Source organism: Pelobates fuscus, chromosome 6 (genome assembly GCF_036172605.1).
Source record: "Pelobates fuscus isolate aPelFus1 chromosome 6, aPelFus1.pri, whole genome shotgun sequence".
Taxonomy (NCBI): Eukaryota; Metazoa; Chordata; class Amphibia; order Anura; family Pelobatidae; genus Pelobates; species Pelobates fuscus.
In genome coordinates this window covers 238,393,140-239,546,572 of record NC_086322.1, presented here as the reverse complement: position 1 = coordinate 239,546,572, position 1,153,433 = coordinate 238,393,140, and the positions used below count along the sequence as shown (strand labels likewise).

Genomic DNA, 1,153,433 nt, shown 5'->3' with positions numbered 1-1,153,433 from the left:
CGAATCTTCGAACGGGAATTAGTCTCCGGCTGCAATGGCGAAGTCCCGTTCAAACGTGTGTTCGAATCTTCGAACGGGAATTAGTCTCTAGCTGCAATGGCGAAGTCCCGTTCAAACGTGTGTTCGAATCTTCGAACGGGAATTAGTCTCCGGCTGCAATGGCGAAGTCCCGTTCAAACGTGTGTTCGAATCTTCGAACGGGAATTAGTCTCCGGCTGCAATGGCAAAGTCCTGTTCAAACGTGTGTTCGAATCTTCGAACGGGAATTAGTCTCCGGCTGCAATGGCGAAGTCTCCGGCTGCAATGGCGAAGTCCCGTTCAAACGTGTGTTCGAATCTTCGAACGGGAATTAGTCTCCGGCTGCAATGGCGAAGTCCCGTTCAAACGTGTGTTCGAATCTTCGAACGGGAATTAGTCTTCGGCTGCAATGGCAAAGTCCCGTTCAAACGTGTGTTCGAATCTTCGAACGGGAATTAGTCTCCGGCTGCAATGGCGAAGTCCTGTTCAAACGTGTGTTCGAATCTTCGAACGGGAATTAGTCTCCGGCTGCAATGGCGAAGTCTCCGGCTGCAATGGCGAAGTCCCGTTCAAACGTGTGTTCGAATCTTCGAACGGGAATTAGTCTCCGGCTGCAATGGCGAAGTCCCGTTCAAACGTGTGTTCGAATCTTCGAACGGGAATTAGTCTCCGGCTGCAATGGCGAAGTCCCGTTCAAACGTGTGTTCGAATCTTCGAACGGGAATTAGTCTCCGGATGCAATGGCGAAGTCTCGTTCAAACGTGTGTTCGAATCTTCGAACGGGAATTAGTCTCCGGATGCAATGGCGAAGTCCCGTTCAAACGTGTGTTCGAATCTTCGAACGGGAATTATTCTCCGGCTGCAATGGCGAAGTCCCGTTCAAACGTGTGTTCGAATCTTCGAACGGGAATTATTCTCCGGCTGCAATGGCGAAGTCCCGTTCAAACGTGTGGTCGAATCTTCGAACGGGAATTAGTCTCCGGCTGCAATGGCGAAGTCCCGTTCAAACGTGTGTTCGAATCTTCGAACAGGAATTAGTCTCCGGCTGCAATGGCGAAGTCCCGTTCAAACGTGTGTTCGAATCTTCGAACGGGAATTAGTCTCCGGCTGCAATGGCGAAGTCCTGTTCAAACGTGTGTTCGAATATTCGAACGGGAATTAGTCTCCGGCTGCAATGGCGAAGTCCCGTTCAAACGTGTGTTCGAATCTCCGAACAGGAATTAGTCTCCGGCTGCAGTGGCGAAGTCCCGTTCAAACATGTGTTTGAATCTTTGAACGGGAATTAGTCTCCGGCTGCAGTGGCGAAGTCCCGTTCAAACGTGTGTTCGAATATTTGAACGAGAATTAGTCTCCGGCTGCAATGGCGAAGTCCCGTTCAAACGTGTGTTCGAATCTTCGAATGGGAATTAGTCTCCGGCTGCAATGGCGAAGTCCCGTTCAAACGTGTGTTCAAATCTTCGTACGGGAATTAGTCTCCGGCTGCAATGGCGAAGTCCCGTTCAAAAGTTTGTTCGAATCTTCGAACAGGAATTAGTCTCCGGCTGCAATGGCGAAGTCCCGTTCAAACGTGTGTTCGAATCTTCGAACGGGAATTAGTCTCCGGCTGCAATGGCGAAGTCCCGTTCAAACGTGTGTTCGAATCTTCGAACGGGAATTAGTCTCCGGCTGCAATGGCGAAGTCCTGTTCAAACGTGTGTTCGAATGTTCGAACGGGAATTAGTCTCTGGCTGCAATGGCGAAGTCTCCGGCTGCAATGGCGAAGTCTCCGGCTGCAATGGCGAAGTCCCGTTCAAACGTGTGTTCGAATCTTCGAACGGGAATTAGTCTCCGGCTGCAATGGCGAAGTCCCGTTCAAACGTGTGTTCGAATCTTCGAACGGGAATTAGTCTCCGGCTGCAATGGCGAAGTCCCGTTCAAACGTGTGTTCGAATCTTCGAACGGGAATTAGTCTCCGGCTGCAATGGCGAAATCCCGTTCAAACGTGTGTTCGAATCTTCGAACGGGAATTAGTCTCCGGATGCAATGGCGAAGTCTCGTTCAAACGTGTGTTCGAATCTTCGAACGGGAATTAGTCTCCGGATGCAATGGCGAAGTCCCGTTCAAACGTGTGTTCGAATCTTCGAACGGGAATTAGTCTCCGGCTGCAATGGCGAAGTCCCGTTCAAACGTGTGTTCGAATCTACGAACGGGAATTAGTCTCCGGCTGCAATGGCGAAGTCCCGTTCAAACGTGTGTTCGAATCTTCGAACGGGAATTAGTCTCCGGCTGCAATGGCGAAGTCCCGTTCAAACGTGTGTTCGAATCTTCGAACGGGAATTAGTCTCCAGATGCAATGGCGAAGTCTCGTTCAAACGTGTGTTCGAATCTTCGAACGGGAATTAGTCTCCGGATGCAATGGCGAAGTCCCGTTCAAACGTGTGTTCGAATCTTCGAACGGGAATTATTCTCCGGCTGCAATGGCGAAGTCCCGTTCAAACGTGTGTTCGAATCTTCGAACGGGAATTATTCTCCGGCTGCAATGGCGAAGTCCCGTTCAAACGTGTGGTCGAATCTTCGAACGGGAATTAGTCTCCGGCTGCAATGGCGAAGTCCCGTTCAAACGTGTGTTCGAATCTTCGAACAGGAATTAGTCTCCGGCTGCAATGGCGAAGTCCCGTTCAAACGTGTGTTCGAATCTTCGAACGGGAATTAGTCTCCGGCTGCAATGGCGAAGTCCCGTTCAAACGTGTGTTCGAATATTTGAACGAGAATTAGTCTCCGGCTGCAATGGCGAAGTCCCGTTCAAACGTGTGTTCGAATCTTCGAACGGGAATTAGTCTCCGGCTGCAATGGCGAAGTCCCGTTCAAACGTGTGTTCAAATCTTCGTACGGGAATTAGTCTCTGGCTGCAATGGCGAAGTCCCGTTCAAAAGTGTGTTCGAATCTTCGAACGGGAATTAGTCTCCGGCTGCAATGGTGAAGTCCCATTCAAACGTGTGTTCGAATCTTCGAACGGGAATTAGTCTCCGGCTGCAATGGCGAAGTCCCGTTCAAACGTGTGTTCGAATCTTCGAACAGGAATTAGTCTCCGGCTGCAATGGCGAAGTCCCATTCAAACGTGTGTTCGAATCTTCGAACGGGAATTAGTCTCCGGCTGCAATGGCGAAGTCCCGTTCAAACGTGTGTTCGAATCTTCGAACGGGAATTAGTCTCTGGCTGCAATGGCGAAGTCCCGTTCAAACGTGTGTTCGAATCTTCGAACGGGAATTAGTCTCCGGCTGCAATGGCGAAGTCCCGTTCAAACGTGTGTTCGAATCTTCGAACGGGAATTAGTCTCCGGCTGCAATGGCGAAGTCCTGTTCAAACGTGTGTTCGAATCTTCGAACGGGAATTAGTCTCCGGCTGCAATGGCGAAGTCTCCGGCTGCAATGGCGAAGTCCCGTTCAAACGTGTGTTCGAATCTTCGAACGGGAATTAGTCTCCGGCTGCAATGGCGAAGTCCCGTTCAAACGTGTGTTCGAATCTTCGAACGGGAATTAGTCTCCGGCTGCAATGGCGAAGTCCCGTTCAAACGTGTGTTCGAATCTTCGAACGGGAATTAGTCTCCGGATGCAATGGCGAAGTCTCGTTCAAACGTGTGTTCGAATCTTCGAACGGGAATTAGTCTCCGGATGCAATGGCGAAGTCCCGTTCAAACGTGTGTTCGAATCTTCGAACGGGAATTATTCTCCGGCTGCAATGGCGAAGTCCCGTTCAAACGTGTGTTCGAATCTTCGAACGGGAATTATTCTCCGGCTGCAATGGCGAAGTCCCGTTCAAACGTGTGGTCGAATCTTCGAACGGGAATTAGTCTCCGGCTGCAATGGCGAAGTCCCGTTCAAACGTGTGTTCGAATCTTCGAACAGGAATTAGTCTCCGGCTGCAATGGCGAAGTCCCGTTCAAACGTGTGTTCGAATCTTCGAACGGGAATTAGTCTCCGGCTGCAATGGCGAAGTCCTGTTCAAACGTGTGTTCGAATATTCGAACGGGAATTAGTCTCCGGCTGCAATGGCGAAGTCCCGTTCAAACGTGTGTTCGAATCTCCGAACAGGAATTAGTCTCCGGCTGCAGTGGCGAAGTCCCGTTCAAACATGTGTTTGAATCTTTGAACGGGAATTAGTCTCCGGCTGCAGTGGCGAAGTCCCGTTCAAACGTGTGTTCGAATATTTGAACGAGAATTAGTCTCCGGCTGCAATGGCGAAGTCCCGTTCAAACGTGTGTTCGAATCTTCGAATGGGAATTAGTCTCCGGCTGCAATGGCGAAGTCCCGTTCAAACGTGTGTTCAAATCTTCGTACGGGAATTAGTCTCCGGCTGCAATGGCGAAGTCCCGTTCAAAAGTTTGTTCGAATCTTCGAACAGGAATTAGTCTCCGGCTGCAATGGCGAAGTCCCGTTCAAACGTGTGTTCGAATCTTCGAACGGGAATTAGTCTCCGGCTGCAATGGCGAAGTCCCGTTCAAACGTGTGTTCGAATCTTCGAACGGGAATTAGTCTCCGGCTGCAATGGCGAAGTCCTGTTCAAACGTGTGTTCGAATGTTCGAACGGGAATTAGTCTCTGGCTGCAATGGCGAAGTCTCCGGCTGCAATGGCGAAGTCTCCGGCTGCAATGGCGAAGTCCCGTTCAAACGTGTGTTCGAATCTTCGAACGGGAATTAGTCTCCGGCTGCAATGGCGAAGTCCCGTTCAAACGTGTGTTCGAATCTTCGAACGGGAATTAGTCTCCGGCTGCAATGGCGAAGTCCCGTTCAAACGTGTGTTCGAATCTTCGAACGGGAATTAGTCTCCGGCTGCAATGGCGAAATCCCGTTCAAACGTGTGTTCGAATCTTCGAACGGGAATTAGTCTCCGGATGCAATGGCGAAGTCTCGTTCAAACGTGTGTTCGAATCTTCGAACGGGAATTAGTCTCCGGATGCAATGGCGAAGTCCCGTTCAAACGTGTGTTCGAATCTTCGAACGGGAATTAGTCTCCGGCTGCAATGGCGAAGTCCCGTTCAAACGTGTGTTCGAATCTACGAACGGGAATTAGTCTCCGGCTGCAATGGCGAAGTCCCGTTCAAACGTGTGTTCGAATCTTCGAACGGGAATTAGTCTCCGGCTGCAATGGCGAAGTCCCGTTCAAACGTGTGTTCGAATCTTCGAACGGGAATTAGTCTCCAGATGCAATGGCGAAGTCTCGTTCAAACGTGTGTTCGAATCTTCGAACGGGAATTAGTCTCCGGATGCAATGGCGAAGTCCCGTTCAAACGTGTGTTCGAATCTTCGAACGGGAATTATTCTCCGGCTGCAATGGCGAAGTCCCGTTCAAACGTGTGTTCGAATCTTCGAACGGGAATTATTCTCCGGCTGCAATGGCGAAGTCCCGTTCAAACGTGTGGTCGAATCTTCGAACGGGAATTAGTCTCCGGCTGCAATGGCGAAGTCCCGTTCAAACGTGTGTTCGAATCTTCGAACAGGAATTAGTCTCCGGCTGCAATGGCGAAGTCCCGTTCAAACGTGTGTTCGAATCTTCGAACGGGAATTAGTCTCCGGCTGCAATGGCGAAGTCCCGTTCAAACGTGTGTTCGAATATTTGAACGAGAATTAGTCTCCGGCTGCAATGGCGAAGTCCCGTTCAAACGTGTGTTCGAATCTTCGAACGGGAATTAGTCTCCGGCTGCAATGGCGAAGTCCCGTTCAAACGTGTGTTCAAATCTTCGTACGGGAATTAGTCTCTGGCTGCAATGGCGAAGTCCCGTTCAAAAGTGTGTTCGAATCTTCGAACGGGAATTAGTCTCCGGCTGCAATGGTGAAGTCCCATTCAAACGTGTGTTCGAATCTTCGAACGGGAATTAGTCTCCGGCTGCAATGGCGAAGTCCCGTTCAAACGTGTGTTCGAATCTTCGAACAGGAATTAGTCTCCGGCTGCAATGGCGAAGTCCCATTCAAACGTGTGTTCGAATCTTCGAACGGGAATTAGTCTCCGGCTGCAATGGCGAAGTCCCGTTCAAACGTGTGTTCGAATCTTCGAACGGGAATTAGTCTCTGGCTGCAATGGCGAAGTCCCGTTCAAACGTGTGTTCGAATCTTCGAACGGGAATTAGTCTCCGGCTGCAATGGCGAAGTCCCGTTCAAACGTGTGTTCGAATCTTCGAACGGGAATTAGTCTCCGGCTGCAATGGCGAAGTCCCGTTCAAACGTGTGTTCGAATCTTTGAACGGGAATTAGTCTCTAGCTGCAATGGCGAAGTCCCGTTCAAACGTGTGTTCGAATCTTCGAACGGGAATTAGTCTCCAGCTGCAATGTCGAAGTCCCGTTCAAACGTGCGTTCGAATCTTCGAACGGGAATTAGTCTCCAGCTGCAATGTCGAAGTCCCGTTCAAACGTGTGTTCGAATCTTCGAACGGGAATTAGTCTCCGGCTGCAATGGCGAAGTCCCGTTCAAACGTGTGTTCGAATCTTCGAACAGGAATTAGTCTCCGGCTGCAATGGCGAAGTCCCGTTCAAACGTGTGTTCGAATCTTCGAACGGGAATTAGTCTCCGGCTGCAATGGCGAAGTCCCGTTCAAACGTGTGGTCGAATCTTCGAACGGGAATTAGTCTCCGGCTGCAATGGCGAAGTCCCGTTCAAACGTGTGTTCGAATCTTCGAACAGGAATTAGTCTCCGGCTGCAATGGCGAAGTCCCGTTCAAACGTGTGTTCGAATCTTCGAACGGGAATTAGTCTCCGGCTGCAATGGCGAAGTCCTGTTCAAACGTGTGTTCGAATATTCGAACGGGAATTAGTCTCCGGATGCAATGGCGAAGTCCCGTTCAAACGTGTGTTCGAATCTCCGAACAGGAATTAGTCTCCGGCTGCAGTGGCGAAGTCCCGTTCAAACATGTGTTTGAATCTTTGAACGGGAATTAGTCTCCGGCTGCAGTGGCGAAGTCCCGTTCAAACGTGTGTTCGAATATTTGAACGAGAATTAGTCTCCGGCTGCAATGGCGAAGTCCCGTTCAAACGTGTGTTCGAATCTTCGAACGGGAATTAGTCTCCGGCTGCAATGGCGAAGTCCCATTCAAACGTGTGTTCGAATCTTCGAACGGGAATTAGTCTCCGGCTGCAATGGCGAAGTCCCGTTCAAACGTGTGTTCGAATCTTCGAACGGGAATTAGTCTCTGGCTGCAATGGCGAAGTCCCGTTCAAACGTGTGTTCGAATCTTCGAATGGGAATTAGTCTCCGGCTGCAATGGCGAAGTCCCGTTCAAACATGTGGTCGAATCTTCGAACGGGAATTAGTCTCCGGCTGCAATGGCGAAGTCCCGTTCAAACGTGTGTTCGAATCTTTGAACGGGAATTAGTCTCTAGCTGCAATGGCGAAGTCCCGTTCAAACGTGTGTTCGAATCTTCGAACGGGAATTAGTCTCCAGCTGCAATGTCGAAGTCCCGTTCAAACGTGCGTTCGAATCTTCGAACGGGAATTAGTCTCCAGCTGCAATGTCGAAGTCCCGTTCAAACGTGTGTTCGAATCTTCGAACGGGAATTAGTCTCCGGCTGCAATGGCGAAGTCCCGTTCAAACGTGTGTTCGAATCTTCGAACAGGAATTAGTCTCCGGCTGCAATGGCGAAGTCCCGTTCAAACGTGTGTTCGAATCTTCGAACGGGAATTAGTCTCCGGCTGCAATGGCGAAGTCCCGTTCAAACGTGTGGTCGAATCTTCGAACGGGAATTAGTCTCCGGCTGCAATGGCGAAGTCCCGTTCAAACGTGTGTTCGAATCTTCGAACAGGAATTAGTCTCCGGCTGCAATGGCGAAGTCCCGTTCAAACGTGTGTTCGAATCTTCGAACAGGAATTAGTCTCCGGCTGCAATGGCGAAGTCCCGTTCAAACGTGTGTTCGAATCTTCGAACAGGAATTAGTCTCCGGCTGCAATGGCGAAGTCCCGTTCAAACGTGTGTTCGAATCTTCGAACAGGAATTAGTCTCCGGCTGCAATGGCGAAGTCCCGTTCAAACGTGTGTTCGAATCTTCGAACGGGAATTAGTCTCCGGCTGCAATGGCGAAGTCCTGTTCAAACGTGTGTTCGAATATTCGAACGGGAATTAGTCTCCGGATGCAATGGCGAAGTCCCGTTCAAACGTGTGCTCGAATCTCCGAACAGGAATTAGTCTCCGGCTGCAGTGGCGAAGTCCCGTTCAAACATGTGTTTGAATCTTTGAACGGGAATTAGTCTCCGGCTGCAGTGGCGAAGTCCCGTTCAAACGTGTGTTCGAATATTTGAACGAGAATTAGTCTCCGGCTGCAATGGCGAAGTCCCGTTCAAACGTGTGTTCGAATCTTCGAACGGGAATTAGTCTCCGGCTGCAATGGCGAAGTCCCATTCAAACGTGTGTTCGAATCTTCGAACGGGAATTAGTCTCCGGCTGCAATGGCGAAGTCCCGTTCAAACGTGCGTTTGAATCTTCGAACGGGAATTAGTCTCCAGCTGCAATGTCGAAGTCCCGTTCAAACGTGTGTTCGAATCTTCGCACGGGAATTAGTCTCCAGCTGCAATGTCGAAGTCCCGTTCAAACGTGTGTTCGAATCTTCGAACGGGAATTAGTCTCCGGCTGCAATGGCGAAGTCCCGTTCAAACGTGTGTTCGAATCTTCGAACAGGAATTAGTCTCCGGCTGCAATGGCGAAGTCCCATTCAAACGTGTGTTCGAATCTTCGAACGGGAATTAGTCTCCGGCTGCAATGGCGAAGTCCCGTTCAAACGTGTGTTCGAATCTTCGAACGGGAATTAGTCTCCGGCTGCAATGGCGAAGTCCCGTTCAAACGTGTGTTCAAATCTTCGTACGGGAATTAGTCTCCGGCTGCAAAAGCGAAGTCCCGTTCAAAAGTGTGTTCGAATCTTCGAACGGGAATTAGTCTCCGGCTGCAATGGCGAAGTCCCATTCAAACGTGTGTTCGAATCTTCGAACGGGAATTAGTCTCCAGCTGCAATGTCGAAGTCCCGTTCAAACGTGTGTTCGAATCTTCGAACGGGAATTAGTCTCCGGCTGCAATGGCGAAGTCCCGTTCAAACGTGTGTTCGAATCTTCGAACAGGAATTAGTCTCCGGCTGCAATGGCGAAGTTCCATTCAAACGTGTGTTCGAATCTTCGAATGGGAATTAGTCTCCGGCTGCAATGGCGAAGTCCCGTTCAAACGTGTGTTCGAATCTTCGAACGGGAATTAGTCTCTGGCTGCAATGGCGAAGTCCCGTTCAAACGTGTGTTCGAATCTTCGAATGGGAATTAGTCTCCGGCTGCAATGGCGAAGTCCCGTTCAAACATGTGGTCGAATCTTCGAACGGGAATTAGTCTCCGGCTGCAATGGCGAAGTCCCGTTCAAACGTGTGTTCGAATCTTTGAACGGGAATTAGTCTCTAGCTGCAATGGCGAAGTCCCGTTCAAACGTGTGTTCGAATCTTCGAACGGGAATTAGTCTCCGGCTGCAATGGCGAAGTCCCGTTCAAACGTGTGTTCGAATCTTCGAACGGGAATTAGTCTCCGGCTGCAATGGCGAAGTCCCGTTCAAACGTGTGTTCGAATATTTGAACGAGAATTAGTCTCCGGCTGCAATGGCGAAGTCCCGTTCAAACGTGTGTTCGAATCTTCGAACGGGAATTAGTCTCCGGCTGCAATGGCGAAGTCCCGTTCAAACGTGTGTTCAAATCTTCGTACGGGAATTAGTCTCTGGCTGCAATGGCGAAGTCCCGTTCAAAAGTGTGTTCGAATCTTCGAACGGGAATTAGTCTCCGGCTGCAATGGCGAAGTCCCATTCAAACGTGTGTTCGAATCTTCGAACGGGAATTAGTCTCCGGCTGCAATGGCGAAGTCCCGTTCAAACGTGTGTTCGAATCTTCGAACAGGAATTAGTCTCCGGCTGCAATGGCGAAGTCCCATTCAAACGTGTGTTCGAATCTTCGAACGGGAATTAGTCTCCGGCTGCAATGGCGAAGTCCCGTTCAAACGTGTGTTCGAATCTTCGAACGGGAATTAGTCTCTGGCTGCAATGGCGAAGTCCCGTTCAAACGTGTGTTCGAATCTTCGAACGGGAATTAGTCTCCGGCTGCAATGGCGAAGTCCCGTTCAAACGTGTGTTCGAATCTTCGAACGGGAATTAGTCTCCGGCTGCAATGGCGAAGTCCCGTTCAAACGTGTGCTCGAATCTTCGAACGGGAATTAGTCTCCGGCTGCAATGGCGAAGTCCCGTTCAAACGTGTGTTCGAATCTTCGAACGGGAATTAGTCTCCGGCTGCAATGGCGAAGTCCCGTTCAAACGTGTGTTCGAATCTTCGAACGGGAATTAGTCTCAGGCTGCAATGGCGAAGTCCCGTTCAAACGTGTGTTCGAATCTTCGAATGGGAATTAGTCTCCGGCTGCAATGGCGAAGTCCCGTTCAAACGTGTGGTCGAATCTTCGAACGGGAATTAGTCTCCGGCTGCAATGGCGAAGTCCCGTTCAAACGTGTGTTCGAATCTTCGAACGGGAATTAGTCTCTAGCTGCAATGGCGAAGTCCCGTTCAAACGTGTGTTCGAATCTTCGAACGGGAATTAGTCTCTAGCTGCAATGGCGAAGTCCCGTTCAAACGTGTGTTCGAATCTTCGAACGGGAATTAGTCTCCGGCTGCAATGGCGAAGTCCCGTTCAAACGTGTGTTCGAATCTTCGAACGGGAATTAGTCTCCGGCTGCAATGGCGAAGTCCTGTTCAAACGTGTGTTCGAATCTTCGAACGGGAATTAGTCTCCGGCTGCAATGGCGAAGTCTCCGGCTGCAATGGCGAAGTCCCGTTCAAACGTGTGTTCGAATCTTCGAACGGGAATTAGTCTCCGGCTGCAATGGCGAAGTCCCGTTCAAACGTGTGTTCGAATCTTCGAACGGGAATTAGTCTCCGGCTGCAATGGCGAAGTCCCGTTCAAACGTGTGTTCGAATCTTCGAACGGGAATTAGTCTCCGGCTGCAATGGCGAAGTCCCGTTCAAACGTGTGTTCGAATCTTCGAACGGGAATTAGTCTCCGGCTGCAATGGCGAAGTCCCGTTCAAACGTGTGTTCGAATCTTCGAATGGGAATTAGTCTCCGGCTGCAATGGCGAAGTCCCGTTCAAACGTGTGGTCGAATCTTCGAACGGGAATTAGTCTCCGGCTGCAATGGCGAAGTCCCGTTCAAACGTGTGTTCGAATCTTCGAACGGGAATTAGTCTCAGGCTGCAATGGCGAAGTCCCGTTCAAACGTGTGTTCGAATCTTCGAATGGGAATTAGTCTCCGGCTGCAATGGCGAAGTCCCGTTCAAACGTGTGGTCGAATCTTCGAACGGGAATTAGTCTCCGGCTGCAATGGCGAAGTCCCGTTCAAACGTGTGTTCGAATCTTCGAACGGGAATTAGTCTCTAGCTGCAATGGCGAAGTCCCGTTCAAACGTGTGTTCGAATCTTCGAACGGGAATTAGTCTCCGGCTGCAATGGCGAAGTCCCGTTCAAACGTGTGTTCGAATCTTCGAACGGGAATTAGTCTCCGGCTGCAATGGCGAAGTCCTGTTCAAACGTGTGTTCGAATCTTCGAACGGGAATTAGTCTCCGGCTGCAATGGCGAAGTCTCCGGCTGCAATGGCGAAGTCCCGTTCAAACGTGTGTTCGAATCTTCGAACGGGAATTAGTCTCCGGCTGCAATGGCGAAGTCCCGTTCAAACGTGTGTTCGAATCTTCGAACGGGAATTAGTCTCCGGCTGCAATGGCGAAGTCCCGATCAAACGTGTGTTCGAATCTTCGAACGGGAATTAGTCTCCGGCTGCAATGGCGAAGTCCCGTTCAAACGTGTGTTCGAATCTTCGAACGGGAATTAGTCTCCGGCTGCAATGGCAAAGTCCGTTCAAACGTGTGTTCGAATCTTCGAACGGGAATTAGTCTCCGGCTGCAGTGGCGAAGTCCCGTTCAAACGTGTGCTCGAATCTTCGAACGGGAATTAGTCTCCGGCTGCAATGGCGAAGTCCCGTTCAAACGTGTGTTCGAATCTTCGAACGGGAATTAGTCTCCGGCTGCAATTGCGAACTCCCGTTCAAACGTGTGTTCGAATCTTCGAACGGGAATTAGTCTCCGGATGCAATGGCAAAGTCCCGTTCAAACGTGTGTTCGAATATTCGAACGGGAATTAGTCTCCGGATGCAATGGCGTAGTCCCGTTCAAACGTGTGTTCGAATCTTCGAACGGGAATTAGTCTCCGGCTGCAATGGCGAAGTCCCGTTCAAACGTGTGTTCGAATCTTCGAACGGGAATTAGTCTCCGGCTACAATGGCAAAGTCCCGTTCAAACGTGTGTTCGAATCTTCGAACGGGATTTAGTCTCCGGCTGCAGTGGCGAAGTCCCGTTCAAACGTGTGTTCGAATCTTCGAACGGGAATTAGTCTCCAGCTGCAATGTCGAAGTCCCGTTCAAACGTGTGTTCGAATCTTCGAACGGGAATTAGTCTCCAGCTGCAATGTCGAAGTCCCGTTCAAACGTGTGTTCGAATCTTCGAACGGGAATTAGTCTCCAGCTGCAATGTCGAAGTCCCGTTCAAACGTGTGTTCGAATCTTCGAACGGGAATTAGTCTCCAGCTGCAATGGCGAAGTCCCGTTCAAACGTGTGTTCGAATCTTCGAACGGGAATTAGTCTCCGGCTGCAATGGCGAAGTCCCGTTCAAACGTGTGTTCGAATCTTCGAACGGGAATTAGTCTCCGGCTGCAATGGCGAAGTCCCGTTCAAACGTATGTTCGAATCTTCGAACGGGAATTAGTCTCCGGCTGCAATGGCGAAGTCCCGTTCAAACGTGTGTTCGAATCTTCGAACGGGAATTAGTCTCAGGCTGCAATGGCGAAGTCCCGTTCAAACGTGTGTTCGAATCTTCGAATGGGAATTAGTCTCCGGCTGCAATGGCGAAGTCCCGTTCAAACGTGTGGTCGAATCTTCGAACGGGAATTAGTCTCCGGCTGCAATGGCGAAGTCCCGTTCAAACGTGTGTTCGAATCTTCGAACGGGAATTAGTCTCTAGCTGCAATGGCGAAGTCCCGTTCAAACGTGTGTTCGAATCTTCGAACGGGAATTAGTCTCCGGCTGCAATGGCAAAGTCCTGTTCAAACGTGTGTTCGAATCTTCGAACGGGAATTAGTCTCCGGCTGCAATGGCGAAGTCTCCGGCTGCAATGGCGAAGTCCCGTTCAAACGTGTGTTCGAATCTTCGAACGGGAATTAGTCTCCGGCTGCAATGGCGAAGTCCCGTTCAAACGTGTGTTCGAATCTTCGAACGGGAATTAGTCTCCGGCTGCAATGGCGAAGTCCCGTTCAAACGTGTGTTCGAATCTTCGAACGGGAATTAGTCTCCGGCTGCAATGGCGAAGTCCTGTTCAAACGTGTGTTCGAATCTTCGAACGGGAATTAGTCTCCGGCTGCAATGGCGAAGTCTCCGGCTGCAATGGCGAAGTCCCGTTCAAACGTGTGTTCGAATCTTCGAACGGGAATTAGTCTCCGGCTGCAATGGCGAAGTCCCGTTCAAACGTGTGTTCGAATCTTCGAACGGGAATTAGTCTCCGGCTGCAATGGCGAAGTCCCGTTCAAACGTGTGTTCGAATCTTCGAACGGGAATTAGTCTCCGGCTGCAATGGCGAAGTCCTGTTCAAACGTGTGTTCGAATCTTCGAACGGGAATTAGTCTCCGGCTGCAATGGCGAAGTCCTGTTCAAACGTGTGTTCGAATCTTCGAACGGGAATTAGTCTCCGGCTGCAATGGCGAAGTCTCCGGCTGCAATGGCGAAGTCCCGTTCAAACGTGTGTTCGAATCTTCGAACGGGAATTAGTCTCCGGCTGCAATGGCGAAGTCTCCGGCTGCAATGGCGAAGTCCCGTTCAAACGTGTGTTCGAATCTTCGAACGGGAATTAGTTGCCGGCTGCAATGGCGAAGTCCCGTTCAAACGTGTGTTCGAATCTTCGAACGGGAATTAGTCTCCGGCTGCAATGGCGAAGTCCCGATCAAACGTGTGTTCGAATCTTCGAACGGGAATTAGTCTCCGGCTGCAATGGCGAAGTCCCATTCAAACGTGTGTTCGAATCTTCGAACGGGAATTAGTCTCCGGCTGCAATGGCGAAGTCCCGTTCAAACGTGTGTTCGAATCTTCGAACAGGAATTAGTCTCCGGCTGCAATGGCGAAGTCCCATTCAAACGTGTGTTCGAATCTTCGAACGGGAATTAGTCTCCGGCTGCAATGGCGAAGTCCCGTTCAAACGTGTGTTCGAATCTTCGAACGGGAATTAGTCTCCGGCTGCAATGGCGAAGTCCCGTTCAAACGTGTGTTCGAATCTTCGAACGGGAATTAGTCTCTAGCTGCAATGGCGAAGTCCCGTTCAAACGTGTGTTCGAATCTTCGAACGGGAATTAGTCTCCGGCTGCAATGGCAAAGTCCTGTTCAAACGTGTGTTCGAATCTTCGAACGGGAATTAGTCTCCGGCTGCAATGGCGAAGTCTCCGGCTGCAATGGCGAAGTCCCGTTCAAACGTGTGTTCGAATCTTCGAACGGGAATTAGTCTCCGGCTGCAATGGCGAAGTCCCGTTCAAACGTGTGTTCGAATCTTCGAACGGGAATTAGTCTCCGGCTGCAATGGCGAAGTCCCGTTCAAACGTGTGTTCGAATCTTCGAACGGGAATTAGTCTCCGGCTGCAATGGCGAAGTCCTGTTCAAACGTGTGTTCGAATCTTCGAACGGGAATTAGTCTCCGGCTGCAATGGCGAAGTCTCCGGCTGCAATGGCGAAGTCCCGTTCAAACGTGTGTTCGAATCTTCGAACGGGAATTAGTCTCCGGCTGCAATGGCGAAGTCCCGTTCAAACGTGTGTTCGAATCTTCGAACGGGAATTAGTCTCCGGCTGCAATGGCGAAGTCCCGTTCAAACGTGTGTTCGAATCTTCGAACGGGAATTAGTCTCCGGCTGCAATGGCGAAGTCCTGTTCAAACGTGTGTTCGAATCTTCGAACGGGAATTAGTCTCCGGCTGCAATGGCGAAGTCCTGTTCAAACGTGTGTTCGAATCTTCGAACGGGAATTAGTCTCCGGCTGCAATGGCGAAGTCTCCGGCTGCAATGGCGAAGTCCCGTTCAAACGTGTGTTCGAATCTTCGAACGGGAATTAGTCTCCGGCTGCAATGGCGAAGTCCCGATCAAACGTGTGTTCGAATCTTCGAACGGGAATTAGTCTCCGGCTGCAATGGCGAAGTCCCGTTCAAACGTGTGTTCGAATCTTCGAACGGGAATTAGTCTCCGGCTGCAATGGCAAAGTCCGTTCAAACGTGTGTTCGAATCTTCGAACGGGAATTAGTCTCCGGCTGCAGTGGCGAAGTCCCGTTCAAACGTGTGCTCGAATCTTCGAACGGGAATTAGTCTCCGGCTGCAATGGCGAAGTCCCGTTCAAACGTGTGTTCGAATCTTCGAACGGGAATTAGTCTCCGGCTGCAATTGCGAACTCCCGTTCAAACGTGTGTTCGAATCTTCGAACGGGAATTAGTCTCCGGATGCAATGGCAAAGTCCCGTTCAAACGTGTGTTCGAATATTCGAACGGGAATTAGTCTCCGGATGCAATGGCGTAGTCCCGTTCAAACGTGTGTTCGAATCTTCGAACGGGAATTAGTCTCCGGCTGCAATGGCGAAGTCCCGTTCAAACGTGTGTTCGAATCTTCGAACGGGAATTAGTCTCCGGCTACAATGGCAAAGTCCCGTTCAAACGTGTGTTCGAATCTTCGAACGGGATTTAGTCTCCGGCTGCAGTGGCGAAGTCCCGTTCAAACGTGTGTTCGAATCTTCGAACGGGAATTAGTCTCCAGCTGCAATGTCGAAGTCCCGTTCAAACGTGTGTTCGAATCTTCGAACGGGAATTAGTCTCCAGCTGCAATGTCGAAGTCCCGTTCAAACGTGTGTTCGAATCTTCGAACGGGAATTAGTCTCCAGCTGCAATGTCGAAGTCCCGTTCAAACGTGTGTTCGAATCTTCGAACGGGAATTAGTCTCCAGCTGCAATGGCGAAGTCCCGTTCAAACGTGTGTTCGAATCTTCGAACGGGAATTAGTCTCCGGCTGCAATGGCGAAGTCCCGTTCAAACGTGTGTTCGAATCTTCGAACGGGAATTAGTCTCCGGCTGCAATGGCGAAGTCCCGTTCAAACGTATGTTCGAATCTTCGAACGGGAATTAGTCTCCGGCTGCAATGGCGAAGTCCCGTTCAAACGTGTGTTCGAATCTTCGAACGGGAATTAGTCTCAGGCTGCAATGGCGAAGTCCCGTTCAAACGTGTGTTCGAATCTTCGAATGGGAATTAGTCTCCGGCTGCAATGGCGAAGTCCCGTTCAAACGTGTGGTCGAATCTTCGAACGGGAATTAGTCTCCGGCTGCAATGGCGAAGTCCCGTTCAAACGTGTGTTCGAATCTTCGAACGGGAATTAGTCTCTAGCTGCAATGGCGAAGTCCCGTTCAAACGTGTGTTCGAATCTTCGAACGGGAATTAGTCTCCGGCTGCAATGGCAAAGTCCTGTTCAAACGTGTGTTCGAATCTTCGAACGGGAATTAGTCTCCGGCTGCAATGGCGAAGTCTCCGGCTGCAATGGCGAAGTCCCGTTCAAACGTGTGTTCGAATCTTCGAACGGGAATTAGTCTCCGGCTGCAATGGCGAAGTCCCGTTCAAACGTGTGTTCGAATCTTCGAACGGGAATTAGTCTCCGGCTGCAATGGCGAAGTCCCGTTCAAACGTGTGTTCGAATCTTCGAACGGGAATTAGTCTCCGGCTGCAATGGCGAAGTCCTGTTCAAACGTGTGTTCGAATCTTCGAACGGGAATTAGTCTCCGGCTGCAATGGCGAAGTCTCCGGCTGCAATGGCGAAGTCCCGTTCAAACGTGTGTTCGAATCTTCGAACGGGAATTAGTCTCCGGCTGCAATGGCGAAGTCCCGTTCAAACGTGTGTTCGAATCTTCGAACGGGAATTAGTCTCCGGCTGCAATGGCGAAGTCCCGTTCAAACGTGTGTTCGAATCTTCGAACGGGAATTAGTCTCCGGCTGCAATGGCGAAGTCCTGTTCAAACGTGTGTTCGAATCTTCGAACGGGAATTAGTCTCCGGCTGCAATGGCGAAGTCCTGTTCAAACGTGTGTTCGAATCTTCGAACGGGAATTAGTCTCCGGCTGCAATGGCGAAGTCTCCGGCTGCAATGGCGAAGTCCCGTTCAAACGTGTGTTCGAATCTTCGAACGGGAATTAGTCTCCGGCTGCAATGGCGAAGTCTCCGGCTGCAATGGCGAAGTCCCGTTCAAACGTGTGTTCGAATCTTCGAACGGGAATTAGTTGCCGGCTGCAATGGCGAAGTCCCGTTCAAACGTGTGTTCGAATCTTCGAACGGGAATTAGTCTCCGGCTGCAATGGCGAAGTCCCGATCAAACGTGTGTTCGAATCTTCGAACGGGAATTAGTCTCCGGCTGCAATGGCGAAGTCCCATTCAAACGTGTGTTCGAATCTTCGAACGGGAATTAGTCTCCGGCTGCAATGGCGAAGTCCCGTTCAAACGTGTGTTCGAATCTTCGAACAGGAATTAGTCTCCGGCTGCAATGGCGAAGTCCCATTCAAACGTGTGTTCGAATCTTCGAACGGGAATTAGTCTCCGGCTGCAATGGCGAAGTCCCGTTCAAACGTGTGTTCGAATCTTCGAACGGGAATTAGTCTCTGGCTGCAATGGCGAAGTCCCGTTCAAACGTGTGTTCGAATCTTCGAACGGGAATTAGTCTCCGGCTGCAATGGCGAAGTCCCGTTCAAACGTGTGTTCGAATCTTCGAACGGGAATTAGTCTCCGGCTGCAATGGCGAAGTCCCGTTCAAACGTGTGTTCGAATCTTCGAACGGGAATTAGTCTCCGGCTGCAATGGCGAAGTCCCGTTCAAACGTGTGTTCGAATCTTCGAACGGGAATTAGTCTCCGGCTGCAATGGCGAAGTCCCGTTCAAACGTGTGTTCGAATCTTCGAACGGGAATTAGTCTCCGGCTGCAATGGCGAAGTCCCGTTCAAACGTGTGTTCGAATCTTCGAACGGGAATTAGTCTCAGGCTGCAATGGCGAAGTCCCGTTCAAACGTGTGTTCGAATCTTCGAATGGGAATTAGTCTCCGGCTGCAATGGCGAAGTCCCGTTCAAACGTGTGGTCGAATCTTCGAACGGGAATTAGTCTCCGGCTGCAATGGCGAAGTCCCGTTCAAACGTGTGTTCGAATCTTCGAACGGGAATTAGTCTCTAGCTGCAATGGCGAAGTCCCGTTCAAACGTGTGTTCGAATCTTCGAACGGGAATTAGTCTCCGGCTGCAATGGCGAAGTCCTGTTCAAACGTGTGTTCGAATCTTCGAACGGGAATTAGTCTCCGGCTGCAATGGCGAAGTCCTGTTCAAACGTGTGTTCGAATCTTCGAACGGGAATTAGTCTCCGGCTGCAATGGCGAAGTCTCCGGCTGCAATGGCGAAGTCCCGTTCAAACGTGTGTTCGAATCTTCGAACGGGAATTAGTCTCCGGCTGCAATGGCGAAGTCCCGATCAAACGTGTGTTCGAATCTTCGAATGGGAATTAGTCTCCGGCTGCAATGGCGAAGTCCCGTTCAAACGTGTGTTCGAATCTTCGAACGGGAATTAGTCTCCGGCTGCAATGGCGAATACCCGTTCAAACGTGTGTTCGAATCTTCGAACGGGAATTAGTCTCCGGCTGCAATGGCAAAGTCCGTTCAAACGTGTGTTTGAATCTTCGAACGGGAATTAGTCTCCGGCTGCAGTGGCGAAGTCCCGTTCAAACGTGTGCTCGAATCTTCGAACGGGAATTAGTCTCCGGCTGCAATGGCGAAGTCCCGTTCAAACGTGTGTTCGAATCTTCGAACGGGAATTAGTCTCCGGCTGCAATTGCGAACTCCCGTTCAAACGTGTGTTCGAATCTTCGAACGGGAATTAGTCTCCGGATGCAATGGCGAAGTCCCGTTCAAACGTGTGTTCGAATCTTCGAACGGGAATTAGTCTCCGGATGCAATGGCGTAGTCCCGTTCAAACGTGTGTTCGAATCTTCGAACGGGAATTAGTCTCCGGCTGCAATGGCGAAGTCCCGTTCAAACGTGTGTTCGAATCTTCGAACGGGAATTAGTCTCCGGCTACAATGGCAAAGTCCCGTTCAAACGTGTGTTCGAATCTTCGAACGGGATTTAGTCTCCGGCTGCAGTGGCGAAGTCCCGTTCAAACGTGTGTTCGAATCTTCGAACGGGAATTAGTCTCCAGCTGCAATGTCGAAGTCCCGTTCAAACGTGTGTTCGAATCTTCGAACGGGAATTAGTCTCCAGCTGCAATGTCGAAGTCCCGTTCAAACGTGTGTTCGAATCTTCGAACGGGAATTAGTCTCCAGCTGCAATGTCGAAGTCCCGTTCAAACGTGTGTTCGAATCTTCGAACGGGAATTAGTCTCCAGCTGCAATGGCGAAGTCCCGTTCAAACGTGTGTTCGAATCTTCGAACGGGAATTAGTCTCTAGCTGCAATGGTGAAGTCCCGTTCAAACGTGTGTTCGAATCTTCGAACGGGAATTAGTCTCAGGCTGCAATGGCGAAGTCCCGTTCAAACGTGTGTTCGAATCTTCGAATGGGAATTAGTCTCCGGCTGCAATGGCGAAGTCCCGTTCAAACGTGTGGTCGAATCTTCGAACGGGAATTAGTCTCCGGCTGCAATGGCGAAGTCCCGTTCAAACGTGTGTTCGAATCTTCTAACGGGAATTAGTCTCCGGCTGCAATGGCGAAGTCCCGTTCAAACGTGTGTTCGAATCTTCGAACGGGAATTAGTCTCCGGCTGCAATGGCAAAGTCCTGTTCAAACGTGTGTTCGAATCTTCGAACGGGAATTAGTCTCCGGCTGCAATGGCGAAGTCTCCGGCTGCAATGGCGAAGTCCCGTTCAAACGTGTGTTCGAATCTTCGAACGGGAATTAGTCTCCGGCTGCAATGGCGAAGTCCCGTTCAAACGTGTGTTCGAATCTTCGAACGGGAATTAGTCTCCGGCTGCAATGGCGAAGTCCCGTTCAAACGTGTGTTCGAATCTTCGAACGGGAATTAGTCTCCGGCTGCAATGGCGAAGTCCTGTTCAAACGTGTGTTCGAATCTTCGAACGGGAATTAGTCTCCGGCTGCAATGGCGAAGTCTCCGGCTGCAATGGCGAAGTCCCGTTCAAACGTGTGTTCGAATCTTCGAACGGGAATTAGTCTCCGGCTGCAATGGCGATGTTCCGTTCAAACGTGTGTTCGAATCTTCGAACGGGAATTAGTCTCCGGCTGCAATGGCGAAGTCCCGTTCAAACGTGTGTTCGAATCTTCGAACGGGAATTAGTCTCCGGCTGCAATAGCGAAGTCCCGTTCAAACGTGTGTTCGAATCTTCGAACGGGAATTAGTCTCCGGCTGCAATGGCGAAGTCCCGTTCAAACGAGTGTTCGAATCTTCGAACGGGAATTAGTCTCCGGCTGCAATGGCGAAGTCCGTTCAAACGTGTGTTCGAATCTTCGAACGGGAATTAGTCTCCGGCTGCAGTGGCGAAGTCCCGTTCAAACGTGTGTTCGAATCTTCGAACGGGAATTAGTCTCTAGCTGCAATGGCGAAGTCCCGTTCAAACATGTGTTCGAATCTTCGAACGGGAATTAGTCTCCGGCTGCAATGGCGAAGTCCCGTTCAAACGTGTGTTCGAATCTTCGAACGGGAATTAGTCTCCGGCTGCAATGGCGAAGTCCTGTTCAAACGTGTGTTCGAATCTTCGAACGGGAATTAGTCTCCGGCTGCAATGGCGAAGTCTCCGGCTGCAATGCGAAGTCCCGTTCAAACGTGTGTTCGAATCTTCGAACGGGAATTAGTCTCCGGCTGCAATGGCGAAGTCCCGTTCAAACGTGTGTTCGAATCTTCGAACGGGAATTAGTCTCCGGCTGCAATGGCGAAGTCCCGTTCAAACGTGTGTTCGAATCTTCGAACGGGAATTAGTCTCCGGCTGCAATGGCGAAGTCCCGTTCAAACGTGTGTTCGAATCTTCGAACGGGAATTAGTCTCCGGCTGCAATGGCGAAGTCCCGTTCAAACGTGTGTTTCAATCTTCGAACGGGAATTAGTCTCCGGCTGCAATGGCGAAGTCCCGTTCAAACGTGTGTTCGAATCTTCGAACGGGAATTATTCTCCGGCTGCAATGGCGAAGTCCGTTCAAACGTGTGTTCGAATCTTCGAACGGGAATTAGTCTCCGGCTGCAGTGGCGAAGTCCCGTTCAAACGTGTGTTCGAATCTTCGAACGGGAATTAGTCTCTAGCTGCAATGGCGAAGTCCCGTTCAAACGTGTGTTCGAATCTTCGAACGGGAATTAGTCTCCGGCTGCAATGGCGAAGTCCCGTTCAAACGTGTGTTCGAATCTTCGAACGGGAATTAGTCTCCGGCTGCAATGGCGAAGTCCTGTTCAAACGTGTGTTCGAATCTTCGAACGGGAATTAGTCTCCGGCTGCAATGGCGAAGTCTCCGGCTGCAATGGCGAAGTCCCGTTCAAACGTGTGTTCGAATCTTCGAACGGGAATTAGTCTTCGGCTGCAATGGCGAAGTCCCGTTCAAACGTGTGTTCGAATCTTCGAACGGGAATTAGTCTCCGGCTGCAATGGCGAAGTCCCGTTCAAACGTGTGTTCGAATCTTCGAACGGGAATTAGTCTCCGGCTGCAATTGCGAACTCCCGTTTAAACGTGTGTTCGAATCTTCGAACGGGAATTAGTCTCCGGATGCAATGGCGAAGTCCCGTTCAAACGTGTGTTCGAATCTTCGAACGGGAATTAGTCTCCGGATGCAATGGCGTAGTCCCGTTCAAACGTGTGTTCAAACCTTCGAACGGGAATTAGTCTCCGGCTGCAATGGCGAAGTCCCGTTCAAACGTGTGTTCGAATCTTCGAACGGGAATTAGTCTCTAGCTGCAATGGCGAAGTCCCGTTCAAACGTGTGTTCGAATCTTCGAACGGGAATTAGTCTCCGGCTGCAGTGGCGAAGTCCCGTTCAAACGTGTGTTCGAATCTTCGAACGGGAATTAGTCTCCGGCTGCAGTGGCGAAGTCCCGTTCAAACGTGTGTTCGAATCTTCGAACGGGAATTAGTCTCCGGCTGCAATGGCGAAGTCCCGTTCAAATGTGTGTTCGAATCTTCGAACGGGAATTAGTCTCCGGTTTCAGTGGCGAAGCCCCGTTCAAACGTGTGTTCGAATCTTCGAATGGGAATTAGTCTCCGGCTGCAATGGCGAAGTCTCCGGCTGCAATGGCGAAGTCCCGTTCAAACGTGTGTTCGAATCTTCGAACGGGAATTAGTCTCAGGCTGCAATGGCGAAGTCCCGTTCAAACGTGTGTTCGAATCTTCGAATGGGAATTAGTCTCCGGCTGCAATGGCGAAGTCCCGTTCAAACGTGTGGTCGAATCTTCGAACGGGAATTAGTCTCCGGCTGCAATGGCGAAGTCCCGTTCAAACGTGTGTTCGAATCTTCGAACGGGAATTAGTCTCTGGCTGCAATGGCGAAGTCCCGTTCAAACGTGTGTTCGAATCTTCGAACGGGAATTAGTCTCCGGCTGCAATGGCGAAGTCCCGTTCAAACGTGTGTTCGAATCTTCGAACGGGAATTAGTCTCCGGCTGCAATGGCAAAGTCCTGTTCAAACGTGTGTTCGAATCTTCGAACGGGAATTAGTCTCCGGCTGCAATGGCGAAGTCTCCGGCTGCAATGGCGAAGTCCCGTTCAAACGTGTATTCGAATCTTCGAACGGGAATTAGTCTCCGGCTGCAATGGCGAAGTCCCGTTCAAACGTGTGTTCGAATCTTCGAACGGGAATTAGTCTCCGGCTGCAATGGCGAAGTCCCGTTCAAACGTGTGTTCGAATCTTCGAACGGGAATTAGTCTCCGGCCACAATGGCGAAGTCCTGTTCAAACGTGTGTTCGAATCTTCGAACGGGAATTAGTCTCCGGCTGCAATGGCGAAGTCCCGTTCAAACGTGTGTTCGAATCTTCGAACGGGAATTAGTCTCCGGCTGCAATGGCGAAGTCCGGTTCAAACGTGTGTTCGAATCTTCGAACGGGAATTAGTCTCCGGCTGCAATGGCGAAGTCTCCGGCTGCAATGGCGAAGTCCCGTTCAAACGTGTGTTCGAATCTTCGAACGGGAATTAGTCTCCGGCTGCAATGGCGAAGTCCCGTTCAAACGTGTGTTCGAATCTTCGAACGGGAATTAGTCTCCGGCTGCAATGGCGAAGTCCGTTCAAACGTGTGTTCGAATCTTCGAACGGGAATTAGTCTCTAGCTGCAATGGCGAAGTCCCGTTCAAACGTGTGTTCGAATCTTCGAACGGGAATTAGTCTCCGGCTGCAATGGCGAAGTCCCGTTCAAACGTGTGTTCGAATCTTCGAACGGGAATTAGTCTCCGGCTGCAATGGCGAAGTCCTGTTCAAACGTGTGTTCGAATCTTCGAACGGGAATTAGTCTCCGGCTGCAATGGCGAAGTCTCCGGCTGCAATGCGAAGTCCCGTTCAAACGTGTGTTCGAATCTTCGAACGGGAATTAGTCTCCGGCTGCAATGGCGAAGTCCCGTTCAAACGTGTGTTCGAATCTTCGAACGGGAATTAGTCTCCGGCTGCAATGGCGAAGTCCCGTTCAAACGTGTGTTCGAATCTTCGAACGGGAATTAGTCTCCGGCTGCAATGGCGAAGTCCCGTTCAAACGTGTGTTCGAATCTTCGAACGGGAATTAGTCTCCGGCTGCAATGGCGAAGTCCCGTTCAAACGTGTGTTTGAATCTTCGAACGGGAATTAGTCTCTGGCTGCAATGGCGAAGTCCCGTTCAAACGTGTGTTCGAATCTTCGAACGGGAATTATTCTCCGGCTGCAATGGCGAAGTCCGTTCAAACGTGTGTTCGAATCTTCGAACGGGAATTAGTCTCCGGCTGCAGTGGCGAAGTCCCGTTCAAACGTGTGTTCGAATCTTCGAACGGGAATTAGTCTCTAGCTGCAATGGCGAAGTCCCGTTCAAACGTGTGTTCGAATCTTCAAACGGGAATTAGTCTCCGGCTGCAATGGCGAAGTCCCGTTCAAACGTGTGTTCGAATCTTCGAACGGGAATTAGTCTCCGGCTGCAATGGCGAAGTCCTGTTCAAACGTGTGTTCGAATCTTCGAACGGGAATTAGTCTCCGGCTGCAATGGCGAAGTCTCCGGCTGCAATGGCGAAGTCCCGTTCAAACGTGTGTTCGAATCTTCGAACGGGAATTAGTCTTCGGCTGCAATGGCGAAGTCCCGTTCAAACGTGTGTTCGAATCTTCGAACGGGAATTAGTCTCCGGCTGCAATGGCGAAGTCCGTTCAAACGTGTGTTCGAATCTTCGAACGGGAATTAGTCTCCGGCTGCAATGGCGAAGTCCCGTTCAAACGTGTGTTCGAATCTTCGAACGGGAATTAGTCTCCGGCTGCAATGGCGAAGTCCCGTTCAAACGTGTGTTCGAATCTTCGAACGGGAATTAGTCTCCGGCTGCAATTGCGAACTCCCGTTTAAACGTGTGTTCGAATCTTCGAACGGGAATTAGTCTCCGGATGCAATGGCGAAGTCCCGTTCAAACGTGTGTTCGAATCTTCGAACGGGAGTTAGTCTCCGGATGCAATGGCGTAGTCCCGTTCAAACGTGTGTTCAAACCTTCGAACGGGAATTAGTCTCCGGCTGCAATGGCGAAGTCCCGTTCAAACGTGTGTTCGAATCTTCGAACGGGAATTAGTCTCCGGCTGCAATGGCGAAGTCCCGTTCAAACGTGTGTTCGAATCTTCGAACGGGAATTAGTCTCCGGCTGCAGTGGCGAAGTCCCGTTCAAACGTGTGTTCGAATCTTCGAACGGGAATTAGTCTCCGGCTGCAGTGGCGAAGTCCCGTTCAAACGTGTGTTCGAATCTTCGAACGGGAATTAGTCTCCGGCTGCAATGGCGAAGTCCCGTTCAAATGTGTGTTCGAATCTTCGAACGGGAATTAGTCTCCGGTTTCAGTGGCGAAACCCCGTTCAAACGTGTGTTCGAATCTTCGAACGGGAATTAGTCTCCGTCTGCAATGGCGAAGTCCCGTTCAAACGTGTGTTCGAATCTTCGAACGGGAATTAGTCTCCGGCTGCAATGGCGAAGTCCCGTTCAAACGTGCGTTCGAATCTTCGAACGGGAATTAGTCTCCGGCTGCAATGGCGAAGTCCCGTTCAAACGTGTGTTCGAATATTCGAACGGGAATTAGTCTCCGGCTACAATGGCGAAGTCCCGTTCAAACGTGTGTTCGAATCTTCGAACGGGAATTAGTCTCCGGCTGCAATGGCGAAGTCCCGTTCAAACGTGTGTTCGAATATTCGAACGGGAATTAGTCTCCGGCTACAATGGCAAAGTCCCGTTCAAACGTGTGTTCGAATCTTCGAACGGGATTTAGTCTCCGGCTGCAGTGGCGAAGTCCCGTTCAAACGTGTGTTCGAATCTTCGAATGGGAATTAGTCTCCGGCTGCAATGGCGAAGTCCCGTTCAAACGTGTGGTCGAATCTTCGAACGGGAATTAGTCTCCGGCTGCAATGGCGAAGTCCCGTTCAAACGTGTGTTCGAATCTTCGAACGGGAATTAGTCTCAGGCTGCAATGGCGAAGTCCCGTTCAAACGTGTGTTCGAATCTTCGAATGGGAATTAGTCTCCGGCTGCAATGGCGAAGTCCCGTTCAAACGTGTGGTCGAATCTTCGAACGGGAATTAGTCTCCGGCTGCAATGGCGAAGTCCCGTTCAAACGTGTGTTCGAATCTTCGAACGGGAATTAGTCTCTAGCTGCAATGGCGAAGTCCCGTTCCAACGTGTGTTCGAATCTTCGAACGGGAATTAGTCTCCGGCTGCAATGGCGAAGTCCCGTTCAAACGTGTGTTCGAATCTTCGAACGGGAATTAGTCTCCGGCTGCAATGGCAAAGTCCTGTTCAAACGTGTGTTCGAATCTTCGAACGGGAATTAGTCTCCGGCTGCAATGGCGAAGTCTCCGGCTGCAATGGCGAAGTCCCGTTCAAACGTGTGTTCGAATCTTCGAACGGGAATTAGTCTTTGGCTGCAATGGCGAAGTCCCGTTCAAACGTGTGTTCGAATCTTCGAACGGGAATTAGTCTCCGGCTGCAATGGCGAAGTCCCGTTCAAACGTGTGTTCGAATCTTCGAACGGGAATTAGTCTCCGGCTGCAATGGCGAAGTCCCGTTCAAACGTGTGTTCGAATCTTCGAACGGGAATTAGTCTCCGGCTGCAATGGCGAAGTCCCGTTCAAACGTGTGTTCGAATCTTCGAACGGGAATTAGTCTCCGGCTGCGATGGCGAAGTCCCGTTCAAACGTGTGTTCGAATCTTCGAACGGGAATTAGTCTCCGGCTGCAATGGCGAAGTCCCGTTCAAACGTGTGTTCGAATCTTCGAACGGGAATTATTCTCCGGCTGCAATGGCGAAGTCCGTTCAAACGTGTGTTCGAATCTTCGAACGGGAATTAGTCTCCGGCTGCAGTGGCGAAGTCCCGTTCAAACGTGTGTTCGAATCTTCGAACGGGAATTGGTCTCTAGCTGCAATGGCGAAGTCCCGTTCAAACGTGTGTTCGAATCTTCGAACGGGAATTAGTCTCCGGCTGCAATGGCGAAGTCCCGTTCAAACGTGTGTTCGAATCTTCGAACGGGAATTAGTCTCCGGCTGCAATGGCGAAGTCCTGTTCAAACCTGTGTTCGAATCTTCGAACGGGAATTAGTCTCCGGCTGCAATGGCGAAGTCTCCGGCTGCAATGGCGAAGTCCCGTTCAAACGTGTGTTCGAATCTTCGAACGGGAATTAGTCTCCGGCTGCAATGGCGAAGTCCCGTTCAAACGTGTGTTCGAATCTTCGAACGGGAATTAGTCTCCGGCTGCAATGGCGAAGTCCGTTCAAACGTGTGTTCGAATCTTCGAACGGGAATTAGTCTCCGGCTGCAGTGGCGAAGTCCCGTTCAAACGTGTGTTCGAATCTTCGAACGGGAATTAGTCTCCGGCTGCAGTGGCGAAGTCCCGTTCAAACGTGTGCTCGAATCTTCGAACGGGAATTAGTCTCCGGCTGCAATGGCGAAGTCCCGTTCAAACGTGTGTTCGAATCTTCGAACGGGAATTAGTCTCCAGCTGCAATTGCGAACTCCCGTTCAAACGTGTGTTCGAATCTTCGAACGGGAATTAGTCTCCGGCTGCAATGGCGAAGTCCCGTTCAAACGTGTGTTCGAATCTTCGAACGGGAATTAGTCTCCGGCTGCAATGGCGAAGTCCCGTTCAAACGTGTGTTCGAATCTTCGAACGGGAATTAGTCTCCGGATGCAATGGCGTAGTCCCGTTCAAACGTGTGTTCAAACCTTCGAACGGGAATTAGTCTCCGGCTGCAATGGCGAAGTCCCGTTCAAACGTGTGTTCGAATCTTCGAACGGGAATTAGTCTCCGGCTGCAATGGCGAAGTCCCGTTCAAACGTGTGTTCGAATCTTCGAACGGGAATTAGTCTCCGGCTGCAGTGGCGAAGTCCCGTTCAAACGTGTGTTCGAATCTTCGAACGGGAATTAGTCTCCGGCTGCAGTGGCGAAGTCCCGTTCAAACGTGTGTTCGAATCTTCGAACAGGAATTAGTCTCCGGCTGCAATGGCGAAGTCCCGTTCAAACGTGTGTTCGAATATTCGAACGGGAATTAGTCTCCGGCTACAATGGCAAAGTCCCGTTCAAACGTGTGTTCGAATCTTCGAACGGGATTTAGTCTCCGGCTGCAGTGGCGAAGTCCCGTTCAAACGTGTGTTCGAATCTTCGAATGGGAATTAGTCTCCGGCTGCAATGGCGAAGTCCCGTTCAAACGTGTGGTCGAATCTTCGAACGGGAATTAGTCTCCGGCTGCAATGGCGAAGTCCCGTTCAAACGTGTGTTCGAATCTTCGAACGGGAATTAGTCTCAGGCTGCAATGGCGAAGTCCCGTTCAAACGTGTGTTCGAATCTTCGAATGGGAATTAGTCTCCGGCTGCAATGGCGAAGTCCCGTTCAAACGTGTGGTCGAATCTTCGAACGGGAATTAGTCTCCGGCTGCAATGGCGAAGTCCCGTTCAAACGTGTGTTCGAATCTTCGAACGGGAATTAGTCTCTAGCTGCAATGGCGAAGTCCCGTTCCAACGTGTGTTCGAATCTTCGAACGGGAATTAGTCTCCGGCTGCAATGGCGAAGTCCCGTTCAAACGTGTGTTCGAATCTTCGAACGGGAATTAGTCTCCGGCTGCAATGGCAAAGTCCTGTTCAAACGTGTGTTCGAATCTTCGAACGGGAATTAGTCTCCGGCTGCAATGGCGAAGTCTCCGGCTGCAATGGCGAAGTCCCGTTCAAACGTGTGTTCGAATCTTCGAACGGGAATTAGTCTTTGGCTGCAATGGCGAAGTCCCGTTCAAACGTGTGTTCGAATCTTCGAACGGGAATTAGTCTCCGGCTGCAATGGCGAAGTCCCGTTCAAACGTGTGTTCGAATCTTCGAACGGGAATTAGTCTCCGGCTGCAATGGCGAAGTCCCGTTCAAACGTGTGTTCGAATCTTCGAACGGGAATTAGTCTCCGGCTGCAATGGCGAAGTCCCGTTCAAACGTGTGTTCGAATCTTCGAACGGGAATTAGTCTCCGGCTGCAATGGCGAAGTCCCGTTCAAACGTGTGTTCGAATCTTCGAACGGGAATTAGTCTCCGGCTGCAATGGCGAAGTCCCGTTCAAACGTGTGTTCGAATCTTCGAACGGGAATTATTCTCTGGCTGCAATGGCGAAGTCCGTTCAAACGTGTGTTCGAATCTTCGAACGGGAATTAGTCTCCGGCTGCAGTGGCGAAGTCCCGTTCAAACGTGTGTTCGAATCTTCGAACGGGAATTGGTCTCTAGCTGCAATGGCGAAGTCCCGTTCAAACGTGTGTTCGAATCTTCGAACGGGAATTAGTCTCCGGCTGCAATGGCGAAGTCCCGTTCAAACGTGTGTTCGAATCTTCGAACGGGAATTAGTCTCCGGCTGCAATGGCGAAGTCCTGTTCAAACCTGTGTTCGAATCTTCGAACGGGAATTAGTCTCCGGCTGCAATGGCGAAGTCTCCGGCTGCAATGGCGAAGTCCCGTTCAAACGTGTGTTCGAATCTTCGAACGGGAATTAGTCTCCGGCTGCAATGGCGAAGTCCCGTTCAAACGTGTGTTCGAATCTTCGAACGGGAATTAGTCTCCGGCTGCAATGGCGAAGTCCGTTCAAACGTGTGTTCGAATCTTCGAACGGGAATTAGTCTCCGGCTGCAGTGGCGAAGTCCCGTTCAAACGTGTGTTCGAATCTTCGAACGGGAATTAGTCTCCGGCTGCAGTGGCGAAGTCCCGTTCAAACGTGTGCTCGAATCTTCGAACGGGAATTAGTCTCCGGCTGCAATGGCGAAGTCCCGTTCAAACGTGTGTTCGAATCTTCGAACGGGAATTAGTCTCCAGCTGCAATTGCGAACTCCCGTTCAAACGTGTGTTCGAATCTTCGAACGGGAATTAGTCTCCGGCTGCAATGGCGAAGTCCCGTTCAAACGTGTGTTCGAATCTTCGAACGGGAATTAGTCTCCGGCTGCAATGGCGAAGTCCCGTTCAAACGTGTGTTCGAATCTTCGAACGGGAATTAGTCTCCGGATGCAATGGCGTAGTCCCGTTCAAACGTGTGTTCAAACCTTCGAACGGGAATTAGTCTCCGGCTGCAATGGCGAAGTCCCGTTCAAACGTGTGTTCGAATCTTCGAACGGGAATTAGTCTCCGGCTGCAATGGCGAAGTCCCGTTCAAACGTGTGTTCGAATCTTCGAACGGGAATTAGTCTCCGGCTGCAGTGGCGAAGTCCCGTTCAAACGTGTGTTCGAATCTTCGAACGGGAATTAGTCTCCGGCTGCAGTGGCGAAGTCCCGTTCAAACGTGTGTTCGAATCTTCGAACGGGAATTAGTCTCCGGCTGCAATGGCGAAGTCCCGTTCAAATGTGTGTTCGAATCTTCGAACGGGAATTAGTCTCCGGTTTCAGTGGCGAAGCCCCGTTCAAACGTGTGTTCGAATCTTCGAACGGGAATTAGTCTCCGTCTGCAATGGCGAAGTCCCGTTCAAACGTGCGTTCGAATCTTCGAACGGGAATTAGTCTCCGGCTGCAATGGCGAAGTCCCGTTCAAACGTGCGTTCGAATCTTCGAACGGGAATTAGTCTCCGGCTGCAGTGGCGAAGTCCCGTTCAAACGTGTGTTCGAATCTTCGAACGGGAATTAGTCTCAGGCTGCAATGGCGAAGTCCCGTTCAAACGTGTGTTCGAATCTTCGAATGGGAATTAGTCTCCGGCTGCAATGGCGAAGTCCCGTTCAAACGTGTGGTCGAATCTTCGAACGGGAATTAGTCTCCGGCTGCAATGGCGAAGTCCCGTTCAAACGTGTGTTCGAATCTTCGAACGGGAATTAGTCTCTAGCTGCAATGGCGAAGTCCCGTTCCAACGTGTGTTCGAATCTTCGAACGGGAATTAGTCTCCGGCTGCAATGGCGAAGTCCCGTTCAAACGTGTGTTCGAATCTTCGAACGGGAATTAGTCTCCGGCTGCAATGGCAAAGTCCTGTTCAAACGTGTGTTCGAATCTTCGAACGGGAATTAGTCTCCGGCTGCAATGGCGAAGTCCCGTTCAAACGTGTGTTCGAATCTTCGAACGGGAATTAGTCTCTGGCTGCAATGGCGAAGTCCCGTTCAAACGTGTGTTCGAATCTTCGAACGGGAATTAGTCTCCGGCTGCAATGGCGAAGTCCCGTTCAAACGTGTGTTCGAATCTTCGAACGGGAATTAGTCTCCGGCTGCAATGGCGATGTCCCGTTCAAACGTGTGTTCGAATCTTCGAACGGGAATTAGTCTCCGGCTGCAATGGCGAAGTCCCGTTCAAACGTGTGTTCGAATCTTCGAACGGGAATTAGTCTCCGGCTGCAATGGCGAAGTCCCGTTCAAACGTGTGTTCGAATCTTCGAACGGGAATTAGTCTCCGGCTGCAATGGCGAAGTCCCGTTCAAACGTGTGTTCGAATCTTCGAACGGGAATTATTCTCCGGCTGCAATGGCGAAGTCCGTTCAAACGTGTGTTCGAATCTTCGAACGGGAATTAGTCTCCGGCTGCAGTGGCGAAGTCCCGTTCAAACGTGTGTTCGAATCTTCGAACGGGAATTGGTCTCTAGCTGCAATGGCGAAGTCCCGTTCAAACGTGTGTTCGAATCTTCGAACGGGAATTAGTCTCCGGCTGCAATGGCGAAGTCCCGTTCAAACGTGTGTTCGAATCTTCGAACGGGAATTAGTCTCCGGCTGCAATGGCGAAGTCCTGTTCAAACGTGTGTTCGAATCTTCGAACGGGAATTAGTCTCCGGCTGCAATGGCGAAGTCTCCGGCTGCAATGGCGAAGTCCCGTTCAAACGTGTGTTCGAATCTTCGAACGGGAATTAGTCTCCGGATGCAATGGCGAAGTCCCGTTCAAACGTGTGTTCGAATCTTCGAACGGGAATTAGTCTCCGGCTGCAATGGCGAAGTCCGTTCAAACGTGTGTTCGAATCTTCGAACGGGAATTAGTCTCCGGCTGCAGTGGCGAAGTCCCGTTCAAACGTGTGTTCGAATCTTCGAACGGGAATTAGTCTCCGGCTGCAGTGGCGAAGTCCCGTTCAAACGTGTGCTCGAATCTTCGAACGGGAATTAGTCTCCGGCTGCAATGGCGAAGTCCCGTTCAAACGTGTGTTCGAATCTTCGAACGGGAATTAGTCTCCGGCTGCAATTGCGAACTCCCGTTCAAACGTGTGTTCGAATCTTCGAACGGGAATTAGTCTCCGGATGCAATGGCGAAGTCCCGTTCAAACGTGTGTTCGAATCTTCGAACGGGAATTAGTCTCCGGCTGCAATGGCGAAGTCCCGTTCAAACGTGTGTTCAAATCTTCGTACGGGAATTAGTCTCCGGCTGCAATGGCGAAGTCCCGTTCAAAAGTGTGTTCGAATCTTCGAACGGGAATTAGTCTCCGGCTGCAATGGCGAAGTCCCATTCAAACGTGTGTTCGAATCTTCGAACGGGAATTAGTCTCCGGCTGCAATGGCGAAGTCCCGTTCAAACGTGCGTTTGAATCTTCGAACGGGAATTAGTCTCCAGCTGCAATGTCGAAGTCCCGTTCAAACGTGCGTTCGAATCTTCGAACGGGAATTAGTCTCCAGCTGCAATGTCGAAGTCCCGTTCAAACGTGTGTTCGAATCTTCGAACGGGAATTAGTCTCCGGCTGCAATGGCGAAGTCCCGTTCAAACGTGTGTTCGAATCTTCGAACAGGAATTAGTCTCCGGCTGCAATGGCGAAGTCCCATTCAAACGTGTGTTCGAATCTTCGAACGGGAATTAGTCTCCGGCTGCAATGGAGAAGTCCCGTTCAAACGTGTGTTCGAATCTTCGAATGGGAATTAGTCTCCGGCTGCAATGGCGAAGTCCCGTTCAAACATGTGGTCGAATCTTCGAACGGGAATTAGTCTCCGGCTGCAATGGCGAAGTCCCGTTCAAACGTGTGTTCGAATCTTTGAACGGGAATTAGTCTCTAGCTGCAATGGCGAAGTCCCGTTCAAACGTGTGTTCGAATCTTCGAACGGGAATTAGTCTCCAGCTGCAATGTCGAAGTCCCGTTCAAACGTGTGTTCGAATCTTCGAACGGGAATTAGTCTCCGGCTGCAATGGCGAAGTCCCGTTCAAACGTGTGTTCGAATCTTCGAACAGGAATTAGTCTCCGGCTGCAATGGCGAAGTCCCATTCAAACGTGTGTTCGAATCTTCGAACGGGAATTAGTCTCCGGCTGCAATGGCGAAGTCCCGTTCAAACGTGTGGTCGAATCTTCGAACGGGAATTAGTCTCCGGCTGCAATGGCGAAGTCCCGTTCAAACGTGTGTTCGAATCTTCGAACGGGAATTAGTCTCCGGCTGCAATGGCGAAGTCCCGTTCAAACGTATGTTCGAATCTTCGAACGGGAATTAGTCTCAGGCTGCAATGGCGAAGTCCCGTTCAAACGTGTGTTCGAATCTTCTAATGGGAATTAGTCTCCGGCTGCAATGGCGAAGTCCCGTTCAAACGTGTGGTCGAATCTTCGAACGGGAATTAGTCTCCGGCTGCAATGGCGAAGTCCCGTTCAAACGTGTGTTCGAATCTTCGAACGGGAATTAGTCTCTAGCTGCAATGGCGAAGTCCCGTTCAAACGTGTGTTCGAATCTTCGAACGGGAATTAGTCTCCGGCTGCAATGGCGAAGTCCCGTTCAAACGTGTGTTCGAATCTTCGAACGGGAATTAGTCTCAGGCTGCAATGGCAAAGTCCTGTTCAAACGTGTGTTCGAATCTTCGAACGGGAATTAGTCTCCGGCTGCAATGGCGAAGTCTCCGGCTGCAATGGCGAAGTCCCGTTCAAACGTGTGTTCGAATCTTCGAACGGGAATTAGTCTCCGGCTGCAATGGCGAAGTCCCGTTCAAACGTGGGTTCGAATCTTCGAACGGGAATTAGTCTCCGGCTGCAATGGCGAAGTCCCGTTCAAACGTGTGTTCGAATCTTCGAACGGGAATTAGTCTCCGGCTGCAATGGCGAAGTCCTGTTCAAACGTGTGTTCGAATCTTCGAACGGGAATTAGTCTCCGGCTGCAATGGCGAAGTCTCCGGCTGCAATGGCGAAGTCCCGTTCAAACGTGTGTTTGAATCTTCGAACGGGAATTAGTCTCCGGCTGCAATGGCGAAGTCCCGTTCAAACGTGTGTTCGAATCTTCGAACGGGAATTAGTCTCCGGCTGCAATGGCGAAGTCCCGTTCAAACGTGTGTTCGAATCTTCGAACGGGAATTAGTCTCCGGCTGCAATGGCGAAGTCCTGTTCAAACGTGTGTTCGAATCTTCGAACGGGAATTAGTCTCCGGCTGCAATGGCGAAGTCTCCGGCTGCAATGGCGAAGTCCCGTTCAAACGTGTGTTCGAATCTTCAAACGGGAATTAGTCTCCGGCTGCAATGGCGAAGTCCCGTTCAAACGTGTGTTCGAATCTTCGAACGGGAATTAGTCTCCGGCTGCAATGGCGAAGTCCCGTTCAACGTGTGTTCGAATCTTCGAACGGGAATTAGTCTCCGGCTGCAATAGCGAAGTCCCGTTCAAACGTGTGTTCGAATCTTCGAACGGGAATTAGTCTCCGGCTGCAATGGCGAAGTCCCGTTCAAACGAGTGTTCGAATCTTCGAACGGGAATTAGTCTCCGGCTGCAATGGCGAAGTCCGTTCAAACGTGTGTTCGAATCTTCGAACGGGAATTAGTCTCCGGCTGCAGTGGCGAAGTCCCGTTCAAACGTGTGTTCGAATCTTCGAACGGGAATTAGTCTCTAGCTGCAATGGCGAAGTCCCGTTCAAACATGTGTTCGAATCTTCGAACGGGAATTAGTCTCCGGCTGCAATGGCGAAGTCCCGTTCAAACGTGTGTTCGAATCTTCGAACGGGAATTAGTCTCCGGCTGCAATGGCGAAGTCCTGTTCAAACGTGTGTTCGAATCTTCGAACGGGAATTAGTCTCCGGCTGCAATGGCGAAGTCTCCGGCTGCAATGCGAAGTCCCGTTCAAACGTGTGTTCGAATCTTCGAACGGGAATTAGTCTCCGGCTGCAATGGCGAAGTCCCGTTCAAACGTGTGTTCGAATCTTCGAACGGGAATTAGTCTCCGGCTGCAATGGCGAAGTCCCGTTCAAACGTGTGTTCGAATCTTCGAACGGGAATTAGTCTCCGGCTGCAATGGCGAAGTCCCGTTCAAACGTGTGTTCGAATCTTCGAACGGGAATTAGTCTCCGGCTGCAATGGCGAAGTCCCGTTCAAACGTGTGTTTGAATCTTCGAACGGGAATTAGTCTCCGGCTGCAATGGCGAAGTCCCGTTCAAACGTGTGTTCGAATCTTCGAACGGGAATTATTTTCCGGCTGCAATGGCGAAGTCCGTTCAAACGTGTGTTCGAATCTTCGAACGGGAATTAGTCTCCGGCTGCAGTGGCGAAGTCCCGTTCAAACGTGTGTTCGAATCTTCGAACGGGAATTAGTCTCTAGCTGCAATGGCGAAGTCCCGTTCAAACGTGTGTTCGAATCTTCGAACGGGAATTAGTCTCCGGCTGCAATGGCGAAGTCCCGTTCAAACGTGTGTTCGAATCTTCGAACGGGAATTAGTCTCCGGCTGCAATGGCGAAGTCCTGCTCAAACGTGTGTTCGAATCTTCGAACGGGAATTAGTCTCCGGCTGCAATGGCGAAGTCTCCGGCTGCAATGGCGAAGTCCCGTTCAAACGTGTGTTCGAATCTTCGAACGGGAATTAGTCTTCGGCTGCAATGGCGAAGTCCCGTTCAAACGTGTGTTCGAATCTTCGAACGGGAATTAGTCTCCGGCTGCAATGGCGAAGTCCGTTCAAACGTGTGTTCGAATCTTCGAACGGGAATTAGTCTCCGGCTGCAATGGCGAAGTCCCGTTCAAACGTGTGTTCGAATCTTCGAACGGGAATTAGTCTCCGGCTGCAATTGCGAACTCCCGTTTAAACGTGTGTTCGAATCTTCGAACGGGAATTAGTCTCCGGATGCAATGGCGAAGTCCCGTTCAAACGTGTGTTCGAATCTTCGAACGGGAATTAGTCTCCGGATGCAATGGCGTAGTCCCGTTCAAACGTGTGTTCAAACCTTCGAACGGGAATTAGTCTCCGGCTGCAATGGCGAAGTCCCGTTCAAACGTGTGTTCGAATCTTCGAACGGGAATTAGTCTCCGGCTGCAATGGCGAAGTCCCGTTCAAACGTGTGTTAGAATCTTTGAACGGGAATTAGTCTCCGGCTGCAGTGGCGAAGTCCCGTTCAAACGTGTGTTCGAATCTTCGAACGGGAATTAGTCTCCGGCTGCAGTGGCGAAGTCCCGTTCAAACGTGTGTTCGAATCTTCGAACGGGAATTAGTCTCCGGCTGCAATGGCGAAGTCCCGTTCAAATGTGTGTTCGAATCTTCGAACGGGAATTAGTCTCCGGTTTCAGTGGCGAAGCCCCGTTCAAACGTGTGTTCGAATCTTCGAACGGGAATTAGTCTCCGGCTGCAATGGCGAAGTCTCCGGCTGCAATGGCGAAGTCCCGTTCAAACGTGTGTTCGAATCTTCGAACGGGAATTAGTCTCAGGCTGCAATGGCGAAGTCCCGTTCAAACGTGTGTTCGAATCTTCGAATGGGAATTAGTCTCCGGCTGCAATGGCGAAGTCCCGTTCAAACGTGTGGTCGAATCTTCGAACGGGAATTAGTCTCCGGCTGCAATGGCGAAGTCCCGTTCAAACGTGTGTTCGAATCTTCGAACGGGAATTAGTCTCTAGCTGCAATGGCGAAGTCCCGATCAAACGTGTGTTCGAATCTTCGAACGGGAATTAGTCTCCGGCTGCAATGGCGAAGTCCCGTTCAAACGTGTGTTCGAATCTTCGAACGGGAATTAGTCTCCGGCTGCAATGGCAAAGTCCTGTTCAAACGTGTGTTCGAATCTTCGAACGGGAATTAGTCTCCGGCTGCAATGGCGAAGTCTCCGGCTGCAATGGCGAAGTCCCGTTCAAACGTGTGTTCGAATCTTCGAACGGGAATTAGTCTCCGGCTGCAATGGCGAAGTCCCGTTCAAACGTGTGTTCGAATCTTCGAACGGGAATTAGTCTCTAGCTGCAATGGCGAAGTCCCGTTCAAACATGTGTTCGAATCTTCGAACGGGAATTAGTCTCCGGCTGCAATGGCGAAGTCCCGTTCAAACGTGTGTTCGAATCTTCGAACGGGAATTAGTCTCCGGCTGCAATGGCGAAGTCCTGTTCAAACGTGTGTTCGAATCTTCGAACGGGAATTAGTCTCCGGCTGCAATGGCGAAGTCTCCGGCTGCAATGCGAAGTCCCGTTCAAACGTGTGTTCGAATCTTCGAACGGGAATTAGTCTCCGGCTGCAATGGCGAAGTCCCGTTCAAACGTGTGTTCGAATCTTCGAACGGGAATTAGTCTCCGGCTGCAATGGCGAAGTCCCGTTCAAACGTGTGTTCGAATCTTCGAACGGGAATTAGTCTCCGGCTGCAATGGCGAAGTCCCGTTCAAACGTGTGTTCGAATCTTCGAACGGGAATTAGTCTCCGGCTGCAATGGCGAAGTCCCGTTCAAACGTGTGTTTGAATCTTCGAATGGGAATTAGTCTCCGGCTGCAATGGCGAAGTCCCGTTCAAACGTGTGTTCGAATCTTCGAACGGGAATTATTCTCCGGCTGCAATGGCGAAGTCCGTTCAAACGTGTGTTCGAATCTTCGAACGGGAATTAGTCTCCGGCTGCAGTGGCGAAGTCCCGTTCAAACGTGTGTTCGAATCTTCGAACGGGAATTAGTCTCTAGCTGCAATGGCGAAGTCCCGTTCAAACGTGTGTTCGAATCTTCGAACGGGAATTAGTCTCCGGCTGCAATGGCGAAGTCCCGTTCAAACGTGTGTTCGAATCTTCGAACGGGAATTAGTCTCCGGCTGCAATGGCGAAGTCCTGTTCAAACGTGTGTTCGAATCTTCGAACGGGAATTAGTCTCCGGCTGCAATGGCGAAGTCTCCGGCTGCAATGGCGAAGTCCCGTTCAAACGTGTGTTCGAATCTTCGAACGGGAATTAGTCTTCGGCTGCAATGGCGAAGTCCCGTTCAAACGTGTGTTCGAATCTTCGAACGGGAATTAGTCTCCGGCTGCAATGGCGAAGTCCGTTCAAACGTGTGTTCGAATCTTCGAACGGGAATTAGTCTCCGGCTGCAATGGCGAAGTCCCGTTCAAACGTGTGTTCGAATCTTCGAACGGGAATTAGTCTCCGGCTGCAATTGCGAACTCCCGTTTAAACGTGTGTTCGAATCTTCGAACGGGAATTAGTCTCCGGATGCAATGGCGAAGTCCCGTTCAAACGTGTGTTCGAATCTTCGAACGGGAATTAGTCTCCGGATGCAATGGCGTAGTCCCGTTCAAACGTGTGTTCAAACCTTCGAACGGGAATTAGTCTCCGGCTGCAATGGCGAAGTCCCGTTCAAACGTGTGTTCGAATCTTCGAACGGGAATTAGTCTCCGGCTGCAATGGCGAAGTCCCGTTCAAACGTGTGTTCGAATCTTCGAACGGGAATTAGTCTCCGGCTGCAGTGGCGAAGTCCCGTTCAAACGTGTGTTCGAATCTTCGAACGGGAATTAGTCTCCGGCTGCAATGGCGAAGTCCCGTTCAAATGTGTGTTCGAATCTTCGAACGGGAATTAGTCTCCGGTTTCAGTGGCGAAGCCCCGTTCAAACGTGTGTTCGAATCTTCGAACGGGAATTAGTCTCCGGCTGCAATGGCGAAGTCCCGTTCAAACGTGTGTTCGAATCTTCGAACGAGAATTAGTCTCTAGCTGCAATGGCGAAGTCCCGATCAAACGTGTGTTCGAATCTTCGAACGGGAATTAGTCTCCGGCTGCAGTGGCGAAGTCCCGTTCAAACGTGTGTTCGAATCTTCGAACGGGAATTAGTCTCTAGCTGCAATGGCGAAGTCCCGTTCAAACGTGTGTTCGAATCTTCGAACGGGAATTAGTCTCCGGCTGCAATGGCGAAGTCCCGTTCAAACGTGTGTTCGAATCTTCGAACGGGAATTAGTCTCCGGCTGCAATGGCGAAGTCCTGTTCAAACGTGTGTTCGAATCTTCGAACGGGAATTAGTCTCCGGCTGCAATGGCGAAGTCTCCGGCTGCAATGGCGAAGTCCCGTTCAAACGTGTGTTCGAATCTTCGAACGGGAATTAGTCTTCGGCTGCAATGGCGAAGTCCCGTTCAAACGTGTGTTCGAATCTTCGAACGGGAATTAGTCTCCGGCTGCAATGGCGAAGTCCGTTCAAACGTGTGTTCGAATCTTCGAACGGGAATTAGTCTCCGGCTGCAATGGCGAAGTCCCGTTCAAACGTGTGTTCGAATCTTCGAACGGGAATTAGTCTCCAGCTGCAATTGCGAACTCCCGTTTAAACGTGTGTTCGAATCTTCGAACGGGAATTAGTCTCCGGCTGCAATGGCGAAGTCCCGTTCAAACGTGTGTTCGAATCTTCGAACGGGAATTAGTCTCCGGCTGCAATGGCGAAGTCCTGTTCAAACGTGTGTTCGAATCTTCGAACGGGAATTAGTCTCCGGCTGCAATGGCGAAGTCTCCGGCTGCAATGCGAAGTCCCGTTCAAACGTGTGTTCGAATCTTCGAACGGGAATTAGTCTCCGGCTGCAATGGCGAAGTCCCGTTCAAACGTGTGTTCGAATCTTCGAACGGGAATTAGTCTCCGGCTGCAATGGCGAAGTCCCGTTCAAACGTGTGTTCGAATCTTCGAACGGGAATTAGTCTCCGGCTGCAATGGCGAAGTCCCGTTCAAACGTGTGTTCGAATCTTCGAACGGGAATTAGTCTCCGGCTGCAATGGCGAAGTCCCGTTCAAACGTGTGTTTGAATCTTCGAATGGGAATTAGTCTCCGGCTGCAATGGCGAAGTCCCGTTCAAACGTGTGTTCGAATCTTCGAACGGGAATTATTCTCCGGCTGCAATGGCGAAGTCCGTTCAAACGTGTGTTCGAATCTTCGAACGGGAATTAGTCTCCGGCTGCAGTGGCGAAGTCCCGTTCAAACGTGTGTTCGAATCTTCGAACGGGAATTAGTCTCTAGCTGCAATGGCGAAGTCCCGTTCAAACGTGTGTTCGAATCTTCGAACGGGAATTAGTCTCCGGCTGCAATGGCGAAGTCCCGTTCAAACGTGTGTTCGAATCTTCGAACGGGAATTAGTCTCCGGCTGCAATGGCGAAGTCCTGTTCAAACGTGTGTTCGAATCTTCGAACGGGAATTAGTCTCCGGCTGCAATGGCGAAGTCTCCGGCTGCAATGGCGAAGTCCCGTTCAAACGTGTGTTCGAATCTTCGAACGGGAATTAGTCTTCGGCTGCAATGGCGAAGTCCCGTTCAAACGTGTGTTCGAATCTTCGAACGGGAATTAGTCTCCGGCTGCAATGGCGAAGTCCGTTCAAACGTGTGTTCGAATCTTCGAACGGGAATTAGTCTCCGGCTGCAATGGCGAAGTCCCGTTCAAACGTGTGTTCGAATCTTCGAACGGGAATTAGTCTCCGGCTGCAATTGCGAACTCCCGTTTAAACGTGTGTTCGAATCTTCGAACGGGAATTAGTCTCCGGATGCAATGGCGAAGTCCCGTTCAAACGTGTGTTCGAATCTTCGAACGGGAATTAGTCTCCGGATGCAATGGCGTAGTCCCGTTCAAACGTGTGTTCAAACCTTCGAACGGGAATTAGTCTCCGGCTGCAATGGCGAAGTCCCGTTCAAACGTGTGTTCGAATCTTCGAACGGGAATTAGTCTCCGGCTGCAATGGCGAAGTCCCGTTCAAACGTGTGTTCGAATCTTCGAACGGGAATTAGTCTCCGGCTGCAGTGGCGAAGTCCCGTTCAAACGTGTGTTCGAATCTTCGAACGGGAATTAGTCTCTAGCTGCAATGGCGAAGTCCCGTTCAAACGTGTGTTCGAATCTTCGAACGGGAATTAGTCTCCGGCTGCAATGGCGAAGTCCCGTTCAAACGTGTGTTCGAATCTTCGAACGGGAATTAGTCTCTAGCTGCAATGGCGAAGTCCCGTTCAAACGTGTGTTCGAATCTTCGAACGGGAATTAGTCTCCGGCTGCAATGGCGAAGTCCCGTTCAAACGTGTGTTCGAATCTTCGAATGGGAATTAGTCTCCGGCTGCAATGGCGAAGTCCCCTTCAAACGTGTGGTCGAATCTTCGAACGGGAATTAGTCTCCGGCTGCAATGGCGAAGTCTCCGGCTGCAATGGCGAAGTCCCGTTCAAACGTGTGTTCGAATCTTCGAACGGGAATTAGTCTTCGGCTGCAATGGCGAAGTCCCGTTCAAACGTGTGTTCGAATCTTCGAACGGGAATTAGTCTCCGGCTGCAATGGCGAAGTCCGTTCAAACGTGTGTTCGAATCTTCGAACGGGAATTAGTCTCCGGCTGCAATGGCGAAGTCCCGTTCAAACGTGTGTTCGAATCTTCGAACGGGAATTAGTCTCCGGCTGCAATTGCGAACTCCCGTTTAAACGTGTGTTCGAATCTTCGAACGGGAATTAGTCTCCGGATGCAATGGCGAAGTCCCGTTCAAACGTGTGTTCGAATCTTCGAACGGGAATTAGTCTCCGGATGCAATGGCGTAGTCCCGTTCAAACGTGTGTTCAAACCTTCGAACGGGAATTAGTCTCCGGCTGCAATGGCGAAGTCCCGTTCAAACGTGTGTTCGAATCTTCGAACGGGAATTAGTCTCCGGCTGCAATGGCGAAGTCCCGTTCAAACGTGTGTTCGAATCTTCGAACGGGAATTAGTCTCCGGCTGCAGTGGCGAAGTCCCGTTCAAACGTGTGTTCGAATCTTCGAACGGGAATTAGTCTCCGGCTGCAATGGCGAAGTCCCGTTCAAATGTGTGTTCGAATCTTCGAACGGGAATTAGTCTCCGGTTTCAGTGGCGAAGCCCCGTTCAAACGTGTGTTCGAATCTTCGAACGGGAATTAGTCTCCGGCTGCAATGGCGAAGTCCCGTTCAAACGTGTGTTCGAATCTTCGAACGAGAATTAGTCTCTAGCTGCAATGGCGAAGTCCCGATCAAACGTGTGTTCGAATCTTCGAACGGGAATTAGTCTCCGGCTGCAGTGGCGAAGTCCCGTTCAAACGTGTGTTCGAATCTTCGAACGGGAATTAGTCTCTAGCTGCAATGGCGAAGTCCCGTTCAAACGTGTGTTCGAATCTTCGAACGGGAATTAGTCTCCGGCTGCAATGGCGAAGTCCCGTTCAAACGTGTGTTCGAATCTTCGAACGGGAATTAGTCTCCGGCTGCAATGGCGAAGTCCTGTTCAAACGTGTGTTCGAATCTTCGAACGGGAATTAGTCTCCGGCTGCAATGGCGAAGTCTCCGGCTGCAATGGCGAAGTCCCGTTCAAACGTGTGTTCGAATCTTCGAACGGGAATTAGTCTTCGGCTGCAATGGCGAAGTCCCGTTCAAACGTGTGTTCGAATCTTCGAACGGGAATTAGTCTCCGGCTGCAATGGCGAAGTCCGTTCAAACGTGTGTTCGAATCTTCGAACGGGAATTAGTCTCCGGCTGCAATGGCGAAGTCCCGTTCAAACGTGTGTTCGAATCTTCGAACGGGAATTAGTCTCCAGCTGCAATTGCGAACTCCCGTTTAAACGTGTGTTCGAATCTTCGAACGGGAATTAGTCTCCGGCTGCAATGGCGAAGTCCCGTTCAAACGTGTGTTCGAATCTTCGAACGGGAATTAGTCTCCGGCTGCAATGGCGAAGTCCTGTTCAAACGTGTGTTCGAATCTTCGAACGGGAATTAGTCTCCGGCTGCAATGGCGAAGTCTCCGGCTGCAATGCGAAGTCCCGTTCAAACGTGTGTTCGAATCTTCGAACGGGAATTAGTCTCCGGCTGCAATGGCGAAGTCCCGTTCAAACGTGTGTTCGAATCTTCGAACGGGAATTAGTCTCCGGCTGCAATGGCGAAGTCCCGTTCAAACGTGTGTTCGAATCTTCGAACGGGAATTAGTCTCCGGCTGCAATGGCGAAGTCCCGTTCAAACGTGTGTTCGAATCTTCGAACGGGAATTAGTCTCCGGCTGCAATGGCGAAGTCCCGTTCAAACGTGTGTTTGAATCTTCGAATGGGAATTAGTCTCCGGCTGCAATGGCGAAGTCCCGTTCAAACGTGTGTTCGAATCTTCGAACGGGAATTATTCTCCGGCTGCAATGGCGAAGTCCGTTCAAACGTGTGTTCGAATCTTCGAACGGGAATTAGTCTCCGGCTGCAGTGGCGAAGTCCCGTTCAAACGTGTGTTCGAATCTTCGAACGGGAATTAGTCTCTAGCTGCAATGGCGAAGTCCCGTTCAAACGTGTGTTCGAATCTTCGAACGGGAATTAGTCTCCGGCTGCAATGGCGAAGTCCCGTTCAAACGTGTGTTCGAATCTTCGAACGGGAATTAGTCTCCGGCTGCAATGGCGAAGTCCTGTTCAAACGTGTGTTCGAATCTTCGAACGGGAATTAGTCTCCGGCTGCAATGGCGAAGTCTCCGGCTGCAATGGCGAAGTCCCGTTCAAACGTGTGTTCGAATCTTCGAACGGGAATTAGTCTTCGGCTGCAATGGCGAAGTCCCGTTCAAACGTGTGTTCGAATCTTCGAACGGGAATTAGTCTCCGGCTGCAATGGCGAAGTCCGTTCAAACGTGTGTTCGAATCTTCGAACGGGAATTAGTCTCCGGCTGCAATGGCGAAGTCCCGTTCAAACGTGTGTTCGAATCTTCGAACGGGAATTAGTCTCCGGCTGCAATTGCGAACTCCCGTTTAAACGTGTGTTCGAATCTTCGAACGGGAATTAGTCTCCGGATGCAATGGCGAAGTCCCGTTCAAACGTGTGTTCGAATCTTCGAACGGGAATTAGTCTCCGGATGCAATGGCGTAGTCCCGTTCAAACGTGTGTTCAAACCTTCGAACGGGAATTAGTCTCCGGCTGCAATGGCGAAGTCCCGTTCAAACGTGTGTTCGAATCTTCGAACGGGAATTAGTCTCCGGCTGCAATGGCGAAGTCCCGTTCAAACGTGTGTTCGAATCTTCGAACGGGAATTAGTCTCCGGCTGCAGTGGCGAAGTCCCGTTCAAACGTGTGTTCGAATCTTCGAACGGGAATTAGTCTCCGGCTGCAATGGCGAAGTCCCGTTCAAATGTGTGTTCGAATCTTCGAACGGGAATTAGTCTCCGGTTTCAGTGGCGAAGCCCCGTTCAAACGTGTGTTCGAATCTTCGAACGGGAATTAGTCTCCGGCTGCAATGGCGAAGTCCCGTTCAAACGTGTGTTCGAATCTTCGAACGAGAATTAGTCTCTAGCTGCAATGGCGAAGTCCCGATCAAACGTGTGTTCGAATCTTCGAACGGGAATTAGTCTCCGGCTGCAATGGCGAAGTCCCGTTCAAACGTGTGTTCGAATCTTCGAACGGGAATTAGTCTCCGGCTGCAATGGCGAAGTCCTGTTCAAACGTGTGTTCGAATCTTCGAACGGGAATTAGTCTCCGGCTGCAATGGCGAAGTCTCCGGCTGCAATGGCGAAGTCCCGTTCAAACGTGTGTTCGAATCTTCGAACGGGAATTAGTCTTCGGCTGCAATGGCGAAGTCCCGTTCAAACGTGTGTTCGAATCTTCGAACGGGAATTAGTCTCCGGCTGCAATGGCGAAGTCCGTTCAAACGTGTGTTCGAATCTTCGAACGGGAATTAGTCTCCGGCTGCAATGGCGAAGTCCCGTTCAAACGTGTGTTCGAATCTTCGAACGGGAATTAGTCTCCGGCTGCAATTGCGAACTCCCGTTTAAACGTGTGTTCGAATCTTCGAACGGGAATTAGTCTCCGGATGCAATGGCGAAGTCCCGTTCAAACGTGTGTTCGAATCTTCGAACGGGAATTAGTCTCCGGATGCAATGGCGTAGTCCCGTTCAAACGTGTGTTCAAACCTTCGAACGGGAATTAGTCTCCGGCTGCAATGGCGAAGTCCCGTTCAAACGTGTGTTCGAATCTTCGAACGGGAATTAGTCTCCGGCTGCAATGGCGAAGTCCCGTTCAAACGTGTGTTCGAATCTTTGAACGGGAATTAGTCTCCGGCTGCAGTGGCGAAGTCCCGTTCAAACGTGTGTTCGAATCTTCGAACGGGAATTAGTCTCCGGCTGCAGTGGCGAAGTCCCGTTCAAACGTGTGTTCGAATCTTCGAACGGGAATTAGTCTCCGGCTGCAATGGCGAAGTCCCGTTCAAATGTGTGTTCGAATCTTCGAACGGGAATTAGTCTCCGGTTTCAGTGGCGAAGCCCCGTTCAAACGTGTGTTCGAATCTTCGAACGGGAATTAGTCTCCGGCTGCAATGGCGAAGTCTCCGGCTGCAATGGCGAAGTCCCGTTCAAACGTGTGTTCGAATCTTCGAACGGGAATTAGTTTCAGGCTGCAATGGCGAAGTCCCGTTCAAACGTGTGTTCGAATCTTCGAATGGGAATTAGTCTCCGGCTGCAATGGCGAAGTCCCGTTCAAACGTGTGGTCGAATCTTCGAACGGGAATTAGTCTCCGGCTGCAATGGCGAAGTCCCGTTCAAACGTGTGTTCGAATCTTCGAACGGGAATTAGTCTCTAGCTGCAATGGCGAAGTCCCGATCAAACGTGTGTTCGAATCTTCGAACGGGAATTAGTCTCCGGCTGCAATGGCGAAGTCCCGTTCAAACGTGTGTTCGAATCTTCGAACGGGAATTAGTCTCCGGCTGCAATGGCAAAGTCCTGTTCAAACGTGTGTTCGAATCTTCGAACGGGAATTAGTCTCCGGCTGCAATGGCGAAGTCTCCGGCTGCAATGGCGAAGTCCCGTTCAAACGTGTGTTCGAATCTTCGAACGGGAATTAGTCTCTAGCTGCAATGGCGAAGTCCCGTTCAAACATGTGTTCGAATCTTCGAACGGGAATTAGTCTCCGGCTGCAATGGCGAAGTCCCGTTCAAACGTGTGTTCGAATCTTCGAACGGGAATTAGTCTCCGGCTGCAATGGCGAAGTCCTGTTCAAACGTGTGTTCGAATCTTCGAACGGGAATTAGTCTCCGGCTGCAATGGCGAAGTCTCCGGCTGCAATGCGAAGTCCCGTTCAAACGTGTGTTCGAATCTTCGAACGGGAATTAGTCTCCGGCTGCAATGGCGAAGTCCCGTTCAAACGTGTGTTCGAATCTTCGAACGGGAATTAGTCTCCGGCTGCAATGGCGAAGTCCCGTTCAAACGTGTGTTCGAATCTTCGAACGGGAATTAGTCTCCGGCTGCAATGGCGAAGTCCCGTTCAAACGTGTGTTCGAATCTTCGAACGGGAATTAGTCTCCGGCTGCAATGGCGAAGTCCCGTTCAAACGTGTGTTTGAATCTTCGAACGGGAATTAGTCTCCGGCTGCAATGGCGAAGTCCCGTTCAAACGTGTGTTCGAATCTTCGAACGGGAATTATTCTCAGGCTGCAATGGCGAAGTCCGTTCAAACGTGTGTTCGAATCTTCGAACGGGAATTAGTCTCCGGCTGCAGTGGCGAAGTCCCGTTCAAACGTGTGTTCGAATCTTCGAACGGGAATTAGTCTCTAGCTGCAATGGCGAAGTCCCGTTCAAACGTGTGTTCGAATCTTCGAACGGGAATTAGTCTCCGGCTGCAATGGCGAAGTCCGTTCAAACGTGTGTTCGAATCTTCGAACGGGAATTAGTCTCCGGCTGCAATGGCGAAGTCCCGTTCAAACGTGTGTTCGAATCTTCGAACGGGAATTAGTCTCCGGCTGCAATTGCGAACTCCCGTTTAAACGTGTGTTCGAATCTTCGAACGGGAATTAGTCTCCGGATGCAATGGCGAAGTCCCGTTCAAACGTGTGTTCGAATCTTCGAACGGGAATTAGTCTCCGGATGCAATGGCGTAGTCCCGTTCAAACGTGTGTTCAAACCTTCGAACGGGAATTAGTCTCCGGCTGCAATGGCGAAGTCCCGTTCAAACGTGTGTTCGAATCTTCGAACGGGAATTAGTCTCCGGCTGCAATGGCGAAGTCCCGTTCAAACGTGTGTTCGAATCTTCGAACGGGAATTAGTCTCCGGCTGCAGTGGCGAAGTCCCGTTCAAACGTGTGTTCGAATCTTCGAACGGGAATTAGTCTCCGGCTGCAGTGGCGAAGTCCCGTTCAAACGTGTGTTCGAATCTTCGAACGGGAATTAGTCTCCGGCTGCAATGGCGAAGTCCCGTTTAAACGTGTGTTCGAATCTTCGAACGGGAATTAGTCTCCGGCTGCAGTGGCGAAGTCCCGTTCAATCGTGTGTTCGAATCTTCGAACGGGAATTAGTCTCCGGCTGCAGTGGCGAAGTCCCGTTCAAATGTGTGTTCGAATCTTCGAACGGGAATTAGTCTCCGGTTTCAGTGGCGAAGCCCCGTTCAAACGTGTGTTCGAATCTTCGAACGGGAATTAGTCTCCGGCTGCAATGGCGAAGTCCCGTTCAAACGTGTGTTCGAATCTTCGAACGGGAATTAGTCTCTAGCTGCAATGGCGAAGTCCCGATCAAACGTGTGTTCGAATCTTCGAACGGGAATTAGTCTCCGGCTGCAATGGCGAAGTCCCGTTCAAACGTGTGTTCGAATCTTCGAACGGGAATTAGTCTCCGGCTGCAATGGCAAAGTCCTGTTCAAACGTGTGTTCGAATCTTCGAACGGGAATTAGTCTCCGGCTGCAATGACGAAGTCTCCGGCTGCAATGGCGAAGTCCCGTTCAAACGTGTGTTCGAATCTTCGAACGGGAATTAGTCTCCGGCTGCAATTGCGAACTCCCGTTTAAACGTGTGTTCGAATCTTCGAACGGGAATTAGTCTCCGGATGCAATGGCGAAGTCCCGTTCAAACGTGTGTTCGAATCTTCGAACGGGAATTAGTCTCCGGATGCAATGGCGTAGTCCCGTTCAAACGTGTGTTCAAACCTTCGAACGGGAATTAGTCTCCGGCTGCAATGGCGAAGTCCCGTTCAAACGTGTGTTCGAATCTTCGAACGGGAATTAGTCTCCGGCTGCAATGGCGAAGTCCCGTTCAAACGTGTGTTCGAATCTTCGAACGGGAATTAGTCTCCGGCTGCAGTGGCGAAGTCCCGTTCAAACGTGTGTTCGAATCTTCGAACGGGAATTAGTCTCCGGCTGCAGTGGCGAAGTCCCGTTCAAACGTGTGTTCGAATCTTCGAACGGGAATTAGTCTCCGGCTGCAATGGCGAAGTCCCGTTCAAACGTGTGTTCGAATCTTCGAACGGGAATTAGTCTCCGGCTGCAGTGGCGAAGTCCCGTTCAAACGTGTGTTCGAATCTTCGAACGGGAATTAGTCTCCGGCTGCAGTGGCGAAGTCCCGTTCAAATGTGTGTTCGAATCTTCGAACGGGAATTAGTCTCCGGTTTCAGTGGCGAAGCCCCGTTCAAACGTGTGTTCGAATCTTCGAACGGGAATTAGTCTCCGGCTGCAATGGCGAAGTCCCGTTCAAACGTGTGTTCGAATCTTCGAACGGGAATTAGTCTCTAGCTGCAATGGCGAAGTCCCGATCAAACGTGTGTTCGAATCTTCGAACGGGAATTAGTCTCCGGCTGCAATGGCGAAGTCCCGTTCAAACGTGTGTTCGAATCTTCGAACGGGAATTAGTCTCCGGCTGCAATGGCAAAGTCCTGTTCAAACGTGTGTTCGAATCTTCGAACGGGAATTAGTCTCCGGCTGCAATGGCGAAGTCTCCGGCTGCAATGGCGAAGTCCCGTTCAAACGTGTGTTCGAATCTTCGAACGGGAATTAGTCTCCGGCTGCAATGGCGAAGTCCCGTTCAAACGTGTGTTCGAATCTTCGAACGGGAATTAGTCTCCGGCTGCAATGGCGAAGTCCCGTTCAAACGTGTGTTCGAATCTTCGAACGGGAATTAGTCTCCGGCTGCAATGGCGAAGTCCTGTTCAAACGTGTGTTCGAATCTTCGAACGGGAATTAGTCTCCGGCTGCAATGGCGAAGTCTCCGGCTGCAATGGCGAAGTCCCGTTCAAACGTGTGTTCGAATCTTCGAACGGGAATTAGTCTCCGGCTGCAATGGCGAAGTCCCGTTCAAACGTGTGTTCGAATCTTCGAACGGGAATTAGTCTCCGGCTGCAATGGCGAAGTCCCGTTCAAACGTGTGTTCGAATCTTCGAACGGGAATTAGTCTCCGGCTGCAATGGCAAAGTCCTGTTCAAACGTGTGTTCGAATCTTCGAACGGGAATTAGTCTCCGGCTGCAATGGCGAAGTCTCCGGCTGCAATGGCGAAGTCCCGTTCAAACGTGTGTTTGAATCTTCGAACGGGAATTAGACTCCGGCTGCAATGGCGAAGTCCGTTCAAACGTGTGTTCGAATCTTCGAACGGGAATTAGTCTCCGGCTGCAGTGGCGAAGTCCCGTTCAAACGTGTGTTCGAATCTTCGAACGGGAATTAGTCTCTAGCTGCAATGGCGAAGTCCCGTTCAAACGTGTGTTCGAATCTTCGAACGGGAATTAGTCTCCGGCTGCAATGGCGAAGTCCCGTTCAAACGTGTGTTCGAATCTTCGAACGGGAATTAGTCTCCGGCTGCAATGGCGAAGTCCTGTTCAAACGTGTGTTCGAATCTTCGAACGGGAATTAGTCTCCGGCTGCAATGGCGAAGTCTCCGGCTGCAATGCGAAGTCCCGTTCAAACGTGTGTTCGAATCTTCGAACGGGAATTAGTCTCCGGCTGCAATGGCGAAGTCCCGTTCAAACGTGTGTTCGAATCTTCGAACGGGAATTAGTCTCCGGCTGCAATGGCGAAGTCCCGTTCAAACGTGTGTTCGAATCTTCGAACGGGAATTAGTATCCGGCTGCAATGGCGAAGTCCCGTTCAAACGTGTGTTCGAATCTTCGAACGGGAATTAGTCTCCGGCTGCAATGGCGAAGTCCCGTTCAAACGTGTGTTTGAATCTTCGAACGGGAATTAGTCTCTGGCTGCAATGGCGAAGTCCCGTTCAAACGTGTGTTCGAATCTTCGAACGGGAATTATTCTCCGGCTGCAATGGCGAAGTCCGTTCAAACGTGTGTTCGAATCTTCGAACGGGAATTAGTCTCCGGCTGCAGTGGCGAAGTCCCGTTCAAACGTGTGTTCGAATCTTCGAACGGGAATTAGTCTCTAGCTGCAATGGCGAAGTCCCGTTCAAACGTGTGTTCGAATATTCGAACGGGAATTAGTCTCCGGCTGCAATGGTGAAGTCCCGTTCAAACGTGTGTTCGAATCTTCGAACGGGAATTAGTCTCCGGCTGCAATGGCGAAGTCCCGTTCAAACGTGTGTTCGAATCTTCGAACGGGAATTAGTCTCCGGCTGCAATGGCAAAGTCCTGTTCAAACGTGTGTTCGAATCTTCGAACGGGAATTAGTCTCCGGCTGCAATGGCGAAGTCTCCGGCTGCAATGGCGAAGTCCCGTTCAAACGTGTGTTCGAATCTTCGAACGGGAATTAGACTCCGGCTGCAATGGCGAAGTCCCGTTCAAACGTGTGTTCGAATCTTCGAACGGGAATTAGTCTCCGGCTGCAATGGCGAAGTCCCGTTCAAACGTGTGTTCGAATCTTCGAACGGGAATTAGTCTCCGGCTGCAATAGCGAAGTCCCGTTCAAACGTGTGTTCGAATCTTCGAACGGGAATTAGTCTCCGGCTGCAATGGCGAAGTCCCGTTCAAACGTGTGTTCGAATCTTCGAACGGGAATTAGTCTCCGGCTGCAATGGCGAAGTCCGTTCAAACGTGTGTTCGAATCTTCGAACGGGAATTAGTCTCCGGCTGCAGTGGCGAAGTCCCGTTCAAACGTGTGTTCGAATCTTCGAACGGGAATTAGTCTCTAGCTGCAATGGCGAAGTCCCGTTCAAACGTGTGTTCGAATCTTCGAACGGGAATTAGTCTCCGGCTGCAATGGCGAAGTCCCGTTCAAACGTGTGTTCGAATCTTCGAACGGGAATTAGTCTCCGGCTGCAATGGCGAAGTCCTGTTCAAACGTGTGTTCGAATCTTCGAACGGGAATTAGTCTCCGGCTGCAATGGCGAAGTCTCCGGCTGCAATGCGAAGTCCCGTTCAAACGTGTGTTCGAATCTTCGAACGGGAATTAGTCTCCGGCTGCAATGGCGAAGTCCCGTTCAAACGTGTGTTCGAATCTTCGAACGGGAATTAGTCTCCGGCTGCAATGGCGAAGTCCCGTTCAAACGTGTGTTCGAATCTTCGAACGGGAATTAGTATCCGGCTGCAATGGCGAAGTCCCGTTCAAACGTGTGTTCGAATCTTCGAACGGGAATTAGTCTCCGGCTGCAATGGCGAAGTCCCGTTCAAACGTGTGTTTGAATCTTCGAACGGGAATTAGTCTCTGGCTGCAATGGCGAAGTCCCGTTCAAACGTGTGTTCGAATCTTCGAACGGGAATTATTCTCCGGCTGCAATGGCGAAGTCCGTTCAAACGTGTGTTCGAATCTTCGAACGGGAATTAGTCTCCGGCTGCAGTGGCGAAGTCCCGTTCAAACGTGTGTTCGAATCTTCGAACGGGAATTAGTCTCTAGCTGCAATGGCGAAGTCCCGTTCAAACGTGTGTTCGAATATTCGAACGGGAATTAGTCTCCGGCTGCAATGGTGAAGTCCCGTTCAAACGTGTGTTCGAATCTTCGAACGGGAATTAGTCTCCGGCTGCAGTGGCGAAGTCCCGTTCAAACGTGTGTTCGAATCTTCGAACGGGATTTAGTCTCCAGCTGCAATGGCGAAGTCCCGTTCAAACGTGTGTTCGAATCTTCGAACGGGAATTAGTCTCCAGCTGCAATGTCGAAGTCCCGTTCAAACGTGTGTTCGAATCTTCGAACGGGAATTAGTCTTCGGCTGCAATGGCGAAGTCCCGTTCAAACGTGTGTTCGAATCTTCGAACGGGAATTAGTCTCCGGCTGCAATGGCGAAGTCCGTTCAAACGTGTGTTCGAATCTTCGAACGGGAATTAGTCTCCGGCTGCAATGGCGAAGTCCCGTTCAAACGTGTGTTCGAATCTTCGAACGGGAATTAGTCTCCGGCTGCAATTGCGAACTCCCGTTTAAACGTGTGTTCGAATCTTCGAACGGGAATTAGTCTCCGGATGCAATGGCGAAGTCCCGTTCAAACGTGTGTTCGAATCTTCGAACGGGAATTAGTCTCCGGATGCAATGGCGTAGTCCCGTTCAAACGTGTGTTCAAACCTTCGAACGGGAATTAGTCTCCGGCTGCAATGGCGAAGTCCCGTTCAAACGTGTGTTCGAATCTTCGAACGGGAATTAGTCTCCGGCTGCAATGGCGAAGTCCCGTTCAAACGTGTGTTCGAATCTTCGAACGGGAATTAGTCTCCGGCTGCAGTGGCGAAGTCCCGTTCAAACGTGTGTTCGAATCTTCGAACGGGAATTAGTCTCCGGCTGCAGTGGCGAAGTCCCGTTCAAACGTGTGTTCGAATCTTCGAACGGGAATTAGTCTCCGGCTGCAATGGCGAAGTCCCGTTCAAACGTGTGTTCGAATCTTCGAACGGGAATTAGTCTCCGGCTGCAATTGCGAACTCCCGTTTAAACGTGTGTTCGAATCTTCGAACGGGAATTAGTCTCCGGATGCAATGGCGAAGTCCCGTTCAAACGTGTGTTCGAATCTTCGAACGGGAATTAGTCTCCGGATGCAATGGCGTAGTCCCGTTCAAACGTGTGTTCAAACCTTCGAACGGGAATTAGTCTCCGGCTGCAATGGCGAAGTCCCGTTCAAACGTGTGTTCGAATCTTAGAACGGGAATTAGTCTCCGGCTGCAATGGCGAAGTCCCGTTCAAACGTGTGTTCGAATCTTCGAACGGGAATTAGTCTCCGGCTGCAGTGGCGAAGTCCCGTTCAAACGTGTGTTCGAATCTTCGAACGGGAATTAGTCTCCGGCTGCAGTGGCGAAGTCCCGTTCAAACGTGTGTTCGAATCTTCGAACGGGAATTAGTCTCCGGCTGCAATGGCGAAGTCCCGTTCAAATGTGTGTTCGAATCTTCGAACGGGAATTAGTCTCCGGTTTCAGTGGCGAAGCCCCGTTCAAACGTGTGTTCGAATCTTCGAACGGGAATTAGTCTCCGTCTGCAATGGCGAAGTCCCGTTCAAACGTGTGTTCGAATCTTCGAACGGGAATTAGTCTCCGGCTGCAATGGCGAAGTCCCGTTCAAACGTGCGTTCGAATCTTCGAACGGGAATTAGTCTCCGGCTGCAATGGCGAAGTCCCGTTCAAACGTGTGTTCGAATATTCGAACGGGAATTAGTCTCCGGCTACAATGGCGAAGTCCCGTTCAAACGTGTGTTCGAATCTTCGAACGGATATTAGTCTCCGGCTGCAATGGCGAAGTCCCGTTCAAACGTGTGTTCGAATATTCGAACGGGAATTAGTCTCCGGCTACAATGGCAAAGTCCCGTTCAAACGTGTGTTCGAATCTTCGAACGTGATTTAGTCTCCGGCTGCAGTGGCGAAGTCCCGTTCAAACGTGTGTTCGAATCTTCGAACGGGAATTAGTCTCAGGCTGCAATGGCGAAGTCTCCGGCTGCAATGCGAAGTCCCGTTCAAACGTGTGTTCGAATCTTCGAACGGGAATTAGTCTCCGGCTGCAATGGCGAAGTCCCGTTCAAACGTGTGTTCGAATCTGCGAACGGGAATTAGTCTCCGGCTGCAATGGCGAAGTCCCGTTCAAACGTGTGTTCGAATCTTCGAACGGGAATTAGTCTCCGGCTGCAATGGCGAAGTCCCGTTCAAACGTGTGTTCGAATCTTCGAACGGGAATTAGTCTCCGGCTGCAATGGCGAAGTCCCGTTCAAACGTGTGTTTGAATCTTCGAACGGGAATTAGTCTCCGGCTGCAATGGCGAAGTCCCGTTCAAACGTGTGTTCGAATCTTCGAACGGGAATTATTCTCCGGCTGCAATGGCGAAGTCCGTTCAAACGTGTGTTCGAATCTTCGAACGGGAATTAGTCTCCGGCTGCAGTGGCGAAGTCCCGTTCAAACGTGTGTTCGAATCTTCGAACGGGAATTAGTCTCTAGCTGCAATGGCGAAGTCCCGTTCAAACGTGTGTTCGAATCTTCGAACGGGAATTAGTCTCCGGCTGCAATGGCGAAGTCCCGTTCAAACGTGTGTTCGAATCTTCGAACGGGAATTAGTCTCCGGCTGCAATGGCGAAGTCCTGTTCAAACGTGTGTTCGAATCTTCGAACGGGAATTAGTCTCCGGCTGCAATGGCGAAGTCTCCGGCTGCAATGGCGAAGTCCCGTTCAAACGTGTGTTCGAATCTTCGAACGGGAATTAGTCTTCGGCTGCAATGGCGAAGTCCCGTTCAAACGTGTGTTCGAATCTTCGAACGGGAATTAGTCTCCGGCTGCAATGGCGAAGTCCGTTCAAACGTGTGTTCGAATCTTCGAACGGGAATTAGTCTCCGGCTGCAATGGCGAAGTCCCGTTCAAACGTGTGTTCGAATCTTCGAACGGGAATTAGTCTCCGGCTGCAATTGCGAACTCCCGTTTAAACGTGTGTTCGAATCTTCGAACGGGAATTAGTCTCCGGATGCAATGGCGAAGTCCCGTTCAAACGTGTGTTCGAATCTTTGAACGGGAATTAGTCTCCGGATGCAATGGCGTAGTCCCGTTCAAAAGTGTGTTCAAACCTTCGAACGGGAATTAGTCTCCGGCTGCAATGGCGAAGTCCCGTTCAAACGTGTGTTCGAATCTTCGAACGGGAATTAGTCTCCGGCTGCAATGGCGAAGTCCCGTTCAAACGTGTGTTCGAATCTTCGAACGGGAATTAGTCTCCGGCTGCAGTGGCGAAGTCCCGTTCAAACGTGTGTTCGAATCTTCGAACGGGAATTAGTCTCCGGCTGCAGTGGCGAAGTCCCGTTCAAACGTGTGTTCGAATCTTCGAACGGGAATTAGTCTCCGGCTGCAATGGCGAAGTCCCGTTCAAATGTGTGTTCGAATCTTCGAACGGGAATTAGTCTCCGGTTTCAGTGGCGAAGCCCCGTTCAAACGTGTGTTCGAATCTTCGAACGGGAATTAGTCTCCGGCTGCAATGGCGAAGTCCCGTTCAAACGTGTGTTCGAATCTTCGAACGGGAATTAGTCTCTAGCTGCAATGGCGAAGTCCCGATCAAACGTGTGTTCGAATCTTCGAACGGGAATTAGTCTCCGGCTGCAATGGCGAAGTCCCGTTCAAACGTGTGTTCGAATCTTCGAACGGGAATTAGTCTCCGGCTGCAATGGCAAAGTCCTGTTCAAACGTGTGTTCGAATCTTCGAACGGGAATTAGTCTCCGACTGCAATGGCGAAGTCTCCGGCTGCAATGGCGAAGTCCCGTTCAAACGTGTGTTCGAATCTTCGAACGGGAATTAGTCTCCGGCTGCAATGGCGAAGTCCCGTTCAAACGTGTGTTCGAATCTTCGAACGGGAATTAGTCTCCGGCTGCAATGGCGAAGTCCCGTTCAAACGTGTGTTCGAATCTTCGAACGGGAATTAGTCTCCGGCTGCAATGGCGAAGTCCTGTTCAAACGTGTGTTCGAATCTTCGAACGGGAATTAGTCTCCGGCTGCAATGGCGAAGTCTCCGGCTGCAATGGCGAAGTCCCGTTCAAACGTGTGTTCGAATCTTCGAACGGGAATTAGTCTCCGGCTGCAATGGCGAAGTCCCGTTCAAACGTGTGTTCGAATCTTCGAACGGGAATTAGTCTCCGGCTGCAATGGCGAAGTCCCGTTCAAACGTGTGTTCGAATCTTCGAACGGGAATTAGTCTCCGGCTGCAATGGCAAAGTCCTGTTCAAACGTGTGTTCGAATCTTCGAACGGGAATTAGTCTCCGGCTGCAATGGCGAAGTCTCCGGCTGCAATGGCGAAGTCCCGTTCAAACGTGTGTTCGAATCTTCGAACGGGAATTAGACTCCGGCTGCAATGGCGAAGTCCCGTTCAAACGTGTGTTCGAATCTTCGAACGGGAATTAGTCTCCGGCTGCAATGGCGAAGTCCCGTTCAAACGTGTGTTCGAATCTTCGAACGGGAATTAGTCTCCGGCTGCAATAGCGAAGTCCCGTTCAAACGTGTGTTCGAATCTTCGAACGGGAATTAGTCTCCGGCTGCAATGGCGAAGTCCCGTTCAAACGTGTGTTCGAATCTTCGAACGGGAATTAGTCTCCGGCTGCAATGGCGAAGTCCGTTCAAACGTGTGTTCGAATCTTCGAACGGGAATTAGTCTCCGGCTGCAGTGGCGAAGTCCCGTTCAAACGTGTGTTCGAATCTTCGAACGGGAATTAGTCTCTAGCTGCAATGGCGAAGTCCCGTTCAAACGTGTGTTCGAATCTTCGAACGGGAATTAGTCTCCGGCTGCAATGGCGAAGTCCCGTTCAAACGTGTGTTCGAATCTTCGAACGGGAATTAGTCTCCGGCTGCAATGGCGAAGTCCTGTTCAAACGTGTGTTCGAATCTTCGAACGGGAATTAGTCTCCGGCTGCAATGGCGAAGTCTCCGGCTGCAATGCGAAGTCCCGTTCAAACGTGTGTTCGAATCTTCGAACGGGAATTAGTCTCCGGCTGAAATGGCGAAGTCCCGTTCAAACGTGTGTTCGAATCTTCGAACGGGAATTAGTCTCCGGCTGCAATGGCGAAGTCCCGTTCAAACGTGTGTTCGAATCTTCGAACGGGAATTAGTCTCCGGCTGCAATGGCGAAGTCCCGTTCAAACGTGTGTTCGAATCTTCGAACGGGAATTAGTCTCCGCCTGCAATGGCGAAGTCCCGTTCAAACGTGTGTTTGAATCTTCGAACGGGAATTAGTCTCTGGCTGCAATGGCGAAGTCCCGTTCAAACGTGTGTTCGAATCTTCGAACGGGAATTATTCTCCGGCTGCAATGGCGAAGTCCGTTCAAACGTGTGTTCGAATCTTCGAACGGGAATTAGTCTCCGGCTGCAGTGGCGAAGTCCCGTTCAAACGTGTGTTCGAATCTTCGAACGGGAATTAGTCTCTAGCTGCAATGGCGAAGTCCCGTTCAAACGTGTGTTCGAATATTCGAACGGGAATTAGTCTCCGGCTGCAATGGTGAAGTCCCGTTCAAACGTGTGTTCGAATCTTCGAACGGGAATTAGTCTCCGGCTGCAGTGGCGAAGTCCCGTTCAAACGTGTGTTCGAATCTTCGAACGGGAATTAGTCTCCGGCTGCAATGGCGAAGTCTCCGGCTGCAATGGCGAAGTCCCGTTCAAACGTGTGTTCGAATCTTCGAACGGGAATTAGTCTTCGGCTGCAATGGCGAAGTCCCGTTCAAACGTGTGTTCGAATCTTCGAACGGGAATTAGTCTCCGGCTGCAATGGCGAAGTCCGTTCAAACGTGTGTTCGAATCTTCGAACGGGAATTAGTCTCCGGCTGCAATGGCGAAGTCCCGTTCAAACGTGTGTTCGAATCTTCGAACGGGAATTAGTCTCCGGCTGCAATTGCGAACTCCCGTTTAAACGTGTGTTCGAATCTTCGAACGGGAATTAGTCTCCGGATGCAATGGCGAAGTCCCGTTCAAACGTGTGTTCGAATCTTTGAACGGGAATTAGTCTCCGGATGCAATGGCGTAGTCCCGTTCAAACGTGTGTTCAAACCTTCGAACGGGAATTAGTCTCCGGCTGCAATGGCGAAGTCCCGTTCAAACGTGTGTTCGAATCTTCGAACGGGAATTAGTCTCCGGCTGCAATGGCGAAGTCCCGTTCAAACGTGTGTTCGAATCTTCGAACGGGAATTAGTCTCCGGCTGCAGTGGCGAAGTCCCGTTCAAACGTGTGTTCGAATCTTCGAACGGGAATTAGTCTCCGGCTGCAGTGGCGAAGTCCCGTTCAAACGTGTGTTCGAATCTTCGAACGGGAATTAGTCTCCGGCTGCAATGGCGAAGTCCCGTTCAAATGTGTGTTCGAATCTTCGAACGGGAATTAGTCTCCGGTTTCAGTGGCGAAGCCCCGTTCAAACGTGTGTTCGAATCTTCGAACGGGAATTAGTCTCCGGCTGCAATGGCGAAGTCCCGTTCAAACGTGTGTTCGAATCTTCGAACGGGAATTAGTCTCTAGCTGCAATGGCGAAGTCCCGATCAAACGTGTGTTCGAATCTTCGAACGGGAATTAGTCTCCGGCTGCAATGGCGAAGTCCCGTTCAAACGTGTGTTCGAATCTTCGAACGGGAATTAGTCTCCGGCTGCAATGGCAAAGTCCTGTTCAAACGTGTGTTCGAATCTTCGAACGGGAATTAGTCTCCGACTGCAATGGCGAAGTCTCCGGCTGCAATGGCGAAGTCCCGTTCAAACGTGTGTTCGAATCTTTGAACGGGAATTAGTCTCCGGCTGCAATGGCGAAGTCCCGTTCAAACGTGTGTTCGAATCTTCGAACGGGAATTAGTCTCCGGCTGCAATGGCGAAGTCCCGTTCAAACGTGTGTTCGAATCTTCGAACGGGAATTAGTCTCCGGCTGCAATGGCGAAGTCCCGTTCAAACGTGTGTTCGAATCTTCGAACGGGAATTAGTCTCCGGCTGCAATGGCGAAGTCCGTTCAAACGTGTGTTCGAATCTTCGAACGGGAATTAGTCTCCGGCTGCAGTGGCGAAGTCCCGTTCAAACGTGTGTTCGAATCTTCGAACGGGAATTAGTCTCTAGCTGCAATGGCGAAGTCCCGTTCAAACGTGTGTTCGAATCTTCGAACGGGAATTAGTCTCCGGCTGCAATGGCGAAGTCCCGTTCAAACGTGTGTTCGAATCTTCGAACGGGAATTAGTCTCCGGCTGCAATGGCGAAGTCCTGTTCAAACGTGTGTTCGAATCTTCGAACGGGAATTAGTCTCCGGCTGCAATGGCGAAGTCTCCGGCTGCAATGCGAAGTCCCGTTCAAACGTGTGTTCGAATCTTCGAACGGGAATTAGTCTCCGGCTGAAATGGCGAAGTCCCGTTCAAACGTGTGTTCGAATCTTCGAACGGGAATTAGTCTCCGGCTGCAATGGCGAAGTCCCGTTCAAACGTGTGTTCGAATCTTCGAACGGGAATTAGTCTCCGGCTGCAATGGCGAAGTCCCGTTCAAACGTGTGTTCGAATCTTCGAACGGGAATTAGTCTCCGCCTGCAATGGCGAAGTCCCGTTCAAACGTGTGTTTGAATCTTCGAACGGGAATTAGTCTCTGGCTGCAATGGCGAAGTCCCGTTCAAACGTGTGTTCGAATCTTCGAACGGGAATTATTCTCCGGCTGCAATGGCGAAGTCCGTTCAAACGTGTGTTCGAATCTTCGAACGGGAATTAGTCTCCGGCTGCAGTGGCGAAGTCCCGTTCAAACGTGTGTTCGAATCTTCGAACGGGAATTAGTCTCTAGCTGCAATGGCGAAGTCCCGTTCAAACGTGTGTTCGAATATTCGAACGGGAATTAGTCTCCGGCTGCAATGGTGAAGTCCCGTTCAAACGTGTGTTCGAATCTTCGAACGGGAATTAGTCTCCGGCTGCAGTGGCGAAGTCCCGTTCAAACGTGTGTTCGAATCTTCGAACGGGAATTAGTCTCCGGCTGCAATGGCGAAGTCTCCGGCTGCAATGGCGAAGTCCCGTTCAAACGTGTGTTCGAATCTTCGAACGGGAATTAGTCTTCGGCTGCAATGGCGAAGTCCCGTTCAAACGTGTGTTCGAATCTTCGAACGGGAATTAGTCTCCGGCTGCAATGGCGAAGTCCGTTCAAACGTGTGTTCGAATCTTCGAACGGGAATTAGTCTCCGGCTGCAATGGCGAAGTCCCGTTCAAACGTGTGTTCGAATCTTCGAACGGGAATTAGTCTCCGGCTGCAATTGCGAACTCCCGTTTAAACGTGTGTTCGAATCTTCGAACGGGAATTAGTCTCCGGATGCAATGGCGAAGTCCCGTTCAAACGTGTGTTCGAATCTTTGAACGGGAATTAGTCTCCGGATGCAATGGCGTAGTCCCGTTCAAACGTGTGTTCAAACCTTCGAACGGGAATTAGTCTCCGGCTGCAATGGCGAAGTCCCGTTCAAACGTGTGTTCGAATCTTCGAACGGGAATTAGTCTCCGGCTGCAATGGCGAAGTCCCGTTCAAACGTGTGTTCGAATCTTCGAACGGGAATTAGTCTCCGGCTGCAGTGGCGAAGTCCCGTTCAAACGTGTGTTCGAATCTTCGAACGGGAATTAGTCTCCGGCTGCAGTGGCGAAGTCCCGTTCAAACGTGTGTTCGAATCTTCGAACGGGAATTAGTCTCCGGCTGCAATGGCGAAGTCCCGTTCAAATGTGTGTTCGAATCTTCGAACGGGAATTAGTCTCCGGTTTCAGTGGCGAAGCCCCGTTCAAACGTGTGTTCGAATCTTCGAACGGGAATTAGTCTCCGGCTGCAATGGCGAAGTCCCGTTCAAACGTGTGTTCGAATCTTCGAACGGGAATTAGTCTCTAGCTGCAATGGCGAAGTCCCGATCAAACGTGTGTTCGAATCTTCGAACGGGAATTAGTCTCCGGCTGCAATGGCGAAGTCCCGTTCAAACGTGTGTTCGAATCTTCGAACGGGAATTAGTCTCCGGCTGCAATGGCAAAGTCCTGTTCAAACGTGTGTTCGAATCTTCGAACGGGAATTAGTCTCCGACTGCAATGGCGAAGTCTCCGGCTGCAATGGCGAAGTCCCGTTCAAACGTGTGTTCGAATCTTTGAACGGGAATTAGTCTCCGGCTGCAATGGCGAAGTCCCGTTCAAACGTGTGTTCGAATCTTCGAACGGGAATTAGTCTCCGGCTGCAATGGCGAAGTCCCGTTCAAACGTGTGTTCGAATCTTCGAACGGGAATTAGTCTCCGGCTGCAATGGCGAAGTCCCGTTCAAACGTGTGTTCGAATCTTCGAACGGGAATTAGTCTCCGGCTGCAATGGCGAAGTCCAGTTCAAACGTGTGTTCGAATCTTCGAACGGGAATTAGTCTCCGGCTGCAGTGGCGAAGTCCCGTTCAAACGTGTGTTCGAATCTTCGAACGGGAATTAGTCTCCGGCTGCAGTGGCGAAGTCCCGTTCAAACGTGTGTTCGAATCTTCGAACGGGAATTAGTCTCCGGCTGCAATGGCGAAGTCCCGTTCAAATGTGTGTTCGAATCTTCGAACGGGAATTAGTCTCCGGTTTCAGTGGCGAAGCCCCGTTCAAACGTGTGTTCGAATCTTCGAACGGGAATTAGTCTCCGGCTGCAATGGCGAAGTCCCGTTCAAACGTGTGTTCGAATCTTCGAACGGGAATTAGTCTCTAGCTGCAATGGCGAAGTCCCGATCAAACGTGTGTTCGAATCTTCGAACGGGAATTAGTCTCCGGCTGCAATGGCGAAGTCCCGTTCAAACGTGTGTTCGAATCTTCGAACGGGAATTAGTCTCCGGCTGCAATGGCAAAGTCCTGTTCAAACGTGTGTTCGAATCTTCGAACGGGAATTAGTCTCCGACTGCAATGGCGAAGTCTCCGGCTGCAATGGCGAAGTCCCGTTCAAACGTGTGTTCGAATCTTCGAACGGGAATTAGTCTCCGGCTGCAATGGCGAAGTCCCGTTCAAACGTGTGTTCGAATCTTCGAACGGGAATTAGTCTCCGGCTGCAATGGCGAAGTCCCGTTCAAACGTGTGTTCGAATCTTCGAACGGGAATTAGTCTCCGGCTGCAATGGCGAAGTCCTGTTCAAACGTGTGTTCGAATCTTCGAACGGGAATTAGTCTCCGGCTGCAATGGCGAAGTCTCCGGCTGCAATGGCGAAGTCCCGTTCAAACGTGTGTTCGAATCTTCGAACGGGAATTAGTCTCCGGCTGCAATGGCGAAGTCCCGTTCAAACGTGTGTTCGAATCTTCGAACGGGAATTAGTCTCCGGCTGCAATGGCGAAGTCCCGTTCAAACGTGTGTTCGAATCTTCGAACGGGAATTAGTCTCCGGCTGCAATGGCAAAGTCCTGTTCAAACGTGTGTTCGAATCTTCGAACGGGAATTAGTCTCCGGCTGCAATGGCGAAGTCTCCGGCTGCAATGGCGAAGTCCCGTTCAAACGTGTGTTCGAATCTTCGAACGGGAATTAGACTCCGGCTGCAATGGCGAAGTCCCGTTCAAACGTGTGTTCGAATCTTCGAACGGGAATTAGTCTCCGGCTGCAATGGCGAAGTCCCGTTCAAACGTGTGTTCGAATCTTCGAACGGGAATTAGTCTCCGGCTGCAATAGCGAAGTCCCGTTCAAACGTGTGTTCGAATCTTCGAACGGGAATTAGTCTCCGGCTGCAATGGCGAAGTCCCGTTCAAACGTGTGTTCGAATCTTCGAACGGGAATTAGTCTCCGGCTGCAATGGCGAAGTCCGTTCAAACGTGTGTTCGAATCTTCGAACGGGAATTAGTCTCCGGCTGCAGTGGCGAAGTCCCGTTCAAACGTGTGTTCGAATCTTCGAACGGGAATTAGTCTCTAGCTGCAATGGCGAAGTCCCGTTCAAACGTGTGTTCGAATCTTCGAACGGGAATTAGTCTCCGGCTGCAATGGCGAAGTCCCGTTCAAACGTGTGTTCGAATCTTCGAACGGGAATTAGTCTCCGGCTGCAATGGCGAAGTCCTGTTCAAACGTGTGTTCGAATCTTCGAACGGGAATTAGTCTCCGGCTGCAATGGCGAAGTCTCCGGCTGCAATGCGAAGTCCCGTTCAAACGTGTGTTCGAATCTTCGAACGGGAATTAGTCTCCGGCTGAAATGGCGAAGTCCCGTTCAAACGTGTGTTCGAATCTTCGAACGGGAATTAGTCTCCGGCTGCAATGGCGAAGTCCCGTTCAAACGTGTGTTCGAATCTTCGAACGGGAATTAGTCTCCGGCTGCAATGGCGAAGTCCCGTTCAAACGTGTGTTCGAATCTTCGAACGGGAATTAGTCTCCGCCTGCAATGGCGAAGTCCCGTTCAAACGTGTGTTTGAATCTTCGAACGGGAATTAGTCTCTGGCTGCAATGGCGAAGTCCCGTTCAAACGTGTGTTCGAATCTTCGAACGGGAATTATTCTCCGGCTGCAATGGCGAAGTCCGTTCAAACGTGTGTTCGAATCTTCGAACGGGAATTAGTCTCCGGCTGCAGTGGCGAAGTCCCGTTCAAACGTGTGTTCGAATCTTCGAACGGGAATTAGTCTCTAGCTGCAATGGCGAAGTCCCGTTCAAACGTGTGTTCGAATATTCGAACGGGAATTAGTCTCCGGCTGCAATGGTGAAGTCCCGTTCAAACGTGTGTTCGAATCTTCGAACGGGAATTAGTCTCCGGCTGCAGTGGCGAAGTCTCCGGCTGCAATGGCGAAGTCCCGTTCAAACGTGTGTTCGAATCTTCGAACGGGAATTAGTCTTCGGCTGCAATGGCGAAGTCCCGTTCAAACGTGTGTTCGAATCTTCGAACGGGAATTAGTCTCCGGCTGCAATGGCGAAGTCCCGTTCAAACGTGTGTTCGAATCTTCGAACGGGAATTAGTCTCCGGCTGCAATTGCGAACTCCCGTTTAAACGTGTGTTCGAATCTTCGAACGGGAATTAGTCTCCGGATGCAATGGCGAAGTCCCGTTCAAACGTGTGTTCGAATCTTTGAACGGGAATTAGTCTCCGGATGCAATGGCGTAGTCCCGTTCAAACGTGTGTTCAAACCTTCGAACGGGAATTAGTCTCCGGCTGCAATGGCGAAGTCCCGTTCAAACGTGTGTTCGAATCTTCGAACGGGAATTAGTCTCCGGCTGCAATAGCGAAGTCCCGTTCAAACGTGTGTTCGAATCTTCGAACGGGAATTAGTCTCCGGCTGCAATGGCGAAGTCCCGTTCAAACGTGTGTTCGAATCTTCGAACGGGAATTAGTCTCCGGCTGCAATGGCGAAGTCCGTTCAAACGTGTGTTCGAATCTTCGAACGGGAATTAGTCTCCGGCTGCAGTGGCGAAGTCCCGTTCAAACGTGTGTTCGAATCTTCGAACGGGAATTAGTCTCTAGCTGCAATGGCGAAGTCCCGTTCAAACGTGTGTTCGAATCTTCGAACGGGAATTAGTCTACGGCTGCAATGGCGAAGTCCCGTTCAAACGTGTGTTCGAATCTTCGAACGGGAATTAGTCTCCGGCTGCAATGGCGAAGTCCTGTTCAAACGTGTGTTCGAATCTTCGAACGGGAATTAGTCTCCGGCTGCAATGGCGAAGTCTCCGGCTGCAATGCGAAGTCCCGTTCAAACGTGTGTTCGAATCTTCGAACGGGAATTAGTCTCCGGCTGAAATGGCGAAGTCCCGTTCAAACGTGTGTTCGAATCTTCGAACGGGAATTAGTCTCCGGCTGCAATGGCGAAGTCCCGTTCAAACGTGTGTTCGAATCTTCGAACGGGAATTAGTCTCCGGCTGCAATGGCGAAGTCCCGTTCAAACGTGTGTTCGAATCTTCGAACGGGAATTAGTCTCCGCCTGCAATGGCGAAGTCCCGTTCAAACGTGTGTTTGAATCTTCGAACGGGAATTAGTCTCTGGCTGCAATGGCGAAGTCCCGTTCAAACGTGTGTTCGAATCTTCGAACGGGAATTATTCTCCGGCTGCAATGGCGAAGTCCGTTCAAACGTGTGTTCGAATCTTCGAACGGGAATTAGTCTCCGGCTGCAGTGGCGAAGTCCCGTTCAAACGTGTGTTCGAATCTTCGAACGGGAATTAGTCTCTAGCTGCAATGGCGAAGTCCCGTTCAAACGTGTGTTCGAATATTCGAACGGGAATTAGTCTCCGGCTGCAATGGTGAAGTCCCGTTCAAACGTGTGTTCGAATCTTCGAACGGGAATTAGTCTCCGGCTGCAGTGGCGAAGTCTCCGGCTGCAATGGCGAAGTCCCGTTCAAACGTGTGTTCGAATCTTCGAACGGGAATTAGTCTTCGGCTGCAATGGCGAAGTCCCGTTCAAACGTGTGTTCGAATCTTCGAACGGGAATTAGTCTCCGGCTGCAATGGCGAAGTCCCGTTCAAACGTGTGTTCGAATCTTCGAACGGGAATTAGTCTCCGGCTGCAATTGCGAACTCCCGTTTAAACGTGTGTTCGAATCTTCGAACGGGAATTAGTCTCCGGATGCAATGGCGAAGTCCCGTTCAAACGTGTGTTCGAATCTTTGAACGGGAATTAGTCTCCGGATGCAATGGCGTAGTCCCGTTCAAACGTGTGTTCAAACCTTCGAACGGGAATTAGTCTCCGGCTGCAATGGCGAAGTCCCGTTCAAACGTGTGTTCGAATCTTCGAACGGGAATTAGTCTCCGGCTGCAATGGCGAAGTCCCGTTCAAACGTGTGTTCGAATCTTCGAACGGGAATTAGTCTCCGGCTGCAGTGGCGAAGTCCCGTTCAAACGTGTGTTCGAATCTTCGAACGGGAATTAGTCTCCGGCTGCAGTGGCGAAGTCCCGTTCAAACGTGTGTTCGAATCTTCGAACGGGAATTAGTCTCCGGCTGCAATGGCGAAGTCCCGTTCAAATGTGTGTTCGAATCTTCGAACGGGAATTAGTCTCCGGTTTCAGTGGCGAAGCCCCGTTCAAACGTGTGTTCGAATCTTCGAACGGGAATTAGTCTCCGGCTGCAATGGCGAAGTCCCGTTCAAACGTGTGTTCGAATCTTCGAACGGGAATTAGTCTCTAGCTGCAATGGCGAAGTCCCGATCAAACGTGTGTTCGAATCTTCGAACGGGAATTAGTCTCCGGCTGCAATGGCGAAGTCCCGTTCAAACGTGTGTTCGAATCTTCGAACGGGAATTAGTCTCCGGCTGCAATGGCAAAGTCCTGTTCAAACGTGTGTTCGAATCTTCGAACGGGAATTAGTCTCCGACTGCAATGGCGAAGTCTCCTGCTGCAATGGCGAAGTCCCGTTCAAACGTGTGTTCGAATCTTCGAACGGGAATTAGTCTCCGGCTGCAATGGCGAAGTCCCGTTCAAACGTGTGTTCGAATCTTCGAACGGGAATTAGTCTCCGGCTGCAATGGCGAAGTCCCGTTCAAACGTGTGTTCGAATCTTCGAACGGGAATTAGTCTCCGGCTGCAATGGCGAAGTCCTGTTCAAACGTGTGTTCGAATCTTCGAACGGGAATTAGTCTCCGGCTGCAATGGCGAAGTCTCCGGCTGCAATGGCGAAGTCCCGTTCAAACGTGTGTTCGAATCTTCGAACGGGAATTAGTCTCCGGCTGCAATGGCGAAGTCCCGTTCAAACGTGTGTTCGAATCTTCGAACGGGAATTAGTCTCCGGCTGCAATGGCGAAGTCCCGTTCAAACGTGTGTTCGAATCTTCGAACGGGAATTAGTCTCCGGCTGCAATGGCAAAGTCCTGTTCAAACGTGTGTTCGAATCTTCGAACGGGAATTAGTCTCCGGCTGCAATGGCGAAGTCTCCGGCTGCAATGGCGAAGTCCCGTTCAAACGTGTGTTCGAATCTTCGAACGGGAATTAGACTCCGGCTGCAATGGCGAAGTCCCGTTCAAACGTGTGTTCGAATCTTCGAACGGGAATTAGTCTCCGGCTGCAATGGCGAAGTCCCGTTCAAACGTGTGTTCGAATCTTCGAACGGGAATTAGTCTCCGGCTGCAATAGCGAAGTCCCGTTCAAACGTGTGTTCGAATCTTCGAACGGGAATTAGTCTCCGGCTGCAATGGCGAAGTCCCGTTCAAACGTGTGTTCGAATCTTCGAACGGGAATTAGTCTCCGGCTGCAATGGCGAAGTCCGTTCAAACGTGTGTTCGAATCTTCGAACGGGAATTAGTCTCCGGCTGCAGTGGCGAAGTCCCGTTCAAACGTGTGTTCGAATCTTCGAACGGGAATTAGTCTCTAGCTGCAATGGCGAAGTCCCGTTCAAACGTGTGTTCGAATCTTCGAACGGGAATTAGTCTCCGGCTGCAATGGCGAAGTCCCGTTCAAACGTGTGTTCGAATCTTCGAACGGGAATTAGTCTCCGGCTGCAATGGCGAAGTCCTGTTCAAACGTGTGTTCGAATCTTCGAACGGGAATTAGTCTCTAGCTGCAATGGCGAAGTCCCGTTCAAACGTGTGTTCGAATCTTCGAACGGGAATTAGTCTCCGGCTGAAATGGCGAAGTCCCGTTCAAACGTGTGTTCGAATCTTCGAACGGGAATTAGTCTCCGGCTGCAATGGCGAAGTCCCGTTCAAACGTGTGTTCGAATCTTCGAACGGGAATTAGTCTCCGGCTGCAATGGCGAAGTCCCGTTCAAACGTGTGTTCGAATCTTCGAACGGGAATTAGTCTCCGGCTGCAATGGCGAAGTCCCGTTCAAACGTGTGTTTGAATCTTCGAACGGGAATTAGTCTCTGGCTGCAATGGCGAAGTCCCGTTCAAACGTGTGTTCGAATCTTCGAACGGGAATTATTCTCCGGCTGCAATGGCGAAGTCCGTTCAAACGTGTGTTCGAATCTTCGAACGGGAATTAGTCTCCGGCTGCAGTGGCGAAGTCCCGTTCAAACGTGTGTTCGAATCTTCGAACGGGAATTAGTCTCTAGCTGCAATGGCGAAGTCCCGTTCAAACGTGTGTTCGAATATTCGAACGGGAATTAGTCTCCGGCTGCAATGGTGAAGTCCCGTTCAAACGTGTGTTCGAATCTTCGAACGGGAATTAGTCTCCGGCTGCAGTGGCGAAGTCCCGTTCAAACGTGTGTTCGAATCTTCGAACGGGATTTAGTCTCCAGCTGCAATGGCGAAGTCCCGTTCAAACGTGTGTTCGAATCTTCGAACGGGAATTAGTCCCCGGCTGCAATGGCGAAGTCCGTTCAAACGTGTGTTCGAATCTTCGAACGGGAATTAGTCTCCGGCTGCAGTGGCGAAGTCCCGTTCAAACGTGTGTTCGAATCTTCGAACGGGAATTAGTCTCTAGCTGCAATGGCGAAGTCCCGTTCAAACGTGTGTTCGAATCTTCGAACGGGAATTAGTCTCCGGCTGCAATGGCGAAGTCCCGTTCAAACGTGTGTTCGAATCTTCGAACGGGAATTAGTCTCCGGCTGCAATGGCGAAGTCCTGTTCAAACGTGTGTTCGAATCTTCGAACGGGAATTAGTCTCCGGCTGCAATGGCGAAGTCTCCGGCTGCAATGCGAAGTCCCGTTCAAACGTGTGTTCGAATCTTCGAACGGGAATTAGTCTCCGGCTGAAATGGCGAAGTCCCGTTCAAACGTGTGTTCGAATCTTCGAACGGGAATTAGTCTCCGGCTGCAATGGCGAAGTCCCGTTCAAACGTGTGTTCGAATCTTCGAACGGGAATTAGTCTCCGGCTGCAATGGCGAAGTCCCGTTCAAACGTGTGTTCGAATCTTCGAACGGGAATTAGTCTCCGGCTGCAATGGCGAAGTCCCGTTCAAACGTGTGTTTGAATCTTCGAACGGGAATTAGTCTCTGGCTGCAATGGCGAAGTCCCGTTCAAACGTGTGTTCGAATCTTCGAACGGGAATTATTCTCCGGCTGCAATGGCGAAGTCCGTTCAAACGTGTGTTCGAATCTTCGAACGGGAATTAGTCTCCGGCTGCAGTGGCGAAGTCCCGTTCAAACGTGTGTTCGAATCTTCGAACGGGAATTAGTCTCTAGCTGCAATGGCGAAGTCCCGTTCAAACGTGTGTTCGAATATTCGAACGGGAATTAGTCTCCGGCTGCAATGGTGAAGTCCCGTTCAAACGTGTGTTCGAATCTTCGAACGGGAATTAGTCTCCGGCTGCAGTGGCGAAGTCCCGTTCAAACGTGTGTTCGAATCTTCGAACGGGATTTAGTCTCCAGCTGCAATGGCGAAGTCCCGTTCAAACGTGTGTTCGAATCTTCGAACGGGAATTAGTCTCCAGCTGCAATGTCGAAGTCCCGTTCAAACGTGTGTTCGAATCTTCGAACGGGAATTAGTCTTCGGCTGCAATGGCGAAGTTCCGTTCAAACGTGTGTTCGAATCTTCGAACGGGAATTAGTCTCCGGCTGCAGTGGCGAAGTCCCGTTCAAACGTGTGTTCGAATCTTCGAACGGGAATTAGTCTCTAGCTGCAATGGCGAAGTCCCGTTCAAACGTGTGTTCGAATCTTCGAACGGGAATTAGTCTCCGGCTGCAATGGCGAAGTCCCGTTCAAACGTGTGTTCGAATCTTCGAACGGGAATTAGTCTCCGGCTGCAATGGCGAAGTCCTGTTCAAACGTGTGTTCGAATCTTCGAACGGGAATTAGTCTCCGGCTGCAATGGCGAAGTCTCCGGCTGCAATGCGAAGTCCCGTTCAAACGTGTGTTCGAATCTTCGAACGGGAATTAGTCTCCGGCTGAAATGGCGAAGTCCCGTTCAAACGTGTGTTCGAATCTTCGAACGGGAATTAGTCTCCGGCTGCAATGGCGAAGTCCCGTTCAAACGTGTGTTCGAATCTTCGAACGGGAATTAGTCTCCGGCTGCAATGGCGAAGTCCCGTTCAAACGTGTGTTCGAATCTTCGAACGGGAATTAGTCTCCGGCTGCAATGGCGAAGTCCCGTTCAAACGTGTGTTTGAATCTTCGAACGGGAATTAGTCTCTGGCTGCAATGGCGAAGTCCCGTTCAAACGTGTGTTCGAATCTTCGAACGGGAATTATTCTCCGGCTGCAATGGCGAAGTCCGTTCAAACGTGTGTTCGAATCTTCGAACGGGAATTAGTCTCCGGCTGCAGTGGCGAAGTCCCGTTCAAACGTGTGTTCGAATCTTCGAACGGGAATTAGTCTCTAGCTGCAATGGCGAAGTCCCGTTCAAACGTGTGTTCGAATATTCGAACGGGAATTAGTCTCCGGCTGCAATGGTGAAGTCCCGTTCAAACGTGTGTTCGAATCTTCGAACGGGAATTAGTCTCCGGCTGCAGTGGCGAAGTCCCGTTCAAACGTGTGTTCGAATCTTCGAACGGGATTTAGTCTCCAGCTGCAATGGCGAAGTCCCGTTCAAACGTGTGTTCGAATCTTCGAACGGGAATTAGTCTCCGGCTGCAATGGCGAAGTCCGTTCAAACGTGTGTTCGAATCTTCGAACGGGAATTAGTCTCCGGCTGCAATGGCGAAGTCCCGTTCAAACGTGTGTTCGAATCTTCGAACGGGAATTAGTCTCCGGCTGCAATGGCGAAGTCCTGTTCAAACGTGTGTTCGAATCTTCGAACGGGAATTAGTCTCCGGCTGCAATGGCGAAGTCTCCGGCTGCAATGCGAAGTCCCGTTCAAACGTGTGTTCGAATCTTCGAACGGGAATTAGTCTCCGGCTGAAATGGCGAAGTCCCGTTCAAACGTGTGTTCGAATCTTCGAACGGGAATTAGTCTCCGGCTGCAATGGCGAAGTCCCGTTCAAACGTGTGTTCGAATCTTCGAACGGGAATTAGTCTCCGGCTGCAATGGCGAAGTCCCGTTCAAACGTGTGTTCGAATCTTCGAACGGGAATTAGTCTCCGGCTGCAATGGCGAAGTCCCGTTCAAACGTGTGTTTGAATCTTCGAACGGGAATTAGTCTCTGGCTGCAATGGCGAAGTCCCGTTCAAACGTGTGTTCGAATCTTCGAACGGGAATTATTCTCCGGCTGCAATGGCGAAGTCCGTTCAAACGTGTGTTCGAATCTTCGAACGGGAATTAGTCTCCGGCTGCAATGGCGAAGTCCCGTTCAAACGTGTGTTCGAATCTTCGAACGGGAATTAGTCTCCGGCTGCAATGGCGAAGTCCCGTTCAAACGTGTGTTTGAATCTTCGAACGGGAATTAGTCTCTGGCTGCAATGGCGAAGTCCCGTTCAAACGTGTGTTCGAATCTTCGAACGGGAATTATTCTCCGGCTGCAATGGCGAAGTCCGTTCAAACGTGTGTTCGAATCTTCGAACGGGAATTAGTCTCCGGCTGCAGTGGCGAAGTCCCGTTCAAACGTGTGTTCGAATCTTCGAACGGGAATTAGTCTCTAGCTGCAATGGCGAAGTCCCGTTCAAACGTGTGTTCGAATATTCGAACGGGAATTAGTCTCCGGCTGCAATGGTGAAGTCCCGTTCAAACGTGTGTTCGAATCTTCGAACGGGAATTAGTCTCCGGCTGCAGTGGCGAAGTCCCGTTCAAACGTGTGTTCGAATCTTCGAACGGGATTTAGTCTCCAGCTGCAATGGCGAAGTCCCGTTCAAACGTGTGTTCGAATCTTCGAACGGGAATTAGTCTCCGGCTGCAATGGCGAAGTCCGTTCAAACGTGTGTTCGAATCTTCGAACGGGAATTAGTCTCCGGCTGCAATGGCGAAGTCCCGTTCAAACGTGTGTTCGAATCTTCGAACGGGAATTAGTCTCCGGCTGCAATGGCGAAGTCCTGTTCAAACGTGTGTTCGAATCTTCGAACGGGAATTAGTCTCCGGCTGCAATGGCGAAGTCTCCGGCTGCAATGCGAAGTCCCGTTCAAACGTGTGTTCGAATCTTCGAACGGGAATTAGTCTCCGGCTGAAATGGCGAAGTCCCGTTCAAACGTGTGTTCGAATCTTCGAACGGGAATTAGTCTCCGGCTGCAATGGCGAAGTCCCGTTCAAACGTGTGTTCGAATCTTCGAACGGGAATTAGTCTCCGGCTGCAATGGCGAAGTCCCGTTCAAACGTGTGTTCGAATCTTCGAACGGGAATTAGTCTCCGGCTGCAATGGCGAAGTCCCGTTCAAACGTGTGTTTGAATCTTCGAACGGGAATTAGTCTCTGGCTGCAATGGCGAAGTCCCGTTCAAACGTGTGTTCGAATCTTCGAACGGGAATTATTCTCCGGCTGCAATGGCGAAGTCCGTTCAAACGTGTGTTCGAATCTTCGAACGGGAATTAGTCTCCGGCTGCAGTGGCGAAGTCCCGTTCAAACGTGTGTTCGAATCTTCGAACGGGAATTAGTCTCTAGCTGCAATGGCGAAGTCCCGTTCAAACGTGTGTTCGAATATTCGAACGGGAATTAGTCTCCGGCTGCAATGGTGAAGTCCCGTTCAAACGTGTGTTCGAATCTTCGAACGGGAATTAGTCTCCGGCTGCAGTGGCGAAGTCCCGTTCAAACGTGTGTTCGAATCTTCGAACGGGATTTAGTCTCCAGCTGCAATGGCGAAGTCCCGTTCAAACGTGTGTTCGAATCTTCGAACGGGAATTAGTCTCCGGCTGCAATGGCGAAGTCCGTTCAAACGTGTGTTCGAATCTTCGAACGGGAATTAGTCTCCGGCTGCAATGGCGAAGTCCCGTTCAAACGTGTGTTCGAATCTTCGAACGGGAATTAGTCTCCGGCTGCAATGGCGAAGTCCTGTTCAAACGTGTGTTCGAATCTTCGAACGGGAATTAGTCTCCGGCTGCAATGGCGAAGTCTCCGGCTGCAATGCGAAGTCCCGTTCAAACGTGTGTTCGAATCTTCGAACGGGAATTAGTCTCCGGCTGAAATGGCGAAGTCCCGTTCAAACGTGTGTTCGAATCTTCGAACGGGAATTAGTCTCCGGCTGCAATGGCGAAGTCCCGTTCAAACGTGTGTTCGAATCTTCGAACGGGAATTAGTCTCCGGCTGCAATGGCGAAGTCCCGTTCAAACGTGTGTTCGAATCTTCGAACGGGAATTAGTCTCCGGCTGCAATGGCGAAGTCCCGTTCAAACGTGTGTTTGAATCTTCGAACGGGAATTAGTCTCTGGCTGCAATGGCGAAGTCCCGTTCAAACGTGTGTTCGAATCTTCGAACGGGAATTATTCTCCGGCTGCAATGGCGAAGTCCGTTCAAACGTGTGTTCGAATCTTCGAACGGGAATTAGTCTCCGGCTGCAGTGGCGAAGTCCCGTTCAAACGTGTGTTCGAATCTTCGAACGGGAATTAGTCTCTAGCTGCAATGGCGAAGTCCCGTTCAAACGTGTGTTCGAATATTCGAACGGGAATTAGTCTCCGGCTGCAATGGTGAAGTCCCGTTCAAACGTGTGTTCGAATCTTCGAACGGGAATTAGTCTCCGGCTGCAGTGGCGAAGTCCCGTTCAAACGTGTGTTCGAATCTTCGAACGGGATTTAGTCTCCAGCTGCAATGGCGAAGTCCCGTTCAAACGTGTGTTCGAATCTTCGAACGGGAATTAGTCTCCGGCTGCAATGGCGAAGTCCGTTCAAACGTGTGTTCGAATCTTCGAACGGGAATTAGTCTCCGGCTGCAGTGGCGAAGTCCCGTTCAAACGTGTGTTCGAATCTTCGAACGGGAATTAGTCTCTAGCTGCAATGGCGAAGTCCCGTTCAAACGTGTGTTCGAATCTTCGAACGGGAATTAGTCTCCGGCTGCAATGGCGAAGTCCCGTTCAAACGTGTGTTCGAATCTTCGAACGGGAATTAGTCTCCGGCTGCAATGGCGAAGTCCTGTTCAAACGTGTGTTCGAATCTTCGAACGGGAATTAGTCTCCGGCTGCAATGGCGAAGTCTCCGGCTGCAATGCGAAGTCCCGTTCAAACGTGTGTTCGAATCTTCGAACGGGAATTAGTCTCCGGCTGAAATGGCGAAGTCCCGTTCAAACGTGTGTTCGAATCTTCGAACGGGAATTAGTCTCCGGCTGCAATGGCGAAGTCCCGTTCAAACGTGTGTTCGAATCTTCGAACGGGAATTAGTCTCCGGCTGCAATGGCGAAGTCCCGTTCAAACGTGTGTTCGAATCTTCGAACGGGAATTAGTCTCCGGCTGCAATGGCGAAGTCCCGTTCAAACGTGTGTTTGAATCTTCGAACGGGAATTAGTCTCTGGCTGCAATGGCGAAGTCCCGTTCAAACGTGTGTTCGAATCTTCAAACGGGAATTATTCTCCGGCTGCAATGGCGAAGTCCGTTCAAACGTGTGTTCGAATCTTCGAACGGGAATTAGTCTCCGGCTGCAGTGGCGAAGTCCCGTTCAAACGTGTGTTCGAATCTTCGAACGGGAATTAGTCTCTAGCTGCAATGGCGAAGTCCCGTTCAAACGTGTGTTCGAATATTCGAACGGGAATTAGTCTCCGGCTGCAATGGTGAAGTCCCGTTCAAACGTGTGTTCGAATCTTCGAACGGGAATTAGTCTCCGGCTGCAGTGGCGAAGTCCCGTTCAAACGTGTGTTCGAATCTTCGAACGGGATTTAGTCTCCAGCTGCAATGGCGAAGTCCCGTTCAAACGTGTGTTCGAATCTTCGAACGGGAATTAGTCTCCAGCTGCAATGTCGAAGTCCCGTTCAAACGTGTGTTCGAATCTTCGAACGGGAATTAGTCTTCGGCTGCAATGGCGAAGTTCCGTTCAAACGTGTGTTCGAATCTTCGAACGGGAATTAGTCTCCGGCTGCAATGGCGAAGTCCGTTCAAACGTGTGTTCGAATCTTCGAACGGGAATTAGTCTCCGGCTGCAATGGCGAAGTCCCGTTCAAACGTGTGTTCGAATCTTCGAACGGGAATTAGTCTCCGGCTGCAATTGCGAACTCCCGTTTAAACGTGTGTTCGAATCTTCGAACGGGAATTAGTCTCCGGATGCAATGGCGAAGTCCCGTTCAAACGTGTGTTCGAATCTTCGAACGGGAATTAGTCTCCGGATGCAATGGCGTAGTCCCGTTCAAACGTGTGTTCAAACCTTCGAACGGGAATTAGTCTCCGGCTGCAATGGCGAAGTCCCGTTCAAACGTGTGTTCGAATCTTCGAACGGGAATTAGTCTCCGGCTGCAATGGCGAAGTCCCGTTCAAACGTGTGTTCGAATCTTCGAACGGGAATTAGTCTCCGGCTGCAGTGGCGAAGTCCCGTTCAAACGTGTGTTCGAATCTTCGAACGGGAATTAGTCTCCGGCTGCAGTGGCGAAGTCCCATTCAAACGTGTGTTCGAATCTTCGAACGGGAATTAGTCTCCGGCTGCAATGGCGAAGTCCCGTTCAAATGTGTGTTAGAATCTTCGAACGGGAATTAGTCTCCGGTTTCAGTGGCGAAGCCCCGTTCAAACGTGTGTTCGAATCTTCGAACGGGAATTAGTCTCCGTCTGCAATGGCGAAGTCCCGTTCAAACGTGTGTTCGAATCTTCGAACGGGAATTAGTCTCCGGCTGCAATGGCGAAGTCCCGTTCAAACGTGCGTTCGAATCTTCGAACGGGAATTAGTCTCCGGCTGCAATGGCGAAGTCCCGTTCAAACGTGTGTTCGAATATTCGAACGGGAATTAGTCTCCGGCTACAATGGCGAAGTCCCGTTCAAACGTGTGTTCGAATCTTCGAACGGGAATTAGTCTCCGGCTGCAATGGCGAAGTCCCGTTCAAACGTGTGTTCGAATATTCGAACGGGAATTAGTCTCCGGCTACAATGGCAAAGTCCCGTTCAAACGTGTGTTCGAATCTTCGAACGGGATTTAGTCTCCGGCTGCAGTGGCGAAGTCCCGTTCAAACGTGTGTTCGAATCTTCGAACGGGAATTAGTCTCAGGCTGCAATGGCGAAGTCCCGTTCAAACGTGTGTTCGAATCTTCGAACGGGAATTAGTCTCCGGCTGCAGTGGCGAAGTCCCGTTCAAACGTGTGTTCGAATCTTCGAACGGGAATTAGTCTCTAGCTGCAATGGCGAAGTCCCGTTCAAACGTGTGTTCGAATATTCGAACGGGAATTAGTCTCCGGCTGCAATGGTGAAGTCCCGTTCAAACGTGTGTTCGAATCTTCGAACGGGAATTAGTCTCCGGCTGCAGTGGCGAAGTCCCGTTCAAACGTGTGTTCGAATCTTCGAACGGGATTTAGTCTCCAGCTGCAATGGCGAAGTCCCGTTCAAACGTGTGTTCGAATCTTCGAACGGGAATTAGTCTCCAGCTGCAATGTCGAAGTCCCGTTCAAACGTGTGTTCGAATCTTCGAACGGGAATTAGTCTTCGGCTGCAATGGCGAAGTTCCGTTCAAACGTGTGTTCGAATCTTCGAACGGGAATTAGTCTCCGGCTGCAATGGCGAAGTCCGTTCAAACGTGTGTTCGAATCTTCGAACGGGAATTAGTCTCCGGCTGCAATGGCGAAGTCCCGTTCAAACGTGTGTTCGAATCTTCGAACGGGAATTAGTCTCCGGCTGCAATTGCGAACTCCCGTTTAAACGTGTGTTCGAATCTTCGAACGGGAATTAGTCTCCGGATGCAATGGCGAAGTCCCGTTAAAACGTGTGTTCGAATCTTCGAACGGGAATTAGTCTCCGGATGCAATGGCGTAGTCCCGTTCAAACGTGTGTTCAAACCTTCGAACGGGAATTAGTCTCCGGCTGCAATGGCGAAGTCCCGTTCAAACGTGTGTTCGAATCTTCGAACGGGAATTAGTCTCCGGCTGCAATGGCGAAGTCCCGTTCAAACGTGTGTTCGAATCTTCGAACGGGAATTAGTCTCCGGCTGCAGTGGCGAAGTCCCGTTCAAACGTGTGTTCGAATCTTCGAACGGGAATTAGTCTCCGGCTGCAGTGGCGAAGTCCCATTCAAACGTGTGTTCGAATCTTCGAACGGGAATTAGTCTCCGGCTGCAATGGCGAAGTCCCGTTCAAACGTGTGTTCGAATCTTCGAACGGGAATTAGTCTCCGGCTGCAATGGCGAAGTCCTGTTCAAACGTGTGTTCGAATCTTCGAACGGGAATTAGTCTCCGGCTGCAATGGCGAAGTCTCCGGCTGCAATGCGAAGTCCCGTTCAAACGTGTGTTCGAATATTCGAACGGGAATTAGTCTCCGGCTGAAATGGCGAAGTCCCGTTCAAACGTGTGTTCGAATCTTCGAACGGGAATTAGTCTCCGGCTGCAATGGCGAAGTCCCGTTCAAACGTGTGTTCGAATCTTCGAACGGGAATTAGTCTCCGGCTGCAATGGCGAAGTCCCGTTCAAACGTGTGTTCGAATCTTCGAACGGGAATTAGTCTCCGGCTGCAGTGGCGAAGTCCCGTTCAAACGTGTGTTCGAATCTTCGAACGGGAATTAGTCTCCGGCTGCAGTGGCGAAGTCCCATTCAAACGTGTGTTCGAATCTTCGAACGGGAATTAGTCTCCGGCTGCAATGGCGAAGTCCCGTTCAAACGTGTGTTCGAATCTTCGAACGGGAATTAGTCTCCGGCTGCAATGGCGAAGTCCTGTTCAAACGTGTGTTCGAATCTTCGAACGGGAATTAGTCTCCGGCTGCAATGGCGAAGTCTCCGGCTGCAATGCGAAGTCCCGTTCAAACGTGTGTTCGAATATTCGAACGGGAATTAGTCTCCGGCTACAATGGCGAAGTCCCGTTCAAACGTGTGTTCGAATCTTCGAACGGGAATTAGTCTCCGGCTGCAATGGCGAAGTCCCGTTCAAACGTGTGTTCGAATATTCGAACGGGAATTAGTCTCCGGCTACAATGGCAAAGTCCCGTTCAAACGTGTGTTCGAATCTTCGAACGGGATTTAGTCTCCGGCTGCAGTGGCGAAGTCCCGTTCAAACGTGTGTTCGAATCTTCGAACGGGAATTAGTCTCAGGCTGCAATGGCGAAGTCCCGTTCAAACGTGTGTTCGAATCTTCGAACGGGAATTAGTCTCCGGCTGCAGTGGCGAAGTCCCGTTCAAACGTGTGTTCGAATCTTCGAACGGGAATTAGTCTCTAGCTGCAATGGCGAAGTCCCGTTTAAACGTGTGTTCGAATATTCGAACGGGAATTAGTCTCCGGCTGCAATGGTGAAGTCCCGTTCAAACGTGTGTTCGAATCTTCGAACGGGAATTAGTCTCCGGCTGCAGTGGCGAAGTCCCGTTCAAACGTGTGTTCGAATCTTCGAACGGGATTTAGTCTCCAGCTGCAATGGCGAAGTTCCGTTCAAACGTGTGTTCGAATCTTCGAACGGGAATTAGTCTCCAGCTGCAATGTCGAAGTCCCGTTCAAACGTGTGTTCGAATCTTCGAACGGGAATTAGTCTTCGGCTGCAATGGCGAAGTTCCGTTCAAACGTGTGTTCGAATCTTCGAACGGGAATTAGTCTCCGGCTGCAATGGCGAAGTCCGTTCAAACGTGTGTTCGAATCTTCGAACGGGAATTAGTCTCCGGCTGCAATGGCGAAGTCCCGTTCAAACGTGTGTTCGAATCTTCGAACGGGAATTAGTCTCCGGATGCAATGGCGAAGTCCCGTTCAAACGTGTGTTCGAATCTTCGAACGGGAATTAGTCTCCGGATGCAATGGCGTAGTCCCGTTCAAACGTGTGTTCAAACCTTCGAACGGGAATTAGTCTCCGGCTGCAATGGCGAAGTCCCGTTCAAACGTGTGTTCGAATCTTCGAACGGGAATTAGTCTCCGGCTGCAATGGCGAAGTCCCGTTCAAACGTGTGTTCGAATCTTCGAACGGGAATTAGTCTCCGGCTGCAGTGGCGAAGTCCCGTTCAAACGTGTGTTCGAATCTTCGAACGGGAATTAGTCTCCGGCTGCAGTGGCGAAGTCCCATTCAAACGTGTGTTCGAATCTTCGAACGGGAATTAGTCTCCGGCTGCAATGGCGAAGTCCCGTTCAAACGTGTGTTCGAATCTTCGAACGGGAATTAGTCTCCGGCTGCAATGGCGAAGTCCTGTTCAAACGTGTGTTCGAATCTTCGAACGGGAATTAGTCTCCGGCTGCAATGGCGAAGTCTCCGGCTGCAATGCGAAGTCCCGTTCAAACGTGTGTTCGAATATTCGAACGGGAATTAGTCTCCGGCTGAAATGGCGAAGTCCCGTTCAAACGTGTGTTCGAATCTTCGAACGGGAATTAGTCTCCGGCTGCAATGGCGAAGTCCCGTTCAAACGTGTGTTCGAATCTTCGAACGGGAATTAGTCTCCGGCTGCAATGGCGAAGTCCTGTTCAAACGTGTGTTCGAATCTTCGAACGGGAATTAGTCTCCGGCTGCAGTGGCGAAGTCCCGTTCAAACGTGTGTTCGAATCTTCGAACGGGAATTAGTCTCCGGCTGCAGTGGCGAAGTCCCATTCAAACGTGTGTTCGAATCTTCGAACGGGAATTAGTCTCCGGCTGCAATGGCGAAGTCCCGTTCAAACGTGTGTTCGAATCTTCGAACGGGAATTAGTCTCCGGCTGCAATGGCGAAGTCCTGTTCAAACGTGTGTTCGAATCTTCGAACGGGAATTAGTCTCCGGCTGCAATGGCGAAGTCTCCGGCTGCAATGCGAAGTCCCGTTCAAACGTGTGTTCGAATATTCGAACGGGAATTAGTCTCCGGCTACAATGGCGAAGTCCCGTTCAAACGTGTGTTCGAATCTTCGAACGGGAATTAGTCTCCGGCTGCAATGGCGAAGTCCCGTTCAAACGTGTGTTCGAATATTCGAACGGGAATTAGTCTCCGGCTACAATGGCAAAGTCCCGTTCAAACGTGTGTTCGAATCTTCGAACGGGATTTAGTCTCCGGCTGCAGTGGCGAAGTCCCGTTCAAACGTGTGTTCGAATCTTCGAACGGGAATTAGTCTCAGGCTGCAATGGCGAAGTCCCGTTCAAACGTGTGTTCGAATCTTCGAACGGGAATTAGTCTCCGGCTGCAGTGGCGAAGTCCCGTTCAAACGTGTGTTCGAATCTTCGAACGGGAATTAGTCTCTAGCTGCAATGGCGAAGTCCCGTTTAAACGTGTGTTCGAATATTCGAACGGGAATTAGTCTCCGGCTGCAATGGTGAAGTCCCGTTCAAACGTGTGTTCGAATCTTCGAACGGGAATTAGTCTCCGGCTGCAGTGGCGAAGTCCCGTTCAAACGTGTGTTCGAATCTTCGAACGGGATTTAGTCTCCAGCTGCAATGGCGAAGTCCCGTTCAAACGTGTGTTCGAATCTTCGAACGGGAATTAGTCTCCAGCTGCAATGTCGAAGTCCCGTTCAAACGTGTGTTCGAATCTTCGAACGGGAATTAGTCTTCGGCTGCAATGGCGAAGTTCCGTTCAAACGTGTGTTCGAATCTTCGAACGGGAATTAGTCTCCGGCTGCAATGGCGAAGTCCGTTCAAACGTGTGTTCGAATCTTCGAACGGGAATTAGTCTCCGGCTGCAATGGCGAAGTCCCGTTCAAACGTGTGTTCGAATCTTCGAACGGGAATTAGTCTCCGGCTGCAATTGCGAACTCCCGTTTAAACGTGTGTTCGAATCTTCGAACGGGAATTAGTCTCCGGATGCAATGGCGAAGTCCCGTTCAAACGTGTGTTCGAATCTTCGAACGGGATTTAGTCTCCAGCTGCAATGGCGAAGTCCCGTTCAAACGTGTGTTCGAATCTTCGAACGGGAATTAGTCTCCAGCTGCAATGTCGAAGTCCCGTTCAAACGTGTGTTCGAATCTTCGAACGGGAATTAGTCTTCGGCTGCAATGGCGAAGTTCCGTTCAAACGTGTGTTCGAATCTTCGAACGGGAATTAGTCTCCGGCTGCAGTGGCGAAGTCCCGTTCAAACGTGTGTTCGAATCTTCGAACGGGAATTAGTCTCTAGCTGCAATGGCGAAGTCCCGTTCAAACGTGTGTTCGAATCTTCGAACGGGAATTAGTCTCCGGCTGCAATGGCGAAGTCCCGTTCAAACGTGTGTTCGAATCTTCGAACGGGAATTAGTCTCCGGCTGCAATGGCGAAGTCCTGTTCAAACGTGTGTTCGAATCTTCGAACGGGAATTAGTCTCCGGCTGCAATGGCGAAGTCTCCGGCTGCAATGCGAAGTCCCGTTCAAACGTGTGTTCGAATCTTCGAACGGGAATTAGTCTCCGGCTGAAATGGCGAAGTCCCGTTCAAACGTGTGTTCGAATCTTCGAACGGGAATTAGTCTCCGGCTGCAATGGCGAAGTCCCGTTCAAACGTGTGTTCGAATCTTCGAACGGGAATTAGTCTCCGGCTGCAATGGCGAAGTCCCGTTCAAACGTGTGTTCGAATCTTCGAACGGGAATTAGTCTCCGGCTGCAATGGCGAAGTCCCGTTCAAACGTGTGTTTGAATCTTCGAACGGGAATTAGTCTCTGGCTGCAATGGCGAAGTCCCGTTCAAACGTGTGTTCGAATCTTCGAACGGGAATTATTCTCCGGCTGCAATGGCGAAGTCCGTTCAAACGTGTGTTCGAATCTTCGAACGGGAATTAGTCTCCGGCTGCAGTGGCGAAGTCCCGTTCAAACGTGTGTTCGAATCTTCGAACGGGAATTAGTCTCTAGCTGCAATGGCGAAGTCCCGTTCAAACGTGTGTTCGAATATTCGAACGGGAATTAGTCTCCGGCTGCAATGGTGAAGTCCCGTTCAAACGTGTGTTCGAATCTTCGAACGGGAATTAGTCTCCGGCTGCAGTGGCGAAGTCCCGTTCAAACGTGTGTTCGAATCTTCGAACGGGATTTAGTCTCCAGCTGCAATGGCGAAGTCCCGTTCAAACGTGTGTTCGAATCTTCGAACGGGAATTAGTCTCCGGCTGCAATGGCGAAGTCCGTTCAAACGTGTGTTCGAATCTTCGAACGGGAATTAGTCTCCGGCTGCAGTGGCGAAGTCCCGTTCAAACGTGTGTTCGAATCTTCGAACGGGAATTAGTCTCTAGCTGCAATGGCGAAGTCCCGTTCAAACGTGTGTTCGAATCTTCGAACGGGAATTAGTCTCCGGCTGCAATGGCGAAGTCCCGTTCAAACGTGTGTTCGAATCTTCGAACGGGAATTAGTCTCCGGCTGCAATGGCGAAGTCCTGTTCAAACGTGTGTTCGAATCTTCGAACTGGAATTAGTCTCCGGCTGCAATGGCGAAGTCTCCGGCTGCAATGCGAAGTCCCGTTCAAACGTGTGTTCGAATCTTCGAACGGGAATTAGTCTCCGGCTGAAATGGCGAAGTCCCGTTCAAACGTGTGTTCGAATCTTCGAACGGGAATTAGTCTCCGGCTGCAATGGCGAAGTCCCGTTCAAACGTGTGTTCGAATCTTCGAACGGGAATTAGTCTCCGGCTGCAATGGCGAAGTCCCGTTCAAACGTGTGTTCGAATCTTCGAACGGGAATTAGTCTCCGGCTGCAATGGCGAAGTCCCGTTCAAACGTGTGTTTGAATCTTCGAACGGGAATTAGTCTCTGGCTGCAATGGCGAAGTCCCGTTCAAACGTGTGTTCGAATCTTCGAACGGGAATTATTCTCCGGCTGCAATGGCGAAGTCCGTTCAAACGTGTGTTCGAATCTTCGAACGGGAATTAGTCTCCGGCTGCAGTGGCGAAGTCCCGTTCAAACGTGTGTTCGAATCTTCGAACGGGAATTAGTCTCTAGCTGCAATGGCGAAGTCCCGTTCAAACGTGTGTTCGAATATTCGAACGGGAATTAGTCTCCGGCTGCAATGGTGAAGTCCCGTTCAAACGTGTGTTCGAATCTTCGAACGGGAATTAGTCTCCGGCTGCAGTGGCGAAGTCCCGTTCAAACGTGTGTTCGAATCTTCGAACGGGATTTAGTCTCCAGCTGCAATGGCGAAGTCCCGTTCAAACGTGTGTTCGAATCTTCGAACGGGAATTAGTCTCCAGCTGCAATGTCGAAGTCCCGTTCAAACGTGTGTTCGAATCTTCGAACGGGAATTAGTCTCCGGCTGCAATGGCGAAGTCCGTTCAAACGTGTGTTCGAATCTTCGAACGGGAATTAGTCTCCGGCTGCAATGGCGAAGTCCCGTTCAAACGTGTGTTCGAATCTTCGAACGGGAATTAGTCTCCGGCTGCAATTGCGAACTCCCGTTTAAACGTGTGTTCGAATCTTCGAACGGGAATTAGTCTCCGGATGCAATGGCGAAGTCCCGTTCAAACGTGTGTTCGAATCTTCGAACGGGAATTAGTCTCCGGATGCAATGGCGTAGTCCCGTTCAAACGTGTGTTCAAACCTTCGAACGGGAATTAGTCTCCGGCTGCAATGGCGAAGTCCCGTTCAAACGTGTGTTCGAATCTTCGAACGGGAATTAGTCTCCGGCTGCAATGGCGAAGTCCCGTTCAAACGTGTGTTCGAATCTTCGAACGGGAATTAGTCTCCGGCTGCAGTGGCGAAGTCCCGTTCAAACGTGTGTTCGAATCTTCGAACGGGAATTAGTCTCCGGCTGCAGTGGCGAAGTCCCATTCAAACGTGTGTTCGAATCTTCGAACGGGAATTAGTCTCCGGCTGCAATGGCGAAGTCCCGTTCAAATGTGTGTTCGAATCTTCGAACGGGAATTAGTCTCCGGTTTCAGTGGCGAAGCCCCGTTCAAACGTGTGTTCGAATCTTCGAACGGGAATTAGTCTCCGTCTGCAATGGCGAAGTCCCGTTCAAACGTGTGTTCGAATCTTCGAACGGGAATTAGTCTCCGGCTGCAATGGCGAAGTCCCGTTCAAACGTGCGTTCGAATCTTCGAACGGGAATTAGTCTCCGGCTGCAATGGCGAAGTCCCGTTCAAACGTGTGTTCGAATATTCGAACGGGAATTAGTCTCCGGCTACAATGGCGAAGTCCCGTTCAAACGTGTGTTCGAATCTTCGAACGGGAATTAGTCTCCGGCTGCAATGGCGAAGTCCCGTTCAAACGTGTGTTCGAATATTCGAACGGGAATTAGTCTCCGGCTACAATGGCAAAGTCCCGTTCAAACGTGTGTTCGAATCTTCGAACGGGATTTAGTCTCCGGCTGCAGTGGCGAAGTCCCGTTCAAACGTGTGTTCGAATCTTCGAACGGGAATTAGTCTCAGGCTGCAATGGCGAAGTCCCGTTCAAACGTGTGTTCGAATCTTCGAACGGGAATTAGTCTCCGGCTGCAGTGGCGAAGTCCCGTTCAAACGTGTGTTCGAATCTTCGAACGGGAATTAGTCTCTAGCTGCAATGGCGAAGTCCCGTTCAAACGTGTGTTCGAATATTCGAACGGGAATTAGTCTCCGGCTGCAATGGTGAAGTCCCGTTCAAACGTGTGTTCGAATCTTCGAACGGGAATTAGTCTCCGGCTGCAGTGGCGAAGTCCCGTTCAAACGTGTGTTCGAATCTTCGAACGGGATTTAGTCTCCAGCTGCAATGGCGAAGTCCCGTTCAAACGTGTGTTCGAATCTTCGAACGGGAATTAGTCTCCAGCTGCAATGTCGAAGTCCCGTTCAAACGTGTGTTCGAATCTTCGAACGGGAATTAGTCTTCGGCTGCAATGGCGAAGTTCCGTTCAAACGTGTGTTCGAATCTTCGAACGGGAATTAGTCTCCGGCTGCAATGGCGAAGTCCGTTCAAACGTGTGTTCGAATCTTCGAACGGGAATTAGTCTCCGGCTGCAATGGCGAAGTCCCGTTCAAACGTGTGTTCGAATCTTCGAACGGGAATTAGTCTCCGGCTGCAATGGCGAAGTCCCGTTCAAACGTGTGTTCGAATCTTCGAACGGGAATTAGTCTCCGGCTGCAGTGGCGAAGTCCCGTTCAAACGTGTGTTCGAATCTTCGAACGGGAATTAGTCTCCGGCTGCAATGGCGAAGTCCCGTTCAAACGTGTGTTCGAATCTTCGAACGGGAATTAGTCTCCGGATGCAATGGCGTAGTCCCGTTCAAACGTGTGTTCAAACCTTCGAACGGGAATTAGTCTCCGGCTGCAATGGCGAAGTCCCGTTCAAACGTGTGTTCGAATCTTCGAACGGGAATTAGTCTCCGGCTGCAATGGCGAAGTCCCGTTCAAACGTGTGTTCGAATCTTCGAACGGGAATTAGTCTCCGGCTGCAGTGGCGAAGTCCCGTTCAAACGTGTGTTCGAATCTTCGAACGGGAATTAGTCTCCGGCTGCAGTGGCGAAGTCCCGTTCAAACGTGTGTTCGAATCTTCGAACGGGAATTAGTCTCAGGCTGCAATGGCGAAGTCCCGTTCAAACGTGTGTTCGAATCTTCGAACGGGAATTAGTCTCCGGCTGCAGTGGCGAAGTCCCGTTCAAACGTGTGTTCGAATCTTCGAACGGGAATTAGTCTCTAGCTGCAATGGCGAAGTCCCGTTCAAACGTGTGTTCGAATATTCGAACGGGAATTAGTCTCCGGCTGCAATGGTGAAGTCCCGTTCAAACGTGTGTTCGAATCTTCGAACGGGAATTAGTCTCCGGCTGCAGTGGCGAAGTCCCGTTCAAACGTGTGTTCGAATCTTCGAACGGGATTTAGTCTCCAGCTGCAATGGCGAAGTCCCGTTCAAACGTGTGTTCGAATCTTCGAACGGGAATTAGTCTCCAGCTGCAATGTCGAAGTCCCGTTCAAACGTGTGTTCGAATCTTCGAACGGGAATTAGTCTTCGGCTGCAATGGCGAAGTTCCGTTCAAACGTGTGTTCGAATCTTCGAACGGGAATTAGTCTCCGGCTGCAATGGCGAAGTCCGTTCAAACGTGTGTTCGAATCTTCGAACGGGAATTAGTCTCCGGCTGCAATGGCGAAGTCCCGTTCAAACGTGTGTTCGAATCTTCGAACGGGAATTAGTCTCCGGCTGCAATTGCGAACTCCCGTTTAAACGTGTGTTCGAATCTTCGAACGGGAATTAGTCTCCGGATGCAATGGCGAAGTCCCGTTCAAACGTGTGTTCGAATCTTCGAACGGGAATTAGTCTCCGGATGCAATGGCGTAGTCCCGTTCAAACGTGTGTTCAAACCTTCGAACGGGAATTAGTCTCCGGCTGCAATGGCGAAGTCCCGTTCAAACGTGTGTTCGAATCTTCGAACGGGAATTAGTCTCCGGCTGCAATGGCGAAGTCCCGTTCAAACGTGTGTTCGAATCTTCGAACGGGAATTAGTCTCCGGCTGCAGTGGCGAAGTCCCGTTCAAACGTGTGTTCGAATCTTCGAACGGGAATTAGTCTCCGGCTGCAGTGGCGAAGTCCCATTCAAACGTGTGTTCGAATCTTCGAACGGGAATTAGTCTCCGGCTGCAATGGCGAAGTCCCGTTCAAATGTGTGTTCGAATCTTCGAACGGGAATTAGTCTCCGGTTTCAGTGGCGAAGCCCCGTTCAAACGTGTGTTCGAATCTTCGAACGGGAATTAGTCTCCGTCTGCAATGGCGAAGTCCCGTTCAAACGTGTGTTCGAATCTTCGAACGGGAATTAGTCTCCGGCTGCAATGGCGAAGTCCCGTTCAAACGTGCGTTCGAATCTTCGAACGGGAATTAGTCTCCGGCTGCAATGGCGAAGTCCCGTTCAAACGTGTGTTCGAATATTCGAACGGGAATTAGTCTCCGGCTACAATGGCGAAGTCCCGTTCAAACGTGTGTTCGAATCTTCGAACGGGAATTAGTCTCCGGCTGCAATGGCGAAGTCCCGTTCAAACGTGTGTTCGAATATTCGAACGGGAATTAGTCTCCGGCTACAATGGCAAAGTCCCGTTCAAACGTGTGTTCGAATCTTCGAACGGGATTTAGTCTCCGGCTGCAGTGGCGAAGTCCCGTTCAAACGTGTGTTCGAATCTTCGAACGGGAATTAGTCTCAGGCTGCAATGGCGAAGTCCCGTTCAAACGTGTGTTCGAATCTTCGAATGGGAATTAGTCTCCGGCTGCAATGGCGAAGTCCCGTTCAAACGTGTGGTCGAATCTTCGAACGGGAATTAGTCTCCGGCTGCAATGGCGAAGTCCCGTTCAAACGTGTGTTCGAATCTTCGAACGGGAATTAGTCTCTAGCTGCAATGGCGAAGTCCCGTTCCAACGTGTGTTCGAATCTTCGAACGGGAATTAGTCTCCGGCTGCAATGGCGAAGTCCCGTTCAAACGTGTGTTCGAATCTTCGAACGGGAATTAGTCTCCGGCTGCAATGGCAAAGTCCTGTTCAAACGTGTGTTCGAATCTTCGAACGGGAATTAGTCTCCGGCTGCAATGGCGAAGTCTCCGGCTGCAATGGCGAAGTCCCGTTCAAACGTGTGTTCGAATCTTCGAACGGGAATTAGTCTCTGGCTGCAATGGCGAAGTCCCGTTCAAACGTGTGTTCGAATCTTCGAACGGGAATTAGTCTCCGGCTGCAATGGCGAAGTCCCGTTCAAACGTGTGTTCGAATCTTCGAACGGGAATTAGTCTCCGGCTTCAATGGCGAAGTCCCGTTCAAACGTGTGTTCGAATCTTCGAACGGGAATTAGTCTCCGGCTGCAATGGCGAAGTCCCGTTCAAACGTGTGTTCGAATCTTCGAACGGGAATTAGTCTCCGGCTGCAATGGCGAAGTCCCGTTCAAACGTGTGTTCGAATCTTCGAACGGGAATTAGTCTCCGGCTGCAATGGCGAAGTCCCGTTCAAACGTGTGTTCGAATCTTCGAACGGGAATTATTCTCCGGCTGCAATGGCGAAGTCCGTTCAAACGTGTGTTCGAATCTTCGAACGGGAATTAGTCTCCGGCTGCAGTGGCGAAGTCCCGTTCAAACGTGTGTTCGAATCTTCGAACGGGAATTGGTCTCTAGCTGCAATGGCGAAGTCCCGTTCAAACGTGTGTTCGAATCTTCGAACGGGAATTAGTCTCCGGCTGCAATGGCGAAGTCCCGTTCAAACGTGTGTTCGAATCTTCGAACGGGAATTAGTCTCCGGCTGCAATGGCGAAGTCCTGTTCAAACGTGTGTTCGAATCTTCGAACGGGAATTAGTCTCCGGCTGCAATGGCGAAGTCTCCGGCTGCAATGGCGAAGTCCCGTTCAAACGTGTGTTCGAATCTTCGAACGGGAATTAGTCTCCGGCTGCAATGGCGAAGTCCCGTTCAAACGTGTGTTCGAATCTTCGAACGGGAATTAGTCTCCGGCTGCAATGGCGAAGTCCGTTCAAACGTGTGTTCGAATCTTCGAACGGGAATTAGTCTCCGGCTGCAGTGGCGAAGTCCCGTTCAAACGTGTGTTCGAATCTTCGAACGGGAATTAGTCTCCGGCTGCAGTGGCGAAGTCCCGTTCAAACGTGTGCTCGAATCTTCGAACGGGAATTAGTCTCCGGCTGCAATGGCGAAGTCCCGTTCAAACGTGTGTTCGAATCTTCGAACGGGAATTAGTCTCCGGCTGCAATTGCGAACTCCCGTTCAAACGTGTGTTCGAATCTTCGAACGGGAATTAGTCTCCGGATGCAATGGCGAAGTCCCGTTCAAACGTGTGTTCGAATCTTCGAACGGGAATTAGTCTCCGGATGCAATGGCGTAGTCCCGTTCAAACGTGTGTTCGAATCTTCGAACGGGAATTAGTCTCCGGCTGCAATGGCGAAGTCCCGTTCAAACGTGTGTTCGAATCTTCGAACGGGAATTAGTCTCCGGCTGCAATGGCGAAGTCCCGTTCAAACGTGTGTTCGAATCTTCGAACGGGAATTAGTCTCCGGATGCAATGGCGTAGTCCCGTTCAAATGTGTGTTCAAACCTTCGAACGGGAATTAGTCTCCGGCTGCAATGGCGAAGTCCCGTTCAAACGTGTGTTCGAATCTTCGAACGGGAATTAGTCTCCGGCTGCAATGGCGAAGTCCCGTTCAAACGTGTGTTCGAATCTTCGAACGGGAATTAGTCTCCGGCTGCAGTGGCGAAGTCCCGTTCAAACGTGTGTTCGAATCTTCGAACGGGAATTAGTCTCCGGCTGCAGTGGCGAAGTCCCGTTCAAACGTGTGTTCGAATCTTCGAACGGGAATTAGTCTCCGGCTGCAATGGCGAAGTCCCGTTCAAACGTGTGTTCGAATCTTCGAACGGGAATTATTCTCCGGCTGCAATGGCGAAGTCCGTTCAAACGTGTGTTCGAATCTTCGAACGGGAATTAGTCTCCGGCTGCAGTGGCGAAGTCCCGTTCAAACGTGTGTTCGAATCTTCGAACGGGAATTGGTCTCTAGCTGCAATGGCGAAGTCCCGTTCAAACGTGTGTTCGAATCTTCGAACGGGAATTAGTCTCCGGCTGCAATGGCGAAGTCCCGTTCAAACGTGTGTTCGAATCTTCGAACGGGAATTAGTCTCCGGCTGCAATGGCGAAGTCCTGTTCAAACGTGTGTTCGAATCTTCGAACGGGAATTAGTCTCCGGCTGCAATGGCGAAGTCTCCGGCTGCAATGGCGAAGTCCCGTTCAAACGTGTGTTCGAATCTTCGAACGGGAATTAGTCTCCGGCTGCAATGGCGAAGTCCCGTTCAAACGTGTGTTCGAATCTTCGAACGGGAATTAGTCTCCGGCTGCAATGGCGAAGTCCGTTCAAACGTGTGTTCGAATCTTCGAACGGGAATTAGTCTCCGGCTGCAGTGGCGAAGTCCCGTTCAAACGTGTGTTCGAATCTTCGAACGGGAATTAGTCTCCGGCTGCAGTGGCGAAGTCCCGTTCAAACGTGTGCTCGAATCTTCGAACGGGAATTAGTCTCCGGCTGCAATGGCGAAGTCCCGTTCAAACGTGTGTTCGAATCTTCGAACGGGAATTAGTCTCCGGCTGCAATTGCGAACTCCCGTTCAAACGTGTGTTCGAATCTTCGAACGGGAATTAGTCTCCGGATGCAATGGCGTAGTCCCGTTCAAACGTGTGTTCGAATCTTCGAACGGGAATTAGTCTCCAGCTGCAATGGCGAAGTCCCGTTCAAACGTGTGTTCGAATCTTCGAACGGGAATTAGTCTCCGGATGCAATGGCGAAGTCCCGTTCAAACGTGTGTTCGAATCTTCGAACGGGAATTAGTCTCCGGATGCAATGGCGTAGTCCCGTTCAAACGTGTGTTCGAATCTTCGAACGGGAATTAGTCTCCAGCTGCAATGGCGAAGTCCCGTTCAAACGTGTGTTCGAATCTTCGAACGGGAATTAGTCTCCGGCTGCAATGGCGAAGTCCCGTTCAAACGTGTGTTCGAATCTTCGAACGGGAATTAGTCTCCGGATGCAATGGCGTAGTCCCGTTCAAATGTGTGTTCAAACCTTCGAACGGGAATTAGTCTCCGGCTGCAATGGCGAAGTCCCGTTCAAACGTGTGTTCGAATCTTCGAACGGGAATTAGTCTCCGGCTGCAATGGCGAAGTCCCGTTCAAACGTGTGTTCGAATCTTCGAACGGGAATTAGTCTCCGGCTGCAGTGGCGAAGTCCCGTTCAAACGTGTGTTCGAATCTTCGAACGGGAATTAGTCTCCGGCTGCAGTGGCGAAGTCCCGTTCAAATGTGTGTTCGAATCTTCGAACGGGAATTAGTCTCCAGCTGCAATGGCGAAGTCCCGTTCAAATGTGTGTTCGAATCTTCGAACGGGAATTAGTCTCCGGTTTCAGTGGCGAAGCCCCGTTCAAACGTGTGTTCGAATCTTCGAACGGGAATTAGTCTCCGTCTGCAATGGCGAAGTCCCGTTCAAACGTGTGTTCGAATCTTCGAACGGGAATTAGTCTCCGGCTGCAATGGCGAAGTCCCGTTCAAACGTGCGTTCGAATCTTCGAACAGGAATTAGTCTCCGGCTGCAATGGCGAAGTCCCGTTCAAACGTGTGTTCGAATATTCGAACGGGAATTAGTCTCCGGCTACAATGGCGAAGTCCCGTTCAAACGTGTGTTCGAATCTTCGAACGGGAATTAGTCTCCGGCTGCAATGGCGAAGTCCCGTTCAAACGTGTGTTCGAATATTCGAACGGGAATTAGTCTCCGGCTACAATGGCAAAGTCCCGTTCAAACGTGTGTTCGAATCTTCGAACGGGATTTAGTCTCCGGCTGCAGTGGCGAAGTCCCGTTCAAACGTGTGTTCGAATCTTCGAACGGGAATTAGTCTCAGGCTGCAATGGCGAAGTCCCGTTCAAACGTGTGTTCGAATCTTCGAATGGGAATTAGTCTCGGCTGCAATGGCGAAGTCCCGTTCAAACGTGTGGTCGAATCTTCGAACGGGAATTAGTCTCCGGCTGCAATGGCGAAGTCCCGTTCAAACGTGTGTTCGAATCTTCGAACGGGAATTAGTCTCTAGCTGCAATGGCGAAGTCCCGTTCCAACGTGTGTTCGAATCTTCGAACGGGAATTAGTCTCCGGCTGCAATGGCGAAGTCCCGTTCAAACGTGTGTTCGAATCTTCGAACGGGAATTAGTCTCCGGCTGCAATGGCAAAGTCCTGTTCAAACGTGTGTTCGAATCTTCGAACGGGAATTAGTCTCCGGCTGCAATGGCGAAGTCTCCGGCTGCAATGGCGAAGTCCCGTTCAAACGTGTGTTCGAATCTTCGAACGGGAATTAGTCTCTGGCTGCAATGGCGAAGTCCCGTTCAAACGTGTGTTCGAATCTTCGAACGGGAATTAGTCTCCGGCTGCAATGGCGAAGTCCCGTTCAAACGTGTGTTCGAATCTTCGAACGGGAATTAGTCTCCGGCTGCAATGGCGAAGTCCCGTTCAAACGTGTGTTCGAATCTTCGAACGGGAATTAGTCTCCGGCTGCAATGGCGAAGTCCCGTTCAAACGTGTGTTCGAATCTTCGAACGGGAATTAGTCTCCGGCTGCAATGGCGAAGTCCCGTTCAAACGTGTGTTCGAATCTTCGAACGGGAATTAGTCTCCGGCTGCAATGGCGAAGTCCCGTTCAAACGTGTGTTCGAATCTTCGAACGGGAATTAGTCTCCGGCTGCAATGGCGAAGTCCTGTTCAAACGTGTGTTCGAATCTTCGAACGGGAATTAGTCTCCGGCTGCAATGGCGAAGTCTCCGGCTGCAATGGCGAAGTCCCGTTCAAACGTGTGTTCGAATCTTCGAACGGGAATTAGTCTCCGGCTGCAATGGCGAAGTCCCGTTCAAACGTGTGTTCGAATCTTCGAACGGGAATTAGTCTCCGGCTGCAATGGCGAAGTCCCGTTCAAACGTGTGTTCGAATCTTCGAACGGGAATTAGTCTCCGGCTGCAATGGCGAAGTCCTGTTCAAACGTGTGTTCGAATCTTCGAACGGGAATTAGTCTCCGGCTGCAATGGCGAAGTCTCCGGCTGCAATGGCGAAGTCCCGTTCAAACGTGTGTTTGAATCTTCGAACGGGAATTAGTCTCCGGCTGCAATGGCGAAGTCCCGTACAAACGTGTGTTCGAATATTCGAACGGGAATTAGTCTCCGGCTACAATGGCAAAGTCCCGTTCAAACGTGTGTTCGAATCTTCGAACGGGATTTAGTCTCCGGCTGCAGTGGCGAAGTCCCGTTCAAACGTGTGTTCGAATCTTCGAACGGGAATTAGTCTCAGGCTGCAATGGCGAAGTCCCGTTCAAACGTGTGTTCGAATCTTCGAATGGGAATTAGTCTCCGGCTGCAATGGCGAAGTCCCGTTCAAACGTGTGGTCGAATCTTCGAACGGGAATTAGTCTCCGGCTGCAATGGCGAAGTCCCGTTCAAACGTGTGTTCGAATCTTCGAACGGGAATTAGTCTCTAGCTGCAATGGCGAAGTCCCGTTCCAACGTGTGTTTGAATCTTCGAACGGGAATTAGTCTCCGGCTGCAATGGCGAAGTCCCGTTCAAACGTGTGTTCGAATCTTCGAACGGGAATTAGTCTCCGGCTGCAATGGCAAAGTCCTGTTCAAACGTGTGTTCGAATCTTCGAACGGGAATTAGTCTCCGGCTGCAATGGCGAAGTCTCCGGCTGCAATGGCGAAGTCCCGTTCAAACGTGTGTTCGAATCTTCGAACGGGAATTAGTCTCTGGCTGCAATGGCGAAGTCCCGTTCAAACGTGTGTTCGAATCTTCGAACGGGAATTAGTCTCCGGCTGCAATGGCGAAGTCCCGTTCAAACGTGTGTTCGAATCTTCGAACGGGAATTAGTCTCCGGCTGCAATGGCGAAGTCCCGTTCAAACGTGTGTTCGAATCTTCGAACGGGAATTAGTCTCCGGCTGCAATGGCGAAGTCCCGTTCAAACGTGTGTTCGAATCTTCGAACGGGAATTAGTCTCCGGCTGCAATGGCGAAGTCCCGTTCAAACGTGTGTTCGAATCTTCGAACGGGAATTAGTCTCCGGCTGCAATGGCGAAGTCCCGTTCAAACGTGTGTTCGAATCTTCGAACGGGAATTAGTCTCCGGCTGCAATGGCGAATGTTACGGTTGCCTCCAGGCTGGCTGGAAGTTGGACCGTAGAAAAGGATGCTCCTAGCGCTCACCAAAGGACCATCAGCACCGCAGCCACCATAAGCACTGCAGACTCCACGAACCACCGCTGCTGGGCTGGTATCTCGCCGTCTGCTCTGCGCCCTGGACCTACGACCAGGCTCCAGGTTCCAATAGGCGAACCTCTTCCTTCTGTAGAGCGAAGCAGGATCAGGAACAAGAGCTCTTAAAAGAGCTCAACAGCTAAGGGAGTATGAAGAGCATAGCAATCCCTGTAGTGATTATAGCTGTCCCCTACAAACATGAGTCGAGGCTACAAGTTAGACGGTCAGATGAGGTCTGAGGTGCTAGAACACCCAGCCTGTTTTTTATTACCATTTTGAAAATACAGGACCACCCACAGGGCGGGACAAAACAACCAATCATACACGTACATCATTAAAACCACTCCCAGTAATTACACACAAAATCCTCCCCTATGTCTGTGATATAATTATGCTACACAAGGGATTAACATAATTATCACAGACAGTAAAAATACAGTTTTTACACAACATTCATAACTCCCAAAATATACATCACATTCGCATAAAAATACATATTCACAATCAATCCATTCAGGGGAACAACATACTCAAAAATCATACGAATTGGACCAGGGGTTCAGAAGTTAGTAAAAATGTGCATTTGACCTTCTGGAAGCATGGTTTTACAGGGCCCTCTATCCTGGAGACAATGGGGGGAAGTAATTCAATTATCCAGGACTTGAGGAAGACTCCATTAACCACATGGTTGCAAAACAACATAAAACACTTTAAAATACATAAAGTCACATTTTACACATAACACACAGACATTTCACATATCCCCAGATAGCTAGGATCTGAGCGCACAAAACTACCGAATAGCGCGCAGATCCTATTCACACAGTTCAATTGCCACGGAGCTAAAGTCTTTCCCATAGTCTTTCATTATATGAATAGGCTCCATGGCATAGCCATCTGGGGTATCACCGCTCACACAGGGCCATAGTCATAAGGAAGGAGGCTGGCAAATAGGCTTCTCCACAATCCAGGGAAGCAGGGCAATTTTTCATTTAAAGGGCCAGTTACAAATAGCGATTTGTAACACATCTCCCCTTTTGGAGGGAGACTAACCAGGCACCTGACCTTCTGTCGGTCAGTGCCTAAGTTAGTCTCGCAGCCCACCCACAAATAACCATTGGCAGAGAAGCCCCCCCACAATAAATAGTACTGGCCTGTAGGTCCCAGGTTGTAGGGTAAACATGCAGCACTCGCTGCCTTCCGGGTGCAGCTGGGCAAATAGCTGGTAGTACTTGGGGGGCAGAGGCCAGCGGCACTCTGCCCTGGTGCCAGCGCTTCTGCTGGGGGAATTGGGGCATAGTCCTGCCCGGGGGCAAAGGGAACTGTTAACCCTGGGCCCAGGTTAGAAGTTAGCTGAGGAGGGGGGAATTGGCTTACCTCCTCCTCCTGATACTCCTGCGGCCGTTGAGAAGGGAGGTCGATGCTCTCCGCTTCTTGTGGAACATGCTGCGGCTGGGGAGAGAGACCGGTTGTCTCCTCTCCCTGGAAGGCATACTCCGGCTGGGGAGGGTGGTCGATGCTCTCCCCTCCCTGTAGCTGGGTCTGCCGCTGGGGATCTGGGCCGCCTGCCCAGCATCCCTGTAGGGCCGGTAGAGAGACTGCGGTCCCATCTCCACCTGCCTGCTTGGGGTCCTCCCAGGACCATTCTATGAGGCCTGCTGCCTCGGGTATCTCTGGTTGGGGTTGGGGAAGGAGACCGGTTGTCTCTTCCCTCTGTACAGTGCACTGCCGCTGGGGAGGGAGGTCGCTGCTCTCCTCTCCCTGTAACTCAGGCTGCCGCTGGGGATCTGGGCCGCCTGCCCAGCATCCCTGTAGGGCCGGTAGAGAGACTGCGGTCCCATCTCCACCTGCCTGCTGGGGGTCCTCCCAGGACCAGTCTTTGAGGCCTGCTGCCTTGGGTACCTCTGGTTGTGGTTGGGGAAGGAGACCGGTTGTCTCTTCCCTCTGTACAGTGCACTGCCGCTGGGGAGGGAGGTCGCTGCTCTCCTCTCCCTTTAACTCACGCTGCCGCTGGGGAGGGAGGTCGTTGCTCTCCTCTCCCTGTAACTCACCCTGGGGTTGGGGATCTGGGCCGCCTGCCCAGCATCCCTGTAGGGCCGGTAGAGAGACTGCGGTCCCATCTCCACCTGCCATCGGAGGTTCCTCCCAGTATACCCCTACGATGTCCTGCCAGCTGAAGGGCTCTCGACCTGGCTCTGCTGCTGTGCTCTCCTGGGGTACCTCTGGATGCTGTGGAGGAAGGGGACCGGGTGTCTCTTCCCGGGACCCATCGATGAGGTGCTGGTACTTCCACTCAAGGTCACATTCGTTGGTGACTAGGTACCGCAGATCTGCCTCTAGGTTAATAGTTCTAGGGAGGCCCAGCTTGTCTTCCCGGTCATCAAACAGGTCCCAGAAGCGTGAATCTGTAGCCCTACCAAAGTCATCATCGTCCATATTCTCCCAGAATAGATCAGGGCCATCGTAATCCCCACACTCTGGGAATTCATACTCAGCCATCTCTGGAGCGAGCTGAGTTGCGTACCACTGTAGCGCCTGGTATGCGGTGTCGAGCCACAGTTCGTTGTATACTAGTTTCTCTAGTTTAGCTACCCACACTGGAAGGGGTTGTTTGCCCAGGAAGGGCATCCGCTCTGCCATTCGAGCCTGGATTTGCTGCTCTCGGCTGATACTACGATCTCCTCGCCAACGTTGAACTTCCTGTAGGGCTTCTTCCCACAGCTCAAATCTGGCCTCATGTCTGTACCCACACATCTCCTCTTCTGAGACTTCCCCATCTCTCCAGGATAGGAAGCCATGCAATCTGTTGAGGAACCTCTCCTCCATTTCGGCTGCTGTGCACGGAGTGGCTGGCTCCATGCTGCTCAAGGTAGGGACGCTGCGCAGTGGCTAGCGTTGCCCTCAATAACTCTCATACGATACCAGTGCTGTTGGGGTGCTGCTCCTTGCGCTAGGACGCCATCCCACCGCTGCCACCAAATGTTACGGTTGCCTCCAGGCTGGCTGGAAGTTGGACCGTAGAAAAGGATGCTCCTAGCGCTCACCAAAGGACCATCAGCACCGCAGCCACCATAAGCACTGCAGACTCCACGAACCACCGCTGCTGGGCTGGTATCTCGCCGTCTGCTCTGCGCCCTGGACCTACGACCAGGCTCCAGGTTCCAATAGGCGAACCTCTTCCTTCTGTAGAGCGAAGCAGGATCAGGAACAAGAGCTCTTAAAAGAGCTCAACAGCTAAGGGAGTATGAAGAGCATAGCAATCCCTGTAGTGATTATAGCTGTCCCCTACAAACATGAGTCGAGGCTACAAGTTAGAGGGTCAGAAGAGGTCTGAGGTGCTGGAACACCCAGCCTGGTTTTTATTACCATTTTGAAAATACAGGACCACCCACAGGGCGGGACAAAACAACCAATCATACACGTACATCATTAAAACCACTCCCAGTAATTACACACAAAATCCTCCCCTATGTCTGTGATATAATTATGCTACACAAGGGATTAACATAATTATCACAGACAGTAAAAATACAGTTTTTACACAACATTCATAACTCCCAAAATATACATCACATTCGCATAAAAATACATATTCACAATCAATCCATTCAGGGGAACAACATACTCAAAAATCATACGAATTGGACCAGGGGTTCAGAAGTTAGTAAAAATGTGCATTTGACTTTCTGGAAGCATGGTTTTACAGGGCCCTCTATCCTGGAGACAATGGGGGGAAGTAATTCAATTATCCAGGACTTGAGGAAGACTCCATTAACCACATGGTTGCAAAACAACATAAAACACTTTAAAATACATAAAGTCACATTTTACACATAACACACAGACATTTCACATATCCCCAGATAGCTAGGATCTGAGCGCACAAAACTACCGAATAGCGCGCAGATCCTATTCACACAGTTCAATTGCCACGGAGCTAAAGTCTTTCCCATAGTCTTTCATTATATGAATAGGCTCCATGGCATAGCCATCTGGGGTATCACCGCTCACACAGGGCCATAGTCATAAGGAAGGAGGCTGGCAAATAGGCTTCTCCACAATCCAGGGAAGCAGGGCAATTTTTCATTTAAAGGGCCAGTTACAAATAGCGATTTGTAACAGCGAAGTCCTGTTCAAACGTGTGTTCGAATCTTCGAACGGGAATTAGTCTCCGGCTGCAATGGCGAAGTCTCTGGCTGCAATGGCGAAGTCCCGTTCAAACGTGTGTTCGAATCTTCGAACGGGAATTAGTCTCCGGCTGCAATGGCGAAGTCCCGTTCAAACGTGTGTTCGAATCTTCGAACGGGAATTAGTCTCCGGCTGCAATGGCGAAGTCCCGTTCAAACGTGTGTTCGAATCTTCGAACGGGAATTAGTCTCCGGCTGCAATGGCGAAGTCCTGTTCAAACGTGTGTTCGAATCTTCGAACGGGAATTAGTCTCCGGCTGCAATGGCGAAGTCTCCGGCTGCAATGGCGAAGTCCCGTTCAAACGTGTGTTCGAATCTTCGAACGGGAATTAGTCTCCGGCTGCAATGGCGAAGTCCCGTTCAAACGTGTGTTCGAATCTTCGAACGGGAATTAGTCTCCGGCTGCAATGGCGAAGTCCCGTTCAAACGTGTGTTCGAATCTTCGAACGGGAATTAGTCTCCGGCTGCAATAGCGAAGTCCCGTTCAAACGTGTGTTCGAATCTTCGAACGGGAATTAGTCTCCGGCTGCAATGGCGAAGTCCCGTTCAAACGTGTGTTCGAATCTTTGAACGGGAATTAGTCTCCGGCTGCAATGGCGAAGTCCGTTCAAACGTGTGTTCGAATCTTCGAACGGGAATTAGTCTCCGGCTGCAGTGGCGAAGTCCCGTTCAAACGTGTGTTCGAATCTTCGAACGGGAATTAGTCTCTAGCTGCAATGGCGAAGTCCCGTTCAAACGTGTGTTCGAATCTTCGAACGGGAATTAGTCTCCGGCTGCAATGGCGAAGTCCCGTTCAAACGTGTGTTCGAATCTTCGAACGGGAATTAGTCTCCGGCTGCAATGGCGAAGTCCTGTTCAAACGTGTGTTCGAATCTTCGAACGGGAATTAGTCTCCGGCTGCAATGGCGAAGTCTCCGGCTGCAATGCGAAGTCCCGTTCAAACGTGTGTTCGAATCTTCGAACGGGAATTAGTCTCCGGCTGCAATGGCGAAGTCCCGTTCAAACGTGTGTTCGAATCTTCGAACGGGAATTAGTCTCCGGCTGCAATGGCGAAGTCCCGTTCAAACGTGTGTTCGAATCTTCGAACGGGAATTAGTCTCCGGCTGCAATGGCGAAGTCCCGTTCAAACGTGTGTTCGAATCTTCGAACGGGAATTAGTCTCCGGCTGCAATGGCGAAGTCCCGTTCAAACGTGTGTTTGAATCTTCGAACGGGAATTAGTCTCTGGCTGCAATGGCGAAGTCCCGTTCAAACGTGTGTTCGAATCTTCGAACGGGAATTATTCTCCGGCTGCAATGGCGAAGTCCGTTCAAACGTGTGTTCGAATCTTCGAACGGGAATTAGTCTCCGGCTGCAGTGGCGAAGTCCCGTTCAAACGTGTGTTCGAATCTTCGAACGGGAATTAGTCTCTAGCTGCAATGGCGAAGTCCCGTTCAAACGTGTGTTCGAATATTCGAACGGGAATTAGTCTCCGGCTGCAATGGTGAAGTCCCGTTCAAACGTGTGTTCGAATCTTCGAACGGGAATTAGTCTCCGGCTGCAGTGGCGAAGTCCCGTTCAAACGTGTGTTCGAATCTTCGAACGGGATTTAGTCTCCAGCTGCAATGGCGAAGTCCCGTTCAAACGTGTGTTCGAATCTTCGAACGGGAATTAGTCTCCAGCTGCAATGTCGAAGTCCCGTTCAAACGTGTGTTCGAATCTTCGAACTGGAATTAGTCTTCGGCTGCAATGGCGAAGTCCCGTTCAAGCGTGTGTTCGAATCTTCGAACGGGAATTAGTCTCCGGCTGCAATGGCGAAGTCCGTTCAAACGTGTGTTCGAATCTTCGAACGGGAATTAGTCTCCGGCTGCAATGGCGAAGTCCCGTTCAAACGTGTGTTCGAATCTTCGAACGGGAATTAGTCTCCGGCTGCAATTGCGAACTCCCGTTTAAACGTGTGTTCGAATCTTCGAACGGGAATTAGTCTCCGGATGCAATGGCGAAGTCCCGTTCAAACGTGTGTTCGAATCTTCGAACGGGAATTAGTCTCCGGATGCAATGGCGTAGTCCCGTTCAAACGTGTGTTCAAACCTTCGAACGGGAATTAGTCTCCGGCTGCAATGGCGAAGTCCCGTTCAAACGTGTGTTCGAATCTTCGAACGGGAATTAGTCTCCGGCTGCAATGGCGAAGTCCCGTTCAAACGTGTGTTCGAATCTTCGAACAGGAATTAGTCTCCGGCTGCAGTGGCGAAGTCCCGTTCAAACGTGTGTTCGAATCTTCGAACGGGAATTAGTCTCCGGCTGCAGTGGCGAAGTCCCGTTCAAACGTGTGTTCGAATCTTCGAACGGGAATTAGTCTCCGGCTGCAATGGCAAAGTCCCGTTCAAATGTGTGTTCGAATCTTCGAACGGGAATTAGTCTCCGGTTTCAGTGGCGAAGCCCCGTTCAAACGTGTGTTCGAATCTTCGAACGGGAATTAGTCTCCGTCTGCAATGGCGAAGTCCCGTTCAAACGTGTGTTCGAATCTTCGAACGGGAATTAGTCTCCGGCTGCAATGGCGAAGTCCCGTTCAAACGTGCGTTCGAATCTTCGAACGGGAATTAGTCTCCGGCTGCAATGGCGAAGTCCCGTTCAAACGTGTGTTCGAATATTCGAACGGGAATTAGTCTCCGGCTACAATGGCGAAGTCCCGTTCAAACGTGTGTTCGAATCTTCGAACGGGAATTAGTCTCCGGCTGCAATGGCGAAGTCCCGTTCAAACGTGTGTTCGAATATTCGAACGGGAATTAGTCTCCGGCTACAATGGCAAAGTCCCGTTCAAACGTGTGTTCGAATCTTCGAACGGGATTTAGTCTCCGGCTGCAGTGGCGAAGTCCCGTTCAAACGTGTGTTCGAATCTTCGAACGGGAGATAGTCTCAGGCTGCAATGGCGAAGTCCCGTTCAAACGTGTGTTCGAATCTTCGAATGGGAATTAGTCTCCGGCTGCAATGGCGAAGTCCCGTTCAAACGTGTGGTCGAATCTTCGAACGGGAATTAGTCTCCGGCTGCAATGGCGAAGTCCCGTTCAAACGTGTGTTCGAATCTTCGAACGGGAATTAGTCTCTAGCTGCAATGGCGAAGTCCCGTTGCAACGTGTGTTCGAATCTTCGAACGGGAATTAGTCTCCGGCTGCAATGGCGAAGTCCCGTTCAAACGTGTGTTCGAATCTTCGAACGGGAATTAGTCTCCGGCTGCAATGGCAAAGTCCTGTTCAAACGTGTGTTCGAATCTTCGAACGGGAATTAGTCTCCGGCTGCAATGGCGAAGTCTCCGGCTGCAATGGCGAAGTCCCGTTCAAACGTGTGTTCGAATCTTCGAACGGGAATTAGTCTCTGGCTGCAATGGCGAAGTCCCGTTCAAACGTGTGTTCGAATCTTCGAACGGGAATTAGTCTCCGGCTGCAATGGCGAAGTCCCGTTCAAACGTGTGTTTGAATCTTCGAACGGGAATTAGTCTCCGGCTGCAATGGCGAAGTCCCGTTCAAACGTGTGTTCGAATCTTCGAACGGGAATTATTCTCCGGCTGCAATGGCGAAGTCCGTTCAAACGTGTGTTCGAATCTTCGAACGGGAATTAGTCTCCGGCTGCAGTGGCGAAGTCCCGTTCAAACGTGTGTTCGAATCTTCGAACGGGAATTGGTCTCTAGCTGCAATGGCGAAGTCCCGTTCAAACGTGTGTTCGAATCTTCGAACGGGAATTAGTCTCCGGCTGCAATGGCGAAGTCCCGTTCAAACGTGTGTTCGAATCTTCGAACGGGAATTAGTCTCCGGCTGCAATGGCGAAGTCCTGTTCAAACGTGTGTTCGAATCTTCGAACGGGAATTAGTCTCCGGCTGCAATGGCGAAGTCTCCGGCTGCAATGGCGAAGTCCCGTTCAAACGTGTGTTCGAATCTTCGAACGGGAATTAGTCTCCGGCTGCAATGGCGAAGTCCCGTTCAAACGTGTGTTCGAATCTTCGAACGGGAATTAGTCTCCGGCTGCAATGGCGAAGTCCGTTCAAACGTGTGTTCGAATCTTCGAACGGGAATTAGTCTCCGGCTGCAGTGGCGAAGTCCCGTTCAAACGTGTGTTCGAATCTTCGAACGGGAATTAGTCTCCGGCTGCAGTGGCGAAGTCCCGTTCAAACGTGTGCTCGAATCTTCGAACGGGAATTAGTCTCCGGCTGCAATGGCGAAGTCTCCGGCTGCAATGGCGAAGTCCTGTTCAAACGTGTGTTCGAATCTTCGAACGGGAATTAGTCTCCGGCTGCAATGGCGAAGTCTCCGGCTGCAATGGCGAAGTCCCGTTCAAACGTGTGTTCGAATCTTCGAACGGGAATTAGTCTCCGGCTGCAATGGCGAAGTCCCGTTCAAACGTGTGTTCGAATCTTCGAACGGGAATTAGTCTCCGGCTGCAATGGCGAAGTCCGTTCAAACGTGTGTTCGAATCTTCGAACGGGAATTAGTCTCCGGCTGCAGAGGCGAAGTCCCGTTCAAACGTGTGTTCGAATCTTCGAACGGGAATTAGTCTCCGGCTGCAATGGCGAAGTCCCGTTCAAACGTGTGTTCGAATCTTCGAACGGGAATTAGTCTCCGGCTGCAATGGCGAAGTCCCGTTCAAACGTGTGTTCGAATCTTCGAACGGGAATTAGTCTCCGGCTGCAGTGGCGAAGTCCCGTTCAAACGTGTGTTCGAATCTTCGAACGGGAATTAGTCTCCGGCTGCAATGGCGAAGTCCCGTTCAAACGTGTGTTCGAATCTTCGAACGGGAATTAGTCTCCGGCTGCAGTGGCGAAGTCCCGTTCAAACGTGTGTTCGAATCTTCGAACGGGAATTAGTCTCCGGCTGCAGTGTTGAAGTCCCGTTCAAACGTGTGTTCGAATCTTCGAACGGGAATTAGTCTCCGGCTGCAATGGCGAAGTCCCGTTCAAATGTGTGTTCGAATCTTCGAACGGGAATTAGTCTCCGGTTTCAGTGGCGAAGCCCCGTTCAAACGTGTGTTCGAATCTTCGAACGGGAATTAGTCTCCGTCTGCAATGGCGAAGTCCCGTTCAAACGTGTGTTCGAATCTTCGAACGGGAATTAGTCTCCGGCTGCAATGGCGAAGTCCCGTTCAAACGTGCGTTCGAATCTTCGAACGGGAATTAGTCTCCGGCTGCAATGGCGAAGTCCCGTTCAAACGTGTGTTCGAATATTCGAACGGGAATTAGTCTCCGGCTACAATGGCGAAGTCCCGTTCAAACGTGTGTTCGAATCTTCGAACGGGAATTAGTCTCCGGCTGCAATGGCGAAGTCCCGTTCAAACGTGTGTTCGAATATTCGAACGGGAATTAGTCTCCGGCTACAATGGCAAAGTCCCGTTCAAACGTGTGTTCGAATCTTCGAACGGGATTTAGTCTCCGGCTGCAGTGGCGAAGTCCCGTTCAAACGTGTGTTCGAATCTTCGAACGGGAATTAGTCTCAGGCTGCAATGGCGAAGTCCCGTTCAAACGTGTGTTCGAATCTTCGAATGGGAATTAGTCTCCGGCTGCAATGGCGAAGTCCCGTTCAAACGTGTGGTCGAATCTTCGAACGGGAATTAGTCTCCGGCTGCAATGGCGAAGTCCCGTTCAAACGTGTGTTCGAATCTTCGAACGGGAATTAGTCTCTAGCTGCAATGGCGAAGTCCCGTTCCAACGTGTGTTCGAATCTTCGAACGGGAATTAGTCTCCGGCTGCAATGGCGAAGTCCCGTTCAAACGTGTGTTCGAATCTTCGAACGGGAATTATTCTCCGGCTGCAATGGCGAAGTCCGTTCAAACGTGTGTTCGAATCTTCGAACGGGAATTAGTCTCCGGCTGCAGTGGCGAAGTCCCGTTCAAACGTGTGTTCGAATCTTCGAACGGGAATTGGTCTCCAGCTGCAATGGCGAAGTCCCGTTCAAACGTGTGTTCGAATCTTCGAACGGGAATTAGTCTCCGGCTGCAATGGCGAAGTCCCGTTCAAACGTGTGTTCGAATCTTCGAACGGGAATTAGTCTCCGGCTGCAATGGCGAAGTCCTGTTCAAACGTGTGTTCGAATCTTCGAACGGGAATTAGTCTCCGGCTGCAATGGCGAAGTCTCCGGCTGCAATGGCGAAGTCCCGTTCAAACGTGTGTTCGAATCTTCGAACGGGAATTAGTCTCCGGCTGCAATGGCGAAGTCCCGTTCAAACGTGTGTTCGAATCTTCGAACGGGAATTAGTCTCCGGCTGCAATGGCGAAGTCCGTTCAAACGTGTGTTCGAATCTTCGAACGGGAATTAGTCTCCGGCTGCAATGGCGAAGTCCCGTTCAATCGTGTGTTCGAATCTTCGAACGGGAATTAGTCTCCGGCTGCAGTGGCGAAGTCCCGTTCAAACGTGTGTTCGAATCTTCGAACGGGAATTAGTCTCCGGCTGCAATGGCGAAGTCCCGTTCAAACGTGTGTTCGAATCTTCGAACGGGAATTAGTCTCCGGCTGCAGTGGCGAAGTCCCGTTCAAACGTGTGTTCGAATCTTCGAACGGGAATTAGTCTCCGGCTGCAGTGGCGAAGTCCCGTTCAAACGTGTGTTCGAATCTTCGAACGGGAATTAGTCTCCGGCTGCAATGGCGAAGTCCCGTTCAAATGTGTGTTCGAATCTTCGAACGGGAATTAGTCTCCGGTTTCAGTGGCGAAGCCCCGTTCAAACGTGTGTTCGAATCTTCGAACGGGAATTAGTCTCCGTCTGCAATGGCGAAGTCCCGTTCAAACGTGTGTTCGAATCTTCGAACGGGAATTAGTCTCCGGCTGCAATGGCGAAGTCCCGTTCAAACGTGCGTTCGAATCTTCGAACGGGAATTAGTCTCCGGCTGCAATGGCGAAGTCCCGTTCAAACGTGTGTTCGAATATTCGAACGGGAATTAGTCTCCGGCTACAATGGCGAAGTCCCGTTCAAACGTGTGTTCGAATCTTCGAACGGGAATTAGTCTCCGGCTGCAATGGCGAAGTCCCGTTCAAACGTGTGTTCGAATATTCGAACGGGAATTAGTCTCCGGCTACAATGGCAAAGTCCCGTTCAAACGTGTGTTCGAATCTTCGAACGGGATTTAGTCTCCGGCTGCAGTGGCGAAGTCCCGTTCAAACGTGTGTTCGAATCTTCGAACGGGAATTAGTCTCAGGCTGCAATGGCGAAGTCCCGTTCAAACGTGTGTTCGAATCTTCGAATGGGAATTAGTCTCCGGCTGCAATGGCGAAGTCCCGTTCAAACGTGTGGTCGAATCTTCGAACGGGAATTAGTCTCCGGCTGCAATGGCGAAGTCCCGTTCAAACGTGTGTTCGAATCTTCGAACGGGAATTAGTCTCTAGCTGCAATGGCGAAGTCCCGTTCCAACGTGTGTTCGAATCTTCGAACGGGAATTAGTCTCCGGCTGCAATGGCGAAGTCCCGTTCAAACGTGTGTTCGAATCTTCGAACGGGAATTAGTCTCCAGCTGCAATGGCAAAGTCCTGTTCAAACGTGTGTTCGAATCTTCGAACGGGAATTAGTCTCCGGCTGCAATGGCGAAGTCTCCGGCTGCAATGGCGAAGTCCCGTTCAAACGTGTGTTCGAATCTTCGAACGGGAATTAGTCTCTGGCTGCAATGGCGAAGTCCCGTTCAAACGTGTGTTCGAATCTTCGAACGGGAATTAGTCTCCGGCTGCAATGGCGAAGTCCCGTTCAAACGTGTGTTCGAATCTTCGAACGGGAATTAGTCTCCGGCTGCAATGGCGAAGTCCCGTTCAAACGTGTGTTCGAATCTTCGAACGGGAATTAGTCTCCGGCTGCAATGGCGAAGTCCCGTTCAAACGTGTGTTCGAATCTTCGAACGGGAATTAGTCTCCGGCTGCAATGGCGAAGTCCCGTTCAAACGTGTGTTCGAATCTTCGAACGGGAATTAGTCTCCGGCTGCAATGGCGAAGTCCCGTTCAAACGTGTGTTCGAATCTTCGAACGGGAATTATTCTCCGGCTGCAATGGCGAAGTCCGTTCAAACGTGTGTTCGAATCTTCGAACGGGAATTAGTCTCCGGCTGCAGTGGCGAAGTCCCGTTCAAACGTGTGTTCGAATCTTCGAACGGGAATTGGTCTCTAGCTGCAATGGCGAAGTCCCGTTCAAACGTGTGTTCGAATCTTCGAACGGGAATTAGTCTCCGGCTGCAATGGCGAAGTCCCGTTCAAACGTGTGTTCGAATCTTCGAACGGGAATTAGTCTCCGGCTGCAATGGCGAAGTCCTGTTCAAACGTGTGTTCGAATCTTCGAACGGGAATTAGTCTCCGGCTGCAATGGCGAAGTCTCCGGCTGCAATGGCGAAGTCCCGTTCAAACGTGTGTTCGAATCTTCGAACGGGAATTAGTCTCCGGCTGCAATGGCGAAGTCCCGTTCAAACGTGTGTTCGAATCTTCGAACGGGAATTAGTCTCCGGCTGCAATGGCGAAGTCCGTTCAAACGTGTGTTCGAATCTTCGAACGGGAATTAGTCTCCGGCTGCAGAGGCGAAGTCCCGTTCAAACGTGTGTTCGAATCTTCGAACGGGAATTAGTCTCCGGCTGCAGTGGCGAAGTCCCGTTCAAACGTGTGCTCGAATCTTCGAACGGGAATTAGTCTCCGGCTGCAATGGCGAAGTCCCGTTCAAACGTGTGTTCGAATCTTCGAACGGGAATTAGTCTCCGGCTGCAATTGCGAACTCCCGTTCAAACGTGTGTTCGAATCTTCGAATGGGAATTAGTCTCCGGCTGCAATGGCGAAGTCCCGTTCAAACGTGTGGTCGAATCTTCGAACGGGAATTAGTCTCCGGCTGCAATGGCGAAGTCCCGTTCAAACGTGTGTTCGAATCTTCGAACGGGAATTAGTCTCTAGCTGCAATGGCGAAGTCCCGTTCCAACGTGTGTTCGAATCTTCGAACGGGAATTAGTCTCCGGCTGCAATGGCGAAGTCCCGTTCAAACGTGTGTTCGAATCTTCGAACGGGAATTAGTCTCCGGCTGCAATGGCAAAGTCCTGTTCAAACGTGTGTTCGAATCTTCGAACGGGAATTAGTCTCCGGCTGCAATGGCGAAGTCTCCGGCTGCAATGGCGAAGTCCCGTTCAAACGTGTGTTCGAATCTTCGAACGGGAATTAGTCTCTGGCTGCAATGGCGAAGTCCCGTTCAAACGTGTGTTCGAATCTTCGAACGGGAATTAGTCTCCGGCTGCAATGGCGAAGTCCCGTTCAAACGTGTGTTCGAATCTTCGAACGGGAATTAGTCTCCGGCTGCAATGGCGAAGTCCCGTTCAAACGTGTGTTCGAATCTTCGAACGGGAATTAGTCTCCGGCTGCAATGGCGAAGTCCCGTTCAAACGTGTGTTCGAATCTTCGAACGGGAATTAGTCTCCGGCTGCAATGGCGAAGTCCCGTTCAAACGTGTGTTCGAATCTTCGAACGGGAATTAGTCTCCGGCTGCAATGGCGAAGTCCCGTTCAAACGTGTGTTCGAATCTTCGAACGGGAATTATTCTCCGGCTGCAATGGCGAAGTCCGTTCAAACGTGTGTTCGAATCTTCGAACGGGAATTAGTCTCCGGCTGCAGTGGCGAAGTCCCGTTCAAACGTGTGTTCGAATCTTCGAACGGGAATTGGTCTCTAGCTGCAATGGCGAAGTCCCGTTCAAACGTGTGTTCGAATCTTCGAACGGGAATTAGTCTCCGGCTGCAATGGCGAAGTCCCGTTCAAACGTGTGTTCGAATCTTCGAACGGGAATTAGTCTCCGGCTGCAATGGCGAAGTCCTGTTCAAACGTGTGTTCGAATCTTCGAACGGGAATTAGTCTCCGGCTGCAATGGCGAAGTCTCCGGCTGCAATGGCGAAGTCCCGTTCAAACGTGTGTTCGAATCTTCGAACGGGAATTAGTCTCCGGCTGCAATGGCGAAGTCCCGTTCAAACGTGTGTTCGAATCTTCGAATGGGAATTAGTCTCCGGCTGCAATGGCGAAGTCCGTTCAAACGTGTGTTCGAATCTTCGAACGGGAATTAGTCTCCGGCTGCAGAGGCGAAGTCCCGTTCAAACGTGTGTTCGAATCTTCGAACGGGAATTAGTCTCCGGCTGCAATGGCGAAGTCCCGTTCAAACGTGTGTTCGAATCTTCGAACGGGAATTAGTCTCCGGCTGCAATTGCGAACTCCCGTTCAAACGTGTGTTCGAATCTTCGAACGGGAATTAGTCTCCGGATGCAATGGCGAAGTCCCGTTCAAACGTGTGTTCGAATCTTCGAACGGGAATTAGTCTCCGGATGCAATGGCGTAGTCCCGTTCAAACGTGTGTTCGAATCTTCGAACGGGAATTAGTCTCCGGCTGCAATGGCGAAGTCCCGTTCAAACGTGTGTTCGAATCTTCGAACGGGAATTAGTCTCCGGCTGCAATGGCGAAGTCCCGTTCAAACGTGTGTTCGAATCTTCGAACGGGAATTAGTCTCCGGCTGCAATGGCGAAGTCCCGTTCAAACGTGTGTTCGAATCTTCGAACGGGAATTAGTCTCCGGATGCAATGGCGTAGTCCCGTTCAAACGTGTGTTCAAACCTTCGAACGGGAATTAGTCTCCGGCTGCAATGGCGAAGTCCCGTTCAAACGTGTGTTCGAATCTTCGAACGGGAATTAGTCTCCGGCTGCAGTGGCGAAGTCCCGTTCAAACGTGTGTTCGAATCTTCGAACGGGAATTAGTCTCCGGCTGCAGTGGCGAAGTCCCGTTCAAACGTGTGTTCGAATCTTCGAACGGGAATTAGTCTCCGGCTGCAATGGCGAAGTCCCGTTCAAATGTGTGTTCGAATCTTCGAACGGGAATTAGTCTCCGGTTTCAGTGGCGAAGCCCCGTTCAAACGTGTGTTCGAATCTTCGAACGGGAATTAGTCTCCGTCTGCAATGGCGAAGTCCCGTTCAAACGTGTGTTCGAATCTTCGAACGGGAATTAGTCTCCGGCTGCAATGGCGAAGTCCCGTTCAAACGTGCGTTCGAATCTTCGAACGGGAATTAGTCTCCGGCTGCAATGGCGAAGTCCCGTTCAAACGTGTGTTCGAATATTCGAACGGGAATTAGTCTCCGGCTACAATGGCGAAGTCCCGTTCAAACGTGTGTTCGAATCTTCGAACGGGAATTAGTCTCCGGCTGCAATGGCGAAAACCCGTTCAAACGTGTGTTCGAATATTCGAACGGGAATTAGTCTCCGGCTACAATGGCAAAGTCCCGTTCAAACGTGTGTTCGAATCTTCGAACGGGATTTAGTCTCCGGCTGCAGTGGCGAAGTCCCGTTCAAACGTGTGTTCGAATCTTCGAACGGGAATTAGTCTCAGGCTGCAATGGCGAAGTCCCGTTCAAACGTGTGTTCGAATCTTCGAATGGGAATTAGTCTCCGGCTGCAATGGCGAAGTCCCGTTCAAACGTGTGGTCGAATCTTCGAACGGGAATTAGTCTCCGGCTGCAATGGCGAAGTCCCGTTCAAACGTGTGTTCGAATCTTCGAACGGGAATTAGTCTCTAGCTGCAATGGCGAAGTCCCGTTCCAACGTGTGTTCGAATCTTCGAACGGGAATTAGTCTCCGGCTGCAATGGCGAAGTCCCGTTCAAACGTGTGTTCGAATCTTCGAACGGGAATTAGTCTCCGGCTGCAATGGCAAAGTCCTGTTCAAACGTGTGTTCGAATCTTCGAACGGGAATTAGTCTCCGGCTGCAATGGCGAAGTCTCCGGCTGCAATGGCGAAGTCCCGTTCAAACGTGTGTTCGAATCTTCGAACGGGAATTAGTCTCTGGCTGCAATGGCGAAGTCCCGTTCAAACGTGTGTTCGAATCTTCGAACGGGAATTAGTCTCCGGCTGCAATGGCGAAGTCCCGTTCAAACGTGTGTTCGAATCTTCGAACGGGAATTAGTCTCCGGCTGCAATGGCGAAGTCCCGTTCAAACGTGTGTTCGAATCTTCGAACGGGAATTAGTCTCCGGCTGCAATGGCGAAGTCCCGTTCAAACGTGTGTTCGAATCTTCGAACGGGAATTAGTCTCCGGCTGCAATGGCGAAGTCCCGTTCAAACGTGTGTTCGAATCTTCGAACGGGAATTAGTCTCCGGCTGCAATGGCGAAGTCCCGTTCAAACGTGTGTTCGAATCTTCGAACGGGAATTATTCTCCGGCTGCAATGGCGAAGTCCGTTCAAACGTGTGTTCGAATCTTCGAACGGGAATTAGTCTCCGGCTGCAGTGGCGAAGTCCCGTTCAAACGTGTGTTCGAATCTTCGAACGGGAATTGGTCTCTAGCTGCAATGGCGAAGTCCCGTTCAAACGTGTGTTCGAATCTTCGAACGGGAATTAGTCTCCGGCTGCAATGGCGAAGTCCCGTTCAAACGTGTGTTCGAATCTTCGAACGGGAATTAGTCTCCGGCTGCAATGGCGAAGTCCCGTTCAAACGTGTGTTCGAATATTCGAACGGGAATTAGTCTCCGGCTACAATGGCGAAGTCCCGTTCAAACGTGTGTTCGAATCTTCGAACGGGAATTAGTCTCCGGCTGCAATGGCGAAGTCCCGTTCAAACGTGTGTTCGAATCTTCGAACGTTAATTAGTCTCCGGCTGCAATGGCGAAGTCCCGTTCAAACGTGTGTTCGAATCTTCGAACGGGAATTAGTCTCCGGCTGCAGTGGCGAAGTCCCGTTCAAACGTGTGTTCGAATCTTTTAACGGGAATTAGTCTCCGGCTGCAATGGCGAAGTCCCGTTCAAATGTGTGTTCGAATCTTCGAACGGGAATTAGTCTCCGGTTTCAGTGGCGAAGCCCCGTTCAAACGTGTGTTCGAATCTTCGAACGGGAATTAGTCTCCGGCTGCAATGGCGAAGTCCCGTTCAAACGTGTGTTCGAATATTCGAACGGGAATTAGTCTCCGGCTACAATGGCGAAGTCCCGTTCAAACGTGTGTTCGAATCTTCGAACGGGAATTAGTCTCCGGCTGCAATGGCGAAGTCCCGTTCAAACGTGTGGTCGAATCTTCGAACGGGAATTAGTCTCCGGCTGCAATGGCGAAGTCCCGTTCAAACGTGTGTTCGAATCTTCGAACGGGAATTAGTCTCTAGCTGCAATGGCGAAGTCCCGTTCAAACGTGTGTTCGAATCTTCGAACGGGAATTAGTCTCCGGCTGCAATGGCGAAGTCCCGTTCAAACGTGTGTTCGAATCTTCGAACGGGAATTAGTCTCCGGCTGCAATGGCAAAGTCCTGTTCAAATGTGTGTTCGAATCTTCGAACGAGAATTAGTCTCCGGCTGCAATGGCGAAGTCTCCGGCTGCAATGGCGAAGTCCCGTTCAAACGTGTGTTCGAATCTTCGAACGGGAATTAGTCTCCGGCTGCAATGGCGAAGTCCCGTTCAAACGTGTGTTCGAATCTTCGAACGGGAATTAGTCTCCGGCTGCAATGGCGAAGTCCCGTTCAAACGTGTGTTCGAATCTTCGAACGGGAATTAGTCTCCGGCTGCAATGGCGAAGTCCCGTTCAAACGTGTGTTCGAATCTTCGAACGGGAATTAGTCTCCGGCTGCAATGGCGAAGTCCTGTTCAAACGTGTGTTCGAATCTTCGAACGGGAATTAGTCTCTGGCTGCAATGGCGAAGTCTCCGGCTGCAATGGCGAAGTCCCGTTCAAACGTGTGTTCGAATCTTCGAACGGGAATTAGTCTCCGGCTGCAATTGCGAACTCCCGTTCAAAGGTGTGTTCGAATCTTCGAACGGGAATTAGTCCTCCGGATGCAATGGCGAAGTCCCGTTCAAACGTGTGTTCGAATCTTCGAACGGGAATTAGTCTCCGGATGCAATGGCGTAGTCCCGTTCAAACGTGTGTTCGAATCTTCGAACGGGAATTAGTCTCCGGCTGCAATGGCGAAGTCCCGTTCAAACGTGTGTTCGAATCTTCGAACGGGAATTAGTCTCCGGCTGCAATGGCGAAGTCCCGTTCAAACGTGTGTTCGAATCTTCGAACGGGAATTAGTCTCCGGCTGCAGTGGCGAAGTCCCGTTCAAACGTGTGTTCGAATCTTCGAACGGGAATTAGTCTCCGGCTGCAGTGGCGAAGTCCCGTTCAAACGTGTGTTCGAATCTTCGAACGGGAATTAGTCTCCGGCTGCAATGGCGAAGTCCCGTTCAAATGTGTGTTCGAATCTTCGAACGGGAATTAGTCTCCGGCTGCAATTGCGCACTCCCGTTCAAACGTGTGTGATAATTGTGATAAAATTCCAATTAACTAATTAGGTATGATTGATTGATCACTAGTGAGCAAATTAATCTATTATAGATAGTTAAGATGGCACTTGTCTGTAACTGTGTCGCACTAAGAAATTCAACTAAGCTGACATTGCATAAAATACTTAGACTGGGTAAGATGACATTGCATAAAATACTGAAACTGTGTTGCGCTGATATTGCATAGAATATTCCATAGCGTGTCTGGCCAATATCCAAAAAGGCCCTTGTGTGTAAGAGAGGGACTTGGTATTAGAAAGATAAAGAGTAGGGACATAGATAGATAAGATGCCGCATGTGTCTGGCATGGGCGTTGGGGGTCATGACTGGCCTGATCAACCGTACTGACTACCTAACGTGCATGACAAGATACATGCTGGGCTGCACTGATAAGAAATACAAACTTGGTAAAAAGTATAAAAGACGGGGAAACTTGGCACTCACTTGGAGAACTACCCACCTGTAATGCGGACGCGTGTTGCTGGTCTCTGCTGTTCCCAGAGAGGGTCCCTCCAAGCCTGACTGTCTGAGTTCCCCCGGTCGTGCAGCGAGGACGTAACCAAGCCCCCTCTAAATGGTGATGTATACTTAAGTTGATATATCTAGATACTAAGCTGTTTTGATGTGAATGCATGCAACTACTTAATGAGAATTACGCTTACTTTGTCTTGGGTCCCTTTATGGACAATAAAGTGTGATGTGAATTATTATCTGCAACATGGTCTCTGTGTGATTTCTGTTTCCTATAGCTCAATATACTCATTCCGAAGTGGGTTGTGTGCCCGCCAGTATCGTTATAAGCCTTATTAGGTGATTGATTATTACTTTTTGGATATTGGTGCTTCATGAATTTAATGATTAGGCACAACATTTTGGCGTAGTCGGCAGGATGAGTATTAATTGAGCAGGGAAACTTGAAATCAATTTAGTTTTGAAAGTTGTTAGAAATTTGTTAAGACTGTTTTTTGTTTAGAGTTTGCTGGAACTGTTTGCGTAAGATAAGAAAATTGTGTTTAGGACTTGTTAGAACTGTGTATGTAGATAAGGATATTGTGGTTAGAAATTGTTAGGACTGCTTAGGCGAATTGTAAGTACAGTTAAAGTGAAACTAACATTGTATAAGGTTTAATTTTTGCTGCGACACGGAGGAAAGAAAAGACGTTTGCAAGCTGTCAGTTTCTTCCGTGCGTTGCAGTAAAATATGTTATAGAGATTTTAAGTTTAGGAAACAAACACTACAGTTTCTAAAGTTTCTTTTGAACATTGTGTAAACCTGAAAATGTTTGCATGACTTTGCAAGAGCAAAATTGGTGAGTGAATGCTCGATCTACAAGATTGAGGAGTGTTTCAGAAGATTGATTGAAGAATGCAAGTTGTGCTCAGTTGGTAGACGCCCCTATACATCTTAACGGTGTGTAGAACGCCAGTGCCGCTGGGGAGCGATACCCTCAAACAGGCTAGCGTCCTGGATGAGGCTGAATTGCTGCTAATTTAATAAGCTCAATACCAGGTATTGAGATAAGGTCACCAAAACCACGAGATTGTTTGGGGTGATTCTGACACGAATGGGTGATTGTGCTTGGTCAGTTAACAAGTGCCCCTACGCACCTTAACAGGTGCTGGAAGCCAGTGCTGACTAAGGAAGTGAATGAAACGGCTGTTCCTGAAAGTGCAAGACTGTTGGCTCGATTCATAGACGCCCCTATGCACTTTACGGAGTGTGTAGAAAGCCAGTGTGGTCGGGAAGCGCAAACCTGCAGCCAAATTAGTCATTTGGGCAGGCTTGAGTGAAGCATAAAACAATAAGCCAGACACTAGGTGTTTGGATTAGTACATATTCAAGTGAAATTAACTAAAACACATAGTACACACATCCCCCAAGGAGTGCAAGTATATTCTAAATCAATCATAGGGACTTTGCACAATGTTTAAAAAGAATAAGAAACAAGGTGATGATGCCATCATTCCCGGATGGGAGGATGAGCCATATGCGGTGATTGCCAGTGAATGGGCCCGTTCAGCTGGCAAGGGTAACGATGACTGTGAAAAAAGTGAAATTGACATGCCTACTAACCTTCTTGATTGCCTGACAAGAATCCCAAAAGATAAGTGGCAGAAAAGAGGTTGGGTAATACTGAATGCCTATAGACAAACACACAAAGCTAAATGTCTTATGGAAAAAGAAAAGCGTTTGTATGAAATGTTATTGCAAAAATCTGTAATGAATGTGACCAAGGCTAAGGGTAAGGTTGGAACTCGTAAGATTAGCAAGAGGAAGATGCAGGTGTGCTTGGCTCAGGTAGGATCCAATTGGGATCCTGACACTTGGGATGGCAACATCTGGAGTTCAGATGATGAGTCTGGTGGAGTAAATGCTTTGCCTGTGGTCAGAAGAAAATTGGAGTACACTGACCTGGGGCAAATTAGCAAGACCTCCATGGAAGACTATACTCAACAGGAGATGGCTGACATTCTTTCAACCTTCAGGCAGCGGCCAAAGGAACCGCTGGATGAGTGGGTTGTGAGACTAGCCGAGACAGGGGCGGGAGGCATCAATCTTGATGCCATGGACTCGCCAAAGTTAGCCACTATCTCAGAGGATGAGAATGTCAGGAGGATGCTGTTAAACGGACCCCCTGCCATAGAGGGGAATCCGGCTTCACTCACCCTCCTTGAGCTTGTCCAGATAGGGTTAAAACTGAGGTATCCATCTGTCAGTGACTGGCCAGATAATGACAAACCTTGGTACGGGCTGACAGATGCAGTAAGGAAACTGAAACAGGAGATGGTCAGACAGGCTATCCAGAATTCCCAACAGCTGGATAGACTGATGGAAATGCCTGTGACAGTTCAAATGAGAAATAAGATTATAAAGACCGCCCCTCCAGCATATAAGCAGGTTATAATGACACTGCTTATAAATCAAACAGGAAACTCATTGCAATTGGTTACTGAAGCCATTATGCAATTGGGGGAATTGGGAGACTGGGCCCCCAAGACCCAGACTCCCAAGAATCCTGGCGAGGGAGGTTCCTTCAGATCAGGACCACCGACGTTCAGACCGTCTGGGACCCCAAACGAGGGACACAATGAAAACAGGGTAAGTAGAAAAGAAATGTTCATGGCTCTCCTCAAAGAAGGGGTAAGTAGAGAGCAGATTGATGGGAAAGATACCCCTACACTCTGGAGGTTGTACAAGCAGAAAGGACTTCACAAGAAAGGAGTTAAGGTAAATAACCTACAGACAGGTGCCCAAAATCCTTGGGGATGGCCCGACAAAGCCCCATCCCTTTCTCCGGTGCAGGAACCACCAAAGCTACCCGCTTTGATCCCCACCGCACCCCTTTTACCAGAGGTAGGAGAGATAGCTAGCCTGCCAGGTGAGCTGGGGGAGGAATTAGAAAAGAATTTCAAAAGACTAGGCGAACTCAGTAAACAGGCACAGGACTGGCTGGCAAGGCTAGCGGCAGGAGGGGAGAGGCAGGAGAGAAATGTAAATAGTGCACCCCCTCCCACACCGCGCCTAATATACCCCGACTTGCCGCAGGAAATGGCACATTGTGAGCTCCTTAAAGCACTTGATGCGTATAGACACCGACAATTGGGTACAGCACACAGGGAGGTGCCTGAGGCACCCAAAGACTTGCCAGACCTGGGAAACTTGTTAGGAGACCTGGGAGACCTGGAGGTGACGGACTCTGACCAAAAGGATTGACTAGTGAGGCAGGCTCCAGTGATTGACTTTTCAGTAAAAGACCACAGACCCCATGTAAATATAGAAATTCACTGGAAACATAAAAATGTTGAAAGGGTTACTGCCCTTGTGGACACTGGAGCCGAAGCCACCTTAATTTATGGTAACCCTAAGAAATTTTCTGGATCACCCTATGTGATCACAGGTCTGGGAGGTAAAAGGACAGAAGCAGTCCAGACCTGGGTAGAACTGAAAATTGGACAGTTGCCCAAAAAGAAGTATTCAGTTTTAATTGTCCCCATACCTGAATACATAATTGGTATTGACATCCTTGACAACACTGTGATACTCTCCAAGTCAGGACAAGACAAATGGGAATACGTGCCCTCGGGCAAATGTTATTTGAGAGAATAAAATGAGTCATATCTTTACAGGCAAAGCTCATTGGTCCGGCTGTTATTGTGATGGTTGCGCTTACTCTACCCCTTTTGGTCGAATCAGATACCAACAACGAGATTGGAGGTTGGGACCGGAGTGATTCCGCAGAAATGAAGTGGAAAGAGATCGAGATGCGAGTAACCTGCCTGACTTATGACTGTCCAAACATGAGGGCAAGCCTGTATGGAGAAGGCTATTTCAGCCACAACGACACTGAGAAGATGAACTATATTAAGCTGCCGCACGGATCATTTGATACGTTAACGTTAGAATCTACAACACCCTTTGGCTGCCATATACTATATACACATGTTGACTTTAATATTACTTCAGAGGAACTTACCCAATATTGGGTGGGTTACGCAAATGAGCACAGCACAAAGCGGACATACACTGTTATAGAGAATAGTGGTGCAACCTACTGCTGCACTAACAGCACCCCTGATACCTTTTGGTATTTGCTTTTAAAAATTCAAAGGACTTCTGTGACAACTTGTTCTGACACCACTAAATCAGACAGACACCCCTCTCCTTGGGAAGAACACAATCATTTTGTTAAGGCAGCAGCTAATGTATATAAGAGCTTGAATTTATGTGAACCATGTTGGGTGTGTGGCCATACTCCACATGCTCATGACAAAGGGTACCCCTACTTCCCTAAAATATTGACGAAGAAAGACTTGTTGTATATCATTCGACATAACGTGGGTTTTTACTTTCTAGTGAGAAACGACACAAGTGAGACCCCCAAGATCTTCTTAAGTGAAGATACGACGGACAGGCCAGGTGCAGTTAAGCTGCGCATGGGGGAATGGGAATACCCTGACGACCGAGAAGAGATAGTGACTATTAATGTTTATCAAAAATACTACACTGACCGTAACTACCAGATAAGCAACAGACCTGGCAGTTATGTAAATACCATGGCATTATCTCCTTATTACACAGGATGGAGTTTTGACTATTTTAATGGGACAGAAAATGAAGAGAAAAGAACAGAGGGCAGATGGAAATATGTCTTAGGAGAAGGTGAGGCAGTGACATTTAGTCGATGGTGGCATAGAATAGTAGGAACAGGAGTGTTTGGCACTTATTTTACCTTTAAACGTTCTGATGTAAGTTGTATAAATCACCCTATCCCTTCAAAAGGATTCTATTGGCTATGTGGGAGATGGGCTTATAAAAAACTCCCATGTAAAATGCAAATTGATTGTACCTTGGGAATGGTGATGCCCGCCATTTACCCTACTACAACTTTACCTGAAAGCGCCCATCATCATTGGAGGAAACGAGACACCGAGTTATCAGGGTTTAAAATGGATAGAAACGCACAGTTTTGGGTCTCTCTTTTTCCAATGGTGGGGGTGGGAATGATGATAACTAATTTAAACCTTTTAATTGATTCCCTTGATGATGCCTTTAATAGCACAGGACTTGCTATTAGCTTACTTACTTATGAGCAAGAACAGATTAGACAGGTAGCTTTGCAAAATAGAATAGCCTTAGATTATTTGCTTGCAGCAGAGGGGGGGTATGCAAAAGAATAGGAGGCAAAGCATGTTGTGTGTGGATAGAAGATAAATCAGGGAAAGTTAAACATGAGCTTCATCACTTAGAAGAGATACAGAAACGCTTTAGAAAACCACTGACCACAGATGACTTGGAACACTGGCTAGCTAATGCTACACAAGACTTTGACTGGACATTTGGTATAGGATCATGGATAGGAGGACTTGGGATGAAAATATTAAAGGGAATTGTGTGGTGTGTTTTTATTATACTCTGTATTTATCTATGCTACAAAATTGTTATTTGCTGCATTCAAAGAGTAACTACATTTAAAAAGCAAATGTTAGAAGTGTGATAAATGTTGTTTAGAGATAGAGAATGTTAAGCGGGAAGAGGCATGTCCTACGGGTGACCCTCGACTCGGAGAGCTTTAGTGCATGAATTGGTTCCAGGTGTGAATGGAACAATATGGGGATCAGTGGGTTAATGGGCTTTCCCCCTGCTGATAACCTGAATGGCATGCGTAAATGTGTGAGGTTTTGCTCACTGAGTGATCAAGGGATGGAATGTGATAATTGTGATAAAATTCCAATTAACTAATTAGGTATGATTGATTGATCACTAGTGAGCAAATTAATCTATTATAGATAGTTAAGATGGCACTTGTCTGTAACTGTGTCGCACTAAGAAATTCAACTAAGCTGACATTGCATAAAATACTTAGACTGGGTAAGATGACATTGCATAAAATACTGAAACTGTGTTGCGCTGATATTGCATAGAATATTCCATAGCGTGTCTGGCCAATATCCAAAAAGGCCCTTGTGTGTAAGAGAGGGACTTGGTATTAGAAAGATAAAGAGTAGGGACATAGATAGATAAGATGCCGCATGTGTCTGGCATGGGCGTTGGGGGTCATGACCGGCCTGATCAACCGTACTGACTACCTAACGTGCATGACAAGATACATGCTGGGCTGCACTGATAAGAAATACAAACTTGGTAAAAAGTATAAAAGACGGGGAAACTTGGCACTCACTTGGAGAACTACCCACCTGTAATGCGGACGCGTGTTGCTGGTCTCTGCTGTTCCCAGAGAGGGTCCCTCCAAGCCTGACTGTCTGAGTTCCCCCGGTCGTGCAGCGAGGACGTAACCAAGCCCCCTCTAAATGGTGATGTATACTTAAGTTGATATATCTAGATACTAAGCTGTTTTGATGTGAATGCATGCAACTACTTAATGAGAATTACGCTTACTTTGTCTTGGGTCCCTTTATGGACAATAAAGTGTGATGTGAATTATTATCTGCAACATGGTCTCTGTGTGATTTCTGTTTCCTATAGCTCAATATACTCATTCCGAAGTGGGTTGTGTGCCCGCCAGTATCGTTATAAGCCTTATTAGGTGATTGATTATTACTTTTTGGATATTGGTGCTTCATGAATTTAATGATTAGGCACAACAACGTGTGTTCGAATCTTCGAACGGGAATTAGTCTCCGGCTGCAATGGCGAAGTCCCGTTCAAACGTGTGTTCGAATCTTCGAACGGGAATTAGTCTCCGGCTGCAATGGCGAAGTCCCGTTCAAACGTGCGTTCGAATCTTCGAACGGGAATTAGTCTCCGGCTGCAATGGCGAAGTCCCGTTCAAACGTGTGTTCGAATATTCGAACGGGAATTAGTCTCCGGCTACAATGGCGAAGTCCCGTTCAAACGTGTGTTCGAATCTTCGAACGGGAATTAGTCTCCGGCTGCAATGGCGAAGTCCCGTTCAAACGTGTGTTCGAATCTTCGAACGGGAATTAGTCTCCGGCTGCAATTGCGAACTCCCGTTCAAAGGTGTGTTCGAATCTTCGAACGGGAATTAGTCTCCGGCTGCAATTGCGCACTCCCGTTCAAACGTGTGTTCGAATCTTCGAACGGGAATTAGTCTCCGGCTGCAATGGCGAAGTCCCGTTCAAACGTGTGTTCGAATCTTCGAACGGGAATTAGTCTCCGGCTGCAATGGCGAAGTCCCGTTCAAACGTGCGTTCGAATCATCGAACGGGAATTAGTCTCCGGCTGCAATTGCGAACTCCCGTTCAAACGTGTGTTCGAATCTTCGAACGGGAATTAGTCTCCGGATGCAATGGCGAAGTCCCGTTCAAACGTGTGTTCGAATCTTCGAACGGGAATTAGTCTCCGGATGCAATGGCGTAGTCCCGTTCAAACGTGTGTTAGAATCTTCGAACGGGAATTAGTCTCCGGCTGCAATGGCGAAGTCCCGTTCAAACGTGTGTTCGAATCTTCGAACGGGAATTAGTCTCCGGCTGCAATGGCGAAGTCCCGTTCAAATGTGTGTTCGAATCTTCGAACGGGAATTAGTCTCCGGCTGCAATTGCGCACTCCCGTTCAAACGTGTGTTCGAATCTTCGAACGGGAATTAGTCTCCGGCTGCAATGGCGAAGTCCCGTTCAAACGTGCGTTCGAATCTTCGAACGGGAATTAGTCTCCGGCTGCAATGGCGAAGTCCCGTTCAAACGTGCGTTCGAATCTTCGAACGGGAATTAGTCTCCGGCTGCAATGGCGAAGTCCCGTTCAAACGTGTGTTCGAATATTCGAACGGGAATTAGTCTCCGGCTACAATGGCGAAGTCCTGTTCAAACGTGTGTTCGAATCTTCGAACGGGAATTAGTCTCCGGCTGCAATGGCGAAGTCCCGTTCAAACGTGTGTTCGAATCTTCGAACGGGAATTAGTCTCCGGCTGCAATTGCGAACTCCCGTTCAAAGGTGTGTTCGAATCTTCGAACGGGAATTAGTCTCCGGCTGCAATGGCGAAGTCCCGTTCAAACGTGTGTTCGAATCTTCGAACGGGAATTAGTCTCCGGCTGCAATGGCGAAGTCCGTTCAAACGTGTGTTCGAATCTTCGAACGGGAATTAGTCTCCGGCTGCAGTGGCGAAGTCCCGTTCAAACGTGTGTTCGAATCTTCGAACGGGAATTAGTCTCCGGCTGCAGTGGCGAAGTCCCGTTCAAACGTGTGCTCGAATCTTCGAACGGGAATTAGTCTCCGGCTGCAATGGCGAAGTCCCGTTCAAACGTGTGTTCGAATCTTCGAACGGGAATTAGTCTCCGGCTGCAATTGCGAACTCCCGTTCAAACGTGTGTTCGAATCTTCGAACGGGAATTAGTCTCCGGATGCAATGGCGAAGTCCCGTTCAAACGTGTGTTCGAATCTTCGAACGGGAATTAGTCTCCGGATGCAATGGCGTAGTCCCGTTCAAATGTGTGTTCGAATCTTCGAACGGGAATTAGTCTCCGGCTGCAATGGCGAAGTCCCGTTCAAATGTGTGTTCGAATCTTCGAACGGGAATTAGTCTCCGGCTGCAATTGCGCACTCCCGTTCAAACGTGTGTTCGAATCTTCGAACGGGAATTAGTCTCCGGCTGCAATGGCGAAGTCCCGTTCAAACGTGTGTTCGAATCTTCGAACGGGAATTAGTCTCCGGCTGCAATGGCGAAGTCCCGTTCAAACGTGCGTTCGAATCTTCGAACGGGAATTAGTCTCCGGCTGCAATGGCGAAGTCCCGTTCAAACGTGTGTTCGAATATTCGAACGGGAATTAGTCTCCGGCTACAATGGCGAAGTCCCGTTCAAACGTGTGTTCGAATCTTCGAACGGGAATTAGTCTCCGGCTGCAATGGCGAAGTCCCGTTCAAACGTGTGTTCGAATCTTCGAACGGGAATTAGTCTCCGGCTGCAATTGCGAACTCCCGTTCAAAGGTGTGTTCGAATCTTCGAACGGGAATTAGTCTCCGGCTGCAATTGCGCACTCCCGTTCAAACGTGTGCTCGAATCTTCGAACGGGAATTAGTCTCCGGCTGCAATGGCGAAGTCCCGTTCAAACGTGTGTTCGAATCTTCGAACGGGAATTAGTCTCCGGCTGCAATGGCGAAGTCCCGTTCAAACGTGCGTTCGAATCTTCGAACGGGAATTAGTCTCCGGATGCAATGGCGTAGTCCCGTTCAAACGTGTGTTCGAATCTTCGAACGGGAATTAGTCTCCGGCTGCAATGGCGAAGTCCCGTTCAAACGTGTGTTCGAATCTTCGAACGGGAATTAGTCTCCGGCTGCAATGGCGAAGTCCCGTTCAAATGTGTGTTCGAATCTTCGAACGGGAATTAGTCTCCGGCTGCAATTGCGCACTCCCGTTCAAACCTGTGTTCGAATCTTCGAACGGGAATTAGTCTCCGGCTGCAATGGCGAAGTCCCGTTCAAACGTGTGTTCGAATCTTCGAACGGGAATTAGTCTCCGGCTGCAATGGCGAAGTCCCGTTCAAACGTGCGTTCGAATCTTCGAACGGGAATTAGTCTCCGGCTGCAATGGCGAAGTCCCGTTCAAACGTGTGTTCGAATATTCGAACGGGAATTAGTCTCCGGCTACAATGGCGAAGTCCTGTTCAAACGTGTGTTCGAATCTTCGAACGGGAATTAGTCTCCGGCTGCAATGGCGAAGTCCCGTTCAAACGTGTGTTCGAATCTTCGAACGGGAATTAGTCTCCGGCTGCAATTGCGAACTCCTGTTCAAAGGTGTGTTCGAATCTTCGAACGGGAATTAGTCTCCGGTTGCAATGGCGAAGTCCCGTTCAAACGTGTGTTCGAATCTTCGAACGGGAATTAGTCTCCGGATGCAATGGCGTAGTCCCGTTCAAACGTGTGTTCGAATCTTCGAACGGGAATTAGTCTCCGGCTGCAATGGCGAAGTCCCGTTCAAACGTGTGTTCGAATCTTCGAACGGGAATTAGTCTCCGGCTGCAATGGCGAAGTCCCGTTCAAACGTGTGTTCGAATCTTCGAACGGGAATTAGTCTCCGGCTGCAATGGCGAAGTCCCGTTCAAACGTGCGTTCGAATCTTCGAACGGGAATTAGTCTCCGGCTGCAATGGCGAAGTCCCGTTCAAACGTGTGTTCGAATATTCGAACGGGAATTAGTCTCCGGCTACAATGGCGAAGTCCCGTTCAAACGTGTGTTCGAATCTTCGAACGGGAATTAGTCTCCGGCTGCAATGGCGAAGTCCCGTTCAAACGTGTGTTCGAATATTCGAACGGGAATTAGTCTCCGGCTACAATGGCAAAGTCCCGTTCAAACGTGTGTTCGAATCTTCGAACGGGATTTAGTCTCCGGCTGCAGTGGCGAAGTCCCGTTCAAACGTGTGTTCGAATCTTCGAACGGGAATTAGTCTCAGGCTGCAATGGCGAAGTCCCGTTCAAACGTGTGTTCGAATCTTCGAATGGGAATTAGTCTCCGGCTGAAATGGCGAAGTCCCGTTCAAACGTGTGGTCGAATCTTCGAACGGGAATTAGTCTCCGGCTGCAATGGCAAAGTCCTGTTCAAACGTGTGTTCGAATCTTCGAATGGGAATTAGTCTCCGGCTGCAATGGCGAAGTCTCCGGCTGCAATGGCGAAGTCCCGTTCAAACGTGTGTTCGAATCTTCGAACGGGAATTAGTCTCCGGCTGCAATGGCGAAGTCCCGTTCAAACGTGTGTTCGAATCTTCGAACGGGAATTAGTCTCCGGCTGCAATGGCGAAGTCCCGTTCAAACGTGTGTTCGAATCTTCGAACGGGAATTAGTCTCCGGCTGCAATGGCGAAGTCCTGTTCAAACGTGTGTTCGAATCTTCGAACGGGAATTAGTCTCCGGCTGCAATGGCGAAGTCTCCGGCTGCAATGGCGAAGTCCCGTTCAAACGTGTGTTCGAATCTTCGAACGGGAATTAGTCTCCGGCTGCAATGGCGAAGTCCCGTTCAAACGTGTGTTCGAATCTTCGAACGGGAATTAGTCTCCGGCTGCAATGGCGAAGTCCCGTTCAAACGTGTGTTCGAATCTTCGAACGGGAATTAGTCTCCGGCTGCAATGGCGAAGTCCTGTTCAAACGTGTGTTCGAATATTCGAACGGGAATTAGTCTCCGGCTACAATGGCGAAGTCCCGTTCAAACGTGTGTTCGAATCTTCGAACGGGAATTAGTCTCCGGCTGCAATGGCGAAGTCCCGTTCAAACGTGTGTTCGAATCTTCGAACGGGAATTAGTCTCCGGCTGCAATTGCGCACTCCCGTTCAAACGTGTGTTCGAATCTTCGAACGGGAATTAGTCTCCGGCTGCAATGGCGAAGTCCCGTTCAAACGTGTGTTCGAATCTTCGAACGGGAATTAGTCTCCGGCTGCAATGGCGAAGTCCCGTTCAAACGTGCGTTCGAATCTTCGAACGGGAATTAGTCTCCGGCTGCAATGGCGAAGTCCCGTTCAAACGTGTGTTCGAATATTCGAACGGGAATTAGTCTCCGGCTACAATGGCGAAGTCCTGTTCAAACGTGTGTTCGAATCTTCGAACGGGAATTAGTCTCCGGCTGCAATGGCGAAGTCCCGTTCAAACGTGTGTTCGAATCTTCGAACGGGAATTAGTCTCCGGCTGCAATTGCGAACTCCTGTTCAAAGGTGTGTTCGAATCTTCGAACGGGAATTAGTCTCCGGATGCAATGGCGAAGTCCCGTTCAAACGTGTGTTCGAATCTTCGAACGGGAATTAGTCTCCGGATGCAATGGCGTAGTCCCGTTCAAACGTGTGTTCGAATCTTCGAACGGGAATTAGTCTCCGGCTGCAATGGCGAAGTCCCGTTCAAACGTGTGTTCGAATCTTCGAACGGGAATTAGTCTCCGGCTGCAATGGCGAAGTCCCGTTCAAACGTGTGTTCGAATCTTCGAACGGGAATTAGTCTCCGGCTGCAATGGCGAAGTCCCGTTCAAACGTGCGTTCGAATCTTCGAACGGGAATTAGTCTCCGGCTGCAATGGCGAAGTCCCGTTCAAACGTGTGTTCGAATATTCGAACGGGAATTAGTCTCCGGCTACAATGGCGAAGTCCCGTTCAAACGTGTGTTCGAATCTTCGAACGGGAATTAGTCTCCGGCTGCAATGGCGAAGTCCCGTTCAAACGTGTGTTCGAATATTCGAACGGGAATTAGTCTCCGGCTACAATGGCAAAGTCCCGTTCAAACGTGTGTTCGAATCTTCGAACGGGATTTAGTCTCCGGCTGCAGTGGCGAAGTCCCGTTCAAACGTGTGTTCGAATCTTCGAACGGGAATTAGTCTCAGGCTGCAATGGCGAAGTCCCGTTCAAACGTGTGTTCGAATCTTCGAATGGGAATTAGTCTCCGGCTGAAATGGCGAAGTCCCGTTCAAACGTGTGGTCGAATCTTCGAACGGGAATTAGTCTCCGGCTGCAATGGCGAAGTCCCGTTCAAACGTGTGTTCGAATCTTCGAATGGGAATTAGTCTCTAGCTGCAATGGCGAAGTCCCGTTCAAACGTGTGTTCGAATCTTCGAACGGGAATTAGTCTCCGGCTGCAATGGCGAAGTCCCGTTCAAACGTGTGTTCGAATCTTCGAACGGGAATTAGTCTCCGGCTGCAATGGCAAAGTCCTGTTCAAACGTGTGTTCGAATCTTCGAATGGGAATTAGTCTCCGGCTGCAATGGCGAAGTCTCCGGCTGCAATGGCGAAGTCCCGTTCAAACGTGTGTTCGAATCTTCGAACGGGAATTAGTCTCCGGCTGCAATGGCGAAGTCCCGTTCAAACGTGTGTTCGAATCTTCGAACGGGAATTAGTCTCCGGCTGCAATGGCGAAGTCCCGTTCAAACGTGTGTTCGAATCTTCGAACGGGAATTAGTCTCCGGCTGCAATGGCGAAGTCCTGTTCAAACGTGTGTTCGAATCTTCGAACGGGAATTAGTCTCCGGCTGCAATGGCGAAGTCTCCGGCTGCAATGGCGAAGTCCCGTTCAAACGTGTGTTCGAATCTTCGAACGGGAATTAGTCTCCGGCTGCAATGGCGAAGTCCCGTTCAAACGTGTGTTCGAATCTTCGAACGGGAATTAGTCTCCGGCTGCAATGGCGAAGTCCCGTTCAAACGTGTGTTCGAATCTTCGAACGGGAATTAGTCTCCGGCTGCAATGGCGAAGTCCTGTTCAAACGTGTGTTCGAATCTTCGAACGGGAATTAGTCTCCGGCTGCAATGGCGAAGTCTCCGGCTGCAATGGCGAAGTCCCGTTCAAACGTGTGTTCGAATCTTCGAACGGGAATTAGTCTCCGGCTGCAATGGCGAAGTCCCGTTCAAACGTGTGTTCGAATCTTCGAACGGGAATTAGTCTCCGGCTGCAATGGCGAAGTCCCGTTCAAACGTGTGTTCGAATCTTCGAATGGGAATTAGTCTCCGGCTGCAATGGCGAAGTCCTGTTCAAACGTGTGTTCGAAACTTCGAACGGGAATTAGTCTCCGGCTGCAATGGCGAAGTCTCCGGCTGCAATGGCGATGTCCCGTTCAAACGTGTGTTCGAATCTTCGAACGGGAATTAGTCTCTAGCTGCAATGGCGAAGTCCCGTTCAAACGTGTGTTCGAATCTTCGAACGGGAATTAGTCTCCGGCTGCAATGGCGAAGTCCCGTTCAAACGTGTGTTCGAATCTTCGAACGGGAATTAGTCTCCGGCTGCAATGGCGAAGTCCTGTTCAAACGTGTGTTCGAATCTTCGAACAGGAATTTGTCTCCGGCTGCAATGGCGAAGTCTCCGGCTGCAATGGCGAAGTCCCGTTCAAACGTGTGTTCGAATCTTCGAACGGGAATTACTCTCCGGCTGCAGTAGCGAAGTCCCGTTCAAACGTGTGTTCGAATCTTCGAACGGGAATTAGTCTCCGGCTGCAGTGGCGAAGTCCCGTTCAAACGTGTGTTCGAATCTTCGAACGGGAATTAGTCTCCGGCTGCAGTGGCGAAGTCCCGTTCAAACGTGTGTTCGAATCTTCGAACGGGAATTAGTCTCCGGCTGCAGTGGCGAAGTCCCGTTCAAACGTGTGCTCGAATCTTCGAACGGGAATTAGTCTCCGGCTGCAATGGCGAAGTACCGTTCAAACGTGTGTTCGAATCTTCGAACGGGAATTAGTCTCCGGCTGCAATTGCGAACTCCCGTTCAAACGTGTGTTCGAATCTTCGAACGGGAATTAGTCTCCGGATGCAATGGCGAAGTCCCGTTCAAACGTGTGGTCGAATCTTCGAACGGGAATTAGTCTCCGGATGCAATGGCGTAGTCCCGTTCAAACGTGTGTTCGAATCTTCGAACGGGAATTAGTCTCCGGCTGCAATGGCGAAGTCCCGTTCAAACGTGTGTTCGAATCTTCGAACGGGAATTAGTCTCTGGCTGCAATGGCGAAGTCCCGTTCAAACGTGTGTTCGAATCTTCGAACGGGAATTAGTCTCCGGCTGCAATGGCGAAGTCCTGTTCAAACGTGTGTTCGAATCTTCGAACGGGAATTAGTCTCCGGCTGCAATGGCGAAGTCTCCGGCTGCAATGGCGAAGTCCCGTTCAAACGTGTGTTCGAATCTTCGAACGGGAATTAGTCTCCGGCTGCAATGGCGAAGTCCCCTTCAAACGTGTGGTCGAATCTTCGAACGGGAATTAGTCTCCGGCTGCAATGGCGAAGTCCCGTTCAAACGTGTGTTCGAATCTTCGAACGGGAATTAGTCTCTAGCTGCAATGGCGAAGTCCCGTTCAAACGTGTGCTCGAATCTTCGAACGGGAATTAGTCTCCGGCTGCAATGGCGAAGTCCCGTTCAAACGTGTGTTCGAATCTTCGAACGGGAATTAGTCTCCGGCTGCAATGGCAAAGTCCTGTTCAAATGTGTGTTCGAATCTTCGAACGAGAATTAGTCTCCGGCTGCAATGGCGAAGTCTCCGGCTGCAATGGCGAAGTCCCGTTCAAACGTGTGTTCGAATCTTCGAACGGGAATTAGTCTCCGGCTGCAATGGCGAAGTCCCGTTCAAACGTGTGTTCGAATCTTCGAACGGGAATTAGTCTCCGGCTGCAATGGCGAAGTCCCGTTCAAACGTGTGTTCGAATCTTCGAACGGGAATTAGTCTCCGGCTGCAATGGCGAAGTCCCGTTCAAACGTGTGTTCGAATCTTCGAACGGGAATTAGTCTCCGGCTGCAATGGCGAAGTCCTGTTCAAACGTGTGTTCGAATCTTCGAACGGGAATTAGTCTCTGGCTGCAATGGCGAAGTCTCCGGCTGCAATGGCGAAGTCCCGTTCAAACGTGTGTTCGAATCTTCGAACGGGAATTAGTCTCCGGCTGCAATTGCGAACTCCCGTTCAAAGGTGTGTTCGAATCTTCGAACGGGAATTAGTCCTCCGGATGCAATGGCGAAGTCCCGTTCAAACGTGTGTTCGAATCTTCGAACGGGAATTAGTCTCCGGATGCAATGGCGTAGTCCCGTTCAAACGTGTGTTCGAATCTTCGAACGGGAATTAGTCTCCGGCTGCAATGGCGAAGTCCCGTTCAAACGTGTGTTCGAATCTTCGAACGGGAATTAGTCTCCGGCTGCAATGGCGAAGTCCCGTTCAAACGTGTGTTCGAATCTTCGAACGGGAATTAGTCTCCGGCTGCAGTGGCGAAGTCCCGTTCAAACGTGTAATCGAATCTTCGAACGGGAATTAGTCTCCGGCTGCAGTGGCGAAGTCCCGTTCAAACGTGTGTTCGAATCTTCGAACGGGAATTAGTCTCCGGCTGCAATGGCGAAGTCCCGTTCAAATGTGTGTTCGAATCTTCGAACGGGAATTAGTCTCCGGCTGCAATTGCGCACTCCCGTTCAAACGTGTGTTCGAATCTTCGAACGGGAATTAGTCTCCGGCTGCAATGGCGAAGTCCCGTTCAAACGTGTGTTCGAATCTTCGAACGGGAATTAGTCTCCGGCTGCAATGGCGAAGTCCCGTTCAAACGTGCGTTCGAATCTTCGAACGGGAATTAGTCTCCGGCTGCAATGGCGAAGTCCCGTTCAAACGTGTGTTCGAATATTCGAACGGGAATTAGTCTCCGGCTACAATGGCGAAGTCCCGTTCAAACGTGTGTTCGAATCTTCGAACGGGAATTAGTCTCCGGCTGCAATGGCGAAGTCCCGTTCAAACGTGTGTTCGAATCTTCGAACGGGAATTAGTCTCCGGCTGCAATTGCGAACTCCCGTTCAAAGGTGTGTTCGAATCTTCGAACGGGAATTAGTCTCCGGCTGCAATTGCGCACTCCCGTTCAAACGTGTGTTCGAATCTTCGAACGGGAATTAGTCTCCGGCTGCAATGGCGAAGTCCCGTTCAAACGTGTGTTCGAATCTTCGAACGGGAATTAGTCTCCGGCTGCAATGGCGAAGTCCCGTTCAAATGTGTGTTCGAATCTTCGAACGGGAATTAGTCTCCGGCTGCAATGGCGAAGTCCCGTTCAAACGTGCGTTCGAATCATCGAACGGGAATTAGTCTCCGGCTGCAATTGCGAACTCCCGTTCAAACGTGTGTTCGAATCTTCGAACGGGAATTAGTCTCCGGATGCAATGGCGAAGTCCCGTTCAAACGTGTGTTCGAATCTTCGAACGGGAATTAGTCTCCGGATGCAATGGCGTAGTCCCGTTCAAACGTGTGTTCGAATCTTCGAACGGGAATTAGTCTCCGGCTGCAATGGCGAAGTCCCGTTCAAACGTGTGTTCGAATCTTCGAACGGGAATTAGTCTCCGGCTGCAATGGCGAAGTCCCGTTCAAATGTGTGTTCGAATCTTCGAACGGGAATTAGTCTCCGGCTGCAATTGCGCACTCCCGTTCAAACGTGTGTTCGAATCTTCGAACGGGAATTAGTCTCCGGCTGCAATGGCGAAGTCCCGTTCAAACGTGCGTTCGAATCTTCGAACGGGAATTAGTCTCCGGCTGCAATGGCGAAGTCCCGTTCAAACGTGCGTTCGAATCTTCGAACGGGAATTAGTCTCCGGCTGCAATGGCGAAGTCCCGTTCAAACGTGTGTTCGAATATTCGAACGGGAATTAGTCTCCGGCTACAATGGCGAAGTCCTGTTCAAACGTGTGTTCGAATCTTCGAACGGGAATTAGTCTCCGGCTGCAATGGCGAAGTCCCGTTCAAACGTGTGTTCGAATCTTCGAACGGGAATTAGTCTCCGGCTGCAATTGCGAACTCCCGTTCAAAGGTGTGTTCGAATCTTCGAACGGGAATTAGTCTCCGGCTGCAATGGCGAAGTCCCGTTCAAACGTGTGTTCGAATCTTCGAACGGGAATTAGTCTCCGGCTGCAATGGCGAAGTCCGTTCAAACGTGTGTTCGAATCTTCGAACGGGAATTAGTCTCCGGCTGCAGTGGCGAAGTCCCGTTCAAACGTGTGTTCGAATCTTCGAACGGGAATTAGTCTCCGGCTGCAGTGGCGAAGTCCCGTTCAAACGTGTGCTCGAATCTTCGAACGGGAATTAGTCTCCGGCTGCAATGGCGAAGTCCCGTTCAAACGTGTGTTCGAATCTTCGAACGGGAATTAGTCTCCGGCTGCAATTGCGAACTCCCGTTCAAACGTGTGTTCGAATCTTCGAACGGGAATTAGTCTCCGGATGCAATGGCGAAGTCCCGTTCAAACGTGTGTTCGAATCTTCGAACGGGAATTAGTCTCCGGATGCAATGGCGTAGTCCCGTTCAAATGTGTGTTCGAATCTTCGAACGGGAATTAGTCTCCGGCTGCAATGGCGAAGTCCCGTTCAAATGTGTGTTCGAATCTTCGAACGGGAATTAGTCTCCGGCTGCAATTGCGCACTCCCGTTCAAACGTGTGTTCGAATCTTCGAACGGGAATTAGTCTCCGGCTGCAATGGCGAAGTCCCGTTCAAACGTGTGTTCGAATCTTCGAACGGGAATTAGTCTCCGGCTGCAATGGCGAAGTCCCGTTCAAACGTGCGTTCGAATCTTCGAACGGGAATTAGTCTCTGGCTGCAATGGCGAAGTCCCGTTCAAACGTGTGTTCGAATATTCGAACGGGAATTAGTCTCCGGCTACAATGGCGAAGTCCCGTTCAAACGTGTGTTCGAATCTTCGAACGGGAATTAGTCTCCGGCTGCAATGGCGAAGTCCCGTTCAAACGTGTGTTCGAATCTTCGAACGGGAATTAGTCTCCGGCTGCAATTGCGAACTCCCGTTCAAAGGTGTGTTCGAATCTTCGAACGGGAATTAGTCTCCGGCTGCAATTGCGCACTCCCGTTCAAACGTGTGTTCGAATCTTCGAACGGGAATTAGTCTGCGGCTGCAATGGCGAAGTCCCGTTCAAACGTGTGTTCGAATCTTCGAACGGGAATTAGTCTCCGGCTGCAATGGCGAAGTCCCGTTCAAACGTGCGTTCGAATCATCGAACGGGAATTAGTCTCCGGCTGCAATTGCGAACTCCCGTTCAAACGTGTGTTCGAATCTTCGAACGGGAATTAGTCTCCGGATGCAATGGCGAAGTCCCGTTCAAACGTGTGTTCGAATCTTCGAACGGGAATTAGTCTCCGGCTGCAATGGCGAAGTCCCGTTCAAATGTGTGTTCGAATCTTCGAACGGGAATTAGTCTCCGGCTGCAATTGCGCACTCCCGTTCAAACGTGTGTTCGAATCTTCGAACGGGAATTAGTCTCCGGCTGCAATGGCGAAGTCCCGTTCAAACGTGTGTTCGAATCTTCGAACGGGAATTAGTCTCCGGCTGCAGTGGCGAAGTCCCGTTCAAACGTGCGTTCGAATCTTCGAACGGGAATTAGTCTCCGGCTGCAATGGCGAAGTCCCGTTCAAACGTGTGTTCGAATATTCGAACGGGAATTAGTCTCCGGCTACAATGGCGAAGTCCTGTTCAAACGTGTGTTCGAATCTTCGAACGGGAATTAGTCTCCGGCTGCAATGGCGAAGTCCCGTTCAAACGTGTGTTCGAATCTTCGAACGGGAATTAGTCTCCGGCTGCAATTGCGAACTCCCGTTCAAAGGTGTGTTCGAATCTTCGAACGGGAATTAGTCTCCGGATGCAATGGCGAAGTCCCGTTCAAACGTGTGTTCGAATCTTCGAACGGGAATTAGTCTCCGGCTGCAGTGGCGAAGTCCCGTTCAAACGTGTGTTCGAATCTTCGAACGGGAATTAGTCTCCGGCTGCAGTGGCGAAGTCCCGTTCAAACGTGTGTTCGAATCTTCGAACGGGAATTAGTCTCCGGCTGCAGTGGCGAAGTCCCGTTCAAACGTGTGCTCGAATCTTCGAACGGGAATTAGTCTCCGGCTGCAATGGCGAAGTACCGTTCAAACGTGTGTTCGAATCTTCGAACGGGAATTAGTCTCCGGCTGCAATTGCGAACTCCCGTTCAAACGTGTGTTCGAATCTTCGAACGGGAATTAGTCTCCGGATGCAATGGCGAAGTCCCGTTCAAACGTGTGGTCGAATCTTCGAACGGGAATTAGTCTCCGGATGCAATGGCGTAGTCCCGTTCAAACGTGTGTTCGAATCTTCGAACGGGAATTAGTCTCCGGCTGCAATGGCGAAGTCCCGTTCAAACGTGTGTTCGAATCTTCGAACGGGAATTAGTCTCTGGCTGCAATGGCGAAGTCCCGTTCAAACGTGTGTTCGAATCTTCGAACGGGAATTAGTCTCCGGCTGCAATGGCGAAGTCCTGTTCAAACGTGTGTTCGAATCTTCGAACGGGAATTAGTCTCCGGCTGCAATGGCGAAGTCTCCGGCTGCAATGGCGAAGTCCCGTTCAAACGTGTGTTCGAATCTTCGAACGGGAATTAGTCTCCGGCTGCAATGGCGAAGTCCCCTTCAAACGTGTGGTCGAATCTTCGAACGGGAATTAGTCTCCGGCTGCAATGGCGAAGTCCCGTTCAAACGTGTGTTCGAATCTTCGAACGGGAATTAGTCTCTAGCTGCAATGGCGAAGTCCCGTTCAAACGTGTGCTCGAATCTTCGAACGGGAATTAGTCTCCGGCTGCAATGGCGAAGTCCCGTTCAAACGTGTGTTCGAATCTTCGAACGGGAATTAGTCTCCGGCTGCAATGGCAAAGTCCTGTTCAAATGTGTGTTCGAATCTTCGAACGAGAATTAGTCTCCGGCTGCAATGGCGAAGTCTCCGGCTGCAATGGCGAAGTCCCGTTCAAACGTGTGTTCGAATCTTCGAACGGGAATTAGTCTCCGGCTGCAATGGCGAAGTCCCGTTCAAACGTGTGTTCGAATCTTCGAACGGGAATTAGTCTCCGGCTGCAATGGCGAAGTCCCGTTCAAACGTGTGTTCGAATCTTCGAACGGGAATTAGTCTCCGGCTGCAATGGCGAAGTCCCGTTCAAACGTGTGTTCGAATCTTCGAACGGGAATTAGTCTCCGGCTGCAATGGCGAAGTCCTGTTCAAACGTGTGTTCGAATCTTCGAACGGGAATTAGTCTCTGGCTGCAATGGCGAAGTCTCCGGCTGCAATGGCGAAGTCCCGTTCAAACGTGTGTTCGAATCTTCGAACGGGAATTAGTCTCCGGCTGCAATTGCGAACTCCCGTTCAAAGGTGTGTTCGAATCTTCGAACGGGAATTAGTCCTCCGGATGCAATGGCGAAGTCCCGTTCAAACGTGTGTTCGAATCTTCGAACGGGAATTAGTCTCCGGATGCAATGGCGTAGTCCCGTTCAAACGTGTGTTCGAATCTTCGAACGGGAATTAGTCTCCGGCTGCAATGGCGAAGTCCCGTTCAAACGTGTGTTCGAATCTTCGAACGGGAATTAGTCTCCGGCTGCAATGGCGAAGTCCCGTTCAAACGTGTGTTCGAATCTTCGAACGGGAATTAGTCTCCGGCTGCAGTGGCGAAGTCCCGTTCAAACGTGTAATCGAATCTTCGAACGGGAATTAGTCTCCGGCTGCAGTGGCGAAGTCCCGTTCAAACGTGTGTTCGAATCTTCGAACGGGAATTAGTCTCCGGCTGCAATGGCGAAGTCCCGTTCAAATGTGTGTTCGAATCTTCGAACGGGAATTAGTCTCCGGCTGCAATTGCGCACTCCCGTTCAAACGTGTGTTCGAATCTTCGAACGGGAATTAGTCTCCGGCTGCAATGGCGAAGTCCCGTTCAAACGTGTGTTCGAATCTTCGAACGGGAATTAGTCTCCGGCTGCAATGGCGAAGTCCCGTTCAAACGTGCGTTCGAATCTTCGAACGGGAATTAGTCTCCGGCTGCAATGGCGAAGTCCCGTTCAAACGTGTGTTCGAATATTCGAACGGGAATTAGTCTCCGGCTACAATGGCGAAGTCCCGTTCAAACGTGTGTTCGAATCTTCGAACGGGAATTAGTCTCCGGCTGCAATGGCGAAGTCCCGTTCAAACGTGTGTTCGAATCTTCGAACGGGAATTAGTCTCCGGCTGCAATTGCGAACTCCCGTTCAAAGGTGTGTTCGAATCTTCGAACGGGAATTAGTCTCCGGCTGCAATTGCGCACTCCCGTTCAAACGTGTGTTCGAATCTTCGAACGGGAATTAGTCTCCGGCTGCAATGGCGAAGTCCCGTTCAAACGTGTGTTCGAATCTTCGAACGGGAATTAGTCTCCGGCTGCAATGGCGAAGTCCCGTTCAAACGTGCGTTCGAATCATCGAACGGGAATTAGTCTCCGGCTGCAATTGCGAACTCCCGTTCAAACATGTGTTCGAATCTTCGAACGGGAATTAGTCTCCGGATGCAATGGCGAAGTCCCGTTCAAACGTGTGTTCGAATCTTCGAACGGGAATTAGTCTCCGGATGCAATGGCGTAGTCCCGTTCAAACGTGTGTTCGAATCTTCGAACGGGAATTAGTCTCCGGCTGCAATGGCGAAGTCCCGTTCAAACGTGTGTTCGAATCTTCGAACGGGAATTAGTCTCCGGCTGCAATGGCGAAGTCCCGTTCAAATGTGTGTTCGAATCTTCGAACGGGAATTAGTCTCCGGCTGCAATTGCGCACTCCCGTTCAAACGTGTGTTCGAATCTTCGAACGGGAATTAGTCTCCGGCTGCAATGGCGAAGTCCCGTTCAAACGTGCGTTCGAATCTTCGAACGGGAATTAGTCTCCGGCTGCAATGGCGAAGTCCCGTTCAAACGTGCGTTCGAATCTTCGAACGGGAATTAGTCTCCGGCTGCAATGGCGAAGTCCCGTTCAAACGTGTGTTCGAATATTCGAACGGGAATTAGTCTCCGGCTACAATGGCGAAGTCCTGTTCAAACGTGTGTTCGAATCTTCGAACGGGAATTAGTCTCCGGCTGCAATGGCGAAGTCCCGTTCAAACGTGTGTTCGAATCTTCGAACGGGAATTAGTCTCCGGCTGCAATTGCGAACTCCCGTTCAAAGGTGTGTTCGAATCTTCGAACGGGAATTAGTCTCCGGCTGCAATGGCGAAGTCCCGTTCAAACGTGTGTTCGAATCTTCGAACGGGAATTAGTCTCCGGCTGCAATGGCGAAGTCCGTTCAAACGTGTGTTCGAATCTTCGAACGGGAATTAGTCTCCGGCTGCAGTGGCGAAGTCCCGTTCAAACGTGTGTTCGAATCTTCGAACGGGAATTAGTCTCCGGCTGCAGTGGCGAAGTCCCGTTCAAACGTGTGCTCGAATCTTCGAACGGGAATTAGTCTCCGGCTGCAATGGCGAAGTCCCGTTCAAACGTGTGTTCGAATCTTCGAACGGGAATTAGTCTCCGGCTGCAATTGCGAACTCCCGTTCAAACGTGTGTTCGAATCTTCGAACGGGAATTAGTCTCCGGATGCAATGGCGAAGTCCCGTTCAAACGTGTGTTCGAATCTTCGAACGGGAATTAGTCTCCGGATGCAATGGCGTAGTCCCGTTCAAATGTGTGTTCGAATCTTCGAACGGGAATTAGTCTCCGGCTGCAATGGCGAAGTCCCGTTCAAATGTGTGTTCGAATCTTCGAACGGGAATTAGTCTCCGGCTGCAATTGCGCACTCCCGTTCAAACGTGTGTTCGAATCTTCGAACGGGAATTAGTCTCCGGCTGCAATGGCGAAGTCCCGTTCAAACGTGTGTTCGAATCTTCGAACGGGAATTAGTCTCCGGCTGCAATGGCGAAGTCCCGTTCAAACGTGCGTTCGAATCTTCGAACGGGAATTAGTCTCTGGCTGCAATGGCGAAGTCCCGTTCAAACGTGTGTTCGAATATTCGAACGGGAATTAGTCTCCGGCTACAATGGCGAAGTCCCGTTCAAACGTGTGTTCGAATCTTCGAACGGGAATTAGTCTCCGGCTGCAATGGCGAAGTCCCATTCAAACGTGTGTTCGAATCTTCGAACGGGAATTAGTCTCCGGCTGCAATTGCGAACTCCCGTTCAAAGGTGTGTTCGAATCTTCGAACGGGAATTAGTCTCCGGCTGCAATTGCGCACTCCCGTTCAAACGTGTGTTCGAATCTTCGAACGGGAATTAGTCTGCGGCTGCAATGGCGAAGTCCCGTTCAAACGTGTGTTCGAATCTTCGAACGGGAATTAGTCTCCGGCTGCAATGGCGAAGTCCCGTTCAAACGTGCGTTCGAATCATCGAACGGGAATTAGTCTCCGGCTGCAATTGCGAACTCCCGTTCAAACGTGTGTTCGAATCTTCGAACGGGAATTAGTCTCCGGATGCAATGGCGAAGTCCCGTTCAAACGTGTGTTCGAATCTTCGAACGGGAATTAGTCTCCGGCTGCAATGGCGAAGTCCCGTTCAAATGTGTGTTCGAATCTTCGAACGGGAATTAGTCTCCGGCTGCAATTGCGCACTCCCGTTCAAACGTGTGTTCGAATCTTCGAACGGGAATTAGTCTCCGGCTGCAATGGCGAAGTCCCGTTCAAACGTGTGTTCGAATCTTCGAACGGGAATTAGTCTCCGGCTGCAATGGCGAAGTCCCGTTCAAACGTGCGTTCGAATCTTCGAACGGGAATTAGTCTCCGGCTGCAATGGCGAAGTCCCGTTCAAACGTGTGTTCGAATATTCGAACGGGAATTAGTCTCCGGCTACAATGGCGAAGTCCTGTTCAAACGTGTGTTCGAATCTTCGAACGGGAATTAGTCTCCGGCTGCAATGGCGAAGTCCCGTTCAAACGTGTGTTCGAATCTTCGAACGGGAATTAGTCTCCGGCTGCAATTGCGAACTCCCGTTCAAAGGTGTGTTCGAATCTTCGAACGGGAATTAGTCTCCGGATGCAATGGCGAAGTCCCGTTCAAACGTGTGTTCGAATCTTCGAACGGGAATTAGTCTCCAGATGCAATGGCGTAGTCCCGTTCAAACGTGTGTTCGAATCTTCGAACGGGAATTAGTCTCCGGCTGCAATGGCGAAGTCCCGTTCAAATGTGTGTTCGAATCTTCGAACGGGAATTAGTCTCCGGCTGCAATGGCGAAGTCCCGTTCAAACGTGTGTTCGAATCTTCGAACGGGAATTAGTCTCCGGCTGCAATGGCGAAGTCCCGTTCAAACGTGCGTTCGAATCTTCGAACGGGAATTAGTCTCCGGCTGCAATGGCGAAGTCCCGTTCAAACGTGTGTTCGAATATTCGAACGGGAATTAGTCTCCGGATGCAATGGCGAAGTCCCGTTCAAACGTGTGTTCGAATCTTCGAACGGGAATTAGTCTCCGGCTGCAATGGCGAAGTCCCGTTCAAACGTGTGTTCGAATCTTCGAACGGGAATTAGTCTCCGGCTGCAATGGCGAAGTCCCGTTCAAATGTGTGTTCGAATCTTCGAACGGGAATTAGTCTCCGGCTGCAATTGCGCACTCCCGTTCAAACGTGTGTTCGAATCTTCGAACGGGAATTAGTCTCCGGCTGCAATGGCGAAGTCCCGTTCAAACGTGTGTTCGAATCTTCGAACGGGAATTAGTCTCCGGCTGCAATGGCGAAGTCCCGTTCAAACGTGCGTTCGAATCTTCGAACGGGAATTAGTCTCCGGCTGCAATGGCGAAGTCCCGTTCAAACGTGTGTTCGAATATTCGAACGGGAATTAGTCTCCGGCTACAATGGCGAAGTCCTGTTCAAACGTGTGTTCGAATCTTCGAACGGGAATTAGTCTCCGGCTGCAATGGCGAAGTCCCGTTCAAACGTGTGTTCGAATCTTCGAACGGGAATTAGTCTCCGGCTGCAATTGCGAACTCCCGTTCAAAGGTGTGTTCGAATCTTCGAACGGGAATTAGTCTCCGGATGCAATGGCGAAGTCCCGTTCAAACGTGTGTTCGAATCTTCGAACGGGAATTAGTCTCCGGATGCAATGGCGTAGTCCCGTTCAAACGTGTGTTCGAATCTTCGAACGGGAATTAGTCTCCGGCTGCAATGGCGAAGTCCCGTTCAAATGTGTGTTCGAATCTTCGAACGGAATTAGTCTCCGGCTGCAATGGCGAAGTCCCGTTCAAACGTGTGTTCGAATCTTCGAACGGGAATTAGTCTCCGGCTGCAATGGCGAAGTCCCGTTCAAACGTGCGTTCGAATCTTCGAACGGGAATTAGTCTCCGGCTGCAATGGCGAAGTCCCGTTCAAACGTGTGTTCGAATATTCGAACGGGAATTAGTCTCCGGCTGCAATAGCGAAGTCTCCGGCTGCAATGGCGAAGTCCCGTTCAAACGTGTGTTCGAATCTTCGAACGGGAATTAGTCTCCGGCTGCAATGGCGAAGTCCCGTTCAAACGTGTGTTCGAATCTTCGAACGGGAATTAGTCTCCGGCTGCAATGGCGAAGTCCCGTTCAAACGTGTGTTCGAATCTTCGAACGGGAATTAGTCTCCGGCTGCAATGGCGAAGTCCTGTTCAAACGTGTGTTCGAAACTTCGAACGGGAATTAGTCTCCGGCTGCAATGGCGAAGTCTCCGGCTGCAATGGCGATGTCCCGTTCAAACGTGTGTTCGAATCTTCGAACGGGAATTAGTCTCTAGCTGCAATGGCGAAGTCCCGTTCAAACGTGTGTTCGAATCTTCGAACGGGAATTAGTCTCCGGCTGCAATGGCGAAGTCCCGTTCAAACGTGTGTTCGAATCTTCGAACGGGAATTAGTCTCCGGCTGCAATGGCGAAGTCCTGTTCAAACGTGTGTTCGAATCTTCGAACGGGAATTAGTCTCCGGCTGCAATGGCGAAGTCTCCGGCTGCAATGGCGAAGTCCCGTTCAAACGTGTGTTCGAATCTTCGAACGGGAATTAGTCTCCGGCTGCAGTGGCGAAGTCCCGTTCAAACGTGTGTTCGAATCTTCGAACGGGAATTAGTCTCCGGCTGCAGTGGCGAAGTCCCGTTCAAACGTGTGTTCGAATCTTCGAACGGGAATTAGTCTCTGGCTGCAGTGGCGAAGTCCCGTTCAAACGTGTGTTCGAATCTTCGAACGGGAATTAGTCTCCGGCTGCAGTGGCGAAGTCCCGTTCAAACGTGTGCTCGAATCTTCGAACGGGAATTAGTCTCCGGCTGCAATGGCGAAGTCCCGTTCAAACGTGTGTTCGAATCTTCGAACGGGAATTAGTCTCCGGCTGCAATTGCGAACTCCCGTTCAAACGTGTGTTCGAATCTTCGAACGGGAATTAGTCTCCGGATGCAATGGCGAAGTCCCGTTCAAACGTGTGTTCGAATCTTCGAACGGGAATTAGTCTCCGGATGCAATGGCGTAGTCCCGTTCAAACGTGTGTTCGAATCTTCGAACGGGAATTAGTCTCCGGCTGCAATGGCGAAGTCCCGTTCAAACGTGTGTTCGAATCTTCGAACGGGAATTAGTCTCTGGCTGCAATGGCGAAGTCCCGTTCAAACGTGTGTTCGAATCTTCGAACGGGAATTAGTCTCCGGCTGCAATGGCGAAGTCCTGTTCAAACGTGTGTTCGAATCTTCGAACGGGAATTAGTCTCCGGCTGCAATGGTGAAGTCTCCGGCTGCAATGGCGAAGTCCCGTTCAAACGTGTGTTCGAATCTTCGAACGGGAATTAGTCTCCGGCTGCAGTGGCGAAGTCCCGTTCAAACGTGTGTTCGAATCTTCGAACGGGAATTAGTCTCCGGCTGCAATGGCGAAGTCCCGTTCAAACGTGTGTTCGAATCTTCGAACGGGAATTAGTCTCCGGCTGCAATGGCGAAGTCCCGTTCAAACGTGTGTTCGAATCTTCGAACGGGAATTAGTCTCCGGCTGCAATGGCGAAGTCCCGTTCAAACGTGTGTTCGAATCTTCGAACGGGAATTAGTCTCCGGCTGCAGTGGCGAAGTCCCGTTCAAACGTGTGTTCAAATCTTCGAACGGGAATTAGTCTCAGGCTGCAATGGCGAAGTCCCGTTCAAACGTGTGTTCGAATCTTCGAATGGGAATTAGTCTCCGGCTGAAATGGCGAAGTCCTGTTCAAACGTGTGTTCGAAACTTCGAACGGGAATTAGTCTCCGGCTGCAATGGCGAAGTCTCCGGCTGCAATGGCGATGTCCCGTTCAAACGTGTGTTCGAATCTTCGAACGGGAATTAGTCTCTAGCTGCAATGGCGAAGTCCCGTTCAAACGTGTGTTCGAATCTTCGAACGGGAATTAGTCTCCGGCTGCAATGGCGAAGTCCCGTTCAAACGTGTGTTCGAATCTTCGAACGGGAATTAGTCTCCGGCTGCAATGGCGAAGTCCTGTTCAAACGTGTGTTCGAATCTTCGAACGGGAATTAGTCTCCGGCTGCAATGGCGAAGTCTCCGGCTGCAATGGCGAAGTCCCGTTCAAACGTGTGTTCGAATCTTCGAACGGGAATTAGTCTCCGGCTGCAGTGGCGAAGTCCCGTTCAAACGTGTGTTCGAATCTTCGAACGGGAATTAGTCTCCGGCTGCAGTGGCGAAGTCCCGTTCAAACGTGTGTTCGAATCTTCGAACGGGAATTAGTCTCTGGCTGCAGTGGCGAAGTCCCGTTCAAACGTGTGTTTGAATTTTCGAACGGGAATTAGTCTCCGGCTGCAGTGGCGAAGTCCCGTTCAAACGTGTGCTCGAATCTTCGAACGGGAATTAGTCTCCGGCTGCAATGGCGAAGTCCCGTTCAAACGTGTGTTCGAATCTTCGAACGGGAATTAGTCTCCGGCTGCAATTGCGAACTCCCGTTCAAACGTGTGTTCGAATCTTCGAACGGGAATTAGTCTCCGGATGCAATGGCGAAGTCCCGTTCAAACGTGTGTTCGAATCTTCGAACGGGAATTAGTCTCCGGATGCAATGGCGTAGTCCCGTTCAAACGTGTGTTCGAATCTTCGAACGGGAATTAGTCTCCGGCTGCAATGGCGAAGTCCCGTTCAAACGTGTGTTCGAATCTTCGAACGGGAATTAGTCTCTGGCTGCAATGGCGAAGTCCCGTTCAAACGTGTGTTCGAATCTTCGAACGGGAATTAGTCTCCGGCTGCAATGGCGAAGTCCTGTTCAAACGTGTGTTCGAATCTTCGAACGGGAATTAGTCTCCGGTTGCAATGGCGAAGTCGCCGGCTGCAATGGCGAAGTCCCGTTCAAACGTGTGTTCGAATCTTCGAACGGGAATTAGTCTCCGGCTGCAGTGGCGAAGTCCCGTTCAAACGTGTGTTCGAATCTTCGAACGGGAATTAGTCTCCGGCTGCAATGGCGAAGTCCCGTTCAAACGTGTGTTCGAATCTTCGAACGGGAATTAGTCTCCGGCTGCAATGGCGAAGTCCCGTTCAAACGTGTGTTCGAATCTTTGAACGGGAATTAGTCTCCGGCTGCAATGGCGAAGTCCCGTTCAAACGTGTGTTCGAATCTTCGAACGGGAATTAGTCTCCGGCTGCAGTGGCGAAGTCCCGTTCAAACGTGTGTTCAAATCTTCGAACGGGAATTAGTCTCCGGCTGCAATGGCGAAGTCCCGTTCAAATGTGTGTTCGAATCTTCGAACGGGAATTAGTCTCCGGCTGCAATTGCGCACTCCCGTTCAAACGTGTGTTCGAATCTTCGAACGGGAATTAGTCTCCGGCTGCAATGGCGAAGTCCCGTTCAAACGTGTGTTCGAATCTTCGAACGGGAATTAGTCTCTGGCTGCAATGGCGAAGTCCCGTTCAAACGTGTGTTCGAATCTTCGAACGGGAATTAGTCTCCGGCTGCAATGGCGAAGTCCCGTTCAAACGTGTGTTCAAATCTTCGAACGGGAATTAGTCTCCGGCTGCAATGGCGAAGTCCCGTTCAAATGTGTGTTCGAATCTTCGAACGGGAATTAGTCTCCGGCTGCAATTGCGCACTCCCGTTCAAACGTGTGTTCGAATCTTCGAACGGGAATTAGTCTCCGGCTGCAATGGCGAAGTCCCGTTCAAACGTGTGTTCGAATCTTCGAACGGGAATTAGTCTCCGGCTGCAATGGCGAAGTCCCGTTCAAACGTGTGTTCGAATCTTCGAACGGGAATTAGTCTCCGGCTGCAGTGGCGAAGTCCCGTTCAAACGTGTGTTCAAATCTTCGAACGGGAATTAGTCTCAGGCTGCAATGGCGAAGTCCCGTTCAAACGTGTGTTCGAATCTTCGAATGGGAATTAGTCTCCGGCTGAAATGGCGAAGTCCTGTTCAAACGTGTGTTCGAAACTTCGAACGGGAATTAGTCTCCGGCTGCAATGGCGAAGTCTCCGGCTGCAATGGCGATGTCCCGTTCAAACGTGTGTTCGAATCTTCGAACGGGAATTAGTCTCTAGCTGCAATGGCGAAGTCCCGTTCAAACGTGTGTTCGAATCTTCGAACGGGAATTAGTCTCCGGCTGCAATGGCGAAGTCCCGTTCAAACGTGTGTTCGAATCTTCGAACGGGAATTAGTCTCCGGCTGCAATGGCGAAGTCCTGTTCAAACGTGTGTTCGAATCTTCGAACGGGAATTAGTCTCCGGCTGCAATGGCGAAGTCTCCGGCTGCAATGGCGAAGTCCCGTTCAAACGTGTGTTCGAATCTTCGAACGGGAATTAGTCTCCGGCTGCAGTGGCGAAGTCCCGTTCAAACGTGTGTTCGAATCTTCGAACGGGAATTAGTCTCCGGCTGCAGTGGCGAAGTCCCGTTCAAACGTGTGTTCGAATCTTCGAACGGGAATTAGTCTCTGGCTGCAGTGGCGAAGTCCCGTTCAAACGTGTGTTTGAATTTTCGAACGGGAATTAGTCTCCGGCTGCAGTGGCGAAGTCCCGTTCAAACGTGTGCTCGAATCTTCGAACGGGAATTAGTCTCCGGCTGCAATGGCGAAGTCCCGTTCAAACGTGTGTTCGAATCTTCGAACGGGAATTAGTCTCCGGCTGCAATTGCGAACTCCCGTTCAAACGTGTGTTCGAATCTTCGAACGGGAATTAGTCTCCGGATGCAATGGCGAAGTCCCGTTCAAACGTGTGTTCGAATCTTCGAACGGGAATTAGTCTCCGGATGCAATGGCGTAGTCCCGTTCAAACGTGTGTTCGAATCTTCGAACGGGAATTAGTCTCCGGCTGCAATGGCGAAGTCCCGTTCAAACGTGTGTTCGAATCTTCGAACGGGAATTAGTCTCTGGCTGCAATGGCGAAGTCCCGTTCAAACGTGTGTTCGAATCTTCGAACGGGAATTAGTCTCCGGCTGCAATGGCGAAGTCCTGTTCAAACGTGTGTTCGAATCTTCGAACGGGAATTAGTCTCCGGTTGCAATGGCGAAGTCGCCGGCTGCAATGGCGAAGTCCCGTTCAAACGTGTGTTCGAATCTTCGAACGGGAATTAGTCTCCGGCTGCAGTGGCGAAGTCCCGTTCAAACGTGTGTTCGAATCTTCGAACGGGAATTAGTCTCCGGCTGCAATGGCGAAGTCCCGTTCAAACGTGTGTTCGAATCTTCGAACGGGAATTAGTCTCCGGCTGCAATGGCGAAGTCCCGTTCAAACGTGTGTTCGAATCTTCGAACGGGAATTAGTCTCCGGCTGCAATGGCGAAGTCCCGTTCAAACGTGTGTTCGAATCTTCGAACGGGAATTAGTCTCCGGCTGCAGTGGCGAAGTCCCGTTCAAACGTGTGTTCAAATCTTCGAACGGGAATTAGTCTCCGGCTGCAATGGCGAAGTCCCGTTCAAATGTGTGTTCGAATCTTCGAACGGGAATTAGTCTCCGGCTGCAATTGCGCACTCCCGTTCAAACGTGTGTTCGAATCTTCGAACGGGAATTAGTCTCCGGCTGCAATGGCGAAGTCCCGTTCAAACGTGTGTTCGAATCTTCGAACGGGAATTAGTCTCTGGCTGCAATGGCGAAGTCCCGTTCAAACGTGTGTTCGAATCTTCGAACGGGAATTAGTCTCCGGCTGCAATGGCGAAGTCCTGTTCAAACGTGTGTTCGAATCTTCGAACGGGAATTAGTCTCCGGCTGCAATGGCGAAGTCTCCGGCTGCAATGGCGAAGTCCCGTTCAAACGTGTGTTCGAATCTTCGAACGGGAATTAGTCTCCGGCTGCAGTGGCGAAGTCCCGTTCAAACGTGTGTTCGAATCTTCGAACGGGAATTAGTCTCCGGCTGCAATGGCGAAGTCCCGTTCAAACGTGTGTTCGAATCTTCGAACGGGAATTAGTCTCCGGCTGCAATGGCGAAGTCCCGTTCAAACGTGTGTTCGAATCTTCGAACGGGAATTAGTCTCCGGCTGCAATGGCGAAGTCCCGTTCAAACGTGTGTTCGAATCTTCGAACGGGAATTAGTCTCCGGCTGCAGTGGCGAAGTCCCGTTCAAACGTGTGTTCAAATCTTCGAACGGGAATTAGTCTCCGGCTGCAATGGCGAAGTCCCGTTCAAATGTGTGTTCGAATCTTCGAACGGGAATTAGTCTCCGGCTGCAATTGCGCACTCCCGTTCAAACGTGTGTTCGAATCTTCGAACGGGAATTAGTCTCCGGCTGCAATGGCGAAGTCCCGTTCAAACGTGTGTTCGAATCTTCGAACGGGAATTAGTCTCCGGCTGCAATGGCGAAGTCCCGTTCAAACGTGCGTTCGAATCTTCGAACGGGAATTAGTCTCCGTCTGCAATGGCGAAGTCCCGTTCAAACGTGTGTTCGAATATTCGAACGGGAATTAGTCTCCGGCTACAATGGCGAAGTCCCGTTCAAACGTGTGTTCGAATATTCGAACGGGAATTAGTCTCCGGCTGCAATTGCGAAGTCCCGTTCAAACGTGTGTTCGAATCTTCGAACGGGAATTAGTCTCCGGCTGCAATGGCGAAGTCCCGTTCAAACGTGTGTTCGAATCTTCGAACGGGATTTAGTCTCCGGCTGCAATGGCGAAGTCCCGTTCAAACGTGTGTTCGAATCTTCGAACGGGAATTAGTCTCCGGCTGCAGTGGCGAAGTCCCGTTCAAACGTGTGTTCGAATCTTCGAACGGGAATTAGTCTCCGGCTGCAGTGGCGAAGTCCCGTTCAAACGTGTGTTCGAATCTTCGAACGGGAATTAGTCTCTGGCTGCAGTGGCGAAGTCCCGTTCAAACGTGTGTTCGAATCTTCGAACGGGAATTAGTCTCCGGCTGCAGTGGCGAAGTCCCGTTCAAACGTGTGCTCGAATCTTCGAATGGGAATTAGTCTCCGGCTGCAATGGCGAAGTCCCGTTCAAACGTGTGTTCGAATCTTCGAACGGGAATTAGTCTCCGGCTGCAATTGCGAACTCCCGTTCAAACGTGTGTTCGAATCTTCGAACGGGAATTAGTCTCCGGATGCAATGGCGAAGTCCCGTTCAAACGTGTGTTCGAATCTTCGAACGGGAATTAGTCTCCGGATGCAATGGCGTAGTCCCGTTCAAACGTGTGTTCGAATCTTCGAACGGGAATTAGTCTCCGGCTGCAATGGCGAAGTCCCGTTCAAACGTGTGTTCGAATCTTCGAACGGGAATTAGTCTCTGGCTGCAATGGCGAAGTCCCGTTCAAACGTGTGTTCGAATCTTCGAACGGGAATTAGTCTCCGGCTGCAATGGCGAAGTCCCGTTCAAACGTGTGTTCGAATCTTCGAACGGGAATTAGTCTCCGGCTGCAATGGCGAAGTCTCCGGCTGCAATGGCGAAGTCCCGTTCAAACGTGTGTTCGAATCTTCGTACGGGAATTAGTCTCCGGCTGCAGTGGCGAAGTCCCGTTCAAACGTGTGTTCGAATCTTCGAACGGGAATTAGTCTCCGGCTGCAATGGCGAAGTCCCGTTCAAACGTGTGTTCGAATCTTCGAACGGGAATTAGTCTCCGGCTGCAATGGCGAAGTCCCGTTCAAACGTGTGTTCGAATCTTCGAACGGGAATTAGTCTCCGGCTGCAATGGCGAAGTCCCGTTCAAACGTGTGTTCGAATCTTCGAACGGGAATTAGTCTCCGGCTGCAGTGGCGAAGTCCCGTTCAAACGTGTGTTCAAATCTTCGAACGGGAATTAGTCTCAGGCTGCAATGGCGAAGTCCCGTTCAAACGTGTGTTCGAATCTTCGAATGGGAATTAGTCTCCGGCTGAAATGGCGAAGTCCTGTTCAAACGTGTGTTCGAAACTTCGAACGGGAATTAGTCTCCGGCTGCAATGGCGAAGTCTCCGGCTGCAATGGCGATGTCCCGTTCAAACGTGTGTTCGAATCTTCGAACGGGAATTAGTCTCTAGCTGCAATGGCGAAGTCCCGTTCAAACGTGTGTTCGAATCTTCGAACGGGAATTAGTCTCCGGCTGCAATGGCGAAGTCCCGTTCAAACGTGTGTTCGAATCTTCGAACGGGAATTAGTCTCCGGCTGCAATGGCGAAGTCCTGTTCAAACGTGTGTTCGAATCTTCGAACGGGAATTAGTCTCCGGCTGCAATGGCGAAGTCTCCGGCTGCAATGGCGAAGTCCCGTTCAAACGTGTGTTCGAATCTTCGAACGGGAATTAGTCTCCGGCTGCAGTGGCGAAGTCCCGTTCAAACGTGTGTTCGAATCTTCGAACGGGAATTAGTCTCCGGCTGCAGTGGCGAAGTCCCGTTCAAACGTGTGTTCGAATCTTCGAACGGGAATTAGTCTCTGGCTGCAGTGGCGAAGTCCCGTTCAAACGTGTGTTTGAATTTTCGAACGGGAATTAGTCTCCGGCTGCAGTGGCGAAGTCCCGTTCAAACGTGTGCTCGAATCTTCGAACGGGAATTAGTCTCCGGCTGCAATGGCGAAGTCCCGTTCAAACGTGTGTTCGAATCTTCGAACGGGAATTAGTCTCCGGCTGCAATTGCGAACTCCCGTTCAAACGTGTGTTCGAATCTTCGAACGGGAATTAGTCTCCGGATGCAATGGCGAAGTCCCGTTCAAACGTGTGTTCGAATCTTCGAACGGGAATTAGTCTCCGGATGCAATGGCGTAGTCCCGTTCAAACGTGTGTTCGAATCTTCGAACGGGAATTAGTCTCCGGCTGCAATGGCGAAGTCCCGTTCAAACGTGTGTTCGAATCTTCGAACGGGAATTAGTCTCTGGCTGCAATGGCGAAGTCCCGTTCAAACGTGTGTTCGAATCTTCGAACGGGAATTAGTCTCCGGCTGCAATGGCGAAGTCCTGTTCAAACGTGTGTTCGAATCTTCGAACGGGAATTAGTCTCCGGTTGCAATGGCGAAGTCGCCGGCTGCAATGGCGAAGTCCCGTTCAAACGTGTGTTCGAATCTTCGAACGGGAATTAGTCTCCGGCTGCAGTGGCGAAGTCCCGTTCAAACGTGTGTTCGAATCTTCGAACGGGAATTAGTCTCCGGCTGCAATGGCGAAGTCCCGTTCAAACGTGTGTTCGAATCTTCGAACGGGAATTAGTCTCCGGCTGCAATGGCGAAGTCCCGTTCAAACGTGTGTTCGAATCTTCGAACGGGAATTAGTCTCCGGCTGCAATGGCGAAGTCCCGTTCAAACGTGTGTTCGAATCTTCGAACGGGAATTAGTCTCCGGCTGCAGTGGCGAAGTCCCGTTCAAACGTGTGTTCAAATCTTCGAACGGGAATTAGTCTCCGGCTGCAATGGCGAAGTCCCGTTCAAATGTGTGTTCGAATCTTCGAACGGGAATTAGTCTCCGGCTGCAATTGCGCACTCCCGTTCAAATGTGTGTTCGAATCTTCGAACGGGAATTAGTCTCCGGCTGCAATGGCGAAGTCCCGTTCAAACGTGTGTTCGAATCTTCGAACGGGAATTAGTCTCTGGCTGCAATGGCGAAGTCCCGTTCAAACGTGTGTTCGAATCTTCGAACGGGAATTAGTCTCCGGCTGCAATGGCGAAGTCCTGTTCAAACGTGTGTTCGAATCTTCGAACGGGAATTAGTCTCCGGCTGCAATGGCGAAGTCTCCGGCTGCAATGGCGAAGTCCCGTTCAAACGTGTGTTCGAATCTTCGAACGGGAATTAGTCTCCGGCTGCAGTGGCGAAGTCCCGTTCAAACGTGTGTTCGAATCTTCGAACGGGAATTAGTCTCCGGCTGCAATGGCGAAGTCCCGTTCAAACGTGTGTTCGAATCTTCGAACGGGAATTAGTCTCCGGCTGCAATGGCGAAGTCCCGTTCAAACGTGTGTTCGAATCTTCGAACGGGAATTAGTCTCTGGCTGCAATGGCGAAGTCCCGTTCAAACGTGTGTTCGAATCTTCGAACGGGAATTAGTCTCCGGCTGCAATGGCGAAGTCCCGTTCAAACGTGTGTTCGAATCTTCGAACGGGAATTAGTCTCCGGCTGCAATGGCGAAGTCTCCGGCTGCAATGGCGAAGTCCCGTTCAAACGTGTGTTCGAATCTTCGTACGGGAATTAGTCTCCGGCTGCAGTGGCGAAGTCCCGTTCAAACGTGTGTTCGAATCTTCGAACGGGAATTAGTCTCCGGCTGCAATGGCGAAGTCCCGTTCAAACGTGTGTTCGAATCTTCGAACGGGAATTAGTCTCCGGCTGCAATGGCGAAGTCCCGTTCAAACGTGTGTTCGAATCTTCGAACGGGAATTAGTCTCCGGCTGCAATGGCGAAGTCCCGTTCAAACGTGTGTTCGAATCTTCGAACGGGAATTAGTCTCCGGCTGCAGTGGCGAAGTCCCGTTCAAACGTGTGTTCAAATCTTCGAACGGGAATTAGTCTCAGGCTGCAATGGCGAAGTCCCGTTCAAACGTGTGTTCGAATCTTCGAATGGGAATTAGTCTCCGGCTGAAATGGCGAAGTCCTGTTCAAACGTGTGTTCGAAACTTCGAACGGGAATTAGTCTCCGGCTGCAATGGCGAAGTCTCCGGCTGCAATGGCGATGTCCCGTTCAAACGTGTGTTCGAATCTTCGAACGGGAATTAGTCTCTAGCTGCAATGGCGAAGTCCCGTTCAAACGTGTGTTCGAATCTTCGAACGGGAATTAGTCTCCGGCTGCAATGGCGAAGTCCCGTTCAAACGTGTGTTCGAATCTTCGAACGGGAATTAGTCTCCGGCTGCAATGGCGAAGTCCTGTTCAAACGTGTGTTCGAATCTTCGAACGGGAATTAGTCTCCGGCTGCAATGGCGAAGTCTCCGGCTGCAATGGCGAAGTCCCGTTCAAACGTGTGTTCGAATCTTCGAACGGGAATTAGTCTCCGGCTGCAGTGGCGAAGTCCCGTTCAAACGTGTGTTCGAATCTTCGAACGGGAATTAGTCTCCGGCTGCAGTGGCGAAGTCCCGTTCAAACGTGTGTTCGAATCTTCGAACGGGAATTAGTCTCTGGCTGCAGTGGCGAAGTCCCGTTCAAACGTGTGTTTGAATTTTCGAACGGGAATTAGTCTCCGGCTGCAGTGGCGAAGTCCCGTTCAAACGTGTGCTCGAATCTTCGAACGGGAATTAGTCTCCGGCTGCAATGGCGAAGTCCCGTTCAAACGTGTGTTCGAATCTTCGAACGGGAATTAGTCTCCGGCTGCAATTGCGAACTCCCGTTCAAACGTGTGTTCGAATCTTCGAACGGGAATTAGTCTCCGGATGCAATGGCGAAGTCCCGTTCAAACGTGTGTTCGAATCTTCGAACGGGAATTAGTCTCCGGATGCAATGGCGTAGTCCCGTTCAAACGTGTGTTCGAATCTTCGAACGGGAATTAGTCTCCGGCTGCAATGGCGAAGTCCCGTTCAAACGTGTGTTCGAATCTTCGAACGGGAATTAGTCTCTGGCTGCAATGGCGAAGTCCCGTTCAAACGTGTGTTCGAATCTTCGAACGGGAATTAGTCTCCGGCTGCAATGGCGAAGTCCTGTTCAAACGTGTGTTCGAATCTTCGAACGGGAATTAGTCTCCGGTTGCAATGGCGAAGTCGCCGGCTGCAATGGCGAAGTCCCGTTCAAACGTGTGTTCGAATCTTCGAACGGGAATTAGTCTCCGGCTGCAGTGGCGAAGTCCCGTTCAAACGTGTGTTCGAATCTTCGAACGGGAATTAGTCTCCGGCTGCAATGGCGAAGTCCCGTTCAAACGTGTGTTCGAATCTTCGAACGGGAATTAGTCTCCGGCTGCAATGGCGAAGTCCCGTTCAAACGTGTGTTCGAATCTTCGAACGGGAATTAGTCTCCGGCTGCAATGGCGAAGTCCCGTTCAAACGTGTGTTCGAATCTTCGAACGGGAATTAGTCTCCGGCTGCAGTGGCGAAGTCCCGTTCAAACGTGTGTTCAAATCTTCGAACGGGAATTAGTCTCCGGCTGCAATGGCGAAGTCCCGTTCAAATGTGTGTTCGAATCTTCGAACGGGAATTAGTCTCCGGCTGCAATTGCGCACTCCCGTTCAAATGTGTGTTCGAATCTTCGAACGGGAATTAGTCTCCGGCTGCAATGGCGAAGTCCCGTTCAAACGTGTGTTCGAATCTTCGAACGGGAATTAGTCTCTGGCTGCAATGGCGAAGTCCCGTTCAAACGTGTGTTCGAATCTTCGAACGGGAATTAGTCTCCGGCTGCAATGGCGAAGTCCTGTTCAAACGTGTGTTCGAATCTTCGAACGGGAATTAGTCTCCGGCTGCAATGGCGAAGTCTCCGGCTGCAATGGCGAAGTCCCGTTCAAACGTGTGTTCGAATCTTCGAACGGGAATTAGTCTCCGGCTGCAGTGGCGAAGTCCCGTTCAAACGTGTGTTCGAATCTTCGAACGGGAATTAGTCTCCGGCTGCAATGGCGAAGTCCCGTTCAAACGTGTGTTCGAATCTTCGAACGGGAATTAGTCTCCGGCTGCAATGGCGAAGTCCCGTTCAAACGTGTGTTCGAATCTTCGAACGGGAATTAGTCTCCGGCTGCAATGGCGAAGTCCCGTTCAAACGTGTGTTCGAATCTTCGAACGGGAATTAGTCTCCGGCTGCAGTGGCGAAGTCCCGTTCAAACGTGTGTTCAAATCTTCGAACGGGAATTAGTCTCCGGCTGCAATGGCGAAGTCCCGTTCAAATGTGTGTTCGAATCTTCGAACGGGAATTAGTCTCCGGCTGCAATTGCGCACTCCCGTTCAAACGTGTGTTCGAATCTTCGAACGGGAATTAGTCTCCGGCTGCAATGGCGAAGTCCCGTTCAAACGTGTGTTCGAATCTTCGAACGGGAATTAGTCTCCGGCTGCAATGGCGAAGTCCCGTTCAAACGTGCGTTCGAATCTTCGAACGGGAATTAGTCTCCGGCTGCAATGGCGAAGTCCCGTTCAAACGTGTGTTCGAATATTCGAACGGGAATTAGTCTCCGGCTACAATGGCGAAGTCCCGTTCAAACGTGTGTTCGAATCTTCGAACGGGAATTAGTCTCCGGCTGCAATTGCGAAGTCCCGTTCAAACGTGTGTTCGAATCTTCGAACGGGAATTAGTCTCCGGCTGCAATGGCGAAGTCCCGTTCAAACGTGTGTTCGAATCTTCGAACGGGATTTAGTCTCCGGCTGCAATGGCGAAGTCCCGTTCAAACGTGTGTTCGAATCTTCGAACGGGAATTAGTCTCAGGCTGCAATGGCGAAGTCCCGTTCAAACGTGTGTTCGAATCTTCGAATGGGAATTAGTCTCCGGCTGAAATGGCGAAGTCCCGTTCAAACGTGTGGTCGAATCTTCGAACGGGAATTAGTCTCCGGCTGCAATGGCGAAGTCCCGTTCAAACGTGCGTTCGAATCTTCGAACGGGAATTAGTCTCCGGCTGCAATGGCGAAGTCCCGTTCAAACGTGTGTTCGAATATTCGAACGGGAATTAGTCTCCGGCTACAATGGCGAAGTCCCGTTCAAACGTGTGTTCGAATCTTCGAACGGGAATTAGTCTCCGGCTGCAATGGCGAAGTCCCGTTCAAACGTGTGTTCGAATATTCGAACGGGAATTAGTCTCCGGCTACAATGGCAAAGTCCCGTTCAAACGTGTGTTCGAATCTTCGAACGGGATTTAGTCTCCGGCTGCAGTGGCGAAGTCCCGTTCAAACGTGTGTTCGAATCTTCGAACGGGAATTAGTCTCAGGCTGCAATGGCGAAGTCCCGTTCAAACGTGTGTTCGAATCTTCGAATGGGAATTAGTCTCCGGCTGAAATGGCGAAGTCCCGTTCAAACGTGTGGTCGAATCTTCGAACGGGAATTAGTCTCCGGCTGCAATGGCGAAGTCCCGTTCAAACGTGTGTTCGAATCTTCGAATGGGAATTAGTCTCTAGCTGCAATGGCGAAGTCCCGTTCAAACGTGTGTTCGAATCTTCGAACGGGAATTAGTCTCCGGCTGCAATGGCGAAGTCCCGTTCAAACGTGTGTTCGAATCTTCGAACGGGAATTAGTCTCCGGCTGCAATGGCAAAGTCCTGTTCAAACGTGTGTTCGAATCTTCGAATGGGAATTAGTCTCCGGCTGCAATGGCGAAGTCTCCGGCTGCAATGGCGAAGTCCCGTTCAAACGTGTGTTCGAATCTTCGAACGGGAATTAGTCTCCGGCTGCAATGGCGAAGTCCCGTTCAAACATGTGTTCGAATCTTCGAACGGGAATTAGTCTCCGGCTGCAATGGCGAAGTCCCGTTCAAACGTGTGTTCGAATCTTCGAACGGGAATTAGTCTCCGGCTGCAATGGCGAAGTCCTGTTCAAACGTGTGTTCGAATCTTCGAACGGGAATTAGTCTCCGGCTGCAATGGCGAAGTCTCCGGCTGCAATGGCGAAGTCCCGTTCAAACGTGTGTTCGAATCTTCGAACGGGAATTAGTCTCCGGCTGCAATGGCGAAGTCCCGTTCAAACGTGTGTTCGAATCTTCGAACGGGAATTAGTCTCCGGCTGCAATGGCGAAGTCCCGTTCAAACGTGTGTTCGAATCTTTGAACGGGAATTAGTCTCCGGCTGCAATGGCGAAGTCCTGTTCAAACGTGTGTTCGAATCTTCGAACGGGAATTAGTCTCCGGCTGCAATGGGGAAGTCTCCGGCTGCAATGGCGAAGTCCCGTTCAAACGTGTGTTCGAATCTTCGAACGGGAATTAGTCTCCGGCTGCAATGGCGAAGTCCCGTTCAAACGTGTGTTCGAATCTTCGAACGGGAATTAGTCTCCGGCTGCAATGGCGAAGTCCCGTTCAAACGTGTGTTCGAATCTTCGAACGGGAATTAGTCTCCGGCTGCAATGGCGAAGTCCTGTTCAAACGTGTGTTCGAAACTTCGAACGGGAATTAGTCTCCGGCTGCAATGGCGAAGTCTCCGGCTGCAATGGCGATGTCCCGTTCAAACGTGTGTTCGAATCTTCGAACGGGAATTAGTCTCCGGCTGCAATGGCGAAGTCCCGTTCAAACGTGTGTTCGAATCTTCGAACGGGAATTAGTCTCCGGCTGCAATGGCGAAGTCCCGTTCAAACGTGTGTTCGAATCTTCGAACGGGAATTAGTCTCCGGCTGCAATGGCGAAGTCCTGTTCAAACGTGTGTTCGAATCTTCGAACGGGAATTAGTCTCCGGCTGCAATGGCGAAGTCTCCGGCTGCAATGGCGAAGTCCCGTTCAAACGTGTGTTCGAATCTTCGAACGGGAATTAGTCTCCGGCTGCAGTGGCGAAGTCCCGTTCAAACGTGTGTTCGAATCTTCGAACGAGAATTAGTCTCCGGCTGCAGTGGCGAAGTCCCGTTCAAACGTGTGTTCGAATCTTCGAACGGGAATTAGTCTCCGGCTGCAGTGGCGAAGTCCCGTTCAAACGTGTGCTCGAATCTTCGAACGGGAATTAGTCTCCGGCTGCAATTGCGAACTCCCGTTCAAACGTGTGTTCGAATCTTCGAACGGGAATTAGTCTCCGGATGCAATGGCGAAGTCCCGTTCAAACGTGTGTTCGAATCTTCGAACGGGAATTAGTCTCCGGATGCAATGGCGTAGTCCCGTTCAAACGTGTGTTCGAATCTTCGAACGGGAATTAGTCTCCGGCTGCAATGGCGAAGTCCCGTTCAAACGTGTGTTCGAATCTTCGAACGGGAATTAGTCTCTGGCTGCAATGGCGAAGTCCCGTTCAAACGTGTGTTCGAATCTTCGAACGGGAATTAGTCTCCGGCTGCAATGGCGAAGTCCTGTTCAAACGTGTGTTCGAATCTTCGAACGGGAATTAGTCTCCGGCTGCAATGGCGAAGTCTCCGGCTGCAATGGCGAAGTCCCGTTCAAACGTGTGTTCGAATCTTCGAACGGGAATTAGTCTCCGGCTGCAGTGGCGAAGTCCCGTTCAAACGTGTGTTCGAATCTTCGAACGGGAATTAGTCTCCGGCTGCAATGGCGAAGTCCCGTTCAAACGTGTGTTCGAATCTTCGAACGGGAATTAGTCTCCGGCTGCAATGGCGAAGTCCCGTTCAAACGTGTGTTCGAATCTTCGAACGGGAATTAGTCTCCGGCTGCAATGGCGAAGTCCCGTTCAAACGTGTGTTCGAATCTTCGAACGGGAATTAGTCTCCGGCTGCAGTGGCGAAGTCCCGTTCAAACGTGTGTTCAAATCTTCGAACGGGAATTAGTCTCCGGCTGCAATGGCGAAGTCCCGTTCAAATGTGTGTTCGAATCTTCGAACGGGAATTAGTCTCCGGCTGCAATTGCGCACTCCCGTTCAAACGTGTGTTCGAATCTTCGAACGGGAATTAGTCTCCGGCTGCAATGGCGAAGTCCCGTTCAAACGTGTGTTCGAATCTTCGAACGGGAATTAGTCTCCGGCTGCAATGGCGAAGTCCCGTTCAAACGTGCGTTCGAATCTTCGAACGGGAATTAGTCTCCGGCTGCAATGGCGAAGTCCCGTTCAAACGTGTGTTCGAATATTCGAACGGGAATTAGTCTCCGGCTACAATGGCGAAGTCCCGTTCAAACGTGTGTTCGAATCTTCGAACGGGAATTAGTCTCCGGCTGCAATGGCGAAGTCCCGTTCAAACGTGTGTTTGAATCTTCGAACGGGAATTAGTCTCCGGCTGCAATGGCGAAGTCCCGTTCAAACGTGTGTTCGAATCTTCGAACGGGATTTAGTCTCCGGCTGCAATGGCGAAGTCCCGTTCAAACGTGTGTTCGAATCTTCGAACGGGAATTAGTCTCAGGCTGCAATGGCGAAGTCCCGTTCAAACGTGTGTTCGAATCTTCGAATGGGAATTAGTCTCCGGCTGAAATGGCGAAGTCCCGTTCAAACGTGTGGTTGAATCTTCGAACGGGAATTAGTCTCCGGCTGCAATGGCGAAGTCCCGTTCAAACGTGCGTTCGAATCTTCGAACGGGAATTAGTCTCCGGCTGCAATGGCGAAGTCCCGTTCAAACGTGTGTTCGAATATTCGAACGAGAATTAGTCTCCGGCTACAATGGCGAAGTCCCGTTCAAACGTGTGTTCGAATCTTCGAACGGGAATTAGTCTCCGGCTGCAATGGCGAAGTCCTGTTCAAACGTGTGTTCGAATCTTCGAACGGGAATTAGTCTCCGGCTGCAATGGCGAAGTCTCCGGCTGCAATGGCGAAGTCCCGTTCAAACGTGTGTTCGAATCTTCGAACGGGAATTAGTCTCCGGCTGCAGTGGCGAAGTCCCGTTCAAACGTGTGTTCGAATCTTCGAACGGGAATTAGTCTCCGGCTGCAATGGCGAAGTCCCGTTCAAACGTGTGTTCGAATCTTCGAACGGGAATTAGTCTCCGGCTGCAATGGCGAAGTCCCGTTCAAACGTGTGTTCGAATCTTCGAACGGGAATTAGTCTCCGGCTGCAATGGCGAAGTCCCGTTCAAACGTGTGTTCGAATCTTCGAACGGGAATTAGTCTCCGGCTGCAGTGGCGAAGTCCCGTTCAAACGTGTGTTCAAATCTTCGAACGGGAATTAGTCTCCGGCTGCAATGGCGAAGTCCCGTTCAAATGTGTGTTCGAATCTTCGAACGGGAATTAGTCTCCGGCTGCAATTGCGCACTCCCGTTCAAACGTGTGTTCGAATCTTCGAACGGGAATTAGTCTCCGGCTGCAATGGCGAAGTCCCGTTCAAACGTGCGTTCGAATCTTCGAACGGGAATTAGTCTCCGGCTGCAATGGCGAAGTCCCGTTCAAACGTGTGTTCGAATATTCGAACGGGAATTAGTCTCCGGCTACAATGGCGAAGTCCCGTTCAAACGTGTGTTCGAATCTTCGAACGGGAATTAGTCTCCGGCTGCAATGGCGAAGTCCCGTTCAAACGTGTGTTCGAATCTTCGAACGGGAATTAGTCTCCGGCTGCAATGGCGAAGTCCCGTTCAAACGTGTGTTCGAATCTTCGAACGGGATTTAGTCTCCGGCTGAAATGGCGAAGTCCCGTTCAAACGTGTGGTCGAATCTTCGAACGGGAATTAGTCTCAGGCTGCAATGGCGAAGTCCCGTTCAAACGTGTGTTCGAATCTTCGAATGGGAATTAGTCTCCGGCTGAAATGGCGAAGTCCCGTTCAAACGTTCGGTCGAATCTTCGAACGGGAATTAGTCTCCGGCTGCAATGGCGAAGTCCCGTTCAAACGTGCGTTCGAATCTTCGAACGGGAATTAGTCTCCGGCTGCAATGGCGAAGTCCCGTTCAAACGTGTGTTCGAATATTCGAACGGGAATTAGTCTCCGGCTACAATGGCGAAGTCCCGTTCAAACGTGTGTTCGAATCTTCGAACGGGAATTAGTCTCCGGCTGCAATAACAAAGTCCCGTTCAAACGTGTGTTCGAATATTCGAACGGGAATTAGTCTCCGGCTACAATGGCAAAGTCCCGTTCAAACGTGTGTTCGAATCTTCGAACGGGATTTAGTCTCCGGCTGCAGTGGCGAAGTCCCGTTCAAACGTGTGTTAGAATCTTCGAACGGGAATTAGTCTCAGGCTGCAATGGCGAAGTCCCGTTCAAACGTGTGTTCGAATCTTCGAATGGGAATTAGTCTCCGGCTGAAATGGCGAAGTCCCGTTCAAACGTGTGGTCGAATCTTCGAACGGGAATTAGTCTCCGGCTGCAATGGCGAAGTCCCGTTCAAACGTGTGTTCGAATCTTCGAATGGGAATTAGTCTCTAGCTGCAATGGCGAAGTCCCGTTCAAACGTGTGTTCGAATCTTCGAACGGGAATTAGTCTCCGGCTGCAATGGCGAAGTCCCGTTCAAACGTGTGTTCGAATCTTCGAACGGGAATTAGTCTCCGGATGCAATGGCGTAGTCCCGTTCAAACGTGTGTTCGAATCTTCGAACGGGAATTAGTCTCCGGCTGCAATGGCGAAGTCCCGTTCAAACGTGTGTTCGAATCTTCGAACGGGAATTAGTCTCTGGCTGCAATGGCGAAGTCCCGTTCAAACGTGTGTTCGAATCTTCGAACGGGAATTAGTCTCCGGCTGCAATGGCGAAGTCCTGTTCAAACGTGTGTTCGAATCTTCGAACGGGAATTAGTCTCCGGCTGCAATGGCGAAGTCTCCGGCTGCAATGGCGAAGTCCCGTTCAAACGTGTGTTCGAATCTTCGAACGGGAATTAGTCTCCGGCTGCAGTGGCGAAGTCCCGTTCAAACGTGTGTTCGAATCTTCGAACGGGAATTAGTCTCCGGCTGCAATGGCGAAGTCCCGTTCAAACGTGTGTTCGAATCTTCGAACGGGAATTAGTCTCCGGCTGCAATGGCGAAGTCCCGTTCAAACGTGTGTTCGAATCTTCGAACGGGAATTAGTCTCCGGCTGCAATGGCGAAGTCCCGTTCAAACGTGTGTTCGAATCTTCGAACGGGAATTAGTCTCCGGCTGCAGTGGCGAAGTCCCGTTCAAACGTGTGTTCAAATCTTCGAACGGGAATTAGTCTCCGGCTGCAATGGCGAAGTCACGTTCAAATGTGTGTTCGAATCTTCGAACGGGAATTAGTCTCCGGCTGCAATTGCGCACTCCCGTTCAAACGTGTGTTCGAATCTTCGAACGGGAATTAGTCTCCGGCTGCAATGGCGAAGTCCCGTTCAAACGTGTGTTCGAATCTTCGAACGGGAATTAGTCTCCGGCTGCAATGGCGAAGTCCCGTTCAAACGTGCGTTCGAATCTTCGAACGGGAATTAGTCTCCGGCTGCAATGGCGAAGTCCCGTTCAAACGTGTGTTCGAATATTCGAACGGGAATTAGTCTCCGGCTACAATGGCGAAGTCCCGTTCAAACGTGTGTTCGAATCTTCGAACGGGAATTAGTCTCCGGCTGCAATGGCGAAGTCCCGTTCAAACGTGTGTTTGAATCTTCGAACGGGAATTAGTCTCCGGCTGCAATGGCGAAGTCCCGTTCAAACGTGTGTTCGAATCTTCGAACGGGATTTAGTCTCCGGCTGCAATGGCGAAGTCCCGTTCAAACGTGTGTTCGAATCTTCGAACGGGAATTAGTCTCAGGCTGCAATGGCGAAGTCCCGTTCAAACGTGTGTTCGAATCTTCGAATGGGAATTAGTCTCCGGCTGAAATGGCGAAGTCCCGTTCAAACGTGTGGTTGAATCTTCGAACGGGAATTAGTCTCCGGCTGCAATGGCGAAGTCCCGTTCAAACGTGCGTTCGAATCTTCGAACGGGAATTAGTCTCCGGCTGCAATGGCGAAGTCCCGTTCAAACGTGTGTTCGAATATTCGAACGAGAATTAGTCTCCGGCTACAATGGCGAAGTCCCGTTCAAACGTGTGTTCGAATCTTCGAACGGGAATTAGTCTCCGGCTGCAATGGCGAAGTCCTGTTCAAACGTGTGTTCGAATCTTCGAACGGGAATTAGTCTCCGGCTGCAATGGCGAAGTCTCCGGCTGCAATGGCGAAGTCCCGTTCAAACGTGTGTTCGAATCTTCGAACGGGAATTAGTCTCCGGCTGCAGTGGCGAAGTCCCGTTCAAACGTGTGTTCGAATCTTCGAACGGGAATTAGTCTCCGGCTGCAATGGCGAAGTCCCGTTCAAACGTGTGTTCGAATCTTCGAACGGGAATTAGTCTCCGGCTGCAATGGCGAAGTCCCGTTCAAACGTGTGTTCGAATCTTCGAACGGGAATTAGTCTCCGGCTGCAATGGCGAAGTCCCGTTCAAACGTGTGTTCGAATCTTCGAACGGGAATTAGTCTCCGGCTGCAGTGGCGAAGTCCCGTTCAAACGTGTGTTCAAATCTTCGAACGGGAATTAGTCTCCGGCTGCAATGGCGAAGTCCCGTTCAAATGTGTGTTCGAATCTTCGAACGGGAATTAGTCTCCGGCTGCAATTGCGCACTCCCGTTCAAACGTGTGTTCGAATCTTCGAACGGGAATTAGTCTCCGGCTGCAATGGCGAAGTCCCGTTCAAACGTGCGTTCGAATCTTCGAACGGGAATTAGTCTCCGGCTGCAATGGCGAAGTCCCGTTCAAACGTGTGTTCGAATATTCGAACGGGAATTAGTCTCCGGCTACAATGGCGAAGTCCCGTTCAAACGTGTGTTCGAATCTTCGAACGGGAATTAGTCTCCGGCTGCAATGGCGAAGTCCCGTTCAAACGTGTGTTCGAATCTTCGAACGGGAATTAGTCTCCGGCTGCAATGGCGAAGTCCCGTTCAAACGTGTGTTCGAATCTTCGAACGGGATTTAGTCTCCGGCTGAAATGGCGAAGTCCCGTTCAAACGTGTGGTCGAATCTTCGAACGGGAATTAGTCTCAGGCTGCAATGGCGAAGTCCCGTTCAAACGTGTGTTCGAATCTTCGAATGGGAATTAGTCTCCGGCTGAAATGGCGAAGTCCCGTTCAAACGTTCGGTCGAATCTTCGAACGGGAATTAGTCTCCGGCTGCAATGGCGAAGTCCCGTTCAAACGTGCGTTCGAATCTTCGAACGGGAATTAGTCTCCGGCTGCAATGGCGAAGTCCCGTTCAAACGTGTGTTCGAATATTCGAACGGGAATTAGTCTCCGGCTACAATGGCGAAGTCCCGTTCAAACGTGTGTTCGAATCTTCGAACGGGAATTAGTCTCCGGCTGCAATAACAAAGTCCCGTTCAAACGTGTGTTCGAATATTCGAACGGGAATTAGTCTCCGGCTACAATGGCAAAGTCCCGTTCAAACGTGTGTTCGAATCTTCGAACGGGATTTAGTCTCCGGCTGCAGTGGCGAAGTCCCGTTCAAACGTGTGTTAGAATCTTCGAACGGGAATTAGTCTCAGGCTGCAATGGCGAAGTCCCGTTCAAACGTGTGTTCGAATCTTCGAATGGGAATTAGTCTCCGGCTGAAATGGCGAAGTCCCGTTCAAACGTGTGGTCGAATCTTCGAACGGGAATTAGTCTCCGGCTGCAATGGCGAAGTCCCGTTCAAACGTGTGTTCGAATCTTCGAATGGGAATTAGTCTCTAGCTGCAATGGCGAAGTCCCGTTCAAACGTGTGTTCGAATCTTCGAACGGGAATTAGTCTCCGGCTGCAATGGCGAAGTCCCGTTCAAACGTGTGTTCGAATCTTCGAACGGGAATTAGTCTCCGGCTGCAATGGCAAAGTCCTGTTCAAACGTGTGTTCGAATCTTCGAATGGGAATTAGTCTCCGGCTGCAATGGCGAAGTCTCCGGCTGCAATGGCGAAGTCCCGTTCAAACGTGTGTTCGAATCTTCGAACGGGAATTAGTCTCCGGCTGCAATGGCGAAGTCCCGTTCAAACATGTGTTCGAATCTTCGAACGGGAATTAGTCTCCGGCTGCAATGGCGAAGTCCCGTTCAAACGTGTGTTCGAATCTTCGAACGGGAATTAGTCTCCGGCTGCAATGGCGAAGTCCTGTTCAAACGTGTGTTCGAATCTTCGAACGGGAATTAGTCTCCGGCTGCAATGGCGAAGTCTCCGGCTGCAATGGCGAAGTCCCGTTCAAACGTGTGTTCGAATCTTCGAACGGGAATTAGTCTCCGGCTGCAATGGCGAAGTCCCGTTCAAACGTGTGTTCGAATCTTCGAACGGGAATTAGTCTCCGGCTGCAATGGCGAAGTCCCGTTCAAACGTGTGTTCGAATCTTCGAACGGGAATTAGTCTCCGGCTGCAATGGCGAAGTCCTGTTCAAACGTGTGTTCGAATCTTCGAACGGGAATTAGTCTCCGGCTGCAATGGGGAAGTCTCCGGCTGCAATGGCGAAGTCCCGTTCAAACGTGTGTTCGAATCTTCGAACGGGAATTAGTCTCCGGCTGCAATGGCGAAGTCCCGTTCAAACGTGTGTTCGAATCTTCGAACGGGAATTAGTCTCCGGCTGCAATGGCGAAGTCCCGTTCAAACGTGTGTTCGAATCTTCGAACGGGAATTAGTCTCCGGCTGCAATGGCGAAGTCCTGTTCAAACGTGTGTTCGAAACTTCGAACGGGAATTAGTCTCCGGCTGCAATGGCGAAGTCTCCGGCTGCAATGGCGATGTCCCGTTCAAACGTGTGTTCGAATCTTCGAACGGGAATTAGTCTCCGGCTGCAATGGCGAAGTCCCGTTCAAACGTGTGTTCGAATCTTCGAACGGGAATTAGTCTCCGGCTGCAATGGCGAAGTCCCGTTCAAACGTGTGTTCGAATCTTCGAACGGGAATTAGTCTCCGGCTGCAATGGCGAAGTCCTGTTCAAACGTGTGTTCGAATCTTCGAACGGGAATTAGTCTCCGGCTGCAATGGCGAAGTCTCCGGCTGCAATGGCGAAGTCCCGTTCAAACGTGTGTTCGAATCTTCGAACGGGAATTAGTCTCCGGCTGCAGTGGCGAAGTCCCGTTCAAACGTGTGTTCGAATCTTCGAACGGGAATTAGTCTCCGGCTGCAATTGCGAACTCCCGTTCAAACGTGTGTTCGAATCTTCGAACGGGAATTAGTCTCCGGATGCAATGGCGAAGTCCCGTTCAAACGTGTGTTCGAATCTTCGAACGGGAATTAGTCTCCGGATGCAATGGCGTAGTCCCGTTCAAACGTGTGTTCGAATCTTCGAACGGGAATTAGTCTCCGGCTGCAATGGCGAAGTCCCGTTCAAACGTGTGTTCGAATCTTCGAACGGGAATTAGTCTCCGGCTGCAATGGCGAAGTCCTGTTCAAACGTGTGTTCGAATCTTCGAACGGGAATTAGTCTCCGGCTGCAATGGCGAAGTCTCCGGCTGCAATGGCGAAGTCCTGTTCAAACGTGTGTTCGAATCTTCGAACGGGAATTAGTCTCCGGCTGCAATGGCGAAGTCCTGTTCAAACGTGTGTTCGAATCTTCGAACGGGAATTAGTCTCCGGCTGCAATGGCGAAGTCTCCGGCTGCAATGGCGAAGTCCCGTTCAAACGTGTGTTCGAATCTTCGAACGGGAATTAGTCTCCGGCTGCAATGGCGAAGTCCCGTTCAAACGTGTGTTCGAATCTTCGAACGGGAATTAGTCTCCGGCTGCAATGGCGAAGTCCCGTTCAAACGTGTGTTCGAATCTTCGAACGGGAATTAGTCTCCGGCTGCAATGGCGAAGTCCTGTTCAAACGTGTGTTCGAATCTTCGAACGGGAATTAGTCTCCGGCTGCAATGGGGAAGTCTCCGGCTGCAATGGCGAAGTCCCGTTCAAACGTGTGTTCGAATCTTCGAACGGGAATTAGTCTCCGGCTGCAATGGCGAAGTCCCGTTCAAACGTGTGTTCGAATCTTCGAACGGGAATTAGTCTCCGGCTGCAATGGCGAAGTCCCGTTCAAACGTGTGTTCGAATCTTCGAACGGGAATTAGTCTCCGGCTGCAATGGCGAAGTCCTGTTCAAACGTGTGTTCGAAACTTCAAACGGGAATTAGTCTCCGGCTGCAATGGCGAAGTCTCCGGCTGCAATGGCGATGTCCCGTTCAAACGTGTGTTCGAATCTTCGAACGGGAATTAGTCTCCGGCTGCAATGGCGAAGTCCCGTTCAAACGTGTGTTCGAATCTTCGAACGGGAATTAGTCTCCGGCTGCAATGGCGAAGTCCCGTTCAAACGTGTGTTCGAATCTTCGAACGGGAATTAGTCTCCGGCTGCAATGGCGAAGTCCTGTTCAAACGTGTGTTCGAATCTTCGAACGGGAATTAGTCTCCGGCTGCAATGGCGAAGTCTCCGGCTGCAATGGCGAAGTCCCGTTCAAACGTGTGTTCGAATCTTCGAACGGGAATTAGTCTCCGGCTGCAGTGGCGAAGTCCCGTTCAAACGTGTGTTCGAATCTTCGAACGAGAATTAGTCTCCGGCTGCAGTGGCGAAGTCCCGTTCAAACGTGTGTTCGAATCTTCGAACGGGAATTAGTCTCCGGCTGCAGTGGCGAAGTCCCGTTCAAACGTGTGCTCGAATCTTCGAACGGGAATTAGTCTCCGGCTGCAATTGCGAACTCCCGTTCAAACGTGTGTTCGAATCTTCGAACGGGAATTAGTCTCCGGATGCAATGGCGAAGTCCCGTTCAAACGTGTGTTCAAATCTTCGAACGGGAATTAGTCTCCGGATGCAATGGCGTAGTCCCGTTCAAACGTGTGTTCGAATCTTCGAACGGGAATTAGTCTCCGGCTGCAATGGCGAAGTCCCGTTCAAACGTGTGTTCGAATCTTCGAACGGGAATTAGTCTCTGGCTGCAATGGCGAAGTCCCGTTCAAACGTGTGTTCGAATCTTCGAACGGGAATTAGTCTCCGGCTGCAATGGCGAAGTCCTGTTCAAACGTGTGTTCGAATCTTCGAACGGGAATTAGTCTCCGGCTGCAATGGCGAAGTCTCCGGCTGCAATGGCGAAGTCCCGTTCAAACGTGTGTTCGAATCTTCGAACGGGAATTAGTCTCCGGCTGCAGTGGCGAAGTCCCGTTCAAACGTGTGTTCGAATCTTCGAACGGGAATTAGTCTCCGGCTGCAATGGCGAAGTCCCGTTCAAACGTGTGTTCGAATCTTCGAACGGGAATTAGTCTCCGGCTGCAATGGCGAAGTCCCGTTCAAACGTGTGTTCGAATCTTCGAACGGGAATTAGTCTCCGGCTGCAATGGCGAAGTCCCGTTCAAACGTGTGTTCGAATCTTCGAACGGGAATTAGTCTCCGGCTGCAGTGGCGAAGTCCCGTTCAAACGTGTGTTCAAATCTTCGAACGGGAATTAGTCTCCGGCTGCAATGGCGAAGTCCCGTTCAAATGTGTGTTCGAATCTTCGAACGGGAATTAGTCTCCGGCTGCAATTGCGCACTCCCGTTCAAACGTGTGTTCGAATCTTCGAACGGGAATTAGTCTCCGGCTGCAATGGCGAAGTCCCGTTCAAACGTGTGTTCGAATCTTCGAACGGGAATTAGTCTCCGGCTGCAATGGCGAAGTCCCGTTCAAACGTGCGTTCGAATCTTCGAACGGGAATTAGTCTCCGGCTGCAATGGCGAAGTCCCGTTCAAACGTGTGTTCGAATATTCGAACGGGAATTAGTCTCCGGCTACAATGGCGAAGTCCCGTTCAAACGTGTGTTCGAATCTTCGAACGGGAATTAGTCTCCGGCTGCAATGGCGAAGTCCCGTTCAAACGTGTGTTTGAATCTTCGAACGGGAATTAGTCTCCGGCTGCAATGGCGAAGTCCCGTTCAAACGTGTGTTCGAATCTTCGAACGGGATTTAGTCTCCGGCTGCAATGGCGAAGTCCCGTTCAAACGTGTGTTCGAATCTTCGAACGGGAATTAGTTTCAGGCTGCAATGGCGAAGTCCCGTTCAAACGTGTGTTCGAATCTTCGAATGGGAATTAGTCTCCGGCTGAAATGGCGAAGTCCCGTTCAAACGTGTGGTCGAATCTTCGAACGGGAATTAGTCTCCGGCTGCAATGGCGAAGTCCCGTTCAAACGTGCGTTCGAATCTTCGAACGGGAATTAGTCTCCGGCTGCAATGGCGAAGTCCCGTTCAAACGTGTGTTCGAATATTCGAACGGGAATTAGTCTCCGGCTACAATGGCGAAGTCCCGTTCAAACGTGTGTTCGAATCTTCGAACGGGAATTAGTCTCCGGCTGCAATGGCGAAGTCCTGTTCAAACGTGTGTTCGAATCTTCGAACGGGAATTAGTCTCCGGCTGCAATGGCGAAGTCTCCGGCTGCAATGGCGAAGTCCCGTTCAAACGTGTGTTCGAATCTTCGAACGGGAATTAGTCTCCGGCTGCAGTGGCGAAGTCCCGTTCAAACGTGTGTTCGAATCTTCGAACGGGAATTAGTCTCCGGCTGCAATGGCGAAGTCCCGTTCAAACGTGTGTTCGAATCTTCGAACGGGAATTAGTCTCCGGCTGCAATGGCGAAGTCCCGTTCAAACGTGTGTTCGAATCTTCGAACGGGAATTAGTCTCCGGCTGCAATGGCGAAGTCCCGTTCAAACGTGTGTTCGAATCTTCGAACGGGAATTAGTCTCCGGCTGCAGTGGCGAAGTCCCGTTCAAACGTGTGTTCAAATCTTCGAACGGGAATTAGTCTCCGGCTGCAATGGCGAAGTCCCGTTCAAACGTGTGTTCGAATCTTCGAACGGGAATTAGTCTCCGGCTGCAATGGCGAAGTCCCGTTCAAACGTGCGTTCGAATCTTCGAACGGGAATTAGTCTCCGGCTGCAATGGCGAAGTCCCGTTCAAACGTGTGTTCGAATATTCGAACGGGAATTAGTCTCCGGCTACAATGGCGAAGTCCCGTTCAAACGTGTGTTCGAATCTTCGAACGGGAATTAGTCTCCGGCTGCAATGGCGAAGTCCCGTTCAAACGTGTGTTCGAATCTTCGAACGGGAATTAGTCTCCGGCTGCAATGGCGAAGTCCCGTTCAAACGTGTGTTCGAATCTTCGAACGGGATTTAGTCTCCGGCTGAAATGGCGAAGTCCCGTTCAAACGTGTGGTCGAATCTTCGAACGGGAATTAGTCTCAGGCTGCAATGGCGAAGTCCCGTTCAAACGTGTGTTCGAATCTTCGAATGGGAATTAGTCTCCGGCTGAAATGGCGAAGTCCCGTTCAAACGTGTGGTCGAATCTTCGAACGGGAATTAGTCTCCGGCTGCAATGGCGAAGTCCCGTTCAAACGTGCGTTCGAATCTTCGAACGGGAATTAGTCTCCGGCTGCAATGGCGAAGTCCCGTTCAAACGTGTGTTCGAATATTCGAACGGGAATTAGTCTCCGGCTACAATGGCGAAGTCCCGTTCAAACGTGTGTTCGAATCTTCGAACGGGAATTAGTCTCCGGCTGCAATGGCGAAGTCCCGTTCAAACGTGTGTTCGAATATTCGAACGGGAATTAGTCTCCGGCTACAATGGCGAAGTCCCGTTCAAACGTGTGTTCGAATCTTCGAACGGGATTTAGTCTCCGGCTGCAGTGGCGAAGTCCCGTTCAAACGTGTGGTCGAATCTTCGAACGGGAATTAGTCTCCGGCTGCAATGGCGAAGTCCCGTTCAAACGTGCGTTCGAATCTTCGAACGGGAATTAGTCTCCGGCTGCAATGGCGAAGTCCCGTTCAAACGTGTGTTCGAATATTCGAACGGGAATTAGTCTCCGGCTACAATGGCGAAGTCCCGTTCAAACGTGTGTTCGAATCTTCGAACGGGAATTAGTCTCCGGCTGCAATGGCGAAGTCCTGTTCAAACGTGTGTTCGAATCTTCGAACGGGAATTAGTCTCCGGCTGCAATGGCGAAGTCTCCGGCTGCAATGGCGAAGTCCCGTTCAAACGTGTGTTCGAATCTTCGAACGGGAATTAGTCTCCGGCTGCAGTGGCGAAGTCCCGTTCAAACGTGTGTTCGAATCTTCGAACGGGAATTAGTCTCCGGCTGCAATGGCGAAGTCCCGTTCAAACGTGTGTTCGAATCTTCGAACGGGAATTAGTCTCCGGCTGCAATGGCGAAGTCCCGTTCAAACGTGTGTTCGAATCTTCGAACGGGAATTAGTCTCCGGCTGCAATGGCGAAGTCCCGTTCAAACGTGTGTTCGAATCTTCGAACGGGAATTAGTCTCCGGCTGCAGTGGCGAAGTCCCGTTCAAACGTGTGTTCAAATCTTCGAACGGGAATTAGTCTCCGGCTGCAATGGCGAAGTCCCGTTCAAACGTGTGTTCGAATCTTCGAACGGGAATTAGTCTCCGGCTGCAATGGCGAAGTCCCGTTCAAACGTGCGTTCGAATCTTCGAACGGGAATTAGTCTCCGGCTGCAATGGCGAAGTCCCGTTCAAACGTGTGTTCGAATATTCGAACGGGAATTAGTCTCCGGCTACAATGGCGAAGTCCCGTTCAAACGTGTGTTCGAATCTTCGAACGGGAATTAGTCTCCGGCTGCAATGGCGAAGTCCCGTTCAAACGTGTGTTCGAATCTTCGAACGGGAATTAGTCTCCGGCTGCAATGGCGAAGTCCCGTTCAAACGTGTGTTCGAATCTTCGAACGGGATTTAGTCTCCGGCTGAAATGGCGAAGTCCCGTTCAAACGTGTGGTCGAATCTTCGAACGGGAATTAGTCTCAGGCTGCAATGGCGAAGTCCCGTTCAAACGTGTGTTCGAATCTTCGAATGGGAATTAGTCTCCGGCTGAAATGGCGAAGTCCCGTTCAAACGTGTGGTCGAATCTTCGAACGGGAATTAGTCTCCGGCTGCAATGGCGAAGTCCCGTTCAAACGTGCGTTCGAATCTTCGAACGGGAATTAGTCTCCGGCTGCAATGGCGAAGTCCCGTTCAAACGTGTGTTCGAATATTCGAACGGGAATTAGTCTCCGGCTACAATGGCGAAGTCCCGTTCAAACGTGTGTTCGAATCTTCGAACGGGAATTAGTCTCCGGCTGCAATGGCGAAGTCCCGTTCAAACGTGTGTTCGAATATTCGAACGGGAATTAGTCTCCGGCTACAATGGCAAAGTCCCGTTCAAACGTGTGTTCGAATCTTCGAACGGGATTTAGTCTCCGGCTGCAGTGGCGAAGTCCCGTTCAAACGTGTGTTTGAATCTTCGAACGGGAATTAGTCTCAGGCTGCAATGGCGAAGTCCCGTTCAAACGTGTGTTCGAATCTTCGAATGATAATTAGTCTCCGGCTGAAATGGCGAAGTCCCGTTCAAACGTGTGGTCGAATCTTCGAACGGGAATTAGTCTCCGGCTGCAATGGCGAAGTCCCGTTCAAACGTGTGTTCGAATCTTCGAATGGGAATTAGTCTCTAGCTGCAATGGCGAAGTCCCGTTCAAACGTGTGTTCGAATCTTCGAACGGGAATTAGTCTCCGGCTGCAATGGCGAAGTCCCGTTCAAACGTGTGTTCGAATCTTCGAACGGGAATTAGTCTCCGGCTGCAATGGCAAAGTCCTGTTCAAACGTGTGTTCGAATCTTCGAATGGGAATTAGTCTCCGGCTGCAATGGCGAAGTCTCCGGCTGCAATGGCGAAGTCCCGTTCAAACGTGTGTTCGAATCTTCGAACGGGAATTAGTCTCCGGCTGCAATGGCGAAGTCCCGTTCAAACATGTGTTCGAATCTTCGAACGGGAATTAGTCTCCGGCTGCAATGGCGAAGTCCCGTTCAAACGTGTGTTCGAATCTTCGAACGGGAATTAGTCTCCGGCTGCAATGGCGAAGTCCTGTTCAAACGTGTGTTCGAATCTTCGAACGGGAATTAGTCTCCGGCTGCAATGGCGAAGTCTCCGGCTGCAATGGCGAAGTCCCGTTCAAACGTGTGTTCGAATCTTCGAACGGGAATTAGTCTCCGGCTGCAATGGCGAAGTCCCGTTCAAACGTGTGTTCGAATCTTCGAACGGGAATTAGTCTCCGGCTGCAATGGCGAAGTCCCGTTCAAACGTGTGTTCGAATCTTCGAACGGGAATTAGTCTCCGGCTGCAATGGCGAAGTCCTGTTCAAACGTGTGTTCGAATCTTCGAACGGGAATTAGTCTCCGGCTGCAATGGGGAAGTCTCCGGCTGCAATGGCGAAGTCCCGTTCAAACGTGTGTTCGAATCTTCGAACGGGAATTAGTCTCCGGCTGCAATGGCGAAGTCCCGTTCAAACGTGTGTTCGAATCTTCGAACGGGAATTAGTCTCCGGCTGCAATGGCGAAGTCCCGTTCAAACGTGTGTTCGAATCTTCGAACGGGAATTAGTCTCCGGCTGCAATGGCGAAGTCCTGTTCAAACGTGTGTTCGAAACTTCGAACGGGAATTAGTCTCCGGCTGCAATGGCGAAGTCTCCGGCTGCAATGGCGATGTCCCGTTCAAACGTGTGTTCGAATCTTCGAACGGGAATTAGTCTCCGGCTGCAATGGCGAAGTCCCGTTCAAACGTGTGTTCGAATCTTCGAACGGGAATTAGTCTCCGGCTGCAATGGCGAAGTCCCGTTCAAACGTGTGTTCGAATCTTCGAACGGGAATTAGTCTCCGGCTGCAATGGCGAAGTCCTGTTCAAACGTGTGTTCGAATCTTCGAACGGGAATTAGTCTCCGGCTGCAATGGCGAAGTCTCCGGCTGCAATGGCGAAGTCCCGTTCAAACGTGTGTTCGAATCTTCGAACGGGAATTAGTCTCCGGCTGCAGTGGCGAAGTCCCGTTCAAACGTGTGTTCGAATCTTCGAACGAGAATTAGTCTCCGGCTGCAGTGGCGAAGTCCCGTTCAAACGTGTGTTCGAATCTTCGAACGGGAATTAGTCTCCGGCTGCAGTGGCGAAGTCCCGTTCAAACGTGTGTTCGAATCTTCGAACGGGAATTAGTCTCCGGCTGCAGTGGCGAAGTCCCGTTCAAACGTGTGCTCGAATCTTCGAACGGGAATTAGTCTCCGGCTGCAATGGCGAAGTCCCGTTCAAACGTGTGTTCGAATCTTCGAACGGGAATTAGTCTCCGGCTGCAATTGCGAACTCCCGTTCAAACGTGTGTTCGAATCTTCGAACGGGAATTAGTCTCCGGATGCAATGGCGAAGTCCCGTTCAAACGTGTGTTCGAATCTTCGAACGGGAATTAGTCTCCGGATGCAATGGCGTAGTCCCGTTCAAACGTGTGTTCGAATCTTCGAACGGGAATTAGTCTCCGGCTGCAATGGCGAAGTCCTGTTCAAACGTGTGTTCGAAACTTCGAACGGGAATTAGTCTCCGGCTGCAATGGCGAAGTCTCCGGCTGCAATGGCGATGTCCCGTTCAAACGTGTGTTCGAATCTTCGAACGGGAATTAGTCTCCGGCTGCAATGGCGAAGTCCCGTTCAAACGTGTGTTCGAATCTTCGAACGGGAATTAGTCTCCGGCTGCAATGGCGAAGTCCCGTTCAAACGTGTGTTCGAATCTTCGAACGGGAATTAGTCTCCGGCTGCAATGGCGAAGTCCTGTTCAAACGTGTGTTCGAATCTTCGAACGGGAATTAGTCTCCGGCTGCAATGGCGAAGTCTCCGGCTGCAATGGCGAAGTCCCGTTCAAACGTGTGTTCGAATCTTCGAACGGGAATTAGTCTCCGGCTGCAGTGGCGAAGTCCCGTTCAAACGTGTGTTCGAATCTTCGAACGAGAATTAGTCTCCGGCTGCAGTGGCGAAGTCCCGTTCAAACGTGTGTTCGAATCTTCGAACGGGAATTAGTCTCCGGCTGCAGTGGCGAAGTCCCGTTCAAACGTGTGTTCGAATCTTCGAACGGGAATTAGTCTCCGGCTGCAGTGGCGAAGTCCCGTTCAAACGTGTGCTCGAATCTTCGAACGGGAATTAGTCTCCGGCTGCAATGGCGAAGTCCCGTTCAAACGTGTGTTCGAATCTTCGAACGGGAATTAGTCTCCGGCTGCAATTGCGAACTCCCGTTCAAACGTGTGTTCGAATCTTCGAACGGGAATTAGTCTCCGGATGCAATGGCGAAGTCCCGTTCAAACGTGTGTTCGAATCTTCGAACGGGAATTAGTCTCCGGATGCAATGGCGTAGTCCCGTTCAAACGTGTGTTCGAATCTTCGAACGGGAATTAGTCTCCGGCTGCAATGGCGAAGTCCCGTTCAAACGTGTGTTCGAATCTTCGAACGGGAATTAGTCTCTGGCTGCAATGGCGAAGTCCCGTTCAAACGTGTGTTCGAATCTTCGAACGGGAATTAGTCTCCGGCTGCAATGGCGAAGTCCTGTTCAAACGTGTGTTCGAATCTTCGAACGGGAATTAGTCTCCGGCTGCAATGGCGAAGTCTCCGGCTGCAATGGCGAAGTCCCGTTCAAACGTGTGTTCGAATCTTCGAACGGGAATTAGTCTCCGGCTGCAGTGGCGAAGTCCCGTTCAAACGTGTGTTCGAATCTTCGAACGGGAATTAGTCTCCGGCTGCAATGGCGAAGTCCCGTTCAAACGTGTGTTCGAATCTTCGAACGGGAATTAGTCTCCGGCTGCAATGGCGAAGTCCCGTTCAAACGTGTGTTCGAATCTTCGAACGGGAATTAGTCTCCGGCTGCAATGGCGAAGTCCCGTTCAAACGTGTGTTCGAATCTTCGAACGGGAATTAGTCTCCGGCTGCAGTGGCGAAGTCCCGTTCAAACGTGTGTTCAAATCTTCGAACGGGAATTAGTCTCCGGCTGCAATGGCGAAGTCCCGTTCAAATGTGTGTTCGAATCTTCGAACGGGAATTAGTCTCCGGCTGCAATTGTGCACTCCCGTTCAAACGTGTGTTCGAATCTTCGAACGGGAATTAGTCTCCGGCTGCAATGGCGAAGTCCCGTTCAAACGTGTGTTCGAATCTTCGAACGGGAATTAGTCTCCGGCTGCAATGGCGAAGTCCCGTTCAAACGTGCGTTCGAATCTTCGAACGGGAATTAGTCTCCGGCTGCAATGGCGAAGTCCCGTTCAAACGTGTGTTCGAATATTCGAACGGGAATTAGTCTCCGGCTACAATGGCGAAGTCCCGTTCAAACGTGTGTTCGAATCTTCGAACGGGAATTAGTCTCCGGCTGCAATGGCGAAGTCCCGTTCAAACGTGTGTTTGAATCTTCGAACGGGAATTAGTCTCCGGCTGCAATGGCGAAGTCCCGTTCAAACGTGTGTTCGAATCTTCGAACGGGATTTAGTCTCCGGCTGCAATGGCGAAGTCCCGTTCAAACGTGTGTTCGAATCTTCGAACGGGAATTAGTCTCAGGCTGCAATGGCGAAGTCCCGTTCAAACGTGTGTTCGAATCTTCGAATGGGAATTAGTCTCCGGCTGAAATGGCGAAGTCCCGTTGAAACGTGTGGTCGAATCTTCGAACGGGAATTAGTCTCCGGCTGCAATGGCGAAGTCCCGTTCAAACGTGCGTTCGAATCTTCGAACGGGAATTAGTCTCCGGCTGCAATGGCGAAGTCCCGTTCAAACGTGTGTTCGAATATTCGAACGGGAATTAGTCTCCGGCTACAATGGCGAAGTCCCGTTCAAACGTGTGTTCGAATCTTCGAACGGGAATTAGTCTCCGGCTACAATGGCGAAGTCCTGTTCAAACGTGTGTTCGAATCTTCGAACGGGAATTAGTCTCCGGCTGCAATGGCGAAGTCTCCGGCTGCAATGGCGAAGTCCCGTTCAAACGTGTGTTCGAATCTTCGAACGGGAATTAGTCTCCGGCTGCAGTGGCGAAGTCCCGTTCAAACGTGTGTTCGAATCTTCGAACGGGAATTAGTCTCCGGCTGCAATGGCGAAGTCCCGTTCAAACGTGTGTTCGAATCTTCGAACGGGAATTAGTCTCCGGCTGCAATGGCGAAGTCCCGTTCAAACGTGTGTTCGAATCTTCGAACGGGAATTAGTCTCCGGCTGCAATGGCGAAGTCCCGTTCAAAAGTGTGTTCGAATCTTCGAACGGGAATTAGTCTCCGGCTGCAGTGGCGAAGTCCCGTTCAAACGTGTGTTCAAATCTTCGAACGGGAATTAGTCTCCGGCTGCAATGGCGAAGTCCCGTTCAAATGTGTGTTCGAATCTTCGAACGGGAATTAGTCTCCGGCTGCAATTGCGCACTCCCGTTCAAACGTGTGTTCGAATCTTCGAACGGGAATTAGTCTCCGGCTGCAATGGCGAAGTCCCGTTCAAACGTGTGTTCGAATCTTCGAACGGGAATTAGTCTCCGGCTGCAATGGCGAAGTCCCGTTCAAACGTGCGTTCGAATCTTCGAACGGGAATTAGTCTCCGGCTGCAATGGCGAAGTCCCGTTCAAACGTGTGTTCGAATATTCGAACGGGAATTAGTCTCCGGCTACAATGGCGAAGTCCCGTTCAAACGTGTGTTCGAATCTTCAAACGGGAATTAGTCTCCGGCTGCAATGGCGAAGTCCCGTTCAAACGTGTGTTTGAATCTTCGAACGGGAATTAGTCTCCGGCTGCAATGGCGAAGTCCCGTTCAAACGTGTGTTCGAATCTTCGAACGGGATTTAGTCTCCGGCTGCAATGGCGAAGTCCCGTTCAAACGTGTGTTCGAATCTTCGAACGGGAATTAGTCTCAGGCTGCAATGGCGAAGTCCCGTTCAAACGTGTGTTCGAATCTTCGAATGGGAATTAGTCTCCGGCTGAAATGGCGAAGTCCCGTTCAAACGTGTGGTCGAATCTTCGAACGGGAATTAGTCTCCGGCTGCAATGGCGAAGTCCCGTTCAAACGTGCGTTCGAATCTTCGAACGGGAATTAGTCTCCGGCTGCAATGGCGAAGTCCCGTTCAAACGTGTGTTCGAATATTCGAACGGGAATTAGTCTCCGGCTACAATGGCGAAGTCCCGTTCAAACGTGTGTTCGAATCTTCGAACGGGAATTAGTCTCCGGCTGCAATGGCGAAGTCCCGTTCAAACGTGTGTTCGAATATTCGAACGGGAATTAGTCTCCGGCTACAATGGCAAAGTCCCGTTCAAACGTGTGTTCTATTCTTCGAACGGGATTTAGTCTCCGGCTGCAGTGGCGAAGTCCCGTTCAAACGTGTGTTCGAATCTTCGAACGGGAATTAGTCTCAGGCTGCAATGGCGAAGTCCCGTTCAAACGTGTGTTCGAATCTTCGAATGGGAATTAGTCTCCGGCTGAAATGGCGAAGTCCCGTTCAAACATGTGGTCGAATCTTCGAACGGGAATTAGTCTCCGGCTGCAATGGCGAAGTCCCGTTCAAACGTGTGTTCGAATCTTCGAATGGGAATTAGTCTCTAGCTGCAATGGCGAAGTCCCGTTCAAACGTGTGTTCGAATCTTCGAACGGGAATTAGTCTCCGGCTGCAATGGCGAAGTCCCGTTCAAACGTGTGTTCGAATCTTCGAACGGGAATTAGTCTCCGGCTGCAATGGCGAAGTCCCGTTCAAACATGTGTTCGAATCTTCGAACGGGAATAAGTCTCCAGGTGCAATGGCGAAGTCCCGTTCAAACGTGTGTTCGAATCTTCGAACGGGAATTAGTCTCCGGCTGCAATGGCGAAGTCCCGTTCAAACGTGTGTTCGAATCTTCGAACGGGAATTAGTCTCCGGCTGCAATGGCGAAGTCTCCGGCTGCAATGGCGAAGTCCCGTTCAAACGTGTGTTCGAATCTTCGAACGGGAATTAGTCTCCGGCTGCAATGGCGAAGTCCCGTTCAAACGTGTGTTCGAATCTTCGAACGGGAATTAGTCTCCGGCTGCAATGGCGAAGTCCCGTTCAAACGTGTGTTCGAATCTTCGAACGGGAATTAGTCTCCGGCTGCAATGGCGAAGTCCTGTTCAAACGTGTGTTCGAATCTTCGAACGGGAATTAGTCTCCGGCTGCAATGGCGAAGTCTCCGGCTGCAATGGCGAAGTCCCGTTCAAACGTGTGTTCGAATCTTCGAACGGGAATTAGTCTCTGGCTGCAATGGCGAAGTCCCGTTCAAACGTGTGTTCGAATCTTCGAACGGGAATTAGTCTCCGGCTGCAATGGCGAAGTCCCGTTCAAACGTGTGTTCGAATCTTCGAACGGGAATTAGTCTCCGGCTGCAATGGCGAAGTCCTGTTCAAACGTGTGTTCGAATCTTCGAACGGGAATTAGTCTCCGGCTGCAATGGCGAAGTCCCGTTCAAACGTGTGTTCGAATCTTCGAACGGGAATTAGTCTCCGGCTGCAATGGCGAAGTCCCGTTCAAACGTGTGTTCGAATCTTCGAACGGGAATTAGTCTCCGGCTGCAATGGCGAAGTCCCGTTCAAACGTGTGTTCGAATCTTCGAACGGGAATTATTCTCCGGCTGCAATGGCGAAGTCCATTCAAACGTGTGTTCGAATCTTCGAACGGGAATTAGTCTCCGGCTGCAGTGGCGAAGTCCCGTTCAAACGTGTGTTCGAATCTTCGAACGGGAATTAGTCTCTAGCTGCAATGGCGAAGTCCCGTTCAAACGTGTGTTCGAATCTTCGAACGGGAATTAGTCTCCGGCTGCAATGGCGAAGTCCCGTTCAAACGTGTGTTCGAATCTTCGAACGGGAATTAGTCTCCGGCTGCAATGGCGAAGTCCTGTTCAAACGTGTGTTCGAATCTTCGAACGGGAATTAGTCTCCGGCTGCAATGGCGAAGTCCCGTTCAAACGTGTGTTCGAATCTTCGAACGGGAATTAGTCTCCGGCTGCAGTGGCGAAGTCCCGTTCAAACGTGTGTTCGAATCTTCGAACGGGAATTAGTCTCCGGCTGCAGTGGCGAAGTCCCGTTCAAACGTGTGTTCGAATCTTCGAACGGGAATTAGTCTCCGGCTGCAGTGGCGAAGTCCCGTTCAAACGTGTGTTCGAATCTTCGAACGGGAATTAGTCTCCGGCTGCAGTGGCGAAGTCCCGTTCAAACGTGTGCTCGAATCTTCGAACGGGAATTAGTCTCCGGCTGCAATGGCGAAGTCCTGTTCAAACGTGTGTTCAAATCTTCGAACGGGAATTAGTCTCCGGCTGCAATTGCGAACTCCCGTTCAAACGTGTGTTCGAATCTTCGAACGGGAATTAGTCTCCGGATGCAATGGCGAAGTCCCGTTCAAACGTGTGTTCGAATCTTCGAACGGGAATTAGTCTCCGGATGCAATGGCGTAGTCCCGTTCAAACGTGTGTTCGAATCTTCGAACGGGAATTAGTCTCCGGCTGATATGGCGAAGTCCCGTTCAAACGTGTGTTCGAATCTTCGAACGGGAATTAGTCTCCGGCTGCAATGGCGAAGTCCCGTTCAAACGTGTGTTCGAATCTTCGAACGGGAATTAGTCTCCGGCTGCAATGGCGAAGTCCCGTTCAAACGTGTGTTCGAATCTTCGAACGGGAATTAGTCTCCGGCTGCAGTGGCGAAGTCCCGTTCAAACGTGTGTTCGAATCTTCGAACGGGAATTAGTCTCCGGCTGCAGTGGCGAAGTCCCGTTCAAACGTGTGTTCGAATCTTCGAACGGGAATTAGTCTCCGGCTGCAATGGCGAAGTCCCGTTCAAATGTGTGTTCGAATCTTCGAACGGGAATTAGTCTCCGGTTTCAGTGGCGAAGCCCCGTTCAAATGTGTGTTCGAATCTTCGAACGGGAATTAGTCTCCGGCTGCAATGGCGAAGTCCCGTTCAAACGTGTGTTCGAATCTTCGAACGGGAATTAGTCTCCGGCTGCAATGGCGAAGTCCCGTTCAAACGTGTGTTCGAATCTTCGAACGGGAATTAGTCTCCGGCTGCAATGGCGAAGTCCCGTTCAAACGTGTGTTCGAATCTTCGAACGGGAATTAGTCTCCGGCTGCAGTGGCGAAGTCCCGTTCAAACGTGTGTTCGAATCTTCGAACGGGAATTAGTCTCCGGCTGCAATGGCGAAGTCCCGTTCAAATGTGTGTTCGAATCTTCGAACGGGAATTAGTCTCCGGCTGCAATGGCGAAGTCTCCGGCTGCAATGGCGATGTCCCGTTCAAACGTGTGTTCGAATCTTCGAACGGGAATTAGTCTCCGGCTGCAATGGCGAAGTCCCGTTCAAACGTGTGTTCGAATCTTCGAACGGGAATTAGTCTCCGGCTGCAATGGCGAAGTCTCCGGCTGCAATGGCGATGTCCCGTTCAAACGTGTGTTCGAATCTTCGAACGGGAATTAGTCTCCGGCTGCAATGGCGAAGTCCCGTTCAAACGTGTGTTCGAATCTTCGAACGGGAATTAGTCTCCGGCTGCAATGGCGAAGTCCTGTTCAAACGTGTGTTCGAATCTTCGAACGGGAATTAGTCTCCGGCTGCAATGGCGAAGTCCCGTTCAAACGTGTGTTCGAATCTTCGAACGGGAATTAGTCTCCGGCTGCAATGGCGAAGTCCCGTTCAAACGTGTGTTCGAATCTTCGAACGGGAATTAGTCTCCGGCTGCAATGGCGAAGTCCCGTTCAAACGTGTGTTCGAATCTTCGAACGGGAATTATTCTCCGGCTGCAATGGCGAAGTCCATTCAAACGTGTGTTCGAATCTTCGAACGGGAATTAGTCTCCGGCTGCAGTGGCGAAGTCCCGTTCAAACGTGTGTTCGAATCTTCGAACGGGAATTAGTCTCTAGCTGCAATGGCGAAGTCCCGTTCAAACGTGTGTTCGAATCTTCGAACGGGAATTAGTCTCCGGCTGCAATGGCGAAGTCCCGTTCAAACGTGTGTTCGAATCTTCGAACGGGAATTAGTCTCCGGCTGCAATGGCGAAGTCCTGTTCAAACGTGTGTTCGAATCTTCGAACGGGAATTAGTCTCCGGCTGCAATGGCGAAGTCCCGTTCAAACGTGTGTTCGAATCTTCGAACGGGAATTAGTCTCCGGCTGCAGTGGCGAAGTCCCGTTCAAACGTGTGTTCGAATCTTCGAACGGGAATTAGTCTCCGGCTGCAGTGGCGAAGTCCCGTTCAAACGTGTGTTCGAATCTTCGAACGGGAATTAGTCTCCGGCTGCAGTGGCGAAGTCCCGTTCAAACGTGTGTTCGAATCTTCGAACGGGAATTAGTCTCCGGCTGCAGTGGCGAAGTCCCGTTCAAACGTGTGCTCGAATCTTCGAACGGGAATTAGTCTCCGGCTGCAATGGCGAAGTCCTGTTCAAACGTGTGTTCAAATCTTCGAACGGGAATTAGTCTCCGGCTGCAATTGCGAACTCCCGTTCAAACGTGTGTTCGAATCTTCGAACGGGAATTAGTCTCCGGATGCAATGGCGAAGTCCCGTTCAAACGTGTGTTCGAATCTTCGAACGGGAATTAGTCTCCGGATGCAATGGCGTAGTCCCGTTCAAACGTGTGTTCGAATCTTCGAACGGGAATTAGTCTCCGGCTGATATGGCGAAGTCCCGTTCAAACGTGTGTTCGAATCTTCGAACGGGAATTAGTCTCTGGCTGCAATGGCGAAGTCCCGTTCAAACGTGTGTTTGAATCTTCGAACGGGAATTAGTCTCCGGCTGCAATGGCGAAGTCCTGTTCAAACGTGTGTTCGAATCTTCGAACGGGAATTAGTCTCAGGCTGCAATGGCGAAGTCTCCGGCTGCAATGGCGAAGTCCCGTTCAAACGTGTGTTCGAATCTTCGAACGGGAATTAGTCTCCGGCTGCAGTGGCGAAGTCCCGTTCAAACGTGTGTTCGAATCTTCGAACGGGAATTAGTCTCCGGCTGCAATGGCGAAGTCCCGTTCAAACGTGTGTTCGAATCTTCGAACGGGAATTAGTCTCCGGCTGCAGTGGCGAAGTCCCGTTCAAACGTGTGCTCGAATCTTCGAACGGGAATTAGTCTCCGGCTGCAATGGCGAAGTCCCGTTCAAACGTGTGTTCGAATCTTCGAACGGGAATTAGTCTCCGGCTGCAATTGCGAACTCCCGTTCAAACGTGTGTTCGAATCTTCGAACGGGAATTAGTCTCCGGATGCAATGGCGAAGTCCCGTTCAAACGTGTGTTCGAATCTTCGAACGGGAATTAGTCTCCGGCTGCAGTGGCGAAGTCCCGTTCAAACGTGTGCTCGAATCTTCGAACGGGAATTAGTCTCCGGCTGCAATGGCGAAGTCCCGTTCAAACGTGTGTTCGAATCTTCGAACGGGAATTAGTCTCCGGCTGCAATTGCGAACTCCCGTTCAAACGTGTGTTCGAATCTTCGAACGGGAATTAGTCTCCGGATGCAATGGCGAAGTCCCGTTCAAACGTGTGTTCGAATCTTCGAACGGGAATTAGTCTCCGGATGCAATGGCGTAGTCCCGTTCAAACGTGTGTTCGAATCTTCGAACGGGATTTAGTCTCCGGCTGCAATGGCGAAGTCCCGTTCAAACGTGTGTTCGAATCTTCGAACGGGAATTAGTCTCCGGCTGCAATGGCGAAGTCCCGTTCAAACGTGTGTTCGAATCTTCGAACGGGAATTAGTCTCCGGCTGCAGTGGCGAAGTCCCGTTCAAACGTGTGTTCGAATCTTCGAACGGGAATTAGTCTCCGGCTGCAGTGGCGAAGTCCCGTTCAAACGTGTGTTCGAATCTTCGAACGGGAATTAGTCTCCGGCTGCAATGGCGAAGTCCCGTTCAAATGTGTGTTCGAATCTTCGAACGGGAATTAGTCTCCGGTTTCAGTGGCGAAGCCCCGTTCAAATGTGTGTTCGAATCTTCGAACGGGAATTAGTCTCCGGCTGCAATGGCGAAGTCCCGTTCAAACGTGTGTTCGAATCTTCGAACGGGAATTAGTCTCCGGCTGCAATGGCGAAGTCCCGTTCAAACGTGTGTTCGAATCTTCGAACGGGAATTAGTCTCCGGCTGCAATGGCGAAGTCCCGTTCAAACGTGTGTTCGAATCTTCGAACTGGAATTAGTCTCCGGCTGCAGTGGCGAAGTCCCGTTCAAACGTGTGTTCGAATCTTCGAACGGGAATTAGTCTCCGGCTGCAATGGCGAAGTCCCGTTCAAATGTGTGTTCGAATCTTCGAACGGGAATTAGTCTCCGGCTGCAATTGCGCACTCCCGTTCAAACGTGTGTTCGAATCTTCGAACGGGAATTAGTCTCCGGCTGCAATGGCGAAGTCCCGTTCAAACGTGTGTTCGAATCTTCGAACGGGAATTAGTCTCCGGCTGCAGTGGCGAAGTCCCGTTCAAACGTGTGTTCGAATCTTCGAACGGGAATTAGTCTCCGGCTGCAGTGGCGAAGTCCCGTTCAAACGTGTGTTCGAATCTTCGAACGGGAATTAGTCTCCGGCTGCAGTGGCGAAGTCCCGTTCAAACGTGTGCTCGAATCTTCGAACGGGAATTAGTCTCCGGCTGCAATGGCGAAGTCCTGTTCAAACGTGTGTTCAAATCTTCGAACGGGAATTAGTCTCCGGCTGCAATTGCGAACTCCCGTTCAAACGTGTGTTCGAATCTTCGAACGGGAATTAGTCTCCGGATGCAATGGCGAAGTCCCGTTCAAACGTGTGTTCGAATCTTCGAACGGGAATTAGTCTCCGGATGCAATGGCGTAGTCCCGTTCAAACGTGTGTTCGAATCTTCGAACGGGAATTAGTCTCCGGCTGATATGGCGAAGTCCCGTTCAAACGTGTGTTCGAATCTTCGAACGGGAATTAGTCTCTGGCTGCAATGGCGAAGTCCCGTTCAAACGTGTGTTTGAATCTTCGAACGGGAATTAGTCTCCGGCTGCAATGGCGAAGTCCTGTTCAAACGTGTGTTCGAATCTTCGAACGGGAATTAGTCTCAGGCTGCAATGGCGAAGTCTCCGGCTGCAATGGCGAAGTCCCGTTCAAACGTGTGTTCGAATCTTCGAACGGGAATTAGTCTCCGGCTGCAGTGGCGAAGTCCCGTTCAAACGTGTGTTCGAATCTTCGAACGGGAATTAGTCTCCGGCTGCAATGGCGAAGTCCCGTTCAAACGTGTGTTCGAATCTTCGAACGGGAATTAGTCTCCGGCTGCAGTGGCGAAGTCCCGTTCAAACGTGTGCTCGAATCTTCGAACGGGAATTAGTCTCCGGCTGCAATGGCGAAGTCCCGTTCAAACGTGTGTTCGAATCTTCGAACGGGAATTAGTCTCCGGCTGCAATTGCGAACTCCCGTTCAAACGTGTGTTCGAATCTTCGAACGGGAATTAGTCTCCGGATGCAATGGCGAAGTCCCGTTCAAACGTGTGTTCGAATCTTCGAACGGGAATTAGTCTCCGGCTGCAGTGGCGAAGTCCCGTTCAAACGTGTGCTCGAATCTTCGAACGGGAATTAGTCTCCGGCTGCAATGGCGAAGTCCCGTTCAAACGTGTGTTCGAATCTTCGAACGGGAATTAGTCTCCGGCTGCAATTGCGAACTCCCGTTCAAACGTGTGTTCGAATCTTCGAACGGGAATTAGTCTCCGGATGCAATGGCGAAGTCCCGTTCAAACGTGTGTTCGAATCTTCGAACGGGAATTAGTCTCCGGATGCAATGGCGTAGTCCCGTTCAAACGTGTGTTCGAATCTTCGAACGGGATTTAGTCTCCGGCTGCAATGGCGAAGTCCCGTTCAAACGTGTGTTCGAATCTTCGAACGGGAATTAGTCTCCGGCTGCAATGGCGAAGTCCCGTTCAAACGTGTGTTCGAATCTTCGAACGGGAATTAGTCTCCGGCTGCAGTGGCGAAGTCCCGTTCAAACGTGTGTTCGAATCTTCGAACGGGAATTAGTCTCCGGCTGCAGTGGCGAAGTCCCGTTCAAACGTGTGTTCGAATCTTCGAACGGGAATTAGTCTCCGGCTGCAATGGCGAAGTCCCGTTCAAATGTGTGTTCGAATCTTCGAACGGGAATTAGTCTCCGGTTTCAGTGGCGAAGCCCCGTTCAAATGTGTGTTCGAATCTTCGAACGGGAATTAGTCTCCGGCTGCAATGGCGAAGTCCCGTTCAAACGTGTGTTCGAATCTTCGAACGGGAATTAGTCTCCGGCTGCAATGGCGAAGTCCCGTTCAAACGTGTGTTCGAATCTTCGAACGGGAATTAGTCTCCGGCTGCAATGGCGAAGTCCCGTTCAAACGTGTGTTCGAATCTTCGAACGGGAATTAGTCTCCGGCTGCAGTGGCGAAGTCCCGTTCAAACGTGTGTTCGAATCTTCGAACGGGAATTAGTCTCCGGCTGCAATGGCGAAGTCCCGTTCAAATGTGTGTTCGAATCTTCGAACGGGAATTAGTCTCCGGCTGCAATTGCGCACTCCCGTTCAAACGTGTGTTCGAATCTTCGAACGGGAATTAGTCTCCGGCTGCAATGGCGAAGTCCCGTTCAAACGTGTGTTCGAATCTTCGAACGGGAATTAGTCTCCGGCTGCAATGGCGAAGTCCCGTTCAAACGTGCGTTCGAATCTTCGAACGGGAATTAGTCTCCGGCTGCAATGGCGAAGTCCCGTTCAAACGTGTGTTCGAATATTCGAACGGGAATTAGTCTCCGGTTACAATGGCGAAGTCCCGTTCAAACGTGTGTTCGAATCTTCGAACGGGAATTAGTCTCCGGCTGCAATGGCGAAGTCCCGTTCAAACGTGTGTTCGAATATTCGAACGGGAATTAGTCTCCGGCTACAATGGCAAAGTCCCGTTCAAACGTGTGTTCGAATCTTCGAACGGGATTTAGTCTCCGGCTGCAGTGGCGAAGTCCCGTTCAAACGTGTGTTCGAATCTTCGAACGGGAATTAGTCTCAGGCTGCAATGGCGAAGTCCCGTTCAAACGTGTGTTCGAATCTTCGAATGGGAATTAGTCTCCGGCTGAAATGGCGAAGTCCCGTTCAAACGTGTGGTCGAATCTTCGAACGGGAATTAGTCTCCGGCTGCAATGGCGAAGTCCCGTTCAAACGTGTGTTCGAATCTTCGAACGGGAATTAGTCTCTAGCTGCAATGGCGAAGTCCCGTTCAAACGTGTGTTCGAATCTTCGAACGGGAATTAGTCTCCGGCTGCAATGGCGAAGTCCCGTTCAAACGTGTGTTCGAATCTTCGAACGGGAATTATTCTCCGGCTGCAATGGCGAAGTCCATTCAAACTTGTGTTCGAATCTTCGAACGGGAATTAGTCTCCGGCTGCAGTGGCGAAGTCCCGTTTAAACGTGTGTTCGAATCTTCGAACGGGAATTAGTCTCTAGCTGCAATGACGAAGTCCCGTTCAAACGTGTGTTCGAATCTTCGAACGGGAATTAGTCTCCGGCTGCAATGGCGAAGTCCCGTTCAAACGTGTGTTCGAATCTTCGAACGGGAATTAGTCTCCGGCTGCAATGGCGAAGTCCTGTTCAAACGTGTGTTCGAATCTTCGAACGGGAATTAGTCTCCGGCTGCAATGGCGAAGTCTCCGGCTGCAATGGCGAAGTCCCGTTCAAACGTGTGTTCGAATCTTCGAACGGGAATTAGTCTCCGGCTGCAGTGGCGAAGTCCCGTTCAAACGTGTGTTCGAATCTTCGAACGGGAATTAGTCTCCGGTTTCAGTGGCGAAGCCCCGTTCAAATGTGTGTTCGAATCTTCGAACGGGAATTAGTCTCCGGCTGCAATGGCGAAGTCCCGTTCAAACGTGTGTTCGAATCTTCGAACGGGAATTAGTCTCCGGCTGCAATGGCGAAGTCCCGTTCAAACGTGTGTTCGAATCTTCGAACGGGAATTAGTCTCCGGCTGCAATGGCGAAGTCCCGTTCAAACGTGTGTTCGAATCTTCGAACTGGAATTAGTCTCCGGCTGCAGTGGCGAAGTCCCGTTCAAACGTGTGTTCGAATCTTCGAACGGGAATTAGTCTCCGGCTGCAATGGCGAAGTCCCGTTCAAATGTGTGTTCGAATCTTCGAACGGGAATTAGTCTCCGGCTGCAATTGCGCACTCCCGTTCAAACGTGTGTTCGAATCTTCGAACGGGAATTAGTCTCCGGCTGCAATGGCGAAGTCCCGTTCAAACGTGTGTTCGAATCTTCGAACGGGAATTAGTCTCCGGCTGCAGTGGCGAAGTCCCGTTCAAACGTGTGTTCGAATCTTCGAACGGGAATTAGTCTCCGGCTGCAGTGGCGAAGTCCCGTTCAAACGTGTGTTCGAATCTTCGAACGGGAATTAGTCTCCGGCTGCAGTGGCGAAGTCCCGTTCAAACGTGTGCTCGAATCTTCGAACGGGAATTAGTCTCCGGCTGCAATGGCGAAGTCCTGTTCAAACGTGTGTTCAAATCTTCGAACGGGAATTAGTCTCCGGCTGCAATTGCGAACTCCCGTTCAAACGTGTGTTCGAATCTTCGAACGGGAATTAGTCTCCGGATGCAATGGCGAAGTCCCGTTCAAACGTGTGTTCGAATCTTCGAACGGGAATTAGTCTCCGGATGCAATGGCGTAGTCCCGTTCAAACGTGTGTTCGAATCTTCGAACGGGAATTAGTCTCCGGCTGATATGGCGAAGTCCCGTTCAAACGTGTGTTCGAATCTTCGAACGGGAATTAGTCTCTGGCTGCAATGGCGAAGTCCCGTTCAAACGTGTGTTTGAATCTTCGAACGGGAATTAGTCTCCGGCTGCAATGGCGAAGTCCTGTTCAAACGTGTGTTCGAATCTTCGAACGGGAATTAGTCTCAGGCTGCAATGGCGAAGTCTCCGGCTGCAATGGCGAAGTCCCGTTCAAACGTGTGTTCGAATCTTCGAACGGGAATTAGTCTCCGGCTGCAGTGGCGAAGTCCCGTTCAAACGTGTGTTCGAATCTTCGAACGGGAATTAGTCTCCGGCTGCAATGGCGAAGTCCCGTTCAAACGTGTGTTCGAATCTTCGAACGGGAATTAGTCTCCGGCTGCAGTGGCGAAGTCCCGTTCAAACGTGTGCTCGAATCTTCGAACGGGAATTAGTCTCCGGCTGCAATGGCGAAGTCCCGTTCAAACGTGTGTTCGAATCTTCGAACGGGAATTAGTCTCCGGCTGCAATTGCGAACTCCCGTTCAAACGTGTGTTCGAATCTTCGAACGGGAATTAGTCTCCGGATGCAATGGCGAAGTCCCGTTCAAACGTGTGTTCGAATCTTCGAACGGGAATTAGTCTCCGGCTGCAGTGGCGAAGTCCCGTTCAAACGTGTGCTCGAATCTTCGAACGGGAATTAGTCTCCGGCTGCAATGGCGAAGTCCCGTTCAAACGTGTGTTCGAATCTTCGAACGGGAATTAGTCTCCGGCTGCAATTGCGAACTCCCGTTCAAACGTGTGTTCGAATCTTCGAACGGGAATTAGTCTCCGGATGCAATGGCGAAGTCCCGTTCAAACGTGTGTTCGAATCTTCGAACGGGAATTAGTCTCCGGATGCAATGGCGTAGTCCCGTTCAAACGTGTGTTCGAATCTTCGAACGGGATTTAGTCTCCGGCTGCAATGGCGAAGTCCCGTTCAAACGTGTGTTCGAATCTTCGAACGGGAATTAGTCTCCGGCTGCAATGGCGAAGTCCCGTTCAAACGTGTGTTCGAATCTTCGAACGGGAATTAGTCTCCGGCTGCAGTGGCGAAGTCCCGTTCAAACGTGTGTTCGAATCTTCGAACGGGAATTAGTCTCCGGCTGCAGTGGCGAAGTCCCGTTCAAACGTGTGTTCGAATCTTCGAACGGGAATTAGTCTCCGGCTGCAATGGCGAAGTCCCGTTCAAATGTGTGTTCGAATCTTCGAACGGGAATTAGTCTCCGGTTTCAGTGGCGAAGCCCCGTTCAAATGTGTGTTCGAATCTTCGAACGGGAATTAGTCTCCGGCTGCAATGGCGAAGTCCCGTTCAAACGTGTGTTCGAATCTTCGAACGGGAATTAGTCTCCGGCTGCAATGGCGAAGTCCCGTTCAAACGTGTGTTCGAATCTTCGAACGGGAATTAGTCTCCGGCTGCAATGGCGAAGTCCCGTTCAAACGTGTGTTCGAATCTTCGAACGGGAATTAGTCTCCGGCTGCAGTGGCGAAGTCCCGTTCAAACGTGTGTTCGAATCTTCGAACGGGAATTAGTCTCCGGCTGCAATGGCGAAGTCCCGTTCAAATGTGTGTTCGAATCTTCGAACGGGAATTAGTCTCCGGCTGCAATTGCGCACTCCCGTTCAAACGTGTGTTCGAATCTTCGAACGGGAATTAGTCTCCGGCTGCAATGGCGAAGTCCCGTTCAAACGTGTGTTCGAATCTTCGAACGGGAATTAGTCTCCGGCTGCAATGGCGAAGTCCCGTTCAAACGTGCGTTCGAATCTTCGAACGGGAATTAGTCTCCGGCTGCAATGGCGAAGTCCCGTTCAAACGTGTGTTCGAATATTCGAACGGGAATTAGTCTCCGGCTACAATGGCGAAGTCCCGTTCAAACGTGTGTTCGAATCTTCGAACGGGAATTAGTCTCCGGCTGAAATGGCGAAGTCCCGTTCAAACGTGTGTTCGAATATTCGAACGGGAATTAGTCTCCGGCTACAATGGCAAAGTCCCGTTCAAACGTGTGTTCGAATCTTCGAACGGGATTTAGTCTCCGGCTGCAGTGGCGAAGTCCCGTTCAAACGTGTGTTCGAATCTTCGAACGGGAATTAGTCTCAGGCTGCAATGGCGAAGTCCCGTTCAAACGTGTGTTCGAATCTTCGAATGGGAATTAGTCTCCGGCTGAAATGGCGAAGTCCCGTTCAAACGTGTGGTCGAATCTTCGAACGGGAATTAGTCTCCGGCTGCAATGGCGAAGTCCCGTTCAAACGTGTGTTCGAATCTTCGAACGGGAATTAGTCTCTAGCTGCAATGGCGAAGTCCCGTTCAAACGTGTGTTCGAATCTTCGAACGGGAATTAGTCTCCGGCTGCAATGGCGAAGTCCCGTTCAAACGTGTGTTCGAATCTTCGAACGGGAATTATTCTCCGGCTGCAATGGCGAAGTCCATTCAAACTTGTGTTCGAATCTTCGAACGGGAATTAGTCTCCGGCTGCAGTGGCGAAGTCCCGTTCAAACGTGTGTTCGAATCTTCGAACGGGAATTAGTCTCTAGCTGCAATGGCGAAGTCCCGTTCAAACGTGTGTTCGAATCTTCGAACGGGAATTAGTCTCCGGCTGCAATGGCGAAGTCCCGTTCAAACGTGTGTTCGAATCTTCGAACGGGAATTAGTCTCCGGCTGCAATGGCGAAGTCCTGTTCAAACGTGTGTTCGAATCTTCGAACGGGAATTAGTCTCCGGCTGCAATGGCGAAGTCTCCGGCTGCAATGGCGAAGTCCCGTTCAAACGTGTGTTCGAATCTTCGAACGGGAATTAGTCTCCGGCTGCAATGGCGAAGTCCCGTTCAAACGTGCGTTCGAATCTTCGAACGGGAATTAGTCTCCGGCTGCAATGGCGAAGTCCCGTTCAAACGTGTGTTCGAATATTCGAACGGGAATTAGTCTCCGGCTACAATGGCGAAGTCCCGTTCAAACGTGTGTTCGAATCTTCGAACGGGAATTAGTCTCCGGCTGAAATGGCGAAGTCCCGTTCAAACGTGTGTTCGAATATTCGAACGGGAATTAGTCTCCGGCTACAATGGCAAAGTCCCGTTCAAACGTGTGTTCGAATCTTCGAACGGGATTTAGTCTCCGGCTGCAGTGGCGAAGTCCCGTTCAAACGTGTGTTCGAATCTTCGAACGGGAATTAGTCTCAGGCTGCAATGGCGAAGTCCCGTTCAAACGTGTGTTCGAATCTTCGAATGGGAATTAGTCTCCGGCTGAAATGGCGAAGTCCCGTTCAAACGTGTGGTCGAATCTTCGAACGGGAATTAGTCTCCGGCTGCAATGGCGAAGTCCCGTTCAAACGTGTGTTCGAATCTTCGAACGGGAATTAGTCTCTAGCTGCAATGGCGAAGTCCCGTTCAAACGTGTGTTCGAATCTTCGAACGGGAATTAGTCTCCGGCTGCAATGGCGAAGTCCCGTTCAAACGTGTGTTCGAATCTTCGAACGGGAATTATTCTCCGGCTGCAATGGCGAAGTCCATTCAAACTTGTGTTCGAATCTTCGAACGGGAATTAGTCTCCGGCTGCAGTGGCGAAGTCCCGTTCAAACGTGTGTTCCAATCTTCGAACGGGAATTAGTCTCTAGCTGCAATGGCGAAGTCCCGTTCAAACGTGTGTTCGAATCTTCGAACGGGAATTAGTCTCCGGCTGCAATGGCGAAGTCCTGTTCAAACGTGTGTTCGAATCTTCGAACGGGAATTAGTCTCCGGCTGCAATGGCGAAGTCTCCGGCTGCAATGGCGAAGTCCCGTTCAAACGTGTGTTCGAATCTTCGAACGGGAATTAGTCTCCGGCTGCAGTGGCGAAGTCCCGTTCAAACGTGTGTTCGAATCTTCGAACGGGAATTAGTCTCCGGCTGCAGTGGCGAAGTCCCGTTCAAACGTGTGTTCGAATCTTCGAACGGGAATTAGTCTCCGGCTGCAGTGGCGAAGTCCCGTTCAAACGTGTGTTCGAATCTTCGAACGGGAATTAGTCTCCGGCTGCAGTGGCGAAGTCCCGTTCAAACGTGTGCTCGAATCTTCGAATGGGAATTAGTCTCCGGCTGCAATGGCGAAGTCCCGTTCAAACGTGTGTTCGAATCTTCGAACGGGAATTAGTCTCCGGCTGCAATTGCGAACTCCCGTTCAAACGTGTGTTCGAATCTTCGAACGGGAATTAGTCTCCGGATGCAATGGCGAAGTCCCGTTCAAACGTGTGTTCGAATCTTCGAACGGGAATTAGTGTCCGGATGCAATGGCGTAGTCCCGTTCAAACGTGTGTTCGAATCTTCGAACGGGAATTAGTCTCCGGCTGCAATGGCGAAGTCCCGTTCAAACGTGTGTTCGAATCTTCGAACGGGAATTAGTCTCTGGCTGCAATGGCGAAGTCCCGTTCAAACGTGTGTTCGAATCTTCGAACGGGAATTAGTCTCCGGCTGCAATGGCGAAGTCCTGTTCAAACGTGTGTTCGAATCTTCGAACGGGAATTAGTCTCCGGCTGCAATGGCGAAGTCTCCGGCTGCAATGGCGAAGTCCCGTTCAAACGTGTGTTCGAATCTTCGAACGGGAATTAGTCTCCGGCTGCAGTGGCGAAGTCCCGTTCAAACGTGTGTTCGAATCTTCGAACGGGAATTAGTCTCCGGCTGCAATGGCGAAGTCCCGTTCAAACGTGTGTTCGAATCTTCGAACGGGAATTAGTCTCCGGCTGCAGTGGCGAAGTCCCGTTCAAACGTGTGTTCGAATCTTCGAACGGGAATTAGTCTCCGGCTGCAGTGGCGAAGTCCCGTTCAAACGTGTGCTCGAATCTTCGAACGGGAATTAGTCTCCGGCTGCAATGGCGAAGTCCCGTTCAAACGTGTGTTCGAATCTTCGAACGGGAATTAGTCTCCGGCTGCAATTGCGAACTCCCGTTCAAACGTGTGTTCGAATCTTCGAACGGGAATTAGTCTCCGGATGCAATGGCGAAGTCCCGTTCAAACGTGTGTTCGAATCTTCGAACGGGAATTAGTCTCCGGATGCAATGGCGTAGTCCCGTTCAAACGTGTGTTCGAATCTTCGAACGGGAAATAGTCTCCGGCTGCAATGGCGAAGTCCCGTTCAAACGTGTGTTCGAATCTTCGAACGGGAATTAGTCTCCGGCTGCAATGGCGAAGTCCCGTTCAAACGTGTGTTCGAATCTTCGAACGGGAATTAGTCTCCGGCTGCAGTGGCGAAGTGCCGTTCAAACGTGTGTTCGAATCTTCGAACGGGAATTAGTCTCCGGCTGCAGTGGCGAAGTCCCGTTCAAACGTGTGTTCGAATCTTCGAACGGGAATTAGTCTCCGGCTGCAATGGCGAAGTCCCGTTCAAATGTGTGTTCGAATCTTCGAACGGGAATTAGTCTCCGGTTTCAGTGGCGAAGCCCCGTTCAAATGTGTGTTCGAATCTTCGAACGGGAATTAGTCTCCGGCTGCAATGGCGAAGTCCCGTTCAAACGTGTGTTCGAATCTTCGAACGGGAATTTGTCTCCGGCTGCAATGGCGAAGTCCCGTTCAAACGTGTGTTCGAATCTTCGAACGGGAATTAGTCTCCGGCTGCAATGGCGAAGTCCCGTTCAAACGTGTGTTCGAATCTTCGAACGGGAATTAGTCTCCGGCTGCAGTGGCGAAGTCCCGTTCAAACGTGTGTTCGAATCTTCGAACGGGAATTAGTCTCCGGCTGCAATGGCGAAGTCCCGTTCAAATGTGTGTTCGAATCTTCGAACGGGAATTAGTCTCCGGCTGCAATTGCGCACTCCCGTTCAAACGTGTGTTCGAATCTTCGAACGGGAATTAGTCTCCGGCTGCAATGGCGAAGTCCCGTTCAAACGTGTGTTCGAATCTTCGAACGGGAATTAGTCTCCGGCTGCAATGGCGAAGTCCCGTTCAAACGTGCGTTCGAATCTTCGAACGGGAATTAGTCTCCGGCTGCAATGGCGAAGTCCCGTTCAAACGTGTGTTCGAATATTCGAACGGGAATTAGTCTCCGGCTACAATGGCGAAGTCCCGTTCAAACGTGTGTTCGAATCTTCGAACGGGAATTAGTCTCCGGCTGCAATGGCGAAGTCCCGTTCAAACGTGTGTTCGAATATTCGAACGGGAATTAGTCTCCGGCTACAATGGCAAAGTCCCGTTCAAACGTGTGTTCGAATCTTCGAACGGGATTTAGTCTCCGGCTGCAGTGGCGAAGTCCCGTTCAAACGTGTGTTCGAATCTTCGAACGGGAATTAGTCTCAGGCTGCAATGGCGAAGTCCCGTTTAAACGTGTGTTCGAATCTTCGAATGGGAATTAGTCTCCGGCTGAAATAGCGAAGTCCCGTTCAAACGTGTGGTCGAATCTTCGAACGGGAATTAGTCTCCGGCTGCAATGGCGAAGTCCCGTTCAAACGTGTGTTCGAATCTTCGAACGGGAATTAGTCTCTAGCTGCAATGGCGAAGTCCCGTTCAAACGTGTGTTCGAATCTTCGAACGGGAATTATTCTCCGGCTGCAATGGCGAAGTCCATTCAAACTTGTGTTCGAATCTTCGAACGGGAATTAGTCTCCGGCTGCAATGGCGAAGTCTCCGGCTGCAATGGCGAAGTCCCGTTCAAACGTGTGTTCGAATCTTCGAACGGGAATTAGTCTCCGGCTGCAGTGGCGAAGTCCCGTATAAACGTGTGTTCGAATCTTCGAACGGGAATTAGTCTCCGGCTGCAGTGGCGAAGTCCCGTTCAAACGTGTGTTCGAATCTTCGAACGGGAATTAGTCTCCGGCTGCAGTGGCGAAGTCCCAATCAAACGTGTGTTCGAATCTTCGAACGGGAATTAGTCTCCGGCTGCAGTGGCGAAGTCCCGTTCAAACGTGTGCTCGAATCTTCGAATGGGAATTAGTCTCCGGCTGCAATGGCGAAGTCCCGTTCAAACGTGTGTTCGAATCTTCGAACGGGAATTAGTTTCCGGCTGCAATTGCGAACTCCCGTTCAAACGTGTGTTCGAATCTTCGAACGGGAATTAGTCTCCGGATGCAATGGCGAAGTCCCGTTCAAACGTGTGTTCGAATCTTCGAACGGGAATTAGTCTCCGGCTGCAATGGCGAAGTCCCGTTCAAACGTGTGTTCGAATCTTCGAACGGGAATTAGTCTCCGGCTGCAATGGCGAAGTCCCGTTCAAACGTGCGTTCGAATCTTCGAACGGGAATTAGTCTCCGGCTGCAATGGCGAAGTCCCGTTCAAACGTGTGTTCGAATATTCGAACGGGAATTAGTCTCCGGCTACAATGGCGAAGTCCCGTTCAAACGTGTGTTCGAATCTTCGAACGGGAATTAGTCTCCGGCTGCAATGGCGAAGTCCCGTTCAAACGTGTGTTCGAATATTCGAACGGGAATTAGTCTCCGGCTACAATGGCAAAGTCCCGTTCAAACGTGTGTTCGAATCTTCGAACGGGATTTAGTCTCCGGCTGCAGTGGCGAAGTCCCGTTCAAACGTGTGTTCGAATCTTCGAACGGGAATTAGTCTCAGGCTGCAATGGCGAAGTCCCGTTTAAACGTGTGTTCGAATCTTCGAATGGGAATTAGTCTCCGGCTGAAATAGCGAAGTCCCGTTCAAACGTGTGGTCGAATCTTCGAACGGGAATTAGTCTCCGGCTGCAATGGCGAAGTCCCGTTCAAACGTGTGTTCGAATCTTCGAACGGGAATTAGTCTCTAGCTGCAATGGCGAAGTCCCGTTCAAACGTGTGTTCGAATCTTCGAACGGGAATTATTCTCCGGCTGCAATGGCGAAGTCCATTCAAACTTGTGTTCGAATCTTCGAACGGGAATTAGTCTCCGGCTGCAGTGGCGAAGTCCCGTTCAAACGTGTGTTCGAATCTTCGAACGGGAATTAGTCTCTAGCTGCAATGGCGAAGTCCCGTTCAAACGTGTGTTCGAATCTTCGAACGGGAATTAGTCTCCGGCTGCAATGGCGAAGTCCCGTTCAAACGTGTGTTCGAATCTTCGAACGGGAATTAGTCTCCGGCTGCAATGGCGAAGTCCTGTTCAAACGTGTGTTCGAATCTTCGAACGGGAATTAGTCTCCGGCTGCAATGGCGAAGTCTCCGGCTGCAATGGCGAAGTCCCGTTCAAACGTGTGTTCGAATCTTCGAACGGGAATTAGTCTCCGGCTGCAGTGGCGAAGTCCCGTATAAACGTGTGTTCGAATCTTCGAACGGGAATTAGTCTCCGGCTGCAGTGGCGAAGTCCCGTTCAAACGTGTGTTCGAATCTTCGAACGGGAATTAGTCTCCGGCTGCAGTGGCGAAGTCCCAATCAAACGTGTGTTCGAATCTTCGAACGGGAATTAGTCTCCGGCTGCAGTGGCGAAGTCCCGTTCAAACGTGTGCTCGAATCTTCGAATGGGAATTAGTCTCCGGCTGCAATGGCGAAGTCCCGTTCAAACGTGTGTTCGAATCTTCGAACGGGAATTAGTTTCCGGCTGCAATTGCGAACTCCCGTTCAAACGTGTGTTCGAATCTTCGAACGGGAATTAGTCTCCGGATGCAATGGCGAAGTCCCGTTCAAACGTGTGTTCGAATCTTCGAACGGGAATTAGTCTCCGGATGCAATGGCGTAGTCCCGTTCAAACGTGTGTTCGAATCTTCGAACGGGAATTAGTCTCCGGCTGCAATGGCGAAGTCCCGTTCAAACGTGTGTTCGAATCTTCGAACGGGAATTAGTCTCTGGCTGCAATGGCGAAGTCCCGTTCAAACGTGTGTTCGAATCTTCGAACGGGAATTAGTCTCCGGCTGCAATGGCGAAGTCCTGTTCAAACGTGTGTTCGAATCTTCGAACGGGAATTAGTCTCCGGCTGCAATGGCGAAGTCTCCGGCTGCAATGGCGAAGTCCCGTTCAAACGTGTGTTCGAATCTTCGAACGGGAATTAGTCTCCGGCTGCAGTGGCGAAGTCCCGTTCAAACGTGTGTTCGAATCTTCGAACGGGAATTAGTCTCCGGCTGCAATGGCGAAGTCCCGTTCAAACGTGTGTTCGAATCTTCGAACGGGAATTAGTCTCCGGCTGCAGTGGCGAAGTCCCGTTCAAACGTGTGTTCGAATCTTCGAACGGGAATTAGTCTCCGGCTGCAGTGGCGAAGTCCCGTTCAAACGTGTGCTCGAATCTTCGAACGGGAATTAGTCTCCGGCTACAATGGCGAAGTCCCGTTCAAACGTGTGTTCGAATCTTCGAACGGGAATTAGTCTCCGGCTGCAATTGCGAACTCCCGTTCAAACGTGTGTTCGAATCTTCGAACGGGAATTAGTCTCCGGATGCAATGGCGAAGTCCCGTTCAAACGTGTGTTCGAATCTTCGAACGGGAATTAGTCTCCGGATGCAATGGCGTAGTCCCGTTCAAACGTGTGTTCGAATCTTCGAACGGGAATTAGTCTCCGGCTGCAATGGCGAAGTCCCGTTCAAACGTGTGTTCGAATCTTCGAACGGGAATTAGTCTCCGGCTGCAGTGGCGAAGTCCCGTTCAAACGTGTGTTCGAATCTTCGAACGGGAATTAGTCTCCGGCTGCAGTGGCGAAGTCCCGTTCAAACGTGTGTTCGAATCTTCGAACGGGAATTAGTCTCCGGCTGCAATGGCGAAGTCCCGTTCAAATGTGTGTTCGAATCTTCGAACGGGAATTAGTCTCCGGTTTCAGTGGCGAAGCCCCGTTCAAATGTGTGTTCGAATCTTCGAACGGGAATTAGTCTCCGGCTGCAATGGCGAAGTCCCGTTCAAACGTGTGTTCGAATCTTCGAACGGGAATTAGTCTCCGGCTGCAATGGCGAAGTCCCGTTCAAACGTGTGTTCGAATCTTCGAACGGGAATTAGTCTCCGGCTGCAATGGCGAAGTCCCGTTCAAACGTGTGTTCGAATCTTCGAACGGGAATTAGTCTCCGGCTGCAGTGGCGAAGTCCCGTTCAAACGTGTGTTCGAATCTTCGAACGGGAATTAGTCTCCGGCTGCAATGGCGAAGTCCCGTTCAAATGTGTGTTCGAATCTTCGAACGGGAATTAGTCTCCGGCTGCAATTGCGCACTCCCGTTCAAACGTGTGTTCGAATCTTCGAACGGGAATTAGTCTCCGGCTGCAATGGCGAAGTCCCGTTCAAACGTGTGTTCGAATCTTCGAACGGGAATTAGTCTCCGGCTGCAATGGCGAAGTCCCGTTCAAACGTGCGTTCGAATCTTCGAACGGGAATTAGTCTCCGGCTGCAATGGCGAAGTCCCGTTCAAACGTGTGTTCGAATATTCGAACGGGAATTAGTCTCCGGTTACAATGGCGAAGTCCCGTTCAAACGTGTGTTCGAATCTTCGAACGGGAATTAGTCTCCGGCTGCAATGGCGAAGTCCCGTTCAAACGTGTGTTCGAATATTCGAACGGGAATTAGTCTCCGGCTACAATGGCAAAGTCCCGTTCAAACGTGTGTTCGAATCTTCGAACGGGATTTAGTCTCCGGCTGCAGTGGCGAAGTCCCGTTCAAACGTGTGTTCGAATCTTCGAACGGGAATTAGTCTCAGGCTGCAATGGCGAAGTCCCGTTCAAACGTGTGTTCGAATCTTCGAATGGGAATTAGTCTCCGGCTGAAATGGCGAAGTCCCGTTCAAACGTGTGGTCGAATCTTCGAACGGGAATTAGTCTCCGGCTGCAATGGCGAAGTCCCGTTCAAACGTGTGTTCGAATCTTCGAACGGGAATTAGTCTCTAGCTGCAATGGCGAAGTCCCGTTCAAACGTGTGTTCGAATCTTCGAACGGGAATTAGTCTCCGGCTGCAATGGCGAAGTCCCGTTCAAACGTGTGTTCGAATCTTCGAACGGGAATTATTCTCCGGCTGCAATGGCGAAGTCCATTCAAACTTGTGTTCGAATCTTCGAACGGGAATTAGTCTCCGGCTGCAGTGGCGAAGTCCCGTTTAAACGTGTGTTCGAATCTTCGAACGGGAATTAGTCTCTAGCTGCAATGACGAAGTCCCGTTCAAACGTGTGTTCGAATCTTCGAACGGGAATTAGTCTCCGGCTGCAATGGCGAAGTCCCGTTCAAACGTGTGTTCGAATCTTCGAACGGGAATTAGTCTCCGGCTGCAATGGCGAAGTCCTGTTCAAACGTGTGTTCGAATCTTCGAACGGGAATTAGTCTCCGGCTGCAATGGCGAAGTCTCCGGCTGCAATGGCGAAGTCCCGTTCAAACGTGTGTTCGAATCTTCGAACGGGAATTAGTCTCCGGCTGCAGTGGCGAAGTCCCGTTCAAACGTGTGTTCGAATCTTCGAACGGGAATTAGTCTCCAGCTGCAGTGGCGAAGTCCCGTTCAAACGTGTGTTCGAATCTTCGAACGGGAATTAGTCTCCGGCTGCAGTGGCGAAGTCCCGTTCAAACGTGTGTTCGAATCTTCGAACGGGAATTAGTCTCCGGCTGCAGTGGCGAAGTCCCGTTCAAACGTGTGCTCGAATCTTCGAATGGGAATTAGTCTCCGGCTGCAATGGCGAAGTCCCGTTCAAACGTGTGTTCGAATCTTCGAACGGGAATTAGTCTCCGGCTGCAATTGCGAACTCCCGTTCAAACGTGTGTTCGAATCTTCGAACGGGAATTAGTCTCCGGATGCAATGGCGAAGTCCCGTTCAAACGTGTGTTCGAATCTTCGAACGGGAATTAGTCTCCGGATGCAATGGCGTAGTCCCGTTCAAACGTGTGTTCGAATCTTCGAACGGGAATTAGTCTCCGGCTGCAATGGCGAAGTCCCGTTCAAACGTGTGTTCGAATCTTCGAACGGGAATTAGTCTCTGGCTGCAATGGCGAAGTCCCGTTCAAACGTGTGTTCGAATCTTCGAACGGGAATTAGTCTCCGGCTGCAATGGCGAAGTCCTGTTCAAACGTGTGTTCGAATTTTCGAACGGGAATTAGTCTCCGGCTGCAATGGCGAAGTCTCCGGCTGCAATGGCGAAGTCCCGTTCAAACGTGTGTTCGAATCTTCGAACGGGAATTAGTCTCCGGCTGCAGTGGCGAAGTCCCGTTCAAACGTGTGTTCGAATCTTCGAACGGGAATTAGTCTCCGGCTGCAATGGCGAAGTCCCGTTCAAACGTGTGTTCGAATCTTCGAACGGGAATTAGTCTCCGGCTGCAGTGGCGAAGTCCCGTTCAAACGTGTGTTCGAATCTTCGAACGGGAATTAGTCTCCGGCTGCAGTGGCGAAGTCCCGTTCAAACGTGTGCTCGAATCTTCGAACGGGAATTAGTCTCCGGCTGCAATGGCGAAGTCCCGTTCAAACGTGTGTTCGAATCTTCGAACGGGAATTAGTCTCCGGCTGCAATTTCGAACTCCCGTTCAAACGTGTGTTCGAATCTTCGAACGGGAATTAGTCTCCGGATGCAATGGCGAAGTCCCGTTCAAACGTGTGTTCGAATCTTCGAACGGGAATTAGTCTCCGGATGCAATGGCGTAGTCCCGTTCAAACGTGTGTTCGAATCTTCGAACGGGAAATAGTCTCCGGCTGCAATGGCGAAGTCCCGTTCAAACGTGTGTTCGAATCTTCGAACGGGAATTAGTCTCCGGCTGCAATGGCGAAGTCCCGTTCAAACGTGTGTTCGAATCTTCGAACGGGAATTAGTCTCCGGCTGCAGTGGCGAAGTCCCGTTCAAACGTGTGTTCGAATCTTCGAACGGGAATTAGTCTCCGGTTGCAGTGGCGAAGTCCCGTTCAAACGTGTGTTCGAATCTTCGAACGGGAATTAGTCTCCGGCTGCAATGGCGAAGTCCCGTTCAAATGTGTGTTCGAATCTTCGAACGGGAATTAGTCTCCGGTTTCAGTGGCGAAGCCCCGTTCAAATGTGTGTTCGAATCTTCGAACGGGAATTAGTCTCCGGCTGCAATGGCGAAGTCCCGTTCAAACGTGTGTTCGAATCTTCGAACGGGAATTAGTCTCCGGCTGCAATGGCGAAGTCCCGTTCAAACGTGTGTTCGAATCTTCGAACGGGAATTAGTCTCCGGCTGCAATGGCGAAGTCCCGTTCAAACGTGTGTTCGAATCTTCGAACGGGAATTAGTCTCCGGCTGCAGTGGCGAAGTCCCGTTCAAACGTGTGTTCGAATCTTCAAACGGGAATTAGTCTCCGGCTGCAATGGCGAAGTCCCGTTCAAATGTGTGTTCGAATCTTCGAACGGGAATTAGTCTCCGGCTGCAATTGCGCACTCCCGTTCAAACGTGTGTTCGAATCTTCGAACGGGAATTAGTCTCCGGCTGCAATGGCGAAGTCCCGTTCAAACGTGTGTTCGAATCTTCGAACGGGAATTAGTCTCCGGCTGCAATGGCGAAGTCCCGTTCAAACGTGCGTTCGAATCTTCGAACGGGAATTAGTCTCCGGCTGCAATGGCGAAGTCCCGTTCAAACGTGTGTTCGAATATTCGAACGGGAATTAGTCTCCGGCTACAATGGCGAAGTCCCGTTCAAACGTGTGTTCGAATCTTCGAACGGGAATTAGTCTCCGGCTGCAATGGCGAAGTCCCGTTCAAACGTGTGTTCGAATATTCGAACGGGAATTAGTCTCCGGCTACAATGGCAAAGTCCCGTTCAAACGTGTGTTCGAATCTTCGAACGGGATTTAGTCTCCGGCTGCAGTGGCGAAGTCCCGTTCAAACGTGTGTTCGAATCTTCGAACGGGAATTAGTCTCAGGCTGCAATGGCGAAGTCCCGTTCAAACGTGTGTTCGAATCTTCGAATGGGAATTAGTCTCCGGCTGAAATGGCGAAGTCCCGTTCAAACGTGTGGTCGAATCTTCGAACGGGAATTAGTCTCCGGCTGCAATGGCGAAGTCCCGTTCAAACGTGTGTTCGAATCTTCGAACGGGAATTAGTCTCTAGCTGCAATGGCGAAGTCCCGTTCAAACGTGTGTTCGAATCTTCGAACGGGAATTATTCTCCGGCTGCAATGGCGAAGTCCATTCAAACTTGTGTTCGAATCTTCGAACGGGAATTAGTCTCCGGCTGCAGTGGCGAAGTCCCGTTCAAACGTGTGTTCGAATCTTCGAACGGGAATTAGTCTCTAGCTGCAATGGCGAAGTCCCGTTCAAACGTGTGTTCGAATCTTCGAACGGGAATTAGTCTCCGGCTGCAATGGCGAAGTCCCGTTCAAACGTGTGTTCGAATCTTCGAATGGGAATTAGTCTCCGGCTGCAATGGCGAAGTCCTGTTCAAACGTGTGTTCGAATCTTCGAACGGGAATTAGTCTCCGGCTGCAATGGCGAAGTCTCCGGCTGCAATGGCGAAGTCCCGTTCAAACGTGTGTTCGAATCTTCGAACGGGAATTAGTCTCCGGCTGCAGTGGCGAAGTCCCGTTCAAACGTGTGTTCGAATCTTCGAACGGGAATTAGTCTCCGGCTGCAGTGGCGAAGTCCCGTTCAAACGTGTGTTCGAATCTTCGAACGGGAATTAGTCTCCGGCTGCAGTGGCGAAGTCCCGTTCAAACGTGTGTTCGAATCTTCGAACGGGAATTAGTCTCCGGCTGCAGTGGCGAAGTCCCGTTCAAACGTGTGCTCGAATCTTCGAATGGGAATTAGTCTCCGGCTGCAATGGCGAAGTCCCGTTCAAACGTGTGTTCGAATCTTCGAACGGGAATTAGTCTCCGGCTGCAATTGCGAACTCCCGTTCAAACGTGTGTTCGAATCTTCGAACGGGAATTAGTCTCCGGATGCAATGGCGAAGTCCCGTTCAAACGTGTGTTCGAATCTTCGAACGGGAATTAGTCTCCGGATGCAATGGCGTAGTCCCGTTCAAACGTGTGTTCGAATCTTCGAACGGGAATTAGTCTCCGGCTGCAATGGCGAAGTCCCGTTCAAACGTGTGTTCGAATCTTCGAACGGGAATTAGTCTCTGGCTGCAATGGCGAAGTCCCGTTCAAACGTGTGTTCGAATCTTCGAACGGGAATTAGTCTCCGGCTGCAATGGCGAAGTCCTGTTCAAACGTGTGTTCGAATCTTCGAACGGGAATTAGTCTCCGGCTGCAATGGCGAAGTCTCCGGCTGCAATGGCGAAGTCCCGTTCAAACGTGTGTTCGAATCTTCGAACGGGAATTAGTCTCCGGCTGCAGTGGCGAAGTCCCGTTCAAACGTGTGTTCGAATCTTCGAACGGGAATTAGTCTCCGGCTGCAATGGCGAAGTCCCGTTCAAACGTGTGTTCGAATCTTCGAACGGGAATTAGTCTCCGGCTGCAGTGGCGAAGTCCCGTTCAAACGTGTGCTCGAATCTTCGAACGGGAATTAGTCTCCGGCTGCAGTGGCGAAGTCCCGTTCAAACGTGTGCTCGAATCTTCGAACGAGAATTAGTCTCCGGCTGCAATGGCGAAGTCCCGTTCAAACGTGTGTTCGAATCTTCGAACGGGAATTAGTCTCCGGATGCAATGGCGAAGTCCCGTTCAAACGTGTGTTCGAATCTTCGAACGGGAATTAGTCTCCGGATGCAATGGCGAAGTCCCGTTCAAACGTGTGTTCGAATCTTCGAACGGGAATTAGTCTCCGGATGCAATGGCGTAGTCCCGTTCAAACGTGTGTTCGAATCTTCGAACGGGAATTAGTCTCCGGCTGCAATGGCGAAGTCCCGTTCAAACGTGTGTTCGAATCTTCGAACGGGAATTAGTCTCCGGCTGCAATGGCGAAGTCCCGTTCAAACGTGTGTTCGAATCTTCGAACGGGAATTAGTCTCCGGCTGCAGTGGCGAAGTCCCGTTCAAACGTGTGTTCGAATCTTCGAACGGGAATTAGTCTCCGGCTGCAATGGCGAAGTCCCGTTCAAATGTGTGTTCGAATCTTCGAACGGGAATTAGTCTCCGGTTTCAGTGGCGAAGCCCCGTTCAAATGTGTGTTCGAATCTTCGAACGGGAATTAGTCTCCGGTTTCAGTGGCGAAGCCCCGTTCAAATGTGTGTTCGAATCTTCGAACGGGAATTAGTCTCCGGCTGCAATGGCGAAGTCCCGTTCAAACGTGTGTTCGAATCTTCGAACGGGAATTAGTCTCCGGCTGCAATGGCGAAGTCCCGTTCAAACGTGTGTTCGAATCTTCGAACGGGAATTAGTCTCCGGCTGCAATGGCGAAGTCCCGTTCAAACGTGTGTTCGAATCTTCGAACGGGAATTAGTCTCCGCTGCAGTGGCGAAGTCCCGTTCAAACGTGTGTTCGAATCTTCGAACGGGAATTAGTCTCCGGCTGCAATGGCGAAGTCCCGTTCAAATGTGTGTTCGAATCTTCGAACGGGAATTAGTCTCCGGCTGCAATTGCGCACTCCCGTTCAAACGTGTGTTCGAATCTTCGAACGGGAATTAGTCTCCGGCTGCAATGGCGAAGTCCCGTTCAAACGTGTGTTCGAATCTTCGAACGGGAATTAGTCTCCGGCTGCAATGGCGAAGTCCCGTTCAAACGTGCGTTCGAATCTTCGAACGGGAATTAGTCTCCGGCTGCAATGGCGAAGTCCCGTTCAAACGTGTGTTCGAATATTCGAACGGGAATTAGTCTCCGGCTACAATGGCGAAGTCCCGTTCAAACGTGTGTTCGAATCTTCGAACGGGAATTAGTCTCCGGCTGCAATGGCGAAGTCCCGTTCAAACGTGTGTTCGAATATTCGAACGGGAATTAGTCTCCGGCTACAATGGCAAAGTCCCGTTCAAACGTGTGTTCGAATCTTCGAACGGGATTTAGTCTCCGGCTGCAGTGGCGAAGTCCCGTTCAAACGTGTGTTCGAATCTTCGAACGGGAATTAGTCTCAGGCTGCAATGGCGAAGTCCCGTTCAAACGTGTGGTCGAATCTTCGAACGGGAATTAGTCTCCGGCTGCAATGGCGAAGTCCCGTTCAAACGTGTGTTCGAATCTTCGAACGGGAATTAGTCTCTAGCTGCAATGGCGAAGTCCCGTTCAAACGTGTGTTCGAATCTTCGAACGGGAATTAGTCTCCGGCTGCAATGGCGAAGTCGCGTTCAAACGTGTGTTCGAATCTTCGAACGGGAATTAGTCTCCGGCTGCAATGGCAAAGTCCTGTTCAAACGTGTGTTCGAATCTTCGAACGGGAATTAGTCTCCGGCTGCAATGGCGAAGTCCCGTTCAAACGTGTGTTCGAATCTTCGAACGGGAATTAGTCTCTGGCTGCAATGGCGAAGTCCCGTTCAAACGTGTGTTCGAATCTTCGAACGGGAATTAGTCTCCGGCTGCAATGGCGAAGTCCCGTTCAAACGTGTGTTCGAATCTTCGAACGGGAATTAGTCTCTGGCTGCAATGGCGAAGTCCCGTTCAAACGTGTGTTCGAATCTTCGAACGGGAATTAGTCTCCGGCTGCAATGGCGAAGTCCTGTTCAAACGTGTGTTCGAATCTTCGAACGGGAATTAGTCTCCGGCTGCAATGCCGAAGTCTCCGGCTGCAATGGCGAAGTCCCGTTCAAACGTGTGTTAGAATCTTCGAACGGGAATTAGTCTCCGGCTGCAGTGGCGAAGTCCCGTTCAAACGTGTGTTCGAATCTTCGAACGGGAATTAGTCTCCGGCTGCAGTGGCGAAGTCCCGTTCAAACGTGTGTTCGAATCTTCGAACGGGAATTAGTCTCCGGCTGCAGTGGCGAAGTCCCGTTCAAACGTGTGTTCGAATCTTCGAACGGGAATTAGTCTCCGGCTGCAGTGGCGAAGTCCCGTTCAAACGTGTGCTCGAATCTTCGAACGGGAATTAGTCTCCGGCTGCAATGGCGAAGTCCCGTTCAAACGTGTGTTCGAATCTTCGAACGGGAATTAGTCTCCGGCTGCAATTGCGAACTCCCGTTCAAACGTGTGTTCGAATCTTCGAACGGGAATTAGTCTCCGGATGCAATGGCGAAGTCCCGTTCAAACGTGTGTTCGAATCTTCGAACGGGAATTAGTCTCCGGATGCAATGGCGTAGTCCCGTTCAAACGTGTGTTCGAATCTTCGAACGGGAATTAGTCTCCGGCTGCAATGGCGAAGTCCCGTTCAAACGTGTGTTCGAATCTTCGAACGGGAATTAGTCTCCGGCTGCAATGGCGAAGTCCCGTTCAAACGTGTGTTCGAATCTTCGAACGGGAATTAGTCTCCGGCTGCAGTGGCGAAGTCCCGTTCAAATGTGTGTTCGAATCTTCGAACGGGAATTAGTCTCCGGCTGCAGTGGCGAAGTCCCGTTCAAACGTGTGTTCGAATCTTCGAACGGGAATTAGTCTCCGGCTGCAATGGCGAAGTCCCGTTCAAATGTGTGTTCGAATCTTCGAACGGGAATTAGTCTCCGGTTTCAGTGGCGAAGCCCCGTTCAAATGTGTGTTTGAATCTTCGAACGGGAATTAGTCTCCGGCTGCAATGGCGAAGTCCCGTTCAAACGTGTGTTCGAATCTTCGAACGGGAATTAGTCTCCGGCTGCAATGGCGAAGTCCCGTTCAAACGTGTGTTCGAATCTTCGAACGGGAATTAGTCTCCGGCTGCAATGGCGAAGTCCCGTTCAAACGTGTGTTCGAATCTTCGAACGGGAATTAGTCTCCGGCTGCAGTGGCGAAGTCCCGTTCAAACGTGTGTTCGAATCTTCGAACGGGAATTAGTCTCCGGCTGCAATTACGCACTCCCGTTCAAACGTGTGTTCGAATCTTCGAACGGGAATTAGTCTCCGGCTGCAATGGCGAAGTCCCGTTCAAACGTGTGTTCGAATCTTCGAACGGGAATTAGTCTCCGGCTGCAATGGCGAAGTCCCGTTCAAACGTGCGTTCGAATCTTCGAACGGGAATTAGTCTCCGGCTGCAATGGCGAAGTCCCGTTCAAACGTGTGTTCGAATATTCGAACGGGAATTAGTCTCCGGCTACAATGGCGAAGTCCCGTTCAAACGTGTGTTCGAATCTTCGAACGGGAATTAGTCTCCGGCTGCAATGGCGAAGTCCCGTTCAAACGTGTGTTCGAATATTCGAACGGGAATTAGTCTCCGGCTACAATGGCAAAGTCCCGTTCAAACGTGTGTTCGAATCTTCGAACGGGATTTAGTTTCCGGCTGCAGTGGCGAAGTCCCGTTCAAACGTGTGTTCGAATCTTCGAACGGGAATTAGTCTCAGGCTGCAATGGCGAAGTCCCGTTCAAACGTGTGTTCGAATCTTCGAATGGGAATTAGTCTCCGGCTGAAATGGCGAAGTCCCGTTCAAACGTGTGGTCGAATCTTCGAACGGGAATTAGTCTCCGGCTGCAACGGCGAAGTCCCGTTCAAACGTGTGTTCGAATCTTCGAACGGGAATTAGTCTCTAGCTGCAATGGCGAAGTCCCATTCAAACGTGTGTTCGAATCTTCGAACGGGAATTAGTCTCCGGCTGCAATGGCGAAGTCCCGTTCAAACGTGTGTTCGAATCTTCGAACGGGAATTAGTCTCCGGCTGCAATGGCAAAGTCCTGTTCAAACGTGTGTTCGAATCTTCGAACGGGAATTAGTCTCCGGCTGCAATGGCGAAGTCTCCGGCTGCAATGGCGAAGTCCCGTTCAAACGTGTGTTCGAATCTTCGAACGGGAATTAGTCTCCGGCTGCAATGGCGAAGTCCCGTTCAAACGTGTGTTCGAATCTTCGAACGGGAATTAGTCTCCGGCTGCAATGGCGAAGTCCCGTTCAAACGTGTGTTCGAATCTTCGAACGGGAATTAGTCTCCGGCTGCAATGGCGAAGTCCTGTTCAAACGTGTGTTCGAATCTTCGAACGGGAATTAGTCTCCGGCTGCAATGGCGAAGTCTCCGGCTGCAATGGCGAAGTCCCGTTCAAACGTGTGTTCGAATCTTCGAACTGGAATTAGTCTCCGGCTGCAATGGCGAAGTCCCGTTCAAACGTGTGTTCGAATCTTCGAACGGGAATTAGTCTCCGGCTGCAATGGCGAAGTCCCGTTCAAACGTGTGTTCGAATCTTCGAACGGGAATTAGTCTCCGGCTGCAATGGCGAAGTCCTGTTCAAACGTGTGTTCGAATCTTCGAACGGGAATTAGTCTCCGGCTGCAATGGCGAAGTCTCCGGCTGCAATGGCGAAGTCCCGTTCAAACGTGTGTTCGAATCTTCGAACGGGAATTAGTCTCCAGCTGCAATGGCGAAGTCCCGTTCAAACGTGTGTTCGAATCTTCGAACGGGAATTAGTCTCCAGCTGCAATGGCGAAGTCCCGTTCAAACGTGTGTTCGAATCTTCGAACGGGAATTAGTCTCCGGCTGCAATGGCGAAGTCCCGTTCAAACGTGTGTTCGAATCTTCGAATGGGAATTAGTCTCCGGCTGCAATGGCGAAGTCCCGTTCAAACGTGTGTTCGAATCTTCGAACGGGAATTAGTCTCCGGCTGCAATGGCGAAGTCCGTTCAAACGTGTGTTCGAATCTTCGAACGGGAATTAGTCTCCGGCTGCAGTGGCGAAGTCCCGTTCAAACGTGTGTTCGAATCTTCGAACGGGAATTAGTCTCTAGCTGCAAAGGCGAAGTCCCGTTCAAACGTGTGCTCGAATCTTCGAACGGGAATTAGTCTCCGGCTGCAATGGCGAAGTCCCGTTCAAACGTGTGTTCGAATCTTCGAACGGGAATTAGTCTCCGGCTGCAATTGCGAACTCCCGTTCAAACGTGTGTTCGAATCTTCGAACGGGAATTAGTCTCCGGATGCAATGGCGAAGTCCCGTTCAAACGTGTGTTCGAATCTTCGAACGGGAATTAGTCTCCGGATGCAATGGCGTAGTCCCGTTCAAACGTGTGTTCGAATCTTCGAACGGGAATTAGTCTCCGGCTGCAATGGCGAAGTCCCGTTCAAACGTGTGTTCGAATCTTCGAACGGGAATTAGTCTCCGGCTGCAATGGCGAAGTCCCGTTCAAACGTGTGTTCGAATCTTCGAACGGGAATTAGTCTCCGGCTGCAGTGGCGAAGTCCCGTTCAAATGTGTGTTCGAATCTTCGAACGGGAATTAGTCTCCGGCTGCAGTGGCGAAGTCCCGTTCAAACGTGTGTTCGAATCTTCGAACGGGAATTAGTCTCCGGCTGCAATGGCGAAGTCCCGTTCAAATGTGTGTTCGAATCTTCGAACGGGAATTAGTCTCCGGTTTCAGTGGCGAAGCCCCGTTCAAATGTGTGTTTGAATCTTCGAACGGGAATTAGTCTCCGGCTGCAATGGCGAAGTCCCGTTCAAACGTGTGTTCGAATCTTCGAACGGGAATTAGTCTCCGGCTGCAATGGCGAAGTCCCGTTCAAACGTGTGTTCGAATCTTCGAACGGGAATTAGTCTCCGGCTGCAATGGCGAAGTCCCGTTCAAACGTGTGTTCGAATCTTCGAACGGGAATTAGTCTCCGGCTGCAGTGGCGAAGTCCCGTTCAAACGTGTGTTCGAATCTTCGAACGGGAATTAGTCTCCGGCTGCAATTACGCACTCCCGTTCAAACGTGTGTTCGAATCTTCGAACGGGAATTAGTCTCCGGCTGCAATGGCGAAGTCCCGTTCAAACGTGTGTTCGAATCTTCGAACGGGAATTAGTCTCCGGCTGCAATGGCGAAGTCCCGTTCAAACGTGCGTTCGAATCTTCGAACGGGAATTAGTCTCCGGCTGCAATGGCGAAGTCCCGTTCAAACGTGTGTTCGAATATTCGAACGGGAATTAGTCTCCGGCTACAATGGCGAAGTCCCGTTCAAACGTGTGTTCGAATCTTCGAACGGGAATTAGTCTCCGGCTGCAATGGCGAAGTCCCGTTCAAACGTGTGTTCGAATATTCGAACGGGAATTAGTCTCCGGCTACAATGGCAAAGTCCCGTTCAAACGTGTGTTCGAATCTTCGAACGGGATTTAGTTTCCGGCTGCAGTGGCGAAGTCCCGTTCAAACGTGTGTTCGAATCTTCGAACGGGAATTAGTCTCAGGCTGCAATGGCGAAGTCCCGTTCAAACGTGTGTTCGAATCTTCGAATGGGAATTAGTCTCCGGCTGAAATGGCGAAGTCCCGTTCAAACGTGTGGTCGAATCTTCGAACGGGAATTAGTCTCCGGCTGCAATGGCGAAGTCCCGTTCAAACGTGTGTTCGAATCTTCGAACGGGAATTAGTCTCTAGCTGCAATGGCGAAGTCCCATTCAAACGTGTGTTCGAATCTTCGAACGGGAATTAGTCTCCGGCTGCAATGGCGAAGTCCCGTTCAAACGTGTGTTCGAATCTTCGAACGGGAATTAGTCTCCGGCTGCAATGGCAACGTCCTGTTCAAACGTGTGTTCGAATCTTCGAACGGGAATTAGTCTCCGGCTGCAATGGCGAAGTCTCCGGCTGCAATGGCGAAGTCCCGTTCAAACGTGTGTTCGAATCTTCGAACGGGAATTAGTCTCCGGCTGCAATGGCGAAGTCCCGTTCAAACGTGTGTTCGAATCTTCGAACGGGAATTAGTCTCCGGCTGCAATGGCGAAGTCCCGTTCAAACGTGTGTTCGAATCTTCGAACGGGAATTAGTCTCCGGCTGCAATGGCGAAGTCCTGTTCAAACGTGTGTTCGAATCTTCGAACGGGAATTAGTCTCCGGCTGCAATGGCGAAGTCTCCGGCTGCAATGGCGAAGTCCCGTTCAAACGTGCGTTCGAATCTTCGAACGGGAATTAGTCTCCGGCTGCAATGGCGAAGTCCCGTTCAAACGTGTGTTCGAATATTCGAACGGGAATTAGTCTCCGGCTACAATGGCGAAGTCCCGTTCAAACGTGTGTTCGAATCTTCGAACGGGAATTAGTCTCCGGCTACAATGGCAAAGTCCCGTTCAAACGTGTGTTCGAATCTTCGAACGGGATTTAGTTTCCGGCTGCAGTGGCGAAGTCCCGTTCAAACGTGTGTTCGAATCTTCGAACGGGAATTAGTCTCAGGCTGCAATGGCGAAGTCCCGTTCAAACGTGTGTTCGAATCTTCGAATGGGAATTAGTCTCCGGCTGAAATGGCGAAGTCCCGTTCAAACGTGTGGTCGAATCTTCGAACGGGAATTAGTCTCCGGCTGCAATGGCGAAGTCCCGTTCAAACGTGTGTTCGAATCTTCGAACGGGAATTAGTCTCTAGCTGCAATGGCGAAGTCCCATTCAAACGTGTGTTCGAATCTTCGAACGGGAATTAGTCTCCGGCTGCAATGGCGAAGTCCCGTTCAAACGTGTGTTCGAATCTTCGAACGGGAATTAGTCTCCGGCTGCAATGGCAAAGTCCTGTTCAAACGTGTGTTCGAATCTTCGAACGGGAATTAGTCTCCGGCTGCAATGGCGAAGTCTCCGGCTGCAATGGCGAAGTCCCGTTCAAACGTGTGTTCGAATCTTCGAACGGGAATTAGTCTCCGGCTGCAATGGCGAAGTCCCGTTCAAACGTGTGTTCGAATCTTCGAACGGGAATTAGTCTCCGGCTGCAATGGCGAAGTCCCGTTCAAACGTGTGTTCGAATCTTCGAACGGGAATTAGTCTCCGGCTGCAATGGCGAAGTCCTGTTCAAACGTGTGTTCGAATCTTCGAACGGGAATTAGTCTCCGGCTGCAATGGCGAAGTCTCCGGCTGCAATGGCGAAGTCCCGTTCAAACGTGTGTTCGAATCTTCGAACTGGAATTAGTCTCCGGCTGCAATGGCGAAGTCCCGTTCAAACGTGTGTTCGAATCTTCGAACGGGAATTAGTCTCCGGCTGCAATGGCGAAGTCCCGTTCAAACGTGTGTTCGAATCTTCGAACGGGAATTAGTCTCCGGCTGCAATGGCGAAGTCCTGTTCAAACGTGTGTTCGAATCTTCGAACGGGAATTAGTCTCCGGCTGCAATGGCGAAGTCTCCGGCTGCAATGGCGAAGTCCCGTTCAAACGTGTGTTCGAATCTTCGAACGGGAATTAGTCTCCAGCTGCAATGGCGAAGTCCCGTTCAAACGTGTGTTCGAATCTTCGAACGGGAATTAGTCTCCAGCTGCAATGGCGAAGTCCCGTTCAAACGTGTGTTCGAATCTTCGAACGGGAATTAGTCTCCGGCTGCAATGGCGAAGTCCCGTTCAAACGTGTGTTCGAATCTTCGAATGGGAATTAGTCTCCGGCTGCAATGGCGAAGTCCCGTTCAAACGTGTGTTCGAATCTTCGAACGGGAATTAGTCTCCGGCTGCAATGGCGAAGTCCGTTCAAACGTGTGTTCGAATCTTCGAACGGGAATTAGTCTCCGGCTGCAGTGGCGAAGTCCCGTTCAAACGTGTGTTCGAATCTTCGAACGGGAATTAGTCTCTAGCTGCAAAGGCGAAGTCCCGTTCAAACGTGTGCTCGAATCTTCGAACGGGAATTAGTCTCCGGCTGCAATGGCGAAGTCCCGTTCAAACGTGTGTTCGAATCTTCGAACGGGAATTAGTCTCCGGCTGCAATTGCGAACTCCCGTTCAAACGTGTGTTCGAATCTTCGAACGGGAATTAGTCTCCGGATGCAATGGCGAAGTCCCGTTCAAACGTGTGTTCGAATCTTCGAACGGGAATTAGTCTCCGGATGCAATGGCGTAGTCCCGTTCAAACGTGTGTTCGAATCTTCGAACGGGAATTAGTCTCCGGCTGCAATGGCGAAGTCCCGTTCAAACGTGTGTTCGAATCTTCGAACGGGAATTAGTCTCCGGCTGCAATGGCGAAGTCCCGTTCAAACGTGTGTTCGAATCTTCGAACGGGAATTAGTCTCCGGCTGCAGTGGCGAAGTCCCGTTCAAATGTGTGTTCGAATCTTCGAACGGGAATTAGTCTCCGGCTGCAGTGGCGAAGTCCCGTTCAAACGTGTGTTCGAATCTTCGAACGGGAATTAGTCTCCGGCTGCAATGGCGAAGTCCCGTTCAAATGTGTGTTCGAATCTTCGAACGGGAATTAGTCTCCGGTTTCAGTGGCGAAGCCCCGTTCAAATGTGTGTTTGAATCTTCGAACGGGAATTAGTCTCCGGCTGCAATGGCGAAGTCCCGTTCAAACGTGTGTTCGAATCTTCGAACGGGAATTAGTCTCCGGCTGCAATGGCGAAGTCCCGTTCAAACGTGTGTTCGAATCTTCGAACGGGAATTAGTCTCCGGCTGCAATGGCGAAGTCCCGTTCAAACGTGTGTTCGAATCTTCGAACGGGAATTAGTCTCCGGCTGCAGTGGCGAAGTCCCGTTCAAACGTGTGTTCGAATCTTCGAACGGGAATTAGTCTCCGGCTGCAATTACGCACTCCCGTTCAAACGTGTGTTCGAATCTTCGAACGGGAATTAGTCTCCGGCTGCAATGGCGAAGTCCCGTTCAAACGTGTGTTCGAATCTTCGAACGGGAATTAGTCTCCGGCTGCAATGGCGAAGTCCCGTTCAAACGTGCGTTCGAATCTTCGAACGGGAATTAGTCTCCGGCTGCAATGGCGAAGTCCCGTTCAAACGTGTGTTCGAATATTCGAACGGGAATTAGTCTCCGGCTACAATGGCGAAGTCCCGTTCAAACGTGTGTTCGAATCTTCGAACGGGAATTAGTCTCCGGCTGCAATGGCGAAGTCCCGTTCAAACGTGTGTTCGAATATTCGAACGGGAATTAGTCTCCGGCTACAATGGCAAAGTCCCGTTCAAACGTGTGTTCGAATCTTCGAACGGGATTTAGTTTCCGGCTGCAGTGGCGAAGTCCCGTTCAAACGTGTGTTCGAATCTTCGAACGGGAATTAGTCTCAGGCTGCAATGGCGAAGTCCCGTTCAAACGTGTGTTCGAATCTTCGAATGGGAATTAGTCTCCGGCTGAAATGGCGAAGTCCCGTTCAAACGTGTGGTCGAATCTTCGAACGGGAATTAGTCTCCGGCTGCAATGGCGAAGTCCCGTTCAAACGTGTGTTCGAATCTTCGAACGGGAATTAGTCTCTAGCTGCAATGGCGAAGTCCCATTCAAACGTGTGTTCGAATCTTCGAACGGGAATTAGTCTCCGGCTGCAATGGCGAAGTCCCGTTCAAACGTGTGTTCGAATCTTCGAACGGGAATTAGTCTCCGGCTGCAATGGCAAAGTCCTGTTCAAACGTGTGTTCGAATCTTCGAACGGGAATTAGTCTCCGGCTGCAATGGCGAAGTCTCCGGCTGCAATGGCGAAGTCCCGTTCAAACGTGTGTTCGAATCTTCGAACGGGAATTAGTCTCCGGCTGCAATGGCGAAGTCCCGTTCAAACGTGTGTTCGAATCTTCGAACGGGAATTAGTCTCCGGCTGCAATGGCGAAGTCCCGTTCAAACGTGTGTTCGAATCTTCGAACGGGAATTAGTCTCCGGCTGCAATGGCGAAGTCCTGTTCAAACGTGTGTTCGAATCTTCGAACGGGAATTAGTCTCCGGCTGCAATGGCGAAGTCTCCGGCTGCAATGGCGAAGTCCCGTTCAAACGTGTGTTCGAATCTTCGAACTGGAATTAGTCTCCGGCTGCAATGGCGAAGTCCCGTTCAAACGTGTGTTCGAATCTTCGAACGGGAATTAGTCTCCGGCTGCAATGGCGAAGTCCCGTTCAAACGTGTGTTCGAATCTTCGAACGGGAATTAGTCTCCGGCTGCAATGGCGAAGTCCTGTTCAAACGTGTGTTCGAATCTTCGAACGGGAATTAGTCTCCGGCTGCAATGGCGAAGTCTCCGGCTGCAATGGCGAAGTCCCGTTCAAACGTGTGTTCGAATCTTCGAACGGGAATTAGTCTCCAGCTGCAATGGCGAAGTCCCGTTCAAACGTGTGTTCGAATCTTCGAACGGGAATTAGTCTCCAGCTGCAATGGCGAAGTCCCGTTCAAACGTGTGTTCGAATCTTCGAACGGGAATTAGTCTCCGGCTGCAATGGCGAAGTCCCGTTCAAACGTGTGTTCGAATCTTCGAATGGGAATTAGTCTCCGGCTGCAATGGCGAAGTCCCGTTCAAACGTGTGTTCGAATCTTCGAACGGGAATTAGTCTCCGGCTGCAATGGCGAAGTCCGTTCAAACGTGTGTTCGAATCTTCGAACGGGAATTAGTCTCCGGCTGCAGTGGCGAAGTCCCGTTCAAACGTGTGTTCGAATCTTCGAACGGGAATTAGTCTCTAGCTGCAAAGGCGAAGTCCCGTTCAAACGTGTGTTCGAATCTTCGAACGGGAATTAGTCTCCGGCTGCAATGGCGAAGTCCCGTTCAAACGTGTGTTCGAATCTTCGAACGGGAATTAGTCTCCGGCTGCAATGGCGAAGTCCTGTTCAAACGTGTGTTCGAAACTTCGAACGGGAATTAGTCTCCGGCTGCAATGGCGAAGTCTCCGGCTGCAATGGCGAAGTCCCGTTCAAACGTGTGTTCGAATCTTCGAACGGGAATTAGTCTCCGGCTGCAATGGCGAAGTCCCGTTCAAACGTGTGTTCGAATCTTCGAACGGGAATTAGTCTCCGGCTGCAATGGCGAAGTCCTGTTCAAACGTGTGTTCGAATCTTCGAACGGGAATTAGTCTCCGGCTGCAATGGCGAAGTCTCCGGCTGCAATGGCGAAGTCCCGTTCAAACGTGTGTTCGAATCTTCGAACGGGAATTAGTCTCCGGCTGCAGTGGCGAAGTCCCGTTCAAACGTGTGTTCGAATCTTCGAACGGGAATTAGTCTCCGGCTGCAGTGGCGAAGTCCCGTTCAAACGTGTGTTCGAATCTTCGAACGGGAATTAGTCTCCGGCTGCAGTGGCGAAGTCCCGTTCAAACGTGTGTTCGAATCTTCGAACGGGAATTAGTCTCCGGCTGCAATGGCGAAGTCCCGTTCAAACGTGTGTTCGAATCTTCGAACGGGAATTAGTCTCCGGCTGCAATGGCGAAGTCCTGTTCAAACGTGTGTTCGAATCTTCGAACGGGAATTAGTCTCCGGCTGCAATGGCGAAGTCTCCGGCTGCAATGGCGAAGTCCCGTTCAAACGTGTGTTCGAATCTTCGAACGGGAATTAGTCTCCGGCTGCAGTGGCGAAGTCCCGTTCAAACGTGTGTTCGAATCTTCGAACGGGAATTAGTCTCCGGCTGCAATGGCGAAGTCTCCGGCTGCAATGGCGAAGTCCCGTTCAAACGTGTGTTCGAATCTTCGAACGGGAATTAGTCTCCGGCTGCAATGGCAAAGTCCTGTTCAAACGTGTGTTCGAATCTTCGAACGGGAATTAGTCTCCGGCTGCAATGGCGAAGTCTCCGGCTGCAATGGCGAAGTCCCGTTCAAACGTGTGTTCGAATCTTCGAACGGGAATTAGTCTCCGGCTGCAATGGCGAAGTCCCGTTCAAACGTGTGTTCGAATCTTCGAACGGGAATTAGTCTCCGGCTGCAATGGCGAAGTCCCGTTCAAACGTGTGTTCGAATCTTCGAACGGGAATTAGTCTCCGGCTGCAATGGCGAAGTCCTGTTCAAACGTGTGTTCGAATCTTCGAACGGGAATTAGTCTCCGGCTGCAATGGCGAAGTCTCCGGCTGCAATGGCGAAGTCCCGTTCAAACGTGTGTTCGAATCTTCGAACTGGAATTAGTCTCCGGCTGCAATGGCGAAGTCCCGTTCAAACGTGTGTTCGAATCTTCGAACGGGAATTAGTCTCCGGCTGCAATGGCGAAGTCCCGTTCAAACGTGTGTTCGAATCTTCGAACGGGAATTAGTCTCCGGCTGCAATGGCGAAGTCCTGTTCAAACGTGTGTTCGAATCTTCGAACGGGAATTAGTCTCCGGCTGCAATGGCGAAGTCTCCGGCTGCAATGGCGAAGTCCCGTTCAAACGTGTGTTCGAATCTTCGAACGGGAATTAGTCTCCAGCTGCAATGGCGAAGTCCCGTTCAAACGTGTGTTCGAATCTTCGAACGGGAATTAGTCTCCAGCTGCAATGGCGAAGTCCCGTTCAAACGTGTGTTCGAATCTTCGAACGGGAATTAGTCTCCGGCTGCAATGGCGAAGTCCCGTTCAAACGTGTGTTCGAATCTTCGAATGGGAATTAGTCTCCGGCTGCAATGGCGAAGTCCCGTTCAAACGTGTGTTCGAATCTTCGAACGGGAATTAGTCTCCGGCTGCAATGGCGAAGTCCGTTCAAACGTGTGTTCGAATCTTCGAACGGGAATTAGTCTCCGGCTGCAGTGGCGAAGTCCCGTTCAAACGTGTGTTCGAATCTTCGAACGGGAATTAGTCTCTAGCTGCAAAGGCGAAGTCCCGTTCAAACGTGTGCTCGAATCTTCGAACGGGAATTAGTCTCCGGCTGCAATGGCGAAGTCCCGTTCAAACGTGTGTTCGAATCTTCGAACGGGAATTAGTCTCCGGCTGCAATTGCGAACTCCCGTTCAAACGTGTGTTCGAATCTTCGAACGGGAATTAGTCTCCGGATGCAATGGCGAAGTCCCGTTCAAACGTGTGTTCGAATCTTCGAACGGGAATTAGTCTCCGGATGCAATGGCGTAGTCCCGTTCAAACGTGTGTTCGAATCTTCGAACGGGAATTAGTCTCCGGCTGCAATGGCGAAGTCCCGTTCAAACGTGTGTTCGAATCTTCGAACGGGAATTAGTCTCCGGCTGCAATGGCGAAGTCCCGTTCAAACGTGTGTTCGAATCTTCGAACGGGAATTAGTCTCCGGCTGCAGTGGCGAAGTCCCGTTCAAATGTGTGTTCGAATCTTCGAACGGGAATTAGTCTCCGGCTGCAGTGGCGAAGTCCCGTTCAAACGTGTGTTCGAATCTTCGAACGGGAATTAGTCTCCGGCTGCAATGGCGAAGTCCCGTTCAAATGTGTGTTCGAATCTTCGAACGGGAATTAGTCTCCGGTTTCAGTGGCGAAGCCCCGTTCAAATGTGTGTTTGAATCTTCGAACGGGAATTAGTCTCCGGCTGCAATGGCGAAGTCCCGTTCAAACGTGTGTTCGAATCTTCGAACGGGAATTAGTCTCCGGCTGCAATGGCGAAGTCCCGTTCAAACGTGTGTTCGAATCTTCGAACGGGAATTAGTCTCCGGCTGCAATGGCGAAGTCCCGTTCAAACGTGTGTTCGAATCTTCGAACGGGAATTAGTCTCCGGCTGCAGTGGCGAAGTCCCGTTCAAACGTGTGTTCGAATCTTCGAACGGGAATTAGTCTCCGGCTGCAATTACGCACTCCCGTTCAAACGTGTGTTCGAATCTTCGAACGGGAATTAGTCTCCGGCTGCAATGGCGAAGTCCCGTTCAAACGTGTGTTCGAATCTTCGAACGGGAATTAGTCTCCGGCTGCAATGGCGAAGTCCCGTTCAAACGTGCGTTCGAATCTTCGAACGGGAATTAGTCTCCGGCTGCAATGGCGAAGTCCCGTTCAAACGTGTGTTCGAATATTCGAACGGGAATTAGTCTCCGGCTACAATGGCGAAGTCCCGTTCAAACGTGTGTTCGAATCTTCGAACGGGAATTAGTCTCCGGCTGCAATGGCGAAGTCCCGTTCAAACGTGTGTTCGAATATTCGAACGGGAATTAGTCTCCGGCTACAATGGCAAAGTCCCGTTCAAACGTGTGTTCGAATCTTCGAACGGGATTTAGTTTCCGGCTGCAGTGGCGAAGTCCCGTTCAAACGTGTGTTCGAATCTTCGAACGGGAATTAGTCTCAGGCTGCAATGGCGAAGTCCCGTTCAAACGTGTGTTCGAATCTTCGAATGGGAATTAGTCTCCGGCTGAAATGGCGAAGTCCCGTTCAAACGTGTGGTCGAATCTTCGAACGGGAATTAGTCTCCGGCTGCAATGGCGAAGTCCCGTTCAAACGTGTGTTCGAATCTTCGAACGGGAATTAGTCTCTAGCTGCAATGGCGAAGTCCCATTCAAACGTGTGTTCGAATCTTCGAACGGGAATTAGTCTCCGGCTGCAATGGCGAAGTCCCGTTCAAACGTGTGTTCGAATCTTCGAACGGGAATTAGTCTCCGGCTGCAATGGCAAAGTCCTGTTCAAACGTGTGTTCGAATCTTCGAACGGGAATTAGTCTCCGGCTGCAATGGCGAAGTCTCCGGCTGCAATGGCGAAGTCCCGTTCAAACGTGTGTTCGAATCTTCGAACGGGAATTAGTCTCCGGCTGCAATGGCGAAGTCCCGTTCAAACGTGTGTTCGAATCTTCGAACGGGAATTAGTCTCCGGCTGCAATGGCGAAGTCCCGTTCAAACGTGTGTTCGAATCTTCGAACGGGAATTAGTCTCCGGCTGCAATGGCGAAGTCCTGTTCAAACGTGTGTTCGAATCTTCGAACGGGAATTAGTCTCCGGCTGCAATGGCGAAGTCTCCGGCTGCAATGGCGAAGTCCCGTTCAAACGTGTGTTCGAATCTTCGAACTGGAATTAGTCTCCGGCTGCAATGGCGAAGTCCCGTTCAAACGTGTGTTCGAATCTTCGAACGGGAATTAGTCTCCGGCTGCAATGGCGAAGTCCCGTTCAAACGTGTGTTCGAATCTTCGAACGGGAATTAGTCTCCGGCTGCAATGGCGAAGTCCTGTTCAAACGTGTGTTCGAATCTTCGAACGGGAATTAGTCTCCGGCTGCAATGGCGAAGTCTCCGGCTGCAATGGCGAAGTCCCGTTCAAACGTGTGTTCGAATCTTCGAACGGGAATTAGTCTCCAGCTGCAATGGCGAAGTCCCGTTCAAACGTGTGTTCGAATCTTCGAACGGGAATTAGTCTCCAGCTGCAATGGCGAAGTCCCGTTCAAACGTGTGTTCGAATCTTCGAACGGGAATTAGTCTCCGGCTGCAATGGCGAAGTCCCGTTCAAACGTGTGTTCGAATCTTCGAATGGGAATTAGTCTCCGGCTGCAATGGCGAAGTCCCGTTCAAACGTGTGTTCGAATCTTCGAACGGGAATTAGTCTCCGGCTGCAATGGCGAAGTCCGTTCAAACGTGTGTTCGAATCTTCGAACGGGAATTAGTCTCCGGCTGCAGTGGCGAAGTCCCGTTCAAACGTGTGTTCGAATCTTCGAACGGGAATTAGTCTCTAGCTGCAAAGGCGAAGTCCCGTTCAAACGTGTGTTCGAATCTTCGAACGGGAATTAGTCTCCGGCTGCAATGGCGAAGTCCCGTTCAAACGTGTGTTCGAATCTTCGAACGGGAATTAGTCTCCGGCTGCAATGGCGAAGTCCTGTTCAAACGTGTGTTCGAAACTTCGAACGGGAATTAGTCTCCGGCTGCAATGGCGAAGTCTCCGGCTGCAATGGCGAAGTCCCGTTCAAACGTGTGTTCGAATCTTCGAACGGGAATTAGTCTCCGGCTGCAATGGCGAAGTCCCGTTCAAACGTGTGTTCGAATCTTCGAACGGGAATTAGTCTCCGGCTGCAATGGCGAAGTCCTGTTCAAACGTGTGTTCGAATCTTCGAACGGGAATTAGTCTCCGGCTGCAATGGCGAAGTCTCCGGCTGCAATGGCGAAGTCCCGTTCAAACGTGTGTTCGAATCTTCGAACGGGAATTAGTCTCCGGCTGCAGTGGCGAAGTCCCGTTCAAACGTGTGTTCGAATCTTCGAACGGGAATTAGTCTCCGGCTGCAGTGGCGAAGTCCCGTTCAAACGTGTGTTCGAATCTTCGAACGGGAATTAGTCTCCGGCTGCAGTGGCGAAGTCCCGTTCAAACGTGTGTTCGAATCTTCGAACGGGAATTAGTCTCCGGCTGCAATGGCGAAGTCCCGTTCAAACGTGTGTTCGAATCTTCGAACGGGAATTAGTCTCCGGCTGCAATGGCGAAGTCCTGTTCAAACGTGTGTTCGAATCTTCGAACGGGAATTAGTCTCCGGCTGCAATGGCGAAGTCTCCGGCTGCAATGGCGAAGTCCCGTTCAAACGTGTGTTCGAATCTTCGAACGGGAATTAGTCTCCGGCTGCAGTGGCGAAGTCCCGTTCAAACGTGTGTTCGAATCTTCGAACGGGAATTAGTCTCCGGCTGCAATGGCGAAGTCTCCGGCTGCAATGGCGAAGTCCCGTTCAAACGTGTGTTCGAATCTTCGAACGGGAATTAGTCTCCGGCTGCAGTGGCGAAGTCCCGTTCAAACGTGTGTTCGAATCTTCGAACGGGAATTAGTCTCCGGCTGCAATGGCGAAGTCCTGTTCAAACGTGTGTTCGAATCTTCGAACGGGAATTAGTCTCCGGCTGCAATGGCGAAGTCTCCGGCTGCAATGGCGAAGTCCCGTTCAAACGTGTGTTCGAATCTTCGAACGGGAATTAGTCTCCGGCTGCAGTGGCGAAGTCCCGTTCAAACGTGTGTTCGAATCTTCGAACGGGAATTAGTCTACGGCTGCAGTGGTGAAGTCCCGTTCAAACGTGTGCTCGAATCTTCGAACGGGAATTAGTCTCCGGCTGCAATGGCGAAGTCCCGTTCAAACGTGTGTTCGAATCTTCGAACGGGAATTAGTCTCCGGCTGCAATTGCGAACTCCCGTTCAAACGTGTGTTCGAATCTTCGAACGGGAATTAGTCTCCGGATGCAATGGCGAAGTCCCGTTCAAACGTGTGTTCGAATCTTCGAACGGGAATTAGTCTCCGGATGCAATGGCGTAGTCCCGTTCAAACGTGTGTTCGAATCTTCGAACGGGAATTAGTCTCCGGCTGCAATGGCGAAGTCCCGTTCAAACGTGTGTTCGAATCTTCGAACGGGAATTAGTCTCTGGCTGCAATGGCGAAGTCCCGTTCAAACGTGTGTTCAAATCTTCGAACGGGAATTAGTCTCCGGCTGCAATGGCGAAGTCCTGTTCAAACGTGTGTTCGAATCTTCGAACGGGAATTAGTCTCCGGCTGCAATGGCGAAGTCTCCGGCTGCAATTGCGAACTCCCGTTCAAACGTGTGTTCGAATCTTCGAACGGGAATTAGTCTCCGGATGCAATGGCGAAGTCCCGTTCAAACGTGTGTTCGAATCTTCGAACGGGAATTAGTCTCCGGATGCAATGGCGTAGTCCCGTTCAAACGTGTGTTCGAATCTTCGAACGGGAATTAGTCTCCGGCTGCAATGGCGAAGTCCCGTTCAAACGTGTGTTCGAATCTTCGAACGGGAATTAGTCTCCGGCTGCAATGGCGAAGTCCCGTTCAAACGTGTGTTCGAATCTTCGAACGGGAATTAGTCTCCGGCTGCAGTGGCGAAGTCCCGTTCAAACGTGTGTTCGAATCTTCGAACGGGAATTAGTCTCCGGCTGCAGTGGCGAAGTCCCGTTCAAACGTGTGTTCGAATCTTCGAACGGGAATTAGTCTCCGGCTGCAATGGCGAAGTCCCGTTCAAACGTGTGTTCGAATCTTCGAACGGGAATTAGTCTCCGGCTGCAATGGCGAAGTCCCGTTCAAACGTGTGTTCGAATCTTCGAACGGGAATTAGTCTCCGGCTGCAGTGGCGAAGTCCCGTTCAAACGTGTGTTCGAATCTTCGAACGGGAATTAGTCTCCGGCTGCAGTGGCGAAGTCCCGTTCAAATGTGTGTTCGAATCTTCGAACGGGAATTAGTCTCCGGTTTCAGTGGCGAAGCCCCGTTCAAATGTGTGTTCGAATCTTCGAACGGGAATTAGTCTCCGGCTGCAATGGCGAAGCCCCGTTCAAACGTGTGTTCGAATCTTCGAACGGGAATTAGTCTCCGGCTGCAATGGCGAAGTCCCGTTCAAACGTGTGTTCGAATCTTCGAACGGGAATTAGTCTCCGGCTGCAATGGCGAAGTCCCGTTCAAACGTGTGTTCGAATCTTCGAATGGGAATTAGTCTCCGGCTGCAATGGCGAAGTCCCGTTCAAACGTGTGGTCGAATCTTCGAACGGGAATTAGTCTCCGGCTGCAATGGCGAAGTCCCGTACAAACGTGTGTTCGAATCTTCGAACGGGAATTAGTCTCTAGCTGCAATGGCGAAGTCCCGTTCAAACGTGTGTTCGAATCTTTGAACGGGAATTAGTCTCCGGCTGCAATTGGTCGAAGTACCGTTCAAACGTGTGTTCGAATCTTCGAACGGGAATTAGTCTCCGGCTGCAATGGTGAAGTCCTGTTCAAACGTGTGTTCGAATCTTCGAACGGGAATTAGTCTCCGGCTGCAATGGCGAAGTCTCCGGCTGCAATGGCGAAGTCCCGTTCAAACGTGTGTTCGAATCTTCGAACGGGAATTAGTCTCCGGCTGCAATGGCGAAGTCCCGTTCAAACGTGTGTTCGAATCTTCGAACGGGAATTAGTCTCCGGCTGCAATGGCGAAGTCCCGTTCAAACGTGTGTTCGAATCTTCGAACGGGAATTAGTCTCCGGCTGCAATGGCGAAGTCCCGTTCAAACGTGTGTTCGAATCTTCGAACGGGAATTAGTCTCCGGCTGCAATGGCGAAGTCCGTTCAAACGTGTGTTCGAATCTTCGAACAGGAATTAGTCTCCGGCTGCTGTGGCAAAGTACCGTTCAAACGTGTGTTCGAATCTTCGAACGGGAATTAGTCTCCGGCTGCAGTGGCGAAGTCCCAATCAAACGTGTGCTCGAATCTTCGAACGGGAATTAGTCTCCGGCTGCAATGGCGAAGTCCCGTTCAAACGTGTGTTCGAATCTTCGAACGGGAATTAGTCTCCGGCTGCAATTGCGAACTCCCGTTCAAACGTGTGTTCGAATCTTCGAACGGGAATTAGTCTCCGGATGCAATGGCGAAGTCCCGTTCAAACGTGTGTTTGAATCTTCGAACGGGAATTAGTCTCCGGATGCAATGGCGTAGTCCCGTTCAAACGTGTGTTCGAATCTTCGAACGGGAATTAGTCTCCGGCTGCAATGGCGAAGTCCCGTTCAAACGTGTGTTCGAATCTTCGAACGGGAATTAGTCTCCGGCTGCAATGGCGAAGTCCCGTACAAACGTGTGTTCGAATCTTCGAACGGGAATTAGTCTCTAGCTGCAATGGCGAAGTCCCGTTCAAACGTGTGTTCGAATCTTTGAACGGGAATTAGTCTCCGGCTGCAATTGGTCGAAGTCCTGTTCAAACGTGTGTTCGAATCTTCGAACGGGAATTAGTCTCCGGCTGCAATGGCGAAGTCTCCGGCTGCAATGGCGAAGTCCCGTTCAAACGTGTGTTCGAATCTTCGAACGGGAATTAGTCTCCGGCTGCAATGTCGAAGTCCCGTTCAAACGTGTGTTCGAATCTTCGAACGGGAATTAGTCTCCGGCTGCAATGGCGAAGTCCCGTTCAAACGTGTGTTCGAATCTTCGAACGGGAATTAGTCTCCGGCTGCAATGGCGAAGTCCCGTTCAAACGTGTGTTCGAATCTTCGAACGGGAATTAGTCTCCGGCTGCAATGGCGAAGTCCGTTCAAACGTGTGTTCGAATCTTCGAACAGGAATTAGTCTCCGGCTGCTGTGGCGAAGTCCCGTTCAAACGTGTGTTCGAATCTTCGAACGGGAATTAGTCTCCGGCTGCAGTGGCGAAGTCCCAATCAAACGTGTGCTCGAATCTTCGAACGGGAATTAGTCTCCGGCTGCAATGGCGAAGTCCCGTTCAAACGTGTGTTCGAATCTTCGAACGGGAATTAGTCTCCGGCTGCAATTGCGAACTCCCGTTCAAACGTGTGTTCGAATCTTCGAACGGGAATTAGTCTCCGGATGCAATGGCGAAGTCCCGTTCAAACGTGTGTTTGAATCTTCGAACGGGAATTAGTCTCCGGATGCAATGGCGTAGTCCCGTTCAAACGTGTGTTCGAATCTTCGAACGGGAATTAGTCTCCGGCTGCAATGGCGAAGTCCCGTTCAAACGTGTGTTCGAATCTTCGAACGGGAATTAGTCTCCGGCTGCAATGGCGAAGTCCCGTTCAAACGTGTGTTCGAATCTTCGAACGGGAATTAGTCTCCGGCTGCAGTGGCGAAGTCCCGTTCAAACGTGTGTTCGAATCTTCGAACGGGAATTAGTCTCCGGCTGCAATGGCGAAGTCCCGTTCGAATCTTCGAACGGGAATTAGTCTCCGGCTGCAGTGGCGAAGTCCCGTTCAAACGTGTGTTCGAATCTTCGAACGGGAATTAGTCTCCGGCTGCAATGGCGAAGTCCCGTTCGAATCTTCGAACGGGAATTAGTCTCCGGCTGCAGTGGCGAAGTCCCGTTCAAATGTGTGTTCGAATCTTCGAACGGGAATTAGTCTCCGGCTGCAGTGGCGAAGCCCCGTTCAAACGTGTGTTCGAATCTTCGAACGGGAATTAGTCTCCGGCTGCAATGGCGAAGTCCCGTTCAAACGTGTGTTCGAATCTTCGAACGGGAATTAGTCTCCGGCTGCAATGGCGAAGTCCCGTTCAAACGTGTGTTCGAATCTTCGAACGGGAATTAGTCTCCGGATGCAATGGCGAAGTCCCGTTCAAACGTGTGTTCGAATCTTCGAACGGGAATTAGTCTCCGGCTGCAATGGCGAAGTCCCGTTCAAACGTTTGGTCGAATCTTCGAACGGGAATTAGTCTCCGGCTGCAATGGCGAAGTCCCGTTCAAACGTGCGTTCGAATCTTCGAACGGGAATTAGTCTCCGGCTGCAATGGCGAAGTCCCGTTCAAACGTTTGGTCGAATCTTCGAACGGGAATTAGTCTCCGGCTGCAGTGGCGAAGTCCCGTTCAAACGTGTGTTCGAATCTTCGAACGGGAATTAGTCTCCGGCTGCAATGGCGAAGTCCCGTTCGAATCTTCGAACGAGAATTAGTCTCCGGCTGCAGTGGCGAAGCCCCGTTCAAACGTGTGTTCGAATCTTCGAACGGGAATTAGTCTCCGGCTGCAATGGCGAAGTCCCGTTCAAACGTGTGTTCGAATCTTCGAACGGGAATTAGTCTCCGGCTGCAATGGCGAAGTCCCGTTCAAACGTGTGTTCGAATCTTCGAACGGGAATTAGTCTCCGGATGCAATGGCGAAGTCCCGTTCAAACGTGTGTTCGAATCTTCGAACGGGAATTAGTCTCCGGCTGCAATGGCGAAGTCCCGTTCAAACGTTTGGTCGAATCTTCGAACGGGAATTAGTCTCCGGCTGCAATGGCGAAGTCCCGTTCAAACGTGCGTTCGAATCTTCGAACGGGAATTAGTCTCCGGCTGCAATGGCGAAGTCCCGTTCAAACGTTTGGTCGAATCTTCGAACGGGAATTAGTCTCCGGCTGCAGTGGCGAAGTCCCGTTCAAACGTGTGTTCGAATCTTCGAACGGGAATTAGTCTCCGGCTGCAATGGCGAAGTCCCGTTCAAACGTGTGTTCGAATATTCGAACGGGAATTAGTCTCCGGCTACAATGGCGAAGTCCCGTTCAAACGTGTGTTCGAATCTTCGAACGGGAATTAGTCTCCGGCTGCAATGGCGAAGTCCCGTTCAAACGTGTGTTCGAATATTCGAACGGGAATTAGTCTCCGGCTACAATGGCGAAGTCCCGTTCAAACGTGTGTTCGAATCTTCGAACGGGAATTAGTCTCCGGTTTCAGTGGCGAAGCCCCGTTCAAATGTGTGTTCGAATCTTCGAACGGGAATTAGTCTCCGGCTGCAATGGCGAAGTCCCGTTCAAACGTGTGTTCGAATCTTCGAACGGGAATTAGTCTCCGGCTGCAATGGCGAAGTCCCGTTCAAACGTGTGTTCGAATCTTCGAACGGGAATTAGTCTCCGGCTGCAATGGCGAAGTCCCGTTCAAACGTGTGTTCGAATCTTCGAACGGGAATTAGTCTCAGGCTGCAATGGCGAAGTCCCGTTCAAACGTGTGTTCGAATCTTCGAATGGGAATTAGTCTCCGGCTGCAATGGCGAAGTCCCGTTCAAACGTGTGGTCGAATCTTCGAACGGGAATTAGTCTCCGGCTGCAATGGCGAAGTCCCGTACAAACGTGTGTTCGAATCTTCGAACGGGAATTAGTCTCTAGCTGCAATGGCGAAGTCCCGTTCAAACGTGTGTTCGAATCTTTGAACGGGAATTAGTCTCCGGCTGCAATTGGTCGAAGTACCGTTCAAACGTGTGTTCGAATCTTCGAACGGGAATTAGTCTCCGGCTGCAATGGCGAAGTCCTGTTCAAACGTGTGTTCGAATCTTCGAACGGGAATTAGTCTCCGGCTGCAATGGCGAAGTCCCGTTCAAACGTGTGTTCGAATCTTCGAACGGGAATTAGTCTCCGGCTGCAATGGCGAAGTCCCGTTCAAACGTGTGTTCGAATCTTCGAACGGGAATTAGTCTCCGGCTGCAATGGCGAAGTCCGTTCAAACGTGTGTTCGAATCTTCGAACAGGAATTAGTCTCCGGCTGCTGTGGCGAAGTCCCGTTCAAACGTGTGTTCGAATCTTCGAACGGGAATTAGTCTCCGGCTGCAGTGGCGAAGTCCCAATCAAACGTGTGCTCGAATCTTCGAACGGGAATTAGTCTCCGGCTGCAATGGCGAAGTCCCGTTCAAACGTGTGTTCGAATCTTCGAACGGGAATTAGTCTCCGGCTGCAATTGCGAACTCCCGTTCAAACGTGTGTTCGAATCTTCGAACGGGAATTAGTCTCCGGATGCAATGGCGAAGTCCCGTTCAAACGTGTGTTTGAATCTTCGAACGGGAATTAGTCTCCGGATGCAATGGCGTAGTCCCGTTCAAACGTGTGTTCGAATCTTCGAACGGGAATTAGTCTCCGGCTGCAATGGCGAAGTCCCGTTCAAACGTGTGTTCGAATCTTCGAACGGGAATTAGTCTCCGGCTGCAATGGCGAAGTCCCGTTCAAACGTGTGTTCGAATCTTCGAACGGGAATTAGTCTCCGGCTGCAGTGGCGAAGTCCCGTTCAAACGTGTGTTCGAATCTTCGAACGGGAATTAGTCTCCGGCTGCAATGGCGAAGTCCCGTTCGAATCTTCGAACGGGAATTAGTCTCCGGCTGCAGTGGCGAAGTCCCGTTCAAACGTGTGTTCGAATCTTCGAACGGGAATTAGTCTCCGGCTGCAATGGCGAAGTCCCGTTCGAATCTTCGAACGGGAATTAGTCTCCGGCTGCAGTGGCGAAGTCCCGTTCAAATGTGTGCTCGAATCTTCGAACGGGAATTAGTCTCCGGCTGCAGTGGCGAAGCCCCGTTCAAACGTGTGTTCGAATCTTCGAACGGGAATTAGTCTCCGGCTGCAATGGCGAAGTCCCGTTCAAACGTGTGTTCGAATCTTCGAACGGGAATTAGTCTCCGGCTGCAATGGCGAAGTCCCGTTCAAACGTGTGTTCGAATCTTCGAACGGGAATTAGTCTCCGGATGCAATGGCGAAGTCCCGTTCAAACGTGTGTTCGAATCTTCGAACGGGAATTAGTCTCCGGCTGCAATGGCGAAGTCCCGTTCAAACGTTTGGTCGAATCTTCGAACGGGAATTAGTCTCCGGCTGCAATGGCGAAGTCCCGTTCAAACGTGCGTTCGAATCTTCGAACGGGAATTAGTCTCCGGCTGCAATGGCGAAGTCCCGTTCAAACGTTTGGTCGAATCTTCGAACGGGAATTAGTCTCCGGCTGCAGTGGCGAAGTCCCGTTCAAACGTGTGTTCGAATCTTCGAACGGGAATTAGTCTCCGGCTGCAATGGCGAAGTCCCGTTCGAATCTTCGAACGGGAATTAGTCTCCGGCTGCAGTGGCGAAGTCCCGTTCAAATGTGTGTTCGAATCTTCGAACGGGAATTAGTCTCCGGCTGCAGTGGCGAAGCCCCGTTCAAACGTGTGTTCGAATCTTCGAACGGGAATTAGTCTCCGGCTGCAATGGCGAAGTCCCGTTCAAACGTGTGTTCGAATCTTCGAACGGGAATTAGTCTCCGGCTGCAATGGCGAAGTCCCGTTCAAACGTGTGTTCGAATCTTCGAACGGGAATTAGTCTCCGGATGCAATGGCGAAGTCCCGTTCAAACTTGTGTTCGAATCTTCGAACGGGAATTAGTCTCCGGCTGCAATGGCGAAGTCCCGTTCAAACGTTTGGTCGAATCTTCGAACGGGAATTAGTCTCCGGCTGCAATGGCGAAGTCCCGTTCAAACGTGCGTTCGAATCTTCGAACGGGAATTAGTCTCCGGCTGCAATGGCGAAGTCCCGTTCAAACGTGTGTTCGAATATTCGAACGGGAATTAGTCTCCGGCTACAATGGCGAAGTCCCGTTCAAACGTGTGTTCGAATCTTCGAACGGGAATTAGTCTCCGGCTGCAATGGCGAAGTCCCGTTCAAACGTGTGTTCGAATATTCGAACGGGAATTAGTCTCCGGCTACAATGGCGAAGTCCCGTTCAAACGTGTGTTCGAATCTTCGAACGGGAATTAGTCTCCGGCTGCAATGGCGAAGTCCCGTTCAAACGTGTGTTCGAATATTCGAACGGGAATTAGTCTCCGGCTACAATGGCAAAGTCCCGTTCAAACGTGTGTTCGAATCTTCGAACGGGAATTAGTCTCCGGCTGCAGTGGCGAAGTCCCGTTCAAACGTGTGTTCGAATCTTCGAACGGGAATTAGTCTCCAGCTGCAATGTCGAAGTCCCGTTCAAACGTGTGTTCGAATCTTCGAACGGGAATTAGTCTCCAGCTGCAATGTCGAAGTCCCGATCAAACGTGTGTTCGAATCTTCGAACGGGAATTAGTCTCCAGCTGCAATGGCGAAGTCCCGTTCAAACGTGTGTTCGAATCTTCGAACGGGAATTAGTCTCCGGCTGCAATGGCGAAGTCCCGTTCAAACGTGTGTTCGAATCTTCGAACGTGAATTAGTCTCCGGCTGCAATGGCGAAGTCCCGTTCAAACGTGTGTTCGAATCTTCGAACGGGAATTAGTCTCCGGCTGCAGTGGCGAAGTCCCGTTCAAACGTGTGTTCGAATCTTCGAACGGGAATTAGTCTCCAGCTGCAATGGCGAAGTCCATTTCAAACGTGTGTTCGAATCTTCGAACGGGAATTAGTCTCCAGCTGCAATGTCGAAGTCCCGTTCAAACGTGTGTTCGAATCTTCGAACGGGAATTAGTCTCCAGCTGCAATGTCGAAGTCCCGTTCAAACGTGTGTTCGAATCTTCGAACGGGAATTAGTCTCCAGCTGCAATGTCGAAGTCCCGTTCAAACGTGTGTTCGAATCTTCGAACGGGAATTAGTCTCCAGCTGCAATGGCGAAGTCCCGATCAAACGTGTGTTCGAATCTTCGAACGGGAATTAGTCTCCAGCTGCAATGTCGAAGTCCCGTTCAAACGTGTGTTCGAATCTTCGAACGGGAATTAGTCTCCGGCTGTAATGGCGAAGTCCCGTTCAAACGTGTGTTCGAATATTAGAACGGGAATTAGTCTCCGGCTGCAATGGCGAAGTCCCGTTCAAACGTGTGTTCGAATCTTCATACGGGAATTATTCTCCGGCTGCAATGGCGAAGTCCATTCAAACGTGTGTTCGAATCTTCGAACGGGAATTAGTCTCCGGCTGCAGTGGCGAAGTCCCGTTCAAACGTGTGTTCGAATCTTCGAACGGGAATTAGTCTCCAGCTGCAATGGCGAAGTCCCGATCAAACGTGTGTTCGAATCTTCGAACGGGAATTAGTCTCCAGCTTCAATGTCGAAGTCCCGTTCAAACGTGTGTTCGAATCTTCGAACGGGAATTAGTCTCCGGCTGTAATGGCGAAGTCCCGTTCAAACGTGTGTTCGAATATTAGAACGTGAATTAGTCTCCGGCTGCAATGGCGAAGTCCCGTTCAAACGTGTGTTCGAATCTTCATACGGGAATTATTCTCCGGCTGCAATGGCGAAGTCCATTCAAACGTGTGTTCGAATCTTCGAACGGGAATTAGTCTCCGGCTGCAGTGGCGAAGTCCCGTTCAAACGTGTGTTCGAATCTTCGAACGGGAATTAGTCTCCAGCTGCAATGGCGAAGTCCCGATCAAACGTGTGTTCGAATCTTCGAACGGGAATTAGTCTCCAGCTGCAATGTCGAAGTCCCGTTCAAACGTGTGTTCGAATCTTCGAACGGGAATTAGTCTCCAGCTGCAATGGCGAAGTCCCGATCAAACGTGTGTTCGAATCTTCGAACGGGAATTAGTCTCCAGCTGCAATGCCGAAGTCCCGTTCAAACGTGTGTTCGAATCTTCGAACGGGAATTAGTCTCCGGCTGTATTGGCGAAGTCCCGTTCAAACGTGTGTTCGAATATTCGAACGGGAATTAGTCTCCGGCTGCAATGGTGAAGTCCCGTTCAAACGTGTGTTCGAATCTTCGAACGGGAATTAGTCTCCGGCTGCAGTGGCGAAGTCCCGTTCAAACGTGTGTTCGAATCTTCGAACGGGATTTAGTCTCCAGCTGCAATGGCGAAGTCCCGTTCAAACGTGTGTTCGAATCTTCGAACGGGAATTAGTCTCCAGCTGCAATGTCGAAGTCCCGTTCAAACGTGTGTTCGAATCTTCGAACGGGAATTAGTCTCCAGCTGCAATGTCGAAGTCCCGTTCAAACGTGTGTTCGAATCTTCGAACGGGAATTAGTCTCCAGCTGCAATGGCGAAGTCCCGATCAAACGTGTGTTCGAATCTTCGAACGGGAATTAGTCTCCAGCTGCAATGTCGAAGTCCCGTTCAAACGTGTGTTCGAATCTTCGAACGGGAATTAGTCTCCAGCTGTAATGGCGAAGTCCCGTTCAAACGTGTGTTCGAATCATCGAACGGGAATTAGTCTCCAGCTGCAATGGCGAAGTCCCGTTCAAACGTGTGTTCGAATCTTCGAACGGGAATTAGTCTCCAGCTGCAATGGCGAAGTCCCGTTCAAACGTGTGTTCGAATCTTCGAACGGGAATTAGTCTCCAGCTGCAATAACGAAGTCCCGTTCAAACGTGTGTTCGAATCTTCGAACGGGAATTAGTCTCCGGCTGCAATGGCGAAGTCCCGTTCAAACGTGTGTTCGAATCTTCGAACGGGAATTAGTCTCCAGCTGCAATGGCGAAGTCCCGTTCAAACGTGTGTTCGAATCTTCGAATGGGAATTAGTCTCCGGCTGCAATGGCGAAGTCCCGTTCAAACGTGTGTTCGAATCTTCGAACGGGAATTAGTCTTCAGCTGCAATGTCGAAGTCCCGTTCAAACGTGTGTTCGAATCTTGGAACGGGAATTAGTCTCCAGCTGCAATGTCGAAGTCCCGTTCAAACGTGTGTTCGAATCTTCGAACGGGAATTAGTCTCCAGCTGCAATGTCGAAGTCCCGTTCAAACGTGTGTTCGAATCTTCGAACGGGAATTAGTCTCCGGCTGCAATGGCGAAGTCCCGTTCAAACGTGTGTTCGAATCTTCAAACGGGAATTAGTCTCCAGCTGCAATGGCGAAGTCCCGTTCAAACGTGTGTTCGAATCTTCGAACGGGAATTAGTCTCCGGCTGCAATGGCGAAGTCCCGTTCAAGCGTGTGTTCGAATCTTCGAACGTGAATTAGTCTCCGGCTGCAATGGTGAAGTCCCGTTCAAACGTGTGTTCGAATCTTCGAACGGGAATTAGTCTCCAGCTGCAATGGCGAAGTCCCGTTCAAACGTGTGTTCGAATCTTCGAACGGGAATTAGTCTCCAGCTGCAATGTCGAAGTCCCGTTCAAGTGTGTGTTCGAATCTTCGAACGGGAATTAGTCTCCAGCTGCAATGTCGAAGTCCCGTTCAAACGTGTGTTCGAATCTTCGAACAGGAATTAGTCTCAGGCTGCAATGGCGAAGTCCCGTTCAAACGTGTGTTCGAATCTTCGAATGGGAATTAGTCTCCGGCTGCAATGGCGAAGTCCCGTTCAAACGTGTGGTCGAATCTTCGAACGGGAATTAGTCTCCGGCTGCAATGGCGAAGTCCCGTACAAACGTGTGTTCGAATCTTCGAACGGGAATTAGTCTCTAGCTGCAATGGCGAAGTCCCGTTCAAACGTGTGTTCGAATCTTTGAACGGGAATTAGTCTCCGGCTGCAATTGGTCGAAGTACCGTTCAAACGTGTGTTCGAATCTTCGAACGGGAATTAGTCTCCGGCTGCAATGGCGAAGTCCTGTTCAAACGTGTGTTCGAATCTTCGAACGGGAATTAGTCTCCGGCTGCAATGGCGAAGTCTCCGGCTGCAATGGCGAAGTCCCGTTCAAACGTGTGTTCGAATCTTCGAACGGGAATTAGTCTCCGGCTGCAATGGCGAAGTCCCGTTCAAACGTGTGTTCGAATCTTCGAACGGGAATTAGTCTCCGGCTGCAATGGCGAAGTCCCGTTCAAACGTGTGTTCGAATCTTCGAACGGGAATTAGTCTCCGGCTGCAATGGCGAAGTCCCGTTCAAACGTGTGTTCGAATCTTCGAACGGGAATTAGTCTCCGGCTGCAATGGCGAAGTCCGTTCAAACGTGTGTTCGAATCTTCGAACAGGAATTAGTCTCCGGCTGCTGTGGCGAAGTCCCGTTCAAACGTGTGTTCGAATCTTCGAACGGGAATTAGTCTCCGGCTGCAGTGGCGAAGTCCCAATCAAACGTGTGCTCGAATCTTCGAACGGGAATTAGTCTCCGGCTGCAATGGCGAAGTCCCGTTCAAACGTGTGTTCGAATCTTCGAACGGGAATTAGTCTCCGGCTGCAATTGCGAACTCCCGTTCAAACGTGTGTTCGAATCTTCGAACGGGAATTAGTCTCCGGATGCAATGGCGAAGTCCCGTTCAAACGTGTGTTTGAATCTTCGAACGGGAATTAGTCTCCGGATGCAATGGCGTAGTCCCGTTCAAACGTGTGTTCGAATCTTCGAACGGGAATTAGTCTCCGGCTGCAATGGCGAAGTCCCGTTCAAACGTGTGTTCGAATCTTCGAACGGGAATTAGTCTCCGGCTGCAATGGCGAAGTCCCGTTCAAACGTGTGTTCGAATCTTCGAACGGGAATTAGTCTCCGGCTGCAGTGGCGAAGTCCCGTTCAAACGTGTGTTCGAATCTTCGAACGGGAATTAGTCTCCGGCTGCAATGGCGAAGTCCCGTTCGAATCTTCGAACGGGAATTAGTCTCCGGCTGCAGTGGCGAAGTCCCGTTCAAACGTGTGTTCGAATCTTCGAACGGGAATTAGTCTCCGGCTGCAATGGCGAAGTCCCGTTCGAATCTTCGAACGGGAATTAGTCTCCGGCTGCAGTGGCGAAGTCCCGTTCAAATGTGTGTTCGAATCTTCGAACGGGAATTAGTCTCCGGCTGCAGTGGCGAAGCCCCGTTCAAACGTGTGTTCGAATCTTCGAACGGGAATTAGTCTCCGGCTGCAATGGCGAAGTCCCGTTCAAACGTGTGTTCGAATCTTCGAACGGGAATTAGTCTCCGGCTGCAATGGCGAAGTCCCGTTCAAACGTGTGTTCGAATCTTCGAACGGGAATTAGTCTCCGGATGCAATGGCGAAGTCCCGTTCAAACGTGTGTTCGAATCTTCGAACGGGAATTAGTCTCCGGCTGCAATGGCGAAGTCCCGTTCAAACGTTTGGTCGAATCTTCGAACGGGAATTAGTCTCCGGCTGCAATGGCGAAGTCCCGTTCAAACGTGCGTTCGAATCTTCGAACGGGAATTAGTCTCCGGCTGCAATGGCGAAGTCCCGTTCAAACGTTTGGTCGAATCTTCGAACGGGAATTAGTCTCCGGCTGCAGTGGCGAAGTCCCGTTCAAACGTGTGTTCGAATCTTCGAACGGGAATTAGTCTCCGGCTGCAATGGCGAAGTCCCGTTCGAATCTTCGAACGGGAATTAGTCTCCGGCTGCAGTGGCGAAGTCCCGTTCAAATGTGTGTTCGAATCTTTGAACGGGAATTAGTCTCCGGCTGCAGTGGCGAAGCCCCGTTCACACGTGTGTTCGAATCTTCGAACGGGAATTAGTCTCCGGCTGCAATGGCGAAGTCCCGTTCAAACGTGTGTTCGAATCTTCGAACGGGAATTAGTCTCCGGCTGCAATGGCGAAGTCCCGTTCAAACGTGTGTTCGAATCTTCGAACGGGAATTAGTCTCCGGATGCAATGGCGAAGTCCCGTTCAAACGTGTGTTCGAATCTTCGAACGGGAATTAGTCTCCGGCTGCAATGGCGAAGTCCCGTTCAAACGTTTGGTCGAATCTTCGAACGGGAATTAGTCTCCGGCTGCAATGGCGAAGTCCCGTTCAAACGTGCGTTCGAATCTTCGAACGGGAATTAGTCTCCGGCTGCAATGGCGAAGTCCCGTTCAAACGTTTGGTCGAATCTTCGAACGGGAATTAGTCTCCGGCTGCAGTGGCGAAGTCCCGTTCAAACGTGTGTTCGAATCTTCGAACGGGAATTAGTCTCCGGCTGCAATGGCGAAGTCCCGTTCGAATCTTCGAACGGGAATTAGTCTCCGGCTGCAGTGGCGAAGTCCCGTTCAAATGTGTGTTCGAATCTTCGAACGGGAATTAGTCTCCGGCTGCAGTGGCGAAGCCCCGTTCAAACGTGTGTTCGAATCTTCGAACGGGAATTAGTCTCCGGCTGCAATGGCGAAGTCCCGTTCAAACGTGTGTTCGAATCTTCGAACGGGAATTAGTCTCCGGCTGCAATGGCGAAGTCCCGTTCAAACGTGTGTTCGAATCTTCGAACGGGAATTAGTCTCCGGATGCAATGGCGAAGTCCCGTTCAAACGTGTGTTCGAATCTTCGAACGGGAATTAGTCTCCGGCTGCAATGGCGAAGTCCCGTTCAAACGTTTGGTCGAATCTTCGAACGGGAATTAGTCTCCGGCTGCAATGGCGAAGTCCCGTTCAAACGTGCGTTCGAATCTTCGAACGGGAATTAGTCTCCGACTGCAATGGCGAAGTCCCGTTCAAACGTGTGTTCGAATATTCGAACGGGAATTAGTCTCCGGCTACAATGGCGAAGTCCCGTTCAAACGTGTGTTCGAATCTTCGAACGGGAATTAGTCTCCGGCTGCAATGGCGAAGTCCCGTTCAAACGTGTGTTCGAATATTCGAACGGGAATTAGTCTCCGGCTACAATGGCGAAGTCCCGTTCAAACGTGTGTTCGAATCTTCGAACGGGAATTAGTCTCCGGCTGCAATGGCGAAGTCCCGTTCAAACGTGTGTTCGAATATTCGAACGGGAATTAGTCTCCGGCTACAATGGCAAAGTCCCGTTCAAACGTGTGTTCGAATCTTCGAACGGGAATTAGTCTCCGGCTGCAGTGGCGAAGTCCCGTTCAAACGTGTGTTCGAATCTTCGAACGGGAATTAGTCTCCAGCTGCAATGTCGAAGTCCCGTTCAAACGTGTGTTCGAATCTTCGAACGGGAATTAGTCTCCAGCTGCAATGTCGAAGTCCCGATCAAACGTTTGTTCGAATCTTCGAACGGGAATTAGTCTCCAGCTGCAATGGCGAAGTCCCGTTCAAACGTGTGTTCGAATCTTCGAACGGGAATTAGTCTCCGGCTGCAATGGCGAAGTCCCGTTCAAACGTGTGTTCGAATCTTCGAACGTGAATTAGTCTCCGGCTGCAATGGCGAAGTCCCGTTCAAACGTGTGTTCGAATCTTCGAACGGGAATTAGTCTCCGGCTGCAGTGGCGAAGTCCCGTTCAAACGTGTGTTCGAATCTTCGAACGGGAATTAGTCTCCAGCTGCAATGGCGAAGTCCATTTCAAACGTGTGTTCGAATCTTCGAACGGGAATTAGTCTCCAGCTGCAATGTCGAAGTCCCGTTCAAACGTGTGTTCGAATCTTCGAACGGGAATTAGTCTCCAGCTGCAATGTCGAAGTCCCGTTCAAACGTGTGTTCGAATCTTCGAACGAGAATTAGTCTCCAGCTGCAATGTCGAAGTCCCGTTCAAACGTGTGTTCGAATCTTCGAACGGGAATTAGTCTCCAGCTGCAATGGCGAAGTCCCGATCAAACGTGTGTTCGAATCTTCGAACGGGAATTAGTCTCCAGCTGCAATGTCGAAGTCCCGTTCAAACGTGTGTTCGAATCTTCGAACGGGAATTAGTCTCCAGCTGCAATGGCGAAGTCCCGATCAAACGTGTGTTCGAATCTTCGAATGGGAATTAGTCTCCAGCTGCAATGCCGAAGTCCCGTTCAAACGTGTGTTCGAATCTTCGAACGGGAATTAGTCTCCGGCTGTAATGGCGAAGTCCCGTTCAAACGTGTGTTCGAATATTAGAACGGGAATTAGTCTCCGGCTGCAATGGCGAAGTCCCGTTCAAACGTGTGTTCGAATCTTCATGCGGGAATTATTCTCCGGCTGCAATGGCGAAGTCCATTCAAACGTGTGTTCGAATCTTCGAACGGGAATTAGTCTCCGGCTGCAGTGGCGAAGTCCCGTTCAAACGTGTGTTCGAATCTTCGAACGGGAATTAGTCTCCAGCTGCAATGGCGAAGTCCCGATCAAACGTGTGTTCGAATCTTCGAACGGGAATTAGTCTCCAGCTGCAATGTCGAAGTCCCGTTCAAACGTGTGTTCGAATCTTCGAACGGGAATTAGTCTCCAGCTGCAATGGCGAAGTCCCGATCAAACGTGTGTTCGAATCTTCGAACGGGAATTAGTCTCCAGCTGCAATGCCGAAGTCCCGTTCAAACGTGTGTTCGAATCTTCGAACGGGAATTAGTCTCCGGCTGTATTGGCGAAGTCCCGTTCAAACGTGTGTTCGAATATTCGAACGGGAATTAGTCTCCGGCTACAATGGCAAAGTCCCGTTCAAACGTGTGTTCGAATCTTCGAACGGGAATTAGTCTCCGGCTGCAGTGGCGAAGTCCCGTTCAAACGTGTGTTCGAATCTTCGAACGGGAATTAGTCTCCAGCTGCAATGTCGAAGTCCCGTTCAAACGTGTGTTCGAATCTTCGAACGGGAATTAGTCTCCAGCTGCAATGTCGAAGTCCCGATCAAACGTGTGTTCGAATCTTCGAACGGGAATTAGTCTCCAGCTGCAATGGCGAAGTCCCGTTCAAACGTGTGTTCGAATCTTCGAACGGGAATTAGTCTCCGGCTGCAATGGCGAAGTCCCGTTCAAACGTGTGTTCGAATCTTCGAACGTGAATTAGTCTCCGGCTGCAATGGCGAAGTCCCGTTCAAACGTGTGTTCGAATCTTCGAACGGGAATTAGTCTCCGGCTGCAGTGGCGAAGTCCCGTTCAAACGTGTGTTCGAATCTTCGAACGGGAATTAGTCTCCAGCTGCAATGGCGAAGTCCATTTCAAACGTGTGTTCGAATCTTCGAACGGGAATTAGTCTCCAGCTGCAATGTCGAAGTCCCGTTCAAACGTGTGTTCGAATCTTCGAACGGGAATTAGTCTCCAGCTGCAATGTCGAAGTCCCGTTCAAACGTGTGTTCGAATCTTCGAACGGGAATTAGTCTCCAGCTGCAATGTCGAAGTCCCGTTCAAACGTGTGTTCGAATCTTCGAACGGGAATTAGTCTCCAGCTGCAATGGCGAAGTCCCGATCAAACGTGTGTTCGAATCTTCGAACGGGAATTAGTCTCCAGCTGCAATGTCGAAGTCCCGTTCAAACGTGTGTTCGAATCTTCGAACGGGAATTAGTCTCCAGCTGCAATGGCGAAGTCCCGATCAAACGTGTGTTCGAATCTTCGAATGGGAATTAGTCTCCAGCTGCAATGCCGAAGTCCCGTTCAAACGTGTGTTCGAATCTTCGAACGGGAATTAGTCTCCGGCTGTAATGGCGAAGTCCCGTTCAAACGTGTGTTCGAATATTAGAACGGGAATTAGTCTCCGGCTGCAATGGCGAAGTCCCGTTCAAACGTGTGTTCGAATCTTCATGCGGGAATTATTCTCCGGCTGCAATGGCGAAGTCCATTCAAACGTGTGTTCGAATCTTCGAACGGGAATTAGTCTCCGGCTGCAGTGGCGAAGTCCCGTTCAAACGTGTGTTCGAATCTTCGAACGGGAATTAGTCTCCAGCTGCAATGGCGAAGTCCCGATCAAATTTGTGTTCGAATCTTCGAACGGGAATTAGTCTCCGGCTGTATTGGCGAAGTCCCGTTCAAACGTGTGTTCGAATATTCGAACGGGAATTAGTCTCCGGCTGCAATGGTGAAGTCCCGTTCAAACGTGTGTTCGAATCTTCGAACGGGAATTAGTCTCCGGCTGCAGTGGCGAAGTCCCGTTCAAACGTGTGTTCGAATCTTCGAACGGGATTTAGTCTCCAGCTGCAATGGCGAAGTCCCGTTCAAACGTGTGTTCGAATCTTCGAACGGGAATTAGTCTCCAGCTGCAATGTCGAAGTCCCGTTCAAACGTGTGTTCGAATCTTCGAACGGGAATTAGTCTCCAGCTGCAATGTCGAAGTCCCGTTCAAACGTGTGTTCGAATCTTCGAACGGGAATTAGTCTCCAGCTGCAATGGCGAAGTCCCGATCAAACGTGTGTTCGAATCTTCGAACGGGAATTAGTCTCCAGCTGCAATGTCGAAGTCCCGTTCAAACGTGTGTTCGAATCTTCGAACGGGAATTAGTCTCCAGCTGTAATGGCGAAGTCCCGTTCAAACGTGTGTTCGAATAATCGAACGGGAATTAGTCTCCAGCTGCTATGGCGAAGTCCCGTTCAAACGTGTGTTCGAATCTTCGAACGGGAATTAGTCTCCAGCTGCAATGGCGAAGTCCCGTTCAAACGTGTGTTCGAATCTTCGAACGGGAATTAGTCTCCAGCTGCAATAACGAAGTCCCGTTCAAACGTGTGTTCGAATCTTCGAACGGGAATTAGTCTCCGGCTGCAATGGCGAAGTCCCGTTCAAACGTGTGTTCGAATCTTCGAACGGGAATTAGTCTCCAGCTGCAATGGCGAAGTCCCGTTCAAACGTGTGTTCGAATCTTCGAACGGGAATTAGTCTCCGGCTGCAATGGCGAAGTCCCGTTCAAACGTGTGTTCGAATCTTCGAACGGGAATTAGTCTTCAGCTGCAATGTCGAAGTCCCGTTCAAACGTGTGTTCGAATCTTGGAACGGGAATTAGTCTCCAGCTGCAATGTCGAAGTCCCGTTCAAACGTGTGTTCGAATCTTCGAACGGGATTTAGTCTCCAGCTGCAATGTCGAAGTCCCGTTCAAACGTGTGTTCGAATCTTCGAACGGGAATTAGTCTCCGGCTGCAATGGCGAAGTCCCGTTCAAACGTGTGTTCGAATCTTCAAACGGGAATTAGTCTCAAGCTGCTATGGCGAAGTCCCGTTCAAACGTGTGTTCGAATCTTCGAACGGGAATTAGTCTCCGGCTGCAATGGCGAAGTCCCGTTCAAGCGTGTGTTCGAATCTTCGAACGTGAATTAGTCTCCGGCTGCAATGGTGAAGTCCCGTTCAAACGTGTGTTCGAATCTTCGAACGGGAATTAGTCTCCAGCTGCAATGGCGAAGTCCCGTTCAAACGTGTGTTCGAATCTTCGAACGGGAATTAGTCTCCAGCTGCAATGTCGAAGTCCCGTTCAAGTGTGTGTTCGAATCTTCGAACGGGAATTAGTCTCCAGCTGCAATGTCGAAGTCCCGTTCAAACGTGTGTTCGAATCTTCGAACGGGAATTAGTCTCCAGCTGCAATGTCGAAGTCCCGTTCAAACGTGTGTTCGAATCTTCGAACGGGAATTAGTCTCCAGCTGCAATGGCGAAGTCCCGATCAAACGTGTGTTCGAATCTTCGAACGGGAATTAGTCTCCAGCTGCAATGGCAAAGTCCCGATCAAACGTGTGTTCGAATCTTCGAACGGGAATTAGTCTCCAGCTGCAATGTCGAAGTCCCGTTCAAACGTGTGTTCGAATCTTCGAACTGGAATTAGTCTCCAGCTGCAATGGCGAAGTCCCGTTCAAACGTGTGTTCGAATCTTCGAACGGAAATTAGTCTCCGGCTGCAATGGCGAAGTCCCGTTCAAACGTGTGTTCGAATCTTCGAACGGAAATTAGTCTCCGGCTGCAATGGCGAAGTCCCGTTCAAACGTGTGTTCGAATATTCGAACGGAAATTAGTCTCCGGCTGCAATGGCGAAGTCCCGTTCAAACGTGTGTTCGAATCTTCGAACGGGAATTAGTCTCCGGCTGCAATGGCGAAGTCCTGTTCAAACGTGTGTTCGAATATTCGAACGGGAATTAGTCTCCGGCTGCAATGGCGAAGTCCCGTTCAAACGTGTGTTCGAATATTCGAACGGGAATTAGTCTCCGGCTGCAATGGCGAAGTCCCGTTCAAACGTGTGTTCGAATCTTCGAACGGGAATTAGTCTCCGGCTGCAATGGCAAAATCCCGTTCAAACGTGTGTTCGAATCTTCGAACGGGAATTAGTCTCCGGCTGCAATGGCAAAGTCCCGTTCAAACGTGTGTTCGAATCTTCGAACGGGAATTAGTCTCCGGCTGCAATGGCGAAGTCCCGTTCAAACGTGTGTTCGAATATTCGAACGGGAATTAGTCTCCGGCTACAATGGCAAAGTCCCGTTCAAACGTGTGTTCGAATCTTCGAACGGGAATTAGTCTCCGGCTACAATGGCAAAGTCCCGTTCAAACGTGTGTTCGAATCTTCGAACGGGAATTAGTCTTCAGCTGCAATGTCGAAGTCCCGTTCAAACGTGTGTTCGAATCTTGGAACGGGAATTAGTCTCCAGCTGCAATGTCGAAGTCCCGTTCAAACGTGTGTTCGAATCTTCGAACGGGAATTAGTCTCCAGCTGCAATGTCGAAGTCCCGTTCAAACGTGTGTTCGAATCTTCGAACGGGAATTAGTCTCCAGCTGCAATGGCGAAGTCCCGATCAAACGTGTGTTCGAATCTTCGAACGGGAATTAGTCTCCAGCTGCAATGGCGAAGTCCCGTTCAAACGTGTGTTCGAATCTTCGAACGGAAATTAGTCTCCGGCTGCAATGGCGAAGTCCCGTTCAAACGTGTGTTCGAATTTTCGAACGGAAATTAGTCTCCGGCTGCAATGGCGAAGTCCCGTTCAAACGTGTGTTCGAATCTTCGAACGGGAATTAGTCTCCGGCTGCAATGGCGAAGTCCTGTTCAAACGTGTGTTCGAATATTCGAACGGGAATTAGTCTCCGGCTGCAATGGCGAAGTCCCGTTCAAACGTGTGTTCGAATATTCGAACGGGAATTAGTCTCCGGCTGCAATGGCGAAGTCCCGTTCAAACGTGTGTTCGAATCTTCGAACGGGAATTAGTCTCCGGCTGCAATGGCAAAATCCCGTTCAAACGTGTGTTCGAATCTTCGAACGGGAATTAGTCTCCGGCTGCAATGGCGAAGTCCCGATCAAACGTGTGTTCGAATCTTCGAACGGGAATTAGTCTCCAGCTGCAATGTCGAAGTCCCGTTCAAACGTGTGTTCGAATCTTCGAACGGGAATTAGTCTCCAGCTGCAATGGCGAAGTCCCGTTCAAACGTGTGTTCGAATCTTCGAACGGAAATTAGTCTCCGGCTGCAATGGCGAAGTCCCGTTCAAACGTGTGTTCGAATCTTCGAACGGAAATTAGTCTCCGGCTGCAATGGCGAAGTCCCGTTCAAACGTGTGTTCGAATATTCGAACGGAAATTAGTCTCCGGCTGCAATGGCGAAGTCCCGTTCAAACGTGTGTTCGAATCTTCGAACGGGAATTAGTCTCCGGCTGCAATGGCGAAGTCCTGTTCAAACGTGTGTTCGAATATTCGAACGGGAATTAGTCTCCGGCTGCAATGGCGAAGTCCCGTTCAAACGTGTGTTCGAATATTCGAACGGGAATTAGTCTCCGGCTGCAATGGCGAAGTCCCGTTCAAACGTGTGTTCGAATCTTCGAACGGGAATTAGTCTCCGGCTGCAATGGCAAAATCCCGTTCAAACGTGTGTTCGAATCTTCGAACGGGAATTAGTCTCCGGCTGCAATGGCAAAGTCCCGTTCAAACGTGTGTTCGAATCTTCGAACGGGAATTAGTCTCCGGCTGCAATGGCGAAGTCCCGTTCAAACGTGTGTTCGAATATTCGAACGGGAATTAGTCTCCGGCTACAATGGCAAAGTCCCGTTCAAACGTGTGTTCGAATCTTCGAACGGGAATTAGTCTCCGGCTACAATGGCAAAGTCCCGTTCAAACGTGTGTTCGAATCTTCGAACGGGAATTAGTCTTCAGCTGCAATGTCGAAGTCCCGTTCAAACGTGTGTTCGAATCTTGGAACGGGAATTAGTCTCCAGCTGCAATGTCGAAGTCCCGTTCAAACGTGTGTTCGAATCTTCGAACGGGAATTAGTCTCCAGCTGCAATGTCGAAGTCCCGTTCAAACGTGTGTTCGAATCTTCGAACGGGAATTAGTCTCCAGCTGCAATGGCGAAGTCCCGATCAAACGTGTGTTCGAATCTTCGAACGGGAATTAGTCTCCAGCTGCAATGGCGAAGTCCCGTTCAAACGTGTGTTCGAATCTTCGAACGGAAATTAGTCTCCGGCTGCAATGGCGAAGTCCCGTTCAAACGTGTGTTCGAATATTCGAACGGAAATTAGTCTCCGGCTGCAATGGCGAAGTCCCGTTCAAACGTGTGTTCGAATCTTCGAACGGGAATTAGTCTCCGGCTGCAATGGCGAAGTCCTGTTCAAACGTGTGTTCGAATATTCGAATGGGAATTAGTCTCCGGCTGCAATGGCGAAGTCCCGTTCAAACGTGTGTTCGAATATTCGAACGGGAATTAGTCTCCGGCTGCAATGGCGAAGTCCCGTTCAAACGTGTGTTCGAATCTTCGAACGGGAATTAGTCTCCGGCTGCAATGGCAAAATCCCGTTCAAACGTGTGTTCGAATCTTCGAACGGGAATTAGTCTCCGGCTGCAATGGCAAAGTCCCGTTCAAACGTGTGTTCGAATCTTCGAACGGGAATTAGTCTCCGGCTGCAATGGCGAAGTCCCGTTCAAACGTGTGTTCGAATATTCGAACTGGAATTAGTCTCCGGCTACAATGGCAAAGTCCCGTTCAAACGTGTGTTCGAATCTTCGAACGGGAATTAGTCTCCGGCTACAATGGCAAAGTCCCGTTCAAACGTGTGTTCGAATCTTCGAACGGGAATTAGTCTTCAGCTGCAATGTCGAAGTCCCGTTCAAACGTGTGTTCGAATCTTGGAACGGGAATTAGTCTCCAGCTGCAATGTCGAAGTCCCGTTCAAACGTGTGTTCGAATCTTCGAACGGGAATTAGTCTCCAGCTGCAATGTCGAAGTCCCGTTCAAACGTGTGTTCGAATCTTCGAACGGGAATTAGTCTCCGGCTGCAATGGCGAAGTCCCGTTCAAACGTGTGTTCGAATCTTCAAACGGGAATTAGTCTCCAGCTGCAATGGCGAAGTCCCGTTCAAACGTGTGTTCGAATCTTCGAACGGGAATTAGTCTCCGGCTGCAATGGCGAAGTCCCGTTCAAGCGTGTGTTCGAATCTTCGAACGTGAATTAGTCTCCGGCTGCAATGGCGAAGTCCCGTTCAAACGTGTGTTCGAATCTTCGAACGGGAATTAGTCTCCAGCTGCAATGGCGAAGTCCCGTTCAAACGTGTGTTCGAATCTTCGAACGGGAATTAGTCTCCAGCTGCAATGTCGAAGTCCCGTTCAAACGTGTGTTCGAATCTTCGAACGGGAATTAGTCTCCAGCTGCAATGTCGAAGTCCCGTTCAAACGTGTGTTCGAATCTTCGAACGGGAATTAGTCTCCAGCTGCAATGTCGAAGTCCCGTTCAAACGTGTGTTCGAAACTTCGAACGGGAATTAGTCTCCAGCTGCAATGTCGAAGTCCCGTTCAAACGTGTGTTCGAATCTTCGAACGGGAATTAGTCTCCAGCTGCAATGGCGAAGTCCCGTTCAAACGTGTGCTCGAATCTTCGAACGGGAATTAGTCTCCAGCTGCAATGGCGAAGTCCCGTTCAAACGTGTGTCCGAATCTTCGAACGGGAATTAGTCTCCGGCTGCAATGGCGAAGTCCCGTTCAAACGTGTGTTCGAATCTTCGAACGGGAATTAGTCTCCGGCTGCAATGGTGAAGTCCCGTTCAAACGTGTGTTCGAATCTTCGAACGGGAATTAGTCTCCGGCTGCAATGGCGAAGTCCCGTTCAAACGTGTGTTCGAATATTCGAACGGAAATTAGTCTCCGGCTGCAATGGCGAAGTCCCGTTGAAACGTGTGTTCGAATATTCGAACGGGAATTAGTCTCCGGCTGCAATGGCGAAGTCCCGTTCAAACGTGTGTTCGAATATTCGAACGGGAATTAGTCTCCAGCTGCAATGTCGAAGTCCCGTTCAAACGTGTGTTCGAATCTTCGAACGGGAATTAGTCTCCAGCTGCAATGGCGAAGTCCCGTTCAAACGTGTGTTCGAATCTTCGAACGGGAATTAGTCTCCGGCTACAATGGCAAAGTCCCGTTCAAACGTGTGTTCGAATCTTTGAACGGGAATTAGTCTCCAGCTGCAATGTCGAAGTCCCGTTCAAACGTGTGTTCGAATCTTCGAACGGGAATTAGTCTCCAGCTGCAATGTCGAAGTCCCGTTCAAACGTGTGTTCGAATCTTCGAACGGGAATTAGTCTCCGGCTGCAATGGCGAAGTCCCGTTCAAACGTGTGTTCGAATCTTCAAACGGGAATTAGTCTCCAGCTGCAATGGCGAAGTCCCGTTCAAACGTGTGTTCGAATCTTCGAACGGGAATTAGTCTCCGGCTGCAATGGCGAAGTCCCGTTCAAGTGTGTGTTCGAATCTTCGAACGTGAATTAGTCTCCGGCTGCAATGGCGAAGTCCCGTTCAAACGTGTGTTCGAATCTTCGAACGGGAATTAGTCTCCAGCTGCAATGGCGAAGTCCCGTTCAAACGTGTGTTCGAATCTTCGAACGGGAATTAGTCTCCAGCTGCAATGTCGAAGTCCCGTTCAAACGTGTGTTCGAATCTTCGAACGGGAATTAGTCTCCAGCTGCAATGTCGAAGTCCCGTTCAAACGTGTGTTCGAATCTTCGAACTGGAATTAGTCTCCAGCTGCAATGTCGAAGTCCCGTTCAAACGTGTGTTCGAAACTTCGAACGGGAATTAGTCTCCAGCTGCAATGTCGAAGTCCCGTTCAAACGTGTGTTCGAATCTTCGAACGGGAATTAGTCTCCAGCTGCAATGGCGAAGTCCCGTTCAAACGTGTGCTCGAATCTTCGAACGGGAATTAGTCTCCAGCTGCAATGGCGAAGTCCCGTTCAAACGTGTGTCCGAATCTTCGAACGGGAATTAGTCTCCGGCTGCAATGGCGAAGTCCCGTTCAAACGTGTGTTCGAATCTTCGAACGGGAATTAGTCTCCGGCTGCAATGGTGAAGTCCCGTTCAAACGTGTGTTCGAATCTTCGAACGGGAATTAGTCTCCGGCTGCAATGGCGAAGTCCCGTTCAAACGTGTGTTCGAATATTCGAACGGAAATTAGTCTCCGGCTGCAATGGCGAAGTCCCGTTCAAACGTGTGTTCGAATCTTCGAACGGAAATTAGTCTCCGGCTGCAATGGCGAAGTCCCGTTCAAACGTGTGTTCGAATCTTCGAACGGGAATTAGTCTCCGGCTGCAATGGCGAAGTCCCGTTCAAACGTGTGTTCGAATCTTCGAACGGGAATTAGTCTCCGGCTGCAATGGCGAAGTCCCGTTCAAACGTGTGTTCGAATCTTCGAACGGGAATTAGTCTCCGGCTGCAATGGCGAAGTCCCGTTCAAACGTGTGTTCGAATCTTCGAACGGGAATTAGTCTCCAGCTTCAATGGCGAAGTCCCGTTCAAACGTGTGTTCGAATCTTCGAACGGGAATTAGTCTCCAGCTGCAATGGCGAAGTCCCGTTCAAACGTGTGTTCGAATCTTCGAACGGGAATTAGTCTCCAGCTGCAATGTCGAAGTCCCGTTCAAACGTGTGTTCGAATCTTCGAACGGGAATTAGTCTCCAGCTGCAATGTCGAAGTCCCGTTCAAACGTGTGTTCGAATCTTCGAACGGGAATTAGTCTCCAGCTGCAATGGCGAAGTCCCGTTCAAACGTGTGTTCGAATCTTCGAACGGGAATTAGTCTCCAGCTGCAATAACGAAGTCCCGTTCAAACGTGTGTTCGAATCTTCGAACGGGAATTAGTCTCCGGCTGCAATGGCGAAGTCCCGTTCAAACGTGTGTTCGAATCTTCGAACGGGAATTAGTCTCCAGCTGCAATGGCGAAGTCCCGTTCAAACGTGTGTTCGAATCTTCGAACGGGAATTAGTCTCCGGCTGCAATGGCGAAGTCCCGTTCAAACGTGTGTTCGAATCTTCGAACGGGAATTAGTCTCCAGCTGCAATGGCGAAGTCCCGTTCAAACGTGTGTTCGAATCTTCGAACGGGAATTAGTCTCCAGCTGCAATGGCGAAGTCCCGTTCAAACGTGTGTTCGAATCTTCGAACGGGAATTAGTCTCCAGCTGCAATGTCGAAGTCCCGTTCAAACGTGTGTTCGAATCTTCGAACGGGAATTAGTCTCCAGCTGCAATGTCGAAGTCCCGTTCAAACGTGTGTTCGAATCTTCGAACGGGAATTAGTCTCCAGCTGCAATGGCGAAGTCCCGTTCAAACGTGTGTTCGAATCTTCGAACGGGAATTAGTCTCCAGCTGCAATAACGAAGTCCCGTTCAAACGTGTGTTCGAATCTTCGAACGGGAATTAGTCTCCGGCTGCAATGGCGAAGTCCCGTTCAAACGTGTGTTCGAATCTTCGAACGGGAATTAGTCTCCAGCTGCAATGGCGAAGTCCCGTTCAAACGTGTGTTCGAATCTTCGAACGGGAATTAGTCTCCGGCTGCAATGGCGAAGTCCCGTTCAAGCGTGTGTTCGAATCATCGAACGTGAATTAGTCTCCGGCTGCAATGGCGAAGTCCCGTTCAAACGTGTGTTCGAATCTTCGAACGGGAATTAGTCTCCAGCTGCAATGGCGAAGTCCCGTTCAAACGTGTGTTCGAATCTTCGAACGGGAATTAGTCTCCAGCTGCAATGTCGAAGTCCCGTTCAAACGTGTGTTCGAATCTTCGAACGGGAATTAGTCTCCAGCTGCAATGTCGAAGTCCCGTTCAAACGTGTGTTCGAATCTTCGAACGGGAATTAGTCTCCAGCTGCAATGTCGAAGTCCCGTTCAAACGTGTGTTCGAATCTTCGAACGGGAATTAGTCTCCAGCTGCAATGGCGAAGTCCCGATCAAACGTGTGTTCGAATCTTCGAACGGGAATTAGTCTCCAGCTGCAATGGCGAAGTCCCGATCAAACGTGTGTTCGAATCTTCGAACGGGAATTAGTCTCCAGCTGCAATGTCGAAGTCCAGTTCAAACGTGTGTTCGAATCTTCGAACGGGAATTAGTCTCCGGCTGCAATGGCGAAGTCCCGTTCAAACGTGTGTTCGAATCTTCGAACGGGAATTAGTCTCCAGCTGCAATGGCGAAGTCCCGTTCAAACGTGTGTTCGAATCTTCGAACGGGAATTAGTCTCCGGCTGCAATGGCGAAGTCCCGTTCAAGCGTGTGTTCGAATCTTCGAACGTGAATTAGTCTCCGGCTGCAATGGCGAAGTCCCGTTCAAACGTGTGTTCGAATCTTCGAACGGGATTTAGTCTCCAGCTGCAATGGCGAAGTCCCGTTCAAACGTGTGTTCGAATCTTCGAACGGGAATTAGTCTCCAGCTGCAATGTCGAAGTCCCGTTCAAACATGTGTTCGAATCTTCGAACGGGAATTAGTCTCCAGCTGCAATGTCGAAGTCCCGTTCAAACGTGTGTTCGAATCTTCGAACGGGAATTAGTCTCCAGCTGCAATGTCGAAGTCCCGTTCAAACGTGTGTTCGAATCTTCGAACGGGAATTAGTCTCCAGCTGCAATGGCGAAGTCCCGATCAAACGTGTGTTCGAATCTTCGAACGGGAATTAGTCTCCAGCTGCAATGGCGAAGTCCCGATCAAACGTGTGTTCGAATCTTCGAACGGGAATTAGTCTCCAGCTGCAATGTCGAAGTCCAGTTCAAACGTGTGTTCGAATCTTCGAACGGGAATTAGTCTCCAGCTGCAATGGCGAAGTCCCGTTCAAACGTGTGTTCGAATCTTCGAACGGGAATTAGTCTCCAGCTGCAATGGCGAAGTCCCGTTCAAACGTGTGTTCGAATCTTCGAACGGGAATTAGTCTCCAGCTGCAATAACGAAGTCCCGTTCAAACGTGTGTTCGAATATTCGAACGGGAATTAGTCTCCGGCTGCAATGGCGAAGTCCCGTTCAAACGTGTGTTCGAATCTTCGAACGGGAATTAGTCTCCGGCTGCAATGGCGAAGTCCCGTTCAAACGTGTGTTCGAATCTTCGAACGGGAATTAGTCTCCAGCTGCAATGGCGAAGTCCCGTTCAAACGTGTGTTCGAATCTTCGAACGGGAATTAGTCTCCAGCTGCAATGGCGAAGTCCCGTTCAAACGTGTGTCCGAATCTTCGAACGGGAATTAGTCTCCAGCTGCAATGGCGAAGTCCCGATCAAACGTGTGTTCGAATCTTCGAACGGGAATTAGTCTCCAGCTGCAATGGCGAAGTCCCGATCAAACGTGTGTTCGAATCTTCGAACGGGAATTAGTCTCCAGCTGCAATGTCGAAGTCCAGTTCAAACGTGTGTTCGAATCTTCGAACGGGAATTAGTCTCCAGCTGCAATGGCGAAGTCCCGTTCAAACGTGTGTTCGAATCTTCGAACGGGAATTAGTCTCCAGCTGCAATAACGAAGTCCCGTTCAAACGTGTGTTCGAATATTCGAACGGGAATTAGTCTCCGGCTGCAATGGCGAAGTCCCGTTCAAACGTGTGTTCGAATCTTCGAACGGGAATTAGTCTCCGGCTGCAATGGCGAAGTCCCGTTCAAACGTGTGTTCGAATCTTCGAACGGGAATTAGTCTCCAGCTGCAATGGCGAAGTCCCGTTCAAACGTGTGTTCGAATCTTCGAACGGGAATTAGTCTCCAGCTGCAATGTCGAAGTCCCGTTCAAACGTGTGTTCGAATCTTCAAACGGGAATTAGTCTCCAGCTGCAATGTCGAAGTCCCGTTCAAACGTGTGTTCGAATCTTCGAACGGGAATTAGTCTCCAGCTGCAATGGCGAAGTCCCGTTCAAACGTGTGCTCGAATCTTCGAACGGGAATTAGTCTCCAGCTGCAATGGCGAAGTCCCGTTCAAACGTGTGTCCGAATCTTCGAACGGGAATTAGTCTCCGGCTGCAATGGCGAAGTCCCGTTCAAACGTGTGTTCGAATCTTCGAACGGGAATTAGTCTCCGGCTGCAATGGTGAAGTCCCGTTCAAACGTGTGTTCGAATCTTCGAACGGGAATTAGTCTCCGGCTGCAATGGCGAAGTCCCGTTCAAACGTGTGTTCGAATATTCGAACGGAAATTAGTCTCCGGCTGCAATGGCGAAGTCCCGTTCAAACGTGTGTTCGAATCTTCGAACGGAAATTAGTCTCCGGCTGCAATGGCGAAGTCCCGTTCAAACGTGTGTTCGAATCTTCGAACGGGAATTAGTCTCCGGCTGCAATGGCGAAGTCCCGTTCAAACGTGTGTTCGAATCTTCGAACGGGAATTAGTCTCCGGCTGCAATGGCGAAGTCCCGTTCAAACGTGTGTTCGAATCTTCGAACGGGAATTAGTCTCCGGCTGCAATGGTGAAGTCCCGTTCAAACGTGTGTTCGAATCTTCGAACGGGAATTAGTCTCCAGCTGCAATGGCGAAGTCCCGTTCAAACGTGTGTTCGAATCTTCGAACGGGAATTAGTCTCCAGCTGCAATGGCGAAGTCCCGTTCAAACGTGTGTTCGAATCTTCGAACGGGAATTAGTCTCCGGCTGCAATGGCGAAGTCCTGTTCAAACGTGTGTTCGAATATTCGAACGGGAATTAGTCTCCGGCTGCAATGGCGAAGTCCCGTTCAAACGTGTGTTCGAATATTCGAACGGGAATTAGTCTCCGGCTGCAATGGCGAAGTCCCGTTCAAACGTGTGTTCGAATCTTCGAACGGGAATTAGTCTCCGGCTGCAATGGCAAAATCCCGTTCAAACGTGTGTTCGAATCTTCGAACGGGAATTAGTCTCCGGCTGCAATGGCAAAGTCCCGTTCAAACGTGTGTTCGAATCTTCGAACGGGAATTAGTCTCCGGCTGCAATGGCGAAGTCCCGTTCAAACGTGTGTTCGAATATTCGAACGGGAATTAGTCTCCGGCTACAATGGCAAAGTCCCGTTCAAACGTGTGTTCGAATCTTCGAACGGGAATTAGTCTCCGGCTACAATGGCAAAGTCCCGTTCAAACGTGTGTTCGAATCTTCGAACGGGAATTAGTCTTCAGCTGCAATGTCGAAGTCCCGTTCAAACGTGTGTTCGAATCTTGGAACGGGAATTAGTCTCCAGCTGCAATGTCGAAGTCCCGTTCAAACGTGTGTTCGAATCTTCGAACGGGAATTAGTCTCCAGCTGCAATGTCGAAGTCCCGTTCAAACGTGTGTTCGAATCTTCGAACGGGAATTAGTCTCCGGCTGCAATGGCGAAGTCCCGTTCAAACGTGTGTTCGAATCTTCAAACGGGAATTAGTCTCCAGCTGCAATGGCGAAGTCCCGTTCAAACGTGTGTTCGAATCTTCGAACGGGAATTAGTCTCCGGCTGCAATGGCGAAGTCCCGTTCAAGCGTGTGTTCGAATCTTCGAACGTGAATTAGTCTCCGGCTGCAATGGCGAAGTCCCGTTCAAACGTGTGTTCGAATCTTCGAACGGGAATTAGTCTCCAGCTGCAATGGCGAAGTCCCGTTCAAACGTGTGTTCGAATCTTCGAACGGGAATTAGTCTCCAGCTGCAATGTCGAAGTCCCGTTCAAACGTGTGTTCGAATCTTCGAACGGGAATTAGTCTCCAGCTGCAATGTCGAAGTCCCGTTCAAACGTGTGTTCGAATCTTCGAACGGGAATTAGTCTCCAGCTGCAATGTCGAAGTCCCGTTCAAACGTGTGTTCGAAACTTCGAACGGGAATTAGTCTCCAGCTGCAATGTCGAAGTCCCGTTCAAACGTGTGTTCGAATCTTCGAACGGGAATTAGTCTCCAGCTGCAATGGCGAAGTCCCGTTCAAACGTGTGCTCGAATCTTCGAACGGGAATTAGTCTCCAGCTGCAATGGCGAAGTCCCGTTCAAACGTGTGTCCGAATCTTCGAACGGGAATTAGTCTCCGGCTGCAATGGCGAAGTCCCGTTCAAACGTGTGTTCGAATCTTCGAACGGGAATTAGTCTCCGGCTGCAATGGTGAAGTCCCGTTCAAACGTGTGTTCGAATCTTCGAACGGGAATTAGTCTCCGGCTGCAATGGCGAAGTCCCGTTCAAACGTGTGTTCGAATATTCGAACGGAAATTAGTCTCCGGCTGCAATGGCGAAGTCCCGTTGAAACGTGTGTTCGAATATTCGAACGGGAATTAGTCTCCGGCTGCAATGGCGAAGTCCCGTTCAAACGTGTGTTCGAATATTCGAACGGGAATTAGTCTCCAGCTGCAATGTCGAAGTCCCGTTCAAACGTGTGTTCGAATCTTCGAACGGGAATTAGTCTCCAGCTGCAATGGCGAAGTCCCGTTCAAACGTGTGTTCGAATCTTCGAACGGGAATTAGTCTCCGGCTACAATGGCAAAGTCCCGTTCAAACGTGTGTTCGAATCTTTGAACGGGAATTAGTCTCCAGCTGCAATGTCGAAGTCCCGTTCAAACGTGTGTTCGAATCTTCGAACGGGAATTAGTCTCCAGCTGCAATGTCGAAGTCCCGTTCAAACGTGTGTTCGAATCTTCGAACGGGAATTAGTCTCCGGCTGCAATGGCGAAGTCCCGTTCAAACGTGTGTTCGAATCTTCAAACGGGAATTAGTCTCCAGCTGCAATGGCGAAGTCCCGTTCAAACGTGTGTTCGAATCTTCGAACGGGAATTAGTCTCCGGCTGCAATGGCGAAGTCCCGTTCAAGCGTGTGTTCGAATCTTCGAACGTGAATTAGTCTCCGGCTGCAATGGCGAAGTCCCGTTCAAACGTGTGTTCGAATCTTCGAACGGGAATTAGTCTCCAGCTGCAATGGCGAAGTCCCGTTCAAACGTGTGTTCGAATCTTCGAACGGGAATTAGTCTCCAGCTGCAATGTCGAAGTCCCGTTCAAACGTGTGTTCGAATCTTCGAACGGGAATTAGTCTCCAGCTGCAATGTCGAAGTCCCGTTCAAACGTGTGTTCGAATCTTCGAACTGGAATTAGTCTCCAGCTGCAATGTCGAAGTCCCGTTCAAACGTGTGTTCGAAACTTCGAACGGGAATTAGTCTCCAGCTGCAATGTCGAAGTCCCGTTCAAACGTGTGTTCGAATCTTCGAACGGGAATTAGTCTCCAGCTGCAATGGCGAAGTCCCGTTCAAACGTGTGCTCGAATCTTCGAACGGGAATTAGTCTCCAGCTGCAATGGCGAAGTCCCGTTCAAACGTGTGTCCGAATCTTCGAACGGGAATTAGTCTCCGGCTGCAATGGCGAAGTCCCGTTCAAACGTGTGTTCGAATCTTCGAACGGGAATTAGTCTCCGGCTGCAATGGTGAAGTCCCGTTCAAACGTGTGTTCGAATCTTCGAACGGGAATTAGTCTCCGGCTGCAATGGCGAAGTCCCGTTCAAACGTGTGTTCGAATATTCGAACGGAAATTAGTCTCCGGCTGCAATGGCGAAGTCCCGTTCAAACGTGTGTTCGAATCTTCGAACGGGAATTAGTCTCCGGCTGCAATGGTGAAGTCCCGTTCAAACGTGTGTTCGAATCTTCGAACGGGAATTAGTCTCCGGCTGCAATGGCGAAGTCCCGTTCAAACGTGTGTTCGAATATTCGAACGGAAATTAGTCTCCGGCTGCAATGGCGAAGTCCCGTTGAAACGTGTGTTCGAATATTCGAACGGGAATTAGTCTCCGGCTGCAATGGCGAAGTCCCGTTCAAACGTGTGTTCGAATATTCGAACGGGAATTAGTCTCCAGCTGCAATGTCGAAGTCCCGTTCAAACGTGTGTTCGAATCTTCGAACGGGAATTAGTCTCCAGCTGCAATGGCGAAGTCCCGTTCAAACGTGTGTTCGAATCTTCGAACGGGAATTAGTCTCCGGCTACAATGGCAAAGTCCCGTTCAAACGTGTGTTCGAATCTTTGAACGGGAATTAGTCTCCAGCTGCAATGTCGAAGTCCCGTTCAAACGTGTGTTCGAATCTTCAAACGGGAATTAGTCTCCAGCTGCAATGTCGAAGTCCCGTTCAAACGTGTGTTCGAATCTTCGAACGGGAATTAGTCTCCGGCTGCAATGGCGAAGTCCCGTTCAAACGTGTGTTCGAATCTTCAAACGGGAATTAGTCTCCAGCTGCAATGGCGAAGTCCCGTTCAAACGTGTGTTCGAATCTTCGAACGGGAATTAGTCTCCGGCTGCAATGGCGAAGTCCCGTTCAAGCGTGTGTTCGAATCTTCGAACGTGAATTAGTCTCCGGCTGCAATGGCGAAGTCCCGTTCAAACGTGTGTTCGAATCTTCGAACGGGAATTAGTCTCCAGCTGCAATGGCGAAGTCCCGTTCAAACGTGTGTTCGAATCTTCGAACGGGAATTAGTCTCCAGCTGCAATGTCGAAGTCCCGTTCAAACGTGTGTTCGAATCTTCGAACGGGAATTAGTCTCCAGCTGCAATGTCGAAGTCCCGTTCAAACGTGTGTTCGAATCTTCGAACTGGAATTAGTCTCCAGCTGCAATGTCGAAGTCCCGTTCAAACGTGTGTTCGAAACTTCGAACGGGAATTAGTCTCCAGCTGCAATGTCGAAGTCCCGTTCAAACGTGTGTTCGAATCTTCGAACGGGAATTAGTCTCCAGCTGCAATGGCGAAGTCCCGTTCAAACGTGTGCTCGAATCTTCGAACGGGAATTAGTCTCCAGCTGCAATGGCGAAGTCCCGTTCAAACGTGTGTCCGAATCTTCGAACGGGAATTAGTCTCCGGCTGCAATGGCGAAGTCCCGTTCAAACGTGTGTTCGAATCTTCGAACGGGAATTAGTCTCCGGCTGCAATGGTGAAGTCCCGTTCAAACGTGTGTTCGAATCTTCGAACGGGAATTAGTCTCCGGCTGCAATGGCGAAGTCCCGTTCAAACGTGTGTTCGAATATTCGAACGGAAATTAGTCTCCGGCTGCAATGGCGAAGTCCCGTTCAAACGTGTGTTCGAATCTTCGAACGGAAATTAGTCTCCGGCTGCAATGGCGAAGTCCCGTTCAAACGTGTGTTCGAATCTTCGAACAGGAATTAGTCTCCGGCTGCAATGGCGAAGTCCCGTTCAAACGTGTGTTCGAATCTTCGAACGGGAATTAGTCTCCGGCTGCAATGGCGAAGTCCCGTTCAAACGTGTGTTCGAATCTTCGAACGGGAATTAGTCTCCGGCTGCAATGGCGAAGTCCCGTTCAAACGTGTGTTCGAATCTTCGAACGGGAATTAGTCTCCAGCTGCAATGGCGAAGTCCCGTTCAAACGTGTGTTCGAATCTTCGAACGGGAATTAGTCTCCAGCTGCAATGGCGAAGTCCCGTTCAAACGTGTGTTGGAATCTTCGAACGGGAATTAGTCTCCAGCTGCAATGTCGAAGTCCCGTTCAAACGTGTGTTCGAATCTGCGAACGGGAATTAGTCTCCAGCTGCAATGTCGAAGTTCGTTCAAACGTGTGTTCGAATCTTCGAACGGGAATTAGTCTCCAGCTGCAATGGCGAAGTCCCGTTCAAACGTGTGTTCGAATCTTCGAACGGGAATTAGTCTCCAGCTGCAATAACGAAGTCCCGTTCAAACGTGTGTTCGAATCTTCGAACGGGAATTAGTCTCCGGCTGCAATGGCGAAGTCCCGTTCAAACGTGTGTTCGAATCTTCGAACGGGAATTAGTCTCCAGCTGCAATGGCGAAGTCCCGTTCAAACGTGTGTTCGAATCTTCGAACGGGAATTAGTCTCCGGCTGCAATGGCGAAGTCCCGTTCAAGCGTGTGTTCGAATCATCGAACGTGAATTAGTCTCCGGCTGCAATGGCGAAGTCCCGTTCAAACGTGTGTTCGAATCTTCGAACGGGAATTAGTCTCCAGCTGCAATGGCGAAGTCCCGTTCAAACGTGTGTTCGAATCTTCGAACGGGAATTAGTCTCCAGCTGCAATGTCGAAGTCCCGTTCAAACGTGTGTTCGAATCTTCGAACGGGAATTAGTCTCCAGCTGCAATGTCGAAGTCCCGTTCAAACGTGTGTTCGAATCTTCGAACGGGAATAAGTCTCCAGCTGCAATGTCGAAGTCCCGTTCAAACGTGTGTTCGAATCTTCGAACGGGAATTAGTCTCCAGCTGCAATGGCGAAGTCCCGATCAAACGTGTGTTCGAATCTTCGAACGGGAATTAGTCTCCAGCTGCAATGGCGAAGTCCCGATCAAACGTGTGTTCGAATCTTCGAACGGGAATTAGTCTCCAGCTGCAATGTCGAAGTCCAGTTCAAACGTGTGTTCGAATCTTCGAACGGGAATTAGTCTCCGGCTGCAATGGCGAAGTCCCGTTCAAACGTGTGTTCGAATCTTCGAACGGGAATTAGTCTCCAGCTGCAATGGCGAAGTCCCGTTCAAACGTGTGTTCGAATCTTCGAACGGGAATTAGTCTCCGGCTGCAATGGCGAAGTCCCGTTCAAGCGTGTGTTCGAATCTTCGAACGTGAATTAGTCTCCGGCTGCAATGGCGAAGTCCCGTTCAAACGTGTGTTCGAATCTTCGAACGGGATTTAGTCTCCAGCTGCAATGGCGAAGTCCCGTTCAAACGTGTGTTCGAATCTTCGAACGGGAATTAGTCTCCAGCTGCAATGTCGAAGTCCCGTTCAAACATGTGTTCGAATCTTCGAACGGGAATTAGTCTCCAGCTGCAATGTCGAAGTCCCGTTCAAACGTGTGTTCGAATCTTCGAACGGGAATTAGTCTCCAGCTGCAATGTCGAAGTCCCGTTCAAACGTGTGTTCGAATCTTCGAACGGGAATTAGTCTCCAGCTGCAATGGCGAAGTCCCGATCAAACGTGTGTTCGAATCTTCGAACGGGAATTAGTCTCCAGCTGCAATGGCGAAGTCCCGATCAAACGTGTGTTCGAATCTTCGAACGGGAATTAGTCTCCAGCTGCAATGTCGAAGTCCAGTTCAAACGTGTGTTCGAATCTTCGAACGGGAATTAGTCTCCAGCTGCAATGGCGAAGTCCCGTTCAAACGTGTGTTCGAATCTTCGAACGGGAATTAGTCTCCAGCTGCAATGGCGAAGTCCCGTTCAAACGTGTGTTCGAATCTTCGAACGGGAATTAGTCTCCAGCTGCAATAACGAAGTCCCGTTCAAACGTGTGTTCGAATATTCGAACGGGAATTAGTCTCCGGCTGCAATGGCGAAGTCCCGTTCAAACGTGTGTTCGAATCTTCGAACGGGAATTAGTCTCCGGCTGCAATGGCGAAGTCCCGTTCAAACGTGTGTTCGAATCTTCGAACGGGAATTAGTCTCCAGCTGCAATGGCGAAGTCCCGTTCAAACGTGTGTTCGAATCTTCGAACGGGAATTAGTCTCCAGCTGCAATGTCGAAGTCCCGTTCAAACGTGTGTTCGAATCTTCAAACGGGAATTAGTCTCCAGCTGCAATGTCGAAGTCCCGTTCAAACGTGTGTTCGAATCTTCGAACGGGAATTAGTCTCCAGCTGCAATGGCGAAGTCCCGTTCAAACGTGTGCTCGAATCTTCGAACGGGAATTAGTCTCCAGCTGCAATGGCGAAGTCCCGTTCAAACGTGTGTCCGAATCTTCGAACGGGAATTAGTCTCCGGCTGCAATGGCGAAGTCCCGTTCAAACGTGTGTTCGAATCTTCGAACGGGAATTAGTCTCCGGCTGCAATGGTGAAGTCCCGTTCAAACGTGTGTTCGAATCTTCGAACGGGAATTAGTCTCCGGCTGCAATGGCGAAGTCCCGTTCAAACGTGTGTTCGAATATTCGAACGGAAATTAGTCTCCGGCTGCAATGGCGAAGTCCCGTTCAAACGTGTGTTCGAATCTTCGAACGGAAATTAGTCTCCGGCTGCAATGGCGAAGTCCCGTTCAAACGTGTGTTCGAATCTTCGAACGGGAATTAGTCTCCGGCTGCAATGGCGAAGTCCCGTTCAAACGTGTGTTCGAATCTTCGAACGGGAATTAGTCTCCGGCTGCAATGGCGAAGTCCCGTTCAAACGTGTGTTCGAATCTTCGAACGGGAATTAGTCTCCGGCTGCAATGGTGAAGTCCCGTTCAAACGTGTGTTCGAATCTTCGAACGGGAATTAGTCTCCAGCTGCAATGGCGAAGTCCCGTTCAAACGTGTGTTCGAATCTTCGAACGGGAATTAGTCTCCAGCTGCAATGGCGAAGTCCCGTTCAAACGTGTGTTCGAATCTTCGAACGGGAATTAGTCTCCAGCTGCAATGGCGAAGTCCCGTTCAAACGTGTGTTCGAATCTTCGAACGGGAATTAGTCTCCAGCTGCAATGTCGAAGTCCCGTTCAAACGTGTGTTCGAATCTTCGAACGGGAATTAGTCTCCAGCTGCAATGGCGAAGTCCCGTTCAAACGTGTGTTCGAATCTTCGAACGGGAATTAGTCTCCAGCTGCAATAACGAAGTCCCGTTCAAACGTGTGTTCGAATCTTCGAACGGGAATTAGTCTCCGGCTGCAATGGCGAAGTCCCGTTCAAACGTGTGTTCGAATCTTCGAACGGGAATTAGTCTCCAGCTGCAATGGCGAAGTCCCGTTCAAACGTGTGTTCGAATCTTCGAACGGGAATTAGTCTCCGGCTGCAATGGCGAAGTCCCGTTCAAGCGTGTGTTCGAATCTTCGAACGTGAATTAGTCTCCGGCTGCAATGGCGAAGTCCCGTTCAAACGTGTGTTCGAATCTTCGAACGGGAATTAGTCTCCAGCTGCAATGGCGAAGTCCCGTTCAAACGTGTGTTCGAATCTTCGAACGGGAATTAGTCTCCAGCTGCAATGTCGAAGTCCCGTTCAAACGTGTGTTCGAATCTTCGAACGGGAATTAGTCTCCAGCTGCAATGTCGAAGTCCCGTTCAAACGTGTGTTCGAATCTTCGAACGGGAATTAGTCTCCAGCTGCAATGTCGAAGTCCCGTTCAAACGTGTGTTCGAATCTTCGAACGGGAATTAGTCTCCAGCTGCAATGGCGAAGTCCCGTTCAAACGTGTGTTCGAATCTTCGAACGGGAATTAGTCTCCAGCTGCAATGGCGAAGTCCCGTTCAAACGTGTGTTCGAATCTTCGAACGGGAATTAGTCTCCAGCTGCAATGGCGAAGTCCCGTTCAAACGTGTGTTCGAATCTTCGAACGGGAATTAGTCTCCAGCTGCAATAACGAAGTCCCGTTCAAACGTGTGTTCGAATATTCGAACGGGAATTAGTCTCCGGCTGCAATGGCGAAGTCCCGTTCAAACGTGTGTTCGAATCTTCGAACGGGAATTAGTCTCCGGCTGCAATGGCGAAGTCCCGTTCAAACGTGTGTTCGAATCTTCGAACGGGAATTAGTCTCCAGCTGCAATGGCGAAGTCCCGTTCAAACGTGTGTTCGAATCTTCGAACGGGAATTAGTCTCCAGCTGCAATGTCGAAGTCCCGTTCAAACGTGTGTTCGAATCTTCAAACGGGAATTAGTCTCCAGCTGCAATGTCGAAGTCCCGTTCAAACGTGTGTTCGAATCTTCGAACGGGAATTAGTCTCCAGCTGCAATGGCGAAGTCCCGTTCAAACGTGTGCTCGAATCTTCGAACGGGAATTAGTCTCCAGCTGCAATGGCGAAGTCCCGTTCAAACGTGTGTCCGAATCTTCGAATGGGAATTAGTCTCCGGCTGCAATGGCGAAGTCCCGTTCAAACGTGTGTTCGAATCTTCGAACGGGAATTAGTCTCCGGCTGCAATGGTGAAGTCCCGATCAAACGTGTGTTCGAATCTTCGAACGGGAATTAGTCTCCGGCTGCAATGGCGAAGTCCCATTCAAACGTGTGTTCGAATATTCGAACGGAAATTAGTCTCCGGCTGCAATGGCGAAGTCCCGTTCAAACGTGTGTTCGAATCTTCGAACGGAAATTAGTCTCCGGCTGCAATGGTGAAGTCCCGTTCAAACGTGTGTTCGAATCTTCGAACGGGAATTAGTCTCCAGCTGCAATGGCGAAGTCCCGTTCAAACGTGTGTTCGAATCTTCGAACGGGAATTAGTCTCCGGCTGCAATGGCGAAGTCCCGTTCAAGCGTGTGTTCGAATCTTCGAACGTGAATTAGTCTCCGGCTGCAATGGCGAAGTCCCGTTCAAACGTGTGTTCGAATCTTCGAACGGGAATTAGTCTCCAGCTGCAATGGCGAAGTCCCGTTCAAACGTGTGTTCGAATCTTCGAACGGGAATTAGTCTCCAGCTGCAATGTCGAAGTCCCGTTCAAACGTGTGTTCGAATCTTCGAACGGGAATTAGTCTCCAGCTGCAATGTCGAAGTCCCGTTCAAACGTGTGTTCGAATCTTCGAACGGGAATTAGTCTCCAGCTGCAATGTCGAAGTCCCGTTCAAACGTGTGTTCGAATCTTCGAACGGGAATTAGTCTCCAGCTGCAATGGCGAAGTCCAGTTCAAACGTGTGTTCGAATCTTCGAACGGGAATTAGTCTCCAGCTGCAATGGCGAAGTCCCGTTCAAACGTGTGTTCGAATCTTCGAACGGGAATTAGTCTCCAGCTGCAATGGCGAAGTCCCGTTCAAACGTGTGTTCGAATCTTCGAACGGGAATTAGTCTCCAGCTGCAATAACGAAGTCTCGTTCAAACGTGTGTTCGAATATTCGAACGGGAATTAGTCTCCGGCTGCAATGGCGAAGTCCCGTTCAAACGTGTGTTCGAATCTTCGAACGGGAATTAGTCTCCGGCTGCAATGGCGAAGTCCCGTTCAAACGTGTGTTCGAATCTTCGAACGGGAATTAGTCTCCAGCTGCAATGGCGAAGTCCCGTTCAAACGTGTGTTCGAATCTTCGAACGGGAATTAGTCTCCAGCTGCAATGTCGAAGTCCCGTTCAAACGTGTGTTCGAATCTTCAAACGGGAATTAGTCTCCAGCTGCAATGTCGAAGTCCCGTTCAAACGTGTGTTCGAATCTTCGAACGGGAATTAGTCTCCAGCTGCAATGGCGAAGTCCCGTTCAAACGTGTGCTCGAATCTTCGAACGGGAATTAGTCTCCAGCTGCAATGGCGAAGTCCCGTTCAAACGTGTGTCCGAATCTTCGAACGGGAACTAGTCTCCGGCTGCAATGGCGAAGTCCCGTTCAAACGTGTGTTCGAATCTTCGAACGGGAATTAGTCTCCGGCTGCAATGGTGAAGTCCCGTCCAAACGTGTGTTCGAATCTTCGAACGGGAATTAGTCTCCGGCTGCAATGGCGAAGTCCCATTCAAACGTGTGTTAGAATATTCGAACGGAAATTAGTCTCCGGCTGCAATGGCGAAGTCCCGTTCAAACGTGTGTTCGAATCTTCGAACGGAAATTAGTCTCCGGCTGCAATGGCGAAGTCCCGTTCAAACGTGTGTTCGAATCTTCGAACGGGAATTAGTCTCCGGCTGCAATGGCGAAGTCCCGTTCAAACGTGTGTTCGAATCTTCGAACGGGAATTAGTCTCCGGCTGCAATGGCGAAGTCCCGTTCAAACGTGTGTTCGAATCTTCGAACGGGAATTAGTCTCCGGCTGCAATGGTGAAGTCCCGTTCAAACGTGTGTTCGAATCTTCGAACGGGAATTAGTCTCCAGCTGCAATGGCGAAGTCCCGTTCAAACGTGTGTTCGAATCTTCGAACGGGAATTAGTCTCCAGCTGCAATGGCGAAGTCCCGTTCAAACGTGTGTTCGAATCTTCGAACGGGAATTAGTCTCCAGCTGCAATGTCGAAGTCCCGTTCAAACGTGTGTTCGAATCTTCGAACGGGAATTAGTCTCCAGCTGCAATGGCGAAGTCCCGTTCAAACGTGTGTTCGAATCTTCGAACGGGAATTAGTCTCCAGCTGCAATGTCGAAGTCCCGTTCAAACGTGTGTTCGAATCTTCGAACGGGAATTAGTCTCCAGCTGCAATGGCGAAGTCCCGATCAAACGTGTGTTCGAATCTTGGAACGGGAATTAGTCTCCAGCTGCAATGGCGAAGTCCCGATCAAACGTGTGTTCGAATCTTCGAACGGGAATTAGTCTCCAGCTGCAATGTCGAAGTCCAGTTCAAACGTGTGTTCGAATCTTCGAACGGGAATTAGTCTCCAGCTGCAATGGCGAAGTCCCGTTCAAACGTGTGTTCGAATCTTCGAACGGGAATTAGTTTCCAGCTGCAATGGCGAAGTCCCGTTCAAACGTGTTTTCGAATCTTCGAACGGGAATTAGTCTCCAGCTGCAATAACGAAGTCCCGTTCAAACGTGTGTTCGAATATTCGAACGGGAATTAGTCTCCGGCTGCAATGGCGAAGTCCCGTTCAAACGTGTGTTCGAATCTTCGAACGGGAATTAGTCTCCAGCTGCAATGGCGAAGTCCCGTTCAAACGTGTGTTCGAATCTTCGAACGGGAATTAGTCTCCAGCTGCAATGTCGAAGTCCCGTTCAAACGTGTGTTCGAATCTTCAAACGGTAATTAGTCTCCAGCTGCAATGTCGAAGTCCCGTTCAAACGTGTGTTCGAATCTTCGAACGGGAATTAGTCTCCAGCTGCAATGGCGAAGTCCCGTTCAAACGTGTGCTCGAATCTTCGAACGGGAATTAGTCTCCAGCTGCAATGGCGAAGTCCCGTTAAAACGTGTGTCCGAATCTTCGAACGGGAATTAGTCTCCGGCTGCAATGGCGAAGTCCCGTTCAAACGTGTGTTCGAATCTTCGAACGGGAATTAGTCTCCAGCTGCAATGTCGAAGTCCCGTTCAAACGTGTGTTCGAATCTTCGAACGGGAATTATTCTCCAGCTGCAATGTCGAAGTCCCGTTCAAACGTGTGTTCGAATCTTCGAACGGGAATTAGTCTCCAGCTGCAATGGCGAAGTCCCGTTCAAACGTGTGTTCGAATCTTCGAACGGGAATTAGTCTCCAGCTGCAATAACGAAGTCCCGTTCAAACGTGTGTTCGAATCTTCGAACGGGAATTAGTCTCCGGCTGCAATGGCGAAGTCCCGTTCAAACGTGTGTTCGAATCTTCGAACGGGAATTAGTCTCCAGCTGCAATGGCGAAGTCCCGTTCAAACGTGTGTTCGAATCTTCGAACGGGAATTAGTCTCCGGCTGCAATGGCGAAGTCCCGTTCAAGCGTGTGTTCGAATCTTCGAACGTGAATTAGTCTCCGGCTGCAATGGCGAAGTCCCGTTCAAACGTGTGTTCGAATCTTCGAACGGGAATTAGTCTCCAGCTGCAATGGCGAAGTCCCGTTCAAACGTGTGTTCGAATCTTCGAACGGGAATTAGTCTCCAGCTGCAATGTCGAAGTCCCGTTCAAACGTGTGTTCGAATCTTCGAACGGGAATTAGTCTCCAGCTGCAATGGCGAAGTCCCGTTCAAACGTGTGTTCGAATCTTCGAACGGGAATTAGTCTCCAGCTGCAATGTCGAAGTCCCGTTCAAACGTGTGTTCGAATCTTCAAACGGTAATTAGTCTCCAGCTGCAATGTCGAAGTCCCGTTCAAACGTGTGTTCGAATCTTCGAACGGGAATTAGTCTCCAGCTGCAATGGCGAAGTCCCGTTCAAACGTGTGCTCGAATCTTCGAACGGGAATTAGTCTCCAGCTGCAATGGCGAAGTCCCGTTCAAACGTGTGTCCGAATCTTCGAACGGGAATTAGTCTCCGGCTGCAATGGCGAAGTCCCGTTCAAACGTGTGTTCGAATCTTCGAACGGGAATTAGTCTCCAGCTGCAATGTCGAAGTCCCGTTCAAACGTGTGTTCGAATCTTCGAACGGGAATTAGTCTCCAGCTGCAATGTCGAAGTCCCGTTCAAACGTGTGTTCGAATCTTCGAACGGGAATTAGTCTCCAGCTGCAATGGCGAAGTCCCGTTCAAACGTGTGTTCGAATCTTCGAACGGGAATTAGTCTCCAGCTGCAATAACGAAGTCCCGTTCAAACGTGTGTTCGAATCTTCGAACGGGAATTAGTCTCCGGCTGCAATGGCGAAGTCCCGTTCAAACGTGTGTTCGAATCTTCGAACGGGAATTAGTCTCCAGCTGCAATGGCGAAGTCCCGTTCAAACGTGTGTTCGAATCTTCGAACGGGAATTAGTCTCCGGCTGCAATGGCGAAGTCCCGTTCAAGCGTGTGTTCGAATCTTCGAACGTGAATTAGTCTCCGGCTGCAATGGCGAAGTCCCGTTCAAACGTGTGTTCGAATCTTCGAACGGGAATTAGTCTCCAGCTGCAATGGCGAAGTCCCGTTCAAACGTGTGTTCGAATCTTCGAACGGGAATTAGTCTCCAGCTGCAATGGCGAAGTCCCGATCAAACGTGTGTTCGAATCTTGGAACGGGAATTAGTCTCCAGCTGCAATGGCGAAGTCCCGATCAAACGTGTGTTCGAATCTTCGAACGGGAATTAGTCTCCAGCTGCAATGTCGAAGTCCAGTTCAAACGTGTGTTCGAATCTTCGAACGGGAATTAGTCTCCAGCTGCAATGGCGAAGTCCCGTTCAAACGTGTGTTCGAATCTTCGAACGGGAATTAGTTTCCAGCTGCAATGGCGAAGTCCCGTTCAAACGTGTTTTCGAATCTTCGAACGGGAATTAGTCTCCAGCTGCAATAACGAAGTCCCGTTCAAACGTGTGTTCGAATATTCGAACGGGAATTAGTCTCCGGCTGCAATGGCGAAGTCCCGTTCAAACGTGTGTTCGAATCTTCGAACGGGAATTAGTCTCCAGCTGCAATGGCGAAGTCCCGTTCAAACGTGTGTTCGAATCTTCGAACGGGAATTAGTCTCCAGCTGCAATGTCGAAGTCCCGTTCAAACGTGTGTTCGAATCTTCAAACGGTAATTAGTCTCCAGCTGCAATGTCGAAGTCCCGTTCAAACGTGTGTTCGAATCTTCGAACGGGAATTAGTCTCCAGCTGCAATGGCGAAGTCCCGTTCAAACGTGTGTTCGAATCTTCGAACGGGAATTAGTCTCCAGCTGCAATGTCGAAGTCCCGTTCAAACGTGTGTTCGAATCTTCGAACGGGAATTAGTCTCCAGCTGCAATGTCGAAGTCCCGTTCAAACGTGTGTTCGAATCTTCGAACGGGAATTAGTCTCCAGCTGCAATGGCGAAGTCCCGTTCAAACGTGTGTTCGAATCTTCGAACGGGAATTAGTCTCCAGCTGCAATGGCGAAGTCCCGTTCAAACGTGTGTTCGAATCTTCGAACGGGAATTAGTCTCCAGCTGCAATGGCGAAGTCCCGTTCAAACGTGTGTTCGAATCTTCGAACGGGAATTAGTCTCCGGCTGCAATGGCGAAGTCCCGTTCAAGCGTGTGTTCGAATCTTCGAACGTGAATTAGTCTCCGGCTGCAATGGCGAAGTCCCGTTCAAACGTGTGTTCGAATCTTCGAACGGGAATTAGTCTCCAGCTGCAATGGCGAAGTCCCGTTCAAACGTGTGTTCGAATCTTCGAACGGGAATTAGTCTCCAGCTGCAATGTCGAAGTCCCGTTCAAACGTGTGTTCGAATCTTCGAACGGGAATTAGTCTCCAGCTGCAATGTCGAAGTCCCGTTCAAACGTGTGTTCGAATCTTCGAACGGGAATTAGTCTCCAGCTGCAATGTCGAAGTCCCGTTCAAACGTGTGTTCGAATCTTCGAACGGGAATTAGTCTCCAGCTGCAATGGCGAAGTCCCGTTCAAACGTGTGTTTGAATCTTCGAACGGGAATTAGTCTCCAGCTGCAATGGCGAAGTCCCGTTCAAACGTGTGTTCGAATCTTCGAACGGGAATTAGTCTCCAGCTGCAATGGCGAAGTCCCGTTCAAACGTGTGTTCGAATCTTCGAACGGGAATTAGTCTCCAGCTGCAATAACGAAGTCCCGTTCAAACGTGTGTTCGAATATTCGAACGGGAATTAGTCTCCGGCTGCAATGGCGAAGTCCCGTTCAAACGTGTGTTCGAATCTTCGAACGGGAATTAGTCTCCGGCTGCAATGGCGAAGTCCCGTTCAAACGTGTGTTCGAATCTTCGAACGGGAATTAGTCTCCAGCTGCAATGGCGAAGTCCCGTTCAAACGTGTGTTCGGATCTTCGAACGGGAATTAGTCTCCAGCTGCAATGTCGAAGTCCCGTTCAAACGTGTGTTCGAATCTTCAAACGGGAATTAGTCTCCAGCTGCAATGGCGAAGTCCCGTTCAAACGTGTGTCCGAATCTTCGAACGGGAATTAGTCTCCGGCTGCAATGGCGAAGTCCCGTTCAAACGTGTGTTCGAATCTTCGAACGGGAATTAGTCTCCAGCTGCAATGTCGAAGTCCCGTTCAAACGTGTGTTCGAATCTTCGAACGGGAATTAGTCTCCAGCTGCAATGTCGAAGTCCCGTTCAAACGTGTGTTCGAATCTTCGAACGGGAATTAGTCTCCAGCTGCAATGGCGAAGTCCCGTTCAAACGTGTGTTCGAATCTTCGAACGGGAATTAGTCTCCAGCTGCAATAACGAAGTCCCGTTCAAACGTGTGTTCGAATCTTCGAACGGGAATTAGTCTCCGGCTGCAATGGCGAAGTCCCGTTCAAACGTGTGTTCGAATCTTCGAACGGGAATTAGTCTCCAGCTGCAATGGCGAAGTCCCGTTCAAACGTGTGTTCGAATCTTCGAACGGGAATTAGTCTCCGGCTGCAATGGCGAAGTCCCGTTCAAGCGTGTGTTCGAATCTTCGAACGTGAATTAGTCTCCGGCTGCAATGGCGAAGTCCCGTTCAAACGTGTGTTCGAATCTTCGAACGGGAATTAGTCTCCAGCTGCAATGGCGAAGTCCCGTTCAAACGTGTGTTCGAATCTTCGAACGGGAATTAGTCTCCAGCTGCAATGGCGAAGTCCCGATCAAACGTGTGTTCGAATCTTGGAACGGGAATTAGTCTCCAGCTGCAATGGCGAAGTCCCGATCAAACGTGTGTTCGAATCTTCGAACGGGAATTAGTCTCCAGCTGCAATGTCGAAGTCCAGTTCAAACGTGTGTTCGAATCTTCGAACGGGAATTAGTCTCCAGCTGCAATGGCGAAGTCCCGTTCAAACGTGTGTTCGAATCTTCGAACGGGAATTAGTTTCCAGCTGCAATGGCGAAGTCCCGTTCAAACGTGTTTTCGAATCTTCGAACGGGAATTAGTCTCCAGCTGCAATAACGAAGTCCCGTTCAAACGTGTGTTCGAATATTCGAACGGGAATTAGTCTCCGGCTGCAATGGCGAAGTCCCGTTCAAACGTGTGTTCGAATCTTCGAACGGGAATTAGTCTCCAGCTGCAATGGCGAAGTCCCGTTCAAACGTGTGTTCGAATCTTCGAACGGGAATTAGTCTCCAGCTGCAATGTCGAAGTCCCGTTCAAACGTGTGTTCGAATCTTCAAACGGTAATTAGTCTCCAGCTGCAATGTCGAAGTCCCGTTCAAACGTGTGTTCGAATCTTCGAACGGGAATTAGTCTCCAGCTGCAATGGCGAAGTCCCGTTCAAACGTGTGCTCGAATCTTCGAACGGGAATTAGTCTCCAGCTGCAATGGCGAAGTCCCGTTCAAACGTGTGTCCGAATCTTCGAACGGGAATTAGTCTCCGGCTGCAATGGCGAAGTCCCGTTCAAACGTGTGTTCGAATCTTCGAACGGGAATTAGTCTCCAGCTGCAATGTCGAAGTCCCGTTCAAACGTGTGTTCGAATCTTCGAACGGGAATTAGTCTCCAGCTGCAATGTCGAAGTCCCGTTCAAACGTGTGTTCGAATCTTCGAACGGGAATTAGTCTCCAGCTGCAATGGCGAAGTCCCGTTCAAACGTGTGTTCGAATCTTCGAACGGGAATTAGTCTCCAGCTGCAATGGCGAAGTCCCGTTCAAACGTGTGTTCGAATCTTCGAACGGGAATTAGTCTCCAGCTGCAATGTCGAAGTCCCGTTCAAACGTGTGTTCGAATCTTCGAACGGGAATTAGTCTCCAGCTGCAATGTCGAAGTCCCGTTCAAACGTGTGTTCGAATCTTCGAACGGGAATTAGTCTCCAGCTGCAATGTCGAAGTCCCGTTCAAACGTGTGTTCGAATCTTCGAACGGGAATTAGTCTCCAGCTGCAATGGCGAAGTCCCGTTCAAACGTGTGTTCGAATCTTCGAACGGGAATTAGTCTCCAGCTGCAATGGCGAAGTCCCGTTCAAACGTGTGTTCGAATCTTCGAACGGGAATTAGTCTCCAGCTGCAATGGCGAAGTCCCGTTCAAACGTGTGTTCGAATCTTCGAACGGGAATTAGTCTCCAGCTGCAATAACGAAGTCCCGTTCAAACGTGTGTTCGAATCTTCGAACGGGAATTAGTCTCCGGCTGCAATGGCGAAGTCCCGTTCAAACGTGTGTTCGAATCTTCGAACGGGAATTAGTCTCCGGCTGCAATGGCGAAGTCCCGTTCAAACGTGTGTTCGAATCTTCGAACGGGAATTAGTCTCCAGCTGCAATGGCGAAGTCCCGTTCAAACGTGTGTTCGAATCTTCGAACGGGAATTAGTCTCCAGCTGCAATGTCGAAGTCCCGTTCAAACGTGTGTTCGAATCTTCGAACGGGAATTAGTCTCCAGCTGCAATGTCGAAGTCCCGTTCAAACGTGTGTTCGAATCTTCGAACGGGAATTAGTCTCCAGCTGCAATGGCGAAGTCCCGTTCAAACGTGTGCTCGAATCTTCGAACGGGAATTAGTCTCCAGCTGCAATGGCGAAGTCCCGTTCAAACGTGTGTCCGAATCTTCGAACGGGAATTAGTCTCCGGCTGCAATGGCGAAGTCCCGTTCAAACGTGTGTTCGAATCTTCGAACGGGAATTAGTCTCCAGCTGCAATGTCGAAGTCCCGTTCAAACGTGTGTTCGAATCTTCGAACGGGAATTAGTCTCCGGCTGCAATGGCGAAGTCCCGTTCAAACGTGTGTTCGAATATTCGAACGGAAATTAGTCTCCGGCTGCAATGGCGAAGTCCCGTTCAAACGTGTGTTCGAATCTTCGAACGGAAATTAGTCTCCGGCTGCAATGGCGAAGTCCCGTTCAAACGTGTGTTCGAATCTTCGAACGGGAATTAGTCTCCGGCTGCAATGGCGAAGTCCCGTTCAAACGTGTGTTCGAATCTTCGAACGGGAATTAGTCTCCGGCTGCAATGGCGAAGTCCCGTTCAAACGTGTGTTCGAATCTTCGAACGGGAATTAGTCTCCGGCTGCAATGTTGAAGTCCCGTTCAAACGTGTGTTCGAATCTTCGAACGGGAATTAGTCTCCAGCTGCAATGTCGAAGTCCCGTTCAAACGTGTGTTCGAATCTTCGAACGGGAATTAGTCTCCAGCTGCAATGGCGAAGTCCCGTTCAAACGTGTGTTCGAATCTTCGAACGGGAATTAGTCTCCAGCTGCAATGTCGAAGTCCCGTTCAAACGTGTGTTCGAATCTTCGAACGGGAATTAGTCTCCAGCTGCAATGTCGAAGTCCCGTTCAAACGTGTGTTCGAATCTTCGAACGGGAATTAGTCTCCAGCTGCAATGGCGAAGTCCCGTTCAAACGTGTGTTCGAATCTTCGAACGGGAATTAGTCTCCAGCTGCAATAACGAAGTCCCGTTCAAACGTGTGTTCGAATCTTCGAACGGGAATTAGTCTCCGGCTGCAATGGCGAAGTCCCGTTCAAACGTGTGTTCGAATCTTCGAACGGGAATTAGTCTCCAGCTGCAATGGCGAAGTCCCGTTCAAACGTGTGTTCGAATCTTCGAACGGGAATTAGTCTCCGGCTGCAATGGCGAAGTCCCGTTCAAGCGTGTGTTCGAATCTTCGAACGTGAATTAGTCTCCGGCTGCAATGGCGAAGTCCCGTTCAAACGTGTGTTCGAATCTTCGAACGGGAATTAGTCTCCAGCTGCAATGTCGAAGTCCCGTTCAAACGTGTGTTCGAATCTTCGAACGGGAATTAGTCTCCAGCTGCAATGTCGAAGTCCCGTTCAAACGTGTGTTCGAATCTTCGAACGGGAATTAGTCTCCAGCTGCAATGTCGAAGTCCCGTTCAAACGTGTGTTCGAATCTTCGAACGGGAATTAGTCTCCAGCTGCAATGTCGAAGTCCCGTTCAAACGTGTGTTCGAATCTTCGAACGGGAATTAGTCTCCAGCTGCAATGGCGAAGTCCCGATCAAACGTGTGTTCGAATCTTGGAACGGGAATTAGTCTCCAGCTGCAATGGCGATGTCCCGATCAAACGTGTGTTCGAATCTTCGAACGGGAATTAGTCTCCAGCTGCAATGTCGAAGTCCCGTTCAAACGTGTGTTCGAATCTTCGAACGGGAATTAGTCTCCAGCTGCAATGTCGAAGTCCCGTTCAAACGTGTGTTCGAATCTTCGAACGGGAATTAGTTTCCAGCTGCAATGTCGAAGTCCCGTTCAAACGTGTGTTCGAATCTTCGAACGGGAATTAGTCTCCAGCTGCAATGACGAAGTCCCGTTTAAACGTGTGTTCGAATATTCGAACGGGAATTAGTCTCCGGCTGCAATGGCGAAGTCCCGTTCAAACGTGTGTTCGAATCTTCGAACGGGAATTAGTCTCCGGCTGCAATGGCGAAGTCCCGTTCAAACGTGTGTTCGAATCTTCGAACGGGAATTAGTCTCCAGCTGCAATGGCGAAGTCCCGTTCAAACGTGTGTTCGAATCTTCGAACGGGAATTAGTCTCCAGCTGCAATGTCGAAGTCCCGTTCAAACGTGTGTTCGAATCTTCAAACGGTAATTAGTCTCCAGCTGCAATGTCGAAGTCCCGTTCAAACGTGTGTTCGAATCTTCGAACGGGAATTAGTCTCCAGCTGCAATGGCGAAGTCCCGTTCAAACGTGTGCTCGAATCTTCGAACGGGAATTAGTCTCCAGCTGCAATGGCGAAGTCCCGTTCAAACGTGTGTCCGAATCTTCGAACGGGAATTAGTCTCCGGCTGCAATGGCGAAGTCCCGTTCAAACGTGTGTTCGAATCTTCGAACGGGAATTAGTCTCCGGCTGCAATGGTGAAGTCCCGTTCAAACGTGTGTTCGAATCTTCGAACGGGAATTAGTCTCCGGCTGCAATGGCGAAGTCCCGTTCAAATGTGTGTTCGAATATTCGAACGGAAATTAGTCTCCAGCTGCAATGGCGAAGTCCCGATCAAACGTGTGTTCGAATCTTCGAACGGGAATTAGTCTCCAGCTGCAATGTCGAAGTCCAGTTCAAACATGTGTTCGAATCTTCGAACGGAAATTAGTCTCCGGCTGCAATGGCGAAGTCCCGTTCAAACGTGTGTTCGAATCTTCGAACGGGAATTAGTCTCCGGCTGCAATGGCGAAGTCCCGTTCAAACGTGTGTTCGAATCTTCGAACGGGAATTAGTCTCCGGCTGCAATGTCGAAGTCCCGTTCAAACGTGTGTTCGAATCTTCGAACGGGAATTAGTCTCCAGCTGCAATGTCGAAGTCCCGTTCAAACGTGTGTCCGAATCTTCGAACGGGAATTAGTCTCCAGCTGCAATGTCGAAGTCCCGTTCAAACGTGTGTTCGAATCTTCGAACGGGAATTAGTCTCCGGCTGCAATGGCGAAGTCCCGTTCAAACGTGTGTTCGAATCTTCGAACGGAAATTAGTCTCCGGCTGCAATGGCGAAGTCCCGTTCAAACGTGTGTTCGAATCTTCGAACGGGAAATAGTCTCCAGCTGCAATGTCGAAGTCCCGTTCAAACGTGTGTTCGAATCTTCGAACGGGAATTAGTCTCCAGCTGCAATGTCGAAGTCCCGTTCAAACGTGTGTTCGAATCTTCGAACGGGAATTAGTCTCCAGCTGCAATGGCGAAGTCCCGATCAAACGTGTGTTCGAATCTTCGAACGGGAATTAGTCTCCAGCTGCAATGGCGAAGTCCCGTTCAAACGTGTGTTCGAATCTTCGAACGGGAATTAGTCTCCAGCTGCAATGGCGAAGTCCCGTTCAAACGTGTGTTCGAATCTTCGAACGGGAATTAGTCTCCAGCTGCAATGGCGAAGTCCCGTTCAAACGTGTGTTCGAATCTTCGAACGGGAATTAGTCTCCAGCTGCAATGGCGAAGTCCCGTTCAAACGTGTGTTCGAATCTTCGAACGGGAATTAGTCTCCGGCTGCAATGGCGAAGTCCCGTTCAAACGTGTGTTCGAATCTTCGAACGGGAATTAGTCTCCGGCTGCAATGGCGAAGTCCCGTTCAAACGTGTGTTCGAATCTTCGAACGGGAATTAGTCTCCAGCTGCAATGTCGAAGTCCCGTTCAAACGTGTGTTCGAATCTTCGAACGGGAATTAGTCTCCAGCTGCAATGGCGAAGTCCCGTTCAAACGTGTGTTCGAATCTTCGAACGGGAATTAGTCTCCAGCTGCAATGTCGAAGTCCCGTTCAAACGTGTGTTCGAATCTTCGAACGGGAATTAGTCTCCAGCTGCAATGTCGAAGTCCCGTTCAAACGTGTGTTCGAATCTTCGAACGGGAATTAGTCTCCAGCTGCAATGGCGAAGTCCCGTTCAAACGTGTGTTTGAATCTTCGAACGGGAATTAGTCTCCAGCTGCAATGGCGAAGTCCCGTTCAAACGTGTGTTCGAATCTTCGAACGGGAATTAGTCTCCAGCTGCAATGGCGAAGTCCCGTTCAAACGTGTGTTCGAATCTTCGAACGGGAATTAGTCTCCAGCTGCAATAACGAAGTCCCGTTCAAACGTGTGTTCGAATATTCGAACGGGAATTAGTCTCCGGCTGCAATGGCGAAGTCCCGTTCAAACGTGTGTTCGAATCTTCGAACGGGAATTAGTCTCCGGCTGCAATGGCGAAGTCCCGTTCAAACGTGTGTTCGAATCTTCGAACGGGAATTAGTCTCCAGCTGCAATGGCGAAGTCCCGTTCAAACGTGTGTTCGAATCTTCGAACGGGAATTAGTCTCCAGCTGCAATGTCGAAGTCCCGTTCAAACGTGTGTTCGAATCTTCAAACGGGAATTAGTCTCCAGCTGCAATGTCGAAGTCCCGTTCAAACGTGTGTTCGAATCTTCGAACGGGAATTAGTCTCCAGCTGCAATGGCGAAGTCCCGTTCAAACGTGTGCTCGAATCTTCGAACGGGAATTAGTCTCCAGCTGCAATGGCGAAGTCCCGTTCAAACGTGTGTCCGAATCTTCGAACGGGAATTAGTCTCCAGCTGCAATGGCGAAGTCCCGTTCAAACGTGTGTTCGAATCTTCGAACGGGAATTAGTCTCCGGCTGCAATGTTGAAGTCCCGTTCAAACGTGTGTTCGAATCTTCGAACGGGAATTAGTCTCCGGCTGCAATGGCGAAGTCCCGTTCAAACGTGTGTTCGAATCTTCGAACGGAAATTAGTCTCCGGCTGCAATGGCGAAGTCCCGTTCAAACGTGTGTTCGAATCTTCGAACGGAAATTAGTCTCCGGCTGCAATGGCGAAGTCCCGTTCAAACGTGTGTTCGAATCTTCGAACGGGAATTAGTCTCCGGCTGCAATGGCGAAGTCCCGTTCAAACGTGTGTTCGAATCTTCGAACGGGAATTAGTCTCCGGCTGCAATGGCGAAGTCCCGTTCAAACGTGTGTTCGAATCTTCGAACGGGAATTAGTCTCCGGCTGCAATGGTGAAGTCCCGTTCAAACGTGTGTTCGAATCTTCGAACGGGAATTAGTCTCCAGCTGCAATGGCGAAGTCCCGTTCAAACGTGTGTTCGAATCTTCGAACGGGAATTAGTCTCCAGCTGCAATGGCGAAGTCCCGTTCAAACGTGTGTTCGAATCTTCGAACGGGAATTAGTCTCCAGCTGCAATGTCGAAGTCCCGTTCAAACGTGTGTTCGAATCTTCGAACGGGAATTAGTCTCCAGCTGCAATGTCGAAGTCCCGTTCAAACGTGTGTTCCAATCTTCGAACGGGAATTAGTCTCCAGCTGCAATGTCGAAGTCCCGTTCAAACGTGTGTTCGAATCTTCGAACGGGAATTAGTCTCCAGCTGCAATAACGAAGTCCCGTTCAAACGTGTGTTCGAATCTTCGAACGGGAATTAGTCTCCGGCTGCAATGGCGAAGTCCCGTTCAAACGTGTGTTCGAATCTTCGAACGGGAATTAGTCTCCAGCTGCAATGGCGAAGTCCCGTTCAAACGTGTGTTCGAATCTTCGAACGGGAATTAGTCTCCGGCTGCAATGGCGAAGTCCCGTTCAAGCGTGTGTTCGAATCTTCGAACGTGAATTAGTCTCCGGCTGCAATGGCGAAGTCCCGTTCAAACGTGTGTTCGAATCTTCGAACGGGAATTAGTCTCCAGCTGCAATGGCGAAGTCCCGTTCAAACGTGTGTTCGAATCTTCGAACGGGAATTAGTCTCCAGCTGCAATGTCGAAGTCCCGTTCAAACGTGTGTTCGAATCTTCGAACGGGAATTAGTCTCCAGCTGCAATGTCGAAGTCCCGTTCAAACGTGTGTTCGAATCTTCGAACGGGAATTAGTCTCCAGCTGCAATGTCGAAGTCCCGTTCAAACGTGTGTTCGAATCTTCGAACGGGAATTAGTCTCCAGCTGCAATGGCGAAGTCCCGTTCAAACGTGTGTTTGAATCTTCGAACGGGAATTAGTCTCCAGCTGCAATGGCGAAGTCCCGTTCAAACGTGTGTTCGAATCTTCGAACGGGAATTAGTCTCCAGCTGCAATGGCGAAGTCCCGTTCAAACGTGTGTTCGAATCTTCGAACGGGAATTAGTCTCCAGCTGCAATAACGAAGTCCCGTTCAAACGTGTGTTCGAATATTCGAACGGGAATTAGTCTCCGGCTGCAATGGCGAAGTCCCGTTCAAACGTGTGTTCGAATCTTCGAACGGGAATTAGTCTCCGGCTGCAATGGCGAAGTCCCGTTCAAACGTGTGTTCGAATCTTCGAACGGGAATTAGTCTCCAGCTGCAATGGCGAAGTCCCGTTCAAACGTGTGTTCGAATCTTCGAACGGGAATTAGTCTCCAGCTGCAATAACGAAGTCCCGTTCAAACGTGTGTTCGAATATTCGAACGGGAATTAGTCTCCGGCTGCAATGGCGAAGTCCCGTTCAAACGTGTGTTCGAATCTTCGAACGGGAATTAGTCTCCGGCTGCAATGGCGAAGTCCCGTTCAAACGTGTGTTCGAATCTTCGAACGGGAATTAGTCTCCAGCTGCAATGGCGAAGTCCCGTTCAAACGTGTGTTCGAATCTTCGAACGGGAATTAGTCTCCAGCTGCAATGTCGAAGTCCCGTTCAAACGTGTGTTCGAATCTTCGAACGGGAATTAGTCTCCAGCTGCAATGGCGAAGTCCCGATCAAACGTGTGTTCGAATCTTGGAACGGGAATTAGTCTCCAGCTGCAATGGCGATGTCCCGATCAAACGTGTGTTCGAATCTTCGAACGGGAATTAGTCTCCAGCTGCAATGTCGAAGTCCAGTTCAAACGTGTGTTCGAATCTTCGAACGGGAATTAGTCTCCAGCTGCAATGGCGAAGTCCAGTTCAAACGTGTGTTCGAATCTTCGAACGGGAATTAGTTTCCAGCTGCAATGGCGAAGTCCCGTTCAAACGTGTGTTCGAATCTTCGAACGGGAATTAGTCTCCAGCTGCAATAACGAAGTCCCGTTTAAACGTGTGTTCGAATATTCGAACGGGAATTAGTCTCCGGCTGCAATGGCGAAGTCCCGTTCAAACGTGTGTTCGAATCTTCGAACGGGAATTAGTCTCCGGCTGCAATGGCGAAGTCCCGTTCAAACGTGTGTTCGAATCTTCGAACGGGAATTAGTCTCCAGCTGCAATGGCGAAGTCCCGTTCAAACGTGTGTTCGAATCTTCGAACGGGAATTAGTCTCCAGCTGCAATGTCGAAGTCCCGTTCAAACGTGTGTTCGAATCTTCAAACGGTAATTAGTCTCCAGCTGCAATGTCGAAGTCCCGTTCAAACGTGTGTTCGAATCTTCGAACGGGAATTAGTCTCCAGCTGCAATGGCGAAGTCCCGTTCAAACGTGTGCTCGAATCTTCGAACGGGAATTAGTCTCCAGCTGCAATGGCGAAGTCCCGTTCAAACGTGTGTCCGAATCTTCGAACGGGAATTAGTCTCCGGCTGCAATGGCGAAGTCCCGTTCAAACGTGTGTTCGAATCTTCGAACGGGAATTAGTCTCCGGCTGCAATGGTGAAGTCCCGTTCAAACGTGTGTTCGAATCTTCGAACGGGAATTAGTCTCCGGCTGCAATGGCGAAGTCCCGTTCAAATGTGTGTTCGAATATTCGAACGGAATTTAGTCTCCAGCTGCAATGGCGAAGTCCCGATCAAACGTGTGTTCGAATCTTCGAACGGGAATTAGTCTCCAGCTGCAATGTCGAAGTCCAGTTCAAACATGTGTTCGAATCTTCGAACGGAAATTAGTCTCCGGCTGCAATGGCGAAGTCCCGTTCAAACGTGTGTTCGAATCTTCGAACGGGAATTAGTCTCCGGCTGCAATGGCGAAGTCCCGTTCAAACGTGTGTTCGAATCTTCGAACGGGAATTAGTCTCCGGCTGCAATGGCGAAGTCCCGTTCAAACGTGTGTTCGAATCTTCGAACGGGAATTAGTCTCCGGCTGCAATGGCGAAGTCCCGTTCAAACGTGTGTCCGAATCTTCGAACGGGAATTAGTCTCCGGCTGCAATGGCGAAGTCCCGTTCAAACGTGTGTTCGAATCTTCGAACGGGAATTAGTCTCCGGCTGCAATGGCGAAGTCCCGTTCAAACGTGTGTTCGAATCTTCGAACGGAAATTAGTCTCCGGCTGCAATGGCGAAGTCCCGTTCAAACGTGTGTTCGAATCTTCAAACGGGAAATAGTCTCCAGCTGCAATGTCGAAGTCCCGTTCAAACGTGTGTTCGAATCTTCGAACGGGAATTAGTCTCCAGCTGCAATGTCGAAGTCCCGTTCAAACGTGTGTTCGAATCTTCGAACGGGAATTAGTCTCCAGCTGCAATGGCGAAGTCCCGATCAAACGTGTGTTCGAATCTTCGAACGGGAATTAGTCTCCAGCTGCAATGGCGAAGTCCCGTTCAAACGTGTGTTCGAATCTTCGAACGGGAATTAGTCTCCAGCTGCAATGGCGAAGTCCCGTTCAAACGTGTGTTCGAATCTTCGAACGGGAATTAGTCTCCAGCTGCAATGGCGAAGTCCCGTTCAAACGTGTGTTCGAATCTTCGAACGGGAATTAGTCTCCAGCTGCAATGGCGAAGTCCCGTTCAAACGTGTGTTCGAATCTTCGAACGGGAATTAGTCTCCGGCTGCAATGGCGAAGTCCCGTTCAAACGTGTGTTCGAATCTTCGAACGGGAATTAGTCTCCAGCTGCAATGGCGAAGTCCCGTTCAAACGTGTGTTCGAATCTTCGAACGGGAATTAGTCTCCGGCTGCAATGGCGAAGTCCCGTTCAAACGTGTGTTCGAATCTTCGAACGTGAATTAGTCTCCGGCTGCAATGGCGAAGTCCCGTTCAAACGTGTGTTCGAATCTTCGAACGGGAATTAGTCTCCGGCTGCAATGGCGAAGTCCCGTTCAAACGTGTGTTCGAATCTTCGAACGGGAATTAGTCTCCGGCTGCAATGGCGAAGTCCCGTTCAAACGTGTGTTCGAATATTCGAACGGGAATTAGTCTCCGTCTGCAATGGCGAAGTCCCGTTCAAACGTGTGTTCGAATCTTCGAACGGGAATTAGTCTCCGGCTGCAATGGCGAAGTCCCGTTCAAACGTGTGTTCGTATCTTCGAACGGGAATTAGTCTCCGGCTGCAATGGCGAAGTCCCGTTCAAACGTGTGTTCGAATCTTCGAACGGGAATTAGTCTCCAGCTGCAATGGCGAAGTCCCGTTCAAACGTGTGTTCGAATCTTCGAACGGGAATTAGTCTCCGGCTGCAATGGCGAAGTCCCATTCAAACGTGTGTTCGAATCTTCGAACGTGAATTAGTCTCCGGCTGCAATGGCGAAGTCCCGTTCAAACGTGTGTTCGAATCTTCGAACGGGAATTAGTCTCCGGCTGCAATGGCGAAGTCCCGTTCAAACGTGTGTTCGAATCTTCGAACGGGAATTAGTCTCCGGCTGCAATGGCGAAGTCCCGTTCAAACGTGTGTTCGAATATTCGAACGGGAATTAGTCTCCGGCTGCAATGGCGAAGTCCCGTTCAAACGTGTGTTCGAATCTTCGAACGGGAATTAGTCTCCGGCTGCAATGGCGAAGTCCCGTTCAAACGTGTGTTCGAATCTTCGAACTGGAATTAGTCTCCGGCTGCAATGGCGAAGTCCCGTTCAAACGTGTGCTCGAATCTTCGAACGGGAATTAGTCTCCAGCTGCAATGGCGAAGTCCCGTTCAAACGTGTGTCCGAATCTTCGAACGGGAATTAGTCTCCGGCTGCAATGGCGAAGTCCCGTTCAAACGTGTGTTCGAATCTTCGAACGGGAACTAGTCTCCGGCTGCAATGGTGAAGTCCCGTTCAAACGTGTGTCCGAATCTTCGAACGGGAATTAGTCTCCGGCTGCAATGGCGAAGTCCCGTTCAAACGTGTGTTCGAATCTTCGAACGGGAATTAGTCTCCGGCTGCAATGGCGAAGTCCCGTTCAAACGTGTGTTCGTATCTTCGAACGGGAATTAGTCTCCGGCTGCAATGGCGAAGTCCCGTTCAAACGTGTGTTCGAATCTTCGAACGGGAATTAGTCTCCAGCTGCAATGGCGAAGTCCCGTTCAAACGTGTGTTCGAATCTTCGAACGGGAATTAGTCTCCGGCTGCAATGGCGAAGTCCCATTCAAACGTGTGTTCGAATCTTCGAACGTGAATTAGTCTCCGGCTGCAATGGCGAAGTCCCGTTCAAACGTGTGTTCGAATCTTCGAACGGGAATTAGTCTCCGGCTGCAATGGCGAAGTCCCGTTCAAACGTGTGTTCGAATCTTCGAACGGGAATTAGTCTCCGGCTGCAATGGCGAAGTCCCGTTCAAACGTGTGTTCGAATATTCGAACGGGAATTAGTCTCCGGCTGCAATGGCGAAGTCCCGTTCAAACGTGTGTTCGAATCTTCGAACGGGAATTAGTCTCCGGCTGCAATGGCGAAGTCCCGTTCAAACGTGTGTTCGAATCTTCGAACGTAAATTAGTCTCCGGCTGCAATGGCGAAGTCCCGTTCAAACGTGTGCTCGAATCTTCGAACGGGAATTAGTCTCCAGCTGCAATGGCGAAGTCCCGTTCAAACGTGTGTCCGAATCTTCGAACGGGAATTAGTCTCCGGCTGCAATGGCGAAGTCCCGTTCAAACGTGTGTTCGAATCTTCGAACGGGAACTAGTCTCCGGCTGCAATGGTGAAGTCCCGTTCAAACGTGTGTCCGAATCTTCGAACGGGAATTAGTCTCCGGCTGCAATGGCGAAGTCCCGTTCAAACGTGTGTTCGAATCTTCGAACGGGAATTAGTCTCCGGCTGCAATGGTGAAGTCCCGTTCAAACGTGTGTTCGAATCTTCGAACGGGAATTAGTCTCCGGCTGCAATGGCGAAGTCCCGTTCAAACGTGTGTTCGAATATTCGAACGGAAATTAGTCTCCGGCTGCAATGGCGAAGTCCCGTTCAAACGTGTGTTCGAATCTTCGAACGGAAATTAGTCTCCGGCTGCAATGGCGAAGTCCCATTCAAACGTGTGTTCGAATCTTCGAACGGGAATTAGTCTCCGGCTGCAATGGCGAAGTCCCGTTCAAACGTGTGTTCGAATCTTCGAACGGGAATTAGTCTCCGGCTGCAATGGCGAAGTCCCGTTCAAACGTGTGTCGAATCTTCGAACGGGAATTAGTCTCCGGCTGCAATGGCGAAGTCCCGTTCAAACGTGTGTCCGAATCTTCGAACGGGAATTAGTCTCCGGCTGCAATGGCGAAGTCCCGTTCAAACGTGTGTTCGAATCTTCGAACGGGAATTAGTCTCCGGCTGCAATGGCGAAGTCCCGTTCAAACGTGTGTTCGAATCTTCGAACGTAAATTAGTCTCCGGCTGCAATGGCGAAGTCCCGTTCAAACGTGTGTTCGAATATTCGAACGGAAATTAGTCTCCGGCTGCAATGGCGAAGTCCCGTTCAAACGTGTGTTCGAATATTCGAACGGGAATTAGTCTCCGGCTGCAATGGCGAAGTCCCGTTCAAACGTGTGTTCGAATATTCGAACGGGAATTAGTCTCCGGCTGCAATGGCGAAGTCCCGTTCAAACGTGTGTTCGAATCTTCGAACGGGAATTAGTTTCCAGCTGCAATGGCGAAGTCCCGTTCAAACGTGTGTTCGAATCTTCGAACGGGAATTAGTCTCCAGCTGCAATAACGAAGTCCCGTTCAAACGTGTGTTCGAATATTCGAACGGGAATTAGTCTCCGGCTGCAATGGCGAAGTCCCGTTCAAACGTGTGTTCGAATCTTCGAACGGGAATTAGTCTCCGGCTGCAATGGCGAAGTCCCGTTCAAACGTGTGTTCGAATCTTCGAACGGGAATTAGTCTCCAGCTGCAATGGCGAAGTCCCGTTCAAACGTGTGTTCGAATCTTCGAACGGGAATTAGTCTCCAGCTGCAATGTCGAAGTCCCGTTCAAACGTGTGTTCGAATCTTCAAACGGTAATTAGTCTCCAGCTGCAATGTCGAAGTCCCGTTCAAACGTGTGTTCGAATCTTCGAACGGGAATTAGTCTCCAGCTGCAATGGCGAAGTCCCGTTCAAACGTGTGCTCGAATCTTCGAACGGGAATTAGTCTCCAGCTGCAATGGCGAAGTCCCGTTCAAACGTGTGTCCGAATCTTCGAACGGGAATTAGTCTCCGGCTGCAATGGCGAAGTCCCGTTCAAACGTGTGTTCGAATCTTCGAACGGGAATTAGTCTCCGGCTGCAATGGTGAAGTCCCGTTCAAACGTGTGTTCGAATCTTCGAACGGGAATTAGTCTCCGGCTGCAATGGCGAAGTCCCGTTCAAATGTGTGTTCGAATATTCGAACGGAAATTAGTCTCCAGCTGCAATGGCGAAGTCCCGATCAAACGTGTGTTCGAATCTTCGAACGGGAATTAGTCTCCAGCTGCAATGTCGAAGTCCAGTTCAAACATGTGTTCGAATCTTCGAACGGAAATTAGTCTCCGGCTGCAATGGCGAAGTCCCGTTCAAACGTGTGTTCGAATCTTCGAACGGGAATTAGTCTCCGGCTGCAATGGCGAAGTCCCGTTCAAACGTGTGTTCGAATCTTCGAACGGGAATTAGTCTCCGGCTGCAATGGCGAAGTCCCGTTCAAACGTGTGTTCGAATCTTCGAACGGGAATTAGTCTCCGGCTGCAATGGCGAAGTCCCGTTCAAACGTGTGTCCGAATCTTCGAACGGGAATTAGTCTCCGGCTGCAATGGCGAAGTCCCGTTCAAACGTGTGTTCGAATCTTCGAACGGAAATTAGTCTCCGGCTGCAATGGCGAAGTCCCGTTAAAACGTGTGTTCGAATATTCGAACGGAAATTAGTCTCCGGCTGCAATGGCGAAGTCCCGTTCAAACGTGTGTTCGAATCTTCGAACGGGAATTAGTCTCCGGCTGCAATGGCGAAGTCCCGTTCAAACGTGTGTTCGAATCTTCGAACGGGAATTAGTCTCCGGCTGCAATGGCGAAGTCCCGTTCAAACGTGTGTTCGAATCTTCGAACGGGAATTAGTCTCCAGCTGCAATGGCGAAGTCCCGTTCAAACGTGTGTTCGAATCTTCGAACGGGAATTAGTCTCCGGCTGCAATGGCGAAGTCCCATTCAAACGTGTGTTCGAATCTTCGAACGTGAATTAGTCTCCGGCTGCAATGGCGAAGTCCCGTTCAAACGTGTGTTCGAATCTTCGAACGGGAATTAGTCTCCGGCTGCAATGGCGAAGTCCCGTTCAAACGTGTGTTCGAATCTTCGAACGGGAATTAGTCTCCGGCTGCAATGGCGAAGTCCCGTTCAAACGTGTGTTCGAATATTCGAACGGGAATTAGTCTCCGGCTGCAATGGCGAAGTCCCGTTCAAACGTGTGTTCGAATCTTCGAACGGGAATTAGTCTCCGGCTGCAATGGCGAAGTCCCGTTCAAACGTGTGTTCGAATCTTCGAACTGGAATTAGTCTCCGGCTGCAATGGCGAAGTCCCGTTCAAACGTGTGCTCGAATCTTCGAACGGGAATTAGTCTCCAGCTGCAATGGCGAAGTCCCGTTCAAACGTGTGTCCGAATCTTCGAACGGGAATTAGTCTCCGGCTGCAATGGCGAAGTCCCGTTCAAACGTGTGTTCGAATCTTCGAACGGGAATTAGTCTCCGGCTGCAATGGTGAAGTCCCGTTCAAACGTGTGTTCGAATCTTCGAACGGGAATTAGTCTCCGGCTGCAATGGCGAAGTCCCGTTCAAACGTGTGTTCGAATATTCGAACGGAAATTAGTCTCCGGCTGCAATGGCGAAGTCCCGTTCAAACGTGTGTTCGAATCTTCGAACGGAAATTAGTCTCCGGCTGCAATGGCGAAGTCCCGTTCAAACGTGTGTTCGAATCTTCGAACGGGAATTAGTCTCCGGCTGCAATGGCGAAGTCCCGTTCAAACGTGTATTCGAATCTTCGAACGGGAATTAGTCTCCGGCTGCAATGGCGAAGTCCCGTTCAAACGTGTGTCGAATCTTCGAACGGGAATTAGTCTCCGGCTGCAATGGCGAAGTCCCGTTCAAACGTGTGTCCGAATCTTCGAACGGGAATTAGTCTCCGGCTGCAATGGCGAAGTCCCGTTCAAACGTGTGTTCGAATCTTCGAACGGGAATTAGTCTCCGGCTGCAATGGCGAAGTCCCGTTCAAACGTGTGTTCGAATCTTCGAACGGAAATTAGTCTCCGGCTGCAATGGCGAAGTCCCGTTCAAACGTGTGTTCGAATATTCGAACGGAAATTAGTCTCCGGCTGCAATGGCGAAGTCCCGTTCAAACGTGTGTTCGAATATTCGAACGGGAATTAGTCTCCGGCTGCAATGGCGAAGTCCCGTTCAAACGTGTGTTCGAATATTCGAACGGGAATTAGTCTCCGGCTGCAATGGCGAAGTCCCGTTCAAACGTGTGTTCGAATCTTTAAACGGGAATTAGTCTCCGGCTGCAATGGCGAAGTCCCGTTCAAACGTGTGTTCGAATCTTCGAACGGAAATTAGTCTCCGGCTGCAATGGCGAAGTCCCGTTCAAACGTGTGTTCGAATCTTCGAACGGGAATTAGTCTCCGGCTGCAATGGCGAAGTCCCGTTCAAGCGTGTGTTCGAATCTTCGAACGTGAATTAGTCTCCGGCTGCAATGGCGAAGTCCCGTTCAAACGTGTGTTCGAATCTTCGAACGGGAATTAGTCTCCAGCTGCAATGGCGAAGTCCCGTTCAAACGTGTGTTCGAATCTTCGAACGGGAATTAGTCTCCAGCTGCAATGGCGAAGTCCCGTTCAAACGTGTGTTCGAATCTTCGAACGGGAATTAGTCTCCGGCTGCAATGGCGAAGTCCCGTTCAAACGTGTGTTCGAATCTTCGAACGGGAATTAGTCTCCAGCTGCAATGGCGAAGTCCCGTTCAAACGTGTGTTCGAATCTTCGAACGTGAATTAGTCTCCGGCTGCAATGGCGAAGTCCCGTTCAAACGTGTGTTCGAATCTTCGAACGGGAATTAGTCTCCGGCTGCAATGGCGAAGTCCCGTTCAAACGTGTGTTCGAATCTTCGAACGGGAATTAGTCTCCGGCTGCAATGGCGAAGTCCCGTTCAAACGTGTGTTCGAATATTCGAACGGGAATTAGTCTCCGGCTGCAATGGCGAAGTCCCGTTCAAACGTGTGTTCGAATCTTCGAACGGGAATTAGTCTCCGGATGCAATGGCGAAGTCCCGTTCAAACGTGTGTTCGAATCTTCGAACGGGAATTAGTCTCCGGCTGCAATGGCGAAGTCCCGTTCAAACGTGTGTTCGAATCTTCGAACGGGAATTAGTCTCCAGCTGCAATGGCGAAGTCCCGTTCAAACGTGTGTTCGAATCTTCGAACGGGAATTAGTCTCCGGCTGCAATGGCGAAGTCCCATTCAAACGTGTGTTCGAATCTTCGAACGTGAATTAGTCTCCGGCTGCAATGGCGAAGTCCCGTTCAAACGTGTGTTAGAATCTTCGAACGGGAATTAGTCTCCGGCTGCAATGGCGAAGTCCCGTTCAAACGTGTGTTCGAATCTTCGAACGGGAATTAGTCTCCGGCTGCAATGGCGAAGTCCCGTTCAAACGTGTGTTCGAATCTTCGAACGGGAATTAGTCTCCGGCTGCAATGGCGAAGTCCCGTTCAAGCGTGTGTTCGAATCTTCGAACGTGAATTAGTCTCCGGCTGCAATGGCGAAGTCCCGTTCAAACGTGTGTTCGAATCTTCGAACGGGAATTAGTCTCCAGCTGCAATGGCGAAGTCCCGTTCAAACGTGTGTTCGAATCTTCGAACGGGAATTAGTCTCCAGCTGCAATGGCGAAGTCCCGTTCAAACGTGTGTTCGAATCTTCGAACGGGAATTAGTCTCCGGCTGCAATGGCGAAGTCCCGTTCAAACGTGTGTTCGAATCTTCGAACGGGAATTAGTCTCCGGCTGCAATGGCGAAGTCCCGTTCAAACGTGTGTTCGAATCTTCGAACGTGAATTAGTCTCCGGCTGCAATGGCGAAGTCCCGTTCAAACGTGTGTTCGAATCTTCGAACGGGAATTAGTCTCCGGCTGCAATGGCGAAGTCCCGTTCAAACGTGTGTTCGAATCTTCGAACGGGAATTAGTCTCCGGCTGCAATGGCGAAGTCCCGTTCAAACGTGTGTTCGAATATTCGAACGGGAATTAGTCTCCGGCTGCAATGGCGAAGTCCCGTTCAAACGTGTGTTCGAATCTTCGAACGGGAATTAGTCTCCGGATGCAATGGCGAAGTCCCGTTCAAACGTGTGTTCGAATCTTCGAACGGGAATTAGTCTCCGGCTGCAATGGCGAAGTCCCGTTCAAACGTGTGTTCGAATCTTCGAACGGGAATTAGTCTCCAGCTGCAATGGCGAAGTCCCGTTCAAACGTGTGTTCGAATCTTCGAACGGGAATTAGTCTCCGGCTGCAATGGCGAAGTCCCATTCAAACGTGTGTTCGAATCTTCGAACGTGAATTAGTCTCCGGCTGCAATGGCGAAGTCCCGTTCAAACGTGTGTTAGAATCTTCGAACGGGAATTAGTCTCCGGCTGCAATGGCGAAGTCCCGTTCAAACGTGTGTTCGAATCTTCGAACGGGAATTAGTCTCCGGCTGCAATGGCGAAGTCCCGTTCAAACGTGTGTTCGAATATTCGAACGGGAATTAGTCTCCGGCTGCAATGGCGAAGTCCCGTTCAAACGTGTGTTCGAATCTTCGAACGGGAATTAGTCTCCGGCTGCAATGGCGAAGTCCCGTTCAAACGTGTGTTCGAATCTTCGAACTGGAATTAGTCTCCGGCTGCAATGGCGAAGTCCCGTTCAAACGTGTGCTCGAATCTTCGAACGGGAATTAGTCTCCAGCTGCAATGGCGAAGTCCCGTTCAAACGTGTGTCCGAATCTTCGAACGGGAATTAGTCTCCGGCTGCAATGGCGAAGTCCCGTTCAAACGTGTGTTCGAATCTTCGAACGGGAATTAGTCTCCGGCTGCAATGGTGAAGTCCCGTTCAAACGTGTGTCCGAATCTTCGAACGGGAATTAGTCTCCGGCTGCAATGGCGAAGTCCCGTTCAAACGTGTGTTCGAATCTTCGAACGGGAATTAGTCTCCGGCTGCAATGGTGAAGTCCCGTTCAAACGTGTGTTCGAATCTTCGAACGGGAATTAGTCTCCGGCTGCAATGGCGAAGTCCCGTTCAAACGTGTGTTCGAATATTCGAACGGAAATTAGTCTCCGGCTGCAATGGCGAAGTCCCGTTCAAACGTGTGTTCGAATCTTCGAACGGAAATTAGTCTCCGGCTGCAATGGCGAAGTCCCGTTCAAACGTGTGTTCGAATCTTCGAACGGGAATTAGTCTCCGGCTGCAATGGCGAAGTCCCGTTCAAACGTGTGTTCGAATCTTCGAACGGGAATTAGTCTCCGGCTGCAATGGCGAAGTCCCGTTCAAACGTGTGTCGAATCTTCGAACGGGAATAAGTCTCCGGCTGCAATGGCGAAGTCCCGTTCAAACGTGTGTCCGAATCTTCGAACGGGAATTAGTCTCCGGCTGCAATGGCGAAGTCCCGTTCAAACGTGTGTTCGAATCTTCGAACGGGAATTAGTCTCCGGCTGCAATGGCGAAGTCCCGTTCAAACGTGTGTTCGAATCTTCGAACGGAAATTAGTCTCCGGCTGCAATGGCGAAGTCCCGTTCAAACGTGTGTTCGAATATTCGAACGGGAATTAGTCTCCGGCTGCAATGGCGAAGTCCCGTTCAAACGTGTGTTCGAATATTCGAACGGGAATTAGTCTCCGGCTGCAATGGCGAAGTCCCGTTCAAACGTGTGTTTGAATCTTTGAACGGGAATTAGTCTCCGGCTGCAATGGCGAAGTCCCGTTCAAACGTGTGTTCGAATCTTCGAACGGAAATTAGTCTCCGGCTGCAATGGCGAAGTCCCGTTCAAACGTGTGTTCGAATCTTCGAACGGGAATTAGTCTCCGGCTGCAATGGCGAAGTCCCGTTCAAGCGTGTGTTCGAATCTTCGAACGTGAATTAGTCTCCGGCTGCAATGGCGAAGTCCCGTTCAAACGTGTGTTCGAATCTTCGAACGGGAATTAGTCTCCAGCTGCAATGGCGAAGTCCCGTTCAAACGTGTGTTCGAATCTTCGAACGGGAATTAGTCTCCAGCTGCAATGGCGAAGTCCCGTTCAAACGTGTGTTCGAATCTTCGAACGGGAATTAGTCTCCAGCTGCAATGTCGAAGTCCCGTTCAAACGTGTGTTCGAATCTTCGAACGGGAATTAGTCTCCAGCTGCAATGTCGAAGTCCCGTTCAAACGTGTGTTCGAATCTTCGAACGGGAATTAGTCTCCAGCTGCAATGTCGAAGTCCCGTTCAAACGTGTGTTCGAATCTTCGAACGGGAATTAGTCTCCAGCTGCAATGGCGAAGTCCCGATCAAACGTGTGTTCGAATCTTCGAACGGGAATTAGTCTCCAGCTGCAATGGCGAAGTCCCGATCAAACGTGTGTTCGAATCTTCGAACGGGAATTAGTCTCCAGCTGCAATGTCGAAGTCCAGTTCAAACGTGTGTTCGAATCTTCGAACGGGAATTAGTCTCCAGCTGCAATGGCGAAGTCCCGTTCAAACGTGTGTTCGAATCTTCGAACGGGAATTAGTCTCCAGCTGCAATGGCGAAGTCCCGTTCAAACGTGTGTTCGAATCTTCGAACGGGAATAAGTCTCCAGCTGCAATAACGAAGTCCCGTTCAAACGTGTGTTCGAATCTTCGAACGGGAATTAGTCTCCAGCTGCAATGGCGAAGTCCCGTTCAAACGTGTGTTCGAATCTTCGAACGGGAATTAGTCTCCGGCTGCAATGGCGAAGTCCCGTTCAAACGTGTGTTCGAATATTCGAACGGGAATTAGTCTCCAGCTGCAATGGCGAAGTCCCGTTCAAACGTGTGTTCGAATCTTCGAACGGGAATTAGTCTCCAGCTGCAATGGCGAAGTCCCGTTCAAACGTGTGTTCGAATCTTCGAACGGGAATTAGTCTCCAGCTGCAATGGCGAAGTCCCGTTCAAACGTGTGTTCGAATCTTCGAACGGGAATTAGTCTCCGGCTGCAATGGCGAAGTCCCGTTCAAACGTGTGTTCGAATCTTCGAACGTGAATTAGTCTCCGGCTGCAATGGCGAAGTTCCGTTCAAACGTGTGTTCGAATCTTCGAACGGGAATTAGTCTCCGGCTGCAATGGCGAAGTCCCGTTCAAACGTGTGTTCGAATCTTCGAACGGGAATTAGTCTCCGGCTGCAATGGCGAAGTCCAGTTCAAACGTGTGTTCGAATATTCGAACGGGAATTAGTCTCCGGCTGCAATGGCGAAGTCCCGTTCAAACGTGTGTTCGAATCTTCGAACGGAAATTAGTCTCCGGCTGCAATGGCGAAGTCCCGTTCAAACGTGTGTTCGAATCTTCGAACGGGAATTAGTCTCCAGCTGCAATGGCGAAGTCCCGTTCAAACGTGTGTTCGAATCTTCGAACGGGAATTAGTCTCCAGCTGCAATGTCGAAGTCCCGTTCAAACGTGTGTTCGAATCTTCGAACGGGAATTAGTCTCCAGCTGCAATGGCGAAGTCCCGTTCAAACGTGTGTTCGAATCTTCGAACGGGAATTAGTCTCCGGCTGCAATGGCGAAGTCCCGTTCAAACGTGTGTTCGAATCTTCGAACGGGAATTAGTCTCCGGCTGCAATGGCGAAGTCCCGTTCAAACGTGTGTTCGAATCTTCGAACGGGAATTAGTCTCCGGCTGCAATGGCGAAGTCCCGTTCAAACGTGTGTTCGAATATTCGAACGGGAATTAGTCTCCGGCTGCAATGGCGAAGTCCCGTTCAAACGTGTGTTCGAATCTTCGAACGGGAATTAGTCTCCGGCTGCAATGGCGAAGTCCCGTTCAAACGTGTGTTCGAATCTTCGAACTGGAATTAGTCTCCGGCTGCAATGGCGAAGTCCCGTTCAAACGTGTGCTCGAATCTTCGAACGGGAATTAGTCTCCAGCTGCAATGGCGAAGTCCCGTTCAAACGTGTGTCCGAATCTTCGAACGGGAATTAGTCTCCGGCTGCAATGGCGAAGTCCCGTTCAAACGTGTGTTCGAATCTTCGAATGGGAATTAGTCTCCGGCTGCAATGGTGAAGTCCCGTTCAAACGTGTGTCCGAATCTTCGAACGGGAATTAGTCTCCGGCTGCAATGGCGAAGTCCCGTTCAAACGTGTGTTCGAATCTTCGAACGGGAACTAGTCTCCGGCTGCAATGGTGAAGTCCCGTTCAAACGTGTGTTCGAATCTTCGAACGGGAATTAGTCTCCGGCTGCAATGGCGAAGTCCCGTTCAAACGTGTGTTCGAATATTCGAACGGAAATTAGTCTCCGGCTGCAATGGCGAAGTCCCGTTCAAACGTGTGTTTGAATCATCGAACGGAAATTAGTCTCCGGCTGCAATGGCGAAGTCCCGTTCAAACGTGTGTTCGAATCTTCGAACGGGAATTAGTCTCCGGCTGCAATGGCGAAGTCCCGTTCAAACGTGTGTTCGAATCTTCGAACGGGAATTAGTCTCCGGCTGCAATGGCGAAGTCCCGTTCAAACGTGTGTCGAATCTTCGAACGGGAATTAGTCTCCGGCTGCAATGGCGAAGTCCCGTTCAAACGTGTGTCCGAATCTTCGAACGGGAATTAGTCTCCGGCTGCAATGGCGAAGTCCCGTTCAAACGTGTGTTCGAATCTTCGAACGGGAATTAGTCTCCGGCTGCAATGGCGAAGTCCCGTTCAAACGTGTGTTCGAATCTTCGAACGGAAATTAGTCTCCGGCTGCAATGGCGAAGTCCCGTTCAAACGTGTGTTCGAATATTCGAACGGAAATTAGTCTCCGGCTGCAATGGCGAAGTCCCGTTCAAACGTGTGTTCGAATATTCGAACGGGAATTAGTCTCCGGCTGCAATGGCGAAGTCCCGTTCAAACGTGTGTTCGAATATTCGAACGGGAATTAGTCTCCGGCTGCAATGGCGAAGTCCCGTTCAAACGTGTGTTCGAATCTTTGAACGGGAATTAGTCTCCGGCTGCAATGGCGAAGTCCCGTTCAAACGTGTGTTCGAATCTTCGAACGGAAATTAGTCTCCGGCTGCAATGGCGAAGTCCCGTTCAAACGTGTGTTCGAATCTTCGAACGGGAATTAGTCTCCGGCTGCAATGGCGAAGTCCCGTTCAAGCGTGTGTTCGAATCTTCGAACGTGAATTAGTCTCCGGCTGCAATGGCGAAGTCCCGTTCAAACGTGTGTTCGAATCTTCGAACGGGAATTAGTCTCCAGCTGCAATGGCGAAGTCCCGTTCAAACGTGTGTTCGAATCTTCGAACGGGAATTAGTCTCCGGCTGCAATGGCGAAGTCCCGTTCAAACGTGTGTTCGAATCTTCGAACGGGAATTAGTCTCCGGCTGCAATGGCGAAGTCCCGTTCAAACGTGTGTTCGAATCTTCGAACGGGAATTAGTCTCCAGCTGCAATGGCGAAGTCCCGTTCAAACGTGTGTTCGAATCTTCGAACGGGAATTAGTCTCCGGCTGCAATGGCGAAGTCCCGTTCAAACGTGTGTTCGAATCTTCGAACGTGAATTAGTCTCCGGCTGCAATGGCGAAGTCCCGTTCAAACGTGTGTTCGAATCTTCGAACGGGAATTAGTCTCCGGCTGCAATGGCGAAGTCCCGTTCAAACGTGTGTTCGAATATTCGAACGGGAATTAGTCTCCGGCTGCAATGGCGAAGTCCCGTTCAAACGTGTGTTCGAATCTTCGAACGGGAATTAGTCTCCGGCTGCAATGGCGAAGTCCCGTTCAAACGTGTGTTCGAATCTTCGAACGGGAATTAGTCTCCGGCTGCAATGGCGAAGTCCCGTTCAAACGTGTGTTCGAATCTTCGAACGGGAATTAGTCTCCAGCTGCAATGGCGAAGTCCCGTTCAAACATGTGTTCGAATCTTCGAACGGGAATTAGTCTCCGGCTGCAATGGCGAAGTCCCATTCAAACGTGTGTTCGAATCTTCGAACGTGAATTAGTCTCCGGCTGCAATGGCGAAGTCCCGTTCAAACGTGTGTTAGAATCTTCGAACGGGAATTAGTCTCCGGCTGCAATGGCGAAGTCCCGTTCAAACGTGTGTTCGAATCTTCGAACGGGAATTAGTCTCCGGCTGCAATGGCGAAGTCCCGTTCAAACGTGTGTTCGAATATTCGAACGGGAATTAGTCTCCGGCTGCAATGGCGAAGTCCCGTTCAAACGTGTGTTCGAATCTTCGAACGGGAATTAGTCTCCGGCTGCAATGGCGAAGTCCCGTTCAAACGTGTGTTCGAATCTTCGAACTGGAATTAGTCTCCGGCTGCAATGGCGAAGTCCCGTTCACACGTGTGCTCGAATCTTCGAACGGGAATTAGTCTCCAGCTGCAATGGCGAAGTCCCGTTCAAACGTGTGTCCGAATCTTCGAACGGGAATTAGTCTCCAGCTGCAATGTCGAAGTCCAGTTCAAACGTGTGTTCGAATCTTCGAACGGGAATTAGTCTCCAGCTGCAATGGCGAAGTCCCTGTAACAGATCCCTAACAACCTCTGGTGGATGTGAAACAAACCAGGGAATTACAATTTACACATCCATTCGCTCCATTCCTCTGTTCGTCTGGTTCCGTGCGAATTTCACGTGTAATGCAGAGGTGGCCGCCATTTCGGGACTTTCCACGTGTTCGCGGCCATCTTGTGTGCGAACAGCGGTGTTTGCCTGCAATCGCATGGAACTGAAAACGGATACGCAAACAGGCGAACACCGCTGAATCCTCCAGACCTCCATAAGTTCGTACGGAAACTACCGAACGTCCCCTCGTTCGGTAGTTATATGCAATCATCTATGGGGATTCCAGCGAACCCCGCGATTCGCATGGATGGCCAGAATATCATACCTTTTTACCGTGCGAACGGAGACCGACCGCAAGGCCAAAACTCATGGAACTAATTTCGGCTAGTTGGTCTGTGCGGTCGGTCAAAACTTTGGAACGTTATATCTCCCGAACTGTACATCCGAATGGGGTGATTTTTGGATATATTGTCCCCCTGAAGGAGAGCTATCCAGCGCTACCGGATTTAAAGCTGTACCCCCTGGTTTTGGGGTACATCCAGAACTGGTGGAAAAATGTGGACATTTTAATTGGGTTATGTAGTTATCTGAGGGGAGGAGACGTGGGGGTGTTACCATCTGTATTATTGGTTGTTTTCATCCTCCCCCTGGGAGTGTTCTGTGTGTATCTATTTCTAATAAAAAGCAGGCTGGGTGTTCCAGTCCTCAGTTCATCTTGACCCTTCAAAACGTAGCCTCGTCTCGTTCTTGGAAGGGGATTATTTGGGAATATTATTCTGCTCCTGTTTACAGCTGAACCTGCTCCTCACTCTGGATATCGTGGATGGGATTACATCAGCCTACTTCTCCACAGCAGCTTGCAGGGAAAAAGGACGTCTTCAACGGCAGAAACCCTCTCTCTATCTGGGTAGCCGTTACATTGGTTGGCAGCGGTGGGATGGTTCTTTTTGCCCAAGGAGCAAGTGCTGAATGGAGTCTCAGTATGCCAAGCTGAAAAGACCCACACTGAAAGATCTATTGGAAAATCGTGGTAGGAGTGCTAGTAACAGACCAAGGAGAGAGCTGATAGCTGACCTACTGGAGCTGGACGAAATGGATAGATCCATGGAGGTAACTGAACCTATTGCACCGGTCAGCGAGAACGATGTACTCACTGCTATTGTACAGCGAAGATTAGCATTATATCCGGAAAAGACCACGGAGCTAGTAGACAGACTGTTCAAGAACGCAAAAGAGGAGATCGAGACTAAGAGGAGGCAAGACACGGAACATGTATTGGCGCAACAAGCTAGTACACATATAGTTCCTACTCCTCCTCCCGTTGCTGCAGGGAGGAAAATACCATTTACTGCATTTAAAGCGTTTGCAGAAAATGAGGAAGAGATTGATGGGTATTTGGCAGATTTTGAGCGGCAGTGCTCACTGCACCAGATACCCCCAGACCAATGGGTTACTATTCTGGCTGGAAAACTTTCAGGAAAAGCAAATGAGGCTTTTCGGGCACTCACGGCCGAAGATATCACACAATATCAGCGGGTGAAAGCCGCACTACTCACCCGATACGCAGTCACCCCAGAGGCATATCGCCGTCGCTTCCGGGAGTCCAAAAAGAAGGCAGCGGACTCCCACATGGAATGGGCAAACAAGCTACAAAGGGTGGCATCACATTGGATGCAAGGGTGCAATGCTAACACCGGAGAAGAAGTGCTACAATTGTTCTTGATGGAACATTTCTTCCAAGATTTGGCGGCAGATACACAGGATTGGGTGAGAGATCGCCGCCCAGCCAACTTAAATGAGGCAGCACGACTAGCGGACGAATATGTGGAAACGAGAAAAGTGAGCCAAGGTACTACACGACCAGCACCTAGAACAGAGGCCCGCACCCCAACATACGCTGCACGCACAGAATTCCGGGCCCCGGTACCCCCAGGACCTCCACGTCCTCAAGGGTCTAACAACCAGCCCCGGGAATCCTACAGAGTGACGTGTCATCGCTGCGGCAACCTGGGACATATTGCCCGTGTTTGCCCGTTGGGATCAGCCAATAATAATTGGAGGCGCACATCTAACAACGAAAGCCCATCTTCACGCCCCGCTGCTGCTCACTGCCTGGAAATTGAAGGGAGCCCTGAGGAATGCCTGGGAATATTATATGAGGCCAACCCCATACAAGCGGCTTCCCCAGATAATCGCCAGCACCACCGTCAGGAGGTGCGTGTAAATGGACAGATAGCACAAGGCCTAAGGGACACTGGCGCTACCATCACTTTAATACAAAAGCATCTGGTGAAACCAGAACTTGTGTCTAACCGTACTGTTGCTGTTCGGGTCGCAGGGGGGGCTGTTTTTCGCTTACCCACCGCCCGGGTACACTTGGATTGGGGAGTCGGGTCAGGAAAGACCACGGTGGGCATTATGGACAACCTACCCGCTGAGGTCGTGTTGGGCAATGATATTGGCCCTCTAGCCTCGGCCTTTTTACCCACTACTGCTGCGGCTTGCCCCGTGACCACCCGCTCACAGACCCGTATCGAGGAAGATCCGCCAACAGGTCGGGAGACCCAGGTAAGCCACCGACAGACACCTAGCAATGACACTACAGATAGACCGCTAGCTTGGGACACCCCAGAGGAGTTTGGGAGGGAAACTAGACAGGACCCCACCCTCCGAAAGTACCGAGAACTAGCTGACAATAGAGGGGATGAGCGGGAACGTTTTATATGGGAAGGGGACCGATTATACAGATTAACCGAAGGCAGGAAGAGAGGCTGTGCTCCTTCGCAGAAGCGCCAATTAGTGGTACCTAGAAAGTACCGATTGGAGCTTCTCCGAATTGGCCACGACATTCCGTTAGCAGGACATCTAGGGGGTAACCGCACAACATACAGAATCACTCAGACCTTCTTTTGGCCAGGAATCTCGAAGGACGTGCGCCGTTACTGTAGCACGTGTGATGTATGCCAGAGGGTGGGGAAGAGAGGGGATCATCCGAAAGCTCGACTGTCCCCTATGCCTGTGATCGAGGAACCATTTAGCAGGGTGGCAGTCGATCTAGTAGGACCCCTACCTAACCCCAGTCCCTCTGGTAAGAAATACATTCTTACCGTGGTGGACTATGCCACCCGCTACCCAGAAGCCGTCGCTCTGACGAATATCCAGGCTGACACTGTCGCTAGTGCGCTAGTCGGGATATTCACCAGAGTAGGATTTCCCCAGGAAATCTTGTCGGACAGAGGGACCCAGTTTACCGCAGACTTGACCCAGCAGTTGTGGAAGGTCTGTGGTATTAAGCCCCTACTTAGTTCACCGTACCACCCCCAGACTAACGGTCTCTGTGAACGCTTCAATGGTACCCTAAAGCAATTGCTACGGACCTTTACGGCGGAATACAGAGACTGGGAGCGATTTTTGCCACACCTCCTGTTTGCTTACCGGGAGGTGCCGCAGGAGTCCACTGGGTTCTCTCCCTTTGAACTGCTCTATGGACGGAGGGTGCGAGGCCCTCTCGACCTCATCCGAGAGCACTGGGAGGGAGAGACGGAACACGAAGGTGTCCCCATCGTACCATATGTGCTAGAAATGCGGGACCGTATGGAACAGTTAGCCCGGATGGCCCGGGATCATCTCCATGCGGCCCAGGGTCGGCAGAAACATTGGTACGATCGGAACGCTAGGCTGAGAACATTCCAGGTAGGACAGAAAGTTCTAGTACTTAAACCCGTTCGAGGAAATAAATTGCAGACCTCCTGGCAAGGCCCCTACAAAGTAGTAGCCCAGGTCTGTGACACCACCTATATCATTGCCAGTAGCAAGGACGAAAAGATACAGAAGTCCTTTCATATAAACCTATTAAAGGAATACCAAGAACGGCCCGAAGACATAGCCGCCATATGCATCCCCGCCACTGAGGACCCTGACAGTCTCCCCATCCCTGATCTATTAGCCAACCCCGAGTCCAAAACTCTGCTTAATACAGTACAGCTAGGGGAGCGATTAACTCCCACAGAACGAGAACAACTCCAGCAACTACTAGTTGAAAAGAGATTAACCTTTTCCCAGGAGCCAGGTTACACACCTGTAGCGACCCATTACGTAGAAACCCCAGGACAAGCCCCGCTCCGACAAACTCCCTATAGAATTCCCGAGGCTGTAAAAGAAGAGATGAGGAAGGAGATTCAGGAAATGTTAAAACTAGGGGTTATAGAGCCATCCGACAGTCCCTGGGCATCTCCCGTCGTCCTAGTCCCCAAAAAGGACGGGACGACCCGGTTCTGTGTCGATTACCGACGCCTCAACGACCGAACTGTGACAGACGCATACCCCATGCCCCGAGTAGACGAGCTATTGGATCGCATTGCCAGGGGACGCTATCTGACCACCATTGACTTGTGCAAGGGGTACTGGCAGATTCCCCTGGCCAAGGACGCTATCCCTAAGTCGGCGTTTGTCACCCCGTTTGGCCTATACCAGTTTAAGGTCATGCCTTTCGGGATGAAAAACGCCCCAGCTACTTTTCAGCGCTTAGTGGACCGCCTCCTTGATGGCTTCCAGGACTTCGCTTGCGCATACCTGGATGACATTGCGATCTATAGCGAGACTTGGGGGGAACACCTACAACACATAGAGACTGTGTTGGATCAGATTAGGGCCGCCGGCCTAACTCTAAAGCCGGAGAAGTGTAACTTTGGCATGGCTGAAGTCCAGTATTTGGGACACCGGGTGGGTTGTGGGAAACAACGACCAGAACCCGCTAAAATAGAGGCCGTAGCCAATTGGCCCACACCCCACACTAAGACACAAGTGTTAGCTTTTTTAGGGACAGCAGGGTACTACAGGAGATTTGTCCCTGACTACAGCGCCATCGCCAAACCCTTGACAGATTTAACAAAGAAGAATTTACCTAGAGTAGTCCTGTGGTCTCCCGCCTGTGAAACAGCCTTCCAAACCTTGAAACAAGCCTTGATCAATGCACCTGTTTTATCTGCCCCCGTCCCTAACAAAAGATTTGTCGTCCACACAGATGCGTCCATGTACGGACTGGGGGCAGTGCTAAGCCAGGTCGGCGAAGACGGGGGCGAACACCCTGTCGCGTATCTCAGCAGAAAACTGTTACCTAGAGAAGTGAGTTACGCGGCAGTGGAAAAAGAGTGCTTAGCCCTGGTCTGGGCCCTAAAGAAATTAACCCCATATCTGTATGGTCAAGAATTCACCTTAATTACTGATCATAACCCCCTTGTATGGCTGAACAGAGTAGCTGGAGATAATGGACGCTTACTGAGATGGAGTCTCGCACTACAGCCATACAATTTCTCCATCCAATACCGCCCTGGCAAGTTTAATGGGAACGCGGACGGTCTGTCCAGACAAACAGAACTATTGCCCTAACAAAGGACCGGACAGCCCCTAGTTGACCCGAAAAGGATCAATCCGGGTCTGCCGGAGTGTTCCACAAAAGGGGAGCAGTGTAACAGATCCCTAACAACCTCTGGTGGATGTGAAACAAACCAGGGAATTACAATTTACACATCCATTCGCTCCATTCCTCTGTTCGTCTGGTTCCGTGCGAATTTCACGTGTAATGCAGAGGTGGCCGCCATTTCGGGACTTTCCACGTGTTCGCGGCCATCTTGTGTGCGAACAGCGGTGTTTGCCTGCAATCGCATGGAACTGAAAACGGATACGCAAACAGGCGAACACCGCTGAATCCTCCAGACCTCCATAAGTTCGTACGGAAACTACCGAACGTCCCCTCGTTCGGTAGTTATATGCAATCATCTATGGGGATTCCAGCGAACCCCGCGATTCGCATGGATGGCCAGAATATCATACCTTTTTACCGTGCGAACGGAGACCGACCGCAAGGCCAAAACTCATGGAACTAATTTCGGCTAGTTGGTCTGTGCGGTCGGTCAAAACTTTGGAACGTTATATCTCCCGAACTGTACATCCGAATGGGGTGATTTTTGGATATATTGTCCCCCTGAAGGAGAGCTATCCAGCGCTACCGGATTTAAAGCTGTACCCCCTGGTTTTGGGGTACATCCAGAACTGGTGGAAAAATGTGGACATTTTAATTGGGTTATGTAGTTATCTGAGGGGAGGAGACGTGGGGGTGTTACCATCTGTATTATTGGTTGTTTTCATCCTCCCCCTGGGAGTGTTCTGTGTGTATCTATTTCTAATAAAAAGCAGGCTGGGTGTTCCAGTCCTCAGTTCATCTTGACCCTTCAAAACGTAGCCTCGTCTCGTTCTTGGAAGGGGATTATTTGGGAATATTATTCTGCTCCTGTTTACAGCTGAACCTGCTCCTCACTCTGGATATCGTGGATGGGATTACATCAGCCTACTTCTCCACAGCAGCTTGCAGGGAAAAAGGACGTCTTCAACGGCAGAAACCCTCTCTCTATCTGGGTAGCCGTTACAGTCCCGTTCAAACGTGTGTTCGAATCTTCGAACGGGAATTAGTCTCCAGCTGCAATGGCGAAGTCCCGTTCAAACGTGTGTTCGAATCTTCGAACGGGAATTAGTCTCCAGCTGCAATAACGAAGTCCCGTTCAAACGTGTGTTCGAATCTTCGAACGGGAATTAGTCTCCAGCTGCAATGGCGAAGTCCCGTTCAAACGTGTGTTCGAATCTTCGAACGGGAATTAGTCTCCGGCTGCAATGGCGAAGTCCCGTTCAAACGTGTGTTCGAATATTCGAACGGGAATTAGTCTCCGGCTGCAATGGCGAAGTCCCGTTCAAACGTGTGTTCGAATCTTCGAACGGGAATTAGTCTCCAGCTGCAATGGCGAAGTCCCGTTCAAACGTGTGTTCGAATCTTCGAACGGGAATTAGTCTCCAGCTGCAATGGCGAAGTCCCGTTCAAACGTGTGTTCGAATCTTCGAACGGGAATTAGTCTCCGGCTGCAATGGCGAAGTCCCGTTCAAACGTGTGTTCGAATCTTCGAACGGGAATTAGTCTCCGGCTGCAATGGCGAAGTCCCGTTCAAACGTGTGTTCGAATATTCGAACGGGAATTAGTCTCCGGCTGCAATGGCGAAGTCCCGTTCAAACGTGTGTTCGAATCTTCGAACGGGAATTAGTCTCCGGCTGCAATGGCGAAGTCCCGTTCAAACGTGTGTTCGAATCTTCGAACTGGAATTAGTCTCCGGCTGCAATGGCGAAGTCCCGTTCAAACGTGTGCTCGAATCTTCGAACGGGAATTAGTCTCCAGCTGCAATGGCGAAGTCCCGTTCAAACGTGTGTCCGAATCTTCGAACGGGAATTAGTCTCCGGCTGCAATGGCGAAGTCCCGTTCAAACGTGTGTTCGAATCTTCGAACGGGAATTAGTCTCCGGCTGCAATGGTGAAGTCCCGTTCAAACGTGTGTCCGAATCTTCGAACGGGAATTAGTCTCCGGCTGCAATGGCGAAGTCCCGTTCAAACGTGTGTTCGAATCTTCGAACGGGAATTAGTCTCCGGCTGCAATGGCGAAGTCCCGTTCAAACGTGTGTTCGAATCTTCGAACGGGAATTAGTCTCCGGCTGCAATGGCGAAGTCCCGTTCAAACGTGTGTTCGAATCTTCGAACGGGAATTAGTCTCCGGCTGCAATGGCGAAGTCCCGTTCAAACGTGTGTTCGAATATTCGAACGGGAATTAGTCTCCGGCTGCAATGGCGAAGTCCCGTTCAAACGTGTGTTCGAATCTTCGAACGGGAATTAGTCTCCGGCTGCAATGGCGAAGTCCCGTTCAAACGTGTGTTCGAATCTTCGAACTGGAATTAGTCTCCGGCTGCAATGGCGAAGTCCCGTTCAAACGTGTGCTCGAATCTTCGAACGGGAATTAGTCTCCAGCTGCAATGGCGAAGTCCCGTTCAAACGTGTGTCCGAATCTTCGAACGGGAATTAGTCTCCGGCTGCAATGGCGAAGTCCCGTTCAAACGTGTGTTCGAATCTTCGAACGGGAATTAGTCTCCGGCTGCAATGGTGAAGTCCCGTTCAAACGTGTGTCCGAATCTTCGAACGGGAATTAGTCTCCGGCTGCAATGGCGAAGTCCCGTTCAAACGTGTGTTCGAATCTTCGAACGGGAATTAGTCTCCGGCTGCAATGGTGAAGTCCCGTTCAAACGTGTGTTCGAATCTTCGAACGGGAATTAGTCTCCGGCTGCAATGGCGAAGTCCCGTTCAAACGTGTGTTCGAATATTCGAACGGAAATTAGTCTCCGGCTGCAATGGCGAAGTCCCGTTCAAACGTGTGTTCGAATCTTCGAACGGAAATTAGTCTCCGGCTGCAATGGCGAAGTCCCGTTCAAACGTGTGTTCGAATCTTCGAACGGGAATTAGTCTCCGGCTGCAATGGCGAAGTCCCGTTCAAACGTGTGTTCGAATCTTCGAACGGGAATTAGTCTCCGGCTGCAATGGCGAAGTCCCGTTCAAACGTGTGTCGAATCTTCGAACGGGAATTAGTCTCCGGCTGCAATGGCGAAGTCCCGTTCAAACGTGTGTCCGAATATTCGAACGGGAATTAGTCTCCGGCTGCAATGGCGAAGTCCCGTTCAAACGTGTGTTCGAATCTTCGAACGGGAATTAGTCTCCGGCTGCAATGGCGAAGTCCCATTCAAACGTGTGTTCGAATATTCGAACGGAAATTAGTCTCCGGCTGCAATGGCGAAGTCCCGTTCAAACGTGTGTTCGAATATTCGAACGGGAATTAGTCTCCGGCTGCAATGGCGAAGTCCCGTTCAAACGTGTGTTCGAATATTCGAACGGGAATTAGTCTCCGGCTGCAATGGCGAAGTCCCGTTCAAACGTGTGTTCGAATATTCGAACGGGAATTAGTCTCCGGCTGCAATGGCGAAGTCCCGTTCAAACGTGTGTTCGAATCTTTGAACGGGAATTAGTCTCCGGCTGCAATGGCGAAGTCCCGTTCAAACGTGTGTTCGAATCTTCGAACGGAAATTAGTCTCCGGCTGCAATGGCGAAGTCCCGTTCAAACGTGTGTTCGAATCTTCGAACGGGAATTAGTCTCCGGCTGCAATGGCGAAGTCCCGTTCAAGCGTGTGTTCGAATCTTCGAACGTGAATTAGTCTCCGGCTGCAATGGCGAAGTCCCGTTCAAACGTGTGTTCGAATCTTCGAACGGGAATTAGTCTCCAGCTGCAATGGCGAAGTCCCGTTCAAACGTGTGTTCGAATCTTCGAACGGGAATTAGTCTCCAGCTGCAATGGCGAAGTCCCGTTCAAACGTGTGTTCGAATCTTCGAACGGGAATTAGTCTCCAGCTGCAATGTCGAAGTCCCGTTCAAACGTGTGTTCGAATCTTCGAACGGGAATTAGTCTCCAGCTGCAATGTCGAAGTCCCGTTCAAACGTGTGTTCGAATCTTCGAACGGGAATTAGTCTCCAGCTGCAATGTCGAAGTCCCGTTCAAACGTGTGTTCGAATCTTCGAACGGGAATTAGTCTCCAGCTGCAATGGCGAAGTCCCGATCAAACGTGTGTTCGAATCTTCGAACGGGAATTAGTCTCCAGCTGCAATGGCGAAGTCCCGATCAAACGTGTGTTCGAATCTTCGAACGGGAATTAGTCTCCAGCTGCAATGTCGAAGTCCAGTTCAAACGTGTGTTCGAATCTTCGAACGGGAATTAGTCTCCAGCTGCAATGGCGAAGTCCCATTCAAACGTGTGTTCGAATCTTCGAACGGGAATTAGTCTCCAGCTGCAATGGCGAAGTCCCGTTCAAACGTGTGTTCGAATCTTCGAACGGGAATTAGTCTCCAGCTGCAATAACGAAGTCCCGTTCAAACGTGTGTTCGAATCTTCGAACGGGAATTAGTCTCCAGCTGCAATGGCGAAGTCCCGTTCAAACGTGTGTTCGAATCTTCGAACGGGAATTAGTCTCCGGCTGCAATGGCGAAGTCCCGTTCAAACGTGTGTTCGAATATTCGAACGGGAATTAGTCTCCAGCTGCAATGGCGAAGTCCCGTTCAAACGTGTGTTCGAATCTTCGAACGGGAATTAGTCTCCAGCTGCAATGGCGAAGTCCCGTTCAAACGTGTGTTCGAATCTTCGAACGGGAATTAGTCTCCAGCTGCAATGGCGAAGTCCCGTTCAAACGTGTGTTCGAATCTTCGAACGGGAATTAGTCTCCGGCTGCAATGGCGAAGTCCCGTTCAAACGTGTGTTCGAATCTTCGAACGTGAATTAGTCTCCGGCTGCAATGGCGAAGTTCCGTTCAAACGTGTGTTCGAATCTTCGAACGGGAATTAGTCTCTGGCTGCAATGGCGAAGTCCCGTTCAAACGTGTGTTCGAATCTTCGAACGGGAATTAGTCTCCGGCTGCAATGGCGAAGTCCAGTTCAAACGTGTGTTCGAATATTCGAACGGGAATTAGTCTCCGGCTGCAATGGCGAAGTCCCGTTCAAACGTGTGTTCGAATCTTCGAACGGAAATTAGTCTCCGGCTGCAATGGCGAAGTCCCGTTCAAACGTGTGTTCGAATCTTCGAACGGGAATTAGTCTCCAGCTGCAATGGCGAAGTCCCGTTCAAACGTGTGTTCGAATCTTCGAACGGGAATTAGTCTCCAGCTGCAATGTCGAAGTCCCGTTCAAACGTGTGTTCGAATCTTCGAACGGGAATTAGTCTCCAGCTGCAATGGCGAAGTCCCGTTCAAACGTGTGTTCGAATCTTCGAACGGGAATTAGTCTCCGGCTGCAATGGCGAAGTCCCGTTCAAACGTGTGTTCGAATCTTCGAACGGGAATTAGTCTCCGGCTGCAATGGCGAAGTCCCGTTCAAACGTGTGTTCGAATCTTCGAACGGGAATTAGTCTCCGGCTGCAATGGCGAAGTCCCGTTCAAACGTGTGTTCGAATATTCGAACGGAAATTAGTCTCCGGCTGCAATGGCGAAGTCCCGTTCAAACGTGTGTTGGAAACCTTCGAACGGGAATTAGTCTCCGGCTGCAGTGGCGAAGTCCCGTTCAAACGTGTGTTCGAATATTCGAACGGGAATTAGTCTCCGGCTGCAATGGCGAAGTCCCGTTCAAACGTGTGTTCGAATCTTCGAACGGGAATTAGTCTCCAGCTGCAATGTCGAAGTCCCGTTCAAACGTGTGTTCGAATCTTCAAACGGGAATTAGTCTCCAGCTGCAATGGCGAAGTCCCGTTAAAACGTGTGTTCGAATCTTCGAACGGGAATTAGTCTCCGGCTGCAATGGCGAAGTCCCGTTCAAACGTGTGTTCGAATATTCGAACGGGAATTAGTCTCCGGCTGCAATGGCGAAGTCCCGTTCAAACGTGTGTTCGAACCTTCGAACGGGAATTAGTCTCCGGCTGCAGTGGCCTAGTCCCGTTCAAACGTGTGTTTGAATCTTCGAACGGGAATTAGTCTCCAGCTGCAATGGCGAAGTCCCGTTCAAACGTGTGTTCGAATCTTCGAACGGGAATTAGTCTCCAGCTGCAAAGGCGAAGTCCCGTTCAAACGTGTGTTCGAATCTTCGAACGGGAATTAGTCTCCAGCTGCAATGTAAAAGCACGCTATAGAGACACCAGATATGATTGGCAACTGTCAAACTACGCTGGCACAGGTCTGCAGAGCACACGCTGAAGGAGGCCTGACACCCAGACACTTGCAGACAACTAACTGCTCTTCTATTACAGTGAAAAAAAAATATTTTAAATCTAAAGCTTAAGCTATTGTAAAAACAGATATGAGTGGTGGCACTGGGCAAGAGGGCACAGTGTCCACTGTGAACCTCACACAGAAGCTGGCAGGCAGGCAACTGCTCTTCTATTACAGTGGAAACAAAATTTTGGTTTTAAAAGCACGCTATAGAGACACCAGATATGATTGGCAATGTGCACTTGAACAGTTCTGGAGAGCACACACTGTAGGCCTGACAGAGCCGCTTGAAGGACACTGACTGGCTGCTATTAGCTTACACTGGAAACCTTTTTTCTTTGTAAAAGCACGCTAAAGAGACACCAGATATGATTGGCAACTGTCAAAGTACGCTGGCAGAGGTCTGCAGAGCACACGCTGAAGGAGGCCTGACACCCAGACGCTTGCAGACAACTAACTGCTCTTCTATTACAGTGAAAAAAAATTATTTATTTTAAATCTAAAGCTTAAGCTATTGTAAAAACAGATATGAGTGGTGGCACTGGGCAAGAGGGCACAGTATCCACTGTGAACCTCACACAGAAGCTGGCAGGCAGGCAACTGCTCTTCTATTACAGTGGAAACAAAATTTTGGTTTTAAAAGCACGCTACAGAGACACCAGATATGATTGGCAACTGTCAAAGTACGCTGGCACAGGTCTGCAGAGCACACGCTGAAGGAGGCCTGACACCCAGACGCTTGCAGACAACTAACTGCTCTTCTATTACAGTGAAAATTTTTTATTTATTTTAAATCTAAAGCTTAAGCTATTGTAAAAACAGATATGAGTGGTGGCACTGGGCAAGAGGGCACAGTATCCACTGTGAACCTCACACAGAAGCTGGCAGGCAGGCAACTGCTCTTCTATTACAGTGGAAACAAAATTTTGGTTTTAAAAGCACGCTATAGAGACACCAGATATGATTGGCAATGTGCACTTGAACAGTTCTGGAGAGCACACACTGTAGGCCTGACAGAGCCGCTTGAAGGACACTGACTGGCTGCTATTAGCTTACACTGGAAATCTTTTTTCTTTGTAAAAGCACGCTAAAGAGACACCAGATATGATTGGCAACTGTCAAAGTACGCTGGCACAGGTCTGCAGAGCACACGCTGAAGGAGGCCTTACACCCAGACGCTTGCAGACAACTAACAGCTCTTCTATTACAGTGAAAAAAAATTATTTATTTTAAATCTAAAGCTTAAGCTATTGTAAAAACAGATATGAGTGGTGGCACTGGGCAAGAGGGCACAGTATCCACTGTGAACCTCACACAGAAGCTGGCAGGCAGGTAACTGCTCTTCTATTACAGTGGAAACAAAATTTTGGTTTTAAAAGCACGCTATAGAGACACCAGATATGATTGGCAATGTGCACTTGAACAGTTCTGGAGAGCACACACTGTAGGCCTGACAGAGCCGCTTGAAGGACACTGACTGGCTGCTATTAGCTTACACTGGAAACCTTTTTTCTTTGTAAAAGCACGCTAAAGAGACACCAGATATGATTGGCAACTGTCAAAGTACGCTGGCACAGGTCAGCAGAGCACACGCTGAAGGAGGCCTGACACCCAGACCCTTGCAGACAACTAACTGCTCTTCTATTACAGTGAAAAAAAAAATATTTATTTTAAATCTAAAGCTTAAGCTATTGTAAAAACAGATATGAGTGGTGGCACTGGGCAAGAGGGCACAGTATCCACTGTGAACCTCACACAGAAGCTGGCAGGCAGGCAACTGCTCTTCTATTACAATGGAAACAAAATTTTGGTTTTAAAAGCACGCTATAGAGATGTTGTAGAATTATTAGGCCCCTTATAAAACTATACCCTTACTGGCCCCTTAAATATTATACTCTCATATTCCCTTTCTTAGGCCTCATAGTTTAAATCTTACAAGAATGCTTTGTTCATAGAAATAGTGTGTCAGCAGGAAATGCTAGAATCCTGTTAAGTGAAACACTGTAGCAGATAGTCTTGATAAAATGTATAATTGCTAAAAAAGGCCTTGAAGAAAGTAACCTTGGAAGACTAACGTGCCAGCTACTCCAAATGGATAGCTGCCAAAGCCCCCCTCCCATCGAGTGAGCTCCCTCGTGCCAGCAAGATGGTGCTGAAACCTGTAGGAGCTCGTCATGACGTCAACTATGACATAAGATGTAACACCCAACAGGGAGGGCATTTAACTAACCACTTTACACCTAAGCCAATTGACAGTGTTATCTTGATTTCTTACAATGATGTAAGTTTGCCTTTAAAAGGGTCTGCGTACCCGCTTTTTAACAGATGCCATTAAATTTTCTGAAGTTCTTTCATTTTACCTGAACCTCGTGTCAGTGTGAATTTACTTCTGCGTATATGCAATTTAATCATCTCTAATTTGGTCAGGAACAGATAGTCATTCAAACTTATTGGTTTGCTTAAAAGAATCCTTTATCATTTGGCGCATCAACGTGGGGGCTGGGTTATGCCCTTCTAGGGCAGCCGTCCAAGAAGACGCGGGGTGGATGATTCCTGGGGGAAGGAAGGAGACTGATCACCTCTGAATACACGGTAGAGTTTGCTGCAGCACCTGTCCGGTATGTTCCAGCCCCTGTGATTTACCTGCCCCAGCGTCTGAGATCAGCTGCCGAGAGGACATCAAAGTCAGGTAATATCTTGCCCAGAGACCCCTGTACCTTACCTGTTGACTATCTGTTGCCTGAGTGTGTTTGAGTTGTTTTGTCTCTAGTGTATGTGCCCGGGTTGAGTGATTGCCTGTTTACCCCTTTTAGGAGCCACGTGGCTGTGGCTGTAAGGAAAAAGGGGGGTGGATCTGTGGAAGTTTTCCTGGGGATCTTCTATTTGCCTGTTTTACTATTTTAGGTGCCGAGTAGCTACGGCAGTAAGGAAAAAGAGGGTTGGGAATCTGTGGAGGGGTGTAGACTCACTGCTTCCTGGGGATTCCCTATAAGTGTCTCTCTGCTTGCAGAGGGGCGGAACACTTCAGCCTCGAGCGCTGACGCTGTAGGTGTTCCGTTTTTGTGTTGGTGGGATTGGATTCGGGCAGGCATTGCTGTCTCCATCACCACGTGGTAGTGTGACTTGCGGGTAATTCCGCAACAAGGACACTACAGGAGTGAGGATAGGGGTGGTTACGGGTCCGAACCACTGTAACGAGGGAGGTGTACGGAACTCGGGCTGGTGTTGCTGTGTTCCGTTGCCGACAGGTAGTGCGGCTAATCTGCAGTCATTCCCCAAGTGGGGACACTACGGGATTAAGATAGGTGGCTTCTGCCACATTAATAAAGGAAAGGGATTATTGTTGAACTTATTTGAACTGTTGAACTTATTTGCACTGTAATGCATGTACTGTATTTATACTTGAACATTGTTTTCATTGTCTGTCACGCTGGTTCCTGTATTTACTTTCATCTTACTCTCTGTATCATTTACACTTTCCCCTCCTATTTCTCTGTACTGAGAGAAGTGATTGGTCACACACTTCTCGCCTCGCTCCAATCCGCGGCTACCTCGGGTAGGCGGAACCAGTGACTAGTCTACGTTTTGGGAAGACGTACGTAGGATTTATTCTTACGTAGCAGTCGAGCACTGTAGACATTCTCTTTCCACTTGTCTTTCTCTATATCTGGGACGCCTTATATAGAGGGTATGGGACAGAAATTAGGTAAACCCAGTAAGGGTTGGTTTGCATGTGATTTGGTGGAGGATAGAGAAGGTGAAGAGATGGTTAAGAAGGTTGATAAGATTGCTAAAGTATGTGGAATTACCGTACCTGTATGCGGTAGATTGCAGCCAGAAAGCTGGCGTAAGTTACTGACAGAAAAGAAAGGAAAGTTGCTAGATAATGATTTAGTCCGGACAGCGGAAGCCTGGTACCTGGTGGCAAAGGCTATTCAGCAGGAGGAATGGATTGAGGAAGAGATTGATCATAAAGGTTTAAAGATGTTTGTGTATTATAAAAACTCTGTTGCTGGGGGTCTCCCCCAGCCGGTGCCCAGGTTTGGCACACACGAGGTAGCCCACTCCGGCATCACCCCAGCAATGCTTGAAAAACTACTAGCCACAGCTCCCGTTCCTAGTCCCCTCCCCACCATTGCCTCTGTTTACCCAGTCCTGAATGCTGATGGATCCTTATTTTCCCCACCATCAGTCCCACAACTCCCATCATCCTCATCCGACCCATCACCCCGTCCATCTCTCTCTAGCCCATTCCACCCCTCCAATAGGACCTCCCTCCGTCCGCCCTCGCCCACACGCCCAAGTGCCCACCTACCTTTCATTTCTCCTCCCACAGACCCATCCCCTCTTACCTCCCCTACTCCCCCCGTTCCATCCTCTCCCATCCCGCCTACTCCACCCTCTTCCCCTCCTACTCCACCCGCTTCTTATCCCTCCCCTTCCACGCCCTCATGTCCGTATCCTTCGTATTATCCCGCCTTTCCCAGTCCCTGCCCTCCGCCACCACCCTACGCCTACTCTACCCAAATGTCTTGGCCCCTCTCATATCCTTACCCATCACTTCCGGCCTGTTCACCCACTTCCCCTGCGTCTACCGTTGTCACTCAGCCGGCCCATACTTTGCCCACTTCCAATATGGCCGCCACTCCCGCACTGAACCCAAACGCCACTTCCTTCCACGCCTCCAACATGGCGTCTCCCAGTAACACAGCACCTCTTATGCTGGTCCTTCCGAATGATTTACTATCACCAACTTTTAATTCACCAGCAGCCCCGGCTGGTGGAGTGCCACTCCTACCTCCAGCATTAACACCACAAGTGGTGCATCCCCCGGGAGTCCGGGGGACACACGCAGATGAGTTTGACGCAAATAGTTCCCACGACTACCAGGTCCCGCCAGACTCCAGGGGAGTTTCGCCCCAATCATCCCGACGTTCCCTAAGTGACCCCTTCGGCTGTAGATACCCAGGAGAAAAGGCCCCTATAATGTATGTTACCTTTAACCCAACCCAAGCCAGTGCATTAATGAAATCACTTCCTGACCCTGAAAAGCAGCCCATGCCCTTCTACAGAGCGATAGTTCAAATCCAGCAGACCTATTCGCCTGGCGAGACTTGTTGAGCCTTTGTGCCATTAAGGCAGGAGATGCCTACTGGCCTAGCATTGCCCGTCACCTCTGTACTAATTGGCTAGTCAGCGATACAGATTATATATCTGGAATTGAGTTCTGTGACCAACTAAAGACCTGGGCTAAGGACAAGCTTGCAGACCAGGCGGCAGGCCTTACTGACATTATCCAGGAGAAAGGCGAATCTGTAGAGAAATTTCATGCCAGACTTTTCCAGGTGTTCACTGACTTAGGGTTCGACCTTAGCAATAAGATACACGCTCAAATGCTCTCTGGAGCTTTTGTCTTAGGCATCAAAGACTCTATACGCAAAGGTATCATTGCTGCCCGCCCTGAGTATAGAGTGGTTCCCCTTGATAAGCTGCTTCTCGTTGCCAGGGGCTTAGAGGCCGCACAAGTTCCGAGGAGATCCCATCCCACTCCCCTTATGGTGTCACGACCACCGATCCCTAAAGGCACCAAGCCCGCAGATGGAGTCTGCTTCAACTGTGGAGAAAAGGGCCATTTTAAAAGTGATTGCCCTGCGCCCCCTAAACCCCAAAGATCATCCAGGCCTAAAACTACCACAAAGGCCCCAGCACCTCCTTCAACTGATTCAGCCCAAGAAGACTAGGACATTGGCAAGCCTGTATCATTAACCCCTGTCATGGCAGTATCTGCAGGGGACCAAGGGGGGCCACTAGCCATTGTTACTTTACCCATTGAAGGCCACCCCACCACCTTCCTTGTTGATACAGGTGCAGCCCGAAGTGTTCTGCGAGAACAAGACCTGCCCGATTCTTCATTCCTGTCCAATATTGATGTCTCCTGTGTGGGAGTGGATGGTCTTCCAAGACAAACTACTCCTTTACGGGTTGGCAGCTGCCCTAGTCTGCTTGCCCATTTTGTGGTGTCATCCACATGTCCCATTAACCTGTTAGGTGCTGATGTGCTTTCCTGCCTGCAGGCATCAATCCCTTTTACACCTGATGGCCAAGTGGAATTATCTTCGGCCCTATCTGATTCAGATACCTCAGCCTTGTGTTCCTTACCCCTGATGCTTCATCTAGAGACACCACATGGTTATGCAAAGGGCATGAGAGACAATTTCCCCGAATCTCTAATGAACAATGTCCCTAAGACTTTGTGGTCCTCAGGCTCAGAAGACATAGGCCATCTTAAAGTCCCACCAGTGATGGTCAAGCTCATCCCAGGGGCAAAGCTACCAAGAAAGTCCTAATACCCATTGAAACCTGCCCAGGCGGCAGCCATTTCTAAGCAAGTCCAGGCCCTACTTGAAAAAGGGGCTCTTGTTAAATGTGAATCTCCATGTAACACTCCATTGTTTCCTGTGAAGAAGAAGACACCCAAGGGTGAACCTGAGAAGTACCGAATGGTCCAAGACCTAAGGGCAGTAAATGAGGCAACAGTTCTGGACACTCCAATTGTGCCAAATCCGCACACACTCCTCTCTGGTGTTCCACCATCTGCTAGATACTTCACGGTGATTGACCTGGCCAATGCTTTCTTCAGTGTTCCTCTGGAACCCAGCTGTCAATACCTGTTCACCTTCACACATGAAAAACAACAATATACTTGGACTGTCATGCCCCAGGGGGCACAGAACTCCCCAAGCCAGTTTGCAAAGGCAATGAGTACTATGAGTACCATCCGGAGGTTGTCCTACTTCAATATGTAGATGACCTGCTCCTTTGTGGAGGTGATGTCCCCACAACAGAAAAATGCTCTCTGGATCTCCTCTGTTATCTTGCAGATCAAGGATGTAAGGCGTCTCTTCTCAAACTCCAATTCTGCCAGCCTACTGTAATCTTCCTAGGCCACTGCCTGTCACATGGCACCAGACACCTCACACGTGATCGTGTCAGAGCAGTGTTGGCCATTCCGCCTCCAAAGAGCACAAAGTCCCGACATGCTTTCCTAGGCCTCATCTCATACTGCAGAGCCTGGATCCCTGAGGCCTCTCTGCTCATGCAACCCCTGTATGACGCTCTCAAATCAGACCCCTTCTGCCTGTCACCAGAAGCACTTGACAACTTCTATACTCTTCCGCGTGCAATTGCCTCTGCCCCTGCTCTTGGCCTACCAAATTATGACAAGCCTTTCAAATTATTTGTGTCTGAAAGAAAAGGCCATGCTACAGGCGTCCTCACTCAACCACATGGTCCTGGCGGACGTCAGAGGCCTATTGGATTTTTCTCCTGTCAACTGGATATCGTAGCCAGGGGCACCCCCTCCTGCCTTAGTGCTTTCTTTGCAGCTCAAGAACTTATTGAGTGTACTGGGGACCTGGTTCTTGGCCACCCTCTTACTGTTTTGGCACCTCATGATATTTCTGCAATTATTAACTAGGTCCAAATCAAGCACGTCACAGCTGCCAGACACCTTCGACTCCAATGTCGTCTTCTACTACCTGACAACGTTACCCTCCAAAGGTGCCAGGTTTTAAACCCGTCCACTCTTCTGCCACTCCCTGAGGGGGGTATCTATTATGGATTCATCATAAATGAAGGATATGTCCTACTCCTTACACACACCCTTGCAAAACTGCTCCCCAATTTGCCTCCCTGTGACGGGCCTGAATATGCCTTCTGAACCATGTGGTACAAACCAACCATTAACCCTGACCCTCGTTATGAAGATGAACTTTTTCAATTGGTTGAGGTAACATTCACCCTACAGGACTTCTACTATGATACTGAAGGTAACAGCATGGCTTTAGTCCAACTGCCACATGAACTTGAACATCTGTATCATCATTGGGACACAGCCATTCCACATGTCCCTGTAACCAAGTCAAAGACTAAGTCATGGGGTGATCTTGGGCCCATGGCAAAATTATGGGCCACCATGGATGATTCACAACTTCAAGAAATAGGTGTTGCTAAGTATGCATCAACTGAACGTGAACCTGTAAGAGCATGGCCACGTTACTTTCTGGAAGAAAAATTTGAAGACCTGGTCATACAGCATGTCTATGATCCAGAAACCCCCCATGACTGCTTCGAACAGATGAAAATGGAAACAACACACCTACCAACCGTGCATGAAGATCCACTAACAGATCCTGACATCACCCTGTTTGTGGACGGCTCCAGGTATGCTGATGAAGAAGGAAAATACCATACAGGATATGCCGTCACCACAACAGATGAAATTGTTGAGTCATCATCTCTACCATCAACAAAGTCTGCACAAGAAGCTGAACTACAAGCTCTAACTTCAGCATGCAAGATCTCTGAAGGAAAACGCGCCAATATCTACACAGATTCAAGATATGCACTGGGCGTGGCTCATGACTTCGGACTGATTTGGAAAACAAGAGGATTTCTTACTACTGCCGGTACAACAGTCAAGCACAGTTTTGCAATCAAGGAGCTGATGGATGCCCTCCTACTTCCAGAAGAAGTGGCTGTTTTGAAGGTAAAAGCACATGGGAAGTTGGACTCAGATGAAGCAAAGGGCAACCATCTAGCTGATCAAGCTGCAAAGCAAGCTGCAAGAGGACCACAGGAAGTGGAAAGAAGAGTGTCCGGAAATGAAGAGACTCCAAGAAATGAAGAAACTCCAATATTTACTTTGCAGACTCTTCCAACTGACCTAAAGATCTTACGAGAACAACAGGCTACAGTAGCCCCCGAAGAAATACAGAAATGGAGACAGAAAGGGGCTGTTCTGAAAGATGGAGTGTATTACAACAACCAGATATGAGTGGTGGCACTGGGCAAGTGGGCACAGTATCCAATGTGAACCTCACACAAAAGCTGGCAGGCAGGCAACTGCTCTTCTATTACAGTGAAAAAATATATATTTTTTTAATCTAAAGCTTAAGCTATTGTAAAAACAGATATGAGTGGTGGCAATGGGCAAGTGGGCACAGTATCCAATGTGAACCTCACACAGAAGCTGGCAGGCAGGCATCTGCTCTTCTATTACAGTGAAAAAAATATATATTTTTTAATCTAAAGCTTAAGCTATTGTAAAAACAGATATGAGTGGTGGCACTGGGCAAGTGGGCACAGTATCCAATGTGAACCTCACACAGAAGCTGGCAGGCAGGCAACTGCTCTTCTATTACAGTGAAAAAAATTATTTCTTTTAAATCTAAAGCTTAACCTATTGTAAAAACAGATATGAGTGGTGGCACTGGGCAAGTGGGCACAGTATCCAATGTGAACCTCACACAGAAGCTGGCAGGCAGGCAACTGCTCTTCTATTACAGTGAAAAAAATATATATTTTTTAATCTAAAGCTTAAGCTATTGTAAAAACAGATATGAGTGGTGGCACTGGGCAAGTGGGCACAGTATCCAATGTGAACCTCACACAGAAGCTGGCAGGCAGGCAACTGCTCTTCTATTACAGTGAAAAAATATATATTTTTTTAATCTAAAGCTTAAGCTATTGTAAAAACAGATATGAGTGGTGGCACTGGGCAAGTGGGCACAGTATCCAATGTGAACCTCACACAGAAGTGGGCAGGCAGGCAACTGCTCTTCTATTACAGTGAAAAAAAATATTTTTTTTAATCTAAAGCTTAAGCTATTGTAAAAACAGATATGAGTGGTGGCACTGGGCAAGTGGGCACAGTATCCAATGTGAACCTCACACAGAAGCTGGCAGGCAGACAACTGCTCTTCTATTACAGTGAAAAAAAATATTGTTTTGTAATCTAAAGCTTAAGCTATTGTAAAAACAGATATGAGTGATGGCACTGGGCAAGTGGGCACAGTATCCAATGTGAACCTCACACAGAAGCTGGCAGGCAGGCAACTGCTCTTCTATTACAGTGAAAAAAAAATATTTTTTTAAATCTAAAGCTTAAGCTATTGTAAAAACAGATATGAGATGTGGCACTGGGCAAGTGGGCACAGTATCCAATGTGAACCTCACACAGAAGCTGGCAGGCAGGCAACTGCTCTTCTATTACAGTGAAAAAATCTTTTTTTTTAATCTAAAGCTTAAGCTATTGTAAAAACAGATATGAGTGGTGGCACTGGGCAAGTGGGCACAGTATCCATTGTGAACCTCACACAGAAGCTGTCAGGCAACTGCTCTTCTATTACAGTGAAAAAAAATATTGTTTTTTTTTATCTAAAGCTTAAGCTATTGTAAAAACAGATATGAGTGGTGGCACTGGGCAAGTGGGCACAGTATCCAATGTGAACCTCACACAGAAGCTGGCAAGCAGGCAACTCCTCTTCTATTACAGTGAAAAAATATATTTTTTTTAATCTAAAGCTTAAGCTATTGTAAAAACAGATATGAGTGGTGGCACTGGGCAAGTGGGCACAGTATCCAATGCGAACCTCACACAGAAGCTGGCAGGCAGGCAACTGCTCTTCTATTACAGTGAAAAAAATATTTCTTTTAAATCTAAAGCTTAACCTATTGTAAAAACAGATATGAGTGGTGGCACTGGGCAAGTGGGCACAGTATCCAATGTGAACCTCACACAGAAGCTGGCAGGCAAGCAACTGCTCTTCTATTACAGTGAAAAAAAATATATTTTTTAATCTAAAGCTTAAGCTATTGTAAAAACAGATATGGGGGGGTAGGGAGTGAGTGCTACAGATTGTCTGGAATGTGTCTGCTGACCGAGAGGCACAGGGTCAAAGTTTGCCCAATGATGACGAATAGGGGGCGGATCGAACTGCGCATGTGTCCGCCCGCCGTGGCGAACGCGAACACGCTAAGTTCGCCGGGAACTGTTCGCCAGCGGACAGTTCGGTACATCACTAGTTATGTACATATATCCCTTTGTCTCTCCACAATGATCCTTGGTATCCTATTTGAGATCTCTGTCTTGTAACTGTTGTACATATATGGATTATCTTAGGGCTAGTCCACCTGTGACAATTGAAGATTATGCTAGCGCTAGTGTACTTATAATCTTAATTTTAATAATGACAGGAGGCGAGTATTTTGCATTACTCTCTTTACTAAACTCCACAGCAGTAAAGAAAGTGAAAACATTTAAACCAATCAAAATGCAAAACAGTGAGCATATAGTCCCTGTGAACAGGCTCCTCCCCCTCTTTCGGAGCGACATCGGAACAGGGAAGAAGGTTGATGATAAAGTCTGTAATGAACATCAGTAGTAGTCTTTAACGGGAGTGATGAACTTCTTGGCTTGAGTAGAAAAACAGGTACCAACAGGTGAAGTGTCCAATAGGGTCTTTGGTCTTTGAAATATGAGCCGTAATCCTATGGATATGTGGTAGATGTTCCCAATCTTTGCGAAGTTAAACTGAAAGGAGAATATGAGAAGGTTAGGCACCGGTCTTAAAACTGTTTGTAGTCATGACAGTGATCCATCGGATAATATTGCATTAATAATAATAATTGCGAGTTCAGTGTGGAATCTACTAGTAGTTTAATAGACTGATGATAATAATGGATATGTTAAGCCAAACACATAACATTAAGAAAAAGTTAGACAACAGGAAAGGAAAGATGTAGACAAAAAAATATAACTAGAGTAGTTCCCCTCCTCCGGGTGGGAAGGGTGGGAAAATACTCGCCTCCTGTCATTATTAAAATTAAGATTATAAGTACACTAGCGCTAGCATAATCTTCAATTTTATCACATGACAGGAGGCTTCCTATTTTGCATTTTTAACGCTGTAGGATAAGAGACATAGCCGCACCGGAGTTCGGTCGGAAATAGAAGGTGCGGAATGTAGATTCTCTAGACCAGTCTGCGGAGCGTAGGATATCCGATAGGGAAGCGCCCGCCATAAAGGCTGAGGATGCTGCTGCTCCGCGCACCGAGTGGGCTCCAAACGTAGTGTCAACGCCGGCTAGCGTTAGTAGCCAGCGAACCCATCTTTCTAGAGTGGTGGTAGTGATGGGGACATGTGGTCTAACATATGACACTAGGAGTTGACCTGATGGTGAGGATCGGAGTGGTAGGGTAGCTTCCACGTATTGTTGTAGAGTGGAGACGACACAGAGTTGTGGATCTGTGGGGAAGAAAGGATAAAACACAGATGTGGAGTCCGTCTTAGTGCGACGAGATATCCGGAATGTAACACCTTCAGGGGAGATTGAGAAAGCGTCTATGTCCAGAGCTCGAATGTCTGAGACCCTGCGGAAGGAGACCAGGCAAAGCAAGACTGTGAGTTTTGCTGATAGCTGACGGAGGGAGAGTCTGTCGTTAGTCGGCCAATCTCTCAGGAATCGGAGGATAATGTCGACGTCCCAGAATTGAGAATATTTCGGCCCTGGGGGGCGTTGTAATCGAATGCCTCTCATGAGTCGACATACGAGTGGGTCCTTTCCCACCGGGATCCCTTGAATGGGGACATGGGCCGCTGAAATAGCTGAACGGATTACGTTTAGTGATCTGTAGGATCGGCCCAATGAGAATAGGTGAGATAGGAAGTTCAAAATGGTTGAAATAGTGGCCGTAAATGGATCGAAGTTTCGTTCCAGACACCAAGTGGACCAGGAATTCCAGGCGGATAGGTAGCATCTTCTGGTTCCAGGGGCCCATGAGTCCCATAGTAGTTCCTTAGCAGCCTGCGATAGTTCGCCGACTTGCCAGGAGCCCCTGAAAGCGTCCAAGCCACCAGATGGAGACGATTGTCTAGGATGAGAGGATGCGGGTTGCCTTTGGGATCTGTGAGAATGTACTGATGATGAGGTAGTAGGAGAGGATCGTTGCATGATAGAGCTAGGAGATCTGGGAACCATGGTTGTCCCCTCCATAGTGGAGTGATGAGTACCAGCGAGGTTTGCTGGTTCTTCAGGTAGTGTATGGTCCTCGCTATCATGGCGAAAGGAGGGAAGGCGTAGGCTCCCGTGATTGGCCATGGTTGTAGGAATGCGTCCACTGCTGCGCACTCCGGGTCCGGGAGCCAGCTGAAGTATGATTTCATTTGTCTGTTGTTGCGGGACGCAAATAGATCTAGGTGGAGTGGTCCTAGGCGATCCACGATGTGGTTGAAGATTTGTGGATCCAATTTCCAGTCGCTGGTGTCCCGCCAGTGGCGTGAGAACCAATCCGCTGTGAGGTTCGTCTCTCCTGGGAGGTATTCCGCCGTGAGCGTGATGTTGCGAGGTAGGCAGAAGTTGAAGATGTCTTTCGTTATTTCTGATAGGAGCCGGGAGCGGGCTCCGCCTAGGCGGTTGATGTAGCGGACTGCGGAGATGTTGTCCATCCGGAGGAGGATGCAGCAGTCCGACTTGTCCTTCGCTAGGCTTCGGATGGCGAAGGACCCCGCCAGAAGTTCTAGGCAGTTTATATGTAAGTTGAGGTCCTGGGATGTCCAGGCGCCTCCTGTCGATATATTTCCGCTCGTTGCGCCCCATCCCCAGAGGCTGGCGTCTGATTCTAATATCATGTCGGGAGCCTTTCCGAAGATGGCTCGGCCGTTCCACGCCTCCATGCTGTCCAGCCACCATCTGAGTTCGTCTCTGACTTCCTCTGTCATCGGGACCAGCTGGTCGTAAGAGGGGTTTTCCCTGAGGAAGGAAGCTTTGAGACGTTGCATCGCCCGGTAGTGAAGTGGACCCGGGAATATAGCTTGAATGGAAGCAGAGAGAAGTCCCACTATGCGTGCGAGGGCGCGGAGTGGAATGGTGTGGCAGCGGATGGCTCTGCGTAATTCCTTGCGGATGGCTGAGATTTTTGCTGTTGGCAGCCGTAGGGTGCTGGAGATGGAATCTATCTCGAATCCCAGAAATTGTACCGTCTGTGACGGGGAGATAGCCGACTTCTGAAAGTTCACTATGAAGCCCAGAGATGACAGGAGATCCGTGGTGAGTCTGTCTGAGCAGAACAGTAGGAGGTCGTCTAGGTATATGATGCAGCGAATTCCTTGCGCTCGAATATGTGCGACCACGGGCTTCATCAGTTTGGTGAAACACCATGGGGCCGAGCTGAGGCCGAAGGGGAGGCACGTGAATTGCCAGGGAAGGCCTTGCCAATGGAAACGAAGGTATTGTCTGCAGGATTGGTGGACGGGAACTGATAGGTAAGCGTCCTTGAGGTCTAATCTTGTGAACCAATCCTTGTCTTGTAGCAGGTCTCGTAGAAGATGTATGCCTTCCATCTTGAAGTGGTTGTAAGAAACGAATTCGTTGAGTAGTCGTAGGTTTATGACGGGCCGAAGATCTCCCGTTTTCTTCTTTACCAAGAAGATGTTGCTGAAAAAGCCTAGAGGGTCGGAGGCGGGTTCGATCGCGCCTTTCGAGTATAGGGTTTGAAGTTCGTCGTCGATGAGAGAGGTGTCTATCCTTGAGCTGTGGATGGGACGTGGTAGTTCCGTCTGTCGTGGTTCGTCTACGAAGTCTATGACGTAGCCTTGTACCGTCTGAAGGACCCATGCGTCCGTGGAGATGGAGGTCCATTCCTGAAAGAAAAGGGATATACGACCTGCTGTATGCATGGGGAGAGGAGAATGAGTGAAATGGTTGCTTACCTGAGGAAAAACGAGCTCTGCCTCAGGTGCGTGGTCCTCGACCCCTGTCTGCGCCTCGAGTGTAGGAGTATGGGCGATATCCCGCCTCTGGGTAAAAAGGTTGGGGTCTCGTAGAGCGGGGGCCTGAAGGCCAAAAGCGGCTGGCAGCACGGCCCCTTTGGCGGCCAGCCCGTCCAAAAACACCCCTGGTAGGGTTTTGTCTGAAGACTTTACGCATAGAAGTCTGAGCCTTGTTTAAGGATGCGTAGACGTTTACATGTCTGCTTAGCTCTTTTAGGAAAGCTTCTCCAAAGAGCTTGCCCTGTGCCATAGGACCTAGTTCCTTGGTGCCCAACTCCACCAATTTCCCGTCAATGCGGAGAAGTGCTGCTTTGCGTTGCTCAGATGATAAGGCGACATTGGCATTACCCACAAAACAGAAGCACCTTTGTGCCCATTCCCGCACATCATGCGCCCATTCTCGTACCATAGTAGCGTCAAATTGATCGGCTTTGGTTAGGGCGTCGTCAGCTAAAAACATAATTCTGGACAATGGTCCCACAGCATCCAGGAGTTTATCCTGCACCCCTCTGAACCCTTTCTCCACACCTTTGCGTGGGTCGCGGCCACCTCGCGACATAAAGGTGGTCATCACCTGGTCAAATTCTGGAGTGTCCGCAACGCGGTCAGGTAAAAACGGTCGTGGGCATTCCGACCTTAAGCGGTTGCGGACTGTCTTGTCCATGGACTTCCGTAACCAGAGGTGCATGAACCTCGCTAAGTGGTCGGGCGGTGTCCAGTCGCTTGAGCGTGGGTGTCGTATTTTTCGTGGGTCAAAAAGTTTTTGCCCCAACGGGTCTAATATAGTGTCTTCGTCTTCTTGCGGGGTCTCCGCATTGTCTGGTTCATGGGGTTCTCCCGTGAACGTGTGTTGTGGGAAAAAGGATTGGGATCCTGAATCTGCATCCCAAGCGTCTTCGTTGGAATCTGAGTCATCCGCTTGCCATTCATCTATGATGGCCATGGGTTTAGCTTGCGATTCTTCTTCATCTGAAGAGTAATCATGTTGCGGGTTCGGGGTGGTGGCTATAGCGGGTTTAGCGCGTTTGGCGGGAATTTTGCCTTTAATAGGGTTTTGGAGACCCTTTTCGCCTTTCCAGTGGCGTTTGCCCGTGAAAGTTTCTGGGCTTTTGCGTGATTCTGGTTCGTCAGAATCTGAGTCATTGCGGGTTGTGTGGGGTTTTGATGGTTTCCTCTTGTCGGGACCAGAGGCCATCATTTTGGAGAGGACTTTCTCCATGGAGGCGGATACGGCCTCGTTTACCATATTTTGGAGCTCTGTTGTCTGAGAGGTCTCCATAATGCCTGAATATGTTTGGCACAGGGCGTATAATAGAGGTCAGTATGTTGTATAGTGACAGAAATAAGCTGTTGTGATATCTTTATGCGAGCCCCAGCAGGGTGTAATAATTTGTTTTCGTTGTACAGAGTACAAATTACCCCAGCAGGGTTCAATAAAAGGTAATGGTTTGAGAAAACCAAATAACCCCAGCAGGGTTGTAAATATATATAATACCCCAGCAGGGTATGTAGTGGTATGCAAGGGAAGGTTATACCCTCAGCGTTCTGTCCAAAGGCAGAGTATAATGCCAGAAATTATAGTAGTAATAGATAGTGCCAGTAAGGCAGGATGCAAACCACTGGTTGGGATTTTTTGTTCTGGGCCTCACCCAGGTTGTAGAGGTGGCCACAAAGCGACCTCTGTAGCAGCACAATTTAAGGGCAGCACCCCAAGCATGCACAGGTTAAAATACCTAAGTGCTTAAAGAGCTTTAAGCTTAACTGACCTCAGCGACAAGTATCGTACAAAAATCCGTGAAGGGAGCTCCTGTGTGTCCCTCGCGGCACTCGCGGCACTCACAAAATGGCGTCCGTAATCTCGCGAGATGCGGGATTAAAGATGGCCGCCGCGAGTGTAGCCGCGGCTGGAGCCGAGCCGCGGGAACTGAGTGAGAAAAAAGGCCGATAGCCGGTAAAGCTCTGGGGCCGCCCGAGGGCGGAATAGAATTGACGGAAAAAGGGGAAAGAACCGGGAGCGAAGTTGCTGGAAAGCAACCAGTCCCAGTAAGGAGCATAAGAATTAAGATAGTTAGAAATAGATAAATACAGATAATAGGAATAGGTAATAATAATAATATAATAATATAATAATAATATAATAAGAAAAATATGATAAAAGAATATAAGCGATAACAATGAAAAACATATATATATATTATGAGGTAATAGGGAAGAGCCAAAAACTCTGACCTGTCTGCGATGGAGCAGTAAAGAAAGAGGTGGAGGAGCCTGTTCACAGGGACTATATGCTCACTGTTTTGCATTTTGATTGGTTTAAATGTTTTTACTTTCTTTACTGCTGTGGAGTTTAGTAAAGAGAGTAATGCAAAATACTCGCCTCCTGTCATGTGATAAAATTCAGTATCACCATAGACACAAGTATATGCCATATAGATTAGATCTATATTAAGACACCTTTTAGTCTACCTTATAATATACACTTAGATCTATATAGCAGTGTTATTTCTTTCTTCACCAGACAGCATTCCATACGTGCTTGCATCACCTTGCCCCTGTATATATGCCCACACATAGATCACTGACATAGTATGTAAAGCACACCTTACCCACTGTGACCATAACATGTACACTGGATTAAACTACATAACATTGCCCCAGTGCTTAATTCTTATTATTTGGGACCATGTGTCTACATCAATTTACAGTTAATGCTTACCTATGCTTTAAGATATACTATCTTGAATAAAACTGTGTTCCTGCACCTACTCCTAAATATCTATGTCATTACACTTGGCTAGATATACACCACATGACTACTATGGTTATGCAGGATAAGACACTACCTGGTTATTACCAATATTTAAAATAGGGAACATGCTCTTAATTGTCTTCTTTATTGCATACTGTGACTATCTGTGGGGCAATACCATACTATGTGTATAACTTTAAGCAGCACGTTTTAAGTTGTGTGTATACTTGATCAGCACAGTTCCACCATGTGTGCTGATCCGATCTGTTGCATTGCTACTAGCTGTTTAGCTATTTTACCACGTTATTATCCCTGACACTTATGCACACGATCTCCCTGAAGTCCGATCGTACCTCGATCGGCTGGTTGCCATGATGACGTGTTAACAAACGTCTACTTGCGTCCCGGCTGATCTCCATGGTAACGGCCGACACGCAGGGCGCACACAGCAGCAAATCTTACAGCTGCAGAATACATGAAAGTATGTCAATTTTGCCCGCGATTTTCTGGCGCCCAGGGTGATCGGTACACAGAGTCAGGGGTAAGTCTCAGCTGATGCTAATGTACTGAATATTGATTTAATTTGATTTGATTTGTTTTACTTTGTTATATATTCTGTAACTGTCAGGACAAAAGTCCTGATGTAGGACTGAAACGTTGATTCTTCATGGCAGTTGCCGAATAAAGCTAAGTTTATTATTTTTTCACCAATTGAATGAAGTCCCTGGGGTGCTTTTTCCTATTTGATATCTATCTATATATATATATATATATATATAATTATATTTGATATATATATATATATATATATATATATATATGTATATATATGTATATATATATATATATATATATATATATATATATACTAAGGCTATCAAAAACCTTATATAAACGTACTGTAATTAAACTGATGGTATATACTTGACAGAAAAAAAAGGGGGAATGGAAGCTATAGAGAAACACTCATAGTGGGGTTAACCCACAATAAACTACCAAGGTAGTAATGACAAAAATAGAACAGTTGAGTGCCCTGGGTTTAATTAAAAAATAACTTTTAATAGGTAAGTTAAAATAGACATAAATTGCTATGTATAACAAAAGTAATAGATAATGAAAATTGTAGATTATACTAGCTTTAGTGTAACTATAATCTTAATTTTATTAATGACAGGAGGCGAATATTTGCTTAAGTCTCTCTTTACTAGAACTCCACAGCAGCACATTAACATAGAGATAAAAACACCAGAGACAAAAAAATCAGGAATCTATAAAGATTATATAAGGCTTCTCCCAACTAACTATTTCCTCTTTCACGCTGCGACAAATAAAGTACATGTACAATACACCATAAATACAATAACAGGAGAAACAAACACAACATGATGATGTATTCCATCCGAAATTGAAACCGTGCAACGAGTGGGTGAAGCCTTGACCTTTTTTCCGGTAGAGTAGTCGGATCTAAGAACTGTAGCAAAACCACTAAACTGAAACGAGATAAACAGAGTCGAACCACTGATTAGCTAATGAAATGTACTGAGAAAAACCATGAATCCCCATCGTCAATACTGACAGTATAATATCCCAGATACGGAGAAAACATGAATCCCCATCATAAAATACTGACGGTACCATATCCCAGATAAACCCCAACTCCCCCAGATAACCAACCTAGCCCAGGAGACCAGGTGAATAAACAACAAGTCAGTCAAACCAACAAACACCAAGGGGAGGGAGAAACTGGGAGGGAAATATTCGCCTCCTGTCATTAATAAAATTAAGATTATAGTTACACTAAAGCTAGTATAATCTACAATTTTATAGCATGACAGGAGGCTTCATATTTGCTGTTTGCTGTTTTAACGCTCGAACAGCAACAACCAAAGAAACACGATCCGCCGTACCAACCTAAACTCTGCGAAGATATCTCCTCGTAACAGGCAGGAAAGCATACGATGCCTTGGACAAAAACGCCCGCCATGTCGGTACCTGAAGTCGCTGTGTTATGGACTGAAGTGAACCGAAGAAACCTATACACCCCGCCAATGCCAACCACAACCAAGCGGTACATGAAGGGCGAGAAAAAGGGAAAAAAACATTTAAACAAACGGTGACGTCGAAGGTGGGAGCACTACCAAAGTAAGAATATGACCCTCGGATCTGACTAAGGCTGATAGACAACTAAGGTCCGAACCGCCGAACCTATCTGAAAGAAAAACAAGGTATAATAACGGAAATAACTCCAGAATCAGTGAATGGCAAAACCCGACAGAACCCACCATAGGAGCATGACAAAAACGCATGTACCCCCTGGGGAGATGAATACCCGTCCTCAGGAATCGTAAAGGGAATTCTAAGCAGAGCGAGGCCCGCCGACAACAGTCGTATGCGCTACCTAATCTAATTAATATGGCAGTCCTCGGTAATAAAGTGAACGAACAATACCCGAACCCTGTAAAAGCAGTAGCAAAATTAGGAGATCCGTACCAGACCCAACTACGTCAGGGTCACCATGCAGACCAAAGTCTCACAATCCCCGAGATCAAATCCCCGAGAGCAAGGGTCCAGGGAATCCAGGAACTATGTTCGACTCTGCCGAAGCGGAGATCATAATTCCAAAGTACCCGCAGACCGAGGAACCTGTAGAAAGGTCCTGAGACCAAACAAACGGAGGAGACTCGTCCGCGTCTCCGTGTCAAACACTCCTGGAGGGAAGGGTCCATTGCTGAGCAAATGGGTCCGTCTTGACGCCAGGTCCTCCCAGAGAAACTATTCCATACATACGAGAACTCGGGCAGAGGAGAGCGTAGGAGGCACCCCCTTGCATCCAATCCAGCCTCCAGGACTCTACTCCTTGAAAAGTAGAGGAGGTCGATATTTCCCTGGTTGAAAACTAAATCCAGGGACTCGAGCAAGGGAAAATGCAGGGAGCGTCTGACCTTTTGGTCTGGGAGGTACCTCGCAGGGGGTCCGGCAAGCCCGTCCAGGTAGACCGTACAGCAAGATGTCCTATATCGATGAAGAGTCGCGTCCAGATCCCAACACGTGGAAAACGAGAAAGATCTCTTCAAATAGTTCTGGAATTCCTGAATGTCCTCAATTCCTCCCAACCTGCCAACCAGGTTGTATTGTCGCCAAATTACTGATGCACAAGATACCTATCTCACCAGAACTGGGCCCCGCGGTCCCTAGAAGTTTCTTGAGGGCCGCGTCTAATTCAAAGTAACCAATGAATATACGTTCAATCGTAGACTCGTCCTTTATCCCAAGCACCTCCAGTGGACCAAATTGCATTTAGGATAGGGTCGTCTGCCACCCCAGACTCGGGCCCCACCTGGGATGTCATCCGAAAGTGGAGGCAAGTGTGAAATTCCGGGTCAAGGGTCCAATCACCGATAAAAGGTATGGGTTGGAGCTGAGATAAGTCTCCATCAAGTATTTCCATGTAAAAAAGGACACATATTATACTTCCTTGTATGTTCCGCTAGCACAACTCACTCGTGTAGCGGAAAACAATCGGCTTGCCAGTGTGGACTTAATAGTATAGGCACTGCAGTGGGCTGCACTCAGGATCTCCTGAATACTAGACAGGTGCTTAAAGGGAAACTCCAGTGCCAGGAAAACGATACGTTTTCATGGCACTGGAGGGTCCCTCTCCCTCCCACCCACCCACCAATCCCCGGTTACTGAAGGGGTGAAAACCCCTTCAGTCACTTACCTGAGGCAGCGGCGATGTCCCTCGCCGCTGTCTCCTCCTCCGCGACGCTCCTTCCTGTTCTTCCATCGGCCGGTGGGTAAGACTGATCCCGCCCACCGGCCGAGGAGACCTAATGCGCATGCTGCCGCGCATGCGCATTACGTCTCCCCATAGGAAAGCATTGAAAACTAATTTCAATGCTTTCCTATGGGTATTTGAGCGACGCTGGAGGTCCTCACACAGCGTGAGGACATCCAGCGACGCTCTAGCACAGGTTTCCTGTGCTTTAGAGCAGGAAGTTCCCTCGGGTGGCTGTCTAATAGACAGCCACTAGAGGTGGAGTTAACCCTGCAAGGTAATTATTGCAGTTTATAAAAAACTGCAATAATTACACTTGCAGGGTTAGGAGTAGTGGGAGTTGGCACCCAGACCACTCCAATGAGCAGAAGTGGTCTGGGTGCCTGGAGTGTCCCTTTAACCAGTAAAACCGCAATGCCCCATCGGGGTCTAAGTCTGGGTTTGCGGCTACTTAGTTTGGGAGCCCGGCTGGGAATACCGCTCAAATTATCCTGCGGGCTTCTCAAGTCAGCGGTCTACGGGCCCAGAAACGCACCAATGGTGCTAGGTGATCGGGCAGAGACCATTCCAAAGAAACCAGGTGAGCAATGGATCGAGGGTCGAACAGGGGTTAGTTTAAGGCCCCTGTAGTGGACTTTGCTTTGTTCTACATCTCATGGTGCCACTAAGGGCCTGTCAGGATCGGGACAGGGATCCAACACGCAGAGTACAAACAGGAGAAGTTACGTATACCGGACCTTAGAATGGCCGGACTAACGTAAGGAGTAAGCAAAGAATGGTCTAGAGACAAGCCGAGGTCGAGGGAACGAGAGAGCAGGTAAACGAGAGACAAGCCGGGTCAAAATGGTAATAGAGGTAAGCAGGGTAGAATAATACAAGCCGGGTCAGAACCAAAGAGACAAATAGAAATAAGAGCGCTGAGTGACTAGACTAGCTAGAACCACGACAGGGCAATGAACCAATACACAAAACCTTATTTTATACCCTGGTTCTAAATAGATGATCACGCCCCCGACGAGTCCTGATTCGTGCTCAGGACTTGATTGACAGTTTGGAACTGATAGTCGTCATGACGTCGGCTACTAGAGCCGCATCATAAAAGGAGGCGGATCAGAGGCGTCCGGCGTGTAAACGGCCGAGAGGACTGCGAGGAACGAGTGAGTCAGCCCCTCTGAGAGGGCGGAATTCTAAGTGTCTTACCTCCTCTGAGGTAGAGACAACAGGTACCCTGACAGTACCCCCCCTCTCAGAAACGCCCACCGGGCGGAAGGAACCGGGACGAGACGGAAACCGGGAATGAAAAGCCCTGCGGAGGCGAGGAGCATGCACCTCCTCCTGGACCACCCAAGACCTCTCCTCAGGACCATATCCTTTCCAGTCCACAAGATATTGTAACCTCCCCCGAGAAATTCGAGAATCGAGGATGGAGTTGATCTCATACTCCTCCTGACCCTCAACCTGAACAGAGCGAGGGGAGGGTGCAGCGGAGGAAAACCTGTTACAAACTAGAGGCTTCAACAAGGAAACATGAAAGGAGTTAGGAATGCGCAAGCCAGGTGGAAGGGCAAGGCGATACGCAACAGGATTAATTCGAGTCAGAACCTTGTAAGGACCAATGTAACAAGGCGCAAATTTCAGAGAGGGAACCTTCAAGCGAATGTTTCTGGTACTCAACCATACCCTATCCCCTGGAACAAAAACCGGAGCCGCCCTTCTACGCTTGTCTGCGTGTTGTTTGAACAACGTGGAATTATGAAGGAGAATTTGTCGAGTCTGATCCCACAACTTCCTCAAATTGGCAACATGGACATCAACCGACGGTACCCCTTGGGAAGGGGAAACCGAGGGAAGAATAGGAGGATGAAAGCCATAATTCATGAAAAAGGGGCTAGAACGAGTCGAATCGCAAACGAGATTGTTGTGTGCAAACTCCGCCCAAGGAATCAGACCGACCCAATCGTCCTGGTGTTCGGAAACAAAACAACGCAAATATTGTTCAATCTTTTGGTTGGTGCGTTCAGCAGCTCCGTTAGACTGGGGATGATATGCAGAAGAGAAATTCAATTTGATACCCAATTGAGAACAAAAGGATTTCCAAAAACGGGAAACAAATTGGGAACCTCTATCAGAGACAATTTCAGAGGGTATACCATGTAAACGAAAAATCTCTCTCGCGAATATCTCAGCCAATTCGGGAGAAGACGGAAGTTTAGGTAAGGGCACGAAATGAGCCATCTTAGTAAACCTGTCAACCACCGTGAGAATAACAGTCTGTCTTTTAGAAATAGGCAAATCGACAATGAAATCCATAGCCAAACAGGACCATGGTCTCTCGGGAATTTCCAAGGGGTGCAAGAGCCCACAAGGAAGCGTATGAAGTTGCTTAGTCTTCATACAGACCTCACATGCCCCGACGAAATCCTTAATATCCTTACGTAATGAAGGCCACCAGAAATCTTTAGAAATCAAGGAACACGTCTTGCGTATGCCAGGATGTCCAGCCACCTTGCTGTTGTGAAAGCACTGCAACAGTTCCAGTTGGAGTTCAGGAGGAACGAAGTGCCGTGCCCCGGGAGCCTGTCTGGGAGCCAGATGCTGTACCTTCATGATCTCGGCAAGCAACGGGGAGTGTATCCTGAGATTCGTGTTGGCGATAATATTGCACTTGGGAACTACAGAGGACAAAACCGCATCAGATATAGTAGAGGGTTCATGTTGGCGAGACAAAGCATCGGCCTTAGAGTTCTTAGAACCAGGTCTATAAGTGAGCACATAATTGAAATGAGTGAGGAATAAGGACCAACGAGCTTGCCTGGCGGACAAGCGCTTGGCTTCCCCAATATAGGACAAGTTCTTGTGATCTGTCAAAATAGTAACAGGGTGCAAGGTCCCTTCCAATAAATGTCTCCACTCCTTTAAAGCAATAATAACCGCTAATAGTTCCCTGTCACCAATGTCATATCTGCTTTCAGGCCCAGACAATTTCTTGGAAAAAAAAACACATGGATGTAACGGTTTATCCACACCTAATCTTTGAGACAAGATAGCACCTATACCTGTCTCCGAGGCGTCTACCTCGAGTAGAAAAGGCAAAGACGTATCAGGATGAACTAAAATCGGTGCTGAAGCAAAAAGATCCTTGAGTGTTTTGAAAGCAACGAGAGCTTCAGTAGACCAAGTCTTAGTGTCAGCCCCCTGTCTAGTCATATTGGTAATAGGCGCAATAATAGACGAGTATCCTTTAATGAAGCGCCTATAATAATTGGAGAATCCAATAAACCTCTGAATGGCCTTGAGTCCCCTGGGCAATGGCCAATCTAAAATAGACTGGAGTTTAACCGGATCCATCTTAAACCCGTCCCCAGAAATAACGTACCCAAGAAAGTTTATCTGAGACTGGTCAAAACTACATTTCTCCAATTTGCAGTACAATCCATGTTGTAGAAGTTTGCGCAATACCCTTCTGACTTGTCTGTGTTGAGTCTCAATCTCACTAGAGTGTATAAGTATATCATCCAGATATACAATAACGCAATCATGTTGAAATTCCCTAAGAACTTCATTAATCAGGTCCTGAAATACTGCTGGTGCATTACAGAGACCAAAAGGCATTACCGTGTACTCATAGTGCCCGTAACGGGTATTGAAAGCTGTTTTCCATTCGTCTCCCTGTTGAATTCTCACCAAGTTATACGCCCCTCTGAGATCTAACTTGGTGAAAATTTTGGAGCCTTTTAAACGATCAAAGAGCTCAGTAATCAAAGGAATCGGGTAGGCATTTCTAATAGTTATTTTATTCAATCCCCGATAATCAATACAAGGCCTTAATGTACCATCTTTCTTATTCACAAAAAAGAACCCGGCCCCGGCAGGGGAGGAGGATCTCCTAATGAATCCCTTGTCCAGGTTCTCACGAATATACTCCTCTAAGACTAGGTTCTCCTTAGTAGATAAAGGATATACCGTGCCCCTCGGAGGCATGGAACCGGGCAAGAGTCTGATCTTGCAGTCAAAGGGCCTGTGTGAAGGTAGAGTGTCAGCATTCTTCTTGTCAAAGACTGCCTTTAAATCCAGGTATAGGGGTGGTATTTGTAAGTCTGTAGATTGGGTAGAATTAACCAGTGTGTCAGCTACGCAAACCGGTGAGACCTTCTGTAAGCACCTGCTTTGGCAACCTTGACCCCAAGAGACTATTTCACCCAATTCCCAATCGATAATGGGGTTATGTTTCTTAAGCCAAGGATACCCCAAGACTATTGGAACAGAAGGAGATGAAATAAGCATAAAAGATATACCTTCCTCGTGTAAGATACCAACAGTTAAGTTAACAGGTATGGTCTCATGAAAAATAACAGGTTCAGATAATGGTCTACCATCTATGGCCTCAACGGCCAAGGGTGTATCCCTTAGCTGGGATGGGATAGAGTGTTTAGTGACGAAGACTTGGTCAATAAAGCTTTCAGCAGCTCCGGAATCTATCAACGCCATAGTATTTAATACTCCCTTCTCCCAAGCTAAAGAAACAGGTAGTAGAAGCCTATGATCTTTATAGTCATGTATAGAGGACAAGATAGAAACACCCAAGGCCTGTCCTCTAGAGGAACTTAGGTGCGAGCGTTTCCCGGGCGGTTAGGACAGTTTAGGCGTAGGTGACCTCTTGCTCCACAATACATGCACAACCCCTCCTTTCTCCTGTACTGTCTCTCCTCTTCTGAGAGACGAGTATTGCCTATCTGCATAGGTTCTGGAAGCGCTAAAGTTGTAGATTCAGGACTATGGAATGAGGGAGCTAGTCTAAAGGAAGGTCTACTGGTTCTATCTCGAGTGTTCTGTCTCTGTCTTAAACGTTCATCAATTCGAGAAATAAAAGAAATTAAATCCTCCAAATTTTCAGGAAGCTCTCTTGTGGCAACCTCATCTAGGATTTCGTCTGATAGTCCGTTTAGAAATATGTCCATATAAGCCTGTTCATTCCACTTGACTTCTGCTGCCAAGGATCTGAACTCTAAGGCATAATCAACAAGGGTTTGGTTATTGTGGCGAAACCAGCTTCGCCACTGTGAACTGGAGAGGCCTGGCTGCTAGCCTCCTGCCCTGCGACTACGGCCCATGGACATATTGCTCTATAAACACTATATTTGGGCATGTAATAATTTATATTGCTGCTACTGGCCCTTTAAAATCAGCGATGGACATATTGGGACTTTTGGGACTAATGTCCCTTTAAGACTTTGTAACATATCACAGTAATACTGTCTTAAATATTATGTAGGTATTTATGTGTTCAGTTAAACTGGGGATATGTAGAAATGTGTTTGAGCCAGATTGTGCCATGCTGCAAGCCAGGGCCCAAAAGATACTTTTAGTAACTTTTAAACCCCTGGTCGGATTCATGCCATTTTTTAATATGTTGTTCCCCTGAATGGATTGATTGTGGATATGTATTTTTATGTGAATGTGATGTATGGTTTTAAAGTTATGAAAGTTGTGTAAAAGTATATTTTACTCTGTATGCATAATGGGATTATGTGTCACACTAAGGGGAGGGGATGTGTGGGAGGTAACATCTATGTCATTGGTTCTTTTATGCCTCCCCCTGGGTGTGGCCTGTATGTGTGAGTTGGAAATAAAAGCCAGACTGGGTGTCCCAGTCCAGAGTTCTTGCTTAACCCTCAAAGCGATGTGTCGTCTCGGTCTTTGGGGGAATGGGATTGTATGCTGACTGCCAAGAGTGTAAGCCGATGTCTGCTTTTCTTGTTCAGCTGTTCCAGTGTTCGTGTGGTTCCAGTCGGGAGAATGGTGTTTGCAGTAGCTGCCTGTGCATCTGGAAAGGGGATTATCGCCTAAATTGGGTTTTATCCTCTTGTATGCTGAAACGGTCCGTTACAATTGGTGGCAAGCGGCGGGATCGTTCCTACAACCAGAGGGACAGCTACAGACAACACTATTTCTGGATTACAAATTGAGGGCAACGCTAGTATCCGTACAGCGACCCTATCTACAAAGGAACTCAGAAAATGGAGAAGAAGCTTCGGGATGAAATGTCCAGTTACGTAGGCCTGTGGTCTGGAGTAGTCCCAGAGGAGCTCAGGTTGATGTACAGACAGAGGGCCAGAGCCGAATTGTGGGACAAAGCCATGGAAGAAGTACCGTATTCACGAGGGGAGCGGCGCCGCAGCAGAAGGCAGCAAATCCTGGCTAGAATGGCAGAGCGGATGCCCCTCCTGAGAAACCAGACCACAGGAAAGTGGGTGACTAGACTCGAGATTCTAGTATACGCAGAACTGACGCTCGACAACGCGTACCAGGCGCTACAGTGGTATGCGGCTCAGTGTGTCCCCAGGATGGCAGAGTATGAGTTCCCAGAAGGCGGAGAATACACTGGCCCCGGTCTATTTTGGGATAATAGTGGTGACGAGGACTTTGGGGAAGATACCGACTATCGTTTTTGGGACCTGTACGGCATCCGAGAGAACATGCTGGGTCTCTATGGCGCTATGGACCTCGAGGCAGACCTACGATATTTGGTCACCAAGGAATGGAACCTGGAGGGGGATTACCTGCGACTCATCAATGAGGCCTGGGAAGAGACAACCGGTCCTCCCGCCCAACAGCAACCAGCAGTACCCGAGGTAGCAGAGTTCCTAGACTGGTCCTGTGAGCAACCCCAGGGAGATGAAGGTGTCGTCCTTCCTCCCCAGCGGCAGTGTGTAACCCAGGGAGCCGAAGGTGCAGTCCTTCCTCCCCAGCGGCAGGCTGTGTTACAGGGGGCAGAGGTTGTTGTTCCTGCCCCCCAGCAGCAAAGTGATATGCCAAGAAGGCAGTGTGAAGTGAAGGGAGAGGAGAGCAGCGTCCTCCCTCCCCAGCGGCAGTGTGTGCCCCAGGGAGCAGAAGGTGCAGTCCTTCCTCCCAGCGGCAGTGTGTGTCTCCGGGAGCTGATGGTGTCGTCCATCCTCCCCAGCGGCAGGCTGAGTTACAGGGGGCAGAGGTTGTTGTTCCTGCCCCCCAGCAACAAAGTGATGTGCCAGGAAGGCAGTGTGAGGTGAAGGGAGAGGAGAGCAGCGTCCTCCCTCCCCAGCGGCAGTGTGTACCTCAGGGAGCAGAAGGTGCAATCCTTCCTCCCCAGCGGCAGTGTGTACCCCAGGGAGCTGATGGTGTCGTCCTTCCTCCCCAGCGGCAGTGTGTACCCCAGGGAGCAGAAGGTGCCATCCTTTCTCCCCAGCGGCAGTTTGCCATCCAGAGAGAGGAGCTTGTTACACCCTCTCTCCCACGGCAACCTAACCCACCAAGGGGAGATGTTAAGCCCCACAACTGTGCAGATGGGACCGTAGTCTCTGCACTTACAGCACAAGGGATAGGGACGGTCGGTCCTGTTCCCCAGCCTCAGTGTGATGGATCCAAAGGGGAGACAGTCGGTCTCCCCCTCCGGCAGTCGAACTGTGCACCTAAAGGGGAGACAGCCAGTCTCCAGCAACCAGGCGCCCACCAGACTACTCCCGTGGTAGTGCTGGCAACAGGACAGAGTACCGCTGGTCTCTGCCCCCTCAGCAACCCACCAAGGCAGCCTACCCGTCTCCCACCCAGCAGTGGTGAAACACCAGAACTTGGACAAAATTCTTCCTCACCCAGATGTAGTAACCGGTTAGTGGGGGTGGGCTGCTCTGTTATTTCTGTTTCGTGGGTGGGTTGCTGGACTAACCAGGGCACTGACCGGCAGAAAGTCAGGTACCCTGTTAGTCTAATTGGCAAAGGGGAGAAATGTGGCGAAACCAGCTTCGCCACTGTGAACTGGAGAGGCCTGGCTGCTAGCCTCCTGCCCTGCGACTACGGCCCATGGACATATTGCTCTATAAACACTATATTTGGGCATGTAATAATTTATATTGCTGCTACTGGCCCTTTAAAATCAGCGATGGACATATTGGGACTTTTGGGACTAATGTCCCTTTAAGACTTTGTAACATATCACAGTAATACTGTCTTAAATATTATGTAGGTATTTATGTGTTCAGTTAAACTGGGGATATGTAGAAATGTGTTTGAGCCAGATTGTGCCATGCTGCAAGCCAGGGCCCAAAAGATACTTTTAGTAACTTTTAAACCCCTGGTCGGATTCATGCCATTTTTTAATATGTTGTTCCCCTGAATGGATTGATTGTGGATATGTATTTTTATGTGAATGTGATGTATGGTTTTAAAGTTATGAAAGTTGTGTAAAAGTATATTTTACTCTGTATGCATAATGGGATTATGTGTCACACTAAGGGGAGGGGATGTGTGGGAGGTAACATCTATGTCATTGGTTCTTTTATGCCTCCCCCTGGGTGTGGCCTGTATGTGTGAGTTGGAAATAAAAGCCAGACTGGGTGTCCCAGTCCAGAGTTCTTGCTTAACCCTCAAAGCGATGTGTCGTCTCGGTCTTTGGGGGAATGGGATTGTATGCTGACTGCCAAGAGTGTAAGCCGATGTCTGCTTTTCTTGTTCAGCTGTTCCAGTGTTCGTGTGGTTCCAGTCGGGAGAATGGTGTTTGCAGTAGCTGCCTGTGCATCTGGAAAGGGGATTATCGCCTAAATTGGGTTTTATCCTCTTGTATGCTGAAACGGTCCGTTACAATTGGTGGCAAGCGGCGGGATCGTTCCTACAACCAGAGGGACAGCTACAGACAACACTATTTCTGGATTACAAATTGAGGGCAACGCTAGTATCCGTACAGCGACCCTATCTACAAAGGAACTCAGAAAATGGAGAAGAAGCTTCGGGATGAAATGTCCAGTTACGTAGGCCTGTGGTCTGGAGTAGTCCCAGAGGAGCTCAGGTTGATGTACAGACAGAGGGCCAGAGCCGAATTGTGGGACAAAGCCATGGAAGAAGTACCGTATTCACGAGGGGAGCGGCGCCGCAGCAGAAGGCAGCAAATCCTGGCTAGAATGGCAGAGCGGATGCCCCTCCTGAGAAACCAGACCACAGGAAAGTGGGTGACTAGACTCGAGATTCTAGTATACGCAGAACTGACGCTCGACAACGCGTACCAGGCGCTACAGTGGTATGCGGCTCAGTGTGTCCCCAGGATGGCAGAGTATGAGTTCCCAGAAGGCGGAGAATACACTGGCCCCGGTCTATTTTGGGATAATAGTGGTGACGAGGACTTTGGGGAAGATACCGACTATCGTTTTTGGGACCTGTACGGCATCCGAGAGAACATGCTGGGTCTCTATGGCGCTATGGACCTCGAGGCAGACCTACGATATTTGGTCACCAAGGAATGGAACCTGGAGGGGGATTACCTGCGACTCATCAATGAGGCCTGGGAAGAGACAACCGGTCCTCCCGCCCAACAGCAACCAGCAGTACCCGAGGTAGCAGAGTTCCTAGACTGGTCCTGTGAGCAACCCCAGGGAGATGAAGGTGTCGTCCTTCCTCCCCAGCGGCAGTGTGTAACCCAGGGAGCCGAAGGTGCAGTCCTTCCTCCCCAGCGGCAGGCTGTGTTACAGGGGGCAGAGGTTGTTGTTCCTGCCCCCCAGCAGCAAAGTGATATGCCAAGAAGGCAGTGTGAAGTGAAGGGAGAGGAGAGCAGCGTCCTCCCTCCCCAGCGGCAGTGTGTGCCCCAGGGAGCAGAAGGTGCAGTCCTTCCTCCCAGCGGCAGTGTGTGTCTCCGGGAGCTGATGGTGTCGTCCATCCTCCCCAGCGGCAGGCTGAGTTACAGGGGGCAGAGGTTGTTGTTCCTGCCCCCCAGCAACAAAGTGATGTGCCAGGAAGGCAGTGTGAGGTGAAGGGAGAGGAGAGCAGCGTCCTCCCTCCCCAGCGGCAGTGTGTACCTCAGGGAGCAGAAGGTGCAATCCTTCCTCCCCAGCGGCAGTGTGTACCCCAGGGAGCTGATGGTGTCGTCCTTCCTCCCCAGCGGCAGTGTGTACCCCAGGGAGCAGAAGGTGCCATCCTTTCTCCCCAGCGGCAGTTTGCCATCCAGAGAGAGGAGCTTGTTACACCCTCTCTCCCACGGCAACCTAACCCACCAAGGGGAGATGTTAAGCCCCACAACTGTGCAGATGGGACCGTAGTCTCTGCACTTACAGCACAAGGGATAGGGACGGTCGGTCCTGTTCCCCAGCCTCAGTGTGATGGATCCAAAGGGGAGACAGTCGGTCTCCCCCTCCGGCAGTCGAACTGTGCACCTAAAGGGGAGACAGCCAGTCTCCAGCAACCAGGCGCCCACCAGACTACTCCCGTGGTAGTGCTGGCAACAGGACAGAGTACCGCTGGTCTCTGCCCCCTCAGCAACCCACCAAGGCAGCCTACCCGTCTCCCACCCAGCAGTGGTGAAACACCAGAACTTGGACAAAATTCTTCCTCACCCAGATGTAGTAACCGGTTAGTGGGGGTGGGCTGCTCTGTTATTTCTGTTTCGTGGGTGGGTTGCTGGACTAACCAGGGCACTGACCGGCAGAAAGTCAGGTACCCTGTTAGTCTAATTGGCAAAGGGGAGAAATGTGGCGAAACCAGCTTCGCCACTGTGAACTGGAGAGGCCTGGCTGCTAGCCTCCTGCCCTGCGACTACGGCCCATGGACATATTGCTCTATAAACACTATATTTGGGCATGTAATAATTTATATTGCTGCTACTGGCCCTTTAAAATCAGCGATGGACATATTGGGACTTTTGGGACTAATGTCCCTTTAAGACTTTGTAACATATCACAGTAATACTGTCTTAAATATTATGTAGGTATTTATGTGTTCAGTTAAACTGGGGATATGTAGAAATGTGTGTTTTATGTGTTAAATGTATCAGTATGTAATTTTATGTCTTTTACTGTCTTTTTGCAACCATGTGGTTAATGGAGTCTGACTCTAGTCCTAGATAATTGGATTACTTCTCCAATTATCTCCAGGGCAGAAGGGAGGAAGCCGGGATGCATTGTGGGGGATGTGTTACTTCTGTTTGAGCCAGATTGTGCCATGCTGCAAGCCAGGGCCCAAAAGATACTTTTAGTAACTTTTAAACCCCTGGTCGGATTCATGCCATTTTTTAATATGTTGTTCCCCTGAATGGATTGATTGTGGATATGTATTTTTATGTGAATGTGATGTATGGTTTTAAAGTTATGAAAGTTGTGTAAAAGTATATTTTACTCTGTATGCATAATGGGATTATGTGTCACACTAAGGGGAGGGGATGTGTGGGAGGTAACATCTATGTCATTGGTTCTTTTATGCCTCCCCCTGGGTGTGGCCTGTATGTGTGAGTTGGAAATAAAAGCCAGACTGGGTGTCCCAGTCCAGAGTTCTTGCTTAACCCTCAAAGCGATGTGTCGTCTCGGTCTTTGGGGGAATGGGATTGTATGCTGACTGCCAAGAGTGTAAGCCGATGTCTGCTTTTCTTGTTCAGCTGTTCCAGTGTTCGTGTGGTTCCAGTCGGGAGAATGGTGTTTGCAGTAGCTGCCTGTGCATCTGGAAAGGGGATTATCGCCTAAATTGGGTTTTATCCTCTTGTATGCTGAAACGGTCCGTTACAGTTATGTTGTCTAAGACGTAACAGTAGTCTAGCAGCATTAACCTTTCTACCTGGAGGATCAAAAGTCCTTCTAAAAGCAGTGACAAAGGCGTTATAATTATAGACTAACAGATTATCATTCTCCCACAAAGGATTAGCCCATCTCAAAGCTTTATCAATGAGTAGTGTGATTATGAATCCAACCTTCGCCCTATCTGTAGGGTAGGAGCGGGGTTGTAATTCGAAATGAATACCTATCTGGTTTAAAAAACCTCGACACGTATCCGGAGAGCCACCATAACGTACAGGGGGAGTTATACGGGATGAAGCACCTACTGTGGCTACCTCTAGGCCTGAACTTACAGGAGAGATGGATGCAGTACGCATCTCTTCTGATTGGTTACTAGAACGAGATAGTAAGGCTTGCAACGCTAGAGCCATCTGGTCCATTCTATGATCCATGGCCTCAAATCTAGAGTCAGGAGAACCGACCTGAGTGTTTGTGCCTGCAGGATCCATTGGCCCTGTCGTAATGTCAGGATCGGGACAGGGATCCAACACGCAGAGTACAAACAGGAGAAGTTACGTATACCGGACCTTAGAATGGCCGGACTAACGTAAGGAGTAAGCAAAGAATGGTCTAGAGACAAGCCGAGGTCGAGGGAACGAGAGAGCAGGTAAACGAGAGACAAGCCGGGTCAAAATGGTAATAGAGGTAAGCAGGGTAGAATAATACAAGCCGGGTCAGAACCAAAGAGACAAATAGAAATAAGAGCGCTGAGTGACTAGACTAGCTAGAACCACGACAGGGCAATGAACCAATACACAAAACCTTATTTTATACCCTGGTTCTAAATAGATGATCACGCCCCCGACGAGTCCTGATTCGTGCTCAGGACTTGATTGACAGGTCGGAACGGATAGTCGTCATGACGTCGGCTACTAGAGCCGCGTCATAAAAGGAGGCGGATCAGAGGCGTCCGGCGTGTAAACGGCCGAGAGGACTGCGAGGAACGAGTGAGTCAGCCCCTCTGAGAGGGCGGAATTCTAAGTGTCTCACCTCCTCTGAGGTAGAGACAACAGGTACCCTGACAGGGCCATCATCATAATCCACACCCCCATCGTCCTCTTCTTCCGAGGGAACCGGTCCATCCGCCATTCAGCTAGGGCAGCCATGGTGGGGAGGGGAGAGGTACGGGGACCTTCACCCCTGCGCCACATAGGCAGTGTCGTCTGGCCGTCAAGGCCGATCGTATCAGGGCTAATCACTTCTCCGGAGTCTAATCTTTCCGAGCGTCTGGTTCCGGGCCTTATGCGCCCTTGCCTGTTCTCCACTCGGAGAGTCTGACTCCTTCAAGTTGTTTTTAAGAAGGTGGTCACTGCCGTGTCCGGTGGTCATCACCTCCCCCGCGCCATATAGGCAGGGCCGTCTGGCCGTTTCCAGTAGGGCTCATGCGCACTTGCCTGCTCTCTTCAAGGAGAGTCTGACTCATTCAAGTCACTGGTTCAGGGCCTTCACCCTTCCAGTAGCGCTTATGTGCCCTTGCCTGCTCTCCTCTAGGAGAGTCTGACTCATTCAAGTCGCCTGCCATTTTAAAGGTGGGCCCTCTAGAGTTACGCTCCTGATAAGCCATAGTAGTCATTGTCTGTGCTGTTAACCCGGATAAGGGTTCTCCTGTGCAACGGTCCCAGGCAAAGCGACCTCAAGGAGTATAGAGGACAAGTGTCACCGGCAGGGAGATAGGGGCAGCACCCTATATAGTGACCGAGGCAAGTTGGGCGGCGCATGCAATGCACAAGCGTGAGTATTTGGCAGTAGGCTTGGCATGCAGACATTCTGGCACAGACAGCACAGGCCAGATCAATGGGGCACAGACAAAGCAGGCCAATCAATGGGGCACAGACAAAGCAGGCCAATCAATGGGGCACAGGCAAAGCAGGCCAATCAGTAAGGCACAGACAAAGCCGGCCAAGTCCTGGGGCACAGACAAGTCAGGACCTTCAGAGATGTACAGGTGAGGAACTGCGCATTCCATTCTCCGATAAAATGTACCTTTCGCTCTTCAGATAAGATGTACATAACACTTCTTTAGGTTAATAGCACATAACACACTTCTGTGTAACTGTAATTAACACATTTCTGTGTAACTGTAATTAACACACTTCTGTGTAACTGTAATTAACACACTTCTGTGTAACTGTACGTAAACTTCTTCTGTGTAACTGTACGTAACCTTCTGTGTAACTGTACATAACACTCTTCTGTGCAGCCATACATAACATCCTTCTGTGTAAACATACAATATGTTCTTCTGTGTAACCGTACCTAACGCTCTTCTGTGTAACTGTACATAACACTCTTCTGTGTAACTGTACGTACATAACACTCTTCTGTGTAACTGTACATAGCATTCTTCCGTGTAACTGTACATAACACTCTTCTGTGTAACTGTACATAGCATTCTTTTGTGTAACTGTACATAGCATTCTTCCATGTAACTGTACATAACACTCTTCTGTGTAACTGTACATAGCACTCTTCTGTGTAACTGTACATAGCACTTCTGTGTAACTGCACATAGTATATTACTGTGTAACTGTACATAGCATTCTTCTGTGCAACTGTACATAGCATTCTTCCATGTAACTGTACATAACACTCTTCTGTGTAACTGTACATAGCACTCTTCTGTGTAACTGTACATAGCACTTCTGTGTAACTGCACATAGTATATTACCGTGTAACTGTACATAGCATTCTTCTGTGCAACTGTACATAGCATACTTCTGTGCAACTGTACATAGCATTCTCTGTGCAACTGTACATAGCATTCTTCTGTGCAACTGTACATAGCATATTACTGTGTAACTGTACATAGCCTTCTACTGTGTAACTGTACATAGCATTCTCCTGTGTGACTGTACCTAGCATTCCATTGTGTAACTGTAGATAACGCACTTCAGTTAAATAGTGCCTGCCACTCCATAAATAGTGAACTTGCATATTGAGTACACCTGTAGTCAGGGAACTCACCAACTGAGTTACCTCACAAGAGGTGCTCCATTGGTCAATATGATAAAACAGAGCGCTGCAAGCAATCATCTGAACAAACAAAAAGGGGGGGATGAGTATAAGTGGTAACACTGCCAGCTGTGCCTGTAACCCTTGAGGGGTTGTGCACAGCTCTATATAGCAAGCCTGTAATCTATACCATCCACTATGGTCCCCAGTAGCCTAACCTGTCAGCCACATGGGGCACAAAGCCAGGACAGCCTGAGGGTGCAATGCGCCCAAGTCATAGCTGAGTCCCAGTCAAAGCTTGCCTGCCATTGACAGAACTAATGCAGTAAATCTGATGAGTTGTGGGCGAAACGCGCGCGTCCGGGGCCATCGGTGATTCCTTGCAACATCTTGCTGTGTGGGTTATTGACCATATTTGCCCACACTTCCCTCAGAATCCCGTAGTGTATGACTGTTAGAACTGGGCGGATTATGGTGGTGGGTTTTTCCCCTTCCACATGCATTTATCAGCGGTAACGATTTTTGCTTTACCCCTATTTATTTTACCGTCACTTTTTGTTTATGGGCCACTAATATTTAGCCCACCGGCAATCCGTTCCCAGGACTTCTTACAGTTCTTTCTCAGATTAGCCACCGCATGTTATTGGCGATATCTAGAGGTTTTATACTGGTAATGTCCACTACTTAGCAATACCCGTTTTTCTGTGACCATAGACCTCTTTGCCAAGCTATTTAGTACTTTTTCGTTACATGACTTTCTCTAGATTGAACCAAGTACTATAGCTTCTGTCACAGTTGACTATAAACTGCAACATTGTATTGTTGCAGTCTCGATCTACCAGAGGTACACTGAAAACTTTAGAACAGGTCTTCTGTGTTTGCTATACTTTTGAAATTTATATTTATTTCCATATTTAGATCAAAGTACGTTACCACTACGTTGTATCTATTTTCAATCTGCAATAGGTACTATTACTTTAGCATTGCAATTTCTTTATCATATTACATTGCAACCATTCATATATTTATTATTATCATTTATTAATTTTTGTATCATCATTTATTACTTTATATACTTGACATGGTTGGTTGATATTTAACTAATTAATGAAAAGACAATTGTATCATTAATGCAAGGGGTGTCATATGAATAATTCTGTATACTGGTTCTGCTGTGAAGTTTGTAATAGCTTTTATTGTCCTTTGCTGATAAGATTATAGATGAGACAAAGTGTAATGTTGACTCTTAGGCTTGTCAAGTAAACTAATTGACTTGTTGATATAAACTCATATATAATATAGCAAATTGATTATAGTTGTATTGTTTTGTTGCTTTGCATTTTATAGTGTGTATTATTAAACATATATATATATATATATTTTGCAAAGTCTGTTTATCCATCTGCTGTTCATAAGTGTTTATATCACTGCTTAAAACAAAGAACTACAGGGTCCCTGCAGGCTCTATGTGTGTGTGAATATAATCAGATATTATTCAATCTATATTCAATCTATATTCCATACTTTAGATTACCCAACATACCCTATCCTGTTCCAGTATGGAGAGGCAGCCAGGAGGACCCCAGTCAAGCCACGGTGACTGGTGCAGGAGCGCTGAGGTTTTCCCCGGTTCTAGCTAAGAAGCGATCCTTAGCGGAGGTACCCAGACACAAACCTTTGTAAAGTAATAAAATGTAAGCAGGATATTGCTTTGCTGCAGAGGGATTTAGATAGATTGTGTGACTCGGCACTCAAATGGCAGATGGAATTTAATGTATAGAAATGCAAAGTTATGCACTTAGGGGTAAAGAATACACAAGCAACTTACACCCGATATGGTAGTGAATTAGGGATAACAGCACATGAGAAGGATTTGGGAATTGTTATAGACAACAAATTAGGCAGCAATATGCAATGTCAACTGGCAGTTGCTAAGTCGAGTAAGGTTTTGTCATGTATAAATACTGGCATAAATTCTCAGACTGAAAATATATTTTTGCCTCTTTATAAATCGCTGGTATTATTATTATTACTGGTATTTATAAAGCGCCAACAGATTCCGCAGCGCTGTACAATTAGTGGAGAACGTACAATATACACAGACAAATACAAAAGATATAGAGAGCCCTGCTCGTAAGCTGATATCTCACCATTGGAGCTCTTTTATACAACGTGCTTAGCTAGACGGCCTATGAGCATACAATCTAAAGGATACAATGGGGATTTGAGAGTATAAGTAGCAGGGGAAGTTTGGAGGTGATGGCTGAAAGAGTTAACAGAGTAGCAGTTATTGGTAAAATACAAAGGGAATGAAGAGGTAATTGAGTGAGAATCTCAAACAGCTGGAGGAGCATGCTATATATTTAGAGGGAGCCTGGGTTGGCGGCAGGAGGGGAGGTTGGGTGGGAAGTGGTGAAAAAAATACAGATCACTGAGTTTGAGTATGAAGTGAGGCCTGAAGAACAAAGAAGGAGATAGAACAGTAATATGAAAGTATTTACAGCTGGGAGGAGAATAGGAAAAAGGGAGTGGGGAGGGGGAGGAGAGGAGTAGGGTAGAATAGTAGCCATGTGTTATAAACTATTGAAAAGTTTAGCAACCAAATTCTATCACCCAAAATATTAATAACTGTGTACATGAAATATTTGTTAGAAACATTAAATGACAATAGTACAAACTGTATGCACAGAAAATTACAGTGGTAAATTTCAGGTATAAATGGTAACAAATCTATAGTAACACATGGGAATATGGTTGCAATCCAAGAATAAATGAGGTGGAGTATCTTTCAAGATTCAGTCAGTACCTGAGAGTGGTAGGATTTTCTGCAGGATGTTAAATGCAGTGCTTTACTGAGTTTGAGTGTGAAGTGAGGCCTGAGAGTGGTAGGATTTTCTGCAGGATGTTAAATGCAGATCTTCACTGAGTTTGAGTGTGAAGTGAGTGAAGCATATTATGGCACTAGAAAAAGTGCAGAGACGAGCTGCAAAATTGATAAAAGGAATGAAGCATTTTAGTCAGTGGCGTACACAAAACCCATGGGGCCCCGGTGCGAAAACTGAACCGTGCCCGCCCCGCGCAGAGTTCTCTGCGCGGGCTGGGGCCGCAACACATGGCGGCGGGCACCTGGTCGCAGGGCTGCGACCCGTGCGACCGCGGTATGTACGCCAGTGCATGCATAAATACATACACTTAACCCCTTAAGGACACATGACATGTGTGACATGTCATGATTCCATTTTATTCCAGAAGTTTGGTCCTTAAGGGGTTAAAGGACCACTACAGACACCCAGATCAAATCAGCTCAATTAAGTGGTCTGGGTGCCAGGTCTCTCTAGTTTTAACCCTGCAGCTGAAAACATAGCAGTTTCAGAGAAACTGCTATGTTTCACTGAGGGTTAATCTAGCCTCTAGTGGCTGTCTCATTGACAGCCGCTAGAGGATTTTATGTGATTCTCACTGTGAAAATCACAGTGAGAAGGCGCTGAACGTCCATAGGAAAGCATTGAGTAATGCTTTCCTATGGGCGGTTTGAATGCGCGCGTGGCTCTTGCCACGCATGTGCATTCGGAGCTGAGAGGCGGATCGGGACGGAGAGATCCCCAGCGCCAAGGGAGTCCGGCGCTGGAGAAAGGTAAGTGCTTAAGACACACACACACACTCTCATGAACAGACGCACACATTTACTGACAGACACACACTCAGTGACAGACGCACACAAACATACTCAGTAACAGACACACACACACTAACACACACACTAACACACACACACACTTTAACACTAACACACACAAACACACACTCTAACACTAACACACTCACTAACACACACACTAACACACACTCTAACACACACACTAACACACACACTCTAACACTAACACACACACTCACTAACACACACACTAACACACACTCATACTAACACACACTCACACACACAAACACTAACACACACACTAACACACACACTAACACTAACACACTCACTAACACACACACACACACACACTAAAACTAACACACAGACTAACACACTAACACACTCACTAACACTAAAACACACACTAACACACACTCTCACTAACACTCACACTCACTAACACACACACACTAACACACATTAACACACACACTAAAACTAACACACTAAAACTAACACACACACTAACACACACACACTAACACACACACACACTAACACACACACACTAACACACTCACTAACACTCACTAACGCACTCACTAACACACTCACTAACACTAACACACTCACACGTTTTTTTTTTTTTTTTAATTTATTCCCCCCAGCCTCCTTACCTGTGGGAGAGCTGAGGGGATTCCCTGGGGTCCAGTGTTGTTGCTGGCCCTGCTGTCACCCGGCTGGAGGGCGTGCGAGGGAGCACTCTCTATCTGGCTGAGTGCTCCCTCTTCAGCTCCCTCGCGCGCCGCGTACTGATGCCGGAGCTGGAAGATGACATCATCTTCCGGCTCCGGATTCAGTGCGGTGAGCGAGGGAGCTGAAGAGGGAGCACTCAGCCAGGGAGAGTGCTCCCTCGCGCGCCCTCCAGCCGGGTGACAGCAGGGCCAGCCTCGTGGGGCCCTGAGGTGGCCAGCTCCTGGGCCCCCCAGCAGAAGAGGCTGGCCCTGTGGGTACATACCTGGGTCGCAGGGCGGCCGGGCCCCCTGGTGGGCCGGGCCCGGTCGCAGCCGCGACCCCTGCGAGCCGGTATGTACGCCACTGATTTTAGTTATGAAGAAAGGTAAAAAAATTGTCAGTCTTTTTGTGGATAAGGTTGAAATTAAATCATACTGTAAAGCAAGCATGTCAAACTCGCGGCCCACAATGGGAATCTTTGAAGCCCGGCGAGCCGCGAGTACGTGCTTAGTGTTATAGTAAAGTAGGTACCTGCTTTCCCCACATTGCAGGTGCCTACACTGCTAACATTTAGATGGCCAGGGAGGAGGGCCAGCAAGGGAGCTCAGTGTTCCTGCTCTTCACTGCTCCCTCTGCAGTGAAGCCAGGCGCCAGAATATGATGTCATATTTCGGCACCCAGCATCACTAAACTGCGTGCGAGGGAGCAGTGAGGGGCGGATAGAAGATCCCCACTGGACCCGAGGGAGAGGCCCCACATCGGCTCCCAAAGGTAGGGAGCAATGAAGAAAATGATGTGTGTGCAAGAATATGTAAATGTGTGTGTCAGTGAGTGTGTGTGTGTGTGTGTGTGTGTGTCTGTCTGTGAGTGTGTGTGTCTGTCAGTGAGTGTGTGTTTCTCTGTGAGAGTGTGTGTGTGTCAGTGAGTGTGTGTGTCGGTCAGTGATGCATTGGCTGCAACTGGACAGTGGAAGACCTGAGGGTGCATGGAGGAACGCAATGCCACGTCACATTCCGACATGACATCAATGTGCTCCACCTTCAAAGGGTTTCAAGAAGTAGCAGGAGGATCAGATACTGGCAGCGGCAATGTGAGTGGAGTCTGCTTGTTGGCTAGAGGGGGATGCTGGGATTTAGTATATGGGGGAGGACTGGGATTCAGTAGAGGGGGGACTGGGATTTAGTAGTGGGGGTGCTGTGGTTTAGTAGAGGGGGATGCTGGGTTTTTTTTATACTGTACTTTTCAAAATAAAACAATATAAAAAATGCATAACCTAAAAATATAAAGCAAAGAGAGGCCGCAATAATGTAGATAAAAACAAATGATAAAATATAGAAAAGATTAAAATGCACTCACAAACATAAGGATAAAATAGGCGGTGTATATGCATCTTTTCAAGTGCTTCTTTTCTTCTCCTGTTCCAGAGTGGAGGCTTAGGACAAAGCACAAAAGCAAAACATAGTGTATAGCTGTATGAATAAAAGGATAACTTTATTGTTTGCACTTACAAAATAAAAGCAGTAAAAAGGCTCATCAAATCACTAGATGTCTTCCCAGTCAGGAAATAAATGACCATCAGGGTTTGGAGACAACGTAAATAATAGAGTCCACAATAAGATAATAATCAACTAAAGAAATCATGCCACCCTACGCGTTTCGTCTTAATGACTTCGTCAGGGGTGTGTGGCAAATTACATACACAACACACTAAGCACAGTTTTTAAATACCCCGCTAAAAATCCATTACCGGCCATGTGCCAATCAAAATCCAGTTCAAAATTGATCCACCTGTAAAGAATCACATCCGTCGTCTTCATTTCCCTTTCTCACTTCATTTCCTGGTGATTGCTTCCCAAACCTCGTTTTCAAACGCAGCCGGAAGAGGCTGCGTATCAGTGTTGGAACGCACATGCGTTCCACTGCGTCTTTACATCCGAAACCCAGAAGAGGCAACTAGGTCTTTATCCAGCATTGGAACGCAAATGTGCTCCATTTGTTCATATGTATGATAAAAAGTTCCGTCATAGAGAAAGGGGTGAATATAAAATAAGCACAGTATATTAGATCAATCAAAGATATAGTATAATACATAAATAGTAAACTAGATATTATAAGTAATTAATTAAAAATAAGAATAATTAAAAAAAGGTCTAAATCACTTAAAAGATAAAAATCACAAAAAGTAAACCATATCAAAATCTACATTAATGCCGTCAGGTTGCACAGTTTTCAAAGTGTAGATCCAGTAACCTTCTCTCTGTCTAAGTTTAAGTACTAGGTCACCTCCTCTTTCGTCCAAAGACACTTTCTCAATCCCAATACATGAGAAAGTACTGGGATTGAAATTTTGACATTTGTTACAATGAACAGGAACTGAATGAGTTAATACTTTTTTCTTAATGTTATTAGAATGTTCTAAAAGTCTCTTTTTCAACGGTCTGATTGTTCGACCAACATATTGAGTTCCTCAACCACAAGTCAAAAGGTATACCACATGTGTGGAATTACATGTGATGTGTTCCTTAATTTTAAATTTTCTTTCAGTTTTTGAACTAGTGAAATGATGAACTTTATGACTCTTAAAGTGACAGCTTTTGCATGATCCACATGTATAGAAACCCTTAGGCATGTGCATGGGGAAAATATTCGGCTCGGTTCGGCATTCCGAAATTCTGGACTTCGTCAATTCTGGACTTCGGCAATTCGGCACTTCGACACTTCGGAACTTCGGCAACTTCAGCACTTGAACACTTCGGAACTTCACCACTTCGGAACTTCGGCAACTTCAGGACTTCAGAACTTTGACACTTCAGAACTTTGGCAACTTCGGCAACTTCGGACCTCCGTCATTTCGGGACTTTTCTTGCAGCCGCTTGGTAGATAACTCCCTAAAAATAAAGGGTCCCCCTCCCTGAGTGGCGGATGGAGGCCCTAAATAAAAATTGGGAGGGACCTAATGTCCTCCCCCATGGCCCCCACCCCTGAGCTGTGGGTGGAGGCCCTAAACAAGAATAAGGGGGGAGACCTATTGTCCTCCCCTATGTCCCCCACCCCTGAGCGGTGGGTGAGGGCCCAAAATACAAATTAGGGGGGACCTTTTGTCCTAACCCCTGACTCCCACCCCTGAGCAGTGGGTGGGGGCCCTAAACAAGAATAAGGGGGGGCATAATGTCCTCACCCCTGGCCCCAACCCCTGAGCAGTGGTTGGGGGCCCTAAATACAAATTGGGGCGGGACCTCATATCTTTTTTTTTTTTTTTTAAACAGTGAGCAGCCACTGGCTGCTCACTGTTTAATAGACATGCCCCTACTCGTGATATAGCGAGTAGGGGCATAATTTACTAATACTAAGTAATCTTTACTTAGTATTAGTACATTTGGCTGGAAGACCAATTCAGGTCTTTCAGCCTTTTAGTAGATAGCTCCCTAATACCGTGGGAATTAGGGAGTTATCTATTTATTCATTCCTGTCATTACATGACTGGCTAAGTAACTTACATTTTATATGAATGTATGTTACTTGATTGTTGTAAGTGTTGCAAATGCTTACAGCTGAATCCTGGCTATGTTTGTATACTTTTTATTTGAAATTGTTTACAATGTAACATTCTTCTTCTTTCACTGGGTAAGTATATTAGTACTTAGGCAATACTGTGCTTCGGAACTTCGGAACTTCGACACCTCGGAACTTCGGCACTTAAGCAATTCGGCACTTCGGCACTTAAGCAATTCGGCACTTCGGCACTACTACACTTCGGATATTCGATAATTTCGGGACTTCGGCAATTCAGCTTTTCGGACATTTGGAAGCACCTGAATGTCCGAATTACCCGAAATTCAGCGGAATTTTTATTCGGACCGAAATTAATTGCACATGTCTAGAAAGCCTCATTCTTATGAATTTCTTGTTTTTCCCTGTTTCTAAAAGTGCTAGGTGCCAAAACATTTTTAAAACTTTTTCCTTTCCTAAAAATAATTTGTGGGACGGGAGGGAGTTCTGTCTTTAAATAGTCGTCCTCCAACAAAAGTGGCCAATGCTTATTTAATATTCTCCTTATTATACTGGCGTGAACATTATATTGGGATACAGGGATACACATTTATAATTTTATAAATAAATAAATTAGGTGTGCTTACAATAAGAAGAGAGGAGATCTATTACTTAATAAGAAGAAACATGTTCCGTCAGTTAATAATAAATTAGCTTTTTCTTTTAACACCCAATATAATGTTCACACCAATATAATTAGCGCAACAATGCTACTGGCAAAAGAACATTCCATTTAAGCTGGGTTTCCTGGCACATTTAGCTAACGGAGTCTTTATTGTTCTGTTCATTCTTTCCACTTTTTCAGAACTCTGAGGTCTATAAGCCGTATGTAGTCTCCACTTAATACCAAGTATGTGGGTTAGTTGTTGCAGACACTGATGAACGAAAGCTGGACCATTGTCAGACCCTATAGAACACAGAAGTCCGAATCTAGGTATAACTTCCCGTAGCAGAAACCGTACCACTTCTCCTGCTTTTTATGTACGGGTTGGACAGGCCTCCACCCAACTAGAGTAAGTACATGCCACTACCAGCAGGTAATGATATCCTCCAGATTTAGGCATAACCGTATAGTCTACTTGTAAGTCTGACATAGGAAATCCTCCCATATACTGAACTCCAGGAGGCTTAACAGGGCCTTGTCTTGCGTTATTTCGAAAAAAAACACACACTAACACACACTCTCACTAACACTCACACTCACTAACACACACACACTAACACACATTAACACACACACTAAAACTAACACACTAAAACTAACACACACACTAACACACACACACTAACACACACACACACTAACACACACACACTAACACACTCACTAACACTCACTAACGCACTCACTAACACACTCACTAACACTAACACACTCACACGTTTTTTTGTTTTTTTTAATTTATTCCCCCCAGCCTCCTTACCTGTGGGAGAGCTGAGGGGATTCCCTGGGGTCCAGTGTTGTTGCTGGCCCTGCTGTCACCCGGCTGGAGGGCGCGCGAGGGAGCACTCTCTATCTGGCTGAGTGCTCCCTCTTCAGCTCCCTCGCGCGCCGCGTACTGATGCCGGAGCTGGAAGATGACATCATCTTCCGGCTCCGGATTCAGTGCGGTGAGCGAGGGAGCTGAAGAGGGAGCACTCAGCCAGGGAGAGTGCTCCCTCGCGCGCCCTCCAGCCGGGTGACAGCAGGGCCAGCCTCGTGGGGCCCTGAGGTGGCCAGCTCCTGGGCCCCCCAGCAGAAGAGGCTGGCCCTGTGGGTACATACCTGGGTCGCAGGGCGGCCGGGCCCCCTGGTGGGCCGGGCCCGGTCGCAGCCGCGACCCCTGCGAGCCGGTATGTACGCCACTGATTTTAGTTATGAAGAAAGGTAAAAAAATTGTCAGTCTTTTTGTGGATAAGGTTGAAATTAAATCATACTGTAAAGCAAGCATGTCAAACTCGCGGCCCACAATGGGAATCTTTGAAGCCCGGCGAGCCGCGAGTACGTGCTTAGTGTTATAGTAAAGTAGGTACCTGCTTTCCCCACATTGCAGGTGCCTACACTGCTAACATTTAGATGGCCAGGGAGGAGGGCCAGCAAGGGAGCTCAGTGTTCCTGCTCTTCACTGCTCCCTCTGCAGTGAAGCCAGGCGCCAGAATATGATGTCATATTTCGGCACCCAGCATCACTAAACTGCGTGCGAGGGAGCAGTGAGGGGCGGATAGAAGATCCCCACTGGACCCGAGGGAGAGGCCCCACATCGGCTCCCAAAGGTAGGGAGCAATGAAGAAAATGATGTGTGTGCAAGAATATGTAAATGTGTGTGTCAGTGAGTGTGTGTGTGTGTGTGTGTGTGTGTCTGTCTGTGAGTGTGTGTGTCTGTCAGTGAGTGTGTGTTTCTCTGTGAGAGTGTGTGTGTGTCAGTGAGTGTGTGTGTCGGTCAGTGATGCATTGGCTGCAACTGGACAGTGGAAGACCTGAGGGTGCATGGAGGAACGCAATGCCACGTCACATTCCGACATGACATCAATGTGCTCCACCTTCAAAGGGTTTCAAGAAGTAGCAGGAGGATCAGATACTGGCAGCGGCAATGTGAGTGGAGTCTGCTTGTTGGCTAGAGGGGGATGCTGGGATTTAGTATATGGGGGAGGACTGGGATTCAGTAGAGGGGGGACTGGGATTTAGTAGTGGGGGTGCTGTGGTTTAGTAGAGGGGGATGCTGGGTTTTTTTTATACTGTACTTTTCAAAATAAAACAATATAAAAAATGCATAACCTAAAAATATAAAGCAAAGAGAGGCCGCAATAATGTAGATAAAAACAAATGATAAAATATAGAAAAGATTAAAATGCACTCACAAACATAAGGATAAAATAGGCGGTGTATATGCATCTTTTCAAGTGCTTCTTTTCTTCTCCTGTTCCAGAGTGGAGGCTTAGGACAAAGCACAAAAGCAAAACATAGTGTATAGCTGTATGAATAAAAGGATAACTTTATTGTTTGCACTTACAAAATAAAAGCAGTAAAAAGGCTCATCAAATCACTAGATGTCTTCCCAGTCAGGAAATAAATGACCATCAGGGTTTGGAGACAACGTAAATAATAGAGTCCACAATAAGATAATAATCAACTAAAGAAATCATGCCACCCTACGCGTTTCGTCTTAATGACTTCGTCAGGGGTGTGTGGCAAATTACATACACAACACACTAAGCACAGTTTTTAAATACCCCGCTAAAAATCCATTACCGGCCATGTGCCAATCAAAATCCAGTTCAAAATTGATCCACCTGTAAAGAATCACATCCGTCGTCTTCATTTCCCTTTCTCACTTCATTTCCTGGTGATTGCTTCCCAAACCTCGTTTTCAAACGCAGCCGGAAGAGGCTGCGTATCAGTGTTGGAACGCACATGCGTTCCACTGCGTCTTTACATCCGAAACCCAGAAGAGGCAACTAGGTCTTTATCCAGCATTGGAACGCAAATGTGCTCCATTTGTTCATATGTATGATAAAAAGTTCCGTCATAGAGAAAGGGGTGAATATAAAATAAGCACAGTATATTAGATCAATCAAAGATATAGTATAATACATAAATAGTAAACTAGATATTATAAGTAATTAATTAAAAATAAGAATAATTAAAAAAAGGTCTAAATCACTTAAAAGATAAAAATCACAAAAAGTAAACCATATCAAAATCTACATTAATGCCGTCAGGTTGCACAGTTTTCAAAGTGTAGATCCAGTAACCTTCTCTCTGTCTAAGTTTAAGTACTAGGTCACCTCCTCTTTCGTCCAAAGACACTTTCTCAATCCCAATACATGAGAAAGTACTGGGATTGAAATTTTGACATTTGTTACAATGAACAGGAACTGAATGAGTTAATACTTTTTTCTTAATGTTATTAGAATGTTCTAAAAGTCTCTTTTTCAACGGTCTGATTGTTCGACCAACATATTGAGTTCCTCAACCACAAGTCAAAAGGTATACCACATGTGTGGAATTACATGTGATGTGTTCCTTAATTTTAAATTTTCTTTCAGTTTTTGAACTAGTGAAATGATGAACTTTATGACTCTTAAAGTGACAGCTTTTGCATGATCCACATGTATAGAAACCCTTAGGCATGTGCATGGGGAAAATATTCGGCTCGGTTCGGCATTCCGAAATTCTGGACTTCGTCAATTCTGGACTTCGGCAATTCGGCACTTCGACACTTCGGAACTTCGGCAACTTCAGCACTTGAACACTTCGGAACTTCACCACTTCGGAACTTCGGCAACTTCAGGACTTCAGAACTTTGACACTTCAGAACTTTGGCAACTTCGGCAACTTCGGACCTCCGGCATTTCGGGACTTTTCTTGCAGCCGCTTGGTAGATAACTCCCTAAAAATAAAGGGTCCCCCTCCCTGAGTGGCGGATGGAGGCCCTAAATAAAAATTGGGAGGGACCTAATGTCCTCCCCCATGGCCCCCACCCCTGAGCTGTGGGTGGAGGCCCTAAACAAGAATAAGGGGGGAGACCTATTGTCCTCCCCTATGTCCCCCACCCCTGAGCGGTGGGTGAGGGCCCAAAATACAAATTAGGGGGGACCTTTTGTCCTAACCCCTGACTCCCACCCCTGAGCAGTGGGTGGGGGCCCTAAACAAGAATAAGGGGGGGCATAATGTCCTCACCCCTGGCCCCAACCCCTGAGCAGTGGTTGGGGGCCCTAAATACAAATTGGGGCGGGACCTCATATCTTTTTTTTTTTTTTTTAAACAGTGAGCAGCCACTGGCTGCTCACTGTTTAATAGACATGCCCCTACTCGTGATATAGCGAGTAGGGGCATAATTTACTAATACTAAGTAATCTTTACTTAGTATTAGTACATTTGGCTGGAAGACCAATTCAGGTCTTTCAGCCTTTTAGTAGATAGCTCCCTAATACCGTGGGAATTAGGGAGTTATCTATTTATTCATTCCTGTCATTACATGACTGGCTAAGTAACTTACATTTTATATGAATGTATGTTACTTGATTGTTGTAAGTGTTGCAAATGCTTACAGCTGAATCCTGGCTATGTTTGTATACTTTTTATTTGAAATTGTTTACAATGTAACATTCTTCTTCTTTCACTGGGTAAGTATATTAGTACTTAGGCAATACTGTGCTTCGGAACTTCGGAACTTCGACACCTCGGAACTTCGGCACTTAAGCAATTCGGCACTTCGGCACTTAAGCAATTCGGCACTTCGGCACTACTACACTTCGGATATTCGATAATTTCGGGACTTCGGCAATTCAGCTTTTCGGACATTTGGAAGCACCTGAATGTCCGAATTACCCGAAATTCAGCGGAATTTTTATTCGGACCGAAATTAATTGCACATGTCTAGAAAGCCTCATTCTTATGAATTTCTTGTTTTTCCCTGTTTCTAAAAGTGCTAGGTGCCAAAACATTTTTAAAACTTTTTCCTTTCCTAAAAATAATTTGTGGGACGGGAGGGAGTTCTGTCTTTAAATAGTCGTCCTCCAACAAAAGTGGCCAATGCTTATTTAATATTCTCCTTATTATACTGGCGTGAACATTATATTGGGATACAGGGATACACATTTATAATTTTATAAATAAATAAATTAGGTGTGCTTACAATAAGAAGAGAGGAGATCTATTACTTAATAAGAAGAAACATGTTCCGTCAGTTAATAATAAATTAGCTTTTTCTTTTAACACCCAATATAATGTTCACACCAATATAATTAGCGCAACAATGCTACTGGCAAAAGAACATTCCATTTAAGCTGGGTTTCCTGGCACATTTAGCTAACGGAGTCTTTATTGTTCTGTTCATTCTTTCCACTTTTTCAGAACTCTGAGGTCTATAAGCCGTATGTAGTCTCCACTTAATACCAAGTATGTGGGTTAGTTGTTGCAGACACTGATGAACGAAAGCTGGACCATTGTCAGACCCTATAGAACACAGAAGTCCGAATCTAGGTATAACTTCCCGTAGCAGAAACCGTACCACTTCTCCTGCTTTTTATGTACGGGTTGGACAGGCCTCCACCCAACTAGAGTAAGTACATGCCACTACCAGCAGGTAATGATATCCTCCAGATTTAGGCATAACCGTATAGTCTACTTGTAAGTCTGACATAGGAAATCCTCCCATATACTGAACTCCAGGAGGCTTAACAGGGCCTTGTCTTGCGTTATTTCGAGCGCACTGTACACATCTTTTCACAATAGCTTCGGTAAGATTAGATAATCCTGGTATATAGAAGGGTTTGCTGAGAGAGTCTTCGATGTTATCTCTTCCCGAATGTGTACCGCTATGGAAGTTCTGAAGAATTTCTATAGCCAAAGATGCAGGAATAACTATTCTTCCATCTTCTAACTGATACCGATTATTCTCCAAGTATTTAACAGGTTCAGTTTTCAGCCACTCCTTCTCTTGAAATTTGTACACTGGAGTCCATTGAGACAAGGGTGCTGGTATAAGAGCAGTAACGTAGTTCATGTTATCTTCCTGTCTTGATTCTGCAGCTTGTTTGGCAGCTCTATCTGCCATACGATTGCCTCGTACTATATCACTATCGCCTTTCAGATGTGCTCTGCAATATATAATACTGACTTCCTTCGGCTCCCATACTGCCTCCAACAATTGAAGTATTTCCGCTGCATACTTGATTTCTTTCCCCTCTGAATTTAGGAGTCCTCTTTCCTTATATAATGCTCCATGAGCATGAGTTGTTAGGAAGGCATATCTTGAATGAGTATAAATATTCACTCTCAGTCCCTCAGATAGTTGCAAGGCCCTTGTTAGCGTGATTCATTCTGCTTTTTATGCTGATGTTCCTTTTGACAGTGGTCATGCTTCTATCACCTTGTCTATGGTGGTCACTGCATAACCTGCATAACGAATTCCTTCTTTAACAAAACTACTACCATCCATGTAGTATTGTATATCCAGATTCTGGATTTGGAAATCGTGGAGATCAGGCCTGCTAGAGAATACTTCATCCATTATTTCCAGACAGTGTTGACTTTCAGTGGTTTGTGGCAAAAGGGTAGCTGGATTAAGATTATTAACTGTCTCAAGATGTAACCTCGGATTCTCACATAACATAGCCTGTGTAATTCTGCTATTGCTGAACCAATGGTTACCTTTGTAATCCAATAGAGTCTGTACTGGGTAAGGTATTCGCACATAGAGTCCCTGACATAATGTAAGTTTATCAGCCTCTGCTACCAACAAAGCTGCAGCAGCCACTGCTCGTAAACAAGGTGGAAGACCACTAGCCACTGCATCCAATTGCTTAGACATGTATGCCACGAGTCGTTGCTGTGAACATATGTAACCTGCTACTGATATGCTATCAGCCATTTTGCTGTTTATCCATCATATTAAAGTATAATCAAAAGAAGAATATTTCTACAGATTAAATTAAGGATGTCTGGACTGTTTTTTGGATTGTAAAAAGAAAGGTTATTTTGAAAATGTGCCCTGTCAGATGTTGCCAGGGGGGGATACGTGAAATGTGTGCTCAAGTTGTGAAAGAGGAAGTGAGGCTTATATGTAGTGATGTACCGAACTGTCCGCCGGCGAACAGTTCCCGGTGAACTTAGCGTGTTCGCGTTCGCCGCGGCGGGCGGACACATGCGCAGTTCGATCCGCCCCCTATTCGTCATCATTGGGCAAACTTTGACCCTGTGCCTCTCGGTCAGCAGACACATTCCAGCCAATCAGCAGCACTCCCTCCCTTCCACACCCTCCAACCTCCCTCCCAGCATCCATTTTCGATTCATTCTGAAGCTGCATGCTTAGTGAGAGGAGGGAAAGTTTAGCTGCTACTGATTAGATAGGGAAATTGATAGCTAGGCTAGGGTATTCAGTGTCCACTACAATCCTGAAGGACTCATCTGATCTCTGCTGTAAGGACAGCACCCCAAAAAGCTTTAACATCAGGTTGCTTTTTTTTTTTTTTCCTGTGTAATGTAATTGCAGGTGCCTGCCTGCCAGCTTCTGTGTGAGGTTCACATTGGATATTGTGCCTAATTGCCCAGTGCCACCACTCATATCTGTTTTTACAATAGGTTAAGCTTTACATTTAAAATAAATAATTTTTTTTCACTGTAATAGAAGAGCAGTTGCCTGCCTGCCAGCTTCTGTGTCAGGTTGGATGCCTTGCCCATTTGCACAGTCAGTGCCACCACTCATATCTGTTTTAACAATTGGTTAAGCTTTACATTTAAAAGAAATATTTTTTTTTTCACTGTAATAGAAGAGCAGTTGCCTGCCTGTCAGCTTCTGTGTCAGGTTGGATGCCTTGCCCATTTGCACAGTCAGTGCCACCACTCATATCTGTTTTAACAATAGGTTAAGCTTTACATTTAAAAGAAATATTTTTTTTTCACTGTAATAGAAGAGCAGTTGCCTGCCTGCCAGCTTCTGTGTCAGGTTGGATGCCTTGCCCATTTGCACAGTCAGTGCCACCACTCATATCTGTTTTAACAATAGGTTAAGCTTTACATTTAAAAGAAATAATTTTTTTTTCACTGTAATAGAAGAGCAGTTGCCTGCCTGCCAGCTTCTGTGTCAGGTTGGATGCCTTGCCCATTTGCACAGTCAGTGCCATCACTCATATCTGTTTTAACAATAGCTTAAGCTTTACATTTAAAATAAATATTTTTTTTTCACTGTAATAGAAGAGCAGTTGCCTGCCTGCCAGCTTCTGTGTCAGGTTGGATGCCTTGCCCATTTGCACAGTCAGTGCCACCACTCATATCTGTTTTAACAATAGGTTAAGCTTTACATTTAAAAGAAATAATTTTTTTTCACTGTAATAGAAGAGCAGTTGCCTGCCTGCCAGCTTCTATGTCAGGTTGGATGCCTTGCCCATTTGCACAGTCAGTGCCACCACTCATATCTGTTTTAACAATAGGTTAAGCTTTACATTTAAAATAAATATTTTTTTTTCACTGTAATAGAAGAGCAGTTGCCTGCCTGCCAGCTTCTGTGTCAGGTTGGATGCCTTGCCCATTTGCACAGTCAGTGCCACCACTCATATCTGTTTTAACAATAGGTTAAGCTTTACATTTAAAAGAAATAATTTTTTTCACTGTAATAGAAGAGCAGTTGCCTGCCTGCCAGCTTCTGTGTCAGGTTGGATGCCTTGCCCATTTGCACAGTCAGTGCCACAACTCATATCTGTTTTAACAATAGGTTAAGCTTTACATTTAAAAGAAATCTTTTTTTTCACTGTAATAGAAGAGCAGTTGCCTGCCTGCCAGCTTCTGTGTCAGGTTGGATGCCTTGCCCATTTGCACAGTCAGTGCCACCACTCATATCTGTTTTTACAATAGGTTAAGCTTTAGATTTAAAAGAAATATTTTTTTTCACTGTAATAGAAGAGCAGTTGCCTGCCTGCCAGCTTCTGTGTCAGTTTGGATGCCTTGCCCATTTGCACAGTCAGTGCCACCACTCATATCTGTTTTAACAATAGGTTAAGCTTTACATTTAAAATAAATAAAAAAAAATTCACTGTAATAGAAGAGCAGTTGCCTGCCTGCCAGCTTCTGTGTCAGGTTGGATGCCTTGCCCATTTGCACAGTCAGTGCCACCACTCATATCTGTTTTAACAATAGGTTAAGCTTTACATTTAAAAGAAATAATTTTTTTTCACTGTAATAGAAGAGCAGTTGCCTGCCTGCCAGCTTCTGTGTCAGGTTGGATGCCTTGCCCATTTGCACAGTCAGTGCCATCACTTATATCTGTTTTAACAATAGGTTGAGCTTTACATTTAAAATAAATAAAAAATGTTCACTGTAATAGAAGAGCAGTTGCCTGCCTGCCAGCTTCTGTGTCAGGTTGGATGCCTTGCCCATTTGCACAGTCAGTGCCACCACTCATATCTGTTTTAACAATAGGTTAAGCTTTACATTTAAAATAAATAAATTTTTTTCACTGTAATAGAAGAGCAGTTGCCTGCCTGCCAGCTTCTATGTCAGGTTGGATGCCTTGCCCATTTGCACAGTCAGTGCCACCACTCATATCTGTTTTAACAATAGGTTAAGCTTTACATTTAAAAGAAATAATTTTTTTTCACTGTAATAGAAGAGCAGTTGCCTGCCTGCCAGCTTCTGTGTCAGGTTGGATGCCTTGCCCATTTGCACAGTCAGTGCCACCACTCATATCTGTTTTAACAATAGGTTAAGCTTTACATTTAAAAGAAATAATTTTTTTTCACTGTAATAGAAGAGCAGTTGCCTGCCTGCCAGCTTCTGTGTCAGGTTGGATGCCTTGCCCATTTGCACAGTCAGTGCCACCACTCATATCTGTTTTAACAATAGGTTAAGCTTTACATTTAAAAGAAATAATTTTTTTTTCACTGTAATAGAAGAGCAGTTGCCTGCCTGCCAGCTTCTGTGTCAGGTTGGATGCCTTGCCCATTTGCACAGTCAGTGCCACCACTCATATCTGTTTTAACAATAGGTTAAGCTTTACATTTAAAATAAATATTTTTTTTTTCACTGTAATAGAAGAGCAGTTGCCTGCCTGCCAGCTTCTGTGTCAGGTTGGATGCCTTGCCCATTTGCACAGTCAGTGCCACCACTCATATCTGTTTTAACAATAGGTTAAGCTTTACATTTAAAAGAAATAATTTTTTTTCACTGTAATAGAAGAGCAGTTGCCTGCCTGCCAGCTTCTGTGTCAGGTTGGATGCCTTGCCCATTTGCACAGTCAGTGCCACCACTCATATCTGTTTTTACAATAGGTTAAGCTTTAGATTTAAAATAAATAATTTTTTTTCACTGTAATAGAAGAGCAGTTAGTTGTCTGCAAGCGTCTGGGTGTCAGGCCTACTTCAGCGTGTGCTCTGCAGACCTGTTCGAGCGTGCTTTGACAGTTGCCAATCATATCTGGTGTCTCTTTAGCGTGCTTTTACAAAGAAAAAAGGTTTCCAGTGTAAGCTAATAGCAGCCAGTCAGTGTCCTTCAAGCGGCTCTGTCAGGCCTTCCTTCAGCGTGTGCCCTGCACAACCCTGCCAGCGTACTTTGACAGTTGCCACTCATATCTGGTGTCTCTATAGCGTGCTTTTACAAAGAAAAAAGGTTTCTAGTGTAAGCTAATAGCAGCCAGTCAGTGTCCTTCAAGCGGCTCTGTCAGTCCTTCCTTCAGCGTGTGCTCTGCAGACCTGTGCCAGCGTGCTTTGACAGTTGCCAATCATATCTGGTGTCTCTATAGCGTGCATTTACAAAGAAAAAAGGTTTCTAGTGTAAGCTAATAGCAGCCAGTCAGTGTCCTTCAAGCGGCTCTGTCAGTCCTTCCTTCAGCGTGTGCTCTCCAGAACTGTTCCAGTGCACATTGCCAATCATATCTGGTGTCTCTATAGCGTGCATTTAAAACCAATTTTTTTTTTTCACTGTTATAGATTGAATAGCAGTTACTTGTCTTCAAGCGGGTGTGTCAGGCCTACAGTGTGTGCTTGTCAGGTAGAGACTTAGACGTTTTTCCATCCAGACGGCATGATTCTCCCGTTCCTCGCGGTCCTCTCGCGCATGTAAACGCCGGCCGCGAGAGAGCTATGACTTTTTGTAACGTGACGCTCTATAGTCGACGTCATGACGCTATTCTAGCCCGACCTGTCAGTCAATCCCGGACACGAATCAGGCCTCGGCGGAGGCGTGATTAGTCTCTAGAACCAGGGTATTTAAGGGAGCTCTCAGCATTTGCTCATTGCCCTGTCGTGGTTCTAGCCAGCCTAGTCACACAGTGCTCTTGTATTCTCTTGTATTTTGGCTCTGACCCGGCTTTGTTATTACTTACCTGTCTTCTCTGTTATCCTTGACCCGGCTTGTCTCTCGCTTACCTGTCTTCTCGTTCCCTCGACCTCGGCCTGTCCCTGACCATTCTATACGTAGTATTACGTTAGTCCGGCCATTCTAAGGTCCGGTATACGTATCTGCTACTCTTTGTACTCTGCGTGTTGGATCCCTGTCCCGATCCTGACATTACGACAGGGCCAATGGATCCTGCAGGTACAAACTGTCAGCTTGGTTCTCCTGATCCTAGGTTTGACGCCATGGAGCATAGAATGGATCAGATGGCACTAGCACTACAGGCGTTACTATCACGTCCTAATAATCCACCTGAGGAGATGCGTAATACTTCTATTCCTCCTGTGAGTTCAGGGCTAGAGGTAGCCACTGTAGGTGCTTCTTCCCGAGTTACCCCACCTGTACGTTATGCTGGTTCTCCTGAAAGGTGTCGTGGCTTTTTGAACCAGATCAGTATCCATTTCGAGCTACAACCCCGTTCCTACCCTACTGATAGGGCAAAGGTGGGATTTATTATCACCTTACTCATTGAGAAGGCTCTGAGATGGGCTAATCCGTTGTGGGAGAATGATAATCCATTAGTCTATAACTATAATGCCTTTGTAGCTGCTTTTAAAAGAACTTTTGACCCCCCTGGCAGAAAGGTCAATGCAGCTAGATCACTGTTGCGCCTTAGACAAGAGAACCGAACACTTGTGGATTACGCACTAGAGTTCAGGTCTTTGGCGGCAGAGGTTAAATGGAATGAACAGGCTTATATAGACGTATTTTTAAACGGATTATCCGATGTAATACTTGACGAGGTAGCCACGAGAGAGCTTCCCGAGAATTTGGAGGACTTAATTTCCTTTATCTCTCGCATTGACGAACGTCTAAGAGAGAGGCAGAACACTCGAGATAGAACCGGTAGACCTTCCTTTAGACTAGCTCCATCATTTCAAAGCCCTGAAACCAAAACTCCACAGTTTCCAGAACCTATGCAGATAGGCCTTACTCGCCTCTCAGAAGAGGAGAGACAGTACAGGAGAAGGGAGGGACTGTGTATGTATTGTGGAGTCAGAGGTCATTTACGTTTGAATTGTCCCAATCGCCCGGGAAACGCTCGCACCTAAGTTTCTCTAGAGGACAGGCCTTGGGGATTTTCTATTTTGTCCTCTACTCATAACTACAAAGAACACAGGCTTCTTTTACCCGTCTCTTTAACTTGGGAGAAGGGAACTTTAGAGACTATGGCATTGATAGACTCCGGAGCTGCTGAGAGCTTTATCGACCAAGTTTTTCTCACCAAACACGCTATCCCATCCCAGTTAAGGAAGACACCCTTGGCTGTTGAGGCCATAGATGGTAGACCTTTAGTTGAGCCTGTGATTTTCCGGGAAACCACACCTCTTAACTTAACTACTGGTATTCTACACAAGGAGGAGATATCTCTACTACTCATTTCATCTCCTTCTGTTCCCATAGTCCTGTGATACTCCTGGCTGAAGAGACATAACCCCATTATAGATTGGAAATCAGGGGAAATAGTCTCGTGGGGTCAGGGTTGTCAAGAGAGATGTTTAAAGAGAGTGTCACCCCTTTGTATTGTTAACACACTTAATAACTCTACCGACTCTACTAAAGTACAGATACCGTCCTTGTATCTAGATTTAAAGGCGGTATTTGACAAAGGAAAGGCTGATACCTTACCACCACACAGGCCTTTTGATTGCAAAATTAATTTACTTCCTGGTACTATGCCTCCCAGGGGCCATGTATACCCTTTGTCTACGAATGAGAACTTAGTCTTAGAGGAGTATATTCGTGAAAACCTAGACAAAGGGTTCATTAGGAGATCCTCCTCCCCTGCTGGGGCGGGATTTTTTTTTGTTTAAAAGAAGGATGGTTCTTTAAGACCTTGCATTGACTACCGAGGTTTGAACAAGATAACCATTAGAAATGCCTATCCGATTCCCTTGATCACCGAGCTTTTTGATAGATTAAAGGGTTCCAAGATTTTCACTAAGTTAGACCTCAGAGGTGCTTATAACTTGGTGAGAATTCAGCAGGGACACGAGTGGAAGACTGCGTTCAATACTCGATATGGGCACTATGAGTATACAGTAATGCCTTTTGGTCTCTGTAATGCCCCGGCGGTATTTCAGGATCTAATTAATGAAGTTCTTAGGGAGTTTCAACATGACTGTGTTATTGTATACCTCAATTATATACTTATACATTCCAGGGATATTGAGACTCACCACGGACAGGTCAGAAGGGTTTTGCACAAACTTCTTCAACATGGCTTGTACTGCAAATTAGAGAAATGTAGCTTTGACCAATCCCAGACTGTCTTTCTTGGTTACGTGATTTCTGGAGAGGGGTTTGAAATGGATCCGGAGAAACTCCAATCCATTTTAGATTGGCCTTTACCTAAGGGTCTCAAGGCCATTCAGAGATTTATTGGTTTCTCTAATTATTACAGACGTTTCATTAAGGGCTACTCCTCTATTATTGCTCCTATCACCAATATGACCAGACAAGGGGCTGACACTAAGAATTGGTCTACTGAAGCACTTCTGGCTTTTAAGACTCTCAAGGAGCTGTTTGCTTCCGCACCAATTTTAGTTCACCCTGATACTACTCTGCCTTTCCTACTCGAAGTTGACGCTTCTGAGACGGGTATAGGTGCCATTCTGTCCCAAAGGTTGGGTGTGGATAAACCATTACATCCATGTGGGTATTTTTCCAAAAAATTATCGGGTACTGAGAGCAGATATGACATTGGTGACAGGGAACTCCTAGCGGTTATCATGGCTTTGAAGGAGGGGAGACATCTATTGGAGGGGACCTTGCATCCTGTTACCATTTTGACGGATCATAAAAACTTATCCTATATTGGGGAGGCTAAACGATTATCATCGAGACAGGCCCGTTGGTCTATATTCCTCACTCACTTCAATTACATACTCACATATAGGCCTAGTTCTAAGAATTCTAAAGCTGATGCCTTGTCTCGCCAATATGAACCTTCTGCCATATCTGAGCCGGTTTTATCCTCTATAGTACCTAAGTGTAATATTATTGCTAACACAACTCTCAAAATCCATTCTCCGCTTCTTGATCGGATCAGGAGCTTGCAGCATCTGGCACCTAGACTGACTCCTGCGTCTAGACTCTTCGTTCCTCCTGAACTCCAACTGGAGCTCTTACAGTGTCTTCACGAGAGCAAGGTGGCTGGTCATCCGGGCGTTCGCAAAACATATTCCTTGATCTCTAAGGATTTCTGGTGGCCTTCCTTGCGGAGGGATATTAAGGATTTTATCGGAGCCTGTGAGGTCTGTACTAAGACTAAACTGCCTCATTCGCTTCCTTGTGGTCTCTTACATCCCCTGGAAGTTCCAGAAAAACCTTGGTCCTGTTTGGCGATGGATTTTATTGTGGATTTGCCTGTTTCGAAAAAGCACACTGTTATCCTCACAGTGGTGGATAGGTTTACCAAGATGGCTCATTTCGTGCCTTTACCTAAACTTCCGACTTCACCTGAATTAGCGGAGATTTTTGCTAAAGAGATCTTTCTCTTACATGGGATACCTTCCGAGATTACTTCTGATAGAGGTTCCCAGTTTGTTTCACGTTTCTGGAGATCATTCTGTTCTCAACTAGGCATTAAATTGAATTTTTCTTCTGCTTATCACCCTCAGTCTAACGGAGCCGCTGAACGTACCAATCAAAAGATTGAACAATATCTGCGTTGTTTTGTTTCTGAACACCAGGACGATTGGGTCGGTCTGATTCCTTGGGCAGAGTTCGCACACAATAATCTTGTTTGCGATTCAACTCGCTCTAGCCCCTTTTTCATGAATTATGGTTTTCATCCTTCCATTCTTTCCTCGGTTCCTTCTTCCCAGAGGGTACCGTCGGTTGATACTCATGTTGCCAATCTGAAGAAGTTGTGGGATCAGACTCGACAAATTCTCCTACATAATTCTATACTGTATAAAAAACACGCTGACAAACGCAGAAGGCCGGCTCCTAGTTTTGTACCTGGTGATAGGGTATGGTTGAGTACTAGAAACATTCGTTTGAAAGTACCTTCTATGAAATTCGCTCCTCGCTACATTGGACCCTATAGGATTCTGAATCGAATTAATCCTGTTGCGTATCGCCTAGCGCTCCCCTCTGCCTTACGTATTCCTAATTCCTTTCATGTTTCCTTGCTAAAACCCCTGATCTGTAACAGATTCTCCTCCAAGGTCTCCTCTCCTCACTCTGTTCAGGTTGAGGGTCAGGAGGAGTACGAAATCAACTCCATCATCGATTCTCGAATCTCCCGGGGGAAAATCCAATACCTGGTTGACTGGAAGGGATATGGTCCAGAAGAGAGGACCTGGGTACCACAGGAGGATGTCCATGCTCCTCGTCTTCGCAGGGCTTTTCATTCCCGCTTTCCATCTCGTCCCGGTTCCTTCCGCCAGGTGGGCGTTTCTGAGAGGGGGGGTACTGTCAGGGTACCTGTAGTCTCTACCCCTGAGACGGGGAGAGACTTAGACGTTTTTCCATCCAGACGGCATGATTCTCCCGTTCCTCGCGGTCCTCTCGCGCATGTAAACGCCGCCGCGAGAGAGCTATGCCTTTTTGTAACGTGACGCTCTATAGTCGACGTCATGACGCTATTCTAGCCCGACCTGTCAGTCAATCCCGGACACGAATCAGGTCTCGGCGGAGGCGTGATTAGTCTCTAGAACCAGGGTATTTAAGGGAGCTCTCAGCATTTGCTCATTGCCCTGTCGTGGTTCTAGCCAGCCTAGTCACACAGTGCTCTTGTATTCTCTTGTCTTTTGGTTCTGACCCGGCTTTGTTATTACTTACCTGTCTTCTCTGTTATCCTTGACCCGGCTTGTCTCTCACTTACCTGTCTTCTCGTTCCCTCGACCTCGGCCTGTCCCTGACCATTCTATACGTAGTATTACATTAGTCCGGCCATTCTAAGGTCCGGTATACGTATCTGCTACTCTTTGTACTCTGCGTGTTGGATCCCTGTCCCGATCCTGACAGTGCTCTGCAGAACTGTTCAAGTGCACATTGCCAATCATATCTGGTGTCTCTATAGCGTGCTTTTACAAAGAAAAATGGTTTCTAGTGTAAGCTAATAGCAGCCAGTCAGTGTCCTTCAAGCGGCTCTGTCAGTCCTTCCTTCAGTGTGTGCTCTCCAGAACTGTTCCAGTGCACATTGCCAATCATATCTGGTGTCTCTATAGCGTGCTTTTAAAACCAAATTTTTTTTATCACTGTTATAGATTGAATAGCAGTTACTTGTCTTCAAGCGGGTGTGTCAGGCCTATGGTGTGTGCTCTGCAGAACTGTTCAAGTGCACATTGCCATTCATATCTGGTGTCTCTATAGCATGCTTTTACAAAGAAAAAAGGTTTCTAGTGTAAGCTAATAGCAGCCAGTCAGTGTCCTTCAAGCGGCTCTGTCAGTCCTTCCTTCAGCGTGTGCTCTCCAGAACTGTTCCAGTGCACATTGCCAATCATATCTGGTGTCTCTATAGCGTGCTTTTAAAACCAAAATTTTTTTTTCACTGTTATAGATTGAATAGCAGTTACTTGTCTTCAAGCGGGTGTGTCAGGCCTACAGTGTGTGCTCTGCAGAACTGTTCAAGTGCACATTGCCAATCATATCTGGTGTCTCTATAGCATGCTTTTACAAAGAAAATTTGTTTTTCACTGTTATAGATTGAATAGCAGTTACTTGTCTTCAAGCGGGTGTGTCAGGCCTACAGTGTGTGCACTGCAGAACTGTTACAGTTCACATTGCCAATCATATCTGGTCTCACAGTAGCTTGCACGCATAGTACCACTAATCCCCCAAAAAATGACAGGCAGAGGCAGGCCACCCCGCAGGGGCCGTCGTGGTTGTGGTGCTGTGATTCCCTTTTGCCCTAGAATAATGCCCAGTTTTCAGAAGCCACGTACCCTGAACTTGAAAAGTTCTGAGGACATAGTTGACTGGCTAACACAGGACACCCAATCTTGTACAGCCTCCGCTCGGAACCTTGACGCACCATCCTCCTCCAGCTTAGCTTCAGGCACCTCTCAAGATACCACTCACCCGCCTGCCGCCACCACCAAAACTAGCACCACAGCCGCTTTACTTGGTATGTCAGAGGAGTTATTCACACACCCGTTTGAAGAAATGAGTGATGCGCAACCATTATTGCTAGAGGATGTAGATAACAGGGATATGTCTCAGGCAGGTAGCATTAAACACATGGAGGTACGGTGTGATGATGATGATGTTGTACCCGCTGCTGCTTCCTTTTCTGAGTTGTCAGATACAAGCGAAGCGGTTGATGATGACGATGCGTCCATGGATGTCACGTGGGTGCCCGCTCAGCAAGAAGAAGAACAGGGCGAAAGTTCAGATGGGGAGACAGAGAGGAGGAGGAGACGAGTTGGAAGCAGGGGGGGGGTCGTCGCAAGGAGCTAGTGGCACAGTCAGACAGCATGCATTGGCACCCGGGGTCAGCCCGACAGCACGCCAATCAACGCATGCTGTGTCCACCACCAGAATGCCGTCATTGCAGAGCTCAGCAGTGTGGCATTTTTTTTGTGTGTCTGCCTCGGACAACAGCGATGCCATTTGCAACCTGTGCCAAAGGAAACTGAGTCGTGGGAGGTCCAACACCCACCTAGGTACAACTGCTTTGCGTAGGCACATGATCTCACATCACAAACGCCTATGGGATCAACACATGAGTACAAGCAGCACGCCTACTCTAAGTCGCCATCCTCCTCCTGGTCTAGCATCTTCAGCCACGTAAACCACTGCTGTCCTTCTTGCCCCCTCTCAACCATCCGCCACTCCGTCTCCCACCTTGAGCATTTCCCGCTCATCTGCCCACAGTCATGTGTCTGTCAAGGACATGTTTGAGCGTAAGAAGCCAATGTCACCAAGTCACCCCCTTGCCCAGCATCTGACAGCTGGCTTGTCCGAACTATTAGCCCGCCAGCTTTTACCATACAATCTGGTTGAGTCTGAGGCGTTCAAAAAATTTGTAGCTATTGGGACACCGCAGTGGAAGGTACCCGGCCGGAATTTCTTTTCACAAAAGGCAATCCCCAAATTGTACTCGATTGTGCAAAAGGAAGTCATGGCATGTCTGGCACACAGTGTTGGGGCAAGGGTCCATCTGACCACTGATACCTGGTCTGCAAAGCATGGTCAGGGCAGGTATATCACCTACACTGCTTATTGGGTAAACCTGCTGACGGCTGACAAGCAAGGAATGCGTGGCATTGCAGAGGAGTTGGTGACACCGCCACGAATTGCAGGCAGTCCTGCTGCCACCTCCTCTACTACTCCTACTCCATCCTACTCCATAACCTCCTCGGCTGAGTCCTCTTGTGCTGCTGCGTCTTGCTCCACATCAACGGCACCCCCCCAGCTCCCCAGGTACTATTCCACATCCCGGATACGGCAGTGTCACACCGTCTTGGGTTTGACTTGCTTGAAAGCAGAGAGTCACACCGGACAAGCACTCCTGTCCGCCCTGAACGCACAGGTGGAAAAGTGGCTGACTCCGCAGCAACTGTATATCGGCAAAGTGGTGTGTGACAACGGAAAAAATTTGATAGCGGCATTGAAGTTGGGCAAGTTGACACATGTGCCGTGCATGGCACATGTGTGTAATCTGATCGTACAACGCTTTGTGCATAAGTACACAGGCTTACAGGACGTCCTGAAGCAGGCCAGGAAGGTGTGTGGCCATTTCAGGCGTTCCTACACGGCCATGGATCACTTTGCCGATATCCAGCGGCGAAACAACATGCCAGTGAGGCGCTTGATTTGCGACAGCCCTACACGTTGGAATTCAACACTCCTAATGTTCGACCGCCTGCTCCAACAAGAAAAAGCTGTTAATGAATATTTGTATGACCGGGGTGCTAGGACAGCCTCTGGGGAGCTGGGAATTTTTTTGCCACGTTACTGGACGCTCATGCGCAATGCCTGTAGGCTCATGCGTCCTTTTGAGGAGGTGACAAACCTATTCAGTCGCAACGAAGGCACCATCAGCGACATCATACCATTTGTTTTCTTCCTGGAGCGAGCCCTGCGAAGAGTGCTGGATCAGGCTGTAGATGAGCGTGAAGAGGAAGAGGAAGAGTTGTGGTCACCATCACCACCAGAAACAGCCTTATCAGCATCGCTTGCTGGACCTGCGGCAACGCTGGAAGAGGATTGTGAGGAAGAGGAGTCAGAGGAGGATTGTAGCTTTGAGGAGGAGGAGGAGGAGCAAGACCAAACACAACAGGCATCCCAGGGTGCTCGTTGTCACCTATCTGGTACCCGTGGTTTTGTACGTGGCTCGGGGGAAGAACATACCTTCAATGACATCAGTGAGGAGGAGGAACGGGAAATGAGTAGCTCGGCATCCAACCTTGTGCAAATGGGGTCTTTCATGCTGTCCTGCCTGTTGAGGGACCCTCGTATAAAAAGGCTGAAGGAGAACGACCTGTACTGGGTGTCCACGCTACTAGACCCCCGGTATAAGCAGAAAGTGGCGGAAATGTTACCGAATTACAACAAGTCGGAAAGGATGCAGCATTTGCAAAATAAATTAAAAAGTATGCTTTACACAGCGTATAAGGGTGATGTCACAGCACAACGGGAATCTAACAGGGGGAGAGGTGGAAGTCATCCTCCTCCTCCCACGACCACGCCGGCAAGGACAGGACGCTTTAAAGACGTGTTGTTGATGGAGGACATGCGGACCTTTTTAAGTCCTATGCATCGCCACAGCCCATCGGGATCCACCATCAGAGAGCGACTCGACCGACAGGTAGCAGACTACCTCGCCTTAACTGCAGATATCGACACTCTGAGGAGCGATGAACCCCTTGACTACTGGGTGTGCAGGCTTGACCTGTGGCCTGAGCTATCCCAATTTGCGATAGAACTTCTGGCCTGCCCCGCTTCAAGTGTCCTGTCAGAAAGGACCTTCAGTGCAGCAGGAGGTATTGTCACTGAGAAGAGAAGTCGCCTAGGTCAAAAAAGTCTACATTACCTCACCTTTATTAAGATGAATGAGGGATGGATCCCGAAGGGACTGACACTGGGCGATACATTCGATTAAAAAAGGCCTGATGAGATGAGCTGCCTTGGGCTAAAAATGGTCCACACGCTGCTGTATTTTAGCTCTGAATGACATTTGACTTGCGTGACTTATCCGCCACCAACTAGGGTTCAAGTCGCCATGTTTTAGGGCACTTTCTGCCTGTGAAACAAACATCAATTTTTCTGGCCGCTGCTACAGCAGCGGCTGCAACAATAACAAATTTTTCAGGCATGTGTACATGCCTAATTTTTAGGCCCACTGGTGCAGCACTGTGGCTTCAAAAACCAAACCAAAAAAAAATCCTCCAAGATGGCACCAATATACCAGTGGTCTAAGCATCTTCCCACCTTGGCCTAAAAAGGGGAGGTGATTCAACAATTAAAAATCTCTGCCATTTACACGTCCACTGATAGGAGACGCGGAAGGTATTAAACTGATATGAACAATATTAAACTCACCACTCCTATCTGGTGGCACATTAGCTTGCCCGCGCAGTGCCCCAAATTTCAAGTAAGAGGACCGACCAAGCATCTTCTTCCATCTCCCTGTTACATAAATCAATGCCATATCCATAGAAATTGTAGAGAATATCCAGGATAGTTTTACAGGGCCAAATCATGTCGCCTGTTGAAAGAGGTGACCTTGCTCGGGTCCCAGGTGTGCGGTTCCTAAAATGGCTGCCATATACATGTCCTCTGATAGGAGACGCGGAAGGTATTAAACTGATATGAACAATACTAAACTCACCACTCCTATCTGGTGGCACATTAGCTTGCCCGCGCAGTGCCCCAAATTTCAAGTAAGAGGACCGACCAAGCATCTTCTTCCATCTCCCTGTTACATAAATCAATGCCATATCCATAGAAATTGTAGAGAATATCCAGGATAGTTTTACAGGGCCAAATCATGTCGCCTGTTGAAAGAGGTGACCTTGCTCGGGTCCCAGGTGTGCGGTTCCTAAAATGGCTGCCATATACACGTCCACTGATAGGAGACGCGGAAGGTATTAAACTGATATGAACATTTACTAAACTCACCACTCCTATCTGGTGGCACATTAGCTTGCCCGCGCAGTGCCCCAAATTTCAAGTAAGAGGACCGACCAAGCATCTTCTTCCATCTCCCTGTTACATAAATCAATGCCATATCCATAGAAATTGTAGAGAATATCCAGGATAGTTTTACAGGGCCAAGTCATGTCGCCTGTTGAAAGAGGTGACCTTGCTTGGGTCCCAGGTGTGCGGTTCCTAAAATGGCTGCCATATACACGTCCACTGATAGGAGACGCGGAAGGTATTAAACTGATATGAACAATACTCCACTCCTATCAGTAGGTCCGTCCCATTGTGATTTATGCCCCCCACCCACCGCGCAGGGATGGGGGCCGGGGGGGGAGGAAAGTAGGCCCCCCCATTGTGATTTATGGCCCCCACCCACCGCGCAGGGGTGGGGGCCGAGGGGGGGAGGACAGTAGGTCCCCCCATTGTGATTTATGGCCCCCACCCACCGTGCAGGGGTTGGGGAGGACAGTAGCTCCCCCCAGTGTGTATCATGGGCTTTGAGGACAGGTGTCAATCCATACCTGCCAAGTGACCCTATGTAGGGGTAACAGTCCCTATTCTGCTCTGTGTCAGTGTGTATCAGGGCAGGGCTTTGAGGACAGGTGTCAATGTTAGGTGATTTCTGCCCTTTATGGATTAAAAGCAGACTCTGCATCAACTGTGCAATTTTCCATGGGAGTTTTGCCATGGATCCCCCTCCGGCATGCCACAGTCCAGGTGTTAGTCCCCTTGAAACAACTTTTCCATCACTTTTGTGGCCAGAAAGAGTCCCTGTTGGTTTTAAAATTAGCCTGCCCATTGAAGTCAATGGCGGTTTGCGCGGTTCGCCGGTTCGCGAACATTTGCGGAAGTTCGCGTTCGCCGTTCACTACTTATATGTGTTAACTCTTATTAAGCAAAGACAAGAGATATTTTAGGAAAATAAGATGTATGACTGTGGTCAAGTCATCTGTTAGAAAGATCATGTGATACTTAAACTTTTACACCTTAAATGTGTCAGTTATGCTAGAATTTAGCCAATAGGAAATGTGACCATATTTGGAGTTCTAAACAAAAAGTCATTTCCGTGTTCAAAGTATAGGACATGGGGAATTCTAATATGATGTTAGATTGCTTCTTGACAATCTCCAATTAAAACACTTTTATTGAAACTGGTAATATTTTCTTCTACTTCACAATTGCCATGATCCCAAGTATTGTGTTAACACTCCCACAGCCATTTTCCTTTGCTCATGTACATACAAAAAGAAAGAATGAGTATGGTCTGGTAGGCCGAGGGCTGGGGCACTCATTAGTGCTTTCTTGAGTTCCTCAAATGACGTCTGTATCTCTGTAGTCCATGGGAAGGGATCATGTTCTGTGCCTTTTACAGCTTCATAATTAGAAATCCATATCCTACAGAATCCAGCTGCTCCCAAGAATTCTTGAACTTGTCTTCTGTTCATTGGTACAGGTATACGGCATACAGCTTCTTTTCGTTCAGGTCCCATTGTTCTTTGACCTACTTAAATATGGAATCCTAAATACTTGACCGTTGACTGACACAGTTGCGCCTTCTTCCTAGATACCTTGTATCCTGCCTTCCATAAGATATGTAGAAGATCATGAGTTGCTTGTTGACACATCTCTTTGGTAATTGCAGCTATTAAGAGATCATCCACATACTGAAGTAGTACACATTTCCCTGGGATGGATTTGAAGTCTTGCAAATCTTGACTCAATGCAGATCCAAATAGAGTAGGTGAATTCTTAACCCCTTATGGTAACCTGGTCCAAGTCATCTGACACTTTGATCCCGTAACAGCATCTTCCCATTGAGATGCACTGACTTTCAGCAGCAACTCGGAGACAGAAGAAAGCATCTTTGAGATCCAAGACTATATAGTAAGTTGCCCCACCTGGAATTAGGGCAAGCAGGTTATAGGGGTTGGGTACCACTGGGTGTATGTTAACCACTGCATGATTAACTGCTCTTAAATCTTGTACAGGACGATACTCATCAGATCCTGGCTTCTGAACAGGTAATAATTGAGTGTTCCAAGGGGAGTTACAGAATTTCAAGATGCCATACTTCACAAACCTATCCAAATATGTCTGTATGTTTTTCTTAGCCTTCTGTGGTATGTGGTACTGACGAAGGCTAACAGGATTTGCCCCAAGCTTTAATTCGATGTGTATAGGTGGAATATTACGAGCAAGTCCTGGAGGATTATTTTCTGCCCAATCTCCTGGATCATTACAGAATAGAGACGTCATTCTTCTTCTTTTGGCACCAGTACGGCTAATATGACCGGTGATTTATTAAACTGCAAGGACGTTGATTCATTGGGTAGAAATGTTATTTGCGCTTGAAGCTTTGACAATAGATCTCGTCCTAGAAGTTGAATTGGACACTCTGGCATAAATAGAAACTGGTGCTTAACAGCCTCCTAGTATGCAAGTATGACTCCTGAGAACCGGTCTAACATCGCCTTTCCCAGTAGCTCTTATTACAGTTATAGTCTTTCCAGAGGGAGGAGCTACCAATTTGGTCACAACAGAATGTTGAGCACCCGTGTCAATCATGAAAGGACTTCTCTTTCCCCCTATCGACCATAGGCTCTGCTTGGCCAAGGGGGATGGAGCCCGGTCTGTATCAGTAGTCCTCCATGACTGTATCAGCCAGACACACAAAGTCCCTATCATCCCTATCCATTGATCTCTGAGTAGGGGGATATTATCTACCATCCTGAACGTCCCCTCTGTTAATACTATTGCTCCCTCCAAAACTTCCTCTTCCTTTATATACACCTCTGTAACCACACCGTCCCCTTCTCTCATCTTGTCTATAACTCACTTTAAATCCCCTCTAGGAGCATCCACCTTTCCAATGTCCTTCCTCTCTACAATATGCACTGTGGCAAACCTAGCCACTTCTGGACTACAATGTAGAAAGGTTGTCTGTAGGCTGTATTGTGTGCTGTGTATATTCTGCTGTGTGTATACTGTACTATGGTGGTTCGCATGCTGGCAGCCGTAAGCTACCAGCATGCAGAACACTTTGTTCGACGAACAGCGACTATCCGGGCTGTTCGTCAAACGAATCCGGGATCCCCTGATAGACCACACACTTAGAGGCATGTGGCGCTTGTTAACCGATTGCAACAATGTTGCAATCGGTAATTAGAGGCTCTCCTAGGTGGTCGTCGTTCGACTACCGACCATGCGGCGGTCGCCATCTTGGATTCGCCATTCTTCAGCTGTGTTTTGTCGTCGAGCGCCTGGAACTGAAAACGGCTACTCGACGAACACCGCTGCCCTTCCAGACCATTCGGGAGTCCGGTGTTCGGTAGGAACGTTCCCCTAAGTACAATCGACAGATTGAGGGTGTGACGAAGTGCCCTTCACCACTTGGGCCTGGAGAGAACTGCTTGCCCGCCTCTTGCCATGTGATTATGGTCCCTTGGAGATTGGGCCCTTTTAAAAAATGTATTCCGCCCTAACAGAGTGCATGTTACTCATTCTGGCCCTTTAAACACAGTGGGGCCTTTCGGTACTTGCCCTGTGTGAGCGGTGATACCCCAGATAGCTATGCCATGGAGCCTATTCATATAATGAAAGACTATGGGAAAGACTTTAGCTCCATGGCGATTAAACTGTATTCGTGTGGTCTGGGTGCCATTCACCTAATAATGTGCACCCAGACCTGAGCTATACATGTCCTCTGACATGTATAGCTCAGACACCAAAACCAAAACATGTCTGTGTTTGGTGTAATAAAAGTGACTTTATATATTTTAAAACATAATCCTGTATTTAGGTCCCCACATGTGTAATGGAGCTTTGTCTTTGACCTGGGAGATAATTGGATTACTTCTCCAATTATCTCCAGGGCAGAAGGGAGGAAGCCAGGATGCATTGTGGGGATGTTTTACTTTTACTGTTTGAGCCAGATTAAAATACTGCCAGCCAGGGGGAACAAAATATACTTTTACTAACTTTTGAACCCCTGGTCTGATTCTTGCCATTTTTTAATATGTTGTTCCCCTGAATGGATTGATTGTGGATATGCATTTTTATGTGAATGTGATGTATGGTTTTAAAGTTACAGAGTATGTGTGGAAACTGTATTTTTACTGTATGTAATAATTATGTTAACTTCTTATCTGAGGGGAAGGGATGTGTGGGTTGTACTGTTACTTGATTGGTTATTTTATGCGTCCCCCTGGGTGTGTCCTGTATGTGCACAACCGTAATAAAAACCAGGCTGGGTGTGCCAGCACCTCAGACCACTGCTTGACCCTCAACATGGAGCCTTGTCTCGTTCTCGGGGGGATTCACTGTATGCTGTTGGAGATTGATTGCTAGGAGTGTAAGCTGATGTCTGCTTTTCCTGTTCGTCTGCTAGCAGCTATTCGTGAGGTTCCAGTTTGGAGTGCTATTTTGTATCCAGTTCGGGAGTTTGGTGTTCTGCAGTAGCTGTGCCTGTATATCTGGAAGGGAAAGATCTACTAAATGGTGGTTTAACCCTTTTAAGATTGGGGGTCCGTTACAGAGGGGAACTTCCATATATAACTTATTTGGTGCGGCGTTCGGTTATTTCAGCTGGGAGCTGAGCGGTATTCTCTCAAAAGATGCGCTCAGATCCCAGCTATCTACCGAACGTTCGGTCCAGTCAAAATACCGAATAAAATGTAAAAACTGTATTCTAATGTAAATTGTCGGTTTTGCTGCACAAGGGGATAATCCACTTAATCGTCCATTTTAGTGGGAGTATCCCTCTCGTGCAGCAGGGCCTGTTGGGAGAATTATACTGCATGCTGGGATAAAACCCCTGGAACCTCTGTAAGAAAACCCCTTGCATGGGGAACTGTATAAATATGCAGCTTGTGAATAAAGCCAGTCAGTTGACTCCCATACTGTGTTTCGTCCGGTTATTGGGAGGATTGGGGATATTGCCGTGCTTCCTGACGCTGACTGTAGATCTACTCTTAATACCAGCGGAGATCGTGGATGTTACTATTGCACTCCGCTACATGCACATTGGTTTCTGTCCAATGATAGTCTGCTCATCCTAGTTTCATCTCCTCTATCCATCTCCCCTCCCTGTCTTCCCACTCCTGTAATAGCAACTGCTAACATATCAGCTTTCTTTTTCATCTTGTGATCCTCCTCATGCTTCGTTTCAGCTTCACTATTCATATCTACCCTGTTTGCAATTTCCATTAGCTGCGTTATAGACATCCCTGCAAATCCCTCTAACTTTTGCAACTTCCTTCTAATATCATTCTGGCCCTGGCTGACGAATGCTGAATTGATCATGCGAGAATTTTCAGGGGCTTCAGGATTAAATGGGGTGTAAAGTCGGTATGACTAAAGCAGTCTCTCATAAAAGGCACTGGGAGATTCACCGGCTTTCTGTTACACTTCAGCCGTTCTTAAAATATGAATAGCCTTTTTCCCACCTGCTTTCATGCCAGTGATAATGGCTTGTTGGTAGGCTTTTAAATGAATCGTATCAGCGCCATTTACATTCCAAATGGGATCCGTATTAGGAAAATGGGCAGCGGCCCAAGCAGCTGGATTGGCTTGATTTTGGGTATGGCCCATCTCCTCAAGAGCTTTAATGGCTGCTTGGTTAATACGGTTCCTCTCTTCAGAATTAAATAGGGTTAACAATAACTGCTGACAATCAGCCCAAGTAGGGTTGTGGGTTTGAATAATCAAGGTGACCAAATCAGTCATGGCTTGTGGTTTATCCGTGTATGAGGGGTTATGGGTTTTCCAATTAAATACATTGGTTGTGGTAAAGGTACCATATACAAATACAGGGTCTGCCAATTGCAACTAGCCATTGCTGTCAATATGTGGTGGGACAGATGTAAGTTGGAGAGGCATCTGTAAATGCAGAGATTGGAGGGTACCAGTCATTTGACGTGTTAAAATGGAACTCCGAACATTTATAGAGTGTTTTATTTGAACAGGCTCCGGTTTGGGAGTTGTAGAAGAGGGTGAATTAATTATACTGGTCAGTAACTCCGTTAATAAAATATTTCGGGCAGGGCTGGGAGGAGCCTGGCCAGTAACTAAAAAGGGCGCCAATTCGGGATACAAAGAACTAGTGGGGGTAGGTACAGAAATAGGAGGTGTAACGGACCGTTTCAGCATATGAGGGGTTAAAATCCGTTTAGGCGATAATCCCCTTTTCTCAGAAAGGCACAGCTACTGCAGAACATCAAAACTCACGAATTGGCTATAGGCGAATGCATCAAACTCCCGAACTGCATACCAGGGAATAAGATAGCACTCCAAGCTGGAACCTCACGAATAGCTGCTAGCAGATGAATAGGAAAAGCAGACATCAGCTTACACTCCTAGCAGTCAATCTCCAACAGCATACAGTGAATCCCCCCAAGAACGAGACAAGGCTCCATGTTGAAGGTCAAGCAGTGGTCTGAGGTGCTGGCACACCCAGCCTGGTTTTTATTACATGAGTACACATACAGGCCACACCCAGGGGGAGGCATAAAATAACCAATGACATAGATGTTACCTCCCACACATCCCCTCCCCTTAGTGTGACACATAATCCCATTATGCATACAGTTTAAAATATACTTTTACACAACTTTCATAACTTTAAAACCATACATCACATTCACACAAAATTACATATCCACAATCAATCCATTCAGGGGAACAACATATCAAAAAATGGCTATCTGGGGTATCACATTCCCATAAAGTCTGGTCCATAGTCCAAAGGCAGCAGGCGGGCAACCAGGCTCCTCCAATACAATGTGGCGAGATTGGTTTCGTCACATCTCTCCCCCTTTCCAAAAAGACTAACAAGGTACCTGACCTCCTGCCGGTCAGTGCCCTTGTTAGTCCAGCAACCCACCCACAAAGTAGAAAAAACAGTACAGCCCACCCACAATAAATGGTTACTACACCTGGGTAGAGGAGAATCTTGTCCATGTCCAGGTGCCTCACCACGGCTGTGTAGGGGACTGGTAGGCTGCCTTGGTGGGATGCTGAGTGGGCAGAGACCAGCGGTACTCTGTCCTGGTGCCAGTACTACCACCGGAGTAGTCTGGTTGGAGCCTTGTTGCTGGAGACGGACTGTCTCCCCCTTAGTTGCATAGCTCTGCTGCGGAATGGGGAGACCGGTTGTCTCCCCCTTGGATACACAGCTCTGTCGTGGGGGGGTAGGATCGACCATCCCTACCCCCTGTGTGGTAAGTGCAGAGACCACAGTCCCATCTGCACTGGTGGGGGGCTTACAGTCTCCCCCTGGTACATTAAACTGCCGCTGGGGAGAGGGGGTAACAGGCTCCGCTCCCAATAGAACACTCTGCCGCTGGGGAAAGGAGACTGGGCTCTCTATTCCCTGCACATTACGGATCCGCCGCTGGGGAGAGGTGGTAGCAAGCTCCTCTCCCATACATACTATCCGCCTTTGTGGAGGGAGACCAACTGTCTCTCCTCCCAATACAGTGTCCTGCTGCTGGGGAAAGGAGACTGGGCTCTCTATTCCCTGTTGGACACTCTGCCGCTGGGGAAAGGAGACTGGGCTCTCTATTCCCTGCACATCAATGATCTGCCGCTGGGGAGAGGTGGTAGCAAGCTCCTCTCCTATACATACTTCCATCATCTGTGGAGGGAGACCGACTGTCTCTTCTCCCAATACAGTGTCCTGCTGCTGGGGAAAGGAGACTGGGCTCTCTATTCCCTGCTGGACACTCTGCCGCTGGGGAAAGGAGACGGGGCTCTCTATTCCCTGCTGGATACTCTGCTGCTGGGGAAAGGAGACTGGGCTCTCTATTCCCAAAAAATCACGCTGCTGCTGGGGGGTAGGACCAACTACCTCTGCCCCCTGTAACTCAGCCTGCCGCTGGGGAGGGAGGACGCTGCTCTCCTCTCCCTGCATTTCACACTGCCTTCCCGGCATATCACTCTGCTGCTGGGGGGTAGGACCAACTACCTCTGCCCCCTGTAACTCAGCCTGCCGCTGGGGAGGGAGGACGCTGCTCTCCTCTCCCTGCACTTCACACTGCCTTCCCGGCATATCACTCTGCTGCTGGGGGGTGGGACCAACTACCTCTGCCCCCTGTAACTCAGCCTGCCGCTGGGGAATGGAGACTGGGCTCCCAATTCCCTGCAGGACCGGTGGAGAGACCTCGGTCCCATCTCTACCGGCCAACTGGGGTTCTTCCCAGTAAATCTCTACAATATCTTCCCAGCGGAAGGGGTCTGGATCTGGGTCTGTCACCTTACTGTCCTGCTGAGCCCTCCCAATGAAGTGGAAGAGATCTTGGTAGTTTTGCTCCAGTTCCCACTCCAGGGTTGCTAGGTGAGCCAGGTCTTGCTCTACCTCATGGGGGTCATCCCACTCATGCCTAGCCTCCCTCTCATAGAAAATGTCCTGCAGTCTGGTTTGCGCAGGGCTCCCGAAGCCAGGCTCTGCAAAGGACTCCCATAACAAGCCAGGACCATCAAATTCTTCTCCCTCTGGCTTGTCATGTTCGGCTGTCCAGGGTATATACTGTGCCATATACCACCAGAGCGCCTGGTAGGCATCCTCCAGCCATAGCTCCTGCCATACCCGGTGCTCTAGTTCCTTCACCCATCCCTTCAGGGGCTGCTCTCCCAGGAAGGGCATCCGCAGTGCCAGTCGTGTCTGCCATCGCTGCTCTTCACTGGGGAGACTCTTGCCCCGCTGGTACTGTACGTTATCCAGGGCCTGGTACCAGATGCCTTTCCTTAATGCATCCCGGTCATCCATGTCACCCTCATTGTACTCCACTGCTGGTTCCATCCTGGTGCTGTCAGGGTCGCTGTACTCAGACATGCGTTGCCCTCAAATTGTAAAAATCCAAAGCAATGGTGTTCTGTAGCTTTCCTTCTGGCTGTAGGAACGATCCCGCCGCTTGCCACCAATTGTAACGGACCGTTTCAGCATATGAGGGGTTAAAATCCGTTTAGGCGATAATCCCCTTTTCTCAGAAAGGCACAGCTACTGCAGAACATCAAAACTCACGAATTGGCTATAGGCGAATGCATCAAACTCCCGAACTGCATACCAGGGAATAAGATAGCACTCCAAGCTGGAACCTCACGAATAGCTGCTAGCAGATGAATAGGAAAAGCAGACATCAGCTTACACTCCTAGCAGTCAATCTCCAACAGCATACAGTGAATCCCCCCAAGAACGAGACAAGGCTCCGTGTTGAAGGTCAAGCAGTGGTCTGAGGTGCTGGCACACCCAGCCTGGTTTTTATTACATGAGTACACATACAGGCCACACCCAGGGGGAGGCATAAAATAACCAATGACATAGATGTTACCTCCCACACATCCCCTCCCCTTAGTGTGACACATAATCCCATTATGCATACAGTTTAAAATATACTTTTACACAACTTTCATAACTTTAAAACCATACATCACATTCACAAAATTACATATCCACAATCAATCCATTCGGGGGAACAACATATCAAAAAATGGCATGGATCAGACCAGGGGTTCAAAAGTTAGTAAAGTATCTTTTAAAACCCCTAGCTTTCCAGCTCAGACCGTTTTTTTTACAGAGCCTTCTCTGTGCTGGAGAAGTAATTCAATTATCTCCAGCACAGAGACAGACTCCATTGAGCACATGGGAGCACAAAGACAGTAAAACACTTTAAAATACATAAAGTTACTTTTTATACATAACAAACAGACATTTCACATATCCCCAGATAGCTGGGATCTGAGCGCACAAAACTACCGAATAGCGCGCAGATCCTATTCACACAGTACAATTGCCATGGAGCTAAAGTCTTTCCCATAGTGTTTCATTATATGAATAGGCACCATGGTATGGCTATCTGGGGTATCACATTCCCATAAAGTCTGGTCCATAGTCCAAAGGCAGCAGGCGGGCAACCAGGCTCCTCCAATACAATGTGGCGAGATTGGTTTTGTCACAGGAGGGCTTAAAGCAAGTGAGCTGGCATCTGAGATAGGTGAGTGGGTAGGCGGGGACAATGGAGCAGGGAGAGTGGAAACACCAGCTGCACCTCCTCTAGCTCAGGAGGAGGAATATGGGGATGGTAAGGGGAGTTAAGATTCAGAGGGGTGTCCAAAATAGGCGGAGTTGAGGCCTTAGTGGACAGGCGAGTCCTAGCAACCATGAGGCGGCATTGTTCCTCGTGGCACAGCTTGATCCATTTAGGCAGTGTTTCAACAATCTGTTTCCAACTGTCGATATACGGAAACTGATCATAAAATTCCGGCCGATTAGTTACAACTGTATAAACCTGCTGCACTAAATCTTGATCAAGACTGCCACGTGGAGGCCATTTGGCTACCAGAATAGCCCACTCTCTGCAACACAGGGTAGTCAACCTTTTTGGGGACAGCTTTACACCATAATCACAAGCAGCATATCCCTTAGAAAAGTTTTTCAACATACAAGACAACGGATCAACAATTTTTGAATCAGGCGCACCCATAATTTCAACGGAGAATCTGATTCAAAGCAAGACAAATATATGAACACAGTTTCAACAGTCACACCAATCTCCTTATCACCAGCACCACATGGCACGGTTACCAGGCCAAAACACGTACACGCACAAACAGGATCCTCAAACGTTTCACAACATTACAACATCTCACATATACAAAACAAAATCAAAACCCACCAAAAACTATACAGTTATCAATGCAGTTATAAATCAAATCATACAATTATCTATACAGTTAACCCCTTAACGCCGTTACGGCGTTCTATGCCGTCGCGGCTTTAATGGGCTTTAAAGCCGTTGCGGCGGCATAGAACGCCGTAACGGCTGAAGCCCCCAGGAGGTAAGCTATACTTACCTCCGCCGCGATCCTCTTCTGGGGGGCTGCCTGAGAGCCCAGGCAGCCCCCCTCCGGCAAATGAGGCCCCCGGGGGACATGTGATCGCTCTCAAAGAGCGATCACATGGCCCCCTATAGCTGGCTATGGATCTGCCAGCAGGGGGACTGTCTAAAATATTAGACAGTCCCCCTGCTGGTAGGAAAGTATAAAAAAAAATTAAATACACATGTTAAAATAAAATAAAAGTATTTATATATATATATAAACTCAAGGAAATCGGTCTCGATGAAAATGCTTGTTTTTGGGTAGAACATTGGCTTAAAAACAGAATACAAAGAGTTGTCGTTAATGGTAAATTTTCAAGCTGGACAGAGGTGGCAAGTGGTGTCCCTCAGGGGTCTGTTCTGGGACCCCTTCTATTTAACATTTTTATAAATGATCTTGAAGACAGCATTGAAAGTCATGTTTCAGTGTTTGCAGATGACACAAAACTTTGTAAAATAATACAATGTGAGCAAGATATTACTTTGCTGCAGAAGGATTTGGATAGACTGGAGGACTGGGCACTCAAATGGCAGATGAAATTTAATGTTGAAAAATGCAAAGTTATGCACTTCGGCGTAAAGAATACACAAGCAACGTATACCCTTAATGGAAGCGAATTGAAGATTATGCTAGCGCTAGTGTACTTATAATCTTAATTTTAATAATGACAGGAGGCGAGTATTTTGCATTACTCTCTTTACTAAACTCCACAGCAGTAAAGAAAGTGAAAACATTTAGACCAATCAAAATGCAAAACAGTGAGCATATAGTCCCTGTGAACAGGCTCCTCCCCCTCTTTCGGAGCGACATCGGAACAGGGAAGAAGGTTGATGATAAAGTCTGTAATGAACATCAGTAGTAATCTTTAACGGGAGTGATGAACTTCTTGGCTTGAGTAGAAAAACAGGTACCAACAGGTGAAGTGTCCAATAGGGTCTTTGGTCTTTGAAATATGAGCCGTAATCCTATGGATATATGGTAGATGTTCCCAATCTTTGCGAAGTTAAACTGAAAGGAGAATATGAGAAGGTTAGGCACCGGTCTTAAAACTGTTTGTAGTCATGACAGTGATCCATCGGATAATATTGCATTAATAATAATAATAATAATTGCGAGTTCAGTGTGAAATCTACTAGTAGTTTAATAGGCTGATGATAATAATGGATATGTTAAGCCAACACATTAATATTGAGAAACAATTAGACAACAGGAAAGGAAAGATGTAGACAAGAAATATAACTAGAGTAGTTCCCCTCCTCCGGGTGGGAAGGGTGGGAAAATACTCGCCTCCTGTCATTATTAAAATTAAGATTATAAGTACACTAGCGCTAGCATAATCTTCAATTTTATCACATGACAGGAGGCTTCCTATTTTGCATTTTTAACGCTGTAGGATAAGAGACATAGCCGCACCAGAGTTCGGTCGGAAATAGAAGGTGCGGAATGTAGATTCTCTAGACCAGTCTGCGGAGCGTAGGATATCCGATAGGGAAGCGCCCGCCATAAAGGCTGAGGATGCTGCTGCTCCGAGTGGGCACCGAGTGGGCTCCAAACGTAGTGTCAACACCGGCTAGCGATAGTAGCCAGCGAACCCATCTTGCTAGAGTGGTGGTAGTGATGGGGACATGTGGTCTAACGTATGACACTAGGAGTTGACCTGATGGTGAGGATCGGAGTGGTAGGGTAGTTTCCACGTATTGTTGTAGAGTGGAGACGACACAGAGTTGTGGATCTGTGGGGAAGAAAGGATAAAACACAGATGTGGAGTCCGTCTTAGTGCGACGAGATATCCGGAATGTAACTCCTTCAGGGGAGATTGAGAAAGCGTCTATGTCCAGAGCTCGAATGTCTGAGACCCTGCGGAAGGAGACCAGGCAAAGCAAGACTGTGAGTTTTGCTGATAGCTGACGGAGGGAGAGTCTGTCGTTAGTTGGCCAATCTCTCAGGAATCGGAGGATAATGTCGACGTCCCAGAATTGAGAATATTTCGGCCCTGGGGGGCGTTGTAATCGAATGCCTCTCATGAGTCGACATACGAGTGGGTCCTTTCCCACCGGGATCCCTTGAATGGGGACATGGGCCGCTGAAATAGCTGAACGGATTACGTTTAGTGATCTGTAGGATCGGCCCAATGAGAATAGGTGAGATAGGAAGTTCAAAATGGTTGAAATAGTGGCCGTAAATGGATCGAAGTTTCGTTCCAGACACCAAGTGGACCAGGAATTCCAGGCGGATAGGTAGCATCTTCTGGTTCCAGGGGCCCATGAGTCCCATAGTAGTTCCTTAGCAGCCTGCGATAGTTCGCCGACTTGCCAGGAGCCCCTGAAAGCGTCCAAGCCACCAGATGGAGACGATTGTCTAAGATGAGAGGATGCGGATTGCCTTTGGGATCTGTGAGAATGTACTGATGATGAGGTAGTAGGAGAGGATCGTTGCATGATAGAGCTAGGAGATCTGGGAACCATGGTTGTCCCCTCCATAGTGGAGTGATGAGTACCAGCGAGGTTTGCTGGTTCTTCAGGTAGTGTATGGTCCTCGCTATCATGGCGAAGGGAGGGAAGGCGTAGGCTCCCGTGATTGGCCATGGTTGTAGAAATGCGTCCACTGCTGCACACTCCGGGTCTGGGAGCCAGCTGAAGTATAATTTCATTTGTCTGTTGTTGCGGGACGCAAATAGATCTAGGTGGAGTGGACCTAGGCGATCCGCGATGTGGTTGAAGATTTGTGGATCCAATTTCCAGTCGCTGGTGTCCCGCCAGTGGCGTGAGAACCAATCCGCTGTGAGGTTCGTCTCTCCTGGGAGGTATTCCGCCGTGAGGGAGATGTTGCGAGGTAGGCAGAAGTTGAAGATGTCTTTCGTTATTTCTGATAGGAGCCGGGAGCGGGCTCCGCCTAGGCGGTTGATGTAGCGGACTGCGGAGATGTTGTCCATCCGGAGGAGGATGCAGCAGTCCGACTTGTCCTTCGCTAGGCTTCGGATGGCGAAGGACCCCGCCAGAAGTTCTAGGCAGTTTATATGTAAGTTGAGGTCCTGGGATGTCCAGGCACCTCCTGTCGATATATTTCCGCTCGTTGCGCCCCATCCCCAGAGGCTGGCGTCTGATTCTAGTATCATGTCGGGAGCCTTTCCGAAGATGGCTCGGCCGTTCCACGCCTCCATGCTGTCCAACCACCATCTGAGTTCGTCTCTGACTTCCTCTGTCATCGGGACCAGCTGGTCGTAGGAGGGGTTTTCCCTGAGGAAAGAAGCTTTGAGACGTTGCATCGCCCGGTAGTGAAGTGGACCCGGGAATATAGCTTGAATGGAAGCAGAGAGAAGTCCCACTATGCGTGCGAGGGCGCGGAGTGGAATGGTGTGGCAGCGGATGGCTCTGCGTAATTCCTTGCGGATGGCTGAGATCTTTGCTGTTGGCAGCCGTAGGGTGCTGGAGATGGAATCTATCTCGAATCCCAGAAATTGTACCGTCTGTGACGGGGAGATAGCCGACTTCTGAAAGTTCACTATGAAGCCCAGAGATGACAGGAGATCTGTGGTATACCGTGTGTGACGTATCAGTCTGAGTCTGTCTGAGCAGAACAGTAGGAGGTCGTCTAGGTATATGATGCAGCGAATTCCTTGCGCTCGAATATGTGCGACCACGGGCTTCATCAGTTTGGTGAAACACCAAGGGGCCGAGCTGAGGCCGAAGGGGAGGCACGTGAATTGCCAGGGAAGGCCTTGCCAGTGGAAACGAAGGTATTGTCTGCAGGATTGGTGGACGGGAACTGATAGGTAAGCGTCCTTGAGGTCTAATCTCGTGAACCAATCCTTGTCTTGTAGCAGGTCTCGTAGAAGATGTATGCCTTCCATCTTGAAGTGGTTGTAAGAAACGAATTCGTTGAGTAGTCGTAGGTTTATGACGGGCCGAAGGTCTCCCGTTTTCTTCTTTACCAAGAAGATGTTGCTGAAAAAGCCTAGAGGGTCGGAGGCGGGTTCGATCGCGCCTTTCGAGTATAGGGTTTGAAGTTCGTCGTCGATGAGAGAGGTGTCTATCCTTGAGTTGTGGATGGGACGTGGTAGTTCCGTCTGTCGTGGTTCGTCTACGAAGTCTATGACGTAGCCTTGTACCGTCTGAAGGACCCATGCGTCCGTGGAGATGGAGGTCCATTCCTGAAAGAAAAGGGATATACGACCTGCTGTATGCATGGGGAGAGGAGAATGAGTGAAATGGTTGCTTACCTGAGGAAAAACGAGCTCTGCCTCGGGTGCGTGGTCCTCGACCCCTGTCTGCGCCTCGAGTGTAGGAGTATGGGCGATATCCCGCCTCTGGGTAAAAAGGTTGGGGTCTCGTAGAGCGGGGGCCTGAAGGCCAAAATCGGCTGGCAGCACGGCCCCTTTGGCGGCCAGCCCGTCCAAAAACACCCCTGGTAGGGTTTTGTCTGAAGACTCTACGCATAGAAGTCTGAGCCTTGTTTAAGGATGCGTAGACGTTTACATGTCTGCTTAGCTCTTTTAGGAAAGCTTCTCCAAAGAGCTTGCCCTGTGCCATAGGACCTAGTTCCTTGGTGCCCAACTCCACCAATTTCCCGTCAATGCGGAGAAGTGCTGCTTTGCGTCGCTCAGAAGATAAGGCGACATTGGCATTACCCACAAAACAGAAGCACCTTTGTGCCCATTCCCGCACATCATGCGCCCATTCTCGTACCATAGTAGCGTCAAATTGATCGGCTTTGGTTAGGGCGTCGTCAGCTAAAAACATAATTCTGGACAATGGTCCCACAGCATCCAGGAGTTTATCCTGTACCCCTCTGAACCCTTTCTCCACACCTTTGCGTGGGTCGCGGCCACCTCGCGACATAAAGGTGGTCATCACCTGGTCAAATTCTGGAGTGTCCGCAACGTGATCAGGTAAAAACGGTCGTGGGCATTCCGACCTTAAGCGGTTGCAGACTGTCTTGTCCATGGACTTCCGTAACCAGAGGTGCATGAACCTCGCTAAGTGGTCGGGCGGTGTCCAGTCGCTTGAGCGTGGGTGTCGTATTTTTCGTGGGTCAAACAGTTTTTGCCCTAACGGGTCTAATATAGTGTCTTCATCTTCTTGCGGGGTCTCCGCAGTGTCTGGTTCATGGGGTTCTCCCGTGAACGTGTGTTGTGGGAAAAAGGATTGGGATCCTGAATCTGCATCCCAAGCGTCTTCGTTGGAATCTGAGTCATCCGCTTGCCATTCATCTATGATGGCCATGGGTTTAGCTTGCGATTCTTCTTCATCTGAAGAATACTCATGTTGCAGGTTCGGGGTGGTGGCTATAGTGGGTTTAGCGCGTTTGGCGGGAATTTTGCCTTTAATAGGGTTTTGGAGACCCTTTTCGCCTTTCCAGTGGCGTTTGCCCGTGAAAGTTTCTGGGCTTTTGCGTGATTCTGGTTCGTCAGAATCTGAGTCATTGCGGGTTGTGTGGGTTTTTGATGGTTTCCTCTTGTCGGGACCAGAGGCCATCATTTTGGAGAGAACTTTCTCCATGGAGGCGGATACGGCCTCGTTTACCATATTTTGGAGCTCTGTTGTCTGAGAGGTCTCCATAATGCCTGAATATGTTTGGCACAGGGCGTATAATAGAGGTCAGTATGTTGTATAGTGACAGAAATAAGCTGTTGTGATATCTTTATGCGAGCCCCAGCAGGGTGTAATAATTTGTTTTCGTTGTACAGAGTACAAAATACCCCAGCAGGGTTCAATAAAAGGTAATGGTTTGAGAAACCAAATAACCCCAGCAGGGTTGTAAATATATATAATACCCCAGCAGGGTATGTAGTGGTATGAAAGGGAAGGTATACCCTCCGGGTTCTGTCCAAAGGCAGAGTATAATGCCAGAAATTATAGTAGTAATAGATAGTGCCAGTAAGGCAGGATGCAAACCACTGGTTGGGATTTTTTGTTCTGGGCCTCACCCAGGTTGTAGAGGTGGCCACAAAGCGACCTCTGTAGCAGCACAATTTAAGGGCAGCACCCCAAGTATGCACAGGTATAAATACCTAAGTGCTTAAACAGCTTTACAACGGTTTTGAAACAGCTAAAAAAGCTTAACTGACCTCAGCGACAGTATCGTACAAAAATCCGTGAAGGGAGCTCCTGTGTGACCCTCGCGGCACTCGCGGCACTCACAAAATGGCGTCCGTAATCTCGCGAGATGCGTGACTAAAGATGGCCGCCGTGAGTGTAGCCGCGGCTGGAGCCGAGCCGCGGGAACTGAGTGAGAAAGGCCGATAGCCGGTAAAGTTCTGGGGCCGCCCGAGGGCGGAATGGAAATGACGAAAAAAGGGGGAAAGAACCGGGAGCGAAGTTGCTGGAGAGCAACCAGTCCCAGTAAGGAGCATAAGAATTAAGATAGTTAGAAAAGAAGAATACAGATAATAGAAATAGGTAATAATAATATAATAATATATAAAAATATATAAAAGAATATATAGCGATAACAATGAAACATATAAATATTATGAGGTAATAGGGAAGAGCCAAAAACTCTGACCTGTCTGCGATGGAGCAGTAAAGAAAGAGGGGGAGGAGCCTGTTCACAGGGACTATATGCTCACTGTTTTGCATTTTGATTGGTTTAAATGTTTTCACTTTCTTTACTGCTGTGGAGTTTAGTAAAGAGAGTAATGCAAAATAGGAAGCCTCCTGTCATGTGATAAAATTAGGGATAACAACACACGAAAAGGACTTGGGAATTGTTATAGACAACAAACTATGCAACAATGTGCAATGTCAATCAGCAGTGGCCAAGGCCAGTAAGGTATTGTCATGCATGAAAAAGGGCATTCATTCTCGGGACGAGAATATCATTTTGCCTCTCTATAAATCACTGGTAAGACCACATATTGAATATGCTGTGCAATTTTGGGCACCTGTTCTAAAGAAGGATATCATGGCACTAGAAAAAGTGCAGAGGCGGGCTACAAAATTAATAAAAGGAATGGAACATATCAGCTATGAAGAAAGGTTAACAAATTTAAACCTATTTAGTTTAAAAAAACGTCGCCTGAGAGGGGATATGATAACATTATACAAATATATTCGGGGCCAATACAAACCATTGTGTGGAAATCTATTCACAAACCGGACTTTACATAGGACACGAGGCCATGCGTTTAGACTGGAAGAAAGAAGATTTCGTCTAAGGCAAAGGAAAGGTTTTTTTACTGTAAGAACAATCAAGTGGTTTTATCAGAGTCCATACAGATGTTCAAACAGCTACTAGATGCATACTTGCAAAGACAGAATATTCAAGGATATAATCTTTCAATGTAGGGTAATAACTGCTTGATTCAAGGATAAATCTGACTGCCATTCTGGGGTCAAGAAGGAATTTTTTGTCCTAGCTTGTTGCAAAATTGTGCTTCAAACTGGGGTTTTTTTTTTTTTTTCTTTTGGATCAACAGCAAAAAACAGGTGTGAGGAAGGCTGAACTTGATGGACGCAAGTCTCTTTTCAGCTATCTAACTATGTAACTATGTAACTATGTAACTATATATAATATATGTATAAAATACACTTAGAATGACGTTACATATATAGAATATGTATATATTATATATATATAATAGATCTACATATATATATATATATATATATATATATATATATATATATATATATATACACGTATAATTACAATAATAAATAAATTAAATAAATAAATAAATAAAATATTGGAACAAAATTTAAAATAAATTATATATTCATATGAAATTTCATTCTAACTGTATTTTGTTATTAATATATATATATTGGAAACAGAATACACTTAGAATGACATTCTATATATATCTATCTATATATAAAATACAAATAACCGCAAATATGTATATATAGATAAATACATATAATTACATAAAAGATTACATTAGTATACACGTAGAATTTAAATACCTATAAATGCATATATATTAAAATTCTACGTGTATATTTAAGTAATTTTTTAACATAATTATGTCATTTGATTAATTAAAATTTGATTGACATGCCTGACAACACAGGGAGAATTTAATTCGCAAGCACTATATTTGACCCTGTAACTCTCCAAGACACCATAAAACCTGTATATAGGGGGTACTGTTTTACTCGGGAGACTTCACTGAACTCAGATATTAGTGTTTAAAACTAGTAAATTGTATTACAACGATGATATTTTAAGTAAAAGTGACGTTTTTTGCATTTTTTACAAGCGAACTGCACTTTTATGGACTATATTATTGTTGTAATATGTTTTACTGTTTTAAAACACTAATATTTGTGTTTAGTGAAATCTCCCGAGAATAACAGTACCCCCCATGTACAGGTTTTATGGTGTTTTGGAAAGTTAGAGAGTCACATGTAAGGCTTGCATTTCATTTTTTTGACATTGAAATTTGCCAGATTAGTTATGTTGCCTTTGAGACCGTATGGTGGCCCAGGAATAAGAATTACCATGATGGCATACCATTTGCAAAAGTAGACAACCCAAGGTATTGCAAATGGGGTATGTCCAGTCATTTTTAGTAGCCACTTAGTCACAAACACTGGCCAAATATAATTTTTTTGCTTTTTTCACACAAAAACAAATATGAACGCTAACTTTGGCCAGTGTTTGTGACTAAGTGGCTACTAAAAAAGACTAAACATACCCCACGTTCAATACCTTGGGTTGTCTACTTTTTAAAATGGTATGCCATTATGGGGGTAATTCTCATTCCTGGGCTACCACACCGTCTCAAAGGTAACATTACTAATCTGGCAAATTTCAATTTGAAAATGGAACATTCTATATTTGACCCTGTAACTTTCCAAAACACCATAAAACCTGTTAATGGGGGGTACTGTTGTACTCGTGAGACATCGCTGATTACAAATATGTGCATTTTGTTGCAGTAAAACCTAACAGTATTATGACATTTACAGCTAAAATGTGAGGCGGAACTACAAATTAAAAAAAATAAAAAATTCTCAGTTTTTTTACATTTTATTCATAATAAATTGTTTCATATATACATATTTTATATGAAATGAAAGCCCTGTTTCTCCTGAACAAAATGATATATAATAAGTGTGGGTGCATTTAATGTGACAGCGGTGAATTACGGTTGAACAGACATATAGTGCAAATTCCAGTTTTTGTTTACGTTTTGTTTTGATCAGAACGTGCACTATTGACTTCGTCCTGAAGGGGTTAATCAACATTATTTATTTATTTATAAAATATTTTACCAGGAAAGATACATTGAGATTTCATAAATATACACATAAACCATCCGATCGCATAACATTTCAACAATTTTGTATCAACGGTCAGTGGTTATGGTACTGTCAGTGGTTATGGTACCATAAAGTAGTTATGGTGTTGTAATTACAATGTCAGTCAGTATTTATAGTATCGCGATTATAATATCAATAGTTGTGGTATCAGTCAGTGGTTATGGTATTGTGCGTAATTAAGCACTATACACACTTTTTACAAGTCTGCTAAACAACAGAGCTCAAACTTTGTAGCAGGACATACATAGCGTAATCATACAATATTTACATCTAGTGATGTACCGAACTGTTCGCTGGCGAATAGTTCCCGGCGAACATAGCGTGATCGCTTGCGCCACCGCGGGCGAACACATGCACGGTTCGATCCGCCCCCTATTCGTCATCATTGAGCAAACTTTGACCCTGTGCCTCACAGTCAGCAGACACATTCCAGCAAATTAGCAGCAGACCCTCCCTTCCAGACCCTCCCACCTCCCTCCCAGCATCCATTTTAGATTCATTCTGAAGCTGCATTCTTAGTGAGAGGAGGGAAAGTGTAGCTGCTGCTCATTAGATAGGGAAATTGATAGCTAGGCTAGGGTATTCAGTGTCCACTACAGTCCTGAAGGACTCATCTGATCTCTGCTGTAAGAACAGCACCCCAAAAAGCCCTTTTTAGGGCTAGAACATCAGTCTGCATTTTTTTTCCTGTGTAATGTAATTGCAGTTGCCTGCCTGCCAGCTTCTGTGTCAGGCTCACAGTGGATACTGTGCCCACTTGCCCAGTGCCACCACTCATATCTGGTGTCACAATAGCTTAAGCTTGCATTTAAAAACAAATTTTTTTTTCCACTGTAATAGATTGAAGAGCAGTTAGTTGTCTGCCAGCTTCTGTGTCAGGCTCACAGTGGATACTGTGCCCACTTGCCCAGTGCCGCCACTCATATCTGGTGTGACTATAGCGTGTCTTTAAAAACCAAAAAAGTTTTTCAATGTAAGCTAATAGCAGTTAGTTGTCTGCCAGCTTCTGTGTCAGGCTCACAGTGGATACTGTGCCCACTTGCCCAGTGCCACCACTCATATCTGGTGTCACAATAGCTTAAGCTTGCATTTAAAAACATTTTTTTTCACTGTAATAGAATGAAGAGCAGTTAGTTGTCTGCCAGCTTCTGTGTCAGGCTCACAGTGGATACTGTGCCCACTTGCCCAGTGCCACCACTCATATCTGGTGTGACTATAGCGTGCCTTTAAAAATAAAAAAAGTGTTTCACTGTAAGCTAATAGCAGTTGTCTGCAAGCGTCTGAGTGTCAGGCCTTCAGCATGTGCTCTGCCAACCTCAGCAAGTGTACTTTGCCACTCATATCTGGTGTCTCTATAGCGTGCTTTTACAAAGAAAAAAGTTTTTCAGAATAAGCTAATAGCAGTCAGTGTCCTTAAAGTGGGTGTCAGGCCTTCAGCGTGTGCTCTGCCAACCTCAGCAAGTGTAATTTGCCACTCATATCTGGTGTCTGTATAGCGTGCTTTTACAAAGAAAAAAAGTTTTTTAGTGTAAGCTAATAGCAGTCAGTGTCCTTAAAGCGGGGGACAGGCCTTCAGCGTGTGCTCTGACAACGTCAGCAAGTGTAATTTGCCACTCATATCTGGTGTCTGTATAGCGTGCTTTTACAAAGAAAAAACGTTTTTCAGTGTAAGCTAATAGCAGTCAGTGTCCTTAAAGCGGGTGTCAGGCCTTCAGCGTGTGCTCTGCCAACCTCAGCAAGTGTAATTTGCCACTCATATCTGGTGTCTGTATAGCGTGCTTTTACAAAGAAAAAAAGTTTTTCAGTGTAAGCTAATAGCAGTCAGTGTCCTTAAAGCGGGGGACAGGCCTTCAGCGTGTGCTCTGACAACCTCAGCAAGTGTAATTTGCCACTCATATCTGGTGTCTGTATAGCGTGCTTTTACAAAGAAAAAACGTTTTTCAGTGTAAGCTAATAGCAGTCAGTGTCCTTAAAGCGGGTGTCAGGCCTTCAGCGTGTGCTCTGCCAACCTCAGCAAGTGTAATTTGCCACTCATATCTGGTGTCTGTATAGCGTGCTTTTACAAAGAAAAAAAGTTTTTCAGTGTAAGCTAATAGCAGTCAGTGTCCTTAAAGCGGGGGACAGGCCTTCAGCGTGTGCTCTGACAACCTCAGCAAGTGTAATTTGCCACTCATATCTGGTGTCTGTATAGCGTGCTTTTACAAAGAAAAAAAGTTTTTCAGTGTAAGCTAATAGCAGTCAGTGTCCTTAAAGCGGGTGTCAGGCCTTCAGCGTGTGCTCTGCCAACCTCAGCAAGTGTAATTTGCCACTCATATCTGGTGTCTGTATAGCGTGCTTTTACAAAGAAAAAAAGGTTTTCAGTGTAAGCTAATAGCAGTCAGTGTCCTTCAAGCGGGTGTCAGGCCTTCAGCGTGTGCTCTGCCAACCTCAGCAAGTGTACTTTGCCACTCATATCTGGTGTCTCTATAGCGTGCCTTTACAAAGAAAAAACTTTTTTCACTGTTATAGATTGAATAGCAGTTAGTTGTCTTCAAGCGGGTGTCAGGCCTACAGCGTGTACTCTGCAGACCTCTGCCAGTGCACATTGCCACTCATATCTGGTGTCACAATAGCGTGCATTTAAAACCAAAAATTTTTTTCACTGTTATAGATTGAATAGCAGTTAGTTGTCTTCAAGCGGTTGTCAGGCCTACAGCGTGTACTCTGCAGACCTCTGCCAGTGCACATTGCCACTCATATCTGGTGTCACAATAGCGCGCATTTAAAACCAAAAAAACATTTTTACCAGTTATAGATTGAATAGCAGTTAGTTGTCTTCAAGCGGGTGTCAGGCCTACAGCGTGCACTCTGCAGACCTCTGCCAGTGCACATTGCCACTCATATCTGGTGTCACAATAGCGTGCATTTAAAACCCAAAAACTTTTTTCACTGTTATAGATTGAATAGCAGTTAGTTGTCTTCAAGCGGGTGTCAGGCCTACAGCGTGTACTCTGCAGACCTCTGCCAGTGCACATTGCCACTCATATCTGGTGTCACAATAGCGTGCATTTAAAACCCAAAAACTTTTTTCACTGTTATAGATTGAATAGCAGTTAGTTGTCTTCAAGCGGGTGTCAGGCCTACAGCGTGTACTCTGCAGACCTCTGCCAGTGCACATTGCCACTCATATCTGGTGTCACAATAGCGTGCATTTAAAACCAAAATTTTTTTTCACTGTTATAGATTGAATAGCAGTTAGTTGTCTTCAAGCGGTTGTCAGGCCTACAGCGTGTACTCTGCAGACCTCTGCCAGTGCACATTGCCACTCATATCTGGTGTCACAATAGCGCGCATTTAAAACCAAAAAAACATTTTTACCAGTTATAGATTGAATAGCAGTTAGTTGTCTTCAAGCGGGTGTCAGGCCTACAGCGTGCACTCTGCAGGCCAGTGCACATTGCCACTCATATCTGGTGTCACAATAGCGTGCATTTAAAACCCAAAAACTTTTTTCACTGTTATAGATTGAATAGCAGTTAGTTGTCTTCAAGCGGGTGTCAGGCCTACAGCGTGCACTCTGCAGGCCAGTGCACATTGCCACTCATATCTGGTGTCACAATAGCGTGCATTTAAAACCAAAAAACTTTTTTCACTGTTATAGATTGAATAGCAGTTAGTTGTCTGCAAGCGTCAGAAAGTCACCCCCTTGCCAGGCGTCTCACACCTGGCTTGTCTGAACTATTAGCCCGCCAGCTTTTACCATACAAGCTGGTGGAGTCTGAGGCGTTCAAAAAACTTGTAGCTATTGGGACACCGCAGTGGAAGGTACCCGGCCAAAATTTCTTTGCACAAAAGGCAATCCCCAACCTGTACTTGACTGTGCAAAAGGAAGTAATGGCATGTCTGGCACACAGTGTTGGGGCAAGGGTCCACCTGACCACTAATACCTGGTCTGCAAAGCATGGTCAGGGCAGGTATATCACCTACACTGCGCATTGGGTAAACCTGCTGACGGCTGCCAAGCATGGAATGCGTGGCTCTGCAGAGGAGTTGGTGACACCGCCACGACTTGCAGGCAGGCCTGCTGCCACCTCCTCTACTCCTCCTACTCCATCCTCTTCCATAACCTCCTCGGCCAAGTCCTCTTCTGCTGCTGCGTCTTGCTCCACATCAACGGCACCCCCCTAGCTCCCCAGGTACTATTCCACATCCCTATTCTGCTCTTTGTCAGTGTGTATCAGGGATCCTGCCAAAAGACCCTATGTAGGGGGAACAGTCTCTATTCTACTCGGTGTCAGTGTGTATCAGGGATCCTTAGGATAGGTGTCAATCCATATCTGCCAAGTGACCCTATGTAGGGGGAACAGTCTCTATTCTGCTCTGTGTCAGTATGTATCATGGTCTCTGAGGAGAGGTGTCAATCCATACCTGCCAAGTGACCCTATGTAGGGGGAACAGTCCCTATTCTGCTCTGTGTCAGTGTGTATCAGGGGCTTTGAGGACAGGTGTCAATCCATATTTGCCAAGTGACCATATGTAGGGGTAACAGTCTCTATTCTGCTCTGTGTCAGTGTGTATCATGGTCTCTGAGGATAGGTGTCAATCCATACCTGCCAAGTGTCCATATGTAGGGGGAACAGTCTCTATTCTGCTCTCAGTCAGTGTGTATCAGGGATCCTTAGGATAGGTGTCAATCCATATCTGCCAAGTGACCCTATGTAGGGGGAACAGTCTCTATTCTGCTCTTTGTCAGTGTGTATCAGGGATCCTTAGAATAGGTGTCAATCCATATCTTCCAAGTGACCCTATGTAGGGGGAACAGTCTATATTCTGCTCTGTTTTACATTGTACAGTGTCACATTGGTGGACTACGATTAAATGAGATGTATTCCAAGGGGGACGTGTATGTATGCACGACCTATTTCATTGATGGATAATACTGAATATCGCACAAAGCTTGCAGGAATTTTGAATAAATGTTCCATGGTCTGGATATTATTAAATCAGGAATTTCTACAAAGCTCTTTTGTTAAGAAAAAAAGAGCAAATCAAAATGGAAAAGGTACATCCAATTCAACACTAAGTTAATCCTTCACAAGAAAATCAATCCAGTAACCGTTCAGTGTATTTGTTTAGAAGAAACTCCCCCGTACAGGGGTTTGTTCAGTGGAGAAACATCGGAAGAATCCGAAGGGGTGGCCATAAGAAGCAGGACTTTACCAGCAATATGGAGAAACAAAGTCCCCCAGAAGATGAAGACACAATAATCAATTTATCTGAGATTTTGTCTAAAGACGACACTATAGCTTTAAGAAAATATTTGACTTTTTGTCTTACTTATACTCCAAATGCTAGAGATAATTTGGTGTTGTGTAGGTTCTTCCGTAATGTGATGTTAAAAGTGTTCTTTAGTAAACCGCTGCTTTCTACTGATCTGAATACCCCATGTAAAGTAATATTAAGATTAAGTGATATACAAGTTCCTTTAATCCATCTATTGCTAATCATGCTGTTGATACTTTTATTAACTTGGTGAGTCATGATGTAAATAACCCTGTCCAGCGTATACACACCCTAATAATTTAATAAAAGCACAATATAAAGCTTTAATAATATTTAAACTAAAGCAGGATTTGGTCTTTCAACCAGCTGACAGGGGTGGTGTTATAGTGATGCTGGACAGGATTGATTACATCATAGAGTTAAACAGTCAATTAATGGGGACACACATAAGGCTATTATTCAGAGAAGCTCACTGGAAATTAGGGAATTTAAAACCCTGACTTCAATAAGCCCTAATTATTATGATCTCAATCCGTTATTATAGACATTGTCATATTGGTTTTAATTTTTGGATTTTAACAATTTTTTTGTTTTTGCAGATTATTCTTAGTCTGTGATACTGCTGCTGGGGACATATCTACTAAATGCACATAAATGATTTCTGGACCAGTCAGGTCTTTATCTCTTAAAATTGAATGACTTTGATGACTTAATATAGATCTCTGATAGATTTATTGAATAAATTCTTTAATATGATCGTTTTTCACTTTATGCACTTTATCTTAGAATAATGGGTTTTACAGCTGCTTTTTATATTTGGTTATATAGTTACTTTTTATTGTGATATTTCATATAATACACTTCAACACTTAAAATATAATTATGAACTAGAACTACTCACAGCTTTGGAATCTGTCTATTAACATGTACACTGTCTATCCAAATTCTGTAGACCTTTCTATATATACAACACGTCTCTTTATGTGTGTACATATAACTTTTGGAACACATATACTGATTGTTTATCTTTATCACTTTTATATATGTTCTTTTCTTTTTTTACATACGTATATATTCTATATTATATATGTCAGAGAATCAAATATTATCATACTAAAGTTATTAATAGTAATGCTTGAGGAGAAATTGGACTTGATCTGGCTTTGATTAATTTTATTGTTTATTACTGTGATATTTACATTTAAATTTTTTTCTAATTCTGTCTCCATATCCCAGGGATGGTACTGATTGAGAAAGCTTCCAATTGAGTTAATTGACACTCGTGACACAGCTGTTAGCCTTTACTATCAATGTGGCCATTCTGGGGGTTGTATATGGATGTAATTTTAACTAATTGTTTGATGGGATCTTGTTAATTGTTAATCACTAGTGATGTACCGAACTGTCCGCCGGCGAACAGTTCCCGGCGAACTTAGCGTGTTCGCGTTCGCCGCGGCGGGCGGACACATGCGCAGTTCGATCCGCCCCCTATTCGTCATCATTGGGCAAACTTTGACCCTGTGCCTCTCGGTCAGCAGACACATTCCAGCCAATCAGCAGCACTCCCTCCCTTCCACACCCTCCAACCTCCCTCCCAGCATCCATTTTCGATTCATTCTGAAGCTGCATGCTTAGTGAGAGGAGGGAAAGTTTAGCTGCTGCTGATTAGATAGGGAAATTGATAGCTAGGCTAGGGTATTCAGTGTCCACTACAATCCTGAAGGACTCATCTGATCACTGCTGTAAGGACAGCACCCCAAAAAGCCCTTTTTAGGGCTATAACATCAGGCTGCTTTTTTTTTTTCCTGTGTAATGTAATTGCAGGTGCCTGCCTGCCAGCTTCTGTGTGAGGTTCACATTGGATACTGTGCCTAATTGCCCAGTGCCACCACTCATACCTGTTTTAACAATTGGTTAAGCTTTACATTTAAAATAAATATTTTTTTTTCACTGTAATAGAAGAGCAGTTGCCTGCCTGCCAGCTTCTGTGTGAGGTTGGATGCCTTGCCCATTTGCACAGTCAGTGCCACCACTCATATCTGTTTTAACAATTGGTTAAGCTTTAGATTTAAAATAAATATTTTTTTTCACTGTAATAGAAGAGCAGTTGCCTGCCTGCCAGCTTCTGTGTCAGGTTGGATGCCTTGCCCATTTGCACAGTCAGTGCCACCACTCATATCTGTTTTAACAATTGGTTAAGCTTTAGATTTTAAATAAATCATTTTTTTCACTGTAATAGAAGAGCAGTTGCCTGCCTGCCAGCTTCTGTGTGAGGTTCACATTGGATACTGTGCCCACTAGCCCAGTGCCACCACTCATATCTGTTTTAACAATTGGTTAAGCTTTACATTTAAAATAAATATTTTTTTTTCACTGTAATAGAAGAGCAGTTGCCTGCCTGCCAGCTTCTGTGTCAGGTTGGATGCCTTGCCCATTTGCACAGTCAGTGCCACCACTCATATCTGTTTTAACAATAGCTTAAGCTTTAGATTTTAAAGAAATCATTTTTTTTCACTGTAATAGAAGATCAGTTAGTTGTCTGCAAGCGTCTGGGTGTCAGGCCTACTTCAGCGTGTGCTCTGCAGACCTGTGCCAGCGTGCTTTGACAGTTGCCAATCATATCTGGTGTCTCTTTAGCGTGCTTTTACAAAGAAAAAAGGTTTCCAGTGTAAGCTAATAGCAGCCAGTCAGTGTCCTTCAAGCGGCTCTGTCAGGCCTTCCTTCAGCGTGTGCCCTGCACAACCCTGCCAGCGTGCTTTGACAGTTGCCACTCATATCTTGTGTCTCTAAAGCGTGCTTTTACAACCAAAATTTTGTTTCCACTGTAATAGAAGAGCAGTTGCCTGCCTGCCAGCTTCTGTGTGAGGTTCACATTGGATACTGTGCCCACTAGCCCAGTGCCACCACTCATATCTGTTTTAACAATTGGTTAAGCTTTAGATTTAAAATAAATATATTTTTTTCACTGTAATAGAAGAGCAGTTAGTTGTCTGCAAGCGTCTGTGTTTCAGGCCTACTTCAGCGTGTGCTCTGCAGACCTGTGCCAGCGTGCTTTGACAGTTGCCACTCATATCTTGTGTCTCTATAGCGTGCTTTTACAACCAAAATTTTGTTTCCACTGTAATAGAAGAGCAGTTGCCTGCCTGCCAGCTTCTGTGTGAGGTTCACATTGGATACTGTGCCCACTAGCCCAGTGCCACCACTCATATCTGTTTTAACAATTGGTTAAGCTTTAGATTTAAAATAATTTTTTTTTTTTCACTGTAATAGAAGAGCAGTTAGTTGTCTGCAAGCGTCTGTGTTTCAGGCCTACTTCAGCGTGTGCTCTGCAGACCTGTGCCAGCGTGCTTTGACAGTTGCCACTCATATCTTGTGTCTCTATAGCGTGCTTTTACAACCAAAATTTTGTTTCCACTGTAATAGAAGAGCAGTTGCCTGCCTGCCAGCTTCTGTGTGAGGTTCACATTGGATACTGTGCCCACTAGCCCAGTGCCACCACTCATATCTGTTTTAACAATTGGTTAAGCTTTAGATTTAAAATAAATATTTTTTTTTTCACTGTAATAGAAGAGCAGTTAGTTGTCTGCAAGCGTCTGGGTGTCAGGCCTACTTCAGCGTGTGCTCTGCAGACCTGTGCCAGCGTGCTTTGACAGTTGCCAATCATATCTGGTGTCTCTTTAGCGTGCTTTTACAAAGAAAAAAGGTTTCCAGTGTAAGCTAATAGCAGACAGTCAGTGTCCTTCAAGCGGCTCTGTCAGGCCTTCCTTCAGCATGTGCCCTGCACAACCCTGCCAGCGTGCTTTGACAGTTGCCAATCATATCTGGTGTCTCTGTAGCGTGCTTTTACAACCAAAATTTTGTTTCCACTGAAAAAGAAGAGCAGTTGCCTGCCTGCCAGCTTCTGTGTGAGGTTCACATTGGATACTGTGCCCACTAGCCCAGTGCCACCACTCATATCTGTTTTAACAATTGGTTAAGCTTTAGATTTAAAATAAATATTTTTTTTTCACTGTAATAGAAGAGCAGTTAGTTGTCTGCAAGCGTCTGGGTGTCAGGCCTACTTCAGCGTGTGCTCTGCAGACCTGTGCCAGCGTGCTTTGACAGTTGCCAATCATATCTGGTGTCTCTTTAGCGTGCTTTTACAAAGAAAAAAGGTTTCCAGTGTAAGCTAATAGCAGACAGTCAGTGTCCTTCAAGCGGCTCTGTCAGGCCTTCCTTCAGCGTGTGCCCTGCACAACCCTGCCAGCGTGCTTTGACAGTTGCCACTCATATCTTGTGTCTCTATAGCGTGCTTTTACAACCAAAATTTTGTTTCCACTGTAATAGAAGAGCAGTTGCCTGCCTGCCAGCTTCTGTGTGAGGTTCACATTGGATACTGTGCCCACTAGCCCAGTGCCACCACTCATATCTGTTTTAACAATTGGTTAAGCTTTAGATTTAAAATAAAAAAAAATGTTTCACTGTAATAGAAGAGCAGTTAGTTGTCTGCAAGCGTCTGTGTTTCAGGCCTACTTCAGCGTGTGCTCTGCAGACCTGTGCCAGCGTGCTTTGACAGTTGCCACTCATATCTTGTGTCTCTATAGCGTGCTTTTACAACCAAAATTTTGTTTCCACTGCAATAGAAGAGCAGTTGCCTGCCTGCCAGCTTCTGTGTGAGGTTCACATTGGATACTGTGCCCACTAGCCCAGTGCCACCACTCATATCTGTTTTAACAATTGGTTAAGCTTTAGATTTAAAATAAATATTTTTTTTTTCACTGTAATAGAAGAGCAGTTAGTTGTCTGCAAGCGTCTGGGTGTCAGGCCTACATCAGCGTGTGCTCTGCAGACCTGTGCCAGCGTGCTTTGACAGTTACCAATCATATCTGGTGTCTCTTTAGCGTGCTTTTACAAAGAAAAAAGGTTTCCAGTGTAAGCTAATAGCAGACAGTCAGTGTCCTTCAAGCGGCTCTGTCAGGCCTTCCTTCAGCGTGTGCCCTGCACAACCCTGCCAGCGTGCTTTGACAGTTGCCACTCATATCTTGTGTCTCTAAAGCGTGCTTTTACAACCAAAATTTTGTTTCCACTGTAATAGAAGAGCAGTTGCCTGCCTGCCAGCTTCTGTGTGAGGTTCACATTGGATACTGTGCCCACTAGCCCAGTGCCACCACTCATATCTGTTTTAACAATTGGTTAAGCTTTAGATTTAAAATAAATATATTTTTTTCACTGTAATAGAAGAGCAGTTAGTTGTCTGCAAGCGTCTGTGTTTCAGGCCTACTTCAGCGTGTGCTCTGCAGACCTGTGCCAGCGTGCTTTGACAGTTGCCACTCATATCTTGTGTCTCTATAGCGTGCTTTTACAACCAAAATTTTGTTTCCACTGTAATAGAAGAGCAGTTGCCTGCCTGCCAGCTTCTGTGTGAGGTTCACATTGGATACTGTGCCCACTAGCCCAGTGCCACCACTCATATCTGTTTTAACAATTGGTTAAGCTTTAGATTTAAAATAATTTTTTTTTTTTCACTGTAATAGAAGAGCAGTTAGTTGTCTGCAAGCGTCTGTGTTTCAGGCCTACTTCAGCGTGTGCTCTGCAGACCTGTGCCAGCGTGCTTTGACAGTTGCCACTCATATCTTGTGTCTCTATAGCGTGCTTTTACAACCAAAATTTTGTTTCCACTGTAATAGAAGAGCAGTTGCCTGCCTGCCAGCTTCTGTGTGAGGTTCACATTGGATACTGTGCCCACTAGCCCAGTGCCACCACTCATATCTGTTTTAACAATTGGTTAAGCTTTAGATTTAAAATAAATATTTTTTTTTTCACTGTAATAGAAGAGCAGTTAGTTGTCTGCAAGCGTCTGAGTGTCAGGCCTACTTCAGCGTGTGCTCTGCAGACCTGTGCCAGCGTGCTTTGACAGTTGCCAATCATATCTGGTGTCTCTTTAGCGTGCTTTTACAAAGAAAAAAGGTTTCCAGTGTAAGCTAATAGCAGACAGTCAGTGTCCTTCAAGCGGCTCTGTCAGGCCTTCCTTCAGCATGTGCCCTGCACAACCCTGCCAGCGTGCTTTGACAGTTGCCAATCATATCTGGTGTCTCTATAGCGTGCTTTTACAACCAAAATTTTGTTTCCACTGTAAAAGAAGAGCAGTTGCCTGCCTGCCAGCTTCTGTGTGAGGTTCACATTGGATACTGTGCCCACTAGCCCAGTGCCACCACTCATATCTGTTTTAACAATTGGTTAAGCTTTAGATTTAAAATAAATATTTTTTTTTCACTGTAATAGAAGAGCAGTTAGTTGTCTGCAAGCGTCTGGGTGTCAGGCCTACTTCAGCGTGTGCTCTGCAGACCTGTGCCAGCGTGCTTTGACAGTTGCCAATCATATCTGGTGTCTCTTTAGCGTGCTTTTACAAAGAAAAAAGGTTTCCAGTGTAAGCTAATAGCAGACAGTCAGTGTCCTTCAAGCGGCTCTGTCAGGCCTTCCTTCAGCGTGTGCCCTGCACAACCCTGCCAGCGTGCTTTGACAGTTGCCACTCATATCTTGTGTCTCTATAGCGTGCTTTTACAACCAAAATTTTGTTTCCACTGTAATAGAAGAGCAGTTGCCTGCCTGCCAGCTTCTGTGTGAGGTTCACATTGGATACTGTGCCCACTAGCCCAGTGCCACCACTCATATCTGTTTTAACAATTGGTTAAGCTTTAGATTTAAAATAAAAAAAAATGTTTCACTGTAATAGAAGAGCAGTTAGTTGTCTGCAAGCGTCTGTGTTTCAGGCCTACTTCAGCGTGTGCTCTGCAGACCTGTGCCAGCGTGCTTTGACAGTTGCCACTCATATCTTGTGTCTCTATAGCGTGCTTTTACAACCAAAATTTTGTTTCCACTGCAATAGAAGAGCAGTTGCCTGCCTGCCAGCTTCTGTGTGAGGTTCACATTGGATACTGTGCCCACTAGCCCAGTGCCACCACTCATATCTGTTTTAACAATTGGTTAAGCTTTAGATTTAAAATAAATATTTTTTTTTTCACTGTAATAGAAGAGCAGTTAGTTGTCTGCAAGCGTCTGGGTGTCAGGCCTACATCAGCGTGTGCTCTGCAGACCTGTGCCAGCGTGCTTTGACAGTTACCAATCATATCTGGTGTCTCTTTAGCGTGCTTTTACAAAGAAAAAAGGTTTCCAGTGTAAGCTAATAGCAGACAGTCAGTGTCCTTCAAGCGGCTCTGTCAGGCCTTCCTTCAGCGTGTGCCCTGCACAACCCTGCCAGCGTGCTTTGACAGTTGCCAATCATATCTGGTGTCTCTATAGCGTGCTTTTACAACCAAAATTTTGTTTCCACTGTAATAGAAGAGCAGTTGCCTGCCTGCCAGCTTCTGTGTGAGGTTCACATTGGATACTGTGCCCACTAGCCCAGTTCCACCACTCATATCTGTTTTAACAATTGGTTAAGCTTTAGATTTAACCCCTTAAGGACCAAACTTCTGGAATAAAAGGGAATCATGACGTGTCACACACGTCGTGTGTCCTTAAGGGGTTAAAATAAATATTTTTTTTTCACTGTAATAGAAGAGCAGTTAGTTGTCTGCAAGCGTCTGGGTGTCAGGCCTACTTCAGCGTGTGCTCTGCAGACCTGTGCCAGCGTGCTTTGACAGTTGCCAATCATATCTGGTGTCTCTTTAGCGTGCTTTTACAAAGAAAAAAGGTTTCCAGTGTAAGCTAATAGCAGACAGTCAGTGTCCTTCAAGCGGCTCTGTCAGGCCTTCCTTCAGCGTGTGCCCTGCACAACCCTGCCAGCGTGCTTTGACAGTTGCCACTCATATCTTGTGTCTCTATAGCGTGCTTTTACAACCAAAATTTTGTTTCCACTGTAATAGAAGAGCAGTTGCCTGCCTGCCAGCTTCTGTGTGAGGTTCACATTGGATACTGTGCCCACTAGCCCAGTGCCACCACTCATATCTGTTTTAACAATTGGTTAAGCTTTAGATTTAAAATAAATATTTTTTTTTTCACTGTAATAGAAGAGCAGTTAGTTGTCTGCAAGCGTCTGGGTGTCAGGCCTACTTCAGCGTGTGCTCTGCAGACCTGTGCCAGCGTGCTTTGACAGTTGCCAATCATATCTGGTGTCTCTTTAGCGTGCTTTTACAAAGAAAAAAGGTTTCCAGTGTAAGCTAATAGCAGACAGTCAGTGTCCTTCAAGCGGCTCTGTCAGGCCTTCCTTCAGCGTGTGCCCTGCACAACCCTGCACAACCCTGCCAGCGTGCTTTGACAGTTGCCAATCATATCTGGTGTCTCTATAGCGTGCTTTTACAACCAAAATTTTGTTTCCACTGTAATAGAAGAGCAGTTGCCTGCCTGCCAGCTTCTGTGTGAGGTTCACATTGGATACTGTGCCCACTAGCCCAGTGCCACCACTCATATCTGTTTTAACAATTGGTTAAGCTTTAGATTTAAAATAAATATATTTTTTTCACTGTAATAGAAGAGCAGTTAGTTGTCTGCAAGCGTCTGGGTGTCAGGCCTTCTTCAGCGTGTGCTCTGCAGACCTGTGCCAGCGTGCTTTGACAGTTGCCAATCATATCTGGTGTCTCTTTAGCGTGCTTTTACAAAGAAAAAAGGTTTCCAGTGTAAGCTAATAGCAGACAGTCAGTGTCCTTCAAGCGGCTCTGTCAGGCCTTCCTTCAGCGTGTGCCCTGCACAACCCTGCCAGCGTGCTTTGACAGTTGCCACTCATATCTTGTGTCTCTATAGCGTGCTTTTACAACCAAAATTTTGTTTCCACTGTAATAGAAGAGCAGTTGCCTGCCTGCCAGCTTCTGTGTGAGGTTCACATTGGATACTGTGCCCACTAGCCCAGTGCCACCACTCATATCTGTTTTAACAATTGGTTAAGCTTTAGATTTAAAATAAATATTTTTTTTTCACTGTAATAGAAGAGCAGTTAGTTGTCTGCAAGCGTCTGGGTGTCAGGCCTACTTCAGCGTGTGCTCTGTAGACCTGTTCCAGCGTGCTTTGACAGTTGCCAATCATATTTGGTGTCTCTATAGCGTGCTTTTAAAACCAAAATTTGTTTTTCACTGTTATAGATTGAATAGCAGTTACTTGTCTTCAAGCGGGTGTCTCAGGCCTACAGTGTGTGCTCTGCAGAACTGTTCCAGTGCACATTGCCAATCATATCTGGTGTCTCTATAGCGTGCTTTTAAAACCAAAATTTGTTTTTCACTGTTATAGATTGAATAGCAGTTACTTGTCTTCAAGCGGCTCTGTCAGTCCTTCCTTCAGCGTGTGCTCTGCAGAACTGTTCCAGTGCACATTGCCAATCATATCTGGTCTCACAGTAGCTTGCACGCATAGTACCACTAATCCCCAAAAAAATGACAGGCAGAGGCAGGCCACCCCGCAGGGGCCGTCGTGGTCGTGGTGCTGTGATTCCCTTTTGCCCTAGAATAATGCCCAGTTTTCAGAAGCCACGTACCCTGAACTTGTAAAGTTCTGAGGACTTAGTTGACTGGCTAACACAGGACACCCAATCTTGTACAGCCTCCGCTCGGAACCTTGACGCACCATCCTCCTCCAGCTTAGCTTCAGGCACCTCTCAAGATAGCACTCACCCGCCTGCCGCCACCACCAAAACTAGCACCACAGCCGCTTTACTTGGTATGTCAGAGGAGTTATTCACACACCCGTTTAAAGAAATGAGTGATGCGCAACCATTATTGCTAGAGGATGTAGATAACAGGGATATGTCTCAGGCAGGCAGCATTAAACACATGGAGGTACGGTGTGATGATGATGATGTTGTACCCGCTGCTGCTTCCTTTTCTGAGTTGTCAGATACAAGCGAAGCGGTTGATGATGACGATGCGTCCATGGATGTCACGTGGGTGCCCGCTCGGCAAGAAGAAGAACAGGGCGAAAGTTCAGATGGGGAGACAGAGAGGAGGAGGAGGAGACGAGTTGGAAGCAGGGGGGGGTCGTCGCAAGGAGCTAGTGGCACAGTCAGACAGCATGCATCGGCACCCGGGGTCAGCCCGACAGCACGCCAATCAATGCATGCTGTGTCCACCACCAGAATGCCGTCATTGCAGAGCACAGCAGTGTGGCATTTTTTTTGTGTGTCTGCCTCGGACAACAGCGATGCCATTTGCAACCTGTGCCAAAGGAAACTGAGTCGTGGGAGTTCCAACACCCACCTAGGTACAACTGCTTTGCGTAGGCACATGATCTCACATCACAAACGCCTATGGGATCAACACATGAGTACAAGCAGCACGCCTACTCTAAGCCGCCATCCTCCTCCTGGTCCAGCATTTTCAGCCACGTCAACCACTGCTGTCCTTCTTGCCCCCTCTCAACCATCCACCACTCCGTCTCCCGCCTTGAGCAGTTCCCGCTCATCTGCCCACAGTCATGTGTCTGTCAAGGACATGTTTGAGCGTAAGAAGCCAATGTCACCAAGTCACCCCCTTGCCCAGCGTCTGACAGCTGGCTTGTCCGAACTATTAGCCCGCCAGCTTTTACCATACAATCTGGTTGAGTCTGAGGCATTCAAAAAAATTTTAGCTATTGGGACACCGCAGTGGAAGGTACCCGGACGGAATTTCTTTTCACAAAAGGCAATCCCCAACTTGTACTCGATTGTGCAAAAGGAAGTCATGGCATGTCTGGCACACAGTGTTGGGGCAAGGGTCCATCTGACCACTGATACCTGGTCTGCAAAGCATGGTCAGGGCAGGTATATCACCTACACTGCGCATTGGGTAAACCTGCTGACGGCTGACAAGCAAGGAATGCGTGGCATTGCAGAGGAGTTGGTGACACCGCCACGAATTGCAGGCAGTCCTGCTGCCACCTCCTCTACTCCTCCTACTCCATCCTCTTCCATAACCTCCTCGGCTGAGTCCTCTTGTGCCGCTGCTTCTTGCTCCACATCAACGGCACCCCCCCAGCTCCCCAGGTATTATTCCACATCCCGGATACGGCAGTGTCACGCCGTCTTGGGTTTGACTTGCTTGAAAGCAGAGAGTCACACCGGACAAGCACTCCTGTCCGCCCTGAACGCACAGGTGGAAAAGTGGCTGACTCCGCAGCAACTGGATATCGGCAAAGTGGTGTGTGACAACGGAAAAAATTTGATAGCGGCATTGAAGTTGGGCAAGTTGACACATGTGCCGTGCATGGCACATGTGTGTAATCTGATCGTACAACGCTTTGTGCATAAGTACACAGGCTTACAGGACGTCCTGAAGCAGGCCAGGAAGGTGTGTGGCCATTTCAGGCGTTCCTACACGGCCATGGATCACTTTGCCGATATCCAGCGGCGAAACAACATGCCAGTGAGGCGCTTGATTTGCGACAGCCCTACACGTTGGAATTCAACACTCCTAATGTTCGACCGCCTGCTCCAACAAGAAAAAGCTGTTAATGAATATTTGTATGACCGGGGTGCTAGGACAGCCTCTGGGGAGCTGGGAATTTTTTTGCCACGTTACTGGACGCTCATGCGCAATGCCTGTAGGCTCATGCGTCCTTTTGAGGAGGTGACAAACCTAGTCAGTCGCAATGAAGGCACCATCAACGACATCATACCATTTGTTTTCTTCATGGAGCGTGCCCTGCGAAGAGTGCTGGATCAGGCTGTAGATGAGCGTGAAGAGGAAGAGTTGTGGTCACCATCACCACCAGAAACAGCCTTATCAGCATCGCTTGCTGGACCTGCGGCAACGCTGGAAGAGGATTGTGAGGAAGAGGAGTCAGAGGAGGATTGTAGCTTTGAGGAGGAGGAGGAGGAGCAAGACCAAACACAACAGGCATCCCAGGGTGCTCGTTGTCACCTATCTGGTACCCGTGGTGTTGTACGTGGCTGGGGGGAAGAACATACCTTCAATGACATCACTGAGGAGGAGGAACGGGAAATGAGTAGCTCGGCATCCAACCTTGTGCAAATGGGGTCTTTTATGCTGTCCTGCCTGTTGAGGGACCCTCGTATAAAAAGGCTGAAGGAGAACGACCTGTACTGTGTGTCCACGCTACTAGACCCCCGGTATAAGCAGAAAGTGGCGGAAATGTTACAACAATTACAACAAGTCGGAAAGGATGCAGCATTTGCTAAATAAATTGAAAAGTATGCTTTACACAGCGTATAAGGGTGATGTCACAGCACAACGGGAATCTAACAGGGGGAGAGGTGGAAGTCATCCTCCTCCTCCTCCTCCCACGACCACGCCGGCAAGGACAGGACGCTTTAAAGACGTGTTGTTGATGGAGGACATGCGGACCTTTTTAAGTCCTATGCATCGCCACAGCCCTTCGGGATCCACCCTCAGAGAGCGACTCGACCGACAGGTAGCAGACTACCTCGCCTTAACTGCAGATATCGACACTCTGAGGAGCGATGAACCCCTTGACTACTGGGTGTGCAGGCTTGACCTGTGGCCTGAGCTATCCCAATTTGCGATAGAACTTCTGGCCTGCCCCGCTTCAAGTGTCCTGTCAGAAAGGACCTTCAGTGCAGCAGGAGGTATTGTCACTGAGAAGAGAAGTCGCCTAGGTCAAAAAAGTCTAGATTACCTCACCTTTATTAAGATGAATGAGGGATGGATTCCGAAGGGACTGACACTGGGCGATACATTCGATTAAAAAAGGCCTGATGAGATGAGCTGCCTTGGGCTAAAAATGGTACACACGCTGCTGTATTTTAGCTCTGAATGACGTTTGACTTGCGTGACTTATCCGCCACCAACTAGGGTTCAAGCCGCCATGTTTTAGGGCACTTTCTGCCTGTGAAACAAACATCAATTTTTCTGGCCGCTGTTACAGCAGCGGCTGCAACAATACCAAATTTTTCAGGCATGTGTACATGCCTAATTTTTAGGCCCACTGGTGCAGCACTGTGGCTTCAAAAACCAAACCAAAAATTAAAATCCTCCAAGATGGCACCAATATACCAGTGGTCTAAGCATCTTCCCACCTTGGCCTAAAAAGGGGAGGTGATTCAACAATTAAAAATCTCTGCCATTTACACGTCCACTGATAGGAGACGCGGAAGGTATTAAACTGATATGAACAATACTCCACTCCTATCAGTAGGTCCGTCCCATTGTGATTTATGCCCCCCACCCACCGCGCAGGGATGGGGGCCGGGGGGGAGGAAAGTAGGCCCCCCATTGTGATTTATGCCCCCCACCCACCGCGCAGGGGTGGGTGCCGAGGGGGGGAGGACAGTAGGTCACCCCATTGTGATTAATGGCCCCCACCCACCGCGCAGGGGTTGGGGAGGACAGTAGCTCCCCCCAGTGCGTATCAGGGGCTTTGAGGACAGGTGTCAATCCATATCTGCCAAGTGACCCTATGTAATGGAACAGTCCCTATTCTGCTCTGTGTCAGTGTGTATCAGGGGTTTTGAGGACAGGTGTCAATCCATATCTGCCAAGTGACCCTATGTAGGGGGAACAGTCCCTATTCTGCTCTGTGTCAGTGTGTATCAGGGGTTTGGAGGACAGGTGTCAATCCATATCTGCCAAGTGACCCTATGTAGGGGGAACAGTCTCTATTCTGCTCTGTGTCAGTGTGTAAAAGGGGTTTTGAGGACAGGTGTCAATCCATATCTGCCAAGTGACCCTATGTAGGGGGAACAGTCTCTATTCTGCTCTGTGTCAGTGTGTATCATGGTCTCTGTGGACGGTGAACAGTCTCTATTCTGCTCTGTGTCAATGTGTATCAGGGGTTTTGAGGACAGGTGTCAATCCATATCTGCCAAGTGACCCTATGTAGGGGGAACAGTCTCTATTCTGCTCTGTGTCAGTGTGTATCAGGGATCATTAGGATAGGTGTCAATCCATATCTGCCAAGTGACCCTATGTAGGGGGAACAGTCCCTATTCTGCTCTGTGTCAGTGTGTATCAGGGGTTTTGAGGACAGGTGTCAATCCATATCTGCCAAGTGACCCTATGTAGGGGGAACAGTCTCTATTCTGCTCTGTGTCAGTGTGTATCAGGGGTTTTGAGGACAGGTGTCAATCCATATCTGCCAAGTGACCCTATGTAGGGGGAACAGTCTCTATTCTGCTCTGTGTCAGTGTGTATCAGGGGTTTTGAGGACAGGTGTCAATCCATATCTGCCAAGTGACCCTATGTAGGGGGAACAGTCTCTATTCTGCTCTGTGTCAGTGTGTATCAGGGGTTTTGAGGACAGGTGTCAATCCATATCTGCCAAGTGACCCTATGTAGGGGGAACAGTCTCTATTCTGCTCTGTGTCAGTGTGTATCAGGGGTTTTGAGGACAGGTGTCAATCCATATCTGCCAAGTGACCCTATGTAGGGGGAACAGTCCCTATTCTGCTCTGTGTCAGTGTGTATCAGGGGTTTTGAGGACAGGTGTCAATCCATACCTGCCAAGTGACCCTATGTAGGGGGAACAGTCTCTATTCTGCTCTGTGTCAGTGTGTATCAGGGCTGGGCTTTGAGGACAGGTGTCAATGTTAGGTGATTTCTGCCCTTTATGGATTAAAAGCAGACTCTGCATCAACTGTGCAATTTCCATGGGAGTTTTGCCATGGATCCCCCTCTGGCATGCCACAGTCCAGGTGTTAGTTCCCTTGAAACAACTTTTCCATCACTATTGTGGCCAGAAAGAGTCCCTGTTGGTTTTAAAATTCGCCTGCCCATTGAAGTCAATGGCGGTTCGCCGGTTCGCGAACATTTGCGGAAGTTCGCGTTCGCCGTTCGCGAACCGAAAATTTCGGGTTCGCGACAACACTATTAATCACTTGTATTCCTATAAAAATGAATGTATACATGCACTTAGTAGCTTGACAAAGACCGTGTAGGTCGAAACGTTGCGATGGAGTGGGTTCAATAAAATTGCCTGATTTGTACCTTGTAGTGCCTCGACTTTTCTATTTTGTTATTCAGCATTTTGGTCTCTGGTACTGAGACTGTCTGGGTTGCACCCAGCTACATACTGCTTAAAGGGATAGAGTGCAGTTCCACATCCTACCATAATATATTCTGCTCTGTGTCAGTGTGAATCATGGTCTCTGAGGACAGGTGTCAATCCATATCTGCCAAGTGACCCTATGTATGGGGTATCAGTCTCTATTCTGCTCTGTGTCAGTGTGTATCATGGTCTCTGATGACAGGTGTTAATCCATACTTGCCAAGTGACCCTATGTAGGGGGAACAGTCCCTATTTTACTCTGTGTCAGTGTGTATCAGGGGCTTTGAGGACAGGTGTCAATCTATGTCTGCCAAGTGACCCTATGTAGGGGTAACAGTCTCTATTCTGCTCTGTGTCAGTGTGTATCATGGTCTCTGAGGACAGGTGTCAATCCATAACTGCCAAGTGACCCTATGTAGGGGGAACAGTCTCTATTCTGCTCTTTGTCAGTGTGTATCAGGGATCCTTAGGATAGGTGTCAATCTATATCTGCCAAGTGACCCTATGTAGGGGTAACAGTCTCTATTCTGCTCTGTGTCAGTGTGTATCAGGGATCCTCAGGAAAGGTGTCTAACCATTTTTTACAAACCCATAATGGAGACCCTAAAGTTATTGATTTCATGGGCATCCATCAGATTAAAATTCATTGGAGAGGGGGAAATAAGGATTATATTTTAGGGTTAGCAGAGATGAAGTGGATGTTTGAACTTGACACTATGGTACCACGAGGGCTCAATGTCGACTTTGAAATTAACAAATATGTATGACTATTTTATTTCCTAAAATCTTTTTCCCCTCTCCTTCCCTTTTTTGCCTTTTAGAATTTTTACATTTTTTTAATTATATTATATATTAAATTATTTTATAGTGTTATGTTATTATTTATTGTTCTATTTAAGTTTCCTCTAAGTAACAATTTAGTTTTTTGTTATTTAACCTTTTAAAATTCTATTTATTATATTATGTGTATCTCTCTTCTTCTATTAATTAAATATACACGGTTATAATTTTATGTTGTGTACTATTTGATTGTGTAGTTTATTTTAAATATAAGATTATATATTCTCTTTATCCTCAAAGGATTTTAAGCATACTGAGATTAGTTTATTTTAAGTTAGTAATGTTTTAAGGTATGGACGTTGTTACGGACCGTTTCAGCATAAATGGGGAAAAATCCGTTTAGGCGATAATCCCCTTTTCACAAAAAGGCACAGCTACTGTAAAAGCACCAAAACTCACGAATTCGGATATAGGTGAATACATCAAACTCCCGAACTGCATACCAGGGAATAAGATAGCACTCCAAACTGGAACCTCACGAATAGCTGCTAGCAGACGAACAGGAAAAGCAGACATCAGCTTACACTCCTAGCAGTCAATCTCCAGCAGCATACAGTGAATCCCCCCAAGAACGAGACAAGGCTCCGTGTTGAAGGTCAAGCAGTGGTTTGTTTATTCAGGGCTACCTGCCCCTGTATTTATGCAGGTCTCCCACCTGGTGGACACTCCCCTAGGGGACCAGATGGAAGACTGAAACAGCAGACAGACATGTATCACTTTCGTACACACAGCCACAATACTTTCCCAAAATGCATCTTGGTTTCCTCCTCCCTGCCTTGGAGATAATTAATGAAGTAATTCAATTATCTCCCAGGACAAAGGCCAGACTCCATTATGCACATGGTGACACAGAAACAGACTATCACTTTAAAATACATACAGACACATTTTATACATAAAACACAGACATGTAACATATCCCCAGATAGCTCAGGTCTGGGTGCACATTATTAGGTGAATGGCACCCAGATCACACAAATACATTTTAATTGCCATGGAGCCAAAGTCTTTAATTATACGAACAGGCTCCATGGCAGGCTATCTGGGTTACTACAGTTCACATAAAACATAAAATACCAAATTTCCCTGCATTCACCAAATCCATACGAATGAGAACCAGGGGCTGGAGGTTCAGCGGTGCCTGCACGGAAAAGTGTCCGATTTTGGTGCATGAAAGCCGGGCAGAAAAGTGCTGGCTGCCCGGGGAGCTCCAGAACAGCGCCACCTAAGTGTAACAGCGGCCACACAGTTAACAGGCAATTAAGCTGCGGTTAACCGCAGCTTCAGGGAGGTAAATTGGCAGCACACTTCAGCTTCTGGGTGGCCAATTAACAACGCCGGCCGGCTTCCCACGGCTCTGGGGAGGTTGGTGAACGGCTGTTTGTTCGGTAGATTAAATCTACCGAACTGCTGTGCAGAAAGGGAGAAATAAATCCTTCTGCACAGTACAATTAACCCTTTAGCTGCCGGTCCATAGTCCAGAGGCAGCAGGCGGGCAACCAGGCTCCTCCAATACAATGTGGCGAGATTGGTTTCGTCACATCTCTCCCCCTTTCCAAAAAGACTAACAGGGTACCTGACCTCCTGCCGGTCAGTGCCCTTGTTAGTCCAGCAACCCACCCACAAAGCAAAAAAAACAGTACAGCCCACCCACAATAAATAGTTACTAAACCTGGGTAGAGGAGAAGTTTGTCCATGTCCAGGTGCCTCACCACGGCTGTGTAGGGGACTGGTAGGCTGCCTTGGTGGGTTGCTGAGTGGGCAGAGACCAGCGGTACTCTGTCCTGGTGCCAGCACTACCACCGGAGTAGTCTGGTTGGAGCCTGGTTGCTGGAGACGGACTGTCTCCCCCTTAGTTGCATAGCTCTGCTGCTGAGTGGGGAGACCGGTTGTCTCCCTCTTGGATACACAGCTCTGTCATGGGGGGGTAGGACCGACCATCCCTACCCCCTGTGTGGTAAGTGCAGAGACCACGGTCCCATCTGCACTGGTGGGGGGTTTCCAGTCTCCCCCTGGTACATTAAGCTGCCACTGGGGAGAGGGGGTAACAAGCTCCTCTCCCGATAGAACACTCTGCCCATTAATGATCCGCCGCTGGGGAGAGGTGGTAACAAGCTCCTCTCCCATACATACTTTTAGTTTTTGCTTAGGGAGACCGACTGTCTCTCCTCCCAATACAGAGTCCTGCTGCTGGGGAAAGGAGACAGGGCTCTCTATTCCCTGCTGGATACTCTGCCGCTGGAGAATGGAGACTGGGCTCCCAATTCCCGGCACATCACACTGCCGCTGGGGAATGGAGACTGGGCTCCCAATTCCCGAAAAATCACGCTGCCGCTGGGGAGGGAGGATGCTGCTCTCCTCTCCCTGTACTTCACATTGCCCTCCTGGCATATCACTCTGCTGCTGGGGGGCAGGAACAACTACCTCTGCCCCCTGTAACTCAGCCTGCCGCTGGGGAGGGAGGAGGCTGCTCTCCTCTCCCTGCACTTCACATTTCCCTCCTGGCATATCACTCTGCTGCTGGGGGGCAGGAACAACTACCTCTGCCCCCTGTAATTCAGCCTGCCGCTGGGGAGGGAGGAGGCTGCTCTCCTCTCCCTGCACTTCACATTGCCCTCCTGGCATATCACTCTGCTGCTGGGGGGCAGGAACAACTACCTCTGCCCCCTGTAACTCAGCCTGCCGCTGGGGAGGGAGGACACTGCTCTCCTCTCCCTGCACTTTACACTGCCGCTGGGGAATGGAGACTGGGCTCCCAATTCCCTGCAGGACCGGTGGAGAGACCTCGGTCCCATCTCCACTGGCCACCTGGGGTTCTTCCCAGTAAAACTGTACAATATCTTCCCAGCTGAAGGGGTCTGGATCTGGGTCTGCGCTTCCCTGCTGAGCCTTCTCACTGGAGTGGAACAGATTTTGGTAGCCCTGTTCCAGCTCCATCTCCCGGGTCACCAGGTGGACCAGGTCTTGCTCAATCTTATGAGTGTCGTCCCAGTCATACCTGCTCTCCCTCCACTCAAAGAGATCCTGGAACCGGGCTTGTGTAGCGCTCCCAAACTCAGGCTCTGCAAAAGTCTCCCATAACAAGCCAGGACCATCAAACTCGTCTCCCTCTGGCTTGTCATGCTCGGCTGTCCAGGGCAGGTACTGAGCTTCATACCACCAGAGCGCCTGGTAGGCATCCTCCAGCCACATTTCCTGCCATACTAGGTGTTCCAATTCCCTCACCCATTCCTCCAGGGGCTGCTCTCCCAGGAAGGGCATCCGCAGGGCTACTCGCTTCTGCAACCGCTGCTCCTCCTTGGGGAATCTCCCGTCCTGCTGGTATTCCACCATACCCAGTGCCTGGTACCAGATGCCTTTGCGTACTGCATCTCGTTCGTCCATGTCACCCTCATCGAACTCCACTGCTGGTTCCATGCTGGTGCTGTCAGGGTTGCTGTACTGAGACATGCGTTGCCCTCAAATTGTAAAATCCAGAGCGATGGTGTCTCCTGTAGCTGTCCTTCTGGCTGTAGGAACGATCCCGCCGCTTGCCACCAATTGTTACGGACCGTTTCAGCATAAAAGGGGAAAAATCCGTTTAGGCGATAATCCCCTTTTCACAAAAAGGCACAGCTACTGTAAAAGCACCAAAACTCACGAATTCGGATATAGGTGAATACATCAAACTCCCGAACTGCATAACAGGGAATAAGATAGCACTCCAAACTGGAACCTCACGAATAGCTGCTAGCAGACGAACAGGAAAAGCAGACATCAGCTTACACTCCTAGCAGTCAATCTCCAGCAGCATACAGTGAATCCCCCCAAGAACGAGACAAGGCTCCGTGTTGAAGGTCAAGCAGTGGTTTGTTTATTCAGGGCTACCTGCCCCTGTATTTATGCAGGTCTCCCACCTGGTGGACACTCCCCTAGGGGACCAGATGGAAGACTGAAACAGCAGACAGACATGTATCACTTTCGTACACACAGCCACAATACTTTCCCAAAATGCATCTTGGTTTCCTCCTCCCTGCCTTGGAGATAATTAATGAAGTAATTCAATTATCTCCCAGGACAAATGCCAGACTCCATTATGCACATGGTGACACAGAAACAGACTATCACTTTAAAATACATACAGACACATTTAATACATAAAACACAGACATGTAACATATCCCCAGATAGCTCAGGTCTGGGTGCACATTATTAGGTGAATGGCACCCAGATCACACAAATACATTTTAATTGCCATGGAGCCAAAGTCTTTAATTATACGAACAGGCTCCATGGCAGGCTATCTGGGTTACTACAGTTCACATAAAACATAAAATACAGAATTTCCCTGCATTCACCAAATCCATACGAATGAGAACCAGAGGCTGGAGGTTCAGCGGTGCCTGCACGGAAAAGTGTCCGATTTTGGTGCATGAAAGCCGGGCAGAAAAGTGCTGGCTGCCCGGGGAGCTCCAGAACAGCGCCACCTAGCGGCCGCTAAGTGTAACAGCGGCCACACAGTTAACAGGCAATTAAGCTGCGGTTAACCGCAGCTTCAGGGAGGTAAATTGGCAGCACACTCCAGCTTCTGGGTGGCCAATTAACAACGCCGGCCGGCTTCCCACGGCTCTGGGGAGGTTGGTGAACGGCTGTTTGTTCGGTAGATTAAATCTACCGAACTGCTGTGCAGAAAGGGAGAAATAAATCCTTCTGCACAGTAAAATTAACCCTTTAGCTGCCGGTCCATAGTCCAGAGGCAGCAGGCGGGCAACCATGCTCCTCCAATACAATGTGGCGAGATTGGTTTCGTCAAAGACGTTATATTTTCTTTCATTATGACGTTCCTGACACGTCCTAACAAAAGATTAAACCGGAAGTGAAGATAGACGTCGGGACGTGATGACGCAGGAAACGTCCCGACGCCAAACCCGGAAGCAAAGTGCCGCGAATGCGGCGAAAAAATGGCGTGAGGAACAGATTTAAAAGACAGCATGCCAGGGATCACAAGCATCACCTCCGACGAAGGCAGACCGCCGAAACGCGACAGGTGCTTTTTGGACTTTGCAAATTCAAAGGGACTTTCTTTTTATTTGTATTATTTTGTGTTTTCCAATATTGTGGAAGAATAAAGATTATTGTTACCCCTTGAACCTGCGTATCTTGGTGGCACATGGGACACAACCACAGAAAGGACCCAGCTGAAGTTCAATGAGAGAGTTATTCAAGGCATGCAGTTTGAGCCAGCTATTTAAGTGGCTCTTTTTATGTGAGTGAGACCAGTATTAAAGTCTTAAAATTTTATCTTACGTTATTACCCTATGGTTTTTCTATCTGTGTTTATTTCCAGATTGTGACCGAGTTTTGGGTAATATTATTATTGTACTTCCTATTTATTTTTTATTTTAATTGAGTTCTCTCACCATCTGTATTTTTATTGTCAATTGTATTTTTTTAGTGGTTTCTGTGGCTCCACTAAGGTGATTGTAGCACCACTATCTCTTTTAGGATTCTTTCACCAGTGTACCTTATTGTCAATCCATATCTGCCAAGTGAGCCTATGTAGGGGCAACAGTCTCTATTCTGCTCTGTATCAGTGTGTATCAGGGTCCCTGAGGACAGGTGTCAATCCATATCTGCCAAGTGACCCTATGTAGGGGGAACAGTCTCTATTCTGCTCGTTGTCAGTGTGTATCATGGTCTCTGAGGACAGGTGTCAATCCATATCTGCCAAGTGACCCTATGTAGGGGGAACAGTCCCTATTCTGCTCTGTGTGAGGAGGAGGAATGGGAAAAGAGTAGCTCGGCATCCAACCTTGTGCAAATGGGGTCTTTCATGCTGTCGTGCCTGTTGAGGGACCCTCGTATAAAAAAAAAAATGGCGGAAATGTTACCGAATTACAAGTCGGAAAGGATGCAGCATTTGCAAAATAAATTAAAAAGTATGCTTTACACAGCGTATAAGCACAACGGGAATCTAACAGGGGAAGAGGTGAAAGTCATCCTCCTCCTCCCACGACCACGCCATATCTGCCAAGTGACCCTATGTAGGGGGAACAGTCTCTCTTCTGCTCTGTGTCAGTGTGTTTCAGGGATCCTTAGGATAGGTGTCAATCCATATCTGCCAAGTGACCCTATGTAAGGGGAACAGTCCCTATTCTGCTCTGTGTCAGTGTGTATCAGGGGCTTTGAGGACAGGTGTCAATCCATATCTGCCAAGTGACCCTATGTAGGGGTAACAGTCTCTATTCTGCTCTGTGTCAGGGTGTATCATGGTCTCTGAGGACAGGTGTCAATCCATACCTGCCAAGTGACCCTATGTAGGGGGAACAGTCCCTATTCTGCTCTGTGTCAGTGTGTATCAGGGGCTTTGAGGACAGGTGTCAATCCATATCTGCCAAGTGACCCTATGTAGGGGTAACAGTCTCTATTCTGCTCTGTGTCAGTGTGTATCATGGTCTCTGAGGACAGGTGTCAATCCATACCTGCCAAGTGACCCTATGTAGGGGGAACAGTCTCTATTCTGCTCTTTGTCAGTGTGTATCAGGGATCCTTAGGATAAGAGTCAATCCATATCTGCCAAGTGACCCAATGTAGGGGGAACAGTCTCTATTCTGCTCTGTGTCAGTGTGTATTATGGTCTCTGAGGACAGGTGTCAATCCATATCTGCCAAGTCACCCTATGTGGGGGGTACAGTCCCTATTCTGCTCTGTGTGAGGAGGAGGAACGGGAAATGAGTAGCTCGGCATCCAACCTTGTGCAAATGGGGTCTTTCATGCTGTCGTGCCTGTTGAGAGACCCTTGTATAAAAAGGCTGAAGGAGAACGACCTGTACTGGGTGTCCACGCTACTAGACCCCAGGTATAAGCAGACAGTGGTCATCCTCCTCCTCCCACGACCACACCATATCTGCCAAGTGACCCTATGTAGGGGGAACAGTCCCTATTCTGCTCTGTGTCAGTGTGTATCAGGGTCTCTGAGGACAGGTGTCAATCCATATCTGCCAAGTGGCCCTATGTAGGGGGAACAGTCTCTATTCTGCTCTTTGTCAGTGTGTATCATGGTCTCTGAGGACAGGTGTCAATCCATATCTGCCAAGTGACCCTATGTAGGGGGAACAACAGAGCGGACAGCCAAAGTCACCTTGGTGTAATGCGCTACGTGTCTGAAGTGTACCCTGCTAGTCGTGGTGGTGTACATGAGGTGTTGTGATTAGCGTCACTATGGCGGGGTGCACTCCAGGTCAGGTAGAGCTAGATATCATGGATCTTCGTGTGGCTATGAGGCTCTGCGTCACCCTCCTGTAGGTGTATGTGCGTGCGTTAGCGGTCATGCGGACCGCCGCCATTTTACCAAACACCACATCCCTACTCAAGTCAATTGTGCATGAGACCCTAAACCATCAACCAATTCCGTGGTAGGCAGTGTGAGGCGAACCCTATGTCCACCTGGCCGAATCGCCCGGCCCCTAATTTAATAGAAACGTATCACCACATCTAGCGTGTATTATAGTCATGTGTTTGTAACAATTGAGGATCCTAGAGAAGAATCAAGAATATATAGATGGAGAGAGAAAAGGAATTGAGAGGGAGTAGAAGGATAGGAGATTCGCTCCCAAGTTTAGGTAAAGGTGGTTTAGGGAGGATATGGAGGGCAGGGGTGGTCAAGTCCCACCGGGCCAGGTGCCCTTTCTTCCCAATTTCAGTGGCCATTAGATATGAATGCAAACCAAGGTTGCCACAGCCCCGCATGTCTGTCCCCCCTACCAAGCAACGAGGCCCGAATTGCTTCCGCTCCCTGAATCTCCTCCACCCTACGAATCCATTCTTCCTTCTTGGGAATCTCTGTCTTCTTCCAGTATAGGGGGATCAATGCTTTGGCCGCATTAAGTAGATGGCGCAGGATCGTTCTTTTGTATCCAGCAATCGACAGTGTCGAAATATGTAAGAGAGCTAGCGCCGCCGTCCATTCCGCTGTCGCCCCCAAGATTTCGATGATCGTATCCCTGACCATTTCCCAGAATGGGACTATAAGGCGACATTCCCACCAGATATGTACGATCGTGCCCCTTTCTTCAAGACACCTCCAACATGTCGGGGATGTCGTTGGAAAAATCCTATGGAGTAATATGGGCGTTCGGTACCATAGAGCCAGTAGTTTATAGTTCGTTTCCTGGTATTGAGTGCAGACGGAACTTTTGTGCTGCCAGAGCAGCGCGGTTTCCCATTGCTGGGACGTAAAGGTAGTACCCAACAAAGTCTCCCACTGCCTGCGGAAGACATTATTCTCTGCCAAGTGTCCCACCACCATGTGTTGGTAGAGGGTGGATATAGGTTTTCCCAGCGATGAGCCTCTCTCGCAGCTCCGTTCGAACCAGGTGAGATCTCTGTGTAGTTTCTCCTTGTTGCGTACATTATTGTAGTAGTGCTGTACCTGCATATAACGTAATGTGAGCAGAGGCGTCCGGGGTGATTGTCCCAGCAGGGAATCCAGGGATCTCAGGGCACCATTACGCAGGACTGTGGAAATGGGAACATGGGTGCGGCCCTCTGCAAAGGGCCATGCGCTTGGTGGAATGCCCCCGCCTATCGCCGGGTTGTGGATGATGGGGAGTAAGGGACTAGGTGTGGGCGAGACATGTGGTTGTTCTCTTACGTGTTTCCAGCTGATAAGCGTTTGTGTTATGATGCCTACCGAATTCCCCTTGTCAACCGCCTGAGGTCTTCCTGCCCAGATGGCGGATTTCAGTTGTGCCTCCTGCCCATCCTTGGTCAGTGTCACCCACTGTTTCTGGTGCGTGGTTGCATGCCATTCCAGGATGCGCTGGAGGGTCGTGGCCTGGTGGTATTTTTTAAAATCTGGCAATGCTAGTTCCCCACGGCATCGTGGTAAGCAAAGCAGATCGTGATGGAGCCTCGGTCTCTCGCCTTTCTAGACATAGCGGATAATTGCAGATCTTAATGTGGAGAAGAAATGTGGAGGAATGGCCCAGGGGAGAGTTTGAAATGCATACAGGAGCCTGGGTAGAACATTCATCTTAAGGACAGCGATTCGTCCAAACCATAAAACGTGTGGGTATGCCCATTTTTCCAGGTCCGCTAGGATCGTCTTCAGGAGTGGAGGGAAGTTTTGAGGGTATAGGTCGCTCGGGTCCGACGTGAGCCATATCCCAAGATATTTCATTTTACTGGGACACCATCGGAAGGGAACAGGGTATCCAGAGCCCAATATACAGCTTCCGGAATGGTAATATTAAGTACCTCGCATTTGGACAGGTTAAGTTTGAAACCTGATATTGTGCCGAATTGCTTGAGCGCGGCCATCAAGCAGGGCATGGTGACGCGGGGTGAGGAAATGAAGAACAAGAGGTCATCCGCATATGCAGCCACTTTATGTTCCACCCCTTGCCACGAGTATCCCCTAACGTCTGGATGTTGTCGAATAGTTTGAAGTAGGGGTTCTAAGGACATGGCAAAGAGCAGGGGCGACAGTGGGCATCCCTGCCTTGTGCCGTTGGAGATTGCAAAATCCGTCGTTAGCGCCCCATTCACACGAACCGCTGCCCGCGGATTGTGGTATAGCGCCCGTATCCATGTGAGGAGCCTCTGTCCCAACCCCATAGCACCAAGGGTGGTAAGCATGTATGGCCATTTTACCCGGTCAAACGCCTTCTCAGCATCTGTGGAGAGGAGAAGGAGAGGTTGTCCCTGCGTGCGCGCTCTATGATGAATTGCGAATACCCTCAGGGTGCTATCCCTTGCCTCTCGGCCGGGGATGAATCCTGTCTGGTCCATATGTATGAGCGCTGGTAGCACAGATCGGAGTCTAGTTGCAAGTGCCTTAGTAAATATCTTAGCATCCACATTTAGAAGGGAAATTGGGCGATAATTGACACATATCGTGGGGTCTTTCCCCGGTTTCGGCAGGACAGTAATAATAGCAGCCTGGGATTCCGTTCCAAAGTTCTCCCCTGTAGCTATCGCATTCAGAGCCTTCGTGAACCAGGGCAACAGTATGGTCGAGAATGCTTTATAGTACCCCGCGGAAAATCCGTCCGGGCCTGGCGCCTTGCCCGTCTTGGTCGATTTCAAGGCCATTTTTAATTCCTCCTCAGTGATCAACCCGTCCAGCGTCTCTGCCGTATCGGGGCCGATCGTCTTCTCCACAGACTCTCGCAAGTAGCTCCGCGTCAGGCTGCCTTCGTCAAGTGCAGCGACATCGTCGTCTGTCGCGTGTATATTGTAAAGTGACTGATAGTATTTCTTAAATTCCTCAGCTATCTCAGTCGGGAAGATCGTGGAGGAGCCCGAAGAGAGGCGTAGGCTGCGAACCTGTGAACGGGGGGCATTCCCCTTCAAGAGATGAGCTAGATATTTCCCCCCCTTGTTGGCATGAGTATAGAAGAACCCCCGATTGCGTTGTAGGGATTTGAGATAACGTTTTGTGAGAAGATCCTTCAGTTGTCTTCTGGCCTGCATGAGTTTCCCATATGTCTCCATCAGGTGAGAATGTTTGTGTTGCTGTTCTAGGGCTGATATTAATTTGTATAGATCCGCCATTTCGAGTGCAGCTGCTTTCTTTTTGTGGGACGCTATTCGGATGAGTGTGCCTCTAATAACGCTTTTATGCGCCTCCCAAATCGACACTGGAGAGGTTTCCGGCACGTCGTTTTCTTGGAAATACTGTTCTAAGGCTTGGGTAATTTGGGTACGTGTCCCAGGGTCGAGTAGAAGGGCTTCATTGAACCTCCACGACCACATCGAGGGCCGATAGAGAGGAGATTCAAGGTCCACCGTGACCGCGTTGTGATCTGACCACGTGGCTGGATCTATGGTAGCGGAGATGAGCCTCTGTAGGCCCAGTTGGCGAATAAAAACATAATCAATGCGGGAGTACCGATCATGCAATGCCGAATAATACGTGTAGTCTTTAGTGGAGGGGTGAAGGGCCCTCCAGCAGTCAACCAGACCCATGTCCCCCAGTGACCGTTTCATAGAGCGTAGGTGTAGATGGGAGATACTGCTATGTCCCGTGGAGGTGTCCATGATGGGGTCCAGGGATGCATTGAGATCCCCCCCCAGGATGAGTGCACCTTCCGAGAAGCTGTTTAGCTTATTCAGCATTCCTCTGAGGAACTGAGCTTGTCGGGTATTAGGTACGTAGGCCGTGGCAAACGTGTACATCATGCCCGAGATCGTCCCCTTCAGAAAAATATAGCGTCCCTGTGAATCAAGCAGACTGTCCAGCTTCTGGAAGTCCAGGTGTGCTGCTATTAGGATGGCTACCCCTGCTTTCAGCGATGTTGGATGATCGCAGAAATAATTTGTCGGGAAATGTTTGTAATGTAATCTGGGAGCTGCCCCAGTTCGGAAGTGCGTTTCCTGTAACAACGCCACCGAGATATGATTCTTTTTTAATTCTCGAAGTAGATGGGTCCGTCGCTCAGGTATGTTCAGGCCTTTGCAGTTAATAGTGCGGACAGACAAGGGAGCAGGGCGATAAGCACCAGGCTCCGTACTCCCCTTTCCGGGATCCATTGTAGTGATGTATACCCTCCCGACACCTTGGGCGGGCAAATCCAGGAGGGTCACAACCGCCTCAGTGCGGGCCAAGGAGAGGCCCAGAGGGACAGACCACCCCGGGTGTAGGGCAGAAGGGAGTAGGTCAGAGGAGGGAGAGGGCAAGAGGGGGGAGACTCAAGAGTGAGGAGAGAAGATTAGAGAAGAGAAGTAAACGCCCGTAGAAACTGGTGTTACAGCTGAGACAGAAGGCGTCCCAGAAGATCCACCTCCTTATGGGAGGTGACTCGTGCTACGGTCGGAGGCACAGGGATTCCGTACCGGCAGCTAGGCCAGGTATCAGGAGGCCCCAGGTCCCGCCGTGTAGGGTAAGCACGAGTGCGTGTTGGGATGTGCGGTTCAGCACCAGACAAGAGTGTCAGAGTATGTATGTAATTGGAAGGGTCCCTACACCTCAACCCCTGACAATGTGTTACGTGAAGTACAAATTAGCGCGATCTTTAAAAAAGAAAAAAAGGTAATGTTGGTATGCGTGAATAATAGAACAACCATAAGGGCACAGCCGTAGCCCATAGATGTTAACATTCGGTACAATAATTCAAGAGCCATTAACTATGTAATTTAAGCAGTGTTAATAACAAAGCGTCATAACTTCTGTCCTGCGTCCTTACCAGGTAAGGCCCCAAAAAGCCACAGTGGTCCGGCCTGCCCCGTGTCATATGCACAGTCGTCGTCGGGGGACCTGGCGTCCAAGGAGGGAGGGGGGGGTGTATTACAGGAGATTCAATACTGTGACACAATACCGTGAGCATTACTGGTGACATATTACTGTGAGTATTACTGAAGACACAATGCTGTGAGTGTTACTAGAGACACATTACTGTGAACCTTACTGGAGACACAATGCTGGGAGTAGTACTGGAGACATATTACTGTGAGCATCACTGGAGACATAATACTGTGAGTATTACTGGAGACACATTACTGTGAGCATTACTGGAGACACATTACTGTGCGTGTTACAGAAGGCACAATACTTTGAGCATTACTGGAGACACATTACTGTGAGCATTACTGGAGACATATTACTGTGAGCATCACTGGAGACATAATACTGTGAGTATTACTGGAGACACATTACTGTGAGCATTACTGGAGACACATTACTGTGCGTGTTACAGAAGGCACAATACTTTGAGCATTACTGGAGACACATTACTGTGAGCATTACTGGAGACATATTACTGTGAGCATTACTGGAGACACAATACTGTGAGTGCTATAGGAGATTCAATACCGTGACACAATACCGTGAGCAGTACTGGGGACACATTACTGTGAGTATTACTGAAGACCCAATACTGTGAGTGTTACTAGAGACATATTACTGTGAGCTTTACTGGAGACACAATATTGTGAGTATTACTGAAGACACATTACTGTGAGTATTACTGGAGACACATTACTGTGAGCATTACCGGAGACACAATACTGTGAGTGTTACAGACAATACAGTGACACAGTACCGTGAGCATTACTGGCGATACACAACGGTATTACTGAAGACACATTACCGTGAATATTACTGGAGACATATTACTGTGAGCATTACTGGATACACATTGCTGTGAGCATTACTGAAGACACAATACTGTGAGTAGTACTGGGGACACGGTACTATGGGTATTACTGGAGACACGGTACTGAGTGTATTACTGGAGACTCAACATTGTGAACACTACTGGAGATACAGTACTGTGAGTGTCACTGGAGATACAATACCGTAAGTACTACTGGAGACAAACTTGGGAGTGTCACTGGATATACAATACTGTGAGTATCGCTGGAGACATAGTACCGTGAGCATTATGAGAAACAGTAACGGTATAAAGGAGTGGGTGGAAAGTAGTGAGACCCAAGTGCAGGCAAGCCTGCTCCAGCCCTAGTTACAAAGTGTAAAAATAGAAAGTACAGTGCGCTATAGACATTATGCTGATAATGCGGTAATTGGGGGGGGGGGGGGTTCTAATACAAAGAATATATATATATTTTTTTTTTTCCCCTTTCCCCCCCCCCCTTCCCTTCCCCTTTGTCTTGTTATTCCTCCTTTTACTGTGACTTCCCTCTCTGTTTTCACCCCATCAGTCCTAATAATATTTACAGCTAGGCTGATAATAATTGACGTTAGGGGTTAGCTGGGAGTTAGATGGGAGGTGGGGGGGCGGGGAGGGGACATGCATATTCTGGTGTACCCTCTATTACTCTAACTAATGAATTCTAAGTCTTGCTTACAATGTGAATGTGGCAAAACCAACCTCGCCACTGGGCCCTGGAGAAGCCTGTTTGCTAGCCTCCTACCTACTGACTATGGCCCCTGGGTTATTTGGGGCATATTGTACTGTATATTGCTGCTACTGGCCCTTTTAACAGCATCTATGGACATATTGGGACTTTTTGGACTACTGTCCCTTTAAGACTGTGCTACATATTCTAGCGTACTGCCTGTAATATTATATGTTTATTTGTGTGTTAAGTTTAACCTGGGATATGTATGCAGCATTCATCTGATTGTTCGGTAGAATCACTCCATTTATTATATTGAGTGAAACTACCGAACAACCAGACCACCCAGGAATAAGTGTGCCTCCAATTACAGTTTGCAACAATGTTGCAAATGGGTAATTGGCAATCAGTGTAATGTATGCTTTGTCCTCTGGGTGGCCGCCATTCGGGAAACAAACACGTGGCAGCGGCCATCTTAAACTACCGAACAGCGGTGTTTTGCCGTCGAGTGTCTGGAACTAAAATCGGACACTTGACTAGGCAAACACCGCTGAGACCTCCATGCTTCCAGAAATTCGTATAGAAACTACCGAATGACCAGCCGTTCGGTAGAAAGAACCCCACAAACAAGGGAATTCATTCAAACCCTCTCCAGGCTCTATAACACAGGCAATTCGTCTGTTTTCATTCCCTTGTTTGTGACCGACCGCAGGGCCAAACTGCAGGGAACTGTTTTCGGATACTTTACCCATGCGGTCGGTCAAATCTTTGGAACCCCATATCTCCCGAACTGTTCATCCGAATGACTTGAATTTTGGATATGTTTCCCCCCTGAATAAGGGCTATCCAGCAATGCTGGATTTAAAGGTGTACCCCCTGTTTTTGGGGTACATCCAGAACTTGGCTGGAAAAGTGTACCGGATAATTGGGTTTAATGTTATCTGAGGGGAGGGGATGTGTGGGCTGAACCATGTATGTGATTGGTTATTTTATGCCTCCCCCTGGGTGTGGCCTGTATGTGGATTATTGTAATAAAAGCCAGGCTGGATGAGCCAGTCCAGAGTTCCTGTTTTACCCTCAAAGTGATGTGTCGTCTCATTATTGGGGGAAGGATTTATTGCATGCTGTTCCAGTTGACTGCTAGGAGTACAAGCCTATTCGTATGGTTCCTATTCAATGGTCTACAGCATTCATATGCTTGGGAGAATTTAAAAGGTTTCTCGGATTCGGTGATTGTGGTGTCTGCCAGAGTGCTTGGAGTCCTCAGGAAGCACTAGGAGCATCCATTAACGGAGGTACCCGGTCGGGGTGCCAGGCGATCCGTTACAGTGAATTTTTATAGAGGTTTTATTTATTTATTACTATTATTATTATTTTTTATTTTTTATTATTTTATTTATTTATTTATGTATTTTTTTTTATATATATATATATATATATTGTACGTGGCTTGTATTGTTTCTTCTTGACTTTTGAGGGGGGGGGGACGGGACGGACGGACAGACAGACGGGGACGGGGCAACATGAGCAAATGCGAGAATGGGGTAACAAGAGCATATAGCGAAGTCGCTTTGGGGAGCGGTGAGACCCAATCACAGATTAAAACACATCGGAGGCATAAGTCCCCACATCACCCATGCCTGCTAATATAGCTCAAAGCACGCCACCCCAAGACCCCCTCCCAAAACCCCAGCGTCCAGAAGTGCAGTCCTGCGATTCCAGGATCCAATTACCCCCACGCTGACACCGTCCTGGCATAAATAATGGTATAAAGACAGGGAGTGGAAGGTTCCCCTCGCCACCCCAGCTCCCAGCAGCCACACAAGTCACGGACTCCATCCCGCCTTTCCATGGCATTCATGCGTGCTTGGAAGAGTATCCATTGAGGGCCATGTTGGGGTTTGCCAAAAAAGGGCAAGGGGTGAGGGGGTATAACAGAGGCATAAAGATTACTATGTAGGGACGGTTCCCCGGACCCCCCATTACCCACATCCCCCCAAACAAATAGAGTGTAACCCCATCAGCCTTGTGGTCATAACTGTGGCACAGGAGGCTCCAATGTCACACGGGGGGGGGGTGCGGATCCAGCTCGGTGAGCGCAAGGGGTGACCCAGGTAGGGGAGGACAGTACTTACTCAGCTTGGTCCCCGGGGTCCTGTCGACGACGCTGGTATGGTCGACCCACTGGAGATCCACCTCCGCGTCTGCGGGGAGCACCCCTCTGCCTAGGTTCCTGCCCTTGAGGGCCCAGGATCCAGTTCATGACCGGAGTAGGTGGTAGGTTAAGCTCTTGCAGGAACCGCGGAACGTCTTCAGGCCATCTAGCCGATATCCAGGCATTGTGGTGACGCGCCATCAATGCGAAAGGAAATCCCCACTTGTAGGTGATGTTGTTCTCGCGGAGCATTGTTGTCACCAGCCGGAGCGCCCTCCTTGCTTCCAGCGTGAGTGGAGAGAGATCATTATATATAGAAATAGGGGTACCGTGGAAGAGCCATGTGGGCTGTGTCCTGGCCTTTTTCATGATCATGTCCTTGACGGGGAAGGATTGGAGGCAACAGATCATATCTCTTGGGCCATCATCCGCCGCCCGCGGTCGTAATGCTCTATGTGCACGTTCGAAATCAAATGTTGGAGGAGCTTCGGCGCCCAGTATGATCGTGAAGAGCTCAGTGAGTAGATCTTGGGGGTTCTCCCTCCTGTCAGTCTCCGGGATCCCCCTGATCCTGACATTGTGCCTCCGACCCCTATTATCCAAATCCTCCAAGTGCCGTTGCATGTGGAGGATTAAGTCTCCCTGTCTGGAGACAGCAAGGTCGGTAGCCGCGTGCTGTGCGGCCTGTGAGGCAGTAGAGTGTTCCAAGGCCTGTATACGGCCCGCCTGCTCTCCCACTTCCGACCGCAGCCCAGCCATCTCAGCTCTCATGGCATCTTGGATCGGGGTGGTGAGGGTGAGGAGATCAGCCTTAGTAGCCATGGCAGCCATGGCAGCCGCCATGGTCCTCAGTTCGGTGCTGATCCGGTCCAAGGCCGGGGAGTCGCCACTCCCCATCGAGGTAGGCGACCGCGTGGTCGGGCTTGGGCCCGGGTTCTCAGTCTCTCCGGGTGCTCCACGAGGCGGCTGCAGAAAACCATCCATCGGCCCCTGTTGCGGGTTTGAGTGCGGGTCCCTAGGGGTCTGTGGGTTATCTGTGCGGCGGCTACGGCCCATTTGTGTTCTATTGCGTATGGGAGATCGCTTTCGTAGGGGTGAGGTGTAGCGGAGCTCAGACTCTAAGCAGCCATCTTAGTCGGTGTCAAAGCCACGCCCCCAGTTGTGTAATTTTCCATGGGAGTTTTGCCATGGATCCCCCTCCGGCATGCCACAGTCCAGTTGTTAGTCCCCTTGAAACAACTTTTCCATCACTTTTGTGGCCAGAAAGAGTCCCTGTGGGTTTTAAAATTCGCCTGCCCATTGAAGTCAATGGCGGTTTGCCCGGTTTGCCGGTTTGCGAACGTTTGCGGAAGTTCCCATTCGCCGTTCGCGAACCGAAAATTTCGTGTTCGCGACATCACTATTTACATCATAACCCAAACACTTTTCTAAACTGGACAGCACATCGAGATCTAGCGAACGGAATTTACACCAGAGTTCAACTAGTCTACACTCTCCAGGCACCACGATCTAGTGAACAGAATTTACACCAGAGTTAAACTAGTCAAAACTGCGAGATCCATCGGCCGGAATTTACACCAGAGTCCAACTAGTTTAAGCTTTGAGATCTAGCGGACGGGATTTACACCAGAGTCCAACTAGTCTAAGCTTTGAGATCTAGCGAAAGGAATTGACACCAGATTTTGGCTTGACTCCCTGTTCCGGTATCTACGATCTAGTGAACGGAATTTACACCAGGATTCACTTAGTCAAGATACCGGAGTCCGACTGAACATATATACGCCAGGATTCAGCCAGACAAACAGACTCTATGCTAAATGGGCTAGCTACAGAGTGTTAAGCGGCAGACTGTGTACCTTCGTCTCTTCCCCTTGTTCGGGGAGGTCAGTCAGATACCAGATTTTACCCCTAGTGGGTTACCTTAACTTCCTTGACCTGGGTTCACTCTTCATCGAAGGGACACCCCAATACTCACTGCGCAGAAGCCGATGGTCTCCTGGACAAAAGGCCAGTGGCGCTGAGACGAAGGGAGGTCCAATGATGTTCCCGGCCAATGCACCAGTTATGTTACCGGGGAACACCGTAGAAACCACATACAGAGAGTTGGACGCAGATCAATTCAGTAAGTAAAAGGTCTTTATTTTTACCGATCGGGTCTCAGCTGAACTCTAGTGATGTCGCGAACACAAAATTTTCGGTTCGCAAACGGCGGACGGGAACTTCCGCAAACGTTCGTGAACCGGCGAACAGGGCGAACCGCCATTGACTTCAATGGGCAGGCAAATTTTAAAACCCACAGGGACTCTTTATGGCCACAAAAGTGATGGAAAAGTTGTTTCAAGGGGACTAACACCTGGACTGCGGCATGCCGGAGGGGGATCCATGGCAAAACTCCCATGGAAAATTACACAGTTGATGCAGAGTCTGGTTTTAATCCATAAAGGGCATAAATCACCTAACATTCCTAAATCACAATGGATATGGATTGACACCTGACATATGACATATTGACACCTTGACATATGGATTGACACCTGTGCTCAGAGACCCTAAAACAAACTGACACAGAGCAGAATACGGACTGTTCCCCCTACATAGGGTCACTTGACATCTATCCTAAGGATCCCTGATACACACTGACACAGAGCAGAATAGGGACTTTTCCCCCTACATAGGGTCACTTGGCAGATATGGATTGACACCTGTACTCAGAGACTATGATACACACTGACACAGAGCAGGATAGAGATTGTTCCTCCCACATAGGGTCACTTGGCAGATATGGATTGACCCCTGTCCTCAGAGATCATGATACACACTGACACAGAACAGAATAGAGACTGTTCCCCCTACATAGGATCACTTGGCAGATATGGATTGACACCTGTCCTCAGAGACCACGATACACACTGACACAGAGCAGAATAGAGACTGTTCCCCCTACATAGGGTCACGTGGCAGATATGGATTGACACCTGTCCTCAGAGACCATGATACACACTGACACAGAGCAGAATAGAGACTGTTCCCCCTACATAGGGTCACTTGGCAGATATGGATTGACACCTATCCTAAGGGGAATAAAATAACTAACCTGTAAAGAAAAATTCAACTTACCATTTGACGTCTTCTTTTTTCTAAAATCTTCTTTTTTTTTTTTTTTTTCTTTTATAAATTCTTTATTTTGAAAGATTTAGTTTGTTTTGTTTAGGGGTAAGGGGTACAGAAAATAAGCGGGGGGTAAACATTTGGTAAACACGAAAAAAAGAATATACATTGCTTGCACATAACGTTATTTCAGTATTTCGTATATTTTGACAGTTGTAATATACTTGTAATTCTGGATCTCAGCATTGTGATACATATCATTAGTCTATTCTTGCGTAATACATCCTGGTCTAGTGGTTTGGGTAGGGTACAGAAGATTAAAGGGTAGGGGGTAGGATGCCCTGTCCTAACACAGGTGTGCAGTTGTGGGGTATCTTTGTTTGGACTCTGTGCTTTCGTGGACTTTCTGTTGTACCCTTTGTGTTTGCGTACTTCAGTAGTCGAGTCGTCCCGCTGGGTTTCGGGCTCCTCTGGGATGAGGGGGGTCGGAGTGGGAGATATCCTGAATTGTCGGCTTGTAGTGTCTGTCTCTGCGTCTTGCGCTTTCCCGTTCTAAGCGAGTTATTGTCCGTTATATGTAATCGGTAAGGGTGTGATTCGTGGGTCGTTTCGGTGTCATTTGTGGTGCGGTGTGGTGTGTGCGTTGTGGGTGCTGTATTGCTTTGTTAAGCGTTAGTAAGAGTGTGTGTTCTCTGCGTATTGCTATTGCTTGGTCATGTGTGTCCTTTGTTTTTGTCAGCGTTTGGTGTCAGCGTGTAACGCAGCTTGGTTGGTTGGAGAGTGTGGTTTGTGTAGGGGTGTTCTGGCGGTCTACTGACTCGGGGGGGGGGAGGGAGGTTGGGAGGGTATGGGTGTGGGATATGTGTGGTTGTCGCGCACGTGGGATGTTATCTCGTGTGGGTGCTCATTAGTGGTCTAGGCTGTTGGTGGGAATTCATAGAACCATGGGTCCCAAATTTTATTGAAATGTGTAGTCGTGTCGTGAACCAGTGCGGACAATTCGTCCATTTTGATTGTGTCCTTAATTTTCCTTTTTACTGTGTCCAGTGTGGGTGTGTCTGGGCTTCCCCATTTCTCAGCGATGGCTCTCCTGGTTGCGAGTGCAATTTTGGCTATCAATTTGTTTTGGGATCTTGGTGTATTGGCCATGGGTTTGGACAGTAGCCATATCCATGGGTCGTGTGGTATGTTAGTGTGGAGGATCTGTGATACCATGGTTTCTGTTTGGTTCCATAGTTGTGTTGTGTGTGTGCATTCCCACCACATGTGTATGTAAGTGCCTCTGTGTCCACAGCCTTTCCAGCATAGGTCATTGTCCGACCTGCCCATCTGTTTGAGTTTTAGCGGGGTGACGTACCATCTCAGTAGTGTCTTGTATGCTTGTTCCTTGTGATTCACGCATATGGATATGGAAGCCGTGGCTTCCCATATGTCGGTCCAGTCTTTGGGTCCTCGGCTGGACCTATGTCCCTCTCCCAAGCCGACACGTATGTAAGTGCTCCGTTTTTAACGTTTTGGATTAGATGGGTGTATAGCTTTGAGATCTGTCCTTTGTGTGTTGGGGTTTGTATGCATTGTTTTTCGAAGGGCGTAAGTGTTTTTGTGCCGGCCTGTTTTATTGTCGGAGTTTCGAGGAAGCTTCTAAGCTGAAGATGGCGGAACATGTCGAAGGTACGGTATGGTGTGGTTTGTGGGAGGTCCGAGAATGGTATTGGTTGTTGGTTTCTATAGAAGTGGTGTAGTCGTGTGAGGTCGTTGTCTTCGAAGCGGGCAAAGTCTTTTGGGGTCATGCCAGGTGGGAAGTGTGTGTTGCGAAGAATTGGTGTCAGGGGTGAGGGTTGTGTTGTCAAGCCACTTTTTTGGGTTACTTTGTCCCAGATGTTGATAGTGTTGATGATTGCGGGGGATGTTCGGGGTAGGGGAGGTCTTGCTGTTCTGGGGAGCCATATGTACAATGAGGGGAAGTCCCTGCCAAAGATATCGTGCTCTAGGTCTACCCATTGTTTGGTTCCGCAAGGGGCGTGCCAGTTTTGTGCTTGTGTTAGCTGAGCAGCCTGGTAGTAGTGGGTGAGGTGTGGGAGGCCTAAGCCCCCTGCTTTGTTGGGAACGTATAGGGTTTGTCTTTTGATCCTGGTGCGTCTGTTGGCCCATATGAATTTGTCGATTGTAGTTTGTAGTTGCTTGATGTCAGTGTTTTTAATTGGGATTGGTAGAGTTTGGAATAAGTATAAGAGTCTGGGTAAGACATTCATCTTAACCGATGTCAATCTTCCCAGCCATGATATTGGCATGTTTTGCCATTTGTCTACATCTTGTTTGATTTTTTGGATCGTGGGTGTGTAGTTTAAGTCATAGCTGCGAGAGAGGTCTGCTGGGATGGCTATACCTAAGTACTTGATATATGTGGGTGCGAAGTCAAAGGGGTAGATTTGGTGTATAGCTGTTTTTGTGGGGGCGTCTATGTGTATGGCGAGGACTTCAGTCTTGTCGATTAAAATCTTATTTTTTCAGCCCCAAAAAATGCCAAATAAAAAGCCATAAGAACCGCACAATTTAAAAAAAAAAAAACGAGCGCAAAAAAAATTCCATCTTCACCCATGGAGGGCTCCGCGCAGACTGAGCTCTGCAGGGCGGGGGAAGGCTTATAAAGCCTTGCCACGCCCTGCAATTAGGCTAAGAACACTCGGATTGGCTGGTTTAAGCCAATCAGAGTGCTCTTTGTCATTTTACACAGCGTGGAAAATTTCAAAGAACTTTCCCACGCTGTGTAAAATGACACAGAGCACTCTGATTGGTTAGATTCTAAGCCCACCAATCAGAGTGCTCTTTGTAATTTTACACAGCGTGGGAAAATTCCAAATAACTTTCTAATGCTGTGTAAAATGACACAGAACATTCTGATTGGTTAGATTCCAAGCCCACCAATCAGAGTGCTCTTTGTCATTTTACACAGCGTGGGAAAATTCCAAAGAACTTTCCCACGCTGTGTAAAATGACACAGAGCACTGTGATTGGTGGGCTTGGAATCTAACCAATCAGAGTGCTCTGTGTCATTTTACACAGCGTGGGAAAGTTCTTTGGAATTTTCCCACGCTGTGTAAAATGACAAAGAGCACTCTGATTGGCTTAAACCAGCCAATCAGAGTGTTCTTTATAAGCCTTCCCCCGCCCTGCAGAGCTCAGTCTGTGTGGAGCCCTCCATGGGTGAAGATGGATTATTATTTTTGCGCTCCTTTTTTTTTTTTTAAATTGCGTCGGTTCTTATGGCTTTTTATTTGCCCTTTTTTGGGGCTGAAAAAAAAAGATTTTAGAAAACAGAAGACGTCAAATGGTAAGTTACATTTTTCTTTACAGGTTAGTTATTTTATTCCCCCTTCACCATTTTTTAGGTTGAGGGGGTAGGTAGGGGGTAACTTTTTTGGGGGTGGGGGGTGGGAGACTAGAGGCTTGGGAACCCCTAGTCACCTTGATTGGGGGGGATTTTTATTTAGGGCCCTCACCAACCACTCATGGGTGGGGGCTGGAGGGGGACAGTAGGTCCCCCCCCTTATTGTTTTTTTTAGGGCCCCCACCCACCCCTCAGGGGGGGAGGACAGTAGGTCCCCCTCCCATTATTTTTATGGCCTCCACCACCGCGCAGGGGTGGGGGCCGGGGGGAGGACAGTAGGTCCCCCCTTCATTATTTTTATGGCCCCAACCCACCGCGCAGGGGTGGGGGCGGGGGGAGGACAGTAGGTCCTCCCCCCATTGTGATTTATGGCCCCCACCTACCGCGCAGGGGTGGGGGCCGGGGGGAGGACAGTAGGTCCCCCCCCATTATTTTTATGGCCCCCACCCACCACGCAGGGGTGGGGGCGGGGGGAGGACAGTATTTCCCCCCCAGTGTGTATCAGGGTCCCTGAGGACAGGTGTCAATCCATATCTGCCAAGTGACCCTATGTAGGGGGAACAGTCCCTATTCTGCTCTGTGTCAGTGTGTATCAGGGATCCTTAGGATAGGTGTCAATCCATATCTGCCAAGTGACCCTATGTAGGGGGAACAGTCCCTATTCTGCTCTGTGTCAGTGTGTATCAGGGATCGTTAGGATAGGTTTCAATCCATATCTGCCAAGTGACCCTATGTAGGGGGAACAGTACCTATTCTGCTCTGTGTCAGTGTGTATCAGGGATCCTTAGGATAGGTGTCAATCCATATCTGCCAAGTGACCCTATGTAGGGGGAACAGTCCCTATTCTGCTCTGTGTCAGTGTGTATCAGGGATCCTTAGGATAGGTGTCAATCCATATCTGCCAAGTGACCCTATGTAAGGGGAACAGTCCCTATTCTGCTCTGTGTCAGTGTTTGGGGGAGTATCTGCAGTAATACAGAGTGTCTGGAGGGAGTATCTGCAGTAACTGTCAGGACCCCGCGGGCGGCTGCGAGGGGAGGCTGCACTCCGCTCGCGGCACTCACCCTCCAGCCGTCCGCGGTCCCCTCCTCCTCGTGTGCTCGGCAAGCAGCATCCCTCCAGCCTTTGACCCTTTGACCTCGGCTTGTTTCTCGTTATTCTGTCTTCTGGTTCCCCTTACTCAGCTTGTCTCCTGACTATTCTTTGTGTGCTTAGCCCAGCCACTCTAAGGTCCGGTACAGCACCTTTTCTGTGTGTGTGTTAGCGTGCTTGGTTCACCGAATCGTGACAGTAACACAGGGTGTCTGGAGGGAGTATCTGCAGTAACACAGGGTGTCTGGAGGGAGTATCTGCAGTAACACAGGGTGTCTGGAGGGAGTATCTGCAGTAACACAGAGTGTCTGGAGGGAGTATATGCAGTAACACAGAGTGTCTGGAGGGAGTATCTGCAGTAACACAGGGTGTCTGGAGGGAGTATCTGCAGTAACACAGAGTGTCTGGAGGGAGTATCTGCAGTAACACTGGGTGTCTGGGGGCAGTATCTGCATTAACACAGGGTGTCTGGAGGGAGTATCTGCAGTAACACAGAGTGTCTGGAGGGAGTATCTGCAGTAATACAGAGTGTCTGGAGGGAGTATCTGCAGTAACACAGAGTGTCTGGAGGGAGTATCTGCAGTAACACAGAGTGTCTGGAGGGAGTATCTGCAGTAACACAGAGTGTCTGGGGGGAGTATCTGTAGTAATACAGAGTGTCTGGGGGAGTATCTGCTTGTAACATTTATATGCACAAAAAAATAAAATAAATAATACATTGAAAAAATAAATAAAATGGTTGCAGCTTCCGAATGAATCTAAAATGGATGCTGTCCAGTAGGTGGGAGGGTCTGCTAGGGAGGGTGTGCTGCTGATTGGCTGGAATGTGTCTGCTGACTGTGAGGTACAGGGTCAAAGTTTACTCAATGATAAAGAATAGGGGGCGGACCGAACATCGCATGTGTTCGCCCGCGGTGGCGAACGCGAACATGCTATGTTCGCCAGGAACTATTCGCCAGCGAACCGTTCGGGACATCACTACTGAACTCCTGTCCAAAATATCTGAGCCCTGAATACATGGGGGAGAGGCTTTTTTATTAACTGTGCATCCCCCACTCATACCCTTAGACCAATCAACAAACAGGATATACAGGATCACTTAATATGGGTAGGCAGCATGGCTCATTAGGAGAATGGAATGTGGCTTCAGTTCTTGCACATGCTCAGTACATTGATGACAGTCACTTAGCTACATGTAACCTGATACAACTTGCATATGCCATGTGGAGATTTCAGCCTACTAAATGTTGGGCCTTGCTGAAATCCCATCCCAATATCTGATACACTGCTTTGCTATTGTTATATATAGTATCGCTTTTTTGTACCCACAAATTTTCAATAAAATTCACCAAAAAAAACAACCAACTACTCACTATTTCAATAGTAATTGCTAAATGCAAATGGTAAAACACAACACATTGAGTTTTATTTGAACACCTCTGTTTTTTAGTACATTTTAGTTAAACTAGCCAAGTTTAATGTGTAGATGACCTGGGAAATATTTAATAGCGTGACATAATGGCCTAAATTTTGTTCACATTCATTTGACCGTACATTGTTTTCTAATCGACACTCAATGTAGGGCTACAAGGGTGTTATCCTGTGCATTTATTTATTTACTTCTCATCTTTTCTAAAAGAAAAATGTAGTTTCGTTTTTCAACTATGACAAGGCTATGAAAGAGTTCCTCCGAGTGGGTTCTGCTTTCCTTTCCCAGCAGTGACAATCTGTAAATGTATAACAATTTGTCATGAGCTTGTTGAAGATAATATTTATGATTTATTCGTAAAGAAAAATATAGATGAAAAAAGAGGCAGCATTATCTGAACAGACATGTATTAATAGGGCACTGCTGAACCTACCAGGAATTATATGCAAGGCAATGCAAATGTGTTGGTTCTCACAGCTCCCCTTGAGAGGGTGTCATTGCTTTATTTCTATTTTCTTTTTCTACGGAAGGAAACTACAGGCTGTGTCACAGTATTAAAGCTAGACCCAGTTTGAGCAAGGCAGAGCGAAGGCTGAACAGTCTGCAACATCTGAATTGAATATAATAAGATCTTGTGATCAATATAGAAGATTAGACCCACTAGTGATAGTGAGGAGGACAAGGAATCTGACAGGTAAGATATTTTCATTCAGATCATCAGCTAAGCTCAATCTTTTCTGCCCACACACAATTTGCTGAAAAATACACAAAAATGATTTTTATTTAGAACAGGCATGTCAGACTCTAGTTCCCCAGATGTTGCTGAACTACAACTCCCATGATTCTCTGGCTATTTATTACATTCAAAGAATTCTTTGAGATACCCGATTTAGATGTAAGTAAATTACAATTTTGAAAACACCTACAATGGTGAGAAATGTTGTTAGCTAGTTAACTGTACATCAACTATAAAAGAGTTCTAAAATGTAGGACTGGCTAGTAAGTCCTATATTGTCTTATATTGTTCTGAAGGTTTAATAAATCCTTATTTGAAAATAATGTTTGCTAAATGAATTGATAAAATAAAGCATTTTTTTATAATTGTGCTTATAATGCTGTTTAAGAAATTAAAGGTAAAATCCAAGATCCTAAACACTACAGTTTACTGTTGTGGTTATGGTGTAGAACCTGACCCCGAACACTAACCTTTTTAAAAACTATGTTTTATTTACTTATTTTTAAAATTTTAAGCCATTTTGTTACCCTATTCTCCAATACCTTCCTACTGATGCATAGGGGAGTCTAGTTAAATATTTGTAATAAGTAAGTAAGCACATCCTTCTCATACCATTAACCCCTTAACGACGCTAGACGGTTCAGGACCGTCATCGGCATTTTTGCGTTGCCGACCGACGACGGTCCTGAACTGTCCTAAATTTAAGAGGTACTTACCCGATCGCCGTCGTTCCCCCGGCGGCGATCGGCGTTGCTCCCGTTGTGGGGAGACTGCCTGCAGCCCAGACAGTCTCCCCATGGCGGATTAGGACCCCTGTGGCCATGTGATCGCCCAACAGGGCGACCGCATGGTCACAATAGGTGTCCAAGTATCTGCCTGCAGGGGGACTGTCTGTGCTGACAGGCAGTCTCCCTGCCAGTGTAAAATCAAAAAAAAAATTAAAGTTATAGTGAATAAAAAAAAATATTATATATGTGTATATATATATATGATATATAGACATATATTATACCTATATAATATATGTCTATATATCATATATATAATGTCATGCTAAGTTTATTTTTATATTAATATGTACATATATTAATATAAAAATACACGTATTATTAAATTACACACATATATATATAATATATATAATAACTATATATATTGTATATATATATATTATTATAAAATACAAATAATAAGTAAATTAAATTAAATTAAAAAAATAAAAATAATAATAAAAATTTAAAAAAAAATTATATATCTATACGAAATTTTATTCTAACTGTATTTTGATATTAATATATATATATATTTATATCAAAATACACTTAGAATGAAATTGTATATATATCTATGTATATATAAATAAATAAAAAGAATACGAACTATTCATATGTCCATATACAAAATTACATAAATAATTATATAAATATACATGTAGACTTCAAATATATAAATATGCATATATATTTAAATTCTACGTGCGTATTTATGTAATATTTTTACATAATTAAGTAATTTTATTAATTGCAATTTGAGGGACCTGCCTGCCAACCCACGCCGAAATTGCAGAGAATTTAATTTGCTAGCACTGTATTTTACCCTGTAACGTTCTACGACACCCTAAAACCTGTACATGGGGGGTACTGTTTTACTCGGGAGACTTTGCTGAACACAAATATTAGTGATTCAAAACAGTAAAACATATCACAGCGATGATATTGTCAGTGAAAGTGACTTTTTTGCATTTTTCACACACAAACAGCACTTTTACTGATGATATAATTGTTGTGATACATTTTCCAGTTTTGAAACACTAATTTTTGTGTTCAGCAAAGTCTCCTGAGTATAAAAGTACCCCCCATGTACAGGTTTTATAGCGATTTTGAAAGTTACAGGGTCAAATATATGGGTCAAATATTTTTACATTGAAAATGGCCAGGTTGGTTACGTTGCCTTTGAGAGCGTATGGTAGCCCAGGAATGAGAATTACCCCCATGATGGCATACCATTTGCAAAAGAAGACAACCCAAGGTATTGCAAATGGGGTATGTCCAGTCTTTTTTAGTAACCACTTAGTCACAAACACTGGCCAAAATTAGCGTTCAATTTAGTTTTTTACTTTTTTCACACACAAACAAATATGAACGCTAACTTTGGCCAGTGTTTGCGACTAAGTGGCTACTAAAAAAGTCTGGACATACCCCATATTGAATACCCTGGGTTGTCTGCTTTAAAAAAAATATGTACATGTGGGGTGTTATTCAGCGATTTATGACAGATAATAGTGTTACAATGTCACTATTGATACATTTTAAAAATGTATGTTTTGAAACCGCAATATCCTACATGTACTTATAGCCCTATAACATGCAAAAAAATAGCAAAAAGCATGTAAACACTGGGTATTTTTAAACTCAGGACAAAATTTTGAATCTATTTAGCAGTTTTTTTCATTCGCTTTTGTAGATGAGTAAAAGATTTTTCACATAAAAGTAAAAAAACATGTATTTTTTTCAATTTTTCATCATATTTTTTCATTTTTTTAAAATTAAATTACATGAGATTATATAAATAATGGTATGTAAAGAAAGCCCCTTTTGTCCTGAAAAAAACAATATATAATTTGTATAGGAACAGTAAATGAGAGAGCGGAAAATTACAGCTAAACACAAACACCACAAAAGTGTAAAAAGATGCCTGGTCGCAAATGTACAACATCGCAAAAAAAGTCCAGTCCTTAAGGGGTTAAAATCTAACTAATTTCCTTGCAGGAGCTAAGCTGTGGCATACCTCCCAAGTGTCCCTGTATTGGACCCAAATACCTCTGTCCAACTTTTCTATTAAATGTGCTCCATATTGTTGGTGTATCTGAGTATATAGCAAAACTCCCTTTAAATAATATAGTAATGTGTCTTTATACAACGGTGGCCCATGCACTTAGGTACACCAAATAGGTATTGCAGAACATGGGCCCAGTCAAGTAACGCGGCCTTTAACCCCTTAACACCGCAGCCAAATGTACAAGTTGTGAACTAAACAAAACGTAAACAAAACCTGGCATTTGCGCTATATGTCTGTCCAACCGTAATTCACCTCTTTCATATTAAATGCACCCCCCCTTATTATATATCATTTTATTCAGGGGAAACAGGGCTTTCATTTAATATCAAATATTTAGCTATGAAACATAATTTAATATGAAAAAAATGGGACAAAATACGATTTTTTTTTATTTTTTTCGTTCTACATGACATTTTAACTGTCAATGTCATAATACTGTTTGCTTTTACTGCAATAAAATACACATATTTGTATTCAGCAAAGTCTCACGTGTAAAACAGTACCCCCTATGTACAGGTTTTATGGTGTTTTGGGAAGTTACAGGGTCAAATATAGCGTGTTACATTTGAAATTGAAATTCGCCAGATTGGTTACGTTGCCTTTGAGACTGTATAGTAGCCCAGGAAATAAATTTACACCCATAATGGCATACCATTTGCAATAGTAGACGACCCAAGGTATTGTAAATAAGCGATGTCCAGTCTTTTTTAGTAGCCATTTGGTCACAAACACTGGCCAAAGTTAGCGTTCGTATTTGTTTGTGTGTGAAAAATGCAAAAAACGCCAATTTTGGCCAGTGTTTGTGACTAAGTGGCTACTAAAAAAGACTGGACATACCCCATTTGCAATACCTTTGGTTGTCTACTATTGCAAATGGTATGCCATCATAGGGGTAATTTTCATTCTTGGGCTACCATAGGGTCATAAAGGCAACGTAAGCAATCTGGCGAATTTTAATGTGAAAAAAATTAAACACAAGCCTTATATTTGACGCTGTAATTTTTTAAAACACCATAAAACCTGTACATGAGGGGTACTGTTGTACTCAGGAGACTTCGCTGAACACAAATATTTGTGTTTCAAAACAGTAAAAAGTATTGCAGCAATAATATCGTCCCTGTAAGTGCTGTTTGTGCGTGAAAAATGCAAAAAACGTCACTTTTACTGGCGATATCATGGTTGTAATACATTTTACTGTTTTGAAACACTAATATTTGTGTTCAGCGAAGTCTCCCGAGTAAAACAGTACCCCCCATGTACAGGTTTTATGGTGTCTTGGAAAGTTATAGGGTTAAATATAGTGCTAGCAAATTAAATTCCCTATACTTTCGGCATGGGTGGTCAGGCAGGTCCCGCTAATTGTAATTAATTAGGATACCTAATTATGTAAAATTATTACATAAATATATGTGTAGAATTAATATATGTATATATATACATATGTGTATATATACGTATATATATACATTTTTTTTTTTAATATTTTTATTTATATATAGGTATATATATAGTGATATATACGTATATATTTATGTATATAGATATATATATTATTTCGTTCTACGTGTATTTTGATATAAATATATATATTAATATCACAATACAGTTAGAACGAAATAAAACACATCTATATATTTTTTAATATTTTATTTTTCATTATTTATTTTATTTTATTTTTTTACGTATTTACATATTTATTTTTTTTACATTATTTATAAATATATATATAACAATAATTATATATATATTTAATCAGTATCAGTCTACGTGTAATTTGATATTAATATATATATATATATAATTATATATATATTAATATTAAAATACACCTAGACGGTGTATGTGTGTGTATGTATATGTGTATATATATACTTAGATCATATATATATAATATATATATATATATATATATGATCTAAGTATACATTTTTTTTTTTACACTTTTAACATTATTTTTATTTTATTTTCAGCCAGCAGGGGGACCAACTGTCATTACAGTTGGTCCCCCTGCTGGCAATGCCTGAGCCAGCTATCCCGGCCATGTGATTGTGAGGTCCTCGCAAGGACCTCACTCTCACATGACCGGGAGGCACCGGAGGAGGAAGATGTGCCGCGGGGGGGCTCCCTGGGAGTCCCCCCAACCGCGATCGCCGGCGTGGGACCGCCGGCGACCGGGTAAGTTACTAAAAACCGGAGGGCGTACTATTACGTCCGGCGGCGTTTAGAGCCGCTTTTAAAAGGACGTAATAGTACGCCCTCCGGACTTAAGGGGTTAAACAGTGCAACCAGTCCCCTTTAATATCTGCAGTGCTAGGACGAAATGAGTGTGTCTGTGTGTATCTGAGTGTGTATATCTGTTTGTGTCAATGTGTATGTTTTTCAGTATGTATTTATGTATGTATGCATGTGGCACAGCTTGTGTGCATACATCCTAGCAATCAAACACCAACACTACATACAAACACAACCTTTATTAATGGTGAATATTGCAGCAGATGTTAGATTTTGACTCTACTCTGTGGTGACTTTATTATCCCATGATCCCTTTTGCATGTGTGTGATTGTTCAGGTAACTAGTAGAAAAATGATGTACATGCAGGGCATGCTTGACATTTTTTTTTTAGCAGAGTCCTTTTGCTGTGTCCACAACACAGCTTATTGCCAGCTTAGCTCACTCAAAAAGCTTATGGCTCTCTGATATAAGTAATGGAGGCAAGGAGCAGCACCCGGCAGACCCCTGGCAAGAAGTCAAGCCATTTTATGGCACCATAACCACTACAAGCTCACTGTTGAAAGTGCTTTATAACAGGAATGTCAAAAAGGTAGATCACTAGATGTTGTAGAACTACAACTCCCATGCTTGCCTTTAGAATGGCAAAGCACCATGGAAGCTGTAGTTTTAACACATTTAGGGATCTATCTTTTGGGTACCTCTGCTTTAAAATATAAATACTCTGACAGGTTGCTAGCGGCATAGCAACTCTTATGAGACCTAGTAGTTATAGTGCTTGGAATATCCTTTTAATTATTGAAATATGCAAAAAAAATGATTAAACATTACACAAAATACAATATCAGCAACCTTCAGGGTGTTGATCTACATATGTTTCTTACTTAGTTGCTGTTGTTATCTCTCTCTATTATCTCTTTGTTGTATGAATGACCATTAGGTCTTTAGAATGGATTTACTAGTCATCCTGCATTTTGTGCTATAATGTACAAAGGTCACATGTTAATGATGTATTTCACCAGGTTAGGAAAAGAAAGAAAAACTGCTAACATAAACCTGGGCACCATAAATGTGCTTCTTAACACTGCCTAGTCTTCTCTGCAAATCCTGGCATTACTTTGTCATACTGCATGGACAACATACTTTAGAACTCACACTTGTGTTCTTTGGATGACCCTGGGATATGATCATCAGGGCCGGTGCTAGACTATTTCACGCCCTAGACAAGACAAGCTATGTGCACTGCCCCACCCGAAGCAAAAATTGCCAACTTTGTGTGTCTTTTTTTCCCCCTGCCCATTTATATGTCTCTTGCTCCCCCAACTCCTTTTTGTGTGTCTCTCTGTCCCATTCCCCAGCCCCTCTGTGTCTCCCACCCCCCCCAGCACCTTTGTGGGTCTCTTTCTCCTCCTCAGCTCACTCACTCCCCTGTCCCTTTAGGGATTCCCCTTCCCACTGTCCCTTTGTGGTCCTATCTCCACTGTGCCAGTTTAACACCCTCCTCATAGCGTGGACCATGGAAGAGGAGCTTCCGTAACCTTTTGTTTTTTGTTTTGTTTCTTTCATTTCTTTGCATTATTTACTACTTCATATTCTATATACTGCTGCATAATGCTATAATAACTTAGATGTAGGTGGCCTCCTCTTTAAGAGATGATGTTCCTCCCCTGGCTGAGATTATAGTTACTGATTATCTCTGCCATTCCAACATTTCTCCAGTGAGAAGCACTGAAGAGCTTACTGTGCATGTGTGGAGACTGCCAATCAACTGTGCCAATCAACATCTCTTCAGAGAGTAATAATAACAACGTCTGGTTCTGTAAAGATTATAGGACCACAATAAGAGTTGTCTGTAGTGACTGGTTGCTTGACAGTCACTAGAGATGTTCTGAGGGGCAAATGTAAACTCTGTCTTTTCTAACGAAAGGCAATGTTTAAATTTGTCATACTGCATGGACAAGCTCTTTTCACTAAAACCACTCAGTGCCGGTGTTGGGGATTGTAGCAGGATGCCTATGTCCCGTTGTGGCTTGGGTGTTCGTGGGGTCGGTATTTGGGACCTCCTTCCCATTTCTTCCGGAGTGTAGAAATCTGATTCTTGTTGTGAGCATCTCGTGCTAATAACTCTCCAACCAGATCTTGCTGTCGGGCGATTGCACAGTAGGCCCCAGTGCCTATGAGGTGGCGTTTCGTGCCTGGGGCTTGAAAGAAAGGCATTTGCAGGTTCAGCAGATTGCCTTGGGTTGGTGTCCACTTGTTTTGTCAGCTGATAACATTTGGATTGTTCGCTGCAGGTTCCACCCCCTCCCTTTAACCCCTTAACGACCGCTGACGGTTCAGGACCGTCAGCGGTAAAACGTGCGTTTGGACCGCTGACGGTCCTGAACCGTCATAACGGTTTTGGGCTACTTACCTGATCGCCGTCGGTCCCACGGCGGCGATCAGTGCTCCACCCGGTCCAGGGGGGTTGCCTGTCTGCCCAGGCAGTCCCCCTTCGGCAGATCAGGACCCCACGGCCATGTGATCACTCGATCACATGACCGCAATAGGTGTCCATGTGTCTGCCTGCAGGGGGACTGTCTGTGCTGACAGGCAGTCTCCCTGCAAGTGAAAAATCCAAAATAAAGTGTAAAAAAAAAATCTGTGTAAAAAAAAAAAAATAATATGTGTATATATATGCTATATATACATGTATTATATCTATATATACCTATATATAATATATGTATATATATCATATATATAATGTCACACTAAGTGTATTTTTATATTTATATATACGTATATAATTATAAAAATACACTTATATTTAAATTACACACGAATATATACAATATATATAATAACTATATATATGGTATATATATATTATTATAAAATACAAATAATATGTTAATAAAAATAAATAACAAAAAATAAAAATAATTTTTAATAATTAAAAAAAAATTATATATATATATTCAGTTTTATTCTAACAGTATTTTGATATTGATATATATATATTTATATCAAAATATACTTAGAATGTAATGATATATATATCTATGTATAAATAAATAAATAAAAATAATACGAAATATACATATGTCCACATACATAATTACATAAATAATTTCATAAATATACACGTAGACGTCAAATATATAAATATGTATATATATTAAAATTCTACGTGCATATTTATGTAATATTTTTACCTAATTAAGTAATTTTAATGATTGCAATTTGAGGGACCTGCCTGCCAACCCAGGCCAAAAGTCCAGATAATTTTATTTGCTAGCACTGTGTTTAACCCTGTAACTTTCTATGACACCCTAAATCCTGTACATGGGGGTACTGTTTTACTCGGGAGACTTCGCTGAACACAAATATTAGTGTTTCAAAACAGTAAAACATATCACAGCGATGATATTGTCAGTGAAAGTGAAGTTTTTTGAATTTTTCACACACAAACAGCTCTTTCACTGAGGATATTATTGCTGTGATATATTTTACTGTTCTGATACACTAATATTTGTGTTCAGCGAAGTCTCCTGAGTATAACAGTACCCCACATGTAGAGGTTTTATAGTGTTTGTGAAAGTTACAGGGTCAAATATAAGGCTTGATTTTACTTTTTTTTTTTTATTGAAATTTGTCAGATTGGTTAGGTTGCCTTTGAGAGCGTATGGTAGCCAAGGAATGAGAATTAGCCCCATGATGGCATACCATTTGCGAAAGAAGACAACCCAAGGTATTGCAAATGGGGTATGTTCAGCTTTTTTTAGTAGCCACTTAGTCACAAACACCGGCCAAAGTTAGCGTTTTTTGCATTTTTAACACACAAACAAATATAAATGCTAACTTTGGCCAGTGTTTGTGACTAGGTGGCTACTAAAAAAAACTGGACATACCCCATTTTGAATACCCTGGGTTGTCTACTTTAAAAAATATGTACATGTTAGGTGTGTTTCGGGGATTTATGACAGATAACGGTGTAACAATGTCACTATTGATACATTTAAAATATATATATATTGAAACAGCAATTTCCTACTTGTATTTATAGGCCTATAACTTGCAAAAAAAAGCAATAAAGCATGTAAACACTGGGTGTTTTTAAACTCGGGACAAAATTTTGAATCTATTTAGCAGTTTTTTTCATTAGCTTTTGTAGATAAGTAAAAGATTTTTCAAGTAAAAGTCCAAAAACATGTTTTTTTTTTTTTTTTTCACCATATTTTATTATTTTTTTTAAATACAATATATGACATAATATATATACTGGTATGTAAAGAAAGCCCTTCTTGTCGTGAAAAAAACAGTATATAACTTGTATGGGAACCGTAAATGAGAGAGCGGAAAATTACAGCTAAACACAAACACCACAAAAGTGTTAAAACTGCTCTGGTCCTTAACGTACAAACATCGCAAAAACAGGCCGGTCCTGAAGGGGTTAAAAAGGATTTTAATTTAAAGTCAAGATGTTTAAATAATTTTCTAATGAATGAGTGGGGAAAGGACTTTCAGGGGAAAGGATTGTTAGGTTAAAAACTCAAAATATTATTGTTTACACATGTTAGAATATAATGATAAATAATCATAGTAAAACAGATGAACATTGCTATGCTAAAATAGCCAGTATCAATGCAAAAGAACTTACCCAAACTGCATGACGTGTCATGGATAAAATGCCTATTTATTCTGTGTATCTGTTTTCACTGTGTAAAACTGGCTGCTAGAGTAAAAGCTTCCCTTCCCCCCTCTGTGTGCTCAGTAACTATTTCCTCTGCAAATTCCTCCCATCCTGCTACCCTCCCCCCTTCCCATCGAGCAAGCCTCGTGTAACAAATTCCTGTGTTAAAGCAATAGCTTCCTTTACTACCTCTTCCCCCACTTCCTTTGTGCAACTAAAAGCTCTATAGAAACATGCCACGTGTAGTAAAATGGAGCTGGAATGGAGCTGGGATACAAAGAAATGTCATGTGATGATGCTGGGGTCACGCCCAGTAGGGTGGGTTTAGACAAAACCCCTTAGACTGTTAACCAATTGATGAATGTATACTGTATGTTAACTGTGACTCTGTACATGACGTATTTCTGCTTTAAAAGGGAATTGCACCCCCTGCAATAAAGGCCACTCTGGAGTTCTTCATAAACCTGCAATGTGTCCGGTGTGAATTACTTCTAGGAAAATCGCATTAATCAATTTGGAAGGAGTAGATAGACAATTAATCTAGGTTTGCTTTGATCTAAATCAGTTGGCGCTGTGAACAGGGACATTAAGGGTTGTGTTGCTACAGAAGCCGCATTGAAGACCGGAGAGGAGACCCCCAGAGACTGGAAAAAAAGAGCCTGATCACCTCCGCATATGGTAAATGAGTAAATTACCTATATTTTCCTGTCTTTGGATTTGGCCTGCACTCTGTGTCTGCGCCCAGCTTCTTGTGGATAAGGCCATTGAACAGGTATATAGTTTGCCCAAATGTCCCCTTTATTTGAATAGAACCTGTCAATTGTCTATCTACATCCTGAGTGTGTGTTTTATGTGTGGAAGGGTCTGCTTGGGAATCTATTTTACTACTTGATTAACACTGTGGCATAAAACTATTAAGAGTATTTTGTTTTGGCCTCGTTTGGTGAAAAACGCTCGGTTGAGAGTTTAACGGTTTCTTTTGTTTTCGCTAAAGCTTCGGTAAAGAAGCTAGCAAGTGATGTTTTTTTTTAAATTCATTATTTTTGATATGCAGGTAGGTACAACATTGCATGTATCGCCACAACAGCACTATCAGGCTCGATTTTCATATGTGCATGTTGAGTTTGCATATATTTTTTATAATAACAAAAAAGAAAGGTAACGATTCAAGGTATAGACAATCAAGGAACAATTAGCTTGTTCATTTAGTGCGCTACCGAACAGGGCTGAGCGCTTAAGCTTATACTTATAGTGGGCTGGGACAGTATGTGTCTTGTCTGTTATTCAGCAGTGCAGCGCATTGTGAGCCCAACACTCTGCGTTAGATATATGTGTGGATAAGGTGCCCTCGTGGGCTTCATGAAAACAGGGAGAGGCATTAGCAGTGGTCTGGTTCTCTGGTTGGGATCCCATTTGTACTCAGTGTGGGGGTATATGTCAGACTAGGACATAGCCGCATGGTTCTGAGCCAAGCACCCTGGTCTTAATATCTGACTGTACATGTGTCTGCTGTTAATATAACAACTATCTGACCTCTGCTATTAGTGTGAGACCAGCTACACCCGAGATTAGGTGGCACACCAGTCAGGCTGTACTTAGTATGTTACCATAATCTCTATTTCGTCCCTATCTCACAGCTGACTCTGGACAGTGCTCCTCCTTGGTAACAAGGAATAGTATTCCGCATTACCTTAAAGCTGCATTACGTTAGTAGGTAGTGTTAGGGGCCTGAGAAACGGGGTCAGGGTCAATAATAAGTAAACATTCTAACAGATATTAAGTACTGAAGTATACAACAATGTGGGTCCTGGTTGGCAGCCAGGGTGGGACTTGGTTTCGTGCTCCAAGTCAGTGTAAGGGAGATGACTCTTCAGAAGTCTTATCTGCTTTGCACCACCGCTCACAACAAAGTAAAACTTTACATTGCTTTTTTGCCATTACTCTTGTGTGTCTGCCTTTGTGTTCATATCGTCCGGTATGCACCAGATTATCAAAAGCAAAAAAAAAAAAAATCAAAAATAGAAAAATATATTACACTGTAAAAAGGTGACTTGTGTAAAAAAAAAATAAGAAAAAAAAATACAAGAGTATAACAATGTGGACGGTCAAAGCTGTAGGGAGAATCTTGGTGTAGCCGTGGTGTGTGATTCAGGTTAAGTCCTGGGCAGGGGTTTAGTGTGGGTCTTCATGGGTCCTGTGGGGTAGTAAAAGTTCCCGCTTACCGCCCGTTGCCCCGATCTATGGTGGGTGCAGAACTCTTATGCTGCGTGTAGTCGGCTTCAGTGGTCTGTTTTCGTGCCCGGCTGGGTCCCTCGGGCGTGAGGTTTGTGTTTTCCCTCCCTGCAGAGGAGGTTTGTATCGGTAAATGTAGCGCCCTTAGGAATCCCGCCGGATCTTCGTGTGCCGATAAAGTGAGCACCGATTCTCCCTGTTGCACTACGAGGGTGCCCGATGCGCCCCATCTGTATCTTATCCCTTTGTCGCGGAGTTCCCTTGTCATGGGCATGAACCTCCGTCTCTCCAGGAGCACTGTGAAAGGTAGGTCATCATAGATCCGGACGGGGTTGCCTTTCACCATAGTGGTAGGGACGTTTCTGGAGCGGGCCAGGATTGCACTTTTCATGGATATATCCTGCGTTACTGCTATGGCGGCTCTTGAGGCGTCTGCCGGTGCCGTCGGGGCCTTTCTAATTCGGAATACCGCCGTAACGGGTGAGGCTGTTGCTGTGGGTCGCACTCCCAGTGTTTCTGCGACTGTGTTGGCAAAGCCTAGTATAGCCTCCATACCCACACTTTCCAGGACACCAAGAATCCTAATGTTTTTCCTATGGTGCCTCGCTTCCAGCGAGGTGACCGTGCGTGTGAGCCTGTTGCTGGGACATGGCCTCCCTTTGGGCCTTCGCTTCTGTCAGCTCCTGATCTCTCTTCCCCTCCCTTGTTTCCACCGCACCAATCCGCGCGGCTATGCCATTAACTTCGGCCCGCACTCCCGCCAGGTCGGCCTTCCAGAAATCCCGCAGGTCGACCAGCAGTCTTTTAATGTCTCCTTTGGTGGAGGGTGAGGTGTCGGTGTCGGAGTCTTCACTCGCGTACACCCGGTTTGGGATCCCCGAGGGCCTGTTGTCATCTTCCTCCGGGGATTCGTCTGAGTAGCTGGAGTCTCAGGCCCGCTCGAGCGCCATCTTGGGCTGCGCCTGTTGTTGCGGCCTGTTGAAGGACGTGCGGATGTCGGGCTGTTTAGAGCTCCCTGAGTGGGTCAGCTTGCGGTTTCTCTGTCCCATTTTTCTCTGTGAGGGTTCTGCTATGCAGAGGTATTCGTTTTGAGGTCTTTTATAATAGATCTTCGTGGCTAAATATTGTTTTTATCGATGGGGCTTGCAGGAGCTCCACATCAGCACGTCTGGTTGCTTGCTCGGCTAGCCACGCCCCCGCGAGTGATGTTTTGGCCTCGTTTGGTAAAAAACCTGGCGGTTCCTTTGTTTTAGTAAGACTCGGTTGTGAGTTTAATGATTTCTTTTGTTGTTTTAGCTAAGCTAGTTTGGTAAAAAAACAAACAAACAATGAGTTAAGTTGTTGTATATGTGATTGAGTGTTTGTGTGTGTGACCTGAGTTTATTATTAGTGATGTACCGAACAGTTCGCTGGCGAATAGTTCCTGGCGAACATAGCCACGTTGGGCAAACATATGCGCGGTTCGATCCGCCCGCTATTCATCATCATTGAGTAAACTTTGACCCTGTGCCTCACAGTCAGCAGACACATTCCAGCCAATTAGCAGCAGACCCTCCCTTCCAGACCCTCCCACCTCCTGTACAGCATTCATTTTAGATTCATTCTGAAGCTGCATTCTTAGATAGAGGAGGGAAAGTGTAGCTGCTGCTCATTTGATAGGGAAATGGATAGCTAGGCTATGGTATTCAGTGTCCACTACAGTCCTGAAGGACTCATCTGATCTCTGCTGTAAGGACAGTACCCCAAAAAGCCCTTTTTAGGGCTAGAACATCAGTCTGCTTTTTTTTTCCTGTGTAATCTAATTGCAGTTGCCTGCCTGCCAGCTTCTGTGTCAGGCTCACAGTGGATACTGTGCCCACTTGCCCAGTGCCACCACTCATATCTGGTGTCACAATAGCTTGCATTTAAAAAACAAAAAATTGTTTTTCACTGTAATAGATTGAATAGCGGTTAGTTGTCTGCAAGCGTCTGGGTGTCAGGCCTTCAGCGTGTACTCTGTCAACCTCTGCCAGTGCACTTTGCCACTCATATCTGGTGTCACAATAGCGTGCCTTTAAAAAGAAAATATTTTTTTCACTGTAATCTAATAGCAGCCAGTGTCCTTCAAGCGGGTGTCAGGCCTTCAGCGTGTACTCTGCCAACCTCTGCCACTGCACTTTGACACTCTTATCTGGTGTCACAATAGCGTGCCTTTAAAAAACAAAAAACTTTTTTCACTGTTATACAGGGAGTGCAGAATTATTAGGCAAATGAGTATTTTGACCACATCATCCTCTTTATGCATGTTGTCTTACTCCAAGCTGTATAGGCTCGAAAGCCTACTACCAATTAAGCATATTAGGTGATGTGCATCTCTGTAATGAGAAGGGGTGTGGTCTAATGATATCAACACCCTATATCAGGTGTGCATAATTATTAGGCAACTTCCTTTCCTTTGGCAAAATGGGTCAAAAGAAGGACTTGACAGGCTCAGAAAAGTCAAAAATAGTGAGATATCTTGCAGAGGGATGCAGCACTCTTAAAATTGCAAAGCTTCTGAAGCGTGATCATCGAACAATCAAGCGTTTCATTCAAAATAGTCAACAGGGTCGCAAGAAGCGTGTGGAAAAACCAAGGCGCAAAATAACTGCCCATGAACTGAGAAAAGTCAAGCGTGCAGCTGCCAAGATGCCACTTGCCACCAGTTTGGCCATATTTCAGAGCTGCAACATCACTGGAGTGCCCAAAAGCACAAGGTGTGCAATACTCAGAGACATGGCCAAGGTAAGAAAGGCTGAAAGACGACCACCACTGAACAAGACACACAAGCTGAAACGTCAAGACTGGGCCAAGAAATATCTCAAGACTGATTTTTCTAAGGTTTTATGGACTGATGAAATGAGAGTGAGTCTTGATGGGCCCGATGGATGGGCCCGTGGCTGGATTGGTAAAGGGCAGAGAGCTCCAGTCCGACTCAGACGCCAGCAAGGTGGAGGTGGAGTACTGGTTTGGGCTGGTATCATCAAAGATGAGCTTGTGGGGCCTTTTCGGGTTGAGGATGGAGTCAAGCTCAACTCCCAGTCCTACTGCCAGTTTCTGGAAGACACCTTCTTCAAGCAGTGGTACAGGAAGAAGTCTGCATCCTTCAAGAAAAACATGATTTTCATGCAGGACAATGCTCCATCACACGCGTCCAAGTACTCCACAGCGTCGCTGGCAAGAAATGGTATAAAAGAAGAAAATCTAATGACATGGCCTCCTTGTTCACCTGATCTGAACCCCATTGAGAACCTGTGGTCCATCATCAAATGTGAGATTTACAAGGAGGGAAAACAGTACACCTCTCTGAACAGTGTCTGGGAGGCTGTGGTTGCTGCTGCACGCAATGTTGATGGTGAACAGATCAAAACACTGACAGAATCCATGGATGGCAGGCTTTTGAGTGTCCTTGCAAAGAAAGGTGGCTATATTGGTCACTGATTTGTTTTTGAATGTCAGAAATTTATATTTGTGAATGTTGAGATGTTATATTGGTTTCACTGGTAAAAATAAATAATTGAAATGGGTATATATTTGTTTTTTGTTAAGTTGTATAATAATTATGCACAGTAATAGTCACCTGCACACACAGATATCCCCCTAAAATAGCTATAACTAAAAACAAACTAAAAACTACTTCTGAAAATATTCAGCTTTGATATTAATGAGTTTTTTGGGTTCATTGAGAACATGGTTGTTGTTCAATAATAAAATTAAAGGAACACTTTAGTCACCTAAATTACTTTAGCTAAATAAAGCCGTTTTAGTGTATAGATCATTCCCCTGCAATTTCACTGCTCAATTCACTGTCATTTAGGAGTTAAATCACTTTGTTTCTGTTTATGCAGCCCTAGCCACACCTCCCCTGATTATGATTGACAGAGCCTGCATGAAAAAAAACTGGTTTCACTTTCAAACAGATGTAATTTACCTTAAATAATTGTATCTCAATCTCTAAATTGAACTTTAATCACATACAGGAGGCTCTTGCAGGGTCTAGCAAGCTATTAATTTAGCAGGGGATAAGAAAATCTTAATTAAACAGAACTTGCAATTAAGAAAGCCTAAATAGGGCTCTCTTTACAGGAAGTGTTTTTGGAAGGCTGTGCAAGTCACATGCAGGGAGGTGTGACTATGGTTCATAAACAAAGGGATTTAACTCCTAAATGGCAGAGGATTGAGCAGTGAGGCTGCAGGGGCATGTTCTATACACCAAAACTGCTTCATTAAGCTAAAGTTGTTCAGGTGACTATAGTGTCCCTTTAATCCTCAAAAATACAACTTGCCTAATAATTCTGCACTCCCTGTAGATTGAATAGCAGTTAGTTGTCTTCAAGCGGATGTCAGGCCTTCAGCGTGTACTCTGCCAACCTCTGCCAGTGCACTTTGCCACTCATATCTGGTGTCACAATAGCGTGCCTTTAAAAAGAAAATATTTTTTTCACTGCAATCTAATAGCAGTCAGTGTCCTTCAAGTGGGTGTCAGGCCTTTAGCGTGTACTCTGCCAACCTCTGCCACTGCACTTTGCCACTCTTATCTGGTGTCACAATAGCGTGCATTTAAAAACCCAAAAACGTTTTTCACTGTTATAGATTGAATAACAGTTAGTTGTCTTCAAGCGGGTGTGTCAGGCCTTCAGCGTGTACTCTGCCAACCTCTGCCACTGCACTTTTCCACTCTTATCTGGTGTCACAATAGCGTGCCTTTAAAAAGAAAATATTTTTTTCACTGTAATCTAATAGCAGTCAGTGTCCTTCAAGCGGGTGTCAGGCCTTCAGCGTGTACTCTGCCAACCTCTGCCACTGCACTTTGCCACTCTTATCTGGTGTCACAATAGCGTACATTTAAAAACCCCAAAACCCTTTTCACTGTTATAGATTGAATAGCAGTTAGTTGTCTTCAAGCGGGTGTGTCAGGCCTTCAGTCTGTACTCTGCCAACCTCTGCCACTGCATTTTGCCACTCTTATCTGGTGTCACAATAGCGTACCTTTAAAAAGAAAATATTTTTTTCACTGTAATCTAATAGCAGTCAGTGTCCTTCAAGCGGGTGTCAGGCCTTCAGCGTGTACTCTGCCAACCTCTGCCAGTGCACTTTGCCACTTATATCTGGTGTCACAATAGCGTGCATTTAAAAATTAAAAAACTTTTTTCACTGTAATCTAATAGCAGTCAGTGTCCTTCAAGCGGGTGTCAGGCCTTCAGCGTGTACTCTGCCAACCTCTGCCAGTGCACTTTGCCACTCATATCTGTTGTCACAATAGCGTGCCTTTAAAAAGAAAATATTTTTTTCACTGTAATCTAATAGCAGTCAGCGTCCTTCAAGCGGGAGTCAGGCCTCCAGCGTGTACTCTGCCAACCTCTGCCACTGCACTTTGCCAATCTTATCTGGTGTCACAATAGCGTGCCTTTAAAAAGAAAATATTTTTTTCACTGTAATCTAATAGCAGTCAGTGTCCTTCAAGCGGGTGTCAGGCCTTCAGCGTGTACTCTGCCAACCTCTGCCACTGCACTTTGCCACTCATATCTGGTGTCACAATAGCGTGCCTTTAAAAAGAAAATATTTTTTTCACTGTAATCTAATAGCAGTCAGTGTCCTTCAAGCGGGTGTCAGGCCTTCAGCGTGTACTCTGCAAACCTCCGCCAGTGCACTTTGCCACACTTATCTGGTGTCACAATAGCGTGCATTTAAAAACCAAAAAACTTTTTTTAACTGTTATAGATTGAATAGCAGTTAGTTGTCTTCAAGCGGTTGTGTCAGGCCTTCAGCGTGTACTCTGCAAACCTCTACCACTGCACTTTGCCACTCTTATCTGGTGTCACAATAGCGTGCATTTAAAAACCAATTTTTTTTCACTGTTATAGATTGAATAGCAGTTAGTTGTCTTCAAGCGGGTGTGTCAGGCCTTCAGCGTGTACTCTGCCAACCTCTGCCAGTGCACTTTGCCACTCTTATCTGGTGTCACAATAGCGTGCCATTAAAAAGAAAATATTTTTCTCACTGTAATCTAATAGCAGTCAGTGTCCTTCAAGCGGGGGTCAGGCCTTCAGCGTGTACTTTGCCAACCTCTGCCAGTGCACTTTGCCACTCATATCTGTTGTCACAATAGCGTGCCTTTAAAAAGAAAATATTTTTTTCACGGTAATCTAATAGCAGTCAGTGTCCTTCAAGCGGGAGTCAGGCCTTCAGCGTGTACTCTGCCAACCTCTGCCACTGCACTTTGCCACTCTTATCTGGTGTCACAATAGCGTGCCTTTAAAAAGAAAATATTTTTTTCACTGTAATCTAATACCAGTCAGTGTCCTTCAAGCGGGTGTCAGGCCTTCAGCGTGTACTCTGCCAACCTCTGCCACTGCACTTTGCCACTCTTATCTGGTGTCACAATAGCGTGCCTTTAAAAAGAAAAAAAAGTTTTTCACTGTAAGCTAATAGCAGTCAGTGTCCTTCAAGCGGGTGTCAGGCTTTCAGCATGTACTCTGCCAACCTCTGCCAGTGCACTTTGCCACACTTATCTGGTGTCACAATAGTGTGCATTTAAAAACCAAAAAACTTTTTTTAACTGTTATAGATTGAATAGCAGTTAGTTGTCTTCAAGCGGGTGTGTCAGGCCTTCAGCGTGTACTCTGCAAACCTCTACCACTGCACTTTGCCACTCTTATCTGGTGTCACAATAGCGTGCCTTTAAAAAAAATATATTTTTTTCACTGTAATCTAATACCAGTCAGTGTCCTTCAAGCGGGTATCAGGCCTTCAGCGTGTACTCTGCCAACCTCTGCCAGTGCACTTTGCCACTCATATCTGTTGTCACAATAGCGTGCCTTTAAAAAGAAAATATTTTTTTCACTGTAATCTAATAGCAGTCAGTGTCCTTCAAGCGGGAGTCAGGCCTGCAGCGTGTACTCTGCCAACCTCTGCCACTGCACTTTGCCAATCTTATCTGGTGTCACAATAGCGTGCCTTTAAAAAGAAAATATTTTTTTCACTGTAATCTAATAGCAGTCAGTGTCCTTCAAGCGGGTGTCAGGCCTTCAGCGTGTACTCTGCCAACCTCTGCCACTGCACTTTGCCACTCATATCTGGTGTCACAATAGCGTGCCTTTAAAAAGAAAATATTTTTTTCACGGTAATCTAATAGCAGTCAGTGTCCTTCAAGCGGGAGTCAGGCCTTCAGCGTGTACTCTGCCAACCTCTGCCACTGCACTTTTCCACTCTTATCTGGTGTCACAATAGCGTGCCTTTAAAAAGAAAATATTTTTTTCACTGTATTCTAATACCAGTCAGTGTCCTTCAAGCGGGTGTCAGGCCTTCAGCGTGTACTCTGCCAACCTCTGCCACTGCACTTTGCCACTCTTATCTGGTGTCACAATAGCGTGCCTTTAAAAAGAAAAAAAGTTTTTCACTGTAAGCTAATAGCAGTCAGTGTCCTTCAAGCGGGTGTGAGGCTTTCAGCATGTACTCTGCCAACCTCTGCCAGTGCACTTTGCCACACTTATCTGGTGTCACAATAGCGTGCATTTAAAAACAATTAATTTTTTTCACCGTTATAGATTGAATAGCAGTTATTTGTCTTCAAGCGGGTGTATCAGCGTGTACTCTGCCAACCTCTGTCACTGCACTTTGCCACTCTTATATGGTGTCACAGTAGCTTGCACGCATAGTACCACTAATCCCAAAATAAATGACAGGCAGAGGCAGGCCACCCCGCAGGGACCGTCGTGGTCGTGGTGCTGTGATTCCCTTTTTACCTAGAATAATGCCCAGTTTTCACAGTCCACGTACCCTGAACTTGAAAATTTCTGAGGACAGAGGAAGAAATAAGTGATGCGCAACCATTATTGCCAGAGGATGTAGATAACAGGGATATGTCTCAGTCAGGTAGCATTACACACATGCACTTACGGTGTGATGATGATGATGATGTTGTACCCACTGCTGCTTCCTTTGCTGAGCTGTCAGATACAAGTGAAGCGGTTGATGATGACGATGCGTCCCTGGATGTCACGTGGGTGCCCGCTCGTCAAGAAGAACAGGGCGAAAGTTCAGATGGGGAGACAGAGAGGAGGAGGAGGAGGAGGAGAAGACGAGTTGGAAGCAGGGGGAGGTCGTCGCAAGGAGCTAGTGGCACAGTCAGACAGCATGCATCGGTACCGGGGTCAGCCCGACAGCACGCCAATCAACGCATGCTGTTGCCACCACCAGAATGCCGTCATTGCAGAGCTCAGCAGTGTGGAATTTTTTTTGTGTGTCTGCCTCTGACAACAGCGATGCCATTTGCAACCTGTGACAAAAGAAACTGAGTCGTGGGAAGTCCAACACCCACCTAGGTACAACTGCTTTGCGTAGGCACATGATCGCACATCACAAACGCCTATGGGATCAACACATGAGTACAAGCAGCAAAAAAAAATCAAAGCCGCCATCCTCATCCTGGTCCAGCATCTTCAGCCACGTCAACCACTGCTGTCCTCCCTGCCCCCTCTCAACCATCCGCCACTCCGTCTCTCGCCTTGAGTAGTTCCCGCTCATCTGTCCACAGTCAGGTGTCTGTCAAGGACATGTTTGAGCGTAAGAAGTCAATGTCAGAAAGTCACCCCCTTGCCTGGCATCTGACAGCTGGCTTGTCTGAACTATTAGCCGGTCAAAAAATGTGTAGCTATTGGGACACCGCAGTGGAAGGTACCCGGACGAAATTTCTTTTCACAAAAGGCAATCCCCAACCTGTACTCGATTGTGCAAAAGGAAGTAATGGCATGTCTGGCACACAGTGTTGGGGCAAGGGTCCATCTGACCACTGATACCTGGTCTGCAAAGCATGGTCAGGGCAGGTATATCACCTACACTGCGAATTGGGTAAACCTGCTGACGGCTGCCAAGCATGGAATGCGTGGCTCTGCAGAGGAGTTGGTGACACCGCCACGACTTGCAGGCAGGCCTGCTGCCACCTCCTCTACTCCTCCTACTCCATCCTCTTCCATTAGCTCCTCGGCTGAGTCCTCTTCTGCTGCTGCGTCTTGCTCCGCATCAACGGCACCCCCCCCAGCTCCCCAGGTACTATTCCACATCCGGGATACGGCAGTGTCACGTCGTCTTGAGTTTGACTTGCTTGAAAGCAGAGAGTCACACCGGACCAGCACTCCTGTCCGCCCAGAACGCACAGGTGGAAAAGTTGCTGACTCCGCACCAACTGGAGATCAGCAAAGTGGTTTGTGACAACGGAACACATTTGTTGGCGGCATTGAAGTTGGGCAAGTTGACACATGTATGGTGCATGGCACATGTGTGTAATCTGATCGTACAACGCTTTGTGCATAAGTACACAGGCTTACAGGAAGCAGGCCAGGAAGGTGTGTGGCCATTTCAGGCGTTCCTACACGGCCATGGCGCACTTTGCAGATATCCAGCGGTGAAACAACATGCCAGTGAGGCGCTTGATTTGCGACAGCCCGACACGTTGGAATTCAACACTTCTAATGTTCGACCGCCTGCTCCAACAAAAAAAAAAAGCCGTTAATGAATATTTGTATGACCGGGGTGCTAGGACAGCCTCTGGGGAGCTGGGAATTTTTTTGCCACGTTACTGGACGCTCATGCGCAATGCCTGTAGGGTCATGCGTCCTTTTGAGGAGTTGACAAACCTAGTCAGTCGCACCGAAGGCACCATCAGCGACATCATACCATTTGTTTTCTTCCTGGAGCATGCCCTGCGAAGAGTGCTGGATCAGGCTGTAGATGAGCGTGAAGAGGAAGAGTTGTGGTCACCATCACCACCAGAAACAGCCTTATCAGCATCGCTTGCTGGACCTGCGGCCACGATTGTGAGGAAGAGGAGTCAGAGGAGGAATGTGGCTTTGAGGAGGAGGAGGAAGAAGACCAGCCACAACAGGCATCCCAGGGTGCTCGTTGTCACCTATCTGGTACCCGTGGTGTTGTACGTGGCTGGGGGGAAGAACATACTTTCATTGAGTTCACTGAGGAGGAGGAACGGGAAATGAGTAGCTCGGCATCCAACCTTGTGCAAATGGGGTCTTTCATGCTGTCGTGCCTGTTGAGGGACCCTCGTATAGACCCCCGGTATAAGCAGAAAGTGCCGGAAATGTTACCAAATTACAACAAGTTGGAAAGGATGCAGCATTTGCAAAATAAAATAAAAAGTATGCTTTACACAGCGTATAAGGGTGATGTCACAGCACAACGGGAATCTAACAGGGGAAGAGGTGAAAGTCATCCTCCTCCTCCCACGATTACGCCGGCAAGGACAGGATGCTTTACAGACATGTTGTTGATGGAGGACATGCAGAGTTTTTTAAGTCCTACACATCGCCACAGCCCTTCGGGATCCACCCTCAGAGAACGACTCGACCGACAGGTAGCAAACTACCTCGCCTTAACCGCAGATATCGACACTCTGAGGAGCGATGAACCCCTTGACTACTGGGTGTGCAGGCTTGACCTGTGGCCTGAGCTATCCCAATTTGCGATAGAACTTCTGGCCTGCCCCGCTTCAAGTGTCCTGTCAGAAAGGACCTTCAGTGCAGCAGGAGGTATTGTCACTGAGAAGAGAAGTCGCCTAGGTCAAAAAAGTCTAGATTACCTCACCTTTATTAAGATGAATGAGGGATGGATCCCGAAGGGACTGACAGTGGGCGATACATTCGACTAAAAAAGGCCTGATGAGATGAGATGAGCCCTATTTGCATCCGTTCGTATGGTTCAGCACGAATCCTTTGTGTAAATGTATAGGTGGCCGCCATTTCGGGACTTTGCACGTGTTTGCGGCCATCTTACGTGCGAACAGCGGTGTTTGCCAGCAATCGTCTGGAACTGAAAACGGAGACGCAAACAGGCGAACACCGCTACAACCTCCAGGATAACGTAACTTCGTGCTGGACCTACCGAACGGCCCACCGTTCGGTAGGATGATTACCCTTTGCATGGGGAGTACAGCGACCACAGGGATAACCATGGATGGCAAAGGGTTCGTGGAGTTTTTACTTTCGAACGAGGACCGACCGCAAGGCCAAAACGTACGGAACTATTTTCGGCTAGAAAGTCTGTGCGGTCGGTCAAAACTTTGGAAACCCATAACTCCCGAACCATCCATCCGAACGGGCTGGTTTTCGGATATGTTGCTCCCCTGAACAAGGTCTATCCAGTGGTTTAGGATTTAAAGGGGTACCCCCTGGTTTTGGGGTACATCCAGAACTTGGTTGAAAATATGCACTGTATAATTGGTTTAACTGTTTATCTGAGGGGAGGGGATGTGTGGGTTGTACCAAATGTGTGATTGGTGATTTTATGCCTCCCCCTGGGAGTGTCCTGTTTGCATGTAACCTCAATAAAAAGCAGGCTGGGCATCCCAGTCCTCAGTTCTTGTTTGACCCTCAAATCGCAGCTTTGACTCGTTTTGTGGGCAGAAGGGTATCCTAGCTGTACTATAGCTAGTGGGATTATTCTACATTTACAGGACTCGTATGGAATACTATGGAAAGCAGCTTCTCCCCTCTTCAGCAATAGGAATCCAGACTACTAAGCGGTCCATCTCTCAGCAAGACTAAGGGTAACCGTAACATTTGGTGACAGCGGCGGGATTATCCTGGATTTCCTAGGAGAGGTACAGAACGGATGGAGAGCGCTTACGAAAAATTGAAGCGTACAACCCTAAAGGATTTACTTGAAAGCAGAGGGGGTATGCCAGCAACCGGCCGAGGAGAGAACTAATCGCAGAATTGACCAAACTGGATCAGAGCTTCACAATGGCGGAAACACCGACCACGATTAGTGACGAAAAAAACAGGATTGTGCGGGAGAGGCTCTCACTATACGGGCCGAACCCATCCATGGAACTGGTGCAGCAGTTGATGGCGGAAGCGGACGAGGATATTCGAAAGACTCAAGCCCACGAACTCAACCTAGCGAACGCACTCCGCAATGCTGAAGCCCCGCAGGTAATCATCCCTGTCAAAAATGCTGGGAGGCCCAAGATACCCTATGCGGCATTTCGACCCTTCCTAGAGAGCGAGACAGGGATTGATGAATATTTGGCGAACTTCGAAAGGCAATGTGCCCTGCACCAGATTCCCAACAGAGAGTGGCCCACGATATTGTCTGGGAAACTATCCGGGCGAGCCCTGGAAGCCTTTCGTACTCTGGGTGCTGAGGAAGTGACACAGTATGAGCTAGTTAAAGAGACACTGTTACGACGGTACGCTGTAACTCCGGACATGTATCGCCGACAGTTTCGGGGCACGAAAAAGAAGCCTAATGATACCCACATGGAATGGGCGCACCGAATGCGGAGAGCGGCAAATCACTGGATGAGCGGAAGTAAAGCTGTGACTGGTGAGGAAATGTTACAATTGTTTCTCTTAGAACAATTTTATAATGGCATGGAGCAGCAGGGGAAGGAATGGCTGCGAGACACGCTACCTTCTACCTTAGAAGAAGCAGCCAAATTGGCCGATGAACATTATGACTCCCGTCTTCACGAACCCACAAACTACCGAGCTCCAGCACAGGTCGAACCCAGAGAGGTTTACCGTGCACCCCCTTGTGCTGAATTCCGAGCCCCGGTGCCCGCAGGGCCCGCCCGACACTCAGGACTCTGATCGTCCCAGACCGACTTGCCACCGATGCAAGCAACCAGGGCATTTCATGGCTAACTGCCCCCTTAATACGCACCAGACACCCAGGAATTACAATTACCCCTCTGGGTCATATCGTCCTGCCCGGGCCCTCTGTGTTAACCAAGAGGCCCCTATGGAGGAATATTTGGGGCCGCTTCACGAGTCAGACCCTGTATATGCTGCCTCAGATAACTGCCAGCACCATCGGCAGAAGGTATGGCTCGAGGGGCGATCTACCGAGGGATTGAGAGACACAGGGGCTACTATCACGCTGGTACAGAGTCATTTGGTGCCGGAGCACAAGCGATCAGGACAGACTGTGGCCGTTAGAGTGGCGGGGGGGGGATGTGTACAAAATTCCAACAGCTAAAGTGCATCTTGATTGAGGAGCGGGAAAGGGGGCTGTGAACGTGGGCATAATGGATAATTTACCTGCCGAAGTACTACTGGGCAACGATTTGGGCCCCATGACTTCTGCCTATGCCCCGGTATACAACAACGAGGCAAACCCAGTGACTACCCGAGCCCAAGCCCGGACGGAGCGAGAACTCTCACCAGTGCGGGAGACACAGGTAAGACCTACCCCGACCTTGCCTGACATGTTAGGCCCCATAACCTGGGACTCCCCAGATGCTTTCGAGACTGACCCGACCTTACAAAAGTACCGGGAACGAGCAGAGACCGGAGGGGGCGGGGCAGATAACGAAACCTTTTTATGGGAAAAAGGGAAACTATACCGCTTGACAGAGAAAAGGGGACAGCGTAGGCGACAGCTGGTAGTGCCCCACAAATACCGTCAAGAAATCCTCAAGATAGGCCACGACATCCCATTAGCAGGCCACCTAGCTGTAATCCGTACCCTACACCGCATTACTCACACGTTCTTTTGGCCAGGGGTACACGCTGACGTTAGAACTTACTGTAATACCTGCGATGTGTGTCAACGAGTAGGAAGGCGAGGCGATCACCCTAAAGCCCATCTAGTAAATATGCCCATTGTAGAGGAACCCTTCAGCAGGGTTGCTATTGACTTAATGGGACCACTGGCTACCCCTAGTCCCTCCGGTAAGCGTTACATTCTTACCGTAGTGGACTACGCTACCAGGTACCCAGAGGCTGTCGCCCTATCCAACATACAAGCGGATACGGTAGCGAATGCACTAGTACAGGTGTTCTCCCGGGTAGGATTTCCAAAAGAAATCCTGTCCGACCGAGGTACCCAATTTACGGCTGAATTGACCCAACAACTCTGGCAGGTTTGCAAAATTAAGTCCCTCCTGAGCTCCCCATACCACCCCCAGACGAACGGGCTTTGTGAGAGGTTCAATGGGACCCTCAAGCAAATGCTCAAGACGTTCACTCAGGAATAACGAGACTGGGAACGCTTCCTGCCGCACCTCCTATTTGCTTATCGGGAGGTGCCCCAGGAAACAACAGGGTTCTCTCCCTTTGAGTTGCTCTACGGAAGAAAGGTACGGGGACCCCTAAACCTGATCCGGGAGCACTGGGAGGAAGAGATGGAGACTGACGGTGTCCGCATTGTGCCATACGTGCTGGAACTCAGGGACCGAATGGAGCAATTAGCCAAATCAGTGCGGGCTAATCTCCAGTCGGCCCAGAGAAGACAGAAGGTGTGGTACGATCGGGGGGCCCGGAAGAGAATCTTCACCATAGGACAAAAGGTGTTAGTACTTAAGCCGGTGAAGACGGACAAATTGCAGGCGTCCTGGCAGGGCCCCTACCAGATCATAGAGAAAAGGGGAGACACCACTTATGTCATCGCTAGCTGCCACGACAACAATCTTAGAAAGATATTCCATGTAAACATGCTCAAGGAATATTTTGAGCGACCAGAGAACGTGACGGCCGGATGTTGTCCCCCTCAGGAAGACCCGGACAGTCTACCCATTCCAGACCTATTAGAAAAGAGTCCCCCCACAGGTATAGTAGCTCAGGTTCAGATAGGAGACCGACTTAGCCCCACTGATAGGGAGCAGCTCAACCAACTCCTACAGTCCAAACACCTCACCTTCTCCCAGAAGCCAGGGTACACTACCTTAACCACCCACCAGGTAGATACTCCGGGACAAGCTCCCTTGCGCCAGGCTCCGTACCGAATCCCCGAAGCAGTTAGGACAGGAATGAAGAAGGAGATCGATGAGATCGGGGGGGGGGGGGGGTACACCCAGACAGCCCACATAGATGTACTCAGTATGGGGAGCCAGGCGCACCATCTAGGGGTGACAGTTCACACTAATGTCTCACAGACCTCCCCTCGGGAACACTTAGAGATCGCAGGAGCCCCGACGCCTCAGTTCCCTCAACCCTCAGATTTCTGTGTACGGTACCTCCAATATGCTTATTACAACTGGGCCTCGGTGGTGGGGGTATCCTCTAGGGACCGTGTACCGCGGCCAGGCTCTCCCAGCTTGACGGGAGTATGGCCTCCCACATGGTGGATAGAATGGGGGTGCCGGGCGCGGCTGGCGGGGGGGGGGGAACGGCATAGGTGACCAAATAGCCGCAATACCGACTCATATGCGCAACACACAACCTAACTCTAGGGCTGCGAAACCGAAGGGGGAGGACTCCTGACTCTTGACCCTGTGGGGGCATTGACGGGGACCGGCACACAGGGGAGGGATAAGGGCCGGATCTCCCACTTAGCTACCAGGCGGGACATCCCTTGGGGTGTACAATACGGATAGAGGGATAGATAGATGGACCTTGGAGGCCCAGCTCCTGGAAAAGAGGCCCAGGCCCGGCCAACACGTACCTAGTGACATGGGAGGGAAGGGAGGGAAGGGGAGAGAGAGGTGAAGGGGAGGAGTGGACTCACACAAAAGCCCGGTGGGATTTAAGGCAGACTTGTATATAGTTAGATGTTTATGTTCAGATACCGGGGCGCCTCACACTTCGTGAGAGGAAGACCTCGGACACATAGGGAGGATGATAGTACCGGAGGGCGGCGGATACAAAGGTGCAGAACACCACATCACACCAGTGGGCCGGCCGGCCCGCTGGCTGCGGTCAGGACAAGTACCCTACAGACATTAGCTCACAGAGGTCTCACATAAGCTACATTTCGTATATGGAAAGCCGTAAGACGGGGAAATGGGATGTCCTGACTGGGTTGAGCTCCGGGGGCTTGTAGCGGAACGTGACGATCTTTCTGGGAGTGTCCTGGGCCCGCTGGGTTCTACCCACTCGGGGTTTCTTGGACTCCTTCGACTACCCTATTGGCTGGAGCGTTTAGATTCAGGTGCGCGGTGCCCCCCTACCCACGGGTGGGAGGGGGATCCACTGCCCCCAACGCTCGAACCCATATATCGCCGAGAAGGGCGATCTCTATTCGTACCCGGGCTCTAGACCCAGGGGGTGCGACCCTTCCCCTCTTTCCCTCTGATCTTCCCAACCTCCCCAAGTTCACCTAACCCCACAACTTCTTATTAGACAACCAGACAGACGGGACTACATCCCCACTGAGGGACAGGCACATATCCAACATGTCCTTAATGCCGGCTCCGCTCACAATTCTTACATTGAACGCAAGGGGACTTAACACACCGGAAAAAAGGTCCGGAGCCCATAAAGATTTTCGAGCTGCTAAAGCCTCCATAGTGTTTGTACAGGAGACTCACTTCCGCGCGGGGTCGCGACCCACACTGACAAATCAACATTACCCGAAGGGGTACAGCGACTTTCAAGGGGGCAAATCACGGGGAACGGCAATACTTCTACACAGGTGCCTCCCTTTCTTGGAAACAGGGGTCCTAACCGACCCGGAGGGACGATTCCTGTTCCTCAAAGGGACCATTGCGGGCACGACATATACCTTAGCCAACCTGTATGCCCCAAACCGCAGGCAATACAGGTTCCTAGCTCGGGCTCTTCGCTCTCTTGCGAGTTTCCAGGAAGGCATACTGATAGTGGGCGGAGACCTCAACATTACATTGGATCCCAAATGGGACTCCTCACTAGGGCACTCACACACCCCCACACAACATCTTAAGGCAATCAAGAACCTCCTGGCCAGAGCGAAACTAGTGGACTGCTGGAGAGCATTCCACCCTGACGAAAGGGATTACACCTTTTATTCCCACCCTCATAACTCCTACACTCACATTGATTATCTATTGGTTCCCAGTCACCACGTACCGCTGGTGCTCCAAGCTGAACAGGGCACAGTGACATGGTCGGACCATGCCCCGGTGACCATTAAATTAAACTCCCCCCTCTATAGACCCAAAATATCCAAGTGGAGACTAAACGAATCAATGCTCACTATCCCACATATCACTAATAACATAGGGAAGACACTACAGACTATTTCGCGAATAACACCACTGAACAGACTTTCCCCACCATAAGATGGGAGGCCCACAAGAGTGTCGTTAGGGGACACTATATACAAAAAGGTGCGATCCTAAAGAGACAGCGAGAGAGCCGGATGGCCACGCTACTGAATGATATACAACAAACTGACACACTTAACAAGCAACACCAACTCCCCGCACACCAGGCCACACTCCTCCGTATGCGGAGGGAATTGACTGCTCTCCTCCAAACCAATCACCAAAGGGAAGCACTGATAAACAGAGCTTTCTTCGCAATACATGGCAACAAAAGTGGGAAGCTTCTGGCGCGCATGCTAGCTAAACGACGACAGGACACATACATAGATAGAATCCGCGATAAGGCAGGCGTCCTACACAGACATCCTGACAAGATTCAGGAAATCATCCGCACATACTATGCGGAGTTGTACTCCATTCCACGCCCGCACGCAGACGCTCAGACACAATCACTCCAGGCCTCCATAGACAACTATCTCACGACCAACAAGCTCCCCTCCCTAGAGACTAAAACGGCAGACCAACTAGACGAGCCAATAACCATGGAGGAATTGGCGCAGGCGATTAAAACTACTAAACCGGGTAAAAGCCCAGGCCCGGACGGCTTACCCGTCAAATACTATAAAAGGTATGCCGATATCCTGTACCCCCCACTACTAGACATGTTCAACGCCATCAGGGAGGGACACGAAATTCCTGCGCAGGCACTTATGACGCACATCGCTATACTACCGAAAGATGGCAGGGACCGGGAACACTGCGGGAGCTACCGACCTATATCCCTCATAAATACCGATATCAAACTGTTGGCTAAGGTCCTGGTGACCCGCCTCCAGACACACATACCCTCCCTGGTCCATGGAGATCAGGTAGGACTTGTAATGGGTCGCGAAGCTCGGGACGACACCATTAGGGCCCTCACAATTATGCACAGGAAGTCAGGGAAGGACACGACCCTTCTCCTGCTGTCCACGGACGCGGAGAAGGCCTTTGACAGGGTCTGTTGGGCCTACATGTTCCAGACGCTGGCGCAAATAGGTATGGGACCACACCTGCAAGGCTGGATTAAGGCCCTATACACACATCCGACAGCCCACGTTTTGGTCAACGGGGCACCCACAGAGGCATTTCCAATATACAACGGTACCCGTCAGGGGTGCCCCCTCTCTCCGTTGTTATTTGTTCTGGCCCTGGAACCTCTCCTAACCACCATCCGACACCACCCAGACATCACGGGAGTGCGCATAGGAGACACACACCACAAACTAGCCGCGCATGCGGATGACTTGTTATTTTTCATCACAAACCCAGACGTATCCCTCCCTAACTTGGTACAGGCGTTCCAGACATTTGGGGGAATGTCAGGTTTCAAGATTAACCTCTCAAAGTCATATATCTTAAACATAAGCCTACCCACAAGGAGAATCACACAACTCCGTCGGAGTTTTGCATTCCAGTGGGCCGTGAACAAAATCCGATAACTCGGCACCTGGTTGTCCGTAAAGGAATCTGAACTTTATGCAGCGAATTTGCTCCGATGCTAGATACATTCCGCGCAGAAATGAGGGAGTGGGCACATATCCTGGCTGGGTAGGATTCAAGTAGTAAAAATGAACTTTTTGCCGAGACTACTTTATCTCTTTCAAGCCCTGCCTATTCCTGCGATTCCATCCTCGTTTTTCACTACACTTAGACGGGCACTAGGGACATTTGTATGGGATGGGAGGAGACCCAGACTGAAATACACACTCCTCACGCAACCCAAGAACAGGGGCGGCTTAGCCTTGCCCGACTTTACTTGCCCAGACAGGGGCGGCTTAGACTTGCCCAGACTCTACTATAAGGTATGCCACCTACAACGAGTAGTGGAATGGTCCAAACCGGTGGTTAGCAAGTTATGGAAACAGGAAAAGAAGGGGGGCTGGGGCTCCCAGCCGCCATCCTCCCATGGATCCCCATGGCAGCGGGGGGAGGGGAGAAACACTACTCCACATACACCAAAGCGACATTGAAGATATGGCGCAGTGGTGTCGGCAGATATGCACTCTCCACATGCCCATCTCTACTGCTCCCCCCATACACAACCCAGACTTTCCACCGGGCAAGGACCCAAGAGCACTATGGGCATTGGTGCAAGATCCACTGCCCCGACTGAGACATGTGAGCTCTGGACAGGGTTTGAGACCCTTGGCGGCCCTATGTGGAGGTCCAGTTCAACCATTCTCAACCCACTTCCGGTACGCACAGCTGGCAAGCTACATAAAGACCCTACCACACACGGGAGCCCGAACTAGGGCACTTACTCCCTTCGAAAACATCTGTGCAGACCCAGATCCGCTGCCGCATGGCATCTCACACCTCTATTCGTTATTACAAACGCACACACCCACGGCCACGCCACGATTTATGGGGAAGTGGGAGGAGGCCCTCAATCAAACCTTTAGCACGACTGAGTGGGAAAAGATATGTGACGTCACACACCACTGCTCCATATTCAGCAAGAGCCAGGAGACAGCATATAAGATGCCTACCTACTGGTATTGCACACCGGACTCGGTACATTATATACACGCTCATGGATCCCACCTTTGCTGGAGGTGTGCTAAGGCAACGGGCACGCCCCTACATATTTGGTGGGAATGCGAACTTGTGCAAACATTCTGGAGGAACATCCATAGCATAGCCTCCCGATTCTCTGACAACCCGCCACCACTAGAACCGGCAGCAATGCTGCTTCACCACACGACAACACCAACATCGAGATACAAAAAGTCACTCACAATTCACATTCTAAATGTAGCCAAACAAACTATACCACAATACTGGAAGAAAAACGAATCTCCCTCCATGCTTAAATGGTTCAATCAAATGGAGGAGCTGCGAGCGATCGAAGAGCTTACCATGCTAGCAAACGAAAAGCAACACCAGACATACTTGGACATCTGGACACACTGGTTACTGACCACGACAAAACCCGACTTTTTGAAGCTCCTACATAACTGATGACAGTAAGGGACACAGACCGGACTGCCACACAGACCCTCCTCCTCTTTCCTTGTACTTACCTAATCCCTCGCCCTAACTCCTTACAGCAAGCGACACCGAACAAGTGTCACGAAGGCTAAATAAACAGTGTGAATACAACATCCTTCCACTCATATCCCCTTACGGAATGGGATACCTACCCACTCTGATACCGTAGACAGTAGGTAACAGAGGTCCTGCACAATCAGGTTACCATGAAATCGCAGAATAGTCGAAGCGGACTCACACACACAAACACACACCCCTTCAAACACTAGGGGGGGGATAGAGGGGAGAGAACCAGGCAACAGGGATAGGTGGCCCGGGAGATCATACCTGGCCTGATGGACCGGAAGAGCGAAGGTGGGAGGCCCCAATAACTAGATAGCAAGGAAGCAAGGGATCACTGAGTATGTACCGACTAGAGGGGCTAGGGAGCTCACACACACGAGATTTGGATGTTTAATGATATAAGGGACCTGCGTGTCCAGTCTACGGAACGGCCTGCGTGCCTACGATACAATTGTAGTTTGTGTTTTATTGACAAATTGTAGACCTGCAAGTCTATGTGTTACATGCCTCTACTTTCTTCTATATTGGCTTCGATAATAAAAATTATATTTAAAAAAAAAAAAAAAAAATGACAGTGACAGACGCTTACCCTATGCCCAGGGTAGACGAGCTACTCGATCGTATAGCCAGGGGAAATTACCTGACCACTATTAACCTCTGCAAAGGTTACTGGCAGATTCCCCTGGCCCCAGAGGCTATCCCCAAGTCGGCATTCGTCACCCTTTTCGGCTTATATCAGTTTAAGGTAATGCCGTTTGGGATGAAGAATGCCCCAGCTACATTCCAGCGCTTGGTGGATAGGCTCCTGGATGGCTTCCAGAGTTTTGCTTGCGCATACCTGGACGACATAGCGATCCACAGTGAGTCCTGGGAGGACCACTTAGCTCACGTAGGAATGGTTCTGGATCAGATCCGGGCTGCTGGCCTGACTCTGAAGCCAGAAAAATGCAACTTTGGGATGGCCGAGGTACAGTACCTGGGTCACCGGGTGGGGTGTGGAAAACAGCGACCAGAGCCGGCCAAGATAGAAGCTGTCGCCAATTGGCCCACCCCCATCACTAAGACTCAGGTCCTAGCCTTCCTGGGCACGGCAGGGTACTACAGACGGTTTGTACCAGACTACAGCACGCTTGCCAAACCCCTGACTGACTTGACCAAGAAAAACTTACCTCGACAGGTCCTGTGGTCTCCCCACGGCTTTCCAGGTTCTCAAAAATGCTCTAATTAACACTCCTGTCTTGGCGGCCCCAGCCCTTAACAAACGTTTTATCGTCCATACAGACGCTTCCATGTTCGGGCTGGGAGCCGTCCTCAGCCAAGTAGGCGAAGACGGAGGGGAGCATCCAGTTGCCTACATTATTATTATTATTATTATTGCCATTTATATAGCGCCAACAGATTCCGTAGCGCTTTACAATATTTTGAGAGGGGGGGATGTAACAATAAATAAGACAATTACAAGAAAACTTACAGGAATAATAGGTTGAAGAGGACCCTGCTCAAATGAGCTTACAGTCTATAGGAGGTGGGGTATTAGAAACATTAGGATAGGAAATATCAAGTAGGAGTGAGCAGAGCTGGAGGAGAGAGCAAAGCACTATCCCATAGGAGAGCAAGAGACAGGTATGTAAGGGAGAGATTACTCTGGGAGGCCATACGCTTTCCTGAAGAGATGGGATTTAAGGCCCTTCTTAAATGATTGAAGACTAGGGGAGAGTCCTGCAAGCGTGAGTTGGCCGTACGGGTGCGAGCAGCGGTCAGGAGGTGGTCGCGGGCAGAGCGGAGGGTACGAGGAGGGGCATACCTCTGGATCAGTGAAGAGATATAAGAGGGGCTGGAATTGTTCAGTGCTTTAAATGTATGGGTTAGCACTTTGAATTGACTCCTATAGGATACAGGGAGCCAATGTAAGGACTGGCAGAGGGGCGAGGTGTGAGAGGACCGACTGGATAGGAAAATCAGTCTAGCTGCAGCATTCATTACAGACTGTAGCGGGGCAGTACGGCTTTTGGGGAGACCAATCAGGAGAGGGTTACAGTAATCCATGCGGGAAATTACTAGAGCATGGACAAGCTCCTTGGTAGCATCTTGCGTAAGAAAGGGGCGGATGCGGGCTATGTTTTTGAGTTGGAACCTACAGGACTTGGCAACAAACTGGATGTGAGACTCAAAGGTGAGACCAGAGTCAAGTATGACGCCAAGACAGCGCGCTTGTAGGGATGGACTTATGTGGATATCACTGACTTGAAGGGAGAGTGAGAGAGGAGGATCAGTATTAGGAGGAGGAAAGACAAGGAGTTCAGTTTTAGAGAGGTTAAGTTTGAGAAAGCGTGACGACATCCAGTCAGAGATGGAAGAGAGGCAAGCAGTGACACGTTGCAGGACGGCCGGGGAGAGGTCCGGTGAGGAGAGGTATATCTGAGTGTCATCAGCGTACAGGTGGTAGTTGAATCCAAAAGAGGCAATAAGTTTTCCAAGAGAGGCAGTATAAAGAGAAAATAGAAGGGGACCAAGGACAGAGCCTTGGGGAACTCCAACCGAGACAGGGCGAGGGGAGGAGGTATCCTTGGAAAAGGAGACACTAAATGAGCGTTGGGAGAGATAGGAGGAAAACCAAGAGAGGACAGAGTCACATCAGCCGGAAGCTCCTGCCCCGCGAAGTCAGCTATGCAGCGGTCGAAAAGGAGTGTTTGGCTTTGGTGTGGGCATTAAAGAAATTGACTCCCTATTTATATGGACAGGAGTTCACTCTGGTCACCGACCATAACCCATTGGTGTGGCTGAACCGGGTCTCTGGAGATAACGACAGGCTATTACGTTGGAGTTTATCGTTGCAACCCTTCAATTTCACCATTACTTACAGACCTGGGAAACAGAATGGCAACGCCGACGGGTTGTCCAGACAAACCGACCTCAGCCCAGCATAACCAGCGGTCTGGACAGCCTTTGTCTGCCCCGAAAAGGGGTCAGACGGTGTCTGCCAGAGTGTTCCACAGAAAGGGAGCACTGTTACAAAAGCATTAGTTTCATGGTGTACCTTTAAGTGCTATTTTCACCTTTCAGCCCTATTTGCAGCCGTTCGTATGGTTCAGCACGAATCCTTTGTGTAAACGTATAGGTGGCCGCCATTTCGGGACTTTGCACGTGTTCGCGGCCATCTTACGTGCGAACAGCGGTGTTTGCCAGCAATCGTCTGGAACTGAAAACGGAGACGCAAACAGGCGAACGACGCTAAGACCTTCAGGATAACGTAACTTCGTGCTGGACCTACCGAACGGCCCACCGTTCGGTAGGATGATTACCCTTCACATGGGGAGTACAGCGACCACAGGGATAACCATGGATGGCAAAGGGTTCATGGAGTTTTTACGTACGAACGAGGACCGACCGCAAGGCCAAAACGTATGGAACTATTTTCGGCTAGAAAGTCTGTGCGGTCGGTCAAAACATTTGAAACCCATCCGAACGGGCTGGTTTTCGGATATGTTGCTCCCCTGAACAAGGTCCATCCAGCGGTGTAGGATTTGAAGGGGTACCCCCTTGTTTTGGGGTACATCCAGAACTTGGTTGAAAATATGCACTGTATAATTGGTTTAACTGTTTATCTGAGGGGAGGGGATGTGTGGGTTGTACCAAATGTGTGATTGGTGATTTTATGCCTCCCCCTGGGAGTGTCCTGTTTGCATGTAACCTAAATAAAAAAGCAGGCTGGGCATCCCAGTCCTCAGTTCTTGTTTGACCCTCAAATCGCAGCTTTGACTCGTTTTGTGGGCAGAAGGGTATCCTAGCTGTACTATAGCTAGTGGGATTATTCTACATTTACAGGACTCGTATGGAATACTATGGAAAGCAGCTTCTCCCCTCTTCAGCAATAGGAATCCAGACTACTAAGCGGTCCATCTCTCAGCAAGACTAAGGGTAACCGTAACAAGCTGCCTTGGGCTAAAAATGGTACACACGCTGCTGTATTTTAGCTCTGAATGCCGGTTGACTTGCGTGACTTATCCGCCACCAACTAGGGTTCAAGCCGCAATGTTTTAGGGCACTTTCTGCCTGGGAAACAAACATCAATTTTTATGGCCGCTACAGCAGCGGCTGAAACAATACCTAATGCCTAATTTTTCGGGCCTCTGGTGCTGCACTGTGGCTTCAAAAACCAAACCAAAAAAAAGGCACATAACAGGGATTAAACTCCTCCATGACTCGGTTCTCTTTTTCGGAAAGAGGATATACCTTACCCCTAGGTGGCATAGTACCCGGTAAGAGGTTTATGGCACAATCATATTCACGGTGTGGGGGCAGTTTATCTGCCTCCCTTTTTTCAAAAACCCTTGTTAGGTCTGCATACACAGGAGGGACAGAAACAGAAAGTGGTTTGGCTGTGGGCACGTTAAGCAAGCCAACAGGACAAACACGGGTCATACAATCCCCTTGACAAGATTTTACCCAGGAGAGAATCTCCAAAGAACCCCAATCAAGCACGGGGTTGTGTTTAACCAACCAGGGGAATCCCAAAACGATAGAGGCTGTTGGAGAGTCGATTATTTGAAAGGACAACCTTTCCTTGTGCAAGGCACCCACAAACATAACCAGTTCTTGGGTCTCATGGGTCACCAGAGGTTTTTCCAGTGGTCTACCGTCTATGGCCTCCACGGCCAAGGGAGTAACCTTTTGGATCAGAGTCAAAGATGCGGTTTTAGCAAAACTCTCATCCATAAGACTGTCAGCAGCCCCTGAATCTATCAAGGCTTTGGTAGTCACAGTAGTATTCCTAACTAAAAGGGTAACCGTAATAACCTTTCTAGCAAAGGGGACATGAGGGGAAAAGGACACAACACCCGAGGCCGACCCCTCTATAGGCCTAAGGTGCTGAAGTCTTCCCTGCAATTCAGGGCAGGTTCTTAGAAGATGTCCCCTTTTCCCACAGTAAAATCATAACCCTTCCCTTCTTCGATATGATTTTTCAACCTCAGTTAACCCAATTGCATGGGTTCCGTGGGAGGTTGGCTAGAAGGGGGTAATGCTAGTAGCGCAGTATTGGGCAAAGCAGGTAACATCTGTGTATTCATACGCCTCTGACTACGTCTCTCTCTAATACGATTATCAATACGGATGATATAATCAATAAGATCATCCAGAAGGACAGGCAATTCCCTGGACGCTATTTCATCCAGGATGTAAGCGGCCAAACCCTCCTGGAATGCTGTTATGAGAGCGTCATTATACCAAATTACTTCAGCTGCTAAAGTGCGGAATTCAATAGTGTAATCCGCTACCGATCTGTTCCCTTGTCGAACCCTAAGCAGAGCTTTGCCAGCAGAAGCAGCCCTACCGGGTAGATCGAAAGTACGTTTAAAGGCTGTCAAAAACTCAGCAAAGGATGTAGGGGACGTATTCTCCCATATGGGATTAGCCCATGCTAAAGCTCTCCCGGAAAGATGGTTAATAAGGAAAGCGATCTTAGTTCTATCAGTGGGATAGGAACGAGGATTCATCACCAAATGGATATCAATTTGGTTGAGGAAACCACAACATAATGGCGGATCACCACTATAACGCTGTGGTGGCGTCATATGCACTACATGAGCAGGAACAGGTACTGGATCGGGAATGGTTTCTGGCGTCATAGTAACTGCTTCCTGGACACCAGGCTGCAAGTGGGTGGTACGAGCCAGTATGGTTTTGAAAGCCTGAGTAAATTGGTCCATACGGTGGTCTAAACCATCCATTCTAGCTTCCTGATTAACCAATAACTGTGGAATGTCAGCAGGTTCCATTATGGCCCTGTTGTAATGTCACAATTCTGGGAACCAAAACACGCTAACATACACACAGAAAAGGTGCAGTACCGGAAGTGGCCGGGCTAAGCACACAAAGAATAGTCAGGAGACAAGCCTAGTAAGGGGAACCAGAAGACAGAATAACGAGAGACAAGCCGAGGTCAAAGGGTAGGAGAAAGTCACAAGGTCGGATAAACAAGCCAGAGAGTACGTAAATCAGAGAGAACCACAAGTAGAACAGCAATACTAGAAAGCAAAGACCACAACAGGGCAGAGAGAGACAGGAAAGGTAAGTATTTAAACTCATTGCTTAACTCTGATTGTATAATTTCCAATCAGAGTTAACAATCACACATGGGAGATATTTATACCTCTCACTGTGATTGAGGCACTGTGCCTTTAACGCTAGGTCAGGTGGCTGACCCCGGCGTTTACAAAACTGGGGGGTCTCCCAGCATGCAGCTGGGGGATGAAGAGGAAGACGCGGGCGGCATCCGAGGCTGGGAGGATGCCGCTCGCCGAGCGCACGAGGAGAAGGGGACCACGGACGGCTAGTGGGTGAGTGCTGCCAGCGGACTGCAACCTCCCCTCGCAGCCGCCCGTGGGATCCTGACAGGAGGATGGTCCCATCTCTGCGATCGGGTCGGTCCGTAGCTCTTGGCACAGGAGCAGTACGATCCAGAAACACGCCACATCCTTCCCACTAAAATGTAAGATTCTGAAGCTTAATGCCAATAGTACGATACTACTACATATTAAAAATTAAATAAAGACCCTGCACTCATGATTAAAGAAAAACTACAAACTGTTTTTTAGATATAGGCAAAAACCTAGATATCCTCAATACTAAAGAATTCACTTATCTAAATATATTAAACCAAATTATACCGGTCATATACTTTCTGCCAAAAATACTGTATATACTCAAGTATGAGCCGAGTTTTTTGGCACATTTTTTGTGATGAAAAATCCCCCCTCGGCTTATACTCTAGTCACTGTCTGTATTACTGCCTATAACTTACATTGCCATAATACAGACTAGGACCGCCGGGCTCATTACAAGCCCGGCGGTCCTGTTGGGGGCCGGAGCAAGCTGTTACCTGTGCAGCAGCTCCATTCACCTCCATTCAGGTCCGTTCCGTTCAGTGTAAATCTCACGAGACGCGCGGCCGTCAGAGCGGGTGAACTGAACGGAACGGAGGTGAATGGAGCTGCTGCACAGGTAAGCAACAGCTTGCTCCCGGCGCCCCTCCTGCACAGCCCATGCCACTGGACCACCAGGGATTTAGATAGCCCCCCACCCTGGCCAAGTATCAAGCAGGTTGGGGGACAAAAATGAAATATTAAAATACAAGATAATAAAAAATAACACAATAAATGTAAAAATAATAATATTAAAATTTAAAAAAAAATATTAAAATAATAAAAATGCACTCCCCCCTCCCAGTTTACACCCACTACACAAACACACACACACACACACACACTGCATTCACACAAACACACTCTGCATCATATACACACACACTCTGCATCATATACACACACACTACACACAAACACACACTGCATTCATCATATACATACACTGTAAATAAATATTCAATTAGTGTGATTTTATTGGGATCTAATTTTATTTAGAAATTTACCAGTAGCTGCTGCATTTCCCACCCTAGGTTTATACTCGAGTCAATACGTTTTCCCAGTTTTTTGTGGTAAAATTACGGAATTTGGCTTATATTCGGGTCGACTTATACTCGAGTATATACAGTACATATGAATTAAGAAATTCCTCGAAATAGACCTTTAGTTTCTGGCATAAATTTGATCTTGTCTAATCTATCTGAATACTTCGATATAATGCTACAACCATCTGTTAAAAATATGAAAACTTATCTTAAAGATTCAATTTCTCTACTTCAGCAGTTACATGGAAATCAGATTACATTTAGGCAACCTGCAATGTTCAATCACTCTACACAATTTATTGCTAACTTTTTTTTATCTGGGACGGTGCAAAGATAGAGCTTAATAATTTTTTAGATTTTCTTAACAGCAATGATAGAGGTATCTTTTTAACTTTAGATCATAGTAAACACAGCATTATTTTTTTTAGACTTACAGATTTTTATACAAGATATGCAAATCAATACAAGGACTTTTTTAAAGAATGTTAATACAAATGCTTTTATCGACCAATTGAGCAGTCACTACACACCATGGTGGAATGGAATACCCAAGAGTCCATTTTTTAAATTTTGAAGAAAAAATTGTTCTTATAAAAAGGGATTTTAAAGAACAAGCGCTAGAATTAAAGGATACATTTCTTGAAAAAAAAATTAAGGCAGACTGTATAGGCAAAGCAATTGAAAAATAGAGATAGTCTTGTAGTATACAAAGATAAAATATAGAGTGATAATCCTACATTATCTGTAATTTTAGATTTTAGTAATAAAAAAATAAAAAAATCAATGGCATATCTTACAACAGGATGACATACTTAAAAATATTATCCTGAATAAACCACACATTATTTTAAGAGGTGCACCCTATTTGAAAGCTAAACTAACTAGAAATGACACCAAAAAAACAACTAAACAGTGCACAGGCACATTAACCAATCAAAAAGGTTTTTTAGGTGCAGACATTGTGCAGTATGTAGGAATACCAACTGCACTCAGAGAAAATTGACTACCTTTAAATCTAATATTGCAAAAAAAAAAAAAATTAAGGATTTTATAACATGTCAGACAAAATATTTAATTTATGTGCTAGAATGCCCCTGCTGCTATCAATACATAGGGATGACTACAAGGAACCTACATGTTAGAATCAGTAAGCATTGCAGAAATAAAAAGAGGTTTTCAAAATCACTCAGTATCCAAACATTTTTTTTATTCACCATAAGGATCCAAAAGTTTTAACAGCTTATGGAATACAAAATTTTTAAAAACCCTGGAAATTTTAGGCAGAACAGAGATGAATTGAGTCTATGAGTTAAAAACATTTTAGTCAGAGGGACATAATGTAGATTTTGATCTGCATAATTTCCTTTAATATAACATACTCCCTTTTTTAAATTTCATTTTATAATTTTTCCGATATTTATATACTTTTTTTAACTTTATTAATTTTATTTACAAAGCTTAATTTATCACATTTTAAATACAGTAAAACAATTCAGACATTTTTGTACTTTTTACTTACTATTTAACACTCTACATTTTACCTCTAATATATTATATATATATATATATATATATATATATATATATATATATATATATATATATATATTTGTGTACGGCACATTACAAGGACGTGGCAATGATAATAAAAGAAGCAGTATTAGTAATAGCAAGCCAGTTGAGGTGTGCCGAAACTGACGTGAGGTTAGGCCTGTAAAAGAGGACAAAAATTATTAGAAGCGATTTCTCAAAATACATAAGTTTGGGGGGGGGGGGGGGGGGGGGGTGGCTAACCACCGGACGAGATGGATGCATAATCCTGAACTCCTAAAAATCCAATGCCATCGACAGAAAGCGGGAAAAACTTAAAACACCAAGATGTCACAGCCCAAAGCAAGAAAGAATGCCTCCAAGGTGGAAAAACGTAATTTCTTTGGCCAAAAATCACATCAGGCCGTGAGTGAATGTCAGACGCCCAGCCAAGATGGCAGTGAGGACACAGAAAACGGAGATCTCTCACCGACTACCTCGGGCAAGGAAGACACACTCACTCCAAGCCACCTCACAAGGGCATTAGATGCTCTATCGCACAAGCTAATTACCGTTTGGCAACACTCAATGGACTCCCTCCGCAAGGACGTTCAAGAACTAGGCCGCAGGACAGCACACATGGAATCCAAAATGGATGACTTTGTGACGGCTCACAACGACCTGGTGGACCATGTGGAAAATATGGCAGATAAGATAACACTCATGGAACACAAGCTGGCCGATCTGGAAGATCGATCGAGGAGAAACAATCTCCGGCTGAGAGGAGTACCAGAGTTGGTGACACAAGCGGAACTACCAGCCTATGTCAGAGGCCTGCTTCGGGCCTATGGCCCAGAGGTACCATCTGATATGCTCCTAGTAGATCGAGCACACCGTGTCCCGCGCCCACGCCACTTACCTGAGACATACATTATTTTCATCCGCATACATTATTTTCACATTAAAGAGCACATCCTCTGTGAAAGCAGGAATAAAAGCAAGCCGCACAAAGACTTCCCCACAGTCCATCTGTTCACCGACCTGTCTGCAGCCACACTCCGACAACGGAAAGAATTTGCTCCAGTAACCGACGCTCTCCGCACAAATGGCATACGATACAGATGGGGATTCCCCACCAAATTATTAGCACTCAAAGAAGGCAGCTTTAAGGCCATTTTGTCTCCGGAAGATGGTCTCAGGAAGCTAAGATCATGGGGCATCAACACGCAAGAAAATATAGAAATGGACAATACACAAGCGGGGAGACTCTGACTAGAGTGGATGAAGTCACCCACCAAATGCTAAAGCCAGCCGCTGATCTGGGAAGAAAACCCACAAGTATTCTGAGCCTGATGGCTCACAGCACCATCTCATGTCGCCTAGGCCTCCAGGCCCTCATGAACTCATTAGCTAAGAAGCTCTCCACTAACACATTGTATAAGAGATAATTTAACACTAGAGGCAGTGAGCCGAGTCCTGGGCATCTCGGCCTGCCCGTCTCTCTACATGAAGGGGGGAGCCAGGTGGGAGGATGCGGCCGGCTTAGTGAAAAAAAAACAAAAAAAAAAACAACTTGCAGGGACTGTGCCATAGTTATACAGGTATATCATGTCTTGATGGAGCTGACCCGAAACACCTAAGTTGAACGGCCTTGCCGCTGAGGAGTCCGCTGTAAATTCCCTTCTCAGCTTTTGATTCTCAAATTTATGCTTATCTTCACTCACTTGCCTTAATGCTCGGCAGATATAAAATGTTTAATGTACAATGAATATGTAATAACCTAGGAATTATATTGTCTGCTGTGTTGTCTAGGCCTTCCGGTCCTGTTCCGAGACCAGAACGCATAGATCGAAGGCGGATTAACCACAACCAGTAGGAGATCAGGATGTTGGGACCGGGAGGGAGAGGGAGGGGACTGGGGAGCCGGCGCTTTGGCCTGCCTCTTTCCGCCTGCAGCGGAGTGTGGGAGAGCCGATGTAACCGCACTCTAGTCGGGGTGGGGAGGGGGGGAGGTCTTGGGAAGACATTGAATACTAGATAGCGGTAAAACTCCCTGACGAACGCTTGCTGACACAAGTCACCCACTCACGCATTACTGTTATACGGATTCTCACCTGCTACACGTCAACCCGCGTAATCCTTTCTGTCCAATTATACACCGACAAAACCAAAAGCCCAATAGCCACACGCACTGGAACTGGCCGTTCCTAACCCCATGGTGCACTACCCATGCACCATATTTCACTTCGGGGAATCATGTGTATATTCCTTCCCTATGTTCACACCTGACCCAAACCTGACCTTCCCCGTCCAAGTTTTGAAATCCCTTACGAGACTATTCTTAAAAACTAAATGCCGATCACACACATCAAATGCCAATGCAAAAAATTCAAAGAGCACTACAACTTACCTTAAAATTCATAAAAATACGCTCCATTAATGTTCGCGGAATAAACACGCCGCACAAAAGAAGAGTCCTACTGGACTCAGCGAAAAGGGATAAAATAGACATCCTATGCATTCAGGAGACTCATTTTGTGCACCACCGTACACCTGAATTTGCGCTCTAGGGATATCCCGACCCAGTATCACTCATCCCACACATCCAAAGCCAGAGGAGTATCCATACTTCTACATAACTCCCTCACATTCTAACTATTACAAATTAAAAAAGATACACGAGGGAGATACATTATTCTACATTGCACTATTAACAACAAGACATACACATTAGTTACAATTTATGGCACAAACTCCAATCAATGTAACTTCCTACATCATGTACTCTCCAAAATACCAACACCACAAATGCCCTATTTGATAATGTGCGGAGACTTAAACCATATATTACACCCCCAACTAGACATGACAGTATCTCCACAAACCCGAAGACATGCATCTCTTACATCCAAATACAAGGCGCTGACCAAATTACTTATGGAATATGACATATACGATGTTTGGAGAACTAAACACCCCAATGACCGAGAATACACCTATTTCTCCCCAATGCACAAAACACACTTGAGGATAGATCATGCATTAGTGGCCCGGACACTTCTACCCTCCATAATAGAGGAGATATAGGAGATATAATCTGGACGGACCATGCCCCAATTGACCTAACTCTCACAGATAACTTCCTACACAGGGGCAAAACCCTGTGGTGCCTACCTGACTACCTACTAAACAACCATGACTTTAAAACGTCATTGCAATCAGAGATCACCTCTTATTTCAACACAAATGACACATGAGACGTCTCCTCTGTGACAATGTGGCAGGTACATGAGGCGGTTCTGAGAGGCCTAGCCATAAGCAAAGCAGCCTACATTAAACAGACAGTGTCACGGCAAGGGTGCATAATTTATTATTACACTATGAAATATTATCCTTTAATGTAATTTGTGTAGTAAATGGCACAATTTACAGAGATGCTATTGCTGAGGTCAACAGGGGTTACATCTTTGAAGCTAGTACCCCCACAGAGGTCAGATGATAGAAGGGGTAGTATGAATGGCATAGGAATGTGAAAAGGATTTTACTATATGGATGGGAAGTAATCAGGCTCTGCAAGGTGTGAGGTTCTACACTTGGAAAAAGTCTGAATGTCTCTTCATCCATTTGGCATGTATCTTGTAAAAGATAGTTCAATCATTTGATATGGTAATGGGATTAGTTTCATTAAGATCCTTGTGTTCCAGTATTTTATCCAAGAGAAACATTAATACTTACTCACAGTTTAATAATTAAGCCTTTTTTTTTTTATATTTGGAATGGGACAAGCCCAATCTCTTAATTAAGCCTAAACATGAGTTGCACAACTTAAACCGTGTGGCAGGAGTTGTGATGTCTGTCCTATTGGATCGTGTGTGGGGCGTGCAACATGTCTATGGAATAGGAAAACAAAAACAAATTCATAGAGGCAATTATTATTTCTGTGGCAAGTACAGTAGAGGAGATAAAACCAAAAGTTTATATTTGGCTTATTGTTTTCTGGAACAAAGGAGGTGGTCACTTAGTATCTCTATAGGTACGCCTTGGCTCCACCCCTGGGTGAGGCGTGATAATCCACAGAGTATATCTCCTGTGATCCTGAAGGGTGGTAGTGTACTTGCTTGGGGCCAAGATCTAATTTTGAGTGAGTCACCATCTTTCCTTGCCAGAGACCCTCTGGACAGAAGTAGTACTTTGAGTAGTAAGTGAGTAATTAGGACTTCTGTATTTTATCCTTTTTGATTTTATCTAAGTAATATTTGGTGTGTTTTATTGTTGGTAAATATACATAGGGATTAAGGAGAGAGCGCAGGTAACTTTTTCTTTTCTTTGGTTTTTACTATATATTGGGGCTGATGTGTATTGTAGTCCTTGCTGCCGGCCCAGTGGTTCTCTTTTTGTATTTGTATTTATTGTTGGTTTACCTGGGGGACCAAGGCACCCCATTCATAAATTGTCTTGGCGGTGGCAGCGTTAAAATAGTAATAGTTATATTATTATGTTTAAGTGTGGGTGGTGTTAAAGGGGGATTTTGTCATTATTTCTGGTCTAGTGCAGACAAATAGTGAACTTTAATCCTTTCACCACCACAACTACGTCACACACACTCTTGGAGTAGGGTGCGTTCGTGACAGACAGCACAACAAGAATATAACACACTCCTAAATATATTGCGTGATCAAACAAATGAGCAACTACTCAAACCAACAGAGACAGGATTAAGCGCTATAACACAAACCAACTAAAAACTCAATGAATATCTGCTAGCCAAAACAACGTCCACACTACAAAGACTCCGCACCCACACGTACTGTCAGGGCAACAAAGCGAGCAAAGCTTTAGCCTCTCTACTACGTCACAAACAAAACCAATCTAAAATCCCATAGCTAAACATGCCAGATGGCACAAAAATCTTTGATCCGCAAGCAATAAATAATACCATGGCACAGTACTACACATCGCTATACAATCTCAAAAATGACCAATACGCACCAACCGACAAGTCAAGAAATACAAACATTCCTCTTGCAAACTACACTCCCCACACTAACTACGAGCCAACAAGACACCCTACAAGCCATGATTACACTAACAGAGCTTAAAGAAGCGATCAAGGCCCTCCTGTCGGGGAAATCCCCGGGCCCCGATGGATTCACGAATACTTACTATAAAACCTATTCCAACACCCTAGGTCCACACCTTCTCAAAGCATTAAACCACATCATAGAGCTCATATTGCAACAATACCGAAACCCGGAAAACCACCGACCACACCTCAAAACATGAGACCCATATCCCTGCTAAATACGGACACAAAACTTCTAGCAAAAATTTACGCAAATAGAAGATCCATGAAGATCAAGTGGGGTTTGTTACGGGAAGGCAGGGGGCAGACGGAACAAGAAAGTTACTCAATCTCCTGTAAAGCGCGCGACTGGGGGGGGGAGGCCCAGTGCATTTTTATCGCTTGATGCTGAAAAAGCTTTTGATAGACTGGAGCTTCCTCGCGGATGTCCTCGCAAAATTAAATTCCCCCCCCAGATTCATGTCCCTAGTATCAGCATTGTACTCTGCTCCGAGTGCCAGGGTAGCAAACAGTGGTTCTCAATCCACAGAGTTCCCAATCACAAATGGAACCAGACAGGGTTGCCCCTCCTTTACGTTTTAGCCTGGAGCCTCTGGGACACCTCATACGAAATAACCCGCAGGTACAGGGAATTGGAGTGGGAAAAAACGAACATAAGATCACGATGTTTGCAGACGACATAATGCTATCATTTACAAACCCACACACATCACTGCCACACGTCACAACCCAGCTATTAGCATACAGCGCCTGCTCCTATTATAAATTGAACATAACCAAGACAAAAGCAATGCACCTATTCCTGCCAGACAAGACACTTTGCACTTTAAAAGCTACATGCGCGTACCAATGGGACAATAATAGTCTCACATTTCTAGGTATAGACTTCCCAAACAATCCCCAACTCCTTTTCCAAGCCAATTATGACGTGATAGCCAAGGAAATCAAACAGCGGTTATTCACTTGGACAGTAAAGTATATACCCTGGCTCGATTTTTCAGCATCAAGCCATAAAAATATTCTCCTTCCCAAATTACAGTATTTGTTCCGCACTTTACCGATCGCACTTCCACCAATTTATCTGAAAAATATACAAAAGACTTTCAGTGACTACATTTGGAACTACAAAAAAACCTAGAGTAGCAGCTACAATTCTCCACAGATCATTCAAAGATGGCATTGCAACTAAGCCCATTAATCTCCGCACATCATCTTAAAACCCAGCAGACCTGGCTTGATATAGAGGCCTCATACACGGACAACCACGCAATCACAGAACTTATGTGGCTCAGACCCAAATACAACCACATGCTACCTACTACATCCTTAACCCTCTCTATGTGGGACGTACACCGAAAAAAAACCAGAGAAGGGATCTCTATATCACCAGTAGCCCCTCTAACTGCAGTCGCGACCCTTCTCCCCACCTTCTCTGTGGCAATATGGACCGCATGCGGGATCTCCCGGGTACAACAGTTATTAGATGGCCAAAATATACACTCATTCCTATACCTCCAAACTACATTTGGACTGTCCAACTCTGCCTTTCTTTCCTACCTCCAAATAAAATATTGGCTCATAAAGCAAATGTCCATGACAACTACCAAAACAGACAAAACAATAAATTCCCAAACACCACAAAGCACAGACCTTTCTACTCAACAAAAGACCCCCACTAAAATAATGTCATCACTATATGCACTCATTACAAGACAGCCTCACATTGGGAAACCCTCTTTTGTTAAAGCATGGGAGTAAGACTTCAAAAAGACACTGGACCAAACACAGTGGTCCAAAATTTACCTGGCAAACAAGACACTTACCCTATGCACTACACATATAGAATTCACCAGGAAGATCCTCTACCGATGGTATATGGTGCCCACACGGCTCAAACACATGAACCCTGACAAGTCAGATCTGTGCTGGAGGTGTAAATCAGCACCGGGTACTATGTACCACATATGGTGGACGTGCCTAAAAATCACAAGGTTCTGGGAAACAGTGGGGAAACTAATAAAGGATTCAGCAGGTGTAACAATACCATTATGCCCGATTATCTACCTATTACAACTCCTCCCAATAGACATAACAAAAGCTGCAAAATACCTCTCCTATGATATCATAGTAGCAGCTCTTTCTACAATCAGCAGGGCCTGGCTCTCCGAGGCCTCTCCGAGGCCTCTCCAGACCCAAATGATACAGAACACTAAGACATACAAAATTATGGCTAGACTAGCTAGACCCCCCAAAAAGTTCTGGAGTAAAGCCTGGAAGCTCTGGGAATCAAGCCTAATTAACAGAGGGGAAATAGAACCCCCCAGAACACCCATTACTCATCTTGATACCTGATGACCAACACTTTCTAGGACACATATATACCTACGCATACCTCAACACACAACTTCACGGCATAAAAATACAAATATATCCTCCCCCCCCTTCCCCCAACTACCCTATGTTTCCCCTCTACCTCCCCCAAGTTCATATTCCTGTTTAGCACAATGAGAAGACTAAAAAGAAAGGTTACACCACTCATGTTAAAAGACAAAACAATGGGTTAAGATCGGCATATAAGAAACAAGGCACAAAGTAAATGTGTAAAGATGCAAATGAGAATGCGCACATTGAAAGTTATGTGCAATCCATTCACTTGTCATACCCAATTGAAAACTGTGTAAAACCTTGTATTGTAAAATCAACTTAAAAAGTGGTACTTTTTGAAAAACTCATGTATCCAATGCTTTTAACAACTACTGTCTCTCTTCTGTAACCATTTTTATTTATTTGAAATATGAAAACCAATAAAAGAAAATTAAATTAAAAAAAGATCTGAAAAAAAAAATACATATAAGTTTATTTAAATACAAACATTATTTAGACATGTTATGGAAAGCCATTCTTATTTCTTTTTGAGGGTTAGGAATGTAACTATTGTATGCAGACGATTTCCATCTTCCCATGTTTTTAATGATGTGTGTTGGTACGTGGTTACCTGAGGCAGCTGAAGCTGGACCAATGCGAAAGGAATGACACGTGAATGTGCGTGGGTTATGTCCTAGCCTGAGCAATAATGTACGAATGTAATACAGAAATTGTTTAGTGGTTAGGGGTTTCCCTTGAATAGCTAACAGTGGACAACCTGGGTTGGAAGTGATTTGGGACATCAATAGTTTATCTAAAACTAGGATAGGACACCATTTGGTAGAGGTAGGATAGTATTTAATTTCTTCCAGAGGACCTGTTTGGCTTGTTTTGGTATGGGTAATGGATAAGATGTAGTGGTCTTGTCTTTTGTTTAGGTGTTTCTTTTGGAGGCAAAGCTTAGAATCTCCATGCTTTCTCCACTGAAAATTCTTTGGGTCTCAAAAAACCATAGAAAGCTAAGTAAGCTGCGGACTTTATAATTAGGTTTGTGGTGTGTTCAAAAGGGGATGTGTCGAGGATATCGGAGATACTTTTAAAGAGTTTACTGTCTATGGGAAGTCTCTTGATGGAATTGTGTGCTGATAATCTGTGAACACCTCTTAATGGAGTTTTGTTGGGATGGCTGGTCAACATGTAGTGTATGCCTGTTAAGTAGTTTGATAGTGTTGTAGGCTAAATTAAGAGAAATATGACAAAAAGTTGTGAATGCAACAACAGTTTCAACAGAAAAAACATTTATTATGTGATAATCACGAACAAAATCTTTAAACAACTTGTAAGCTCTAGAGTAGGCTTTCCCGGTATTAGTGGATAAGCCTGCTTGTGCGAGAGGTCTACTATGCTGTAATAGAGAACGTAAAGCATAATTAGTTCTGTGAAGCTTGGAGATCCCCTGGGTTGCGGGTTTGCTGATGGGTGATACTTGAAAAATTCCTGCAAATTCAAGCGTGAGAGAGCATCAGCAGCGTTATTTTGAACACCCGGAACGTGAAAACATGTTATGCAGAATTGCAGGTTAGCCGCTAGCCAGGTCAGTCTCCTTATTAATTTCATAATCGTTAGGGACTGAGAGCGGCCTTTGTTAACTATATCACAGGTAGCTATGTTATCCGAAAAGCATCTGACTGACTGTCCACTCCATTCTTTACCCCAGACGTGTGCAGCTGCTCCTATAGGATACATTTCAAAAAGAAGGTGGTATTGAAATTTCCGAGTGAGATGGTCTCAACTGGCCAAGAGTCATATAGCCACTCATCACCGAAAATGGCTGCATACCCTAATGCACCTGAAGCATCGGTCCAAATTACAGGGGAATCGTCAGATATGGGTGGAACAAATAGAGACCTACCATTCCAAGATGATAGGAAAAGCTGCCACATTTGTAGATCAGCTCTAGCTGATTCGTTTAGGGAAGTTGTGGAGTCGTCGTCGGGGAGGCCGTGCAATAGTGAGAGGATTCTGGAAATGAAAGACCTACCCTGAGGAATTATTTTCATAGCAAAATTTAGTGAACCAAGTAGTGACTGTAGTTTTCTTGTGCAAGTGCCTTGTGACGTGCAAGTGTTTATGTGAAAAAGTATCCGGTCTACTTTCTCTTGATGCAGGCTGGCTTGCATAGAAACTGAATTGAGTGTAATACCCAGGCATGTAATCACCGTGTTGGGACCTTCAGTTTTGTCTTGTGCAATGGGGACTCCTAAGTCTTTGAAAAGAGTGAGCATGTGATTAAGGCTGTGGGGTGTGTGTTGGTGAGGTTGGTGATGGTGAGGAAGTCGTTTAGTTAATGAATGACTACTGGACATCTGCAAGAGTTGAGTAGGAGCCAGGTTAAAGTTTCGGCAAATATATCGAATAACTTAGGGCTACTTTTGGATCCGAAAGTCAGTCTTGTAGCGAAATAGTAGCTTCCTTCCCACTTAACTCCATTCAGATGCCAGAGTGAATGGTGGATGGGAAGCAGTTTAAATGCGTTTGTGATGTCCGATTTACTTAACCAAGCAGCCTTTCCAGCATGAATGATTGCTTGGATGGCATCGTCAATTCTGGCGTATTGCAGGGAAAAGTCACCTGACGGGATCAGGGCATTAAGGTTAGGTGTAGGGGATGGGTGTGGAGCAGAGAAGTCAATAATCAGTCGCTTTTTAATGTTATATTTCCCTGTGGCGATTCCTAGTGGGTTTGTCCTCCAGGAAGTGAAAGAAGGAGTAGAGAATGGGCCTATCATAAAACCATTTGTGATTTCTTTCTGTAACAGTTCGCGTATGCTGTCTGGATCTGTGAGTGCCGACTGTAAGTTGGGGCATTCTAAAACCCCTGTGGGGAGTGACACGGACCCTGTGCGGAACCCATTAGTGAAACCAGCCGTGAGAAATTCAACCAAATGAACAGAAGGATAATTAGACTGATAGCGTTGCAACTTAGGTACGTTTATTGGTGTGGAAGATTTTTTAGGGTACAGTCTGTTGGGGCACATTGTTTTGGCATGTGCTCTTAAACACATTGAGCATACGTGCAACAGCCTACAAGCACTATAACTGCAAACACCGGTATTGAAATTGTTGCAGACTTGTTGTTACGCTACTAGGGGTGATTTGGGTTGGAAGTCAACTGCAGCTTGTAAACTACCTAATTACAATAGTAAAAAATTGGAGAATCCTTAAGTATCAATACTATAGCTTTAAGAAAAGAGAAAATCACTGGTAACTTGATTCGACCGAAGTTTTAATAAGTGTTACTTAAATGAATTGCATTTAGGCAATAATCCAATAATAAGAATTGCAAGTAATTCAACAACACAAAGTTCAGTATTAAGTATTTCTTCAGAGATGCATTAAATAACTTTAGTTCATAGAGATGCATTAAGTAACATTAGTTCATGATAATAATCTTCAATAGGAACAATAATCAATTAGCTGAGAATAGTTGCAAAGCAAGAACAGTTCATAGTGAATAAGCATGATGGGAGTTGTCCTTCATGAGATTAGTAACTTGTAGCAATGAATATATTTGCAGAGCAAGAAACAGTTCATAGTGAATAAGCATGATGGGAGTTGTCCTTCATGAGATTAGTAACTTGTAGCAATGGAAGTAAATGCAATGCAAGAAACAGTTCATAGAATAAATGATTTTGTAATCAATTAGCTGAAAGATATACTTAAGGTTTATATGGGTAGTCCTCCAATAGTCCAGACATATTGTCCACTTGTAAAGTAGCAAAGTTTCCTTTCTCCAGTAATCCTTTATGGCTTGCAGCAATCCTTGCATTTGCTCAAAGGCTGGAAGGGTTTGTCTGGTCCAAGTTTCCCAGTAGCTGAACCTATGGAGCTCCAGGAGGGAGCTCACATGTTAGCTCAAACAATCAATCACCAAGCACCCTCCCTCTGGCCCAGTCTCCCTAAATACTGTCAGAGCTGTGTCAGAGGGGGGTGGAGTCAGGCTCCTCACTGCTGAGAACTTAACCCCGAAGTCTTACTCCATGACACTTGTGCTTTAACTAGAAAAACAATAGGCCTACCAAGTTTGTCTCTCACTTCCCTCTGTGTTGTGTTGGATTGCTATCCAGTATTGGCGCTACTGGTAGAAGGGGTCGCTATGTTTTCAGGACAGATATTAACTGAATGAGCAGCAGAAGAGTATATAGCGCAGGAAGGGGTTTTAACACCTGCAAAATGCATCAGAAAAAATTCTGTGTCTAGCTGTGCCCAATCAGTAATCGTATTGTACTGGGAGAGAGATGCAGCGGATCTGGAAGAAAATTACTTATGTTAATCAAAAAATGCATAGCCGCCGTACTTGTATGCTAACTCAACCACTTTATGAAGGTATAAGTCAAGTTCCTCTCTACGGAGTGGGAAAGCTGTACAGATCTCAAGGACAAATTCGGGGATATTGAGTTTCCTATTTAGTCTAGGATCGCTAGACTTCATCACTACTGACAGATCCTCGAAGGTATAGGCCCTGTTTTTTTACCATGTCTTGAGCTGCAATCAGTAGTGATGCTAAGTTTATGTCCTTCCCCTCTATAATGTCCCATCTTAGAGACTGAGGAATGAGATGAATGGGGTTAATGATATTAGTAGCTCTACTAGCTGGTAGAGGGTTATCTTTACCTCCTGAGTTAGGTATGGGCTGAGTAACTGGCACTGGAATCTCTGGAACGGTTGTGATATTGTTTGACTCCAGATTATCCAATCTATTGTTCATAGTTGCTACTGAGGAAACAAGGGAGGCCATCATGTTGTGTAATTCTGCAAGGCTATTTTGCACATTGAAATCAGAACTAGGGCCTGGCCTCTCGTTGTCTTCAGTAATATTTAACAACCTAAACAGTTCGGCTTTCCTGGCTGTAGCCGGGAAAGGAATATTCCTCTTTTTAAGTTCTGAAGTGATCTTAGGGATAGTCCAGGAACGATAGCTGAAAACTGGACTTGGAGGATTGGTTCGTCTCTGCGAGCCTGATCTGAGTGGGGTGCTGGCCACCGACAAATCATCTCCTTGTGTAGAATCATTAGACATGCTACGGAAGTGAGGCAGATGGGTAAGGTTAGTATGGTACCGTATAGAACGGTAGTGACCCAGCTTACTAGGCTAGTGCCTACTGGCGATATTGTATTAACTAGCTTAGGTTGGTGACAGGTGAAGCCCTGACTACTTGCCAAGTGGCTATGAAAGGCTCTACCTATGATTTTGCTCGTGGGGCCTTTGTGCCACTGAGGTGGATGGCGGGGTGTTGGCCTCTCGGGGACGCTTAACAGAGAGTAATAACGATTGGCCGTGACGGGTGAGGCCCTAACTATGAGTTGGTGCAAGGCTCTAACTATGAATTGGGACGATTGGCATGAACCTCTGAGTGTAATGGTTAATCGTATGCCTTGTAGGACCACTTGACTGCTAGGCAAAGAAGCCTATGGGATCTTACCTAACTTGGCGAGAGTTTAAAGCTACTGGTAACCTTGCCTGGGTGTGACCGGTATACATACCTGATAAATGACTTGTCTGACATATACTGAAGTTGAGAACAATCCTTACTTGAACCTAAAACATTTCACTAATTTAAATTACCACCTAATCCCTGGGAGCAGCCGTAGACATTTTTCCCCTTTAACCGAAAAGTTCTTTACACATATAAAGTTCTTTATATATGTACACATATAATAAGCCTATAACAGAATTTAGCCGCTCAAGCTTGTCCAACCACAAGGTGGTGATAAAGCCAAAACCAAACAGGCTACTCCACATATAATTGACAACATATAAGTTTTCACTAAATGGAACTGTGGTGGTAAAATGAAAACAACAGCATGGGAATATAAATTTAAACGGAGTATAATTATTACTGCAATATGTGAGTGAAATGCCAACTTGAACCAACAACCTTTTATACCCCACAAATTGCTAGTTAGCACGAACGGAGGGGTGAATGTTTACCACAAAATGGTTGATTGCACGAATTGTGGCAGCATTTGTAACGTAATGGAGGATTTAGTAAGAATGGTTTGTAAAGGTTGTAGAATTTATTGTAATCAAGCGTTAAAAATGTTTTTTTTATTAACCTAAAGAGTATTATTTATCAGCCAGAGTATAATGTTTGAGAGGTTTGAAACTGTCTGCCGGCAGGCGGGAAACTAATGTCAGGACAAGACAGAGTTGAGCATAATATAACCTATATAATAACTAATGAATAAAGTAAAGAATTTTATAATGAAGTGTTTAATACTGGCGTAGCCTTAACAGAACAATCACTGATGCGAGTGAAAGAGTAGCAGGTTAAAATGATTGACAGTTTATAACCCGTCTGTAATTAATTAATAGAGCTTTGAGTGTACAATTGCAAAATACATGAAGTTAGCCATACATTTAATGAATGATACCAATCCTTATTGAACAAAGCCACCAGGTGGCGATATTTAGTCATACATACATACATGCAGCCCGGAATAGGAAGATGACCATGTACAAGGACCGCACATAAGTATAGGTGTTTGTGTATTTGATGTGTTTATCGGCACCTTAAAGCCGGTATGCGGCAAATATGAAAGGGGACCCTTTGTGGGCCGTCCCCCCTGTGAGTACGTGGGGGGTCCCTTTGTGTATAGCTCGTTGCTGGGGAGCCTGAGGGACGAAGGGGTCCCCTATCTAATGTTACACGTGGCGTTGGAAGCGCCCGTGCGAAACTCGATTTGGTGTAACTTTCTCGCCCGCTGCCGCGTCTGGATCATGTGAACCGGAAGTAGATCAAAGCACTTCCGGGAACGTCGATGACAGGTAAGCTGGGCTTGTTGTGCTTTATATAGGGAAAGATGTACCTCCCACAATTCCAGGCCAAGCCTTCTATATATATATATATATATATATATATATATATATATATATATATATATATATTAGCCATATAAATATTTTGATTTATTTACTTATTATTGTATTTCCACTTTTTATCTTATCATATTGTCATTTTTATCCCAATAGTTTACATATGTCCTTTTACATTATTGCAATCAAACTCTGTAAACCACAAGCACAAAGCACAACATTATCTACATTATACATTTTTTTCCTAGTCTACCTAGCAACAAGTGATGCAACCTTCTAACAAGACCGCTAGTGCTGGAGGGAAATGTAGTCCCCAATGTTATTTTAAGTTTTCTACATGAATATTCAGGGTTATAATCTCCTAGTTTCTACCCTGACTCCATACTACCAATGTGCCCTCTTTGCTGGTGATTCAACATTTTTGGGGACAGCTGATCTTGAAATCAGCAGAATTATATATTTTTTTGTTTCTTGCGTTTGTTTACATCATGTGACCACATGAAGTGCTAAACACATTTAACCCCTTAACCCCTTCAGGACGGAGTCAATAGTGCACATTCTGATCAAAACAAAACGTAAACAAAAACTGGAATTTGCGCTATATGTCTGTTCACCCGTAGTTCCCCTCTTTCATATTATATGCACCCACACTTATTATATATCATTTTGTTCAGGAGAAGCAGGGCTTTAATTTACCATTAACTATTCATATATGGAATATAATTTATTATGAATAAAATAAAAAAAACTGTGAGAAATTTATTTATTTTTTAAAAATGTGTAGTTCCACCTCACATTTTAGCTGTAAATGTCATAATACTGTTAGGTTTTACTGCACAAAATGCACATATTTGTAATCAGCGATGTCTCACGAGTACAACAGTACCCCCCATTAACAGGTTTTATGTTGTTTTGGAAAGTTACAGGGTCAAATATAGAACGTTCCATTTTCAAATTGAAATTTGCCAGATTAGTAATGTTACCTTTGAGACGGTGTGGTAGCCCAGGAATGAGAATTACCCCCATAATGGCATACCATTTGAAAAAGTAGACAAGCCAAGGTATTGAAAGTGGGGTATGTTTAGTCTTTGTTAGTAGCCACTTAGTCACAAACACTGGCCAAAGTTAGCGTTCATATTTGTTTTTGTGTGAAAAAAGCAAAAAACTAATATTTGGCCAGTGTTTGTGACTAAGTGGCTACTAAGAAAGACTGGACATACCCCACTTGCAATACCTCGGGTTGTCTACTTTTGCAAATGGTATGCCATCATGGGGGTAATTCTCATTCCTGGGCTACCATACGCTCTCAAAGGCAACATAACCAATCTAGCAAATTTCAATGTGAAAAAAATGAAACGCAAGCCTTATATGTGACTCTCTAACTTTCCAAAACACCATAAAACCTGTACATGGGGGGTACTGTTATTCTCGGGAGACTTCACTAAACACAAATATTAGTGTTTTAAAACGGCAAAACATATTACAACAATAATATAGTCCATAAAAGTGCCGTTTGTTTGTAAAAAATGCAAAAAACGTAACTTTTACTTAAAATATCATCGTTGTAATACAATTTACCAGTTTGAAACACTAATATTTGAGTTCAGCGAAGTCTCCCGAGTAAAACAGTACCCCCTATGTACAGGTTTTATGGTGTCGTAGAGTATTACAGGGTCAAATATAGTGCTTGCAAATTAAATTCTCTGCACTTTCTCCCTGTGTTGTCAGGCATGTCAATCAAATTTTAATTAATCAAATCACATAATTATGTTAAAAGATTATTTAAATATACATGTAGAATTTTAATATATATACATATATATGTATTTAAATTCTACGTGTATACTAATGTAATTTTTTATGTAATTATATGTATTTATCTATATATATATATTTGCGGTTATTTGTATTTTATATATAGATAGATATATATAGAATGCCATTCTAAGTGTATTTTGTTACCAATATATATATATATTAATAACAAAATACAGTTAGAATGAAATTACATATGAATATATAATTTATATTAAATTTTGTTTCAATATTTTATTTATTTATTTTATTATTTTATTTATTTATTATTTTAATTATACGTATATATATAATATATATATGTACATCTATTATATATATAATATATATACATATTATATATATGTAACATCATTCTAAGTGTATTTTAATGCTAATATATATACTTATATTAGTATTAAAATACACTTTGTATGACGTTACATATATATAATATGTATATATATTATATATATAATATATATACATATTATATATATATAAAAATATTTTCAATTTATTTTTAAACATGTTTAATTTCTTTTTTTATACTTTCTTACCAGCAGGGGGACTGTCTGATATTTTAGAAGGTCCCCTTGCAGGCAGATCCATAGCCAGCTATAGGGGGCCATGTGATCGCTCTTTGAGAGCGATCACATGGCCTCCGGGGGCCTCATTTGCCGTGGGAGGGCTGCCTGGGCTGTCAGGCAGCCCCCCAGAAGAGGATCGCGGCGGAGGTAAGTATAACTTACCTCCTGGGGCTCAAAGCCGTTACGGCGTTCCATGCCGCCGCAACGGCTTTAAAGCCCATTATAATGGGGACGGCATGGAACGCCGTAACGGCGTTAACGGGTTAAGACCGCAGCCAAATGTACAAGTTGTGATCCAAAAAAAATGTAAACAAACCACAGAATTTTACTATATGTCTGTTCAACAATAATTTACCTCTTTCATACTAAGTGCACCCACACTTATTATATATCATTTTGTTCAGGGGAAACAGGGCTTTCATTTAATATCAAACATTCATGTATGGAACTCCATTTTATATGAATAAAATCTAAAAAACTTGAAAAAATTATGAAATCTTGTTATTTTTCAATTTCAGCATGGCAATTTAACTGTTAATGTCAGAATACTATTCGGTTTTCCTGCAATAAAACATACATATTTGTATTCAGAAATGTCTCACGAGTAAAACAGTACCCCCCATGTATAGGTTTTATGGGGTTTTGGAAAGTTACAGGGTCAAATATACGACTTGTCCATTATTTTATTTTCTGCATAGAAATTTGACAGATTGGTTTGAGTGACCTAGGTTGCCTTTTAGACCGTATGGCAGCCCAGAAATGAAAATTACCCCCATCATGGCATACCATTTGAAAAAGTAGACATCCCAGGGTATTCAAAATGGGGTATGGCCAGTCTTTTGTAGTAGCCACTTGGGCACAAACCCTAGCCAAAGTTAGCGTTTTTTTTTGTGTTTTCTTTTTTTTACATAAAATCTGTACTTTCACTGATAATATTATTGTTAGTATATAGTTTACTGCCCTGAAACACTCCTAGTTCTGCTCAGTGATGTCTCACGAGCGCCATGGTACCCCCCATGTATAGGTTTTATGGGGTTTTGGAAAGTTTCAGGGTCATATATACGGCTTATCCATTTATGCTTTTTCACCTTGAAATTTGTCAGATTAGTTTGCAGTGTCCAGGCTGCCTTTGAGACCGTATGGCAGCCAAGAAATGAAAATTACCCCCATCATGGCATACCATTTGAAAAAGTAGACATCCCAGGGTATTCAAAATGGGGTATGCCCAGTCTTTTCTAGTAGCCACTTGGGCACAAACCCTAGCCAAATTTAGTGTTTGTTTGGTTTTTTTGCATTTTTCACATAAAATCTGTACTTTCACTGATAATATTATTGTTAGTATATAGTTTACTGCCCTGAAACACTCCTAGTTCTGCTCAGTGAGGTCTCACGAGCGCCATGGTACCCCCCATGTATAGGTTTTATGGGGTTTTGGAAAGTTTCAGGGTCACATATACGGCTTATCCATTTATGCTTTTTCACCTTGAAATTTGTCAGATTAGTTTGCAGTGTCCAGGCTGCCTTTGAGACCGTATGGCAGCCAAGAAATGAAAATTACCCCCATCATGGCATACCATTTGAAAAAGTAGACATCCCAGGGTATTCAAAATGGGGTATGCCCAGTCTTTTCTAGTAGCCACTTGGGCACAAACCCTAGCCAAATTTAGTGTTTGTTTGGTTTTTTTGCATTTTTCACATAAAATCTGTACTTTCACTGATAATATTATTGTTAGTATATAGTTTACTGCCCTGAAACACTCCTAGTTCTGCTCAGTGAGGTCTCACGAGCGCCATGGTACCCCCCATGTATAGGTTTTATGGGGTTTTGGAAAGTTTCAGGGTCATATATACGGCTTATCCATTTATGCTTTTTCACCTTGAAATTTGTCAGATTAGTTTGCAGTGTCCAGGCTGCCTTTGAGACCGTATGGCAGCCAAGAAATGAAAATTACCCCCATCATGGCATACCATTTGAAAAAGTAGACATCCCAGGGTATTCAAAATGGGGTATGCCCAGTCTTTTCTAGTAGCCACTTGGGCACAAACCCTAGCCAAAATTTATTGTTTGTTTGTTTTTTTTGCATTTTTCACATAAAATCTGTACTTTCACTGATAATATTATTGTTAGTATATAGTTTACTGCCCTGAAACACTCCTAGTTCTGCTCAGTGAGGTCTCACGAGCGCCATGGTACCCCCCATGTATAGGTTTTATGGGGTTTTGAAAAGTTTCAGGGTCATATATACGGCTTATCCATTTATGCTTTTTCACCTTGAAATTTGTCAGATTAGTTTGCAGTGTCCAGGCTGCCTTTGAGACCGTATGGCAGCCAAGAAATGAAAATTACCCCCATCATGGCATACCATTTGAAAAAGTAGACATCCCAGGGTATTCAAAATGGGGTATGCCCAGTCTTTTCTAGTAGCCACTTGGGCACAAACCCTAGCCAAATTTAGTGTTTGTTTTTTTTTTTTTGCATTTTTCACATAAAATCTGTACTTTCACTGATAATATTATTGTTAGTATATAGTTTACTGCCCTGAAACACTCCTAGTTCTGCTCAGTGAGGTCTCATGAGCGCCATGGTACCCCCCATGTATAGGTTTTATGGGGTTTTGGAAAGTTTCAGGGTCATATATACGGCTTATCCATTTATGCTTTTTCACCTTGAAATTTGTCAGATTAGTTTGCAGTGTCCAGGCTGCCTTTGAGACCGTATGGCAGCCAAGAAATGAAAATTACCCCCATCATGGCATACCATTTGAAAAAGTAGACATCCCAGGGTATTCAAAATGGGGTATGCCCAGTCTTTTCTAGTAGCCACTTGGGCACAAACCCTAGCCAAATTTAGTGTTTGTTTGTTTTTTTTGCATTTTTCACATAAAATCTGTACTTTCACTGATAATATTATTGTTAGTATATAGTTTACTGCCCTGAAACACTCCTAGTTCTGCTCAGTGAGGTCTCACGAGCGCCATGGTACCCCCCATGTATAGGTTTTATGGGGTTTTGAAAAGTTTCAGGGTCATATATACGGCTTATCCATTTATGCTTTTTCACCTTGAAATTTGTCAGATTAGTTTGCAGTGTCCAGGCTGCCTTTGAGACCGTATGGCAGCCAAGAAATGAAAATTACCCCCATCATGGCATACCATTTGAAAAAGTAGACATCCCAGGGTATTCAAAATGGGGTATGCCCAGTCTTTTCTAGTAGCCACTTGGGCACAAACCCTAGCCAAATTTAGTGTTTGTTTTTTTTTTTTGCATTTTTCACATAAAATCTGTACTTTCACTGATAATATTATTGTTAGTATATAGTTTACTGCCCTGAAACACTCCTAGTTCTGCTCAGTGAGGTCTCATGAGCGCCATGGTACCCCCCATGTATAGGTTTTATGGGGTTTTGGAAAGTTTCAGGGTCATATATACGGCTTATCCATTTATGCTTTTTCACCTTGAAATTTGTCAGATTAGTTTGCAGTGTCCAGGCTGCCTTTGAGACCGTATGGCAGCCAAGAAATGAAAATTACCCCCATCATGGCATACCATTTGAAAAAGTAGACATCCCAGGGTATTCAAAATGGGGTATGCCCAGTCTTTTCTAGTAGCCACTTGGGCACAAACCCTAGCCAAATTTAGTGTTTGTTTGTTTTTTTTGCATTTTTCACATAAAATCTGTACTTTCACTGATAATATTATTGTTAGTATATAGTTTACTGCCCTGAAACACTCCTAGTTCTGCTCAGTGAGGTCTCACGAGCGCCATGGTACCCCCCATGTATAGGTTTTATGGGGTTTTGAAAAGTTTCAGGGTCATATATACGGCTTATCCATTTATGCTTTTTCACCTTGAAATTTGTCATATTAGTTTGCAGTGTCCAGGCTGCCTTTGAGACCGTATGGCAGCCAAGAAATGAAAATTACCCCCATCATGGCATACCATTTGAAAAAGTAGACATCCAAGGGTATTCAAAATGGGGTATGCCCAGTCTTTTGTAGTAGCCACTTGGGCACAAACCCTAGCCAAATTTAGTGTTTGTTTGGTTTTTTTGCATTTTTCACATAAAATCTGTACTTTCACTGATAATATTATTGTTAGTATATAGTTTACTGCCCTGAAACACTCCTAGTTCTGCTCAGTGAGGTCTCACGAGCGCCATGGTACCCCCCATGTATAGGTTTTATGGGGTTTTGGAAAGTTTCAGGGTCATATATACGGCTTATCCATTTATGCTTTTTCACCTTGAAATTTGTCAGATTAGTTTGCAGTGTCCAGGCTGCCTTTGAGACCGTATGGCAGCCAAGAAATGAAAATTACCCCCATCATGGCATACCATTTGAAAAAGTAGACATCCCAGGGTATTCAAAATGGGGTATGCCCAGTCTTTTCTAGTAGCCACTTGGGCACAAACCCTAGCCAAAATTTATTGTTTGTTTGTTTTTTTTGCATTTTTCACATAAAATCTGTACTTTCACTGATAATATTATTGTTAGTATATAGTTTACTGCCCTGAAACACTCCTAGTTCTGCTCAGTGAGGTCTCACGAGCGCCATGGTACCCCCCATGTATAGGTTTTATGGGGTTTTGAAAAGTTTCAGGGTCATATATACGGCTTATCCATTTATGCTTTTTCACCTTGAAATTTGTCAGATTAGTTTGCAGTGTCCAGGCTGCCTTTGAGACCGTATGGCAGCCAAGAAATGAAAATTACCCCCATCATGGCATACCATTTGAAAAAGTAGACATCCCAGGGTATTCAAAATGGGGTATGCCCAGTCTTTTCTAGTAGCCACTTGGGCACAAACCCTAGCCAAATTTAGTGTTTGTTTTTTTTTTTTTGCATTTTTCACATAAAATCTGTACTTTCACTGATAATATTATTGTTAGTATATAGTTTACTGCCCTGAAACACTCCTAGTTCTGCTCAGTGAGGTCTCATGAGCGCCATGGTACCCCCCATGTATAGGTTTTATGGGGTTTTGGAAAGTTTCAGGGTCATATATACGGCTTATCCATTTATGCTTTTTCACCTTGAAATTTGTCAGATTAGTTTGCAGTGTCCAGGCTGCCTTTGAGACCGTATGGCAGCCAAGAAATGAAAATTACCCCCATCATGGCATACCATTTGAAAAAGTAGACATCCCAGGGTATTCAAAATGGGGTATGCCCAGTCTTTTCTAGTAGCCACTTGGGCACAAACCCTAGCCAAATTTAGTGTTTGTTTGTTTTTTTTGCATTTTTCACATAAAATCTGTACTTTCACTGATAATATTATTGTTAGTATATAGTTTACTGCCCTGAAACACTCCTAGTTCTGCTCAGTGAGGTCTCACGAGCGCCATGGTACCCCCCATGTATAGGTTTTATGGGGTTTTGAAAAGTTTCAGGGTCATATATACGGCTTATCCATTTATGCTTTTTCACCTTGAAATTTGTCAGATTAGTTTGCAGTGTCCAGGCTGCCTTTGAGACCGTATGGCAGCCAAGAAATGAAAATTACCCCCATCATGGCATACCATTTGAAAAAGTAGACATCCCAGGGTATTCAAAATGGGGTATGCCCAGTCTTTTCTAGTAGCCACTTGGGCACAAACCCTAGCCAAATTTAGTGTTTTTTTTTTTTTTTTGCATTTTTCACATAAAATCTGTACTTTCACTGATAATATTATTGTTAGTATATAGTTTACTGCCCTGAAACACTCCTAGTTCTGCTCAGTGAGGTCTCATGAGCGCCATGGTACCCCCCATGTATAGGTTTTATGGGGTTTTGGAAAGTTTCAGGGTCATATATACGGCTTATCCATTTATGCTTTTTCACCTTGAAATTTGTCAGATTAGTTTGCAGTGTCCAGGCTGCCTTTGAGACCGTATGGCAGCCAAGAAATGAAAATTACCCCCATCATGGCATACCATTTGAAAAAGTAGACATCCCAGGGTATTCAAAATGGGGTATGCCCAGTCTTTTCTAGTAGCCACTTGGGCACAAACCCTAGCCAAATTTAGTGTTTGTTTGTTTTTTTTGCATTTTTCACATAAAATCTGTACTTTCACTGATAATATTATTGTTAGTATATAGTTTACTGCCCTGAAACACTCCTAGTTCTGCTCAGTGAGGTCTCACGAGCGCCATGGTACCCCCCATGTATAGGTTTTATGGGGTTTTGAAAAGTTTCAGGGTCATATATACGGCTTATCCATTTATGCTTTTTCACCTTGAAATTTGTCAGATTAGTTTGCAGTGTCCAGGCTGCCTTTGAGACCGTATGGCAGCCAAGAAATGAAAATTACCCCCATCATGGCATACCATTTGAAAAAGTAGACATCCAAGGGTATTCAAAATGGGGTATGCCCAGTCTTTTGTAGTAGCCACTTGGGCACAAACCCTAGCCAAATTTAGTGTTTGTTTGTTTTTTTTGCATTTTTCACATAAAATCTGTACTTTCACTGATAATATTATTGTTAGTATATAGTTTACTGCCCTGAAACACTCCTAGTTCTGCTCAGTGAGGTCTCACGAGCGCCATGGTACCCCCCATGTATAGGTTTTATGGGGTTTTGGAAAGTTTCAGGGTCATATATACGGCTTATCCATTTATGCTTTTTCACCTTGAAATTTGTCAGATTAGTTTGCAGTGTCCAGGCTGCCTTTGAGACCGTATGGCAGCCAAGAAATGAAAATTACCCCCATCATGGCATACCATTTGAAAAAGTAGACATCCCAGGGTATTCAAAATGGGGTATGCCCAGTCTTTTCTAGTAGCCACTTGGGCACAAACCCTAGCCAAATTTAGTGTTTGTTTGTTTTTTTTGCATTTTTCACATAAAATCTGTACTTTCACTGATAATATTATTGTTAGTATATAGTTTACTGCCCTGAAACACTCCTAGTTCTGCTCAGTGAGGTCTCACGAGCGCCATGGTACCCCCCATGTATAGGTTTTATGGTGTTTTGGAAAGTTACACGGTCATATATACGGCTTATCCATTTAGGCTTTATTACATTGAAATTTGGCAAAGTGATTTTCTGGGCCTATATCGCATTTGAGAGAGCATGGCAGCCTGGGTAATAACATTTCCACTATTATGGCATACCATTTTCAAAAGTAGGCAACCCAGAGTATAAGAAATGGTGCATTGCAAGATGTTTGGTCTAACCACTTTATCAGAAATGAAGGGCCCACATAGGGGTTATAGCTTTATTTGTGCTTTTTCACGCACATGAACTCCATTTTCACAGGACATTTCATATTCCTGATATGAGTTATTGCAACAAAGCCTCACTATTTGTATTTAACATTGTCTCCTGAATGTAACAGTACCCCCATGTACTAGATTCTCTGTTTTGGGGGGGAAGTCATGGGGACAAAAATATTAGATGTCCTTTTCAAAGTTGGCAATTTAACAAAGGGATTTTCTGGGTCTATCTCGCCTTTGAGAGAGCATGGCAGCCTGGGTAATAACATTCCCACCGTTATGGCAAACCATTTTCAAAAGTAGGCACCCCAGAGTATAACAAATGGCATAATTTGAGATGTTAGGTCTAGCCATTTTAACAGAAATGCTGGGCCCATGTAGCGATTTCTACTTTGATTTTTGTCTTTTTAATCAGATAAATAGCATTTTCACTGGAAATGTCATAATACAGATATTAGTTAGTGCACTAGAGACTTGGTATTTTGATTTAACACTGTCTTCTGAATATAACGGTACCCCCACGTACTATTATTTCAGATTTTACTGATAAGTCACAGGGCGAAATATATTAGATGCCCTTTCAGCTTGTAAGTTTGCCAATATTATTTTCTGGGCCTATGTAGCTTTTCAGAGAGTATGGCAGCCTGGGTAATAACATTCCCACCGTTATGGCAAACCATTTTCAAAAGTAGGCACCCCAGAGTATAACAAATGGCATAATTTGAGATGTTAGGTCTAGCCATTTTAACAGAAATGCTGGGCCCATGTAGTGATTTCTACTTTGATTTTTGTCTTTTTAATCAGATAAATAGCATTTTCACTGGAAATGTCATAATCCTGATATTAGTTAGTGCACTAGAGACTTAGTATTTTGATTTAACACTGTCTTTTGAATATAACAGTACCTACATGTACCATGTTTCCAGGTTTTTATTATATCACATGAATAGAACAGTACCCCACATACACTTTGATCTGAAGGCAGAGAGAGGCAGATAGATCTTTGATATCACATAGAGAGTCACTGTGCGAAAAGTTTGAGAAGTAAAAAAAACGAAAAAAAAAAACTATTTTTTGTAACCCTTTCAGTGCTAATCACAGCATTAACCCTGTGATCAGTTTTTTATTGGGAAGTCACATTTCAAGTACTACAAATGTAGTATTTTGAGTTGTTTGGTGTATCCACTTTAGAATGGCTAGCGTAAACAGGGACAGGCCAAGGTCAGGGGAATCCAGAATTCAGAGTAGTCGGTAAAACAAGCCAATGGGTCGGTACAGGCAGCTAACAAAGCGTAGTCAGGACAAGCCGAGGTCAGAAATCCAGGTAAATCAAGCAAACAAACTGCCAAAGTCCCATACAGAGTGATTCAGAAATTCAGCTCTGTATGGTAGACTTTGAAACAGTCTGTTATGCAGAGGGCGGGTAGAGATGGGCAGGTTGGACAATAAAAACTGGAGTCCTTTCGGACTCCTTTCTTGTAGCAAACACGGCACTTTTTTGGGGGAGCTTTTTTACTAGGGGTGGATGGGATTCGGGAAGGGAAGTGTTTGCCACAAAGTCTTTGGAGATCTCCTGATTCCAAAGTGGGATTGGGGGGCTGGGTAAATAACATACGGGACAAAATGCTTAATGTGAATTCGAGGAAAGGGCAGGGCCTACCTATGACCTCTTTTGTATAGAGGACATAGGCATTGAAAATTGCAATCTGGCTCACGTAGATTGCAATTTTCTTGTACCAGGTCCTAGTTTTTCGGTTCACCAGATAGGGCTGTATGCATTGGTCAGCCAAGTCTACTCCCCCCATAAACTTGCTGTAGTCTACAATGCACTTCGGCTTTTCCAGATGCTCAGTGCTACCTCTCACAGACACTGGCACTGTACTTTCGTCATGCATCGTAGACAGCATGTATACATCTTTCCTATCTCTGAAGCGAAGAGCAAGCAACTCATCCTGGCGGAGAGCTGAAGAGGAACCTCTACTGCTTCTGCCACTTGCCAGGGCTTGGGGGAAACCCCTGCGATTCTTCCTCACTGTGCCACAGGCTAGGGTTTCAAAACAATATACATTTTTAAATAATTCTATACTGGTATAATAATTGTCAACCCATAGCCTATATCCCTTATTCAACAAGGGAAGGATTAGATCCCAAACAATCTTGCCACTTGTACCCACAGAATCAGGGCATCCTGGTGGGTCAAGATGGCTATCCTTCCCCTGGTAAATGCGAAACGCCCATGTGTAACCAGTACAGGATTCACATAATTTATAAAATTTAACGCCATATCGGGACCGCTTCGATGGAATATATTGCTTAAATAGCAGTCGACCTTTAAATTTCATAAGGGACTCGTCAATTGAAATATCTTTATCGGGGACATAATTTTCAGAAAATTTGTCTGACAGGAGTTGAATAAAGGGCCGAATTTTATATAGCCTGTCAAACAGTGGGTCGTTTCTAGGGGGACACAGCGAGTTATCATTAAAATGAAGGAATCGCAGCAGTTGCAGGTAGCGATCCCTCAACATAACCTCAGGGAAAAGAGGTGTAGCCAGGATACGTTGCTTGCTCCAGTAGGACCTGATACTGGGCTTTTTTACAATACCCATCATTAGGGTTAAAGCCCAAAACCGCTTCATCTCTGCGACATCCGTGGGTCTCCACATATTCCTGCGACCATGATGGGACCCCGGATGTGCAGAGAGATACTGCATAGCAAACAAATTCGTTTGCTGAGCCATGAGCTCAAATATATCGTCTGACATAAAGAGCTCAAAAAAACGAATTGGCTCGCAGTCGTCCACTGTTACAGTGATGCCAGGTGTAACAGTGAACGGCGGTATTTCTGGGGCCATCATATTTGGAGGCACCCAGTCTCCGCCTGGCATTGGGCTTGCTGAGCGTCCTCTTGTGAGTGGTGGTGGGGCACCATCACTTGAGGTCTCACTCAGAGGCTCAATGTCAGAGGCAGTGATAGTGTCACTGTCTTGCAGAGTGTCACTATCACTGCCTGCCAGAATGGCATACGCCTCCTCGGCTGAGTAGCGACGTGCCATTCTAGGGGGACAAATTAATTAATTTATATACTAAAGTGGGTAATTAATTATCTACCTGCCTAACACCTACTACCCGCCCTCAAAAAATAATATAAATGTACTGATCACAGTATAGGCAGCTGCAATCAGTACACTGAAAGGGTTATTTTCAGATCTATAAAAATAACCCTAAAAAAAAGTCAGTCTGATCAGAGAGCCCTCTGATCACAGTGATCACTGATACAGTACTGTACAGCAGATAAACTGTACAGTTTAGTGATCACGGCAGCGGGGAAAGGGTTAAGGGAGATTTGGGTTGCTGCGACTGACACAAAGGGTCAAAAAAAATTAGAAATAATTTTTTTGACCCAAAAAAGTTTTTAAAACTGAAAGGGTTATTTTTTGATCTGTAAAAATAACCCTAAAAAAGGTCAGTCTGATCAGAGAGCCCTCTGATCACAGTGATCACTGATACAGTACTGTACAGCAGATATACTGTACAGTATAGTGATCACGGCAGCGGGGAAAGGGTAATGGAGATTTGGGTTGCTGCGACTGACACAAAGGGTCAAAAAAAAATTAGAAATAATTTTTTTGACCCAAAAAAGTTTTTAAAACTGAAAGGGTTATTTTTTGATATGTAAAAATAACCCTAAAAAAGGTCAGTCTGATCAGAGAGCCCTCTGATCACAGTGATCACTGATACAGTACTGTACAGCAGATATACTGTACAGTATAGTGATCACGGCAGCGTGGAAAGGGTAATGGAGATTTGGGTTGCTGCGACTGACACAAAGGATCAAAAAAAATTAGAAATAATTTTTTTTTGATCCAAAAAAATAATAATAAATAAATACCCTAATCAGGTTGATCACAGTAATATGCTGTGATCAGCACTGAAAGGGTTAAATAAAATATAAATTTTAAAACTTTAAAAAAAAATTTAAACTTTCTTTTTCCACAGGAGCTGCAAAAACCACGATCTCTCTGCCTCTCTCTCTCAGATCGAAGTGAGGTGAGGAGAGGGGCAGAGACAATGTGTCAGCCAGTGATCTGAGATCATTGGCTGACACATACTAACAGTGACCACAGTGACTGGCTGTCACTGTGATCACCTCCTACAGATCGCGGTAATTGGCCACAGGGGGATGCCTGGGAGGTACAGGCATGCCCCCCACCGCGATCTGTAGGGGGCTAATGGCTGCAGTTACATGTGTCAGCCAATGGGCTGACACATAGTAACACTGATCGCACTGACAGGCTATGGCAGCCTGTCAGTGTGATCAGACTGCAGCCTGACAGTTCAGATCGCGGTCACTGACCCCAGGGGGGCTGCCTGGGGGGCCAGGCATGTCCCCCGACCGCGATCTGCTGCAGAAGAATGCGGCCGGCTCCATGTGTCAGCCGATTTCAAATCGGCTGACACATGGTAAATACCGATCGCAGTGACAGCCTGTCACTGCGATCGGAAGCTGCAGACCGCGGTCCCCAGGCACAGGGGGGCTGCCTGGGGGGCCAGTCATGCCCCCCGACCGCGATCTGCAGCGGCCATGTTCCGCCGGCCACTTGGGGCTGAAGACCGCCCAGGACGTACTATGCCGTCCTGCGGCGTTTAGAGACACCAAAATAAGGACGGCATAGTACGTCCTGCGGTCTTAAGGGGTTAATTGATTTGCACGTGTCCCACCTTCCTTAGACTACATGTCAATCATGATGCCTAAATGCACCTTGGGAAATCTAGTTCTCCCCCAAATATCAATGTCTTTTTAAAATGTTTTTGATGATTTTAAGATTATTTCATTCTAATTAAAGCTTTTATTCTCCATTATCACATACACAATTTTTTAAATAGATGTTTGGACAATAACTGTGTTTTTTATGATATGCAATCAGGGCTGCCATCAGAAATTGTGGGGCCCCTGACAAAGCACAAGGTCTGGGCCCCCCCCCCCCTCGGGCCCGCCCACGAGTCCGCCCACAGGACTCCTATCTAGTCCGCTGACAATGATGCAGGACTGAATGTGGTGTGTATAGTGGAAGTGAATTAGAATGTGTGTAATGGATGTAGTGTTTGTGTGTATTAGATACTGTATGTGCAGTGAACGCAGAGTGTGTGCTTGTGTAGCGGAGGCCCTGTGTATAGTGAACGCAGAGTGTGTTTGTGTAGTGGATGTAGTGTTTGTGTGTACTAAATGCAATATGTTTAGTAGTGGATGTAGTGTGTGTTTTAGACGCAGTGTCTGTGTATAGTGAATGCAGAGTGTTTGAATGTGTGGTGGATGTAGTGTGTGTGCAGTGAATGCAGGATGTTTGTGTAGTGGATGCTGTGTGTATAATTAATGCAGAGCGCATGTTAGTGTAATGAATGCAGAATGTGTGTCAGTGCAGTGAATGCAGAGTGTGTGTTAATGTAATGAATGCAGAGTGTGTGTTAGTGTAATAAATGCAGAGTGTAGTGAATGCAGAGTGTATGCATGTTGTGCAAGTGCCCCCCCCCCTTCCCTCCTTAAATGTAATACATGTTATTCCCCCCTCCCTGCTTCTTACCTGGTTCAGGGTAACATACAGCTGCAGTCTGCTGGGCCCCCTCTGTAAGTATAGGGAGCCGGGGGCCCGCAGCGGCACATATATAGAGTGATAATCGCTATATATATGTGCAGAGAGTGAATGTGGGGCCCGGAACTGCCAAAGCAGTTCGGGCCCTTCAGGAAAGCCGGGCCCATGACAACCGTCATGGTTGTCACCCCCTGATGGCGGCCCTGTATGCAATCAGTTGATAAATGCAATATATATGTGAGTGAAGGTCATGTGACCTAATGATGTCATATTTTTGCGACTTTATCTCAAAGCCCTATAAATAAGGCTTAATGTATGACCTGATTTTATCACTTGAAAAAGCCTATGGGTGGAACGCATTGTGAGTATGTGACGAAAGCACCTTTGTCACGTGCATTTGGAGGGGCCTGCTTGCCAGCTTCTTGCCCTGTGACTATGGCCCCTGGGATGTATTGCCCTTTAAAAGCCCTATTTGGGCATATGGGATTTTAATATACTGTTGCTGCCCCTTTAAAATATATGGGAACAGCTTTGCACTTCTGAAGGGGCACTTCGGATACAGCCGAAGTGCTAAAGTAGTCAAACGGGCCGCCATTCGACATACGAAAACGTGGTGGCGGCCGTTTTAAATCAGTCGAACACGTTCAGCGGTGCTTGGTTGCAGAGTTCATGGAACCCAAATCGGACACGCGACGGCACGAACACTGCTGAAACTTTACCTTCTCTAGACTTCGATGCTTCGACTGGAGCCGAACACCGTTCGACAATTCGAACAGCACTGGAACATTGACTGTTTGCACGAACGGTTGCCGCTCGTCTATTTGAACTATGTTTTACATTGGAAATAGACCGGCCGCACAGCCAAATTCTGTGGTACTGTTTTGGGCATGAAATCATGCGTGCGGTCAAAACTCAGAACCGAGCTATCTGGGGATAGGTTAAATGTGTGGGTTCAGTTCCATGGAATATTAGTTATTTATTTTAATGTGTTTTGTTGCAGTTGTATTTTAGAGATATTTTCTGTACCTGGATGGGAGGGATTTTACTGTGTATGTGGGAGTGTCAGACATTGTTGTATTGTTTTGATTGGTTTGTGTCCTTTGTGTGCCTGTATACCATCAGGTCCAGGGGATGTGCCTCTGGCCTGAGGAATTGTATAAATTGTGAGTGCTTGCTTCCATTAAACAGACCTGCTTTACCCCTTCATGAAGTCTTCGCTCATGTTTGGGGGATTGAAGAACCACACTCTGGGGATTGCTATAATCACTATACTCCCCAGAGTATAATCACTAGCTCTTGTAAGAGCTGTTCTAGTTCCTGTTCCTGCTCTCTGGATTTAAGAGTGGTCTACCTACTGGAAGCTGGATCCTGGTCTTGGGTCCAGAGTGGGTGGAAGACGGCGAGACCCCAACTAAGCTGCGGCGGTTTGTGGGGTCTGCGGTAGTTATGGTGTCTGGTGGAGTGCTTCGAGCTCTCGGGAAGCACTAAGAGCATCCGTCAGCGGAAGGTGCCCAGTCGGGGTTCCAGGCGTTCCGTTACAGATCATATAGAAGGACTTTTATTTTATCTGTTTTATTTTGTGTGGCATATTACAGTAAACATTGTTTTTACCCTCAAACTTGTATTATTATTTTTAATGTATTTTTTATCCTGTATTTTATTTTATTAATCTAATTGAACCTCCACATCTACCTTCATATATCCTTGGTGGGGATCATACCACCCAAACTGATATTGAGCAACAGGTGCTCTTGAAATTACATGTAGATTTTATATATTTTTTAAAAAGTACTATTGTTTAAAATGGTGAGCACTATATCTCGTTTTATTCCTTTAATATGCCGTTTTTACATTGTGAACATCTAAAGAGAACAGCTCCAGATTTATCCTGGGATTGTACCGCTCAGAGCCCTATCTAAGAGCTGATTGGAAGCTCTCTCCTTGTGAGTGTATTTTATCTTCATTTTACTTAAGACATGGTATATACTGGATTACACTATTGGTGGTTTCTTTTGTGTTTTATTTTATATGAGACACCAACAGCAGAATTCGTCATCTGTACTAAAGTTTTGCCTACTTGAAAACTAAGGAGGATAGCAGACTGACCTAAAAAAACCCACTATCTTCAAGAGGTTCTTTTCTCCAAAAAAGACTAAATGTTCCTTTTACAGGTTTAATGTGACTAAAACACAAGATATGGAACTAAATATTCCACCTTCTGTTTTATCTATTTTGAAACAGCAATTATCTTACAATTAGAGAACAGATCTCACATTTTTAGTAATAGTTATTAAAGGGAAACTGTAGGCACCCAGACCACTTCAGTTCATTGAAGTGGTCTGTGTGCAATGTACATGTCCCATAATCTTACCGTGGTAATTATTACACTTTCTGAGAAACTGCAATAATTATCTTGCAGCATAAACTCCTCCTCTAATGGCTATCTGCCAGACAAACTTCAGAGGCTTCATCTATACACCAAAACTGCTACATTAACCTAAACATTGTTTTACAAACTATAGTATCCCTTAAAATATCCGTTGTGCATTCATAAAACAAAACAAAAAAAAAAGAATAAATTGGTTGTGACCACTTTTTTTCCGTGGCAATGTTTTGTACTAGTAGGTAATGACCCTTCTCCTCCTATCTGTTAAATCACATTAAGATGGACAATGAAATCTTACTAATATGTGTTCTCACTTTGCAGATGGAACTCCGTGATTATCAGTGGGAGGTTATTAAACCTGCCTTGGAGGGAAAAAATATTATAATCTGGCTCCCAACAGGCAGTGGCAAGACCAGAGCAGCATTGTATGTGGCAATGAGGCATCTTGAGACCAAGATGAATGCCAAAGTTGCTATGATCGTGAATAAGGTATGAGAGAATATTTGGGAAATTTTTATTCTGCATCATATCATGGAACATCTTTTGTATTAGGGTGGGAGGCTCATCACAGCACAAAATCCCAATAGTGAACATTTAGCTATTATGGAACTACAACTCCCATAATGCTCTACAAGTCAAGTCATCTATTGACTGACGAAAATGGTAATTGCCGTCCAAAGGCCACCTAAACTAATGAACTAGTGTACGAATTTCAATAAATATGAGTAAATCCTAAAAAAGTAAAAAAGGCTTTTTTTTGCTTGGATTGTTATGACTGCTGGTTGATTATGCCCCTTCATTTGTCTCTAACCCATTAATGATATGTTTGGTTCGCAAGCTATGTCTTTTTGTTTCCGTATTGGCAGGTGCATCTAGTACATCAGCATTATGAAAAGGAATTCAAGCCATTTCTCCAGGACAGATTTAAAGTTATAGAGATTAGTGGGGACAATGAGGAGAAGTGCTTCTTTGCTAACTTTGTGAAGAAGAATGATGTTATCATCTGCACTGCTCAGATCCTGCAAAACGCACTGATCCATGAGAGTGAGGAAAAATATGTCAAACTGACTGGTGAGACTTACTGGCTGGTGGCTTCTGCCGCTTTGTTGCAATTGTTTACTTTTGTTAATGTTTCCTTGATCTGCAGTGTGATTAAATATAGTCTTAAAAGGACACTTGATTTTGGCCTCCTTTATATGCTTTATTTTTTTGCATGCTCAAATCTTTATAGTTTTTGTATAATTCAATAAATATTAATACCACACTCAGACACACAGAAAAGACTTCCAATGCATGAAGTATTAGAATATTGCAAAATGTATTCAGTGAATATCTTCCAGAGAAAATAAAAAAAATGTTGATAAACAAAAACATAACATATACAGAAAGGTGCATAACCACAAAACATCTATATACAGTAATGCAATGTAAAAGGGGAAACTAATATATAGTATAGACGCATTACAGTCAAAGCAAGATAGTTCAAGTCGTGATTTGTCATAAGTGCGATGATTATGGCTTACAGCTCATGAAAACCCCAAATTCACTATATAGGTAAATTAGAATATTACATGCAATCAATAAAACAAGGAGTGTACATAGAACAATATCGGACCTCTGAAAAGTATAAGCATGCATATGGACTCAGTACTTGGTTTGGGCCCCTTTTGCAGCAATTACTGCCTCAATGCGGCGTGGAATGGAAGCGATCAGCTTGTTGCACTGCTGAGGTGTTATGGAAGACCAGGATGCTTCAATAGCGGCCTTCAGCTCTTCTGCATTGTTCGGTCTCATGTCGCTCATCTTTCTCTTGGCAATGCCCCATAGATTCTTTATGGGGTTCAGGTCAGGCGAGTTTGCTGGCCAATCAAGCACAGTAATCCCACGGTCATTGAACCAGGCTTTGGTGCTTTTGGCAGTGTGGGCAGGTGCCAAGTCCTGCTGGAAAATGAAGTCCGCATCCCCATAGAGCTAATCTGCAGAAGGAAGTATGAAGTGCTCCAAAATCTCCTTGTAGACGGCTGTGTTGACTCTAGACTTAATGAAGCACAGTGGACCAACACCAGCACATGACATGGCTCCCCAAATCAACATAGACTGTGGAAAATTCACACTGGACTTCAAGCATCTTGCAGTGTGTGCCTCTCCATTCTTCCTCCAGACTCTGGGTCCTTGGTTTTTCAAATTAGATGCAAAAGTTGCTCTCATTAGAAAAGAGGACTTTGGACCGCTGAGCAACAGACCAGGTCTGTTTTTCTTTAGCCCAGTAAGACGCTTCTGTCATTGTATGTAGTTCAGGAGCGGCTTGACAAGAGGAATACGACATCTGAAGCCCACGTCCAGGATACGTCTGTGTGTGGTGGCTCTTGTCCCCAACACTTTTGAATGGCCTTTTCCTGAGAATCCTCTCCTGCAATCATCCCTGCTGTTTGTTCACCTTTTTCTTCCACACTTTTCCCTTCCACAAAACTTTCTATTAATGTGCTTTGATACAGCACTTTGGGAACATCCAACTTCCTTGGCAATTACCTTTTGAGGCTTTCCCTCCTTATGGAGGGTGTCAATGATGGTTTTCTGCACAACTGTCAGGTCAGCAGTCTTTTCCATGATTGTGATTCCTACTGAACCAGACTGAGAGACCATTTAAAGGCTCAGAGACCCTTAGCTGATTAGAGTGGGACACTGTGAGCCTAGAATATTGCACCTTTTCACAATATTCTAATTTACTGAGATTGTGGATTTGGGGTTTTCATGAGCTGTAAGCAATAACCATCGCAATTATGACAAATCACGGCTAGAACTATCTTGCTTTGCATGTAATGCGTCTATCTCATATATTAGTTTCCCCTTTTACGTGACATTACTGAAATAAATGAACTTTTGCACGATATTCAAATTTTTTTGAGTATCACCTGTATACAAAAATGGTTGGATCAAGATGTTCAAGGTTCTGGATATACAGTAAAATGTCAAGTCCAGTATATTACTGTTGTTGGGATCGTTGACGCTCTCTTTCCTCCGTGGAAGATAATAATCTTTGTATCCTACTATGGTTGTCATTCTCTGTCCAGTCTTGTGTGATCTGGGCTGTGCACTCGGGACACTGGCGTCCCATGATGAATAGCAGCTATTAAAATGGTAATGCTTCCTAAATTTCAGTAATATTTTAGGACTCTTCCGATTCAGATTAGATCCACTTAATTTAAAGAACCTCGAACATCTTTGGTGAGATCCAACAATTTTTGTATATCTACATTATTCTTCCACTGAGAGACTGTTACATAAAAAAATTGTTTATTCTTTGCAATCACTTTTTAAAATTTGTAATTTTTCCTATTTTTGCAATTTTTTATATATTTTTTGTCTGATCAGACTGCCATGCATTTACCAACCTAGCAATTAGAAGGGAACCTTGCAGTCAAACAGCTTTTTAATATTTGGTGGATCCACTGGACTCTTTAAACTAACATCACTACTTAACTTCACAAGACTCCCTACAGTACAAAGGTTATATTCTTGGCGACATTTCAGTACTCCAAAGAGTGACACCCACGACTTAACAAAGCTTTCCATTCCTCTGTTTATCATTGCCTCTCGCATAGAGACAGCTACTTCCACTTCTCACCACCCCTTCACCCCACGCACTAGTAAGGGAGGCGGCCAGAGGGACAAGATGGGCTGACCATTTCATTTCTGGGGAAGGCTTGGGTGCACTGTGACTTTAATCCTGGGGTATGCTATTTCACTACATGCAGGGTTTTGCACTTCTGCTCCAGAACCTACACCTAGTCCACATACGCAGCCCATCTGTCACCTAAGATACGCCCAACTAAGGTTAACATTGTTATCCTAAAATACTATCTGCATTTACACCCAGCTTGGCATCTGGTAGATTCTGGTGCCGGGTTTCTCACAGGTACACTCGTATGCCCTAACCTATTATCTGCACCCATTGACCCTCTTACGGTGGACCACCTTCTGTCCACAGCAGTCATACGCTGTGTTCACGATCACCTCCTTATGGTCTTCACACTTCTCATCTTGGCGTACCATTCCCATCGATGTAGAAATTCACTATACCCTGTAATACGTCTGATCATAGACCTTGTGACAAACTGCCATTTGCCACTGGGCATTGGAGAGGACTGATTGCTAGCCTCCTGCCCTGCGACTATGGCCCTGGGATGTATTGCCCTTTAAGAACTGCATTTGGGCCTAATGGATCTTGGTATACTGTTTATGGCCCTTTAACTGTGTTGTACAAAGAAAGGGTTTGTACTTTTAAACTGGCACTTCGGATGCAGTCGAAGTGCCGAAGTCGTCGAAGCGCCGAAGCAGTCGAAGTGGCCGCCACTAGACAGTCGAACACGTGGCGGCGGCCATTTTAATCCAGTCGAACGCGGTGACCTGTACCTTCCCCTACCCTTCGACACTGCGGCTGGAGGCTAAGTCCCGTTCGAAGATTCGAACAGACGTTCGAATGGGACTTTGTCATTTTGGTGTAAAATAGACCTCCATTATACTATTGAACACTGCTAAACGCAACCCCGGTTCCACTTCGACACTTCGACAAAAGTCGAAGTGAGTTCGACGATTCGAACGCCGCCTTCGGATGGGACTTTGTAACTTTGTAACTTTTCAGGGCAGAAATAGACCGACCGCACAGCCTGAATCCATTCCCAGCATCAAACTCTCTCATTCCCGCTATGGAGTTCTCACTGCACTACGCAAATCGATCATGCCATACAAGCTATCACTTAACAAGTAGTAAGGCTTGGTTGAGCAAGATGGACTTATCCAATGCCTTTAATCTACTATCTATTCACCCTTCACCTTGGCACCTGGCCTACGTTCGGGCGGCCATCCTCGCTAACCATTTTGTGGCTATTTTCACAGGCTGACTTGGCTGGCAGCAACCTCTCAGCTCTTATTAGTCTGCTTTTACATTCCTGGTGTCCACAACACAGCCGCTGAAGCTCTTTCACGCTCAGTTTAAGGTCTCCCTATGACCTACTACATACAATCCAGAATACAACGTTTTCATGAGATAATCTTGGACTAAGTACACAGTTACACCTCATACAGATACGCACGCTTCACGCAGTTTCACGACTACTCTATCACTCACTCCAGGGCTTTGTATATTGTTCCATGTCACAAGTAGAGTTTGCTTGATTCAAGACTTTTTTAAACTTTTTAACTTTTTTGCCTTTTCCTCTAAACCTACATATCAAGCATCTTATTTATACCTCCTATGCTGTCACTCCGTTTTACGTATCCAAGGTCAGCCACACACTATCAGTACTATCCATTACTTCACGTCTAAACATTCCATTAAGGAAAGCTACATCATGGCTTCCTTCACTGGTCTCCTTTCGCAGAAGCGCTGCATCAGCGGTTCCAAGCTCTTAAACACAAGCCGTATAAACTTGCAATAATGTGTGTTTTCTTTGAATCCTCTTTTTGCCCTCTTTTACAGGCCTACTCGTACGTTGGTTTTGGCACACCTCAACCAACTTTGCTTCTCCTTCTACATTCCATTAAGTATTAGATAAATTCCAAGCACAAGTTGGAAGGCCATTTGGCCTGAATTTATGGGAGGAGTTATGGTCCTATATAAACCCTATGCCCCCTACTTACCTTTGTTGTGCAAGCTGTTTGTCCCCACCCACCTACACCCATCTATATTAACAATTTCTCCTTTGTGGGCCCTCTTTTACAGGCCTACTCGTACGTTGGTTTCGGCACACCTCAACACACTTTGCTTCTCCTTCTACATTCCATCACGTATTAGATAAATTCCGAGCACAAATATATATGTATATATATATATATATATATATATATATATATACACACACACACACAAGTAAACATCTACATCACTGGCTATCTACATCACTGGACTATATATATATATATATATATATTTGTGTTAGGGGCAAATAGTCGTATATGGAGTAGGGTTCAAGTAAGAATGTAGGATAGTATAAAAGAGCAAAGTCGATTGTGGTGTGCCGATACCGACGATACGGTAGGCCTGTAAATAAAGAGGGCCCACCGAGGAGTAATGAAAGTAAAGAAAATAGAAGGAAAAAGAAAGTATTGAAAATGAGGAGTGGGTGGGAGGGCATTCAGACTCTGACCTTAATCAGTATGGAGTCAGGTAAATATATAATAATAATAATAATATATATAAGGGAGTGATTTAATTTAAGCCCCTCCCACAATCACAGGCCAAACGGCCTTAATACTTGTGTAAGGGGCTAATAGCAATATATGGAGTAGGGTTCAAGTAAGAACGTAGGATAGTATAAAAGAGCAAAGTCAGTTGTGGTGTGCTAATACCGACGAAACAGTAGGCCTGTAAATAAAGAGGGCAAAAAGTGAATAACCAAAGATTTAATACAGTCAACAAATATATATATATATACAATTATCCAGACATTTCTTTAAAGTAATTTCTTAATTCTTGTGTAGGTTTGGGTATGTAAGTTGTATATGCCAATGCCCCAGTGATTTAATGATGTGCACCGGTATGTTAACGCTGGAAGCTGTGGAGGCCGCCCCTATGCGGAAGGAGTAACATGAGTAGTAAAAAGGGTTAAAACCTAGCATGGTTAACAGGGATCGGATGTATTTCATGAAAGTAGTGGAAGTGAGTACAGAGCCTTGTAGTGAGAATAGGTGTTGTGATGGTGGTGGTGTGGTAAGTGTAAGGTAGGAATCTAGAGCCGTTACTGGACACCATTTGTTTTAGGTAGTGAAATCTTCACTGGAGGTGCGTGTTGGCTTGTTTTTGACTGGGGTAGTGATAGTATGTAGTGATCCATGTGTTTGCGTAGGTGTGTGCGTAGACGACATCTGTCTGTCTGCGTGGTGGTGATAGTAGTGAATTATCTTGGCCTGAGGAACCCATAGAATGCTACGTACATGGCAGCTTTGATGACTGTGTTGGTGGTAGAGTGCTAAGGTTTGGAGTCTAAAAGGTCGGGTAAAGACTAGAAAAGTGTGTTATCTATAGGTAATCTCTGCGGGGGATGCAGAGGAACGGATCTCTGAATACCTCTGAGTATGTTCTTTATCTGATAAGATGACATGAAACTATGTGTATCAGGTTGTAGTGTTAGCATGTGATGTTGAATGCCTGTAAGATATAATTTGATGGTGTTGTAAGATAAGTGTAGTTTAAGGTGGCAAAAAGAAGTGAAGGCTTTGATAGATGACATGACAAAAGGTTGGGGTATGCCGTGGTCAGATAGAAATCTTGAGAAAAGTGTGAAGGCTCTGTTGTATGTTTTGTGAGTGTTGGATCATAGTGCCAATTTGGACAGATCCCTGCTGTGTTGCATGATCAGGTCTAGTCCATAGTTAGCTGTTGGAACGGAGGGGCGGCTGTGGCTGCTTGCGCTGCTGACGGGAGTGCTTGCCGAAAAGCCTGAAAGTTGAAACGAGACAGACTGTCAGCTGCCATGTTACTTATGCCCGGTACATAAAAGCAGACCAAGTAGAAATTGTGACATGCTGCTAACCACGTGAGTTTCCTGAGAAATCTCATGATTGTTAGGGATGATGAATGGCCTTTGTTAATGATATGACATGTGGCTTGGTTGTCTGTGTGGCAACGGACTGACAAGCCTGACCATAAATGTCCCCACGCCATGGCAGCTGCTACAATAGGGTAAACCTCAAAAAGAGCTGAGGTTGTAAAAAGGCCTTCTAAGTCATAGACTTCTTCAGGCCACTTACCCCAAAGCCATTCGTTCTCAAAGATTGCTGCGTAACCCGTGGTAGACACCGCGTCTGACCATATGGTTGGAGATATGTCAAACAATCTTGGGAGGAACAAGCTTTTACCATTCCAGGTGGTCAAGAATTCTTTCCACGTGTGCAGATCTGCCGTGGCGTGAACATCTAAAGACAGTCTATGGTTGTCGTGTTGGAAATGTGGAAAAAGACAGAGAAGTCTAGATATGAAAGCACGCCCTTGAGGGATGGTGCACATAGCAAAGTTCAAGGAACCTATGAGAGATTGAAGCTCCTTGTAGTTGCAATTACCCAGCAAGATGTAATGGTTGATGTTGTTGAGGATGTTTGTAATTTTATCGTGTGGTAAACTAGCTTGCATGGAGGCAGAGTCTAGTTGTATACCCAGAAATGTAATGATTGTGTCTGGACCTTCGGTTTTCTTAGGGGATACTGAGACTCCCAGGTGGTCAAACAGACTAATGGTTTCTTTGTGACTTCTGGGGGGAAAGAAGTTCTCTTCGATGAGCAAGAAATCATCCAGATAATGGATGACTATGGGGCATCTGGAAATGGTAAGTAACAACCAGCAAAGTGATTCTGCAAATGTGTCGAAGATTTTGAGGCTACTTTTTGAGCCAAAGGTTAAGCGGGAGAAAAAAATAATACTTATCTGCCCATTTGATGCCATGTAAGTGCCAGAGTGTATGGTGGATAGGCAGTAGTTTGAAGGCATTTGTAATGTCTGTCTTACTTAGCCAGGCTCCGACCCCTGCTTACGTGAAGGCTGTGATGACATCTTCTATAGTGGCATATTGTAGGGAAAACTCTTCGGAGGGAATGAGGGAGTTGAGACTTGGAGTAGAAGAGGTATGAGGGGCTGACAGATCTATGACGATTCTCTGTGTAGAGGAGAGCTGGTCTTTCACAGGTTAACTCCACTAAAGATCCCAGTGAGGCTCAGGAACAAGTAATAAAATCCCATATAACAATAGTCACAGCAAGCAAGGTAATCCACGAATATCACAATACAGATCCCAATGACTGGACGACACACAGCATCAGGAGCAGAACTGAACTTTTAATCACACAACCATCTTTTAAAGCTTTCTCCCATGCAAGGGAGGGATTCACAGTAATTATTACAGTAGCCAATAGTGTAACCGTTACCTCCCACACATCTCCTCCCCTCAGTGTGACACATAATCCCATTAAACATACTGTAGTTTTCCCCTACTTCTGGATGTACCCCAAAACAGGCAGATAGATCCAGATCGGACCAGGGGTTCGGGAGTTAGATAGAAGGTGACATTTGACCGACCGCACATGAGGTAGCATCCGAAAAAGGCTCCATGTGTTTTGGCCCTGCGGTCGGTCTCCGTTCGGTAGTTAAAACACACAGTAATATTTGCCATCCACAGCTAATCTCATATGCGTATGACTGGTCCCTTCGTTCGGGAGTTATGGAGCTCTGGAGGTCTCAGCGGAGTTCGGGTGTTTGAGTGTCCGATTTGAGTTCCAGACGCTCGACGACCAAACACCGCTGAGATTTTCTTGTGTAAGATGGCCGCCGCCACGCAGTTCGTATGCCGAACGGCGACCACACAGATACACATGAATTGGCAATTTCACGGTCAATTAAGCTACGGTTACAGAGTGTGAAATCTTAACGAGGGGCACACTTCTCACTGGGGTGGTCTGATAGTTTGGTAGTTTCATTCGTATGAAAACTACCAAACAAGCAGACGAAAGATACATACACTTACAGTTATACAAGGGAACAATTACACAAATGCATTTTTAATACGAATTCTTGAGGACAGCCTTAATGCAATCCGCTACACTGCTCCCCCTTGCCCACAAGCCGGCATATACAGTGTGATCCAACATGGATCGGCTAGGGGATGTCCGGCCTGCTTACGGATCATTTTTCAAAGTCTGTTTGTCTAGACAGCCTGTCAGCATTTCCATTTTGCTTGCCCGGGCGGTACTGAATGTTAAAGCCAAAGGGCTGCAGCGCCAAATTCCAGCGCAGCAGCCTGGCATTGTCCCCAGCCACCAGGTTCAGCCATACTAACTGGTTGTGATCCGTGAGCAAGGAAAAGGGCTGTCCATATAAATACGGTTGTAATTTCTTTAGGGCCCACACCACAGCCAGACATTCCTTCTTGATGGCGGCGTAGCTTACTTCTCTGGGTAACAACTTGTGACTGATGTAAGCCACGGGATGTTCTCCGCCATCGGCCAGACTTGGCTCAGTACTGCCCCCAATCCAAACATAGAAGCGTCTGTGTGAACAAGAAAACGTTTAGTTGGATTGGGAGCTGTCAAGACAGGGGCATTGATAAGTGCATTTTTCAGATGTTGGAATGCCTGCTCACACTCCGGGGTCCAGGTTACTTGGCAGGGAAGGTTCTTACGGGTAAGGTCGGTAAGGGGTTTGGCCAGGGCGCTATAATTGGGGACAAACTTCCCATAATACCCTGCCGTCCCGAGAAACGCCTGAGCTTTAGGCCATTGAGCTACGGCCTCTACTTTGGCTGGTTCTGGTTTCTGTTTCCCACAGCCCACTCGATGTCCCAGGTATTGTACCTCGGCCATCCCTATACTACATTTGGCCGGTTTCAACGTCAAACCGGCCTCTCTAATCCTGTCTAAAACCACTCCTATATGGGCCAAGTGCTCCTGCCAGGTATTGCTGAAGATGGCAACATCATCTAGATATGCACAGGTGTAGTCCTGGAACCCATCTAGGAGTCGGTCCATGATCCACTGGAAGGTAGCCGGGGCGTTTTTCATCCCAAACGGCATGACCTTAAATTGGTACAAGCCGAATGGGGTGACAAAGGCTGACTTAGGGATGGTGTCCGGGGCCAAGGGAATCTGACAATACCCCTTACACAGATCAATAGTAGTGAGGTATTGGCCTCTGGCCATCCAGTCTAGCAGTTTGTCTATCCTGGGCATAGGATAGGCGTCGGACACGGTTAGGTACCGTCCTGCTTAGGTACGAAGACTACTGGAAAGCCCAGGGGCTGTCTGATGGCTCAATCATCCCCAGTTGGAGCATCTCATCGATCTCCTTGTGCATATTCTCCCGCACCTCTTCGGGGATGCGGTAGGGGGTCTGGCGCATGGGTAGTTGTCCTAGAGTTTCCACCCTGTGAGTGGCCAAAGGAGTGTATCCAGGTATGTTAGAGAAGATATCTTGCTTCTCCCTTAGCAGCTGCTATACCTCGATATGCTCCTGGGGGCTCAGCCAGTCTCCCAGCGCAACTTCCCCTAAATCCCCAGACAACCGACCGTACCCCAGTGTCACGATAGTGACCCCTTCTCACAGATTGTAACCCAGAACATAACGTATACCGGACCTTAGAATGGCCAGACTAACGTTTAGAGTAGTCAAAAAGGATAGCCAGAGATCAAGGGAGTACGGAAGACGGCTAAACGATATAACCTAGCCAAAGTACGGGGAACCAGAGAGTAGAATAGTCAAAAAGGAAAGCCAAAAGTCAATAACAAACACTTAAGAAGCACTAGAGGAACCAACAAGAACCACACTAGGGTGCCTTACAACTGTCAGGGACGCCCTTTTATAGTGTGGGGTTTTATATTGCTTTAAAACCACGCCCCCAAAAGGTCCGGGGGCGTGGCTGCGTGCGAATTACGTCGGCATTTACTTGCCGGCTACAGCGAGCATGCGCCGTATTATAAAAAAACGTAAGCGGCCGGCGTTACACCCAGCAGGTCTGGGAGGGGAAGGCTGTCAAACTTGTCAGAGTTGGGCGCACAGATAGCGGTCATCTCCTCTGAGCGTTCCTGGTAGGGCTTCATCATGTTCACATGGAGCATGCGTCGCCCTCCAGTTCCTGTGCAGGGGCCAATTATATAAGTGGTGTCACATCTCTATTCCACCACTCAATAAGGGCCCTGCCAGGCGGCCTGTAACTTATCATGTCTGACAGGTTTTAAAATTAAAACTTTCTGCCCAACCTGGAAGCTACGGTCCCTGGCGCCCCGATCATACCATGTGCATTGGCAAATATGAGCTGCCTGAAGGTTTTCCTTTACCGTCCTAGTCAATGCTTCTATGCTTCTAGGCGGTCTCGGAAGGCCAACACATATGGTATGATGGGGGTACCATCTGTGCTCCGGTCTCCCTCCCAATGTTCTCTAATAAGGTCTAAGGGCCCTCTTACTCTTCTCCCAAATAACAATTTGAATGGGGAAAACCCGGTCGACTCCCGGTAAGCGAAGAGGAGGTGGGGCAGGAATCGCTCCCAGTCCCTGTGGGTCTCGGCGAAGGTTCGGAGCATTTGTTTCAATGTACCATTGAACAGTTCGCAGAGCCCATTGGTCTGGGGATGGTAAGGGGCACTGATGATAGGCTTAATGTCACAGAACTTCCAGAGGTGTTGGGTGACCTCCGTGGTAAATTAAGTACCCTGATCCGAGATGATCTCCCTGGGTAACCCCATCCGGGAGAAAATCTGCATGAGGGCCTCGGCCACTGTTTCAGCGTGTATATTGGTCAGAGCCACCGCCGTTGGATATCTAGTGGCATAGTCTACAACAGTTAAAATGTATTTCTTGCCAGAAGAGCTAGGTTTCCGAAGTGCGCCTATTAAATCTACTGCTATCCTACTGAAAGGTTCTTCAATTATGGGTAGCAGGTGCAGTTTTACCTTCCGCCGGTCCCCCCTTTTCCCTACCCTCGGTACCTGGTGCAACTGACCCCCAAATGTCCGGATAGCGGAATATCATGCGATATCCGGAGCAACTCTGCTCGGTAACGCTGCGGCACTACTAGCTGCCTCATAACAATTGGGTCTGACCCGGCTATCTGTTTGTCTGACTCCCTGTATAAGAGCTGCTTAACCCCAGATAAATCTCTCGCCCTCCCCCCTGAGTTGGTCAGATGCGACCATGTCCCTATATATTTGTAAGGTAGGGTCAGTGATCACCTCTGCTGCAAATTCGTTAGGGGGGGCCCAGGGGACACAGTCTAAGGAAGGGGAAGGATCTCTTACCGGAACCTCCGGTAGTGTGCTGAACCTCCGGTAGTGTGGTCCCTGGTGACCACGGGATGAGCTTCTCCTGTGGTTGGGGCCTGGGGCTCAAATGCAGAAGTGAGCCTCCCCAGATCATAACCTCTGCGGTTAATTGCGGCATCAACCCCACTTCCACATTCCCTGATCCCACTCCCCAATGTAGATGAACCCTTGCTGTAGGTAGCCGGTATACTGTTCCCCCGGCTACCCTGATGGCCACAGTCCTGCTGGTCTTGACTTTGTCGGATACTAGGTGGCTTTTGACCAAAGTTATGGTGGCTCCTGAGTCGCGGAGTCCTTGTACAGCTTTGCTGTAGACGGTTTGTCTGTGATGCTGTTAGTTATCTGCATTTGCCTGTAAAGGATCTGCTTCGTGCAGCACTTCCCACTGTTCCACGGTGATGATTGGAACTGCAGAGCCATAAGGTGTTGTTATCTCGTCCTGGTAATAGTGGGCTGCTGCTCTTGGTGGTGGTGGTCCTGGTCGGATCCAGGTGGATCGGTCTCGGAGTTGTGGACATTCTCGCTTGTAGTGTCCCCACCTCTGGCAGTGGTGACATTGCACAGAGCTAGGCTGGCGGAACCTCGGTTGGGCAGCGGTTGGTGGGGGTGGTAGTTGTCGGGGTGGTGCTGTTGTGTTGGTGGGGTAGCTTGACTGCCCAGGGGTCTTACTGCGGTCTTACTGACTACAGGTTTTTGTTGCCTGCGAGCATCCAGGCAGTCGTCTACTTTCCTAACAGCCTCCGTGAGGGATGTAGGGTTGCGGTCCCTTACCCATTCCTGGACATCTGTTGGTACCCCATTATAAAATAGTTCCAACAGCAACATTTGTAATATGTCCTCCCATTATTTAGTTTTTACAGAGCTCCATTCAAAGTGGCTAGCTTGTATTAATTATTGGAGTGTGCCTACCTTGTTTTATTTTTACTAACTGAGGATATAGATTGAAACATTCTTTAATTAGAGTTTCTAGTGTATTCTCTTCCTAGTTTTTATGTTCTGCCTTCGTGAAAGGAACAATCCTCAAACCTCTTGTCCCTCCAAGAAAAGATAATTTAGAGCTTATTCTTCCCCTAGGGGAAGAAAGGCAATTTTTTTTTTTATTATTTTTACAATCAGCTGCTTTTTAGATACCTTCATTCCAAAAAAAGCAGGTTTGCCTCGAACAGTAAGGAGCACAAGTATGCCTAAGATAACTCATGGAATAAGTTGGAAGCATTGTTCATTTGGCCACTTTTGTAATGGTGGCATAGATTTTAGGAACCAATGTCCATGCTTTAAATTTTTGGGCAGTAAAAAGGGTAAATTCTGGGTGCTTTATTATTTAGGATTACTGTTTTTCTTTGTTAAAGCACATAGGACCTACTTAGAACAAATTGCAACTGAAATGCAAGGTGTTCCTTTAAATGTGGACATGTTAGCACATGCGCAGTGTGTGCTGAAGTAATACCAAGGAAAAAATGCATCTTCTGCTCAAACATGGTCAGCAGAAGACACATTTCTTTGGGGCTGAACACTAGGAAGGGGTGAGACACACAGTGAACAGGCATTAAGAATAAGGTAGAAATTGCACTGATGCCCAGGAAGGGGAGACAAAAACTTTTAGCTCAAAGTAATACTGGAGCCCGGGGAACATTGCCTCAGATGGAGAGGTCAGCAAGAATATAGAAGAACAGATGCCCACAGATAGCATAACACATTTTCCTCAAATAGGAGGGAAGTGAAAGAAATAAAGGGACATCTCCCTGTAATGACCTGAAATGGAAGAATAGTTGGGGGTGGGGCACAAGTAAAAAACTTGAAGGAAAGCCATACCAGTCCTCAACTAGTGATAAATAATACCCAGTATGCGTAGTAGTAGTTCAATAAAAAATACTGAACCTAATCCAGTTAGTTCTGCTTATTTAGGTTGCTTACCAAGTCCTCCATGTGCCGAGAGGCTGGAAAACATGGGAAGGTAGCCAAATAAATAAAAATCTCAAGAAAAATTCCTGTCTGACTGAGGACATAAAAAATACTGCAGTATTAAAGGAGGAGGGGCCTTTTATTCATGTAGACTCTTTCTTAATTTATTTATTTCTCTTCCTGCTCTGTTTGGGGGTGGAGCTACCAACAAGTGATGTTGCCACAATAAGACTTTAAACTGAGTTTTTTTTTGTTTGTTTTTTAATGCTCTCTCTAATTCTCGATTTACCCCAAAGATTTCACATTGCTTATCATCGATGAATGTCACCACACACATAAAGATGGAGTTTATAACAGACTGATGGAGAGTTACATTGAGAAAAACATCTCTAAAGAAAGAAATCTGCCTCAGATCTTAGGACTCACAGCATCTCCTGGCACTGGTCGAGCAAACAGCTTTGAAAAAGCTGTAGACCATATTCTACAGGTAAGATCTTGATGGAACCCGAGAGACTCAAAATTAACACATTCATAAATAAATAATAGCACACATTACAGATACTGAACTTAATTCTATGATTGTAAAATATATTCTCCACTCCTCCATAACCTGGCCACATTATTAAAATGAAATATATTAATGATTTCTGTATGTACATATATATATATATCCAAAAAGCTTGTACTCCAAGAAAAGCAAAGTTAAGTGCCCGGTGCTGGTCTATTAAAAATACAATATTCAGGGAAATTAGAACACTCAAAAGACTAGTAGTAAAATAATACTTAGCTTTTATTGACACATGTTAAAAGATAGGTCTGCATTGGCAGAGTTACCACCCACATCAGCTCAAGGCCAATATACCATACGGCCAATATTTAAGAGCGAAGAGAAATTGCTCCAACCAGGAGGATTTTGAGAAAGAAGCTAGAGAGTTAAGAACTAGATTCAAGTCACTGGGTTACCCGAATAGAATTCTGAAAAGAGCCTACCAGAGAACCAAAAGTGTGGATAGATCGAAAAGCCTACATAGACCACCTAGGGAACCTAGTACCACCCCTAGTTTGACCAGGTTTATAGGCACATATGACAAACATTGGAATACTGCACAACAAGTTTTAAGCAGAAACTGGCCGGTACTACAATATAACACTAGTCTGAGCAACACCATCACCAAACAACCTTCAATGGCATTCAGACGAGCAAACAACCTTGGGGATATACTAACGCATAGTCACTTTAAACCTGTTTCAAATACACCCTCTACTTCCACCTGGCTTCGGACAACCAATGGTCTTTACAAATGCGACCATTGTAAAGCCTGTAACTTTATTCTACCTACTAAGTCTGTTTGGAATAAAAGAACTTCAACAGAGGTAACCATCAATGCTTTTGTCAACTGTAGCTCCACTAATGTCATTTACATCATAACATGCGATTGCGGGCTACAGTATATTGGCAAAACTTATCAGCAATTACGCAGACGAATCCTACAGCACATCAACTCCATAACTAATATACATATTGAAACCCCAATTTCGAAACATGTTAGAACCAACTATGCTTCTAAAGTTTTAAAATTTCAGGTGATACAAAAACTTGTTCTTAACCATCGAAAAGGAGATATTAATGTATCTCTACTAAAGGCAGAATCCCGCTGGATCTACCTGTTTCAGACTCTATACCCCAAAGGACTTAATGAAGAATTTAATTTCACCCCATTTATTCATTCCTAAAGCAATCTAAGATTGTCCTAGAGTGTGGTTTAATTCCACTTTAAGTTGTTTGAAGAATCAAACTAATAGATCTTAAAATGTGAATATTCATTCTCCTGTATCATTACTAATTTGATTTCTTTTCTTTTTAACATTAACTTTGTCCACTAATAATTAAACAAAGCTTTAATTCTCTATAGGTCAGGAACTTATGAATTATCTGTGGATACATTGGGACTCAGCATTTACAACTGGGTCTTTATTTGACTGCATGTATTTATTTATTTATTTTGATTTATTTTTATGTTTCATGTTTTTTTTTTTACTTTTTTTTACTTTTTGTCTATCTTAGAATCACTGCCTCAATTCTAATGCATGTTACTTCATAACTAAACATTAGACATCATGTTTCAAACGGATGCTACATATTTACTTGTCTGTATACATATAATTACTGCTAAAAAGTATCGTCTTGAGAGACTGTACTTTGTCTGACACTACGTGCAGCATCTTGTCCAATAGGATTACATTGTCGTATTTTTTCTTCCTTTTTTTCTATTTTACCTTAAAAGATTTATAGTATTTACTGATTTTATTTTGACGTGCCAATTTTTACCCGGCCACAAAGGGTTAATCTGTTAATTTGCCTAACTCCCTGTCCCTCCCCTTCCAGCATTGGCTGATGAAAATATCAACCAATGGGAACTGAGGGCGGGATATTTAAACGATCACTGTTCTGTGACCCGGTTTACTTTAGCTAGAAATGGAGCTTGAGACTAGGGACCGATAGGAAGCCTTTCAAATATCCAGATCATTTTCTAGCATAGCAAGATTGACTGTATTTTAGTCGTTTCTATCTCCAGCGGCAGGGACATTTAGCAAACAGGATTTTTCGTATTGTAACGGAGGGCGTTTGCAGTTTTGATCACGATTTTTATATGCTTTTCTCCTAGCCACTATCAGCCTAATTTTTTAACGAATCCTAATAGACAGCTGCTTTAGGTCCTATAGCTGCTGGGACGTTTTCTTTAGCAATTACCAGGAGGTTTTTTCACATTTAACTATCTCCAGGGTGGTATAATCTTGGTTTTGAGGATTACCCTGCCCCCCTTTTTTTCTTTGGGATTATAGATATAATTTATGTATGGATTTATTTTCTATCATTATATATTTTTTTTGCTTCTTTTGATCTTGTATTTATTTATTTTTCCTCAACCAATAACCACTTTTGATGCTATTAGACCAAGGCAATCTAGCCTCTTTAGTACTTATTTAAATGGTCTGTTGATCACAGCCCTTATTTAACAATTTTCTTCAATTTCATATTTGATATCTCGTTTTAATGGTTTCATTAAAGGTTATATTTTAAGATTTACATACATGTGTGAGTGTGGGTTGCTTTCAATATACTAGCTCCAAATAGAGAGTTGAGAATGAAAAATTCCTTTTGGTACTTCTCCTCCTCATTTTTGGATAACTAGTATATATTTTTCTACTTTTCTAATGTAAAAGATAGGTCGTTGTTTCAGTCGCACCAAGGGGACATTTATCATGTCCTGATGAATGTTCCCTTAGTGGGAGTGAAACATCGATCTAACTTTTAACATGTGCTTAACATTTCCCGAGCCCTAACCTGGTCCAAAAAGACCTTCTATGAAAAAGGGAACAAGATGGACACACTGCTAGCTAATACCCTTAAGCCTAGACAGAGACGATCGTACATTACGTCCCTAAGACATAATGATGGAACTATAAAATCCAACCCCAGAGACATAGCAGAAGTTTTCACGAACTTCTATAGAGCACTATACGACCACTCTCCGGACGACAGAAATGATGGGAACAGAGACACAGAGCTAACACACAACTTCCTTACAGATTTACGTCTACCCAAGCTGCCACAAGAGGCTATAGTCCACCTGGCAACTGAAATTTCAGAGGAAGAGATTAACAGGGCCATCACTGGACTGAAAGGTAACAAAGCCCCTGACGGGTTTAATGGGACCTACTATAAGACCTTCCGGGACGTCCTCACCCCCAACTATGCAAACTTTTTAACGACTTTCGGGGGACCGGAGGACCAAATCCTGAAATGTAGCAAATATAGTACTATTACCCAAACCAGGCAAAGACCCCCTACTGCCTGGGAGTTACAGGCCTATCTCGCTGATAAATCAGGACATGAAGATATTAGCTAAAATTCAGGCAGATAGGCTCAACCCATACCTGAAATCCCTAATAGACTAGGATCAAGTAGGGTTCATACCGGGGAGGCAACTCTTCGAGAACACATGTAGAAACATCAACCTCATATGGAAACAAGTGACCACCCAACACTGATCGTCTCTATAGACGCCGAGAAGGTGGCCATACCTATTCACCCTACTGACATACTTAGGCTTGCCAACAGAATACGTTGCGACGGTAAAGGCTATGTACAGCAATGTACGGGCACAAGTGCAGATTACTGGCGCCCCTCTGACACCCTTCCAATTACATAATGGCACTAGACAGGGATGCCCACTGTCCCCTCTACTGTTTGTCCTGGCACTAGAACCCCTTTTACAGGCGATCAGGCAGCATGCTAACATACACGGAGTCAAAGTGGGGGGACAAGACTTCGTAGTGGCGCATACGCGGACGATGTGTTCATGACGTTCACGAGGTCCGCAGAATCTATGGCAGCCCTAAGAGGGATCTTTGCCACAGGGTATAAAGCTAACATGTCCAAATAAAACGCACTACCAATAGATATGACGGCAACCGACATTGCAAAATACACAGCGCACACGATATACATATAGAGCAGAGTTCCCTAAAGTACTTGGGGAAACACCTCACTGCAGATCCCGGATCTCTATACAAATGCAATTATATACCCCTGTGGAAAACGCTAAACCGAGATATGGAACATTGGCTTGATAAGCCCCTATCCTGGATAGGACGGATACACTCAGTTAAAATGAATATTCTGCCGATAATTCTTTTCTTATTTCAAGCACTACCAATCCCACTAACTAAAGCTCAACTTGCACCCATACAACAGATGATAGGAAAATTCATATGGCAAAATGAAAGGCAAAGAATATCCAGACACGTCTTCTACCGCCCCAAAAAGAGAGGTGGACTGGGCCTCCCTAACCTTTTCTTTTACTACCTAGTGGCACAAATGACACAGGTCGCGATGTGGCATTCCCCCCAGACGAGAGAAAATGGGTGGAAATAGAATCGCTCATGATGGGCGCAGACCTACCCCAATTCATAATATGGGTCCCTGGGCAAGATAGATCTATAGCCCGAGCTACTTGCCCCATGATTCTAAACTCTATCAGATTGTGGGACTCCTATGGGCTGAAATATAGCATCACAACCTCCCCCTCTCCCCTCACACCCGTGTTACGGATTGGAGCATTTAGCCCAGGTATGGCAGCACGAGACTTCAGAAACCTAGGAAGGGCGGGAATACAGAGGTTATACCAGAAATACCAAGGGGAGGAACTATTCCCATTTGACGAGCTCAAACAAGGACATCATTTTACACCGGTCGAGTACTTAAGATACCTGCAGGTCAGAGACTTTGCTAGACAATCACGCATAAAAGAGGCCGCGAAAAAAACAATGACGTTCTTCGAACGCATATGCACATCCGACATAACCCCAAAGGGCCTGATCACTACACTTTACACTCACTTTTGCACTGAGACAGGGGAGTGGTGGGGTCTCCCCTACACTGACCAGTGGGTAAAATACTTGGGAGAAAAGTTGGAGGGAGTGGAATTGGAGGAAATCTCAGAAGCTAACAGCACGACATCGGTATGTGTCACACAACAGGTACAGTCGTTTAAGATGATGTTCCGATGGTACACAACCCCAGTCAAACTGTACCACATGTGCAAATCCACAATGGACGTGTGCTGGAGGGGCTGTGGGGAGAAATGGACCTACTTACATATGTGGTGGGGATGTCCACAAGTCCACACATTCTAGAGGGCTATAAAAGCACTAGTGGCACCAGAACTAGATCCATGGGTATACCTCCTGAATAAATCACTAGACGGGTGGACCAGACAGGAACAAATGTTACTGCATAAAATCACTTTAGCAGCACGACGTGCTATGGCACACACATGGCTAAAACAGGACCTGCCTCACACTGCCAATGTAGTGAACAGAATCAAAGAGACTCGGCTGATGGACGATGTAACGGATCCTTACAAGTCCCTGGTAGCTGTGAAGCAAGCAAGGGAATTACAGTTCAAACTTCTATTCGTTTCATTGTCTCCTGTTCGCATGATTTAAGTGAATCCACAGTGTAAAATATAAGAGGATTCGACAGAATAAACCGTTCGCATGATTCAGTACGAATTCCGTGTGTAAAGTATAGGTGGCCGATATTTCGGGACTTTTACACGTGTTCGCGGCCATCTTGTGCACGAACAGCGGTATTTGCCTGTAACCGCATGGAACTGAAAACGGATACACAAACAGACGAACACCGCTGAGTCCTCCAGACCTCCGTAAATTCGTACTGAAACTACCGAACGTCCCACCATTCGGTAGTTATGCTTAACCATCTATGGGGATTTCAGCGACCACCGAGATTCGCATGGATGACCAGATTTTCGGGTCTTTTTACCGTGCGAACGGAGACCGACCGCAAGGCCAAAACTCATGGAAATAATTTCGGCTAGTTGGTCTGTGCGGTCGGTCAAAACTTTGGAACTCTGTATCTCCCGAACTATACATCCGAATGGGCTGATTTTTGGACATATTGTTCCCCTGAAGGAGAGCTATCCAGCGCTACCGGATTTAAAGCTGTACCCCCTGTTTTTGGGGTACATCCAGAACTTGTGTAAAAATGTGGACATTTTAATTATGTTATGTGGTTATCTGAGGGGAGGAGACGTGGGGGTGTTACCATACGTCTGATTGGTTGTTTTCATCCTCCCCCTGGGAGTGTCCTGTAAGCAGGCTGGGTGTTCCAGTCCTCAGTTCATCTTGACCCTTCAAAACGTAGCCTCGTCTGGTTCTTGGAAGGGGATTATTTGGGAAGATTACTCTGCTCCTGTTTACAGCTAAACCTGACTCTCTCTGGATATCGTGGATGGGATTATACCAGCTTTACTTCTCCACAGCAGCTTGCAGGGAAAAGGACGTCTCCAACGGCAGATACCCTCTCAATACCTGGGTAGCCGTTACAGACGACCTGACAGCTAGGGTGAGGGGTACTACTAAAGCATTCCACAAAACATGGGAACCATGGGATAGCAGTCCTCTGGCCTCTTAGGCTCCTCCCCCCCCCCCCCCCCCCCATCACCTCCCCCTAATTCTATCACTCTTCCCTCTTTCTTCTTTCGGGCCCTCTCCTATAGTGCTCCGCTTACTACATGCATTAGCACACACTGAGTGTATATTAAGTTCTGACCTAGATGAGATGATATGAAACACTGACATATTTCACTGGGAAGGGCGGAGCTTTGGATTAGGATGTCATAGTTTATAGCGGAGAACCTCACCCCAGGATCTACAAAATGCTGACTTGATACTTTTTATCCTAACCTGGGTAGTCTCAACTCTACACAAACCAATTCCCTTGCAGGGTCTAACTTCCCAGTGAATACTGTAAAACACCTCTAATCCAGCTTGTATACAGACATCTAGTCAGGACATAAAATTGTGCACTGATGCTCTCATGCCTCGTATGCCCAATTGAAAAGCCATTGTCAACTTGTATGACTATAATGCTGGGGCTGGATAGGTCCATGTAATGTTGCTTTTATCCTGTGCACAAAAAATAAAGAATAAAAAAAAAAAAAACATTTACTACTTCATAAAAAAAAAGAAAAACTTACATAAAGTGCTAGAAGTGCTACAAATGGTTGATGTTTCAGTTCCTAGTTTAGAACTTTCATCAGGACACACAAAACCTTTCCTGTGTGTGTCCTGATGAAAATTCCAAACTAGGAACTGAAACGTCAACTCAAGACAATAAATTCAAAGATTTTACTATTTACATGACGTAAAGTCATGATTTTATTAAAGACACGGAGGCGAGTATAAATGCAATCTCTTTCTTATTTATTCCCTCAGCAGCAAGAAATTTTGAGAGAAATATGAAAAACTTTAACTTTAACATTTAAATCTGCCTAGAAACATCGGCAGCCAATAATGTCACATTGTCCATATGGAAAAGGGGGCTGTCCTCTGTCACTCTTCCTCTTTCTGTCTGCGACCTTCCATATGACGAATTAACATCTAATAACTTCCAATCAGTTGATGACGAGATTATCCGTATTCACAATTTAGGCTGTAAAGACAAATAAATATGTGGTAAAATCTTATCTCCCAACTATTTGTATCTCTTATCACGGTATAATTAAAATGCAAGCATTCAGACCTCACCAAACCTCCTTATCTTTACCTTAAATCTAAACTTATGAAACAGTTCAATCATGTCGTATAAACCTTACCGTAGATCCTAGATCATTAATATATAACTGTATCCCTTTACGCGGTTGGGCGGGAGGGAATTATACTCGCTTCCGTGTCTTTAATAAAATCATGACTTTACGTCATGTAAATAGTAAAATCTTTTAATTTTATTATAGACACAGAGGCTCGGATATATGCAAGTTTAAAGCTGATCAATCATCCTTGAAGAAAAATGTTTGATAGGGCGACAATAAAAATCCCTAAACGTAGACTCATTAGACCAGTCGGCCGCTTTTAGGATATCCTCTAAATGACACCCTATCGTTGAAGCTTTGGAGGCCATCGCCCCTCGTACTGAATGAGGTGAAAAAATCGATACATCAATTCCTGCCGTAGCCAGCATCCATCTTGCCCAGCGAGCCAAAGTGGGAGACGAGACTGGGAGGTGTGGTTTCCGAAAGGAAATAAATAATGCTCCTTCCTGTGGAGACCGCAGGGGGGCTGTGTGGTCCAGATATGCTTTCAGACCTAGTACTGGGCACAGATTAGGTTTGCTAGGAAAAACTGGGTAGAAAACTCGTTTAGTTGAAGTCTTGGTTCTTCGTGAAATGTCGAAAGCCACTCCGCCCGATTGAAAGGTGATGGCGTTCCAATCTAAGGCTCTGACATCGGAGACCCATTTACATGCAATTAAACAAAAGGAGGATGAGTAATTTTGCGGAAAGTTGTTGAAGTGAGAGCTCTTGATTTGCCGGCCACTTATCCAAGAAATTGAGGACTATGTCGACGTCCCAGAAGGTTGAGTATCTGGCCGTAGGAGGTCTCGACAGTCTAATCCCTTTCATGAGTCGGCAGGTTAGGGGGTGGTCTCCTGCCGTATTTCCCGTAAATCCCGGATGGCCTGCTGCTATAGCTGATCTGTATACATTAATCGCACGATAAGCTTTCCCTGCTTCAAACATAGATGTGAGGAAGTGTAATACCTTATTCAGAGGGGCAGATATGGGATCCACTTCCCTTGCCATGCACCAGCTAGACCATGCTCTCCATGCTGACTGGTAAGCGTTTCTAGTGCCTGGTGCCCACGCCTCTGCCAAAAGTCTGAGACTTGATTGTGGAACGTCAGGGATGGTCCAGGGTCCCCTGAAAGGAGCCAAGCTATGAGGCGTACTAGACCTCTGTCCACTAAGTCGTGCGAATTCCCGTTCGGGTCGGTCAGCAAATTTGGTAGGTTCGGAAGCAGTCGTGGGTAATCCATTGACATCTCCAGCAGTCTGGGGAACCACGTCTGTGTCCGCCATAACTAATACCAAGGGGTAACTAATACCAAGGTACCTCTGTATCGCCTGAGATGGATGAGAGTCCGAGGTATGAGGTTGAACAGTGGGAATGCATAATGCCTTGTCTGTGGCCAGGCTTGTATTAATGCATCGGTCACCAGAGCTGCCGGGTCTGGTCTCCAGCTGTAGAACCTCGGAAGTTGTGTGTTCAACCGAGAAGCAAAAAGGTCGATGTCCAGTTGACCCCACAGTGTCTGTAGTTGAAGGAAAATCTGTCTGTGCAGCTTCCAATCCCCCGAGTCCCTGAGGTATCTGGAGTTTCAATCCGCTGTGGAGTTGTCCAGCCCTGGTATGTGTTCCGCAATCACGGAAATGTTGTTGTAGAGGCAGAAGTGTCAAAATTCTTTGGCGGGGAGGGCCAACATCTTCGATTTCGTGCCCCCTAGGTGGTTTATGTATCTCACCGCTGACACATTGTCCATTTTGAGTAGGACACAGCAAGTGATGTTGGTGGGCGTAAGGCTGCGGATAGCGAATGACCCTGCCAAGAGTTCTAAACAGTTGATGTGTAGACATGTTTCTTGTTCCGACCATCTGCCCCCAGTAGAAATATATCTCCACAGCGTGCGCCCCAGCCGTAAGAGCTGGCGTCCGACTCTATAATCAAGTCTGGTGTTGCTCCGAATATCGCTCTGCCATTCCAGGCTTCCATGTGGACGAGCCACCAAACTAGTTCCCCTCTGGACTCTGTGAGAGAGAGACGCGTTTCGTATGTGTGACCAGTACGGAGATATGAGCCCTTGAGTCTTTGCATTGCCAGGTAGTGTAATGGGCCTGGAAATATCGCCTGGATGGATGAGGCGAGCAGGCCTATGATCCGTGCCAGTTGTCGGATCGATAAGTCTGGAGCTCGTAAGATTCGTCTGATTTCCTTTTTTATGGTTTTGATCTTGTCTTCCGGAAGGTAGAGGGTCTGATGAATGGAGTTGATTTGGAAGCCTAGAAATTCTATGTTTTGTGTTGGTTCCAAGACCGACTTCTCCCAGTTGATGAGGAAGCCTAGGTTCTGTAGTAGGTGTAGTGACCACTCCAAATGGGTACGCAATATGGATGGGGAGCTGGCGAGAAGGAGGATGTCGTCCAGGTATATGATGAGTCTGACCCCTCGTGAAATGCTATCACCGGCTTCATCACCTTGGTGAAGCACCGTGGTGCCGAAGATAGGCCGAATGGGAGGCATTTGAAGTGCCATTTCCTTCCTTTCCATGTGTTACGATTGCCTCCAGGCTAGCAGGAGGTTTGATCGCTTGGATGTCCTGGTTCCCGGGCTTGAAGAGTCGAATGGAGCGATACTCGGTAGAGACCTGTAAGTGTAGAATCTCCCCCTAGCTATGGTGCAGCTAGGATACCTTTTCCCCACACAAAACGAGTCGAGGCTGCGAATTGAGGGTCAAAATAAGAACTGAGGACTGGGGTGCCCAGCCTGCTTTTTATTGTAAATACACACAAAGGGGACACTCCCAAGGGGAGGCATAAAATACCCAATCACATATTGGGTTCAACCCACATGTCCCCTCCCCTCAGATAACCAAGTAACGCAATTATATTACACATACTTTTGTCCATATTCTGGATGTACCCTAAAACCAGGGGGTACACCCCTACATCCTGCATCGCTAGATAGATCTTGTTCGGGGGGGCAACATATCCAAAAACTGGCCCGTTCGGATGAGCGGTTCGGGAGTTAGGAGCTTCTACAGTTTGGACCGACCGCACAGACTTTCCAGCCGAAAATAGTTCCATACGTTTAGGCCTTGCGGTCGGTCTGTGTTCGGACGGTAAAACTCCACAACCCTGTACCTTCCGCAGTCATCCCTGGGGTCGCTGTATTCTCCATGTGCAGGGCAAGTGCCTTACGGAACGGTGAATAGTTCGGTACGTCCAGCACTAAGTTATGTGATCCTGGAGGTCTCAGCGGTGTTCGCCTGTGTGTGTCTCCGTTTTTAGTTCCAGATGGCCATGGGCAAACACCGCTGAATGTAGGTAAGATGGCCGCGAACACGTGCAAAGTCCCGAAATGGCGGCCACCTATAGGCTTACATAGCGGGTTCGTGCTGGACCATACGAGGACTGTAAATCAGTCAGAACAGTGTCCAAAGTACCAAAAGTATGCGACAAAATAGGGCTTTCATAACAGGGGACAACAGTGATGTAACAGTGCTCCCTCCTTGTGGAACACTCTGGCAGACACCGTCTGACCCCTTTTCGGGGTAGACTAAGGCTGTCCAGACTTCTGGTTAGGCTGGGCTGATATCGGTTTGCCTGGACAATCCATCGGCATTGCCATTCTGCTTCCCGGGTCGATAAGTGATGGTAAAATTAAATGGTTGTAGAGCCAAGCTCCACCGTAATAGTTGGCCATTATCTCCAGAGACCCGGTTTAACCATACCAAGGGATTGTGGTCCGTAACCAGAGTGAATTCTTGCCCGTACAGATAAGGAGTCAGTTTCTTTAGTGCCCACACCAGTGCCAAGCACTCCTTTTCCACGGCGGCATAGCTAACTTCGCGTGGCAGGAGCTTACGACTGATGTAGGCAATAGGGTGTTCCCCTCCGTCTTCGCCTACTTGGCTGAGGACGGCTCCCAGCCCGAACATGGAAGCGTCTGTGTGAACGATAAAACGTTTGTTAGGGGCTGGGGCGGCCAACACGGGAGCATTCACAAGAGCAGTTTTTAAAGTTTGAAACGCTATTTCACAGTGGGGAGACCACAGGACCTGTCGAGGAAGGTTTTTCTTTGTCAAATCTGTCAGGGGTTTGGCAATGGCGCTATAGTCAGGCACAAACTTCCGATAGTACCCTGCGGTACCTAAAAAGGCTAGTACTTGCGTCTTGGTGGCGGGGGTGGGCCAATTGGCAACTGCCTCTATTTTAGCAGGCTCTGGTCGTTGCTTCCCGCACCCCACCCTATGACCCAGATACTGCACTTCGGCCATGCCAAAATGGCACTTCTCTGGTTTCAGAGTCAGGCCGGCGGCCCGAATCTGATCTAAGACCAGCCCTACGTGGGTTAGGTGTTCCTCCCAGGACGCGCTATGGATCGCTATGTCGTCCAGGTATGCACAGGCGAAACCCTGGAAGCCATCAAGGAGTCTATCCACCAAGCGCTGGAACGTGCCTGGGGCATTCTTCATCCCGAATGGCATAACCTTGAAGTGATATAGGCCAAACAGGGTGACGAATGCCGACTTGGGGATAGCCTCCCTGGCCAGGGGAATCTGCCAGTAACCTTTACACAGGTCAATGGTAGTTAGGTAGTTCCCCTGGGCTATGCGATCCAGTAGTTTGTCTACCCTGGGCATGGGGTAGGCGTCTGTCACAGTTTTATCATTAAGTTTCCGATAGTCCACACAGAATCTGGTAGTACCGTCTTTTTTGGGTACTAGTACTACCGGGGATGCCCAGGGACTATCGGAGGACTCAATGACCCCTAGGTTTAGCATTTCCGTGATTTCCTGTTTCATCCCCGCTCTGACCGCCTCGGGGATGCGGTAGGGGGCCTGCCTCAAGGGTTGCTGTCCGGGGGTATCTACCTGGTGGGTGGCTAGATTGGTGAATCCTGGCTTTTGGGAGAACATTGCCTGTTTTTCTCGGAGCAATTGCTGCAATTGCTCCCTCTCTACTGGGTTAAGCCGCTCGCCTATCTGTACTTGGCCCACTATATCGGCCGGGTTGTCCTGGGTAAGTAAGTCGGGAATGGGCAAGTTATCGGGGTCTTCGGCTGCGGGACTACAGATGGCCAGCACATCTTCGGGGCGTTGGAGATATGCTTTCAACATGTTAATATGGAATAGTTTCCTTAGGCTCGGGTCGTGGCAGCTGGCAATCACATAAGTGGTATCTCCTTTTTTCTCTACTATTTGGTAGGGGCCCTGCCAGGCTGCCTGCAATTTATCTGTTTTGATGGGTTTGAGAACCATTACTTTTTGCCCTATCTCAAAGCTCCTTTTCCTTGCTCCTCTATCATACCAGACTTTCTGTCGCCTCTGGGCCGCCTGGAGGTTAGCCCGGACCGACCTGGCTAGCTGCTCCATGCGGTCCCTAAGCTCTAGGACATATGGTATGATGGGGACCCCTGTGTTCTCCATCTCCCCCTCCCAATGCTCTCGGATCAGGTCTAGGGGGCCCCGGACCTTGCGTCCATAAAGCAGTTCGAACGGGGAGAATCCGGTAGTTTCCTGCGGCACCTCCCGATAAGCGAATAGGAGGTGCGGTAAGAAACGTTCCCAGTCTCTATATTCCTGGGTAAAGGTTTTTAACATTTGTTTAAGGGTCCCGTTAAACCTCTCGCATAGTCCGTTGGTTTGGGGTGATATGGGGAACTGAGTAGGGATTTTATTTTACAGACCTGCCACAGCTGTTGCGTTAGTTCCGCCGTGAACTGGGTGCCTCGGTCGGACAGGATTTCTCGGGGAAATCCTACACGAGAGAAGACCTGGACCAGCGCATTGGCTACCGTGTCTGCCTGGATATTAGACAGAGCCACCGCCTCCGGGTAGCGGGTAGCGTAATCCACAATAGTGAGGATATATCGTTTCCCGGAGGGGCTGGGAGTGGCGAGGGGTCCTATCAGGTCAATGGCCACTCTACTGAACGGTTCTTCGATGAGGGGCATATTTATGAGGTGTACCTTGGGGTGGTCTCCTCTTTTGACGACCCTCTGGCACACTTCGCACGTACTGCAATACGCACGCACATCGGTATGTACCCCTGGCCAAAAGAAGGTATGGGTGATACGTTTAAGGGTCCGGGTTACTGCCAAATGTCCGGCTAGGGGAATGTCGTGACCTATCCGGAGGATATCTCGTCGGTATTTGTGAGGGATTACTAACTGCCTCCTATGGTTCCCTTTCTTTTCCGTCTGGCGGTACAGTCTCCCCTGTTCCCATACAAATATCTCTTGGTCGGATCCCCCTGTCCCAGTGTCGGCTCTCTCTCTGTATTTCTGGAGAGTGGGGTCAGTTTTAGTCTCAGCCTCGAAGGCGGTAGGGGTATCCCAGGGTAATGGGGCAGGGAAGTTAGGTACAGTCGGGATCGGTCTTACCTGAGTCTCCCGCACCGGTGAAGCCTCTCGAGTCCGTCCTGCCTGGGACCGGGTGATAACCGGATATGCCTCGGAGTTATAGTAGGGGGCAAATGCCGAAGTCATAGGTCCCAGGTCGTTGCCCAGTAAGACCTCAGCGGGTAAACTGTCCATGATCCCCACCCTCACAAGTCCTTTTCCCGCACCCCAATCAAGATGTACTTTTGCTGTGGGTAATTTGTATATGTCCCCTCCAGCCACTCGGACCGCCACCGTGTCTGTGGAGCGTTTATGCGTTGGTATGAGCTTCCCCTGGACCAGAGTGATGGTGGCCCCGGTGTCTCTCAATCCTTGTGCCGGGCGGCCCTCCAACAGTACCTCCTGTCGATGGTGCTGTCGGTTGTCGGTTGCGGCATACACGGGGTTAGCTTCATGCAATGGTCCCAGATACTCTTCCATAGTCTTTTCTTGGTCTACACAAAAAGCCCGGGCGGGGCGGTTGTTGTTTAGGGGGCAGTTGGAAATGAAGTGCCCCGGCTGCTTGCATTTGTGGCAAGTGGGGCGGGTACGTTCTTGGGGGTACTGGCTGGGTGGCCCGGCATAGCGAGTAGGTCCGGCCGGTACTGGGGTACGAAACTCGGGTCGGGGGTTCGGTCTAGGGGTCTCTCGGGGTTCGGGCCGGGCGGCTATTCGAGAGTGGTGGTATTCGTGAACTTGAGCGTCCCGATGTTCGTCAGCTAGTCGGGCTGCCACATTGAGATCGCTCGGACGCCGATCCTTTACCCACTCTCTGTCCTTTGGCGCCAACCCGTCATAAAAATGCTCTAATAAAAACAGTTCCAACACTTCGGCTGCGGTAACGGCACGGCAACCATTCATCCAGTGGGTGGCCGCCCTCCGCATGCGGTGAGCCCATTCAGCATGGGTGTCATTTACTTTCTTACTGGTGTTGCGGAATTGTCTGCGATAAGTGTCGGGAGTTACTGCATATCTCCTCAGTAGGGTGTCCTTTACCGTTTGGTATTGCTCCGCTTCCTTGGTGCTGAGAGTCCGAAAAGCCTCCATAGCTCGACCCGCCAGTTTCCCGGCTAGTATCTTTGGCCAAGCTGTGGCGGGGATTTGGTGTAGTGCACATTGCCGTTCAAAATCGGCCAAAAACTCGTCAATCCCCATTTCACTTTCCACAAACGGCTTAAATGCTGCGAAAGGAATCTTTGGAACTCCCGTTGCCTCCGGGGGGGTTCGGTCGGCGAGTCTCATTTTGTGTTCGTAGGCTCTGGTCCTTTCGACATCTGCCTCGGCTTCGGCCATTAATTGCCGTATGAGTTCCACGGAAGGGTTCGGCCCATACAGAGGCAGCCTCTCCCTGACCAACCGGGTTTTCTCATCGGTGCAAGTGGCTGTGGCTTCGGCCATGGTAAAACTCTGGTCCATTTCGGTTAGTTCTGCGATTAGCTCTCTTCTTGGGCGGCTATTCGCGTGTCCCCCTCGGCTCTCAAGTAAGTCCTTTAGCGTGGTGCGCTTCAATTTGTCGTAGTTACTCTCCATCCGTTCTGTACCTCTTCTAGGAATTCCAGGATTATCCCGCTGCTGCCACCAATTGTTACGATTGCCTCCAGGCTAGCAGGAGGTTTGATCGCTTGGATGTCCTGGTTCCCGGGCTTGAAGAGTCGAATGGAGCGATACTCGGTAGAGACCTGTAAGTGTAGAATCTCCCCCTAGCTATGGTGCAGCTAGGATACCTTTTCCCCACACAAAACGAGTCGAGGCTGCGAATTGAGGGTCAAAATAAGAACTGAGGACTGGGGTGCCCAGCCTGCTTTTTATTGTAAATACACACAAAGGGGACACTCCCAAGGGGAGGCATAAAATACCCAATCACATATTGGGTTCAACCCACATGTCCCCTCCCCTCAGATAACCAAGTAACGCAATTATATTACACATACTTTTGTCCATATTCTGGATGTACCCTAAAACCAGGGGGTACACCCCTACATCCTGCATCGCTAGATAGATCTTGTTCGGGGGGGGCAACATATCCAAAAACTGGCCCGTTCGGATGAGCGGTTCGGGAATTAGGAGCTTCTACAGTTTGGACCGACCGCACGGACTTTCCAGCCGAAAATAGTTCCATACGTTTAGGCCTTGCGGTCGGTCTGTGTTCGGATGGTAAAACTCCACAACCCTGTACCTTCCGCAGTCATCCCTGGGGTCGCTGTATTCTCCATGTGCAGGGCAAGTGCCTTACGGAACGGTGAATAGTTCGGTACGTCCAGCACTAAGTTATGTGATCCTGGAGGTCTCAGCGGTGTTCGCCTGTGTGTGTCTCCGTTTTTAGTTCCAGATGGCCATGGGCAAACACCGCTGAATGTAGGTAAGATGGCCGCGAACACGTGCAAAGTCCCGAAATGGCGGCCACCTATAGGCTTACATAGCGGGTTCGTGCTGGACCATACGAGGACTGTAAATCAGTCAGAACAGTGTCCAAAGTACCAAAAGTATGCGACAAAATAGGGCTTTCATAACAGGGGACAACAGTGATGTAACACCATGTAAACTGCAAAAAGTCTCTGCAGCGTTCTGTAATGGGAATTGTCAGATATGCGTCCCGCAGGTCTAACTTGACCATCCAGTCCGCTGGTAGGAGTAAATCTCTGAGGCAGTGAATGCCCTCCATTTTGAAGTGTCTGTATTGGATGAACGCATTCAGCTGGCGAAGATTTATCACTGGGCGTACTCCGCCTCCTTTCTTTGGCACTAGGAAAAGAGTGCTCGTGAATCCCCGCTGGCTTAACGGGATCTCTTGGATCACATTTTTGGCGACTAACTCTCCAGGGTAATTAGCATGGCCTGATCGTGGGGAAGCGATAATTCTCTTGGGGTCATGGGTTGTATGGGAGTGGTTACTAGATCTAAATGGTAACCCTGTACCATCTGAAGAACCCACTGGTCTGATGTGATCTGATGCCATACATGGAGGAAACTGGCTAATCTTCCACCCACCTTTATCTGGGGGAAAGGAGGAATAATTACACTTACCATAGGGCCGTCGTCCTGATGCAGCTCCTCTCGATATCCGTGGCTGCCATGGTCTTCCTCTGGATGGGAAGAACGGGGATGGCCTGTATTCCGGTGTATATCTTGGGAATTGGTGGGAACCTCTGGGGGCTCTAGCGTGACCCCGATAGCCTCGGCCGGGTGGACGGTTCCTGGATCTCCCGGCCCCTCCAAAAATCTTGGGTGCGAACACCCTCTTTAGATTGGCTTGCGCCTTATCAATAGCTGTAAACGTTTTAACGTATGTACCTAGATCTCGTACAAACGAGTCTCCGAATAACATGCCCTTTGCAGCCGGGCCAGGCTCAGTAACTGCCATAGATATCAATTTAGGATCCATTTTTAGTAGTATTGCCTTACGTTCAGTCGCCATGGCTGTGTTGGCGTTACCCAACAGGCAGATCAGGCGCTGCACCCATCCTATAGCCACGTCAAAGTCCATGGCAGATTCCCCCGCCTTAGCGGCTTCTAACAGCTCATAGAGCTTAGTAGTTGGCCCAGTTGTTTCTAAGAGCTTGTCCTGGCAGTTTTTAAGAGCAAATTCCAGTCCCTTCTTGGGTTTCCATCCTGACTTTCCCAAAAATTGGGCAATCTTGGGGTCCACCTCTGGGGTTTTACAGGCCTCATCAGGCACAATAGGATGGGGGCATTCCGCTCTGAGTTTCTGGCGTCCCTCCTTTGATAGGGGCGTGCGCATACGCAACGCTATATATCGTGCTATATGAGTGGGTGGCTCCCACTCCGCAGACCGCGGGTTGCGCAAGTCTTCCGGGTCGAACAGGGGTTGGCCCTGAGGATCCCGGAGACCTCTCCCCGCGCCCTCTGGAGTAGCGTCCGACCCAAGCGCTGTGGTGGTCAGATCCTTCCGGGCTTCGAAAATCAGTCCCTCTGCCTCGGACTCCGCCTCCTCATAGTCAGGGGTGTCGGAAACCTTGTCCTCCTCACTCCAGTCGGAGTCCGACCCATCTTCTAGGGCGCATGCCCGTTTCCAAGATCTGACCGCTTTTGCCCGGCCAGGGGCTCTTTTGCGCGTCTGTAACGCGCCATCCGTGATCGCCAAGGGCGAATCAGTCATAATAGGCATAGCCTTTTCGGTGGAGTGGGAGCTGAGGTGCTTTGTTTTATTTTTCGCCTTGTGGGGCACAGTGTTCGCAGTGGCGGATGGGGTATGCACCATGGAGTGAGCCATATGTGCGCTATGGGTTTGGGAGAGCGCTTGCGTGAGGGTTTGGGAGAATGAAGTGGACATAGCCCCCATGGCAGAGGCCAGCGCTTTATTTATAGATGCAGTCATGGTAGTGTCCAGTATATTCTGGAATTCCTCAGAAACCATTAAGGCTGTTTCATCAGTAGTGGGGTTTTGAAATGGGTCCACAGTGGGTAACCCAGACCCTTCAGTATTATCAGACCTGGACTGCATATTGGTATAATCAGGTGTAGAGACAAAACTGTAAGGGAAAAAGCTGAGAAGCAGCTAGACTCTGAAAATAAATTTGGTCTGGGGAATTAAATAAATAGGGTTGATTAACCCAGAGCACAATCTAATTGAATCAAATACTGAGCTAAACAGTGCAATACAGCGATCAGAAAAATTAAACTCTAACTAAAATAGTATTGTATAATCAATTTGTTAAATCAATTTGTTAAATCAATTTGTTAAATCAATTTGGTGTATACCCTGCCGGAGGAGCCTGGAGCCGTCAGCCAGCAATGGAAGGCAAAATAACACATAGATTTCCCGCCTATGCGCGCTTTCACCAGGGAAAGCGCGCCAACGGCCGTATCCAGCTCCTCCCCTCACAATGGCCACAAGCTGCACAGAGCTCACGGCCGTTGACAGCGTGGGAAAAAACTCAGCCGCACAGGTTGGGAGAAAAACCTCTCACGGCTAATAGCACAAGAACGGCAGTTCTCCCGTGGAAGGGGGAACCGCCGGTTCCTGAATGCGGTCGAGGGCCGCGCAGCAAGGGGACAGGAGTCAGAGAGGGATGGGGAAAAGAGTCCCCAGGGGGTCCCTAAAACCACCAGTAACTCAGTGAGGGTGGACAGGATATACACCAAGTAACGGAATAACGCAAAAAAACGAATCACACACTATAGTAAAATACATCTATAACAGTAAACTAAACAGTGAGAAAAATTTGTGTACTTAACTCTGAGGGAGCAGCAAGAAAGAGGAAGAGTGACAGAGGACAGCTCCCTTTTCCATATGGACAATGTGACATTATTGGCTGCCGATGTTTCTAGGCAGATTTAAGTGTTAGTTAAGTTAAAGTTTTTCATATTTCTCTAAAAATTTCTTGCTGCTGAGGGAATAAATAAGAAAGAGATTGCATAAATACGAGCCTTGTGTCTATAATAAAATCATATTGGTGTTGGAAATCCAGGAGTGCCGGCAATCAATTATTTTCCATATTACAGTGTGGCTGGGCGCCCGGTACTATTGGAGGTAGGAGTGCAAAAGCTTAAAAAAAAAAGTTTTAAAAAAAGTTAAAAAAAGTTAAAAAAAAAAAAAAAAAAAAATTATATATATATATATATATATATATATATATATATATATATATATCTATATATATATGTATATGTAGAAATGCCATTAGGCCTGAATTTGTGGGAGGAGTAAGTCCCCTACTTAAACTCCCAGCCCCTACTCACCTTTGCCGGTCAAGTTGAATGCTAGCTGTTTATCTCCATAGCAACCAGCACTTCCGGTCCGAGCTTCCCGCCAAACAGCTCCACGTTCCAGCAGTAGGGGTGTCCAGCTGAATCCTCTGTCCATTCTGCAGCCCTGCCACCTGGCTTCTCCCCAGTCGCAGTATCTGGCTTCCGGTCACGAGACCGACACGCTCACGTAAGCTTGTGAGGGAAATAGTTTTCGGCTATTTCCCTCCGTTCGGGCCTAAAAACGTAGGGGTAGACTCCCTTTTACTTATACATTACCTGTTCGTGCATACTTACCCGTTCATGCACTTCTGCGGTTCGTGCGACTAAATCAGTCGAACGCTGGCTATACTTCCGTTTCATGGGTCCTTCATGCAGTCTAAACTGACGACCTTTGTTCTTGTAAACTCTGGTAAATTTTGTTAAATTCTTGTATACCTTTCGTTCATACGAACAAACTATGTACACGCATACTTACCAGTTCATTAATTTAGTGATTCGTGCAATTTTCTGTTCATCTCTCGCATACTTACCCGTTCGTGCACTACTTCTATTCATGCGGAATTAGTCGAATGCAGACTATACTTAGCTTCAGTGGGTCCCCCCATCCCCCTAAACTGCCGACCCCTGTTCGTGCAAATATCAGCTTTTCGTTCATACAAACTTAACAAACAAACAAACACACACACATATATATATATATATATATATATATATATATATATATATATATTTACCCGTTCGGTTACTTTACTCTTTGCATTAAATCTGTTGGAATTAGTTAAAAAATCTGTTTATTACTGCAACCATTTACTACTACATCTGTGGTTCTTGGTTTAACTATAGTGATGTCGCGAACATAAAATGTTCGGTTCGCGAATGGCGAACGCGAACTTCCGCAAATGTTCGCGAACGGGCGAACCCGGCGAACCGCCATAGACTTCAATAGGCAGATGAATTTTAAAACCCACAGGGACTCTTTCTGGCCACAATAGTGATGGAAAAGTTGTTTCAAGGGGACTAACACCTGGACTGTGGCATGCCGGAGGGGGATCCATGGCAAAACACCTGTGCATTCAGGGCGGACAGGAGTGCTGGTGTAATGATATTGATGTTACAAAGTTTTGGAGTCCAGTAGCCAGATCAGCAATGTTTTCTGCCAGAGGTAGCCACTCGTTACCCAGGTGGTTGAGCCCCTGAGCCTTGAGTGGCCTTCTGGTCTTAAGCAGAGATGGGAGACTGGAACAGAGAGATGATAATCGTAGTGAGGCAAGCCGAGGTCAGTGGGAAGGAGAAGCAGCAAAGTCAAAACGGTCCAAAATCAGCAACAGGTAGGAGAAACAGGAACAAGCTTGATTAGAGAGTACAGGAACCACAATAATCTGGCAAAGGTACAGAGACAGGAAGTGGCTTTTATAGGCCAAGAACCAGACACATGACCAGACACAGCTGAAGAGACTTGGCACTGATACCAATGCTTATAGAGTCAAGGTTACCAGAGCTCAGGTACATTTGCAAAAGGCAGGCTGGTGTAGTGGTAAGGAAGAGGTTTAGCAGCATGTAAACCAGGGTTCGAAACCCAGCAGAGTCAGTTCCTCACAGCTGGTCCGGTTGCTTTCAGGCAAGTCAACCCCAAGACGGCATGACACTGCTGTATCTGGGATGTGGAATAGTACCTGGGGAGCTGGGGGGTACCGTTGATGTGGAGCAAGACGCAGCAGCAGAAGAGGACTCAGCCGAGGAGGTTATGGAGTAGGAGGAGTAGAGGAGGTGGCAGCAGGTCTGCCTGCAAGTCGTGGCGGTGTCACCAACTCCTCTTGGCAGCCGTCAGCAGGTTTACCCAGTGACCTGCCCTGACCATGCTTTGCAGACCAGGTATCAGTGGCTTTTCAGTATCAGTGGTCAGATGGACCCTTGCCCCAACACTGTGTGCCAGATATGCCATTACTACCTTTTGCACAATCGAGTACAGGTTGGGGATTGCCTTTTGTGCAAAGAAATTTCGTCCGGGTACCTTCCCAATAGCTACAATTTTTGGAACGCCTCAGACTCCACCAGCTTGTATGGTAAAAGCTGGCGGGCTAAGAGTTCAGTCAAGCCAGCTATCAGACTCCGGGCAAGGTGGTGACTTTGTGACATTGGCTTTTTACGCTCAAACATGTCCTTGACAGACACCTGACTGTGGGCAGATGAGCAGGAACTGCTCAAGGCGAGAGACGGAGTGGCGGATGGTTGAGAGGGGGCAAGGAGGACAGCAGTGGTTGACGTGGCTGAAGATGCTGGACCAGAGGATGGCGGCTTTGAGTTTGTGTGCTGCTTGTACTCATGTGTTGATCCCATAGGCGTTTGTGATGTGCGATCATGTGCCTTCGCAAAGCAGTTGTACCTAGGTGGGTGTTGGACTTCCCACGACTCAGTTTCTTTTGGCACAGGTTGCAAATGGCATCGCTGTTGTCAGAGGCAGACACACAAAAAAAATGCCACCCTGCTGAGCTCTGCAATGACGGCATTCTGGTGGTGGCAACAGCATGCGTTGATTGGCGTGCTGTCTGGCTGACCCCGGGTGCCGATGCATGCTGTCTGACTGTGCCACTAGCTCCTTGCGACGACCTCCCCCTGCTTCCAACTCGTCTCCTCCTCCTCCTCTCTGTCTCCCCATCTGAACTTTTTTTTTTTTAAATGTACACTACTGTTACACCAGATATTAGTTGCACTGGTGTGACACTGTGCCCTGGCAGGCCCTGAAACGCACACGCGTGAAGGAAACTGACTGCTATTATATTACAGTCAAAAAAGGTTGTTTTTTTTTTAAATGCAAGCTATTGTGACACCAGTGAGTGAGTGGTGGCACTGGGCAGACCCTGAAACGCACACGTGTGAAGGAAACTGAATGCTATTATTTTACAGTCAAAATTTTTTTTTTTTTAAATGCAAGCTATTGTGACACCAGTGAGTGAGTGGTGGCACTGGGCAAGTGGGCACAGTATACGCTGTGAGCCTGACACACCGGCTGTCAGGCAGGCAACTGCAATTACTAGTGATTAGTGTTGTCGCAAACCCGGAATTTTCGGTTCGCGAACGGCGAACGCGAACTTCCGCAAATGTTCGTGAACCGGCGAACCGCGCGAACCGCCATTGACTTCAATGGGCAGGCGAATTTTAAAAACAACAGGGACTCTTTCTGGCCACAATAGTGATGGAAAAGTTGTTTCAAGGGGACTAACACCTGGACTGTGGCATGCCAGAGGGGGATCCATGGCAAAACTCCCATGGAAAATTTCACAGTTGATGCAGAGTCTGCTTTTAATCCATGAAGGGCAGACATCACCTAACATTGACACCTGTCCTCAAAGCCCAGCCCTGATACACACTGACACAGAGCAGAATAGAGACTGTTCCCCCTACATAGGGTCACTTGGCAGATATGGATTGACACCTGTCATCAAAACCCCTGATACACACTGACACAGAGCAGAATAGAGACTGTTCCCCCTACATAGGGTCACTTGGCAGATATGGATTGACACCTGTCCTCAAAACCCCTGATACACACTGACACAGAGCAGAATAGAGACTGTTCCTTGTCCACAGAGACCATGATACACACTGACACAGAGCAGAATAGGGACTGTTCCCCCTACATAGGGTCACTTGGCAGATATGGATTGACACCTATCCTAATGATCCCTGATACACACTGACACAGAGCAGAATAGAGACTGTTCCCCCTACATAGGGTCACTTGGCAGATATGGATTGACACCTATCCTAATGATCCCTGATACACACTGACACAGAGCAGAATAGGGACTGTTCCTCCTACATAGGGTCACTTGGCAGAAATGGATTGACACCTATCCTAATGATCCCTGATACACACTGACACAGAGCAGAATAGAGACTGTTCCCCCTACATAGGGTCACTTGGCAGATATGGATTGACACCTATCCTAATGATCCCTGATACACACTGACACAGAGCAGAATAGGGACTGTTCCTCCTACATAGGGTCACTTGGCAGATATGGATTGACACCTGTCCTAATGATCCCTGATACACACTGACACAGAGCAGAATAGGGACTGTTCCTCCTACATAGGGTCACTTGGCAGATATGGATTGACACCTATCCTAATGATCCCTGATACACACTGACACAGAACAGAATAGAGACTGTTCCTCCTACATAGGGTCACTTGGCAGATATGGATTGACGCCTGTCCTAATGATCCCTGATACACACTGACACAGAGCAGAATAGAGACTGTTCCCCCTACATAGGGTCACTTGGCAGATATGGATTGACACCTATCCTAATGATCCCTGATACACACTGACACAGAGCAGAATAGGGACTGTTCCTCCTACATAGGGTCACTTGGCAGATATGGATTGACACCTGTCCTAATGATCCCTGATACACACTGACACAGAGCAGAATAGAGACTGTTCCCCCTACATAGGGTCACTTGGCAGATATGGATTGACACCTGTCCTCAAAACCCCTGATACACACTGACACAGAGCAGAATAGAGACTGTTCCTTGTCCACAGAGACCATGAGACACACTGACACAGAGCAGAATAGGGACTGTTCCCCCTACATAGGGTCACTTGGCAGATATGGATTGACAAATCCCTGACAAACAGCTACCACATGCAAGGAAGGCAGCAGGGGCGCAAATGACCCACTCCCGACGCGGGAAGGTAGTGACGACAAATAACAATACAGGACTCTTTAGAGGCCCTGAGATTGTAATCAGTCCACTTGAAATCCTTTAACTTTGATCAATTGGAGGGAAGTCTGGTGCAGAGCCACTGACCCATGCACAGGGCCAGCCTTAGGCCTTTGGGCGCCCTGTGCAAGAAATCTTCCCGACGCGGGAAGGTAGTGACGACAAATAACAATACAGTACTCTTTAGAGGCCCTGTGATTGTAATCAGTCCACTTGAAATCCTTTAACTTTGATCAATTGGAGGGAAGTCTGGTGCAGAGCCACTGACCCATGCGCAGGGCCAGCCTTAGGCCTTTGGGCGCCCTGTGCAAGAAATCTTCCCGACGCGGGAAGGTAGTGACGACAAATAACAATACAGGACTCTTTAGAGGCCCTGTGATTGTAATCAGTCCACTTGAAATCCTTTAACTTTGATCAATTGGAGGGAAGTCTGGTGCAGAGCCACTGACCCATGCGCAGGGCCAGCCTTAGGCCTTTGGGCGCCCTGTGCAAGAAATCTTCCCGACGCGGGAAGGTAGTGACGACAAATAACAATACAGGACTCTTTAGAGGCCCTGTGATTGTAATCAGTCCACTTGAAATCCTTTAACTTTGATCAATTGGAGGGAAGTCTGGTGCAGAGCCACTGACCCATGCACAGGGCCAGCCTTAGGCCTTTGGGCGCCCTGTGCAAGAAATCTTCCCGACGCGGGAAGGTAGTGACGACAAATAACAATACAGTACTCTTTAGAGGCCCTGTGATTGTAATCAGTCCACTTGAAATCCTTTAACTTTGATCAATTGGAGGGAAGTCTGGTGCAGAGCCACTGACCCATGCGCAGGGCCAGCCTTAGGCCTTTGGGCGCCCTGTGCAAGAAATCTTCCCGACGCGGGAAGGTAGTGACGACAAATAACAATACAGGACTCTTTAGAGGCCCTGTGATTGTAATCAGTCCACTTGAAATCCTTGAACTTTGATCAATTGGAGGGAAGTCTGGTGCAGAGCCACTGACCCATGCGCAGGGGCCAGCCTTAGGCCTTTGGGCGCCCTGTGCAAGAAATCTTCCCGACGCGGGAAGGTAGTGACGACAAATAACAATACAGGACTCTTTAGAGGCCCTGTGATTGTAATCAGTCCACTTGAAATCCTTTAACTTTGATCAATTGGAGGGAAGTCTGGTGCAGAGCCACTGACCCATGCACAGGGCCAGCCTTAGGCCTTTGGGCGCCCTGTGCAAGAAATCTTCCCGACGCGGGAAGGTAGTGACGACAAATAACAATACAGGACTCTTTAGATTTTCCAGACCCTGGGGTTGACATTAGTCCAGATTTACATCTTGTGACCCATGAGGATGTTCCAGGCACTACTTGTGAAATAAAGACAGATAATAAAGTGAATGATCCTTCTCCTTGGGACTTGCACCCTGTCGTTGAAGGTGGAGTAGGCAATGGCAAGAGCATGCTGTGGGTAGTCAGTGCAAACACTCTCTTCCCGGTGAATAATGAGGAGACTAACTATGATGACGTTATTTGCGTTGAAAGTAATGATGCCAGAGATCTTTTGAAACCATATGGAAGGAACGAATTGGTTAAAAGAAAGGCAAGAGACCACCTGCATATAGACAAGAATACGCATAAGAGAAAGAAGAGAACAGGTGAAAAAGAGAAGCTGCAGACTGCCTATCTGCAAATAGTTGAGTTATGTCCTGAAGATGTCCGTGTTACCACAGTGCAGACTCTGTTTGATACACTACTGAGGAGAGTCAGAGAAACCCCAGATCTTCACGTATTGGATGAGTCGGTGCGTGGAGTTGCAGAGAACGTAGAACAAGAAATATTTAAACTTTTCCTGTGTACTGACAGCAGATATACATAGGGTCACTTGGCAGATATGGATTGACACCTGTCCTCAAAACCCCTGATACACTCTGACACAGAGCAGAATAGAGACTGTTCCTTGTCCACAGAGACCATGATACACACTGACACAGAGCAGAATAGGGACTGTTACCCCTACATAGGGTCACTTGGCAGATATGGATTGACAAATCCCTGACAAACAGCTACCACATGCAAGGAAGGCAGCAGGGGCGCAAATGACCCACTCCCGACGCGGGAAGGTAGTGACGACAAATAACAATACAGGACTCTTGTCTACAGAGGCCCTGTAATTGTAATCAGTCCACTTGCACCAGTGGGCCTAAAAATTAGGCATGTACACATGCCTGAAAAATTTGGTATTGTTGCAGCCGCTGCTGTAGCAGCGTCCAGAAAAATTGATGTTTGTTTCACAGGCAGAAAGTGCCCTAAAACATGGCGGCTTGAACCCTAGTTGGTGGCGGATAAGTCACGCAAGTCAAATGTCATTCAGAGCTAAAATACAGCAGCGTGTGGACAATTTTTAGCCCAAGGCAGCTCATCTCATCAGGCCTTTTTTAATCGAATGTATCGCCCAGTGTCAGTCCCTTCGGGATCCATCCCTCATTCATCTTAATAAAGGTGAGGTAATCTAGACTTTTTTGACCTAGGCGACTTCTCTTCTCAGTGACAATACCTCCTGCTGCACTGAAGGTCCTTTCTGACAGGACACTTGAAGCGGGGCAGGCCAGAAGTTCTATCGCAAATTGGGATAGCTCAGGCCACAGGTCAAGCCTGCACACCCAGTAGTCAAGGGGTTCATCGCTCCTCAGAGTGTCGATATCTGCAGTTAAGGCGAGGTAGTCTGCTACCTGTCGGTCGAGTCGCTCTCTGATGGTGGATCCCGATGGGCTGTGGCGATGCATAGGACTTAAAAAGGTCCGCATGTCCTCCATCAACAACACGTCTTTAAAGCGTCCTGTCCTTGCCGGCGTGGTCGTGGGAGGAGGAGGATGACTTCCACCTCTCCCCCTGTTAGATTCCCGTTGTGCTGTGACATCACCCTTATACGCTGTGTAAAGCATACTTTTTAATTTATTTTGCAAATGCTGCATCCTTTCCGACTTGTTGTAATTCGGTAACATTTCCGCCACTTTCTGCTTATACCGGGGGTCTAGTAGCGTGGACACCCAGTACAGGTCGTTCTCCTTCAGCCTTTTTATACGAGGGTCCCTCAACAGGCAGGACAGCATGAAAGACCCCATTTGCACAAGGTTGGATGCCGAGCTACTCATTTCCCGTTCCTCCTCCTCACTGATGTCATTGAAGGTATGTTCTTCCCCCGAGCCACGTACAAAACCACGGGTACCAGATAGGTGACAACGAGCACCCTGGGATGCCTGTTGTGTTTGGTCTTGCTCCTCCTCCTCCTCCTCAAAGCTACAATCCTCCTCTGACTCCTCTTCCTCACAATCCTCTTCCAGCGTTGCCGCAGGTCCAGCAAGCGATGCTGATAAGGCTGTTTCTGGTGGTGATGGTGACCACAACTCTTCCTCTTCCTCTTCACGCTCATCTACAGCCTGATCCAGCACTCTTCGCAGGGCACGCTCCATGAAGAAAACAAATGGTATGATGTCGCTGATGGTGCCTTCGGTGCGACTGACTAGGTTTGTCACCTCCTCAAAAGGACGCATGAGCCTACAGGCATTGCGCATGAGCGTCCAGTAACGTGGCAAAAAAATTCCCAGCTCCCCAGAGGCTGTCCTAGCACCCCGGTCACACAAATATTCATTAACAGCTTTTTCTTGTTGGAGCAGGCGGTCGAACATTAGGAGTGTTGAATTCCAACGTGTAGGGCTGTCGCAAATCAAGCGCCTCACTGGCATGTTGTTTCGCCGCTGGATATCGGCAAAGTGAGCCATGGCCGTGTAGGAACGCCTGAAATGGCCACACACCTTCCTGGCCTGCTTCAGGACGTCCTGTAAGCCTGTGTACTTATGCACAAAGCGTTGTACGATCAGATTACACACATGTGCCATGCACGGCACATGTGTCAACTTGCCCAACTTCAATGCCGCTATCAAATTTTTTCTGTTGTCACACACCACTTTGCCGATATCCAGTTGCTGCGGAGTCAGCCACTTTTCCACCTGTGCGTTCAGGGCGGACAGGAGTGCTTGTCCGGTGTGACTCTCTGCTTTCAAGCAAGTCAAACCCAAGACACTGCCGTATCCGGGATGTGGAATAGTACCTGGGGAGCTGGGGGGGTGCCGTTGATGTGGAGCAAGAAGCAGCGGCACAAGAGGACTCAGCCGAGGAGGTTATGGAAGAGGATGGAGTAGGAGGAGTAGAGGAGGTGGCAGCAGGACTGCCTGCAATTCGTGGCTGAGTCACCAACTCCTCTGCAATGCCACACATTCCTTGCTTGTCAGCCGTCAGCAGGTTTACCCAATGCGCAGTGTAGGTGATATACCTGCCCTGACCATGCTTTGCAGACCAGGTATCAGTGGTCAGATGGACCCTTGCCCCAACACTGTGTGCCAGACATGCCATGACTTCCTTTTGCACAATCGAGTACAAGTTGGGGATTGCCTTTTGTGAAAAGAAATTCCGGCCGGGTACCTTCCACTGCGGTGTCCCAATAGCTACAAATTTTTTGAACGCCTCAGACTCAACCAGATTGTATGGTAAAAGCTGGCGGGCTAATAGTTCGGACAAGCCAGCTGTCAGACGCTGGGCAAGGGGGTGACTTGGTGACATTGGCTTCTTATGCTCAAACATGTCCTTGACAGACACATGACTGTGGGCAGATGAGCGGGAACTGCTCAAGGCCGGAGACGGAGTGGCGGATGGTTGAGAGGAGCAAGAAGGACAGCAGTGGTTGACGTGGCTGAAGATGCTGGACCAGGAGGAGGATGGCGGCTTAGAGTAGGCGTGCTGCTTGTACTCATGTGTTGATCCCATAGGCGTTTGTGATGTGAGATCATGTGCCTACGCAAAGCAGTTGTACCTAGGTGGGTGTTGGACCTCCCACGACTCAGTTTCCTTTGGCACAGGTTGCAAATGGCATCGCTGTTGTCAGAGGCAGACACACAAAAAAAAATGCCACACTGCTGAGCTCTGCAATGACGGCATTCTGGTGGTGGACACAGCATGCGTTGATTGGCGTGCTGTCGGGCTGACCCCGGGTGCCGATGCATGCTGTCTGACTGTGCCACTAGCTCCTTGCGACGACCCCCCCCCTGCTTCCAACTGGTCTCCTCCTCCTCCTCTCTGTCTCCCCATCTGAACTTTCGCCCTGTTCTTCTTCTCTTCTAGCGGGCACCCACGTGACATCCATGGACGCATCGTCATCATCAACCGCTTCGCTTGTATCTGACAATTCAGAAAAGGAAGCAGCAGCGGGTACAACATCATCATCATCACACCGAACCTCCATGTGTTTAATGCTGCCTGCCTGAGACATATCCCTGTTATCTACATCCTCTAGCAATAATGGTTGCGCATCACTCATTTCTTCAAACGGGTGTGTGAATAACTCCTCTGACATACCAAGTAAAGCGGCTGTGGTGCTAGTTTTGGTGGTGGCGGCAGGCGGGTGAGTGCTATCTTGAGAGGTGCCTGAAGCTAAGCTGGAGGAGGATGGTGCGTCAAGGTTCCGAGCGGAGGCTGTACAAGATTGGGTGTCCTGTGTTAGCCAGTCAACTATGTCCTCAGAACTTTTCAAGTTCAGGGTACGTGGCTTCTGAATACTGGGCATTATTCTAGGGCAAAAGGGAATCACAGCACCTTGACCACGATGGCCCCTGCGGGGTGGCCTGCCTCTGCCTGTCATTTTTTTGGGGATTAGTGGTACTATGCGTGCAAGCTACTGTGAGACCAGATATGATTGGCAATGTGAACTGTAACAGTTCTGCAGAGCACACACTGTAGGCCTGAGACACCCGCTTGAAGACAAGTAACTGCTATTCAATCTATAACAGTGAAAAACAAATTTTGGTTGTAAAAGCACGCTATAGAGACACAAGATATGAGTGGCAACTGTCAAAGCACACTGGCACAGGTCTGCAGAGCACACGCTGAAGTATGCCTGAGACACCCGCTTGAAGACAAGTAACTGCTATTCAATCTATAACAGTGAAAAACAAATTTTGTTTTTAAAAGCACGCTATAGAGACACCAGATATGATTGGCAATGTGCACTGGAACAGTGCTGCAGAGCAAACGCTGAAGTAGGCCTGAGACACCCGCTTGAAGACAAGTAACTGCTATTCAATCTATAACAGTGAAAAACAAATTTTGGTTGTAAAAGCACGCTATAGAGACACAAGATATGAGTGGCAACTGTCAAAGCACACTGGCACAGGTCTGCAGAGCACACGCTGAAGTAGGCCTGACACCCAGACGCTTGCAGACAACTAACTGCTCTTCTATTACAGTGAAAAAAAATATTTATTTTAAATCTAAAGCTTAAGCTATTGTAAAAACAGATATGAGTGGTGGCACTGGGCAAGAGGGCACAGTATCCACTGTGAAACTCACACAGAAGCTGGCAGGCAGGCAACTGCTCTTCTATTACAGTGGAAACAAAGTTTTGGTTTTAAAAGCACGCTATAGAGACACCAGCTATGAGTGGCAACTGTCAAAGTACGCTGGCAGGGTTGTGCAGGGCACACGCTGAAGGAAGGCCTGACAGAGCCGCTTGAAGGACACTGACTGGCTGCTATTAGCTTACACTGGAAACCTTTTTTCTTTGTAAAAGCACGCTATAGAGACACCAGATATGATTGGCAACTGTCAAAGCACGCTGGCAGGGTTGTGCAGGGCACACGCTGATGGAAGGCCTTACAGAGCCGCTTGAAGGACACTGACTGGCTGCTATTAGCTTACACTGGAAACCTTTTTTCTTTGTAAAAGCACGCTAAAGAGACAGCAGATATGATTGGCAACTGTCAAAGCACGCTGGCAGGGTTGTGCAGGGCACACGCTGAAGGAAGGCCTGACAGAGGCGCTTGAAGGACACTGACTGGCTGCTATTAGCTTACACTGGAAACATTTTTTCTTTGTAAAAGCACGCTAAAGAGACACCAGATATGATTGGCAACTGTCAAAGCACGCTGGCAGGGTTGTGCGGGGCACACGCTGAAGGAAGGCCTGACAGAGCCGCTTGAAGGACACTGACTGGCTGCTATTAGCTTACACTGGAAACCTTTGTTCTTTGTAAAAGCATGCTAAAGAGACACCAGATATGATTGGCAACTGTCAAAGCACGCTGGCAGTGTTGTGCAGGGCACACGCTGAAGGAAGGCCTGACAGAGCCGCTTGAAGGACACTGACTGGCTGCTATTAGCTTACACTGGAAACCTTTTTTCTTTGTAAAAGCACGCTATAGAGACACCAGATATGATTGGCAACTGTCAAAGTACGCTGGCAGGGTTGTGCAGGGCACACGCTGAAGGAAGGCCTGACAGAGCCGCTTGAAGGACACTGACTGGCTGCTATTAGCTTACACTGGAAACCTTTTTTCTTTGTAAAAACACGCTAAAGAGACACCAGATATGATTGGCAACTGTCAAAGCACGCTGGCAGGGTTGTGCAGGGCACACGCTGAAGGAAGGCCTGACAGAGCCGCTTGAAGGACACTGACTGGCTGCTATTAGTTTACATTGGAAACCTTTTTTCTTTGTAAAAGCACGCTATAGAGACACCAGATATGATTGGCAACTGTCAAAGTACGCTGGCAGGGTTGTGCAGGGCACACGCTGAAGGAAGGCCTGACAGAGCCGCTTGAAGGACACTGACTGGCTGCTATTAGCTTACACTGGAAACCTTTTTTCTTTGTAAAAGCACGCTAAAGAGACAGCAGATATGATTGGCAACTGTGAAAGCACGCTGGCAGGGTTGTGCAGGGCACACGCTGAAGGAAGGCCTGACAGAGCCGCTTGAAGGACACTGACTGGCTGCTATTAGCTTACACTGGAAACCTTTTTTCTTTGTAAAAGCACGCTAAAGAGACACCAGATATGATTGGCAACTGTCAAAGCACGCTGGCAGTGTTGTGCAGGGCACACGCTGAAGGAAGGCCTGACAGAGCCGCTTGAAGGACACTGACTGGCTGCTATTAGCTTACACTGGAAACCTTTTTTCTTTGTAAAAGCACGCTATAGAGACACCAGATATGATTGGCAACTGTCAAAGTACGCTGGCAGGGTTGTGCAGGGCACACGCTGAAGGAAGGCCTGACAGAGCCGCTTGAAGGACACTGACTGGCTGCTATTAGCTTACACTGGAAACCTTTTTTCTTTGTAAAAGCACGCTAAAGAGACAGCAGATATGATTGGCAACTGTGAAAGCACGCTGGCAGGGTTGTGCAGGGCACACGCTGAAGGAAGGCCTGACAGAGCCGCTTGAAGGACACTGACTGGCTGCTATTAGCTTACACTGGAAACCTTTTTTCTTTGTAAAAGCACGCTAAAGAGACACCAGATATGATTGGCAACTGTCAAAGCACGCTGGCAGTGTTGTGCAGGGCACACGCTGAAGGAAGGCCTGACAGAGCCGCTTGAAGGACACTGACTGGCTGCTATTAGCTTACACTGGAAACCTTTTTTCTTTGTAAAAGCACGCTATAGAGACACCAGATATGATTGGCAACTGTCAAAGTACGCTGGCACGGTTGTGCAGGGCACACGCTGAAGGAAGGCCTGACAGAGCCGCTTGAAGGACACTGACTGGCTGCTATTAGCTTACACTGGAAACCTTTTTTCTTTGTAAAAGCACGCTAAAGAGACACCAGATATGATTGGCAACTGTCAAAGCACGCTGGCAGGGTTGTGCAGGGCACACGCTGATGGAAGGCCTGACAGAGCCGCTTGAAGGACACTGACTGGCTGCTATTAGCTTACACTGGAAACCTTTTTTCTTTGTAAAAGCACGCTAAAGAGACACCAGATATGATTGGCAACTGTCAAAGCACGCTGGCACAGGTCTGCAGAGCACACGCTGAAGTAGGCCTGACACCCAGATGCTTGCAGACAACTAACTGCTCTTCTATTACAGTGAAAAAAAAATATTTATTTTAAATCTAAAGCTTAACCGATTGTTAAAACAGATATGAGTGGTGGCACTGACTGTGCAAATGGGCAAGGCATCCAACCTCACACAGAAGCTGGCAGGCAGGCAACTGCTCTTCTATTACAGTGAAAAAAAAATATTTATTTTAAATGTAAAGCTTAACCGATTGTTAAAACAGATATGAGTGGTGGCACTGGGCAAGTGGGCACAGTATATGACACACAGGCTGGCAGCCAGGCACCTGCAATTACATTACACAGGAAAAAAAAAAAAAAAGCAGCCTGATGTTCTAGCCCTAAAAAAGGCTTTTTGGGGTGCTGTCCTTACAGCAGAGATCAGATGAGTCCTTCAGGATTGTAGTGGACACTGAATACCCTAGCCTAGCTATCAATTTCCCTATGTAATCAGCAGCAGCTAAACTTTCCCTCCTCTCACTAAGCATGCATCTTCCGAATGAATCGAAAATGGATGCTGGGAGGGAGGTTGGAGGGTGTGGAAGGGAGGGAGTGCTGCTGATTGGCTGTAATGTGTCTGCTGACCGAGAGGCACAGGGTCAAAGTTTGCCCAATGATGACGAATAGGGGGCGGATCGAACTGCGCATGTGTCCGCCCGCCGCGGCGAACGCGAACAAGCTAATTTCGCCGGGAACTGTCCGCCGGCGGACAGTTCGGTACATCACTACTAGTGATGTACCGAACAGTTAGCTGGCGAATAGTTCCTGGCGAACATAGCGTGTTCGCGTTCGCTGCGGCTGGCGAACACATGCGCGGTTCGATCTGCCCCCTATTCATCATCATTGAGTAAACTTTGACCCTGTACCTCACAGTCAGCAGACACATTCCAGCCAATCAGCAGAACACCCTCCCTAGCAGACCCTCCCACCTCTTGGACAGCATCCATTTTAGATTCATTTGGAAGCTGCATACATTTTTTTTTTATTATTTTTTTTATTATTATTATTATTTTTTTTAATTCTTTATTGTTGTAGTGCATGGAGGTATAACAAATGAGCATGTGGTACTCCAACTGCATTCCTCATGCTTTTCAAGTAACAATTGTAACAATAGGGTATATGTTAATACCCTAGTCTGCGCGGAGCCCTCCATGGGTGAAGATGGATAAATTATTTTTTTTTCGACGGGTATGATGGCTTTTTATTTTGCCTTTTTTGGGGCTATAAAATGAAGATTTTAGAAAAAAGAAGACGTTGAATAGTAAGTTGAATTTTACTTTACAGGGTAGTAATTTTATTCCCCCCTCACTATTTTTTAGGGTGAGGGGGGTAGGTAGGGGCATTTTTATTTGGGTGTGTGACTAGGGGCTTGGGGACCCCTAGTCACCTTTGATGGGGGAGGGGGGGTTCATTTAGGGCCCCCACCCGCCGCTCAGGGGTGGGGGCCGGGGGGGACAGTAGGAACCCCCCCTTATTGTTTTTTAGGGCCCCCACCTCTTATTGTAACTTAGGACACCCACCCTCAGGGGTGGGGGCGGGGGGGAGGACAGTAGGTTCCCCCCCCCATTATTCTATTATAGGGCTGTGACAGACCCATCCGTCTGGACTAAACATACTGTGTTTGTCTGTTTTGCCATTTGCCTGTATTCCCCGTTCTTATGCCTGGATTAAGGGAATACATTTGTTTGCTGACCGCAACTACCGAACGGACAGCCACCCAGGAGAGAAGTGTGCTGCTCGTTAACCTATTGATCCCAATTAGAACGTTGAGGTTAACCGCAGCCACTTCTCAATTAAGACCGAAGACACGGTGGTCGTCGTTTGTATGTCGACCACGAGGCGGCGGCCATTTTGACTATGCGAAAGCCCAGCGGTGTTCGATGGTTATTCCATGGAACTCAAAACGGACACTTTGTCAACCGAACACCGCTGAAGCCATCGACCTCCCCTTCTCCATCGACAGGGGTATAAGAACGCCGGCCGTTCGGGAACTTTAACAGCACGAATGGACTTGAACCCAGATAGCCGTCCCATGGAGTCAATCGCATACCGAAGGACTATAACCGACTTTGACTCCATGGCGATTGAACTATGCGAATGGGATCTGAGCGCTATTCGTCAATAATATGCACTCAGATCCAGGCTATCTGGGGATGGGTTATACGAATACAATATGTACAGCAGTTGTAAAGTTATAGATTTTAATGTATTTTATAACTTGGAGTTAAAATGGCGATGTGCCTCTGCTCGAGGAGATAATTGAATTACTTCCCAATTATCTCCCGAGCAGAGGCACATCGCCATTTTAACTCCAAGTTATAAAATACATTAAAATCTATAACTTTACAACTGCTGTACATATTGTATGAAACTGTGATGCATGCTGGGAATATTGGGGGGATGTATGTCTGAAATGTCCCCATGTCCTTCTGTTATTCCAGTCTTCCAGTTGGTCCCCTAGGGGAGTGTCCACCAAGTGGGAAGGCCTGCATAAATACGGGCAGGTAGCCCACAGTAAAGCCAGTTCATGTTTTACCCTCATAATAGAGCTTGGTCTCGTTACTGGGGGGATTTTATTACCAGCGACTAGAGACTGCTTATGGGGATTATATGCCGCTTAGGACCTATTGCCGTTCGGCTGTAAGCGGCGATTCGTATGATTGGAGCTCAAGAAGGTCGAAAGCGGTTCGCATGGTTATACTGCATACGCTACCGACTACAGTATTGTGAACGGGGAACATCCACTAAACGGCGGTTTGGGCATTTATTACAGGAGGTTCCGTAACAAGGGCCCCCACCCGCAGCTCAGGAGCCATGTTACTCTGTATATAGAGGGAGCCATGTTTACACTGTATATAGAGGGAGCCATGTTACTCTGTATATAGAGGGAGCCATGTTTACACGGTATATAGAGGGAAGCCATGTTACTCTGTATATAGAGGCAGTGGCATACTAGGGGGGGCGGCGGTGGCGGGGGCGAAATGCCGCCCTGTGTCTTGTGTAAAGGGACCGGACGCTAATAAGACTATCTATCCGAGTTTCCCATCAAGCAGCAGCAGGGTCCTCTGTTCTCGCGATCCGCGAGAGCATTGCCGTGGGGTTGCTCTCGCGGATACACTGCATACACACTACACACACTGCATACACTCTACACACACTGCATACACACTGCACACACTGCATACACTCTACACACACTGCACACACTCTACACACACTGCATACACACTACACACACTGCATGCACTCTACACACACTGCATACACACTACACACACTGCATACATACTATACACACTATAGACACACTGCATACACACTACACACACTGAATACACTGCACACACACTGCATACACTGCTTACACTCACTGCATACACACACTATACACACACTGCATACACTCTACACACACTCTACACACACTATACACACACTGCATACACACTACACACACTGCGCACATACACTATACACACACTGCATACACACTACACACACTGCACACGCACTATACACACATTGCATACACACTGCATACACACTATACACACTGCATACACACTACAAATACTGCATACACTCTACACACACTGCATACACACTACACACACTGCATACACACTACACACATTATACACACACTGCATACACTGCACATAGCTGCATACACACTACACACTACACCCACTGCATACACTCTACACACACTATACACACTCTACAGACACTATACACACTCTACAGACACTGCATACACTGCACACACACTGCAAACAGTGCGCATACACTGCACACACACTGCATACACACACTATACACACACTGCATACACTCTACACACACTCTAGACACACTGCATACACACTACACACACACTGCATACACACTACACACACTGCGCACACACTATACACACACACTACATACACTGCATACACACTGCACACAATATACACACACTACACACACTGCATACACACTGCACACACTATACACACTGCACACACTATACACTCACTGCATACACTACATGCACTACACACACTGCATACACTATACACACACACTATACACACTGCATACACTATGCACACACCACACACTCTATACACACACTGCACACACTATACACACACTGCATACACTTCATACACTATACACACACTGCATACACATACTGCATACACATACATTTAAAAAAATTGCAGTTGTTTTTTACATCTCACAGTTGGGGAGGGGGGTGCCAAATAAAGGATCCGCCCCGGGTGCCAAATCCTCCACGTACGCCCCTGTATAGAGGGGAGCCATGTTACTCTGTATATAGAGAGGAGCCATGTTTACACTGTATATAGAGGGAGCCATGTTACTCTGTATATAGAGAGGAGCCATGTTTACACTGTATATAGAGGGGAGCCATGTTACTCTGTATATAGAGGGAGCCATGTTATTCTGTATATAGAGGGAGCCGTGTTATTCTGTATATAGAGGGAGCCATGTTTACACAGTATATAGAGGGAAGCCATGTTACTCTGTATATAGAGAGGAGCCATGTTTACACGGTATATAGAGGGAAGCCATGTTACTCTGTATATAGAGGGAGCCATGTTACTCTGTATATAGAGGGAGCCATGTTATTCTGTATATAGAGGGAGCCATGTTTACACGGTATATAGAGGGAAGCCATGTTACTCTGTATATAGAGAGGAGCCATGTTTACACGGTATATAGAGGGAGCCATGTTACTCTGTATATAGAGGGAGCCATGTTACTCTGTATATAGAGGGAGCCATGTTATTCTGTATATAGAGGGAGCCATGTTTACACGGTATATAGAGGGAAGCCATGTTACTCTGTATATAGAGGAAGCCATGTTATTCTGTATATAGAGGGAGCCATGTTATTCTGTATATAGAGGGAGCCATGTGTGGCGAAACCGACCTCGCCAAGTGTCCCTGGAGGGGGCTGCTTGCCCGCCTCTTGCCTTTGGACTATGGCCCTGGGAGATTGGGCCCTTTTACAAAACGTATTCGTAAACGTAACAGAGTGCATGTCACTCATTCTGGCCCTTTAAACACAGTAGGGCCATTCGGTACTTGCCCTGTGTGAGCAGTGATACCCCCAGATAGCTATGCCATGGAGCCTATTCATATAATGAAAGACTATGGGAAAGACTTTGGCTCCATGGCAATTAAACTGTATTTGTGTGGTCTGCGTGCCATTCACCTAATAATGTGCACGCAGACCTGAGCTATCTGGGGATATGTTACATGTCTGTGTTTAATGTCTAAAAAGTGACTTTATATATTTTAAAACATAATCCTGTATTTTGGTCCCCACATGTGTAATGGAGTTTTGTCTTTGACCTGGGAGATAATTGGATTACTTCTCCAATTATCTCCAGGGCAGAAGGGAGGAAGCCATGATGCATTGTGGGGGATGTTTTACTTCTGTTTGAGCCAGATTTTGCCATGCTTCAAGCCAGGGCCCAAAAGATACTTTTACTAACTTTTGAACCCCTGGTCTGATCCATGCCATTTTTTTTTTTTTTTTTTTATTATTCTTTATTTTATTGAAGCAATGTGAGTTCGTTACAGAAAGGAAGAATAATATATCAGTGAGTTTACATACGTATACAACAACCCTTAACATCGATATACATTCTCAGATATGTCTGCTTCATTTTATTTTTTAAAAAGTCGCTGTGTCTGATTAGTTAGGCATATGTGCTTATAATAATTAAGTGTAACGGACCGTTTCAGCATATGATGGGTTAAAATCCGTTTAGGCGATAATCCCCTTTTCTCAGAAAGGCACAGCTACTGCAGAACATCAAAACTCACGAATTGGATATAGGTGAATGCATCAAACTCCCGAACTGCATACCAGGGAATAAGATAGCACTCCAAGCTGGAACCTCACAAATAGCTGCTAGCAGATGAATAGGAAAAGCAGACATCAGCTTACACTCCTAGCAGTCAATCTCCAACAGCATACAGTGAATCCCCCCAAGAACGAGACAAGGCTCCGTGTTGAAGGTCAAGCAGTGGTCTGAGGTGCTGGGGCACCCAGCCTGGTTTTTATTACATGAGTACACATACAGGCCACACCCAGGGGGAGGCATAAAATAACCAATCACATACATGGTTCAGCCCACACATCCCCTCCCCTCAGATAACATTAAACCCAATTATCCGGTACACCTTTTCAGCCAAGTTCTGGATGTACCCCAAAAACAGGGGGTACACCTTTAAATCCAGCATCGTTGGATAGCCCTTATTCAGGGGGACAACATATTCAAAATTCAAGTCATTCGGATGAACGGTTCGGGAGATATGGGGTTCCAAAGATTTGACCGACCGCATGGGTAAAGTATCCGAAAACAGTTCCATGCATTTTGGCCCTGCGGTCGGTCACAGACAAGGGAATGAAAACAGGCGAATTGCCTCTGTTATAGAGCCTGGAAAGGGTTTGAATGAATTCCCTTGTTTGTGGGGTTCTTTCTACCGAACGGCGGATCATTCGGTAGTTTCTATACGAATTTCTGGAAGTATGGAGGTCTCAGCTGTGTTTGCCTAGTCAAGTGTCCGATTTTAGTTCCAGACACTCGACGGCAAAACACCGCTGTTCGGTAGTTTAAGATGGCCGCCGCCACGTGTTCGTTTCCCGAATGGCGGCCACCCAGAGGACAAAGAATACATTACACTGATTGCCAATTACCCGTTTGCAACATTGTTGCAAACGGTAATTGGAGGCACACTTATTCCTGGGTGGTCTGGTTGTTCGGTAGTTTCACTCAATATACTGAATGGAGTGATTCTACCGAACAATCAGTGAATGCTGCATACATATAACCCAGGTTAACTGAACACATAAATGCATACATGATATTAAAGGACTAAAGGCAGGATTACTGTAATATGCTCTACAGTCTTAAAGGTACAGTATCCCACAAGTCCCAATAGGTCCACGGATGGCCCTGAAAGGCCCAGTAGCAGTAATATAAACTATTACATGCCCAAATATAGTTTTTACAGTGCAATATGTCCAGGGGCCATAGTCGCAGGGCAGGAGGCTAGCAACCAGGCTTCTCCAGTTCTCAGTGGCGAGGTTGGTTTCGTCACATTAAGTACTAGGCATAGAGAATATCATGAGGATAAATTCAACATGACAGATTATTTAGAATGGCACAGTGTGTCATATAGCGCAAAACTAGGGCTTTAGATGATAACTGCGTATTTCTACGCTACACGAACCGCTGAGTTACTACAGCTTGTAAAATTGCTGCCACTGAGGTTTAATTTAAAGATATGGCAACTACGCTTTCAACAGTACGGCTGAGGTGGGGACACTGTGTCAGCTGTGATAACAGGCTAGAGCAGTTGGCGTGGCTGGGTGACATAGGGGAGATTGCCGGCTAGTCAGCTAGGGTCGCTTAAAAGATGAGCCGCTGTGGTCCCATACCTTTATGGTAGTGAGCAATCTGAGGAGGCCTGTTAAGAGTGTCCACGGTTGTCAATTAAGTGTGATGGGCAGGGATACTTATAGCGTGAAAACAGTTAGGTATAGCAAAAACCCATCTACAAGATTCAAGCTAGGATTAGAGCATAACTGAGTGTTATTAGAATTAGCGGTACAGTGCAACCTTTTTGGACTGACCCTTCTTATTTACGGTGCATAGATGATACAAACACGTCTGCAACGCCACAATAGCTATTGCTAGCTTCGTTCGGCACCATGCCATTTTTTAATATGTTGTTCCCCCGAATGGATTGATTGTGGATATGTATTTTTATGTGAATGTGCTGTATGGTTTTAGAGTTATGAAAGTTGTGTAAAAAGTATATTTTAACTGTATGTATAATGGGATTATGTGTCACACTAAGGGGAGGGGATGTGTGGGTTGCACCTATGATACTATTGGTTGTTTTATGCCTCCCCTGGGTGTGGCCTGTATGTGTACACTTGTAATAAAAACCAGGCGGGGTGTGCCAGACCAGAGATTCTGCTTGACCCTCAAACCGATGTGTCGTCTCGTTCTTGGGGGGAATTGGATTGTATGCTGACTGCCAGGAGTGTAAGCTGTTCGTATGCTTTTCTTGTTCAGCTATTCCAGTGTTCGTGTGTTTCCAGTCGGGAGATTGGTGCTTGCAGTAGCTGCCTGTGCATCTGGAAAGGGGGATATCGCCTAAACTGGGTTTTATCCTCTTGTAAGTGAAACGGTCCGTTACAATTGGTGGCAAGCGGCGGGATCGTTCCTACAGCCAGAAGGACAGCTACAGACAACACCAAATCCTCGGAGTTACAAATTGAGGGCAACGTTAGCACTCGTGCAGCGCCCCTGGCAGCAGAGGTATCCAGCGACTTGGAGCAGACAAGTATGGAAGGCTCTGACGCTGAAGATTATGGGCTGGCCGAGGTGAGGCAGCGAGTGGCCCAGTATGGGGGTTATGTATCCATGGAGATATTCCAGGGGATCTGGAACCAGGTCATGGCTAAGCGAAAATCAAGGATGGACGGAGAGTATACTCAGCGGAAAGAGTGTTACAGCAGCAGAGTAGAGGCTGCATCCGAGGAGGTTAGCTGTCTTCCCCTGAGGTGGCAGTGTGTAACCCAGGAAGCTAAAGGTGCCGTCCTTCCTCCCCAGCGGCAGAGTAAGTCCCAGGGAGCTAAAGGTGCCGTCCTTCCTCCCCAGCGGCAGATTGTATCACAGGGAGCTAAAGGTTCCGTCCTTCCTCCCCAGTGGCAGATTGTATCTCAGGGAGCTGAAGGTGCAATCCTTCCTCCCCAGCGGCATTGTGTATCCCAGGGAGCTGAAGGTGTCGTCCTTCCTCCCCAGCGGCAGTGTGTACCCCAGGGAGCTGAAGGTGCCATCCTTCCTCCCCAGCGGCAGTGTGTGTCCCAGGGAGCTGAAGGTGTAATCCTTCCTCCCCAGCGGCAGTGTGTATCCCAGGGAGCTGAAGGTGTCGTTCTTCCTCCCCAGCAGCAGTGTGTACCCCAGGGAGCTGAAGGTGTCGTCCTTCCTCCCCAGCGGCAGTGTGTACCCCAGGGAGCTGAAGGTGCAATCCTTCCTCCCCAGCGGCAGTGTGTATCCCAGGGAGCTGAAGGTGCCGTCCTTTCTCCCAGCGGCAGTGTGTATCCCAGGGAGCTGAAGGTGCCGTCCTTCCTCCCCAGCGGCAGTGTGTACCCCAGGGAGCTGAAGGTGCAATCCTTCCTCCCCAGCGGCAGTGTGTACCCCAGGGAGCTGAAGGTGCAATCCTTCCTCCCCAGCGGCAGTGTGTACCCCAGGGAGCTGAAGGTGCCGTCCTTCCTCCCCAGCGGCAGTGTGTATCCCAGGGAGCTGAAGGTGCCGTCCTTCCTCCCCAGCGGCAGTGTTTACCCCAGGGAGCTGAAGGTGCAATCCTTCCTCCCCAGCAGCAGTGTGTATCCCAGGGAGCTGAAGGTGCCGTCCGTCCTCCCCAGCGGCAGTGTGTACCCCAGGGAGCCGAAGGTGTCGTCCTTCCTCCCCAGCGGCAGTGTGTACTCCAGGGAGCTGAAGGTGCAATCCTTCCTCCCCAGCGGCAGTGTGTACCCCAGGGAGCTGAGGGTGCAATCCTTCCTCCCCGGCAGCAGTATGTACCCCAGGGAGCTGAGGGTGCAATCCTTCCTCCCCAGCGACAGTGTGTACCCCAGGGAGCTGAAGGTGTCGTCCTTCCTCCCCAGCGGCAGTGTGTCCTGCAGGGAGCAGAGACCGTCAGTCTCACACCCCAGCAGCAGGACAAAATAATGAAAGGGGATACAGCTGGTCCCCCTCTCCACCAGCAGAGAGATTGTCAGGGAGAGGAACCTGTTAACCCCTCTCCCCAGCGGCAGTTGACAGTCCAGAGAGAGGAGCTTGTTACACCCTCTCTCCAGCGGCAGCCTAACCCACCAAGGGGAGATGTTGAGCCCCACAACTGTGCAGATGGGACCGTAGTCTCTGCACTTACAGCCCAAGGGGTAGGGACGGTCGGTCCTGTCCCTCAGCCACAGAGCAGTGTAGCCAGAGGGGAGACAGTCGGTCTCTCCCTCCCACAACCAGGTTCCAACCAGGCTACTTCCGCGGTAGTACTGGCACCAGGGCAGAGTACCGCTGGTCTCTGCCCACTCAGCAACCCACCAAGGCAGACTACCAGTCCCCCACACAGCCGTGGTGAGACACCTGGACCTGGACAAAGTTCTCCTCTACCCAGGTGTAGTAACCAGTTATTGTGGGTGGGCTGTACTGCTGTTTCTGTTTTGTGGGTGGGTTGCTGGACTAACCAGGGCACTGACCGGCAGGAGGTCAGATACCCTGTTAGTCTGGGGGGTAAAGGGGAGAAGTGTGGCGAAACCGACCTCGCCACGTGTCCCTGGAGGGGGCTGCTTGCCCGCCTCTTGCCTTTGGACTATGGCCCTGGGAGATTGGGCCCTTTTACAAAACGTATTCGGCCCTAACAGAGTGCATGTCACTCATTCTGGCCCTTTAAACACAGTGGGGCCATTCGGTACTTGCCCTGTGTGAGCAGTGATACCCCCAGATAGCTATGCCATGGAGCCTATTCATATAATGAAAGACTATGGGAAAGACTTTGGCTCCATGGCAATTAAACTGTATTTGTGTGGTCTGCGTGCCATTCACCTAATAATGTGCACGCAGACCTGAGCTATCTGGGGTTATGTTACATGTCTGTGTTTAATGTATAAACAGTGACTTTATATATTTTAAAACATAATCCTGTATTTAGGTCCCCACATGTGTAATGGAGTTTTGTCTTTGACCTGGGAGATAATTGGATTACTTCTCCAATTATCTCCAGGGCAGAAGGGAGGAAGCCATGATGCATTGTGGGGGATGTTTTACTTCTGTTTGAGCCAGATTTTGCCATGCTGCAAGCCAGGGCCCAAAAGATACTTTTACTAACTTTTGAACCCCTGGTCTGATCCATGCCATTTTTTAATATGTTGTTCCCCCGAATGGATTGATTGTGGATATGTATTTTTATGTGAATGTGCTGTATGGTTTTAGAGTTATGAAAGTTGTGTAAAAAGTATATTTTAACTGTATGTATAATGGGATTATGTGTCACACTAAGGGGAGGGGATGTGTGGGTTGCACCTATGATACTATTGGTTGTTTTATGCCTCCCCCTGGGTGTGGCCTGTATGTGTACACTTGTAATAAAAACCAGGCTGGGTGTGCCAGACCAGAGATTCTGCTTGACCCTCAAACCGATGTGTCGTCTCGTTCTTGGGGGGAATTGGATTGTAAGCTGACTGCCAGGAGTGTAAGCTGTTGAGTTAAGTGAGAGGAGGGAAAGTGTAGCTGCTGCTGATTAGATAGGGAAATTGATAGCTAGGCTAGGGTATTCAGTGTCCACTACAGTCCTGAAGGACTCATCTGATCTCTGCTGTAAGAACAGCACCCCAAAAAGCCCTTTTTAGGGCTAGAACATCAGTCTGCTTTTTTTTTTTTTCTGTGTAATGTAATTGCAGTTGCCTGCCTGCCAGCTTCTGTGTCAGGCTCACAGTGCATACTGTGCCCATTTGCCCAGTGCCACCACTCACTCACTGGTGTCACAATAGCTTAAGCTTGACATTTAAAAAGAAAAAACTTTTTTCACTGTAATAGATTGAAGAGCAGTTAGTTGTCTGCCAGCTTCTGTGTCAGGCTCAGTGGATACTGTGCCCATTTGCCCAGTGCCACCACTCATATCTGGTTTCACAATAGCTTATGCTTGACATTTAAAAAGAGAATTTTTTTTTTCACTGTAATAGATTGAAGAGCAGTTAGTTGCCTGCCAGCTTCTGTGTCAGGCTCACAGTGGATACTGTGCCCATTTGCCCAGTCAGTGCCACCACCCATATCTGGTGTCTCTATAGTGTGCTTTTACAAAGAAAAAAAGTTTTCCAGTGTAAGCTAATAGCAATCAGTGTCCTTAAAGCGGGTGTGTCAGGCCTTCCTTCAGCGTGTGCCCTGCAAACCCCTGCCAGTGTACCTTGACAGTTGCCACTCATATCTGGTGTCTCTAGAGCGTGCTTTTACAAAGAAAAAAAGTTTTCCAGTGTAAGCTAATAGCAGTCAGTGTCCTTAAAGCGGGTGTATCAGGCCTTCCTTCATTGTGTGCCCTGCAGACCCCTGCCAGTGTACCTTGACAGTTGCCACTCATATCTGGTGTCTCTATAGCGTGCTTTTGCAAAGAAAAAAGTTTTCCAGTGTAAGCTAATAGCAGTCAGTGTCCTTACAGCGGGTGTGTCAGGCCTTCCTTCAGCGTGTGCCCTGCAGACCCCTGCAAGTGTACTTTGACAGTTGCCACTCATATCTGGTGTATCTATAGCGTGCTTTTACAAAGAAAAAAAGTTTTCCAGTGTAAGCTAATAGCAGTCAGTGTCCTTAAAGCGGGTGTGTCAGGCCTTCCTTCAGCGTGTGCCCTGCAGACCCCTGCCAGTGTATTTTAACAGTTGCCACTCATATCTGGTGTCTCTATAGCGTGCTTTTGCAAAGAAAAAAAGTTTTCCAGTGTAAGCTAATAGCAGTCAGTGTCCTTAAAGCGGGTGTGTCAGGCCTTCCTTCAGCGTGTGCTCTGCAGACCTCTGCCAGTGCACATTGCCACTCATATCTGGTGTCACAATAGCGTGCATTTAAAACCAAAAAACCTTCTTCACTGTTATAGATTGAATAGCAGTTAGTTGTCTTAGAGCGGGTGTCAGGCCTACAGCGTGTCCTCTGCCAACCTCTGACAGTGCACATTGCCACTTATTTCTGGTGTCACAATAGCGTGCATTTAAAAACAAAAAACTTTTTTCACTGTTATAGATTCAATAGCAGTTAGTTGTCCTCAAGCGGGTGTGTCAGGCCTACAGCGTGTACTCTGCAGACCTCTGCCATTGCACATTGCCACTCATATCTGGTCTCACAGTAGCTTGCACGCATAGTACCACTAATCCCAAAATAAATGACAGGCAGAGGCAGGACACCCCGCAGGGGCCATCGTGGTCGTGGTGCTGTGATTCCCTTTGGCCCTAGAATAATGCCCAGTTTTCAGAGGCCACGTACCCTGAACTTGAAGAGTTCTGAGGACATAGTTGACTGGCTAACACAGGACACTCAATCTTCTACAGCTTCCGCTTGGAACCTTGACGCACCATCCTCCTCCAGCTTAGCTTCAGGCACCTCTCAAGATACCACTCACCCGCCTGCCGCCACCACCAAAACTAGCACCACAGCCGCTTTACTTGGTATGTCAGAGGAGTTATTCACACATCCGTTTGAAGAAATGAGTGATGCATTATTGCCAGAGGATGTAGATAACAGGGATATGTCTCAGTCAGGCAGCATTTCATACATGGACGTACGGTGTGATGATAATGATGTTGTACCCGCTGCTGCTTCCTTTGCTGAGTTGTCAGATACAAGTGAAGCGGTTGATGATGACGATGCATCCATGGATGTCACGTGGGTTCCCGCTCGGCAAGAAGAAGAACAGGGTGAAAGTTCAGATGGGGAGACAGAGAGGAGGAGGAGGAGGAGACGAGTTGGAAGCAGGGGGAGGTCGTCGCAAGGAGCTAGTGGCACAGTCAGACAGCATGCATCGGCACCTGGGGTCAGCCCGACAGCACGCTAATCAACGCATGCTGTGTCCACCACCAGAATGCCGTCATTGCAGAGCTCAGCAGTGTGGAATTTATTTTGTGTGTCTGCCTCTGACAACAGCGATGCCATTTGCAACCTGTGCCAAAAGAAACTGAGTCGTGGGAAGTCCAACACCTACCTAGGTACAACTGCTTTGCGTAGGCACATGATCTCATATCACAAACGCCCATGGGATCAACACGTGAGTACAAGCAGGACGCCTACTCTAAGTCGCCATCCTCCTCCTGGTCCAGCATCTTCAGCCACGTCAACCACTGCTGTCCTCCTTGCCCCCTCTTAACCATCCGCCACTCCGTCTCCCGCCTTGAGCAGTTCCCGCTCATCTGCCCTCAGTCATGTGTCTGTCAAGGACATGTTTGAGCGTAAGAAGCCAATGTCAGAAAGTCACCCCCTTGCCCCTCGTCTGACAGCTGGCTTGTCCGAACTATTAGCCCGCCAGCTTTTACCATACAAGCTGGTGGAGTCTGAGGCGTTCAAAAAATTTGTAGCTATTGGGACACCGCAGTGGAAGGTACCAGGCCGAAATTTCTTTTCACAAAAGGCAATCCCCAACTTGTACTTGATTGTGCAAAAGGAAGTAATGGCATGTCTGGCACACAGTGTTGGGGCAAGGGTCCATCTGACCACTGATACCTGGTCTGCAAAGCATGGTCAGGGCAGGATATCACCTACACTGCGCATTGGGTAAGCCTGCTGACTGCTGCCAAGCATGGAATGCGTGGCTCTGCAGAGGAGTTGGTGACACCGCCACGACTTGCAGGCAGTCCTGCTGCCACCTCCTCTACTCCTCCTACTCTATCCTCTTCCATAACCTCCTCGGCTGAGTCCTCTTCTGCTGCTGCGTCTTGCTCCACATCAACGGCACCCCCCAGCTCCCCAGGTACTATTCCACATCCCGGATACGGCAGTGTCACGCCGTCTTGGGTTTGACTTGCTTGAAAGCAGAGAGTCACACCGGAGAAGCACTCCTGTCCACCCGGAACACACAGGTGGAAAAGTGGCTGACTCCGCAGCAACTGGATATCGGCAAAGTGGTTGGTGACAACGGAAAAAAATTGTTAGCGGCATTGAAGTTGGGCAAGTTGACACATGTGCCGTGCATGGCACATGTGTGTAATCTGATCGTACAACGCTTTGTGCATAAGTACACAGGCTTACAGGACGTCCTTAAGCAGGCCAGGAAGGTGTGTGGCCATTTCAGGCGTTCCTACACGGCCATGGCTCACTTTGCCGATATCCAGCGGCGAAACAACATGCCAGTGAGGCGCTTAATTTGCGACAGCCCGACACGTTGGAATTCAACACTCCTAATGTTCGACCGCCTGCTCCAACAAGAAAAAGCTGTTAATGAATATTTGTATGACCGGGGTGCTACGACAGCCTCTGGGGAGCTGGGAATTTTTTTGCCATGTTACTGGACGCTCATGCGCAATGCCTGTAGGCTCATGCGTCCTTTTGAGGAGGTGACAAACCTAGTCAGTCACACCGAAGGCACCATCAGCGACATCATACCATTTGTTTTCTTCCTGGAGCGTGCCTTGTGAAGAGTGCTGGATCAGGCCGTAGATGAGCGTGAAGAGGAAGAGGAAGAGTTGTGGTCACCATCACCACCAGAAACAGCCTTATCAGCATCGCTTGCTGGACCTGCGGCAACACTTGAAGAGGATTGTGAGGAAGAGGAGTCAGAGGAGGAATTTGGCTTTGAGGAGGAGATGGAAGACCAACCACAACAGGCATCCCAGGGTGCTCGTTGTCACCTATCTGGTACCCGTGGTGTTGTACGTGGCTGGGGGAAGAACATACCTTCATTGACATCAGTGAGGAGGAGGAACGGGAAATGAGTAGCTCGGCATCCAACCTTGTGCAAGTCCATCCTTGTGAGTTCAATCCTCATACGATACAATTGTTTGTTTTTACCTATATGGAAAACACTATGTATGTCTCATTTGTTTTACAGATGTAACCACCATATCTATATCTGCAATAGGTGGTATATCCTTTTTACTCTGTATATTTTTCTAAGTGGGTGTGAATTATTTTAATTGTTTCACTTTACCTTTAGGTGTTAAGGGATTACACCTTTCTGTCACACTTACTTTTATTGTCTATTTTAAGTTGGAAGCGCCTACACAACTATACACCTTGTGTATATTTTGTTTGCTATTTACAAGAACATGTTATGCACATCATAGAAACAACGTGAACCTCAAAAAAGCCACAAACTTAAGACAAAAAATACGTACATACAATGTGTAAGGGTTTGAAAGAAAATTCTGAATCCTTACATGTTTACTTTATCGTTTGTTTGATTTTTGTGAACCATATATAAACTACAAGCAGCGTGAAAACTATAAAAACTCAAGTGGCCATGCTGATCAAATTAAATAGTATGCTTTACACATCGTATAAGGGTGATGTCACAGCACAACGGGAATCTAACAGGGGAAGAGGTGAAAGTCATCCTCCTCCTCAGTCTCAGTTGAGGGACCCTCGTATAAAAAGGCTGAAGGAGAACGACCTGTGCTGGGTGTCCACGCTACTAGACCCCCGGTCTCTATTCTGCTCTGTGTCATTGTGTATCATGGTCTCCGAGGACGGGGAACAGTCTCTATTCTGCTCTGTGTCAGTGTGTATCATGGTCTCTGACGACGGGGAACAGTCTCTATTCTGCTTTGTGACCCTATGTAGGGGGAACAGTCTATATTCTGCTCTGTGTCAGTGTGTATCATGGGCTCTGAGGACGGGGAACAGTCTCTATTTTGCTCTGTGTCAGTGTGTTTCAGGGATCCTTAGGATAGGTGTCAATCCATATCTGCCAAGTGAACCTATGTAGGGGGAACAGTCTCTATTCTGCTCTGTGTCATTGTGTATCATGGTCTCTGAGGACGGGGAACAGTCTCTATTCTGCTCTGTGTCAGTGTGTATCAGGGGCTTTGAGGACAGGTGTCAATCCATACCTGCCAAGTGACCCTATGTAGGGGGAACAGTCTCTATTCTGCTCTGCGTCATTGTGTATCATGGTCTCTGAGGACAGGGAACAGTCTCTATTCTGCTCTGTGTCAGTGTGTATCAGGGGCTTTGAGGACAGGTGTCAATCCATACCTGCCAAGTGACCCTATGTAGGGGGAACAGTCTCTATTCTGCTCTGCGTCATTGTGTATCATGGTCTCTGAGGACAGGTGTCAATCCATACCTGCCAAGTGACCCTATGTAAGGGCAACAGTCTCTATTCTGCTCTGTGTCAGTGTGTATCATGGTCTCTGAGGAGGGGGAACAGTCTCTATTCTGCTGTGTGTCAGTGTGTTTCAGGGATCCTTAGGATCGGTGTCAATCTATATCTGCCAAGTGACCCTATGTAGGGGGAACAGTCTCTATTCTGCTCTGTGTCAGTGTGTATCAGGGGCTTTGAGGACAGGTGTCAATCCATATCTGCCAAGTGACCCTATGTAGGGGGAACAGTCCCTATTCTGCTCTGTGTCAGTGTGTATCATGGTCTCTAAAGACGGTGAACAGTCTCTATTCTGCTCTGTGTCAGTGTGTATCAGGGATCCTTAGGATAGGTGTCAATCCATATCTGCCAATTGACCCTATGTAGGGGGAACATTCTCTATTCTGCTCTGTGTCAGTGTGTATCAGGGTCTCTGAGGAAAGGTGTCAATCCATATGTCAAGGTGTCAATCCATATGTCAAGGTGTCAATCCATATGTCAGGTGTCAATCCATATCTATTGCGATTTAGGAATGTTAGGTGATTTCTGCCCTTTATGGATCAAAACCAGACTCTGCATCAACTGTGTAATTTTCCATGGGAGTTTTGCCATGGATCCCCCTCCGGCATGCCACAGTCAAGGTGTTAGTCCCCTTGAAACAACTTTTACATCACTTTTGTGGCCAGAAACAGTCCCTGTGGGTTTTAAAATTCGCCTGCCCATTGAAGTCAATGGCGGTTCGCTCGGTTCGCCGGTTCGGGAACGTTTGCGGAAGTTCCCGTTCGCCGTTCGCGAACCGAAAATGTTGTGTTCGCGACATCACTAGTGATAAGCCCAAGCTTTGAACATACTCCATTGACTACAACCCTATGTTGCCTGTCACTCAGCCACTGCCTTACCCATTCAACAATATTGGAATCCAAAGTTAAAGATTGCAATTTATTGATAAGCCTTCTATGTGCAACAGTGTCAAAAGCCTTACTGAAATCTAGGTAATCAATGTCTACTGCACCACCCTGATCTATTATTTTAGTTACCCAATCAAAAAAATCAATAAGATTAGTTTGGCATGATCTCCCTGAAGTAAACCCACGTTGTTTCTGATCTTAAAATCCCATGTGTTTTTAGATGTTCACCAATCCTATCCTTTAACATGGTTTCCATTACTTTCCCCACTACTGAAGTAATGCTTACTGGCCTATAGTTGCCCTACTCCTCCCTACTACCTTTATTGTAAATGGGCACAACATAACTTCCAATCTTCTGGGACTACTCCTGTTAACAATGATTGGTTAAATAAATCTGTTAATGGTTTTGCTAGTACATCACTAAGCTCTTTTAATAACTTTGGGTGTATTCCATCAGGTCCCATTGACTTATTTGTTTTTACTTTTGACAGTTGAAATAGAGCCTCTTCCTCTGTAAACATGTAATAAATGACTAATTTGTCCTTTTTCCTAACTGAGGTCCCTTTCCTTCATATTCATCTGTAAATACTGAACAAAAATATTCATTGAGGCAGTCAGCTAGACCTTTATCCTCTTCTACATACCTTCCTTCTTATGTTTTAATCCAACCAATCCTTGTTTTACTTTCCTTTTCTCATTTATGTATCTAAAAAATGTGTTGTCCCCTTTTTTTTTTACTGATTGTGCTATTTTCTCTTCTCTGTGTGTGATGTTGAAGCTCTTATAACTTGCTTAGCCTCTTTCTGCCTAATCTTATAGATCATTCTGTCTTCCTCACTCTGGATTTTTTTTATAATTACTAAATGCTAACTTTTAGTTTTTTACTATTTTGGCCACATCTGCAGAGTACCACAGTAGTTTCTTGAATTTTTTGCTTTTACTAATAAGCCTGATGCTATTTTCTGTTGCCTTCAGCAGTGCAACTTTTAAATAATCCCATTTCTCTTGGACTCCATTTAAATTGCTCCAGTCTGATAATGACTCTTTTACACATATTCTAATTTTAGAAAAGTCTGTTTTTCTAAAGTCTAAAACTTTTGTTGTGTGGTGTGACTCAGTCACTGTTCTTATATTAAACCACACTGACTGATGATCACTGGATCCTAAACTTTCACCTACAGTAATATCTGATACCAAATCTCCATTTGTTAACACTAAATCTAGTATGGCCTCTTTACGAGTTGGATCCTCAACAACTTGTTTTAGAGACAATCCCAGTAGGGAGTTTAGAATATGTGTGCTCCTGGCACAAGCAGCTATTTTTGTTTTCCAATTCACATCAGGGAGATTAAGGTCACCCATGATGATAACTTCCCCCTTCATTGTCATTTTAGCTATTTCCTCAACTAGTAGATTATCTAACTCTTCTATTTGTCCTGGGGGCCTATAAATCACACCTACACAAGTTACTGTGTGATTACCAAATTCTAATGTAACCCAAACGGATTCCATGTTTGCCTCACTAACTTTTATTAGGCCACATTCTCATTTGTTACGCTACGTTCTCATTATCATAATAATAATAATAATAATTGTAGTATGAATATTCACTTCCTTATTATGTGGGAGTTGTTTCCCGAGTGTCCATTTTTTAACAGGGCACATATCAAGATGTGGCAATAGTCCATGAGGCAGGGAGACAAATGTGATGTAGTGGGGTGCGGGGGGGGGGGGGGGGGGCTGGGAATATATGTACAAAAAAATATTAAAATGTATCACAATATATGCATATTAAAAACCTTCTCATACAAGCTGTATCATTATAATTTATCAATAAACTAGTGCATGGTTATTCCCATTTGACAGCAGTGTGTAGTATAGAAAAATGCAAGGTAAATACAGAGAAAAATAAACATAATACGTGTAGGGTGTATTTAGTTTAATATGAGTTATTTTCATAAAAGAGCTGTATATATTAACTGATATATAGAGCTATATAAAAAAAAAGTCTATAAATATAATCAGGATAAAAAATATTTTTTCTATAAAAGACTTAACTTTACAAAATGATATTTATTTCAAAGTCAATGTTAAGACCCATAGGTGTTAAGGTGCGCATCTCAAAGATCCATTTTACTTAACTGTGCTTAACTTTTTGGGAAGGTTGCCTCCTCTCCAGTGCATCTCAACTTTCTCTATTAGGATCTAACCTATGTTTATCTAAGAAATGTTTCGACACGCTATGATTTACAAATCCTTTTCTGATGTTTCTAATGTGTTCCCCCATTCTAATTTTTATGGGTCTTGATGTTTTTCCAACATAGCATTACGTTGCTCGAATGACATGTAATCATAGATTTGATTTTAAATACCCTTTTTGTAGTAAAAGAACTAAAAGTTGTTACATTTTTGTTTGATATATCCGTGCCTTTACATGCGTTACACATACCGCAGTGGAAAAAACCTTGTTGATTTTTTGACCAGTTAGTTAAAAAATTTGTATTTTCTAAAACTCTTTTTTTCTAAAACACTACTTGTTTAAAATTCTTTAAAATAAATGTAGGTTTAGGGCCTATGTATTCTTGTACCTCTTCCTCTTGTTGTAAAATGTGCCAATTTTTATTTATAATTTTCTTAATGACACCTATATTGTTTGAATAATTACAAATAAAGGGGATCTGGTTTGTTTTGTTTTCTGTCTTCTTTTCCTTATATTTTAAAAGGGATCTGTCCAGAGATCCAATACTTTTAATCTGGGTGTCTAAATCTTCTTTGTTGTGGGCACAGGTAGTTTATTTCACACATATGCTTTAAATTGTATGATTATCCTGATAGTTTTTTCAGCATATAAAGGTAGATATGCTCAGTTGAAAAATACATGCACTTGATAAAGACCTGTCTAAAGGTTGAAACGTGTTGTGCTGATTTTACTTTTGTTTTTTAACTATTTGTTAAATCAATTTTATCAAATAATTCCTCCCAGCTCACTCCGCGTGGGAGGAGAGCCACGCCAACTCCTATCAGCCCCAGCCACCCTCCTGCAAAGAAAAGGTAAGAAACAGGAGGGTGGCTGAAAAATGAGCTGTGTGTGTTTTTTTTTTTTGTGTCTGTATGCATGTATGTATGTCTGTCAGTATGTATGTATGTATGTATGAATGTATGTCTGTCTGTATGAATGTATGTCTGTATGTAGGCCAGTATCAATGTATGTCTGTATGTGTGTATGTCTGTATGTATGCATGTATGTCAGTATGCATTAATGTATGTCTGTAGCTATGTATATATGTATGTATGTATGCCAGTATCAATGTATGTCTGTATGTCATTATGAATGTATGTCTGTATGTCATTATGAATGTATGTCTGTATGTATGCATGCATGCCTGTATGTATGTCAGTATGAATGTATGTCATTATAAATGTCTGTATGTGTGTATGGATGTCAGTATGTCTGTATGTGTCACGTTTAAACATTTGTTATGAAGGAACACAACTGCAGATTTCTTATAGTTTGAATATTTATTATAAAAAGTAGAAGATATTGTGACGTTAAGTCCAATTTACAGGTACTGTAGCTTTAATTAGTAAACGATAACTGAAGTCCACAATTACAGGCACTGTAGCTTTAAGTAGTAAACGATAACTGAAGTCCACAATTACAGGCACTGTAGCTTTAAGTAGTAAACGATAACTGAAGTCCACAATTACAGGCACTGTAGCTTTAAGTAGTAAACGATAACTGAAGTCCACAATTACAGGCACTGTAGCTTTAAGTAGTAAACGATAACTGAAGTCCACAATTAGAGGCACTGTAGCTTTAAGTAGTAAACGATAACTGAAGTCCACAATTACAGGCACTGTAGCTTTAAGTAGTAAACGATAACTGAAGTCCACAATTACAGGCACTGTAGCTTTAAGTAGTAAACGATAACTGAAGTCCACAATTACAGGCACTGTAGCTTTAAGTAGTAAACGGTAGTAATTAGCAGACACTGAATCAGAAAGAGTCTCTTAGTAGTATTAACGAATTAGGTGATAAGAAGTTACAATAGCTGTTCCATAGCATTTAACTGAAGCAAGACAGATGCAGCTAACTTGTATAGTGAATGAGTTAAAGATAGCTGTAACTGGGTTGTTTTATAGAAGGACTTTGGTGACAGGAATAACGGCTTTGAGATGTAACGCTTATCACAGAGGTTTTACTTAGCTTCCGGCACATAGAACACTGGTTCCCGAGATCTCCTCAGAAGCGGTTATCATAAGTGAAGAGAGTTCAGCTTTAGTCGTGGATGAGGAGAGGTGAAGGGAACTTGAAGTGTCTTCCAGTCCGGTCCGGTAACAGAAGGCTTTCACAACGAAGTTGTAGCCGATTCGTGAGTACGGAACGTAGTTCAATAATCCAGCGTCGATCAGCTGGTGCGGTCGGATTAAATAAGGAGACCGTGTCATAAAGGGGTGTGGCTAGGCTCCGTGGAACCAGGAAGTAAGAGGATACCATAGTTAAGGCATGACAGTATGCATGTATGTCTGTATGTCAGTATGAATGTATGTCTGTCTGTCAGTATGTATATATGTCTGCATGTCATTATGAATGTATGTCTGTGTGTATGGATGTCAGTATGCATGGATGTCAGTATCTCTTTCACTATTATATTCTCCGGTGTAGGCTACAGGTCTTATCAGCTGTAAAAACATTCATTTCCATACAATATCTTAAATGTATAGAATGTACACCACTGTTGGTCAATATAGTTTTTGATCTCTACATTAGTTACCCAATTGTTGAATAATATTCTAACAATTTTTCTAAAATATTATTAAGTCCAAATTACGATCTTTTACCACCATGATCATCATTAACTCTTCATCAATTGTACCGTATCCTTTCATGATTATAGTAACCCTTGCATAACATGTCTTTCAAATTATTATCTTTTCAAGCAACCTAACATAAGAAATGTTCAGCAGTGGGTCTGAATGATACTGAAGGAGTTAACTCTCACACTATCTAGCTCCTCCTATCAACCAATCAGGTTTTTTTGGCGCCCTATTTAAATCGAGCATATGAGGGCATAATTTACCTTTTGAAGAGCCGCTTACAGGCGAAACGCGCGTCGGGGCTCCGTAGTGTAGCTTCATCCACAAGTTGTTTCTGATTATTTAGATTTAATTATCGTTTTTTTGCATTAGACTATTTCACAGGAATCTGCTATCATCCTTCCAGTTTTAGGAAGTCTAGAGTCTCTGCCATTCGGCAATCTAACGATAGATCAGCTCTCTCTATAAGTTGGATGTGTTAGGTTAGAGAGCATAGTATTTCTGTGACCAATATTGTCAGTCTTTGCAGTTAAGCAACTTGCAACGATATCTATTTTAGGCTCTCACTCTGGGAAGTAACCTCCCTGGTTTCCTGAATGCACCTAAAAAAAAAAATAGTTAATTACTCGTACACAGACAATGGTGCAGTAGTTCATTTCAACATATGGTTTTAATGTCTTAAGTGCTCACCGTTACAGCCTGAATATTTTATACTGATTTAGTACATACCTATATTTCTTGGTTATTCCATTTGTCAGTCATTTGCACTCTTATACACAGTGACATACATGATGCATGTATTGTTACATTGTAATATCAAACAAAAATTTGATTCACCAAAAAAAGGCAAGTGATGCATGTCACTTTAAGGGTTAATAGGGATTTGAGATATATGGTTTTGTGTTTAACTCACAACTGAGGTAAACCTGTATATTTTATATGGTCTGCCTTAACAATAGGAAGATTGTGTTTCCAGCCTATGCTGTGCGGGTGATATTAGCTGTATGTCTCCCCCTCTGACAAGCCAAGTCGGGCGAAACGCGCACGTCAGGGGCTTCGTACACACTGTCTCCTTATCAGAGGATGACAGTAACTCTATCTGTCCTTTTTTCTATTTAGATTATACTATAGCATGGGAAGACTTAGGTGCCCTTGAAGGCACGGGGGAGAGTTTAAAGTGCTAAGTGTATTCAGTCGTTTTTTCAGTACCCTCTAAAGAACCATTTACTAAGACTACATTTGCTTTGGAACACTTAGGTGCCCTTGAAGGCACACGGGCGAGCTGTTAGTGTGAAATTTATCATAATTAGCAATTTTATTATCTTTTTTGCTATTATCTCTTTCACTTTTATATTCTCCGGTGTAGGCTACAGGTCTTATCAGCTGAGTATAGCCTGTACCTGCTATTTTCTAATTTAGCTTTTTTGTATTAGAATCTCAGTACGCCAGTAGACCGCTTACCATCAGCATCGCTAATTATCACGGCATAGACCATCAAATGCCGTAATTACCATTTCAGCAGCTTCTATAGTATTTGGCTTAGATTAAGATCTATTAATTATATGCCAATTACTATATACCGATAGGTATCACATTCAACAACGTCATGCTAGAACCCGCAGTCTATACACCGATAACTATTGACAGTCTTTACGAGCTACAAATATTCATACGCTCGTAACTTATACTGTCATATTTAGCAGGATTTATTTTACTTGCCATAACTATATACCTAGACCTATAGTCTTTACACCGTCATTTTGGCTCTTAGTAGAGATAATTTTTTGCAATTTTTTGGGGGGCAGTATCTAGCAATAATATGCTTGCACTACATGCTACCCCGATAATTATTTTGCACTCCATCTACTCCACTATTACTATCATGGCTATCATTAACTAATGTCTTCCCATTAGCACAGCCGTGTGCTGCTACTTCATTACACTTATATTTTTAGGACATTAGAGTTAACTTTGCATTACACTTATATTTTTAGGACATTAGAGTTAACTTTGATTATGACACTGCCTCAGTAGATTGATCTTTTGATACACTTATCTAATTGCTCTGAGACTTATTGATACATTCCATAATATTGAGACTTGTACATACATGTATCTTAAGTAAATCAGTATTGTGTCTCACTGATATACAGTTGCAAGAAAAAGTATGTGAACCCTTTGGAATGAAATGGATTTCTGCATAAATTGGTCATAAAATGTGATCTGATCATCATCTAAGTCACAACAATAGACAATCACAGTCTGCTTAAACTAATAACACACAAAGAATGAAATGTTGCCATGTTTTTATTGAACACACCATGTAAACATTCACAGTGCAGGTGGAAAAAGTATGTGAGTTTGTGCAGAAATCCATATCATTCCAAAGGGTTCACATACTATTTCTTGCAACTGTATGTATCATAACAGTATTTTGTTTTTTTCTTTTTTGTTTTTCTCACTCTGTATATTGGTAGCACTTTTGTTTTTTTTCTAAAAAAAAATCTATATTATTTAGAATCTAATAAACTATTTTTTGTTTTTTGACCTTTGGTCTTTTTAACTTGTGCTTCTGACTCTTATATAATTTTTGGTCATTATGTAGTACAGGCACAAGTTGCCTCCTCCCAATAATTTCTTGGTACACTACTCTCTAGTTTCTTGTTCATTTCTACTAGGGTTTACCCCCCTGCTCCTAGTGTACCTTGTCTGGCTGTATCCAGTTAGCTTCTTTAGCTGTATGTTATTCCCTGTAATGCACTGTTTAGCTGCTATACATGAGCACTTAATCTCAGGCAAGTGGAGGGGCACACTTGTCCTGGTCTATCTGAAATCAGTGAACATTTCACTCCCCACTGCTGTTTGCGACTAATGCCAATTTAATTGAGCCCTCACCCTCAGTGAAATGTATGTTGACAATCTTGGCATGACTGGGACATGTATGTCTCTTGATGTCCTAAGAGTTAAGAAACCCTAACACTTAATCTAAAAAACAATTTTTTAAAGATATAACTTGTTTAATCATAGTTTAGGGTACAGTTATGTCATTTCTGGTCAACTTCTGGTCTTGTGGTGTATTATGTTATCTTTCCAAAATACATAGTTCATCATGAATTTGATATATAACTAGGGTTTGTGTGTAGGCAGTTGAATACAAAATATTATTGAAGATAGTCTGTAGCAAAACCCATAATCTATTTGTAACATATGATTGCTTATTCCACAGATTTGTGCCAATCTTGACACTTGGAAGATAATGTCACCAAAAAATCAAACTAGTGATCCAGTGGCTATAAGCAAACAGCCAAAAAAGCAGTATGATCTAGTATCAGAAAGAACTCAGGTAATTATGATACAAATCATGAATCTGTAGCACTGGTGAACAGCTCAAATACCATCTTTTTATGCTACATGTGATTTTTTTTTTTTTTTTTATTTATTTTGTGTGTGCTCTAGGACCCATTTGGAAATAAGTTGAAAGAACTCATGCGAAGAATCCATGATTATTTAGACAAAACTAATTGTGTTTACCCAGAATTTGGAACGCAGACTTATGAACAGAAAATTGTTGAGCTGGAAAAGGAAGGTGAGCTTTTGCAATATGTTCCTGATACAACATTGTTATAACTACACATTTTTCCAAACAGATAGAAAACAATTAAATTAATAAATTCCAACAATGCTATAGAGCACTGAACTGTGAATTGACAATTGAAATTAGCCGAGCATTGACATTTTTAATTGTTTCTCCAGTTTGAGTTTATTGGACTCTAGAATCATCCCGTGATTAGATTGGAAGGAATAGATATTTCCTATTAAGCTTGCCTATTCATTCACACCATTCTGTTTTCACATATTTAAAATTGGTTTATATATATTGGCCTCATTGTTGTTAATTGTCAGGAATGTATAGTGAATTTCAAAGCAGTTGTATGGAATAAACATTATTTTATGGTAATATGTACACAACTCTTTTTGAATAATAAGCACCTTCCGTTAAAGTGGATCTGTGACACTCTGTTTTTTTTGCAAAGATCCCTAATGGTGACATCACTGCTTCGGGTGCAGCATAGGTGAGTTATACTTACCGGATGCTGCCTCCCTGTGGTTGTCACCACCTTCGATATTCAGCTCCTGGTGGTTCATCTGCCAGGCACCCACTTCAGATCTGTTCTCTTGCACATGCAAGAGTACATGACTAATATCTATGAAGGATCCTGCAAGTCTGCAGCTCTCACTCTGGGAAGTAATTAAACTTGACAGCAATAGGAAACCTACCTCAGTCTGACACTTCATCTGCTCCACCACAGTTCCTAGTGTCTGCATCTGGAAACAACGTCAGACCCCTCTGTCAGTGTTTTAGCTGCTAGGTACTGTAGCTCGACTCCTTTTTATGATGTGATTGTATTGCAATGTCATTGCCAGGCCCACTACAAGTTATCAAGTAAATGCTGTGTGTGTGTGTGTGTATATATATATATATATATATATATATATATATATAGTAAAGGATCCTGCTATCCGTGCAGCGCTGATCCTTGTAGCATCTCCCGAAATCCAAGCTGAGAAGAGTGAAGTAGTGATTAAAGCTCCCAATCCCCCAAACATGAGTCGAGACTTCATGAAGGGGTAAAACGATCTGCTTTTTTGATGGCCAAACTCAACCCTTTTATGATGGTCTTCCAGCAAGGGAACTCCCACATGACAAAATATACAGCACCAATCAGTGTACAGTACAATTAGTAAACACACCAACAGTAACAGTGTAACCCCTCCTCTCTATCCTGGAGATAATTAACTTAAGTGGTTGCAGAGAACCTAATTATCTCCAGGTAGATCAAAACATGTCCTTTTTATATTTTACAAAACTGTATTAAAATCTATAACTTAGATTTAACCGAACATATTCCCCCTGTTCCACATACCCCCAGATCGCTTGGATCTGAGCGCATATTATAGGCGAATAGCGCTCAGATCCCATGAACACAGTTCTCATTATCGTTCTCATTATCGTAAAGTTTAAGTTCCCCAGTTGTTCGTGAAATTTAATCTGAAAAGGGTTCCATAATTGTAGCTACCTGGGGTCGGTATGTCTTGGGTGAAAGGAAAGTCCCGAACGCCAGTGATTAACGTGTTTGGGAGATATTAACCGTATGAACGAGGACTCGGTACTTTTCAGCGGTGGGTGGCGGAATAAGTGTCTGAAAACAGTTCCAGAGGATTGCTGCCTTTCCACCGCTGAGCGTTCGACGGTTTTAAAATGGCGACTGCCACGTGTTCGTCAAACGAACGAGGACCACCATGCCTTTCGTCAATTACCTTGCGGTTAACCGCAAGGTCTGGGAGGTAAATGAGCGGCACACGACCTCAGTGGGAGGTCGGGTGCTTCGGTAGTTTGTTCAGTTCTTTGGAACTGCACGAAATAGGCGTGCATACGCATGTTTAAACAAAATGATGTTCCTCTGAGGCTTGTTAAAACAGGGATTTCGATACATATATATCTATATCTATATCTATCTATCTATATATATATATATATATATATATATATATATATATATATATATATATATATGCTTTTCAGTGTCATTTTGTAGTCTAAGCGCCCTTAAGTGAGTTACTTTAATCTTGTATCTGATTTTCTATTTATTGGCTTGCTAATGATTTTTCCAGTATTCCCTGAGTACCAGACCGTGGATACGTTTGACCATGATTACCTTGTTCTTGTTTTGTGTGCTAGACTAAAGGAATGTTTGACTGATTTTTGTTTTCCTATTCCTATACACCTATTAATATCGTTAATGGATCACTATAGGCACCCAGACCACTTCAGCTCAATTAAGTGGTCTGGGAACCAGGTCCATCTAGGTTTAACCCTGAAGCTGTAAACATAGCAGTTTCAGAGACTTAATTAATTAAATTAATAGGGTTAATCCAGCCTCTAGTGGCTGTCTCATTGACAGCCGCTAGAGGCGCTTTCGCGCTTCTCACTGTGAAAATCACAGTGAGAAGACGCTGACGTCCATAGGAAAGCATTGAGAAATGCTTTCAAATGGACTGATTAAATGCGCGCGCGGCTCTTTCCGCTCATGTGCATTCAAAGCTGATGTCGGAAGAGGGAGGAGAGGGAACCCAGCGCTGGAGAAAAGTAAGTGATTAACCTCTTCCTCCCCCTTCAGCCCGGTGAGAGTGGAACCCTGAGGGTGGGGGGGAACCCAAAGACTCTATAGTGCCAGGAAAACAAGTTTGTTTTCCCTGGCACTATAGTGGTCCTTTAAGCGAGCAAAGCAGGAAGGGGAATTGGATGAACCTATCCATCTAGGGACAAATGACTTGCAATGAGGTTTCAGAGGTAAAGGAAGTTTTTTGTGTTTTTGCCAATGATATACGGCAGGTTGCTTCCACACTGTCATTCTCTGAAGTTCTGCCTGTGCATAACCCTAAGAACGACAGGCAGATGCGTATTAGGGGACTTTAACTTGTGGCTTGGTGAATGGTGTCTGGAGCAAGGATTTGGCTTCATTTCTCATGGTAGCTCTATTTGGAATGGAAATAAACTGTACAAAAAAGATGGTTTGCATCTGTAACAGAACCTTCCGTTAATGGACGCTTCCTAGCTTGCGCAGAGGACCACAAGCACCGCACTGGACACCACAACCACCGCAGACTCCACAACCGCCGTAGCTTAACTGGAGCCTCACCGTCTTCCGTCCACCCTGGATCAGCTTCTGTCCTCAAGAGCCATGTGTGGAAGACCTCTCCTCCAGGAGAGCGTATCAGGAACAAGCTCTTAAAAGAGCTAAGTGATTCAAGCTCAGGGGAGTATGCAGAGCATAGCAACCCCAGTGTGATTATAGCAGTTCCCTCCAATAACGAGACAATGCTACGTATTGAGGGTCAAGAAGATCTCTTTTACTTGGCACCAAAGGGCCTTCTTTTATGCAGGTTTTCCCTACATAGGACCACCCACAGGGTTTTACAGAACAATGAATAACACATGTACATTACAGAAAACACTCCCAGCAATTATACACAAAATCCTTCCCTCCGCCTGTGATATAATTATGGTACACAATGGGTTAACATAATTATCACTAACAGGAAAAATACAGTTTTTATACATGTACTGTAACTTTAAAACCACACATCCAATCTTCACATATTATTAATCAGCATACTTGAAATATGAACATACTCAAAAATCATGCAAATCCTTCCATTTGTTAAAAAGTTAGGCGGAAGTCCTTTGTGACCGACCGCAGGCACATTTGCCTGCCCAAACCAGTTCCATAGATTTGGGCTGTGCAGTCGGTCAATTTCACACTGAAAAAATGAACGGACGGGACATTGAACGAGACTTGGTCTCTGTGGCTGAAAACTCAGTGCAGGAGAAGGTAAGAGTCAGCGGTGTTCGTTGAAATGTGTAGCCGATTTCAGTTGCATGGATTTGGCTACACATACCGCTGACCTCGTTCGAATGAACAAAGATGGCCGCCGGCACGTGTTCGTTTGTCGAATGGTGGCCACTTCGACTACTTCGGCACTTCAGCTGCATCTGAAGTGCCAATTTAAAGCTGCAGAACTGCTCCAGTACAATTTAAAGGGGCAGCAAGAGTCTTTTAAAATCCAATCTGCTAAAACAGTCTTTAACAGGCAACAAGTAGCTGAGGAGCCAACTCTTAAAGAGGCCATACTAGATTTAGTGTTAACAAATGGAGATTTGGTATTAGATATTACTGTAGTTGAAAGTTTAGGATCCAGTGATCATCAGTCAGTGTGGTTTAATATAAGAACAGTGACTGAGTCACGCCACACAAAAACAAAAGTTTTAGATTTCGAAAAACAGACTTTTCTAAAATTAGAATATGTGTAAAGGAGTCATTATCAGACTGGAACAATTTAAATGGAGTCCAAGCGAAATGGGATTATTTAAAAGTTGCACTGCTGAAGTCAACAGAAAATTGCATCAGGCTTATCAGTAAAAGCAAAAAATTCAAGAAACCACTGTGGTACTCTGCAGATGTGGCCAAGATAGTAAAAAAGAAAATGTTAGCATTTAGTAATTAGAAACAAAAAAAACAGAGTGAATAAAAGACAGATTTGTCAGATTAGTCAGAAAGAGGCCAAGCAAGAGCTTCCAAATCACACACAGAAGAAAAAAAATAGCACTGTCAGTAAAAAAAAGGGACAAAACATTTTTAGATACATAAATGAGAAAAGGAAAGTAAAACAAGGATTAGTCGGATTAAAAATAAAAGAAAGAAGGTATGTAGAAGAGGATAAAGGTCTAGCTGACTGCCTCAATTAATATTTGTGTGCAGTATTTACAGATGAAAATGAAGGAAAGGGGCCTCAGTTAGGAAAAAGGACAAATGAGTAATATGTTACATGTGAGTTTACAGAGGAAGAGGTTCTATTTCAACTGTCAAAAGTAAAGACAAATAGGTCAATGGGACCTGATGGAATACGCCCAAAGTTATTAAAAGAGCTTAGTGGTGTACTAGCTAAACAAATACCAGATTTAGTTAACCATTCATTGTTAACAGGAGTAGTCCCAGAAGATTGGAAGTTAGCAAATGTTGTGCCCATTAACAAGAAAGGTAGTAGGGAGGAGTCGGGCAACTTTAGGGCAGTAAGCCTTACTTCAGTAGTAGGGGAAAGTAATGGAAACCATGTTAAAGGATAGGATTGCTGAACATCTAAAAATCACATGGATTTCAAGATCAGAGACATGTGTTTACTTCAGGGAGATCATGCCAAACTAATCTTATTGATTTATTTTGATTGGGTAACTAAAATAATAGATCAGGGTGGTGCAGTGGACATTGCTTACCTAGATTTCAGTAAGCCTTTTGACACTGTTGCACATAGAAGGCTTATCAATAAACTGCAATCTTTCAATTTGGATTCAAATGTTGTTGAATGGGTAAGGCAGTGGCCGGGTGACAGGCATTAGAAGATTGTAAAACACAAAGTGTAGCGAAAGCCACTTCGCCACTGTGGTTTGGAGGGGGCTGCTTGCCCGCCTCTTACCCTGTGACTACGGTCCCTGGGCGATTTGGCCCTTTATGCACGGTATTTGGGCATAGTGTGGGTTATTGGGCTGCCCCAGGATTATGGGCCCTCTCATCAGCCCATACGAAACTTAAACCCCATGGCGTTTGAACTGTGTTTGTGGCATCTAAACGCTGTTTGGATATGTTGAGCGCTCAGATCCAAGCCATCTGGGGATGGGTTGAATGTGGGGGTTCTGTTTAGTATAAAAGGAGTTATGTATTTTTATGTCTTTTGTTGGTTGCTGGTAACATGTGCTTAATGGAGGCTGTGTTTGTCCCTGGATATAATTAAATCAGCTTCTCCATTGTCTCCAGGATAGAGGATTCTGGGGAACTAGTTTGAGCTTCTAAAAACCATGCTTCCAGAAGGTCAAATGCACATTTGTACTAACTTTTGAACCCCTGGTCCAATTCGTATGATTTTTGAGTATGTTGTTCCCCCGAATGGATTGATTGTGTATATGTATTTTTATGCGAATGTGATGTATATTTTGGGAGTTATGAATGTTGTGTAAAAACGGTATTTTCCCTACCTAGGATAATTGTATTTTCCTGTGTGTACAGATAATTAGTTTACAGGTAGAGGGGAGGGCTATGTGTGGGATGTAACTATTGTGTGATTGGTTAATGTACGTTACTGTGTGTGTCCCTCCCCTTCATGGGAGCACCTAATAAAAAGGGCTGCAAGCTAGCAGCCAGAGAGTTCTATTTTTACCCTCAACTTGAGTCCTGTCTCTTATTGGGGGAATCTGCTACAAGGGATTGCTATGCTAGGCATATTCCCTTGCTATAATCACTGAGCTCTTGTAAGAGCTTGTTCCTGCTTCGTTCTGAAGGGAGATAGCTGCAGCCTGCGGTGCTTATGGTGTCTGGTGGAGTGCTTGGAGTCCTCTGGAAGCGCTAGGAGCATCTTTCAACGGAGGTACCCAGTCGGGTTGCCAGTGGATCCATTACACAAAGAATGTACAAAAGTGATACTAGCTCTTAACACCTGTGAGGTATCCCCTACACCTTCACCTTAAATCATATATAACACACACAAAAAAATAGGTGGAGCAAGTTGTGGCAAATAAAGATATACTTCCCTCTCTTCTTACTGTATCACTGTAAAGATAGAGAGGTACATAATAGTGCAGATATCTCAATATATAATATGTCGATTAGATATTACTCAAACACACTCACAAAGAAAGAGCCATGTACTGGACCTGGCTCTGGTATGAATCTCCTTAGGATCTCTTTTGGGTGATCCAAACCCCTTTGGTGGTGTTTAAAATATGTTTGATACTTCTTTCCCAAGGATATGCAGCAGAGATGAAGTTAATTCCAAAGATACATTTATTAAATAAAACACTGGATCAAATAAATGCAAATAAAAAGTCTACTAGTGTCCAAAGCATTGCCAAAATGCTTTTCGCCGATATGTGGCTTCCTGAGTTGGCATGGATAATGTTGTTGTGTCCTTTGGTTTCTTAAATACTGTATTTTGATTCAGATTTTCGCGGTCTTTCTTGGTGGAATGCATCCTGCGTTCCACCTCCTACTTCTGGGTTCTCCGCGTCATATCCGGTTGCTTCCGATTCTGTGTCTGTCAGGATCGGCTTCAGTGGAACGCATATTGCGTTTCAGTTGGTCAAAAACGGATATTGAAGTGCCAAAAGAACCATGATGGGATTTATATGTATTCAACAGTACAACAATTTTCAAAGTGCAACTATACATGTATTTCATCCTTACAACATGAATAAAATACTCTCAATCTCATAAAATGTGTCTCAATCGGTTCTAGTATATGACAATCATTTCATTTGAAAGTAATTTTTTTAAAATTCTGCCCTTCCCCCTTTTATAAAAAGATAAAAGTAAATTTCCTAAAAATATTTATTATATTCTAAAAAGATCCAAAATCTATATAAAAACTTATCAACCTATAAGAGAAATATAGAGACAGTAGTTACTTGTTCATAACATAAAATATAAATATCTTAGATAGATAAAAATGTTAATTGTCATAATTATATATAAAAAAAGGAGTATGGAACCACTAAAAACATAAGAGAGAAAAGTGGATAATGCTTATCTTGAAGGTACTAAATTATTAACATATTGTTAAAATGTTCAAAAATAATGTAAAAATATTTTAAAAGGATAATTACATATTTAAATGCAACTTTAATTGGGAATAGAATCATATAGTTAGTTACAAATATTTATGCTAGGAAATGGCATAACTCGAAATCTTGATTCAGACCATGAGGAATAAGTGTTTTAAGATTATAAATACATTTCATTTCTTCTTCTCCTATTTTTTTTTATTGAAATCCCCTCCTCTCCAGTCTTTCTGTATTAATTTAATAGCACAGAAGAAGGTATTCTTAGGGTCACTATTATGATGTGTTTTGAAATGGTTGGAAACACTACATGTTTCTATCCCTCTTTTGATGTTCCTTATATGTTCCGATATCATTATATGCAAACATCTAGTGGTTCTTCCTACATAAATAAGATCACAGGGACATTTTAAAATATAAATTAAATTTTTTGAAAAGCAGGTTAGTTGATCTTTAATATAAAACACTTTGTCATTATGATAGTTAAAAGATAGTATATGTATTTTTTTCTGACATGTTGCTCTACAAGCCAAACAAGAACCACAACCATAAAAGCCTTTACTATTATTTAAAAAATTATCTTTCTGCTTCGTTTTAAAACTGCTTTTTACTAAAATGTGTTTCACGTTCTTGCAACCTCTATAAACTATTTTGGGTTCAGGGGGTAATATCTGTTTTAAAATGGGATCTTCTTGCAAGATCGGCCAGTATTTCTTAATTATCTTTTTTATTTTTCCGTTGTTTCCACTATGGTTGCATATGAAGGGGTTGATGTTGCTGTTCTTATTTGCATTTTTTTTCTCTTTGGTTTTGCTCTTTTGTGACATATTAGGTCATTTCTTTCTATCTTTTTAATTTTCTCCAAACTTGTAGAGAGTTCTTCTTCATCATAGCCTCTTTGTAGGAATTGTTGTTTAATTATATTCGCTTGTAATAGGTAATCTGTATATTGTGTACAATTTCTTCTAAGCCTTAAAAATTGGCTCGTTGGAGCATTTTTCAGCCATGGAGTATAGTGGCAACTTTTTTTCTCAATGTAACTGTTGGCATCTACCTCTTTAAAATGATTTCTAGTGTGAATCCCTGAGTCTGTTATAAAAATTTCTAAATCTAAAAAAATGTATGTAATTGGTACTATATGTGAAGGTTAAGACAATCCCCCATTCATTGTTATTTAGAAAATTAAGAAATACCTTGAGACTTTCTTCTCCATCTTTCCATATAAAGAATATATCATCAATGTACCGGTGGTAGGACACCAAGTTCGCAACATAGGTACTGGGGAATATAATCTGTTCCTCCCAGATAGCCATAAATAGATTCGCATAACTAGGTGCGCACTTGGTGCCCATCGCCATACCTGTGATCTGCATAAACAATGAATCCTTAAACCAAAAAAAGTTATTGGTTAAAATTAATAAAATGCCTTCCAGTATAAAATCGATTTGTATATCATTAAAAAAGTCAAAATAGGATCAGCGCTAAACATGCCACAAATATAGGGGGTGTATGATAAATAGGCAGCACACCTCTATACAGGGGAGTACCCTCCAATCCCCTATAAATAGTTAGAAATAGAGCAAGGAACAAAAGGAAGGGTGCGCCTTTAATACAAAAGATTATATATAAAATGTATACATCAAATAGTTACAGACAGAGTACAGAGGATCATTCCACTTCACGCATTTCATACCAGAGCTGGATTTTAGCGCTGGAAATTGTGAGTAATACTTACATATTTTTATATCCACATATACCTACTTACTGTACCATTGGATTTCCTTTTTTTCCTGTTCTTCTTCCCATATGGCGCACTGAAAATACAAGTCTACATCTGAGACGAATCACCGCTGCCCTACAGGAATTTCCCTTATTTATTGAGGACTATTACCCTGGACTCTGTCTGTAACTATTTGATGTATACATTTTATATATAATCTTTTGTATTAAAGGTGCACCCTTCCTTTTATCATTAAAACCTGATTTCTCTAAAAAAATATTTGGTCGCTTCTATCCCATTTGATGAGGTATAATACTGTATAAGGATCTGACATCACATGCAACAAAAAGATAATGGTTTTGCCATTCTATCTCTTCCAAAATTCGGAGCATATGAATGGTATCCTTCAAATATGAAGGATTTTGTTCAACTATCGGTTGTAGAAGACAATCTATGTACTCTGAGGTTCTTGAGGAGACAGAGTCTACCCCTGAGATAATTGTTCTTCAAGGGGGGTTATTTTTGTTTTATGCACTTTTGGCAAATAATAGAACACCAGGATTTTTGGATGTAGAATTGATAAATATTTATTTTCCTCTTTTAAAATACCCAGGTCGAATCCTTTTTCTATAAAGCTACTACATTTCTTCTTAATTTCTATACTTGGGTTTGTAGTTATTTTCTTATAAGTATTAGTATCTAGAAGGATCCTTTCTGCTTCTATAATGTAGTTATCTGTTTTCAAGATAACAATACCCCCTCCCTTATCTGCCGGTTTGACAATAAGGTCTTCTTTCTTTTTCAAATCTGTTAAGGCTTTTTGTTCTACCACTGATAATTTTTTCTGAAATGTATTGATCTTTTTAATACTTTGTACTTCCCTCATAATCATTTTCTCAAACGTTTTCATTTCGTCCGATATCATGAATTTCGGAAAGAATTGTGACCTTTGTTTTAAATCTGTTTGTATAAATTCTGTATTTACTTATGTGGCTACATTAGTTTCCTTATTAAAACATATTTTTTTTTTAGGGATAGTTGGCTAATAAACTTATTAACATCAATAAAAAAGTTGAATCATTAAAATCAACTGATGGAGCAAATTTTAGACCTTTTTGTATTATTTTAATATGGTCTTCCTGCAATGGAGCTCCTGTCAAATTAAAAATACCTTCTGTGTTTAGTTCCTTCCTATTTTTTCTCTGTTAAGTGGTTCTTCTTCTATTTCTCCTTCCTCCAATGGTCCCAAGCGTTTTCCTGGTGATTCCCATACCATTCGTCTTTGAAGGTGTTGGGTCCGGTCCTGTTGAAAAAAAACTGATCTGATTCCTGATTGGTTAAGCTTTGAAATCTATTCGTTAATGGAATATCATTTGGATTAGTTGATATACTTCCATTTGGATTTGTGTATTTTAAGTTTCTCCTATCGGTTCCTGGAGTTTGTACATATTCGTTTTGTCTGTAATTGTTCCTTCTTGGATAGTTCACTACTTCACTATAACTCCTGTTTCTATTGAAGATTTATCTTTGATTCTTTTTTTCTGTGTATGTTCTAGTTTTATTCTGTTCCATTTGGGAGATTCTTGTATTATTTCTAAAATTATATTTTGGTTCATTAAAATTACTTTTATAACTATCTTTCCGGTGGTTCATTTCATTTGGGAATGTACGTTTGTTTCTATGTTCTTTGTTGTATTTCCTCACATTTCCCAATTTATAATCATTGATATCTCTTAAATATTAATTTTTCTTTATTTCTATAACCTCTATGTGAGGAACTGACTCTGCTGGGTTTTGAACCCTGGTTTACATGCTGCTAAACCTCTTCCTTACCAGTACACCAGCCTGCCTTTTTCAAATTGACCTGAAACCTAATAACCTTGACTCTTCAAGCAATGGTATCAGTGACAACTCTCTTCAGCTGTGTCTGGTCAGGTGTCTGGTTCTTGGCCTATAAAAGCCACTTCCTGTCTCTGTACCTTTGCCAGATTATTGTGGTTCCTGTACTCTCTAATCAAGCTTGTTCCTGTTTCTCCTACCTGTTGCTAAATTTGGACCATTTTGACTTTGCTGCTTCTCCTTCCCACTGACCTCGGCTTGCCTCACTACGATTACCATCTTTCTGTTCCAGTCTCCCATCTCTGCTTAAGACCAGATGGCCACTCAAGGCTCAGGGGCTCAACCACCTGGGTAACGAGTGGCTACCTCTGGCAGAAAACATCGCTGATCTGGCTACTGGACTCCAAAACTTTGTAACATCAATATCATTACAGAATAATCTGGTCCATTCATGGAGACCGTCAGATCAGATTCTGCATTGGCCCAGCAGGTTGCTTATAATGCAAGAACTATGCAGACCCAGACACAGACCATTCAAGTGCTGCAGGATCAGGTAGCTGAACTGCAAAATGAAGTTCAATCAATGCATAGTGCACATGATGTTGCGGCTGCTGCTACTACTACTGTTACACCTGCACAAGATGCCCGCTTGCCTCTACCAGAAGAATTTGGAGGAGACCGCAAAAAATTTAGGGGTTTCCTAAATCAATGCCGTTTGCATCCCATGATGTTACCTAACCGTTTTCCATCTGAAAGAGAGAAGGTGGGATTCATTTTCTCCCTATTCAAAGATGAAGCCCTGGCCTGGGGCTCCCCTTTTCTGGAACAGGACAGTCCAGTCTTGGGAAATTTAAAAGACTTTCTTGAGGCCATGTGCCTAGTTTTTGATAACCCCAATCGCTGTGCTACAACAGAAGCCACTCTCCTTCATTTACATCAAGGGAGGCGCTCTGTGGCTGAATATGCTGCTGAATTCAGGCAGTGGGTTGCTGATACTACTTGGAACCAATCAGACCAGAGGTTCCACTTCAGAAGGGGTCTCTCAGAAGCTATAAAAGATGAGCTAGCTCGTGTTGATCTTCCTGTTGAGTTTGATGCATTTGTGCGGTTGGCTATACGTATTGATCAGAGACTTTCAGAAATAAGATTGGAAAGACAGGGCTCTTTTAAACCAAGTGCTACTCCTACTTTCTATTCAAGAATTTCTACTCCGACCCCACAAACACCTACAGACTCTGAACCTGAGGCTATGCAGGTAGATCTAATAAGAGGGCCATTATCCAATGTAGAAAATCAGTGGCGACGCACTCACAATTTATGCCTGTATTGTGGTAGTGCAGGGCATTATGCCATCAATTGCCCTAGCAAGTCTAAAAGAACAATAGCTATGACTGCTGAGGGTGCACAGATTCAACACCAATCCCAGATTTCAGACCAACTGGATTCTGTCACACAACCCTTGTTTTATCTGGCTCAGGGTGAAGAGGGTATGATGACTCAACATCCTCATTTGGTGGTGCCTATCACTCTGCAATATGGTGATAATAAAATTTAAACTACAGCTATGACAGATTCTGGAGCAGAAAACTTTATGGACATTAAATTTGCAGCAGGAAATAAAATTCAGTCTATCCCTAAATCTTCACCTGTGTTAATGGGAACAGTAGACGGTTCTCCACTTATCTCAGGCCTGGTTACACATGAGACTGTGCCCTTAAAATTGATTCTGGAAGTGAATCACCATGAGTATTTTTCCACCTAATTTCCTCAACACAGTTTCCAGTGATTTTGGGTATACCCTTGTTACAACACTCACCGCCAGGGGAATGAAGCCGCCATTTAGTGAATAATCCCCTTTCTCCAGAAATGCAGTTTTAATCCAGCCGATCGTCAAACTCCCGAACGGAGCATACAAATGCGGCAACTCCCGATCAGCAATTCATTTGAAATCCTTCCACAGCTAGAAATAACGAAAAGTACTGTCCCAATAATAAATCCCTCCACAAACGAGACCAAGCTCCGTCTTGAAGGTCAAACAGGAATGTGTTTAATGGGGGCTACCTGCCCGGTATTTATGCGGGTCTCCACAAGGTGGACACTCCCCTAGGGGACCTTGTGGAAGACTGTACAATATATTGGACAGTAGCCAATCGCAGTGGCTTCAATATAAGCCCTTCCCATTTTACCCATAAATCCTTCTTCTCTATCCCGGAGATAATTAGGAAGAAACCTAATTATCTCCCAGGATAGAGACAAATGCCATTATTAAACATAATAAGAAAAATACAATAAAATACATAAATTCAGAAATACCGAATGCATATGGTTCGTGTAACGTATCCCCAGATAGCCTGGAGCTGAGTGCATATTTCTACCGAATAGCACTCAAATCCGATGTACCTAGTTCAATCGCCATGGAGTCAAAGTCTTTCATAAGTCCTTCGGTATACGAATGACTCCATGGGACGGCTATCTGGGTAAAGTCCATACGGATGATAGAAACTCCCGAACTGACCGGTGTTCGTACGCCTCAACGAAATAGAAGGCGGGCGGCAGCTTCCAGCGGTGTTCGGCAGATAAAGTATCCGTTTTTAGTTCCATAAGATTTGCACCGAACACCGCTGATTCTCCTCGTGTCCCAAAATGGCTGCCGCCTCGTGGTCGGCATACGAACGACGACCACCCTTACGAATGGAATGGAGAGGTGTCTGCGGTTAACCGCAACGTTCTAATTGAGGCCAATAGGTTAACTAGCAGCACACTCATCTCCTGGGTGGCCGTCTGTTCGGTAGTTTCAATCGGTATTTGGGGAAACACACGAACAGGGGCATACGGACAGGAAATCCAACGAAATCAAGGCAAACAGACGAACCAACAATATAAGTCTATACAGATGGATCTGTCACACGGCTCCCCCCTTGTGGGACACTCCGGCAGACCTGGCTCGACCCTTTAGCGGGTCAACTTGGGGATGACCAGATTAGGAGGTAGCAAGAACGTCGGTTTGCTGCGACAATCCATCTGCATTCCCATTCTGCTTACCGGGTCGGTAGCTGATGGTGAAGTTATATGGTTGTAAAGCTAAACTCCACCGCAGCAGTCTACCATTGTCTCCTGAGACCCGGTTAAGCCAGACACGGGGATTGTGGTCCGTCACAAGGGAAAATTCCTGTACATACAAATAAGGGCTTAACTTTTTCAATGCCCAGACCAGGGCCAGGCACTCCTTCTCCACTGCCGCATAACTCACTTCTCGGGGTAACAGCTTTCTACTGAGATATGCGACAGGGTGCTCTCCTCCATCTTCCCCGACCTGGCTCAGCACAGCCCCCAGTCCATACATGGAAGCATCCGTATGGACGAGAAAACGTTTGTTAGGAACTGGGGCAGCCATGACAGGGGCATTCACAAGAGCCTGCTTAAGTGCTTGGAACACAGCTTCACAAGCTGGAGACCACAGGACCTGCTTAGGGAGATTTTTCTTTGTCAGGGGCTTAGCGATAGAGCTGTAGTCAGGGACAAAGCGTCTGTAATAACCTGCTGTCCCTAGGAAGGCTAATACTTGGGTCTTAGTGATAGGTGTGGGCCAGTTAGCTACTGCCTCTATCTTAGTTGGCTCTGGTCTCTGGCTCCCACACCCCACTCTGTGGGTAAGTATTGCACCTCAGCCATGCCTAGATGGCACTTCTCTGGCTTCAATGTCAGGCCAGCGGCCCGAATTTTGTCCAGCACTACCCCTACATGCACCAGGTGTTCCTTCCAGGACCCACTGTAGATCACAATGTCATCCAGGTATGCACAAGCAAATTCCTGGAATCCATCAAGGAGCCTATCCACCATACGCTGGAAGGTAGCCGGGGCATTCTTCATCCCAAACGGCATGACCTTAAATTGGTACAAGCCAAATGGGGTGACGAAAGCCGACTTGGGGATAGTGTTCTCGGCCAGGGGGATCTGCCAGTAGCCCTTACACAGGTCTATGGTGGTCAGATAGCGTCCCCTGGCAATGCGGCCTAGTAATTCGTCTACCCGGGGCATCGGGTAGGCGTCAGTGGTGGTCTGCTCGTTGAGCCTCCTGTAGTCCACACAGAACCGGGTGGTCCCATCTTTCTTAGGCACCAGGACTACAGGCGAGGCCCAAGGGCTATCGGAGTGTTCGATGACCCCAAGCTGGCTCATCTCCTGTATCTCCTTCCGCATTCCTTCTCGGACTGCTTCAGGGATACGGTAAGGGGGTTGTCGCAGGGGGTTCTGTCCAGGGGTCTCTACCTTATGTACAGTTAGGGTAGTGTAGCCGGGCTCTTGGGAGAACGTCGCCCGCTTCTCCCACAGAAGCTGTCTTGCCTGTCCCTTCTCTGTGGGGCTCAACCTGTCCCCTAGCTGTACAAGGCTAGTAAGGTCAGTCTGGGAGTCCCTCTCTAGCAAATCGGGAAGGGGTAAGTTCTCTGGGTCGTCTGCAGCCGGGGCACACACTGCAGTTACATTCTCTGGTCTCTCCTGATACTCCTTTAGCATGTTCACATGAAAGCATCGCTGGATCCTCTCATCTGAACAGCTGGCTATAAGGTAGGTAGTATCACACACCTGAGCTAACACTTTATACGGGCCCTGCCAAGATGCTTGCATCTTGTTTGCCTTCACAAGTTTGAGCACTAACACTTACTGCCCCACCTGGAAGACCCGCTGCCGGACACCCCGATCGTACCATCTCCTCTGTCTCCCCTGGGCCACCTGGAGATTCTCTCTTACCATCAGAGACACTTTCTCCATTCGGTCCCAGAGTTCCAGGACATATGGTACTATTGGGGTCCCTTCTTGCTCTGTCTCCCCCTCCCAGTGGCCTCTAATGAGATCTAGGGGTCCGCGGACCCTTCTCCCACAAAGCAACTCAAAGGGGGAGAACCCAGTAGATTCCTGGGGCACCTCTCTGTAAGAAAACAACAGATGAGGCAGGAATCGCTCCCAGTCTCTGCAAGTGTCAGAAAAGGTCCTCAACATCTGTTTGAGGGTGCCATTAAATCGCTCGCAAAGACCGTTAGTCTGTGGATGGTATGGGGAACTAAGTATAGGTTTAATGCCGCACACCCTCCACAGCTGCTGAGTGAGCACAGCGGTAAATTGGGTTCCCTGGTCAGAGAGAATCTCCTTAGGGAACCCGACCCTGGTAACAATCCTAACCAGGGCATCAGCAACCGTATCTGCCTCTATATTAGACAGCGCTACTGCCTCTGGATAGTGAGTGGCATAATCCACCACGGTGAGAATGTATTTCTTACCGGATGGACTAGCCCTGGCCAGTGGACCCACAATGTCAACGGCTATGCGGGCAAAGGGCTCCCCAATGATAGGCATAGATATAAGCCTAGCTCTTGGGTGGTCCCCCCACATTCCTACCCGTTGACAAGTGTCACACGTACTACAATACATCCGCACAGCCTGATTAAAACTTGGCAAAAAGAAGTTCTGCATGATCCTATAGGCTGTGCGGCGGGACCCTAGATGTCCAGCTAATGGAACATCATGCCCTATCCGCAGAATCTCTTGCCGGTATTTTGCGGGCACCACCAGCTGTCGATTCGGCGGATGGGCAACACTCTTCTGGGACGGTTTAGGTATCCTATATAACCTGTCCCCCACCCACTCATACCGCTCCCCATCTACTCCTTCCTCTCCAGTCCCTATACTTCTGGAGAGTCGGATCTGCCTGGGTTTTCCCTCCCAAACTCCTCTGGGGAATCCCAGCTAACAAAAGTCTGCCCTGGGGTATCAGTCTGGGAATCGGGTCTTACCTGGGTCTCAGCAGCAGGTGGGCTGGTTCCAGCAGCACAGGTCTGAGCACGGGTAGTCACTGGGTTGACATCAGCAGGTCCCATTGGAGCATATGCGGAAACCAAAGGGGCCAAATCATTCCCAAGTAAAACGTCAGCAGGCAAGTCCTTCATAACCCCCATATTCACATGTCCAGAGCCCACTCCCCAATCCAAATGAACCCGGGCAACAGGCAGACGGAACACGGCGCCCCCTGCTACCCTCACTGCTACAGTATTTCCACTATGCTGGTGTTTGGAAACAAGGTTCTTTTGGAGCAGGGTCATAGTGGCTCCGGTGTCTCTCAGACCAGTGACCACTTTACCATTCAGCTTAACGGTCTGTCTGTCTGCTGGGCTGCTTGCACTGGGTCTGCCTCGTGTAGTATACCCCAAAATTCCTCCTGCTCAAAACAGTGAGCGGAAGGCTGGGGTGGCTGCTGATTTCCGCCGGCTGGTCTTCTCCATGACTGCGCTTGGTTGGCATTGTTCAATGGGCACTCCGGTCTCCTGTGCCCCAACTGCTTGCATCCATAGCACCGGATCTGCTGAGAGTAATCCCGGGCGTTGAATCGGGCTGACTGAACATAGTTGTTTGCTGGTGGCATTGTGGGGGTGCGTTGCGCTGGGGGGTGATACACGGTAGTGGTTGGAGGTGCTGCCGGTTTGTACTCCACTCGAGTAGGGACCTTGGCTGCTGTCTGGTCTAGCTTTCGTGCATCCGTGTATTCATCGGCCAGACGAGCAGCTTCAGGTAAGGTAGCGGTTTGCGGTCCCTAACCCACTCTCTAACTCCTGCAGGTAACCGGTCAAAGCAGTGCTCCAACAAAAATACTTGCAGCACCTCTTCCCCAGTTACCACTTGGCACCCTGCCATCCAGTGGGCTGCTGTGCGATGTACCCTGCATGCCCACTCCACATAGGAATCGCCAGCCTGCATGTTAGTGTCCCGGAATCGCCTCCGGTACGCCTCAGGGGTAACAGCGTATCGGGCCAAAAGGGCAACCTTTACTGCCCGGTAACTAGTAATTTCCTCCTCTGGGATGGCACGAAAAGCCTCACTGGCCCGGCCGGATAACTTCCCAGAGAGGATAGTGACCCATTCTTCTGCGAACCCGTCTATCTCTCCTTCTGTTTCAACAAAATTTCTAAATTTCTAAATTTCTCCTTCCATTATTATTATAAGGTACCTCTGCTGCTGCAGCTCCTCTTCCCTGGAGTGCCTGTTGTGCTGCTACTGCGGCTTGCACTTGAACCACAATATCTGCTGCAGGGTTGGGGCCAAAGTGTGCCAGCCTTATCTGGACTGCCCGGTTAAATTGTATCTCCTCGGGTGTTAAATCCAGTATGCCAGGCACATTAGCTCTCTCCATTCCCTGTGCTGCATCCAATAGTATAGCAATAATCTCCCTTTTCTTGAGATTACTCGCTGATCGTCCTCTGCGTTCCAATATATCTTTAAGGGTAGCACGCCTTAATTCTTCATACTGCACGACACTCACCGCCAGGGGAATGAAGCCGCCGTTTAGTGAATAGTCCCCTTTCTCCAGAAATGCATACGAACAAGTTTGAGCACTAACACTTACTGCCCCACCTGGAAGACCCGCTGCCGGACACCACGATCGTACCATCTCCTCTGTCTCCCCTGGGCCACCTGGAGATTCTCTCTTACCATCAGAGACACTTTCTCCATTCGGTCCCAGAGTTCCAGGACATATGGTACTATTGGGGTCCCTTCTTGCTCTGTCTCCCCCTCCCAGTGGCCTCTAATGAGATCTAGGGGTCCGCGGAGCATACGAACGCGGCAACTCCCGATCAGCAATTCATTTGAAATCCTTCCACAGCTAGAAATAACGAAAAGTACTGTCCCAATAATAAATCCCTCCACAAACGAGACCAAGCTCCGTCTTGATGGTCAAACAGGAATGTGTTTAATGGGGGCTACCTGCCCGGTATTTATGCGGGTCTCCACAAGGTGGACACTCCCCTAGGGGACCTTGTGGAAGACTGTACAATATATTGGACAGTAGCCAATCGCAGTGGCTTCAATATAAGCCCTTCCCATTTTACCCATAAATCCTTCTTCTCTATCCCGGAGATAATTAGGAAGAAACCTAATTATCTCCCAGGATAGAGACAAATGCCATTATTAAACATAATAAGAAAAATACAATAAAATACAGAAATTCAGAAATACCGAATGCATATGGTTTGTGTGCATATTTCTACCGAATAGCACTCAAATCCGATGTACCTAGTTCAATCGCCATGGAGTCAAAGTCTTTCATAAGTCCTTCGGTATACGAATGAGTCCATGGGACGGCTACCTGGGTAAAGTCCATACGGATGATAGAAACTCCCGAACTGACCGGTGTTCGTACGCCTCAACGAAATAGAAGGCGGGCGGCAGCTTCCAGCGGTGTTCGGCAGATAAAGTATCCGTTTTTAGTTCCATAAGATTTGCACCGAACACCGCTGATTCTCCTCGTGTCCCAAAATGGCTGCCGCCTCGTGGTCGGCATACGAACGACGACCACCCTTACGAATGGAATGGAGAGGTGTCTGCGGTTAACCGCAACGTTCTAATTGAGGCCAATAGGTTAACTAGCAGCACACTCATCTCCTGGGTGGCCGTCTGTTCGGTAGTTTCAATCGGTATTTGGGGAAACACACGAACAGGGGCATACGGACAGGAAATCCAACGAAATCAAGGCAAACAGACGAATCAGCAATATAAGTCTATACAGATGGATCTGTCACAACCCTGGCTTGCTCTGCATAACCCACAGATTGATTGGAAGACCAGAACTTTGTCCTTTCCTTCAGAACACTGCTTAATGCATTGTCAACCCTCTAAGGCAACACCTGTTGCCACAACAATTAATAAAATGGTTACTACAAACTTAGCTAAGCTTCCTCTACAATATCGGGATTTTGCAGATGTCTGTGATAAGAAGAATGCTGATCAGCTTCCACCTCACAGGCCTTATGATTGCCCCATAGAGCTGCTACCTGGAACTGCTATCACGTTTGGCCGTATATATACTCCCTTTCTGAGCCTGAATTGAAAGCACTTCGTGAATACATACAAGAAAATCTTGCAAAAGGCTTTATTCGACCATCTACTTCTCCAGCAGGAGCTCCTATATTCTTTGTAGAAAAGAAAGATGTCAGTCTACAGCCATGTGTCGATTACAGGGACATTAATAAGATCACTGTTAAAAACCGCTATTCCTTGCCTCTCATTCCTGAACTTCTGGAGAGACTTCGCTCAGCTAAAATATTTACGAAGCTTGATCTACAGGGGGCATATAATCTGGTTCGCATAAGACCAAATGATGAATGGAAAACAGCTTTCAGAACCAGGTACGGACATTACGAATATCTAGTAATGCCATTTGGGCTTTGTAATGCCCCTGCAACTTTTCAGCATCTAATCAATGATGTACTACGGGATCTCCTGGATCAGTATATTGTGGCATATTTGGATGATATCCTGATATTTTCTGATAATCTTGAAAATCACAGAAAACAGGTCTGCATTGTTCTTGAGCGCCTTCGTACCCACCACCTATACATTAAACTGGAAAAAATGTGAGTTTAAACAAACAGAAATTAAATTCCTGGGCGTGGCTTGATACCCGATGTGAGCGGTCGCACTTGCTCGGAGCTCCCGACCGGCGAAAACTAAACTGGCTAAAAATCGCACATCCAAGCACTAAATGGGCAATAAAAAGAAGACCGATCTGCCCACGAGCACCCACAACTCCGATACCCCAAAGAAATCCGGCGGCCTCGATAAATACTTCCGAGACACGGTAAAAATTCTCGGAGAAGGCCTAGCTGACAAGATGGCGGCGCCTGCTTCCTCACACGAGGCACCTCGACCCTGCACAGCCGAAGCAGCTCCCTCTCCAGCAAATGAAATTACGGACGGATTGGCAAGCATAAGAGAAACCCTCAAACACTTACCATCAAGAGAAGAACTAGCTGGAATGATCTCTAAGCTTGAGTCCTCCGTTCAAGACCAAGTCTCCACGCTAACGGCAGACATCAGGCAAGTGAACACGAGGGTAGGGGACCTGGAGGAAGACAGAGACCAGATGTTAGACAGACTCCTTCAATTGGAGCAAAGTCAAAAAAACAATGACTCTAAAATTATGTTTGCAATGAAAAACACTGAAGACTTAGACAATAGGGGGAGGAGGAATAACATTAGAGTCAGAGGGCTCCCAGAATCGCAGGGCAACCCTGAAAATATATTACTCCAATCCCTGTTTAATAAAATCTTACAAAGACCTGAAGACACACCAATTCTATTAGACAGAGCTCACAGGGCGCTAAGGCCCAAAGGCCTGCCACAGGACTCCCCCAGAGACATAATCTGCAGAGTGCACTACTACACCGAAAAAGAAGCTATAATGAGAAATGCCAGAGACACTGCTGACATAACTTTTAATAACTCAAAAATACTGATTCTACCAGACCTGGCATGGCTGACCCTAAGGGGTAGGAGAACCCTGAGACCACTCACCATGGCCATGCAACAGGCGAATATCAAATACCGTTGGGGATTCCCCTTCTCCCTAACAGCATCACACCAGGGCATCCAAGCTACCTTAACGTCAGTTGCAGACGTGGAGGCCTTCACACACCGACTAGGACTGCCCAATATGGATATACCAGACTGGTATGAAATGTCCGAACCAGAAAAGATGAGGCCACAACATCCAAAACAAACCAACCAAGCTACAGACACACGGAAGAGAACTTCGTGGAAGACACCACCAGCCTCGCCGTTTCTACGATCGAGGAAATACCAGATGACCCCAAGGAAAATAAACTGATAAGACTATACAAGGAAAGGGACAAAAGACTCTACATTATAAGTGCGAGATCCAGTAGAACTTTATTAACCCACAAGCCTTATCCTCCATTATGGGAAGGGGTAACTATGAATAGCAACTACTGCTTGACTGTATGGATGTACAAATATATAAATAATGTGATGTTAGTTAGGGTATTAGAAATCTCACCTCACCCCACCAGGGTGTGTATTTTATACGGCTAGCGGCACAACGCCTAAAGCACATCCTTCACAATACTACTCATTTAAAAAGAACAAGACTATACAAGGCAAAGGACGAAAGACTCTATACTATAAGAGCAAGATATAGTAGAACTTTATTAACCCACCAGCTTTAACCTCTGCTATGGGAAGGGGTAACTATGAAGAGCAACTATTGTTTAACTGTATTGATGTAGAGAATGTATAAATAATGTGTTTTTAGTCAGTGTATTAGAAACCACACAAACTCACACCAGGCTGCATATCTTATAATGCTAACGGCATAACACCTGCAGCCCATCCTTCAAAATACTACCCATCTAAATAGAAATTAAGCCCTAAAAATTTATATAGACCAGTTGAGAACGTAATGCGTCATAAGTTCGCCTCCAGGGACGCTACTTAGCAGTTGAGGCATCACGAGAAACGCATACTCACTAGAAAACGCACCAATAACACTAGAAAGTGTCCGCGCCCCCACAGGACACAGTTAAGAGCCCACTTGGGCAGTGAGCGGTACAAATTAAATTATTAACAATCGTATCATAAAGTAAATTATCTCCTGTGCCAGCAATATTCGCTGGTAATACCCAGGCTTTAGTACCGTCTCCTTTATAGAGGTCTAACACTAGACTGATCCCTCATTTGCTGTGACAGCAATAAAAAGGTAGACCTCTATTATCACACGAGAAGGTTCAATTTCCTTGCTGAACCTCTTCTCGTAGTACATTAGACTCAACACTCTTAGGAAATCGATTTGTACATAGTTATTGATATTTGTTTGTTTCGTTTATAATACTCTGTTCTGTTCAGCCATATATTGGCTTCACTTCGCTTACATACACACACATACGAGAATCTTCCAGATACTTGTGTTCAATACATGTGGTACAAACACACCTGGTTTTCCAACACAAACTAATCCGCCATTTAAAGTTAAGTTTAGAAATTCACTCAATCATGGGCACTCTCCGCATCTGCTCCATAAATGTCAGAGGGCTAAATACCCCTGAAAAAAGAAAAATAGTATTAACTGATTTAACGAAAAATAAAACAGACATAGCATTTCTTGAAGAAGGGGCTCAGACTAAGCCCCCAGACTAAGCCCCATCTAAGGGGCTCAGACGCTCCTAAACTTAAACATCCAAACTTCCCCCATATATACTATAACAACTACAACCTAAGCAAATCGCGAGGGGTAGCAATATTGATAGGAAAACATGTCCCCTTCACTTATTCCTCTCACGTGACAGACGAATCAGGAAGATTCATTATAGTACAAGGCAGGCCCGGACTGGCCATCGGGCATACCGGGCAAATGCCCGGTGGGCCGCGATGGCCGTGGGGCCGAGGCCGGCAGGGGAGATCACAGGATCTCCCCTACCAGCCCCTGCAGGACCAGCGCTACCCGAGCGCCGGCCCTGCTCTGTGCCTCCATGGGCCGGTGGGGAGATCAAAGATCTCCCTCACCGGCCCAGAGACACTGAGATGCGGCCTCCTGGGGAGTGAGGGAGGGAGGCAGGAGGAGGAGAGGACCGGCGGAGCTCTAGCCAGCAGCTCCGCCGGATCCTCTCGCGAGGTCTGAGCGTTGCCGCGGTTACCGCGGCAACGATCAGATCTCGCGAGACTCTCACCATTGGACCACCAGGGATCAGGCAGAACGGCACCCCCCTCCATGGAAACCGGGCTTCCCACCCCCTCCCAGGCTAAAGGTAAGAAGGGAGGGGGTGGGATACATAGTTTTTAGTTTTTATAAAAAAATAAATAATAATTATATTTATATATTACATTTATACAAACACTGTGCTATAAACACTCACACTAAGAGCACTCACACACATCACACTCATACTAACATCACCCTCAGACACACAGCACCCTCAGACACACACACACACACAGCATCTTCACTCACACAGCACCCTCAGACACACTCAGCACCCTCAGACACACACACACACACAGCACCCTCAGACACACACACACACAGCATCTTCACTCACACAGCACCCTCAGACACACACACACACAGAGCACCCTCACACACACACACACACACACACAGAGCACCCTCAGACACACACACACACAGCACCCTCAGACACACACACACACACACACACACACACAGCACCTTCACTCACAGCACCCTCAGACACACACACACAGCACCCTCAGACACACACACACACAGAGCACCCTCAGACCCACACAGCACCCTCAGACACACACACACACACAGCACCTTCAGTCACACAACACACAGCACACTCTCACACATATACAACACACACACGGATGTATAATATATAAAATAACCCTCAGTAAGTTAACAGACAAATACATTAGAAACATAGAATGTGACAGTAGATAAGAACACCCTCACACACACAGCACCCCTCTTACACACACATGCTGCACCCTTCACACATACACACAGCACACCCAACACACTGCGCACTGCGCCCTTCACACATACAATACGTCCAAACACATATGTGTTTGGAGGTATTGTATGTGTGAAGGGTGCAGTGTGTTGGGTGTGCTGTGTGTATGTGTGAAGGGTGCAGCATGCATAATATTATTATTATTATTGCCATTTATATAGCGCCGACAGATTCCGTAGCGCTTTACAATATTATATACTACAGCACCACTACACATATTACGCTCCAGATACACTCTAGATCCCTTACCCTATATACACTCTGAATCCTCTATACACACACACACACACACACACACACACACACACAATCTCCTATACACACTCTGGGTCCTTTACACACAAGATCCCCTACACACACTGCACCACATACACACACTACATTCCTGACATACAGACTCTGGATCCCCTATGCACACACTACATTCCTTGCAAGCAAACACATACTACATTCTCTAAACACACACTCTCTACAACAACCCCTACACACACTAAAGCCCGTATGTACACACTCACTACATCCCCTATACACACTATGCCCCCTATAAACACTCGCTACAGCCCGTAGCCACATATATTACACCACAAACACAAATTAAATTGACCTATTTACACAATACCACACCACAATCAGCTTACTCAACACACACGCAATCCCACAAGCAGGCTCCAAACACATGCACCATATGCTTTTCTGGCCCTTTTTTCCTCTGGTATCCCCCTTATGGAGACACCAGAGACAAGTTAAAACCAAACACAGCGCAAGCATGTTATTACATTTGCTTACGCTGCGCAGAACAAATACAGGGCCTTTTTCCCATGCTAGAGCTCTTCAGCAGGGCTCTGCGCATTAAACCAATATGCTCACTTTGAGAGGGGGCGTGCTTGTCATTAGTGATGACAAAACACACCCTCTCTAGCCCCACCCCTTTCTCAGGGGGCTGCTGTGATCGAAAAATGCCCGGGCCGAATTTTTTTCCCAGTCCGGCCCTGGTACAAGGAGTAATAGGGACAGAGCATATCACATTGGTAGCCATTTACCTCCCAAATAAACATCAATGCGGGGCGCTTAGAAAAATCATGGCCAAAATCAAACAACATGCCAATGGTATACTAATAATAGGGGGAGATTTCAATGTCTCCCTAGACGCCAAAAAGGACAGTACCTCTGCCTATAGCAAACATCTCAATGCCTCCAGAATTCAAATGCAGCATATTATCAGAAACCACCAACTATCTAACTGTTGGAGGGTCTTCCACCCAACAACTAAAGACTATACACACTATTCCATCCCTAACAAATCGTATTCTAGAATCGACTTCTTTCTTGTAGGGCACAGAGATCTGGGACTGGTATCTGACACGTCCATAGGTCCAATGACGTGGTCTGATCACTCACCAATATACCTCACATTAACCATACCATCTCTCCCCCGCCCCAAAGGGACCTGGAAGCTTAACCCCACTCTGTTACAAACAAAAAAGGTTAAAGATTCAATTAAGGAGGTGCTAAAGTTCTATTTCAAAGAAAACAAAAGCTCGGATACTACCGCATACACACAATGGGAAGCACATAAAGCAGTAGTCAGAGGGGAATTGATCAAATGGGGATCCCAAATCAAACGAGAAAAACACAAACAAATTGATGACCTACAAGACAAAATCTCATAACTAGAAAATTCCCATAAAGCAGATATGACAGACGCAGTTTATTGCAAACTACTAGCCCTGAGATCTGATCTTAAATCACTTTTACAAGATAATGCAAAAAGATCGATCCTCTGGACTAAACAATTACACTATGCTCAGGGAGATAGATGTGGAAAATTTCTTGCACATGCCTTGAAACAAAAACAAACACTCACGTATATCCCTAAAATCAAGCGATCAGACGACTCATACGCCCACACTACAGAAGACATAGCTGACACCTTTCATGAATACTACACCTCACTATATAATCTAAAGGAAAAAGGGAACAACACTAACAATATCAAAAAATATCTAGAAAACAAATTTGACAAAATTCTCCCACTAGCTGCGACAAGATCTTTAGAAGAGCCCTTCACTATTGAAGAAATTAATATGGCGATCAAACAAACACCACACAACAAAAGCCCAGGACCTGATGGTTTCTCAGCTTCTTACTATAAAATGTTCCAACAGGAGCGCACTCCCCACCTACTTGAAGCACTTAACTCTATCCCTCATCATGGACACATCCCGAGCCAAGCTCTAGAAGCAACCATTACCCTACTGCCCAAGCCAGGAAAGGACACAGAAAAATGTGCAAGTTACAGGCCAATATCCCTGATAAATGTGGATATAAAAATATTCACTAAAATGTTAGCGACCAGACTTAAGCCCTTTCTCCAGGACCTAATACACCCAGACCAAGCAGGTTTTGTCCCAGCTAGAGAAGCAAAGGACAACACATCTAAAATCATAAATTTAATATACGCCACAAGAAACACACCTAACCCAACGCTACTCATGTCAATTGACGCCGAAAAGGCATTTGACAGGGTAGACTGGACATTTATGTTCAACACTCTAGAGGCACTAGGATTTGGCAAGAGATGGATACAATGGATAAGAGCGATCTACTCACTGCCCACAGCCAGACTTAAAGTAAATGGGCAACTTTCCAGACCTTTCACAATAAGCAATGGTACTCGGCAAGGGTGTCCACTCTCCCCACTACTATTTATATTGACGCTAGAACCCCTACTACAAGCAGTCAGACACCTACCAGATATTAAAGGCATTAAAGTGCGACAGTACGAATATAAAGTCTCGGCATTTGCTGACGACTTACTTTTCACAATTGATCATCCTATGCATAGCCTACCTCACCTAACAAAAACTATGGAGGAATACAGCAAACTCTTCAACTTCAAAATTAATACGGACAAATGCGAAATACTTAACATTTCCACGCCCCTACATAAAGTTAAGAAATTAAAACAAACTTATCCATTTCAGTGGGCCCCTCATTCCATTAAATATCTAGGGATCAAAATTACCAAAACACACAAAACACTGTACAAAGAAAATTTCGCAGATCTAATAACAACAATCCGGAAAGATCTAGATAGGTGGGACAGACCCCACTTCAGGTGGATGGGGAGAATAAACATCATTTCTATGAATGTCCTCCCGCGTATTTTATATCTCTTAAACACTATTCCAATACACATCCCAAATATTTTCTTCAGAACATACAGTCTATGCTCACCTCGTTTATTTGGGCTCATAAAAGACCACGAATTGCCTTCAGTCTATTGACCAAACCTAAGATGGGGGGAGGTCTGGGCTGCCCCAACATACAAAACTACCATAAAGCTATACATCTGGGAAGGATCCTAGAATGGTCTAGAGAAGGAAACACAAAAGCGTGGGTAAACTTAGAACAATCTCAAATACAAACTCCTCTGAAATCCCTTCCCTGGATTATATATGTGGGCGAGGAGGGGTTAGCAAGAGATATGCCCACTATATCTACCACTCTACAAATATGGAAAAAAATATATCCATATCCAGACTTTTCTCCAACACCTTCCCCACATTACCCAATATCACATAACCCCAGATTCCCCCTGGGAAAATAAATTACATGTCTGGCTAATATAAAACCCAGTTCCAGAGATAGAGGCCTAACGCTACAAGACCTAGTGTCTTTGGAAGGTATAGTACCACTAAAAACTTTCTCAGAGTTGAAACAACCCACGTTGACACAAATCCTCCAATACATTCAGATGAAACACTTCCTCTCTAAAGAAGGGCTTCTAACATGGCAACCTAGAGAGTTTACACGATTTGAAAATCTCTGCGCCTCTCCACCCAAAACGAAAATAATCTCCACATGCTACCACCTGTTACAGAAAAACACCAATGGTAATCTCCCTTGGTATACAATACGAAACAACACATGGTTCCCTTCCCCAATGGAAGAGTCTCAATGGACACTGATCTTCAACAAAATGTTGAAGTCCCACTCTAGTATAACACTACAAGAAATAAATTACAAATTCTTGTCCCAATGGTACACCACCCCTGTGGATATCAACAAATTTGACCCAAGCACTTCCCCTAGATGTTGGAGATGTACAAAAGTACAGGGCACCTATAAACACATCTGGTGGGAATGCAGTAGGGTGGAGGGATTCTGGAGAGAAGTGCAGAGAGTCACAGAACTGACCAGCGGTATCCGTTTACCTTATACCCCTGAGACACTTCTATTCTACCACACCCCTATATCTATTTCCAAATTCAAAAACTCTGATATTTTATCTGCTGACCGCAGCTAAATTAGTTGTTGCGGGACTCTGGAAAACTAACACAAGACCATCCAGGAGAGAATGGTTTCAGAAAATTGAAACAATCCATAGAATGGAGGAACTGAGAATGTCCTCATTAGGCAAATCCAAAGTACATAAATCAATCTGGTACACATGGAACTCCTTCTTATTAAGCCTAAAATAAATCGGAAACATACCAGGACTAGTGCTAGGTCAGGAAAACATAATGGTACACTCACCGTATAACGGGCAGGTACAAATACAACTCCTACTCCATTCCTTTAACCTATACATAAAGGTACAGGCAGGAGAACCATATTACTCCTTCGACAACAAGGAAATATTTTATGCATGTGTAATCTGAAAAATGTAACCACAGTTGAATTGCAAACGAATTGTATGTAAGCTTTATGTATTATGTATAATGTTTTATTCATATATTTATACTTTATCTTGATACCTATGTCTAACCAAAGTTTGTAAATCAAAAAGCTTAAAGTGCAAAACGAAATAAAAATAAAATAAATAAAAAAAAAGAAATTAAATTCCTGGGGTATGTAATAACTCCTAAAGGTTTAAGTATGGACGCAAGTAAAATTAAAGCTGTGCTGGACTGGCCCATCCCCAAGAATGAAAAAGATATTCAGAGATTTGTGGGATTTGCCAATTTTTACAGGCGTTTCATTAAGAATTTCTCTGCCGTTATTACACTGATCACTGAACTTACACGTAAAGTGACTCCTTTTCAGTGGTCCAATGAGGCTGACACATTTTCCAGATTAAAGACTCTGTTTACATCTGCCCCTATCCTGGTACATCCTCAGCCAGAATTGCCATTTACTGTAGAGGTAGATGCTTCTGATCCAGCTGTTGGGGCTATACTGTCTCAAAGGACTGGACCTATGATGTTGTTACATCCATGCGCCTTCTATTCCCGCCAGATGTTACCAGCAGAAAGAAATTATGACATAGGGAATAAATAACTTTTGTCTATAAAAGCTGCCTTCACAGAATGGAGACATCTCTTGGAGGGAGCCACCCATCCAATTACTGTCCTCACAGATCACAAAAATCTGGAATGTATTCAATCAGCTAAGAGACTGTGTCAGCAAGACAAGCACGCTGGTCCCTATTTTTCTCAAGGTTTATTTTTTTTATTTCATACCGCCCTGGTTCCAGAAATGGCAAGGCGGATGCCTTGTCTAGGATAGCTGACCCCCTCCATACTACAGTAACCAAGGCCACCATCTTGCCGGAGAGTAGATTTTTAGGAGTTACCTTTCCTTCTGATCTAATGTCTTGCATTAAAAAGGGCTACGTTGAAGAGCCAGTTTTTCGTGATCCTCCTCGTGATCTTCATATGACCATGCTTAATGGGTTTTGGATTTTTCAACAACGTCTGTTTGTTCCAGAATCAGAGCGACTGGACGTTTTACGTCTCTACCATGACTCAAAACCAGCAGGTCATCCAGGAATCCGAAAGACACAAGAACTACTTACCCGATCCTTTTAGTGGCCTAAATATTATGAGGATGTTAAGAAGTATGTGTCCTCTTGTGATGTATGTGCCAGACATAAGACTCCTCGCTCATCCCCTGTTGGCTGCTTCAGCCTCATCCGATTCCTCATCGTCCCTGGGGATCTATATTCATGGACTTTATTGTAGAACTACCTCCCTCTAAGGAACACACTACCATTCTTGTTGTTGTGGACTGGTTAACTAAGATGAGTCATTTCATACCAGCTCGTGGTCTCCCTTCAGCTAAACAGACTGCTGACCTAGTTATTCGGGAAATATTTTGCTTGCATGGAGTGCCTGATGAAGTCATTTCTGACAGGGGAGTGCAGTTTACATCTCATTTTTGGAAATATTATTGTTCTATTCTAGGTATTAATGTAAATCTGACGTCAGCTTTTCATCCACAAAGTAATGGACAGACTGAGCGAACCAACCAGACTTTAGAACAATATTTGCGGTGCTATATTACTTACCTGCAGGATGACTGGCTGGATTTTGGAGTTTGCCTATAACAATGTCCAACACTGCTCCACTTCTCTGAGCCCATTTTTTTGCCAATTATGGTTACCATCCAACCTTTCTAGTGAGTCTCCCAATTTCTACTTCCATTCCTGCAGTCACTGACCGGCTAACCGCCTTACGAGATTCCCAAGAACTGTTGAAGGAGACTCTTTCGGAGGCTCAGGAATGTTACAAAAGAGCTGCTGATAGGCATAGAAAGGAGGCCCCAGTTTATCATGTTGGTGACAAGGTTTGGCTGTCAACAAAGAATCTTAAGCTTAGGATTCCTTCTCATAAATTGGGTCAAAAGTTCATGGGACCTTTTGAGATCATCGCTCAGATCAATGCTGTCACCTTCCGTCTGCAACTTCAGGATTCCATGAAAATACATCCAGTGTTTCACGTTGCACTGCTTAAACCTTTCATGAAAATACTTTCTCTGGTCAAGCCCTGCCTGCCCCACCACCAGTCCTCGTGGATGATGAAGATGAATACGAGGTGGAAAAAATTCTTGACACCAGGATCTTCCACAACAAGCTTCAATATTTGGTTCATTGGAAAGGCTATGGTGAGGAGGATAGATCATGGGAACCAGTGGACAATATTCATGCTCCTGATCTTCTTCAGTCTTTCCATGCAGAGTAACCTGCTAAACCTGGAAATAGGGCATCCAGAGGCTGCACCTGTATAGGTGGGGGTAATGTGAGGAACTGACTCTGCTGGGTTTTGAACCCTGGTTTACATGCTGCTAAACCTCTTCCTTACCAGTACACCAGCCTGCCTTTTGCAACTTGACCTGAAATCTAATAACCTTGACTTTCAAGCAATGGTATCAGTGACAACTCTCTTCAGCTGTGTCTGGTCAGGTGTCTGGTTCTTGGCCTATAAAAGCCACTTCCTGTCTCTGTACCTTTGCCAGATTATTGTGGTTCCTGTACTCTCTAATCAAGCTTGTTCCTGTTTCTCCTACCTGTTGCTGAATTTGGACCGTTTTGACTTTGCTGCTTCTCCTTCCCACTGACCTCGGCTTGCCTCACTACGATTACCATCTATCTGTTCCAGTCTCCCATCTCTGCTTAAGACCAGATGGCCACTCAAGGCTCAGGGGCTCAACCACCTGGGTAACGAGTGGCTACCTCTGGCAGAAAACATTGCTGATCTGGCTACTGGACTCCAAAACTTTGTAACATCAATATCATTACACTGACTTTCTACTTTTTCTACTTTTTGATTGATTTATCTACTAGTTTCATTAAAAAATTCTGGGCTAGTAGTATTGCTTAATTTATCCTTCAATTTTTCTTTTTTTTTTTCCAATTTGAAATTTTTTCTTTTCTTAAGTTGCATGGGATACAAAAGGCAAGAAGGGTAGGGTTAATGGTAACTTTAACACTGTACAGTTCCAATCCGTACAATACATTGTTATACATGCTCATACAACAATACTGGTTACATCCGAACGCTGTGTTTGTCTGGCAACGCTGTCGGTTTGGTGATGCGTATGTGGCTTCGCTCTGCCTTATTTCTTCAATCAGCTATGTGGGCTCCTTACTTGGAGTCTACTTGGTTCAGGATGTACCAGTGAAACCCGTGTGTTATGTGTAGTATAAGTACTACATGGAGGGGAAGGCGGGTAGATTGGGGGGCGGGAGAATTATGCCACATTTCTCGTCTAGCCCCAGAGGGTATTTCCTGATAGGCCTCGTGAGCGTTTGGGCTTACTCGGACCCTTTGTGTTATCTATTGCGAGATATTGATGCTTCGTCTCTCTGTCTGGGTGGCTAGTGAATATCCTAGCTGTCTCCCCTTGGTAGTGTTGGGTGTCTACTGATACAACTATGTACATTGTGGGTGTCCACTCCTCTGTTCCCGTCCCTTAGGGGTTCCGCGTGAGCTTCCCGATTGAATCCAGTTTCGCCCCTCTCGCCCCTGTTATTCCCGCTGCCTACTGTTATGTCCTATATCCTTCCATTTTTTTAATATCTGTGTCTAAGTTTTGTAGATGTTCTTCCCATCTAGACACAATGTACCCCATTGCGCTGAACGAGAACCCATCTAACATTTTATTCCACCTTTCCATAAAATACGAATCTTCTCTGTCAAAAGCTGGGTCTTTATAAAACCTTAGCCCTCTTGGAGTTATTTTTTCTCTTACATATTTATTTAGGGTGGCTATCTCCCACTTTGCCTTCATTTCTTTTATTAATTAAATTATCTTTGAACATTTTAACAATATTTTTATAATTTAGTATCTTCAAGATAAGCATTATCCACTTTTCTCCCTGATGTTTTTAGTGGTTCCATACTCCTTTTTTTTATATATAATTATGAAAATTGACATTTTTATCTAAGATATTTATATTTTATGTTATGAACAAGTAACTACTGTCTCTATATTGCTCTTATAGGTTGATAAGTTTTTATATAGATTTTGGATCTTTAGAATATATTCAAATATTTTTAGGAAATATACTATCTTTTTATAAAAGGGGAAGGGCAGAATTGAAAAAAAAATACTTTCAAATGAAATGATTGTCATATACTAGAACCGATTGAGACACATTTTATGAGATTGAGAGTATTTTATTCATGTTGTAAGGATGAAATACATATATAGTTGCACTTTGAAAATTGTTGTACTGTTGAATACCTATAAATCCCAGCATAGTTCTTTTGGCACTTCAATATCCGTTTTTGACCAACTGAAATATATATGCGTTCCACTGAAGCTGATTCTGACAGACACAGAATCGGACGCAACCGGATATGACACGGAGAACCCGGAAGTAGGAGGTGAAACGCAGGATGCGTTCCACCAAGAAAGACCGCGAAAATTGGAAAAAAGAAACCAAAGGACACAAAAACATTATCCACGCCAACTGAGGAAGCCACATATCGGCGAAATGCGTTTTGGCAATACTTTGGACACTAGTAGACTTTTTATTTGCATTTATTTGATCCAGTGTTTTATTTAATAAATGTATCTTTGGAATTAACTTCATCTCTGCTGCATATCCTTGGGAAAGAAGTACCAAACATCTTTTAAACAGCACCAAATGGGGTTTGGATCACCCAAAAGAGATCCTAAGGAGATTCATACCAGAGCCAGGTCCAGTATATGGCTCTTTCTTTGTGAGTGTGTTTGAGTAATATCTAATCAACATATTATATATTGAGATATCTGCACTATTATGTACCTCTCTATCTTTACAGTGATACAGTAAGAAGAGAGGGAAGTATATCTTTATTTGCCACAACTTGCTCCACCTATTTTTTTGTGTGTGTTATAATAGAGGATTGTAGTCAATGCCGTATTTTCGAAGCATGGGCTTGTCACCAGTGAGGTACCTCAGGAATCTGTACTGGACCCATTCTCTTTAATATTTTATTAGTGATATTGCAGAAGGCCTTGATGGTATGCCTTTTTGCTGATGATTCTAAGATATGCAACAGTGTTGATGTTCCAGGAGGGATATGCCGAATGATTTAGGTAAACTAGAAAAATGGTCAGAGTTGTGGCAACTGACATTTAATGTGGATAAGGGCAAGATAATGCATCTTGGACGTAAAAACCCAAAAATATTTGATAGAGTCCTAACCTCAACATCTGAGGAAAGCGATTTAGGGGTGATTATTTCTGATGCCAATGGAAGACAATGTAATAGAGCAGCAGGAAACGCTAGCAGAATGCTTGGTTGTATAGGGAGAGGTATTAGTGTAACCGTGGCTGGTTCCCTTATTTACCACTATAATGTCTTAAAGCATAGAACTTAGCAGGGCTAACCATACAGATATCTTAGCCATAATTTTATATAGTTAGCAAGAGATCCTCTGTTTAACATATATAAATAATTGAGAATACAATATAAAATAAGGATTGTCTTGGAAGCAATACAGTTTTGTCTTTTAGATATTTATTATATAAAAATATAAATATAGACATATAAAATCCATTACAATAATTTATAGCAGAGCCTATAAGATTAAACTAAATGCTTGCAAATATCATTAATAGGTTAACATACCCTCCTGAACATGTCATCATGTCAGCCTCTCTGTCATTTTAAGATGGAGCAGCGTCTGTCTCCAAGTCTCTCCTCTGTGTCTTAACATTTAAAAGTACACCTATTTATACCTTAGGTGTTGTCATTTTAGGGTCACCGTAGTTTATATATGAAAAAAGTTACTTTTACTTTTATTCATTTTAGGACCTCCCTTAATTTGGCAAACATACAAGGCCATAAAATCTTAAGGGTGCACACATCACGGGGAAGTTCCCTGACTTGAGACAAGATGGCATCTTAAAGTCTGAACATCTTTATCTCTTTAGGGTTACCATAGTATATTAAGTACTAAAAGAGTTGTAGCATAGCCTTGAAGCTTGTTTATGCATTATTGTTATTGTATTTCGTCTGGGACAAAATTGAGTAAACATATCATGCACTGAAGGTAAGTAAGGGGTTATTGCTTAAAGAAACAGCTATGAAACACAATATGTTCCATTTCTAACACCTTGTCAGTTTGCAATATCTCTTAAAGACAAAGTACACAGTTTAAGAAATACAATATTTGCATTTGCCCGTAACATTAGCAGTTGAAAGAGGGAAGTGCTCATGCCATTGTACAGAACACTGGTGAGACCTCACTTGGAGTATTGTATGCAGTACTGGAGACCGTATGTCCAGAAGGATATTGATACTGTAGAGAGAGTTCAGAGAAGAGCTACTCAACTGGTGCATGGATTTCAGGATAAAACTTAAAAGGAAAGGTTAAAGGCACTTAACATGTATAGTTTGGAGGAAAGACGAGACAGGGGGGGATTTGATAGAAACATTTAAATACATATAGGGAATCAACACAGTAGAGGAGGAGACTCTATTTAAAAGAAGAAAAAATACCACAACAAGAAGACAGTCTTCAAATTAGAGGGGCAACGGTTTAAAAATAATATCAGAAAGTATTACTTTACTGAGAGGGTAGTGGATGCATAGAATATCCTTCCTGGTGAAGTGGTAGAGCTTAACACACTAAAGAAGTTTAAGCTTGTGTGTGATAGGCATAAGGCTATCCGAACTATAAGATAAGGTCAGGGACTAATGAAAGTATTTAGAAAATTGGGCAGACTAGTTGTGCTGTATGGTTCTTATCTGCCGTCACATTCTATGTTTCTATCAGACCTGGCTTGTTTGTGACCTTGAGATCCAGTTATTCCATACCAGTGTTTATTGTTGCTATTGTTTTTCATTGTTCTCCTACTGGTCTGAAAATGCTTATTATCTTTCACTTACTTCCTAGTTCCTGCTTTGCCTTAATCTCTGCCACTCTAAGATCTGATAGTTTGCCTATCTCATCTTTGCCTTTGTTAGCATTGTTTACTTTGTATCTTGCTGAGAATCCTATCATACTCTGACATTAGTAGTGTCTTTTCATGTCAGTCTGAAGGAACTGGACCACAGGATGGATTTGATGACACAGGGCATTAGACTGTACTGCACATCCATCTGACCCTATCTCTCCACTGGCTCCCCAAACTTTGGAGGTGACCTACTTAGATTCAGAGGTTCAGAGGATATCATAACCATGGGGAAATTAATTTCAAATTCTCCCAATAATCTAACAGGGAAAGCAATGGCTTGGACGAATGCTGTATGGAAAAATAAGCTATTGTCTCAGACTTTAAGTAATTTCTGGAATCCTTCAGAAAGGTTCACTGACCTTTCCAAATACTCTGCCACTAAATTCTCACTCCATTTAAAACAAGTTCCAGGCCACAGAGGGGAGTAAGCAGCTGAACTTTAACAATAATGCCCTAGTAGCCACTTGTACGGAGGGACTCTCACACAGAATTCTGGATCAAGTTGCATCTGGAGACCTCCCTCCTGATTTTGAAAACCTAGTAATGTACCTGAGTCACATAGAAAGAGAGTCTGTCACATAGACTGATTCATACATGCCAGGCCATAAAAGAAATGGCTATGAGAACATGTGTGTGTCTTGTTCCCTAATTCTCTTATCGTGATCTTAAACCCTCCCTACTTCCCGCTCCCGGCTCCCGGCTCTTCTGTTGGCCCGATCCTCTAGTGTTGCGGTCCCCAGCTGGTGTGGCATTCTAAAAAGGCCGCTGTGGTTCTGGTTTAAATAAAATACTTACATCCGTCCACAACAAAGATGGCGCCAACATGCATGGGATGTCACGTATTTGACGTGCACGCATGTTTTGGGGTCAGAGGTCACAATCTGGCCAATCCATGATTAGAGGCATATTTAAGCCCTGAATAGCTTTTAATATTTAAGCAAAAGACAGGCTACCATGACAGAGTCACAAGAATACTGTATTAGTTGTAGGGTAATTAAGGGCATAACCCAGTATACAAATTAATAACTAGGTTGGATCAAGCCTCAAAAGAGAGGACACAGTATTATCCACAAATTAAATAAAAATTAACCATAAGAATAAGCTCAAAAACACCAAAGAAAATAAATGAAACCTAAAAAATACTTTATTGGTTCCCAATAGGGTAACAGACAAACACTAGGTGAAACTTCAAATGAATTACCGTATATACTCGAGTATAAGCCGACCCGAATATAAGCCGAGGCCCCTAATTTTACCCTAAAAAACTGGGAAAACTTATTGACTCGAGTATAAGACTAGGGTGGGAAATGCAGCAGCTACTGGTAAATTTCTAAATAAAATTAGATCCTAAAAAATATATATTAATTGAATATTTATTTACAGTGTGTGTATAATGAATGCAGTGTGTGTGTATGAATGCAGGTGGGCGTATGAGTGCAGTGTGTGTGTGTATGAGTGCAGTGTGTGTGTGTGTATGAGTGCAGTGTGTGTGTGTGTATGAGTGCAGTGTGTGTGTATGAGTGCAGTGTGTGTGTATGAGTGCAGTGTGTGTATGAGTGCAGTGTGTGTGTGTGTGTGCAGTGTGTGTATATGAGTGCAGTGTGTGTATATGAGTGCAGTGTGTGTGTATATGAGTGCAGTGTGTGTGTATATGAGTGCAGTGTGTGTATATGAGTGCAGTTTGTGTGTATATGAGTGCAGTTTGTGTGTATATGAGTGCAGTTTGTGTGTATATGAGTGCAGTGTGTGTGTATGAATGCAGTGTGTGTGTGTATGAATGCAGTGTGTGTGTATGAGTGCAGTGTGTGTGTATGAGTGCAGTGTGTGTGTATGAGTGCAGTGTGTGGATATGAGTGCAGTGTGTGTATGAATGCAGTGTGTGTATGAATGCAGTGTGTGTGTATGAGTGCAGTGTGTATATGAGTGCAGTGTGTGTGTATATGAGTGCAGTGTGTGTGTATATGAGTGCAGTGTGGCTGTATATGAGTGCAGTGTGGCTGTGTATGAATGCAGTGTGTGTGTATGAATGCAGTGTGTGTGTGTGTGTGTGTGTGTGTGTGTGTGTGTGTGTGTGGCAGAGCCTTGGTTGGGGGTGGGCAATTTTATTATTTTTTTTTTTAATTATTATTTTTTTTATTTAATTGAATTATATTTTTTTATTTTATTATTCATTTATTTATTTATTTATTTTTCGTCCCCCCCTCCCTGCTTGATACATGGCAGGGAGGGGGGCTCCTTCCCTGGTGGTCCAGTGTCATTGGCAGTTCAGTGGGGGAGAGGGGGGCTGGCAGAGCTGTAACTTACCTGTCCTGCAGCTCCTGTCAGCTCCCTTCTCCTCCGCGCCGGTCCGGGCAGCTCTCTCTGTCAGCTCACAGTAAGTCTCGCGAGAGCCGCACTATGACCCCGCGGCTCTCGCGAGACTTACAGTGGGAGCTTACCGAGGTGCTGAACGGATGGCGCCGAGGAGGAGAGAGCTGACAGGAGCTGCAAGAGAGGTAAGTAACAGCTCTGCAGCCCCCAAAGCCCCAGTCTGTATTATGGTAAAGCAAATTGCCATAATGCAGACTATTGACTCGAGTATAAGCCGAGTTGGGTTTTTTCAGCACAAAAAATGTGCTGAAAAACTCGGCTTATACTCGAGTATATACGGTAAGTGAAAATGTGGTACACAAATCCTTAAAAAAAAAAAATCGGATAGCTAACGGACGCTTAATACAGTATATTAAATAGAGAGTCTCTCAATCTGTATGTAAAATTGAATGACTATATTAATTACAATGTTGCAATATTGTCACAGTTGCAACAAAAACTCTAAATATCGATAAGTAGTATCTGGTAAGATACCTCTAGCTATTTATATATCCATAAGTGGGTAGTAAATTCCTTATTTGTAGGTAATCACTCTGATTAGATTATAGAAGGGAGATTATGGGGGCCATCCAATAACCACGCATAGATATAGAAAGCTCACTCAGTTAGAAAAAAAGTTAGAGAAAACTATTGACAATCCCAAACTCCTCTAGATTCTCTATGTAGGTAGATTTCTCCTAAATAAATTGTCACATGATAATAAAGAGAATTAATGGTAATAGACATAAAATAACATCTGAGGCAAGAAAATGCAGTTAATCCCAAGTTGCTATATATATATATATATATATATATATATATATATATATATATATATATATATATATATATGTTGGAAGGCCATTTGGCCTGAATTTGTGGGAGGAGTTATGACCCTATTTAAACTCCTTCCCCCCTACTTACCTTTGTCGGGCAAGCTGTTTGTCATCTCCATAGTTACCTGTACTTCCGGAGTGTTGTTCCCGCAAAGTCCCCCTGCCGCCGACCTCCGGGCCCATCCACCGTCTTTTAGCCGACATCTCTACACGCTACCCGGCTTCCTGTCACGAAACCGGTACATCCACGTAAGCTTAACGTGGGAAATAGCTTTCGGCTATTTCCCACATTCGGGGCTAAAAACTTGGGGGTAGGCTCCCTTTATTATACTCACCCGTTCGTTCACTCCCTCTGTTCGTGTACTTCTGCGTTTGTGCGGCTAACAGCCGACCGCAGAGTACACACTCCTTCATTTGCATTTTCATATAGTCTAACTACCGACCGCACTAAACAACTTACGTTCGTCTATTTCATCCATTCGTTCGTTCAGCCGACCGCATATACAATTGGCTTTTCGTTTAAACTTGTGTAAGCTCCATTTAACCGACCACAGAGTTCTTTTCCCTTTTCAGTCCTCTCGTTCGTTCATTTAGCCGAATGCAGGAAGCTTCAACGTTTAATTCACAATCTACTGTTAATGTACCTAGTTATGCCTTTCACTAAACAGATGCACTCGCTTTATCTTATCCTATATGAATTTATGTGTTTTGTTATATGGCTCTTAAAGTCACCACTGGTTAAATAATAATTTCTGTGTTTCTCAAATTCCCGTCTATGGTCACATAATTAGGGGACACCTATTTCTCACAGGATATTCTTCTTAAAGGCACAGTTTGGCCACAATCACTTTACAAGTTACGATAAAAAAATACACCTTCAGGTACCATTATTAAACCACGCTGGGACTTAGTCTATTGTTCAGTCTCTCCCCTTTCCCTAAGGAATTAGTCTTCTACGCAACTAAGGTCGCTCCGCACATAGGTTAAGCTCTTAAGGTCCTTTTTTTCCAACGAGGTTCACTACTGTCAGGATCGGGACAGGGATCCAACACGCAGAGTACAAACAGGTACAGGGTACGTATAGCGGACCTTAGAATGGCCGGACTAACGTAAGTAGTAAGTAAAGAATGGTCTAGAGACAAGCCGAGGTCGAGGGAACGAGAGATCAGGTAAGCGAGAGACAAGCCGAGTCAAAGGGTAATAGAGGTAAACAAGGTAGAACAGACAAGCCGGGTCAAAACCAAAGAAACTAACAGAATACAAGAGCACTGAGTGACTAGACAAGCTAGAACCACGACAGGGCAATGAACAAATGTAGAAAGCCCTATTTTATACCCTGGTTCCAAACAGGTAATCACGCCCCGACGAATCCTCATTCGTGCTTGGGGCTTGATTGACAGATCGGGTTGGGGTCGTCGTCATGACGTCGGCTACTGAACGCCGCGTCATAAAAGGAAGTGGATCCCTCGCGGCCGGCGTGTAAACGACCGAGGGAACCGCGAGGAACGAGTGATTCAACCCTTTTGCGAGGAAGAACGTCCAAGTGTCTCACCTCCACAGAGGTAGAGACAACAGGTACCCTGACAACTACAGACCATTTGCATGATTTTAATACCTCTGTTCCTTAAAATACCTTATATACTGGTTTCTTATACTGCATATGTTTTAGGTTCTACTACTTTCCTCCAAACAGTCAGTTGTATCCCAGTATCCTGTATTTCTGTATCAGGTAAGAAGGTTTACAAGCTCTCCTTTTTTCCCTTGAGGCCTCATTCAGCCTCCACAGACTCATTCAGCTGCCCCACCTCCCAAAGTGGGTTCTAAACTTCAAACGGGCCAGGTCTACACCACCTTGCTACTACTTATTTAACCCCTTAAGGACCAAACTTCTGGAATAAAAGGGAATCATGACATGTCACACATGTCATGTGTCCTTAAGGGGTTAATGGTACATGCCTTGTCTATTGTTTCTACATTTCTTTACTTAGACCTGCATCATTACCACAGTTTTGCCAAGTCATATGGCATCAACAGTCTACCTGATTCCTTGCATTTCAGTATCAGGTATTGTTATATCTTACTCACTACGATTAAGTTTCTCCTTAAGGCCTCACTTCGCCTTTGTATCATGTAAAATGTCATAATCGGGGGATCCTCAGGGGGCTTGTCTCTCATCGTACGCGGGTTCTTACATTACAGTTTCATGATTACACTATACCCATATGTTCGACATTTTTACACTTGGCATACCAGTGGCACACCTCAGGCCCCCTAGCATCTATATTACCTCTAGGATATCTTCACCGGACCCGTTCCCTTCAGAAGCAAGAATATATATTGAAATCTTCCTGCGAATTGCCCAAAGAAATAGGACAAATACTCAAGGTTAAGTATCTACATACGTTCAATTACACCATTCTAAGAGACAAGCCCCATCAGATTAGAGAACTGGCATTGAGGGTTAGGCGCTGGCCTTAGCTATCCTAAGTAATACTACGGTCCCGCGAGGTCTACACCCCACCTCATACACGGAGGTTCAGCCCCACGACCAAATCATAGTTAGCCACCTCGCTCGCCCTTCTTTAGGGCTATAGCTAGGGATTTCGTTTTGAATCTCTTACGGTCACCGAGATGTCAAAACCCTGACACCACTTTCAGGTGGCCACAAAATTCCCTCAGCCCAAATCATAGGTAGAGCCTCTCTCCACCACTTGGCACTAGCAGGGCCTCACCTGTCACTTGGTTCTAGGTAAATTCTTCGCCTCGGCACTAGCTAGCAGACCAGTTCTACGAAGGTCTCACCCACACCTCTAAGACACATTACTTATCCAAATCATTATTCCTTTTTCAGAATGTCACAAGAATCCATTCCAATAATTGGTATACAGTTGGACGAAATACCCAGACCGCCAGTCAGGCCTGGGTCTCTGGAGGAATCTCTCACCCCTTCTACCCCCAGTTCCCTGGGATATTGGACCATTCCTAAAATTTCATCAGAGCTCAGACTCTGGGGTATCCCATTTCCAGCCGCTGCCAGAAAGGCAGAACTATACAGGCTCATGACGGCACAGGCCAACGCCCCCAGACCTGGCTCTTGTTCACATAGGCCACCAGCTTACTCCTCACATTACACTCAGGAGACCCTGGTCGCTATTCTGGCGAGCCTCCAAACCATCAACAAGCTGGTCAGTGGAAATGGCTATAGCCACACCAGGTGTCTCGTTAGGCCCAGCAGGCCCTTCCCTGGTGGTCTCGGTCATACAGTCCGGCTTACCCCTCATTTCCCCTCCCCCACCACCCACTATCTCTTCTCTATACGTCTCACTGGCCCACTCTGTTCCAGATTCCATAGAGAAGGGAATTCTTGCTGTAAGGGATGTTAATCTAATATCACTACTTATAACTTCCCAAGACATCCTACAGTATAAAGGTTACATTCATGGTGACATCTCAGTAGTCCTAAAGAGAGAGTCCCGTGACTCAACAAGCTTCTCCAACTTGTGCCCTTACAAGACAGCCACTTGCACTTATCACCACTCCTTCACCTCACACACTTGACAGAGAGGCGGGCAGAGGGACAAGCCGGGCAAACCATTTCATTTCTGGGCAAGGCTCGAGTGTGCAATGACTTTAATGCGGGGGTATGCTATTTCACTGCATGCAGGGCATAGCACATTTACCCCATCTGCTCCAAAGCCCACTCCAAGTCCACATAACCAGCCCGACTGTCACTAAGAAATGCCTAACCGAGGTTAACATTGACATCCTGATATACTATCTGCATTCACACCCAGCTAGGCACCTGGTAAATTTATGGTGACGGGTTTCTCACAGGGGTTTCATACGGGCTTATCGCCATCCCCACAGGTACACTCTTATGCCCTAACCTATTATCTGCTACCATTGACCCACCTACGGTGGACAACCTTCTGTCCACAGCAATCATACGCTGGTTTCATAATCGGCCCGTTCCTGTCTTCACCTTTTTCATCTTGGCGTACCGATCCCATCGGGGTAGCCATTCACAAATACTTCAATAGAATACGTTCGATCATAGACCTCTTCCGCACCACACTCTTCCTCCATTCCCAGCATCAACTCCCTCATTCCCGCTGAGAAGTTATCATTGCACTAAGCAAAATCAACGATGCCATGCAAGATATCATTTCAGCAGGTAGTAAGGCTATCCGGATGATTCCTTGTCAATTGAACCAGGTTCACAAACACCAACAGTGTTCACACCACCACCCCCACCCCTTTTTTTCATGACACTCGGGGACCCTCTGTCACCAGGTAAACTCTCGGTCCCTCTACCAGGCTCGTTTTCTCGTTCATAGTTTTGGACACTACCTTCCAAGCCAGCCTACCAACAGTCGAGCTGTCCCATTTTAGAGACGAAGTGTCCTGTTCCTGCAGAGTGTTGCGTGCACTAGGAGGGGACTTCAGTCCTTTTGGGTCCCTCAATATGTATCATTCCACAGGGTAGGTCTTTTGTCTCTAGGCTACTTAATTTGCTCCACGAGGTGCCCGACTCTGGCCCAATCATTCCGGACAATCCAATCAGGGCAGATTTACACATAGATTGTTGGCCGAATGGATTGGGATCTCTTCATTCATTCCCCCACTTTCAGAGCACTCACTTTCAATACACACAGATGCAGCAGCACACACAAGGTTCACAGCTATTTTCGGCAACCCTGGTTTAAGGTTGTCTGACCACACAGACAGATGCCTTGCCGGCCTTTAGAGAGACTTCTACTTTGTTAGAGATCTACCACATCGTGGCGGCCACCCACACATGGGGTATCCTCGTTGACCATTAGGAGGCCAATTCGCAGGCTGACTTGGCTGGCAGCAATCTCTCAGTTCTTTCCAATCTGCATTTACATTTCTGGTGTCCACTACACAGCCGCTATCGCTCTTTCACACTCTTAATTTAAGGTCTTCTTCCAGGCACTCCCTACGGCCCACTACCTACTATCCAGGATACCACCATCTCATTAGCTAATCTTGGACCAAGTACACTATTTCACCATGCACAGCTACCCACGCTACACACAGTTCACCCAAATACTCTATCACTCACGCCAAGGCATCATATATTGTAACTATTTCACAAGCAGAGTTTTTACTCGAAACAAGTCTTTACAGTAAAACTATGATAATTTTTGCCTCTTTCTCTAACCTACACCTTAAAGTTTCACTATTACTGAAATCTTTACCTTTACCAGAGTACCTTACCAGGTCCTCACAACCTGCCCTATTATGGTATTATATTAATAATAAGATTTAATTGCACTATAACAGATCTCTGGAGAACTAATAAGATAATGCTACCAAGGTCAGTGATATTGATTGAGAATATTCCAAATAAACCTTGGCTGTATAGGTCTGATGTTGATACAAAGATTTGAAAAAAAGCAGAGAATTAGAACAGTGGAGTGTTGATATTAGATGGTTAGAAAATGTACTGACTTAATAAATGTTCCCTTATATGCAAAACAAACAAAAGTAGTTTAAATGAAAAGGGAGTACAATAAATCTGGAAAATCTCACCCACTCTCTCAGTGCTGCTTCGAGGCAACCCTCTCCTAAACATCAACTGCTTCGAGGCAGTCCCTTAACTAAAAAAAAAATATATATAAATAAATTGTTGGTCTAGCCAGAAGTGTTTATAGAAATAAGACCATAAAAAAATACAAGACAATTGAATAAATGGCGCTTTAGATAATATGCTATACAGAAAACATAAGAAAATTAATACAATAGAGCTGCACCTTAATTGTATGAATAAGCTCTAGAACACTTAATACAATAAAAATATATAAAAGGTGTGCTGTGTCTTTACCATAAAAATTACATAAAAAACTCAACGTAGTGGATATGTGCAAATAGTGCCAAAATGAATATGCAAATATTCAAAGTTGTGCCTATAACACAAACAAGTGCAACATACATACAAAAAAGTACCAAAACTTAAAATATCACCATATAAATGTAAAGTGCAAAAAGAAGGGGTGTGCACTCTGTGATGCACTTACTGAATAAAATTCTTCACAACAGTTCCAGAGAATATATAAAAAGGCCAGAAACAAATGATGGTGCAACACTGTATAAACCGTGAAAATGAGTAACTACCCAACTCACAAAAGTAGAGCAGTGGAGCCTGTTTAACTTTGAAGTTTTCAATAATTTAACCCCTTAAGGAAGGAGCCAAATGTACAAGTTGTGAACGAAACAAAATGTAAACAAAACCTGGCATTTGCGCTATATGTCTGTCCAACCGTAATTCACCTCTTTCATATTAAATGCACCCCCCTTATTATATATCATTTATTCAGGGGAAACAGGGCTTTCATATAATATCAAATATTTAGCTATGAAACATAACTTTATATGAAAAAAATGGGAGAAAATAAGATTTTATTTATTTTTTTAGTTCTACATGACATTTTAACTGTCAATGTCATAATACTGTTTGCTTTTACTGCAATAAACAACACATATTTGTATTCATCAAAGTCTCACGTGTAAAACAGTACCCCCTATGTACAGGTTTTATGGTGTTTTGTGAAGTTACAGGGTCAAATATAGCGTGTTACATTTGAAATTGAAATTCGCCAGATTGGTTACGTTGCCTTTGAGACTGTATAGTAGCCAAGGAAATAAATTTACACCCATAATGGCATACCATTTGCAATAGTAGACGACCCAAGGTATTGCAAATAGGGTATGTCCAGTCTTTTTTAGTAGCCATTTGGTCACAAACACTGGCCAAAGTTAGCGTTAGTATTTGTTTGTGTGTGAAAAATGCAAAAAACGCCAAATTTGGCCAGTGTTTGTGGCTACTAAAAAAGACTGGACATACCCCATTTGCAATACCTTGGGTTGTCTACTATTGCAAATAGTATGCCATCATAGGGGTAATTTTCATTCTTGGGCTATCATAGGGTCATAAAGGCAACGTAATCAAGCTGGCGAATTTTAATGTGAAAAAAATGAAACACAAGCCTTATATTTGACGCTGTAATATTTGAAAACACCATAAAACCTGTACATGAGGGGCACTGTTGTACTCGGGAGACTTCACTGAACACAAATATTTGTGTTTCAAAACAGTAAAAAGTATTGCAGCAATAATATCGTCCGTGTAAGTGCTGTTTGTGCGTGAAAAATGCAAAAAACTTCACTTTTACTGGCGATATCATCGTTGTAATACATTTTACTGTTTTGAAACACTAATATTTGTGTTCAGCGACGTCTCCCGAGTAAAACAGTACCCCCCATGTACAGGTTTTATGGTGTCTTGGAAAGTTATAGGGTTAAATATAGTGCTAGCAAATTAAATTCCCTATACTTTCGGCATGGGTTGTCAGGCAGGTCCCGCTAATTGTAATTAATTAGGATACCTAATTATGTAAAATTATTACATAAATATATGTGTAGAATTTTATAATTTTATAATTTTTTTATATTTTTATTTATATATAGGTATATATATATATATATATAGTGATATATACATATATATTTATGTATATAGATATATATATATATATATATATATTATTTTGTTCTACGTGTATTTTGATATAAATATATATATATATATATATATATATATTAATATCACAATACAGTTAGAACGAAATAAAACACAACTATATATTTTTTAATATTTTATTTTTAATTTTTTTTTTTATTTTTTTTTACGTATTTACATATTTATTTATTTTTATATTATATATAAATATATATATATATATAACAATAATTATATATATTTAATCAGTATCAGTCTACGTGTAATTTGATATTAATATAGGTGTATTAAAATACACCTAGACAGTATATGTGTGTGTGTGTGTATATGTGTATATATATATACTGAGATCATATATATATTTTTTTACACTTATTTAATTTATTTTAATTTGATTTCCAGCCAGCAGGGGGACTAACTGTCATTACATTTAGTCCCCCTGCAGCCAGCTATCCCGGCCATGTGATTGTGAGGTCCTCGCAAGGACCTGACTCTCACATGGCCCGGTGGGGCCTGAAGAGGACGGAGGTGCCGCGGGGGGCTCCCTGGGAGACCCCCCAACTGCGATCGCCGGCGTGGGATCGCCGGCGACCGGGTAAGTAACAAAAAAACGGAGGGCGTACGATTACGTCCTGCGGCGTTTAGAGCCGCTTTAAAAATAACGTAATTGGATGCCCTCCGGTCTTAAAGGGTTAAGGTAGGCAGCTGGGTCTGTAGACAGGATTTATTCATACAGGGGACAGAATAGACAGAATCTTGCTATTGCCAACATAATTCTCCCACACAGCAAAACACCAGAGACTTCTGAGGAACACCAGTTGTCTGATCTCCTCAGTGCTCCGATACTGCTCTTATTGCTTCTGGGAGGTGTGGTTACAGTCCCTCTGACGTCGTACGTCGTGACGTACTGCGTGATGATGCGTTTCGGCGTGAAGACTGCTTCACTAGATCTGCCAGTCTAGGGCTGCCTATTCATTAATTCCGCCAGTGTGAACGCTGACAGTAAGTCTATATTCAGTCCTTTTTTGTCATTGGATATCCATAGTAAACTTTATGCAAATAGTTCAACATACACCTAATATATGTATATACTTTCAATTAAAGGGACATACCTGACACTAACATATGTTAAGACTCGAAAAATTGTTAAAACCTTTATTGAATAAGTTTAATTAAAAACAATACAAAATACTTAACCCCTTAACGCCGTTACGACGTACCATGCCGCCCCGCATTAAATGGGCTTTAAAGCCGTTGCGACGGCATGGTACGTCGTAACGGCTTTGAGCCCCAGGAGATGAGTTGTACTCACCTCCGCCGCGATCCTCTTCTGGGGAGCTGCCTGACAGCCCAGGCAGCCCCCCTCCGGCAAATATGGCCCCCTATAGCTGGCTATGGATCTGCCAGCAGGGGGACTGTTTGAAATATCAGACAGTCCCCCTGCTGGTGGGAAAGTAAAAAAATAAATTATTAGACATGTGTAAAATTAAATTAAATATATTTATATATATATATATATATATATATATTTGTGTTCGGGGCATTCTCATATGATATAGAATAAGATGGTTGTAGCGATGTAGCTTTAGGAATAATCGGTTGAGGTGTGCCGAAACCGACGTATGCTGTAGGCCGGTAAAAAGTGGGCTTACATAGAGGAAATATGAACAATGGGAGTGGAGGGTGGGGCTATTCGTCTGACCCACAAAGGTAAGCAGGGAAAGGGGGAGTCCCTTATGTAGGTCTATAGCCCCTCCCACAACTTCAGGCCATGCCTTCCAATTTGTGTTCGGGGCATTCTCATATGATATAGAATAAGATGGTTGTAGCGATGTAGCTTTAGGAATAATCGGTTGAGGTGTGCCGAAACCGACGTATGCTGTAGGCCGGTAAAAAGTGGGCAAAAAGAGAAATATTAATGCAAAACATTACAGGATCATAGTGCATTTGTTAACCATCAGGTAGACATTTTAATGAAAGCTTCCTAATTCCTGAATCGGCTGTGGTATGTAAGTCGCATAAGCCTATGATTCCGAGCGGCCCCGTGTCTTTAACGTGTGCGGGGATATCTTGGCTATATAGTGCATGAACTTACCTGTGGTAAGGACAGTATTGTACAGTGACAGTAATGGTTCAGTGGTACGTATGGTGGCGTGCCCAAGAACGTAACCAGTACCTTAAACCGGGCACCCAGCATTGCTTCTAAGATAGTAGGTTATATGCACTGGTTCGCACATCTGACTCGTCTTAGTTTTAGGAAGGGACCGGGCATAGTGGTATTGTGTGTTTTAGAACAATAAGTGGTCAACAGGCACTCTTGTTTCTGATGTTTGCAGCTGATAGTGAGTCATACCTTGAGAAAGCAGTTAAAGGCTAGATAGGTAGCAGTTTGATGACTGCATTGGTGCATGGTTCGGAAGGTGCATGGTCGAGTGGTTCTGATATGGTTTGAACATTGTAGGTCTATGTCCAGTATTTAGTTGTAGCGGGAACGTCCGCTTGGCTATGTCTCTAAGTAAGGTATGGATGGGGTAGGAGGATAGGAACCTTTGTTGTTTGGGAAGGAGAAATACGTATAGTGTTGAATGTCCGTGAGATAAAGTTAAACAGTGTTGTGCGAGAATTTTTAACTAAAGGTGGCAAAAGAAGTGAATGCCATAAATGGGGAAACCTCAAACCAGCTATCTAAGTCATGGTCCGACATGAAACGTATTGTATAAGTGGAAACCCTGTAGCAAGCGTGTTGAGTGCTGGTGGACAAGGCCAGTTTAGTCAGAGCCCGGCTATGTTGGCGAGGTTCATGTAATCCATGAACAAAAAATAGCAAAGAAAAAGGAAAAATCCCCTAAGGGGTATTCCTATGCTGGCAATAAAGTAACAATGACACTTAAAGTAACAATAATAATTGTCTACATGTCCTAGGGAGTATGGCTTGGATGTTACAGGGAAGAAAAGAAATCAAAAATTCAAAATTATATAATGATAATAAGGGAACAGGAGTATAACGTCAAGGTGATGCCCTTAGAGAATCAGAATTATATAATAGTGATAATAAAAGAGCAAGGGTATTGCCTCAATATAGTGTCCTTGTTATACTGGTAATAGTGATAAATCTTTATTGAATCTTAATAGATAACATAGAGACACAAACTTTTCCCTATATCCATATATAGCTGTAGGCAGAGGGTACAGAGGACCCAGTAATTGTTTATTTGAGAGGAGAGAAAAATTTACTCTCTATCTCAGTATGACCAACAATCCTATAATCCCCAGAGTGAGTTATTGCCAAGTGCTGGGCTAGTAGAGGAATGTAGGAGTGAAAATGAAAATAATAAAAATTATTGTATAAATTTCCTACTAGAAAATACCTCTATGCTAGTCCTTAGTCTCCTGAAAACACCTTCGAGGGTGTTCTAATCTCAGTCTAAATCTGGGTATCTGAAGGAACCAACTGCCTGATCAGCTTAAGCTTACTCGCTAGGATGAGCACAAAAAAATAATCAAGAAAGGGTCTAAAAACCCATGGTGCAAATAAATCTAATTAAGTGCATTAAGTGCATAAGTGCAGAGTGAAAGAAATAACGACGAGCTTATCGCCCGACGCGCGTTTCGGTGTGTAGGAACACCTTCGTCAGGGGCTGAGCAACTGTCCTAGCGAAAAGCCGGGACTTTTAAATGCCCGCTAACCAATCGGGTCTAGGATTCCCCCCCTCGTCATCAGTGACGTGTGCGGACTCTACCCGCATCACGTATGACGTACCTATCACGTGGTACGGGGTGGCAGCGAAGGAGGAGTCATTGAGAGAAAACGTCATATGATTGACGGATTGTAGTCTCCATAGACTGGCCAAATGAGTTGTAACAAATCCCTTTGGGTAGCTCTTTGCCATTTTAAAGGATTGCTGCATTCTAATATCAATAAGAAATCTATGGAGGCATAGTAGTAAAGCTAAATAGGCCTCCTTCCAGGGTGGATTTTCCCCTCCTATGTTTGATTAAATATTGAATCAGGGAAACGTTTGTACAGTATTGTTATGAAAGTATATGAGGGTGGTTCTATCATGTCATATTTTACCCTTATTAAAGACACTGTCAAAGTTATACACTGTGTAAGAGTATTCAGTCTAAAGCCTTTTTAAAAGGGAATTTCTGCATAACATATGCTAGAGTGAATACTCTTAATATGTAGCTAAGTGTATAATTAAGGAGAAGTGATTTATCTATATGTAATAGAAATGGGGGCTAATATACTTATTATATATTCATATACTGTATACGCTGTCAATTGTAACGTGGTATGGGTGGGAAGATGGTTAGCTTTGTTTGAATAGGCGGACAGATGCTCTATTAGTGATAGAAAAGTGCTTCATGTGGAAATAAAAAAGATGATTACTATTTACAAGTGTCAAAATTTATGTTTAGAGATCATGTAATAAATGGTGAATAGGTAAAACCTTCGTTCAGACCATTTGGCGACAGGGTTTGTAGGCGGTAAATCCAGTAACATTCCCGTTTCCTAATACGTTGGTCCCAGTTGCCTTTCCTTTGGTCTTGTTTGATGAGTTCAATACCTTGAAACTTTAGGACCGTGGGATCCCCTCTATGTGTAGTTTTGACATGTCTAGAGACCGAAGTCTCTATATGTCTAGTAGTTTTTACTGCATTCACGTGTTCGAGGATCCTTCTCCTGAAAGGACGAAAGGTTTTTCCCACGTAATGCATTGGGCATTGGCAGGTAATCAGATACACCAAGCCCTTTGAACTACAGTTAAAGAAGGATGGGGTGTCAAAATTTTGATTTTTCGAGCTGTTCGTAAATGTCTTAGAGTCCTTTCTAATAAAATTACAGGCTTTACATCTACCACATTTGTAGGTGCCTTTTAGATTATTAGTCAGCCAGTGTTGTGGCGCCACAGTCCTCTGGAAATGGCTGTGGACAAGGGAGTCTTTAAGATTCATGCCTCTCCTTGCTACTAGGGATACTTGTGGTGGTAAAACATCCCTCAATTGCTCGTCCTGTTTCAACAGGGGCCAGAACCTGTGCATGATAGATCTCACACAGTTCCATCCCGCATCAAATGTGGCTACACATCTGAGTTGTTTGTTGTCTGGTTCCTTTGTTTTCCCATGTAAGGGAAGGGGGCGAGGGTTCTCGTCCCTTATTAGACTCTCTCTGTCTGTTAGGAGGGCTCTATGGTAGGCTCTCTTCAGACATTTGTTTGGGTATCCTTTTGACCTAAACATAATGCGTAAATCTCTGGCCTTTACTTTGAAATCCTCCATATCTGTGCAGTTGCGCCTAAGACGCAAGTACTGTCCGATGGGAATCCCTTTCTTTTGAGGGACAGGATGATGACTCTTCCAGTTAAGTAAGCTATTTGTAGCTGTACTCTTCCTGAATAGGTTTGTTTTTATACTACCATTTGGGTTAGGGATAAGTGTGAGGTCCAAGAAGGTTAGGGTGGGAGTTCCCACCTCTGTAGTAAATCTGAGATTTAAATCATTTTGGTTAAGTGTCTGCACATACTGTTGAAATTGTCCTAAGGTACCTGTCCATATGATTACTATGTCATCTATATACCGTTTCCAGTAATAGATGCATTGTGTCAGGTCACTAGTGGGGGTAGTGAAAACTATCTTCTCTTCCCACCAGCCCAGGTGCAGGTTGGCATAGGAGGGCGCACAAGACGTCCCCATAGTCGTACCCTGCACCTGGTGGTAGTATATCCCATCAAACAGGAAAAAGTTATGTGTTAGAACAAACTTGAGTAGTTGGATTGTAAATTCACTGTGTTGATCCAAGTGAGTACCTCTTTTCTGTAGGAAGTGTCTAATGTGTTTCAAACCTAAGGAGTGAGGGATGGAGCTGTAGAGAGACTCTACGTCTAAACTACAAAGTATAGAGTTTGCAGGCATCTGAATTTTAGCCAGTTCAGCTAAAGTTTGCTTTGTGTCTCTTAGGTAAGATGGGAGTTGGGTGACCAATGGTTTCAAGATTTGGTCCAAATACACACTTGCATTCTGGGTCAGATTATTGTTACCGGATACTATCGGTCTTCCAGTCAAGATGTTGTGTTGTTTATGTATCTTTGGTAAGCTATAGAACGTTGAGATACGTGGACTATCACCCAGGATATAGTCATATTCATTTTTGGAAATGAGATGATCATGCAACCCTTCTATCAAGATTACTTTTAGTTCATCTTGGAATTTTGTGGTTGGGTCATGCTGAATGACCTTGTAGGTGCTTTCATCAGTTAATATTTTTTTAGTCATTTCTACATAGTTTGGGGTGTCCATAATGACAACATTACCTCCCTTGTCAGAGGATTTGATTGTAATTTCCTTGTTGTCTCTTAGGGATTTTAAAGCTCTTACTTCTGATGTGGATAGATTAGAATTGGGTTTAAAGTCTAGGTCAGATGTAGTGATTTTGTCTCTCATTGCTTACCAATTCGACAAAGGTCTCAATATATTTTGAGTCACCCAGTTTCGGGCAATATTGACTTTTTTTCTTCAGATTGGTAAGAGGATATATTGCTTGTTCACTTCTGTCATTTTCTTCTAGAAGTTCTGCTAATAGCATGGTCATTTTGTAATCCTTCAAGTCTAGACCTAATGCCTTAGCTTTTTTCTCCTCAGAGAGGAGGTAATTTTTGTGTAGCAGGAGCTTCCGGGCAAATAGATGGACGTCTTTCACCCAGGTAAACTTATCAAAGTGTGGGGTGGGTATAAAGGATAAGCCTTTGCCCAGTAGGTCTAATTCTGATTGTGTCAACTTGTACTTTGATAAGTTAACCACCTGATTTTGGTTCAGAATTGCTTCCTCCGATTGTATTGTCTTTTTGATCTTGTTAGTGGATGGGGGCGGTTCTCCCCCTGTTTTTCTAAAAAAGTGACACCTTTCTTAAGAATTCCCCTACTCTGATCGTCTGAGGTAGAAGCGGATGATTGAGAGTCCACTTCCGACTCACTAGAGTCGTATTCAGAGGTTGAGAATTGGTCTTTTTGGACCCTTCTCCTCTGGTATCTCCTATATACGTTGCCTGTTTTGAAGTCTTTGGTATCCCTCAGAAATTTATGGTGTTTGCTTTGTTTAATTAGGGATTGGAATTTTTCCAAATTGTTTTGTAATTTGTTTTCATTTAAGTTAAAGGTTGAGTCTAGTTTAAATTGTGGTACCTCTTTTTCCACCTTTTTCTCTATCTTCTTTAATTTTTTATTTTCATATTTACAGATTATTTCCATGAATTTAGCAGAGCATTGTCCTGCAGCCTCCTCCCATTCTTTTACGAAGTCTTCCTCCTCTATATGTGTATTTGGTGTTGTTGGAACTCTTAGACCCCTAGGAATTAGCCCTTTTTTCAGGTAATTTTCTAAGGATGCTATCTCCCAGCTTGTCCTAATTTGTTGTTTGTACAACTGGGTTAAGCTGTTAAAGCCTGCCGTAAGGGAGTAGTTGGACTCATCTGGTGGTAAGGTAGCTTCAGAAAAGATTAAGTCTGCATCTTGACACCACTTGGAAGTGTTTGGTAAGTTAGAAAGGAAACCTGCCATTTAAATCTTTAGAATAATGGATCTCTAATACCTGACCGGTAGGATAATGGGTCTTGAACCCTAAAATAGATTATAGATAAACAGTTACTGCCCTGTCTTTACCAGCTGCCCTCAAAGATGGATTCAAGAGGGCAGGGGAGACAAGGGAGTGTGGTCAGGAGGTGGTGCCAGTTCCCACCAAAGGGCTTGTACCCAAATAGATTAATGAACAAAAAATAGCAAAGAAAAAGGAAAAATCCCCTAAGGGGTATTCCTATGCTGGCAATAAAGTAACAATGACACTTAAAGTAACAATAATAATTGTCTACATGTCCTAGGGAGTATGGCTTGGATGTTACAGGGAAGAAAATAAATAAAAAATTCAAAATTATATAATGATAATAAGGGAACAGGAGTATAACGTCAAGGTGATGCCCTTAGAGAATCAGAATTATATAATAGTGATAATAAAAGAGCAAGGGTATTGCCTCAATATAGTGTCCTTGTTATACTGGTAATAGTGATAAATCTTTATTGAATCTTAATAGATAACATAGAGACACAAGCTTTTCCCTATATCCATATATAGCTGTAGGCAGAGGGTACAGAGGACCCAGTAATTGTTTATTTGAGAGGAGAGAAAAATTTACTCTCTATCTCAGTATGACCAACAATCCTATAATATATAATTGTATAAGTGGAAACCCTGTAGCAAGCGTGTTGAGTGCTTGTGGACAAGGCCAGTTTAGTCAGAGCCCGGCTATGTTGGCGAGGTTCATGTAATCCATGACCTTGACCATAAATGATCCCCTGCCATGGCAGCTGTCACGTCAGCTGCCACAGTAGTTTACCATTACGTGTGGTTAGGCCTGCCGTGGCTTGGTTGTCTAGGGACAGCCCCTGATCATCATGCAGGAGTGTGGAAAAAGCAAAGTGGTCTGAGATGAAAGCGCAGCCTGCGGTATGATGCGCATGGCAAATTTTAAGGAACTTGGCAGGGATTGTAGTTCCATGCGGTTGCGAATACCAAGCAGGATTTGGTAATTGGTGTTGTAGCAACTGTTCCCATTTCTCACGTGGTAACTTGTTGGCAAGGATGCCAAGTCAAGTTGTATGCCCAGGAATGTAATGATAGTATCTGGGTCTTCTGTGACCTTAGGGAATACTGGGACCCCCAAGTGTTCATACATACTAATGGCTTCCTTGAAGCTTCTAGAGGGAAAGGCGTTCCTTTTGACCAACAAGAAAACATCTCGGGAGTGTATGACTGTGGGGCATCTGGATATGTTTAACCACAACCAACAAATAGTTCTATGAATATATTTAAAATTGTGGCTGCTCTTGACCCGGAAGTTAAGCAGGAGAAGAAATATATGACTGCTGCCCATAAATGCCCTGTAAGTGCCAATGTAGGGTGGATGATGGCAGTCTGAAATGCGTTGTGATATCAGTTTTACTTGACCAGGCTTCCCCCGCTGCTTGAGTGATGGTATGAACAATGGTGGCATACTGTAATGAAGACTCCTCGGAAGGGTATGAGGGAGTTGAGACTTGGGGTAGCCGAGGCATGAGGTGCACATAAGTCTATGATCAGTTACAGTGTGAGGGAAGATTCCCTGTGACAATCCCAATGGGATTGCGCCACGCGGTAAATGGTGTAGATCGGAGAGGCCCAGTTAGAAATCTTTCTGCCATTCTTGGGCCATGAGTGTATTGCTAGCTGTTGGATGCTGCTGTGATGACTGCAAGTTAGGGCATTCTAGATTTCCCCAAAAGTATATGGCAATACCTGTCTGGAAGGCCTTTAAAATCGGAGATTAGGAAATCAACTAAATGTCTGGAAGGGTGAGGAGTTAGAAAGTACTGGAAATGCATAATGTTTACAGGCGTGAAGTAATGTTCAGGGTACATTTATTGGGACACATGGTTTCATGTGCCCTGAGTCCTGACGTATTGGGAACATACCTGCCAGTCTGCATGCACTGAAACAACTTGTGCCAACATGGAAATTGTTGCAAATCTGGGATTTTCCAAAGAGAATGAGATGACCCATTTGTCTCTGGTAGTTCTGAGGTGCTAGAGCTTGGAGCCTGAAACGTGATCGTCCGCTGTGTTGGGACAAAATTGTCGTGTGGGACTAGCAACATGCTCTCCAAGTGAAAGATAAAGATAACCATTATTATATGAACCCACAGTGTGCTAGTACTGGCTTGCTAGCTAAAGCCGCATGGCGAAACAATTAATCCTTTGTTTTGTGACAGGTGAGGCCCTGCTAGTTGCCAAGTGGCTTGAGAGGCTCTATCTATGCAATGGCGTGAGGGAATTTTGTGGCCACCAACGTAATGGCAGGATGTTGGCCTCTCGGTGACTGTAACCAGAAAAAGGGGAGGGGAGTGACAGGTGAGGCCCTCTCTATATACCATGCGAGGCGGCTAGCTCACGAGTGGCCCGATGGGTGTTTGCCTCCGAACGTTGAGGCGGGGTGTTGGCCTCGCGGGACCACTATACGACAGGCGTAGATGCCAAGAAAGGAGAATACCTATTGGAAACCTATAGTCCCTAATTGCCAGTATGCTAAGGATGTATCCAGGGGAAAACAGAAAATGTATGTAAATACCACATGAGCAGGTGTATATACCTGGTAGTATGATTAGATACCTTTACTGGTCGTAAGGGTTATTAATACCTGTGTCCCGGACGGGTAAAACAATGTATGAGAATTGAATATAGACATTTAAAAGCGTATACCCATATGTGTGTTATGCATGTTTAATAAAGCAAAGTGCTCCGTCCCAATGTTTATTGTATGCTTGTTAATGCTTCTGTTTGAAGGAAATTAACTTGTCAGGAGTGTTATATCATCTGTGATATGGAATACAACTGTACCCGGAAACATGAGTGTAGTGAACCATGACCGGCTGCTGAATAACCTAATGTGTGAAAGTACGTAATTGGAAGGACTTATATTTTAAGCGTGCAACCATGCAAATATTCCGTAGGAGTCAGTATAAAAGCGAAAATGCTGTAGTTAGTTTGTTTGCTTATGAAGTGAAATAAAGTCTGAGAAGCCTGTAGTATACCGATTGACCAGTAGGTGTCAGCATGTAGGCGGAAATGCAGTGGTTCGTTTGTTTCTACATGAAATGCAATAATGTCTGAAAAGCCTGTAGTACACCGAATGACCGGTAGGGGTCAGTGTGTAGATAAAAATGCAGTGGTTTATTGGTTTGTACATGAAATGCAATGATGTCTGAGAAGCCTGTAGTACACTGAATGACCGGTAGGGGTCAGTGTGTAGGTGAAAATTCAGTGGTTTGTACATGAAATGCAATAATGTCTGAGAAGCCTGTAGTACACCGAATGACCGGTAGGGGTCAGTGTGTAGGCACGAATGCAGTGGTTCATTGGTTTGTACATGAAATGCAACAATGTCTGAGAAGCCTGTCATACACCGAATGGCCGGTAGGGGTCAGTGTGTAGGCGCAAATGCCGTGGTTCGTTGGTTTGTACATGAAATGCAATAATGTCTGAGAAGCCTGTAGTACACCGAATGACCGGTAGGGGTCAGTGTGTAGGCTTAAATGCAGTGGATCGTTGGTTTGTACATGAAATGCTATAATGTCTGAGAAGCCTGTAGTACACCGAATGACCGGTAGGGGTCAGTGTGTAGGTGAAAATTCAGTGGTTTATACATGAAAATGCAAACAACGTCTAAGAAGCCTGTAGTACACCGAAATGACCGATAGGGGTCAGTGTGTAGGTGAAAATGCAGTGGTTTATTGGTCTGTACATGAAAATTCAAACAACATCTAAGAAGCCTGTAGTACACCGAAATGACCGATAGAGGTCAGTGTGTAGGCGAAAATGCAGTAGTTAGTTGGTTTGTACATGAAATGCAATAATGTCTGAGAAGCCTGTAGTACACCAAATGACCGGTAGGGGTCAGTGTGTAGGCGCAAATGCAGTGGTTCGTTGGTTTGTACATGAAATGCAATAATATCTGAGAAGCTTGTAGTACACTGAAATGACCGGTAGGGGTCAGTGTGTAGGTGAAAATGCCGTAGTTTATTGGTTTGTACAAGAAAATGAAAAACGTCTAAGAAGCCTGTAGTACACCGAATGACCGATGGGGGTCGTGTGTAGGTGAAAATGCGGTGGTTCTTTGGTTTGTACATGAAATGCAATAATGTCTGAGAAGCCTGTAGTATACTGAATGACCGGTAGGGGTCAGTGTGTAGGCTCAAATGCAGTGGTTCGTTGGTTTGTACATGAAATGCAATAATGTCTGAGAAGCCTGTAGTACACCGAATGACCAGTAGGGGTCAGTGTGTAGGTGAAAATTTTGTGGTTTATATATGGAAATGCAAACAACGTCTAAGAAGCCTGTAGTACACCGAAATGACCGATAGGGGTCAGTGTGTAGGCGAAAATGCAGTAGTTAGTTGGTTTGTACATGAAATGCAATAATGTCTGAGAAGCCTGTAGTATACCAAATGACCGGTAGGGGTCAGTATGTGGGAAAAAATGCAGTGGTTCATTGGTTTGTACATGAAATGCGATAATGTCTAAGAAGCCTGTAGTACACCCAAAGACCGGTAGGGGACAGTGTGTAGGCGAAAAATTGTATTTCGTTTGTAGTTTTAACCACACAGATGATTTTAACCCAACAGATTTTAAACAACATATTTTACATGAATAGCTAGGTGAGTATTAGGTAATGAAATAACCGTGCAAAACGAAAGGAAACCGTAAAGTGAGGACCCGTGCTGTGCTGAATGCCGTGGGAACTAATCCTGGCGCGACAGGTGGGTCAACTTACGGTTTGAGAGTCCCTGAGGCACCAAATGTGATGCTGACCGGAAAGAAAGCCACTGGATTAACGGAAAGCCCTGCAGCAGGATTCCTGGACACAGCTTGGAGTATGAGACCTCATGGAGCAAAGGTGAAATCAAAATGGCGTCTTGTATGACCTGGAAGTGCTATTCGTCTGACCCACAAAGGTAAGCAGGGAAAGGGGGAGTCCCTTATGTAGGTCTATAGCCCCTCCCACAACTTCAGGCCATGCCTTCCAATATATTATATATATATATTTATATATATACATATTATATATATGGAACGTCATACAAAGTGTATTTTAATATTAATATAAGTATATATATTAATATTAAAATACACTTAGAATTACGTTACATATATATAATATTTATATATTATATATATATAATAGATTTACATATATATATATTATATATAAATACGTATAATTAAAATAATAAATAAATAAAATAAATAAATAAAATATTGAAACAAAATTTAATATAAATTATATGTGCATATGTAATTTCATTCTAACTGTATTTTGTTATTAATATATATATATATATATATATATATATATATATATATATATATATATCGGTAACAAAATACACTTAGAATGACATTCTATATATATCTATCTATATATAAAATACAAATAACCGCAAATATATATATATATATATATATATATATATATATATATATATATATATATATATAGATAAATACATATAATTACATAAAAGATTACATTAGTATACACGTAGAATTTAAATACCTATAAATGCATATATATTAAAATTCTACGTGTATATTTAAATAATCTTTTATTTTTTTTATATTTTAATTTTTTTTATTTTTCAAAAAAATGTATCACAATAGACAATACAGGACAGTACAGGACTTAATAAAAAAATAAAAATAAAAATATAGACAATAAAACAATAAAACAATAAAACAATAAATACGTTTCGACAGTACTAGCCCTCTAAGATACTGAATCTTTTAGTTTATTACCCTTACTTATCCTCTTAATTATAAGTTGGACGACATACCAAATTTAGTATCTTTACTTCAACTTGAGAGAACCTTAAATAACTATTTACTGTCTATGATAAATGATAAACCATGTAAGCATAAAAACAAAACGAACATAAAGTCACACTGTGCCGAGATCTATATATGTCCTGATAAATAATACCTTACTATAGGGCTTGATATTTTCCCCTTTACTTTTTCCCTTTCTTCTACTTTCTCTTTTTTTTTTTCTTTAAAAAAAAAAAAAAAAAAAAATGTACATTATTAATAGCCAAGAAAACGGCTTTATATAGAGATGCAAAATATATAAATATTAGAGCCCCAAGACGTATCAACAATGTTAGCTCTGTAAGATGAGAAATTATTAAAAAAAAAAAAAAAAAAAAAAAAAAAATTCTGATCTGTCTATATTCATAAGTCACAGAAAGTTTATCATCTTTTATTCTTCTTAAAAAAATTATTTTCCTTTTCTCTTTTTCTTCTTTTTTTTTTATTGTTCGCTACGTAGTTTTTTAACAGTAGTGTCCAATACTCATACTGTACTAAAATCAAATAATGGATACCACTATTTTCCTTATGTAGGGCTTAACTTTTTTACCCATTCCTCCCATTGTTCTATTCTAGGATTAGTATAGTTGTCTTGTCTCAGGATTCCAATCTCCATTTTGCAATGGTTCAGGACCTGAAATTTTATCATTTCCCAAATGGGGGAATCAGATAATTTCCAATATCTCGCCAATGTTGCTTTAGTTTCCGTTAGAATGTGGATCACTATATCTTTTTTGCTTCTTGAAATTCTAGGCCAGCCTAGATGTAATACAAAGGACTTACAGGTAAAGTCAAGATCTACTTTTATCACCTCTTGACAAAATGTTGCTACTTTGTTCCATAGTTGCCTTAGGTTTGGGCATGACCACCAGATGTGGACATAGTCTGCTCTAGATGAGCCACATCTCCAACACTTATATTGAGAGGATGGGTACATTTTTGCCAGTTTAGTGGGGACATAATGCCATCTATTAATGATCTTATAATGACTTTCAGATGAATTTAAACAATGAATAGCCTTAGTTACGGCATTATTTGCATTTATCCACTCATTTCTTGTAATAGTAACCTGTAGGTCTTTTTCCCAAGATACAAGGGCTGGAAATGTTGGGCTCGATTTATATAATTTATATAGTTTAGCACAATGTGATACTAAATTTTTATTACTTTTAGAGTTAATTAAATTCATGAATGTATGTAATCCTTCAGATGACTCTATGGCCCTATGTTTATGTAGAAAATGTTTTATCCTTAAATATGTAAATTTCTCTCTATAGGGAAAGGAAAATAACTGCCTAATGTCCTCAAAGGACATAATTTGATTCTGTTGTATTATTTGATCTATATTATTAATACCATTAGCCGTCCAGTTTTTTATATTTAAATCTTCTATATTGACTGTCAAAATACTGAAGGGTATATCCGTGATAATTTTATCCAATATCTTAAGTCTCTTTTTCCAGTTTTTCCACTGCCATAATAAATTATCCGTAATTAGGCCTATGTTTGTATTATTTCTCTTTTGTAGACTCCAAAATATAGCTAATAAGTCTGGAGATCCCAGTCTTGTGGCTTCTATTTTTGCCCAAGCTTCCTCTGCGGAGCTCTCTTTTAGTGATATAATTAAATGAGCCAACGCGCATGTCTCATATATCTCTAAAATATCTGGGACCCCCAACCCACCTTTTTTGGAACTCATATTTAGTATTTTTTTATTCACCCTCGGTTTTTTTTTCAGCCATATAAACTTCTCAAAAGCTGTCTGTATCATTGTAAGCCATGGTTTTGGGATTTTAAGAGGTATCATGCGGAATATATAGCTCCATTTGGGCATTAAATATGATTTTACAACATTTATTCTCCCAATCCATGATATCTCTGCAGTTCTTAAGTCTTTAAGTTGTTTATTTATTTGTTTCATCATAGGGAGAATATTGTTCTCTATGATTTTACTTGGGTTACTTGTAATTTTGATACCTAAATATTGCAAATGTTTCTTCGCCCAAGCGAAGTCATATTTATTCCCAATCTTCCCTCTATCTTCCTTACTTAGATTTTTTGCTAATATAGTTGTTTTATCTACATTCAGCTTGAGATTGGAATAATTTCCAAATTCAGTTATAACTTTCATCAGTTCATCCAATGATGATACAGGATCTGTAATGGAGATTAGGACATCGTCCGCATATAGTGATAATTTATAATCTTCCTGACCGATTCTAACACCTTTAATCTTTAAGTTTTCCCTAATTTCACAGGCTAGAGGTTCGATATATAACAAGTAGAGCAGCGGCGAGAGAGGGCACCCCTGTCTCGTCCCGTTGCTTATTTTAAACCAGTCGGATGTTATACCTCTCCCTATAGTTCTAGCCCTTGGGAAAGAATATAAAGCCCTTACAGCGTCCATTAGCCATCCACCAAAACCAAAAGCCCTCATAGCTGCTATCAGGAAGTCCCACCTGACCCTATCAAAGGCCTTCTCTGCATCCAATGTTAGGGCCAGAAATGGGACTCCCGAATCATTAGTGCTATCTAGGATATCAATTATTTTTCTCACACTATTACTGGATAGTCTACCTTTTATGAAACCGACCTGATCTTTATGAATTATAAAAGGTAAGACGGCTTGCAACCTGTTCGCTAGAATGCTAGCATATATCTTTATATCCGAATTTAGCAGGGAAATAGGCCTATAGCTTCTTACTTGATCTGGTGGTTTTTCTGGCTTATGTATAGGGATAATGTTTGCGTATAACATTTCCTCCGGGATGGCCTTTTCCTCCACAATTTTATTAAATACATTTTTCAAATGGAGCGCCAATTCTTCCTTAAATTGCTTATAAAATATGTTAGGGTAGCCATCCGGGCCTGGAGTTTTATTCTTTTTTAACGTATCTATTGCCTCCTTAATCTCTAATTCAGTGAAAGGTTTATTGATACTATTAACCTGTTCTGCTGATAGCTGTTTCATCTTTTTATTTTTGAAATATGTTTCTGGATTGTTGGGTTGGTTAGGCAAGTTATATAGCTCTTGATAAAAAGAGTTAAATGCTTTACCAACTTTTTCAGGGGTTAGTTGTGGCCCTTCCTCAGTTGTAATTTTCTGTATCCTCGTGGCCATTCTAAATCCTTTAACTTTATTTGTAAGCATTTTATTTGCCCGGTTGCCTCTGTAATACCATTTTATTCTTAAGCGTTCCAATTTTTTGGCGGTTTGCTGCCATAGAATTTCATTAATATTTTCTTTAATTTTATCTATATTCTCACTCATTTGTTTGGAGGGGTTATCTTTATTAAGCCTTGTTAGAGCATTTAGCGAAATATATAGGTCTGTCAAGGAGGAACTTCTACTCTTATTTCTGATTGAACCCATTTTAATAAAGTGCCCTCTCAGGACTGCCTTATAGGTGCACCAAACTACTACATCTGATGTACCTTTGTTTTGGTTATCTTCAAAGAAACATTTAGTTAATTCTTTCACTTTCTCTATTTCTTGAGAATTTTTTAATAAAAGATCATTTAGTCTCCAACTGTTCCTTATTTTATTATCTGGGCTTATATTAAGGTCTAATATAACCGGGTTATGGTCTGACCAAGTAACTTCCTGAATTATGACCTTCTTTATCTTAAGTGATGTCTCTACTGTACCCAAGAATAGATCTAACCTTGAATATGTATAATGAACTTTTGAGAAACACGTAAAGTCCCTTTCTTGGGGGTGGTAGATTCTCCATATATCTAACAAACCATGTCTACCTACTGAAAGTTTAAGCTGGTTTGATGTTTTTTTTGTTTTGGATAACCCCTTTAAGTGAGTTTCTATCTAGCGTTTCATCCATAATGCAATTAAAGTCTCCCCCTATAAGGACTTTTCTCTTTTTAATATTATCTATTTTATTTAGTACCGTTTGTATAAAGCCAATAGGTTTAACATTAGGTGCATATAAATTCGCTATTGTATATATTTCATTTTGTATTTTACATATTACTATAGTGTATCTTCCGTTTTTATCTATTTCCTGGTACATAATCTGTATATCTATGTCACTGGTTACAAGGAAGGCAACCCCACATTTTCTTTTATCCTCTAATGAAGAACATATTTTGATATTAAAAGTATTAGGAATAAATCTTTTTGTATCTTTCCTTAACCAATGAGTTTCTTGCAACAAAACTATTTTTGCACCTTCTTTTTTAATATATTCAAATACCAATATTCAAATACCATGGATCTTTTATGTGGATTATTTAGAAAAAAAAATATTATGAATAAAAATATTCACCCCTTTCACAATCTTCCTTAGTAGGTAAGTGTTGTGCAAGTTTATTAAACGTATTATAGTGTCTAAGTGTTAATTATTGTTTCCTTTATTTCAAAGGATATTATTATATTAAAAGTGTTTTGTACATTTATATAGTGTTAAATTTCCTCCCCTTTCTCCCCCATTTCTCAAATTTTTACAAATGTTCTCTTATGTTCTTATTCTACTAAGATAGTTAAACCACCAATTTGTGATATTTTAAACTAGAATAGGAAAAAAAAAAAAAAAAAAAGGGGTAAGTAGAAAAATAAATAAATAAAGAGACAGCGTCCAAATCACCTCAAAAAATAAGCTCTGTAAGTCTATAAGAATCAAATAATTTAAACTAAAAATAAATAAATAGATAGATAAATATATATATATAAAAAAAAATCCTAAATCATGTAAGTGCCTTTAATCTATTTATTCCTTCTGTATCTCTTTCTGTATCTATTAACTATTTCATTCTCTATTGATTATCAAAACCAAGCATATAATGTTCTCATCAATTTTCCCTCTGTTCTCTTTACTTTTCCCCCTTTAAAGGTTTGGCATTTCTAATTGGTAGATTATTCCATTATCTATCATCAATCATCCATTCAGACTCTCTCTCCCTTTACCTTAACTTTTTACCCCTATACCAGCATTTTCAGTATTATAATCGAGTGAATCATCTGCACACGTACTCCTTTGTGTAATTCTTATAAAAATATTAGTCAATGTACATTCCCTCACTCTCTTAGTTAATATATATTACATTTTCCTCTAATCTCATTTCAAAGCCCTCTCTTGCAGCCAGATATTAGCGGAGGTCACATTATCAAAAAATACAGATTTTGCTTCATGTACCACTATAAGTCTCGATGGGAAACCCCAGTAATATTTGACATTATTTTTCCTTAGAGACTCAGTCACCGGAGCATAGGAACGTCTTTTTTTCCTTGTTTCATATGATAGGTCTGGGAACACCTTGATATCTTTAAATTCTTCTTTCTTACTGTTTTGCCTTGATGCTTTTCTAATTTCCTCCTTAAAAATATAGGAGTTACAACACACCATTACATCTCTTGGGATTTCTTTTGGTAGATTACTTGGTTTCTGGATTCTGTGATGTCTTTCCAGGAATTTGTATTTCTCATCCATCTGGATTCCTAATTCCACAAAGTACGATTTTAGGAAATCTTCCAATTTGTCTTGACTTATATCTTCTGATATGTTTCTTATCCTCAGATTCTTTCGTCTGGAGCGATCTTCCATATTTATGATCTTTATCTCTAATTCTTGAATTTTCTTTTGGAGTTTCTCCTGTATTTCTTGTTGTTCTACAATAGAACATTCTGTATGTTCCAATTTATCTTCAACCAGTCTGATCTTTTGTCCAATTTCTTTTATCTCCTTTTTTAATTCAGAGTTATTGTTCGTAATCTCTTGTTTTATATCAGATAATTGTTGCTCAAAACAGTTTTTGAGGAAGTCTGGGGTTATCTGAGAGGTATCTATCACTTTTACAGTCTCCATCTGAGTTGTATCTCTCTCTTTACTGTTAGGACTAACTTCTTTTGAGGGTGTTTCTGATATTGATTTTTCAGTTTGAGATGTGAAAAAGTTAGATAATCTTTTCTCTTTAATTTCCTTTTTCTCTCCCTTGTCCCTCTCCTTCTCTTTATCTTTACTGGAAGAGAGCTTTAGATCTTGATTTCTTCTAGTTGACATCTTTTTTCTTTCTTTTATCCTTCTCTCCTTGCTTTTATCCCCCTTTTTTTTTTTTTTTTCTCTTTTTCACTCCAGGAGGTCAACACCTTTCTTTTTCTTTCTCTCCTCTCTTTATCTTCTCTTTCAGGCTTATATTTTGTTCAGGCGCCTGATACTTATTTAAAGAAAAATGTCTCTGTTTTAGTCCATAAATGTCAAGGAGTATAGTCCCTTTTTTAAAGTGAGATTAAAGATTAAATAAGACTTTGGTTGAAATGGAAGGGGCTGTTTAAAGACAATTCAAGCGGCAGCGAACCGTGCTAGGTAATAAAGATGTTTCCACTTTTTTTTTTTTTTTCTTCCCTTTCTTTTTCCCCTTTTTTTTTTCCTCCTTTTTATTATTTCTTCTTTCTTCCAGTAAATCGGTATACCCAGTTAAGGTCTCTCTTCACAGTATAGATTGAGATATTTTGTCTTCTATATCTCACCCAGATTTACTCAAATTTACTGGGATTGTTCGCAGATTTTAAATGATTGCCTATGCTGGACACTTTCTTTTTCAAAGCCTGTGTATTAATTAGGGCTTTTGGTTTTTGGTTTGTTCAAATCAGTCCTCTATAATATAACTCCAATTATTAAATTCCAAAATATTTTTTCCTAGATAGTTGAAAAGAAAGTATTGAACTGCAAAAAAAAAAAAAAAAAAAAAAAAGATACAAAAGAATGGTGTACTGTTTCTTTAAAGCACAAAAAAAAAAATGTTCATATGCAGAGTGAAACAGATATCTGGTGGATATAAGTAATTGGTAGCATTTACTAACAGCCTTTTGTGTTCCTTTTTCTTTCTTTCCTTCCCTCCTTCCCTTTCTCTTCCCTTCAGTAGGAGAACAATATAGTTCCAAATCTACTTGGTTCCCTTCATAGCAGACACATATTAGTATATTAGATTAGTATATTAGATCTCACCCAGCTTCACTGCATCTCCAGACCTCACATGTCTGTGTAGAGTTAATGCTTCTGCTGGGCTTTATCTTTCTCTTTTTTTCACTCTGCTTCTTTGACCTCTGTAATCTTTTATCTCCTCCGTCTATGTCAACGCTTTAAATTCAATCAGCATAAACAATAGACGAAGTCTCTCTCCTGCCTTCAGTCCTCAGCAGCTCCGGTTTTACCAGCAAGCATTTTCCTCTCAAATGTGATTTATGAAGGGCTCACGGCGTTTGCTGCTCTGCTGCTCTGCATTCCTCGCTGTTCATTTCGGCGGGCTTCTCCCCCATCGACAACAGGACGTAACGTACGTGACTACGTCATCCCTCCCCTCATGAATGACTATCCTAACGTTTAAATAATCTTTTAACGTAATTATGTGATTTGATTAATTAAAATTTGATTGACATGCCTGACAACACAGAGAGAAAGTGCAGAGAATTTAATCCGCAAGCACTATATTTGACCCTGTAACTCTCCAAGACACCATAAAACCTGTACATAGGGGGTACTGTTTTACTCGGGATACTTCGCTGATACTTCGCTGAACTCAAGTGTTTCAAACTGGTAAATTGTATTACAACGATGATATTTTAAGTAAAAGTGATGTTTTTCACATTTTTTTTACAAGCGAACGGCACTTTTATGGTCTATATTATTGTTGTAATATGTTTTTACATGTTTTACTAAACACTAATATTTGTGTTTAGTGAAGTCTCCCGAGAATAACAGTACCCCCCATGTACAGGTTTTATAGTGTTTTGGAAAGTCAGAGAGTCACATATAAGGCTTGCATTTCATTTTTTTCACATTGAAATTTGCCAGATTGGTTATGTTGCCTTTGAGAGCGTATGGTAGCCCAGGAATGAGAATTACCCCCATGATGGCATACCATTTTCAAAAGTAGACAACCCGAGGTATTGCAAGTGGGGTATGTCCAGTCTTTCTTAGTAGCCACTTAGTCACAAACACTGGCCGAATATTTGTTTTTTGCTTTTTTCACACAAAAACAAATATGAACGCTAACTTTGGCCAGTGTTTGTGACTAAGTAGCTACTAAAAAAGACTAAACATACCCCACTTTCAATACCTTGGCTTGTCTACTTTTTCAAATGCTGTGCCATTATGGGGGTAATTCTCATTCCTGGCTACCACACCGTCTCAAAGGTAACATTACTAATCTGGAAAATTTCAATTTGAAAATGGAATGTTCTATATTTGACCCTGTAACTTTCCAAAACAACATAAAACCTGTTAATGGGGGGTAGTGTTGTACTCGTGACACATCGCTGATTACAAATATGTGCATTGTTTTGCAGTAAAACCTAACAGTATTATGACATTCACAGTTAAAATGTAAGACGGAAATGCAAATTTTAAAAAAAAATCTTATTTTCTCACATTTTTTTTTACATTTTATTCATAATAAATTATGTTCCATATATGAATAGTTAATGATAAATTAAAGCCCTGTTTCTCCTGAACAAAATTATGTATAATAAGTGTGGGTGCACATTATATGAAAGAGGGGAACTATGGTTGAACAGACATATAGCGCAAATTCTAGTTTTTGTTTACGTTTTGTTTTGATCAGAACGTGCACTATTGACTCCATCCTGAAGGGGTTAAAGAATAATATATCTAAACATCTGATATACCCTATTAAATAACATAAGAAATATGAATATATAGTGAAGAGAAAAAAGCTAATGAGTATATGAAAAAAGGTATTAAAAAAATCACAGAAAAATATTCTAAAAAATACTAATAAAAAGGGTATAAATTACGCCATGCATCATACAAATCATTAGTATGAAGTAGGTTCGCCAAATATCGACTAAGATAAAATGAAGCTGAAGTAGGTGGTTTGTTATGACTTCTCTGTATATCCAATAAGGGATCTAGTGTGCTGTTAAATTCCCCTCATATAATAAGATGTCCCTTCTTCATCTGTGCAATCTTGCGGACCGCACCTTGAAAAAAGGTTTGTTGTGATTCATTGGGTGCATTCAGAATGCCCATTAAGATCACAGTCCCATCAGTTTTTATCATCATATCGTTTTTCAAGAGTGAAGGACCAATCCACATGAAAACAAATAGCAACGCCTCTTGATTTATAAGGAGAGTATAATTCGTATCACTAGTTCGGCTTTTTGAATTACAGACAGGCACCCAACGAACAAGTCATTCGTTCATTCGTGATTTTTCAATGCATTGCTTTAAATGGGGATGGTAGAAACGAATGAACTAATTTGCCTCAATTCGTGTATTCATTCATTTGAAAGCCTTGTATGAAACAAAGAGGAGGGGAATGGGATTGAGCTGATTTTCATTTATCCAATTAGCTCACTCCTGTGACATGATGCTGTAGGGGCTTATCCAATGCTACATGCTGTATCGTAGATGGGTATGGGAGTGAGCTGATTTTCATTTATCTAATCAGCTCACTCCTGTGACATGATGCTGTAGGGGCTTATCCAATGGGGAGTGCTTTAGTTGGGATTTAAAAAAATAACTAAACAGCAGTATAAAAACAGGCAGAGGATCTTTCTCCGCCCTTCTTTGACTGAGTTTTGTTGGTGAAACACTGTGCTTCTGTGCTGTGCTAGCCACATTACTTGTCTTAGAGATTTTCTGTGAGTCTTGGTGTGCCTGCCATTTCTCACTTGATGAATTTGAGACTTTTAAAAAATGTTTTAGTGCTTTCTGAGAGCTGTGCACTGCTGTGTTGCTGACCGAGTCAGTGTGCCACACGCTGCCTGGCTAGCACTGCCAGTGCCTGCCTTCCCTGCTTGTTTACTGCCTACAGCAACCAGGTTTTACTTTTTATAAAAAATTCTGCTTTTTTATTTAATCAAAATTAATTAGCTTAAATTGATTTATATTTAGAGTAAATGTAGAATCAGTCAAGTACTTTAGCTGAGTGGGCTTGAGGGCTTCTGCCCTACGGTTAGACTAGTTGGTTAGCCTAGAAGAAAATTAATATAGTTTAGCTGTCAAGTCATTTTAGCAGCAAAGCCACATTAGTTTATTTTTGTTAGACATTGATTTTACAGAGGTGCTACTGTTGCTGCAGTGCTGTTTCATTCTGAGTGCTGATAGATATAATATAGTTAATTTTCTGTCAGTCTCAGCTAAGTGTGTTTGACTGGGTTTTTTTTTTTTTTTTGTAAGTGAATCTATACTCCAGTCCACACAGAGTTAGTTTAATCTGTGCTAGGAAAACAACTACTAGCACAGATTCACAGTGACTGACTGACTGTGTATGCTTGCTTTGCAGGCAGTCAGTGTAAAAGTTAAGTAATACTTTTTTATTAAGTTAATAGAATTATCTTCAGTTTTAATTAAAACATTTTTATTAAGTTGATAGAATTATCTTCAGTTTAAAATATATATTTGTTGTAGTACAGTTTCTTTGTGCTTTGTTAGAACAGAACACACTAGTCAGTCAAACAGTCTATTTATTTTTTAAATTTTTCACACTTTTAATGTCATTTTTATTTGTCCTCACATTAGCATCAGCAGTGAAGTTAAAGGGACTCTCGCAGGTCCCCTCTCCCTCCCACCCCCATCCCCGGTTGCTGAAGGGGTCAAAACCCCTTCAGTGACTTACCAGAGGCAGCGATGATGTCCCACGTTGCTGCTTCTTGGTCCGCCGCCGCTCCTCCCCTTCATCATGTCAGCCGGCGGGGGAGAATGATCACGTCTGCCGGCGGGGGGAGACTGAATTTGCATGCCCGGCATGCGCATCAGGTCTCCCCATAGGAAACCATTGAAAATGCTTTTCAATGCTTTCCTATGGGGATTTTAGCGACGCTGGAGGTCCTCACACAGCGTGAGGACGTCCAGCGACGCTGTAGCACAGAAAACCTGTGCTATAATCCCGGAAGTGCCCTCTAGTGGCTGTCTAGTAGACAGCCACTAGAGGAGGAGTTAACCCTGCGAGGTAATTATTGTAGTTTATAAAAACTGCAATAATTACACCTGCAGGGTTAAGGGTAGTGGGAGTTGGCACACAGACCACTCCAATGAGCAGAAGCGGTCTGGGTGCCTGGAGTGTCCCTTTAACTGTTCTGACTGCTGTTGTGAAGAAATTACTTTTCATTAACTGATTATTAGTTCAGTTAGTGTGTTTAACAGCAATCAGTGAAGCTAACTGGTTGCGGTTTTTATTTGGTTTATTTTAGTTCCGGATAGATTGACTGTGTGACTGACCAAAGCTAAGCTTCAAGGTAGCTGTAGTACATGTTTTATTATTTTTGTATTAGCAGATGTTGTAGGTTCTTTCTAATTCAACTTTTTCTAATAATAATAAATTTTTTATACTCTGTTTGCAGTAATATCTGAATTTGCTGTGTTCAGCGACGTCTTCAGAGTAAAATAGTACTCCGTGTACATATTTTATGGTGTCTTGGAAAGTTACAGGGTTAAATATAGTGCTAGCAAATTAAATTCCCTGGACTTTTGCCCTTGGTTGTCAGACAGGTCCTGCAAATTGTAATTAATAAAATTACCGAATTATGCAACATTATTACATAAATATATACATAGAATTATATATTTATATATATATATATATATATATATATATATATATATATATATATATATATAAGTACATATATACAGGGAGTGCAGAATTATTAGGCAAGTTGTATTTTTGAGGAATAATTTTATTATTGAACAACAACCATGTTCTCAATGAACCCAAAAAACTCATTAATATCAAAGCTGAATATTTTTGGAAGTAGTTTTTAGTTTGTTTTTAGTTATAGCTATTTTAGGGGGATATCTGTGTGTGCAGGTGACTATTACTGTGCATAATTATTAGGCAACTTAACAAAAAACAAATATATACCCATTTCAATTATTTATTTTTACCAGTGAAACCAATATAATATCTCAACATTCACAAATATACATTTCTGACATTCAAAAAAAAAACAAAAACAAATCAGTGACCAATATAGCCACCTTTCTTTGCAAGGACACTCAAAAGCCTGCCATCCATGGATTCTGTCAGTGTTTTGATCTGTTCACCATCAACATTGTGTGCAGCAGCAACCACAGCCTCCCAGACACTGTTCAGAGAGCTGTACTGTTTTCCCTCCTTGTAAATCTCACAGTTGATGATGGACCACGGGTTCTCAATGGGGTTCAGATCAGGTGAACAAGGAGGCCATGTCATTAGATTTTCTTCTTTTATACCCTTTCTTGCCAGCTACGCTGTGGAGTACTTGGACGCATGTGATGGAGCATTGTCCTGCATGAAAATCATGTTTTTCTTGAAGGATGCAGACTTCTTCCTGTACCACTGCTTGAAGAAGGTGTCTTCCATAAACTGGGAGTTGAGCTTGACTCCATCCTCAACCCGAAAAGGCCCCACAAGCTCATCTTTGATGATACCAGCCCAAACCAGTACTCCACCTCCACCTTGCTGGAGTCTGAGTCGGACTGGAGCTCTCTGCCCTTTACCAATCCATCCATCTGGCCCAACAAGACTCACTCTCATTTCATCAGTCCATAAAACCTTAGAAAAATCAGTCTTGAGATATTTCTTGGCCCAGTCTTGACGTTTCAGCTTGTGTGTCTTTTTCAGTGGTGGTCGTCTTTCAGCCTTTCTTACCTTGGCCATGTCTCTGAGTATTGCACACCTTGTGCTTTGGGCACTCCAGTGATGTTGCAGCTCTGAAATATGGCCAAACTGGTGGCAAGTGGCATCTTGGCAGCTGCACGCTTGACTTTTCTCAGTTCATGGGCAGTTATTTTGCGCCTTGGTTTCTCCACACGCTTCTTGCGACCCTGTTGACTATTTTGAATGAAACGCTTGATTGTTCGATGATCACGGTCAGAAGCTTTGCAATTTTAAGAGTGCTGCATCCCTCTGCAAGATATCTCACTATTTTTGACTTTTCTGAGCCTGTCAAGTCCTTCTTTTGACCCATTTTGCCAAAGGAAAGGAAGTTGCCTAATAATTATGCACACCTGACATAGGGTGTTGATGTCATTAGACCACACCCCTTCTCATTACAGAGATGCACATCACCTAATATGCTTAATTGGTAGTAGGCTTTCGAGCCTATACAGCTTGGAGTAAGACAACATGCATAAAGAGGATGATGTGGTCAAAATACTAATTTGCCTAATAATTCTGCACGCAGTGTATATATATATATATATATATATATTTTTTTTTTTATTTATTATTATTTTTATTTATATATAGTGATATATATGTGTATACTTATGTATATAGATATATATTATTTCGTTCTACGTGTATTTTCATATCAATATATATATTAATATCAAAATACAGTTAGATGAAATTACACATATATATATATATATATATATATATATATAATCTATATTTTTTAACATATTTACATATTTATACATATATAATTATACAAACATGTATTCCTGTCACTATAGTGTTCCTTTAAAGCTGAGCTGCACATGGTGTTTTTTTCCCTCTATGTGCTTAAGTGACCCGACCCTCACTTTTAAAAGACTTTAAAAGTATAGCTGCCAATGGTGGGGGTGTGTAGCAAAAGCAAATGGAGGAAATAAACAAGTTTTAAAGAACATGGAATAAAGAAAATGGAATATAAGTGCACTTACCGCTTCTTCACCACATACTCAGTCCGGTTGTTCTCTCCAACAACTTCACCTCTGCCACAATCTTCCTCCACGGACTATTCTTTTTAGCACGCTAAGTAGTTTTGGCTGTTCCCTTAAAAAATACATTGATAGTACTGGCACATCCTGGTGACCAGTACTGCTTTCTCCTCTGCACCAAAGTTCTCAACATACTTTTTGTTCTTCCCAGGATCTGCAGCCTTTAAGATCATGGGCTGCTTCTGCTTTTCCTTGATTCTTCCACTTACTTCTGCATGCTCCTGGCCAGAGTGGCCAATGCCCCCTCCACTATATCCATATCCATTGCTAAATTACTTGAGGAGCTGGAGGAGGACATGACCACTTCTGAATGGCTCAGGATGCAAGTGCCTAAAATGGCTGACAGGGTGATGGACTGGCTGAACTCTAAAATGGATGAATGGCTGGCCTATAGAATATCTGGATAGATTTAGCACTGCCTTGAGTTGATACTTTTTTTTTTTTTAAGTTTTGTATGGCACTATGTAAGGGCCTATTTGATTGGCTAGTTTCCCACACCCTTCTAAAATGCTACTGTGTTGCCAGTTCTCACCTGTCAGGGAAGCATTATGATTCATGAGCATAAGAGACTAAGCAAAAAGCAATGCATTGCATTTGCAATGCCATTCAACATACGAATGCCTATAGTGAGTGTTTGGGAGTTTACTAATAGTGCCAATACATTTTCATGCGATTGGTAGCGTTCGCACATTTGAAGGTTCAGTAGTTATTTAGAGAGTTTAAGGCATAAATTCACGGAAATAGAACATTGTCTAATGCCATGTTGTGATATCAATGTACGAAATTTGAAACAAATGGTTTTACTTTGTTCACTTGAGGCTATTCGGTATTTAGGGATTAGGGAACTGAATTTTATGTATTCAATTCATTTGGTTCAATTACATTTGGATTTGATGAAGTTGAAAATATGCAATTTAATGACAGGGATTTCAAGTAATGATGACATAGAAATAATGTTTACAATTTTGGAAAAACTGTTTAAGGGAATAAAATATATATAGGGGGTAGCCACATTAGAAAGATATCTTAAGGACAAAATAAACATCTTTCCTACTGAAATTCGCCCCAAGATTTATCAGCCCTTTTCATGTTGTACGTTGGTTTAATCCTGTTTCGCATTTTCTTCCTCTCCCTGCTTCATATACCGAATACCTTTCATGTTTCGTTACTTAAACCTCTCTGTCGGTTCCTCCTCCTCCTTAGGGTTCATTGCACTATTTAGTGAATTGGAAGGGTTATGGCCCTGAACGTTCTTGGGCCCCTGCTACTGACGTTCATGCTGGTTGACTGGTTCGGTCATTCCACACCAGGTTTCCTCTCAAACCTAATCATGCCCGCCTGGTGGGCGGTCTTCAAGTGGGGGGTACTGTCGCAGCTCCCGACTCTTCTGTCAGCGTGACTGCACATGCTCAGTGCGGCTACGCAGAAAAAGATTAATTAAACTTACCTGGGTTATGACGGATCACTGCCCGATCCTCTAGTGTTCTGGTCTCACGCCGGTGCAGCGTTCTAAAATGCCGGCTGCTGCGGTTCCAGTTTAAATAAAATACTTACCTTCGTCCACAACAAAGATGGCATCGACATGTGTGCAATATCACGTCATCGACGTGCACAAATGTTTTGGGGCCAGAGGTCACAATCTGGCCAATCTGCGTTTAGAGCAGGGTTTCCCAATTAATTTTCCCCTTGGAATCCTTTGACATGGTATAGCAAAACTTTGGAACCCCAACAAAAAATGTGTGCCGTAGAGTAGCGCAGCACAGCGGAAACCTTTTAATGAGCAGAGTGAAATGCCTAGCAGAGAATTTCAATGCCCCTGACAGAGTCTTTCAATACCCCTCAAAGAGTATTTCAGTGCCCCCTGACAGAATCTTTCAATGCCCCTGACAGAATCTTTCAATGCCCCTGACAGAGCATTTTGATGTCCCTAGCAGAGAATTTCAATGCCCCTGACAGAGTCTTTCAATGCCCCTCACAGAGACTTTCAGTGCCCCTCAAAGAGTATTTCAATGCCCCTGAGAGAATCTTTCAATGCCCCTGACAGAGCCCTTTGATGTCCCTAGCAGATAATTTTAATGCCACTCAAAGAGTCTTTCAATGCCCCTGACAGTTTTCCAATGCCCCTGACAGAGTCTTTCAGTGCCCCTCAAAGATTATTTCAATGCCCCTGACAGAGCCTTTTTATGTCCCTAGCAGAGAATTTCAATGCCCCTCAAATAGTCTTTCAATGCCCCTGACAGAGTCTTTCAGTGCTCCTGACAGAGTCTTTCAGTGCTCCTGACAGTCTTTCAGTGCTCCTGACAGAGTCTTTCAATGCCCCTGACAGAATATTTTAATGCCCCTGACAGAGCCTTTTAATGTCCCTTATAGAGCCTTTTGATGTCCCTAGCAGATAATTTCAATGCCCCTCAAATAGTCTTTCAATGCCCCTGACAGAGTCTTTCAGTGCTCCTGACAGTCTTTCAATGCCCCTGACAGAATATTTCAATGCCCCTGACAGAATATTTCAATGTCCCTGACAGAGCCTTTTAATGTCCCTTACAGAGCCTTTTGATGTCCCTAGCAGAGAATTTCAATGCCCCTGACAGAATCTTTCAATGCCCCTGACAGAGCCTTTTAATGTCCCTTACAGAGCCTTTTGATGTCCCTAGCAGATAATTTCAATGCCCCTGACAGAGTATTTCAGTGCCCCTCAGAGTATTTCAATGCCCCCTGACAGACTCTTTCAATGCCCCTGACAGAGCCTTTTGATGTCCCTAGCAGAGAATTTCAATGCCCCTCAAAGAGTCTTTCAATGCCCCTGACAGTCTTTCAGTGTCCCTCAAAGAGTATTTCAATGCCCCTGATAGAGCCTTTCAACGCCCCTACCTAACAGAGCTTTATATCTGGCAATTACAGAGCTTTAACTATCTCTATCACTCCTCTACCACGAGTGATAGAAAATGGCTGACGGCAGGACTGGCTGATGGACAAGCTAAGTCCCTAATTGGCTGGCTGATGGCAGGGTGGGCTGCAGGGTGGGCTGCAGGGCAGGCTCTGACGGCATTGCGTGTTTACAACTTACGGACAAGGCTGATGGCACGGCCGGGCGGGCTTAAAATCTCGCTCCCACGATCTTTTATGTGATCGTCATTTGCGCAATCTCTGCTGTTCCCGACCTTCTGGAACAGCAGGTAGCGGCGGCCATCTTGGATGTGGCAAAATGCCGCGGAACCCCAATTGGGAACCCTAGGGTTCCGCGGAACACCAACTGGGAAACGCTGGTTTGAGAAACATATTTAAACCCTGAATAACTTTTTATAAGTGTGCTGTTGTGTTTTCCATTGGTTGGTTGTCAGAAAGTGTGTTTTTGTACTTGATCTTATTTTGGTATTTGACTTTGGCTTGCATTTCAAACTCGGCTTGTGTTTTTACCATTCTCTTTTATGTTAAGTCTGGCAATTCTAAGGCCCGGTATATGTTGTTCTTGTTAATTTTCTGTATTTTTATGTTATATAGCTCTGCATGATGGGTCATATAGTAATCATGACACCCTCTTTCTCTGCTGAAAATGCTTGGGTGCCTTCAGAGGAGGAACCAATGCAGTTTGGCTTGACCAGACTCACAGAAGCTGAAAAACAATATTGCAGGGAGAAGGAAGCAGCTAAGTGACCTCTATAACATTCATATGACTACGCTATTGACCAGGCACTACTAGTCTCCTAGGGGAAGAACCAACTTTACATGAACAGAAAATAAAGCTATAGAGGATTATTCGTGAGAAGCTCTAGCCAAGGGGTTCATATGAAAATAACTATCTCTAGCTAGAGCTGGGTTTCTTTTTTATAGAAAAGAAAGAAGGGAAATTGCACCCTGATGAAATAAATAAACTAAAATTAAAGTGCTTATCTGATTCCCCTGATAACAGCACTGTTTGGCAGGATTAAGTGTCTAAAATATTTACCAAACTGGATCTCAGAGGAGGATAAAATCTGGTGAGGATTAAAGAGGAGCATGAATGGAAGACTTATTTTGACACGTAGTGGGCACTGCAAATATTTAGTGATGTATTTTGGTGTCTGTTATGCCCCTGCCGTGTTTCATGAATTCATAAACTGTGCTCTAAGAGACTTTGTGCAATGCTGTGTCATAGTTTATCTTGATGATATTCTTATATTGTGGTGGAATCTCGGTAAAAATAAATTTAGTAGGCCGAGATTGCCACGTGGTATGTGCGCGCGCATATACTGATGTATCGGTCGGTTGGTTGCACGTGGCAAAGATACAATCAGTAGTGTACGGAGCATGTGCAAGAATACAGGATATAGTATCCCCCTCCTCCATTGTGCTGGGCAAGCCATGTAGTCTGACAGGAAGTTAGTTGTTCGGTTGATTGGTTAAGAGTATGTGTGGGTGGAGCTTATTATGGGAGGAGTTATATGCCTATATAAGGGACCTACACTATTGTTCGGGGCTCAGATCTTGTTGTATTTTGGTGACATTAGTCCCTCTGAGTCCCGGTCGGTGAATCGAATAAAGAATCTCTTCCTTCCTGAAGAAACCTGTTGTTACGGTTACCCTTAGGCTAGCTGAGAGCTGGACCGTTTAGTTGTCTGGATTCCTAATTGCTGAAGAGGGGAGAGCCGAGTTCCATAGTATTCCATACGAGTCCTGTAAGTGTGGAATCATCCCACTAGCTATAGCATAGCTAGGATACCTTTTCTACCCACAAAACGAGTCAAAGCAGCGATTTGAGGGTCAAGTAAGAACTGAGGACTGGGTTGACCAGCCTGCTTTTTATTGTGGTTACATGTAAACAGGATACTCCCAGGGGGAGGCATAAAATCACCAATCACATATTGGGTACCTCCCACACATCTCCTCCCCTCAGATAAACAGTTAACCCAATTATACAGTACATATTTTCAACCAAGTTCTGGATGTACCCCGAAACCAGGGGGTACCCCTTTAAATCCTACACCGCTGTACAGGTCTTGTTCAGGGGAGCAACATATCCGAAAACCAACCCGTTCGGATGAACGGTTCAGGAGTTAGGGGTTTTCAAAGTTTTGACCGACCGCACAGACTTTCTGGCTGAAAATAGTTCCACACGTTTAGGCCTTGCGGTCGGTCTCCGTTCGTACGGGAAAACTCCACGAACCCATGGTCATCCATAGTTATCCTGGAGGTCGCTGTACTCCCCAGGCGGAGAGTAATCGTCCTACCGAACGGTGGGCTGTTCGGTAGGTCCAGCACGAAGTTATGCTATCCTGGAGGTCTCAGCGGTGTTCGCCTGGGTGCGTTTCCGTTTTTAGTTCCAGACGATTGCTGGCAAACACCGCTGTTCGTACGTAAGATGGCCGCGAACACGTGCAAAGTCCCAAAATGGCGGCCACCTATACGCTTACACAAAGGATTCGTGCTGAACCATACCAACGACTGCACATAAGTCAGAAAGGCGAAAATAGCATTTAAAGGTACACAGTGCAATAAGGTTTTTGTAACAGTTTTTGTAACAGTGCTCCCTTTTTGTGGAACACTCTGGCAGACACCGTCTGACCCCTTTTCGGGGCAGACTAAGGCTGTCCAGACCGCTGGTTATGCTGGGCTGAGGTCCGTTTGTCTGGACAACCCGTCCGCATTGCCATTCTGTTTCCCGGGTCGGTAGGAAATGGTGAAATTGAAGGGTTGTAATGATAAGCTCCAACGTAATAACCTGCCGTTATCTCCAGAGACCCGGTTTAGCCACACCAACGGGTTATGGTCGGTGACCAGAGTGAACTCTTGTCCATATAAATAGGGAGTCAATTTCTTTAATGCCCACACCAAGGCCAAACACTCCTTTTCAATCGCTGCATAGCTGACTTCGCGGGGCAGGAGCTTCCGGCTGATGTAGGCCACTGGGTGCTCCCCTCCATCTTCACCTACTTGGCTAAGGACGGCTCCCAGCCCGAACATGGAAGCGTCTGTATGGACGATAAAACGTTTGTTAAGGGCTGGGGCCGCCAAGACAGGAGCATTAACCAAAGCATTTTTGAGGGCCTGAAAAGCCGTTTCACAGTGGGGAGACCACAGGACCTGTCGAGGTAAGTTTTTCTTGGTCAAGTCAGTCAAGGGTTTGGCAAGTGTGCTGTAGTCGGGTACAAATCGTCTATAGTACCCTGCTGTGCCCAGAAAGGCTAAAACCTGGGTTTTTGTGATGGGGGTGGGCCAGTTGGCAACAGCTTCTATCTTGGCCGGCTCTGGTCGCTGTTTTCCGCACCCCACCCGATGACCCAGGTACTGTACCTCGGCCATCCCAAAGTGACATTTTTCTGGTTTCAGAGTCAGGCCAGCCGCCCGGATCTGATCCAGAACCATTCCTACGTGAGCTAAGTGGTCCTCCCAGGACTCACTGTGAATCGCTATGTCGTCCAGGTATGCACAGGCAAAACCCTGGAAGCCATCCAGGAGTCTATCCACCAAGCGCTGGAATGTAGCGGGGGCGTTCTTCATCCCAAACGGCATTACCTTAAACTGGTATAGGCCGAAGGGGGTGACGAAGGCCGACTTGGGGATAGCCTCCGGGGCCAGGGGAATCTGCCAGTAACCCTTACAGAGGTCGATAGTGGTCAGGTAATTTCCCCTGGCTATGCGATCAAGTAGCTCGTCTACCCTGGGCATAGGGTAGGCGTCTGTTACTGTTTTTTCATTGAGTCTCCTATAGTCTACACAGAACCGGGTTGTCCCATCTTTCTTGGGTACCAGGACAACCGGGGAGGCCCAGGGACTATCGGAGGGCTCAATCACCCTGAGTTGGAGCATCTCATCTATCTCCTTCTTCATTCCGGCTCTAACTGCCTCGGGGATGCGATACGGGGGTTGGCGTAAGGGTGTTTGTCCGGGGGTATCGACCTGGTGGGTAGTTAAGGTGGTGTACCCTGGTTTCTGGGAGAACGTGAGGTGCTTGGCCTGGAGGAGTGTATTGAGCTGCTCCCTTTCAGTGGGGCTAAGTCGGTCTCCTATCTGAACCTGGGTCACTACCCCTGTGGGTGGGCTCTTTTCCAGTAAGTCGGGAATGGGTAGACTGTCGGGGTCTTCCTGGGGAGGACAACATACGGCGGTCACGTTCTCGGGTCGCTCCAAGTATTCCTTGAGCATGTTTACATGGAATTTCTTCCTGAGGTTGTTGTCGTGACAACTGGCTATAACATAAGTGGTGTCGCCCCTTTTTTCTACGATCTGGTATGGGCCCTGCCATGATGCTTGTAACTTGTCGGTCTTTACCGGCTTAAGTACTAACACCTTTTGTCCTACGGTGAAGATTCTCCTTCGGGCCCCCCTATCGTACCATACCTTCTGTCTTTTCTGGGCCGACTGGAGGTTAGCCTGCACTGATTTGGCTAGCTGCTCCATGCGGTCCCTGAGTTCCAATACGTATGGCACAATAGGGACACCGTCCGTTTCCGTCTCTCCTTCCCAGTGTTCTCGGATCAGGTTTAGGGGGCCCCGTACCTTTCGTCCGTAGAGCAACTCAAAGGGAGAGAACCCTGTCGTTTCCTGGGGCACCTCCCGATACGCAAATAGGAGATGCGGCAGAAAGCGTTCCCAATCTCGGTACTCCTGTGTGAACGTTTTGAGCATTTGCTTGAGGGTTCCGTTAAACCTCTCACAATGTCCGTTCGTTTGGGGGTGATAGGGTGAACTCAGGAGGGATTTAATTTTGCACACCTGCCAGAGTTGTTGGGTCAATTCTGCTGTGAATTGGGTGCCCCGGTCGGATAGAATTTCTTTTGGAAATCCTACCCGGGAGAACACTTGTACCAGGGCAGTCGCTACCGTATCCGCTTGGATGTTGGACAGGGCGACTGCCTCGGGGTACCGGGTAGCGTAGTCTACTACGGTAAGGATGTAGCGCTTACCGGAGGGACTAGGGGTGGCCAGTGGTCCTACTAGGTCAATAGCAACCCTGCTAAAGGGTTCCTCTACAATGGGCATATTGACTAGTTGCGCTTTAGGGTGATCGCCTCGCCTTCCCACTCGTTGACATACATCGCAAGTATTACAGTAATTCTTAACGTCAGCGTGTACTCCTGGCCAAAAGAATGTGTGGGTAATGCGGTGTAGCGTACGTGTTATAGCTAAGTGACCTGCCAAGGGGATGTCGTGTCCTATTTTGAGGATTTCCCGACGGTATTTGTGGGGTACTACCAGCTGTCGCCTACGTTGTCCCTTTTTCTCTGTCAAGCGGTATAGTTTCCCTTTTTCCCATAGAAAAGTCTCGTTATCTGCCCCGCTCCCCCCTGTCTCTGCTCGTTCCCGGTATTTTTGTAAGGTCGGGTCAGTCCTAGACTCGGTCTCAAAGGTAACTGGGGTGTCCCAGGGTATGGGGTCTAACAGGTCAAGAGAAGTCGGGGTTGGTCTTACCTGGGTCTCCCGCACTGGTGAGGGTTCTCGGTCCGTCCGGGCTTGTGCTCGTGTAGTCACTGGGTTCGCTTCATTGTTATATACTGGTGCATAGGCAGAAGTCATGGGGCCCAAATCGTTGCCCAGTAGTACTTCAGCAGGTAAATGGTCCATTATACCCACGTTCACAGCTCCTTTCCCCGCTCCCCAATCAAGATGTACTTTAGCGGTCGGGACTTTGTACACATCCCCTCCCGCCACTCTAACGGCTACGGTCTGCCCTGACCGCTTGTGTTCTGGCACCAAATGACTTTGTACCAGTGTTATGGTAGCCCCTGTGTCTCTCAACCCCTCGGTAGATCGCCCTTCGAGCCATACCTTCTGCCGATGGTGCTGTCGGTTATCCGAAGCCGCATATACCGGGTCTGCCTCGTGAAGCGGCCCCAAATATTCCTCCATAGGGGTCTCCTGGTTAACACAGAGGGCTCGGGCAGGACGGTAGGGCCCAGAGGGGTAATTGTAATTCCTGGGCGTCTGGTGTGTGCCAAGCGGGCAGTTGGCCATGAAATGTCCTGGTTGCTTGCATCGGTGGCAAGTGGGCCTAGGACGATCAAAATTGTTATTGGATGACCCTGAGTGTCTGGGGGGCCCGGCGGGTACTGGGGCCCGGAACTCCGTACGAGGAGGTGCACGGTAAACCTCTCTGGGCTCAACCCGTGCTGGAGCCCGGTAGTTTGTGGACTCGTGAAGACGTGAATCATAATGTTCATCAGCTAATTTGGCCGCTTCTTCTAGAGTGGAAGGTCGCCTGTCTCGCAGCCACTCCTTCCCTTTTTGTTCCATGCCATCGTAAAAATGTTCTAAGAGGAATAATTGTAAAATTTCCTCACCAGTCACAGCTTTACTTCCGCTCATCCAGTGATTTACCGCTCTCCGCATTCGGTGCGCCCATTCCATATGTGTATCGTTAGGCTTCTTTTTCGTGCCCCGAAACTGCCGGCGATACGTGTCTGGAGTCACCGCGTATCTTTTTAGCAGAGTCTCTTTAACTCGTTCATACTGTGTCACTTCCTCAGCACCCAAGGTACGAAAAGCTTCCAGGGCTCGCCCGGATAGCTTCCCAGACAAGATCGTGGGCCACTCTCTGGTGGGAATCTGGTGCAGGGCGCATTGCCTTTCGAAGTCTGCCAAGTACTCATCAATTCCTGTCTCGCTCTCCAGGAAGGATCGGAATGCCGCAAAGGGTATTTTAGGCTTCCCAGCAGTTTCAACAGGAACGATTACTTGTGGGGCTTCAGCAGTGCGTTGTGCGTTGGCCATTTCAACGTTGTAGGCTCGGGTCTTTTGTAAATCCGCGTCTGCCTCCACCATCAATTGTTGTATCAGTTCTATAGATGGGTTTGGCCCGTATAAGGGAAGCCTCCCCCGAACAATTCTTGCCTTTGCATCATCATCTGTGATTGGTGTTTCCGCCATTGTGGAGCTTTGATCCAGTTCTGTCAATTCTGCGATCAGTTCCCTCTTTGGCCGGTTGCTGGCGTGCCTTCCTCTGCTTTCCAATAAATCTTTCAGGGTTGTACGTTTCAATTTTGCGTAGGTGCTCTCCATCCGTTCCGTGCCTCTCCTAGGATATCCAGAATCATCCCACCGCTGCCACCAAATGTTACGGTTACCCTTAGGCTAGCTGAGAGCTGGACCGTTTAGTTGTCTGGATTCCTAGTTGCTGAAGAGGGGAGAGCCGAGTTCCATAGTATTCCATACGAGTCCTGTAAGTGTGGAATCATCCCACTAGCTATAGCATAGCTAGGATACCTTTTCTACCCACAAAACGAGTCAAAGCAGCGATTTGAGGGTCAAGTAAGAACTGAGGACTGGGTTGACCAGCCTGCTTTTTATTGTGGTTACATGTAAACAGGATACTCCCAGGGGGAGGCATAAAATCACCAATCACATATTGGGTACCTCCCACACATCTCCTCCCCTCAGATAAACAGTTAACCCAATTATACAGTACATATTTTCAACCAAGTTCTGGATGTACCCCGAAACCAGGGGGTACCCCTTTAAATCCTACACCGCTGTACAGGTCTTGTTCAGGGGAGCAACATATCCGAAAACCAACCCGTTCGGATGAACGGTTCAGGAGTTAGGGGTTTTCAAAGTTTTGACCGACCGCACAGACTTTCTGGCCGAAAATAGTTCCACACGTTTAGGCCTTGCGGTCGGTCTCCGTTCGTACGGGAAAACTCCACGAACCCATGGTCATCCATAGTTATCCTGGAGGTCGCTGTACTCCCCAGGCGGAGAGTAATCGTCCTACCGAACGGTGGGCTGTTCGGTAGGTCCAGCACGAAGTTATGCTATCCTGGAGGTCTCAGCGGTGTTCGCCTGGGTGCGTTTCCGTTTTTAGTTCCAGACGATTGCTGGCAAACACCGCTGTTCGTACGTAAGATGGCCGCGAACACGTGCAAAGTCCCGAAATGGCGGCCACCTATACGCTTACACAAAGGATTCGTGCTGAACCATACCAACGACTGCACATAAGTCAGAAAGGCGAAAATAGCATTTAAAGGTACACAGTGCAATAAGGTTTTTGTAACAGTTTTTGTAACACCTGTGTCCATCTCTCTGTGCTCGGCTTCCGTCAGTTTCTCCGGTATCAATATATTCCACCAATATTGAAACTAACCAGCAACGGGTATGACAAGTCCTCACCAGGTTGCTACATTTTCTAGGTTGCATTATTTTCTCCTCTTGTTTACAAATTGACCCTGAACAACGATCTGCTATAGCAGACTAGCCAATCCCCAAGGGCCCTAGATCTATACAATGGTTTATTCGTTTTGCTTGCTTATTTACTATCAGATTTATTAAAACAGTCTTTTCTACCATTTCACTTATTGCCACACTAACCACACAACTAATTATAATTTTTCCAAGCATTTGAAATGATTAAGAAAGTGTTTGTGTTGGCACCTATTCTGGTCCATCCCGAACCAAATAAGATATTTTTCTTGGTAGTACTTGAGTTGGGCTGTTCTGTGCTAAAGAGTTTTTTTCCAGAACACCCCTCCATACTCTATTCTAAGAAAATGTTTAGTTGTGAGCAGAACTGTGACATGGGCAATAGAGAGCTATTGGCCATAATTCTGGCTCTGAAGGAGTAGAGACACCTACTTGAGAGTTCAGCCTCCCTGTACATATCCTAACTGACCTCAACAGTGAAGCTAAAAAGCTATCCTCCCAGCAATCAATGTAGGCTCTACTCCTGTTGAAATATAACTATATCATAACCTATAGATCTGCCACAGGAAATGCAGATGCATTGTCAAACCTGCGGCCCCCCAGATGTTGCTGAACTACAACTCCCATGCTTCCCTGGATATCAGTTTCATTGAAGGAATCATGGGAGTTGTAGTTTAGCAACATCTGGGAGGCCGCAGGTTTGACATCCCTGGTCTAGGCAATTCGTTCTTGAGGAAGAGAAAAGATCCTCTACCCACTGTTCCTCCTAGTCTTATTCTGGATGCCACATCCTTCACTATTTACAGCTCTCTCAAGGAAAGTATTCTGGCTGTGCAGGATCACACACCCCATAATACTCCGCTCAACAGGAATAGGCAATGGAGATAGTAAGCCACAGGGAAGGGAATTTATGACTTTATTTGGGGCACAAGTGGAACAGGGAGCTACAGAGTTTTAGACATCCTTAGTCCGTTCTGGCCACCAGTTGTTTCCTTAAAAAGATACTTCAGTTTGACAATCCTGCATCAGTTTGGCCACAGTTCTGGGTCTCTGCATCTGAAAACAACCTCAGACCCCTCTGCCACTTGTGTTTCTGCCACTAGACACTAACTCCGCTTCTTTATATGATGGAGTGGACATTGCCATGTCCACTCCCATTTTGATGGCGTGGCTATTAAGTAAATGGCCACTTTAAAATTCCTGAGTTTAGCAATCATTTGGCCTTCCTATCATTGTCTCAAAACCTTAAAGCGCATTTGTTCTTGTTCCTGTTTTTCTCTTGCTATTCCCTTTTTGGGGGATTTTTCCAGTATTCCCTGTGTACCAGACCTTGGCTACATTTGACCACAATTACCTTGTTCTTCTTTAGTGTTCTAGAACCCAAAGATGTTTGACATAACATTTTTTTCCTGTTCCTGTACATCTATTAGACCCGGCTTGTTTGTGACCTTGCTGATCTGGTTATTACATACCAGTGTATATTACTGCTCTTGTTTTCATTGTTTTTCTTCTGATCTGAATATACTTTATTGTTCTCTTATTTCCTACTTCCTGCTTTGCTTTAAGCCCGGCCACTCTAAGGTTCTATAAAATGCCTAATTAGCTCATCTCTCTTTGACTTTGTTAGGATTGTTGCTTTGTATCTTGCTGAGTGTGACAGAGCTTGTGTACTCTGAGTACATTTGCCCAGTCCACTTCCTAACCACTTGCTGGGAACCTAGAATGCTTCAGCCTCAGACGCCAAAGCGCGAGCTCTGGAACTCTTTCCTTTCAGGCACATATTGTTCCCTCTGCTTATTTATCTGCATCTCTGCCTGCAATGTGATATCACTTGTCTTTATAAAGACCCTTGCGGCTCTCAGGCCTAGCTCTCTTTTTGATTTGCCCCCGGGCTAGAGAGATTATACCATAATTACATATTTATGGGGAAAATAATAATAAACACAAAATATATCCACTGACTGCAGAAACCATAATATGCAAATCTACCTGAATATGCAAATTAACAAGATTTGCTATGGCTCTATACAGACTTTATAGCCAAATCCACCTAGTTGTTAGTAATCATCAACAGGACAGCACACAAAACCATAAACAAATACTTTATGCACACCCTGCTCCTATAATGGGCACAGGGTGACTTGGACATAGGAGTAGTCCACAGTCCTACATAAAGTGTTCATCTGAATCTCCTGGTAATGGTGACTGCCGTCACACTGAGTACCATAACAAACCATGACACAAATTTTGTCAAGTTTAGTCAATTTAGGATTTTACCATACAACAAAGTACTGCCTTATAATATCTTTTGACTGCAGTGGAATTCTAATGAAATTCCAAAGCTGTCTTGATGAGCATTTGATAAAGATGTTATTTTTATGATATACTCAGTTTTTGTTGGTGTGTGGGTGGGTTCGTTAGATCTGCTATAAAACATTATTGCAAAATACACCAGCCAATAGTTTTTTGTATGATACATGATTTATAGCTGCTTTGACGAGAACAAAATCAGCTGTAAAACACACCCTTCTCATATTACAACCTGATTGAGAGCACTTGTTGCCTCACTAATAGAAATCTGCCATGCTACTGATGATCTTTCGAAACCCATCCAGATACTGTCAAAGATGTTAAGTACATGTGTGGAAATGGGAATATACTCATTGTTGTACTACACACTGATGATGTATGAAGAATAAATAAAATATATGCATTTTATGTAGAATTTCAATATATTAGTTTTAATTGTCTCCATATCTCTTGGTATTTCAATCTTGATATCTCAGGCACAGAGGAGTTCAACAAAAAGAAACGAACATGCGCTTTGCACCTGCGCAAGTACAATGACTCCCTCTTCACTCACGACACAGTGAGAATGATAGATGCATTCCAGCTTCTTGACAGCTTCTATAAACAAGAGAAAGCCATCAGGACCTTGCCTGATCCCACAGAACACTTACTATTTCAATTATTTGATGGTGAGTAGCTATGTTAAATAACTCATATTAAAAAAACACTCCAAGCATCATAACTAGTACAGCATGCCCTAGTAATTATTGTGCTAGGAGTGCTCTAGGACCTACCATTACAAGAATTCAAACAAATTTTGAATGGTTTGACTTCTTATGTGCGATCCTCTGGGCAGTGTTCCCTGCCTCCACTATCATCTGAGAGCCAGAAGTTCCTCAGCAAAAACTTCTGTTACCTTTACTGAGCTAAGCCACTAAAGGAGAGTGCTCATCTGATGCTCTCAGCTAATGACCTAAGTCCTGCACTACAAATCTTAACTTAGGCGCTAACAAATTCCTGCTGAGAAATTCCTGGCTCTCGAGAGATGGTATTGGAAGTAGGGAGCAACTCATGCCAGGTCCCAAGTAACAAGTCAAACTATTCAAAAATGGTTTCACTACTTACAGTGAGGGGGTCATCTGGGGATTGCAGGCATCATAAACCAAAACACCAGACTGGTTATTGTACTCAAAGTGTTTATTTGAATTGTATGTCACATTTATTTTGAAATTTCTGCTGCTCTTTTCATAGATAACTGTGCTAAGCTTTTGGAATTGGCAGAAGATGTAAGATTTGAAAATCCCAAATTGAGCAGATTGGAGGAGATTCTTAAAGACCATTTCCAGTTTTCCTCAGAGTCACGAGGCATAATTTTTACTCGGACGCGGCAGAGTACTCATAATCTGCATGACTGGATTGTAGCCAATAAGGCTTTACAAAATTTTGGAATAAACGCAGCATCCTTGACAGGAGCAGGTCACAGCAATCAGACCAAGCACATGACTCAGGTAATACCCAACATTTTGCTAATTTTGGTGGCAAATTTCAATTTAGTTTTAGTCATAGTATTTTGACTAAAAAGTAATTTTAGTTTTTGTCATCTGAATTTTTAGTCAACTAAATTTCCAGTAGATGTGTCTCAATTCTCCCCCCCCCTCCCTGCCCCCAGTCACTCCATGTACTCATTTCCCCAGCCTCCTCATGTGTCTCTGTCATGATCTTGTGCAGGTCAGATAGGAGAATTATGCCAGGGTTGACTTCAGGTACTTTATTAGTGATTTTAGACATATTATGAAACTTGAGGTTTAACAGAACTTGGGTAATATGCCATGTAGCGGAGCTGCAATATTAAATCCCAATATCTCCGCTGGTTAAGAAAGTAATCCAAAGTAAGTGCTGGAAATGAAGGCAATATCCCAAATCCCCCAGTAACCGGACGAAACACAGTTCTGGGAGTCAACTGAGGTTTTTATTCACATGCTCCAGTATTTATGCAATTCTCCATGCAAGGGGTTTCCTTTGTCACATCACAGGGGTATTACAGTAGTGGACTACATGGGAAACTTAATTTACAGAGCATTTCTCCCACCATGCACTGCTGTACGAGAGGGATACTCCCACTAGAATATCCTGTTAATTGGGTTATCCCTCCGTACAGCAGAACCGTTTTTTAACATAAAAATATATAACTTTTGTTGTATTCGTGTGATTATTATGAATGACCGTTCGGTAGATAACTGGGGTCTGAGCGCATACTTCGTGCGAGTACCGCTCAGATCCCAACTTAAATAACCGAACGGTGCTCGAAAATCAACTTTATATTACATTCACCTAAAAGTACCGAACACCGATTGGGGAACCCAACACTAAAAGACCGGAGCTCCTGAATGTCCTGGAAGTCCAGCGGTGTTCGCGCCGTCGAGTTGCCGATTTTAGTTCCAGGCGCTCGGCGACCAAACACCGCTGGGCTAACAAAGGATCCAAGATGGCCGCCCGCCGCGTGGTCGGTAGTCAAACGACGGCCACCCAGGAAATCACTTAACAGCCGATTGCAACAATGTTGCAATCTGTTGCCTCTCTATAAATCACTGGTAAGACCACATATTGAATATGCTGTGCAATTTTGGGCACCTGTTCTAAAGAAGGATATCATGGCACTAGAAAAAGTGCAGAGACGGGCTACAAAATTAATAAAAGGAATGGAACATATCAGCTATGAAGAAAGGTTAACAAATTTAAACCTATTTAGTTTAGAAAAACGTCGCCTGAGAGGGGATATGATAACATTATACAAATATATTCGCGGCCAATACAAACCATTGTGTGGAAATCTATTCACAAACCGGACTTTACATAGGACACGAGGCCATGCGTTTAGACTGGAAGAAAGAAGATTTCGTCTAAGGCAAAGGAAAGGTTTTTTTACTGTAAGAACAATCAGGATGTGGAATTCTCTGCCTGAAGAAGTGGTTTTATCAGAGTCCATACAGATGTTCAAACAGCTAATAGATGCATACTTGCAAAGACAGAATATTCAAGGATATAATCTTTCAATGTAGGGTAATAACTGCTTGATTCAAGGATAAATCTGGCTGCCATTCTGGGGTCAAGAAGGAATTTTTTGTCCTAGCTTGTTGCAAAATTGTGCTTCAAACTGGGTTTTTTTTTTTTGTTTTTTTCTTTTGGATCAACAGCAAAAAACAGGTGTGAGGAAGGCTGAACTTAATGGACGCAAGTCTCTTTTCAGCTATCTAACTATGTTAATTTGAGCCACACGACCCTCTGTGTGTGGGCTCTTGTTCGGTACTTGGTTCGTTTCACGAACAGCCGGTAAAGTTGCTGTTCGTGAAACGACCATGTGAATGCTAGCGGCTTTCGGCTGCTAGCATACGAATGCTCTATATTACACAGACAAGCATACAGTTAGACACAGTAAGCAGCATACATTTAAACACAGTATTACAGCGGTTTTTCAGACAACCTTTAAAGTCACAGCCATATAATCTGAAGTGGCTAGGTTTGCCACATGCCACAAAACAGGATACTTGCCACCGAACAGGTTACTTGCAAATAACAAAGAATGTCTGTAATTTCCAGGTAGGGTAGTAACAACGGCAGGTTGGTATCAAAGGCAGGCTTGTACCAGTCAGAGGCAGGCTGGTTAGAAGTGCAGGTAAGGGCACATCTCCTCTCCTCTCCTCACCCCCTCAACTCGTCTCATCAACCCCTCATGTTTCTTACCCGCCAGTGTTAATTTTGGCGACAAGCTTCTATTTAGTTTTAGTCATAGTTTTTTGACTAAAAAGCCTTTTTAGTTGTATTTTAGTCATCTGAATTGTTCTAGCTTTAATTGACTAAATCTCAAAAATTTTACTCAACTAAAATGTGACTAAAATTATTAGTCAACAAAATTAACAATGTTGGGGGAAAAGGACAATCTACTTATACAGAAAAAGTGTGTAATGGGCGACATTTATACTTTCTAGTGATAATTTTTATAGACCAAGATGGAAGCACTCACTTTTTATATATCTAAGGTAAATTCCTCTAATTTGAAGTGAAACTAAAAAAAATACATAATTAAAATGCTCCTTTCTACTCATATAAAATATGTGTATTGGACATTGTAACGTTGATGGACGCTTCCTAGCTTGCGCCGAGAACCACAAGCACCGCACCGGACACCACAACCACCGTAGACTCCGCAACCGCCGTTGCTTGACTCGCCGTCTTCCTTCCACCCTGGATCAGCTTCTGTCCTCCAGGACCGTGTGGGAAAGACTTCTTTCTTCCACCCTGTATGAACCTCCAGCATCCAGGACTGTGTGGGGAAGACCTCTTCTCAAAGGAGAGCGTAACAGGAACAGCTCTTAAAGTGATTCAAGCTCAGGGGAGTACGGAGAGCATAGCAATTCCCAGTGTGATTATAACAGCTCCCTCCTATAATGAGACAAGGCTACGTTTTGAGGGATCAAGAAGAACTGTCTAAAACTTTATTTTACTTGGGACTAGCCCATATGGTCATTATATTAACATTGCTGTGAAAACTCAATAACATTACAAACAGTCAAATCATAGAAGGCAACATACAGTGACTTACTATAACACAATGACATATTTTTAAAGGGGTGGGGGAGACAATATTTAACAGAAAATATCTCACGTGCCTGCAAATTTAGCAATATGCAAATCTACCCGAATATGCAAATGAACAAGCCTTGCTATTCAGGTAGTGCATGTTGCTACCAACAGAGGGCACTAGACAAGCTCCATAGCCAAATCCACCTAGTTGGTAGCAAACCTCAGCAGCACAGGAGAGCAGGCAATACATTTCACAGTACACACACACACTATAAACAATTACATTACACACACCCTGCACCTATAATGGGTACAGAGTTACTAAAACATAAGAGAAATAAAGCAACCTACATAAATAGTCTGTCTGAAGGTAGAATAGGGGCTTTAAAGCCAAATACATCAAATAGTCATAGTCACAGGGGAGGAGGCTGGCAAGCAGGCCTCTCCAGGACCAAGTGGCGAAGGGCCCTTGTCACAGACATAAATGAGACAAACACATACATAACAATTTTTAAGAGTACATGTTCATAGTCCACAACAAATCCCTGAGATTGTGTGAGAATATACATCTAACTTTTCACTCCTCACAAGTTCTGTATACATTTCAACTAGTGTGATATGGAGATATACTGCTTTCTGCTTATTTTATATTTAAAATTTCACATTCTCTAGTGCACCTTTTAGAATAAATGACAATATGAAGATTATGCTAGCTTTTGCATTACCCTTTCTTTACTGAACTTCATAGCAGCAAAAAATAAATACAATTATATATATATATATATATATATATATATATATATATGGCGTAGTCTGTAATTGTGGGAGGGGTTACCCGGCTATAAAAGCTCAGGCCCCCTCCTAATCAGAACCGGTATCGCTGGGTTTATTCAGAACCTTTGACTTCCGGTTCAACTTACCTGGACATCGCTTCCACGTGGCCTGCTTCCGTCCATATGCTATCTGCTCCTTACTTACCGCTATTGGCATAATACCGTCTGTCTCTGTGCTCAGCGCCAAATGCTCCAGCCCCTGCATGCTGACAGGTTCCGGTGAAACTCCTATCCTGCCCAGCCACCCTTGCAGCGTTTTCCAGTATCAAAAGTATACTTACGTGCTCCAGGGTTCCGTTTCCAGGGTCCCAAAACCGTGAGTCTCCCATCCACACCACTCTCAGTCAGACTCCTGGCTCCCGTTCATACATTTACACTCATTCACCCAAACTTTCATTCATACTTACCTTGCCGTTATGTGCACCGTTCGGTACCTCACACCACACATGCGCATTCACCACTCTGGCACTTACCCTCCAATGCTGGTCAGCAAGCCGGTCATTCAACAAACAAACAAGTTCATTCTACCATACACGTGGTTGCTCACTACGACCCCTGGTGGCGAAAATATATTATGACATGAATTTTTTTTTTTTGCATTTTATTGTGGTTTTGTTTCCCTCTTTCTCCTTTTTTTCTTCCCTGCTTTGTTATAAAACCATGTATAGTCATCGCAGTAGTGAAAATGAATATACTGCCCCGATTGCTTTATCTGTTTCAAACGTTACCAATGACGATACCCGCTACGTATTTCTCCTCCCTCAGATCAGAAATCATCAAATACATCTGGAAGGGTCAGCGACCCAGGATCAGTCACGACACCCTGTGCCTCTCCCGCCACCAGGGTGGCCTCGCATTCCCGGACATAAAAAAAATATCACCAGGCCACCACGTTGCAACGCATACTAGAGTGGCACACCCGCCCACCACATAAACAATGGATCCCACTGATGGAGATCGGGGGCCGTGCAACTACGCTGGAAACGGTATGGGGGACCAAGACCACAACACGTAAAGAACCAAACAACACATCACCGATGACCCATACCTTACATACATGGAGCACAATAAGAAAGGCCAAGCACATATCTCCGACACCAAGCCCGCTGATCCCAATTACCAACAATCGATCCATAGGAGGAGGCCTCACTGCCAGAGCATGGGGAATTCTGGGAGATCAAGAGCAAGAATACGTGCCGCTCCACAATGTCCTGGGCGACACTACCCTGAAGCCACTTTCAGAACTCACCAACACGCGAACCCTGACCCTCCAGCACTCCTTCCGCTATACTCAACTGAAACATTTCTACCATTCATTCAGAGACAGAACGGCCTTACATAGGGCCCTAACGCCATTCGAGAAACTGTGTTTAACCAAAATGAACGTAGGCAGAGCAATCTCTTACCTCTACCAATACATCCTCACAGGTGACCGCACAGAAATAGACACATTCAAGGCGCAATGGGAAAGTATTACAGATCATGAATTTACCCCCACCCAGTGGGAAAAAAATTATAATTTTACACCATAAATCTTCCGTAAGTACCCAATACCAAGAAGTCAATTACAAACTCTTGTCACAATGGTACAAGACTCCAGCATGTATACATAAGATATTTCCCAGTGTCCCAGCCACATGCTGGAGGTGTGGAGAAGAGGAGGGTACCCTAAGCCACATCTGGTGGAATTGCTCAATCATACAGACGTTGTGGAACCAGATCAGCACAAAAATCACAGAGATCCTCCGAGAACCATTCCCCCTCAATGTAGAACAATACTTACTACACTCAACGCCACGACCAATCTCACAATACCAAAAATCCATACTGCGACACATGCTAGACTTAGCCAAAGCGCTCATACCCGCAATGTGGAAACAGACACAGCCACCAACGTTAACCCAATGGTACGATAGAGTAGAGGAGATTCGCTCAGCAGAGAAGGTGAGGGCATCCCTCATGGGACAAAGGTAAAAATATGTGGAGCGATGGGGGCCGTGGGTAGGGCATGTCGCCGGGAGACGGGAGACCGAAGTCTCCAACCAATGTGCCGGCGGGGCTGGGGCGGAGGGACAATAGGGGCCACACATGCCCGCCAGATGACGAGACCATCACAGGTAAAACCACCACATGACCGATCAGAGACTGGGGACTAAGCCCACTAACCGTCTCACAAGACTCGACTACGATCTACTACTAGATCAGCGGGTGCACATGAGGGAGATTAAGGGAGACGGTCGACAAAGGTGTAAGCACACACCACCTCTAGAACATACTAAAACAAACAGACATACATGGGCGATAACACAACGCACATACCATACCGTAAGACTAAAGGATTCCCAGCCATCGAGACAAGGAGGACCAACAACCCAGACACGAGGGCACACACACGAGAAGATATACCTGACCTGATCCTAGTATCCTTATCACACATACAAAACCACCTCAAAGCAACCATCCATGTCACGGCAGGACTCCACTCCACACGATACACAGTACATACACAGGGAAGCGAAGTCAATACCCTCCGCAACCGAACAGACACGGTCTCGACCCAACCACACGGACACACACACACACCAACATAAGACAGACCAAAGTGCCCGCACACTACTGTTTCCGTCACCTGAACTCCAGGAAACAACTGCAGACATGATTAGGGACCGCCTGACAGCTAAAATCTAACAAACTCGATATGTTAAACAGGCCAGCACTACTGTATTAGAACAGACTGTTTTGTACTTTTCTTCCTTTCCTCTCTGCATTAGTTTCCTTAAAGGGACTCTCCAGGGAAGAGATTTTACTTACCTGGTTCCAGCGCCGGGAGCCTCGAGAAGCCGCGCCCCCTATTTCGTCAAAATTACGAAATAGGCGGGCGCGAGCAGGGAGCAATCGCCGCACATGCGCACACACTTCAGAGGGCGGCATTCATGCCGCCCTCTGAAGTCCTGAGCGCACTACCGCGCATGCGCGCGGTGTGCGCGGACGTGAGCTGAGCTGAGTGACAGCTCAGCTCGCGGTCTTTGCCCGCTCCCCTCCTCCGCTGACAGGCTGGAGAGAGAAGGCGCTCACACAGTGCCTTCTCTGTCCTGAACACGTCAGACGTATTTTAATACGTCTGACGTGTACAGGGCCTTTTTAGGGCCCTGCGTGATAGGAAGTCCCTCTAATGGCCGTCTAAGTGATGGCCACTGGAGGTATTCCTATCAATCAATGTAAACACTGTATTTTCTCTGAAAATACAGTGTTTACAATAGATTGCCTGCAGGGAGCTATAGATAATACCTGAACAACTACATTAAGCTGTAGTTGTTCAGGTGACTATAGTGTCCCTTTAATGTTTTTTATGTTTTCATGCTATGGGTCATCCGACTGGGCTGCCTGGAGATCTGCGTATCTCATTCTATGCCCTTATCTCGGAAATCTACGCATCTCACATGACCAAATATTGTACAGCAGGTCAGAGACCTGCGCATTTCCACCAACCTATTCGCATGGTATGTTATGAAAACCTTGACAACTTTTCAATAAAAAAAAAATGCAACACATGAGACATAGGCACTCACAATTATCTGCTTGGAATACCCGCCAGATGACGAGACCATCACAGGTAAAACCACCACATGACCGATCAGAGACTGGGGACTAAGCCCACTAACCGTCTCACAAGACTCGACTACGATCTACTACTAGATCAGCGGGTGCACATGAGGGAGATTAAGGGAGACGGTCGACAAAGGTGTAAGCACACACCACCTCTAGAACATACTAAAACAAACAGACATACATGGGCGATAACACAACGCACATACCATACCGTAAGACTAAAGGATTCCCAGCCATCGAGACAAGGAGGACCAACAACCCAGACACGAGGGCACACACACGAGAAGATATACCTGACCTGATCCTAGTATCCTTATCACACATACAAAACCACCTCAAAGCAACCATCCATGTCACGGCAGGACTCCACTCCACACGATACACAGTACATACACAGGGAAGCGAAGTCAATACTAAGACTAACCGAAGTTAGCATCGACAACCTGACATTCTACCTCCAGGCACACCCTTCCCATCACCTAGTTGACTTCCTGATCCAAGGCTTCACTGACGGTTATCACACGGGCCTCGTTAATGTCCCAACCTACAGTCAGCCCTCCTTGACCCGGTCACCACTGATTTACTACGCATAAAAGAGTTAACCAACAGGTTTATCTTGGGCCCTTTCTCTCACCCTCCGTTTTCCAGTTGGCGTACCAACCCTATAGGTATAGCCACTGGGAAGTTCAACAATAAAAGAGAATTATTTACAACATTCTGTATCAACCCCCAGTGTTAATTCATTAATAGAAGAAGAGTTCTCCCTGCAATACACCACAGTGGATGATGCCATTCAGGCCATTCTTAGGGCAGGGGTAGGAGCTTGGTTGGGTAAAACCGATATTACTAACGCTTTCAAGCTTCTCCCTATTCACCCATCCCTGTGGCACGTGCACGGCATCAGGTGGGAGAACAAATACTATTTTGCTACTCGGCTTACTTTTCGAGCCAAAAGCAGCCCAAAATTTTTGACATATTGGCCAACACACTATGTTGGCTACTTCTTAACGTCACTCATTGCCCCTCGGTTCTGCATTATTTGGACGACTTCCTTACTATAGAACCACCTCAGTCATGTCCAGTCAGTCTCCAGAAGACCCTGGCCCTATTTGCAGCATTGGGGGTACCACTGTCCCAAAATAAAATGATAGGCCCTACCACCAATCTTACTTTCCTGGGTATTCACCTGGACACTGTTACTTAACAGGCTAGTTTACCAGGGGAGAAGGTGCAGCAAATTATAGAGACGGTGGAATATTTTCTGGTTAAGGACACCTGTACCAGGTCAGACCTACAATCCTTACTGGGCACGTTGAACTTCGCCATGAAAATCATTCCTCAAGGCCGGGAATTCATCATCATAGATTGTTGTGCCTTCTCCCTCTACTCAATACTGATACCAGCTCCTTATCGCTAGATGCTCACGCCGGTCATGTATGTGGCTGTGGTTCCTGTCTCATTGGAATGGGAAAGCCATGTTTCTTACACCCCTATCAGATTCCTCACCGGTCATTTGGACCGATGCCGCAGCTCACACAGGGTTTGCGGCCATCTTCAGCAATGACTAGTTTAGAGATTCCTGGCCAGTAGAAACCCTTGGTTTGCCCTCATTTAATACTACATCAGCCCTAATTGAAATCTATCCAATTGTTGCAGCCTCCTATGGGGACACCTATGGCGAGGGAAAGCAGCCTGTGACATGATAAACAAGGGCAGATCTTCCTCACTCACCATAATGAAATTAATCAAAAGGTTAACTTGGTTAGCAGTGACACACCAATTCCACATCACATGCATACATATCCCAGGAAGCACCAATACAGGCGCTGACACATTGTCTCGATTTAACTTACAGGTCTTCTTCAGGAGCCATCCCACAGCCAACACCAGACCGGTCAGCACCCCCTCATTCCAAGACCTCATCCTGGACTAGAGAGACTGCTGTCACACAGCAGATACCTAGCCGGCGCAGCCCTCTCCACTAACACATCCCGTGCATATCTCGAGCATTTACCCTATATACCAAATTCACAACAGATTATCAGATAAGCGACACTCATTCACTAGACTCTATCATTGCATTTATCTCCTTTTGCCACCTTAACCTTAAATTACCATTAAACACTATAAAACTCTATCTCTCAGGTATTCAACACCACATCATTAGTGCCTACCCTAGCTCAAATCCCTTTATGTCTTCTTATCCCATTAAACATATGTTGAAAGGCATACAACAATTAGATATACCCACTACCTCTTCCAGACTTCCTATAGACGGTCCCAAGTACCACGCACTCTCCGATATCCTGAACTCTAAGCCATTGGAAACCAACACTAATCTGGTTATCAAAACAGCAATTTATCTAGCCTTTTACCGTTTCCTACGACCAAATGACTTCACCACCAATAGTATCACAGGTCGTCACCAGCACCTCAAAATTACGAACCTCCAAAGACATACAGACCACTACATACTCATCATGGATCACACCAAAACAAATCAGCTAGGTCCACCTACCAAAGTCTGCTATTATCCCACCGGTAATCTATGGTGCCCCGTCACATTATTTGATACATATCTTGCTACCCTGGCAGGTCTCGGTCCTAATACTCCACTACTTTCATTACACGGTAACCCCTTAACCACAGCAAAATTCATACACTACATCAAAACTCTGTTCATCAGACTCGGTTTTGACCCCACAGGACTCTCTGCAGGCTTTGGCGGCTTCAAGCCACAACGTCCCAGCTCATATAATTAAAAGATCAGGGCAGTGGAAATCTTCTGTATACGCCACTTACATTCCACAACCAGAACAAGAATTAAGATCAGCATTTAAAGGTCTAGCGATGTAACTCATGCTCAATAAAGTTATTTGTTTACTCCAACCCTTTTGCTCTCTTTTATTACAGGCCTCACCCATACATTGTTTCCGGCACACCTCAACCAACTGTTAAATTCTTATGTACTTGCTTACCTTACAGCTTATGTCCCCGACTACGAATAGGAAGGCATGGCCTGTAATTGTGGGAGGGGTTACCCGGCTATAAAAAAAGCTCAGGCCCCCTCCTAATCAGAACCGGTATCGCTGGGTACATCCATCCCACCTCACCCCTTTATCACTATTCACAGGTAGGCCCTTTTTTAAATTAAAGGCCTACCCTATACATCGGTACCGGCACACCACAACCGACTGTTAAATTCTTATGTACTTGCTTACCTTACGGCTTATGTCCCAGACTACTAATATAGCAACAATCAGAAACAAGAGCAGCTTATAAATACTATACATTGACTTAATCACCTCCTCTTTCTTGATGCCAGAATGAATAAACAGGAGGCAATAAATACATTCAAAAAAAGAAAAAATGAGGGTACCCTAGGACAACAAAGTCCCGGGTACCCGGGTAGGATATCTCAGTGTGAACTAATACTGTTAAAAAGTCATAATTTTATTAAACATACTAGACACCAACAAAATAAGAAAAAAAGTGTAACTCCAAGCTATGGGGACAGCAAAAATAGGTATGATGCTAGGAAGCAACCCCCAAGCACAAAAGGGAGACTTAACAAATTATGTTGCTTGTAACCAGAATTGTTACTAAAGGTAATGAAACCTGGGGTAGAAGTATGCTATATAGAGTTACAAATACATTCATAACCCTCAGTGGTACACTCCCTTAGAACATGTAAAAGTATCTAAGAATCCCATAGGTAACCTTAGTATAAAGAGTCACAGGATAAGGTCTATAGGTCTATCAGTGCTTGCAAGTCTTACTGCTGCACTTCTCTATACTGGTCAGCTTTGCTTATAGACTACATAACACAGAGTAGCCACCTAATGATCCTTACTCAAACTAAGGTCCCTGAGTGCCGGTCAATGTCCTACCTAGTTTGCATAAAGCACAGTACCATTAACGCTGAAAATTCCCCATAGATAAATACACCCTCATTGATAGCCTTTGAGAAAGGCGCTAGTTTAAGCGCCGAAACGCGTTAGGCAGAGGATGGGTTTTTAGCTCACTTTATTTTATGTGTATCCACTTGATTGGGGTGTATTTATCTATGGGGAATTTTCAGCGTTAATGGTACTGTGCTTTATGCAAACTAGGTAGGACATTGACCGGCACTCAGGGACCTTAGTTTGAGTAAGGATCATTAGGTGGCTACTCTGTGTTATGTAGTCTATAAGCAAAGCTGACCAGTATAGAGAAGTGCAGCAGTAAGACTTTCAATCACTGATAGACCTATAGACCTTATCCTGTGACTCTTTATACTAAGGTTACCTATGGGATTCTTAGATACTTTTACATGTTCTAAGGGAGTGTACCACTGAGGGTTATGAATGTATTTGTAACTCTATATAGCATACTTCTACCCCAGGTTTCATTACCTTTAGTAACAATTCTGGTTACAAGCAACATAATTTGTTAAGTCTCCCTTTTGTGCTTGGGGGTTGCTTCCTAGCATCATACCTATTTTTGCTGTCCCCATAGCTTGGAGTTACACTTTTTTTCTTATTTTGTTGGTGTCTAGTATGTTTAATAAAATTATGACTTTTTAACAGTATTAGTTCACACTGAGATATCCTACCCGGGCACCCGGGACTTTGTTGTCCTAGGGTACCCTCATTTTTTCTTTTTTTGTCAGTTCACTATTTAGGGTTAACCCCTACTTTAGGATATTCTCTGGACACACTACACTGTTCCTGTCTTACAGGTTCTTTCTTTCTTAATAAATACATTCAAACAAATGAACTCCCAAAGATTTACATGCTAAACAAGAAAACCTGGACTGTACGACCAAGAGCAGTAACAGTATCCAATGACAAAATGCCCACTGCTGCAAATTTAAAGGAAACAAAAAACATTAAAAGATTAATCAGCGATGAAAATAATCATGAACATAAAACATTATCATTACAGCACAAATCCACTAAATTAAGCATGTAAGATATAAAATAAGAAATATAACAAACAATGATGTGACAATCATAAGGAAAAAAAAACACCAGAACACAAATGAACATGACTTAACGAGCCTGTGAGAAAGTCAAAGAGCGACAGAAAGGAGGGCAAGGGATGGACAATGTTCTCCTCCTGTCATTATTAATATTAAGATTATAGGTACACTAAAGCTAGCATAATTTTCAAATCCTGGTTAATCATGGCAGCATCACTTATGAGTAGCCGGATCAGAGCAGTAAAGAATCAGGCTGTAGGTATAAAAGGTCCCTCCTGCCTTCAACTGTTGCCTCCAAGCATCTGCAGCACTATGGAGTTATGATTTGTTTACAGGGCTAGAAGTGTGCTGCCCAGTCTCCACTGATGGACACTCTAAGTGCTGATCGCACCGAGTCTTCTTCATGCTGCTGATCTGATGTTAATGTGTTTTCAGCCCCAGCTAAACTCAGGATTCTCCACCACAAAAGTATAAAGAGAAATCTAACAAATTTTGCATGGGGCAAACCTGAGAAAAAGGATACCTTTAAGAATAAAGCTTGTAGGGCAGGGGTTCCCAATTATTTTTTTCCTTGGAACCCTTTGACATTGTGTACCAACATCATGGAAACCCCCCAAAAATGTTTTTGTGCCATAGCACAAATCTTTTAATTAGCAGAATTAATAACTGGTTGAACCACCTTTGGCAGCAAAAACTTCAACCAAACGTTTCCTGTAGTTGCAGATCAGACATGCACAATGGTCAGGAATAATTCTTGACCATTCCTCTTTACAGAACTGTTTCAGTTCAGCAATATTCTTGGGATGTCTGGTGTGAATCACTTTCTTGAGGTCATGCCACAGCATCTCAATCGGGTTGAGGTCAGGACTCTGACTGGGCCACTTCAGAAGGCGTATTTTCTTCTGTTTAAGCCATTCTGTTGTTGATTTACTTCTATGCTTTGGGTCATTGTCCTGTTGCAACACCCATCTTCTGTTGAGCTTCAGCTGGTAGACAGATGGCCTTAAGTTCTCCTGGAAAATGTCTTCATAAACTTGGGTATTCATTTTTCCTTTGATGATAGCAATTCGTCCAGGCCCTGACGCAGCAAAGCAGCCCCAAACCACCACCATATTTCACAGTTGGGATGAGGTTTTGATGTTGGTGTGCTGTGCCTCTTTTTCACCACACATAGTGTTGTGTGTTTCTTCCAAACAACTCAACTTTGGTTTCATCTGTCCACAGAATATTTTGCCAGTACTGCTGTGGAACATCCAGGTGCTCTTTTGCAAACTGTAAATGTGCAGCAATGTTTTGTTTGGACAGCAGTGGCTTCCTCTGTGGTATCCTCCCATGAAATCCATTCTTGTTTAGTGTTTCACATATTGAAGATTCGCTAACAGGGATGTTAGCATTTGCCAGTGACTTTTGTAAGTCTTTAGCTGACACTCTAGGATTCTTCTTCACCTCATTGAGCAGTCTGCGCTGTGCTCTTGCAGTCATCTTTACAGGACGGCCACTCCTAGGGAGAGTAGCAGCAGTGCTGAACTTTCTAAATTTTTAGACAATTTGTCTTACCATGGACTGATGAACAGCAAGGCTTTTGGAGATGCTTTTATAAACCTTTCCAGCTTTATGCAAGTCAACAATTCTTAATCGTAGGTCTTCTGAGAGCTCTTTTGTGCGAGGCATCGTTCACATCAGGCAATGCTTCTTGTGAAAAGCAAACACTGGTGTGTTTTTTTATAGGGCAGGGCAGCTGTAACCAACACCTCCAATCTCATCTCATTGATTGGACTCCAGTTGGCTGACATCTCACTCCAATTAGCTCTTGGAGATGTCATTAGTCTAGGGGTTTACATACTTTTTCCACCTGCACTGTGAATGTTTACATGGTGTGTTCAATAAAAACATGGCAACATTTCATTCTGTGTGTGTTTTTAGTTTAAGCAGACTGATTGTCTATTGTTGTGACTTAGATGATGATCAGATCACATTTTATGACCAAACTGGAGTTGTAGGGACGGCGCGTGAACAGAGGCATTTTGGACATGTTTCAGACATTAGCGGGGATGAATTTGTGCAGAAATCCATATCATACCAAAGGGTTCACATACTTTTTCGTGCAACTGTAGATGCTTATATCCACTAAAAATAAGTGTAATTTTTGAAGGTAATAGGGACTGTTCCCCCTACATAGGGTCACTTGGCAGATATTGATTGACACCTGTCCTCAGAGACCCTGATACACACTGACACAGAGCAGAATAGGGAATATTCACTAAATGCCAAACATTGTTATACAGGGGAATATTCAGTAAATAAGGCTAAGGGGGGACATACTGTCCTCCCCCCGGCCCCCACCCCTGCACGGTGGGTGGGGGCCATGAATCACAATGGGGGGGACCTACTGTCCTCCCGCCCGCCCCCACCCGTGAGCGGTGGGTGGGGGCCATAAAAATAATGAGGGGGGGAAACTACTGTATGATGTTGTATCGATCAGGTAGTGTAAGGGTTACGCCCGCTTCACAGTGACAGACCAAACTCCCCATTTGACGCACTGCAAACAACCGCAAACAGTCCATTTGCACAACCACAAACTCCCCATTTGCACAAGGTTGGATACCAAGCTAGCCATGTCCCGTTCCTTGTCCTCACTGATGTGATTGAAGGTCTCTTTCTCCACCCAGCCACGTACAACACCAAGGGTCCCCGAAAGGTGACAACAAGCCCCCTGGGATGCCTGCTGTGTTTGGTCTTCCACATCCTCAAAGCCACCTTCCTCCTCTGACTCCTCTTCTTCAGACTCCTCTCTCTGCGTTGCCTCTCTCTGCGTTATTATAAGGTGTGTTAAGTAGTACTATTCGTATCAGTTTAATCCCTGTTATGTACACATGCCTGAAAAATTAGGTATTGTTGCAGCCGCTGCTGTAGCAGCGGCCTGTAAAATTGATGTTTGTTTCCCAGGCAGAAAGTGCCCTAAAACAGTGTTCCCCAACCCCCGGGCCGCGGACCGGTACCGGTCCGTGGATCAAACGGTACCGGGCCACCCGAGGAACTTTAATTTCACTGTGGTGGCCGAGGCGCAGAGCATTGCGCCCTCCCGAGCCCACCCATTGTGTGACAATAGCGAATGAAAATTCGCTATTGTTACACTGATCCTCCTCCTGGCCAATCAGGGAGCGGGTCCTCCCGCTTCCTGATTGGCCGAAAGGCAAACCCCACGCCATTGGCCGAGGAGGAGGCGCCGCGGGAGGACTGAGGACTCGAGGTCGGCGACGCGGGGACTGAAGAGAAGCTGCCGTGAGGTAAGTGCACAGAGGAAGTGGGTGACAGTGGTGGGTGAAGGGAATCACAGTGTGTATTTTCATGTCCCCTACCTAGTGGTTCTTGCATCATACATCTCTGCATTGAAAGGGGGCACAGTCATCTTTTGTGATTTATATATATTTCACAGTTATTTTATCTGGCGCAACACTATTTTATGTTTTTATTGTTTCCGATTGTGAGGTGTGAGCACAGATTTGAGCGGGATTTGAGCACTTTATCTGATTTTTTCACTTTATATTAATATTTATATGTTTTTTTGATACACTGGTCATATATTTATAACACTGATCACATTTTTGCGCTGATAGTTTTTGGATTTACATTCGGATTTAGGTGACGTCTGGAGCTGAGCGGCTGCAAGCAGCAGTGGAGTGAAGAGAAAGAGAAGCTATAACTCTTCTAGCTCTTCTATATGTTCACCTGTACTCATGTGTGTACTGACGTGTTATTGTGTCTGCTTTAACCCACAAATTAGCAAAAATGAGTATGAAACAGACATCGTTAGAAAGTTTCCTTGGGAAGAAAAAAGGCCCAGTGAACAGACAGAGGAAGAGCCTTCAACATCAAAGAAATAGGCAACTTTTAACAGACAATACCATGAGTCCTATTTGAAATATGTATTTATTGGGACAGGTGATTCCCACGCACCAAAACCGCTCTGCATAGTTTGTGGCGAGGAGCTCTCTAATGAGGTAATGAAACCTTCAAAACTGCTTCGCCACTTGACCGCCAAGCAGCCTAGCATAAAAGACAAGCCCCTGGAGTATTTTGAAAGAAAAAAGCGGGAGCACGAAGCACAGAAGAAATTTATGAGGCCCACCACATCAATAAGGGAGAATGCACTGAGAGCATCATATTTGGTGGCTAACCGCATTGCTAAGGCTAAAAAGCCATTTACTATCGGTGAAGAATTGATCTTGCCCTCCACTGCTGTGGAAAAGGTAGCACATGTGCCTTTGTCAGCTAGCACTGTGACTAGGCGCATTGAGGAAATAGCCAAAGACATTGAGGCACAATTGTTGGAGAGGATTAATACATCACCGTGGTGTGCACTACAGGTTGACGAAGCTACAGATATCAACAACAAGGCACTACTACTTGTTTATGTGCGATATCTATATCAGGAGGATGTACATGAGGATTTGTTATGTGCACTATCTTTGCCAACCAACACCACAGGAGCAGAACTGTTCAAGTCACTGGATGGTTATATATCAGGAAAACTGAAATGGTCCTTTTGTGTCAGCATATGCACAGACGGAGCTACTGCCATGACCGGACGACTGTCTGGTTTAACTGCTCGGATTAAGGAGGTTGCACCTGAGAGTGAATCTACGCATTGTCTCATTCACAGGGAAAGGCTGGCAAGCCGAAAAATGTCACCGGAATTTAACAGCGTATTGATGGATGTCGTTAAAGTTATTAACCACATCAAAGCACACACACTTAACTCGCGCCTGTTTGAGCAGCTTTGTGAGGAGATGGACGCAGAGTACAGATGCCTTCTCTTATACACAGAAATAAGATGGTTATCCAGAGGAAAATCGCTAACCAGAGTATTTGAATTACGAGAGCCATTGCAAAGATTTCGGCAGAAAAGAAGTCACCGCTGGCAGCACATTTCAGTGACAAGGTATGGGTTGCAAAACTGACTTACCTGTGTGACATATTCAGCCTGCTCAATGAACTCAATCTGGGCCTTCAGGGGAAAATGACAACTGTTTTCAAGTTGTCAGACAAAGTAGCTGCATTTAAAGCCAAACTGGAGTTGTGGGGACGGCGCGTGAACAGAGGCATTTTGGACATGTTTCAGACATTAGCGGGGATTTTAGGCGAGACTGAGCTTGAACATTCATTCTGCCAGTTGGTGCACGATCACCTGTCTTTGCTTTTAAAAGAGTTTGAGCGCTACTTCCCAACCACAAAAGGTCCACGAACTGGTAAGGAATGGATCCGCGACCCATTTGCCAAGAAATCAGGCGAATCTAGCATGTCTATGCAAGAAGAACAACTGCTGGAGATTGCAAATGACGGTGGCCTTAAAACTACGTTTGAGACAACAACTCTGCCAGTGTTCTGGATTAAAGTCATGGCAGAATACCCTGAGATTGCCACCACAGCACTTAAATCCCTATTGCCATTTCCGACAACCTATCTGTGTGAAGCGGGGTTTTCTGCAGTGACAGGAACCAAAACAAAACAGCGGAATAAACTGGACACAAGCAACACACTTCGGGTGTCACTGTCTCCTATTACCCCCAGATGGAACTGTCTCGTTGCAAAGAAACAAGCTCAGGGTTCTCATTGATTTGGCATTCTAGAGAGTTAAATAAAATAAATCACTTTATATTCATTTTTTAGTGTAGCTGTATTTTATTTTGAACAGAGTAAGTGGTGAGAACCGCACTCAATCCCAACGGCCAAGGGTGCTCCAGAGCAGGACCAGCAATCCCAGTACAATAATCCAAGAAGAAAAAACTCACAGGTACTCAAATTTTCAAGCCGCAGGCAGATTTATTGTGACAGAATGCAACGCAACGTTTCGACCGGAAAGGTCTTTTTCAAGCTGGAGCGTTGCATTCTGTCACAATAAATCTGCCTTGGCTTGAAAATTGGAGTTCCTGTGAGTTTTTTCTTCTTGGAGTATTTTATTTTGAAGGCATGTTTAAATACAATTAAATGAAAATTATTAAATCAAAACAAGCGGGCCACGGAAAAATTATCAAACGTTTACTGGTCCGCGGCGATAAAAAGGTTGGGGAGCACTGCCCTAAAACATTGCGGCTTGAACCCTAGTTGGTGGCGGATAAGTCACGCAAGTCAACCGGCATTCAGAGCTAAAATACAGCAGCGTGTGGACCATTTTTAGCCCAAGGCAGCTCATCTCATCAGGTCTTTTTTAGTCTAATGTATCGCCTACTGTCAGTCCCTTCGGGATCCATCCCTCATTCATCTTAATAAAGGTGAGGTAATCTAGACTTTTTTGACCTAGGTGACTTCTCTTCTCAATGACAATACCTTCTGCTGCACTGAAGGTCCTTTCTGACAGGACACTTGAAGCGGGGCAGGCCAGAAGTTCTATCGCAAATAGGGAAAGCTCAGGCCACAGGTCAAGCCTGCACACCCAGTAGTCAAGGGGTTCATCGCTCCTCAGAGTGTCAATATCTGCAGTTAAGGCGAGGTAGTCTGCTACCTGTCGGTCGAGTCGTTCTCTGAGGGTGGATCCCGAAGGGCTGTGGCGATGCGTAGGACTTAAAAAGCTCTGCATGTCCTCTATCAACAACACGTCTGTAAAGCGTCCTGTCCTTGCCGGCATGGTCGTGGGAGGAGGAGGATTACTTTCACCTCATCCCCTGTTAGATTCCCGTTGTGCTGTGACATCACCCTTATACGCTGTGTAAAGCATACTTTTTAATTTATTTTGCAAATGCTGCATCCTTTCCGACTTGTTGTAATTTGGTAACATTTCGGCCACTTTCTGCTTATACCAGGGGTCTAGTAGCGTGGACACCCAGTACAGGTCGTTCTCCTTCAGCCTTTTTATACGAGGGTCCCTCAACAGGCACGACAGCATGAAAGACCCCATTTGCACAAGGTTGGATGCCGAGCTACTTATTTCCCGTTTCTCCTCCTCAGTGATGTCAATGAAGGTATGTTCTTCCCCCCCAGCCACGTACAACACCACGGGTACCAGATAGGTGACAACGAGCACCCTGGGATGCCTGTTGTGGTTGGTCTTCCTCCTCCTCCTCAAAGCCTCATTCCTCCTCTGACTCCTCTTCCTCACAATCCTCTTCCAGCGTTGCCGCAGGTCCAGCAAGCGATGCTGATAAGGCTTTTTCTGGTGGTGATGGTGACCACAACTCTTCCTCTTCACGCTCATCTACGGCCTGATCCAGCACTCTTCGCAGGGCACGCTCCAGGAAGAAAACAAATGGTATGATGTCGCTGATGGTGCCTTCGGTGCGACTGACTAGGTTTTTCACCTCCTCAAAAGGACGCATGAGCCTACAAGCATTGCGCATGAGCGTCCAGTAACGTTGCAAAAAAAATCCCCAGCTCCCCAGAGGCTGTCATACCACCCCGGTCATACAAATATTCATTAACGGCTTTTTCTTGTTGGAGCAGGTGGTCGAAACATTAGGAGTGTTGAATTCCAACGTGTCGGGCTGTCACAAATCAAGCGCCTCACTGGCATGTTGTTTCGCCGCTGGATATCTGCAAAGTGCGCCATGGCCATGTATGAACGCCTGAAATGGCCACACACCTTGCCTGCTTCAGGACGTCCTGTAAGCCTGTGTACTTATGCACAAAGCGTTGTACGATCAGATTACACACATGTGCCATGCACGGCACATGTGTCAACTTGCCCAACTTCAATGCCGCCAACAAATGTGTTCCGTTGTCACAAACCACTTTGCCGATCTCCAGCTGCTGCGGAGTCAGCCACTTTTCCACCTGTGCGTTCAGGGCGGACAGGAGTGCTTGTCCGGTGTGACTCTCTGCTTTCAAGCAAGTCAAACCCAAGACGGCGTGACACTGCCGTATCCGGGATGTGGAATAGTACCTGGGAAACTGGGGGGGTGCCGTTGATGTGGAGCAAGACGCAGCAGTAGAAGAGGATTCAGCCGAGGAGGTTATGTAAGAGGATGGAGTAGGAGGAGTAAAGGAGGTGGCAGCAGGCCTGCCTGCAAGTCGTGGCGGTGTCACCAACTCCTCTGCAGAGCCACGCATTCCATGCTTGGCAGCCGTCAGCAGGTTTACCCAATGCACAGTGTAGGTGATATACCTGCCATGCTTTGCCGACCAGGTATCAGTGGTCAGATGGACCCTTGCCCAACACTGTGTGCCAGAAATGCCATTACTTCCTTTTGCACAATCGAGTACAGGTTGGGGATTGCCTTTTGTGCAAAGAAATTTCGTCCGGGTACCTTCCACTGCGGTGTCCCAATAGCTACACATTTTTTGAACGCCTCAGACTCCACCAGCTTGTATGGTAAAAGCTGGCGGGCTAATAGTACAGACAAGCCAGCTGTCAGATGCAGGGCAAGGGGGTGACATTGGCTTCTTACTCTCAAACATGCCCTTGACTGTAGGCAGATGAGCAGGAACTGCTCAAGGCGAGAGACGGAGTGGCAGATGGTTGAGAGGGGGCAAGGAGGACAGCAGTGGTTTAAGTGGCTGAAGATGCTGGACCAGGAGGAGGATGGCGGCTTTGCGTTTGTGTGCTGCTTGTACTCATGTGTTGATCCCATAGGCGTTTGTGATGTGCGATCATGTGCCTACGCAAAGCAGTTGTACCTAGGTGGGTGTTGGACTTCCCACGACTCAGTTTATTTTGGCACTGGTTGCAAATGGCATCGCTGTTTTCAGAGGCAGACACACAAAAAAAATTCCACACTGCTGAGCTCTGCAATGACGGCATTCTGGTGGTGGACACAGCATGCGTTGATTGGCGTGCTGTCGGGCTGACCCCGGGTGCCGATGCATGCTGTCTGACTGTGCCACTAGCTCCTTGTGACGACCTCCCCCTGCTTCCAACTCGTCTCCTCCTCCTCTCTGTCTCCCCATCTGAACTTTAGCCCTGTTCTTCTTCTTGCCGAGCGGGCACCCACGTGACATCCATGGACGCATCGTCATCATCAACCGCTTCACTTGTATCTGACAACTCAGCAAAGGAAGCAGCAACGGGTACAACATCATCATCATCACACCGTACGTCCATGTGTGTAATGCTGCCTGACTGAGACATATCCCTGTTATCTACATCTTCTGTCAATAATGGTTGTGCATCACTCATTTCTTCAAACGGATGTGTAAATAACTCCTCTGACATACCAAGTGAAGCAGCTGTGGTGCTAGTGTTGGGGGTGGCGGCAGGTGGGTGTGTGGTATCTTGAGAGGTGCCTGAAGCTAAGCTGGAGGAGGATGTTGCTTTAAGGTTCCAAGTGGAAGCTGTAGAAGATTGGGTGTCCTGTGTTAGCCAGTCAACTATGTCCTCAGAACTTTTCAAGTTCAGGGTACGTGGCCTCTTAAAACTGGGCATTATTGTAGGGCAAAAGGGAATCACAGCACCACAACCACGACGGCCCCTGCGGGGTGGCCTGCCTCTGACTGTCATTTTTTTTTGGATTAGTGGTACTATGAGTGCAAGCTACTGTGACACCAGATATGAGTGGCACTGTGCACTGGCCGAGGTTGGCAGAGTACACGCTGTAGGCCTGACACACCCGCTTGAAGACAACTAACTGCTATTCAATCTATAACAGTGAAAAAAGTTTTTTGTTTTTTAAATGCACGCTATGCGACACCAGATAAGAGTGGCAATGTGCACTGGCAAAGGTTGGCAGAGTACACGCTGTAGGCCTGACACACCCGCTTGGAGACAACTAACTGCTATTCAATCTATAAGAGTGAAAAAAGTTTTTTGGTTTTTAAATGCACGCTTTTGTGACACCAGATATGAGTGGCACTGTGAACTGGCAAAGGTTGGCAGAGTACACGTTGTTGGCCTGACACACAGACGCTTGCAGACAACTAACTTCTATTCAATCTATAACAGTGAAAAAAGTTTTTTGGTTTTTAAATGCACGCTATTGTGACACCAGATAAGAGTGGCACTGTGAACTGGCAAAGGTTGGCAGAGTACACGTTGTAGGCCTGACACACAGACGCTTGCAGACAACTAACTGCTATTCAATCTATAACAGTGAAAAAAGTTTTTTGGTTTTAAATGCACGCTATTGTGACACCAGATATGAGTGCCAATGTGCACTGGCAAAGGTTGGCAGAGTACACTCTGTAGGCCTGACACACCCGCTTGGAGACAACTAACTGCTAACTGTTAGTATAACAGTGAAAAAAGTTTTTTGGTTTTTAAATGCACGCTATTGTGACACCAGATATGAGTGGCACTGTGAACTGGCAAAGGTTGGCAGAGTACACGTTGTAGGCCTGACACACCCGCTTGGAGACAACTAACTGCTATTCAATCTATAACAGTGAAAAAAGTGTTTTGGTTTTAAATGCACGCTATTGTGACACCAGATATGAGTGGCAATGTGCACTGGCAAAGGTTGGCAGAGTACACACTATAGGCCTGACACACAGACGCTTGCAGACAACTAACTGCTATTCAATCTATTACAGTGAATTTTTAAAAAAAAATTTTTAAATGCAAGCTATTGTGACACCAGTGAGTGAGTGGTGGCACTGGGCAAGTGGGCACAGTATACGCTGCAAGCCTGACACACACGCTTGCAGACAACTAACTGCTATTCAATCTATTACAGTGAAAAACATTTTTTATTAAATGCAAGCTATTGTGACACCAGTGAGTGAGTGGTGTCACTGGGCAAGTGGGCACAGTATACGCTGCAAGCCTGACACACACGCTTGCAGACAACTAACTGCTATTCAATCTATTACAGTGAAAAACATTTTTTTTAAATGCAAGCTATTGTGACACCAGTGAGTGAGTGGTGGCACTGGGCAAGTGGGCACAGTATCCACTGTGAGCCTGACACAGAAGCTGGCAGGCAGGCAACTGCAATTACATTACACAGAAAAAAAAAACAGAAAAAAAAACAGACTGATGTTCTGTGGCGAAACCAACCTCGCCACTGGGCCCTGGAGAAGCCTGTTTGCTAGCCTCCTACCTACTGACTATGGCCCCTGGGTTATTTGGGGCATATTGTACTGTATATTGCTGCTACTGGCCCTTTTAACAGCATCTATGGACATATTGGGACTTTTGGGACTACTGTCCCTTTAAGACTGTGATACATATTCTAGTGTACTGCCTGTAATATTATATGTGTATTTGTGTGTTAAGTTTAACCTGGGATATGTATGCAGCATTCATCTGATTGTTCGGTAGAATCACTCCATTTATTATATTGAGTGAAACTACCGAACAACCAGACCACCCAGGAATAAGTGTGCCTCCAATTACAGTTTGCAACAATGTTGCAAATGGGTAATTGGCAATCAGTGTAATGTATTCTTTGTCCTCTGGGTGGCCGCCATTCGGGAAACAAACACGTGGCGGCGGCCATCTTAAACTACCGAACAGCGGTGTTTTGCCGTCGAGTGTCTGGAACTAAAATCGGACACTTGACTAGGCAAACACCGCTGAGACCTCCATACTTCCAGAAATTCGTATAGAAACTACCGAATGACCCGCCGTTCAGTAGAAAGAACCCCACAAACAAGGGAATTCATTCAAACCCTCTCCAGGCTCTATAACACAGGCAATTCGTCTGTTTTCATTCCCTTGTCTGTGACCGACCGCAGGGCCAAAATGCATGGAACTGTTTTCGGATACTTTACCCATGTGGTCGGTCAAATCTTTGGAACCCCATATCTCCCGAACCATTCATCTGAATGACTTGAATTTTGGATATGTTGTCCCCCTGAATAAGGGCTATCCAGCGATGCTGGATTTAAAGGTGTACCCCCGGGTTTTGGGGTACATCCAGAACTTGGCTGAAAAAGTGTACCGGATAATTGGGGTTAATGTTATCTGAGGGGAGGGGATGTGTGGGCTGAACCATGTATGTGATTGGGTATTTTATGCCTCCCTCTGGGTGTGGACTGTATGTGGATTATTGTAATAAAAGCCAGGCTGGATGAGCCAGTCCAGAGTTCCTATTTTACCCTCAAAGTAATGTGTCGTCTCATTATTGGGGGAAGGATTTATTGCATGCTGTTCCAGTTGACTGCTAGGAGTACAAGCCTATTCGTATGGTTCCTATTCAATGGTCTACAGCATTCATATGCTTGGGAGAATTTAACGGTTTCTCGGATTCGGTGATTGTGGTGTCTGCCAGAGTGCTTGGAGTCCTCAGGAAGCACTAGGAGCATCCATTAACGGAGGTACTCAGTCGGGGTGCCAGGAGATCCGTTACATGTTCTAGCCCTAAAAAGGGCTTTTTGGGGTACTGTCCTTACAGCAGAGATCAGATGAGTCCTTCAGGACTGTAGTGGACACTGTATACACTAACCTAGCTATCCATTTCCTTATCAAATCAACAGCAGCTACACTTTCCCTACTCTCACTAAGAATGCAGCTTCACAATGGATCTAAAATTAATGCTGTCCAGGAGGTGGGAGTTTGTGCTAGGGAGGGTGTGCTGCTGATTGGCTGGAATGTGTCTGCTGACTGTGAGGCACAGGGTCAAAGTTTACTCAATGATGATGAATAGGGGGCGGATCGAACCGCGCATATGTTCGCCCGCCGTGGCGAACGCGAACACGCTATGTTCGCCGGGAACTATTCGCCAGCGAACCGTTCGGTACATCACTAGTTACAAGTAGAGTGGACTCACTAATGCCATAACACTTACGATTAATACATTTGTAAAGGTGAAAAAGGGGTGATGTGGTAAAGGTGGCACAACAGAAAATATAGAATGGAATTTGTAATTAAATATTAAAAGTAAATAAGGTAATGTGTTACCAGGAAGATTCACTATGTGGTCACATATTAGATAAATTATCACAAGAAAGTAAAGACACTTCTTTCAGCACAGGAAATCTAAAGTATAGAGTTGAGCGGACACCTGAATGTTCGGGTTCGGCGGGTTCGGCGGGTTCGGCCGAACTTCGGCAAAAAGTTCGAGTTCGGGATCCAACTTGACCCAAACTTGACCCCGAACCCCATTGAAGTCAATGGGGACCCAAACATTTGGGCTCAAAAATGGTTCTAAAAAAGTCCTGGAAAGGGCTAGAGGGCTGCAAAAAGAAGTAAAATGGGGGTAAGAGTAGGACAAGTGCCCTGCAAACAAATGTGGATAAGGAAATAACTTAAAATAACATAAAATACCTAAAAATTAAAAATAATAATCTTGAACTAGGAGGAGGAGGTGGATGTGGAGTAGGAGCTTAAGGAGGCAATGATCGTGGCGGTGTGGGTGGAAGCAGCGGTGAAGGAGGTAGCCAACACTGTTTTTTATTTGAATTGAGGTAGCCCCACAAAATATTGGGATAAATAAAAAAAGAAAGCAAAGAATAAGTGCACTCTGTATAACAATGGCTGGGTGAGGCCGGTATAAATGTCTATTCTGCACAAGGTACAGACAAGTCTGGTGGGATTCATGCCTGGTTCATTTTAATAAACGGGAGCTTGTCCACGTTGGCTGTGGACAGGCGGCTGCGCTTGTCTGTGATAACACCCCCTGCCATTCTAAACACATGTTCAGACAATACACTGGCTGCAGGGCAGGCCAGCACCTCCAAGTCATAAAGGGCAAGCTCAGGCCATGTGCCCAATTTGGAGACCCAGAAGTTGAATGGTGCTTCCACTGAGCCCCCGTTGTCAGTTGGGAATGCCCTCAGCAGCGCGTCTACCAGCGTGCGCTTGTAGTCGAGTATTAGTTATGTACCGAACGGTTCGCTGGCGAATAGTTCCTGGCGAACATAGCGTGTTCGCGTTCGCCACGGCAGGCGAACACATGCGCGGTTCGATCCGCCCCCTATTCGTCATCATTGAGTAAACTTTGACCCTGTGCCTCACGGTCAGCAGACACATTCCAGCCAATCAGCAGCACACCCTCCCTAGCAGACCCTCCCACCTCCTGGACAAGATGGATTAATTATTTTTTTTTGCTCTCGGGTTTTTTATTTTATTTTTAAGTTCGACGGGTATGATGGCTTTTTATTTGGCCTTTTTTGGGGCTGAAAAATGAAGATTTTAGAAAAAAGAAGACTTTGAATAGTAAGTTGAATTTTACTTTACAGGGTAGTAATTTTATTCCCCCCTCACTATTTTTTAGGGTGAGGGGGGTAGGTAGGGGCTTTTTATTTGGATGTGTGACTAGGGGCTTGGGGACCCCTAGTCACCTTTGATGGGGTAGGGGGGATTTTCATTTAGGGCCCCCACACACTGCACACACTATACACACACTGCACACACACTGCATACACTATGCACACACACTGCATACACTATGCACACACTATACACACTATACACACTGCACACACTGCACACACTATATGCACTACACACACTGCATACACACTATACACACACACTATACACACACTGCATACACACTATATACACACACTGCATACACACTATACACACACTGCACACACTATACACACACTACACACACTATACACACACTATACACACACACTGTACACACTATACATACACTGTACACACTGTGCACACACTGCATACACTATGCACACACTATACACACACACTACACACACTACACACACTACATACACACTGCACACAATATGCACACACTACACACACTGCACACACTACATTCACTACACGCACTGCATACCCACTATACACACACACTATACACACACTGCACACTCTATACACACACTGCACACACTCTACACACACTGCACACACTATACACACTATACACACACTGTATACACACTGCACACACTGCACACAGTATACACACACTGCACACACTATACACACACTGCATACACCCTATACACACACTGCATGCGCACTCTACACACACTATATACACACTATACACACTGTACACACTATACACACACTGCATACACACTATACATACACTACACACACTGCATATACACTGCACACAATATGCACACACTACACACACTGCATACACACTGCACACACTATACACACTGCACACACTATACACACACTGCACACACTATACACACACTGCACACACTACATGCACTACACACACTGCATACACACTATACACACACTGCATACACTATGCACACACTGCACACTCTATACACACACTGCACACACTATACACATTGCATACGCCATGCACACACTGCATACACACTATACACACACTGCATACACATTATATACACACTATACACACTGCGCACACTATACACACACTGCACACACTATACACACACTACACACACACTGTACACACTATGCACACACTACATACACTATGCACACACTATACACACACTACACACACTGCATACACACTACATACACACTATACACACTGCACACACTATATGCACTACACACACTGCATACACACTATACACACACTATACACACACTGCATACACACTATATACACACACTGCATACACACTATACACACACTACACACACTATACACACACTACACACACTATACACACACTATACACACACACTGTACACACTATACATACACTGTACACACTGTGCACACACTGCATACACTATGTACACACTATACACACACACACTACACACACTACATACACACTGCACACAATATGCACACACTACACACATTATACACACTGCACACACTATACACACTGCACACACTACATTCACTACACACACTGCATACACACTATACACACACACACTATACACACACTGCACACTCTATACACACACTGCACACACTATACACACTATACACACACTGCATACACACTGCACACACTGCATACACTATACACACACTGCACACACTATACACACACTGCATACACCATATACACACACTGCATACATATTCTACACACACTATACACACACTATACACACTGCACACACTATACACACACTGCATACACACTATACACACACTGCACACACTATGCACACACTGCATACACTATGCACACACTATACACACACACTACACACACTGCACACAATATACAGACACTACACACACTGCATACACACTGCACACACTATACACACTACATACACTACATGCACTACACACACTGCATACACACTATACACACACACTATACACACACTGCATACACTATGCACACACTATACACACACTGCATACACTATGCACACACTATACACACACACTATACACACACTGCATACACTATAGACACACTGCACACTCTATACACACACTGCACACACTATACACACACTGCATACACTTCATACACTATACACACACTGCATACACATACATTTAAAAAAAATTGCAGTTGTTTTTTACATTTCAAAGTTGGGGAGGGGATGTGCCAAATAAAGGATCCGCCCCGGGTGCCAAATGCTCCAGGTACGCCCCTTTATAGAGGGGAGCCATGTTACTCTGTATATAGAGAGGAGCCATGTTTACACTGTATATAGTGTAAACATGTTACTCTGTGTATAGAGAGGGGCCATGTTTACACGGTATATAGAGGGGATATATAGAGGGAATATAGAGGGAAGCCATGTTACTCTGTATATAGAGGGAGCCATGTTATTCTGTATATAGAGGGAGCCATGTTATTCTGTATATAGAGGGAGCCATGTTTACACGGTATATAGAGGGAAGCCATGTTACTCTGTATATAGAGAGGAGCCATGTTTACACTGTATATAGAGGGGAGCCATGTTACTCTGTATATAGAGAGGAGCCATGTTTACACTGTATATAGAGGGAGCCATGTTACTCTGTATATAGAGGGAGCCATGTTACTATCTGAGGTGGTTAACTATGATTGGCCCTGGCATGTTTGTTAGTCTGGCCTGCATGGTTGTCTGGCATGAATAAAAGTAGCATGTTTCAACTATATTAGTAGTTAGACTAGTTTGCACTAAAACATGTGCAAATGGGGAGTTTGCGGTTGTGCAAATGGACTGTTTGCGGTTGTTTGCGGTGCGTTAAACGGGGAGTTTGGTCTGTCACTGTGCCTAACCCTTACACTACCTGATCGATACAACATCATACCTGATGTTTTAAAGCACGTTATTCCAAACAATTTAGGAATGTTAGGTGATTTCTGCCCTTTATGGATTAAAACCAGACTCTGCATCAACTATGTAATTTTCCATGGGAGTTTTGCCATGGATCCCACTCCGGCATGCCACAGTCCAGGTGTTAGTCCCCTTGAAACAACTTTTCCATCACTTTTGTGGCCAGAAAGAGTCCCTGTGGGTTTTAAAATTCGCCTGCCCATTGAAGTCAATGCCGGTTCGCCGGTTGAAATTACGCTGCAGCGCAGACAGGCAGATAGCAGCAGGGTGAGAATGCCGAAAGCGTGCACAGACGGCCCGCACGTTCTGCAGCAGCTCTGATATATCTGGGTAGTTTTTCCTGAATTTCTGCACCACCAAATTCAGACCATGCGCGGTATGCATTTTAAAACAACCTGCTGTCGTTTCCCCCTGGCTGTGCTGAAGTTGGTGGTGAAGGTGTTACGCTGACCGGATGAGGAGGTGTTAGAGGAAGAGGAGGAGGAAGTGGAGTAGGAGGAGGCAACAGGAGGCAAAGAGAAATGCTCTCGGTGGCGCCCAACTGCTATCCGCCTCATGCCCAGCCACCACTTCATTTGTTCAAAGTGCAGTTAGGGAGATATAGCGTCCCTGCCTGTGCTTACTGGTCCACGTATCAGTGGTTATGTGGACCTTGCCACAGATGGCGTTGCACAGTGCACACCTGATTTTGTCCGCCACTTGGTTGTGCAGGTAAGGGAAGGCTTGCCTGGAAAAGTAGTGGCAGCTGGGAACCACCGCCATCAGGTTTTTAAAACTGTCCGTCTCCACCAGACGGCATGACAGCATTTCAAAGGCCACAAATTTTGAAATGCTGGCATTCAGGGCCAGGGACTGCTGGCATTCAGGGCCACGCTTCCATGGGACAGTGTGGAGATGCTTGGGGATGGTGTCAGACGTGGTGGCATTGCTGCCACATCCTCTGTTTGCGGGTTGGAGGAAGATGTGGAGGAATAGGTCGAGACAGCAGCAGAAGAGGAAGCAGGAGAAGCCTGAGACCTGGTCATGCAGGTTGTGCTCAGGTTAAGCATGTTTATGCCTCGCTTCAGGCTCTGATTGCACAGCATGCAAACCACTCATGTCTTGTCGTCAGCACATTGTGTGAAGAACTGCCACGTCAGGGAACTCCTTGGAGCTGGCTTTGGTGTGCTCGGTCCCTGGGTGCGGTGGGCAGTAGCAGGTGTACTGTCTAGGGGACGGCCGCTCCGCTTTTGCACCCTGCTCCCTCTTATGCTGTGCTGATGCCTCTGTGTGACCACCGCCTCCCGGTGGGCCGGTGGACTTGGGGCCGGCAGTGCAGCATTTGACACATGTTTCCCTCCTGTGAGGTTTTGTTTGGAGGCTGGGGCAGACAATTACCGAGGTGGCTGCTACACAGTCAGAGGTGGCAGCCAGCTGCAGCAGGGAGGAGAGAGAGTCTCTCTCACATTGCCAGCTCCTCTGCATGGCCAGTCTGGTAAGGATCCAGCCCCTGCATTGGAGCTCCGCCCACCAGCCTCAGCCTGGTAAACTTTCACACAGGAAGAGGAAGCACCTCATGAAGGATCCTCACACTGAACTTAGAATCCACACTGCCAGGGACAGGTAAATGTAAGATTGATACTGAAACAGAGAGAGAGAGTGTGTGTGTGTGTGAGAGAGAGAGAGAGAGAGAGAGAGAGAGAGAGAGAGAGAGAGAGAGAGTGTGAGAGAGAGAGAGAGAGTGTGTGTGAGAGAGAGAGTGTGTGTGTGTGAGAGAGAGAGAGTGTGTGTGTGTGAGAGAGAGAGTGTGTGTGTGTGTGTGTGTGTGTGAGAGAGAGAGAGTGTGTGAGAGAGAGTGTGTGTGTGAGAGAGAGAGAGTGTGTGAGAGAGAGTGTGTGTGTGTGTGTGAGAGAGAGTGTGTGAGAGAGAGAGTGTGTGTGTGAGAGAGAGAGTGTGTGAGAGAGAGTGTGTGTGTGTGAGAGAGAGTGTGTGTGTGTGAGAGAGAGTGTGTGAGAGAGAGAGTGTGTGTGTGTGAGAGAGAGAGAGTGTGTGAGAGAGAGTGTGTGTGTGTGTGAGAGAGAGAGTGTGTGAGAGAGTGTGTGTGAGAGAGTGTGTGAGAGAAAGAGTGTGTGTGTGAGAGAGTGTGTGTATGAGAGAGAGAGTGTGTGTGTGTGAGAGAGAGAGTGTGTGAGAGAGAGTGTGTGTGAGAGAGAGAGAGTGTGTGTGAGAGAGAGTGTGTGTGAGAGAGAGAGAGAGTGTGTGAGAGAGAGAGAGATAGTGTGTGTGAGAGAGAGAGAGTGTGTGAGAGAGTGTGTGGGAGAGAGAGAGCGTGTGAGAGGGAGAGCATGTCTGTAGTGTGCAACTGTTTGTCAGTGTGCATGTGACTATCAGTGAGCTTGTAGTGTGTATCAGTGAGCTTGTAGTGTGCATGTGTGTATCAGTGAGCTTGTAGTAAGCTTGTGGCTCTCTGTGAGCTTGTAGTGTGCATGTGTGTATCAGTGAGCTTGTAGTGTGTATCAGTGAGCTTGTAGTGTGCGTGTGGCTATCAGTGAGCTTGTAGTGTGTATCAGTGAGCTTGTAGTGTGCTTGTGGCTATCAGTGAGCTTGTAGTGTGCTTGTGGCTATCAGTGAGCTTGTAGTGTGCTTGTGGCTATCAGTGAGCTTGTAGTATGCATGTGGCTATCAGTGAGCTTGTAGGGTGCATGTGTTTATCAGTGAGCTTGTAGTGTGCATGTGTTTATCAGTGAGCTTGTAGTGTGCTTGTGGCTATCAGTGAGCTTGTAGTGTGCATGTGGCTATCAGTGAGCTTGTAGTGTGCATGTGTTTATCAGTGAGCTTGTAGTGTGTATCAGTGAGCTTGTAGTAAGCTTGTGTGTATCAGTGTGCTTGTCAGTGTGTGTGTCAGTGAGCTCGTAGTGTGCTTGTGTGTGAGTGAGCTTGTAGTGAGCTTGTGTGTGTCAGTGAGCTTGTAGTGTGCTTGTGTTTGTCAGTGAGCATGTTAGTTGCGAGACTTACAGTGTGAGCTGACAGAAGAGCTGCACGGACCGGCGCGGAGGAGGAGGGAGCTGACAGGAGCTGCAGGAGAGGTAAGTGCTCTCTGCCAGCCCCCTCCCCCTCCACTGAACTGCCAATGCCACTGGACCACCAGAGAAGGAGAGCCCCCCTCCCTGCCATGTATCAAGCAGGGAGGGGGGACGAAAAAAAAAATGAATAATAAAAATAAATAAATAATATTATAACAAAAAAAATATTAAAATAATAATAATAAAAAATATTAAAAATGCCCACCCCCCACCAAGGCTCTGCATCACACTCTGCATCACACACACACACACACACTGCGCTCATACACACACACACACACTGCATTCACACACACACACACACTGTACTCATACACACACACACTGCATTCATACACACTGCACTCATACACACACACACTGCATTCATACACACACACTGCACTCATACACACACTGCACTCATACACACACACTGCACTCATACACACACTGCACTCACTCATACACACTGCACTCATACACACACACTGCACTCATACACACACACTGCATTCATACATACACACTGCACTCATACATACACACTGCACTCATACATACACACTGCAGTCATACACACACTGCAGTCATACACACACTGCAGTCATACACACTGCACTCATACACACGCATTCATACACACACACTGCACTCATACACACACACACTGCATTCATACATACACACTGAACTCATACACACACACACTGCAGTCATACACACACTGCAGTCATACACACACACACTGCAGTCATACACACACACACTGCATTCATTATATACACACACTGTAAATAAATATTCAATTAATATAATTTTTTTAGGATCTAATTTTATTTATAAATTTACCAGTAGCTGCTGCATTTCCCACCCTAGTCTTATACTCGAGTCAATAAGTTTTCCAAGTTTTTTGGGGTAAAATTAGGGGCCTCGGCTTATATTCGGGTCGGCTTATACACGAGTATATACGGTACATATAAACAATACAAGCATACTATGTGACACAATGAATTAGAGGGCTGGAATTATTTTTTTCCAGGGCTGCTTTCTGTTCCCAGTCCGGCCCTGAACCACAGTATTTGATGGTTCTATTTGACTCTCAGTTATGAAGTGCACACACCAAATGTACTATTCAGCCCCCCCCAAAAATTGGAATTTTAAAACTGCAATGTAACTACAGTATTTAAAAATGCCTAGATGTTGCCCACTGAGCTCACAGCAGTATTTATAAATGCCTAGATGTTGCCCACTGAGCTCACAGAAGTATTTAAAAAAGCCTAGATGTTGCCCACTGAGCTACCATAACAGGATTAAAGTAATGTGCTGGCACATTAACAAACAGACTGATTGATGTTTTCTCTGTGGCACTGGGCTCAGGGCAGGGTACAAAAATGTAGTATAGTCCACAAAAATAATTGCTGTAGTTTGCAGAATTCTTTACTAATCTGTCCCTCACAGCTGCAGCATCCTCTCCTTACACTAATAACAGCTCATGTGACGTGCGGCGCTATGTCACTCCAGCTTATATAGAGGCTGGGTCACATGCTGCACTGGCCAATCACAGCCATGCCATTAGTAGGCATGGCTGTGATGGCTTCTAAGGGCACACGAGTCAAACGCTTGTGGATTGGCTGCCCTGCAGCTTTTCAAAACGCGCCATTAGATAGCCAAACACCGAACTCGAACCAAAACGTTCACTGAAATGTCTGTGTTCGGGTCCAGGGTCAAAAAATCCCAATATTCAGTACGAACCCAAACTTTACAGTTCGGGTTCGCTCAACTCTAATAAAGTATGGCCATGTGAATATTATTGTAATGCAACACATTAAGACACTACTAGGCTAAATAAGGACAAAATCCACTATAAGTCGAATAAGGTTCCAATCGAAAACATGATTTATTGTTATGTAGGATTAACATAATCTATAAAGTCAATGGAAGAAAAAGGTGTATTTTTTTTCCTTCTCTTTTTCCCTCCCTTTAACGAGACCCATTTATGGTATAACATCATGGAGAGGGGGAGGGGATCGGGAAGGGAGAGGGGAAGATGAACATGAAGATTAAAATCGAATTCGTTACTACTCCAGAGAGTTTGCCCCACTTTGTGTAGTGATGTGGTGGAATCTCGGTAAAAATAAATTTAGTAGGCCGAGATTACCACGTGGCATGTGTACGTGCATATGCTGACGTATCGATCAGTTGGTTGCACGAGGCAAGATACGATCAGTAGTGTACGGAGCATGTGCAAGAATACAGGATGTAGTATTCCCCTCCTCCATTGTGCTGGACAGGCCATGCGGTCAAGCAGGAAGTTAATTCTTATTTGTATTGATTGGTCAAGAGAATGTGCGGGTGGAGCTTATTATGGGAGGAGTTATATGCCTATATAAGGAGCCTGCACTATTGTCCGGGGCTCAGAACTTGCTGTATTTTGGTGACATTAGTCCCTCTGAGTCCCGATCGGTGAACCAAATAAAGAATCTCTTCCTTCCTGAAGAAACCTGTGTCCATCTCTCTGTGCTTGGCTTCCGTCAGTTTCTCCTGTATCATTTGGTGCATTGGCCGGGAAGCTCATCATTCAACGGTAGCTGAGAGGCAGAGGCGTGAGACGGTCTATCTTAGCCCACGTTCTCTACGGCTGCACCCCTGAACTTCTGCGTGGACCTCCCTTCGTCTCGGCGCCACTGGTCTGTTGTCCAGGAGATCATCGGCCTCTACGTAAGAAGTGCTGGGGTGTCCCCGTCGATGAGTGAGACGGCGGACCCACTAGGGGTATACCGATTGTGCGGTAGCCCCATAAGGGGTTTAAATCTGTGTATGGAATCTGCCCCCTCTGTCGGAGGGAAGGAGCGAAGGCGCACCGCTCAATCGAACGCTCTTTAGTAAGACCGTTTGATTTGGTTTGGAGTCAGGCGGGGTTCTGTGTAAATAGCCCTAGCCGGACACCGGTGTCTTGTCTAGACTAGCGTTCTAGGGTGTACAATTCGTTCGCTAGGTCGGAGGGACCGGGAGACTAAGCAGACTCTGATGTACATTATCGTTTGCTAGATCTCAACCTATCTTGGCTAAGTGGGAAGGAGTGTAAATTTGGAACCCACTAGACTATTGATAGAGTAGAAAGACTAAAAGGGTTCTGTTGTAAATTCCCCCCTCTAGTTCGCTATATGTGGTGCTTGGGCAGTGTGGCTAACCAAAACGGATGTAGATAGTTTTAGGTAGTCCATCAAGGTACTGGCCAATAGTTTAGTTGGGATTGTATATGTGTTAAAGATTGTTAGTAAAGTGTATATCTTGTTAGATAGCGCGAGCTCAGCCGTCTAGCGAGAGTGTTAATAGTGTGTTGCTGTATTATAGTGCACGGTACCATAACCCTGTATATTTACTGACACTGTATATAAGTACTAATCATTGGCGTCTATTGCATGTTTAACACCATAACCACTAATAATTGTATTGTGACCTTAAATTGTGCTTTGACCTATGCTAACCGTACTGTAACCGCTGTTTGTAAAAGACGATGTTACTGGGGTGTGTTATAGACGGGTAATTCATATATAGAGAATTATAGCGTGGGTGACTGTATAGTTTCGCCAAAGGGCATAATATCGATTACTTAGTGACTGGGGTAACAGCTGTGTGTGTACGGGAATTCCCTGAGTGTTCATTGTGTTATTGTGTACGTTTCACTTGGTAACTGTACCACGTGGTGCTGTTGCCGGAAGAAACGGGTGTGACTGTTGAATAGAACGTGTGCATAGTATTCGTTGTCAACGACGCTCCATTGATAAGTATGGGCGCGTCGGAGTCGACGATTTTGGATCCCTTAGGTTGTATGGTAAAGAATTTTAAAAAGGGATTTACAACATGTGATTTTGGGGTTAAAATGTCCCCTGTACGTTTGGTCACTTTGTGCACTAGGGAGTGGCCTACTTTGGTTGCGGCATGGCCGCCACGTGGCAGTTTGGATCCAACTCTGGTACAGCGTGTACACGTGGCTGTATCAGGTAGGCCTGAACTTTACGGACAGTTTCCATATATTGATTGTTGGAGACAGGCCGTAAACGACTCGCCAAGATGGATTCGGATATGCCACGAGGAGCAATGTCGCCTCATGGTGGCCAGAACTTGTTTGTCCACTAGGACTACAGTTAGGCCCATTTTGGACACACCCCCTGAGTCCGAGATCCCTATGCCGCCCCCTTACTTCCCTGTACATAGTTACATAGTTACATAGTTAGATAGCTGAAAAGAGACTTGCGTCCATCAAGTTCAGCCTTCCTCACACCTGTAGAAGGAAGTGATACAAGTACAGGAAGTTCTACACCCCTTCCCCCATTGTCCCCATCCGCTTCCGCTTCCTCCTCCAGTTCAGAATCCACCCCCCGCCGTACTAAACCTCCCCTTCCGGAACCAACCCCCGTTAGATCCCATTATCCTGATTTGGCGCCACTTCAAGTTTCCGGTCAAGCTTCTTCTAGCTCGGCTCGGAATATTTTATTCACCGGCCTTCCCCACAATAGAGCCTCTACATCCCCACGTCTTACTACCCCCCGACCGGAACCCATAACCGACGCCCCTCCACGTAGCCCTATACTAACCCGACAACTGACCGGTACCCAACAACCCAAACATTATCAGATGCCTCTTCGTTTGAATCCTGGGTCAGCCTATCTCGATGCCGCAGGTCAAATGGTATATGCTGACCCAGTCTTCGTATATGTCCCGTTCACGACTACCGATCTCTTGAATTGGAAGACCCACAATTCCTCGTACACTGAGAAACCACAAGCTATGACTGATCTGTTCACCTCGATAGTTCAGACACATAATCCGACATGGGCTGATTGCCAGCAGTTATTAATGACATTGTTCAATAATGAGGAAAGGACTAGGATTAACCAAGCGGCCATTAAAGCACTAGAGGATGAAGCCCGTACTTTAAATCAAGCCAATCCAGCAGCATGGCCCGCAACGCATTATCCTAATACCGATCCCGAATGGAACGTTAATGGCGCAGACATGCTTCAACTAAAAGCCTATAGAGACGCTATAATTGCTGGCATGAAAGCCGGAGGGAAGAAAGCCATTAATATGTCGAAGACAGTTGAGGTGATTCAGAAAAGTGATGAAGCGCCCAGTGTCTTTTATGACCGATTATTGGAGGCATACCGCTTGTATACCCCCTTTAATCCGGAAGACGCTGATAATTCCCGAATGGTAAACTCTGCCTTTGTCAGCCAAGCTTACGGAGTATTAAGCGCAAGCTACAGAAGTTAGAAGGGTTTGCAGGAATGTCCATCACCCAACTAATGGAGGTAGCAAATAAGGTGTACATGAATAGGGAATCAGAAAGTAAGAAAGAGGAAGAGCGCAAGATGCGTAAAAAGGCTGATATGCTAGCGGTAGCGATCGCAGGCGTAGATAGACGGGGCCCAGATAGAGGCGATAGTAGGTGGAATAGGGAGCCCCTGAGTAGGAATCAGTGCGCGTATTGCAGGGAAGAAGGGCATTGGAGAAGCGAGTGTCCGCAAAGAGAGCAGTACGAGAGAGACCCACCCAGGGCAGGTTATGGAAACTTTAGAGGCAGAGCGAGAGGTAGAGGAGGCCCCGGAGGGAGTAATGGTAAAAGAGGAAGTAATGGAAACAGAGGAAGTGTAAGAGAGGATAGGTACTATCCCGCAGCGCAAAGGTCCCGCGATAGAGAAGGTAGGGACTTCGTAGGATTGGCTGACACGGTCATGGAGGACTATTGATACCGACCGGGCTCCATCCCTCTTGGTCGAGCGGAGCCTATGGTCGATGTGTCAATAGGGGGAAAAAGGAGTGCATTCATGATCGACACTGGTGCTGAACATTCGGTGGTGACTAACCTAGTTGCTCCTCCATCTGGAAGAACTATTACCGTAATAGGAGCAACTGGAAGAAGTGCTGCAAAACCGGTTCTTAAAAGTCGACTCTGTACATTGGGAGGCCACGTAGTAAAACATCAATTCCTTTACATGCCTGAATGTCCAGTCCAATTGTTGGGACGTGATTTGCTTTCCAAATTACAAGCGCAGATTACGTTCCTACCAAACGGAACAACATCCTTAAAGTTTAATGGACCTTCAGGTATTATGACATTATCCGTACCAAAGGAAGAAGAGTGGCGACTTTATACAGCGTTGACTAGCCAAAACCCTAGGAGTGATGAATCCTTATTCAACATACCAGGAGTTTGGGCAGAGAACAACCCACCAGAACTGGCCCGCAATATTCCACCTATTAAAATCGAACTAAAACTTGGGGTTTATCCAGTGAGCCTACGACAATATCACATCCCACAGAAGGCTAAGAAGAACATTCAATCTTATCTGGATAAGTTCATACGGTATGGTATCCTAAAATTCTGTACTTCCCCCTGGAACACCCCATTGCTGCCTGTTCAAAAGCCCGGCACAGATGAGTATCGACCTGTGCAGGACTTGAGAGCAGTCAATGATGCGGTTGTTAGTATACATCCAGTTGTGCCCAATCCGTATAACCTGCTTGCTTTAATTCCGGGCGGGGCTACTTATTTTACAGTCTTAGACCTCAAAGATGCCTTCTTTTGCCTCCGAATTGCCACAGAAAGCCAATGTATCTTCGCTTTCCAATGGGAAAACGCTGTAACGGGCTCGAAACGCCAAATGACCTGGACAAGACTGCCCCAAGGGTTTAAAAATTCACCTACCCTATTTGGTTCAGCTCTAAGTCAAGATCTACTGGATTTCGAGTCCATCCCAGGAGAGTGTGTACTATTACAATATGTAGACGACTTGTTGATAGCAGCAGTTACAAAGGAAATATGTCAGCAAGCAACACACGATCTACTCCACATTCTCTGGAAGGCAGGATACAAGGTGTCTAGAAAGAAGGCTCAGTTGTGTTTGCCAACTGTCAAATATCTGGGATTCCATATCTCTGAAGGTGAAAGAATTATGGGGCCAGAGAGAAAAGAAGCTGTGTGCCAAATACCGATACCCAAGAATAGAAGACAAGTGCGAGAATTATTGGGGGCAGCAGGCTTCTGTAGGATATGGATTCCCAGTTACGCGATACTGGCAAAACCTCTGTATGCAGCTATTAAAGGTACAGAGCACGACCCCTTCCTATGGACTCAAGAACAGCAAACGGCATTTGAAGATGTGAAGAAGGCTTTGATGAGTGCCCCAGCATTAGGTCTGCCTGATCACACTCCAAGGAAACCACTCCAGGAATTCCAACCCTGGATTTAAATCTAGTGGATACATCAGGAACTTCAATGTAGATAACCAAAAAACAAATGTAAACACATACCATAAATCCTATCGCAAGGAGGTTAATAAACCAGCCTTTAGAGATTCTCCTAAAACTAGTGGTGCAAATAGGACACAGCTTTTTAAGCGAAACCAGCAATATACCCCTAACTATGGAAGTAGATATAGATCTTTAACAGATGATACAACAAATTATCATACGATTAAAAGTAAAATTAAACCCCATGCCCACCATTCATCCCATTCTTTTTTAGTACAGGATCAACCCCCCCGCCCGCAAAGGTCCAAAAGACCGTGGGATCAGGGAGAAGGGGATGCCGAGCAGGAAGATCTTTGGACTTTGAAAAAAAGAGGGAAAAAACATCATTAGGTATTTTTAACCTTTCAAATAAAGTATTAACGAATAAAGAATTAGAAGTCCTTGATAAGGGCCTAAAATTCGCACCAACTAGTACCAATAAACCTTTTAATACTTTCATAGACATCCACAAATTCATTCGGAAACTTTGCTTAAAGAAACATTTTAAAAAATTCCCTACCAACGAATTAAGAGATACCAACAGTGACAATTTTATACATACAAATCTAAAAGACAAATCCCAGTTTTTTCCCAAAAATCACATTAGTGGCGAAATGAAAGTTTTTGAGAAATTGGTTACTAATGATGTAAGACAAATATCTAAAAAGAAAAGAAATAATCTAAATTATTCCCAAACTAAAGCTTTGAGAGATCTTCAATAGTGTTGTCGCGAACCCGAAATTTTCGGTTCGCGAACGGCGAACGCGAACTTCCGCAAATGTTCGCGAACCGGCGAACCGCGCAAACCGCCGTTGACTTCAATGGGCAGGCAAATTTTAAAAACAACAGGGACTCTTTCTGGCCACAATAGTGATGGAAAAGTTGTTTCAAAGGGAATAACACCTGGACTGTGGCATGCCAGAGGGGGATCCATGGCAAAACTCCCATGGAAAATTGCACAGTTGATGCAGAGTCTGCTTTTAATCCATAAAGGGCAGAAATCACCTAACATTGACACCTGTCCTCAAAGCCCAGCACTGATACACACTGACACAGAGCAGAATAGAGACTGTTCCCCCTACATAGGGTCACTTGGCAGATATGGATTGACACCTGTCCTCAAAACCCCTGATACACACTGACACAGAGCAGAATAGGGACTGTTCCCTGTCCACAGAGACCATGATACACACTGACTGTGACGAAACCAATCTCGCCACATTGTTTTGGAGGAGCCTGGTTGCCCGCCTCCTGCCCTGCGACTACGGCCCCTGGACATATTGCTCTATAAAAACTATGTTTGGGCATGTAATAATGTATATGGCTGCTACTGGCCCTTTAAAATCATCTATGAACAGATTGGGACTTTTGGGACTACTGTCCCTTTAAGACTGTGAAGCATATTCTAGTGTACTGCCTGTAATATTGTATATGTATTCATGTGTTAAGTTTAACCTGGGTGATATGTATGCAGCATTCACCTGATTGTTCGGTAGAATCACTCCATTCATTATATTGAGTGAAACTACCGAACAACCAGACCACCCAGGAATAAGTGTGCCTCCAATTACAGTTTGCAACAATGTTGCAAACGGGTAATTGGCAATCCATGTAATGTATTCTTTGTCCTCTGGGTGGCCGCCATTCGGGAAACAAACACGTGGCGGCGGCCATCTTAAACTACCGAACAGCGGTGTTTTGCCGTCGAGTGTCTGGAACTAAAATCGGACACTTGACTAGGCAAACACCGCTGAGACCTCCATACTTCCAGAAATTCGTATGGAAACTACCGAATGACCCGCCGTTCGGTAGAAAGAACCCCACAAACAAGGGAATTCATTCAAACCCTCTCCAGGCTCTATAACACAGGCAATTCGTCTGTTTTCATTCCCTTGTTTGTGACCGACCGCAGGGCCAAAATGCATGGAACTGTTTTCGGACACTTTACCCATGCGGTCGGTCAAATCTTTGGAAACCCATATCTGCCGAACTGTTCATCCGAATGACTTGAATTTTGGATATGTTTCCCCCCTGAATAAGGGCTATCCAGCGATGCTGGATTTAAAGGTGTACCCCCGGGTTTTGGGGTACATCCAGAACTTGGCTGAAAAAGTGTACCGGATAATTGGGTTTAATGTTATCTGAGGGGAGGGGATGTGTGGGCTGAACCATGTATGTGATTGGTTATTTTATGCCTCCCCCTGGGTGTGGCCTGTATGTGTACTCATGTAATAAAAACCAGGCTGGGTGCCCAGCACCTCAGACCACTGCTTGACCTTCAACACGGAGCCTTGTCTCGTTCTTGGGGGGATTCACTGTATGCTGTTGGAGATTTGACTGCTAGGAGTGTAAGCTGATGTCTGCTTTTCCTATTCATCTGCTAGCAGCTATTTGTGAGGTTCCAGCTGGAGTGCTACCTTATTCACCTATATCCAGTTCGTGAGTTCTGATGTTCTGCAGTAGCTGTGCCTTTCTGAGAAAAGGGGATTATCGCCTAAACGGATTTTAACCCCTCATATGCTGAAACGGTCCGTAACAATTGGTGGCAAGCGGCGGGATCGTTCCTACAGCCAGAAGGACAGCTACAGAACACCATTTCTTTGGATTTACAATTTGAGGACAACGCATGTCTGAGTACAGCGACCCTGACAGCACCAGGATGGAACCAGCAGTGGAGTACAATAAGGGTGACATGGATGACCGGGATGCAATAAGGAAAGGCATCTGGTACCAGGCCCTGGATAATGTACAATACCAGCGGGGTGAGAGTCTCCCCAGTGAAGAGCAGCGGTTGCAGAAGCAAGTGGCCCTGCGGATGCCCTTCCTGGGAGAGCAGCCCCTGGAGGAATGGGTGAAGGAACTAGAGCACCGGGTATGGCAGGAGCTATGGCTGGAGGATGCCTACCAGGCGCTCTGGTGGTATATGGCACAGTATATACCCTGGACAGCCGAACATGACAAGCTAGAGGGAGAGGAGTTTGATGGTCCTGGCTTGTTATGGGAGTCCTTTGCAGAGCCTGGCTTCGGGAGCCCTGCGCAAACCAGACTGCAGGACATTTTCTATGAGAGGGAGGCTAGGCATGAGTGGGATGACCCCCATGAGGTAGAGCAAGACCTGGCTCACCTAGCAACCCTGGAGTGGGAACTGGAGCAAAACTACCAAGATCTCTTCCACTTCATTGGGAAGGCTCAGCAGGACAGTAAGGTGACAGACCCAGATCCAGACCCCTTCCGCTGGGAAGATATTGTAGAGATTTACTGGGAAGAACCCCAGGTGGCCGGTAGAGATGGGACCGAGGTCTCTCCACCGGTCCTGCAGGGAATTGGGAGCCCAGTCTCCATTCCCCAGCGGCAGGCTGAGTTACAGGGGGCAGAGGTAGTTGGTCCTACCCCCCAGCAGCAGAGTGATATGCCGGGAAGGCAGTGTGAAGTGCAGGGAGAGGAGAGCAGCGTCCTCCCTCCCCAGCGGCAGGCTGAGTTACAGGGGGCAGAGGTAGTTGGTCCTACCCCCCAGCAGCAGAGTGATATGCCGGGAAGGCAGTGTGAAGTGCAGGGAGAGGAGAGCAGCGTCTTCCCTCCCCAGCGGCAGGCTGAGTTACAGGGGGCAGAGGTAGTTGGTCCTACCCCCCAGCAGCAGCGTGATTTTTTGGGAATAGAGAGCACAGTCTCCTTTCCCCAGCGGCAGAGTGTCCAGCAGGGAATAGAGAGCCCAGTCTCCTTTCCCCAGCAGCAGGACACTGTATTGGGAGAAGAGACAGTCGGTCTCCCTCCACAGATGATGGAAGTATGTATGGGAGAGGAGCTTGCTACCACCTCTCCCCAGCGGCGGATCATTGATATGCAGGGAATAGAGAGCCCAGTCTCCTTTCCCCAGCGGCAGAGTGTCCAGCAGGGAATAGAGAGCCCAGTCTCCTTTCCCCAGCAGCAGGACACTGTATTGGGAGGAGAGACAGTCGGTCTCCCTCCACAAAGGTGGAAAGTATGTATGGGAGAGGAGCTTGCTACCACCTCTCCCCAGCAGCGGATCCGTAATGTGCAGGGAATAGAGAGCCCAGTCTCCTTTCCCCAGCGGCAGAGTGTTCTAGTGGGAGAGGAGCCTGTTACCCCCTCTCCCCAGCGGCAGCTTAATATACCAGGGGGAGACTGTAAACCCCCCACCGGTGCAGATGGGACCGTGGTCTCTGCACTCACCACACAGGGGGTAGGGACGGTCGGTCCTACCCCCCCACGACAGAGCTGTGTATCCAAGGGGGAGACAACCGGTCTCCCCACTCAGCAGCAGAGCTATGCAACGAAGGGGGAGACAGTCCGTCTCCAGCAACCAGGCTCCAACCAGACTACTCCGGTGGTAGTGCTGGCACCAGGACAGAGTACCGCTGGTCTCTGCCCACTCAGCAACCCACCAAGGCAGCCTACCAGTCCCCTACACAGCCGTGGTGAGGCACCTGGACATGGACAAACTTCTCCTCTACCCAGGTGTAGTAACTATTTATTGTGGGTGGGCTGTACTGTTTTTTTTTGCTTTATGGGTGGGTTGCTGGACTAACAAGGGCACTGACCGGCAGGAGGTCAGATACCCTGTTAGTCTTTTTGGAAAGGGGGAGAGATGTGACGAAACCAATCTCGCCACATTGTTTTGGAGGAGCCTGGTTGCCCGCCTCCTGCCCTGCGACTACGGCCCCTGGACATATTGCTCTATAAAAACTATATTTGGGCATGTAATAATGTATATGGCTGCTACTGGCCCTTTAAAATCATCTATGAACAGATTGGGACTTTTGGGACTACTGTCCCTTTAAGACTGTGAAGCATATTCTAGTGTACTGCCTGTAATATTGTATATGTATTCATGTGTTAAGTTTAACCTGGGTGATATGTATGCAGCATTCACCTGATTGTTCGGTAGAATCACTCCATTCATTATATTGAGTGAAACTACCGAACAACCAGACCACCCAGGAATAAGTGTGCCTCCAATTACAGTTTGCAACAATGTTGCAAACGGGTAATTGGCAATCCATGTAATGTATTCTTTGTCCTCTGGGTGGCCGCCATTCGGGAAACAAACACGTGGCAGCGGCCATCTTAAACTACCGAACAGCGGTGTTTTGCCGTCGAGTGTCTGGAACTAAAATCGGACACTTGACTAGGCAAACACCGCTGAGACCTCCATACTTCCAGAAATTCGTATGGACACTACCGAATGACCCGCCGTTCGGTAGAAAGAACCCCACAAACAAGGGAATTCATTCAAACCCTCTCCAGGCTCTATAACACAGGCAATTCGTCTGTTTTCATTCCCTTGTTTGTGACCGACCGCAGGGCCAAAATGCATGGAACTGTTTTCGGACACTTTACCCATGCGGTCGGTCAAATCTTTGGAAACCCATATCTGCCGAACTGTTCATCCGAATGACTTGAATTTTGGATATGTTTCCCCCCTGAATAAGGGCTATCCAGCGATGCTGGATTTAAAGGTGTACCCCCGGGTTTTGGGGTACATCCAGAACTTGGCTGAAAAAGTGTACCGGATAATTGGGTTTAATGTTATCTGAGGGGAGGGGATGTGTGGGCTGAACCATGTATGTGATTGGTTATTTTATGCCTCCCCCTGGGTGTGGCCTGTATGTGTACTCATGTAATAAAAACCAGGCTGGGTGCCCAGCACCTCAGACCACTGCTTGACCTTCAACACGGAGCCTTGTCTCGTTCTTGGGGGGATTCACTGTATGCTGTTGGAGATTTGACTGCTAGGAGTGTAAGCTGATGTCTGCTTTTCCTATTCATCTGCTAGCAGCTATTTGTGAGGTTCCAGCTGGAGTGCTACCTTATTCACCTATATCCAGTTTGTGAGTTCTGATGTTCTGCAGTAGCTGTGCCTTTCTGAGAAAAGGGGATTATCGCCTAAACGGATTTTAACCCCTCATATGCTGAAACGGTCCGTAACACTGACACAGAGCAGAATAGGGACTGTTACCCCTACATAGGGTCACTTGGCAGATATGGATTGACACCTGTCCTCAAAACCCCTGATACACACTGACACAGAGCAGAATAGGGACTGTTACCCCTACATAGGGTCACTTGGCAGATATGGATTGACACCTGTCCTCAAAACCCCTGATACACACTGACACAGAGCAGAATAGGGACTGTTCCCCCTACATAGGGTCACTTGGCAGATATGGATTGACACCTATCCTCAAAACCCCTGATACACACTGACACAGAGCAGAATAGAGACTGTTCCCTGTCCACAGAGACCATGATACACACTGACACAGAGCAGAATAGGGACTGTTACCCCTACATAGGGTCACTTGGCAGATATGGATTGACACCTGTCCTCAAAACCCCTGATACACACTGACACAGAGCAGAATAGGGACTGTTCCCTGTCCACAGAGTCCATGATACACACTGACACAGAGCAGAATAGAGACTGTTCCCCGTCCACAGAGACCATGATACACACTGACACAGAGCAGAATAGGGACTGTTCCCTGTCCACAGAGACCATGATACACACTGACACAGAGCAGAATAGAGACTGTTCCCCGTCCACAGAGACCATGATACACACTGACACAGAGCAGAATAGAGACTGTTCACCCTACATAGGGTCACTTGGCAGGTATGGATTGACACCTGTCCTCAAAGCCCCTGATACACACTGGGGGGAGCTACTGTCCTCCCCAACCCTTGCGCGGTGGGTGGGGGCCATAAATCACAATGGGGTGACCTAATTTCCCCCCCCCCCCTCGGCCCCCACCCCTGCGCGGTGGGTGGGGGGCATAAGTCACAATGGGGGGACCTACTTTCCTCCCCCCCGGCCCCCATCCCTGCGCGGTGGGTGGGGGGCATAAATCACAATGGGACGGACCTACTGATAGGAGTGGAGTATTGTTCATATCAGTTTAATACCTTCCGCGTCTCCTATCAGTGGACGTGTAAATGGCAGAGATTTTTAATTGTTGAATCACCTCCCATTTTTAGGCCAAGGTGGGAAGATGCTTAGACCACTGGTATATTGGTGCCATCTTGGAGGATTTTAACTTTTGGTTTGGTTTTTGAAGCCACAGTGCTGCACCAGTGGGCCTAAAAATTAGGCATGTACACATGCCTGAAAAATTTGGTATTGTTGCAGCCGCAGCTGTAGCAGCGGCCAGAAAAATTGATGTTTGTTTCACAGGCAGAAAGTGCCCTAAAACATGGCGGCTTGAACCCTAGTTGGTGGCGGATAAGTCACGCAAGTCAAACGTCATTCAGAGCTAAAATACAGCAGCGTGTGGACCATTTTTAGCCCAAGGCAGCTCATCTCATCAGGCCTTTTTTAAGCGAATGTATCGCCCAGTGTCAGTCCCTTCGGGATCCATCCCTCATTCATCTTAATAAAGGTGAGATAATCTAGACTTTTTTGACCTAGGCGACTTCTCTTCTCAGTGACAATACCTCCTGCTGCACTGAAGGTCCTTTCTGACAGGACACTTGAAGCGGGGCAGGCCAGAAGTTCTATCGCAAATTGGGATAGCTCAGGCCACAGGTCAAGCCTGCACACCCAGTAGTCAAGGGGTTCATCGCTCCTCAGAGTGTCGATATCTGCAGTTAAGGCGAGGTAGTCTGCTACCTGTCGGTCGAGTCGCTCTCTGAGGGTGGATCCCGAAGGGCTGTGGCGATGCATAGGACTTAAAAAGGTCCGCATGTCCTCCATCAACAACACGTCTTTAAAGCGTCCTGTCCTTGCCGGCGTGGTCGTGGGAGGAGGAGGAGGAGGATGACTTCCACCTCTCCCCCTGTTAGATTCCCGTTGTGCTGTGACATCACCCTTATATGCTGTGTAAAGCATACTTTTTAATTTATTTTGCAAATGCTGCATCCTTTCCGACTTGTTGTAATTCGGTAACATTTCCGCCACTTTCTGCTTATACCGGTGGTCTAGTAGCGTGGACACCCAGTACAGCTCGTTCTCCTTCAGCCTTTTTATACGAGGGTCCCTCAACATGCAGGACAGCATGAAAGACCCCATTTGCACAAGGTTGGATGCCGAGCTACTCATTTCCTGTTCCTCCTCCTCACTGATGTCATTGAAGGTATGTTCTTCCCCCCAGCCACGTACAACATCACGGGTACCAGATAGGTGACAACGAGCACCCTGGGATGCCTGTTGTGTTTGGTCTTGCTCCTCCTCCTCCTCCTCAAAGCTACAATCCTCCTCTGACTCCTCTTCCTCACAATCCTCTTCCAGCGTTGCCGCAGGTCCAGCAAGCGATGCTGATAAGGCTGTTTCTGGTGGTAATGGTGACCACAACTCTTCCTCTTCCTCTTCACGCTCATCTACAGCCTGATCCAGCACTCTTCGCAGGGCACGCTCCATGAAGAAAACAAATGGTATGATGTCACTGATGGTGCCTTCGTTGCGACTGACTAGGTTTGTCACCTCCTCAAAAGGACGCATGAGCCTACAGGCATTGCGCATGAGCGTCCAGTAACGTGGCAAAAAAATTCCCAGCTCCCCAGAGGCTGTCCTAGCACCCCGGTCATACAAATATTCATTAACAGCTTTTTCTTGTTGGAGCAGGCGGTCGAACATTAGGAGTGTTGAATTCCAACGTGTAGGGCTGTCGCAAATCAAGCACCTCACTGGCATGTTGTTTCGCCGCTGGATATCGGCAAAGTGAGCCATGGCCGTGTAGGAACGCCTGAAATGGCCACACACCTTCCTGGCCTGCTTCAGGACGTCCTGTAAACCTGTGTACTTATGCACAAAGCGTTGTACGATCAGATTACACACATGTGCCATGCACGGCACATGTGTCAACTTGCCCAACTTCAATGCCGCTATCAATTTTTTTCCGTTGTCACACACAACTTTGCCGATATCCAGTTGCTGTGGAGTCAGCCACTTTTCCACCTGTGCGTTCAGGGCGGACAGGAGTGCTTGTCCGGTGTGACTCTCTGCTTTCAAGCAAGTCAAACCCAAGACGGCGTGACACTGCCGTATCCAGGATGTGGAATAGTACCTGGGGAGCTGGGGTGGTGCCGTTGATGTGGAGCAAGAAGCAGCGGCACAAGAGGACTCAGCCGAGGAGGCTATGGAAGAGGATGGAGTAGGAGGAGTAGAGGAGGTGGCAGCAGGACTGCCTGCAATTTGTGGCGGTGTCACCAACTCCTCTGCAATGCCACGCATTCCTTGCTTGTCAGCCGTCAGCAGGTTTACCCAATGCGCAGTGTAGGTGATATACCTGCCCTGACCATGCTTTGCAGACCAGGTATCAGTGGTCAGATGGACCCTTGCCCCAACACTGTGTGCCAGACATGCCATGACTTCCTTTTGCACAATCGAGTACCAGTTGGGGATTGCCTTTTGTGAAAAGAAATTCCGGCCGGGTACCTTCCACTGCGGTGTCCCAATAGCTACAAATTTTTTTAATGCCTCAGACTCAACCAGATTGTATGGTAAAAGCTGGCGGGCTAATAGTTCGGACAAGCCAGCTGTCAGACGCTGGGCAAGGGGGTGACTTGGTGACATTGGCTTCTTACGCTCAAACATGTCCTTGACAGACACATGACTGTGGGCAGATGAGCGGGAACTGCTCAAGGCGGGAGACGGAGTGGCGGATGGTTGAGAGGGGGCAAGAAGGACAGCAGTGGTTGACGTGGCTGAAGATGCTGGACCAAGAGGAGGATGGCGGCTTAGAGTAGGTGTGCTGCTTGTACTCATGTGTTGATCCCATAGGCGTTTGTGATGTGAGATCATGTGCCTACGCAAAGCAGTTGTACCTAGGTGGGTGTTGGACCTCCCACGACTCAGTTTCCTTTGGCACAGGTTGCAAATGGCATCGCTGTTGTCAGAGGCAGACACACAAAAAAAATGCCACACTGCTGAGCTCTGCAATGACGGAATTCTGGTGGTGGACACAGCATGCGTTGATTGGCGTGCTGTCGGGCTGACCCCGGGTGCCGATGCATGCTGTCTGACTGTGCCACTAGCTCCTTGCGACGACCCCCCCTGCTTCCAACTCGTCTCCTCCTCCTCTCTGTCTCCCCATCTGAACTTTCGCCCTGTTCTTCTTCTTGCCGAGCGGGCACCCACTTGACATCCATGGACGCATCGTCATCATCAACCGCTTCGCTTGTATCTGACAACTCAGAAAAGGAAGCAGCAGCGGGTACAACATCATCATCATCACACCGTACCTCCATGTGTTTGATGCTGCCTGCCTGAGACATATCCCTGTTATCTACATCCTCTAGCAATAATGGTTGCGCATCACTCATTTCTTCAAACGGGTGTGTGAATAACTCCTCTGACATACCAAGTAAAGCGGCTGTGGTGCTAGTTTTGGTGGTGGCGGCAGGCGGGTGAGTGCTATCTTGAGAGGTGCCTGAAGCTAAGCTGGAGGAGGATGGTGCGTCAAGGTTCCGAGCGGAGGCTGTACAAGATTGGGTGTCCTGTGTTAGCCAGTCAACTAAGTCCTCAGAACTTTTCAAGTTCAGGGTACGTGGCTTCTGAAAACTGGGCATTATTCTAGGGCAAAAGGGAATCACAGCACCACGACCACGACGGCCCCTGCGGGGTGGCCTGCCTCTGCCTGTCATTTTTTTGGGGATTAGTGGTACTATGCGTGCAAGCTACTGTGAGACCAGATATGATTGGCAATGTGAACTGTAACAGTTCTGGAGAGCACACACTGTAGGCCTGAGACACCCGCTTGAAGACAAGTAACTGCTATTCAATCTATAACAGTGAAAAATAAATTTTGGTTTTAAAAGCACGCTATAGAGACACCAGATATGATTGGCAATGTGCACTGGAACAGTTCTGCAGAGCACACGCTGAAGGAAGGACTGACAGAGCCGCTTGAAGACAAGTAACTGCTATTCAATCTATAACAGTGAAAAACAAATTTTGGTTTTAAAAGCACGCTATAGAGACACCAGATATGATTGGCAATGTGCACTGGAACAGTTCTGCAGAGCACACACTGTAGGCCTGAGACACCCGCTTGAAGACAAGTAACTGCTATTCAATCTATAACAGTGAAAAACAAATTTTGGTTTTAAAAGCACGCTATAGAGACACCAAATATGAGTGGCAACTGTCAAAGCACGCTGGAACAGGTCTACAGAGCACACGCTGAAGTAGGCCTGACACCCAGACGCTTGCAGACAACTAACTGATCTTCTATTACAGTGAAAAAAAAAGGATTTCTTTAAAATCTAAAGCTTAAGCTATTGTTAAAACAGATATGAGTGGTGGCACTGACTGTGCAAATGGGCAAGGCATCCAACCTGACACAGAAGCTGGCAGGCAGGCAACTGCTCTTCTATTACAGTGAATTTTTTTTATTTATTTTAAATGTAAAGCTTAACCAATTGTTAAAACAGATATGAGTGGTGGCACTGGGTAAGTAGGCACAGTATCCAATGTGAACCTCACACAGAAGCTGGCAGGCAGGCAACTGCTCTTCTATTACAGTGAAACATTTTTTTTATTTTAAATGTAAAGCTTAACCAATTGTTAAAACAGATATGAGTGGTGGCACTGGGCAAGTAGGCACAGTATCCAATGTGAACCTCACACAGAAGCTGGCAGGCAGGCAACTGCTCTTCTATTACAGTGGAAACAAAATTCTGGTTGTAAAAGCACGCTATAGAGACACCAGATATGAGTGGCAACTGTCAAAGCACGCTGGCACAGGTCTGCAGAGCACACGCTGAAGTAGGCCTGACACCCAGACGCTTGCAGACAACTAACTGCTCTTCTATTACAGTGAAAAAAAAATATTTATTTTAAATGTAAAGCTTAACCAATTGTTAAAACAGATATGAGTGGTGGCACTGGGCAAGTAGGCACAGTATCCAATTTGAACCTCACACAGAAGCTGGCAGGCAGGCAACTGCTCTTCTATTACAGTGGAAACAAAATTTTGGTTGTAAAAGCACGCTATAGAGACACCAGATATGAGTGGCAACTGTCAAAGTATGCTGGCAGGGTTGTGCAGGGCACACGCTGAAGGAAGGCCTGACAGAGACGCTTGAAGGACACTGACTGTCTGCTATTAGCTTACACTGGAAACCTTTTTTCTTTGTAAAAGCACGCTAAAGAGACACCAGATATGATTGGCAACTGTCAAAGCACGCTGGCACAGGTCTGCAGAGCACACACTGAAGTAGGCCTGACACCCAGACGCTTGCAGACAACTAACTGATCTTCTATTACAGTGAAAACAAATGATTTCTTTAAAATCTAAAGCTTAAGCTATTGTTAAAACAGATATGAGTGGTGGCACTGGGCAAGTGGGCACAGTATCCAATGTGAACCTCACACAGAAGCTGGCAGGCAGGCAACTGCTCTTCTATTACAGTGAAAAAAAATATTTATTTTAATTGTAAAGCTTAACCAATTGTTAAAACAGATATGAGTGGTGGCACTGGGCAAGTAGGCACAGTATCCAATGTGAACCTCACACAGAAGCTGGCAGGCAGGCAACTGCTCTTCTATTACAGTGGAAACAAAATTTTGGTTGTAAAAGCACGCTATAGAGACACCAGATATGAGTGGCAACTGTCAAAGCACGCTGGCACAGGTCTGCAGATCACACGCTGAAGTAGGCCTGACACCCAGACGCTTGCAGACAACTAACTGCTCTTCTATTACAGTGAAAAAAATATATTTATTTTAAATGTAAAGCTTAACCAATTGTTAAAACAGATATGAGTGGTGGCACTGGGCAAGTAGGCACAGTATCCAATGTGAACCTCACACAGAAGCTGGCAGGCAGGCAACTGCTCTTCTATTACAGTGGAAACAAAATTTTGGTTGTAAAAGCACGCTTTAGAGACACCAGATATGAGTGGCAACTGTCAAAGCACGCTGGCACAGGTCTGCAGAGCACACGCTGAAGTAGGCCTGACACCCAGACGCTTGCAGACAACTAACTGCTCTTCTATTACAGTGAAAAAAAAATATTTATTTTAAATGTAAAGCTTAACCAAATGTTAAAACAGATATGAGTGGTGGCACTGGGCAAGTAGGCACAGTATCCAATTTGAACCTCACACAGAAGCTGGCAGGCAGGCAACTGCTCTTCTATTACAGTGGAAACAAAATATTGGTTGTAAAAGCACGCTATAGAGACACCAGATATGAGTGCCAACTGTCAAAGCACGCTGGCACAGGTCTGCAGAGCACACGCTGAAGTAGGCCTGACACCCAGACGCTTGCAGACAACTAACTGCTCTTCTATTACAGTGAAAAAAAAGGATTTCTTTAAAATCTAAAGCTTAAGCTATTGTTAAAACAGATATGAGTGGTGGCACTGACTGTGCAAATGGGCAAGGCATCCAACCTGACACAGAAGCTGGCAGGCAGGCAACTGCTCTTCTATTACAGTGAAAAAAAATTATTTATTTTAAATGTAAAGCTGAACCAATTGTTAAAACAGATATGAGTGGTGGCACTGGGTAAGTAGGCACAGTAACCAATGTGAACCTCACACAGAAGCTGGCAGGCAGGCAACTGCTCTTCTATTACAGTGAAAAAAAATATTTATTTTAATTGTAAAGCTTAACCAATTGTTAAAACAGATATGAGTGGTGGCACTGGGCAAGTAGGCACAGTATCCAATGTGAACCTCACACAGAAGCTGGCAGGCAGGCAACTGCTCTTCTATTACAGTGGAAACAAAATTTTGGTTGTAAAAGCACGCTATAGAGACACCAGATATGAGTGGCAACTGTCAAAGCACGCTGGCACAGGTCTGCAGAGCACACGCTGAAGTAGGCCTGACACCCAGACGCTTGCAGACAACTAACTGCTCTTCTATTACAGTGAAAAAAATATATTTATTTTAAATGTAAAGCTTAACCAATTGTTAAAACAGATATGAGTGGTGGCACTGGGCAAGTAGGCACAGTATCCAATTTGAACCTCACACAGAAGCTGGCAGGCAGGCAACTGCTCTTCTATTACAGTGGAAACAAAATATTGGTTGTAAAAGCACGCTATAGAGACACCAGATATGAGTGCCAACTGTCAAAGCACGCTGGCACAGGTCTGCAGAGCACACGCTGAAGTAGGCCTGACACCCAGACGCTTGCAGACAACTAACTGCTCTTCTATTACAGTGAAAAAAAAGGATTTCTTTAAAATCTAAAGCTTAAGCTATTGTTAAAACAGATATGAGTGGTGGCACTGACTGTGCAAATGGGCAAGGCATCCAACCTGACACAGAAGCTGGCAGGCAGGCAACTGCTCTTCTATTACAGTGAAAAAAATTTATTTATTTTAAATGTAAAGCTGAACCAATTGTTAAAACAGATATGAGTGGTGGCACTGGGTAAGTAGGCACAGTAACCAATGTGAACCTCACACAGAAGCTGGCAGGCAGGCAACTGCTCTTCTATTACAGTGAAAAAAAATATTTATTTTAATTGTAAAGCTTAACCAATTGTTAAAACAGATATGAGTGGTGGCACTGGGCAAGTAGGCACAGTATCCAATGTGAACCTCACACAGAAGCTGGCAGGCAGGCAACTGCTCTTCTATTACAGTGGAAACAAAATTTTGGTTGTAAAAGCACGCTATAGAGACACCAGATATGAGTGGCAACTGTCAAAGCACGCTGGCACAGGTCTGCAGAGCACACGCTGAAGTAGGCCTGACACCCAGACGCTTGCAGACAACTAACTGCTCTTCTATTACAGTGAAAAAAAAATTATTTATTTTAAATGTAAAGCTTAACCAATTGTTAAAACAGATATGAGTGGTGGCACTGGGCAAGTAGGCACAGTATCCAATGTGAACCTCACACAGAAGCTGGCAGGCAGGCAACTGCTCTTCTATTACAGTGGAAACAAAATTTTGGTTGTAAAAGCACGCTTTAGAGACACCAGATATGAGTGGCAACTGTCAAAGCACGCTGGCACAGGTCTGCAGAGCACACGCTGAAGTAGGCCTGACACCCAGACGCTTGCAGACAACTAACTGCTCTTCTATTACAGTAAAAAAAAAATATTTATTTTAAATGTAAAGCTTAACCAAATGTTAAAACAGATATGAGTGGTGGCACTGGGCAAGTAGGCACAGTATCCAATTTGAACCTCACACAGAAGCTGGCAGGCAGGCAACTGCTCTTCTATTACAGTGGAAACAAAATATTGGTTGTAAAAGCACGCTATAGAGACACCAGATATGAGTGCCAACTGTCAAAGCACGCTGGCACAGGTCTGCAGAGCACACGCTGAAGTAGGCCTGACACCCAGACGCTTGCAGACAACTAACTGCTCTTCTATTACAGTGAAAAAAAAGGATTTCTTTAAAATCTAAAGCTTAAGCTATTGTTAAAACAGATATGAGTGGTGGCACTGACTGTGCAAATGGGCAAGGCATCCAACCTGACACAGAAGCTGGCAGGCAGGCAACTGCTCTTCTATTACAGTGAAAAAAAATTATTTATTTTAAATGTAAAGCTGAACCAATTGTTAAAACAGATATGAGTGGTGGCACTGGGTAAGTAGGCACAGTAACCAATGTGAACCTCACACAGAAGCTGGCAGGCAGGCAACTGCTCTTCTATTACAGTGAAAAAAAATATTTATTTTAATTTTAAAGCTTAACCAATTGTTAAAACAGATATGAGTGGTGGCACTGGGCAAGTAGGCACAGTATCCAATGTGAACCTCACGCAGAAGCTGGCAGGCAGGCAACTGCTCTTCTATTACAGTGGAAACAAAATTTTGGTTGTAAAAGCACGCTATAGAGACACCAGATATGAGTGGCAACTGTCAAAGTACGCTGGCAGGGTTGTGCAGGGCACACGCTGAAGGAAGGCCTGACAGAGCTGCTTGAAGGACACTTACTGGCTGCTATTAGCTTACACTGGTAACCTTTTTTCTTTGTAAAAGCACGCTAAAGAGACACCAGATATGATTGGCAACTGTCAAAGCACGCTGGCACAGGTCTGCAGAGCACACGCTGAAGTAGGCCTGACACCCAGACGCTTGCAGACAACTAACTGATCTTCTATTACAGTGAAAAAAAAGGATTTCTTTAAAATCTAAAGCTTAAGCTATTGTTAAAACAGATATGAGTGGTGGCACTGACTGTGCAAATGGGCAAGGCATCCAACCTGACACAGAAGCTGGCAGGCAGGCAACTGCTCTTCTATTACAGTGAAAAAAAAAATATTTATTTTAAATGTAAAGCTTAACCAATTGTTAAAACAGATATGAGTGGTGGCACTGGGTAAGTAGGCACAGTATCCAATGTGAACCTCACACAGAAGCTGGCAGGCAGGCAACTGCTCTTCTATTACGGTGGAAACAAAATTTTGGTTGTAAAAGCACGCTATAGAGACACCAGATATGAGTGGCAACTGTCAAAGCACGCTGGCACAGGTCTGCAGAGCACACGCTGAAGTAGGCCTGACACCCAGACGCTTGCAGACAACTAACTGCTCTTCTATTACAGTGAAAAAAAATATTTATTTTAAATGTAAAGCTTAACCAATTGTTAAAACAGATATGAGTGGTGGCACTGGGCAAGTAGGCACAGTATCCAATTTGAACCTCACACAGAAGCTGGCAGGCAGGCAACTGCTCTTCTATTACAGTGGAAACAAAATATTGGTTGTAAAAGCACGCTATAGAGACACCAGATATAAATGGCAACTGTCAAAGCACGCTGGCACAGGTCTGCAGAGCACACGCTGAAGTAGGCCTGACACCCAGACGCTTGCAGACAACTAACTGCTCTTCTATTACAGTGAAAAAAAAGGATTTCTTTAAAATCTAAAGCTTAAGCTATTGTTAAAACAGATATGAGTGGTGGCACTGACTGTGCAAATGGGCAAGGCATCCAACCTGACACAGAAGCTGGCAGGCAGGCAACTGCTCTTCTATTACAGTGAAAAAAAAAAATATTTATTTTAAATGTAAAGCTTAACCAATTGTTAAAACAGATATGAGTGGTGGCACTGGGTAAGTAGGCACAGTATCCAATGTGAACCTCACACAGAAGCTGGCAGGCAGGCAACTGCTCTTCTATTACAGTGAAAAAAAATATTTATTTTAATTGTAAAGCTTAACCAATTGTTAAAACAGATATGAGTGGTGGCACTGGGCAAGTAGGCACAGTATCCAATGTGAACCTCACGCAGAAGCTGGCAGGCAGGCAACTGCTCTTCTATTACAGTGGAAACAAAATTTTGGTTGTAAAAGCACGCTATAGAGACACCCGATATGAGTGGCAACTGTCAAAGCACGCTGGCACAGGTCTGCAGAGCACACGCTGAAGTAGGCCTGACACCCAGACGCTTGCAGACAACTAACTGATCTTCTATTACAGTGAAAAAAAATGATTTCTTTAAAATCTAAAGCTTAAGCTATTGTTAAAACAGATATGAGTGGTGGCACTGACTGTGCAAATGGGCAAGGCATCCAACCTGACACAGAAGCTGGCAGGCAGGCAACTGCTCTTCTATTACAGTGAATTTTTTTTATTTATTTTAAATGTAAAGCTTAACCAATTGTTAAAACAGATATGAGTGGTGGCACTGGGTAAGTAGGCACAGTATCCAATGTGAACCTCACACAGAAGCTGGCAGGCAGGCAACTGCTCTTCTATTACAGTGAAACATTTTTTTTATTTTAAATGTAAAGCTTAACCAATTGTTAAAACAGATATGAGTGGTGGCACTGGGCAAGTAGGCACAGTATCCAATGTGAACCTCACACAGAAGCTGGCAGGCAGGCAACTGCTCTTCTATTACAGTGGAAACAAAATTTTGGTTGTAAAAGCACGCTATAGAGACACCAGATATGAGTGGCAACTGTCAAAGCACGCTGGCACAGGTCTGCAGAGCACACGCTGAAGTAGGCCTGACACCCAGACGCTTGCAGACAACTAACTGCTCTTCTATTACAGTGAAAAAAAAATATTTATTTTAAATGTAAAGCTTAACCAATTGTTAAAACAGATATGAGTGGTGGCACTGGGCAAGTAGGCACAGTATCCAATTTGAACCTCACACAGAAGCTGGCAGGCAGGCAACTGCTCTTCTATTACAGTGGAAACAAAATTTTGGTTGTAAAAGCACGCTATAGAGACACCAGATATGAGTGGCAACTGTCAAAGTATGCTGGCAGGGTTGTGCAGGGCACACGCTGAAGGAAGGCCTGACAGAGACGCTTGAAGGACACTGACTGTCTGCTATTAGCTTACACTGGAAACCTTTTTTCTTTGTAAAAGCACGCTAAAGAGACACCAGATATGATTGGCAACTGTCAAAGCACGCTGGCACAGGTCTGCAGAGCACACACTGAAGTAGGCCTGACACCCAGACGCTTGCAGACAACTAACTGATCTTCTATTACAGTGAAAACAAATGATTTCTTTAAAATCTAAAGCTTAAGCTATTGTTAAAACAGATATGAGTGGTGGCACTGGGCAAGTGGGCACAGTATCCAATGTGAACCTCACACAGAAGCTGGCAGGCAGGCAACTGCTCTTCTATTACAGTGGAAACAAAATTTTGGTTGTAAAAGCACGCTATAGAGACACCAGATATGAGTGGCAACTGTCAAAGCACGCTGGCACAGGTCTGCAGAGCACACGCTGAAGTAGGCCTGACACCCAGACGCTTGCAGACAACTAACTGATCTTCTATTACAGTGAAAACAAATGATTTCTTTAAAATCTAAAGCTTAAGCTATTGTTAAAACAGATATGAGTGGTGGCACTGGGCAAGTGGGCACAGTATCCAATGTGAACCTCACACAGAAGCTGGCAGGCAGGCAACTGCTCTTCTATTACAGTGAAAAAAAATATTTATTTTAATTGTAAAGCTTAACCAATTGTTAAAACAGATATGAGTGGTGGCACTGGGCAAGTAGGCACAGTATCCAATGTGAACCTCACACAGAAGCTGGCAGGCAGGCAACTGCTCTTCTATTACAGTGGAAACAAAATTTTGGTTGTAAAAGCACGCTATAGAGACACCAGATATGAGTGGCAACTGTCAAAGCACGCTGGCACAGGTCTGCAGAGCACACGCTGAAGTAGGCCTGACACCCAGACGCTTGCAGACAACTAACTGCTCTTCTATTACAGTGAAAAAAATATATTTATTTTAAATGTAAAGCTTAACCAATTGTTAAAACAGATATGAGTGGTGGCACTGGGCAAGTAGGCACAGTATCCAATGTGAACCTCACACAGAAGCTGGCAGGCAGGCAACTGCTCTTCTATTACAGTGGAAACAAAATTTTGGTTGTAAAAGCACGCTTTAGAGACACCAGATATGAGTGGCAACTGTCAAAGCACGCTGGCACAGGTCTGCAGAGCACACGCTGAAGTAGGCCTGACACCCAGACGCTTGCAGACAACTAACTGCTCTTCTATTACAGTGAAAAAAAAATATTTATTTTAAATGTAAAGCTTAACCAAATGTTAAAACAGATATGAGTGGTGGCACTGGGCAAGTAGGCACAGTATCCAATTTGAACCTCACACAGAAGCTGGCAGGCAGGCAACTGCTCTTCTATTACAGTGGAAACAAAATATTGGTTGTAAAAGCACGCTATAGAGACACCAGATATGAGTGCCAACTGTCAAAGCACGCTGGCACAGGTCTGCAGAGCACACGCTGAAGTAGGCCTGACACCCAGACGCTTGCAGACAACTAACTGCTCTTCTATTACAGTGAAAAAAAAAGGATTTCTTTAAAATCTAAAGCTTAAGCTATTGTTAAAACAGATATGAGTGGTGGCACTGACTGTGCAAATGGGCAAGGCATCCAACCTGACACAGAAGCTGGCAGGCAGGCAACTGCTCTTCTATTACAGTGAAAAAAAATTATTTATTTTAAATGTAAAGCTGAACCAATTGTTAAAACAGATATGAGTGGTGGCACTGGGTAAGTAGGCACAGTAACCAATGTGAACCTCACACAGAAGCTGGCAGGCAGGCAACTGCTCTTCTATTACAGTGAAAAAAAATATTTATTTTAATTGTAAAGCTTAACCAATTGTTAAAACAGATATGAGTGGTGGCACTGGGCAAGTAGGCACAGTATCCAATGTGAACCTCACACAGAAGCTGGCAGGCAGGCAACTGCTCTTCTATTACAGTGGAAACAAAATTTTGGTTGTAAAAGCACGCTATAGAGACACCAGATATGAGTGGCAACTGTCAAAGCACGCTGGCACAGGTCTGCAGAGCACACGCTGAAGTAGGCCTGACACCCAGACGCTTGCAGACAACTAACTGCTCTTCTATTACAGTGAAAAAAATATATTTATTTTAAATGTAAAGCTTAACCAATTGTTAAAACAGATATGAGTGGTGGCACTGGGCAAGTAGGCACAGTATCCAATTTGAACCTCACACAGAAGCTGGCAGGCAGGCAACTGCTCTTCTATTACAGTGGAAACAAAATATTGGTTGTAAAAGCACGCTATAGAGACACCAGATATGAGTGCCAACTGTCAAAGCACGCTGGCACAGGTCTGCAGAGCACACGCTGAAGTAGGCCTGACACCCAGACGCTTGCAGACAACTAACTGCTCTTCTATTACAGTGAAAAAAAAGGATTTCTTTAAAATCTAAAGCTTAAGCTATTGTTAAAACAGATATGAGTGGTGGCACTGACTGTGCAAATGGGCAAGGCATCCAACCTGACACAGAAGCTGGCAGGCAGGCAACTGCTCTTCTATTACAGTGAAAAAAAATTATTTATTTTAAATGTAAAGCTGAACCAATTGTTAAAACAGATATGAGTGGTGGCACTGGGTAAGTAGGCACAGTAACCAATGTGAACCTCACACAGAAGCTGGCAGGCAGGCAACTGCTCTTCTATTACAGTGAAAAAAAATATTTATTTTAATTGTAAAGCTTAACCAATTGTTAAAACAGATATGAGTGGTGGCACTGGGCAAGTAGGCACAGTATCCAATGTGAACCTCACACAGAAGCTGGCAGGCAGGCAACTGCTCTTCTATTACAGTGGAAACAAAATTTTGGTTGTAAAAGCACGCTATAGAGACACCAGATATGAGTGGCAACTGTCAAAGCACGCTGGCACAGGTCTGCAGAGCACACGCTGAAGTAGGCCTGACACCCAGACGCTTGCAGACAACTAACTGCTCTTCTATTACAGTGAAAAAAAAATTATTTATTTTAAATGTAAAGCTTAACCAATTGTTAAAACAGATATGAGTGGTGGCACTGGGCAAGTAGGCACAGTATCCAATGTGAACCTCACACAGAAGCTGGCAGGCAGGCAACTGCTCTTCTATTACAGTGGAAACAAAATTTTGGTTGTAAAAGCACGCTTTAGAGACACCAGATATGAGTGGCAACTGTCAAAGCACGCTGGCACAGGTCTGCAGAGCACACGCTGAAGTAGGCCTGACACCCAGACGCTTGCAGACAACTAACTGCTCTTCTATTACAGTGAAAAAAAAATATTTATTTTAAATGTAAAGCTTAACCAAATGTTAAAACAGATATGAGTGGTGGCACTGGGCAAGTAGGCACAGTATCCAATTTGAACCTCACACAGAAGCTGGCAGGCAGGCAACTGCTCTTCTATTACAGTGGAAACAAAATATTGGTTGTAAAAGCACGCTATAGAGACACCAGATATGAGTGCCAACTGTCAAAGCACGCTGGCACAGGTCTGCAGAGCACACGCTGAAGTAGGCCTGACACCCAGACGCTTGCAGACAACTAACTGCTCTTCTATTACAGTGAAAAAAAAGGATTTCTTTAAAATCTAAAGCTTAAGCTATTGTTAAAACAGATATGAGTGGTGGCACTGACTGTGCAAATGGGCAAGGCATCCAACCTGACACAGAAGCTGGCAGGCAGGCAACTGCTCTTCTATTACAGTGAAAAAAAATTATTTATTTTAAATGTAAAGCTGAACCAATTGTTAAAACAGATATGAGTGGTGGCACTGGGTAAGTAGGCACAGTAACCAATGTGAACCTCACACAGAAGCTGGCAGGCAGGCAACTGCTCTTCTCTTACAGTGAAAAAAAATATTTATTTTAATTTTAAAGCTTAACCAATTGTTAAAACAGATATGAGTGGTGGCACTGGGCAAGTAGGCACAGTATCCAATGTGAACCTCACGCAGAAGCTGGCAGGCAGGCAACTGCTCTTCTATTACAGTGGAAACAAAATTTTGGTTGTAAAAGCACGCTATAGAGACACCAGATATGAGTGGCAACTGTCAAAGTACGCTGGCAGGGTTGTGCCAGGAAGGCCTGACAGAGCTGCTTGAAGGACACTTACTGGCTGCTATTAGCTTACACTGGTAACCTTTTTTCTTTGTAAAAGCACGCTAAAGAGACACCAGATATGATTGGCAACTGTCAAAGCACGCTGGCACAGGTCTGCAGAGCACACGCTGAAGTAGGCCTGACACCCAGACGCTTGCAGACAACTAACTGATCTTCTATTACAGTGAAAAAAAAGGATTTCTTTAAAATCTAAAGCTTAAGCTATTGTTAAAACAGATATGAGTGGTGGCACTGACTGTGCAAATGGGCAAGGCATCCAACCTGACACAGAAGCTGGCAGGCAGGCAACTGCTCTTCTATTACAGTGAAAAAAAAAATATTTATTTTAAATGTAAAGCTTAACCAATTGTTAAAACAGATATGAGTGGTGGCACTGGGTAAGTAGGCACAGTATCCAATGTGAACCTCACACAGAAGCTGGCAGGCAGGCAACTGCTCTTCTATTACGGTGGAAACAAAATTTTGGTTGTAAAAGCACGCTATAGAGACACCAGATATGAGTGGCAACTGTCAAAGCACGCTGGCACAGGTCTGCAGAGCACACGCTGAAGTAGGCCTGACACCCAGACGCTTGCAGACAACTAACTGCTCTTCTATTACAGTGAAAAAAAATATTTATTTTAAATGTAAAGCTTAACCAATTGTTAAAACAGATATGAGTGGTGGCACTGGGCAAGTAGGCACAGTATCCAATTTGAACCTCACACAGAAGCTGGCAGGCAGGCAACTGCTCTTCTATTACAGTGGAAACAAAATATTGGTTGTAAAAGCACGCTATAGAGACACCAGATATAAATGGCAACTGTCAAAGCACGCTGGCACAGGTCTGCAGAGCACACGTTGAAGTAGGCCTGACACCCAGACGCTTGCAGACAACTAACTGCTCTTCTATTACAGTGAAAAAAAAGGATTTCTTTAAAATCTAAAGCTTACGCTATTGTTAAAACAGATATGAGTGCTGGAACTGACTGTGCAAATGGGCAAGGCATCCAACCTGACACAGAAGCTGGCAAGCAGGCAACTGCTCTTCTATTACAGTGAAAAAAAATTATTTATTTTAAATGTAAAGCTTAACCAATTGTTAAAACAGATATGAGTGGTGGCACTGGGTAAGTAGGCACAGTATCCAATGTGAACCTCACGCAGAAGCTGGCAGGCAGACAACTGCTCTTCTATTACAGTGGAAACAAAATTTTGGTTGTAAAAGCACGCTATAGAGACACCAGATATGAGTGGCAACTGTCAAAGTACGCTGGCAGGGTTGTGCAGGGCACACGCTGAAGGAAGGCCTGACAGAGCCGCTTGAAGGACACTGACTGGCTGCTATTAGCTTACACTGGTAACCTTTTTTCTTTGTAAAAGCACGCTAAAGAGACACCAGATATGATTGGCAACTGTCAAAGCACGCTGGCACAGGTCTGCAGAGCACACGCTGAAGTAGGCCTGACACCCAGACGCTTGCAGACAACTAACTGATCTTCTATTACAGTGAAAAAAAAGGATTTCTTTAAAATCTAAAGCTTAAGCTATTGTTAAAACAGATATGAGTGGTGGCACTGACTGTGCAAATGTGCAAGGCATCCAACCTGACACAGAAGCTGGCAGGCAGGCAACTGCTCTTCTATTACAGTGAAAAAAAATTATTTATTTTAAATGTAAAGCTTAACCAATTGTTAAAACAGATATGAGTGGTGGCACTGGGTAAGTAGGCACAGTATCCAATGTGAACCTCACACAGAAGCTGGCAGGCAGGCAACTGCTCTTCTATTACAGTGGAAACAAAATTTTGGTTGTAAAAGCACGCTATAGAGACACCAGATATGAGTGGCAACTGTCAAAGTACGCTGGCAGGGTTGTGCAGGGCACACGCTGAAGGAAGGCCTGACAGAGCCGCTTGAAGGACACTGACTGTCTGCTATTAGCTTACACTGGAAACCTTTTTTCTTTGTAAAAGCACGCTAAAGAGACACCAGATATGATTGGCAACTGTCAAAGCACGCTGGCACAGGTCTGCAGAGCACACGCTGAAGTAGGCCTGACACCCAGACGCTTGCAGACAACTAACTGCTCTTCTATTACAGTGAAAAAAAAAATATTTATTTTAAATGTAAAGCTTAACCAATTGTTAAAACAGATATGAGTGGTGGCACTGGGCAAGTAGGCACAGTATCCAATTTGAACCTCACACAGAAGCTGGCAGGCAGGCAACTGCTCTTCTATTACAGTGGAAACAAAATATTGGTTGTAAAAGCACGCTATAGAGACACCAGATATGAGTGGCAACTGTCAAAGCACGCTGGCACAGGTCTGCAGAGCACACGCTGAAGTAGGCCTGACACCCAGACGCTTGCAGACAACTAACTGCTCTTCTATTACAGTGAAAAAAAAGGATTTCTTTAAAATCTAAAGCTTAAGCTATTGTTAAAACAGATATGAGTGGTGGCACTGACTGTGCAAATGGGCAAGGCATCCAACCTGACACAGAAGCTGGCAGGCAGGCAACTGCTCTTCTATTACAGTGAAAAAAAAATATTTATTTTAAATGTAAAGCTTAACCAATTGTTAAAACAGATATGAGTGGTGGCACTGGGCAAGTAGGCACAGTATCCAATTTGAACCTCACACAGAAGCTGGCAGGCAGGCAACTGCTCTTCTATTACAGTGGAAACAAAATATTGGTTGTAAAAGCACGCTATAGAGACACCAGATATGAGTGGCAACTGTCAAAGCACGCTGGCACAGGTCTGCAGAGCACACGCTGAAGTAGGCCTGACACCCAGACGCTTGCAGACAACTAACTGCTCTTCTATTACAGTGAAAAATAAATATTTATTTTAAATGTAAAGCTTAACCAATTGTTAAAACAGATATGAGTGGTAGCACTGGGCAAGTAGGCACAGTATCCAATGTGAACCTCACACAGAAGCTGGCAGGCAGGCAACTGCTCTTCTATTACAGTGGAAACAAAATTTTGGTTGTAAAAGCACGCTATAGAGACACCAGATATGAGTGGCAACTGTCAAAGTATGCTGGCAGGGTTGTGCAGGGCACACGCTGAAGGAAGGCCTGACAGAGACGCTTGAAGGACACTGACTGTCTGCTATTAGCTTACACTGGAAACCTTTTTTCTTTGTAAAAGCACGCTAAAGAGACACCAGTTATGATTGGCAACTGTCAAAGCACGCTGGCACAGGTCTGCAGAGCACACGCTGAAGTAGGCCTGACACCCAGACGCTTGCAGACAACTAACTGATCTTCTATTACAGTGAAAAAAAATATTTATTTTAAATGTAAAGCTTAACCAATTGTTAAAACAGATATGAGTGGTAGCACTGGGCAAGTAGGCACAGTATCCAATGTGAACCTCACACAGAAGCTGGCAGGCAGGCAACTGCTCTTCTATTACAGTGGAAACAAAATTTTGGTTGTAAAAGCACGCTATAGAGACACCAGATATGAGTGGCAACTGTCAAAGTACGCTGGCAGGGTTGTGCAGGGCACACGCTGAAGGAAGGCCTGACAGAGCCGCTTGAAGGACACTGACTGGCTGCTATTAGCTTACACTGGAAACCTTTTTTCTTTGTAAAAGCACGCTAAAGAGACACCAGATATGATTGGCAACTGTAAAAGCACGCTGGCACAGGTCTGCAGAGCACACGCTGAAGTAGGCCTGACACCCAGACGCTTGCAGACAACTAACTGCTCTTCTATTACAGTGAAAAAAATGATTTATTTAAAATCTAAAGCTTAACCAATTGTTAAAACAGATATGAGTGGTGGCACTGACTTTGCAAATGGGCAAGGCATCCAACCTGACACAGAAGCTGGCAGGCAGGCAACTGCTCTTCTATTACAGTGAAAAAAATTATTTATTTTAAATCTAAAGCTTAACCAATTGTTAAAACAGATATGAGTGGTGGCACTGGGCAAGTGGGCACAGTATCCAATGTGAACCTCACACAGAAGCTGGCAGGCAGGCAACTGCTCTTCTATTACAGTGAAAAAAATGATTCATTTAAAATCTAAAGCTTAACCAATTGTTAAAACAGATATGAGTGGTGGCACTGGGCAAGTAGGCACAGTATCCAATGTGAACCTCACACAGAAGCTGGCAGGTAGGCACCTGCAATTACATTACACAGGGAAAAAAAAAGCAGCCTGATGTTATAGCCCTAAAAAGGGCTTTTTGGGGTGCTGTCCTTACAGCAGAGATCAGATGAGTCCTTCAGGATTGTAGTGGACACTGAATACCCTAGCCTAGCTATCAATTTCCCTATCTAATCAGCAGCAGCTAAACTTTCCCTCCTCTCACTAAGCATGCAGCTTCAGAATGAATCGAAAATGGATGCTGGGAGGGAGGTTGGAGGGTGTCGAAGGGAGGGAGTGCTGCTGATTGGCTGGAATGTGTCTGCTGACCGAGAGGCACAGGGTCAAAGTTTGCCCAATGATGACGAATAGGGGGCGGATCGAACTCCGCATGTGTCCGCCCGCCGCGGCGAACGCGAACACGCTAATTTCGCCGGAAACTGTTCGCCGGCGGACAGTTCGGTACATCACTAATCTTCAACAAGATCATAATATCGTTATTAAGCCAGCAGACAAGGGTGGGGGCATCGTTGTGCTGAATGTTGCGGACTACATGGAGGAAGTATACAGACAGCTCGGCGATGCCTCCACCTATACCAAACTTAAAGCGGATCCTACTCCAGAAATAAGAAAGAAATATACATCATTATTAAGTAAGGGTATGGAAGATGGGATTCTCAACAAACATGAATATAAATATTTAAATGTCTCGGTATGCCGTATACCAGTCCTCTATATCCTCCCAAAAATCCATAAGGACACAAAGAAACCTCCTGGAAGGCCTATAGTATCCGGGATAGGCTCCCTACTAAGTAGGTTATCTGAATATGTAGATAAACAACTTCAACCTTTGGTGATATCACAACCATCCTATCTCAGGGACTCCACACAGTTAATAAAGACCTTACAGAATATCCAATGGGAAGAGGATTATTATCTGGTCACATGTGATGTGACCAGTTTATATACTATCATTTCTCATGAGTTGGGTTGTACGGCTGTCAAGCATTTTTTGACACATAGTAATAAGTTTGTTGAGAGCCAGATTGATTTTATTATAGATAGTATCCATTTAATCCTTACCAACAATTTTTTTTGGTTCGATGGTTCCTTTTTTTTTACAGTTAGTCGGTACTGCGATGGGGACCAGATTCGCTCACAGTTATGCTAATCTTTTTATGTCTCACTGGGAGGGTACCTTCCTCCCAGCTCGGGACATCATGGGAGCGGGTCTGGTCCTCTATCGCAGATATATCGACGACATCTTCTTTATATGGAAGGGGTCCAGAATGTCCTTGGATCTATTCTTGGAGGGTCTTAATAACAATCATAACAACATTGTTCTGACTAGTCAAATCAGTCAAACATCGGTCCAGTTTTTAGATTTGGATATTTATATCTCACACAATCATATTTCCACCAGAACCTATTTCAAACCAGTGGATGTCAATGGGTACATTGACACCACGAGTTGTCAATACGATCCGTGGTTGCGCAATGTGCCCAAGAGCCAATTTAACCGGATTTTTAAAAATTGCAGTGACATTAAAGAATATGAGGAACAGGCGGGACGTTTGAAAAAAATTTTTCGTTGAAAAGAAATACGATCCAAGCATTTTGGATCATCAAATTCAGGAAACCAGTCAACTAAATAGAGAGTCCCTATTAGAATATAAGGATAAACAAGTAACCAAACAAACAGAGGAACCTCCTTTAATTTTAGATTATAGTGGTGACGCTAAACATATAAAATCTATTGTTCAGAAGTACTGGCATATCCTGAGAACCGATGAGGGTCTTAATAACATCATTGGTGAAAAAACAAAAATTGTAAATAAGGGTACTAAAAATTTACAAACGCTACTGGTCAAAAACCACATAAAAACACATACCGCTAATACCAATGTTTTTAACCAAAAACATGGCTTTTATCCATGCAAAATGTGCACAGCCTGTAAAAGAACAAAATTCAAGAAAGATACACAAACTAAATTCATCTCCAATATATCTAAAAAGGAGTATAAGATTAATTCTATTCTTACTTGCCACTCTAGTAATGTGATATACCTCCTCTGGTGCCCTTGTGGACTCCAGTATGTGGGAATGACTACGAGGACTTTAAAAACCCGCATACTGGAACACTTGGGCAACATACAGAGGGGGTATGCCAAACATAGTGTCTCTGCACATTTTTCACAATGCCACAATAGTGACCCTTCATATGTCTTTTTTTTTGCCATTGCCCAAAAGAAAAAAGATTGGAGGGGTGAAGATAATTTTAAAGAACTTTGTAAAATTGAAAGTAGGTGGATTTTTGAATTAAATACCCTATCCCCCTACGGTTTAAATTTAGATTTTGAGTTGGCTCATTTTTTATAGATTTTTATAGAGATTTTTTTACAATTCTTTTCCTTTTTTTTAGTTCTTTTCCACCCACCAATCTTATTCTATATGGGCTACATCTATACCACCTAGATGGGATTATTTTGTATTATGCACCTATATGCTGTTTAATATATACATATATTTTCTCTCTTTTTTTGTATATATTATTATATTGCTGCTGCTTTAATATTGTCCATTTTTTATCCTATTTTATTTTATTTTATTTTATTTTATTGTATTTTAGTAATCACTGTCTATATGTATGCACTTTTTAAGATATGACAGATGTCCCTTTGCCCTAGTTGGACAAATGTACTAATTAGTTTCATACTGATATTGCACATTATGTATTTATAATGCCCTTTCTTTTATGCATACCATTGCATTATTACCGCTATTTTGTGTATATAATTATGTCACTTTCGATAACATAAGTCCCTTTCCATGTGAGCATGCTAAGAACTATACTAGATGCCCATTTACAAGATGGTGTTTCCAGCCTCAAATGGGCAAATGCACTAAACACAACTAAGCTGGAAAATGAGCGCCAAAATACCGGAAGTGATGTCAGACGCCGGCCACCCGAACTTCCGCCCATGTGACCGGCAATCAGAATAACGGAGAATTTAAAACGGAACAGCAACTGGATGATTTTATGCACTGATGAAAATTCGGACTGAGTTGAAACGCGTCTGCATGACTGTGATTCTGTGAGTCACCATATGGGACCTGCACAGTTACTATTTTAATTTCCATTTATAATAAATCTACTATTTTTATCATCACTCTGCTGCTATTTCTTCTACCTCTGGGGGATATCATCCAGGATTCTCCAGCAAAGCCTTTTGAGGCACCCTTGGGCACTAAATACAGAGCCTGGTACGGCTCTGAAATCCGTGAGTGTATCCAATTACCTCCATATTTCTCTCTTTGTATGTACAGTCTATACTATGTACCTTTTTTATTATTGTAGGTACTGACTACATGGGACATCCCCCACATATATCTGTACATGTATAAGTATTATTTTATATTTTTATACACAGGGTGTGTATTTTGGCACTTGTTGCTTCTAATACCTTTCTTACATTTTGACTTTAGGGTGTTGGGGAACACCTCTTTCACTCCAGTACTGTGCTTTTATTTTACTGTGTAAGCGCCATTCACTTTCTTTTTTGTATTGTGTTTACCTCTAATTTAAGACTATGTCCTCTTGTTGTGGTAGTTTTTCTTCTTTTAAATATAGTCTCCTCCTTTACTGTGTTGATTCCCTTTACATTTGCTCTATTACATTGTCTGCCTACATTTAAGTCATCAGAAATAATCACCCCTAAATCCCTTTCCTCAGATGTTGAGGTTAGGACTCTATCTATTATTAGGGATAACAACACACGAAAAGGACTTGGAAATTGTTATAGACAACAAACTATGCAACAATGTGCAATGTCAATCAGCAGTGGCCAAGGCCAGTAAGGTATTGTCATGCATGAAAAAGGGCATTAATTCTTGGGATGAGAATATAATTTCGCCTCTTTACAAATCGCTGGTAAGACCACATCTTGAATATGCTGTGCAATTTTGGGCATCTGTTCTAAAGAAGGATTACAACACATCAAACGAGTGCAGAGGAGGGCTGCAAAAATTATAAAAGGAATGGAACATTTGTAATGGAATGGAATGGAATGGAACAATGTAAACCTCTTTAGTTTAGAAAAAAGTTGCATCAGACTGGATATGATAACATTATACAAATATATTTGTGGCAAATACAAACCATTGTGTGAAGATCTATTCACAAACAGGACTTTACATAGGACATGAGGTCATATGTTTATACTGGAAGAAAGAAGATTTAGTCTAAGGCAAAGGAAAGTTTTTTTTTTTTTTTACCGTAAGAACACGGATATGGAATTCTCTGCCTGAAGAAGTGGTTTTATCAGAGTCCGTACAGATGTTTAAACAGCAACTAGAGACATACTTGAAAAAACAGAATATTCAAGGATATAATTTTTCAATGTAGGGTAAATGCTTCTTGATCTAAGAATTAATCTGACTACCATTCTGGGGTCAAGAGTGATTTTTTTTCCCTAGTTTGCTGCAAAATTGGAAATGCTTCAAACTGGGGTTTTTGCCTTCTTCCAGATCGACAGCAAAAAACAAATATGAGAAAGGCTGAACTTGATGGACACATCTTTTCAGCCTATGCAACTATGTAACTAACTACACTGAACAAAATTATAAACGCAACACTTTTGTTTTTGCCCCCATTTTTCATGAGCTGAACTCAAAAATCTAAGACTTTTTCTATGTACACAAAAGGCCTATTTCTCTCAAATATTCACAAATCTGTCTAAATCTGTGTTAGTGAGCACTTCTCCTATGCCGAGATAATAAATTCACCTCACAGGTGTGGCAAATCAAAAAGCTGATTACATAGCATGATTATTGCACAGGTGTGCCTTAGGCTGGCCACAATAAGAGGCCAATCTAAAATCTATGTGGATTCAAAATGCTATCAATAAAATGCACCTGTGTTCGTTGTCCATAACATACCCCTACCCATATAAATAATACCATAACCCCACCGCCACCATGGGCCACTCGATCCACAAAGTTGACATCGGCAAACCACGCACCCACATGATGCCATACACGCTGTCTGCCATCTGCCCTGTACAGTGAAAACCGAGATTAATTTGTGAAGAGAACACCTTTCCAAAGTGCCAAACGCCATCAAATGTGAGCATTTGCCCACTCACGAGACAGTTCACCAAAACAAGATCCAACTGGGAACAGCACATTGTAAATCTACGATTTATGAAATTACATCTGGATTGGTGGACAAGAAAGAAAAATCTTTCTTCAGGGATTCCCATTAGAGGAACCAAATTGGTGCGCTATAATCACAACTGCAAACCTACATGGTTAGTGAGCCCATTAAGGTACAACGTGGAGACAGGGGACATGGGCCATCAAAGAAAAATGTTACATTCCAACCTAAATTATTATCCTTGTGTATGGGAGACTTTCAAATACTGGTCAAATAATAAGAAGGTGGATTTCCTTCATTCTTGAATTTTCCCAAGATGGTCTTGAGAAAGGACTAAGCCCAAGTACTTCGAAGGTACAGAGCTTGGCCTTATCAGTGCTCGGTAACGCTTCTTGGGCCTCTGACCCGTTAATATTTAAGGTCGAAATTACAGAAAGGGGAAAATCACAAAGGGGAACATATATTCCAGGAGGGCACATTCACACATAGAAAAATGACAATTCACAGTTAGGCAGCAGTCCCGCCCCATGTACTTTATGGGTGTGCTCCTTAATTCATCTATAAATATCAAATTAACACAAAAATAGTATAGAAAAAATACTCTGACCTGATCCAGTGGAACAGCAAAGAAAGAAGAGGTGCTTAAGTCAATGTCCAGTATTCATAAATTGTTCTTTTAGACAAAAGAAAAGGAGGTTCTGCGCACACTTTGGATATTTGATGTGCTCTGTAAAATAAACAACTTTCATAGGGCAATATATAAAATCCCAATATTCTTAGAGCAAATAAAAAGAAGCACTCACACTTTAGAGAGCCATATCAGTCGGCTCTCTACTTTAAAGGCACATCAAATGATCTTTGTAAAGTGATCTGTGCAGATAGGTCCCACCAGAAGCGGACATCAAATTTCATCTGGATACAGTCAGAAACCAGGATAAGTTGATAATCAAATATTTTATTCACAATTAAAATAATAAATTAGCACAACACGTTTCGACCACTCTCTTGGTCTTCCTCAGGTGCAATACCATTACATCGAAAGTTTCTACTTTTATATTACATATTTAATTAAAACATTCCAAACATATGTGTATAAAATCAAATTCCCACCCTCCATGCCCATATAAGGAGATTCCGGTGCAAGCTTAGAAACTTTCGATGTAATGGTATTGCACCTGAGGAAGACCAAGAGAGTGGTCGAAACGCGCTGTGCTAATTTATTATTTTAATTGTGAATAAAATATTTGATTATCAACTTATCCTGGTTCCTGACTGTATCCAGACGAAATTTGATGTCCACTTGCACCGGAATCTCCTTATATGGGCATGAAGGGTGGGAATTTGATTTTATACACATATGTTTGGAATGTTTTAATTAAATATGTAATATAAAAGTAGAAACTTTCAATGTAAAGGTATTGCACCTGAGGAAGACCAAGAGAGTGGTCGAAACGCGTTGTGCTAATTTATTATTTTAATTGTGAATAAAATATTTGATTATCAACTTATCCTGGTTCCTGACTGTATCCAGACGAAATTTGATGTCCGTTTCTGGTGGGACCTATCTGCACAGATCACTTTACAAAGATCATTTGATGTGCCTTTAAAGTAGAGAGCCGACTGATATGGCTCTCTAAAGTGTGAGTGCTTCTATTTATTTGCTCTAAGAATATTGGGATTTTATATATTGCCCTATGAAAGTTGTTTATTTTACAGAGCACATCAAATATCCAAAGTGTGCGCAGAACCTCCTTTTCTTTGGTCTAAAATTGCATATGTAAGTGTTTTTAGGTGACTAAAACACGGGTTTGGTTTTTAGACGCACTGGGATTTTATGTGTGCATTTTGCTTAGCGCCATTTCACCTAATTCTTGTGCGTATAAATTGTTCTTTATTCAAATGGTTTATTATCATAATGAATGCTATTATTTAAATTGTAGAATTATTTAGCTAGCCTTTTCTTGTCATCCACTATGTTTATCAACCAACTCAACTTTAAGAAGAACAAAAGTCAAATTTAGTCCTGCTGAAAATGTAACCCTGGATTTTAAACTGGCATTAGTCTTACTCTAACAAGATCATTCAAGGGCCCTTTGATGGTGTCTGCAAGTACTGTTTTATTCTGTAGCAATGTAAACATTTTAAAGGAAAGGTCTCATATAGCCTTACAATATCACTCCTCTATCTTTTTTATAGAATAAGCAACAAGAGGTAATTCAAAGCTTCCGTAAGGGGCATCTGAACCTCATTATCTCCACCAGTGTTGCTGAGGAAGGACTTGATATTCCCCAGTGCAATATTGTTGTGCGCTATGGCTTGATGACCAATGAAACTGCTATGATTCAGGTATGCTTGGATGAGTGTTACTAAAAAAAAAGCAATATTGCTATATATTCCTGAAATGTAAAATATATACCATGCTTGCCATTATGTGTATTTATTTTAAATTACCAGTGAGAGTAAAAAAAAAATATCCAAAATCAAAATCTTTAAAACCTAACCCTATAGAGTAAAATAATTGGGGGGGGGGGGGGGGGGTGCTACTGGATAAATGCATAGGTAGGCTAGTCCCACAGAAACAAAACTCACAGTAATGTGCTTTTATTAAACTGCAGTGAACATAATTACGACTTACTTAATTTTTTTTTATGCTAAATAAATACTTTAACATAGCAGTAGACTATGAAGTGAACTAAATATTCATGACATTGTCCCATTTCTTTCAACATTGGGAGGTATGAAATGGGAATGGCAGTGGGCAGGTATAGGATTGTGAGAAGTAAGATACACAATGTATGAATGTATCTGTTAGCAATAACTGCTACAAACCACCCCTTATACCACTCTAAAGAATACTTAAAAAATACATACAGTAGGTGGAACACACGTCTATTGGTTCTACAGAAAGAAACAAAACATATTGCAATATTACCACTATAAAGAATACAAAGTAATGTAGATTGCAAGTACTCACAAACATGGAGCCCAATCTATGTATATTGCTCTCATGGGTAGTGCAGAGGGACTCTTAATTGGAATGTCCCCAATCCTTCTTCCAACTGATCTCTGTATAGCCTGCAGCAATGATGGAATGAGCGATCATTCTCTGGTAAAAATAAGCTTTATTGAATTCAATAGAAAAAGCACAATCAAGGCTGGCGCTTCCTATAAGGCAAACTAGGCAGCTGCCTAGGGCACCATATAGGAGGGGGCACCCTGCGCCCCCATTGCTGGCCCTTTAAATGCTGCAGCCGCCTGAGCGCTCTGTAGAGAGCGCTCAGGCGGCTGCCGCACTGCCTCACCTCCCCTCCCCTGTAGCGTGGCCGAGCTCCTCTCCGGGCCGCGGTCCCGGCCGGACTGACAGGAAGTGCACACTCAGTGTGCACTTCCTGTCAGTCCGGCCGTGTACAGGAAACAGAAACTCCTGTACCGCGGACCGGAGAGGAGCTCGGCCACGCTACAGGGAAGGGGAGGTTAGGAGGAGAATGGGGGGATAAGAAGAACGAGGGGAGGGGGATAAGAAGAACTGGGGGGGGAGACGAAGAGGGAAGGTGGGGGAGTAAAAAGAAAACAAGGGGAGGGGGAGTAAGAAGAAGGCAAGTGGAGGGGGGAGTAAGAAGAAGAGGGGTGGGGGAGTAAGTAGAAAGGGGGGAGTAAGAAGAAAGGGGGAGGGGCAGTAAGAAAAAGGGGAGGGGGAGTAAGAATAAGAGGGGTGGGGGGAGTAAGAAGAACTAGGGTGAGGGGAAGTAAGAAGAAGGGGGAGGGGGGATAAGAAGAACTGAGGGGGAAATAAGAACTGGGGGAAGGGGTAGACGAAGAGGGAAGGTGGGGGAGTAAGAAGAAAACAAGGGGAGGGGGGAGTAAGAAGAAGACAAGTGGAGGGGGAGGGGGAGTAAGAAGAAGAGGGGTGTGGGGAGTAAGAAGAAGAGGGGTGTGGGGAGTAAGAAGAAGAGGGGAGGGGGGAGTAAGAAGAAAGAGGGGAGGGGGAGTAAGAAGAAAGGGGGAGGGGAAGTAAGAAGAAGGGGAGGGGGCATAAGAAGAAGAGGGATGGTGGGGGAGTAAGAAGAAAACAAGGGGAGGGGGAGTAAGAAGAAGGCAAGTGGAGGGGGAGTAAGAAGAAGAGGGGTGGGGGAGTAAGTAGAAAGGGGGGAGTAAGAAGAAAGGGGGAGGGGGAGGAGGAGGGGCAGTAAGAAAAAGGGGGAGGGGGAGTAAGAAGAACACAGAGAGGGCGGGTGAGGAGAGGGGGAGGTGAGAAGAACACATGGAGGGGGGGAGTGAGAAGAACACAGGGATAGTGGAGTGAGAAGAACACAGGGAGAGGGGGTGAGGATAAGGGGAGGTAAGGAGAACACGGGGGAGGTGAGAAGACACAGGAGGGAGTTGAGGAGAACACAGGAGAGGGGGGAGGAGAAGGGGAGATGAGGAGAAGGGGAGGTGAGGAGAACACAGGGAGGGTGGGTGGGTGTGAGAAGACACCCCTAGGGGAGGGTGGTGGGGAGAGGAGAGACCACTAAGGGGCAGGGAAGAGCTCTTAAGGGACAGAAGGGAGAGCTCTTTCACACTACGCGCACACACACAATGCATCCCTATAAATTCACAGAAACACATAATGCATCCCTTACACACACACATGCAAACACACACACACACACACACTGCTTCTCTTACATACACACAGAAACACAATGCATTTCTTACACACACTCAATGCACACACTTACAGACACACACCTTGCATCCCTTATGCATACAAACACAGATCCACACAATGGATCCCTTACACACAACCAGAAACACACAATATGTCCCTTATACACAAACACACACTGCTTCCACTACACACAAACTGGTATGCCTATACACTACATTCCATAAGCACACACATTAGATCATCTACATTAACACATAACACATCCCATACACACTACACTCCCTGTGAGTGAATTTAATGGGTGGAACATATAGGTGGATTATGGGTGGGCCTAATGGGCATACTCACCGTCAGGCCCTGGGGCCCAGACCTTGAGCTGTGTAAGGGGCCTCAAAAAATGGAGCTGCTTCCTGATCTCCCAGAAAATTGAATTTTGTGACCGCAGTTACAAACAGCCTCCAGAGATCCGGTTCTACACCAGACCAGTGGAGCCAAACTGCAGCCAGTGCCCATCACCATCTTCATCTGGTTGTAAGTAGGCAATCTAGTATATTATTAGTGACACTAATCTCTAATTAACCTCACATTAAAGGCAGAGCCACTGCAGCTTAATGAAGTGGTTCCGGTGTCTATAGCCTGTCCTTGCAGGCTTTTTAATGTAAACACAGTGTGCAGCACTGGCATTAGTTCATATGGCAGATCATATGGGTGGGACAAGTTGAATACTGATACTGCCTGGTGGCTAGCCAGGCACATACTTTGTATTCTTTATATTGGCAATATAGCGCTTTGTTTTTGTTTTTTCTGTAGAACCAACAGACGTGTGTTCCACCTACTGAATGCATTTTTTAGGTATATGATTGTTTGACAGTGAAACCACTTGCCTCAAAAGAGCAATCCCATTTGGAAAGGGGATGTGCTGGCCAAAGAATAAACTTGTGAAAACATACCAGGCTGACTGACCGCTATCTGGCCAGCCTCATTTATGGCAGCACATGCATAGAGTGCTTGTAAAGTGCCCTGTGCATAAGCTTAATTGCCCTGACTGCTTTTTGCATAGTACAAGCATGTTCCCAGATGTGGGACACCAGGGAGCTAAACCACAATGGCAGGACAGGGCCCTGAAATTGGGATGGACCCTTTGGATCTGGGGTGGTTGAGAGATACATTATACAGACAATAGTATTGGGACTCACCTCTTAATTATTGAATTTAGGTGTTTCAATCAGACTAATTGCCAAATGCATATAAAATCAAGCACCTAGCCATGCAGTCTGCAATTACCACAGTTTGTAAAAAAAAAAAAAAAAAAAGATGCTGTGATAGGATGCCACCTTTGCAATAAGTCAATTGGTGAAGTTTAATCCATGCTAGGTATTCCACAGTCAACTGTAAGTGGTATTATTAGAAAGTGGGAAGCATTTAAGAACAAGAGCAATGTATAAGACCACATAAAGTCACAGAACATGATTTCTGATTGCTAAGGAGCACGGCGCAGCAGCTAAATTGATTGGTTTTCCTTGGCCAAGCAGCTACATGTAAGCCTCACATCATCAAGTACCTAGCATTGGATAGTTTGGTGTAAAGCATGCTGCCACTACGCTCTGGAGCAATCGTGTTCGATGGAGTGACAAATTACTCTTCTCTGTTTGCCAGTCTGATGGGCACTTCTGGGCTACGAGGTTACTAGCAGAACCTGTCTGACTTCATTGTGTCAACTGTAAAGTTTGGTGGAGGAAAAATAACCTTGTGGAAAAAACAAAATAAATGCAATATCAAAGTATTGCTACCTGGAGTTTACTTGGTCCTCAAAAACAAAAACTAAACCTAAGTAAAATTGTAGATTATGCTAACGTAGTGTACCTATAATCTTAAATTTAATAATGACAGGAGGCGAATATTTCGCATAACTTTCTTTACTTTATGCCTCCAGCAGCACAAGTCAATCAGAAAAAAACTTTAAACCAATCACATCCATATATAAAACCCTGACAGACACATGACTTCCTCTTTCTTTGATGCGAAAAACAGTCTATTGTAACGTCAGGGAATTCAAATAACAGTCCTGAGTAACGTGGAGCACATAACTTGAAACGAAACTTGAAACCTTCCAGCTTTATCTTGTCGAATCCATCTATAATGATTACGCTGAAAAGAACAGAAATACGTGAAAGGTGATGGAAACCAACTGTTGTCCACATTAAATCCAGTACTATACGTATCTATATTTATATTAAGTTAATATACTGAAACATTAAACCATAGTATACTTAATAATCAACATGGATCTAACACATGTCAACCAGATAAGCATCCCATAAATATACTGAAATACCAAAACCTTATAATTACACTGAGAAAATGACAAACCAGAATATTAGAACTTTCCAGAGTATAGGGAGGGAAACAGGGAGGGAAAATATTCACCTCCTGTCATTATTAAAATTAAGATTATAGGTACACTACGTTAGCATAATCTACAATTTTATCACATGACAGGAGGCTTCATATTTTGCATTTTTAAAGCTGTGGTATGAGCGAGAAGGATGAGTGTGTGGTTTGACTAAATAAATATACGGAAGTAGTCTACCCGTGTCCAATTCGTCACTGTAAAATATAGAGGCCCCCCGTGAAGGCCTGAGAAGCAGCCGCGCCTCGTACCGAATGAGTACCCAAAACACGTCTCCACCCCCGCTAGCGATAACAACCAATGAACCCATCTAGACAGAGTGCTCATGGTAACTGGCTTGTATGGTTGGTATAAGACCAGCAGATGTCCTGAATGTGACAATCTAAGTGTTGTCGTGATCTCCATGTAACCAAGTACCGCTTTAACTGCACAGAGGTTGGGAAACCGCCGGGAACAGGGTAAGATACGGACGCAGATAAGATATAGTTCTACGAGACACCGTAGAAATCATTCTTTCCGGTGATACCAAAAAGACCGTCTACGTCGAACTCCAGTACATCTGATACCCGACGAAAAGACCTAAAAGTAACGTGACTATGTCTGATGGCTGACGGAGGGATAGGTCCGTGTTATCTGGCTAGTTCCAAAAGAACCAAATCAAAGTCCCACAACAGTGATACTTTGACGCATGGTTCTGGACAGTTTGATACCCCTCAGAAAGCAGCATATCAAAGGCTCCTGATCGACCGGAGTGTTGTGAATCGTACTATGCGTCATCAAAATCTCGAAACGTATCCCATTAATGGAGCGGTCCGATCGTTCTGATTGGCCCGTACCGAAAAGGTATGATAGATATTCAGCATCGAGGAGATAGAGGTAATAAAGGGATCGCAGTCCCTTCCCATACACCAGCGACTCCAGGTGTTCCATGCGGATAAGTTATTTCAGGGATTACCTGGTGTCCATGAGTCCATTATAGGTCTCTAGTTGGTTGCGATAGTCCCTTGACGTACCAGTCTCCCCTGAAAGACACCAATCCACCAACTCCAGATGCTCCTGCGTTATCAATGGATGATGTTCTCCTTTTGGATCTGCCCGAAGGCAAGTTAAAACTGAAGGAGCAGAGGATGATCCCAATTAAGGACAACCATTCTGGGTGCCACGCTTGACTCCTTTACTGCGGTAATGAGTACTATCGAAGTCTTCACTATTCTGATCCCAATTTCATAGGTGTGTCCGGATCTCGGGTAGTGAGCTTTCAGCCGCTGTCTGGCCCGGTAGTGAAGCAGTCCTGGGAAATAGAGTCGGTTATGGTGCCTTTACGCCGTACCCATCGAATTTCCTTACGAATCGTCACTATCAATGATACGGGAAGGTGTAATCCGCCCAAGGTGGAATCTATTCCGAAGTAGAGGAATTGAATCACTCGGAACTGGGATCGAACCGACTCCTCTCTGTTCACTATGAATCCCAACAATTCCCGAAACTGTAAACATAAATCTCGTCTGTAAACGTAGTCAGGAATTAGATTTGCAAAAGGTCAGTAAGTCATCTAGGTATGCGACAGCGGATACCCTTTGCTCTTCAGTGCGCCGTGACCGGCTTCAGAAACTTCATGAGGCACCATGTGAACCAGTAGGTAAGTGCCCTTCAAATCCAACCTTGCGAACCCCTTTCGAGTTGTAGATCCCCTAAGAGATGGATACCTTCCTTCTCGAGGTGTCGTTACGCCCCAAAACCATTGGGTTGGCGTAGGTTGATGACTGGTCGATAGTCTTCTGTATTCTTCCTTACTACCAAAACGTTTCTGAGATAAATAGTTCTCTAAATAATAGTCTGTCCGCCTGAGGTCCTCGCTCTTTCATCCCTAACTTTAATAGTTTAAAATCCATCTTTAATCAAACAGAAATATACACATATACAGTGGGTGGAGTATCTTGGTTCAAGGTAAAAGATGATGGTTAAAAACCAGATAGGATAACTGTGAAGACAAAATAGTAGACAAGCACCTAGTGCAATATCATACAGTACAGAGATAATAAAGTGCAAGTTCCGTGATTAAGTACTCACAAGGAGAGAGCCAGAGAATTATGGCTCAGTCTGGACGCCTATGGGATAGTTGGAAGATGTGTAGATTATTCTTTGTTGGTCCCAAAAGAAATGTCCACACAAAAATATGTGTGGGGACTATACTTCCTTTAATAAACAGGTATGAACAAATAAAATACAAGACAAATAAAGTGCACAGTAAAAAGCAAGATTTTGGCTTGCAAAAAACACTTTTATCCCATAGTCAATAAATCCACTATGGGATAAAGCAATAGCAAGACGCGTTTCGCCTAAATCCTAGGCTTCCTCAGTTGCTAATATTACCTTTCGCGGGGGGGGGCGGAGTCTGACCGCCAAGCTGAACAGACGTGTGGGGACAGAGCTCCTGTCGGACGGGCAAGATTTAAGGCTAAATCGGCACTACACAGCCCATAGCCACACCAGGGTGCACTACCCATTTTGGGGGTGCACCACTGAACCGATAGCTGCCTTGCCGCAGCCTGCCAGAGACCGCAGCCCGAAACACAACCTGCGGCCTACAGGAGCTGGCCACTTGCACTCTCACCCCCTGACCACCCTAGACCGACTCAGCGCGAGCTTCTTCACAGCACTGTGTGACAGGGGAGTACCCTGCCCTCAAGCAGCTAGAATGGTGGCCTCAAGGATCCGTCCCGTGACCCGTCAACGCCATTTTGGACTTCCACTGCAGGCCTTCAAGGAGGCCAACCGACCCCGCAAGCACCGACGCCAGCAATGGCGGGATGCCTCGGGCAACAGCACCCGCGCTCCCACACCCCAGAGCGGGACCCGCCAGCAAGCACGGCATGCTCACCGCACGGGGGCCCCGACAACCACCGACCAACAGAGCGCAACCCCACACGGCGGAATTAGCGAGGCCCGCTGTGCTTCTGACCGGGCCATGGCAGGATTAAATGCCAGCAAGCGAAACAGGTGGAGGGCTTTCCCGCGAACAGATGGAGACAGAATCTCAGTGAGACACCAGCCCTACCTTCACCCAGGGCTCACCTGGTGGACCCCCGCGAACCCACACTTCCAGACTCAGGAATTGGCTGACTGTATCCAGGCCGACCACTGAAGCCCCTCTGATCTGCAAATTGCAAGCCGGAGGGTTGAACAGGAGTGGCACGGGCAGAGGCAAAGGTATTACGGGACTCTACAGGACTTGACAAACTGCCTACGATGCCCCCCTGCCCACAGAGGGCACCATAGCTACCCACATGTCACAAAGCAGCGGACTACATGTTAATATTTGCGATACGTCCCTCTGTTTATGTTTATATCTTATATCTAAGTTTTATTTTAGCCTAATTTCAACATTCTTAACATGTAGGACTCAAAGCACCATACAAGTTAGCTTACTCGTTCAACATACCTGCTCCCCTTAACTGCCAAGCACGGGCCACTGGGCTCCTTTTGCTTGATGGGCTAGCCCAGCTGCCCTCGGCACTGGGGGGCACTCACAGTGGGCACAGCTCGTTTGCAGATGCAATCATTTCCTGCTAGATACTGCTGACTATATTGTACCTTCTCTACTCACTGCCATAGACTAGTCGCGCCTCCAATGTGACCTAACATAGTTACAGTTGTCTTAAAGTTGGACACGAATGTCAGCATACAGTCACAGACATACTTCAATCTACATACGCTTCACTGTAGTCTGGCTCTATTGATTGACCCGACTTATAGAATTTGTACCACAATGCAGTAACCTAAAAATGAGAGCAAACGCCTTCTTCTCACCCATGCAAAGATATATGCACGAAAACAAATTAGTATGTTTATTGCGCAAATAACTGCATATTGTTTAAGGAAAAATGATAGAGATGTGTTCCTACCATTTAACGCTTCACATATTACGCATAGTAGGTCAGCTCCTGCATACCCAGGACTAGCCAGACTAGCTCAAGCTTCAACCTGCTAGCTCGAAAAGCCTTACCCTGACACACAATACTTAAGAAACGCCGTCAATATCAATACATAAAGCATCGCCAATCTTGCAATTGCCTACCATGCCCTACACATGTCTCACTCAAACACACACTGCTAATGCAAATATTAAAACTAGACAACCCTCTGAAACGCATCAGTCATTATCTAATACAATAATCATCCTAACACAACACCGCAGAACGACACAAAAGTTTATACTAGATCACTGTACTCTTTTTTATGTGTAACGCTGAGACCCAACGCTGTCAGGTTAACGCAAACACATTCGTTTATCAAATAGATGGCTATCGTTTAAACAAAACTGCCTAGTTTAGCATGTTTCACCGAAAAAAATGTGTGCAAGTTTATCATGCCACTGTTTAACCTATATGTATTTCTATGTAAATGTACGCGCATTGTGTATGTATTGTGGCGCATGACAATGCTCTGTAACCACCTGCACAACAAAAATAAAGAATAAAAAAAAAAAAAAAAAAATATTACCTTTCGCTGGTAGTCTTTTATACCCCTTTGTAGCTGTTGTATTCACCTGTTCCGTGTTGGTCTCCTTCGCGCGGTGTTTCCATTTCCGGCTACATACTGATGACGTATTTCTGGTTCACAGTTTCCTGATTCAACCGTTGTTGGAACGCATATGCGTTCCACTTGTTCAAAAAGCTTTATTGTCCATATTGTCCATAAGTATAAATAGTTCGCCAATTTTCAATTTATGCACCCAGGCAAATACAAAATGGAATAAAAAGACAGGGGATGGTTTAGAGAGGCAAAATTCTATGGAAATATTCCCAATAGGGATAATAGAAAAATTATTTAAGTAAATGAAAGAAACATACATAGGAAATGGTGTATAAAAACACCCAAATAAGAGAACATAGAACATAGGTGAAAAGAGAAATATATACATGGTTATGTTTCTAAAAATTGAAAATTGATCCTTATAGATAATAATTTAAAAAATATTGCATTTTACAAGATAAAAAATGCATCTAAAAATATATATAGCTAATGTAAATTAAATATAGTATAAAAAGAAGTATAAAAAATAAGCATAAAAAATACTGCCCAATATCATGTATATACTACATATTTCCAAATAGAAAGACAAATATAGTGGAATTTATGTTTTAAGAAAATGACATATTTCAATGTCAGAATTGAGACCATTCGGCATAAGAATATTGAAATTAAATATAAACTTAATTTCTTCTTTCCCTAGCTTGTTTATATAGTTTCCTCCCCTCCAATCCTTTTTGACTAATTTTATTGCACAGAAGAACAAACCTGTAGGGTCTTGATTATGATAGATTTTAAAATGTTGAGAGACAGAATGTGTCTCTAAGCCTTTTTTAATATTGCGAACGTGTTCTGCAATTCTTACATTTAGGGGCCGTATGGTTCTCCCTATGTAGAGAAGATTACAAGGACATTTTAGAGCATAGATAATTCCTTTAGAGTGACATGTAAGATGGTCTCTTATCTTATATGGTTGTCCTATTAATTCACTTATATCTACACAATGTCTTTTTCTGCTCTTTGTAACTCTACATGGTAGACAATCTCCACAGCCATAAAAACCTATAAGATTATTAATCAAATGATCTGATTTTACAGTTTCTAAATTATTTTTAACTAAAATATTTTTTACATTATTGGTTCCTCTGTATATTATTTTTGGTTTTGGAGGCAGGATGTCTTTTAGAATGGGGTCATCTCTTAAAATATGCCAATGTTTAGGTATGGCTCGTTGAATTTTTTTGCGTACTCCCATTATATTTACTGATAAATGGAATTTCATTGTAGTTTTGAGAAATGTTTTTAGGTTTATACTTCAGAAGTTGATTCCTTTCTAGAAGTTTAACCTCTTCCATGCGTTTCTTTAAATTTCTTTCATCATAACCTTTCTCTATGAACTGGTTCATTATATATTCAGCTTGCTTTATATATTATTCTTCATCTTTGCAGTTCCTCCTTATTCTCTTAAACTGTCCTTTCAGAGCATTTGTGAGCCAGGGAGTATGGTGACAGCTAGTCCGATTGATATAGCTGTTTGTGTCTACTGGCTTAAAATAATTCCTAGTAGAAATGGTAGATTATTTTATATAAATATTCAGATCTAAAAAGTTAATATCTGTATTGCTTACATTACTAGTCAATTTGATGCCCCAATCGTTGGTATTGAGAAACTGGAGGAAATGTGTCAGTTCGCAACTACTTACTGTCCAGATGAAGAATATGTCATCTATATATCTGCGGTAGGACACCAAGTTCGCCGTCCAGCCATGGCCACTGGAAATGAACTGCTCTTCCCAGTATGCCATAAATAGATTGGCATAGCTGGGGGCAAACTTGGTGCCCATCTTAGTACCACAGATCTGTAGAAAAACTTGGTCTTGGAACCAAAAAAAAATATTAGTTAAAATTAGTAAAATTCCTTCTAAAATGTATTTGTTCTTTCTTAAAAGACGATTTCTCTAAAACATATTTAGCTGCTTCAAGTCCTTTCTTATGTGGGATAATACTATATAGTGAACTGACGTCACATGTGACTAAAAGATACCCTTCCTGACATTCAGTTTGCTCTAGTATTTGAAGCATGTGGATGGTATCTTTGAGTTAGTAGGGATTTTTAACCACTAGAGGTTGCAGCAGAACATTTAAATATTCTGATATTCGGGTAGATACCGAATCAATACCTGATATTATCGGCCTACCTGGTGGGTTGTATCGGGCTTTATGCACCGTAGGTAGGTGATAAAACACTGGTACTTTAGGGTGGGCAATAGACAAGTACTTGGCTTCCTTTTCATTTATAATTTCTAATGCTTTTCCTTAGGAAATGTATTCATCAAATTTTTTCTGTGTCTCTCCCATAGGATTAGATGTTAGTCGTTGATACGTCAGTGGATCCAAGATAATTTTTTCTGCTTCTTTTATACAATTGTCTGTCGAAAATAACGATTCCTCCCCCCTTATCTGCTGGTTTAATTACGGTATCTTTATCCTTTCTCATCTCTTTTAGTAGTTTTTGTTCCCTACGGGATAGATTCTGCTGATAGCTATTGTTTTTTTTTTTAATTTTGTTTACCTCCTTTATGACTACAATTTCAAAAGCCTTCATTTGATCGGAGATCATATGTTTGGGGAAGAAGGTAGACTTTTCTTTAAGATCTGTATGTATATAATTCTCATTTTGTATAGGTATCAGAGATTCGTCTTTTCCATAAAAAAATTTTTTTGAGATAATTTCCTAATCAAATGATTAAGATCAATAAAAAAATCACATTTTTTTAAAATCTGATGTGGGTGCAAATTTAGGACCCTTCTTAAAAATGTATTTTTGTTCTGTGGAGAGATCTTTTTGTGTTAAATTAGAAATTCCTTCTACATCCGTCCGCTGTTCCATTTCTCCCTGTATGTTTGTTCTTCTTATTCTTCTTCTTCTTCTTTGGGCCTCTGTCTCTTCCCGGGAGACTCTTGGGGAAGTGTCTTCTGGGACCACTGCAGTCTGTTGATGGTTGGGTCCTTCCGAAAAAACGAAGAAGATGGTATATCCGTTGGGAGTTAAACAGATCTTTGTTGTGTGTGATGTTTTTCGACTGAAGTTGTTAATTCTAAATCTCTTCCTCTCCTATTTTCTGTTATTTTTCCTCTGTCATTTGTTGTACATTCTCTTAGTATTCCATCTTTAACCACTGAACTATAACTTCTTACGTCATTTTTGTATGTATAGTTTCTTGGCCCTTGGGTATTTCATTCCCAATAGGTATTTTTATGTTTTGGTGTTGGTCTTTCTCTATAATCCCTCATCCTATTCTCACGTTGAGGTGTATGTGTATTAGAGTGGGAATTTCGCCCCAACCTATCTTTCTTGTTTCTATAGGGACTTCTTTCTCGTGTTCTTCCACCTTTATTTTGTCTTCTCACATTACCTTTTTTGTAATCGTTGACAGATATTTTTTTATTTTTTTTTATTTCTATGATGGTGTCTTCTATTCTGTCTACTTTCATTTTAATCTCTTTAACTACATTGTTAAAAATTTCTGGACTATTATTTTCACTAAGGTTGTCTTTCCACTTTATGATGTCCTAATTTAGTTTTGGCAGGCTCTCTTCTCTCCTAGCTACGATATAGCCCATGAGGCTGAAAGAAAAGCCATCCAACATCTGATTCCAACCTGTCATGAAATGTGGATCATCTCTATCAGAGGTTGGATCCTTTGTGAATCTAAGACCTCTAGGTGTAATTCATTCACATATTTGTTTGAGGTCACCATTTGGTTTTCATTTCTTTGATTTCTAAATTATATTTACTTTTGTCTACATTACTATAGTCCTGTGTCTGGGTCTGTGTCTTTCCCTCCTATAAAACACATATCTATATTGTTGATCCGATAATTCCTATTATCAAGAAATGCCATTTTAAATTAAACAACACTCGACTCAGTGAGAGGATACAATCAAAGTTAAAAATACAAATACAGAGTCTGATTGTGTAAACCAAAGAATACCAAGAATTAAGATTTTAAAATTTAGAATTAACAACTGCAGTCGAAAAACATCACACACGACAAAGATCTGATTCACTCCCAACGGATATACCATCTTCTTCGTTTTTTCGGAAGGACCCAACCATCAACAGACTGCAGTGGTCCCAGAAGACACTTCCCTAAGAGTCTCCCGGGAAGAGACAGAGGCCCATAGAAGAAGAAGAAGAAGAAGAAGAAGAAGAAGAAGAAGAAGAAGAAGAAGAACAAGCATACAGGGAGAAACGGAACAGGAGACAAATGTAGAAGGAATTTTTAATTTAACACAAAAAGATCTCTCCACAGAACAAAAATAATTTTTTAAGAAGGGTCTTGAATTTGCACCCACATCAGATTTTAACAAATTAGATTTTTTTTTATTGATCTTAATCATTTTATTAGGAAATTATCTCAAAAAATTTTTTTTTATGGAAAAGACGAATCTCTGATACCTATACAAAATGAGAATTATATACATACAGATCTTAAAGAAAAGTCTACCTTCTTCCCCAAACATATGATCTCCGATCAAATGAGGGCTTTTGAAATTGTAGTCATGAAGGAGCTAAACAAAATAAAAAAAAACAATAGCTATCAGCAGAATCTATCCCGTAGGGAACAAAAAATACTAAAAGAGATGAGAAAGGATAAAGATACCATAATTAAACCAGCAGATAAGGGGGGAGGAATCGTTATTTTCGACAAAGACAATTATATAAAAGAAGCAGAAAAAAATCTCTTGCATCCACTGACGTATCAACGACTAACATCTTATCCTATGGGAGAGACACAGAAAAAAATTTGATGAATACATTTCCAATGGAAAAGCATTAGAAATTATAAATGAAAAGGAAGCCAAGTACTTGTCTATTGCCCACCCTAAAGTACCAGTGTTTTATCACCTACCTACGGTGCATAAAGCCCGATACAACCCACCAGGTAGGCCGATAATATCAGGTATTGATTCGTGTCTACCCGAATATCAGAATATATAGATGTTATGCTGCAACCTCTAGTGGTTAAAAATCCATACTACCTCAAAGATACCATCCACATGCTTCAAATACTAGAGCAAACTGAATGTCAGGAAGGGTATCTTTTAGTCACATGTGACGTCAGTTCACTATATAGTATTATCCCACATAAGAAAGGACTTGAAGCAGCTAAATATTTTTTAGAGAAATCGTCTTTTAAGAAAGAACAAATAGAGTTCATTTTAGAAGGATTTTTTCTCATTTTAACTAATATTTTTTTTTGGTTCCAAGACCAAGTTTTTCTACAGATCTGCGGTATTACGATGGGCACCAAATTTGCCCCCAGCTATGCCAATCTATTTATGGCATACTGGGAAGAGCAGTTTATTTCCAGTGGCCATGGCTGGATGGCGAACTTGTTGTCCTACCGCAGATATATAGATGACATATTCTTCATCTGGACAGGAAGTAGTTGTGAACTGACACATTTCCTCCAGTTTCTCAATACCAACAATTGGGGCATCAAATTGACTAGTAATGTAAGCAATACAGATATTAACTTTTTAGATCTGAATATTTATATAAAAGAATCTACCATTTTTACTTGGAATTATTTTAAGCCAGTAGACACAAACAGCTATATCAATCGGACTAGCTGTCACCATACTCCCTGGCTCACAAATGCCCCGAAAGGACAGTTTAAGAGAATAAGGAGGAACTGCAAAGATGAAGAATAATATATAAAGCAAGCTGAATATATAATGAACCAGTTCATAGAGAAAGGTTATGATGAAAGAAATTTAAAGAAAAGCATGGAAGAGGTTAAACTTCTAGAAAGGAATCAACTTCTGAAGTATAAACCTAAAAACATTTCTCAAAACTACAATGAAATTCCATTTATCAGTAAATATAATGGGAGTACGAAAAAAAATTCAACGAGCCATACCTAAACATTGGCATATTTTAAGAGATGACCCCATTCTAAAAGACATCCTGCCTCCAAAACCAAAAATAATATACAGAGGAACCAATAATTTAAAAAATATTTTAGTTCAAAATAATTTAGAAACTGTAAAATCAGATCATTTGATTAATAATCTTATAGGTTTTTATGGCTGTGGAGATTGTCTACCATGTAGAGTTACAAAGAGCAGAAAAAGACATCGTGTAGATATAAGTGAATTAATAGGGCAACCATATAAGATAAGAGACCATCTTACATGTCACTCTAAAGGAATTATCTATGCTCTAAAATGTCCTTGTAATCTTCTCTACATAGGGAGAACCATACGGTCCCTACATGTAAGAATTGCAGAACACATTCGCAATATTAAAAAAGGCTTAGAGACACATTCTGTCTGTAACGGATCGCCTGGCACCCCAACTTGGTACCTCCGTTAATGGATGCTCCTAGTGCTTCCTGAGGACTCCAAGCACTCTGGCAGACACCATAATCACCGAATCCGAGAAACCTTTAAATTCTCCCAAGCGTATGAATGCTGTAGACCATTGAATAGGAACCATACGAATAGGCTTGTACTCCTAGCAGTCAACTGGAACAGCATACAATAAATCCTTCCCCCAATAATGAGACGACACATCACTTTGAGGGTAAAACAGGAACTCTGGACTGGCTCATCCAGCCTGGCTTTTATTTCCAACTCACACATACAGGCCACTCCCAGGGGGAGGCATAAAAGAACCAATGACATAGATGTTACCTCCCACACATCCCCTCCCCTTAGTGTGACACATAATCCCATTATACATACAGTGTAAAATATACTTTTACACAACTTTCATAACTTTAAAACCATACATCACATTCACATAAAAATACATATCCACAATCAATCCATTCAGGGGAACAACATATTAAAAAATGGCATGAATCCGACCAGGGGTTCAAAAGTTACTAAAAGTATCTTTTGTTCCTTTCTGGCTGGCAGAAAAACATCCCCACAATGCACCCTGGTTTCCTCCCTTCTGCCCTGGAGTTAATTGGAGAAGTAATCCAATTACCCAGGACTAAAGGCAGACTCCATTAACCACATGGTTGCAAGACAACATAAAACACTTTAAAATACATAAAGTCACATTTACACATAACACACAGACATTTCACCTATCCCCAGATAGCTGGGATCTGCACGCACAAAACTACCAAATAGCGCGCAGATCCTACTCACACAGTACAATTGCCATGGAGCTAAAGTCTTTCCCATAGTCTTTCATTATATGAATAGGCTCCATGGTATGGCTATCTGGGGTATCACATTCCCATAAAGTCTGGTCCATAGTCCAAAGGCAAGAGGCGGGCAATCAGCCCCCTCCAAGGACACGTGGTGAGGTCGGTTTCGCCACACTTCTCCCCTTTACCCCCCAGACTAACAGGGTACTTGACCTCCTGCCGGTCAGTGCCCTTGTTAGTCCAGCAGCCCACCCACAAGACAGAAACAGCAGAGCAGCCCACCCACAATAAACAGTTACTACACCTGGGTGAGGGAGAATCTTGTCCAGGTTCAGGTGCCTCACCACGGCTGTGTGGGGGACTGGTAGGCTGCCTTGGTAGGTTGCTGAGGGGGCAGAGACCAGCGGTACTCTGTCCTGTTGCCAGCACTACCACGGGAGTAGTCTGGTTGGAGCCTGGTTGCTGGAGACCGACTGTCTCCCCTTTAAATACACCGCTCTGCTGCTGGAGACAGACTGTCTCCCCTTTGGCTAAACAGCCCTGTTGTGGGGGGGCAGGACCGACCGTCCCTACCCCCTGTGCTGGAAGTGCAGAGACCACGGTCCCATCTGCACAGGTGTGGGGCTTACAGTCTCCCCCTGGTACATTAAGCTGCCGCTGGGGAGAGGTGGTAACCAGCTCCTCTCCCATTAGAACACTCTGCCGCTGGGGAATGGAGACTGGGCTCTCTATTCCCTGTACATTAATGATCCGCCGCTGGGGAGAGGTGGTAACAATCTCCTCTCCCATGCATACTTCCCGTCTCTGCGGAGGGAGACCGACTGTCTCTCCTCCCAGCACAGAGTCCTGCTGTGGGGAAAAGGGGGCTGGGCTCTCCATTCCCTGCTGGATACTCTGCCGCTGGGGAATGGAGACTGGGCTCCCAATCCCCAACAAATCACACTGCCGCTGGGGAGGGAGGACGGCCCCTTCAGCTCCCTGTAACTTGGGCGCAGAGACCACGGTCCCATCTGCGCTGGTGTGGGGCTTACTGTCTCCCCTTGGTGTGCTAAGCTGCCGCTGGGGAGAGGGGGTAACAAACTCCTCTCCCTTACACACTTTCAGCCGCTGGGGAGCAGGGCTGACCCTCTGTACTCCCTGTAGGCAGGGCGCAGAGACCACGGTCCCATCTGCGCTGGTGAGGGGCTTACTGTCTCCCCTTGGTGAGCTGCGCTGCCGTTGGGGAGAGGGAATAACAAACTCCTCTCCCTTACACACCTTCAGCCGCTGGGGAGAGGGGATAACAGGCTCCTCTCCCTGCACCGTAGACTGCCGCTGGGGAGCAAGAACGGCACCTTCAGCTCCCTGTAACGCACACTGCTGCTGGGGATCTGGGCCGACTGCCCAGCATCCCTGTAGGGCCGGTAGAGAGACCGCAGTCCCATCTCCACCTGCCATCTGTGGGTCTTCCCAGGACCAATCGGTGAGGCCCTGCAACATTTGTGAGTAAGGGCCCGGTGGAGAGACCTTGGTCCCATCTCTACCTGCCTGTTGTGGTTCCTCACAGGACCAGTCTATGAGGACCCCCACTTCGGGTTCCTCCCGCCGCCTCAGGGAAAGACGGCTAACCTCCTCGGATGCAGCCTCTACTCGGCTGCTGTACCGCTCCTGCTGCTGAGCATACTTCCTCTCTTTTGACAACCGGAATTCTCGGTCCAGCCTTGTGTTTCGCTCAGCCATGACCTGGTTCCAGATCACCCGGCGTGTCTCCATGGGTATATCATCCCCATACTCGGCCACTCGCTGCCTCACCTCGGCCAGCCAATCATCTCCAGAGCCAGAACCTTCCATACTTGTCTGCTCCCAGGGGCGCTGCACGACTGCTAGCGTTGCCCTCAATTTGTAAATCCAAACAGTGTCTCTGAGCTGCTTTACCTCACACTAGGACGCCATCCCACCGCTTGCCACCAATGTAACGGATCGCCTGGCACCCCAACTTGGTACCTCCGTTAATGGATGCTCCTAGTGCTTCCTGAGGACTCCAAGCACTCTGGCAGACACCATAATCACCGAATCCGAGAAACCTTTAAATTCTCCCAAGCGTATGAATGCTGTAGACCATTGAATAGGAACCATACGAATAGGCTTGTACTCCTAGCAGTCAACTGGAACAGCATACAATAAATCCTTCCCCCAATAATGAGACGACACATCACTTTGAGGGTAAAACAGGAACTCTGGACTGGCTCATCCAGCCTGGCTTTTATTTCCAACTCACACATACAGGCCACTCCCAGGGGGAGGCATAAAAGAACCAATGACATAGATGTTACCTCCCACACATCCCCTCCCCTTAGTGTGACACATAATCCCATTATACATACAGTGTAAAATATACTTTTACACAACTTTCATAACTTTAAAACCATACATCACATTCACATAAAAATACATATCCACAATCAATCCATTCAGGGGAACAACATATTAAAAAAATGGCATGAATCCGACCAGGGGTTCAAAAGTTACTAAAAGTATCTTTTGTTCCTTTCTGGCTGGCAGAAAAACATCCCCACAATGCACCCTGGTTTCCTCCCTTCTGCCCTGGAGTTAATTGGAGAAGTAATCCAATTACCCAGGACTAAAGGCAGACTCCATTAACCACATGGTTGCAAGACAACATAAAACACTTTAAAATACATAAAGTCACATTTACACATAACACACAGACATTTCACCTATCCCCAGATAGCTGGGATCTGCACGCACAAAACTACCAAATAGCGCGCAGATCCTACTCACACAGTACAATTGCCATGGAGCTAAAGTCTTTCCCATAGTCTTTCATTATATGAATAGGCTCCATGGTATGGCTATCTGGGGTATCACATTCCCATAAAGTCTGGTCCATAGTCCAAAGGCAAGAGGCGGGCAATCAGCCCCCTCCAAGGACACGTGGTGAGGTCGGTTTCGCCACACTGTCTCTCAACATTTTAAAATCTCTCATAATCAAGACCCTACAGGTTTGTTCTTCTGTGCAATAAAATTAGTCAAAAAGGATTGGAGGGGAGGAAACTATATAAACAAGCTAGGGAAAGAAGAAATTAAGTTTATATTTAATTTCAATACTCTTATGCTCTTCAATACTCTTGAAATATGTCATTTTCTTAAAACATAAATTCCACTATATTTGTCTTTCTATTTGGAAATATGTAGTATATACACATGAAAAGAGGAGATTACCCAACCCGGGTGTCCTATAATAAGGCAACCGGATGGGTAGGAACCCAGTCCAATCTTGAGCTAAAACGTAGCAAAAACAAAAAAACTTTATTAAGGTCTATTAAAAGACTGGGTGAGGGTCGTAATGGACAGAGTCCTATAGGGAGAATGATAGCTGCATAGATAACCAGCTTACAATAGACTGATTCTATTAGGCAAGCCTCTTACTTGTAGGTCGAGGCAGTATGCTAAGCCATGCAACAATCCGGGAAACAAAACAGCAGTGGGGACAGGAGGGAGGAGAGAGAGAAAATAATAGTGAAATAAATGATCTCACTCGCCAATCCCTTAAAGTCCTGTGCTAGCCCTTATTCTCCTGAATAACACCTTCGTGGGTGTTCTATTCTAAGACTCAACTAAGTCCATACAGTTATCGCCCCAGTTAAATAACTAAACAAACATGAGTGCAGAAGAAAGGTGCCGAAGTGCTCAAGTGAGTGAAGGCTGACTGAACCCTTCAGTCAGCCTTCACTCACTTGAGCACTTCAGCACCTTTCTTCTGCACTCATGTTTGTTTAGTTATTTAACTGGGGCGATAACTGTATGGACTTAGTTGAGTCTTAGAATAGAACACCCACGAAGGTGTTATTCAGGAGAATAAGGGCTAGCACAGGACTTTAAGGGATTGGCGAGTGAGATCATTTATTTCACTATTATTTTCTCTCTCTCCTCCCTCCTGTCCCCACTGCTGTTTTGTTTCCCGGATTGTTGCATGGCTTAGCATACTGCCTCGACCTACAAGTAAGAGGCTTGCCTAATAGAATCAGTCTATTGTAAGCTGGTTATCTATGCAGCTATCATTCTCCCTATAGGACTCTGTCCATTACGACCCTCACCCAGTCTTTTAATAGACCTTAATAAAGTTTTTTTGTTTTTGCTACGTTTTAGCTCAAGATTGGACTGGGTTCCTACCCATCCGGTTGCCTTATTATAGGACACCCGGGTTGGGTAATCTCCTCTTTTCATGTTTGCAATTACAGGGTTATGCCCTATTACCCAGTCTAGGTGACCGTCTCTCTTGGGGCACGGAAGTTGGGTTTGGAATTTTCTTCCCAATCTTCTGACCCCTAGAGGTTTTTTCAATTTTCTCTAGTATATACACATGATATTGTCCAGTATTTTTTATACTTAATTTTTACACTTCTTTTTATGCTATTTTTAATTTACATTAGCTATATATATATTTTTTAGATGCATTTTGTATCTTGTAAAATGCAAGATTTTTTAAATTATTATATATAAGGATCAATTTTCATTTTTTAGAAACATTACCATGTATATATTTCTCTTTTCACCTATGTTCTATGTTCTCTTATTTGGGTGTTTTTATACACCATTTCCTATGTATGTTTCTTTCATTTACTTAAATTATTTTTCTATTATCCCTATTGGGAATATTTCAATAGAATTTTGCCTCTCTAAACCATCCCCTGTCTTTTTATTCCATTTTGTATTTGCCTGGGTGCATAAATTGAAAATTGGCGAACTATTTATACTTATGGACAATATGGACAATAAAGCTTTTTGAACAAGTGGAACGCATATGCGTTCCAACAACGATTGTATCAGGAAACCGCAAACCGGAAATACGTCATCAGTATGCAGCCGGAAATGGAAACACCGCGCGAAGGAGACCAACCCGGAACAGGTGAATACAACAGCTACAAAGGGGTATAAAAGACTACCAGCGAAAGGTAATATTAGCAACTGAGGAACGCGTCTTGCTATTGCTATATCCCATAGTGGATTTTTTGACTTTACCACTTAAAGTGTTTTTTGTAAGCCAAAATCTTGCTTTTTACTGTGCACTTTATTTGTCTTGTATTGTATTTGTTTATACCTGTTTATTAAAGGAAGTATAGTCCTCACACATATTTTTGTGTGGAAATTTCTTTTGGTACCAACAAAGAATAATCTACACATCTAAAGGGAGTAGGACCCCTTCCAACTATCCCACAGGTGTCCAGACTGAGCCATAATTCTTTGGCTCTCTCCTTATGAGTACTTAATCACGGAACATGCACTGTATTATCTCTGTACTGTATGATATTGCACTAGATGCTTGTCTACTATTTTGTCTTCACAGTTATCCCATCTGTTTTTTAACCATCATCTTTTACCTTGAACCAAGATACTCCACCCACTGTGCATGTATATATTTCTGTTTGATTTTAGTGTGGATAGAGAGGTTACCACATGGGTAGTGATGTCGCGAACATAAAATTTTCAGTTCGCGAACGGCGAACGCAAACTTCCACAAATGTTCGCGAATGGGCGAACCCGGCAAACCGCCATAGACTTCAATAGGCAGGCACATTTTAAAACCCACAGGGAATCTTTCTGGCCACAATAGTGATGGAAAAGTTGTTTCAAGGGGACTAACACCTGGACTGTGGCATGCCGGAGGGGGATCCATGGCAAATATCCTATGGAAAATTACAGTTGATGCAGAGTCTGGTTTTAATCCATAAAGGGCATAAATCACCTAACATTCCTAAATTGTTTGGAATAACTTGCTTTAAAGCACGTAAAATAAGGGGGGGACCTACTAAATAACAATAAGGGGGGACTTACTGTCCTAACCCCCTGGTCCCCACCCCTGAGCGGTGGGTGGGGGCCCTAAATTAAGATAGCGGGGGAACTACCATCCTCCCCCCGCCCCCCACCCCTGAGCGGTGGGTGGGGGCCCTAAAAAAACAATAAGGGAGGGACCTACTGCCCCCCCCCAGCCCCCACCCCTGAGCGGTGGGTGGGGGCTCTAAATAAAGAGGGCGGGACCTACTGTTCGCCCCCGGCCCCCACCCCTGAGCAGTGGGTGGGGGCCCTAGATAATAATGGTTGGGGGGACCTTCTGTCCTCCCCCCCGGCCCCCACCCCTGAGCGGTGGGTGGGGGCCCTAAATAAAGAGGGGGGCCTACTGTCCTCCCCCCAGCCCCCACCCTTGCGCAGTGGGTGGGGGCCCTAGATAATAATGGTGGGAGGGGACCTACCATCCTCCCCCCCGGCCCCCACCCCTGAGTGGCGGGTGGGGGCCCTAAATGAAAATCCCCCCCAATCAAGGTGACTAGGGGTCCCAAGTCACCCCCCCCCCTCTCATTCCCTACCTACCCCCCTCACCCTAAAAATAGTGAGGGGGGAATAAAATAACTAACCTGTAAAAAAAAATTAAACTTACCGTTTGACGTCTTCTTTTTTCTAAAATCTTCATTTTTCAGCCCCAAAAAAGGCCAAATAAAAAGCCATCATACCCGACGAACTTAAAATAAAATAAAAAACCCGAGCTCAAAGAAAAAAACCTGATGAAAAAGAAAAAACCCGAGCGCAAAAAAATAATCAATTTTCACCCATGGAGGGCTTCACGCAGACTGAGCTACGCAGGGCGGGGCAAGGCTTATAAAGCCTTGCCACGCCCTGCAATTAGGCTAAGAACACTCTGATTGGTGGGTTTAAGCCAATCAGAGTGCTCTTTGTCATTTTACACAGCGTGGGAAAGTTCTTTGGAATTTTCCCACGCTGTGTAAAATGACACAGAGCACTGTGATTGGATGGCTTGAAAACCATCCAATCACAGTGCTCTGTGTCATTTTACACAGCGTGGGAAAGTTCTTTGGAATTTTCCCACGCTGTGTAAAATGACATAGAGCACTGTGATTGGATGGATTTCAAGCCATCCAATCACAGTGCTCTGTGTCATTTTACACAGTGTGTGGAAGTTCTTTGGAATTTTCCCACACTGTGTAAAATGACAAAGAGCACTCTGATTGGTGGGCTTGAAATCCATCCAATCAGAGTGCTTTGTGTCATTTTACACAGCGTGGGAAAGTTCTTAGCCTAATTGCAGGGTGTGGCAAGGCTTTATAAGCCTTCCCCCGCCCTGCGGAGCTCATTCTGCGCGGAGCCCTCCATGGGTGAAAATGGATTAATTTTTTTAGCGTCCGTTTTTTTCTTTTTCGTCGGGATTTTTTTTTTCGCTCTTTTTTTTTTTTATCTTATTTTAAATTCGACGGATATGATGGCTTTTTATTTGGCCTTTTTGGGGGCTGAAAAATTAAGATTTTAGAAAAAAGAAGACGTCAAATGGAAAGTTGAATTTTTCTTTACAGGTTAGTTATTTTATCCCCCCCTCGCTATTGTTTAGGGTGAGGGGGGTAGGTAGGGGGGAACTTTTTTTGGGGTGGGGGGTGGGTGACTAGGGGCTTGGGGACCCCTTGTCACCTTTGATTGGGGGGGGATTTTATTTAGGGTCCCCACCCACCACTCAGGGGTGGGGGCCGTGGGGGACAGTAGGTCCCCCTCATTATTGTTATAGCCCCCACCCACCGTGCAGGGGTGGGGGCAGGGGGGAGGACAGTAGGTCCACCCCATTTTGATTCATGGCCCCCACCCACCGCGCAGGGGTGGGGGCTCGGGGGGAGGACAGTAGATCCCCCCCTCATTATTTTTATGGCCCCCACACACAGCGCAGGGGTGGGGCGTGGGGGAGGACAGTAGGTCCCCCCCGTCATTATTTTTATGGCCCTCACCCACCGCGCAGGGGTGGGAGCCAGGGGGGAGGACAGTAGGTCCCCCCTCATTATTTTTATAGCCCCCACCCACTGTGTGGGGGTGGGGGGAGGACAGTAGGTCCCCCCATTGTGATTTATGGCCCCCACCCACCACGCAGGAGTGGGGGCCAGGGGGAAGACAGTAGGTCCCCCCCTTCATTATTTTTATGGCCCCCACACACCACACAGGGGTGGGGGCCGGGGGGGGGAGGACAGTAGGTCCCCACCTCATTATTTTTATGGCACCCACCCACCGCACAGGGGTGTGGGCCAGGGGGGAGGACAGTAGGTCCCCCCTCATTATTTTCATGGCCCCCACACACCGCGCAGGGGTGGGGGCCGAGGGGGGAGGACAGTAGGTCCCCACCTCATTATTTTTATGGCCCTATATAACAATGTTTGGTATTTAGTGAATTTTCCCCTGTATAACAATGTTTGGTATTTAGTGAATATTCCCCTGTATAATAATGTTTGGCATTTAGTTAATATTCCCATATATAACAATATTTGGTATTTAGTGAATATTCCCCTATATAACAATGTTTGGTATTTAGAGAATATTCCCTTATATAACAATGTTTGGTATTTAGTAAATATTCCCCTGTATAACAATGTTTGGTATTTAGTGAATATTCCCCTGTATAACAATGTTTGGCATTTAGTGAATATTCCACTGTATAACAATGTTTGACATTAAGTGAATATTCCCCCCCTGTATAACAATGTTTGGTATTTAGTGAATATTCCCCTGTATAACAATGTTTGGCATTTAGTGAATATTCCCCTGTATAACAATGTTTGGCATTTAGTGAATATTCCCCCACTGTATAACAATGTTTGGTATTTAGTGAATATTCCCCTATATAACAATGTTTGGTATTTAATAAATATTCCCCTGTATAACAATGTTTGGCATTTAGTGAATATTCCCCCCCTGTATAACAATGTTTGGTATTTAGTGAAAATTACCCTGTATAACAATGTTTGGTATTTAGTGAATATTCCCCTGTATAACAATGTTTGGTATTTAGTGAATATTTCCCTATATATTCCCCTGTATAACAATTTTTGGTATTTAGCTAATATTCCCCTGTATAACAATGTTTGGCATTTAGTGAATATCCCCCCCCCCCCCCCCCCCCGTATTACAATGTTTGGTATTTAGTGAATATTCCCCTGTATAACAATGTTTGGTATTTAGTGAATATTCCCCTGTATAACAATGTTTGGCATTTAGTAATTATTCCCCTATGTATTCCCCTGTATGACAATTTTGGCATTTAGTGAATATTCCCCTATATAACAATGTTTGGTATTTAGTGAATATTCCCCTGTATAACAATGTTTGGTATTTAGTGAATATTCCCCTGTATAACAATGTTTGGCATTTAGTGAAAATACCCCCCCCCCCCCCCCGTATTACAATGTTTGGTATTTAGTGAATATTCCCCTGTATAACAATGTTTGGTATTTAGTGAATATTCCCCTGTATAACAATGTTTGGCATTTAGTAATTATTCCCCTATATATTCCCCTGTATAACAATGTTTGGTATTTAGTGAATATTCCCCTGTATAACAATGTTTGGTATTTAGTGAATATTCCCCTGTATAACAATGTTTGGCATTTAGTGAAAATACCCCCCCTGTATAACAATGTTTGGTATTTAGTGAATATTCCCCTGTATAACAATGTTTGGTATTTAGTGAATATTCCCCTGTATAACAATGTTTGACATTAAGTGAATATTCCCCCCCTGTATAACAATGTTTGGTATTTAGTGAATATTCCCCTGTATAACAATGTTTGGTATTTAGTGAATATTCCCCTGTATAACAATGTTTGGCATTTAGTGAAAATACCCCCCCCCCCCCCCATATTACAATGTTTGGTATTTAGTGAATATCCCCCTGTATAACAATGTTTTGTATTTAGTGAATATTCCCCTGTATAACAATGTTTGGTATTTAGTGAATATTCCCCTGTATAACAATGTTTGGTATTTAGTGAATATTCCCCTGTATAACAATGTTTGGCATTTAGTGAAAATACCCCCCCCCCCCCCCCCCCGTATAACAATGTTTGGTATTTAGTGAATATTCCCCTGTATAACAAGGTTTGGTATTTAGTGAATATTCCCCTGTATGACAATTTTGGCATTTAGTGAATATTCCCCTATATAACAATGTTTGGTATTTAGTGAATATTCCCCTGTATAACAATGTTTGGTATTTAGTGAATATTCCCCTGTATAACAATGTTTGGCATTTAGTGAAAATACCCCCCCCCCCGTATAACAATGTTTGGTATTTAGTGAATATTCCCCTGTATAACAAGGTTTGGTATTTAGTGAATATTCCCCTGTATAACAATGTTTGGCATTTAGAGAATATTCCCCTATATAACAATGTTTGGCATTTATTGAATATTCCCCTGTATAACAATGTTTGGCATTTAGTGAATATTCCCCTATATAACAATGTTTGGCATTTAGTGAATATTCCCCCGTATAACAATGTTTGGCATTTAGTGAATATTCCCCTGTATAACAATGTTTGGCCTTTAGTGAATATTCCCCTGTATAACAACGTTTGGCATTTAGTGAATATTCCCCTGTATAACAATGTTTGGTATTTAGTGAATATTCCCCTGTATAACAATATTTGGCATTTAGTGAATATTCCCCTAAATAACAATGTTTGGTATTTAGTGAATATTCCCCTGTATAAAATGTTTGGCATTTAGTGAATATCCCCCCCCCCCCCCTGTATAACAATGTTTGGTATTTAGTGAATATTCCCCTGTATAACAATGTTTGGTATTTAGTGAATATTCCCCTGTATAACAATGTTTGATATTTAGTGAATATTTCCCTATATATTCCCCTGTATAACAATGTTTGGCATTTAGTGAATATTCCCCTATATAACAATGTTTGGTATTTAGTGAATATCCCCCTGTATAACAATGTTTGGCATTTAGTGAATATTCCCCTGTATAACAATGTTTGGCATTTAGTGAATATTCCCCTGTATAACAATGTTTGGCATTTAGTGAATATTCCCCTGTATAACAATGTTTGGCATTTAGTGAATATTCCCCTGTATAACAATGTTTGGCATTTAGTGAATATTCCCCTGTAAAACAATGTTTGGTATTTAGTGAATATTCCACTGTATAACAATGTTTGGCATTTAGTGAATATTCCCCTAAATAACAATGTTTGGTATTTAGTGAATATTCCCCTGTATAACAATGTTTGTCATTTAGTGAATATTCCCCCCTCTGCATAACAATGTTTGGTATTTATTGAATATTCCCCTATATATTCCCCTGTATAACAATGTCTGGCATTTAGTGAATATTCCCCTTCATAACAATGTTTGGCATTTAGTGAATATTCCCCTGTATAACAAAGTTTGGCATTTAGTGAATATTCCCCTATATAACAATGTTTGGTATTTAGTGAATATTCCCCTGTATAACAATGTTTGGCATTTAGTGAATATTCCCCTATATAACAATGTTTGGCATTTAGTGAATATCCTCCCCCCCCCCCCCCCCGTATAACAATGTTTGGTATTTAGTGAATATTCCCCTGTATAACAATGTTTGGTATTTAGTGAATATTCCCCTGTATAACAATGTTTGGCATTTAGTGAATATTCCCCTGTATATCAATGTTTGGTATTTAGTGAATATTCCCCTGTATAACAATGTTTGGTATTTAGTGAATAGTCCCCTGTATAACAATGTTTGGCATTTAGTGAATACCCCCCCCCCCCCCCCGTATAACAATGTTTGGTATTTAGTGAATATTCCCCTGTATAACAATGTTTGGTATTTAGTGAATATTCCCCTATATAACAATGTTTGGTATTTAGTGAATATTCCCCTGTATAACAACGTTTGGCATTTAGTAAATATTCCCCTATATAACAATGTTTGGTATTTAGTGAATATTCCCCTGTATAACAATGTTTGTCATTTAGTGAATATACCCCCCCCCCCCCCCTGTATAACAATGTTTGGTATTTAGTGAATATTCCCCTGTAAAACAATGTTTGGCATTTAGTAAATATTCCCCTATATAACAATGTTTGGTATTTAGTGAATATTCCCCTGTATAACAATGTTTGGTATTTAGTGAATATTCCCCTGTATAACAATGTTTGATATTTAGTGAATATTTCCCTATATATCCCCCTGTATAACAATGTTTGGTATTTAGTGAATATCCCCCTGTATAACAATATTTGGCATTTAGTGAATATTCCCCTGTATAACAAAGTTTGGCATTTAGTGAATATTCCCCTATATAACAATGTTTGGTATTTAGTGAATATTCCCCTGTATAACAATGTTTGGTATTTAGTGAATATTCCCCTGTATAACAATGTTTGGCATTTAGTGAAAATACCCCCCCCCCCCCCCCGTATAACAATGTTTGGTATTTAGTGAATATTCCCCTGTATAACAAGGTTTGGTATTTAGTGAATATTCCCCTGTATAACAATGTTTGGCATTTAGTGAATATTCCCCTGTATATCAATGTTTGGTATTTAGTGAATATTCCCCTGTATAACAATGTTTGGTATTTAGTGAATAGTCCCCTGTATAACAATGTTTGGCATTTAGTGAATACCCCCCCCCCCCCCCGTATAACAATGTTTGGTATTTAGTGAATATTCCCCTGTATAACAATGTTTGGTATTTAGTGAATATTCCCCTATATAACAATGTTTGGTATTTAGTGAATATTCCCCTGTATAACAACGTTTGGCATTTAGTAAATATTCCCCTATATAACAATGTTTGGTATTTAGTGAATATTCCCCTATATAACAATGTTTGGTATTTAGTGAATATTCCCCTGTATAACAATGTTTGGCATTTAGTGAAAATACCCCCCCCCCCCCCCCGTATAACAATGTTTGGTATTTAGTGAATATTCCCCTGTATAACAAGGTTTGGTATTTAGTGAATATTCCCCTGTATGACAATTTTGGCATTTAGTGAATATTCCCCTATATAACAATATTTGGTATTTAGTGAATATTCCCCTGTATAACAATGTTTGGCATTTAGTGAAAATACCCCCCCCCGTATTACAATGTTTGGTATTTAGTGAATATTCCCCTGTATAACAATGTTTGGTATTTAGTGAATATTCCCCTGTATAACAATGTTTGGCATTTAGTGAAAATACCCCCCCCCCCCCCCGTATAACAATGTTTGGTATTTAGTGAATATTCCCCTGTATAACAAGGTTTGGTATTTAGTGAATATTCCCCTGTATGACAATTTTGGCATTTAGTGAATATTCCCCTATATAACAATGTTTGGTATTTAGTGAATATTCCCCTGTATAACAATGTTTGGTATTTAGTGAATATTCCCCTGTATAACAATGTTTGGCATTTAGTGAAAATACCCCCCCCCCCCCCCCGTATAACAATGTTTGGTATTTAGTGAATATTCCCCTGTATAACAAGGTTTGGTATTTAGTGAATATTCCCCTGTATAACAATGTTTGGCATTTAGAGAATATTCCCCTATATAACAATGTTTGGCATTTATTGAATATTCCCCTGTATAACAATGTTTGGCATTTAGTGAATATTCCCCTATATAACAATGTTTGGCATTTAGTGAATATTCCCCCGTATAACAATGTTTGGCATTTAGTGAATATTCCCCTGTATAACAATGTTTGGCCTTTAGTGAATATTCCCCTGTATAACAACGTTTGGCATTTAGTGAATATTCCCCTGTATAACAATGTTTGGTATTTAGTGAATATTCCCCTGTATAACAATATTTGGCATTTAGTGAATATTCCCCTAAATAACAATGTTTGGTATTTAGTGAATATTCCCCTGTATAAAATGTTTGGCATTTAGTGAATATTCCCCCCCCCCCCCTGTATAACAATGTTTGGTATTTAGTGAATATTCCCCTGTATAACAATGTTTGGCATTTAGTGAATATTCCCCTGTATATCAATGTTTTATATTTAGTGAATATTCCCCCTGTATAACAATGTTTGGTATTTAGTGAATAGTCCCCTAAATAACAATGTTTGATATTTAGTGAATATTCCCCTGTATAACAATGTTTGGCATTTAGTGAATATCCCCCCCCCACCGTATAACAATGTTTGGTATTTAGTGAATATTCCCCTGTATAACAATGTTTGGTATTTAGTGAATATTCCCCTGTATAACAATGTTTGGTATTTAGTGAATATTCCCCTGTATAACAATGTTTGATATTTAGTGAATATTTCCCTATATATTCCCCTGTATAACAATGTTTGGCATTTAGTGAATATTCCCCTATATAACAATGTTTGGTATTTAGTGAATATCCCCCTGTATAACAATGTTTGGCATTTAGTGAATATTCCCCTGTATAACAATGTTTGGCATTTAGTGAATATTCCCCTGTATAACAATGTTTGGCATTTAGTGAATATTCCCCTGTATAACAATGTTTGGCATTTAGTGAATATTCCCCTGTAAAACAATGTTTGGTATTTAGTGAATATTCCACTGTATAACAATGTTTGGCATTTAGTGAATATTCCCCTAAATAACAATGTTTGGTATTTAGTGAATATTCCCCTGTATAACAATGTTTGTCATTTAGTGAATATTCCCCCCTCTGCATAACAATGTTTGGTATTTATTGAATATTCCCCTATATATTCCCCTGTATAACAATGTCTGGCATTTAGTGAATATTCCCCTTCATAACAATGTTTGGCATTTAGTGAATATTCCCCTGTATAACAAAGTTTGGCATTTAGTGAATATTCCCCTATATAACAATGTTTGGTATTTAGTGAATATTCCCCTGTATAACAATGTTTGGCATTTAGTGAATATCCCCCCCCCCCCCCCGTATTACAATGTTTGGTATTTAGTGAATATTCCCCTGTATAACAATGTTTGGTATTTAGTGAATATTCCCCTGTATAACAATGTTTGGCATTTAGTAATTATTCCCCTATGTATTCCCCTGTATGACAATTTTGGCATTTAGTGAATATTCCCCTATATAACAATGTTTGGTATTTAGTGAATATTCCCCTGTATAACAATGTTTGGTATTTAGTGAATATTCCCCTGTATAACAATGTTTGGCATTTAGTGAAAATACCCCCCCCCCCCGTATTACAATGTTTGGTATTTAGTGAATATTCCCCTGTATAACAATGTTTGGTATTTAGTGAATATTCCCCTGTATAACAATGTTTGGCATTTAGTAATTATTCCCCTATATATTCCCCTGTATGACAATTTTGGCATTTAGTGAATATTCCCCTGTATAACAATGTTTGGTATTTAGTGAATATTCCCCTGTATAACAATGTTTGGCATTTAGTGAAAATACCCCCCCTGTATAACAATGTTTGGTATTTAGTGAATATTCCCCTGTATAACAATGTTTGGTATTTAGTGAATATTCCCCTGTATAACAATGTTTGACATTAAGTGAATATTCCCCCCCTGTATAACAATGTTTGGTATTTAGTGAATATTCCCCTGTATAACAATGTTTGGTATTTAGTGAATATTCCCCTGTATAACAATGTTTGGCATTTAGTGAAAATACCCCCCCCCCCCCCATATTACAATGTTTGGTATTTAGTGAATATTCCCCTGTATAACAATGTTTTGTATTTAGTGAATATTCCCCTGTATAACAATGTTTGGTATTTAGTGAATATTCCCCTGTATAACAATGTTTGGTATTTAGTGAATACTCCCCTGTATAACAATGTTTGGCATTTAGTGAAAATACCCCCCCCCCCCCCCCCGTATAACAATGTTTGGTATTTAGTGAATATTCCCCTGTATAACAAGGTTTGGTATTTAGTGAATATTCCCCTGTATGACAAAGTTTGGCATTTAGTGAATATTCCCCTATATAACAATGTTTGGTATTTAGTGAATATTCCCCTGTATAACAATGTTTGGCATTTAGTGAATATTCCCCTATATAACAATGTTTGGCATTTAGTGAATATCCTCCCCCCCCCCCCCCCCCCCCGTATAACAATGTTTGGTATTTAGTGAATATTCCCCTGTATAACAATGTTTGGTATTTAGTGAATATTCCCCTGTATAACAATGTTTGGCATTTAGTGAATATTCCCCTGTATATCAATGTTTGGTATTTAGTGAATATTCCCCTGTATAACAATGTTTGGTATTTAGTGAATAGTCCCCTGTATAACAATGTTTGGCATTTAGTGAATACCCCCCCCCCCCCCCCCGTATAACAATGTTTGGTATTTAGTGAATATTCCCCTGTATAACAATGTTTGGTATTTAGTGAATATTCCCCTATATAACAATGTTTGGTATTTAGTGAATATTCCCCTGTATAACAACGTTTGGCATTTAGTAAATATTCCCCTATATAACAATGTTTGGTATTTAGTGAATATTCCCCTGTATAACAATGTTTGTCATTTAGTGAATATACCCCCCCCCCCCCCCCCCCTGTATAACAATGTTTGGTATTTAGTGAATATTCCCCTGTAAAACAATGTTTGGCATTTAGTAAATATTCCCCTATATAACAATGTTTGGTATTTAGTGAATATTCCCCTGTATAACAATGTTTGGTATTTAGTGAATATTCCCCTGTATAACAATGTTTGATATTTAGTGAATATTTCCCTATATATCCCCCTGTATAACAATGTTTGGTATTTAGTGAATATCCCCCTGTATAACAATATTTGGCATTTAGTGAATATTCCCCTGTATAACAAAGTTTGGCATTTAGTGAATATTCCCCTATATAACAATGTTTGGTATTTAGTGAATATTCCCCTGTATAACAATGTTTGGTATTTAGTGAATATTCCCCTGTATAACAATGTTTGGCATTTAGTGAAAATACCCCCCCCCCCCCCCCGTATAACAATGTTTGGTATTTAGTGAATATTCCCCTGTATAACAAGGTTTGGTATTTAGTGAATATTCCCCTGTATAACAATGTTTGGCATTTAGTGAATATTCCCCTGTATATCAATGTTTGGTATTTAGTGAATATTCCCCTGTATAACAATGTTTGGTATTTAGTGAATAGTCCCCTGTATAACAATGTTTGGCATTTAGTGAATACCCCCCCCCCCCCGTATAACAATGTTTGGTATTTAGTGAATATTCCCCTGTATAACAATGTTTGGTATTTAGTGAATATTCCCCTATATAACAATGTTTGGTATTTAGTGAATATTCCCCTGTATAACAACGTTTGGCATTTAGTAAATATTCCCCTATATAACAATGTTTGGTATTTAGTGAATATTCCCCTATATAACAATGTTTGGTATTTAGTGAATATTCCCCTGTATAACAATGTTTGGCATTTAGTGAAAATACCCCCCCCCCCCCCCCCCGTATAACAATGTTTGGTATTTAGTGAATATTCCCCTGTATAACAAGGTTTGGTATTTAGTGAATATTCCCCTGTATGACAATTTTGGCATTTAGTGAATATTCCCCTATATAACAATATTTGGTATTTAGTGAATATTCCCCTGTATAACAATGTTTGGCATTTAGTGAAAATACCCCCCCCCCCCCCCCGTATTACAATGTTTGGTATTTAGTGAATATTCCCCTGTATAACAATGTTTGGTATTTAGTGAATATTCCCCTGTATAACAATGTTTGGCATTTAGTGAAAATACCCCCCCCCCCCCCCCCCGTATAACAATGTTTGGTATTTAGTGAATATTCCCCTGTATAACAAGGTTTGGTATTTAGTGAATATTCCCCTGTATGACAATTTTGGCATTTAGTGAATATTCCCCTATATAACAATGTTTGGTATTTAGTGAATATTCCCCTGTATAACAATGTTTGGTATTTAGTGAATATTCCCCTGTATAACAATGTTTGGCATTTAGTGAAAATACCCCCCCCCCCCCCCCCGTATAACAATGTTTGGTATTTAGTGAATATTCCCCTGTATAACAAGGTTTGGTATTTAGTGAATATTCCCCTGTATAACAATGTTTGGCATTTAGAGAATATTCCCCTATATAACAATGTTTGGCATTTATTGAATATTCCCCTGTATAACAATGTTTGGCATTTAGTGAATATTCCCCTATATAACAATGTTTGGCATTTAGTGAATATTCCCCCGTATAACAATGTTTGGCATTTAGTGAATATTCCCCTGTATAACAATGTTTGGCCTTTAGTGAATATTCCCCTGTATAACAACGTTTGGCATTTAGTGAATATTCCCCTGTATAACAATGTTTGGTATTTAGTGAATATTCCCCTGTATAACAATATTTGGCATTTAGTGAATATTCCCCTAAATAACAATGTTTGGTATTTAGTGAATATTCCCCTGTATAAAATGTTTGGCATTTAGTGAATATTCCCCCCCCCCCTGTATAACAATGTTTGGTATTTAGTGAATATTCCCCTGTATAACAATGTTTGGCATTTAGTGAATATTCCCCTGTATATCAATGTTTTATATTTAGTGAATATTCCCCCTGTATAACAATGTTTGGTATTTAGTGAATAGTCCCCTAAATAACAATGTTTGATATTTAGTGAATATTCCCCTGTATAACAATGTTTGGCATTTAGTGAATATCCCCCCCCCCACCGTATAACAATGTTTGGTATTTAGTGAATATTCCCCTGTATAACAATGTTTGGTATTTAGTGAATATTCCCCTGTATAACAATGTTTGGTATTTAGTGAATATTCCCCTGTATAACAATGTTTGATATTTAGTGAATATTTCCCTATATATTCCCCTGTATAACAATGTTTGGCATTTAGTGAATATTCCCCTATATAACAATGTTTGGTATTTAGTGAATATCCCCCTGTATAACAATGTTTGGCATTTAGTGAATATTCCCCTGTATAACAATGTTTGGCATTTAGTGAATATTCCCCTGTATAACAATGTTTGGCATTTAGTGAATATTCCCCTGTATAACAATGTTTGGCATTTAGTGAATATTCCCCTGTAAAACAATGTTTGGTATTTAGTGAATATTCCACTGTATAACAATGTTTGGCATTTAGTGAATATTCCCCTAAATAACAATGTTTGGTATTTAGTGAATATTCCCCTGTATAACAATGTTTGTCATTTAGTGAATATTCCCCCCTCTGCATAACAATGTTTGGTATTTATTGAATATTCCCCTATATATTCCCCTGTATAACAATGTCTGGCATTTAGTGAATATTCCCCTTCATAACAATGTTTGGCATTTAGTGAATATTCCCCTGTATAACAAAGTTTGGCATTTAGTGAATATTCCCCTATATAACAATGTTTGGTATTTAGTGAATATTCCCCTGTATAACAATGTTTGGCATTTAGTGAATATCCCCCCCCCCCCCCCCGTATTACAATGTTTGGTATTTAGTGAATATTCCCCTGTATAACAATGTTTGGTATTTAGTGAATATTCCCCTGTATAACAATGTTTGGCATTTAGTAATTATTCCCCTATGTATTCCCCTGTATGACAATTTTGGCATTTAGTGAATATTCCCCTATATAACAATGTTTGGTATTTAGTGAATATTCCCCTGTATAACAATGTTTGGTATTTAGTGAATATTCCCCTGTATAACAATGTTTGGCATTTAGTGAAAATACCCCCCCCCCCCCCGTATTACAATGTTTGGTATTTAGTGAATATTCCCCTGTATAACAATGTTTGGTATTTAGTGAATATTCCCCTGTATAACAATGTTTGGCATTTAGTAATTATTCCCCTATATATTCCCCTGTATGACAATTTTGGCATTTAGTGAATATTCCCCTGTATAACAATGTTTGGTATTTAGTGAATATTCCCCTGTATAACAATGTTTGGCATTTAGTGAAAATACCCCCCCTGTATAACAATGTTTGGTATTTAGTGAATATTCCCCTGTATAACAATGTTTGGTATTTAGTGAATATTCCCCTGTATAACAATGTTTGACATTAAGTGAATATTCCCCCCCTGTATAACAATGTTTGGTATTTAGTGAATATTCCCCTGTATAACAATGTTTGGTATTTAGTGAATATTCCCCTGTATAACAATGTTTGGCATTTAGTGAAAATACCCCCTCCCCCCCCCATATTACAATGTTTGGTATTTAGTGAATATTCCCCTGTATAACAATGTTTTGTATTTAGTGAATATTCCCCTGTATAACAATGTTTGGTATTTAGTGAATATTCCCCTGTATAACAATGTTTGGTATTTAGTGAATACTCCCCTGTATAACAATGTTTGGCATTTAGTGAAAATACCCCCCCCCCCCCCCCGTATAACAATGTTTGGTATTTAGTGAATATTCCCCTGTATAACAAGGTTTGGTATTTAGTGAATATTCCCCTGTATGACAATTTTGGCATTTAGTGAATATTCCCCTATATAACAATGTTTGGTATTTAGTGAATATTCCCCTGTATAACAATGTTTGGTATTTAGTGAATATTCCCCTGTATAACAATGTTTGGCATTTAGTGAAAATACCCCCCCCCCGTATAACAATGTTTGGTATTTAGTGAATATTCCCCTGTATAACAAGGTTTGGTATTTAGTGAATATTCCCCTGTATAACAATGTTTGGCATTTAGAGAATATTCCCCTATATAACAATGTTTGGCATTTATTGAATATTCCCCTGTATAACAATGTTTGGCATTTAGTGAATATTCCCCTATATAACAATGTTTGGCATTTAGTGAATATTCCCCCGTATAACAATGTTTGGCATTTAGTGAATATTCCCCTGTATAACAATGTTTGGCATTTAGTGAATATTCCCCCGTATAACAATGTTTGGCATTTAGTGAATATTCCCCTGTATAACAATGTTTGGCCTTTAGTGAATATTCCCCTGTATAACAACGTTTGGCATTTAGTGAATATTCCCCTGTATAACAATGTTTGGTATTTAGTGAATATTCCCCTGTATAACAATATTTGGCATTTAGTGAATATTCCCCTAAATAACAATGTTTGGTATTTAGTGAATATTCCCCTGTATAAAATGTTTGGCATTTAGTGAATATCCCCCCCCCCCCCTGTATAACAATGTTTGGTATTTAGTGAATATTCCCCTGTATAACAATGTTTGGTATTTAGTGAATATTCCCCTGTATAACAATGTTTGGTATTTAGTGAATATTCCCCTATATATTCCCCTGTATAACAATGTTTGGCATTTAGTGAATATTCCCCTATATAACAATGTTTGGTATTTAGTGAATATCCCCCTGTATAACAATGTTTGGCATTTAGTGAATATTCCCCTGTATAACAATGTTTGGCATTTAGTGAATATTCCCCTGTATAACAATGTTTGGCATTTAGTGAATATTCCCCTGTATAACAATGTTTGGCATTTAGTGAATATTCCCCTGTATAACAATGTTTGGCATTTAGTGAATATTCCCCTGTAAAACAATGTTTGGTATTTAGTGAATATTCCACTGTATAACAATGTTTGGCATTTAGTGAATATTCCCCTAAATAACAATGTTTGGTATTTAGTGAATATTCCCCTGTATAACAATGTTTGTCATTTAGTGAATATTCCCCCCTCTGCATAACAATGTTTGGTATTTATTGAATATTCCCCTATATATTCCCCTGTATAACAATGTCTGGCATTTAGTGAATATTCCCCTTCATAACAATGTTTGGCATTTAGTGAATATTCCCCTGTATAACAAAGTTTGGCATTTAGTGAATATTCCCCTATATAACAATGTTTGGTATTTAGTGAATATTCCCCTGTATAACAATGTTTGGCATTTAGTGAATATTCCCCTATATAACAATGTTTGGCATTTAGTGAATATCCTCCCCCCCCCCCCCCCGTATAACAATGTTTGGTATTTAGTGAATATTCCCCTGTATAACAATGTTTGGTATTTAGTGAATATTCCCCTGTATAACAATGTTTGGCATTTAGTGAATATTCCCCTGTATATCAATGTTTGGTATTTAGTGAATATTCCCCTGTATAACAATGTTTGGTATTTAGTGAATAGTCCCCTGTATAACAATGTTTGGCATTTAGTGAATACCCCCCCCCCCCCCCCGTATAACAATGTTTGGTATTTAGTGAATATTCCCCTGTATAACAATGTTTGGTATTTAGTGAATATTCCCCTATATAACAATGTTTGGTATTTAGTGAATATTCCCCTGTATAACAACGTTTGGCATTTAGTAAATATTCCCCTATATAACAATGTTTGGTATTTAGTGAATATTCCCCTGTATAACAATGTTTGTCATTTAGTGAATATACCCCCCCCCCCTGTATAACAATGTTTGATATTTAGTGAATATTCCCCTGTAAAACAATGTTTGGCATTTAGTAAATATTCCCCTATATAACAATGTTTGGTATTTAGTGAATATTCCCCTGTATAACAATGTTTGGTATTTAGTGAATATTCCCCTGTATAACAATGTTTGATATTTAGTGAATATTTCCCTATATATCCCCCTGTATAACAATGTTTGGTATTTAGTGAATATCCCCCTGTATAACAATATTTGGCATTTAGTGAATATTCCCCTGTATAACAAAGTTTGGCATTTAGTGAATATTCCCCTATATAACAATGTTTGGTATTTAGTGAATATTCCCCTGTATAACAATGTTTGGTATTTAGTGAATATTCCCCTGTATAACAATGTTTGGCATTTAGTGAAAATACCCCCCCCCCCCGTATAACAATGTTTGGTATTTAGTGAATATTCCCCTGTATAACAAGGTTTGGTATTTAGTGAATATTCCCCTGTATAACAATGTTTGGCATTTAGTGAATATTCCCCTGTATATCAATGTTTGGTATTTAGTGAATATTCCCCTGTATAACAATGTTTGGTATTTAGTGAATAGTCCCCTGTATAACAATGTTTGGCATTTAGTGAATACCCCCCCCCCCCCCCGTATAACAATGTTTGGTATTTAGTGAATATTCCCCTGTATAACAATGTTTGGTATTTAGTGAATATTCCCCTATATAACAATGTTTGGTATTTAGTGAATATTCCCCTGTATAACAACGTTTGGCATTTAGTAAATATTCCCCTATATAACAATGTTTGGTATTTAGTGAATATTCCCCTATATAACAATGTTTGGTATTTAGTGAATATTCCCCTGTATAACAATGTTTGGCATTTAGTGAAAATACCCCCCCCCCCCCCGTATAACAATGTTTGGTATTTAGTGAATATTCCCCTGTATAACAAGGTTTGGTATTTAGTGAATATTCCCCTGTATGACAATTTTGGCATTTAGTGAATATTCCCCTATATAACAATATTTGGTATTTAGTGAATATTCCCCTGTATAACAATGTTTGGCATTTAGTGAAAATACCCCCCCCCCCGTATTACAATGTTTGGTATTTAGTGAATATTCCCCTGTATAACAATGTTTGGTATTTAGTGAATATTCCCCTGTATAACAATGTTTGGTATTTAGTGAATATTCCCCTGTATAACAATGTTTGGTATTTAGTGAATATTCCCCTGTATAACAATGTTTGGCATTTAGTGAAAATACCCCCCCCCCCCCCCCGTATAACAATGTTTGGTATTTAGTGAATATTCCCCTGTATAACAAGGTTTGGTATTTAGTGAATATTCCCCTGTATGACAATTTTGGCATTTAGTGAATATTCCCCTATATAACAATGTTTGGTATTTAGTGAATATTCCCCTGTATAACAATGTTTGGTATTTAGTGAATATTCCCCTGTATAACAATGTTTGGCATTTAGTGAAAATACCCCCCCCCCCCCCCCCGTATAACAATGTTTGGTATTTAGTGAATATTCCCCTGTATAACAAGGTTTGGTATTTAGTGAATATTCCCCTGTATAACAATGTTTGGCATTTAGAGAATATTCCCCTATATAACAATGTTTGGCATTTATTGAATATTCCCCTGTATAACAATGTTTGGCATTTAGTGAATATTCCCCTATATAACAATGTTTGGCATTTAGTGAATATTCCCCCGTATAACAATGTTTGGCATTTAGTGAATATTCCCCTGTATAACAATGTTTGGCCTTTAGTGAATATTCCCCTGTATAACAACGTTTGGCATTTAGTGAATATTCCCCTGTATAACAATGTTTGGTATTTAGTGAATATTCCCCTGTATAACAATATTTGGCATTTAGTGAATATTCCCCTAAATAACAATGTTTGGTATTTAGTGAATATTCCCCTGTATAAAATGTTTGGCATTTAGTGAATATTCCCCCCCCCCCTGTATAACAATGTTTGGTATTTAGTGAATATTCCCCTGTATAACAATGTTTGGCATTTAGTGAATATTCCCCTGTATATCAATGTTTGATATTTAGTGAATATTCCCCCTGTATAACAATGTTTGGTATTTAGTGAATAGTCCCCTAAATAACAATGTTTGATATTTAGTGAATATTCCCCTGTATAACAATGTTTGGCATTTAGTGAATATCCCCCCCCCCCCCACCGTATAACAATGTTTGGTATTTAGTGAATATTCCCCTGTATAACAATGTTTGGTATTTAGTGAATATTCCCCTGTATAACAATGTTTGGTATTTAGTGAATATTCCCCTGTATAACAATGTTTGATATTTAGTGAATATTTCCCTATATATTCCCCTGTATAACAATGTTTGGCATTTAGTGAATATTCCCCTATATAACAATGTTTGGTATTTAGTGAATATCCCCCTGTATAACAATGTTTGGCATTTAGTGAATATTCCCCTGTATAACAATGTTTGGCATTTAGTGAATATTCCCCTGTATAACAATGTTTGGCATTTAGTGAATATTCCCCTGTATAACAATGTTTGGCATTTAGTGAATATTCCCCTGTAAAACAATGTTTGGTATTTAGTGAATATTCCACTGTATAACAATGTTTGGCATTTAGTGAATATTCCCCTGTAAAACAATGTTTGGTATTTAGTGAATATTCCACTGTATAACAATGTTTGGCATTTAGTGAATATTCCCCTAAATAACAATGTTTGGTATTTAGTGAATATTCCCCTGTATAACAATGTTTGTCATTTAGTGAATATTCCCCCCTCTGCATAACAATGTTTGGTATTTATTGAATATTCCCCTATATATTCCCCTGTATAACAATGTCTGGCATTTAGTGAATATTCCCCTTCATAACAATGTTTGGCATTTAGTGAATATTCCCCTGTATAACAAAGTTTGGCATTTAGTGAATATTCCCCTATATAACAATGTTTGGTATTTAGTGAATATTCCCCTGTATAACAATGTTTGGCATTTAGTGAATATTCCCCTATATAACAATGTTTGGCATTTAGTGAATATCCTCCCCCCCCCCCCCCCGTATAACAATGTTTGGTATTTAGTGAATATTCCCCTGTATAACAATGTTTGGTATTTAGTGAATATTCCCCTGTATAACAATGTTTGGCATTTAGTGAATATTCCCCTGTATATCAATGTTTGGTATTTAGTGAATATTCCCCTGTATAACAATGTTTGGTATTTAGTGAATAGTCCCCTGTATAACAATGTTTGGCATTTAGTGAATACCCCCCCCCCCCCGTATAACAATGTTTGGTATTTAGTGAATATTCCCCTGTATAACAATGTTTGGTATTTAGTGAATATTCCCCTATATAACAATGTTTGGTATTTAGTGAATATTCCCCTGTATAACAACGTTTGGCATTTAGTAAATATTCCCCTATATAACAATGTTTGGTATTTAGTGAATATTCCCCTATATAACAATGTTTGGTATTTAGTGAATATTCCCCTGTATAACAATGTTTGTCATTTAGTGAATATACCCCCCCCCCCCCCCCTGTATAACAATGTTTGGTATTTAGTGAATATTCCCCTGTATAACAATGTTTGGCATTTAGTAAATATTCCCCTATATAACAATGTTTGGTATTTAGTGAATATTCCCCTGTATAACAATGTTTGGTATTTAGTGAATATTCCCCTGTATAACAATGTTTGATATTTAGTGAATATTTCCCTATATATCCCCCTGTATAACAATGTTTGGTATTTAGTGAATATCCCCCTGTATAACAATATTTGGCATTTAGTGAATATTCCCCTGTATAACAATGTTTGGCATTTAGTGAATATTCCCCTGTATAACAATGTTTGGCATTTAGTGAATATTCCCCTGTATAACAATGTTTGGCATTTAGTGAATATTCCCCTGTATAACAATGTTTGGCATTTAGTGAATATTCCCCTGTATAACAATGTTTGGCATTTAGTGAATATTCCCCTGTATAACAATGTTTGGCATTTAGTGAATATTCCACTGTATAATAATGTTTGGCATTTAGTGAATATTCCCCTAAATAAGAATGTTTGGTATTTAGTGAATATTCCCCTGTATAACAATGTTTGGCATTTAGTGAATATTCCCCCCTCTGCATAACAATGTTTGGTATTTAGTGAATATTCCCCTGTATAAAAAGTTTGGCATTTAGTGAATATCCCCCCCCCCCTGTATAACAATGTTTGATATTTAGTGAATATTCCCCTGTATAACAATGTTTGGCATTTAGTGAATACCCCCCCCCCCCTGTATAACAATGTTTGGTATTTAGTGAATATTCCCCTGTATAACAATGTTTGGTATTTAGTGAATATTCCCCTGTATAACAATGTTTGGTATTTAGTGAATATTCCCCTATATAACAATGTTTGGTATTTAGTGAATATTCCCCTGTATAACAACGTTTGGCATTTAGTAAATATTCCCCTATATAACAATGTTTGGTATTTAGTGAATATTCCCCTATATAACAATGTTTGGTATTTAGTGAATATTCCCCTGTATAACAATGTTTGGCATTTAGTGAATATACCCCCCCCCTGTATAACAATGTTTGGTATTTAGTGAATATTCCCCTGTATAACAATGTTTGGCATTTAGTAAATATTCCCCTATATAACAATGTTTGGTATTTAGTGAATATTCCCCTGTATAACAATGTTTGGTATTTAGTGAATATTCCCCTGTATAACAATGTTTGGCATTTAGTGAATATACCCCCCCCCCCCCTGTATAACAATGTTTGGTATTTAGTGAATATTCCCCTTTATAACAATGTTTGGCATTTAGTAAATATTCCCCTATATAACAATGTTTGGTATTTAGTGAATATTCCCCTGTATAACAATGTTTGGCATTTAGTAAATATTCCCCTATATAACAATGTTTGGTATTTAGTGAATATTCCCCTGTATAACAATGTTTGGCATTTAGTGAATATTCCCCTATATAACAATGTTTGGTATTTAGTGAATATCCCCCTGTATAACAATGTTTGGCATTTAGTGAATATTCCCCTGTATAACAATGTTTGGCATTTAGTGAATATTCCCCTGTATAACAATGTTTGGCATTTAGTGAATATTCCCCTGTATAACAATGTTTGGCATTTTTTGAATATTCCCCTGTATAACAATGTTTGGCATTTAGTGAATATTCCCCTGTATAACAATGTTTGGCATTTAGTGAATATTCCCCTGTATAACAATGTTTGGCATTTAGTGAATATTCCCCTGTATAACAATGTTTGGTATTTAGTGAATATTCCACTGTATAATAATGTTTGGCATTTAGTGAATATTCCCCTAAATAAGAATGTTTGGTATTTAGTGAATATTCCCCTGTATGACAATGTCTGGCATTTAGTGAATATTCCCCTTCATAACAATGTTTGGCATTTAGTGAATATTCCCCTGTATAACAAAGTTTGGCATTTAGTGAATATTCCCCTATATAACAATGTTTGGTATTTAGTGAATATTCCCCTGTATAACAATGTTTGGCATTTAGTGAATATTCCCCTATATAACAATGTTTGGCATTTAGTGAATATTCCCCTGTATAACAATGTTTGGTATTTAGTGAATATTCCCCTGTATAACAATGTTTGGTATTTAGTGAATATTCCCCTGTATAACAATGTTTTGCATTTAGAATTTAAAAAAAATAAAAAATAAAATAATAATATAAAAAAAATGAATGCAGCTTCCGAATGAATCTAAAATGGATGCTGTCCAGGAGGTGGGAGGGTCTGGGAGGGAGGGTCTGTTGCTGATTGGCTGGAATGTGTCTGCTGACTGTGAGGTACAGGGTCAAAGTTTACTCAATGATGACGAATAGGGGGCGGACCGAACATCGCATATGTTCGCCCGCCAGGGCGAACGTGAACAAGCGATGTTCGCCTGGAACTATTCGCCAGCGAACCATTCGGGACATCACTACACACGGGGGGTTTTGAGTTACTTGGTATTCTTTGGTTTACACACTCAGACTCTGTATTTGTATTTTTAAGATCCATCTTTAATCGGGCTGCTTTGCTCCATTCTGTGCACCTGTTTGCCTTGCGTTCCCTAACCTACATATTGCCCCTTGCACCCATCCCCTCACATCGTGAGCTTCTAGAGGTGAGTCTTGGGTGGGGGTCAGGTCCACAAAGTATAGAATTTTTTTTTTCCGGGGCGGATCATGTCCAGTATTTCATCCTAACTCGTTTTGAGTCCTTGTCCTACACCTTTACATGGACCCTGGCCTGATCGGGACATAAATATCACCAGTGATACCGAACTCCACGGTGAGGACTATCTTGTTCGGTAATAGAGGGCGTGGGCATTCCACCCTGAGCTTGTCTCGGACTTCTTTTCCCATAGGCCTCCTGAGCCAGAAGTGGGCAAACTGTGCCCGGTGCTCCAGTAAACCCCATTCTGATGGCCCTGGGTGTCGGATGGTGCTTGAGTCAAAACAAGAGTGTCCAGTGTGCCAAAGAAAAGCCTTTCTTGCTAGGCGGGTCTTGTCACTTTACCTCTTCAGATGGAGACTCTTCTGCTCTCCATTCTTTCATGATCTCCAGAGAAGGGGGATGTGGCGAAACCAGCTTCGCCACTGTGAACTGGAGAGGCCTGGCTGCTAGCCTCCTGCCCTGCGACTACGGCCCCTGGACATATTGCTCTAGAAACACTATATTTGGGCCTGTAATAATTCATATTGCTGCTACTGGCCCTTTAAAAGCAGCGATGGACATATTGGGACTTTTGGGACTACTGTACCTTTAAGACTGTGGAGCGTAGTACAGTAATCTTGCCTTTAATACTTTAATGTCATGTATGTATTTTTGTATGCAGTTAACCTGGGTTATATATATGTACAGCATTCATCTGATTGTTCGGTAGAATCACTCCATTCATTGTATTGAGGAAACTACCGAACAACCAGACCACCCAGGACTAAGTGTGCCTCCAATTACCGTTTGCAACAATGTTGCAAACGGGTAATTGGCAATCAGTGTAGTGTGGTCTGTGTCCTCTGGGTGGCCGCCATTCGGGAGCCGAACACGTGGCGGCGGCCATCGTAAACTACCGAACAGCGGTGTTTTGCCGTCGAGTGTCTGGAACTAAAATCGGACACTTGACTAGGCAAACACCGCTGAGACCTCCATACTTCCAGAAATTCGGATGGAAACTACCGAATGACCCGCCGTTCGGTAGAAAGAACCCCACAAACAAGGGAATTCATTCAAACCCTCTCCAGGCTCTATAACACAGGCAATTCGTCTGTTTTCATTCCCTTGTTTGTGACCGACCGCAGGGCCAAAATGCATGGAACTGTTTTCGGATACTTTACCCATGCGGTCGGTCAAATCTTTGGAACCTCATATCTCCCGAACCATTCATCCGAATGACCTGGTTCTTGGATATGTTGTCCCCCTGAATAAGGGCTATCAGGGGATACCTGTTTTGGAGGTGTAGCATATGTATTTGGGGTACATCCAGGAATTGGGGAAAAGGGTGTACGGTATAATTATGTTAAGTGCTACTCTAAGGGGAGGAAATGTGTGGGAGGTACATCCATGTGATTGGTTAAATTCATCCTCCCCCTGGGAGTGTCCTGTATGTACTTGTTTGTAATAAAAGCCAGACTGGGTGTCCCAGTCCAGAGTTCTTGCTTAACCCTCAAAGCGATGTGTCGTCTCGGTCTTTGGGGGAATGGGATTGTATGCTGACTGCCAAGAGTGTAAGCCGATGTCTGCTTTTCTTGTAAAGCTGTTCCAGTGTTCGTGTGGTTCCAGTCGGGAGAATGGTGTTTGCAGTAGCTGCCTGTGCATCTGTAAAGGGGATTATCGCCTAAACTGGGTTTTATCCTCTTGTAAGTGAAACGGTCCGTTACAGGGGAGGAATGAAGTCCTCGTGCCCTGATGATGGAGCCTGAGATGATTAATGGACAGGACGTTCTGAGAGGTGGCTCTGCTAAAACGGGGTGTTCCCGTTCCCCTTTGGAGAAGGCGCGTTGGAGCCCTTCCAATGGTGTTTAGATGATAAGGTGTGTGACCTAACATTGTCGGCATGTCTAGCTTCCATTGGTGGTGGTGCCGTTGCACCCGCCCTGTTGCCATATTGGCGAGGATTTTTACCCCCAAAGCTGCCATGGCGGCCTTAATCCTCACCTGAAAATCGGTCGGGGATATTGAGGGAAGTTCGACATGTTGGTTCACACCCTTTCGGTCTGTGGGAGACAGGATCGTACAACAGTACACTTATTGACACTCACTGGGCCTTCGTGTATTACTGGGGTCACTCAGAATTGAGTGATCTGAGAATGAGGACACCCTCAGTAAGACCGGGATGAGTGGTCTGCAATGTCGGGACGTATCCCGAGTATGGGAGACGTGAAAGCCTCAGTATGTATAATCCAAGGGGGTCATCCTTATATGGCTGTAATGGAATGCAGTATATTAGTCCACGATCTCCGTTGGTATCTTAGGTAATCCACAGTCAGAGTAGAAAGCACGGTAATATTCCCAATCCTCCCAATAACTGGACGAAACACAGTTTGGGAGTCAACTAACTCGCTTTATTCACAGACTTCCATATTTATGCAGTTCCCCTTGCAAGGGGTTTCCTTACAGCTATTACAGGGGATTTCTCCCATCAGGCAGCAGGATTATCCCAACAGGCATTGCTGCACGAGAGGGATACTCCCACTAAAATGGACGATTAAGTGGATTATCCCCTCATGCAGCAAAACTGGCAATTTACACAGAAATCCATATTTTATACAATTTTACTCGCTTTTAGACGAATGACCGTTCGGTAGATAGCTGGGGTCGGCGGGCACATTTAGTGAGAATACCGCTCAGATCCCAGCTAAACTAACCGAACGCCGCACAAAATACATTAAACCATCGAGTTCGGTTTGAAACTACCGAACATCGATGGGGAACAGAATGTGACGAACGCGGAACTCCCGAACGCTCTGGAAGTCCAGCGGTGTTCGGATCATTGAGTAGCCGTTTTCAGTTCCAGGCTCTCGACGACCGAACACTGCTGCAGAGACAAAGGATCCAAGATGGCCGACCGCCGCATGGTCGGTAGCCGAACGACGGCCACCTAGGAGAGCCTTTAATTACCGATTGCAACATTGTTGCAATCGGTTAATTGGTGCCACACGACTTGTGAGTGGGTGGTCTACCTGGGGAGCCCGCATTCGTCTGGCGAACGGCCCGGATAGCCGTGTTTTGTCGAATGAAAGGTTTGCATGCTGGTAGCGTACGGCTGCCAGCATGCGAACGGCCATAATACATCAAATACACAGTTTAAGATATACAGTACACCTTCAGCCTACGGACAACCTTTAATAAATATAGTCCAGAAGTGGCTAGGTTTGCCACAATGCTCCCCCAGAACCAAGCCGGCATACACAGTCTGATCCCAACGGATCGGCTTGGGGATGTCCGGGAGAGTACTCACAGATCACTTCTCGAGTTCAGTTTGTCTGGATAACCCGTCGGCGTTACCGTTTTGTTTTCCTGGGCGGTAATGGATGGTGAAGTCAAAGGGCTGCAGCGCCAAACTCCAGCGCAGCAGCCTGGCATTGTCCCCAGACACACGGTTCAGCCACACCAACGGGTTGTGATCTGTGAGTAATGAAAAAGGTTGTCCATACAAATACGGCTGTAACTTTTTAAGGGCCCACACCACGGCCAGGCATTCTTTCTCAATGGCGGCGTAGCTCACTTCACGGTGCAACAACTTTCGGCTTAAGTAGGCTACGGGATGCTCTCCGCCATCTGCTCCCACTTGGCTCAGCACTGCCCCCAATCCAAACATCGAAGCGTCTGTGTGGACAAGAAATCTTTTAGTTGGATCAGGAGCAGTTAATACAGGAGCATTAGTCAGAGCCGTCTTGAGTTGTTGGAATGCCTGCTCACACTCTGGGGCCCAGACAACCAGTCGGGGAAGGTTCTTTTTGGTCAGGTCCGTCAGGGGTTTGGCCAGGGTGCTGTAGTCGGGAACAAATTTTCTATAATATCCGGCAGTCCCTAGGAACGCTAGCACTTGAGTTTTAGTCCTTGGGGTGGGCCACTTGGCTACGGCCTCAATCTTGGCTGGCTCGGGTCTCTGCTGCCCACACCCTACTCGGTGTCCCAGATACTGCACTTCGGCCATCCCTATGTGGCACTTACTGGGCTTTAAAGTTAACCCGGCTTCCCCAATACGGTCTAGAATCGCCCCTATATGGCATAGGTGGTCTTCCCAGGTCTGGCTAAAGATGGCTATGTCATCTAAGTAGGCACAGGCATACTCCTGAAAGCCGTCCAGTAGCCGATCTACCATCCGCTGAAAGGTAGCCGGAGCGTTTTTCATTCCGAAGGGCATGACCTTGAACTGGTACAGGCCAAACGGAGTGACAAACGCCGACTTGGGAATGGCGTCATCGGCTAGAGGAATTTGCCAGTATCCTTTACACAAGTCAATGGTAGTGAGATACTGACCCCGTGCCATCTTATCTAGCAGCTCGTCTATCCGAGGCATCGGGTAGGCATCAGACACCGTTTTGTCATTTAGCCTCCGGTAGTCGATGCAGAATCGGGTGGTGCCGTCCTTTTTAGGCACCAGGACTACCGGCGATGCCCAGGGGCTATCTGAGGGTTCGATAACCCCTAGCTGTAACATTTCGTCCAATTCTGCCTTCATATGGGTCCGGACTGATTCCGGAACCCTATATGGAGCCTGTCGCATAGGTAGCTGTCCCAGGGTTTCGACTCGGTGGGTGGCTAGTGGAGTGTACCCAGGTAAATTGCCACAATCAGCGCTTGTACCTGGGCACGCTCGTGAGGGATTAGCCGCTCCCCCAGCTGAACTCCCCGGGAGGGCTCTATCGGCTCTTCCGGTTCCAGTAAGTCAGGTAGGGGCAGGTTCTCCTGATCTTCTAAGGTGGAGGCACATATCGCCGTCACGTCCTCTATCCTCTCATGGTAGGGTTTGAGCATGTTCACGTGGAGCATGCGTCTCTTCCCTACCCCTGAGCAGGGGCCAATGACATAGGTAGTGTCGCATCGCTGCTCTACTACCTGGTATGGGCCTTGCCAGATGGCCTGCAGCTTGTCTGTGTGGACGGGTTTTAAAATTAAAACCTTCTGCCCCACCTGAAAGCTGCGGTCTCTGGCTCCTCTATCGTACCAGCGTCGCTGGCGTTGCTGGGCCGCCTGGAGGTTGGTGTGCACAGCCTGAGTTAGCGCCTCCAGACGGTCTCTGAACTCCAGTACGTATGATACGATAGGGGTTTCGTTAGTAGTACTCTCTCCCTCCCAGTGTTCCCTAATCAAGTTCAAGGGTCCTCGCACCCTCCTTCCAAACAGTAGTTCAAACGGGGAGAATCCGGTCGACTCCTGGGGGACCTCTCTATACGCAAAGAGTAGGTGAGGCAGGAACCTCTCCCAGTCTTTGTGGGTTTCCCCGAACGTCCGAAGCATCTGCTTCAGCGTCCCGTTGAACCTCTCACATAGCCCATTGGACTGGGGGTGGTAGGCAGAATTGACGATTGGCTTAATGCCACATACCTTCCACATATGTTGGGTGACCTCGGCAGTAAATTGGGTGCCCCGGTCCGATATTATTTCTTGGGGAAACCCTACCCTGGAAAACACTTTCATCAAGGCTTCAGCTACGGTCTCAGCATGAATGTTAGTGAGGGCCACAGCCTCGGGGTACCTGGTGGCGTAGTCCACTACGGTTAAAATTTACTTTTTGCCAGAGGGACTGGGTTTTGGCAGGGGCCCTACTATGTCTACAGCTACCCTGCTGAAGGGCTCGGCAATAATGGGTAGGGGACATAGCTTGGCCTTGTGGCGATCCCCCCGTTTACCTACTCGCTGGCAGACGTCGCAGGAGGTGCAATACTGTCGCACGTCCTGAGAAATTCCGGGCCAGAAAAAAGCATGCGTTAAGCGATATCGGGTGCGGGTCATCCCTAGGTGTCCTGACAAGGGAATATCATGAGCGATTCTAAGCAGCTCCTGCCTATATTTCTGCGGTACCACTAACTGCTTGTTGGTCAAGGTGACAGACCCCCCCACGTCTTTTGCCGTGACACGGTATAATAACCCTTTCTCCCACGTGTATCGCTCCCCCTCTAGCCCTGCCTGGTCTGCGTGTGCCCGGTCCCTATATACTTGTAAGGTGGGGTCTGTCTGTACTTCGGTCACAAAGGTAGTCGGGGTATCCCAAGACATGGGAGTCGGGTGGGGGTCATGGTCTCTTACCTGAGCCTCAGAGTGTATCGGTGTAGCCGTGGTGCGAGCCTGCTGACGTGTAGTTACGGGATGGGCCTCCTGGTATGGAGCCTGGGGTATAAAAGCGGAAGTCATCTGACCCAAGTCATTCCCCAGTACCACATCTGCGGGTAAATTTTGCATAAGTCCCACTTCCACAGTCCCCTCTCCCACACCCCAATCCAAATGTACCTTGGCAGTGGGTAGCCGGTATACTGCTCCCCCTGCCACCCGTACTGCCACTGATCTGCCAGTGTGAGTTGCACCTGGTACCAAATGCGGTGCAACCAAAGTTAGAGTGGCTCCCGAATCTCGGAGCCCTTGTACCTCCTTCCCCTCCAGGGTCACTAGCTGCTGATGTTGTCGGTTGTCGGTGGCTCGTGGAGTACTCCTAGAGGTTCCTCGGTTTGAGCGCTCAGCATTTCTTGGGTGGCTGGTGCTACCTGATAGCGCAGCAGCCCTTGGTGTTAAGTTTTGTCGCACCTGGTTCCACGCCTGTCGGCTCCGGTTTTGCGTACACTCACGAGAAATATGTCCCCACTGCTTGCAGGTGTGACATTGAATGTTAGCCCGGCCATTGTATCGAGAGGGGGGTGGTGGATTGTTTAGTGCTGGCCTGGACAGGGGTACTGTGGGGCCGGTAGGAGAAAAATTATTGGGTGGCCCGGTAATCCGAGGGAGAGTCTTACTTTGGAGTCCGTGATGCCTCCTGGCATCAAAATGCTGATCCGCCAATCTAGCGGCTTCGGGTAGGGTGAGTGGTTTCCGATCCCTCACCCATTCTTGTGCTTCTGGGGACAAGCCATTAAAGAATTGCTCCAGCAGCATTAACTGCCGCAATTCTTCCATATTGGTAGCGTTGCTGGCTTGTATCAAGCCTTGTGATGCTTGGTCCAGCTTATGTGCCCACTCTGCATGGGAATCTTTCTCAGGTTTGCGCAAGCCCCTGAACTTGCGCCGGTATGCCTCTGGGGTAATGGCATACCTCTCCAAGATCGCCCTCTTTACTTTAGGGTAATCCTTGCTGTCCTCTCGGGGCACAGCGCGGTAGTCTTCAGCGGCCCTACCCGATAATTTGCCTGCCAGTAGAGGTACCCATACTGCGGGTTCCAAGTCGTGCAAATCACACAGCCTCTCGAAATCCTGTAAATACCCGTCGATCTCGTCCTTTTCTTCACAAAACACTTTAAATGCGTGATGTGGGACTTTGGGTTTTACCTGTCCGTATATGGAGGCAGTAACAGACTCTGCCCTAGGCGGTGTCTCCGGTGTGCGGTTTGCCATCAGATAATCATGCACATCTGACATCAGCACGGTCATTATTTCCATGGGTACTGGCTGTGGTAGGAACTCCATCCTGGTTCTCAGCTCTCTCTGGTATGGGGTCTCTTCCATGGCTGGTGGAGGTGTAGTGCTGCGGGCTCTGTCTCCCTCCATCAGTTCAGCGATCAGCACAGCTTTAGATTTGTTGCTGGCTATCTTACCCCTGGCTTCCAGTAGTTCCTTTAAAGTCTGTCGTTTCAGTATGGTATAATCAATCTCCATACGAATTGCCCTTGCTTTCCTTGTTCGGTAGTTTCAGTTTACACGAACACTGCTTTTCGGCTGTAAGGTTCGGATCCCGTCGCTTGCCACCAATTGTAACGGAATGCAGTATATTAGTCCACGATCTCCGTTGGTATCTTAGGTCATCCACAGTCAGAGTAGAAAGCACGGCAATATTCCCAATCCTCCCAATAACCGGACGAAACACAGTTTGGGAGTCAACTAACTCGCTTTATTCACAGACTTCCATATTTATGCAGTTCCCCTTGCAAGGGGTTTTCTTACAGCTATTACAGGGGATTTCTCCCATCAGGCAGCAGGATTATCCCAACAGGCATTGCTGCACGAGAGGGATACTCCCACTAAAATGGACGATTACGTGGATTATCCCCTCGTGCAGCAAAACTGGCAATTTACACAGAAATCCATATTTTATACAATTTTACTCGCTTTTAGACGAATGACCGTTCGGTAGATAGCTGGGGTCGGCGGGCACATTTAGTGAGAATACCGCTCAGATCCCAGCTAAACTAACCGAACGCCGCACAAAATACATTAAACCATCGAGTTCGGTTTGAAACTACCGAACATCGATGGGGAACAGAATGTGACGAACGCGGAACTCCCGAACGCTCTGGAAGTCCAGCGGTGTTCGGATCATTGAGTAGCCGTTTTCAGTTCCAGGCTCTCGACGACCGAACACCGCTGCAGAGACAAAGGATCCAAGATGGCCGATCGCCGCATGGTCGGTAGCCGAACGACGGCCACCTAGGAGAGCCTTTAATTACCGATTGCAACATTGTTGCAATCGGTTAATTGGTGCCACATGACTTGTGAGTGGGTGGTCTACCTGGGGAGCCTGCATTCGTCTGGCGAACGGCCCGGATAGCCGTGTTTCGTCGAATGAAAGGTTTGCATGCTGGTAGAGCAGTGCGCTCGGTCCTCAGCGCGGCATTTGGAGGGGAGTAGGGCCTCTTCCTCATTGGGGGCTGCGCTCTCCCCTGCGCACTCGCACAAGATATTCCCCTTTGGCCCTTGGGGGGGATGCTCTTCCTTTGGGGCAGAAGGGGGGGGAGGAGGGCTCGGGCGGCAATGATGTATAGTTCCGTTATGGTGAATTCCTAATAAATTGGGTTTGGGGTTCACTATTTTGGGGAGCGGTGTTTTATTACCAGGACACCACTTGGGCTGCATGTCATACTTATGGTGGCCTGGGTTGGTGGCACAATGAAAAACATTTCATCAGCGCCTCGCAGTTTTGCCCTCTGTAGCGTGGGATCAGATGGACTTCGGCCCCTGGCTCTCCATCGTAACCCGCCCGGCAGTGCGTAAAGGGGGTTTGTCCTCCTTTCCTTGGGGGGCGGTTCCGCCCCAGCGGCCTCGCAGCAATGGCCAGGTTGTTGCAGGGAGTTGAACGTCGGCCGATGTAAGTTGGGTGGGTCATGCTGTTTTAAGCTCAAATTCTCCCATCGTGGTGGGGGCTCACTCTGCCTCCTGCTGTTTCAAGAGGGGTAAGTACGAAAAAAAAAAAAAGGGACGTGGGGGCGCAGGGCGGCGTCGCCAGTGCTCGTAAGCGCGATGCGCCCATGGCTCAACCACTACTGGGATTGGCAGACAATGGGGCACCTGCTGGAGGGGGTCACCCGAGGCTTCGGGATCCCTTTCTCGGAGCGCCCGGCTTTGGGGCGGTGTGGACCTTGACGGAAAGGTTAAATGAACTTTGTATGTATAGATTGGTGAAAGTCGAGACGGGATATATGATAGACAATTTAAATACTTAAAGGGAATCAATACAGTAGGGAGGAGACTATGTTTAACAGAAGTAAAACTTCCGCAATAAGAATACATAGTCTTAAATTAGAGGGGCGAAGGTTTCACAATCATACCCGGATGTATTACATTAATGGAAGGGTAGTGGATGCGTGGACTAGCCTTTCGGCTGAAGTAGTAGAGGAGTCTAAGTGGGTGTGGGATATGCGTAGGGCTGTCCTACCTATAAGATAAGGCCAGGGACTAATGTCAGTGGTTGGAAAATTGGGCTGACTGGATGGGCCGCATGGTCCTTATCTGCTGTCACATTCTATGTTCTGTTTCTAAGTCTGTGCTCGACTTCCCGCAGATGGTACTGGATAAGCTCCTGCGGGAGGTAGCTTTGGGGTGGTTCGCGGGGTCAGTTGAGGCCCCAACGCTCCCCATGTTGCAGGTCCCCCTTGGGCCTGGTGCCCAAGTGGGAGGCAGGGGATTTTCTTCTGTTCATCGTTTGCCCTGCCCTCAAGGGGTATTGGTGAAAGATGTCGGGCGTCCTAGGCATCCTTCGATGCTGCGGTACGCATGGTCGGGGCCCTGGGGCTTTGCTAACGAAGGCCGATGTCGGAGCCACGTTTCGCTTATTGCCAGTTCATATGGATTGTCATCAACTCCTGGGTGGTGGGCTTGTGGTCGGTATTATGTGGATACGTGCTTCCCGATGGGTTGTTCATATCCTGCTTTTACGATGAGTGTGTCAGCACTTTCCTGGAGTGGGTGGTGCGGCAGGAGGCAAGGATTGGCTTGTTGCTGCGTTACCTTGATGGCTTTTGTCTGTGGGCCTTCGCTGACTTGTCGACTCTTGCTCGACTCGGTTGAACTTTGGGGTCCTCTTGGAGCATGATAAGACAGTAGGGCCCAGTGACGTGACTTAGCTCCTTGGGTATCGACATTGACTCTGTGGCCATGGAGTGCTGGCTGCCGCGGGATAAGGTTGAGAGGGTGTGGCGATGGCCAGGGGTGTTAGGAGGATGCAGCTGTGCAAGCTGCAGTCTCTATTAGGGAGGATGATCTTCCACTGCCGGTCAGGCCCATGGGGCAATTGTACTGCAGGCGCCTGGTGGCCGCTACTACCGGGACCGCAGTATTTTATCCAGCTCTGGAGGTCTGGGTTTTCTTCCTGACAGAGTATATTGGAAGGTCATCTTGGCAGGCGCCGGAGGTGTCCAGTTCGGACTTGCCCCTCTATACGGACGCGGCTGACTGTCTGGTTGGGGCGATTCTGGGATCGCGTTGGTGTACTGACATGGCCGGCGGCGTGGTCCGCCTCTGACTTGACCAGGAATCTTGCCTTCCTGGAGCTTTTCCATTGTGGTGGCATTGAATTTGTGGGGTTGGGAGCTACAGGACCGTCGGGTCGTTATTCACCATGCCAACCTCGGGGTTGTCCAGGTGATTAGCCAGCTCTCGCCCCCCCTTTTCTCTTTTGGCACTTCCCCTGCTCCAGCGTCTGGTGCTCCGGTGCCCGTGTCTTCATGTGTCGTGTAGGTCCGGTTCCTCTTGGGCCGCAGTACTCCAGGGTATGGGTGGAATGGCAGGAGCGTTGGGTTTCGGCAGATATGTCGTCCTCCGGGGTGTCCTTGTGCATGTCCAGTTTGGTTTTCTGTTTAAGTCCCAGGGTTGGGTGGCTGTCGCCACGGGCTTTCTGGTATGGCATGCGGTGTATGGCCCGTGCAGGGGTCGGTTTCTGTGGATCGAAAGAGGACGGTTTTGGGGGCCCTATGGGCACAATTGTGCCAGGTGCTCCCGGAGGTATGCCTCGTCGTTCTTCATTTCTTTGGGGCCATGAGGATTGGGGTATTGGTGGGTCCGAACTGGTCAGCCGGTAGGGGAGGATTCTGTTTGCGGATGTCCGGGATGGTCAGGACCTGGTGTCCTTCAAGACTCGTCCATACAAGACCGACATCCTTTGCAGGGGCAGGTGGGTCCCTCTGGCAGCGGTCCCAGGATTGGACGCCTGTCTGGTCTGGGCGATCAGGGAGTCCGCTGTGCGGCCGTACCTGGCTGGCCCGATCGTGGTATACCAGGAGGGGAACTTCCTCTCCCATTTCAATTTGTTTGGCGGTCATTCTTTCCGCATTGGCGCTGCGACGGAGGCCTCTCGGCTGGGTATGCTGAATCGGGATGTGCGGAGGATAGGAAGGTGGGACTCTAGGATATTTGATCCGGTGTGCGGGACGCTGTTTTGCTCTGTTGATGCTTTTTCCTTCTCGTGGCGGATGATTGAGCACTAGACGAGGAACTGTTGGCGGCAAGCATACATCTGGAGTGCGTTGGAATGCTGCCGCGAAGGGTTCATCCGTTGGGTTTCACGGTTCGTTATAGGGGTTTTGGGGGATGCCCATTTCATCAGGTTTTGAGAAGGAGGCGGCAGATTGGTTGCGGCCAGATGGGGTTGATTTGTCTGGGGTCGGGCTTGACCGTTTTAATCTGACCATTCGAAAGACGGTGGAACAGGCCATGGTTGGTTTGTTTGGGGTCCCCCGCTGATTTTAGGCTTGAAACAGCGGGGTTGTGGCAGGGGTGTGTCCTTGCCAAATAAGGGATGGTTTGGTAGATTAGATGAAAAAGGGGGATAATGGCCGGGTCTCATCCTCCCCCTGTCTCTTATGGTGAACCTGGAGGAGGTACCATTTTGGACGTGTCCCCACTGGGTTGTAAGTCGCCCAGTGGGGAGCATTATGGTTGGGCCCCACCGAGTGGGTGGGGAGCCCTGAAATTGAAGATGTTTTTATTATGCCGAGGTGGGGGAGGTGAGAGCCTTGGGGAAGTTAGATTGGCAAGGACGGTTTCTTTGGTTACTATGACTTTATGCAAATTGTTTATGTTAATTTATGATAATTATTATTTCGTTATATGTTAAAAGGAGTTATACAGTATTTGGTTGCGTTAATAAATGCTGTGGCCTGTTTTCTCCAAGAAGTTGTCTGTCGTTATTTGAAGGGGTAAGCTATGGTTTTATGGGGGATGAAGGGAATGCTATCCAATGCCCACTACGTACATACAAGGCCCCAGGGAGAGTGCGCAGCTTAGCGGACAGGGGCACATGTATGAGTGTGGGATGGATAAAGCATGATTGGCTATATGCTACATGTAGGAGTGTGAGATGTGAGGAAGTGGGTAGTGATGTACCGAACTGTTCGCTGGCAAATAGTTCCCGGCGAACATAGCGTGTTCGCGTTCGCCGCCGCGGGCGAACACATGCGCGGTTCGATCCGCCCCCTATTTGTCATCATTGAGCAAACTTTGACCCTGTGCCTCACGGTCAGCAGACACATTCCAGCAAATTAGTAGCAGACCCTCCCTTCCAGACCCTCCCTCCCAGCATCCATTTTAGATTCATTCTGAAGCTGCATTCTTAGAGAGAGGAGGGAAAGTATAGCTGCTGCTCATTAGATAGGGAAATTGATAGCTAGGCTACGGTATTCAGTGTCCACTATAGTCCTGAAGGAATCATCTGATCTCTGCTGTAAGGACAGCACCCCAAAAAGCCATTTTTAGGGCTAGAACATCAGTCTGCTTTTTTTTTTCTGTGTAATGTAATTGCAGTTGCCTGCCTGCCAGCTTCTGTGTCAGGCTCACAGTGGATACTGTGCCCATTTGCCCAGTGCCGCCACTCATATCTGGTGTCACAATAGCTTAAGCTTGACATTTAAAAAGAAAAATTTGTATTTCACTGCAAGAGATTGAATAGCAGTTAGTTGTCTGCAAGCTTCTGTGTCAGGCTCACAGTGGATACTGTGCCCACATGCCCAGTGCCACGACTCGTATCTGGTATCACAATAGCTTAAGCTTGATATTTAAAAATATTTTTTTTTTCACTGTAATAGATTGAATAGCAGTTAGTTGTCTGCAAGTGTCTGGGTGTCAGGCCTTCAGCGTGTACTCTGCCAACCTCTGCAAGTGTACTTTGCCACTCATATCTGGTGTCTGTATAGCGTGCTTTTACAAAGAAAAAAAGTTTTTCACTGTAAGCTAATAGCAGTCAGTGTCCTTCAAGCGGCTGCCAGGCCTTCAGCGTGTGCTCTGCCAACCTCTGCAAGTGTACTTTGCCACTCATATATGGTGTCTCTATAGCATGCCTTTACAAAGAAAAAAAGTTTTTCAATGTAAGCTAATAGCAGTTAGTTGTCTGTAAGCGTCTGGGTGTCAGGCCTTCAGCGTGTACTCTGCCAAACTCAGCCAGTCCACTTTGCCACTCATACCAGGTGTGACAATAGCGTGCTTTTAAAAAGAAAACAGTTTTTCCACTGTAATAGATTGAATAGCAGTTGCCTGCCTGCCAGCTTCTGTGTCAGGCTCACAGTGGATACTGTGCCCACTTGCCCAGTGCCACCACTCATAGCTGGTGTCACAATAGCTCAAGCTTGACATTTAAAAAAAAATAAAAAATTCACTGTTATAGATTGAATAGCAGTTAGTTGTCTTCAAGCGGGTGTGTCAGGCCTACAGCGTGCACTCTGCAGACCTCTGCCAGTGCACATTGCCACTCATATCTGGTGTCACAATAGCGTGCATTTAAAACCCAAAAACCTTTCTCACTGTTATAGATTGAATAGCAGTTAGTTGTCTTCAAGCGGGTGTGTCAGGCCTACAGCGTGTACTCTGCAGACCTCTGCCAGTGCACATTGCCACTCATATCTGGTGTCACAAAAGCGTGCATTTAAAACCAAAATACTTTTTTCACTGTTATAGATTGAACAGCAGTTAGTTGTCTTCAAGCGGGTGTCAGGCCTACAGCGTGTACTCTGCAGACCTCTGCCAGTGCACATTTCCACTCATATCTGGTGTCACAATAGCGTGCATTTAACATAGAAACATAGAAACATAGAATGTGACGGCAGATAAGAACCATTCGGCCCATCTAGTCTGCCCAGTTTTCGAAATACTTTCATTAGTCCCTGGCATTATCTTATAGTTAGGATAGCCTTATGCCTATCCCACGCATGCTTAAACTCCTTTACTGTGTTAACCTCTACCACTTCAGCTGGAAGGCTATTCCATGCATTCACTACCCTCTCAGTAAAGTAATACTTCCTGATATTATTTTTAAACCTTTGTCCCTCTAATTTAAGACTATGTCCTCTGGTTGTGGTAGTTTTTCTTCTTTTAAATATAGTCTCCTCCTTTACTGTGTTGATTCCCTTTATGTATTTAAATGTTTCTATCATATCCCCCCTGTCTCGTCTTTCCTCCATGCTATACATGTTAAGATCCTTTAACCTTTCCTGGTAAGTTTTATCCTGCAATCCATGAACCAGTTTAGTAGCCCTTCTTTGAACTCTCTCTAAGGTATCAATATCCTTCTGAAGATATGGTCTCCAGTACTGTGTACAGTACTCCAAGTGAGGTCTCACCAGTGTTCTGTACAATAGCATGAGCACTTCCCTCTTTCTACTGCTAATACCTCTCCCTATACAACCAAGCATTCTGCTAGCATTTCCTGCTGCTCTATTACATTACAGAAATATAGGTTTTAGACCACCCAGGTGCAGTATACAAAATAAATGTAATAATTACTTCCCTTTCGTTAGGTGTAGGTATAGCAAAAGGATTCCTCTCAATCCTCAAAACAACTTTAGAAAATACAAGAAATACCTAAACCTATAAAACAAAAGAAAATGCGCTCATAGGGGATTAACGTCAAAACATAAATTGCCCCTTAATAATAGGTCTCACTCACAGAATTGAAGTGGTTTTCAGGCACATCAAATGTGTGGATCTTCACGTCTTTCTCACAGTAAGAATGATGAGTGTATCATGAAAAAGATAAAAAAAATGGCATAGTATAGCACTGTCTTAAAGTAAAAAATTAGCTTTTAATGTTTGCACTTACAATGTAAAAGGTATAAAAAGGCCCATCAGTACAAATCTGTTTGTCCCATCGCTGTAGAGTATGGTAACCCTCAAAGAAATATCCAGCAGGAAAAAACAGGTACACAATAAAATAAAATAAATAAATAAAATACAGTGACAAATAAACAGCTCACTCTACGCGTTTCGTCTGTCCTCCAGACTTCCTCAGGAGTGATGAGATGCTTCAAATATTCTGTGGACTCCATCTTCTTTTTATAGGGCTTCCCGCCGGTTTTTCGGATCAATTTCCTCTCTCAGCTGATTCCGATCAGCTGTATTTTGAAAGGTCCGTTTTCACTCTCCATATATGGAGTTCCGGAAAACGTCAGTGGAACGCATATGTGTTCCACCAACCCGGAAATGTCCTCCTTCTTGTCGGCCATGCAGAAGTCCCATATGTATCACTGGAACGCAAATGCGTTCCACTTCATTCATCGCAGATCCCGCAGGAACCACAAAGTCCCCGGAGTGGAGAGCATATATGAACACATGAAATGAAATAAAATAATACAAAATCAGAGTGTATATCAATGACTATCTCCCTATACATTCTCTGGACAATGTCATATCATAAATCAAATGCCAATACATATAAGGATCGGAGTGGAACGCAAGATACAGGGTATGAGCCTATATGTTGCGTCCACATACCGTCCCCAATGTGCAGACATATCCCACATATATCATAATACATGATGAATATACCATAAATGACTATGTGGGCAAAAAGCTAACAAAACGAATAACATCGAAAACCCATGAGATGATAAAGAGTAACTTAAAAAGGGGGGAAAAGATGTGCTAGAATAAGAGGGTAAGCAAAGAGAAGGATTCTGGATCAAAAAATAAATGTAAATATACAAATGTATGGAAAGTATAAAATAAAATAAAGTAAAATGAAATGATAGAATTAAATAATAAAATGAATAATAACAAAAATAATAATGAACTACTATAAAAAAATATATTTTTTTTATAATAGTTTATTATTATTTTTGTTATTATTCATTTTATTATTTAATTCTATTATTTCATTTTACTTTATTTTATTTTATACTTTCCATACATTTGTATATTTACATTTATTTTTTGATCCAGAATCCTTCTCTTTGCTTACCCTCTTATTCTAGCACATCCCTTCCCCCCTTTTTTTGTTACTCTTTATCATCTCATGGGTTTTCGATGTTATTCGTTTTGTTAGCTTTTTGCCCACATAGTCATTTATGGTATATTCATCATGTATTATGATATATGTGGGATATGTCTGCACATTGGGGACGGTATGTGGACGCAACATATAGGCTCATACCCTGTATCTTGCGTTCCACTCCGATCCTTATATGTATTGGCATTTGATTTATGATATGACATTGTCCAGAGAATGTATAGGGAGATAGTCATTGAGATACACTCTGATTTTGTATTATTTTATTTCATTTCATGTGTTCATATATGCTCTCCACTCCGGGGACTTTGTGGTTCCTGCGGGATCTGCGATGAATGAAGTGGAACGCATTTGCGTTCCAGTGATACATGTGGGACTTCCGCATGGCCGACAAGAAGGAGGACATTTCCGGGTTGGTGGAACGCATATGCGTTCCACTGACGTTTTCCGGAACTCCATATATGGAGAGTGAAAACGGACCTTTCAAAATACAGCTGATCGGAATCAGCTGAGAGAGGAAATTGATCCGAAAAACCGGCGGGAAGTCCTATAAAAAGAAGATGGAGTCCACAGAATATTTGAAGCATCTCATCACTCCTGAGGAAGTCTGGAGGACAGACGAAATGCGTAGAGTGAGCTGTTTATTTGTCACTGTATTTTATTTATTTATTTTATTTTATTGTGTACCTGTTTTTTCCTGCTGGATAATTCTTTGAGGGTTACCATACTCTACAGCGATGGGACAAACAGATTTGTACTGATGGGCCTTTTTATACCTTTTACATTGTAAGTGCAAACATTAAAAGCTAATTTTTTACTTTAAGACAGTGCTATACTATGCCATTTTTTTTTTATCTTTTTCATGATACACTCATCATTCTTACTGTGAGAAAGACGTGAAGATCCACATATTTGATGTGCCTGAAAACCACTTCAATTCTGTGAGTGAGACCTATTATTAAGGGGCAATTTATGTTTTGACGTTAATCCCCTATGAGCGCATTTTCTTTTGTTTTATAGGTTTAGGTATTTCTTGTATTTTCTAATGCTCTATTACATTGTCTGCCTACCTTTAAGTCCTCAGAAATAATCACCCCTAAATCCCTTTCCTCAGATGTTGAGGTTAGGACTCTATCAAATATTCTGTACTCTGCCCTTGGGTTTTTACGTCCAAGATGCATTATCTTGCACTTATCCACATTAAATGTCAGTTGCCACAACTCTGACCATTTTTCTAGTTTACCTAAATCATTTGCCATTTGGCTTATCCCTCCTGGAACATCAACCCTGTTACATATCTTAGTATCATCCGCAAAAAGACACACCTTACCATCAAGACCTTCTGCAATATCACTAATAAAAATATTAAAGAGAATGGGTCCAAGTACAGATCCCTGAGGTACCCCACTGGTGACAAGCCCAAGCTTCGAATATACTCCATTGACTACAACCCTCTGTTGCCTGTCACTCAGCCACTGCCTTACCCATTCAACAATATTGGAATCCAAACTCAAAGATTGCAGTTTATTGATAAGCCTTCTATGTGCAACAGTGTCAAAAGCCTTACTGAAATCTAGGTAAGCAATGTCTACTGCACCACCCTGATCTATAATTTTAGTTACCCAATCAAAAAAATCAATAAGATTAGTTTGGCATGATCTCCCTGAAGTAAACCCATGTTGTCTCTGATCTTGAAATCCATGTGTTTTTAGATGTTCAACAATCCTATCCTTTAACATGGTTTCCATCACTTTCCCCACTACTGAAGTAAGGCTTACTGGCCTATAGTTGCCCGACTCCTCCTTATTACCTTTCTTGTGAATGGGCACAACATTCGCTAACTTCCAATCTTCTGGGACTACTCCTGTTTTCAAAACCAAAAACGTTTTTCACTGTTATAGATTGAATAGCAGTTAGTTGTCTTCAAGCGGGTGTGTCAGGCCTACAGCGTGTACTCTGCCAACCTCTGCCACTGCACAGTGCCACTCATATCTGGTCTCACAGTAGCTTGCACGCATAGTACCACTAATCCAAAAAAAAAATGACAGGCAGAGGCAGGCCACCCCGAGGGGCCATCGTGGTCGTGATGCTTTGATTCCCTTTGGCCCTAGAATAATGCCCAGTTTTCAGAGGCCAAGTACCCTGAACTTGAATAGTTCTGAGGACATAGTTGACTGGCTAACACAGGACACCCAATCTTCTACAGCTTCCGCTCGGAACCTTGACGCACCGTCCTCCTCCAGCTTAGCTTCGGGCACCTCTCAAGATACCACTTACCCGCCTGCCGCCACCACCAAAACTAGCACCACAGCCGCTTCACTTGGTATGTCAGAGGAGTTATTCACACATCTGTTTGAAGAAATGAGTGATGCACAACCATTATTGCCAGAGGATGTAGATAACAGGGATATGTCTCAGGCAGGCAGCATTACACACATGGACGTACGGTGTGATGATGATGATGTTGTACCCGCTGCTGCTTCCTTTGCTGAGTTGTCAGATACAAGTGAAGCGGTTGATGATGACAATGCGTACATGGATGTCACGTGGGTGCCCGCTCGGCAAGAAGAAGAACAGGACGAAAGTTCAGATGGGGAAACAGAGAGGAGGAGGAGACGAGTTGGAAGCAGGGGGAGCTAGTGGCACAGTCAGACAGCATGCATCGGCACCCGGGGTCAGCCCGACAGCACCCACCTAGGTACAACTGCTTTGTGTAGGCACATGATCGCACATCACAAACGCCTATGTGATCAACACATGAGTACAAGCAGCACGCAAACTCTAAGCCGCCATCTTCCTCCTGGTCCAGCATCTTCAGCCACGTCAACCACTGCTGTCCTCCTTGCCCCCTCTCAACCATCTGCCACTCCGTCATCCGCCTTGAGCAGTACCTGCTCATCTGCCCACAGTCATGTGTCTGTCAAGGACATGCTTGAGCGTAAGAAGCCAATGTCAGAAAGTCACCCCCTTGCCCAGCATCTGACAGCTGGCTTGTCCAAACTATTAGCCCACCAGCTTCTACCATACAAGCTGGTGGAGTCTGAGCTATTGGGACACCGCAGTGGAAGGTACCCGGCCGAAATTTCTTTTCACAAAAGGCAATCCCCAACCTGTACTCGATTGTGCAAAAGGAAGTAATGGCATGTCTGGCACACAGTGTTGGGGCAAGGGTCCATCTGACCACTGATACCTGGTCTGTAAAGCATGGGCAGGGCAGGTATATCACCTACACTGCACATTGGGTAAACCTGCTGACGGCTGCCAAGCATGGAATGCATGGCTCTGCAGAGGAGTTGGTGACACCGCCACGACTTGCAGGCAGGCCTGCTGCCACCTCCTCTACTCCTCCTACTCCATCCTCTTCCATAACCTCCTCGGCTGAGTCCTCTTCTGCTGCTGCGTCTTGCTCCACATCAACGGCACCCCCCCCAGCTCCCCAGGTACTATTCCACATCCCAGATACGGCAGTGTCACGCCGTCTTGGGTTTGACTTGCTTGAAAGCAGAGAGTCACACCGGACAAGCACTCCTGTCCGCCCTGAACGCACAAGTGGAAAAGTGGCTGACTCTGCAGCAACTGGATATCAGCAAAGTGGTTTGTGACAACGGAAAAAAATTTGTTGGCGACATTGAAGTTGGGCAAGTTGACACATGTGCCGTGCACGGCACATGTGTGTAATCTGATCGTACAATGCTTTGTGCATAAGTACACAGGCTTACAGGACATCCTGCAGCAGGCCAGGAAGGTGTGTGGCCATTTCAGGCGTTCCTACACGGCCATGGCACACTTTGCCGATATCCAGCGGCGAAACAACATGCCAGTGAGGCGCTTGATTTGCGAAAGCCCGACACGTTGGAATTCAACACTCCTAATGTTCGACCGCCTGCTCCAACAAGAAAAATAAGTTAATTCATATTTGTATGACCGGGGTGCTAGGACAGCCTCTGGGGAGCTGGGAATTTTTTTGCCACGTTACTGGACGCTCATGCTCAATGCCTGTAGGCTCATGCGTCCTTTTGAAGAGGTGACAAACCTAGTCAGTCGCACCGAAGGCACCATCAGTGACATCATACCATTTGTTTTCTTCCTGGAGCGTGCCCTGCGAAGAGTGCTGGATCAGGCCGTAGATGAGCGTGAAGAGGAAGAGTTGTGGTCACCATCACCACCAGAAAAAGCCTTATCAGCATCGCTTGCTGGACCTGCGGCAACGCTGGAAGAGGATTGTGAGGAAGAGGAGTCAGAGGAGGAATGGGGCTTTGAGGAGGAGAAGGAAGACCAACCACAACAGGCATCCCAGGGTGCTCGTTGTCACCTATCTGGTACCTGTGGTGTTGTACGTGGCTGGGGGGAAGAACATACCTTCATTGACATCACTGAGGAGGAGGAACGGGAAATAAGTAGCTTGGCATCCAAGCTTGTGCAAATGGGGTCTTTCATGCTGTCGTGCCTGTTGAGGGACCCTCGTATAAAAAGGCTGAAGGAGAACGACCTGTACTGGGTGTCCACGCTACTAGACCCCCGGTATAAGCAGACAGTGGCGGAAATGCTACCGAATTACAAGTCGGAAAGGATGCAGCATTTGCAAAATAAATTAAAAAGTATGCTTTACACAGCGTATAAGGGTGATGTCACAGCACAACGGGAATCTAACAGGGGAAGAGGTGGAAGTCATCCTCCTCCTCCCACGACCACGCCATATCTTCCAAGTGACCCTATGTAGGGGGAACAGTCTATATTCTGCTCTGTGTCAGTGTGTATCAGGGATCCTTAGGATAGTGTGGTGGAATCTCGGTAAAAATAAATTTAGTAGGCCGAGATTACCACGTGGCATGTGTACGTGCATATGCTGACGTATCGATCAGTTGGTTGCACGAGGCAAGATACGATCAGTAGTGTACGGAGCATGTGCAAGAATACAGGATGTAGTATTCCCCTCCTCCATTGTGCTGGACAAGCCATGCGGTCAAGCAGGAAGTTAATTCTTATTTGTATTGATTGGTCAAGAGAATGTGCGGGTGGAGCTTAATATGGGAGGAGTTATGTGCCTATATAAGGAGCCTGCACTATTGTCCGGGGCTCAGAACTTGTTGTATTTTGGTGACGCTAGTCCCTCTGAGTCCCGATCGGTGATCCAATAAAGAATCTCTTCCTTCCTGAAGAAACCTGTGTCCATCTCTCTGTGCTTCGCTTCCGTCAGTTTCTCCGGTATCATTTGGTGCATTGGCCGGGAAGCTCATCGTTCAACGGTAGCTGAGAGGCAGAGGCGTGAGACGGTCTATCTTTGCCCACGTTCTCTACGGCTGCACCCCTGAACTTCTGCGTGGACCTCCCTTCGTCTCGGCGCCACTGGTCTGTTGTCCAGGAGATCATCGGCCTCTACGGAAGAAGTGCTGGGGTGTCCCCGTCGATGAGTGTGAACTCAGGTTCAGGAACGAGGTAAGACAACTGCTGTTTTAGATGGCAGACCCACTAGGGGTATACCGATTGTGCGGTAGGCCCATAAGGGGTTATTTGTGTATGGAATCTGCCCCCTCTGTCGGAGGGAAGGAGCGAAGGCGCACCGCTCAATCGAACGCTCTTTAGTCAGACCGTTTGATTTGGTTAGTCAGGCGGGGTCCTGTGTAAATAGCCCTAGCCGGACACCGGTGTCTTGTCTAGACTAGCGTTCTAGGGTGTATATTAAGTTCGCTAGGTCGGAGGGACCGAGAGACTAAGCGGCGCCTGTGTAAATTCGGTTCGCTAGCTCTCAACCTATCTTGGCTAAGTGGGAAGGCGTGTAAATTTGGAACCCACTAGATTTTTGATAGTAATCGACTAAGAGGCGCCTGTGTAAATTCGGTCCTCTTGCTCGCTATATATGGTGCTTGGGCAGTGTGGCTAACCAAAACGGGTGTACATAGTTTTAGGTAGTCCATTCAAGGTACTGGCCAATAGTTTAGTTGGGAACTGTAAATGTGTTAAAGATTGTTTAGTAAAGTGTATATCTTGTTAGATAGCGCGAGCTCAGCCGTCTAGCGAGAGTGTTAATAGTGTGTTGCTGTATTATAGTGCACGGTACCATAACCTTGTATATTTACTGACACTGTATATAAGTACTAATCATTGTCGTCCATTGCATGTTTAACACCATAACCACTAATAATTGTATTGTGACCTTAACTTGTGCTTTGACCTATGCTAACCGTACTGTAACCGCTATTTGTAAAAGACTATGTTACTGGGGTGTGTTATAGACGGGTAATTCGTATATAGAGAATTATAGCGTGGGTGACTGTATAGTTTCGCCAAAGGGCATAATATTGATTATCTAGTGACTGGTGTAACAGCTGTGTGTGTACGGGAATTCCCTGAGTGTTTATTGTGTTATTGTATATGTTTCACTTGGTAACTGTACCACATGGTGCTGTTGCCAGAGGAAACGGGTGTGATTGTTGAATAGTACGTGTGCATAGTATTCGTTGTCAACGACGTTCCATTGATAAGTATGGGCGCGTCGCAGTCAACGATTCCGGATCCCTTAGGTTGTATGGTGAAGAATTTTAAAAAGGGATTCAAAACTTGTGATTTTGGGGTTGTCTCCTGTACGTTTGGTCACTTTGTGTACTAGGGAGTGGCCTACTTTGGTTGCGGCATGGCCGCCACGTGGCAGTTTGGATCCAACTCTGGTACAGCGCTTACACGTGGCTGTATCGGGTAGGCCTGAACTTTACGGGCAGTTTCCTTATATTGATTGTTGGAGACAGGCCGTAAATGACTCGCCAAAATGGATTCAGACATGCCACGAGGAGCAATGTCGCCTCATGGTAGCTAGGACTTGTTTGTCCACTAGGACTGGTGTTAGGCCCATTTTGGACACGCCCCCTGAGTCCGAGATCCCTTTGCCGCCCCCTTACTTTCCGTTAAGAGGAAGTGACGCAAATGCAGGAAGTCCTGCAACCCTTCCCTCATTGCCCTCATCCACTTCCGCTTCCTCCTCCAGTACAGAATCCACCCCCTCTCGTACTAAATCTCCCCTTCCGGAACCAGAGCCAATCCCCATTAGATCCGAATATCCTGATTTGGCGCCACTTCAGACTTCCGGTCAAGCTTCTTCTAGCTCGGCTCGAAGTGTTTTATTTACTACCTTTTCCCAAAACCAAGCTCCCACATCCTCATGCCCTATTTCTCCCCGACTGGAACCTCTAACTGACGCCCCTCTACGTAGCCCCATACTAACCCGACAACTGACTGGTACCCAACAGTTAAAACATTATCAGATGCCTCTTCGTCTGAATCCCGGGTCAGCTTATATCGATGCCGCAGGTCAAATGGCACATGCTGACCCAGTCTTCGTATATGTCCCGTTCACGACAACCGATCTCTTAAATTGGAAGACCCACAATTCCTCGTATACTGAGAAACCACAAGCTATGACTGATCTGTTCACCTCAATAGTACAGACACATAACCCGACATGGGCTGATTGCCAGCAGTTATTAATGACTTTGTTTAACAATGAGGAAAGGACAAGAATTAATCAAGCGGCCATTAAAGCGCTAGAGGATGAAGCCCGTACATTGAATCAAGCCAATCCATCAGCATGGGCCGCAACACATTATCCCAACACCGATCCCGATTGGAATGTAAATGGTGCTGATATGGTTCAACTCAGAGCCTATAGAGACGCTATAATTGCTGGCATGAAAGCTGGAGGAAAAAAAGCCATTAATATGTCGAAGACAGTCGAGGTGATTCAGAAAAGTGATGAAGCGCCCAGTGTCTTTTATGACCGATTATTGGAGGCATACCGCTTGTATACCCCCTTTAATCCGGAAGACGCAGATAATTCCCGAATGGTGAACTCCGCCTTTGTCAGCCAAGCTTACGGAGATATTAAGCGCAAGCTACAGAAGTTAGAAGGGTTTGCAGGTATGTCCATCACCCAACTAATGGAGGTAGCGAATAAGGTGTATATGAATAGGGAAACAGAATGTAAGAAAGAGGAAGAGCGCAAGATGCGTAAAAAGGCAGATATGCTAGCGGTAGCGATCGCAGGCGTAGATAGACGGGGCCCAGATAGAGGCGATAGTAGATGGAGTAGGGAGCCTTTGAGTAGGAATCAGTGCGCGTATTGCAAGGAAGAAGGGCATTGGAGGAACGAATGTCCACAAAGAGAGCAGTACGAGAGAGACCAACCCAGGGCAGGTTACGGAAACTTTAGAGGCAGAGCGAGAGGTAGAGGAGGCCCCGGAGGGAGTAATGGTAATAGAGGGAGCAATGGGAACAGAGGAAGTGTTAGGGAAGATAGGTATTTCCCAGCAGCGCAAAGGTGACGCGATAGAGAAGGCAGGGACTTTGTAGGATTGGCTGACACGGTCATGGAGGACTATTGATACCGACCGGGCTCCATCCCCCTTGGTCGAGCGGAGCCTATGGTCGATGTATCAATAGGGGGAAAAAGGAGTGCGTTCATGATCGACACTGGTGCTGAACATTCAGTGGTGACTAATCTAGTTGCTCCTCCATCTGGAAGGACTATTACTGTAATAGGAGCAACTGGAAGAAGTGCTGAAAAACCGGTTCTTAAAAGTCGACTCTGTACATTGGGAGGCCACGTAGTAAAACATCAATTCCTTTATATGCCTGAATGTCCAGTCCAATTGCTGGGACGTGATATGCTATCTAAATTACAAGCGCAGATTACGTTCCTACCAAATGGAACAACATCCTTAAAGTTTAATGGACCTTCAGGTATTATGACATTATCCGTACCAAAGGAAGAAGAGTGGCGACTTTATACAGCGTTGACTAGCCAAAACCCTAGGAGTGATGAGTCCTTATTCAACATACCAGGAGTTTGGGCAGAGAACAACCCACCAGGACTGGCCCGCAATATTCCACCTATTAAAATTGAACTAAAACTTGGGGTTTATCCAGTAAGCCTAAGACAATACCACATCCCACAGAAGGCAAAGAAGAACATCCAATCTTATCTGGATAAGTTCATACGGTATGGTATCCTAAAATTCTGTACTTCCCCCTGGAACACCCCATTGCTGCCTGTTCAAAAGCCCGGCACAGATGAGTATCGACCTGTGCAGGACTTGAGAGCAGTCAATGATGCGGTTGTTAGTATACATCCAGTTGTACCCAATCCATATAACCTGCTTGCTTTAATTCCGGGCGGGGCTACTTACTTTACAGTCTTAGACCTCAAAGATGCCTTCTTTTGCCTCCGAATTGCCGCAGAAAGTCAATGTATTTTCGCTTTCCAATGGGAGAACGCTGTAACGGGCTCAAAACGCCAAATGACCTGGACAAGACTGCCCCAAGGGTTTAAAAATTCACCTACCCTATTTGGTTCAGCTCTAAGTCAAGATCTACTGGATTTCGAGTCCATCCCAGGAGAGTGTGTATTGTTACAGTATGTAGATGACTTGTTGATAGCAGCAGTTACAAAAGAAATCTGTCAGCAAGCAACGCACGATCTACTACACATTCTCTGGAAGGCAGGATACAAGGTGTCTAGAAAGAAGGCTCAGTTGTGTTTGCCAACTGTCAAATATCTGGGATTCCATATCTCTGAAGGTCAAAGAATTATGGGGCCAGAGAGAAAAGAAGCTGTGTGCCAAATACCGATACCCAAGAATAGAAGACAAGTGCGAGAATTCTTGGGGGCAGCAGGCTTCTGTAGGATATGGATTCCCAGCTACGCGATACTGGCAAAACCTCTGTATGCAGCTATCAAAGGTACAGAGCACGACCCCTTCTTATGGACTCAAGAACAGCAAACGGCATTTGAAGATGTGAAGAAGGCTTTGATGAGTGCCCCAGCATTAGGTCTACCTGATCACACACGACCATTCTACCTGTATGTACATGAGCAAAGAAGAATGGCTGTGGGAGTATTGACACAGTACTTGGGATCATGGCAAAGACCTGTTGCCTATATGTCTAAGCAACTGGATGCAGTGGCCAGCAGACTTCCACCTTGTCTAAGAGCCGTAGCTGCAGCCGCCCTGCTAGTAGCTGAAGCCGATAAACTCACTCTGGGTCAAGAACTTTATGTACGAGTCCCACATGCAGTACAGACGTTGTTGGATTACAAAGGAAATCATTGGTTTAGTAACAGCCGTATGACTAAGTATCAAGCAATGTTGTGTGAAAACCCAAGAGTGCATTTAGAGACTGTAAACACCTTAAATCCAGCTACCCTTTTGCCACAACCTACTGAAAGTCAACATGATTGTTTGGAAGTAATGGATGAAGTATTCTCAAGTAGACCAGATCTTCGTGATTTTCCCATCTAGAACCCCGATGTTCAATATTATACCGACGGCAGTAGTTATGTGAAAGAAGGGATCCGCTATGCAGGATATGCAGTAACAACAATAGACAAGGTGATAGAAGCTCGGCCACTGGCGAAAGGAACATCAGCACAAAAGGCAGAATTGATAGCACTGACACGAGCGTTACAATTGGCTGAAGGTTTAAGAGTGAACATCTACACGGACTCCAAGTATGCGTTTTTAACCACCCATGCCCACGGAGCTTTGTATAAAGAAAGAGGACTATTGAATTCAGAAGGCAAAGAAATCAAGTACGCAGCTGAAATCCTACAACTATTGGAAGCAGTGTGGGAGCCGAAAGAAGTCGGTATCATACATTGTCGAGCGCATCTGAGAGGAGATGGTGATGTAACCAAAGGAAATCGGATGGCAGATAGTGCAGCTAAGCGTGCCACTGAATCAGGAAGACAGGAATATGTGGGGCATATAGCTGCTCTTATACCAACTCCACTGTCTCAATGGACTCCAGTTTATATAGCTCAAGAAGAGGAGTGGTTAAAGACTGAACCAGGAAAGTATTTGGAGAACAAGTGGTATCAGCTAGAAGATGGAAGAATAGTCATACCAGCATCACTAGCGGTAGAAATTGTCCAAAATTATCACAACGGGACACATTCTGGGAGAGACAGCACAGAAGAATCTCTCAGAAAACATTTCTACATATCAAGATTGTCCAACTTGACTCAGGCCATTGTACGAAGATGTGTAACGTGTGCTAAAAATAATGCAAGACAAGGACCAGTAAAGCCACCAGGAGTCCAGTTTATGGGGGGACTCCCCATGTCCGATTTACAAATTGACTTTACAGTGATGCCTAAATCGGGTGGACATCGTTACCTGCTGGTAATTGTGTGCACCTATTCAGGCTGGGTAGAAGCATGTCCTACTCGTACGGAGAAAGCAGGAGAAGTTGTGAGATTCCTGCTACGAGAAATAATACCCCGATATGGACTACCCTGTTCTATAGGATCGGACAATGGTCCAGCTTTTGTTCATCAGTGCCTACAACAACTGACTCATATGCTTGGTATAAAGTGGAGGCTTCATACGGCATATAGACCCCAGAGTTCTGGTAAGGTAGAGAGAATGAATAGAACTATTAAGAATCAGTTGGCTAAAATGTGTCAGGAAACCCAACTTAAGTGGAACGTTCTCTTACCCATAGCTCTATTGCGAATCCGCAGTACCCCTACCAGAAGGATGGGCCTCTCTCCTTGGTAACTTAAGGGGGGACTTGAGTCAGTTGGGAGAAGGAATTACCCGGCAGCAGGTTGTAGAGTTGGGTAAGACTATGGAGGAGGTACAGAAATGGGTACAAGATAGATTACCTGTGAATATTTATCCCCCTGTTCATAGTTACCATCCAGGAGACCAAGTGTGGATTAAAGAGTGGAATAATGTACCGTTAGGGCCCAAGTGGAGAGGTCCTTATGTTGTTCTTTTGTCTACCCCTACAGCAATAAAAGTAGCCGAAGTGACTCCGTGGATACATCACTCCAGGGTTAAACCAGCAGCAGTCGATTCTTGGCAAGTTACAGCAGATCCAGAGAATCCCTGCAAGATCCGGTTAAAACGCACGACTCAGTCGGAGTAACGAGGAACTTGTGTGGATTACAAAATTTTATTATTTTAGGGATTTGGTGCGTGAGTGAGAAGGCCATAATAAAGCCTGTCCGCCCACCGACGTATAGTATATAAGCCAGGGAAAGTCTCGAAGGGACTCCTGTGAAGACGAGCAGAACTCCATTCCCTGCAGCCCTTACATCCTGGAAGCTGAGGTGCCTTCGCACGGACGAAGACTGAGGATGACGGCGAAAGATGTGTTGATGATAATGTTTATTTATGTGTATTTTTATATTCAGGAAGGTAGAGGTACCGACACTCCTAGCTGTGAGGTATGCATTAAGACTACAAGAACAGGTAACCATATTTCCCAAACCCTAATTTGGCATTCACAATACGAGTGTAAAGGAGATGTATCGAGATGTAGATACCTAAATATAGAATATAGTGTGTGCCATTTAGGAATAGGAGAACCTAAGTGCTTCAGTCCGGAGTATCAACCTCGTACAATTTGGTTGACTCTCAGGAATGGAGTGTCAGGATCGGGACAGGGATCCAACACGCAGAGTACAAAGAGTGGAAAGGTACGTATACCGGGCCTTAGAATGGCCGGACTAACGTACCGAGAGTAATAGAGAATAGTCAGAGACAAGCCGAGGTCGAGGGAACGGGAAGACAGATAAGCGAGGGACAAGCCGGGTCAAGGGAGAACAGAGAAGCAGGGAAGTACAACAAGCCGAGTCAAAACCAAATAGAGCAAACTAGAATACCAGAGCACTGAGTGACTAGACAAGCTAGAACCACGACAGGGCAATGAGCAGAAGCGAGAAGTAAGCTTAAATACCCTGGCTCCGGATGGTAAGCACGCCTCTGACAAGTGCCGATTGGATATCGGACACTTGAGTGACAGGTCGCTCGTGATAGCGTCAAGACGTCACGTATTGAGCGTCCTGCTAGAAAAGGACGTGGATTCCTCGCGGCCGGTGTTTAAGTGGCTGGATGAACCGCGAGGAACGGAGGAAACAGCTCGCCTGGACGGATAAACCACCAAGTCTCTACCTCCCTTAGAGGTAGAGGCCTCAGGTACCCTGACAGTACCCCCCCTCTCAGATACGCCCACCGGGCGGAAGGAACCGGGGCGAGATGGGAAGCGGAGGTGAAATGCTCTGCGAAGGCGAGAAGCATGAACGTCCTCCTGAGGTACCCAACTCCTCTCCTCAGGACCATATCCCCTCCAGTTGACCAGATATTGCAATTTTCCCCTTGAAATTCTGGAATCAACGATGGAGCTGACCTCGTACTCCTCCCGACCCTCCACCTGAACAGGACGAGGCGAGGAGACCTTAGAGGAGAATTTGTTGCAAATAAGAGGTTTCAACAAGGAGACATGAAAAGAGTTAGGAATGCGTAAGGCAGGTGGCAGAGCAAGGCGATACGCAACCGGATTGATACGAGTGAGAACCCTGTAAGGACCTATGTAGCGGGGAGCAAATTTCATAGATGGAACTTTTAGTCGAATATTCTTAGTACTTAACCATACCCTATCCCCAGGAACAAAAACAGGAGCCGCTCTTCTATGCTTGTCAGCGTGTTTTTTGAACAACGAGGAACTATGTAACAGAATTTGCCGAGTCTGATCCCATAATTTCTTCAGGTTGGCGACATGATCATCAACCGACGGTATCCCCTGAGAAGAGGAAACCGAAGGAAAAATCGAAGGATGAAAGCCATAGTTCATGAAGAAAGGGCTAGAGCGAGTTGAATCGCAAACAAGGTTATTGTGTGCGAACTCCGCCCAAGGAATCAGACCGACCCAATCGTCCTGGTGTTCGGAAACAAAGCAACGCAGATACTGTTCGATCTTTTGATTGGTACGTTCAGCAGCTCCGTTAGACTGAGGGTGATAGGCCGAGGAGAAGTTCAATTTGATGCCCATTTGAGAACAAAAGGATCTCCAGAAACGTGAGACAAATTGAGAGCCTCTATCAGAAACAATCTCCGAAGGAATCCCATGTAGGCGAAAAACCTCTCTTGCAAAAATCTCCGCCAATTCAGGAGAAGACGGAAGTTTAGGTAATGGCACGAAATGAGCCATCTTAGTAAATCTATCCACCACCGTGAGAATAACAGTCTGTCTCTTGGAAGCAGGCAAATCAACGATAAAGTCTATGGACAAACAGGACCAAGGTTTCTCAGGAATGTCCAAGGGGTGTAACAGGCCACATGGAGATGCATGAGGTAGTTTAGTCTTGGCACAAGTTTCACAAGCTGCGACGAACTCCTCAATATCTTTTCGAAGTGAAGACCACCAGAAATCCTTGGATATCAAAGAGTATGTCTTGCGAATACCAGGATGACCAGCTATTTTACTTTCGTGAAAACATTGTAAGAGCTCCAGTTGAAGTTCAGGAGGAACAAAGTTTCTTCCCTCAGGAGTGTTTCCGGGAGCTAGATGTTGTGACTTCAAGATCTGGTCAAGTAGCGGAGAATGAATTTTGAGACTGGTATTAGCAATAATATTGCATTTGGGTACAATGGAGGACATAAGTGGTTCAACTGAAGCAGAGGGCTCATATTGGCGAGATAGCGCATCGGCTTTAGAATTCTTTGACCCAGGTCTGTAAGTCAGAACGTAATTGAAATGGGTAAGAAACAACGACCAACGAGCCTGCCTGGAGGACAACCGCTTAGCCTCTCCGATATAAGACAAATTTTTGTGGTCAGTTAGAATGGTAACAGGATGTAATGTACCTTCCAATAAATGTCTCCACTCTTTCAAAGCCTTGATAACCGCTAGTAATTCTCTGTCACCAATGTCATATCTGCTTTCAGTACCGGTCAATTTTTTAGAGAAAAATCCACATGGATGTAATGGTTTATCAACCCCCAACCTTTGAGATAGGACAGCACCTAAACCAGTCTCTGATGCGTCTACCTCAAGTAGAAAAGGCAGAGAAGTGTCGGGGTGAACTAAAATTGGAGCGGAAGCGAAAAGCTCCTTGAGAGTTTTGAACGCAAGGAGAGCTTCAGTAGTCCAATTCTTAGTATCAGCCCCCTGTTTGGTCATATTAGTGATAGGTGCGATAATGGAAGAATAGCCCTTAATAAAGCGCCTATAATAATTAGAAAAACCAATAAATCTCTGTACGGCTTTAAGACCTTTGGGTAAAGGCCACTCTAGAATGGATTGGAGCTTATCCGGATCCATCTTAAATCCCTCCCCAGAGATCACATAGCCGAGAAAGGTTACCTGGGTTTGATCAAAGCTACATTTCTCCAACTTGCAGTACAAGCCATGCTGGAGAAGCTTGTGCAAAACCCTCCTGACTTGCTTGTGATGAGTCTCAATCTCACTAGAATGAATGAGTATATCATCTAGGTATACAATGACGCAATCTTGCTGAAATTCCCTAAGAACCTCATTTATCAGATCCTGGAATACAGCTGGCGCATTGCATAACCCAAAAGGCATAACAGTATATTCATAGTGACCATATCGAGTATTGAATGCCGTCATCCACTCATGTCCCTGCTGGATTCTCACCAAGTTATATGCCCCTCTGAGGTCTAACTTGGTGAAAATTGTAGAGCCCTTCAAACGATCGAAGAGTTCGGTGATCAAGGGAATCGGGTAGGCATTTTTAATGGTTATCTTATTCAAGCCTCGATAATCAATACAAGGTCTCAAAGAACCATCTTTCTTTTTAACAAAAAAAAATCCAGCCCCGGCAGGGGAGGAGGACCTCCTGATGAATCCCTTGTCTAAATTCTCGTGAATATACTCCTCTAGAACTGAGTTCTCTTTAGTAGATAATGGGTATACATGACCTCTGGGAGGCATGGTACCAGGGAGGAGGTTAATTTTGCAATCAAAGGACCTGTGTGGGGGTAAGGTATCGGCTTTCTTTTTGTCAAATACTGCCTTTAAATCTAGATACTGAGGCGGAATTTGTGTCTCTGTAGGATTGTCAGAGGTAGTCGACGTGTTAGTTAATCCGAGAGGTAAGACCTTCCGCAAGCATTTTTCTTGACAATTCTTTCCCCACGAAACTATCTCCCCTGACTCCCAATTAATAATAGGGTTGTGTCTCCTCAACCAGGAGTACCCCAGGACTATGGGAATAGACGGAGAAGAAATGAGCATTAAGGATATATCCTCTTTATGTAGGATGCCAACAGTTAAGTTAATCGGTATGGTCTCATGGAAAATAACAGGCTCAAGTAACGGTCTACCATCGATGGCCTCAACAGCCAGTGGTGTCTCTTTTAACTGGGATGGGATAGTATGCTTGGCAACAAAACCCTGATCTATAAAGCTCTCAGCAGCTCCAGAATCGATTAGTGCCATAGTCTTTACTACTCCCTTCTCCCACCTCAAAGAAACGGGTAACAGAAGCCTGAACTCTTTGTAGTTGTGAATAGAGGACAAAGTAGAAACACCCAAGGCCTGTCCTCTAGAGAAACTTAGGTGCGAGCGTTTCCCGAACGATTAGGACAATTTAGGCGTAAATGTCCTCTGACTCCACAATACATACATAAACCCTCCCTTCTTCTGTACTGTCTCTCTCTCTCTGTGAGATGAGTACTGCCTATCTGCATAGGTTCAGAAATACGTAAGTCCTCGAACTCAGAATTTTGAAAGGTAGGCGCTAGTTTAAAGGAGGGTCTACGGGTCCTATCTCGAGTGTTCTGCCTCTCTCTTATGCGTTCATCAATACGAGATATAAAAGAAATTAAATCCTCCAAATTCTCAGGTAGTTCTCTAGTAGCGACCTCGTCAAGAATTACATCTGATAACCCATTCAGAAACACATCTATATAAGCCTGTTCGTTCCACTTAACTTCTGCCGCCAAGGACCTGAACTCTAGTGCATAGTCCACAAGTGTTCGATTGTCCTGTCTAAGGCGCAACAGTAATCTAGCTGCATTGACCTTTCTACCAGGAGGGTCAAAAGTTCTTCTAAACGCAGCTACAAAGGCATTATAATTATAGACTAGTGGATTATCATTCTCCCATAAAGGATTGGCCCATCTCAGAGCTTTCTCAATGAGTAAAGTAATAACAAATCCAACCTTCGCTCTATCTGTAGGATAAGAGCGGGGTTGTAATTCGAAATGGATGTTAATCTGGTTCAGAAAACCACGGCACTTCTCCGGTGACCCGCCATAACGTACTGGTGGGGTAATACGGGAAGAAGCACCTACAGTGGCTACCTCTAGACCTGAGACTGCAGGAGAAATAGAAGGAGTACGTGTCTCCTCAGGTGGGTTACTAGCACGAGACAAAAGTGCCTGTAGTGCTAAAGCCATCTGATCCATCCTATGCTCCATGGCGTCAAACCTGGGATCAGAAGAACCAAGCTGACTGTTTGTACCTGCAGGATCCATTGGCCCTGTCGTAATGTCAGGATCGGGACAGGGATCCAACACGCAGAGTACAAAGAGTGGAAAGGTACGTATACCGGGCCTTAGAATGGCCGGACTAACGTACCGAGAGTAATAGAGAATAGTCAGAGACAAGCCGAGGTCGAGGGAACGGGAAGACAGATAAGCGAGGGACAAGCCGGGTCAAGGGAGAACAGAGAAGCAGGGAAGTACAACAAGCCGAGTCAAAACCAAATAGAGCAAACTAGAATACCAGAGCACTGAGTGACTAGACAAGCTAGAACCACGACAGGGCAATGAGCAGAAGCGAGAAGTAAGCTTAAATACCCTGGCTCCGGATGGTAAGCACGCCTCTGACAAGTGCCGATTGGATATCGGACACTTGAGTGACAGGTCGCTCGTGATAGCGTCAAGACGTCACGTATTGAGCGTCCTGCTAGAAAAGGACGTGGATTCCTCGCGGCCGGTGTTTAAGTGGCTGGATGAACCGCGAGGAACGGAGGAAACAGCTCGCCTGGACGGATAAACCACCAAGTCTCTACCTCCCTTAGAGGTAGAGGCCTCAGGTACCCTGACATGGAGATCCTCAGGGGACCCTAATTAATAAGACGGTGTTAGAATCCGTACATTCTTCGGGTGTTCTGCTGTTTGATGCGTGTAAGGCGATATCAAGTGGTAGAAAGCCGTGGAATGTATGTGGGGATCTTAGATGGGAGAGGACGTATGGGTCTAATGATAAATATATTTGTCCCAGTAGTAAAAATAAATATGTGAGTCCTAGATGCCCAAATAGAGACTATAACTTTTGCCCATATTGGTCTTGTGTGGGGTGGGCAACTTGGGGACAGACAGTAGACAAAGACATGATAGTGACTAAGTTGACTACCAGCCCATATTGTAAGTCTATGGAATGCAATCCAGTCCATATACTTATAAATAACCCAGACAAGTTCTTAGACAAGTATGGCAATTTATTTGGGTTTCAAATATACGGGACGGGTTTAGATCCTGGGACAGTATTGTTTATAGGGATAGAGACTGATACGGTATCCTCCCAAACTCATCAAGTATACTATTCCTTTTATGAAGAGATGAGCATAGATAATAAGATCCCCCATAATGCTAAAAACCTGTTCATTGATTTAGCCGAAAGTATTGCCGGTAGTCTTAATGTTACCAACTGCTATGTGTGTGGAGGTACTAACATGGGAGACCAATGGCCTTGGGAAGCAAAGGAGGTAATGTCCGGTTCTGAGGCAGTTGACCAACTAATATCTACACAAGCCGATTATCATATGAGCGTTAGAGGTAAATCTGAGTGGAGATTAAAGACCTCCATCATAGGTTATGTTTGCATAGCAAGGAAAGGAATAATGTATAATACTTCTGTAGGAGAATTAACTTGTCTAGGGCAAAAAGCTTATGATGATGATACAAAGAATACAACTTGGTGGTCGGCTTCAAATGTCTCAGAACCATCTAACCCGTTTGCTAGATACGCCAATTTAAAGGATGTGTGGTTTGATTTATCCATCACATCTACCTGGAGAGCCCCAGCAAATTTGTACTGGATCTGTGGTAAGAAAGCCTATTCGGAGTTGCCACAGGACTGGGAAGGGGCATGTGTGTTGGGTATGCTCAAACCATCCTTCTTCTTGTTACCGATTGAAACAGGTGAGACTTTAGGTGTTAAAGTATATGATGTGAATCATAGGAAGAAAAGGGGACCCATAGAGATAGGTGCCTGGGAAGATAATGAATGGCCTCCCCAGCGTATTATAGATTATTATGGGCCAGCCACGTGGGCAGAAGATGGTACCTTTGGTTATAGAACCCCTATTTATATGCTCAACCGTATTATAAGATTACAGGCGGTGGTTGAGATTATTACTAACGAGACATCACAAGCGCTCAATCTTCTAGCGAAGCATAATACCAGGATGAGGACAGCAGTCTACCAAAATAGATTAGCCTTGGATTACCTTTTGGCAGTAGAGGGAGGTGTATGTGGGAAGTTTAACCTGAGCAATTGCTGTCTTCAAATAGATGACGAAGGGCAAGCAATAGCTGAGCTTACTAGCCATATGGTTAAACTAGCGCATGTGCCTACTCAGGTATGGAAAGGGTATAATCCAAGTAGTTGGTTTGGTAGCTGGTATGAGTGGTTTGGAGGGCTTAAGGCAGTGGTAGTTGGAGTCCTACTGATTTTAATGTTGTGTCTACTCCTGCCGTGTCTTATACCCTTAGTAGTTAGGTCTGTGCAAAGCCTGATAGAAAATATAGCAGAGAGGAAGGCTGCTGCACAGATAATGGCAATTTATAAATATGAGGCTCTAGATCAGGGAGAACCAATGCAGGAAGATGAGTGTTGAAGATTCACATCATAAGTTAAGTCTGGTCTGGTTCAGGGTAACTTGCGGTGTATGCAAACTAAGGTTAAGTAATGCCTCAAGTAATTGTGAAATATCAAGAGGCATCAAAGGGGGGAATGTGGTGGAATCTCGGTAAAAATAAATTTAGTAGGCCGAGATTACCACGTGGCATGTGTACGTGCATATGCTGACGTATCGATCAGTTGGTTGCACGAGGCAAGATACGATCAGTAGTGTACGTAGCATGTGCAAGAATACAGGATGTAGTATTCCCCTCCTCCATTGTGCTGGACAAGCCATGCGGTCAAGCAGGAAGTTAATTCTTATTTGTATTGATTGGTCAAGAGAATGTGCGGGTGGAGCTTAATATGGGAGGAGTTATGTGCCTATATAAGGAGCCTGCACTATTGTCCGGGGCTCAGAACTTGTTGTATTTTGGTGACGCTAGTCCCTCTGAGTCCCGATCGGTGATCCAATAAAGAATCTCTTCCTTCCTGAAGAAACCTGTGTCCATCTCTCTGTGCTTCGCTTCCGTCAGTTTCTCCGGTATCAATAGGTGTCAATCCATATCTGCCAAGTGACCCTATGTAGGGGGAACAGTCTCTATTCTGCTCTGTGTCAGTGTGTATCAGGGGCTTTGAGGACAGGTGTCAATCCATATCTGTCAAGTGACCCTATGTAGGGGGAACAGTCCCTATTCTGCTTTGTGTCAGTGTGTATCATGGTCTCTGAGGACAGGTGTCAATCCATATCTGCCAAGTGACCCTATGTAGGGGGAACAGTATCTATTCTGCTCTGTGTCAGTGTGTATCAGGGATCCTTAGGACAGGTGTCAATCCATATCTGCCAAGTGGCCCTATGTAGGTGGAACAGTCCCTATTCTGCTCTGTGTGAGGAGGAGGAACGGGAAATGAGTAGCTCGGCATCCAACCTTGTGCAAATGGGGTCTTTCATGCTGTCCTGCCTGTTGAGGGACCCTCGTATAAAAAGGCTGAAGGAGAACGACCTGTGCTGGGTGTCCATGCTACTAGACCCCCGGTATAAGCAGAAAGTGGCGGAAATGTTACCGAATTACAAGTCGGAAAGGATGCAGCATTTGCAAAATAAATTAAAAAGTATGCTTTACACAGCGTATAAGGGTGATGTTGTAATAGATTATTTTATGCAAACCAATAAGTTTGTATGACTATCTGTTCTTGTCCAAATTAAAATAATAAAGTTGCGTGCACGCAGAAGTAAATTCACACTGAGACACAGGGTTCAGGTTAATGAAAGAACTTCGGAAAATGTAATGGCTTAGCTTAAAAAGTGGGTGCGCAGACCCTTATAAAGGCATTATTACATCACTACCCTGCTGTCCCCAAGAAGGCCAATACCTGGGTCTTAGTAGTGGGTGTGGGACAGTTAGCCACTGCTTCCACTTTGGCTGGCTCTGGTCTCTGGCTCCCACATCCCACTCGGTGACCCAGGTACTGTACTTCTGCCATACCTAGATGGCACTTCTCTGGCTTCAATGTCAGGCCAGCGGCCCAAATCTTATCCAGTACCACCCCTATGTGTACCAGGTGTTCCTCCCAGGACCCACTGTAGATCGCTATGTCGTCCAAGTATGCACAGGCAAATTCTTGGAAGCCATCCAGGAGTCTATCCACCATCCGTTGGAAGGTAGCCGGGGCATTCTTCATCCCAAAAGGCATGACCTTAAATTGGTACAGGCGAAATGGGGTGACGAATGCTGACTTGGGGATAGCATCCTTGACCAGGGGAATCTGCCAGTAGCCCTTACATAGGTCTATGGTGGTCAGGTAACGTCCCCTGGCAATACGATCTAGTAATTCGTCTACCCGGGGCATCGGGTAGGCGTCAGTGGTGGTCCGCTCGTTGAGTCGCCTGTAGTCCACACAGAACTGGGTGGTCCCATCCTTCTTGGGTACCAGGACTACAGGCGAAGCCCAAGGGCTGTCGGAGGGTTCGATGACCCCGAGCTGGGTCATCTCCTGTATCTCCTTCCGCATTCCGTCTCGGACTGCTTCAGGGATACGGTAGGGCGGTTGTCGTGAAGGGGTCTGTCCAGGGGTCTCTACCTTGTGTACAGCGAGATGGGTGTAACCTGGCTCCTGGGAGAAGGTCGCCTGCTTCTCCCACAACAATTGTTTCACTTGTACCCTTTCTGTGGGGTTTAACCTGTCTCCTAGCTGTACGAGGGAGGTGAGGTCAGTCTGGGGGTCCCTTTCTAACAGATCGGGAAGAGGCAAATTCTCAGGGTCATCTGTAGCTGGGGCACATACTGCTGCAATATTCTCAGATCGTTCTTGGTACTCTTTCAGCATGTTCACATGAAAGGATCTCTGGACCCTTTCGTCTGAACAGCTGGCTATCAAATAGGTAGTATCGCAGATCTGCACTACTATCTTGTACGGGCCTTGCCAAGATGCTTGCATCTTGTTGGCCTTCACAGGTTTGAGCACCAATACCTTTTGCCCAACCTGGAAGGCTCGCTGTCGGGCACCCTGATCGTACCATCTTTTCTGTCTCCCCTGGGCCGCCCGGAGATTCTCCCTTATGATCAGGGACAGTTTCTCCATGCGGTCCCGGAGTTCCAGAACATATGGCACTATGGGGGTCCCCTCCTGCTCCCCCTCCCCCTCCCAGTGGTCCCGGATGAGATCTAGGGGTCCGCGGACCCGTCTCCCATACAGTAACTCAAAGGGGGAGAACCCAGTAGATTCCTGGGGCACCTCCCGGTACGAAAACAGGTGAGGCAGGAATCTCTCCCAGTCCCTGCAAGTGTCTGTAAAGGTCCTCAGCATCTGTTTGAGGGTACCGTTAAAACGCTCGCAGAAACCGTTAGTCTGTGGATGGTAAGGTGAGCTAAGTAAGGGTTTAATGCCACGCACTTTCCACAGATGCTGGGTGAGCACAGCGGTAAATTGGGTTCCCTGGTCGGAGAGGATCTCCTTAGGGAACCCGACCCTCTGGATAGCGAGTGGCATAGTCCACCACAGTAAGAATATATTTCTTACCTGATGGACTAGCCCTGGCCAGTGGACCCACAATGTCAACAGCTATGCGGGAAAAGGGCTCCCCTATAATAGGCATCGATGATAACTTAGCCTTAGGGTGGTCCCCCCGCTTTCCTACCCGTTGACATGTGTCACAAGTACTGCAATACATCCGCACAGCCTGGTTAAAGTTGGGCCAAAAGAAATTCTGTGAGATCCTATAGGCTGTGCGGCGGGACCCTAGATGTCCTGCTAACGGGACATCGTGCCCTATCCGCAGAATCTCCTGCCGGTATTTTGCAGGTACCACCAGCTGTCGATTTGGCGGAGGGGCTATACTCTTTTGGGAAGGTTTCGGGATTCTGTATAACCTGTCCCCCACCCACTTATACCGTTCCCTGTCTATTCCTTCCTCTCCAGCATCTGCTCTATCCCTGTACTTTTGGAGGGTCGGATCTGCCCAGGTTTCCCTCCCAAACTTCTCTGGGGAATCCCAGCTTAAGGGGGCCTGATCTAAGGTACCAGTCGGGGACAAGGGTCTTACCTGGGTCTCCTCAGCAGGTGGGCTGGTTCCAGAGGCACGGGTCTGAGCACGGGTAGTCACTGGGTTAACGTCCAGGGGGCCCATCGGGGCATAGGCCGAAACCAAAGGGGCCAAATCATTCCCAAGAAGAACATCAGCGGGCAAGTCTTTCATAACTCCAACACCTACTTGTCTAGCGCCCACTCCCCAATCCAAGTGAACACGGGCAACAGGTAAACGGAATACGGCTCCCCCTGCTACCCTCACTGCCACTGTGTCTCCTGTGTGCTGGTGCTCTGAGACTAAGTTCTTTTGGAGCAGTGTCATTGTGGCTCCTGTGTCTCTAAGTCCATTTACCACTCGGCCATTCAGTTTCACAGTCTGCCGGTGTTGCTGGCGATTGTCCTGATGGGCTGCTTGCACGGCTTCGTGCAGGATGCCCCAGAATTCCTCCTGCTCTACACAGTGAGCAGCAGGCTGTGGTGGACGCTGATTCCCGTTGGCTGGTCTCCTCCAGGACTGAGCTTGATTGGCGCTGTTCAGTGGACACTCCGGACGTTTGTGCCCCAACTGTTTGCACAGAAAGCACCTGATGGGTTGTGAATAATCCCAGGCATTAAACTTGGATGGCTGCATATAATTATTGGTCGGTGGTACCGCTGGGGTGCGATGCACTGGGGGTTGGTAGGCGGTTGGAGTCGGAGTGGCTGCTGGTCGGTATTCCACTCTGGCAGGGACCTTGGTAACTGTACTGTCCAATTTGCGAGCATCGGTATATTCGTCTGCCAACCGGGCCGCCTCAGGTAGGGTAGAGGGTTTTCTATCTCTGACCCACTCCCGGACCCCGGCAGGCAATCTATCGAAGCAATGTTCCAGTAAAAATACCTGCAGCACCTCCTCCCCAGTTACTGCTTGGCATCCTGCCATCCAGTGGGCTGCAGTACGGTGAACCCTGCAGGCCCATTCTACAGATCGCTCCTCAGAGTGTCGATATCTGCAGTTAAGGCGAGGTAGTCTGCTACCTGTCGGTCGAGTCGTTCTCTGAGGGTGGATCCCGAAGGGCTGTGGCGATGCGTAGGACTTAAAAAGCTCTGCATGTCCTCCATCAACAACACGTCTTTAAAGCGTCCTGTCCTTGCCGGCGTGGTCGTGGGAGGAGGAGGATTACTTTCACCTCTTCCCCTGTTAGATTCCCATTGTGCTGTGACATCACCCTTATACGCTGTGTAAAGCATACTTTTTAAATGATTTTGGAACTGCTGCATCCTTTCCGACTTGCCGTAATTCCGTAACATTTCAGTAACTTTCTGCTTATACCGGGGGTCTAGTAACGTGGACACCCAGTACAGGTCGTTCTCCTTCAGCCTTTTTATACGAGGGTCCCTCAACAGGCACGACAGCATGAAAGACCCCATTTGCACAAGGTTGGATGCCGAGCTACTCATGTCCCGTTCCTCGTCCTCAGTGATCTCACTGAAGGTATATTCTTCCCCCCAGCCACGTACAACACAATGGGTACCAGATAGGTGACAACGAGCACCCTGGGATGCCTGTTGTGGTTGGTCTTCCTCCTCCTCCTCGAAGCCCCATTCCTCCTCTGACTCCTCTTCCTCACAATCCTCTTCCAGCGTTGCCGCAGGTCCAGCAAGCGATGCTGATAAGGCTGTTTCTGGTGGTGATGGTGACCACAACTCTTCCTCTTCACGCTCATCTACGGCCTGATCCAGCACTCTTCGCAGGGCACGCTCCAGGAAGAAAATAAATGGTATGATGTTGCTGATGGTGCCTTCGGTGCGACTGACTAGGTTTGTCACCTCCTCAAAAGGACGAATGAGCCTACAGGCATTGCGCATGAGCGTCCAGCAACGTGGCAAAAAAATTTCTAGCTCCGCACAGGCTGTCCTAGCACCCCGGTCATACAAATACTCGTTAACGGCTTTTTACTGTTGGAGCAGGCGGTCGAACTTTAGGAGTTTTGAATTCCAACGTGTCGCGCCTCACTGGCATATTTTTTGCCGCTGGATATCTGAAAAGTGCGCCATGGCCGTGTAGGAACGCCTGAAATGACCACACACCTTCCTGGCCTGCTTCAGGACGTCCTGTAAACCTGGGTACTTATGCACAAAGCAGTGTACGATCAGATTACACACATGTGCCATGCACGGCACATGTGTCAACTTGCCCAAATGCAAGGCCGCCAACAAATTTGTTCCATTGTCACAAACCACTTTGCCGATGTGTGTTCAGGGCGGACAGGAGTGCTGGTCCGTTGTGACTCTCTGCTTTCAGGCAAGTCAACCCCAAGACAGCGTGACACTGCCGTATCCGGGATGTGGAATAGTACCTGGGGAGCTGGGGGGGTGCCGTTGATGTGGAGCAAGACGCAGCAGCAGAAGAGGATTCAGCTGAGGAGGTTATGGAAGAGGATGGAGTAGGAGGAGTAGAGGAGGTGGCAGCAGGCCTGCCTGCAAGTCGTGGCGGTGTCACAACTCCTCTGCAGAGCCACGCATTCCATGCTTGGCAGCCATCAGCAGGTTTACCCAATGCACAGTGTAGGTGATATACCTGCCCTGACCATGCTGTGCAAACCAGGTATCAGTGGTCAGATGGACCCTTGCACTGTGTGCCAGACATGCCATTACTTCCTTTTGCACAATCGAGTACAGGTTGGGGATTGCCTTTTGTGCAAAGAAATTTCGTCTGGGTACCTTCCACTGCGGTGTCCCAATAGCTACAAATTTTGGGAACGCCTCAGACTCCACCAGCTTGTATGGTAAAAGCTGGCGGGCTAAGAGTTCAGTCAAGCCAGCTGTCAGACACCGGGCAAGGGGGTGACTTTGTGACATTGGCTTCTTACTCTCAAACATGTCCTTGACAGACACCTGACTGTGGGCAGATGAGCAGGAACTGCTCAAGGCGAGAGACGGAGTGGCGGATGGTTGAGAGGGGGCAAGGAGGACAGCAGTTGTTGACTTGGCTGAAGATGCTGGACCAGGAGGAGGATGGCGGCTTTGAGTTTGTGTGCTGCTTGTACTCATGTGTTGATCCCATAGGCATTTGTGATGTGCGATCATGTGCCTTTGCAAAGCATTTGTACCTAGGTGGGTGTTGGACTTCCTACGACTCAGTTTCTTTTGGCACAGGTTGCAAATGGCATCGCTGTTATCAGAGGCAGACACACAAAAAAATGCCACACTGCTGAGCTCTGCAATGACGGCATTCTGGTAGTGGCAACAGCATGCGTTGATTGGCGTGCTGTCTGGCTGACCCCGGGTGCCGATGCATGCTGTATGACTGTGCCACTAGCTCCTTGCGACGACCTCCCCCTGCTTCCAACTCGTCTCCTCCTCCTCCTCTCCCCATCTGAACTTTCCCTCTGTTCTTCTTCTCTTCTAGCGGGCACCCACGGGACATCCACGGACGCATCGTCATCATCAACCGCTTCACTTGTATCTGACAAATCAGCAAAGGAAGCAGCAGTGGGTACAACATCATCATCATCACACCGTACGTCCATGTGTGTAATGCTGCCTGACTGAGACATATCCCTGTTATCTACATCCTCTAGCAATAATGCTTGCGCATCACTCATTTCTACCAACTGATGTGTAAATAACTCCACTGACATACCAAGTGAAGCGGCTGTGGTGCTGGTGTTGGTTGTGGCGGCAGGCGGGCGAGTGGTAACTTGAGAGGTGCCCGAAGCTAAGCTGGAGGAGGATGGTGCGTCAAGGTTCCGAGCGGAAGCTGTAGAAGATCGGTGTCCTGTGTTAGCCAGTCAACTATGTCCTCAGAACTTTTCGAGTTCAGGGTATGTGGCCTCTGAACACTGGGCATTATTCTAGGGCCAAAGGGAATCACAGCACCACGACCACGATGGCCCCTGCGGGGTGGCCTGCCTCTGCCTGTCATTTTTTTTTCGATTAGTGGTACTATGCATGCAAGCTACTGTGACAACAGATATGAGTGGCACTGTGCACTGGCAGAAGTTGGCAGAGTAGACGCTGTAGGCCTGACACACACGCTTGCAGACAACTAACTGCTATTCGATCTATTACAGTCAATTTTTTTTTTTTTTTTTTTTAAATGTACACTACTGTGACACCAGATAAGCTGGCGGGCTAAGAGTTCAGTCAAGCAAGCTGTCAGACGCCGGGCAAGGGGGTGACTTTGTGACATTGGCTTCTTACTCTCAAACATGTCCTTGACAGACACCTGACTGTGGGCAGATGAGCAGGAACTGCTCAAGGCGAGAGACGGAGTGGCGGATGGTTGAGAGGGGGCAAGGAGGACAGCAGTGGTTGACGTGGCTGAAGATGCTGGACCAGTAGGAGGATGGCGGCTTTGAGTTTGTGTGCTGCTTGTACTCATGTGTTGATCCCATAGGCGTTTGTGATGTGCGATCATGTGCCTTTGCAAAGCATTTGTACCTAGGTGGGTGTTGGACTTCCTACGACTCAGTTTCTTTTGGCACAGGTTGCAAATGGCATCGCTGTTATCAGAGGCAGACACACAAAAAAATGCCACACTGCTGAGCTCTGCAATGACGGCATTCTGGTAGTGGCAACAGCATGCGTTGATTGGCGTGCTGTCTGGCTGACCCCGGGTGCCGATGCATGCTGTCTGACTGTGCCACTAGCTCCTTGCGACGACCTCCCCCTGCTTCCAACTCGTCTCCTCCTCCTCCTCTCCCCATCTGAACTTTCCCTCTGTTCTTCTTCTCTTCTAGCGGGCAACCACGGGACATCCACGGACGCATCGTCATCATCAACCGCTTCACTTGTATCTGACAACTCAGCAAAGGAAGCAGCAGTGGGTACAACATCCTCATCATCACACCGTACGTCCATGTATGTAATGCTTCCTGACTGAGACATATCCCTGTTATCTACATCCTCTGGCAATAATGCTTGCGCATCACTCATTTCTACCAACTGATGTGTAAATAACTCCACTGACATACCAAGTGAAGCGGCTGTGGTGCTGGTGTTGGTGGTGGCGGCAGGCGGGCGAGTGGTAACTTGAGAGGTGCCCGAAGCTAAGCTGGAGGAGGATGGTGCGTCAAGGTTCCGAGTGGAAGCTGTAGAAGATCGGTGTCCTGTGTTAGCCAGTCAACTATGTCCTCAGAACTTTTCGAGTTCAGGGTATGTGGCCTCTGAACACTGGGCATTATTCTAGGGCCAAAGGGAATCACAGCAACACGACCACGATGGCCCCTGCGGGGTGGCCTGCCTCTGCCTGTCATTTTTTTTCAATTAGTGGTACTATGCATGCAAGCTACTGTGACAACAGATATGAGTGGCACTGTGCACTGGCAGAAGTTGGCAGAGTAGACGCTGTAGGCCTGACACACACGCTTGCAGACAACTAACTGCTATTTGATCTATTACAGTCACATTTTTTTTCTTTTTTTAAATGTACACTACTGTGACACCAGATAGGAGTTGCACTGGTGTGACACTGTGCCCTGGCAGGCCCTGAAATACACACGCGTGAAGGAAACTGACTGCTATTATATTACAATCAAAAAAGTTTCGTTTTTTTTAAATGCAAGCTATTGTGACACCAGTGAGTGAGTGGTGGCACTTGGCAGGCCCTGAAATGCACACGTGTGAAGGAAACTGACTGCTATTATATAACAGTCAAAACGTTTTGGGTTTTTTAAATGCAAGCTATTGTGACACCAGTGAGTGAGTGGTGGCACTGGGCAAGCCCTGAAACACACACTCGTGAAGGAAACTGACTGCTATTATATTACAGTCATAAAAGTTTTTTGTTTTTTTTAACAATTCAACAATTCTGGACTTCGGCAATTCGGCACTTGACCACTTCAGAACTTCGGCACTTCGGATCTTAGACACTTCAGAACTTCGGCACTACGGAAACTTCGGAACTTCAGCAACTTCAGAACTTCGGCAACTTCGGAACTTCGGCAACTTCGGAACTTCGGCAACTTCGGAACTTCGGCAACTTCGGAACTCCGGCATTTCGGGACTTTTGTTGCAGCCGCTTGGTAGATAACTCCCTAATTCCCACGGTATTAGGGAGTTATCTACCAAAAGGCTGAAATACCTAAATTGGTCTTTCAGCCATATTTACTAATACTAAGTAAAAATTACTTAGTATTAGTAAACTGTGCCCCTACTCGCAATACCGCGAGTAGGGGCATGTCTATGAAACACTGGGCAGCCTGTGGCTGCTCACAGTTAAAAAAGGTCCCCCCCTCCCTGAGCGGGTGGGGGCCCTAAAGTAAAAAAAGGGGGGAGAAACTATTGTCCTCCCCACCGGCCCCCACCCCATAGCGGCGGTGGGGGCCCTAAATAAAAATTGGGGGGGACCTAATGTCCTCCCCCCTGGCCCCCACCCCTGAGTGGTGGGTGGGGTCCCTGAATACAAATCGGGGGGGACCTAATGTCCCCCCTGGCCCCCACCCCTGAGTGGTGGGTGGGGGCACTAAATACAAACTGGGGGGACCTATTGTCCTCCCCCTTGCCCCCACCCCTGAGCGGTGGGTGGGGGCCCTTAACAAGAATAAGGGGGGGACCTAATGTCCTCCACCTGGCCCCCACCCCTGAGCTATGGGTGGGGGCCCTAAATACAAATGGGGGGACCTAATGTCCTCACCCCTGTCCCCGCCCCTGAGCAGTGGGTGGGGGCCCTAAGCAAGAATAAGGGGGGCAGTGGCGTACACATGACCTATGGGGCCCCGGTGCAAAAATTGATCCGTGGGCCCCCCCCGCAAGCTTACTCTGCGCAGGCCGGGGCCGCAACACATGGCGGCGGGCACCTGGTGGCAGGGGTTGCAGGGTTGCGACCCCTGCGACCGCGGTATGTACACCAGTGCATGCAGATGCACACACACTTAACCCCTTAAGGACCAAACTTCTGTAATAAAAGGGAATCATGCCATGCCACACATGTCATGTGTCCTTAAGGGGTTAAATGACCACTACAGACACCCAGATTACATCAGCTCAATGAAGTGGTCTGGGTGGCAGGTCCCTCTAGTTTTAACCCTGCAACTAAAAGCATTGCAGTTTCAGAGAAACTGCTATGTTTCACTGAGGGTTAATCCAGCCTCTAGCGGCTGTCTCACTGACAGCCGCTAGAGGAGCTTCCGTGATTCTAAGACACTGATCACCCGGCGGGCAGTCAGGCTGGTGGGCGCGCGAGGGAGCACTCTCCCCTGAGTGCTTCCTCTTCAGCTCCCTCGCGCGCTGCGTACTGATACAGGAGCCGGAAGATGATGTCATCTTCCGGCTCCGGTATCAGTGTGGTGAGCGAGGGAGCTGAAGAGGAAGCACTCAGGGGAGAGTGCTCCCTCGCGCACCGGCCAGCCTGCCTGCCCGCCGGGTGTAAGCAGGGCCAGCCTCGGGGGGCCCGGAGGTGGCCAGTTTCCTGGGCCCCCCAGGAGAAGAGGCTGGCCCAGTGCGTACATACTGGGTCGCAGGGGCGGCCGGGCCCCCTGGTGGACCGGGCCCGGTCGCACCCGCGACCCCTGCGACCCTGGTATGTATGCCACTGAAGGGGGTGACCTATTGTCCTCCCCCCTGGCCCCCACCCCTGAGTGGTGGGTGGGGGCCCTTAATACAAATTGGGGGGACCTAATGTCCTCCCCCCTGGGTGGTCCTCCCCCCTGAGTGGTGGGTGGGGGCACTAAATACAAACTTGGGGGGACCTATTGTCCTCTCCCCTGGCCCCCACCTCTGAGCAGTGGGTGGGGGCCCTAAACAAAAATAAGGGGGGCCTATTGTCCTCCCCCTGGCCCCCACCCCTGAGTGGCAGGCAGGGTCCTAAATACAAATGGGGGGACCTAATGTCCTCCCCCCTGGCCCCACCCTTGAGCGGCAGGTGGGGGCCCTAAATATAAATGGGGGGACCTATTGTCCTCCCTCTGGCCCCCACCCCTGAGCGGCGGGTGGGGGCCCTAAACAAGAATAAGGGGGGGGACCTAATGTCCTCCCCTCTGGCCCCCACCCCTGAGCGGTGGGTGGGGGCCGTAAATAAAAAGTTAACCCCCATCCCCCCAGGTGACTAGGGGTCCCCAAACCCCTAGTCACCCCCTCCCCCAAAAAATAAACTCCTACCTACCCCCCTCACCCTAAAAATAATGAGGGGGGGCATTTAACTAAGTACCTGTAAACATAAAAATAAACTTACCATTCGATGTTTTCTTTCTTCTAAAATCTTCTTTTTTCAGCCCCAAAAGAGACCAAATGAATATCCATAATAACCGACGCAATAAAAAAACACGAGCGCAAAAAAATAATAATCCATCTTCACCCTGCGAGGGCTCCGCGCAGACTGAGCTTTATAAAGCCTTGCCCGCCCTGCCATTAGGCTCAGGGCACTCTGATTGGTGGATTTAAACCATCCTATCAGAGTGCTCTGACAGGTAAATGAAGAGACTGACAGGTAAGTCTCTACATTTCCCTGTCACAGCACTCTGATTGGTTGGTTTGAAATCCACCAATCAGAGTGTTCTGTGTCATTTTACACAGCGTGGAAAAGTTCTTTGGAATTTTCCCACGCTGTGTAATTTGACTCATAACTCTCTGATTGGTTACTTAATCCACCAATCAGAGTGTTATGAGTCAAATTGCACAGCATGGGGAAATTCCAAAGAACTTTCCCATGCTTTGTAAAATGACACAGAGCACTCTGGTGATTTCAAACCAACCAATCAGAGTGCTGTGACAGGTAAATGTAGAGACTTACCTGTCAGTCTCTTCATTTACCTGTCAGAGCATTCTGATTGGATGGCTTAAACCCGGCCTGCAGAGCTCAGTCTACGCAGAGCCCTAGCTGGATTGTGGATGTGAAGATGGATTTTTTTTTTTAAATTGCGGCGGTTATAATGGTTTTTTATTTGTCCTTTTTTGGGGCTGAAAAAAGAAGATTTTAGAAGAAAGAAAGAATCGAATGGTAAGTTTATTTTTATTTATTTTTTACAGGTATTTAGTCCCCCCTCATTATTTTTAGGGTGAGGGGGGTAGGTAGGAGTTTATTTTTCTGGGGAGGGGGTGACTAGGGTTTTTTTGACCCCTAGTCACGGGGGGAGGGGTTTAAATATGTATTTAGGGCCCCCATCCGCCGCTCAGGGGTGGGGGCCACGGGGTAGGACATTAGGTCCCCCCAATTTGTGTTTAGGGCCCCCACCCACCACTCAGGGGTGGGGGCCAGGGGGTAGGACACTAGGTCCCCCCAAATTGTGTTTAGGGCCCCCACCCACCACTCAGGGGTGGGGACCAGGGTGGAGGACATTAGGTCCCCCCATTTGTATTTAGGGCCCCCACCCACCGCTCAGGGGTGGGGCCAGGGGGGAGGACATTAGGCCCCCCCAATTTGTATTTAGGGCCCCCACCTACCGCTCAGGGGTAGAGGACAGGGGGAGAACATTAGGTCCCCCCTTATTCTTGTTTAGGGCCCCCACCCACCGCTCAGGAGTGGGGGCCAGGGGGAGGACATTAGGTCCCCTCCCCCCCAAATTTTTATTTAGGACCCCCACCCACCGCTCAGGGGTGGGGGCCGGTGGGGAGGACAATAGGTCCTCCCCCCTTTTTTACCTTAGGGCCCCCACCCGCCGCTCAGGGGTGGGGGCCGGTGGGGAGGACAATAGGTACCCCCACCTTTTTTTACTTTAGGGCCCCCATCCGCTCAGGCAGGGGGGACCCTTTTTTTATTTTTTTTTAACAGTGAGCAGCCTGTTTAATAGACATGCTGATAATAGAAAAAATCCCAAAGGTCAAGGTGTTTGGAGAGGAGAGCAAAAATCCATCTACCAAGACACACTCGACTGAAGGTGTGCCCACATAAGGGTTACTAGCTCCCTTGGTGTACAAAGTAAGGAAAATAATAAATCTTTATTAGAAAAACATACAGAGACTATATAAAATACATGGGGTACAGGAGTGGGGATTGGCCCATGAGACTGTACTGACAGTATGGGGGACAACAGGGTAGATACAGGAAAAATTGCTGTAAAAAATACTGCACCTAGACACCTAGAAGCTAGTTTCTCAAACTAGCATATGGTAATAAAGTGTCTACATAGATATATATAGCACCTGACCGCAGATAAACCCTATAGTGCCAGAGTGTCTGCATAAAATATTGCCAAACTGCTATTCTGGGAGGGATACCCAATAAAAAGGGTGTCCTTCCCTGGAGTATATGGTGAGCCGTAATCCTATTATATAAATAATAGTTAAATCAAGCAGAAAAGGCTGACTGCACTAGTGAGATAAAATGGGATCAAAGGTATAATATAAGGGGAAGGGAAAGTGAAATCATAATAGAAATGAAAAAATACCCCCTTATATAGAGATACCCAGATAACTCAATTCATCTAGATAGTAGTCAGCCCCAAAGTTCAAGAGTAGTGAGGTGCTTGTAAAAAGATAGATGCAGACAAAGTAGCAGAGACAATCTGTTGCTAGTTTTTAGTAAAGTGCTATTGTCCCAAAATAGTGGTTTAGGAGGGGATACAAAGTTGCAGTAGTATTAAGCTGCTAATTTTAGAGCAGTGGTTCCTCAGAACGTAGATCCAGAGACAAAAAGCTACCCCTGTCTCTCAGATACAAAGGATGTCTCCCATCCAGCCGGAACCAAACACCCACACGTACCCAACCCCATGCGATATAAGTTATGTGGCGCCTTTTTCAAGAGCGGTGAGGGGATCCCGTCACCGCCGGAATTTTAAAGGGACTAGTGCCCGCCCCTCCCGTGACGTCATGGCCAATTGCATGAGGCCGCGTCACGGGAGGGGGGGGAGTCAAGGGCTGCTCGAGCCGGCAGCAATGTCGGCTAGGGGACAGATGAGAATTCCATCAGATATGTTGGATTGTGGTCCCTCAATTAGAATATGTATGCCCGAATAGTGAGTTATCTTAGGGGGGCAGATCCTTGAATAATAAATAAAGCCTCAGTATAGTGGATAGTTAGAGAGCAGAGTCTACTCTCTTGATGTCATTCTTATTGCAGAATGACAAAAAGTATACATATCATGTTTGAAGTAATAAAAGGTATATATACAGTTTTGAAATAAATTAAACCAAAAGGAGTTAAAACTGTATGAAGACAGTACCAAATATTGGTTGAGACATACACACATATGGCAGACATAAGAGATGTGAAAATTATTATAGAAAGTGAGAAAAAGAAAACCCCTCATTTAGACCCTTAGGACTCAGGGTCTTCAATCGGTAGATCCAGAAACATTCCCTTTGCCTGAGGAATTTATCATAATTGCCTCGTCTAGGATTCTTTTTTTACCAGTTCTAGGCCACAGAAGCGTAACCCCTTAGGGTCGCTATTGTGGTATTCGTGAAGGTGCCTGGAGATAGGGGTTTCCGCTGAATATTTACTGGATCTGATGTGTTCTTGTACACGTTTCTTAAAGGGGCGGAATGTTTTACCTACATATTTTTTGTTACATTCACACGTAAGTAAATATACAACCCCTGATGTGTTGCAGTTAAAGAAAGAAGTTATGGTAAAGGCCTCTTTCTCCAAACTGTCTATAGGTTCCAGTTAGAGGAGTCTGGAGCCATGTTGTAGGGGGGGGGGGGGGGGTTCCGGTTTTGAGGTGACTTGGGGCCAAGAGGTCTCGTCGATTTTTGCCTCTACGAGCCGTAATGGAGACATTGGGGGCCAGTACTTCTTGAAGGTGCTGGTCGCTTGTTAGCAATGGCCAAAAGCGTCTGAGGGAACTTTTAATATTTTCCCAACCTGCATCATAGGTGGCAATTAGGCGTATATTTTTCTTAGAGTCCTCTGCTGGTTTGGGGGTGTCCCCGCTCAGCAAGACATTGCGATCTGAGTCAAGTGCTCTCTGGTACGCACGTTTGAGGCACCTGTTGGGATAGCCTTTTGCCTTAACCCCTTAAGGACACATGACATGTGTGACATGTCATGATTCCCTTTTATTCCAGAAGTTTGGTCCTTAAGGGGTTAAAGTGACCTCTTAGTTCTTTAGCCTTGATCTTGAATTCGTCAATAGTACTACAGTTGTGTCTAACCCTAAGGTATTGCCCCGTAGGGATGCCTTTTTTAAGAGGTGTCGGGTGGAAACTATCCCATCTCAGAAGGTTGTTGGTTGCGGAGGGTTTGCGGTAAAGAGTGGTGTGTATTTTGTTTTCAGTTGTTATAGAGATCGTTAAATCCAGAAAATTTAGACTTTGACCCCCAAATTCATTTGTGAATCTAAGATTTTCAGCATTAATGTTTAGGATACGGACAAACTCGCTGAACTCGTGTGGGTTCCCCAGCCACACTATAAACATGTAATCGATGTAGCGACGCCAAAGGTGAATCAGGGGAAGGTATTGAGAAATTTCTGAATGTTGGGATAAATGCTCCTCCCACCAACCTAGATGGAGGTTGGCGTACGATGGGGCACAAGCTGTCCCCACCACAGTCAGTGGTGTATCCTGGTTTTGTGCTGCCCTAGGCAGGACAAAACTCAGGCGCCCCCCCTCCCCCCGCGCCACCCCCACCCAACCTTTCCCCCCGCCCCGCATTCTAAATACACACACACACATTCACTGACAGATACGCATACACTAGCTAACAGAAACACACACTCGCTAACAGAAACACACACACACTAACATACACACTCACACTCAGTAACAGACAAACACACTCACTAACAGACACACACTAACAGACACACACTCACTCACTAGCAGACACAAACTAGCAGACACACACACTCACTAACATACACACACACTCACAGGCAAACACACACTAACAGACACACACACTAACAGACACACACAGTCAGACACACACACACACACACACACACACACACTAACAGACACACACACTAACAGACACAGACACACACTCTAACAGACACAGACACACACTAACAGACACAGACACACACACTAACAGACACAGACACACTAACAGACACAGACACACTAACAGACACAGACACACTAACAGACACACACTAACAGACACACACACTAACAGACACACACTAACAGACACACACTAACAGACACAGACACACACACTAACAGACACAGACACACACTCACCCACATTAACACATTTTTTATTTATTTTTAACACATTTTTTTAAATTTATTTTTAACACATTTTTTTTTATTTAACACCCCCCCCCCCCAGCCTCCTTACCTTTGGGAATGCTGGGGAGGGGGGGTGTCTCTTCCTCCCTGGTGGTCCAGTGGCTGCTGGGCGATTGGGCGGGCGGCCGGCCGGCGAGGGAGCACTTCCCCTGAGCTGTCTGCTCAGCTCCCTCGCGCGCCTCAGAGTGAGGCTGGGAGCCTGAATATGACGTCATATTCCGGCTCTGCCTCCCAGCCTCACTCTGCGGCTGGCGAGGGAGCTGAGCAGACAGCTCAGGGGAAGTGCTCCCTCGCCGGCCGCCCGCCCGCCCACCAGGCAGTGCCGCACGATCGCCCAGCAGCCCGCCGGCATGTCTGTTAGCCGCAAGGCTAACAAGACATTTGCCTTGGGCATTTGGGCAAAAAAAGCCGCCCCCTGGAAAATGCCGCCCAAGGCAAATGCCTTGTTTGCCTCGCGGCTAATACGCCCCTGACCGCAGTCCCCCTGATTTGATGGTAGTACTTGTTTTGGAATGTGAAATAGTTATGTGTGAGAATGTATTCAAGAAGCTCCAAACACAGTGTAGTATGTGTTGTGGCAGCCTCACCTCGTTGTTCTAGGTAGTGGCGTATATGGCAAATGCCATTAGAGTGGGGAATGGATGAATACAGGGCTTCGATGTCCAAGCTGCATAGTTTCGCCAGGGGAGGTACCTCAAGATTTGCTAAGAGAGCAAGGGTCTGTTTTGTATCCTGTAGGTAAGAAGGAAGTCTTTCAACGAATGGTCTTAGAATTTTGTCAATATATACTACCATTCTGTGTCAAATTTTCTATGCCCGAGACAATCGGGCGGCCTGGAGGTAAGGTCATACTTTTGTGTACTTTGGGCAGGCAGTAGAAGGTTGCAACTGAAAACAAAATACACACCACTCTTTACCGCAAACCCTCGGCAACCAACAACCTTCTGATATGGGATAGTTTCCACCCGACTCGTCTTAAAAAAGGCATCCCTACAGGGCAATACCTTAGGGTTAGACGCAACTGTAGTACTATTGACGAATTCAAGATCAAGGCTAAAGAACTAAGAGGTCACTTTAACCCCTTAAGGACCAAACTTCTGGAATAAAAGGGAATCATGACATGTCACACATGTGATGTGTCCTTAAGGGGTTGAGGCAAAAAGCTATCCCAACAGGTGCCTCAAACGTGCGTACCAGAGAGCACTTGACTCAGATCACAATGTCTTGCTGAGCGGGGACACCCCCAAACCAGCAGAGAACTCTAAGAAAAATATACGCCTAATTGCCACCTATGATGCAGGTTGGGAAAATATTAAAAGTTCCCTCAGACGCTTTTGGCCATTGCTAACTAGCGACCAGCACCTTCGAGAAGTACTGGCCCCCAATGTCTCCATTACGGCTCATAGAGGCAAAAATCTACAAGACCTCTTGGCCCCAAGTTACCTCAAAACCGGAACCTCCCCCCCCCCCTACAACATGGCTCCAGACTCCTCTAACTGGAACCTATAGTTGTGGGAGGTGCATCTCATGTAAATTTATGAAAAAATACTCTAAAATAGAGTCAATACAGTTTGGAGAAAGAGGCCTTTACCATAACTTCTTTCTTTAACTGCAACACATCAGGGGTTGTATATTTACTTACGTGTGAATGTAACAAAAAATATGTAGGTAAAACATTCCGCCCCTTTAAGAAACGTGTACAAGAACACATCAGATCCAGTAAATATTCAGCGGAAACCCCTATCTCCAGACACCTTCGCGAATACCACAATAGCGACCCTAAGGGGTTACGCTTCTGTGGCCTAGAACTGGTAAAAAAGAATCCTAGACGAGGCAAATATGATAAATTCCTCAGGCAAAGGGAATGTTTCTGGATCTACCGATTGAAGACCCTGAGTCCTAAGGGTCTAAATGAGGGGTTTTCTTTTTCTCCCTTTCTATAATAATTTTCACATCTCTTATGTCTGCCATATGTGTGTATGTCTCAACCTTCAAGTTACACTAATATTTGGTATGTTTCACCTTTAAGTTACACTAATATTTGGTACTGTCTTCATACAGTTTTAACTCCTTTTGGTTTAATTTATTTCAAAACTGTATATATACCTTTTATTACTTCAAACATGATATGTATACTTTTTGTCATTCTGCAATAAGAATGACATCAAGAGAGTAGATTCTGCTCTCTAACTATCCACTATACTGAGGCTTTATTTATTATTCAAGGATCTGCCCCCCTAAGATAACTCACTATTCGGGCATACATATTCTAATTGAGGGACCACAATCCCACATATCTGACGGAATTATCATCTGTCCCCTAGCCGACATTGCTGCCGGCTCGAGCAGCCCTTGACTCCTCCCCCTCCCGTGACACGGCCTCATGCGATTGGCCATGACGTCACGGGAGGGGCGGGCACTAGTCCCTTTAAAATTCCGGCGGTGACGGGATCCCCTCACCGCTCTTGAAAAAGGCGACACATAGCGCCGAAACGCGCGTCGAGTAAGACGCTTAGCCTAGTTAGGTACTTTACTTTGCAATTACACGCTAGACTTAGGCTGAGGTTGATTTTAATTTTAACTTATATCGCATGGGGTTGGGTACGTGTGGGTGTTTGGGTCCGGCTGGATGGGAGACATCCTTTGTATCTGAGAGACAGGGTAGCTTTTTGTCTCTGGATCTACGTTCTAAAGGAACCACTGCTCTAAAATTAGCAGCTTAATACTACTGCAACTTTGTATCCCCTCCTAAACCACTATTTTGGGACAATAGCACTTTACTAACAACTAGCAACAGATTGTCTCTGCTACTTTGTCTGCATCTATCTTTTTACAAGCACCTCACTACTCTTGAACTTTGGGGCTGACTACTATCTAGATGAATTGAGTTATCTGGGTATCTCTATATAAGGGGGTATTTTTTCATTTCTATTATGATTTCACTTTCCCTTCCCCTTATATCATACCTTCGATCCCATTTTATCTCACTAGTGCAGTCAGCCTTTTCTGCTTGATTTAACTATTATTTATATAATAGGATTACGGCTCACCATATACTCCAGGGAAGGACACTCTGTTTATTGGGTATCCCTCCCAGAATAGCAGTTTGGCAATATTTTATGCAGACACTCTGGCACTATAGGGTTTATCTGCGGTCAGGTGCTATGTATATCTATGTAGACACTCTATTACCATATGCTAGTTTGAGAAACTAGCTTCTAGGTGTCTAGGTGCAGTATTTTTTACAGCGATTTTTCCTGTATCTACCCTCTTGTCCCCCATACTGTCAGTACAGTCTCATGGGCCAATCCCCACTCCTATACCCCATGTATTTTATATAGTCTCTGTACGTTTTTCTAATAAAGATTTATTATTTTCCTTACTTTGTACACCAAGGGAGCTAGTACCCCTTATGTGGGCACACCCTCAGTCGAGTGTGTCTTGGTAGATGGATTTTTGCTCTCCTCTCGAAACACCTTGACCTTTGGGATTTTTTCTATTATCTATTGCGCTGGGTTAGGCCCTTTATGTGTTGCCCACTTAGTCCTTTCTTTTTGGCTCCAGGACTGGATTTTTCTAGTTCTATAGCCATCCTCTTTTCTTTAATAGACATGCCCCTACCCGCGAGTAGGGGCATAATTTACTAATACTAAGTAATCTTTACTTAGTATTAGTAAATTTGGATGAAAGACCAATTTAGGTCTTTCAGCCTTTTAGTAGATAGCTCCCTAATACCGTAGGAATTAGGGATTTATCTACTTATTCATTCCTGTCATTACATTGACTGGCCAAGTAACTTACATTTTATATGAATGTATGTTACTTGATTGTTGTAAGTGTTGCAAATGCTTACAGCTGAATCCTGGCTATGTTTGTATACTTTTTATTTGAAATTGTATACAGTGTAACATTCTTCTTCTTTCACTGGGTAAGTATATTCGTACTTAGGCAATACTGTGCTTCTGAACTTCGGCACTTTGACACCTCGGAACTTCGGCAACTTCGGAACTTCGGCAACTTCGGAACTTTGGCACTTCAGCAATTCGGCACTACAACACTTTGGAAATTCGGTAATTTCAGCACTTCGGGACTTGAGCAATTCGGCACTTCGGCAATTCAACTATTCGGACATTCGGAAGCACCCAAATGTCCGAATTACCCGAAATTTGGCTGAATTTTAATTTGCACCGAAACTAATTGCACATGTCTAATAAAACGTTCATATTCAGAATCAGCATATTTTAAATATAAACATAACCAAAAATCATACAAATCCCCCCAATACATAAAAAGTTAGCTGCAAGTCCTTTATGACCGACCGCAAGCACATTTTCCTGCCCAAAACAGTTCCCTAGATTTGGGCTGTGCAGTGGGTCTTTTTTACACAGAAAAATGCACCGAATGCACCAACAGGGCCGTTCATGCATTTAGCTTAGTATAGCAGTGAGTTCAAACGGGACTTAATCTCTGCAGCTGAAAATGGAGTGTAGGAGAAGGTAAGGGTCAGCGGTGTTCGTTGAAATGTGTAGCCGATTTCAGTTCCATGGATTTGGCTAAACATACCGCTGACCTCGTTCGAATGAACAAAGATGGCCGCCGCCATGTGTTCATTTGTCGAATGGCGGCCACTTTGACTACTTCGGCTGCATCCGAAGTGCCAATTTAAAGCTGCAGAACTGCTCCAATAAAAGTATTTTAAAATCCAATCTGCTAAAATAGTCTTTAACAGGCAATATCTTCCAAGGGCCATTGTCTTAAAGGGGCATTGTTCACAAAAGTCACAGTATGTCCCCAGATGGTTCTTAAAGGGCCAGCAGCAGCACAACACAAATCCATTATGCCCAAATCTTGTATTTAAAGGGCCAAACCTCCCAGGGACCATAATCACATGGCAAGAGGCTGACAAGTAGTCCTCTCCAGGCACAAGTGGCAAGGTTAATTTCGCCACACTTACTTCTTTAGGAAAGTAAATCAATTAAACTGTGAACAGCTTTCCCTCCATGCACCCTGATTCCGCTCCTGCAACTGTCATAATTTCTACCCTACCCTTGCCTTTTGTGTCACATTACCCCACTCCCTCAAGCATGGCCCTCATAATTTCTACCCTACCCTTGCCTTTTCTGTCACATTACCACACTCATTGAGCAGGGCCCTCACTCCCTCTGTTCCTGTGTGTTCAACTCATCTGGTTACAAATACGTGTCTGTTAGTCCACCCTTTATACAGCGCTACGGAACTTGTTGGTATTTTATAAATAATAATAATATAATAACTACAATAATCCTGAAAATTATAGTTATGTGCCTATTATGTATAATAATCTATCTATAGCCTAAACTTTCAATTAGGCAAAAAAAAGACTATATAGTATAGAAGCTCATATGTATTATTAAACCTGTCTAGAGGGTACTGAGCTCAGATAGGAGTGATAATTCACTCCAATAGGAGCAACCTGTGTAGATATTAGATCCATGTGTATAGTGGACACAGAGCCTAGGCATTTGCCTAGGGCGCCAGCCTGCTGGGGGTGCCCACCGGGATATTTCCTGGTGGGCTCCCCCTGTCCTGGGCCGCAGCGCTTGGCGAGCGGCTCTTGAGCCGCCCTCCAGCTTCTGGGTCGATCCTTTGGACACCAAAAGGAGCCCTGTCATAGGGGCCCCAGAAGGTGGCACCTCAGGGCACCCCCAAAGCTGTCCTTCAGTATGGCAGAGCAGGCACCTGCCATCAGGGTGAATACCTGAGGAGAGAAGGAAGGTGGCGGCAGTGTGGGTGGCGAGGTAGGCTCTTCTTGCAGCTCCCCACTCCTCGCACATCCTCTGTGATGCCGGGAGCTGGAATATGACATCATTCCGGCCCCGGCATACTAAACATTGTGCTGGAGAAGTGAGGAGCTGCCCCACACTGGACCCCAGGGAAGTAGGGAGGCTGGGTGGGCCTCAAAAAATTAAATTGTGTAAGTCTGTTTTTCAGTGAGTGTGTGTGTGTGTGTGTTTGACTGTCAGTGAGTGAGTGTATGTATGTCAGTGAGTGTCTACCTGTGTGTGTGTCTGTCAGTGAGTTTCTCCCTGTGCAAGTGTTTGACTGTCAGTGTGTGTGTCTGTCAGTGAGTGTATGTCTGTGTGTGTCCATGAGTAAGTGTATGTATGTCAGTGAGTGTGTGTCTGTCAGTGAGTATTTGCTGTCAGTGAGGGTCTGCCTGTGTGTCTGTCAGTGAGTGTGTGTGTGTGTATCTGTCAGTGAGTGAGCGTATGTCTGTCAGTGAGTGAGTGACATGAGGGGGTGGCAAAATGGATCTTTGCCTAGGGCAGCAGAAATTCTTGCACCGGCCCTGCCCCAAGTGGACAGGTATACTGTAATTATGGTCCAAACAAGCCATGGGGGGACAATGGTATTGTGGCGAAAGTAATTGTGGCGAAACCAACCTCGCCACTGGGCATTGGAGAAGCCTGTTTGCCCGCCTCCTGCCTGCTGACTATGGCCCCTGGGAGATTTGGCCCTTTAAATACAGTATTTGGGCATATTGTATTTTATTATGCTGCTGCTGGCCCTTTAAGAACCATCTGGGGACATACTGTTGAGTTACTGGGTGGCCACCATTTCATGTATCAGAGGCAAATGGTGAGAATAATGGATGAAGCATATGGTGAGAACAATGGGTGGCGGCCATTTTAACTCACAGACACTGTTTGGACTTTTCTACACGGTGCCATCTCGCCGGTATTTGGTGCACAAAGACATTGTGCAGTAGTTTTAAACTATACAACAAGGGACACATTATACAGTAATTATTTTTCATATAGCCTGTATATGTTCTGCGGAATCTGCATTAAACTGTATCTTCCAAACTACTGAACGGATCTGGGTGAATTTTGGATATGTGGTTCACTTTTTGGGGTTATTGCATGTTTTGGGGTCCCTGTGATGTGTTTTATAAACCTGTATTTCTCTGCCTGTGATAATTCTATTACCCATTGTGTCTAGTAATCATATCACAGCCAGAGGGAAGGATTTTGTGTGGGATTGTCTGTGTGTATTGTACGGATTGATTGGTTGTTCTGTAAAACCCTGTGGGAAGTACTATGTGTGTAGATTGTGAATAAAAGAGGCTGTATGTGCCAGTACAGTCAGTTCTGCTTGACCTCAAAACGAAGTGTCGTCTCGTTATTGGTGGAATTGGATTGTATGCCGATTGCCAGGAGTGTAAGCTGATTGTATGCTTTTCCTGTTCAGCTGTTTACAGCATTCATATGCTTGAGAGCATTCGTATGCTTCTTCGGTTCGGTGGTTGTGGTGTCTGCTGCAGTGCTTGGAGACCTCAGGAAGTGCTAGGAGCATCCTTCAACGGAGGTACCCAGTCGGGGTGCCAGGTGATCCGTTACAGTAATCTCGCCACGGGCTCTTGTAGGGGCCTTCTGGTAAGGCTCTTGCCAAAAGACTATGGGCCCTTTACAAAAGTAGGTGGTTTAGGTACTTTTGTACTCCAGAAAGAGAGACCAACCATTAGCCCTAATTCCCTGGAACTGTTTTGGGCATAGAACCATATGAACAGTCGGTCAAAACTATGAATTCCATGGAAATACCTAACCCCTGAAACGATTTGGGTGATTTTTGGATATGTTGGTCCCCCAGATCGGGGCTATCAGAGGACTATCAGAGGACTTTTGTGGGGTTTCCATTTGTTTTGGGGGGTACTTTCGGGATATTGTAAAATGTATGTTTTCTGTGCCTGGAGATAATTGAGTTTAGTAAAGTTAACCTGTTTTGTGTGGGAGTGTCCTGGACCTGAGAGCCAATGTAATTGTGTGTGTGTGTGTGTGTTTTGCTGTAGTCTCCTCTCAGGCCCATAGGGGAATGACCCTGGAATATGTATCCAGAAACCCCTTGCATGAGGAGTTGCATATAAGGCTGCATGTGGCTCCCATTAAACAAGTTCCTCTTCACCCTCAACATAGAGCCTTGTCTCATGTGTGAAGGGAACAGCTATATTCACTCTGGGGATTTCTATACTCCTTTGGATTATAATCACTAGTTTTTGTAAGAGCTATCCTGCTATACTCTCTGGAGTAGGGGTCTGCCCACTGGAAACTGGATCCTGGTCTTGGGTCCAGGGTGGGTGGAGGACAGCGAGACCACAACCAAGTTGTAACGCTGGCTGTGGGGACTATGGTGGTTATGGTGTCTGGTGGAGTGCTTGGAAGTACTCGGTGAGCACTAGGAAGCAGTGATTGGCGGAGGCACCAGTCGGGGTGCCAGGCGGTCTGTCACCCACTAGTTGTAAATTAGACTTACAGCTCACAGTTAAAAAAACATGTAGTGTCTCGCCTGGTACAGTGTTACGAGAGTGAAACACTTCAATACACAAGGTAAAATGAGAGTTAGTAAAAGAGACCCTCTCTACCTACAAAGCTAGCTAGACAGGATAGGTTCAGGATAGAAAAAAGAAATAAAGTATATTAAATCATACTAAAACAAAAAGGTGCATAATAATGCACAGTGAATTAGTAAAAGCAAGAACTTGGCATGTTGCCCGACACGTGTATCAAGGAGAACTGAATTTCTGCTCAATTTAAACAGGAGTCATATCCCAAAGGTTCCGGCTCGGTAAGTCAATCAGCAGCCAAGTCTGCAACATTGGCTTGGCTTACTTATTCCACTCCCCCTTCTACTCTCTCCAATGATAAGCTAACTGTCTTGTATACTCCTCCCCTTGTGGGAGTCCTCAGAGAGGACCTGATGTAGCTCTGACCCCTTCATTGCCGGCACTGATCGTAACACAAAGAAATACAAGTATGCTGTGAACAAAGCCTAGTGAGCCAAACTTACAGGTACCGGGGCACTCTGCCCCCTCATCGGGCTCCTGACTGTACATGTCTGTGTTGAACTTGCAGGGCATATTTCCCCGAAGTGTCACATCAGTAATGGGGTGCGATTACCTATTGCCTGGTAAAATGTTACCAGAGACAATTCTGTGTGAACTGGACTCCTTGTATTGTAATAGTCAAAGATTATCTGTGTAGAACATTAACCCCTATACGTCCAGTGTAATGCTATCCTCTCAGAAAAGTATGTACAAGAATCTAATGCTAGTGTATAAGTAGGGAAGCTCAAATTTACCTGTGACACTTCGGGGAAATATGACCCGCAAGTTCACCAAAGACATGTAGATACAGGAGGTCAGGAGCCCCATGAGAGGGCGCAGCGCCCTGGCACCTGTAAGTTTACTAGGCTGTAGAAAATGCACTGATATTTAACTTGTTCAATCTGTAATGGTTATCTATTTTGAATGAGTTTTAGAGATCTAACACTAGACGCTATCATTTAAACTATACATTTATTTATCTAATTTTGGTTTGGAAAATGCGGTCACCATCAAGTTGATGGTAATATTTATCCTTGTGTTTGCTTACAGGCCAGGGGCAGAGCACGTGCTGAAGAAAGCTGTTATTCATTTTTGGCCAAGAAAGGGAGCAAAGAGATGCGCAGGGAAATTACCAATGAGTCTCTAGAAGATCTAATGAAACGGGCTATAAAGCATGTGCAAAACATGACAGAAAGAGAATATGAGCAGAAGGTATGGAAACATTCTAAATTGTTCCTTCAGCTCTCTTTATGCACAATTAAGGAACATTGTTTAACACTTACCATCATTTTCTTTTCCTGATCATGGCGCCATTTACTTGTGGGTTAGCTCTTTTCCTCACAGATCAAGTACAGGTATAATACACCCACCACCTTACCAGGCATCTCAATCACTAATTCCCCATCGGAGATTATATTAATCACATATACTGAAGTGGTGTTTTAACAGCATCTCATACACAGAGAATATTAGTTGCATATAGGCCATGTCTTAACAGTACATTGTACATAGACTATATATGTTGTATACAGTGAGGTACCTCCACACCAGTACATAGGATAAAATACTAAGATAACAGTTGGGCTGTGTTTTATCTGCGTCTCATATACAGATATTATATCAGTCACATATACTGAAGCTGTGACTTAACAGCAACTCATACACAGAGCTTGTATTGCACATATTTACTTAAATGAACACTATGGCTTTAGGAATACAATTGTGTATTCCTAATGCTATAGTGCCCTGTTACAAGCTCAGGTGCCCACACCCCTTCCGGTCTAAAGGAAATGAAATAGTTTTACTTACCTTTTCTCTGTATTGCTGTTCCCACACAACACCTTGCTGCGCCAATCAGACCATCTCTGCTATTTTGGAGGAAGTGCCTCTAGTGGCTGTCTAAGTGACTGCCACTAAAGACATTTAAACCCAATAAGGTAAACATTGCTATCCCGCAACTGCAATGTTTTATGACACCCAGACTATGTTATCCTACTGAGAGATCGAAAATATATTTTTCAATCAATCATCTATCTGATAGAGTCTTGGCCTGGGCTAATCCTATCTGGTAGTCGAGCTGCTATATAGCTCTATTGTTACACCTATGCCGAGTTCCTCTCCGCTTTTAGGCGAACTCTTGATTTGCCAGGCCAGGTTAGTTCTGCAGGTAAATCCCTGATGAGGATATAACCGGAATCCAGATGCGTGGCTGACTATGCCATAGAGTTCAGGACCCTGGCTTCAGAGGTGGTTTGGAAGAATGATTCTTTGGTAGCGGCTTTTCAGGAGAGTTTAGTGTTACAGAAAGAAAAGATAACACTTCAGATCCTGTCTTCTCCTTCTTGTCTCATTGTATTGGGTTTTACCTGGTTGTTAAAAAAAAAAAAAAAAAAACCACAACATTTATTGGGGGAGATGTCTTGGGGGAAGAAATACCATGATAAATGTCTTACACATGTACATCCTGTATTTGCTCTTAATTAGAGTTGACACCTGGATTTTCGGGTCCGGTGGGTTGGGCCGAACTTTGAAAAAAAGTCCGGGTTTGGGATCGAACTTGACCCCAAACTTGCCCCCGAATCCCATTGACATCAATGGGGACCTGAACTTTTGGGCACAAAAATGCCTCTAAAAAAGTCCTGGAAAGGGCTAGAGGGCTGCAAAAGGAAGCAACATGGGGGTAAGAGTAGAACAAGTGCCCTGCAAACAAATGTGGATAGGGAAATCACTTAAAATAACATAAAATATATCAAAATGAAAAATACAGCTGAGCCATAAAATGGCACTAGATGGAATCTTTGATTTTAGCTTTGGAAGAACATAAATCAAAATCTAAAGCATGGCTGTCAGGAGGATCACCAGAATTATCCATTTGAGAGAGGGTTGTAGTGCAGGGTATTCTCTTTCATTGGTAAAACTGAGCTCAACTCCTGATGTATGGAGAAAAGGCCTTCACAAGCCTCTGCTATTGTGTACAGTGTTTATACTAAGTGACCCATAGGTTGAGGAGGCTGTGACCGTGGCGGTGTAGGTGGAAGCATCGGTGGAGGAGGTAGCCAACACTGGTTTTTATATATATATATTATAAATATATACATTTTTTTAATTGTGGTAGCCCCCAAAATATTGGGACACATAAAAAAAGAAACATTTGCGGCCTGTGGTGCATTTCTTGCAGTCCAATAACGCCATCAGGTTTTTAAAACTGTCCATCTCCACCAGACGGAATGACAGCATTTCAAAGGCCAGGAATTTTGAAATGCTGGCATTCTGGGCCAGGGATCGCGGGTGACTAGGGGGGTACTTTCTCTCTCTCTCCAGTGTTTGGGAGATGGACAGCTAATGTCTCCATGGGACAGTGTGGAGATGCTGGACAATTGTGTACCTGGCCTATGCTGGTGCAGGAACCCAGCCTCCGAGCCACTTGTGAATGACTGGCCTGATAACCGTGGAAATGACCCCCCTTCCTCCTCCTCTTCCTCCTGTGCCACATCCTCTTCCATCAACGCCCAGAGCGTTTTATCAAGGAGACATAGAAGCGGGATAGTAAGGATGAGAATGGAGTCATTGGCACTGGCCATGTTGGTGGAGTACTCGAAACAGCGCAACACGGCACACAGGTCTTGCATGGAGGCCCACTCCTTGGTGGTGAAGTGGTGCTGTTCCGCAGAGTGACTGACCCGTGCATGTTGCAGCTGAAACACCACTATCGCCTGCTGCTGCTCGCACAGTCTCTCCAGCATGTGCAAGGGGGAGTTCCACCTTGTGGGCACGTCGCATATGATGTGGTGAGCAGGAAGGGCGAAGTTACACTGCAGAGCAGACAGGAGAACAGCAGCAGGGTGAGAACGCCGAAAGCGCGCACAGACGGCACACACTTTCTGCTGCAGCTCTGATATATATGGGTAGTTTTTCAGGAATTTCTGCACCACCAAATTCAGACGATGCGCCAGGCAAGGGATGTGGGTCAAACCGGGTTGGCCCAGAGCTGCTACGAGGTTTCGGGCTTGAGGCTCAGTTCACATCCACTGCAGCACCCTGATCTATACTTCTACTTACTTCTTCGTAGAACGCAATCAAGTTAGTTTGACATGACCTGTGCTTCATAAAACCGTGCTGATTTTTGCTGATAACCATATTCTTCTTAAGGAATTCTTCAATATTATCCCTTAATAACCTTTCAAATATTTTACCAGCCACAGAAGTTAAGCTCACAGGTCTATAATTTCCAGGCAAGGATTTTGAACCCTTTTTGAATATAGGAACCACATCTGCCTTCCTCCAATCCTCCGGAACACTTCCTGAAAGAAAAGAATCTTGAAAGATTAAAAACAGAGGTTCACTTATTTCTACACTTCGTATCTTAAGTACACGTGGATGGATACCATCAGGCCCTGGAGCTTTGTTTATATTAACTTTCTTTAGTTGCTGCAGCACCTTGTCTTGAGTTAACCAAGTACAATTATTCTGCAAGTTTTTAGTAGCAATCATTTGCACATCTATTGCCATGGGTTCTTCCTTAATATATACGGAGGAGAAATAGTTATTTAAAATTCCTGCCTTTTCTTGGTCTTCATTAACTAACACCCCCGTTTCAGTTTTTAGTGTACCTATACTTTCATTTTTGGGTTTTTTAGAATTTATGTACTTAAAAAATGCTTTGGGGTTGGTTTTGCTCTCTTTGGCTATCATTTTTTTCATTTTGAAGTTTAGCAAGTTTAATTGCCTTTTTGCACACATTATTTGCTTTCTTATATCTTTTATAGGATGCATCTGATTTGTCCGATTTAAATGATTTAAATGCCCTTTTCTTATTTTTAATCTCTTGTTTTACTTCTCTACTAAGCCACATTGGTTTTAATTTGTTTCTTTTATATTTATTTCCCAATGGTACATACTGAGAAATGTACCTTTCTAAGATTTGTTGGAAGATGATCCATGTATCCTCAGTGTTCTTTTCACTAAAGATTTTATGCAAGTCAATATATTGTAAAGCTTCCCTTAACTTATTGAAATCGGCCTTTTTAAATTTATATGTTTTAGTATACCCCATGTGCTTTTGTTTTTTAGAGTTTATTTCAAAGGACACTATATTGTGATCACTATTTCCCAAGTGCTCACCTACTTGAATGTTGGTCAAAAGATCAACGTTGTTTGTTAAAACCAGGTCCAGACAAGCATCCATTCTAGTTGGTGCTTGTACAAGTTGTGACATGAAGGTGTCATTTAACCTCCCTAGCGGTATTCCCGAGCGTGACTCGGGGTTAATTTTCGCTGCCAGAAGCGGTAACCCCGAGTCACGCTCGGGGTAGATAAGATTTACTTACCTCCGCCGCGATCTGCTTCGGGAGGACTGCCTCACAGCCCAGGCAGCCCTCCCACGGCAAGTCAGGCCCCCGTGGGCCATGTGATCGCTCTCAAAGAGCGATCACATGGCCCTCTATAGCTGGCTGTGGATCTGCCAGCAGGGGGACTGTTTGAAATATCAGACAGTCCCCCTGCTGGTGGGAAGTATAAAAAAATAAATAAAAGACAAGTGTAAAAATAAATTAAATATATTTTTATATATATACAATATGTATATATATTATATATATATACATATTATATATATGTAACGTCATACAAAGTGTATTTTAATATTAATATAAGTATATATTAATATTAAAATACACTTAGAATGACGTTACATATATATAATATGTATATATATTATATATATAATAGATGTACATATATATATATATATATTATATATAAATATGTATAATTAAAATAATAAATAATTAAAATAATAAAATAAATAAATAAAATATTGAAACAAAATGTAATAAATTATATATGCATATGTAATTTCATTCTAACTGTATTTTGTTATTAATATATATATATCGGTAACAAAATACACTTAGAATGACATTCTATATATATCTATATATATATAAAATACAAATAACCGCAAATATATATATATAGAGATAAATACATATAATTACATAAAAAATTACATTAGTATACACGTAGAATTTAAATACCTATAAATGCATATATATTAAAATTCTACATGTATATTTAAATAATCTTTTAACGTAATTATGTGATTTGATTAATTACAATTTGATTGACATGCCTGACATGGAGGCGGAACTGGGCGGGTAATTCAAATGCAAAAAAATGGTACCGCTTTTGGTACAAAATTCCTGACATAATCATACCGCCAGGGAGGTTAACAAGTGTAAAAACCGAATTCCCTTTGCTGAGCTACTATGTCCCAATTTATGTCCGGGTAATTAAAATCTCCAATAATTAAAGTGTTACCCAGATTTGCAGCTTTCTCAATTTGCTCAAACAGCTGTTGTTCCTCGTCAATATTAACATTAGGTGGTTTATAACATATCACAATCAATAGTTGGTTTCCCTTCTTTTCCCCCAAGCAGATATTTACCCATAAAGCTTCCACATTTTCCTCATCGCATTCAATTTGCTTAAGATTTGGCTTTAAATCATGGTTGACATACAAACATACCCCACCACCCTTCTTGTTTTTCCTATCCTTCCTAAATAACATGTACCCATTTAAGTTAACTGCCCTGTCATGTGTCTCATCCCACCATGTTTCAGTTATGCCTATTATATCATATTGTTTAGTGTATGCTAATGCCTCTAGTTCCCCCATTTTGTTATTTAGGCTCCTTGCATTAGTAAGCATACATTTAATATCATGCGTCTCTTGTATATTTTGTGAATTACCAACATTACATAGCTTCTCTTTTCTGAGCTTGCCCCTCCCCCGTCTCTACCCCCCTTATACTGTGCTAAAGCCCATCTCCTTTCTGTCCTATCTCCATTTTGTAGATTGCTATGACCCTCCCCCCCCTACTACTAGTTTAAAATCTCCTCCAACCTTCTAGCCATCCTATCCCCCAGCACTGCAGACCCTCTTGCGTTTAGGTGCAATCCATCACTACTATATAGGTTGTACCCAATCTCAAAGTCAGCCCAGTGCTCTAAAAACCCTAAACCCTCCTTCCTGCACCAAGACTTCAGACGCTGCCTTTCCACTGTAGCACGTGGCACAGGTAATATCTCAGAGAATACCACCTTGGAGGTCCTTTTCTTGAGTTTGCTACCTAATTCCCTGAAATCATTCTTTAGGACCTTCCATCTTCCTCTTACTTTGTTATTGGTACCAACATGGACCATGACCGCTGGGTCATCCCCAGCCCCTCCCAATAATCCATCCACTCTGTCAGCAACATGCCGGACCCGAGCACCCGGGAGACAGCAAACTGTCAGGTTGAGCCGATCAGAGCGGCAGATTGCCCTATCTGCTCTCCTAATTAGTGTTGTCGCGAACCCGAAATTTTCGGTTCGCGAACGGCGAACGCGAACTTCCGCAAATGTTCACGAACCGGCGAACCTTGCGAACCGCCATTGACTTCAATGGGCAGGCGAATTTTAAAAACAACAGGGACTCTTTCTGGCCACAATAGTGATGGAAAAGTTGTTTCAAGGGGACTAACACCTGGACTGTGGCATGCCAGAGGGGGATCCATGTCAAAACTCCCATGGAAAATTGCACAGTTGATGCAGAGTCTGCTTTTAATCCATAAAGGGCAGAAATCACCAAACATTGACACCTGTCCTCAAAGCCCAGCCCTGATACACACTGACACAGAGCAGAATAGAGACTATTCCCCCTACATAGGGTCACTTGGCAGGTATGGATTGACACCTGTCCTCAAAGCCCCTGATACACACTGACACAGAGCAGAATAGGGACTGTTCCTCCTACATAGGGTCACTTGGCAGATATGGATTGACACCTGTCCTCAAAACCCCTGATACACACTGACACGGAGCAGAATAGAGACTGTTCCCCCTACATAGGGTCACTTGGCAGATATGGATTGACACCTGTCCTCAAAACCCCTGATACACACTGACACGGAGCAGAATAGGGACTGTTCCTCCTACATAGGGTCACTTGGCAGATATGGATTGACACCTGTCCTCAAAACCCCTGATACGCACTGACACAGAGCAGAATAGGGACTGTTCCCCCTACATAGGGTCACTTGGCAGATATGGATTGACACCGGTCCTCAAAACCCCTGATACACACTGACACAGAGCAGAATAGGGACTGTTCCCCCTACATAGGGTCACTTGGCAGATATGGATTGACACCTGTCCTCAAAACCCCTGATACACACTGACACAGAGCAGAATAGAGACTGTTCCCTGTCCACAGAGACCATGATACACACTGACACAGAGCAGAATAGAGACTGTTACCCCTACATAGGGTCACTTGGCAGATATGGCGGGGTCGTGGGAGGGGGAGGATGACTTTCACCTCTTCCCCTGTTAGATTCCCGTTGTGCTGTGACATCACCCTTATACGCTGTGTAAAGCATACTATTTAATTTGATCAGCATGGCCACTTGAGTTTTTATAGTTTTCACGCTGCTTGTAGTTTATATATGGTTCACAAAAATCAAACAAACGATAAAGTAAACGTGTAAGGATTCAGAATATTCTTTCAAACCCTTACACATTGTGTGTACGTATTTTTTGTCTTAAGTTTGTGGCTTTAAAGAGGTTTACGTTGTTTCTATGATGTGCATAACATGTTCTTGTAAATGTTTGTTAAATTTTTCCTGGAATTGTAATTTTTCAATCTGAATAAAGATAGTCAAATCCCTGATACACACTGACACAGAGCAGAATAGGGACTGTTCCCCCTACATAGGGTCACTTGGCAGATATGGATTGACACCTGTCCTCAAAACCCCTGATACACACTGACACAGAGCAGAATAGGGACTGTTCCCCCTACATAGGGTAACTTGGCAGATATGGATTGACACCTGTCCTCAAAACCCCTGATACACACTGACACAGAGCAGAATAGAGACTGTTCCCTGTCCACAGAGACCATGATACACACTGACACAGAGTGTCCGCGTGAAATAGGGCCGTGAGTAATGACGTCACGGGTAGCCTGCCCATAGTATCGCATAGGGTGGAAGAGCTGATAGGACATCTGAAACGTATTGGGATGGAAATGCTTAATTGTTCTCCAAAATGCTTGACACCACCCCATAGTGAATCTCTGCAAACTTTAATACCATCAGAGGAGGAAGAATGTGGCAGCCCACTGGGATTATTCGAAAAATTTCAAATTGATGATTTTCCAGACCCTGTGGTTGACATTAGTCCAGATTTACATCTAGTGACCCATGAGGATGTTCCAGGCACTACTTGTGAAATAAAGACAGATAATAAAGTGAATGATCCTTCTCCTTGGGACTTGCACCCTGTCGTTGAAGGTGGAGTAGGCAATGGCAAGAGCATGCTGTGGGTAGTCAGTGCAAACACTCTCTTCCCGGTGAATAATGAGGAGACTAACTATGATGACGTTATTTGCATTGAAAGTAATGATGCCAGAGATCTTTTGAAACCATATGGAAGGAACGAATTGGTTAAAAGAAAGGCAAGAGACCACCTGCATATAGACAAGAATACGCATAAGAGAAAGAAGAGAACAGGTGAAAAAGAGAAGCTGCAGACTGCCTATCTGCAAATAGTTGAGTTATGTCCTGAAGATGTCCGTGTTACCACAGTGCAGACTCTGTTTGATACACTACTGAGGAGAGTCAGAGAAACCCCAGATCTTCACGTATTGGATGAGTCGGTGCGTGGAGTTGCAGAGAACGTAGAACAAGAAATATTTAAACTTTTCCTGTGTACTGACAGCAGATATAAGAATAAATACCGGATCCTCCTTTTCAATTTGAAGGACCCTAAAAATCAGATCCTGTTCCGTCGTGTTGTCCTTGGTGAAATCACCCCACAGTGTTTGGTTCTAATGAGTGCAACGTAAATGGCTGCACAGGAGCTGGCCAACTGGAGAATTCAAAAGAGAAAACATGCACTGGAACTAATCGAGAAAGAGGAAAGACAGCCATACCAGATTCAGATGACAAAGCTGACACACAAGGGGTTAATTGAAATTGATACCGTGCCCGATCAGAACTTGACCCTAGAGGATCTGTCTGATTCTGTGTGGCAGCCTCAGGATTCTCAGCAGGATTGCATCTCAGAGAAAAGGGACACAACATCCCAACACAAGAGCCACCTTTTAGATCAGGACTGCCTTATATGCAAAGGGCTGATAAACCCCCCAGGTGATGCTGACTTAAGCCAATGGGTAATTACCAAGAAAACAGAGAAAATATGGAAACACCATATAACTAATGGCAATCAACATTCTTCATGCATTGAAAAGAAGAACAAGAAATTGTATGATCCAGATACTAGACTCACAGATCCAGCAGACTCACGTGTGTGGAAGGGATTCCTTCACATGTTCTCTATAAAACAGTTTAAAGTTACAGCCACGCCAGAGTCTGGTTATAGCAGTCATCTTTGCCAGGATTTACCAAAAGTGTTAACATCCGAAGGATGCATTTTGCAAGAGTCTGTTTGGGAATATGTGGATCGTATCTGGCCAGAGTGCACCAAGGACATGTGTGTGATCCGACTGAATCAAAGAATGTCAAGTGATGCAGTTTCATATGCTCGGCTGTATTCTTATCTTAATCGGAAGCTGAGATATGCAATCATCAGAAGTCATGGCATGGAGGCGTTCCTAGTGCCTCTACCTGCCGGCCAACCCATCCCTCAAAGATTGCGTCCTTTGGGAGGTCCAGGTTTGGAAGACAACCATCCTATTCTGCTTCTGATCTTGCTTCTTCCAAGCCATCCTTCCTGGACAGCTTATCCCAAAAAATCTTCCAAGAAACATAAAGAAGGTTTGGATATCCCAGATGATATTTTCTCTGACATATTAGCAGATGTTGAACGAGAGGAGAGACAAATGGCCGAGCAAGGGCTCCCTCCTCCAGGTTTCCCAAATTTTGAGCAGTGGAATCAGAATTCTGAGGATACAGGAGAGGAAGTTGGCATGCCTGAGATCATGAATATGCTCCAAAATTTGAGCAATGGCCTTCAGTTCCCAGGAGAATTCTCTGTAATTATAGGAGAGAGTCAGGGTGCTAATATTATGCCACCTCTCCATGTGCCAAATACTGTTCCAGCAGGTCTCCCATATCCATCTTTTCCATTGTATCCAGAAGCAGCCTACCCTGGCTGGCATGGTATGTTGCCCCCTACTCATGCAGTAAATCCATTGTCCATTGACCCAGCCAATCTCTTCTCTTACCCGCTTTCACAAATAATACCACCTAACTTCTTATCTGATCAACATTTTACTGCAGGACCTCAACCTTTTTCATAAATGTTGTAGTTTTGTTATATTTACATTTTTTGTTTTTTTTTAACTGTTATGTTTTAGCGAAATATTGAAAAAAATACATGTAATGTGCTGAACATCAAAGCTGAAATTTTAATTTGTCTCAGTAAGTTGAAAGCCATACTTTCTATGGGAGTTTCAAAAGTTCAATAATTGTTTTCTGAAGAAAGCATAACTGTCTGTTTTTAGCAAGCAACAACCCCATATTAAGCTGTTTATTCACTGAACATCTATTTGTACTGAATTGAAAACTGAATGACAAAATGTAGGCAGAAAACGAATGATTTGAATATATTCTTCAAATACCAGAATTTTTTAATTTGTTTTTTAGTTCACTACTATTCTGTGTTTAGTAATGTATAAGTGTGCCAGATGTGACAAGTTTACATAGGTTAATTATAGCCACTGTTATATCTGGGCTACAAATACATGCATTTTGGCAAACACCTCAAAGCCCATGTAAGCTTTGTGTTGTTGAATTTCAGTGATTTCTTTTATGTTGCATGTGTACAGTTGTACTGTAAAATGGGTAAAGCATGGGATATGTTTTTACATTTGTATACTAAAAATTGTAATATATGTTGAAAAAAGGAAAAAAAAAGGACGCATGAGCCTACAGGCATTGCGCATGAGCGTCCAGTAACGTGGCAAAAAAATTCCCAGCTCCCCAGAGGCTGTCCTAGCACCCCGGTCATACAAATATTCATTAACAGCTTTTTCTTGTTGGAGCAGGCGGTCGAACATTAGGAGTGTTGAATTCCAACGTGTAGGGCTGTCGCAAATCAAGTGCCTCACTGGCATGTTGTTTCGCCGCTGGATATCGGCAAAGTGAGCCATGGCCATGTAGGAACGCCTGAAATGGCCACACACCTTCCTTGCCTGCTTCAGGACGTCCTGTAAGCCTGTGTACTTATGCACAAAGCGTTGTACGATCAGATTACACACATGTGCCATGCACGGCACATGTGTCAACTTGCCCAACTTCAATGCCGCTATCAAATTTTTTCCGTTGTCACACACCACTTTGCCGATATCCAGTTGCTGCGGAGTCAGCCACTTTTCCACCTGTGCGTTCAGGGCGGACAGGAGTGCTTGTCCGGTGTGACTCTCTGCTTTCAAGCAAGTCAAACCCAAGACGGAGTGACACTGCCGTATCCGGGATGTGGAATAGTACCTGGGGAGCTGGGGGAGTGTCGTTGATGTGGAGCAAGAAGCAGCGGCACAAGAGGACTCAGCCGAGGAGGTTATGGAAGAGGATGGAGTAGGAGGAGTAAAGGAGGTGGCAGCAGGACTGCCTGCAATTCGTGGCGGTGTCACCAACTCCTCTGCAATGCCACGCATTCCTTGCTTGTCAGCCGTCAGCAGGTTTACCCAATGTGCAGGGTAGGTGATATACCTGCCCTGACCATGCTTTGCAGACCAGGTATCAGTGGTCAGATGGACCCTTGCCCCAACACTGTGTGCCAGACATGCCATGACTTCCTTTTGCACAATCGAGTACAAGTTGGGGATTGCCTTTTGTGAAAAGAAATTCCGGCCGGGTACTTCCACTGCGGTGTCCCAATAGGTACAAATTTTTTGAACGCCTCAGACTCAACCAGATTGTATGGTAAAAGCTGGCGGGCTAATAGTTCAGACAAGCCAGCTGTCAGACGCTGGGCAAGGGGGTGACTTGGTGACATTGGCTTCTTACGCTCAAACATGTCCTTGACAGACACATGACTGTGGGCAGATGAGCGGGAACTGCTCAAGGCGGGAGACGGAGTGGCAGATGGTTGAGAGGGGGCAAGAAGGACAGCAGTGGTTGACGTGGCTGAAGATGCTGGACCAGGAGGAGGATGGCGGCTTAGAGTAGGCGTGCTGCTTGTACTCATGTGTTGATCCCATAGGCGTTTGTGATGTGAGATCATGTGCCTACGCAAAGCAGTTGTACCTAGGTGGGTGTTGGACCTCCCACGACTCAGTTTCCTTTGGCACAGGTTGCAAATGGCATCGCTGTTGTCAGAGGCAGACACACAAAAAAAATGCCACTCTGCTGAGCTCTGCAATGACGGCATTCTGGTGGTGGACACAGCATGCGTTGATTGGCGTGCTGTCGGGCTGACCCCGGGTGCCGATGCATGCTGTCTGACTGTGCCACTAGCTCCTTGCGACGACCCCCCCCTGCTTCCAACTCGTCTCCTTCTCCTCTCTGTCTCCCCATCTGAACTTTCGCCCTGTTCTTCTTCTTGCCGAGCGGGCACCCACGTGACATCCATGGACGCATCGTCATCATCAACCGCTTCGCTTGTATCTGACAACTCAGAAAAGGAAGCAGCAGCGGGTACAACATCATCATCATCACACCGTACCTCCATGTGTTTAATGCTGCCTGAGACATATCCCTGTTATCTACATCCTCTAGCAATAATGGTTGCGCATCACTCATTTCTTCAAACGGGTGTGTGAATAACTCCTCTGACATACCAAGTAAAGCGGCTGTGGTGCTAGTTTTGGTGGTGGCGGCAGGCGGGTGAGTGCTATCGTGAGAGGTGCCTGAAGCTAAGCTGGAGGAGGATGGTACGTCAAGGTTCCGAGCGGAGGCTGTACAAGATTGGGTGTCCTGTGTTAGACAGTCAACTAAGTCCTCAGAACTTTTCAAGTTCAGGGTACGTGGCTTCTGAAAACTGGGCATTATTCTAGGGCAAAAGGGAATCACAGCACCACGACGGCCCCTGCGGGGTGGCCTGCCTCTGCCTGTCATTTTTTTGGGGATTAGTGGTACTATGCGTGCAAGCTACTGTGAGACCAGATATGATTGGCAATGTGAACTGTAACAGTTCTGCAGAGCACACACTGTAGGCCTGAGACACCCGCTTGAAGACAAGTAACTGCTATTCAATCTATAACAGTGAAAAATAAATTTTGGTTTTAAAAGCACGCTATAGAGACACCAGATATGATTGGCAATGTGCACTGGAACAGTTCTGCAGAGCACACACTGTAGGCCTGAGACACCCGCTTGAAGACAAGTAACTGCTATTCAATCTATAACAGTGAAAAACAAATTTTGGTTTTAAAAGCACGCTATAGAGACACCAGATATGATTGGCAATGTGCACTGGAACAGTTCTGCAGAGCACACACTGTAGGCCTGAGACACCCGCTTGAAGACAAGTAACTGCTATTCAATCTATAACAGTGAAAAACAAATTTTGGTTTTAAAAGCACGCTATAGAGACACCAAATATGATTGGCAACTGTCAAAGCACGCTGGAACAGTTCTACAGAGCACACGCTGAAGTAGGCCTGACACCCAGACGCTTGCAGACAACTAACTGATCTTCTATTACAGTGAAAAAAAATGATTTCTTTAAAATCTAAAGCTTAAGCTATTGTTAAAACAGATATGAGTGGTGGCACTGACTGTGCAAATGGGCAAGGCATCCAACCTGACACAGAAGCTGGCAGGCAGGCAACTGCTCTTCTATTACAGTGAAAACAAATTATTTATTTTAAATGTAAAGCTTAACCAATTGTTAAAACAGATATGAGTGGTGGCACTGGGCAAGTAGGCACAGTATCCAATGTGAACCTCACACGGAAGCTGGCAGGCAGGCAACTGCTCTTCTATTACAGTGGAAACAAAATTTTGGTTGTAAAAGCACGCTATAGAGACACCAGATATGAGTGGCAACTGTCAAAGCACGCTGGCACAGGTCTGCAGAGCACACGCTGAAGTAGGCCTGACACCCAGACGCTTGCAGACAACTAACTGCTCTTCTATTACAGTGAAAAAAAATATTAATTTTAAATGTAAAGCTTAACCAATTGTTAAAACAGATATGAGTGGTGGCACTAGGCAAGTAGGCACAGTATCCAATGTGAACCTCACACAGAAGCTGGCAGGCAGGCAACTGCTCTTCTATTACAGTGAAAAAAAAAAATATTTATTTTAAATGTAAAGCTTAACCAATTGTTAAAACAGATATGAGTGGTGGCACTGGGCAAGTAGGCACAGTATCCAATGTGAACCTCACACAGAAGCTGGTAGGCAGGCAACTGCTCTTCTATTACAGTGAAAAAAAATATTTATTTTAAATGTAAAGCTTAACCAATTGTTAAAACAGAAATGAGTGGTGGCACTGGGCAAGTAGGCACAGTATCCAATGTGAACCTCACACAGAAGCTGGCAGGCAGGCAACTGCTCTTCTATTACAGTGAAAAAAAAATATTTATTTTAAATGTAAAGCTTAACCAATTGTTAAAACAGATATGAGTGGTGGCACTGGGCAAGTAGGCACAGTATCCAATGTGAACCTCACACGGAAGCTGGCAGGCAGGCAACTGCTCTTCTATTACAGTGGAAACAACATTTTGGTTGTAAAAGCACGCTATAGAGACACCAGATATGAGTGGCAACTGTCAAAGCACGCTGGCACAGGTCTGCAGAGCACACGCTGAAGTAGGCCTGACACCCAGACGCTTGCAGACAACTAACTGCTCTTCTATTACAGTGAAAATTTTTTTTTATTTTAAATGTAAAGCTTAACCAATTGTTAAAACAGATATGAGTGGTGGCACTGGGCAAGTAGGCACAGTATCCAATGTGAACCTCACACAGAAGCTGGCAGGCAGGCAACTGCTCTTCTATTACAGTGGAAACAAAATTTTGGTTGTAAAAGCACGCTATAGAGACACCAGATATGATGGGCAACTGTCAAAGTACGCTGGCAGGGTTGTGCAGGGCACACGCTGAAGGAAGGCCTGACAGAGCCGCTTGAAGGACACTGACTGTCTGCTATTAGCTTACACTGGAAACCTTTTTTCTTTGTAAAAGCACGCTAAAGAGACACCAGATATGATTGGCAACTGTCAAAGCACGCTGGCACAGGTCTGCAGAGCACACGCTGAAGTAGGCCTGACACCCAGACGCTTGCAGACAACTAACTGATCTTCTATTACAGTGAAAAAAAATGATTTCTTTAAAATCTAAAGCTTAAGCTATTGTTAAAACAGATATGAGTGGTGGCACTGACTGTGCAAATGGGCAAGGCATCCAACCTGACACAGAAGCTGGCAGGCAGGCAACTGCTCTTCTATTACAGTGAAAAAAAATATATTTATTTTAAATCTAAAGCTTAACCAATTGTTAAAACAGATATGAGTGGTGGCACTGGGCAAGTGGGCACAGTATCCAATGTGAACCTCACACAGAAGCTGGCAGGCAGGCAACTGCTCTTCTATTACAGTGAAAAAAATGATTTATTTAAAATCTAAAGCTTAACCAATTGTTAAAACAGATATGAGTGATGGCACTGACTGTGCAAATGGGCAAGGCATCCAACCTGACACAGAAGCTGGCAGGCAGGCAACTGCTCTTCTATTACAGTGAAAAAAAAATATTTATTTTAAATCTAAAGCTTAACCAATTGTTAAAACAGATATGAGTGGTGGCACTGGGCAAGTGGGCACAGTATCCAATGTGAACCTCACACAGAAGCTGGCAGGCAGGCAACTGCTCTTCTATTACAGTGAAAAAAAATGATTTATTTAAAATCTAAAGCTTAACCAATTGTTAAAACAGATATGAGTGGTGGCACTGACTGTGCAAATGGGCAAGGCATCCAACCTGACACAGAAGCTGGCAGGCAGGCAACTGCTCTTCTATTACAGTGAAATTTTTTTATTTATTTTAAATCTTCAGCTTAACCAATTGTTAAAACAGATATGAGTGGTGGCACTGGGCAAGTGGGCACAGTATCCAATGTGAACCTCACACAGAAGCTGGCAGGCAGGCAACTGCTCTTATATTACAGTGAAAAAAAAATATTTATTTTAAATGTAAAGCTTAACCTATTGTTTAAACAGATATGAGTGGTGGCACTGGGCAAGTAGGCACAGTATCCAATGTGAACCTCACACAGAAGCTGGCAGGCAGGCACCTGCAATTACATTACACAGGAAAAAAAAAAAAAGCAGCCTGATGTTATAGCCCTAAAAAGGGCTTTTTGGGGTGCTGTCCTTACAGCAGAGATCAGATGAGTACTTCAGGATTGTAGTGGGCACTGAATACCCTAACCTAGCTATCAATTTCCCTATTTAATCAGCAGCAGCTAAACTTTCCCTCCTCTCACTAAGCATGCATCTTCCAAATGAATCGAAAATGGATGCTGGGAGGGAGGTTGGAGGGTGTGGAAGGGAGGGAGTGCTGCTGATTGGCTGGAATGTGTCTGCTGACCGAGAGGCACAGGGTCAAAGTTTGCCCAATGATGACGAATAGGGGGCGGATCGAACTGCGCATGTGTCCGCCCGCCGCGGCGAACGCGAACACGCTAATTTCGCCACGGACAGTTCGGTACATCACTACTCCTAATGATAGAGTCCCCTACCACCACAACCTATCTTACCTTCCTTACATTTTGATCCCCACCCGTACTAGAGGGGCTGTTACCTTGGCTGTTAGAAGTAACAGCTTCCTCTAATACAGCTACTCCTGAGCTGATGCTCCCAACATCTTCCCTCAAACAGGCAAATCTGCTAGGTTGCACCAAATCAGGACTAGCTAGCCCTTTCCTCTTCCCTCCCCCCTGATTCCTCACCCCGCTGTCACCCAGCTACATGCCTGTTCACCATCTGTCTTATCTCCTCCCTCTCCACTACCTGTCCTCACTAAACTCTGCTCAGTGAGCAGCAGACTCATCTCAAGATTGTCAATCTCCCTCAAAGTTGCGATTTGCTTCTTGAGATCTCCAATCTGAGCTTCCAGAGAAGCCACTCGCACACAACCATCACAGAGGTATGGACCCTGGACGGGTACATCCAGGCATCCATACATGCAACAAGATGTGCATTGGGTTAAACCAGCAATCTCGCCAACACTCATTTCCCCAGATACAGAACAATAAAAAATAAAATAAAAATATATAAATAAAAAAAATAAAAAAATTACCTTGATAGTTTAAACCCCTAGTTAGTTTTAACTCCTACTTGAAAGAGTCTGCTTCCAAGTAATGTGAGCAAGCTCAGTGAGTTAGGGGTGTGCCTTTATGGGGATACAAATCCCACACAGGTGCAATTAATGAACACTCCCCCCCAATCAATCAAGCAGCAGCACAAAAGAGGGAGAAAAACTTTACCAACTGAACCAATTAAACAAAAATAAAATACAAACCACTCTCCACAGTATACAAAGCACTCAGAGTAACTCCTGGTTTTCTAACTCCTACTTGAAAGAGTCTACTTAAAGGGACACTATAGTCACCTGAACAACTACAGCTTAATGTAGTTGTTCAGGTATTATCTATAGCTCCCTGCAGGCAATCTAATGTAAACACTGTATTTTCAGAGAAAATACAGTGTTTACATTGATTGATAGGAATACCTCCAGTGGCCGTCACTCTGATGGCCACTAGAGGGACTTCCTATCACGCAGGGCCCTAAAAAGGCCCTGTACACGTCAGACGTATTAAAATACGTCTGACGTGTTCAGGAGAGAGAAGGCACTGTGTGCGCGCCTTCTCTCTCCAGCCTGTCAGCGGAGGAGGGGGCGGGCAAAGACCGCGAGCTGAGCTGTCACTCAGCTCGGCTCGCTGCTGCGCAGCACTTCAGAGGGCTGCATGAATGCCGCCCTCTTAAGTATGTGCGCATGTGTGGCGAAACCAAATGGAAGCGTCTGATTGCTCCCTGCTCGCGCCCGCCTATTTCGTCACTTTGACGAAATAGGGGGCGCGGCTTCACGAGGCTCCCGGCGCTGGAACGAGGTGAGTAAAATCACCTCCCTGGAGAGTCCCTTTAATAGAGTGCTTCCAACTAATGTGAGCAAGCTCAGTGAGTTAGGGGTGTGCCTTTATGGGGATACAAATCCCACACAGGTGCAATTAATGAACACTCCCCAAAATCAATCAAGCAGCAGCACAAAAGAGAGAGAAAAACTTTACCAACTGAACCAATTAAACAAAAATAAAATACAAACCACTCTCCACAGTATACAAAGCACTCAGAGTAACTCCTGGTTTTCTAACTCCTACTTGAAAGAGTCTACTTAATAGAGTCTGCTTCCAAGTAATGTGGGCTGCTTCCAAGTAACATGTGTGGCCAATATTCATTATCAGAACTGCAAAGTTTGGGTTCTTACCGAACATTACGGTTTTTGGACCCCAGACCACGGACCCGAACACGGACATTTCAGTGTATGTTTGGGTTGGAGTTCGTTGTTCAGCGATTTAATAGCGCGTTTTGAAAGGCTGCAGGGCAGTCAATCAACAAGCGTTTGACTCGTGTGCCCTTAGAAGCCATCACAGCCACGCCTACTAATGGCATGGCTGTGATTGGCCAGTGCAGCATGTGACCCAGCCTCTATATATAAGCTGGAGTCACGTAGCGCCGCACGTCACATGAGCTCGTATTAGTGTAGGGAGAGGATACTACAGCTGTGAGGGACAGATTAGGAAATAATTCTGGTGTTTAATGTTCAAACTACAGCGATTATTTTAGTGGATGCTATACTACATGTTTGTAGTATTTAGAGTGCAGTGCACTTGCAACTGCATGTGTGCCAGGCATGTTACTTTAATCCTGTTCTGGTAGCTCAGTGTGCAACATCTAGGCATTTTTATATACTGCAATTTTTCTGGTGCTAAATAGTACATTTGCGTACTGCATTTCGTGCAGTCTAATAAAACCCTTAAATACTACTATTACATTGTTGGTTTAAAAAATCACACTTTTTTGTGCTAAATAGTACATTTGCGGCCTGCGGTGCATTTCTTGCAGTCCAATAAAACCCTTAAATACTACTGTTACATTGTTGGTTTGAAAAATCACACTTTTTTGTGCTAAATAGTACATTTGCTGCCTGCGGTGCACTTCATGTCTGAGAGTCAAATAGAACTGTCAAATATTGTGGTTTCATCGCACATTGAAAAATTCACATTTCTTTGGTGCAAAAAGTAAATTTGGGGGGTGCACTTCATATCTGAGAGTCAAATTGAACCGTCAAGTACTGCTGTGACATTGCAGTTTGACTAATTCACATTTATTTGGTGCTAAAAAGTACATTTGTGGTGTGCACTTCATATCTGAGATTTAAATAGAACCGTCAATTACTGCTGTGACATTGCAGTTTGACTAATTCACATTTTTTTTTTTGTGCTAAAAAGTACATTTCTGGCGTGCACTTCATATCTGAGAGTCAAATAGAACCATCAAATACTGTGGTTACAGCGCAGTTTTAAACATTCAATGTATTTAGGTGCTAAATAGTATATTTGGGGCCTGCACTTCATATCTGAGAATCAAATACAACCGTCAAATACTGCTGTGACATTGCAGTTTGACTAATTCACATTTATTTGGTGCTTTAAAGTACATTTGTGGCGTGCACTTCATAACTGAGAGTCAAATAGAACTGTCAAATAATGCTGTGACATTGCAGTTTGACTAATTCAAATGTTTTTTGATGCTAAAAAGTACATTTGTGGCATGCACTTCATATCTGAGAGTCAAATAGAATCGTCAAATAGTGCTGTGACATTGCAGTTTGACTTTTTCACATTTCTTTGGTGCTAAATAGTACGTTTGGGGAATGCACTTCATATATGAGAGTCAAATAGAACCGTCAAATACTGCTGTGACATAGCAGTTTGACTAATTCACATTTCTTTGGTGCTAAATAGTACATTTGGGGCCTGCACTTCATATCTGAGAGTCAAATAAAACCGTGAAATACTGTGGTTACAGCGCATTTTTAAACATTCAAATTGTTTAGATGCTAAATAGTAAATTTGGGGCATGCATTTCATATATGAGGGTCAAATAGAACTGTCAAATACTGCTGTGACATTGCAGTTTGACTAATTAAATTTTTTTGGTGCTAAATAGTACATATGCAGTCTGTGGTGCACTTTATATCTGAGAGTCAAATAGAACCGCCAAGTACTGCTGTGACATTGTAGTTTGACTAATTCACATTTCTTGGGTGCTAAAAAGTAGATTTGTGGCCTGCACTTCATATCTGGGAGTCAAATATAACCGTCAAATACTGCTGTGACATTGCAGTTTGACTAATTCACATTTCTTTTTTTTTTTTTTTTTTTTTTTTTTAATTCTTTATTTTTGTTGTGCATATTAATAAAGACATACAAGCTCGTGGTGCCCCAATAGCAGTCCTCAAGCTGTTTTTCCAGCATAACAGTAGGAGCAGTATGAAACTCGGCACATTTTTAGAAGGATAACCGTAACTTAACATTGATAATTAATAAGACTGCGCTTTTACATGGTTATGAACCTATGATTGCGTTAACATTTACTGAGTTAGTTAAACATTTGATGGTGTTCAGAACTGTCTATGTGGCTGATCTAATACATATTGCTTTGGATGCCGGAGCAGCAAACAATCATGTAACAGAGTGAGGTTAGGCTATACGTTAGAGGACCCGTGTGGGTCTGTTCAAATCTTCTAATAGGCTGTCAGCAACACTAGACCATATAGTAGTATTACAACGTGTGTGAGAGCTGCAAAAGAGTGCTAATCCTGCCCAGCTTATCTAGCATAAACATGTGTGTGTGGAAACTGGCTTATCAAACAGATAAAACAATTTAGATTAGATTAAATATAACGTTGGGACCGCTGGGAGTACAGCTGATGATGTAGTGTGAGTGCACCTCAAGTCCTGCTTTTTTTTGTTTTTGACCAGGTCGGTGACTGAAATGGAGGCATCTGCAAACCTTCATCCGATGCCACTAGCGTGTTTTAGCAGGTAGTCCATTCCTTGGCCTAGCCTGGTGTCGCCTTTCGTCCACTTGCAGGTCTGCGGCAGAGACCAGTCCTCATCCGAGTCGGGCATGATCAGTTGCAGTGTCTCATGACCTGGCCTGTGTAGTGGGCAACAGTGGTCTGGGAGCTGGGCAGGTGTTTTTATATCTTGATTTGGGGAGTTCTTCCCCATGTTCTTTTGTGCTGTGGCGTGGTGTTTTGCTGTAGCCCCGGATAGGAACCGAGTGTCTTGCTGGTCTGAGATGCCATGTTTGGTTGCGTTGCTGGGCCTGTGGGGTTGCCCGGCGGTCTCATACCTGCGTGGGTGGGATTGGGTGTATGCGCCCAGGTTGCTCGGGACCATTGTCCTCCGTCTCGGTTGTCGGCTCTTGTTTGGTAGGCTGGCCACCCTGAAGGCTTGTAGCGGGATTCCGTGTCGCCGGATGAATCCACGAGGCAACCACCGTAGCCGCTTGAAGGTAGGACAAACCCCTGTTATGAAGAGTCTCGCAGAAGCTTAAGCAGAGTCTGTCCAAAGTCTCCAGGGGGTGAGAGTGTGGGTGGCCGTCTGTGGTCCCTCTTTTTGGCTGTTGCTGGGCGGCCATTTTATATATGCTCCGACAGCTCGGCTAGTTAGGGCAAATTAGCGTGTGTCGCTTGGTTTCAGGTGCAGGCTAGGGTGGACCGGGATGACCCCCGCCGGTCCGGGGGGGGGGAAACAGGGCTCTATTACAGGCTTAGGAGGGCACTAGGTCGCGCAGAGCGGGGGATCGGCCGCCTCACCCATCTGGCGATACTGCTAGGCCTCACTCCCGGCACCCTCTGAGGACGCTCTGTGCACCCGTGGGCGCTAGACCCGGGGCACCACGGCTGGCTTCTGAGGTAAGTGCGATCAGGTTAAACGTTTTTGCGAGTCCTGGCTGGCTGGAGTGCAATTATTCCGGCTCGGAATGAAGATTGGGCTCGGAGCTCACACGAGGCAGGTCCAGCCGCCATGAAGCTCAGGCCCCGCCCCCCACTAATTCACATTTCTTTGGTGCTAAATAGTTCATTTGGGGCCTGCACTTCATATCTGAGAGTCAAACAGAACCATCAAATACTGCTGTGACATTGCAGTTTGACTAATTCAAATGTTTTTTGATGCTAAAAAGTACATTTGTGGCGTGCACTTCATATCTGAGAGTCAAATAGAACCGTCAAATACTGCTGTGACATTGCAGTTTGACTAATTCACATTTCTTTGGTGCTAAATAGTACATTTGGGGCCTGCACTTCATATCTGAGAGTCAAATAAAACTGTCAAACATTGTGGTTACAGCGCAGTTTTAAACATTAAAAATTTTTAGGTGCTAAAAAGTACATTTGTGGCGTGCACTTCATATCTGAGTGTCAAATAGAACCGTCAAATACTGCTGTGACATAGCAGTTTTAAAAAGGCATTTTTCCGGGTGCTAAATAGAACATTTGTCGCCTGTGGTGCACTTTATATCCGAGAGTCAAATAGAACCGTCAAATAATGTGGTTACAGCGCAGTTTTAAACATTCAATTTATTTAGGTGCTAAATAGTATATTTGGGGCCTGCACTTCATATCTGAGAATCAAATACAACCGTCAAATACTGCTGTGACATTGCAGTTTGACTAATTCACATTTTTTGGTGCTTAAAAGTACATTTGTGATGTGCACTTCATATCGGAGAGTCAAATAGAACCGTCAAATACTGCTGTGACATTGCAGTTTGACTAATTCACATTTCTTTGGTGCCAAATAGTAAATTTTGGGGCCTGCACTTCATATCTGAGAGCCAAATAGAACCGTCAAATACTGCTGTGACATTGCAGTTTGACTAATTCACATTTATTTGATGCTAAATTGTACATTTGGGGCCTGCACTTCATATCTGAGAGTCAAATGGAACCGTCAAATACTGCTGTGACGTTGCAGTTTTACTTATTCACATTTCTTTGGTGCTAAACAATACATTTGGGGCCTGCACTTCATATCTGAGATTCAAATAGAACCGTCAAATACTGCTGTTACATTGCGGTTTGACTAATTCACATTTTCTTTGTGCTAAAAAGTACATTTGTGGGGTACACTTCATATCTGAGAGTCAAATAGAACCGTCAAATACTGCTGTGACGTTGCAGTTTGACTAATTCGCAGTTTTTTTAATGCTAAAAAGTACATTTGTGGGGCGCACTTCATATCTGAGAGTCAAATAGAACTGTCAAATACTTTGGTAACAGCGCAGTTTTAAACATTCAATTTTTTTAGGTGCTAAATAGTGCATTTGGGGCCTGCACTTCATATCTGAGCGCCAGATAGAACCGTCAAATACTGCTGTGACATTGCAGTTTGACTAATTCACATTTATTTGATGCTAAATAGTACATTTGGGGCCTGCACTTCATATCTGAGAGTCAAATGGAACCGTCAAATACTGCTGTGACGTTGCAGTTTTACTTATTCACATTTCTTTGGTGCTAAACAATACATTTGGGGCCTGCACTTCATATCTGAGATTCAAATAGAACCGTCAAATACTGCTGTTACATTGCGGTTTGACTAATTCACATTTTCTTTGTGCTAAAAAGTACATTTGTGGGGTACACTTCATATCTGAGAGTCAAATAGAACCGTCAAATACTGCTGTGACGTTGCAGTTTGACTAATTCACAGTTTTTTTAATGCTAAAAAGTACATTTGTGGGGCGCACTTCATATCTGAGAGTCAAATAGAACTGTCAAATACTTTGGTAACAGCGCAGTTTTAAACATTCAATTTTTTTAGGTGCTAAATAGTGCATTTGGGGCCTGCACTTCATATCTGAGCGCCAGATAGAACCGTCAAATACTGCTGTGACATTGCAGTTTGACTAATTCACATTTCTTTGGTGCTAAATAGTACATTTGTGGCGTGCACTTCATATCTGAGAGTCAAATAGAACCGTCAAATACTGCTGTGACATTGCAGTTTGACTAATTCACATTTCTTTGGTGCTAAATAGTACATTTTGGGGCCTGCACTTCATATCTGAGAGTCAAATAGAACCGTCAAATACTGCTGTGACATTGCAGTTTGACTAATTCTCATTTTATTGATGCTAAATAGTACATTTGGGGCCTGCACTTCATATCTGAGAGTCAAATAGAACCGCCAAATACTGCTGTGACGTTGCAGTTTGACTAATTCACATTTCTTTGGTGCTAAACAGTACATTTGGGGCCTGCACTTCATATCTGAGAGTCAAATATAACCGTCAAATACTGCTTTGACATTGCAGTTTGACTAATTCACAGTTTTTTTAATGCTAAAAAGTACATTTGTGGGGCGAACTTCATATCTGAGAGTCAAATAGAACCGTCAAATACTTTGGTAACAGCGCAGTTTTAAACATTCACATTTTTTAGGTGCTAAATAGTGCATTTGGGGCCTGCACTTCATATCTGAGAGCCAGATAGAACCGTCAAATACTGCTGTGACATTGCAGTTTGACTAATTCACATTTATTTGGTGCTAAATAGTACATTTGGGGCCTGCACTTCATATCTGAGAGTCAAATAGAACCGTCAAATACTGCTGTGACATTTCAGTTTGACTAATTCAAGTTTTTTTTGGTGCTAAAAAGTACATTTGTGGCGTACACTTTATATCTGAGTGTCAAATAGCACCGTCAAATACTGCTGTGACATTGCAGTATGACTAATTCACATTTCATTGGTGCTAAATAGTACATTTGAGGCCTGCACTTTATATCTAAGAGTCAAATATAACCATCAAATACTGCTGTGACATTGCAGTTTGACTAATTCACATTTCTTTGGTGCTAAATCGTACATTTGGGGCCTGCACTTCATATCTGAGAGTCAAACAGAACCGTCAAATACTGCTGTGACATTGCAGTTTGACTAATTCACATTTCTTTGGTGCTAAATCGTACATTTGGGGCCTGCACTTCATATCTGAGAGTCAAATATAACCATCAAATACTGCTGTGACATTGCAGTTTGACTAATTCACATTTCTTGGGTGCTAAAAAGTAGATTTGTGGCGTGCACTTCATATCTGAGAGTCAAATAGAACCGTCAAATACTGCTGTGACATTGCAGTTTGACTAATTCACATTTCTTTGGTTTCTAAATCGTACATTTGGGACCTGCACTTCATATCTGAGAGTCAAATAGAACCATCTAAAGACAAATAAAGACAAATAATTGTTGCCTATGGTGCAGGCAGTATAGAAGGCAAGACTGAGACAAATCATTCGGGTTACGTTTGCCTGTTGATATGTTAATTATCTTAGACCATTAAAATTCAATAATCAATGAAAAAACACACTACGTGTCATACAAAAATATGTATTTTAAGCAAGTTAAAAACAAGACTACAAGTCATGCTATATCAAAAGTAAACAGGTTTTAAAATATGTATGGGCCAACCAGTGGCTGTAAAAAAAAGTTTTCCTGGTTACATTCATGACTACACACTCTAGTGAACAGGACCTTCATGTAGTGTGTTTTTGTTTTTTTAAATCATACAGCATCCCTTCATGTGCTTTTCAGATGTCACATTGTTAATTACCAATTTTAGTTTAGCCTGATTTTTTTTTAAAAAGTGAAAAATAAGTGTTATTGTAATCGCTTCATATACAGAAGCATTAATACACATTTCTATATTGTGTAAAGACACAACTACAAAGTTAAAAACCAAACACCAAAACAACGTGTCAGACATTCTACCTAAACATGGCTAGTGTGATACAATAAGTCTACATCTTAAAAATGCAATAACCCACAGAAGATGGGCGAGAATTTATTTTTGCACTGGAACTTTGATTTGAATTTACTACATAGGTCACTCTAGAATTACCACAGTTATCCAAGTAACACATGGAGCGATCAAAGGAACCATAACTGATTTAATGAGCCATTCGCAGTTCCACTGTAGCGGCTGTGCGTGCGTTCGGCGTTCTCACTCTGCTGGTTCATGCTCGGCTGCAGCATAACTCCTGCCTTCCCGCTCACCGCCTCATATGCGAAGTGACCACAAGGTGGAACTCCACCTTGCACATGCTGGAGAGACTGTGTGAGCAGTAGCAGGCGATAGTGGAGTTTCAGCTGCAGCACGGATGGGTCAGTCACTCTGCACCAGCCTTGCCCTCCAATAGATCCTCGTTAAAGGATTTAAATTGGAATCATTCCAATTACAGAGCCTCGAAAGAGTCCTGTATTGTTATTTGTCGTCACTACCTCTCCGTGTCGGGAGTGGGTCATTTGCGCGCCTGCTGCCTTCCTTGGATGTGGTAGCCATTTCTCAGGCTTCCTCTTCGGAATCGAACCTTGATTCCCCGTTACCCCCGGTCACCATGGTAGGCGCAGAAAGTACCATATAAAGTTGATAAGGCAGACATCCGAATGCGTTGTCGCCGTCACGGGGATGTGCGATCGGCCAGAGGTTATCTAGAGTCACCAAGGTGCCTGCGCAACGATTACTGGGTGGTCACCCTGCTGGATCCCCATTACAAGGACAATGTGCCATCATTAATTCCTTCACTGGAGCGTGATCGGAAGATGCGCGACTACAAGCGCACACTGGTAGACGCGCTGCTGAGAGCATTCCCATCTGATACCGGGGGCTCAGTGGAAGCACAAGGCAGAGGAGGAGGAAGAGGTCACCAACGCAGCTGGGGCAACGCCTGCTGTCTCTCACCAGCCGTGTCGTTGGGGAGCCCATTGAAAAAGTGCTGTAGCATGACGAGCTGAGTGATCTCCTCCGGGAACTTGGCTTGATGGGAGTTGAGCCAGTTCTGGGTAGCCCTTGCGATGCAGCATGCCCACTCCGCATGGAAGTCCTTCTCCCCTTTCCGGGTCTCCCTAAACTTTCGGCGGTATTGCTCGGGGGTGACCACATACCGGGTCAGGAGGATTTGTGTAATAAAGGGATAGTCTATGATCTGCTCTTCTGGTACAGCCCGGTAAATATCTGCTGCCTTCCCCACTAGTTTGCTGGCCAGAATGGTGACCCAGTCGCTGGAGTCCACGTCTTGGAGTAGGCACTGGTGCTCAAAGTCTTGTAAAAAGTCATCGATGCCTTCTTCTGCTTCCTTGAACTCTTTGAAGGCATTGTATGGTAGCTTGTGGGCCAGGGTGGTTGTGCTTCCTGGCGCCCTCTGCTTCCTTCTTCCTTCATCTGGGTTCATGGAGGTCGCCCTCTGTCTATTAACAAGGACATAGGCTTGCACCGCCAAAAAGGTCCTGCTGACGATATCCTCTGAGGGTGGCTCTCAGTAATATGCGAGGCGCCGTTCCACGTCCTTGCACACTTCCTCCTCATCTCCGGCCCCTGGCTGGGATTCGTTGCCTCACTGCATGCCTGGTCGTCCTCAAGGAGCGCAGCAGTCAATTTGGCCTTGTTACGCCCACCAGGCGTTATTCCTCTGGCTCCACACAAGTCCTGCAGTGTAGGTCGCTTTAGAGCACTGTAGTCCATGGGTCTGTTGGCAGGGACATGGGATCCCGCCGCTTGCCACCAATTGAAGCAGGACCTGGGTAACCGATGGTTATCCCCTTTGATTAGAATAGGTCAGACCCATTTCCCCAGTAACCAGATGGGACACAGTTCCAGGATACAACATTTGACAATCTTTATTTGGGTACACAGCGTTGCCTCCTGTTGCCTCCTCCTCCTACTCCGCTTCCTCCTCCTCTACCACCTCCTCATCTGGTCAGCGTAACACCTTCACCACTAACTGCAGCACAGCCAGGGGGAAATGACAGCAGGCTGTTTTAAAATGTTTGGGGGGGAAAACCCCACACCGCGCAGGAGCTGTGGACAGGCATGGAACAATAGACTGATGAGTGGTTGTTGCCACTGAGCCTCAAGCCTAGACTGGTGGTGTGCGATAATGGGCGAAATCTCGTAGCAGCTCTGCGCCTATCCAGTTTGAAGCACATCCCTTGCCTGGCGCATGGTCTGAATTTGGTGGTGCAGAAATTCCTGAAAAACTACTGTTACGGTTGCCTCCAGGCTGGCTGGAAGTTGGACCGTAGGAGAGGATGCTCCTAGCGCTCACCAAAGGACCATCAGCACCGTAGCCACCATAAGCACTGCGAACTCCACGAACCACCGCTGCTGGGCTGGTATCTCGCCGTCTGCTCTGCGCCCTGGACCTACGACCAGGCTCCAGGTTCCAATAGGCGAACCTCTTCCTTTTGTAGTGTCGAAGCAGGATCAGGAACCAGAGCTCTTACAAGAGCTCAGTAGCTAAGGGAGTATGAAGAGCATAGCAATCCCTGTAGTGATTATAGCTGTCCCCTACACACATGAGTCGAGGCTGCAAGTTAGAGGGTTAGAAGAGGTCTGAGATGCTGGAACACCCAGCCTGGCTTTTATTGAGGTTACATGCAAATAGGACACTCCCAGGGGGAGGCATAAAATCACCAATCACACATCTGGTGCAACCCACACATTCCCTCCCCTCAGATAAACAGTTAAACCAATTATTACATACAATAAAAATACAGTTTTTACACACACACTGTAACTTTAAAACCATACATCCAATTTCAATAAAGTAAACCAATTTCAGCATACATCAAACATAAACCCTTCCAAAAATCAGCCAAATCCCTCCAGTGGATCAAAAGTTAGCTGGAAGTCCTTTATGACCGACCTCAAGCACAATTTCCTGCCCAAAACAGTTCCATAGATTTGGGCTGTGCGGTCGGTCAATTTCATGCCGAAAAAACGACTAAGTCCCATTTCGAACGGAGCTGCAAGTTCCGTATGGGAGAAGGTAAGGGTCAGCGGTGTTCGGCAAAATGTGTAGCCGCTTTTAGTTCCACAGAATCTTTAGCATACACCGCTGACCGCATTCGAGTAAACCAAGATGGCCGCCGCCACGTGCAATTAACCGGCAGTAACCTCACAGCCTGGGAGGTAAATTGCCTGCACACTTTAGCTTCTGGGTGGTCCGCCTGTGTGGTACCTGGTTCAGAAAGCCCTATTTACTGAACCAAGTGGGGGAAAGCCAGGAACAAGTTATTTTACAGGTCTGGGGACATAGTCTTAAAGGGGCATTGTTCACCAAAGTCACAATATGTCCCCAGACGGTTCTTAAAGGGCCATACACACCAATAAAAGTTAATACATTTTCAGGGGCACAATCTTCCAGGGGCCATAGTCATGAGGCAGGAGGCTGGCCATTAGGCTCCTCCACAATCCAGGGAAGCAGGGCAATGTTCCATTTAAAGGGCCAGTTACAAATAACGATTTGTAACAACTACCCATATATATCATAGCTGCTGCAGAAAGTGTGGGCCGTCTGTGCGCGCTTTCGGCGTTCTCACCCTGCTGCTGCTCGCCTGTCTGTGCTGCAGCGTAACTTCAGCCTTCCCGCTCACTGCCTCATATGCGACGTGCCCACAAGGTGGAACTCCTTCTTGCATATGCTGGAGAGACTGTGCGAGCAGCAGCAGGCGATAGTGGAGTTTCAGCTGCAGCACGGATGGGTCAGTCGCTCTGCGGAACAGCACCACTTCACCACCAATGAGTGGGCCTCCATGCGAGACCTGTGTGCCATGTTGTGCTGTTTTGAGTACTCCACCAACATGGCCAGTGCCGATGACGCCGTTCTCAGCCTTACTATCCCGCTTCTATGTCTCCTTGAAAAAACGCTTCAGGCGATGATGGAAGAGGATGTGGCACAGGAGGAAGAGGGGTCATTACCACGGTTATCAGGCTAGCCATTCACAAGTGGCTTGGAGGGTGGGTTCCTGCACCAGCATAGGCCAGGTACACAATTGTCCAGCATCTCCACACTGTCTCATGGAAGCGTTCAGCTGTCCATCTCCCAAACACTGGAGAGAAAGAGGAAGTACCCACCCGCGATTCCTGGCCCTAAATGCCAGCATTTCAAAATTCCTGGCCTTTGAAATGCTGTCATTCCGTCTGGTGGAGACGGACAGTTTTAAAAACCTGATTGCATTATTGGACTGCAAGAAATGTACCGCAGGCCGCAAATGTTTCTTTTTTTTATATGTCCCAAATATTTTGGGAGCAACCCCAATTAAAAAACAAAAACAAATAAAAAACAGTGTTGGCTACCTCCTCCTCCTCCACCGCTGCTTCCACCTACACCGCCATGGTCACTGCCTCCTCAACCTATGGGTCACTTAGTATAAACTATGTACACAATAGCAGAGGCTTGTGAAGGCCTTTTCTCCATACATCAGGAGTTGAGCTCAGTTTGAACAATGAAAGAGAATACCCTGCACTCCAACCCTCTCTCAAGTGGATAATTCTGGTGATCCTCCTGACAGCCATGCTTTAGATTTTTATGTTCTTCCAAAGCTAAAATCAAAGATACCATCTAGTACTATTTTATGGCTAAGCTGTATTTTTTAATTTTTAGGTTATTTTAAGTGATTTCCCTATCCCCATTTGTTTGCAGGGCACTTGTACTACTCTTACTCCCATTTGTCTTACTTTTACGCCCTCTAGCCCTTTCCAGGACTTTTTTAGAGGCATTTTAGTGCCCAAAAGTTCCGGTCCCCATTGACTTCAATGGGGTTCGGGCTCAAGTTCGAGCCCGAACTCGAACTTTTGACGAAGTTCGGCCGAACTCAGCGAACCCTAACATCCAGGTGTCCGCTCAACTCTAATAATCACGCAATATCTCATATGTGATCTTGTCACCACGATGTCCAGATGTAGGTGCATCATGTGCATGTTGTAGCAGTAACCCTCGGTACACAGTGGGGACTACCCATTGTTGTATACCATGTTTGGATGTTCTGGATGATATTATTAAGATTGTTTCAAGATGTCTTCTTGTCCGTCTCTTGTTTTGTGTCCTATCTTCTTGGGTGAGTCTCTGTGTCCACGTGTATCTTTTAGGTATCTTCTGTGTGTGCGTATATCATGGGGTTATATGTCATTCCTTATCTGTTAACCTTCTGACCTGGTCAGATGAAATTTTGGGGCAAGTCATTATGTTAATGGCTGTTAACGTCATTTTGATATATATTTCTATATGTCCTAAAGAGCATATAACTTTGAAGGACCACTATAGTGCCAGGAAAACATACTCGTTTTCCTGGCACTATAGTGCCCTGAGGGTGCCCCCACCCTTAGGGTCCAACTCCCGTGGCGCTGAGGGGGGAGGAAGGGGTTAATCCCTCGGCGCTGGGACTCTCCTCCCTCTTACTCCGTCATCGGCTGAATGCGCATGCGCGTCAAGAGCCGCGCGCACATTCAGCCAGTCCATAGGAAAGCATTATCAATGCTTTCCTATGGACGCTGGCGTCTTCCCACTGTGAAAATCACAGTGAGAATCTCGGAAGCGCCTCTAGCGGCTGTCAATGAGACAGCCACTAGAGGCTGGATTAACCCATATGTAAACTGCTATGTTTACTGCAAAAAGGGTTAAACCTAGCTGGACCTGGCACCCAGACCACTTCATTAAGCTGAAGTGGTCTGGGTGCCTATAGTGGTCCTTTAAGTAATACAAATCCTTTATTCTGAATAAAAAACAAGCAAGCTAAAATTCCTTAAGAAAAATACATATTTAATGCTCCTAAAAGCTTAAATAATTAAGAGAAAAAAAAGGCAAAATCCAAAAGACAAAGCTTGAATGCCTAGCTCATATTAAGCAAATATTTAAAGTTTTGAAGTGGGTAAAAATTCAGAGATGCAATCCAACCCATGTTTTGTAGTATATTCTATCTAAGGGATCCCTTTAGAAATGATTGAAATAAGCAGTACTCCATTAAGATGACCACACATGTAAAACAACTTATGTCGTATACATGTCGTTGACATGTCGATGTGGCCTAGTGTACGTTGGCAAGACTGAAACCGCATTGTGTGAGAGAATTAGGGGACACAGGTCCAGTATTAGATTGGCGTACACAGATGGATCTACCGATAAATCAGTAGCCAAAATTTTTTGGGAATTTAAACATCCGCTATCCGCGTTGAAGTTTGTGGCAATTGACCATATCCCACTGTCCAACAGGGCAGGGGATCGAGGTAAAGCCCTCTTGAACAGAGAAACTTTCTGGATTTACGAATTGGACACAGTCTCTCCAAAAGGCTTAAATGAACATATTTATTTTCATTCCTTTTTATGAATATCGTTGGGTTTGCCCTAGGACATGATTACCATCTATTGTATTGAGTTGTCTTCCACTATATAGTTTTAACACTACTAAGTAGTTTTTGTACATTAGAAGACTAGGATACCCTATGTATTTAAGTTTCAGTACCCAGTATGCTGTTCAGTTACTGTAAGTGTACCCAATGAGCATTGGGTGTATTTCTCCAGCTAGGACCATTATTTTTTAATTTTCGTTTTTATGTTCAGTTAATACATTTTGAAGACACTGGCCACCATTGTGGCAGCCAATATAGTAATTATAGGTAATATGTTAGAATTATAAGTATCAGCAATGCTTAGCTATTTGCTACTACACTATACTATATTTAAGGCTCACAAAGTTAGTGTGTCTCATCATGATTAATGAATATGAAAATACTATGCTAATGTGTTTTATCTATAGTATATGTGATTTGTCTTTTAAAAAAACATTTTTTTATTTAGCGTCAATAATATACAAGCAAATGTTCTATATGTTTATGCACTTTATTGGTCACATGTGACTTTAATTATTACATTGGCACTTTTTTTTTAAAATTCTTTATTTTTCGTGTGCATTGATGGTACATACAATCTCGTTTAGCCACAACAGCTAGATCAAATATTTTCTGTCAGACAAAAGGTATACAATTGTAGGCATCAGTAAAACAGCACATTTTTTAGTATATAGTATATAGAGAACGTTAATAATAGTAGTACATGTTGTAAATAGTAATAAGTGTAGGAAACCGTAGGCTAACTAACGTGCAGCATCTGCTCATGCGGTGTGGGGTAAGTGTACTCTGAGTGCCTAAGAGTCAGGGTGCAACAGTTGCCGCTCTGGTCATTAGATGGGTCCGGGTTAGGGAACCAGAAGCGTGTTGGAGTGGCTTACGTCCCCCTGCATATATACCAGAAACAGGTATGCCGGACGATATTTCTAGGGATTGTACAGGGGGCTGGGGGGGGGAGAACAAGTAAACAAAAACTAGTGCGGTGCGCCCACACATCATTGAAGAGGGCAAGCAAGTATTCTTGAAGTAGTGGATAACATTTAACCCCTTAAGACCGCAGGACGTACTATGCCGTCCTTATTTTGGTGGCTCTAAACGCCGCAGGACGGCATAGTACGTCCTGGGCGGTCTTCAGCCCCACGTGGCCGGCGGAACATGGCCGCTGCAGATCGCGGTCGGGGGGCATGTCTGGCCCCCCAGGCATGCCCCCCTGTGCCTGGGGACCGCGGTCTGCAGCTTCCGATCGCAGTGACAGGCTGTCACTGCGATCGGTATTTACCATGTGTCAGCCGATTTTAAAATCGGCTGACACATGGAGCCGGCGGAATTCTCTGCAGCAGATCGCGGTCGGGGGACATGCCTGGCCCCCCAGGCAGTCCCCCTGCGGTCAGTGACCGCGATCTGCAGAGTATGATCGCAGGGAGAGGCTGTCTCTGCGATCTGAATGCAGAGACAGCCTCTCCCTGCGATCTGATCGCAGTGACAGTCTGTCACTGCGATCAGAGGTTACTATGTGTCAGCCTATTGGCTGACACATAGTAACTGCAGGCAGGATCCCCCTGCAGATCGCGGTGGGGGGCATGCCTGGCCACCCAGGCACTCCCCCTGTGGCCAATTACCGCGATCTGCAGGAGGTGATCACAGTGACAGCCTGTCACTGTGATCACTGATCCTGTGTGTCAGCCAGTGATGTAAAATCACTGGCTGACACTGTCTCTGCCCCTCTCCTCCCCTATTAACCCCTTAATGTAAAAAAAAAAAAAAAATTAGAGTTAAAAATAAAATACACTTACATCATTTATATATATATTATATATATGATCTATATATAATATATATATATATACGCACACATTTACACATACACTAAGTGTATTTTAATATTTATATATATATATAATTATATATATATATATATATATTAATATCAAAATACACGTAGAAGGATATTGATTAAATATATACATAATTATATATATATATATATATATATATATATATATATTATAATAAAAAAATATGTAAATACGTAAAAAAATAAATAATTAAAAATATATATGTGTGTAATTTCGTTCTAACTGTATTTTGATAATATATATATATATCTATCTATATAGATATATATATATAGATAGATAGATAGATATATATAGATATCAAAATACACGTAGAACGAAATAATATACCCAAGTATATACGTATACATCACTATATGTATACCTATATATAAATAAAAATAATAGTAAAAAAATTATATACATATATATACATATATATATATACACACACATGTATATATAATAATTTTACATATATATTTATGTAATAATTTTACATAATTAGGTATCCTAATTAATTACAATTAGGGGGACCTGCCTAACAACCCAGGCCGAAAGTATAGGGAATTTAATTTGCTAGCACTATATTTAACCCTATAACTTTCCAAGACACTATAAAACCTGTACAAGGGGGGTACTGTTTTACTCGGGAGACATCGCTGAATACAAATATTTGTGTTTCAAAACCGTAAAATTTATTACAACAATGATATCTTCAGGGAAAGTGAAATTTATTGCCTTTTTCGCACACAAACGGCACTTACACTGACGATATTTTTGCTGTCATACTTTTTACTGTTTTGAAACACAAATATTTGTGTTCAGCAAAGTCTCCTGAGTATAACAGTACCCCTCATGTACAGGTTTTATGGTGTTTTCAAAAGTTACAGAGTCAAATATAAGGCTTGCGTTTCAGTTTTTTCACAATGAAATTCGCCAGATTGGTTACGTTGGCTTTGAGACCGTATAGTAGCCCAGAAATAAGAATTACCTCCATAATGGCATACCATTTGCAAAAGTAGACAACCCAAGGTATTGCAAATGGGGTATGTTCAGTCTTTTTTAGTAGCCACTTAGTCACAAACACTGGCCAAAATTGGCTTTCAAATTAGTTTTTTGCATTTTTCACACACAAACAAATATTAACGTTAACTTTGGCTAGTGTTTGTGACCAAGTGGCTACTAAAAAAGACTGGACATACCCCATTTGCAATACCTTGGGTTGTCTACTTTTGCAAATGGTATGCCATCATGGGGGTAATTTTCATTCCTGGGCTACCATACAGTCTCAAAGGCAACATAACCAAACTGGCAAATTTCAATGTGAAAAAACTGAAAAGTGTAACATGCTATATTTGACCCTGTAACTTCCCAAAACACCATAAAACCTGTACATAGGGGGTACTGTTTTACACGTGAGACATCGCTGAATACAAATATGTGTATTTTATTGCAGTAAAAGCAAACAGTATTATGACATTCACAGTTAGAATGTCACATAGAACTAAGAACATTTAAAAAAAAATCATATTTTCTCTCATTTTTTTATATTTTATTCATATTACGTTATGTTCCATACCTAAATATTGGATGTTAAATGAAAGCCCTGTTTCCCCTGAACAAAATGATATATAATAAGTGTGGGTGCATTTAATATGAAAGAGGTAAATTATTGTTGAACAGACATATAGTCAAAATCTGTGGTTTGTTTACATTTTTTTTGGTTCACAACTTGTACATTTGGCTGCGGTCTTAAGGGGTTAAACATAAAAGTAGAAACACAAAAGTGAAACATTACTGAGAGAGGTTTAAGTCCATAATGTGGACGATGTCAGAGAGTTCACAGTATTGAAGTAGATGCTTTCTCTCCCCTCTGGGCTGCCGGTACAAAAGGTTGCGCTGTCGCAGGGTTCCAAGTTGAAGTCGCCTTCGGCTTGTTAGGTTCTGCTGTGGCCGGAGTCTGCCCTCCCAATGCGAGCTGCTGCAAGATTTCAGGTATTTCGGTAGCTTCATGTAGTTTTAGATGACCCGTGTCTCTGGGTATAATTAGAGCTTTGGGTGCGCTCCAGCGGTAGGGTATGTTATGTGCCAAGAGTTCTGCAGTCAGGGGTCGCATAGACCTTCTCCAGTCCATAGTAGCCTTTGAGAGGTCTGGGTAAAAGGTTAAAGAGTGACCCTCGAAGTAGAAGGGTGACTTGTTGCGCACGGCCGACATGAGCATCTGGCGGTCTCGCCCGTGTTGGAATCGTATGATTACATCATTTCCCCCTTCTGGGGTGCCAGTGTGTGGTCTGGAGATGCGAAAGCAGCTGTCCAGTGGCATCCCTTTGGCCTGTTTGGCCGTGAAGAGCGTGGTGAGCAGCCTGCGGATTAAGTGCGGCAGCTCTGCGGTCTCTACCGCATCAGGTAGGCCTCGGATTTTAAGGTTCTTCCAGCGCCTCCTGTCCTCCAGCGCTGCCAGGTTATCTTGTTGCTGTCTTTGTGTCTTTAGCAGTGCAGAGATTTGTTGCTCCACTGTTATCAGTCGGGATTCTTGTGCGGCGGTATTGAGCTCCGCGTTTTGCAAGCTCCTATGTCGGTCGCTATATTGCGGCGTAGTTCACCCAGCATGTCTTTAAGTTTCTCTTCTGTCAGGCTAGGGTTCTTGGGTGGGAGAGTCGTTCTGCTCATCGCCCCAGCGCCGTAGTCGTCGTCTTCAGACTCTGTGGCCTCACTGAAAGAGTGATATAGGCCTTCTAGCTGTGGCGCCATATTGGGCCTCTGGCAGTTTTGAGGCCTCCGCAGGAGTTCTCCAATGTCCGCGGTGGATGGGGGTCTGTCCGGTTTCGTTTTTTTAGTTCGCCGTCCCATGACCATCCAGGAACAGGTAGCAGCCCTGATAGCTGTAAAAAAATTAGTTTTTTTCGCTGTTTTCGCCTTAATTATGCGATTTTCTCTCAGAGCTCTAGACATGTGCGACTTCTCAGTATGGCTGCTAGCTCCGCCCCCTACATTGGCACTTTTGACACACGCTATGCACTTTAATATTTGTATGGTACTTTAACAAGGGAACTTTTGCATTTCGACTTTCTAGTCTCTTAATAGTAAATTATGTTGATAATTCTTCACATAGTTATATTATACACTTTACAACTTTGACACATAGTCACAATTATTCCTATCAGACTATTACTTAATATTTTCAGCCAGTTATATTATGTGGCTGAGCACACACAACAGCACAGCATTTCATCTATTATGTGATATCCACATTCATAGACATTGGTTTAGTGGTGCACATTCCAAACTGCAAAGTTATCTTAATGTCCGTTCTGTTTTCTTGTATCCATAGCGACGCATTAGTTACACGCGTCGCTATGGCAACGAATGGCACACATCATCACGCGATGACGTCACTAGAGGTGGCGGAGTTTGTTTGAACATGCGCACTGAGCACTGAGGGACGCCGGCAACACGGCGGTTTACACTTAGGGTAAGCTATTTTCTTAATATACTAATTTGCTTAATTGGATTAATGTTATGATGTATATAAAACAAGAGGTATGTCATAGTAAATTTATGATCCTGATGAAAGTCTGACAAGACTGAAACGTTGATCTTTTGATGTTTTAATCGTTTTTTCATTAAACTTTGGACTTTTAAACTGTGCAGCCATCTATTTGGATTTTCTTACATATATATATATAATATATATATATATATATATATATATATAAAAAAACCAAATAATCTTGCACTCCACCTGATCCGTAGTCCAATGCCCGGTGCTTGTCAGCCAAAATACAACGGAAGATTCAAAGATAGCACTCCAGGGACTTGATAAAATGTAACTTTTATTTTACTCACTAAAACATCAAAGGTGTCAACGTTTCAGCTTGATCCCCTCAAGCTTTCGTCAGGACATACTGTGCAGACAAATAAACCCACATATATACCATACAGATAACGATAACTCACCACACTTGTGAAGCCTCTGACTCCATGGTCATCACCATGGTGACATATATCAACAATAATAAAAGTGCAACCATACACATAGATCGTGCAATTAAAAAATATTCAATTAGACTATTTTACGCTAGGGGAATCAATTACTTAAACATTAGTCACACTGGCAGCATTGAATAGTAACTACTGCAATGAATATCCTTCATAATGTATAAACTGGACTCATAGAAAGCAGGGCTGAAAACCAACAGGAATACTAGAGACTCTGAGAAAGTTCAGACAAAACTAATCAAAAAACATATTTAAACATCATTATAAGGGCATATGTCCCACTGGAATTCACTCCACAGAAGATTGCTAGGATAGGGGTAGATCGCCTAACTGATTCCAAAATAGACTTCACAATTAAACTCACTGGAGATTGGCCAGTTACTAGATAATAATAACTACTAATGATCTCAAAATTGATCACAATGGCCACATAGAACGGTAACTGATGCACTATATTCGATTTCTTAGTATATACAACGGACTCCAACAAAGCCAATACGAGATAACAAGATAATCTAACAAAAGGGTGACACACCAATGCATGAGCACCTGTATCACCAGAGTTAACAAAATCAAAGTTGTTTAAGATAGGGGTGGATCACCTAAGTGGTTCCAAATAGACTACCCAATTAAACTAATACTGACTAGTGTAGTTACTAGAAATAAACTAGATACTCCTTATATGAAATACTAAACAGAGCTGCAACTGTCTCATATAGTAAAAACCCATACATTTCAAACCTCTGTATCATCATCATAATGAGTTACAATTCTGAGGCACATGGAAACTATTAAGATTTTTCAAAGTAATGAAGGTCCTGTGCCAGTGCCACCATGGACAAAAGGGAGGATTGCCTATCCCCCAGGGTGGGCATCCACATCCCGCCCCATATTCGTGACATATTCCAGGATCAACATAGTTATGAGAGAAAACATGGTTATGAGAGAAACATAGGTATGTATGCCTATCCCACAGGGTGGGCATCACATACCCCATCTCCAAAAAAGATTAATTGGATAGCACAGAAAATGAAAAATTATAAAAATGCAGTCAAGGTATATTTCTCATTCAGACCCTCAGGGTATACTGTTCTCAGAGTTCTGATCCAATATAGTTCACGTTGTAGTAACATTTTCTTGCGGTCCCCTCCCCTCCTGGGTGGAGGTACATGGTCGATTGCCATGAGTTTCAGAGTCGGTAGAGTGTGGCCTCTCTCCAAGAAATGTTTGGCCACCGGTAAGTCTGATTTCTGATCCCTATACGCCACTCGTATGTTGGATCTATGATTGCGAATACGTTCGCGCAAGGGCAGGTCCGTCTTGCCAATATAAGTAAGTCCACAGGGACAAGTAAGCCTGTATATTACATAATCAGTGGTGCAGGTTAGCCGATGCCTAATGATGTACTTTTTTCCTGTATGAGGATGAGCAAAGAATTTTCCCGATAACATGTGTCCGCAAGTGACACAACCTAAGCACTTATAACAGCCCAGATTTATAGAGCCTTGTTTCTGCTCGTAACAGTGTATAGGATCTGTCTTAACTAACAAGTCTTTCAGATTTCGATTTCTCCTATAACACATCATAGGTGATTGGCGAAATGGTTCTGGTAAAGAAGTGTCGTTCCTCAAAATTCTCCAATTTCTATCAATCATCCGTTTGAATTTTGGAGATGCTGTAGTGTAAGTGGTTGGAAAAACCAGTCTCCTTGTTGATACAGTGTTTGACTCGACTTGTGTTGAGTAGCACCTATCTAAGGCTTTATGGAGTGTCTGTTCACTGTAACCCCGTTGGTGAAACTTATCCCACATTAGTTTAAATTGTTCCTCCGCTTTACTGGGATCTGAGTTGTTCCTCATCACCCTCAAAAATTGTGAATATGGTAAGGATTGTTTGAGGGCATTGGGATGGAAACTATTCGCCTGAAGTAAAGTGTTGCGGTCCGTAGTCTTGGAGTAGAGTGTATATGCTAACTTGGTACCTTCTCTAATGATCCGTACATCCAGAAAATCCACTGAAAGCGGGTCTGCTGTCATAGTGAGTTCTACATTCGGTGTACAAGAATTGATATATTGGACCATAGATTCTGCAGTGCTGTTGTCTCCCTTGATGATCATGAAAATGTCATCGATGTAGCGACCGTATAGTAAAATAATATCTTTAAATGGCTCCAATATATATTGAGTTTCAAATTCAAACATGAATCCATTCGCATACATTGGAGCCATGGCCGCTCCCATAGATGTTCCTGCTGACTGCCTGAACCAATCAAATTCAAAACGAAAATAGTTCTGAGTCAGAACCAATTCCAGAATTTGCATAACGTATTCGATTGGGGGGCCCCTGTATTTGTCTGAAGATGAAAGAATCCGTTCCATGGCTTGGACTCCCCCTGAGTGGGGTATGATAGTGTATAAGCTTCAGGCGAATAGTTTCCATCCCAATGCCCTCAAACAATCCTTACCATATTCACAATTTTTGAGGGTGATGAGGAACAACTCAGATCCCAGTAAAGCGGAGGAACAATTGAAACTAATGTGGGATAAGTTTCACCAACGGGGTTACAGTGAACAGACACTCCATAAAGCCTTAGATAGGTGCTACTCAACACAAGTCGAGTCAAACACTGTATCAACAAGGAGACTGGTTTTTCCAACCACTTACACTACAGCATCTCCAAAATTCAAACGGATGATTGATAGAAATTGGAGAATTTTGAGGAACGACACTTCTTTACCAGAACCATTTCGCCAATCACCTATGATGTGTTATAGGAGAAATCGAAATCTGAAAGACTTGTTAGTTAAGACAGATCCTATACACTGTTACGAGCAGAAACAAGGCTCTATAAATCTGGGCTGTTATAAGTGCTTAGGTTGTGTCACTTGCGGACACATGTTATCGGGAAAATTCTTTGCTCATCCTCATACAGGAAAAAAGTACATCATTAGGCATCGGCTAACCTGCACCACTGATTATGTAATATACAGGCTTACTTGTCCCTGTGGACTTACTTATATTGGCAAGACGGACCTGCCCTTGCGCGAACGTATTCGCAATCATAGATCCAACATACGAGTGGCGTATAGGGATCAGAAATCAGACTTACCGGTGGCCAAACATTTCTTGGAGAGAGGCCACACTCTACCGACTCTGAAACTCATGGCAATCGACCATGTACCTCCACCCAGGAGGGGAGGGGACCGCAAGAAAATGTTACTACAACGTGAACTATATTGGATCAGAACTCTGAGAACAGTATACCCTGAGGGTCTGAATGAGAAATATACCTTGACTGCATTTTTATAATTTTTCATTTTCTGTGCTATCCAATTAATCTTTTTTGGAGATGGGGTATGTGATGCCCACCCTGTGGGATAGGCATACATACCTATGTTTCTCTCATAACCATGTTTTCTCTCATAACTATGTTGATCCTGGAATATGTCACGAATATGGGGCGGGATGTGGATGCCCACCCTGGGGGATAGGCAATCCTCCCTTTTGTCCATGGTGGCACTGGCACAGGACCTTCATTACTTTGAAAAATCTTAATAGTTTCCATGTGCCTCAGAATTGTAACTCATTATGATGATGATACAGAGGTTTGAAATGTATGGGTTTTTACTATATGAGACAGTTGCAGCTCTGTTTAGTATTTCATATAAGGAGTATCTAGTTTATTTCTAGTAACTACACTAGTCAGTATTAGTTTAATTGGGTAGTCTATTTGGAACCACTTAGGTGATCCACCCCTATCTTAAACAACTTTGATTTTGTTAACTCTGGTGATACAGGTGCTCATGCATTGGTGTGTCACCCTTTTGTTAGATTATCTTGTTATCTCGTATTGGCTTTGTTGGAGTCCGTTGTATATACTAAGAAATCGAATATAGTGCATCAGTTACCGTTCTATGTGGCCATTGTGATCAATTTTGAGATCATTAGTAGTTATTATTATCTAGTAACTGGCCAATCTCCAGTGAGTTTAATTGTGAAGTCTATTTTGGAATCAGTTAGGCGATCTACCCCTATCCTAGCAATCTTCTGTGGAGTGAATTCCAGTGGGACATATGCCCTTATAATGATGTTTAAATATGTTTTTTGATTAGTTTTGTCTGAACTTTCTCAGAGTCTCTAGTATTCCTGTTGGTTTTCAGCCCTGCTTTCTATGAGTCCAGTTTATACATTATGAAGGATATTCATTGCAGTAGTTACTATTCAATGCTGCCAGTGTGACTAATGTTTAAGTAATTGATTCCCCTAGCGTAAAATAGTCTAATTGAATATTTTTTAATTGCACGATCTATGTGTATGGTTGCACTTTTATTATTGTTGATATATGTCACCATGGTGATGACCATGGAGTCAGAGGCTTCACAAGTGTGGTGAGTTATCGTTATCTGTATGGTATATATGTGGGTTTATTTGTCTGCACAGTATGTCCTGACGAAAGCTTGAGGGGATCAAGCTGAAACGTTGACACCTTTGATGTTTTAGTGAGTAAAATAAAAGTTACATTTTATCAAGTCCCTGGAGTGCTATCTTTGAATCTTCCGTTATATATATATATATATATATATATATATATATATATATATATACATATAAATATTGAGAAAGTGTTGTATTAACATCTCAGAGAATATTTTGGTCTAGTAAAGCTGAATCATTGAGCCTCCATATCCATTTGACAAATCTGAACAGATGTCTGGGAGTGGTCTGGCCATCATTACCTGTCCACATCTTGTAGGAGTGTGAGATATTCCTGTGGTAAGAAGAGGTAATCAATCCTGTGCTGTCAAGAAGGACAGATGGAGTTGCACCAAGGCTTCCCCCTTTTTTTTCTCTTTTTGTTGTTAGACAGTTAAGGGGGGAGGGGCTTTCTTACTTTGCCACTGCTCTCTCCTTTCTGTCAATCACCAGGAGCCTTAGCTCCTATTAGAATTGTTTTCTAACACATAGCAATCTCCGTACGTATTCACCAGGTACCACTGATCTCTTTGAACCTAATTTACCCTTCATTGTTTGTCAGTCTGTGACTTTTTTCACCTCAGGTATTTTTTTAATTTTTGTGATTTAAATGATTTGTACCTCATATTATACAATAAAGGTTGCTTTTATATTCCTTGCCTTCCTCTCCTGAAGTGCCTTAGTACCCTTCAGGTGTTTCCTGTTTTGGTTCTATTAGTGGTTATTGTTCAGGGACGTGCAGCTTCAGCGCACCTCAGCGCTGTTGCCCCGCTGCAACTTGTGGATTTTTGCTCTGGGCAACAGATCTGTTTTTTACTATTGACCATATAGTGTTACCTATATTAGTGGATATGTGACTAGTCTCCGGGGCAGAAAACCAAAGGCAAAGAACAAAAAAAAGTCAGAGAGTACGATCTCAATTTGGGACGATCCGTGACTGGTCATCAGAAATGCAATTAATGGCAGTGGTCAGACTGGCCAGAGTGTCAGCTTGGCCATTGGCAAGTGTGCCTCTGATGAAGTGGGCCTCTTTAAACAACAATGTTAAAAAAAAATGGCCTCCTTTAATGCGGCAGCAGGGCAAAAGGGGCAGCTGGGGGGGCCAAGCAGCTTTCTCTTAATGTATTACAAAACATTTGATTACTAGGCGCTTACAGATATGTTCATTTTAAGCTGCTGTTAAATACTCAAAAGGGCACTCCAAATAACCCAAAAAGTACTAAAAGACAAATACAAAAAAATTCAGTGTTTAGGTGATATGACACTCCACCTAAACTTACTGAGTGAGAGTACTGCGCTACAGGGTAAATGGACATGTGTCCTTCATTTACCACATGTAAGGACGATGTCATAAAAGTCAAAAAGTATATATAGTGTGATATTGTTAAACCAAAAGCATAAATAATAATTTTATGTCAAACGTTTGGGGTGACACTCCCCTTTCAGGACCAGGAAATAAAAGTGCTCCGTGCAACAGGATTAAGATAAGTATAAAATTATAACTATTTATGGGACATAAATAAAAATTAATATAAAAAAATATAAAAAAACATTTAAATAAATCCAAAGTAAACTTCTCTCCTCAGCCAAGACAGGTCAACTTCATTAGAGGCACACAGGGCCCTCTTGCCAATGGCCAAGCTGAAACTCTGTCCAGTCTGACCACTGCCATTAATTACATGATTTTGCTATTTCATGACGAAAAGTCATGATTTTATGAAAGACACGGAGGTGAGTATTGCTTAACACTTTCTTTACTATCCACCAATAGCAGCAAAGAATACAAACAGTAAGAAAAAATGGTAACCATAGTGATAAACCACTCCCATACCAAGTCCCAGTATAATAGTCAGCACCTCCCCACACAATTCCTCTTTCTTGGCGACACCAAACCAGCAAACAGCAACCGATGAACAGTCCAGAACCTCAGCAGACCAAACCATCCTGAAATCCAGCCGGATACTTATCAGGAACCATCTGTGAACTGGGACTAAACCATCAACAAATGGCTAAGCGTCAACAACAGGGAGTCCGTCACAGCACCATCCATAGATTTCCAGCCAACGTGGTGAAGTCTTGGGAAGAAGTGAGGATCTTTATACAGCACCAACAGCGCAGAATCAACCTGTGAAAACATAAAAAAAAGGAGCCCAACCGTTAAATTGGTACTAAAACCAATTGCTCATGCCAAGCCATAATATATTGATATACTGAAACCACATAGTGCCCCTAATGTCTGACAAGAGAACCACCACCAGGTCAACATAACATTAACAGTACGGATGCACATAAAAAGGCAATACCATGTTAAACTCAGTGCAATACTTACCAACCTGAGATATAACACAAGAGGGGGGAAAAACACAATGATAGAAAAATAAAAGGGTGGGACAATACTCGCCTCCGTGTCTTTCATAAAATCATGACTTTTCGTCATGAAATAGCAAAATCATGTAATTTTATGTCAAGACACGGAGGCTCATATTGCAAGTTTAAAGCTGATCAATAACTGAAGAGAAAACATGTGTTGAAGGCCAAAAGTAAACTTTGCTGAAGGTGGATTTGCGGGACCAGTCCGCCATCCTCATCAGGTGTTCCAGGCGTGCTCCCCAAGACACCATAGACGTGGCAAATGCCCCTCGTGCAGAGTGAGCGCTAAAGATGGATATATCCACACCGGGCAGTGACATCACCCATTTCACCCAACGAGCCAAGGTAGTGCTGGACACCGGTGCGAAGGGTTGACGAATCGCGAGAAAGAGCTGAGGGAACGCGGCCGAACGATGGGCACTTGTCCGAAGTTCGTACTCCCTCAAACAGGTCACAGGACATAGCGCCGGGGTAGTTGGAAAACTCGGATATGAGACCGAACATATAGCCGTCTTAGTGCGTCTGGAGATGTTAAATGTCACTCCATCCAGAGTGAATGCATAGCATCGTAGTCCAGGGCCCGTACATCTGAGACCCGTTTGCACAAAATGAGGCAGAATGGGGAAACCAATATGGCCAACAGTTGTCGCAGGGTGAGGTCCGCATTAGGAGGCCAGGAAGTAAACAGTGACAAGACGCAGGAAACGTCCCATGTAGCTGAATATCGAGATCTGGGGGGACGCAACAGACGTGAACCCCAAAGTAAGCGGCACACCAAGGGGTGTTGGCCCACAGGACAGCCGTCAAAACCCTGGTGAGCTGAAGAGATGGCTGATCTATACAGGTTACAGGCGAACGCCCGACCAGCCTCGAATAAGGAAGTGAGGAATTGGAGTATCGCTGTCACAGGTGCCGAAACGGAATCCAAGTCCCGATCCAGGCACCAGCCAGTCCAAGCTCTCCAAGCGGTCCCATATGATCGTCTAGTGCCGGGGGCCCATGCGTCAGCCAGGAGGCATCGAGTTGCATCCGAATCTCTTTGGATATCCCAGGGACCCAGGAAATCCTCCACGTGAGTAACAGCAACGACCCTCCAGTAGAAGGGGGTGTCGTTGGCCCAATGGGTCCAGCAGAAGATCCTGGCAGGGTGGCAGAAGTGTGGGTACATCTATCGCCAGTTCCAGGAGCTGTGGGAACCACGACTGGGTCCCCCAGAATGGGGTCAGTAGGACCAAGTCGGCCATCTGGTGTCGTACTTGGAGTATCACCCGAGGAATCATGGCAAATGGAGGGAAGGCGTAAAGGGGGTGAGCCGATCCAGTCTTGTAGGAAGGCGTCCACTGCCTCCGCGGCTGGGTCTGGGTGCCAGCTGTAGAACTGAGGTAGTTGGGCGTTGAGCCGGGAGGCGGAGAGGTCGATGGCAAAAGGTCCCCAGTGAGACGAGATAGTGGAGAACACTTCTACATCCAATTTAAATCGCTGCCGTCTGACAGATAGCGTGAGCTCCAAGTCGCATGGGTGTTGTGGAGACCGGGAAGGTATTCCACCTGGATGATCAGATTCCTGGCCAAACAATAGGCTCAGAAGTCCTTCGCCAAGCAGGCCAGAATAGCCGAATGCGTGCCGCCCATGTCATTGACATAGCGAACTGCTGAGATGTTGTCCATGCACAGTCGGATGCATGCACTGGCGGTCCCGTTCGCGAAGCTCCGGATCACAAAGGAGCCGGCCAGGAGCTCCAAGGCATTGATATGAAGATGGGATTCGGTCTCCGACCAGTGTCCCCGGTAGTCACACCGTTGCAGTGGGCACCCCAACCATGGAGACTTGCATCTGAATCCACTATGAATTCCGGTTGGGAACCAAAGATGGCCTTGCCATTCCAAGTGCATAGGTTGTGGATGCACCAGGTCAGCTCGTCTCGGGTTTCTGAATCCAGGGAAACCATGTCTGCATATGATGCCCAGTTGCGAAGATGTGCAATTTTCAGACGCTGGAGGGAATGATAATGGAGAGGGGCAGGAAACACCGCCTGGATTGAGGAGGCCAATAGGCCGATGATCCGTGCCAAATGACGCAGCGACAGCTGGGGGCGCGCTAGGGCACGGCGTAGTTCTTTGCGGATGGAGCGTATTTTGGCCAGAGGGAGGCTGAGAGATTCCGCTTCTGAGTCTACTGTGAACCCGAGGAACTCCATGCGTCGGGAAGGGGTCAGGCAGGATGTTTCCCGATTGAAGAGGAAACCCAGGAGAGATAGGAGATCGTCCCCTGTAGGTGTTTCAGGAGGACCGAGCGGTCCTGTGCCATGAGGAGGATGTCGTCCAAATAGACTATCAGTCTTACTCCTTGACTGCGCAACCAAGCCATGGCAGGGCGCATCAATTTGGTGAAGCACCACGGAGCTGACGAGAGCCCGAAAGGGAGGCATGTGAAGTGCTAAGTGTCGCCATTCCAGAGGAAGCATGGTAAGTCCCTGGATGCCTCGGTCACTGGGACCGTCAAGTATACGTCCTTGAGGTCTAATTTTGCCATCCAGTCTCCCTGAAGGAGTAAGTCCCGCAGGAGATGAATGCCCTCCATCTTGAAGTGGCGGTAGCGCACTAGAGTGTTCAGGGCCCAGAGGTTGATAACTGGGCACACCTTACTTTTCTACAAGGAAGATGTTGCTGAGAACCCCTGTGGGGGACATTGGGGCCCGTTCTATCGCCCCCTTCGTGTGGAGAGCCGATAGCTCCTCGTCTATTAGGGCAGGGTCTGTCCCTGAAAGTACAATAGGGTGAGAGGGAGGAATATGACACGTGGTGTCGACCGACTCTATGTGAAACCCCCTCACTGTGGTCAGAACTAGTGATGTCGCGAACACAAAATTTTCAGTTCGCGAACGCCGAACGCGAACTTCCGCAAATGTTCGCGAACCGGGCGAACCGCGAAAGACTTCAATGGGCAGGCGAATTTTAAAACACACAGGGGCTCTTTCTGGCCACAATAGTGATGGAAAAGTTGTTTCAAGGGGACTAACACCTGGACTGTGGCATGCCAGAGGGGGATCCATGGCAAAACTCCCATGGAAAATTACACAGTTGATGCAGAGTCTGGTTTTAATCCATAAAGGGCATAAATCACCTAACATTCCTAAATCACAATGGATATGGATTGACACATGACATAAGACATATTGACACCTTGACATATGGATTGACACCTGTCCTCAGAGACCCTGATACACACTGACACAGAGCAGAATAGGGACTGTTCCCCCTACATAGGGTCACTTGGCAGATATGGATTGACACCTATCCTAAGGATCCCTGATACACACTGACACAGAGCAGAATAGGGACTGTTCCCCCTACATAGGGTCACTTGGCAGATATGGATTGACACCTGTCCTCAGAGACCCTGATACACACTGACACAGAGCAGAATAGGGAATATTCACTAAATGCCAAACATTGTTATACAGGGGAATATTCAGTAAATAAGGATAAGGGGAGACCTACTGTCCTCCCCCCCGGCCCCCACCCCTGCACGGTGGGTGGGGGCCATAAATCACAATGGGGGGGACCTACTGTTCTCCCGCCCGCCCCCACCCGTGAGCAGTGGGTGGGGGCCATACAAATAATGAGGGGGGACCTACTGTATGATGATGTATCGATCAGGTAGTGTAAGGTTTACGCCCGCTTCACAGTGACAGACCAAGCTCCCCGTTTAACGCACCGCAAACAACCGCAAACAGTCCATTTGCACAACCGCAAACTCCCCATTTGCACAAGGTTGGATACCAAGCTAACCATGCCCCGTTCCTTGTCCTCACTGATGTAATTGAAGGCCTCCACCCAGCCACGTACAACACCAAGGGTCCCCAAAAGGTGACAACAAGCCCCCCTGGGATGCCTGCTGTGTTTGGTCTTCCACCTCGTCAAAGCCACCTTCCTCCTCTGACTCCTCTTCTTCAGACTCCTCTCTCTGCGTTGCCTCTCTCTGCGTTATTATAAGGTGTGTTAAGTAGTACTATTCTTATCAGTTTAATCCCTGTTATGTGCCTTTTTTGGGGTTTGGTTTTTGAAGCCACAGTGCAGCACCAGAGGCCTGAAAAATTAGGCATGTACACATGCCTGAAAAATTAGGTATCGTTGCAGCCGCTGCTGTAGCAGCGGCCAGAAAAATTGATGTTTGTTTCCCAGGCAGATAGTGCCCTAAAACAGTGTTTCCCAACCCCCGGGCCACTGACCGGTACCGGTCCGTGGATCAAACGGTACCGGGCCGCCCAAGGAACTTTAATTTCACTGTGGCGGCCGAGGCGCAGAGCATTGTGCCCTCCCGAGCCCGCCCATTGTGTGACAATAGCGAATGAAAATTCGCTATTGTTACACTGATCCTCCTCCTGGCCAATCAGGGAGCGGGTCCTCCCGCTTCCTGATTGGCCGAAAGGCAAACCCCACGCCATTGGCCGATGAGGAGGAGCCGCGGGAGGACTGAGGACTCGAGGTCGGAGACGCGGGGACTGAAGAGAAGCTGCCGTGAGGTAAGTGCATAGAGGAAGTGGGTGACAGTGGTGGGTGAAGGGAATCACAGTGTGTATTTCATGTCCCCTACCTAGTGGTTCTTGCATCATACATCTCTGCATTGAAAGGGGGCACAGTCCTCTTTTGTGATTTATATATATTTCACAGTTATTTTATCTGGCGCAACACTATTTTATGTTTTTATTGTTTCCGATTGTGAGGTGTGAGCACAGTTAAGTGTATGCTGCCGGATTTGTGCACTTTATCTGATTTTTTCACTTTATATTAATATTTATATGTTTTTTGATACACTGGTCATACATTTATAACACTGATCACATTTTTGCGCTGATAGTTTTTGGATTTACATTCGGATTTAGGTGACGTCTGGAGCTGCAAGCAGCAGTGGAGTGAAGAGAAAGAGAAGGTATCACTCTTATAGCTCTTCTATCTGTTCACCGGTACTCATGTGTGTACTGACGTGTTTGTTAAGACACCTTTTTGTCTTAATAAGTAAGTCACCATTTAGTCCACCTTCCCCTCTCACCGTATCAAGTCCTTGTTCGTATACTGTATAATCCACGAACCATAACCAGGGGAAGTAATGATCTCTCGAATAACGATATCCACCAAACGGCATAGATTCCCAATAATAGTCCTTAAGCGTAAATAAGAATCCCCCCAATAACGAGACTGAAGCTCCGTGTTGAGGGTCAAAACAAGATCTGAGGACTGGAACATCCAGCCTGCTTTTTATTAGGAAAAGGCACACACAGGGCACTCCCAGGGGGAGGATGAAAATAACCAATTATACACAGGGTAACACCCCCACCTCTCCTCCCCTCAGATAATCACATAACACAATTATACTGTACAATAATTTACCCCAGTTATGGATGTACCCCAAAACTAGGGGGTACACCTTTAAGTCCAGCACCGCTTGAAAGGTCTTGGTTAGGGGAACACTCTGTCCAAATCTCAGCCCATTCGGTTAAGGGGTTCGGGAGTTATGGATGATTGAAGTTTTGACCGACTGCACGGATCTTCTAGCCGAAAAGAGTTCCATAAGTTTTGGCCCTGCAGTCGGTCTCCGTTCGCCGGTTAAAATCATACGAAATCCTCATCATCCACAACTATCTCCGAGTTCGCTGGATTCCCCATAGCCGATTACAAGTAACTACCGAATGGCTCGTCGTTCGGTAGTTCCAACACGAACTTCTGGGTGTATGGAGGTCTCAGCGGTGTTCGCCTGTTTGGGTATCCGGTTTTAGTTCCACGCGTTCACAGGCAAACACCGCTGTTCGCACGCAAGATGGCCGCGAACACGTGCAAAAGTCCCAAAATGGCGGCCACCCATATGTTAGACATGGAGTTCGTGCGAAATGAGGTGAACGGCTTGAAAACAGGCTGGAACGGTAAAACATGCTTTATGACATCACAAATCAGTCCTTTAGACGGATGGCCTAAAATAGTCGAATCCACTAAAGTACCAGACAGACGGATGTTTCCGTCACACGGCTCCCCCCTTGTGGAACACTCCGGCAGACCCGGCTTGACCCTGTGGCGGATCAACTTGGGGATGTCCGGACTACGAGGTGGTGGATATGTCGGTCTGTCGTGATAAGCCATCCGCATTTCCGTTCAGCTTACCGGGTCTGTAGCTAATAGTAAAGTTGTAAGGTTGTAATGCCAAGCTCCATCTCAGCAGTCTCCCATTGTCGCCTGAGACCCGGTTAAGCCAAACGAGGGGGTTATGATCTGTTACAAGGGAAAATTCTTGCCCATACAAGTAGGGACTTAACTTTTTCAATGCCCAGACTAGGGCTAAACATTCTTTTTCAACTGCCGCATAACTCACTTCTCGGGGTAGTAATTTTCGGCTATATGCGACAGGATGCTCTCCTCCATCTTCCCCAACTTGGCTTAACACAGCCCCCAGTCCATACATGGAAGCATCTGTGTGAACGAGAAAGCGTTTGTTAGGGACTGGGGCAGCCAAGATAGGGGCATTCACGAGAGCTTGTTTCAGTGCCTGGAACGCAGCTTCACAAGCCGGGGACCACAGGACCTGCTTGGGCAAATTCTTTTTCGTCAGATCTGTCAGGGTCTTAGCAATAGAGCTGTAGTCAGGAATGAAACGTCGGTAGTACCCTGCTGTCCCTAAGAAGGCCAATACCTGGGTCTTAGTAGTGGGCGTGGGCCAGTTAGCCACCGCTTCTACTTTGGCGGGCTCTGGTCTCTGGTTCCCACATCCCACTCGGTGACCCAGGTACTGTACCTCTGCCATACCTACATGGCACTTTTCTGGCTTCAATGTCAGGCCAGCGGCCCGGATCTTATCCAGTACCACCCCTATGTGTACCAGGTGTTCCTCCCAGGACCCACTATAGATCGCTATGTCGTCCAAGTATGCACAGGCAAATTCTTGGAAGCCATCCAGGAGTCTATCCACCATCCGTTGGAAAGTAGCCGGGGCATTCTTCATCCCAAAAGGCATGACCCTAAATTGGTACAGGCCAAATGGGGTGACGAAGGCCGACTTGGGGATAGCATCCTCGGCCAGGGGAATCTGCCAGTAGCCCTTACATAGGTCTATGGTGGTCAGATTACGTCCCCTGGCAATACGATCCAATAATTCGTCTACCCGGGGCATTGGGTAGGCGTCAGTGGTAGTCCGCTCGTTGAGTCGCCTGTAGTCCACACAGAACCGGGTGGTCCCATCTTTCTTAGGTACTAGGACTACAGGCGAAGCCCAAGGGCTGTCAGAGGGTTCGATGACCCCAAGCTGGGTCATCTCCTGTATCTCCTTCCGCATTCCATCTCGGACTGCTTCAGGGATACGGTAAGGCGGCTGTCGTAAGGGGGTCTGTCCAGGGGTTTCTACCTTGTGTATAGCGAGGTGGGTGTAACCTGGCTCCTGGGAGAAAGTTGCTTGCTTCTCCCATAACAACTGTTTCGCTTGGATCCTTTCTGTGGGGTTTAACCTGTCTCCTAACTGTACGAGGGAGGTGAGGTCAGTCTGGGGGTCCCTTTCTAATAGATCAGGGAGAGGCAAATTCTCAGGGTCATCTGTAGCTGGGGCACATACGGCTGCAATGTTCTCAGGTCGTTCTTGATACTCTTTCAGCATGTTCACATGAAAGGATCTCTGGACCCTTTCGTCTGAACAGCTGGCTATCAAATAGGTAGTATCGCAGATCTGTGCCACTATTCTGTACGGGCCTTGCCAAGAGGCTTGCATCTTGTTGGCCTTCACAGGTTTGAGCACTAATACTTTTTGCCCCACCTGGAAGGCTCGCTGTCGGGCACCCTGATCGTACCATCTCTTCTGTTTCCCCTGGGCCGCCCGGAGATTCTCCCTTACCATCAGGGACAGTTTCTCCATGCGGTCCCGAAGTTCCAGAACGTATGGCACTATGGGGGTCCCTTCTTGCTCAGTCTCCCCTTCCCAGTGTCCCCGGATGAGATCTAGGGGTCCGCGGACCCGTCTCCCATACAGTAACTCAAAAGGGGAGAACCCAGTAGATTCCTGGGGCACCTCCCGGTATGAAAACAGAAGGTACGGCAAGAATCTCTCCCAGTCCCTGCAAGTGTCCGTAAAGGTCCTCAGCATCTGTTTGAGGGTACCGTTAAAACGCTCGCAGAGACCGTTAGTCTGTGGATGGTAAGGCGAGCTAAGCAAGGGTTTAATGCCACATACTTTCCACAGCTGCTGGGTGAGCACCGCGGTAAATTGGGTTCCCTGGTCGGAGAGGATCTCTTTAGGGAACCCAACCCGGGTAAAAATCCTAACCAGGGCATCAGCAATCGTCTCTGCCTCTATGTTAGACAGCGCTACTGCCTCTGGATAGCGAGTGGCATAGTCCACTACAGTAAGAATATACTTCTTGCCTGATGGACTAGCCCTGGCCAGTGGACCCACAATGTCAACAGCTATGCGGGAAAAGGGCTCCCCTATAATAGGCATCGCTGATAGTTTAGCCTTAGGGTGGTCCCCCCGCTTTCCTACCCGTTGACATGTGTCACAAGTACTGCAATATATCCGTACAGCCTGGTTGAAGTTGGGCCAAAAGAAATTCTGGGAGATCCTATAGGCTGTGCGACGAGACCCTAGATGTCCTGCTAAAGGGACATCGTGCCCTATCCGCAGAAGCTCCTGCCGGTATTTCGCGGGCACCACCAGCTGGTGATTCTTCGGAGGGGTTATCTTCTTCTGGGAAGGTTTCGGGATTCTGTATAGCCTGTCCCCCACCCACTTATACCGCTCCCCGTCTATCCCTTCCTCTCCAGCATCTGCTCTGTCCCTGTACTTTTGTAAGGTAGGATCTGCCCGGGTTTCCCTCCCAAACTCCTCTGGGGAATCCCAACGTAAGGGGGTCTGAGCTAAGGTGTCAGTCGGGGAAAAGGGTCTTACCTGGGCCTCCTCGGCAGGTGGGCTGGTTCCAGAGGCACGGGTCTGAGAGCGAGTAGTCACTGGGTTAACGTCCAAGGGGCCCATTGGAGCATAGGCCGAAACCAAAGGGGCCAAATCATTCCCAAGAAGCACATCAGCGGGCAAGTCTTTCATAACCCCAACATCCACGTGTCTAGCGCCCACTCCCCAGTCCAGGTGAACACGGGCAACAGGTAACCGGAATACGGCTCCCCCTGCTACCCTCACGGCCACTGTGTCTCCGGTGTGCTGGTGTTCTGAGACCAAGTTCTTTTGGAGCAGTGTCATGGTGGCTCCTGTGTCTCTAAGTCCATTTACCACTCGGCCATTTAGTTTCACAGTCTGCCGGTGTTGCTGGCGATTGTCCTGATGGGCGGCTTGCACCGGGTCGGCTTCGTGCAAGATACCCCAGAATTCCTCCTGCTCTACACAGTGAGCAGCAGGCTGTGGTGGTCGCTGATTCGGGTTGGCTGATCTCCTCCAGGACTGAGCTTGGTTAGCGTGGTTCAGTGGACACTCCGGGCGCTTGTGTCCCAACTGTTTGCACAGAAAGCACCGGATGGGTTGGGAATAATCCCTGGCATTAAATTTGGATGGCTGCACATAATTATTGGACGGTGGTACTATTGGGCTGCGATGCACTGGGGGTTGGTAGGTTGTTGGAATCGGAGGGGCTGCTGGTCGGTATTCTACTCTGGTCGGAACTTTAACAACGGTACTGTCCAGTTTGCGAGCATCAGTATATTCGTCTGCCAACCGGGCCGCCTCGGGTAGGGTAGAGGGTTTTCTATCTCGGACCCACTCCCGGACCCCGGTAGGCAATTTCTCGAAGCAGTGTTCCAGTAAGAATACCTGCAGCACCTCTTCCCCCGATACTGCTTGGCATCCTGCCATCCAGTGGGCTGCAGTACGGTGAACTCTGCAGGCCCATTCCACATAAGAATCGCCACTTTGCTTGTTGGTTTCCCTGAAGCGCCGTCTGTAAACTTCTGGGGTCACCGCATACCTGGCTAGGAGCGCATCCTTCACTGCCCGGTAGCTGGTGATCTCCTCCTCTGGGATGGCCCGAAATGCGTCACTAGCCTGGCCGGATAATTTCCCAGAGAGGATGGTGACCCATTGGTCGGTGGGTACCTGATGGAGGGCACACTGCCTCTCAAAATCGGCCAGGAACCCATCGATCTCTCCTTCATTTTCAATAAAATTTTTAAATGCAGCAAATGGTACCTTTTTCCTTCCGGAATCGTTATTGGGTACCTCTGCTGCTGCAGCTCCTCTTCCTTGGAGCGCTTGGTGTGCTGCTACTGCGGCTTGCACACGTTCCACAATGTCTGCTGAGGGGTTGGGGCCAAAGTGTGGCAGCCTTATTTGCACTGCCCGGTTAAATTGTATTTCCTCGGGTGTTAAATCCAAACTGCTGGGCACATTAGCGCTCTCCGTTCCCTGTGTTGCATCCATTTCCCTTAGCAAAGCAATAATTTCTCGTTTCTTTAAATTGCTTGCTGATCGACCTTGGCGTTCTATTATGTCCTTAAGAGTAGCACGTCTTAACTGTTCATACTGCATTTCTTTCCTTCTGTGTTGTGGGATTCATCCCGTCGCTTGCCACCAATTGTTAAGACACCTTTTTGTCTTAATAAGTAAGTCACCATTTAGTCCACCTTCCCCTCTCACCGTATCAAGTCCTTGTTCGTATACTGTATAATCCACGAACCATAACCAGGGGAAGTAATGATCTCTCGAATAACGATATCCACCAAACGGCATAGATTCCCAATAATAGTCCTTAAGCGTAAATAAGAATCCCCCCAATAACGAGACTGTTGCTCCGTGTTGAGGGTCAAAACAAGATCTGAGGACTGGAACATCCAGCCTGCTTTTTATTAGGAAAAGGCACACACAGGGCACTCCCAGGGGGAGGATGAAAATAACCAATTATACACAGGGTAACACCCCCACCTCTCCTCCCCTCAGATAATCACATAACACAATTATACTGTACAATAATTTACCCCAGTTATGGATGTACCCCAAAACTAGGGGGTACACCTTTAAGTCCAGCACCGCTTGAAAGGTCTTGGTTAGGGGAACACTCTGTCCAAATCTCAGCCCATTCGGTTAAGGGGTTCGGGAGTTATGGATGATTGAAGTTTTGACCGACTGCACGGATCTTCTAGCCGAAAAGAGTTCCATAAGTTTTGGCCCTGCAGTCGGTCTCCGTTCGCCGGTTAAAATCATACAAAATCCTCATCATCCACAACTATCTCCGAGTTCGCTGGATTCCCCATAGCCGATTGCAAGTAACTACCGAATGGCTCGTCGTTCGGTAGTTCCAACACGAACTTCTGGGTGTATGGAGGTCTCAGCGGTGTTCGCCTGTTTGGGTATCCGGTTTTAGTTCCACGCGTTCACAGGCAAACACCGCTGTTCGCACGCAAGATGGCCGCGAACACGTGCAAAAGTCCCAAAATGGCGGCCACCCATATGTTAGACATGGAGTTCGTGCGAAATGAGGTGAACGGCTTGAAAACAGGCTGGAACGGTAAAACATGCTTTATAACATCACAAATCAGTCCTTTATGGCCTAAAATAGTCGAATCCACTAAAGTACCAGACAGACGGATGGTTCCGTCACAGTGTTATTGTGTCTGCTTTAACCCACAAATTAGCAAAAATGAGTATGAAACAGACATCGTTAGAAAGTTTCCTTGGGAAGAAAAAAAGGCCCAGTGAACAGACAGAAGAAGAGCCTTCAACATCAATGAAACATGCAACTTTTAACAGACAATACCATGAGTCCTATTTGAAATATGGATTTATCGGGACAGGTGATTCCCACGCACCAAAACCGCTCTGCATAGTTTTCGGCGAGAAGCTCTCTAATGAAACCTTCAAAACTGCTTCGCCACTTGACCGCCAAGCACCCTGGCATAAAAGACAAGCCCCTGGAGTATTTTGAAAGAAAAAAACGGGAGCACGAAGCACAGAAGAAATTTATGAGGGCCACCACATCAATAAGGGAGAATGCACTGAGAGCATCATATTTGGTGGCTAACCGCATTGCTAAGGCTAAAAAGCCATTTACTATCGGTGAAGAATTGATCTTGCCCTCCACTAAAGACATTTGCCGTGAACTTCTAGGAGAGGCTGCTGTGGAAAAGGTAGCACATGTGCCTTTGTCAGCTAGGACTGTGACTAGGCACATTGAGGAAATAGCCAAAGACATTGAGGCACAATTGTTGGAGAGGATTAATACATCACCGTGGTGTGCACTACAGGTTGACGAATCTACAGATATCGACAACAAGGCACTACTACTTGTTTATGTGCGATATCTATATCAGGAGGATGTACATGAGGATTTGTTATGTGCACTATCTTTGCCAACCAACACCACAGGAGCAGAACTGTTCAAGTCACTGGATGGTTATATATCAGGAAAACTGAAATGGTCCTTTTGTGTCAGCATATGCACAGACGGAGCTACTGCCATGACCGGACGACTGTCTGGTTTAACTGCTCGGATTAAGGAGGTTGCACCTGAGAGTGAATCTACGCATTGTCTCATTCACAGGGAAAGGCTGGCAAGCCGAAAAATGTCACCGGAATTTAACAGCGTATTGATGGATGTCGTTAAAATTATTAACCACATCAAAGCACACACACTTAACTCGCGCCTGTTTGAGCAGCTTTGTGAGGAGATGGACGCAGAGTACAGATGCCTTCTCTTATACACAGAAATAAGATGGTTATCCAGAGGAAAATCGCTAACCAGAGTATTTGAATTACGAGAGCCATTGCAAAGATTTCTCTCAGAAAAGAAGTCACCGCTGGCAGCACATTTCAGTGACAAGATATGGGTTGCAAAACTGGCTTACCTGTGTGACATATTCAGCCTGCTCAATGAACTCAATCTGGGCCTTCAGGGGAAAATGACAACTGTTTTCAAGTTGTCAGACAAAGTAGCTGCATTTAAAGCCAAACTGGAGTTGTGGGGACGGCGCGTGAACAGAGGCATTTTGGACATGTTTCAGACATTAGCAGGGATTTTAGGCGAGACTGAGCTTGAACATTCATTCTGCCAGTTGGTGCACGATCACCTGTCTTTGCTTTTAAAAGAGTTTGAGCGCAACTTCCCAACCACAAAAGACCCACGAACTGGTAAGGAATGGATCCGCGACCCATTTGCAACAAATCAGGCGATTCTAGCATGTCTATGCAAGAAGAAGAACAACTGCTGGAGATTGCAAATGACGGTGGCCTTAAAACTACGTTCGACGCTGCCGGTGTTCTGGATTAAAATCATGGCAGAATACCATGAGATTGCCACCACAGCACTTAAATCCCTGTTGCCATTTCCGACAACCTATGTGTGAAGCGGGGTTTTCTGCAGTGACAGCAACCAAACCAAAACAGCGGAATAAACTGCGGGTGTCATTGTCTCCTATTACCCCAGATGGAACTGTCTCGTTGCAAAGAAACAAGCTCAGGGTTCTCATTGATTTGGCATTCTAGTGAGTTAAATAAAATAAATCACTTTATATTCATTTTTTGGTGTAGCTGTATTTTATTTTGAAGGCATGTTTAAATACAATGAAATTCAAATTATTAAATCAAAACAAGCGGGCCACGGAAAAATTATCAAACGTTTACCGGTCCGCGGTGATAAAAAGGTTGGGGAGCACTGCCCTAAAACATTGCGGCTTGAACCCTAGTCGGTGGCGGATAAGTCACGCAAGTCAACCGGCATTCAGAGCTAAAATACAGCAGCGTGTGGACCATTTTTAGCCCAAGGCAGCTCATCTCATCAGGTCTTTTTTTTTTTTTTTTATAAATTCTTTATTTTGGTTGTGCAGGTGGTTACAATATTTCCATAAGCGCCACAACAGCGTATTTCAGTTTTCATACAAGTTAAACAGTGGCATGATATTTTGCACAATTTTTGTATTTAACATGCTTAACTAAACAGTGGATTCATCAGAGTACAGGTGTATGAAATAAAATAGAGTAGATTAAAGTTACTGGATGCTTAACCTTGCAGGGTTACCTATGCTATGGTAGAGATTGCATGAACCTGTTTAAAACAGAGCAGCATCTGGCTGCACAGTAAAGAGAAGTAATTATGATATGAATGTTAAAGTAATAGGAATAACTTTACATGCAATGAAGAGTTCAAGATACAATATATATAGGCATAGTTTGGTAGAGTGGTAACGATTAGTAGTACCTCGTTATTTGTAGTAATAACAGATTATAACAGTAAGACATACGGCATATATTAACCACAGAAACCCTGGTCTTACAGGATTACTAATATGGGCCTCATGCCCTCGTGTGGGACGTAGAGATCGCCTCAGAGTATGAAATAATCTCCAGGTGGCGCTGCCCGTAGCCATGTGTTGCCATGACAATTAAAGGGAACACTCCTGGACCTCAGGCCACTTCTCCCCATGGGCAGGGCCGGTGCAAGGGTAGTTATTGAAAGATATTAACCTAAACATAGTGAGGCTGCTAGGCACACATGGACATCAAGTTAAGCGGTGGGCTTGGCCATCTGGGGCGTTTTAACGTGTTGGACAGGGCACCACTATAGTTTAAGTGGAGAGCAAAACATGTCTAGTTTTGGAAGTCCACTTTAAATGAATAGACTTTGCTATATAACAGTTGGATATGGGATGACCCGCTAGGCAATACATGAATAACAAGATGGTTAGTACTTTACTGTGGATATTATGGAGACTAGGTAGCGTATGAATAGGCTTGTTTGTATAACAGTTAAATGCGGGATGACCCGCTAGGCAATACATGCGATTAAGCTAATATATGGTTGGCATCACGCTGGGTCTTCGAGGTAGTCATACATTTTATTTTAAAACATGAGGGCAAAATGGATGCTTAGGTAATTGTGAGACGCATTAGTGCAAAGTGAGTGAAACATAAGTTGTGGACTCTGCTGTAAGAAAATTAAGCTATATTAGGCCAATATACCAGGCCAATATATGGTCTTCGAGGTAGTCTTACACTTTGTTTTAAAACATGAATGCAAGGGAGTGTGCTGCGCTTAAAATGGTTGCTTAGGCCTTTGTGAGACACGTTAGTATAAAGTGAGTTAAACATGAATTGTAGACTCTGTTATAAGAAAAAAAAAAAACCACCAATAAACTGTTCGGGAACATAGGCCGGACATAATTCGGACACATATATAGCGCACAACATTCCCAGTAGTAACCTGGCTAAACAATATAACTGAGTGTTCATAAGAAGGAATCAAAAGAAAAAACATGCTAAAAAGTCAGTAGGCAATAATAGGGCCTATGTTAGGCGGTCTGCTTATCCATGTGGTAGCAGTCACTGCATCCCGGTTTGGGGAATATCTTCCAGTCATCGTTCATGTGGTGACCGTAACATAGGGGTCGGGTGTTAGTACCTGTGGCACAAAAGGGGTTATTCGAGACGGGTCCCAGGAGTGGTGTGGGGGCGATGCGTTCTGCTGGTTCAACGGTGGAAGAGATTCTCGTGGTAAGCCCAGGGCCTGCAGCAGCTGTGTTGCTTCGCTTATGTCTCGAATCTGGTGGGAGTTCGTCCCCTGGTGAACAGCTAGTATGTGGTTGGGCCGCCATCGATATCGGAGGTCGTGTTGTCGCAGGAGTGTGGTGAGCGGTCTAAGGGATCGCCGCCACGCCAGGGTGTCGCTTGAGAGGTCCGCAAAAAAGTGCAGTGACATGTCCTCAAATTGGAGCGGCGTTTTTCCCCGCAGGGCAATGAGGGTTGCTGTCTTGTCTTGTCTGGTACGGAAGGTTACAATCACATCCCTGGTGGCTGTGTTTGGCGCTTTGGGCGGGATGGGGACCCTAAAGAGGTGCTCAGGCCTAATCCTGTTGGCTTGGGTAGGCGGCAATATACTCGTGAGTAGGCGTTTAATGAGCTGTGGTAATGCCGCATCAGGTATCGCCTCAGATATCCCCCTCAGCTTAAGGTTGTTGCGCCTCCTGGCGTCCTCCTGTTCCGCCATGTGGTGTGCCGTGTTCCGTTGTTGTAGCTGCAGGTCACTCACGATCTTTTGGAGCTCTCCAATATCTCGGGAGTTATTTGTGGAGGCGTTTTCGAGGGTGTCTATGCGAGTTGTCAGACCCCTCAGGTCGCCTCTCAGCACCATGATGTCTTTCTGCAGGCTAGTCTGTAGGTCTGCAAGTAGTTGTTTCAGGATTAGTGTAGTTACCGGGGTGGAGTCCGGTGCGGGTCTATCGGGCTGTGAGGGTATTCTCGGTGCTGAGGCAGATGAGTAATCTTCTCCCGACATGTCATCGGAGAAGTCTGAACAGCCTCCGTGGAGAGCCGCCATGTTGGGCCCGCTGGCGCCACGCGCTTGCCTCCACATGTCTCCAATTGTGAGTCCGGTGGTGTGTTTTTCTGCGGTAATTTTCTTTGTTTTTCGTCCAATATCGGTGGGGACACGTAGGGGGTCTTAGTTTTGCTTTGGGGGGGTATGCCGTTTGGGTTTTTTCTTCGTTTTTCCCTTGTGGGTCTCGGAGCTCCGGTTTAGTGCGACTGCTTCCCTCTGCGGTTAGGCTCCGCCCCCCTCATCAGGTCTTTTTTAGTCTAATGTATTGCCCACTGTCAGTCCCTTCGGGATCCATCCCTCATTCATCTTAATAAAGGTGAGGTAATCTAGACTTTTTTGACCTAGGCGACTTCTCTTCTCAGTGACGATACCTCCTGCTGCACTGAAGGTCCTTTCTGACAGGACACTTGAAGCGGGGCAGACCAGAAGTTCTATCGCAAATTGGGATAGCTCAGGCCACAAGTCAAGCCTGCACACCCAGTAGTGAAGGGGTTCATCGCTCCTCAGAGTGTCAATATCTGCAGTTAAGGCGAGTCTGCTACCTGTCGGTCGAGTCGTTCTCTGAGGGTGGATCCCGAAGGGCTGTGGCGATGCGTAGGACTTAAAAAGCTCTGCATGTCCTCCATCAACAACACGTCTGTAAAGTGTCCTGTCCTTGCCGGCGTGGTCGTGGGAGGAGGAGGAATACTTTCACCTCTTCCCCTGTTAGATTCCCGTTGTGCGGTGACATCACCCTTATACGCTGTGTAAAGCATACTTTTTAATTTATTTTGCAAATGCTGCATCCTTTCCGACTTGTAATTTGGTAACATTTCAGCCACTTTCTGCTTATACCGGGGGTCTAGTAGCGTGGACACCCAGTACAGGTCGTTCTCCTTCAGCCTTTTTATACGAGGGTCCCTCAACAGGCACGACAGCATGAAAGACCCCATTTGCACAAGGTTGGATGCCGAGCTACTCATTTCCTGTTCCTCCTCCTCACTGATGTCATTGAAGGTATGTTCTTCCCCCCAGCCACGTACAACACCACGGGTACCAGATAGGTGACAACGAGCACCCTGGGATGCCTGTTGTGGTTGGTCTTCCTCCTCCTCCTCAAAGCCACATTCCTCCTCTGACTCCTCTTCCTCACAATCCTCTTCCAGCGTTGCCGCAGGTCCAGCAAGCGATGCTGATAAGGCTGTTTCTGGTGGTGATGGTGACCACAACTCTTCCTCTTCCTCTTCACGCTCATCTACGGCCTGATCCAGCACTCTTCGCAGGGCACGCTCCAGGATGAAAACAAATGGTATGATGGTGATGGTGCCCTCGGTGCGACTGACTAGGTTTGTCACCTCCTCAAAAGGACGCATGAGCCTACAGGCATTGCGCATGAGCGTCCAGTAACGTGGCAAAAAAAATTCCCAGCTCCCCAGAGGCTGTCCTGGCACCCCGGTCATACAAATATTCATTAACGGCTTTTTCTTGTTGGAGCAGGCGGTCGAACATTAGGAGTGTTGAATTCCAACGTGTCGGGCTGTCGCAAATCAAGCGCGTCACTGGCATGTTGTTTCGCTGCTGGATATCGGCAAAGTGCGCCATGGCCGTGTAGGAACGCCTGAAATGGCCACACACCTTCCTGGCCTGCTTCAGGACGTCCTGTAAGCCTGTGTACTTATGCACAAAGCGTTGTACGATCAGATTACACACGTGCCATGCACGGCACATGTGTCAACTTGCCCAACTTCAATGCCGCCAACAAATTTGTTCCGTTGTCACAAACCACTTTGCCGATCTCCAGTTGCTGCGCAGTCAGCCACTTTTCCACCTGTGCGTTCAGGGCGGACAGAAGTGCTTGTCCGGTGTGACTCTCTGCTTTCAAGCAAGTCAAACATAAGACGGCGTGACACTGCCGTATCCGGGATGTGGAATAGTACCTGGGGAGCTGGGGGGGTGCCGTTGATGTGGAGCAAGACGCAGCAGCAGAAGAGGACTCAGCCAAGGAGGTTATGGAAGAGGATGGAGTAAGAGGAGTAGAGGAGGTGGCAGCAGGCCTGCCTGCAATTCGTGGCGGTGTCACCAACTCCTCTGCAGAGCCACGCATTCCATGCTTGGCAGCCGTCAGCAGGTTTACCCAATGCGCAGTGTAGGTGATATACCTCCTGCCCTGACCATGCTTTGCAGACCAGGTATCAGTGGTCAGATGGACCCTTGCCCCAACACTGTGTGCCAGACATGCCATTACTTCCTTTTGCACAATCGAGTACAGGTTGGGGATTGCCTTTTGTGCAAAGAAATTTCGTCTGGGTACCTTCCACTGCGGTGTCCCAATAGCTACAAATTTTTGAAACGCCTCAGACTCCACCAGTCAAGCCAGCTGTCAGACGCCGGGCAAGGGGGTGACTTTCTGACATTGGCTTCTTACGCTCAAACATGTCCTTGACAGACACCTGACTGTGGGCAGATGAGCAGGAACTGCTCAAGGCGAGAGACGGAGTGGCGGATGGTTGAGAGGGGGCAAGGAGGACAGCAGTGGTTGACTTGGCTGAAGATGCTGGACCAGGAGGAGGATGGCGGCTTTGAGTTTGTGTGCTGCTTGTACTCATGTGTTGATCCCATAGGCATTTGTGATGTGCGATCATGTGCCTTCGCAAAGCAGTTGTACCTAGGTGGGTGTTGGACGCATCGTCATCATCAACCGCTTCACTTGTATCTGACAACTCAGCAAAGGAAGCAGCAGCGGGTACAACATCATGATCATCACACCGTACGTCCATGTAAGTAATGCTGCCTGACTGAGACATATCCCTGTTATCTACATCCTCTGGCAATAAGGTTTGTGCATCACTCATTTCTACCAACTGATGTGTAAATAACTCCTCTGACATACCAAGTGAAGTGGCTGTGGTGCTAGTGTTGGTGGCGAGTGGTAACTTGAGAGGTGCCCAAAGCTAAGCTGGAGGAAGATGGTGCGTCAAGGTTCCGAGCGGAAGCTGTAGAAGATTGGGTGTCCTGTGTTAGCCAGTCAACTATGTCCTCAGAACTTTTCGAGTTCAGGGTACATGGCCTCTGAACACTGGGCATTATTCTAGGGCCAAAGGGAATCACAGCACCATGACCATGACGGCCCCTGTGGGGTGGCCTGCCTCTGCCTGTCATTTTTTTTTCGATTATTGGTACTATGCGTGCAAGCTACTGTGACAACAGATATGAGTGGCACTGTGCACTGGCAGAAGTTCGCAGAGTAGACGCTGTAGGCCTGACACACACGCTTGCAGACAACTAACTGCTATTCGATCTATTACAGTCAAAATTGTATTATTTTTTTAAATGTACACTTCTGTTACACCAGATGTGAGTTGCTCTGGTGTGACACTGTGCCCTGGCAGGCCCTGAAATGCACACGCGTGAAGGAAACTGACTGCTATTATATTACAGTCAAAAAAGTTGTTTTTTTTTTTTAAATGCAAGCTATTGTGACACCAGTAAGTGAGTGGTGGCACTGGGCAGGCCCTGAAATGCACACTCATGAAGGAAACTGAATGCTATTATATTACAGTCAAAAAATATTTGTTTTTTTTAAATGCAAGCTATTGTGACACCAGTGAGTGAGTGGTGGCACTGGGCAGGCCCTGAAACGCACACGTGTGAAGGAAACTGACTGCTATTATATTACAGTCAAAAATGTTTTGTGTTTTTTTTTTTTAAATGCAAGCTATTGTGACACTGTGGTGGAATTTCAGTGAATGTAAATTTAGTAGGCCAAGATTTCCATGTGGCATATGTGTGTTGTGTCAGTTAGTTAGCTACACTTAGCTAGGATACTGTCATCAATGTACTGAGCATGTGCAGGAATGCAGGAACTGAAATTGCACTTATTTCCTTTGTCTTGGATGAGCCATGTGGTTTGACTAGATGTACAAGTCTATATTCTGCTCATTGATTGGTTAAAGGTATATGTGGGTGTAGCTATTAATGGGAGGAGCTATAGTGCTATATAAGGAATGTATACCATGTGTTGGTCTCTCGGATATTTTTGGAACAGGAGTTCATCTGAGGCCTGATCGGTGTGTTAATACATACTTCCTGCATCCATTTCTCTGTGTTTGGCTTCTGCTAGTTTACTCGGTAACATAATTGGTGCATTGAGCCGGGAACTTCTAATCGCACGGAAGCTGGCGCAGAGATTGGGTGTAGCTATTAATGGGAGGAGTTATAGTGCTATATAAGGAATGTATATCATGTGTTGGTCTCTCAGATATTTTTGGAACAGAAGTTCATCTGAGGCCTGATCGGTGTGTTAATACATACTTCCTGCATCCATTTCTCTGTGTTTGGCTTCTGCTAGTTTACTCAGTAACATAATTGGTGCATTGAGCCGGGAACTTCTAATCGCATGGAAGCTGGCGCAGAGATTGGGTGTAGCTATTAATGGGAGGAGTTATAGTGCTATATAAGGAATGTATACCATGTGTTGGTCTCTCAGATATTTTTGGAACAGGAGTTCATCTGAGGCCTGATCGGTGTGTTAATACATACTTCCTGCATCCATTTCTCTGTGTTTGGCTTCTGCTAGTTTACTTGGTAACATAATTGGTGCATTGAGCCGGGAACTTCTAATCGCACGGAAGCTGGCGCAGAGATTTAAGACGGTAAAGCTTTTTACCAGCGTTCTCCACGGCAGCACCCCTGGACCTCTGCGTGGATCTCCTTTTGTCTCGGCGCCACTGCCCTTTTGTCCAGGAGATCATCGGCCTCTGCGCAGTGAGTACCGGGGTGCCCCGTCGATTGAATGTGAACCCAGGGCCAGGAACTAACAGGTAAGACTGACACCGTTCGAGCGGTAGACCCACAAGGGGTTTTATATTTGGAACCGGTTATTGGAATCTGCCCCTTCCCTCGGGAAGGAAGAAGCAAAGGCGCACTGATTATCTGGACATTAGACGCTCTGTAGTCAGCCCGTCTAATATAGGTGGTATAGTCAGACTGAGTTTTTAATGTAAATAGCTCATGTCGGACACCGATTTCCTGCTAGGTGTAAATTTTGGTTGCTAGGTCGGGGAGATCGGCGAAACTAAGCAGACTCTGTTGTATATTATAGTTTGCTAGCTTTCACCCTATCTTAACTAAGTGTGCTCTGTTGTAAATCCAGCCACTAGATTATTGATAGCGTATATAGACTAAAAGGGTACTGGTGTAAATTCTGCCCTCTATGTGGTGTCTGGGCAGCGAAGACTTATCAAATCTCTGGTGTACAAATAGATCAAAAGCTCTCAAGGTGCTGACCAGTTAGAATAGTTGGGATTATTGTAAATGTTTGTTAAATATATTGTAGTGAATTGGTTAAATTGTATGTCCTGCTAGAAAGCTTGAGCTCTGCCGTCTAGTGGGAGTGCAAATTGTGTGTATAACTGTAAAATAGCGCACGGTACCATAACCACTGACATGTACCATAACCACTGACATTGTGTAAAAATGACTAACAATTGCTGTTTTATGTTATATGTATAATACCATAACTGTTACTAACTGATCTGTGACTTTAAAACTGTATTATAAACACTGACATGTAAAGATGAGATTACTAGAATGTGATATAGTTGGTTAGTTAAAAGTTGATTTATAGAACGGATAATTGTAGAGACGATTTATAGTTACAGAGATAAGTATCTAGTGTTTGGTAAATCTTTGTGAGTGAGACGTTGTGATATCACTGTATGTATGAGAATTCTCCGCGTGTTATCATGTGTATGTTTGACTTAGCAACTGTGCCACATGGTACTGTTGCCAGGGAAACGAGTGTGACTGTTGGAAGTGTGTTTTACTCCGTTGCCAGTATGGGTGCTTCTGACTCAAAGATTGTTGATCCCTTGTTGTGTATGATGACAAAAGATTAAAATACTCTGTGTAGCAGAGGAAGGCCTGTACTGGTAACCAGTGTTCCTGTGGATCCTTGATCCAGATTTAATACAGCAGGTTTACATTGTTATAAATAATATGCTGGGGCTACACAGTAGTTTCTGTATACAGATTGTTGAAAAACTGCCTTGGTGAATTAAACTTTGCCATGAGGAACAATGGAGTCCATGGTAGCCAGAACCTGTTTGTCCACTAAGCTCTTAATTTCACCTAGTTTGGACACCTTCCCCCCTTGCATCTGATTACCAACCCCCTATTCATCCTCCAGAGCCAGAGTAGCCATTCTTCCACTCTTCCTCCCAAGCTAAAACTGGTATAGCTAGTATTTGCATTCCCCCTGCTCTATTGTCCCCGTCTACCCACATACCAATCTGTTCTTTTGTTTTAAACTCTTCTGTACCAACCCCCACTGATTTTTTTGTAAATTTAAACTGACTTCCTTTTGGTAGGAGTGTATTTTAGTATTGAATATTATTAACAGTTACATTGTGAGGAGAATTCTTAATAACAGTAACTGAGGATCAGATAATTCTCAGCAATGACATTGTACCATCATTGAAATAGCACTAAAACTATTGAACACAGTGTAAAATACAACTGTAAGAAAAGATCAATGGTATAAGATGCTAGAGTACACTTTTATCCTTTTTTTAGTTACTGGATGGGCCCCTCCCAGCTTTGTTCAAAATATCCCCTTTACTAAAATACAAACTGAGATGTTTAATTTACCATAGAACTAAAGCTCTATTCAAGCATAGATATCAGGGTGAACACTGATTAAAATAAGCAATAATAGGGGGGCGTGGCCTGACTGCACATGTGAGCGGACGTGCAGAAACGGAGCTCTCCCGATCAGCGGCAATAAACCGGCAGTAACAGCGAGTTAAACCCGTGAAAACGAGCAAACAAATACACCCAGCCACAGGTGAACACCCAGCAGCAATGACCTCCAAAAAATTTAAGCAGAAAACCTTAAATTTACACCTGGAACGGCCCCAAACCGCGGAGCCGAAAATCCAAGATGGCGCCGACGGTCGGCACTCTCCTACCCAGGGCTCTGACACAAGGGAATATCCACCTGCACCTGACAGCCCAGCGACCAATGCCTCAATCAGGCTAATCATGCAGGAGCTGCAATCTTCCTTCAAAGCTGACATTCAAAAAATGACTGCAGACATCAAGGCTGACATCCACAGCATTGGAGAACGCACTGCCTCTCTGGAGGACAAGACGGAATAATTGGTAGATGCACACAATGTGATGGCTGAGGCCTACACAGAACTCGAACGCAAGCTTAAGTTTCTGGAAGACAAAATGGCCGACCAAGAAGACAGAAGCAGGCGGAATAACATCCGTATAAGGGGTATACCTGAGACGGTAACTCAACAAGACCTATCCAGGTATGTTAAAGACCTGTTTAAAATCCTGATCCCATCGCTGTCGGAGTTTGACCTCATACTCGACAGAACCCACAGGCTCCCCAAACCTAAGCATCTTCCACCTGATACTGCTAGAGACACAATCACCAGAGTGCACCACTTCACTGTCAAAGACAGGATTATGCAGACCTCTAGGATCACGAACAAGTGGCCAGAACAATACAGAGACATTAAACTATTTACGGACCTCTCCGCAGCGACTATGACCAAAAGGCGCACGTTTGCACCAATAACAGAAGCGCTGAGGAGCGCGAATATTCCCTACAAATGGGGCTTCCCCACAAAACTACTTGTTAAGAGGAATGGCATCGACAGGCCCATCATGACTCCTGAAGACGGTAAAAAAGCACTGCAAGATTGGGACGTGCCCTTCCTATCCACCAGCCCTAAGAAAAACCGAGCCTCAGTCCAACCACCTAAGGCACTACAGAAGGACTGGTCACGAGTGTCTAGAGCCTCCCAAGCTTGCACTGACCCCGGAGAGGCTCCGACCTGAGACTACCAGCCTACTGCCAGGTCGCCCTTTGTTAAGGACTTTGAATACAGGTTATACCGTTTATGTGTTATGTTTATGTGATAATATTGTTCACCTATGTCACCCTACCAGGGTTTAACTGTAGGCCATAAGCCTAGCCGCTACGGGTGAGTAACACCCGGAAGCACCATGCTCTACGTTCTTGTAGATCTCAAGCGCATTGAGACCTTAGTGTCACACCTCGTGTGGTACACCCCCAAGGCCTTAGTAGCCTTTCCTCTCCGTTGCCTTTGGCAACCACATGTCACCTGAATGTGACTTTCGGAATGATGTATATAGTTCAATCCCCTGTTCTGCTTTCCACTCCTATCCCACCCCCCCATTGAGAGTATCGTGCAGACATAATCTAACTCCTGCCCATTATTGCACACCGCCCGGACCTATCACGGTTACAAAATACTCGAGTACCCCTCAGTTTGGCCTGAAAGAGCGGTCGACAGACTCGGTTACACCTTACGAACCACCGGCGCAGCGCGCCAAACACCGATTAAATGGTGATTAAAATAATGTCCCTCAATGCTAAAGGGCTTAACTCCCCGAACAAACGACGCCTGGCCATTCAAGAGGCGAGGAGAAGTGGAGCCCAAGTGGCATTTTTCCAAGAGACCCATTTTAAATGGGGCTCCAGACCCAAATTCACTTCCAGGTGGTACCCACACGATTTCCACTCATGCTACTCGGCCAAAAAAGGGGAGTTTCCATAGTGATTGGCAAAGATGTGGTGTTCTCCTTGGTTAGGAAGATTAGTGACAAGAAAGGTCGTTATCTAATTATACAGTGTATGTTGAACAATGCTCCCTATACTCTCGTTAATGTGTATAGCCCTAACGGTAACCAAAATGAATTTTTGCTAAGAATGTTAGCGTTAATTGATATGTATAAACACGGGGAGGTGATCATTGGAGGCGACACAAACTTTTTATTAGATAGTACCCTGGATTCCTCATCAACAAGCCAGGTCAAGAGTTGCACACTCAAACACAGGCACGCACTTACAACAAAGATATGTTCCACACTAGCCGCAGCACGCATGGTAGACCCGTGGCGTATCCTACACCCAACGGACATAGACCACACTTGCTACACGGCAGCCCACAACAGCTATTCCCGGATAGACAGATTCCTTATTCCCTCTATGTCAATGGCCCGGATAGAGGGAGCCACAATCGGAGTAATGACATGGTCGGACCATGCCCCCATCACACTCAGCATTAACGAGACGTTCCCCAGCAGAGGCTCAGGCTCCTGGAGACTCAATGAGTCCCTCTTAGCAGACCCATCAGTGGTGTCCCAAATAACTCAAGATCTACAACACTATATCAAAGAAAACAAAACCGATGAATCCTCAATTGAAAATATCTGGTTAGCACATAAAGCGGTCATAAGAGGCAGTTTTATAAAACATGCTAGCCACGCTAAAAAACGGAGAATGGTTGAATACACCAACCTCTTAGAAAATATCCGCACCCTAACTCACCATAACAAAAGAGACCCAAATCCCACCACTAAATCAGAACTTCTGGCCCTCCATAATAAGCTAAACACTATCGAACTAGCCAAAACAACATACACACTTAGGAAGCTTAAACACAATTTTTTTATGAGTGGCAACAAAGCTGGGGCTATTTTAGCGTCGCAGCTAAAGAAAAGAACTGTCGCCTCCAGGATCGCCTTCCTCCATGATTCTAAGGGTTCGAAAGTAACAAACCCCCAGACTATTGTAGATCAGTTCGCCAAATACTATAGTGAGTTATATAACTTGAAACAAGACCCTACGGTCGCTAAGCCGACACCAGACGCAATAGATGGTTTCTTATCCTCACTCCACCTGCCTAAACTGACAGAAGAAGACCTTATACCCCTGACACGACCCTTCTCCTTGGACGAAATCACAAAAGCGATTTCTCGACTCCCAGCTCACAAATCACCAGGCCCTGATGGCCTCACAAATGAATATTATAAAACATTTTCTCCCACCATAGCACCACTACTCCTCCAATTAGTCAATGAATGCGCCACTAAAGGGGCGCTCCCTGACGAAATGCTCTTGGCACATATCTCCACTCTCCCCAAACCCGGCAAACCTCCCACACATTGCAAAAACTATCGACCCATCTCCCTCCTCAATGGGGATGCCAAATTGTATGCAAAACTGATCAGCAATCGACTAGCCCCCCTCCTCCATAAAATAATTCATAATGACCAATCAGGGTTCGTCCAGGGCAGACAGGGTTCTGACAATACCAGAAAAATTCTGAATATGATCTCGACGTTAGAGTCCAGAAAGTCGCCTGGCCTCCTTCTCGCATTAGACGCGGAGAAGGCCTTTGATCGCCTCAACTGGACCTACATGGCTAAAGTCCTAACACACTTTAACTTCCCAGCGCCTATTGTCACTAGCATTATGGCCCTGTACCACCGCCCAGCAGCGAAAGTCTCGCACGGGGGTTTCCTATCCACCGCTTTCCCCATCACAAATGGTACCCGACAAGGGTGTCCTTTGTCTCCCCTTCTATATATACTCGCACTAGAGCCCCTAGCCCAGAAGATCCGGTCTCACCCCGACATAATAGGAGTCGATATCCACAATACACCGTACAGCTTAGCCCTGTTCGCCGACGACATATTCATAGCACTGTCGGACCCGAGCCGCTCCCTCACCCCACTGTTAGACCTCCTCCATCACTTCGGAGATATATCCTACTACCGCCTCAACCAAGACAAAACCCAAGCATTACCAATAAATCTACCCAAACCTCTGCTGACCTCGCTACAGACTTCCCACCAGTTTGATTGGAAGTCAACTTCAATCACGTACTTAGGAGTCAAAATAGCCGCCACAATCTCTGCTACCTCACATTTGAATTATAAACCCCTACTGACATTATGCAAGGTAGAAATGGGCAGATGGAAAAACACTAATATCTCATGGTTAGGGAGAATTAACACGTACAAGATGATGATCCTCCCACGCATCCTGTACATCTTTCGTATGATACCACTAGGGATTACCCCCCAATTCTGTAAAGCCCTACAAAAACTGTGTGGCACCTACATATGGAACGGGAAAAAACCGAGGGTATCATTGGGGCTCCTCCAAACAGCACCACGACTTGGAGGAGTGGGACTCCCTAACCTCCAATTATACCATAAAGCCGCGATGCTTTCTGCAGGCGTGCTCCTACATGCGCACCCAGGTACGCTCCAATGGGTAGACATGGAGAGGGCACAATTCACAGATACATCCCTAATAGAACACCTATGGATACCGAGGAAATTTAGGGCAAAACGCACTGACCTGTTCCCGACCACGCAAATTACAATATCCACATGGGATGCATTCATGGACAAGGTAGGCTACAAGGACGTACTACATCCCAAATCCCCACTCTCCGTCTTACGAGCTATAGTACCCAGCATCCCCCTAAAAATGTGGAACACAGCAGGACTCACAACACTGTCACAGCTTTTAGACACTAAGGGCATTATCGCGTTTCCAACCCTCCAGCAACAGTGGCAACTCCCTAACAAAGCAATATTCTCCTATTTACAAATCAAAAGTGCACTACAAGCACACATGTCCCCACTGCATACCTCACCAAACATAACCAAGATTGTCCCCTCCATACTTCTGAGTAGGTGCTGGACAGCACCCACGAAACCCAAAACACTCACACTGAGCTACAAAGCGTGGCAAGAACTCTACCCCACCACATCACATCCCCAAAAAAACCACTGGGAGATGGACTGTGGGATAACATTGACAGACCCAGAGTGGCTCCGAGCCCTCAATGGCCTCTCCAAATGGACAAAGTGCTATACGCACATTGAAGCCCACAGAAAACTTCTATACCGCTGGTACATGACCCCCCAGAGGCTCCATCGCATATACCCCGCCACATCGCACACTTGCTGGAGGTGTAATGACAAGGTGGGTACTCTGGAGCACCTGTGGTGGTCATGTAGTGATATCCGGCCTCTTTGGACCGCAGTGTCAACAACACTAGACCAACTGCAGATCCCCAAATTCCACCTAACAAAAATCTCCTGTCTCCTGCTAATACTCCCTGACAACCTCTCCATCACACAAAAACAAATCACAGCCCTCACTATATTGGCAGCAAGAAATCTACTGACGCAAAACTGGAAATCCCAGACCTGCCCATCTCTGACCCAACTCCAGAGTAGACTCTCCCAATACAAGACATACGAGAGAATGGCAATTATGTCTCCACAAAAGAGATTGGCATTTGACACGGGATGGGGTCAATGGGAAGGGGAGCCACGCGACACGAGTGGGCACTCTGAACCCGATGCCCAAGATGACACTTAGCAGAGACACAACCAAACATCTCCCCAAGTCCCCCGGCTTGCCCCAGGTAAATTAAAACCACGCTAACCGACGAACGGTAATCGCGCAACGAATGGAAAACTAAGCGCAGAGTATTCTTCACGTACTCTCACCCCCCCCCCTGAGGACCTACTGTCTCTACCATCCCCCCACCCTCCCCACCCCTTCTACACCCTCTACCCTGACTCATAATACAGCTCTAACTCGATCAATCCACAAAGTGATGGCACGCAACGCAGAACTATGATTTAATCACACGAACGATGGAACTGCTAAACCATGTTGTATCAATGTAGTAGCTACCTCGAAGTGTCCGCCTTTGTTCAAATGACAATGCTAATATGTTCACAAAAGAGCTGTAAGTTTATGTAATCCCCCGTTTAACTTCCCTTTCTTCGTTTTGTATCCCATGCTATGCTTGCTGAAGAAAACAATAAAATATAAATTTGAAAAAATAAGCAATAATAAAATAAGCACATAATTAAAGTTTATCTGCTTCAGTAGACTTTAGGAGGCACTCTAGGGCCACCTACTGGCTATCTTCGGGAGGTACATTGATTTACATTGTTTAAAATATTAATGACGTATAATCATCTTTTACTCTATACTGACATACAATAGACAGTAGGATTGCTATAAGGTTTTATTTTATGTATAAATATATTAAAAGTTGAGTTTTATTATTAAAACCATAAAGTTTGTTTTGATACAATTACTTACCCTTTGGTGACACCTACTGGTAGGTTTTTGTTTAAAAATTGTATTTATTTTTTTTCCATCTGCCAAATGCTGACTAGTAGAATTAGCTCACCCCCTTCCACCTACCTTACTACCCCTAGACCGGAACTTATTATAAAACAGTCTCGCCGAAGTCCCATATTAACCCGACAGATGACTGGTGCCCTCCAACCCCGACATTACCAAATGCCCCTCCGACTTACACCAGGCCCAACACACATGGATGAGAATGGCCAAATACAACGGACAGATCCAGTGTTTGTATATGTCCCCTTCACTACAACTGATTTATTTAACTGGAAGACTCATAACTCTTCAGATACTGACAAACCTCCAGTTGACAGATTTGGTTGCCTCAATCATACAAACACTTAATCCCACCTGGGCTGATTGCCAGCAAATATTATTAACTTTATTTAATTGTGAGGAAAGGACCCGGATTAATCAAGCGGCTATTAAAGCGCTTGAGGAAACGGCACGTATTCAAAATCATGCCAATCCAGTTGCGTGGGCTGCAGCCCATTATCCAAATGTCGATCCAAATTGGAACGTGAATGGTGCTGACATGCCTCAACTAAGGGCTTATCGGGAAGCCATAATTGCTGGCATGAAGGCAGAAGGGAAGAAGGCAATTAATATGTCAAAGACGGCTGAGGTGTTGCAAAAGGTTGATGATTCACCTAGTACCTTTTATGAGAGATTATTGGAGTCATATAGGTTGTATACACCTTTTAATCCAGAGGCTCCTGAGAATTCTAGGATGATTAATTCAGCATTTGTCAGCCAGGCCCAAGGTGATATTAAAAGGAAATTACAGACATTAGAGGGATGTCCATATCACAGCTAATGAAGATTGCAAATAAAGTATATATATGAATAGGGAGACTGAGGTAAAGCGGGAGGAAGAACGTAAAATGAGGAAAAAGGCAGATATGCTAGTGGTAGCTATCTCAAGTGTAGAAAGACAGGGAAGGGAAGGGAAGTGAATAGAGGAGACGAGAATAGGCTGAGCAAAGGACCTTTAAGTAGGAATCAATGTGCGTATTGTAGAAAGGAGGGACATTGGAAGAGTGAGTGTCCACAGAGAGAGCAGTATGAAGGTGATAGAAAAGGAGAGAGAAGGGTACGAGGAGGTTATAGTGGTAGTTATAGAGGAAGAGGAAGTTTTAGAGGGAATGGTGGGAATAGTACAGGAAGTGTTCAAGGAGACAGATACTATCCATCCACGCAGAGAACTAGAGAAAGAGAGGATAGAGATTTTGTGGGTCTGGCTGACAGTATCATGGAAGACTATTGATATCGACCGGGCTCCATCCCCCTTGGTCAAGCGGAGCCTATGGTCGATGTAGCAATAGCGGGAAAGAGAAGTTCTTTCATGATTGACACTGGTGCTGAACATTCCGTGGTGACTAAGTTGGTAGCTCCTCCTTCTGAGAAAACTATAACTGTGATAGGCACAGCTAGACCGGTTCTTAAGAGTCGCACTTGTATTCTGGGAGGCCGTTTGGTGAAGCACCAGTTCCTATATATGCCAGAGTGTCCGATTCCACTTCTAGGACGAGATCTATTATCGAAGCTTCAAGCCCAGATAACCTTTTTACCTAATGGATCAACATCTCCGAAGTTTAATGGATTACCAGGCATAATGGCGATATCGGTGCCAAGGGAAGAAGAATGGCGCTTCTACTCCATAGTGACAAGTGTAAACCCTAAGAGTGATGAATCTTTATTTGACATTTCAGGAATATGGGCAGAAAATAATCCTCTAGGACTTGCCCGTAATATCCCACCGATATATGTTGAGTTAAAGCTCGGGGTGTATCCTGTTAGCCTTTGTATGTTGTTCTTTTATCTACCCCAACAGCTGTAAAGGTGGCAAAGGTGACTCCGTGGATTCATCACTCCAGGTTAAACCCGCGGCAGATTCTTGACAAGCTACTCCAGATCGTGAGAATCCTTGCAAGATCCGGTTGAAGCGTGCAGGAGATATTGAGACATTAAGAATAACAACATATATCAACAAGTAGGTGTTTTGACGGCCATAATAAAGCCTGACCACCTGCCTACGTGTCATAGCCAGAGTGTCTCGAAGGGATCTCTGTGAAGGAAAGTGAGGATCAGAAGAACAACATCCTTGCAGCCCTCACAAACGGGAGGCTGAGGTGCCATCGCACGGTCGAAGAAAAATGAGGAATTTTGAAATGATGTGTTATATTGTGTGTTTAGGTATTTGTGTGATTTTTCAGGAGGGTAAGAGTACAGACATACTGAATTGCGATAGTTGCATTAAGACTACTAAAACAGGTAACCAAATATCCCAAACTCTCATCTGGCACTCACAGTATAAATGTAAGGGATCTCTATCTGAAATGTAGATATTTGGATATTGATTATAGTGTGTGCAAGCCAATATCAGGAGAGTCTAAAGGTTTCGATCCTCAATTCCAACCCTGTACAATTTGTTTGGTAATTAGGAATAGTAATTCCCAGGGAAGTTTGATAAATAGGACTGTGATAAATACCATACATTCTATGGGCATTCTGCTATTTGATGCATGTAAGGCGATTTCTGGTAGTAGAAAACCTTGGAATGTATGTGGTAATCTTAAATGGGAACGAACATATGGGTTTAATGATAAATACTTATGTCCCAGTAAAAGATCTACTGATCCTGATTGCCCAAATGGAGATTAGAATTTTTGTCCCTATTGGTCTTGTGTAGGGTGGGAAACCTGGGGAAAAACAGTGGATCAAGATATGATTATCCAAAGGTTGCCTACCACACCATACTGTAAAACTATGGAGTGTAACCCTGTGCATAGTACCATTTCTAATCCCCAGCATTTTATTGACAAATTTGGAAATATTTTTGGGTTCCAAATACATGGCACAGGAGTAGATCCAGGAACAATAATATATGTAGGTCTTGAAACTGAGACAGTGGCAACTCAAACTCATCAGGTTTTCAATTCCTTTTATGAGGAGATGAGTGTTGAGGATAAATTCCCCATAATGTTAAGAACCTATTTATTGATTTGGCTGGGAGTATTGCGGGTAGTCTTAATGTAACTAATTGCTATGTGTGTGGAGGTACTAATATGGGAGACCAGTGGCCATGGGAGGCAAAGGAAATATGGTACCCTGGCTCTGAGACATATGAACAACAGATACCTTTTCAGTCTGATCATCAACTAAGTACTAGAAGTAAATCGGAATGGCGGTTATAAACCTCCATTATAGGTCATGTTTGTATAGCCAGGAAAGGGACAATGTATAACACGTCTGTAGGTGAGCTAACTTGCTTGGGACAAAAAGCCTATAATGTTAATACTAAAAATACTACTTGGTGATCAGCTTCAAATGTCTCGGAGCCTACTAATCCGTTTGCCAATTACACTCATTTAAAGGAGGTATGGTTTGACTTATCTGCTACATCTAGTTGGAAAGCCCCAGCAAATTTATACTGGATCTGTGAGTTACCACAAGATTGGGAAGGGCCATGTGTATTAGGTATGCTCAAGCCATCGTTCTTCTTGTTGCCAATTGAGACAGGAGAGACCTTGGGAGTTAAGGTTTATGATGTAAATCATAAAAAGAAGCGAACATCCTTGAATATAGGTAGTTGGGAAGATGATGAGTGGCCTCCTCAACGTATTATTAATTACTATGGACCTGTTACTTGGGCAGAAGATGGCACTTATAGATATGGAACCCCAACATATATGCTCAACCGTATTATAAGATTACAGACAGTGGCTGAACTTACCAGTCACATGGTTAAACTGACGCATGTACCGACTCAGGTCTGGAATGGGTATAATCCTAGTAGTTGGTTTGTAAGTTGGTATGAGCAGCTTGGAGGAATTAAGGCGTTAGTAGGAGGGGTAGTGTTCTTATGTCTTATTCTTATGTCTCTTTCTACCCTCCCTAATTCCATTAGTGGTCAGATCTTTACGTAGTATTATAGAGAGTACTATAGAGAGAAAGACAGCGGCTCATGTAATGGCTGTCTATAGATATGATCCTCTAGCCCAAAGAGAATATATTCAGGATGAGGAATGTTGAAGGAGTTTTAAGATACTTACAAGGTCTACTCTGGTTCAGTGGCTACTTGAGAGATGTCGGTAAAACTGTGATTGGTGGTGCATCTGGAATAATGTTATATCAGAGGCATCAAAGAGGGGAATGTGGTGGAATTTCAGTGAATGTAAATTTAGTAGGCCAAGATTTCCATGTGGCATATGTGTGTTGTGTCAGTTAGTTAGCTGCACGTAGCTAGGATACTGTCATCAATGTACTGAGCATGTGCAGGAATGCAGGAACTAAAATTGCACTTATTTCCTTTGTCTTGAATGAGCCATGTGGTTTGACCAGATGTACAAGTCTATATTCTGCTCATTGATTGGTTAAAGTTATATGTGGGTGTAGATATTATTTTTTTTTTACTTGTTTAATATTTTATTTTTTTTCTTATTATATAAAACATATACAGCCTTTTATGCATTTCCATTTTCTCATATTGCATTTACGTGATAAAAAAATTCAAGTGTATACATATCAGACATACAAATCATTAACTATACAATAACAAAAATAAACAAAAAGTCCAGACTGGGGTCTACCTTGAGTCAGATTAGATTTTACTTAAGTAATTTTACATTCCTATTATAGCATCTAGCTATCTTTGTATCAAATGTAAGCAGGGTTCTATGAACTAATTTTCCTGTATGATATCTAGCCAATTTTTCAGAGTACTTGGTTCTTTAACTATCCCTATCTCCATTTTCAACTGATAGATTAATTGTGATTTTACTTCCTCCCATATTGGGATTTCTCTAGCTTTCCATTTCCTAGCAATTGATATTTTGACTGCTAACAGTGTATGGATTATCAGGACAACATATTGGTCTAGATTCTGAGACATATGTAGTTGTAACAGAAAAAACTGTGGTTTCTTATCGACCTTAATTCCTGTCCATGATTCAATATTCTTAGTTACAATATCCCAAAAACTTTTTATCTCACCACATTCCCACCATATATGTAGCATTCCTGCCTTATGTTCCCCGCAGCGCCAGCATTTATCCGATGCATCCGGGTACATTTTAGCAAGTTTATCTGGCGTTAAATACCATCTATTCATGATTTTATATTGGAGTTCCACTAAGTTCAGACAGTGTACATTCTTTATGGTCAAATTCAGTGCTTTTATCCAGTCCTCGTAACTTATGTTATTGTCTATTTCCTTCTCCCATTTTGATATCACTAGGCCAATAATTTCTTCCGGGTCAGTTTCGATTAACTTAAAACACTTTGAGACTACCTTTTTAATAATAGTATGGTCTTTTAATAATTGTTCCAGTATTAAATGTTTCGCTGAGTAATTTTTTATTAAGTGCTCATTAAGATACCCCTTTATTCTCATATAGGTAAATATCTCTTTGGCTTGTAACTTATATTCGTCAGTTAAAGTATTAAAATCTTTTATCTTGCCATTATCTATTATGTTGTTGATTTTGTTGACTCCTGCATTGATCCAGCTCTGGATGTTTAGATCCATTATATTTTTTTGTAACTGTCTAAAATCAATGCTAGTAAGCAGTTTGTCTTGTAAGTCTAGATCTTTTCTTAATTTGTACCATATGGGGATTAAATTGTTTAGGATCAAGCCCTTATCATAATTACCTTGTCTAAGGTTTTTTCTATGGTCTGTCTTCCAAAAAAGAGGGTATATATCCTCCTTTATTTCATCATTAAGTAGGCTCTGTTCCATTTTAACCCAAATTTGTTCTTTTGCTACATCGGATTGGGTTATTATTGCATGTGCGATGTTACATACTCTCCAGGTATGATTTAATTGTGGGATTCCCAGTCCACCCGCTTTTATCTTTAATTTTGAATGGTTTCTGCTTAATCTAGGACGTTTTTGACCCCAAATAAATTTGTTAATGATTGATTGTGCTAAAGATAGCCAACTTTCAGAGCAGTAAAGGGGTAGCATGCGAAAGAGATACACCCACTTTGGGTATATATAGAATTTTATAATATTTATTCTCCCCCACCATGATACTTCAATTCCCTTCCAATTATTCAGGGTTTTAGCTGTATCTTTCATTAGCCTTAAAAAATTTTGTTCCATCATATTATTTGGTTCATTAGTAATTTCTATGCCCAAAACTTCCATGGTTTTTTTTTCACAATTAAATCCGAATTTGTCAAATAACTTTTGTTTAATATTCAACGTGAGATTGAATGAGAGTGCTGTAGACTTGCTTAAATTTAATTTATATCCTGAATAGAATGAATATTCCTCTATGGAGTCCATGACCTTTTCCATGGATTTCACGGGATTTCTCAGAGTAAGTACCACATCGTCTGCATACATTGTAAGCTTTAGTGATTCGTTCTCTAGTTCTATTCCTTTTATAGAGTCATCCGCTCTGATTTTGTGTGCTAATGGTTCAAGACTAATCAGATATAATAGAGGGGACAGGGGACAACCCTGTCTAGTTCCATTTGTTAACTGGAACCATTCGGAAGAAAATCCGCTTCCCACTACCCTGGCCGTTGGAGTTGTATATAAAGCCATGATAGCCCTGGTGATATTACCTTGAAATCCGAAGCCAGACAGGGCTGTCTCCAGAAACTCCCACCTTACCCTGTCAAAGGCCTTTTCGGCATCTAGTGACAGGGCAAGGAGGGGGATCTTATATCTGGTTGCCAAATCTGCCACATCTATCAATCTCCTAATATTAGAAGTTGGGGCTCTACTGGATATGAAGCCCACCTGATCTTGATGAATAATACTAGTTATTACATTAGATAACCTGTCTGCTAAAACAGAAGAGTAGATTTTAATATCACTGTTAAGTAATGAAATAGGTCTATAATTTATTACTAATTCCAAATTTTTTCCAGGCTTTGGAATTGGAACTATGTGGGCTTTTAACAATTCACTGGGAATATTTCCGTATGTCATAAAGTCATTAAATAGTTTGGTAAGAGGTTCTATTATATTACCCCTAAAGGTTCTATAAAAGCAGTTACTGAACCCGTCGGGACCTGGTGCTTTTTTTGATTTTAATTTTTTAATTGCAGATTCTACTTCATTTTGTAAGACAGGTTCATTTAATACTTCCAGTTGGGCCTCTGTTATACGCGGGAGTTTGAGTTCTGTAATGAATTTGGAAATATCATCGGCATTATTTCCCCCGGGTAGATTATATAGTTCTGCGTAATATTTTTGAAATGCGTTACCGATCTTCTCTGGCGACAGGACTACTTCTTCTCCATTTATTTTTATTTTAGAAATAATTTTTTTAGTTTTTTCCTTTTTTAATCTATTTGTTAGTAGTTTATCCGCTTTATTCCCTTTATAATACCAGTTTCTTCTTAAACGTTCTAACGCAAGGTTAGATTTATTTATCAATATATTATTAATGCTCTAGTTTATTTTTTTTAATTCTTTACTTATTTCAAACGATATTTTTTTTTTATTCTGTTTTTCCAATCTATCATGATCTATATAAAGTTGTGCCAAGTTTTGTAAGTTTCTTTTTTTTTCCTCTGTGCCCATTTTTATAAAGCTTCCCCTGATTGTACATTTAAACGCACACCAGAGCGTAGATAGTGAGGTCTCAGGATTATTGTTTTCTCTGAAATAATCTTCTATAGCCTTTTGTATTGTGTCTACATTTTGTTGTAGATATTAATGGGAGGAGTTATAGTGCTATATAAGGAATGTACACAATGTGTTGGTCTGTCAGATATTTTCTGAGTTCATCTGAGGCCTGATCGGTATGTTAATAAATACTTCTTACTTCCTGAAGTCCTGCATCCATTTCTCTGTGTTTGGCTTCTGCTAGTTTACTCGGTAACAACACCAGTGAGTGAGTGGTGGCACTGGGCAGGCCCTGAAACGCACACGTGTGAAGGAAACTGACTGCTATTATATTACAGTCAAAAAAGTTTTGTTTTTTTAAAATGCAAGCTATTGTGACACCAGTGAGTGAGTGGTGGCACAGGGCAGGCCCTGAAACGCACACTAGTGAAGGAAACTGGATGCTATTATATAACAGTCAAAAAAGTTTTTGTTTTTTTAAATGCAAGCTATTGTGAAACCAGTGAGTGAGTGGTGGCACTGGGCAGGTCCTGAAACCCACACTCGTGAAGGAAACTGGATGCTATTATATTACAGTCAAAAAAGTTTAGTTTTTTTTAAATGCAAGCTATTGTGACACCAGTGAGTGAGTGGCGGCACTGGGCAGGCCCTGAAATGCACACATGTGAAGGAAACTGACTGCTTTTATATTACAGTCAAAAAAGTTTAGTTTTTTTTAAATGCAAGCTATTGTGACACCAGTGAGTGAGTGGTGGCACTGGGCAGGCCCTGAAACGCACACTCGTGAAGGAAACTGGATGCTATTATATTACAGTCAAAAAAGTTTAGTTTTTTTTAAATGCAAGCTATTGTGACACCAGTGAGTGAGTGGCGGCACTGGGCAGGCCCTGAAATGCACACATGTGAAGGAAACTGACTGCTTTTATATTACAGTCAAAAAAGTTTAGTTTTTTTTAAATGCAAGCTATTGTGACACCAGTGAGTGAGTGGTGGCACTGGGCAGGCCCTGAAACGCACACTCGTGAAGGAAACTGGATGCTATTATATTACAGTCAAAAAAGTTTTTTTTTTTTTTTTTTTAAATGCAAGCTATTGTGACACCAGTGAGTGAGTGGTGGCACTGGGCAGGCCCTGAAACGGCCCCTCCAACAGTCATCTGTATCCAGCTTGCGCATTTTATACAGTTTTATGGGAGTGGTATACCACCGGAACATGGTTTTCCACGTCTGTTCCTGGAGTGTGACACAGTTAGAGGAATTCTTATTCGCTTCCCAGATTTCTTGCCATTCCACCTGTTACGGTTGCCTCCAGGCTGGCTGGAAGTTGGACCGTAGAAAAGGATGCTCCTAGCGCTTACCAAAGGACCATCAGCACCGTAGCCACCATAAGCACTGCGACTCCACGAACCACCGCTGCTGGGCTGGTATCTCGCCGTCTGCTCTGCGCCCTGGACCTACGACCAGGCTCCAGGTTCCAATAGGCGAACCTCTTCCTTCTGTAGAGCGAAGCAGGATCAGGAACAAGAGCTCTTACAAGAGCTCAACCGCTAAGGGAGTATGACGAGCATAGCAATCCCTGTAGTGATTATAGCTGTCCCCTACAAACATGAGTCGAGGCTACAAGTTAGAGGGTTAGAAGAGGTCTGAGATGCTGGAACACCCAGCCTGGCTTTTATTGAGGTTACATGCAAATAGGACACTCCCAGGGGGAGGCATAAAATCACCAATCACACATCTGGTGCAACCCACACATTCCCTCCCCTCAGATAAACAGTTAAACCAATTATTACATACAATAAAAATACAGTTTTTACACACACACACTGTAACTTTAAAACCATACATCCAATTTCAATAAAGGTTGCATATTCAGACTCAGCATACATCAAACATAAACACTTCCAAAAATCAGCCAAATCCCTCCAGTGGATCAAAAGTTAGCTGGAAGTCCTTTATGACCGACCGCAAGCACAATTTCCTGCCCAAAACAGTTCCATAGATTTGGGCTGTGCGGTCGGTCAATTTCATGCGAAAAAAACGACTAAGTCGAACGGGACTTAGTCTCTGGAGCTGCAAGTTCCGTATGGGAGAAGGTAAGGGTCAGCGGTGTTCGGCAGAATGTGTAGCCGATTTTAGTTCCACAGAATCTTTAACATACACCGCTGACCAAAATGGCCGCCGCCACGTGTTCGGCTGCCGAATGGCGGCCACCCAGCGCTCGGCAATTAACCTGCAGTAACCTCACAGCCTGGGAGGTAAATTGCCTGCACACTTTAACTTCTGGGTGGTCCGCCTGTGTGGTACTTGGTTCAGTAAGCCCTATTTACTGAACCAAGTGGGAGAGAGCCAGGGTCAAGTTATTTTACAGGTCTGGGGACATAGTCTTAAAGGGGCATTGTTCAGCAAAGTCACAATATGTCCCCAGACGGTGCTTAAAGGGCCATACACACCAATAAAAGTTAATACATTTTCAGGGGCACAATCTTCCAGGGGCCATAGTCATGAGGCAGGAGGCTGGCAAATAGGCTTCTCCACAATCCAGGGAAGCAGGGCAATTTTTCATTTAAAGGGCCAGTTACAAATAACGATTTGTAACACCACCCCTTCTAAAACTTCCCCGAGATCCGTCTCCCACTGGTCGGTATAAGTCAACCTCCCCCATTCTTTCTTCTCTGTGCTAAGTTGGGCATACATGAGTGTTATCATGCCCCTGGGGACCACTCCGGCCAGGCATATATTCTCATAAAAAGTCAGCCTTTCCTGAGCAGCTACCTTTATGTGTGGTTTCCCGGCGAAATCCCGGATCTGAAGATAAGTTAAGTGGGAATCTTGTTGGAGTTCGTCAAATTGGACGAGGTGCCCATTATGGTACAGTTGGTGGATCTGTTGCAGTCCTATTCTTTCCAAGTTCCTAAAATCTCTAGGGGCCATGCCAGGTTGAAATTCCCTGTTCCGAAGTATCGGGGTCAGGGGGGAGGGGGATGCTGCTAATCCATATTTAAGTTTGTTCTCATCCCATATGTGAAGTGAGTTGAGTATGGACAGGCAAGTCACTCGTATCGTAGGCCTATGTTCCCTCGGGACCCACATAGTGAACTGGGGGACGTCCCATCCCACCATCGTAGATTCTATTTCAACCCATCTTGTCTCTTCCAGTGGGGAGTGCCACATCGCCACCTGCGTCAGTTGGGCCGCGAGGGAGTAGAAGTAGAAGTTTGGCAGGCCCAATCCCCCTCTATCTTTTCGTCTGTAGAGAACCTGTCTAGATATTCTGTGCCTCTTGTTCTGCTAAATGAAGTCACCGATTGATCTTTGTAACGGTGACAGTTGATTTCTAGTAACGCATATAGGCAAGGCTTGGAATAAGAACAGGATACGTGGGAGGATATTCATTTTGACAGAGTGAATCCGTCCTATCCAAGAGATGGGTTTATCCGTCCACTTTTCTAAATCACCCGTCAAGATTTTAATCAATGGACCATAGTTAGTGGAGTACAGGCATAGAGGATCAGCAGTGAGATGGATACCCAAGTACTTCAAGGTGTCTATTTCTACCCTAAGTCGGAAGGTCTATCGTACGCGACTTATGTCTCTCGCATATAAATCGCCAGTACACTGGACTTTTGCATGTTAGCTTTATATCCAGATGCTGCTCCATACTCCTTTATTACGTCCTGCAGTGCCGCCATAGAGTCCAAGGGGTTCGTGATGGTGAGGAGGACATCATTGGCGTATGCCGAAACGGTGAATTCGCAACCCCCCACTCGCACTCCCCTAATCCCAGGATGTTGTCTTGTAGCTTGCATGAAGGGTTCCAATGCCAGCACAAATAGGAGGGGAGAGAGTGGGCACCCCTGTCTGGTTCCGTTAAATAGCCGAAATTGTGTCAATGTGGCTCCTGTAATCTGCACCTGTGCCCGCACTTCATGATACATCGCTTCCATAATTGTTATAAATTCGTCTGGGAAACCCAGGAGTTTCAACACCGTAAACAGAAATTGCCACCGCACCCTGTCGAAGGCCTTTTCTGCATCGATGGAAACTACTAACGTGGGTGTCTCTGAGGTCGCCTGTTTCCAGATCAGATCTATGTTCCTCCTGGTGTTTTCAAACAGTTGTCTGCCCTGAATGAAACCCACCTGGTCTGCATGTATAAGTGAGGTCAGCAACGGACTCAATCTATCAGCTTGGATCTTCGCTAAGATCTTTAGATCATGGTTAATCAGTGATATGGGTCTGTAGTTTTCTGGTAGGAGTGGATCCTTGTCGGGCTTGGGTATCAAAATGATAATAGCTAGGGCCATGTCCGGGTCCAACCATCCTCCCTGTCTTAGGTTGCCGAAATGTCTGATTAATTGAGGCGCGAGTTCCTCCTTGAAAATCTTATAGTACGTGCCATCAAATCCATCAGGTCCTGGTGCTTTGTTGCCTCTCAAGCTTGATATGGCTCTATATACTTCATCTTCGGAAATATCCGCCGCTAGGATACTCACCGCCTCTCTCCTGAGTTTAGTCATCCCGAGTCTACTGAGATATTCGAGTATATGTTCCTCTTCATTTTCATCAGACGCATGCTTATCGGGAGTATGATTGTACAATTGTTTGTAGAATTCCTCAAATACCCTTATGATCTTGTCAGGCCTCGATTTCGTCGTGCCGTCTGGGTGTCTGATGGCTGTGATATGAGATCGTTCCTGTCTAGGTCGCAATGTCCTGGCGAGGAGTGAGTCCATTTTATTGGACTTTTCGTAAAAAGTCAGTTTTGACCAAACCATGGACCTAGCTGCATTGTCTAGTAGCAAAGTCAGAATATTCCTCCTCACTGTTTCCAATCTCCCATAGGTTGCATTATCAGGGGCCATTTGGTGTTTCAGTTCAAGGGTCCTCAGCTGTCCCAAGAGAGCTTCCAATTGAGAATGTTTCAGTTTCTTCCATCTGGTAGCCAGCTTGATAAGGGACCCCCTTATCACTGCTTTGTGAGCCGCCCATATCGTGCTCGCGTTGACGTCCGGGGTGTTATTTGTGGCAAAATATTCCAGTATTTCCGACCGAATCTGTTCTCTCAGTACAGGGTCTTGCAATAGAGATGTGTTTAATCTCCAAGTCCATGGAGAGGCCACGCACAGATTACCCAATGTAATGGACACATCAGCGTGGTCTGACCATGAGATATTTCCAATCATCAACCATACTATCCTGGGCACGCCCGACGCGTTGGCCAAGAAGAGGTCGATCCTGGAATACGTACCATGCGGTGCCGAATAGCATGAATAGTCCTTGTCTCCAGGGTGGTGTGCTCGCCACACATCCACTAAACCAGTTTCTGCTAGAAACTCTTTAAATAATCGATCCTGACCCCCTCGCCCCTGGGACCTTGGTGTTCCGTCCCGTGTGCTCCTATCAACAGCCAGGCATGGGGTCGCATTAAGTCCCCTCCAACAAAAATCATACCGTGTGGTAGTGCCGCAATTTTCTCCCGGAGTGCCTTCCAAAACGCAGGATCCGGCTGATTCGGTGCATATATATTAATCAGATGGACAGTATGTGCAGGATGCCCGAGACTATAAGGTATCAAACCTCTGGGTCCGCATCTTGGGCTGTCTTCCGAAAAGGGCAACATTATTCTAATAAGAATGGCTACGCCGTTGCGTTTACGGTGCGATCTGGCCTCACATGATCCCTTGAAGACATGGTCCTTCAGACCGAACTTAGCCTGTTTAGGCAAGTGGGTTTCCTGAATATATGCTATATCTGTGTGTAGTCGCTTTAGTTCTTTGAACAAAAAACAACGCTTCCTAGGGGCATTAAGGCCCTTTACGTTTAATGTAGTGATTTTAAGTGTCATTGTGTGACGTGGTCATCCCCGCTTTATGGTACCTGGTTTCCTATATTGTTTAATGCCCTGCCCGCCTATATCTCCGGTGACCCCCCTGGGGTCCCCCCGTCCCCCCTACCCCCACCGCCCCCCAGATTCGCACCATGAAGAAAGGGAAAAGAGAGAAAGAAAGAGGAAAGAAAAGAACCACGGCATCCGAATCCATTCAGATGTAAGGAAACACTGGACTCACCAGTAGCCAGAGTCTTGTGGGTAGCATGTTCCCTCATCTCCCATCACGATCAACGTAAGAAGGAAACAAGGATCCCTGAGCTCCGTTTCCTACGCGCCCTTTAAGGTTTAAATTGACCTCTAAATTACCTTGTGTGACATGTCATGATTCCCTTTTATTCCAGAAGTTTGGTCCTTAACCCCTTAAGGACACATGACATGTGTGACATGTCAAGATTCCCTTTTATTCCAGTTTGGTCCTTAAGGGGTTAAGGGGTTAAAGAATATGTAACTGCAGTGCAACATAGAGAAAGTAGATACTCCGGGCTGGCAAGTATCACTAAAATCACCATCCTGCTAGGAAGTTAGAGAGATGCGGGGTGGGGGAGAAGGGGCGAAGGGTCCCTCATGTGGCACAAATATATAATTTACATATGTAATAATTATTTTTTTCTTTTTTTTGGGGGGGGGGATCAACTTATGAGTTCTGGGAGGGGGAGTCATGGGGGGGAGGGAGAGGAAGGAGAAGAGGGGGGAGAGGAAGGAGAAGGGGGGGCGCAAAGGGTCAATACCATTGAGTCACCAGCAGGGCCAATCTCACCCCAGAAACACTATTGGTTCCCCGATCAAAAGAATACTTTCGCCCCATGAGTCTCTCAATATTGGGGCATTTAAGACAGGCGGAGCTGGGTCGTAGCTGTCGTGTTGCTTCAAAAATATACGTCAAAGTAAGACAATGACAGCCGTCATAGGGAGCAGATTCTCCCAAGCCTCTACCTCCCGGCGTGCTGTAGTGGAGCAAAAGTCCCAGGTCCTGGTAAACCCGCATCCCTGACCGCTCCCAATCCAGTCGACAGAGACACAAAGGAATTGAAGTTATCTCCCCTACCCCACAGAAGATACTGCTTCCTCTATGAATAGCCACATAAGAAAAACTTAGGGAAAAAACTGAAAAGAAAAATATAACTATAACTAAATGGCTTCAGGCCCAGATCGGGACTCTACCCCCGCTCCCCAACCACATGAAAAACATAAGGTGGACATTGCCATGTCCCACAGGGATCCCCTGGCCTCAGCCCCCACCCAAAGGGGACGCAATATAGACAACCCCCTGTAGACTGTCGCAGAAGGCTGTAAACGGTCGTGTATGGTGGCAGAATAATAAGATTCCCTCTGCGCATCAGCGATGGCCCCTCACCCCTGCTTCACTCCACTTGGTCTGCAACTGCGGAAGATCATCTGGGTACAGTGAGATATCCGGAAGCCCGGGGGGGTGGTTGTACCCCAAGGTTCCTGAAGAAACGTTGGGGGTCGCCTCCCGGTGTCAATATATGCGCCCGGTCTCCTCGGAACACCATTAATTTGAATGGAAAACCCCAGGCATATTTCAGGCCAGCTCCTCTTAGGGCCTCCGTTATCGGCCGCCACTCCCTCCAACGTTGAAGCGTGGATGGTGCCAGATCGTGATACAGGGAAATCACGGCTCCTTCGTGCCGTATCGGTCCATCATGGCTTTTTTTCATTAAGGCTTCCTTGGTGTCAAAATAAAGAAATCAAGCGATCACGTCTCGCGGGGTTTTAACGTCCACCTTCTGGGTTCTCAGGGCCCTATGCACCCTCTCCATGTGCCACTGCTCTTCTGGGATATCAGGAAGGAGAGGCTGGAGGACGGAAAGCAGGATCTCCCGCAAGTTTTCCTCTTTCTCCTCGGGGAGGCCCCGGAGGCGGAGGTTATTCCTCCGTGACCTGTTTGCCATGTCTTCTAGCGCCAGGTCAGTTTCCACCATATGGGTTGTCACCCGATTCACCCGCTCGATCACATCATTATGGGCTTGTGTGGTGATCTCCATACGCTCCTCAAGAATTGCAGTGCGCTCACCCAGGGCCCCTATATCCACTTGGAGGACAGCAGTTGATTTAGCTATCTCACCCGCTAGGAAAGCCCTGACTTCAGCCAGCTTGGCCAGCACTGTATCTTGGTCCGTGGATGGGGCCTCCTTATCGGCTCGAGGCGGTGTGCGCGGGGATCCCCCGTCGCCATCTTGGCTTCCTGTCCGACCATGCCTCTGTGTGGCGAAGTGGTCTAGGACAGAGCCCCCCGAGTCCACGACTTTTTTCCCCTGCTTTTTAGGTATCCTCTTCTCCATATTGGGGAACCCTGTTGGGGGTATTTCAAGGCAAATTAGGTCGCTTTTGTCAGCAATAGGTGCGATTATAGTGGAGCTCTACCGAGACACGTCTAGGCTCATCAACGGTCCGGCCACGCCCAACATTTTTTTTTTTTTTTAATGCAATCTATTGTGACACCAGTGAGTGAGTGGTGGCACTGGGTAGGCCCTGAAACGCACACTGGTGAAGGAAACTGACTGCTATTATATTACAGTCCAAAAAGTTGTTTTTTTAAATGCAAGCTATTGTGACACCAGTGAGTGGTGGCACTGGGCAGGCCCTGAAACACACACTCGTGAAGGAAACTGACTGCTATTATATTACAGTCAAAAAAGTTTTTAGTTTTTTTTTTAAATGCAAGCTATTGTGACACCAGTGAGTGAGGGGTGGCACTGGGCTGGCCCTGAAACGCACACGTGTGAAGGAAACTGACTGCTATTATATTACAGTCAAAATTGTTTTTTTTTTTTAAATGCAAGCTATTGTAAAACCAGTGAGTGAGTGGTGGCACTGGGCAAGTGGGCACAGTATACGCTGTGAGCCTGACACAGGCTGGCAGGCAGGCATCTGCAATTACATTACACAGAAAAAAAAGCAGACTGATGTTCTAGCCCTAAAAAGGGCTTTTTGGGGTGCTGTCCTTACAGCAGAGATCAGATGAATGGACACTGAATACTATCTAGCTATCGATTTCCCTATCAAATCAGCAGCAGCTACACTGTCCCTACTCTCACTAAGAATGCAGCTTCACAATGAATGTAAAATGGATGCTGTCCAGGAGGTGGGAGGGTCTGGGAGGGATGGTCTGCTGCTGATTGGCTGGAACGTCTCTGCTGACTGTGAGGTACAGGGTCAAAGTTTACTCAATGATGACGAATACGGGGCGGACCGAACATCGCATATGTTCGCCATCATTGGCGAACGCAACAAGCTATGTTCGCCAGGAACTATTCGCCAGCGAACCGTTCGGGACATCACTACTAATCACCCCTCTCTGTTCCAAATCAATAATGACACATGCAATAGAATCAATTGAATCTGGGGGTAATCGATACTGCCTCTGTGGTAGAGGATCCACACCTTGAATGTCAATCAACATGTTTCTAAACCTCCCACGTTCATTTTTACCTTGTGTCCATAAATCTGGATAATTCTGTATAATCTCTTTAAGTTCAAGGTTGTCACTAGTATTAAGCCATTACATTTATGTAGATACTACTTGTACTGGACAAACAATTTGTAGCTCCCCATATTCAGTAGGATCCAATAACGCTGGTTTCCTACCCATAGCATCTTTCCAAATAGCTTTTTTTCCCCAAGTCAACAATCCAACCTCTTCTTTGCACACCACCTGTGATGAAGCCCTCTTCTACGTCGCATCTGCAACATTTGGAAGATGTAGTGGGGAGAATGTACCAGCAGTAAAGAATCTTTCTGTGTTGTTTTATGTGGGTCGATGTACCAGCGGTAAAGAATCTTTCTGTGTTGTTCTGTGGGTGTTAATTATGGAGTCCATTGTTTTGGGAAGAACTTGCATTGGAGGTCTAGTGCCCATTGTTGGGCTGGTTTGGATGCCGGGAAAGCTATGTGGTCAGACAGTAACTTATAACACATGGAGATTGGCTTACAAGATGGAGTTTTACCATTTATGCACATTTGTTCCCGTACCATCAACCCCGGTGTAACAGCCACATGTGGCTCATTCAAAGTCTAGGGCTGTGTTAAAAAGGATTTAAGTTGCAGGTAGGAGTAGTGTGAGGTTGCAGGAAGGGCATATTTGGACACTAAGGTTGGGAAATCCATAAGAATGGTCTGTCGGAAGAGGTGATATAGGTCATACCATGGCTTCGAGTTAAAAGTTGGTATACAATGCAGCAAAGCAAAAATTGGAGGAGCTAACGACAGTCCTGTGGTGCTGCCGAGTTTATGCCTAAATCTGTCCCAAAATTGTAGGAATAATCAAACAGTGGAGGGCATGGAACACACATTTGTTCTGCATTGTTTCAGTGTCCATAGGATATTGGGAAATGTATGTGGTTTTAGGAACCTTGATTCCAGAATTACCCATTGAGGGGTAGTTAGGCTTAGAAGATGGGCAGTGATAACTGACAGCACAGTAGCCTGGTAGTATGTTTGGACATTTGGAACCGATAGACCTCTGGATCACACAGGTGCCTGCATCAGTTTCCTCACCAGTCTAGGCCTTCCACCAGCCCAAACAAATCTCGCCAGGTTGGAATTTATAGACTTAAAATAGGATGGGGACAGTGTTATCGGGAGAGTGCGAAAGAGGTACTGCAGTTTGGGTAACATCGTCATTGTAAAGGATAGTATGCGTTCCGTCCAGGAGAGCCACTCACATACCAACTTCGTCTCACACAGGTGTCAAAACGCGCATTGGGTAGCTTAGTTTGAAAAAATGTTGCGGTATGCGAGTAGTGACCTGTCTGTAGGAGTCTCTAGCTAAAGTTCCCAGATTTTACTAGTAACATGACGTAAAGTCATGATTTTATTAAAGACACGGAGGCGAGTATTATGCATAACTCTTTCTTTATTTCCTCAGCAGCAAAGATAGAGGAACATAAATATTATCAAATTGAAAGAAAAAACTGTATAGGTACACAGGCAACCATAACATAACAGAGGAAGTGGCTATATACTGCCTGTGTCTCCCACAATCCCCCTCTTTCTTGCGAAAACCGAAGACCAGGTAAGACGAACGATATCCCACTCGGCCAGAACAGGAAACAGAAGCACTCCAATAACTTCAAGCTAAAAGAGAGAGAGAAATATGGTAATAACCAAACTCAAAACTGTGTGCTTACCAGTCAAAACTGTTGGTCATTCATAGAAACAGAACCGAAATCTGAAAATACAAAAAATATAATTAGTATAAAACAAACATACACAGCATACGTAAGTAATCACCAAAAATGGACCAATATGCAACATACCTGAAGAGTCCAAAGTGCATCTCACTCGCAGACCCCACATCAGGAGGGTGGGAGGGAATAATACTCGCCTCCGTGTCTTTAATAAAATCATGACTTTACGTCATGTTACTAGTAAAATCTGGGAATTTTATTAAAGACACGGAGGCTCATATTATGCAAGTTCAAAGCTTTGCCACCACTTGAGATGCGATGTGTTCAATTGGTTTGAAATTGAAGTCCCGGAAGGTCGACTCACGAGACCAATCTGCTGTGCGCATGATGTCCTCTAGACGGCAACCTACTGTAGATGCCTTCGAGGCCATGGCACCTCGTACAGAATGAGGTGTAAAGATAGATGTGTCTATACCCGCCAGGGATAAAAGCCAACAAATCCAACGTGCCAGGGTCGGTGTCGAAACCGGCCGATGAGGTGCCTTAAAGGAGATGAAGAGAGGATGTCGATCAGACGAACAAAACGTCTGTGTAGCATCCAGGTAAGCCTTCAGACAATCCACTGGACAGAGTGCTGGGCATCCCGAGAATCTGGGATACACAAAGGATTTGGATGCCGTCTTAGTCCTCCTAGATATGTTGAAAGCAACACCTTCAGGAGTAAACACAATGGCACCCCAGTCAAGGGCCCTGACATCGGAGACCCTCTTACAAGAGATCAAACAAAGTATCATAACCAGCTTGGAGGACAACTGCTTGAGAGTCAATTCTTGGTTAGGGTACCAAGCCGACAGGAACTGCAACATAACGTTGACGACCCAAAAGGCCAAAAAACGCGACCGAGGCGGATGGGCGAGGCGAATACCCTTAAGAAGGCCACATACAAAAGGATGCCTGCCGACGGGTAAACCGACCAAACCGCCGTGTCCGGCAGAGATAGCCAAGCGGAAAAGATTGATCTTCTGTACGCCTTGCCCGAATCGAACAGGAACGTGAGGAACTCCAGGATCAAATGGAGAGGGGCAGATATGGGATCTATTGCCCGTTCCATGCACCAACCAGACCAAGACTTCCATGCAGCACGGTAAGCTGATAGTGTGCCCGGAGCCCAGGCATTATAGAGGAGCAAGAGAGTTGTCTGTGGAACATCTGGGACAACCCAGCGTCCCCTGAAAGGAACCACGCTACCAGGGGCAACTGAAGTCGTAACACCAGTTCGTGCGAGTTCCCATCCGGATCCAGAAGGAGGTCCTGGAAGTTCGGTAACAGACGTGGGAAGTCTATTGACAACTCCATCAGTCGAGGGAACCATGGTCGGGATCTCCACAGAGGGGTGATCAGAGCCAGACAACAATCGTGACGAACCAATTTCGAGATTGTGCGAGCAATCATGTTGAATGGAGGAAAGGCATACAGTCGGCCCGGCGACCATTCCTGAAGAAAGGCGTCTGTCACCACCGCCGCCGGGTCCGGTCTCCAACTGTAGAACTTCGGTAATTGAGTGTTCAGGCGAGAGGCGGACAGGTCCATCTCGAATCGTCCCCACAAACTGGCCAGGCTTCGGAAGACCGAGGCGTGCAAGTGCCAGTCTCCCGAGTCTCTTAAATGTCTGGAATTCCAATCCGCTCCCAAATTGTCCAGACCCGGAATATGTTCTGCCGTCACCGAAACGTTGCTGAAAAGGCAGAACTGCCAAAAATCTTTTGCCAAGAGAGCCAATATCCTGGATTTGGTTCCTCCCAGGTGATTTATGTAGCGGACCGCCGATACGTTGTCCAACTTGAGGAGAACGCAACAGTTTGCCTGCCCACGGGTAAGGCTGCGAATCGCAAAAGCCCCCGCCAGGAGTTCTAGGCAGTTGATGTGCAACGACTTCTGCGTGTCGGACCATCTGCCTCCTGTGGAAACGTCGCCACAACGAGCACCCCAGCCGTGCAAGCTGGTATCGGATTCTATGACCACATCCGGAATGGAACCGAAAATTCCGTTCCAGGCTTCCATGTGCGCCAGCCACCACACCAGCTCATCCCTGGATTCCTCGTCCAAACATATCCGTGACTTGTATGAGTGACCCGAACGGAGGTGCGAAACAAACTAGGTGATAACCCTTTATGCATTGCAGAACCCAAGCATCGGAGGTTATATCTGCCCACCTTAGGTAGGATAAAGCCATCCTCCCCGCTACCCGAACTTGAGCGAGAGGGGAAGAAAGGGTACTCACCGTAAGGGCGTCTGCCCGAAAGCGCCTCCACGGGGGTATCTGGAGCCCCACGATCTCCCTCTTGCCGGAAAGAAGGGAGGCATTCTCGGATCTTGGAAACCTTGGGAGGGAAAAAAGGAACCTCTGGTGGCACGGAACGAGCCTGCTACGCCCGGCCCCTCCGAAAACCTTGGGAGCGAACACGCGCTTCATGTTTGCTTGCGCCTTGTCAATTGCCGTAAAGGTCTTGACATAAGATCCCATGTCCTTCACAAAGGATGTGCCAAACAACATCCCCTCATCAGACGAATCAGGCTCCGCCACGGTCATAGCGGCCAATTTAGGGTCTATCTTTAGGAGAATCGCTTTGCGTCTCTCAGAAGACATAGCCGTATTAGCGTTTCCTAGAAGGCAGATAGCCCGCTGGACCCACCCAATGGCCACATCGACGTCCAAAACAGAGTCCCCAGTTCTAGCGGCGTCAAGAAGCTCATACAGCTTTGACAGGGGGGCCAGCATATCTAGGATTTTGTCCTGGCATCCCTTCAGTGAGTGATCAAGCTTCCAGCCCGACTTATTTAGAAATTGGGCAATCTGGGGATCAATGTCCGGGGTCTTACAGGCAGCGCCAGGGAGGGAAGGCCTCGGGCACTCGGCGCGCAACTTATTGCGGCCTTCTTTGGAGAGAGGTGTGCGTATCCGTTTAGCCACATATTGGGCGATATGGTCCAGAGGGACCCATTCAGCAGACCGCGGGTGACGGAGGTTGTCCGGGTCGAACAGGGGGTTACCCTGTGGGTCAAAAAGCGCTTTACTATCCCCAGCGGGGCCTGGCACCTTCCCTCGGGGGTTGGCAGAGGACCCAGAAGGGGTGATACCCGTAGTGGGTAAGTCCTCGCCCGACTCACCCTCAATAAAGGAGTCGTACTCCATAACATCGGAATCATCTTCCACACTCCGGTCGGTATCCGACCCATCATCCAGGGCTCTAGCCTGTTTCCATAATCTAGACTTTTTAGCCCGGCCAGGGGCTCTTGTGCGTGTGGGGGGCGCGCTATCTGCGACCGCCAGAGGCGAGTCAGTCATGGCAGGTAAAAAAACACAATAATAGGTCGCGCTATATAGGAAATATTACAATAAATAGATAAAAATATATAATTTACTCACATATGATAAAAAGACAAACAGAGAGTAAAAATAGATATGTGCATAATAGTCCCAATATGTAATGAACTTCTTGTGGGTTCCAATAGGCTAATAGCGACTTGATAGTGTAGTCAATGAGAGGCTGGATCTTCTATAGCTTAGGAAATCTTGACTCAATGGCGGACATGTGAATGAAAGAAACAGAAAGACTCCAAAAGTGCAAACTGTGTTTGAGTAGATGGAATAAAGTGTATGTTAGGGAGGTGTTTCACTCACCTATTCAAGAGCATGTACTTGCTCAAGTGTGATTAGCATTCAGTGGCGTTGGCCCCCACTGTCGGGATATAGGTGCAGATAATTCCTCGATATGAAAGAAAAATAGAAACCAAATATAGTGCTCACTGTATTCATAAAAGTAAGTCTGAAAAGTAGAGGGCGTACTCACATTTGGATGAGCAGGATATACTGCTCAATATGATGGCGTGGGTGGTATAGTCCCCACCTAGGATTCTTTGGATGATTGTCTGCTCCAAAAATGACGTATGACCAGGTTAAAACAATATAAATAAATAAATAGGAATAATAAAATAGAAAAAAAGGTATATGGCAAATAAATGGTAAAAAAGCCAATATTCCTTTATTAATACAATAAAAATATATATAAAAATAGCCAAAACGCGTTTCGCCACACAGGGCTTTATCAACTGGCAATAATAAAATTTAACCTGGTACAGAGAAGCTTATATAAACTTAGGGGATACATGGTTATTCAAATGTTGGCGCCAAAATGACGTCATCAATACAGTGAGAATAATACAAAGATGTTAAAAAACATAAAAAACATAAATATAACAAGAACATAGTTTAGTAATTAAAAGGGTGACTGAAAGCTTTATAAATAGCTTAAAAACGAGTGTTATTATTGATGCATGAAAGTAAAATAGATAGTCATGTGATCATTTAAATATCAATGATAGGGGTATTGTTTTATCATCAGAATTTAGCAATGTGTCAGTTAATTTTTAGATTTAAATATTTTTATTCAAGATGGGCGCATTCAAACCAAAACTTTTTTTAAAGAGGTTTGCACCAATACAATAATAGACCAAACCAGCTGCCATCATAAACCTTGGTTGGACGGCATTCCAAAAAGCCAATTTCTCCGCCTCCACCGAAATTGCTCATCAACGGCCGATTTTGATGACCAATCTACCTCACTAAAAAATATGTTTTTAGAAAAAACTATGAAGCAGGTAAATTAAATAAAGCTTTAGAGGTGGTAAAAGAGAAGGAAAGAACAGAGCTTTTAAAATACAAAGCTAAAAAAGCAGACCCTACAAAACTCCCTATTATCTTAGATTTTAATAATAAGAATACAATTTAAAAAAAAAATCATAAACAAACACTGGCACATTTTAAAACAAGACGATCTTTTAAAGGATCAAGTTCCAGACAGACCTAATGTTATATTTAGAGGAGCCCCCAATTTTAGATCAATCCTAACCAAAAATTACACTAAACAAAACGTACACCAAAAATAACACTTTTTATCCAGGCCTAAAGGGTTTTTTAAGTGCAATAAATGTATTGTGTGTAGAACTACAAAAAGTACTGCAAATTCCAAATCTACCCATTTTTCTTCCACCAAAACCAAAATCTCCTACCCCATTAAAGACTTTATTGGATGTAACACTAAAGGTGTAATATATCTTTTGGAATGCCCATGTGGACTACAGTACGTGGGCATGACCAAAAGATGCCTTAAAGTAAGATTGGCAGAACACTGCCGTAATATCAAGAAAGGCTACGATAATCATTCAGTTTCCAAACATTTCATAAGTCATAATAAAGACCCGACACTTTTAAAAGTTATTGGGATTGAACAGGTTACCCTTCCTTGGAGAGGTGGAGACATTACAAACATTTTAGGAAAAAGGGAAATGTATTGGGTTTTCCAACTGAAAACTCTCGCTCCAGAAGGACTTAATGCTGAATTCGATCTTTTTAATTTTTTATAATCATTTTTTATAATCATTTTTTCATAATAATAATTTTTTTATATCTGTCATTATATATTTTTCAATACCTCTGTATGTTTTATATTGTCCATCATTTTCTATTTCGCTATATTTTCAGATATATCCCATATACTAATTACGTTTTTTATGCACTTAATATAGGATGCACTGCTTATTAACTTACTTTCCTGTTCTATATCTCTACCAACCCTTTTTGCTCTACACCCCTATTTATCTTTACATATTCTATAATTGTATTGTGTATCTCTACATATTTACACACTTATTCCATAGTTTACCATAGTTTTATTAACTTTGACTGTTATTTGCCGTTTTTTCCATATGGGGGCGTGCCCTTTTAGGCACTACGTTTCCCAAGATGCTCTGCACCAGGACACGTGATCACGCGTGATCGCACTCACGTGTCACGCACGCCCACCGGCCGTCATTGGACGGAGGCGTGCCCTCTGAGGCCGGCCTCCGTCCAGATACTTCATTTCCCAATAACCCTATACCACACCACGTGACCGCGAGTGATCGCGGTCACGTGCTTTACATTTTTTCTTCCCCTTCCGGTCTCCCGGAACGCTCACCGTCACACTACATTTCCCAATAAGCACTGGGATGTACCATGTGATCGCGGCAGCTCGCGATCACATGACTATCTATTTTACTTTCATGCATCAATAATAACACTCGTTTTTAAGCTATTTATAAAGCTTTCAGTCACCCTTTTAATTACTAAACTATGTTTTTGTTATATTTTTGTTTTTTTAACATCTTTGTATTATTCTCACTGTATTGATGACGTCATTTTGGCGCCAACATTTGAATAACCATGTATCCCCTAAGTTTCTATAAGCTTCTCTGTACCAGGTTAACTTTTATTATTGCCAGTTGATAAAGCCCTGTGTGGCGAAACGCTTTTTGGCTATTTTTATATATATTTTTATTGTATTAATAAAGGAATATTGGCTTTTTTACCATTTATTTGCCATATACCTTTTTTCTATTTTATTATTCCTATTTATTTATTTATATTGTTTTAACCTGGTCATACGTCATTTTTGGAGCAGACAATCATCCAAAGAATCCTAGGTGGGGACTATACCACCCACGCCATCATATTGAGCAGTATATCCTGCTCATCCAAATGTGAGTACGCCCTCTACTTTTCAGACTTACTTTTATGAATACAGTGAGCACTATATTTGGTTTCTATTTTTCTTTCATATCGAGGAATTATCTGCACCTATATCCCGACAGTGGGGGGCCAACGCCACTGAATGCTAATCACACTTGAGCAAGTACATGCTCTTGAATAGGTGAGTGAAACACCTCCCTAACATACACTTTATTCCATCTACTCAAACACAGTTTGCACTATTGGAGTCTTTCTGTTTCTTTCATTCACATGTCCGCCATTGAGTCAAGATTTCCTAAGCTATAGAAGATCCAGCCTCTCATTGACTACACTATCAAGTCGCTATTAGCCTATTGGAACCCACAAGAAGTTTATTACATATTGGGACTATTATGCACATATCTATTTTACTCTCTGTTTGTCTTTTTATCATATGTGAGTAAATTATATATTTTTATCTATTTATTGTAATATTTCCTATATAGCGCGACCTATTATTGTGTTTTTTTGCTATTTCTTTTCTGAGGACGTTGGCCAAACAACATCCCCTCATCAGACGAATCAGGCTCCGCCACGGTCATAGCGGCCAATTTAGGGTCTATCTTTAGGAGAATCGCTTTGCGTCTCTCAGAAGACATAGCCGTATTAGCGTTTCCTAGAAGGCAGATAGCCCGCTGGACCCACCCAATGGCCACATCGACGTCCAAAACAGAGTCCCCAGTTCTAGCGGCGTCAAGAAGCTCATACAGCTTTGACAGGGGGGCCAGCATATCTAGGATTTTGTCCTGGCATCCCTTCAGTGAGTGATCAAGCTTCCAGCCCGACTTATTTAGAAATTGGGCAATCTGGGGATCAATGTCCGGGGTCTTACAGGCAGCGCCAGGGAGGGAAGGCCTCGGGCACTCGGCGCGCAACTTATTGCGGCCTTCTTTGGAGAGAGGTGTGCGTATCCGTTTAGCCACATATTGGGCGATATGGTCCAGAGGGACCCATTCAGCAGACCGCGGGTGACGGAGGTTGTCCGGGTCGAACAGGGGGTTACCCTGTGGGTCAAAAAGCGCTTTACTATCCCCAGCGGGGCCTGGCACCTTCCCTCGGGGGTTGGCAGAGGACCCAGAAGGGGTGATACCCGTAGTGGGTAAGTCCTCGCCCGACTCACCCTCAATAAAGGAGTCGTACTCCATAACATCGGAATCATCTTCCACACTCCGGTCGGTATCCGACCCATCATCCAGGGCTCTAGCCTGTTTCCATAATCTAGACTTTTTAGCCCGGCCAGGGGCTCTTGTGCGTGTGGGGGGCGCGCTATCTGCGACCGCCAGAGGCGAGTCAGTCATGGCAGGTAAAAAAACACAATAATAGGTCGCGCTATATAGGAAATATTACAATAAATAGATAAAAATATATAATTTACTCACATATGATAAAAAGACAAACAGAGAGTAAAAATAGATATGTGCATAATAGTCCCAATATGTAATGAACTTCTTGTGGGTTCCAATAGGCTAATAGCGACTTGATAGTGTAGTCAATGAGAGGCTGGATCTTCTATAGCTTAGGAAATCTTGACTCAATGGCGGACATGTGAATGAAAGAAACAGAAAGACTCCAATAGTGCAAACTGTGTTTGAGTAGATGGAATAAAGTGTATGTTAGGGAGGTGTTTCACTCACCTATTCAAGAGCATGTACTTGCTCAAGTGTGATTAGCATTCAGTGGCGTTGGCCCCCACTGTCGGGATATAGGTGCAGATAATTCCTCGATATGAAAGAAAAATAGAAACCAAATATAGTGCTCACTGTATTCATAAAAGTAAGTCTGAAAAGTAGAGGGCGTACTCACATTTGGATGAGCAGGATATACTGCTCAATATGATGGCGTGGGTGGTATAGTCCCCACCTAGGATTCTTTGGATGATTGTCTGCTCCAAAAATGACGTATGACCAGGTTAAAACAATATAAATAAATAAATAGGAATAATAAAATAGAAAAAAAGGTATATGGCAAATAAATGGTAAAAAAGCCAATATTCCTTTATTAATACAATAAAAATATATATAAAAATAGCCAAAACGCGTTTCGCCACACAGGGCTTTATCAACTGGCAATAATAAAATTTAACCTGGTACAGAGAAGCTTATATAAACTTAGGGGATACATGGTTATTCAAATGTTGGCGCCAAAATGACGTCATCAATACAGTGAGAATAATACAAAGATGTTAAAAAACATAAAAAACATAAATATAACAAGAACATAGTTTAGTAATTAAAAGGGTGACTGAAAGCTTTATAAATAGCTTAAAAACGAGTGTTATTATTGATGCATGAAAGTAAAATAGATAGTCATGTGATCATTTAAATATCAATGATAGGGGTATTGTTTTATCATCAGAATTTAGCAATGTGTCAGTTAATTTTTAGATTTAAATATTTTTATTCAAGATGGGCGCATTCAAACCAAAACTTTTTTTAAAGAGGTTTGCACCAATACAATAATAGACCAAACCAGCTGCCATCATAAACCTTGGTTGGACGGCATTCCAAAAAGCCAATTTCTCCGCCTCCACCGAAATTGCTCATCAACGGCCGATTTTGATGACCAATCTACCTCACTAAAAAATATGTTTTTAGAAAAAACTATGAAGCAGGTAAATTAAATAAAGCTTTAGAGGTGGTAAAAGAGAAGGAAAGAACAGAGCTTTTAAAATACAAAGCTAAAAACGCAGACCCTACAAAACTCCCTATTATCTTAGATTTTAATAATAAGAATACAATTTAAAAAAAAAAATCATAAACAAACACTGGCACATTTTAAAACAAGACGATCTTTTAAAGGATCAAGTTCCAGACAGACCTAATGTTATATTTAGAGGAGCCCCCAATTTTAGATCAATCCTAACCAAAAATTACACTAAACAAAACGTACACCAAAAATAACACTTTTTATCCAGGCCTAAAGGGTTTTTTAAGTGCAATAAATGTATTGTGTGTAGAACTACAAAAAGTACTGCAAATTCCAAATCTACCCATTTTTCTTCCACCAAAACCAAAATCTCCTACCCCATTAAAGACTTTATTGGATGTAACACTAAAGGTGTAATATATCTTTTGGAATGCCCATGTGGACTACAGTACGTGGGCATGACCAAAAGATGCCTTAAAGTAAGATTGGCAGAACACTGCCGTAATATCAAGAAAGGCTACGATAATCATTCAGTTTCCAAACATTTCATAAGTCATAATAAAGACCCGACACTTTTAAAAGTTATTGGGATTGAACAGGTTACCCTTCCTTGGAGAGGTGGAGACATTACAAACATTTTAGGAAAAAGGGAAATGTATTGGGTTTTCCAACTGAAAACTCTCGCTCCAGAAGGACTTAATGCTGAATTCGATCTTTTTAATTTTTTATAATCATTTTTTATAATCATTTTTTCATAATAATAATTTTTTTATATCTGTCATTATATATTTTTCAATACCTCTGTATGTTTTATATTGTCCATCATTTTCTATTTCGCTATATTTTCAGATATATCCCATATACTAATTACGTTTTTTATGCACTTAATATAGGATGCACTGCTTATTAACTTACTTTCCTGTTCTATATCTCTACCAACCCTTTTTGCTCTACACCCCTATTTATCTTTACATATTCTATAATTGTATTGTGTATCTCTACATATTTACACACTTATTCCATAGTTTACCATAGTTTTATTAACTTTGACTGTTATTTGCCGTTTTTTCCATATGGGGGCGTGCCCTTTTAGGCACTACGTTTCCCAAGATGCTCTGCACCAGGACACGTGATCACGCGTGATCGCACTCACGTGTCACGCACGCCCACCGGCCGTCATTGGACGGAGGCGTGCCCTCTGAGGCCGGCCTCCGTCCAGATACTTCATTTCCCAATAACCCTATACCACACCACGTGACCGCGAGTGATCGCGGTCACGTGCTTTACATTTTTTCTTCCCCTTCCGGTCTCCCGGAACGCTCACCGTCACACTACATTTCCCAATAAGCACTGGGATGTACCATGTGATCGCGGCAGCTCGCGATCACATGACTATCTATTTTACTTTCATGCATCAATAATAACACTCGTTTTTAAGCTATTTATAAAGCTTTCAGTCACCCTTTTAATTACTAAACTATGTTCTTGTTATATTTATGTTTTTTTAACATCTTTGTATTATTCTCACTGTATTGATGACGTCATTTTGGCGCCAACATTTGAATAACCATGTATCCCCTAAGTTTCTATAAGCTTCTCTGTACCAGGTTAACTTTTATTATTGCCAGTTGATAAAGCCCTGTGTGGCGAAACGCTTTTTGGCTATTTTTATATATATTTTTATTGTATTAATAAAGGAATATTGGCTTTTTTACCATTTATTTGCCATATACCTTTTTTCTATTTTATTATTCCTATTTATTTATTTATATTGTTTTAACCTGGTCATACGTCATTTTTGGAGCAGACAATCATCCAAAGAATCCTAGGTGGGGACTATACCACCCACGCCATCATATTGAGCAGTATATCCTGCTCATCCAAATGTGAGTACGCCCTCTACTTTTCAGACTTACTTTTATGAATACAGTGAGCACTATATTTGGTTTCTATTTTTCTTTCATATCGAGGAATTATCTGCACCTATATCCCGACAGTGGGGGGCCAACGCCACTGAATGCTAATCACACTTGAGCAAGTACATGCTCTTGAATAGGTGAGTGAAACACCTCCCTAACATACACTTTATTCCATCTACTCAAACACAGTTTGCACTATTGGAGTCTTTCTGTTTCTTTCATTCACATGTCCGCCATTGAGTCAAGATTTCCTAAGCTATAGAAGATCCAGCCTCTCATTGACTACACTATCAAGTCGCTATTAGCCTATTGGAACCCACAAGAAGTTTATTACATATTGGGACTATTATGCACATATCTATTTTACTCTCTGTTTGTCTTTTTATCATATGTGAGTAAATTATATATTTTTATCTATTTATTGTAATATTTCCTATATAGCGCGACCTATTATTGTGTTTTTTTGCTATTTCTTTTCTGAGGACGTTGGAGGGAACCTCATACCCATAGGTTGCAGCTCTCTACTTGTTTATTTCCCTCTAGATCACTCAGCGCTGATCCTATACTTTTTTTTGTCCATGGCAGGTAAAACCTGCATCGAGGAGTGGGAGCCGATATGTCGAGACTTCGCCTTCGCCTTACGGGCACCCGGCACAGTCTAGGTAGGGGAAGGGGAACCCACACCCAGGGGGGCAGGGGTAGCCATGGAAGGCAAAATCATAGAGTGTAGTGACTGGGAAAAGGAAGATGAAACAGCCCCCATTGCTGAGGCAATACCCTTTTGTATGGAGGAAGCCATAGTGGCCTCTAATAAGGCTTGGAATTCCTGAGAGGCCATAGCACTCTCAGGGTTATCCACTTGAAAATCCCCAGAGGGGTCAGTAGGCCCATCTTCCCTATCCTGCATAATGGCAGCAATCACCATAGGAAAGCAGCACTAAGTGACACTGAGAAAAGGAGCACTAAACAACAGGGTTGAGTAACCCACAGCAAAACAAACAGAAAAGGGACCTGATCGTTGGTGTAGCAGGGGGAACCCAGAGGAACAGAGACCGACCGCACGGCAGGCTGATGGGCAATGCAAAGTACCGCCCAAAATGGCCGCCACACGCGGCAGAGTTTGCTTGCGGACAGGCTCCCGGCGGGGGAAGGGGCGCGTGCACCCACCCGCATGGGCAGCCCGCGAGAGGGACAGGGGCGCACCCAGCCTCGGCCGCGAGGCAGAAAAAGGACCGTGCGGCAGAGGGTAGCGCTGGGAACACAGACAGGGTCGGGTGGGAGGGGAAAGAGAGTACAGTACAGTAAAGTACCAAGACAATTAAATACAGTAATAGGTAAAAAAAATAAGCAAAATAACAAGAATTACAATGAAAAATCACAAGTAAAATGCAATGAGTGAGAGAGCATAAACAGGATACTTAGCTGTCTGAGGAAGCATTGTGGGAGACACAGGCATTATATAGCCACTTCCTCTGTTATGTTATTGGTTGCCTGTGTACCTATACAGTTTTTTCTTTCAATTTGATAATATTTATATTCCTCTATCTTTGCTGCTGAGGAAATAAAGAAAGAGTTATGCATAATATGAGCCTCCGTGTCTTTAATAAAATCCGACTTTTTGGGATATGTAATTGCAAAGCTACCTTTTGACTCTTTTTAATCATTGATAGGAAAGCCTTAAGAAATGCAAGGTAAAAAGTTGGTTAAGTCATGGTAGCACTCTTAGATCTCCTTATTTCGGAGATCCTGCTTGTGGTATTAGGAGGCTATATGCTTTGCAATATATCCTTTTAACACTAGACATAAGTTACCCTTTACAAATAAATGTTTTTCTTTTTTCATTAGTTAGTTGTGTTTTTTTTTGTTTGTTTTCCCCTTTCCCCCAAATCTCCTGGTTTTATGTAGTCAAATGTATTATACCTAATCACTACTACTGTAAGTGTTACAGAGACTCGATTGATATATACTTACCTCAAGTATCATTATTTCAAGACAGACAAATATTTTGACCCCCAGTGAGTATCTATACTAGTTTAGTAGCATTTTTTTGTAACAATCATTTTTGTTATTTTTCTACGGATCAATTGTGGTTTATATTGCCAGGCCATTTTCTTTGTGGGATTTTAAACATATGTCCTCCCTATATTCACTCCATAGACTGAAATCTAATTAGGAGACTCAATATGTATAAATTTTCTTCTGTTAGGTGATGGGTTTATTATTATTTTTTCCTGATTGAGTCCTTGAATGCTCCTGATTTTAATAAAATGTTTTGTCCAATTTTGAATAAACTTTCCTTATTTTTTTTTTTTAGGGACTTGCTCATTTCCATTTTTCCTCTTTTAGTAGGGGTTCTTTGGAATTAGTTATTTTTTCAGGAAAGGCCAATCCAAACAGTCGAACGCTTGGGTTGGCAATAGACCTCCTCCGATAGTCCCCATAATCTGTTCCGTTGCTATTGAAAGTTTGCGGGGGTTGTCTAGCCCCTGTCTTCCCAGAACAAACCCAGTCTGATCATCATATTCGTTTGGATAGATAATTAGATGGTAGTTTTTACATGTCTGGGGATATATCCAGTTTCAGAATGGTGCCAATAGGAGACGAAGAGGAAAGATTTCTGCACATTTATTTATAATACAGGTTAGTGCAGCTGTTTTATGGCAGCTTTGATTTCTGTTAGTGAAAAAAGTTGAAGTAAAATATATCATTGGTCAGAGTTCAGTTTGGGGAGGTCTACCCAGTTGTGTAGCGTGGGTTGTCAGCACCCGGGGCAAGGCAAGTAATTTGCGCCCCCTAACCTGTGGATTTTTAGACACACACACACTAACAGACACACACACACACACACACTAACAGACACATATACACTAACAGACACACACACACTAACAGACACACACACACACTAACAGACACACACACACACACACACACTAACAGACACACACACTCTAACAGACACACACACACACTAACAGACACATACACACACTAACAGAAACACACACACACACTAACAGACACACACACACTAACAGACACATACACACACTAACAGACACACACACACACACTAACAGACATACATACACACACACACTAACAGACATACATACACACACACTCACATTTTAACACATATTTTTTTTAAATGTAAGCCCCCCAGCATCCTTACCTTTGGAAATGCTGGGGGGGGGGAGGGGGTTCTCTTCCTCCCTGGTGGTCCAGTGGCTGCTGGGCGGGCGGCATTGGCGGGCGGCAGGCTGGCGAGGGAGCACTTCCCCTGAGCTTTCTGCTCAGCTCCCTCGCGTGTCGCAGCGTGAGGCTGGGAGCCGGAATATGACGTCATATTCCAGCTCCCAGCCTCACTCTGCGGCGTGCGAGGGAGCTGAGCAGACAGCTCAGAGGAAGTGCTCCCTCGCCGGCCGCCCACCAATGCCGCCCACCCAGCCTAGCAGCCCGCCGGCATGTCTGTTAGCTGCAAGGCGCCCCCCCAGATGTTGCGCCCGGTGCGGCCAGCCCCCCTTGTATCCCCCACGCTATGCCTCTGGGTCTACCACAGATAACTGTATGACTCGATCTCTTGATCAGACAGAGTGTGTGTGGGCGTCTAGTCTTAAATTGTAAACTTTAGATTAAAATTGGGCAAATTCTTGGCTAATCTCCTGTGGCCCTATTACCCTCCCACCCCACTCCCTGTGTTCTCCCACTATATGGGCTATTTTAGTAGTGGGTATTTTGGTTCAATGTTTTTTTTTTTGTTTGTTTTTTGAGTAATTAACCACTTCAGGAAGTTAGGGTGTTCCATGCCTCCTTCAACAAAGTGAAAGTTGGTTTGGTGTGAACACGGAGAACCAGGTGAAGTGCATTATGTGTGAAGAGTGCATCCTCTTTTTTAAATGTTACAAAAAGTACAGATATCAATATGATTTTTTTTTTTTAATAAACATAACCGTGTTAACCCCCCTCTGGCTGTTTAGCTCAGTGAAGTAAAACTCAAAAGGCCGGCAATTGCCCAGTAGTCAAACATTTGTGTACAGTATCATGACACGTGGGACATTTGCACTTTTGTAAGCTAAAGAAACAGGTTTCACTATAGATAACAGTACAACTTTTGAGTAAGTAACATATTGATGCAAGCTCCAGTAATTGACATAAAGTGAAATTTGACTTTAAGTAAGGCGTTATTAGAAAAAGAATTACATACTTATATGGACTTCGGCCTAGCAACTCTGTCTTAAAGGTAAAAAAACAGGTACAGTTACACGTCTGCGTATCCAAGGCATACGCAGACGTGTATGACGCGTGTTTGCCGTAAAGCTTGCTGATATAGCTTAATAAACGAAAAACTGCGCTATGAAAGTTTAAGGAAATTATTAAAAGAAAAGAAAAATACACCATAATAACCTTATGCTGTGTGCCTTGTTATTCAGATGGTCAATAACATGTTACTCCTTACAGTGCACGTTGTAAAAGCGAGCGTAAGTGATGGTAAGTACAGGGTCTGAGCATAGTGGCATAGTGCCTAATCATTTGCACATTATGATGTTTACATAGGCTAATTTTGAGTATTGTCGATTGACTATAACTTAATATCTAGTAAAAGCAGCTGGGGGAGTTAGTTATTGGCTATATTAAGGTGGTTTTATCACTGGGAGGGAGGTATTATAGTACATGGTTATATTACCTGAGTGAGAGTAGATGAGATAATCACTGTAAGTGATCTACAATAAGGGCTTAAGAAAGCGAAATTAGCCACGTCAAAATAGCTAGGACGTTGTATCAGGTTACATGCCGGCTACATAAGAAACAATACCAGTAAAACAGTGCACAGGATAATATGTCAAGTCATTGCTAAACCAAGATTAATGCAGTATGCCGCTGGGTAGACGGGCCTATTGTATACTCGGTACTGTTTAAGAAGCCCGTAAGCGGTGAATTATAGTTTGCGCAACGTGTGTCAACCTATGTGTGGTCATGGTGTAACCAGGCTTGGCCAAGTGAGGTTAGTCAAGAAAAATAGGTCGGGCATCTCTGAACAATTTTAAAATAGATTAGTTGCATTGCGGAGTGTGTCCTGGACGTGTCCGTCGTTAGAGTGGTGCGTGTTACACTAGTAATGCTGTCCATACAGCCGCAGTACCTGGTCATGGGGGGTGTGTGGGTGGGGTGTGCTGCTCCTGTCTAGACTATCATGCAACAACAAATCAAGTAAAACAGAGAAGAAAAGGAGGGAGAAAAAAAATATAAATAAATAAATAAATAATTAACCATATCCTTAATGCGGGATCAACACGTTAAATGTTGTTATCTTAAACATTTGTAAAGTCATATGCGAGTGGTCGACGCTGGGGGGATGGTATGCCCTGAGGTGAGTCCAACATTACCGAGCCTCAGTTCATGTAGTAGCTGCTGCATATGGGTTAGCGGGGAGCCGCCGAGGGACAAACTCCGGTGCGGCGGCCGCAATCCTCTCTAGTGGACGCGTGGGGCCGGCTGCGTCTGTCTCTGTGGCGAACGCTGTCGTGGGGAGGTTCAATATTCCTAATGTCTCTGTGGCCTCCTGCTATGTGAGTGCTGCCTCCACGTTCTATCTGAAGGGCGCGCCCTGGTCCCCAGCGGTACCGGAGTTGGTGTAGTCGGAGGAGGGATGTGAATGGGCCCAGGGATCTCCTCCACGCCAATGTCCCCCCTGAGAGATCAGAGAAGAAGGATAAAGACATCCCCTCAAAGGTGAGTGTTGGTTGACCTCTAACAGCTGCCAATATTGCCTGCTTGTCGCTGAGGGACTGGAACCGGACTATGAGGTCCCCTGTGGCGGCTGGAGGGGCCCTCGCTGACCTCAGTAAGCGGAATATACCATCGAGGGTGATTGCTTTGGCCGTTTTCGGGGTCACCAGTGTGGTGAGGAGTCTTCTGACCAGATGTGGTAGTTCCGCCTCTGGGACGGAGTCCAGGACTCCCCTAAGTTTTAGGTTGTTGCGGCGGAGTTTATCCTCTTGGGAGGCGAGTTGTTGCTCGTGGAGCAGGGTTTGCTGCTTTAGGCTAAGTATCACCGTTTGTAGTTCTGCAATCTGGGTTGTGTGGCTATTGGTAGTGCCTTCCACTGCTCCTAGCCTGACTGTGATGAGTTTAAGATCCTCTCTAAGCAGGGCCACGTCTGCAGCTATTTTTCTGTGGTGGTCTGCCATGAGTTCCCCTATAGCCTCCATGGTCACTGGGGTGGGGGCTTTCACGGGCGGTTGTGCCTTTACCTTCGCTTGTACCTGTACGGTCTGGGGCTGTGGGGGGACCCATCCTCTTCCTCAGAGGTCCCATCCGAAAAATCGGAGCACCCGCCATGCATGGCCGCCATGTGCGCTCCGGTTGCGGCCTGTGCTTGCCACCATAACGCCCCGATATCCATGCTCTGCCGGGGTTTGTCAGCTTTCGCTTTTTTAGTTTTCCGACCCAATGAGGTGGTGTGGGTCTCGAGGGGTATCTGGAGCGGGTTTGGGTTGTGTTTGCTCGCTCGTATATAGGGTTGTTGGCTCAATTGTCGGGAGCCCCGCAACCTTGCGACCGTCTGCTTTGACCGCTAAGCTCCGCCTCGACATATATGTTTTCATTGTGGGTATATCTACTACATAGTGAATTTTATGTTTTTATTCATTTAACTTGCAGTGGAGTGGGTCTTTAATAGTTAAAACTTGAGGCTTTATTTTTGTTTTGGAGTTGGACAGTTGCCTATGGCTTTATGAGGTTAATACTTCATAGAAAGCTTTCACTATTCAAACACAGTTTGTTTAATTTTTTAAGTGTTTGTTTTGGTATTCAAATATAGGTTAAAGAACTGCAGAAGCAATCTCTTATTGAACGCAAAGTAAAGAACCAGAAAAAGACTGAGTTGAAGAACTTGTTCAATCCGGATGATGTATTGCTGCACTGCAAGGGTTGTGATGCAGCTGTGGCCTGGGGAAGTGACTTTCGCACAGTCGAGAGGACACATCATGTCAATGTTAATCCAAACTTCAAGTAAGTGACAACATAGTATAATATAATATCATTCATGGTATATATATATATATATTAGATCATTGAGAAGCCTCTGTGCTGGAGACATGTGTGCGATCACATATATCCTCTGCCTCTCAATGAGCTGTAGTACAACTCCTTGAGAAGGGAGGTGGCAAGCACTCTCTAGCTTAGCACTACTGCTGTTTCTTTTGACTCTGTACACCTAAGGTAAGTGAAAGAAAACCTCTCTTACTGTCTGACAGCCAGGGGGTTTTCGGCCACAAAATATGACTGGCTATCATGAAAGGCTGTGGTGCTCAAGTACTTTATTTGTTTTGAGTGTTCCTATAAAGTAGTGATGTCGCGAACACAAAATTTTCGGTTCGCGAACGGGAACTTCCGCAAACGTTCGCGAACCGGGCGAACCGCCATTGACCTCAATGGGCAGGCGAATTTTAAAACCCACAGGGACTCTTTCTGGCCACAAAAGTGATGGAAAAGTTGTTTCAAGGGGACTAACACCTGGACTGTGGCATGCCGGAGGGGGATCCATGGCAAAACTCCCATGGAAAATTACACAGTTGATGCAGAGTCTGGTTTTAATCCATAAAGGGCAGAAATCACCTAACATTCCTAAATCACAATGGATATGGATTGACACCTGACATATGACATATTGGCGCCTTGACATATGGATTGACACCTTGACATATGGATTGACACCTGTCCTCAGAGACCATGATACACACTGACACAGAGCAGAATAGAGACTGTCACCCCTACATAGGGTCACTTGGCAGATATGGATTGACACCTGTCCTCAGAGACCATGATACACACTGACACAGAGCAGAATAGAGACTGTTCCCCCTACATAGGGTCACTTGGCAGATATGGCGTGGTCGTGGGAGGAGGAGGATGACTTTCACCTCTTCCCCTGTTAGATTCCCGTTGTGCTGTGACATCACCCTTATACGCTGTGTAAAGCATACTTTTTAATTTATTTTGCAAATGCTGCATCCTTTCCGACTTGTAATTCGGTAACATTTCCGCCACTGTCTGCTTATACCGGGGGTCTAGTAGCGTGGACACCCAGCACAGGTCGTTCTCCTTCAGCCTTTTTATACGAGGGTCCCTCAACAGGCACGACAGCATGAAAGACCCCATTTGCACAAGGTTGGATGCTGAGCTACTCATTTCCCGTTCCTCCTCCTCACACAGAGCAGAATAGGGACTGTTCCCCCTACATAGGGTCACTTGACAGATATGGATTGACACCTGTCCTAAGGATCCCTGATACACACTGACACAGAGCAGAATAGATACTGTTCCCCCTACATAGGGTCACTTGGCATATATGGATTGACACCTGTCCTCAGAGACCATGATACACACTGACACAAAGCAGAATAGGGACTGTTCCCCCTACATAGGGTCACTTGGCAGGTATGGATTGACACCTGTCCTCAGAGACCATGACACACACTGACACAGAGCAGAATAGAGACTGTTACCCCTACATAGGGTCATTTGGCAGATATGGATTGACACCTGTCCTCAAAGCCCCTGATACACACTGACACAGAGCAGAATATAGACTTTTCCCCCTACATAGGGTCACTTGGCAGATATGGATTGACACCTGTCCTAAGGATCCCTGATACACACTGACACAGAGCAGAATAGAGACTGCTCCCCCTACATAGGGTCACTTGGCAGATATGGATTGACACCTGTCCTAAGGATCCCTGTATTGGGGAACATTGTCGCCCAAACTAATTTATATGCCCATCAATTCTGAGCTACAAATCCGGACTCTTTTTTGGCAAAGATATACACTGTGCCAGAATTTAAAAGATTCTGGGCATTGACTATGCTGATGGGCATCATAAAGAAGCCCTCCATCCGCTCCTACTGGAGGAGTAGCCCCATCTGCTCTACCCCCATTTACTCCCAATGTATGTCGAGGAAGAGGTAGAAAATGATTCTGCATTTCATGCACTTCAGCGAAAACAGCCTGTGTCCCCCTAGGGAGCATCCTCAGTTTGATAGGCTGTATAAAATCTGCCCCTTGATTACCCACTTTGCTGCCAGGTTTGCAGAGGCTTATACACCTGGAAGGAATATATGCGTGGATGAATCCCTGATGAAGTATAAGGGAAGGCTGGGATTCAAACAGTATGTTCCTTCCAAGCGCTCTAGGTATGGTGTAAAGATGTATAAGCTCTGTGATAGCGAGACTGGGTATACTCAGGCCCTTCTGGTGTACGAGGGAAAGAATAGCCACCTTGACCCTCCAGGTTGCCCAGAACATATGGGAACCAGTGTCAGGATTGTCTGGGACCTGATATTCCCCCTGATGAACAAAGGGTACCACTTGTATACTGACAATTTTTATACAAGTGTCCCTTTGTTCAAGCTACTGTACTGTTTTGATACAGTAGCTTGTGGCACAATTAAAAAGAACAGCACAGGTTTCCCAGGACAACTTGCACGCACCCGGCTACGAAGGGGGGAGACCTCAGCTCTGCGCCAAGAGGAGCTGTTGGCAGTTAAGTACAGAGACAAGAAGTGTGGTGGAAGCTCGGTAGAAATTAAATTTAGTAGGCCGAGATTTCCACGTGGCATATGTGTAAATGTTGGTGTATCAGTTAGTCAGTTACACGTAGCTAAGAAACAATCAACAATGTACTGAGCAAGTGCAGGGATGCAGAAACTGAAAACACTTCCCCTCCTCCATTGTTCTGGGTGAGCCATGTGGTCTAACAGGTAAGGGAAGTTAGGCTTTGTTCAGCTGATTGGGTAAAGAGTATATGTGGGTAGAGTTAACTATAGGAGGAGCTATATGTCTATATCATGCATTTACACAGTCAGTTCTGGGCTCAGATCTTGTTGTATGTTGGTGACATTAGTCCCTCTGAGCCCCGGTCGGTGAATCGAATAAAGAATCTCTTCCTTCCTGAAGAAACCTGTGTCCACTTCTCTGTGCTTGGCTTCCGTCAGTTTCTCCGGTATCATTTGGTGCAATTGGCCGGGAAGCTCATCGTTAACGGTGGCTAAGAAGCAGAGGCGTGAGACGGTCTATCTTTGCCCACGCTCCCTACGGCTGCACCCCTTAACTTCTGCGTGGACCTCCTTTCGTCTCGGCACCACTGGTCTGTTGTCCAGGAGATCATCAGCCTCTACGTAGTAAGTGCTGGGGTGCCCCCGTCGATGAGTGTGAACCAAGGTTCAGGAACGAGGAGGTAAGACGACTACTGTTTTAGACGGTGGACCCACTAGGGGTATTGGATATCGATTGTGCGGTAGGCCCATAAGGGGTTATTTGTGTATGGAATCTGCCCCCTTAGTAGAGGGAAGGAGCGAAGGCGCACCGCTCAATTAAACGCCATGTAGTCAGCCCGTTTAATTTTGGTTTGGAGTCAGGCTGGGTTCTGTGTAAATAGCCCAAGCCGGACACCGGTGTCTTGTCTAGACTAGCGTTCTAGGGTGTATATTATGTTCGCTAGGTCGGAGGGACCGGGAGACTAAGCGGCGTCTGTGTAAATTCGGTCCGCTAGATCTCAACCTATCTTGGCTAAGTGGGAAGGCGTGTAAATTTGGAACCTACTAGATTTTTGATAGAGTATATAGACTAAGAGGGTTCTGTGTAAATTCCGCCCTCTAGTTCACTATATGTGGTGCTTGGGCAGCGTGGCTAACCAAAACGGATGTAAATTGTTTTAGGTAGTCCATCAAGGTACTGGCCAATACATTAGTTGGGAATTGTAAATGTGTTAAAGATTGTTGTACTAGAGTGTATATCTTGCCAGATAGCGTGTGCTCTGCCGTCTAGCGAGAGTGTGAATAGTGTGTAACTGTATTATAGCGCACGGTACCATAACCATGTATAATAACTACTGATATTGTAAATAACTACTAATAACTGTCGTCTATGTTGTATGTTTAACACCATAACCACTACTAATTGAACTGTGACTTTAAATTGTACTCTAACCAATGCTAACCGTACTATAACTACTGTTTGTAAAGACGATGTTACTGGGGTATGGTATAGACGGGTAATTCAGATATAGGGAATTATAGCGTGGGTGACTGTATAGTTTCGCCAAAGGGCACAGTATTAGTTATTTAATGACTGGTGTAACAGCTGTGTGTGTACGGGAATTCCCTGAGTGTTTTGTTGTATGAGTTTGACCTAGTAACTGTGCCACATGGTGCTGTTGCCAAGGAAACGAGTGTGACTGTTGGAGGTGTGTTTGTTGTGTTTCTTTGAATTAGATGCTCCGTTGCTAAGTATGGGGGCGTCGGATTCAAAAATTAATAATCCCTTAGAATGTATGCTAAATAACTTTAAAAAGGGATATAATGTGTGTGATTTTGGGGTTAAATTGGCTCCAAATCACCTGACTACCTTATGTAGTAGAGAATGGCCTCTGTGGTAATCTGTCTTGATTTAAATCTAGTGCAGCGTGTACATGTGGCTGTATCTATTATGCTTGAATTCCTTTGACCAGTTTCCATATTTTGACTGTTAAACCGTTTGTGTTACTAGATGGTTACCAAAACTGGTTTGTCCATCCCCAATGGAATCTGACCCATCTGACCATCCCTCAACTAAATTCTTTAGCAAGAACTGGTGCAGCTGGTATGTCCACCTGTATGTCTACCTACCCCCCCAACTGGTTCTTTGTACCCTGAGGCCCTTTTTGGTGGAAGGGGATTTTAGTGTTTTTTTATTATTGTTCAGTTTTATTATTAGCAGTCAAAATAGTGAGGATAATTCTTAATAACAGTAACCGAGTCCACTGAAAACACCATAACCACTGTCAATACCATAATCACTGAAAACACCATAACCACTGATAATACCATAACCACTGAAAACACCATAACCACTGACATAACACTATAATTACTGAGCCTTGTGTGCCTTTAGTAACAGTAAATTAGTTTTGAAATATAACTGGATGAAATGGTCAATGGTATAGGACGCTGGAATACACTTTTACCATTTTTGGTTACTGGTCAGGCTCCTCCTAGCCCTGTCCGAAACATTTTGTTAACCGAGTTACTGACCAGTAAAATTAATTTATCCATTTCCACCTACCTCACCACTCCCCGACCGGAACCTATGACTAAACAACCCTATCTAAGTCCCACCCTAACCTGACAAATGACCGGTGCCCTCCAACTTTGACATTTACAAATGCCACTGCAGCTTACCCCTGGTCCACCACACATTGATATTAATGGTCAATTACAGTTGGCAGACCCTGTATTTGTTTATGTCCCTTTTACCATGACTGATCTGTTTAATTGGAAGACCCATAATTCCTTTACGAAAGCCGACGAGTCACCTAGTGCTTTCTATCAGAGATTGCTGGAGTCATATAGATTATATACTCCTTTTAATCCAGAGGCCCCTGAGAACTCTCGAATGAACAACTCAGCATTTCTCAGCCAGACCCAAGGTGATATCAAAAGAAAATTGCTAACGTTAAAGGTATTTGTAGGAATGTCCATATCACAGTTAATGGAAATTGCAAGTCAGGTGTATATGAACAGGGAGATTGAAACAAAGGAGGAGGAAGAACGTAAAATGAGGATGAAGGCGGATATGCTAGCTGTAGCTATCATAAGTGTAGAGAGACAGGGAAGGGAGGTGAATAGAGGAGTTGAGAATAGGCTGAGTAAGGGAGGAAGTAGGAATCACTGGGCGTATTGTAGAGAGGAAGGATATTGGAAAAGTGACTGCCCACAGAGGGAATATAAAGCAAGTTATAGATAAGACAAGAGAGAAGGTTACAAGATGGTTACAGAGGTGGCTATAGAGAAAGTCTTGGAGGGAATGACAGTAGTAACAGAGGAGGTGTTCAGGGAAGTAGATACTATTCCCCTACCCAGAGATTAAGGGATAGAGAAGATAGAGATTTTGTTGGTCTGGCTGACACTGTCATGGAAGTGTCATGGCCGTTACCTGCACTGCCTGTCTCTTCCGGGTTGACGGACTGTAGCCACACCCCCCCTCTGACGCGGTCTCATTGCGCTACATAATGCGACCGCGCCAGGCAACAGATGCTGGATTAATGAACAGCGTACCGCGGAATTAAACCGGCTGCAACTTTTCTCTACAAACTTACCTGTGTACCGAACCGGATTCGTAAACGACTAACCTCCTTCTCCTTCCTCGACCACGGCTAGCACTTGACTCCTCTCGACCTCTCTCCACGGAACCTCTCCGGAAGGCACTCTGGAACCAACTTCAACTCCTCTGGAAGCTAAGTTACCTCGCTGTATTATACGAACTTTCCCTGACTACTGAGCTCAAGCTCAGCCTGCTCACACATCCTCCTATCGTTATAGGAGTAATTCCTAATCATTTACCTTTCTACCTCCATATGAGATGTTTTCTATCAATTAAGCTAAAACGAATCTCTGCAAGTTAAATCTACATTGCTTCCTTCATATTATTGCTTCAATTCATTTGTATAAATTATTCTAAGAATCCACTCAACAAACTTGAACCATTTAAAGATACAGTACCTGTGTTTCTTCAACCAAATATATTAAAGACACAGTATCAGTTAACTTCCTGGTGAACTGTCATCTCTTTATTTCCTCAACTCCTCACATTCACATTTAATTAATCAGAAATCTGCAGTTGAGCTCCTTCAAACTCTATGTGAACGTGACAGATTAATCCAGCCTTGTAATGGATCCAGCAGATTTCGATTCAAAATTGACGATGCTGAATCAAAGAGTCGATACCCTTACTCAAGGCATGCAAGATCTCCAGGTTACAAATGAACGGATTCTTACTTATGTCAGAGACTTACAAACCCACACTCCTCATGCTGTTATGCACTCAGCCAGTGAACCTGCTGTCTGTAATCCGGAGAAGTTTTCTGGAGATAGATCAAAATACAGGGAGTTCCTAAACTCCTGCAAACTGTTGATTGCTCTAAAACCCCGATCTTATCCCACTGAAAGATCTAAGGTTTGTTCAGTTATCTCCTTCCTAAGAGGTGAACCTATGGCCTGGGCCCACTCCTTCTTGGAAAATGATGATCCCATCTTAGACTCATTGGACGAGTTCTTTGAAGCTATGTCTCTCCTTTACGAAGATCCTAATAAACAGTCTACAGCTGATCTAACCATCCGAACCCTCCAGCAAAAGCATAGACCTGTTGAGGATTACATAGCTGAGTTCAAGAGATGGGCAATAGAAACTCAATGGAACGATATAACCCTGCGCAACCAATTTCGAATTGGGTTATCCGAAGGAGTAAAAGATGAACTTTCTCGAACTGAACTCCCTGCTACATTAAACGCTCTTATTCAACTATCAGTATTGACAGACGGCTTAGGGAAAGAAAGGCTGAAAGAGCTCTCTCAGGTTCATCAATTAGGAAACCAGCTGCTCCTCCAAAACCAGCTGAAAACCCTTCATTGCCTAACGAACCTATGGAAATTGGCACTATAAGAAGTCCTCTCACACTAGAAGAAAAATCCAGAAGACGACTACTTAACCTTTGCATGTACTGTGCCTCACAAGACCACTTAATCCCAGACTGCCCTCTATTGAAAAGACCACGGAGTGGTAAGCATGCTCATACCACTTCTATACTGAGTGCACTCCCTCCTAAATCATCCACTCAATTTTTCTCCATTTCTCTCATATTACAGTGGGACAAAGAAAGAATAACGACTGAAGCCATTGTTGACTCTGGGGCTAACGGAGTGTTCATCGATTCATCCTTTGTAATCAAAAATAAAATTCCTTGTGTCCGTAAAAGCACTTCTGTCTCTGTCAGAGTAATTGATGGCTCCCTCATAGCCTCGGGTCCTATCACAAAAGAAACTATTCCTATACGAACAACTTCACTTAACACTCATACCGAATACCTCATTTTCGATGTTATCTCTTCTCCCCTTTATCCGGTCATCCTAGGAATCAATTGGCTAAGGGACCACAACCCTCAAATTACCTGGTCTCCCTTTTCTCTCGCTTTTAACTCCGTGTACTGTAAGGAAACGTGCTTACAACATATTCCACTCCTCCAAACTATCGAAGAACCATCTATACCTTCTTGCTATTCAGAGTTCTCTGATGTATTCAGTAAAAAGGAAGCTGAGACACTTCCACCTCATCGTCCCTACGACTGCCCTATCGACCTCATACCTGGTGCCCCCATACCTTTTGGGCACATATACCCTCTCTCTGAATCTGAATTAAAAATCCTCAAGGAATACTTGGAGGAAAACCTCCGTAAGGGGTTCATTAGACCTTCCAGCTCACCTGCTGCCTCCAGTATGTTTTTTGTGAGGAATAAGGAGCAGACCATCCGTCCCATCATTGATTACAGAGCTTTAAATAAGATAACAGTCAAAAATCGCTATCATCTTCCCCTGATAAACGAGCTAATTGAAAGGTTAAAAACAGCCACTATCTATACTAAGCTTGACCTCCGTGGGGCATACAATCTCGTTAGAATCAAAGCCAACGATGAATGGAAAACTGCCTTCAGAACTAGATATGGTCTCTACGAGTATCTTGTGATGCCTTTTGGCCTCTGCAATGCCCCTGCCACCTTTCAACATTTCATAAATGACATCTTCAGGGATCTTCTGGACGTCTGTGTTATCATTTACTTAGATGACATTCTTATATACTCCAATACACCTGAAGAACACAAATAACACGTGAGATGGGTGTTATCCAGACTTCGAACTCATAAATTATACGCTAAACCAGAAAAATGTCTCTTTAATGTCAACGAAATAACCTTCTTAGGTTACGTTATCACTCCTCATTCAATTGGAATGCATAACTCAAAAATCAGTTGTATCCTCAACTGGCCCATTCCTTCTAACGCAAAGGAATTACAACGGTTCTTGGGCTTTGCTAACTTCTACAGGAAGTTCATTAAAAATTACTCTGATGTAACTCATTCACTCAATTCACTTAACAGCAAAAAACATGCTTTCAATTGGAACGAAAAGGCCCAAAAGGCTTTCGATGAATTGAAAAGAAGGTTTACAACTGCTCCTATCCTTCAACTCCCTGATCCCACATGTCTATATGTCCTTGAAACAGATGCTTCAGAAACTGCTCTCGGAGCTGTCCTTTCCCAACTCAAAACTCCTCAAGATCCTCTTCACCCTGTTGCCTTCTTTTCCCGTTCCATGTCTCCGGCTGAAAAGAATTACCCTATAGGAGAAAAAGAATTATTAAGCAGAAAATTAGCTTTAGAAAACTGGAGACATCTTCTGGAAGGAACACAAACTCCTATAATAGTTTATACTGACCATAAAAACCTTGAATATCTTCACTACAACAAAACTCTCTCTGCTAGGCAAGTAAGATGGAACCTCTTCTTCTCCCGGTTTAATTTTCAAATCGTTTTTAGACCTGGGGCAAGGAACAAAAAGGCGGATGCCCTCTCCAGAATTCATCAAGAACTTGAAGTAGAAAACCCCATACAGTCATCGGAATTGTCACATCCCTTATAGATGACATAAAAGGTCTTCATCCAGATGCTATTGACCTTCCTAAATCAACTAAATTATCACTGAAGGACGGTCTCTATTATTTTCATGATAGAATTTACATTCCTCCCCCGTTTAGGAATAAAATACTTGAATTCATTCATGACTCTCCTCTGGCAGGTCATCCAGGTATTAAAAAGACCCTCGAATTATCCAAAAGATATTATTGGTGGCCGCGTCAGGACAGCACCATCAAATCCTACGTGAAAAACTGTTCAACCTGTCAAAGATCCAAATCTGACCATCATCAACCCTTTGGTCAGTTGATGAACCTACCAGTTCCAGAGAGACCTTGGCAATCCATCTCTATGGACTTCCTGGTGGAACTTCCCCCTTCTCAACACCATTCTACCATTTTTGTAGTAGTAGACCGATTCACAAAGATGTCCCATTTCATTCCTTTGAAGAAGTTACCTTCATCATCGGAACTTTCAAAAACATTTCTCGATAACATTGTAAAACTTCATGGACTCCCAGATGAAATCATATCGGACCGCGGAACCCAGTTTACCTCCAAATTCTGGAATGCATTATATACTTCCCTTCGTATCCAACGTAAACTATCTTCCGCTTATCATCCTCAAACCAACGGGCAAACTGAAAGAGTTAACCAATGCCTGGAACAGTATTTACGTTGTTATTGTTTCCACCTACAGGATGATTGGATGACGTGGTTACCTATGGCCGAATTTGCTTATAACAACTCAGTTCATTCAAGTAGCAAAATGACTCCCTTCTTCTCCAATTATGGATTTCATCCCTCCTCATTTCCTTCTCAAATCATTCCTTCATCTAACCCCACTGTCTCGGATCAAATCTCTCATATGTCCTCCTTATTTCGACAATTACATGAAAATCTTGAAGTGGCATCTTCTAACCAGAAGAAGTTTTTTGATGCTAAAAGACAACCTTCCCCTTCTTACAAAGTTGGCGATTTTGTCTGGCTCTCCTCAAAAAACATCTCCACCAACCGTCCCTCGAAGAAGTTGAGTTCCCTGTTTCTTGGCCCTTTTCAAATAATGTCTATCATAAACTCTAATGTTGTGAAATTGAAGCTTCCACCTACTTTTAAGCTTCACCCCGTCTTTCATGTGTCCTTGCTCAAGCCCTATCATCCTGATCCTTTTCAAAGGAATGTAATCACTTCTCCTGATCCTATTTTGGTACATGGTACTGAGGAATACGAGGTCCATAAAATTCTTGATTCAAGGATCCATCGTGGCTCTCTGCAGTACCTCATTAGATGGAAGGGTTATGGAGTTGATGAAGATTCATGGGAAGATTCCTCTGTGATTCATGCTGATAGGCTGCGTGCAGCATTCCACAAACGTTATCCGTCCAAACCACGTGGATAGCACCCGGTGGGTTCTCGTTACAGGGGGGATACTGTCATGGCCGTTACCTGCACTGCCTGTCTCTTCCGGGTTGACGGACTGTAGCCACACCCCCCCTCTGACGCGGTCTCATTGCGCTACATAATGCGACCGCGCCAGGCAACAGACGCTGGATTAATGAACAGCGTACCGCGGAATTAAACCGGCTGCAACTTTTCTCTACAAACTTACCTGTGTACCGAACCGGATTCGTAAACGACTAACCTCCTTCTCCTTCCTCGACCACGGCTAGCACTTGACTCCTCTCGACCTCTCTCCACGGAACCTCTCCGGAAGGCACTCTGGAACCAACTTCAACTCCTCTGGAAGCTAAGTTACCTCGCTGTATTATACGAACTTTCCCTGACTACTGAGCTCAAGCTCAGCCTGCTCACACATCCTCCTATCGTTATAGGAGTAATTCCTAATCATTTACCTTTCTACCTCCATATGAGATGTTTTCTATCAATTAAGCTAAAACGAATCTCTGCAAGTTAAATCTACATTGCTTCCTTCATATTATTGCTTCAATTCATTTGTATAAATTATTCTAAGAATCCACTCAACAAACTTGAACCATTTAAAGATACAGTACCTGTGTTTCTTCAACCAAATATATTAAAGACACAGTATCAGTTAACTTCCTGGTGAACTGTCATCTCTTTATTTCCTCAACTCCTCACATTCACATCTAATTAATCAGAAATCTGCAGTTGAGCTCCTTCAAACTCTATGTGAACGTGACAGGAAGACTATTGATACCGACTGGGCTCCATCCCCCTTTAGCCGAGTGCAGCCTATGGTCGATGTATCAATAGAGGGAAAGAGGAGCTCTTTCATGATTGACACTGGTGCTGAGTACGCTGTGGTAACTAACCTAGTTGCTCCTCCTTCAGGAAGACTATAACTATGATAGGAGCTACTGGGAAAAGCGCTGCTAGACCAATTCTCAGGAGTCATACTTGTATTCTAGGAGGCCATTTTGTTAAGCACCAGTTCCTATATATGCTGGAGTGTCCAGTTCAGCTTCTAGGACCAGATCTATTATCAAAGCTTCAAGCCCAGATAACTTTTAAACCCAACGGTTCAACGTCTCTGAAGTTTAATAGATCACCAGGCATAATATCAGTATCGGTGCAAAGGGAAGAAGAATGGCACTTCTACTCTATAATAACAAATACAGACCCTAAGAGTGATGAATCCTTATTTGACATTTCAAGAATATGGACAGAGAATAATCCTCCAGGACTTGCTCGCAATATTCCACCAATACACATTGAATTAAAGCTTGGAGCGTATCCTGTTAGCCTTAGTTAGTATCATATATTATAGAGGGCTAAGAAAAATATACAAACCTATGTGGATAAGTGTGTAAAGTATGACATCCTAAAATTCTGTACCTCCCCTTGGAACACTCCATTATTACCTGTTCAGAAGCCAGGATCAGATGAGCATCATCCTGTACAAGATCTAAAAGCAGTTAATAATGCAGTAGTCAATATACACCCAGTGGTACCCATCCCCTATAATCTGCTTGCTTTAATACCAGGTGGGGCAACCTACTATACCTTCCTAGACCTCAAAGATGCTTTCTTTTGTTTCTGGGGTACTGCTGAAAAATTATGTATGGGCATCCACCTTCCATACTCAGTAAGTTAGGAGGAGATTTATGTCAGTTTGATGATGGAATTACTCGGCTGTAGGTGGCTGAGTTGAGTAAAACTATGATGAAGGTGCAAGATAGGTTACCTGTGAACATATATCCACCTGTTCATTCTTACCATCCAGGGGATCAAGTGTGGATAAAAGAATGGAACACTGTTCCATTAGGTTCCAAGTGGAGAGGTCCCTATGTTCTTTTATCTACCCCAACAGTTGTAAAGGTTGTAGAAGTGACTCCGTGGATTCATCACTCTAGGGTAAAAAAAAACAGCGGCAGATTCCTGACAAGCTACCATAGATCCAGAGAATCCTTGCAAGATCTGGTTGAAGTGTGTGACCCAGTTGGATTAAAAGTGTTTTTTGCGAAGAGAATATTGTTAAAAGGGAACATCAAAAAAGATCTACAAGTAGGTGTTTTGACGGCCACAATAAAGCCTGACCTCCTACCAACGTTAAGCCAGAGGAAAAACCTCTGTGAAGAAAAGTGAGGATCAGGAAGGACTCCATTCCCTGCAGCCCTCACATCCTGGAAGCTGAGGTGCCATCGCACGGTCGAAGAGTCAGGACAAAGATGTCAGGAGTGATGTGTTTGATAATGTGTATATTTGTGTTTTTTAATTATTCAGGAAGGTAGAGGTACCGACACACCAGGCTGTGAGGTTTGCATTAAGACTATGAAAACAGGCAATCATATTTCCCAGACCCTTATTTGGCATTCACAATATGAGTGTAAAGGACATGTATCTAAGTGTAGATACTTGAGTATAGATTATAGTGTATGCCATCTAAGAGCAGGAGAACCTAGGTGTTTTAGTCCAGAGTATCAACCCCGTACAATTTGGTTGACCCTTCGGAATGGAGACTCACAGGGGACCCTAATAAATGAGACCATACTAGAAACCGTACATTCTTCAGGTGTTCTGCTATTTGATGCATGTAAGGCGATATCAGGTGGTAGGAAACCGTGGAATGTATGTGGTGATCTTAAATGGGAAAGAACTTATGGGTCTAATAATAAATATATTTGCCCCAGTAGTAAGTACAAATACATGGATCCAAAGTGCCCAAATAAAGATATCATTATTGTCCGTATTGGTCCTGTGTAGGGTGGGCAACCTGTGTACAGACAGTAGATAAGGATATGATCGTCACTAAGTTGCCTACTAAGCCATATTGTAAGTCTAGGGAGTGTAACGCAGTCCATATACTTATCAATGACCCAGAACGATTCATAGATAGGTTTGGGAACTTATTTGGGTTCCAGATATATGGAACAGGTTTGGATCCTGGGACAATATTATTTATATGAATAGAGACCGATACTGTAGCAACCCAGACTCATCAGGTCTTTCAGTCCTTCTATGAGGAGATGAGTGTGGAAAATAAGATCCCCCATAATGCAAAAAACGTATTTATAGATCTAGCCGAAAGCATTGCTGGTAGTCTTAATTAGTGATGTCGCGAACATAAAATTTTCGGTTCGCGAACGGCGGACGCGAACGTCCGCAAATGTTCGCGAACCGGCGAACCGTGCGAACCGCCATAGCCTTCAATAGGCAGGCGAATTTTAATACCCACAATAGTGGTTGAAGGGGGGGAGGAGACCTACTGCTCAGGGGTGGGGGCCGGGGGGGACAATATGTCCCCCCCTTATTGTTAATTTTAGGGCCCCCACCCACCGCTCAGTGGTGGGGGCCGGGGGGGACAATAGGTCCCCCCCTATTGTTAATTTTAGGGCCCCCACCCACCGCTCAGGGGTGGGGGCCGGGGGGGGACAATAGGTCTCCCCCTTATTGTTTATTTTTAGGGCCCCCACCCACCGCTCAGGGGTGGGGGCCGGAGAGGGGGAGGACAGTAGGTCCCCCCCCTCATTATCTTTATTGCTCCCCACCCGCCGCCCAGGGGTGGGGGCCGGGGGGGACAGTAGCTCCCCCCCTCATTATCAATATGGCCCCCACCCGCCGCCCAGGGGTGGGGGCCGGAGAGGGGGAGGACAGTAGTTCCCCCCCTCAACTTTATGGCCCCCACCTGCCGCCCAGTGGTGGGGGCCGTGGGGGGGGGACAGTAGCCCCCCCCCTCATTATCATTATGGCCCCCACCCGCCACACAGGGGTGGGGGCCGGGGGGCGGAGGACAGAGTGTTCTTAGCCTAATTGCAGGGCGTGGCAAGGCTTTATAAGCCTTCCCCCGCCCTGCAGAGCTCAGTCTGCGCAGAGCCCTCCATGGGTGAAGATGGATTATTTTTTTGTGCGGTCGGTTTTTGTTATTTTTTATTTTTTTTTATTGCGTCGGTTATTATGTTTTTTTATTTGGCCTTTTTTGGGGCTGAAAAAAGAAGATTGTAGAAGAAAGAAAACATCAAATGGTAAGTTGTTTTTATCTATTTTTTTTTACAGGGTTTTAGTTAAAGGTCCCCCCCCTCATTATTTTTAGGGTGAGGGGGGTAGGTAGATCATTTTTTTGGGGGGGAAGGGTTAACAAGGGCACCCCCCCTTTGTATTTAGGGCCCCCACCCATCGCTCAGGGGTGGGGTCTGGGGGGGGACAATAGGTCCCCCCCCTTATTGTTAATTTTAGGGCCCCCACCCACCGCTCAGGGGTGGGAGCCGGGGGGGGGGGACAATAGGTCCCCCCCTTATTGTTAATTTTAGGGCCCCCACCCACCGCTCAGGGGTGGGGGCTGGGGGGGACAATAGGTCCCCCTAATTGTTATTTTTAGGGCCCCCACCCGCTGCTCAGGGGTGGGGGCCGGGGGGGGACAATAGGTCCCCCCCTTATTGTTAATTTCTAGGGCCCCCACCCGCCACTCAGGGGTGGGGGCCGGGGGGGACAATAGGTCACCCCCTAATTGTTATTTGTAGGGCCCCCACCCGCCGCTCAGGGGTGGGGCCGGGGGGGACAATAGGTCCCCTCCTTATTGTTCATTTTAGGGCCCCCACCCGCCGCTCAGGGGTTGGGGCCGGGGGGGACAATAGGTCCCCCCCTTATTGTTCATTTTAGGGCCCCCACCCGCCGCTCAGGGGTGGGGGCCGGGGGGGGGGACAATAGGTCCCCCTCTTATTGTGATTTTTAGGTCCCCCACCCTTTTTTTTTTCTTTTTTTTTAACAGTGAGCAGCCACAGGCTGCTCACTGTTTAATAGACATGCCCCTACTCGCGGTATTGTGAGTAGGGGCACAATTTACTAATACTAAGTAATTTTTACTTAGTATTAGTAAATTAATAGGGGGCGGACCGCACATCGCATATGATCGCCCGCCGTGGCGAACGCGAACACGCTAAATTCGCCTGGAACTATTCGCCGGCGAACAGTTCGGTACATCACTAGTCTTAATGTAACCAACTGCTATGTGTGTGGAGGTACTAACATGGGATACCAATGGCCATGGGAAGTAAAGGAGGTAATGTATTCCGGTTCTGAGACAGTTGAACAGTTAATATCTTCTCAAACTGATTATCAAGTAAGTGTTAGAGGTAAATCTGAGTAGCGATTAAAGACCTCCATTATAGGTTATGTTTGCATAGCAAGGAAAAGAATAATGTTTAATACATCTGTAGGAGAATTGACTTGTCTAGGGCAAAACGCTTATAATGGTAGTACAAAAGATACAACTTGGTGGTCAGCTTCAAATGTCTCAGAACCACCTAATCCGTTTGCAATTTATACCAATTTAAAGGATGTGTGGTTTGACCTATCTGCTACATCTAGTTGGAAAGACCCAGCAAATTTGTACTGGATCTGTGGTAAGAAAGCCTATTCGGAGTTACCACAGGACTGGGAAGGGGCATGTGTATTAGGTATGCTCAAACCACCCTTCTTCTTGTTGCCAATTGAAACAGGAGAGACTTCGGGAGTTAAGGTTTATGATGTGAATCATAAAAAGAAGCTAGCATCCTTGAATGTAGGTAGCTGGGAAGATAATGAGTGGCACTGGCTACCTCAGCGCGCTTCATTGCCAATAGGAGGGATGTAATATGTGAGGGAACTGGTTAACAGCCAAACTGAATGCCCATGAAGTGTTATTGTATTCTAATACAGGGATTCAAGCCTCATTCTACCATTAGGCAATTATGGATTCCTCTGTAAAGCACATAGCCTTCTTACCAGGTAAACCAGTTGGGCTGTTGATAAAGTCCTCCATTCACTTCCAGTGCAAATAGAAGGAGGTGTATGTGGAAAGTTCAATCTCAGCAACTGTTGTCTGCACATAGATGATGAAGGGCAGGCAGTGGCTGATCTCACAAGCCACATGGCTAAACTGACGCATGTACCGACTTAAGCCTGGAACGGGTACAATTCTAGTAGTTGGTTTGGAAGTAGGTACGAGCAGCTTGGAGGGATCAAGACATAGGTAGCAGGAGTCATGTTGATTATAGTGTTGTGTCTCTTTCTACCATGTTTGGTTCCATTGGTAATTAGGTCCATACAGAGTGTCATAAAGAGCACGACAGAAAGGAAAACAGCTGCGCATGTAATGGCTGTTTGCAAGTATGAACCCTTAGCCCAGAGAGAATATATTCAGGATGAGGAGTGCTGAAGGAATTTGTAACGATGCTAAGATGCGTACGAGGTCTGTTCTGATTCATGGCAACCTGAGGTGTAAGCAAACTATGGTTAAGTGATGCATCTGGAATTATTATATTTGTGGTCGGTTAATATCGTATAGTGAAATACCTTGTGATTGGAATTAAGTCGGTGTGGTGTGCCGGAACCGACGTAGCGGGTAGGCCTGAAAAAGAGGGCCCCCCTGAATGAATTGTATAAGAGGGAGAGGTGGGTGGGGTGAACAGCGTGCGTATGGCAGGTAGGAAGGGGGGGGAGTAGCGTTTATATGGAACGCTTAACTCCTCCCACAAATACAGGCCTTACGGCCTTAAACTTGTGGTCGGTTAATATCGTATAGTGAAATACCTTGTGATTGGAATTAAGTCGGTGTGGTGTGCCGGAACCGACGTAGAGGGTAGGCCTGAAAAAGAGGGCAAAAGGAAATGCCAGAAAAACACACTTATAGCACTATATAAAATCCGTTGTCTTGCTACGCATGCGTTGGGAATGTTCCTTTATAATATAGCCGATTCCTAGAGCCTCTAATTGTTTGTTCCGGCGTACTGCTACTGGATGTCGTGCTTATCGAATGGATGTGAAAAAGAGGAGCCAGTGGTCCTACTTACTCTAATGACAGGAGTGTGAATGTAGAATCGTATTTAGAAGTAGTTAGGGAATGATTAGTAGGTCACGTGTCTTGATTGTCTGGTTCGAATTTTGACGTGGCGCGGTGTAGTGTTTGTGCCTTCTTAAATTCCCCTTGGGGAGACATGACTTACCTGTCTGATTAATTGTGATCGTGGAGTTGTAGGGTTCCCGAACCCTTGTATGGTTTCAGGCACATAGATTTAAGAACTGGTTGTGTGGCGCGAATGCTGTTTTTTTAGGGAGTCTGATACTGCCCGGTATTCCCATCTGTGTACGTACGTTAGTGTAGAGCGATAAACTCTATTTATTTTTGATATCTTGTGTAAAAAACGGGGTGTGGTTTGAAAGGCTTGTCAGAAACGTGTATGTCAGTTTGGAATAGTGCGATCGTGTGCGTATGAAGGTTTGAATAAAAGGCGGCAAAAAATGTAGAAAAGACTACAGGGTGATCAGTATGCCTGTGGAAGTCACGCTCCACTGATTCTTGGAAGAATGTCATGATTCTGTTATATGTATCTTAGAGCCAACGAATAATGTTCTAGATGATAACTTGTGTCGAGCCCCAACAGCCGAGTGACCGAAAGGGGATGATAAAATGCGGATTATGCTTGAGAGATGTGAGTTGGGTGAGGTACGAGACTGAGCGAATCTTGGATAGTCGGCCCTAATAGACACGAAAATGCTGCAATCCCTCGTCCGACGTTGCCTTTTTAGGACATCCTGAAAAAGAACATGACAACAACAATGAACTCAAATAACAACAATACGGTTAAGTAAAATAGAACTGGCTGGCTAACTAGTGCCGAAGCGAAAAGCTCACTACCCCGTGACAAGTGAGGCCCTGCTAGTAGCCAAGTGGCTGGTGAGAGGCTCTACCTATGATTTGGGCGTGGGGCTCGAGCCACTAGCGTGGTGGCGGGGTGGTGGCCTCTCGGTGACAGTAAAGATCCAAAAACGTGTGGCCGTGTCAGGTGAGGCCCTAACTATAAACCCGATAGGTGGGCGAATGCGAGGCACTAACTATGATTTGGGCCGAGGGGCGAAAATCTCCGTGTTGAGATTGGGGAGTTGGCCTCGCGGGACCAGCTACGATGTACAGCTAAGGCCAGCTCCTAACCCTAGATAGCCAGTTCTCTGACCCTAGACGGGGGCTTGATAAGGGGGTAACGTAACGTGTTTGGTAACCCAAGTTGTGGATAATGATAGGTACCCGGAGATTCCCAGACAGAGACAGAGGAAACGAAGGGGGAGGAAGGAGGAAAGAGGAAAGGCACTGAAGTCGAGGGAAGGAAAATAACGTGCCGTACAGCGAAGTACTATGTAGATATAGCTGATAGAACAGTATCGATAGACCCTGAGGGTGCTATAGATTCTTGTGATGAAAACTAAATAAACCTGACAGGAGATGAAAGAAGGTGTTGTGCAGCTGACGGAGAGAGGAGGGTGAAATTAGAAAGGTAGTGAGTAACAAAACGAATGTTACGGGTAGCAAGTACGAATGAAGAGTTGTCGAGTGGAGCCGTGGCCTGATGAGGCAAGGCAGGAATCAAGCCCCCGTACCCCAAAACCCAATCGTGTAACAACGTGGCCTAGTAGAGGCAGTTGTTTGGAAACAAAACGAAAGTAAACCTGATGGAAACAGGTGACAATCGATTGACTAACGGCCAATTGCGTAACAATTGTAGGAAATGTAAACAAAAACACATTTATACCTGTTAGAAACAGGCGACAATAGCGAACCAGTAATTGTCTATTGATAGCAGATGACAACAATAGTAATTGTGAAAATAATGTAACGTTTGATTGTCACCTTCAATTACACGTATGAAAACATTTACCTGAAAGTCTTGTCTGCACAGTATAACTTACAGAGCAGTCCCCCAACGAGGGTATTACATAAATTACTACCCTAGCCAAAGCTGGGCGTACTAGGACAGGCAGTCCAATAACAGTGAAAGAATGGTTATCCTCAAGGTGAAGCGGCTGAATAATAGAAAACCTTAGTTATAACATTGATATTTGCGAGCTTACGTAATCGTAATTGAGACAGGAAATTGTACAGTCAGCTGATCAGTCTGAGTCAACCGTGATTTAAACACCAACGGAATAACCTAGAACGTAAGACCACAATAAATAAAAAACATTTGAAGACCTGTTTTAACAATGTAATTTAATGTATCACACCGGTGTTTGGATGCGGCCAAAACAGTGAGACTGATGGTTACAGAAAATTGCAAAATTGCTAAGGAAAACGCTGAAATCCCATATGGAAGTGGTACCTGCAACAAACATAGTTTCGCATAAATATACAGACACAATTGATAATAAATACAAAAACAAATAGTCTGCTGAAATATAACCTGATTGACGGACTCATACGAATCGTGTTGTCTGTGAGTGTCAAGCGTTCATGAGTTAGACCGTTAGCGAGCTTGAGCGTATAAAATATAGGTCGATCCCCTATCGTGTAACAACGTGGCCTTGTCGAGGCAGTTGTTAGAAATGTGGACGAAACTTAATTGAACCTGAAGAAATAGGCGACAACAGCGAACTAGAGATTGTCTAATGATGACACCTGGAGACAAAACAAGCCAGTAATTGATTGGCGATAGAATGCTGTCATGAACCTGAAATCAAGGTGTAGTTAAAAAAAAGAAAGGACACCCTACAATCCAGGCCTCTAAACGGAATCAAATTATACCGAACATGTAAAAGGTAACGCCGTGGTCATACGAGTAGAAGATAGTAGGGAATATTTATTGAGTATTCCGTGATATTACATATAGAATAATAACCAAAGGTCCTGTGCATACAAAAGAGACTAAGGACATTAACTAAAATTCCCCTATAAGGTGACAACCCTAAAATAGTAGTATAGATGGAGGGAAAATGGTGAAGGAATGAAGGGTGTTACAGGAGTTTTAGGATGTTGGTTGCGAGATAGTGCGTTGATTATAACGTGAAACAAGTCGAGTGACACCGTGGCCTGACGCGGCAAAGCGAGTAAACGACATTGTATGTTAACAACCCCTGTAAGTTAATTATAAATTAATGGAGTAACAACCGAGTGGTAGTAAATAAATGAAAGGAGGGGATTTTAATCCATGCCCCATATGTTACTGTAAACTGTCCAAATGGTTGACAGAGAGTAATACATTACATACAGCAGTAGTCTTCATTGTCCAACTTAAACACAAAGTGTAGTAAATGCATGAATTGACTCGATTGACAAACGATATTACCAGACAGTGAAACGTTACACCAGTTAGTGATGGAAAATGGATTAACCCTTAGAATAACTGAACTAAAAATATAACAATTAATCCCTATGAACGCATAATCCAGTGTGGTGTCAGACATTGAGAATTGTTACATGGAAGTGCCAATGTAAAAACACCCAAAACAGGACAGGCAAATTCAAAAGGGAATGCTCTCCCACCCACACAGCAATTGCACTATGTCCAAACGTAAGCGAAGGAAATAGGCAACAGCTGTCAGCTGGGAAGCATTGATCGCTGTAAAAGAAAGCAAATCAAATAAAGTTGTATTGAATGAATAGAAAAAACGTAAAGGTTACATGTATGCAAGGCTGAATCTTCAGCTTATGGTATTACTGTAAAATCCAAGAAATGCTGCACATATATGAATTACTGACCCATATATTCAACCAACAGAGCTGTATGTATATATTATATGTTAAAGTTTCCATCAAGAGAAGTACATGAGTAAACACTGTCATAACATACCATGGTATTAAACAGAAAAATCACTCAAGGAGTTAACTGAAAGAAATGTACTAGGACAAAAAAAACAATCACATATGCTCGTACTACACATCGGAAAACAGCACTGAAAACCAGTCTGCAAATGACTAACATTGTAACGGCGTTCGCCTGTTAGTCCATTCGAGTGTTTGCACGTGTGAACAAGCAGGGGAAACCGTCCGATATGAATGAGTATTCTAACGGCAAAATAGCCTGAACGCGGCTATTTTGCCGATTACCTGACATTCGTATGTTTTGTCGGTTCGATTGCGCAGAACGGTGAGTGGGAGATCGAAGAGGACGCCGGGACTGGAAGTGCAGTGGAGGAGAGACCCGGATGTTCGACTGGACATTCATTCAGCGCTGAAGTGCTTCGGCTGAGTTTCCCCAAACGGAGGGGGAAGCTCTGACCTGGCGGGACGTGCGGCCGTAAACCGGAAGTGCGAGGTCATCGAGAGGGACCAGTGAACAGCGTGCGTACGGCAGGTAGGAAGGGGGGGGAGCAGCGTTTATATGGAACGCTTAACTCCTCCCACAAATACAGGCCTTACGGCCTTAAAAACATATCAGAAGCATCAAAGGGGGGAATGTGGTGGAAGCTCGGTAGAAATTAAATTGAGTAGGCCGAGATTTCCACGTGGCATATGTGTAAATGTTGGTGTATCAGTTAGTCAGTTACACGTAGCTAAGATACAATCAACACTGTACTGAGCAAGTGCAGGAATGCAGAAACTGAAAACACTTCCCCTCCTCCATTGTTCTGGGTGAGCCATGTGGTCTAAGCGGTAAGGGAAGTTAGGCTTTGTTCAGCTGATTGGGTAAAGAGTATATGTGGGTAGAGTTAACTATAGGAGGAGCTATATGTCTATATCATGCATTTACACAGTCAGTTCTGGGCTCAGATCTTGTTGTATTTTGGTGACATTAGTCCCTCTGAACCCCGGTCGGTGAATCGAATAAAGAATCTCTTCCTTCCTGAAGAAATCTGTGTCCACTTCTCTGTGCTTGGCTTCCGTCAGTTTCTCTGGTATCAGAAGGACGTCCTGTAAGCCTGTGTACTTATGCACAAAGCGTTGTACGATCAGATTACACACGTGCCATGCACGGCACATGTGTCAACTTGCCCAACTTCAATGCTGCCAACAAATTTGTTCCGTTGTCACAAACCACTTTGCCGATCTCCAGTTGCTGCGGAGTCAGCCACTTTTCCACCTGTGCGTTCAGGGCGGACAGGAGTGCTTATGTGACTCTCTGCTTTCAAGCAAGTCAAACACAAGACGGCGTGACACTGCCGTATCCGGGATGTGGAATAGTACCTGGGGAGCTGGGGGGTGCCGTTGATGTGGAGCAAGACACAGCAGCAGAAGAGGACTCAGCCGAGGAGGTTATGGAAGAGGATGGAGTAGGAGGAGTAGAGGAGGTGGCAGCAGGCCTGCCTGCAAGTCGTGGCGGTGTCACCAACTTTGCAGAGCCATGCATTCCATGCTTGGCAGCCGTCAGCAGGTTTACCCAATGCGCAGTGTAGGTGATATACCTGCCCTGACCATGCTTTGCAGACCAGGTATCAGTGGTCAGATGGACCCTTGCCCCAACACTGTGTGCCAGACATGCCATTACTTCCTTTTGCACAATCGAGTACAGGTTGGGGATTACCTTTTGTGAAAAGAAATTTCAGCCAGGTACCTTCCACTGCGGTGTCCCAATAGCTACAAATTTTTTGAACGCCTCAGACTCCACCAGCTTGTATGGTAAAAGCTGGCGGGCTAATAGTACAGACAAGCCAGCTGTCGCCCCTTGTCAGGCGGCAAGGGGGTGACTTTCTGACATTGGCTTCTTACGCTAAAACATGTCCTTGACAGACACCTGACTGTGGGCAGACGAGCAGGCCTGACACACAGACGCTTGGAGACAACTAACTGCTATTCAATCTATAACAGTGAAAAAGGTGTTTTGGTTTTAAATACACGCTATTGTGACACCAGATATGAGTGGCAAAGTACACTGGCAGAGGTCTGCAGAGCACACGCTGAAGGCCTGACATCCGCTTTAAGGACACTGACTGCTATTAGCTTACACTGAAAAACTTTTTTTCTTTGTAAAAGCACGCTATAGAGACACCAGATATGAGTGGCAACTGTCAAAGTACACTGGCAGGGGTCTGCAGAGCACACGCTGAAGGCCTGACACACCCGCTTTAAGGACACTGACTGCTATTAGCTTACACTGAAAAACTTTTTTTCTTTGTAAAAGCAAGCTATAGAGACACCAGATATGAGTGGCAACTGGCAAAGTACACTGGCAGAGGTCTGCAGAGCACACGCTGAAGGCCTGACACATCTGCTTTAAGGACACTGACTGCTATTAGCTTACACTGAAAAACTTTTTTTCTTTGTAAAAGCACGCTATAGAGACACCAGATATGAGTGACAACTGGCAAAGTACACTGGCAGGGGTCTGCAGAGCACACGCTGAAGGCCTGACACACCCACTTTAAGGACACTGACTGCTATTAGCTTACACTGAAAACCTTTTTTTCTTTGTAAAAGCACGCTATACAGACACAAGATATGAGTGGCAAATTACACTTGCAGAGGTTGGCAGAGCACACGCTGAAGGCCTGACACCCAGACGCTTGCAGACTGCTATTAGCTTACAGTGAAACCCTTTTTTTGTTTTTAAAGGCACGCTATAGTCACACCAGATATGAGTGGTGGCACTGGGCAAATGGGCACAGTATCCACTGAGCCTGATACAGAAACTGGCAGACAACTAACTGCTCTTCAATCTATTACAGTGAAAAAAACATCTTTTAAAATGTCAAGCTTAAGCTATTGTGACACCAGATATGAGTGGTGGCACTGGGCAAATGGGCACAGTTTCCACTGAGCCTGACACAGAAGCTGGCAGACAACTAACTGCTCTTCAATCTATTACAGTGAAAAAAACATCTTTTAAAATGTCAAGCTTAAGCTATTGTGACACCAGATATGAGTGGTGGCACTGGGCAAATGGGCACAGTATGCACTGTGAGCCTGACACAGAAGCTGGCAGGCAGGCAACTGCAATTACATTACACAGGAAAAAAAAGCAGACTGATGTTCTAGCCCTAAAAAGGGCTTTTTGGGGTGCTGTTCTTACAGCAGAGATCAGATGAGGCCTTCAGGACTGTAGTGGACACTGAATACCCTAGCCTAGCTATCAATTTCCCTATCTAATGAACAGCAGCTACACTTTTCCTCCTACCACTAAGCATGCAGCTTCAGAATGAATCTAAAATGGATGCTGGGAGGGAAGTGGGAGGGTGTGCTGCTGATTGGCTGGAATGTGTCTGCTGACCGTGAGGCACAGGGTCAAAGTTTGCTCAATGATGATGAATAGGGGGCGGATCAAACCGCCTATGTGTTCGCCCGCGGCAGCGAACACGCTATGTTCGCCGGGAACTATTCGCCAGCGAACAGTTCGGTACATCACTACCTATAAGTAATCCCAGCATCATTCTTATTTAATTTTGTATTTCTTAACACCTTAAATCTATTGGCCCTGTTTCATAGCACTTTTCTAATTAGTCATTTTCCAACCAAAGCATGTCCTAATATATTATTAATATTAATTTACATTTTTTAAGCTTTGTGTAAATAAAATAGTACAAACTCAAAATTGTTGCTGCAGTTTATAACAGAAAATCCCCCGTAATGTGACACTCTAAGCAGCAAAACAACTTTAGCTTAATGAAGTGGTTTAGCCATACCTCCCTTGACTTTGACACACAACTTTCCAATACACCACCTGTGACACACTTTTTTTTTTTAACCTTACTTCATTGCAAAGTGCATTTCATGTAGAACTTCTTATCTTTTGCTCTGTTAATTGCCTGCTAGTATCCACAGCATAGATACTAGTTTTCCCTTTTCCTGCCTTAGAATAGACACCTCCTTAGTTACGGGTTTAGGCTGGAGGTAGATAATACTCACCCCATCTAATTAAAAATTGTGAATCTTTGAATATAGTCTCACTAATAAATTCCAGTGTGTAAGAGCAAAGTTCACTGTTGTTTAATTTGGCCAGTCACTTACATGGGTTCTTATAGGTGGAGACACCTCTTTAGGGATTGATGTATCTTGCAAGGGGAATATCACCTAAACATTGCTTTCCCTTTTTTATCAATATATATATATATCCCTATTCAAGTATTTACCTACTTTAGCCTATACATAGTACAGGGGTACTTATTTGTCTTATTTGATGTTCAAATCAATACTTTTATGCATAGCCTAGTTTAATCAACTGACAACATCATCAGTCTACCACTTTTATAAATGTTTCTTCTTGTTTTGTTAATGTATGTCTACTAATAAAATGTATACTTACTTTTATTCTAAAACAGAGACTCCTTTACTCACTGCTTCCAATTGAGTGTATTAGTGTTTTGTTGTTTTTTTTTTGCTTTAGACCTGTAGCAGCCTCCTGTGTGTGATTAATGGTCAATTAATAGAGCTGGATAAGAATTTCTAATGTAATCACAAAGTAAAGAAGGAGTTTTGGTGCTTGGAGTCCATAGAGGCTGTTAAACTTCTACAGAAGTACAGAAGCACTGCATTTCTATAGTAGTTCACATGAATACCCATTTTTGGTTTCTGTTCGATAACTAAGCGCTATAAATTATCAGGTTTAGGTATAGGCATGGAATATATATATATAGGCGGCTCTCTAATCAGCCTCACCCCCAACCACCATCACCCCTACCACCCTCAGACTCACCCCCAACCACCATCACCCCCACGACCCTCAGCCTCACCACCATCACCCCCACCACCCACAGCCTCACCCCCACCACCATCACCCCCACCACCCTCAGCCTCACCCCCACCAACCTCAGCCTCACCCCCACCAACCTCAGCCTCACCCTCCACCACCATCAACCCCACCACCCTCAGCCTCACCCCCCACCCTCACCATCACCCCCACCACCCTCAGCCTCACCCTTCACCACCATCACCCCCACCACCCTCAGCTTCACCACCCACCACCATCACCCCCACCACCCTCAGCCTCACCCCCACCACAATCACCCCCACCACCCTCAGCCTCACCCCCACCACCCTCAGCCTCACCCCCACCACCATCACCCCCACCACCCTCAGCTTCACCACCCACCACCATCACCCCCACCACCCTCAGCCTCACCCCCACCACCATCACCCCACCACCCTCAGCCTCACCCCCACCACCATCACCCCACCACCCTCAGCTTCACCCCACCACCATCACCTCACCCTCAGCCTCACCCCCACCACCATCTCCCTACCCTCACCCCCACCACCATCTCCCCACCCTCAGCCTCACCCCCCACCACCCTCAGCCTCACCCCCCCACCACCCTCACCATCACCCCCACCACCCTCAGCTTCACCCTCCACCACCATCACCCCCACCACCTTCAGCCTCACCCCCACCACCCTCAGCTTCACCACCCACCACCATCACCCCCACCACCCTCAGCTTCACCACCCACCACCATCACCCCCACCACCCTCAGCCTCACCCCCACCACCATCACCCCACCACCCTCAGCCTCACCCCCCATCACCATCACCCCGCACCACCCTCAGCTTCACCCCACCACCATCACCCCACCCCCAGCCTCACCCCCACCACCATCTCCCCACCCTCACCCCCACCACCATCTCCCCACCCTCAGCCTCACCCCCACCACCCTCAGCCTCACCCCCCACCACTCTCAGCCTCACCACCCACCACCATCACCCCCACCACCCTCACCATCACCCCCACCACCCTCAGCCTCACCCCCACCATCAGCTTCACCCCCCCACCACCGTCACCATCACCCCCCACCACCCTCAGCCTCCTTCCCCACCACCATCACCACCCTCAGCCTCCTTCCCCACCACCATCACCACCCTCAGCCTCACCCCCCACCACCCTCAGCCTCACCCCCCACCACCCTCAGCTTCACCCCCACCACCATCACCCCCCACCACCATCACCCCTCACCACCCTCACCATCACCCCTCCCCACCATCACCCCTCACCACCCTCAGCCTCACCCCCACCACCCTCAGCTACACCCACCACCCTCAGCTTCACCCCCCACCACCCTCAGCTTCACCCCTGCCCACCCTCAGCCTCACCCCCACCACCCTCAGCCTCACCCCACCCTCAGCTTCACCACCCCTCAGCATCACTCCCCTCACCACCTTCAGAATCACCCCCTCACCCCCCTCAGCATCACCCCCCTCAGCCTCACCCCCCACCACCCTCAGCATCACCCCCACCAACCTTAGCCTCACCCTCTACCACCATCAACCCCACCACGCTCAGCCTCACCCCCACCCTCACCCCCCACCACCCTCAGCCTCACCCCCCACCACCATCACCCCCCACCACCCTCAGCCTCACCCCCACCACCATCACCCCCACCACCCTCAGCCTCACCCCCACCACCATCAGCCTCACCCCCACCACCATCACCCCCACCACCCTCAGCTTCACCACCCACCACCATCACCCCCACCACCCTCAGCCTCACCCCCACCACCCTCACCCCCACCACCCTCAGCCTCACCCCCACCACCATCACCCCCACCACCCTCAGCTTCACCCCAGCACCATCACCACACCCTCAGCCTCACCCCCACCACCATCTCCCTACCCTCACCCCCACCACCATCTCCCCACCCTCAGCCTCACCCCCCCACCACCCTCAGCCTCACCCCCCCACCACCCTCAGCCTCACCACCCACCACCATCACCCCCACCACCCTCACCATCACCCCCACCACCCTCAGCTTCACCCTCCACCACCATCACCCCCACCACCCTCAGCCTCACCCCCACCACCATCACCCCCACCACCATCACCCCCACCACCATCACCCCTCACCACCCTCACCATCACCCCTCCCCACCATCACCCCTCACCACCCTCAGCCTCACCCCCACCACCCTCAGCTACACCCACCACCCTCAGCTTCACCCCCCACCACCCTCAGCTTCACCCCTGCCCACCCTCAGCCTCACCCCCACCACCCTCAGCCTCACCCCACCCTCAGCTTCACCACCCCTCAGCATCACTCCCCTCACCACCTTCAGAATCACCCCCTCACCCCCCTCAGCATCACCCCCCTCAGCCTCACCCCCCACCACCCTCAGCATCACCCCCACCAACCTTAGCCTCACCCTCTACCACCATCAACCCCACCACGCTCAGCCTCACCCCCACCCTCACCCCCCACCACCCTCAGCCTCACCCCCCACCACCATCACCCCCCACCACCCTCAGCCTCACCCCCACCACCATCACCCCCACCACCCTCAGCCTCACCCCCACCACCATCAGCCTCACCCCCACCACCATCACCCCCACCACCCTCAGCTTCACCACCCACCACCATCACCCCCACCACCCTCAGCCTCACCCCCACCACCCTCACCCCCACCACCCTCAGCCTCACCCCCACCACCATCACCCCCACCACCCTCAGCTTCACCCCAGCACCATCACCACACCCTCAGCCTCACCCCCACCACCATCTCCCTACCCTCACCCCCACCACCATCTCCCCACCCTCAGCCTCACCCCCCCACCACCCTCAGCCTCACCCCCCCACCACCCTCAGCCTCACCACCCACCACCATCACCCCCACCACCCTCACCATCACCCCCACCACCCTCAGCTTCACCCTCCACCACCATCACCCCCACCACCCTCAGCCTCACCCCCACCACCATCACCCCCACCACCATCACCCCCACCACCCTCAGCTTCACCACCCACCACCATCACCCCCACCACCCTCAGCCTCACCCCCACCCCCATCACCCCACCACCCTCAGCCTCACCCCCATCACCATCACCCCGCACCACCCTCAGCTTCACCACCCACCACCATCACCCCCACCACCCTCAGCCTCACCCCCACCACCATCACCCCCACCACCCTCAGCCTCACCCCCACCCCCATCACCCCACCACCCTCAGCCTCACCCCCATCACCATCACCCCGCACCACCCTCAGCTTCACCACCCACCACCATCACCCCCACCACCCTCAGCCTCACCCCCACCACCATCACCCCCACCACCCTCAGCCTCACCCCATCACCATCACCCCGCACCACCCTCAGCTTCACCCCACCACCATCACCCCACCCCCACCACCATCTCCCCACCTTTAGCCTCACCACCCTCAGCCTCACCACCCACCACCATCACCCCCCACCACCCTCAGCCTCCTTCCCCACCACCATCACCACCCTCAGCCTCACCCCCCACCACCCTCAGCTTCACCCCCACCACCATCACCCCCCCACCACCATCACCCCTCACCACCCTCACCATCACCCCTCCCCACCATCACCCCTCACCACCCTCAGCCTCACCCCCACCACCGTCACCATCACCCCCCACTACCCTCAGCTTCACCCCCCACCACCCTCAGCTTCACCCCTGCCCACCCTCAGCCTCACCCCCACCACCCTCAGCCTCACCACCCCTCAGCATCACTCCCCTCACCACCTTCAGCATCACCCCCTCACCCCCCTCAGCCTCACCCCCCACCACCCTCAGCATCACCACCCTCAGCATCACCCCTCACCACCCTCAGCATTACCCCCCACCACCCTCAGCATTACCCCCCACCACCCTCAGCATCAACCCCCACCACCCTCAGCATCACCACCCTCAGCTTCCCCCCACTCACAATCACCCCCTCCTTCTCACATTACCCCCTCACTCTCACATTAGCCCCCCCACTCTCACATTACCCCCCCACTCTCACATTACCCCCTCTCACTATCACATTACCCACCTCTCACTCTCACATTACCCACCTCTCACTCTCACATTACCCCCTCTCACATTACCCCCTCTCACATTACCCCCTCTCACTCTCACATTACCCCACTCTCACTCTCACATTACCACCCTCTCACTCTCACATTACCCCCCTCTCACTCTCACATTACCCCCCTCTCACTCTCACATTACCCCCTCTCACATTACCCCCTCTCACATTACCCCCTCTCACTCTCACATTACCCCCTCTCACTCTCACACTCTCACATTACCCCCTCTCACTCTCACATTACCCCCTCTCACTCTCACATTAACCCCCCTCACTCTCACATTAACCCCCCTCACTCTCACATTAACCCCCCTCACTCTCACATTACCCCCCTCACTCTCACATTACCCCCCTCACTCTCACATTACCCCCCTCACTCTCACATTACCCCCTCTCACTCTCACATTAACCCCCCTCACTCTCACATTACCCCCCTCACTCTCACATTACCCCCCTCACTCTCACATTACCCCCCTCTCACTCTCACATTACCCCCCTCTCACTCTCACATTACCCCCCTCTCACTCTCACATTACCCCCCTCTCACTCACATTACCCCCCTCACTCTCACATTAACCCCCCTCACTCTCACATTAACCCCCCTCACTCTCACATTACCCCCCTCTCACTCTCACATTACCCCCTCTCACTCTCACATTACCCCCTCTCACTCTCACATTACCCCCTCTCACTCTCACTCTCTGTACCCTCTCACTCTCACATTACCACCCTCTCACTCTCACATTACCCCCTCTCACTCTCACATTACCCCCTCTCACTCTCACATTAACCCCCTCACTCTCACATTACCCCCTCTCACTCTCACATTACCCCCCCCACTCTCACATTACCCCCCCACTCTCACATTAACCCCCCTCACTCTCACATTAACCCCCCTCACTCTCACATTAACCCCCCCTCACTCTCACATTACCCCCCTCATTCTCACATTACCCCCCTCACCTCACATTACCCCCACTCACTCTCACATTAACCCCCCTCACTCTCACATTACCCCCCTCACTCTCACATTACCCCCCTCACTCTCACATTACCCCCCTCTCACTCTCACATTACCCCCCTCTCACTCTCACATTACCCCCCTCTCACTCTCACATTACCCCCTCACTCTCACATTACCCCCCCTCACTCTCACATTAACCCCCCCTCACTCTCACATTACCCCCCTCACTCTCACATTACCCCCCTCACTCTCACATTACCCCCCTCACATTACCCCCCTCACCTCACATTACCCCCACTCACTCTCACATTAACCCCCCTCACTCTCACATTACCCCCCTCACTCTCACATTACCCCCCTCACTCTCACATTACCCCCCTCTCACTCTCACATTACCCCCTTCTCACTCTCACATTACCCCCCTCTCACTCTCACATTACCCCCTCACTCTCACATTACCCCCCTCACTCTCACATTAACCCCCCCTCACTCTCACATTACCCCCCTCACTCTCACATTACCCCCCTCACTCTCACATTACCCCCCTCACATTACCCCCTCACTCTCACATTACCCCCCTCACTCTCACATTACCCCCCTCACGCTCACATTAACCCCCTCACTCTCACATTACCCCCCCTCACTCTCACATTACCCCCCTCTCACATTACCCCCCTCACTCTCACATTAACCCCCCTCACTCTCACATTAACCCCCCTCACTCTCACATTACCCCCCTCACTCTCACATTACCCCCCTCACTCTCACATTACCCCCCTCACTCTCACATTACCCCCTCTCACTCTCACATTACCCCCTCTCACATTACCCCCTCACTCTCACATTAACCCCCCTCACTCTCACATTACCCCCCCTCACTACCCCCCTCACTCTCACATTACCCCCCTCACTCTCACATTACCCCCCTCACTACCCCCCTCACTCTCACATTACCCCCCTCACTCTCACATTACCCCCCTCACTCTCACATTAACCCCCTCACTCTCACATTAACCCCCTCACTCTCACATTAACCCCCTCACTCTCACATTAACCCCTCTCACTCTCACATTACCCCCCCTCACTCTCACATTACCCCCCTCACTCTCACATTACCCCCTCACTCTCACATTACCCCCTCACTCTCACATTACCCCCCTCACTCTCACATTACCCCCCTCACTCTCACATTACCCCCCTCACTCTCACATTACCCCCTCTCACTCTCACATTACCCCCCTCACTCTCACATTACCCCCCCTCACTACCCCCCTCACTCTCACATTACCCCCCTCACTCTCACATTAACCCCCTCACTCTCACATTAACCCCCTCACTCTCACATTAACCCCCTCACTCTCACATTAACCCCTCTCACTCTCACATTACCCCCCCTCACTCTCACATTACCCCCCTCACTCTCACATTACCCCCCTCACTCTCACATTACCCCCTCACTCTCACATTACCCCCCTCACTCTCACATTACCCCCCTCACTCTCACATTACCCCCCTCACATTACCCCCTCACTCTCACATTACCCCCCTCACTCTCACATTACCCCCCTCACGCTCACATTAACCCCCTCACTCTCACATTAACCCCCTCACTCTCACATTACCCCCCCTCACTCTCACATTACCCCCCTCTCACATTACCCCCCTCACTCTCACATTAACCCCCCTCACTCTCACATTAACCCCCCTCACTCTCACATTACCCCCCTCACTCTCACATTACCCCCCTCACTCTCACATTACCCCCCTCACTCTCACATTACCCCCCTCACTCTCACATTACCCCCCTCACTCTCACATTACCCCCTCTCACTCTCACATTACCCCCTCTCACATTACCCCCTCACTCTCACATTAACCCCCCTCACTCTCACATTACCCCCCTCACTACCCCCCTCACTCTCACATTACCCCCTCACTCTCACATTACCCCCCCTCACTACCCCCCTCACTCTCACATTACCCCCCTCACTCTCACATTACCCCCCTCACTCTCACATTAACCCCCTCACTCTCACATTAACCCCCTCACTCTCACATTAACCCCCTCACTCTCACATTAACCCCTCTCACTCTCACATTACCCCCCCTCACTCTCACATTACCCCCCTCACTCTCACATTACCCCCTCACTCTCACATTACCCCCTCACTCTCACATTACCCCCCTCACTCTCACATTACCCCCCTCACTCTCACATTACCCCCCTCACTCTCACATTACCCCCTCTCACTCTCACATTACCCCCCTCACTCTCACATTACCCCCCTCACTCTCACATTACCCCCCTCACTCTCACATTACCCCCCTCACTCTCACATTACCTCCCTCACTCTCACATTACCCCCCTCACTCTCACATTACCCCCCTCACTCTCACATTACCCCCTCTCACTCTCACATTACCCCCTCTCACATTACCCCCCTCACTCTCACATTAACCCCCCTCACTCTCACATTAACCCCCCTCACTCTCCCATTACCCCCCCTCACTACCCCCCTCACTCTCACATTACCCCCCTCACTCTCACATTACCCCCCCTCACTACCCCCCTCACTCTCACATTACCCCCCTCACTCTCACATTACCCCCCTCACTCTCACATTAACCCCCTCACTCTCACATTAACCCCCTCACTCTCACATTAACCCCTCTCACTCTCACATTAACCCCTCTCACTCTCACATTACCCCCCCCTCACTCTCACATTACCCCCCTCACTCTCACATTACCCACTCACTCTCACATTACCCCCCTCACTCTTACATTACCCCCCTCACTCTCACATTACCCCCCTCACTCTCACATTACCCCCCTCACTCTCACATTACCCCCCTCACTCTCACATTACCCCCCTCACTCTCACATTACCCCCTCTCACTCTCACATTACCCCCTCACTCTCACATTACCCCCTCACTCTCACATTACCCCCCCTCACTCTCACATTACCCCCTCACTCTCACATTACCCCCTCTCACTCTCACATTACCCACTCTCACATTACCCCCCTCACTCTCACATTAACCCCCCTCACTCTCACATTAACCCCCCTCACTACCCCCTCACTCTCACATTACCCCCCCTCACTACCCCCCTCACTCTCACATTACCCCCCTCACTCTCACATTACCCCCCTCACTCTCACATTACCCCCCTCACTCTCACATTAACCCCCTCACTCTCACATTAACCCCCTCACTCTCACATTAACCCCTCTCACTCTCACATTACTATCACCCCCTGCTCCCTCTCACATTACCATCAACCCTCCGCTCCCTTTCACCATCACCCTCCATTCCCTCTCACCATCACACACCCCGCTCCCTCTCACCATCAGCTACCCCATACACATAGGGTCTCAGACAAAAACACAAACATGCTCACAGAGATATACATTCGCACACACAAGGATATTCTCTGTCAGACACACTCTCAGGCACATACACAGGTATGACAGTGCGTCAATGTGTATATGTGACACTTTTTTGTTAGTGGGGCCTCATGTTTCGCCTAAGGCCTCATAAAGTCTAGAGCCGCCTCTGTATATGTATATAGGAAAATTTATTCCTACTTACCGTAATATTCTTATCCTGGTCATAGGCCATGTCAGCACAACAATGGGTAGCTGGGCTATTCCTAACCAGACAGGAACCTAATTAAAACAGAAGGTATGAGTAACTCCTCCTACCCCACATTGCCCTAAGTATTGTTTCCAGCAATATCCCAAGGTGGGTTATTTGTGCTGTCATAGCCTATGACCAGGAAAAGAAAATTTTGGTAAGTAGGTATACATTTTCCTTTTTCCTGGCCATATCCATGGCAGCACAACAATGGATAATACCCAAGCAATAACCAAGAAAGGGAAAGAAGTACACAAGACTTCCAAAATATGAACTCAAATCGACAACACACACACCTCATAAGGACATTGGAAATGAAAAAGTGATTGTGATTGTCCACTATTGGCACATTATCAAACTGACCAACTCAAATGTACCAAAAAAATTCTGAAAATTGATTGAGGACCAAGCAGCCATTTGATACACTACACTCCTAACATACACACTCTGGATCCCCTATACATACACTAGATTCCTTGTAAGTAAACACATACTACATCACTTATACACACACACTATAGCCTGCATGCACACTCTTGCTACATCCCCTATACACACACATTCTCTACAGCCCCTAGCCACATATGCATTACATTACACCACAAACACAACACGCCTAAAACCGACTTTATAACACAATACCACACCACAATCAGCTCACTCTGCACCCACACAATACCACAAGCAGGCTCCAAACACATGCACAATACTCTTTCCTGACATTTTTGTCTCCTGGTATCCATTTATAGAGACACCAGAGACAAGTTGCAAGGAAACACAGTGCAAGCATGTTATTAACCCCTTAAGGACACATGACATGTGTGACACGTCATGATTCCCTTTTATTCCAGAAGTTTGGTCCTTAAGGGGTTAAATACAGGGCTTTTTTCTCATGCAAGAGCTCTTCAGCATGGTCTGCCCTGGAAGAGCATCGAACCAACATGCTCACTTTGAGATGGGGCGTGTTTGTCATTAGTGATGACAAAACACACCATATCTGCCCTGCCCCCTTCTTAGTGGGCCGCTGTGATAAAAAAATGCTCGGGCCGAATTTGTTTCCATGTCCGGCCCTGCCTAGGAATAAGATACAGAAGCCTAGGAATAAGACACAGAGGCCTATGAATAAGTTTGATTGAAATTCAAATTAGCAGGAAACTCTTACCGTTTAGATGATTATTATGGTAAGTCACTGAAGGGGTTTCAACCCTTCAGCAACTGGGGATGGGAGGTGGGAGAGGGGACCTGCAGTGCCAGGAAAACGGATTGTTTTCCTGGCACTGGAGAGTCCCTTTAATCTCATAGAATCCTTATGCTCAGTATGTGCATGTCCAGCCTGCTACCCCTTGGTCACTGCAGGAAATAGGATGATGGCATAATCTTGCTACCCCTAGGGTAACAGCTAGTAAATCCATATGCTCTGTATGTGCATGCCCAGCCTGCTACCCCTTGGTCACTGCAGGAATCATGGTGATGGCATGATCTTGCTACCCCTAGGGTCACAGCAAGTTAGAACCCCCGGTCACTAAAGGGGTCTCTCCAGCGGGTCACCTGTGCACAGGGCTGCATACTGAAAACTTCCCAAGTGAGTGAGGCTGAACTCCCCTTGAAGCAGAAGGTAACAACTCTCAGTTAAGCCAAAAAGAAAAATTATCTAGTCGTATAATGACCTAGGGATAGGGCAGGAACAAAAAGACTGAGGGTGGGAGGGGTAGGAGGGGTTACTTATACCTTCTGTTTTAATTAGGTTCCTGTCTCATTAGGGATAGGGAGGAGCTACCCATTGTTGTGCTGCCATGGATATGGCCAGGAATTATAATATATTATTACTCTCACGTATCATGAAAGATGGTTCATACCCACCAAGCATGCAGATTCCAGATACTCATGTCTATTAATTTTCAAAAAATCTCTTTATCTTCTGATTTATCAGATACTATTACCAAGTCTCTTCAGATAGAGTTGTTATTGAGAGACAGATGCAGGATTGGTCTCCAGGACGCTACATCAGATGCAACTGTGGACAGGTGAGACTTCTCTATGGAATCCCTTTTGATGCTGCCTCGGCAATAAGTGAATGATATATTTCAGACCACAGGTACTTTTGCCAATATCCACGCATGTGAAAACCAGGAGCGCTACCATGAATCATCTACTGTGTTATTCAATAAAAATAAATAAATAATAATAAAAAAAAGTAAAAATAAAATAAAATATATATATATCTAATACAGCGCTAGAAAGTTTACTATGTGAAGGCAGCAATGTTTAGAAAACTGTATAGCCTTTTAACCAGCTAAAAATAAAAAATAAAATAAAAATAGCAACATAGAATGTGATGGCAGCCATCCAGCCCATCTAGTTGGCCCAATTTTCTTAATACATGCATTAGTCTCTTATATCTAGTATAGACTTATGCCTATCCCATGCATGCTTAAACTCCCTCACCACTTCACCTGGAAGGCTATTCCATGCATCCACTACCCACTCAGCAAAAAGTAATACTTCATGATATTGTTTTAAAACTTTGCCCCTCTAATTTAAAGGGACACTATAGTCACATGAACAACTTCAGCTTAATGAGGATGTTCAGGTGAGAACTATAGCTCCCTGCAGCCTTTCTCATGTAAACACTGTATTTTTTGAGAATATACAGTGTTTACATTAGAACCTAGGAACACCTCCAGTTGCAATCACTTAGACTGCCACCAGAGTGACTTACGAGTTGATGAATACCTAATTTGCATTCATCACGTTTGACGTCTTCACGCTTGGGTGAAAACATCAACCGTGCTATCAGCAGACTGGAGATAGGAGGCACTGTGAACGCGCCCCCTATGTCCTGTAGTAACCCCGGAGCCTGTCAGCAATGAGAGCCGACAGTGGGGAGATAAAATCTCCTGCACACAGCGTCGGCTCGAGCTGACAGGCTGAAGACCAGAGACCGAGCAGGAGGATCCAAGCCCTAAGTAAACTTATTTTACGCATGTGTGTGGGTGGGTAAGTGAGTGACTGAGTGTAGGTGACTGAGTGTAGGTGACTGAGTGTAGGTGACTGAGTGTGGGTGGGTGACTGAGTGTGGGTGGGTGACTGAGGGTGGGTGAGTGATTGAGTGTGGGTGAGTGATTGAGTGTGGGTGAGTGAGTGAGTGGGAGTGAGTGAGTGAGTGAGTGATTGAGTGTGGGTGAGTGAGTGTGTGTGGGTGAGAATGATTGTGAGTGTGGGTGAGTGAGTGAGTGAGTGTGGGTGTGTAAGTGAGTGTGGGTGACTGAGTGAGTGTGGGTGACTGAGTGTGGGTGAGTGACTGATTGTGGGTGAGTTATTGAGTTTGGGTGGGTGAGTGAGTGGCAGCTGTAACCAACACCTCCAATCTCATCTCATTGATTGGACTCCGGTTGGCTGACATCTCACTCCAATTAACTCTTGGAGATGTCCTTAGTCTGAGGGTTCACATACTTTTTCCACCTGCACTGTGAATGTTTACATGGTGTGTTCAATAAAAACATGGCAACATTTCATTCTTTGTGTGTTTAAGCAGACTGTGATTGTCTATTGTTGTGACTTAGATGATGATCAGATCACATTTTATGACCAATTTGTGCAGAAATCTATATCATTTCAAAGGGTTCACATACTTTTTCTTGCAACTGTAGATGGATAGAGATAGAGTGTGTGTGTATGTTTAACAATATTTATTTACAATGTGTGTTTGTATACAAACACTATATATAGAGATCTCTTGATATATAGTGTTTGCATACTGGAGGGTTGCCATAGGAGGGGGGCGGGCATAGACACCGAGCTGAGCTGTCAGTCAGCTCGCGAACGCACGTGTGGCAGAGCGCTCCGTTCTTTCATAGAGTGGCATGCGCGTTTGAAGCCGCGCATGCACACCAGAGAGTGATGACGCTTCTCAAAGAGAAGCGTCCTATGGGCCCTGCAATTTTGTAATTTTGATGAAAAAAGGAGCATGGCCTGACAAGGAGCTCAAGTTTTAATGATAAAAAGGGCTTGAATGTATTTTTTATTAGGGGCAAGTTCATATAAATGCAAGAAAGAAGGCTAGGGAACCTGTCTTTCTTGCTTTTATATGTTGACTATAGTGATCCTTTAAGACTGTCCTCTTGTTGTGGTAGTGTTCCTTCTTTTAAATATGTTCTCCTACTTTACTGTGTTGATTCCCTTTATTATATTTAAATGTTTCTATCATATCCTCCCTGTCTCGTCTTTCGTTCAAGCTATACATGTTGAGATCCTTTACCATTTCCTGGTAAGTTTTACCCTGCAATCAATTAACCAGTTTTGTAGCCCTTCTCTGAACTATTTCCAAAGTATTAACATCTTTCTGGAAATACAGTCTCCAGTACTGCATACAATATTCCAATTGAGTTCTCACCAGTGCTTTGTTCAATGGCATGAGCAGGGCCGGACTTAGGGGTGTGCGAGCTGTGCGGCTGACAGGGTGCCATGGAGCATGGGGCGCCTTGTGACCGACACAGCTCGCACATGGCCGGCCGGGATAAAAAAATAAATAAAATAACCGTGAAGCAGGACGGGACTTACTTACAGTGGGGGTGGAGCTAAAAGTGCCGGGTAACTGCTGCAGGGGAAGCAGGAAGGGGTCCCTGCTTCCCCAACAACCAGCCTTCAGGAGCTGCACTGCCTCCACAATGAACAGAGGTAACAATGTGTGATTGTCTGACTGTCTGTGTGTTTGACTGTCATAAACATAGAAACATAGAAACATAGAATGTGACGGCAGATAAGAACCATTCGGCCCATCTAGTCTGCCCAATTTTCTAAATACTTTCATTAGTCCCTGGCCTTATCTTATAGTTAGGATAGCCTTATGCCTATCCCACACATGCTTAAACTCCTTTACTGTGTTAACCTCTACCACTTCAGCTGGAAGGCTATTCCATGCATCCACTACCCTCTCAGTAAAGTAATACTTCCTGATATTATTTTTAAACCTTTGTCCCTCTCATTTAAGACTATGTCCTCTTGTTGTGGTAGTTTTTCTTCTTTTAAATATAGTCTCCTCCTTTACTGTGTTGATTCCCTTTATGTATTTAAATGTTTCTATCATATCCCCCCTGTCTCGTCTTTCCACCAAGCTATACATGTTAAGATCCTTTAACCTTTCCTGGTAAGTTTTATAATGCAATCCATGAACCAGTTTAGTAGCCCTTCTTTGAACTCTCTCTAAGGTATCAATATCCTTCTGAAGATATGGTCTCCAGTACTGTGTACAGTACTCCAAGTGAGGTCTCACCAGTGTTCTGTACAATGGCATGAACACTTCCCTCTTTCTACTGCTAATACCTCTCCCTATACAACCAAGCATTCTGCTAGCATTTCCTGCTGCTCTATTACATTGTCTGCCTACCTTTAAGTCATCAGAAATAATCACCCCTAAATCCCTTTCCTCAGATGTTGAGGTTAGGACTCTATCAAATATTCTGTACTCTGCCCTTGGGTTTTTACATCCAAGATGCATTATCTTGCACTTATCCACATTAAATGTCAGTTGCCACAACTCTGAACATTTTTCTAGTTTACCTAAATCATTTGCCATTTGGCTTATCCCTCCTGGAACATCAACCCTGTTACATATCTTAGTATCATCCGCAAAAAGACACACCTTACCATCAAGACCTTCTGCAATATCACTAATAAAAATATTAAAGAGAATGGGTCCAAGTACAGATCCCTGAGGTACCCCACTGGTGACAAGCCCAAGCTTCGAATATACTCCATTGACTACAACCCTCTGTTGCCTGTCACTCAGCCACTGCCTTACCCATTCAAAAATATTGGAATCCAAACTTAAAGATTGCAGTTTATTGATAAGCCTTCTATGTGCAACAGTGTCAAAAGCCTTACTGAAATCTAGGTAAGCAATGTCTACTGCACCACCCTGATCTATAATTTTAGTTACCCAATCAAAAAAATCAATAAGATTAGTTTGGCATGATCTCCCTGAAGTAAACCCATGTTGTCTCTGATATTGAAATCCATGTGTTTTTAGATGTTCAACAATCCTATCCTTTAACATTGTTTCCATCACTTTCCCCACTACTGAAGTAAGGCTTACTGGCCTATAGTTGCCCGACTCCTCCCTACTACCTTTCTTGTGAATGGGCACAACATTCGCTAACTTCCAATCTTCTGGGACTACTCCTGTTAACAATGATTGGTTAAATAAATCTGTTAATGGTTTTGCTAGTTCACCACTAGGCTCTTTTAATAGCTTTGGGTGTATTCCATCAGGTCCCATCGACTTATTTGTCTTTACTTTTGACAGTTGAAATAGAACCTCTTTCTCTGTAAACTCACGTATAATAAATGACTAATTTATCCTTTTTCTTAACTGAGGTCCCTTTCCTTCATTTTCATCTGTAAATACCGAACAAAAATATTAATTGAGGCAGTCAGCTAGACCTTTATCCTCATCTACATACCTTCCTTCTTTTGTTTTTAATCTAACTAAACCCTGTTTTACTTTTCTTTTCTCATTTATGTATCTAAAAAAAGTTGTGTCCACCTTTTTTACTGACTGTGCTGTTTTCTCTTCTGTGTGTGATTTGGAAGCTCTTATAACTTCCTTAGCCTGTTTCTGCCTAATCTTATAGGTCATTCTGTCTTCCTCACTCTGGGTTTTTTTTATAATTACTAAATGCTAACTTTTTGTTTTTTACTATTTTGGCCACATCTGCGGAGTACCACAGTGGTTTCTTGAATTTTTTGCTTTTACTGACAAGCCTAATGCAATTTTCTGTTGCCTTTCGTAGTGCAACTTTTAAATAATCCCATTTCTCTTGGACTCCATTTAAATTGCTCCAGTCTGATAATGACTCCTTTACACATATTCTAATTTTAGAAAAGTCTGTTTTTCTAAAGTCTAAAACTTTTGTTTTTGTGTGGTGTGACTCGGTCACTGTTCTTATATTAAACCACACTGACTGATGATCACTGGATCCTAAACTTTTACCTACAGTAATATCTGATACCAAATCTCCATTTGTTAACACTAAATCTAGTATGGCCTCTTTACGGGTTGGCTCCTCAATGACTTGTTTTAGAGACAATCCCAGTAGGGAGTTTAGAATATGTCTGCTCCTGGCACAAGTAGCTATTTTTGTTTTCCAATTCACATCAGGAAGATTAAAGTCACCCATGATGATAACTTCCCCCTTCATTGTCATTTTAGCTATTTCTTCAACTAGTAGATTATCTAACTCTTCAATTTGTCCTGGGGGCCTATAGATCACACCTACACGAGTTACTGTGTGATTACCAAATTCTAACATAACCCAAACGGACTCTATGTTCGCCTCACTAACCTTTATTAGGCTACATTTTATGCTATCCTTCACATACAGGGCCACCTCTCCCCCTTTCTTGCCTTCCCTGTCTTTTCTATATAAAGAGTACCCTGGTATTGCTATGGCCCAGTCATTTTTCTCATTATACCATGTCTCAGTAACAGCGACTAAATCTACACTATCAGTTGCCATTATTGCCACCAGTTCATGGATCTTATTCCCTAAACTGCGAGCATTTGTAGACATGACTCTAAGCTTATCATTTTTTTTAACACATTTGCTACAGGCACCTTCTGTCCTTATTTTGGGGGACAATTGGAATGATGTTTTATCACCCTTTTGCCCCCCACCTCCCCCTAGTTTAAATACATCCTAGCAAAACCTCTAAACTGCTCACTGAGATCATTTGTTCCCTTTTGAGAAAGATGCAAACCATCTTTTTTGTACAGTTTATTTCCATTCCAAACAGAGCTACCATGAGAAATGAAGTCAAATCCTTGCTCCCGACACCATTCACCAAGCCACAAGTTAAAGTCCCTAATACGCATCCGCCTGTCATTCTAAATGTTATGCACAGGCAGAACTTCAGAGAATGACAGTGTGGAAGCAACCTGCAAACACCCTAAAAACGTCCTTAACCTCTGAAACCTACTTGTCTGCCTGTGTGTGTGTGTGTGTGTGTGTTTGACTGTCTGCCTGTGTGTGTGTGTAGTGACTGTCTGCCTGTGTGTGACTGTCTGCCTGTGTGTGGGTGTGACTGTCTGCCTGTGTGTGTGTGTGTCTATGTGACTGCCTGTGTGTGTGTGACTGTCTGCCTGTGTCTGTGTGTTTGACTGTCTGCCTGTGTGTGTGTGTCTGCCTGTGTGTGTGCCTGTGTCTGTGTGTCTGACTGTCTCCCTGTGTGTGTGTCTGCCTGTGTGTGTGTATGCATGTGTGTGTATATGTGACTGTCTGCCTGTGTGTCTGTGTGTGACTGTCTGCCTGTGTGTGTCTATGTGACTGCCTGCCTGTGTGTGTGTGTGTGTGTGTGTGTGTGTGTCTATGTGACTGTCTGCCTGTGTCTATGGGTATGACTGTGTGTGTGTGTGAGACTGTCTGCCTGTGTGTTTGTGTGTGTGTGTGTGTGGCTGTCTGCCTCTGTGTTTGTGTGCGGCTGTCTGTGTGTGATTGCCTGCCTGTGTGTGTGTGTGTGTGGCTGTGTGGTTGTCTGCCTGTGTGGCTCTCTTCATGTAAGTATGTGTGTGTAAGTCAGACTGTATGTGTATGTGGGGCTGTCTGCCTGCCTGCATGTGTGTGTGTGTGTGGCTGTCTTCCTGTAACTGTGTATGTCTGTTACTGCCTGTACCTGTGTGTTTCTGCGACTATCTGCCTGCAACTGGGTTCATGTGGTGTATTTGACAAGTGTATAACTTTGCATCTGACTGTGGGACTCTGCAAAAATATACACCGGGGGGGGGGCTGTGAAGATTTTTCGCACAGGGCGTCTAAAGGCCTAAGGCTGACTATCTACCTGCGACTATGTTCATGTGGTGTATTTGACAAGTGTAGAACTTTGCATCTGACTGTGGGACTCGGCAAAAATATACACCGGGGGGGGGCGCGCTGTGAAGATTTTTCGCACAGGGCATCTAAAGGCCTAAGGCCGGCCTTGGGCATGAGCACTTCTCTCTTTCTACTGCTTAGACCTCTCCCTATACAACCAATAAAACGTACAATGAATAAAGCTGCACTTATCAAAAAGATAAGAAGAGAAACAGTTTTTTATATTAATGAGATATGTAATAAGTATTTTTAAACATCCAGGTAGTGTCCAGATTTTGAGGTTTTAGTATTTTATTCTCAGTATAGGTATCCAAAATGAACACTTCATGGCACCAAATGATCAATTATAAGCCAGGTTTTGCTATGTCAGGGTACCTGTTGTCTCTACCTCTGTGGAGGTGAGACACTTGGACGTTCTTCCTCGCAAAAGGGTTGAATCACTCGTTCCTCGCGGTTCCCTCGGTCGTTTACACGCCGGCCGTGAGGGATCCACTTCCTTTTATGACGCGGCGTTCAGTAGCCGACGTCATGACGACAACCCAACCCGATCTGTCAATCAAGCCCCAAGCACGAATGAGGATTCGTCGGGGGCGTGATTACCTGTTTGGAACCAGGGTATAAAATAGGGCTTTCTACATTTGTTCATTGCCCTGTCGTGGTTCTAGCTTGTCTAGTCACTCAGTGCTCTTGTATTCTGTTAGTTTCTTTGGTTTTGACCCGGCTTGTCTGTTCTACCTCGTTTACCTCTATTACCCTTTGACTCGGCTTGTCTCTCGCTTACCTGCTCTCTCGTTCCCTCGACCTCGGCTTGTCTCTAGACCATTCTTTACTTACTACTTACGTTAGTCCGGCCATTCTAAGGTCCGGTATACGTACCCTGTACCTGTTTGTACTCTGCGTGTTGGATCCCTGTCCCGATCCTGACATGCTAGTAGACTTCAATAACCGGTATATTAGCAAACAATATAATAAGAAATAATATAGTGCAATATTGTATGGAAAATATAAAATATAAAAAAAAAATGTTTCACTCTGAGCTAACATGTATGTACGTAGTGGGGAATTACGATACCACATAACATAGATAACCCCAATAAAAAAAACCCAGTAACGACAGACAACTTAGTATGGATGAACAGGCCACAGCATTTATTAAAACATAAATAAATTACTGCATAACACATCCATAACTTTATTTATTAAACTCTTCTTTCTGTTAGAAATAAATAAATAATCATAAATTAACATATATACATATAATAACAACAACGTGCTATGCAGCGACCCAACCGTCCTTGCCAATAAACATCCAGTGGTTCCTAATCACCACTTCCTCTCACCTCCCCCCTCGTCATAAAAATCCTTCCAATGCCTACCAGTGGGTTGAAGGCATAAGAATATAGTTGTGGAGATTTATGTGGTCTATGGGTATGTAGGTACTTCCTCAACAGTGAGATGGGGTAGGGACAGCTATAAGACACAATTCTATGGCATTTTCAGTACTGAGGAGAGGGTTGAGGCAAAAGGAGGTTAAATTAAAAGCCTTTGCTATCTGCAACCATATATTTTCCTGCCATTCATTATTATTTTCTGGTCTCAAGTCAGAGTAGCATATCTGAACACAGCATACAATGGTAAAGGTTAAGAACAGCTTCATGTCGGTGGATCAGTCTGAGTGACTTGTTTACAGTGACTGGCGTGTATCCACGTGGCTTTTCCTTCTAGTTTCACCGAGGTAGCCGTAGTCAAGAGCGCTTGGAATGGACTGTCAAAGCGTGGTTCAAGTCCTTTTCTCACATGCCTCTTTATCACCACCCAATCACCAGGCTGCAGTTTGTGAGTTGCAGAATCAGAGTCTGGATCTGGAATAGAATCAAAGACTTGTTTATGCACCCTGCCTAATCTTTGGTGTAGGGCCTGAACATAGGCAATCATACTACCATGCTGCATCTGGAGGGTTTGGGGAAAATAGAGGCCTGTCTTTGGAGCACATCCAAACAGGATTTCAAAAGTGATAGGCCATGTCTGGAATTGGGGGTGAATCTCATAGAAAAGAGTGCTAGGGAAAGGCATTCAGTCCAGGGCTTCCCTGTGTCTTGCATGGCTTTTGCAATCTTGTTCTTTAAGGTGCCATTTGCCCTTTCTACTTTCCCACTACTCTGGGTGTGATAGGGGGTCTGGAAGGCCTGACTGATCCCTGAGGCTTTCATAATTTCTTGCATTATTTCCCCAGTGAAATGGCTACCTCTGTCACTTTCAATTACTTCAGGTACTCCATATCTACATACCAGTTCCTTCAGAAGCAACTTGCTGTGACCTTTGTTGCGGCTTTCGACACTAGGTAGGCCTCAGGCCAACCTGAAAAGAGATCAATGCACACCAACACCTATTCATACACTCCTACCTTAGGTAGTTGAATATAGTCTATCTGCAGTCTTTGAAACGGGTAAAGTGGCCTTGGTGTGTGCTTACTTGGTGTTTTGACAGCCTGTCCTGGATTGTTTCTAGCACAAATCATGCAAGCTTGGGTGTGTTTAGCTGCTACAACAGTAAATCCGGGTGCTACCCAATGGGTGTTTACTATGCTGTTCATGTGCATCTTGGATAGATGTGTAGGTCCATGGGCAATCTGGGCCACCGTGGGGTACAACACTCGTGGCAAACACAGTCTTTTACCTTTCCTCCACATTCTGTCATCATCAGGTTCTGCATCTTGTTTCCTCCAGAGGTCATGTTCTTCCTTGCTTGCCTGTCTTTGTAAGCTCAACAGTATATTGTAGTCAACGGTGTCATCTGTAAGAACAACTTGTAGGAAGGTATTACCTGTAGAGGGATGAACTTGAATTACTGCTTGCTTGGCAGATTCGTCTGCTTTGTGGTTTCCTCTTGAGATTTCATCTGTGATCTTCACGTGAGCTGCCACCTTAATGATGCCTACTTGAGTGGGTAGCATGATAGCGTCCATAAGTGCACTCACGGCTTCAGAGTTCATGACGTCATATTCCGGCTCCCATATTCCGGCGCGAGGGAGCTGAGCAGACAGCTCAGGGGAAGTGCTCTCTCGCCGGCCGCCCAGCAGCCACTGGACCACCAAGGAGGAAGAGACACCCCCCTCCCCAGCATTCCCAAAGGTAAGGAGGCTGGGGGGGGGGTGTTAAATTAAAAAAAATGTGTTAAAAATAAATTTTAAAAAAATGTGTTAAAATAAATTTTAAAAAAAAGTTTTAAAAATAAATAAAAAATGTGTTAAAAATAAATAAAAAAATTTGTTAAAATAAATTTAAAAAAGTGTTAAAAATAAATTTTAAAAAAATGTGTTAAAAATAAATTTTTAAAAAATGTGTTAAAAATAAATGTTTAAAAAATGTGTTAATGTAGGTGGGTGAGTGTGTGTCTGTTAGTGTGTCTGTGTCTGTTAGTGTGTGTGTGTCTGTTAGTGTGTGTGTGTCAGTGTGTGTGTGTGTGTGTCTGTTAGTGTGTGTGTGTCAGTGTGTGTGTCTGTTAGTGTGTGTGTCAGTGTGTGTGTCTGTTAGTGTTTGTGTCTTAGTGTTTCTGGCTGTGTCTGTTAGTGTGTGTGTGTGTCAGTGTGTGTGTGTCTGTTAGCGTTTCTGTCTGTGTCTGTTAGTGTGTGTGTGGCTGTTAGTGTGTGTGTGTGTCTGTTAGTGTGTGTGTGTGACTGTGTGTCTGACTGTGTGTGTCTGTTAGTGTGTGTGTCTGTTAGTGTGTGTTTGCCTGTGAGTGTGTGTGTATGTTAGTGAGTGTGTGTGTCTGCTAGTTTGTGTCTGCTAGTGAGTGAGTGTGTTTGTCTGTTACTGAGTGTCATGCCAAAAGCATGAGTTCTTGTTTGATGTGTGTTTATATATGTTAAGAGTTGTTTTTTGTAAACCTTGGGATGGCATTTATTGTGGTCTTTGATCTTGCACCAGGCCTAGACCATAAAACATCTAGATAGCCATCACCAGAGCTGGACACAAGGAATTTCATAGAGTGGGCAATAGACTGCCAGACCAACCCCCTCTGATTCCCCCAGGGGTCTGCCCACTGAGAAATAACTAGTTTTAGATATATAATGAGGGTGCTGGACTATCCAGAGTCAGTATTCATTTTTCTTTTTGTCAGTAACTTCTAGGAGATCAATACCATCTAAGACTCCCACAAGAATTCTATATAGGGTAAATATATGTAAGGAATTTCTTGTGTTTTCTCCTATTTTATTTTATGTACTGTTTTGCAATTTGTTATCTGTATGTCATTTATTTCTGTATTTTGTACTCAGCACTGTGAATCTTTTTTGTCAGATTAAATGTTTATTTAATCAGCTTGTGTCTCTGTTTTCTACGAGCTTTACTCTCCAGAGAGCTCAGGTAAAAACTTTACCAAAAAGGGTTAATTATAAGTGTTTGATTAGTAAAAGTAGAACTGTGATTCTATAATTCTCCTGTGTGTGGGGTAACCTAAGACGCCCGGGTTTAAAAGTCTTGGTGGTGGCAGTAAAGTGTGTACTAGGGGGTTAGTGTAGAAGGGATTGCAGGGGTTAATTGAGTGGTTGCTGGGACTAGCAACAGGTAACCAGGGGTCTGGTGTCATTAACCCTGTCACTTCCACACTCTCCCCACTGTCTCGGCTGGGCCTATAGCCCACGCTCGTGACACTGAGTGTGAGTGTGTCTGTTAGTGTGTGTGTTTCTGTTAGCGAGTGTGTGTTTCTGTTAGCTAGTGTATGCGTATCTGTCAGTGAATGTGTGTGTGTGTGTATTTAGAATGCGGGGCGGGGGGAAAGGTTGGGTGGGGGTGGCGCGGGGGGAGGGGGGCGCCTGAGTTTTGTCCTGCCTAGGGCAGCACAAAACCAGTATCCACCACTGGCTATACCAAAAGCATAGCGAGAGTCTGTATACATATTAGCAGTCTTACCAGAAGCCATTTTACACGCTTCAGCGAGTGCCTTCAGCTCTTCCTCCTGTGCAGAGCAGTGAGGAGCGAGTGGTTCAGCTTTTATTACCTCATGTGCAGAGACTACAGCATATCCAGTGTGGAAATTACCCTTCTCATCAGCATATCTGGAACCATCTACAAAAAACTCAAAATCTGCAATTACATGCAAAAAAAATGCTGTTTCTTGTGCCATTAGTGCTGCACAATCATGGGGTACCTGGGCATCAGCTAACTCATCTGGTAAGAGTGAATTTACAAAAAGATCAGAAGTACAAGTACCATTCTCACTATCCCCACTCCCCTCTTTTGAATCCAGGGGAAGTAATGTAGATGGATTTAACGCCATACACATTTTAAGAGTAACATTAGGTAGCATAAGCGAGGCACATTCTGAGATGCCTTGCAGTGTGTATGTGTTTTGGTTGGACTTGTGACAGTATGATGTTGATATCATGCGGTGTGTATATGGTCACCGGATTATCAAAAAAAATACCCCCTAAGCCCAGCACAGGAAGATGCTATTTCGCAATCTGTGCAAGAGTTTCTGCAGGCAGGGGTAGTTGTCCAGACCACCTCCCCTTGTAACACACCAGTGTACCCAATGAAGAAAAAGCAAGAGAAAGGGAAACCTGTGGTCAATTAATGCTGTAACTGTAATGCTGTAACTGTAACTGTAACTGAAATGATTGCCCCTAATGGTAATATACCAGCTATTGAAGTCTACTAGCAAAAACCATCTTATAAATGATCATCTGGTGCCATGATGTGGTAATTTTGAATACCTATACTGAGAATAAAATACTTAAAACTTGGAACTTGGACACCACCTAGAGGTTAAAATACTTATTATATATCTTTTTTTAACCCATTAAGGATGACAGGCGTGCTGTGCCGTCCTTGGGGACCCGACATTAAGCGCCATGGGTGGCATAGCACGTTCCCGCTGTCCTACTCACTTACCCGGTCGCCGGCGATCGCGGTGCGGGGACTCACCTGGCATCCCAGGGAGTCCCCCTCCTTTCCGTTCCGGCCCACCTGGGCCATGTGATCGTGAGGTCCTTGCGATCTTTATTTTTTTTATATATATATATATATATATATATATATATATATATATATATACACACATATATAATTACACATACACTGTCTAAGTGTATTTTAATATTTATATATATATATAGTTATATATATATATATATATAAATATAAAATTACAAGTAGAATGATACTGATTAAATATATATAAATATATATATATATATATATAATGTAAAATAAATAAATATCTAAATACGTAAAAAATATATATATATGTGTAAATTCGTTCTAACTGTATTTTAAAACTAATATATATATAATTATATATATATATATATACATAAGTATATACGTATATATCACTATATATATAAATAAAATAATAAAAAAATTATATACATATATATATATATATATATACACACACACACATGTGTATATATATATATATATATATATATATATATATATATATATATACACACACACACACACACACACACATATGTATATATATATATATATATATATATATAATAATTCTATGTATATATTTATGTAATAATTTTACATAATAAGGTCATTTTATTAATTACAATTTGCGGCACCTGCCTGACAACCCAGGCCGAAAGTCCAGGGAATTTCCTTTGATAGCACTATATTTAAGCCTGTAACTTTCCAAGACATCATTAAACCTGTACATGGGGGGTATTATTTTACTTGGAAGACTTCACTGAACACAAATATTAGTGTTTCCAAACAGTAAAATGTATTACACTGATGATATCGTCAGTGAAAGTGAAATTCTTTGCATTTGTCACACACAAATGGCACTTGCATGGACAATATAATTGTCGTGATACATTTTACTGTTTTGAAACACTAATATTTGTGTTCAGCTAAGTCTCTCGAGCAGGCCCGGACTGGCCATCGGGCAAACCGGGCAAATGCCCGGTGGGCCGCGGTGGCCAGGGGCCGAGGCCAGCAGGGAGATCACAAGATCTCCCCTGCCGGTCTATGCAGGGCCGGCACTATCCTATCGCCGGCCCTGCAGTAGTCCATGGCGGGCTTTGATCTCCCTCACCGGCCCACCTGCAGTCCAACGCGGCCACCGGCTGGGGAGAGAGGGAAGGAGCCAGCCTACCAGCAGAGGAACCCGGCGGAGCTCTATCTTGCAGCTCCGCCGGCTTCCTCTCGCGAGATCCGGAGCGTTGCCATGGCAACGACCGGATCTCGCGAGAGTGAACTCTAGCCTGCAGGCTAGAGTTCACTCACCCACTGGACCACCAGGGATGAAAGTGTGCCGGTCCCCCCCTCCCAGATACCACAATGCCGGTCCCCCCCTCCCAAGCTAAAAGGTAAGAAGGGAGGGGGGGACATAATGCATTTTATTTTATTTGTTTATTTACCTCCCCCCCCCCCTACACACACACACACAATCCATTCTAACATTTATACACAGCAGCACTGTCACACACAGCACACACAGCACTCTCACACACATCATACACAGCACTCTCACACACATCACACTCAGCACTCTCACACACATCACACTCAGCACTCTCACACACATCACTCTCACACAGCGCGCACAGCACTCTCACACGCATCACACTCAGCACTCTCACACTCAGCACACACAGCACTCTCACACACATCATACACAGCACTCTCACACACATCATACACAGCACTCTCACACTCAGCACACACAGCACTCTCACACTCAGCACACACAGCACTCTCACACACATCATACAAAGCACTCACACACATCATACAAAGCACTCACACACAGCACTCTCACACACATCATACACAGCACTCTCACACACCATACACAGCACTCTCACACACATCACACACCGCACAGATCACACACAACATCCATCACACACACACTCTCACACCCATCACACACACACTCTCACACCCATCACACTCAGCACTGTCACACACATCACACACAGCACTCTCACACACATCATACACAGTACTCCCACACTCATCATACACAGCACTCTCACACACATCATACACAGCACTCCCACACTCAGCACTCTCACACACATCATACACAGTACTCACACACATCATACAAAGCACTCTCGCACACCGCACTGTCACACATAGCACTCTCACACATCATACACAGCACTGTCACACACATCATACACAGCACTCTCACACACAGCACCCCCCTCACACACAGCATCCATCACACACACTGTCACGCACATCACACACAGCACTCCCACACTCAGCACTCTCACACACATCATACACAGCACTATCACACACAGAACTCTCACACACATCACTCTCACACACACATCACACACCGCACCCTCACACACACACAGCACCCCTCACACACACAGCACCCCTCACACACAGCATCCATCACACACACATACTGCACCCCTTACATACACACTACTTCCAAATATATCTATCTATATCTATATATATACATATACATACATACATACGCACACAGCACCCCTCACACACATACTGCACCCCAAACACATTACATTCCAGACACACACTAGATCCCTTACCCAACTCTGGATCATATACACACACACTAGATCCTTATATACACTCTGAATCTGTTATAAATACACACTCACTAGATCTCCTATACACATTCTGGGTCCTTCAAACACACACTAGACTATATATATATATATATATATATATATATATATATATATACATACACACACACACACTACACTCTTAACACACACACACACACTCTGGATCCCCTATACACTATATTCCTTGTAAGCAAACACATACTACACCCCTAAACACATACTTTCTACAAACACTACATCACCTACACACACACACACACACACTATAGCCTGTATGCACACACTTGCTATATCCCCTATACACACACACACATTCTCTACAGCCCCTAGCCACATATGCATCACATTACACCACAAACACAACATGACTAAAACCAACCTTATTACACAATACCACACCACAATCAGCTCACTCTACACACGCAATACCACAAGCTGGCTCCAAACACATGCACAGTACTCTTTAATGGCATTTTTGTCTCCTGGTATCCATTTATAGAGACACCAGAGACAAATTGCAAGGAAACACAGTGCAAGCATGTTATTAAATTTGCTTGCGCTGTGCAGAACAAATACAGGGCTTTTTTCTCATGCTAGAGCTCTTCAGCAGAGCTCTGTGCATGGTCTGCCCTGGAAGAGCATTGAACCAACATGCTCACTTTGAGAGGGGGCGTGTTTGTCATTGGTGATGACAAAACACACCTCCTCTGCCCCGCCCCCTTCTTAGTGGGCCGCTGTGATAAAAAATGCCCGGGCCGAATTTTTCTCGCAGTCCGGCCCTGCTCTCGAGTATAACAGTACCCCTCATGTACAGGTTTTATAGTGTTTGCAAAAGTTACAGAGTCAAATATAAGGCATGCGTTTCATTTTTTTCACATTGAAATTCGCCAGATTGGTTATGTTGCCTTTGAAACCGTATGGTAGCCAAGGAATGAAAATTACCCACATGATGGCATACCATTTGCAATAGTTGGCAACCCAAGGTATTGCAAATGGGGTATGTCCAGTATTTTTTAGCAGCCACTTAGTCACAAACACTGGCCAAAATTGGCGTTGAAATAATTTTTTTGCATTTTTCACTCACAAACAAATATTGACAGTTAAAATTACCCCACAAATGCATACCATTTGTGAAAGTAGACACCAGGGACTATGTCATCTAGTATATTTTGAGCTTTAATAAACTGTTATTTTAGCACCAATTTCATTCATATTTTATCATATTGTTTTATTTTTGCATTTTTCTACACACGTTGCATTTTAGTGGGTAATTTTGGAAACTTGATATATGCTACTGTAATGTAATCTCCAAATTATTATCAGCGATATTTCCTGAGTACAAATTTACCTTAGCAAGGTTTGTCTGAAAAAACACAGGGCTAAAATTATATCTGGCCCAGTACATTTTTTTTTTTTAAATGGAAAATTGATGATGGGTCTGTTTCATTTTGGGGCATTTTAGTCGCTCATATATTTAAAATGTGCCACCAATGCATACCATTTGCAAAAGTGGACACCATGAGAACTCTCACATAAAAATATTATAAGCTTTATTGAAGTGACACTTTTGATTCAAAGTTTGTGGTATTCATTTTTATTTTTACATACACATATTATTTGTTATGCTTATTTTTTTAAATATTGTGTGTCCCACTGTCATAAAATTATCTTAGTTGTACTCAGTAACATCTCCTGAGTACAAATATACCCCATATGTATATCTTTGGAAAGTAGCGATCTTAATCTTAATCCTAAATCAAGCCCTAATTCTAAACCAAATCCTAATCCCAAATCTAACCCTCAATCTAATCATAAACCTCACCACAATCCTAACCCATACCATAATCCCATGTGTAACCTTAATTATAATCTTAATCCTAATCTCAATCCTACCTTTAGCAATAGTGTTAAAATGATTCCCCCTGTGGTGTCAGCAGAGGAATTCCCTTGCTATGTTCAGCAAGGGATGCCCGTGCTGACCCTAATCCTAATCTGAACCATAATCTGAATCCTAATCTGAAACAAAATCTGAATCTGAAACATAATCCCAATACTACAATTAATTATAAACCTAATAATAAACCTGATAATAAACCTAATAATAATTCTAAACCGAATAATAATCCTTAATTGTAATCCTTAATTTAATCTTAATCCCAAAGGTTTCTCTCTGCTAATATCAATACTGATATATTAGTAAAGGGATTTTAAACTAAAACAGACAGTTGTACGTTGCTGCCATCTACTGGCTATTTTCAGTATTGCAGTCTCCTACCTCTTACATTGAAGACATTATGCCCAATGCAATGTGATCTGTGCTGGACAACTGAAAAATCCCAGCACTGATCAGAATTGCATTGGGGCATAGAGGGTGACCCTCCAGTGTCTGTTCAGACCCTTGGGGTCTCCCAAGCACCAGATCACCAGATCACTTGAGAGAATGACTGTAGCTGAGCTTGATCGCTCAGCTGCACTGTTCTTTGTGGATTTAACCCCTTAAGGACATAACTTCTGGAATAAAATGTAATCATGACGGAATATTTCCATCATGTATCCTTAAGGGATTAAAGGGTTACATGCAGTGCTAACTTTCAGCACTGCATACAGCTCACCAAAAAGTCTGGGGCCACTAAAATGGCCCAGCTGACAGATGGAAGCCTCAGCACTGCATGTAGCTTATCAAAAAGGCTGAGGTCACAACAAATTTCCCCAGCTGATAGAGGGTAGCCCCAGGTTTCCACTGATACCTTGAACTCCCTGGTGTGAGCAGGGATTTAACCCTGATCACACCAAATTTTATCAGTGGGGACTTAAATCCCCATTTAAATGCTTGTTTGTAGTGCTCACTTTGAGCTCTGCAAACAGAGCATCGGTCAGCCTGGGGCCACTAATTCTGGCCCTAGGTGAGAGAGGTGAGCCCCAGGAATCAAATGATACCTGGGGTTTAGAGTTACCAGCAAGGAAATAGACCCTGCTGGAAAAATACTGCATGCGTCCTTAAGGGTAGGATCAGCATGACGGAAATTTTCTGTCATGCGTCTTTAAGGGTAGGATCAGCATGACAGAAAATAAGGGGTTAAGGCCTGAGCCAAATGTACATGTTCAACAGTAATTCACCTCTTTCATAGTAAGTCCACCCACACTTATTATATATCATTTTATTCAGGGGAAACAGGGCTTTCATTTACCATCAAATATTTAGCTGTGAAACATAATTTAATATAAATAAAATATAAAAAAATGTGAGAAAATAAGAAAGTTTGTTATTTTTTTAGTTCTACATGGCGTTTTAACTGTGAATGTCATAATATTGTTTTCTTTTACTGCAATAAAATACACATATTTGTATTCAGTGACGTCTCACGTGTAAAACAGTACCCCCTATGTACAGATTTTATGATGTTTTGGGAAGTTACAGGGTCAAATATTGCATGTTAAATTTTTCAGTTTTTTCACATTGAAATTCGCCAGATTGGTTACGTTGCTTTTGAGACCGTATGGTAGCCCAGGAATGAGAATTACCCCCATGGTGGCATACCATTTGCAATTGTAGATAGCCTAATATTTGTGTCCAGCGAAGTCTTCCAAGTAAAACAGTGCCCCCCATGTACAGGTTTTATGGTGTCTTGGAAAGTTACTGGGTTAAATATAGTGCTAGCAAATTAAATTCCCTGGACTTTGGCCTGGGTTGTCAGGCAGGTGCCGCAAATTGTAATTAATAAAATGACCTAATTTTGTAAAAATATTACATAAAGATATATGTAGAATTATTATATATATACATATGTGTTTATATATATGTGTGTATACATATATATATATATATATATATATATATATATATATATATATATATGTAAAAGAAACCAAGAGGGCTGCACTCACCTAAACATGCATACATTATAGGGTGCTGCTGGGGCCAAAATATACAAAATACAGAATCCAGCGCACTCGCTTATTAACTAAACAATGCTTTTTAAATCTTAGAGATTGTAATAGTTTTATTTAAAAACACCTCACCTAGGCAAAAAATGATGGGGGTTTAGTTACAGTATATGATCATACATTGCATAAGCCTGCCAACTACGTCAAAGTACCCCATATTCGGCAGGTCCTATCCTAATAGCAGCCTAATGCTTGCCTAATGCTTGCTCTTATGAGATTAATCCACTTACTTGGGAAATACTTCCTTACTGGGACTCTCTGCAAGTCAAGGCTAAATAGGGTCCTGGAATGAGGCACCTGTAACAGGGAGGGGTGCAAAACCAAGGAGTTGGCCTGGGACTCCCAAATATATAAAAGAAACCAAGAGGGCTGCACTCACCTAAACATGCATACATTATAGGGTGCTGCTGGGGCCAAAATATACAAAATACAGAATCCAGCGCACTCGCTTATTAACTAAACAATGCTTTTTAAATCTTAGAGATTGTAATAGTTTTATTTAAAAACACCTCACCTAGGCAAAAAATGATGGGGGTTTAGTTACAGTATATGATCATACATTGCATAAGCCTGCCAACTACGTCCTCATTCCAGGACCCTATTTAGCCTTGACTTGCAGAGAGTCCCAGTAAGGAAGTATTTCCCAAGTAAGTGGATTAATCTCATAAGAGCAAGCATTAGGCTGCTATTAGGATAGGACCTGCCGAATATGGGGTACTTTGACGTAGTTGGCAGGCTTATGCAATGTATGATCATATACTGTAACTAAACCCCCATCATTTTTTGCCTAGGTGAGGTGTTTTTAAATAAAACTATTACAATCTCTAAGATTTAAAAAGCATTGTTTAGTTAATAAGCGAGTGCGCTGGATTCTGTATTTTGTATATATATATATATGTATATATATATTGTAACGGACCGTTTCAGCATATGAGGGGTTAAAATCCGTTTAGGCGATAATCCCCTTTTCTCAGAAAGGCACAGCTACTGCAGAACATCAAAACTCACGAATTGGATATAGGTGAATGCATCAAACTCCCGAACTGCATACCAGGGAATAAGATAGCACTCCAAGCTGGAACCTCACGAATAGCTGCTAGCAGATGAATAGGAAAAGCAGACATCAGCTTACACTCCTAACAGTCAATCTCCAACAGCATACAATGAATCCCCCCAAGAACGAGACAAGGCTCCGTGTTGAAGGTCAAGCAGTGGTCTGAGGTGCTGGGGCACCCAGCCTGGTTTTTATTACATGAGTACACATACAGGACACACCCAGGGGGAGGCATAAAATAACCAATCACATACATGGTTCAGCCCACACATCCCTTCCCCTCAGATAACATTAAACCCAATTATCCGGTACACCTTTTCAGCCAAGTTCTGGATGTACCCCAAAAACAGGGGGTACACCTTTAAATCCAGCATCGCTGGATAGCCCTTATTCAGGGGGACAACATATTCAAAATTCAAGTCATTCGGATGAACGGTTCGGGAGATATGGGGTTCCAAAGATTTGACCGACCGCATGGGTAAAGTATCCGAAAACAGTTCCATGCATTTTGGCCCTGCGGTCGGTCACAAACAAGGGAATGAAAACAGATGAATTGCCTGTGTTATAGAGCCTGGAGAGGGTTTGAATGAATTCCCTTGTTTGTGGGGTTCTTTCTACCGAACGGCGGGTCATTCGGTAGTTTCTATACGAATTTCTGGAAGTATGGAGGTCTCAGCGGTGTTTGCCTAGTCAAGTGTCCGATTTTAGTTCCAGACACTCGACAGCAAAACACCGCTGTTCGGTAGTTTAAGATGGCCGCCGCCACGTGTTCGTTTCCCGAATGGCGGCCACCCAGAGGACAAAGAATACATTACACTGATTGCCAATTACCCGTTTGCAACATTGTTGCAAACGGTAATTGGAGGCACACTTATTCCTGGGTGGTCTGGTTGTTCGGTAGTTTCACTCAATATACTGAATGGAGTGATTCTACCGAACAATCAAATGAATGCTGCATACCTATAACCCAGGTTAACTGAACACATGAATGCATACATGATATTAAAGGACTAAAGGCAGGATTACTGTAATATGCTCTACAGTCTTAAAGGTACAGTATCCCACAAGTCCCAATAGGTCCACGGATGGCCCTTAAAGGCCCAGTAGCAGTAATATAAACTATTACATGCCCAAATATAGTTTTTACAGTGCAATATGTCCAGGGGCCATAGTCGCAGGGCAGGAGGCTAGCAACCAGGCTTCTCCAGTTCTCAGTGGCGAGGTTGGTTTCGTCACATCTCTCTCTCTCTCTCTATATATATATATATATATATATATATATAGAATCCTAGTGCCCCGCACTCAAATTAACCGGTCTTGTTTTGTGCCTCGGTGCAACAACTCCAGCCACTCCATATATTCCAGAAAGAGTGCACTCGAAGGACTTGTATAAATTTCAAATAGGTGCTTCATTAAGGCGCCGAAACGGCAGCGCCGAAACGTACGTTAGGTCCGCTATTTGTTTTTAGCTTTTGCACGTTTGATGGGATCCTTTGGTTTAGGGGGAATGGGCACCTTTGGTATCTAACTGCTGCTAGAACTAGTCAGGAGAATGCTTTCAGAGTAGAATCATTTTCTTTTACAGCAACATTGAGAGTTGATATCTCTACAAAGCCCTGCATATACAGCAGGTTCTCTACAACTGTATCCAGTGTATGATACACTTGCCAACTTTATCAAGTGTTAGAACCAGCCAGCAGAGTGCTTCTAGAATAGTATCTGTTTTGTTCCACAGCTATCATATGAGCCACTATTCTTACTAAGCTCTGCACATATAGTAGGATCTCCACAGATAGATCCATTACACTGTGCACTAGCTTACTGTATGAAGTGGTAGGGATATAGCTGTTATCCCATGGATACTGTCATCACAATTAGTTGCTATCAAAGATTCTCTCTCTTTTTTTGGAGCCTTAGGGTTACCCTGCGGCTGTGACTTTGAGCCTCCATAGTTTGAGATACTCATACAGCTATTTTTTACGCAGGCTTATCTCCCTTCAGACTCCATTAGCATTTCTACCTTTTGATCTGGGATATTTCCACCGATTATATGGTCCCCTCCACCCCCATTATTTTATCCTTAGTGGTGATGGTGCATTAAGTTTTATTTTCATTATTTTCTAGGATCATTAATTCTATGATGCCCGCAATAAAGTTATTATTTTTTTAGATTGGTACTTAAGGCAGAACTACATCTGCAAAACTACCCCCCCTTTAATCAATACCATTCTACGTGTATTTTGATATTAATATATATATATATATATATATATATATATATATATATAATTACATATATATTAATACTAAAATACACTTATTGTATGTGTGTGTGTGTGTGTGTGTGTATATATATATATATATATATATATATATATATACTTAGATCATATATGTATGATCTAAGTATAATTGTTTGATTTTAAACTGTGTTTTAACTTTTTTTTTACTTTACCAGGCAGCAGTGGGACTACCTGTCATTCCAGGCACTCCCCCCTGCTGGCACTGCTATGGATGGCTATACTGTCCATGTGATCGTGAGGTCCTCGTAAGGACCTTGCAATCGCATGGCCAAGGAGGGCTGGAACGGCAGCAGTGCCAGGTAAGTCCCCCCACCACAATAAGTAAGTACATAGGACGGCGGGAAGGTGTTATGCCGCCCGCCGGCATTTAGAGCCGGGTCCCTAAGGACGGCATAGCCCGCACGCCGTCCTTAAGGGGTTAATATAAACGTTTATTTGTTATACACACGTTTTTATGTTTTTATGTTATTATCTTTTTGATAGAAGCTGCTTTATTATTTACTTCAGAGCATACTTGAAAATGACAGAAATCTCAATGTATTCTTCCTGGTAAAATATTTTTATAAATAAATAAATAATTCATTCTTATTTATATTGCGTTATTTATCTGTGATAATCTAGAAAAATTGTAAAAAAAAAAGTTGTTTAGTTCATTTTCTTGTTTCCAAATGTCCAGGAGTGGGGTTATGAAATGATCTACAAAAATGTGACAATTCCAATCATCTCCATCAAGTACTTTGCATTGCAAACCCCTGAGTCCCGAATAGCTGGCAAAAAATGGAAGGATGTCCCATTCTCTGTGAAGGAGTTCAGCTATAGTCAGTACTGCTTGGAGAACCTAGACCTAATGGAAGATGATGATGATTGAAATGTTCTAAATGTGGGTGTGGGTTAAGCTATTACTTGCCATAAATAAAATTATATTCCTTTTAAACAATCTTAAGATTTTCCCAGGCACTTTATATCCCTTTAGACTTTGAGTAGTGGAATTGGCTGCAAACCAGAAATGTAATCTTGGACAATAATTGTAATAGTTTAGAAATAATGTTAAACCTGGAAATGTAGGAGACATTTCATTAGCTACAGCCTCAAAACACTTGTAAAAAAAAATTCTGTCGTTTTAAAGAAAATATAGATAGATATAGGTAAATGGCTGTTTGAACAGGCTCAGCTCCATTTTTCACCACTACTGTGTGTTATTCTTAGTTAATTTGCACTAAATAAGTCTCCAGCTTCCTGGTAAAAAAATACTTTTTTTAAGTGGATCTTGACTCTTCTTTCCCAACCTTGTTAACTTAAGTGAGCAACAGTAGGCCATTATATAGATAACACTAGTTCAGATATGTAGTTGTAAGACAAAAGCTATGACAAAAGTAGGCTTTATGGAATGCGCATTATGGGTGCCAACCATGGGTCCCAGTTGGGCTTCGTACTGCTATATTTATGGTGAAATCTCTCCCTATGTTTGCTGTAGCAATTTTAATTACAATATATATCTTATATCACATTATATAATATTACTATATTGTTTTAATAAATTGTAATTGTATGTCAAAATTCCCTTAGTTTTTTGTTTTTGTTTTGTTCTTTTTTGATTATTACAACAGTGATCACTTGATAACATACATTCTATAAAGCCTGCTCTCTGCCTTTCCTCATATGAGGGGTTCTAAGTTGTAGTGATTCTGGTTGACAGATTAGGCTATGTATGTTTTGTAAGTATTGTTACTTATATTTTCAATTCTTGGTTTTAGTGCACCTTAAGTATTCATTTCTTTTGTTAAAAAATAAATAAAAATGCAAAGCACATATTATTCAATCAGTCGGTCTTCCAAATAACATTTTCTAAAGGAGCAACAGGAACAAAACACGGACATACTTGAAAAATTGGACCAGGGGTGTATCTCCCATGATGCTTTGCCAGCATTATTAAAGGGACACTTTAGTCACCAGAACTACAGCTTATTGTATTTGTTTTTGTGAGTAGAATCATTACATTCACGCATTTTGCTGTAAGTACTGTCTTTTCAGAGAAAATGCAGTGTTTACATTACAGCCTAGTGATAACTTCACTGGCCACTCCTCAGATGGCTGTTAGAGATCCTTCTAGGGTCATTGCTGACTAAAATGCATCCATGCATTTAGTATCTCCGCCCTCTGCATGCAGACACTGAACTTTCCTCATAGAGATTAATTGATTCAATTCATCTCTATAAGGAGATGCTGATTGGCCAGGGTTGTGTTTGAATTGTGCTGGCTCTGCCCCTGATCTGCCTCCTTGTCAGTCTCAGCCAATCCTATGGAGATTGGATAAGGCCACCACTTCTGATGATGTCAGCAGGCCACCACTTCTGATGATGTCAGCAGGTATCTTGCTGTTCTTAGACAAACAGCATGCAGAGCTACAGCTTCAGGCTTGAATACAAATCTGATTTTACTATATCTAGGGAGGCATGAGGGGTCAGGGGTGCCGGATGGTGGTTTTAACACTATAGGGTTAGGAGTAAATGTTTGTGTTCCTGACCCTATAGTGTTCCTTTAATGTATTAAGGGAGAAGAAGTCAACAACATCTGGAGTGTCTACCCCTGAATTAGACCATCAGTTAAAATGGAGCATATTTTAAATGATGGAAAAGAAGAAGCAGCTAAGTGGGATCATGAATGGTCTTGCACCAGAGATTGTGGAAGAATTGATATCTACTAACAGGCCACTCCCACAATTGTATATTAATTAGTTGTAAAGAGGTTGCAAAAAGTCAAAGGAGTACTGCACATGAAGTTCACGAAGGAGCTCTGTGGAGCAGGGTCTGCAACCCACTAGGAACAACAAGAAATAGCGTTCCACAGGTGTATATTAGTGATGTACCGAACTGTTCGCCGGCGAATAGTTCCCGGCGAACATAGCGTGTTCGCATTCGCCACCGCGGGCGAACACATGCGCAGTTCGATCCGCCCCCTATTCGTCATCATTGAGCAAACTTTGACCCTGTGCCTCACGGTCAGCAGACACATCCCAGCCAATCAGCAGCACACCCTCCCTAGCAGACCCTCCCACCTCCCTCCCAGCATCCATTTTAGATTCATTCTGAAGCTGCATGCTTAGATAGAGGAGGGAAAGGGTAGCTGCTGCTCATTAGATAGGGAAATTGATAGCTAGGCTAGGGTATTCAGTGTCCACTACAGTCCTGGAGGATTCATCTGATCTCTGCTGTAAGGACAGCACCCCAAAAAGCCCTTTTTAGGGCTTAAACATCAGTCTGTTTTTTTGTTGTTTTTTTTTTCTGTGTATTGTAATTGCAGTTGCCTGCCTGCCAGCTTCTGTGTCAGGCTCACAGTGGATACTGTGCCCATTTGCCCAGTCAGTGCCACCACTCATATCTGCTGTCACAATAGCTTATGCTTGACATTTAAAAAGATTTTTTTTTTTACTGTAATAGATTGAATAGCAGTTAGTTGCCTGCCAGCTTCTGTGTCAGGCTCACAGTGGATACTGTGACCATTTGCCCAGGCAGTGCCACCACTAATATCTGGTGTCTCTATAGCGTGCTTTTACAAAGAAAAAAAGTTTTTCAGTGTAAGCTAATAGCAGTCAGTGTCCTTAAAGCGGTGTTGGGGAAAATATTATATATATATATATATATCTGTTTAATATGTGCTTGATAAAGTCTGTGTGTATGGAAGGTCAGGAATTATCTTCTAAGGGAGTTTCTGTTTAGATAGTTGGAAAGATACAGCACCTGAAAGGCACCTATAATCTCTATCTAGGAAATCACACCTTAGGTTAGATTTAAAGGGATGGCTGGGAAAGTTAACACTTAAATAAAATAACAGGATAGACAACACTTTGGGCCTTGGGAAAGTAAATCACATTTACATATCAATTGAGCTGAGGAGTTTGCTATTTACAACATGGGAACCAATTCCTCTCACAGCACATACACAATGTAGCCGATATTATTAGATAGATGGAATGTATGAGTGTTATGAATGTATTGTAACTCTGTAATACTATAACTCTGTATCATTCTTCTTCTGTAATATTTAACTGGGCAGATTCTAAGTAAAGATTTCTCTCTGGTAAGAACAATGGTGTTGGCTGTTTATTTGTAATATCGGATAGAATACCTTAGTGGTGCTAGTCATATATTTATCTGGACAAGGGGATAAAGATATATGTTAGTTCTTGGAAGAGGTGATACAGGGATATTACATTCACTATTAAAACACAACGCAGAGTGGATTTCTCTCAAAAGGATACCAATTGGAAGTATTGGTGGTGAGAGAAGGATTATACAACATAATTGGTGCCGTGACCGTGGCCGGAAGATTTTTCTTTCTTCAGAATCTGCCTAGGATCCAAGTTTTAACATCAACGTATTTGGTTCTGTGACTGTCAGCCAGAAGAGGTTTCCAGTGTCTGCATAAAGCTTGGTGAGTATATTTGCTATTTATTCTATTGTTGCAGTGTATATTTTTTTAATATGGCATGTAAAAAGGTAGATACAAAAAGAACTTGTTCAGAAAATGTTAAACAATGGCTTATGAATTATATTAAGAGACATGGTCCTTATGAAATCTCTCAGGACTGTAAACAGTCATGGGAAAAGATGCAGGAGTTTTTAGGAGAAATGTTATTTAATAAAAATGTTTCTGATAAAAAAAGAAAAGGGTGTATTATGCAAGCATTACTATCATGTTGTTTAGAATTAGAGGGAATTGTAAAAATAAAGGAGGATGAAATTGCAGAGCTTAACTCAGTAATTAACATGAAATCTGAGAAATTGAATAATAAGATTGTAGATCTAAGAGTGCATGCAGTTACGACTGGTGAAGCTTTGATTGAAAAGGCCAAAATGTGTGAGGAGCTTACAGTGGAGAATGAGAGGCTGAATGAGAAAATTTTGGAGATGCAAAAAGAATTGGATGAATGTAGACATGCTACTAATATGGCTTTTAATAAAATGGCAGAAAGCATGGCACCTTCGAGTAGGTCTCCTGTACCTGAAATTCCAGGGTCTATTGCTAACCCAGGGATTGAAGATACAGGATACAAACCTCTTTATCCATGGGAGGATTTGAAACAAAAGTCAGTGACAAATCTCCCTGCGGCTCCAACTACAACAACCACAGTGTTGAATCCTGATAATTCTGGAGAGATTCAGCTGGTTACTAAGCAGTTGAAGCCACAAGAAATGGATGCCATAGTTAGAGAAATAGGGCAGGTCCCTCAGCAGGATATTGTCAGGGTACCTGAAGTCTCTACCTCCGAGAGAGGTAGAGACTTAGACGCCCATCCATCCGGACGGGCTGTTTCCTCTGTTCCTCGCGGTCCATCCGGTCACGTAAACGCCGGCCGCGAGGGACTCACTTCCTTTTCTAGCATGACGTCCGGAAACCGACGTCATGATGCCAACCCGGAACGACCTGTCACTCAATCCTTCAGAGACTAATCAGGACTCGTCGGAGACGTGTCTACCCTTCCGAGCCAGGGTATTTAAACTTGCTTCTCCCATTTGCTCATTGCCCTGTCGTGGTTCTAGTCTGCCTAGTCACACAGTGCTCTTGTATTTCTGTTATCCCTTTGGTTCTGACCCGGCTTGTTTGACTTACTCTGTTTATCTCTGTTACCCTTGACCCGGCTTGTTCCTCGCTTACCTGTCTTCTCGTTCCCTCGACCTCGGCTTGCCTTTGACTATTCTCTATATTCTCCGTACGTTAGTCTGGCCATTCTAAGGTCCGGTATACGTATCCTGTACCTGTTTGTACTCTGCGTGTTGGATCCCTGTCCCGATCCTGACATTACGACAGGGCCAATGGATCCTGCAAGTACAAACAGTCAGCTTGGTCCTTCTGATCCTAGGTTCGAAGTCATGGAGCACAGAATGGATCAGATGGCGCTAGAACTACAGGCGTTATTGTCTCGTGCTAATAACCCGCCAGAGGAGACGCGTACTACTTCTATTTCTCCTGTGAGCTCAGGCCTAGAGGTAGCCACTGTAGGTGCCTCTTCCCCTATTACACCACCAGTACGTTATGGTGGCTCACCTGAGAAGTGTCGTGGTTTCCTTAACCAGATCAGTATCCACTTTGAATTACAACCTCGCTCCTATCCTACAGATAGGGCGAAGGTTGGATTTATTATCACCTTACTCATTGAGAAAGCTCTGAGATGGGCCAACCCATTATGGGAGAATGATAACCCTTTGGTATATAATTATAATGCCTTTGTAGCTGCCTTTAGAAGAACTTTTGGCCCTCCTGGTAGAAAGGTCAATGCAGCTAGATTACTGTTGCGCCAGAGACAAGAGAACCGAACTCTTGTGGATTATGCACTAGAGTTCAGGTCTTTGGCGGCAGAAGTTAAGTGGAACGAGCAGGCATATATAGATGTATTTTTGAATGGGCTATCAGATGTAATCCTCGACGAGGTTGCTACTAGAGAGCTTCCTGAAAATTTGGAGGATTTAATTTCATTCATTTCTCGTATTGATGAGCGTTTAAGAGAGAGACAGAACACTCGAGAGAGGAACCTTAGACCTTCATTTAAATTAGCTCCCGCATTTCAAAGTCCTGATTCCACTACCTCACTATGTCCTGAACCTATGCAGATAGGCAAGACTCGCCTCTCAGAGGAGGAGAGGCAGTACAGGAGAAGGGAGGGATTATGCATGTATTGTGGAGTCAGAGGACACCTACGCCTGAATTGTCCTAATCGTTCGGGAAACGCTCGCACCTAAGTTTCTCTAGAGGACAGGCCTTGGGTGTTTCTATTTTGTCCTCTACGCATAATTATAAAGATCACAGGCTTCTGCTACCAGTTTCTTTAACTTGGGAAAGGGGAGTACTAAGGACCATGGCTTTGATAGATTCCGGTGCTGCTGAGAATTTTATCGATCAAGCCTTTGCTACTAAACACACTATCCCATCCCAGTTAAGGGATACACCCTTGGCCGTTGAGGCCATAGATGGTAGACCTTTACTTGAGCCTGTTATCTCTCGTGAGACCATCCCAGTTAGCCTAACTGTTGGTATCTTACACGAGGAAAATTTATCGCTTATGCTTATTTCATCCCCTTCTGTTCCCATAGTCCTGGGTTACCCATGGTTAAAAAGACATAACCCTATTATTGATTGGGAGTTAGGGGAGATACTCTCATGGGGCCAGGGTTGCCAGGAGAATTGTTTACGGAGGGTTTCCCCATTGGGTGTAATTAACACACCAGGTAGTTCTACCCAGTCTACAGAGATACAGATACCGCCCCTGTACCTAGACTTAAAAACAGTATTCGACAAAAAGAATGCTGATACTCTACCTCCACACAGGACCTTTGATTGTAAAATTAACTTACTACCTGGTACCATGCCTCCGAGGGGCAATGTATACCCCCTATCCACTAAGGAGAATTCAGTTCTAGAGGAGTATATTCGGGAGAATCTAGACAAGGGATTCATTAGGAGATCTTCTTCTCCTTCCGGGGCTGGTTTTTTTTTTGTTAAAAAGAAGGATGGTTCACTAAGACCTTGCATTGATTACCGAGGTTTGAATAAGATAACCATCAGAAATGCCTATCCGATTCCCTTGATTACCGAGCTGTTTGATCGTCTGAAAGGCTCTAAAATTTTCACCAAGTTGGACCTCAGAGGGGCATATAACTTGGTGAGAATCCAGCAAGGACACGAGTGGATGACAGCGTTCAATACCCGTTATGGGCATTATGAATACACGGTCATGCCTTTTGGTCTTTGTAACGCACCTGCAGTATTTCAGGATTTGATTAATGAGGTTCTTAGGGAATTTCAACATGATTGTGTTATTGTATACCTGGATGACATACTGATACACTCTAGAGAGGTTGAGACCCACCACAGACAGGTCAGAAAGGTATTACACAAACTCCTGCAACATGGCTTATACTGTAAATTGGAGAAATGTAGCTTTGACCAGTCTCAGATAGACTTTCTTGGATACGTGATTTCTGGGGAAGGCTTTAAGATGGACCCTGACAAACTCCAGTCCATTTTAGAGTGGCCTTTGCCTAAGGGACTCAAGGCTATTCAGAGGTTTATCGGTTTCTCCAATTATTATAGGCGCTTCATTAAGGGATACTCTTCTATTATTGCACCTATTACCAATATGACCAGACAGGGGGTTGACACTAAGACTTGGTCTAATGAAGCTCTCGCTGCTTTCAAGACTCTTAAGGATCTTTTTGCTTCTGCTCCAATTCTAGTCCATCCTGATACGACTCTGCCGTTCCTACTCGAGGTCGATGCCTCTGAGACAGGCGTAGGGGCTGTTCTGTCGCAAAGGTTAGGGGTGGATAAACCACTACACCCTTGTGGGTTTTTTTCTAAGAAACTGTCTGGCCCTGAAAGTAGATATGACATTGGCGACAGGGAACTCTTAGCGGTCATTATGGCCTTAAAGGAGTGGAGACATTTATTGGAGGGGACCTTACATCCTGTTACTATTTTAACGGATCACAAGAACTTGTCTTATATTGGGGAAGCTAAGCGACTGTCCGCCAGACAAGCTCGTTGGTCCTTATTCCTGACCCACTTCAATTATGTGCTTACTTATAGACCTGGTTCTAAGAACTCCAAAGCCGATGCTTTGTCTCGCCAATATGAACCTTCTACTATATCTGAACCAGTTCTTTGCTCTATAGTTGCGAAATGCAATATTATCGCCAACACGAATCTCAGGATTCACTCTCCGTTACTTGCCGAGATCATTAAACTGCAACATCTAGCTCCTAAACAGACTCCTGAAGGTCGACGTTTCGTTCCTCCTGTTCTACAACTGGAACTGTTGCAATGTTTCCACAACAGCAAGGTGGCTGGACATCCTGGTATTCGCAAGACATGTGCTTTGATCTCTAAGGACTTCTGGTGGCCTGATTTACGGAAGGATATTAAAGATTTCATCGGTGCATGTGAGGTTTGTACTAAGACCAAGCAACCTCATTCCCTTCCCTGTGGATTTCTGCACCCCTTAGAGGTTCCAGAGAAGCCATGGTCCTGTTTGGCTATGGACTTTATTGTCGATTTACCTATCTCTAAAAAACAGACTGTTATCCTCACCGTGGTTGACAGATTCACCAAGATGGCTCACTTCGTTCCTCTGCCTAAACTCCCGTCTTCTCCCGAATTGGCGGAGATATTCGCAAGGGAGATTTTTCGATTACATGGGATACCCTCCCAAATTGTATCTGACAGAGGTTCCCAATTTGTTTCCCGTTTTTGGAGGTCCTTCTGCTCTCAACTGGGTATCAAATTGAATTTCTCTTCTGCCTATCATCCTCAGTCTAATGGAGCTGCTGAACGCACCAACCAAAAGATTGAACAATATTTACGTTGTTTTGTTTCCGAACACCAGGACGATTGGGTTGGTTTGATTCCTTGGGCGGAGTTTGCACACAACAATCTCGTTTGTGATTCTACTCGTTCAAGCCCCTTCTTCATGAATTATGGCTTTCATCCATCTATTCTCCCTTCGGCTTCTTCTTCCCAGGGGGTGCCGTCGGTTGATGTTCATGTTGCCAATTTGAGGAAGTTGTGGGATCAGACTCGACAGATTCTTCTGCACAATTCTATGCTGGTTAAGAAACACGCTGATAAATGTAGAAGGGCGGCTCCGGTGTTTGTTCCAGGTGATAGAGTATGGTTGAGTACAAGAAACATCCGTTTAAAAGTGCCTTCCATGAAGTTCGCTCCTCGTTATATTGGACCTTACAGGGTGCTAACTCGCATTAACCCAGTTGCGTATCGTCTAGCTCTTCCAACTGCCTTACGCATCCCTAACTCATTTCATGTTTCATTGTTGAAACCACTAGTCTGTAACAGATTTTCCTCCACATCATCCTCTCCTCGCTCTGTTCAGGTGGAGGGTCAGGAGGAGTATGAGGTTAACTCTATTATCGATTCTCGAATCTCCCGGGGGAGAGTGCAATATCTGGTCGATTGGAAGGGATATGGTCCTGAGGAGAGGAGTTGGGTACCTCAGGAGGATGTTCATGCTCCTCGTCTCCGCAGGGCGTTTCACTCCCGCTTCCCATCTCGTCCCGGTTCCTTCCGCCCGGTGGGCGTATCTGAGAGGGGGGGTACTGTCATGGTACCTGAAGTCTCTACCTCCGAGAGAGGTAGAGACTTAGACGCCCATCCATCCGGACGGGCTGTTTCCTCTGTTCCTCGCGGTCCATCCGGTCACGTAAACGCCGGCCGCGAGGGACTCACTTCCTTTTCTAGCATGACGTCCGGAAACCGACGTCATGACGCCAACCCGGAACGACCTGTCACTCAATCCTTCAGAGACTAATCAGGACTCGTCGGAGGCGTGTCTACCCTTCCGAGCCAGGGTATTTAAACTTGCTTCTCCCATTTGCTCATTGCCCTGTTGTGGTTCTAGTCTGCCTAGTCACACAGTGCTCTTGTATTTCTGTTATCCCTTTGGTTCTGACCCGGCTTGTTTGACTTACTCTGTTTATCTCTGTGGCGAAACCAACCTCGCCACTGGGCCCTGGAGAAGCCTGTTTGCTAGCCTCCTACCTACTGACTATGGCCCCTGGGTTATTTGGGGCATATTGTACTGTATATTGCTGCTACTGGCCCTTTTAACAGCATCTATGGACATATGGGGACTTTTGGGACTACTGTCCCTTTAAGACTGTGCTACATATTCTAGTGTACTGCCTGTAATATTATATGTGTATTTGTGTGTTAAGTTTAACCTGGGATATGTATGCAGCATTCATCTGATTGTTCGGTAGAATCACTCCATTCATTATATTGAGTGAAACTACCGAACAACCAGACCACCCAGGAATAAGTGTGCCTCCAATTACAGTTTGCAACAATGTTGCAAACGGGTAATTGGCAATCAGTGTAATGTATTCTTTGTCCTCTGGGTGGCCGCCATTCGGGAAACAAACATGTGGCGGCGGCCATCTTAAACTACCGAACAGCGGTGTTTTGCCGTCGAGTGTCTGGAACTAAAATCGGACACTTGACTAGGCAAACACCGCTGAGACCTCCATACTTCCAGAAATTCGTATAGAAACTACCGAATGACCCGCCGTTCGGTAGAAAGAACCCCACAAACAAGGGAATTCATTCAAACCCTCTCCAGGCTCTATAACACAGGCAATTCGCCTGTTTTCATTCCCTTGTTTGTGACCGACCGCAGGGCCAAAATGCATGGAACTGTTTTCGGATACTTTACCCATGCGGTCGGTCAAATCTTTGGAACCCCATATCTCACGAACCGTTCATCCGAATGACTTGAATTTTGAATATGTTGTCCCTCTGAATAAGGGCTATCCAGCGATGCTGGATTTAAAGGTGTACCCCCTGTTTTTGGGGTACATCCAGAACTTGGCTGGAAAAGTGTACCGGATAATTGGGTTTAATGTTATCTGAGGGGAGGGGATGTGTGGGCTGAACCATGTATGTGATTGGTTATTTTATGCCTCCCCCTGGGTGTGGCCTGTATGTGTATTATTGTAATAAAAGCCAGGCTGGATGAGACAGTCCAGAGTTCCTGTTTTACCCTCAAAGTGATGTGTCGTCTCATTATTGGGGGAAGGATTTATTGCATGCTGTTCCAGTTGACTGCTAGGAGTACAAGCCTATTCGTATGGTTCCTATTCAATGGTCTACAGCATTCATATGCTTGGGAGAATTCAAAAGGTTTCTCGGATTCGGTGATTGTGGTGTCTGCCAGAGTGCTTGGAGTCCTCAGGAATCACTAGGAGCATCCATTAACGGAGGTACCAAGTCGGGGTGCCAGGCGATCCGTTACAATCTCTGTTACCCTTGACCCGGCTTGTTCCTCGCTTACCTGTCTTCTCGTTCCCTCGACCTCGGCTTGCCTTTGACTATTCTCTATATTCTCCGTACGTTAGTCCGGCCATTCTAAGGTCCGGTATACGTATCCTGTACCTGTTTGTACTCTGCGTGTTGGATCCCTGTCCCGATCCTGACAGATATCAATCGCTTTTTGCAATGGTTTTGTGGAATTCAAAGAGTGAAAGAGATGTATAGTTTGACAACTAGTGATATGGAGAGAGTGCTGCAGAGAGTTGTTGGAAATGGATTGTGGGTCAGGATTGTACAGACATGTGGTCAGCAGCGTAGAACTAGGGATATGTTGAAAGAGATCTTGAGAGCACTTTATGGAGTTACATCAAATGTGTCATTGTCTGGAAAAATTAAACAGCTGAAACAAGAGTCTCCGTATGAATTGTCAGCTAGAATCTCCACAGTGATGGAACAGTTTGGTGTCAGTAATCCTGGTTTTGAACAGGGAGGGATGGTGCATAGATCAATGTTTTTGGATGCATTAGAGGAAGATATTAAGGATGAGATATTATCTGTAACCCCAAACCCATCAGAAATGTGTGATTTACTGTTAAGAGCTGATAATTTGTGGCGAAGAAAGGTTAAAAATGAGAGTTTTGCTGTAGATGCTGCCAGGATTTTCAGAGTAGAGAGGAGAGACAGGTCTACCATGTATCCTCAGAAACCAATCAGGGGAAATAGATTTCAGCATATGAGAAATTATAGAGGTGAGAATGATTCTGGTAGTGAGAAAAGACAGATAGATCCACAGAGGGACCATAGGAATAGGGATAGTGCTAAAGGGAGCAATGTAATGGGAGACAATTGGAGAAATAGATGGGAGGAGCCTCAGGTAATCAACAATAATTGAAATAATAATAATAATAACTGGGAGAGACTAAAATGGAGAGATAATAAGTGGGAAAATCACAGTTGGAGAGAAAAATGAAGAAACAACAGAGAGAATACTTGGAGAAGGAACCATAGATGGGATAAGCAGCCCAATAGACGAAATTGGGATAATTGGAGGAATAAAGAAGGGAATAGCGAATACTGGGACCTGAAGAGACAGACTGAGAGATTGGAGGCAGAAGTAAAAGCACTTAGGGAACAGATGAGAGAGGGGGGAAAGACTGAGCAATTGAGGGTCCCCACCAATTAATAACTCCCATAATATTTTTTATTTTTTTTCTCTACATCTGTACGTATGTTTGTTTTTATTTTGTTTCTATTTATGGTTACCAATAAAAATACCCTTAAGCTGATTTTTTATTTTTATCTTCGTATGGCAACAGACCGTTGTCAGTTTTCTTGCATGCTGACAAACATCTTTGATGGTTTGTCGTTGGTTTTTTTTTTTTTTAAAAGGGGATATAACCGAGCTTCAGATTGGAAACAGAGTAATGTTGCAAAAAATTTTCCCCTACCATCCATTTCCAAAACCAAAATGGAAAGGTCCATATATTGTGCTTGACAAAATTGGCCCTTCTGTGTATTTGTTAGACGTGGGATATAAGAACTTTATGCCAAGTTAATGTAAATGTTATCATAGTCTCTTAGTTCTCTTTTCCAGATAATAGGAGATGGAGTGGATCCCTGGAAGAGCAGCCCACATAAGGAATATGAAGTGCAAGAAAACAGCAGTCATGATGTGGTGGTTATGTGTATCGTTTTTTATGTATATACTGTATAGTTTAGGAAAAGGGAATGTCATGATGAAGAATAATAATAAAATGGTACATCAGAGTACTCCAGTAGATGGTTATCATAGGGAGAAAAGGAGTTCAGAAGATTCAGAGAATATCAAAGTAACATTAAAATTAAAGGAACAATCACCTGATGTTACATGTAAAGATAATCTTACAGTGGTTGGGCCAATAGGGGGTGGATAGTGGTACAATGTAATATTTAAATGCCTAAAACTAACCTTCCCTCTGAATTTGCAGTTTGGAAATATCCAGGAGGAAGTGATTTACATAAGAGTACCAGTATATTTTGGGCCAATGCCACAAAGGAAGTGAGGATAAAGATGCTGCTGGAGAGAAAGTTTACATTTTCCCAGGATGGTGTTGTAACATGCAGCCCCCATCAGACTGGATTACGTAATACAGTTGACCCAGCAATTAACATAAGAATTATAAATTCTCAGGACTGTCCAACTAGCACCCTGTGGCCAGAGCATGGCCTTTTCTTACAACCAACACAAACTGTTGCGTATACTGATGTATCTTATGTAACATTACCCTTATTGTTACATTTTTCATTATGTAATATACCAGAGAGTTGCCCAGAGATGATGAAAGAATGGTTTAAAAATGTATTTCAAGCACATATTAATCTATTCTGGGATGCAACACAAGGGCTCCAGTTTAGAGGGAGAGAAAAAAGGGATCTGGGTACTGATATAATCTCAGGACTCAGTTTGGGAACATCAATTTGGAATAGGGCAGACATAGAGGGTCTTAACTCACGAGAACAAAATTATGTTAATGGGTTGCAGCAAATTCTGCTAAAAGAGGGACGAGTGGATTTTAACACTCTAGCTGAAACTGATGTCACGATACAGAACATTCACACAGTTGCTGCAGATTTGCAGTGGATTAATATATCGGTGAATGCTCTCAGAGAATCAGTTAATAACAATAATGTATCCAAAGCTATGGTATGTGGTATAGTTGGAAATTTACTAGACGAACATCTAAATTTAGGCCTCCAAGAAATAAAACGAGGGGAATGGACCAGATTAATCAATTCTACCCTAGTCTTTGATCTGGTTAGGGCATATGGCATAGATTGTCAGAATGTAGTCCTTTCCAAAATTAAAGGTCTGCAGAGCTGGTGCAATAAATGCAAATTAGGAAAAAAGGTAATTCCATTAATAATTGACATTCCAGTTTGGACAGAACAGCCTGTACCTGTTTATAAGATGTCTATGTTTGGTGAGTTGGAAGTGGCTAATCGCACTAATGTTTTAAAGCAATTCCTTCCTCAAACTCGCTTAGTAATAAAAGAAGACCAGTTCTGGAAAGTTATCAACCCCAGTTGCTGTGACAGACGTGGTAATGCTTGGCTTTGTTCCTGTGTACTAGAACCACTAGTCCAGGCAGATGGGTGCATGGTGGCAAACTCAGGGAGCTGCCCTGTTCACCTTCACAAACCCATAAATGGTTGGAAAAGAGTGGTGCACGGACAGGGTCCCACAATCTGCGCACTGGGAGTATCTTCAGTTCTGTGGCAGCAAACTATACAATGTAGGGTACCCCCAACAGGATGGTGTGTTAATCTTACCTATGGCTCCATGAAAGTGGGCAAGGAGGTCATAAGAGCCAATATCCAACTCACACAAAGATCTATGGACGTGGTACAGGGAGATCTAGGAAATTGGAATAAAATGGCTCCCTCACTTTTTAAGAAAATCCCACCACTTAATGTAGCTAGGAAAATGTAGCTAGCCTTAATGATTTAACAAATAGTTTTCAAGAGCCCTGGTGGAGCATACCCTACAATACTTACACACACCCAGGATTAAGAACTGCTTCTGTAGTATTTGTTTGTCTACAATTTGTTTTAATCTGCTCTCTATTCATTTCATATTGCTGTTGGAGGAAAGAACTAAAAAAAAATCCATACAAAGCAGGAAAAATTAGAGCTCACATCCATTTTAGGGATATAACATATATGTGTGGGTTCATGTCTTGCCTTGATTTTTTTTTATTTTTTTAATATACAGAAATCAGAGTGGGTGGCGGGGTTGTATGTGAATAATCTCCTTATTAGATCTTATTCAAGTGGGGGAGTGTTGGGGAAAGTATTATATATATATCTGTTTAATATGTGCTTGATTAAGTCTGTGTGTATGGAAGGTCAGGAATTATCTTCTAAGGGAGTTTCTGTTTAGATAGTTGGAAAGATACAGCACCTATAGTCTCTATCTAGGAAATCACACCTTAGGTTAGAGGAAAAGGGATGGCTGGGAAAGTTAACACTTAAATAAAATAACAGGATAGACAACACTTTGGGCCTTGGGAAAGTAAATCACATTTACATATCAATTGAGCTGAGGAGTTTGCTATTTACAACATGGGAACCAATTCCTTTAAAAATAGAAGATACTGACATCACATTAGACCAGGTTTGGTAAGACACACATGCTGCACACAACATCTCACAGCACATACACAATGTAGCCGATATTATTAGATAGATGGAATGTATGAGTGTTATGAATGTATTGTAACTCTGTAATACTATAACTCTGTATCATTCTTCTTCTGTAATATTTAACTGGGCAGATTCTAAGTAAAGATTTCTCTCTGGTAAGAACTATGGTGTTGGCTGTTTATTTGTAATATCGGATAGAATACCTTAGTGGTGCTAGTCATATATTTATCTGGAGAAGGGGATAAAGATATATGTTAGTTCTTGGAAGAGGTGATACAGGGATATTACATTCACTATTAAAACACAACGCAGAGTGGATTTCTCTCAAAAGGATACCAATTGGAAGTATTGGTGGTGAGAGAAGGATTATACAACATAATTGGTGCCGTGACCGTGGCCGGAAGATTTCTTTCTTCAGAATCTGCCTAGGATCCAAGTTTTAACATCAACGTATTTGGTTCTGTGACTGTCAGCCAGAAGAGGTTTCCAGTGTCTGCATAAAGCTTGGTGAGTATATTTGCTATTTATTCTATTGTTGCAGTGTATATTTTTTTAATATGGCATGTAAAAAGGTAGATACAAAAAGAACTTGTTCAGAAAATGTTAAACAATGGCTTATGAATTATATTAAGAGACATGGTCCTTATGAAATCTCTCAGGACTGTAAACAGTCATGGGAAAAGATGCAGGAGTTTTTAGGAGATTCACTATTCACTATTAAAACACAACGCAGAGTGGATTTCTCTCAAAAGGATACCAATTGGAAGTATTGGTGGTGAGAGAAGGATTATACAACAAGCGGGTGTGTCAGGCCTTCAGCGTGTGCTCTGCAGACCTCTGCCAGTGTACTTTGCCAGTTGCCACTCATATCTGGTGTCTCTATAGCGTGCTTTTACAAAGAAAAAAAGTTTTTCAGTGTAAGCTAATAGCAGTCAGTGTCCTTAAAGCGGGTGTGTCAGGCCTTCAGCGTGTGCTCTGCAGACCTCTGCCAGTGTACTTTGCCACTCATATCTGGTGTCACAATAGCTTGCATTTAAAAACCAAAAAACTTTTTTCACTGTTATAGATTGAATAACATTTAGTTGTCTCCAAGCGTCTGTGTGTCAGGCCTGCTCATCTGCCCACAGTCAGGTGTCTGTCAAGGACATGTTTGAGCGTAAGAAGCCAATGTCAGAAAGTCACCCCCTTGCCCGGCGTCTGACAGCTGGCTTGTCTGTACTATTAGCCCGCCAGCTTTTACCACACAAGCTGGTGGAGTCTGAGGCGTTCAAAAAATTTGTAGCTATTGGGACACCGCAGTGGAAGGTACCCGGCCGAAATTTCTTTTCACAAAAGGCAATCCCCAACCTGTACTCGATTGTGCAAAAGGAAGTAATGGCATGTCTGGCACACAGTGTTGGGGCAAGGGTCCATCTGACCACTGATACCTGGTCTGCAAAGCATGGTCAGGGCAGGTATATCACCTACACTGCGCATTGGGTAAACCTGCTGACAGCTGCCAAGCATGGAATGCGTGGCTCTGCAGAGGAGTTGGTGACACCGCCACGACTTGCAGGCAGGCCTGCTGCCACCTCCTCTACTCCTCCTACTCCATCCTCTTCCATAAACTCCTCGGCTGAGTCCTTTTCTGCTGCTACGTCTTGCTCCACATCAACGGCACCCCCCCAGCTCGCCAGGTACTATTCCACATCCCGGATACGGCAGTGTCACGCCGTCTTGTGTTTGACTTGCTTGAAAGCAGAGAGCACTCCTGTCCGCCCTGAACGCACAGGTGGAAAAGTGGCTGACTCCGCAGCAACTGGAGATCGGCAAAGTGGTTTGTGACAACGGAACAAATTTGTTGGCGGCATTGAAGTTGGGCAAGTTGACACATGTGCCGTGCATGGCACATGTGTGTAATCTGATCGTACAACGCTTTGTGCATAAGTACACAGGCTTACAGGACGTCCTTCTTGTCTCTGTACTTAACTGCCAACAGCTCCTCTTGGCGCAGAGCTGAGGTCTCCCCCCTTCGTAGCCGGGTGCGTGCAAGTTGTCCTGGGAATCCTGTGCTGTTCTTTTTAATTATGCCGCAAGCTACTGTATCAAAACAGTACAGTAGCTTGAACAAAGGGACACTTGTATAAAAATTGTCAGTATACAACTGGTACCCTTTGTTCATCAGGGGGAATATCAGGTCCCAGACAATCTTGCCACTGGTTCCCATATGTTCTGGGCAACCTGAAGGGTCAAGGTGGCTATCCTTTCCCTCGTACACCCAGAAGGCCTGAGTATACCCAGTCTCGCTATCAGAGATCTTATACATCTTTACACCATACCTAGAGCGCTTGGAAGGAACATACTGCTTGAATCCCAGCCTTCCCTTATACTTCATCAGGGATTCATCCACGTATATATTCCTTCCAGGTGTATAAGCCTCTGCAAACCTGGCAGCAAAGTGGGTAATAAGGGGGAGATTTTATACAGCCTGTCAAACTGGGGATGCTCCCTAGGGGGACACAGGCTGTTGTCGCTGAAGTGCATGAAATGCAGAATCATTTCATACCTCTTCCTCGACATACATTGGGAGTAAATGGGGGTAGAGCAGATGGGGCTACTGCTCCAATGGGAGCGGATGGAGGGCTTCTTTATGATGCCCATCAGCATAGTCAATGCCCAGAATCTTTTAAATTCTGGCACAGTGTGAAGCTTTGCCAAAAAAAGAGTCCGGATTTGTAGCTCGGAATTGATGGGCATATAAATTAGTTTGGGCGACAATGTTCCCCAATACAGGGATCCTTAGGACAGGTGTCAATCCATATCTGCCAAGTGACCCTATGTAGGGGGAACAGTCCCTATTCTGCTTTGTGTGAGGAGGAGGAACGGGAAATGAGTAGCTCGGCATCCAACCAAATGGGGTCTTTCATGCTGTCGTGCCTGTTGAGGGACCCGCGTATAAAAAGGCTGAAGGAGAACGACCTGTGCTGGGTGTCCACGCTACTAGACCCCCGGTATAAGCAGACAGTGGCGGAAATGTTACCGAATTACAAGTCGGAAAGGATGCAGCATTTGCAAAATAAATTAAAAAGTATGCTTTACACAGCGTATAAGGGTGATGTCACAGCACAACGGGAATCTAACAGGGGAAGGGGTGAAAGTCATCCTCCTCCTCCCACGACCACGCCATATCTGCCAAGTGACCCTATGTAGGGGGAACAGTCTCTATTCTGCTCTGTGTCAGTGTGTATCATGGTCTCTGAGGACAGGTGTCAATCCATATCTGCCAAGTGACCCTATGTAGGGGTAACAGTCTCTATTCTGCTCTGTGTCAGTGTGTATCAGGGATCCTTAGGACAGGTGTCAATCCATATCTGCCAAGTGACCCTATGTAGGGGGGACAGTCCCTATTCTGCTCTGTGTGAGTAGGAGGAACGGGAAATGAGTAGCTCGGCATCCAACTTTGTGCAAATGGGGTCTTTCATGCTGCCGTGCCTGTTGAGGGACCCTCATATAAAAAGGCTGAAAGAGAACGACCTGTGCTGGGTGTCCACGCTACTAGACCCCCGGTAAAAGCAGACAGTGGCGGAAATGTTACCGAATTACCGAATTACCCAAAGGATGCAGCATTTGCAAAATAAATTAAAAAGTATGCTTTACACAGCGTATAAGGGTGATGTCACAGCACAACGGGAATCTAACAGGGGAAGAGGTGAAAGTCATCCTCCTCCTCCCACGAGCACGCCATATCTGCCAAGTGACCCTATGTAGGGGGAACAGTCTCTATTCTGCTCTGTGTCAGTGTGTATCAGGGGCTTTGAGGACAGGTTTCTATCCATATCTGCCAAGTGACCCGATGTAGGGGGAACAGTCTCTATTCTGCTCTGTGTCAGTGTGTATCAGGGATCCTTAGGACAGGTGTCAATCCATATCTGCCAAGTGACCCTATGTAGGGGGAACAGTCTCTATTCTGCTCTGTGTCAGTGTGTATCAGGGATCCTTAGGACAGGTGTCAATCTATATCTGCCAAGTGACCCTATGTAGGTGTCAGGGATCTTACCTGGAGTGGGAGTCCGGCAGGCAGAGTTAAGGCACCCTTTGCAATTCGGCACAGACCGAGGGGACTCAGGACAGAAATCCCCAAGGGTGTGACACAGTGCACTGGGGCTGAAATAACCAGTGCTTCCTGGAATGCAGTACAGACAAGGGAAATCCAGAAGAGTAGTCGGTAACAGAATCAGAAGTCAGGGCTGGCGGCAATCAGGCGAAAACAGTAGACGAGCAGGAGATCAAAACCAGGAGTCAGATAAACAGCAGTGAAACCAAACGGAACAGGAAACACGATCTGACAACGAGGACCAGACTTGGGGGGTTTAAATAGGAAGACTCAGCCAATAATCATGGAACCAGGAACAGGTGTGCAAATCCCAGGCAAACAGGCTCAGACTACAGGATACCAAGGACATGTAGAAACAGTCAAAGATGCGTGGAGCCCAATGTAAGGATCCTGACTGGGATGCAGGCAACTCAGGTTTGATCCCAGCCAGACCCAAATACACAATATTGTGTAAAACCCAAGGAAGGCAAAGAAGAGGAAGGCAAGTACAACCCAGGAGGTTACTTTTTAGTTTTCTTGGTTTTAGTAGTACCTGTAGGAGTGGAGGTCATAGCTCTTAGGGCCTTTTCAAAAACTTCCAAGTGCTCCTTCCGGACTAGAGTCCCATTAGAGGCATAGGTACAACCAGCAGGAGGGACTTCCTTGATAGGACTTGTAGTGGTTGTGGTGCTTGCCTTCCTAGAAGCAGACTCTTTAGTGGAAATAGCGATCTCGGGTTCTTTCGTAACTGATTCCAGCACATCCTCAGGAGCAACAACTGTAGAAGACGGAGGATTGTTCAAAGTGGTCAAGCAAGGACAGGCAGCATGTTGGCAGACAGGTCTCATAGGATATGCCGGAGTAGTACCCAGACGGAGAACCCGAGGCCTAGAAGGACGAATGGGACAAAAGGAGATTAAATGCCCTCTCTCCCCAGTAAAAACACAGTCCATGCGCCACCCTTCTTGCCCTTTCTTGAGATGACTGACGGCACCTAACCAGTCCAATCTCCATGGGTTCTTCCGCCTCGCTGCCAGATGTATAGGATGTTTCAGGCATTTCAGGAGACTTGGGAGTGGTAGGGTTAGTAGTAACATCAGTCCGAGTGAAAGGAGTAGTGTAAACCATTTCCAGTCCGGGTTGCAATATATGGGAAGCAACAGTAGGTGTTCTCTGTACATAGGACTTTTGTGTCTTGTTGCATTGTAGCCCCAGGGACCGAATAAAGGACTCCCAGGAATCCAGGACTGGGCTTTTGGTGAGTAACAATTGGTGGGCCCAAATCTTAAGGTGCCCCAACAATAAGGTAATTGCTGTCCTCACTTTAATGGCATCTGTGGCATAGGTAAGTGGTCTCAAGAAAAACAGGATCTCGCAGTCAACCTTGAAGGTGTCAAACTTAGACCGGATCCCAGAAAATTTCTCAGGTAGGGCAACCAGCGGTTCAGATAGTCCAGAGTCATAGGTTACTCTCCTTTTAAGGGAAGCCAGCTCCTGCTGTAAGCCCTGCAAAGCCTGGGTGAGCTGGGAAACTTGCTGGGTCAAGACTGCAATGGTAATCCTCAACTCTGCAGACTCCATTTGTTCAGATCGTACTGTCAGGGATCTTACCTGGAGTGGGAGTCCGGCAGGCAGAGTTAAGGCACCCTTTGCAATTCGGCACAGACCGAGGGGACTCAGGACAGAAATCCCCAAGGGTGTGACACAGTGCACTGGGGCTGTAATAACCAGTGCTTCCTGGAACGCAGTACAGACAAGGGAAATCCAGAAGAGTAGTCGGTAACAGAATCAGAAGTGAGGGCTGGCGGCAATCAGGCGAAAACAGTAGACGAGCAGGAGATCAAAACCAGGAGTCAGATAAACAGCAGTGAAACCAAACGGAACAGGAAACACGATCTGACAACGAGGACCAGACTTGCAGGGTTTAAATAGGAAGACTCAGCCAATAATCATGGAACCAGGAACAGGTGTGCAAATCCCAGGCAAACAGGCTCAGACTACAGGATACCAAGGACATGTAGAAACAGTCAAAGATGCGTGGAGCCCAATGTAAGGATCCTGACTGGGATGCAGGCAACTCAGGTTCGATCCCAGCCATACCCAAATACACAATATTGTGTAAAACCCAATGATGATCCTGACAGTAGGGGGAACAGTCTCTATTATGCTATGTGTCAGTGTGTATCATGGTCTCTGAGGACAGGTGTCAATCCATATCTGCCAAGTGACCCTATGTAGGGGTAACAGTCCCTATTCTGCTCTGTGTGAGTAGGAGGAACAGGAAATGAGTAGCTCGGCATCCAACTTTGTGCAAATGGGGTCTTTCATGCTGTCGTGCCTGTTGAGGGACCCTCATATAAAAAGGCTGAAGGAGAACGACCTGTGCTGGGTGTCCACGCTACTAGACCCCCCGTAAAAGCAGACATTGGCGGAAATGTTACCGAATTACCGAAAGGATGCAGCATTTGCAAAATAAATGAAAAAGTATGCTTTACACAGCGTATAAGGGTGATGTCACAGCACAACGGGAATCTAACAGGGGAAGAGGTGAAAGTCATCCTCCTCCTCCCACGAGCACGCCATATCTGCCAAGTGACCCTATGTAGGGGAAACAGTCTCTATTCTGCTCTGTGTCAGTGTGTATCAGGGATCTTTAGGACAGGTGTCAATCCATATCTGCCAAGTGACCCTATGTATGGGGAGCAGTCCCTATTCTGCTCTGTGTCCGTGTGCATCAGGGGCTCTGAGGACAGGTGTCAATCCATATGTCAAGGTGTCAATATGTCATATGTCAGGTGTCAATCCATATTCATTGTGATTTAGGAATGTTAGGTGATTTCTGCCCTTTATGGATTAAAACCAGACTCTGCATCAACTGTGTAATTTTCCATGGGAGTTTTGCCATGGATCCCCCTCCGGCATGCCACAGTCCATGTGTTAGTCCACTTGAAACAACATTTCCATCACTTTTGTGGCCAGAAAGAGTCCCTGTTGTTTTTAAAATTTGCTTGCCCATTGAAGTCAATGGCGATTCGCCCGTTTCACCGGCTCGCGAACGTTTGCGGAAGTTCCCGTTCACCATTCGCGAACCGAAAATTTTGTGTTTGCGACATCACTAGTGTATATATGTTAACAACCATACTTTAACCATCAAGGTTGGGTAAAGCATGTAAATTACCTAACTCTAATAGTGCAGGACACACAGTGCATGTGTTCGTACTGCACTGTGTCAGAGAATTACCAGTATGGAATTTGTCTATTCAATACCAGAGCGTGCCCCAAGGCATCATGGGGCAGTGAAGACACCAAAACATGGAAGTGCAGTGAAAAAGAGCTTTTTTCTTACCTCTGCTGCCTTAGTAACCTCTGTAAATGCTGTAACTGTATTTACTGGGGTGAATGAATGAGGCACTGCCACTTCTGTCGAATTGACAAGAACAGTAATCTTTGATTAACTAGTAAAGGACTGTAGCCAAGACTGGCCCCTCTGGTAACCACTCCCTATGTATTATTTTGGCTGATGGATTATGTCAAATGTTATGGAAATCCATTGGTTGCTGTTGCAAGGTCATAACTGCCCTATTGTACAGCGCTACGGGATTTGCTGGCACTATATAAATAATAAAATGATAATTATGGAATGTCACATCAAATTTCCACTGTTCAACTTACCGTATATACTCGAGTATAAGTCGAGTTTTTCAGCAAATTTTTTGTGCTGAAAAACCCCAACTCGACTTATACTCGAGTCAATGTCTGTATTTTGGCAATTTACATTGCCATAATACAGAGAAGGGGCTGGCAGGAAGCATTTACTTACCTTTCCTGCAGTTCCTGTCAGCTCCCTTCTCCTCCGCGCCGGTCCAGTCAGCTCCCACTGTAAATCTCGCGAGAGCCGCGGGGTCAGAGCGCGGCCGCGAGACTTACACTGGGAGCTGACAGGGGAGCTGCACGGATCGGCACGGAGGAGAAGGGAGCTGACAGGAGCTGCAGAAGAGGTAAGTAAACGCTTCCTGCCAGCCCCCCTCCACTGAACTGCCAATGCCACTGGACCACTAGGGAGTGAGAGCCCCCCTCCCTGCCATGTATCAAGCAGGGAGGGGGGACGAAAAAAATATAAATAATAATATTTTAAAAATAATTATAAAATACTAAATAATGATATAACAAAAAAATATTATTAAAATAATAATTAAAAAATAATAATAATAAAAATGCCCACCCCCCACCAAGGCTCTGCAACACATACACACACTCACACTGCATTCATACAAACACACTGCACTCATACACACACACTGCACTCATACACACACTGCACTCGTACACACACACACTACACTCATACACTCATACACACACTGCACTCATATACACACTGCACTCTTTTTTTTTTTTTATATTCTTTATTTTTATTGTGCTTTGAGTGTAAAACATACAGGTTCGTGGTGCCCCAACAGCAGTCCTCAAGATAATTTTCAGGCAAAACAGTTGGTGCATTAAGATTTTCGGCACATTTTTTTTTTGTATACGTTAGAGTAATGCTGAGTAAATCAGTAGATTAGTTATTGCAAATGGCAATAGCAAGAGGTGTGTTTACAAGAGATAAATTGTCATGACTGACATGGATTAGTAACATGCTGATTTAAACATCTTCATAACAGGCTGATATGTCTACCTATACATAGGTATTAATCTGACAAATAGCTGGAGCACTCCTAGCCACTCCTAGTTAGTGGTCTCCAAGGTATGTGTGTTAAGCTATCTGTTGTAACCCAGTATTAAGGCGAGGCTCTTGGAGAGGCTCTGCATGAAATTGCTTGGGTCCTAGTGGCTCCCCCCCCCTGTGGCCCCCGGCGTGAACAGTGTTGAGTGCCAAGTTAACTTGCAAGTGCCCAGCGTTAATAGGATGTTGGGCATAGGGGTTAGAAAGCGACAGTGGGCTGGCTTTGCAAATAGTGTGTAATTAGCAGGCTGATGTAGTGCGTAAAAGGAAGAACAAAAGCAATTAATGCAACATATATAAAATCAGGGAACACTTTGTACTTTCGCTGTAAATAGAGTCCTCTGCTGTCTGTGATTAGGTATGTCCACAGTGTAGTTAAGGTCAATAAGTGTCCCAGTGGAGCCCGAAGTAGGCGTTGGGCTCCTGTAGCTGGTTTAAGGTAGTCATCTAGCCGAAACTAGATCTCAGGGCCTGCAGCCTGGTCGCAACGATCCGCTTGGAGGTATGGTGTAGCCAGCCACTTCGTACGATGCTGGCAGTCTTTGCGACGGCGAGATCAGAGCCCCGTTCCGGCGAGGTGGAACTGCTAACGTGCGGGTGTCTGTGTGAGGTGATGTATTGCAGGTTGTGGTGTCGCCTACGGGGTATGCCAGAGTGAGGGTCCTCCTCTGGGTGGTGTCGGCAGGGGAGTTGCGGTTTGGTCTGCTCGGGACCCTTCAGTTGTGTCCGGTCCTTGTTTGACACGGTGTGCCACTGCTGCAGGGTCGCCTTGTCGTGTCTCTCTGGTAGGTTTAATTTTGCCGGGTACTTGTTTTGATGGGTCGCCGCCATTGGCAGTGTTAGTCGCTTGGGCTTACGGGCTCTTCGGTTTTGCCGTCCACTGTGCCGTTTATGGGCTTTGTTTGCCTGAGGAGGTGTGCACTCAAGGTGAGGGTTCACCGGCACCATTGTGGCAGGTGTGTGTGCTTTGGCCTGTTGCTCCTTGATTGTCATTGTCCTCCAAAACCTGGCGAATAGCTCATCCAGCTTGGCCTCAAGGTCAGGTTTCTCTTTGCCTCGAGCACACGTGGCGGCGGCCATTTTGCTTGGTTGCGCTGCTTCTCGCTGCTCGACGGGTTCCACCCCTGGGGCCCTGGTAGAAAGGTTGCCCCTCAGGGCTGGACCGGGATGACCCCCGTCTGTCCAGGGGGGGGGGGAGCAGGGCATCGGTGGGTCTGTACCTCCAATGTTTGGGTGGGGAGAGCGGCCGCCTCTCCCCGAACCCGCGATGTGTAGGCCGCAGCTATCCACCGATCTCCCATACGTCCGGTTCTGATATCAGGATTATTACCGAGTCACCACTGATGTAGGCAGTGCACCCCGGTTTGCTTATTTTCTCGAGTTTGGCAAATATCTGTAGGAAATCGGCAAGTAAAGCAGGAGCCCAGCTTTCATGCGTCTGCTCAGCTTGCTGGCTTGGCCCCGCCCCTACACACTGCACTCGTACACACAGCACTCATACACACACTGCACTCATACACACACACTGCACTCATACACACACACTGCATTCATACACACACACTGCACTCATACATACACACACTGCATTCATACACACACTGTACACATACACACCCACTGCATTCATACACACACACTGCATTCATTATATACACACACTGTAAATAAATATTCAATTAATATATTTTTTTTAGGATCTAATTTTATTTAGAAATTTACCAGTAGCTGCTGCATTTCCCACCCTAGTCTTATAATCGAGTCAATAAGTTTTCCCAGTTTTTTTGGGTAAAATTAGGGGCCTCGGCTTATATTCGGTTCGGCTTATACTCAAGTATATACGGTATGTAAATCTGAATATTAATAAATTCAGACATTCACAGGTTCATGGGCAATAGTGAATTATGGAACAAGGGTGTATTCTGGTGCTCTTATGTCTAAATCAAATTCCAACATGTCAATAAGCCACTTTACTAAGATTGCTGGACCTCTCTGACATTGTGTACATGATTGTTAATGGTTACATTGTTTTTATTTTGATAGGTAATAACAGAGCATATGAATAAATGTATATTTAAAGTAAAGCAATTAGTATAAACATTTTCATTGGTTTCCATATAAACGGATCCTCCCTTAGAAACTTGCTCTTCATTATCTTTTTTAAAGGAAAACTCCCAATCCCATAACCTTGGCTGAGAGCGTCCGTTGATCGCTCCTAAATGAACGAGCTAAGCCCTGCACTGCGAGGCCTAGTTCGGATATAGAGAAAGTAGAGAAGGCGGTGTGCATTGCCCAATGACCACTATATAAGGAGTCAAGGTTTATAAAACTGCTTGGCTCATTAAAAAGGAGGGTGCACAGGGGCGTAGCGAGCTGGAGAGAGCGGTCACATGGAGTGAGTGCTCCTGGCTATAACCGACCCAAACGCTATACAAAGCACGATATCTCACTGCCAAAGCTCAACACGACACCCGCCAGATGCTACCGACGGTATGGTGCCCTCTAAACAGCTTAAGTTGATGGACCCAATCCGCTCCACCAAAAAAAACTGAGTGAGGCCTACACAAGATGGCGACGACAGCATGGTGAACTCTCCTATGTCAGATAGCCAAAACGAGGCTAAACACCTATCCTCCCAATACTCGGACGCTCCGTTCTGTGAAAAGCGGCTTTATTCCATGCTGCAAGACCTGAGGGCGATGCTGCACGCAGACATCAAACAGATGACCGCAGAATTTAAGCAGAAAATTTCCGAGCTCAGAGACCGAACAGACCGTCTGGAAGTGTAAACGGAGGAACCCTGCACTGCACAGAATGATCTCGCAGAGCAGTTTCAAGCACTTCGGGACGAGCATAATCAGCTGAAACGGAAAAGTGCGGATATGGATGACCATTCGAGGCAGAACAATATCAGATTCTGGGGCATCCTGGACAGTATCACACATGAAGCCCTACCTGCTTACATTAAAGGCTGCGTTAGTACCCAAAATAGGGGACAAAGGGTGGCTCATGGACCAGGCCCACTGCATTCTCAGACCACCTCGCTTCACTTCTGACACCCTGCGCGATGCAGTGGTCAGGTTCCATTACTTTATATCATAGACTCATTGCTGGTCGCAGCCCGTAAACTGCAACAGCTTCCGGAACCATACCAAGGCATACAATTGTTTGCAAATCTTTCAACACTCACAATGAGACGGAGAAGGGAATTCGTATCAGTAACCAAAACGCTATGAAACCATGGCATACAGTACCAATGGGGCTACCCCACCAAAGTCTTATTTGGCAGAACAACAAGCACCATGTAATTGAAGAACCGGAGGATGGCCTGCAGCTACTCAAGGACTGGGGGCTGTTTCGATCGCAGGATCCACCACCTCTGGCTCTCAAACCACCGAGACATTTCTCCGGAGAATGGCGGGCTCACCAAGACGACACAAGTAAAGGGACGCCATGCTGTACTATGCACGGTCTGCTGGGACTGTGTGTACCAACCTCCCCTTTGCTCATGATCGCCTGCCTGAACTGATGTAATAAGCTGATATGTTTATATATGTTACACAAAACACTGTCTTGCCAGCAACACTAGGACCTTCTCTCACTATTGTAAGCCCTGGGGCGTCTAATGCCGACCAGGCGTGCATACAAGGCAAGAAAGCCACTTTAAAATAACCAAGGCACAAGGCCGACATCTACCATGACACCCGCACTAAAGTGCTCGCCATGTCATACCATGGCCTAATGGCACGTGTTACAACCGCCTGCCTATTTTGTGGATGACCCTGCGAACAATTGGAGTAACAACCCGCTAGCCGGGCGTACGACCTGTCATGATAAAGCCATATATGACTCACACGTGTTACACACAAGTGCAGGAGAAAGGAGTGACATATGGTCGCCAATAACTGCTGAATCTTTCTGTATACCACACTACCTTACGAACACGATGTAAACGGTTGGTCTAACGACTGCACCACATCCGGCCACTCGAGTACTTGAATTTCTTCCTGGGCTCTAGGCATAGGTTGCGAGTCAACTAAGCTCAATGCCCATTTCCATTGGGGCATCCTGTAAATACTTTTTTTTTATGTTTATGTTTATGTTTTTTGCTAACTGGGTTCAAAGAGAATGTGCACGCCTCACACGACCCTGACTGACCATGCTATCAGCTCCTTTCCATCATGGGAACCATGGGGTGACCACGTCCCTTATGGCACGAAGGCAGGCCTCCACTAATGAACGAGACTCACTCCCCATGCACCACACCTCATAACTCCACAGACATTAATCACCAATGACTAATACCATGAAAATGTAACGTTAAGTTAAGGGCCTTAGTAGCTCCCACAAATGGAGGCTAGCAGCAAGTGACATGCGCACCTCAGGGCGGCCATTGCATGCCTGCAGGAGACCCACTTCTGCAGACACAATCCACCTATATTCATGGTGAAACACTACAATCAGGCTTTCCATGTGCTCTCCCCAACCAAATCTAGGGGGGTCTCCATATATTTCCACAGCGACTGGGCATTTACTTTAAGCAAACAACATGCCAGTCGAGATAGTCGACTGCTCATACTAGCAGGATCTTTGAATGACCTAACGACAACCAAAAATCCTTCCTAAGCTCCACACTGAGGAAAGTAGACAGATACAAACAAGGCCACGTAATACGTTGTGGCGACTTTAACTGCACGATGGACCCTCAATTGGACATACAGAGATCACGACACAAGGGCCCCAAACAGGTGTCAATATCACTGAGCCAACATTTGTCCCACTTATTACAAAAGCACGACCTGCATGACACATGGCGATGCCTCTATCCTGTGGAAAGAGACTATACCTATTACTCCCAGGTTCACATTACCTACTCGAGGATACAAATGTGCCTCACTGACAAAAACACACTAGTTCACTTCACTGAGGTCTCCATAGGCCCGATCTTCTGGTCGGACCACGCACCGCTTACAGTAACACTGCGGCTCATGGTAGAGGCGCCTGGCGGCTGAACGAGGCACTCCTGGACAACCCAGATAACGTGACAAACATAGGCAGTCAACTAACTGACTTCTTTACCACCCACGATGCGTGTATGACTCCCATTACCACCCAATGGCTAGCACATAAAATGGTCATGCTAGGAGCACTCATACAATTGGGCTCGCTGACTGAGAAGATGGCGCATGAGACAAAATCTGGGCTGCTCAAACTACTCTCAGACTTGGAATCCAAATATAAATCCAATCCCACGAAGTCCACCCACACACAATTAGAACACAGCAGGCTTAAACTCCATGCCCTAGCATTACACACGACAGAGAAACATACGAGATACCTCAAACAGCTGCACTATGTAGCTGGCAACAAAGCCGGGAGACTATTGGCTAAGCGACTGAAGCAAAAGTACCTTCAAACAAAACTCCCATTTATTATCTCCAAGACTGGTGACAAACTGTAAACCCTCAGGACATGGTGGAGGAATTGGCTTCATACTAAGCCTCACCCTCCCAACTATCTCTACTGAGCAGAGAATGTGCCTAGAAGCCCCCTTCACTGACGAAGAAGTACGCTGTATGCTTGCAACCCTCCCGAAACACAAATCCACTGGACCAGATGTGCTGTCAAATTATTAATAACACAAATTCAGACCGATCCTGACCCCACACCTCACCAAACTCTTTAACCATATCAAACTGACAGGGGACATCCCCAAAGAAATGCTGGAAGCCTACATAATCACAAACCCAATAAATTCCTGACCGCATGTACAAACTTACGAACGATTTCCCTCCTCAATGCAGACATTAAACTCTATGCCAAACTATTGCTGAACAGAATAAAACCAGATTTGTACCAGGCAGACAGGTGGGCGGCAAATACTAGGCACTTTATAACCCTCATAGAGTGGGCACATACATCACACCAGAGGGGGGTAATTTTAGCGCTGGACACTGAAAAAGCATTTGATCGGTTGCACTGGTGCTACATGTACCTGACACTCGCCAACATCGGCTTCCCCCCGACATTCCTATCAGCATTTTGGCCTTATACCGCTGTCCATCCGCAAAAGTCTTTAGTACAGGATTCCTCTCAGCGCCCTTCCACATCCAAAACGGCACCGCCAACGCTGCACCCTATCCCTGCTCATCTTTATTGTCTGTCTGGAATCCCTAGTACACCACATTAAGCAAAACTCACAAATACAGGGACTGACTACCCCTAATGGCGAACAGAAAATAGCCTTGTTCGCGGATGACATACTCTTATTCCTGACCGACCCAACCCAATCTATCCAACCTTGCTTAACCTGCTGGCCAGGTACAGCGACATGTCATACTACAAAAATAACACTGCAAAGACTCAAGCTATACCTGTCCAAATGCAACACACAACCACTACAACATTAGAGGAGAAACACACATTTGACCGGCGCAAAAAGTCAATCTCATACCTGGGAATTAAGTTGACAAAGTCCATCCATCTCCTGCCTAGAGAAAACCACCTTCCTATTGTAACGGACACCTTCCGTTGACGGATGCTCCTAGCGCTTCCTGAGGACTCCAAGAACTGCAGACGATACCACAACCACTGCTGACTCCACAACTGGAGCCGCGCCGTCTTCCTTCCACCCTGTATGAACCTCCTGCATCCGGGACTGTGTGGGGAAGACCTCTCCTCCAAGGAGAGCATAACCGGATCAAGCTCTCAAAAGAGCTAAGTGATTAAAGCTCCAGGGAATATGGAGCGCATAGCAATCCCCAGTGTGAATATAGCTGTCCCCTCCAATCACGAGACAAGACTACGTGTTGAGGGTCAAGAAGAACTGTGGCTTAATTACACACACTGTGCTTTTATGCAATTCTCCCCTGCAAGGTAGACGCCCACATACAATTATCCATTACCCAATCACACAATGGTTACATCCCACAAATTCCCTCCCCTTAGCCTGAGAGGTCACCCAATTATCCGTACAATTTAAACATACATTTTACCCAACTTTCATAACTCTAAAACCATACACCCAATATTAATAACAGTTACATATTATTAATCAGCACATTCCAAATACAAACATACCCAAAAATCATTTGAATCCGTTTAGCTGTTCGGGAGATAAGTATAAGTCACATTTGACCGACCGCAGGCACATTTTCATGCCCAAAACAGTTCCATGGATTTGGGCTGTGCGGTCAGTCTATTTTACACCGAGAAAACAACCAAGTCCCATTCGAACGAGCGTTCGAATCTTCGAACGGGACTTAGTCTCCAGCTGCAGTGTCGAAGAAGGTACGGGTCAGCGGTGTTCGTGCATTTGGGTAGCCGCAAACAGTTCCATAGATTTGGCTGCACACACCGCTGACCGCGTTCGAATAAGTTAAAATGGCCGCCACCACGTGTTCGTTTGTCGAATGGCGGCCACTTCGACGACTTCGGCACTTCGACTGCATTTGAAGTGCCAGTTTAAAAGTTGTAACCCTGCTCCCAATTATTTAAAGGACTAGGAACAGTATACAAAAATCCATTGTGCCCAAATACAATTGTTAAAGGGCAATACATTCCAGGGCCATAATCACAGGGCAGGAGGTTAGCGATAAGTCCTCTCCAACGCCCAGTGACAAATGGCAGTTTGTCACACCTATGATCCCCAAACTCACATACCAAATGTCGGAATGGGAAGATCTAGAGCTGTTGTGGCTCGGTCGCATCAGCTCAATAAAAATGATGATATTGCCGCACATACTTTACCTGTTCCGAACCATTCCCATACCACTATCATCCCAATTACTTAAGAGGTTCCAAATGACTATTAATGCCCATGTTTGGAAAAGTAAACCCCCAGACTAGCCACCAAAAAGCTGGGCCTACAGCACACTCAAGGTGGACTGGGGATGCCTGATATCTGCTATTATTACAGGGCCTCTCTGATGGCACAATGCCTTCGGTCCCCTGCTAGGGAACAGGCTCCTATATGGCTATCCCTTCGAGAGCACCTGCCTACACCCGGTTAACCTAATGCATGCCCTGTGGTCCAGTGCATCCAGCCCCACAGGAAAAAAATGCTTTACTGTCCACATGGAAATCCTGGGCCTCCATGCTGTTCGATGCTAAATCATTGCTGATACTCCAGGCACCTAGACCACTTCTGCCCATTGGAGTGGTCTGGGTGCAAACTCCCACTACCCTTAACCCTGCAAGTGTAATTATTGCAGTTTTCACAAACTGCAATAATTACCTTGAGTGGTTAACTCCTCCTCTAACGTTGAGGAGGAGAAAAAAGACCTAAGTCCCTATTGGGAGAGTAATGAAATGAGTGGGTCCCTACCTTTAATAAACCTAAGATAATAAGTAAAAAAGACAGGAGGGGACCAAACAGGGATAATTGGAACCAGTCTAAACCCTTATTATATGGTGAGAAAAATAGGTAGATGGTAATAAGAAGGGGGGGGGAGGGTGGAAGCCAGAGGAATAGGGGAAACAAATCTCCTTGGAATAACCAATACCCCAATGGCTCACCTTAAGTCCCAAATCCCCACACCTAAAGGGGGCACAATACTTGCCCTGTATACCTCAGCACTGTAGAAAAACCATAAGTGCCTACCTATAACTCAATATCCTATCTGGCTACACAGCAGAAGATCAGGATCTCGTGACCTGGTCCCATATGAAGGGGGGGGGAGGTTAGACAGGGGTGGGGGGAGAGGGAAGGAAACCAGAGGAATAGGAGAAGTAACCCTCATTGGAGGAGTAAAAGGATCCCCAGTAGTTCGCCCAGAATCCAAAGTATCCCAAATGTCCACACCTAAAGAGCACACTGAAGCTTGCCCTGTATACCTCAGCACTCTGGATAAACCAAAAGTGCCTACCTTCAACCCTGATGCCCTTCCTGTCTTAGTAGCAACGAACACACACTTAGTGAAATCACTCCATAGTGCTACCTAAATCAATAGTGCTACCTAAAGTGGAAAAAGAAAATTCTATCTCGACGCGCGTTTCGGCGTTCTAACACGCCGTCGTCAGGAGTAATGAGTCATTGAGCCATTGGGGTATTGGTTATTCCAATGAGATTTGTTTCCCCTATTCCTCTGGCTTCCACCCTCCCCCCCCCCCTTCTTATTACCATCTACCTATTTTTCTCACCATATAATAATGGTTTAGACTGGTTCCAATTATCCCTGTTTGGTCCCCTCCTGTCTTTTTTACTTATTATCTTAGGTTTATTAAAGGTAGGGACCCCCTCATTTCATTACTCTCCCAATAGGGACTTAGGTCCTTTTTCTCCTCCTCAACGTTTATTATTTGTGGGTTATTCCCCACCTTGGAGAGTTTTTTAGGGCATATCCACACCAACCCACGGGCAACCTCCCCGTTAGTCCCTGGTTAGGTGTTTTTCTAATTATTTTCTTTAACTCCTCCTCTAGTGGCTGTCTACTATACAGCCACTAGAGGGCACTTCCTAGTTTATAGCACCGTTTTTTTGTGCTTTAGTGTCGCTGGATGTCCTCATGCTAGGAGGTCCAGCAACGCTGGAGGACCTCCAGCATCGCTAAAATTCCCATAGGAAAGTATTGAAAGCATTTTCAATGCTTTCCTATGGGGAGGTCTAATGCACCATTGCCGCGCCTGCGCATTAGGTCTCATCCCGCCGGCGGCCACGCATGTGCAATCGTGTTCCCCCACCGGATGACGTCGGTGGGGGAAGAGCGTGGGCAGACCCTAAACCACCGCTGGGGGATGGGGGGTGGGAGGAAGAGAGGATCTACAGTGGCAGGAAAACAATGTCTTTTCCTGGCACTGGAGTGTCCCTTTAATGTGGCCCCCCTGGCAGTGCTGCAAGCGCGCTCCCCTGACCTCTCACCACACACATGGTTAACACTGGCAATACGCACAGTAGAAGACCTATATGACCAGGACGCCTTAAAACCATTCCCAGTCCTGCTGACCAAATTTTCCCTGGCTCCCAGAGACCTATACCTATACTCAAGAGTCAAAAATATTCTACTATCATATAACTCGTCCGAGGAGGGCGTATAGCGCTCAGTGTCACTCTCCCCACTTTACATCATGACCTCTCGCTCCATTAAACCCCTATCCCTGTGTTACAACGCACTATGGGAAGAGGCTACGCTACATAAACTTCCATACATGGGGCATTGGGAGGAGGACATTGAGTGTAAATTTACCCTTTACCCTTACCAAGTGAGCGTAAAGGATCTCTCCCTATGGGAAGCCTACTGTAAAGTTACAATACTATGGTACCTGGTTCCCCATAGACTGTCCAAGAGAGGCACTGAGGCTAGTGGTGTTGTGCAGAGAGGCACTGAGGCTAGTGGTGTTGTGCAGAGAGGCACTGAGGCTAGTGGTGTTGTGCAGAGAGGCACTGAGGCTAGTGGTGTTGTGCAGAGAGGCACTGAGGCTAGTGGTGTTGTGCAGAGAGGCACTGAGGCTAGTGGTGTTGTGCAGAGAGGCTTGAAGACTATGGTGAGGCCTAATAGAAAGCAGTTGTTGTTGGGGGATTCCATCATAAGAGGTGTGGAGATGGACAATGGTGGTCTTGTGAGGTGTCCGGAGCTACTGCTCACAGAGACAGGAGACGTATCTGTAATATTGTTAAGCAAGCAAAGCAGGAAGGGGAATTGGATGTACTTGTCCATTTAGGGACAAATGACTTGGCTTGCAATGAGGTTTCAGAGGTTAAGGAAGTTTTTAGTGTTTTTGCCAATGATATACGGCAGGTTGCTTCCACACTGTCATTCTCTGAAGTTCTGCCTGTGCATAACACTCAGAACGACAGGCGGATGCGTATTAGGGACTTTAACTTGTGGCTTGGTGAATGGTGTCGGGAGCAAGGATTTGGCTTTATTGCTCATGGTAGCTCTGTTTGGAATGGAAATAAACTGTACAAAAAAGATGGTTTGCATCTTTCTCAAAAGGGAACAAATGTTCTCAGTGAGCAGTTCAGAGGTTTTGCTAGGATGTTTTTAAACTAGGAGGGGGGGGCAAAAGGGTGATAAAACATCAATCCAATTGTCCCCCAAAACAAGGACAGAAGGTGCCTGTAGCAAGTGTGTTAAAAAATGATAAGCTTAGAGTCATGTCTACAAATGCTTGCAGTTTAGGGAATAAGATCCATGAACTTGTGGCAATAATGGCAACTGATAGTGTAGATTTAGTCGCTGTTACTGAGACATGGTATAATGAGAAAAATGACTGGGACATAGCAATACCAGGGTACTCTTTATATAGAAAAGACAGGGAAGGCAAGAAAGGGGGAGGGGTGGCCCTGTATGTAAAGGATAGCATAAAATCTAGCCTAATAAAGGTTAGTGAGGCGAACATAGAGTCCGTTTGGGTTACGTTAGAATTTGGTAATCACACAGTAACTCGTGTAGGTGTGATTTATAGGCCCCCAGGACAAATTGAAGAGTTAGATAATCTACTAGTTGAAGACATAGCTAAAATGACAATGAAGGGGGAAGTTATCATCATGGGTGACTTTAATCTTCCTGATGTGAATTGGAAAACAAAAATAGCTACTTGTGCCAGGAGCACACATATTCTAAACTCCCTACTGGGATTGTCTCTAAAACAAGTCGTTGAGGAGCCAACTCGTAAAGAGGCCATACTAGATTTAGTGTTAACAAATGGAGATTTGGTATCAGATATTACTGTAGGTGAAAGTTTAGGATCCAGTGATCATCAGTCAGTGTGGTTTAATATAAGAACAGTGACTGAGTCACACCACACAAAAACAAAAGTTTTAGACTTTAGAAAAACAGACTTTTCTAAAATTAGAATATGTGCAAAGGAGTCATTATCAGACTGGAGCAATTTATATGGAGTCCAAAAGAAATGGGATTATTTAAAAGTTGCACTACTGAAGGCAACAGAAAATTGCATTAGGCTTGTCAGTAAAAGCAAAAAATTCAAGAAACCACTGTGGTACTCCGCAGATGTGGCCAAAATAGTAAAAAACAAAAAGTTAGCATTTAGTAATTATAAAAAAACCCAGAGTGAGGAAGACAGAATGACCTATAAGATTAGGCAGAAAGAGGCTAAGCAAGTTATAAGAGCTTCCAAATCCCACACAGAAGAGAAAATAGCGCAGTCAGTAAAAAAGGGGGACAAAACTTTTTTTAGATACATAAATGAGAAAAGAAAAGTAAAACAAGGATTAGTTAGATTAAAAACAAAAGAAGGAAGGTATGTAGATGAGGATAAAGGTCTAGCTGACTGCCTCAATGAATATTTTTGTTCGCTATTTACAGATGAAAATGAAGGAAAGGGACCTCAGTTAAGAAAAAGGATAAATGAGTCATTTATTACACGTGAGTTTACAGAGGAAGAGGTTCTATTTCAACTGTCAAAAGTAAAGACAAATAAGTCAATGGGACCTGATGGAATACACCCAAAGCTATTAAAAGAGCTTAGTGGTGTACTAGCAAAACCATTAACAGATTTATTTAACCAATCATTGATAACAGGAGTAGTCCCAGAAGATTGGAAGTTAGTGAATGTTGTGCCCATTCACAAGAAAGGTAATAGGGAGGAGTCGGGAAACTATAGGCCCTGATGCCCTTCCTGTCTTAGTAGCAACGAACACACACTTAGTGAAATCACTCCATAGTGCTACCTAAATCAATAGTGCTACCTAAAGTGGAAAAAGAAAATTCTATCTCGACGCGCGTTTCGGCGTTCTAACACGCCGTCGTCAGGAGTAATGAGTCATTAGTCCTGATGACGGCGTGTTAGAACGCCGAAACGCGCGTCGAGATAGAATTTTCTTTTTCCACTTTAGGTAGCACTATTGATTTAGGTAGCACTATGGAGTGATTTCACTAAGTGTGTGTTCGTTGCTACTAAGACAGGAAGGGCATCAGGGTTGAAGGTAGGCACTTTTGGTTTATCCAGAGTGCTGAGGTATACAGGGCAAGCTTCAGTGTGCTCTTTAGGTGTGGACAATTGGGTTACTTTGGATTCTGGGCGAACTACTGGAGTTCCTTTTACTCCTCCAAGGAGGGTTACTTCTCCTATTCCTCTGGTTTCCTTCCCTCTCCCCCCACCCCTGTCTAACCTCCCCCCCCCCTTCATATGGGACCAGGTCACAAGATCCTGATCTTCTGCTGTGTAGCCAGATAGGATATTGAGTTATAGGTAGGCACTTATGGTTTTTCTACAGTGCTGAGGTATACAGGGCAAGTATTGTGCCCCCTTTAGGTGTGGGGATTTGGGACTTAAGGTGAGCCATTGGGGTATTGGTTATTCCAAGGAGATTTGTTTCCCCTATTCCTCTGGCTTCCACCCTCCCCCCCCCCTTCTTATTACCATCTACCTATTTTTCTCACCATATAATAATGGTTTAGACTGGTTCCAATTATCCCTGTTTGGTCCCCTCCTGTCTTTTTTACTTATTATCTTAGGTTTATTAAAGGTAGGGACCCCCTCATTTCATTACTCTCCCAATAGGGACTTAGGTCCTTTTTCTCCTCCTCAACGTTTATTATTTGTGGGTTATTCCCCGCCTTGGAGAGTTTTTTAGGGCATATCCACACCAACCCACGGGCAACCTCCCCGTTAGCCCCTGGTTAGGTGTTTTTCTAATTATTTTCTTTAACTCCTCCTCTAGTGGCTGTCTACTATACAGCCACTAGAGGGCACTTCCTAGTTTATAGCACCGTTTTTTTGTGCTTTAGTGTCGCTGGATGTCCTCATGCTAGGAGGTCCAGCGACGCTGGAGGACCTCCAGCATCGCTAAAATTCCCATAGGAAAGTATTGAAAGCATTTTCAATGCTTTCCTATGGGGAGGTCTAATGCACCATTGCCGCGCCTGCGCATTAGGTCTCATCCCGCCGGCGGCCACGCATGTGCAATCGTGTTCCCCCACCGGATGACGTCGGTGGGGGAAGAGCGTGGGCGGACCCTAAACCACCGCTGGGGGATGGGGGGTGGGAGGAAGAGAGGATCTACAGTGGCAGGAAAACAATGTCTTTTCCTGGCACTGGAGTGTCCCTTTAATGTGGCCCCCCTGGCAGTGCTGCAAGCGCGCTCCCCTGACCTCTCACCACACACATGGTTAACACTGGCAATACGCACAGTAGAAGACCTATATGACCAGGACGCCTTAAAACCATTCCCAGTCCTGCTGACCAAATTTTCCCTGGCTCCCAGAGACCTATACCTATACTCAAGAGTCAAAAATATTCTACTATCATATAACTCGTCCGAGGAGGGCGTATAGCGCTCAGTGTCACTCTCCCCACTTTACATCATGACCTCTCGCTCCATTAAACCCCTATCCCTGTGTTACAACGCACTATGGGAAGAGGCTATGCTACATAAACTTCCATACATGGGGCGTTGGGAGGAGGACATTGAGTGTAAATTTACCCTTTACCCTTACCAAGTGAGCGTAAAGGATCTCTCCCTATGGGAAGCCTACTGTAAAGTTACAATACTATGGTACCTGGTTCCCCATAGACTGTCCAAGAGAGGCACTGAGGCTAGTGGTGTTGTGCAGAGAGGCACTGAGGCTAGTGGTGTTGTGCAGAGAGGCACTGAGGCTAGTGGTGTTGTGCAGAGAGGCACTGAGGCTAGTGGTGTTGTGCAGAGAGGCACTGAGGCTAGTGGTGTTGTGCAGAGAGGCACTGAGGCTAGTGGTGTTGTGCAGAGAGGCACTGAGGCTAGTGGTGTTGTGCAGAGAGGCACTGAGGCTAGTGGTGTTGTGCAGAGAGGCTTGAAGACTATGGTGAGGCCTAATAGAAAGCAGTTGTTGTTGGGGGATTCCATCATAAGAGGTGTGGAGATGGACAATGGTGGTCTTGTGAGGTGTCTTCCCGGAGCTACTGCTCACAGAGACAGGAGACGTATCTGTAATATTGTTAAGCAAGCAAAGCAGGAAGGGGAATTGGATGTACTTGTCCATTTAGGGACAAATGACTTGGCTTGCAATGAGGTTTCAGAGGTTAAGGAAGTTTTTAGTGTTTTTGCCAATGATATACGGCAGGTTGCTTCCACACTGTCATTCTCTGAAGTTCTGCCTGTGCATAACACTCAGAACGACAGGCGGATGCGTATTAGGGACTTTAACTTGTGGCTTGGTGAATGGTGTCGGGAGCAAGGATTTGGCTTTATTGCTCATGGTAGCTCTGTTTGGAATGGAAATAAACTGTACAAAAAAGATGGTTTGCATCTTTCTCAAAAGGGAACAAATGTTCTCAGTGAGCAGTTCAGAGGTTTTGCTAGGATGTTTTTAAACTAGGAGGGGGGGGCAAAAGGGTGATAAAACATCAATCCAATTGTCCCCCAAAACAAGGACAGAAGGTGCCTGTAGCAAGTGTGTTAAAAAATGATAAGCTTAGAGTCATGTCTACAAATGCTCGCAGTTTAGGGAATAAGATCCATGAACTTGTGGCAATAATGGCAACTGATAGTGTAGATTTAGTCGCTGTTACTGAGACATGGTATAATGAGAAAAATGACTGGGACATTGCAATACCAGGGTACTCTTTATATAGAAAAGACAGGGAAGGCAAGAAAGGGGGAGGGGTGGCCCTGTATGTAAAGGATAGCATAAAATCTAGCCTAATAAAGGTTAGTGAGGCGAACATAGAGTCCGTTTGGGTTACGTTAGAATTTGGTAATCACACAGTAACTCGTGTAGGTGTGATTTATAGGCCCCCAGGACAAATTGAAGAGTTAGATAATCTACTAGTTGAAGAAATAGCTAAAATGACAATGAAGGGGGAAGTTATCATCATGGGTGACTTTAATCTTCCTGATGTGAATTGGAAAACAAAAATAGCTACTTGTGCCAGGAGCACACATATTCTAAACTCCCTACTGGGATTGTCTCTAAAACAAGTCGTTGAGGAGCCAACTCGTAAAGAGGCCATACTAGATTTAGTGTTAACAAATGGAGATTTGGTATCAGATATTACTGTAGGTGAAAGTTTAGGATCCAGTGATCATCAGTCAGTGTGGTTTAATATAAGAACAGTGACTGAGTCACACCACACAAAAACAAAAGTTTTAGACTTTAGAAAAACAGACTTTTCTAAAATTAGAATATGTGCAAAGAAGTCATTATCAGACTGGAGCAATTTATATGGAGTCCAAAAGAAATGGGATTATTTAAAAGTTGCACTACTGAAGGCAACAGAAAATTGCATTAGGCTTGTCAGTAAAAGCAAAAAATTCAAGAAACCACTGTGGTACTCCGCAGATGTGGCCAAAATAGTAAAAAACAAAAAGTTAGCATTTAGTAATTATAAAAAAACCCAGAGTGAGGAAGACAGAATGACCTATAAGATTAGGCAGAAAGAGGCTAAGCAAGTTATAAGAGCTTCCAAATCCCACACAGAAGAGAAAATAGCGCAGTCAGTAAAAAAGGGGGACAAAACTTTTTTTAGATACATAAATGAGAAAAGAAAAGTAAAACAAGGATTAGTTAGATTAAAAACAAAAGAAGGAAGGTATGTAGATGAGGATAAAGGTCTAGCTGACTGCCTCAATGAATATTTTTGTTCGGTATTTACAGATGAAAATGAAGGAAAGGGACCTCAGTTAAGAAAAAGGATAAATGAGTCATTTATTACACGTGAGTTTACAGAGGAAGAGGTTCTATTTCAACTGTCAAAAGTAAAGACAAATAAGTCAATGGGACCTGATGGAATACACCCAAAGCTATTAAAAGAGCTTAGTGGTGTACTAGCAAAACCATTAACAGATTTATTTAACCAATCATTGATAACAGGAGTAGTCCCAGAAGATTGGAAGTTAGCGAATGTTGTGCCCATTCACAAGAAAGGTAATAGGGAGGAGTCGGGCAACTATAGGCCCTGATGCTCTTCCTGTCTTAGTAGCAACGAACACACACTTAGTGAAATCACTCCATAGTGCTACCTAAATCAATAGTGCTACCTAAAGTGGAAAAAGAAAATTCTATCTCGACGCGCGTTTCGGCGTTCTAACACGCCGTCGTCAGGAGTAATGAGTCATTAGTCCTGATGACGGCGTGTTAGAACGCCGAAACGCGCGTCGAGATAGAATTTTCTTTTTCCACTTTAGGTAGCACTATTGATTTAGGTAGCACTATGGAGTGATTTCACTAAGTGTGTGTTCGTTGCTACTAAGACAGGAAGGGCATCAAGGTTGAAGGTAGGCACTTTTGGTTTATCCAGAGTGCTGAGGTATACAGGGCAAGCTTCAGTGTGCTCTTTAGGTGTGGACAATTGGGTTACTTTGGATTCTGGGCGAACTACTGGAGTTCCTTTTACTCCTCCAAGGAGGGTTACTTCTCCTATTCCTCTGGTTTCCTTCCCTCTCCCCCCACCCCTGTCTAACCTCCCCCCCCCTTCATATGGGACCAGGTCACAAGATCCTGATCTTCTGCTGTGTAGCCAGATAGGATATTGAGTTATAGGTAGGCACTTATGGTTTTTCTACAGTGCTGAGGTATACAGGGCAAGTATTGTGCCCCCTTTAGGTGTGGGGATTTGGGACTTAAGGTGAGCCATTGGGGTATTGGTTATTCCAAGGAGATTTGTTTCCCCTATTCCTCTGGCTTCCACCCTCCCCCCCCCCCCCCTTCTTATTACCATCTACCTATTTTTCTCACCATATAATAATGGTTTAGACTGGTTCCAATTATCCCTGTTTGGTCCCCTCCTGTCTTTTTTACTTATTGTCTTAGGTTTATTAAAGGTAGGGACCCCCTCATTTCATTACTCTCCCAATAGGGACTTAGGTCCTTTTTCTCCTCCTCAACGTTTATTATTTGTGGGTTATTCCCCGCCTTGGAGAGTTTTTTAGGGCATATCCACACCAACCCACGGGCAACCTCCCCGTTAGCCCCTGGTTAGGTGTTTTTCTAATTATTTTCTTTAACTCCTCCTCTAGTGGCTGTCTACTATACAGCCACTAGAGGGCACTTCCTAGTTTATAGCACCGTTTTTTTGTGCTTTAGTGTCGCTGGATGTCCTCATGCTAGGAGGTCCAGCGACGCTGGAGGACCTCCAGCATCGCTAAAATTCCCATAGGAAAGTATTGAAAGCATTTTCAATGCTTTCCTATGGGGAGGTCTAATGCACCATTGCCGCGCCTGCGCATTAGGTCTCATCCCGCCGGCGGCCACGCATGTGCAATCGTGTTCCCCCACCGGATGACATCGGTGGGGGAAGAGCGTGGGCGGACCCTAAACCACCGCTGGGGGATGGGGGGTGGGAGGAAGAGAGGATCTACAGTGGCAGGAAAACAATGTCTTTTCCTGGCACTGGAGTGTCCCTTTAATGTGGCTCCCCTGGCAGTGCTGCAAGCGCGCTCCCCTGACCTCTCACCACACACATGGTTAACACTGGCAATACGCACAGTAGAAGACCTATATGACCAGGACGCCTTAAAACCATTCCCAGTCCTGCTGACCAAATTTTCCCTGGCTCCCAGAGACCTATACCTATACTCAAGAGTCAAAAATATTCTACTATCATATAACTCGTCCGAGGAGGGCGTATAGCGCTCAGTGTCACTCTCCCCACTTTACATCATGACCTCTCGCTCCATTAAACCCCTATCCCTGTGTTACAACGCACTATGGGAAGAGGCTATGCTACATAAACTTCCATACATGGGGCGTTGGGAGGAGGACATTGAGTGTAAATTTACCCTTTACCCTTACCAAGTGAGCGTAAAGGATCTCTCCCTATGGGAAGCCTACTGTAAAGTTACAATACTATGGTACCTGGTTCCCCATAGACTGTCCAAGAGAGGCACTGAGGCTAGTGGTGTTGTGCAGAGAGGCACTGAGGCTAGTGGTGTTGTGCAGAGAGGCACTGAGGCTAGTGGTGTTGTGCAGAGAGGCACTGAGGCTAGTGGTGTTGTGCAGAGAGGCACTGAGGCTAGTGGTGTTGTGCAGAGAGGCACTGAGGCGAGTGGTGTTGTGCAGAGAGGCACTGAGGCTAGTGGTGTTGTGCAGAGAGGCACTGAGGCTAGTGGTGTTTTGCAGAGAGGCTTGAAGACTATGGTGAGGCCTAATAGAAAGCAGTTGTTGTTGGGGGATTCCATCATAAGAGGTGTGGAGATGGACAATGGTGGTCTTGTGAGGTGTCTTCCCGGAGCTACTGCTCACAGAGACAGGAGATGTATCTGTAATATTGTTAAGCAAGCAAAGCAGGAAGGGGAATTGGATGTACTTGTCCATTTAGGGACAAATGACTTGGCTTGCAATGAGGTTTCAGAGGTTAAGGAAGTTTTTAGTGTTTTTGCCAATGATATACGGCAGGTTGCTTCCACACTGTCATTCTCTGAAGTTCTGCCTGTGCATAACACTCAGAACGACAGGCGGATGCGTATTAGGGACTTTAACTTGTGGCTTGGTGAATGGTGTCGGGAGCAAGGATTTGGCTTTATTGCTCATGGTAGCTCTGTTTGGAATGGAAATAAACTGTACAAAAAAGATGGTTTGCATCTTTCTCAAAAGGGAACAAATGTTCTCAGTGAGCAGTTCAGAGCTTTTGCTAGGATGTTTTTAAACTAGGAGGGGGGGGCAAAAGGGTGATAAAACATCAATCCAATTGTCCCCCAAAACAAGGACAGAAGGTGCCTGTAGCAAGTGTGTTAAAAAATGATAAGCTTAGAGTCATGTCTACAAATGCTCGCAGTTTAGGGAATAAGATCCATGAACTTGTGGCAATAATGGCAACTGATAGTGTAGATTTAGTCGCTGTTACTGAGACATGGTATAATGAGAAAAATGACTGGGACATTGCAATACCAGGGTACTCTTTATATAGAAAAGACAGGGAAGGCAAGAAAGGGGGAGGGGTGGCCCTGTATGTAAAGGATAGCATAAAATCTAGCCTAATAAAGGTTAGTGAGGCGAACATAGAGTCCGTTTGGGTTACGTTAGAATTTGGTAATCACACAGTAACTCGTGTAGGTGTGATTTATAGGCCCCCAGGACAAATTGAAGAGTTAGATAATCTACTAGTTGAAGAAATAGCTAAAATGACAATGAAGGGGGAAGTTATCATCATGGGTGACTTTAATCTTCCTGATGTGAATTGGAAAACAAAAATAGCTACTTGTGCCAGGAGCACACATATTCTAAACTCCCTACTGGGATTGTCTCTAAAACAAGTCGTTGAGGAGCCAACTCGTAAAGAGGCCATACTAGATTTAGTGTTAACAAATGGAGATTTGGTATCAGATATTACTGTAGGTGAAAGTTTAGGATCCAGTGATCATCAGTCAGTGTGGTTTAATATAAGAACAGTGACTGAGTCACACCACACAAAAACAAAAGTTTTAGACTTTAGAAAAACAGACTTTTCTAAAATTAGAATATGTGCAAAGGAGTCATTATCAGACTGGAGCAATTTATATGGAGTCCAAAAGAAATGGGATTATTTAAAAGTTGCACTACTGAAGGCAACAGAAAATTGCATTAGGCTTGTCAGTAAAAGCAAAAAATTCAAGAAACCACTGTGGTACTCCGCAGATGTGGCCAAAATAGTAAAAAACAAAAAGTTAGCATTTAGTAATTATAAAAAAACCCAGAGTGAGGAAGACAGAATGACCTATAAGATTAGGCAGAAAGAGGCTAAGCAAGTTATAAGAGCTTCCAAATCCCACACAGAAGAGAAAATAGCGCAGTCAGTAAAAAAGGGGGACAAAACTTTTTTTAGATACATAAATGAGAAAAGAAAAGTAAAACAAGGATTAGTTAGATTAAAAACAAAAGAAGGAAGGTATGTAGATGAGGATAAAGGTCTAGCTGACTGCCTCAATGAATATTTTTGTTCGGTATTTACAGATGAAAATGAAGGAAAGGGACCTCAGTTAAGAAAAAGGATAAATGAGTCATTTATTACACGTGAGTTTACAGAGGAAGAGGTTCTATTTCAACTGTCAAAAGTAAAGACAAATAAGTCAATGGGACCTGATGGAATACACCCAAAGCTATTAAAAGAACTTAGTGGTGTACTAGCAAAACCATTAACAGATTTATTTAACCAATCATTGATAACAGGAGTAGTCCCAGAAGATTGGAAGTTAGCGAATGTTGTGCCCATTCACAAGAAAGGTAATAGGGAGGAGTCGGGCAACTATAGGCCAGTAAGCCTTACTTCAGTAGTGGGGAAAGTGATGGAAACCATGTTAAAGGATAGGATTGTTGAACATCTAAAAACACATCGATTTCAAGACCAGAGACAACATGGGTTTACTTCAGGGAGATCATGCCAAACTAATCTTATTGATTTTTTTGATTGGGTAACTAAAATTATAGATCAGGGTGGTGCAGTAGACATTGCTTACCTAGATTTCAGTAAGGCTTTTGACACTGTTGCACATAGAAGGCTTATCAATAAACTACAATCTTTGAGTTTGGATTCCAATATTGTTGAATGGGTAAGGCAGTGGCTGAGTGACAGGCAACAGAGGGTTGTAGTCAATGGAGTATATTCGAAGCTTGGGCTTGTCACCAGTGGGGTACCTCAGGGATCTGTACTTGGACCCATTCTCTTTAATATTTTTATTAGTGATATTGCAGAAGGTCTTGATGGTAAGGTGTGTCTTTTTGCCGATGATACTAAGATATGTAACAGGGTTGATGTTCCAGGAGGGATAAGCCAAATGAAAAATGATTTAGGTAAACTAGAAAAATGGTCAGAGTTGTGGCAACTTACATTTAATGTGGATAAGTGCAAGATAATGCATCTTGGACGTAAAAACCCAAGGGTAGAGTACAAAATATTTGATAGAGTCCAAACCTCAACATCTGAGGAAAGGGATTTAGGGGTGATTATTTCTGATGACTTAAAGGTAGGCAGACAATGTAATAGAGCAGCAGGAAATGCTAGCAGAATGCTTGGTTGTTTAGGGAGAGGTATTAGCAGTAGAAAGAGGGAAGTGCTCATGCCATTGTACAGAACACTGGTGAGACCTCACTTGGAGTACTGTACACAGTACTGGAGACCCTATCTTCAGAAGGATATTGATACCTTAGAGAGAGTTCAAAGAAGGGCTACTAAACTGGTTCATGGATTGCAGGATAAAACTTACCAGGAAAGGTTAAAGGATCTTAACATGTATAGCTTGGAGGAAAGACGAGACAGGGGGGATATGATAGAAACATTTAAATACATAAAGGGAATCAACACAGTAAAGGAGGAGACTATATTTAAAAGAAGAAAAACTACCACAACAAGAGGACATAAATTAGAGGGACAAAGGTTTAAAAATAATATCAGGAAGTATTACTTTACTGAGAGGGTAGTGGATGCATGGAATAGCCTTCCAGCTGAAGTGGTAGAGGTTAACACAGTAAAGGAGTTTAAGCATGCGTGGGATAGGCATAAGGCTATCCTAACTATAAGATAAGGCCAGGGACTAATGAAAGTATTTAGAAAACTGGGCAGACTAGATGGGCCAAATGGTTCTTATCTGCCGTCACATTCTATCTACCCAGCAGTTTCCCCAGCAAGCTGGAGATGCAGAAAGCACCGGGTACGATGCTGCATATATTCTGGGAATACGGTCATTCAAGGCCTGCATAAAAACGCTCGTACACACAGTCACCGCTCTCTCACTCCTGATGTCCCCCAAAAGCTACCTACTTCACATATTGCCCATAACAAGCCCCGCCCGACACTCCACAATTATCATTAACTTACTAACGATAGCTAAGATAGCAATAGCCTCGAACTGGAAAAGTGAAAAAATCCCCTCCCTGGAGGAGGTTTCGAAAAGAATGGATCGCATATGCCTCTATGAGCAAATGTCCCTCAGGCTACGGGGTGTGCCAGCACAAAATACTAAACTGTGTCCCAGTTGGCTGCGATTCTGTGACAAGGATGGGGCAGATGCTGACACTGACCCACCTGAGCAGCTCCCTGAAACTGTGGGGGGGGGGGGGGCTGCCGGAGAACAGGCCTAAGGGTCGGTTACGGACACAATGAGGTGCACAACCGTTGAACAAACATCGAAATTTTACCTGGGTTATAAAGTTAAAAAGTTGAATGTTACAACTGTCCCTATCCTACCTTTTTTTCTGTACCCTGTGTGCATGACACGACTGTCACAAATGCAATGCCTACATATCCATAGCAAATGACAACCGTGCGTCTGAGGCAGGAAGTGTGGGAAGCCCTTGACTAGGCGAAGTGCATTGTCTCAGATTGTCAATATGTAAACATGCGTTCAATAACTAATCCACTGCTCTGTCGAATATGTAAATTGCGCAATGGTCATTGTGTAATCTTGTATACCACATATATACTGCTGTGCCAGCATGTGTTCATGTATACCTGTGTACCAACCTGACAAAAAACTAATAAAAACGAAATATGAAAGAAAAAAAAAGGAGGGTGCACTGCAGCATGATGTAGGGATTATGGTACTTAGTGGTCTTTTAACATGCACATTATTTCTAACAATAAGCATACACTTGGCACTTACACAAGACTCAGAGTGGGTTTTCATTCATTTTATGTAAGGACAACGTAAGCTTTCTATCTGTTCATTCATAACATTATATAGACTTTTGTCTAGATATAAGTTTCTGTGTATTTTTTTTTCTTACATCTTGTATCTGAGAAATTTACAATCCCTTTACATATCATAAAATAGTTTTATTAAGTTTTATTCACTAAAGTGAGAATTGTAGGGAATTGTAGTTAAATACGAAGCATAACTGACTTGGAGAATTTTTCTACTTCAGCTATTTTGGCCTTAAATTTGTACTTCACGGGGGGCGTAGCCTGGACGAGAACGCGAGCGGTCTCATGCTCTGATAGCTCCGCGAAAGTGCAGGCCCTCATACTACATTTATGACCCAAATCTGAAGAAAAACTGAGCATATACAAATCATGTCTCACAACAAAAGTAAACGAGCGTCCGAGAAACAGGACAAACTACTCTTCTTTGGCGCCAAACAGGGGCAAACACGAGGAGCGGTAATACAGGAGGAATCCCAAGATGGCGCCGAGACGAAAGGTGCCCAGGGTACGAACACTGATACTACAGGCCTCATACTTACCACGGAGGGGCTGCAGGCTATGTTCGACGACATGGCGGCAAAACTGCAAGGTATGCTGCAGTGCTTGTTTACAGAGCTACGCATGGATCTCCATAAACTGAGCTCCCGCACCTCAGACCTGGAAAATCAAATGGAGGCGCAAACGGAGGCACATAACCGCCTGTCTACTAACATGGAAGAAGTATGGGACAGATTAAATGACTATGAGGCCAAAATCGCGGACATGGAGGACCGCGCACGTCGCAGTAACTTAAGACTGCGGAATGTGCCCGAAAACATAGGCCCTCAAGATCTGCCCGCTTACGCGACGGGGTTCTTTCACATGCTTGTTCCTGACTTACCACAGGACATCCTGTTGATGGACCGCATCCACAGGGTGGCGAAACCCCTATACCTACCCGCAGACACACCAAGAGACATTGTTACTATCATTCAAAGGAGGCGGTTCTCAAAGCAAGCCGAACTCGTAAAGACATACCTGCGGAATACCAGAAGATCGGAATCTTTGCAGACATCTCCGCCATGACACTGCGGAAAAGAACATTACAGAAGCTCCACGCAACAACAACATTGCATACAGGTGGGGATACCCGACTAAGCTATTGATCCAATGAAACGGCACCCACACAGCTATCACATCCCCGGAGGAAGGCCTACAAAGACTGGGGCCTCAACCTATCTACAGTACTACCGAGACCTGCACCAAACGTGCAGCAACCCCCTGCATGGAAGAAGGCGCGCAAATAGCCGCCTGCATATGGAGCAATCACGGACTTTTACAAAGCCCGCAAGTATATCTTGATATTGCGTTGTATACAGCGGTAACATATAGCCATCCTAATGCATAATGTTGTTTTTTTTTGTAAATATAGCTATCAGACTAGCTGTTTCAGGCCGTGGGACCAACATATAAAGAGCAGTTAGGGAATGTTATACCACAACAACTGTAAACCGTTAGTCAAGGGCCATGCTTAGACCCAAGCCGACTATTCCCAATATTGTTAATACCACTTCCCAACCGTACTACTATTAGATATGAGCAATGAAAAAAAAAAGAGTACGGTGAACAAGGTATCTGTATGATGTCCTAATACACCCCTGAGGCCACCTAGTATAATAGAATGGCTAATCACAAAACTTGAGCTTAAAGGAGGCACCGGCACATTATTGTTGAATGGGTCAACAAATATGTCAACAAACTTTACGAGGGCCGCCCTCGCGGCAGCATCCCCGACCAGGATCGAAGCAATACGCTCCGACCCCATGGTTACCCATATGGGAACCTTGCCATAATTCTGGCAATTTTGTTCACAATTGTATATACGTTTGAACTTTGCATTATACAGGGTTCAGTAACTTGTTATTTTACTGTTATATTAACTTCCCTTAAATCCTCCCCCCTACATCAGGGCCTAGTGGGTGGCCCGGACACACTGTCTAACATCTACGCTGCAGCAATACACAAGCTCCTCCCCCCAAAGCAGGACTTCGGGAAGACATACCTAATAAATAACCTTAGGGTCGCAACACAAGGGATCTGCCAGCCCCACAGTAGACCAATCACAACTGGGTACATACAACACCTTCCCATACATACCACCATAAAGTTCAGCCATAATGTAAGGGGACTCAACCTCCCAGTACAAAGACACCTCCTGGGGAGGGACATAGGCAAAATCGATGCTGACATTGTGTGCTTACATGAAACGCACTTCAGGGGCACAACCCATCCCAGCATCCTGACCAACTCTTACCCCCACCAGTTCCACTCCACGTCTAACAATAAATCAAAAGGAGTCTCCACCCTGATAAGTACAAAGGTTGCTTTCGAACTGATAACCGCAGACACTGATAGAGAAGGCAGATATGTCATTATTGTTGGACGCATAAACAATGTCTTATACGCAATAACAAATGTATATGCCCCCAACACCAACCAGAGGAATTTTATACACAAAATAATGCACAGAGTATCCAACATCCAACAAGGCACGACAATCATATGGGGGGATTTAAACCATGTTCTTAACCCAGCCTTAGACACCACTCCCAAAATAGCCCACCACTTAAGCGTCAGAGTGCAGCTCTAGTGAAACTATTGTCCCTTCATTACTACTACGATGCATGTGGGGTCACTCATACGGAAGATAGGAAGTATACTTACCACTCACAGGTCCATAACACTTATTTGAGAATCGGCGCTTCCTGGTAGAGGGAGGGACACTTGGGCAGATAGTGAATTGCAGGGCGGGACAGATAGTATGGTCTGACCATGACCCTGTGGAATTAACCTTAAGGGATACTTATGACTTTAAAAACAGGAGCCCCTGGAGGCTCAATGAGACCCTTCTGATGGACAAGTCCTTCTCGGATAGCCTATCCGATTCACTTCCGACCCATATCTCTTCTTAACACGGACACCAAAATACTGGCCAAACTATACGCGCTAAGGTTGGGTCCAATACTGCCACATATTATACATGATGATCAAGTGGGGTTTGTGTCGGGGCGCCAGGGGGCAGATAATACCAGAAAGGTCCTCAACCTTATGCAATGCCTAGGGACAACACACGCAGGGGGCGTTCTGATATCACTGGATGCGGAAAAAGCCTTTGACCGGCTGGGATGGGGGTTTCGGGAGGCGGCCCTACAGCGGTACGGGATCCCGGGGGGCTTCATTTCAGTGGTCAGGGCACTATACTCGGCGCCAAGGGCTCAGGTTATAAACTCAGGATTCGTGTCTAACAAAATTAATATCACTAACGGGACGAGACAGGGGTGCCCCCTGTCCCCTCTGTTGTATTTACTGGTGCTGGAGCCTTTGGCTACGGCGATCAGGGCTCACCCAGATATCCATGGAGTTCAAGTGAGAGACAGGGAGTACACTCTCAACCTCTTTGCGGACGACATACTCCTGACACTGACACAACCACAAATATCCTTACCTATCTACTACAGTGCATACAATACTATAACAAAGTATCCTATTACAAACTCAATCTCACAAAAACACAGGCGTTGGGAATTCACCTCCCAGGACGAACCCTACAAACAGTGACGGAATGCTTTAACATCGACTGGAGAGACGATTACATAACTTTTCTAGGGATCATGCTAGCCAAGACGGCTCACCAAATGTTCAAATACAACTACGAGAAGCTATCGCAGGAAATAACAGATGCTAGACCAGTGGAGCAGTGACTTTCACTCATGGCACATGCGCATAGCGGCATTTAAAATGTCGCTGCTGCCAAAATTACAATATTTATTCCGTACGCTGTAGGTTCCCATCCCTAGGCAATATATGATCACATTGCAAAAAAACATCACGCAATTCACGTGGGCAAATAAAACACCTAGAGTTGCACTCTCCACAATCAAAAAACCAACAGAGAAAGGGGGCATGAGCTTCCCAGACATTAAACTATATTACAAGGCCGCACTTCTGTCCATGTTAGCCACGGCACATAGGGCGGAAAAACCACCACAATGGGTAGCTATCGAATCCCATTGGTCATGCAGGGCTGGGATGTACCACCTATTTTGGGTACCAAAACACCTAAGACCGGCAACACCTCATATGCTAGAGACCGCTAAGCTACTGATGCACACATGGGACACATGCAGGGCACACCTTAGCGGTTCAAGGGTAGCATAATTAGCCTCGACAATGTACAGCATATATCTGAGGAACCAAACATTTGACTATCGGACTTGGACGAAAGCAGGGTGCACACATATACACAACCTGTACAATGGGACCTCCCTGAAACAATTCCCGGACATACAAACACAGTACAAAGTACCAAATAAAGCGCTTTTCACATACTTCCAGCTCAAATCTATACTACAAAAGCACATGGCCCCTCCTACGTCACTCATGATTTCCAGATATGACCCATGGTGCCTCAATGGCAAACCGCACAAACGAGCCCTCTCAATGATATATGGAGCGTTAATAGAAGGCACACGCACCTCCACAGACAACTTCATACAAGCATGGCACAAGGACCTAGGATGTACTTTTTCAGAGGACCAGTGGTCCGGAGCCTTCACAATTCATAAAGGCAACACCGCTTGCATTACACACTTTGAGCAAATAAGAAAACTACAGTATAGATGGTATTTGGTCCCAACAAGGCGGGCACACATGTTCCCCAGCACCTCTGCCCAATGCTGGCGATGCAACTTGGACAGGGGTTCACAATTGCATATCTGGTGGACGTGCAAAGACATCCTACCCTACTGGAGCATGGTGAGTGAAATCATTGGCCACCTTCTACCCATGAAGCTGACTTTAACCCCAGCAATATGCCTCTTATATATATGGCAAGAGGGCATGTCCAAAGTCCACACCAAACTCCTATTCCACACAATAATATCTGCATGCAATCTTATAGCAAAAACCTGGAAATCGCATGTAGTCCCCACAAAAAACAGGCTGGTTACCCAAATCCAAATGAATTGGGAATACGAACACATGGTGGCCAAACAGCTTGGGATAAGAGGGGCAACTATAGAGGTGGGCAAAATCTGGGAAAAGTACTGGAACACGGTGAAACTCCAGATAGCTGGAGATGAGTAGAACTAACTGCCGAAGTAGTCCGTGAGGGTCACCCAGAGAGACACAGGGGCAAACAGAAAAAGCATACCTCATCAACACACACCAGGTAGATGTAAAACATATACATGAAACTAAACCCACTTGTGTACATAAGTTAACCCCCCTCACCCATCCACACCCTTCCCCCATCCCACACCCCCCTTCATACCGCACCACAAGGTACAGAGGAATTCACAAAGGTATAACAGCATGTGAAGAATAGATTGTATGCCATGGAGACACCTCAGGGATGAGGTAAACAGTTAATGCTATCCAACAATGTTAGCAGAACTGTAATGTAAAAAATGCAAGACATGATCACACCTGCATTGTTTGATTGTACCCCCCCCACACCTTTCTTCCTTTCTGTACCCCAACACATACTTGAAAAAAAAGAATAAAAACTGTCAAATTGAAAAAAAATTGCACTTCACCTTGTATTTCCAACAGTTATCACTTTAGTGAATAACCCTGATAATAAAAAAATAAAAAAAGTGTAATAGCCTATAATTTTAAATGCACAAGTGTATATTGTTATTAGTAAATTACACAAAATTCCTCCCCTTTGCTTAAGAGATAATGGAGTTAATTACCAATCAATTCAATTATCTCCAAACAAAAAAAATGAATTTTTTACACATTTTCAGAAATACCATAAAACCATATCCAAACCCCATAAAATATATATCTGATAGTGCATAGTTAGGGGAACAACATATTAAAAAATCATGCAAATCGGTCCAGGGGCTCAGGAGTTAGGTGGAAGTCCCATTTCTACCCGGCTGCACATGAGGCTGCTGCTCAAAATAGTTCCATGAATTTAGCTGGTGCAGCCTGTCTCTTTCGTGCATTGAAAATGTCGAACAATAGTTCCCATAAACGTTTGTGCGTGTGATGGTCGTGTGCCGCTTCATTTGTATAGTGTTTCTACCGAATGCCGCTTTCTTCTAATGAATCGGCACGAATCTAAGTGGTGTTTTGGAGATCGAGTGTCCGAAAATAGTTCCAAACACTCAATGACCAAATCCCGCTTGACGCATTCGACAAAACAACATGGCCGCCGCCACGTGTTCGTGCATACGAATCGACGGCCACCAAGTGAACCAAGTAGAACGTTGGGGTTGCGGTTTGATATAGAGTCATATGAGTCAGTTGGCGGCACACGACTGGCTTGGGTGGTCTAACGTTCAGTAAACTGTTCAGTAAACGAACAAATTGAGTATAGTTTGTCCGTTTAAACATTCGTATGTGGTATAGGTGCAGGGTATTGTAAGAAAGAGTTCAAACAGCAATAACATTGTAATCCAACGAGCAGGGCATTTGTTACAGTATGAAATGGGTTCAGCTCCTCCCGGAGCAGGTTCAGCTGTCCCGCCTCCGGGGGGTCCCAAATGTTCGGGTTATCCACCTGGTGGGCAATGAACTTGGGACGATATCAAGGTGGGGTTTTGGCGTCTGCCCTTAACCCCTTAAGGACCAAACTTCTGGAATAAAGGGGACTCATGACATGTCACACATGTCATGTGTCCTTAAGGGGTTAAGAGGGTCTTAACTGTGCGTATTTTAGTTCTGTTTCATGATGTGGGGCTCAATTGGTCGGAGGTCATTTGCCGTATCTGAGCCCATATAGCGGGCCCATAATCAGAGCCATGGAATGCTGCCGTATGAAGCTAAAGTGGTGGGTCTCTAGGTTGTTTGAGGGTAAGGGGATTCCGGTTAGCCACAGGGTGTTTCCGGACGGGTGGCAGTTTATGTGTTTCTGGGTGATGGAGTTCACCTCATGGAGGTTGGGCTTAACCTTTTTAATCTTGGCATGCTAGAAGTGGTGAAACAGGCCTTGGGTGGTTTGGGTGGGGCCCCCCGCTGATTTTAGGCTTAAAACAGCGGGGTTGTGGTGGGGTGAGTCCTTGCCAAAAGGTTTTGGGGGCTATTACATGGAGTGTCAGGATATGGACAAGGTCAGGTCTCAACCTCCCCTGCTCTGTAGGGTAAACTTTTAAGTTACCAACTTTAAGTCACTGAGCTAAAAGCCGGCTGGTGGTAAGCATTGAAAGGAAAAGGGAATTTGGTTTGGACGAGGGGGTGGGCAAGTTGGTGCATAGGCACGTAGTCTCTTTCATTGGCAAGGACGCTTATGTAAGCTAAGTCTGTAGGGCACTAGGTGTTAATAATTATATGTAAAGTTATGGATTATTTATGTATTTATTCCTGGTTATAAGTAGACGATAATTTACCCTTTACTGAGATGAAATGGTCTTGGTGACTTTAGTGGTCCTTTAAGTGTGAGGGTGTGGGAGATAGCATGGTTTACTTTAAATAAAAACAGTGCTTTATGAAAGGGGCTTTTAGTAACCTAGAAACATAAAATGGGACAGCAGATAAGATCCATTTGGCCCATCTACCAGGAGAGCTGGCGTATATCTGTCCCTGGGATACAATGGGGCTTCAGTGCTATATGACGTCATATTTTGGCTTCCGGCATCAGTAGACAGCCCGCGAGGGATCAGAGCAGAGAGAACACAGCTCCCTCGCCGCGTCTGACAGGAACTCCCTTTTTGGGTCAACTTGGGAATGTCCGGGAAAAAAAGTTTACTTGATCTACTAGATCTGCTCGGGCAACCTGTCAGCATTCCCGTTCTGCTTGTGTCAGGATACACTAATAGGCCCAGCACGCATAAATTAAATACAAATTTAAGAAAACCCTACGGCGTATTACCAGACCTTAGAACGGCCGGATTTAACGTATAAAAAAGTAAAATACAAGACAGGCTTAGATCAGGAATACAGACTAAACATAAAAGGTAGGCAAGCCAAAGGTCAAAGAATAAAGAAGTCAGAATAGTCAGGAAACAAGCCAATATCTAAATACACAAGAATCAATACCAGAAAAGTGCGCTCTGATAACCACAAGGAAACCACGACAGGGCACTGAGAAATGATCAAAAATAGTTTAAATAGCCTAAGGTATAATTGGCTGCAGGGGTACATGTTACATTGGTAAATGCGTGTGCGTGTGTCTGAGAGTACGGTTGCAGTGCTAGACTCCATCTCAGCAACCGTGCATTGTTCCCGGCAACCCAGTTAAGTCATACCAACGGGTTGTGGTCAGTCATTAAGGTGAAAATTGGTCCATATAAGTAGGAAGTCAGTTTTTTCAGGGCCCATACTAAGGCCAAGCATTCCTTTTCTATTGCCGCATAGCTCATCTCCCAGGGAAAGAGTTTCCTTCTAAAGTATGCAATGGGAGTTTCTCCCCCATCCTCGTCGACTTCATTTAGAACTACCAACAGTCCAAACATAGAGGAGCCAATGAAGAACCTTTAGAGAGGTATAAAAGGACTGGGAAGGGAGGTGGGGTATATACTCACCTACTTATTGTTACTGGTGAAAGTCAAATCCCTGAGTAAGTCCCTAAACCATTCAAAACGCATCAGGTGATTAGTGGTTACTTTGTATTACTACACCTGCTGTTTTTGACGTATAAAAATAAACATTTTCCCCGGACATTCCTCAGTTGACCCAAAAAGCTTACTTGCGTGCTTGCAGATATTCTGGAGAGTTTTACTGATTCTTCAACTGCCTAAGATTTTGCTAAGATTTTGCTTTTTACTGTTACAGGTAAGAATCATCTATAGGAAAAGGTTACTGATTGCACAAGGTTTGATTTCCTGTTTGTAATTGGTAAGAATCATCTATAGGAAAAGGTTACTGATTGCACAAGGTTTGATTTCCTGTTTGTAATTGGTAAGGTATGTAATTGGATTAGCTAGGTGTTTGCTATTGATTGCTGGTTAATTTGCTATTGTTTGCAAATAAACACAAATAAACACAAACACAAATAAACACAAAAGATTAGTGTTCAAACTCAAGGAAATCGGTCTCGATGAAAATGCTTGTTCTTGGGTAGAACATTGGCTTAAAAACAGAATACAAAGAGTTGTCGTTAATGGTAAATTTTCAAGCTGGACAGAGGTGGCAAGTGGTGTCCCTCAGGGGTCTGTTCTGGGACCCCTTCTATTTAACATTTTTATAAATGATCTTGAAGACAGCATTGAAAGTCATGTTTCAGTGTTTGCAGATGACACAAAACTTTGTAAAATAATACAATGTGAGCAAGATATTACTTTGCTGCAGAAGGATTTAGATAGACTGGAGGACTGGGCACTCAAATGGCAGATGAAATTTAATGTTGAAAAATGCAAAGTTATGCACTTCGGCGTAAAGAATACACAAGCAACGTATACCCTTAATGGAAGAGAATTAGGGATAACAACACACGAAAAGGACTTGGGAATTGTTATAGACAACAAACTATGCAACAATGTGCAATGTCAATCAGCAGTGGCCAAGGCCAGTAAGGTATTGTCATGCATGAAAAAGGGCATTCATTCTCGGGACGAGAATATCATTTTGCCTCTCTATAAATCACTGGTAAGACCACATATTGAATATGCTGTGCAATTTTGGGCACCTGTTCTAAAGAAGGATATCATGGCACTAGAAAAAGTGCAGAGGCGGGCTACAAAATTAATAAAAGGAATGGAACATATCAGCTATGAAGAAAGGTTAACAAATTTAAACCTATTTAGTTTAGAAAAACGTCGCCTGAGAGGGGATATGATAACATTATACAAATATATTCGGGGCCAATACAAACCATTGTGTGGAAATCTATTCACAAACCGGACTTTACATAGGACACGAGGCCATGCGTTTAGACTGGAAGAAAGAAGATTTCGTCTAAGGCAAAGGAAAGGTTTTTTTACTGTAAGAACAATCAGGATGTGGAATTCTCTGCCTGAAGAAGTGGTTTTATCAGAGTCCATACAGATGTTCAAACAGCTACTAGATGCATACTTGCAAAGACAGAATATTCAAGGATATAATCTTTCAATGTAGGGTAATAACTGCTTGATTCAAGGATAAATCTGACTGCCATTCTGGGGTCAAGAAGGAATTTTTTGTCCTAGCTTGTTGCAAAATTGTGCTTCAAACTGTTTTTTTTTTTTTTTTGCCTTTTGGATCAACAGCAAAAAACAGGTGTGAGGAAGTGTGAGGAAGGCTGAACTTGATGGACGCAAGTCTCTTTTCAGCTATCTAACTATGTAACTATGTAATATGCCCACCCAGGTGTTAAGCATTCCTAGTGGTGCATATAGGAGTTATATAAGGGTTTTGGACATTAGCTTGGCTAATATAGCTTGGTTGCTGCTTCTAAGTGCTGCTTCAAAGTGTGTACTTGGAGATATTCTGGAGAGAAACTGGAGGTAATCTGAGGTATACAGGAGGACAAAACAAAAATTAAGATTTGTCTGATTTTAATTACTCACCCCATTAACATGTCAGACTTAGTTCAGTGTAACAGTTGTTATGCATTTGTTTCACGTTCCACTCTTGGAGATTTGGATGCTGTCTAATCTGTATACAGTTCTCTACATTGTGGCAGGAGATTGTATTTTTGAAGCCTGAGATTTGTAAATTATCCGGTAAAGAAACTCAGGCTGGAACTGTTGCAGAGCCACTGCCGCAGAGACGTACTAGGAATGGCAGATAGATTACTGTAGGATATGGTAGACTTAGAGTTGTGGATAAAATGCAAATTGCTGTTGCTCTATATAATTCATTTTCAGCACTTTCAGAGTGTAATGGTGTAATGAAGACAGGCTCAGGCACCTAGTGTAGTGGTGTTATGGAGACAGGCTTAAGCACCGAGTGTAGTGGTGTTGTGGAGACATTCTCCGGCACTGAGTGTAGTGATATTATGGAGACATGCTTGGAGACTATGGTGAGGCCTGATAGAAAGCAGTTGCTGTTGGAGGATTCTATCATAAGAGGTGTGGAGCTGGACAATAGTGGTCTTGTGAGATGTTTTCCTGGAGCTACTGCTCACAGAGACAGGAGACATATTTGTAATATTGTTAAGCGAGCAAAGCAGGAAGGTGAATTTGATGTAGTTGTCCATCTAGGGTCAAATTACTTGGCTTGCAATGAGGTTTCAGAGGTAACGGAAATTTTTTGTGTTTTTGCCAATGATATATGGCAGGTTGCTTCCACACTATCATTCTCTGAAGTTCTGTTTATGCATAACACTAAGAACAACAGGCAGATGCGTATTAGGAACTTTAACTTGTGGCTTGGTGAATGTTGTCGGGAGCAAGGCTTTGACTTCATTTCTTATGGTAGCTCTGTTTGGAATGGAAATAAACTGTACAAAAATGTGTTTTTCATCTTTCTCACAAAGGAACAAATGTTCTCAGTGAGCATTTCAGAGGTTTTGCTAGGATGTATTTAAAATAGAAGGGGGGGGGGGGGGGGCGGCAAAAGGGTGATACAACAATTGCCCCCCAAAACAAGGACAGAAGGTGCCTGTAGCAAGTGTGTTAAAAAATGATACGCTTAGAGTCATGTCTACAAATGGTTGCAGTTTAAGTGATAAGTAGTGATGTACCGAACTGTCCGCCGGCGAACAGTTCCCGGCGAAATTAGCGTGTTCGCCGCGGCGGGCGGACACATGCGCAGTTCGATCCGCCCCCTATTCGTCATCATTGGGCAAACTTTGACCCTGTGCCTCTCGGTCAGCAGACACATTCCAGCCAATCAGCAGCACTCCCTCCCTTCCACACCCTCCAACCTCCCTCCCAGCATCCATTTTCGATTCATTCGGAAGATGCATGCTTAGTGAGAGGAGGGAAAGTTTAGCTGCTGCTGATTAGATAGGGAAATTGATAGCTAGGCTAGGGTATTCAGTGTCCACTACAATCCTGAAGGACTCATCTGATCTCTGCTGTAAGGACAGCACCCCAAAAAGCCCTTTTTAGGGCTATAACGTCAGGCTGCTTTTTTTTTTTTTTTTCCTGTGTAATGTAATTGCAGGTGCCTGCCTGCCAGCTTCTGTGTCAGGTTGGATGCCTTGCCCATTTGCACAGTCAGTGCCACCACTCATATCTGTTTTAACAATTGGTTAAGCTTTAGATTTTAAATAAATATTTTTTTTCACTGTAATAGAAGAGCAGTTGCCTGCCTGCCAGCTTCTGTGTGAGGTTCACATTGGATACTGTGCCCACTAGCCCAGTGCCACCACTCATATCTGTTTTAACAATTGGTTAAGCTTTAGATTTAAAATAAATAATTTTTTTTTCACTGTAATAGAAGAGCAGTTGCCTGCCTGCCAGCTTCTGTGTCAGGTTGGATGCCTTGCCCATTTGCACAGTCAGTGCCACCACTCATATCTGTTTTAACAAAAGCTTAAGCTTTAGATTTTAAAGAAATCATTTTTTTTCACTGTAATAGAAGATCAGTTAGTTGTCTGCAAGCGTCTGGGTGTCAGGCCTACTTCAGCGTGTGCTCTGCAGACCTGTGCCAGCGTGCTTTGACAGTTGCCAATCATATCTGGTGTCTCTTTAGCGTGCTTTTACAAAGAAAAAAGGTTTCCAGTGTAAGCTAACAGTCAGTGTCCTTCAAGCGGCTCTGTCAGGCCTTCCTTCAGCGTGTGCCCTGCACAACCCTGCCAGCGTACTTTGACAGTTGCCACTCATATCTTGTGTCTCTATAGCGTGCTTTTACAACCAAAATTTTGTTTCCACTGTAATAGAAGAGCAGTTGCCTGCCTGCCAGCTTCTGTGTGAGGTTCACATTGGATACTGTGCCTACTTGCCCAGTGCCACCACTCATATCTGTTTTAACAATTGGTTAAGCTTTACATTTAAAATAAATAATTTGTTTTCACTGTAATAGAAGAGCAGTTGCTTGCCTGCCAGCTTCTGTGTCAGGTTGGATGCCTTGCCCATTTGCACAGTCAGTGCCACCACTCATATCTGTTTTAACAATAGCTTAAGCTTTAGATTTTAAAGAAATCATTTTTTTTCACTGTAATAGAAGATCAGTTAGTTGTCTGCAAGCGTCTGGGTGTCAGGCCTACTTCAGCGTGTGCTCTGTAGACCTGTTCCAGCGTGCTTTGACAGTTGCCAATCATATTTGGTGTCTCTATAGCGTGCTTTTAAAACCAAAATTTGTTTTTCACTGTTATAGATTGAATAGCAGTTACTTGTCTTCAAGCGGGTGTCTCAGGCCTACAGTGTGTGCTCTGCAGAACTGTTCCAGTGCACATTGCCAATCATATCTGGTGTCTCTATAGCGTGCTTTTAAAACCAAAATTTGTTTTTCACTGTTATAGATTGAATAGCAGTTACTTGTCTTCAAGCGGCTCTGTCAGTCCTTCCTTCAGCATGTGCTCTGCAGAACTGTTCCAGTGCACATTGCCAATCATATCTGGTCTCACAGTAGCTTGCACGCATAGTACCACTAATCCCAAAAAAAATGACAGGCAGAGGCAGGCCACCCCGCAGGGGCCGTCGTGGTCGTGGTGCTGTGATTCCCTTTTGCCCTAGAATAATGCCCAGTTTTCAGAAGCCACGTACCCTGAACTTGAAAAGTTCTGAGGACTTAGTTGACTGGCTAACACAGGACACCCAATCTTGTACAGCCTCCGCTCGGAACCTTGACGCACCATCCTCCTCCAGCTTAGCTTCAGGCACCTCTCAAGATAGCACTCACCCGCCTGCCGCCACCACCAAAACTAGCACCACAGCCGCTTTACTTGGTATGTCAGAGGAGTTATTCACACACCCGTTTGAAGAAATGAGTGATGCGCAACCATTATTGCTAGAGGATGTAGATAACAGGGATATGTCTCAGGCAGGCAGCATTAATTAAACACATGGAGGTACGGTGTGATGATGATGATGTTGTACCCGCTGCTGCTTCCTTTTCTGAGTTGTCAGATACAAGCGAAGTGGTTGATGATGACGATGCGTCCATGGATGTCACGTGGGTGCCCGCTCGGCAAGAAGAAGAACAGGGCGAAAGTTCAGATGGGGAGACAGAGAGGAGGAGGAGGAGACGAGTTGGAAGCAGGGGGGGGTCGTCGCAAGGAGCTAGTGGCACAGTCAGACAGTATGCATCGGCACCCGGGGTCAGCCCGACAGCACGCCAATCAACGCATGCTGTGTCCACCACCAGAATGCCGTCATTGCAGAGCTCAGCAGTGTGGCATTTTTTTTGTGTGTCTGCCTCTGACAACAGCGATACCATTTGCAACCTGTGCCAAAGGAAACTGAGTCGTGGGAGGTCCAACACCCACCTAGGTACAACTGCTTTGCGTAGGCACATGATCTCACATCACAAACGCCTATGGGATCAACACATGAGTACAAGCAGCACGCCTACTCTAAGCCGCCATCCTCCTCCTGGTCCAGCATCTTCAGCCACGTCAACCACTGCTGTCCTTCTTGCCCCCTCTCAACCATCCGCCACTCCGTCTCCCGCCTTGAGCAGTTCCCGCTCATCAGCCCACAGTCATGTGTTTCTGTCAAGGACATGTTTGAGCGTAAGAAGCCAATGTCACCAAGTCACCCCTTTGCCCAGCGTCTGACAGCTGGCTTGTCCGAACTATTAGCCTGCCAGCTTTTACCATACAATCTGGTTGAGTCTGAGGCGTTCAAAAAATTTGTAGCTATTGGGACACCGCAGTGGAAGGTACCCGGCCGGAATTTCTTTTCACAAAAGGCAATCCCCAACTTGTACTCGATTGTGCAAAAGGAAGTCATGGCATGTCTGGCACACAGTGTTGGGGCAAGGGTCCATCTGACCACTGATACCTTGTCTGCAAAGCATGGTCAGGGCAGGTATATCACCTACACTGCGCATTGGGTAAACCTGCTGACGGCTGACAAGCAAGGAATGCGTGGCATTGCAGAGGAGTTGGTGACACCGCCACAAATTGCAGGCAGTCCTGCTGCCACCTCCTCTACTCCTCCTACTCCATCCTCTTCCATAACCTCCTCGGCTGAGTCCTCTTGTGCCGCTGCTTCTTGCTCCACATCAACGGCACCCCCCCAGCTCCCCAGGTACTATTCCACATCCCGGATACGGCAGTGTCACGCCGTCTTGGGTTTGACTTGCTTGAAAGCAGAGAGTCACACCGGACAAGCACTCCTGTCCGCCCTGAACGCACAGGTGGAAAAGTGGCTGACTCCGCAGCAACTGGATATCGGCAAAGTGGTGTGTGACAACGAAAAAAATTTGATAGCGGCATTGAAGTTGGGCAAGTTGACACATGTGCCGTGCATGGCACATGTGTGTAATCTGATCGTACAACGCTTTGTGCATAAGTACACAGGCTTACAGGACGTCCTGAAGCAGGCCAGGAAGGTGTGTGGCCATTTCAGGCGTTCCTACACGGCCATGGCTCACTTTGCCGATATCCAGCGGCGAAACAACATGCCAGTGAGGCGCTTGATTTGCGACAGCCCTACACGTTGGAATTCAACACTCCTAATGTTCGACCGCCTGCTCCAACAAGAAAAAGCTGTTAATGAATATTTGTATGACCGGGGTGCTAGGACAGCCTCTGGGGAGCTGGGAATTTTTTTGCCACGTTACTGGACGCTCATGCGCAATGCCTGTAGGCTCATGCGTCCTTTTGAGGAGGTGACAAACCTAGTCAGTCGCAGTTGTGTGTGTGCGTGTGTATGGCTGTCTGCCTGTGTGTGTGTGTGACAGGGTGAAGATTTCTTGCACATGGGTGTGACAGGGTGAAGATTTCTTGCACAGGGCGCCCAAAGGCCTAAGGCTGGCCCTGCGCATGGGTCAGTGGCTCTGCACCAGACTTCCCTCCAATTGATCAAAGTTAAAGGATTTCAAGTGAACTGATTACAATTACAGGGCCTCTAAAGAGTCCTGTATTGTTATTTGTCGTCACTACCTTCCCGCGTCGGGAGTGGGGCATTTGCGCCCCTGCTGCCTTCCTTGCATGTGGTAGCTGTTTGTCAGGGATTTGTCAATCCATATCTGCCAAGTGACCCTATGTAGGGGTAACAGTCCCTATTCTGCTCTGTGTCAGTGTGTATCATGGTCTCTGTGGACAGGGAACAGTCTCTATTCTGCTCTGTGTCAGTGTGTATCAGGGGTTTTGAGGACAGGTGTCAATCCATATCTGCCAAGTGACCCTATGTTTATCTGCTGTCAGTACACAGGAAAAGTTTAAATATTTCTTGTTCTACGTTCTCTTCAACTCCACGCACCGACTCATCCAATACGTGAAGATCTGGGGTTTCTCTGACTCTCCTCAGTAGTGTATCAAACAGAGTCTGCACTGTGGTAACACGGACATCTTCAGGACATAACTCAACTATTTGCAGATAGGCAGTCTGCAGCTTCTCTTTTTCACCTGTTCTCTTCTTTCTCTTATGCGTATTCTTGTCTATATGCAGGTGGTCTCTTGCCTTTCTTTTAACCAATTCGTTCCTTCCATATGGTTTCAAAAGATCTCTTGCATCATTACTTTCAACGCAAATAACGTCATCATAGTTAGTCTCCTCATTATTCACCGGGAAGAGAGTGTTTGCACTGACTACCCACAGCATGCTCTTGCCATTGCCTACTCCACCTTCAACGACAGGGTGCAAGTCCCAAGGAGAAGGATCATTCACTTTATTATCTGTCTTTATTTCACAAGTAGTGCCTGGAACATCCTCATGGGTCACAAGATGTAAATCTGGACTAATGTCAACCCCAGGGTCTGGAAAATCATCAATTTGAAATTTTTTCGAATAATCCCAGTGGGCTGCCACATTCTTCCTCCTCTGATAGTATTAAAGTTTGCAGAGATTCACTATGGGGTGGTGTCAAGCATTTTGGAGAACAATTAAGCATCTCCATCCCAATACGTTTCAGATGTCCTATCAGCTCTTCCACCCTATGCGATACTATGGGCAGGCTACCCGTGACGTCATTACTCACGGCCCTATTTCACGCGGACACTCTGTGTCAGTGTGTATCATGGTGTCTGTGGACAGGGAACAGTCTCTATTCTGCTCTGTGCCAGTGTGTATCATGGTCTCTGTGGACGGTGAACAGTCTCTATTCTGCTCTGTGTCAGTGTGTATCATGGTCTCTGTGGACGGTGAACAGTCTCTATTCTGCTCTGTGTCAGTGTGTATCAGGGGTTTTGAGGACAGGTGTCAATCCATATCTGCCAAGTGACCCTATGTAGGGGGAACAGTCTCTATTCTGCTCTGTGTCAGTGTGTATCAGGGGTTTTGAGGACAGGTGTCAATCCATATCTGCCAAGTGACCCTATGTAGGGGGAACAGTCTCTATTCTGCTCTGTGTCAGTGTGTGTCAGGGATCATTAGGATAGGTGTCAATCCATATCTGCCAAGTGACCCTATGTAGGGGGAACAGTCCCTATTCTGCTCTGTGTCAGTGTGTATCATGGTCTCTGTGGACGGTGAACAGTCTCTATTCTGCTCTGTGTCAGTGTGTATCATGGTCTCTGTGGACAGGGAACAGTCTCTATTCTGCTCTGTGTCAGTGTGTATCAGGGGTTTTGAGGACAGGTGTCAATCCATATCTGCCAAGTGACCCTATGTAGGGGTAACAGTCCCTATTCTGCTCTGTGTCAGTGTGTATCATGGTCTCTGTGGACAGGGAACAGTCTCTATTCTGCTCTGTGTCAGTGTGTATCAGGGGTTTTGAGGACAGGTGTCAATCCATATCTGCCAAGTGACCCTATGTAGGGGGAACAGTCCCTATTCTGCTCTGTGTCAGTGTGTATCAGGGGTTTTGAGGACAGGTGTCAATCCATATCTGCCAAGTGACCCTATGTAGGAGGAACAGTCCCTATTCTGCTCTGTGTCAGTGTGTATCAGGGGTTTTGAGGACATGTGTCAATCCATATCTGCCAAGTGTCATGCCTTAACTATGGTATCCTCTTACTTCCTGGTTCCACGGAGCCTAGCCACACCCCTTTATGACACGGTCTCCTTATTTAATCCGACCGCACCAGCTGATCGACGCTGGATTATTGAACTACGTTCCGTACTCACGAACCGGCTACAACTTAGTTGTGAAAGCCTCTGTTACCGGACCGGACTGGAAGACTTCAAGTTCCCTTCACCTCTCCTCATCCACGACTAAAGCTGAACTCTCTTCACTCCTGATAACCGCCTCTGAGGAGATCTCGGGAACCAGTGTTCTATGTGCCGGAAGCTAAGTAAAACCTCTGTGATAAGCGTTGCATCTCAAAGCCGTTATTTCCTGTCTCCAAAGTCCTTCGATAAAACAAACCAGTTACAGCTAACTTCAACTCATACTCTATATCAGTTAGCTGCATCTGTCTTGCTTCAGTTAAATACTATGGAACAGCTATTGTAACTTCTTATCACCTAATTCATTAATACTACTAAGAGACTCTTTCTGATTCAGTGTCTGCTAATTACTACCGTTTACTACTTAAAGCTACAGTGCCTGTAATTGTGGACTTCAGTTATCGTTTACTACTTAAAGCTACAGTGCCTGTAATTGTGGACTTCAGTTACCGTTTACTACTTAAAGCTACAGTGCCTGTAATTGTGGACTTCAGTTATCGTTTACTACTTAAAGCTACAGTGCCTGTAATTGTGGACTTCAGTTACCGTTTACTACTTAAAGCTACAGTGCCTGTAATTGTGGACTTCAGTTATCGTTTACTACTTAAAGCTACAGTGCCTGTAATTGTGGACTTCAGTTATCGTTTACTACTTAAAGCTACAGTGCCTGTAATTGTGGACTTCAGTTATCGTTTACTAATTAAAGCTACAGTACCTGTAAATTGGACTTAAAGTCAATACCTTTTACTTTTTATAATAAATATTCAAACTATAAGAAATCTGCAGTTGTGTTCCTTCATAACAAATGTTTAGACGTGACACCAAGTGACCCTATGTAGATGGAACAGTCCCTATTCTGCTCTGTGTCAGTGTGTATCAGGGGTTTTGAGGACAGGTGTCAATCCATATCTGCCAAGTGACCCTATGTAGGGGGAACAGTCCCTATTCTGCTCTGTGTCAGTGTGTATCAGGGGTTTTGAGGACAGGTGTCAATCCATATCTGCCAAGTGACCCTATGTAGGAGGAACAGTCCCTATTCTGCTCTGTGTCAGTGTGTATCAGGGGTTTTGAGAACAGGTGTCAATCCATATCTGCCAAGTGACCCTATGTAGGGGGAACAGTCCCTATTCTGCTCTGTGTCAGTGTGTATCAGGGGTTTTGAGGACAGGTGTCAATCCATATCTGCCAAGTGACCCTATGTAAGGGGAACAGTCTCTATTCTGCTCTGTGTCAGTGTGTATCAGGGCTGGGCTTTGAGGACAGGTGTCAATGTTAGGTGATTTCTGCCCTTTATGGATTAAAAGCAGACTCTGCATCAACTGTGCAATTTTCCATGGGAGTTTTGCCATGGATCCCCCTCTGGCATGCCACAGTCCAGGTGTTAGTCCCCTTGAAACAACTTTTCCATCACTATTGTGGCCAGAAAGAGTCCCTGTTGTTTTTAAAATTTGCTTGCCCATTGAAGTCAATGGCGGTTCGCGCGGTTCGCCGGTTCGCGAACATTTGCGGAAGTTCCCGTTCGCCGTTCGCGAACCGAAAATTTCGGGTTCGCGACAACACTAGTTATAAGATCCATGAACTTGTGGCAATAATGGCACCTGATAATGTAGACTTAGTCGCTGTTACTGAGACATGGTATAATGAGAAAAATGACTGGGACACAGCAATACCAGGGTACTCTTTATATAGAAAAGACAGGGAAGGCAAGAAAGAGGGGGGGGGGGGGTGACCCTGTTGTGGCAAATCTAGCCACTTCTGAACTATATGTATTGTAGGTTGTCCATAGGCTGAATGTATACTGTAGATCTTTACCTGTAATAATGCTATGTTGCAGCCGTTCGCATACTGGCCCCCGTACCCTGCCAGCACACAAAGCATTCGTTGACGGAACATGGCTATTCCGGCCGTTCACCGTACGAATGCGGGCTCCCCGGGTAGACCACACACTCACCAGCCGTGTGGCACCAAGTAATCGATTGCAACAATGTTGCAATCGGTAATCAAGGGCTCTCCTAGGTGGCCGCCGATCGGCTACCGACCATGCGGCGGTCGGCCATCTTGGATCCTTTGTCTCTGCAGCGGTGTTCGGTCGTCGAGAGCTTGGAACCGAAATCGGCTACTCAATGATCCGAACACCGCTGGACTTCCAGAGCGTTCGGGAGTGCCGCGTTTAGTATGTTGTGTTCCCCATAAATGTCCGGTACTGTTGGGCCGAACTCAATGTTTGAATGTATTTTGTGCGGCGTTCGGTTGGTTTAGCTGGGATCGGAGCGGTATTCTCACTAAATGTGCCCGCCGACCCCAGCTATCTACCGAACGGTCCCTCGTCTAAAAGCGAGTAAAAATGTATAAAATATAGATTTCTGTATAAATTGTCGGTTTTGCGCCACGAGGGGATAATCCACTTAATCGTCCATTTTAGTGGGAGTATCCCTCTCGTGCCGCAATGCCTGTTGGGATAGTTACGGTGCCTGATGGGAGAAATCCCCTGTAATAACTGTAAGGAAACCCCTTGCACGGGGAACTGCATAAATACAGAAGTCTGTGAATAAAGCGAGTTAGTTGACTCCCAAACTGTGTTTCGTCCGGTTATTGGGAGGATGGGGAATATTGCCGTGCTTTCTGTCTTGACTGTGGATTTCCTGAAGATACCAACGGATATCGTGGACTAATATACTGCGTTCCGTTACACCTGTATGTGAAGGATAGCATAAAATATAGCCTAATAAAAGTTAGTGAGGTGAACATAGGTTCCGTTTGGGTTACGTTAGATTTTGGTAATCACACAGTAACTTGTGTAGGTGTGATTTCTAAGCCCCCAGGAAGAGTTAGATAACCTACTAGTTGAGGAAATAGATAAAATTACAATGAAGGGGGAAGTTATCATCATGGGTGACTTTAATCTTCCTGGTGTGAACTTGAAAACTAAAAGAGCTGCTTGTGCCAGGAGCACACAAATTCTAAACTCCCTACTGGGATTGTCTCTAAAACAAATTGTTGAGGAGCCAACTCGTAAAGAGGCCATACTAGATTTGGTATCAGATATTACTGTAGGTGAAAGTTTAGGATCCAGTGATCATCAGTCAGTGTAGTTTAATATAAGAACAGTGACTGTTCTTAATACTGTGTGGGAGGGGGTGATGATGTGTGGGAGGGGGTAATACTGTAAGGGAGGGGGTGATGGTGTGTGGGAGGGGATAATACTGTTAGTGGGTGATACTGTGAGGGAGGGGGTGATGGTGTGAGGAAGGGGGTAATACTGTGAGAGAGTGGTCTTCCTGGTAGTCCGGTGGGCTACCTGGTGGTCCAGTGGCCATGAATACTGGTCTGCAGCTCCATCCGGTGCAGAGCTGCAGACCATGTATCTTGCAAGACCCAGTCAGAGTGTTGCCATGGTAACCCACGGGAACACTCTGATTAGCCAGAATTCGAGAGACACATGGCCAGCAGCTCTGCACAAGGTGGTGATGGGCACTCTCATCTAGGCAGCATACAGAGCAAGCCGCCGAGCCCCTCCTGGTGTCGGAGGGAACCTGACTTAGTCTGCCCTAAGGTGATTTAGGCAACTGTGACACCTTAGGCGAGGTCTTAGGCGGCCGCCTACATCGCCTAATTAGAGTGCCTGCTGTGGTCTTACCTGACCCTCTATAGAATGTAATCCAGCTTCCATGACTTGAGCCTGTGCATGATATTTGCAAGTTGCACTTCTGCAGGGGTTGGTGATGCAAAGGCGTGGCGAGGTGAGAGGTCCTAAATTATTTCCAAGTTAAACTTCTGTGGGTAAGTCTTGCATAACTACCACAATTTTGTTGCCAGCCCCAGCACCAAATCCAAATCAACTCAGGCAGTGGGTAGGTGGTATATTGTGCTGCCAGCTACCTGGACGGCAACCATTTTCCCTGGTCTCTCCAATTCTCCAACCAGGTGCCGCTGAACCAGGGTTAATGTGGCTCTGATGTCTTGCAGTCCTCGGGCAGTGCATCTGTTGACCAGGTCAGCTAGTCTATGATGACAGTTACTCAATCCTGGGTTGGGCTTGGGCTAGTGGGCAATCCAATTTACAGGCATGCATGTATTCATCAGCCAACCAGGCCGCTTCAAGGAGAGTACCCACTCTCTTACTTTGTTGTGTACCAAGTTAAAAACTTGTCCCTTGAGCATCAGCTATAGTAAGTCCTCCATGGAAGTGACCTGACATCTGCTGACCCAGTGAGAGGCACCGCAGTGCATACGGCAGGCCCACTTGGCATAAGAGTCTTTAACTATTTTCCGTAAGTCTCTGAATTTTCTGCGGCATTGTAGCATGTACTCACCTCCCTCGAGCGGCGCAGCCCTCCTTTTGCCTTGCGGTCCCACCACTCCATGTGGCCGCGCAGTATTCTAAAGTGTACTCACCTCCCTCAAGCTGTGCAGCCCTCCTCCTTCCACATGGCAGGACATCTATATATGGAAAGTAGGTGTGACGTCCCGTTCTTAAAGTGACCACATCATTATTGTAATCCTAATCTATTTTGAGTTGCAATGATAACGTGGACCAATCAGAACATGATGTTTTAGCCCCCATTCAGTGCCCTATCGTGTTTTTTTGTTAGATCCTCGTTTAGTGCTCCTAGAGATTCCCTTGTGATTTCCTGTTTGACCTCGTACTTGACTTGTGGTTTTCTAGTATCCTGACCCAGCTTCGTATTTGACTTGTGATTTTATGGTATCCTGACCCGGCTTTGTATTTGACTCTGTGTATTTATGTATTCCTGGTCTTGATTTATTCTTGACCTTGTTTCTAGCTATATCAATATGATAATTCCGGCCATACTAAGGTTCGGTAATACGTCTTTCAAAACCACCTTTTGTGGGTTTCCCCTTTTTCTTGCATGTTGAGGTACGGCTCCCGTGATAGGTATGCCTCCAGAGCAACCACATGACGAGTCAGCAAGGCTTCTTTTACCCTCTCATAACTGAGGATCTTGTCAGGGATAGCCTGAAATGCCTCTGCAGCCTTCCCTGACAGCTTGCTAGCCAGGATAGGGATCTATTTGGTCTCTGCTACTTTGTGAAGAGCACACTGGTGCTCGAAGTCTGCCAGGTACCCATCGATTTCTTCTTCCAATTCCCTGAATTCCTTTAATGAGGCTTTGTGCTTCCCCCGGAGAGGACCCAGAGCTGGTGTTCTCGTTTATCATCATAAGAGGGTTACGGACTGAAGGTAGCCAGGTGGCTCCGGATCTTCCTAATTTGTTTAGACTCCTTGGTAGGTGTTGAGGAAACCAATGACACAGGGCTGACTTGGTATAGCTCCATCAGTTCAGCAATGAGTGCTTCCTTGAACTTATTGCTTGCAATTCCTTTTCCTTCAGTGTTATAGCTCCTCAGAGTAGTAGTAGTAGTAGTGTAGTAGTGTTTATAGCTGTTATAGCTTTTTCGCCAATACATTAGTTGAGACTTAATGCTGAGCGTAGAACTAAATTTAATGTTAGAAGCATGGTCATGTATACACGGACCCCCAGCCATTCAACAGCAAATTTATATAAAAATATATATAGGCACTCCTCACTTAACGGCTGAGTTCTGTTCCTACGACTAGGCCATTAAGCGAATTAGTCAATAAGCAAGTATCTCTCAGACCGGTGCAACAACCAAGTCTCACAACATCCAATTTCCTCCGAATATACATTTGAGAGATTCACTGCACTAGAGAGCGGGTGAGATACATAATTTTTACATAAAACTCTTTTCTTCAGACAGGTGCACAATACAGTGAAAACAGAGTTAACTAGAAACAGAATGTATCACACAATCCAATTTCTTTGCATGGTTGAACGTGAGGACCCAATAGGATGCTATCTTTTCCTAAAAGGCGCAATCACTGATTTGTATGTATTTATAGCAATAACATGAAACAATAATGAAAACTTTGACCGCTCTGGAAAGGTTCTGTGAGGGCTTACTGGTTGTAGCTAGTAAACTCATTATCACCCTTCATCCTCGATTGGACACCTCATGAGGACATAGTTTGCTCCTGTCTCATTGTTTACGAACTGTGCTAGGATCCCTGCGCAGCTCAGAATTGGTCGTTTGATGGAGGATGGCATGCCCGGACAACAGAGACAACAAAAGTTATAGTCATTTGGACTATATTCTCATGGCCCAGGAATATCTCCCACTGTTGGTGTCCCCTGGCATACTCACCCCGATATAGTTTGACCACTCCCCTGTCTCCACACAAGTGAAATCCCTGCTCTATTGATACCGGAGAAACTGACGGAAGCCAAGCACAGAGAGATGGACACAGGTTTCTTCAGGAAGGAAGAGATTCTTTATTGGATCACCGATTGGGACTCAGAGGGACTAATGTCACCAAAATACAGCAAGTTCTGAGCCCCGGACAATAGTGCAGGCTCCTTATATAGGCACATAACTCCTCCCATATTAAGCTCCACCCGCACATTCTCTTGACCAATCAATACAAATAAGAATTAACTTCCTGCTTGACCGCATGGCTTGTCCAGCACAATGGAGGAGGGGAATACTATATCCTGTATTCTTGCACATGCTCCGTACACTACTGATCGTATCTTGCCTCGTGCAACCAACTGATCGATACGTCAGCATATGCACGTACACATGCCACGTGGTAATCTCGGCCTACTAAATTTATTTTTACCGAGATTCCACCACATTCCCCCCTTTGATGCCTCTTGATATTTCACAATTACTTGAGGCATCACTTAACCTTGGTTTGCATACACCGCAAGTTACCTTGAACCAGACCAGACTTATCTATGATGTGAATCTTCAACACTCATCTTCCTGCATTGGTTCTCCCTGATCTAGAGCCTTATATTTATAAATTGCCATTATCTGTGCAGCAGCCTTCCTCCCTGCTATATTTTCTATCAGGCTTTGCACAGACCTAACTACTAAGGGTATAAGACACGGCAGGAGTAGACACAACATTAAAATCAGTAGGACTCCACCTACCACTGCCTTAAGCCCTCCAAACCACTCATACCAGCTACCAAACCAACTACTTGGATTGTACCCTTTCCATACCTGAGTAGGCACATGCGCTAGTTTAACCATATGGCTAGTAAGCTCAGCTATTGCTTGCCCTTCGTCATCTATTTGAAGACAGCAATTGCTCAGGTTAAACTTCCCACATACACCTCCCTCTACTGCCAAAAGGTAATCCAAGGCTAATCTATTTTGGTATACTGCTGTCCTCATCCTGGTATTATGCTTCGCTAGAAGATTGAGCGCTTGTGATGTCTCGTTAGTAATGATCTCAACCACCGCCTGTAATCTTATAATACGGTTGAGCATATAAATAGGGGTTCTATAACCAAAGGTACCATCCTCTGCCCACGTGGCTGGCCCATAATAATCTATAATACGCTGGGGAGGCCATTCATTATCTTCCCAGGCGCCTATCTCTATGGGTCCCCTTTTCTTCCTATGATTCACATCATACACTTTAACACCTAAAGTCTCACCTGTTTCAATAGGTAACAAGAAGAAGGATGGTTTGAGCATACCCAACACACATGCCCCTTCCCAGTCCTGTGGCAACTCTGAATAGGCTTTCTTACCACAGATCCAGTACAAATTTGCTGGGGCTCTCCAGGTAGATGTGATGGATAGGTCAAACCACACATCCTTTAAATTGGCATATCTAGCAAACGGGTTAGATGGTTCTGAGACATTTGAAGCCGACCACCAAGTTGTATTCTTTGTATCATCATCATAAGCTTTTTGCCCTAGACAAGTTAATTCTCCTACAGAAGTATTATACATCATTCCTTTCCTTGCTATGCAAACATAACCTATGATGGAGGTCTTTAATCTCCACTCAGATTTACCTCTAACACTCATATGATAATCGGCTTGTGTAGATATTAATTGGTCAACTGCCTCAGAACCGGACATTACCTCCTTTGCTTCCCAAGGCCATTGGTCTCGATTGTTAGTATCTCCACACACATAGCAGTTGGTAACATTAAGACTACCGGCAATACTTTCGGCTAAATCAATAAACAGGTTTTTAGCATTATGGGGGATCTTATTATCTATGCTCATACTTGATGAGTCTGGGAGGATACCGTATCAGTCTCTATCCCTATAAACAATACTGTCCAAGGATCTAAACCCGTCCCATATATTTGAAACCCAAATAAATTACCATATTTATCTAAGAACTTGTCGGGGTTATTTATAAGTATATGGACTGGATTGCATTCCATAGACTTACAATATGGGCTGGTAGGCAACTTAGTCACAATCATGTCCTTGTCTACTGTCTGTCCCCAAGTTGCCCACCCCACACAAGACCAATATGGGCAAAAGTTATCATCTCTATTTGGGCATCTAGGGCTCACATATTTATTTTTACTACTGGGACAAATATATTTATCGTTAGACCCATACGTCCTCTCCCATCTAAGATCCCCACATACATTCCACGGCTTTCTACCACTTGATATCGCCTTACACGCATCAAATAGCAGAACACCCGAAGAATGTACGGATTCTAATACCGTCTTATTAATTAGGGTCCCCTGAGGATCTCCATTCCTGAGAGTCAACCAAATTGTACGAGGTTGATACTCTGGACTGAAGCACTTAGGTTCTCCTACTCCTAAATGGCACACACTATATTCTATATTTAGGTATCTACAACTTGATACATCTCCTTTACACTCGTATTGTGAATGCCAAATTAGGGTTTGGGAAATATGGTTACCTGTTCTTGTAGTCTTAATGCATACCTCACAGCTAGGAGTGTCGGTACCTCTACCTTCCTGAATATAAAAATACACATAAATAAACATTATCATAAACACATCTTTCGTCGTCATCCTCAGTCTTCGTCCGTGCGAAGGCACCTCAGCTTCCAGGATGTAAGGGCTGCAGGGAATGGAGTTCTGCTCGTCTTCACAGGGGTCCCTTCGAGACTTTTCCTGGCTTATATACTATACGTCGGTGAGCGGACAGGCTTTATTATGGCCTTCTCCCTCACTTACCAAATCTCTGAAACAATAAAATTTGTAATCCACAAGGTTCCTCGTCACTCCGACTGAGTCGTGCGCTTTAACCGGATCTTGCAGGGATTCTCTGGATCTGCTGTAACTTGCCAAGAATCAACTGCTGCTAGTTTAACCCTGGAGTGATGTATCCACGGAGTCACTTCGGCTACTTTTATCGCTGTAGGGGTAGACAAAAGAACAACATAAGGACCTCTCCACTTGGGCCCTAACGGTACATTATTCCACTCTTTAATCCACACTTGGTCTCCTGGGTGGTAACTATGAACTGGGGGATAAATATTCACAGGTAATCTATATTGTACCCATTTCTGTACCTCCTCCATAGTCTTACCCAACTCTACAACCTGCTGCCGGGTAATTCCTTCTCCCGACTGACTCAAATCCCCCCTTAAGTTACCAAGTACGGGAGGTGGTCGCCCATACATGATTTCAAAAGGAGAGAGGCCCATCCTTCTGGTAGGTGTACTGCGGATTCGCAATAGAGCTATGGGTAAGAGAACGTTCCACTTAAGTTGGGTTTCCTGACACATTTTAGCCAACTGATTCTTAATAGTTCTATTCATTCTCTCTACCTTACCAGAACTCTGGGGTCTATATGCCGTATGAAGTCTCCACTTTATACCAAGCATATGAGTCAGTTGTTGTAGGCATTGATGAACAAAAGCTGGACCATTGTCCGATCCTATAGAGCAGGGTAGTCCATATCGGGGTATTATTTCTCGTAGCAGGAATCTCACAACTTCTCCTGCTAGGACATGCTTCTACCCAGCCTGAATAGGTACACACAACCACCAGCAGGTAGCGATGTCCACCAGATTTAGGCATCACTGTATAGTCAATTTGTAAATCGGACATGGGGAGTCCCCCCATAAACTGAACTCCTGGTGGCTTTACTGGTCCTTGCCTTGCATTATTTTTAGCACATGTTACACATCTTCGTACAATGGCCTGAGTCAAGTTGGACAATCTTGATATGTAGAAATGTTTTCTGAGAGATTCTTCTGTGCTGTCTCTCCCAGAATGTGTCCCGTTGTGATAGTTTTGGACAATTTCTACCGCTAGTGATGCTGGAATGACTATTCTTCCATCTTCTAACTGATACCATTTGTTCTCCAAATACTTTCCAGGTTCAGTCTTTAACCACTCCTCTTCTTGAGCTGTATAAACTGGAGTCCATTGAGACAGTGGAGTTGGTATAAGAGCAGCTATATGCCCCACATACTCCTGTCTTCCCGATTCAGCGGCACGCTTAGCTGCACTATCTGCCATCCGATTCCCTTTGGTTACATCACCATCTCCTCTCAGATGCGCTCGACAATGTATAATACCGACTTCTCTCGGCTCCCACACTGCTTCCAATAGTTGTAGGATTTCAGCTGCATACTTGATTTCTTTGCCTTCTGAATTCAATAGTCCTCTTTCTTTATACAAAGCTCCGTGGGCATGAGTGGTTAAAAACGCATACTTGGAGTCCGTGTAGATGTTCACTCTTAAACCTTCAGCCAATTGTAACGCTCGTGTCAGTGCTATCAATTCTGCCTTTTGTGCTGATGTTCCTTTTGCCAGTGGCCGAGCTTCTATCCCCTTGTCTATCGTTGTTACTGCATATCCCGCATAGCGGATCCCTTCTTTCACATAACTACTGCCGTCGGTGTAATATTGAACATCGGGGTTCTGGATGGGAAAATCACGAAGATCGGTTCTACTTGAAAATACTTCATCCATTACTTCCAAACAATCATGTTGACTTTCAGTAGGTTGTGGCAAAAGGGTAGCTGGATTTAAGGTGTTTACAGTCTCTAAATGCACTCTTGGGTTTTCACACAACATTGCTTGATACTTGGTCATACGGCTGTTACTAAACCAATGATTTCCTTTGTAATCCAACAACGTCTGTACTGCATGTGGGGCTCGTACATAAAGTTCTTGACCCAGAGTGAGTTTATCGGCTTCAGCTACTAGCAGGGCGGCTGCAGCTACGGCTCTTAGACAAGGTGGAAGTCCGCTGGCCACTGCATCCAGTTGCTTAGACATGTAGGCAACAGGTCTTTGCCATGATCCCAAGTACTGTGTCAATACTCCCACAGCCATTCTTCTTTGTTCGTGTACATACAGGTAGAATGGTCGTGTGTGATCAGGTAGACCTAATGCTGGGGCACTCATCAAAGCCTTCTTCACATCTTCAAATGCCGTTTGCTGTTCTTGAGTCCATAAGAAGGGGTCGTGCTCTGTACCTTTGATAGCTGCATACAGAGGTTTTGCCAGTATCGCGTAGCTGGGAATCCATATCCTACAGAAGCCTGCTGCCCCCAAGAATTCTCGCACTTGTCTTCTATTCTTGGGTATCGGTATTTGGCACACAGCTTCTTTTCTCTCTGGCCCCAAAATTCTTTGACCTTCAGAGATATGGAATCCCAGATATTTGACAGTTGGCAAACACAACTGAGCCTTCTTTCTAGACACCTTGTATCCTGCCTTCCAGAGAATGTGTAGTAGATCGTGCGTTGCTTGCTGACATATTTCCTTTGTAACTGCTGCTATCAACAAGTCATCTACATATTGTAACAATACACACTCTCCTGGGATGGACTCGAAATCCAATAAATCTTGACTTAGAGCTGAACCAAATAGGGTAGGTGAATTTTTAAACCCTTGGGGCAGTCTTGTCCAGGTCATTTGGCGTTTTGAGCCCGTTACAGCGTTTTCCCATTGGAAAGCGAAGATACATTGACTTTCTGCGGCAATTCGGAGGCAAAAGAAGGCATCTTTGAGGTCTAAGACTGTAAAATAAGTAGCCCCGCCCGGAATTAAAGCAAGCAGGTTATATGGATTGGGCACAACTGGATGTATACTAACAACCGCATCATTGACTGCTCTCAAGTCCTGCACAGGTCGATACTCATCTGTACCGGGCTTTTGAACAGGCAGCAATGGGGTGTTCCAGGGGGAAGTACTGAATTTTAGGATACCATACCGTATGAACTTATCCAGATAAGATTGGATGTTCTTCTTAGCCTTCTGCGGGATGTGATATTGTCTTAGGCTCACTGGATAAACCCCAAGTTTTAGTTCGATTTTAATAGGTGGAATATTGCGGGCCAGTCCTGGTGGGTTGTTCTCTGCCCAAACTCCTGGTTTGTTGAATAAGGATTCATCACTCCTAGGGTTTTGGCTAGTCAACGCTGTATAAAGTCGCCACTCTTCTTCCTTTGGTACGGATAATGTCATAATACCTGAAGGTCCATTAAACTTTAAGGATGTTGTTCCATTTGGTAGGAACGTAATCTGCGCTTGTAACTTAGATAGCATATCACGTCCCAGCAATTGGACTGGACATTCAGGCATATAAAGGAATTGATGTTTTACTACGTGGCCTCCCAATGTACAGAGTCGACTTTTAAGAACCGGTTTTGCAGCACTTCTTCCAGTTGCTCCTATTACAGTAATAGTTCTTCCAGATGGAGGAGCAACTAGGTCAGTCACCACCGAATGTTCAGCACCAGTGTTGATCATGAACGCACTCCTTTTTCCCCCTATTGATACATCGACCATAGGCTCCGCTCGACCAAGGGGAATAGAGCCCGGTCGGTATCAATAGTCCTCCATGACCGTGTCAGCCAATCCTACAAAGTCCCTACCTTCTCTATCGCGGGACCTTTGTGCTTTGGATAGTACCTATCTTCCCTTACACTTCCTCTGTTCCCATTACTCCCTCTATTACCATTGCTCCCTCCGGGGCCTCCTCTACCTCTCGCTCTGCCTCTAAAGTTTCCATAACCTGTCCTAGGTCTGTCTCTCTCATACTGTTCTCTTCGCGGACACTCATTTCTCCAATGCCCTTCTTCCCTACAGTATGCGCACTGATTTCTACTCAGAGGTTCCTCATTCCACTTACTATCGCCTCTATCTGGGCCCCGTCTATCTACGCCTGCGATCGCTACCGCTAGCATATCTGCCTTTCTACGCATCTTGCGCTCTTCCTCTTTCTTTGTCTCTGTTTCCCTATTCATGTATACTTTATTTGCTACCTCCATTAGTTGGGTGATAGACATTCCTGCAAACCCTTCTAACTTCTGTAGCTTGTGCTTAATATCTCCGTAAGCTTGGCTGACAGAGGCGGAGTTCACCATTCGGGAATTATCTGCGTCTTCCGAATTAAAGGGGGTATACAAGCGGTATGCCTCCAATAATCGGTCATAAAAGACACTGGGCGCTTCATCACTTTTCTGAATCACCTCAACTGTCTTCGACATGTTAATAGCTTTCTTCCCTCCGGCTTTCATGCCAGCAATTATAGCGTCTCTATAGGCTCTGAGTTGAACCATATCTGCGCCATTTACATTCCAGTCGGGATCGGTGTTAGGGTAATGTGTTGCGGCCCATGCTGCTGGATTGGCTTGATTCAAAGCACGGGCTCTATCCTCTAGCGCTTTAATGGCCGCTTGATTAATCCTTGTCCTTTCCTCATTATTGAACAATGTCATTAATAACTGCTGGCAATCAGCCCATGTCGGGTTATGTGTCTGAACTATCGAGGTGAACAGATCGGTCATAGCTTGTGGTTTCTCAGTGTACGAGGAATTGTGGGTCTTCCAATTCAAGAGATCGGTAGTCGTGAACGGGACATATACGAAGACTGGGTCAGCATGTGCCATTTGACCTGCGGCATCGATATAGGCTGACCCAGGATTCAGACGAAGAGGCATCTGATAATGTTTTAATTGTTGGGTACCGGTCAGTTGTCGGGTTAGTATGGGGCTACGTGGAGGGGCGTCAGTTAGAGGTTCCAGTCGGGGGGAAGTAGGGCATGAGGATGTGGGAGCTTGATTTTGGGAAAAGTTAGTAAATAGAATACTCCCAGCCGAGCTAGATGAAGCTTGACCGGAAGTTTGAAGTGGCGCCAAATCAGGATATTTAGATCTAACGGGGGTTGGTTCTGGTTCCGGAAGGGGAGGTTTAATACGAGGGGGGGTGGATTCTGCACTGGAGGAGGAAGCGGAAGTGGATGAGGGCAATGAGGGGAGGGGTATAGAACTTCCTACATTCGCGTCATTTCCTCTTAAAGGGAAGTAAGGGGGCGGCAAAGGGATCTCGGACTCAGGGGGCGTGTCCAAAATGGGCCTAACCACAGTCCTAGTGGACAAACAAGTCCTGGCCACCATGAGGCGACATTGCTCCTCGTGGCATATCTGAATCCATTTTGGCGAGTCGTTTACGGCCTGTCTCCAACAATCAATATATGGAAACTGCCCGTAAAGTTCAGGCCTACCTGACACAGCCACGTGTACATGCTGTATCAGGGTTGGATCCAAACTACCACGTGGCGGCCATGCCGCAACCAAAGTAGGCCACTCCCTAGTGCACAAAGTGACCAAACGTACAGGAGACATTTTAACCCCAAAATCACATGTTTTGAATCCCTTTTTAAAATTCTTTACCATACAACCTAAGGGATCCGGAATCGTTGACTCCGACGCGCCCATACTTATCAATGGAACGTCGTTGACAACGAATACTATGCACGCGTACTATTCAACAGTCACACCCGTTTCCTCTGGCAACAGCACCACGTGGTACGGTTACCAAGTGAAACGTACACAATAACACAATAAACACTCAGGGAATTCCCGTACACACACAGCTGTTACACCAGTCACTAGATAATCAATATTATGCCCTTTGGCGAAACTATACAGTCACCCACGCTATAATTCTCTATATATGAATTACCCGTCTATAACACACCCCAGTAACATCGTCTTTTACAAATAGCGGTTACAGTACGGTTAGCATAGGTCAAAGCACAATTTAAGGTCACAATACAATTATTAGTGGTTATGGTGTTAAACATGCAATGGACGACAGTGATTAGTACTTATATACAGTGTCAGTAAATATACAGGGTTATGGTACCGTGCACTATAATACAGCAACACACTATTAACACTCTCGCTAGATGGCTGAGCTCGCGCTATCTAACAAGATATACACTTTACTAACAATCTTTAACACATTTACAATTCCCAACTAAACTATTGGCCAGTACCTTGAATGGACTACCTAAAACTATCTACATCCGTTTTGGTTAGCCACACTGCCCAAGCACCACATATAGCGAGCTAGAGGACCGAATTTACACAGACGCCTCTTAGTCGATTACTATCAAAAATCTAGTGGGTTCCAAATTTACACGCCTTCCCACTTAGCCAAGATAGGTTGAGAGCTAGCGAACCGAATTTACACAGACGCCGCTTAGTCTCCCGGTCCCTCCGACCTAGCGAACAAAATATACACCCTAGAACGCTAGTCTAGACAAGACACCGGTGTCCGGCTAGGGCTATTTACACCAGAACCCCGCCTGACTAACCAAATCAAACGGTCTTACTAAAGAGCGTTCGATTGAGCGGTGCGCCTTCGCTCCTTCCCTCCGACAGAGGGGGCAGATTCCATACACAATTCAAACCCCTTATGGGCCTACCGCACAATCGGTATACCCCTAGTGGGTCTGCCGTCTAAAACAGCAGTTGTCTTACCTCCTCGTTCCTGAACCCGAGTTCACACTCATCGACGGGGACACCCCAGCACTTCTTACGCAGAGGCCGATGATCTCCTGGACAACAGACCAGTGGCGCCGAGACGAAGGGAGGTCCACGCAGAAGTTCAGGGGTGCAGCCGTAGAGAACGTGGGCAAAGATAGACCGTCTCACGCCTCTGCCTCTCAGCTACCGTTGAACGATGAGCTTCCCGGCCAACGCACCAAATGATACCGGAGAAACTGACGGAAGCCAAGCACAGAGAGATGGACACAGGTTTCTTCAGGAAGGAAGAGATTCTTTATTGGATCACCGATCGGGACTCAGAGGGACTAATGTCACCAAAATACAGCAAGTTCTGAGCCCCGGACAATAGTGCAGGCTCCTTATATAGGCACATAACTCCTCCCATATTAAGCTCCACCCGCACATTCTCTTGACCAATCAATACAAATAAGAATTAACTTCCTGCTTGACCGCATGGCTTGTCCAGCACAATGGAGGAGGGGAATACTATATCGTGTATTCTTGCACATGCTCCGTACACTACTGATCGTATCTTGCCTCGTGCAACCAACTGATCGATACGTCAGCATATGCACGTACACATGCCACGTGGTAATCTCGGCCTACTAAATTAATTTTTACCGAGATTCCACCACACTATCAACCATGTGATCAACAATGGAAACTAAATGAAAAAGTCTTGGAGGAGTTGGAGGTACTAGGGGAAGTCCGTACAATGTTGACTCACTGCTTCGCAAAGAACACTCCTGACATGTCATCACTGACTGCCTGGAAAGCGCATAAATGCGTGGTCCACGGCCACCTTATAAAGATATGTAAATATATTGATCTCTCATAAAGATATTAGGATAAATGGTGCACTGTCTCATTCCTTCCAGATTCGGAATGGGACTAAGCAGGGATGCCCTCTTTCCCCCCCTTCTTTTTGCCCTCACTCTGGAGCTGTATCTAGAGACAATCAGATGGGACAGTGGTATTGTCCGATTCACCTCTGGCAGAGTCGGACACTATAGTGTATTCCTGACACCATGCATGTGAAAACGCTATTCACCCTGGCTTTATGTGATAATGACTATGCCCTTCCCTTTCATGACACTGTCAAAAAGGGATCAAGCATGGCTGTCATTACAATTATGCCCCCCCCCTGAAAAAAATCCTGTGGACGCCCATGGTGGAGCATTCGGGCCACACGTAATGCCACAATGCGGTGTGTTCTGCATGCATGGCTCGAGGAGAAGAGATGCACGGGGGCCAGATACAGGTACGTTTGTGACAGTCTGATTGGACACATAAGGGCACTGGGGGAAAGTTTACTGGTACTTATCTATCCCCATCATCCGACTTGAGCTCCACATAGGCGCAAAACAGATGCCTATTGGGAATCCACCTCTGTATTTCATGTACACTCTCCCAGACTGGTCATTGAGAAAGCTGGCTAATGCTGTTACAAGATAAAAATTAATTTCGTGCAGTTGATTACCAGTTTTTCATAAAACGTGCATTCTTATCCCAGGGTATAAAATTCAGCCTGTGATGTCTTACATGATTAGGCTGAGGTAGCATGTTAAACACCTCATTAGCTTGGTCATTTCATTTACCACTATTGATTCCATGGTATTGTGACTGTCCCATGCCTACCCCAGATCTTCATTATTAGCATAAGGAGGCAAAATCACCACACAATTCTAAGTGACAAAGCATCCAACTCGATTTTTCAGTCCTTAGGCAGAGATGCCTCTTAAGCATCAGTAAATAGACTTTGGTAATCTGTAATCGAATCGCACAAAAATCAGCAGCAAAGCTGTGAATTTTTACTTGCGCCAGAGACAGTTCCTTGATTGCCTTCTCAGCTAAGCTGTCAACAGGGAAATCTGGGGGGAGCTGGTTTGGTTAGCAGATGTAGGAAAGAATAACTATAGTGTGGAGCACAGCTATAATCATTTTGAAAACATTATCGCATCAGAGAATTAATGCTTTAAGAATCAATGATGGTTTACGCATTCAAACTCAATGGAGTGTGTGAGTTTTATTTTTTCTTTCTAAACTGCCTTTTTAATTAAATGACAGTGATAAAAGTGCCACTGGCCTATTAAGGGTTAAAAAAAATCTACAGATGCAAAGTTTATTCCGTAGATAGAAGATGCATGGGAGACATCATGCTCAAAAGATGAAGGGGTTTCTGCTCTGACTAAATTTATTCATTCATCATTTCAGAGATGTTTTATTGTGCATGTAATGCATGCAGACACACATAAGGTGAGACAACATGGAGAGATACATCACAGAACAAGATAAAAACAATATATACATCCACTGTACAAATCTATAGTAAAGAATAAATAGATTATTTTTATTATTCTTTATTTATTTTGCATGAGAAAAATGTCACCTAACATTCTAGGTTAGGTTACAGTAACAGCTTTGAGCATGCACATAAATGTGCTTATGAGTTACTGTAAACCAAAGCATCAGATCATCTACAATAAAAGCATGTTACGTCAACATTTTTAGCTAATAAATATGGTTTCCTTGGTTTCCAATGGACAGTTTTAGTGGACTGTTGAAAACTCAGTAACATAATAGAAAGCAAAAAACAAAAAAAAATTAGGGGGAGGGAGAAGTAAAGGGACACCCTCACTGGATTCCCTATTGTTTCATTATACTCAGGGCCGTCTTTAAAGGGACTCACCAGCCAAACCTTTTTACTCACCTGGTTCCAGCGCTGGGAGCCTCGTGAAGCCGCGCCCCCTATTTAGAAAAATGACGAAATAGGCGGGCGCGAGCAGGGAGTAATCAGACGCTTCCATTTGGAAGCGTCATTGCTCTCTTGTGCGCATGCGTGGCTTTGCCGCACATGCGCACATACTTCATAGGGCGGCATTCATGCCAGCCTATGAAGTCCTGAGCGCACTACTGCGCATGCGCGCGGTGTGCGCGGCCACGAGCTGAGCTGACTGGCAGCTCAGCTCGCGGTCTTTGCCCGCCCCCTCTCCTCTCTGACAGTCTGGAGAGAGAAGACGCACACACAGTGCCTTCTCTCTCCTGCACACGTGAGACATATTTTAATACGTCTGATGTGTACAGGGCCTTTTTAGGGCCCTGCATGATAGGAAGTCCCTCTGGTGGCCGTCTGAGTGACGGCCACTGGAGGTATTCCTATCAATCAATGTAAACACTGTATTTTCTCTGAAAATACAGTGTTTACATTAGATTGTCTGCAGGGAGCAATAGTTCTCACCTGAACAACTACATTAAGCTGTAGTTGTTCAGGTGACTATAGTGTCCCTTTAATATTGATTGGACCCTGGGCAAGCACTTGCTTGGGCCCCCTGATTCCCAATCCCTGTTACACCCTCCACCACAATGTGGTGGTGGAACTAAACTACTGGTGCAATGCTTATTTTGGGCCCCCCGCTATCGCAAGGGTGGCCATACAATTCCTACAATGCTTTGACAGTTGGGCATATATCATTGTCCCATGCTTGCAGGGTTGTATTTAGCAATGAGCAGTGTTTGTGTGTTTGAATGTAAGCATGTTTTGTATGGAGTATATTTCTGTGAATGTAGGGGTATGTTCATATGTGGTGCTGGCATTTGAATGCAAGCAGGTATTTATGTGTATGCAGGGGTGTGTTTATATATAAAATTTTGGTGTTTTTAACACAGAGGTGTGTCTGTATGTAGTGTTAATGTTTCACTAATGTTTGAATACAGAGATGTATGCACATATACGCATACACTTCCACACGCACTGTGATACACATGCAGATATACAGATACACAGATACACAACCTGAAACACACATGCAGATACACAGACACACAGATACAAACAATAACACACACTGACTACATATTGATACAGAGATATACACATAAAGACAGATACACAAACTGGCACATGCAGATACACAGGCACGCAGATACACACACTGACTATATGTAGATACACAGATACACACTACACATACAAACCATGATACACAGATACACAGACACATGCAGATACACATATACACACTGATCGCATATAGATACACACACTGACTACATATAGATACACTGATACACACAATGAGAACATACAGATACACTGATACAGATACACAGACACACAAATACCATCACTGACACACATGCAGATGCACAGACAAACTGATACACACTGACACATGCAGATACACAGATACACACCGACCGCATATAGATACACACATACATACAATGAGAACATTCAATGCATACAGATACACACACGCAGATGCAAAGATACATACACTGACTACATATAGATACACACAAACAGACACACAAATACACTACTTGACACATGCAGATACACACTGCCCGCTTTTAGATACACACATGCACACAATGAGAACATACAGATACACACAGACTACATATAGATACACTGACACACACAGATACACAACCTGACACAAATGCAGATACACAGATACATGCAGATACAAAGGTACACACACTGACACACATACAGACACACATATACACATTCGGACACATGCAGATATACAGATATAAACACTGACACACATACAAATACACACACTGACTATATACAGATATACACACTGACACAGAGACACACATGCAAACAGACATACTGAACCACACAGACACTGACAGACACACACACACACACACACACAGACTGATACACAGACAGACATACTGGCACACATACACACAGACAGACAGACATACTGAAACACACATACACTGACAGACATACACACTGGGCCGGCACTACCATTAAGGCGAATAAGGCATCTGGGGCAGCGCCCACTGATTGATTTCCCGGTGGACTGCCCTGCTGCTGTCTGGGGATGCTGTGCTGGCCGAGCAGCTCCTTAGCCACCCCTAGTGCAGCCATTCAGCTGCTGGGCTCCCTCTACTGCAAATTACCTGCTTGGGGAGCTGAATGTGCTGTATCCCCAGCACCAGAGCATAGCACTGCAGGCAGGGGAAGCCAGGATGTGACATGGTATTCTGGCTGCCCCCTGCCTGTGATCACAGGAAGCACTCTGAGGGCAACATGAAGCAGCCTGTGCTCACAGTGCACAGCTCTCCTGCTCCCCCAGGAGAAAGAAGAGCAACATCCTGCAGGCTGGACCTCTTCTCTTCACCGCACCCAGATAGGCTTAGGGTGTGCTTGTGCATGTTTGTAAATTGGTGTGTGTGTGTTAAATTACTGTGTTTGTGTGTTTAAATAAAGTGTGACTTTATGTAAAGTGGTGTGAGTTTGTGTTTGAGTGACAGTGTGTGTGTTAATGAGAGTGTGTAAGTGACTGTGTGTGTGTTAGTGAGAGTGTGCAAGTGACTGTGTGTGTGTGTTAGTGAGAGTGTGCATGTTAGTGAGAGTGTGCAAGTGACTCTGGGTGTGTATTAGTGAGTGTGTGCAAGTGACTCTGGGTGTGTGTGTGTGTGTGTTAGTGAGAGTGTGCAAGTGACTGTGTGTGTATGTATTAGTGAGCGTGTGCAAGTGACTGGGTGTGTGTGTGTGTATTAGTGAGAGTGTGCAAGCGACTAGGTGTGTGTGTATTAGTGAGAGTGTGCAAGTGACTCTGGTTGTGTGTGTATTATTGAGAGTGTGCAAGTGACTCTGGGTGTGTGTGTGTTAGTAAGAGTGTGTAACTGACCATGTGTGCGTTAGTGAGAGTGGGTAAGTGACACTGTATGTCAGTGACAATGTGTAGGTCAGTGTGAATGTGTATGTGTTAGAGTGTGTAAGTTAGTTAGAATGTGTAAGTGTCTATGCCAGTGAGAGAGTGCGTGTATTAGTGAGATTGTGTGAGATTGTGATTTAAAAAACTGCAATAATTACCATTCAGGGTTAACTCCTCTAGTGGCTATGCATAGAGACGTCCAGTGTCACACAAAACCTAGCATCATGGATATACTGCGAGCACGACCATTGAGGAGTGAAGGCGGACCAAAGCCAGCACATTGGTGCTAGACTCAGGTAAGTAAGGTGTGCTTGACAGAGGTGGAAGCTATAGTGCCAGGATAACAAGTTTGATTTCCTGGCACTATAGTTTCCCTTTAAAGCCTGCTCAGTGCATCTATTCACTGTAATTCAGAGTTTAGTAAATAAACATCTGAGGGAATGTAGTTGCATTCATTAAGGGGTGGGGGGGGTAAAGTGGATTGTTGCGTGGGCGGCAAGAATCCTTGCACCAGCCCTGCATACACACATACAGACATATTAACACACAGACACACAGAAATACCGAACCACACAGACACTGACAGACACACATACACGCAGACAGACATACTGGCACAAATACACACAGACATACTGAAATACACAGACACACTGAACCACACAGACACTGACGGACTCACACACACAGACATACTGACACACTGACAGACATACATACTGGCACACATACACATACTGAAACACACATACACGCAGACACTGACAGACATACACACATACAGACAGCCAGATATGCTGACACACATACATATATACTGACACACAAACTCAGACACTCATACAAAATGTGATAACCACCCTCCAGTTTCTTACCTTTTTCTGAAGGGTAGCTTCCCTGGGGTCCAGTGGGCTGCTGTTCTCACTCTCTCCCAGCCTGGCCCCCTCCGGAACAGCTGGTCCTCCTTCCTCCCACACGGCTCCTGTTTCTGTGGGAGGAAGTGACGCGCGTCTGTCACTTCCTCCCAGCCGGCTGCCGAAAAGCAAGGGGCTTAAAGCGCTACAGCGCGACCGACCGGTCCACTGCTGACACAGGCCCACCGGGTCTAAGTGCATGGGCCACCCGATGGGCCCCCATAGTGTGCGGGCCTGCTACCCACAACAATTTATTTTGGGATCGGCGACCCTGAAAAACATTGTTGCGGGCGGAGTGCAAACAAGGCAGCTGTCTTGGGCCATGCAGCAGTGACAGGGCCCGGGGCAGCTGCCCCATTTGCCCTGTGTTAAAGATGGTCCTGATTATACCGGGGCCTTGTCAGTGGCATAACTACCTGGGTCACAGGGGTCGCAGCTGCGACATGGCATGCTACTCCAGGGAGCATGACTGCCTTGTTGACTTCTGTGACAAACCATGATACACAGATACACAGACACATGCAGATACACATATACACACTGATCGCATATAGATACACACACTGACTACATATAGATACACTGATACAAACAATGAGAACATACAGATACACACATACAGATACACAGACACACAAATACCATCACTGACACACATGCAGATGCACAGACAAACTGATACACACTGACACATGCAGATACACAGATACACACCGACCGCATATAGATACACACATACATACAATGAGAACATTCAATGCATACAGATACACACACGCAGATGCAAAGATACATACACTGACTACATATAGATACACACAAACAGACACACAAATACACTACTTGACACATGCAGATACACACTGCCCGCTTTTAGATACACACATGCACACAATGAGAACATACAGATACACACAGACTACATATAGATACACTGACACACACAGATACACAACCTGACACAAATGCAGATACACAGATACATGCAGATACAAAGGTACACACACTGACACACATACAGACACACATATACACAATCGGACACATGCAGATATACAGATATAAACACTGACACACATACAAATACACACACTGACTATATACAGATATACACACATATATACACACTGACACAGAGACACGCATGCAAACAGACATACTGAACCACACAGACACTGACAGACACACACACACACAGACTGATACACAGACAGACATACTGGCACACATACACACAGACAGACAGACATACTGAAACACACATACACTGACAGACATACACACTGGGCCGGCGCTACCATTAAGGCGAATAAGGCATCTGGGGCAGCGCCCACTGATTGATTTCCCGGTGGACTGCCCTGCTGCTGTCTGGGGATGCTGTGCTGGCCGAGCAGCTCCTTAGCCACCCCTAGCGCAGCCATTCAGCTGCTGGGCTCCCTCTACTGCAAATTACCTGCTTGGGGAGCTGAATGTGCTGTATCCCCAGCACCAGAGCATAGCACTGCAGGCAGGGGAAGCCAGGATGTGACATGGTATTCTGGCTGCCCCCTGCCTGTGATCACAGGAAGCACTCTGAGGGCAACATGAAGCAGCCTGTGCTCACAGTGCACAGCTCTCCTGCTCCCCCAGGAGAAAGAAGAGCAACATCCTGCAGGCTGGACCTCTTCTCTTCACCGCACCCAGATAGGCTTAGGGTGTGCTTGTGCATGTTTGTAAATTGGTGTGTGTGTGTGTTAAATTACTGTGTTTGTGTGTTTAAATAAAGTGTGACTTTATGTAAAGTGGTGTGAGTTTGTGTTTGAGTGACAGTGTGTGTGTTAATGAGAGTGTGTAAGTGACTGTGTGTGTGTTAGTGAGAGTGTGCAAGTGACTGTGTGTGTGTGTTAGTGAGAGTGTGCATGTTAGTGAGAGTGTGCAAGTGACTCTGTGTATGTATTAGTGAGCGTGTGCAAGTGACTGGGTGTGTGTGTGTGTGTGTTAGTGAGAGTGTGCAAGTGACTGTGTGTGTATGTATTATTGAGAGTGTGCAAGTGACACCGTGTGTGGTGTTAGTAAGAGTGTGTAACTGACCATGTGTGCGTTAGTGAGAGTGGGTAAGTGACACTGTATGTCAGTGACAATGTGTAGGTCAGTGTGAATGTGTATGTGTTAGAGTGTGTAAGTTAGTTAGAATGTGTAAGTGTCTATGCCAGTGAGAGAGTGCGTGTATTAGTGAGATTGTGTGAGATTGTGATTTAAAAAAACTGCAATAATTACCGTTCAGGGTTAACTCCTCTAGTGGCTATGCATAGAGACGTCCAGTGTCACACAAAACCTAGCATCATGGATATACTGCGAGCACGACCATTGAGGAGTGAAGGCGGACCAAAGCCAGCACATTGGTGCTAGACCCAGGTAAGTGAAAAGGGAGGTGCGCTTGACAGAGGTGGAAGCTATAGTGCCAGGATAACAAGTTTGATTTCCTGGCACTATAGTTTCCCTTTAAAGCCTGCTCAGTGCATCTATTCACTGTAATTCAGAGTTTAGTAAATAAACATCTGAGGGAATGTAGTTGCATTCATTAAGGGGGGGGTAAAGTGGATTGTTGCGTGGGCGGCAAGAATCCTTGCACCAGCCCTGCATACACACATACAGACATATTAACACACAGACACACAGAAATACCGAACCACACAGACACTGACAGACACACATACACGCAGACAGACATACTGGCACAAATACACACAGACATACTGAAATACACAGACACACTGAACCACACAGACACTGACGGACTCACACACACAGACATACTGACACACTGACAGACATACATACTGGCACACATACACATACTGAAACACACATACACGCAGACACTGACAGACATACACACATACAGACAGCCAGATATGCTGACACACATACATATATACTGACACACACACTCAGACACTCATACAAAATGTGATAACCACCCTCCAGTTTCTTACCTTTTTCTGAAGGGTAGCTTCCCTGGGGTCCAGTGGGCTGCTGTTCTCACTCTCTCCCAGCCTGGCCCGCTCCGGAACAGCTGGTCCTCCTTCCTCCCACACGGCTCCTGTTTCTGTGGGAGGAAGTGACGCGCGTCTGTCACTTCCTCCCAGCCGGCTGCCGAAAAGCAAGGGGCTTAAAGCGCTACAGCGCGACCGACCGGTCCACTGCTGACACAGGCCCACCGGGTCTAAGTGCATGGGCCACCCGATGGGCCCCCATAGTGTGCGGGCCTGCTACCCACAACAATTTATTTTGGGATCGGCGACCCTGAAAAACATTGTTGCGGGCGGAGGGCAAACAAGGCAGCTGTCTTGGGCCATGCAGCAGTGACAGGGCCCGGGGCAGCTGCCCCATTTGCCCTGTGTTAAAGATGGTCCTGATTATACCGGGGCCTTGTCAGTGGCATAACTACCTGGGTCACAGGGGTCGCAGCTGCGACATGGCATGCTACTCCAGGGAGCATGACTGCCTTGTTGACTTCTGTGACAAACCATGATACACAGATACACAGACACATGCAGATACACATATACACACTGATCGCATATAGATACACACACTGACTACATATAGATACACTGATACAAACAATGAGAACATACAGATACACACATACAGATACACAGACACACAAATACCATCACTGACACACATGCAGATGCACAGACAAACTGATACACACTGACACATGCAGATACACAGATACACACCGACCGCATATAGATACACACATACATACAATGAGAACATTCAATGCATACAGATACACACACGCAGATGCAAAGATACATACACTGACTACATATAGATACACACAAACAGACACACAAATACACTACTTGACACATGCAGATACACACTGCCCGCTTTTAGATACACACATGCACACAATGAGAACATACAGATACACACAGACTACATATAGATACACTGACACACACAGATACACAACCTGACACAAATGCAGATACACAGATACATGCAGATACAAAGGTACACACACTGACACACATACAGACACACATATACACAATCGGACACATGCAGATATACAGATATAAACACTGACACACATACAAATACACACACTGACTATATACAGATATACACACATATATACACACTGACACAGAGACACGCATGCAAACAGACATACTGAACCACACAGACACTGACAGACACACACACACACAGACTGATACACAGACAGACATACTGGCACACATACACACAGACAGACAGACATACTGAAACACACATACACTGACAGACATACACACTGGGCCGGCGCTACCATTAAGGCGAATAAGGCATCTGGGGCAGCGCCCACTGATTGATTTCCCGGTGGACTGCCCTGCTGCTGTCTGGGGATGCTGTGCTGGCCGAGCAGCTCCTTAGCCACCCCTAGCGCAGCCATTCAGCTGCTGGGCTCCCTCTACTGCAAATTACCTGCTTGGGGAGCTGAATGTGCTGTATCCCCAGCACCAGAGCATAGCACTGCAGGCAGGGGAAGCCAGGATGTGACATGGTATTCTGGCTGCCCCCTGCCTGTGATCACAGGAAGCACTCTGAGGGCAACATGAAGCAGCCTGTGCTCACAGTGCACAGCTCTCCTGCTCCCCCAGGAGAAAGAAGAGCAACATCCTGCAGGCTGGACCTCTTCTCTTCACCGCACCCAGATAGGCTTAGGGTGTGCTTGTGCATGTTTGTAAATTGGTGTGTGTGTGTGTTAAATTACTGTGTTTGTGTGTTTAAATAAAGTGTGACTTTATGTAAAGTGGTGTGAGTTTGTGTTTGAGTGACAGTGTGTGTGTTAATGAGAGTGTGTAAGTGACTGTGTGTGTGTTAGTGAGAGTGTGCAAGTGACTGTGTGTGTGTGTTAGTGAGAGTGTGCATGTTAGTGAGAGTGTGCAAGTGACTCTGTGTATGTATTAGTGAGCGTGTGCAAGTGACTGGGTGTGTGTGTGTGTGTGTTAGTGAGAGTGTGCAAGTGACTGTGTGTGTATGTATTATTGAGAGTGTGCAAGTGACACCGTGTGTGGTGTTAGTAAGAGTGTGTAACTGACCATGTGTGCGTTAGTGAGAGTGGGTAAGTGACACTGTATGTCAGTGACAATGTGTAGGTCAGTGTGAATGTGTATGTGTTAGAGTGTGTAAGTTAGTTAGAATGTGTAAGTGTCTATGCCAGTGAGAGAGTGCGTGTATTAGTGAGATTGTGTGAGATTGTGATTTAAAAAAACTGCAATAATTACCGTTCAGGGTTAACTCCTCTAGTGGCTATGCATAGAGACGTCCAGTGTCACACAAAACCTAGCATCATGGATATACTGCGAGCACGACCATTGAGGAGTGAAGGCGGACCAAAGCCAGCACATTGGTGCTAGACCCAGGTAAGTGAAAAGGGAGGTGCGCTTGACAGAGGTGGAAGCTATAGTGCCAGGATAACAAGTTTGATTTCCTGGCACTATAGTTTCCCTTTAAAGCCTGCTCAGTGCATCTATTCACTGTAATTCAGAGTTTAGTAAATAAACATCTGAGGGAATGTAGTTGCATTCATTAAGGGGGGGGTAAAGTGGATTGTTGCGTGGGCGGCAAGAATCCTTGCACCAGCCCTGCATACACACATACAGACATATTAACACACAGACACACAGAAATACCGAACCACACAGACACTGACAGACACACATACACGCAGACAGACATACTGGCACAAATACACACAGACATACTGAAATACACAGACACACTGAACCACACAGACACTGACGGACTCACACACACAGACATACTGACACACTGACAGACATACATACTGGCACACATACACATACTGAAACACACATACACGCAGACACTGACAGACATACACACATACAGACAGCCAGATATGCTGACACACATACATATATACTGACACACACACTCAGACACTCATACAAAATGTGATAACCACCCTCCAGTTTCTTACCTTTTTCTGAAGGGTAGCTTCCCTGGGGTCCAGTGGGCTGCTGTTCTCACTCTCTCCCAGCCTGGCCCGCTCCGGAACAGCTGGTCCTCCTTCCTCCCACACGGCTCCTGTTTCTGTGGGAGGAAGTGACGCGCGTCTGTCACTTCCTCCCAGCCGGCTGCCGAAAAGCAAGGGGCTTAAAGCGCTACAGCGCGACCGACCGGTCCACTGCTGACACAGGCCCACCGGGTCTAAGTGCATGGGCCACCCGATGGGCCCCCATAGTGTGCGGGCCTGCTACCCACAACAATTTATTTTGGGATCGGCGACCCTGAAAAACATTGTTGCGGGCGGAGGGCAAACAAGGCAGCTGTCTTGGGCCATGCAGCAGTGACAGGGCCCGGGGCAGCTGCCCCATTTGCCCTGTGTTAAAGATGGTCCTGATTATACCGGGGCCTTGTCAGTGGCATAACTACCTGGGTCACAGGGGTCGCAGCTGCGACATGGCATGCTACTCCAGGGAGCATGACTGCCTTGTTGACTTCTGTGACAAACCATGATACACAGATACACAGACACATGCAGATACACATATACACACTGATCGCATATAGATACACACACTGACTACATATAGATACACTGATACAAACAATGAGAACATACAGATACACACATACAGATACACAGACACACAAATACCATCACTGACACACATGCAGATGCACAGACAAACTGATACACACTGACACATGCAGATACACAGATACACACCGACCGCATATAGATACACACATACATACAATGAGAACATTCAATGCATACAGATACACACACGCAGATGCAAAGATACATACACTGACTACATATAGATACACACAAACAGACACACAAATACACTACTTGACACATGCAGATACACACTGCCCGCTTTTAGATACACACATGCACACAATGAGAACATACAGATACACACAGACTACATATAGATACACTGACACACACAGATACACAACCTGACACAAATGCAGATACACAGATACATGCAGATACAAAGGTACACACACTGACACACATACAGACACACATATACACAATCGGACACATGCAGATATACAGATATAAACACTGACACACATACAAATACACACACTGACTATATACAGATATACACACATATATACACACTGACACAGAGACACACATGCAAACAGACATACTGAACCACACAGACACTGACAGACACACACACACACAGACTGATACACAGACAGACATACTGGCACACATACACACAGACAGACAGACATACTGAAACACACATACACTGACAGACATACACACTGGGCCGGCGCTACCATTAAGGCGAATAAGGCATCTGGGGCAGCGCCCACTGATTGATTTCCCGGTGGACTGCCCTGCTGCTGTCTGGGGATGCTGTGCTGGCCGAGCAGCTCCTTAGCCACCCCTAGCACAGCCATTCAGCTGCTGGGCTCCCTCTACTGCAAATTACCTGCTTGGGGAGCTGAATGTGCTGTATCCCCAGCACCAGAGCATAGCACTGCAGGCAGGGGAAGCCAGGATGTGACATGGTATTCTGGCTGCCCCCTGCCTGTGATCACAGGAAGCACTCTGAGGGCAACATGAAGCAGCCTGTGCTCACAGTGCACAGCTCTCCTGCTCCCCCAGGAGAAAGAAGAGCAACATCCTGCAGGCTGGACCTCTTCTCTTCACCGCACCCAGATAGGCTTAGGGTGTGCTTGTGCATGTTTGTAAATTGGTGTGTGTGTGTTAAATTACTGTGTTTGTGTGTTTAAATAAAGTGTGACTTTATGTAAAGTGGTGTGAGTTTGTGTTTGAGTGACAGTGTGTGTGTTAATGAGAGTGTGTAAGTGACTGTGTGTGTGTTAGTGAGAGTGTGCAAGTGACTGTGTGTGTGTGTTAGTGAGAGTGTGCATGTTAGTGAGAGTGTGCAAGTGACTCTGTGTATGTATTAGTGAGCGTGTGCAAGTGACTGGGTGTGTGTGTGTGTGTGTTAGTGAGAGTGTGCAAGTGACTGTGTGTGTATGTATTATTGAGAGTGTGCAAGTGACACCGTGTGTGGTGTTAGTAAGAGTGTGTAACTGACCATGTGTGCGTTAGTGAGAGTGGGTAAGTGACACTGTATGTCAGTGACAATGTGTAGGTCAGTGTGAATGTGTATGTGTTAGAGTGTGTAAGTTAGTTAGAATGTGTAAGTGTCTATGCCAGTGAGAGAGTGCGTGTATTAGTGAGATTGTGTGAGATTGTGATTTAAAAAAACTGCAATAATTACCGTTCAGGGTTAACTCCTCTAGTGGCTATGCATAGAGACGTCCAGTGTCACACAAAACCTAGCATCATGGATATACTGCGAGCACGACCATTGAGGAGTGAAGGCGGACCAAAGCCAGCACATTGGTGCTAGACCCAGGTAAGTGAAAAGGGAGGTGCGCTTGACAGAGGTGGAAGCTATAGTGCCAGGATAACAAGTTTGATTTCCTGGCACTATAGTTTCCCTTTAAAGCCTGCTCAGTGCATCTATTCACTGTAATTCAGAGTTTAGTAAATAAACATCTGAGGGAATGTAGTTGAATTCATTAAGGGGGGGGGTAAAGTGGATTGTTGCGTGGGCGGCAAGAATCCTTGCACCAGCCCTGCATACACACATACAGACATATTAACACACAGACACACAGAAATACCGAACCACACAGACACTGACAGACACACATACACGCAGACAGACATACTGGCACAAATACACACAGACATACTGAAATACACAGACACACTGAACCACACAGACACTGACGGACTCACACACACAGACATACTGACACACTGACAGACATACATACTGGCACACATACACATACTGAAACACACATACACGCAGACACTGACAGACATACACACATACAGACAGCCAGATATGCTGACACACATACATATATACTGACACACACACTCAGACACTCATACAAAATGTGATAACCACCCTCCAGTTTCTTACCTTTTTCTGAAGGGTAGCTTCCCTGGGGTCCAGTGGGCTGCTGTTCTCACTCTCTCCCAGCCTGGCCCGCTCCGGAACAGCTGGTCCTCCTTCCTCCCACACGGCTCCTGTTTCTGTGGGAGGAAGTGACGCGCGTCTGTCACTTCCTCCCAGCCGGCTGCCGAAAAGCAAGGGGCTTAAAGCGCTACAGCGCGACCGACCGGTCCACTGCTGACACAGGCCCACCGGGTCTAAGTGCATGGGCCACCCGATGGGCCCCCATAGTGTGCGGGCCTGCTACCCACAACAATTTATTTTGGGATCGGCGACCCTGAAAAACATTGTTGCGGGCGGAGGGCAAACAAGGCAGCTGTCTTGGGCCATGCAGCAGTGACAGGGCCCGGGGCAGCTGCCCCATTTGCCCTGTGTTAAAGATGGTCCTGATTATACCGGGGCCTTGTCAGTGGCATAACTACCTGGGTCACAGGGGTCGCAGCTGCGACATGGCATGCTACTCCAGGGAGCATGACTGCCTTGTTGACTTCTGTGACAAACCATGATACACAGATACACAGACACATGCAGATACACATATACACACTGATCGCATATAGATACACACACTGACTACATATAGATACACTGATACAAACAATGAGAACATACAGATACACACATACAGATACACAGACACACAAATACCATCACTGACACACATGCAGATGCACAGACAAACTGATACACACTGACACATGCAGATACACAGATACACACCGACCGCATATAGATACACACATACATACAATGAGAACATTCAATGCATACAGATACACACACGCAGATGCAAAGATACATACACTGACTACATATAGATACACACAAACAGACACACAAATACACTACTTGACACATGCAGATACACACTGCCCGCTTTTAGATACACACATGCACACAATGAGAACATACAGATACACACAGACTACATATAGATACACTGACACACACAGATACACAACCTGACACAAATGCAGATACACAGATACATGCAGATACAAAGGTACACACACTGACACACATACAGACACACATATACACAATCGGACACATGCAGATATACAGATATAAACACTGACACACATACAAATACACACACTGACTATATACAGATATACACACATATATACACACTGACACAGAGACACACATGCAAACAGACATACTGAACCACACAGACACTGACAGACACACACACACACAGACTGATACACAGACAGACATACTGGCACACATACACACAGACAGACAGACATACTGAAACACACATACACTGACAGACATACACACTGGGCCGGCGCTACCATTAAGGCGAATAAGGCATCTGGGGCAGCGCCCACTGATTGATTTCCCGGTGGACTGCCCTGCTGCTGTCTGGGGATGCTGTGCTGGCCGAGCAGCTCCTTAGCCACCCCTAGCGCAGCCATTCAGCTGCTGGGCTCCCTCTACTGCAAATTACCTGCTTGGGGAGCTGAATGTGCTGTATCCCCAGCACCAGAGCATAGCACTGCAGGCAGGGGAAGCCAGGATGTGACATGGTATTCTGGCTGCCCCCTGCCTGTGATCACAGGAAGCACTCTGAGGGCAACATGAAGCAGCCTGTGCTCACAGTGCACAGCTCTCCTGCTCCCCCAGGAGAAAGAAGAGCAACATCCTGCAGGCTGGACCTCTTCTCTTCACCGCACCCAGATAGGCTTAGGGTGTGCTTGTGCATGTTTGTAAATTGGTGTGTGTGTGTTAAATTACTGTGTTTGTGTGTTTAAATAAAGTGTGACTTTATGTAAAGTGGTGTGAGTTTGTGTTTGAGTGACAGTGTGTGTGTTAATGAGAGTGTGTAAGTGACTGTGTGTGTGTTAGTGAGAGTGTGCAAGTGACTGTGTGTGTGTGTTAGTGAGAGTGTGCATGTTAGTGAGAGTGTGCAAGTGACTCTGTGTATGTATTAGTGAGCGTGTGCAAGTGACTGGGTGTGTGTGTGTGTGTGTTAGTGAGAGTGTGCAAGTGACTGTGTGTGTATGTATTATTGAGAGTGTGCAAGTGACACCGTGTGTGGTGTTAGTAAGAGTGTGTAACTGACCATGTGTGCGTTAGTGAGAGTGGGTAAGTGACACTGTATGTCAGTGACAATGTGTAGGTCAGTGTGAATGTGTATGTGTTAGAGTGTGTAAGTTAGTTAGAATGTGTAAGTGTCTATGCCAGTGAGAGAGTGCGTGTATTAGTGAGATTGTGTGAGATTGTGATTTAAAAAAACTGCAATAATTACCGTTCAGGGTTAACTCCTCTAGTGGCTATGCATAGAGACGTCCAGTGTCACACAAAACCTAGCATCATGGATATACTGCGAGCACGACCATTGAGGAGTGAAGGCGGACCAAAGCCAGCACATTGGTGCTAGACCCAGGTAAGTGAAAAGGGAGGTGCGCTTGACAGAGGTGGAAGCTATAGTGCCAGGATAACAAGTTTGATTTCCTGGCACTATAGTTTCCCTTTAAAGCCTGCTCAGTGCATCTATTCACTGTAATTCAGAGTTTAGTAAATAAACATCTGAGGGAATGTAGTTGCATTCATTAAGGGGGGGGTAAAGTGGATTGTTGCGTGGGCGGCAAGAATCCTTGCACCAGCCCTGCATACACACATACAGACATATTAACACACAGACACACAGAAATACCGAACCACACAGACACTGACAGACACACATACACGCAGACAGACATACTGGCACAAATACACACAGACATACTGAAATACACAGACACACTGAACCACACAGACACTGACGGACTCACACACACAGACATACTGACACACTGACAGACATACATACTGGCACACATACACATACTGAAACACACATACACGCAGACACTGACAGACATACACACATACAGACAGCCAGATATGCTGACACACATACATATATACTGACACACACACTCAGACACTCATACAAAATGTGATAACCACCCTCCAGTTTCTTACCTTTTTCTGAAGGGTAGCTTCCCTGGGGTCCAGTGGGCTGCTGTTCTCACTCTCTCCCAGCCTGGCCCGCTCCGGAACAGCTGGTCCTCCTTCCTCCCACACGGCTCCTGTTTCTGTGGGAGGAAGTGACGCGCGTCTGTCACTTCCTCCCAGCCGGCTGCCGAAAAGCAAGGGGCTTAAAGCGCTACAGCGCGACCGACCGGTCCACTGCTGACACAGGCCCACCGGGTCTAAGTGCATGGGCCACCCGATGGGCCCCCATAGTGTGCGGGCCTGCTACCCACAACAATTTATTTTGGGATCGGCGACCCTGAAAAACATTGTTGCGGGCGGAGGGCAAACAAGGCAGCTGTCTTGGGCCATGCAGCAGTGACAGGGCCCGGGGCAGCTGCCCCATTTGCCCTGTGTTAAAGATGGTCCTGATTATACCGGGGCCTTGTCAGTGGCATAACTACCTGGGTCACAGGGGTCGCAGCTGCGACATGGCGTGCTACTCCAGGGAGCATGACTGCCTTGTTGACTTCTGTGACCAATGTGCAGGCATCACTTCAGGGTTATTGCATGATGGCACAGGCCTGGGGGAGCAATGTCAGGGTGACCGGCTGGGCTGTGAGCTTTCTTACTGACAGTCACAGCATGTAGTGTGGCTGAATGGACCATAGTCTGACAGGAAGTGCTCAGTGACTGGGTCAGACCGGGTATCGTTTGGCCACGCTTTATGTAGTCAGACGGCACAGGAGGGGAGGGGGTTATGAGATGCATGGATGGGCTGGGAGAATAAGACATAGGGGGCAGAGGGTGATTGGCGAATAAGACACATCAGTGGAGAGAATGAGACACATGGAGGGGCTGAGAGAATAGGACACATTGGGGATGGGAGAATAAGATACATGGGGGGAAAGAATGAGACACAGAGAGGGGCTCTGGGGAAAATGAGACACATGGAGGTTCTGGAGGGAGAATGAAACAGATGGGGGGCCCAGGGCAATTTTTGCCTCGGGTCCCAGTGGTTTCTAGTTATGCCTCTGCTCCTTGCACTTCTGCTCACGTCTTATGAAACATGGTAAGGAAAATGTATTGTAGCTTCATCGATTTTTGCTCAGAGTCTCCAGTAAGCATCTGATGTGATCCTGTACATTTTGTGTAACTGAACTGGGGTGGTATGCCATTCTCCAATTTGTTACTATCTATCACATCTCACTGGTCCTATCCCACTGTGGCAGAAAATATATTCCTAGATTTTGGAAATAAGAGGTTTTCTGTACTGCACCTGTGAGCAGAAATTTTCAAAGAAGGTAAGAATGTGGCCTATTGATTTTTAATATCCCATAAATTGAGATAATGCTGCATTCATGCTACTTCAGTATTTCCAAATCCCTGCAGGCACATCCTGGGGGAAGTCTATGTTCCAAAGTATCAGTATTATGTGTCAGGGGTTGGAACTTAACTAGAATGTGCATCTAAATTTGTCCCAAATTGTCAGGGAGGTTAAAATACACATGAGAGGTGCATAGTCCCCATATGGGCAGGGATATATGACCTGAACCCAACTCACCCAATAAGACACAGACACTCAGAAGTATGGGTCAACATTGTCAACAGCTTTAATGATAATAAAGATGATAATAATAATAATAACTTATGATTTACAATTATATATAAAGGTCATTACTTGCCACACCCCCAACATCGTATCGTCTTTCCCATATTTACATTTAATACGGTTCCTCACAATAGGTTAGTCTCCAAACTAAAAGAAATTGGTCTAGATTAATATTCTTGTTCTTGGGTAGAACATTGGCTTAAAGATAGAGTACAACGATTTGTCATTAATGGTAAATTTTTAGGCTGGACAAAAGTGGTGTCCCTTTGGGACCACTTCTATTTAACATATTTATAAATGATCTTGAAATAGGCATTGAAAGCCATGTATCAGTGTTTGCAGATGACACAAAACTTTGTAAAGTAACAAAATGTGAGCAGGATATTGCTTTGCTGTAGAGGGATTTGGATAGATTGGGAGACTGGGCACTAAAATGGCAGATTAAATTTAATGTAGAGAAATGCAAAGTTATGCACTTCAGGGTTAAGAATGCACAAGCAACTTACACCCAAAATTATAGTGAATTAGGTGTAACCACACACGAGAAGGATTTGGGAATTGTTATAGACAACAAATTAGGCAGCAATATGCAATGTCAATCTGCAGTTGCTAAGGCCAGTAAGGTTTTGTCATGTATAAATAGGGGCATACATTATCGGGATGAAAATATAATTTTGCCTCTTTATAAATCACTGGTAAGACCACACCTTGATTATGCTGTGCAATTTTGGGCACCTGTTCTAAAGAAAGATATCATGGCCCTAGAAAAAGTCCAGAGACGAGCTACAAAATTGATAAAAGGAATGGAGCATTATGAAGAAAGGTTAAAAAAAATGAAATCTGTTTAGTTTGGAAAAACGGTGCCTGAGAGGGGATATGATAACCTTATACAAATATATTTGGGGCCAGTACAAACCTTTATCTGGAAATCTATTCATAAACAGGGCAATACATAGGACACGAGGTCACACATTTAGGCTGGAAGAAAGGAGATTTCATCTAAGGCAAAGAAAAGGTTTTTTACAGTAAGAGCAATAAGGATATGGAATTATCTGCCTGAAGAGGTGGTTTTGTCAGAGTCATTACAGATTTTTAAACTGCAATTGGATAAATACTTACAAAAACATAACATACAGGGGGCGGAGCCAAGCAGCCGACCTGAATGGCCGCATGTTACGTGAGCTCTGCAGCAAAGGAGAACTTTGGACCGTATAATATAAACCCAGCTCACCGAAACCAGCACCAACCAACCCACAAAAGACCGCCGAAGGTATGGGCCGCAAAACCAAGAAGCCCAAGCCCGATAATCCGCGGCTAAGCCAAAGTATCGGCGACATGTGGAAACAGGCGCTTAGTGCTCAGGGCGCAAACATGGCCGCCTACAACAACTACGGCTCGGACATCTCCGACGACTTCACTACGGAGACGGAATTGGAACAACCTCACGCGGCACTACCACCCCGCAAGTCACCCCCAAAACCGGACTCCTCGCCGGTTACAGTCACGGTCATGAAAGACCTTCTAGCGGAACTTCGCCTAACAATACAAGCTGACATGGCTCAACTACACCAAGACTTACAAGGCCTGACGGGCTGCCTAAGAACACTGGAGGCAGACTCCCAGTGCACCAAACAACAGACGCAACACCTGCAACAAACGGTCCAAGAGATCAAAATACAGCATTGCACCTACGAGCAGCGCATAGCGACACTAGAGGACCGGAGCCGTAGTCGGAATGTTAAAATCAGGGGCATAGGAGAGGAAATCCCGGAGACGGAGCTCCCACACACGCTACAGACACTCCTGCCTCATAAGCAAGCCAGACAGATACCCATAGACAACCTGCACCGCCTACCACGAGCATCCAAGGCCCCCATAGCGGCCCCAAGGGACCTTCTGGTCTGCTTTCAAAATCAAGGGGACAAGATGGCGGTAATGCAAGCTGCGCGGAGCCAATCCCTGTACTTATTTGAAAATATGCAGCTCTCTTTTTACACCGACCTGTCGGGGTCCACACTGGCATGGAGACGTACTCTCCAACCTTTTACAGCCCTCCTACGCCAAAATAAAATTATCTATCATTGGAGAGGTTCCCGCATGCTACTCGTCCAACATGGGAATGTGGCCTCTACCATCCGGGACTTACAGGAGGCAAGCGAACTGCTGCCGACACTGGGACTCCCACCCATCACTCACCCTCCCTCCGAGACCAGAACCATGACGGCACATGGCCCCACCTGGAACCCCGCAACGGCGGTCCCTTTCGTCCCCAGTAGAGCGGACACTGCAACGGCCGCGGCGGCCAAAACTTGAGGCGGACCCAGAGCCAATCGGTAGCATGACCGGTATTCTTGGGCAGCAATACTCCCTGCATACACAGGACTTATGCACCTGATAAAACGCATTACTGTTGATACGTTCTTATAATGTCACAATTTTCTCGCAACTCTCTCCTTTGCTATGTATATATCGCCCCCCATGATCATATTAATTACGCCCACACTGTGTTTCAGCTACTTGCCTGAAAAATTTTATTTTATTATCGACATCTTGTTATATGCCACACGTATAACAGCATTATTAATACCAAGTGTGATTTTAGCTAGCTCTAACCCATAAAAGAAAATGTGTAGCTATATATAATACCCTTAGATGGGCCCCTGTTCCCCCAACCATTAGCAGCGGCTATACAGCTCCATGACAGTACCATCAAGTCTCTGTAAATAAGATGCCAGCACCCAAAATACGGTATCCCATATTATGCGATTGACTATGGTACTCCGCGCCTCTAGGGGCACTGGATCTCACTTAAATTTACATGTTTGGCTTTAATGGCAGGTAGCCAAACCCAAACCCCGGTAAGGTTGCCGCCACCCCTGGCCCACCATGGCCAATCTTATAATTGTACCCTAATTATCACGCTGGTTACCCTAGCTACCTGGTGGTAACCACTTACCTGTTGAACCTACCTGCCACTTTATTCCACAGCACTCTGACTTCTCTCTGTACCTGACACGATGGAATTGTGTTTGTGATGTCTTTATCTTTTTGTTTGCTATGCCTAGCCTAACTTCTTTTGTTTTAAAAACGTGATGAAAATGATTGACATATTATTGATAATACTGTTCTTAGCCTTTTATCATTGTTACTGTCGCGTGTATTAATTTTCTGAAGCAATGACAGCATCTGTTTAGGGAGACAGTTAAAAGCATGACGAGAATGCTAGCTCTTTTTTCTTTTATTATAATTTTAGTATATGTTGCCCATAAATCAACCAGATTTGGTAAGCGACCTCTAGCTGTACCATATTGCATGTTTGCTGAAGAGGACATAATAACGTTATGCCTGTACTTAAAAATAAAACTACCCCTTTTTAGCTAGCTTATATACATGTAAACGCTAGACACGCAGGGTCAATCTACTTAATACCTTTATCATATGCTATTTTTTACTGAAGCAATGAAAATTTTGGCTAACGAGACCCGCTAAACATGAGAAGCCAGGTTCTCTTTAATTTAATTTTAGGGTCGAATACGTAAACATTATTTAGACTGTATGATCATTGACCTTTAGCGGTATTATGGTCTAATTCTCCTGTTGCTAAAGTAATTCTGTCAAGCTTTCACTTAAAAATTTAAAAATGTAGACTGCATCTACCGAACTCCCTGATATTTCAATATCTCCAATTAAAGAGTATAATAACCTCCCAAGTCTCATGGCATCACTCGTTGCCCCCACAACGTGTAAACAGTACAGTTGCTATTATATCTAGGTGCCGAAACGCACCGTTAAAGCCTAAATCCCTTTCGATATGTTACAAATCTATTCTAGAATATCATACCCCCCACTCCTTTCAATTCACACGCCAGTGGGAAAAAGAAGGCATCCCTAACATATCGGAAGATACACTGGCTCCGAGCTACCAATGCCCTAAAAGGTATTACATCCTGCTTCTCCCATGTAGAAGCACATAAAAAAGTGATCTATAGATGGTACCTTACCCCCCACAGACTGAACCAAATATACCCCAACACGAATCCCATGTGTTGGAGATGTTCGAGTAACATAGGCACTATGATGCATATTTGGTGGGAATGTACAGAAATTCGGCCGCTATGGTCCAAGGTACAACTAATACTAAACCGAATCCTACAACATAAAACACTCATCACACCCGAGATAGCACTCTTGCTCCTCTACCCAGCACACTGGGATCGAGCAGACAAAATACTAGCTTCCATCGTGCTCTTAGCAGCACGCCACCTAATATCACAAGGTTGGAAGAGTAATGTATGTCCCTCTAGAAGGGAACTAATAGAGAGGGTAAAATTATTCTACAAGTATGAACTGCTTACTGCAGACTCATATACGAAGAAAAATCGGTTAGAACAAATGTGGAGACCCTGGGTTGCCCTCTTGGAAAAGGACAACCCCTAGGATCTCACTCATATAGCCTCCACGCATAGAGCAGTATTTACCTCTAATAACCGAGTAGAAGAAAGAGGGTCAAGCCGGAACAATACTAAACGATACAATCTGGTGACTGAACTGCCAACATATAGTTTCACAAACTATTAACATGTTGTTTTATTCTAGATTGATAATACATCCCAAATACGAATGGTGTTGCATGATTGTATAAACACAACCGTTACATGTGGTTCATTGAGTTTTGTGTATAAGGCAGTTTTGTACACACTGTACAGAATATTGTAAACGACAATGTAATGTAATGCAAACTATCTGATACACTGTATATGTACATGTACTGATAATTCAACTTGATGCCTTGGTAATTGTCCCCCCAAATCCCCACCCTCCCCCTTTTCTTTGTTCTGTATCCCATACCCCCTAAGTATTTGAAAAATAAAAATCTCAAATTTCAAAATAAAAAATTAAAAATGTAAAATGCGCAATTGTCTCTGCCACAGTTTCACTTACCTATACCCACATGTACCCTGTTGTGGCGTTTATTGATATGTTTGTACTCACCTGCGCAACAAAAATAAAGAATAAAAAAAAAAAAAAACATAACATACAGGGATATAATTTCTAATTAGTGGGGTAATAGCTGCTTGATCCAAGGAGACATCTGACTGCTATTTTGTGGAATTTTTTCCTAGTTTGTGGCAAAATTGGAAGAGCTTCAGACTAGGTTTTTTTTACTTCTTTTGGATCAACAGCAAAAACATATGTGACAAAGGCTGAACTTGATGGATGCAAGTCTCTTTTCAACTAAGTAACTATGTAACTATGTAGCATCAAGGCAATGACCCACAACATAACATATTTTCCAATATATAACAACCATATAAATATAACATGTAACGTGCCAACATTGATCAATTTCACCTGGTAGGGGTATACCCAGATACCCCTACACCACCGAGGTTCTGAGCCACCAACGGACTCGAAACCTACCAAAACATGTACGAACAGTGTACCCTTTTAACCAATCAACTAACTCCCCGTACTCCTATATTAACTAAGGCCCATTATCCTTAATGTTCCTTACCCCACCCTGCTGCTGTGACCAAGCGGAGAAAAAAGGCTACAAAAGAAAGGGAGGGACAAACTCTGATAGGTAAGGAATTAGAGTGAGGGATAACAAATGGGCCGACCATTTATATCAGCCAACCCCCAAACACTGATCCAGCAATCCCCAACTGCTCCCACCCCTAGCCCGCCTCCTAGCCCTGTCAGGGCCCTATTCCCTATCCTGCACTCCATGGGCTTCATTTTGTGTATAAAAATAAATAAATTAAAAAGGGCACTCTTTGGCTTTTCTAACCCCATATAAAACATTGGCAAGTCTAATCACAGCCCCAGGACGTACTTGAAAACCAGAGTAATCTGAATGTACCTTTCCTGGTTAAATACATTGTTATTATTATTAGTAGTAGTAGTATGTTTCTAGTCAGAGTGAACACCCTTGATATGTTGCTTGTAGGCTGTTCTGTGCTGTTTAAATCATGATTTAGAGTATGCAATGCTCATCGCTCTGGACTTAAACTTCCATTCAAGTCAGGGTCGGTCAACATCTATTGATAGATTTTAAAGGAGATCTATCACTTTCCAGTCCTTTTAGTTATATTTACTTTTACGAATGTTCAGGGCTGGCCCAAGACATTGTCCTGCCTGGGTCCAAGGATGAAATGCTGCCCCTCCCCCCACAACATATATGCATCTGCAATGGTAGTGTGCCTATGTGTGTGTGTGCTCGGGATAAAATATGTGTGTGTGTGTGTGTGCGCCGGGGCTAAATAGTGTGTCTTGTGTATCTTACGAATAGTGTGTCTTACTAATTGAGAACTGGAGGAGGATGTGATTGTTCCTGGGGTGAGAGCTGAAAGGGGGTGAGGGTTACTGAGTGAAAGCTGGAGAAGGTGTGCGGATTACTGGGTGAGAGCTGAAGAGGATGTGAGAATTACTGGGGTGAGAGCTGGAGGGGGATGTGAGGATTAATGGGTGAGAGCTGGAGGGGGTGTGAGGTTTACTGGGTGAGAGATGGAGGGGGATGTGAGGATTACTAGGTAAGAGCTGGAGCAGGATGTGAGGATTACTGGGTAAGAGCTGGATAGGGTGTGAGGATTACTGGCTGAGAGCTGGAGGGGCAGGGCCGTCTTCAATATTGATTGGACCCTGGGCAAGCATTTGCTTGGGCCCTCTGTACCCTGCCCCCCCCCCCCAACCCCCCAGCTCCCTGGCATGCAATCACGGCCTCCACCCCAACCTACTGATGGAACTAATGTAGAGAGGTTTGTGGTGCAAGAATTTTTTTCTCCCCTATAGCGCAAGAGTGGAGAAAAGATAGATACCCATCTGTCGTACAACTTCCACGATGCTATGCCAGCTGGGGATCTTTCATTTGGCCATTCTTGTAGGGTTGTATTTGTGAGCAGTGTTTGTGAATTTTAATGTAAGCATCTTTTGTATAAAGTATATGTGTGCATGTAGGGGTGTATTTGTATGTACTGTTACCATTGGAATGCTGCAGCTGTGTACTTGTGTGTAGTGTTTGCGTTTGAAAGCAGGTGTGTGTGTTTGTAAGTAGTGTTGGCTTTTAAATGCAGTTGTGCTTTTGTGTATTGAGTTGGTGTTTGTATACAATTTTAGTGTTTTAATAAAGGGGTGTGTTTGTATGTAACGTTTGTAAATGCACGCAGGGGTGTGTTTGGGTGTAGTGTTGTATTTTAAATGCAGATGTAAATGTGCGTGTAGTATTGGTGAGTGAACGGTGTGTTTGTATGTAATGATTGTGTTTGCAGCGGTGTGTTTGCCTCGATGTATGCACATACATACTAACAAAGATATACATACACATTGACACACAGATACACACATAAACACACTGATACATGCACACACCTGGACATATGCACACATAAACACACTGATACATACACACAACTGGACACATGCATATATATATATATATATATATATACACATACATACATACATACACACACACACACACACACACACACATACACACACACACGCAAGTACGCATACACTTTGACACACAGATACACATACACAGACACATATAGCCAGATACACACACAGACACACACACAGCCAGACACACACACAGCCAGATATACACACCACAGCCAGATATAAACACACAGCCAGATATACACACACAGCCAGGTACACACACACACATATACAGCCAGATAGAAACACTGACATACACACAGCGAGATAAACACACACACAGTCAGATAAACACACACATATAGCCAGATGCACTGACTCAGATCTAGGTACACGCACATATCAATTTACATCATATTTTAGCCACCCTCTTGTCTCCTTCCCTTTTGGGTAGAGAAGGGTGGCTTCCCTGTGGTCCAGTGGGAGCTGGATGGCCAAGGCTGATGGGAGTCTGACTTCCTCAGTCCCTCTTCTCCTCCTGTGTATGCCTCCTCCACCTCTCCAGGGGCACTCTTACTTGGGAGGAAGGGATCTCACCTCACTTCCTCCCAGCAGGCAACATGAAAGGGGCCCAGGCCGGAGCACTCTATAAGGGCTGAGTGCCCCTGATTACATCAGGTGCTGCAGTCCACAGGGTTTGGATGCTGGCAGGGGTCCCATGGGGCAGCTACTTTGGGTCCCCCAGGAGTAACTGGGTAGCTGCCCCTTTTGCCCCCCTTTAACCCCTTAATGATACATGACATGTGTGACATGTCATGATTCCCTTTTATTCCAGAAGTTTGGTCCTTAAGGGGTTAAAGACGGCCCACTGGAGAGGGTGTGAGGATTACTGGCTGAGAGCTAGGGACAGTGTGATTTCTGACTGAGAGATGGAGGGGGATGTTAGGTTTACTGGTTGGGAGCTGCAGCGGGTGTGAGGATTACTGGGTGGGAGCTGTAAGGGATGTGAGGGGTACTGCGGTGAGAGCCGGAATGGGGGCAAGTATAAGTAATTAAATGAATAACAATACATTAAAATATAGCCCCACTATACATACTGTACACCCTAGGATTGTGGTGGAATCTCGGTAAAAATAAATTTAGTAGGCCGAGATTACCACGTGGCATGTGTACGTGCATATACTGGTGTATCGGTCGGTTGGTTGCACGTGGCAAAGATACGATCAGTAGTGTACGGAGCATGTGCGAGCATACCGGATGTAGTATTCCCCTCCTCCATTGTGCTGGGCAAGCCATGCGGTCAAACCGGAAGTTAGTTCTTGTTCGATTGATTGGGTAAGAGTATGTGTGGGTGGAGCTTATTATGGGAGGAGTTACATGCCTATATAAGGAGCCTACACTATTGTCCGGGGCTCAGATCTTGTTGTATTTTGGTGACATTAGTCCGTCTGAGTCCCGATCGGTGAACCGAATAAAGAATCTCTTCCTTCCTGAAGAAACCTGTGTCCATCTCACTGTGCTTGGCTTCCGTCAGTTTCTCCGGTATCATTTGGTGCATTGGCCGGGAAGCTCATCGTTCAACGGTAGCTGAGAAGCAGAGGCGTGAGACGGTCTATCTTTGCTCACGTTCTCTACGGCTGCACCCCTGAACTTCTGCGTGGACCTCCCTTCGTCTCGGCGCCACTGGTCTGTTGTCCAGGAGATCATCGGCCTCTACGTAGTAAGTGCTGGGGTGTCCCCGTCGATGAGTGTGAACTCAGGTTCAGGAACGAGGAGGTAAGGCGACCGCTGTTTTAGACGGCGGACCCACTAGGGGTATTGGATACCGATTGTGCGGTAGGCCCATAAGGGGTTATTTGTGTATGGAATCTGCCCCCTCCAGTGGAGGGAAGGAGCAAAGGCGCACCGCTCAATTAAACGCCCTGTAGTCAGCCCGTTTAATTTTGGTTTGGAGTCAGGCGGGGTTCTGGTGTAAATAGCCCTAGCCGGACACCGGTGTCTTGTCTAGACTAGCGTTCTAGGGTGTATATTACGTTCGCTAGGTCGGAGGGACTGGGAGACTAAGCGGCGCCTGTGTAAATTCGGTTCGCTAGATCTCAACCTATCTTGGCTAAGTGGGAAGGCGTGTAAATTTGGAACCCACTAGATTTTTGATAGAGTAAATAGACTAAAAGGGTGCTGTTGTAAATTCCGCCCTCTAGTTCGCTATATGTGGTGCTTGGGCAGTGTGGCTAACCAAAACGTATGTAGATAGTTTTAGGTAGTCCATCAAGGTACTGGCCAATAGATTAGTTGGGAATTGGATATGTGCTAAAGATTGTTGTAGTAGCGTGTATATCTTGCTAGATAGCGTGAGCTCTGCCATCTAGCGAGTGTGAATAGTGTGTAACTGTATTATAGCGCACGGTACCATAACCATAACCTTATAATTACTGACACTGTAAATAAGTACTAATAATTGTCGTCTATGTTGCATGTTTTAACACCATAATCACGTAATGTAATGGCTTTAAATTGCCACACTTTTCTTCTAAATGTAGCCATACTGGAATAGTTGTGTGTGGTATTATGTCAACACCTTGAGGCAATACTGTGGCTATATAGTAATTTTTAATGTTAGGGATGTGAAGGCTGCCCTTTTTCATAGGGTACCAAAGGGAACGAAAGGAAACCCTTGGGGGTTTTTTCTTCCATACATGAGCATTCAAAATTATTTGGAAACGCTTTAGGAGTGCATTTGGAAGAGCAATGGGTAACGTCCTAAACAGATATAATATATGCGGCATAACCATCATTTTAAGGGAGGTGATCCTACCTAGCCAAGAGGCGTTTGTCCCGTCCCAGGACTCAATTTGTTTTGAAATTTTCGACAGAACTACCTCATGATTTTCCAGGACAGTTTGTTTCAGGGAGTGAGCTATTTTTACGCCCAGGTAAGAAATTGAGGTCTTACACCATTCAAATGGATACTGGGCCTTTAGATCATTTATCGTCTCTGAGTCTAGGTTGAAGGGAAGAATTTGTGTCTTAGTAATGTTATTCTTGTAGTATGATATTTTACCGTATGACGTCAAAGTGTTTAAAACATGTGGTATCGACTGTGACGGGTTAGTGAGAAACAGCATTATGTCGTCTGCAAAAAGTGCAATATTTTTTTCCCCTGCAGGTGTGGATAGGCCTGGGATTAAGGGGTCTTTTTTGATTAGTCTAACCAGTGGTTCCAGGCATAAAATAAAGATATGGGGTGATAGGGGACCCTGCCTGGTCCCGTTGTTTATAGAGAAACTGCGAGAAGTGAAACCCGTATTAAAGACCTTAGCAGGTCTTCATACTTGTGATGAAGGGACTAGAAAATTGGAACGCTGATAAAGTTTTTGCCATATAAGACCAATTAAGGCGATCAAAAGCTTTTTCAGCGTCCAATGCCATTAACGTGCCTTTCTTTTTATTCTTAATCGCCCACTCCAGTAAATCCATACAGTACCTGGTGTTATCTCCCACCTGTTTACCAGGAACAAAGCCCGCTTGTTCCATGGAGACCAAATTGGCCAGTAGGGGTTTTAATCTATTAGCAATTAATTTTGCATACAATTTAACATCTGCATTTAAAAGTGATATTGGCCTAAGATTGCTACAGATCGTTGGAGATTTATTTGGTTTGGGCAGGGTTATAATGAAGGCTTCTAACATTTCTCGCGGAAATGTTCCGGATCTTTGGACGTTGTTGAATAATTTTGTAATGTGTGGGGACAGTTGTGGTGCCATTTTAATGTAGTAATAGTTGGAAAGCCCGTCAGGGCCTGGAGCTTTGTGCTTAGGGAGAGAACGTATAGTAGTTTCAACTTCAACTTCCGTAAATGGTGCGCTTAGCATTATATTCTGCTGTGACGTGACCTGTGGAAGGTCTATTTGTGACAAAAAAATTGCAATTTCCTCTAGATTGGGTGTATGTGTGTCAGTGTGCGTTTCTAAGTTATATAGGTCTTCATAGTAATAGGACAATTCGTCGACAATTTTATTGGGGTTATACATTTTTGAGTTTAATTTGGAGATGATATATGGAATTTTTGTTTGGAGGTATTTAGATTTTAATTTGTTCGCCAATAATTTACCTGCTTTGTTGCCCATGTGGTAATAGTGTTGTTGTAACTTTCGTGCGTGTTTAATATAATCATTTGCGCTTAATTGGTGGAGGGCTTCTTATGTTTTAGTTATTTGCTTCGATATGGATTTAGAGGGGGAGGATTTATTGGCGTGTTCAAACAATGCCAATTTTTGAGTTAACGCAGTAAAGGAATTCTGGATGCGTTTTTTATTTGAGGATCCTATTTTTATAAATACACCCCTAATGACTGCCTTATGAGCGAGCCATTGTGTTTCAATAGAGGTAGAATCATCTGAGTTAACTTTAAAGTAGTTATCTAAGTCCGTAGCTACAGTTTTATGGTTTATAGGACAATCTAAAATAGATTTGTTCAGTCTCCATTTACCTCGACCTTTAGCAGGGTGAGGGACTGCAATAATCGTTTCAATCGGGGCATGGTCGGACCATGTGCGTTGCCCTATCGTTTGGCTAATTAAATGTGGTAGTGTAAATTTGTCTATTATACAAAGATCTATTCGTGTGTATGTAGTATGGACTTGCGAGAAGTAGGTATAGTCTCTAGCAGTGGGATACAGATTTCTTCAGGAATCGTACAGGTCATGTGAGTGAAGCAGGTGGGAGAACATTTTACCTATGCGTGCGGACGCTTTGTTAGGAGGTTTGTTGTGGATGCGTTGAGTATCCAGCTGTGGGTCAAGCGTACAGTTGTAATCACCACAAATTATTAGATGGCCCTGTTTGAGACGTGAAATTTTTTTGATAGTTTTTTTTATGAATGAGTATTGGGCTTCGTTCGGTGCATAAAGGGAGACTAGTGTCAGTTGAATTCCATTCAGGTCACCCACTAGAATCAGTAATCTACCCGCTGGATCAGCGTGTTTTTTGTGTAGTGTGAAAACCCAATCTGAGTGGAAAAATATAGCTACTCCCTTTGTTTTATTGGGTGCACATGCATGAAATCCTACGGGGTAACGCGGCGAGTGTAGCCTAGGTGGATTTGCTTTATGAAAATGGGTTTCTTGCAAGCAAACTATTGCTGCGTTAGAAGCACACATATCTTTCAACACCTGGCGTCTTTTGTTGGGGCTATTTAAGCCTTTAACATTAAGAGACAGAATTTTCATTGCGTTATAAGTCATAATGATGGGTTTATAGTGATGCTAATGGAGTGATAACTACCGTGAAAAGAGCATGAAGTAGTAACTATCAGTCGGATAGCTATCAATCGGATAATTTCATTCCCTATGTAGCGCAGCCTTTCATAATAACTGCAAAATGCAATCCTATCAAATTTAACCGATTGTAAATGTCTGATACATTCTCTGATATCTAGTGTAGGGATCGAGAGCTTGTGAGGAAAATGGTTAGAGGGAAAAGATTTAAGGGGGGAAAACAAACTAAAGTATGTACAATGATCTCCATTCTGAAGGAGATGAAATGCGGTAATTTAGAGAACACCGGATGGTGAACTCAAGAGGTGACCTAGAATGAGGGGGGAACGTGGAGCCCCTATCGTCCTGATAGAGTGTAACTCAAATGCATTAGTAGAAAGAATATGTGTCTGTGTGTAAAGAGGTATCACAGTAAGATATACATTTCAATAACACACATTCAGAAAACAGCAGTAACATATATAATAACAATAACGTTAGTTCTTGATGTCTAAGTGCTTAATCTGCGCCTCATGAGCCGAACAACATAGTGATTGCTTATCACCTCGCCATTGGCGATGCTGAAGCGGAACCACTCCGTACAACTATATCCATGTCCACCCGAAGGTAATCAAAAATACTCTGTCGCATGGGCCATCCCCCCATCTGAGTTGTCATACTGCAATATCTCTGTGGCAAACCTAGCCACTTCTGGACTATAATATGGGAAGGTTGTCTGTAGGCTGTACTGTGTGCTATGTATAATTTGCTGTGTATGTATTGTGCTATAGTAATTCGCATACTGGCAGCCGTAAGCTACCAGCATACAAGTACTTCGTTCGGCGAACAGCGGCTATCTGGGCCGTTCGCCAAACGAATACGGGCCCCCCTGATAGATCACACATTTAGGGTCGTGTGGCGCTTGTTAACCGATTGCAACAATGTTGCAATCGGTAATTATAGACTATCCTGGGTGGCCGTCGTTCGACTACCGACCATGCGGCGGTCGGCCATCTTGGTTCGTCTATTCTGCAGCGGTGTTTGGTCGTCGAGCGCCTGGAACTAAAAACGGCTACTCGATGATGCGAACACCGCTGCACTTCCAGGCCGTTCGGGAGCCCGGTTTTCGGTAGAATCGTTCCCCTAGATACAATCGACAGATTGAGGGGAACTTCTATACAGAACAGTATTTGTTGCGGCGTTCGGTCATGTCAGCTGGGATCTGAGCGGTATTCTCACAAAAGGTGCGCTCAGACCCCAGCTATCTACCGAACGTTCGGTGGTCTCAATGTACCGAATATTGTATAAAATATGTATTTTAAAGTAAATTGTCGGTTCTGCTGCACGAGGGGATAATCCACTTAATCGTCCATTTTAGTGGGAGTATCCCTCTCGTGCAGCAATGCCTGTTGGGAGAAATACAATGCCTGATGGGAGAAATCCCCTGAATTATCTATAAGGAAACCCCTTGCATGGGGAACTGCTTAAATATGCCAGCTTGTGAATAAAGCCAGTTAGTTGACTCCCAAACTGTGTTTCGTCCGGTTATTGGGAGGATTTGGGGACTTGCCTTACTTTTCAGCGCTGACTGTGGATTTACCTGTGAAACCAGCGGAGATCGTGGATTCTAATACTGCCCTCCGCTACAATCTCTAAATGGGAAAGGAAGCAATAACCGACAACCCAGATAGGAGTAATGTAGGCATGGCAATGCGGATACGATACCCAGTGGAGAGATTGGCTTATTAACCAATTTAAGTAAAGGAACACAACAATCAAAAAAAAAAGGTTAAGTAATCGTAAAACAAAATTATAAATATTAAACTATGAATAATACTATGGTCAAATGGTAGGGGTATAGTCGTGGACGGCTGACCCTATATGTGCTGTTATATATTCAAAGGGTAGTTCAACGAACACCGGCCACTAATAATATAACAGGTGGGGGCATCAAGTGTTACCAGATCACCAAGATTATACAGGCTAAGTAGACATTTAAACATCATACCCATACTACCTAATAGGATACGGCATGAATGATTGTGACAGTTCATGTCTTTTTAGGCTGAGTTCCTGCCATGTGCCAGTCAGCTTGGATTTTCTTCGGAGAGACCTCTCCAGAATCGGCTTGTCGTTCTTCTGCATTACGCCATAATCCCCATTCTGAGAGCACCTTCATACCTTCTTTAGGGTTGTTTATTATTCGGGTTGATCCTTGTCGCCAAATGATTAGTTTTGTCGGGTATCCCCACTTATAGTTCACCTTATTGTTCCGCAGTGTCTTGGTAATTGTGACATTAAAGCCTCTTTATGTGCATAATAATGAAATTTAACAATCACGTCCCTGGGTATTTCAGTCGATAGCCGAGACGGACGAGGGAGTCTGTGCATTCGGTCATAGGCCCAGGCGAATCGGGTAGTTCTGGAACTAAGGCCTTGCATATGGAGAGTACATACGTAGGGAGAGCGTCCTGGGAGACATCGTCAGGAATACCTCTAAGACGTACATTTTGTCTTCTTGTTCTGTCCTCCAGGTCTGTCCTCCAGTCCTCCGTTAGGGACTGAAGTTTATCCACAACTTCATTGTGAGCATTACACAGGTCACCTTTTTTATTTTCAAGATGGTTAGTCCGTTCCCCCAGACTTGCTATTTCCTTTCTGAGGTCGCCATCTATGCAGTGGAAATCCGCTTTTATTGTTGCTCTCAGTTCCTGTAATATTTTATGGAGACTCTTCTCCGTAATTGGGGAGACTGAGTATTTAGAAGAAGTTGAATCCTGGTCAGAGGTGCCGTCCGACATAGTTCCGAGCTCATCGCCGCCATCTTGATTTGGTATCTGGCGTTCTCTTTTCTTTAGTTTAGTCGATTCTTGAGCCTTAGGCTGCTTGAGGGGAGACATCATGCAATGCCTTACCGACCACGGAGTGAAGGGCAGGTGAATATTTGAGTTACCGCTTATTCTGGCTTGTTTGTAGCTGATCAGGACGGTATAACGCCGGAGCTCCTAATCCATGCGACTGAACGCACCGGAAGCCAGACACGCCCGCATTTTTATTATTTTTATTTTTTTACATTTTATTTTAATATCATTATTTTAATATTTTTTTTAATATTATTATTTTGATATTGAATTGTTTTGTTTTTGTCCAACCTCCATGCTTGTTAGCTGGCCACGGAGGGGGGCTATATGATTCCCTGGTGGTCCAGTGGCATGGGCTGTGCAGTGGGGGAGCCGGCAGCAAGCTGTTACCTACCTTTGCAGCAGCTCCGGTCCCCAACGCTTGCTGCCGGTCCCCAACAGGACCGCCGGACTTGTAATGAGCACGGCGGTCCTGGTTTGTATTATGGCAATGTAAGACAGACAGTGTACAGACAGTGACTCGAGTATAAGCTGAGGGGGGCTTTTTCCAGCATAAAAAAATTGCTGAAAAACTCAGCTTATCCTCGATTATATACGGTAATTTAAATTCTGCAATTGTGTTCCAAGGAACTTTATTTTCTTAAGTATTACAAGATGTCTAGTCCTGCCTTGCCAGAAAAAAACTGATACTGACCTCTCATAAAGCAAAGCATGTATCCTATAGTGAGCTATGCCAAGAAAAAGATATGTAGCCATTGTTTGTCTGAATTGCTGGAAAAATCAAAGCAGAAGATGATGCAATTTTTTTCTCAAATTGTTTAAGGATAACCTCTCAGCAACAAGACCAAGTAGCAGTACAAGACTGATCCATTAAGATACATATGTCGGGGGGCGGGGCCTGGCAGCCAAAATGGACGGAGGTGCTTTCTGTGGGCTCCTGCACTAGCGGGCATAAAATCGACCCTCACGACTGCCAAAACTGTGCCAGCTACGCAAGAAACCTGTAATCAGCACCAGAACCGCACGGGGAACAGAACAATACCCATCCAACGATCCAACTTAACGCAAGCACCGGTACCGAACATGCGGCCTACACCAGAGCAGAGCCTGAGGCCTGGGGGAAACGGCCGATACCCCGGCACAGAACCTCCTCACAAGCGGCAATCACACACTGCCCTGCTACCCCCCCCCCCCTCTGGACCGGCGGGGGTTATCCCGGTCCTCAAGGGGGCCGACCACCCCCTCAAAACAGCTCACAAAAGCGGACAAAATTACAGCCGAGCGGGACTGTGGGCGCCCTAGCAAGATGGCGGCGCAACAAACGCGACCGGCAACAAACAGGACCCTCACCACACCGCCTGCTCACACTCTGGAGTTTTTTGACCGACTCTATGCCAACCTGCGAATACAACTCCGCACCAAGTGTCAGCACCTCCACCGGGTCGTGAGGGAAATGGCGGCGTGGATACGCCCGGCCACCCGGCGCCACCTATGTCACCATCCACTCCGAGCCCCTAAAGCAGCCTCCAGCCGAATGAAAAGCAGGAGACCAGAGGGCCAGGAAACTCCGCCATACCCCACTCACCTTCGCACACAGCAGAGTGAGTCCACAAAGCTTGATTCATCCACTCGCCACCAGGCAGTACCGGAATCCCCCGCCAAACGTAACGAACTCATGCAAGCAAAGTCTGATGCCATAGGCCACGCGGCGCACCCCACGACAGCACAGCTCCTCACCAGCAATAGACACAGGCGGAGAGCACCACCGGACCCCGCAGGTGGAGACATAGGGTCGCGGCACCACATCACCTGTTGCAGCTGGCCCGTCTACCAAGTTCCCAGAACCGGCAAGGGGTAATCGAGGGAGGAAGCACTGGTGGCAGATTAAGCCCCTATAGGCCCATAAGCGGGGACACTACATAGCCCCACTAAACCGGCTATAACTGAGGAACTGTATCCTGGACTACCCTTAAACGACGTGAAGATTTGTTACTCTCCATTTGCCTAGCGTACTCTTTCCGCATGAACCATTATTTTATGTTTAAAATCATTTTTATCTTTATTTTTTCTTAAAATGCGCAACCACACTGTTAGGCAACCGTAGTACAGTCATATAATGCAAGGCTAACCAGACTAAAGCTGTACGTATGTATGTTTAATCTTTTGAAAAGCGCTGCCTAACGTCCATAACGTTACACGTTATTACTGCTGTTGTAGACATATCCAGCCTAGCCTTTTTGTACACACATGACCTTTGAAGCATCGATTGATACACTCACGGTAATGAGCAATAGGGAGATACACTTCATGGTACATGACAGCTAGCTTATCTTCCCAAAATGTTACAGCTTATTATTAATATTACTTATACCTATCTTAACTCAGCCTGCGACCCTACGACCTTACGGTCTCCAGCGACATCTAATACAATGTTCAATGTATTAATTCAATGTTTACAAGTCCAACTCCCAGTTTTCGCTTTAGCGACCAGCTGAGTCCTCAACTAAGAGGTACACTGAGTAACCTGCCTGCTTAATTTAAAACTGGAACACCTCTACAAGTTTCTACCTAGCGTATGACACAGCATATTACCCTACTACATAGAAAACAAAAGCGTTGTTTTTATATGTTATGTTTTTCAAACTCTCTAAGCGATGTATATCATTATTGTTCATGTTTTTACTTAAAAATTGTGTGCAAGATCTCGTGTTTACCCCTATGTTCAAACTATGTCTAACGTGCTAGAGGACTGCCTTTGGGGTACCTCTTAAGCAAATGTTATTACTATGCGCACTTCAAAAATAAAGAATTAAAAAAAAAAAAGATACATATGTCCTCTTCTCATTCTGATTTATCATCTGGTGAATGCTCTGGCTTCTCTATTTCTGATGTTTCCAGTCAAGACTCAAATGTTGATGTAGGTTGTAGCGGATTGGTACCGGGCTGTCCTACAACATGTATGGGGATAATTGTATTTGGTCATATTGTTAGTTTAATGTGTGTGAACATGCATAGAAATCATTGTATCCGGGTATATTGGCAGTTGAATGTGTGTAAAGTACTGTATTCCTCTGGTTGTTTGGTAGAATCATTCGAATGAAACAAGGGAATGAAACTACCGAACAACCAGACCACCCTGTGTAAAGTGTGCCTTCAATTACCGTTTGCAACAATGTTGCAAACGGGTAATTACCTATTCGTGCAGTGTGGTCTTTGTCCTCTGGGTGGCCGCCATTCGGGATACGAACACGTATCGGCGGCCATCTTAAACTACCGAACAGCGGTGTTTTGCCGTCGAGTGTCTGGAACTAAAATCGGACACTTGACTAGGCAAACACCGCTGAGACCTCCATACTTCCAGAAATTCGTATAGAAACTACCGAATGACCCGCCGTTCGGTAGAAAGAAACTCACAAACTAGGGGATTCATGCGAATTCCCCTTAGTCTCTATAACCCAGGCAATTCGTCTGTTTCATTCCCTTTTCTGTGACCGACCGCAGGGCCAAAATGCATGGAACTGTTTTCGGATACTTTACCCATGCGGTCGGTCAAATCTTTGGAACCCCATATCTCACGAACCGTTTATCCGAATGGGCTGATTTTAAAATATGTTGTTCCTCCAGACTAGGGCTATCTGGAGATATTGGATTTGTGGATGTACCCCAAGTATTTAGGGTACATCCAAAACTTGGGTAAAACTATGTACATTATAAGGGGATTATGATGCTAGAGGAGGGGAGGAGATGTGTGGGAGGTTACTGTTCACAGATTGGATAATGTCTTAAGTGATAGAACCTCCTCCCTTGCATGGGAGAGGGCTTTATAAGGAACTGTGGAATAAAGCTTGTCAGTGCTACTCCTGAAACTGTGTGTCGTCCAGTTATTGGGATTGCGATGGGATATTGCTGTATTACTCTACCTGCTAGAAACCTTGCCTGTGGACTTATCATCACCTGGTTCCTGAGCCTCACTGGGATCTCTAGTGGAGAATAGCTGTGAAAGATCGGCTCTCCGCTACATTGGTTGGCAGCGCTGGGATCCAAACTCACAGAGGAACAAGCGTAAATGGAGTACGGATGGAGATTGATTTTTCTGCGCTAAAACGCTCCACGCTAAAGGACCTCCTAGAGGCAAGGGGTATACAAGCCAGCAATAAGAAGAAAGCAGTACTTGTTACAGAACTCATGGCAGAGTACAGAATGGAGGGCGATTCAGTTCCGGCACAGAGGGAGCCGGGAGGAACACCACAAGGATCGGAATTCCAGAGGCAGGTTCAGTTCAGGCTATCCCTTTATGGGGAAAACCCCCCAGCAGAAATTATGACCAGGACAGTGTCCGAGGTACAAGAATTCATCCTAAGGACACAGGCGACAACAGTTCCAGAACAAAGCTCTGCAAGTAGTGTGCCACAGGAAGGTAAGCCTAAAATACCGTACCAGGCTTTTAAAACATATGTGGAGGCAGAGGAAGATATAGACGCTTTCCTGCAAGACTTTGAGAGACTGTGTGCACTGCATAAAATTAACACAGAGGACTGGGTACCTATTTTGGCCGGAAGGTTAACCGGGAGGGCAGCAGAGGCATATCGGACTGTACCTAATGACGAAATAAGGAATTACAGTAAAGGAAAATAAATTATACTCGCCAGGTATGCTATAACACCCGAGGCATACCGGCGGAGATTCCGGGATTTAAAGAAAGCAGAGAAGGACTCGCACGCAGAGTGGGCATGCCAATTACAGAGGGCAGCACTCGGGTGGTTGCAAGCTAGCAAGGCACGTTCTATGGAGGATGTAATACAGATGTTGCTGATGGAGCAGTTCTATGAGGGAGTAACCAGTGAGGTCCAGGAATGGGTAAGGGACAGAAACCCTACTTCCCTCGCCGAGGCTGCTAGAAAAGCAGATGACTACCTGGATGCACGCAGGCCACAAAAACCTGCAGCTCCAAAAGCAACCTTTAAAACGTTCGGGGGAACCACCTACACCCCAGCTCCACCGAGACCACTACCACCACCACCACCACCCACTGCACAGCCCCGGTTCCGACAACCCACCGCTGGCCCCTGTGATCACTGCCAGAAGTGGGGACATTATAAAAGGGAATGCCCACAGCTGCGGGACCGTTCCACCTGGATTCGTCCATGCCCACCTCCACCCCGGGCGGCCGCAGCCCACCACTACCAGGACCTAGGTGCCACCCCTTATGGTTCTGCAGTCCCCATTACCACTGTGGAACAATGGGAGGTACTGCACGAGGCAGATCCTGTCCAGGCCAATGTGGACAATCTACGGCACCATCGACAGACCGTATATCTGAATGGTACAGCAGTCCGGGGGTTACGAGATTCGGGAGCCACCATCACTTTGGTACAGAGCCACCTGATTTCAGATCAGGCAAAACTGAACAAAACTGTTGCCGTCCGGGTAGCTGGGGGAGCAGTGTACCGGCTACCTACAGCAAGGGTACATTTACATTGGGGAGCGGGGGCAGGGGAAGTGGAGGTGGGGTTGATGCCGCATTTACCGGCGGAGGTTTTATTGGGGAACGATCTGGGGAGGCTCACTTCTGCTTTTGAGCCCCAGTCGCCCACCACAGGGGAGGTCAACCCTGTAGTCACCCGACAACAGGCCCGCATCCAGGACCACAACACACTGCCGGAGGTCCAGGTAAGCAACCCTACCCCCCCTCTAGAATGTGTCCCCTGGGCTCCACCTAATGAATTTGTAGCTGAAGTTGCAACAGACCCTACGCTTCAGGTGTATAGGGACAAGGTTGTCACGGGTCCCCCCGGGGCGGAGGGAGAGAGATTTATCTGGGATAAACAACTTTTGTACAGGGAAACAAACAAGCAGATTACGGGGTCAGACCCGATAGCGAGGAGACAATTAGTGGTACCGCAGCGGTACCGGGCTGAATTACTCCGGATAGCGCATGATATTCCGCTATCCGGACATCTAGGAGTTAGTCGCACCAGGTACAGACTAACCCAGAGTTTCTTCTGGCCAGGGATTAGCCAGGAAGTACGCAGATATTGCACGACTTGCGATACCTGCCAGAGAGTGGGAAAAAGGGGAGATCGCAGGAAGGCTAAACTTCACCCCTTACCCATAATAGAGGAACCTTTTAGCCGAATAGCGGTGGATCTGATAGGCCCCCTCAATAAAGCTAGCCCGTCAGGAAAAAGGTATATTTTAACGGTAGTAGATTATGCCACCAGGTATCCAGAGGCAGTGGCTCTGACCAACATCCACGCTGAAACGGTCGCGGATGCCCTCATGCGGATATTCTCCCGGATGGGATTACCCAGGGAGATTATCTCGGATCAGGGTACCCAGTTTACCGCAGAATTCACCCAACACCTCTGGAGGATCTGTGGCATTAAGCCTATTATCAGTGCCCCTTACCACCCCCAGACGCCATCCCGAAGTCGGCCTTTGTCACCCCATTTGGCTTGTACCAGTTTAAGGTCATGCCATTTGGGATGAAAAACGCCCCAGCCACCTTCCAAAGGATGGTGGATCGACTCCTGGATGGATTTCAGGACTATACCTGTGCCTACCTGGACGATATTGCTATTTTTAGCAATACGTGGCAGGAACATTTAGCTCACATAGGAACTGTGCTAGATAGGATAAGGGAAGCAGGTTTGACCTTGAAGCCGGCCAAGTGTAGTATCGGAATGGCTGAGGTACAGTACCTGGGACATAGAGTAGGGTGCGGTAAACAGAAACCCGAACCCGCCAAAGTAGAGGCGAACACGTGGCGGCGGCCATCTTAAACTACCGAACAGCGGTGTTTTGCCGTCGAGTGTCTGGAACTAAAATCGGACACTTGACTAGGCAAACACCGCTGAGACCTCCATACTTCCAGAAATTCGTATAGAAACTACCGAATGACCCGCCGTTCGGTAGAAAGAAACTCACGAACTAGGGGATTCATGCGAATTCCCCTTAGTCTCTATAACCCAGGCAATTCGTCTGTTTCATTCCCTTTTCTGTGACCGACCGCAGGGCCAAAATGCATGGAACTGTTTTCGGATACTTTACCCATGCGGTCGGTCAAATCTTTGGAACCCCATATCTCACGAACCGTTTATCCGAATGGGCTGATTTTAAAATATGTTGTTCCTCCAGACTAGGGCTATCTGGAGATATTGGATTTGTGGATGTACCCCAAGTATTTAGGGTACATCCAAAACTTGGGTAAAACTATGTACATTATAAGGGGATTATGATGCTAGAGGAGGGGAGGAGATGTGTGGGAGGTTACTGTTCACAGATTGGATAATGTCTTAAGTGATAGAACCTCCTCCCTTGCATGGGAGAGGGCTTTATAAGGAACTGTGGAATAAAGCTTGTCAGTGCTACTCCTGAAACTGTGTGTCGTCCAGTTATTGGGATTACGATGGGGATATTGCTGTATTACTCTACCTGCTAGAAACCTTGCCTGTGGACTTATCATCACCTTGTTCCTGAGCCTCACTGGGATCTCTAGTGGAGAATAGCTGTGAAAGATCGGCTCTCCGCTACATAGGTTTTCCACCAGATGAGCTTTATCAAAGAGATTTTGTCAATTCCATAAGAAGAGGAACTCTCTAAGCATACGTGGAAGGTTTTCCCATGCATTCAATGCTACTGGAATTGGTGAAGAGGGAGAGAAAGAACCCAGAGAAATTGGAAGAGTTGCTTAAAGTGGATATTCAAGTAGAGCAACTCTTAAAAATGACCACTTTCTCAATTAGCAAAATTTCAGATTTAAAAGAACCAATGCTAGTGTTATGAGTTTATCTTTATTTGCCAAAAGGGCTTTATGGCTCAGGTCATGGATGGCAGATACGGCATCAAAGTCTGCATTATGTGAGTTATCGTTTAAAGAAACAAGTTGTATGGTGCTCCCTTGGAAGAGATCATTAAACAGATATCAGACAAAGAAGGCACTGCCTCAAGACAAGAGATTTTCAGACCCAAACAAAATTTCTGGGGTCTTCCTACCAGTCTCAAATAATCCATTACTCTGTTAATAAAAGAGATAATCGAAAAAGTCAAGATACTCCAAGAGTTCCAAGGGGTTTATTCAAGGTTTTTTTTGGTCCCACAACAAGACCTTGCATTCTGCCCGGTGCTTTATTTCAAAAGAGTAAATGGCTGCATTCAATATCAGATATTTCAAATGGAAACTATTATTTCAGTAACACACATTACAAAGAGGAGACTATGTGGCAATGCTGGACTTGAAGGATGCCTTCTTACAGATCTCAATGGCAGTCTATACAAGACAATTTTTGAGATGTGCAGTCACATTAGAGAAGAGGATCCTTTATTTCCAATTCCAGACCCTTCCTTTCAAATTGGTGTGAGTTCCAAGAATTTTTACAAAGATTTTAAAGGGACACTCCAGGCACCCAGACCACTTCTGACCATTGGAGTGGTCTGGGTGCAAACTACCACTACCCTTAACCCTTCAGGTGTAATTATTGCAGTTTTTTATAAACTGCAATAATTACCTTGCAGGGTAACTCCACCTCTAGTGGCTGTCTACTAGACAGCCACTAGAGGGCACTTCCTGGTTTCTAGCACAGGAAACATGTGCTAGAGCGTCGCTGGACATCCTCACGCTATGTGAGGACCTCCAGCGTCGCTCATTTCCCCATAGGAAAGCATTTTCAATGCATTGTCAATGCTTTCCTATGGGTAGTGCTAATATGCCGCGCATGCGCATTAGGTCTCCCCGGACGGTGGGCGGGATCAGTCTCGCCCACCGGCCGATGCAATGCAGAGGAGGAGCGGCGTGGAGGAAGAAGCAGCGACGTGGGACATTGTTGCTGCTTCAGGTAAGTTACTGAAGGGGTTTTCACCCCTTCAGCAACCGGGGATTGGGGGGTGGGAGGGAGAGGGGACCTGCAGTGCCAGGAAAATGGATTGTTTTCCTGGCACTGGAGTTTTCCATTTAAGTCCACCGGTAGAAGGTCTAAGGCAAAAAGGCATGTGGATTGTCCCATATCTAGACAATTGGTTCCTCAAGGACAAATCAAAAAGTCAACTGCAGAGAAATATTCAAGCTACTATTCTTTTATTGTAAGAACATGGTTCTTTGTCCTACAGAAATTTAGTTCCTGGGTCTTTTAGTGGATTCAAATTATCTTTCCCTTCATCTTCCTTGTCAAAACAGGAATAGAAAAAAGAAAGAAATGTAATGTTTGCATTTGAATGCAGGTGTGTTTGGATCTAATGTTTGCTTTTAAATACGGATGTACATTTGTGTGACGTATTGATGTTTGAGTGAAGGGGTTTGTTTGTATGTCATTTTGGAGTGTGAATACAGGTGTGTTTTCGATCCGCCCCCTATTTGTCATCATTGAGCAAACTTTGACCCTGTGCCTCACGGTCAGCAGACACATTCCAGCCAATCAGCAGCACACCCTCCCTATCAGACCCTCCCACCTCCCTCCCAGCATCCATTTTAGATTCATTCTGAAGCTGCATGCTTAGTGAGAGGAGGGAAAGTGTAGCTGCTGCTCATTAGATAGGGAAATTGATAGCTAGGCTAGGGTATTCAGTGTCCACTACAGTCCTGAAGGACTCATCTGATCTCTGCTGTAAGGACAGCACCCCAAAAAGCCCTTTTTAGGGCTAGAACATCAGTCTGCTTTTTTTTTTCTTTTTGTGTAATGTAATTGCAGTTGCCTGCCTGCCAGCTTCTGCGTCAGGCTCACAGTGGATACTGTGCCCATTTGCCCAGTCAGTGCCACCACTCATATCTGGTGTCTCTATAGCGTGCTTTTACAAAGAAAAAAGTTTTTCAGTGTAAGCTAATAGCAGTCAATGTCCTTAACGCGGGTGTGTCAGGCCTTCAGTGTGTGCTCTACAGACCTCTGCCAGTGTAGTTTGCCAGTTGCCACTCATATCTGGTGTCTCTATAGCGTGCTTTTACAAAGAAAAAAAGTTTTTCAGTGTAAGCTAATAGCAGTCAGAGTCCTTAAAGCGAGTGTGTCAGGCCTTCAGGGGGGGTTCGGCAGACCTCTGCCAGTGTAGTTTGCCAGTTGCCACTCATATCTGGTGTCTCTATAGTGTGCTTTTACAAAGAAAAAAAGTTTTTCATTGTAAGCTGATAGCAGTCAGTGTCCTTAAAGCGGGTGTGTCAGACCTTCAGCGTGTGCTCTGCAGACCTCTGCCAGTGTACTTTGCCACTTATATCTGGTGTCTCTATAGCGTGCTTTTACAAAGAAAAAAAGTATTTCAGTGTAAGCTAATAGCAGTCAGTGTCCTTAAAGCGGGTGTGTCAGGCCTTCAGCGTGTGCTCTGCAGACCTCTGCCAGTGTAGTTTGCCAGTTGCCACTCATATCTGGTGTCTCTATAGCGTGCTTTTACAAAGAAAAAAAGTTTTTCAGTGTAAGCTAATAGCAGTCAGAGTCCTTAAAGCGGGTGTGTCAGGCCTTCAGCGTGTGCTCTGCAGACCTCTGCCAGTGTTCTTTGCCAGTTGCCACTCATATCTGGTGTCTCTGTAGCGTGCTTTTACAAAGAAAAAAAGTATTTCAGTGTAAGCTAATAGCAGGCAGTGTCCTTAAAGCGGGTGTGTCAGGCCTTCAGCGTGTGCTCTGCAGACCTCTGCCAGTGTACTTTGCCAGTTGCCACTCATATCTGGTGTCTCTATAGCTGTCACGATACTGGGGAACCCAACACGCTAACACACACACAGACACACAAACAGAAAGTGTGCAGTACCGGTCCTTAGAGTGGCCGGGCTAAGCACACACAGAATAGTCAGGAGACAAGCCGAGTAAGGGGAACCAGAAAACAGAATAACGAGAAACAAGCCGAGGTCAAAGGGTAGGAGAAAGTCACAAAGTCAGTATAACAAGCCAGAGAGTACGTAACCAGAAAGCACACGTTCAGAAACAATACTATAAAGCAAAGGCCAAAACAGGGCACAGATAGACAGGAAAGGTAAGTATTTAAATCCTAGCCTGACTCCTGATTGGCTAACCACCAATCAGTATTAACAAACACACGTGGGGGATATCTATACCCCCCACTGTGTTTGTTGCACTGTAGCTTTAACGCCGGGTCACGTGAGTGACCCCGGCGCTTAGATAATAGTGCCGGCTCCCAGCGTGCAGCGTTAGACATGCTGCCGCTGGGAGGAGGAGAGGAGGACGCGAGTGGCGTGTCAAGAGGAGAGGACGCCGCTCGCTTATCGGTAAGGGCAGAGGGGACCGCGGACGGCGACGGACCGAGGGTGAGTGCTGCAAGAGGATTGCAGCCTCCCCTCACCGCTGCCCGCAGAGCCCTGACATAACCCCCCCCTCGAAGACCGCCCAGAGGGCGGGAAGCCGAAGGCTTCAAAGGAAACCGCGCATGAAAGGAGCGGATCAAAGAGGGCGCGTCCAAGTCAGAGACAGAAACCCACGACCGCTCCTCCGGGCCGTAACCCGTCCAATCAACCAGATACTGCAACCGACCTCGAGAGAAACGAGAATCAAGGAGAGCAGCCACCTCATATACGTCACCAGAGACCGCGCGGGGGGCATCGGAACGCCTGAGAGACCCAGAGAACCGATTACAGAGCAAGGGCTTCAAAAGGGAGGTGTGAAAGGTGTTAGGTATGCGCATGGAGGGGGGCAAGGCCAGGGAGTAAGACACAGGATTCACCCTACGTAACACCTTATAGGGACCAAGGAACTTGGGCGCGAACTTCATCGAGGGAACCTTAAGGCGGAGATTCCTAGAGGACAACCAAACCCTATCACCCGGAGCATAAGAAGGAGCTGCACATCTGCGACGATCAGCAAATCTCTTTTGAGTAGCAGCAGCACGACAAAGAGCAGCATGGACCTGATCCCACATCTTCCGTAAGGAGGCGAGGTGCTCGTCCAAAGCGGGCATTCCCTTGTCGGAGAACACACCGGGAAGGACAGCGGGTTGGAACCCATAAGCCACCATAAAAGGACTTACGCCAGTAGAAGAATGAGACACAGTGTTCCTGGCAAACTCAGCCCAGGGAAGGAGATGGGACCAGTTGTCCTGGTGTGCATTCGTGAAACAGCGTAAATACAACTCCACAGACTGATTTGCTCGTTCGGCAGCTCCATTAGATTGCGGATGATAGGAGGAAGCAAACGATAAGGAGACCCCCAACTCAGCACAAAAGCCTCTCCAAAACCGAGAGACAAACTGAGGGCCCCTGTCAGATACGATATCTTGTGGTATACCATGCAAGCGGAACACTTCTTTGGCAAACACCTGAGCCAACTGAACCGCAGAAGGTAGCTTCTTAAGCGGAATGAAGTGCGCCATTTTGGAGAACCTATCCGTTACAGTCAAAATTACTGTCTGCCCATCAGATGAAGGAAGATCCACAATGAAGTCCATGGATAAGTGTGTCCACGTTTTTTTGGGTACAGATAGGGGCATAAGGAGTCCCAGGGGTTTAACATTAGGGTACTTACACTGTGTACAGACACGGCAAGCCTGCACGTAATCTACCACGTCTTTTTTGAGTGAGGGCCACCAAAACTGTTGGAAAAGACCCTTGTAAGTCTTGGTAACCCCTGGATGACCGGCCGTTTTGGCTGTGTGAAATAAAGTTAACAACTTCTTTCTGTCTTTTACTTTCACGTACAGCTTACCAGTAGGAGTCTCAGAGTGTGCTTGGGATTGGTATGACTTGATACCATCAAGAAAAAGAGACGAGATAACCAAACGGGTAGTAGCTATTATATTAGTTGTGGGTACAATGGGCTCAGGAGTGGAGGTAATAGAATCTACAGGTTCGTACTGGCGGGAGATGGCATCAGCCTTGACATTTCGATAACCAGGCCTGTATGTGATTATGTACTGAAAACGTGAGAGAAATAAAGACCATCTAGCCTGACGAGAGGATAACCTCTTAGCATCTGCGATATAGGATAGATTTTTATGATCGGTTATAACCAGAATCTTGTGTCTAGCTCCCTCTAACAAGTACCTCCATTCTTTAAATGCCATCACTATAGCTAATAATTCCATGTTCCCAACGTCGTAATTCTTTTCAGACTCTGACAAGCGTTTTGAAAAGTAACCACAGGGATGAAGGGGTTCGTCATACGATTGTCTTTGTGACAACACTGCTCCTATACCTGATTCAGAGGCGTCTACTTCCAGTACAAAGGGAAGGGAAGGGAAGGATCAGGATGGTGTAACACAGGGGCAGTGGCAAATGCCTTTTTTAGAGTCTCGAAGGCCACAATAGCATTAGGATTCCAAACCCTGGGGTGTAAACCCTTTTTTGTCAGTTTAGTGATAGGGGAAATAATGGATGAGAAGTTTTTAACAAACTTTCTATAATAATTTGCAAACCCTATAAATCGCTGTATTGCCTTAAGTCCTTGGGGAAGGGGCCAGGACAGTATAGCTTCCAATTTTGAAGGATCCATGCTGAACCCTTGTTCAGAAATAACATAACCCAGGAATTGTACAGAAGTTTGGTCGAATAAGCATTTCTCTAATTTACAATAAAGACCGTTCTGCAACAACCTTTTAAGCACCATCCTAACATGAGTATGATGTGTCTCCAAATCCGGAGAATATACCAGTATGTCATCAAGGTAGACTACGGCACAGACATGCAGTAGGTCTCTAAGGACATCGTTTATGAGATCCTGAAATACGGCAGGAGCATTACACAATCCAAAAGGCATGACTAGATACTCGTAATGCCCACTGCGTGTATTGAACGCCGTTTTCCATTCATCGTTCTCCTTGATACGAACAAGGTTATAAGCCCCCTGAGGTCTAGTTTTGTAAAATATTTAGAACCTTTGACACGATCAAACAACTCCGTAATGAGAGGGATCGGATAGGCATTTTTAATCGTTATATTGTTTAGTGCTCTGTAATCTATACACGGTCTCAAATCGCCCTCCTTTTTCGCCACAAAAAAGAAACCAGCACCAGCCGGAGAGGAGGACCTTCTAATAAAACCTTTAGTTAAGGCTTCCCATATGTACTCCTCCATGACCTGGTTCTCTTTCTCAGAAAGAGGGTAGACCTTACCCCTAGGAGGCATAGTACCCGGTAATAGGTTAATGGCACAGTCACACTCACGGTGTGGAGGTAACTTATCTGCCTCCCTTTTTTCGAACACCAATGTAAGGTCTGCATATACAGAAGGGACAGAAACAGAAAGTGGTTTAGCTGTGGGCACGTTGAGTAAACAAACGGGACGTACCTGGGCCATACAGTCTCGTTGACAAGATTCCCCCCAGGAGAGTATTTCTAAACAACCCCAATCAAGTACTGGGTTGTGTTTAACTAACCAGGGAAAACCCAGAACGATGGTAGTAGTAGGGGAGTCAATTATTTGGAAGGTTAATCGTTCCTTGTGTAAAGCACCCACAGAAATAACTATATCTTGGGTTTCATGGGTCACCAGAGGTTTCTCAAGTGGTCTACCATCTATGGCCTCAACGGCCAAGGGTGTGGCCTTTCGGATCAAAGTCAGGGCTGCGGTTTTGGCAAAGTTCTCATCCATAAGGTTGTCTGCCGCACCTGAATCGATCAAGGCTTTGGTTGTTATAGTGGTTTTATTGACCAAAAGAGAAACCATAATAAACGGTCTGGAGATGGACACATGAGGGGACAAGGTCATGACACCCGAGGCCGACCCCTCTCTGGGCCTTAGGTGCTGTAGTTTCCCTGTAACTTAGGGCAGGTATTACAGTGGTGCCCCCTCTTACCACAATAAAGACATAACCCCTCCCTTCTACGATACGTTCTTTCAGCCTCAGTTAACCCTGTAGCACCCAATTGCATGGGTTCGGGGGATGGTTGCCTAGGAGCGGGTAATGCTAGTAATGCAGTACTGGGTAGAGCAGGTAACACCCGTGTATCCAGCCGTTTTTGAGTACGACTCTCACTAATACGGTTATCAATAAGGATTACATAGTCTATAACATCATCCAGAAGAACAGGCAGTTCCCTGGATGCTATTTCATCCAGTATGTAAGCGGCCAAACCCTCCTGAAAGGCTGTTACGAGGGCGTCATTATTCCAAACCACTTCAGCTGCTAGAGTGCAGAATTCGATAGTATAATCCGCTACAGATCTGTTACCCTGTCGAACCCTAAGCAGAGCTTTGCCAGCAGAGGCAACCCTACCGGGTTGATCAAACGTGCGTTTGAATGCTGACAAAAAATCTGCAAAGGACATAGGAGACATATTTTCCCACAAGGGGTTTGCCCATGCTAAAGCTCTCCCAGACAGGTGGTTTATCAAAAAGGCAATTTTTGACCTGTCGGTGGGATAGGAACGTGGATTCATCACTAAATGGATGTCAATTTGATTGAGGAAACCACAACACAAAGCTGGGTCACCACTATAGCGCTGTGGCGGTGTCATATGGACTACATGAGCAGGAACGGGTACTGGAGTGGCAATGGGTTCGGGCACAGCAGCAGCCGCCTCCTGGACGGCAGGCTGCAAGTGTGCAGTACGAGCCAGTATGGTCTGTAAAGCTTGAGCAAACTGATCCATACGGTGGTCCAAGCCATCCATTCTTGCCTCCTGATTAACTAGGAGTTGGGGTATGTCAGCAGGTTCCATTATGGCACATGGGGGGTGGTTGCACTCACCTGAACATGCTTAAATGGGGTGCTGCTGGGGGCCATATTATACAATAAACAATACACAAGATCCAGCGCACTCTCCTATCTACTAAACAGCCATTATGGCCCTGTTGTAATGTCACGATACTGGGGAACCCAACACGCTAACACACACACAGACACACAAACAGAAAGTGTGCAGTACCGGTCCTTAGAGTGGCCGGGCTAAGCACACACAGAATAGTCAGGAGACAAGCCGAGTAAGGGGAACCAGAAAACAGAATAACGAGAAACAAGCCGAGGTCAAAGGGAAGGAGAAAGTCACAAAGTCAGTATAACAAGCCAGAGAGTACGTAACCAGAAAGCACACGTTCAGAAACAATACTATAAAGCAAAGACCACAACAGGGCACAGATAGACAGGAAAGGTAAGTATTTAAATCCTAGCCTGACTCCTGATTGGCTAACCACCAATCAGTATTAACAAACACACGTGGGGGATATCTATACACCCCACTGTGTTTGTTGCACTGTAGCTTTAACGCCGGGTCAAAGAAAAAAAGTTTTTCAGTGTAAGCTAATAGCAGTCAGAGTCCTTAAAGAGAGTGTGTCAGGCCTTCAGTGTGTGCTCTGCAGACCTCTGCCAGTGTACTTTGCCAGTTGCCACTCATATCTGGTGTCTCTATAGTGTGCTTTTACAAAGAAAAAAAGTTTTTCATTGTAAGCTGATAGCAGTCAGTGTCCTTAAAGCGGGTGTGTCAGACCTTCAGCGTGTGCTCTGCAGACCTCTGCCAGTGTACTTTGCTACTCATATCTGGTGTCTCTATAGTGTGCTTTTACAAAGAAAAAAAGTTTTTCAGTGCAAGCTGATAGCAGTCAGTGTCTTTAAAGCGGGTGTGTCAGGCCTTCAGCGTGTGCTCTGCAGACCTCTGCAAGTGTACTTTGCCAGTCATATCTGGTGTCTCTATAGCGTGCTTTTACAAAGAAAAAAGTTTTTCAGTGTAAGCTAATAGCAGTCAGTGTCCTTAAAGCGGGTGTGTCAGGCCTTCAGCGTGTGCTCTGCAGACCTCTGCCAGTGTACTTTGCCAGTTGCCACTCATATCTGGTGTCTCTATAGCGTGCTTTTACAAAGAAAAAAAGTATTTCAGTGTAAGCTAATAGCAGTCAGTGTCCTTAAAGCGGGTGTGTCAGGCCTTCAGCGTGTGCTCTGCAGACCTCTGCCAGTGTACTTTGCCACTCATATCTGGTGTCTCTATAGCGTGCTTTTACAAAGAAAAAAAGATTTTCAGTGTAAGCTAATAGCAGTCAGTGTCCTTAAAGCGAGTGTGTCAGGCCTTCAGTGTGTGCTCTGCAGACCTCTGCCAGTGTACTTTGCCAATTGCCACTCATATCTGGTGTCTCTATAGCGTGCTTTTACAAAGAAAAAAAGATTTTCATTGTAAGCTGATAGCAGTCAGTGTCCTTAAAGCGGGTGTGTCAGGCCTTCAGCGTGTGCTCTGCAGACCTCTGCCAGTGTACTTTGGCAGTCATATCTGGTGTATCTATAGCGTGCTTTTACAAAGAAAAAAAGTATTTCAGTGTAAGCTAATAGCAGTCAGTGTCCTCAAAGCGGGTGTGTCAGGCCTTCAGCGTGTGCTCTGCAGACCTCTGCCAGTGTACTTTGCCAGTTGCCACTCATATCTGGTGTCTCTATAGCGTGCTTTTACAAAGAAACAAAGTTTTTCAGTGTAAGCTAATAGCAGGCAGTGTCCTTAAAGCGGGTGTGTCAGGCCTTCAGCGTGTGCTCTGCAGACCTCTGCCAGTGTACTTTGCCAGTTGCCACTCATATCTGGTGTCTCTATAGCGTGCTTTTACAAAGAAAAAAAGTTTTTCAGTATAAGCTAATAGCAGTCAGAGTCCTTAAAGCGGGTGTGTCAGGCCTTCAGCGTGTGCTCTGCAGACCTCTGCCAGTGTACTTTGCCAGTTGCCACTCATATCTGGTGTCTCTATAGCGTGCTTTTACAAAGAAAAAAAGTTTTTCAGTGTAAGCTAATAGCAGTCAGTGTCCTTAAAGCGGGTGTGTCAGGCCCTCAGTGTGTACTCTGCAGACCTCTGCCAATGTACTTTGCCAGTTGCCACTCATATCTGGTGTCTCTATAGCGTGCTTTTACAAAGAAAAAAAGTTTTTCAGTGTAAGCTAATAGCAGTCAGTGTCCTTAAAGCGAGTGTGTCAGGCCTTCAGTGTGTGCTCTGCAGACCTCTGCCAGTGTACTTTGCCAGTTGCCACTCATATCTGGTGTCTCTATGGTGTGCTTTTACAAAGAAAAAAAGTTTTTCATTGTAAGCTGATAGCAGTCAGTGTCCTTAAAGTGGGTGTGTCCGGCCTTCAGCGTGTGCTCTGCAGACCTCTGCCAGTGTACTTTGCCAGTCATATCTGGTGTCTCTATAGCGTGCTTTTACAAAGAAAAAACTTTTTCAGTGTAAGCTTGTAGCAGTCATTGTCTTTAAAGCGGGTGTGTCAGGCCTTCAGCGTGTGCTCTGCAGACCTCTGCCAGTGTACTTTGCCAGTTGCCACTCATATCTGGTGTCTCTATAGCGTGCTTTTACAAAGAAAAAAAGTTTTTCAGTGTAAGC

General features: G+C 46.0%; 1 protein-coding gene across 1 annotated transcript; it reads left to right on the top strand.

Moving 5' to 3' along the window:
- The first annotated feature begins 429,428 nt into the window (after positions 1 to 429,428).
- On the top strand, positions 429,429 to 1,018,855 carry DHX58 (DExH-box helicase 58). The gene is made up of 13 exons (XM_063458906.1): positions 429,429 to 429,582; positions 502,891 to 503,058; positions 503,436 to 503,640; positions 517,568 to 517,758; positions 576,916 to 577,032; positions 577,146 to 577,275; positions 665,147 to 665,338; positions 665,901 to 666,157; positions 739,771 to 739,920; positions 846,880 to 847,041; positions 957,615 to 957,805; positions 994,729 to 994,822; positions 1,018,225 to 1,018,855. Exons 2-13 carry the CDS (start codon positions 502,891 to 502,893, stop codon positions 1,018,414 to 1,018,416), a joined length of 2,049 nt encoding a protein of 682 aa, XP_063314976.1. The 5' UTR covers positions 429,429 to 429,582; the 3' UTR covers positions 1,018,417 to 1,018,855.
- The last annotated feature ends 134,578 nt before the right edge of the window (positions 1,018,856 to 1,153,433 follow it).

Bases quoted from the DNA above. Each gene is read 5' to 3' on its own strand.
- DHX58 (XM_063458906.1), top strand. From the start codon at position 502,891: ATGGAACTCCGTGATTATCAGTGGGAGGTTATTAAACCTGCCTTGGAG. The intron at 503,641-517,567 runs GTGAGACTTACT...TTTACCCCAAAG, and splicing joins AAAATATGTCAAACTGACTG to ATTTCACATTGCTTATCATC. The intron at 577,033-577,145 runs GTAATTATGATA...TGTGTGCTCTAG, and splicing joins TAGTATCAGAAAGAACTCAG to GACCCATTTGGAAATAAGTT.